Below are 1,133,010 nucleotides of genomic sequence, written 5' to 3'. Positions count from 1 at the left end.
CTGCACTTAGCAATAAAGTAGCATCCATTGTTCCTTGCTAGTTACAGGTGACTTCAGTCACTTCATCCTTCATCAGTGCCCATGGACATCTTCTCCTTCATGTTGTGTGAATCCAGTCAGAGTTCTCCCACTTCCTTCCCTTATGAGGCCTAGACTATTATTCCATTCTGTCACAAAAAAATCTGCATTCTGTTTCTTGGTCATATGTCAGAAACCTTCTGACTGTTTTTTACTGCCTGTCACTGCAACCTGCATTTGCCCATGCAGTCTCCTGTGCACTCTCACTCTCTCACACCACTTTCTAATGATTGTCTTACATCTGAGATAATACCAGCACCGTCTTAGAGATGTTACTGTCCTTATTATCTAACAAATGCTACATACTGTCCACCATCTCAAGCACAGGGCTTTCATTCTCCAACACTACTATCACTGTTACTACCATCCTTTCACACACGTGAGATTTCTCCAGTTCTTTCTAAGGAAACAAAAGAGCAGTTTTGCAGGTATCAAACAAATTATGCCCCTAATCAGTAAAAATATCACAGCACGTTTCCCCCGAGGCCACAGTTCAATGAGATCTACTGCCTCAACAAAATTAATAAAAACATGTAACATGACAAAACTTAGAAAGCCCTATGAAATGGTAGTAATGAGGATAGGCAAAATTTGTGAGATCAGGTATAAAACAAAAACAATTAGTAAAAAGGTTATTGTGTGGTTAAACACAAGCTGTTCATAGTTTCATATGTGTATTCTAGGCTAATGACCACTGGGGCCTTTATAAGCATAGCCATGCAACCCAAATGTATCTCATGAGTTGTTGTGTCTTAGAGGTTACTTTAAGGGCTGTATGTTAGTTAGGGCATGCTTGAATGGCTGCCTCTGTCCATCAGAAGTATAGGTGACAGACCATGGGTGAATCTCTGATTTTACATCCACTGGTCCAAGTTGCATTTGAATAGGGTTACAGTAGGGCTCTGCTCTCACATGGATGGGAAGCCTATTCCAGAGAACTGGGATTATCTGAGATATATACCTGTCCATAAACCAGTACAAAAGGAGCACCATGGAAGAAACACCATGCTGCTACTGAGTTTAATTCTTTAATTCCACACAGAAATGAAATACAGTCAGACAACAAACCACAATAAATAAGTCAGATTACTTTGGGAATGAAAAATATTAACTCAGCATCATCAGTGTGGTGTTTTCCAAGTACCTCTGTGCTGGTTTATTTATATTTTTTGGGGGCACTACTTTTTTTTTTCAGTTTTCCTACATATATACCTGCCCCTACAGGGTTAGATCTCAGCTGAGTGGTCAGCAACCAAACCCACCCCCTCAACAAACCCTCAACCCGTGGTGCCTGCCCAGCTAGCTGACACACACACACACACACACACACACACACACACACACACACACACACTTCTGCCCACACCACACTTATCTCTGCCACCCACCCCCACAAACCACTCTACTCCTAGGCCCTTAACAGTCCAATCCTCCAATGTAATGTTGTAAATAAACTAATAATCCAATTGTAGTTTTGACCAAACATCAGGCTATTAGGAGCTGTACAGTGTCAACTAAATACATATGCAATACTCTAAAGAGCTTTAATATGTCTCACAATATCAGCCACAAGATAGGTGTAAATATCTAAGAATCCTAAAAGGCAATGCTCAGATCTGCTTTCGGAGAGTTAGTGCAGAATGGCAAAAAATACACTGAACAGGCCGATATCACCAACATCTTGGCAGACAGGTTCGAAGAATGGTAGTCCCTTGAAATCACAGACACTGAGGTTAAATCACCTAAAACACACTGTCAAACTCAGTCTGTCCACAGGCTGCATACCCATAGAGTGGTGCACAGCAATGGTTATTCCGCTCGCTTGTCTGCAAGGCTATGGAGCTCATCATCATGAACTTATTTAACAGAGACATTGGGAACCTCCAAACACTGGACCCTGACACCATTCCTCATTTCTGGTATTATAGACAAGCTCACCAGCCTGAAGGGATCACTGGCCTCAAACAGATGCCCTATGCAGCTCGACTGAAGAAACTCCAGCTGTACTCGGTTGCATACCGCCTACTCAGAGGTGATCTCTGCCTGACATACAAGGCCATGTCCAACCCAGAATTGATAGACATGCTCCACCTAAAGAAAACCTTATCTCCTTGAGCCACATGCTCTAGGGATCTAAACCTCAGCACAACAATAAATAGGACATGCTGGAGGGATAGATTCCTGTCCAGAAGACTTCCCATGCTTTGGAACAAGATTCCAATCTACATTAGGCAGAGTTCCTCACTATCACTCTTCAAAAGAAACCTTGACGAGTGGATGGGAAACAGAAAGCTTACCTCGGGGATCACTTCAGTGGCTCTGCTGGACAGAGGCACAGGGAACTAATCTAAGGGGGAGGCAAAAGCCAACACATTCTGGCTAGGCTTATAAATGCCTTCAGGCAGATAGCCTAGTACCTACCTATGAACTTATGAACCTATATATTTAATAATAAATAATAAAAGAACAAGACAATACTCAGAAAACAAACACAGTTACTTCAGAGTTCAAAAGTCACAGGAAATATTTTAAAACAACATTGCAGGACAGTCTAAAAACGAATACAGAAAATATCTAAACTAATCTTTACTATATTTCTATCTATATCTAAAAGACATACTGTGCCCTAAATCAGCAATTGCAGATGATGATGATGAGTGGAGGTTTCCAGGTCAAAGACAAAATACAAAATGCCCAGTCTCTCTCTGGGAGAGTCCTTAAGTTAATATCAAATATTACTCCTGGGTCAGCATGGATGACATCACTCTTTGTCACTGGACTTCAGTTGCCAGGCTAAAACAGAAACTAAGAATTTAATACCTCTCTGTTAAAAATACATATCTCTCAGAAGTTTGCAGATCTGGAAAGTCATAAAACAATAAAAACAAAACAGTGTAAGAAACTTCTCAGTTTGGAAGATTTTCAGTCCATATATTTCTAGTTAATCACTGTATATTAATCAGATCAGACAATAGTAGTAGAAGTAGCGAACGTAAACTTGTCAAGTCAAAAAGTAATAATAGAAAATATATAATTCTACAGCATTACTAAGTATTCGAAAGTAATCCAAGCAAGGCAGGCGGTCTGTTTCCAGTTGAAAATCCTTTATTAAGTACACAGACAAGCGATCCAAGTAAAACAAAAATAGAGTAATAATTTCATCACAAGCTTTCTAAATATATATACTTTTTATCAGGCATGGGACTGGTTTATTGTGCTGTAAAACAAAGTGTTATTGGTACACATGTTAAATTCACATCCCTTCCCCCATCAGTGTGACATTCGAGCTGGTCCTGCCCTACCTAGTAGCTGTCATAATAATATATAGCCCTAATGTACTTTAATGGTACATCTTATTTAACCAAATTATTAAGTAGATTATTAAGTCTGTGATTTTATACAAGGCAATATAAAACAATAAAAACACTTACAAAACAATGCAGAAGGCACCCTAGTTCTAGACATCCTGTCTCCTTGCTGAATTGAAACTAACTTTTATAACACAATCATAAAACAACTTAATTTCAACTTATTTTCTTGAAGTTTTGCAAGTTAATCTTCTATGTTCTGGCATGGTATGCTGTGATTACATTCTTGAAGCTTAGAACATAACATACAGTTCTGTATAAATCATATCAATATTCACAAATGACATAAAATTATTTACAAAATTCCGGATAGTTGGGATGGCAGCATGACAGCGAATTCCCAAAAACTACTGAGTCTACTTTTAGCAGTAATATATATATATATATATATATATATATATATATATATATATATATATATAAAACCAGACAGTGAGAACTGCATTTACAATACTGAAAAAGAAAGGAAAGGAATACATTTAATGAAGGGAAATAGAGTTGGTGTATGAATTAAAAGGGGAATAAAAAAAGATAAACTGTCTGAAATTGGTAGTCATCTGTTTAGAGAGCAAAGCAATAAATAGGACAGAAACATAACATTTATGAATACAAAATGAGCATGTAAGAGTGGCAATTAAGTCAAAGAAACTGTGGTAACATAATGTTGTTCTGTTAAAGAGTACAGGATGGGATGTTAAAATTAGTAAGGTATTTTCATATACTATGTGTTGAGGAAAGAGAACAATATATGAAAAAAATATCTGTTTCAAAGACCAGAAGAGTTCATATCAGCGTGGGATATATTTACAATGCACATGAGCATACTTTATGTATAAAAAGAAGAAAACAAGTGGTGAGTTAGATCAGACCAAAATACCTTGCAATACTGTTTGCTTACTACTGTTTCTGCAAATTCATTCAGCAATGATAATCCTTTGTGAAAAATGACTTTGAAATGCCTTTCACAAATTGCATAGACCTGTCCCATTACAAAAGTTAGCAGCCTCATTAAAACATTCAACCTGTTCCAAGAAAGCAAATGGAACATGCTCAACTAATTCATAGCAAGAAGTGAAATATGCTGGCAGTGAGCAGTTGACAAGCACAATGTTCAGAGACCTATTAGACAGGTGGCAGACCATGAAAGAATATCCAGCTACTCAGTAATAGCTGAAAACCTTTTACCTGCTACGTACCAATGTATGGGCATCATATATACAACATCATCACTCAGTAAACTCTGTGATGGAACACAAGGGTGATAGCTCAATTAGTTATGACTACTGCCAGGTGCAACAACGATAAATGTTCTGAATAGCTTTAAGGATTAAACCAACATTGCCTGCAATGTGGTGCGTGTGGGATGTAAGAATGCAGAGCAGTGCTGTAAGAAAAAATAAGCATCTCATACCCAAAAAAATAGATACCTTCCCCAAACAAGTATTTAGACTTGAAATGGTCATTTCTAAAGTAAACAACATGAAAACTCCTTGTTTTTAGATGTACACAGTATGTCAGGTGTTATGTTCTGTGTCTTTAATGGATGTAGCTAAATAAAAGATGCCAAATTAAGCCAGCAAAGCAGTGGGAAAAGTTACTACTGACAGTGAAAGGAGTACAGTGCAAGAGTGTAGCCAGGTGTACTCTTTGTAAAAGTCTACTGAGGACATTTTTTTACAAAAAACATCTTTATTAAATTCATAGCCGGCCTTAGGCATAGCGCCGCTCTAGCACAGGCGCTTTTCCAGTATTTATTTGGTGTAGGTAGACCAGGATGGGGGCACCGGGTGGAGTGGTGGGGGCGCTGTGAAGTCCTTTTGCTTAGGCACCAGTTGACCTAAGGCCGCTCGTGATTAAATGATCTCATATGACATAGGCAATCTTACATTTATATAAGTGAAAAACAAACATTGAAACCACTTTAGTTGCAAACATTATGCTTCACAGACATCACTGAAACAACTGCAGTTGCAAAATTATAATCAAATCAGTCATTGTCAGTTAAGCATTAAATTGAGTACAATTTTTGAGCATTACATCAACATGGATTTTTCAGGTCACATCTACAGCAGATTCAATATTGCTAATCTAAAAATTATATCTTTAATAGTTTTAGGGGGAACAGCTGAAAATGTTACTTAAATTTATTAAGTGCTTGAGGAGCATCATTTTTGAGAAATGTGTCCTTTTTTAAGTGATAGGTGTCCAAGGAGGCAAGTGTGTGTGTGTGTGGGGGGGGGGGGGGGGGTAGCACTGACAGCTTGTGAGTACAAAATGGAATTTGTTTGGTACACCCCTGGCACAGTGCAGTGCAGAAACTGATTGAAAAGTTACAACCTCTACAATACTACATTCTTTTAGGAAAAACCATGGATTTTCTTCTAGACAGAAGCTTGCTTCATGCACAGAAATGGTCAACAATGCTATAAACTGAACAACATAAAAATAAGAAATGCTGCAACATCTTCTAACACCTAGGAGAGGGTGAAATGCACTGGGAGCAAAGTGTTGGAATTCATTGGGTGGCATGTTGTTTTCGACTCACGAATTACTGGGTCTAGAGCAATGACTCCCAGCTGTGAGGTTATCTTTGCTGAAGAAGTTCCAGCTTGATCTACAGCAGGCCTAATCTGAAAAAATGTTATGCAATTAAAATGTTAATTTAACAGGTATTATTTCTTTGAGCAATCAGACTAGAATCAAAAGTAAAACAAAGCATGTAGGTGATTTCCGATCAATGATGTATTGAGACAAAGAGTTGTCATTTCATTTGTATGTGTGCACGTGTGTTTGCGTTTGTGTAAACAACTCAGTATGCAGACTGCATTTTTCCCTAGATTTGAATGGGTTTTTTCTTCCTAGACTTGTCTGAAACTTGTTTTCTTTGATCCGGGGAAAGCTTACAATTTCAGTGACCCTGTGGTTTAGGTAAAGAACAGAATTCGTTAATGCAGGAATGATTGGAACCTCAGTTCTGTTCATCACCTAGACAAACTGTGGGGAATTTCCACACTTACTTTCTGTATTAAAGACTGAAACTGAAACCAAATTCAGAACACAAGTAATTCTAAATGTCCCTCCCACTATCATGCGGGTGCTCAGGCAATGTCAGCAGAGAAGTATTTAAAGTTCCTTCCTAAAGTAAGAACACTACAGACAAACAGAACAACAGAGAACGAAGGAAAATACATTATTTATAACAGACATTTGCTGCATTAGATCCTGATTACTTGTAAAATGGGAAATTATTGTTGCTGTACTGGTAAGGAATTTGTAGTTATAATAATTCTTTTGGATGGCATAGTAATTTCTTAGAAAAGTAAAACTGCATGTACTTTTTATTAATATTTTATTATGGCAGTATAAATGTAATATACTTACACTAATAGCCACAATAGCACTGATGACAGAGCAGCATTGTAGCCTGCACACTAGGTCTGTTTTATGCATGCATTATTTAAGTCTTGAAACTACGAGTCATTTAGTTTGAGGAACTAATACAGTTCTTGTTTGTGCTTTCTCTAGAAGTTTAACAATTTATCTTAGGCTTGCTATTTAACTTTTATTAAGTAAATGCTTTCTTTTACAGAGGTAATGGCAACTGCTTACGTGACTTAAAATACAGCAATGATTAGTCTCCTTCCTAAAAGAGCATCCTTAAAATATTGAGTAATCCATTCTATTTACACTAAGTTCACTGACCACCTGGATACAGTTTTTAACTGGCTATCCAAATGAGGATGCTCCTATGACATTACAACATCATGTATGTTTAGAGCAGGAGTGTAAGGAAAGGCCCTAGCAGCTGTGTGAAATGCAAATAGAGCTTCAGTAGAATGCACCTGCAGCAAAATCAGCATACAGACTGCTGGGTTGTGAGGAAAAGAGTTTTATATTTATATATATATATATATATATATATATATAAGCAGAGATTTCACCATGTACAGGCCACGTTTAGACTTCATCTTAAGTAGTGCATCAAGTTCTGAGGGTATGCCCCAGAAAAGGTAAAAAAACATCTAGAAATTGTTCATTAAAGAGACATCAAAGACGGAACATGGCCTGTCATGTATTCTGTGTACTTGGAAAAGTAAAGAGGCAAAGGAGACATGACCAAAGACTTCAAATATAGCTGTAGGCATAATGACAAAAATTGCTCAGATCCTTCACAGAGGGGAATAGTAATGGTGTAGTAACACATGAACAGACCTTTTAGGTAGAAAAAGCCCTGCATAACTAAATCAAGCATACACCAATAGAAAAATGTCCAGCCTCAGAAGGTAAGGAAAATGAGGTACATTCTGCAAAATTAAACAAACAGTAACCTACTTACTTTTCCTTATATGTTTGCATTGTCTTCTTTAATAGTTAAAAAAGCAGCAGTGGAGATTCTGTTTTTTCCATTACTTCTCCTCCACTGATGTACTGTGCAAGCTTGGGAACTTAAGTCCATGTACATGTGCAGTACATCAGTGTAGGGAATGAGGTGCCCTAGGTAAGCAATTTCAGTCTTAAATAATGTAATTGCATAATAGGAATAATCCACTCCTGTTTGTGGGAATATCAGGATTCATCCACAGTTGGCTTTGTTTAATCATTTCGGCTTCACCTTTGTGATCATATCACATGAAGTGTGGGTAAATCCAGATATACCCACCCACAGTCATGGATTGTTGCTTAAATATACACATTTCTTTCAATTTGATTTAAATACATTCATTTCCTCTGTCCTGTGCAGGGATTTGGGTAACATTTTTAAAGTGGATTCCTGTCTAGTATATTTTAGCTAACTGTTCAGAAACTGGAGGTAATAAGTGTATACTGTTAAGTATAGTTTATGTAGCCTGCTATTATTGTATGTGTATGTGTGTGTGTGTGTGCACGTGTATGCACGTTTGTATGCATGCACTGGAATGATATCAGAGGTATACTTACAGTACCAAAGGATATTTTAATCAGAGATATTGCTGAACAGTTCCAGAGGTGCATCAAAGAGGGGGATCTGTAGGAAAACACGAATATATATACATTTACATGAACTGGGTAAAAAAACAGCCCGGGCTAAAATTAAATGCATAGAAATGCCATTTTATTTAAATTAACTTCTTTAGCTGATAAGAGCTTTACATTGTTTTACTTGCTTCTGCAGTAGGTAAATACCCCTTATTCAGTGGAGATATGGCTTTGCTTAAGCATCCAAAAGCTATTATAGGATAAGGATAGGCACAATATAATTGTTGAGGTAAGTCGGAAAAGAAACTTTTTATTCAGAAATTGCTCACGTAATTTTAGTAAGGTAGGATACAAAATATATTGCAGGACTTAAGTTACAAAGTTCCACAATGTGTTGTCTGTTAGTAAGGGTTTGATATGTAGACTCTTAAAACGACCCTTTCCTTTGTTGTGTTAAGCAATGGTTTCTGAACTTGTAATAATAATTTGATTTAATTTTCTAAAGCTCAGCAGTTCTTCTATTTCAGTTTTATATCAGTAGTAACAGTATGCCAAGTAGCTAATGAAAGACATCTGCCCTTGTGGGGCATTTGGAAAACCCATCTTAGTAGCTATGGAATGGTATGTCCTGTAGCTGCTAAAGGTAAGAAAAAATATGTGATGTTTTCATCGCCTCTGAGTAGAAATATCTCTAGTCAACTGACGTAAGTTACGCAGAAGAACCAAATCAACAACCCAACCCATTTCCTCCTAGTAGATTTCCAGTAAACAATAAATCATGCAACCAGCTAATAAAAGACATTTACTGTATTTGTATTTTCTCTCAAATGACTGAAACTTAACAAGAGTTTAGAAGATGAACAGAACAGAAATTAGTATTCCCAGATGATCAATTTCTCAAAGTTTCAGTTTCAGACAATATCCAGGTTTTCAGTACATGCCAGATATAACTTCTGTTTGCTTGCTTGCTTTGATTTTGAAAACACTGAAGACATTTATTTTAGAAAGTTAGAAGATGTAACTTGCTGGTGTGGAATATTTTAAATACAGTAAACTGACCAGCAGTGTTTTCAGTTTGTCCTATGACAGTTAAATAACCTGATTATTGTTGTGTATTGAACATCTATCACAAACTATCACAATTTCTTCTGAAGACAAAATAGGCACAGCTGAACAAAAGGGTCACAAAAAAGTTATATATGAATGCTATTTACATTTAGCATTGTGTTTATGTTTTGGCAAACTCAAAATACAGAAGCAAGTTAGGGTTATTATTACACTGGGAAGTTGTATATGAATTTAGTGACATTATTCTAAACTGCTTAAAACTGACATGAAAATATTCAACAAAAAAGATCTAAGCCAAGAAGGCTGACAGAAATTAAAAACATCAAAAACAATGTTTTTGCAGGAGGACACGCCTTTCTCCACCCATCAACTCAGACACAACAGTGGGGAAAGAGCATGTACCCCAAAGTGGTCTACTTTCGATTCTGGTAATATTATCTGTTTGCCTCTTTTGTCAGCTATTTTCACGTCAACTTTAAGCACTTTAGATTAATATAACTACACCTATTCCTCTCTCTTTCCATACATAAATGCACACATACACATATTTATATGGTTTACCATCAGCTGAGGTGACCCATGATCAACTAGTGATTTAGGTGACTGACGGAACTGGTAAGGAGGATGTGCATGTCCATCATGGGGGGGGGTGAGGGCCCATGGAAGATCATTCTTTATAGCCCTTGTGGAGGCTAGAACTGTGAGCTAGTCTGCACAGGATGTCTAAGGAAGTGTGGTTGTTTCAGGGCCCATGGCAGACATATCCTCATATACCACACCTCGTAGTCTGTCCAGCCTGCATATGCAGGGTCAGGTACTGATAAGGGGTAGCTCATAAGAGAAGCCTGGCCTGAGAAGTAAATGTGATGCTACAGACATCTGCTCTTCTTTATCTGCTGGATGCAGCTGTCCACTTCCCCTTCACGCTGTTGGTAGTACCAGAGTTAGAGATGGGAGTGATAGGAAGTGTGTCTGGCAAGCTGATGGACAGGCTGCAACACCACAGACCCCAACAATCCATATACATATGTGCCCTCCTTTAAGAAAACTTACTGCTTAACTGATAGTTCTGTTTTTTTTTTTTCCTTTTGCAATGAGCTGTGATGGTCTGATATAACAGCAGGTGTATAGATACATAAATACATGCAAGATGTCATGGGGAAAAGTACATTGCAAATTATTTTGTTTGTTGTTTTCAGGAAAGTTTAATCCAGCTAACCAGAAATGTCACAGCTGCCATTCAGCACCACTTGCCTTTCATCCTGTGGCCAGAGGATCAGCGATTAAGTTTGCTAGTTGTGGAAAGCAAGCTCAGCGAGGGTCTGGATTCTGTAATGGCATTGTTTTCATCAGCAGTGCAATTAAGGTTATGGAAAAAGTGGTGCTTAAGATCACAGACTCGGTGGATAGATGGGAAGGAGAATTACGACTGGGCTTTACTTCAATTAACCCTTCTGATATTGATCCTTTATGCCTTCCTCAATATGCCTGTCCAGATCTGGTACAACAGCCAAGATTCTGGGGAGGACTTCTGAAAAGGGAAGATATGGTGTCCAGAGGATCTGTCATTGAGTTCTGGGTGAACAAAAAAGGAAGTGTATGCTACAGAGTGGATGGCAGTAAGACCTATAATCTTTGTGATGGTGTCCCCACCAAGACTCACATCTGGGCATTTGTGGACATCTATGGAAGAACCAGAGCTATCAGACTACTTGGTAAGGATAACATAGAACCAGCATATATAAAGACAAAGCTATGAGTAGGAAATGGGTAAAAATGTCAGTTGATGAGAAGATCTGATTTTAAGATGATAAGATTGTTGTAGCTGTGACTATAGTGGGTACTCAGTACTGCTGATGAGTCTAACTGCAGGACTGGGAACTACCTGTAAGTATGACTGCAGTGCCATGTGAGACAGGGTACTGCCCCATCTCACAATGCAGCGCAGTATGAGAGTGCACAGCATCTATACCTAATGCTGTGGTACAGAATGACACCGAACTCTGCCCATAACTCATACTGTAGTACAGTATGAGAGTGGACAGTGCCCATACCTAATGCTGTAGTACAGAATGACAGCAAGCACTGCCCATAACTCATGCTGTAGTACAGTATGAGAGTGGACAGTGCCCATACCGAATGCTGTAGTACAGAATGACAGCGAGCACTGCCCATAACTCATACTGTAGTACACTATGAGAGTGGACAGTGCCCATACCTAATGCTGTAGTACAGAATGACAGCAGGCACTGCCCATAAGTCACACTGTAGTACACTATGAGAGTGGACAGTGTCCATACCTATTGCTGTAGCGTAGAATGACAGCGAGCACTGCCCATAAGTCACACTGTAGTACGACATGAGAGTAGACAGTGCCCATACCTAATGCTGTAGTACAGCATGACAGCAAGCACTGCCCATAACTCACACTGTAGTACACTATGAGAGTGGACAGTGCCCATACCTAATGCTGTAGTACAGAATGACAGTGGGCACTGCCCATAAATCACACTGTAGTACAGTATGAGAGTGGACAGTCCCCATACTTAATGCTGTAGCACAGAATGACAGCAAGCACTGTCCATAACTCACACTGTAGTACACTATGAGAGTGGACAGTGCCCATACCTAACGCTGTAGTACAGAATGACAGTAGGCACTGCCCATAACTCACACTGTAGTACAGTATGAGAGCGAACAGTGCCCATACCTAATGCTTTAGTACAGAATGACATTGAGCACTGCCCATAAGTCACACTGTAGTACACTATGAGAGTGGACAGTGCCCATACCTAATGGTGTAGTACAGAATGAGCGAGCACTGCCAATAACTCACACTGTAGTACGACATTAGAATGGGTACTGCCTCAGCTGATGCCACAGTACAGTATGGATAGGGGGTACTAACTCAGGCTGACAGACAGACAGACAGACAGACAGATGGACATTTCTTTGCAATATGGAAGAAGATATTGCTTATAAATAACATGGCAGTGTTGAATAGGTGTGGTTACTGTCCCTAGCTGACACTGTAGCACAGTATGTGGGTGGCTACTACCTGTACCCAGTAGTGCACTGCAGTGTGGGAATCAATGCCAGCTCATAACAGGCAGTGTAGAGCAGTGTGGCAAGGGCCACAGCTGATAACTGACAGTGCAGTGATTTAATAGGTGCTACCTGGTACTTTTATTATGATGTAGTATCTGAACAGATACTGTGCAGAATTATCCTTGTGTATCATGAACATGGTAATGTCAGTAATATGCATTGTAATACAGTAATGGATACTGCTCACTACTGATATAAAAGTATAGCATAAGAGTGGGTCCTGCCCACAACTGGCACTGAAGCAGTATACAGAAGTGCATACTGCCCAAATCTGTGACGGTAGAGCAGTACAGGAACTGATAATGCCAGTAAGTCTCACTGTATTCTAATGTGGGAGTGTCACTGTGCAAGTGAGCTCTAGAGAGCTAAATTATCACTCCCCCTTTCACTGATCGTCTTCAGAGGTTTATGCTCTCTGATGTTTCCCGTTTGGTCAGTAACTTATAGTCTAATGTCCAACCCTTTCTTCATATTGTGCTACAGATGCCCACTGTAATTTTCAGAAAAAGTTCAATGCCTACCTACTGAATTGTCCTTTTATCTACTCTGAGACTGTGCCCTCTGATTTCTATACCTCTAGAGTGGGAGGTACCTCCTGTTCTAGTTTTAAGTATTCCTTTCAAGTACTTAAAGGTCATGATCATGCCCCCCCCCCCACATTCAATCCCCCCTTGCTTCTCAGGAGTATGTATATAAAGATGTTCAGTTTGTTATGTCAGGGATTACTTTCTAAAACATCAACCAGTAGTGATTTCTTTAGCTTTGGAATTGTTTATAATAGACTTCCCTTGATTTGCATGGTTGGCCTGGAGGGGCTGAGATGCCAGGAGTCTGGACCGTTTGTGTGATAGAAATTCACATTCATTAACATGAAAATTGCTTTTGGTTTGCACTTCTTAGAAACATCTACCCCAATCTTCCTTAAACTACACTTTAAATCACCCGTTCTTGTAATTATCACATTTACTTTTATAAAAGGTTTAAAATTCTCAAACAAATCCTCTCTTTCTTTCATCCCATGTAATCACTTAGCATTATGTCATATATATATATATATATATATATATATATATATATATATATATATATATATATATATATACTTTATATTTTGCTGTTGCTGAATCTTCTTTGTGATTCAGTGATGTTATGTCTCCTGTAGATTCCTTCCATTATGGTATTTGAAACTGTGGCCTAATTAGTAGCCTATATAAGGAGTCAATTCTACCTGCGACGGAATTTCCCTTACGTATATCTCAGCATTAAACTGACTCCTACTGCAGGACCATGTTGTAATTAATTTTTTGGTCCCTTCTTCATAGTGTTACCAAATGTATCATTTCCAACTTGTAATCCTCACCTGAGGCTTTATTCTGTGTATTAGTTTGCATTTCTTGGCATCGTTTCCAAGTTGTCACCCTTTTAAGCATTCCTGAAGACTTACCAGATCATGGTGGATTTTTCCATAGCCGTGTGTCATCAGCTGTCATCCCCAATCACTTCACAGATTTCATGTAAATCCCATTCACACTACTGCCACCTAAAACTCAGACTGTACTGCACTCATCACCTAAAACAATATGAATAAAATGCAGTAGCTCTTGTCTGACTCCAAGTCTACTGTTGGAACTTCAAAGAACATATTTTAACAATAACAGGAAGATATGCTGTGATGTGTCACTCCCAAATATTCACATCTTTATTATTTTCCATTTAGCAGAAATATTTGTATACACACACACACACACACACACACATGCACATACATATATACAAGCAATCTTTTTTCTTGTTTGTCATTGAAGAATTCCTTTTTCAAAAATCTCTAGTATTGTTGTGATGAGCTTGAACTTTGTAGAAAAATGAATATGTGTGCACATAACTCATCAGAAATTATTGTTCACATTAGCCAATGTGAGGAGACACAGGCACATAACAAGTAAAATTAGGCAATGAATGAAAACTCAGAAACATTATACAAGACCGAATCATAAAGTCTTGAAACTGAAAGATGCAAACTGCATTTTTCTGAAAGGTAAATATATGCTCTCAAGTAAAACTAACTCTACTAGTGTTCGATGCCTCCCTCCTTTCTCTAATGCTTAATGTATCACCCCAAGTTTCAGTACCTCTAGATAGGCTACATTTTAAGGGTAGTTGTACGAAAAAAGCAAATGTAGGCTTTTGGCTTCAAAATGCTGTGAATAAGAATTTTATAATTCATTTTGTTTAGCAATTCCTGAGAACTCCCTGCTTCACTGTGGTACCATCATGGGAGCCACACAGCTGCCACAGTTCATACGTGGAACACAGAGCCTGCCTTATGTCTGTGGAATGAGAGAGTAACTGTAACAATGCTCTAGCAATGCTGCATTGTAAAGCTTACTCTCAATGCATTTACTGTGTCTCCACAATGTACTTTGTATTACTCACCTTACCCTTAACTGTTTTCAGTAGCTGTTAGTCCCCTTCCCCTTTGCTGTTTCACTGCCCGAGATGTATCCCCTACTTGAGGATTTATAGCACCTCTTGTTTTCTGGCTGTCTCTGTTAGCCACAGGTACTTCAGGGAGTGTGCCTTCTGCACTACAGATACAGATGCATATTGGGGCTGCATGTTGTAGAAGCTGTGAATGTCTCACTTTTTTATTCATGGCTTATCTGGGATGTTATCATAGGGACTTGCTGTATGAAATCAAGCAGATGTGCACATGTGCACACCACCATTGTTTGTACTTCCCCTACATTGACTGCTTGTATATTGCAGTCTCATTAACTCATCTTGTACCACTTAGGCCACAGCTGCCTGTGTGACAGTAGCAAAAGCCCACTGCAAGTCTGATGATGTAACAAAGGGAGACAAGAATACAAACTGAAATTGAAACATGACATCTAGTTCTGAAATTGTTTTCATCACTGCCCCACACACGTCTTCCCCTGTGCAGGTCATTTTCAGACCAAAGCTCCCAGGCCATATCTGAAAAAGTAGTAACACCTATTAGTTTTTACCTGGGTATGGAAGGAGGAGAGCTTCTTTCAGATCTCTGGTCCTCCACCTATATGGCTATGTAGTATGTTTATCTCTTTGAGTTCGGGCTACCAGTGGTATCCAGACACTGTGCCACTGGGCAAGTGTGCCACTAAGCACTGTGAAAAGTATATTTCTCAGACTGTGCTCTCTGACTGTGATAGAACACAAATAGCCATTGTTAGATATGTGAGTTTTGCCACTGAACTATTGGCCAGAGTACTGGGAGATCCTAGGAGATATATCACTTTCAGGCTGTGCTGTAAATGCAGCTCAGGACAGATAAACACATATGCTGGTAGCTTAAAGTTCTACTTTTTGATGTTTCTAGTCTTTCACACTATTATAGGTCATTATGAATACATTTCTGTTTTCTGACAAACATGTTTTTAAATTTATTATAAGTATACCCATATTTAAGTGTTTACAACAAAAGACAGAACAATGCATTATAGCTTAATATTTTGTAACACAATGTTAGTCTAACAAAAATCAGATAATCTAGTTTATAGACCAACAGATATTCATTTTGAGTACATATGAAAAAAAATCCCTGTTCTTGGATCTGACATTATGAGAAGAAGGGCTGGGATATCTGTCCATGATTTGGAACTTCCCCCCTTTTCACCTTGAACCTATACCCACCTCCTATATCTCCTCCTTACTTCAAAAATTAAAACCTACTACCCCCTCAGCTGATAAATTACCAGCAGAATACCTCCAAATAGGAGCCAAAGCCATTGCCTTCCCAATCTCCATATTGATCAATAGAACTATAAAAGAAGGCACCATTCCATCCATTTGGAAAATCTCACACATCATCCCACTTCACAAAGGTGGTGACTCTACTGAGTTCTCCAACTATCGCCCTATAGCTCTACTCTCTCCACTTGCTAAAATTATGGAGAAATGTATCCACAAACAATTAATAACTCACCTACTTCAGTATAATCTCCTTGCTAACTGCCAACATGGATTCCGCCATTTCACAGTACTACCACTGCCTTGCTATCTTTTACTAACTCTATCAACAATAATCGTAATAACAATATTCTTTCCTCAGCATTCTTTGTAGACCTATCTAAAGCGTTCAACATGGTTAATCATCAACTTCTCCTCCACCAACTGAAGTCCCTCTCACTGGACAATCTTGCTATGAACTGGTTTACATTATACCTAGAAAACCGTAAACAAGCAGTTCTCTGGCAAAACCATCTTTCTGATCTCCTTCCCACCTCCCTAGGTGTTCCTCAAGGCTCTATTTTAGGTCCACTTCTGTTTTCTATTTTCATAAATGACCTTCATCTCTCTACCCCACTCTCCACCTGTATTCAGTATGCTGATGACTCTACTATCATCTGTTCTGCCTCATCCCAAACTGAACTTCATTCTATCACACAAAAAGCCTTTACCACTATAGAAGAATGGTTCTCCAACCACTATCTTCTCCTCAACCCCCAAAAAAACAAACTTTTGCTCTTTAAACCCTCTCATTTGTCTCCCCCACTTCATTTTACACTTACATCAAACAACAATACTGTTATCTCTCCTGACCCCACCACCAAACTCCTAGGAATCACAATTGACAATCAATTAAAGTTTGACACTCACATAAACACTACAATAAAATTTACTAACAAAAAACTTGGATCCATTTATAGAATAAAACCCTTCTTGACACCAGTTGCCAGAACCACAATAGCTAGAACCCACTTAATTCCTACCCTATTATACGCTTCCCCAATATTCAACAATCTTTCTACAAATAATCTTAACAAACTAGCTAGAGCATATAACAACATCGCCAGATTTGCTACAAATACACCTTACAGGACTCATCACTGTCTGAACCTAAAACAACTAGACTGGCTTGAATTACCTCACTTATTACATTTTAACCAACTTATAATCGCCCATAAAGCCCTATACCAACCCAATAATATCCCTAGTCTCTCTTCCCTCATAAAACCTTATAACAACTTGAGAAATCTACGCTCCGCTAACAAAATGTTGAGTCATACTTCCTTATCTAACAACTCAGCAGGTGACTCCATATTCTCTAACTCAGTTGGTAAAATATGGAATCAACTACCACAAGACCTTACAACCCTAACCTCTCTCCCACTATTTAAAACTAACCTAAAACTTTTCTTCTCCAACCACTGGTTATGTTCTTGTACTAACCCTGCATAGCTGTTATTCTCTAATCTATCTGCTACCCACATAACCTAATTTTTTTTTTCTACCTTAAATCTTTAAGTACCCAATCTGTACTCAAATCTTCACTCTTAATTCCTATCTCATTCACTACTTAGTACTACTTAGTACTACTTACCATGCTCAAAACCTACCAGATACTGTACTTACATTTCTTTTTGTATACTATGTTAAACTGAAGATGAATTACTCTATATTAATGCCATCTCCTAATCATTAGCATCACATGTTTATATATTTTTAACTATATTTTTGTTTTTAGATGTATTTTGTGTGTTACTTTTAGTATAGTTTTTAGTATGTTTTAGTTTTGGAGCTTTTCCACTGAAAATGGACACGTATCCAGTTGGACTAGCCCGGTCAACAAATGTAAAATAAAACAAATAAAATAAAATAAATGTGCCATGATTATAAGACAAATGGCATTTAAATTCAGAATTAGAGTGTAGAAATGGAGCTGACTGATGTTACTTGCTGTGATATGTGTGACATCTGAACTCTTCCAATTTAGGGCATCTCTAAAAAAAATCCCTCAAGTATATATGATTCCATATATGACACTGTTACTAGAGACTCTATTGTATGTTTCCCCATTTCCTTCCCAACCTGCATATGGCCATGGCTGTCCCAGCCTTGGGATTAGTAATATCAGGAACACCAAAATTAGGTGGAAAGCAGCAGATAGACAGCTGAAAGGTATAGAGTGTGCATGGGTGTGTGTGTGTGTGTGTGTGTGTGTGTGTGTGTGTGTGTGTGTGTGTGTGTGTGTGTGTGTGTGTGTGTGTGTGTGGGGGCAATATAATTAACTTGTAAAAAATTGCTGTTGTAACAGATACACCAAATGGCTGTTCTGTTTATTCAATAACTACACTGGTATCTTCTTTTTTCTTCTGTTTTAGGCATATTTAAGAACAAGAAATTCTACAAATTTCAGAGTGGAAATCACTGCTATAAATCTATTAACAACCGTGGACTGGAAATGGCAGGTGAGTTTCTAATTTATTTTCAGCCATGACTGCACAATCAAAATTGACCAGAGAATAAAGTGTTATTTTGCTTTTCATGTACTATGGCGTCTTTTAGGTTTTGGCATACAAACTGCAGTTCACAAAAAGTAAAGTAGGCTCGGAACATTTTCAGCCACATCTTATATTTTACTGTGAATGATGACAGATAGCTGCTGTGAGACGTGACCACTCAAGTGTACTCCTGGATGCCACATAGCTACTACTTAAAAGGCAACCACGCTGTTAACAGTGGCAGACAAGAATCTTTCTTAAACACTTCTGTTTAATTTATAGTAATTATAACTGATTTTTCCTTAACTGTAATTAATCCAAAATATATTATTTTTTTTTATATTAATGTGTTTTTATATTGTTTGAACTAATCATTCTTTCTATGCTGAAATGAGCAGAGCAGTGTAATTTAATACTTGAAAAATGACAAATAATGTTGAATAATACTTCACAACAATGTGAGTTCTATTGTAAGTGGTACATAACTGTGCAGTACTTGATGGTGTATAAGATAATGAAGATGTTCTCCAAATAATGAAACAAGAACATTAATAATAGTAATAATAATAATAATAATGGTAAAATAAAAATCAGATCTGTATAGGGAGATTTGAAATTATAGTTTGCATTCTGTCATTAATACCTCATCATGTCTCTCAGATAAACTTTAACCAAATGATCACCAGAAGCCATATAAGTAAATCTAATCTAGTTTGTTAGAATTGTTTCACTGTAGAGACAAATGCTGTGTTAGGCTGCGCTTATTCCCAAGGAAATGCCTTTCAAGGTGACATCAGCACTGCAGACAGAATCAAGTCATGTCACAACAGAAGTACTGTGCCTGCCATGGCAGTGACTTCATTAGGGACACTGCACAATGTGACAATGACATTGTTAAATGTTGCAATTCATATGTTCCTTGGATATCCTCCAAAACCTTCTTGTAATTTAGCCTGAAAAGTCTCTTATGTCATTGAGACAATTAAAGGACAGTCAAGTATATGAATCAATCTTTTGCACAATATTTTGGAAAAAAACATTAGATATGATGTTTATTCAGTTACCTATTAGAAAATCAAAGTTACGGAACTTCGAATACCATATGGTCGACACCATATGATCGAAGTTCTGTAACTTTGAAATTAAAAAAAAGACAACATACCTTGATGGGTTAAAGCAGGGGGGCAAGCCCCCCTGTGCCCCCCACCCCCCAACTTAAATATACCAACTCCGAGATTGCACTTTAATGCACTATGGTGCGGAAAGGGAAGATTTCCCTTTCCTACACTGTAGCGCGATCTCAGAGTTGGTATATTTAAGTAGCGGGGGGTGTGGGGGGTGCAGGGGGCTTGCCCCCCCTGCCTACACCCTTTACTTTTTCTTTTTTTTTTTTTATGTTCATTTTGAAGATTTCAATTTTTCAATTGTTTGATCATTAAAGGTCGACCTTTAGTTATTCGAACAATTGAAAATTCTATGTTCCAACAGGAACTCAGTTTATTCATTAGGTACCTAGCACAAACATTCTCTTTATGCAGCAATAAAACCTCATGTCTGGAGACTGCAGGTCCTTTGTGCCATTCATATGTGTGTAACTTTCATATGACATCTGTACCATACTACCAGACCCAACAGAGTGAGACATCTATACATTACCACCGGACCCAACAGAGTGAGACATCTGTACTATACCACCAGACCCAACAGAGTGAGACATCTGTATCATACCACCAGACCCAGCAGAGTGAGACATCTGTACCACACCACCAGACCCAACAGAGTGAGATATCTGTACCATACCAACAGACCCAACAGAGTGAGACATCTGTACCATACCACCAGACCCAATAGAGTGAGACATCTGTACCATACCACAAGACCCAACAAAGTGAGACATCTGTACCATACTACCAGACCCAACAGAATGAGACATCTGTACCATACCACCAGACCCAACATAGTGAGACATCTGTACCATACCGCCTGACCCAATAGAGTGAGACAGAGAGGTGACTCCTATTACTCTACAGTCAGACTACTGTAGAATTCATTTAGTACATCTTATTGTGAAAGAATGCAGTGGGTCTGAAATGATATTGTGCTGAAACACAAATGATATCGTGCAGTGCCTTCTGTGCAGAATTTGCATGTCCTCCCTGTGACCATGTGGGTATTTACTGGGTGTTCTGGTGTATTCTGGCATCCTGAATCATGCCATTAGTTAAACTAGTGAGCCTGTAAATGACTTGTAAGGGCAGATTTGGTGAGTGTGCATGTTTTTGTGTATGTGTGTACATAAGTCTTTATGTGTGTGTGTGTGTGTGTGTGTGTGTGTGTGTGTGTGTGTGTGTGTGTGTGTGTATATATATATATATATATATATATATATATATATATATATATATATATGGTTCCCTATCAGAAGCCTGAAACACTATAAGCCTGAAAATCAAAATCCTGAAAACTAAAGCCTGAAAATTCAAAATCCCGAAAGCCCAAAATCCTGAAACTCAAAATCCTGAAAACACAAATAATGCTAATATTTCACTATAAAGACACTAATATCTACCAACTGACCCTGACCCTGACCCTAACCCTAAGGTCCGTCACTATCGCACACTCACCTGACCCGCACCCTAACCCTAACTCACTTAAACCGCCCCTAACCCCAATATTTGTCACTACTGCATACATGCCTAACCTGCGCCCTAACCCTAACTCACTTAAACCGCCCCTAACCCTAACATAAAACCAACCGCACACTCACCTGAACCCAACGCATGACCTAACACCACAGGGCTAACAATAGCAAAGCCACAATGACGTCAGTATGTCCATTTTGTGTTTTCAGGATTTTGAGTTTCAGGATTTTGGGCTTTCGGGATTTTGAATTTTCAGGCTTTAGTTTTCAGGATTTTGATTTTCAGGCTTATAGTGTTTCAGGCTTCTGATAGGGAACCATATATATATATATATATATATATATATATATATATATATATATATATATATATATGTGTGTGTGTGTGTGCGCGGATGCACTTGCATGTCTTACAGTAGATGTCATCTTTTTCAGGACTGGTTTCTCACTGCTCGTTATGATTATTGTGTGTAAGTGTGTGTGAGTGTGCATGTGAGTATGCATTTGTGAGTGTGTATGAGAGACTGTGTACATGAGTGTCTCTATGTGGGCACTGTGTGTGTGTGTGTGTCTCTGTGGTTGTGTGTGCAGGCACGTGTGTGAGTGTGTGCGAGCTTGTGCGTGTGTGGGTGTGTGTGTGCAAGCGTGTGTGAGTGTGTGTGTGTGTGTCTTTGCGCGAGTGTGTGTGATGTAGTGTGCATGTGAGCATCTGTATATGGGCATGTGTGTGTGTGTGTATGTGGGCAAGTGTGTGTTTGTGTATGTGTTTGTCTCTGTGGTTGTGTGTAGGGTACATGTGCGGGTGTCTGTGTGAATGTGTATGTGTGTTTGTACATGTCTTACAATAGATGCGTCCTTTTCACGACTGGCTCCTTAATGCATATTGTTTGCTGGGATACTACACAGCTCCTCTTGGACCTTGAATAAAATAAAACAGATGCAGGAGAATTAATGAAAACCCTTTAGCATGTTGCAATGCTTGTCCCAACAGGCCACCTATCAAGCTTCAGTCATTTTAGAATAAGGTCTCCTTAATGGTCATGATGGAGTCCAGTTTATTGCAAAATAAGAACAAAGAGCAGCAGAGTACTAAAAGTACACAGTAAGCATTTTGTTGTAACATAGTGTCAATGAAATACTGCTTGCATCAGTGGAGGCCAGTAAGTAAAGCAGAACTAGGCTGGCACCAACATAACCCAGTCGTTTTCTTTAGAACCAAGTCGACATAAACAGAACCAAGTATTGTGCTATGATTAGAAGATACTAGGCTGTATCACTGCACTTCATCTATTATCACCAGGGACCAGCTAGTATAGCAGAAAAAAAAATACAAGCTGCTAACATGTAATATCAGAGTCTCTCAACTGGTGCCCGTGTACGACCTCAGCAGAACCCTGCAGGGTTTGCATGAATATAACTGAATTATGTATGACAATATAAAAAGAACAGAATATTTATTCCTTCCCTCCTGGTACCTTGGGCACATGGACATTCAAGAAACTACCGTATATCTAATTCAGGACATTAATCAGGATTCAAATGACACAATTAAAATTATTATCAAATAAGGAAAAAATGCATGAATAAAAAAATGTAAGGGTTGGGAGGGTGGCCTAATGGTTAAGGTGTTTGCCTTACAAACACAAGGTACAGGGTTTGAATCTCACAGGGGATAACTGGCTAGGCTTAAAATAGCTCTCAAGAGCAGTTAGCCTAGTACTAGCCTATTAACTAAGAATCAATTGATAAAACAAGGTAATAAAACAGTTTAATACCATGGAAGAATATACATTATGAATATCAACACTCATATTCCTACAGCTTCACATTTTTGGAGCACCATGACGGTTTTACATCTGATTTCACTGCTGCTGTTTTATGGCAAGTTGTCTCTAATAACAGGGAAACATAAGGAAGCTACTTTGAATGTGAAATTCAAAGTCTGATTCCAAAGTGTATTACATAATTTAGACCTGAAGGTTATTTAATAATAATAATAATAATAATATTATTATTGATTCATTGTCTTGCTGTTCTCTTGTACATCTTCCCACTACAGATTACAGTGTACTTTTATTTCACTGCAGAAATGAGAATGGAAGGCAAAAAAAAAAAGAAAAGCTGGCTGTGTTAAGAGTGATGTGCTCCAGAAAGAATGCATTCCACGCTTTAGTGGATATATGTTCTGGCTGGGGGGGAATGGCAGTTGAACACTGTAGTTGTACCAAAACTTGAATTGTGGGACAGGAAGTAGGAATAGTGGTGAGCTTACAGCAGTTGTCAACACTAGCATGCCTGCATTTTTGCAGACCGGGCTTTTCGGCAGCAACAGTGGAATCAAGTGGAAAGTACCTGAAGCAAAGATTACTTTAGAAGAGATCAGGAAGCTGAAAAGTGCTAGAAAGTGTAATTTAACTTGTAAACATCACTGTTAGGTAGCAGCTAATAATCCACATGTCTATTACTTTCCCATTTACCACTTTTAAAATAATTAATGATTTTTAGAAACTAAAACAGAAGTCAGTAATAGGGAATGGCTTACATAGTACCTATATAAATCAGCCACAAAAAGCTGTTGTAGAAATATTGAAAATTAATGTCAGTTTTGCCTGATCTCCTAGGTCTGTTGTCAGCTTCCTCCTCTAAATATGTGCATCCTCTTTTTCTTGCAGAACCGATTCACATTTCTCCTTTTCCTAATGATCTCATATATGCTAACACAAGACAAAACACTTGCCAAGACAGAATGCAGTCCACAGGCAATGAATGTATGATCTGCTGTTCACAGGGCATCAACAGTGTATTCTACAAATGTGGTCACATGTGCATGTGCTACGTGTGTGCACAGACCATGTATAAGAGAAATGCACAGTGCCCCATCTGTCGGCAACCGATATTAGATATCATCAAGACATTCCAAAGTGTGGAATGACCATAACACTTGACGACACTGCTGAACAACACAGGGTTTCTTACCCTCAGGAATTATGGCTCAAAGGGACTGCCTTACACTTCACTGCCCAGGGTCTGCCATTATCAACCCGACTTTGAGGCCCAGCAGCAGAATCCTGATTGTGAAAGGTTCCTTATAGAAGGAGAGATGGAAAGGAAATGGGTCAAAGAGCAGTAAGGAATATGTGACAAAGAACTACAGAACCACATCTATGCTTATCTGAAACAATGTGCAGTCATTCAGAGTGTGAGACTGAAATGCAAGTTCTGACACAGACCAAAGAAAATGGCAAATAGCTGATGTCTTGTAAGTGTTTTAAAACAAAATTAAAACCAAGTAAATGGAAGGTAAACTGGTTAAAAATAAATGATATATTGATAGTAAATAAGTATGTGCCTTCTGTTTATTTGTTTTGAAAGCACCCCATTAAATAAGAATGATATACTGATACTAAGTATTTGCCTTTTGTTTATTTGTTTTGAAAGCACCCCATTAAATAAGAATGATATACTGATACTAAGTATTTGCCTTTTGTTTATTTGTTTTGAAATAACCCCAATAAATAAGAATGTTATATTGATAGTAAGTATGTGCCTTTTGTTTATTTGTTTTGAAAGCACCCCAATAAATAAGAATGATATATTGATAGTAAGTATGTGCCTTTTGTTTTGAAAGCACCCCAATAAATAAGAATGATATATTGATAGTAAATAAGTATGTGCCTTCTGTTTATTTGTTTTGAAAGCACCCCAATAAATAAGAATGATATATTAATTGCATGTGCCTTTTGTTTATTTGTTTTGAATGCTCCCCAATAAATAAGAATGATATATTTATAGTATGTGCCTTTTGTTTGTTTTGAAAGCACCCCAAAAAATAAGAATGATATATTGATAGTAAATAAGTATGTGCCTTCTGTTTATTTGTTTTGAAAGCACCCCATTAAATAAGAATGATATATTGATACTATTTGCCTTTTATTTATTGGTTTTGAAAGAACCCGAATAAATAAGAATGATATATTGATAGTAAGTAAGTATGTGCCTTCTGTTTATTTGTTTTGAAAGCACCCCAATAAATGTTGTTGTTGTGTCTTTCAGCTTTTCCCGGTTAGGGGTCGCCACAGTGGAATTCCGGTCCGCTAATGATTGGCAGTAGATTTTTACATGCCGAGTTACCGGCCCTGACTCACAACATTCAACGAAGGTACGCCCATTCATGCATGTCTTCACACAGAAGACACTCTAGCTGAGAATCGAACAGGACAATGTCTTACTCTGAGGCGACAATGCTACCGCAGCACCACCACCGCAGTAAAAAAAAGAATGATATATTGATAGTAAAGTATGTGCCTTCTGTTTATTTGTTTTGAAAGCACCCCAATAAATAAGAATGCTATATTGATAGCATCCCAATAAATAAGAATGATATATTAATAGTACATAAGTATTTGCCTTTTATTTATTGGTTTTGAAAGAACCCCAATAAATAAGAATGATATATTGATAGTAAGTAAGTATGTGCCTTCTGTTTATTTGTTTAGAAAGTACCCCAATAAATAAGTATGATATATTGATAGTAAAGTATGTGCCTTCTGTTTATTTGTTTTGAAAGCACCCCAATAAATAAGAATGATATATTTATAGTAAGTATGTGCCTTTTGTTTATTTGGTTTGAAAGCACCCCAATAAATAAGAATGATAAATTGATAGTGTGTGCCTTTTGTTTATTTGTTTTGAAAGCACCCCAATAAATAAGAATGATATATTGATACTAAGTATTTGCCTTTTATTTATTTATTGGTTTTGAAAGAACCCCAATAAATAAGAATGTTATATTGATAGTAAGTATGTGCCTTTTGTTTATTTGTTTTGAAAATACCCCAATAAATAAGAATGGTATATTGATAGTAAGTAAGTATGTGCCTTCTGTTTATTTGTTTTAAAGCACCCCAATAAATAAGAATGATATATTGATACTAAAGTATGTGCCTTCTGTTTATTTGTTTTGAAAGCACCCTAATAAATAAGAGTGATATATTGATAGTATATAAGTATGTGCCTTTTGTTTATTTGTTTTGAAAGCACCCCAGTAAATAAGAATGATATATTGATAGTAAAGGATGTGCCTTCTGTTTATTTGTTTTGAAAGCACCCTAATACATGAGTGATATATTGATAGTACATAAGTATGTGCCTTTTGTTTATTTGTTTTGAAAGCACTCCAATAAATAAGAATGATATATTGATAGTAAATATGTGCCTTCTGTTTATTTGTTTTGAAAGCATGCCAATAAATAAGAATGATATATTGATACTATTTGCCTTTTGTTTATTTGTTTTGAAAGCACCCCAATAAATAAGAATGATAAATTGATAGTAAAGTATGTGCCTTTTGTTTATTTGTTTTGAAAGAACCCCAATAAATAAGAATGTTATATTGATAGTAAGTATGTGCCTTTTGTTTATTTGTTTTGAAAACACCCCAATGAATAAGAATGGTATATTGATAGCAAGTAAGTATGTGCCTTTTGTTTATTTGTTTTGAAAGCACCCAAAGTATGCAGAAGTTCATGGAGTACTAGAGGTGGATGAAATGGGGTAGGAACTGAGTAAAACACCCATTACATAAAATATAACCACAAACACATAGCTATTACCCAATATAATGTATGTTACATTAAGTAGGTCAAGAAAAAAATAAATAAAATGCTGTTTATGACAAGAATAGAACAATATGTTGAAATAATACTGAGGAGGAAAGGTTGACAAAACTGGAGTAACAGGAAAGAAAATAAAACAGATGAAAGAAGGAACATGAAAGGAGAGAAAACACAATCCTGGGTAGTTGTGGAAAAAATGCATCAAAGCTGCAAAAAGCTTAAAAAAGACAGGATTAAATATGAAAGAAGGCAATAAGTGAGACAGAGATGAAAGTTGAATGACTGAGAATGAAAGGGGGGGGGGTGGTGGCTGGAGTTTAAGTGAAACTCACCAGAAGGAGAAACATGAGCATAAAGTGTACTGATTCAATACGTCAAGGGATTCAGTCAGGCACACAGAATTAGTTTTTTTTTGTTAAAATGTTCATCCTCTGAGCGACTTCTTCCACTTCTGATGTTGTTTACATGGGGCATGTCAATTTGAAATTAGGAGGGAGTGTGAATAACTAACTACAGGCATCTGGCATAAACTGCAAGGCAAATAAATTTGGATAAACTGCCATATCTGTGACACAAACAGCAGGCTAAATTCCAGCAACATCCTGCTTGTCTGAGCTCTGTTTTGTATGATACAGTATATGTCACTGAAATCTCAACATCTTTAAGTCGGCTATCACACTTGCATATTTTGATGAATATGTAGAACATGAAAAAGATGCATATGAAAACATGTCTGTTTTCTTTTTAAATAATAAAATACACAATTAAATGCCAGCATGTTAGCTGACATTTTAGCCGAAAATCTACTTAGCATGGAAACATAATTTGGAATTTTACTTATAACTAATAAACTTTGTGAATTTAGCAAACAGTACCTGATACACATGACAATGTGTTGTGGATCTGTTCAATCTGTATTTATTAACACAGACTACAGTTATATTATTTGTTAAAATTACTGTCAAACAGATGCAGAAATAATTCATAGCATATGGAATTTCCATGGGTAAAAAAAATTTGACTCAGTAGTGAAATTTTTCTCTGACATTTAAATAAGTAATTTCTTCCAGACTATCAGAGCTTTAACAGGATATGGATATTACACCTGAACATGCCTCTCAGCTGTCCATGTTTTTGCAGAATGCCCAAAATTTTGCATCATAATTTTGCCCTGTTCCTCATAAAATTTTTGATTTTCTGGTAAATCATTGAGAATTACATTCAGTCAATAAGGTCAGACATTAGAGCTTCATATTTCTCATTGTTCAGAAAATTAATGTTGATTCCAGAGTCTTTTGTTTTATTAACCTTTTAAATGAATTAAGGTAATATTTAAAAAGTCTGATTTTTGGATCTTCGTCCCCCCCCCCCCAGTTTTTTTGGCTTTGTCAAAAAGTTGAGGGGTATGCATGTACAATTTCTTATAAAATATATTTTAGATGCCTGCTTCAAAAGTGTGTTTTGCATGGAAGATTTTCTTAGTAAACATGCAAACCAGTTTGCTGTTAACTTTACTAGAAGTTCTAGAATGTGTGGCATTTAGAAAGACTTGACAGTGACAAAACCACATGTTATATTAAACCATTAAATCTGTAGTGTACTGAATTTAATACTGTGCATACTGTTCATGCTCAGTCAAGTCTATTTGGTGCTGCATAAGTTATTAAGGAAATGGCATGAAAATCCCGAAAACACAGAAACATCACATGCAATTACAGAAAATATTTTGCAGAATTTCCAGTCTTGCAAATGGAAGTTCATCTCATTACTTGTACCTACAAGTACTATTAATAATTGTTAATTTAATAAATAAACTTAATTGTATTTCACTGAATAATAGTTTAGCAATGTTGCATTAATAAGAATATACATTTCCTGGTGTTGTTTTTATAAATGTATTGTTTCTGTTATGGTGTGCAAGCGTCTTAAAATAAAATGTATTTAGTAATTTCAACTGTCCTGAGTAATAACACTTGCTAAATCTATTATCTGATTTTGAGATTTTTAGAAGAAAATGTTATTATTAAAATGATTACATTTTACATATTTTGCATGCAAGAAAAAAGAATAATAAAATGATTAAATGAATAAAGCTGAAGCCATTTCAGAAATTGCCAGCAACAGTATAAAGAATATAAAAATAAACAGATAAAAATAACTAAACAAGAAATGTGTTTACTACACTGAAACAATATGATAAAATGAGTGCACTTACAGACATGTTTATGTGAAAAGGCTTGTACTAGAGCTGGCCAGCATTTAGGTAGCCATTAGGTGTAGTTCAAATGTTTTGCTTTTAAGCCTTATTCCTCACACATGCCCAGTTACATTTGGGAAGGTGGATGTGTAATGGGCTGTCCTTGGAGGCATGTCCTCACGTCCACCAGGTATACACAGGTAAACAAATCCACCCTTCAGATGCAAAGTATGGGAGATGACTTTCCCTGGGCTCCATTAGAGAAATCATTCCATCTCCATATGTTCTTTAAGCACAGGCAACTCCCCTTCACCTCACAGAGAGAGAGAGAGAGAGATGAGGATGAGCAGGGCTCTCCATTCCTCTCTTATCTACATAGCTATTACAATACCAGAGCTGCTATTCAAACCCCAGTCATCTGAGTTGCACTCAGTGCTCCATCCTTCTGCACCATGGAGCCAAGCAAAGCTCTAGAAAGGATAAAGTCCATATCATCAAGGTATGTCAAGAATTGTGTACTGGGATACTAGTATAGATCCTATTTATGATCTACTGCCTTCAGAAAGCTTGGTTGCTATAACCCCATGCCAATATATCTGATACATAGCTATCTATATAAATATAGATATCTATATAAATATATGTATATATATATATATATATATATATATATATATATATATATATATATATATATATATATATATATATATATATATATATATATATATATATATATATATATGACTCCATTTGCATTATATTAAAAAAATCAGACTTAATTGTGTTATGCAGTGATGCAGATATAATAATCCTCCTGCCATTTTCTTTTGTGAAGCCATAAAGCATTCACTTGGTGATTCCTAGTCATTCAGACAATAGTAACATCTTACAGCTCTGTGAGTTGTGCAATATGGGTGCATACAATTTGTGATTTATAATAAAGCTAACATAGTAAAGTTAAGCATTATTAATGAATACATTCTAGTAAATGTTGTTTAATGCTTTATTTATTCACTGTCACACCTTGGCTATGTGTTGAACATGTAATCTTTATCAATGTCTTTATGGCAGTATTTTTTTTTCTTTGCATTGCTAAGTGCATTTATTACTTCTTCTTATCTTTCCCAACGTAGCCTGTGTCATAGATGAAAGGTGTCCATGGACCAGTTCACTTTCCTGGTTAACAAAATATGAATAAATAGGAAATAAGGGGGTGAACATGAGAGAAATAATTGAGGAACTAGTAAAGCACATTTTAATTCTGCATCATTCATGAGAGAGAGAAATACTTCTCACGGAAGGCATAGGGAAGTAGCAGACAGGCTAACTTTGGAGTCCTTTCCAGTAGTAGTTGTCACCTGTATATGATACAGCAAGAATCATTTACTACACCTCAGGGTGAGAGTGTGAGGGAAGGTCTCTCCATTCCTTTAGAACTACAAAAGAATATCTTTACAAAAGCCTGCTATTTACCTACTTTCTTTTGCTGGAACTAGCTAGCAGCTGCTTATAGCATAGAACAAGCTCTAACAGACACATAAACGAGGCTCATTCAAGGAAACATAGAAGCAGATCTGTTACAGAAAGTGTGTTCAATGACAATGCTTTATACTTGTGCCAGTTTATCTTAATGGCATGAGAAAACAATACTTCCTTATGTCTAGCATGACTCATAAAAAGGACTGAAATGTATTCTGGGAAGAAGGAATGAAAGCAACAAAACAAGATCATGTTACCAAGGCAGGCCCCATCATCTACCATTTTGTGTGAAACACATTAAAATTGTAAAAGAAGCACTTGAGTGATTTTGAGGCATTAAAATAGCTTGGAAAACAACGATACAATGAAAAATATGTTTTTTGAGTTCTTAGGTGGAATTTTTATTTTTAAACTAATTGAAATGTCCCTAATTTTGGGCCTAGAAAGGAATGGCACTGTCATAAACTCATTGCAGAATTCATTGAGGGCTGTATCTGCTTTATGGCCAATGGGGTCATCTAATAACATATTGTATTTGGGGTTGCCAGATCACAATATCTACCTTAAGGGCTTTCAATTTCACTTGGCTCAATCAAATGATCAGGTATTTCACTATAATTGACTTTCCTCACAGCCACTAAACAGTGACTGTGTATGAGTGACTTACTGGGAATCGGTGAGAAATCTGTGTAATATAATATGAGTATGTCATTCTGGATTTGTTGCTTTTATAGCTTTTTGAGGAACACGTGAGGCCTTTCCTGATATATTCTTCAGAACCTCTTCATATGTCTCTAGTAGGTATTCATGTCTGTTGACAAGGTAGGGACATTGCTGTCAGTTTAGCCTTAATATTCTAGATTTATTAGTACCTCTCAGAAATTTAAGGTCATGTTAAAAAGTAGTGCATTTTATATGAGCATGAGGCATTTCTTATACTTATAGAGATAACAGTTACCTATCTGTTCTTTAAAAGTTATCTCATGAAGTACCTGCATACCAAAGCTAAAGTAAGACCCTTTCTAGGTAAATTATAATTTAGATGAAGGCATGCTGTTCTGCAAGGGAAAATCTAATTCAACATTTACCTAAGGACCAGTGAAGTAGTATGTTTTGTAATAAGATTTCTTATCGATTAAATTTTGAGCTCTGCATTGGCTATTTACAAATAATAAGAGATTTTTAAAAGTAAATTGAAAAGATGGTTAAAGGGATGGACACCGGAGTGCATAACTTGTGGGGAGAAGATATGAATGGGAGTGCAACTGAAGTTTAATTAGTGTAAGAGGCTGGTCTTTATAATATGTAGAGATCACTAGAGAGAGAGCAGATGAGATAAAGGTGTGAAGAACCCTTGAAGTTAAATTTATACAAGGGTGGACAACTCAAGAACTCCTGAGTTTTAAAGCATAACAAGTACAGGGTGTGTGGGGTGCACAAAGGAAGAAGCACTACAAAACATCCTATTCTATCAACTATTTCAAGAAAGAAAATGACTTTTCTGCCTTACCTTAAGGAAAAAAGGGCAAGTTCCCAGTTCCTTCCATAGTTCAGAAGCAGTTAATTACTTTGGCCACACAGAAGGAAAGACAAAATGACAAAAACAAACCTTAAACTAAATAACATCTCAGTAAAATAATACGCACAGTAAATGCCAACCTGATGCAGTATTGTCTGTAAAAGTTACTTGAAAACATTACATGACATTGCAATCAAGGAAACCTACCCCAACACTTAACTGTGGCCAGTATCTGAAATGGCAATGAAGAACCCCCGACCCATAGTCACAAAGGTTTGTGAAGAGGAAGGGCTACCATTCTGCGAACTAACAGGTAGCATGTTACACATGGGATCATAACAAATGTATCTTCACACAAAGCAGTCAGGGAGGTAGCGAGTCTCACATATGTGGCTCTTATTTCAGCCATACCACATTTTCCTCCATACTGAAATACTGTGGGCAATTTAACTGGTAAGTGGAGGCACCATGAGTAATGTGAAACTATGCAGATAGACATCTGGTCTGTCCATATGTACTAGGCTTCCCACATGTTAATTGTCTGTGCAGGTGATGCTGCATACCTGCTGGACCCCCCATTTATAAAACCTAGACAGGGCCCACAGAGTAGAGAACTGCAGTTTAACACCACACACACACACACACACACACACACACACACACACACACACACACACACACACACACACACACACACACACACACACACACACACACACACACATCATCACAGAACATGAGTTTAGCTTGTCCAAAGCCCATTTCCAATACCTCAACATATTTGGGGATATTCCAGCATGATGCATCCACATTATATAGGATTCTCTGCAATTTGCATGATCCATAATATTGTGTTAAGCAGTCAGACAGGCAGGACCAAGGATGGGTTAGATCATCCACACACACATATGGCCAGCATGGAAATCAAATAAACAGCATTATGTAATTAGGATGTGGTAGGACAGCAACAGCTATCAGCAACACAATAACCCTCAGGCAGCAACAGGTGTATTATATGGCAATGCACTGAAGTGACAACATCTAGTCCAAATTCAAGAACCCTGACAAACACAGTGATTAAGCACATAGATCAAACTTGATGGATGCAATGTAAATATCAAGATATGCTGCTCTTTGCATGATGAAGCCACATTATCCATCAGGTAGGCATTCTCACATTTATCACACAGGAGGTGGAATGCAGTGGTTCTGAGTCATCATTATGCACCCAGGTGGCTAGAGACACACTGTCACCTCTGTTTGTACACAGTGGGTCAGAGACATACCACACAAGTCTGAAATGGGATCCCTAGGTGGTGGTATTCTGTTCCATATAATATGCACTCCTAATGATAGGGATGGGGTCCCACCACGTGACTATGGTCTGATGCAAATGAGGACAATACATGTTAAAGGTATTCTATGTCATACACATTTTCCTTCTGTGATGTGTTTGGATTGTGACTAGGTGACTGTAATCTGCAGCTATTGTGCCTGCTTGTTGTACTAGCATTTCTGGTACTCCTACAGGGGAAGTGTGTAGCTGTGGGACTGTAATCTGGAGGAGGTCTGCACAAGAGGTGTGATGTCATCGAAGGGTGAGAGTCATAGACCTCCATGATGATGATGATGATGATGATGATGATGATGAATGATGCAGCTCTGTAAATGTCTGGAGGCAGGTGAGGATAGTGTACACCACAGAGGAGCCCTCCAAACCTCACCTACTATTTTCCCTTAAGTGGCCTTGGAAAATACTGTCAGTGAGTGCAATCACGCTAGGACTGGTAATCCTCCTTATGAAGGCATACAAGGAAGCATTGCTTGCCACTAGAGCTTAGTCATTACAGCACCTCTTGCCTCTAAGTCCTCATGTTTGCCATAAAACACAACAATGAAGTCCATGTTGCACTGTGTTGCAGCATATTGTGCTTGTGTGATTCTGTGGCACATTTGGCAATTAATCCAAGTTCTGTTTGCACTTCAAGAAGAGCTCACTTCAGACAAAGTGTGCAAGTCTATTTCCATAGCTGCAGAAGAAGCATCACTGGTGGTAGAATCATGGAGGAATTCCTTCCGCACCAGGGACTGTGACTACTCATATTGTACAGCCTTGGACAGCTACATGTTCAAGTGTGGGAGAGTCATTATAACCAAGATGCATCTGTATGCATGATGGAGACAGGCAATGCCATTGTGCGATAGATGGTGACTTAGGTATTCATGTCTCATCATCAAATCAGCTACAGCAAAGGTAGTGTAGCCACTGCAGATATCTTTGTAGTAGTGCTCTGTCCTGTGAATATACAACAGAATTATACACCACAACCTGTGGTACCTGCAATATAACCTGCCCCTGCAGAATGCATGCTAAAGATGTCCTTGGAAGATGTACCACACAAGGCCCAATTACTTCTACTACCATCATGACAGAGATGTATACATGATGTACTGAAAACACATAGATAACAGTTCCTGTGGACATCTTACAATGTCTATATGCAGTGCAACCATATGTACATTTGGTGTAAGAAATGCTGATCTGATCCATTATCCATTAAAACAAATGGGGGATGAGTTCCAAGTTATGCCCTCATTTCAGGGACATTGTCAGTGTCTGCTCCTCCAGGAATAATACCATCACCTAAGATTGCACTGCAGTATGGGAGTGGATGCTACCCCCTCTTACACTGTAGTGTAGTATGTGAGTATATACTTTCTACACCTTGCACTCCAGTTCAGGAGGTGAATGGATGAGCCTACTTCTCACACTGCAGTACAATATCAGAGTAAGTACTGCCTGCATCTTATACTGCAGTGCAATATGGTAGCTGATACAGACTACATCTTACATTGCAGTGCAGTATGGAAGTGGGTGCTGCCAACATCTTACACTGCAGTGCATTATGGTATTGCATACTGCCCTTATCTTACATTACAGTATAGTATGGGAGTATTTGCTGCCAACAACTTACACTGCAATGCAGTGTGGCAGTGCATGGGTGCTGCCAACATTTTACCTTAAAGTGCAGTATGGCTGTGCATCGGTACTGCCAACATTTTACACTGCAGTGCAATATGCCAGTGTACACTGCCTTCAGCTTACATTGCACTGTGGTATGGAAGTGGGTGTTGCCAATATCTTACACTGTAGTACAGTATGGCAGTGTAATACAGCAACATGCACTGCCCACAGCTTACATTGCAGTGCAATGTGGAAGTGAGTGCTGACTACATTTTGCTCTGCAGTAGAGTATGTGAATGATTGCTTCATACGTCTTACACTGCAGTGTAGTACGAGAGTGGGTACTGCCAAGATATTACATTGCAATGAAGTATGAGAAGAGAGACTACCTGCATCTTACATTGCAGTGCAGTATGGGAGTGGTTTCTGCCTCAGCTGACATCACAATGCACTAAAAAGATGGGTGTTACCTCAGGCTGGTAGACTGATATTTTTGTGTGATGGGAGAGGACGTTTCTTATAAATTACATAACAGTGCAGAATGGATATGAGTACATTCCATAGGTCACACTGTAGCACAATATGTGGATGCCTACTGCCTGTAACCACAGTGCACTCCAGTGTGGGAATCAATACCAGCTCATAAGTGGCAGTGCAGAGCTGTGCTACAAAGTGCATACCTGATAACAGACAGTGCAGTGCACTATGATAATGGGTGCTACCTATTGCTTTAGTTTTAATGTAGTATGAGAATGGATACTGTTCATAATTATCCTTGTGTATCATGCATGTGGGTAATGCCCATAATGTGCATTGTAATACAGGCTGGGTACTGCTCATTGTTGATGTAAAAGTGCAGTACAAGAGTGGGTACTGTCTAGAATGGTCACTGCAGCACAGTACAGAAGTAAGTACTGCCCATATCAATTACTGTAGAGCAGTGTGGGAGCTGATACTGCCTATAAGTGTCATTGTATTTTAATGTTTGAATGGTTGTTAACTGTATATCATTAAAGTACAGCATAGTATAGCAATAAGCACTGTTTGTGACTGGCAATATTATACAATATGGAAGTGAGCAGTGCCTAGAACTGACATTGATATGCCATGTGGGGGGGTGGCAGTGCCCATAGATTGTAGGGCACTGTAGAAATAATTACTACCTATAAGGCTTATTAGAATTCAGTGTACAGTGTAGCAGGATGTATGGTATGTAATTAGCATTATGTTAAGTAAAATAAATGGTGCTTCCCTATCATTTTGGTATAGTATGGGTAAAGGTACTGCACAAGGTGGTACTGTGGCAAATACAAAAGTGGGTACAGTCCATAACTGACATAGTACTAAAGTATGGAAATGGATAAGGCTAAACGTGTGGGCTGTCCACATATATCAGCAGACTGACCTACAGAAGTGATATTGCCTGTAGTTGCTAATGTAGTGCAATATAGGATTGGGTGCAGGTCATAGCTGCCATGGTAATGCCAAGTGAGAGTGAGCTTTGCCCATCACTGAGGTTGTAGTGCCATATGTGAGTTGGTACAATGGGTCTATATTAGTACAGCGAATGAGCGAATACCATTTGGACGACACCAAATGTGCAAATATGGGAAACATCGCAAGAATGAACAGAGATTACCATAGGGAATTTTTCCCTTTACTTCAGTGTAGTGCAATCTCGGAGTTGGTATATTTAAGTAGCGGGGGTGTGGGGGGTGCAGGGGGTTTGCCCCCATGCATAAAACATTTTATGACAGTTTATTTTTTTTCACATTTGAAATTTTCAAACTTTGACCATATGGTGTCGACCATATGGTATTTGGAGTATGAAACTTTTGTTACGATAATATAGACCCAGTACAACCTATGACCGTCACTGCAGTTCATTGGGGTACTGCATGCCTGATGTGCCATCTTTGGACAGGACTTTAAATAAAAACCCATGTATACATCTTTAATCACTCTGCAATTGAGCACTACAAAGTTGAAATTCTCACTCCACCCTTTCACTGATTATCTCCAGTGGTTTATGCTCTTTGCCCTTTCCCCTTTGGTAAGTAGCCTTTAAACTACGTTTTCACTACTACTTCTGTATGTCTTCAGTAATGGGCTCCATATGTTGTCAGTAGTTCCATGCTTATCTACTGAATTGTCCTCTTATATAGTTTGAGATTGTGCCCTCTGATTTCCCTACTACTTAAGTGAGAGATGCCTTCTGTTCTAGTCTTAATTATTCCTTTCAAGTACAAAAAAGGTTATAATCATATCTCTGCCTTTCCCCTCAGTCCTCTCCTAAGGAATATGTACCAAGATGTTCAGTACATTGTATCAGGGATTACTTTCTAAAAAAGCAACCAGCAGTGATTACTGTAGCTTTGGAACTGTTTATGAAGGATTTCACATGATTTACATTGTTTATAAAATGGACATTATTGGCTTTGAATTTGCTCTCTGGAAATCCTGGAGGGGATAAGGTGTCATGAGTCTAGACACTTTATGTAAAACGAGAAGTTCACACTCATTTACATGGATGGTGCTTGTATTTTGCTTTTCTTATTTATATTTAGCATTATTTCATATGCAGATATATACACGTTACCTCCCACCATTGCTGAATTCTTGTTTTGATTCAGTGATGTATGTCTCCCATAGTCTCCTGCTTTTATTGAGTCTGGAACTGTGGCTGAATTAGTTACCTGTTTAAGGAGATAATTCTAAATGCGAGGGAATTTCTCTTATGTATGTCTCAGTATCAAGCTGACTCCTGGAGTAGATTTTTAAGTACAATGCTTCTGTTACTTTTAGGTGCCTTACTTCACGGCATTACCTAGATGCATCATTTTCAGTTTGTAATCCCTCATCTGAGTTTTTACTTTGTGTATTAATTTGTATTTCATAGCATCATTCAGGCTGCCATGCTTTTAACCATTCCTACAGACTTACCTGGATTTTTCTGCTCCATTCCTCTGTGGCATTAACCACTATCCTCCATGGCATACCACTGAAAACAACAGAATTTGCAGAATGTCCCTGATTTTGGCTTATATTTTTGCCCCGCCCCTTGTAATTTTTTTTCTGGTAAAAAATTAAGATTGCAGTCAGTCATTAATGCCAGACATTAGAGCTTCATATTTTGTATTGTTCAGAAAATGTATGTTGGTGCAAAACATGTTCTATTAACTTTTTTTAAGTGAATTACTGATATTTAAAATTGTTTCTGATTTGGGGCCTTTGTTCCACCCCTCCATTGTTTTGAATGTGTCCAGAATTCTTGAGCAAATACATTGAGTGGTATGCTCCATGGATTCACAGATTTCCTTTAAAATCCCATTCAAGATGTCTGCAACTTAGAGCTCAAGACCGTTTTGGCCTTGGAAATGTTTATGGAAGAATTAACTACACCAAGGTTAGAGGTAGATGAGGCTCAATTACTAACAGGATAGGAGGAGATGAGATAAAAATTGTGATGTATAATCAATCTACAGGAAAGTCCGCAAGAATAGATGGTATTCCTGTGGAAGTTTGGAAACTAGGAGGAAAAAAATTTGGAAGGTTTTATTTAACAGTATGCTAAGTGAAGGAGAAATACCAACATCCTGGAAGAAAGCAGTGGTGGCTGCCATACCTAAAGAGGGTAAAGATCCATCAGATCCAGCTTCATACAGGCCCACTTCAATACTAAACCATGATTATAAAGTGCTCATTTTTATAACGGCTAAAAGAATGGCAAAAGTAATGCCAAAACTGATAGATATGAATCAATGTGGTTTTGTGGAGGGGAGGCAAACATTTGATAACATTAACAGATTAGTGATGAGCCAGAGGGAAGTAGAATGTAAGAAAATACCATTACTGTTAGTAGGTCTTGATGCAGATAAAGCATTTGACAGAGTAAGCTGGGACTTTATGAGCAGGGCAATGGAAGCATTTGCATATCCTGCAAAAATTGATAAGGTTGATAAGGAGGATATATGAGGGATCGGAGACGAAAATTAAAGTGGGTGGGGTCCTCTCTAATAATTTCTGCTTCAGTAGAGGAACCAAGCAGGGATGTCCTCTTTCCTCTTTATTATTTGCATTATATTTAGAACCATTGGCAAAGAAAATAAGGGACTCAGAAATTCAAGGATGTAATTGGTCTGCTAGTCAAGAAAAGCTGGCTTTATTTGCAGATGATATTATTTTATATCTGACTAAACCAGAAAAAGACATCACAGTGTTGTGGAACATTCTGAGGCAGTTTCAGATCTTTTGGGATATAAAATTAATGAAGCTAAAACAAAGGCAATAGGGGTATGCACCCACACATGAACTGGTTCAGGAATATCCATTTATATAAGGACATGATAAAATGAATTATTTAGGAGTATGGATTATAGCAATAACCCACGCCTGGGTGTGGGTAATGCTAAATTTACCCACGGTTGGCGTGGTTTGGTCCCGAGGGCAAAGCCCGAGGGACCAAACAAAGCCAACCATGGGTAAATTTAGCATTACCCACACCCAGAAGTGGGTTATTGCTATTATACCATGACATTATTTAAGAAAAGAAACTATTACTTTTCTTAAATAATGGTATAGTATAATGCCTGTTTACTGCCCTTCCGCAGATATCTGGCATCCGCGGCAGTTCTGATGTACTGCGCCCCGCGCAGTACATCAGAGCTGAGCAAAAGCAGCGGAGAAAGCAAGATCTCCGTTGCTTTTTAGTTAAGCTATGTTAAATGAGTTTAACATAGCGAGACAGTTTAAAATAAGCAGCGGAGATGTCCGTTGCTTATTTTAAACTGTCTCGCTATGTTAAACTCATTTAACATAGCGAAAACTAAAAAGCAACGGAGATCTTGCTTTCTCCGTTTTTTAAACACTGTCTCGCTATGTTAAATGGGTTTAACATGGCGAGACAGCTTTAAAATAAGCAACGGAGATCTCCGTTGCTTATTTTAAAGCTGTCTCGCTATGTTAAACCCATTTAACATAGCGAGACAGTGTTTAAAATCGTGTTATACTAATGGAAAAAGTCCGGCGACGGACCTTTTTCCATTAGTATAACTCGATTTACAACGGGCACGCTGGCCAATCAGCGTGCACGTTTTTCGGCGGTCATGGTATAATAAAAATGATTCTAGTGTGGCAGCTAAGGATATGTGGGAAGAGACTAAACAAAAATAATACAAAAACAGAGAAATGGAAGCTTTGTTAGATGGATATAGATAGTAAGATACAAGCAGTTAAAATGTTTTTAGTACCTTTAATCTTATACACATCAGGCATATTTTTATCAACCAGAGGAGAAGTTGCAGATAGCAATTAATAAAGAGCTGAAGGACTTTACCTGGGAGGGGAAGACGGCAAGAGTCAAGAGGGATAAGCTGATTCTTCCAGTAGAACAGGGTGGATTGGGATTACCCAGTTTTAATGGGGTATTTCGGAGTATACAGTTACGACTCCTATACACAGCACAAGCAACAAACTATAATTCAAAGTGGAAAGGGATGATGATGAAATGGGGGGAAGCTCAAGAAGTAAGGAGAGATTGAGGTTTTGGATGAAGGCCTTTAAGGAAAATATCAATAATCATACAGAATATTATATCAATAAAGTAGCAGAAAGTATTCTAAGAACTAAACCAGCACAGAAATGGAGAAAATAGATTCTAACGATAGGGATGACTGCAATTAGGGATACAGACAATAGGCAAAAGGAGGCTGGAATTTACTGGAGAAAACTGGCAAAGGAACCAAAGTACTGGGAGCAAATAACTAGAGAGGCAAAGATGAAAAAAATGGGAAGACGCCAAGAACTTATTTGGATTGCAGGTTAAAGGTTGCCTTCCCTACCAGGGATTGATGTCAGAGTATAGGTAAAGAAAAATAAATTGGGGGTTTTAAATGAAAGACCAGCACTGGTAGAGTTTTTAATAGACTCTAGAACAGAAGCTGCTATTAAAAAAGGAATTATTAGTACACCATATAAAATATTGCATGATAAGTATAAGAATCAATCAGAGGAAGTTAGAAAGGATTGGGAAGAGAGATTGGATAAGCAATTCACAAAGAAACAATAAGAGGATATATGTATGTCCCCCAAATATACACCAAAATCTAGAAGATTTAGGATTTTTTCCTGGAAATGTTTACATCAATATTTTTATACCACAAGTTGACTCCAGAGAATTTTTCCTCAGGCAGACAGCAAATATTGGAAGTGCGAAGAGGAAGAAAGAGGTAATTGAGTGTGGTGAGCTGATGGACTTTAAGGATTCCTTGTGGGGTTCATTGTCAGAGATATTGGGTGGGCAGATTTGTCTAACTAGGGAGATGATTTTTCTGAGTTATGATACAGAATCATAATTGCCTAGACATGGTAAGGCCTTGCTGTGTCTAATAATGGTGGCTGCCAAAAAAGCAGTTACTAGAAAATGGAAACCAAAATCTAAGCCAGGTATATTAGAAGTACTGAATATAGTAACAGAGATAAAACAACTGGAATTGAGATCTTTAGAAAAGGGTAGGATTAAACTATATAGGAAAAAAATGTGAATTGTGGGAACAATACATACAAGGGAGGAATGAGGTTTAAAAGGTTGCAGGACTTAAATGAGATATGTAATGTCTGAGTGAGAAAGATTGGGTAGATTATAAGTGATGCATAATGTTTGCAACTGGGAGTGTGTCAGCATGGTTTGTGATATAAACTTGCAACTAGTATTGTGTCAGTGTGGTTTGCTTTCATTTATATAAATGTATGATTGCCTATGTAGTAAGTGATGGTTTACTGAAGATGTTTCTTGTTTAAAAAAAGGCAGGAATTGAATAATTTATGTAATATTGCTTAGATTATATGATATATAGCAATATATGTGAAGTATAATGCTTGTTATATTAATATAGTTTGATTACTTTTATATGAATTTAAATATGCCTATGTCACAAGTGATAATTCAATAAACGCGTTTGGAGGGAAAAAAAGACTGTTCTGGCCTTAGCACCTAAAGTAGCAAGCATAAGGATACACTGTTTTTTTTTTTTTTTTGGCTTCAGCCCTGCTGTCAAAGCTTCAAACAATGTACCTTAACAATAACAGAAAGATATTGATAGATGAGACCATCCCAAGGATTTAGAGTTTTATTACTTTGCTTTTGCTGATATCTCTCTGTTCTGGTCAGTGGAAACATTTACTTGAATGTACACACACACACACACACACACACACACACACACACACACACACACACACACACACACACACACACACACACACACACACACACACACACACACACAATCAAGTCTTATCTTGTCCTAGCTCGTCCTTTTGTGTTACTGTTTTGATGACCTTGGACTTTGTAGCAAAATGACTGATATATATACACATAACTCAGTTAATGTTATTGTCCACATTAACCAATGAGAGGAGACACAGGTCCATAAGAAGTAACATTTAACAGAAGTAACAAGAAATGACAAACTCGGAAATGCTATAAAAGACTGAATAAAAAAATCTGGAAATTAAAAGACTAAAACTGCATTTTTTGAAATGTAAATACACACTCACAAGTAAAAGTTAGCTCGCCTATTGGAAGATTCTTCCACCTTCTCTCCAATGTTTAATGTACCAACTCCAAGATTCAGTACCTCTTGGAAGGCTAGATTTTATTGGCAGAGCAGGAAAAGTTGCAGGGTTCTGGTTCCAAAATTTTGTGAATAAGAATTTTATGATTATTTTTTATTAAACACTTCCTGAAAACTCTGACATTCACTTTAGTGCTACTGTAAAGGCTGCACAGCCACCACAGTTCATACCTGGAAAGGCAGGGCCTGTCATCTGGCTGTGCAATGTAGCAGTGATGCCTAGTAACGTTAGCTCCCCCTATGTTTACTCTTTTACCATAAAGTACTTAGTATTGACTCCCTTCCCCTTACTCATTTCATTATCTGTCACCTCCCTACTTCTCAGCTCTTTTGTTGTCCTGTTTTCTGGCTTTTTGTGTTACACACAGGTGTTGAAGGGAGTCTGCCTTCTGCTACAGGCATACAGGTGCATGCTCTCTAGCTGCTGGTGTAGGAGTTGCAGGTTTATCTCCTGTTTACTCCTAGCTTCCTAGCTTACTTGTCAAATAACCATAAGGACCTGCTGTGTAAGATCAAGCAGATGTACATATGTGCACACCACCAATGTTTGTACATCCTTGTCTCCTCCCATCCCTTTGTGCACTGCAATCCTATCATCTTATACAGAATATAAACATCTCCAAACTATTAAAAGTGAATATCACAGAATTCATGGATTTTAAATGCCCATATCTCCTGCAATTCCATGATTAAATTACCAAATATGAGTATAATGGATTACCTGTAATGGTGATACTGCAAAGTGTTATACAGATAAGTTCTCTCATCCGGGCTAATGTATTAAATTGCTAGCCCCAGCTAGATCCAAGCAATATGGGAGGCTTGAAAGCAAACCAACATAGTGATCCTCAAACCTTAATAAACTATATTATAAAAGTAAGAAATTCCTGCACAAACATATCAGAACAAAAGACCCCCAAATTAAGGAGAACATCAAGCAGCTAGTTAAGAAGCTATAAAATGATATCAGAAAAATGATGGTATCCCATGAACTCAGACTGGCTATAGAAACCAAAGACAACTATAAATACATCTTTAGTTATATCAGAAAAATTAGAACTAACACCCAAAATTGCACAGAGCTTATTTATAATAGTACTATCTACTTCTATCCAGTGGATACTGGCAACATACTAGCAAGCAAGTTTAGTGCCAACGTCACCAGAGAGACATCTGTTCCAAGCCCATTTATCCCTGATGGAATTAAGACACCAATCATCATGAAGAGCATGTATTGAAGGTACTCTCCATAACAAAAAAATATCTAATTCACAGGCCTAACAACATACATGGTTGCCTAATTAATGGCACTGAACAAGAACCGGTGTGCCCGCTAAGCCTAAAACTAGCAGCTAGCTTTGTCCCACAGGAGTAGTGCACAGATCTTGTGATACCACTTCACAGGGGAGGCCCCACCACTGACCCACAGAATTACAAATCTATCAGCCAACATGCTTTATAAGCAAAGCCATGGAACATATCACAATGGACCTATTTAACTGTGATATCAAAAATATTATCAGACTTGTCCTCCATTAGCAGTTTGGATTTGTCATATGCAGATGCTATCTAATGAATCTTGTGTACTGCTTTGATAGGATTACTCATGCTGTAGAATGTGGGCAAGGTGCTCACACAGTCTATGTTGACTTTGCCAAGGTATTCAATGTCATAACAGACGCAAATATAATAATCCTTTTACCTTTTCCGTATCATAGTAAAGCTGTCTCATATTAAAAGGTATTTCTTCCAGATCAAAAGAAGTCCTCACTTACTTGTACTCCGCATTGATTAGACCCATAACTGAGTACAATGCTCCCTTTGGGATAATACCTTACTACTCATATCAGGCAATTGAAAATATTCCAGAGTTTTACTACTAAAATGATTCTGGGCTTTAAAGACCTGAACTACCAAGAAAGACTGGAGGCTTTATCTCTATACTCAGTTTCATATAGACTCCTTTGAGGTGACCTGTGCCTTCTTTACAAGGTTATAAGGGATCCTGTAGTCCAAAACTCTTATATTGTCATAAATCAAACAGTTCAGTTGACACTAGGACCAGAGATTTAAATCTACTCTATCAAATAACTAAGACAAGGAGGAGGGATAGATTTGTCACACAGCAGCTATCCCTTTTCTGGAACAAACTTTCACTCCAAGTTAAGCAGTGTGGCACACTATCCATCTTTGAAAAGCATCTTATCAAATGAATGAGTATTCATAAATTCACTCCTGGTATGACTGGCTTGACCCTTCTTGAAAAGAGAGGCAAGACCTAAGGGTGGGTAATGGCAAGGCGGAAATGGCCTCCTGATTAATTTGCCTTGTAACTCCTATGATCCTATACCATTTAGGCCATGGCCACCTATTTACCTGGATTTATCAGGGATACTAAAGTTAGGAGCAAAAAGCAACAAGTGGTCACCTGGAAGGTACACAATGAGACAGCAAAAGAATTATAAACTTAAAACAAAACTTCCGTACTGTGACAGATGCAGAATGCACCATATGCTGTTCTGCCTATTCAATAATTGCACATCATCTTCTCTTTTTGTCTGTTTCAGGCATATTTAAGAAACAGAAATTCTACAAGTTTCAGAATAGAAATCACTACTATATACTTATTAATAGCAGGGGATCAGAACTGCCAAGTGGGTGTTTAATAGATTCTCAACCATGAATAAGCAATGGAATTGAACTATGACTCGGATATGTCTTTTGATTTGCATGCATTATGGAGTCTTTTAGGAAATGTTGCCTTCATTCACAATGTGTTTTAGAAAAACAAAAGAGGACATAAGACATTTTCAGCCACAGTTGATACTACACGGCATATAGTAACACCGCAAATGACAATAGTACGCTTCTTATATTTGTTGTGAGACATGACCACTCAAGTGTACCTCCTGAAAGTCACAAATGCTACAGACTGGGCCTGAGTACAAAAGACTTGCTCTCAGTGTAAGTGACTTACTCTAGTCTAAAAGCAATCTGTAAACAGGCTTACAATGGGGGCCCAATTCCAAAAGACTTGCTCTCAGGGTGTCATTTTCTCTCAGAGCAAGTGTTTTGGAATCTGTCCCAGTATCTAGCTGAAGGATAAGCTCACTGTTAAATGTGGCAAATTAAACACTTTCACAGTTTTGAGTTTCAAATATTTATAATGATTATTACAGATTTTATTCTTACATGTAAATATACATATATATAAAATATTTTACTATCATCTGGAATTACATGAAATTAAATTATTACATTTAAAGGTTGTTAGGCTTGTATCACTGTAGAGACAAATACTATGTTAGGCTGCCCTTATTACCAAGAAAATGATTTTCAAGGTGATTTCAACACTACATACATACACACACACACACACACACACACACACACACACCACAACAGAAGTACTGTCCCTGCCATAGTATTGCCTTCATTAAGGACACTGTACAATGTAACAGTGACATTTATGTTAAATGTTATACCTCACATCTTCCTAGAGCATCCTTGAAAGCCTTCCTCTACTTTAGCCTACAAGTCTTTTACACTAGTGCACATTATTAAAGGACAGTTAAGTACACAAACTAAGCTTCTGCACAATATTTTTGGAAGAGAAGCCAGTGAAAAACATAGTTCATTTGTAATATACCTACCACAGAAATTCTCTTGACATGGCCAGAAAACATGGTTGGCTACTGCAAACCTGAAGTCTTGCCTCCTCCTGCCATTCCTATGTACCTAACCTCATGTGACAACTGTACCACATCCCCAGACTGAATAGAACATGAACGAGAGATGAATGCACATCCTCTTACTCGACAGTGAGACTGCTATAACATTCACATAGCACGATTTATATCTGACACGATGACATGGGTCTAATCTGACATTATGCTGAAACACAAATGACATTGTATGATGCTTTCTTTGCAGAGTTTGTATGTCCTCCTGATGTCCATATGGGTACTCGCTGGGAACTCTGGTATCTGTGTCCTCTGGCATCCCAAATTATGCCATTAGGTGAACTGTTGAGCCTGCAACTCACTTTTAGCTGGATATGTGGTGTGTGTGTGTGTGTGTGTGTGTGTGTGTGTGTGTGTGTGTGTGTGTGTGTGTGTGTGTGTGTGTGTGTGTGTGTGTGTGTGTGTGTGTGTCTATACGCATGCGTGTGTGTGTGTGTCTGTGCACTAGCGCATGTCTTACAGTGAACTGGCATCCTTTCAGGACTGGTTGTCTGCCTTACTCTCTATTGTTCGCCTGGATGGTGCGCATCTACTATGTAACTCAAATTAAGATGAAGCCTGTAGAGGAAAATAGATGAGATAATGAATGAATGAATGAATGAATGTTATCAGAAAACATTTTACATTTTGCGGTGCTTGTCCCATCAATATTCTAGGTAACAGACAAAGCACCTATCAAGCTTCAGCCATTTTAGAATAAGGTCTCCCTGCTTAACACTTATAACAGATTCCATTTCTTGCAAAGTATAAATAATCATCATAGTCCATTTGGTATTAGCAAAACTTAGCTGATATTAACATATTATTTTTGCATAATATAATATCAGTGAAATCCTACCTGTATCAGGAGACATCCCTAAGTAAAGCTCAACACAACCGGCCTGAGCATAACCCGATCAGTTTTCTATATAAACAGAGCCAACTGTTCTCTCTCTCTCAGCTTTTCCGTGTCGAGTTGCCAGCCTGCCACCCAACCTTCCACGGAAGGCACACACATGCATGCACTCATGCAGAGCCAACTGTTCTGCTGTGGTAAAACAAACTAGGCATTGTCAATGTACCTCTGTTTGTATCACCAGGGCCCATTATTCAGAGAAGCACTAAAATAGGAAGACACAGAAAGTGGGACTAAATTGCTTACTGTGATGCAGACCAAAGCAATCAAAGAGATAATCTTGTATAGGTGGTTTGGAAAAAAATATAACGCTAAGAAAATAGAAGATGAAAGAAACTGATTGAACATAACATACTATAGCACATAGGCATACTCAGTAAATAAAATGTAGCTTTCATATGTTTGTTTTTAAAACATTTCAAACTGAGAAGCAGATCATGATGGAGATGATGAGGAAGAACTGGGATAGAAACCGGCTAAAATCTTTGTTGATATATAAACTGCATTAAAATATAAAAACAAAGCATTCAAATACTGCTGATGACAGAGCAGAGCATGGAAATAACACGGAGGAATGAAAGTGACAGAAATGAAGCAACAGGAAGGAAATGCAACAGATTTAAATGGAGAGAAATGTTAGCCTTGTGGATGTGGAACAAAAGGCGTGAAGGAGACTAAAGTAACAAGACAGACCAGGGATGCTGAAGGGTGAGCTGCAAACATAGAAACCAATGAGAGAGATGGGAGGTCAACACTGAAGGGATGGGAATGTAGAAGCAGTAGGTGGATGCTTAGGAGACAACTCAACAAAAGGAGAAACAAAAATGCTGTGCACTGGTTCAGTGCACAAAGGATTCAGGCAGGCACAAAGAATTAGAGGTATTTAGTTAAAATGTTCATCCAGTGAGTGACTGTCTCCAGTTCTGATGTTGCTTCCATGGGACAGTGTGTTTACGAAGTGGCATTATGCATGGCAGTTTGTACTTAGGGAGGGGTTGTGAATAACTAACTACAGGCAACTGGCATAAATTGCAAAGCAAAAAACATCTGTATAAACTGCCATATCTGTGATAAACAGCAGGCTGTTTCTTTCAGCAAAATCCTGCTTGGCTGAACTCTGTTTTATATAACAATGTAAGTCACTGAATCACATAGACGTGTTAAGTCTATCTCATTAATGCATAGTTTGATGAATATATGGAAAATGATGACTCAATAAAAAATACATCTGTTTTCTTTTTAATTAATAGAACATACAATTAAGAGCCAGTTTGTTAGTTTACATTTTAGCTGAAAATTTGCATAGCTGGAATCAGTCTTGCATTTTATTTTATCTATGACTAATAAACTAGCAACTGAATCTGCCTGATACCTATAATCATGTAAATTAGATGTGTTCTCTTTGAACTTTTTAGCACACGATACAGCAGGTATCATTTGGTAAACGGAAGCAGACATGATTCACCACATTGGAATTTCCATGGATAAAAAAGTACTGAATCACGCCTGAAAATTTTCTCCTCTAACGCTTGAAGTAGGAATTGTGCTTACTTGTTCCAGCATTTCCAAGATACAGCAGTAAAAGGCTATCACATGTACAGCTCTGTATCAAAGATATTTCAGACATCTGCTTCAAAAATATAATTTAATGGGAAATTTTCTTGGTAAATACTCAAAACCAGTTTACTTTTAAGTTTACTAGAAATATTAGAACGTGAGACATTTGGAAAGGCTTTACAGTAATAAAACCAGCATTTTCCTTTAAAGCAACAGCTCTGAAGTGTACAGAATTTAAAACTATGCATATTAAGTCAAGCTTTATCTGGTGCTCTATGAGTTAATAAAGAAATGGCAATAAAATACCCAAAGCACAGAAACTTCACCTGCAATTACCAAAAATGGTTGTGTGGAATTACCAGTCTTGCAAATGGAAGTTATCTCATTACTTGTACCTACGAATACAATTAATTAGTAATTTAATGAATACATTACTATGCCACTGACATACTTAAATGCATTTCAATGATTGACAGATTAGTAAGAATATGCATTTCCTGGTGTTGGTTTTATAAATGCATAGTTTCTGCTGTTGTCAGCAAACTTCTTAAAAATAAGATGTTATTTAGTAATTTCAGTCGTCCAGAATAATATCACTTGCTGTTACTGAATCTGTTATTTGATTTTTGAGATTTCGAGAATAAAATGTCATTATTTGAGAAATGATTACCTTGTTCAAACTTTGTATGCAAAAAATGCTAATAAAATGAACAACTCAGACTTGTAACCCCAAGGCACATAGTACTTGTCTTAAAAAAGCGTGAGGAATGATTAATTTCTATTTAGGCTGGATGAAACGTACATTTTCCCACTTACAGACCAGAGGGAAGCAATGTTCATAGATAATGGGAACTTTTTCTTGCAGTGATTCATCTGCCTTTGCTTAGTTAGCAGACCAAACTTACCTCAAAACAGGAAACCTTTTTTGTCAACCAACAGATTTTTTCTGAAGATTTTAAGGAAGCATTCTAAAAGTGCATTGTCTAAGTAAAATCGGTTTTACAGCAGCACAGAAGATGATATTCGGGTGTTTGATCATAACCAGGAAGTTATGTGTTTGAGACATGGATGTTAAGAATTTCACCTCAAGAAAGAAGCTGGAGAGATGCATCTTGACATCCATGATGATAGACCCAATCATAATTCTTTGCAGTACATGGAGCTTTATATCCACTGACCCACATACATACGTCTCAATTGTCATTGATTTTCTGGGATGTCTCTGATTTTGGCTCAATATTTAGTCCTGTCCTTCCTAAACTCTCATAAAACTGAAGAGTTTGGAAGAAAAGATGGTGGGAGGGGATTACACTTTATAATCAATGACAGTAATTAGAGTTACAGACTGTTTATGTCAGAACATGCATGTAAATTCACATTCTTTTATTCAGTCAACTCCTGAAATTAATCAATAGTACTAATATCTTAAAAAGTGCCCCCGACTATTTCAGGATTTTTTTCCTGATTCTGAAGTTAAGTATTTGAGGGCTATGCACAGAAATCAGCCAATAAGGAAGGGCATTGGGAAGCTGGTAAACATTCAGACTTAAAAAAATGTCAGAATGAAGTGTTTAATAGCTTTCTGATGCTCGTTTGCTGTGGTCACTGAGCAATGTTAATGCTCTAGCACAAGACTAATACTTAACAGTGCTGAGGTGGTGGTTACCAAAAGCTTGTTAAACGCCTTTCTAATGTCATAAAGGTGTTTAACAAGCCTGTATGTTCACTGATTTTGGAGTGTAATCATGGATCTTCATGCACTACAATACTATACAGGACCGCCAGAGCTGTTGGAAGTCTGACAAAACAGAGAAATTTGTGAGGTCTACAGCAACGGATATTGAATTTGGTGATGGAGCAAAATTTTCTCTTGTCTGGTCTAAAAAGTTGCATGCACGACTTTCTAAAGGTAACTTCTCTTTTTAATTTACATGAAGATGGTCAGATAGAGGTGCGGTTCACTTCACTCCAGAGCACACCTTCTCATGTGCAGCAAGGCCTGTCAGTGTACACTTTATGCATAGTAATTAAATCAGGTGCAGACTGCTGGGTGTTATGTTAATCACAGAAAAGTATATCATTTTGAGTGCTATTTTAATTGTGAGTATGCTCCTAACTTATCTATCCCCTTCATCACCCCCACTGAAGAAAATATAACTATGATACTGGTAGTATCCATCCCACTGCTGTTACTACAGTTGTTGTGCCTTCACAGGCTCTTCCTGTAACTATGCAGTGCCCTTCACAGTTTCTTCCTGTAACTACGCAGTGCCTTTCACAGGCTCTTCCAGTAACTATGCAGTGCCTTTCACAGGCTCTTCCAGTAACTATGCAGTGCCCTTCACAGTTTCTTCCTGTAACTATGCAGTGCCTTTCACAGGCTCTTCCAGTAACTATGCAGTGCCTTTCACAGGCTCTTCCAGTAACTATGCAGTGCCCTTCACAGGGTCTTCCTGTAACTATGCAGTGCCTTTCACAAGCTCTTCCAGTAACTATGCAGTGCCTTTCACAGGCTCTTCCAGTAACTATGCAGTGCCCTTCACAGGGTCTTCCTGTAACTATGCAGTGTACTTCCACTAGATACAATGGCCAAGTGTTGGTGTCACAGCCAGGATGATCCTTTTCAAGAACTTTTTTTTTTTGTAGTTTTTATTGCTTCCTCACAATTTTCCTTTCTAGCACCATATCTACTGTTGGTTTCCAATGTAAGTCTGAAAGACTTCCTAGCCAAAAGCTGGCTCTGTTCTTCCTTAATGCCAGGATAAACTGTATCCCTAAATGTGGACAAATTCATACTTGCATCTCCTTGCTCTCCCGTCTTCACTCACTTCCTTACTTCTACCAATTTCTCTTCCCTGGCTTTCTCTATAAATATACCATAAGCCTGCTTTTCACTCACTTCATATTGCAATTCCTGTTTGTATAATACTAACGTACCTTTAATTTGTCTATAACCTGGCTAAAAATTGTCTTAGCTATTAAATTATTTTCACATAACTTTTATCTTCTCTTAATCAATGTTTTCATATGATGTCTAATTTGGTGTAATTATTTAAACTGCATTTGTTTTTTTGTATTAATTTTAAAGACTGTAAAATTATTATTCTTAAAATGTTTTGTAATACTTTGGAGTTTTTCTCCCCGGAACCTCCACTGAAAATGGACTCCTACCCTGCCAGACTTTCCCGCTAATCAAATGTCAATAAAAAATAAATAAAAAAGTCTGAGGACTGCATGTGTAGCCCTTCCCACTGTAGAAATTTAAGTGTGTTTAGGGGAAGAACATATTAAATCCAAAATTGCTATACCTTGGAGGCTTCCCTTTTTTCTGATGTATAGTGATCCCTGAATTAGTACACATAAGTAGTAGGGGTGTGGGGGTGCTAGGAGGGGCTTGTTCCCTGCTAAAAAGTTTTTAATGTGTAATGCTTTTTGTACAACAAAATGCAGCATAGAATTAAAAAAAATCAAAATAAACCTTGAACAATCCTACAAAAGTAAGCACGGAAGGAGTCCCAGACACAACTTTTAACTACTTCATTCTTTTTATTCAACAGAACTTCAGAGGTAAAACCAAATACACAAACCAAGTTCAAAAGTACCAAATGAATCAGATGATCATCCTTAAGCAATACAATTCTGACACAACTCCGAATATAACTAGACTATTAAAGATAGAGAGTAAAACTTTTGAGTGGTTAGTGCCTGATTACATTTTTTAAACATGGTTTTATATACACTGTAATGTTAAGATGAACAGAGAGAAGCATTTTATTGGTTAGGGATAATCATGTGATTCATTTGGTATTTCTTTTAAAACTTGGTTTGTGTACTTGGTTTTAACTCTGATGAAATTCAGTTTAATAAAAAGAACAAAAACACTCAGTAGTTAAAACCTGTGCCTAGGACAGCCTGATCAGTAGCACTGCTGATTCCTAAGAGACCAGGTTATGCTCTCCAGAAGCATGGGTTTGAACCATGTCTAAGGTACTGACAAGTAGCTCTTCCATCTGTTAATACAGGGCAGTGCATGCTTGGAAGCAGACATACATCAGGGACCCAGCACTGCACTCCTCACCCTGGTGGCATGCACACAGGGCTGACTAGGGTTGGTGGTATGTTGCACATAGAGAATTCTGCCATGGAGTGCTAATGATGACAGAGATTTCCATTCCTGATCCTCCTGAAACAGGGACAGGTCTGATTCAGGATGATAACTTGGACTCTCTGATCTGTGGAAGGAGAGTGCTTCCAATGGGTGTCAGGCTGATAGGCAGGATGGGGTGCAAAAGCATGGATAAAAAATATACTGGTTAAGGATGCCTCCTTTGTTTCTTTAATATCCCGTTTCCGAACTAGCTTCTGAGAGCATTCTACATTTCCTGATGCGTGTAAAGAGTACACAGCCCATAGAGGGGTCCCTTTTGACTAGAGAGCTCCCTGACCACACAATGGTCATTAACTGCAGCAACATAATCTGATCTATGTGAACCAGAGGAGCTATCATTTTCAGCAAGTGCCATGAGTAGTATAAACCATTTTTTAATGTACAGCAATAAAAAATAAAATATTTATTTGCTATAATTATTAATTTTTATTTACCTTGGACAGGTCGCTGATCCCCCCTGGTCCTTTTTTAGCTTCAGCCTAGGCTTACAGACTGAGAAAGTAAACATACTAATGTAATACATCGGCCATAAACAAGTCGCAGTCATACATTTCAGTTTAACAACAAGCAATTAAATTAAGAAGGAACATATACTAACTAACATGGTTTTAACATTTAAACAATGATATGAGTAAGCAACGTTTGAATTTACAACATATACAGAATTCAAAATATATGGAAAGAGTAGAATTTAGTGAGTAGTAACTTAGAGAGCTGTGGAGAGGAGGGGAAGGTGGTATAAAGTGGAAACAGCTAGAATTAAAGGAGAATCAGGAGAAGGAAGCGTCTTAATCAGGAATTCTGTTGGTTATTCCTTTGGGAAATATCGTAATTTAACAGATCATCATATATTTGAAAGTGAAATATGCTGTGAGCTTAAGCTCTTGATTACATTATTGTTCAAGACGTATTTACACTTAGCGTCTTTAAAAAGGTAGGATTCAGTGGTATTTATGTTAGTAGGTATGCCTATATTAATTTCAGAATATAAGGAAAAGCAGTGTTAGATTTTGACTTCCATCAGAGACGAATTGCAGCGGTATCATAGGAGAGAGTATCATATGGTTACCAGTTAGAAAACATAATAGAAAATGGTTATGGAGATATATTCTACAGGAGCAGAGTTTTTATTTATTGGAACCTAATGCATTCTTCACAAAGACTTTAGAAACACAAAATGTTTTGCTCAGTTTCTATACTTATCAAGTATATTTATGTATATGTTTCTTAAACAGTTTTATTGCATGAAAAAGAGTACTAATTCCACAGAATACCATAGTGATTGTATTGTATGCAATAAGGATTGTAGAGTTAACGGCATATTAGACCAGTTTTCCTACAGCATGGTATATGTGATGCATTTGTATAATTACTGGCCATAGCCAAGATTCACAGGGGAGTTGCATAGTATGCAGCATGTACTAATGGGAAACTGTACAACTGTTTGCTCTTGCTTATAAAGGGGCAAATCACACCAAAAATGTAATTGCTGCGTGTTGCAATACTGTTTGTAGTCACTGCAGACATTGCACAGCAGCATACTACAGTCTTTATTGCTGGCATTCCCCACTGGTACGTGAGTGGTGCCATTTCACAGTGATGTAAATGGTACCATCAGAGGCTGACATGCCACAGTTTCATAGGTCAAGAGATTATCAATCACATGAGAGTCAATGAGGACATCGTATGGGTCTTGGTTGACAAGTGTCACCCCTACACAAAATTATTAGGAACGTGTGGTCTTCTCTTACCTGCAGAGACCAAGGTATGGACAGCTCTTTTCGTATTGGTTACAAGGACTTTTCAGAAACCAACTGGTGACACATCGTGTATTTCACAGAGCCTCTGACTCAGAAATACTCAACAGTTCTTTCAGTGTGATGCTTCTACATGTGGAGGACCATATATATTGCTTTATTACACCACTGGAGAGAGATAACATCATGCATGCCTTCTATGACATCACACTCCTCCTAGAGGTACAGGTGCCATATCAGCAATAAAGGCCCCACCTGGCCCATAATCACACAAACTTGTGAACAGAAAGGACTATCATTCTGCAAATTGGCAAGTTGTGTCCAACACGTGGGGTCATAACCAAAGTGTTTGCAAAGCAGCTAGTCAGAAAGCATGATTCTTTTATCTGTCCCACATCTCAGTTTTATCACCATTTCCTGCGCAATGAAATACTACATGGCCATCTACATCTAGTTGGCAAGTGCAGACACTGTGGCTAATGTGAAACTATACATATAGATACCTGGTATGTCCATGAATACTACTTGTTTCCACATGTGCATAGTCTGCTACAGGTGATACTGCATACCTGTAGGAGTCATGGTTTATAACATCCACATGGGGTCCACAAAGTATAGATGAACTGCAGTATAACACCACTACATATACTAGCCCACAATGGTGTTGAACTCCTGAAAGTGCAGTAGAACAACAGAAACTGTCAGACACACAACCACCACCCAGACAGTGATGAATACGTTGCATGGCAGTGCAGATAAAATTATGAAATCTAGTCCAGCTGTATTGGGCTTGATCAGCACACAGTGACAGAATGGTATCTCATAAATCAAACATGATACATGCAGTGTAAATAACAGACTTTGCTGGTCACTGCATACTGTGAATCAGGCATTCCCATATTTACCACACAGGAGGTAGGTTGCAATTGGTCATAGTCATCATTATGTAAACAGGAGGGTAGGGATACAGTGATACATGTCGATCTACACACACTGAATCAAGGGCATATTACACGAGTCAGTGACATAGTATCTTGGTGGTGTGTATTCTGTGCCATACAATATGCCTTCCTGTGAGGGAGTTCTCTATGTACTATGGTCTGATGCAGAGGTGGGCATTCAGAGTCAAGAGTATACTGTGTCATGCACAGTTTTCCTCTGCAATGTGTTTGGGGTGCCACCACATGACTATAATATGTGTCCACTCTGCTGGCTTGTTGTACTAGTGCTTGTGGTTGCCCTGACAGGAATGGTATGTGGGTGTGTAGCTGTGCCCTGGAGGAGGTCAAGAGTTGAGGTATTCTGCTACTAAACGGTGACAGCTGGCACTTCCCATGACAATGGATGATGTAGTCTGGTACACCATGAAGCCTTCCCTACACCTCCCCTTGGCACATGCCCTCTTCCTGCTTTGAAAAACACCATCAATGAGTGTGGTGATTGTGGCATTGGCAATTGTCCTCATGGAGGTGAACAATGAAGCACTGTGTGCTATCAAAGATGACAGGAAATCAGTCATTAAAATGCACCTTGTCTCAGAGTCCTTCTGGAGGCCATGTAACACATTAGTGAAGTCCATGATGGATTGTGTTGCAGCAGATGTGCCTGGATGATGTAGTGGCACATTTGCTGATTGATCCTAAGTGATACCCGTATTTCAGGGACAACCCAATTCACATGCCCCTCTTCCTGCTTTGAAAAACACCATCAATGAGTGTGGTGATTGTGGCACTGGCAATTGTCCTCATAGAGGTGAACAATGAAGCACTGTGTGCCATCAGAGATGACAGGAAATCAGTCATTACAATGCACCTTGTCTCCGAGTCCTTCTGGAGGCCAAGTAACACATCAGTGAAGTCCATGATGGATTGTGTTGCATCAGATGTGCCAGGATGATGTAGTGGCACATTTGCTGATTGATCCCAAGTGCTACCCGTATTTCAGGGACAACCCAATTAACATGCAGTATATAATTTGCTGTCAGAATTACAGAGGGATCATTGCTGATGACAGAACCCATGGGGAAATCCCTCCCCCACTGGCAATCATAAGTACTTACATTGTACAGCTACACATTCTTGTGTGGGAAAGGTGACCCATTCAGTCTGTATGGGGACTGTATCCACGTGCAGAATGGAGACAGACACTGTCACTGTGTGTTCAGATTGTGACCCTGTTTTTTTCTATCCCATCATCAGATCAGACCCAGCCCAAGTACCAACATTAGCTGTTATTGTGCTCCAGCCTATGCAGGTGCCAATGTGCTGCTCTATGAATGTACAACAAAATCACACATCAGACTGAGCATTGATACCTATACCAGAACCTATCTCTGTGGCATGCATTCTAAAGGTGCCCATGTAAGATGTACCATGCTTACCTCTGCTATCATTGTGACTGATGTACCAAAAACAGTACATAACCACCACTTACTGTGGGCAAACTTCAATGTCTGTGTAGAGCAATGATACATATGTCTGGTGTAACAAGTACTAACATTGTGCAATATATGCCAAGACATATGGGCATGGATCCATCCTGATGTCAATGTCCACTTCTACAGAGATAGTCCCAGAACTAGTGTTCATCCCTGCAAGGACACTATAAGCTTCTCTGGCTCTGTTAGCCTGTTGCTCTCAGGATGCCCCCTCTGCGTTTTTTCTCTCAACTGGTATAGATCATGCCTTTGCTTTTGATAGTGTAGCATGTCTGTAACATAATGATGACACTGCTGTAATGTGCAATTGCAGTTCTCTACAGATTAATGTCATTGACCACTCTCTGCCAAACCTGGTCATGTAAAGGCTGGTTAGTCCCTCCCCTTCCAACAGGCAATATCCATATATCCTTCATGCTTGTAATAAGACATCATTTTTAGCAGGAAAGAAATTATCCAACCTCTGCCTTCCACCTTGTTCTCCAAGCATGCAGACACCTATGAGTACACGACACATGGCTGTATATCACTAGGGTTTGTAGAATGACTACTACAGACAAAGGGGTAAGCTCTGCAGAACGTACAGTAATCAAAGTGACAAATGTGGGGATATACCATATAACAGCTGTAGCAACATAATTGGGAATACATACAGCAAGTGTACATGCCAACAGATCTGTACAGGGTAAGGCAGGTATACCTGCTGCCAAGAGTTTTGGTCACCATAGTAATCACCAGTGCTATGGTCCAACAATAGTATTTTGAGGGAAACCTATAGCCACATGGCTGTCGTATTTCTCACCACAGGCCAACACATATACTGGACAAGCCACAGCAGTAGTGTAATAGTGACTGGCTGGTACAGGGACAGCTTCTCCTAATATTTACATATTTTATTTATTTATTTGAATTTGTTAACTAAAACTGACTAGTTTCAATGTCGGTTTGGTGACATACAGGGAAAACAACATCATTTCATACACATAAAAAACAATCTTTTAATGAAACACAGTTATAAAAGCAGTACATGTCATAAATAGAAATTATGTGCAAAAGGCAGTGAAAAAAAAGATATACAGTTATATACATATTTACACAAATAAATAGCAAAGATAGAGAAGAAAAGGTGGGGAGAAAAGTGTGAGGGATTATATGGCACTTAATTGTTTGCAGCTGGAGAGGAGAAGCATGAGTCTGGCAGAGGTAAGTTGATGCAGTGGCTTAAAATGCAGGAAAGTAAAGGTAGAGGTAAGTTAAGGAAGTTGAGTCAGTTAGGTTATGTGTAACCATGAAAATAACAACACGCCACGAGTACAAAAGAAGGTTTAATGGACATCCAGATAGACAAAACTGAGCGCTTTCACCCGCTCACATACGGGTTTCTTCAGAGTTAAATTAATTACAAAAAACAGCTGATTAATATACTCTCAACAATTAATAAGTAACAATGAATTGATTGATACTTTGATTGAAATTAAATTAATTAAATTAAATTAAATTATATTATATTCTATTTCTTCTATAGCAACCGGACATATTTAAAAACCAAACATTCAGTATTCACATAAGAAACTCCACTTAAAATGTAGTCACATAAACAAATGATATACAATAATAATACATACAACAACTACTGTAGAACACTTATACATTTAATGAAATACTAGTAAACAATGAAATACTACTAATATCTACCTATAAAAGTGTATAATTTAAATTTAATTGTGTAAATTTCAGAACAAGTTTTATAGTGTATAAATAAATAAATATAAATAAATATATATATAAATAAAAAATATATATAAATATATAAATATAAATATTAAATTATTTATATAAATACTAATATTATTTCTTACCTAAAACATTTTTTATCTTAAAATATATATTTATGTATATATAAAATTTAGTTTAAATGCTGTATAAAAAACTTGTTTAAAATAATTGTTAATAATACTTCCTATTAAATGTTGTATGAATTCAATTTTAAATAACTAACTATTGAGATGTTTTCATTGATACCTGGCTTACAACAAGCATTTAACCTTAATTGCCATAGACACTCTTTGTACTCTAATAAAGCATTAATATCACCCTCTTTTTCCATATTTTGGGGGATCCTATCAATAACAAAGAACAAAAACTTTTTAAAATCATGACAATTTGAACTATGCATGTACAAAGAGTTAGTTTCTTTCTTGTTTTTAATGTCTCTAATGTGATCCCCTATCCTGTCCTTTAATCTTCGTATAGTCTTACCGATGTAAAAAGCTTGACAGGATAAACAGGTCGCAACATAGATAACTAACTTAGTGTTACAATTTACATGTCCTGGACATCTTATACTTCTGTTGTGTCCCTTTACTACTAAGTTTGTACCATCCATTATATATCTGCACCATCTGCAAAATCCACATTTCTTCATTTTTGACTCCCTATATAAAGTTTCTCCTTCAAAATAATTTTTTAAGTTTTTACCTCTACTAAAAACTACATTAGGGAAACTTCCCAATACCTGTGTAATTTCAGTCTCAGTCACAAAAACCTTATCCCATACTTCCCTAATAATGTTTGTAAAAGTGGGAGTATACTCACTGTACAGTAATATCATTGATTTAAACTTGCTGGTATTTTCAGTTTCTTTATTGTTTTGATCGGGTAACCCATATTTCAAAATGGGCTTATAATCCAAATACCTCCTTGTAGTAATTTCTTTTCTAACATTTAACAACAAATCGTGTGGATAATCTCTCTCAACAAACATCTGATGCAAATTGTCTATTTCCATATTAAACTTGTCATCGTCAGTAATCATCCTAGACAGTCTAATCATTTGTCCTTTGACCAAATTTCTTTTCGGAAATGCAGGGTGACAACTTTTATAATGCAAGTATGAATTTGAGAAGGTCAATTTTCTATAAATATTTGACTCTAAACAATCACCATTTTTGTATAACTTAATATCCAAATATTCACATGAATCCTTCTTTATTTGAAAGGTAAATTTTAGAAAAGGTGTGGTATTGTTTAAATATGCCATAAATTCTTTAAATTCATCGATGTCACCTTTCCAAAAAAGCAGGATGTCGTCCAAGAACCTTACATAAAAATCAATACTTGACATGTATTTACTTTCTAACACATGTTCTTTTTCCCACATTGCTAGTACCAAGTTAGCGTATATGGGGGCACATCTCGCCCCCATAGCCACTCCTGAGCTTTGTTTGTAATGCTCTCCACCGTGTTTAAAAAAATTGTTTTCCAAGACCATTTCCATCAATTTAACTAAGGTCTTAACCCTGGACGTAGTCATCCCACCAAAATAAACTAAACTTCTTTCAAACAATTCTAGTCCTTCTTTTAAAGGAATAATTGAAAACAAATTAATAACATCAATGGTTATCAAATACAATTCATTTAAATTGAGTGTTTTATGTTCTTTAAGCGTAGATAAACAATGCCAGGAATCTTTAAGAATCTGTTTTATATTCTTGGTTACATTTTTACATGGTATATCTATGTAATGTGCAATTGCTTCTAATTTTGAACGCTTTGCAGCCACAATCGGTCTAAAGGGAGGATTAGTTACACTCTTATGTATTTTAGGTATTCCAAATATGCTAGGTGTGACAGGAAAATCAACTGACATATACTCATATTCTGTTTGTGAAATATCTCCGTCCATTAATAATTCATATAACAACCAGTCTACCTTAGAATATGCTTTAATAATGTCATATTTAGAGACTGGTGTATATGTACTTTCATCACCTAGCATGTTACTAATTTTATTTGTGTAATCCACTGTTTTCATAATAACTACGCCTCCCCCTTTATCAGGCTTCATCACCCTATAATCATTACTTGCTGCTAGTTCTTTTAGACAAAATCTTTCAGCCTCTGTTAGGTTGTCTTTTAAAAAGTGTGTTTCTTTCCATGCCTTTCTCAGTTGCCATTCACAAAACATTTCGAAAAGGTAAATAATCTGGTTATTTGGTGGAATAAAAGTACTACTTCTCTTCAAACTAAGCCCCCTATCAAAATTGAAACTATTAGATTTACCCTTAAAATACATTTGCAGATTAAGTAATCTCACGTAAGCTTTAAGATTCAACAAAATAAGCCCCAAATCCGGTTTAAAACTTGGAACAAATTTGAAACCTTTTTTAAAAAGTAAAATAAAGTTGTTATCCAGCTTCTTTTCTGTGAAGTTGTACACTGAGAAATTGCCTTCTCTAATAATATCACACTCTAAAGATTCTAACTTATCTAAATTCATTTCAGTACTATCCTGAAATGCTCTTAATGAATTTACACTTGAATTAAGTGTGCTCACACTAACATTAACTGTGTTACTAAAATCAGAAAAAAACAAACTGTCTTTTGCAGTCCTTAAAAATGTTAATTCTCCTTGTGTGTGAACAGCTTCTTCAGAAATCATTTGATTAGCAATTATTGTGTTGTTTATCACTGAACTAGCATTTAATACATTCTCAGATGTACACCTGGTGTTAAAACATAAAGGTGCTATGTTTGCCTGAATCTCCCATTCCTGTAATGTGTTTGATAATAATAATTCTGGTGCTGACCCTGGTAATGCCCTTTGAGGCGTTCCGATCTGCGTACTGTCTGTTCTTCTAAAAAAGGTTCTTCAAAACTATTGTATTCACAATTATCAATGTGTTGCATTTCATCATTGTAGTTGACTGTGACAACATCTTCAAAAGCTTTGTTGTAATTGGAAGCATGCACAGTACCTTTCCCTACATATTTTACAGCATTCATACATCTCTTATAATCATTAAAATGTGCGTATGCCCGGTTGCTTGAATAATCATTAGTATCTCTCAACAACTTTTCATTTTTGTTGTCCAAACCTTTACTAACATATTTATTAATGTCAATTAAAATATTGTCTAACTTAAACTTGTTGCTCTCATACAGTAAATCATTTCTTATACTTTTGTCAAGTACAGTTAAGGTTTCACTCAATTGCGCTAACTTAACATTATTGTTTTTAATTATGAGCCGTATCAAATTTTTACCTGTGTCATCAAACAATTTAATTAGTTCTTCAAAAATGTCACTGTCTTTTTCGAAACCAAACGGGACTTTAAAAATCCTAAGCCCTTTTGGTACATGGTTTAGTTCTAAAGACCATTCCAAAAATACGTTATCCATTTGTAAGGTCTTAAATTTACGTAAAGTTCTTTCAAAGTCTTTAAACTGTTGGTTTAATGTACCTGTGTCGTGACCATGATGAATTTGTCCAAAGTTTGGTGCTGTAAGCACTTCGTTTATTCCAGGAATCACAGTTACTTTTCTCCATCCGACATTAAAACCCTCTCCAGCGTTCGAATGTTGATTCGGCCTGCTGAATACATGCCCATCACTTCCGTTTGTAGCGCGCACTGTATCCACGCCAATAAAATCTTTCGGACCATTGCTGGCTGTTGGGTTAACCCTCGAAGTTCCAGGGGTAGAATGCAAAGTGAATAAACGTTCCTCACTTTCCGAAAGTGAGACGTTTGTGTTAACATCAGTTAAAATATCATTGTCACGAACAGAACTTTTTTCTCGGACACAGGCTAAAAGTTTTTGGGTAATAATCAGCTGTTGCTGAGGTAACTGCTCCATAAGGTTGATTTACTCCACGTAACACAATCGGTATGTCCACTAGCCACTCTCCTGCACACGAAAAACGGGTTGTCTTGAACTAACAAAACAAACTGAGAACCGTAACTAGTAAATTGAAAATAACAACACGCCACAAGTACAAAAGAAGGTTTAATGGACATCCAGATAGACAAAACTGAGCGCTTTCACCCGCTCACATACGGGTTTCTTCAGAGTTAAATTAATTACAAAAAACAGCTGATTAATATACTCTCAACAATTAATAAGTAACAATGAATTGATTGATACTTTGATTGAAATTAAATTAATTAAATTAAATTAAATTATATTATATTATATTTCTTCTATAGCAACCGGACATACATACTGTTATTTTGGTGGGATGACTACGTCCAGGGTTAAGACCTTAGTTAAATTGATGGAAATGGTCTTGGAAAACAATTTTTTTAAACACGGTGGAGAGCATTACAAACAAAGCTCAGGAGTGGCTATGGGGGCGAGATGTGCCCCCATATACGCTAACTTGGTACTAGCAATGTGGGAAAAAGAACACGTGTTAGAAAGTAAATACATGTCAAGTATTGATTTTTATGTAAGGTTCTTGGACGACATCCTGCTTTTTTGGAAAGGTGACATCGATGAATTTAAAGAATTTATGGCATATTTAAACAATACCACACCTTTTCTAAAATTTACCTTTCAAATAAAGAAGGATTCATGTGAATATTTGGATATTAAGTTATACAAAAATGGTGATTGTTTAGAGTCAAATATTTATAGAAAATTGACCTTCTCAAATTCATACTTGCATTATAAAAGTTGTCACCCTGCATTTCAGAAAAGAAATTTGGTCAAAGGACAAATGATTAGACTGTCTAGGATGATTACTGACGATGACAAGTTTAATACGGAAATAGACAATTTGCATCCGATGTTTGTTGAGAGAGATTATCCACACGATTTGTTGTTAAATGTTAGAAAAGAAATTACTACAAGGAGGTATTTGGATTATAAGCCCATTTTGAAATATGGGTTACCCGATCAAAACAATAAAGAAACTGAAAATACCAGCAAGTTTAAATCAATGATATTACCGTACAGTGAGTATACTCCCACTTTTACAAACATTATTAGGGAAGTATGGGATAAGGTTTTTGTGACTGAGACTGAAATTACACAGGTATTGGGAAGTTTCCCTAATGTAGTTTTTAGTAGAGGTAAAAACTTAAAAAATTATTTTGAAGGAGAAACTTTATATAGGGAGTCAAAAATGAAGAAATGTGGATTTTGCAGATGGTGCAGATATATAATGGATGGTACAAACTTAGTAGTAAAGGGACACAACAGAAGTATAAGATGTCCAGGACATGTAAATTTTAACACTAAGTTAGTTATCTATGTTGCGACCTGTTTATCCTGTCAAGCTTTTTACATCGGTAAGACTATACGAAGATTAAAGGACAGGATAGGGGATCACATTAGAGACATTAAAAACAAGAAAGAAACTAACTCTTTGTACATGCATAGTTCAAATTGTCATGATTTTAAAAAGTTTTTGTTCTTTGTTATTGATAGGATCCCACAAAATATGGAAAAAGAGGGTGATATTAATGCTTTATTAGAGTACAAAGAGTGTCTATGGCAATTAAGGTTAAACGCTTGTTGTAAGCCAGGTATCAATGAAAACATCTCAATAGTTAGTTATTTAAAATTGAATTCATACAACATTTAATAGGAAGTATTATTAACAATTATTTTAAACAAGTTTTTTATACAGCATTTAAACTAAATTTTATATATACATAAATATATATTTTAAGATAAAAAAATTTTTAGGTAAGAAATAATATTAGTATTTATATAAATAATTTAATATTTATATTTATATATTTATATATATTTTTTATTTATATATATATTTATTTATATTTATTTATTTATACACTATAAAACTTGTTCTGAAATTTACACAATTAAATTTAAATTATACACTTTTATAGGTAGATATTAGTAGTATTTCATTGTTTACTAGTATTTAATTAAATGTATAAGTGTTCTACAGTAGTTGTTGTATGTATTATTATTGTATATCATTTGTTTATGTGACTACATTTTAAGTGGAGTTTCTTATGTGAATACTGAATGTTTGGTTTTTAAATATGTCCGGTTGCTATAGAAGAAATAGAATATAATATAATTTAATTTAATTTAATTAATTTAATTTCAATCAAAGTATCAATCAATTCATTGTTACTTATTAATTGTTGAGAGTATATTAATCAGCTGTTTTTTGTAATTAATTTAACTCTGAAGAAACCCGTATGTGAGCGGGTGAAAGCGCTCAGTTTTGTCTATCTGGATGTCCATTAAACCTTCTTTTGTACTCGTGGCGTGTTGTTATTTTCAATTTACTAGTTACGGTTCTCAGTTTGTTATGTGTAACCATACTGAGGACAATTATATTTTGCCTTCAAGAGCAGATGAGCCTTTAGCTGGGTGTGGAATATGGAATATGATGTGATGTGTTGCAGATAAACTGAGGATGATTCTCATAGTTTGGGAGCAAGATGTGATTAATGAACTTAAGTTTAGTGTGGGCTACCTTGCTGCCAATGTACCTTCTACAAACATGAGACGCATGGGAATATATATTACTTTTGCTAATCATTTGTAATGCAAATGCCAGTGGAAAGGTGTATCTCCTTAGGAAGAAAGAGAAAAACATGTTACCCCACAGTTTCAGAGTACTGTGTACTTCTTCAGACTGCCTATAAAACCACATGATGCGGCTATTCGTTCTAACACTGCTGCCCAAATATGAAATATATTGTCCCAAATCTAAGCACCTTAGCTTAGAGCATAGCGGCATGCATCCAAGACTATACAGGTTTAGACTTATCTGCTCAGCATACATGCAGATTAAGTCAGGAAGCATTCATGCCTCTGCACTGCAGTAGTTTGTTGTGGTGCACCAGTGACATAAGCTCACCCTACTGTCTACAATCCCCTCTAATGTCTGGCCATGCATTTATGCCAGAGTACTTACATGGGTAACAGATCATGCCACTTCCTATGTAGCCACGTTGCAGAAATCACACTGTAGTTATGACTCACAAACCACCATCTTGCTCCGAATGACAATAACATTATTTTCAGACGAACTTCAGGAGAATGGCAGCATCTGCTAGTGCCTGCCAGACAGAATATGTATGATGGATGAAGAAGAAGAAGCTAATGCTTCATCTCCCACATTGCTGTTTCAGAAAGTACATACTGGGCTCCTGTCATGGTGAATTTAAGGAAGTGGGTGTCTGGTATGACCTGGCTAGGAAGCTGTACTCAGCAGAAGATTGACCATGATGGGGGAACAATGCATGTAGCATTTCGATGACCTCCAGCACAGGATCCCTGATGAGCTCCATGCATGGGAACTTGGGAAGTAGAAGTTAAGTAGAAATGACCCTAGTGGCATAGTAACTATGTTCCCCGCTGTTTTTTATGTACCCATGCATGCCTGCATCATATGCAGTTAATCCATCTTAACATATATGCGGAGGATGCACACTTTCTCACTTCCTTTTACAAAGTTCATGAGAAATAGATATAGAGATTGAATCTATTGTTTTAGTATCTCATCTTATAGTTAGCACTGTTTATGTGTTGATTCCATTTCAGACAGAGAGCAGAATATGATACAAGGTCTGCCAGTTTCTGAAGGAGAATAAAAAGGTTTGCAACCAGCCACAGTTAGTGATCCTCACAGGGACTGACAAGTCTTTTACATCGTTCAGTTTGGTCTCAAGATATTTTATGAATATCTTCCTATTTTATATTTTTACAAGAAGTCTAGATAACAGGTTTACTCTGCAGGCACCTGTACCATGTGTCTCTACTGAAGTGGTTGTGTCTGAGGTTCATGTGGGTGATGAGGCTAGAAGCATCTTGCCAGAGTGGGATTCTGACTCCTCAGTGGCATGTACCCTAGCTACCCAGTGCCTGAAGTGGCCCAGCCGTAGTTGGAGTAGGTGGTAGAATATGCAGTGAAATGAGAAAGGGCAAATAGATGATCCAGATCGACTCCTTCCTGAAACAAACAGCAAATGTACTCATTCTTCTGCTTCTACCATCAGGTCACCATGGGAGGGTGTGGCCCATACTACTAGACACCTGATCCATCATGTGAGGGTGGATCTCTATAATGTTCACCTGGGCTAGGACAGGGGTGACATGACAGTTGCTCATACCACACCCTGTCCTAGCTGTGTATGTTCCGTTCTTCTTGTGCCTCACCCCATACGCTATGCATTGTCTAACCCTCCCCATCACCATTTGTCTACTCGATGTCTATCACTGCACAGTCTCATGTCTCTCTATCTTATTGTGGACACCTCCACCTCAATTTGTTTGTGCTGTTCTGTGTTTGCCTGTGCCTGCTCATGTTATCCTAAACCCTTCGCTTACCCTGATCTCCTTTTCACTCTTCTCCTTCTCCTCTTTCAAAAAAAGATCCCTGTTCTCACAAACAAAAGTTTCCCTCCTTCCCCCAACCCTGCCCATTCCTATATGTTGTCTTTATGTTAGACCTTCTGCTTGCCCTTCCCCTTTTCCTGATTCCCTGTACATACCTTTCCTTTTATGAATACAACAGGTGCCTACACAGATAGACACTAGTGCAACTGCCCATAATATATGGATACTTAGCTTTATGTGGTACTCCGTATCATCCTGCCCAGTGACTCCGCTGCACACACAGACTAGCTGCTATGAGCACTGTACCACAGATACATTTATTGGTCCGAGTTCAAAATTTCTGTTTACACAATATCATGCTATTTAGTTCATAGCTATTTGTATGCCTTTAGATATTTCCTTGCATGGCTTTGCCTATTAGTAGAGTTATTCTGCATGGCAAGGGCCAATTGCACATTGGACCTGCCTCATGTATGTACCCTGAAGCATGCCTAGCTGTCCAAAAGTGCTGCATGTCTTTGTTTGGATAATCACTGCCCACATGTGGCCACATGCTGACACTTATTTACAGAATACTTGCACAGAAGCGCTGCACTTTTCTGTGAATCCTGTCTCACATCCTTCTCAAAGAAAGCAAAAAAGAGTGACCGCAGAAATTATCATGACAAACTTCAACAGTAACAGCTTGTGGCTGAGAAATGGTGCCATTCCATCTGTACCTTTCTTGCAGATGGATTTAGAGGCATTTAGGGGAACTGAGAAAAAGGCTGTGTCTACTTGACATCATGAGAAGTACTGCATGGTCAACCATATCAGACTCTTTGGAAAGCTTAAAAAAAACACTGATCCAGCAATTTAGTCCTGATCCATTCACAGGTGTATGTTAACAACATCCACTGGGTAGGACTGGTGTCATGGTTAGGCCTGAAATAGTTACAAATTCAAATGCAGGCTAAGGCCATACAGTCTTAGATGGTGAAATAGTACTGAATGAATGCATTTATCTTGGAATTTTAATAAAGGAAAAATTACTATAGCAACGTAATTGTTTAATGCAGACAGAGGTCCTGTTCTATGTAGCTGTAGAATAAGTATCTTTTTCCCCAAATACTAAGAGCAAGAATCTCCTCGACACAAACTGTTATTTAACACTGAAACTGGGTAATACATCTTGCTGATATTTTTCAAGAATTCAGGGGAAGGTTGTAAATTTAAGCTGATCTGTTTCCTGTTACAGAGAGAGAGATGTGTTTACTAAATCTGATGAGACTTGCTGAGGAAGGACAGGACTGTCATGACTATCTACCTGGGTCTTTCCTATTATATGCAAAAACAGTTCTCCAATACTGAGCAGTAGTCTTATTATCAGCAATGCAGAACCTCTCAGGACTCTGAGTTTCATTCATATTTCTTTTTCCATGTGTCCATCCTTTTGGTACGTAAACAGCCTGTTGAATGAATGTACATTTTTTGTGCAAATTGATGAAACCTTTATATGTTTAAAAGTGAAACTCCTAAAACCATACATCTTGGAAGGTTGATCCACCTTAAAAGTTAATTTTCACAGCATACTGGTGCATACTACCTCCTAATTCTGTCTCCACATTGTGCAGCCTGTAGCAAATGCCACACAACAGGCAGTAATGACAAATGCTCATTCTAAGCTGAGGGGTAATCATGGAGAAACATTACACTGCATTCTGTTTGTGTACAGTAAAAAGTACTTGCCTTTTACAGCAGGATGTTTTGGAAAGTATTGCAGTGCATTACTGGGATAATTTTTTTCATACAAAATGTACTGCCAGTCCATAGTATCCAGTTCTAGTAGGACTGGATAATGCTGGTAGCATGTTGGTGCATAGAGGTCAGCATGTCAACAGGAGCCGTGATCACTAAAGGAGGTTGCTAATACAGATAGAGGAATTACTCTGTACGGTTTGAAGGTTGCTAATATAGATAGAGGAATTACTATGTATGGTTTGCAGGTCAACTGTCGTGTTACATATGGTGCAAGTCCAGACAATCCTTTTGTATCCGTATCATGGTATCCTCATGGAATGCCTTCCATAATGCCAGTTTTGCTGAACTTCGCACTGGTGTATAAAGTATCAAAATGCAGATGGGCAGTATTCTCATTAGCTCTGTGTAGTCTGTAGTCACAGTTGTTCTATAGTACGTAATATACCACCTGCCCACATATGGTGGGAGTGTATTCAGATTTTCTTACAGCTGGAAGCTCTTAGATGGGTATAATGTTGCAATCTTTTTGAGTTTCTGTACAGCCATTAGTCCGTGACTTGCTTTCCTGGAGTGTTTTGTTTGTTTGCTTGTTGTGATGCTTCCAAGGTGATGTGCAATGATTCATCGTGGAAGTTAAAGAAAGAAAAATATACAGAAGAAGTCTACTTACACATATACATAGTGGTAGAAAGGTAGCCAGATCCCATAGCATCAAAATAAATCTCAACAGCAGTTTGTGTTTGAAATTGATGAAGCTGTGTAGGAGTGAGTATGATCTAGCCTTGACGGTAATAGAAACAGAGAAGCACAGCAAAGTGATGTACCCAGTAGTTGTAGGCGTTGGCTAGCTATAAGAACATATTAAAAGTTATAGCAAAAAAAAAAAAAAAAAACATATTTCTCCAGCATTAACACCTATGAAGAAAAACAGGTATTAGTCATGTCTTGTTTAATCTGGTACCCCAGGTTTCTGTTAATTGATTAGAGAAGAAATTCTTCTTTGGCCTGTAATTATGAAAATGTATAGTGCAGATACTGGATGCAAACAAGCACCAAAATGAGTTCTTATTTCATAGCTTCAGTCACTGAAATGTTAAAATTCATGCCAAAGGTCTCAACAGGAAAAGAGTGCCTAGAGACAAGGCTGAGTGGCTGATATCAGTGTTAATTATGCTTTAAAGTTGAGTGGATGTGTAAAATGTACAGTCATCTTTGAGTGAAATGACATAGTTCGGGGAGGGGTGAATAGTAGACGTAGCCCTGGCAAACATGAGTGCAGATACAATTTGGAGTCTCTTACTTTTAAAGGTGCAAGGCTGTACTCTTCATTTTGTGCACTGTATGTTCAGAAATCGGAGTATCCCGCTAACATGCACTCAAAGCCTTTTGATTAGTGCTTTAATGCCCCTCTTGGTTAAGCACAGCTCTAGAATATGAGAAGGGAAGCATCTAAAAATAATAAAAGAGGTGTACACATTTGCATGCCAAGGAAAATTTTCACTGCAAAACTAAGCTTAGTGTTATGAATGGAACGTATCGACTGGAAGCATTAGTACCAAAGTAGATCTGAAATTATTTCTTAAACTTCCTTATTTTTGTTTTAGTGAAAGGTATGATAAATAGTGGCATTTTAGCACATACTTCTTGTTAAGCTAGTATGTCATGCTTTAAATGTTGCACAATTCTAGATGTTCCTCTGTTAAAGCACGAAGAAAGGCAGAAAATATAGCTGTTTAAGTAACATTTAACCAAAACAGAAGATGCTTGAATGATCATTGCTGCAGTATCCTTAGCTATACGTGTTATATCCTGCCAAAGATATAACAGCTGGCCAGCTTCCAAAGCTTCAGGGCACTTTTTGGTCGCACCCAAACTGTCAAATGGCTTGAGATGAGAGGACTAAAAGACAAGTTTAGGAGCAAAGCCCTTCAGAGCATTCCTGCTAGCAGACAGAGAGAGGCTGAGCCCTGAAAGGACAATGCTAGGAATAACAAGAAATAAATGTCCACATCCTAGCTTAAAAACATACCAATAAACAAGGGGGTGAAGAGAGGGAGTAGCTACTGCAGCAATGATCATTTCAGCATCTACTGTTATGGTAAGTTTTACTTACATGACTATACTACACTCATCATATGAATCACTCCTCCAGTAGCCTTAGCTATATGGCTAGATTACCTTAGTTAACCTCATTTGGTAGGTGGAAAGAGAAGACTCCATGAACCCCCAGAAAATGGTCATAGCAAAGCTTGATCTGGACCTATAGAAGGAATGAAGCTTATAGAGTTTTGTAAAAGTATGTACAGGGGACCAAGTAGCAGCTTCTAGAATTCTTCTAGAATCCAACCCTTTCCAAAAAGCCATAGATGAAGCCAAGGCCCTGGTAGAGTGGGCCTTGATCCTGCCTGGAATAGTTTTGTTATGGTGAGTATAACAAAAGATAATAGCTGTGGACAACCATTTGGAAATAGTCTGTTTTGACACAGGTTGTTCCTTCCTCTTACCTTCACAAGAAATTAACAATTGATCTGCAGATCTGAAAGATTTAGCTCTATCAATATAGTACCTGCGTTAACTGTGGACATACAAGGTATGGAGTATCCTCTCTCCCTCATCTTTGGGCCTCTGATACATGAGGTTTAAGGTATCACACAATGGAAAGTCTAGCTTTGCTAGACTTTTCTTTTTGTGTTTTTTTAACCAATTGTTTTTTCTGTGTGAACTTTTTACTCATTGTTTTAGTTCATCTTTAGGTTTAGGAAAGAAAATGGGGAGATGGATATTTTGGCTTAAAGTCACTTTAGGCATAAAAGAAGGATTAGTCCTCAAAGAAACCCTGTCCCACTGATAAATCAGATAAGGGTGACTCACCATAAGACCTTGCAACTCAGATACACTTACTGAAGAGGTCAGAGCAATCAATAAAACTACTTTCCATATTAAGAACCTCAAGTCAGCCAGATTAACTGGTTCAAATGGAGCAATTGTTGACTTCTCTAACACAAAATTAAGATCCCAAGGAGGGGCCACTGGTTTTCTTGGAGGCCTCTTATGCAAAACCCCTTTTTTAGTACATTTTGATATGAGAATACATTGAAAGAGGAGGATCCACGAGCAGACATGCTGAAATAGCCAATAAATGATCCTTGATATATTGAATAAAAAAGGTCATAGGATAGTAACTCACACAAATATTGCAGAACCAGAGAACAACTAGCCCTGAATGGGTGCTGATTATGTTGTTGGTACCAATTAGAAAACCTTTTCCATTTGCTAATATATGATTTTCTAGTAGTAGACTTTCTTGCCTCCATTAATACCTGCTGCACATCCTCAGTAAACAGGTACCTAAAAGGAATTAAGACGTTATCATCCAGGCAGTCAACTGAAGTTGATTGATATCATGGTGTATCAATCACCCTTGTTCTTGTGTGAGTAGATCCAGTCTGTGAAGAAGTGATTGGTAATTGCACCTGGCCTATTCCAAAAGGGAGAATCTGTTTGCCTGTGCCAGAAAGAGTCACCACAATGATCTCGAGGGATTCTTTCTGAATGTTCAGAAGTACCCTGGCTATTAGTGGAAAGGGTGAAAAAGCATACATGAGCATTCCTGCCCAAGGAAAAGAAAAGAAATCTGTATTCTAGGCATTCTTGCATGGAATCCTGGAACAGAATCTTGCCAGTTCAGAGAAGAGGCAAAGAGATCTACTTGAAGAACTCACCACAAATAGATCAACTCTTGGAGGAACCCCCTAATGTAGTTTCCATTTGTGAGGGTCTGTCCTGGTCTTTCTCAGTTTATCTGCTACACAATTTTGCTCTGATGAAATGTAGGATGCCCGTAGAGTGAGATAGTGCTGTGAAACTATAAAAAAGTGAAAATTCTTAGATTCCATGGATCAGTTTGCCCTTTTCATCACACTGTTTGATCAACTCTGCAGCAGAGTTGACAAACACTGTGTATCTATCCAAGGGAAATTTTAAAATGTAATTTTTAACATCATCTGGGAGGTTCTGAGAATCCAGCCATGGAAACATCTTCAAAATAGTACCAGTGGCCATAGCCCAGGAATAAATTTCAGCCGAGTCATACACAGTCTTTAAACAATGAGCAAGTGACCTGTGCAATAGAAGAAACAAAGTTATTTAAAGCAGATTTTCCTCACAAGAAGAAACTGCAGATAAAACATTCCTCATACTTTCACAATTTGTCAGAACAAACTTTTAACATATGAACCCGACAATTCAAAATTCTGAAACTCATAGTTGCAGAAGTATTCACTTTTCCCCCCATATCTATCGATAATGGCTTTAGGCCATTCTACAGCACTACCTCCACCTTGCTCTCTTTCACTAACACTATCATTCAACAAAAAAATGATGGCTTTTACTCCTCTGCCATTTTCATGGATCTGTCTAAGGCTTTTGACATGGTCTCCCACAAACAACTAATATCTGTTCTCACTAACCTATCCTTTTCCCAATCAGCTACAGACTTGTTTAACAGCTACCTAACTAACCATCAACAATCTGTTATCTGGCTCAATGAACTATCCCCTCGACTTCCTGTCACACTCGGTGTTCCCCAGGGATCCATCCTTTGACCACTATTCTGTCTCTTCACCAATAATCTCTTCACAGCCACCAAGCAGGCCTCCCTCATACAGTATGTAGATGACTCCACCCTCATTTTGTCTGCCCATACAATACCAGAATTTCATAAGATCACCCAAGAAGCCTTTTCCTCAGTGGAAACTTGGCTATCTTATGCCAAGCTGATACTCAAACCTAACAAGACCAAACTCCTCATCTTTCAACTCAAAAAATCTAAACTTCCCAACCCTCACTTCAGTATCATAGCCAATGACAATACCATTATCTCCCCAACAGAACACGCCAAACTACTTGGTGTTGAAATTGATAATCATCTCAGATTCGGCATTCACATTTCACTAACCATAAAAAAGTACACAAAAAACTAGGAGCCCTTTATTGAAACAAACAGTTCCTCACGAAAACTGCCAGAATTTCTGTGGCCAGTTCTCACCTCATCTCCTCTCTTCCTTACGTGTCTCCTATACTTACTAACCATAGGCAAACAGACCTAAACAAGCTTGAGGCTTGTTACAATAAAATTGATAAATTCACCACTGGAGCATCCTACTGCAGCCACCACTGTATCTCACTCAGAGAACTTGACTGGCTTGAACTTCCTCAACTTCTACACCCGAATCAACTCGCTCCAGCCCACAAGATTGTAAACAATCCTCTCAAAGTACCATCCCTACAAAATCTTCTGCAGCCCTACCATACCACCAGGCCTTTACACTACCACAACAAAAAAACAACTTCTTGTAACCAAACCCAAGAACTCTGCTGGAGAAGCTCTTTTCTCCTGCAAGATAGCCAGGTTATGGAACACTGTCCCCCCTCCCCCCACAACCACACTAACATCATGCAGTCTCTTCAAAACTGCTCTAAAAACCTACCTCAAAGGTCACTGGTTATGTCAATGCTTGCATCCCGATTAAAAATTCCCACCTACAGTTCCCCTCCTTACATTTCTTCCCTCCTTTAACCACCCCTGCCTTCCACTGTCAGAACATTGCTATCTCTCTACTCCTACCTTCATCCAGACTAACCTTTAACTCTTTCCCAGCCCTTCCCACCATCTGGATTAACATTCTGTTTTATATACTGTTTCATATCATAGGCTAATCTGTCAGCTCTATGAATTTATATACTAATCTGCCTCAATAACATCTAGCTCCCAGCTGGAGTATTACCAACAACTACTATATGTCATGTTTATTTGTGTACTAAATGCTATAGATTGTATCATTGACTATTTATATTATCAATAGCTCTGTTTATAACTTGTTGTACATTTTATATGTGTGTGATTGCTTGTACTATCACTTTTATTAATATTTTTCCATTTCCTTCAGTGGACTTGTACTATCACTATTATTTCTATTTTTCCATTTCTTTCTGTGGAGCTTTTCTCCCTGGGCCTCCCCTGAAAAAGGACCTGTGTCCAGTCGGAACTTCCCAGTAAACAAATGTAAATAAATCAAATAAATAAATTTTCCCATCCTTATGAGAAAGAGTAGGATTGGAATTAACTAAGTACTTAGCAGCAGTGGGATCAACAAAGCTGCTGGATCACATTTGGGAATAGTGTATGAAAATTTAAAAGACTAAGGTACTTTATACATCCTATCTGCCTTTTTAGGGGCAGCTGGCTGGCTATTGGAAAATTACAAGCAGCATTACACATCTTTTAAAGCAGACAGAACAGGAGGAATGGGTGTAGATTCTAGAAAATCTTTCTGTAACAACTCATAGTATTTTATGAGGGACTAAGAGACGTCAGTGTGTTCTACAGCTGAAAGCACTGGCATATTTAGGCAATAGTCTCAGAGACAGAGACCCCCACACACACACACGCACAGGGAGAATCAGAAACTGAGCTCTCCTTAGAGTCTGAATCAGAAATCTAAGGAAAAACCCTCCCTGGGATTTAATAATGTCTGCACTAAGTGTACACTATCCTGAGTGAACAGACAATGCAGGCATAACTCGCAACTTCTTCCTCCAAATTTTAGCTTTCTTACTGATTTTCTTGCAGCTTTAAATATTGACAGGGATTCATAAAGGTTACTACAAAGGGTAGACTACATGTACACTTACTGTAATCTTTCTGAGTGACTAGAAAGCACAAAAAATGTGGTAGGGATGCTCTTGAATACATACTGTGTACACTTAGTGTAGGTGTTATTGAATCTGGCCCTCTGTATCTGTCCCTGCATCTTCCTGTACAGATTCAGAATCTTGAATTTCTTCAGGAAAAGAGGAATCCCTTTTTCTTTTACCAGTAAACTACTCATATCCAAAGAAAATTAAGGAGTAGATACATGCTTAGTTTTCTATTACTTTTTGACAGGAAAAAATAAGGCCAACTTGTGTTACTAATGGCAGCAGCAGCTTCCCCAGGGACTGGCACAGCCTTCTAACACAACAGGGAAACTTTCTCTGTTCCCTAACCCAGGACCAACAACAGCGGCTATCCATTGCCCACTGAGGGGACTGCAACAGCAGAGTCACCCACATGTAGTTGAGTCAAACTGCTAGCCTACTGTGGCAGCAAAAGCTGTTTGCTTATTTTTTTCTTTTTGTGGTTGGAAGGAGGACTGACCTTGGGACCGGTAGTCTGTTCCATGGTCAAGACAAAAATGGTGCCTCTTTTCTTAGGGAAGACAAGCAGCAATTGCCAATAAACACTGCCAGTCCACAAGAGTTACTTTTTTTGACAGAAAACACAATTAAAAGCACTTTAGAAACACTATGCCAGCCCGACAAAAGTAAAATAAGCACAAATTCTCCACAGAAGAAAAATGTTTTCAGTTATTTTACCACCACTTTTGAACCATCAATAACCAAAAGCCTCAGAGAAGCATACTCTTCAGTGGCAGTAAAGTTCTGAAGGGCTTCATACCTAAACTTGTCATTTAGTCAGCTAATCTCAGGCTGCCTGGCAGTCTGGGCGCATGGAAAGTGCCCTCAAGCTTTGGAAGCTGGCCAGCTGTTGTACCCTTGGCAGGATATAACTCCTATATGGGTTACTGCAACAGTGATAAATATGATGAACATCTACTCTTGTATGGCAGATTTAATTATAGGCTAGTCAAAGAATGTGTAAGCTGCATTCAACATAACCATACTCAGACCACTCAAGTATATTAAGGTAGACTTTTCTGAAAATTAAATACTGCCTTTCTATCCTTAGACATATAGACAGCACAGGATCTGGCCAATTACCATAGAGTCATAACTTGCTAGTCCGACCTCAGCTAGTGAATAAATGTTAAGGCTAGTAATGAATATAACTAAAGTAGCTCTGTAGATGCTCAATGCCAAACTTACAAAATATATATACATCCGATTGTAACTCTTACATTTAACAACTGAAACTCATAAAGTGAAAACAAAGCATTAAGAGGCATAACAATCAACCATTGCCTGATAAACTCATAGGCTATGATTTAAGTGTTACACTTTTAAAAACATTAATGAAATTGGACTACAATGGCTGAATTATAAATAACTAGTCCATATGTCTCAAGAGTACAGATTTTTAAGGAATGTACTGATTTTTGCCTTATATTTCTGGTCTGTTCCTCATAGAATTTGTGGTTTTCTGGAAAATCATTGAGGACTGAAGACATTAAAAATGGCACACATTTAAGTTTCAAACTTTATATCCTTCAAAAAAATGCATGCTAACACAAAATCCATTATTCTAACAACTTCCCAAGTTTATAAGAGCAATATTTAAAATCTGTCCCTATTTTAGGGCCTTTGTGTCCGTCCATCCCCCACATTATTTTAGGCTTTGTATAGATTTCTGATTTTTGAAAGGTATGAACTAGTCTGATCACAGAAAAAGCCCAGAGATATCAGTCTATACGGCACATAGATGTCAGGTACAATTAAACAGTTTAAAACCATAAAAATAGAAAATACTGACAAAGATTGGGCAAAGTTAGTAGAACTAGCCCTCACAGCTGAATTTATTTATTTATTTATTTATTTTATTTTACATTTGTTGACCGGGCTAGTCTAGCTGGATATATGTCCATTTTCAGTAGAGGCCCGGAGAGAAAAGCTCCATTGGTTATTACAAGTTTAAACAGAGATAAGCAATGCAAGGTTATAATTTATAAACAGAAGTAGATAATACAAGTTATTACAGGTATTATGATAGGAGCAAAAAGTGTAATAAAAAAAAAAAATTTTTTTTTTTGTGGATTACAATAGTCATACAGTATATATGTGAAAACATATATCTCCATAGATGTTATGAAAAGGGAAAGCTATCAAGGAAACAGGGAGAAGAGAAAAAATAATTATGGAAGAAGAAAAGAGAGAGAGGAAGAAGGAAAGTTAATCTGGGTTAATGCAGGAGCAAAGCCAGTGTTTATTGAGATACATTTTCAGTTGTCTTTTAAAAAGTGTGAGAGAGGTCAAAGATGAGATATCAGAGAGTAGTTTGTTCCATATTTTTCCAACAGAGTTGGAAAAGAGGCAGTCACCTGCAGAGTTATTGGGTTTAGTAGTATTGATCAGTAGTTTGTTTGAAGAATGTTGATGTTTCAGGTTATTGTATGGTGAAATGAGGTTAGAGAGTATTGGTGTTTTAGTTGGTTGGTATAGGATCTTGTGAACTATTAAGAGCTGTTGAAGTATGAGCTGGTTAGGAAGTTCACGCAACCTAGTTGTCTTAGATTCAGGCAGTGATGAGTTCTAAAAGGGGATCCTGTAGCAAATCGAGCAATATTATAGTAAGATGTTGTTAATTTCTTGAGGTTGTTTTTGGAGAGATTAGTGTATATTTGGGATAGCATAGAGAAGAGTAGAGATTAGGTGAGATCTGGCTATGGTGGTCCTTGCTACAGCTGTAAGGAAGGGTTTGATTCTGTAAAGGGATCCTATTTTTTTATTAACTAATTTTATTGTGTTGTTGATGTGAGAGTCAAAGTTGAGATTATTGTCAATAGATATTCCTAATAATTTTGTGGTTGAGTCAGGAGAAATGAGAGTACCGTCAGTGGAAGTGAGAGTGACGTTTAGTGGGGTGGACTTACGGGTAGGTGAGAAGAGTAACAGTTTGGTTTTCTTGGGGTTAAGGAGTAGGCAGTGGTGTGAGAACCATTGTTCTACAGTGATAAAAGCTTTTTGGGTAAGAGACTGGAGTTCAGTTTGAGAGGTAGCTGTGCAGATTATAGTAGAATCATCTGCATATTGTATGCAGGTAGTGTTTGGGATAGCTGATTGCAGGTCATTAATAAAGATAGAAAATAGAAGGGGGCCTAGGATAGAGCCTTGAGATACACCTAAAGAGATAGGAAGGAGGTTAGATAGTGAATTTTTCCAGAGTACTGCCTGCTGACGGTTTTCTAGGTAAGATGTAAACCAAGTTAAGGAAGGAGGGTCAAGTGAGAGAGATTTTAGTATGTGCAGAAGAAGTTTATGATTAACCATGTCGAAAGCTTTAGATAAGTCAATGAAGACTGAAGATGATAGATTATTATTGTTGCGGTTATAGTTGATGGAGTTTGTAAAGGAGAGTAAAGCAGTGGTGGTGCTGTGGGAAGGTCTGAATCCATGCTGACAGCAAGTAGGTTGTTATGGAGAAGGTGGTTAAGTAGTTGTTTATGGATACATTTTTCCATGATTTTAGCTATAGGTGATAGAAGTGCTATGGGGCGAAAGTTAGAGAAGTCATTGGAGTTCCCCCCTTTGTGTAGTGGGATGATATGAGATATCTTCCAGATAGAAGGGAAAATTCCTTCGTTATACAGATCTATTTATCAGAATAGAAATGGGATAGGCAATGGCTTTAGCTCCTATTTGCAGGAATTCTGCAGGAAGTTTGTCTGTGGAGGGGGTGGTAGGTTTTAGTTTTTGGAGCAGTGATGAGATAAAGGAAGTAGAAACTGGTTGTAAGTGAAGGGAGGGAGGTGGATTTGAAGTAGGTAAGAGTAGCTTGGAGGTGTCGGGAGATAGATGACTAGCAAGAGTTTGGATAGTATTAGTGAAGAAAGAATTAAAGTCATTAGCTATTTGTGTGGGATTCTCTGGGTTAGAGTCTTGAGGGTTAGGTGTAATAAAATGGCCTGGGGATAGAAGATTATTAATACTGGCCCAGAATTCTTTAGGTTCCTTTTTGAAGGTTTGTTGTAATTGAAGATAATAGTTCTTTTTGTCTGTCAGAATGGCTTTTTTTGTACTGTTTCTAAGCTCTCTGAAGTTTTGGCGGTCAGTTAGATTCTTAGTGGTACGCCATTTAGCCCAGGATTTGTTTCAGAGAATGATTTTTTGCATAGTATTGTTGGTCAGTCAGGGTGCTGCTTTAGCTTTGGTTCTGATGGTACGACTTGGGGCATGGTGGTCCAGGATAGATAAGAATGTGGAATTGAAGTATTCTACTGCTTCATTAAGGGGGAGATATTTTAGTGGGGACCAATTACATTGTTTTAATTCAGCTTGAAAATGTTCAGAGTTAAATTGCTTTTTTGAACGTAATGTTCTATAAGTGGTAGGTAAAATTAGGTTGGTTTTATGTCTAATGACATAAGTTAGTGAATGGTCGCTTAGATCATCTGGAAGGGTACCTGATTGGTAGGTTTGTTGGGGAGTATTAGTAAGAATCCAGTCTAAGGTGGTTTCATTGTTGTTGGTTTTATTAGTTCTGGTAGGGCTATTAATGGGTTGTGTAAAACCATATAGGTTTATATGGGAGGTGGTATTTGTACTATTACAGGAATTCCAATCAATATTGAAGTCGCCTAGAACTAATGTTTCTTGAGGGAGGTTGGTGGAGAGCCAACTAAGGATACATTCTAGTGTATTAATGTTATTTCCTGGAGGAAGATATACACAAATGATATTTGTGGCTTTACTAGTGTTGACTTGAAGTTTGGAGCTGATTACTTCGGCATTATTATCTAGGGGAAGATTCAGATTTATAGTACTAATTTGTAATTGTGCTTTGTGGAGAATTGTTACTCCTCCTCCCTTTTTGGCTTTGCGGTCAAGTCTAATGATATTATACCCGGGTGGGGTAATTTCATTGTTTTTAATGGTAGGTTTTAGCCATGTTTCAGATAAACATAAGATGTCAAATTGGTGGACTTCTAATTCTAAAACATAAGATGTCAAACTGGTGGAATTGCAACTAATTTTACTTGACTTTTATATAAATGACCCCCAAATCAAAGTTTTTGGAGACAAATTAAAGCTAAGATAGATAAAAGCTTAGAAAACATAAACAGTGTCACCAGTAAGCTGTCAGACCTTCACGATCAGGTGTTCTGGGCTTGTAGGGAAGTGCAAGGTTTGCAGGCAGATGGTACAGTGCTGGCTGAGCAGATGTTTAATGCAGGTGATCACAGGTCAGGATAGCGTGATTCATAAACTGAAGGAGGATCTGCATGCAATCTTAGTAAAGCAAGAGGATACAAAAAACACCAAAGATAAGGCAACTTTAGATTTAGTGGTCTGCCAGGAGGCATTGGGGTGCAGTTCATAGAAGATCAGCTCCAAATAATTCCTGGAAAGTCTGTGGGTCTAGACTTCCAAACAGTCCTGGCTCATAGGGTGGCTAAAACCAACAATGACCTAAGGAAACCAAGATATTTAATAATTAAATGTCACAACCAGATATGATGATAGGAGGTACTGCCAGTCATGCCAGGAGAAATAGGACAGTGGATTTGTACCATATCCCAGCACAGCTAGCTGGAATCTAGTAAATAATTATATGTAATTTGTATAGCAAACTGATTTGTACAGATGCTTGTGCTGAAAATGTATTTGTGAGGGTTGTTTGTGTTAAAATGTATCAACAGTGTGCCCTGCTGGAAGGAAAATAAATGTACATGTATTATTGTAACTGAATTAAATGTATAGGTTGTAACAGCATATACGGGAAGTGAAGAGGTTAATCTTAATCCACCTAACTTTGCTAAATATATCTGAAATTAAATTACTTTATGGGTTAAGCCATAAATATGTTATCCCACAGTTTTGAATGGAGTCAGATACGCAATGTCTGTGCTAGAGAAGAGGGTGCAGCTCCTGTAGGAAGAGTGAAATGGTTTTATGGTTTTATGACTTCCATCAGCTGCACCACATCTGAGCAAAGCTCTATCTGTGTGCATTGTAGCACATCGGTGCTAAACCCTGATAGCTTCTAGTGATGGGCAATAGTGAGAGAAAGAGTCAGATGACCAGATGTATGTGATGTCATTCTGTACAGAAATTATATTAGAGGAGACTGAAGTCTTAGCAGCAGTCTGTATTCTGTCTACGATCTGGCAGCAAGGACCACTCACCCAAATCATCTTTCCTTGCTCTATTCAGTAAGTAAGAACAGTAATTATTTTAGTCAGTCAGGAATATATAGTGAGACTAGCTAAATACTGTTTTTCTATAACTGTGTGAAACTTTCCATCAGTGTTATCATTAATATCTCCTGTGACTGAAACTCTGGTGTTTACTGTAAATAGATGTATAGTATTTTTATGTTCTTTTATTATTTATTTTTATTACTAAATATATTTAAACTACTTCTGTGGTGGTGCAGTGGTAGCGTTGTTGCCTCACAGCAAGAGGCTCTCCTGTTCGATTCTCGACTTGGGTTGGGAGTGCCTTCTGTGTGGAGTCTGCATGTCATCCCCGTGGTCGAGTGGGCATTCGAAAGACATGTGTTGAATAGGTGTGCCTTCGTTGAAGGTTGGGCGTTGGGCTGGCAACTCGATGCCATAAAAAACAACTGCCAATCATTAGCAGACGGGAGTTCCGCTGTGGCGACCCCTAACCGGGAAAAGCCGAAAGACAAACAACAACATTAAATATATTTAAACTTTTCATTGTGGCTGGTCCTTTTTAGAAAATATTTAAGTTTTGAGAGTATTTGCACATATTTACTTGGTGATAACTCTGGCCACTCCTGAAAGCCTGTTTGTTTGGTCAACATTACCATTTGTATTAATATTAACTTCACTCAGCATAATTGGATACCCTTTTAAGGCCCTTATAGTAACTGACTGGTGGCAGTAAATTTACGTTATAGTCTTGGCAAAGTTGATAGACCAGGTAATCTGTGCCAGCCTTTCCCAGGTGTGTGTGTATGAAAATTAAATCTCAAAGAGTGTGAGTCAGCTACTTGGGGTAGGGACACGAAGCACTGGTTTCACAGAGAAGGTGCTGGAGGACTTGGCTTGGACACTCGGCTGAGGACCTAACCTTACAGCTGTACTATTGGGGAGTCTTATTGGGGACCTGGAGGGAGACAGATAGAGAAATCCAGACCCCAGACTCAATGTGTTTCCTGTGTGCTCTTAAGGAAGATTGTGCTTGAAGCAGAGAGGTCTGCATCTTGAAATACTGAGTGCATCCATTTGTATTCCAAGTGAACGTCCCTCTCCAGTGTCAGTGGTGAGGATTCAGGCTTCTTAATTATTACCCCAGAGTGGGAACATCACACCATGATTCAAACAATGTGTTCTTAAAAGGGCTGAATAATATAAGGGCCTGGTAATGAGAGGTCAAATAGCAAAGCAAGGAAAGAATTTTTTTGGGGGGACGCTGTACAAACAAGTACAAGAATTGTGCCTTGACATATGGGGGTGGTGGTGTGCCCCTATATATATATATATATATATATATATATATATATATATATATATATATATATATATATATATATATATATATATATATATATATATATATAAAGGGTATGTGATGGTTGCAGATATCACATAAAGAAGCAGCAGATTTCAACAGAAAACATATGGGAGGGAAGGTCATAATCTAGTTAGACGGTTACTCCAAATAGAAGCTGTTCCACTACAAGCACAGAGAGTGAGCAGTTAACCGACAGAGGAGAGGGGGAGGAAAGTGGCAGCATAAATTGCATGGCTTAGTCAGTTGGATTATAAAATCATAGAATGTGCAAGGCAACTGGGCTATGTGTCCATTTACACCTTGCCAGTACCATCCTTTGGCCTTACGTCCTTTATCAAGGAGCAATAGGCCAGTCATATCACAGGTGAACTTATGGATACCCTTCAAGCTGTCTAAATTCCTTCTTAAAAGAAAATACTATGTCACATTTCTTGATCTGGAGAGGAACTTTGTTCCAGAGAAGGAGTAGTCACTGCATGATGAATCTGTCTCTCCACAGTGATTTGTTTATTTGTTGAAGGTGCAGATGTTTGGTTCTACTGTTTACAGGAGTGGTTGTGTTACAATGAAATAAAAGCTCTTATACTTACAGATGCCTAATAGCCCAGAAGGAAAGGCACAGATCATCCAAAGGAGTTTGTAGGACACTAAATACAGGGATAATGCCTTTAGTCTTAGTCTCTTTTGACAGCTCAGGTACATTAATCTCTTCATCTTTTTTGTCAATAGCCTTTGGGGTCTTTCTATTTGCTTGATAAGTTCAGTAAGGTACATTTCAATAGGGGCACTGAATTCTATGAAGGGCCTAATCAGTGCAGAATATAGAGGGGTCACAAATGTCCCAAGCCAAGCAGAGCCAAAGAATGGGGCAGTAGAATAAGGCCCCAGCCCTAGCTGTAGCAAGGAATCCAGGGTAAGAATTATTCAGGGATTGCCCTTATTCCCCCCCCCATGTCCAAAGGGATGGGAAACCTGGCTAGGAGGTGAGTATGTCTTGATATGCTGTTGAACAGAGATAGAGCTGAGTGAATGACACAAAAACGATCAGATACTGGGGGAATCTCTGCAAAGCATCAACAGACTATAAAGAAAGGCCAAGGGCAATAGGAGGCATCACCAGGCAGTCAAGGGGATAGCTGCCATAAGGGTAAATAATGGAGCAAGGAAGAAAAACAAACCTCTGAGGTAAGGAAGGATATGGGTGGTTATTCAGAATTTCGGACTCTAAATGTGGTCATTTTTTTTACTTCTCTATGATCTCACACTCAAAATGTTTTGATCACCAGAGTGGTGGAAGCAGGAAGCCATAAGCAGAACAGGACTGGATTTACAGTGACTGAGATGTGGAAAGAGCAGCAGCGATACTTGTTCCAATATAACTGTAACTATTATATTTAGACCACTGTGAGAGTTGTTAAGAAGGGATACTCATCCTATGGGTGCCCATAAGGGAGGAACTGAAGAAAGGATTATACATGCAAACAAATGAACCATTACGTAAACAGCCAAGTTTGCATCTTAGCCCACCAAAACTGCATCTGTGACAATCCCTTTCTGTAGATGCACTTAAATAGGGAATAGTGCATGCTGTGACTGGGTGGAAAAATGTTTTATATCATTCTTTCTACATAGGGCATTTGATCTGAATGTTACATTCCAATGAATGTTTTGCCGTTAGTATGTTAGGAAACGGCAAGACTAATACGGGCTGAGCGACTGTTAAAATGTTTTATGATGACATATTTGCTCACCAGATCACCAATAAGGTGGGTGAGGGGGGGGGGGGGTTGACAGTTCTGTCACAAGTGATCATGTTTCAAAATTTTTGATGGGATAATGTTGAGCACATGTTATGTATTGGATAACAAAGAAATAAGTACCATTAATACAACAGTATAAAGGCTGATCTGAAGTAGTTTACTTCATTTGGTCTTCAACCTGTGGGAATACAGATCCGTATTGGATCCAAGCTGGCAAATATTACTAGCATCAGCTCCAAGCTCCAGACTCCTCCCCTTAGCCATAATACACCGCCACTGCCTTCCATCCCCAGATCTCATTTGCCGCGATTTGCAATACATTGTGTCTCTAGAGCTCCAGCTAGCAGTGGGTGATTTCTTACTGTAAGTTTTCAAAATTTCTGTTCTTTTAGCCGATTCCAGTTAGAGTAAGTACCCTTTCTCACCTCCCATCGCTTTGGCATCGAGTGTAGGTTTGTTGTTATAGTTAGTTAGAGTAGTTGTCTGTGGTGCCCCTCCCCCCCTTAGTGTTGTCTCTAGTCTAGTGTGGTGAGTGGGTGTGTGTGTTTTGTTAGCTTAAAGAAATAAAGTTTTTGCCTGTCTCTTTTAAGGCTTCTTTCTTTTGTACAATGGCTGAAAAGCTTATCTTTAAGTGCTGCACAGAGTGTGGCCATAAGCTCTCCCCAGAGGATGGCCACACTCTGTGTGTGTTGTGTTTAGGTGTGGCCCACCTTAGTGTGGATTGCTCCATTTGTTGAAAGACAGAAAGGCCAAGTTGACCCTCAAAGGTCTTTTGCCTGCCACTAAACCTCCTTCATCGTCTTCGACTTCAGTCACAGCGGCTGCTGTGACTGCCTCTCCTGCTTCTATTCCTCTGGCCTCCCCTCCCTCCCAGGCTGGGACTCAAACTCCTGCATCTAAGCCTGTGGTAGCAGAGTAGAGGAGAGGTAGAGAATGGGAGAGAGTCGAAGACGAAGGAAAAGAGGAAGAGGTCCCCGGACCTCAAGTCCCCGAGCAAGTCTGTACAAATCCGTGACTCCCAAAGGCTCCTGTCTCCAAGGTTCTCTCCGGAGCCAGAGGAGGCACGTTCAGTCTCCTGGGCTTCGGTTCCCCGACCGGCCAGGTCGGAGTCCATGGCCTCCTCATGGTCAACCCGCTCTTTATCGGACATGGATTTGGATAAGATGATTAGGTGCTTTATCCTTACACATATCCAGATGGGGGTCTTGCCAGCCCCCCCTCCCTCTGGAGGGGGGAGCTTGCTTCCTTTTTTTCAACCCATTTCTCCTTCCCCAATCCGACCTTTGGCTTCAGAGTTCTCGGATATGAGGTTGGCCTTGGTCAGGGGGTCAGTGCCAACTGTCCTTGCGTCCTCAACGCTGACAGCTGCCTGGAGCATCTCAGAGCCAGAACCTGGGTGTCGGGTCCAAGGGAGTGGAACCTTTTCCATTGACTCTGTCGAGCCAGGTTTCCTCCCTTGGAGCTCCATGAACTTTGGGTCTGGCTCCAGTTCTCGTATTGGACCCAGGAAAACTGGCCTCCTTATTAGCTTCCCAGGAGGTCCGCTCTCCTTTGGCGTTCGATGTGGTAGAAAGGGTCCTCTTCATCAGATCAAGACCCCCTGACAGCCCCCTCAGACTCCAGCCATACCCCCTTGGCTCTGTCTACAGTCCTCATTGTCTTACCAGAGGGACAGCCCATGCCCAAAGAGCCCCAGATAGTTCCCCCAGAGGAACAGATGGCTTGTGAGCGCTCCCCAGAGAGCTCCACTGGAGATGTGCCTCACAAGCATACGTGCAAGAGAAGGCACTTGGACTCACCTGAGTCCCAAACTGAGGACACAGATTTAGATGATAGGGAGGGCTCCCCAAGATCACCTCCCGATGATGTCTCCTTTGGAGACATCATGGAGATCCTGCTCCAGCGGGGAGGTTGGTCTGCCCCAAGCCCTCCTCTGATGAGTCTGTGTTTCTGGAGGCATTCGGCATGGGCCCATCTACTTCTTGGGTGTCCCCTCACGCAGATCCTTTAGTGGATTTGATCACCTCATGGGTGTGGAAGGAACCAGATACCATGGATCCAGTCCCCAACTCCCCCCATTGACAGGCCTTTCTGGAACAAGGTCTCCCCAGTGTACATCATGGTGGTAGCAGCAGCCATGAAGAGGGAACTTTCTCAGGAAAGTTCCTTGGTCCACCCTCCTGACCGAGAGTCAAGGATGATGGACTGTCTAGGGAAGCGGGTGTATGCTTCAGCTACCTTTTCAATCAGGGTGCTGAATTACTTGGCCTATGTCATGAGACTCCAATGCGACCTAGGGAAGGAGCTGGAGGAGTCTCCACCCAAGCCCATGTCACAGGAGGACAAGGCTTTGTTCTCTGTGAAAATGGCCACTCTTAGAGAGGTATCAAATATGTCCATGTGACTCCTCTCCCGTGCTACGGAAGGAGCGGCTAGAGCAGCTGGGTCTGGCATGTCCATGAGGTGTAATGCCTGGCTCAGGTTGTGCCAATTTACCAAACCCTTTAAGGCGTCCTTTTCCTATGCCCCGTATGATGGCTCAACTCTTTTCGGTAAGACCGTCAAGGAGACACTAGTCCAGAGTGAGAAGGATGGGAAGACACTGTCTGCCTTCTGGAATCCCCTTCTCTAACCCTCAAAGGTCCTTTTCCCAGAACCAGAGAGGGCAAAAGAAGATGTGGTTCCAGAAGTCTCAGTATTCCCACATGATTTACAGTTTAATTTTCTGAGGCAGAGACTGGTAAAAACAAGGAAAGCTGCAGCACTGATTGTCTACAATGCCCTTTGTGGTGCAACCTTATTATTATGGCAATGGGATACAAGAGCTATAAATTATTTTTATGCTTCGTCAAGTTGTTCTGCGAATATATTTACATCATTTGTAGTTTAATTATTCAAGGCAGAGACTGATAAAAATAAGGAATGCTGTAGCAGTGATAACACTCTTTGTGGTGCATTATTTTATGCTGAATCTGTGACCAGGCAGTATTTTCTATAGAACAAAGAGCAAATGGCTAAGAATACTTCAGGAGGCATAGAGTATGTTACTCTGAAAACCACATGGATACATGTATTAATTTGCTATACTTTGTAATACGCACATAATAGGAATTTATATGCAAGAGCATCAATGCTATTGCACTTATAAAACTGTATCATATGTGCTACTTGCTTCTGTGAAGTACTGCATATTGTTGAATGAACTGAATAACAATATGTTCTGGCAACCAAAGGAATTAATTTCCTTCGATGCTATTGGATAGCTACAGGACAAGAAAATTGTAGACTGGATATTTGAAGACATAAATATGATTGGCTATAACATGAAGCAGGATTTATGTTGCATGCAAATCATTAACTTTGTTGCTATTGGATAGTTCTACCACTAGGATACCAGACATTTGATACCCTGAGATACAATAATGATTGGCTCACAGCAAGCTACAGGAGATATGCTATATGCAAACTAATGAGTTTTCATTGATTATGAATATGTGTCTGGAACATTGATTGGTTTATTCTGTTGGTTTATTCTGTCTTTAAATTCCGGGTGAGCACAGCTAAGACATTTGATCTGATGAAGGCTAGTAAGCCGTAAGCGCTTATCAAGGAATTTTACTGTGCTCCTGTTTTTGTTGTTTTAACCGAAGATTAAAGTTTGTTTTTAACATTTTTACAGCTGTGGTGGAACCGAGGATTTTTTCCTACTACTCGATCAGGTTCTTTTTGGTGCAAAAGACAACGGGGGACTAAAGGCCCATTCTGGACCTCTCTACCCTGAACCTGTCAGTTGCCAAAGAAAAGTTCTGGATGGTCACACTACAGTCCATCATGCTGTACCTGCAAGAGAGCGACTGGATGTGCTCATTAGATCTCCAGGATGCTTACTATCACATAAAAATGCACAGAATCTCCAGTAGGTTCCTCCGCTTCCAGCTAGGAGCCAATCATTATCAATTCTGAGCCCTACCCTTTGGTCTCACCACAGCCCTAGGGTGTTTATCAAAGTGATGGCAGTTGTAGCAGCTCACCTGAGGCTTCAGGGGATTCAGGTCTATCTGTACCTGGACGATTGACTCCTCACTGCTCCCACCAAGTGTCTATGTTTACAAACCAGGGATTACTTTCTGACACTTGCCCTGAGTTTGGGTATCACAATCAACACATCCAAATCTCTACTAGAGCCTTATACAGGTGATAGACTACATTGGTGTCAGGATAAACACACTCCAGTGCAAAGTGTTCCTGACCTCGGAGAGAGTTCAAAACCTCAGGCTGCATGTCTCCCTGATTTACCGTTTTCACCTCCTGACAGCGGAATCAGTGCTGAGGGCCCTAGGCTTGATGGTGGCGACCATAACTCTTCTTCTGTGTGCTCAGCTACACATGCGGATTCTTCAGTGGACGCTAGCGGTTCAGTGGTCCCTGTTGGATTTACCACTAACCTGTCCTATCCACCTCAGTTAAATGTGTCAGTTGTCCCTCATATGGTGGATGAGCTCTCCGGACATTTTGGAGGGATGACCCTTTGTTCCAGCCCCGGCCCAAACCACAATGACCATGGATGCCTCCCAACTCAGGTGGGGGGCATTGTTCGGGCAGGAAAGTCCAAGGCCTGTGGTCCCCCATAGAGACCAGCTTGCATATCAATGTCCAAGAGATGATGGCGGTCCTTCTAGCATTGCAGGCCCTTCATGCCTTTCTTCCTCTGGGGATGATTGCCATTCAATCAGACAACATATCAGTAGTCTGTTATATCAACAAACAGGGAGGGACCAGATCTTACCCCCTTTGTTGCGAGACCATGAGAGTGTGGGAATGGGCGATCTCCACTGGTCACTTTCTCTTTGAAATGCACATTCCGGGATGGTCCAACATTCTAGCGGACAGGCTAAGTTGGACCATTCTGATGCCTTACGAGTGGTCTCTGAATCTGTCAGTAGCGGAACAGATCTTCAGTGAGTTGGGTCAACCTCGCTGCGATCTCTTCGAATCTCCTTCCAATGCAAAGTTCAGCAGGTTTTTTGCTGTAAACCTCCTGCCGAGGAGTCCCCCAGAGATGATCTAGTTCATGCTTGGCCTCCCAGTCTTCTGTATTCTTACCCACCAGTTCCATTCATCCCGTGGTTTCTGCAGAAAGCTTGTCAGCTGGGGAGCAAGGTGATCCTCATTGCCTCATTCTGGCCTTGCCAGGTATGGTTTCCCTTCCTTTGGTCTCACCTTCTGGCTCCACCTTGGATCCTAGATCCCATTCAGGATCTGATTTCACACCCATTGGGGATGCCTCATCTGAGTCTGGACAGCCTGAAGCTCACGGCTTGGCTGCTCCAGTTCTCATGATTGCTAGGACTCCTGGACATTCCTCCTCAGTTAAGTCTATTTTGGTAGCTGCTCATAAGTCTTCAACCAGAAAGGTTTATCGCAGCAAGTGGAAATGTTTTTCATTCTGGGCCTCTCAGAGGAGTTTAGATCCTTTCACAGCTCCTATTTCCGCTATTCTTGATTTCTTAGCTGATATTTTCCAACATGGAGCTAGTTCTTCTACTGTCAAATTTCAGTTGGCTGCCATTTCTCATTTTCATGTGGGCAAGAATTCTGCATCCTTGGCATCTTCTAGACTGTGTAAAGCCTTTATTAAAGGCACTTTTTTGCTATGCCCCCTGGTCAAAGATCCTGCCCCCCCGTGGGACCTTACTATGGTTCTCCTAGCTCTGGTTGCTCCACCTTTTGAGCCTGCCGCAACTGCAGATTTAAAATTTCTATCATGGAAAACAGCTTTTCTGGTCGCTATTACCTCTGCTAGAAGGGTTTCGGAATTACAGGCCTTGTCCATAAAATTTCCATACATGAGTTTCCCTTCGAACCAACCCATCTTTTCTTCCTAAGGTGGCATCACCAGTCAACATTAATCAGACTACAAATTTGCCTGTGTTCTTTCCCAGTTTTACCAACAGGATGGAATACAAGCTACACATGTTGGATGTTCATAGACAGTTATGATTCTATTTACACAGGACAAAAAATTTTCGTAAATCTGATCAGTTGTTTGTTTCCTTCTATAGACCCTTTTTGGACAAACCTATTTCCAAGGTCACTATAGCTAGATGGATTTCTTCATGCATCCTGCAGGTCTTTAAGGACAAAGGCATATCTCCTCCAGGTCAGGTTAAAGCTCATTCCACTAGGTCCATGGCTATATCTGCAGCTTTCTGGTCTAGGGTGTCTTTGGATGACATTTGCTCTGCAGCTACTTGGTCCTCTTCTCATACGTTTATTTCTCATTACAAATTGGATTTGACTTCTAGAAGGAGAGCATCCTTTGGCTCCGAGGTGCTCCGGAATATCCTTCCATGAGGGCCTCCCAGGAGTTTAGTAGCTGGGGACTCTGTCCCACAGGTTGAAGACCAAATGAAGTAAACTACTTCAGATAAAGAAGTTATGTACTTACCATAACGTTCCATCTGAGTAGTTGTACTTCATTTTTCTTCAACTGTCCCTCCCTCCTTCCCCCAGACCTTGGCGCGTGTTCAACCTACTGACTGCAGTATAGGTCACAAGTATGTTATCAGGTCGGGTTCTAAGTATAAGTTCAGCAAACTCGATCTGGGGATGGAAGGCAGTGGAGGTGTATTATGGGTAAGGGGAGGAGTCTGGAGCTCGGAGCTGATGCTAGTAATATTTGCCGGCTTGGATCCGATACTTATCCGTATTCCCACAGGTTGAAGACAAATGGAGTACAACTACTCAGATGAAACATTGTGGTAAGTACATAACTTCTTTTTCAACAAGCATTTATTGAACAGCTGACATTACCGAAATAAGAGTTCAGTCTTTAAGAAAAGAAATGGAAATCTGTTTAGGTTTCTATTTTTAATAAACTTACTATTGTTATATGTGGGGTCGATAAAGTTAATGTGTACTCTATTTCACTGCAGTAAGAATTGAACTTTCTCAGGAAAGGGAAGAAAGAAGTAAAGCTCAGTGTAGAATTAAACTATTTTCGTAACATTAGGGGATTTAATTTATTTTGGATTTATAAAGACAGTATATTTATATTTATTATACGGCATAAAATCACATGAAAATTCCAAGTGGCTAGTAGAATTACTCTGTCTGGAAATGTTGTCAAAAAGTCTTGAACTGTAACAATGGCTATTAATAAAATATAAATAAGCTGCCTAGATATAGTGCAGTCCTGTAGTATCCGATAAGCTCATATGTTTTAATGGGTCTACTGTATAAGTTCGAAAATACACTTCTTCAAACTCACACAGTAGACTCTGGGTTACGCGAAAGTGCACTTAATTGAAAGTGCACTTTCGCGAAACCCACTTCAGCAAATGGGCTACGGACTGCCGTTTAGTGCAGTAGTCACGGACCTTACGGTTAGGGAGCAGGTCATGGTAAGGGGATAGCTAGTAGGGCTATCCCCTTACCATGGCCCACACCGTAACCCTAAGGTCCGTGACTACCGCACCACAGTAGAGGATAGCCTGTCCTCCACTGTGGTGCGGTAGTCATGGGCCTTAGGGTTAGGGCACGGGTCATGGTAAGGGGATAGGGCTATCCCCTTACCATGACCCGTGCCCTAATCCTAAGGTCCGTGACTACTGCTCCACAGTGGAGGACATAGCAAGTTTGTCTGCTGTCCTCCACTGTGGTGCGATCCGTTCGTAGAAGCTGAGTTCTCGAAAGTGCACTTTCGAATAAGTGCACTTTCGCATAACTGAGCAGTCTACTGCTCTTTTTTGAATATGTGGTATTCGATGAAAAGCAGTAGACCCGTTTTAATACAAGTGTTGTGCTTTTAAAAACACTGAAGACATCTTTTCCTAGAAAGGCTGCACTTACAACTATATTGCAGATGATGTCTTAAAAGCTAACGCGTGACTGTAGGGCAGGCCTTCGAAGTTCAATTCATTGATTAAAAAGGGGGTGGGTGTAAACAGGTACCAACTTAGGCCCTTGCATAAATAAACAGAAATATGGCAAAAAAATCAGCTAAATGTCTGTTCTTCAACCCTGATCCCCCCTTTAAAATAGATGCATATTGTAAATGGATTTACAGCTGATATTCTTTGCGTGTTCCATGTATGAGCCCCAAATAAATGATTTGGGATAAAAAGGATAAAAAAAAGTTAGTTTTGCTGTTTCCAGTTTAAAACAGCCTTTCAGCCGTTAACAGAAGTGCACATTTGCGTGTGGTTTCCAGTTAATATATGCTGGGGTGCATTAGAGTAAATGTGACATTTGCATAAGAAGAAGGAAGAAATAAATTTGGTCCTCTTAGAAATAATGTCAGTATTCAGTTATACAGGCCTCCATTCACACTTAGTAGGTATAAGCAAATGAAAAGATGCCCAATGCTGAGAGTAAGAACACTTTAATTAAAAAAAACACATAAAAACAAATAAAAACAGGTAAGCGCTTTCACGATTGCTCGCTTCTTCAGACCTTAATAAACAGTATGAGAAAACAGGCCTTTAAATGCAAAAAGCTTCCAATTAATTAAAAATAATTAAAATTGTTAGGTGTTAACACTTATCAGTATACTAAGCCTCTCTTCTTTAGGAGAGGCTTTAAAGCAACAGCACTATTCAAACCGGGTGGCACATATGCTTTAAAGTTGACAATCCATTTTAACTGAGCAATTTCAGTCTCATTGCTCAAATCTCCTTCCCTTAAAACTTTCACTTAATTTCTGTAGTACCAAGAACTTAAAGCTGTGACTCATACCAGCTTCAGATACATGTTTCGCTAATGCATTTGTCAGTTTATTATTTCGTATATCACTCTGATGCTGCAGAATCCTGTCCTTAAACATACGATTTGTCTTCCCTATATAATATGAATCACATATATTACACTTAGCCATATAGACCAGATTTTTCATACAACAGTCTGCGTGAAAGGACAGATGCATAGGTTCCATACTTAATGGATGCATAATCAAGTGTGCAGAACATATATAACTGCATGCCTTACAGGACCGGCATGCATAAGTGCCCTTACGCTGGGAGGTGAGGTGCCTATATGGTTCAGTGTGTTTATAACAGAGTTGCTGTTTTAAGTTCTTGGTATTCTTAAAGCAAAACTTAGGAACTGATTCTATATGTTCACTAATAGAGGGATCAGTCAGATAGAGACCATCTATTCAAAGAAAGTAAATGCAAGTGCTTTAGGGACAAGGGCTACAACAATGGTACACAAGTTCTTAGATTCCACTGCTATTATGGTTCTGTTCTGCAATTTGCAGGTATAGTCTGATTGATGTCATCTTAGGAGGAGAAGAGTGATTGATGCAGTTTTAAACCCTCCACTTTTTGTGCAACCACACAACATTCACAAGCTGAGTCCTACTCCATTACACTATATTAACATCCTACAGTGCTGCGAGCTAGGCAATGTGCTTACATACAGTTCTGTACTTATAATGAAGTTTACATTATACATTTAAGCATTAATAATGTGTGTATTTTGGTACATTATATTTAAAGTTTTATTTACTCATTGTCACACCTTGGCTATGTGTTGAACATGCATTCTTTGTCAAATGCCTAAATGACAGTATTGTTACTGTCATTGTGGCCTGGGTCATGGCTAAAAAGGGTCCCTGGACCAGTGCAATTTCCCAATTAGCAAAGTATAAATGAAATAAAAAAAAAGAAACATGCCTTTCAGCTGTACAGATTTTGACGAATTGTCTCATATTTTTGGTCTATTCCTCATAAAAGTTGTGTTTTTCTGGCAAATCTTTGAAGACTGAATTCATTAAATAACACTGCTACATAATGACAGACATTGGATTTCAGACTTTATATCCTTCAGAAAATACACAATTATGTAAAACCCTTTATTCTGGCAACTGTCTACATTTATATGAGCAATATTTAAATTCTATCCCTATTTCTGGGCTTTTGTCCCCCCCCCCATTCTTTCTGGCCTTGTTCAGATTTCTTGTACTGACAGGTTGAGAGGTATGAAAATAAATAAAATAAAGAAGGGAATTTTAAAAGCTCGGGTTATTTGACTGAGAAGTTTACACTGATAATACATAAAACAAAATGCATGTGCAGTATTTTTGCACTGAAAATGTTGTACAATTGCACTATATAAAGGATAGTGTTCCAATCATCATCATACATTAGAGTGACAGGATGCACAATTAACTGTAAGTAAGATATACATATACACGCGTTCTTATAAGAAACAACAAGCAAAACTCAAACAGCAATAGTTATTTATATAAAAATGATAGTGGTCCTATCATAGTAAGTTAACAAAAAATAAAGTATAATATATCACAATCACGATATAATATATAATGTGTAAATAACAGTTACTTATTTACATTTACTTTGTAAACACTATTAAGCTCTACTTTAACATATTACGGAAAAACAGCAACTAACAAACTAAGTACCATAACGTAGACTACAGTACAATACTGCCTGCACAAATCTGCATTTCTTATATATACCATGGAGAAAATATATTTTAAACCAACAGTGCAAACTACGCAATAGAATACTAGATCCCTCTGTACTGCAATATATATTACAGTAGATATACATCAGCAAATGTGGAAAACCATATATGATCATAACAGGAAATCTGCTAGGAAAATAGCTCTAGACAGGCATCAGTTAAATAAAAATATTTTCTACAGACCTCACAGTTAGACGGTGCCCGTTCGATTCTCAGTTAGAGTGTCTTCTGTATGGCGATATGCGTAAATGGGCATTCCTTCGTTGAAGGTTGTGCGTTAGGCCCGGCAAGCCAGCATGTAAAAATCTACTGCCAATCATTAGCGGACCGGAGTTCTGCTGTGGCGACTCCTAACCGGGAAAAGCCGAAAGACACAAACAAATTGTACAGACTACAGGAACATGCTTAATAAATTATACTGTGTATTTGTTAAACTGAGTTTTTAATTACTGCATGGTGTATTTTGCCTCTTGGAATAATCATTTTTGCCTTTTTAAGAGATTGTCTTCCTGCTATGGGACCTTCTAGTGCATTAAACCTGTCAGACAGCTAAAACCATTAATTCAGCAATATTTTACGACTACCTTGTTTATTGGATGTGTACTTGTGCACACAAAGACATGGTAAGTAACATACAGCAATCGTGCAGTTTAAGTGTAATTTACATTTACCCACTAATTAATTCAACATTGCAAACTGAAGCACATTATTGTTAGGAAGTAACCAACATCAAAGACACACATATATAGCAAGGCTAATAAGTACTACATTACATGATTTGTAGATCAACTGGTTAACAAATGTAAATAAATAAATAAATAAATAAACAGAAGTACCATCAATGACTAATCAAAGACTACAGCTACAGATAACATCATTCCTCAGGGACAGGGAGACCCCAGCCCAGATCCACTAAGGTGAGAACTGTCAAGAGGAGTCATCATTCAGGCACATTTCGGGATTTTGTGCTCTTGTGGGAAGCCTGGAAATGACAACATTTATGTGAATCCATAATCCTACACCTGGGTGTGGGGGTGGGCTACCCACACCACAATGGTGAATCATAGTGTCCTGCCTATGTCAGCACACTCCAGTACAGTTGAGAAAGGGCACTTGCTAATGAGGAATGCTGCCAGATAGTGGCTTGGTCAGCTAAAAGCCCACCCCAAGATGGCTACTGCAACACCTCACCTCCTCCAAGGGATTGTGGATATGTGCATCCTCCTTCACCCCAACCTCCTCTGCCAGGTGCATCCTGCTTGACCCCAAGTTTCCCTGCCAGTGTAGTCAAGCTCCCAAATTGCTAAATAAATTCAGGTCATCTGGGCCATAGACTCTATGCCATGGTACTGGCACATATGTATATACCATAGAATATATCACCCAGCAAAAAATAACCATTTTTGAAGCAGAAGGAAATAGCAAATTAGAATAATGTCGACTCCAAATGTAGTTGAATGTCTTATGGTTGACTAATGTAGTTAGCTGAAGTTTGTCTGTAATTCTGATTTTTTTTTAGGAGAGGAGTTTGTTTGGTTTATATGAGGACAGAATATACTGTTACTTGATGTCTGGGTTGTAAAATTACTTCTCAGGTCTGTGCACAAGCAATGACTCTCTTCTTTGTGTCTGTGCAACTGTGGAGTTGGCATATGTAAGTCCATGCAGTGTGGAGGGATTGCAATCCACAATGAGGGCTACAGGGGACTTCCTTCTGCAAAATATACTTTCCTTTTGTATTAGTATTTGTTAGATTGTCAGTATTGCTTGTGCCATTGTTTGACACGGCTGAGTTTCTGGCTGGTCCCTGTTTTTGTAAAGGTCTCCATTTTTTGTGTATGTAAGCTATAAATAAATTCCTACACACACACACACACACAGACACACACACACACACACACACACACACACACATATATATATATATATATACACACACACACACACACACACACACACACACACACACACACACACACACACACACACACACACACACACACACACACACAGAAAACCTATGAGAATCTGTCTTCATGACTTTCTTTTCACAGCATTCAAAAGTGCTGCTTCTGCTGAATGCAGTTCTACACTGCTAACTTCTGCCTTCTATACATCTATTACACAGGAATACACATCCTGCTTGGAGAAAGTGGATCATCTTCTCATGAATGGATGCATTACTGTTGCTCATATTAATATTTGTGATGTATTCAGACATGAGACCGCAAATATAAATTTCATTATTTCAGCAGCCAAAAATGCTGGACCCTGATTATCACAAATACAAACTGAAAACCATACCTCACAGTTTTTACTTATAGAGTCATGGGCAAAGTGAAAAATAATTAAGGAAAAGGGCCAAGTTAGGTATACTTTTTAAATGCTGGTACTATTAATTTAGAACTTCTCAAAATAATTTCCTTTATATGAAAAACTAGGGGTGCCCCAACAAAATCCTGATAGTTGAGATGCATGCAGCAAAAAGTGCGCGCGCGCACACACACACACACACACACACACACACACACACACACACACCAAGAAGATTCACTCACACAGAGTAATAAATATCCCATCAGGAAGAGTAGGGGATTTTCCTCAATAGCTTTGCCAAATTATGTTGCTCTAATTCATGTGTATGTGCAACAGGCTGAAGTCTGTGCTGCTGCTAATAGACCAAGGCCAAGAAGGAGAAGAGTTTTCAGACCCCGTTTAACTTATCACAATCTACATAACTTGGAAATTATAGAGCATTACAGGGTGGGGAGGGACACACTACAGGAACTCTGCAATCTCTGTCATCTTCAGCTCAGAGCCAGGGCACACCAAGTAAGTTATGCACAGAACCGTGGCTGATGACACCCATCAGAAATACACACACACCTACTTAAGAATGTCATAATGAGGCACACACTCAAACCAGAAATATCATTGAGAGTGTGTTTGGGCTGCTGAAGTCATAGTTCTGGTGCCTAGATACATCTGGCGGGAGCTGTGCAGTACAATCCACATACATGTACTGAGATATTCACTGTATGTGCCATGCTACACAACATCATAAACTTCAGCAGGATCAACAAGGGGAAGGGGCACACATTCCATGGCAAAGTCACCACAGCCACACGCAGATGACGTCAGGGGATGACGTCAGATGGAAATCAGCAGCTGCTGTCAATGTAAGCAGATGTAGGCATGCTCAATATGCTCTCGCATTGGCTAAGAGGCAATGCATAGCACACTCACTCACCACCTAAGTGGCTAAAACTTTCCTCTTGCGCACATACATATAGTAACACTGATGCCAGGCAACACCTGCAACCTTTCCCTACCCATGTAATGGCTGTGCACTGCTACAATCAGACAGAGTCAGCCCTGAACTAAAACTGTTGCAACTGTGGAATTTTCATGGTAAGTGTTTTACCTGGAGTATATTGTGCAATAATATGAATGAATGGCATATCCTTGCATGTTGTCACTTGATAGTGTTAGGAAGTAAAAGGTGAGTGATTTGTACAGAAATTACTTTTAACATGTGACAGTAGAGACTTATGTGACAGTAGAGACTTATGTGACCTTTATGTGTCTATTATCAAGTAGTAGGCCTCAGGCATCAAAGATTCACAATCATACCTCTCAAAAGTACTGATGGTCACTGAATGTCCTCAGTTTAGCAACATACTTTTGTACTGGAAAATCATTAAAGAGAGAAGTTAGAAAGCAATGCGACACATTTCAGTTTCAGACTTCACAACCCTCACAAGATCATTGACAATACTGATGAAAAAATGTTTGATGCTATCAACTGTCTAACTTTTCAAGACCAATATAAGTCAAATGTACAGTTGCCATTGAACATCAAAATGCAAATATACTAAGCAGTAAGTCAGCTATGCACCCTGAGCATCAGACACAAATGTTATGTATCCCTGAATCCAAAAGATAGAACATAGGGATATGACACAGTTATCACTTATACAGGGTGTTGTTGGGGGGGGGGGTGGCAGGAAGCCTTGGCTGACACAAAAGGTTGGTGATTGTGTGTGAGTAAGAAAGAGAAACAGGCAGACATTTGGATACAGTAACAAATGGCCAGTGAGACAAAATTAGCTTTAAGCTTCATGGCTGAACGATGTAACTGTTGTGTGTATGTCTGTATGGATCCTCCAGGTGAAATTGGTGTGTGAGTGTCAAGCTATGTAATAAATCTTCATCTTGGTATGTTGACAAGTGTGAGCCATGCATGGTAGAGGTGGCAGTTCATCCTTGTTGTACTCACCCACGAAAAGTGGCTATGCAAGGAGTTGCACTGGCACATCCACACCTATGGTCAGATGCACTGCTGCTATGTGAATGTGACTGATATCTACTGGATGAGCTCCCCTCACAGGGACACCCAGGACCATGACTCCATGGCCTGCCATGTCTAGGTGTGGACACCTCAACCATTGATGGAGCAGTTGAAGGACTGCCACTGTGGAAGTGTGATTAGGCACAGCCACATCAGTTAACAGCAGATGATGTGGCTGACCTATTCCCATAAGGATGCTGCCCCCTCCCAGCAGATGTTCCATCACAGACACTGCCCATTCCAACGTGTCATACATCCGATCATCTGAATCGGCAACATGGTGGAGGCAGTCACGCATGTCAGCTTGTATCACATCCACAACACTAAGCATTTCTCTGGAGAACCTATGGGAACATGTCTGTGCCTCCATGATGGCCCTACACATGCATTGTGTGGCACAGCTAGACAAACCTGGATCAGGTGGAGGATGGACAGCAGGCCTCCCTCAAGCACCCCTAACAAGCCTCCTGCGTGGCACCTTTTGTACACTTTGGTACAGCCACAGTCAACAGGCACTGAAGCTGCAGTAATCACTTCCCTGATCGAGTGTCTCACCCTCCATCTGTCAAGTCTCTGAGGGCTGACTGGAATGGGTAGGCGTGTCTGATGGAATTATAGGGAATAACTGAATGTCAATCTCATTGTCAGATTCAACCTCTTCACCCCCTAACTGGGCCTCTGTTTGACCACCATAATTATCAGAGACTGATGATATTCTGACATCAGGTGGTATGAGTCTCACACTTCCACTGTTAGGATCACCTGTGATAATAAGCAATAAACACAGGAAAAAATTAATACCTACACTACTATAGTCCAATATATGCTAACAAACTAACAGTGATGCCACTATTACAGACAGTACAGCAGTACATACAACAGCCCTGACACCTACATCACACACTAAATATTTCTTTGAACTGCTCAACAGTACTGAAATAAACAACCACCAAGAAAGCACCAAACGCTCAAAATGAACCAATAACCTCAAAACGAGCAAAGTAGATGGAAAGGATTACACCAAAATTATTTCCACAAGCAGTTTATTCCACAACCATGTAACAGACTCCACATAAACGCTCTTAAAATACACTGCGTTTTCGTCCACCCTCTCTGTTGGACTTCATCAGATATAACACATTATATTAATTAAAAATGCTTAAATACATTTTTGAAAATTAATCCACCTATAATTTTAAAGTGCATCTTACAATGTCAAATCAGGTTAGGCTCATCTCATTAATATTTAGTTACTTCTATAGACTTGCTTAAGTAACACCAAGAACAAAATCAACTATATTAAATAGTTAAAACTACTTATTCATTGTTAAAATGTGTATAAATACATATTGTATAATAACACAAGTTGCCTTTATAAATTAATTTAATAAATAAATAAATAATTGATGCTTAAAAATACTTTAAATAAGAAATACATTGTATAAAAAAAACTTTCTTAGTCAATCCCTATATAGGTGCATTGGAGAGTTGACACCCTCTAGTGTTCAACTAATTTCATTACACTTTCCCAGCTTTTAATTTTAATACTGGGGTTAGTGAAATATATTCATTTAGACCAGGGCTTTTTGTGGCTTCTAACTTGATTTGCCACCATAATTCCCTTTACTCAAGCCATTCTTCCCATAATCCTCCTCTTATATCCTTTTTTACTTGCTCTATTATAAAGAATGAAAATTTCGAACCAACACATTCTCTTGTATGCTTATATAAAGCATTTGTTTCTTTTTGTTTTAATATTTCGTATGTGTGTTCGTATATTCTCCTCCTCAGGACTCTTTCTGTCTTCCCTATGTAAAAAGAACTGCATTTTCCACATAAGGCTATATATACCAAGCCCTGAGTGCCACAATTATAATGTCCTTTGTTTTTAATAGTTATTCCCCTGCTGCTCAAATATACCTCACTATTATCCACTATATATTCACACTGTTTACAATGGCCACATCTATATGTTCCATTTCTCCTCAACCCCCCTATTATGCCATAACCACTGAATTTATTCCTAATATTATTAGACTCTAATAATTGCTTAATATTCAATGAATTCCTGTATACCACTTTTGGAACAATATTTTTAATGTTATTAATGTCAGTGTATGATGAGAAATTATTCCATTCCCTAATAAAAACTTCTCTTATTTTGGAATTCGACATATTATATTCTAAGATCATAGCCTGTTCAAAAATACCGTCCGTTTCACTATTATTTATAATGGTATTTGTTTCCAATATAGCTTCACCACTTCCTTTAATAGGTTTAAATTTAGTAACTCTCCCTATCTCCACCTCCTTTCTGATGTTCTCTACAAAATCTATGGGATATCCTCTTTCTTGGAACATTTTTTCCAAAATGTTACTTTCAATATTGAAATCTTCATTTAAACTAGTCATGCGACAACCCCTCACAAATTGCCCTTTTACTATATTCTTTTTGCAATGTGAGGGATGTGCACTACTAAAATGTAAGAAAGAGTTACAAAAAGTTTTTTTCCTATAAATTTTAGATTCAAAAACATTATTATGTTTGTAGATCTCAACATCCAAGTATTTTAATGAATCAAAAGAGTTGGTATAAGTAAATTTCAGGAAGTTCGTAGTAGTATTTATATAGTCAAAGAACTCTACAAATTTGTCTATACCTCCAGTCCAAAAAATGACTATATCGTCTAGGAAGCGGCGGTATAATGTCCAGTATTTACTAAATTCAGAATACAATATATACTTTTCTTCCCATTTTGCCAACACAAGGTTTGCAAATATGAGTGCACATGCTGCACCCATAGCAACCCCTTGTATTTGTTGATAATATTCTTCGTTAAACATCAGAAAGTTATATTTCAACACCATGTCCACTAAACTCATAACAGTTATTTTATCTACTTGAGTCAATTTCTTATCTTCATAAATTGCTTCCTCAAACATATTTATACCCTCTCCATAGGGTATACATGAAAAGAGATCTATAATATCAATGGTTACAAACATTAATTCTTCCTTATATAGTTCTGGGGTAATATTTCTTAAAAGATCCCAAGAATCTTTTAGTATATATTTGTTATTTGCACATATATGTTTTACTTTCGAATCAACATATTTGGCCAAGGGGAGTGTTTTCGAACCTTCAGAGGAAACTATTGGCCTAAATGGGGGATCCTCTATGCTTTTATGAACCTTGGGTATTCCAAAGATTATTGGTATCCTTGGTTTCCCCACTTGTAAATATTCAAATGTTTTTTTACTGATTGTACCTTCAAGCAACATAGCCTTCAAATTTAGGTCTATTTTGTGGTACGCCACATTCACCTCATTTATAGAAACACAAGCGTACTTTGTTTCATCTCTCAAAATGCAGTTCATTTTACCCTCATACATAATATTGTCCATTATAACTATACCCCCTCCCTTATCCGGTTTCATAATTCTAATATCAGAATCATTCGTTAACATATTCAAAATCTGATATTCTTCTTTAGTAAGATTAGTTTTATGAAAACCTTGATTATATACTCTTCTTATTTCCTTCTCCAAAACCATATCCAGGTTCTTAATCTGCGGATGCAGGGGGGGATTAAAGGTAGAATGACGGACCAGACCTGAGTCCTGAGGAGTAGAATAATCATTCATTATAGTTTTTAGATTTAATTTTATCATACATACTTTCATATCAATAATGGTTTTAACTATATCCCCTTTGTTATAGGGAATAAACTTCAGTCCCTTACTTAATAAATCAAAATGTTCATTAGTAATAGGAATACCACTATAATTATATATAGAAAATTAATTGTAAGTATATTTGGAACCAATCCTAAGAATTTCACTGTTGTCTAATGTGGGGGGTGGGTGCGATTTATCTAAAACCTCCCTCTCCCCCTTCTCCCCCCCTTCTCTGAAAATCCTGATTATTTTGATAACCTATACCCCTTTCCCCTCTATCTAAAGGTGGAAATTCAGTATTGTAATCAAGACCATTCCATTCTCTTCCCACTTCCTCGTTATTCCTAGAAGTGCTAGACTGATATTTATTATTCCTTGTAGGTTTGTCACCCTGATGATCCCATTTAATATAAGGAGGCTTGGGATAACTATGGTCATTATTATATTCTTTTATATCCCTTCTTAATTTATTCATCTTTCTTTGCACCAATTCATTACATTTAAAATCAATATCATCTCTAACTTTATAATATTTGTCACACTCATCCCTAATCCCATGCATTAAATCTTTTTTAATACTGGTATCTAACACATCAATCTCCCCTTTTAATATTTCTTGCACCCTAATATTTTCTTTGATAACAAGCTTTAAAATTTCTAAACCACAATCATTAAAAACATCTAATAATTGTTTGTGAAAATCTGAGCCTACCTGTACATTGTTCGGGTATTTCCATACCCTTAGTCCCTTAGAGACTATTTTTCTTTTTATGCACTCATGCAAATAATCATTTTCAATGTTTAAAGTCTTGAATTTTAACATTAATTTTTGAAGCTTGTCCATCTTAACAGCGTATGACTCGCCATCAGGCAAGTTAACATTGCGTTTAAATTCAAAATTAAATGGACAAGGTTTGTGTAACCATTCATTAATGTTTTTTCTTACAGTCAAATTAGTAACAGTACCTTCATATGCCTTCCCCACAGAAGGCTGAACAGAATTACAAGTGTTGTCAATTCCCAGCGAACTTCCTCTGCTGTTGTGTCGTGCTGTATTCGCAAAAATAAGTGGCGTTGCTGCAGGATTGAAGCTACTACCATTCGGTTCCCCATTTTCAACATTTAATGCCATTTGCTCACCACTAGTCCTTTTCCTTTTAGTTTTAACATGTCCAGACCCTTCGGTCCATTCTGGTTCAGCACACGCATAGGAATTACGCTTAACTAAAAGCGACTGACACAACAGAGTTAACAGATCTATTAGCTCCGTAAGCTGACCAATCAGCTTACGTGATTGTCCCGTCTCTTCTTTACTGTTTGCAGGCGATCCTCCTTCCATCTACCCGGTAAGGAAAACAGCAACCAAGAAAGCACCAAACGCTCAAAATGAACCAATAACCTCAAAATGAGCAAAGTAGATGGAAAGGATTACATCAAAATTATTTCCACAAGCAGTTTATTCCACAACCACGTAACAGACTCCACATAAACGCTCTTAAAATACACTGCGTTTTCGTCCACCCTCTCTGTTGGACTTCAGATATAACACATTATATTAATTAAAAATGCTTAAATACATTTTTGAAAATTAATCCACCTATAATTTTAAAGTGCATCTTACAATGTCAAATCAGGTTAGGCTCATCTCATTAATATTTAGTTACTTCTATAGACTTGCTTAAGTAACACCAAGAACAAAATCAACTATATTAAATAGTTAAAACTACTTATTCATTGTTAAAATGTGTATAAATACATATTGTATAATAACACAAGTTGCCTTTATAAATTAATTTAATAAATAAATAAATAATTGATGCTTAAAAATACTTTAAATAAGAAATACATTGTATAAAAAAACTTTCTTAGTCAATCCCTATATAGGTGCATTGGAGAGTTGACACCCTCTAGTGTTCAACTAATTTCATTACACTTTCCCAGCTTTTAATTTTAATACTGGGGTTAGTGAAATATATTAATTTAGACCAGGGCTTTTTGTGGCTTCTAACTTGATTTGCCACTGAAATAAATATAATGAAATAATACTGAAATAAACATGTTTGGCTTACCATTTGCAGATGATAGTCAGCTTCCTATGCAGGATGGTCCTGGAAGAAGTTAAGCAAAACGTAAGGACAACATCATCACAATTAACAGTAACACAGGGGTTAAAACTTTTTGCCCTTTATATGTCCATTAACTATACTTTCAACAAAAACTTGGATAACAAGTCCAACCTAAGCCCATGTGTAACCAATCAGAATGTGTTGTTAACAATCTCCACAGAAACAAGACCAAAAGATCAGTAAATGTAGAGTCAGCAAGAAGACGACAACTTCCAAATCAACCACACACTTTACTGACGTTTAGCGCTTTCTTCTCCACTGCAGAGACTTCATCAGAACAGTTTTCTACACAAACCCAGCCATTTAAATACCCACCCCCAATTATTCAATTTGCCTTCCATAAGATTTAAAAGCAATATGCACACCCAAAATATTAAAAAATATATGAAAATATATGTTATTCACATTTCTAAGTTGTGATATTCATTTAAAAATTCTAAAATGCTTTACTAGAACATCTATGCAATTATTAAAAATAATAAAATAATGAAATAAAGTGAAATAAAATCTTCAACCTACTAATGTTGACAAACATGCAGGCACTAAAATTTATTAAGTTACACATACTTTTAAAAATTAACCTAGAATATGATCAAGTTTTAAAATACTAGCAATACTAATCATTTGGTTGATACCTGAATACTGAGAAGCATTTAAATACAATTGCCACCTCAGTTTCAGTACATCCAGATGAACATCTAAAATACATCCCTGCTCGTCCTTAAATAACTGTTGAACAACTATGAATTTGAAAGGATGGCCTTGATTTTCTTTTACATGCCTGTAAAGGGCACTAGTGTTTCTACAGTTTCATACATCACCCTAATGTTCACCAATTTTCACTTTGAATTTTCTACATGTTTTGCCTATATAAAAATAGGACAATTCTCACACTTAGCCATGTAAATTACATTGGTACTATTACAATTATAATGCCCTTTGATGTCAATAAACTTTCCATTAACTCTAAACTTGCCCTCAGTTTCAAGTATAAATGGACAAAATGAATGAGTTGCATTTGTAATTACCAATCTTTCTGCTGGTTTTCCTTTCTTGTTTTATACCTTCCAAAATGTTTTTATGGATCTATCCCTCCTAGAAACATGTCTAGGACCTTTACCAACTTTTGGTCCAACATTGACGTCAAATTGTAAAATCACCCAGTTGGCTTTCATAACTTCAGTAACGGTGTTAGCTACACCATTATAAGTTATAATCAAGGTTAAATTAGGATTAATTCTGTTGTTTTTACTTCCACTGGAACCCAAAAATCCATTGCCTAATATAGGCCTATATATACCTTGCTCACATTTATTCAATACTTCTTTACTAACCTCACTTAAATGACAGTCTGGGTACCCTCTTTGTCTAAACATTTGTGTAATGAACTCAATTTCCAACAAGAAATCAACATTGGAGCTTACCATCCTGGCAGACAGCACCAATTGACCTTTAACATCTGACTTCTTTTGATGGTGCGGGTGCCAGCTACCATAATCCAAATATGAATTGGAAAATGTCAACTTTCTATGAATCCTAGTAATAAAGCTCTTATTTGTCTGGTCCCCTCCCTTACCCCAATCATGGTGTCCCCCAACTTTTTCTATCCCTCAGAATCCCTGTGTCTTGTCTTGTATGTTTGCATTTGCTTCCTCACCTACCCAACTTACCTGACCCAGAAATGCCTACATCCCTTATCCAGCATTCCTCTCTTACTGAATTAAAAAAATTAGCACCTGCCCCACAAAAAAATATCATCCCATACATAGCTCTCCATCTCACACAAGTGTCTTTTTGACACACTTGATTTGGTCAAATTGGCTGCACAAGATGATTACATTGTTGCCACCCCTCTTTCTGGTGGTGACAAACAAAATTCAGCTAATATTCTGCAAATATTTTCAGTTTTTACTGGTGAAAAAATGGATAGCTATGGTTCTTTCCTACCTCCCTCCTACACATTCCTGTATTGCTTTCCCTTTGTTCTTCCTCTTGCTTGCTTCTCATTTCACCACCTTCCTATCTACCCCATTTTAACACCTATAATCTGATCAAAAAAATAGAATCACACACCACACATGAGTACAAGAAAAAGCAATGGATCCCTTCATTTTATTTGAGCGGAGTTTGGCATCATGCACCAATGCCAAGCACCGGTGAGATGCTCTACAATGTTGCAGTTATGTCTACTCAGTGCCTCTTAACCATGCAGCACTACATCAACACACAGAGTAGCACATGCTGAATGTGCTATAAAGAACAAACACCAAAGATTGCTGCCACAGCCATGACAACAACTGCAACGAAACAAAAACATGGGGGGATTTGTTACATCAGGAAAACAAACACACAACACAAGGATAATGTAGACATCACACCCTATAATCAGACCAGTAGGTATGTGAGCTGTGTCCAGTGGTAGATGGTATGTCGAACATCCACCAGCATGTGCCACAGTGCTGACTACTCCCTTGTATGTAACACAGCTACTGAGTATGTGAAGGACATCCACATCACAGGCCATAATACCTTCATAGTTCACAGCCTTCATCACACTAATAACCTACGTACACATCTTCCAAGGATTTGTAACTGAAGTGTACCATGACCTCTCACACATCTTATTGGCCATACCTAGGTATTCTTTTTTTTGCATGACCATCACTGTCTGCTGGTGAGGAATTGGCATCAAGTTGTTACATCAGATGCATGTGTGGTACCTGTTCCGGTGATGCACACAGCACAGTACATACATAGCTGTTTTACAACACTGATGGCATGGGTAACATTTGTGTCAGTGTGGATTGTCACGCACACCAGTCCACTAGCCTGTAGTGATCACACATGCAAGTATAGCAGTGTCCCTCCTAACACCTCCAGCAGATGTTACGGTGTCAGGACGGTGTGTGTGATTACCCTCATAGAGTGCGGACACATTATAATATTTGTACAAGTGTGTTTTTGCAGAACCATCTCTGATCATTCTAAATCACATATGTTATGTCAGAGACATGGGATTACTTCTGGTATTATTCTGATATTGTCCGTGATTGTGCGTGCTTCTTTTACTGTTGTCTATGAGCCTTTACCTGTGTCTCACTTGTTGAAGACCTCTGCTGCGGCTACACTCATATTCAGGCAAATCATTTTGCACAGCTTCACAATATGCACCCTACCCTAACTGTATATAACATCCCTGATAGATGTCCACTGTATTGTTCATATGAGAATGCTTATCTCACAAAGACATCTTCCCCATTGTTATGTCACCTTGTATGACAGTCACATGATACAAATTTTCACTGTGCAGGCAGTACTGTACCATACTGATATGTGACTGGTGTTGCTACTACAACTGTCTTCCATTGATATGCCCTCATCTGCTGTACATTAGGTTGCTCCACCTGTCCCCTTTCCCCTGTGTTCATTTCTACAATTCATCTGTGTGCTCCTGTTCAATACACACACTTCCCCTGAGTGTTTATTTTACATGGCAGTCCATGTACCCTTACAGATCATTTACATACCTTTGGTACAGAATGCCTGGAATTGGATTTCACAATACTCTACACTGTACACACTGTCTTTTACTGTGTTTGTACCATATATATAATTCATACCTTTCAACTGTCCACATTTTTGCCTTATATTTTTGGTCTGTTCCTTATAAAATGTGTTTTTTTTTGCCATATCACTGGGATGATCCCAGGACTGAAGTCACTAAATAATTACATGCATTTGAGTTTCAGACTTCAAATCCTTCAGAAAATGTATCTTAACACAAGCCTTGTTATTCTAGAATATTTCTAATTTTAAAAGAGCAATATATTTAAAACCTCTCCCTATTTCTAGGTTATTGTTCCCCCGTTATGTTGGGCTTTGTCCAGATTTCTTGCACTAAGAGGTTGAGCCCATGATAACTATATATGGTAATCATTGTGGCATTCCACACAAACCCACTAAGTTACTGTGCTCTGAGTTAAACATGACTTGCTATCTATGCTGCTTTACATGGTTTCCTGGCCAGCAACACTGGTGCCAGCCATGAACCACGCTTATTTATGTTTAAATGCAGGGCGTGGCAAGTATATGTAATCAATATTGCTGCTCACTGTGCATCACCGCTCATGTAAACTCCTTGTAGGCTTCGCATGAGGCCTACAAGGAGTTTACTGAATCCTAGGGAAATCTCTATAATTAACTGCTAACTTTCTGTTAAATATATGGTGTCTATTTTTTTACATAATTAGGTAGCATCATATGAGTATAAAATTTATTTTGAGAAATTACAGCTACAAATTTTACTCACTGCCTACCCATTCAGTTCTCCTTTATGCTCATCTTCATTACCTGTACCTGATTCCTCAAAATTCTATCCTTTCTTCCACCTTTAGATGCCATTCTTTCAATTGTTATATTTTCTTGTCCATGCTACAATTTAGCAAACATTTGGGACTAGCAAATATTTGTCTTTTGCAGTAGTCTTAGTATGACTGTGTTATGACATACGACTTTTTATTATTAAATATGTGGTTTTGTAAATACTAAACTCTGCTTAAGGTATTCTTAACCACCTTTCATTCTGAATGCGACCCATCAGGGCACAGAGCCATAACCTCAGATAAACTCAAGTCTTCCTAACAGGAATATAAATGAAGCAGCTTGATAATATTGATGGAATAAGAGGTATTACCCATATTAATTATTGCTTAACAAATGTCTTAGCAGACTTAATAAGATCAGAGGAACAAAGTAATATGTAATCTATATTTCCTCTTTAGCCAGTGTTGAAGGAGGAATAGCAAATTATCAAACCTGAAAAGCATGTGAAATTAATAGCTTATTGCAGCAAAAGTGACAGGTCATGCATCTGGATGACAAAGAATTAGCAAGGTTTGGAAACAAGCCAGAGTGTTTACCTTTTTGCATCACATTTAATTGCCTGACTTTGTAATCTGCATATCCCGTGGGGCAAATATTAATGGCTGCATTACTTACCTTTGAAGATCCCTAGCTGATCATTTGACTTGCATGGCACTGCTCATTGCAAGACAAACATTTAATGGTGCAATGCTACAGAAAACAGAATATAGTTAAATAGGACTGCTCAAGCTGTGCAAGGCATTTTCTTTTCTTACATTCTTTCATTTATTTAGACTGGATCTGGTCTTATGACAGTGTCACATCTGAGCTTCTTACATTTGTCACTTACTAAGATGTCATCTATTCAGGGTGTGTCTCATCTTAAAGCGTAAGAATATACGTACAAATCACACAGAACCATAGAAAGCAAAACAGTATATTTTGTGTTGGATTTAATTCCAGAGCCTCCTATTTTCATAGTCAGGATGTGGTGTGACTGGCAACAGCAGAGGGTCGAGAGGAACAAATAAAACATATTTTTCTTACATCTTCAAGTTTAATAGGACCTATCACTACATGCATTGCTGTGTCCACCTAATGAGGTTCTGTATTTTTCCCTGTAGGGTAGAAGTCAATGTCAAAGAATCACATTGCATAGCAGTGCTAAAATGAGGAACACCAATGTTGAAATGCATGAGTGTGACAAGATTTCAATAAAAATAAGGCCATTGTAAGGCAATAGATTTTACCACTGAAACATAAGACACAGAACGTATTTTAGGTAAGCAGCCATTGAGAAAAACTAGAATGCATAGTGAATGGTAAGCAATGCACAGTAATAGCGAACCACAATGACACAAAGGTCGCAGGTACAGTAACAATGGATGTCCATATAGCCACATGCACAAATGCATAATGAGCAGTCTTTGAAGTAAAGGTTAAAGGCAGACAAGGTGTAACATGTACAGAATGCACAAGAACAGGCACACATTTTGCACACAGGACACAGGCATGTGGAGTACAATATACCATACTTGCAGATAAGAGTACATGATGTACATGGAACATGCACGTGTGGAGTACAACATACCATACATGATAGGAGGAGTAATGCTCTACATGGGACATACACATGCGGAGTACAACATACCATACATGAGGGGAGAAATATATGCTGTACATGGGACATACATATGTAGAATACAACTTACCATATGTGTGGGAAGATGTACATGCTGTACATAGGACATACACAAGTAGAGTACAAGACACCATAAATGTGAGGAGAAGCACATGCTGTAAATGGGACATGCATATGTGGAGTACAACATAAACATATTTGTGCAGAGGAATACATGCTGTACATGGGATATACACATGTGGAGTACAACATACCATACATGTGGAGAGGAGTACATGCTGTACATGGGACATACACATGTGTTGTAAAACATACCACCATCACTATAACATACATGCTTGCAAAAGGGATAATGTGAATAACAGGGGATGCCAAAGTAAAGATATGCAGGGCAAAAAAAACTGTGGGCATTCAGAGCCCATCCTCAGATAAATACACCCAAATCATATGCATCAAACTGGAATATTGTAGTTATACTGAGGGGAAAAATGGTTGTGTTTTGATCCTTAATCATGTCTAATTACACTCCTTAGTGTTATATCTTTGATTTTATCTGAAAATAATTTCTACTGAACTACAGTCTAGATTTTAATTATCCATAGCCCATTTTTGTCCTGATTCGTTTTTACTGTCTACAGTAAGTTGATGTTAACAGTCTGCTCAGAATAATTTCTATGGATGAGGCTAGAATGAAGCAGTTGCATAGAATCAGCCACACACTGGTTCATAGACTCATAGACCAATACTACACTGCAGTGCAAGAACCACAAATACTCTGTGCAGGATACATGTAAAGGGCCAGATAATGACTTACAAATAATATGAAACAGGAAAGTGAGACCATAATGCTATGGAAATGTATGCAAGGAGAACATAGTCATGATTCCTAGTCACGTGGGTGAAACTGTACACCATTAAACACCTGACTATTAAAAGGTAAAGCATTCCCAAGATATTAGCATTACAGACAGCTAGAATGATAGGATTAGCAGCATGATGCATCAGCTCTGCACCAGCCTATATTAGCAAGTACTGATGCTGCTTTTAGTCAATATGTGCAAGGATGTGGCTGGTGGTGCCAACCAAAACAGCACTACCAGCTGGTGGCATCACATGACTTCACTAATCCGATTATTGATCTCTTCTGAGTAGATCAAAACACTGTATGAGCCTTGTTTGATAGGGGTCAACTACGCACAGAATCTGTAGGAATGCATAGCCTTTGTATACCTGTGGAGCCCAAGCTATGCGCAAATATTTTTCAGTCACTTCAGTACTATAATGTCTGTGCAATCTCCAGTGGAACAGTCTTAATACATTATTATGTCTTTTTTCAGTATACAGTCCTTCTGCCATTAGTATGTCACATCCAACAATGAGGTGTGTGACTGTTTCCAATTTTGTTTTACAAAACCTACATTTGTCTGTTTCTCCCACATGTTCAATGGACTTTGCAAACCAACATGTATGTAGCCTACTGTCTTGGGCTGCCAATATTAACCTTTCATCTCTTGGTTTGAATTTGCCTCTCCTTAACCATTCCTGCGTTTGATACTGATCAGCATGAGGTTCTTCCAGAAGTTTTCTATACTTGCATATATTTATGCATTTTCCACATTTCTTGTCTTCTCATCTGGTCCTTCACCTAATATTCTTTCTTTTGTTTTTTAGCGCATTCAGTTGCTGCCTGATTTTTATCTACTTCTGGTTTAATGTCCATTCCTGCTTGACACCAATATGTTTCTGCTAGACTAAGCAGAAAAGTCATCTTAGATTTATTCTCCTCATGTTTCAAAACTTTCACTATATTTAGGACTTGTAAGGTTAGCAGATATTTGTGCTGTCCCACGATTGCAGATCTATACATGTAATCAATTTCAAGGAGGCCCATCCCTCCTTCAGAACAAGGTATATATAATCTTGATATACACTGATTTTTATAAATCATTTGGTGAGCATGAAGCATCCTTCCTGTTTTCTTGTCTAATCTATTCAACATGTTTTGGGGACAGTCAGTCACTCCAAAACTATAAGTTAGGACAGGAAGAGCAAATTGGTTTATAGTTTGAATTTTGTTCCTAGATGTCAATGCTGTTTTCAGAATTAATTTAAGTCTTCTAAAGTATTCCTTACTAAGTTGTATTCACATTTGGTCATGTTTTAGTGTTGATTCTTCATCAATTCCCAAATATTCATACACTCCCTCTTCATACCACTTAACCTATTACAGCAAGCAATTTGGACAAACCCATAAATAAAAATGGGACAAAGGACCCAAAATAGGGACAATTTTTAAACATTGCTGTTGCAAAATTAGAAAGTTGATAGAATAACAGGTTTTGCATTAGCATGAATTTTCTGAAGGGTGTGAAGTCTGAAACTGAAATATCTGTCATTATTTTCTAACTCCAGTCTTTAATGATTTGCTACTAATTTGCCAGAAAACCACAATTTTATGAAAAATACACCAAAAGTATGAGGCAAAAATATGGAATTCTGTAAAAATCTGTACAGTTGAGAGGTATGCCCCTCTTGCTCAATTATTTTATATCACATTCTTGCCCCAAATTGATGTTTTCAGTTTTCCTGCTTTAAAGGTTGCTTTTGCATATTTATCAAGACCAAATGGTATTCTTATATCATCTGAAAAAGTTTTGACAACTTACAGTTGTGCTTTCAGTTCCTCATCTGATGAGCTATACAGTTTTAAATCATCAACAAAGAGAAGATGAGAAGTCTTTAGACATTGTTGTTTTGTAGAACCAAATTATAGCCATGGCCTAAGCTGTCAAGTAGACAGCTTAAAGGGTTAAGGGCAAGACAGAATAGCAGCGGTGACAAAGATTTACCCTGGAATATCCCCCTTTGAATTTTTATCCCTGGAATAATAATTTTTCCTTTATCATGGCTTAATTGCAAAGTAGTTTGCCACTGTTTCATGGTCACTGTAATGTAGTTGATCAGTGTAGGGGTATTTTATACATTGTAAGCACTCCTATCCATGAATGTGCGAAACTGTCAAATGCTTTTTTGTAATCAATCCATGCCATACTTAGATTCTTCCCTTTTTTTTACAGTTCTCCACTATGACTTTATTTAACAATAAATGAATGTCCAGCATAGTGGCATTCAACATGGTCATCAAGGTGGTAAGTGCAGGCAATATGGCAAACTTTAATACGTACCGCTTCATTTATAGTTTGCTGAAATGTATTAACCTTTCCAAAACATGTTGATGATCTGTTGGTGGTGATGCTGGATACTTGCTACAGTCTTGGCTCATGACATGTAAATAGAACCCACAGAGTATAGCCAAACCCCAGTATAACACAAGTACAAGCCTTGAGATATAACACTCATGGTTTCAGTTTCCTTTGAAACCTTTCCATTTAGTTTAATTTATTGCACTATTCTGCAAAGCTACAAAGCTAGGTACAGTCTTATTTAACAAAACTATCACTAGTCTTATGTTTTACAGACTGTTTAGAATGTCAGAATGTAGTGCTGTGTTGAACGTTTAGGTATAATGTATGAACCGCAAAGTCACAAGCATGGCAAAGACCATAATGCAAAGGATTAAGTTTATTAATCAAGTTTAAATCTACTTCAAAAACAAACAGTATTTGATATGAACATGGAGTGAAAAGAAAAGCCATTTATTATAAATTATAAAATCTTTTAGTTGGTACCGCCACCTCATTAACAATTTTTTTCTGACTTCCTCGGACTGACAATGTTTCTGAATATGTAAAAAAGTTTGAAAAGATCAGTTAACATGTAAGGCAATGCATAAACTAATCAAATAAAACACTGCTGTTTGACTGGATGGATGTTATCCTTTGTCTACACTATGATTTACTACATTGTTTTTATCAATGGAGATATTAGAATGAATTAACCCAGCCACTGAGAATGCACAAGCCAGTGCATTTCTTTGCGCCGGTCTCAAGCCCGGATAAATGGGGAGGGTTGCGTCAGGAAGGGCATCCGGCGTAAAATTTTGCCAAATCATACATGCAGACAACAGTACAGAAATACATACCGGATCGGTAGAGGCCCGGGTTAACAACGACCGCCACCAGTACTGTTGGCCAACAGGGTGCTGGCGGAAATTGGTCTACTGTTGGCCGAAGGAGGAGAAGAGGGGGAAGGCATGCCCGAAGGCAGATAAATGCTAGGACTGTGATAGTGAGGGTCGGAACTTTGAAAGCTGGCAGTATGACTGGTATAGGGAGAGAGCTAGCTGATATAATGGTTGGTATATTGTGTCTGCAAGAGACCAGATGGAAGGGGAGCAAGGCTAGGTGTATTGGAGGTGGTTTCAAATTGTTTTATCATGGTGTGGATAGGAGGAGAAATGGCGTAAGCATTATCCTGAAGGAACAGTATACTAAGATTATTTTGGAGGTGAAAAGAGTGTCGGATAGAGTGATATTTATGAAGCTGGAAATTGATGGTGGAATGATGAATGTTGTTAGTGCATATGCTCCACAAGTTGGGTGTGTGATGGATGAGAAAGAAAAATTTTGGAGTAAGTTGGATGAAGTGGTGATGACTGTACCCAAGGGTGAGAGACTGGTGATTGGAGCAGATTTCAATGGGCATGCTGGTGAAGGGAACAGAGGGGATGAGGAAGTGATGGGTAGGTATGGTGTTAAGCAAAGGAATGCATAAGGTCAGATGGTAGTGGATTTTGCGAAAAGGATGGACATGGCTGTGATCAATACGTATTTTAACAAGAGGGAGGAGCATAGGGTGACATACAAGAGTGGAGGAAGATGTACACAGGTGGATCATATCTTATGTAGAAGGGCCAGTCTGAAGGAGATTGAAGACTGTAAAGTGGTGGCAGGGCAAAGTGTAGTTAGGCAGCATAGGATGGTGGTTTGTAGGATAACATTGGTGATCAAGAAGAGGAGGATGAGTGTGAGGGCAGCACCAAGGATCAAATGGTGGAAATTGAAAAAGGGTAATTGTGAGGTGATATTCAGGGAAGCTTTATGACAAGCACTGGGGGGCAGTGAAGAGTTACCGAATAGCTGGGTAACTACAGCAGAGCTAGTAAGAGAGATGGCTAGAAAGGTGCTTGGTGTGGCATCTGGAAAGAGGAAGGAGGACAAGGAGACCTGGTGGTGGAATGAAGAAGTACAGGAGAGTATACAGGGAAAGAGGTTGGTGAAGAAGAAGTGGGATTGTCAAAGAGATGAAGAAAGCAGACAAGAGTATAAGGAGATGAAGTGCATGGCAAAGAAAGATGGCGAAGGCTAAGGATAAGGCATATGAAGAGTTGTATAAAAGGTTGGACACTAAGGAGGAAGAAAAGGACCTGTACTGATTGGCTAGACAGAGGGACTGAGCTAGTAAAGATGTGCAGCAGGTAGGGGTGATAAAGGACAATGAGGGAAACGTACTCACAAGCGAGGAGAGTGTGTTGAGCAGATGGAAAGAGTACTTTGAGGGGTTGATGAATAAAGATATGAGAGGGAGAGAAGGTTGGATGATGTGCAGATAGTGAATCATGAAGCGCAGTGGATTAGCAAGGAGGAAGTAAGGATAGCTATGAAGAGGATGAAGAACGGAAAGGCTGTTGGTCCAGATGGCATACCTGTGGAAGCATGGAGGTGTTTAGATGAAATGGCAGTGGAGTTTTTAACTAGATTGTTTAATGAAATCTTGGAAAGTGAGAGGATGCCTGAGGAATGGAGAAAAAGTGTTTTGGTACTGATTTTTAAGAATAAGGGTAATGTGCACAGCTGTAGTAACTACAGAGGGATTAAACTGATCAGTCACAGCATGAAGTTATGGGAAAGAGTAGTGGAAGCTAGGTTAAGAAGGGAGGTGATGATTAGTGATCAGCAGTATGGTTTCATGCCAGGAAAGAGCACTACAGATACGATGTTTGCTCTAAGAGTGTTGATGGAGAAGTACAGAGAAGGTCAGAAGGAGTTGCATTGTGTCTTTGTGGATTTAGAGAAAGCATAGCATGTTGAAATCCTATCTGTAATTCTTCAGCAGGTCCATAGTTGATGCCAGCACTTTGACACATGTAGAAATATCAACTGATGGAGTCTGCAGAACTTTGCTTGCATGACTTACCTCTGTAAGCACATCATACCGAACCACTAAGCATAAGTTTCGAGCACAGTCCCCTTACTTTTTGATATGTTGCAGCATCACTTGTATGTAAAGCTTCATCTATCTCCTGTAATGCTTCCACAACTCCAACTGAAATCCTACTGCCTTGACAGAGTCTATCCAGCATTCCCAGCGAGTCTCAGACAGTGGCTTCACAGTGATGTTTATCTGCCGTTTCAGGATCTGCCATCAGCTCGTTGATGCTGAACAGAGTACGTAAATGTTCTGCAGACATCCAAAGAAAGACACTGCCTGTTGTGATGAATGTGCTCCATCACTAAGTATAAGATTTAAATTATAGCAGGCACACGACACATAAAAAGCCCTGGAATTCATCTGTTGTATCCGGGCCTGCACTCCAGCTCGTTTCCCTTAATGTTGCTGCCATTGTTGTATCCTTGTCCTCAACAGTCATTAATGTCCAGTTAATGATTTTGCAGAGTCTGAAGAAATGCTTCTACAAGTCCTACCCCAGTTGTATCATTCAGAGTCTGAAGAAATGCTTCTACAAGTCCTACCCCAGTTGTATCATTCACAGGCCAAATCCCAGAAAGTGCTCCACAACTGTAGCTGCAGTCCTTGAAATATCCACATACCTAACTACTACAGTCATTTGCTCTTGATTGCTGATGTCTGGCATGCAATCAAGAATCACAGAAAAGTACCTAGCATCCTTCACCTTCCCTACAATGATCCTTAAAATAGCATTTGCAATCAGCTGGATAACTTCATTCTGTATGTCCTTCCCAAGATAGTGATCCATTACTTCTTTATTTCTAATAAGACGTAAATGTTTAGCCATGACAGAATCAAACTGCAATAAGAGTTGCACTTGGCCTAAGAAACTCCCATTGCCATACGTATACAGGGCATCCCTCATACCACGGAATGTCATTTTCCGTTCCTCCAAGTATTGGACAATAGCTAAAATGCATTCTATCACACCATGCCAGTGAGTTCTGTTTTTCAACCACTGCTTGTCTCTTATCATCCAATGTCTGCTTACTCTTTACTCTATTGTCCGGTTCCTTCCACTTCAGCATGCATGGTATATGCTCTGGTGCTTGGTCATAGCTCTGTAAACTTTTGGACATCTCTCTCCATGTTCTGTAACCACCTGACTGGAGAAAATGGTTAGAATATCCAAATAATTTGCATGCAAAGCAAAAACAGTGCATCTTCTGAGACTGAATATGTCAACCAAGTGCGTTTTTCTCTGTCCTCATTAGGCAGCATGTGGAAATACCTCTCTGATGTAAATTTTCTTTTCTGTTCATTGACTGGGAACTATGGCAAAACAACTTGCACAGGTCCATGCTGAATGGCAGCTACCCTAAACTCATCCCTTATCAAGTCTGGCCAAGTTCCTAGATCCTCAAATGATATACCTGATGTTCCCTGCAAGTCACAGGCCACATCTGTTTTCACTACAGAAGTATGGGCTCCTTCTGTATCAAACTCTGGAGATCCAGGAAACACCTCTAAAATTGAATCTGCATTTGCTGACCTAATTTTGCCCATGGTAACGGCTGTAGGTTCACAGGAGGTAGCCTGCGGTGCAGCCGCAACACAGTGGTCACTTTCTATGGTAAGGATGCTGGGCTCACAGTGGGCAGGCTGTAATGTAGAAGGATTGTGTTGTCCTGAAGGTAGACTTTTTCCTGAATCTCTCCTCTCTGATGACCCACAGAAAAATTTAATAATGGAACCCTGTCTCTTTGCATCCTCATTCCTCCTTTAAAGAAGCTTTTTTTTGCTGCTCCTGACAAATATGTATGCTTCATCTCTAACTGGGAATGGAAGTAAAGCAGAATTACTACACATGCAGTCATTGGGTCCTTTTGTCATACTGTTAGTAAAAAGCACTACACTTCAGGAACATGTTATGCCACTTTCTTTGACCTACCTGGATTGCATAATGACAAATGTTTGCATTCTGAACACATTCCAGTGGCAGATTCAGGAATTTGCAGAAGGGGGGGGCAGTATGCAAAGTAGGCTACGAGGGGGTAGAACACCAGGGATTGGGGGGGGCTGTGGATAGCTCACCTTAAAGGACAGCAATGGGAGTCTATCATTAAATGCTCAAATTCTCTGTCCTTTTTCTCCCTATTTATTGTCCCTGCTATGAATAAACAACAACACAGCATTTAAAAGATTTTAAATCAACTGTTTCTCTCTGCTAGAACAGTACCTTACTGTACTGTGGTGGTTTCACTTTCAAAAAAAACTTTTATCCCTCCCAGGAAAAGCTTGTTGCAGTCTCCAATTCATTTATGTTATCAAGGCCACTGAATACATGTAGGTTTCTGACCAATTCCCTCCCCTAACTGACATCACTATGACTGTCCTAAAAACCCACCCATGATATAATGTCACAGCTCCCTAGTCCTTCCCCCTACAGAAAGTAAAGGCTAGAACAAGGGAACAGTACGAGTGAAGTCTCCTGCTGTGAGCTGTCAATCACAGCAGGTAACAGCTCAAATTACCCTTAGCACTTTGACAGCTAGGGAAATTAGATAGCACCTTTATGGCCTAGCCTATAAAGTGATTTAATTTCAGATATTTTTCTAAAGTTTGATGGACTGAAGTTAAACCTTCAGTTTCCTCTATTAAAACATATACATTTAAACAGTTACAATAGTGCATGTACATTTGTGTTCTCTCCAGTAAGGCACACTGTGATGACATTTCAAACACAAGCACTTTACAAATTCCTTTCCAGCACAAATGTCTGTACAAATCAGTTTGATACACACATGACATACAGTTCTAATAAATTTGTAAAACCAGCAGCTTGTATGACCTATAGTTCTAATACATTTGTAACATAAAGCATCTTGCATAAATCAGTTTGATATTCACAAATGACATATAATTATTTACAAATTTCCAGCTAGCTGTGCTGGCAGTACCGCCTTTCATCACAAGAACTTCATAAAGTACAGTATTGTCACACTGTACTGTTTGACATAACATTTTTTGAATAAGCTTTCCATGCACTATTGTTGTATGCTGGATTTCATTCTCATTTATACTCTACTTCAGATATTAAAGCCACAAAACGTGTCTAAATCTCTAAATTATAGCTTAAACAGGATGAAAGTTTGATCTGTTCTCAAATACTCTGGAGGAAAAAAAATCACAAAATCTTACAGGTAACAGCTGTACATACCTTCTACTGTTTTGACTGACCAATAACCAGAGCATTCTGCTGTTCTCCGCTGCCAACTTTTTTCTTCTTTCAGTTCTAACCTTCTCCACTTCTTTGATCATACGTACACAAATCAAATCAGGACTAAACAGTTGTGCAGTAAATAAGCTACTGCAAAAGTTCCATTTCATTGGCCACCTAAGTTGAAAATGTCTTCAGCCCACGTATATGAAACTTTCTTTCACCCTCAAAACCAAATTCCTACTTCATATATTTTAGCTTTTCCCAATCTACTGCCAGATCCTATCTTCTATCGAACATTGCAAACACGAATGCCCAAACGGTCATCATCTAAATGTCCAGAAAATATGCGAGAATTCTGACACTAAGACATTAGCTAACCAGTCCACACAAACTACAGTACAATAAACAGTTTCCCTGCCTACCTTAATTCAGAAGTGATGTGAATTGAAAAAGCAAGCTACACAAAAGCGGTTTTAACATTGTATAATAACTTTGCACACCAAACTGCAATAGACAGGGGGCCAGATTCAATAAAGCCTACAGTAAAAATATGTGTAAGAACATTCTTATCACATTTTTATGCTTTCTAGTCACTCAGATTACACCAAGTGTACATATAGTCTACACTATGTGGTAACTTTTATGAATCCTTGTCAATATTTAAAGCTGCAAGAATATCAGTAGGAAAACTAAACTTAGGAGGAAGAAGGTGGGAGTTATGTCTGTGTTGTCTGTTCACTCGGAGTGATGCACACTTAGTGTAGGGGTTATTGAATCCCAGGGAGGGAAGTTCATTGTTTCAGCAATTTAAAAATGAAAGACAGATCTTAACTGTAATCATAGAAATATTTGAAGACCCCCCCCCCAACACACACACATATAAATATGGCCTTTTTGTGTTTTACAGTAGTCAGGACCAAGCCACAGAGAAACATGTAGGGAAAGAATAGCATTTTATTTAAAATGCTAATTTTAATGATGTTCATACTATCCCAGAATGAAAATGCTAAATATAGTTCATTTTGAAAGGTCTAAAACAGTTATGCCAATACTGTACCTGACCCTGTGCCACCTAGGAACTGTTATTCTCTGACAGTCTTTATAAGCCTCAAGGGGACTCTACTGAAACACAAATGGGTATAGAAAGGAAAGAACAGATTACTTTTGTTATAGACGTACCATTCACAAGCAATTTAAGGGACTACAGTGAAGTTCATTTTGTCAACAGACAAATCAGTAACAGCAATCATAACAACAATGTACTGCAAGGAGAGCAGAGATTGCACTCTGATATTAGGAAAAAGACTATCAGGTAATCACCACTATAGCATGAGACCCAGTCTTAACTGTTAAGCTCCCCCCTTCTTAACTTTTTAAGACTGGGTCTCAATATAGGTAGAAAATATGGTACCAGCACTGACCAACAAATGACAGTGGCAGAATAAAACAGATCTGATTCTGCCTGCTGTTTGTGCTGGTAATGTGTTCTTCATTATAAACTTAGAAAGTTCCTGTAATAAAAAGATTTATGTTAGCCTGCATTTTCTAAAGGATATGAAGTTTAAAACTCAAATATATGTCATCATTTAGTGACTTAGTCCTCAGTGATTTGTCATAAAATGACAGATTTTTTGAGGAACAGACCAAATATATGAAGCAAAAAAATTGGAACATTCTGCAAAAATCTGGACAGTTGAGAGGCATGGAAGGTGAGTGAGTACAAACATAAGAGATGAGTTACACCATCTTTCTGACAGCACTTACTAACTGCTTTACGGCTTTGAAAGAAGGCAAAACATTTACCTTTTTTCCCCTATAACTAGTACTACATGGAACACATAAAGCTCTGTGTACTACAAAGAACTATGATCGGTTCTGTGATCATAATCCTTAGTTATATGTTCTCGACTTGGATGCCAAGATTCACCTTTCAAGCTTCACTGTCAAGGTGAATTTCTTGGCATTCATGTGTTGAACACATACTCTAGTTATGGTTGCAACCTGCTGATAATCCTCTATATAATCTTTATTGGTGAAAAGAATGAGAAGACATACAACAGCGGTGATAAAATCTAGTTATAAAACTGAATACAACAGTAGCTGTGTAGATTGTGGAGAGCTAACAGAAATGTTAGTCTAAGCAACAGAAATTAGAAATCTGAGGATGAAGGTCAAGTAAAACAGTAATGTTTATTTATTAATAGAAGATCAGATAATAACCTAAACAATATCCAGTAAATATAATTTGGGCTGGGAAAAGTTGTTGGCATCAGCAAATCCATTGTAATAATCAAATGAAGGCTATATATGCAGACAAAAAGCTTTTCTTTCTCATTTGGTCTAAATGTGAGAGGAAATCCAATGACAAATGAAGGAGAAACCAGTAAATCTTATACTTAGCTGTAAGCACACAACAAGTAAAAGTTAATATTTGTTACAGTAAAGATGGATAAAGGAGTACAGCTCAGCTGGACACGTGATAAGTACTTTTTTTTACTGCCTTTTTTCCTTACTCAAAATAATGCTCATGCCCTTGCCCGCCTCACAATCTTGTACTATTTGCGAGCACGGCTCCAGAGATATCATCGCATTTGACATTGCGCCCATGCGCCTGCACGCCTATGCGTGTGGAGTGTTGTTGCTATCAGGCAATTCTGTAAACAAATTCTGTTTTAAAGGAACTACTAAAAAAATTTGTCACCCTGTTATTTTAACACCAAATTAATGTTTGTCCAGGAAATACCCGACAGTTGATAGATACTGGGATATAACTGTGAAACAAAAAACACCTGATAAGCTACCTATCTTAAATTAGCGTTTTTGCACAATATGCAATTGTTTTATTTTGACTAGGATGGCTTCCCCTGGGTCCCTGTGCTTGCTCTGTTGCTACCTCGTTCACATAACTTATACCGGAATGCCACAGTGCATATGCCAACTGATGTCCCTGGCAAATGGCCACACAAAGTAAAGTATAAAGGGGGCGGGAAGTAGCCGAAGCATGGATCGACCTAAAACTTTAAATCTTTCTAAGAGAAAATCAAACATTTATATATATACACTTTTTGTTATTTATTTAATTTCTGTGAATTGCTTCCTTTTCAAGCTAGTGCCCGGGTGATTGTCCCTCTCACCCTCCCTCTCCCCCTTCTATGCTACTGGCTGCATGTATTCACCCAAAGGAAATAATTACATCTCACCTGTTTTTTTTTTTAATTAACTTTAACTATTTTCCCATAACCTCCGAAAAACCTCCCAGCATGCTGCTCTCTCCCTCTCTCAGGCTTGGAAGTGTACGTTTGTCACATGCTCACAGACAGTTGTTTTTTTTTTCCTCCCACAAAGTCCTCTAGTCTGAACAAAACTGTCGGTCACGCTGGCAGCACAACTGTAGGAGCCAATCAGGATCTTAGAATGAGCATATCAACTGATCAATCTAAAATCCTGAGCAGCTCTCCTGGTTATATCTCCAATAGTGACTTCTGATGTTAAAGGCATACAAAAAAGCTTCTCTAACTAACGTGGATTGAAAAGGTATCGCTAAATTAGAAACAGTAAGAGGAATACTCCTTCAACTGTCTGTGTACCGATTTGGTGGTACATTTTCAGATTTTAAAACATAACAGTTAGAAAAGCTTTTATGGCGCTAGACTGTACGGCATGTGTTCTAGCAAAAAGGAGGGGGTGCGCGCCCCTGCGCCAAAGCTTAAATCCGCCAATGCATTCTAAGGATGGAGCTTTCCAGTTTACACAGAAACAACTCCCATGACAATAATGGAATGTTACCTGTCAGATTTACTTAAATAGACCCACTGCGGTAAACCCTCAACTTTGACGCTCCCATTGCCACAATGTGAAATCCAAACTCCAAGCTAGCCATCCAATATAAGCAATAAGTGTCCTAACTTTGGGTGCAAGCTACAAACCTACAGCCTTTCCCTTAACACACTGACACTTACCTTCTCTGCTTACGAAATATAATCATTAACTAAGTCACTATTGTGCTTTACTCGCCAAGCATCCTCTACTGTATTGCACTGCTGCTTCAACAAAAAGTCATAATAGAAGGAAATAACCCCAAACATATAGTCTATAACCAGGTAGCACTACATCTTGATATGAAAGACTACTGCAAAATGCATTCCAGTTAAGCAAAAAAAAAATGAAGCTGCCACACCAAGTCGATTAAAAGCTACACAATCCATGGTGCAATACACACCCAACAATTGATCAAGTTGATTCCATCTTACCCTGTAGGCAGAACTGAAGAGAAACGAGGACCAGTAGGCAAAAGAACTGCAGTGCAGGCATAGAAACCAGAATAACAGATTAGGTTTTAAAAAGTCATGTTAGTAGGACTTCAGGCACAAAAGCATGACTAACCTAATACTGAACAATGCTGTTCATAAAAACAAGCTATAGAGTATGCAGTATTGTACTGTAGGCTGAAGAACTGCTGAGTGACAGTAACCAGTAGGCAAAAACTGTAATGCAGGCAATAGGCACAACTGAACTGCATTACAAAATACATATTACATAATGACTTGCATTGACATCAGTCACTATTACACTGCAGGCAGAAAGACTGAAGAATGACTGACAAGTAGGCAAAAAACGTAACGAGAAAGACCCAAATTACAGTTTTAAGTTAAATACTAAAACACCAGAGATGAAGCTCAACTTTTTCTACAAAATTCTCTCCCTTTCACCCCCCCACCCCAAAAAAAATGTCAAGAGGCACCAAAAGACTTAAAATATTGCTATTGCAAGCTCTCTGGAACAGGCAACTAAATCTGAAAGAACAAATGGCTAGGAGGAAAGTCACATGTTTTAAGGGGAACACACCAAACTATGAGGCAAGAAAAAGGTTATGAAGCAAAAAAGACATTTACAAAAACTATTCCTCCTTTTAGCACAAACCAACCAAAATTCAGGAATGCAGTGTCACAAGGACAGGCACTACATAACATGTACAACATTTTCATACACCTGCCCACTACCTCTCAATCTCCTGGCACTCAGTTTTGAACAAACCAAAATCATAGGTAGAACAAAGGAGTAAAATCATGGACTTGCTCAAAAACCTCATTTGTGAGGGATGTAGAAGTGCCAAACATTGAGACACAGACATTCCCACAACCCACCGCTTAGCACAAGAACTGTGGACAAAAGCATAAAACTAGGGAATGTACCATGCATTACGTGGAGGATATGAAATATGAAGTCCATTTTGCTAGTAGCTTCAGGTCTCGACATTGTGGTACGTAATCATTTTGTGAGCGAGAACAGACCAAAAATATCAGAGAAACATTCAACATTCTCCCAGCACCTACCCCCTGACCTCATCACAATAATTCTAGTAGACAAATCCAAAAATTGCAGAGGAAAGGCATAACAAGAACAGTTTCAAACATTGCTATGTTAAAGTTAAAGATAGAATAGCAGGGTTTGCATTAGCATGCAGTAAAACAGTACATTCTGCAGAATTCTCACAGCCCCCCCCCCATGTCTCAACAATATAATGCTAGATAAAGTAAACAAACTAAAAAAATGAGACAAAGGCATGATATTAGGGATTTAAAATAATGCACTTATCAACTAGAACAGATTTTGCAGGAGCATGCATTGCATGAACCTACATTTTGATGAGGAACAGACTAAAATTGCCAGGCAAACATTTAAACATTCTGAAACATTGTACCATTCTAGCAGCCCTACCTCTCCTAACCTATCAACTTAACAATTCTAGGTAAGCCAAACACAGAATATAGGCATAACGAGGGAGTTTTAAGCATTGGCATAAATCTGGATGAATCAAAACTACCACAAAATAAGGCCATTACAGTAGGGATTTAAAATACTGGGCTTACAAACTAATAACAATGCTAGAATAAGATTTTGCAGCACCATGTGCTGTATGATCCCACATTTGTGTGGAATTAAAAAACAAACAAACAAAAAAAAAAACATCTGGACATTGTACACATTCTTGCAGGACCCATCAACCTTCTAACCTCTCAGCATAATTCAAACAGCCAAAAATAACTGCAGAACCAGGCTTAACATCAGGGATAGATGAAAATATTACTATGAACTTAGATAGCAGAACAGTGTTTGCATTAGCATACATTAAAACATCAGTACATTCTGTAGAATTCTCACACACACACCCCACCAAAGTCTCAGCACAATAATTCAGGATGAAGTAAAAACAAAATAAAGACAAAGACAGAGCATTAACAATGTGCTTATATAATACATGACCCCACATTAAAAAAAAATCCAGGCAAACACTGGAACACTGCAACATTCTCACAGGCCCTAACAACACTCCCAATGCAATAACTACGGACAACGCAAAAAATTACAGTCATTGCATCAGTGATACTTATAAACATTGCCAGTATACACAGTACTAGAATAACAGGGTTTGTATTACTATACAATAAAACATCTATATCTTCTGCAACATTCTCACAGCTGCTAACCACTCTCCCAACATTAGGCATTTTAAACAATATACTTATGAATTAAAAATGGTAGAATACTTTGCAGTAGCATGCATTGTGTGAACCCTCATTTTATGATGAACAGACTGAAAATACCAGGCAAACATGTACTTGTGCAATAGCATGCATTAAGACATCAGTGCATTCTGTAGAATGCTCACAGCCCCTAACCCCAAATGTCTCAGCACAATTCTGGATGAAGTGGGAAAATAAAAACTAGACAAAGGTGTAACAGTAACAATGTGCTTATATACTGCGTGACTTGTGTTTAACAAAAAATACAAGGCAAACAGTTGAGCACTGTGCAAAATTCTCACAGCCCCTAACCACGCTGCCAACCTCTCAACACAACCACAGACAAAGCAAAAGATTGTCACAGTACAAAGTCGTCGCGTCAGGGATAGTTAGAAATATTACTGGTGTACACAATACTAGCATAACAGGGTTTGCATTAGTGTAGATGCAAACATCTAAACATTGTGCCACATTCTAAAAGCCACTAAGCCCCCTACTAACCTCTCAGCACAATTCTGGACAAAGGAAAGAGTTATAGAGTGAAGTTGTAGCATCAGGAATAGTTGTAAACATTGCTGGTATACACAAATACTGGCATAACAGGGTTTGTATCTGTAGACATTAAAACAACATCTGTACCTTCTATAGCATTCTCACAGCCACTATCCCCTCTACCAATTTTTCAGCACAATTACAGACAAAACAAAAATAAGTTAATGAAAATTTTTGTGCAAGACTGACTCCCCACACCCCAATCCTCTTTGCACAAGAACTCTGCACAAAAAAGTAATGCAATCATCTCCCTAGATTACCTCGCCCCCAACCCCAAGACAGATCTGGACATTAATTACAGACAAGTCTCCTTTTCTCAATCTAGTAGCAGAAAAATTCTGGATAAATGTAGAGCAGTGGTACAACCACAGCCCTCAACGCCTACTCCAACCCTCTTAATGTAAGAATTCTGGACAAAAGTAAAATAATGGTACAACCACAGCTCATTACCCCAATCCTCTTAGCACAGGAATTCTGGACAAAAGAAAAATAGACTATCAACTGATTAGGAACAAAGTAACAAATAAACCAAGAGAAAGAGTTATTACACCAATGTACAATGGAAACACCAAAAAAAATCCACAAATATTCTGGTCAATTAACATCCTTCACCCTGGCTAAACATCAGCCCCCTTTCTACTATACCCCAAAGCACAGCTACCATTGCAGAACACTAACAAATATTTCACTGAAAGCATTCTATCACTAACCAAAAACAAACCACCTAACATTAACCGACATCCCACCCAACAATGATAGTTTAACATTCTCCTTCCAGCCCATCTCCACAAAGACCCTTGAAAAACTCCTAAAAAACTCAAACCTACCACAAATGCAGCTGATAATTTACCAGTGGAATTTCTAAAAATAGCAGCCACAGCCATTTTTTACCCTGTCTCCATACTCAATAGATCCATTACTGAGCAATATAACCCAACCAGCTGGAAAATATCACACATTATACTCTTGCACAAAGGTGAAAATTCGACAGAACTTACAAATTATAGGCCCATAACAATTCTCTTACCACTATCTAAACTCCTAGAATAATGCATTCAATCTCAACTTCTGCAGTAGCTTACAACCAATAATTTACATGCTAAATCCCAACACGGCTTCAAGCCTCATAGTACCACAACTGCCCTCCTCAGTTCTACTAGCACCACCAATTTAGAAATGATGATAAAATAGGATCATCTGTCTTTCTAAATTTGTCAAAGGTCTTTGATACAGTCTCTCACAACAAACAACTAGCTACTCTCGCCAACATTAATTGCAGCACCTATCCCTCAAATGGTTCCAAAGCTACCTAACAGGTCATAAACAGGCAGTAAAATGGCTACAAGATCTATTCCCTCTACTCCCATTCACATTAGGAGTTCCACAAGGCTCCCTCCCTGGTCCACTTTAGTTTAGTGGATTTACTAACAACCTCAATACCACTTCCTCCTTAGCATCCACAATCCAATATGCTGACGACTCTACACTTATGTGCCTCATCTACCATGCAACAGCTTATGTCACACTCTAGGTTAAAATAAGCCAATGTTTATCACTTACCCCATACTCCTAAAAACTATTCACTTAGAGATCACCTCATAAGACTGCCCACCTATCCCTAGTCTAGAAAACTCTGTAATATCCTTTTCTTCTCTCTGTCTATCATCTATCTCCCCACCTTTTCATCACCCTTATCCCTCTGTCTTGTCCTCTCTCTCTCTCCACCTAATTACATATACAGCATAGATACTACCTATAAAAATAACAAGCCTACTCTACCTCTTACCCCCAATAGCTAACTCACACACGCTCCTCCTAACCATCTGGCAATTAGCATTAAATGTATATTTTAGTTTACATTCCCTTATATTGTCTCTTGTAAAAACAGATAAACTATACTTATTTTATATATTTCTGGCACTTGTGTACTAAGATAAATAAAAATAACAGATAATTATCTATCTTTGTATAAATAATTGCTATGTTGACTTCACAAATGTGTTACCATATGTAGCTTTTCTCCCCAGACCTCCACTGAAAATGGGTTCTGTCCATGTTGGACTATCCAGTAAACAAATGTAGAATAAATAAATAAAATAAATACTACAACCACGGCCCCTCACCCCCCCCCAATCCTCTTAGCACAAGAACTCTACACAAAAGTAATAATAAAACTGGTACAACCACAGCCCCACAACCTCAATCCTCCTAGCACAAGAACTCTATGCAAAAGTAAAATAAAACTGGTACAACCACAGCCACTCACCCCCCAAATCCTCTTAGCACAAGAACTCTACACAAAAGTAAAATAAAACTGGCACAACTACTGCCCCTTGCCCCCCAATCCTCTTAGCACAAAAACTTTACACAAAAGTAAAATACAGTTGGTACAACCACAGTCCCTCACCCCCACCCCCCATCCACTTAGCACAAGAACTCTACACAAAAGTAAAATAAAACTGGTACAACCACAGCCCCCAATGCTCTTAGCACAAGACATCTGCACAAAAAAGTAATGCAATCACCTCCCTAGGTTACTCCCCCCACAAAAAATAAAGTTAAAACAAAACCCAAAACCTTACCTTTTATGCAGTTTACAGAAGGCTGCTTCCAATCCTCTGCTCCCTCTTCACGGCTGAAGACTGATCTGCTCTGCTTGTTTCCCCTCCAGACCAGTGCAGTCCTTTTTAAATTGCTCTGTCGTTTTCCAGACATTTTAGAAATTGCCCTTAGAAGGACAATTGAAAATAGGGTTGTCCAATGACCAAAACCGCTCCTAAGGCTTGAACACATTGTTTGTCCATTCTCTGTCCTCACACTGGTAATCCAAACCCTGCTTGATCTGCCACCATTACGCCACAAGTAAAACTCCTCTGTTAATAAACAAGAGACGTAATCCTCATTAGCCACATGTGCCTTTTCAAAGGCAGTTGATACAGAAAGTGCTTTGCAAGGACCAATCAGGTCTATGTTTTTCATTTCCTTGTTTCAAAAAAAAAAAAAAGCGACAACTTACTTCCCTGGCTGCTGCAGCCAATCAGATCCATTGCTTCAATGAAGCAAACCTGATTGAGTACAGCAAAAAAAAAATTAAAAAAAGAAAAAAATCAGAAAAAAGTTTGCAATTGTACGTTGACATAAAAGACCCATTCAGACATCCACAAAGTGCCATGACAAGGAAGTACTGGAGTAGATGGAGCAACCTGGGACTGCTGGATGGGGGTCCTCACTTGCTGGGATATAATCAGGGGCTCCCCGCGGCCGTGGGTTTTGTGGGTGCCTAACGCCAGCTTTGGGTCCCCCCTTCATGATCTAAGAAACCTATAGCTCTTACTTAACTGTACTAGAAATACTGACCAGGTATAGATCATTCTCAGCAGCCTGTAGGACACGGAGTACAGGAACAAGGCTTCAAGGTTGTCTGCACGGGACATGTTGTTTATATCCTGTATTTTTTGCAAGGAACCACTGTGAATACTCCAGTTATTGCATATAGCAGTTCAGGTACATAATGATGGGGGCATTGTACACAATGATTGGTTTGATGAGGGCTGAGTACAGTGGAACAATGGCATCCTCGGACCTAGATGCCACACCTTTACTTATAAGTTGCACAGCATAGATTTCTTTACCACTATAGACACATTATGGTCAAAAGCCAGGCTATTGTCTACATGCATTCCCAGATCCCTGACAACTAGGTTTAATCTAAGAGGTATATTGTCAATGTGGTAGTTTCCAGAGGTAGGCACTGAGTTTTAAAAAGTGGTTCTGGAACCAGTTATTTCTCTTTGTCAGGCCTTCATGGAGGGCATTTGTGTCAGTAGGGGATTTTATGACTGTTCCCAGTTTGCAATCATCTGCAAACATGGTCAGCCAGAGACCCTTGATGTTGGCCTTGACCTCAGATAATTAGATACCGAAAAGGAGTGGCCTCAGCAATGAGGCCTCTTTGTGGAGGAAGAATCCCATGTCCTAACTTCTTGGGTCCTATCTGTGAGCCAGCTGGTTATCCAGTGGGTGACATAGGGGGATATACCTAATTTCATGAATTTGTCAACAATGTCCAAGTGGAATATTGTGTTGAATGCTTTGGAAATGTAATTTCAGGCAGTACACACTGTTTTTCCCTTATACATTACTTTGGTGACCTTCTTGAAGAAATCCACCAAGCTGAGAAGGCATGACCTAACCATGATGAAACCAAACTGGGTAGGAGGTTGGCATAATGGTTAAGGTGTTTACTTAACAGACACAAGGCTCAGGGTTTGATTCTCACATGGGGTAATTGCTTAGGCTTAAAATGGCCCACAATGGCAGTTAGTCTAGTACTAATCTATGAACCTATGGATCCAATGACTAAGTGTTTCCTATGCCACTGTCTATTATTTTTATGATAATTCTTTCCATAGCCTTGCACATGAGACTAGACAGATGTATGGATCTGTAGTTATACAGGCCTGTAGATGGTCCGTCCTTGTGCAGAAAGATGTCAGTTTCAGCCCTCCATTCATTTGACATGAAGCCTGTTGGGAGGCTGTGTTTAAACAGTGATTCTAGTAGTCCTGATAGGGTATTTTCCATTCTATTAACAAGGCATCCTGAGATATTATGGGAGGTACACTGATATAGTGTTCCTGGCCTTGAAGATTGCACTGGGAACCTGTTACCTAGTGATAGCTGGAGAGTTATAGTTGAGGGTATTTCCTGAGGGATGTCTGGGGAAGAGATGGGGGTAAAATTGGAGCTGAATTTGTGTGACATGGGGGCTATTTTTACTGAGCTGGATGTTCAAATTAATGAAGGAGTTTTTACCTTGCTGGACATTGCACTTTCTAATTTTTGCCATTATTTCCATTTTTTGTTATATATATGATGCTGGGATTCCATGAGGGTGGCTTATTTACGGAGTCTGTCATGCTTTTTTTCCCTTTAGGTGCAGCTGCTTCAATGGCGAACTCTTCCCTAACCCAATTCAAGCTTACCTTGGTTTAGCACCTATGGCTGTAATAGATAGAGTCAGTATGTAAATGCTTGATCACCACTGCCCATGTTTACATATACCCCATAAAACAGCCCTAGGGTATCAGCCTGCCAGATACATTTGGGAAACATAGCTAGGCTTAAAAAGCACCCCCTAAGGGATTGTCAGCTTAGTGATCACCTATGAACCTATTTTGTTTTACAGCCTTCAAACCTACTTAATGCAAGTATCTGCCTACTCTTTTGTCTTACATCTGGACTATAAAAAAAGAACAACAAATGTTTAAAGGAATCACATTTGTACTGCATATTTGCTCTTATTTATTCTCTGTTAGGATCCTCAGTACTTACCTGAAACTCAAAACTTGCGTTCTCATATGGCTACCCTCACCATATGTTTTGATATTCAAGCTGTCACAAATAATATCAAACTAACTGAGATACAGGCAGCTTAAAAACTATTGATGTTAACATTTCAAATTCACATAAATTATGATTAGCATGAAAAAAATCAAGTCCTCTTAAACAAAGATAAATATGTCACCATACTTACAGAATGGAATGTGACAATTCTGTGATGGTCATTCGCCTCCTGTCTTCAGTACTATTAAAACTGAATCAAATACACAATTTCTGTTGCAGTAGTTAGCTGTTTTAACTTTTAGATCAATGGCATGACCAAAGAAACCAAGTGACTTCACCAAGCACTGCACATGCATCTTCCTCCTCCACAATGATTTTTGGTGGCTCTGGCTGTGCTTTTGATGGCTGACAGGTAGAAAGGTATTATAGCTACAACATACAGCAGTTCATGAGCTTTGTTCCTCTGTCCCTTCATTAAGACATGGATCCAAACCCTGGCCCATTCAACAACTTTAAATTTGGAAGAAATTATTAAAGGAAAGGACTAAAAGATGCATTTCTGCAATATGTTCAGCATGATTGATGAAGTGCTGTATGGCAAGATCAAGTGAGGGAGCACTCAGACATACTAATCAAACACAGAGAATAAATACTTTAGCTGTATTGGTCAAAATATCACACGGTCATACAAACAGAAATTCTACAGAATAATCACAGTTAAGAAATGTATCAACTAACAAATATAAAAAACAAGTTTACACTATCCTTGAGATTCATAACAATCTTGTAGATTAAGCACGTTAGCACGATGAGCAGCAGCGCTCACTGAATATGCTTGCTGCTCATTTCACTTACACGTTTATAAGCATCTTTTCCTGGCTAGCAGAAGTGTTGGTGGCCACGAAAAGGTGCAGGCAGCTCAAGCACACAATGTAAACAAAATGGCTTGCCTGTAGGCAAACGTGTTATGTGAGATGCACACACTGACAGCTTATACAAAGTAAGGACTAGATGATTGAAAGAAGTAAGATGCAGGGGAAGTTAAATAGGGAGAATGTACACAGAATGCAATGAGGTTTATTTACTTATTTATTTAACATTTGTTAACTGGGAAAGTCCGACTTGGAACGAAGCCAATTTTCAGCGGAGGCCCGAGGAGAAAGGCTCCAGATGCATGTCTTTGTAGGTTAGGGCAGAAATAAGTAAAAGGGGGTCTATATTACTTCATCGAGCATTCATTTCCAAAAATACCTATCGATTCACCCTTTACATTGAACACCCGTTCATTGAATGTTATAATCAGTGAACATATTTTATAGGGAAGGGAATTACTTGTTGACCAGAGATTATCACACACACTACATTATTTGAAACCCACCAAGCTGGGGGGGGGGGGGATGTGCCCCCCACAACCCCCCCTACTTATATATTCAAACTCCGAGATCACACTACATTGGGAAAAAGGGCAAATTTCTAAGGATGGGCAACTAACTCCTAAAAACATTCGCTAATTTTAACATTTGATGAATGGATGCTCGATGTAAAGGGGTGAATGAATAGGTATTCATGGAAATGAATGCTCAATGAAGTAATATAAACCCAAAGGGGGAGGTTAAATGGGGAAAATTTACCAGATAATGCAGTCAAACATGCTTATGTCACAAAGAAATATTTTTAACATAAATACTTCTATATTGATGTAATAATAATTAATCCTGTGCACAGTTCTTGACCCATGCACATAAATAAAAACAGACATGCTAGCATGTGAGAAGGACACAAAGCAACAGTGCAACAACGGGGAGTAAATGTGATATAAATGTTAATATTATGCTGAGCTGAGATAACAGTTAGCAATGGCAGTAGATACATTAGGGGCTATTTGCATAGACTGCAGTTATTGAATATGACATGTATATACAGAGAATGTATGTATGCTAATTGACAGTACGGCTATATTCTCCACTTCTTCATATATAAAAAAAGAAATGAACCCTACAGCTGTTGTGTCATGCACATCATCAGAAAGGGACATGTTTTTGCTATTTTTGTCATTTTCAACCATAATAAAGGGAGTATATTACCTTTAAACATATATTAGACAAGCATGTGTTGTATATTCATGTAACTCATAAACAGTAATATAATAACACTCAAAATACACAAGTGACAAATGACAACACACACCTAATTACAGTCCATTAATTCAAGGTCTCCACTCGTAAATGGGGTTCATCAACTACATGATTACTGTAAGCATGCTGACAAGAAATTACAGTGAACACTGCCATAACAGCAAGCAAACAACACAAACACACAAGAAGGTATTGTAACACAGGCCCAGTCACACTTTATGATGATCTTGCATCATGCCATACAGAAAGAAATGCTACATAAACCCTCATGTCCTATAAAGCTCTATCGCGTGAATAAAAGAATTACAGTAATGCATAAATCTTTGGATGAAGACATCCAATATAGAGCATATTAGTGAACACATGACAGAACTTATATCAGATAGCTGTGTATCATATGTTCATAGGTGTGTACTAGTCTAATAGCCCTGGAACTTTTACAAGCCTAGCCCATAAGATTACCCTGACATCGTGCCACCCGACCTTAGTTCCCAGTGCCTCTGCTGAGTAGGGCAACTGGAGTGATCCCGGGGTGAATTTTCTATTTCCTAACCACTCATCAAGATTTGTCTTGAAGATGGCCAGTGAGTTGCTCTGTTTGACATGTATGGGGAGTCTATTCCATAGCATGGGCAGTCTCTGGGTTATGAACCTGTCCTTCCAGCACGTTCTGTTGATTGTGGTAATGAGGTTGAGGTCTCTGGAGCGTGTGGTGGGGAGGGATTGGGATTTCTTTAGAAGTAGCATTTCTAACAGAGCTGGGTCAGACATGGCTTTGTAAGTCAAGCAGAGATCACCTCTAAGTAGGCGATATGAGCCAGAGAATAGTTGGAGTTTTTTGAGCCTGTCCATATAGGACAAGTGTTTAAGGCCTAGGATCCTCTTTGTGAGGTAATTTTGCAGCCTCTCTAGTTGTTACAGGTGTCTAGTGAGGTACATGCCAAATGGGGCATTGTACTTGATGATTGGCCTAATGAGGGAAGAGTAGAGGGAGACAATGACCTCTTTCTTCCTGGATGCAATCCCTTAGTAATGAGATGTGCCACATAGAAGGACTTTCTGACCACAGTGGCAATGTGGTGGTTAAAAGAGAGGTTGCTGTCAACCTGTGTTCCCAGACCTCTGATAATGCCTTCTGTGTTCAGTGGACTACCATTGATGTGGTAATTCATGGGAAGTGGGTTTTTCCCAAAGGGGATAACGACACATTTTTTGGCATTGCGCTTAAGGCCATGGTTCTGACACCAATAGTTGGTCTCAGTGAGGCCTTTCTGTAGGATGTCATCACTTGGGGAGTTAATAATAGCTCCCAACTTGCAATTGTCTGCAAACTTTGTCAGCCAGAGTCTCTTCGTGTTGACCTGGACTTCAGAGAAGTAGATACCAAACAGGAGAGGGCCCAGGACTGAACCCTGTGGGACTCCACTCGTGACTGGTCAGCAGTCTGACTTGGAGTCAGCTACTTTCACACTGTGGGTTCTATGTGTGAGCCAGTTTGCAACCCAACTAGCAATATAGGGGTTGATACATAGCATAGTGCGTTTTTCTATGATTCCTGAGTGGGGAATGGTATCAAAGGCCTTGGCCAGGTCAAGGAAAGCTGTATGAACCACCTTTCCTTCATCCACAGCTCTGGTGACTGACTCAAAGAAGTCAACCAAGTTGAGCAGGCATGCTCTATCCTTCACAAAACCAAATTGTGTGGGATTCAGAGTTTGGAGATTCCCTATATCCTTGTTTATAAGGTCCATGATGATGCATTCCATAACTTTGCATATCAGACTCATCAGGCTAACGGGGATATAGTTCCCAGGGTCTGTAGTCACTCCTCCTTTGTAGAGAAGGATTACTGTGGCAGTGCGCCAGTTGGTAGTGACAAAGCCTGAGGTGAGGCTGTGATTGAACAGGGCACACAGGTGAGGTACCATTTCACTCTGTAGTTCATGTAGAACACAGCCAGGGATATTGTCAGGTCCCATAGAAGCTGTATTCTTTGCCTTCAATAGTGCTGTTTTAACCTGTGCAGCAGTAATACTGGGTGCCTGGCAATCGACTGGTATTATTGGTCCTTGGGGGGGAGGGGTAAAGTTGGCACTGAATCTGTTGGCCAGTATATTGGCAATATCTGTAGGAGGTACCATTGTGCAGTAGCTCAGACCAAATCCGGGTATTGCCATGGGGATTCTTTACATAACTATAGAAGGCCTTGTGGCTGTCTTTAGTATCTGCTGCAATTCTGTTTTCATAGCTAGCTTTAGAGGATTTTATGAGGGATCTCAACTTTTTATTGAGGTGGATAAGGGAGTTTTTCAGTCTTGGGATTTCACCTTTTTCTGCATCAGTTTCCTCCTTCTGTTGTACAGTTTGTTTATGGAAGAGGACCACCAGATTGGCTTCCTTTTTTGGAGGAGAGCATTTTAGTTCTATTGGGTATGGTGAGATCCATGGATTTGTGTACGTGTTTGTACAGTGTATTGGTATATGATTTGGTGGTCATGCAACTCTTCTATTGCCATGAAGTTAGCCATCTCTGTTTTTAGGAGCCCAAAGTCAGCTTTGGAGAAGTTTTTCATGGTGGTTACCTTTGTGGGGGGAGGGGGCAAGATGTGGATTTCCAAGGTGATTACTTTGTGGTCGGATCTAACCAGGGAGGGGTTGACTATTGGTGTAGAGCAATGGTCGCCCATGTTAATAATGACGAGGTCAAGGATGTTGCTACCTCTAGTGGAGGTAAGAATGAGCTGGTCATGGGCACTGGAATTAATGAATTCCAGGAAACGTTGGGCAAGTGTATTTGTACATGAGTAATTTTTCCCAGTTAATGGAGGGGTAGTTGAAGTTGCCCAGTTTGAGAGTATTAGTTTGGACCCTAATGTTCTCCAGGGTGCTTAGGAACATGGAGTGTGAGCTCTGGGACATGGTTGAGGACCTATAGCAGGCTACAACCCGAATCGCTGTCTTACCCATTGTTAGCTGCACTTGAAGTATCTTTGATGCGTTATGTTGGGCTACCAGTCCGAGGTATGCACATCATTTATGAATATGGAAACACCACCGCCTTTGGAGCTTTGGTCCAAGTTCTGTGGCCAAAAGGTGTGGAATGAGTTACAGAGTGTAGTGCAGGGGTGCTTTCTGCTGCCTTGAACCAGGTCTCTTACAGCACAAATGTCAACGTTTTCCATTTTAAGGAGTACTTCGAGCGAGTGCATTTTGAGATTTAGTCTTCAAGCATTGAGCAGCATTACCCTCAGACTGCATTTGTTTGTAGCTGTTGCAATGGTAATTTGGTCTTTGGAACACCGCTTAAAAGGCACTATAGGCACCACACCACAGAAAAAGGCATACTGTTTGTGTCATGAAGAACACACTTAAAGGGCTTACAGCACTTTCCTATTGTAATGGGTATGGAGCTCCTACTCTGGAGTGTGAGGCTTTAAAAATGTGGTTGTCTGACTGTGCCATAATTACTTTCTTTGCCTAAGCCATTCCTGACTGACACAGTTAACTGACAGACAGATGTCACCAGATTAAAATCCCTGCCTATCATACTACAAAGCTGTGTATTGACTGCGTCTGCCACAGGAGATGACGATGGAGCAAGTCACATATAACTGACATTAATATGTGAAGTAATAAATGAATTTTGATGATAATTTGTACAATATTAATTTCTCAGAATGATGGCAAGGAGGTACTTATGTTGATATTCACACAGCAGTGAGCAGTCAAGTATAAATGTTTCTTGGCCAAGGAAGCTTTTTCCTGTTGTTTTGTACACACACTGTCCCAGAATTGAACCACACTCTATCTGTGTAGATATGCTATACAAGTCAGTACTCAATGCATGTGCCACAGAAGCACTCATACCACAACATTTGCAGAACTGCTTCACTGCCATGAAATTACAAAATGTGTTTATATTTATTTATCCAATGTAAAAATGGATAATAATAACTTTATGCAGTGCTGTTTGTGTAACATCAGTACATTCATGTAATGTTACCCTTTTCTGGAATTGAACAGCAAGCTACATAAGTCCACCAACTAATGATATGTGTATGAATCACATGAGCCACAGTGGTAGTTTTAACACAACTGTAGGACTCCACCTATATGAAGCCATTGCATAATATGATTATGTTGCAAACATTTGTATAAGATAAAGGGATGGGAAGGCCTCTCATACTGTAATGGTACACATTATAACTGTGATGTAAGTCATTTGTGCATAATTTATTTTTATTTAACATTTCTTTACCAGGAAAGTCCAACTTGGAACTAGCCAATTTTCAGCAGAGGCCTGGGGAGAAAAGCTCCAGATGCATGTCTCTGTAACATAATAATAATAATAATAGTACAAGTACACACAACACTTACAGTCAGTCAATGTGGGTTTTGAACAACTGACTTTGTGATGACAGATGCTGCATGATATTGCAATGAATGAATGCACCACAGTACAATTGCTGCTATTACCGGGAGATAGTTGGTTATTTGCAGGCATTACATCATGTTATTGCTGCAAGGGATATGTTCCATTGCAATTTGATTAAAAGACTGTTGCTATATGACTATTTGTTATACAACATTGCCTGATGCTAGGTACATGCAAACACACATGATGGACAATGCAGTTATCACTGTGATGGTAGAATGGCAATAATGCATAATGTGTAGATAATCACAGATTCAAACACATGCCTTATTAAGGCAACAACGTACAGAACTTTGAATCATTTCCTCACACCACAGGAGAAGCCTTAGTACTTCTCTTAAGAAAGTAAAATTTCATCATATGACATCATCAATTTCAAATAAAGCATTTCTCTGTGAGAAATGAGCAGAAGTTCTTGTAAGAGTAATTCCCAGCTATATGTGTACACAGCAGATAGCTGGATGACAACATTGTTATCTATATGCACATTCTCAGCTTGACTAAGAATGTGCAGATATCTGGATGACAACATTGTTACCTGCATCCACATTTTCAGTCATAATGACACTCCTGAGTCTAAGGAGTAATGGCTGGATTTGAACTGACTACCTAAGAATGCAAGATAAAGAACACTGCCTGAATCACGTGCCACACCAAATGTTGGTTTTCAATTGCAACAGTACACATTTGAATGGACAACATGAGTATTGTTTAACAGGGTGATGTTTCTGCTGTTCCGCATGAGCTGAAGTAGAATACAACACTTCTATTGATGAAGCTATACATACCTGACCCTTGAGCCATACATACACTCACATGTGAATTCAGTATTTTGGATTTGAACCACCTTCCTATCTAGTTACAGAACCTAAAGAATAGGGCATTAACTTCAGGCATCACAGAGAAGACTGACTTTTACAGTGAGAGACTGCACTTATGAAAGGATGATTCCATCAGTGCACTGCAGAAAAGATGTTTGTAGGAAAAGTGGGATAAGAAGATGTAGAATTCTCTCCCAGTTTAAATGCTCTCCTGTGTGGATGTAGATATAACACATCTGTTGAAGAAGCTATATGTACCTGATGTTTGTCACACACACGCACACATACAAGTTCACCACTGTGAAAGTTGAACTTACTACCTATCTAGATTACACAATCTATCTCTCAAATTAAACACCATATTCTCATTCTAAGGCCCCTCACTGGTCCAAATAAGTAATCTTACAAGTTAGCACTAATAAACCATAAGCACTACTTACTCTTATACTCTCTACGGTTACCTTGTCCCCTATTGGTCTGTTTTAATTCAGTTCCCTATATTACTCTAGCATGTGCAAAGGTCAGTCACTGTTTTCCTCTCCAGTCCAGCTGGTGAATCTGGGAATTTTGAGGCAATGTTACAACTGTCTCATGTACACGGACAACCCTCTCCTCCTCCAAACAGGTTCAAATATATGTGAGAGATGCAACCATATAGCCAAACTGGAGGCTGAGCTCTCTCATCTCAAAACTGGTGTAACCAGTCAGGAGGAGAAGGTAACCTCACACAACACAATTCCAGTATCACATAGTCCCACCACAACAGCGAACCAAACACATAAAAACACATACTCGGAGGCTCTAAATAAAAATCTACCTAAGCAACAGAGACCTCCAAAGCAGACATCCAAGCAAACGCTACCCCAAAACAAAACACGTACAACACATAGCACACAAAGTCAGTGTGCCAAGCAGTCACAGCCCTTAAAGCTGAATAACACACCTGATACTCTTGTAATAGGTGACTCTATTGTCAGACACACTGACATCCCGCTCACCAGGCTGAATAAAGAGAAGGTCACAGTGAGCTGCCTGTCAGGCGCTAGGATCCGCCACATAATGCAAGCACTCAGGTCACTCCAAAGCAAATACAAATATGACTCAGTCATTGTACATGCTGGCGTGAATGACCTGAGACGTACCTCCCTCGACTACATGAAAAGAGACATAGAGGAGCTCTCTGATCATGTAGCCCAGGCCGGAATGATCCTGACCTTGAGCAGCATCTTACCCTCACCTAGAATGACGCCACAGTATAAAGACAAAATGATCGATTTTAACAATTGGCTAAAATTTTGGTGTCATTCAAAGGGGATCCAGTGTCTGTCAGCCTGGGATGACATGCTCGACAAGCCACGCTTGCACCTGTCACCCCTGGGCTTTCGGATATTGGCAAAGGCTCTTGCAACCCCCATAGTGCCTTTTTTAGGCAAGGCTCAAAAGTCAAACCCACCTCCATAGACAGCACAAGGAACAAGAAACTAAGGGTAATGCTGCTAAACGCCAGAAGTCTTAACCTCAAGATGCATGCACTCAAAGCTCTCCTCAGTATGGAGAACATCGATATCTGTGCAGTGACAGAAACCTGGTTCAAGGCTCCAGAGAGCACCCCAGCACTACCAGGTTATACCTCATATCATGCTTTTCGGCCCCAAAACCCGGACCGAACCACAAAAGGAGGGGGAGTTTCCATATTTATCAAGGATATCCACACCTCCAGGTTAGTGGCATTGCACGAAGTATCAGAGACCATCCATGTGCAACTGACAGTGGGCCAGACTGCTTTTCAGTTTATAGCATCCTAAAGACCACCCTCTCAAAGTCAGGAATCCCACTCGGCTTTCCTGAAAACATTGGAGAACATGAAGATCTCTCCGAACACCATTATATTGGGTGACTTCAACTACCCAGAAATAGACTGGGAGCATTACTCAAGCCCCAGCACCTTAGTCCAAAGGTTCCTGGAATTTATAAACTCAAATGCTATGGAACAACTAGCCACCACTCCCACAAGAGGGGAAAACATACTAGACCTGATCATTACCAACATGGGGACTCTATGCTCCATACCAGAAGTATATCCCTCATTGGTAGGATCAGACCATAAATTAATTTCACTGGATATCCACATCCTGACCCCACCCCCAGTCCAGAAAACCACAGTGAAAAACTTCTCAAAAGCGAACTTCACACTTCTCAAAACCGAAGTGGAATCCTTCAAGGCCCCATGGCCAGTGGAAACTACGGCCCAAACTGCAGAATCCTATATAAACCCATTCTACGGACATCTCCAGGAATGCATGGATCATGCTATCCCAAACAAAATCAAGACCCAATCATCCAAAGGCAGGCGTCCAGTCTGGTGGACCCCAGCCATAAATAAACTGTACAACAGAAGGAGGAAGCTACTACATGATAGAGCAAAATCCCTAAAGGGGAAGGCATCTCTGATCAGTACTAGCAAAAAATTACGATCCCTCATAAAATCCTCCAGGGCCAGCTTCGAGAGAAGAATTGCACAGGACACTAAAGACAATAATAAGGCTTTTTTCAGTTATGTTAGGAACCTGGGAAGCAACTCCCAGACTTGTTCTGAGTTGATTCTAAATGACAAAAAATACACTGAACTCACAGACATCGCCAATATCCTGGCAGACAGGTTCAGTGCAAACGTATCCACCCCCTCCCCCCCAAAAGAGCAAGTATCTATCCTGGCAGAGTGCAGCCTCCCAAACATCTCTGATGCTCAGGTGAAGGCCGCCCTCTCCAAAGCAAAAAACACTGCTTCCATGGGACCAGATGGTGTCCCGGGTTGTGTCCTATATGAACTCCAAGAAGAACTAAGCCCTCAAGTAAAACTGCTGTACAATCTCAGCCTCACTACAGGATATGTGCCCAAAGAATGGCATACAGCAACAGTGGTCCCACTCCACAAAGGTGGCACCTCTATGGACCATGGAAACTATCGCCCCATAAGCCTGACTAGCCTAGTCTGCAAGGCTATGGAGAGGATCATCATGGAACTCATAAACAAAGACATTGGGGACCTACAGACACTAGATCCTACCCAATTTGGCTTTGTCAAGGGCAGATCCTGCCTTTTGAACCTGGTCGACTTCTTCAAAACAGTCACCAAGGCCATAGATGAAGGGAAGGTAGTCCACACAGCCTATCTGGACCTCGCAAAGGCATTTGACACAATGCCCTACTCGGGCATCATAGATAAGCTATCCAGCCTAAATATAGACCCCTATGTCACAAGATGGGTGCAAATTGGCTCAAAGACAAAACCCACAGAGTCAGAGTTGCTGGAGCCATGTCAGACTCGAAATCGGTCACAAGTGGCGTCCCACAAGGTTCTGTCCTGGAACCTCTCTTGTTCGGTATTTACTTTTCTGAGGTACAGGCCAACGTGGGAGGACTATGGCTCACCAAGTTCGCAGATGACTGCAAACTGGGCGCCATAATCGACTCTCCAGCTGACACAAACATCCTTCAAAAAGGTCTTGCAGAGATGGATAACTGGTGCTACAGCCATGGTCTAAAGCTAAATGCCAAAAAGTGTATAGTCATACCCCTTGGCAAAAACAATGTGCCCACAAATTACCACATAGGTGGTAACCCATTAAGTACAGAGAAAGTAATTAGGGATCTGGGGACCCAAGTTGATAGCAATCTCTCCTTTGACAACCACATTGCCAAAGTGGTTAGAAAGACTTCTACATAGCCCACCTCATCATGAAAGGATTCACATCTAGATCAAGAGAGGTAATCGTGCCCCTTTATTCATCCCTCATCAGGCCCATCATAGAATACAATGCCCCCTTTGGGATGTACCTTACCTGACACCTGCAGCAATTAGAAAGACCCCAAAAGTACCTCACCAGGAGGATCAAGGGACTCAAACAGATGCCATATGCTGCTCGGTTAAAAAAACTCCAGCTCTACTCAGTTGCATACCGCCTACTTCGAGGCGATCTGTGCCTGACATATAAAGCTATGTCCAACCCAGAATTAATGGACATGCTCCACTTCAGTAAATCTAAATCCCTTAGAGCCACACGCTCGAGGGACTTGGACCTCAGCACAGAAATAAATAGAACATGCTGCAGGGACAGATTCATAACCCAGAGGCTCCCTTCACTCTGGAATAGAATTCCAATTCATGTTAGGCAGAGCACTTCACTGACTCTCTTCAAGAAGAATCTTGATGAGTGGATGGGGGATTGTAGGTTTGTCCCGGGGATTACTTCCGTGTCACTATTAGACAGAGGTACAGTAAACTAAACTTTAAAAAGGGCACAGTATACTCAAATCAAGGGGTGGCATAAGCCAAACACAATCGGGCTAGGCTTATAAATGCCCCAGGGCAGATAGCCTAGTATGAACCTATGAACCTATGAACACAGTATGAATTGCAGATGCCATAGGGGAAGTCCGACTCCTAACAGGAGACAGTGCACTTTTGATGGGATGGCCTCAATAGTGTGTTACAGAGAAGATATTTCTGTTAAAAGTAGGATAAAGTGCAGAGGGATCTGTATCCAAAGTAAAAGCTTCCTCTGGAGCAGAAGTAGACACAGCTCATTTGGTGTTGAAATTTTACTTACCTGACACAAGAACCACACACACAAGTTTACCACTGTCAGAACCGAACCACCTACGTAATTTGCTACACACTCTAGAGTACATATTATGAAGTGCAACAGGAGAAGTCGGAATGTTAAGTGAAATGTTCTTTTTACAGGATGGCATCATCAGTGCTTATTGTAGAGAAAATGTTTGTGTTAAAAGTGGAACAAACTGCAGAGGGAGTTTTCTCCAAAATTAAAGTTTTCTCCTGAGTGGAAGCGGACACAGCAGATTTGTTGTTGAAGCTTCACTTAACTAAAACTAGAATCACACACAAATTCACCACTGTCAGATTCAAGCCACCTAAATAGTTACACAATCTAGAGTGGGTCTACTTGAGATTACCGAAATCTCAGTAGACCAATACAAGAAACACCGAGCTGAAAAGCTTGACATGTCAGATGACAGACACGTCAGAATGTCGACTTCCAAATGGTCAACAGTTCAACTTGAGTGGAACAGGAAATCCGCTCTTGTGGACATTGTAGTGTGATCTCGGATTTGGTATATTTAAGTTACGGGGGGTATGGGGGGTGCAGGGGGGCATAGCCCCCCTGCGAGAATGTGAACTGTGAAGGTAAGTGTTTTAGATTTTTTATTTGTAGTGTATGTTCTGTTGTAGTGGTAAGGGTTTAGTTAATGTAGATGGTGGGCAGAGTGTGAGTGAGGGGAACTAGGTAGTTTTATGTTAAATGTTGTGTTTTTTCTTTTGAATGCTGTTTGTGTGTGTTGTGTGTATGTTTTATGGAGATGTGTTGGGTTTTGAAGTGTCGGTATTGTGTGTGTCGGGTATGTGTGGTGTCGGTGTTGTCGACTCAATGTTTTGCGTGTTGGTTATGTGGGATGTCAGGTAAGTGAAGTAGACCCCCTATAGTCATATTAGCATGAATTGTAAGCACCACAGGAGAAGTCTGACTCTTAAGGAGAGAATGCACTTTTGACAAGATGATCTCATCAGTGTGTTGCTGAGATATTTGTGTTGCCTGACACTAGAACCACACACACACACACACACACACACACACACACACACACACACACACACACACACACACACACAAGTTCATCTCTGTCAGATTTGAACTACTTACCCAACTAGTTACCCAATCTAGAGAACACAGTATGAATTGTAAAGGAGAAGTCTGACTTTAAAGATGTCAAAATGTTCTTATTTGTAAGTATTAAAACTTCACTGTTTTGAAGAAATAATTATTTGCAACATGGCAGCTCTTGTCTTCTCTTTATTTTGTGAGCATCATTCCCTTATGTATGCTTTTCTAACAACACTGTAATGTCATTTGCATTGCTTTTGATATCTGTTTCAATGAGTAATGTACTTCCTTAGAATTTTAGACAAAATTTTACTCAGAGGCACAAAATGCAGTCATAAACTATTCATGCAACTTTCTTGTAAGTCTTTTCTCCCTGACACACCCTTGCTGAGCGTACATCAAAGATGACTCACTGTGAAACATTGATTGCTCCTACAGTAAGACTACTCATTCACACTTTCAAGCCTTTAGCAGGTAACACTTCTGAATTCTCATCCTTGCAGTGCTAGGGCATGTCCTTTAAATTGTGTAGGTCCTTACACTATGTTTACTTGCCCTACACTCAGTGCAGATTGTGGAATTCATGAATGTTAATAAGTTAATGCCTCATTTTCATATTCACAGTGCTCACAGAGCTGAATCTGTAATATATAAAGATAATCATGTAGGTAAGCAACCTGCATCATAGTGGGGGAGACGGTTTGGATCCAGAGAGTTCAATACTTATATTTGCTTTCAAAACATGTTTGTAGTTTAATAACTGACTTGCTGCAAAGGTATTTTGCTGTTTGTTTACAAATTGCTTTATTTTAACCTTACTGATATATTGCATTTCACAATATACCCATTGCGTTATTGTCTGCATTTTCTTCATTGTTGTTTGCATAGCCATGCATATCTGTTATTCTTATCCATTAAAAATGTTTGTAAGAATGTTACCTGTTACTTGATAATATGGAAACTTTTATCTGGGAAGCTGACCAGTTATTGCAAAAGAGTGTTGTATAATCTATTAGCAAGTTCATGGGTATTTGCATTGTTAGCCCACAAAATTGTTAAGCCTGTGATATATACCTGCCTGTCCTCCATACAAGTATATATATAGGTATGAGCATGGTCCTGCTACAGAACCACCACTGGCTAAAACAGAGGAATGCCTGCCCACCAGCAGAGTGTTCAGACATAATCTTTGATGGTTGGGCTGATGCAGAGGACAATTCAAATGTGTCTACTGCAGAACTTCCAGGTATACAATGTAATTAAATAATTCTCATTGTAGATATATATATTTTAAATGATATATAGTATATGTATATATATATATATATATATATATATATATATATATATATATATATGTACACACACACACACACACACACACATATATATATATATATATATATCTATATATATATATATATATATATATATATATATATATATATATATATATATATATATATATATATATATATATATATATATATATATATATATATATATATATATATATATATATATATGTATATATATATATATATATATATATATATATATATATATATATATGTATAGAGAGAGAGAGAGGTCTACTTTGTTTCATTGAATCTCATTTCACTGAATTTCATTTCATCCCGACCACTGTGCTGAAAACTCAAATTACTGAAAACTCATTTCACTGAATCTCATTTCACTGAACTGCAGTTAGTATATATGGCACTGTGTAGATTACTGTAAAGCTAGTAAAAGGTATATGACCTTTCACCACTGTAGTGTGATCCTGGAGTTAGTATATGTAGTTAGGGGGCAGTGTGGGGGGCACAGCCCCCCTCATTGGGGGGTGTGCAGGACATAGCCCCCACTTAGTTTGAGTACATATTGTCTTCTGGAGAGAGTTTGAAACAAAGTAGACCCATATATATATATATATATATATATATATATATATATATAGAGAGAGAGAGAGAGTGAGTGAGAAGGGTGGGGTAGAAAAGAAACTAAGAAAGAAAGAGGGAAAGGACAGAGTAAATGGGACAGTAGTCTTTTGTATGAGATGTTTCTTATGGTGGTGATGAAGAGGCATAGACTTTGTGTGCAGTGTCTGTCTGACACTGAGGTTATGGTTTTCAATTCCCCTGATCATATTTTGGACATAATCAGTATGCCTAGCCATTCCCATGACACAGTCACCTCAGACCTAGGTCAGGTTGAGGGTGACACAGTTGATCAGAGTAGTGTGGTTACTCCAGTTACAGAGCTGGTTGATTCTCCTCGTAGCCATAGTGAGGGCAAAGTGCTACAAAAGAGTTGGTACAGGCACTTGGAGGAGGGCTCCTGGCCAACCTCTTTCTAAAGGTGATGTGTCAGTAGGTGCCACACAGCATAGTTGTAGGGCCATCATGAAGGTGCAGGTATGCTCCACTAGGGCCTTGGAAGAGATAGTGCGAGTACTGAACATTGTGTATTCTGACATACAAAACTGCCTGAACCATGTGGATGACTCCTTGGACAGGATGAATGAAACACTGGATCGGGCAATATCTGAAATGGAACATCTGCTGGAGAGGTCAGCATCCATGTGGCTGGAGAGCTGCTTCATTTCCAGGTGTTAGCTGACATGGTTAAACAAGATCCGGCTCATGTAGTGGCACTACTTCCACTGCTCCATCAGTAATTGTGGCACCCACACAAGGTTGGCCATGTAGTCATGGCCCTGGACATAGTTGTGATGAGAGCTCATCCAGCAGATATTGCTCATGTTCAGGTAGCACCTTGACTTCTAGACAGGGCCATCAAACTAAGATTATGACTCCTGGAAGAGGTAGTTCTCATGGCCAGGGCAACATTCGTAGTAATGGAGTCAAAGTAGATATTCAAATCTTGCTTATTACTATACTTCTGCAAATGATGCTACAATTGACCTGCTCACTGGTTTATATAGAGTGGTCAACTAAAATGCTTGATGTACAATATTGGGCAAAATCCATAGCTATGTATTGCAAACATCAGTTATAAGCTATTATTGATATTACTGTACATCTGGACATGCTCAGTTTGGGGTCATATAAGTATTTGCATATGAGAGTAATCAGTTATACCTCTTTTTTCATACAGGTTCCACAGTTACCTTTTTAATGCTGCAGATTCAGGCTGTGTCTTTTGGGGTTGTCTCTGTCTGATGTTAATAGAATACAACCATTACATGATTAAGTAAAGGTTGTGGACTTTAGCAGGCATCAGGTTTACTATTTTTATGTGCTTAGGATCCTAGGTTTTCACCTAGGTACTCAGTGTGTGCACAGCATACTTTGCCTCTTAGCCAGAGTCATGGCATATTGTACACGACAATGCCTGACAACGCCATCTGCAGCTGTTGGTTCTCCCTCAGATTCTTTATCTTTATCTCTGGGAGCTGCTGGCCCTGCCTGTGGTCTGGAAACTGTGGTCCTGCTCCTTGATGTCCTTGAAGCTGTTTTCTGAGAATTATATTGTGCAACATGACACAGACTGTGAGTGTGTCGGCAGAAGTGGATGGGACATATTGTAGGGCACCCCCTGATGCATTCCGATACTGGAATATTGATTTGAGCAAGCCAAATACACATTATATGATGTTCCCAGTTTGAGTATGAGCATCCTTGTATCCTTGCTCAGTGGGGTTGCATAAGTTTCTCATAGGTGTTATGAGCCAAGGTTCCAGTACTTAATCTGTGCCCCCACATATTCTAGAAGCTGAGGCCTCTGACACCCCTAATATATCCCCTGTGGATCTCTGGACAGTACCTGTACCTAGTATATGTAATGCTACACATACCTTTGTTTCTACTGAGATGGGTTCTCCACGATTTCTCTGGGGCCTTAGGTGAAGGCGGTAGAAGTTGCATATTTCCTCTAGTGTTTCCCTGTCCATCCTGTTTCTCTCTACAATTTCTGTGTCATGCAGTCCATGGTAAGTCAAACAGAATCTAAACACCCTTCTTCTTCTTGGCTGAGGTCTGGCAGCAGCAGCACTTAGCAACACCTTGAATTAAAGTTGCATACAGATTAATGAGGACAGCAGCAACCCCTAACATTATTTCTCAAGTGGAATCATGGCTGTAATCCAGAGAGATTTGGATTTCAAGACAAAAGTCAACAATGAGTGTACATGATCACTTTATATGTTCATGAATAGCTTCACCATGTTGGATTGGTTAATTAGTATGTAATTCAGCTTCTTATACATTCATTAGCATATTCTGCCATTTACCCTTGTTTTGAGGCTTTGCACTAAGTGCAGTGCCATTTAATGAACATGAAATAGCATACTATCATATGTGCTGTACTTAGTGAAGCATGTGCAACAGCCACACTTAGTGTAGGTGTTCATGAATCCAGCCCTATATCTTTTTATGAAAGCAAATTTGTTTATTCAACATGAGTTGTTGTCAAACTCAAAAGATTTTATTTATTTTATTTTATTTACATTTTGCATTCAGGGAAAGTCTGACTGGGTTATTACAAAAAAAAAACAAAAAAAAAAACTTTTCAGTGGAGGCCTGGAGAGAAAAGCTCCTGTGTACATAGAAAGTATTTTAAAACCTATGGTAAGCATAGCATATAATTAAAGGGTTAAAAGTTTATTTTAGAGTTACATTTCCACAAGCACAAACTGTAGGAAGAGACATTATTTACAATTTTTAATTAGAAAAACAACTTAAAAAGAAAATATAATCACTTAAATATGAGTAAGAAAGGCTGAAGAGAGGAGGTAGGAGGAGTGAAGAAGAGTGATAGTTAAAGTAATGAATAAAAGTAAGAAATATTAAGGAGGTGAATAGGAGAAGCTTAGTTTACAGTTCTATATTATATTCTCGAAAGCCGACAATATTGAAGCTGATATTGTCGACACGAGAACAGCGAAAGCACACATCAAATGTGTAAACGGAAATCTCAGTAAGGGAAGATTTCCGTTTACTGCAATGTAGTGCGGTCTCAAAGTTGGTATATTTAAGCAGCGGGGGGTGTGGGGGTGCAGGGGGGCTTGCCCCCCCCATGCTTAAACCCGTTAGGGTACTTTTTTCTTTTTTTTTGTTGTTTTTATAAGTTTGATGTTTGAAGACATCAACCATATGGTGCTTGATGTTTTGAACTGTAGTTCTTATAGTATAGACCCCAGTTGAGTAGGTGACAAGAGTGTAATGTGAGGAAAGCTGAAGAAAGTACAGTGACTTATTTCAGCAGAATTAAGAAGTTATTCGGGGTGGGGGAATTGTTGAGGCAACTGTGTTTTAAGTGGTGGATCCAGGGAGAATTGCAATTACAGTAAGGAGTATCTGGTAGAGCAAACTGCTATTGATTTTCTTATTAAAGATTGTTTGGGATAATGTTAGCTGGATTTCACTTGGAACTTAGTTCCAAAGTTTTGCTATGCAGCAGGAGCAAAAAGCCAAGCCAAGGTAATTGAGAGCTTTTGTAACTGTTACTTGGCTTAAGGTCTCAGATTGTAATGATCTGGAGGGAAACTTACATTTTAGAAGATTTTGGGTGGCTGGGCATTTGTGTGTTTTATAGAGGATGTTGCGGGCTACTTGTAGTTGGGTGAGTCTTAGTTGATTAGTGAGGTCCAGCCAGGTTAGCTTCTGGAGAGCAGTGCAATGGTGAGTGTGGTTTGAGACATGTGCAGTGAACTTAGTTATTTTATTATAGCATTGCTGGAGTTTGGCAAGTTGTGAGACTGGGAGATGGGTAAAAGTCAGGGCTACGTAAAGTAGGCTTGGTAGAAGGAAAGTTACAGCTGTGGTTTTGAGAGGTTGGTTAGAAAGGCAAGGGTTTGCTCGATAAAGAGATCATAGTTTTTGGTGTTTTTTTTATAGCATTCTAAATGTTATGAAATCTATGTAAATTCCCCAAAACTTACATTGGAGTGGCCAAAGAAAGTCATTACTTAGTGTGCATTTCCGTGTGTGTGTGTGTGTGTGTGTGTGTGTGTGTGTGTGTGTGTGTGTGTGTGTGTGTGTGTGTGTGTGTGTGTGTGTGTGTGTGTGTGTGTGTGTGTGTGCGTGCGTGCGTGCAATGGGTACGTTGCCGCATGTAACAGAATGTCTTGCTATAGCTCTGTTTAAAAAGACTGATATTCAAAGATGACAAAATGGTCAGTCCTAAACAGTTATGAGTCACATCTGAACATACGAAAATGAAAGGAATGAGCATATGCTAGCATATAGTGGCTAAAAGTGGCTTTGCATAGAAAACACTGTGAAATCTGTGGCATGTTTAAAAATAAGAACAAGACAGAAGAATTAGCAGTACATGATAGTCCTTCACTGACGTGGCTGAAACTATGAGTAGATTTATTCTTTTCTAGTACAGAAATTTACATTTTCTGTTATATGTTGACTGTTAAAAGCCAAGTAGTGTAATTGAGGATGCTACCGATAAATCAGTAAACCCTGTCCTGAAGTCTGTATTTCCCAGGCACTGGAATCCTGAACAAGTTGCATCTGATGATAGTCTTTAGTTTGTCACTCAAGAATTTCAGGATTTTGTAACTCAATTCACCCACATCACTTCAAGTTCAAGATACTTACAATCAAATGCACAAATTGAAAAGCTGATAGAGATAGTAAACAATATTCACAAGAAAAGTGAATATTCAGAAAAAGCAGATTGTTACTTGTTACTTATTAAATATGAAAAAAAAAATACATCAAGCCCTCTGCATCCCCACACCCCTTCGGTGAGTTAAACAAATGGTAGTCACATGTGTGAGATTACACAATTCTTGGAGTTTGGTAATATTCCCTTTCCTGGTTTTATGCAATCTTCAAGTTAGTATAAATAGTTAGCAAGGGTTGTGGGGGGCATAGCCTCAATCTTAGGGTGTCCAGATGGGCTAGCCCACCCACAAAACCGATTTTTCTTACTTTTTTTGTTTTGTTTTCAGTTTTGCATGGTCTGAGGTTGTTTCTTGACCCATGCATAATAGCGGGTTAACATTCACATTTATGATGTATTGTGGTGTTTGGGATGCCGATAAACGCAAATTTTGACCAAAGCAACCATAATCTTTTGTGTACATATACATGCTCCCTCTCTCTCTCTCTCTCTATATATATATATATATATATATATACACACAAATTATATATATATATACACAAATATATATATATATATATATATATATATATATATATATATACATACATACAAATACACACATACACACGGTGCACACGTGTGTGTGTGTGTGTGTGTGTGTGTGTGTGTGTGTGTGTGTGTGTGTGTGTAGGGAGGGTTGCAGCTCAGCTAGTCAAGTTGTTTTTCATAGGCTTATGACTAAGCAATTGCACTCTTGAGTCCAGATTTATTGACAGGAGTGAAGAGCAAGGAGATCTGGACTTGGCAGTGCTGCAGGACCCATGTCAAAGCCTATTTTGGTATTCACTGCTTTGTGTTTTGCAGTATTGTGAGTTCCAAACTGTAACTTGATGATCTTAAGATGTGAAAAGATGCAGACTCATATGTGTATGTATCTATATTTAAATATAGATAGATAGATAGATAGATAGATAGATAGATAGATAGATAGATACACATATATATTTCTGTGTGTGTGTGTTTGTATGAGTGTGAATGCATGTGTGTGGGTTTGCTATCAAAATTTTGAAGGCTCAATCTTGAACAGCATGTGGCTGAAAGTACATTTTCACAGTTTCACAATGCCGGACTGGAATAATATGAAATCAAAATAATGAAATTAAGTTTGATTCGTTACTATGAGTTCGGCATTGTGAATGGAGATTGCAGTATAGTGAGGACTGGGGAATTTACCCTTTTCCTCACTGAAGTATGATCTCGGCATTGGTATATATAATATGCAGGGGGTGTGGGGAGCATGGCCTCTCACATGGGTGGTGCAGGGGGGCTTGTCCCCCTGCTAAAACATAAGCAGACATATGGACTTTTGAAACCGGAAGTCTGGTATGTCAAATGTTGATTGTCGTGTTTCTGGTGCTCGACATTTATGCTAGACCAGGTGTGTCCAACCTTTTGGCTTGCCAGGGCCACATTGAGTGAACAGAAATTGTCTTGGGACCACATATAAAATATATCATATAGTTAACTCTTTTGCTGGCACAGGCTACCAAAGTCGACCTCCTGGCTGTATTGTAGGTGCATTCGAACAATGAATAAATGTAATAAATGCCTAATATTTGCCTTAAAATTCTAATTCTTAATCTAGCAGTTAACTCTAACATCTTAGTTAATATATATATATATATATATATATATATATATATATATATATATATATATATATATATATATGTATGTATATATTATTATTTTTTTTTTTTACAAATAAACAGGTATGGAACCCTTCCATTTTTCTGAGATCATACCTCTTGATTTTTCTGGTTTCTTAAAGATGTTTTATGGCACATAGAGAATAAGCTCTGTATGAAGCACAGACAGCCTACGTAGATTATCAGCTCAGGTGCCGGAGGAGCCATTGATGTGGGAAGAGGAATGATGAGGTACAAGGCTGCTCCTTTTTGGAGGGAGGAGGGAACAGAATGTGAGAACATGGTCAAGGGCACACCCAGCACACAAGATCTGGTGGTGACGCTATAGCTATGATAACAGTCATCAATCAAGTTGCTAGATGGCTTGGCATAATACAGGGCATATCATTATATGAGGAGGTGGCACCCCATGGAACCCCTGTGCAACCACCATGTGATGTATAGCATACAAGTATATCAGGAGTGAGTATGGACACAAAGAAAAAACTCAGCTGGACAATTATTGCACCTGTGCATGCCCTGTCCACTGCTTGAATTTGGATGTTACTAGGCCCTTGGGCTGACAAACCTTCTCATTTGGAGTGACACACTCATTTCGGAGGGGACAAATCCAAGGTAAGCTTCCAACATCATGGGCATCATTAAGTATGTCAGAGGTATGGGAAATGCTGTAGATCTAAAGTCAGCAGTAGATGCCCAAAAAGTATCTATATGGCAAAGATTTTTCATATTGCCATTCGTTGCAATCATGATGTCTGTTCTAAGATGCAGACTTATTAGACAGTATGAAGACTAGATTGATCAGTAAAACTCAAGAGATCTGCATTGGTATTTATTTGTCTGAGCATAGTAAAGGGTATCAGTGCCATTATCACAAGAATATGACGTGGAATCAATTATCTTTAAACCTCCAAATACTAACTGCTTTCTATTTGGCCATTTCTACTTCCTGTACATAAATGACTATATTTCCAAAAAGTTGACTATAGTCCCAGAACATTTTCAAGGCATGGTACTGGAATAATTACCTATAATAAAACTCATAATCTGTGCTCTCAGTTCCAAAGGCAAAGGAAAAGTGCATCTTGAATTTTAATTATAAAACAAAATTAAATGACAATTTTTATACTACAGTATTTACTTCTGTACAGAAATGCATCTTCTTTTTAGGCCCAAATGTTACAGCAACACAAGGCATTTATGTCATTGGTAAGATTTTTTTTAAACTGAATGTTTTACAGAGGTAGTCTATCAATATCTTATTACCATACCGGCCTAGATATGACGCTGTCTACAAATGTCAATATCAGTACATCACTCTTCCTGATATCATTATAAAATTATCAGGACAAACAAGAGAATATTCAGCTTTATACACCCACTGCATGAGCTAACAAAATCTAGAAAAACAGGCTGCATATTCTCAAAAATGTAAATGTCTTCCTCAACAAGTAAAATAACCATATGCTACACATTTAAAATGACAGTAAATATCATATAGTCTGAGGAACAGCTATTATTTTAGGTATGATTTCAGAAGACACCCTAATGATAGGATTCCTAGATATACTTAGTTGTCCACCTGAAAATTATGAAATGAATATGAAAAAAAACAGTAACCAATGTGTATATAGTAATATTAGCGATATCTAGTCATACAGGACCAAATTTCTGACTCTCTTGAAATGTTTTAACAAATTTCACAGGAAAATATGCCAGAACTCTCACTCCAGAATGTACTTTCTGTTGGTGACTTTGAATACAAAGACACATACACAACTGTATCTTCATGTAGTGTGGGCCACTGCTTAAGTCTAAATTTGGTAGGAACAGCAAGCATAAATCCACCAATATCATGCCTACTAAACCTGGTTGACTTCTTCGAGACAGTCACCAAGGCCATAGATGAGGGAGGGAAAGGTGGTTCACACAGCCTACCTTGACCTTGCCAAGGCTTTCGACACCATTCCCCATTCGGGTATTACAGAAAAACTCACCAGCTTGAACATAAACCCCTATGTCATGAGATGGGTTGCTGACTGGCTTACAGACAGAACTCACATGGTAAGAAAAGCGGGCTCCAGGTCCAACTCTAAACCAGCCACAAGTGGTGTCCCACAAGGCTCAGTTCTGTGACCCCTACTGTTCAGCATATACTTCTCAGAAGTACAGGCAAACACAGGAGGACTATGGCTAACCAAGTTCGCCGATGACTGCAAACTGGGAGCCATAACTGACTCTCCAGCTGACACGAACATCCTCCAAAAGGGCCTTACTGAGACGGACACCTGGTGTCAAAGTCATGGCCTCAAGCTAAATGCCAAAAAATGCATAGTCATCCCATATGGGAAAAAAAAACACCCACGAATTACCAAATAGGTGGCAGCCCCCTTAATACAGAAGAGGTAATAAGAAATCTGGGGACCCAGGTAGATAGTAATCTCTCCTTTGACAATCATATTGCCAAACTAGTTAGAAAATCCTTCTATGTGGCCCATCTAATTACTAAAGGGTTCGCATCTAGAAATAAAGAGGTTATAGTGCCCCTCTACTCGTCACTCATTAGACCCACCATAGAGTACAATGCCCCATTTGGGATGTACCTCACAAGACACTTCCAACAACTGGAAAGACCACAAAAGTACCTCACCAAGAGGATTACTGGCCTCAAACATATGTCCTATGCAACCCGACTGAAAAAACTCCGTCTGTACTCAGTGGCATATCGCTTACTCAGAGGTGATCTCTGCCTGACTTACAAAGCCACGTCCAACTCAGAATTGATGGACCTGCTCCACCTAAAGAAATCCAAGTCACTGCGAGCCATGCGCTTTAGTGTGCTAAACCTCCCCACAACAATAAATAGAACATGCTGAAGGGATAGATTCCTGTCATAGAGACTCCCCATGCTTTGGAACAAACTTCCAAATTACATCAGGCAGAGTCCCTCACTAACACTCTTGGGTAACAGAAAATATACCCCTGGGATCACTTCATTGGCTCTGCTTGACAGAGAATCAGATAATTAATCAATGGGGGCTGCGAAAGCCGACACACTCTCGCTAGGCTTATAAATGCCCTCGGGCAGATAGCCTAGTACCTACCTATGAACCTATAATATAAAACTTCTTTAAGAAAAATAAGCATGTTTTTTTATTTCTGAAGGAATATCATCATAAAATAGATATATTCTGACGTGCTGGATTCCTTTGAGCAAAAGTCATATCACCAACCATAATGAAAACTGTTTCTAATGCAGTAACCAGACTTTAACTAAGCATGCCAAATAATCCATATGTCAATCCCTTTGATTTATTAACAAAAGTTTCAGGGAATTATAACATGATGTTCTGACAAAAAATACAGCCTTCTACACTTAAAGACTTAGTTAGTTGATTGCCACCCATTTGTTCCCCACTCTTTGTGAGCTCGGAGGAGATACCAGACATTCTTTGAAAATCCGTACAGTTGACAGGTACGTTAATCCAGTACAACACTGTCTGTCTCTCTTTCTCATACACACACACACACACACACACACACACACACACACACACACACACACACACACACACACTTCTACTTTCACGCACACAAACATTCTGCTTTCATGCATGCACTCACTCACTCACTCATTCACTCACTATGCACTTATCTATTAATACAGTTAAGTGCTGTCCCTTTCAAAGGCAATGATGGCAAATCCGTACATGAATCCCTCCAGGATGAACACACACTGATTCTTCGGTGTGAAATAACACAGCAGCGCAAACACACGGATCCTACTTTGACGCGAAAAAAAAACAAAGCGGGAAGGGTGCTTTAGTGCATGCGCACACCAACATTGTGGTTACAGGTCACTGTCATGAAAAACAAATGAAAAAAGTGTTTTGGCACATACATACACTGAAGTTGCAGTTAAAGGTCGTGAGTCACATGGAAGAGCTCTGAGGGCCACAGGCTGGACACATCTGAGCTAGACGTTGTTTTTGTTTTTGACATTGTAGTTCAGACTTTTGCTTAAAAAATGTTTTGCCTTCAAGATTTTGATGGTAAACTGTGTGTGTGTGTGTGTGTGTGTGTGTGTGTGTGTGTGTGTGTGTGTGTGTGTGTGTGTGTGTGTGTGTGTAAAAGAAAGAGACAGAGTCACAGTGGGTACTGCAATGTTTTTGTGAACCTTTTGAATATATATTTTTTTTTATTTTAGATGGAGTCAGTGACCACAAAATATTATTTTCACATAATAAAAACAAAAATGCAAGTTTACCTTTGCATTGTAGACTATTTTATGGTAAGCTACAAAGATCCAGCATTCTTGTTTATTCTAAAATAATATGAAATATAAGCATTGACAGAATGCGATTAAATATGCAGTGATACTATCTTTCCTTCTGACATTTTCATGCAGGTCTGTGGCCAGAGAGAGGAAATAGAGAGGTGCTTCTAACCTTCTGTTTTGTTGCATGCGTCTTTGTGTTGAGCTGGGGAGGGGTATTTTTAACTACAGTCTCCAGCACTTACGTGACAGAAATGCTGACAGAATCAAACCTTTTGCCTTTCTGCTGCTCAAGACTGGCTGTTGTGACAATGTAACGCATCAGTCAGACCTTCTCAGAGTACTACTACCATCTAGGGAGGAAAAATTCAATCTCATAAATCATACAGAAATGAATACATTCTGCAAGCTGGATTTATTTTCTTTACAAGGTGTCCAGGAAAGGAAAATATATCTACTGAAAATTTGTAAAATGTCTATGTGAGATGCCTTTGATACGTGTTAAGAATATAGTGGCATACCAAGGAGGAAACGTGCACTCTAACCTCTCAAACAATCATTTGCAAATATCTTTTGACTCCAGTGGATTGAATATTATGGTGAAATAACTTTATTTTTTATATAACCTAACATTCATTTGGAACACATTTGAGCATTCGATGCTGTTTTTGGAAAACGTATTGGCATGTATTATTACCTGAGCTATGGTTTTGGAGGGTAGGATGCTTCTTCCAGAAGAATAATATTGCTATCATTTGTGTTGTTTTGTCAACCAGCAGGATTTACAGTAGATATCTTGTGAGAAGTGGGGCAGTACTCCAGCCTTGTACCTATTGTACTCTTGTATTTTCATATTGTATGTCCTGTGTAACCGGGCATTACTTTGCTCATCTAAAACGGCATATTATCTTACAAGGGTAAGCTACGCCTCAGAAGAAAGCCATCCTGCTCTGGGTTGGAATGATACAAAGTAGGATACCTAACTGTTTGCTAAAGTCTGGAACCATCGTTTGAGGAGCTTTACATGTCTCCCCTAAGGAGTAGGACTTCATTTCACCACAGGTTAGGATGGCGTTTTTTACTTTTATGAAGATTTTCCGATTTGGATTAGAGAAGAAAAAGGTCAAGCACTATGAAAACATTAAACAGGATGTTAACCCTGAGGAAGCCTGGACTATTACAGGGGAACTGGGAGATGGAGCATTTGGAAAAGTCTACAAGGTACCATTTTAATTCTTTCATATTATCTCTTATGGCTCCTAATGGCACTAATTTCATTTGCGTATGTTTGATGCTGTTTTTGCAGTCAGTTGTCTACTTACATCAGTTATATATGGCCTTCCAGTCAGCATATTATGTCTTAGCATGAGGAACTGTCGTCTGATACCTCAAAAAGTTACCTTAGACATTGTGTGGAATAGCTACTCAAAGAAACTTAATACTGTGAAATATATCATAATGAAAGGGAAACAATAGATCTCTATCTGGTGCACGATGATGGCTTATGGGTAGCTTCATTATTACCTCTGCCCTGTTGCTGACACCTTGATCATTGATTACTAAAGACTGGGAAGGAAATTAATCAGTGTAGATATTGGTGGCCTCTGTAAAAGCATTCCATGAGCAGTAAATCATTATGACTGAGGCCATGTGTAAAGGCTCTATACTATGTTTTCCAGTCTACTTCCAGTACTTCTTGGTCATGTGAGGCAACACCTCATATAAAAGGGGTATACTGTTTCTGAATCAGGCTTTTGCTGTCTTACTCCATTTCACGTCACATAACATGTAGTTTTCTAAGATTTCTGTATCAGACCTCTTGACCCCCAAAGACATTCTTTTCTGACTCAATGGTACATCAAAAGTAAAATAATCTGCACTTGTATTTAATACAAGTGTTGCCTCATAGTCTAAAATGGCTTTATTTGATTCACTTTGTTATTAAATCTCAATGAATTCTGAAATCTAAATTACTCGGGTAAGTAGGATGTAAGGGTGGGTACACATGAGCTAATTATGTATCAGTTGGCTGGTTATTTCCTTTTTCTGCAGTACATGTGTTCATATTACTAAAAGGGCTGGATGTAATTTAGCCAAAAACAGTCCACAGCTTTCATCTTAGTCAAATAATAATTTGATATAAACAAATCATTAGGTATGAATGTAACTTGGCAAAGTTGGGAATAAATTTACAGTTATACGCAGCTAAATCTAACAAATGTTTTGCTTTCTTTGCTTTATGGTCAGGACCATTAGGAACGGCCTTGACTTCAGAAATCTAATTTCAGAATTACCATTAACGCCATCTTTGTAGATTTAAGGGTAATGTCTACATTTTTTAATGTGCAAAACCTGCTGAATTAGCTAACATTTCCACTTTAGAGTGGATACTGTTACATTATCCAGGTAACTATTTTGTGGTAGAGACAATGATCATTTCTTTTCACTAAGCTGAAGCACTGTGATCACAGTTTTGAATCTAACTATTGTCAGGACACTGTATGCGCAGACAACATAGACACATTCATATATTATTGCGGTTGGAAACTAAAGTTCTTTTATGCCAACAAATCACATCTGCTATAAACTCTCCTATACAGGTGTCTAACAGGCTCTTAAACTACTGAAACATGAAAAATTTGTTATTGCAACAGGTTTACAAATCCTTACTTATGATAACCAAGCCAGTGATTCGGACGTTGCTTAGTTTTTGCTTTCTGTTCTTAGCACTAGCTCCTTGTTAAACTTTATGCATTTTTCCTGATAGCTTGGAGCTCCTTGACACCGTCACGTAACCATCCCCTTTGGCTCAGCTTCACATTTGTAAAAAAATATGCATTTTATAGTCTGGAATTTAAAAGCATTCATATTTACAGCTTTAAAAGTTTGCTGTGGTATACCATACATTGTAGCAAGGAAATCTTCAGCTGTTCTATAAAATTAAGAGAAGAGTACTTTGTGTTTTTATTTTTTATTATTTTTTGACAAATCACTTCTGCAGGAATTTAAAATATTAGACCTTACTATTACTGCTCCAGAGACAAGGTATCCATCTTTAACTCTAGTGACCTTGGTTCAGAAATGGATTGGGGTTGGTGAGGGATGGCCAGGAAAAAAGCCTGGCATTCCACTCCTGTATGCCTGCATGAAAACTGTATGGATGGTTTAGAGTTTGTTAAGGGTTAGGATAACTGTACATAGCATCACCATGTATCAGCCTGTTGTGATGATATCACACACATACACACACACACACACACACACACACACACACACACACACACACACACACACACACACACACACATATGTAGGTCACTACCTACATAACAAAGGGACAGTAATTACAGTATATATATTGCATTTGTAGTTTCTTACAATTTACTGGGATGATGTATTCAGTGTACTAGACTAATAACAGTACCATTTCCCACTGTTATAGTTATATTCCACAGCACAATAATACTTCAGTGTTCTTACGGTTCTTATTTCATTTATACCAGCAAAATTAATAGACTTCACATGTGTACATTAACATAACATGACTTTTAGATGGTTCCTTAATGTTTTGGAATCACTTTTTCCTCTAATCCTTTTGGGCTTGTTAGAAGGCAGTGCATAAGAAGGCTTGTCTCTTAATGATGTTTTGTTATTTATTACATGTAAAAAAAACTACAATGGAATGCAGTGACCTAGGAGTCTCTCTAAAATAGAGTTGGCCCTCTAGTGTGTGGGGGAGCATGTAGTTAAGAAGAGAAGTTTGGACAGGAGGGTTCACAGTATTAGGTCTTCTCTTATGATTTTTAACTGGTAGCTAGTCTTGCATATTAAGGTCTAAGCAGTGATGTTTTCCAGGGGACCAGAATGATGACCCTGGCTACTTATGCCTGAAGTCATTGCTATTTCTTGCACATGTCAGTAATTGCACTGACAGCTAATGGTAGGCTCTACTCTGCTTAGAATATGAACAGCTTTGATAATATGATTACGGGTCTGAGGGTATGGGGGTGTACTACTGTTCGCATAGGTCCTGCTTTACAAGTCTGAGGGTATGGGGGTGTACTACTATTCACATAGTCTCTGCTTTACAAGTCTAAGGGTATCGGGGTGTACTACTGTTCACATAGGCCTTGCTTTACAAGTCTGAGGGTATGGGGGTGAAATACTGCTCACATAAGCCCTGCTTGCTAGCACAGCCTAGTGGTACTTAGGTCTAGGTAAAGTTTAAAAGTTATTTCTTTCTTAATATTTTTTCCCTGAATGCTGACTATATGCACTCTCCTTTCCTTCCTGGGACCATAAGTTAGGTGACTATCACAGGCTTGTCTGCATGCCTGACTACCACCGCTATTATGTCTGTAGCAGAATGATGGTACTGGCAGCATTCATTCAGAATGCTTGTTCCACTGATACATGTACACTTCTGTGCATGTATCTAATCACTGGCTGGAGTAAATGCTGTTTGGTGGTGGTGGTAGGCAGGGTGCATCAATCCTGGCCCTTAACTCTGTCCACTGCTTGGATACCCAGCCTCTGACAGTATCAGTGGAGTGAGTTGACTCCCTCCCTTAAGGCTGGGTGAACCATCATAAAACACTGACTCTCACCCTCAAGGTCAACTGGTTACAGTCAGGGTTCTAGCACTCTACTCCATGCAGCTGACTGGTGATGTTTAAAATTTAGATGACAGACTAAGCAGACACCCAAACACATAAATTATGGTGTATTTTCTAATTCTGACCCACCAGGGTAAGATTATCCAGTTATTAGTCCATTTTATTGATTTATGTGAAAACCAAGTAATACAATTGGTCAAAGACACTGTTCAGCTACACCCCAAGCCAAATATTAAAAGCATAAAACAAACAGATCTATATCAGATTTCAACAAAAGTATATGAGAAACAGAACAATCTAGAAAGTAAGCAACACTATAAAACAATGATAATCAAGTCACTTGCTTACAGACATATAAATAGATAAAAACAAGTGTGTAAAATAATGAACAAAATAAGGATTTAGGCATTATGAGGAGACAGCCTGCATTCCTGCACTGATTACAAATGAATATAAGGACTGGGTATTTGTTAAGTTGGGATTCAAACAAATGCTAGTCATTCATCATATTTAATTTCAGCTGAAACAGAAATTCAGGCTGTTGTCACAGTTTTAAAAAATGCACATTCCTCCTTTAATAATTAGGCCTCCTTGCTGAGTAATTTATGAGCAAAATGTAGTAAAAATTGAAAGGAAATCGATTTCTGAAAAAAATCACTGTGGCTAGAGAAAGAGTAGCTCTGTCTGAAACAGGAAACCAGTTTGCCTTTTGTGGGATCAGGCAGTGATGTTGGCTAGGTTCCGTAAGGAATATAAATTGACACATTTTGTTAAAGATGGTGTGAAGCAAGTACTTTAACAGGATCCCAGAATTATTAAAGGTAGACCATGTTCTAATTTACAAGCTAAGACGTTTTTTTTCCATTTACTTTCTGGCTACTGTTGTGAGAAGTCCTGTAAGCTTATAGGACATCTTTAATTCAGTTAAGTCCACAACTTGCAGTTATGCTACTATGTTATGTAAAGCAATGACGCAGTCCAGGATTACACTTTAGTAATAATGTTTAGTAACCCAAGTAATACAGCAGTTCACGGGAATAAATAACTCCAGCTCGGCAGACTTAAGGGACCACAGATGGATCCAAGAATTATTAACAACTACCTTATTGAGCTTAATCCAATGCCAAACCCTTAGCGAAGTTACCTTTTAGCACCTTCTATATCTATTAGACATCTTTATCAGCTTTCAGTCAAATAAAGTTATCAGGACATCATGTAGCATTCAACCCTGTAATGGTTACTATGACGTCATTAATGAAGAAAGAGGAAAGGACTAGGCCTGCGGCAAAGTTACTCGGAACAGAAGAAGAAAAAAAAAAAAAACAGCCGCAGCCTGCCTAGTTTCAGGGCAGACTTTGAAAGTACTGGATAGTAGTAGAAGTAAATGAGAGGTCCTCTATCAAACCCTAATTTAGCCAGTTTGCTAATAAGAAGAGAATGGTCCACAAAGTTGAAGACCTTGTGTAATCCATGAACAGAGCACCAGTCAAATGTTAGTTACCCATGTTGGTATAAATGTGTCTGTAGGATTCAGTGAGTTCAGACAGTTAGACCTGTTTCTAATACTATGCTGAGAATGATTAAGCAGGCCATGCTTATTATAAAGTCAAGCAATAGGCAACAGAGCATCCTTTTAAGCATTTTAGTGGAAGGTTAAAAGGTTAGAAATAGGCCGAAAATATGATGGAGAGGAAGGATTGTTAGATTTGGGAAGAGGAATAATGTTAGTGCTCTTCAGGCAGAAAGGATTAACATCAGACGCTAAATCAAAGTTAAAAATGTGAGCCAATGGTATTGCAATAAGAGCTGCAGACATCTTAAAGAACAGGGAGTATCCTTTTCCTGGTGAACAAGAACCATAGTCAGGCTGACAAAAAGACCCATAACCTGCCTAACTGAAACTTTGCTGAAAAGGAATCTCTTGTGGAGAAGTTGAGCTACCACAATGATCTCTGTATTGTCAGCAGTGGAGAAGCAGGCAATGATGATGACACTAGAAGGTGCTAATACTTGCTCTTAAGAAATCATCCCCTTTTTGTTATAAAAAAGACCAGAACCAAGGAAGAGGACAGTTGGGAGGCTTTAGGGTGACCAAGTAATCTCTTAAGTTTGGACAAATTCATTATAGGCTTACCAAAAAGATGGCATTGTTTATTACATATAAAGAGCTTTTGGTCACTTTAGTGCTAATTCTGGTAGATCTGTTTAAATGTAAGGATTTTGGAGCTGGCCATACTCATTGGTTACTTCTGCTACTTCAGACCTTATCCATTTCTTTCATACATTATTTTTAAATTCTGAGTGAGAAGCAGACTCCTAGCCTAACTTACTTCTATTATTTGTAATTGAAAACACTCATTTTTAAGATCTTTTCTAAATCATCTCGTTTTAAACAGTAATGTGAGTTTACATTCATGCAGAATGCATGTGATTTCTTTTTAACAATTTCCATTCACTCCAACATTACATAAATTGCTGAATTCCTACATTCTCTTAAACCTCACTTCTCATCCTGAACATAGTTTTGCATCTATTGTTCACACACACATTCCATTTATGTCTATGAGTTTTGGTCCTTCCCTATTCTAAAGATCCTATCTCAAGTTATTTTATGCCCTTTGCAATATTTAGTACTTCAATTACAGATTGTTTAGACTTTTAATTCCATTTTCTAATAACTGCTTTTTTTTAACAACCAATACCATTAAACTTGGTAAGGCTTTACTATATTTAGGTAATTCAGATCCAATATCCCAGCTCAAAAGAATCAGTTCTTAAGTTGCAACTATTTGTGCTCCCAATATTTCTGTCAAGGTACTTTGTGGGAAATATAGTCCCCAAAAACATGTTCCCATTAGATCTGTCTTTTCCATCAAAACAACAGTATTTGCTATTTCCCTGCAGAAAATCCTTTGACGTCTACATTGGTATAAAAATAGCTGTACAAATACCTCCATGCAAAAAATCCTAAATTGTATGGACTTTGCTGCATTATTGGAAGCCATACAGATGTCCTCCCATTGTTCCTTTGTAATTTGCCTTTCCATTCTCTTTTTCCAATGTTTCCTAACCTCCTCTTATTAATTCTTATAGTGGTTATACAATATTTTATATGTCTTTCCAATTTTACTTTTGTAACAGCAGCATCTGTTATAGACTCAGATAAAAACACTGTCAAAGGTAGTCTTTCACTTTGAACGTCCCTATCGCTTTCTCTTTGCCTCTACCCTGTTTTCAGTCCCTAATAAGGAAGAGAGTCTCTAACATGCAGTCCAAACTTCTGTTTATCCTCTTCCTATTCTATTATCTTGCCTTCCTGAGTTATTTAGTCCCAATAACTTGTTTCACTTGCTAATTTCCTACAGTAAATTCTAGCCTCATCTTACCTATTTTCTATACCTCTACTCCTCTCTCCGTTCCTATGTTGGCTTAGTTCTCAGAACAAATTGAGCAACTTTATGAATATAATTTTCTGTATGATTGTCGTTATTCTGATTAAAACAGAACCATCACACAGACTCAAAAAACATGTTTAATTCATCATGGTTTGGTGTTTCCTACATTTTAACACCACTCTGGGACTACTTACAGGTTTTTATATATGATAATACATAATTTCTGAGTCTGACCACATGGGGTCTGGCATCTTGAAGTAATTCTGATTGTTTAGTCTGCCTCTAGGTATCCCACAACGCAGTGCTTGTTTGTAAAAAATTACATAACACAGGCCTCTTTCTTCCTAAAGCTCCTATCACTGCATTGATTCTACATGCATACACTGCTTTCAGTCAGTTAGTTTTAAGTAACATTTCATGCTGTTCAATAACTACTTAAAACACAAACAGTGCAAATGCCACAGAACAGACTTTCAAAGTGCTTTTTACTGCTTTATTTTGGAATGGCTAAATTGCAGTCTTTTGTGAAGCCTGAATTGTACTACTTTGACTCATCTCCCATCCCCCTTCCCACCTAACTTCTCATGTTGTCAAAATGCTAAGGGTGATTTGAGCTGTTACCTACTGTGATTGACAGTTCACAGCAGGAGACTTGACTCATGTACTGTTTCCTTATTCTAGCCTTTACTTTCTGTATGGGTAGGGGTAGGACCACGGAGCTATGACATCACAGCATGGGTGGGTTTTTAGGACAGTCGTAGTGATGTCAGTTTGGGGAAGGAATTGGCCAGAAAACTATCTGTATTCATTGGCATTGATGACATCAATGAAAGTAGTCATTTAAGCAGCAAGCTTTTCCAGGACGGGATAAAAGTTTTTTGAAAGTGAATCTACCACAGTACAGTAAGGTACTGTTCTAGTGGAGAGAAACAGTCGATTTAAAATATTTTAAATGCTGTATTGTTGTTTATTCATAGCAGGGCAATAAACAGGGAGAAAAAGGTCAGCAAAGTTGAGCATTTAATAATCGAATTCCATTGTATTCTTTGCATCCAAAATCCTAGCCTTTCTTTATTTCTCAACTCCCCCCTTTGTAACTTTCTGTTTGCATTTATATGTGCATGTGAGCGTGTGTGTGTGTGTGTGTGTGTGTGTGTGTGTGTGTATATATATATATATATATATATATATATATATATATATATATATATATATGAATCTTAATTGTGTAGCTCTAAAATACCCCTTCAAAACAGATAACCATAAACTACCTTTGTTTTCTGTGGAGAATCAACGTATTCCAGTTAGCTTATGCCCTCTTTTCCGGTTAATAAAAAGTACATGACCTGTTATATAAGAATTAATAGACTAAAAGAATTTTCATTGCTCAAATCATACTGTCCTTATCCATTTGTATTGTCCTTTATTTAGCCTATTCCCACATATCCTTAGCTGACATAACAGGCTCCTTTTTAATCTATACAGCTAAATACTCCATTTTGTTATGTCCCCAAAAGTATGGATATTGCTGAATCAATTCATGTGTGGGTGCATAAGTTTACCACTATAGCTTTTGTTTTATCTTCATTTATTTTATATTCTGAAAAGACTTGAAACTGTTTAAAAATGTGCCATAACACTGAAATGTTCTTATCTACATTTGTCAAGTATAAAATATCACATGCAAATAAAGCAAATCTCTCTTGATTATCACACAAGTAATATTCTTGAATTGATAAATATCTTACTTTCTTTGCTATTGACATTAAATGTTAGGCAAATAACAGAAGAGAAAGAGGACATGCCGGCCTTGTTCCTCTGTTTAAATGCAGCCTGTCAAAGAGGCACCCTCCCACCTTCATTTGTGGCTCTAACACTTCCTATATCCTTGTTATTAAGCCTATTATTCTGTTAGGGATACAAATGTTACCATCACCCTAGTCATAAAATCCCAGCTGATTTAACCAAATTGTTTCCCTGAGTCAAAAGCCACCAACAATAACTCATTGTTCCATTATTATTGACAAATATTTGTCTCCTTACCCCAAAACCACATTGACCAATCTCTTGCAACTTTGGTAACATCTTTGCTATTTTTTAGCTAAATATGGACATAAACACTTTATAATCATGTTTAAAATTGAAATGGGTCTCTATGAAGTGGGATCCGAAGGATATATATATATATATATATATATATATATATATATATATATATATATATATATATATATATATATATATATATATTTTTTTTTTTTTTTTTTTTGGGGGGGGTTATGCAACCGCTGCAGCCTTTTTTTAAAATTCTAGTATTTTCCTCCATTTAAAATATTCTTAAACAAAACCTTCCCAATCTTTATCACTGTGTTCTCTTGAATTTTCCAAGAAATTCTACAGGAATATATGTTTATATGTTCATAGGTAAGTACTGGGGTAGCTGCCCTTATGTACCATTTTAATCCTAGTCAGTTTCCCTTTTTGTACTCAAAATAGCCCATCCAAGTTGGTTATAGATTGACCTTACCCATCCCATGGTCAATAATTATTTATTACCCTTAAAGAGAATAACTGAATCATACCATAGATAATTTGAGGGGACCCATGCATGGGATAAAGCATTTAGGAGTTGCATCTGTACATTAGTAGTGCAGTGGAAAGTCCTGAAGCAAATTTTCTGTTTCCCATCCATGGCTCTAAGTTGTGTTTGAAATTGGAAAGGGGATGAACTTTGTTTTATTTGGATGGGGAGTCTTTTCCATAACAGTAGTGTTCTCTGCGAAATATACCTGTCCTACCTAACCATTCTGTTGATGTTGCTGAATAGGTTTAGATCCTTAGACTGAGTATTTCTGATGCCATTTGACTTGCTGATGTGCAGTAAGTAGATCAGTAATGGGGTCAGCGGATGCTTTCCTAGAATGTATAATCTGTTCTTGAAGACTTCCATGTTGACTGATTAAACATTGCCATTTTAACTCATTTGTTCCTATCCTAGCTGTTAATTGTTGAATCTCATCTAACTCTAACATTTGCATAATTAAGTCTTCCATAAATATTTCCATCTGTGCCTTTTCTTGACTTCTCCATTCATTTACCTTATATAAATATTCATAAAATTTCTGAATTGTCTCTAATGCCTTTTTAGACCCTGGATATTTTTCTTGTTATAGTTTCCTTTGTTTGGCTATAACTCTTTCTACTTTCTGTTGTCTAAATCATTGTGCTAAATGTTTTTGTAGTCTACTGATGTTATCCAAAAATAGTTGCTTAACAGCAGCCTTTCTAAATTGATGCATATTATGCAGATACACTACTATTTTCACTTTATCAGTTTGTGGTTGCTCCTCTTCATCTGTGAGATTAGCCCTTTTCTGCAATAGTTTAACCTTTATCATCCCCTCTAAATAATTTGTATTACTTCTTTCCTGTATCTCTTTCTTATCACTACCATGTTTTAAGCTTCTTTTTCATTTTCTCCCAATTAGTAGCTCTCCCTTCTGAAGTAATTTGTCTTCCATAATCACTCTCAAATACTATCTACTACCCATTTCTTAAATTCCTCTCTTTTTACAAGGTAAGTAGGAAAGCACCAGCATCTCATTTTTACACCATTACCCTGCATATTGATTTTAGTTTTTATTAGTGCAACAGCTGATATTGATATTAGATGGTTCTCAATAGACATACTCTTGGGAAATGCAAATTCTATCCAATCTAGCTTAGCTATTGCATCTTAGGGAATAATATGCAAATTGTATTTGAATTTCTGCTACTGAATTCACATCTTTTACCAAATGTTCTCATACACATTTTTATAAATGTATCATCCTTTGTTATATTTTCCCTTATAGGTCCCTCTGTTAATACACACTCACTATTGCAAATCAGGGTCTAGTTCCCTGTTGAAAGCTTATTATTTCTCACAAAAGTATCTTAAACTCCAGAATAGTAGTTTTTGGTGGATTATAAATACATGCAAGCATAATCCACCTCTCCTGCCAATGACCCCCTACTATCACAAATCTACCATTATTATATTTTTCTACCCTATTTATTACTCCCTTCTTCCTTTGACTATAACATTCTGCTGAATATCCACACAAAAGTCCTTTCTTTTCAAATTTGCATGCTAATTTCCATCCAAATGCATCTCCTAAAATATTACTATTTGCACCTCATGCTTCATTATATAATTTAAAACATGTTGCTTTTTCGTTCTATAACTATATGGCAATTTATATTCCATGTTAATATTCACACTGCAGTTGTTCTGATAAAAAGCTATTACTCACACATATTATACATGACGGGTCTTTTGAATATATGCTTCTAGCTTGCAGGTCACAGGTACAAACAAAATTTTCATGGACTGCTTTTGTATGCAGTTGCTTCTTCTCATTTCTATTTGAACCCATGTCACCTTTATCTAGACATCTTACTTCAATAAATCATTCAAGAAACAAAAATAAACATTCATTTTCAAAACTCCATCCTCTTTTAACTCACACCAACATGCAAAACTGTATACACTTTCCAAAAAGAAAGTTTACCTCTCCAAATAGATGTTTCCTCCAGACTGATGGGTGCACCCACAAGCATTACCTATACTAATGCTAATGTTAACCATGCTAAATTGTGTTAGATCCTGTGTTTCCACTTATACAGGCTGCTATCTGTTCTCATCTTTCCTCTATTCCCCTACCATTTGTGAAAAACAACTTGCATGGTTCTTTTAACCTTAAGAAAATGTACACTGGCTACCCTTAAATAAGTATTAAAGATGCTGGGAGGCAACCATTTGTATAACTGTTCACTTTCCACAGTTTCAAACTTCATTTCCTTTCAGTGATCTCTTTGCCAGCATCCCTTTAAATGCTAGTTATGGTATACTTTGTAGATTTCATAGACAACACAAGGTTTCTCAGGATTAATTGCTTACACCTGCAGGCTCCCTGTATCCAAAGAAAATTAGGTGATAATGGAAGAAAAAAAACAGCAAGTATGTTTGCAAATGCAAGAAAAACACTTTTAGATTTCCCTCAGACCACTCTGTTCAGATCTCTCATTATTAATTGCTTGCACCTGCAGGCTCATGTCCATCTAAAAGAATGTGCTAATGGAAAAGAAAATGCACAGTAACTCTGTAAATACAAGAAAGAACTACCATTTTCATGCATTTCATCATTTTCTCTTGGGTTTCAAGTCTGTTTGAAAATTTCGTATATTGCTTAAACTAAGGGCATTAGTAGGGACATTCACTTCTAAAACAGGGTAAATTGTTCTTTTAATTCTCTATATACAATAAGATGAATACACTTCTTATATTTCCCAGCAGCCCAGGATCACAACATTATATTAATTTTAACTTGCTTCTTTGCAGTATTTGTTGCATTGTTAAAGTATAAAGCCTGGATAAATTACAACTAAAAAGTGTAGAATCACTATCATATACAGCAGTCACTGATAAAACTCTCTCACTTCACATTGAAAATACCTCTGATTGCAAACTATACAGGACTGCTTTACAATATAACATGCAATTTACATCATGATTTTTTATAAATATTAGTAAGAACAAAAAATGTTTAAATTGAGTCACTTCCATGATGACTATACATGGATCAACAGTTTAACTTTAGCTCTCCCAGTGTGAAAAAAGAAACTGGAAGATAATGGCCTGGAATGCTGTCATTTTAATAAATTCTGTTACAGGCTAGTAAGTACACTGCCTGGATGCCAGGAAAGAAGAAACTCAGAGAGCCGGAAAGAACATTAGCTAGAAAAGGTGAAGAGAAAACACAATGACTGGGAAGAATCATACAGCTGATCAGCAAAAAAAAAGCAGTTCAAGCTCCAGCTTTAGTGCAGAACATGGCTTCCAATAATCGAGAAGAAAAAATAAGTCAGATGTACATAAATTTGATTAAAACAAATCCACATCAAAGAAGTATATCAACTCAAATAACAAAAGGATGAAAAGAATGGAAGATGCTTTAAACAGATATTCAGATGAACTGGTAAAAATACAAAAATCAGAGATCAAAATGAAGAAAAGGCTGGCTGAGTATAAGAATGCTCAAGAAGAGATGTTTAAAAAATGGCAGAATTAGAGAGCAGATATCACAGAGAAAACATACGATTTTCTGCTGTACCAGAAAAAAATGGAAAGAACAGACTGCATTAATTTTATGAAGGCACAAATAAGCAACTGGACTGATATTCCACAGCAGGATTTGTTAATTGAAAGAGCACATTGTGTGCATGCTCTAAATATGGTCATGAGAAAGCAGCCAAGACCTGTATTAGTAAAGATGCAATCCTACCAGCAGAAAAAAATATTTGCTGCATACCTGGCAAAAGAGAAGCAACTTTTTTCCAGCAATCAGGGAATGTCGAGAGGTGGATGTGAAATTTAAGCGGCTGTATCCAGTTGTCTTCAGAATATTTTTTCTTGTTAGATCAAAGTCATTATTTGATGAAGAACAAGCTAAGGAGGAAATTCAAAAGTCTGTCCAACAAAAAGTGTGCCAGCAAGCAGAAGGGAACTCTGCTCCTCATTCTTCTGATAATAAAGCTCAAAGGGAGACTTTGCCAGTGAAACCTTTTCCAGTATTCCAAAGGAAAATGCTTGATGGACAGATAAAAAGCACAGGGGATGAGTAGAAAAATCCAGAGTACTTTGTAATTGAACCACTGTCTGGAGTTTGGAGAGGGAGATAAACAGAAAGAATACAAGCAACATGGAAATTATTGAATAAATGTGTGATTACAAAACATCAATCACATTTCTGAAATATAGCTGCACAAGAAAACATGGCACAAATGGAGTTTTGTTGACTTTTTAAGTCTGTTATGGATTAAAAGACATTTGCTTCAATTCATGTCATTAATGTTTGAATGGAAACTAAGGGAAAAGGGAAGAAGAAGGAAATGGTAATTGTAAGTAACCAATATAAATTCCATGTTATATATCACATTATTTTCAGTTATTGTTGTATGTGATAAACAATACTAAAGTAAACAGATTTTTTTTTTTTTCTTTCAGTCCTCTTTTTTGGTATTAATAAATGTAGGCATTATAATGCAAAAAAAAAGAGAAAAAAAGACTGGACAAAAGCAATATTAAGTTAATAAGCTGCAATCTTGGGTTGTTGAGATGGGGGATGGGATGTAAAAGTACACATATAATATATATGGAGCAGATATGCTTTCTTTACTTTTGCATAGGTGAATGTCATCATTAAGATCATTGGCTTAATCTAATATTAAACAAGTTTTAAGTGGAAACAAGTAAATAAGTGAACACTGAGTGCAACTGAAGTTTTTCTTTAGGAATAGATGTTCAATATATCTTTAGGAGCCTGCAGCTGAAGGCTACTTTATTTTCCTTTTTCTCCAGTGTTTCCATGGAGACAAGCTGATTATCGGGCAATAAAAAACCAGAATACTGGTTTCCTTAAAGCTAAACGTTAATGCTTTCTGAAAGCATTCAAGCTGTTTTTCACATCTGGGAGGGGAATAAAGATAAAGAAATAAAACAGACAGATCACAATTAGTGTGAGTAGAGCTCAGACAATAAAATGCACCTTAACATGAATAACCTTAAATTTAGGTCAGATAGTGCCTATATCTGCAGCTGTCTATTTAAGGTAATTGTTTCTAGTAGAAGGGTTAAACTTCATTATATGAAAATGTACACAGTTTTGTGTGTTTGTATTAAGTTAACAGGTTATGGGAATGTTCTTAGGGTGCATTTTCTGAGGGTTTTCATTAAAACAAAATGTCTTGCAAAATGTGACATAGATTCAAATGGAAGCGACAATAAATAACTGCATAAAAGATTGACCTACCAAACATTAGTGGGTGCATGCATCACAAAAGGTGGAAATAGACATCTAAAAAAGCTGTCACAAATAATAAGTTGAAATAATAACTTCTGAACATAATGGCAGCACTTTCCATATTATCACAGAATATGAATAGTCTGGTAGGTATAGAAAAAAAGGAAAGAACACTGAATTATGTAAAGAACTGCAGAGTGAATAGCAATGATACAGGTAAGACATTTGGAAAGAACTGAGCATGTGAATTTGATAAAGGATTTTAGGATGGATATTCAGCTTTACTGGAAAAGCTCATCCAGACTCTGCCACAACTTGCTGTGAGGGAAAGGTTAGCTTGTTTTTGCTTTCTTGTATTCTGTATTGCTTTATTGGCTTCTATTTTTGTATATTGTGATTTATTTTCTTTACGCTTTGTTTTACTTGTATTCTGCTTTTACTTGCATATTTAAAGTAGGAAATAGACCACAGCTGTGTCTCTTGTGAATCATACAGAAATTAAGTTTTTCCTCACCCTCCCACCTTGGTGCTATTGTCTTTTTGAACTCAACTGCCTTTCTAGTTGCCTGTCCCTTATATTAATTTGACCACATGTCTTCTTCTCTATCCTCTTTCATTGGCTATTGTGAGTAGGCACAAAATTATCATTTTGTCAAATTAGTCCCTTTCAACTATTTAAATTTATTGGCCATCCCATTGCATTGCACAAAACCAGAATATAAAGTGCCCACCCCTTCCAATCTATCTTGCTGTTTTAAAATTAGTGGCTCTCCACCTAGATAGCTAAATCTTAAGTTACCCCCTTTTCATATTTAAATGCTTAGTGTACATGGCAGCTCTTAGGATATTAACTCATTTTCCATCTTTCCTTTAAAATCTATGACATATACACAAAGATCACAAATTATTGGAGAGACCACACTCTGCCTGTCAGTAGTCATCTTGGGAGTAGTGCTTCTGTTTTGCTCCTGGGAGAGAAGAAGCATATATACAGTATTTCCTGGAGACTGTTGATCACCAGAAAGTCTAATAACTGCCTCATAGGTGTCAGCTTGGAATTTGTGCTTATATTTTGCTCCTGGTGAGAGAAGCAGCAGAGTGCATTGATTCTTGTTTCTGATTGGGCAGTGAGTGTCTGTGCTTGACATTCCTGATTGGTCTAGTTTCTATTCAAGGCATCTACCAGGAAAAGGTTACAACAATCCTACAGACACTTGCATCATCTGTGATAAGACTGTGGATCAACAAACAGGCTGTGATCTGCTTCTTATCTTGGGATTGGTGCTACTGCTTTGCTTCTGGTCAGAGAAGAAGTAAAGGACCACTGTATCCCAGCAGGGTGAAGCTGTGGCCTATTTTCATCATTCTTGGCAAGCTACTTCATCCTTTTCAGTAAGTACTGCTTGATTTGCTTCACCATCGGATCTACTTATTAGTTTCCCCTGAAGTGTTTGGCAGTGCCCTGTATAGACACAGACACCTTGAGTTGACATTTTTCCACCATTGAAATTTCATTGATTCGTAGTTGCAAATCAGACAACTAGTTTGCAGTGACAAGCACTGCCACAAGACTTGCAAGGTGGGTACTCTTGACATTACTTGATATTCTTACTGCAACTGTATAATCAATAAAAAAGGGTCTGTTGCCATGGATATGAATTGTGCCATTATTTCCATTACTATCTTGGTGGACATGGGCATCACGAGGCAATGTAGAAATTCCCTCATGGTTACCGATGTGACAGATGTATTTACACAATGTCACTGGAGGCAAAGCTCTCACATAATGTCAATACAGTTGTCAGTAGCGCACACACACAGGACCCGTCACACACAATTCAAAGCAGCCACATAGACCCATATATTTGAGGCACTTAAATGTAACTTTCCTAAAACCCAAAGTTCTCCTAGATTAAATACATAAAACAAACACCCTCAGCAACCCTGAATGCACTCTTTCAAAACAACACCCATGTCAACACATATACCCCCATTTTATGAAGCCTCTACTTTTAAGCCCATAGGTCAAGTTGCCACACAATCCAACATTCTGGTCATTGGAGACTCCAGTGTGAGACATACTGATGTCCCTTTCACCAGGCTGAGTAAGGAGAAAGGCATGGTCAGTTGCTTATCAGGGACCAGGATCTGCCACATTACACATGCAGTTACTGGACAACAAACACCAATATAACTGAGTCATAGTCCATGTGAGTGTAAATGACCTGAGACATACCTCCCTAGACTATATGAAGACAGACATCATGGAGCTGTCTGAATATGTGTCCCAGGCTGGTATGAGCCTAGCATTGAGCAGTATTTTACCTTGTTTAAGGATGATGCCACAACCCGAACAAAAGATGACTGACTTTCATAATTGGCTTAGTTTCTGGTGTCATTTTAAGGGGGTCTAATATTTGTCAGCATAGAAGGAGATGGTCAACAGACCACACTGCTTTACCAGGGATGGTCTGTACCTCTCTCCTCTAGGCTTTAGAATATTAGCTAAAAACTGCCCTCCCCTATAGTGTCTTTTTTAAGTAATGTCAAACTGAATGTGCTTCCAACATAGTAAATAAAAACCAAGAAAATGTAAAGGTGTTACTACTCAATGCTAGGAGTCTAAACAAAAACCTCCATTCCCTAGATGCTCTCTTCACCCTAGAGAATGCTGACATCTGTGTGGTCACTGAAACATGGTTTAAAACCGTGAACAGCACACCAACAGTGTAAAGCTATAATGCCTTCAACAAATTTAGACCGTCTACTACACAGACAGGGACTAAAGGTGGAGGTGTCTCGATGTACATCAAAAATAAATATACCTCAAGGCTGGTTAAACAGGACAATGCATATGGCTTCTCTATGTTAAAAATCACCATAGGCAAAATCCAGTTCCACTTCCTTGCAAACTATAGGTCCCCCTCTATGTCCCAGGAAACCCATGTCATGTATTTAAACTGCTTTGGAAACACTTACCATCCAACCCAATACCATATTCATGGGCAACTTTAAATATCCCACTGTGAACTGGGAATCAAATATGCCATCAAACATACAGGCAGAAATTTTCCTGGATTTTGTAAACACAAACTCCCTGGACCAGATTGTCAATACACCATCCAGGGGTACATCCATACCTGGTTCTGATCTTCACTAATATGGGAGAGTGCTGCACAACATCTAGTGTAAATGTCTTCTTAGGTAATGTCAGACCACAAAATGGTCTTTGAAGAAAAATAAAACCTGGAAACCCAGCTAACCCTGGAATATTCAGGAACTACTCTAAGGCTAACTTCCTACTATTAAGTGAGAATCTGGCAAAATGTCAAGCTTCTATAAACCCCGAGAACACTGCTGCCTCTGCAGAACTGTTAACAAAAAACATATACAAATATGTTAATGGCTACATAGAGGTAGCTGTACACACCAGAAAGAAGTGCAGAACTAACTCAAAAAACAAGCCACCCTGGTGAAATCACAACCTCAGTAGGCTGTATAAAAAAATCATGGCAATTAGATGTAGCACCCAGCAAGAAAAAAGTATTCTCATCAAACTAAACAAACACCTCAAAGCCAAATCTGAGGTAAATTTGGCCTCCCAGGCCAAGGACAACCACAAGGCATTCTTTAGCTATGTTCACAACCTCAAAGGCAATATACAAGTGTGTGCAGAACTCATTGTAAATGGAGCCACCTATACTGATCCAGGGGAGATTATAGGGTTTCAAATGGAGAGATGATTAATCAGCAAGCAAAGAATAGTACTACTGCTGGAAACTGAATTCATCCTCAAGTCTTGGTGAGCACCTTTGTGAGGTGGATCCTGTTTTCACAAATTCTCACCAAGATGACACTGATATACAGACTGTATTTTATACAGCTTATATCACGAGCAGAATTAGGTTAAAAATAAAAAAAATAAAAAAAGATAGCTGGGTGCACAAGACTCAGAATAATAAAGTGCCCAATCCTGGTATGTGCACTGGTGCCAGGACATGAAAAAATGACAGTGTAGAATCCTCAAAACACAGAAACATTCCTACAAAAGGTTAGGCCCAGGGGGAGGATGGTCCCCCAAATGTAGAAGGAAGTGGTAGTCCACAAAAAATCACAAAAACTGACAGGCTGAAAAAGAGCTATACAGATGATAGAGTGGACTTATGTGGGTAAGAAAGAAATTATGTATTGTTACTATTATGTAAGAAGTCCAGAATTTCCAGACAGGAGATATATGAAAACATTAAAAGAGAAATTAGAGGAAAAAAAATATTTCCACAAGAAAAACTGACAGAAGCTTCAAATGCAAACTTGTGTTCATTAATACAACAGATCCATGAAAAACACTATATAGACCAAGAATCCTTAGGCTGTTTGGAAAATGAAGCAACAGAGTAAGTGTGAAGATATAAAGAACAAAATCTAGAGACTTTTGAAAGTTATAAAAAAGAAATATGGACACGGAAAAGAGAGATCTGATATGGTGCAATACTTATGCAAAGGAGAAAGCCAAATGAATCAACACAAAAATGCAGCTCCAAAGATATTCAGAGAGAAATGGAGGAAAAGGCATACAAATATGGACATTTTCAAAATAAAATAATAAGATCACAACTAGGGAATGTAGAACAGAAGATTGGTCAAGTAGAAATAAAAAGAAAAAAAGAAGCTGAATTTTTGGAATACTTGTGAAGTAAAGGATTTAGTGTACAAAGTCTAACACAGGATAACAGCATGATGGAACAAGTCCTCAAAGTAAGGAGAAACGTGAGGAGCAGGAGACCTCAGAAGAAGAAATATGGACATGGAAAAGAAAAAGAGATTTAATATGATGAAATATTTATGCAAAGGAGAAATCAAAACTAATAAATGCAAAAAAGCAACACCAAAGATATTTGAAGAGAAATACAGGCAAAGACATCCAGACATGGAAGATTTTACAATACAAAATAAGAAAACAAAGAGGAAAAGTAGAAAAGAGCTTTAGTAATGGAGAAGCTAAAGAAACCGAAACTGAAGTTATGGATTACCTGTGAAGTGAAGGATTTAGTGTAGAAATTTTAACTCAGATAACACTACAGAAGGATAGAACAATGGATCCCCAAATTAAGGAGAAATAAGTGGAGTGGGAAACATCTGATCAGTTGCCATATGAAGATACTTTGGAGCCTTCTATAGGAAACCAGTACAAATATTCAGTTGGAGTTGAACAGCAAGGGAAGGAAAAATAAACTGTGGCAATTTGTTGTGGAGTGATAGGCCAGTGAGTTCCCATATGAAAGAGCAACAGATGACACCAGATGAAACTGAAGAGACCATGGCACAGGAAGATGCTCTGGAACTTTCTATAGAAGATGAAAACAAATGGTCACTGTTTTTAACAAACACAAATAAAAAAAATAAAAAAGATGGCAGGAATTACCCAAAAAGCATTTAATAAACAACACATTAAACAGTAAGCTGTAATGACTTCCTCAGACTGAATTATGTATTAAACACAACAGATATTTTAAATAGTGCATGCACCAATCACATATTGAGCATTACTCATGTGAACAAATTAGATCAGTGTTTGAGCCCTTTTCTTTTTAGACAGGCTACGAAGTCATCTCTATTGTTTAACCCTGGTGGAAAACAGGCATTCAACCACATACAGTCTCACCAGCATAACTCATCTTCAGCATCAAAACTTTTTTCATAATTAAATATTTCTTCTAAAACTAAAAATGTAAAGTGCACAGAGTAACTGCTGATTTTGTAATGCTTAGCTATGGCATTTTTAACATCGCCTATTTCAACAGCATGTTTATACTTGTACAAATCTCTGCTCGTACATCCAACATAAAAGGAAGGGCAAGATTGGCACATTACTAAATAGACAACAAACTTACTTTTACATGTAAAATAGTTTTTAAATCTGTATATAAAACCATTTATATTAACTTCTTGAACATCAGTCAACAAATAATCACAAAAACAGCAATTAAAACATTTGAACATTCAAGTCTAACACTTATTAACCAAAATGGATTTGTTAAGTTTCCCTTGGAAGTAATTCTTAAAACTTTTCCCTCTTTTGTATATAAACTGAGGTTTGTCCCCCACTTTATCTTTAAATTCAGTAGAACTTTGTATTATTTTCCAATTATTCCTAATAATACTCTTAACAGTGTTAGTATCTACATTGTTGCTAACTATGAGCATAAAAGTACAGTTTTGTACCTACCATAAATGTAGATGTTCGAGTGTTCATACAGCTGCATTCATCACACTTGGGTTATCCTGCCGTCAGGCGGTCCCACAGTCGGCCAGAGTTCCAAAGTCTTGGTCCGGCATCGGTTGCTGTCACTTCTTCCCTGACGTCAGTGTGCCAGGGGTATATAAGAGGCATCCAACACCATTTTCTTCAGTTTTTCTTGCCCCAGATGTCAGGTGCCCCCAAGTAGGTAGGCAATACATATTGCTAATAAAACATGTAAAAGGAATAAAAGGAATACCTTCAGTTACAAGCAAATACACCACAAAGGTTGTACAGGATAGAAAAGGTATAGAAAAGGTCAGCTAGGTCAGAGGGGATGGAGGGAGGGTAACCTGGACTGCAGCAGTGTGAACACTCGAACATCTACATTTATGGTAGGTACAAAACTGTACTATGTTCATCGTGTTACACTGCTGCAGTCATCACACTTGGGTTGAATCCCAAAGGTAAGGATGGGTGGAGGAACTAAACAGGGTTTGGAGAGGCTAGTAGGCCCTGCAGAACTGCAGTGGCAAAGCCAGCTCTGGTTTTAGAGTATAGAGGTAAGTGGTAGTGCTTGGTGAAGGTGTGCACTGAACTCCAAGTTGCAGCCTCCAAAATATCCTTGGTTGGTACCCCTCTGAGGAAGGCTGTTGATGTTGCTGTAGCCCTGGTGGAATGGGGCCTAATGTTACCAGGTACAGGTTTCCCATGGTGTGTGTAGCAGAAATGGATACAATGTCCTATCCATTTTGAAATGGTCTGTTTTGAGATAGCCTTTCCTTGTGATCCTGCAGCATAGGCTACAAAGAGCTGGTCAGATTTTCTGAAAGCCTTAGTTTTATCCAAGTAGTAACATAATTGCCTGTGAATGTCCAAAGAGTGTAGGAGCCTTTCCCCTTTGTTCTGGGGGTTTGGATAAAAGGTGGGCAAATGAATGGTTTGGTTTAGGGCCACACTGGATACCACCTTTGGCATAAAGGAAGGGTTAGTTCGTAAAGCGACTCTGTCTTGATGAAAAATGATGAAAGGCTCCACTGCCATTAGGGCCTGTAGCTCTGAGACTCTTCGTGCTGAAGTTACTGCCAGCAGCAGGGCAGTTTTCTATGATAGAAACTGTAGATCAGCTGTAAAAGCTGGTTCAAAGGGCGGTAGTGTGAGTTTTTCCAAAACAAAATTGAGATCCCAAGTTGGTGTTGGTGCTCTCCGGGGTGGTCTTATGTTCTTAGCCCCTCTGAGGAACTGTCTTAGTAATGGATGTGAAAATATAGGAGGATCTGTGTTGTACTGAGCTGAAATAGCTGAGGCGTGGATCTTAACAGATGAAAAAGAAAGTTCTTTGTGCAACATCTCAGTTAAATATTGAAGAATCTGAGGAATATTTGGGACAAGGGGATTTTGGCCTTTAGCCTGGTTCCAGGCGCAGAATCTTTTCCATTTGTCTGAATAGGCTTTCCTGGTGCTGGGCCTCCTGGCCTCCAGAATGACATCCATCACAGCTTTAGAGAGAAGTGTTGACTGGTTGTTTAGGTAATTTGCCATGCAGCCAGATTTAAAGTCTTGAGCTGGCTGTGTAGAATCTGATTGTTTTGCTAAGTGAGCAGGTGAGGAATTGGAAGTAAAATCCATGGTGGGCCTTGAGCCATGTTCCTTAGTATTGGATACCAGTGTTGGCGTGGCCAGTCTGGAGCAATGAGTATCATTTGTGGCCTCTCTAATCTGGCTTTCAGCAGCACCTTTGCCAGAAGAGGCAGTGGAGGAAAGGCATACACTGTCAATGTTTTCCAACTGAATGAGAGGGCGTCCACTTTCCAAGCTAGTGTGTGGTATGTCCTTGTGCAGAATTTCTGTAGTTGGCAGTTCTGGGGGGAAGCAAACAGATCTATGTCTGGGCTCCCCCATTTTTGAGTTATCATTGCGAATACTTGTGGATCTAGTTTCCACTCGTGAGGATCTATGATGTTTCTGCTTAGATCGTCTGCCAATGTGTTTTTCTTTCCTGGCAGGAATTGTGCTTGTAGTTGAACTTGGTAGGTCAGTGCTGTGTTCCACAAGGTCATTGCTTGCCTGCATAGGGGGTAGGAATGTGTGCCCCCTTGCTTGTTTATGTACCACATCCCTGTGGTGTTGTCCATCTTTATTAGGAGTTGTCCTGGATGTAGGAGGTCCTTGAAAGCTGTTAGGGCATTTTGTACAGCTAGCATCTCTTTTTGATTGATATGTAGATGCCTTTGATCTGCAGAACATTTGCCCTGAATACAATGTCCTGCCATGTGTGCTCCCCAGGCATAATCCAATGCATCTGTTGTTATAGTTTGCCTGGCTGGGGGTAAAGCAAAAGGCTGACCCTTGTTGTGGTGACATGCCTGAGCCCACCATAGAAACTCCTGTTGAAGACAGGGAATGAGTGGAATTATTGTTTCCAAGCTGTGGCTGTGGCTGTGTTGAGTCCATACACTTTTCAGGTACCATTGTAATTTCCTCATATGCAGTTTTGCAAATGGTATTAGTAGTATGCAAGATGCCATGAATCCCAAGGCCTGCAGAATTTTTCTTGCAGGGAGTTGGGTCTTTGTTGCCATCATTTTGAAGTATTGAGTCAGTTGTCCTTGCTTGTCTGACGTGAGATACGCCATCTGGGCCGTTGTATTTAAGCTGGCACCCAGGAATATTATGTCTTGTGAGGGCACTAGTTTTGACTTCTTTTTTTTTACTGTGTACCCTAGGCAACTTAATAGGGTTTTGACAAATGCCAGATGCTTTAAAAGAATGTCCTTGTTTTCTGCTTGAATAAGGCAGTCGTCCAGGTATGGATATATTTTAATTCCTCTTTGTCTGCAGTATGCAATTACTGGTGCCAGGCATTTTGTGAAGACCCTGAGTGCAGTAGATAAGCCAAAGGGCAGTGCAAAGAATTGGTAATGGGTTGAACCTGCTATAAATCAGAGGTATCTTCTGCAATTTTGTCTGATAGGGACATACAGGTATGCCTCCTTGAGGTCCAACGTTACTAGCCAAGCCTTCTTGCCCAGCATGGGAAGAAGCTGCTGTAGTGTTAGCATCTTGAATTTGGGTACTTCCAGGTATGTGTTTAGAATTGAGAGGTCCAGAATGGGTCTCCAGGCTTTGTCCTTTCAGGGAACTAGAAAGAGTCTTGAGTAAAATCCTTGTCCTTGCTCCTGTGTTGGGACCTTTTGAATGGCTCTCATGCCCATGAGAGCTGATATTTGCTTTTGAGCCTCTGCCCATTGATTTGGTGGCAGGTTTGGCATTCCTTTTATCCTTGGTAAAGTGTGAAAGTGGAATCTGTATCCTTGAGATACATATTTAGGACCCATTTGTCTTTTGTGATGCTGTGCCAATTGTCTGAAAAAAGTGATAATTTATCTCCCAAGGGAGCTGACAAGAGGGATTTGCTTGGCAGTCTGAGGGGTAAGTCATTGTGTTTGTCTTCTGATAGTTCGAGACCTGTCTTCTCCTCCTTTTTGGGTTGTGGCACCCCATTGTTGAGGCTGGTAAGAGCCTTGTGACTGACCTCTGCCCCTTGGGCATCTGTATTTGCCCCTCTGTGGCATGGCAGAAGCTGGAAAGGACCAGTTTTTGGTTGGCCAATTTCTGCTGAAACGAGGGGGTTGAACCTGTAAAAAATCCTTGACCGTCTGCATAGATTTTGCCTTATCTTCCATTTTCTTTAAAATCTCTTCAGCTTTTACACCAAATAAAACATCCTGCTGTAAAGGTACATCCAATAACTTTGCTTTAACATGATCAGGTAAAGTTTTTTCTTTTAACCAAGCATGCCTACGTATGACAGACCCTGTCACTGCTGCTCTACAAGAAGCTTCCAATGAATCAAATCCACATTGCAAAATATGTTTTCCCACTTGTTCAGCTGCATGCAACAAGTCTTGCATTTCCTTGTAATCAGGCTGTTCTGTATGTGTGATCATTTTTTGTTTTAATTGAGACATCAAATATTGTTGATATTTCAGCATGTGAAACTGGCAATTTAAGGCCCTCATAGCTAGAGTAGCTGAGGTATATACTTTATTTCCCCATCTGTCTAGTGCTCTAGAATCCCTTTCAGAGGGTACAGGATTTTTAGCAATAGAGGCCTTAACCCCTTTGGGACCCTGGGAAATGGTTTCTGGGTCAGCAACAGGGCTTTTATATAGGAATTTGTGTGAGTCAGGGACTCTGTAGTATCTGTCTGGTTTGGCTGGTGCAGGAGGTAATGAATCTGGGTTAAGGCTAGATTCTGAATAAACATCATGTCTAACATGGGTGGAATAGCAAGTGGTCTGTGCTGGGGTAGTAAAAGGAACTCTCGGAGCCTTTTCTTAGAATCACAGTAATCCTGGCCTTCCCAGTGGAAATGTTCCCTCATGGTATGTAAAGTTTCCCCAAAAGAATAGTCTTCTGGGGGAGATGCTGACGGGATAGACTCTTCAGCATCAGAGTCTTCATAAGGGGGAAAAGAATATTCCTGTTCCTCAGAAGAATCTGAGGAAACTGAAACCTGGTCAGAGGAAGCGTAGTCCTCCTCCTGTCTAGGCCTTTTATCAGGAGGGGGATGGGAACCCCTGATAAGAGTAATTAAATCTTCAGCCATCTTAAGCATCTGTTTCTTAGGCATGGGGCCTTGTACTGGAGACTGCTGTACAGTCTTCTTTGTTTTTAAAGGGGTTTTCAGCTTTGCATAAGATTTAATAGTGAGTGTAGTTGGTCTGTAGACACCTTCTGAAACTGAAGGCATTTCAATTGCACCGGAATCTCCTTCAGCCATGGAATCAGAAGGGCCTAAAGGTAAACGTTGTGGAGGGCTAGCAATCTCCACTTGGGAATCGGATGCCGCATGGGGTTCTAAATCAGCGGTCGTCAGGGGCTGCGTAGGAGCCTCACTGAAAACCGGAGAACCGGCGACTGGCCTAGCAGAGGCCTCAGAGTCTGGTTTGGGTCTTGGCTGCATGTCTTTATCTTTGCATTTTTTATGCATTCCAGTCATCAGTTGCTCCAACGGCATGGTATAATTAAATTTCCTACCAAAATAATGTCGGGCGAAATCAAACCGACGTTTAATAGTGCGTTTGTTAAACCTAGCACAAAACCGACAACCTGTGACATTGTGGTCTGGGCCTAGGCAAGGACTGCAGTAAGAATGAAAGTCCTTATGAGGTATTTGCTTCCCACAAGAAATGCAATTGTTAACATTTTCTGACATCGGACTGAGGCAAGAAAAGGTTCCCAGTGGAGTACTTAGCTTTATTGAAGACTTCGGTCTGAAATTCGATTTGAAAATCTCAGGAGTTGGCCGACTGGCACTTGCAAACTGCTTCTGCTTCGGGCACCGCGTGGCAAGAAAGACTGAAGAAAATGGCGTTGGATGCCTCTTATATACCCCTGGCGCACTGACGTCAGGGAAGAAGCGACAGCAACCAACGCCGGACCAAGACTTTGGAACTCTGGCCGAATGTGGCACCGCCTGATGGCAGGATAACCCAAGTGTGATGACTGCAGCAGTGTAACACGATGAACATCATGCTGTTGAAATAGGCTATATATGTATCCCTTTAATATAGGTACTTTTTATCATGATGTACATCATGACTCTCATTGCTAAATGTATTTAGTCTTTTTTTTGGATGAAAGCGCTTACTGTTTACTGTGACTAAGTATTTTGGATTATTAAATCAACTCTGTTTCATCATCTGGCTGTGCTTGTGGTTTTTGGAGAGACTATTCTGTTCCACTGAGGTGTTTTTTTGTGACTTTTTTGATATACATGGATGGCCAGGGATGTTCCAGTTTTTTAACTCTAACTCCAGGAGGTATTTTATCCGATACTCCCAATGGTTCTATTTTACTTAATCAAGAAGGTAGAGCTAATTGTTTTGCTGCTAGTGCTGTTCCTGCTACAAGCAACGGTGGTGCTTTTTTATGATTTGATGAGGCACTAAATAGTTGGTTAGTACTTCCCAGTAATCCATTTCAAGGAATACAATTTTCAAATAATGCATCTACAACATCCTTTAATTATTATGAAATGGTTGGTCATTTGGAGAAAGACTTATTTAAGTTAAAAAGATTGCAATGGGGCAATGTTTATTTTGAATGCTGCTTACAAATGCAGAGAGTTCCTAAAGGACTTAGGGTCTCTGTTATGCCAGCTGGTACAGGGTACCCATCTGAATTTCTGAATAAATGAGTAGAGCTGAACCAAAGAACTGGGCTACAATATGTAGAAATTCTTCTTGAATATAACAAAAAGAAAATGAAGATCGGAATAAAAATATTAGGTCTACATTTTTTAAGCTCAAAGATTCCCTTAGTGCAGATAATTTTCAATCTAAATTGACTGCAGTCCAAACAAAATTGGAGAAAGAGAACGAACTACTCACAAAACGCAAAATTAGTAAGTTTGTTCATGATAAGGCTGATTATGAGGGTGTAACAGAGCCCAAACCATCAGATGGAGAAAGAGGAGCGAATGCGTCAGCAGCAACGTCATCAACGTGTGAGCGTAGTGAGACAGAGACTGTGCATATGGGGGATAACGTCCCAAGGAAATCAAAAAGAATAGCTCAACGTGGTGAAAATGCAAGTACGTCTCATGAAGAAATGGTAGTGAATTCTAGTAACAATGAATCGGAAAATGAGAATAAGGGTTTTCAGAAGTAGAGTTACAGTCAATTGGTTAAGGTGTATCAGCGCAATGGGAAAGAGATCAGAACTTGGGCAGAAGTAACAGCAGCACCCGGCAACAATATACAGTGCAATGTCAAAAAGAAATTCTCCAGACATTGAGCATACAAGGTACTGTAGACACAGCTTTTGTTATAATTAACTTATTGAGTATATTTATTAATCAAGAGCTTTGTCAAGTGCTGAAAAAAGGGTGGAATTTTGTTCCTTCTAAAAGGGAAGATAAATGCAATACCATCAATGGACTGAGAGAATATGTTAGAAAACTAAACTTTAAGTTATTATTTCCTAATTCTGGTCAACAACAAGTAAGTTTTGTACAACTCAGTGTTTATAATCCTCCATTAAAAAACTATTTCTTATGTTATGTGAATAGCAGATTATTGGGTTGTTTAATAACAAAGTGGAATTTAAGTATTTTAATTTAACTATTAAGCAGAAAGAAATGTTGAATGATTTGATAAATAATGAAGCTCTTTTAGTTACTAAGGCAGATAAGGGGAATGCTTTAGTTATTTTAGATAGGAATATGTATGTTAATAAAATGGAAGAAATGTTATTAGAAGTAACTTTTTATAAAAAAGTTTATTTTGCAGAAATTAAAAAAACAATATATCTTTGTAGATGGCCAAATAGAATGGTGTATGAATGGATGTGTAACTGACCAAATTGGGTGTTATTTGAGAGTACAAGCCCCTAAAATAAGCAGGATATTTGGTCAGCCTAAAATACATAAGGATTTAGATAATCCACCAATGCACCCTATTGTAAGTAGTAGTGGCAGCAAGACTGAAACTTTGGCCATTTTTGTAGGTAAACATCTGCAACCCATGGCGTTAACTAATGAAGCCAATATTCAAGATTCACTTGGCTTTAAAAATAAAATCAAGGAGCTAAAAGTTAGGGATGATGATTATTTGGTTACCCTTGACATCAAGTCTCTGTATATGGTCATTCCAAATAATGAGGGAATGGAAACAGATTTGAATTGATGAGGGCTCACAAACTTTCTCATGAGATGATTAACCTTGTGATGGAAATGCTTGATTTGATTTTGAGTTACAATTATTTTGAATTCAATAATAATTTCTATAAACAAATTAATGGCGTAGCTGTTGGTGCAGCAATGGCCCCTAGCTATGCAAATATTTTCATGTGAGGATGGGAAAGATGTTATATTTATGAAACTATGTTTATGAAAAATATTTTGTTCTATAAACGTTTTATTGATGATGTGTTTTTAATCTGGAGAGGGGATGGCATTCATGTGTTTCTTTCTTATTTAAATGAAGTATGTTTCTATTTGAAGTTTACTTCTAGTATAGACAAACCGAGTATTATTTTTTTGGATTTAAATATTTATAAGGAAGGAGAATGTCTCTGTACATCTATTTATAAAAAGGAGGTTCAAAATAATTCTTATTTGCACTATGATAGTTTGCACCCCTAAAAAGACTAAGACCGATATCATCAAAAGTAAGTTGAAAAAAATAGATATGTTAACTGATAAAGAAGCTGATTTTATCAATGAAAGTGAGTCTCATTGTGCTAAATTTGTTAATAGAGGATATCCACAAAAATTAGTGGTTGAAGCCCTAGAAGAGAGTAGATTATTCAGGAAAAAACATAATGTGGACACTAATGTTAAAGCAACCTCTAGTGATTATGTCACATCTATGCAGATAGAAAATAGTATAGATACAACATTGATTAAAAGTATTATTATGAATAAATGGAAGTTGTTGAAATCTGATGTAGAGATAGCTAGGGCTATGGGTGAAAAAACAGTATTTGTGCAGAAGAAAGATAAAAGCTTAAAAAATATGTTTGAAGCCAAATTGAATTCCCCACTCACCTTAAAAAACAGTGTTACTAATCCAGGAATGTAAAATGTTTCAATTGTAACGTGCAGTTTTTTAATGACAGACATCATTGGGTTAAAAGTGGGTGGATACACCATTAAAATAGAAGGAAGATATAATTGTAAATCTAAGTTCATTGTTTATTTAGTATTATATATGTGTTGTTGATTCCTTCTATGTGGGGCGTACTACAAGACAACTTAATAGACGAATGTATGAGCATAGGTATGCTGTCCTTACAAAAGATGACAAAAATGCACTTAGTAAACATTATAAAAATAATATAAGATGCCACGTAGATTTTAAATTTATTGTATTGCATGAAGTAACAAATGTTAACAAAAGATTTGATGCAGAAGATGAGTTGGGTTGGAAAGAATATGTATGGCAGGTCAAACTGAATGCTTGCTACCCACTTGGTCTTTTGTGTAGCCTATCTTAAAAGAAGGAAGTTACATCATTATTAGTATGTCATGTGTTTTTTAGTTAAGTATTTAAGGTATAATGTTTTTATACACATTATTCAGTCTGAGGAAGTCCGATTTGGATGAAAGCACTTACTGTTTACTGTGACTAAGTATTTTGGATTATTAAATCAACTTTATTTCATCATCTGGCTGTGCTTGTGGTTTTTGGAGAGGAGCCATTACTAAGTAGACAACAAACGTACTTTTACATGTAAAATAGTTTTTAAATCTGTATATAAAACCATTTATATTAACTTCTTGAACATCAGTCAACAAATAATCACACAAACAGCAATTAAAACATTTGAACATTCAAGTCTTACACTTATTAACCAAAATGGATTTGTTAAGTTTCCCTTGGAAGTAATTCTTAAAACGTTTCCTTCTTTTGTATATAAACTGAGGTTTGTCTCCCACTTTATCTTTAAATTCAGTAGAACTTTGTATTATTTTCCAATTATTCCTAATAATACTCTTAATAGTGTTAGTATCGACATTGTTGCTAACTATGAGCATAAACATGCTGTTGAGATAGGCGATATATTTATCCCTTTAATATAGGTACTTTTTATCATGATGTACGTGATGACTCTCACTGCTAAATGTATTTAGTCTTTTTAACTGTTGAGTTGTATCCTCTGTTTTACATTTCTGTCTTACTAGCTGGATTCTTGCTGTTATAATGTGTTATTATCAGTTTTTACTACTCTATATTAAATTCTAGTATATCTGTTAATATATGTACAGCTTTTCTCCCCGGGCCTCTGTTGTAAATGGACCTGGTCCAGTCGGACTGTCCTGGTTAACAAATGTGAAATAAATAAAATAAAAATAAATAAACAATACTTCTACTTAAGAGCAAACCTGGAAGACTATCCTAAAAACTATACAGCAATAACTTGCCTTATGACAACATATAAACTGTATACTGGAATTGATGCTGACAGAATTTATAGTCATTTAGAAGAAAACTCAATCATGACAATATTACAAAAGGGTAATAAAAGAAAGTCATATGGAAAAAAGGATAATTTGTTGTTAAATAAAGTCATAATGCAGAACTGTAGAAAGGGGAAGAATCTAAGTATGGCATGGACAGACTACAAAAATGCATATGACAGTATCTCACATTCATGGAAAAAAAGAGTGCTTAAAAATGTATAAGATACATTGATTGATTACATTACAGCGATCATGAAACAGTGGAAAACCACTTTGCAGTTAAGCCATGATAGAGAACAAATCATTATTCCAGGGATAAAAATTCATAGGGGGTTATTCCAGGGTGTCTCTTTGTCACCACTGCTCTTTTGTCTTGCCCTTAACCTATTAAGCTGTGTACTTAACAGATTAGGTAATGGCTACAATTTGGCTCCCAGAAAACAAAAACGTATAAAGACTTCACATCTTCTTTTTATACTTAATTTAAAACTGTATACTTCATCAGATGATGAACTGAAACCACAACTGCAAGTGGTCAAAACTTTTTCAGATGATATAACAATATAATTTGGTCTTGATAAATGTGCAAAACCAACCTTTAAAACAGGAAAGCTGCACCACCAAGAAAACATCAGTTTGGGACAGGAATGTAATATAAAAAAAAACTGAGTAATAGGGAGTGTATAAATATTTGGGAACTGATGAAGGATCAACAGTAAACTATAAACAAATGTGAATAAAACTTAGTAAAGAATACTTTACAAGACTTAAATTAATATTGAAAACTGGATTGACATCTAGGAATAAAGTCCAGACTATAAACCAATTTGCTTTTCCTGTTCTAACTTACTGTTTTGTAGTGACTGATTAGCCCCAAAAAGAGTTGGACAGGAAAACAAGAAGGATGCTTCATGCTCATCAAATGATTTATAAAACAATCACTGCATACCAAGATTATATAGTCCACATTCTGAAGGAGGTATGGGCCTCCTCGAAATTGATTACATAATAAGATCTACAGTCATTGGACTGCATACATATCTGCTGACCTCACAAGATCCAAACGTTGTGAAACTTTTAAAACATGAGGCGAATAAGTCTAAGATGACTTCTTTGCTTAGTTTAGTAGCTACATATCGGTGTCAAGTGGGAATGGAAATCAAACTAGAAGTAGATAAAAATAAGGCAGAACTGAATGTGCCAAAAAAAAACCCAAAAGAAAGTGTATAAGGTGAAGGATCAGATGAAAAGCCAAGAAATGTGGAAAATTCATAAATATAGTTGCAAACACAGAAAACTCTTGGAACAACCTCATGTTGATGAATGGTTAAGGAGAGGTGAATTTAAACCAAAAAACTAAAGGTTAATATTGGTGGCCCAAGGTAGTGGACTATGTACATGTTGGTTTACAAAGTCCATTGAATATGTGGGTGCAACAGACAAATGTAGGTTTTGAACAGAAGTAGAAACAGTCACACATATTGTTGTTGGTTGTGATATACTAATGGCTGAAGGACTGTATACTGAAAGGCATAATGTGGCAAGATTGTTGCATTGGGGATTGTGCAAACATTATAATATTGCAGTAGCTGAAAAACACTGGAAACATGAGCCACAAAGCATTGTAGAAAACGATAAAGTTTATGTCACATGGGATCACCCATTTCCAACAGTTCAAAAATAGATGCGAGAAAACCAGATATAGTAATCCATGAAAAGAAGACAAAAGTAGCATTTATTTTATTTTACATTTGTTGACCGGGCTGGTCCAGCTGGATATATTTCCATTTTCAGTAGAGGCCCAGGGAGAAAAGCTCCACATATAAACAACAAAATGTTTTACAATGTACAAGAAAAGTATTACAATTTGAATAATGGGTAAAACTATGAAACAAATTACATTAAAACATAATACATCTACAAATCATTTTTACAGTATGAATATCTAAGGCAATTACCAATACATTGTTAAGATACATTCATATCATTGGTTATTCTAGTTTACTACAGTCAGTTACTACTTCCAAGGGGGTAAGCAGTAGTAGTAGAAAAAGGAGGAAGTATAAAGTTAGGTAAGAATACTACTTTCAAGGATACATACATAACCTAAGTAGTTCAGCTTGCTTATGGGTGCTATTACTTCAGAGGGGTAGACAACAAAGAGTGGAAGAAAGTAGGAAGTCTAGAGACAGCAGCAGAAAAATCCAGAAGATTAGTCTGGGTAACAGCAAGTGCATAGCCAGTGAGTTTTAAGGTGTTTCTTGAGACTTTGTTTAAAGAGTAGTAGGGAGGGTAGTGAGGTTAGGTCAGAAGGCAAGAGGTTCCATTGTTTTGCAGTGGTACTGGAGAACAAGGAGTCCCCAGCCAAGTTATTAGTCTTGGTGGTGCTAGCTAGAAGTTTGTTGGAAGAGCGTAAGAAATTAAGATTTCTATAGGGTGCTATAAGGTTGTTCAATATTGGTGTGTTGGGTTGGTAAAAAATCTTATGTACAATGGTAAGTTGGGAAAGTATCAGAATGTTTTTTTAGTTTGAGCCAGTCTAGCTGATGAAGGTTAAAACATTGGTGAGTTCTATATGGGTTTCCAGTGGCAAAACTAGCAATACTATTGTAGGAGTTAGCTAGTTTAGTAAGATTATTTTTTTTTTTAGATTTGTGTAAATGGCTGCAGCATAAAGAAGAGTTGAAATTAGATGGGAGTGGGCAATAGTAGTTCTGGCTGTTGGAGTTAAGAAGGGTTTTATCATATATAGGGAGCCCAGTTCTTTATTTACATATCTAATGCTATTATTAATGTGATTATCAAAGGTGGGGTTATTATCAACTGTGATTCCTAATAGTTTGGTGGTAGAGTCGGGGATATAAGGGTACCGTTATTGGATCAGATGGAGAAATCTATGGGAGAGGACTTACTGTTTGGTGTAAACAGTAGTAGCTTGGTCTTTTTGGCGTTCAAAAGAAGGCACCGTTTCAAGAACCATGACTCTACTGTGTTGAAAGCTGTCTGGGTTTCAGATTGAAGTTCAGATATAGAGTTGGCAGAACATATGACTGTAGAATCATCAGCATATTGTATACAGATGGCTTGAGGGATAGCTACATGAAGGTCATTGATGAATAAAGAAAAAAGAAGAGGACCCAGAATAGAGCCCTGAGGGACTCCAAGGGAGACTGGCAGGTGGAATGATAGCTGATTCTCCCAAAGAACTGCCTGTTGTCTGTTACTAAGGTAGGACTTGAACCAGTGAATTGCTTTGGCATCTAGAGAGAGGGATGGCAGAGTATGAGTAGGGGGTGGTTAACCATGTCAAAGGCTTTTGACAGTCGATAAAGAGTGCTGATGAGAGGGTGCTGTTATTACGGTTGTTGTTAATGGAGTTGGTGAAGGATAGAAGAGCTGAGGTGGTACTATGAAAAGGCCTGAAAACATGCTGACAGTTTGCTAGAATGTTATGTTGAGTTAAGTAGTCCATTAGCTGATGGTGGATACACTTTTTCCATAATCTTTGCTAATGGTGAAAGGAGAACTATAGGCCTGTAGTTAGAATAGTTGTTAGAGTTACCTCCTTTATGTAAGGGGATAATGTGGGAGATTTTCCAGAGATCTGGAATGGTTCCTTCAATTATGGTACGGTTTATCAGGATGGATATAGGATAGACTACTTTAGCTGCTTGTTGAATGTATTCAGATGGTAACTCGTCAGCAGAGGGGCTACAAGGTTTAAGTTTGTGGATATGTTTTTGGATGTAAGAGGTAGAGATGGGTTGTAGTTGGAAAGTTGGCCGAGTATCAGGTGGGGAGTTAGGTAGATCTGAGTTGTCTGAGGCTAGTTGACTGGCTAGAGATTGTATGGTATAGGTTCATAGGTTCATAGGTTGGTACTAGGCTATCAGCCCTAGGGCCTATACAAGCCTAGCCATAACAATTCCCTGGCTATTTCTTCCCACATTATTTACTTTCCTGGACCCCTGTCTAGCAGGGCGACTGACGTGATCCCTGGGGTGAATTTCCTTTCTCCCATCCAATCGTCAAGGTTCCTCTTGAAGAGGTCCAAAGAGGCACTCTGCTTGACATGTATGGGCAATCTATTCCAGAGTCTGGGGAGTCTCTGGGTCAGGAACCTATCTGTGAAAAAGGTATTAAAGGCATTGGCAGTTTGATGGGAGGTATTGTTTTCTGACCCTAGAGGGGAAGGAGTGCTAGAGTGGCCAGGATGAAGGAGGTTATTTAAGCTTGACCAGAATTTTTGTGGATTATTGTGGTGAATTTGCTGCAATTTACAATAGTAGATTTTTTTTTGTCAGAGAGTATTGCTTTTTTGTAGCATTTCTCAACTGTCTAAAGGTTTGTTGTTCAGAGGTATTTTTGGTTGCTCTCCACTTAGCCCAGGATTTATTTCTAAGTAATATCTTTTGTCTAGTATCTTTTGAGAGCCAGGGGGCAGGTTTGGACTTTATTCAATAGATTGTTTAGGTGCATGCCTGTCGAGGATTGTTAAGAATTTGTTATTGAAATAAATAATAGCCTCTTCAAGAGGGAGAGTTTTAGAGGGTTCCAGTCACAGGCACTAAGTTATGTTAGAAATAATACAGGGTTAAAGTGTTTGTTGATTCGGAAAATCCTATAATTGGGGGGTTGGTAATGTCATTCTTTTGTCTTATGATGTAGGTAAGCATGTGATCACTTACATCATCAGGCAAGGTTCCTACTTTATAAGTATGTTCTTGTTTATTGATTAGAATCCAGTCTAGGATAGTTTCTTTTTTGTTTGGTTTGCAATTCTAGTAGTGGTGGTGATTGTTTGGTTAAAGCCATGCAAATTAATATGAGAAGAAGGATTATATGTATTGATACTATTCAGGTCAGTATTGAAATCACCTAGAATAATAGTTTTTTGTGGGTAAGTAGTAGATATCCAGCATAGGGTATCCTCTATTGTAGTAATGTTATTACCTGGGGGTAGGTAGATACAGATTATGTATATTGCTTTGCTAGGGCTGAGTTGAAATCTGGAGATTAAGAGTTCAACTTTACTATCTTGAGGTGGGTTATAAGGTATAGAGGAGATGTGTAGTTCATTTATATACAGTTGGGCTACTCCTCCCCCCTTGCATTTTACTCTGTCGTGTCTCAGTATATTGCGCCCTGGGGGAATTATTTCATTATCCTTTGTTGTGGGTTTTAACCAGGTTTCTGTAAGACAGAGAATGTCAAAGGAATGAATATCAAGATGGGCATGGAGACAGACAACTTTGTTGTTAATACTGCGGGTATTGAGATGACTTATTTGTAAGGAGTTAGAGAGACTGGTCCGGCTAGTAAGGGTGTTGGGAGAGGTACAAAGAATTGGTATAGTAGAAAGCTTAGAAGGGCCTGGGTTAGGGTGGATGTCACCATATTTTAAGGTGGGGGATTTTAGTGCAAAAAGTAGGTTAGAATTAAGGCTAGGTAGATATTAAATTTTTTTACTGTGGGGTGGTTTAATTTAATGGATGTAAGTCGATGATATTTAACTAGCAAGTAGCAGGAAGTGGAAGTGATATTTATTTGGGAATGGGTAAGGGTATTGTTATGTATAGTTGTTTGTTTAGGAGAGAAGTTGAAATGGTAGTAATTCACCTTTTCAAAAGAGGTAAGGAGATAGGTAGTGGTGAGAAGAGGTATAAGAGTGGCTAAGAGTATTTACATGGTTAGAATAGCTTTAGTTGTTGTAGACATATTACTATGTATATGTGTACTATTACTACCAGACAGGGCTAGGATGAAATAGTATCAGATATAAAGTTAAGCTAGGGTAGTTGAGAAGAAAAGTGCTATAGGTAGAGAAGTTGTCTTCAAGTAGTATAAGGTTAGGTATGGTAGTAACGAATGAGAAAGGCAATGGGTATAGAAGTTGTCTAAAGTAGTGCAAAGTTAAGGTTGGGTAGTAGAGAAGAAGAAATGCTATGGGTAGAGAAGTTGTCGAAAGTAGTATAGGTAGAGGTAGTAAAGGACAGAGAGTAAAGGAAAAGTTGTAAAAGGATGGGTGTGGCTAAGGTAAATTGAGTGATTTGAGCCAGGGATAGGTTGGATAGGAGAGAGTGTGTGGTTTTAGGAAGTATAAGGTTAGCACCCCTGGGGTGGGTGGGAATTGGGGGTGGGGTAGGGGAGCAGAGTGAGCCCATAGGGCAAAGGGAGTGGGCAGAGCTAAGAGGTGCTGAGAGGTAATCAGTCTTAGACTGACACTGTGATTTACAAGACTTTGAGTAGGTAAGTGGCACTTCTTTGAGACACCAATTCCTTTGAAATACTAGGGGAGTCCTTTTTGTCTACTTATTATGGGAAAAGGAATTAATAAGCAATAATACAGCAGCAATCTTTAGTTAAGGTAAGTTAGTTTTCTAGCTATTCTGTCTTACTGCCTAACTGACTTATAGGTTAATGTCTTCTATTATGTTTTGGGGGGTTAGCTATGTGTAATGTTAAACTTGGATAGCTGAAAATAGGTTCATACAGCAACTCTGGAGATGTTTAGTATATAGGTAAGATACAGGGATTACAAGCCGTGTGCTTTGCTGCCTTCTAGTGGCAACCATAGGGAACTGCACCTAATCTTTGAAGTAGCTTGGGAAATAGGGGGGAAAAGAGTGGGATGGATGGCCTCGGGGTAGGTCCACGGGTGTGGTGACCCAACAATAGGAATATGACAAACACTCAATATAGTATGTTAATGTTACAGTAAAAAATCAGTAGGTAATCACCTACACAGTGAGGCTGTAGGAAGCACTTCTAGGTAGTCCAGGGAAGGTTCTACCAATTGCACTGATCATCAAAATCTATAGTGTCTTACATAGAGAGAGATACAAAGTCATAAAATATCAGGATTTGCAAGGAGAAAAAAGGGCAATGTGGAAGACAGTTCCAATAGTAATAGGAGCAACAGGTCTTATAAAAAAGAATTTACAATCATACTTAGATATGTTACTGATGCATGGAACTAAGTACGAATTGCAGAAAGATTTATTACTGGGCACATTGCGGGTGCTGTGAGGAGCACTTCTGGTTAACATCAAAAATTGAAACACTACTAATTTCATGAACTTTAATTATACTTTGACTTAAGAGTGGGTCCATTCCCATCATGGTATTAGAAACCCAAAAGATTTGTAGAAATTTAAAAAAGCCAGAAGATATAGCAAATCTATTGGCCAACAAATACAGCTCCATCTTTACCCCTCTCTCCCCGTCACCTTTCCCTTAGAAAATACTAACAAATATAACTCCTCCTGCTATAACCAAGGAACAGGTCCTTAATGCTGTCCTGTCTCTAAGGCCAAAAAAGTACAGTTTTGTACCTACCATAAATGTAGATGTTCGAAGATCCACATTGCTGCAGTCCTTACACTTGGGTAGTCCGCTGTCCACGGTCGGCCCGAATATCAAAGTATAAGGCTGACGTCGGTCAGGGCGCATTTAACTGACGTCAGGACGTCAGGGTACAAATGCGCATGACCGGCGCCATATCCTCAGTCTTTTCTTGCCCCAGATGTCAGAAGACCTTAAAAATAAAGGTCAAAACCAAAAGACAGCAAACAAAAAACCAACCACCCTTGCACTAACTATATGTACAATATATACAATATACACAATATGTACAACCCAACCCACACAACCACCTCCAACTACAGAGGGAAGGAGGGAGGGTAAATTGGACTGCAGCAATGTGGATCTTCGAACATCTACATTTATGGTAGGTACAAAACTGTACTATGTTCTTCATCTCACATTGCTGCAGTCCTTACACTTGGGTAGAATCCCAAAGCAGAGGTAAGGGAGGATGGCTAACTATAAGGAAGCAGGAGCTGCCAAAATGCCCTGCAAAACCGCAGTGGCAAAACCAGCCCTGGACTTAGAGTAAAGTGGCAGGTGATAACGCCTAGAGAAAGTATGCACAGAACTCCAAGTAGCTGCCTCCAAAATATCCTTGGTTGCCACTCCCCTCAAAAAAGCTGTTGAAGTGGCAGGAGCCCTAGTGGAATGAGGCCTAATCCCAGCTGGAACCTCCTTGCCATGATGGGAATAACAGAAAGCAATGCAAAACCCAATCCACTTAGAAATAGTTTGTTTTGACACAGGCTTGCCCTGAGAACTCAAAGCAAAAGAAACAAACAACTGCTGAGACTGCCTGAACCCTTTAGTTCCGTCCAAATAATAACGCAACTGCCTGTGTACATCCAAAGTGTGCAAAATCTTTTCCCCCTTATTTTGGGGATTTGCATAAAAAGTAGGCAAATGAATAGTCTGGTTTAAAGCCACACTAGAAACCACCTTAGGCATAAAGGAAGGATTAGTACGTAATGATACCCTATCCTTATGGAAAATCAAGAAAGGCTCAACTGCCACAAGGGCCTGTAATTCAGAAACCCTTCTTGCAGAGGTAATGGCCAACAAAAAAGCAGTCTTCCATGATAAATATTTCAACTCAGCAGTAGCTGCAGGCTCAAAAGGTTGTAGAGTGAGTTTCTCCAACACAAAATTGAGATCCCAAGCAGGAGTAGGAGCTCTTCGTGGGGTCTTATATTCTTTGCCCCTCTAAGAAATTGCTTGAACAAAGGATGAGAAAACAATGGCGGGTCGCAATCATAGTGAGCTGAAATTGCTGCAGCATGAACTTTAATAGAAGAGAAAGACAAACCTTTGTCTAGTAACTCAGTAAGATATTGAAGAGCCACACACAAATTAGGCTCAGAAACATCAAAATCTTTTGCAGCACTCCAAAATAAAAATCTCTTCCATTTATCAGTGTACACTTTCCTTGTACTAGGCCTTCTAGCTTCCAAAATAACATTCAAAACTTGCTGAGGAAGTGGAGGCCCATTATGGTTCAAAACAGAATATGCCAGGCTGTTAGGTGCAGAGAGTGAAGCTTGACATTGAGCAAATGGCTGTCCTCCTGTGACAACAGGTGTGGAATCGAAGGCAAAGGCCATGGAGGCTTCCGTACTAGACTTCTTAGTAATGGGTACCAGTGCTGTCGAGGCCAATCTGGAGCTATTAAAATCATCCTTGGCTTGTCCTGTCTGACCTTCAGAAGTACCTTTGGGAGGAGAGGCAGAGGTGGAAAGGCATACACATGAAGATTGCTCCAATTGAAAGAAAGAGCATCCACTCTCCAAGCTGTGGGATGAAACCTTTTCGTGCAAAACTTTGGCAGCTGATGGTTTAGTGGAGAAGCGAACAGATCTATGTCTGGAGTTCCCCATGACACTGTCAATTTCTGAAATACATGAGGATCCAATTACCACCCGTGGGGATCCATAATTCGTCTGCTCAACACATCTGCTAAGGAGTTCTGTGCTCCTGGCAGAAACCTTGCCTGAAGATTGAGCTGTAAACTGAGAGCAGTCTCCCACAAAATCATTGCTTGCCTGCATAGAGGATAAGAATGCATTCCCCCTTGCTTGTTGATGTACCACATGACAGTTGTGTTGTCTGTTAGAATCAACACCTGTCCTGGAAGAAGGAATTCCTTGAAAGCTGGTAATGCAAACTGGACTGCTAACATCTCCTTCATGTTGATATGTAGATGTTGTAGTCTGACAGGCCACTTGTTTTGTATCCACTTTCCATTTAGATGAGCTCCCCAAGCTTTGTCTGAGGCATCTGTCGTTAAAATCTGACTTGCCTCTGGCCGGGTCACAGAGAGTCCCTTGCTTAGGTGACATTCCTGAGCCCACCACAAAAATTCCTTCTGAATGCAAGGTATTATTTGAATGACAGTGTCCAGATCCTGGCAGTGCTGTGTCCATACATTTTTGAGATACCATTGTAGCTTCCTCATATGCAGTTTGGCATTGGGAAGCACCAGAATACAAGATGCCATGAACCCTAAGGCTTGAAGGACTGTCCTTGCAGTCAGCCCGGACTGATGAGATAGTCGATGGAAGTAAAGGGATAGACTCTTTTGTTTGTCCGGGGTTAAAAAGGCCATCTGGGCTGCTGTATTCAGTCTCACACCCAGAAAGCACATGTCTTGAGAGGGTACTAGACTGGACTTTATTTCGTTCACAGAATACCCTAGGCATCTTAGCACTGCTATCACATATTCCAAATGACGAAGAAGCTCTTCCCTTCCTTGAGCCAGAATTAGGCAGTCGTCCAAATAAGGATAGATCTGTATTCCTTTTAGTCTGAAGAAAGCTATCACTGGAGCCAGAACTTTCGTGAACACTCTGGGCGCAGTAGATAAGCCAAAGGGCAATGCAGAGAACTGATAGTGAGAAGTCCCAGCTCGAAAACGCAGATACTTTCTGCAACTGAGTCTGATAGGAACATGAAGGTAAGCCTCCTTGAGATCCAAAGTTACCATCCAATGATCTTTGCCCAGCAGAGGTAAAAGCTGCTGCAACGCCAACATTTTGAACTTGGGAATGTCCAGATAAGTGTTGAGGATAGATAAATCCAAAATTGGTCTCCACGTGTTCCCCTTCTTTGGTACTAGGAACAGGCGAGAATAAAATCCTAGGCCCACTTCTGGCAGAGGGACCGGCTGTATGGCCCCTAGTTGGAGCAACAGAGAAACCTGTTTGTGAGCCTCTATTCTTTGTTGAGGAGGAATGTCTGGCATGCCTTTGAAAGGAGGCAAGGTATGGAAATAAAACCTGTAGCCGTGGTGTATGATATCCAATACCCATCTGTCCTGGGTAATTAAACTCCAATTTTCTTTGAAAAGTGCCAACCTTCCTCCCAAAGGTGCTGCCAGACGAGCAGGCTCTGGCAGCTGAAAAGGTAGGTCATTGGGTCTGCTTACGAAAGGACTGACCCCTGCCCTCACCAAGCCTGTGCAGGAGAACTCCCTGTTCTAGGCCTGAAAGAGCCCTGAGCTCTGCCCTACCACGCCTAGATCTACCCCTAGACTGGGAATTATAAGAAGGATACGTCCACCCCTTAGTAGGCCAATTTCTACTAAACTTTGGAGGCTGGACCTGCAAAAAATCTTTAACAGTCTGCATAGACTTAGCCTTGTCTTCCATTTTCTTTAAGACTGTCTCAACAGGAGGACCAAACAACATGTCAGATTGTAAAGGAGCATCTAAAATCCTTGTTTTAACATGTTCAGACAAATTCTGATCCCTCAGCCAGGCGTGCCTGCGAAGAACAGTCCCAGTGGCAGCCACCCTAGACGAGGCCTGTACAGCATCAAAACCACATTGCAAAGAATGCTTACCTACTTGTTCAGAAACATGTACTAAATCTTGCAACTCTTTACAATCAATACCTACTGCCAGAGCATCAACCTTAGACTTCAGTTGTGAAAGGAGATAGTTTTGGTATTTCAACATGTGAAACTGGCAATTCAGAGCCCTCATAGCAAGAGTGGAAGAAGTATAAACTTTCTTTCCCCATCTATCCAAGGCCCTAGCCTCCTTGTCTGTAGGAACCGGATTCTTAACAACAGAAGCCTTAACACCCTTAGGCCCCTGGCTAACAGTTTCTGGGTCTGCCCTAGGACTCTTAAAAAGATACTTGTGAACTTCAGGCACCCTGTAATACCTATCCGGCTTAACAGGAGCAGGAGGCAAAGAATCAGGATTAAGAGAAGCCTCTGTAAAAACATCTTCCACTACATCCAAAACAGGAGGTATAGCCAAAGGCCTATGCTGGGGTAAAACAGAAATTCCCTAAGCCGTTTCCTGGAATCAGAGAAGTCCTGACCCTCCCACTTAAAATGCTCCCTCATGGAATGAAGAGTTTCTGAAAAGAAAAATCCTCAGGAGGAGTAGCAGAAGGAGTAGAATCATCCACATCAGAATCAGAATAAGGAGAGTACTCCTGCAAGTCTTCAGCCGAAGATTCTGAAACATCTGAAGCTTGCTCAAAACCCCCCAGCTCAGGCTCCACCCTAGGTCTCTTAGCAGGAGGGGGCATAGAACCCCTAATCAAAGTAATCAAATCTTCTGCCATTTTAAGCATATGCTTCTTGGGCATAGTACCTGAAGAGCTAGGGGCAACACCAACTGAAGCTAAACCTGGCCTGCCCCTGGGAGAAGCCTTAGAAACAGAAGGAGAGGGCCTAGCCACCTTAGGAAGGGAGGGGAGTATAGTAACCTGAGAAGCCCCTCAGCCTGACTTGCCTCCTGAGAGGCCACATCTTGCAATAATAAGGTCTCACTCTGGGAACACAAAGAAATCTCCGGTGGAGCCACCGGCTCCACCGACACCTCTAAAGAACCGGCGTCCGGTACAGACGGTTCTTCTAGCCTAGGCTTAACTGCCTTGTCCTTGCGCTTCTTCGAGGAAGCGGGCGTCGGAGCATCCAACGGCATTTTATAATTGCACCGCTTCCCAAAGACTAACCTTGCACAATCCAACCTTCTCTTTATAGTGCGTTTATTAAATCTAGCACAAGAGCGACAGCCAACAACGGCGTGCTCAGGCCCTAAGCAAGGAATACACAAAGTATGATAATCTCTATGCGGTATCTGTTTCCCACAAGAAACGCAATTATTAACTTTTTCTGACATCCGGTAAATGACTGAGGCAAGAAAAACCAAAATATTCCCAACGGGTACTTAGCCAACTTTGAACTCGGTCTGAAACTTCTAAATCGAAAAATCTCAGAACGCCAACCGGCACTTGCAATGCTGCTTCTGCATTGGACCATGCGGCAAAAAAGACTGAGGATATGACGCCGGTCATGCGCATTTGTACCCTGACGTCCTGACGTCAGTTAAATGCGCCCTGACCGACGTCAGCCTTATACTTTGATATTTGGGCCGACCGTGGACAGCGGACTACCCAAGTGTAAGGACTGCAGCAATGTGAGATGAAGAACATCACTGTATAAATGGGCCCAGACAATATCCCAGGATCCTTCTAGATAGCATGAAACATATCCTATCAGGCCCTCTGGAATTGCTATTTAACTGTAGCCTCCAAACAGGCTTCATGCATCATGAATGGAGAACAACAAAAGTCATCCCTCTGCACAAAGATGGCCCAATTGCAGACCCTGGAAACTACAGACCTGTACGTCTCACTAGTCTCATATGTAAAGCCATGGAAAGAATTATCATGAAAATGATAAATAATGACATAGTAAACCTTCAGACACTGGACCCAATCCAGTTTGCTTTCATCAAGGGCAGGTCATTGCCTAATCAACCTGGTGGACTTCTTTGAGATGGTCGCCAAAGCAATGGATGAGAGGAAAATGATTCACACTGCCTACTTTGACCTGGCCAAGGCATATGACACAATAGCCCACATGAGCATTGTTGGCAAACTTATGAGATTATGTACAAACCCTTACATCACCCAGTGGACAGGCAGCTGGTTCACATACAGGACCCAGGAAGTTAGAATTGGGGAATTGGGGAGTCTACCTCTATAAAGAGGCCAGTCACAAGCAGAGTCCCTCAGGGATTGGTCCTGGGACCATTCCTTTTTGGCATTTACTTATCTGAAGTTAAGGGTAATATCAATGGCCTCTGGCTGACTAAATTTGCAAATGATTGTAAATTAGGAGCTGTCATTGAACTACCCACTGCCACAAATGTTCTCTAGGAAGGGCTTACACAGACAAACAACTGGTGTCAGAGCCATGGACTAAAATTAATGCCAAGAAATGCATAATAGTATTGTTCTGGAAGTCATCCACCTCTGATAACTTTCATATTGACAACACACTCCTAAGATCCAGTAGCCAGGGACTTGGGACACACATAGACAATAATCTACCCGTTGACCATCACATGTCTACAGTAGTGTGGAAATCATTCTATGTTGTGTAACTTATAAACAAAGGTATGGCATCTAGATCCAAGGAAGTCATTTGGCATTCATCAGACCTATCATTGAGTATAATGCTCCCTTTGGTATGTACCTAATGAGGCACATCCAATGTTTGGAATGTCCACAGAGATTCCTTACTAAAAGAATACAGGCTGTAAGTAACATTTCCTGTGCAGATCGCCTCAAGACCCTATCCTTGTATTTTTTTCTCCTACAAGCTGTTGAGAGGTGATCTATGTCTGGCATATAAGGCATTATCAGACCCACTCTGATGGACCTCTTGCATATCCTCAAAACAAACAACACCACAGTTACCCATTCTGAAGACTTAAACCTTGCCTGTGATATAAATAGGACCTGCTGGACAGACAAGAACTTATCCCAGAGACCACCCCTTCTCTGAAACAGGCTCCCCATTCATGTGAATCAGAGTTCCTCGCTAACCCATTTAAAGTGTAACTTGGACAACTGAATGGGGAACCAGAAATTCACCACTGGTGTGGTACCTATGTCTCTAATGGACACAGGTAGCCTGTAAAGGTTTAATACCCCAAGCCCCTGCATACACTTATCAAGGGTAACAAAACTTGTCAGAGATTTAAGGTGTATGGCTAGGCTTAAAGAGGTCCTTGTGGTTTTTAGCCTAGTAAACAGCTACAAGCCTATGAACAGAATATCAGGGACAAATGAAAAGGGGTTTACTTATATTAATTGCTAGAGGAGCTCCAACAGTGATAGAAGAGGGGAAAAAAGATAGTAATGGTGGATTTGTGGTAGTAAGGGGCTATTAGCAAGGGAAGAGAATTATGCTGGCCTGTATTTATCTTTCACCTAAAACTGCTATCATGGAGCTTAAGAAAATTTTGGGAGAAATAATCATCTTTCAGCAGGGATATTACTTATAGGTGGGGACTGGAATTTGACTTGCAACAGTAAGGATGTATTGGGAGCTAGAAGGGAAAGTATACAAAAGAGAATATATTTCTGAAGGAATTTATGAAAATATATGGCATGGATGATTTAATTCAGTAGCAGAAACTTGGAGAGAATTAACATATAATTCCCCAAGGTACAACAACTGGACTAGACTGCACAGAAATTATAGTTCACAGGAACACGTGTATTTAATTGAGAGCTTTGACATATATCCGGTAGATGCCTCGAATAGCAACCAGACCAATCAGGTACGTTAAGCATAGACACTCACTCTCCAACCAGAAAGAGTCAGGAATCAATGCACTCTGCTCTTACTCTCACCAGGATCAGAATATAAGCACAGATTCCAAGCTGTTACCTATAAAGTAGTTATTAAGCTTTCTGGTGATCAGCAGTCTCCAGGAAATAATTTAACTGCACTCCTTCTCTCACCAGGAGAAAACAAAAGCACTAACCCCAAGATGACTACTGGGCTCTCCAATAACTGGTGGTCTTGCAATAGATGCTTAAAGGTAAGATGAAAAAATGGTTTATCCTAAACACTACAGTGTGCACTAGAGGAGTTAGATATGAAAGTAGGTAACTTAAGTTGTACCAGTCTAAAAAGTTAAGTTTTAGTGGAGAGTCACTATTTTTAAAACAGCAAGATAGATTGAAAGGTGATGGTCACTTTTTTATTCTGGTACTATGGAATACAGTAGGATGGCCAATAAATTTAAATAGTTGAAGGGGAGCGATTTCACAAAATGATAATTTTGCGCTTACTCATACCAACCAGTAAAAGCAGAGAGGAAATGAGATATCAGGTCAAATTAACATAAGAGGCAGGCAACTAGAAAGACAGTGGTGTTTAAGAATACAACAGTAACCAGGTGGGAGGGTATTTCTGTGTGACTCACAAGAGACAGAGCTGTGGTGTCTTTTCAAGTTTTAATATGCAGTTAAAAACAGAATACAAGTAAAACACACTGTAAAGAAAACAAATCACAGTATACAAAATAGAAAAAGGCAATAAAGCAATACAGAATACAACAAATAAAACAAGGATAAAACAAAGGCTATTGTACAACTATATACCCACACATGAATTGGTTCATCAATACCCATATTTATGGGGACATTATAAAATTAAGTATTTAGGAGTATGGGTTAAAAAGGATTCTGTTATGGCAGCTAAGGATATGTGTGAAGGGACTAAACAAAAGAGAATATAAAGACTGAGAAACTAAAAGCTCTTGTCGATGGATGTGTATAGCAAGATACAAGCAATAAAAATATTTTTAGTCCCTTTGATTTTATACACATCAGTTACATTTTTATCAACCAGAGAAAAAGTTGTGGGTAGTAATTTATAAAGGATTGTTTTATCTGGGAGGGGAAGAGGGCAGGTGTCAAGCGGGATAAATTGATCCTTCCACTAGAACAAGGTGTTTAGAATTACCTGATATGAATTTATATTTTAGAGCTACACAGTTATGGCTCTTATATATAACACAAGCAGAAAGTTACAATTAAAAGTGGAAAGATATGATAATGAAGCAGGGAATAAATTCAAGAAATTAGGAGAGAACAGAATTGTGTTTGCAGATCCTTATGGGCAAAAACACAGTCATATAGAATATTATAGTCATAAAGTAGCAGACAGTATTTTAAGAACTAAAATAACACAGGAATGGGGAAAGGAGAGTCAGCTGATAGGGATGACTACAATTAGAGTAACAGAAAATAGGCAAGAGGGGGCTGGAATTTACTGAAGAAAACTGGTAAAGGAACCAAGGGAAAGGCAATTGAATAAGAAGAGGCCAAGAAGACATTTGGACTGCAGGCTAGAGATTGCCTTCCCTATCAGGGAATGAGGTCAGAGTATAGGCGAAGAGAAAAAGATGGGGAATCCTAAATAAAATACTTCCACTGGTAGAGTTTTTAGTTGAAGTTAGACAGAAGCTGCTGTTAAAAAAGGAGAATTAGTAGGCCATATAAAATATTGTACTATAACTATAGAAATCAATTAGAGGGGGTTAGAAAAGTTTAGGAAGAGAGACTGAATAAGCAATTCACAAAGAAACAATGGGAGTACATATACATAACACAATGCCCCACTTGAGCATTGTTGACAAACTCAAGAGGTTAGGTACAAACCCGTATGTTACCCGGTTGATAGCCAACTGGCTCATAGACAGAACCCAGGAAGTTAGAATTGGGGAGTCTACCTCTACAAAGAGGCCAGTCACAAGTGGAGCCCCTCAGAGATCAGTCCTTGGACCACTCCTTTTTGGCATTTACTTCTCAGAAGTCAAGTCCAATGTCAGTGGTCTCTAGCTGACTAAATTTGCAGATGAATGTAAATTAGGAGCTGTCATTGAATCTCTTACTGACACAAATGCTCTCCAGGAGGGGCTGACACAGACAACCAACTGGTGTCAGACCCATGGACTAAGACTAAATTCCAAGAAATGCATACTAGTATCCTTTGGGAAGTCATCCATCCCTGGTCATATTGACAGCACATCCCTTAGAGTTGACCCAGTAGTCAGGGACTTAGGGACACACATAGATAGTAATCTAGCCTTTGATCATCATGCGTCTACAATGGTGAGGAAATCATTCTATGTTTCACAACTTATAAACAAAGGTATGGTATCTAAGTCCAAGGAAGTCATTGTTCCACTGTATTCGACATTCATAAGATATATCAGTGAGTACAATGCCCCCTTTGGTATGTATCTAACTGGGCATATAAAAAAACTGGAACATCCACAGAGGTTTCTCACTAAAAGAATACAGGGTGTAAGTAATATGTTATATGCTGACTGCCTCAAGACCTTATCCCTGTATTCTGTCTCCTACAGGCTTTTGAGGGGAGATCTATGCCTGTCATACAGGGCATTGTCAGACCCCACTCGGACCTCCTGCATATCTACAAAATGAACAGTACCAGAATTGCCTGTTCTAAAGACTTAAACCTTACCTGTGATATACTTAGGACCTGCTGGAGAGATAGGTATGTATCCCAGAGACTATCCCATCTATGGATCAGGCTCCCCATCCATGTGAAGCAGAGTTCCTCCCTAACCCAATTCAAGTGCAACTTGGACAATTGGATGAGAAACCAGAAATTCATCCCCGGTGTGGTGACTATGTCTCTAATGCAAACAGGTAACCTGTAAATGGTTTATTTCCTAGGCCCATGCTTACACTTATCAAGGGTGTCAGAACTTGTCAGAGATTTGGGGTGCATGACTAGGCTTAAAAAGGCCCTTGTGATCATTAGCCTAGTAAACACCAATGAACCTATGAAACTATGAACATGCAACAAAGTCTAGAAGATTTATGATTGGCAAATATTGGAGATATGATGGGGAAGAAAGATGTAACCTGGGAACACATATTTTGAGAGTGTAATGAGTTGTCAGGCTTTAGAAAATCCTGGCAGATTACTGTGTCAGAAATACTGTGTGAATAAATGGACATGACTAAGGAAATGATTTTTTTAGCTGGGATACAAGACATAAATTGCATAAACATAATAAGACTTTGTTAAGTTTAATTTTGGTGGCTGACAAAAAAAAAACAATTAGTAAAAATGGAACTCAGAGTGTAAATCACCCATATTTGAAATAGTGAATGTTGTAACAGAGATAAGAGAACTGGAAATGGGATCTGTAGGTTCATAGGTTCATAGATTAGTACTAGGCTAACTGCCCTTGTGGACCAATTTAAGCCTAACCAATTACCCCATGTTAGAATCAAACCCTGTTCCTTATGTCTGTAAGGTAAATACCTTAACCATTATAGCAAATTACTTAGCAAAAATGGAAACTGCGGGAACAATATATGAAGAAAAATGTTTTGGAGGAGGAATGAGGTTTAGGGGATGGCAGGAACTGACCAATTTATGTAATGCTGGCTTTTTATATTATACAAAAGAATACAGGTGCTGTATAATGTTTGTAATTGTGGACAAGTTAATATGGTTTATTTTCTTTTACACAAATGTAATTCAATAAAGGTGTTTATTTTCTGAATTGCAGTTACTTCTTCATTCTCTTCAGTGTCCTTCTTAACATTAATGACATAAAGTGGAGGTTTAAGCTTTTCATATTTCCCATATTGCCACCAGTTTAACACAGTCCACAGACTTCTAGTTTCTTTGAGACTCTTCTAGCAGAACCTGAATTCACATGCCTAAACTATATGCAATGGCATTGGTGCTTTACAGTTGTTCCATTTATTTACTAATTTAACATTGCTGCTGGGCTTCTTCCTAACCATCTCAATCTCCTAACACCAGAATCTGATTCAAGTCCACAATACTCCTGTTTCTTTTAGTTAGCTCACTGGCTTTTTACTGTTATTCAAGCATTTTAATTTAGAATAATGGGAACATTTCACTTGCAAAGTATCTCTATGGGCATTATTATTGCCAGACAACTGTGAAGCAGAGTCCACTTCAACTTTCTGGCTCACTCTTTGCTTGATAAAGTTTTTTTTTCTCCTTTGCTTGTTCTACATTCAAAAATTTCTTTGATCTTCCATGAAAAAATATCCTGAAAACAGTTGGATACAGCAGGTTAAATCTCACACTTGCCTCTTGATATTTCCTGATTGTCTGGAGAAGTCTGCTTCCCTTCTGTCTGTTATACAGTGAATAATCATTTTCTAAGAATACACTGGTGTCCACAGTTTTTAATACTTCTCCCTTCTACAACAGTTTTATCAGGAGAAGTTATTTTTTCAGCTTGTATGATAGCAGCTTTACAAATATAGATCTCTGTGTGCTCTCATAACCAGATCTGGTGTATAAGCATGATGTGCCCTCAAGTAAAACACAGTTTCTCTTGTATATCAAAATATCAGGGTTTCTCTGTGTGCTCAGTCTTCTAACACTACATATTTTGAAACAGATCTCTTTGAGAACCCTGGTATTCAGCCAGTTTTCCCTTTATTTCAGCCTTTGATTTATACAGTTTTTTCAGTTCATCTGAATAGCTATTTAAAAATTCTTCTGGTCTTTTTAACAGCTTATTGTCATTTTGTAGATCAGTGTGTGTATGTCTCTTTAAGAAACCTACTGTGGGCATGTACAAGTGTACTGAGTACTGAGTAAAGCATCTAAAATGCACTACCTCACCTTGCTTGTCTTCTAAGTGTAGAGAAATGAGCAACACATTTGACTTGATATATTCCTCCATTGTCCCACTTATTTTTAAGAAACTCTGAATGCATGTGATTTAATTTTTCCTCCAGATTGCTTAAAACTATCTGTTGTACTAAAAATTATTTCTGAGCTGCTTTTTGTTATATAGCTGGAAGGTTATTCCTAACCAGTGCTTTGATCTTCTCCTTTTCTGGTTTATTCTTTGCTTAGTTTCTTCAAATATCTTCTTTGCTGCCACCCAGACATTGTAATTAGTAGTTGGCAATTCAGTTTTATCCCAAATAGATAAATGTGGCCCTTTTAACAATTTCTTTGTTTTCACACAAGGAAAGCGCTAGCCAACCTATGTTTCAGTGTAACACCATCTTTGAACTTCCTAAATGAAAATAATCATTGTAGAGAGTTGAACAGTAGATTCAGGATCAGTACTAGAAAGAACATAAACTAGACTGTCTAGCTACCAAGTGACCCCGATTGTCTTTTTTTTCCTAGAGAAAATATCAGTAAATCTGAAATATGGATTCTCAAAATATTGGGAAAATACTGACATTTGTACTTCAAAATTATAATGAAATCAGCATAAATACTTGAAATTACACTTAAATAAACCAAGCAGAAACTTCACAGAGTGGAGGGTGTGAAATCCACTCCTTGAAATATGTTATGTACCTAGTTTACTAATAAAAATCGAAATGTAAAATACATGCTACAAAATAATAAAATAGTAGGTGGTCCACAGTTGAGTCAAAAATGGAATATCCTTTATTGAAACTCACAAACAAGTGATTCTAGTTGAGTATAATGAAAAGCATTAAATACATTCATTATTTGTATATAATCAGGTTATTTGGAGCAAGGGAGTAGTTACGGAAGGTGGTTCTGTTAAGAGCAATAAAAGCATTAACCTCATTCCTTTAACCAAGTCCCCCTTAACACCATAGTGTAAATGGAGACTGCTACCTTAGAACTGAAAATAAAAAGGTAGAGACAAATTAAACTATATAATAGAAGAGCTTATTAAGGCTTACCTAGTAATCCAAACCATATTAATTAAGTTCACACCCTCCACACTGCAAAGTTTCTGCTTGGTTTGTTTTTGACCCAGTATAGGATGCATACTGGGTTCTCTGAGGCTTTGAGGGATACTACAGATTTTTCTTTTTTGAAATTACACTTAAAAATTACTTAAAATCACAGGTATAATTACCAGACTACATCTCAAGAAAATGGAATTTCATTTATTTTCAGAACCATAAATTAGTGTTTCTGGAGACTAATGACAAGCATAGGATTGGCTTAACATATAATAGGACAATGACCACTAATAGAGTCTGAATAATTATTTTACTGCATCTATTATACTAGCAAAGATAATTTCCAGTAAGCAGTTAATCACAACTGGAAATAAAAGAGAGATGGAATTCTTTCTCTCAGGAAAGTTTGACCTTCAACTCCTACTGCTCCTTAATATATGAAAAGTTTATTTTATTTTGTTTTATTTTGATTTTATTTTGCATTTGTTTACTGGATTTGTCCAAGTGGATTTAGTCAAAAAACTTTTTCAGAAGATGCCTGGAGAGAAAAGTTCCAACGTATTACAAACATTTTTAAACATATGAAAAGACATTACGTAATATACATTAACAAGTTACACATTCATTTGTTAATTCGATTACATTCATATGAAATAAGGGCAACTATTACAGTATAAAAGATACTCATGCATTAGTAGTTAGAGTATTTAAAGAGCTGTATTATTGGGATGAAAGGGAAGGTCTACAAGAGGGTAGTGAGACCAGCTATGTTGTATGGGTTGGAGACAGTGGCACTGACAAAAAGGCAGGAGTCAGAGCTTGACGTGGCAGAGTTGAAGATGTTAAGATTTGCATGGGTGTGATGAGGATGGACAGGATTAGGAATAAGTATATTAGAGAGTCAGCCCAGGTTGGAAGGTTTGGAGACAAAGCCAGAGAGGCAAGATTATGCTGGTTTGGACATGTGCTGAGGAGGGATGCAGAGTATATTGGGAAAAAGATGTTAAGGATGAAGATGCCAGGTAACAGGAAAATAGGGAGGCCTAAGATAAGGTTTATGGATGTGGTGAGAGAGGACATGCAGGTGGTTGGTGTGACAGAGCAAGATGCAGAGGACAGGAAGAAATGGAAACAGTTGATCTGCTGTGGCGACCCCTAACAGGAGCAGCCAAAAGAAGAAGAAGAAGAATTATTGGGATAATAGACGTGATTGTCTGACACTAGTGGGGAGAGTAAGTAACTGCGCTTCAAACAGGATTTGAAGGTAGCAGCTCAGTAGGCCACGGTGGTGCAGCAGTTAACGTTATCGTCTCATAGCAATAGGTTCTCCGGTTCGATTCTCTGCTGGAGCGCCTTCTGTGTGTAGTCTGCATGTCCTCCCTGTGGTTGAGTGACATTCAAAAGACATGCAGCTATGTGCGTGTGTGAATGGGCATGCCTTCTTTGAAGGTTGGGTGTCGGGCTGGCATCTCGGCACTGTAAAAATCCACTGCCAATCATTAGCAGACCAGAGTTCTGCTGTGGCAACCCCTAACCAGGAAAAGCCGAAAGACATTAGCTTAGTAACATGACTGCTCAAAAGATAATCACTGTTTCCACTAACTTAATATTATTGACATTCCATATAGGTAAATATCTTACTTTTAAAGCTTTTGGTCTCTAGTTAACATGAGGTACTCTAGTTAAGTGATAGAAATTGAGGAGACAAGCACGTGGGTAGGTTTGGGGTTAAGGAAAATAGAAAGAGAAGATAAGAGAGCTTGTTCACAATTAGGTTTAATATCTGGAGATTCTTAGGACCACAGAACACCATAAAATTATATGTTTTCAAAAGATTTTAGGAGAATGCATCAGGAATAGAAATCTAGTCCAACTATTTTCTTTTGCACTGAGGTCAACTAGGGAAGTTGTCTAGATTTTCCAACCATCAAGCATCTGGCTTTATCTGGACAGCTGATAGAATGATTCTAACAGAGACAAAATAATAGGATTTGTATAACTTTCAGAAAATCCAAAACAGAGGACTGCCATGCAAAAAACTACTGAACAAGCAGACTGTTAAGAAATGAAAATTATCTGCATTAGCTGTAGAATCAGTCGCTGGACTGTGTAATCTTACTGGAATGCTGCAGTTCATTGGTTTTGACTTGGAGATGTTTACGTGGAGGAGATGAGACGTAAATCCTTTACAAACTTGACAAAAGTCCATGCTTAGTGTACTTACAGTTTCCTTAAAAGTAGGAATAAAGTCGATAAAGGCTAGATAATCTGCAGAGATAAGTTATGTCACTGGCATACCAGTTTACACACTTGTTTTTGATGATGGGAAAATCAGAAGATTGTGGGTTCTGTCCTTAAACCATGTGCTTCATGTCATTATGCTGACAATGGCAGTGTGACACAGGAGGACTGCAGTCCTGAGGTGATATCCTTCAGATTACATGTTAAACAAAGGTCCCACCTGTCAGGGTTGGTGATAACTTAACTGGATATTACATAACCTACAGAGCCCATTAGAAGATGACTAGTGGATTTACTTAACAAACTGAACAGTGCATTCAAATGAATGAATACCTTTAGGGACACCATCATACAAATCACAAGGCTTAAATTTCAAAAGTTTATCTTTTTTTACAAGCCATTTTTTCTTAAATAAACAATGAGTATTGACTTTTTCTTTTTCTCCTTTACCTTCTTAAGCTCACTGTTAAGCAGATGAATAAGCTTCTCTATTTTGTCTAAATATGTATCATACTATTCCACAGCTCCAGAGATAATCCAAAAATCTCTTTAACTATAGCCTTATTATCCCACATTTTGTTATAAAAGACTACAGTACACATTTCTACTCATTTTTTCATTATGTGATCACCACCATTTTATCCCATTTCATCTTTGATCCTGCTTCTTGTTCCTTATATATCCTAATGTATGTGTACATATATGAATATGCAGGATTGATATGTGTAAGCATGGGATCGGTACTGATCCCCGAAGGGACTTTTCACCGAAGCACAAACAGCCGGGCATACTTCCTTTTGCTGAAGTATGCCTGCAGCTAGAGGGAGTTGTGGGGGAATGACTGTTGTGTAGATCGTACTAAGGTGCAGAAAAGGGAATATTCCCTTTTATTCACTGTAGTGCGATCTTGGAGTGAGAATATTAAAGTAGGAGGGTATGGGGGGCACAGCCCCCCACATGGGGGGTGCAGGGGGGCTTGCCTCCCTGCATAAAAGTAGATTTATTGTTTTGTTTTTTGTTTTTTTAACGCACTTTAATTAAAGCACTTTTTCGGTGAAAGCGCTTTCGTTAAAGTGTGTTCGGTGATTGTGGATTCGGACTATTGAATTTTTGTTCAATAGTCCTAGATCCATAAGCATATATCAGCTGGGTGCATGGCTGTGCACAACTATGTAGCAAGTATAAATGGGTAGAAGCACAGCCCTGACTCCATGTAGTTATTAAACAAGCAATAATGCCAGATAAGGTGGGCATTACAGGGTCATAACGTACTTCACAGGGATTTTGTGAGGCCCAAAATCCGTGAGAGGTCCATTATTTTCATGTAATAGCCATTATTCAATAAACATGGTGCATTCATCACTATGGAACTCCCTTTCTTTAACTATTAAAACTACTGCTAACCTGCAATCATTCAAAACCTTTTAAAAGAATACATCAACAAAGCTTGTATTTGCTCTTGTGTGAGCCCAAGCTGAGGTGCTCTTCTGCCTTTTTCTACCTCTAATCTCTCTATGCCCTCTACTAAATTCCCCTACCCTCCCTTCCCCTACACATACTCCCCTGAGGTTACACTCATACCTTTCCACATCTTTTCCTTCTATCACCTCTATCATGCCCTACCCTTCTCTACTCGTACTTTCCTACTCCTTCACCAATATAATCTGTTACCATGTTTCATGACCTCTAGAATATTAATAATCATTATAATAATCATCTATTATGTAAATAATGCTGCAGCTTCCAGTTATCTGACTTTCCATATAATTTATACTTGGAACACTATGACTTTATGTCTGTTGAGTTTTTATTTCGACAAACTAATATATAGTTTTTCAAATTTTGTGCTTGAATGTTATGACTTTTTTATGTCTGTTAAGTTCTCGTTCTGACAGACTAATGTGTTGTTTTCTTATCTTTGCTTGAATGTAATGACTTTATGTCTGCCTAATTTTTCATTCTGTTAACCATATGTATCTTGAACATAAATTGATTTAGATTATGGGTTTTTTGTTTTGTATTCTTTTATTTTTGGTATACACCTTATTTAAAATATTTTTAATGTAAAATAGTTCCTCCTGATAGACACTAACCCCACTCTGATATTTGATGTAGGTACTACATCACCATGGTGCATTCATCACCCACATATTGATGTGTGCATGCTCCCATTCACATACCCCCATGATGGCTACCCAGCTTATGTCCCCCTCCCAACAACTTCTGGTGAAGGCCTCTGCTTTCACTACAACATTAGCCAACCAAGAGCACCCCACCCTCTCCCCTGGAAAAGGTTAAGCTGGTATTTGCGGGTCTATATTAGAACATCGAAATTTCATTATTTCGAATGTTCTAACACTGACCTCTATTCAGCGAACGCTGACAACATCGAACTTTCAGAACAGCGAATTTTTTCATAGGGAAAAAAGTTGCTGTTCCAAAACACAGACACACAACACAAGCACATCAAACAAACAGCAATCCACACAGATACACCCAAAATCTTGCAGCTAACCCTACACTAAACTGTACAAACACCACTAACTATCCACTTACCTTAACCCAAACCCTAACCCTAAGGTCCATCACAATCGCACACTCACCTCACCTGCTCCCTAACCCTAACTCACCTAACACGCCCTAACCCTCTCGTCCACACAATTGCACACATACCTCCCTCGCGCCCTAACCCTAACTCACCTAACCCAAGCCCAATCACACACTTACCTGAACCCGACCCGTTCCTTTCCACCACAGTGCTGAAAATAGCGAAACGACAGAAACGGACAACCGAATCCTTTCCCTAGGAAAAAATTTGGTTATCTGTCGTTTCGCTATTTTCAGCGTTCGCTTTATAGGGGTCGATGTTAGAACATTCGAAATAATGAAATTTCGACATTCTGATATAGATCCGGTATTTGCTGCTCACTCCCTACCCGCTTACCCAGTTCTTCCAGCATCCAAGCTACTAACTGAATTTTGGTCATCTAGGTCACAATCAGGACTTTATCCCTCTATGTCACACAGCCAGGCCAGGACAAGTAAATTAATACCATAAGTTTTTAGCAACCTCTCAAAAGTATTGTATCCCTTGAGTGCATTCCTACTGAAAGGGAAACAGATTTGAAAACACACTTTAAAGAGGATGGAGAAAATTATTATGTCTTATGAAATGCTAATTCATTTTGATCATACCTTGTCTATCAGCTTCATAGATACATTCAAAGATTCATAGATTGTTACTAGGCTAACGACTCAGGAGGCCTTTCAAAGCCTAGCCAAGCTTTCCTGAAAGAATAATGATGTCCCGTAGCCAAGGAGAACATTGAGGACCAGGCATTTATAAACTACCTCTGTCCATAAGGGACATGGGTGCCAGGTTTGGTGTTAAATTTCTATTCTCCATCCACTGGTCTAGGTTCCACTTAAAATGGGTAATAGATGAACTCAGCTTCACATGAATTGGAAACCTGTTCCATAGGAGGGGTAGTTTCTGGGACACATACTTCTCTCTCCAGCATGTTTTATTTAAGTTACAGACAAAATGCAGGTCCTTAGACCTTGTATTTCTGGTACTGTCTGACTTACAAATATGCAGGACATTCATACAGATACTTTCTGTTTTTTCTGCAGATACTTTGTAAGGCAGGCATATATCACCCCTCAGCAAACTATAGGAGACTTAGTAGAGGGAAGGGGCTTTAAGGTCCTCTGCATAAGGCAGGTTTGTTACACCTCATATTCTTTTTCTAAGGAACCTCTGAGGTCACTTTAGTTGCTGTATATGCCTGATCAGGTACATACTGAAGGGAGCATTGTACTCTATGATTGGTCTGATAAGGGTGAAGTACAGTGGGATAATGACCTCTTTGTACTTAAATGCCCTGCCCTTAATTATAAATTGCGTAACATAAAAGCATTACCTCACCACTGTGGCCATGTGGCGGTCGAAGGTAAGGCTAATGTGTACATGCATACCCAGACCCCTGACCACTGGGTCGAATCTTAGGGGTGTATCATCAACATGGTAATTATCTGGGATGGTTAACTTCTCAAAGGGGACAGTTATGCATTTCTTACCACTGAGTTTAAAACCATGGCTTTGGCACCATTTGTTAGAGAGAGGCCTTCTTGAAGAATGTTAGTGTCTGTAGGGGAGTTAATGATAACCCTCAGCTTGCAATCATCTGCAAACTTAGTCATCCATAAACATCTAGCATTTGCTTCCATTTCAGAGAAACAGATGCTAAAAAGGAGCCGGCCCAGTACTGAGACCTGGGGATCGCCTCTAGTGACTGTCCTCTTGGTGGAGGTGGACTCACCTATTTTAACCACTTAAGTGCTATCAGTGAGCCAGTTGACTATTTAGTGGGTGATAAAAGGGTTTATACCTAAATTTGTAAGTTTGTCAATAATGCCTGAGTGAGGTATTGCATCAAAAGCCTTGGCCAGGTCAAAGTAAAATGTGTGCACAGTCTTGCCTTCATTCAATGCTTTAATGACCCTCTCAAAAAAGTCTACCAGATTGAATTGGCATGGCCTTCCTTTAACAAAGCCAAACTGTAGTGGGTCCAATGTTTTCAGGTAACCTATGTCCTTATTTATCATGTCTATGATGATTCTTTCTATGGCCTTCCATAGGAGGGTGGTCAGACTTATGGACCTGTCGTTACCTGGATCAGTGGTTAGGCCTCCTTTGTGCAGAGAAATGACTGCAGGCATCCTCCATTCTTATGCACAAAACTTGACTGTAGGCTCCATTTGAAAAATGATTCATGTGGACCAGAGAGATCATGTTTCGTCCTATTTATTAAGCATCCTGAGATGTTATTAGGATCCATTGAACCAGCGTTTTTGGCTTTGGAAAGCATATTGATGTCCTTTTCCCTAGTAATGGTTGGGGGATTGTGATATACAGTATTTCCTTTGGGTTATCGGGGGGGGGAGTAGAGGGAGAAATTGAGCTGAACCTGTCAGCCAAAAGGTTGACATTGGCCTCCAGTTAAGTGTGGGTGATGCCATTTATAATAAATTCTGGGCATTGTTGCATATTTCCCCTCAGGATATGGACCTAGCTGTAGAAAGCTTTGTGGTTGTCCTTTGCCTGAAAAGCTATTTTTTTTGTTTAAATGTAGCCTTTAAAGTATTAATTAACCCTCTTAGGTGCCTGTTTATATTGGTCAAGGGGCTTTTAGTATATATGGCTTAGTTCCTCCTACACTTGCCCAAATTTTTTTTTATTTTGTTGTACTACCGATTGATATTGTGATTCCACCAGCATGGCTTATCTTTTGAATTTGTCTTTTTCTTAATACTAGTGGGCACAGCTCGCTCTATACAACTATCAATATGGCTATACAGAGGTCTTGTAAATAGCTCAGCATATGCTATGGTGTTTACTGGTTTTTGGGGGTGCTTGGAATTTAACCAAGGTGTCACTTAGGAGAAAAGGTTTAGCCTTGGATTAGTTCCTAAAGGTTTTTGGTTTCCCCAGACCACAGATTTAATTTTTATTTCAAGCAATACTACATTATGGTCAAATCTGATGAGTGAAGACATTAGATTGGGTAAGGAACATTGCCTCCCAATGTTTGTGAATACAAGGTCAAGGATGTTTGCACCTCTGGTAGGAGAATGGACCAACTGTTCCAGGATGTTGGTATTACTGAAGTTTAGGAATCACTGAGCCTGTGCATTAGAAGTGGTGTAGGATTCCCAATCTATAGTGGATTAGTTAAGATCCTTCATGAAGACTGTATTGGGTTGAAAGGTGAGGGACTCTGGTACATTGAAATAGGTAGTATGGGTTTCCTAGGACATGGAGGAGACCGATAGGTTGCAAGGATATGGTACAAGACCCTGTTATAGTGAGTTGCACATGTATGTTGTATTCCATTGGATCACACACCTTAACTAGTCTGGATGTGAGGTTTGTTCTAATATAGACTGACACTCCTCCACCTTTAGTTCCCTCTGTACAGCAGCTGGTCTAAAGGTGTGAAAGGAATTATAATCTTGCATTGCTGAGTACTCTCCACAACATTAAACCATGTCTCTCTGTTACTACAGAGATATCTACAGTCTCCAGGGAGAGGAAGGCTTGCAGGCAGTGGAGTTTTTGTTATGACTTCTGGCATTGAGCAGTAGCACCTTCACATTCCTTTGTAGGTTCAGTTAAGTCAGGAGGTTTATCAGTTTGGCATTGCCTAAAAAGGCACTTGGAAAAGGTCTTTGCCAATATCTGAAAGCCTAGAGGGATAAGTGCAGAGCAACCCTGGCAAAATGGCATGATCTCTGTCAACCATATCCTCCCAGGCCATCAAATATTGTACCCCCTTGGATGGACACTGGAAGCTAAGCCAATTGTCAAAATCAATTATTTTCTGTTGGTAATGTGGCATCATCCGTGGAGAAGATAGTATGCTGCTCAGTTCAAGGCTCATACCTGCCTGAGACACACAATCAGTGAACTCGATCATATCTCACTTTGTATAGTCAAGGGAGGTAGATCTTAGGTCATTAACACCCACATGGACTAGGACAGAGTCATACTGGTACTTATGGTTCAATGACCTGAATACCTGTGTGATGTGATGGATCCTAGTCCTGGAGAGTTGGCTAACCATGATTCTCTCCTCATTCTGGTGAGGGGAACATTGGTGTGACTCACTATAGAATCAACAAAGACCAGGAAATTTGGCTGTGCGCTGCTTTGCCTTAAGAGTAGTAGAGGCATTGGATGCAGTGCTACTATGTGTAGATGTGGGTGGTGTTTTAATCAAGTGTTTACATGATGGATGAAGACCCTTTTTTGATTCTGCTGTGCAGGAGATCTTAGAGTTTTAGGAAGATTACCTGTAAGTGTCTCAGCATAAGTAGTGTTATGTGTAGGGTCTTTACCCTGTACAGTAGGTTCATAGGTTCATAGGTTCATAGGTTTATACTAGGCTATCTGCCTACTGTGCCCATTAGTTTGTTGTGCCTCTGTCCAGCAGTGACCCAGAGATGATTCCGATCTCCCATCCACAGGTCTAGATTTCTCTTGAACAGTCAGCAGCGTGCTGCTCTGCCTCATGACCGGGATTTTATAGTGGTTTTGGTGGATTTGGATTTTTGAGGTGGAGCATGTCCATTAATACATGGCCTTGTATGTCAGGCACATGTCACCTCTCTGCAGAACAGTATGACACGAATAGAGCTGGAGTTTCTTTCAAATGGCAGCATATGACAGATTTTGGAGTCCCTTTATCCTTTTGGTGAGGAACTTTGGGGTCTCTCCAATTGCTGCAGATGTCGGGTGAGATACATCCCGAATGGGGCATATCATTGGTCTGATAAGTGAAGAACAATGACCTCACTAGATCTGGATGTGAATCCCTTCATGATCAGGTGGGCAATGTAGAAGGTCTTTCTAACCACTTTAGCAATGTGAGTGTCAAAAGAAAGGCCACTGTCAACCTGGGTCCCCAGGTCCCTGATAACCTCTTCTGTGCTTAGTGGATTGCCACCTATATGGTAGCTTGGGGTTACCTTGTTTTTGACTATACATTTTTGGCTCTGGCACCAGCTATCTGTTTCAGTGAGTCCCTTCTGAAGGATATCCGTGTTCATCTGCAAACTTTGTCAGCTAAGTCCTCCATGTTGGCCCTGTACTTCTAGAAGTAGTAGCCAAACAATAGAGGGCCAAGCACCGACCCCGGTGGGACACCACTTGTGACCGCTGGAGTCTGACACAGCGCCAGCAACTCTAACCCTGTGGGTTCTGTCCTGTTTGCAACCCATCTTGTGACATATGGGTTTACATTTAGGTCAAGGTAGGCTGTATGGACTGCTTTCCTCATCAATGGCCTTGGTGACTATTTGAAGAAGTCGACCAAGTTCAAAAGGCATGATCTTCCCTTGACAAAGCCAAACTGGGTCGGGTCCAATGTCTGCAAGTCCCCTATATCTTTGTTTATGAGCTCCATTATGATCCTCTCCATAGCTTTGCAGACTAGACTTGTTACCAGGGTCCAGAGGGCCACCCTTGTGGAGTGGGACCACAGTTATCCTGTGGTAAGGCTAAGATTAAACAGCTGCCTACACCATCCGTCCCATTGATGCTGTGTTTTATTTGAGTTATCTCCTTTAGGGGCACTGAACCTGTCTGCCAGTATGTTGGCAATGTCTGTGGGTTCAGTGATTTTTGTATAATTTTGGACTAATTCTGAGCATATCTGTGAGTTTCCACCCAGGTTCCTAACATAGCTGAAAAAGGCCTTATGATTGTCCTTTGAATCCATGGCAATTTTTCTCTCAAATTTTTTACTAATAATGATCAGGGGTGACTTATGGATTTTGTTCTATCATGTAATAGCTTTCTCCTCTTATTGTAAAGTTTGTTAATGGCTGGGGTCCACCAGACTTTGTGGAAAGAGTCTTGGTTTTATTTGGGATTGCCTGATCCATGCAGTCCTGGAGGTGTTCATAGAAGGCATTTGCCTTGAAGGATACCACACCAGTCTTGAGTAGTGTGAAGTTTGCTTTAGAGAAGTTCTTCACTATGGTCTTTTATGTGGATTTCCAGTGAGATTAGTTTATGATCAGATCTCACCAATGAGGGATATACTCGTGTGGAGCATTTTGTCCCCATGTTTGTGACAATGAGATCTAGTATATTTTCTCCTCTCGTGGGAACAGTGACTAGCTGTTCCATGGCATTTGAATTTATGAACTCCAGGAACCGTTGGGCTAGAAAGTTAGGGCTTGAGTAATGTTCCCAGTCTATATTCGGGTAGTTGAAGTCACCCAATATGATGGTGTTTGGAGATACATTTATACCCTCCAGTGTCTTCAGGAAGGCTGTGTGGGGTTCCTGAGTTTGAGAGGGTGGCCTGTAGCATGCTACAATTTGTAGAGCAGTTTTGCCTATGGTTAGTTGCACCTGGATGGCAACCTGGAGGTGTGAGTATCCTTTATGAATATGGATACACCCCTCCTTTTGTGGAGTGGTCCGTTGGGGCGGAACGCATGACCTTGAACCAGGTTTCACAGTTACACACAGACATCGATGTTTCTCCATGAGAAGGGCCTCGAAGTGCGTGCATTTTGAGATTTAGACTTCTGGCATTGAGCAGCATTACCCTCAATTTCTTCCCATTTTTGTTTTCTAGGGTGGTAGGTTTAGAATTTGAGCCTTGCCTAAAAAGGCACTATGGGGTGGCAAGAGCCTTAGCCAATATCCGAATCGTCAAGCATGTCATCCCAGGCAGACAGACACTGATCCCCTTTGAATGACACCAGACATTAAGCCAATTGTTAAAGCTGATCATCTTGTCTCTATATTGTGGCATCATTCTTGGTGAAGGAAGGATACTGCTCAGGGTTAGGGTCATACCTGCCTGGGCTACATAATCAGAGAGCTCCTCTATGTCTCTTTTCATGCAGTCCAGGCACACCAGCATGGACAATGACTGTGTTCTCCTTGTTCAGCCTGGTGAGTGGGACGTCAGTGTGTCTGACTATGGAGTCACCTATGACAAGTATGTTTGGACTGCTTTGCACACTGCTTTTGTGGTTTATGTGTTGCTTGTGGGGTGTCTTGAGGTAGCAGTTGTTTGGGTGTCTGCTTTGGAGGCCTCTGCTGTTTAGGTAAATTTTTACTCAGAGCCATGTCTTTGTGTGTTTATGTGTTTGATTCAGTGGAGTGGTAGCATTATGAGAGGCTGGTTTTGTGGTGTGTGTAGTTGCCTTCTCCTCCTGTCTGGTCTTGCCAGTCCTGAGTTGAGAGAGCTCAGCCTCCAGTTTGGCTAAATAGCTGCATCTCGCAAGTATTTGTGTTATGTGGGAGGAGGAGAGGGTTGTCTGTGTACATGAGGCAGTTATAACATTGCCTCAAGATTCCCAGATTCACCAGCTGGACCGGAGAGGAGATTGACAACTGACCTTTGGACATGCTAGAATAATATTGGGAAATCCTTAATTGAAAACAAGGGCCAGTGGGGAGTGAGGGTGTAGTGCTTTTAATTTTAGTGCTGACTTATATAATTGCTTTAGTGAGCAAGTGCCAGGTAACTTGAGTGCAATGTGTTACAAGTAACTAAATGCAAAACGACAAACAGTAACTTTCTTTCAAGTGAAACAAGGAAATAAGTACAGTAAGCAATGCAGATATCACTAGTGATCCACAGAAGCTGAGAAGTTGAATTAGCTCCAGGGAAAATAACAAGCAAACAAACAACAAGCATATAAACAAAGCTAGATTCAGTAGGCCTGGATCTAGTCTATGCTAGAGCAAACAAGGTGAACCAATTTCAGTAAGATACAGTTCAAATATTCAGGCACTATAAACCTTTAACCAGAAAATTCCCAGCTCAGAAGGGCAGAGTCCAGCCTCTTCTCCCACAAGAGTGCAGACCACGAACCTTCTTAATGTAAAATAACTGGCCTGAAGCCCAAGTGCCTAAACCAGAACTAATACACTTGGACACTGGGCTCTCAATCAGCAGTTCCCAACTTAGAAGGATGAAAGCTACCTGTCCTGCCACCACAGTGCTTGCCACAAACCTTCCTAATGTAAAACAACTGGTCTGAAGCCCAAGTGCTTAATCCAAAAGACTTGAATGATAGCTACACTTTAATCAAGTTACAACCAAGCAGTAATAAATACCATTGAATACTTTAGAGAATGTCTGGATTAGTGCTCAAGTTACACAAACAAAGCTAGATCCAGCAGGCCCGAATCCAGTCTATGCCACAGCAAACAAGGCACCAACTTCAGTAAGAAACAGTTCAGATATGCATGCACTATAAGCCTTTAACCAGAAATTCCCAGCTCAGAAGGGCAGAGTCCAGCCTCTCCTCCCACAAGAGTGCAGACCACGAACCCTCTTAATGTAAAATAACTGGTTTGAAAGCCCAAGTGCTTAAACCAGAATTAATACACTTTTAGAATAACAGACACTGAGCCCTCAATCAGCAGTTCTCAACCTAGAAGGATGTAAGCTACCTGTTCTGCCACAACAGTGCAGACCACAAACCCTCTCAGTGCAAAACAACTAACTGGTCCGAAGCCCAAGTGTTTATACCAAAAGGCTTAGAATGAGTTACACCAAGCAGTAATAAATACAATTGAGTATTTTAAGATGATGCAAAAGTAAAAGAAGTAGGTAAAACACAAGGACAGTAAAAGCAGATGAAATTTTTTTTTTTTTTTTTTTCTGAACAAGTGCTGAGATCAAAGAAACAGATTTGAGTGCTGAAACTAGAAAACTGGCTAGTTACAAGAAAAAAAACAAGCTAGAAGGCTTCCCTCAAACACAGAAGGGCTTGGGGCTCAGAAGCCTACAAATAGTCTGTACCACTTAACAAGAAAGGCAGGAAATTAATTTTTTTTTTCTATTTCCCAGATGCTCTCTTTGTACACAGTAGGAGTGCCTGAAATCAGAATATGATCTCACTGCACTCAGTTGAGTGAGCAAATGAGATGGGCCCAGAGGCAGGCTGAGGCGGGCAGTTTTCAATGCCACTAAGATTAACACCAAAACAAAAACAGGGCAGGTGGGTGGGAATAACTGAAGAGCAGAATAACCAGTTAAAAATTCCTTCAACACTCCTTCATACACAGATTAAATCAATTTAAATACTGTATCTTAAAAAAAAAGTGCATAAAAGGTACTTAAATTCTCTTATACGTCCAGTTGAATATAACCAAGTTCTTAGCTGCTGAAGTTTTAAAGCAGGAATTATTTCACATGCACCAGTTTAAATATGCAAGGACAGGAAATCAATGAATGTGGCTACCCCCACACCTGTAATTACTAGCAAATAACAAAATTCAGCCAACACTAGCTTTTAGTTCAAGTTACTGAAGAGCAGAATAACCAGTTAAAAATTCCTTCAACACTCCTTCATACACAGTTTAAATCAATTTAAATACTGTATTTTTTAAAAAAAAAGTGCATAAAAAGGTACTTAGGCATGGTACAAGTGTCACTGACAACCTATATAGGATTAGTTTTGGTTGTGTGAGAGAGTTTTGCCTCCACTGTTAAAGTGTATTTACAAATCTTGCATACTTTACGTGTTTTATTAAGAATAAGTGAGTTATCAGTGTATATGATGCAATTACTACAATGCCTCAGAATACCCATCTCAAACAGATTGACTACAGAGGGAGTCAGGAAATGTATAACCATGGCTACTGCTCTACTAGGGAAGAGTAAGGGAAATTTAAATATTGAATAGGTCACTAAGACAAGGAACTTGATGTGCAATGCCCAGCTATGTGCAAACTAGATGCTCTAGTAATAAAAAAAAATCTGCCTAGACAGTAAGGGTATTTTAAGGGAAACTTACACTGCAAGAGATCGGCATCTACACAGATTACAAGGGAGAAATACACAGCGAGATACTGGCGACTGTACAGATCACTACTAGGTGCTGCTGCATGGAGAGCAGCAGCTCAAACTAAGTACTGTAAAAAAGATTAAAAAGTGCAGATATTCAACACAGAAACACTCTTCTCAGGGAGCGTGGTTGCCAAACATCACCAAATGCCCCAGGCACAGAGATTCAAATTTTTACAAGCAAGCTCTCTAGTCAATCAAATAAAGATACAATAAGAAATAAGACTTACAACAGTAATTCCCAGCTCAGAAGGGCATAGGCTATCCTCTCCTGCTACAAGAGTGTAGACCACAAATCTTCCTAATGGTTTGGTTTATAATGCTTAACTAGCTGGAATCAGCACTGTTCTGTTGCATAAATGCTCAGATGGGACAGAGACAGTCACTGAATTTTGTTCAGGATCACTGACCAAAGCTGAATATAACCGTGTACAGATGGATAACTTCTTCCTTTGATGAGGGGAGTATGAAAACAGATTCTAATTCATCAATGAACAACCAATACAGCTAGGTATTTTTAGTCACTTTCTACAAAGAGTACAAAAAGCCAACAAGCATGAATTCAGTGGCTGTGTACTACACATAAACTGCCATGCAGTAACAGATGATAAATGGTGCTATACAGACAGAGAAAAGAAATAATTCAGTGTTGTCATAGGCATATGGATTACTTGCAAAGAAATTATCTAAATTTAGTAACTGGCTATATTCTGCCTTTGCTGTGAAGAGGAAGCTTTTATTAGTTTGTCAAGGAACTTCTCTATGTGGCTTCAGAAGATGTGATCTCAGCTATGTTTTGCTCCAGAAAACTAGTTACTATACAAGAGGTGTATGGAAATTGTCATAATGAAATCTCTTCCCCAGAGCTTTGTTTAGTGGCCTCAGATCAAGAAGAAGCTGCAGCCCTATTCAAAAGCTGCAGTGGATGTCAAATGACTAAAAATGCATCAACGCTAACACCACTCTGTCCCTGAAAACAACCATATTCATTCAGACAGTATATTCAGATACATCTGTTGGTCCCTTTCTTAGACTTAGCATTTCTACTTGTTGCAGATGCCAATTTAAAATAGCGCAAGGTAATCTGCATGGAGTCAACAACATCAAAAAGATAATATCAGTAGTGAGGACAACGTGCACCAGAAGCAGCTTGTCTGACCAGCTAATTAGTTCTAGTGGTCCTCAGTTATCATCATAGGAATTAAAATCTTTCACATTGTAAAATGTAATTAAACACTTTCCGTCTGTATATCACTATCCAGCTGTAAGTAGAATGCAAACATTACAGAAGGCTGAAAAAGTAATGATGCCTGATAAAATGCTCTTAAAGGTCAAAATATTTAACCTTCTGGGATGAAATATTATGCACACAACAGTCACTGTGTTATACAACTAGTGTTATATTTCTTAAATATCAGCTTAGGTGCTGCGGTAGCGTTGTCGCCTCACAGTAAGACGCTGTCCGGTTCGATTCTCAGCTAGAGCGTCTTCTGCGTGGAGACATGCGTGAATGGGTGTACCTTCGTTGAAGTTTGTGCGCCAGGGCTGGTAACTCGGCACGTAAAAATCAACTACCAATCATTAGCGGACCAGAGTTCCGCTGTGGCGACCCCTAACCAGGAAAAGCCAAAAGACACAACAACAACAACAACAACATTCCATAGTAGACTTACGAAACCTAGGTGTATGCAGATGTGCACATTATACACTCTTCCAGCGTATACTGTAAAAGAAACTACTAAGAAGTTTTACAGCTGGGCACCAATTGCTGTCCAGGGAGAGCTAATACAAGGCAACATTGTTTCGAGGACTGGAGTTCTGAAGCATATGGTGGATACACTGTACATGTCAGAGACCTGTAGAGCAGTTAAGAATGCTCATCGACCAGATGGCCTAGAACCAGCATGTAGAGAACTTAATCTTTTATGAGTTACTGACTGAAAATGATAAAACTGTAGCAGTAATGATGACCATCCAATTAACATTAGATAGGAAAAATTGGACTCAAAACTGATACCTCAAGATGAATGCCTGAACAGAACTATAAGTGAGGAACAACCGATGATTGACATTTCTTGTGAAATACTGCTGGCCAGTTTCACGCATCAAGAGGATGAAAAAGCAGACTTCAGGCCATGATGAACCACAAAAGGAGAAGAAAGCTGACTCCTTGGTGCAGAGAGATGAACTATGATTCAGACAACCCAAGTTTGGTCAGCAGCCTGGCCACTGGGGGAGCAGACACGGGTGTGGAAATGAGAGGCTTGTGTTATCTTATCCACACCTAGAGGGAGGGGGTTCTGCTTGTAACTGGACACTTTCTAGTGGACACCAGTATTTGCAGCCCTTGTTGTGAAGCAGGCAAGCGGTTGTTCAATAGCCAGGGAGACAGGGGTACACATTTCATGTTGCACACTGATGTGCATTATGTCTCACAAACAAACACACACACACACCAATGGACTCATAGTGTCATTATTGCAAGTCCATTGGTTTCACAGAGTCACTATCCTGAACAACTGGGGAAACCTCTCAGAGGACCAGTCTATGGGGGAAGTAAGTAAATTTTATTGAACATGAAATGTATTTATTTATGTTACAGCTTGTTGACTGTCCAGGTGAACAGGTCAGAAAGACTGGTTTCAGCCCTGTCCTAGACTTCTGGGAGAGCTGCAAGCAATGATAGATGTGTACAGTAAATATTTTAACAAGCTTTATAGTAATAACAAGTAATGCAATATTTTCATAAGAAGTGAAAGCTGGCACTCATAAACCTTATGTGAAATTCCAGAATAATAAATGTGCTGGATTTCCAGACATACTGAGGAAAAATTAACTATCAGGCTAATGTAAGTACTAAACAAAATAAAACATGTAAATTCATGTAAGTTAAGCAAGCTATCTAATGAAGAATAAATTAAATAAAGCAAGAAAATACAACTAAACAAAACATCCAAAAATATTCTTAGAAGTACTGTTTACATATGTACAGGTAATGAAACTGAGAACTTTGAAGTGAACAAACAAGTAAAATTCTTTATATCTCATTGATGACCTTTGAACCAGTTACAGTTGTTAATCTTCCTCAGACGCTGTTTTAGTTTTGTTTTAAAGCCTGTCATTGTGTTTTGTTTTCTGATGTTATTTGGTCCTCAGCAGGGCTAGCCAACCGACAGCATGAGTACTGGCTCTAGTCTAGATGATGGTCACTTTTGCTGTGACAGCCAGATCCCATGTCCACAAATGGAAAAGGGGACAGATACCAAAGCCAATGCCGATGACAATTTGGAAGGTGTTTCCATGTTGTTGGGGCAATAGTAGAGAAAACATTTCTCCAATTATTTTCCTGAGAGGAGATCTCATTAATGAGATTGGCTTGGTTTAGGAATGTGAATAAGTTTCTTCTAACAGCAAGTAAAAATTAAACTTATGGAGCAGTATGGGTGATTAATGATTCTGAAAAGAAGTGTGCTGAAAAGTATTGTTACTGTATCATGGACTGGCAACCAGTTGAATTATCTCAGCAAGTTACAGTTAAGAGTCTGTGTGACAACTAAAAGGGCAAATTGATATATTCTATTTTTTGCTATTTGAAGAAGATAGACATTACCACAGGAATGGAATGCTGTTAGTGGCAGAGCACACACACCAATATTGGGACAGACTGCGGTGGTGGTGCTGCGGTAGCATTGTTGCCTAAGTAAGTAAGACGTTGTCCTGTTCGATTCTCAGCTAGAGCATCTTCTGTGTGGAGACATGTGTGAATGGGCGTACCTTCATTGAAGGCTGTGCGTCAGGGCCAGCAACTCGGCATGTAAAAATCTACTGCCAATCATTAGCGGACCGGAGTTCCACTGTGGCGACCCCTAACCGGGAAAAGCCGGAAGACACAAACAAACAAATTGCTAAAGCTTGCTCTGCAGTGGGTGACAGAAGGTGTGAAATCTTAATTGTGTTATGTTCTTATCAGTTGTAGTTTCTATACATTGCTTAAAGTTCAGATTAGAGGCTAATATGACTCTTAGGTAATATGCTGACACTCTAGTAAGTGAAAGGGTTGTCTGCATGATCACTAATTTGGGTGATAACTTTATTGGCAGTAGTTCAACTTGCTAATTTTGTATAATGTTTTCATTTTCTTATTTAGGTTATTGAAGGATTTGTCTAAAAATAGCATGAGCGTATCAGCATAAAAAACAAGACAAAATAGAAATTGTGGGTTAGGCTATTTAAGAATATTGAGAAGGGTAAAGGACCTAATGCTGACTCTGATATTAGTTCAAATCAAAAAATCTTGTTCTGGTAGAAATTGTTAATACTGGGGTTTAATTACATTGGTACTAATGACAAGTATGTTAACTCCAGCTAGAGACATTGTACATTTTGAGTAAAGTTGGGATTCACGAATATTACTAAAAAAAAATCAGTAATGTTAGTAGCTGCAACCTCATAAGTATTTCCTTTTAAAAACTAAAATTAATTGTATAATTTTAAGCCAATGCATATTATTAAACTGTAGTGCATGGAGCTCCAGTATTCAGAAAAAGAGAAATCAGTTAAGCATTAGAGTAGGGCTGAGACCCACCCTTAACAAATGTTAAGCACCCCCTGCTTAAGTTGATAAGGTCAGGTCCTGAGCTAGGCTGAAAAGACTGCCTGTACTGACCAGTGAACACAGTGGCAGAATAAAACATTTGGTTCTGCCTGCTGTCAGTAATGATAAGGTATCCATTCCGCTTACAAACTTAGAAAGTAGCAAGAATCACAGGATGTGCTCACCTGCATTTTCTCTGAAGGATACAAACTCTGAAACTCAAATGTATGTTACTATTCAGTAACTTCAATCCTGTTTGAGTTGTCTGAAAACCATGGACTTTATGAGGAACAAACCAAACAAACAAGGCAAAAGTCTGGATATTCTGCACAAATCTGGACAATTTAGAAGCATGGCAATGTGAGTGCAAACATAAAGAACTGCGCGCTATAATACATTTCTAACAGTGCTTGTGAAGTCACTAAGTGCTTTATAGCTTTCAAAGCTGGAAAAACAGTGATTTTTTTCTCCATTTTTCCTATAACTAGTAGTGCATGGAGCAGTTAAAGATCCATGCACTACAAAGAATTATGATTGTTTTTCCTATCATGACCCTAAATTATGTGTTCCTAACAAGGATGTCAAGATTCACCTCTTGAGCTTTGCCCTCAAGGTGATTTCATTAGCATCCACATCTTGAATGCATAATCAACAAGTTATGATCAGCGATCCGATCATAATCCTCTATGTTATTTTCTTCCTTGTGATCAAATGTAAAAAGGTGGTAGTTGGATATATGTATCTATGCACAAGTGTCTGTTCCAGTGCTGGCTGGACACCCTAATGTATATGAGCAAGTAGAAAGAAAATATCTGAATGCACAGATTGATCTGTGTATTAGTCAATGCTATGTAACAGTGTATCCTCGAAGTGAATACTCAACATCTCCCTCCTTCCTTCTGATACCTTACTCAAACGTAGAATATCTAATTCTTGTTCCAATATTTTCTAGAGAAACTCTGTTCTTTTACTGTGTAAAAAGACATACATCTAGGTTTCCTCTCCTTTATTTCATATTACTAAACATACTACTCTTTCTTCTCTCACCATATATTTCATTTGTTGGTTTACTGGTAATAACCTGCTTGCTATTCTCCATTTAAATCCCACATATATATGAGTCATCCTCTATTTTCCTCCTTTTAGCTAAAATTGCTTTTCATTCCACCCAATGTCTATACAGATTTCACTCACTGCCTCTCGTGCCTTACTGTTCTTGTTCCAGGAGTGGTTCATAGGTTTTTATCAGGCTTATGATCAAAATGGCCTTTTTAAGCCTAGCCATGCATCCCAAATCTCTATTTCACCTTCCAATTTTTAATTACCCAAATTACTTTGTTATATATCCATCCTCATTTCTCCAGTTCGATTCTTGGCTGGGGTGCCTTCTGTGTGGAGTCTGCATGTCCTCCCAGTGGTCGCGTGGGTTTCCTCCGGATGCTCCGGTTTCCTCCCACATCCCAAAGACATGCTGTAGGTGGATTGGACACTCTAAATTGGTCCTAGGTGTGAGTGTGTGCATGTGTGTGCCTTCTGTGGAAGGTTGGGTGCCGGGCTGGCAACTCGACATTGTAAAACTCCACTGCCAATCATGAGCAGACAGGTGATCTGCTGTGGTGACCCCTAACCGGGAAAAGCCGAAAGAAGAAGAAGATATATCCATCCTCATCCCTCCTTCTTGCATTTCTAACCTTCTTAGCACATTTGTCATCACTCATAGTATATCCTGAATCTTTTTTAACTCAAAACATTCTCCTCCCATGTATAAAAACAAATCCATAAAACCATAATAAACTACTGAGCATGTCACATTTAACCCACCTTAATCTTCATTCTTGCAACCAATTACCTTCTTTATGTGGAAAGGTCTAGACTCCCATGCTTGCATAAAGAAATTTTTTATCCACCTTGCCTCCAAACCTTTGAGCCATTCATAAGACTTTATTGCATAAGACCAGATGGCAACTAACCAGGACTTTATAAGCTATACTTTTTTCCCTAAAAGATAAGATGAAGTTGACTCACAGGCTAACAGTATTTTATTTTATAATTTTTGTAAAACCAACTTTAGTTTAACTTTTCTGCATTTTCAATCACCCCAATTATACTTAATGTCTCATTTTTTTTGTAATGTATGTGTTTGTCTATTTTTGAACTTTTGCCCTATGTTTTCCTGTTTTCTTTATTTACATTTGGTTCCAGTTTTTGAAGTTTCTTCTGCAATTATATAACTGTAATTTTTTGTAACCACTGTGTATTACAGTTATTAACATAACATCATCTGCATATTTAAATAAATAATGAAAATTACTCATCTTTCTGTTTTCACAGTTTATGTTTTTAACTCAGTGTTGTTTCTTGCTATTTGTTTCATATGTATAATAAACAAACTGGACTTAAGGGACATCCTTGCTTTATACCCCTCCCATTTTGCTGTGCATACGAAGAAATCCATTTACCACAGGAATTACACTTGACTCTTCATACACTTCTTTACATCAAGTTACTGTATAATTTATAACTGCAAAACTCTTAAATCAGAAATTAATTAAAACTTCATATTTAATACTGCAATATACCTTTTCCACATCTAAAGTTATTAATGCACATTTCTCTTCTCATGCTGTACTTCCAACAAACTATTTAGGAGTCAGTAGGTTTTTGCTGTTTGTTATATACCCTCCCTATTTCTGCTTAAAATGCTTCTACTAGCTGACACCTGCTCATTTCTATAGTACTTTCACAAATACTTCATAGCTGATATTTAAATAAGTTATAAGTCTCATTTTACATTGCGTCTTTATCGCTCCCCCCCACAGGAATTGTATCAATCCATCAAATATACCTCTTTTTTATCCCTCACTCTCTTTCATCTATTCATTAAATACACCACTAACACATTTACTTGTCATTCATCTAATATTTGATAAAATCTATAATCTTACCTAATGATACTCCATTTCCTTCACTTTTATAACTTGAACAACTTTTTGTCTGTATCTGCTTCACTTAATTTCATTTTTCTTGCAGACTCCCTCTCTCAATTGTTTCTATCTATCTCTTTCTTTCTCTATCTTACCTTTTTCTTTCTCCTTACTTCCCATTTTCTGATTGTCAAATTTATTTATTTTTTTCAAATTATTCTGTTTTTGAAAACATTTCTAACTCTGTCTGTTTGCTGACCTACATTATTCAATTACCCCTCCCTATGTTTAGCTATTCCTTCTTCATTAATACATTGGGGGGGGTTACTTTCCTTTCTTAATCATTATTTGTGTTTACATACTATATTCCAAACATTTATGCTGCTTTCTCAGAGTCTTTATTTTGTTCCTGTTTTTTTTCCTACTCTTTTCTTTCTAAACAACCATGAAACTCTACTGATAACCTCTATTAACCCTCTTTCCTCATGAAACTCATATGTTAACCTTTAATAATAATCTTTCCTCTTCTCTTCATCCCTTGTACATGTTACCATATGCTTACTGTTTAGCGTATCTTTTGATGCTTCCTGCCAGTGCAGCTAACTTTACATTTTTATCATGGAGGGGGGTATCTGATGGTACACTTCAGTTTTATTCTCACCACAGCTGGCAATGTGAATTTTGAAAGCCAGACAGGAATGAATGGTCAGTACTCTAAGATGGACCTTGATGATCAAGAACAGAGATGACCAAAAATAACTTTATAAAGCATTTCTGTATCAATATGGTTTAAGGATAATCGCTTAACTTATGGCCTTTTTCTTTCCTCTAACATTAATTTACTTTCTGTTTTAAATATACCCTGACCAATTTCAACATTATTTAGACGTTCCCTTTCTTTTTCAAATTTAAATTAAAACACAAAAATTCTTTCCATGCTGAACATTTCTGATAAATCTATCAATTAATCTAATGCCAATTCAGTTTTGAAGCAAAAGTTATAAATGTATTTCACTCCCTTATCAATGGTAGTGTAGAGTTAGTTATGGTATTCAGTGAATTGAGTAGCGTCGTACTGGAGTAAGAAGATTTAATCAGAGGAATGGTGCAAGCCCTTTCTTTATGTTTGCTCTCCACTAAGACATCTAAACAAAATTTTATACTTAATGTAAATGAATTCAGAGGATTTGGTCTGTAATCATTCATATTTTACAATACAGGTGTCAACCTTGTGTTTTATCCTCTCATAAAGATGGTTGCACTTAATGCAAATGAATTCAGAAGATTTGTTCAGTAATTTTTCATATTTTACAATACAGATGTAAAGTTCCTGTTGGGTGTCTGACATAGGGTTGAACTCGAGTTCCAACCTGCACTTCCTGTACACTAGCAAGGCCTCATTTTATTTCATTATGTTGACTGTTAATTTTTGTTGCAGCTAATCTTTGGCATTCCCTAATCATGAAGGCCTTTGATTGGCATATTTTTTGTTAAAATACACAGATCTTAGATTTTGTCATTTTCTGTGGTTCTAAACATCTCCTGGGGAAACTCTCCAGGGTGAATCTCTATCTCTGGAGCAGCTAGAAAGGAACGCTCTAAATTTACTGAGGAGTAGTCAGTGAACACACTGGACAATTTTTAACAGCTATAACTCTAGATAAGAAAGAATGACAATTTTAAAAGAAATTAAATGTAGTCTAAGCTGAGCACAGTATTGTTTTAAAGGTATCTGGTCTGCAGCTGTCTTGAAGAATTTTCCAGTGATCTTCTGGACTGAACATAGCACAAAGCCAGTTTAAGGAACATCATCTTTATAATGTATATTTAATTTGGAACACATCATACCTAGATCAGGTCTGAGTTGTGCATTCACATTGACAGACAGAATTACCAAAATACAGTCTAGCTTATAGGTCTCTAGTTCTAATTTAGTCACAAAACCAGTGATTGCTGATTTGAACTGTAGCAGGAATTCAGTAGTGTCAACAGCTCCACTCAAGGTTACACTATTAATAATGTATCTGACTGCCATTTACATCTTTAATGCTGCCTCACATTTCTAATTACAGGAATCGCTAAGGAATAATACTGAACAGTGTCTGCCTTAACTTTCTTCAGAAAAATATCAGTTTGGAAATTCCCTTCTTCAGAATAGGTCCATAGTATCTACTGTGATTTGAGTTTCACATTAGAAGCCTATGTTAATTTGTCAGTGCTTAAGGATACAACTAAAATGGAAACAATTTGCCAGTGTTTAAGGATACACCTAAAATGGAAACTTTCTTTTTTGTCATTTAACACACTTACATTTGCAGATAAACATCTGTCAGCCATCTTTAAGAGAGGATACAGCACAAAGATACAACATATTTCCTCTCAGAATCTTCAGGAATCTGATTAGTGTGCTGGTGGACCATTTGATAGAAATTTTCAACATATCACTGGTCAGTACAGAAGTGCAAGAGGAGTGGAGAACAGCAAATATAGTAACTTTGTACTGTGAAGGGGACAGGGAGGAATAGGAAAAATCATCCAGGGAACTACAGCCCTGTTTTAACAGCACTGTCAGGAAATTCATGAAGATAATCCTGAGGGAAAGACTGGTAGCATTCTTAGAAAATAACATAGGTTCCAGGATAGCAACCAATGTGCTTTTTGGGGAAAAGTCTGAAGAAGGATGTGGAAAACTGAACAACTGGGCAGAAGGATGGCAGCTGAAGTTCAGTGAAAATAAATGCAAAGTACTGCACGAGTCACAGGTTATCATTATGTAGAGAGAAATAGGTCATCAGAAGAGAAAAAGTTATTTTTTGTAACTAAGTTTTCTGACTTTTCTGAAACTTTGGAGGAAATAGTAAGACAATTTTGGGGTATGGTAATGGAGGATGTTACGGTGGGAAACCTTTTTCCCCAAACATGTTAATTTCTTACATGGCAAGCATAATAATTTGAAAGAATTACTTAATAGAAAAATTCATGGGATTAGGGATGGAAAATCTGTTGGCATGCAGAGATGTGGGAATTGCACTGTGTGCAATAAGGTTAAAAATCTACATGGTAATAAAATTAATGGAAAAACTTACTTTGCCAAGGAGAAATTTAACTGCAACTCATGTGGGGTGGTTTATATTATTGGATGTAATTGCTCCAAGACTTTGTGGTATATAAGACAAACTACAAGAAAGGTTAAGGTTCGGATTTTAAAACATATTGGAGATATCAGAAGGAAAAATATGGATAGCCCTGTAGCTAATCATTTTATATCTGTACATCAAGGGCAAATGGGGGGATTCACTTTTAGTGTACTAGCACAACCTAAAGTTCATAATGGCAACTTTAAAAGGAAAATGAATAAACTTGAGTACAGGATGATAGTAAATTATAATACATTAAGTCCTAAGGGAATGAATTTAGATAGTAATATAACTTTCTAAAATAAAGTATAGTAGGACAAAAGAGTATGTATAGTAGGAATAAATTCATGAATATTAATTATGATATATTTTAAAACAGTTAGTTTAGTATAAATATGGGCTTGATTAAATTAAAAAGGTCAACATGAAAATTTTTTCATGAATACATTAGTTTACAAAATGTGGTAAAACTGTTTTTATATATACATATGTATAAAGAAAAAAATTACATGTATTTTTATGTACACGTGAATTATTATTCTATGTTTAAAGTATATGGTTACATCATATGAAAATTAGTTAATAATGAGTATGAGAACTTAATTGATTAATTGTATATAATTGTTTGCCGTGTTTGGTATATAAGGAGGTGATATTTTGCATTAAATTGTTCCATTTGAAGGCGAATAGCCGAGGTACCAGAACGTGCAATGAAAAGAAAAGCATCTTCCAGCGTTGTCCTTTTATGATGTTGTTTGCACTGATGCTTTTCGTGAGGTGAAATGTTTCTTTTGTGGTTGGTGGTTGTATTTTTTGCATTAGCCACATTAATCCTGAAGTGAATTATTAGCTGGGATGAGTGGAACTGATGCCAAAAGAGTAAGAAAGGCTCTAGAAGGTGTTAACCACACCTGGAATAAACCACTAAGAGGAAAGAGAGGGGGGAGTAAGATAGAGAGAGAGATTTGGCAACAGCAAACAGAATTCAGGGGTGAAATCTTAGGGAGAATAGACCCCAGAAGCAAAGATGTAATGCTTCTAATCTACAGAGCCAAGTTTAGACCATGCTTTTCCTGCATTTTTTTGTTCACAACTCAATTCACACGATGGAAGGCCAGAATGTTGGGACTGCTTCTATTCCAGTGTCGAGGGATTTGTCTCGTTTATGGACAGATTTATTTGTACGTGAACTCAACCCTTTATTGTCGCTGGACCTGAATGAAGTGGGGGCCCACACATCGATGATTGATAATGGAGAAAATATACAGGAATTTCATGAGCAACTAAAAACGCTGGAAAATAATCTTTACCAACTACAAAGGTACATGTGGCAAAGATTACATTTAGAAGCTTGCTTGCACCATAAGGTCGCCGCCAGAGGCATGCGGGTTTTCTGCATGCGGGACTCCCATCCGTCCTTATTGAAGCAGTGGCAAGACTTGAATATAGGCCTGGGCTTTGATTATGTGAAGTTACTTTTGAACTATTTTTCTCCACTGGAGACTGACCTCCGTGCTAGAACTGATGTGCTTTACCAAAGGTTAGTTGATAATTTCAGCTCAGATTATTGCATAGAAAAACTTCAACTGACATTCACCCAGGTTAAATCTTTTGGTGAGAGACTGTGTAAGACCAAACAGCATAAATTAAGGAGAGATCTGTTGGATTTCCAAAATGGTCATGTCTTTGTATGGCCTAGGTACCAAGAAGGTCAGGCCAAGTCTATGCAGTATGTACAGAAACATAGTAATCTGGCAGCAAGTGTTGTATCTACTAATAATTTGTTTCAACAGCTTAATAACTCTGAGTTTATTCCACAGTCAGTGGTTTCCTCTAACAGGGTGAGTGCTTTAGACCCTATAGATTTTCCAACCACAGACACACCTCCACCTAATCAAGAGGCCATGCAAGGCTATAAGAATCCAGGAGCTATACCTAAAAGCAGCTGTACACCAGGCACCTCGAATCCATCTTTTTTACCTTATCAAAGGAAGTTTGCCCCAGCTCCAGGGAAGATCCAGCAGCAGGGGACCAAGAAAACGGAAGTCTTCAGAAGAAGGGAATATAGTCAACAGAAGAACCAGGCATTGACTCTTGTGTTTAATTTTTCTAGCTATAATATGGACACAGCTATGCATAGCCTTCTTAACAGAGGACTTACATTTATTCCGTCAACTAAAACATCATTAGAGGACACTCTTTTGGACTTAAGATTATTTTGTAGACGAGTTTGTCTAAGGTTGTTTTTCCGGCTGATGATACCAGGATGAGTGGGGTAACTAAATCAACATACTTAAAAATAATAGTACCTTTATACCTCCTATACATCCTATGGTGCAATGTTTTCTAGATCTATGCGAAAGAGATTTCTACACATTGTTTTCTCTAGCATGTAATAACACAAAAGGAAGATTTTGCAATCTTAATAGGGACGAGTTTCAAGCCCTGGTTAAATTGAGAAGTGATGATAATCTGATTGTGAAACCTGCTGATAAAGGGGGGGGTGTAGTTCTGATGGATGTGGATGACTATGTGAATAGCATGAGATTGCTATTGTTGTCTGATCACAATACCTATAAGCACATCACTGCACAGCAGGTCTCTTCCATTATACTAACAGTTCATGAAAATGTATATGATCTATTATTATGTAGACAAATTAGTGTTGAAATGTATGAATACTTGTTAATATCTGACCCCGTTATTCCCATAGTTAAGGGACTCCCCAAGATCCACAAAGAGATTTGGCCTGTTCGATGAGACCTATTGTAGCAGGTGAGGATATATCGATCTTTTGGAGAGCCTCCTACATCCAGTAGTGAGTAATTGTCACACCATTCTTAGTGACACTTACCAACTTATAGATAGCCTTAAGGGCCTACATTTAGAAATGAAGGACACAGAGTACCTCCTCATAACCATGGATGTGGAAAAGCTCTTTACCTCTATCCCTAATGATATAGGGATACAGTACATTAGAGAGCTTCTGCATAAAGAAACACAATATACAAATGATAGAATAATACTGATAACTCAGCTTCTTGACACAGTGCTTAACAACAATGTGTTTATTTTTGAAAATGACTATTATCTACAGGCATGGGTTGCCATGGGCACCCCTGTGCCAATAGTTATGCTAATTTGGTGGTCTACTGGTGGGAAAAGTTGTTCCTGTTTACCCACGAATCTTCTAGATACATAAGATACTATAGAAGGTTCGTGGATGACATACTATAGTTTGGGAAGGTACGTCAGATAGTTTTCATCATTTCCTTGGTTATCTACAAACCACAACAGACTTTTGAGGTTTACAGTGGAGATTTCAAGTTATGAAGTTAATTTCAGGTTGACAAAGAGGGTGAAATTGTGACCAGGATTTACAGGAAAGCTGTATGGAAGAATGCATTGTTAGCACCAGATAGCATGCACCCAACCTATACCTTCCGTGGCATAGTCACTAGTCAATTTATAAGAGTATCTAGATTATGTCAAAATAAAGATGATCTTTTGAATGAAGTTAATAATATGGAAACCCTGTTTAGGGATAGGGGATATGACATGACTATGGTTAGAAGGGTAAGAAATGAAATTTTGGAGTTTTAGAACATGATGCTAGTCCGGTGTTCCATATTAAGAATGGATGTAGGATGGGAGCCACTATGGGCCCCAATATCCGTGGAAAAAGGCTTAGTTATGTCATTAAATTCACCAATGAAGTGGAAAGTGTAAGAAGTGTGATTAGGAAGCACTGGAATGTCCTTCGGTAAATAAAGAAATTAGCAAGATTGTAGGACCTGCACCAACATTTTGCTATAGGAATTGCAATAATCTTAAGAGGCAACTATGTAATGACCGACAGGTCACGAATATAAGGAAATCCACTAGTCTAGTACTAGGGGACCTGGTCAGGAAAGGAACATATCCTTGTTTACACTGCCCAAGGTGCAAGAGCATTAGTAATATACAGACTTATCAACATCCCAGTATGAATTTTGTTTTCAAACCCAAGTACTATGCTGACTGCAATACCAAAAATGTGATTTACTTGGCCACCTGTTCTTTTTGTACAGCATTTTACGTGGGTCTAACCAAGAGAAGGCTAAGGGACCGTATCTATGACCACCTTTATGAGATCCATAAGCAGGATGACACTAATGCTTTGGCCAGGCATATTAAAGAGTGTCCTTCTCATTCTTTCACTTTTAGGGTTTTGGACATAATCATTCCAACTTTAAGAAGAGGTAGTATTGAACAAAGGTTGGCTAGAGCCGAGTTACACTGGATCTTAAAACTAGCGGCACATAATTCTCCAGGGCTGAATGGCTTCATCTCTATTAAACCGATGTTGATTGAGCGTAAATAAAGTTGGTTTTGCTATCTAGAATTCTATAGCCCATACTTCCTAGTAGTCAGGATATTAAAAGTGGGTATTATCCCCTTTTTTCCTCTTAATTTGTGGTTAGCCAACTGGGCATTTCCTTTATCTATAGCTCTATAGGAGTGTGATGTATAAGCATTTAATGCTAGGGACATCTTGTCACCTTTGAAGTTGTTGTTCAACATTACAGTATATGCATTACTAAACATCATTAATTTTATACCAGGGCACGTACTCCCTATATTATAGATGTTTACGATGGAATAGATAAGTATAGTACTTAGTTATCCAGATCATATATACAGGTTTTATATTTTAATTTTTATTTTATTGCTTATTATATTTTATAGTAAGGGCATGTCTTAACATGGTAGAATGGCGTTTTGAGATTAGCCCTTGGTCTGATATATATACATATGTAGCAAGGGTATGTTTTAGTTGGATAGAATGGTGTTTTGAGTAACCCTTCATCCTATATATCTATATTTGTCTTGGTATATAACCCTGCATGTTCACATGGGGTGACACTCCTCCACCATGAGATGTAGGATTAGAACTGCCCTTTGAGTTCAGCTACACTGATGTACAGGAATAGTTTTGATGCCCAAAGGAAGCATTATGGAGATGTCGTTTGAATAAATATCTTGCCATTGTTGTCCCATAAGGGTATATAGTTACACATACATTTTTATACCATAGATATATTTTATATCTGTTGCTTTGTGAATATGTGGTTATGTTTGTTTTATGATTTATATGCATGTGTATAGTATAAATATGTTGTGTAGTATACTACTATGTAAATTTAGTGGTAAATACAGCACTTTCTTATAGGTTTTGTTAATTTTTAGACACACAACACGTTCTATGTTTCATGTAAAATAAGTATCACTAGGATAGTAATGCTGAATTAATTGTGTATTTTGCAACATGGTTTATCCTAGTACATATGAAATAGTTTGTAGTTCGTGTAAATATATAGATATTGCCTTTACTTCATTACTAGAGAATTAATATACGTGTTTATAGTGGTTTTGGTTTTACACTGATATATATATATTCCCTCATATATATTTTATATATTTTTTATGTTTATTTACTGAAGTTTATATGTGGGACATAAAATTTTAGTAATAGAAAATATACATCTTTACAGGTCTCACGCATGGTGGGTAGGATCAGTATGAAGAATGTATTTAAATGCTGGACCTATATTAAATTTTCTTAGTTCCCGGTCTCTATGGTCTTGTTTTAGGACCGTGGGGACAACTTTTTAGGTCAGGAGGAACTCCCTACTGAGAATCCAGACATGTGACCTCAATAGTGAATAGGATGATGTTTAATTTGCAATGGCAAACAGTTTGTTGATGCTTCTGCGGTGCAGCTTTTTTACTGATGGTGGAACTGTCTTAAACAACTTGCATTGTATAGATTTTCTTACAATTAAGGTAAGGGATTCTAGCTATGTTTATATGAGTTAAGAGACAAGGAACACCATGATAGTATTTTGATGAAAGAACTCTCAGCCTGTGAGGGATGTGTTCTCATTTCTGAATGCCATTTGCCAAGTTGTAATGCTTTTGTTCAAAATATGCACTTTTGAATTATGAGCTTGTAAATGCATTTTTTATGTCTGAAGTCTGCAGCGTTTTGCCTAGTCAGAGGGTTTTTGTAATGCTTTGAAATATTTTGTGATGAGTGTGAGTGCTGCACTTTAGAAAATGAATTGGATTGAATTTAAACTGCATTTGAATGTAATGTTGGCTTTAAACTGATGAAAGGCAATTAAGCTTCATTTTAAATTAATGAGAAAAGTTGTTTAGTATAAGTATTTTGGAATCATTTTATGACATTGTATCTGATGAAGCATAGTTTAACTATGCGAAAGCGCTTATTCTCTGTTTCCAATAAATGAATTTTTTACATATTTCCATCGTGGATATTTTCACTGTGTCAGGAGCTTGAGTTGGGACTACTCTATAGAAGGATTTACTCGTGGTGACTGTTCTCACTTTTTGGACTTCATGCTTTTAATAATGTATGCAGTTATGGGGTCCATATAAGAAAGAGACAGCAGGCTACTGGAAGGATTCCAGAAGAAAGCCACCAGAAAGGTCAGTGGTATGGCGGAGACAGGATATGACCAGAGACTAGAAGAGTTAGAGATCTTCTCACTAGAAAACAGAACAGAAAAGTAGGAACATGATAGCAATGCATGTCAGGAAGACATGAAGGGAACATCCTGAACAGGAAAGACAGAGAGTGGGAGAACGGGGGTGCAGCATGCAGACTGTAGCAGCTAACTACTATCTGGGATATCCAAAAGTACTTGTTCACAGAGATGTTTGCAGACAAATGGAATGGACCACCAGAATGTGTGGTGCAGAAAGAATTGTCAGAGGCATTTAAGAGGGCATAGGACAAGAGGCAATAAGGGTGAGGGGAAGATAGGGATGAAGGAATGTAGAATGTTACAGACCAGATAGGAGTATTGCTCTTCACATCACTCAGTATAATGTTATGTAAGATTGTTAAGTACAGAAACTATAATACAATTAACTCTAATCCAAAGTGACAGCAAGGGAAAAAACCTCTCCTACAAAAAAATGTACAGGACTGAATGTGAAAAAGTAGTGTAAAGAAGACATGGAAAAATAGCAAGGAATGCTATATATTCAAAGGGAGAAACCACTGCTCCATGGCTGGGACAGAACAAAACTGTCCTGTACTCCAGATGACACCCAGCTATGACAGATAAGACCCCTGGAACATTTGTAACTAAGATGCATGTGATCACTGTTCTGAGCTCAAGTCAGTCTACCACAGTTAAAAAAGTCCAATGAAAGGGAAAGAATGGAGAGGGAAGGTGGGGGGGATAAAGGGCTACATTAGTGTATAGGAAAAGAACATTCAAATTGCTAAGACTATATAGTTAAGATTTTTGAAAAATATGCTATGAATTGATATAGCATGTTAACAACCAGAACCACATCTTCTCTTGTTCATGTCCCTTTAAACAGGAGCCATCTCTACAATTCCCTAAATATAATAAATCATTGACGCACTAGTGCAAATGTGCAGAAATGAGCATTGAAAAAGTTGCTGACGTATGCATAAGTGAGCATAAATGTTAGGCAGAGAGCACAAGTTATGTAAGCAGACATTACAATCTTGTTCATTCAACCAACGTACAAAGCTTTAAAAAAAAGAAAAGGTTATGCTGTAATATGGCAACCACTTTGATAATCAGGGTTATCGCTCATAACAAACTAGGTTATAAGAACAGTTAATTGAGTAGGAAGAAAAAGGAAACACAGACATACACTATGACAGTAAGGCACACATGGTTGAGGGAAAATCACCACCACATCTAAAAAGAAAATATAAGAAACACACACAGTACCAGTTAATTGTCTCAACTTTATTCAGAAAAAAAAAACTAGGGAGTGGGGGTGTACAGGAAAATTTTATATGCTGATGTGAATTAAATCATATAGATACCATATAGCCAAATACAATCAGAAAAAGGATTTTAGGAACACATGCATTTGTGAAGCATCAATGGAAACCACAGCTGCCACATTAAAATCTGCCACTTATGTTTTTTATTACAATATGCACAAACAATATTGTGCTAACCTTAGCCATGCAGCAACTATAGACTTATTATATAGATGGAATGAAAACATATATAAATATAAGGGTACTACAGTCATCAATAAACCCAGTATGTAAAACACAAATTATCTATAACTCATTTTTTAATTCTTTGATTGTCTGCTTAATCCATATCCGGATCACAGGGAGTCGAAATTTATCCTAATATTCAACTGCCACAAGGCAGAGGACTAATTCTGGATAGGAAGCAGCACACACACACACACACACACACACACACACACACACACACACACACACACACACACACACACACACACACACACACATGCATGCACACCAGTTTACCTTTAATACTTCTGGAAACTGAAGCATCCAGCAAACATAAACAAATAAGTGAAAAATGTGTAGGCTCTTCACAGAAGACACTTCAGCCAAGAACCAAACTGGAGAACTAAGCACCGTGAGACAGCAGAATTAAATATAAAAAAAAAATACAGAAATCTCTTAGCTGCTTAAACTTTATTTGATGATTTTTTTGAGAAGGGGGAGGTTCAGTAAATCTGCAGGTGCTGGAAATGTGTTATACATTGCAGAAATAAGTGCTGAAATCAAGTTTTTCGAATGTTTTAGCTGGTCAAGAAATTGATCCTCTGATCTGTTTTTTTTTTATCAACTTATACTGACCTGGGTTGAGAAGATAACCTTTTTACAGTATTCATGCGACTAGTTCCATTAGAAGTTAGCTTAATCGGTTTGAGAAGTAGACAGTGGTATATAAATGCTGGATACATATTGCTGGCTAACTCCTCCGTGGGCATTGTGTTGTGCATAGTGTTTTAGGTTAGGCAGATTTGCAACTGGATGAAGTAAACTAATATGTAGTTAACAGGACAATAAAGGACTACTTTATACTTAGTTTTAATACATAAACTAGATTATTTCAGCCATTTAAAAATATAAAACAGTAGAAGGTATGATGATAATGATTGTATAATCCCGCCACTTGCTACCAATTTATACACAATAGGGGCTGTGATGTCATGTTTTGCACCCCTGTGACCAATTAATATGCAAAAAAAAAAAAAAAAAACAATGACTTGTTCATGATTATTTTCTAGAGAACCACACATATGCACAGTGGTTTCCAGGATTATTTAAGTATATCACTTTAGTACTAATACCCCTGGTTCTGTTTTGTGGCAATATTGTCACTTGCTAGACCATGTAAACACACAAATAATAAAATTCTTGTTTACCCATAAATAAGACAACCATTAAATATTACTAAGTTAGCAATAACCAGTGACTGAAAAGTTGAAGCCAGTGATTGAAAAATAACAACGTTTAGCAACTACCCTATCCAGACTAATAATTTACCAGCCACAAGCTTTTGAAATTGAATAATATTTTTTATTTGCAATAAATTAAATGAAGCAATGCACTTTCTAAAATCAAATGGTAAAAGATTTATTAACTTGCACAAAAAAATATAAAATAACTATGTTTAAGCAGACAGTATACAGAGGAGCACCCACTGCTTATAGTCTCATCACTACCAACACATGCAAATATAGCTAGTCATCTATTGACCCTGACTTGTAAATCAAAAATAGCAGTTTTATAGTGTAATATATTTGCAAATGTAAGGTAGAACTAAATCAATGGCTAACAGTCCTTCTGTCTACTTAAATAGTTATAGTTTCTGTATTTCCAGCTTGTTTTAAATTTGGATTATGCTTTTAATTTCTGGATTGTAGTCCATGTTTATCTTCTACATTTTTGAGTGAGAGGTAGAGTACAACAAGATAGTGTAGCAAATGCAATTCTTTGAGCTAAAAGCACTGTCAATGCGTACACATTTACCAAGCTAGATTTACTTTCCATGTCTTACCATTTCACTTCATTTCCACTGAAAGTAGTCGCTTAATTACTACTATTCACATTTTCACATTGTATACATATTACACATTTTACATGTCACAAGATTTATAACAACCACCATTTTTTAAGAAACTCATTTATTTTAGCTTAATGCCACTTTTGTAGATTACTCTCCTCTTTATAGACCTCAAGTTGGTTTTGCTGACTCACCACCAAAAACAAAGCTTGGAAGTACATTTTAAGTTACTTTCTTCAAAACTCTATCTTGATAAATCATCTGCATTTGCATTACAGATGTCATTCTTATAATGAATACTCATGCTGTATACCTGTAATCTCAAATATTAGCTAAGAAATTTACTGCTGTGCCTGCTAGTTCTGTGTAATGGTAACCGCTCAATGTTCTAGACTCATAACTGTGAGTTCAGGAATAGTGAAACTGAATGTGTGAAACTGGAGAACGTTAAGTACAAAGTCCAAGACTGATGTGTCTCAGAGTTTCCACTTTCTGAGGTGTGTAGTGATCTTAGAGTTACTGTACATAAGAAGCAAGTTGTGGGGGTGCACTGAGGGCTTGCACCCCACTAAAAATAATTTAAAAGGAAAACAACTGGATTTAGTATTTGCTGTTCTTTTTTTAGCACTTTTTTACAGTTTCAGGACTCACACTTATGGGACTCAAAATTACAATAGTGCAACCACTTTAAGGGATTATAATCGGTAACTACTGTGAGTTTTCTGCCATATGGGTAGTACTAATGCACCTCTGACCCTTCCCTGATGGATATGCTGCACATCCACAAGTCAAATTGCACAAGAGTCACTCACTCTATGGATCTTAACCTAGTCCGTGACATTAACAGAACATGCTGGAGAGACAGATATATGTCCCAGAGAGTACTGCTACTCTGAAATAACCTTTCAATTCACATGAAGCAAAGCTCCTCACTGACCCTGTTCAAGTGCAGTCTGGAAAAATGGATGGGAGACCTCAAATTCATCCTGGGGGTGCTACGCATGTCCCTCATGGACAGGGGTAGTTGGTGTTTATCATAGACTTGCTCTGCAAATTACATCCATCTAACCAAGGACAATTGAGGCAACGTGGATTAACATGGCTAGACTTGTAAGGGCTCTAGGGCTTCTAGCCTAGTAACTTCCTATGAACCTATGAACCTATAAAGAGCCCTTACTATTTCCAAACATTCCTTCTTCACAGCTGCATAAAACTTTCCATACTGGAAGTCTGCATATAAAATATACTACTAGATGATTTAATTTTGAAGAAATATAGTTGAGTACAGCTGTAGCCTCTAGTCTGAAGCATCTCATGCATGATAAACTCTGCTGTAATCTGGACTAGCTAGTACAACAGGTACACTCAAGGCTTCCTTGATTTTTCTCAATACTTGTTCACAAGCCTAATTGTAGATCATTTATCTAGCTCATTCTTTCAGGTAAGGTATGTAAGAATGGTTATGCTATGATGAACAAATGTTATGTAATACCTCTCTGTCACAACATCTGCTATTTGGAAACAGAATCAGACCATACCTGAATAGCTTGTACTTAGTAGGCTTTGCATAAATGTTTCCACCACCCAACTGATGACAGGGATAAGTTATTTCTGCTACTCCTAGCTAACATTTTGTTTTACAAAAAATAGCCAACCCACACTTTTTAATTTGCAAACACCTGCCAAATATGTCTCATATGTTCCTGCTAGAACCAACTAAACATTGTAATAGTGTCTATGTAAGCAACAGCATAATCCCAAACTCCTACTAGGATGTGATCTACCAGGGACTGGAAATTTGATGAGGCATTTTTCACCTCAAAGAGAATTTTGGTGAATTCATACAAGATAAACTGGGTAAGAATGCTGACCTCTCTCTTACTGTGTGTGCCTAGGTTGGTTGTCATGAACAGTCAGACCAGCAGCGGTCAGATACTTAGCTTGGCCAGCTGTTCTAAAGCTTTCTCTGTCATGGTCATGGGGAAAGCATCTGCCTCTGAGAAACTAATTTTCTATAGTCCACACAGAATCAGGTGCTCCCATTCTTTTTTTGGTACCAGCACCACAGGTGAGGCCCAAGTTTATAATTAAGTATTAGTGAAATGATCCAGGAGACCAATGAGCAGCCTAACTTAATTTCCATTGCACTGCTTAGTTAAGTGACTTGGTCAGAGTCACATAGTGTGCATTGGAGGCTGATGAAATCAAACTCTGGGCTATAGGAAGCAGCTTGTTAACAGCTCGCAGTCTTAATCCTCTGCAGTATCTATAAGACAACTGCATGCACATTTTGTGGACTGAACTCAGATCTTCATACAAGTAAACTATGTGGTCTACCACTGACCTACATTCCCCTAAAGGAGTGTTGGATTCCTGGATTACTCCCAACTTCAACATCTGAACCAGTTCCACCCAACAATTGGCTAAGCTTCTGGGGTCATTCTAAGGGGATCCAGTATCTGTCTGCCTGGGATGACATGATTAACAGACCATGATGCTTTGCCAGAGATGGCCTGCACCTGTCGCCCTTGGGATTCCGGATACTGGCTAAGGCTTTTGCCACCCCTATAGTGCCTTTTTTAGGCAAGATTCAAATGACAAATTCACCACCGTAAGAGGTACAAGCAAGCAAAATCTGAGGGTAATGCTACTCAGTGCTTGAAGTCTAAACCTCAAAATGCACTCACTCGAGGAACTCCTTAAAATGGAGAACATCGACATCTATGCAGTGATAGAGACCTGGTTCAAGGCTCCAGAGAGCACTCCTGCATTACCAGGCTATAATTCATACCACACCTTTCGGCCACGTAACCTGGACCAAAACACTAAAGGCAGAGGCATGTCCATATTCAGTAAGGATATCCACACCTCCAGGCTAGTTGCTCAGCATAATGCACCCGAGATTATCCAAGTGCAACTAACTCTGGGCAAGACCACAATCCAAATTGTAACTTGCTACAGATCCCCCACCATGCCCCAGGATTCTCACTCCTCATTTCTTGATACACTGGAAAATATTCGGGTACAACCCAATACCCTAATAATGGGGGATTTCAACTACCCCACCATTAACTGGGAAAACTACTCATGTACCAAATCTTTTGCTCAATGTTTTCTGGAATTCATAAATTCCAATGCCTTGGATCAACTTATCCACACCCTCACCAGGGGCAGCAATATCCTAGACTTGGTCATTACCAACATGTGTGATGAGTGTTCCACACCAAAGGTCAATTCCTTGTTGGTCATATCCGACCACAAGCTAATCACCCTAGACACCCACATCCTGCCCCCACCCCCATTAGGGAAACCACCATAAAAATTTTCTCCAAAGCCAACTTCACGCTTCAGACAGAAGTGGCAAACGTTACGACACCTATGCAGATGGACAATAGAAGTATGACTGCTGAATCCTACACAAATGCACTTTATAAGCACTTACACGAGTCCATCGATCATGCTATTCCTAACAGAACCAAGATGCTATCCTCCAAAAACAAAGGAAGCCAATCTGGTGGTCTGCTGCCATAAACAAACTCTACAACAGAAGAAAAAAACTGTTGCAAAAAAGATTAAAATCCCATGACTGGAGGAACTCCCTGGTCAGCCTCAGTAAAAAGCTGAGATCCCTCATAATAAAATCCTCCAAAGCTAGTTACAAAAACAAAATTGCCACTGATTCTAAAGATAACCACAAAGCATTCTATACCTATGTCAGGAATCTCAAAGGCAACACTCAGATCTGCTCTGAGTTACAGCACAATGGCACTAAATATACAAAACCAACTGATATTGCCAACATCCTGGCAGATAGGTTCAGTGCTAACTTTACCCCCCTCTCACCCCCTAAAGGGCCCATGTCTACACCAGAAGAATGCAAAGTTCCTGTAATCACGGCTGCACAGGTAAAAACCACACTCTCCAAAGTCAAGAACACAGCATCCATGGGTCCAGACAACATCCCAGGCTGTGTTCTAGACAAACTACAGAATGAACTGGCACCCCACCTAAGCACCATGCTTAATCATAGCCTCACCTCAGGCTTTGTGCCCACTGAATGGTGCACAGTGATGGTTATCCCACTCCACAAAGGGGGAGCCACCATGGACCCCGGGAACTACCGCCCCATTAGTCTGACAAGCCTGGTCTGCAAGGCCATGGAATGTATCATCATAGAACATATAAAACAAAGACATTGGTAATCTCCTCTGGACCCCACCCAGTTCAGGTTTGTAAAAGGCAGATCATGTCTCCTAAACCTGATAGACTTCTTTGAAGCAGTCACCAAAGCCATAGACGAGGGTAAGGTGGTTCACACAGCCTATCTAGATCTTACCAAGGCTTTTGACACCATCCCCCACTCTGGAATTATAGATAAACTCACTAAACTAGATATAAATCCCTATGTTACAAGATGGGTTGCCAACTGGCTCACTGACAGAACCCACACTGTGAAAGTAGCAGACTCCAAATCCAACTTCAGACCAGTGACAAGTGGAGTACCACAGGGTTCAGTCCTGGGTCCTCTCCTGTTTGGTATCTACTTTTTCTGAAGTACAGGCTAACACAGATGGTCTTTGGCTAACGAAGTTCACAGATGACTGCAAACTAGGAGCCATAATCGAAACTCCTAATGATGTGGACATCCTACAAAAGGGCCTCAGTGAAACAGATGCCTGGTGTCAAAGCCATGGCCTCAAGCTCAATGCCAAAAAAGTGCATTGTCATCCCTTTTGGTAAAAACTCTGTATCCATGAGCTACCATATAGGTGGTAGTCTACTTAACACTGAAAGTGTGATAAGAGACCTTGGGATACAGGTGGACAGTAGTCTCTCCTTTGATAATCACATCATCACAGTAGTCAGGAAATCCTTCTATGTGGCACACCTCATCACAAAAGGTTTCTCATCCAAGAAAAAAGAGGTCATTGTTCTTCTCTACTCATCACTCATTAGACCCATTATACAGTACAACACCCCTTTTGGTATGTACCTCACATGACATCTACAACAACTAGAAAGGCCACAGAAATACCTCACATAGAAGATTACCGGCCTCAAACAGATGCCCTACGCAGACCGTCTCAAAAAACTCCAGTGTTACTCCATCGCATATCGCCTACTCAGAGGAAATCTCTGCCTAACATACAAAGATATGTTAAACACAGAGCTGTTCGACATGCTCTGGAACAAACTAGCTATCTATAACAAACAAAGTTCCTCATTAGCACTCTTCAAGAAAAATCTTGATGATTGGATGGGAAATAGGAAATTCACCCCAGGGATCACCTCTCTGGCTCTGCTCAGCAGGGGCACAGGAAAATAATTTTCTTGGGTGGCGAAAGCCAGGATATCTTTTTGGCTAGGCTTATATATGCCCTACGGCCAATAGCCTAGTACCTACCTATGAACCTATGAACACCATTTATTTAACTAGCTCAGACACCATGTAAGGAGCTTGTTTGATTGGCCATTGGATTCCTGTGTCCACATGGTGCTCTACAAGCTGGGTTCACATTGGCTTAGCAGGGAACATATCTGCAAAGCCTTGTAGTAACACTTGGATTTTCAGAACCTGTGTAGGTAACAGATGCTATGGCAGTACTATCACCCTCACTGAGTCACCAGGGTAAGACTCTCTGAGGAGATCCACTAGCAGATCCCCCCCTGAATCCTACTGTAATCCACTGCATATACTAAGAATTAGTGGACCTCAATTATGGTAGGGCTTTGTCATATTAACATGGTGCATTTTGTGTTTCGACCTCATATTAATTAGCATCACCTACCTATACCACAACAGTCAAAGGACCCTCCCATGCTTACATAGTTTATTCTGTTTAGTAGGAATAAAGCAGCATTATTTTTATTCTAGTTGCATACTTTCGGGCAATATCTGTTTTGCAATAACTTGCACTTTGATGCTGTTGTTATGCTGTTGCACCAAATCTGTGGAATCTGTGAGCTCTCTAAGGTAAGTTGTTAAATGTAGTAAATATTCCATATCAGATTCCTTGTGGAGATCACCTCTCCTACAAAATATTTGTTTGTAGATTATAAGGAATGGTTTTACCTGATTTAGATCACAGCACCTCCACAAAAAAGTCAGCAGGGCTGTCATGATGTTAGTCCCTGTGTCCACCGATATTTTAAAGAGAAATCACATCCTTCTTAAAATTTATAACAGAAGATGTGTCACCTTTTCAACCTTAACATTGGGCAAATGCCACCAGTTCTGCAGATGTAGTAGCATAGTCGACCACCACCAAGATATACCTCTTACTTGTGGTGTTTAGGTTACTAATAGTCCCCACATAGCTACCCTCTGAAATGGTTCTTCAATAACACACAATAAGATCAAAGCAGCATCAGCTTTGTCTCCAGTCTTGCCAGACTTTTACCACAGCTGACATCTCAGAGTACCCTTTCATGTCTTTTGCCATGCCTGACCAATAAAAATGTTGCATAAGCTTCCATGTTGTACACTGCATGCCCACATGACCTGAAAAGGAAAATATCATGGGTTATATCCAAACATTGCCAGATGACATAACTTTTGGACTACCAACTGTTATCACTTCTTCCTATACCTTTCTTCAGGAGTCCATTTTCTTTACAGTAACATATTGTCCCAGCATACAGAATCTACCACCCTTGATGTCTGGAACTTTCTTGGCGACCTCCCTCTGTTTCTGTAAGGGAAGATCTCAGAGCTATGACTGTCTCAGTTTTCTTTTTGGGATCCTTCCCAGTTCTCCTTCTAACAGAAGTCTAGTTGTCTCAAAAAATGTATCACATATGCAGGTTTCTTGCAATCAGCCCTATGTTTCATTGAAGAAGCTCCTTCAAGACGAGGGCCAATACCTTCTGGCAGCTATGCAAAGGTTCATATTTCCTGTTACTACCTAGCTCTTTCCCTAAAGTAACTACCTTCCTTAAGTAATTGTCCCCATGCCTGATAGTGTTAACTGCATTTAAGCAAGGTACTGTGTCATCAAAGTCATTACCTATTAGAGCATTTTCTGGAATTTTACCAAACACTAACACTCACTTCTTTCCCTGTCTCCTTTCCTAGTCAAAATGAACCCTGCACAATGGTACTGCAAAATGCTGCCCCTTCCTTGAATACAGATCCTTAAGGAGAATAACAAAAAACATATTGAATATTATATTCATAAAGTAACAGAAAATAGCAGAAGCTATTCTAAGAAATAAGCCAACATGAGGATGGAGAAAGAAGATTCAACTGATAGGGATGGCTGCAATTAGGTATACATAGAGTAGGCAAGAGGAGGCTGGAATTTTATGAAGAAAAATGGCAAAAGAATCAAGGTATTGGGAACAAATAATCAGACAGGGAAAGGTAATAGAATGGGAAGAGGCCAAGACTTTAGAGATTGACTTCCCTATCAAGGATTGATATCAGAGTATAAGCAAAGAGATCTAGAGGGATCCAAATCAAAAGACCAGCACCGGTAGAGTTTTTCATATAATCTAGAATACAAGCTGCTGTTAAAAAGGAATAATTAGTAGGGCATATAAAATATTGCATGATAACTACAGGACTCAATCAGAAGAGGTTAGAAAGGATTGGGAAGAGATATTGGATACCAATTCACAAAGAAGCAACTGGAGGATAGATGTATGGCTCCCAGATTTGCAACAAAGTCTAGAAGATTTAGGATGTTTTCTTGGAAGTGTTTGCATAGGTATTTTTATACCCCAACCAGACCCCAAATAATTTTTCCTCAGGTAGATTGCAAATGTTGGAGGTGTGATGGGGTTGAAAGAGGTAATTGAAAACATATTGTTGGGAGTGCAATGATTGGGCAGACTTAAAAAAAAACCTGCAGTCTACTCTATCAGAAATAATGGGTGAGCAAATTGGTGTAACTAAGGAAATGATTTTCTGAGCTGTGATAGAGAATCAGAATTGTCTAGATATAGTAAGGCCTTGCTGAGTTTAATTCTAGTGACTGCCAAAAAAGCAATAACTAGAAAATGGAAATCAAAGTCTAAATCAACTGTACTGGAAGTAGTGAGTATAATAACAAAGATAAAACAACTGGAAGTGGGATCTTCAGAAAAGCATAGGAGAAAATGACATAGAAAAAATGGGAATTGTGGGAACAATACATGCAGAATATTTTTTTTTTTTGAGGAGGAATGATGTTTAAGTGAAGGTAGGAATTGAATGAGGTTTGTAATCTTTGACTGATAATGACTGAATAGATTGTAAGTGATGTATAATGTTTGCAACTGAAAATATGTCAACGTGGTTTGTTTTCATTTATATAACTGTATGATTGCCTATGTTACAAGTGATAATTTGACTCATTCACTCCAGTGCAGCTATTTTGAGTGTGTACATTTAACTCTCTGTGGGTGTGGCTTGAGCATTTAAAAAAATGAAGTTATCACCTGACAGTTCAAATATTCATATATCTGAAAGCATAAGTATTACTAGAAAACTGTAAATGGTAATCTATTCAGGATAAATTAATCTTTATATTGGAGGCACTCATTCAGTTTGATGCTTTAAACTGGATTTTATAAGCCAAAATAAAGGCAGTGAATATTCATTTTGTAATGAGGTATAAATAGCTTATATCTCAGCAACCATTCAAGCAAAGCATATACTGCCAGCAGGATTCTCTTTATACAGCCATGAGCTTTCATATGAAACTATGCAGTTTTGTCCATGTTTCCTGAATGTTAAGATATTTAAAGAAATGTAAAAATATTACAATACAAATAAACAGTATACAAATTAATATTCAATATCTCTTTAACTGCATTACACACAGGTTAAATATCAATACAATTATGTTTGTTATCATGCATACTTTAAGATGATATCTTCTGATACCTTGTATGTAGCACAGTTTTGGAATTATTAATGCAAATGTGAACAAGCAATTTTTGATGCTTAAAGGCATCAGGAGGAGGTAACTACAGAAACACCTGGAGGCACGCTTGGTTGTAATAAGTTAATAAAGATATTTCTTGTTTAAAAACAAAATGCGGCCCCTCCCTGCTCAAACAGGAAGGAGTGGACTGTCTGGACAAGTATTGCTACTTTCCAAGAACTGCAGTCTTAAGCATAGTTAAGGTATCCTTCTTAGTCATGTTTTCATTATCCACTAACAGCATAGGGTACAGGCCCTTCACTAATCTGATCTGACTACAGTTTCAAGACAACACACCACTACCGTGGTGCTACTTCTGTTAATTCCCTCATTTTTTTTTTGTTTGACACCTAAACATTTAGTACATGATGTACATAATGGTAGAGTAACTAGCTTTAAGTATTTAATTCTCCCCAATGTAAACAGTGTTAGCGGGGGAAAGAAAATGTTCATGTTAAATCAACTGGAGTCTAAATTAATTCTGAGTTCTAATACTTTAAGCCCTACAGGCTTAAACACTCTCCTGACAGTATTTGATTTAATGATTGTGTGTCTTTAAATCATGCTATAGTTAATTAATGAAAGGTTTAAAAGCGAATTTTTGAAAATGGATGATTACACACCCCTAGAAGGTAGCATGTTAACACATTAGGGTGAATAAGGTTGTTTTTCACTGCATGTGAGAGTGTTTGGTTATAATTCTTTTTGGAGAAATATCGTTTTTCTTTTATTTTCCAGCCTGAGCCTATGGACATTTGCACTGTAGAAGCCCCACTTGGTTACTCTGGAGACATATAACCTGAAGATCTTAGCATCGACTGTAATCAGTAGTTTTCCCTTCTGACTGTAAAACATGCTGAGAAGATTTAGAATGCCACCATGAGTTCCCTTATACACATGTGTAATACTGAATAAAATCCTATGGCATAGTTATACTCTGTTAGCTAGACAGAGGTCCCCATTTTTGCCCGTTGTTGCAGGATATCATGCTAATAATCAGTTTCTCCTGTTCTCAGGCAAATAACTGAGTGCTTGCTTCCTTATTATAAGGTATCCCAAAATTTAAAAATGAAAAATTGGCATCTACTTACCTAGCTATTAAACTAAGTGATTATTTTAGTAATGAAATCACTGACATTGCCTTTGAGTTTTTTTCTATATTCTCTAAACTCTTTCCTAGAAACTTCAAAAATCAGTTTAAAAAAAATTAAAAAGGACATTTTAACCTCAGAATAAGTCATACAATCAAGTTAGACATATTTGACAAAACATGCATTGCCTTACAGGTTAGCAGAGACGTTACAAACCTCTTCCGGTGCCAGTGGTCAGTTTGGCATGGATTGAGCAATATTCAAATAACCATATAAAGCTAAAAAGTCTTCTTCCTCGTTTCACTGAAGAAATAGTCCAGAAACAGTTCTGTAGGAAAGGGGCCTGATGGTTAAATGATCTTAGCAGCCAGTGCTGGGTTTTCACTCCCTCTACTCACATACCTCTAGCAGAGGATAATTAATTCTCTCTCATGGTGCTCCTTCTCTCTGTTTTTGCTTGTTCCTTCTCCCTGTTACTTAAGTTCTTCTATTCCCTGGACTGCTTTAAGGCATCTCATTTCAGCTTCTTCTCCATGTGTTTAGTTCAATATACATTCTGAGGTCATTTGAAGATCGACTGAACAGATATGCTTCGTTCTGCACTTACAGTCACTACCAAGTTGCCTCATTGCTCAGTAGACTGAATCTTAAGGAACCAAAGGTGATTATAATCTTATTCTGGGTAATACTGGCAGGTCGGATTCCTTTCATGTTGCATTCTTTAGTCAGCTCTGACACTGACACTTTTTATGCTTAACAAAGCTCATTATTCTGTTTTCTACTATGTCTAAAAATGCAACTGATGTGCAAGGCATATTGCTGTATATTTTCCTTGTGTCTGGGAGGGATACATACGTTTTGGTTCATAGGTTGGTACTAGGCTATCAGCCCTAGGGCCTATACAAGCCTAGCCATATCAATTCCCTGGCTATTTCTTCCCACACTATTTACTTCCCTGGACCCCTGTCTAGCAGGGCGACTGACAAAACTGTTTTGCAGGTTACAGAAGTTTAGCTCAACATATCCTCCACTGTCACCAAAATCCAGCATCTCTGAGTAACTTGCTATCTCTACAAAAGCACATTCAAAGTTTTCATACTGAATTTTTGTCTTTAGTGCTGTTTTCATGATTTAGATTAATTTTGTTTGGGCAGATATTCTACTCCCCACAATTCACTGTAAATAAGGAGATGTTTCATAGTGGTCTGTATCTTCTTACTAATACAACTGCTGACTTATAATCTTTTGATGTTAGCAGCAGAGAAGGTTATAACACAGAAAGAGAAGCAAGTTGTAGCATCAATAAAAGGTGATGTGACTGAGATATATGAGAAATCTAACACTTGAAACAATCAATGGGATCTTAAAGTTAAAAAAGACATTAATAAATGGATGTCTTGGTCATTCAAGTTCAAGTTTAAGTTTATTTAAGTACATGAGCCCAGGCACTGTAAAAATGAATACATAAAATAATAACAGAGGGCAATGGAATGAAAGGTTTTACAGGTTTGAAAGCTGCAACACATTTAGCTCTACTACACTGCTTTAAAAGATGATTACACTTTTTGTGTAGTAGCATGAAGCATATTACATCTTTTAAATTTGTCAAAATATTTCTGACACTTTTCTGCAGCTGCTACTGTATGTACTGCACTGGGAGACCCAATCTTATAGTCATTAAGGATGTATAACAACATTTGTTATGTACTTTTATGATGTCAGAAATGTATGTAACGAGCTTGTAGTGCATGGAGCAGCATAATTATCCTCTGAAACTGGACAAAAAATGAACTTGTTAAGCACTTACTTAACAAGAGGCTTGATCTTAACTACTCTTAGGGGTTTTAACAAAACCTTGTTAAGGACACCGAAGTATTGTTAAGGTAAGGCCTTATACTGGTGGTTAACAGGGGACAACAATGACTGACAAAGAGCAGCAGCAGAGGTTAAAATAGCTTTTAAAAGTTGTTAGAACTTCACTCTGCCATTCTTAAAAAAAGAATGTGTGGCAGAATGAAGTGTCTAACAGCTTTTAAAATCTGTTTTACTTTTTGCCATGGGAGCACCTCATCTCTGCCTGATATGGTGAATTTCTTGTCATCCATGTCTCTAACAGATAATAAGTTGGTTATGATCAGAGACATAATCATAATCCTCTATGCAGTACATGGAGCCTGCTGATTACCCTCCAAACTGTCAGAAAAATATGTTAATTATGTACTGCTCTGTCACAAGACCCAGTCATAACTGCTTTCAAAGGTGCATAACTTTTGTTACGCACCTTTGAAAACTATTGTGATTGGATCTAGCACTGCAGATATGGCAGCCTCAACAGAACAATATCATCAACAATTTCCCAGATTTAAACGCTATAATACATTAAATGGTGTGGCAGGGTGAACTCTCTAACACCATTTATTTCTTATTTGATAACCTTTTTTTTCATTCTACTAACTTAATCTCATGGTTTAACAAAATAATACTGAATCATTATATTCTTGCTACATGGTTTTCTCTCCTTTTCTAATTCATCTGTTTTTTTTCCTCATTAATACTTTTTCTTGGTAGCATTTCATTTCTTCATTTTTACATTCTTTTTTCTTTTACTTATTTTTACCACATCCCAATATTTTGCAATATTTGGTTAAATAGTCTTACAACTAAACTTTCTAACTTTTTAATATTTGGTTAAATATTCTTGCAACAATTTTTTTCATTTATCCATTTTAACACTTAAGATAAATTTATATATATGAACTACAAAGTGAACTGGCACCACATCTGTGTGCCCTGTTCAATCACAGCCTTACCTCAGGCTTTGTCCCTACCAAATGGTGCACTGCTACAGTCCTCTCTCTCCATAAAGGGAGAGCAAGTACAGACCCTGGGAATTATTGCCCCATTAGCCTGACAAGTCTGATATGTAAGGCTATGGAGTGCATCATCATGGACCTAATTAACAAGGAAATAGAGAATCTCCATATTCTAGATCCCACGCAATTTGGTCTTGTGAAAGTTGTTCATGCCTGCTCAACCTTGTTGATATCTTTGAGTCAGTCACCAGAGCTGTGGATGAGGACAAGGCAGTTCATATAGCCTACCTTGATCTGATAAACTCAACAAATTAGGCATCAACCCCTATATCACTAGGTGGGTTGCAAATTGGCTCACAGACAGAGCCCACAATGTGAAAGTAGTGGACTCCAAGTCAGACTGCCGATCAGTCATGAGTGGAGTCCCACAGGGATCAGTCCTGGGTCCTCTACTGTTTGGTATCTACTTCTCAGAAGTCCAGGCCAACACGGAGGGACTTTGGCTGACCAAGTTCACAGATGACTGCAAGCTAAGAGCCATTACTAATTCCCCAAGTGATGTAGACATCCTACACAAAGGCCTCACTGAGACCAATGAGGGTGTAAAAACCATGGCCTGAAGCTTAATGCCAAAAAATGCGTCATCCCTTTTGGGAAAAACTCATTTCCCACTAATTATCTCATCAATGGGAGTCCACTGAACACTGAAGGAGTTATAAGAGATCTGGGGACACAGGTTAACAGCAACCTCGCCTTCGACCACGACATTGCCACTGTGGTCAGAAAGTCCTTCTATGTGGCACATCTCATTACTAAGGATTTTGCATCCAGGAAGAAAGAGGTCATGATCTCTCTCTCTACTCTTCCCTCATTAGGCCAATCATCGAGTATTTTGGCATATACCTCACTAAACACATGCAACAGCTGGAAAGGCCACAAAAGTTCCTCACAAAGAGAATCCTAGGCCTTAAACACACGTCCTACATGGACAGACTCAAAAAACTCCAGCTATTCTCTGTCTCATATCATCTCCCAAGAGGTGATCTCTGCTTGACTTACAAAGCCATGTCTGATCCAGCTCTGTTAGAAATGCTACATCTAAAGAAATCCCAATCCTTCTGCACCACAAGCTCCAGGGACCTCAACCTCATTACCCAATCAACAGAACATGCTGGATGGACAGGTTCAAAAAGCAGAGACTGCCCATGCTCTAGAATAGATTTCCCATACACGTCAAGCAGAAGACCTCAATGGCCATCTTCAAGAGAAATTTTAATGATGGATGGGAAATAGAAAGTTCAGCCCGAGGATCACTCCAGTGGCTCTACTTGATAGAGGCACTGGGAACTAATGTCGGGCGGCATGATGCCAGTGCACTTCTATGGACTAGGATTGTAAAGGCTCCAGGGTCATTAGCCTAGTACACACCTATAGACCTATGAACCTATATAAACAAAATATACCACTGAGTTAATTAACCCTAAGCCTCATTCTTCTTTATTTACATACAGAAATTCTCTTTTTATTGGATTCATTCTACTACCCCATATGGATAAAAAAAATTGTCTGAAGCAATTATTTTTCCAGTATCACTGGTAGCATAAATATACTTGCTAAATATGTAATTTTTCCCATTAAAAACAAATTTATCAAATAAACCATTTTACTAAATGATAATCTATATGTTTTCCAGAAAAGGCAAGTTCCTTTTAACTTTTATATTATATTTTTCCATTGCCTCCTACTTACAATCTTATTACAAAATTTTAGACCTAAAACATAAATTTCATTCATGGTAAATCGTGTTCCTCCTATTTTAACCAACTCTCCTCATTCTTTACTTTTCTCTTTGTTTGAAATCATGCCAATTGCTTCTAAGCATTCATTTAAAATAACATATTACTTCTTTTATCCACATCTTGTTTTTGCAATTACTATAATAGCATCTGAATAAGTTAATGAGACTAGGATTCTTATGCCACCAGGTGTTATATACTCTGCTTCCTTCATTTTGCAATTAATTTCATATACAAATATATTTATAGTTAAAGCAAATAATGTACAACTGATTGGGCATTCCTGATTTAAACACCCCTCCCCATTTGTACCTATTTAGTCAACCATTTACCAAAACTTTTACTATTTTTATTATTTCTATAAGCAGACATGCATACTTTCCTGATTTTCTCACTTATATTGTATTCTTTCATTTTAGCCCATAAGATTCCATGTCCTATTGTATCAAATGCCTTATTAAGATCCCCTGTCATAATTTTAGCTTCTTCCCCTCTATTTATAATATCATCCACAATCTCTCTTTTACTATTATTAATAATTCTAGGCATCCCTTCCCTTTTATTCTATACATACTGTGTTCCATAACACTTTCCACCTTTGTTTCAAATCTCTTCTGTAATATTTTCATAAAAATCATATAATCATTATTATTCAGTACTCTCAGTCTCAAGTTTTTCATTATATTTTGTTTGTCTTTCTTCCAGATAAATTTTAGTATTCTACTGCATAACCCTTTATACATAAAACCTTTACTTAGCCATTCATTCAAAATCTTTAAAAAATATTTTTGCCACTTCATTAAGTTTTTATACATATATTCTATTCCAGCTGGCCCTACAGTAAAATCTATATTCAGTTATCCTAATAATTTATCTAATTCATATAAAGAAATCTCCCTTGAAAATTCTTTATTTTCTTGTTCTGAAAACTTTTTTACTTTCACTATTATTTTGATTTCTTCTTTAAGCATCTCTTGTACATATTATACGACAATATCCATAATTTGTTCCTGAGTTCCTTCTAGTTCTTTTGTATTTTTCATTTGTCTCATTACACTATCTTCCTTTACTGGTCTACACACACACACACACACACACACATATATATATATATATATATATATATATATATATATATATATATATATATATATATACATACACACACACACATATATATATATATATATATATATATATATATATATATGTATATATATATATATATATATATATATATATATATATATATACATACACACACACACACATACACATACTTCTCTTTTTCCTTGTAAAAAATATATTTATTTGAATAATAACTCTTTAATTTTCTCTTGATTTTTGTATAACTCTTTCTCTTTATCAAAGTACTCTCTGTCATTATTTTCTAAATATTCCAATGCATCTTTATAGTCTTTTATACTTTTCTTTGTCCACTTGTCTTATATCATATAGCCACTGCAAATAACATTTGTTATATTTGATCTTAAAATTCATCCACCGTTCAGTCCTATCTTTATAAAGTGTTCTTATCATAGTATGATCTCTCCACAACTGAATTATTAATAATTTTTCTTCTTTATGCCATATTTTCTCATTTAACCTTTTTATCCCTTTGCCTATTTTTATATATTCCTTGCTTTCCTTCATATCTATCCATATTGCTATAGGATCCAAAAATCTATTTCAATTGATTCCCGTTCCCTTATTATTAGTCCTTTTGATATTATAAAATAATCTATTTCAGTACTGTAGGTACCTCTTCTATAAGTCCATGAGTTTCTATCCCAGAGTACTAATTTACCAGATCTCATAACGTCCAATATTTCCTTACATTGCTTCCTTTCTTTTTACATTTACCTCTTAAGTCACAGTTAAAATCTCCTTTCAAAATAATATTCATATTTACCACTATATAATCATGAATCTAATGAAATAAACGCTCTCTTTCTTTGCAAGTAACATAAGCATATAATGCTATACATAATTCCATATACTTGTTCTTTCCATTTTAAGCACACAATAGTTAATCTTCCCATTTTTAATAAAGTTATAATAATTTTACTGTATTTCTACAAAATATTCCTATTACAGAACATCAGCAATTTCCCAAATTCCAAATTATCTTCCCCCATAATTTTTTTGTTTGTAATCTTTCTTCATTTGATGAGAATCTTGCATCTTCTAGTACAATTACATCTATTTCACCCTTATTACACCATTCCAAAACACTATCCTTCTCAATATAATTGAATACTATTCACATTCTCAGAAAGTATCCTAAAGTCATTACTTTCTCTTTTTCTTAACGTTGTAGAGATTATAATTATATTTTATTTCTCATCAATTTTCTTTCTTTTTTCTTGTATGCCTATTCATTTACATTTTCTTTTATCATTTTACCAAATGATTTTTCCTTTTACTACATCCCAGTTTATGTCCTCCTTATTACTTATTTCAGAACCTTCCTCCATTTCTTCATCTCTTTCTTTATCTTCTTAATCTAACCTTTCTTTTATTTCCACCACTTCTAATGCTTCTTTTTTTCTTTTTTCTTGTCTTTTCCTTCCACTTTCATTAGTTTCAGTCTTAAACCCATCCATAAATACCTGATTTTGTTACATTTATAACATTTCAGTTCACAGTTTTTTGCATCATGACCTAGTTCCCCACTAATGTAATATTTCTTTTTGTCACAGCAATTTACTAAATGTCTTTTTTTCACAAAAGAAACATGTTTGGGTTGTCTCCAATATTTTACTACACCCTTATTTCCTTCAACATTTAATATACTTTGAATATGTATAATTTTATTCCTTTCTATCTTTAACACAATATTATATTCTCATCTACCAGTCTATAAACCCCTTTTATCATAAATTTTTGCAATGTCCAGTACTTCTTTGTCTAAACATTTCGACTGTCCTTTTAGGTCTCCCTTTCTACTTCAATTTGAAATTAACATGAATCTTCATTTTTATTCCTTGTTAAATGTTTTTATTCCATATAAGTTCCAAGGATTATAGTACTTCTTTTTCATATTCCTCATTAAGTTTTCTATTGCATAACCAGTCTCAAAAATAATGACACAAAATGTTTGTTTATAAGAATAAAAGCTCTTAACTCTTGGACTTTTACACTCAAAGGAATCATTAAGTTGTCCCAAACTTCATACCTATGCAGTTCTTGCTCTACTTTATTTTGAATTCTCTCCACTTACTTCTTCTTCACAATCTCTTCTCCTTTCTTTTTTTTCTGCCTGTTATTCCCTTACCACCTTTCTTTTACTTTACTGTATAAGAAATCCTTTCTGCTTCATTGATATCTTCCAGGATCAATTCTGCTTCTACTTTTTGTATTTTTCCATAATGTCTCCCCATGAAACATCTGCTTCATTTTCTGTCTCACTCTACATCAACACTTCTTTTAATACACCATCACACAAGCCACCCGACTGGAGGGTTGTAATAACATACGACTCACTCATCTACTGCTTTTTCAGCTTTAGCAAACAAGTTTTGCTAAAAAACAATATCTGAATCCACCATAATTTTGCTGGAAGCCTCTACAGCACTGGTGTTTGCCTCTGTGCCTTCTGCCATTCTCTCCACATCACACTCTTTCCTCCTACTGCTACTGTGCTAGGAACAGGATATACATGCTCTCTCATTATCTCCAGGGTTTCGAGCAGGGGAAGTTCACTGATGCTCTAGCCAAATTTCCCCTAGTAGTACAAACATCATCTCTAGTCTCACCTAAAAAGAGACTACTAGTCTAGTGGGGCTAACTTGGTCAACAAAAACTAAGTAAATATGCTACAGTGTATAGTTCAGGCATTATGGCAGTAGTGATGCAGCTTTCACAGTCATGGGTAGGGACATTTAGTTTACTGGCTAATGGCTGACACTGCTGCAGCATCATGTTAGATGTTATGCTTGAGACTAAGTATAGTTATCTGTGAATCCTGTAAGCAGTATCCTTCTTGCAAATAGGCTCATTAACACATGTTCTTCACATCATGGGCTGACATGGTATGCATTAATATATCTGTTTCTGCTTTTATTGATCAGGTTTTAGTTTTTCAATGCAGCAGTCCACACTGCATACCATGTCTAGAAATGCTGTTCTCCTTTATGAAGAGCTTTCTGGTAAATCCTGCTCATTTGGGTTTACTACTACTACCCTACTAACTCTGGCCAGTGCTACTCAGATCACTATAAACCAGGGTAGGTTCACTGCTACTATGCTAGTTTACCTTATTTACTGTTTCCTTGTAAGAATCAAACCCTGTACCTTGTGTCTGTAAGGTAGGTAGGTTTCCTTGTTTTTAATATCACTTAGACTTGTGCCTTTTCTAGAATGTTGCACCTTTTGTCTGCAGTACTAAAAATAGCTCATACATTAACTTAGCAACCATTCATTTCCTGCTTAGAATTCATTTGCAGTGTGTGTCTGTAAAATACATTTCTAGGTATATTGTGTTACTAAAAAAATGCTTGTTTGTATGTTTCTTAAAATTATTTTAACAACAAACAATACACAAAAAAGGATGCAGCTGTTTCTTCATTTACTGATACTCCAAACGGTAACTCATGTAAGCACTTTCATTAAGAGAATTTATCACAAGTGCACTAATGAAGTATCTTGACAAAAATGGTTAAATGAGGTTCCTTGTGGAGTATCAATAAACAAAGAACCATTTGCATCCTTGTTGGTTTATTTTTTGAGTTTTATAAGATTACATTGTATACATCGGCCATGTTTCTTGATTAATATATTTATGATTAATTATATTTTCATTTATATTTGAATGACATTAATGCCATACTCTTTTTTTGTCATTGTGTGCATACTCTTGACGGACCTCGGATTGTCCAATTTAAAAAAAATGAAAAAAGGAAATAAGCTATAGCTGAATCCATTCCCAAGACTTAAAAATAACCAAAACTTAATGACAATCTTCTTTGTTATACATAACAGATAAGAAACAGAGAAACTTGCTACAATACACTAGCATTACTAACTATTGTTAACCTTTTATGCCAATATCTAACATACTGATATCCACTTAATCCCTTGTAAATAAAACTTTATTGTGCGTTTTGGTTTCATTCAATGTACACATTTGCTCTAAAGGCATTGTACATAACTATCTATATCAAATTTGCCTATTGAGTTGTCTGTTCCTCACGCCTTAGCTTATGTACTTCATGTGTATCAATGAGGCTCTTCCTTCTGTGTATAATGATTACTTGCCTTGCATTTTTCTGCTTCTTTATTTCATTATGTTTTGTAAATTGCCCATAGCCAGGGTCATGGCTAAAAAGGGCCCTTAAAACAGCCCCACTATCAATTTGACAAATGAAATAAGTAAATAAGAGTTCACAGATTACACTGTTAAAGAAAGTTTGCTGATGCAGAAACAATACAGGCTTTAAAGGAAAACAACGGGATATCAAATCAAATATCTCTACCTGATGTCTCTCTAAAATCCTGTTATGTGATACAGCCTCAAAAAAACATAACCGCAGCTTTAAAAAAAAATCCACTATTCTGTTTTACTGCTTAGGCTTCATACTTTTCCGTACTGTGTGACTTTCAGTTTTAAAACCAAGATGAAAACTGTCTAGTCGTCTCTTAAATAATGATGTCACATCTGCCATAGCTCTTACTGAAGATCCTGGGAGGTTTCCTCCCCCAAAGTGACGTAAACACTGCCTTATTTGCATGCTGTACAGAATCCCTGTGATCCTCCCACATTGTGATGTCAACACTGCCTTTCCCAGCCCACTGTTAACCTAATAAATGGACTAGGTACTGTGTGAAACTCCTTTTCTGTGTTAGCAAATCTGGTCGACTCTATTCATGTGAAGCACTTCTTCTTCACCAGCGTTTTGCTACTTCATAAGTAAGGTAAGTCTTATTACTTATTACTTCTTAATAGTGTATCCTAAATGTAATCTGTCCCTGTTTCTATGCCTCCCTAGCCCTTATATTGTGTCCTCCCAAGTTTTTAATTGCACATTAGTGGAGTTAATCTTTTTCTGTTTGTAAGGGTGCCACGTGCTTCCCTTTCGCAGCTGCATTTTTAGCTTAGCCTACTTATTTTCGTTTTGATCCAGGGTTTATATTTCCCTGGTTATGTTTAATGCTGGCGTCTTTTGTATTCTTGAGTCGGCCTGTGTTTCTGTGCTTGCTGCCTTTGGGTTTCCTTCTGAAGTAAGTGTATTGCTGCTTGTAGTAATTGTATTACTGTCTAGTGTTTTTAGTTGCTTGCTGGTGTTTTTTAAAAACTATGCTGTATTTGTAGCTATATTTGGTTTTCTTTAGTTGATGCCTTGTGCTTCACGATTGTGGTTGCTGGTGTGTTTTTTTTAAAAACCTTGCTGTATTTGTAGCTGTATTTGGTTTTCTTTAGTTTGTTGATGCCTCGTACTTCGTGATTGCATGCTGCAGATGTTTTCAGCTGTTTGTTTCTGTTGTTGAGCTTCGCGTTTCGGTCTTGTCATGTTTTTTATTTTTTTTTTTAATATTAGTAATCCGTTTTATTGGTTATGCTGCTGGGCTTGCTCCGTTTTATTTGTTATGCTACTGTGCTTGCTCCATTTTAGTGTGTGTGCCATCAAACCTGCTACCTGCTTGAAATTTTGCCACAGCTGAATAATACCTTTTTTTTTCCCCCCGTTAGCTGGGTAATGAAATTATTTTAATGTGAACGCTGGAGCCATTAGGCATAAAACTTATTTATTGAGTAATTCTGCAGCCTGTAAACATACTTATGAATAGTCAGCAAGAGAGTGGTAGTAGTCCAGGGGTGGTTTCTGCAGCTATACTTGTTTCATGCAACTAAGCTAAGTGCATTTCTGGGTTCCCATGTAAGATTATTATAGCAGGTAAATATACAGTGATGTAGGCAATATAGAGGTTCAACATTTTGTCCATCAGTATGTGTCCATAGTTTAGAAGTAGCCTCAGACACTTCACAATGCTCAGTTACACATAGAGCGCAGGTTCTTGTAAGATTAATGTCACGGTTGCTATCATATTCTTTGAGCCTGCGTGTTGTTTTGTTTTTAAATTAATGAAAAACGTAAGGGAAATAAGAGAGAAATAGAAGATAGATGGGAAAGGAAATGAGGAATTTTGCTGCTTGTACAAGCACAGCAGCTTAGTCATTGTAAAGCTGCTAAGCAGCATGCCTTGAGTGAGAGTTGCTGCCAATTCCTATTGAAATAATGGAATCAGCATGGCATATATTTGGTTTGGTAGACAAAATACTATTTCTATAGTCTGCAAAGTGATATTCTGCCTGTTAATATAACATTTTGTGAGTGAGTATAGCACACAAGCCACTGAGAAGCAAAGTCTGATAAAATCTCTAAGGCTGGTAAGCTTTTCTGATCTCAGTTTTCTGGTAGTGAAGTACATGCCTTGCAACCATTTTTTTTGTGGCCAGGGATAGCACTATCATGGTAGGGGCTCTGAGTGAGAAGAAATAAAATAGGAGGAGGAACTTGCTAGAAAATACAGGTAACATATGTAGTGCCTTCAGCTGGAGGCCTTCTAATGTCCATAGGATACAGCAAGGGGCAAGTGTGTGTGTATGTGTGTGTGTGTGCGTGTGTGTGTGTGTGTGTGTGTGTGTGTGTGTGTGTGTGTGTGTGTGTGTGTGTGTGTGTGTGAATGCAAGCAAGCGGCAAGTGTGTGTGTGTGTGTGTGTATGTGACCTAAAAGCAAGGGGGCAAGTGTGTGTGTGACCGCAAGCAAGGGGGCAATTGTGTGTGTGACACCGCAAGCAAGGGGGCAATTGTGTGTTTGACCGCAAGCAAGGGGGCAATTGTGTGTTTGACCACAAGCAAGGGGGCAATTGTGTGTGTGTGTTTGACCGCAAGCAAGGGGGCAATTGTGTGTGTGTGTGTGTGTGTGAGACTGCAAGCAAGGGGGCAATTGTGTGTGTGTGAGACTGCAAGCAAGGGGGCAATTGTGTGTGTGTGAGACTGCAAGCAAGGGGGCAATTGTGTGCGTGTGAGACTGCAAGCAAGGGGGCAATTGTGTGCGTGTGAGACTGCAAGCAAGGGGGCAAGTGTGTGTGTGAGACTGCAAGTAAGGGGGCAAGTGTGTGTGTGAGACTGCAAGCAAGGGGGCAAGTGTGTGTGTGAGACTGCAAGCAAGGGGGCAAGTGTGTGTGTGAGATTACAAGCAAGGGGGCAAGTGTGTGTGTGAGACTGCAAGCAAGGGGGCAAGTGTGTGAGACTGCAAACAAGGGGGCAAATGTGTGTGAGACTGCAAGCAAGGGCCAAGTGTGTGTGTGTGTGTGTGTGTGTGACTGCAAGCAAGGGGGAAATTTTGCCTCTTTCAAGATTTCTTGTGCTGTGAAGTTCATAGATACAACTGATTGAGTAGATTTTACAGGGAGCTGAGAGATGCAGGGCTGCAACAATTATCAGTGCTGCTTATGTCTGCTTGCTTTGCTAATATCACAACAGGTTGTTTGCTTTTGATGCAGAAGGCTGTGGTTTCTACTCACATAGATGCATTTGTGAAACTGTACTGCATTGCAAATGGGGTGGATGATGCACCCCTTTCTGGTGAAGAAGATTGTCATCCATTCCCTACTGCAGTATTACCAGCTTATTGTTCTTGTGTAAGATAAGTAAATTATTCAAAAAGGGCAACTATGACATTATTTATTGATGACATGACATCTAATTTTTGGCTAGCAGCAACCGCTTCATTAGTTACAGATCACTTTAATGTGGAATTATTTACAGGACGTTTACTGCTTCAGAAATTGTGCGTATGTACTGATACTGGTGGACTGTAGAAGTCTGACCACACTTGTGATGGAAATATTCAGAACTGGGCAGTATTGTCATTACTGGTGCATGCATTTTGTTGCACTGTTTTCAGGAAAAATGTTTGAAACAGTAAATATAAAACACCCACTAAAACTGGACTGCATTGTACAAGGAATATAATTATATACAATCAGGAAGGTGTATTCAACAACATGTGCATTTCTCGTGTGCAAAGGGTCTGAGAATTTTAAAATATCACTAACTGAAAGTGAAACTTAGACTGCCACTGGCTACATGTGTTATCTTTGAATGTCTGTTTCAGTGCTGTTGCAATGTCCAGATTCTGACTGCAAGCAAGGTCGAAGTGTGTGTGTGTGTGTCCGCAAGGGGGCAAGTGTGTGTGTGTGTCCGCAAGGGGGCAAGTGTGTGCGTGTGTGTGTGTGACTGCAAGCAAGGGGGCAATAGTGTGCACGTGTGTGTGACTGCAAGCAAGGGGGCAATAGTGTGTGTGTGTGACTGCAAGCAAGGGGGCAAGAGTGTGTGACTGCAAGCAAGGGGCAAGAGTGTGTGACTGCAAGCAAGGGTCAAGAGTGTGTGTGGGGGACTGCAAGCAAGGGGGCAAGAGTGTGTGTGTGACTACAAGCAAGGGGGCAAGAGTGCGTGTGTGACTACAAGCAAGGGGGCAAGAGTGCGTGTGTGTGACTGCAAGCAAGGGGGCAAGAGTGTGTGTGTGTGACTGCAAGCAAAGGGGTAAGAGTGTGTGTGTGTGTGTGTGTGACTGCAAGCAAGGGGGCAAGAGTGTGTGTGACTGCAAGCAAGGCTTCTTATTTTTGGATTGTTAGTCTCAATTTTTGTGGTTTTCAGTCAAACTCTTTCGGAATAAAGTCACTAAATGAGACACTGAGTTTCTGCCTTCATAACCTTCAGAAAAATGCATGCTAAAGCAAGACCTGTTATTCGATCAGCTCTCTCAGTTTATACAAGATCAATTTTTTGTACTGTTTGATGTCCCCCCACATATATTTTGCCTTGTCCAGATTTCCTGCATTAACAGGTTGCTAGGTACATGCAAATAAATTGCTTTTTTAGAATTAGGCATATCCCAACCTCTCAACTGTCCCTGAACTTGGCTCAAAATGTTGCTCTTCCCCTAATATTCCCTCCCCAGAAATTGCTATTTTGGAAGAAAACATGGAGGGTTTACCATTAACTGTAATAATCCAGTTAGGGATAACTTTCATTTCATAAATGCATGTTTTTTTTTATTTTGCCAGATGCTCAAGTTAGTAGTACTAATATTAAAATGAGCCCCTTCTTTGACAGGTTACCAGCTGTATTGTGTGGCTATTATCTTTTTGAATCAAATTTTTTTTTTTTTTTTTTGGGACAATTGCTGCCAAATCATTAGAGACTGAAGAATGAAATCAATGACAGACATTTAAGTTTCAGATTTCATACCCTTTGGTAAATTCATACTAATGCAAGACATACTTTTTCATAATCTTTCCTAATTTGATAGGAGCAATAATCCTACTTCTATTTATTTATTTATTTTATTTATTTATTTATATTTGTTGACCGGGAGTGTCAGACTGGACGTAGGTCTATTTTCAGCGTAGGCCCGGGGAGAAAAGCTCCACAGTAAAATAGACAGTAGTTACATTGGATTATAATGATTAACAATTTAACATAGCACTTACTTACAACATATTTACAGATGAAGAACATAGTACATCAATAGACAAATAGAATCTTTATCTGTGAAGTACATAACAGACATTAACAAATGTTACAATGAGAAGTTCCTGCTGTATAATAAGTACTAGGCTTATGAGCATCTGAGCTTGCTATAATCAAGGTAGTTAGTGGAGTGGAAAGAAAGGTAGTGGTTGGATGGGGTGGATGATATTAGATTGGGAGTTGCAAGGGCATAGCCAACATGTTTTTAGTTGCGCTTTTAATAAAGTTTTGAAGTGGGTGCATGATGGTACGGAGGTAATTGTGGGTGGGAGTGAGTTCCATAATTTGGCTATGGCGCAAGAGAATAGTGCTTCACCAGCAGAGTTATTGGCTTTAGTGATCTGCAAGTGATTTTTGTTGCTGGATCTTAGTGGTCTGGTGGTGCGATTAGGGTTGGAGTAGATTCTGGAGGGATGGGACATTTAGTGGATGGTTTACTAGTTTGTGGGTGAGTGAGAGTTGATACCACTGAAGCAGGTGAGGGAGTTCAAGCCAGCCCAGTTCAGCAAGTGAGAGACAGTGGTGACTACGGTAGGATGCCCCTGTGGCGAATTTGGCGATTTTGTTGTAGCAGGTCTCTAGCTTGTTTAGACCACATTGCCTTAGGTTGGTATATATTGGAGAGGCATAAAGTAGGGTGGAGATAAGGTGGGAATTTGCTATTGAAATCTTTGCTGCTTTGGTGAGAAATTGCTCTTTTCTGTATAATGCTCCTAGTTTTTTGTGGACTTTTTTTATGGTCATGGATATGTGAATGTCAAATATTAGTTTATTTTCTGTTTCCACTCCTAGCAATTTGGTGTGTTCAGTTGGGTATATAGTGGTGTTGTCTTTTGCTGTGATGTTAAAGTGAGAGTTGTTTTGAGTATATTTGGTGGGTTGGAAGATGAGTAGTTTAATTCTGTTTGGGTTTCAACAGAGGAAAAGGCTTCCTGTGTGACTTTTTGCAGTTTCGGTAGGGACTGGGCTAAGCAGATGATGGTTGAGTCATCTGTATATTGTATGAGTGGGCCATCTTTGGTGGCAGAGGCTAGATTATTGGTGTAAACAGAGAAGAGTAGGGGTCCAAGGATGGATCCTTGGGGAACCCCTATGGAGACAGGTAGTTGGGGAGATGTCATTCTGCCATACAACGGATTGTTGGCGGTCAGACAGGTAAATCTGAAACCAGTTGGTGACTGATTGTGAGAAGGATAGGTTATTGAGGACAGAGATAAGTTGTTTGTGTGGGACCATGTCAATTGCTTTAGATAGGTCTAGGAAAGTAGCAGAGGAGAGATAGCCATTGTTTTTATGCTGAAGGATAGTGTTAGTAAAGGAGAGTAAGGCAGTGGTGGTGCTATGGTTTGGTCGAAAACCATGCTGAGTACTGGAAAGGAGGTTGTTAGTAAGGAGGTAGTCTGAGACCGGAGAGTGTATGCGTCTCTCTAGTATTTTGGAGAGTGGAGAGAGAATAGCTACGGGGCAGTAATTGGTTGGGGTGGATGTCTCCACTTAGGGCTAGTTTTGATATGCATGAGATTATTAGTTTTCTCAGTTTTTGAATGTGTTTGTTTATAAGGGAAACTTTATGATTGTGCTCTGTGGATACTAGGTATGGTGGGAGGGTTACTATGTTAAGTTGTAGGGCTGCTTTATGTTTGAGTAATATAGTTGGTAGAATATGTGGGGGGTGCATAGGGATGGTTCTTGAGCAGGTGGGAGGGGAGTTGAGTGTGGGTGAGACATGAGTGGTGGTGTGAATAGTAGTACAGTGGTAGTGGTTGAGTGGGGGAATGATGGAGCTTTAGTAGGATGTAAGATATGCAAGGAGAGTGCATGCAGTGAGCATAGGTAAGGTATGCTGGTACATGTTAGTTGAGGAGGTGTGATAGTAGTGGGAAGATGGAGGAGGTAGTGTTGGGTTAGCACTGTGGTTGGCTATTGGAAAGATGGGAGGGGTTTTGAGTCCAATAAAGGTGGGACCACCTGGGGCAGGGTGGGGAGAAAAGCGGGTAGAGACCCTGTTAGTTGCTCGTATGAGGGGGCTGGAAACAATTACAAAGCAAAGGCAAGTATGTGTTAAGAAACAATCACAATTGACCAATGACTGCTCTGAAACTAAGTAATTTCTTAATTTCTCAGGTGGAAAAACAGGATAACCTTGTATCAGTAGGCTACTGTGGTCATAGTTTAAATTTACAAACACAGTATTGATGAGTTATGGCGGATACTATTTGCTAACAGAAGGGAATAAGAGAAAGTGGAATGTGTGTGTGTGTGTGTGTGTGTGTGTGTGTGTGTGGGGGGGGCTGCTTACAAGCCAAAGCAGAGTGCTCTCCAGGGGAAAATTAATATTGGCTCAAACAGGTAGACACATACTCAAAGTTAACTGTAGCTGTTTGCAGACAGTTCAGACCCGGACTGAGCTTTTCCGTTTGTGCCTTTGTCCCACTTCTATGTATGGCTTTGTCCTAATTTCTTGCGCTGAGGTTCATAGGTATTTCAGGATCAATTTATCCTTGCTTTTGAACCAGATTTCTCTGCTTGGTTAGTACACTGCTATAAAATGTAAAAATAAAATCTAAATCATTGTAGAAGTAAAGCAGTGTGTGTGTCTGCGTGTGTGTATGCACTACCATAATTTTTTTAAAATATTGACTCAAAAAACCATGTGGGTGCTGTCATGCAAGTCTAAAATATTTCAAGTTTATAGTGCATCATTTGTTAGCTATTTAAACAGGAAGGGAAAATAAGTGGCAGATTGCTTTGCAAAGCAGGGATTATTGCCAGTGCTATGTAGCTTGGTTTTAAATTTGACAGGAGTAGTGCAACAAAAAAAGTCTCCCATTGTAAGGAGGAAAAGGCTGACAAGCAAACAGTACATTACTCTGGTCACCTGCTGTGACGAGCTGTCAATCACATGCAGATAATGGGTCAAATTACCCTTGGCTCTTTGACAGCTAGGGAAGGTAGGTGTGAAGTGGGAGGAGATTCCTTGAAGAGCTAGATTTCAGCCTTCACAAAAGAAAGCAATTTAGCATTTCTAAGATGAAAGAGCTAGAAAATGCACCTTTCAGTTCTGTTCTGTATCATTTGCACTGCTTGTGTTTTAAGTCGTCATTGAAAAAGGATAACATTTTAACCAAAAGTAGGGGATTTTAAGACTGCAGTGAATGCCTGTTAAGTCAAGGAAGTGACAGCAGCTTAAGGCAAAACGTGGCAGATATGATGCAATTTTTTGGAGACAAATAATTCATTCTGGGATACTTAGAGGCAGAGTAAACAGTCTGAATTTTTTCAATATGCCAGACCCCATGTGGTCAGAGTCAGAAATTGCATCTAAAAATATCTAAAAAGCTCAAAATAGTCTCAGAGTGCTATTAAAATGTAGGAAACATCAAACCATGATGAAATTAATATGTTTTTTGAGTCTGAGGGCGCGGTTGTCCTTTAATGGCTGGATTAGGTAGTGTAACTACATGCATGCTATGTAGAAAATATAGTTAGCAGTGGTAGTGTTTCGAGACATATAAAACTATCTGATTCGGTAAATAGCATCTTAATTATCTGAATAAAACAGTGTAAGAAACTTCTCTGTGTGGAAGATTTTCAGTCCATATATTTCTAGTTAATCACTGTATATTAATCAGATCAGACAATAGTAGTAGAAGTAGCGAACGTAAACTCGTCAAGTCAAAAAGTAATAATAGAAAATATATAATTCTACAGTATTACTAAGTGTTCAAAAGTAATCCAAGCAAGGCAGGCAGTCTGTTTCCAGTCAAAAATCCTTTATTAAGTACACAGACAAGCGATCCAAGTAAAACAAAAATAGAGTAATAATTTCCTCACAAGCTTTCTAAATATATATATACTTTTTATCAGGCATGGGAGTGGTTTACTGTGCTGTAAAACAAAGTGTTATTGGTACACATGTTAAATTCACATCCCTTCCCCCATCAGTGTGACATTTGAGCTGGTTCTGCCCTACCTAGTAGCTGTCATAATAATATATAGCCCTAATGTACTTTAATGGTACATCTTATTTAACCAAATTATTAAGTCTGTGATTTTATACAAGGCAATATACTAAATAAAATATATATGTATGATGATGGAAACAAAATATACACTTAAATGTCAAATGATTTAAAATGGTATTTAAAACCAATTTGTAGAAAAAAAGTAAAATAAAATACACTTAGTCATGTAAACAATGTGGCAATTTTCTAAGTTCCAGTGCACTTTTAATTGAACAGTAGTAGTTTAGTCCAGGCTTTCTAAAAGAGTTCAGCTTTAATTGCCACATGAGTTCCTGTTTCTCCAGAATATTCGGGATGTCTCCTTCAAGATCACCCATGGCTATGCGATCCAGGTTCTGGAACTTAAAACCTGTGTGTCTTTTATGAAGAGAAAGGTGTTTGGCTGGTGCATTATTTTTACATCCAGAGCGGATTTCTGACAGATGACATGAAATCCTTCGCTTGAGTTTATTTACAGTCTTGCCCACATAGAATGCATCACATTCATTGCACTGTGGCCTGTAAATTACTTTTTTAGTGTTACAGTCACCCCCTGCACTGGTTTTAATGATCTTCTTTAAATAAGGGCAATAAAAAAGGGCAATAAAAACTATCACCTTGCTATTGCCCTTATTTAAAGAAGATCATTAAAATCAGTGCAGGGGGTGACTGTAAAAGACACACAGGTTTTAATTTTATTTTATTTTTTTTCTACAAATTGGTTTTAAATACCATTTTAAATCATTTGACATTTAAGTGTATATTTTGTTTCCATCATCATACATATATATTTTTTTTTTTTTTTTACTTTTTCTCTTTTTCCACTTTATTCAAAATGATGGTAATAACAATACTAACTAATTATACAATTATATAGGTTTTTAGGGTTCTTGTACACAGACCTGAAGAAGTCTAGAAGGACGAAAGCGATCTTTGTTAACAATAGGTTATAAAAATAGAAAGTGATTTTTACATGCAAAATGTATATGTATATATTTATATATAATTTTTGATCACAAAATGAACTAAGGTTGATATATTTCCAGCCATGTAGTATATTGTCTTGTATAAAATCACAGACTTAATAATTTGGTTAAATAAGATGTACCATTAAAGTACATTAGGGCTATATATTATTATGACAGCTACTAGGTAGGGCAGGACCAGCTCGAATGTCACACTGATGGGGGAAGGGATGTGAATTTAACATGTGTACCAATAACACTTTGTTTTACAGCACAGTAAACCACTCCCATGCCTGATAAAAAGTATATATATATTTAGAAAGCTTGTGAGGAAATTATTACTCTATTTTTGTTTTACTTGGATCGCTTGTCTGTGTACTTAATAAAGGATTTTCGACTGGAAACAGACTGCCTGCCTTGCTTGGATTACTTTCGAATACTTAGTAATACTGTAGAATTATATATTTTCTATTATTACTTTTTGACTTGGATGAGTTTACGTTCTACTACTATTGTCTGATCTGATTAATATACAGTGATTAACTAGAAATATATGGACTGAAAATCTTCCACACAGAGAAGTTTCTTACACTGTTTTGTTTTTAGACCCACTACACTTTAGTGGGTTGTTTTGAGACTTTGGGGATACCACGGAGATTACTTGTTTTTTAATTATCTGAATACTTACTTATCTGAGGCTGGTGGATGAAGAGGTATGGTGGTTTAGAAACTACCTAAATGGAACAAGGAGGACATTGGTAATATTAGAAAATAGCTAAATACATATTTGTAAATGTAAACAATGAGAACAAAATATAAACAACATGAACAAGAGGGTCTTTCTATGACAGTTTATATCTGGACTATGCAGCTAACTACTATTCCCAGTTAAAAAATGCAGGTCCATCTATTTATTTTTTAAAAATCTTTTGATTATTTTTATGGATGATATGAAGTACATACACTAAGTTATGTCAGTCACATATCTCAATGATCAATAGATAAGCTTGATATTCAACCCTATGAACCCATTTACACAATGGTATCCTTTGGTGGATAGTACAGGGTCTGCTGCTGTTCCCCCTGTTTACCTGGTACTGCACCAAGGGGGTGCCTAGTATACAACAGCCTTCTATGCTGATGAACCTGTAACAACATAAATGATGTGCCATAGATGGATGCTGTAGCTGCCATGAATGAACATGCAAATAATGACTTAAAATAATTCATTTCACATAAGCTGACAGTGAAGCAGAAAGTGATTACTTCTGGAAATGCTGCATGCAAGATTAATATAGCAAGGAGAGTCTTTACACACATAGCTCTCTAGCTTTGTTTTTTTTTTTCTATAAATGGTAACAGGAACTTAAAATTACTCTCATGAGAAAGGATGTTTGCTAATCCTTCGAACGATGAAATTAACCATTCTAATGGTTGTAACTAATGAAGTTGCATTTCAACTGATGGCTGTGGTTCGCTAACAATGTTGTATTTCTTGTCTGTAATATAACATGTTAGCAGAACTTTGTACCTGTATGTCACAAAGGTATTATTCTTAAATCACTCTACTAACTGTATAATTTTTGTCTCGGTCAAGTCTGGAAATGTATAACAAAAAGCTTTTTTTTTTTTCCAAAAATTACACATTCAAATCAGACAGATTGAGAGAGAAGGGCATGGTGTACCTGAGACTTTACTGTACTGTACTAGATCATTTCAGCATTATTCCACTGGTACCATGTATCACAAGCTTTACATGTAGTGTTTTGTTTAAAGTAAAACTACACAGCGTAATGCAATCTAGCATCACATGTTACGTAGTGATTCATTGAAGCTTAGCAATTAAGGCACTGTGTATCACTATAATGAAATTAGCTAATATGCGATTTTGTATGGTTTCAGTAACTTTGTATATAGCATTGTACGATTTCAGAATAGGACACTGTTCCTGTCCCTAATGGAGACAGATGGTGCCTACTGTTGTACAGTTTTAGTATCATGATATATAACATTGTACAGGTTCAGAATCAGAGCATGTTTTCTGGCTATAGTGGAGCTAGATAGCATGTAACAGTATACTGTTTCAGTATCATGGTATATAACTTTGTACAACTGTAAAATCAGGGCACTATTCCTGACCCCAATGAAATTGGCTGGTATGCAGTTTTATATGATTTCAGAATAATGGTATATGGTATTGTACAATTTCACTGTGAGGTCACTATTCCTGACCTCAGTGGAATTAACTAATATATAATATTATACAGTTTTAATATCATAGTATACAGCATTGTGCAGGTTCAAAATCGGGGACTATACCTGATGAAAATGAAATTAGCTGGTATGCAGTTTTATATGGCTTCAGAATCATGGTCTATGGCATTGTACACTTGCCCAGTGAGGTCACTATTTTGTGGTGTGTAGTGTTATACAGTTTCAGTATTATGATGTATATGAATGTACAGCCTTAAACTTAGGGTGCTGTAGTTGACCCTAACAGAGCTGATAAACAGTAGTATGCAGTTTCAGAATCATGGTGTATAGGAGTGTACAGGTTCAGAATCATGGTGTATAGGAGTGTACAGATCCAGAATCATGGTGTATAGGAGTGTATAGGTTCAGAATCAGGATGTTTTTCCTGGCCCTAATGGAATTAGCTGCTGTTTTGAACTGCACAGTTTTAGAGTTGTGGTACTTGCACATGACAGAAGTACAATTTACACACTTCTTTTTCTGTTTCCATTTCTGAGTCAACACTCTGGCATCTGACCATAGTCAAATGATCTATTGTGTAACATAGCACTGTTTCACAATCACGATGGGACTGATAATAAACTCTGAAGTAATTAGCCGGTAGATATACTTGATTGTAATGTAACATTGCATTATATCACAAAAATGACTCCTTGGCACATGAAATTACTTTGTAATGTACTACTGTAATTACTGTAATGCTTCAGAATCCGGGTGCTGGTACCTGACACATATAGTTGGGTATGTAAGTGTGCTGTTTCAGAATCTGGGTAGTGGCATCTGATGATTATAAGGGATTTTGCAGTCATTGTATTGTTTCATAATCAGAATACTGCTGCCTGACAGTATGGAATGAGTTGAGATGTGGCTCTGTGATATTCTAGAATCAGAGCTGTTATAGTTTACCTTGTGTGGCATTACTAGCACTGTTCTGGAATCAGGGCTGTGACACCTGATACTGTGTGACATTACCTGAACTGTTCTGGAAATGGCTCTGATATCTGACCCCATCTGGCATTACCTGCACTGTTCCAAAATTAGGGCTGTGACATCTAACCCTCTGCAGCATTACCTGCACTGTTGTGGAATTACAGATGTGAAACCTGACACTTTGTGGCATTACCTGCATTGTTCTGGAATCAGGGCTGTGAAATCTGACCTTACGTGACATTGCCTGCACTGTTCTGGAATCGGAAATGACATATGACCTTATCTGGCATTACCCACACTGTTCCAACATTACCAGCACTTATATGGAAGTACATACGTGAAACCTGATACTGGGTGGCATTATCTGTATTGTTTTGGAATCAGGGTTGTGACACCTGACCCTGTGGGGCATTACCTGCACTGTTATAGAATCTGGGCTGAGACACCTGACCTGACCCTGTCAGACATTACTCACATAGTTCCAAAATTAGGGCTGTGGCATCTGACCTTGTGCAGGATTATCTACACTGTTGTGGAATTACAACTGTGAAATCTGACACTATGTGGTATTATCTGTATTGCTATGAAATCAGGACTGTGACAGCTGACTCCATGTGACATTATCTGTACTGTTCTGGAATCAGCTCAGATATCTGACCCCATACGACATTACCCACACTCTTCTGAAATCAGGGCTGTGACATTTGATCCTGTGCAGCATTATCTGCACTTCTGTGGAATTACAGCTGTGAAAACTGATACTGTGCGGCATTATCTGTATTCATAGGTTCATAGGTAATTACTAGGCTAGCTGTCCCTATATTGTTCTGGAATTAGAACTGTGACACCTGATCCTGTATGGTATTTCCAGCAATAATACTTTAAAATTTTCATTTCTGGGTGGATGATGTATTGTCCCATTTATTTATTTTTTTTATTTACAATGTTTATCAATTCTTCTTCTTGTTTACCTTGTCCGCTCATGATTGGCAATGGAGTTTTTACGGTGTCGAGTTGCCAGCCCGGCGTCCAACCTTTCACAGAAGGCACACACACGCACGCACTCATGCCTAGGGCCAATTTAGAGTGTCCAATCCACCTACAGCATGTCTTTGGGATTTACAATGTTTGTCAATATTCAAAAAAAAAAAAAACAATCAGATAACCTAACTTCATTTAAAAGACTACTCATTATCAGCTAACAACAAATGCAACCTAAATATACTTCGAAGTACTGCTTTACTAAACTTTGCATAACCATCGACATGCCTTTCGGGACACTTCCCCCAACACTTTATCAACACGCCCTCAGTCTATACGCACCTACAATTTTACCAAATCCACGCTGCCTTGATTTTTTTCCCTCCATTTAACTTCTTTATCTCTAAACCTAAGGTCACTTATACTTCTCTGGAAGCCTCCAATACATCTAAGCTGTAAGGCTTGCAAATTTAAGTTACAAACACTTGTTGCTGTACATGAGCTTTAGTGAAATCCTTGTTAGACATTTCTGCTTTCAGAAACATAATGCAATTATTCTTGGATATCTTCTAACTATATAGCGCATGCTTTTTTTTTAGATCAACAAATCTAAATAAGTAAATTCATCTATACTTGTTATGTTAACCAGATCAAGACCCTATAGCACTATATGGTTAAGTGACAAGCTCCAAGGCGCACCGTCTGACAGGCTATAATGTCAAGAATGAAAGGCTGAGAACCCTAAGACACTGCTTGTGGGGTTATACTATACAGAATGAAATGGCTGTGGCATTATTCTGAATAAACTAACACTGTGTACTAAGTAACCCATTATCCACTGCAACACCATGTGTCCTTGGGATTATTCTAAACTTGATATGACCTTGTATACCTGGTTATAACATGCAGCAACACTTCTAGCCAAAATGAAAACAGCATGTCTGTCACTTTACACGCAATAAAGCATTAGTGGTAGTTTAACATAGAGGATTAAGACTATGAGTTGCTAAAGAATTTTGTCCTGCAGCCCTGTTTTTGACTCTCTTAGACTCTGCTTATTGTGAGACTCAGATATGACTTCCTGAAGGACAGCTTAGCCTGATTAAAAAAAAAAAAATATATATATATATATATATATATATATATATATATATATATATATATATATATATATAAGAAGCCTATTTTGAAGCTGGCCAGTGCAACAGCATCTGTGCTATAACCTTTCTCCTGTCCTCCTTGGCTCATAGACATCAACATCATATAATGGCTCACATGGCATGAGGACTGGATGCACATGGCATGGGGCTAGAAGATCAAGAGAGGCATTCAAGGCCTTATTATAGACCACAACCACCTCATCAGTGTTTGCAGCACTTAACTCTTGTAAATACAAATCTGAGATAGGAATCAGTAGGTCAGGAGAAATCAAACTAAGGTTTCTGCAAGCCACCAGATCTTTGATATCCAAGGCACTTCAATGATGAAGCAAATGAGGTTGCAAACCAACCATGTGATTAGTTCCACCCCCAAATTATTGGTCTCAACACCCTGCTGAACACAAATCCATGGTATGTTCATGTATGTGGGCAGCAGAAGCAATAACTATTGGAAAACTAATAGAAAGTAACTTTTTACCAACAGCCACTGACTCCAAACTGGCCATAATATTAATCATCCAAAATTAACCATCTGGGAGATGCGAAGATACAGGAGATAAGAAAGTATGTGAACTCCTATATGAATATCTTTGCATTACCAGTTAGACAGCATTAAAGTTGGTATTGAGAGTTTGATCCTGCACCCATGACATATTCAACGGACCTCCCCCATCTCTATGGTTGAATGATAGAAAATGATAACCTCATCACTACGCAGACCCTGCCTGGGGTACAACAGAACTGAACCAGTGGCACTGTTACTATAGGTCTTTAGCTGAAGTTAAGTTAGGTTTTAATAATACACTCCAGGTCACCATAATGGAACAAGTCTAATGAAATACAGTTCCTGTATGTGAGAGATGGGCATTTGAATACAGTTCTTAGGCCTGAATTACAGAGGAACAGGTCCTGCTTATCTTACTCCAGTGCAAAGAGGAATACATGCATATATGACACAAACCAGTATCTCAAGGGTGTGAGCCATGCCCCCCACCACCAACAGAAACCACTTAACAGTGAAATCAGCTCATGTTCATGTGGTATGGACCCCCCAGTGACAGCAGTGATGAATGTGAGCCCTGTGCCTGTACCAGCACCTAACCTCCTGCAGTAGAAATAGTGTTATTAGGGAGAAAGAGAAGTACAAAAGTTTGCAGAGTAAGAAGCTTGTACTGATCTTATTTAAAGAAAAAAAACATGGCCTGTTGAGTGGTCCTAGAATCATATGATATACACAGCAGGTTTGACAGAGGCCATGCATGCCTTGCCACCTCCCACTCTCAGGGACTACAATAGTTAAAGCCACGAAATTAAATTAATCAGAGAGAAGCACTGATGTAAAAGTCAGAAACATGAACTAAAAAACAATAACTAAATCCATCAATGTGTGCCAGGAAGATAATGGACTAAGTGGAAAAATAAACCAGCAATGAACTAAATAAAAAAATAATCAAGGTACATAATGTGGCATGGTTATAGGCTTATCCAAGTCTAATCAAATTATGACCATAAGGGCTGAAGAACCAATGCTTGTAACTACAGGAGGGCAGATCAGGCAAGACTTCTTCATAACCATCAGTATCAAAATGGAACCTTGGAAAAAAAATGAATAAGTCTGTAATGACCAATTCAATTTAAATGGACTGACACTCTGAAAAGCAAACAGCAAAATGAAAAAAAAAAACATCATCAGCTCTAGAAGATAGCAGAGTCCAGTGATAAAAACTCAAATTAAATCAACAATGCCTGTAGTTAAAAAAGTTTACCACAAATGCCAACCCTGAACAAAAGCTTTCAGTCAAGAAACAAAGTGAACATGTGGAAGCCTTGTAATGAATTGCAGAAATGGATAATTAAAATAAGATCCATAGGTTCATAGGTTCATAGGTTAGTACTAAGCTAACTGCCCTTGAGAGCCATTTTAAGCCTAGCCAATTATCCCTTGTGAGACTCATTAGGCCACCCTCCCAACCAATCCAGTTCCAAGATGGTGGTGGCGGTGAAGTGCTAACCTATGTAACTCTCTTAAGTTGTAGGTGCATGCCTTTAAGATGTCAACTGATAACCTGAAGTTCGAATAAAACAATAAGTGGAACATACCTCATGAAATTCGTTGAACTGAGAACAAAATGGTCCCTTGAAAGTGAAGACCAATGTCGAAACTTAAAATGGTGGAGAATCTACAAACAGAGGGACAGTAAGCTGGAGACAAAATCATTGAAAACAAGGATGATGATACACCTGAGGCAGAAATGAAGTGGCAGTAAGAAATGCAAGTACACAGTGTTAGAAATTCCAACTACCAACAGGTGAGCCAAAGTATCTGTCAATACAGGAACACTATTACAATATCTAAAGAGCTAAACAAAGCAAGTGGAATAAACGAAGACCTCAGCATAGCAATGGTACAGAGATTAACAGATGTTGCAATTCACAAACATACTGCTCCAAAATCAGGACTAATTCTAATGGTGAAAATACACATTTGGAGGAGTTATAGATACCAAAACCCTGCGATGACAGCTGAAAAAGCAGATGTATCAAGTCTAGTATTAACAGCAGGTGGTCAGCTGATGAAAACCAGGATTAACCATAATAAGGTATCCCAAAAATCAAAAGTACATCCATTGAAGTGAATTTCACCTGCTCACATGCATGTAAGCTGCAGAGTGTCTGGGCATACCACTGTAGTATCTGGAGAACAATGGAACAATGCTAGAGTACCTGAAGGGCCACATGTAGCTCCAGAAATGAAGTCAACATTAAAGTGGAGGTGACAGCAGGTGGCAGCTAACAGACAATGAACAATGACAGGGGAGATTAAACTGAAGAGTGAATCAGTGTGCCCATATGAGTCTGGAGAGCAAAATAACAATCCTTCATAGTACTGACACCTTGGACAGCAGTCATCTCAGTGTACAAATAAAATGAATGTTACTATAATGCCAGCTCAGTACTCAGTTCACAGCTGAAAGATGTAAAATTTAAAGAATTAAATAAGCTGCTAGGGAATGCATACTAAAATATGGACAATGATAATATGAATGACACTGCAAGTAACCAAGCACACCACACCCCTCAAATCTGCACCTATTTCTGCTCTTCATCTTTCATTTTCTGTAGCATAACCTGAAAGGCAATGTCAAGATTTTCTCAATCACATTGCTGGTGCATGCAGAGGAAAGCAGTAACCAGATGTACAGTGACAACCAATATAGGAGGCAGGTTGCTAATTTGCTGTAATCTGATATGCAGTACCATACTAGTCAGAATCAGGTTTTATGATATGCCAGTAACTCTTAGAGCAACCCTTGTGACTTTCCCCAAGTGCTTACAGTTAAGTCCAGCAATAGAGCTCTCTGAACTACAGCCACGTCAGTTACAGTATGCGTGTGTCATGTTATAGTATTTGTGTGATACTGTTTGTAAGGAAGGCTAGCCTTATTAAATTATACAAGAACTCAACTGGCATTAAACGGTATTATGGAAAATTCAAATTGCAACAAGGAACCAATGTCCACTATTAAAAATATATGTGTGTTTTGGATGGAAGCCTGATAGCAGCATAAAATCTCTGCTCTGCAGCTTTTCAACTTTCCTGACAGGATTTATTACTAAAAATCACCACAAATAATTTCAAATTAATAGTTCTATAAAGTAGAACTCGAAAGCTTTCTTTTGGTGCATTTTTCATCTAAGAATCTCCAGATTTTCCTGTCAAACTAACAAGAAGAAAGAAGGAAGGGAAAACTGCACTTAAAGAAAAGATGAGTCTTTTAAAATCTACACAGCAAGACAGCTCTCTGAAGAAAGATATACACTCCATTCTGACAAATATCTAAGAGCTAATAACAAAAATGGACAAACTCAATACAAAAGTGGATAAAATTAAAGAAGATTCCAATAAAGAAATTGAAATACTGAATGACATTCTAAAACAACAGAAAATACAAATTTCAGCAATAGAAGAATCTGTCTCGGATATTGACAGCAGACTGATAGACGCAGAGAAAAATATGGAAACTCTCCTATTACAAAACAACAAACTCATCAATAAAGTAGATGATTTAGAAAACCGAACCAGAAGAAATAACATCAGGATATACGGTATACCAGAAGGAATGGAGGGAGACAATGTGATTACTTTTTTGACAACATGGATCCCTAAAACACTAAATTTACCAGAGGTTCTTTCGTTTGGCTTTGAAAGAGTCCATAGATCACTAACTACAATCCCCTTAAACAATAAGAAGACATATCCTAGATCAATAATAGCAAAACTAATGTCTAGCCAAGACAAAGATCTGATCTTAAAATCAGCTTGGGCTCTCTCTCCTATAAAAATAAATGATCAGATAGTCAGATTTGACAATGACTACTCTACTACTGTTTTTACAAAAAGAAAAAAAAGAAGTTATGTACTCACCATAACGTTCCATCTGAGTAGGTACTTCATTTGTCTGCAACCTGTGGGTATTGGATCCAATCTCAGATCCGAGCCGGCAGCTTTCCAAGCTACAAGATCCGAGCTCCTAGCTCCTCCCCCTACCCATAAACCCCTGCTATGTGCTACATTACCTCAGATCGAATTTTTTTGCCTCTTACACAACTCCTACCTTCGATAGAGGAAGTAACACCAGATAAACTGTCCTAAAGCAGAACAAGACCTCTTTGGTGATCAGGAATCCCGAAAGGTTCGGGGGATGACAGGGGGGGTCGGTTGCAGACAAATGAAGTACCTACTCAGATGGAACGTTATGGTGAGTACATAACTTCTTTATCTGAAGTAGTTACTTCATTTGCTCTGCAACCTGTGGGACAGAGTCCCCAGCTACCTAGGGAGAAACCCTGGGTGGCCTATGGAAGGATATTCCGAAGCACCGCAGAGCCAAAAGAAGCCCTACCTCTCGATACCATATCCAACTTATAATGACAAATAAACGTATGTGAAGAGGACCAGGTAGCTGCAGAGCATATGTCATCCAAGGGGATCCTAGACCAGAAGGCTGCTGAGGTGGCCACAGCCCTCGTAGAGTGAACGCGAATTCCTGTAGGAACCGGTTTGCCTGCAGATAAGTACCCGTGGACTATGCATTGACAAATCCAATTTGCTACAGTCACTTTGGAAATGGCCTTACCCATGGCTGATTTAGCAAATGACATGAACAACTGGTCCGACTTGCGAAAATCCTTAGTCCTGTGCAGGTAGAAACACAGTTGTCTGTGCACATCCAATTTATGCAATGTGTATTCACCTTTATTCTGAAAGTTTGGGAAGAACACAGGTAAGTTTATTGATTGATTGATATTTGACTCCAAAGCCACCTTAGGTAAGAATGACAGATTAGTCCTAAGGAACATTCTATCCTTATGAAAAATGAGATAAGGATGCTTCATACATAAGGCTTGAAGTTCTGACACCCTTTTGGCTGAAGTAATGGCCACCAAAAAGGCTGTTTTCCAGGACAAGAACTTTAATGGAATCAAAGCCGTGGGTTCAAAGGGTGGGCCTGTCAAGGCTTGTAAGACTAAGGCCAAATCCCATGGAGGCACCACCACTTTCACCGGAGGCTTCAAGAGGAAAACGCCCCGTAAGAAGGTTTTACATAATTTTGTAGAAGCCAAAGGTCCTAGTCCTTCTCCCACATGGAAATGGGAGATGGCCGCCAATTGCACTGTTAAAGCACTTGCCCCTTGTCAGAATATCAGAGACAGGAAGTCTAGAATAGTAGGAATAGGAACTGTAAATGGATCCAGGTCTCTATCTTTAGCCCAGACAGAGAAACGTTTCCATTTGCTGCAGTAAATCTTCCTAGTAGTCGGCTTATGTGCTGTGACTAGAATGGCCTTAACAGGAGATGAGATACCGGGGGTCCTAGCCATCAGTGGAACTGGAGCAACCAAGCCGCAAGCTTGAGGTTCACCAGGTTTGGGGGTTGTAATCCCGCCGGATGTGAAATCAGTTCTGGAATGGGATCCAGTATCCATGGCGGAGATACACTGCGAGACCTCAGGTACGGGAACCAGATCTGGCGAGGCCAGAATGGGGCTATGAGGATAATTCTGCTCCCCAACCGACGGGCTTTCTGTATGAACTTGGTCATGAACGGAAGGGGTGGATAAGCATAAAGTAGACTGGACAGCCAAGCATGGACTAGAGCGTCTCCGGGATTCTCCCCTTCGGGGGGAAGTATTGCGAAGTACTCACTGCATTTTGTGTTTAAGGGAGAAGCAAAAAGATCACAGCAAGGCCAACCCCATTTGCGGAAGATCTGCTTCGCGACTGATGGATTGAGAGACCACTCGTACGGAGTGAGAATCACTCTGCTCAGTTTGTCCGCCAAAATGTTGGACCGACCTGGAATGTGCGTTGCTACCAGAAAGCGGTTGGTGGATATCGCCCATTCCCACACTCTCATAGCCTCCCGGCAAAGTGGGTAGGACCTGGTTCCTCCTTGCCTGTTTATGTACCAGACCACTGACATGCTGTCTGTCTGGATTGTAATAGTCCCCAGAGGTAGAAAGTTGTGGAGAGCTTGCAACACTAGAAGCACCGCCCTCATCTCTAGGACATTGATATGCAAAGCGGTCTCCAGGGGAGTCCACGTGCCTTGGACGGTTCTGCCCGAACAATGCCCCCCACCCGAGGCGAGATGCGTCCGTGGTCAGTGTGGCTTGGGGGGGAGGGACCACAAAAGGCCTCCCTTCCTTTAGCTCTGGGGCGTGGAGCCACCAAAGAAGGGAGTGCCAGCAAACTCTGCTCATGGGAATCGGAGTATTCAACGGATGGAGTAGCAGGGACCACTGCACTTAAAGGGTCCACTGCAGAATCCTCATTCGCAGACGCGTGTGAAGGGCGAGACTGATCGCTGCTACCATAGATCCTAGTGCCCTCAGAACTAACTCCGCCTCCGGGGCCGGGCTTTGAAGTAGAATTAGCACCTGACATGACAAGCTGTTTATCCTGTCCGCAGTTAGCATAGCTCGAGAAATGCGGGTATCTAACTTGGCCTCTATGAACTCCAGGACCTGTACAGGGCAAAGAGAGGATTTCTGGAGGTTTACAGAGATGCCTAAGCTCTGGGCAAGGGTCAGAGCATAATCTCTTGCCAGGCAGAGCCGATGCCAGTTGGTGGCGGTAAGGAGCCAGTTGTCTAGGTATGGGAAGACCTGAATGCCCTGAAGTCTCAGGTGGGCTGCAACCACTGCCATGACCTTGGTGAACACCCTGGGGGCTGAGGTGAGGCCGAACGGGAGAACCCTGAACTGGTAATGACTGGCTCCCAGCCAGAAGTGGATAAACCTTCTGGATCATCTGTCCATCAAGATGTAGTAGTACGCATCCTTAAGGTCTATTGAGCACATCCAGTCATTCTGCCATAGAAGGGGGAGAATAGATTGGAGGGTGACCATCCGGAATTTTTGGCACTAAAAAGAACCTGGAGTAATAACCCGATCTGGACTGGTCTGGGGGGACGGGCTGGATGGCTCTTTTTTCTAGCAACTTCAGGATTTCTGAAGCTGCTGCCTCCCTTCGATCAGGTGGAACATCGGGGAGGTGTCTGGTCGAGGGAGGGTGGTTTATGAAGGGGATGGTATAACCTCTGGATATGATGCAGAGCACCCATCGATCTGTCGTAATGGACTCCCAGTTTGACAGGTGCTCCGACAACCGCCCCCCGACTGCCTCCAGAGAGGGACAGCCGGGTAAGCCCTCAGGGCTGCTGCGTGGGTCTATCCGGGAAGGGTTCCCTGGACCCGAAGTTACGCGGTCCCCCTCTGCCTCTGGGCCAGCGTCCTCCTTGTCCTCCTCTGCCTTTAGAGGACGAGGGGTCCAAAGCTGGATGGGATTGCTGGGACTTACTGAACCACAGCTTCTTTTGTCCCCTCTGATTCCTAGAAAAGGATCGTTGGGGATTAGAGAAGCGGACCCCGATGGCAGACAGCGTCTTCCCATCCTTCTCGCTTTGGACCAGCGTCTCGCGAACGGTCTTGCCGAAGAGCGAAGATCCGTCAAAGGGTGCATTCGTGAAGGATGCCTTGAAGAGATCCGCGAAATCGCAAAGACGGAGCCAGGAGTGACGTCGCAAGATGACCCCGGCTCCGCTGGCCTTAGCAGCTCCCTCCGTGGCATGGGAGAGTAGACGCATGGACTTGTTAGAGATGGGTTTCAGAGTGGCCATACGAGTCGAGAAAACTTTTTTGTCCTCGACCGACATGGACTCCGGGGGGCTGCAGCGTATTCCTTAATTAAGTCTCGTTGCAGCCTGATGGTATGTGCCATATAGTTCAGCACTCTTACAGAAAAGGTCGCTGAACTAAGCATCCGCTTCCCAATGCGGTCCAGTGCCCAAGATTCCTTATCTGGCGGGTGAACTGAAGAACTCTCCTGCGCGAGTTCTCTCTTGGTGGCAGCCGCCACCAGCATGGCATCCACAGGGGTTCCCTTGGCCCAAGACAATCTATCCACTGGGGGGCTAAGGATCTTGTCGGGTTGCTTCGGGATAGGCTCCACGGTGTCAGGCTCCTTCCACGCCCTGGTAGTAATGAGGTCTACCAGGGGGTCAGCCGGGGGGGACAGCCAGGAGGTAGAAGGGCCTGCCTCAAATGCATCCAGGAACATGGATTCATCCGCGGAAGGTTTTTGGGCAAACCACCCCCCTCTAATATGCAACATTTCCATGATGTCTCCGAAGGAGACATCCTTGGGGGGGTGACCTTCATCTAAATCCGTGTCAGTTGTAATGGACTGTGGGGAGTCCAGGTGCCTCTTCTTGTTTTCAAGGGACCTCCTCGGTGGGACTGTCCGAAGAGGGCTCGTCAACAGGGTCCTGTTCCTCTAAGGGAACCAACTGGAGGGCTTGAGCAGGCTGTCCCAATGGTCGGATGATGGAGGATAGACCCACATGCAGCGGGGGTACGGGAGGATCTGATGCCCGAACCGGGGACCTGGAGGTCCTCGACAGTACCCTCTCCTCAACCTCAAAAGCCAAAGGAGAGCTACTCTCACCAGGCTCTGAAAGCAATCTCCTCGGCTTTGAGGTAGGGATCGGGGTCGGAGCCGATGCAGCCGGGGCCGAGAGAGAGGTGTGCTCCGAAACCAACGGAGCCGAAGACACACCAGCTCCCCCGGATCCAATGCTCAGCCCTCAGCCCCGAGAGCTCGGATCCGACAGACTCGAAGGCACAGTCATCGTCGAAGCAACCGGAGCTATCGGCGCCGACGAATCCCCGGTTCCGAAAGGGCCCAGATCCGATAACTCCGAGACCCGAAAACGGGTCAGAGAAGGAGTAATCAGAGCAAATATGGGGGCCGCGCTCGCCCCCAGAGGGAGGGGAGGCAAGAGCACCCCCATCTGTATTTGGGTCTGGATGAATCGGCGCATCATCTGATCCATATCTGCTTCGGTGAGGCTTCTGGTTGATCTTGAAGAAGTCGTCGAGGCGGGCCAAGAGGGTCGCCTCGACGACCTCGAGGGAGACCGATCCTCCTCCTCCAGCTCCGGAGAAAAACGAGGTGAACGGAGCCGAGAGGGGGAGGATCCATAGCCCCTCGAGGGAGACCTAGCCAGCTTAGATGGTGGGGCTGAGGGTTGACTCTCAGCCCACCTTTTGTGGGACTTATGTCCCTTGTCCTTGTGTCTTTTCTCCACCATAGTGGAGGTACCTGAATCCCCCGAACTCAAAACCAAAGAGGGAGGTTGAGTCCCAGGTTGAGTCGGGGGCCCAGAAGGCACAAGGGCTGTGGATACAGCCTGTGCCTGAGAGGGGGAGGAAGAAGAAGCTGATTCCTGAGGCAACAAGCCCGCCAGGATCAGCTTGTTCTTCCTGTCCCTAATAGCTTGGGGATTAAAGGCAGCACAGATTGTGCAGGCCGATGACAAGTGGGCCGCCCCCAAGCATAAAACGCACTGAGTGTGGCCATCCGCCGGCGAAAGCTTATGGCCACACTCAGTACATTTTGAGAACATCGCCTTAGGCCCTTCAGCCATAACACCACTCACACCAAAACACACCCATACACTAAGAGGGGGGGAGGGTGAAAGGTGGGAACTAACAGAAAACTAGTTAGAAAGGGGGAATAAAGGTATATAACTAACTACACTATCGATAACTAACCCAGAAAAAACTACACACTCTCACACAAGAAAAAGATTTTTTTTTTTTTTTACAGAAAAAGAAAAAGGTTCAATCTCACCAAAAAGCCAAGGAGCTCTTCAAAAGTAGCTGCTTCAGCCGCGGCAAAAAATGATCTGGGGTAATGTAGCATATAGCAGGGGATTATGGGTAGGGGAGGAGCTAGGAGCTCGGATCTTGTAGCTTGGAAAGCTGCCGGCTCGGATCCGAGATCGGATCCGATACCCACAGGTTGCAGAGCAAATGAAGTAACTACTTCAGATCTTTCATTTCTCTCATCAAATCTCTCAAGCAAGCTGATATTAAGGCACAATTAACATACCCTGCCAAAATTAGACTTTGTCTTACTGAGGGGAAAAGAACCTTCGAAACTTTAGAAGAAGCAAACACTTTTATAAAGAAGAAGAAGAATCTGGTAACTACAGAAGATCAGATGGATACTACTTCAACATTAAAGAGACAAGCAGCAACAAAGTCTGACTGGACTGTGAAAGACAAGAAGAAACTCAAAGACAAATGAACAAAATGTACTTTTTGCCTTTTTTGTCTCCTTTATCTTAAATCTTTTGAATAGTCAACTAACATTCTGATATCACAGATTGCTACAAAGATAAACAAGGTAAAATATGATTTTTATTTTCATTAATATCTCTATTAATATTTTAAATCAATAATATAGATATATGAAGTAACATAACTTCATCCATCACATTTAGTATAAGCTGCAGGGTACTTAAGAAATGCCTAGCTGTTATTCTTAATAACCTTAAGTAATTAAAATGTATCCATTACATTTAGCATAGGCTGCAAGGTACCTAAGAAATGCCTAGCTGTTATTCTTAATAACTTCCATGAATTAAACTACATCTTGGATAAAGTATATCTTATTATTTTATTTATTTATTTATTTTCCCTATTAATACCTAAAAAGTAAACACACATAAAAAAAGTTCATAAAATATAGCTAATGTGACATGTTGGGATTTACATAAGTGCAATGTCTCACTTGCAGTGTGGTTATAGTATTCTATGTCTTGATTTTTATGAAAACTATAGAGCCTCCTAAAAGGCTCTGTTTATGTTGTTTAACAAAGTACTGGAGATGTGTTCATTTAGTGAAGCAAGCATGACATATTAGTTATAAATAACCTTTAAGATAGAGCTTATATTTTATCCCTGTTTTTAAACAGTATGGAAGTAAATGTGCTTAAACTGCCGTTTTTCTACAGTAGATTAGATCTGCAACACAAATAAACTTGCAGCATTTCGCGAACATTTTTTTAATCATTTGATACATGTTAAATATAATTCCCACCTTCTTACCTAAATGGTTTTGAAATGAGAGTTTTTGAAAGCAGCTCGGGCCTTGTAATCCATCCACGAGCTTCATTTCTTCACAGAAACAACTGAACTAGCAGGAACTGAACAACTGACCTCTGAACCTGTAGTTCCTCTTTGAGACCAACGGACCAATCGGAACGCTGGAAAAACAGCAAAGTAACTCAAAACATAAAACGAGCTTTATTTCAATATACCTGACAAATAAAAATAACTACTATCTATATGTTTTACAAGGTTTATAATGCTGCTTGAATAAGAAGGTTTTTTTTGTTGTCAGGGCAACAGTTCCAACATAATGATCGCACTGCTGTTAATTTGTAGAGTGGTCCTCCTGATTTTGCCTCATACTGTCATGCTGTACCTTCTAATAAGCTTCATTTCCTGGTAAAGCACTACATTGCATTCAGGCAGTAACGCAACAAATACATAGTTATTATTGTTTAGAAAATAAAAGATAATACAACACGTGTTGTAGTAATAGGAATTCAGATAGAGTAAGGTTTTAAAGCCATTATTTCTCATCTTTGCTGCTGATTGTTCAATAAAGAAGTTAAAAGCTTTGTTATGACTGACCAGCCACTGTTGTATGTATAATGTATATATGAAGAATAATCAGGAAATAGACAGACAAAATGATTCTGTCTTCCTATAAAAATGCTACACACATTCATATTAATCTTTGTTCTGTAAAATTATCCTTTTGCTGCACTCATTGCTAAGAAAGCCATTCCACTAAAATAAAAACAAGTTGTGAAGTTCCCCCTTTTTGTGCAACAGAACCGCCACTAAATCTTGTGCTAGAATCAGGGGGTCTTGCTCGCAATAACTCATAAGCAATGAACTACCTAATTTACTCACAGTATTCATCAGCAGTGCCAAACAACAGTAGAAAGAGATGTACTACCTACAAGAAATAAAGTGTCATAACATTTTGAAAATGTCATGACTTAATTGGACGTTATTAAGTTAAGGTACTGTCCCTCTTACAAACACACACCTTAAAAAGGTAATACAAGATATTCCATCAGCTCATTGGGGGTGTTGTCCTGATAACGGAAGAGTACCAATAAAAATATAATAAAAAAGCAGTACAGCCACTTAATACAATACATTTCTTTGAACATTGGTTATGTGCAGAGATGGTGCACAAATGCATTACATACTAAATAAGTATTGGTTAAAATGTCAATGCTAAAGTATTTCACCCTTAGTTTTTGTAATAATTTTAAGGGATACTGTGTTATGCTGTTGCCATAACTTGTTAACTTTATGATGTGATGGGGTTTTTTTCCTCTAAGTCTTGTTAGTACCTTGCAAGACACATTATGAGAAAATATAGAGATTAACCAAATATTAAATGTTAAAATGTTGTGGATGAAGGTAAAAAAATATATGCACTATTGCATTCTCCTTTTCTTTTCTTTTTTTTAATACTGTTTCCCCAACTTGACACCCCATGAAATATAACACATTTGTAGTAACATACTGACATTTTCTTTTTTCTTAAATTTTATATGACCTAGTTTATTCAAACAAACTTCTGTTTTTTGGGGAGGGGAAATGAAGGTTATAATAGAATAAATACTTTAATAGATAGTTTATGCACACACAAATTTAAAAGTTTGTTGTTACCATTCTCTGAATGACTGATTGTAAGAATAGTAAAATATTATATATTACTTACATTTAACCTTAATCAAAATATTAGTTCATATAGACCGTACAATATATAACCATATCTTCTTTTTGGTTATTAATGAAGCATGCAGTTGCAGTGACCCAATGTTATTGAATATGTGTTGGCAAACCTGTGGCTTGTATGTAACACATATTAAGCCAGGAACACTAGTTTCCATGAAGAAAGATGTTATTGTAAATACTATTTTACCTTCTTTGGTTGTTATAGAAACTCAGTCCATAACAAATTTTGTTATAACCTACAAGGTTAATCCCCTAGGAAATCATTATAGCTATTTTGAACTATTATACATTTTAAATGGTCTTAACGTATAATTGTCTATCATTGAATGTTAATGGGCTAAATAACCATATTAAAAGAGCAAGCATTAATAAATACCTTTCTTTACATAAGGCTGATATAGTATTTCTTCAGGAGACACATTTAATATCCCAAGACTTAAATAAGCTAACACTAAAAGACTATAAAATATTGGCTAGTTCTCAATTTAATTACAAAAGAAGAGGTGTTCTAATTTGTTGGAAAAAAAGTCTAAGGCTTCCTGAAATTATAAACTCATATATAGACAAAGAGGGTATGTTAACTTTAGTAGTAATTAAGCTTGAAAGAAAATACTATACACTCATAAACTCTTACTGGATCCCTGGAATTGGTACAAAGTCAGTAAAGAAATACTTAGACATTATAACTTTATAGTCTAGAGGAGAAATGATAGTCGCAGGGGATTTTAATTGTATTCTTTCATCTGATGAAACTACAAGTTCTAAAACCTTCAAGACCTCCCCTGTAGCAAAACACTTACATAATTATATCAAATACAAGAAATTTAAAAGACATATACCATATAAAACTTCCCTCTTCCCTAAAGTTCTCTCACTATTCATATAGGTTTGGGACACAAACTAATATAGATAAAGTCTTAGTGTCAAATTCTTTTCAATAAAACATAGATAATGTGTTATTAATATCTTGCCCCTTTCTGATCATAATGCCATTACTTTTAGGATAACTTTTCAAACTGAACCCTTAATACATTGCCAAAGAATACCAGCTTAGATTACAAAAATAAAAGGCTATCAAGAATGGATGTTATCAGAAATTAATCAGTTTTTGGAAACAAATAACAATAGAGAAGTATCGGATACAATTATATGGGACACCCTCAAAGTTGTATTATATGGAAAAGTTAAAATGTGTATCTGCAAAAAAGAAAGGAATGGGATAAAAGACTACAAGATATTCAAACTGAACTAGATAATTTAAAAGGTAATCTAACACCAAATGATAAGAAAGTCTTAGATAATATAAATAAATTAAACAAAGAATATCAAAATGTATTACAACACAAAATATCTATAAATCTAGAGAAAATTAAATTATGTTCATACTCTACCAATCCTAAAAGTCTACATAGAATTGCAGTATGCTCAAAGTACTTGAAAGAAATAATCACATAAAAGAAATTACATATGTTGAAAATATGAAAAAAATAAAAGCTACAAAATTAAATTTCATACTACAAGGTTTCAAAAAACATTATGAGAATATAAATACTCTCAAACCAATAAATGAAAATATAAATCTAGACAAATTCTTATCTGATAATATTCTAAAGACCTTATCCCTTGGGAATATTGCTAAAATTGATAGACCTTTCACATTTACAAAACTAAAAATTCAAATAAACAACTTAAAAACTAATAAAGCACCAGAGTTAGATGGTTTAATTCCTGAAATATACAAAATCCTTCCTGATAATATCTTAAAAATACTACTAAACACATTTAGGGAAATCAAAACTACTTATAATATAATATCCCACCATCATGGAGATATTCATTAATCTCTCCCATACTTAAACCTGATAAAGATCCTACTTCCTGTTCCTCCTATAGGCCCATCTCACTATTAAATATAGATTATAAGATTTTCATGAGCATAATATCAAACAGAATCAATTCCATTATACCTAGCCTAATAGAGGAAGATCAGATGGGTTTTATTAAACACAGAAAAGTCCAAGATAATATAATAAAACTTCTGACTCTTATAGATTTAGCTAATAAAAATAAAAATGAATTAACAATAATGACTCTAGACATAAACAAAGCTTTTGATTCACTGAGTTGGTCCTATCTATTTAAAGCTTTACAACACTATAAAGTTTCTCTAAATTTTATAAAATTAATTAGAAACCTTTATGAAGACTCTGTTTCTTTTGTAAAGATAGGCTCTTTCTTATCCCCCTCATTTAAACTGACAAAAGGAACAAAACAATGTTACCCTCTTTCCCCTTTAATTTTTGCTCTAGCTGTAGAACCACTAGCCAACTATATTAGAAATAATGTTCACAATAAAGGCTATAAATTAAATAGTAACATATTTCCAAAGATTCAGCTATTTGTGGATGATTTGTTACTAACTAGTGGAGACATTAATACATCTTTAGATAAGCTACTTAATGCTTTAGATTTATTTGAAGTTTTATTTGGATCAAAATTTAATCATAACAAGACCCTGACTTTGTTAATAAATAAAACAATGACTATGAAAATGAAAAGTTATAAATGCTTTAACTGGGACAATATACAAATTAAATACCTGGGTGTTCAAATTAATTCTACTCTTAAGATTACAATTACTACAAACTATAATATCTTAACAAATCTAATTATTAATCTCAAAGATAGTTGGAACAAACTTTATTTTACTTTTGTGGACAGACTAATGATAATTATATAAGTCAGTCTTTAATCATTCCCCAAACAAGAAAATAGTAAAAAAATTAGTAATAACTTACTAAAATTTTTGTGGTATCCTCAAAAACCCAGAATATCTTTACAAAGACATGTGGCAAGTTGGAAAGAAGGAGGTATTAGTTTTCCTAATATTGAATATTATGTAAATGCTTCTATTTTTAATATAATCCTTTTATGGTTAAACCCCTCATATAATTCATATTGGAAACTATTACATGAAAAATTTTTATTAAACAATAATAGAACGTTAATTGACCCTCTAACTACAATACACCAAAAATACCTTTATTTGATCTTTAAAAATATACATTCAAGATAAGCAGAAGTTAAACTCTTGCTCCTTTATCAGTCTAATAACAGCAAATTTCATGAAAATTACCAAATCTAACTTGTCAATTAAAAGCTTATTAATATTAATTTTTCCTATTGCTTATACTAATGAATGTTTAATATCTTTTGATAAAAATAAAATGCTTGAATTTAAAAATAATGACTTAATATACTGGAACCAATTCTTATCCACTAATGGAATTTATTCAGCTAACCATCTAATTACTAGATACAGCCTACATAATAATAACTGGATAGACATACAAACCTGCAGAGAATTTATATATAACAAAACTATATTTTCCTTACAAACCCATGGAAACAACATACCTAAAACACTAGAACATTTGACTAATATAATTGATGGTTCTTTGAAAGGCACCTCATTTATATCCCTAATATATAAAGTCATTAGATCTGATAATAATTCCACAAATGCTTCTTTTTGGGAATACTCCACCAAAATAAATAACGGAGAATGTACTATTAGAAACAAGAAATTACTTCTAAAATCAGTACAAAAAACAATTTCTCCTTACTGGAAAATATACACGTGGAAATTTCTCCACAGAAGTTATTATACACCTCAAAGGATTGCAAATATGTACAAAACAAATGATATGAAATGTTGGAGGTGTAAAGCTACAGAAGCTGACTGGTTTCATATGATTGTTGCATGTAATATGTTATTCCAATTTTTGAAGGAATTTGAATGTTTCTGTAAGGCCTTATGCAATGATAATTGTGAAATTTCAAGTTCATTCATTTTATCTAATGTACCAGTACCAGAAATCGTACCCAGATCTCAAACACACCTTCTTTGGTCAATACTTGCAGTAGCAAGAAAGGTTGTGACAAAAAATTGGAAAACTAACTCCCCTATATCTTTCAGAAATGAATTCATTTATTTAACCAGGACCTTATGTGAAAAATAAATATCTAGTTTAAAAATGAATACAAAGAATTTAACACACAAATTAATTGTTTGGGAAAAGTTACAATCATTACTAAAAAAGTATTAGATGATTTCCTAAATGTATAGAGAAGTATTTCCTTGTTATGGACTTTGTAAATAATTTGTTTCAGTTTTGAGTGTAAATATGTTATTACTGTTATTATTCTTGTTATAAAAAAAAAATAAAAAACGTTATTAAAAAAAAAAAAATATATATATATATATATGTGTGTGTGTGTGTGTTTGTGTGTGTGTATATATATATATATGTATATGTGTGTGTGTGTGTGTGTGTGTGTGTGTGTATGTGTGTATATATATATATATATATATATATATATATATATATATATATATATATATATATATATATGTGTGTGTGTGTGTGTGTGTATGTGTATGTATATATATATATATATATATATATATATATATATATATATATATATATATATATGTATATTATTTTTTTTGGCTGTTCCCGTTAGGGGTCGCCAGAGCAGATCATCTGTTTCCATTTCTTCCTGTCCCCTGCATCTTTCTCTATCAGACCAACCACCTGCATGTCTTCTCTCACCACATCCATAAACCTTATCTTAGGCCTTCCTCTTTTCCTCTTACCTGGCAGCTTCATCCTTATAGGCTCATAGGTAGGTACTAGGCTATTGGCCCAAGGGCCTAAGTAAGCCTAGCCAACAAGGTTCCCTATCTTACGCCACCCAAGAAAGTTATTTTCCTGTGCCACTGTCGAGCAGAGACACAGAAGTGATTCCTGGGGTGTATTTCCTATTTCCCATCCACTCATCAAGATTTTTCTTGAAGAGTGCTATTGAAGAACTTTGCTTGACATAGATGGGTAGCCTGTTCCAGAGTATGGGAAGTCTCTGGGACAGGAATCTATCCCTCTAGCATGTCCTGTTTATTCTGGTGACAAGGTTTAGGTTCCTAGAGCCTGTAGCTCAGAGGGATTGGGATTTCTTTAGGTGTAGCATGTCCAACAGCTCTGGGTTTGACATAGCTTTATATGTTAGGCAGAAATCACCTCACAGTAGGTGATATGTGTAAGTGCTTATAGAGTGTATTTGTGTAGTATTCAGCAGTTGTAACTGCATTGTCCATCTGCATGGGTGTCATAAAGTTCACCACTTCTGTCTTAAGAAGCATGAATTTGGCTTTGGAAACATTTTTTACCATGGTTTCCTTAATGGGGGTGGGGCGGGATGTGGATATCAAGGGTGATTAGCTTATGGTTGGATTGGACCAATGAGGAGTTGACTTCAGGTGTGGAACACCGGTCACTCATGTTGGTAATGACTAGGTCTAGGATATTGTTGCCCCTGGTGGGGGTGTGAATAAGTTGATCCAGGGCATTGGAGTTTATGAATTCCAGAAAGCGTTGAGCTAAGGAGTTGGTACACAAGTAGTTTTCTCAGTTAATGGTGGGGTATTTGAAATCGCCCATTATTAGGGTGATTGGTTGAACCCTAATATTTTCCAGTACATCAAGAAAAGAGGAGTGGGAATCCTGAGGCATGGTGGGGGATCTGTAGCAAGCTACAATTTGGATTGCAGTTTTGCCCAGAGTTAGTAGCACTTGGATAACCTCGGATGCATTATGCTGAGCAACTAGACTGGAGGTATGGATATCCTTAATGAATATGGACACACCTCCGCTTTTGGTGTTTCGGTCCAGGTTACATGGCTGAAAAGTATGGTATTAGTTATAGCCTGGTAGTGCAGGGGTGCTCTCTGGAGCCTTGAACCAGGTCTCAATCACTGCACAGATATCGATGTTCTCCATTTAAAGGAGTGCCTCGAGTGAGTGCATTTTAAGATTTAGACTTCTAGCATTGAGTGGCATTGCCCTCAGTTTTTGCTTGCCTGTTCCTGTTATGGTGGTGAATTTGTCATTTGAACCTTGCCTAAAAAAGGCACTATAGGGGTGGCAAGAGCCTTAGTCAGTATCCGGAATCCCAGGGGCGACAGGTGCAGGCCATCTGTGGCAAAGCATCATGGTCTGTCGACCATGTCATCCCAAGCAGACAGATACTGGATCCCCTTAGAATGACACCAGAAGCTTTTCCCAATATACCAAGCATCCCTCCTCAGCACATGTCCAAACCAAAGTAATCTCGCCTCTCTGGGTTTGTCTCCAAGCCGTCCAACCTGGGCTGACCCATTAATATACTTATTCCTAATCCTGTCCACCCTCATCACACCCAGTGCAAATCTTAACATCTTTAACTCTGCCACATCCAGCTCTGACTCCTGCCTTTTTGTCAATGCCACTGTCTCCAACTCATATAACATAGCTGGTCTCACTCCCCTCTTGTAGACCTTCCCTTTCACTCTTACTGGTACTTGTCTGTCACAAATCACTCCTGACACTCTTCTTCACCCACTCCATCCTACCTGTATGCTCTTCTTCACCTCTCTTCCACACTCGCCATTACTCTGAACTGTTGATCCCAAGTATTTAAACTCATCCACCTTCGCCACCTCTACTCCCTGCATCCTCACCATTCCTCTATCCTCCCTCTTATTCACACACATATATCCTGTCTTAGTCCTGCTGATCTTCATTCCTCTCCTCTCTAGAACATATCGCCACCTCTCCAGGGTCTCCTCAACCTGCTCACTACTCTCACTACAGATCACAATGTCATCTGCAAACATCATAGTCCACAGGGACTCCTGTCTGATCTCATCTGTCAACCTGTCCATCACCATTGCAAATAAGAAAGGGCTCAGAGCTGATCCTTGATGTAATTCCACCTCCACCTTAAACGCATCCATCACTTCCACCGCAGACCTCACCACTGTCACACTCACCTCGTACATATCCTGTACCACTCTTACATACTTCTCTGCCACTCCCGACTTCCTCATACAATACCACAACTCCTTTCTGGGCACCCTGTCATATGCTTTCTCTAAGTCCACAAAGACACAATGCAACTCCTTCTGACCTTCTCTGTACTTCTCCATCAACACTCTCAGAGCAAACATCGCATCTGTAGTGCTATTTCCTGGCATGAAACCATACTGCTGATTACTAATCATCACTTCCCTTCTTAACTTAGCTTCAACTACTCTTTCCCATAACTTTATGCTGTGACTGATCAGTTTTATCCCTCTGTAGTTACTACAGCTCTGCACATCACCCTTATTCTTACAAATTGGTACCAAAACACTTTTTCTCCACTCCTCAGGCATCCTCTCACTTTCCAACATTTTATTAAACACTCTGGTTAAAAACATTACTGCCATTTCTCCTAAACACCTCCATGCTTCCACAGGTATGTCATCTGGACCAGCAGCCTTTCCATTCTACATCCTCTTCATAGCTATCCTTACTTCCACCTTGCTAATCCATTGCACTTCCTGATTCATCTTCCTATCCCCACATCATCCAGCCTTCCCTCTCTCATTCTCTTTATTCATCAGCCCCTCAAAGCACTCCTTCCATCTGCTCAACACACTCTCCTCATTTGTGAGTACGTTTCCCTCATTATCCTTTATCACCCTTACCTGCTGCACATCTTTCCTAGCTCGGTCCCTCTGTCTAGCCAAGCAGTACAGGTCCTTTTCTCCCTCCTTAGTGTCCAACCTTTCATACAACTCTTAATATGTCTTATCTTTAGCCTTCGCCACCACTCTCTTTGCCATGCACCTCATCTCCTTATATTCCTGTCTACTTTCTTCATCTCTCTGACAATCCCAATTCTTCTCCATCAACCTCTTTCTCTGTATACTCTCCTGTACCTCCTCATTCCACCATCAGGTCTCCTTGTCCTCCTTCCTCTGTCCAGATGTCACAACAAGCACATTTGTAGCAGTCTCCCTTACTAGCTCTGCTGCAGTTACCCAGCTATTCACCTGTCTTAACTCTTCCCTGAACTCCACCTCACAATCACCCTTTTTCAGTTTCCACCATTTGATCCTTGGTGCTGCCCTCACACCCCTTATCTTCTTCTTGATCACCAACCTCATCCTACAGACCACTATTATATATATATATATATATATATATATATATATATATATATATATATATATATATATATATATATACAGGTATTTGGCATTGTTTGGTTATTGCTTTGACAGGCTTTAGTTAGCATGACCTGCCAAGGACTCACTGCAGTGTATTCTATCATCACATTTAATTTACTTAGCATCTATTTATTTTATATACGATGATTATTTATCTGTCTCTTTGATGGGTTGCTTTGCTGAATGCCATAACATGGTGTATATTACAAAACCATTGTCAGGGTTAGACAAGTAGCATGCTATAACCTCTCATGTAAGGCCAAACCATTTCTGATTCAGACAACTAACTGTTGTTACTGTATTATGTAACCTGTTATGCAGCACCAAATTGCTGTTGGAATCATTTGATTTTGTTGCAATAGCTTAGTGTTTAATGCCAAACACTTTTTTTAAAATTTGACTGCATACACCTGGTGATGAATTCTGCAGTATTCCATGTGCATCTCTTTCTGACATCCATTGCTACATGTAGCAAATGTAATAAACGCTGTTAGAAAAAAAGTTTGGGGAATCAGTGACTCACACTGGATACTCATCGTTCCAAAGGGGTGAATTCATTTATTTTATTATATTTATTTATTTTATTTTGCATTTGTTGGCCGGGAAAGTCTAGCATGGCACAAAGCCTCCTTTTTAGCAGAGGCCTGCGGAGAAAATGTACTGGGAGAATCTGGTAAAAAATGCACCTACTCATCGCACAAAATCAATGTGCCATGACTGAAATGTACTCAGTCTCTGTAATACTATTTGTGAAGAAGGCTAGCAACCCCCCACCCTCCCATCCCCAGACAGTCCAATCTCGGTGTTCATATACACTATACCAATTTACAAAGTATTTACAGCAAACTCTCAAAAGTGCATGCATATATAACACTAAACACTCCAGGCATCTTAGTTTCCACAGAAATCTAACTCCGTCAGGAAACAAGAATGAAGAAATTTGCCTGCCAGGCTATAACATCAGATTAGACACAGCCAACAAAAAAGATTGGTGGTGTTGCTATTTTCTATAAAAACATGCTAGATATTGCCTTTTCCCCCCCACACCCTGCCAATTTTATCGAACTCAGAAATCGTATTAATCATGCTAAAACTAAATACTCACAAGAAAAAAAATTGCAATCATGGGTATATAAATACTCCCAGTAACAATGCTAAAACTCTGGCAGATATTCTCTGCTGGTCTTCTCAAAAAAATCCTAATGAAACCATAATATTGCGTGATGTTAATAGAGATTGGTAAAGAATGTCAACTAGCCTAAATGATCACACTATCTACCCCATAACATATCAAAGAAATGGCCCCAAAACACATCATTACAGCCTGGTAAGAAAACTTACTACTTTTCATGAAGACACTTTTATTAATACAGTAATTCTCCTTAATAGGAGAGAAGTCACTGACTGGGAGTCACCGAAGACTCTCGCAATAGATTATACTGTCTCTGAGTTCTACAAAATCTTCTTATGTGTTCTAAACATGTTAACCCCCACCCTAGAATAAAAGGATTCAAAGCCAACAATGTCCCACGGATATCTTTAAGAACTAAACAGAACTAAACAGTTCATAAAACACAGACAAAGCATGGACAAAAACTTAAACATCTCCTACTTTACTAGCATATAGACAACTAAGGACCCTAACAAAACAAAGTATCACCAAAGATAAGAAAACCTACTACTCAACCAATCCAAATATACACACTAATAATCCAAAACTGTTCTGGGCCTAAATTAATAAACTATTAAATCCAGGATAAGCTCCACAGCCAACACCAAACACACAGAAACAAAATGACACCATAGCTAGCCAATTAATAACCACTTTATAAGTACAGTCATTAACAAGCCAGGTGACTAATCAAGCTCTTGAGATCCCCACTCAGATAACTTCCTTCAGCATTTCTCCTTCAAACTAGTTCCTACAGATACCATCAAAAAACACTTCAAAAATTAAAGCTTACTATAACTGCTCCTGATAACTTATCTGGTGAATACCTTAAAATAGCAGCTGAGGCTATTGCATATCCAGTTTCAGTTCTGATAAATTGATCCAGATCTGAAAATAAAGTCCCCCACTAAGGAAAAAAGTCAATCATTATTCCACTGCACATAGGAAGAATCAATGCAGCTCTTTCGAACTATAGGCCAATTACCATTTTATCTCCTTTATCAAAAATATTAGAAATATGTCTTACTATACAGCTTCTTAACTTCTATCTTCAACTGAACACAGCTTCTGTGGTCATCACAGCAGAACTACTGCTTTGCTGAACTTTGTTAATACTCTCAACTTCCACAAAAACATCAGAAGCCCAGTCTCCTTTTGATACTGTCACCCATCAGAAACTGTTACATAAACTCATCCTTAGGGCTCTCTGACTCTTCAGTGTAATGGTTCCATAGTTACTTCTTAAATAGAGCACGGGCAGTGAAATGGAAAAGTGAAATCTCTTGTGAGTAAGTATTGGTGTTGCACAAGGATTTATGCTAGGCCTCATACTTTTCAACATATTCATCAGTGACCTCTATACTGCTACAGAAATGCTACCCTAGTTCAATAAACTGATCACTCAACCCTAATCTGCTCTGCCAAGCCTAGCTCTCTAAAGTCCAAGACCTTATATAGCAATCCTTCTTATCAACTGAAACATGACTAAATAATTCACAACTGCTTTGAAACTCTAAAAAAACAAAATTACTGATCTTCACCCCAAAACACATCTCTAACAAAACAACACTATTCACTATCATCTCTACCAACAGCACTATGACAGAACAAGTAAACCACACAAAATTACTGGAATTTATCAAAGATGACTAGTTGAAATTCAACCACCATGTATCACACATGACTAAAAAAATCAAAAACTAGGTTCATTATACAAAGTGAAACCTACCACAATGGCATAGCTGGCAGATATATAGCATTTACTTTATTACTGCGGTCTCTCCTCTCTGCTGCCCCAATCTTCATTAATCTTCATGTCTCACAACTGTCCAAACTTGAGCAATGCTATAATAAAACAGTTACCTTTGCAGTAAACTATAACAATTGAATACATCCGCTTCCTATCCCCCAGAGCAAGCCTCTCAACTGTCCAAATATTTGTAGAATGTCCAGATTTTTGCCTTATATTTTTGGTCTGTTCCTTATAAAATCTGTTGTTTTCTGGCAAATCACTGAGGATTGAAGTAAGTAAATAATGACATACATTGGAATTTCAGACTTCATATCGTTCAAAAAATGCATGCTAACACAAATCCTGTTATTCTAGCAGGTCCCTATTAAAAGAACAAAAGATTAAAATGTCGAGCACTGTAAACACTAAAAATGCCAGACATCGATGTGTGTTTTGTGAGATTGCAAAACAGTGAAGATCGGGAAATTTGCCCTTTTCTCACTGTAGTGCGATCTCGGAGTTGGTATATATAATTAGCGGGGAGTGTGGGGGCACAGCCCCCCACAATAAAGGCTTCAATGTTATGCATTTTCGCTGTTTACAGCATTCGTGTTTTTGAAATTTCGTTGATATAATATAGACCCATTCTAGCAATTTCCTCTAAGATTATAAGAGCAATACTTAAAATATGTCCCTATTTTAGGCCTTTGTTCCCCCATTATTTTAGGATTTGTCCAGGTTTCTTGCATTAGAGAATTAAACTGGTTAGAACTACCACATCACCTAGCACTTTCTCAGCTAACTAGAATACACAGACTTCCTTATAAGCCAGAAAATTACCCAGCACTTAACAACACAATGCAAAACTACTCCTTTGAACAAATGCTATGGCTCTCTTGAAAAATCTTTAATTGCTATAACCAAATCATCTAATACTGTAGGTGATTCTCTGTATTCAAATAGTGTAGCTATGGAACTACATCCTACTGCCAGTAAAATCAGAATGCAAGCTTATTTAAAACACAACTAAAACTTCACCTGTCAGATCAATGGATCTGCTGCTGCACATCTCCAGTATAAATGTCACTGCTATCTTCAGCTTACCATATTGTCAAGCCATTTTTTTTATTCAGAATCCTATGCCCCACAACCAGGCTTCACCAATACCTGATTTTTTTTACTAGCATCTCCCAGCTATATACATTGTTTTGTGACACTGCTCATCCCCACCACTATACTTGTGATGTAAACCTTATGATAGCCATATATATGTCTCTTAGCTTGCTGTGCACCCCACCTCTTAACTACAATATTAACATTTTCTACCCTACCTAGTTCCTTCCCTTACTTCAGTTTCTTTGAATTTGTAAGCATTAATCACATGATCTATTATCTATTTGAAAAACCCACTTATACACTTCAATGCTCAAAATTCAACATGCAGTAATGCATATGTATCTTAATGCTGTAATAGTTGCCACTTTTATCCTATGAATGTAATCTAATCAGCAAAATATGTAATTGTAAATATTATTTAACGTCTGTTCATGAATATTACTTAATGTCTGTTTAAAAGGTTTATAATCCACAAGGACAAACCCGGCAAACAAAAGCAAAATAAATAAAATAAATATTAGATTACACAAGGACTCAACTCCCTTCTTTATCACTCACGCCCAGATTCTTAATCTATTCAATAACCATGGATAACTATCTCCCTTGTACATATTATAAATGTTTCCTTTATATATATTGTAAGTCTATTTTCTTTTGTTTCTTATCTGGCCACGTCTTGTTCTTTTACTATATTCATCTAACAGGCTTTGCATACTATTTCCCGGTAGAGACTGAAAATGGTCAGAGACGATCAGCGCTCTACCCTGGTAAACAAATTCGAAAGAATGAATGAATAAATTTAAAAAAAAAGTAATCTCCGTGGTATCTCCGAAAAATATCTTTTAGTGTAGCTGCCATTTCCTTTCCACTTGCTAACCACAGCTCTTAAAAAATGCTATGGTTAGCAAACTGAAAAAAAACAATGGAACTAATGTGTGTGGACATTATCAAATACTTATATAAGTTATATTATGAATGAAAAAGTATTTTACATGAGAAATATATATAGTAACAGGAAAACAAACACAAATCAACTTACCAGATTGCTTACTCAAGAATGGAGCTGAGGGCAGCAGTACTGACTCTAGATGTTGCCCTACAGAGGGAAGAGTTGTATAGACCAACTGCTTTGGGCATCAACTGTGGTGCGCAGTATCCTCAAGATAGGAAAACATGCATTACAGACCATAAGCCATGTCAGGGCTAGCAACTTGACAGTTTAAAAATTGGCTCTAGATAATTCTGTCATGTTGACTAATGCTGCCAAATAGGCATGGGCATTTGCCGGTGATAAGTTGTTTGAGAACCAGGAATACTCCAGTCTTCATTAGGAATTCATGCCAACAGAGGGAGAGGTGTATGTTCCCCTCTTGGCCAGTGTGTGCCTGCCATAAACCCCAGCAGACCTGGGTTAAAAAGCTACTGGACAGCTGGTGTCCAGTTGCCCAGCTTGGGTTACCTGGGATAGATCTGTTGAGTGAAAGCTGGACATAAAACCAATCAACCTGCCAAACATGAACTAAGAATTGCAACACTCAGTATACATTCACTAACAGGACACAGCTTAGAAGTGGATGACATGATGATATGGAGGAGGATGGACATCTATGCATCCAGGAGACAGGATGGAAGGGCAGTACAGTGAAGCCACTTGGCTTGGGCTCCAGACTCTACTAATCAAGAGGAGAACAAACTAGAACTGGTGTGGGAATTGCGGTGAGGATGGTGCTTCAGTAGACAGTGAGAAATGTCATCAGAATTAGTAATACATTCATGACAATACTTTCAAAGAAGGTAGGAGATTGGCAATGGATAGAGAGAGAGAGAGAGAGATGGCGACAGTTGACATAACACCCAGACCCCCATGTAGAAAATAGGAAAAAGTGGATTGATGATGATGATTGTGATTAACAGATTGCTTTGCAGATAGCTCATGTTCTAACAGCAATAATGTCCTCTGGGGGGGATTACAGGGAAATAACGGAACTTTCAGAGCTTGGGATGGTCTTCTCACAACATCCTGGGCAGTCCAATAAGCTTACCCTATGAGGAAATATTGCTTGCATTTTAAACTTGTCTAGAATCTTATTTTTGACACCTGATGCTCCATTCTGCAATAATGTATGATGGGGGGAGGGGGTGGCTCCTATCTGGGCTGTGTGCTTAACTATAACTGCTCTGCTCTCATGCAGATGCTATATTTTGTCATTTGTTGTTGCTTCGTTGTACTGTGAGCTCTTCTCTGGCTGTCCTTTTAGGGACACAGGTGAAGAAATCTTAGATTTTTTTTAGATTATTTAACCTTACAATAGTGAATGTACATGGTGTGTAATGGGGTGAGGGTGCATGTCTTCCTATATGTAACTGTGTGCTGAATTATAACTGCTCTTCTCTCATGCAGATGCTATATATTGTTCTTTATTTTTGCTGGTATGCTATAAATTCTTACCTGGCTGTCTTTTTAAGGACACAGGTGAAGAAATATTAGATTTTGCATTTTATTTAACTTTATATCACTGAAACTATGTGCTGAGTAATGGGGGGCATGTCTTTCTATCTGGGGCTGTGTGCTGAATTATAATTCCTCTGCTGTTGAACATACACAAGAGAAAAGATGTGTCTAGTAGTTTTACATCTTTGTATGTTACACATGTAGGGCAGTAAGTGTAACACCATGTTGATATACAAATAAGTAAATTATTAGGTTTATATTGATTTATTGTTTTGAAATTTAAATGGACTTGATGGAGAACTTTTTTTAATTACTTTGTTTCTAGGGGTTACATAGTTAAATGGATTATTTGTAATATGTATGGTATAAATGCTTTATCATTTACAGCTGGTAGCACCATCTGTAAAAGATGTTCAATAGATTTGACTAGCAACAGTGGTGTGACCTGGGGTCATAATCCAAATTGTTAAACTCTCTTTAAAAAAATAATGCTTCTCAAACTCTTAACAGTTATATAATGCAGAACTCTACACAAACTGACTTTGGGGTTACTAGTTTCAAGTATGACATTGTAAAATCCTGTAATATCAATGGTGAACCATGTTTTGAGCAAAACTTAATTATCAATAAACCATTTAGTCCAAGTAATGAGCTAGATGATGTGACTGCATTTGCTGATAAAGGAATGTATGTAAGGCTGGCTTTAATAATACAGCTGTTATTAATGTAAACAAGTGACATTTAAGTGAAAAAGATGAAAAAAGATGAAATGGATGATTACCAGCTAGTTAAGAAGAAGAAGAAGAAACATATGAGGGAGCTCGGTGGTAATCATATAACTGTTAGGGTAAATCTAAGTGGTACTGGTAGTAATTTATGTATAAATTCCTCTGCAGTGAAAGACAAACAAATCCTAGTCATAGGAGACTTCCTGTTTAGAGGTATTAAGAATATTCTTCAAAGGGTTCAAAGACAATAGATTACAGTGACTTGTTTAAGTGGCTGCAAATTAGGAGATATAAGGGACAGCATTAGAAAGTTATGTAATAACCACTTGGGATACAATGTAATTTTTGATGTAGATGGGACTACTAATGTAACTAGGGCAATTGGGTACATCTTTCAGAAAACTGTGGGTGACATAATCTATAGCATTATTTTTTGCAATATTCTTCTAGCTCCTAGATTTAAAGATAAAATGCTCTTAAAGGTGAGGCCATTTACCAGTTTTAGTAGAAGAAAATACTCAAAGTTTTTTTTTTTTTAATGAAATCTGTTCAACTTTTGGGAAAACTTTAATAGCAAGTATGATTAGTGTGATAACAATTTACTGCATTTTAGCCATGTGGGCAATTGGGTGTTGTGGATCTATCTGGCTAAATTAATTAAAACTGTTCTAGGGTGGAGAATGCGACTAATATGAATGAAAAAAGGAATTCTCTAAAATGCTTGTCAAGTAATGCACAAATACTTAATAATAAATTAGCTGACTTAGAAACTTATTTAGTAATTTTTTTTTTATATCTTGTTTATAACTGAAACCTGACAACAAAAACAAAAGGCTCACATAATGTCTTGTATAAATAATGGATATCCAAGTAAAAATCCAAACTCTGTTTCCAAAGATAAGTTTAATTGACATAAACTAAAAGTAAAAAATGGTTAAGCGCTTTTGTCCCTAAAAATCAGTAGGACTTCATCAGAACCATAGTCTATACATTTGAACCAATTTAAATAGCTTGTTGAACAAATCACATGGAATAAAACATCCAATGGTAATCAAACAAAATAATTCATTGTCTATCAATACTATCTATACATTGTAAAAAATGTAGATATAAAAATATATGTAGAAAATACCATCAAGGGGTTGTTTTGCTAAAAAAATGTATAAGTAAATATATAAATAACAATGTTTGTTTAAAGATTGTGTAACTATAATTAAAAATTCTTCTTAATCTGGCAGCTCTAGATTTGACTATAGAGACAATGTAAACGTATTCATTTAAGCCCTGATTATTAGATGCATTCAGTCTGAGCTGCCAGAGCAATTCTCTGTTATCAGTTCTGGTTATACAAGAACCATCCCATTCATCGTATGGGATCACTTCCAATATGCCAAACTTACATTTTCAATTAGTATACAGCAGTGTGCATTTGAATAAGGTATTAGAATTTTGCTTTAAAAGGGCATAAAATTGCTCATAAATTATTTTCCTAAATTGTTGTTCAGTTTTACCAGTGAAATAACTGGAACATCCTTCACACAGTGCTATATAAACCACTACTTTGGAAGCACAGTTGCCATGTGCTAAGGGAATGTTGTAAGAAACCCATCTAAGCGTATACATTCTTCTTCTAGAACGTGTGAACATTGTCCACAACTACCACATTTTCTGATGCCCTTAATAAGGGTACCCGTGGGATGGATTTTGGGGTGTTCTAATAAATGTTTAAAATTCCTGGTTCAGTAGTAGCAATACTCCATTTAATATTCAAGGTTTTAATGGCCATCACACTTATCAGTCTAACAAGATGTGGGATGAGTATCTATTTACATTTCTATCAAGTTTTCTTCTGTATTAGTTTCTAGTGATAAGAAGTTAGAGTTTATGACTGTAAAATTCATTAATGGTGGAAGTAAGAAAGTGACCATTCGCCAGATTTATCTAATGAACTTGAAGTTTTGTTGAGTGAATAAATAATTAGTTGTTTTGAGAAGAACTATAACATAATTGTCAATTATTTAGACTTTCCTAGTATTGACTAGTCAGCACCATTATAATCTAGTAAACTGGAAAATAAGATTTGGAAGAAACGAATAAACTGTTGAAAAACAAAAAAGCAGGCAACCTTATGTCCGGGAAGCAAGCTTTAACCAAAAGAAAGCCAGGAACCAAAATATATCCTTTAATGCAAATATTTAATGTTACAAAAAAGAGCGTTTTCGCCGTGACTCCTGTCACAGCTTCATCAGAAGGAACACATTTAAAACAGTTAAAAAGCACCTATTTATAAACTAAAACAGGAAGTGAACAAATAATTACATTTCCTGCAACACCTCAATATGCAAGGAGTCACGGCGAAAACGCTCTTTTTTGTAACATTAAATATTTGCGTTAAAGGATATATTTTGGTTCCTGGCTTTCTTTTGGTTAAAGCTTGCTTCCCGGACATAAGGTTGCCTGCTTTTTTGTTTTTCAACAGTTTATTCGTTTCTTCCAGTTTGTTTGTTTCCATGGATGCAGGCACTCCTGTTAGTCCGGTAAGCCCTAACCTATTTGGGACAGTTATCCAGAAAAAAAGCTCAAACGATGTGGATATTTTATCGTTATTGGCTTCAATTTCTCAAAAAATTGAAGCTTTACATGCCCGTATGGATGTTATGGAACAGCGTCCTTCTTTTACTCCTGTTGATATTTCGACTACTTCACTTCAACGGCATGTAGTTTCTGCTCCAGAAGCGAGTGTCTCCTCTATTCCGGCAGCTCAACCACCTCAAGGTTTGCCTCTCCGCAGTCAAAAACAAGTAACTGCGGTTTCGTCTTCATCTAATAACATTTCGGCAACGATAAGAGGGACTGTAGCGGTCCCATCATTACAACTGACTGAAAATGTAGCTGCTTCGAGTTATGCTTCAGTAGCTTCAGTAGCTAATCCAAATGTACAACAAATACTGGTTTCTAATGCAACAAGAGCGCAAGAAGCATGTTCGGAAGGAGAAGGCTTACCATTGGCGGCTTGGATTAATAAAGAAAATCCTTTCACTTTCTTTCCTTCTGAAGCGGATTGCCCTAATGACAGTAATGTTTTCAGTTCTTTAACCGACACCAACAGAATTAATGAACGCCTAAAAGTATTTGATTTTAAACTGCTTAGACTCAAAAAATTGCAGCTGGAAGCTGCATACTTTAGGCAATGTATTCAAGAAAAATTAATTCCTAAAGGTTTACGGAACTGTTTTACACCTTCAGGACTGTTGGTTGATCAGGCTTATTTTCTTGAACTGAAATGTTTATTTCAAGAACAAGGTTTTCAACTGGTAAACACTATTGTTAAACATTATGATGCTAACATATTGTCACTCATTTCTGAAGTTAACATTTTGGATGAAGAAATAAAAACTGATATGTTTTTTCTACAATTTAAATACGACTATGATCGTATTTTTTCTAGTATAGACGCTTTGTTATCTAAACTAAAAACTAACAAAAATAAAAAGTTAGTGAGGGATAGGGCAGCCTATCAGGTTGATAAGGCGTACCCTAATTTACAGCTTCGTATTGCAGCTTCGAATTCTATAGGATGTAATGAGCCCTCTACTATTATAGAGGACGATCACGCTCCCGATGAAGAAGGGGATGTGGAACAGCAGGGGACCCCTTCAACTCAGGGTGTGAGAAGAAGCAATAGGATAAAGGGGTCTACTACTGGAATTAATAAAAATAAAAAAACAACTGAAAAAGCTGGCCAGTTTAACCAAGGTCCAGGTACTGCTCCTAATGAGAATGTTTTTTTAGGGCAGCAATGGCGGAGAAGGGTAGTGAATACGAATCGGAGGAAACAACAATAGATGTTGTTACTACTTCTGATCTTAATAACCAATCATCTTTGCCTATAGTATATACCAACCATAAGAAGGATTTTATGATTTACAATTTCTCCTCTTTGGAATTAGATTCTGACCTTGTAGAACTCCTGGCTTTGGGGTACACTTTTGTCCCAAGTTCTTATGGGAGTGTAGCAAGAGTTCTTATTGATTTGAAATGCTTCATTCGTAAGTTAAACTTGAAGTTATTATTTAATAATGAAGCAATGAATGATGGGAATAAACTTATGTTATCTAGTGTTTTTAATCCACCTACTCAGCCTAACTTGTTACTCTTTGAACAAATGTGTGAGATTGACATCAGACATCTCTTCGCTGCCCATAAGATGAATAAAAACTTGGTGAGCATGAATATATCTGTAGAGCAACGTCAATGGCTTAACAATCTTAGTTTCCTACCAGTCAGGTTTTTAAAACCTGACAAAGGGGGTGGACTTGTTGTCTTTGATGATTACCAATATAAAGAGAGAATGCTTCAAGTACTTGATTCAGCAGCTTATGAAGCTTCTTCTCTTAATGAGATTCATGTGTCACATGGTCGTATCCGGGGTTATTTCCGTGATCTTTTCCTTGCAGGTAAAATAGATTTAGATATGTACAATTACATTGACATTATGCCACCAAAGTTACCTGTAATGTTCGGAATACCGAAGATACACAAAGATAAAACAAACCCCCCTATGAGGGCACTGATTGACGGTAGGTCATCTATGACCTACCCTTGCTCAAAACTAATCGATAACATCTTGTCAAAATATGTGAAAAAAATTTCCACCATTTGTAAAGATTCGTGGTCTTTTTTACATGATATCAACAGTATAAGTTTTAATTCCCATTTGAACTTTTTGACAATTGATGTTATTGATTTATATACATCTATTCCACACAATGAGGCAGTTGAATGGATCCAACTACTACTTAAAGATCTTAATGCGCCTCATGTCGAGATAGAAGTAGTTACTGAACTTTTAGGTATAGTTCTATCTACTAATTTTTTCACATTTGACCAGCAGTTTTATTTACAAAAGTGCGGAATAGCCATGGGCTCGCCCTGTGGGGCGAGTGTGGCTAACTTATTTGTAGCCTTTTGGGAAAAACACTTCTTAATGTCCAACGAGAATCTTGTGCAGAACGTTAAGTACTACACTAGATTCTTAGACGACATATTCATCCTTTTTAATGGCAGTGAAGAAGAGGCAAAAACTTTTGTTGATTCATTAAATATTACTACAGAGTTTTTGAAATTTACACACAATTTTTCAACTACTGAAGTCGACTATCTTGATGTGAGATTGGCAAAAGATCTTAATAAAGGTGTTTACTTTTCTAGGATCTTTAGAAAGCCAACTTACTGCAACTCCTTCCTGCACTATACTAGCTCCCATCCACCTAAACAAAAAAAGTCCATTGTTAAGGGGCAGTTGGTTCGTGCAGGAAGGATGTGCAGTACACTAGAAGACTTCAGACTTGAATGTCAGTTTTTAAAGGACCTTTTCACAAATCGTGGCTATCCTTTACCACTAGTTAATGACCTTATTTGTGAAGTCGATTCTAAACGAGTTAAAGGTGTTTATAAACCATTGCTCGATCAATACAACACTGTTCGGGTAATGATAGACAATGAAATTACTGGTCAAGATGATTGTATTATCCATTCAGAACAGGGAAGGAGCTTTCCTTTGAGTTTTATTACCCAATACAATTTAAATTCAACGGACATTTGGGCTATTATTTTAAAAAACTGGCCCTTAGTAATTAACTCTTCAAATTTAATTGATAAGCTAGGAGCTCGTCCTTTTGTTGTTTATAGAAGAGGTAGCAACCTTAAAGAGTTATTACAACATAAAACTAATTTTTATGACTTCACTAGACTTAGGGGTTCATTCAAATGTGGTTGCTGCAACATGTGTAAATTTATGAGAACAGGTAACTCATTTACAGTAAGGAAGAAAAAGTTCCTGATTCACCATAAGATCACTTGTGAATCAAAATCGGTTGTTTACATTGCCCTATGTAATTGTTGTCCATCTTTTTACATAGGGAAGACTAACCGTAAACTGAAAGAGAGGGTTTACCAACATTCATATGCAATAAAAAAAACACTTTTGGAAAATGCTTTGGCTAAACATGTAAATATCAACCCAGGTCATAACTTTAGTTTTATGGGTATTGACCAGGTTGTTCCAACGATTCGAGGAGGCCCATTTTCAATTATTCTTGAAAATGTAGAATTGATATGGCAGTTAAATTTGGATGCATTCAGACCACCTGGTCTGAATGAAAACTGTAACATATCAAGTATACTAAAACTAAAGAGTTACTTTAGGTGATTCTTTTGTTATGAGGAGATGTAGTCATAAAGTTTTTAAACATGCAGTAAAATAGATGAAGTCATGTTCATTTTAAACATATTTATTATGTTTATTTGTAATTTAAGTTTCATTTATTCTTTGATGCATTTATATGTATTGCTTATAATGTTAAAAAATTTGTAGATGTTTTTTAAGGCTTTCATATTTAATTTGCATATTGAGGTGTTGCAGGAAATGTAATTATTTGTTCACTTCCTGTTTTAGTTTATAAATAGGTGCTTTTTAACTGTTTTAAATGTGTTCCTTCTGATGAAGCTGTGACAGGAGTCACGGCGAAAACGCTCTTTTTTGTAACATTAAATATTTGCGTTAAAGGATATATTTTGGTTCCTGGCTTTCTTTTGGTTAAAGCTTGCTTCCCGGACATAAGGTTGCCTGCTTTTTTGTTTTTCAACGGAAAATAAGATTTAAGTGATAGTATCCCATGGGAATTCTCACAGATTGTAACTGAGAATACTAGGGGAAGTATGGTAGTGGATATACTCTGACTCCCTAACAAATCAAAATCTAAATATTGTAGTACATTCTCCAGAGCTGGAGAATTCAGACCATGTATGTGTCATATTTGAGATTATGGACTCTGATTTACCAATAGTTAATGAAACAGTACAAGTAAAAATAATTTGGGTCTATATCAGAACATCAAAGTATTAAAACTTCAAATGTTCTGATATCGAACACTGCCAAGTCTCTTTATGCACGAAGCAAATTTATTTAAGCGCTTTTCATTCAAGAGTATCGTTGGACTTCTTCAGATTGACAAAAAACATTTAATAATCCAACTGCATTTAAATAACCTTTGCAAGGTCACATGATAAAGCAATAGGATTTTAAAGTTATAAACACTTTTAAATAGTTCACTCACTAAAATCAAATAAATATATATTAAAATATATATTAAAATTACTTGTATTGCCATAAATAAAACAACCTATTAATGTATGTTAGTATGTGTGTTCCATATACATATTAGTTGCCTTGAAATAACGATAATAAACAAAGTATAACTTCTTGGTACAAGACATCTCTACTTACTTCCCTATAAACCTAATGTGTTGCGATACATATTTACATATATTTACGTACATATTTTATCTATACATTTAAAAGTATATAATTTATACTTCATAAATTATACATCTTATCTATCCAAACTTTTAAGCTTCAATAAACACATAATTGAACACTTTTCATTTAAACCAGGATCCATATATGCATTCAGCCTAATTTACCACATTAATTCCATTTTTTCCAACAGTAAACTAAATGGACCACCCCTCATATCCTGAATGACCTGATCAATTAACTTAAATTTGAACTTATGGTCTGGGTGTGCAAGTACATGCCTAGCTAGAGCATTTTCTTCTTTATGTTGACTTATGCTCCTAAGATTTTCATATACCCTGTCCCTCAATCTCCGATCTGTCTTGCCTATATAGAAAGAGGGGCAGGCTTGACATTTAGCAACATAAACAACTCCTTTTGAATTACAATTAAATCTATTCTTACAATTTAATCTAAAGCCATTTCTATCAGTTGTGATTCCAAGTTCCATAACATAGCAGTACTGACAATTACCACACTGCATCATGCCCAAATTCCTAATTTTTGAGTTTATTTGTTTTTGTAATAGGTTTTTAAAACTCAGTCCCTTTCTCCAGACTATTTTTGGCAATTCTCCTACTTTTGAAACCAGAGTGTTATCATCTTTCAATAAACTCCAATTTTTTATTATTATTTCTTTAATTTTGTTATAGTCTACTGAAAAGGTTAAAATACATGCCAAATTAAAACCGGGCAGTTCAGACTGTTGTAAAGAGTCCGTTTGATTTATACTAGTTTCTTGTTCTATAACAGTGATGGGTACATCTATATATTTCTTTAGTAATGGTTTATATAAACCTTTAGTCCTTTTGTATGTAATTTCATGCATTAGTTCTTCTATTAAATCTAAAGGGTATTCTCTACTTAAAAACATTTGTTTCAAATTTATGCATTCCTCAGAAAAAATTTCTTCTGTAGTGATCATCCGCGCTGCTCGGACTAGTTGGCCCTTCACTACAGACCATTTCTGATGGTACGGATGTGCACTTGAATAGTACAAATTTTATTAGAGTAGGTAGGCTTTCTAAATATTTTAGGCTCATACCCTTCTGTTGTTCATTTTTGATAATTTCAACATCTAAATAAGATATGGATTTAGTGTGAAAAATATGGGTGAATTGCAAGAAATCAGATGTGTTATTTAATATTTTTACCAAGTTTACAGCAGTTTCTTCATCACCCTGAATCACCATAAACATATTGTCTAAAAATCTTGTGTAAAATTTAATTATTTCTGTGAAGTTATCATTACCTAATACATATGTATGTTCCCAAAAGTACATTACTAAATTTACACAACTAGAGCCACACGAGCTCATCGCTACCCCTTTCTTTTGAATATAATATTGATTGTCAGACAGAATATAATTATAAGTTAAAATAATATCTAATAACTCCTGTACTAGGGAAATTTCTTCCTCTAGTGCACCCTTCTGTCTCATTCTCTTAGTCGCCCATTCTATCCCTTGTTGGTGGGGTATACTAGTATACAATTCCTTCACATCCACTGTAAGAAAATTATATTCCTGTTTATATTCTAAATTATTCATCTTATCTAAAAATGCCCGGGAATCTTTTGAAATCTTCTCTTCTGTTGAAATGTATTTTGTCATTATGGAGTCAACATATTTTGCGCAAGCATAAGTGGATGAATTTCTCCCATCTACTATTGCCCTAAATGGGGGATTACTCATACTCTTATGTAGTTTAGGTACCCCAAACATGCAGGGTACTCTTGGTGTTAAGATTTGCAAATAGTTATATGTATGCAGATCTATTCTTGCTTCTATAAATAGGTAATTTAGTAAACTTTTAATAAGTTGATTTGACCTATTTATTCGTTAAGTAAAGCCAATTCATAAGTATCAGTACTCAATATTTCTTTTATCCTGCTTTCCATAATCTTGTACATCCATAAAAACTAAGCCCCCTCCCTTATCGGGATTCATCACCCGTACTTTAGCTGCCAAAAGGAGGTCAAGGACTTCTTTTTCGTTCCTACTCATGTTGTACATAATATGTGGATTCCATTTCCTTTAATTTCCTCAAGTCTAATTCACAAACTTTTTCAAAAACATATAACAAATTATGCAAAGGTTATTCAGGCTATTCAGCGAATGCTAAGAATAGCAAAGCTGCAAACAGCAAATTCTTTCCTTGGGAAAGAATTCAGTTGGCCGTTTCTGTGGCTTCGCTATTCTTAGCGATGTGGTGGAAAGTTACGGATTGGGTTCAGGTAAGTGTGCAATTTACATTAGGGTTAGGGGTGGGTTAAGTGAGTTAGGGTTAGGGCGCTGGTTAGGCATGTGTGCGATAGTGGCAGACTTTAGGGTTAGGGGCGGTTTAAGTGAGTTAGGGTTAGGGCGTGGGTTAGGTGAGTGTGCGATAGTGATGGACCTTAGGGTTAGGGTTTGGGTTAAGGTAAGTGGGTAGATAGTAGTGTATGCTTAGTTTAGTCTAGCGTTAGATGTAGGAATTTAAGTGTATGTGTGTGGTTGCTGTTTGTTTGATGTGCTTGTGTTGTGTGTATGTGTTTCGGAGTAAGGAATTTTTTCCATGGGAGAAAATTTGCTGTTCTGCATGTTCAATATTTTCATGTTTAGATGTTTTGGGGCTGATGGGGACTATTTTCATCTTTCGATAACGTGATATAAACGCAATAATTCTACAGATCAGACTGTGGAGCTATTAAAACTGAAATCTTGCCGTGGGACTGGGATTTTGTGAAGAAAGATAAAACTATATGCAAAAGTTAGGATATTTTTATAGTCGTATAGACAGTCTGATTGACTGTTTTGTCCCAACATATACTTCTACAGGAAGGATGCATTTTAGATCTCCTTGGTGGAGTAGAATTTTTGAATCATTTAGATGAAAAAAGAAAAAAAATGTTTATGCATTATAAGGCTCATCCACCTGTGCTAAACACATTTATAATAATCATTAGAAGTATTTTATAAGATTCGTTAGTGAACATAGGCTTGCTTATGAAATAAAGGTGGCTACTAGTGTAGTGGATAACAAAAAAGGCTTGTTTACATACTTATTAGACTATGGTTTGGATGATGCCTCAAGTTTGGTATTAAGAGACAGTTTTTGGCATTTAACTGACCTCAAGATTGTGGATAATTTATTTGTTGGTGGGTTTTTGATAGACCTTCCGTAAATTATACTGATTTTTATTTTCCACCAAATTTAACAAGTAGTTGACCTTTTGTTTAGAAACAACTCGGAAAGCATGGGGTCTTACCAGGGAAATAGGATTTCTTTACCCCCAAACACTGCATGCTGTCTAGTGCAACAGTGATTCCCAGTGGAAGCTAGGTGCTCCTAATACATGGAAACTCACATGAAACAAGAATAGCATGAAACATGGCCTGTTAGGCCTGCTAGAATATAGCAATAACCCACAGCTGGGTGTGAGTAATGTTGGATTTACCCTTATTGCTGTTATACAATGGTGTTAGTTTTGTGTTGTGTTATGTTTGTATTGTTGTTATTTGGGTTTTTGTTTGCATTAGTCTGTATTCTTCCACTTTTTATGAGATAAAATAGTCCAATACTTTTTATTATTTATTTCTTTTCTGAGCCCTTTTTTCTGCAGATGTTATGGGTATGTAGTTAATTTATTTATAAAGCCTTACGTTTGGGGTTTGAAAAAAACGTAAGTGGTGATTTTTTTTCATATGGCTGTTCCCTTGTCTCGTATGTATCCTGCAACAGTTGGCCTACTGGCGTGGATTGTACTTGTGCACATTATTGAGATCTGTGTTGCTCAGCTGCTGGAGTCAACTTAAGGTGGAGATGTAAGGCATTGAACCCATTAATTGGAGTGGGGAAAGTGGCTGTGTGCTGCTGTGTAGTTTGTCAGTTGGACAGCATAGACTTACAACTCCTAAAAATGCAGTTGTCAACCTGTGTTGCTTATAAAGTTTTTGTGAGGATACGTAACTTCTGCTCTTTCTTTCATCTGCGTGTTGTCTGGCAGTATATGTTTTCGTCACCACTCGTGTCTCCATTTGAATTTCAATTGTACAAATTACTCACATCTGTGCTGTTAAGTTCTTGCACTGTACTTCTGGTGGACATTTAAGATATCGAGGGTCTTTATTTTTTGGGCAAAAACTGATTCTGTGCTGCCATCTCATTTGCCAGTCACATGGCAGAAAGTTAACTGACAGGGGAAATTGCTTTGTGTGCTGCTGTCTCATGTCAGTTGGACAGCATTATGTTTTAACTACTGAACTATTTCCACTTAAATTCACACTGACGAAAGAGAGTTCAGTGACACACACTTTCCAAGTAACTTGCGCAAACATATTTCTGCAGGAGAAGGGTTGGAAATGCATTAGCTGCTGGACTTTTTTATTTGTTATGTTGAATTTACAATGTGCACGCTGGTTGGATTAGCCAATCAGCATGCATGTTTCTTGGCTTTGCTGAGTTTCCATTGTATAATCTCTGTTTAACCATACACAATAGAAAGGCTCCATGCCAAATGAATGGAGGACTGCAACAGTTATCACTCTACACAAAGGGGGACCTTCCAATAACAACGTTATACACCACAGCTAAAACAATCACATTTAATAGGAGAGTTAATAAAATTAGTAAGCTAGGTAAGCGCTTTCATGGTTTTCTACCACTTCTTCAGACCATATTTCAACAAACATCCATTCATATTTAAAGCCCAAGAGTGAACACAATTAAACAATCAAATATAAGTCATGTAGGTGACATAACCAATCTAGCATTTTCTATACATTTAAGAGACCTTCAAATGCCTAAGAAGTAATCGTTACTCAAAGTTCTTATGAAACAAATGCACTCTGAATCTAGTATATCAGCAAAATCTGTTATAACCAATCATATATGTTCCCTATCAGTTATTCACAATAAAATAAAACTATCCTCATTTACATAAATAAAACAATGAATCAGTAGAGAGTATTCAAATTCTTCACTTAAATACTCTATGTACAAATGTAGCTTATATAAATATCTCCACAATGCAGAATACCTAATTTATCTAACTAAAGGAGAATACATGCATGATTTACATATTCGAGAAACAACAAATTTATAAACAGGTTCAATACAATTTACAGATGATAGCTTCATTAATATAAGAACAAATACATAATAGATAGCATAGAGCATTGTCAATGCATATACAAACTGCATATATACAAAATGTCATCAAAGCTGAAAAATCGTAATTTCAGCACTGCCAAAAAAAAAAGTAGAAAATGTACCCTTAGAAACAGTGCCAAACTCTAAATGGAAAGCCAGTCAGATACAAAACAAACAATAATATTACATCTGACAAATAGTAACAAATTAGCTTTGCAATGGGCGGGATTTAAAAATGCAGCCTTAAAGAAAGACCTGGGGAACTACAGACCCATAAGTCTGACTAGTCTTATATGCAAGGCCATGGGAAGAATCATTGTGGATCTGATAAATAATGATATAAGAAACCTACAGACACTGGGCCCTTCCCAGTTTGGTTTTGTCAAAGACACATCATGCCAACTTAACCTGGTGGACTTCTTCAAGAAGGTCACTAAGGCTATGGCTGAGAGAAAAAGGTAGGATATGGAAATCCACCTCCACAACGTGGTTTGTCACTAGTGGAGTCCCACAGATGTCAGGGCTGGGGCCTCTCTGTTTTAACATCTACGTCTGTGAAGTCAAGGCAAAAGTCATGGACCTCTAGCTGACCAAGTTTGCAGATGACTGCAAACTAGTCATGGTCATTGAATCCCCTAAAGACATGAAGATCCTTCAAGAGGGCCTGATGCAAACAAACAACTGGTGCCACAGCCATGGAAATAAAACTCAATAAGAAAAAATGCATAATGGTACCATTTGGAAAGATGGCCACTTCTGAAAATTACAATATTGATAATATACCACTGAAAGTAGAAACAGTAGTCAGGAATCTCTGAATACATGTGACAGTCCCCTAACCTTTGATCATCATGACTACTGCTGTGAGATAATTATTCTGTGTTGCACAACTAATAGGTAAGGGGTAAGGATGTGGCATTCAGGTCAAAGGTGGTCATTGTTCTATTGGACTTGGCTCTCATCAGACCAGTACAATGCACCCCTCTGCATGTACCTGACCAGGCACTTACAACAGCTTGAGAAACCTCTGAGGTTCCTCACAGAAAGAATACAGGGAGTAAACAGGCAGCCCTATGCTGACCTTCTCAAAGCCCTACACCTGTAATCAGTCTCCTACAGACTGCTGTGTGGCAATCTATCCCTAGCCTACATGGCATCCTTTGATCCCACACTGATGGATTTGATGCATATCCACAAAACAAACAGCATCAGAAACAGCAAAAAAAAAAAAAAACAGTGAATACACAGTGTGCTGTAAACTCACAAAAGAAAAAAATGCCAAGAATACAGCAGTCAGGACACAGCTTTTATAAATCAATTGTGTTAAGCGCTTTTTTCACTAAATCATGTCAGACTTCATCAAAGCAATTCTAAATACAGGATGGATTTTTTTCTTAAATAAAGACATGCCACTATTACATGCATAAAAATAAATCAATAAAACCATGTTGTACAACACACCAATATATTAAATTCAATTAGTTAGTAGGGGTAGTCTGTGGAATGAACTATTAGATAGCCATGTGTTGTGGTGGCAGATGTATTATAACTCTGAAACACACCTTGGTTTAAATGAGAATTTGAACCATAGTGTGTTTTGAAACTGAAATATTTTATGGTATAAAAAACTGTTTGATTGTAACTTATTTAATGTCTTGGCTATTATACAACAGGATTTTATTGATTTATTTTTAGTCATATGATAGTGATGTGTTTTTATTTAAGAAAAAATTCCTGTGTTTAAAATTGTTCTGATGAAGTCCTTCATAATTTGGGGATAAAAGTCCTTAAAACAATTGATTTGTTAATGCTGTGTTTCAAGTGTCATATTCTTGGCATCCTTCATTTGTAGCATCAGAAATACTCCTTCTAAGGACCTAAACCTCGACTGCAACATAAACAGGACTTGTTGGAAGGAAAGGTATATGTCTCACAGATAGCCCCTCTCTTCAACAGGCTTCCCATCAATGTGAAGCAAAGCTCATCCCTAGCCCTGTTCAAACATAACTTAGACCACTGGATGGGAAATCGCAAATGTATCCCTAGTTTGCACCTATGTTCCTAATGGAGAGGGACAGCCTGTGAATGCTTGATGTGTACAAGCATGTATTGTAACCATAAAATTCCTTGTGGCATTGACACATATAGCAATATTTTGTCAAATTTGGGGGTAAGCTTGGCTAGGCTTAAAATAGCTCTTGGCCCGACAGCCTAGTAACCATCTATTAACCTATGCATGGGGAAGTAGGTAGACAGTGCCCACCAGTACATGCCTCTCTTCTTTGATACCCCATGGACAATGTGATAGCCATATATTTGGTATTTCTTTGTATATATATTCCCATCAGACAGAAGCCTAATTCAGTTTAGATAGTCTATTTCAGTATCATGATGGTGTGACAGAGGCTAGTATTCCCAACCTAGGGAACAGACTAGAACATTGCAGTATTGTGGGTATGCTGTCAGTTCAGGGAGAAGGCTTGTCAAAGAAGAAGCATCCCACTCATAAAATGGAAAAAAAAATAGGGAACACATGAAATACATGCTTCAACTATATATAAAGGTCTAGAAAGGATTTTGAAGAAACATCTGTGGTCTTATCTTAGCCTTTTGCAATCCATAATTCAAATGACAAATTCTGAATTGCATTATTTTAATTATTTTATTATTCCAAGTCTCAGCTGGTTTATCATTAAGCTGACTCTTGCATCTCTTGCCATTTTTATGATCTGTTCCCTTAAATAGTAACTGCTTTTCTGGGAAATTGCTTGTTTACATTTCTGGATCTAAACTTTGTTAACTTGTTTTTGTGTATGTTGGTACGTGCGGTGTGTATATGTGTCTGCATGCATGAGACAACAAAAAGAGAGAGACAGAAGTTTACACTGTTTTGTATGTGTACCATTTATTTTAAATTGTATTTTATTGAACATTTTACTTGCTTAATATTTTGCTTCCTGCAGTACATATGTTTGTCAACATCTTAACTTATCTACATGAAAATGTTCATTAATCCCTATGGCTTTAGAAGTTTTATAGAAATACATTTAACCAGATACATTTGTGCTGCATTATTCCTTAAAAATTAGGCCAGTGTCTCCTGAACCTCTGTTCGCTGATTTATGTACCATACCTCTATCTCATAGTCATGCGTCTCCTCATATGACAGAAACACTGCAGTGTTTACACTAATATCATGTTCCCATACTGCTGCATGGAATACCATTAAGTATTGTATCATATGTTTCAGAATCAGGGCATGGGCACGTGGTTCATTATGTCTCCAGCAGATATATAGTACCAGAATGCTTTAAAACAAAAGCACAATACCACAAACTGCTGTCACACAATCTGAAGACTCAAATACAGGTACCTTGGCATGTGTTGAATTGCCTGGTATGTACCACTGTGCTGTTTTACAGTTATGGTAGTGACATATGGTTCCTTGTATTGCCATGTGATCTGTATGGCTGAACATTTTCAGAATGAGGCCAAAGGCATGTGACCTTGGTGGCAGCACCTGATATGGATAGCTGTACTGTGTCAGAATCATGGCTCTGACATGTGTCCTTTCAAGGTACCACCTAATATGTACTTCAAAACAGTACAAGATTGTAGACATCTGTGGTACCGTTTTAGAATTAGATCACAAATGTGGCAACAGACTGTGACACTACTTATGTACTGCAATCCTGTTTCAGAATTAGTGCATATTTTCCAAGCACTTAAACAGCAGTTTTTAAACACTATGATGACAGATAATCTGAGATGGCACAAAGGGCCAGCTACCGGTAGCCTAACTGTGAAACCTATGATATAAGAGTTAGTTGACTAATTCTTAAATGACATTCCACTACATTTTTATGTAATGCTGCACAGGGCACATCACTGGGAGCTGATTCTGAAGTAACGTAACAATGTCACAAAATGAAACAACAGCAGGTCAGGTGATATTAACCTTTCTCTGAAATAAAAGCATGGCATGCTGCATAAAGGCAATATTATGGATAGCCATCACTATGACATAATAAAATAATAAATAAATAATAATAATTTTATTTTCTGTGTTTAACTCCTAGCTCAGCTGGTTCACAAACCCCAACAAGCCACACAGTGTGGTAAGTGTCCCATATAGCCGCTATCAGCCACCCCTTCACTGGGCAGTTAAAATAGTGACTTGTTATAGGGGTCCATGTCTCCAACAGGAACTCACATAAAGATATCTTAGTCATGTTAAATGTGATAGGGTTTACCATCTGATATTTGGCACTGGGGTTCTTTGATCTTATTGACTTAATTTCCCACATGTTGACTGAATAGTAAAGTTTACCCCTTACATGAGAAAAAGTTATGCAATGGAGTATATAACTAAATATTGAACATGTACTGTATTGACTAGCATTTTATCATTCAAATTACATCAATGGAGTGTTTAGTCAAAAACAACATAAAAATGCAAACACCAAGTTTTTGCCTCTGCAACCACTCTCTACTTAAATATATCAACTCTGAGACTGTACAACAGCAGGCAAAAGGAAAAACTTGCTTCAACGCATTGTTTACTAATCCCCCACAAAATTAAAGGTAACACAGTGATGAAAAAGGAATCAAACAAACAACTGATGAAATAAATAGTTTGACCACTTCCACTGGACCCATACAGTATTACTAGAAGTAGCAGGATCCTAGTGTTTACCCTACACTTTCAGGTACTTGTCCCACAAGTCTTGCCTTATTCTTTGCTTTCATCAAATCTATAGCAAAGAAACTAACAGAACACTTTGTAACAAAGCAGAAGAGATAAACAGACCTTCAGTCTTTCCCTCCCAAGTTATAATCTTCACATTCTGAATCAAGGCACATTGCTGTCAACCCTCTTCCTGGACTGGCACAGTCTGTTAACCTCCAGCACCTCTTCTGTTCTTAATTATATTGCTACCCCCCCCCCCCCGGATCAAAGCTTATTGCTATCCCTGCCTTGTACCATTGAAGTATGCAACTGCCATTTTCCAGCCCTCCTAGATCAAGACCTGTGGCTGCCTGTGCCACAAATCCACACAATGTCCTGACACACTGCTAAGTTATCCATTCTGGACTGAAGCATGTTACTGTTGTCATACATCAATGTGACACTCCCTCCCATCTAACACAGGCCAGCTGTGTAAGCTGCTCAAGAGAGAGAGAAAAATGTGTAGTTAGCTGAAATAACAGTTTCCTTTCTTCAAACCACACCAAATATTTTGATCTGACAGAGGTGCTCAGTGCTATAAAGCCACAGTAGCTTCCGCTTAAAGATCTGAGTAATCTTAGAAACAGCAGTCATGCTGGTAAGCGCAGGCAATCATTTCCGCTGCATTATAATAGCAAACTAAAGCATCTGGGGGAGCAACCTGACCTACATAAGGAATAGACATGGTTATAAAAACAATTATGTTTTACTTATACATACAATGGAGACACATCACAAGCAGTCACACATACAGATATACTCCTGCAGTCTTCATATTAATAAATTCTAACATTTCAATAACTCAGTGTTCCTGTTTTCCACAAAGGCATTGAATAATACACCTTCCCAGAAATTCAATCCTTGTGTGTTATTTCGTTGTGACATTATCATTCCTTAAAAATCTGCCCTTACTGCAATTGTGGGTAATATAATCTGGGGTAGTTGCTTTACCAGAAGCTATATGAAGCCCAACATAGTTGTTTTGTAGAAGTTTCCTATGATCTTGAAGAAAGAAGAAAGGGAGCGTGACAAAAACATTTAAAAATATCAGTAAATTGAAGACAAATGCATATTTTAGAAAAACTATGCAGGAGCACTTTGGTTATATTTGAAGTCAAAAATAGTAAGATAGGCTAGGAGCAACTTGAAGGATTCTTTTTTTTTCACAGAGCTTTGAGCACATGGAACAGCTTATATGTACAGGAAATGGTCCAAAACAGCATCGAGTGCATAATCCTTGAATCAAAGTATCTTCTCTTTCTGACTTTTATCTGCAGAATACAGATTCTATTGCTTAAAGGAAGTAAAATCATCAACAAAAGTGAAAAGTGAAAAGAAAAACAGAAAAGAGTACTTTTTGTTGGAGCTCTGAGTATTATTCATTCTCTTCAGGCCTTTGTATATATTCTACGTAGTTCTACTTGTTTTTTCTTTTACGGACACTAATTGATTACATTATGATGTTGTATTAATTAGCATTTTATTATTTGTTCCTTCTTAGAAAAATTAAAAAAAATTATGAGAAAAAAGAGTGCATAAAACTGATGTAAAGTTTAGACAACTATTTGTTACTAATGAAGGAAAACTTGAACAACAGGTAAAGAATAAGCCGTCTAGGTGAGTCACATACTTTTTTCTGTCTCCAGGGGCTATTTTTCTATGTAACACAATGACTCCCATTGCTCTGTTCTTCATGGTACTTTCCCAGACCTTTAGCAGAAGACTCTGTATTACAAAATTGTGGCACTTAGGAAAAAAGCAAGCACCGAGTCAGTTTGCTGCAAGAATATCGGGTATCCCTGCTGGACGGGGAAAACAGGTGCTGACTTTGTGGGAACATGGGTAAAATTCTTGGCTAGACTTATAAGGGCCTCTGGGCCAATAGCCTAGTATCGTCCTATAAACCTATGAACCTATAAAGAAGCTAGGCAGTGTTTGAGGACAACAGAGCCATGATGAAGGAAACAAACAATTATTTAATAAAATAGTGCAACCACACATGTCCACGTCTGCCAGCACTGACTGATAGCCTCCAGACTGAACTCATACCTCCTTGCACATTTTGCAGTTTTGGGTTTCACTAACTGTTTATTTATGTATTGATACAGTGTATGTATTTGTGCCAGCTGCTGTGCTTGTGCTCTGGACAAATTCTGTGTGCATATGTGTGTACACTTTTTTTGTATGTAATTATGTTTGTCATTTTTAACTGCAGTCTTCACCTTCTGTGACTTACAGCAACTGCACCATTACTACCACTAGTAACTTAATTAGTGACGTCAGGCTTCATTCTGCCCAAGATATCAATAAGTTTCTACCAGAGTGGGTTAGGCTGGTGAAATTATTTCCCTTCCTAACATCCTTCTTTCCTTCCGTCCTTCATAGGTTGGTACTAGGCTATCAGCCCTAGGGCCTATACAAGCCTAGCCATAACAATTCCCTGGCTATTCCTTCCCACACTATTTACTTCCCTGGACCCCTGTCTAGCAGGGCAACTGACGTGATCCCCTTACTGAGGCTGGTAAGGGAGTTTTTTGCATCCTGGGATTTTCCTCTATTCTGCAACAGTTTCTTCCTTTCTCCCATCCAATTGTCAAGGTTCCTTTTGAAGAGGCCAAAGAGGCACTCTGCTTGACATGCATGGGCAATCTGTTCCAGAGTCTGGGAAGTCTCTGGGTCAGGAATCTATCCCTCCAGCATGTTTTGTTTATCGTGATGACAAGGTTTAGATCCCTAGAGCGTGTGGCTCTGAGGGATTGGGATTTCTTTAAGTGTAGCATGCCCAACAGCTCTGGGTTTGACATGGCCTTGTATGTTAAGCAGAGATCACCTCTGAGTAGACAATATGCGACAGAGTATAGCTGGAGTTTTTTAAGGCAGTCAATGTAAGGCATCTGCTTTAGGCCTGTGATTCTTTTAGTGAGGTATTTCTGCGGCCTTTCCAGTTGTTGCAGATGTCTTGAGAGGTACATACCAAACGGGGCATTGTATTCTATAATGGGTCTAATGAGGGATGAGTACAGTGGGACAATGACCTCCTTTTTTCTGGATGAAAAACCCTTAGTGATGAGGTATGCCACATAGAAGGATTTCCTGATTGTTGTGGTGATGTGGTTATCGAAGGTGAGACCACTGTCCACCTGTGTCCCTAAGCCTCTTATCACACTTTTGGTGTTTAGTGTACTGCCACCTATATGGTAATTCATGGGTACATGTTTTTTCCCAAAGGGGATAACTATATATTTCTTGGCATTGAGCTTGAGCCCATGGCTCTGGCACCAAGCATCTGTTTCTGTAAGGTCCTTTTGTAGAGTATCCACATCATTTGGGGATTCATTAATGGCTCCCAGTTTGCAGTCATCTGTGAACTTTGTTAGCCAGAGTCCCTTGGTGTTGTCCTGTACTTCAGAGAAGTAGATGCCAAACAAGAGCGGTCCCAGAACTGAACCCTGAGGTACTCTACTTGTCACTTGTCTGGAGCTGGATTTGGAGTCGGCTACTTTTACAGTGTGGGTTCTATCAGTAAGCCAGTTAGCAACCCATTGGGTGATGTAGGGATTAATAACCAGCTTAGTAAGTATATCTATGATTGCAGAGTGGGGGATGGTGTCAAAGGCCTTGGCAAGGTCTAGATAGGCTGTGTGGATCACCTTACCCTTGTCCATGGCTCTGGAGACTGATTCGAAGAAGTCAATCAGGTTCAGGAGACAAGATCGTCCCTTCACGAACCCAAACTGGGTGGGGTCCAGTGTTTGAAGGTTGTCAATGTCTTTGTTTATAAGTTCCATGGTAATACACTCCATGGCCTTGCAGATAAGGCTCGTAAGACTGATGGGACGGTAGTTTCCGGGATCCAAGGTGGATCCCCTCTTGTGGAGTGGAATAACTGTAGCTCTGTGCCACTCAGTGGGCACGAAACCTGAGGAGAGGCTATGATTAAACATGACACTTAGGTGAGGTGCCAGTTCATATTGTAGTTCATGTAGTACACAGCCCAGGATGTCATCTCGTCCCATGGATGCTGTATTCTTAGCTTTGGAGAGTGTGTTTTTTACCTGTGTGGCCATTATTACCAGAATTTGGCAATCTTCTGGTATTGAGATGGGCCATTTAGGAGGTGAGAGGGGGATGAAGTTGGCACTGAACTGATCTGCCAGGATATTGGCAATATCCTTGGGATTAGTATATTTAATGCTATTCTGTTTTAGCTCAGAGCAAATCTGAGCATTGCCATTTAGATTCTTGACATAGTTATAGAATGCCTTGTGGTTGTCTTTGGAATCTTTGGCAATTTTATTTTCATAACTAGCTTTGGAGGATTTTATGAGGGATCTCAGTTTTTTACTGAGGCTGGTAAGGGAGTTTTTTGCATCCTGGGGTTTTCCTCTTTTCTGCAACAGTTTCTTCCTTTTGTGGTAAAGTTTTTTATATAAGGTGACCACCAGATTGGCTTCCATTTTTTGGATGAGAGCAACTTGGTTCTATTTGGGATGGCATGATTCATGCATGAGTGGATGTGCTCGTACAGTGCTTTAGTGTAGGATTCAGCAGTTGAGCTTTCAGTTCCCGTCTACATGGGTGTCATGAAGTTTGTCACTTCTGACTTGAGTAGCATGAAGTTGGCTTTGGAGAAGATTTTTATGAAGGTTTCCTTACTGGGGATTGGGGGTGGGATGTGGATGTTAAGGGTGATTAGCTTATGGTCAGACCTGACTAACGAGGGGGTGACAATAGGTGTGGAGCATCGATTTCCCATGTTGGTAATGACCAGGTCTAGGATATTGGAGCCCCTGGTGGGACTATGGATTAGTTGATCCAGGGCATTGGAATTTATGAATTCCAAGAACCGTTGGGCAAAGGTGTTGGTACATGAGTAGTTTTCCCAGTTAATGGTAGGGTAGTTAAAATCACCCAGTATTAGGGTGTTTGGTTCTATCTTAATATTTTCCAGTATGTTTAGAAAGGTGTAGTGAGAATCTTGGGGTATGTTGGGGGATATGTAGCAAGCTACAATTTGGATTGCAGTCTTACCTAGTGTTAGTTGCACCTGGAGAATTTCAGATGCATTTTGTTGGGCAGCTAGCCTGGTGGTGTGAATATCCTTCTTTCTTTCTTTCCTTCCCCTAGTGCTACAATAACACTATTATCCTTGATAACTCATTCAGAACCAGTAACCCTCCATTATTAACCAGCACTGTTTCTACTCTCTGACTCAACTTCCTTCCTTCCACTTTTTCCAGTGAGGCCAACCACTGTTACGGAGGCCTTCATGGTATTCTGATAATTTAGTTTTTTGCACTTTTTCATTTGTTAACTGCTTATCATTGACCTTCTCTATCAATTACCCACCCACAAGGACAAGAATAAATACAAAATGCAGTTTAGAGCACTTGCATGTGTTTAAGGAAATCAGAGGAAACTGTAGTACCTTGAGAAAACCCATACAAGCACACAGAAAACATGCAAACTCCACACAGAGTGACCAGAGGTCAGGACTGAACACTGATCCTTAACACTGTGAAACACAGAACTTAACCTCTAGAAAATTGCACTGCCCTACCACTTAAAATAATTAGGAGAACCTTCAGTGAGGACTACCCAAAAGATCACATTCGTCATTTTGATAGTTTTTCATACCACTGGTGTCTGCAAACAGGTTCTGTGGTTACCACTTTAACAGACACTGACTATCCTTTGGCCATATGTCCTTGCTGTTACTTCAAGGACTGATATCCTAGATACACTTTATTCAGACACTTTGATCTTGTCCCTTTCTGAAAAAAAATTAAGTTTTATTGGAGGAAAAAGCTTATCTCACAGAGAAGATTCTACCTAACATTACCTTGAATTTGCTTGATGGGGTTCCTGAGAGTGGGTCCTCCCAGATCTGTATAGATGATGATGCCTTGTATAGTGAGTTTCATTCATCATAAAATGGTGATCATTTAACAGTTCTTCTCCCTTATCACTCAAGTGAACAGAACAGACAGCCTTAGGTCTAGGCACATGATCACATAATTAGAAAGTCAATCTTTGACCTTAAGTCTAAGGTGCCCTGGTACTAAGTACAGGTATGAGCCTCTTTGTCTGAAAATATGCTTTTTTACACAATTCATGATTTGGGCAGCAGTCAGACAACCAATCAGCACTTCTGTAAGTTACAACATAATCAGAGGAGAAGGTCTTCCCTCCACGAAGCTATCAGTGATTAATGGAGGAAATGATATTCCTTCCCTTTCTCTAGAGTACTATTATGCTACTACAGTACTATTATGCTACTAGAGTACTGTTATGCTACTAGAGTACTATTATGCTACTAGAGTACTGTTATGCTACTAGAGTACTGTTGTGCTACCTTCACTAAAAACTCAGGAATGAAACTACGTCTTAATCCATATAGGGCACTGCTTTACTACTAACTGTATCCAACATCAAACGTGGTACCACTGTGCCACTATTAGTTTGAACTAAAGTGTAATTAGCCAGTCATCTTCAGTGGAAACTTTATATTACACGGTGAACAAGTTCTAGATCATGCCCTTCCATCTTTCTGCAAAATTATTTTGCTGTCATTGGTAGTAATTTAATAGAAAGTAGTGAGTTCAGTTTTTCTGTGTTGCACTACTAAACTGCTACTTGCTGCAACTACTTGACGCAAAGCAACCTTTTTTCCAAAGAAATACTAACATGTTGGCTCTCCCTGTGGCAATTCAGTCACAGTGGCAGTTGTCCCCCACTGGGAAGTCCAGTAGTACAACAGATGTTGAATTTGGTGTAGGCAACAAGTATAAATCCTTGGTTAGTATGGCTGTATCTGGAGAGAATGAACCACTGCTAAGGAGAAATTTATTTTCAAGAACATATGTTTCTCCTTCCTTCCATATGTTCTCTATTCAGGGCTTTTAGAAGGGCAGGCTACCTCCACTGGTACACTACAAAATATTTTTGATAAATCTTACAAATCCCACAAGACATGGAAAATTCACTTATAAATAGAAAACACACAGATATAAAATTTCAAGTGACAATAAAAAGTGTCACCTCTGTACTTCTGTATTTATTGGGCTAGCCAGCTAAATATATTTATTTATTTTGTTGACCAAGTCAGTCCCACTAGGTATATAAACTATTTTTAAATGAGAACCAAGGTATGATCTATAAAGATGGTGGAAAGAAGGCTGGCAGAATTGAAAATTTGGCCAAGACACCAGGGAAACATATGTATTAAAATTACTCTGTTAGTAAGATAGAATTACAATTGATTGTTCTTTTGCACTCTCTCAGTATACTGCTGTGACGTGTGCATTATTCTTACTCTTTTTGAAATTGCCCAGATCATCAGCTAAAGCAGCACATCTCCCACTTTAAACTTATCATGCTCTATATGCGTGATTTAAATTCTCACTCCTCGTGATTTAGCACCATGGGACCTTGAACATCTCATGCAACTTCCTTGTGGCCTCTGCTCACAAATGAAGATAAACTGCATCATGTGTGTCTTACCTAGCAATTGCCTTTAAAAATTAATAAATGATCTACGTTTGGAGGGATTCTTTGGGTTCTAGAAGGATGTGGCTTTATAAGGCTTCTACATCACTCAAGCATTCTCTGTGCCTTCAGATCAGATCTTGTTCAAGAACTGTGCTTGCAGTTACTGTGGTTTCCTGGATAAAAGACGTCTGAGCTCTAGACAAAACTGGAGCTCAGTCAAATGAGACCAAAATACCCACAGCACCTGCATTTTCTAGAGCATAAACAGGGAACCTCCAGTATTGCGACCTGGCACAATTTCTGATTTTGCACTGGCATTTTGGCAGCATTTAAGCTGTGAAAACATGTTTTCTTACATGCTATATTTATACAATTCTAGCAGTTATATTTTTAAAGTTTCTTGAGATCACTGTAGTACTAAGGTAATAACAGTCATGTATATAGCAGTGTCAGTGGTGGTGTTAGAGGGCCCTTGTTAGGCACCCATGCTGCAGTGATAAGTAATGGAAGATTTCAGCCTACCAAAAAGCTCTGTAATGATATTTAGTTGATGAAAGGTTAAAACCAGTCACTGAAGCCTAAGGCCTCTTGGCATTCCTCAAAACTTCTAGTCAACTAACCTGTTAGTAATTAACACACACACGCAGCGCATACACCTGCATACACACACACACACACACACACACACACACACACACACACGAATGCACTCACACATGCATGCACATATAGAGATGTGAATACACACATAGATATAATTATAACTATATACGTATATTATAGTATATTTACAGGTGCTCGCTGCACTGGTGGTTTAGTGACTTTAGTGCAAGAATTTAATGTTGTGTTGAGTTTCATCAGAATGTGTTACATTGTGCAACCCAGTGGTGCACTTTTCATAGTTTTTCCCCTTTTCTTCTCTGTGGTATGACTGTGGATTTGGCATATATATATATATATATATATATATATATATATATATATATATATATATATATATATATAAAATGTATGTTAAAAGAAACCCTATTACTCTAGCAACTTTTTAAGTTCATAAGAGCAATATTTAAAATATGTCCCTATTTTTGGGCCTTTGTTCCCCAGTTTTGTCGGGGTTTGTCCAGATTTCTTGAACTAAGAGGTTGAGAGGTATGGGTCATGTGTACACACACACACACACACACACACACACACACACACACACACACACACACACACACACACACACACACACACACACACACACACACACACACGCGCACACACATATCCTAGTATGGTACTCAAACTTAAGGTGCTGTGGATATTTTAGACTCATCTTCTCATTCGACTCTGACCATTGTCAACTTTTAAATCTTTAACTAAGGAAACCAGACTTTCACCTTTTTGTCTTTGTATGCCACAAAAACACCTTATAATATTAGATACTGCAATGTCTAGATGCAAGACCATGCTTCCTCCTTTTTGTAAGATGTTTCAACTACATTTCACAGATGCAGAATGGAGACCTTGGGTCTCTGATAAACCTATGCAAGGCAACATAAATCCATACCTTACTTAACCGCAGAAAACTTTCTGATCATGATAATGATTTAGAGGTTTTATTATAGTCTAATACATTACAAAAGAAAAGTTGCTCAGAGCACGTGTTTACTTATTTTCTGCAAACAGCTAGTATGTACAAACGTAAAGACAGAATAAAACTGTAATCATGAGTCATAATATGTTTAGAAAATTTCCTTGAGACTTACAATAGACAATGTCAAGCTGTAATTCAAATCTGTTATCTTGTGATGCGTAAGTGCAATGTTCTTACAGAAAAGATGCACAGCACATGGTGTGAAGAAATGTTAAAATGTTAGGAAATGCAAAGAAGGCTCTTGCATAAAAGAAAAAAATGCACACACTCACACAGTCTCATCACAGCAAATGTAACATTAATCTTCCTTTTCCATTGGATGCAATGTAAACTGCTATTTAGTGTCACTTATTTCCCATTTATTCTACAAGGACCCTTCTTAAAAGCTTGTCATAAACCGTTGCCCACACTCCTGTTGGTTTGTTAGCCTCACCACTGCCAGCAATGCAGTTAATGTTGATGAAGTGTACATCAGCTACCTACTCATTCTCACAGGAATACATACAACTTGGAGTTAATGCACTGCACTAGTTAGAAAGCCTCCAAGAAAATCTGGGTTGTCCTGAGCATAGATATTAGTGAGTCTTATTGCCTTAAAAACAGAAAAGGTGGAGGAGAGAGATTAAACCATATGGAAAACAAAACAGCTAGCTAGTTCTGGGTACATCCTTTAGTTTGGTGAAGAAGAATTGCATGGGGAGATGCAGCAAATGGTACCAGATGTAGCATGGACATTACAAAGAGAAATAAACCACAAAGATCCAACAGATTACATTTTATATGTAATATATTATAGAATACACTTTCACATTTCTGCTAAGATGTGTCTTGGTGTGTAAAACTGCTTATGTCTTTCTTTATCGTTATTTCAAATGCTTGCCGTGCACGCCAAGGCTGGCAGAGTGGCACTCCAAAGCAAGCATACCTCACCGAGCATGCTCAGTTACTTAATAAAGACAAAGTAAATCAGTTTATCGACTACTGTCAGCCCTCTTTCTGGCTCAGTCCTGGTGCTCTGGTGCTCCCTACTCTGATTTCTTATGTGCTGTGGTGTAATAGGTAACAGTTCTGTGGATTCTGGCCCCTAATCATTGAGGAAATTCTCACTAACAGGACTCTATGATACAAAAGGCAAATGTAAATCTAATTGTGGCAGACATGCAGTAGTTTTGTTGGATTTATCAATTCTATCCTGCTAACTCTTATACTGCTGGCAGACATATGATGCCACTAAGCAATGATACACGGTCTTCAACACACTCCCTCTCTGTATGAATCACATCCATTAAGAGCCCCCGTAAGTACGTGTTCCCACGGCTGAAGCACATAACTAGGAGGTAACACAGTGAACCTATTTTGTTAATGTGTTTAATTTGTCTTTCAGGCTTTTGGATTGTATTAATGACAATAATACGCAGCAAAAGCAGACAGAACCAATATTCTTCCCATTTCTGAATCTGAAGAAGTTTACCCAGGTGCAATCTGCACGTATTTCATGTTCAGTGACAGAGCTTTAAGTGGAAAACAAAACACCACAGACTTCCTGTTGCAAGACATCGTAAACAATACCCTATGTACCAAGAACTTGTAGGCTGTCTGTAATTTATTAGAGCAGTGAGCTAGGTTTGCAAGACATGATGTGTGGGATGTTATTGTTCCAACTCAATGCTGTACATCTTTGGTTTCATATAACTAAGAGGTTAACAACGGGCTTATTTGTTTTTGTATTTTATGCTTTGGCAATATAACAAGCTCTCACTAACAAGCACAGGCACATAATGCATGCTGGCATGGTTACAGGCAATTTGAGTGGTTAGATACTGCTTTGAGGTCTAGGTAATCTAAGAATTCAACTAGTATAATGCACAACAAGAGGCCAAAATGAAAATTATTACAGAAAAAGGGTCTAACCAATAAATGTAATATTTCAAAACAAGATTTACAACTTTTATTTTTGTCAGCATTTTTATACCTTTCCACAAAAGTACTGAGACCAGAGTCAGGGCCTAGCTCAAGGACTGTTTCCCTGTAACTCAGAAAGTTAACTTAACAGGAGACAAATGTAAGGAACAAAAAAATGCAGCTGAACAAAAATCAGTTACTGCTGCCTCTTCATCAGATTACAAATTGGTGACAGAGGATCCCAAGGATGGAAACCTTACAAGATTTAGTGCCCATAAATGTGACAACTGCAGTGGACTTTTATCTGTATCATTAAATTATACTAAGAATGGCAGAAATACATTGGTTAAGCTGTGCTAGACCCAATATTCCTAATGGTGATGAGACAGCTGATGCTCCATTCCATACGAACAAAAGGAAGTGCAAAGGCTGTTTATAGACACCATAAACATAATACTCCACTGCAAATTTGAACATGTCATAATATTGAAAGGAGGAGAGAAAACTGTATATCCTATACTCATAATGGTAATGTGAAAGCTAATCTTAAGTGCACCCAATTGTATATCATATACTTATAATGGCAGTGTAAAAACTGATTTTAAGTATAGCCCAACTAATAATGTTAGCAGTGGAGTTCATAGGATCATAAGATCATAGAAGGTTACTTGACTAATTGCCCTGGGGCCCTTATAAGTCTAGCCAAGAGTTTATTCCCAAAAAGAAACCTCAATCAGCACCTGTTGCCTCTGTCAATGAGGGACACAGGTGGAACTCCTGGGACAAAATTGTGGTATCCCATCAACTCATCAAGGTTGCGCTTGACAAGGGTCAGCGAGGTACTCTGTTTGATGTGTATGGGAAGTCTATTCCAGAGATTGGGCAGCCTCTGGGAGACAAACCTGTCTCTCCAGCAAGTTTTGTTAATGTCGCATATTAGATTTAGGCCTTTTGATCAGGTAATGCGAGAGGAGTTAGACTTACAGATATGGAGTATCTGTTGTAGGGCAGGGTCCGAGATTGCCTTGTAGGTGAGGCACAGACCACCTCTGACAAATCTGTACGATACCGAGTAGAGTGATAGTGATTTGAGCCTGTCCACATAGAACAGGTGTTGGTGGCCATGGATTCTCTTTGTGAGGTATTTCTTTGGTCTTTCCAGTTGGTGCAGGTGTTTGGAGAGGTACATACCAAAAGGAGTGTTGTACTCTATTATTGGCCTAATGAGGGAGGAGTACAGAGAGGTAATAACCTTCTTTTTTCTGGATCCAATCCCTTTACTTATGAGATGAGCCAAGTAAAAGGCTTTTCTGACCACTGCCGCTATATGATGGTCGAATGTGAAATTGTTGTCAATCTGTTTACCCAGGTCTCTCACCACAGTTTGTGTGCTTAGGGGGTTGCCGTTGATGTGGTAAACAGTAGGGACCATGGTTTAGATAACAAATCGCAAAGTTATGATGGATGTGCAGGATTTAACATTATTGGTTTTGACATTTTTTCTAACACACACTCCGATGTGAATTTGGTTAAGGAGTTGGAATGTGAATGTTTGAGTGAATCCATTAATCAAGAACGTGGTATTTGTGATGTTTTTACTGATACTATTTGTGAGAGAGAAAACAGCAGCCTGGGAGTTCCTGAATTGGAAACAGGGTTGAGTTGTGACGTTCTACAAAAGTTTGTTTTTTTCATCTATAATTATACTGAAATGGAAATTGGGGATGCTCATTTTGAGCTTTTTACCAAAGCACTAATTTTGTGCCAAATTTCAGACTTGATATTGCACAAATATTGGTTAATTTGAAGTTGTATGTGAGAAGGCTAAACTTGGAGATGTATTTTCATGACAACAGTAATCTGAATAGGGAGAATGTTTCAAACACATTATTAAAAAGGAAAAGTGTTTTTGTTCCGCCACCATTTGGTGAATTTACGGCTTTTGAAAAACTTCTTGAATTTGAATTTAGAAAGATTTGTAGTGTTAAAAACAAGGTTTCTGATAACTTAACCCCTGAGGAAAGGTTAACATTGAAGCAATTGAGGTCATCCAATAGGGTAAGGTGTATGAAACCTGACAAAGGAGGTGGGATGGTCTTGATGAATAAAATTGACTATTCAACATCTATGATGGCAATTTTGGAGGATGATGACACATACAAAAGGGTCTCAAGAAATGAAATCAATATTGCTTACAAGAAGATTGATCTTTTTTTGTTGGACGCCCTTTATCAAGGGGCCATCACTGAGGTTGAATATGATTACCTTTCTGTCAAAAATCCCACGCTACCCAGCATCTTTGGTATACCAAAGGTGCACAAAGGCACCATTAACTTACAATTTAGACCCATTGTAGCCGCTAAGGGTTCTAAAACTGAACCCCTTGCTTCTTTTGTTGATGTTATGTGTAAATCGGCACTTTCTGAGGTCACCCATATTGTGAGGGACTCATGGCATTGCCTTGAAAGACTCAGGGAGGTGACGTTGAAAAGTAGCCTTTATGGTTTTTTGACTGTTGATGTCATTAATTTGTTTTCAGTCATACCCCATGTGGAGGGTTTGGAGATGTTCCATGAAAGTTTAAATATGAGTCAAACTGTGGATAAAAGCAAACTGAATTTCTTGGTTGGTTTAATGGAAATTGTTCTTCAAAACAATTTCTTAAAATTTGAGGGTGAGTTGTTTCAACAATGTTCAGGGGTGGCAATGGGTTAGACTTACAGATATGGAGTATCTGTTGTAGGGCAGGGTCCGAGATTGCCTTGTAGGTGAGACACAGACCACCTCTGACAAATCTGTACGATACCGAGTAGAGTGATAGTGATTTGAGCCTGTCCACATAGAACAGGTGTTGGTGGCCATGGATTCTCTTTGTGAGGTATTTCTTTGGTCTTTCCAGTTGGTGCAGGTGTTTGGAGAGGTACATACCAAAAGGAGTGTTGTACTCTATTATTGGCCTAATGAGGGAGGAGTACAGAGAGGTAATAACCTTCTTTTTTCTGGATCCAATCCCTTTACTTATGAGATGAGCCAAGTAAAAGGCTTTTCTGACCACTGCCGCTATATGATGGTCGAATGTGAAATTGTTGTCAATCTGTTTACCCAGGTCTCTCACCACAGTTTGTGTGCTTAGGGGGTTGCCGTTGATGTGGTAAACAGTAGGGACCATGGTTTAGATAACAAATCGCAAAGTTATGATGGATGTGCAGGATTTAACATTATTGGTTTTGACATTTTTTCTAACACACACTCCGATGTGAATTTGGTTAAGGAGTTGGAATGTGAATGTTTGAGTGAATCCATTAATCAAGAACGTGGTATTTGTGATGTTTTTACTGATACTATTTGTGAGAGAGAAAACAGCAGTCTGGGAGTTCCTGAATTGGAAACAGGGTTGAGTTGTGACGTTCTACAAAAGTTTGTTTTTTTCATCTATAATTATACTGAAATGGATGATTTGCTTATTCTATGGAAAGGGGATGAAGCTGGGGCAATTGAGTTTGTTCAGTATTTAAACACCACGACCAACTTTTTGAGATTTACGTATGTGTGGAGTTCGGATAGTGCCAATTTCTTAGATATTAGAATTTTGAAAGATAGGGAGTCACTTATTAGTACTCTTTATAGGAAAGAAAGCTATTCAAACTCGCTTTTGCATTTCAAGAGTTGCCACCCTTACCACCAAAGAAAAGGTGTTGCCAAGGGGCAAATGGTGTGCATCACTAGACTGGCCAGTGATGAGTGTTTATTTAAACAGGAAATTTACAAATTGATAGGCATGTTAACAGATAGGGGTTACCCGTTACAGTTGCTTTTGAAATTAAAGAGAGAGGTGTTTAGAAAAAGAAGTTCATCTTATTCGCCTATTTTAACTAATATTTTGGAGGTGAAGAGAAATGCTAATGAACAGGAGTTGGCTACAAACAATGTCCCTTTTGGGCCATGTTTCATTTTGAAGTTTAATGAAAAAGCAACGGAAATTACTGCAGCATTACGTAAAGCATGGGACTATTGTTTGAGCAATACGACTAGAGAAGTAGTGGGGATGAGTCCTAGAATTGTGTTTGGTAAGGGTGACAACTTGAAAATTATTTTGGAGAAGGTGGCTAGGTCTAGGACATCTAGAATGTTGAAATGTGGTGCTTGCAGAAGTTGTAGATTTATAGCTGAAGGTACCAACATTTGCATCAAGGGATATGGGCATACATTGCCATGTCCTGGTACATGCAACTGCAACACCAAGAATATTGTGTATGTTGCCTTATGTATCACCTGCGACGCTTTCTACATGGGTATGACCACGCGTAGATTGCGTGACAGGATTACTGAACACGTAAGATCTATTAGAAATATGGATTCACATAATGCTTTATTTTTACACAGTTCTAGATGTAATGGATTCAAGAAGTTTGTGTTTTTTATTATTGATAGGGTGTATATTGACCAAGGTGGTGACATTGGTATCAAAGTTGCCTTGTTAGAAGTGGTTTGGCAGTTGAGACTAAACGCTATGAGACCCCCTGGCATTAATGACTATATTTCAATTAAACCTGTATTGAAATATAAGGCTAGTTTAATATCAATGTTAAGGATAGTATTTATATATATTTTTATAATAATTTTTTTAGGTTGTTTATGTTGTATTTTGGGTTTGAACTGTTTCTATTTTTAATTTCATTATTTAATTATTGTGTATTATTAATGATGTGTTTTAAAACTTTAGGTGATTTGTTTAGAGTATAAGTAGTAAGTAATTTTTTAATAGTCTATTAAGTATTGTATCGCTCATTGGCAGGGACTTGATGAGGTCTTTTTATGTGTGTTAATGTGTTAATTAGATTATTTAGTGAATTGTACATAAGTGTTTAATTTTATGTTTACACCGACTCTGATGAAGCCATTGTATGGTGAAAGCGCTTAGTCGGTGATTTGTGATTAAACGACATTCCTTTGGACGTCTCTGTGTGGTTCTTGCCACTTTGAGCAGTTTTCGTAGTTCAATTTATTTTACATAGGTGGAACTCCTGGGACAAAATTGTGGTATCCCATCAACTCATCAAGGTTGCGCTTGACAAGGGTCAGCGAGGTACTCTGTTTGATGTGTATGGGTAGTCTATTCCAGAGATTGGGCAGCCTCTGGGAGACAAACCTGTCTCTCCAGCAAGTTTTGTTAATGTCGTATATTAGATTTAGGCCTTTTGATCGGGTAATGCGAGAGGAGTTAGACTTACAGATATGGAGTATCTGTTGTAGGGCAGGGTCCGAGATTGCCTTGTAGGTGAGACACAGACCACCTCTGACAAATCTGTACGATACCGAGTAGAGTGATAGTGATTTGAGCCTGTCCACATAGAACAGGTGTTGGTGGCCATGGATTCTCTTTGTGAGGTATTTCTTTGGTCTTTCCAGTTGGTGCAGGTGTTTGGAGAGGTACATACCAAAAGGAGTGTTGTACTCTATTATTGGCCTAATGAGGGAGGAGTACAGAGAGGTAATAACCTTCTTTTTTCTGGATCCAATCCCTTTACTTATGAGATGAGCCAAGTAAAAGGCTTTTCTGACCACTGCCGCTATATGATGGTCGAATGTGAGATTGTTGTCAATCTGTTTACCCAGGTCTCTCACCACAGTTTGTGTGCTTAGGGGGTTGCCATTGATGTGGTAAACAGTAGGGACCATGGTTTGCCGAATGGTATGATAATACATTTTTTTTGTATTTAACTTAAGGCCATGACTTTGTCATTTTTTGCTGTGAGACGCTCTTGTAGTATGTTAACTACATTTGGGGAGTCAATGACAGCACCCAACTTACAGTCGTCTGCAGATTGGTCAGCCACAGGACTTTTGTCTTTGCCTAGACCTCTGAGAAATAGATGCCAAACGTGTACCTATACCTGAAGGAGGTCTGGACACTTTCCTACAGCCCTTAAGGCATATTTGTAGTAGAAGGGCATTCCCTAAATCATATTCTTAAAGCAGTTGTGAAAATGGGGAAGTCAATGCATGCAGCAACAGTGGGAGAAGTCTGCCTGGAGAAGAGAATATTTCTTCCACTGAGTGAATGTCTTCAATGTAACAGTGTTGCAGCCTGTATTTTCGCAATTAAAAATACTGTAAACCATAAATTAGTTCAGTCTACAGTTAATGCTCTGCTAATCACTCAGAGAACGTCACTGTCTTAAACTATCCAGAACAAAATACCTGCCCCACACCAGCACAGTCAGTTACTATAACTTTAAATTTTAGCATCTGTAATGTAATGAGTGCCCCATTTTGAATCATGTCTTAAGAGTATCCCATGCCATCAGATCTCTGTTAGGTTCACTCTCCCCTCCAAGTTCCTTAGAAGGATTCTCTTTCAAACATTTTTTTATATGCTTCCTCTATAAACCTTGCAACTCCAATATTACCCTTTTATCTTGGCTGCTGCACCCACATCACCCTAGAGGGGGAATCCTGTGCTTCAATCAAAATTAGATTTTCAGTGCTTATCTCCTATAGCAACCACTACTGCAGGTGAGAGGTAACCAGAGCATTAGCTGTTATCCAGTTAGTCATAGCAGGTGCCTGATTTTTAACTTTGGGCCCTAGCAGTTCCACTTGACAACCTGACACGTGTGGAAGTCCCACAGTATTGCTCAATTGAACCATAGCCTCTTATGCATGTGTCCAATTTTGGGTGCTGCAGACATGCAGCTTGGTAGGCATGCACATTTTATTTGTCATTTTGTATGCTGTGACACCGGCCTCTACAAGGTTTTAGTCATGAAGTGAGTCAGGCTGGCTCTTTCATCCCACTAAGGGTGATCCAACTTCAGCCACTTGCTCCCATCCCCTCTTAACAGTACCTCCAGTGCACAGGCCACTAATCCATCCTGGGTAATTTGAGTCACTGTCAGGGCTTTAGCTCTTTGTGTTATGGACCCAACAACCTACTTCAGACTTGATTCTACAAGTAAAACCTTCTCCATTGTGAGATTCAAACAATGGACATCCATCACCACTCCTATTTTTTTCTTTCCAAGAGAGAGATAATTTCAGTTCATTTCCTATTTCATGTGGAAATTAGGAAATGTTTTTTTCCCCATAATGTTCTGTCAACGTCCAATGCAATTCTAGACTTTTAATTTGTATATCCTCTGGCTACCAGTAGATACTTTTGTTTGTACTTTTTTCTGTTACCTTTGTAGTATTGGACATCCTAATTAAACATAGTCCTTACCATACAAACTGTCTACATTTCATGAATATTGATGATTGAGGTTATTTTACGTTCATGACCATCAATGTTTTGTGACACAGCGTAGCCATGCTGGAAATTTAGCAGAAGATGGAATGGTGGAATGCTGAAGGCAGGGAGGAGGAGTCCCTGTAGAAGCAGCAAAGTGGAGGGTATATAATGCAGTATGTTAAATCAGAGACCCTTACTAATAACTGAGTTGAGATTCTTTAATGGAATCATTATGTAGCTCATTAACAAAGTAATGAGGCAAACGGGATGTCAGGTGTTGTGCACCAGAGGTGACTCTCATCTGATCTCAGGCAGTACTAGGGCCAGATCAGACACTGATATGCTGGATGGGTAGTGGTCAGGCTGTTTGATCATGGTATGTGAGGGTGTAGGGTAACGGTTTGGCTGCACTGATTATCAGTGGGGATTTTTTATAGAGTTGTTAACCAGGTAAGCACACTGGATACAAGTGTCTCTTTTCAGGGGGAATCTGGAAGCTCTTTCTGGTCAGGTATCTTGCTCAGAGTCACATAGTTAGCAAGTGGATGTTGAAGGAATCAAGCCATGTACACCTGGCTGTAGGAAGCAGCTGACTGACAGCTGAGAGCCTTACCCTGTAGACTAATTGCCAGACAACATTTACACAGTAAAGAACACACTGCTCATTGATAGGACAATGGGGGCCAAGATAGGGTGGTACATATTTATGGCAGGTGAGGGGTGTGTAGGTACATGGCTCTGATCAATATCAGATAGGACAGAGAGGCCAGAAAGGAGCACTTATCACTACAACAGGGAGAATATGGCAGGGCTAATGAATAATCACAAGCTGCATATACATGAAGGTCACTCTGCGTTTCAGTCTTTGACAAGAAGGCAGCTTCTAAGAGGGACGATTGTAGACAACATGTTATAAGAGGTAAGTTTGGAGACCATCATCATAGATGTTGTGGGAAACTGATTCATAAATACCTTTCTCTGAACTTTCTTAAAATACACCAATTTTCTAAGCTGATAATCAGAAAAACTGCTGGCTGTAACTATTTACGGAAGTATAGCAAAGCGCTTTGGTTGTTTCCCCAAACTCAACCAAATGCCCACCTTCCTGGTAAATCTGCTTATTGAAGCAACAAGTCAAAACTAAAGACTCTGAGTTCAAATATATTGTTTTATAGACTAAGCTTTCATTCACAATACAGAACACTTGACAATTCATTTAATAATAAGCTATTGTATTCACTATTTTCTTACCCAACAGGCCAAAGCTCAACATTGCTAAGGTGTATTACTGTCAGTACCAAAAGCCTCACCCACAAACACTCATTGCATGCAAATATTTCAAAATCACATTTTGGCAAAAATAATACAAAAGTAATATTTTTATTTAGCATTAAATGACTTGAAACAAACTCTTCACTGTAACAAGTCTGCTCATTTTGAATGGGTCCCTGCTACAGTGCTACTTAACATTCCACAATATTTTATCAATCCTTACCTGCAATCAGCTTCATAAGAACCATCATCTATCACTTGTTCATTTCTTCTGGGTATGTGTGTGTGTGTTTGTCTCTCTGTCACTCTCTCAACCATAAACAGATTCCTAGGATCCATCATATACCGCCATCCTCTCCTTAAACATTTGAACATAAAACTCTGCTCATCAAGTAAACCTATAGCATTGCTGGTTCAGCAACGTGCAAGAGTATGCCATACTCCCATGCAAACTTTATTACTGGATCTGCTTTCATTCTTGCACTAACAGTATACCCAAACATTAATTTACCAAAAACACTACTCATGGCATGGCTCTCTGGTGTAGATTCCAAAAATACATAATCACCACAAAAATAAATGTTGAATTTGCAATAAAACAAGAGCATTTAGTCATTATACATGTATTTTGGTTTTAGAGCTACATTGAAATAATACAGTTAAAGGAGAGCACCATGGTCATTATTTACAAAATATGCATACAAAATACATTTTTGCCAAAACATTCTGAATGAACAGAGACAATTGATCAATAACGTTGATCAACACCATCCATAGTTCGAAGAAATCCACAAGAATGAGCATCTGATCACTAACAAACTGGGAAATGATATACAAAGCAGTTCATAAATGACAAGTGGTCGTAGGCACAGGTAAATCTCAAAGAAAACGAGTCCAAGTATGTACCAAATGCAGGAATAACTGAACAAATAGCTTACGGGAGTTGAAAAATTAATGATCGTAGCAGGTCCTAATCACACAGAATATGTGTCATTGTCTTCAAAGAACATAGATTACAAAAGCCACTTGCATACAAAGCCAAAATTAACACCAGTGATAAGAAACATTGAGATTTTAACTGCAATACAGTCGAAGGACACTAGCAAGTTTTATAAAACCATAGGCAGCTGTGAAGCTTCAGTCAAAATGAAGTAAATGCCAGAAGGACTGAAGACAAATCCAAACGTAACATTAGTTTACAGCTTCAGTTTCAACTTCTAAATACCAGTAAGAAAACATTTACATTGACAGAAATTTGCTCTGAAGTTGCTCAGGCAACAAACTGGAACTGGAACTCAAGAGCAGAAAATTTCAAGATTATAATGTGTAATTTAATGGCATTTGTTGTTTATACTACTGGAGTAATATAAAACAATGAAGGGTAGCCCAGTCATGTAGGTCACCAGTAGACTGAGCAGACCAAGAAAAAACTAAAGTTAATGCAGTGACAGCAAAGAGTGAAGCAGAAAAAGCTACTGAACTTTGGAAATGGAGTCACTCTGCCACCATTGCTAATGTTGTAGCAAAATCTGCACTACCAAAGTAGATAAACTGAGTTTTGGACTGACTAAAGTGATCAGTGGCAATGGACAACAAAATAGAGAGTCAACAGCAAATGTAACAACCGACAAAAACTACTGCAGGTGTTTCAGCAAGGATTTGCACAGATACAGCAGCAATAATTAGTTTTACAATTGTTCTTCATCTAAAAGAAAATCCATTACAATCCACAAATGAAAACAAAGTGATTTAACACTCTGGCATTCAGTATACTGTCATATTGTATATGCGCAAACACAACATTGTAGAAACAGGCATGTCCCCTCTGGACCAGATATTGAGAAACTGACAGTCATGAGAGGAGAGACTTAGGTGCGTAAAATAAAAATGCCCCACTCCATAGCATATAATGAATATACTGCCACCACTGTCTGTGTCAGACTCTCACCTTTAAGGATAATAAGTGAGCCAATAGGTTCTCACCCCAAAAGAGAACCCCCTTTCATACTAACAAAGAAAAAATGGGCCTGTCAGGCTCTCATCATGCAGGGATTATGCCACTTCCTGGGCAGGAAATGAATTGACTTGGACTCTCTGCTTGCTGAATAGGAATAGAGAAGAACCCAGCCACTGGGGATGCACAAGCCAGTGCATTTTCTTTGTGCCGGTCCCAAGCTCGGATAAATGGGGAGGGTTGTGTCAGGAAGGGCATCCGGCATAAAATTTTGCCAAATCATACATGCAGACAACAGTACAGATATACATACAGGATCGGTCGAGGCCCGGGTTAACAACGAAGAAATGGAAACAGTTGATCTGCTGTGGCGACCCCTCACCGAGCAGCCGAAAGAAGAAGAAGGTAATATAGAGCAGCTTAGGGGGATGCTTGATGGTTATGTGGGTGGGGTACACAAAAAATATTCATGTGGCATTTACTAACTTTATTTAGTTATTTACTTATTGCTAACCAAGGTAGACCATGGATCTTCAATGACAATTTTGAGGTTTCAGGTTCATTGAAGAGCCACCTGAAACGAAGATTACCACCTGTCCCTCTTTGTGAGGGACAGTGCCTCTTTGGGCAGCGGTGTCCTGTAAAAAACATTAAAAAACAGTAAATGTCCTGAGATTTTAGGACACAAAATATTTCCTAAGTTTTCTTTAACAGTTGCCTAAAGCAGTTGTTTGGTATCTGAAACACCTAAATATTATATGAAATAGCATAAGCAACTCAAATTCTACAAGAATAAGCTTTTGTTTTAGCAAAAGATTGAAATTCTGTCTTTTCCACTGACCTTGGGTATGTTTTGGCATGCATAATTTCACGTTTCTACAAAAAATGTCCCACTTTGGGTATTTGAAACGGTGGCAACCCTACCTGAAATATTTCCCTGGTAAATAACTAATAGGTATAAACACATATTCATATATCTGATGACTTCAAATAATCCAAAAAAATGGAGGAACCACCTGGAGCTGGAATGTAGTAAATATCCAAAAATAAAGCAAAAAAGAACAGGCAGCACAAGTCAAAGGAATACTTTATTGTTAAAACCACAGTTAAGCACTTTTGTCTGTAAAAGACATCTTCAAAACCATTAATGAGTGTAACAATACCCAACCTTATACCCAATAAAATCCCTGACAGATTGACACCCCCCAAACAAAAATAGCCAATAATAGAACATAAGGATAAAAGCAGATAAGCTGAAAGACACTGAAGGTCCACAGCAGTAAATAATCAAAATAAGTAAATATCAGCAAAAAACTCCACGGACCACCAGGCTAAAAACAAAATTCTTTAATCCAGAGAATAGCAACAAAACATGGTACGCGCTTTTGGGAAAACTCCCTTCATCAGACAAATTGCTTCAATACAATCATGTTTTTTAAAGAAAGTTGCATCCAATCAAAATTCAGAAATCAAATGAATGGTCTACACTCCTTAAGAATAGGCTTTAAAGGTGCAATCCCATTTAAGCCAGGGCTCCTATCTGCCCTGAGCTCTATGATCCACTGTACTTCACAAGATTCAGTATAATTAACAAGATCCCCTCCTCTGGGGGTTGGAATTAATAACTTGTAAGGCCATAAAGGTAAAGGAATGCCCTGATGCTTACTTATATGTTGGTATAAGGCATTATATTCTTCTTTTAAGCTTATGGCAGAAAGATGCCTCAAAATCCTTTGTTTCACTTACAGTTAGTTTTACCTACATACAACGAGGTGCATGACTTGCATCTAGCTAAATATATGACATTACTAGTGTGACACTAAGTTACAGCAAGTCAAAACAAGGAAGTTAAACAGGTACTTAAGACTTCTGTAATGGTAATATTTTTCTTTGGCCGAAAGTTCGGCAAAGAATAGATAGAAATGACTTGGTTCACAATGTTAGTGGTGATAAAGTGAGTGCTACTGTGAGAGAGAATGAGCAGTTGTCTTCAGCGAATCCTCTAGCTTCTATCGAACTTACACCAAGCCAATCACAGCAGTCACATGTAGACTCTGTGGCAGGAAGTTCGTCAGTAGTGTCAACTCAGTACATAGGAAAGGACAGAACTGCTGAAACCAACAGGTTGAACAGCAATGTGCCTACAATGGATGCAATGGCTTCAGTAGACCTTGGTCTAGGGGCCAGACCAAAAACTCTGTACTCTACACTGGTTTTTCCCGAACTACCAGTCCCAGTAAAAAAGAAAAAGAGAAAAAAAACAGATTTACAAGTGAATGGACAGGGAGTACACTCCGTAAGCAGGGAGTGGGAATGGAGAAAGATATCTATTTCACTGCAGGTACCAATGAACTTGTTTATAACTTGTCTAGCATTACTTTGTCTCCTTTACAGCTTGGTTTGAATTATGTTCCAGCTGAACCATCAAGATATACAGACATTATTTTAGACTTAAAACAATTTGGTAGGAATGTGCAACTGAAACAAATGTTTGGTAATAATTCTAATAATATAATGGTATCCTTAAAAAAACCGAGTATGTTTGTTCCACCGGTACATCCAGTGATAGACACCTTCATAAAGACTTGTGAAGATGATATTAGGTGCTTTAAAAACTCTAAAAGTAAATGTTTTTATAACTTAGCTTCAGAGGAAAGGAGTGCTTTTAGAGGTCTAACTAATAATAAGGCAATAGTAATAAGACCTGTGGATAAGGGTGGGCAACTGTGTTAATGGATGCTATTTGTTATTTTAATAAAGTAAAGCCACAAGAAGATACCTATGTTAAAGTTACTCCCTCTGAGGTAAAACGTATCATTGTTGACATCAATAATTTGATTTTAGAGTTAAGGGACTGTGACATTTTTTTCTGTGGAGATTTATAATTTTATAATGGCAGAACATCCAATTATACCAATATTTAATGCTTTACCCAAAATACATAAAAATAAGTCAGGTCCTCCCCTACATCCGATAGTATCAGGCAGGGGCTGGATCACAGAGCTTTGTTCTTTTTGGGTTGAATCTAAATTAAAAACAGTTGTATTCTCTGTACCAAGTATTTTGAAAGATGCTGCTCATTTTTTTACTTCTTTATATGATTTTTTATCTGGCAACACTTTTAATGAACATTTATTATTGGTGACTCTAGATATACAAAATTTATTCACTGTCATTCCTAATGATTTTGGTCTCAAAGCAATCAAGCATTTTTTGTGGACACACAGCTCTTTTGGTAATAAAACTTTGATGCAGATTATATTATTACTTAATGTTATTTTAGAAAATAATGTATTTCTCTTTGAACAACAACATTTGGCAATGTTGGGGGATAGCCATGGGCACCCCCTGCACTAATTCATATGCCTATTTAGTATTAGCCCATTGGGAAGAGGAAGTCATATTTAAAGCTGACCATTAATGGAAAGAATTTTTAATTTATTATTGTCATTTCGTGGATGATGTCTTTTTGCTATGGACAGGGACAGCTGAAGCTTTAAGAGATTTTGTTTTATACTTAGAATCTACCACCTGTTTTGTTATGTTTTACATTACAATTTTCATATACTGAGATTGACTTTTTAGATGTGAAATTGGAATCTAAGTCTTTTAACAAAATTTTTACATCTGTTTTGGGAAACCTTGTTATAGAAATAGTTTATTAGTTAAAAATAGTATGCATTCGAGGTCTGTTTTTAATAACATTATTAAAAGTCAGACTTTTAGGATGTCAAGATTATATACAGAAGATGAACAATTTCAATCTGAGGTGCATGACTTTACCTCCCATCTAGTCTCTAGAGGTTACCAGCCTAATGAAGAGAACAAGGTTGTTATGGACAGTACAAAATATACGAATCCACGAACTCAATGAGGAATTAAACCCACAGCTAGGACAGCTGTTTAATCAAAGTCTTACCTCAGGATACGTACCCAGGGAGTGGCGCACTGCAACTGTGGTCCCACTTCACAAAGGCGGTGCCTCCACCGACCCTGGAAATTACCGGCCCATTAGCTTGACAAGCCTTATCTGCAAAGCCATGGAGAGGATCATAATGGACCTCATAAATAAAGACATAGGGAATTTGCAGACTTTGGATCCAACCCAGTTTGGCTTTGTCAAAGGCAGATCATGCCTTTTAAACTTGGTTGACTTTTTCGAAACAGTCACCAAAGCCATTGATGAGGGAAAGGCAGTTCATACAGCCTACCTCGATCTGGCGAAGGCCTTCGATACAATACCCCACTCGGGTATCATTGAAAAACTCATCAGCTTAAATGTTAACCCATACATTACAAGATGGGTTGCAAACTGGCTGAGTGACAGAACCCACAGGGTCAGAGTTGCTGGCGCCATGTCAGACTCAAAGCCTGTCACAAGTGGTGTCCCACAGGGCTCAGTCCTGGGCCCACTCTTGTTTGGCATCTACTTTTCCGAAGTACAAGCAAACACAGGAGGGTTATGGCTGACAAAGTTTGCAGATGACTGCAAACTGGGCGCCATAGTAGAAAACACATCTGACACAGATAAACTTCAGAAGGGTCTCACAGAAACGGATAACTGGTGCCAGAGCCACGGCCTAAAGTTAAATGCCAAAAAATGCATAGTCATACCCTTCGGGAAAAACAAGGTTACCCCAGCTACCAAATAGGTGGCAATCCACTGAGCACAGAAGAAGTTATCAGGGACCTGGGGACCCAGGTTGATAGTAGTCTGTCATTCGACACCCATGTAGCTAAAGTAGTTAGGAAGACCTTCTACATTGCCCACCTCATCATGAAGGGATTCTCATCTAGATCAAGGGAGGTCATAGTCTCCCTTTACTCATCACTCATCAGACCAATGATTGAGTACAATGCCCCATTCGAATGTATCTGACCCGACACTTGCAGCAGCTGGAGAGGCCACAAAGTTCCTCACCAAAAGGATAAAGGGTCTCAAAAATCTGTCCTATGCTGCCCGACTGAAAGAACTCCAGCTCTATTCAGTCGCACCGCTTGCTCAGAGGTGACCTTTGCCTAACATACAAGGCCATGTCAAACCCAGATTTGATGAATATGCTTCACCTCAAAAATCTAGATCCATCAGAGCCACAAGGGCGGAGACTTAAACCTCGACACGGCTATTAATAGGACGTGCTGGAGGGATAGATTCATCACCCAAAGACTCCCTATGCTGTGGAACAAAATCCCGGTATATGTGAGGCAGAGCACCTCGCTGGCCTTGTTCAAGAGAAATCTTGACCAATGGATGGGAGATCGCAGATATACCCCAGGGATTACCTCAGCGTCACTGCTCGACAGAGGCACAGCAAAATAATGGGTATAGCTCCCCATACTAAAGGGGTGGCGTAAGCCACAAAACGATGGGCTAGGCTTGTAAATGCCCTCGGGCAGATAGCCTAGTATGAACCTATGAACCTATGAACCTATAGAAAAACTAGAGCAGCCCCCTGATTTTCTAGATATGGTGTATATAATAGATCTCAATGTAATAATAGAATGGAGAAGAACAATCTTAGTCTACATATCAGATACAGTAGTGACATCAATGGTACATTTATTTATTTATGATTTATTTACATTTGTTAACTGGGTAGTGTCCGACTGGGCAAGTAGCCCATTTTCAATGGAGACCCGGGGAGAAAATCTCCAAAGAAATTAACAATTACAGGCAAAACAATTAATAAGAAACAGTAGCTAATAAAGCACAATACAATAGCACAGTAGTTAAAAAGTCACAGTCTGAAAGTACAATAATCAAAGATGCTATGCATAAAGAAATAGTTCTAGAAACATTATATTGAAATTTACAGGAGTACAAATATGTAATATCATACGTAACAATAGGAGAATTTTATTGACTGATGATGATATACGGGGATTAGTTGGTGATGTTCCAAGTTTTACATTTAAATGGAATAAGAATCTGAAACATTCTTTGCACTAATAATAATAGGATGAAAAAAGTTAGTGTAGCTGATAAGACTGGTACATATCTGTGTATGAGTTGTAAAGCATGCACTCATATTTCGAGTACTAATATGTTTGTCAATCTACTTAATCATAAACAATACTGTCCTAAGTTATATGCCGACTGTCACACTAGTAATGTCATATATTTAGCTAGATGGAAGTCATGCACCTCATTTTATGTAGGTAAAACTAACTGTAAGTTGAAACAAAGGATTTTGAGGCATCTTTCTGCCATATGCTTAAAAGAACATAATGCCTTACACCAACATGTAAGTAAGCATCAGGGTCATTCCTTTAGCTTTATGGCCTTACAAGTTATTAATTCCAACCCCGGGGGGGGGGGGTCTTATAAATTATACTGAATCTTGTGAAGTACAGTGAATCATACAGCTCAGGGCAGATAGGAGCCCTGGCTTAAATGGGTTTGTACCTTTAAAGCCTATTCTAAAGGGGCATAGACCATTCATTTGATTTCTGACTTTTGATTGGATGCAACTGTCTTTAAAAACCGTGACTGTATTGAAGCAATCTGTCTGATGAAGGGAGTTTTCCAGAAAGCGCTTACCATGTTTTGGTGCTGTTCTCTGGATTAAAGAACTTTATTTTTAGCCTGGTGCTCCATGGAATTTTTTGCTGATGTCTAATAATAGAACACAGGTTCATAGGTTCATAGGTAGATACTAGGCTATTGGCCCTGGGGCCTATATAAGCCTAGCCAAAAAGGTTCCCTGGCTTTCGCCACCCAAGAAAATTATTTTCCTGTGCCCCTGTCAAGTAGTGCCACAGAAGTGATCCCTGGGATGAAGTTTCTATTTCTCATCCAGTCATCAAGGTTTTTCTTAAAGAGGGCCAATGAGGAGCTTTGCTTGACATGAATGAGTAGTTTGTTCCAGAGTATGGGAAGTCTCTGTGACAGGAATCTATCACTCCAGCATGTTCTCTTTATTGTGGTGACAAGGTTTAGGTCCCTGGAGTGTGCAGTTTGGAGAGATTGGGATTTCTTTAAGTGTAGCATGTCCAGCAGCTCCAGGTTTGAAATAGCTTTGTATGTTAGGCAGAGATCACCTCTGAGTAGGCGATATGCGACGGCATAGAGCTGGAGTTTTTTGAGATGGTCTGTGTATGGCATCTGTTTGAGGCTGGTATTCCTCTTAGTGAGGTATTTCTGTGGCCTTTCCAGTTGTTGTAGATGTCTTGTGAGATACATTCATCTGTCTGATGAAGGGAGTTTTCCAGAAAGCGCTTACCATGTTTTGCTGCTGTTCTCTGGATTAAAGAACTTTATTTTTAGCCTGGTGGTCCATGGAATTTTTTGCTGATATCTAATAATAGAACACAGGTTCATAGGTTCATAGGTAGATACTAGGCTATTGGCCCTGGGGCCTATATAAGCCTAGCCAAAAAGGTTCCCTGGCTTTCGCCACCCAAGAAAGTTATTTTCCTGTGCCCCTGTCAAGTAGTGCCACAGAAGTGATCCCTGGGATGAAGTTTCTATTTCTCATCCAGTCATCAAGATTTTTCTTAAAGAGGGCCAATGAGGAGCTTTGCTTGACATGAATGAGTAGTTTGTTCCAGAGTATGGGAAGTCTCTGTGACAGGAATCTATCACTCCAGCATGTTCTCTTTATTGTGGTGACAAGGTTTAGGTCCCTGGAGTGTGCAGTTTGGAGAGATTGGGATTTCTTTAAGTGTAGCATGTCCAGCAGCTCCAGGTTTGAAATAGCTGTGTATGTTAGGCAGAGATCACCTCTGAGTAGGCGATATGCAACGGCATAGAGCTGGAGTTTTTTGAGATGGTCTGTGTATGGCATCTGTTTGAGGCTAGTATTCCTCTTAGTGAGGTATTTCTGTGGCCTTTCCAGTTGTTGTAGATGTCTTGTGAGATACATGCCAAACGGGTATTGTACTCTATAATGGGTCTGATGAGGGATGACTAGAGAGGAACAATGACCTCCTTTTTATAAGAGGAGAACCCTTTTGTGATGAGGTGTGCCATGTAGAAGGATTTCCTGACTACTGTGGCAATGTGATTATCAAAGGAGAGACTACTGTCCGCCTGTGTCCCAAGGTCTCTTATCATACTCTCAGTGTTTAGTGAGCTACCGCCTATGTGGTAGTTCATGGGTACCGAGTTTTTCCCAAAGGGGATGGCACTGCACTTCTTGGCATTGAGCTTGAGGCCATGACTTTGACACCAAGCATCTGTCTCTGTGAGGCCCTTTTTGTAGAATGTCTAGATCATTAGGTGATTCTGTTAAGGCTCCCAGTTTTCAGTCATCTGCAAACTTTGTTAGCCAAAGACCTTCTGTGTTGGCCTGCACTTCAGAGGAGTAGATGCCAAACAGGAGAGGACCCAGGACCAAACCCATGGGTCCAGGGTTTGGAGGTAACCTATGTTTATAAGCTCCAAGATGATACGTTCCATGGCCTTGCAGACCAGGCTCATCAGGCTAATGGGGCATTGGTTTCTGGTGTCCGTGGTGGCACCCCCTTTGTGGAGTGGGATATCCATCGCTGTGTGCCATTCAGTAGGCACATAGCCTGAGGTGAGGCTATGATTGAACATGGTACTTAGGTGGGGTGCCAGTTCATTCTGTAGTTCATGCAGTATGCAGCCTGGGATGTTGTCTGGTCCCATGGATGCTGTTCTTGGCTTTGGAGAGTGCGGTCTTTACTTGTTCATCCGTGATAACAGGGGCTTTGCATTCTTCCAGTATTAAGATGAGCCCTTTGGAGGATGAGAGTGGGCTAAAGTTAGTACTGAAGTTATCTGCCAGGATACTGGCAATTTCGGTTGGTTCTGTATATTTAGTGCCATTGTGCTATAACTCGGAGCAGATCCGAGTGTTGCCATTGAGATTCTTGACATAGCTGTAGAATGCTTTGTGGTTGTCTTTGGAATCAATGGCGATTTTATTTTCATAACTTGCTTTGGAGGATTTTATGAGGGATCTCAGCTTCTTGCTGAAGCTGACCAGGGATTTTCTCCAATCTTGGGATTTTACTCTTTCTTGCAACAGCTTCTTCCTTCTGTTGTAGAGTTTGTTTATGGCAGGGGACCACCAGATTGGCTTCCTTTTTTTGGAGGATAGCATCTTGGTTCTGTTGGGGATGGCACAATCCATGCACTCGTGTATGTGCTTATACAGTATTTTTGTGTAAGATTCAGCAGTCATACCTCTATTTTCTACCTGCATGGCTGTCGTGAAGTTTGCCACTTCTGTCTTAAGAAGTATGAAGTTGGCTTTGGAGTAGTTTTTGATGGTGGTTTCCTTAATGGGGGGGGGAGGTGAGATATGGATGTCTAGGGTAATTAGCTTTTGGTTGGATCTGGCCAGAGAGGAGTTGACCTCTGGTGTGGAATACAGGTTACCCATATTGCTAATGACCAGATCCAGGATATTGCTGCCCCTGGTGGGGGGTGTGGACAAGCTGATCCAAGCCACTGGAATTTATGAATTCCAGTAAAGTAAAAACCCACCAATGCTGTTAATAAAGAATGCTTTGTAAATACCAAATCAAAATCACTATAATATTGGCCAACGGCCAGTGTAAACTAGTTTTGGTAATCAATAAAAATGTTGAGGTTGTTAAGAATGAAACTTTTCAAATAACTAATTAAAATCACTAATCCATCAGTCAATGAACACTGTAAACTTATGTGAAGAACCAATGAAAAATGAGAAAAGTAAGAGCTGTTTTAAGATGTTACACTGTAGCAGCTTGAAATTTGAAGTCACTGCAGATCGAAATGGCATAATTAAGTCCAGGATAGGTAGTTGCATCTAGATGAAGTTGTCAAATCATTTCCCGCTGTAGAAGGTATTCGGCCAATCTCCAGAGTACGAAACCACATTGATCTGCTTGAGCACCGTGAATCTGAACTTACTGAAATCAGCACAAGGGGATGCACTCTTGTTTTCTCTCCTGGCAATGCTGTATAAGTGCTGGTAAATACTTTTGTTAAGTGCATTTATGATTTTGCCAATATAAAAGGTAGAGCAAGAACAGCATCTTGCAAGATTAAATCTACCACAATTCTTCCATTTTTGTATTTTCTCCATTAGCACTCACCCCAGCTCTGTGTCAGTGAAAAAGCACTCATGGTAATGGCCACATTTAGATGTCAAGTAGGAGAAATGCATAGATGTTTTCAAAGGTTTTTCAAGAATCCTGTTGATGCACTGTCTATTTTTGAAAGTGAAAGTGGGAGAACAATTGAAATGCACTTTTACTTCATCATTACATTACAAAATAGTCCAATTCCTACAAAGAATTCCACAGATGTCATAAGCATCCCCCATTTTTTCCAATGCAGTTCTCCTCCATTGGGAAATTGAAGCCGCGTTTAAACTAGAACTGTTTGCCTACTGTGTTGGGTGCTTCCATTACCTGGATATTATTTTTATTTTATGGTCAGGCAATGAAGAACAATTTCTTGAATTCATCTGTCAACTGGAACTGACCTCTATGTTTTTGAAGTTTACCTTAAAGGTTAGTGCTGATTACATTAACTATCTGGATATTGAAATCAAAAATGGGCAATTGGACACATATATCTATAGAAAACCCACATTTTGTAATACTGCCTTCCACTGACCTGCAGAGCATTCCTGACTGAGACGGGCTTTAATTTCATAGCAAACTTCTAGTAGTAAAATCCTTTCCAAGGTAGTGTGGGGTTCATTTTTTGCTGTATTATTTCTATAGATGTTCATATTCAGGCGATTTAGAACAGATGATTTACTCCACCATCCTACAGTAATTTTGACTTTGGGGTGACAATAGCCCTGTAAAGTGGATACATTGCATTACAATTTCTAAATCATGTATTATTTTTATTCATTCAGAATACTGGTGGTTTCATATCCTGCTTTTTACATTTTGTGATATATTCATCTCCAGGTGTATTACTTACAACTAACTCAGACTATATTGAACAAACAGAAATGTATAATATGTCCATTGCAAATGTTCAGAGAATCAGCTACCAGAGTTAGTAAGGGTTGAGCCATGTCATGAACGAGGCTTACACTGTCATCCATATTTTGGATTAAGCCTATATCTAGAAGGGTTAGAGTAGAGAATGCTTTAGCCCTGAAAAAAGCCTCATACAGCAGGCACTAGAAGCTGTGCAATAAAAGAAACATGGTGATATCAATGGATGTTTTATGGTGATTTGTAGAAGTGCTAATAAACTGCAAAGAAATCACTGACTGCCTATACCAAGTCTCTAAGAGGTGGACCCACTTTGATAAAATGATGACATCAGCCTCCCACATTGTCTAAACCTGGCTAAAAGAGCACTTCAGCAAGTGGTCAAAAGGTCAAGAGGTGACCACTTGGGTAACAGAGGAATGTGGCTGGTTGGCATGACATCAAAAGTTTTAACAGTAGGAAATTTCTCAGTATATATCCACAGAATATAATGTCACTAAGTTCATATGTTCAGGTAGGACACTATACATTTTCTCAGACACAGTTAGACTGCTAGCCATCTACGTCTTTGTTACCAGCTATGATATTGTTATGAAGCTTTGAATTTTTGGTTATTGTCATGAAAATATGTACACTATGTAATTTGGTTTCCCTTTTTCTTTCAGGCCCAGAGTAAGACAAACGGTGTCCTTGCTGCTGCCAAAGTAATTAATGTTAATACTGAAGATGAGCTGGAGGATTACGTGGTGGAAATCAACATACTTGCATCCTGTGATCACACAAACATAGTGAAGCTACTGGATGCAGTGTACTGGGAAGAAAAGCTGTGGGTGAGTATGACATTTATTCCTCATGCACCTCTCACAAAACTTCTTTTAACCTACTGATACTATCAATGCCCATTTCTCCCACCATATGTTCTGTTTAACATGGAAAATACGTGAGCTCTAGCTTTAGCATTCTATAGTCCATCCATCCTGACCCCATTTTTTCCAATTTTTGCACATGGGGTTGGAGTGTCATAACAATGACAATCATCCAGAGCCAATGTCCACATATTCCACACTGCCCTATTTACTATTCATCACTATCGCCTCCATTATCTGTGCACTTCTTACTAAACACCTACTTAATCAAAGAGCGAAAGACTCCTGCAGCCTGGAAACAGACCCAAGGAGTGCCCATACATAAAGGAGTTGCCCATCCCTCACTCAGTAATTATTGCTGTATTGGCCTTCTCTCCCTTTTCTCATAAATTCTGAAGAAATACATATACGCTCAGCTTCTCCAACACCTTATTAGCAAGGGTCTATATTATAAGATCGACGTTTGAAAACATCGAACAACATATGGTCGACACAGTATGGCCGATGTCTTCAAACATCGACCTTATAAAAAGACAAAAAAAGAAAAAAGCACCCACACCCCCCTGCTACTTAAATATACCAAATCCGAGACCGCACTACATTGCAGTAAACAGAAATCTCCCCTGACGGAGATTTCCGTTTACGCGCTCGAGATTCTGAGCATTCGATATTCTCATGTCGACAATGTCAGATTCAACATTGTCGACTTTCAAGAATATAATATAGACCCATTAGCAATACTCTTAAATGTATAAGGCAGTGTGGCTCTGGTCCTGGTCTTGGCACAGGGTTGACACCATTACCTGTTAGTTCTTGAATCACAGTTCATAGCCCTTTGTAAGCATCTGATATTGCTAACCATCGCAGCCTTCTGGAATTTGGAGTCAAAAATGGGCTCTTCCTTAGAGCCTATAGATTGCTCACTAGTTGTACCTAGAAGGTAGGGCAGAGTCTGTAAGGAGCGGTGATGTATTCTATTCCCCCATACACTAGTGACCCTACTAAGTAATCTACAGACACTGATAATGAGCCTGTTTGAGGCTAGGAGCTTCAGAAGGCTGCAGTGCCTGATCATACCAGATGCCACCGAGAAAACTATGAATGGAGATCTGACAGCTTTGCTACAGATGACTGTGGCATGCAGAAAAGTATCTGTGCCAAGACCATGACTAAAGCCGTGCTGTATGTTGCATTCCTCAGAGAATAATTCAGTTTCTTGCCCTCATATGAAACAGTTTGAGCACTTGCAGCTGGTTTTCTTTCTTCAGTACAACAGTAGGCATCAAATTACTTAGAATAGTGCTAAAAGGATGTTGGCAGAAAGAATGAGACAATCACAAAATATTATCTGATTGCCAGAATGAAATAAAGGTTGAAGGTCTTCCTTCTTTAAACTGTACTATGTCCTTACCCACATATATGTTAATTACTATCAAGACTTTAGTTTACACCAACCTAATGTTAGAAATAATTCAGTAAAAACAAGGTTTTATTTATTTTGCAACCGGGTGATTTTACTAGGCATTGCACATTGTCAGATGGAACCCAGAAAATGTATTCATTATAATTAATACACATAGCATAAATAATAATAACCCACTAAAAATGATTTTTCAGTAATATGGCCTGATCTCAAACAATGTTATCTGGAACAGGATTGATTACTTTTGTGTACATCTAAAACTCTCTGGTGCATGCATTTGCATACACCTTTCAAGGATTTTGAAGTGGGGTGGCTGGATTTCAGATGGTCTCTAGTTTGTTAGTTCTAGTGGATCTAGTGTGACACCTCCTATGTGTGGAGGAATTATGTAAGACTGTTTCCATTACAAAGGAAAATATGATTCTTTGATGGATTGATTTATCAGAACTGACACTGGGTAGGTAACTGAGTCTAGTACCCTCTTTTCATGGAAGACCTGAGTTTGTATTTGTACTATAGGTTCATACGTTCATAGGAGGTTACTAGGTTAGTGGCCCTAGAGCCTTTACAAGCCTAGCTATGTTAATCCCAAGTACCCCATTTGTTGTTTTCTGGGTAGATCACAGAACGAATTTATGAACAGAGTGGGTCTGTGATCAGCACCGGCTACTTCTGTCCATGAGGGACATGGATGCCACCTCAGGGGCAAATTTGCGGTCTCCCATCCAATTATCAAGGTTGCATTTGAATAGAGTCAGTGAGGAGCTCTGTTTTATGTGAATAGGAAGTCTATTCCAAAGAAGTGGCAGTCTCTGGGAGACATATCTGTCTCCCCAACATGATCTGTTAATGTCACAAGCTAGGCTGAGATCCCTAGAGCGAGTTACTCTTGGGCCATTTGACTTGTGGATGTGCAGCATTTCCATTAGACCAGGGTTGGAGATTTCCCTATAGGCCAGGCACAAGTCGCCTCTCTGCAGCCTACAAGATACAAAGTAAAGTGTCAGGGCTTTCACGCTGTCCACATAGGTCATGGTTTGACGTCCCTGTATTTTCCTAGTGAGAAACCTCTGAGGTCTCTCCAGCTGCTGCAAGTGTCTGGTGAGGTACATTCAAAAGGGTGCATTATACTCTATTAGTGGTCTGATGAGGGTACTACTAGGGGAAATTTGGCCAGTACATTGGTGAACTTCCCCATTTTATTTTCAATAGGTGCTGTGAGATCTTTTATATCCACATGAGCTACCACCAACTCAAGAAGATGGGCCCTCAGTTTAACTTCTTATTGCAAGGTCAACACACTCAGGAGTGCAGCAACCCACTTTTATTTGAAATTTTAAGATCAACTCATCACTCTTACACGAAAAGTGATTTTAAATTCTATTTTTTGTTATTGCAGTAATTACAAGTTGTATTAATGAAAACAGTGCAAATGTTTTACTCAGCCATGCTTGCATGGTATTACTACGTGTATGGGTGTAGCACTTGTTTTTGTTTGGATGACTGAGAAATAATATATAGTCCTGTGAAGAACTTTGTGGCTTATAAAACAATTTTTTTATAAAAATATTCTTTTATCAATTTAGAAGACAAACAGCAGGAACAATGCTGTACTTTAAATGGGAGTGTAATATAGGCAGACTGTGGGTCTACAGAAAAGAGTATCAGTGCAGTGGGGGTGCCATGGGATCTTATACACCCATCTGAGCTACCCCCTAGTCAAGCAGATGGGGCCTCGGTTTATTGTCTCTCCTGATGGACGACACACTCAGGAGTGCAGCACCCCCCTTTTATTGAAGAAACGGCACTCATTTACAGAGAAACAGGATATGAAAGAAACAAGTTATATGAAGTGTGTTGTAACATGGATAAGTAGTACATATCTGAAGTGAGTTGCAGCATGGACAAATAGTGCATATATGTAGTATGTTGTAGCATGGACAAGTACTACATATATGAAGCGTGCTGTAGCGTGGACAAATAGTACATATATGAAGTATGTTGTAGCATGAACAAGTAGTACATGCATTAAGTATGTTGTAGCATAGACAAGTAGTACATGCATGAAGTGTGTTGTAGCATGGACAAGTAGCTAAGAAGATACTACTCCATAAAGCAGCTCCTAATATATCAAAATGCTGGAGACATATTTAAATATGCAAGAAAATATACAGATAAACAGTAAATGTAAACACTAAGTAACCATCAGAACAAAGACACTATCTACTGTTTTACCCAGCAAGAAAGTAAGTGAATCTAGGGGAGGGATTCAAGTACTAATTTCACTGTGGGAGTGGTGGCAGACCTCATAGCTGTATGAGGAGTTTCTAACTGTGTGAGATGGTAATGTAGTGAGGTCAGCATGCAGTACAACCCTGCATTTACCATTAAAATGAAAACACATTAAGAAAAGCTAATGAAATCAAAACTGGCAGACCACCAAAGAAATGTTAGTTGCAGTCAATAACAGCAACATTTACTAGAACAAGTGGAAACACAACTGAAATGCATATACAATACATTAGCATGCTATCTATGGTCCAATACTGTACTGCCAGTCTTAACCAATAAGGCTTCAACACTACAAAACTGAAATATAGTGGCAATACCTGCGATTGCATTCAAAGTTCATGCAATCTACTTGCAAGTATAAACAGCGACAGTCTCTACATATAATAGAGGAGAAAATGGCCTGTCTAAACTTCACAGAAAAAAACGAAGGATAATAACATTACCAAATGTTAAATAAACCATAAAGTAAAATGAAAGGATATTAGCAGTCTGTATACTAGTCCTTGTTACATAACTATGGAAAATGATGTAGATTAGCACATACATAAATGTAAGAGGTGATGTTAAAGTTAATTAACAAACACTTGCTAGTCGACCTACAGGGTCTATATTATATTCTCGAAAGCCGGCAATGTCGAATCTGACATTGTCGACATGAGAATATCGAATGCTCAGAATCTCGAGCGTGTAAACGGAAATCTCCATAAGGGGAGATTTCCGTTTACTGCAATGTAGTGCAGTCTCGGAGTTGGTATATTTAAGTAGTGGGGGTGCAGGGGGACTTGCCTCCCTTCTTAAACCTGTTAGGGTATGTTTTTCTTTCTTTTTTTTTCTTTTTGTCTTTTTATAAGGTCGATGTTTGAAGACATGGACCATACGGTGTCGACCATATCTTGTTCGATGTTTTCAAACGTCGATCTTATAATATAGACCCGACCTACAATATAGTCTCATAATGCTGGAGAGTGATGTGCCCTGCACTTACCTGGAGATCACAAGGAATACAAATTGTGTAGGCCACACATCTTGCTTCAATTGGATCCAGTTAGTTTGTGTGTGCACAATACTGCATGATCTGGGCTGTACATGCAGATGAGTGAAAAAAACTGATTTATGGTGAAATAAGAGACAAACCCTAATGCAGTATAAAGGTATTTGTGAAGCAAATGAAGGCATATGTTTCCAAAATGCTTAAGAAACACAATTAGTAAGGGGCAAGTAAGGAAACACAAGCATGGAATGTGTTATAGACTGGACAAGAAGCCAAGATGACATTGCTATACAAAACAATACTTAATATATTAAACATCAGGGTCTTATCTAAATGTGGAAGAGAGAAATGTAAATGTAGAGAAATGGCCAATGCAGGCCCTAATTGGCCATCAAAGCAAATATACTGTGAAAGTAGCCAGCATGTACTCCTTTGTCCAGCAGCAAGACAAGTAACTGCAATACTAGGATTCAAGTCCTGATTTCATGAGGGGACAAGTGACAGACCTTGTAGCTACAGGTGGAGTTTCTAATAATGAGATGTAAATTAATAACGAGATATAAATGTACACTGTGTCCACAGTAAAACTTAATATGATGTGCAGATCAGCTTCATTCTGTGAATCATATTCACACTACAGAGCAACCTCTGGTACTCTACTGGTATCACAGTATCCACTTAACCAGTGGCGCAGTGGTGCAAGCAGTTAACGTTGTTGCCTCACAGCAAGAGGTTTTCCAGTTTGATTCTCAGCTGGGGTGCTTTCTGTGCAGAGTCTGCATGTCCTTCCTGCATTCGTGTGGGTTTCCTCCGGGTACTCTGGTTTCCTCCCACATTCCAAAGACATGCATCTGGAGCTTTTCTCCCAGGGCCCCCACTGAAAATAGGCAATGTATGATAAGCTAAGGCGTTTGTCTCATTTTCTTGGTTGATTGCATATATATGCTCCCTGACACGTTCCCTTAAACTTCTATTGGTTTTGCCCACATAAAAACATGAGCATATCTGACATGAGGCAAGATAGATCACATCTCTTGACTTACAGTCTGCATAGAAGTTAAAGTGAAATAAGTGATTAGTGTCAGGGTGTCTAAAATGATTTTCACCAGACATAAAACTACATTGATTGCAGTTTCTATATGGAAAAGTTCCATGTCTATCTGATGTGATCAATCCTTTATTGTTATTCTCATAACATAAAAGTCTTTTCAAAGACTTGGTGTTTTTATATGAAAAACTTGGTTTTCTACCTACTATCTGAGTTATTTTCTCATCAATTGTCAAGATATTCCAATTCCTATGAATTATTTGCTTGACCCTCGAAATCTGATTGGAATAATGGATAGTAAGTCTCTTATATGTTTGCTCATTAGTTTGCTCATTGGTAATGTGTCTCTCTGTCTCTAAATCATTTCTAGTATGTTTATAAAAATATGGTCTGCCCTTATTCTTTCTGTAATGCCCAGTGGCCTCAAAAACTCTTTGTGTTTCATCTATACTGTAACCTCGTGCTGTTAAGTTATTAGCCAATAGCTCTTGTGTAGAGCTACATGTCTCCTCATTTGTGGTTAGACGAGATATTCTTAAACTCTGTCCTGTTATAATATTGGAAAAAATATGCTGAGGATGCATGCTGGTACGATGTAATATGTTATTTTTCCAGCAGTCCTTTCTATATAGCTCAGAATGTATATTTCCCCCATTTTTCAAAATCTGAATATCCAAAAAATCAATCTTGTAACTAGAGCTTCTACATTCAAAACTTAAAAAATCAGTTGTTCCATTGATATATTGAATAAAATCACTAAGCTCATCTTCATTACCTGCCCAAACGAGAAAAACATCATCTACAAAACGTTTATAGAATTTTATCTTAGTTTTGTAGTTGTCATTCCCTATCACATATATGTTTTCCCAATAGGCCAATACTAAGCTGGCATAAGAGTTTGCACATGGAGTTCCCATGGCTACCCCTTTTGTTTGTAAATAATATTTCTTTTTATATAGGAAAACATTATTAGTAAGAACTAATTCTAGGAGTGCCAACATCCTTAGAATCAAATGACTGGGTATTTCCTTCTCAATTAGGATAAGTCTCAAAAATTCCATACCTGATGTATTAGGAATGCATGTAAAAAGTGAGACTACATCTAAAGTTACAAGTAAGTCAGTCTCATTATTGGTATCTGAAGTAGCTGCATAAATGCCATAGGATTCTAAAAAATCCTTAGTGTCTCTTAATATAGCCATGGTGTTATTCACGACTGGTTTCAACTGTTTTTCAATATATATTGATGCAGGTTCTAGCAGCCAACCTCTCCTTGAGACAATTGGTCTCAGGGGAGGGTGCACTGGGTCCTTATGGATTTTTGGTAAACCCCTAAGTATAGGTATAATTGGTTGATCTCCCTGTAAAAACTTATATAAATCAGCATCAATAGTAGAACATAGAAACATATCATAAAATTCAGCATGTACATTTCTAATTACATCATTGAGCTCAGAAATATTTAATATACGATAAGTTTCAACATCTTGCAGCATAGTAGTCATCATTTGATCATAAAATATTGTATCTAAAATCACAACTGCTCCCCCTTTATCTGCTTGTCTGATAACTATTGCAGGATTTTCTTGTAACCTACTAATACTTTGAAATTCATCATAAGTAAGATTATAAAATAGGGGTTTGTTCTTGGAACTATATAACTCAAACAAATCTCTCTCACAGGCCTTTTCAAAGGCTTCCAGAACTGGATGGCCTTGTGGTACAAATGTTGAAGGTTTAACAAACGTATTATACTCAACATTATCAGAATTTCCAAAAATCAGATTTAAGCCAACTTGTCGAACAAACATCTTTATATCAAGAATGAAATCAGTTATGTCAAAGCTGTTGTGGTGTAGCCTCTTCTGTTGTTAAACATTGGATTTTTGTGTTCTTAAGAGGCTCCTTATCCAGTGCTGCTTTGGTTTTATTTTTCTGAACTTTTGTGAACTTGGAATTTAAGTAGTACGTAAGTAGTAGAAGTGAGGGGAAGTGTCCTTCCCACCATCCATATGTCACATAAAAGTAAAGGGAGGTTAACCCTCCTGCTGAAATATTTCTTCTTATTTTATAGTGGGTTTTTATAAAACCCACTTACAGCTCTCAGCTTTATATGTCATTGTTTTGTGCATTACTGATCTTTCCTATAACACATTCCTTGTGGCCAAGAATGACTTAGAATGTATTAATGACTTGGGCATCTATCACTTGCCTCTCCATTAGAGACCCAGTCATCGTGGACGTCCTTATTTCTGCAAGTGGCTCCATCAGTACTAGAATGAGTGACCTAAATCTTCACCAACATATACATAGAACATGATGGAAGATCAGGTTTATACCCAGTACCTCCCAAACCTCGGAAATACTGCATGTTAAGCAGCGTAACTAATGATCTTCCATCATGCCCCTCAAGTGTACCTCATTATGAGGAACGTACCTCATCTGGGTTCTTAAAAAAGTTCATGTTCCTCAAGTTCCACATTGATAAGGTCTGTCACATACTTAATGTTGAGAACTTTTTAACTGACATCCATACTAACTCATTAAAAGATCTTTTTTATAAGTAAAATCAGCATATTTTAACCACCCTATGACTTTCCCAGTTGAAGTTGGTAGTAAGCATGTGTTCCACATTTTGCCCATTTGTTCCACATTATGAAGGCTAGTGTTCCTCATTTTGGAGATGGAAAGTTGAGGGCTATGTCTTCCTTTAAACATAAGCAAGATGACTGAAGGGATATTCACAAATTTTCTCCAGCATTGACTAGTATGGCCCTCCTGGAGAAAGGAGGTGTGGCCCAAAGAAGGATACTTTCAAAGAATAAATACTCATAAGACTCAATAGTCTTTGAATATCTATGAATATATAAAAAGAATCTTCAGTTATTCAAAACTGGAGCAGCACTTTATTCTGTGCTATTGATTTTCTTTTCTTTACATATTCTATAGCTTAATGAAATTGAGCAGAGTTAATTAATTCATAAACAGTGCAACTTATGGCATCACACGAAGCCACAGCCATGCCAAATAAGTGAAAGTGCTGATCCATGTAGTGCAGAAGGTAAGATTCTTAACTTGTAATCCCTGACCACACATATGAGGAAGACAGAAATAAAGCCATGGGATTGGGAGTGGGATGGGGAACAGAGCTAAGCAACAGCAAGTCAGTGGGCCATTCATGAGCAAGAATCGTATAGGTGCTATTGTTTTCCTGCATTGCGTGCTAACCTGAAGGCAGTGCCATGTTGCACAGAAGGCGTGGTGATTGAGTTATGTGATGACAACAAACAGGCAGATATCCATGTATGTAACCATGACATGGAGGGAGTACTGCTTGACTCCATGATGTGCAAGATAAAGCTCTGACTATGACCCAAATGATCTAGGACTGGTTACTGACCTGCGTACTAGAAGAACTAGAAGAACTGGCTGAGGAGGGTGGGAGTAACCAGCTGACACCAACTTTCCCACCTGCACTGCTGACACAAAGCAGAGGCGGATGTAGCAGCAGACAGAATTAGAGGCTAAGATATATGAACACCAAGCAGCATAATCCTATGCTGTGGCCAGGGTTAGATGCATGCAAGGAAACACGACTGTATCAATAAGCCTGTGTTGTAAGTTTTTTGTGCATGTCTAGCTACTTTTGAGAGGAGCTAGGCTAGGTCCCAAATCGTCTGAGCTCCATGCATGATTATGGTTGTAATACTCAACCCTCTCTCCCTCCCACAGTGTTCAGAGCAATGGGAAGAACTGTGGAACAAACTGGGGTAATGTAGGAAGAATCCTGATGGTTGAAAGGGAGAAGAGGAGAAAAAAGAAAAACACTGAGCTAATCGAAGGAAGGACACTGAGCAAACTCAGATCTATAATATATAACATTAAGTATCCTGTTTTTTTGCTTATTTTTTCGAGTTATTTATAGCACTTTGTGTACTGTATATTTTTCTAGCTAGTTTCACTGTGTGTGAGGTATTAACTGGAAATTGTCCACTTTTATTAAGCATCTGTTGGGTTGTTTTATTCTGATAACTTGTTTGCAGTTAAAAGCTTTCTCTAGAGGCTCATTTAGCTGTTTAAAACTTTCATTTAAAGGCTCACTGCTGCTTTTTTATTTATTTATTTATTTATTTATTTCAGTTTGATTACCGGGGAAGTCCACTGGGTCAAGAAGAACCCATTTTCAGTGGAGGCCCGGGGAGAAAAGCTCCAAAGGCAGTGCAACCAATGCAATGTTTAAGAAATACAAAACATAATGCAACAGCAAGAAAACAAAGTAATACACTGCAAATTCCAATTACAATAGACAGTACACACAGTAAGAATATTTTAAAATGCATATTTACAATAGAAAGTAGACACAGTAAGAACATTGAAGATGCAAATTTGCAATACACTGCAAAAACTTTTTTTTTTTTTTTTTTTTTTTTTTTGTGCTAACCATTCAATATTGTCATCATACAGTGAAGTTAGAGCCTGCTAAAAACAAAGCTAGAGTTTGAGTGTATAAAGGTGCAGGAGTATGGGGGCTTAGTCTAGGGGAATCTTGGGATTAAGTAGGGTGAAAGCAAGAACATTTCCATTTTGAAGATAGGTGTGAGAAGAGTTGGGTTTTGAAGTTGTCTGAGTTTGGTATGGTTCTAAGAGAAGAGGGGAGAGAGTTCCATTTCCTACCTAGAGAGAAGGATAGAAGATGTTGACCAGCGGGATGTTTTGGTCTGGGGATGGAGATTAGATTTTGGTGTTCAGATCTTAGAGATCGGTTGGGAATGTAAGGGGGGAGGATGTTGGATAGAGCAGGGCATTTTTCTGGGTAGAATATTAATCTATGAGTGGTTGTAAGTTGGAGATAGTCGAGGTGGTTTGGGAGTTCTAGCCAGTTTAAAGATTGAAGGGAGAGGCAGTGGTGGGTTGAGTTTTTGGATTTGGTGGCGAATTTAGAGATTTTATTATAGCAAGCTTCAAGTTTGGAGGTGAGGGAGGCAGACAGATTAGTAAGGAGAGGGGCTCCATAAAGTAGAGAGGGTAGGAGGAAGCAGGTAGCTAAGGTTTGCCTGGAGGATTTGGAAATAAATATATTATTCCTGTAGAGCATGCCAAGTTTTGGTGGGTCTTTTTATATTTTGTTGAATGTGGAGGTCAAATTTAAGATGTTCGTCTATGGTTATGCCAAGTAGTTTAGCATAGGGGACCACTTCAATTGGAGTGTTAGCTTGGCTGAGGATGTTGAAAGAGTTTTGTCCAAGGAAGAAGTCTTGGAAGGGAGGAAAATTAGTATTTTGGATTTATTGGAGTTGAGGGAGAGGTGGTTTTGGTGCATCCAGTTTTCTGTAATGGAAAAAGCTGTTTGAGTTTTAGAGAGAAGTTCAGTAAAGCTGGGGGCAGCGCAGACTAAGGTAGAGTCATCAGCGTATTGGATGACTGAAGTGTCAGGGAGAGCAGTGTGAAGGTTATTTATGAAGATGTTGAAAAGTAAGGGACCGAGAATGGATCCCTGAGGGACGCCAGTAGGAGTTGGTAAGAAGGAGGAGGTGGAGTTCTTCCATCTGACAGCCTGGGATCTGTCAGAGAGGTAGCTGGAGAACCAGGCAAGAGTATTAGTGGAAAGGTTAAGGTTGGAGAGGTGGCAGAGTAGATGTGAATGGGAGATGGTATCAAAGGCTTTGGAGAGGTCCAGCAGAACAGTGGATACTAGAAGTCCGGAATCTCTGGCTTGATTAACTGTTTCTAAGAAGGAAAGTAGGGCAGTTATAGTGCTGTGTCCTGGACGGAAACCGTGTTGGGTGGGTGTAAGAAGCTGATTCTCTGTTAAGTAGGGTAAGAGTTGGCGGTGGACACATTTCTCTAGGATTTTGGATATAGGAGAGAGTAGGGCTATAGGGCGGAAGTTAGAAGTAGAATTGTTTTTACCTCCTTTATGAAGTGGTAGAATGTAGGCAGAACGCCAGAGTTTGGGAATGTATGACTCTTTTAAGGATCTGTTAATCAGGATGCTAATTGGAAGAGCTATTCCTTCGGCTGCGTGTTTGAGGAAGGAGGGGGGGATGTTGTCGGGGGCGTTGGAACAAGGTTTTAGTTTGGTTAAGAGCTTTTTTATAAAAGTTGTGGAAACTGGTTTGAATTGAAACATAGGGTGACAGTCCTTTGGAGAGTTTAGGAGGTTGGAGTGGTTGTTATCAGGGAATGTTTTGGTTAGTTTGGCTATAGAGTCAGTAAAGAAAGTGTTGAAGAGAGAGCTTAGTTCATTGTCATTTAAACTAGGGTCAGGGCAGGGGTTATTTTGTGACCCAGGATGGAGAAGAGAGTTTACAGATTTCCAGAAATGTTTGGGGTTGTTAAGATTAGAAGACTGAAGTTTGTTGTAGTAGTTTTTTTTGTCTCTGATTATTAGTTTTTTTACTTGGTTGCGGAGTTGGGTATATTGGAGCAAGGCAGAAGGCTGTTTGCTTTTCTGATAAAGCCTCCAAGATTTGTCTCTGAGTTGCATGGTTTGTTTAGTCTCTTTGGTCAGCCAAGGAGCAGAATTGGCCTTGATTCGTTTATTTCTAAGGGGGGCTAGAGAGTTGAGAGTATTTAGGAAGATGGAGTTAAAATGTTCTACGGCATTATCGAGTGACAGAGTTTGAAGGGTTTGCCAGTTGATTTCTTTGAATATGTTGGAGAAGATTATGGGGTTGAAGTTGCTAAGGTTACGAGTTTGGATATAATTATGTAGGAATTGAGAGGGGTTAGCAGAGCGATGAATGAAGGCAGGTTGATGGTCACTAAAGGAGTCAGGGATAGTTCCAGATAGAGAGATTTTGTTAGGGTGGGAGACTAATATCCAATCTAAGATGGAGCCAGGGGGGTGTTTTTTGTTGGGCCTGGTTATAGAATGGATTAATTGAGAGAAGTTGAAAAGGTTGATAGCTAGGGTGGGGGAAGATGAGTTGATTTTGTTCCAATCAATGTTGACGACATCTAGAATAAGTGTTTCATATTTTATTTCAGATGAGGCCCAGTGGAGAATATTCTCTAGGGTTGAAGTGTTGTCGCCAGGGGAGATGTATAAAGAAATGATACAGATATTTTTATGTTTATTGAGCTGGAGCAGACAAGCAGTGATTTCAGTATTTTTGAATAGAGGGGTTGAGATTTGCAGGGGGATTATGGAGAGAAGGTTAGAGTAGATAATGGCAGAGCCTCCACCTTTTTTGTTTAGTCGGTCACTCCTAAGGATGTTGAAGCCAGGAGGAAGGATTTCTGAGTCAGAGATATGGGGTTTTAGCCAGGTCTCAGAGACGGCTAAGATGTCAGGTTGGTCGTGGTTAATCCAGGCGTGAACATGGTGAAGTTTGTTGTTTAGGCTTTGGGCGTTAATAGTGAAGACCTTAAGGGTGGTAGGAGACGTTTTAGGAGTAGAGGGAGGGAGAGGTGTATTTGAAGTGTGGGAGGAGGGAGAAGGAGGGAAGGAGTTGTTAGTACTGAAGCAGGGGCCAGGATTAGGGTGGATGTCTCCAGATAAGGCTAGGAAATTATATGGGAAAACTTTAAGTCTTTTAGGTTTGGAGAGTAAGAAGTTGTTTGGGGTTGGTGGAAATGTAAGAGCGAGGATTTTTGTAGAGGAGGAGAATATTTTGATATGGAAGAGGTGTAGTAGGTTTATTGGGATAAGGCAGGGGGAAATGGAGTGGAAGTGAGTGAGTGTAGGAGGATGTGGGTGGGAGAAAGTGAGGGAGTGAAAAGTAGCCAGGTAAGGGTGAGTTATTGAGCAGTAAGATGTAGTGTGATAGAGAGGAAGAAGACAAATGAGAAGAGAGAAGGGAAGTCTGAGGGAAATGAGAGTTTGGGAGAACATGTTTGAAATGGGTGGGGAAAAGGATGTAGAAAAGATGTAGTTGGAAAAGTGCGAGTTAGGAGAGAAATGAAAGAAGAGTGGAAGGAAGATATCAAGTAGGAGAGGAGAGTGTAGGGTTAAGTGTAGTGAGAAGTGGGTGGAGAGGGAGAGGTTGGAGAAAAGAAAGCAGGGTTTAGATTGGTTAATTAAAGTAGGAAGTAGAGGGGGGAGGGAAAGAGTCTAATAGGTGGAAAAGAATGTAGGGAGGAGCTAGTGATGTATAAATGTGGAAGCGTTGGGGGCGGGATTTGGGGGCAGGGTAGGGAGCGGAGTGAGCCGAAGGGCGAACGGAGCTGGAAGAGCCAGAGGAGGTGAGAAAAGCAGAAGACAATCAGTTACAAGAGAGTATTTAGAAGGTAAGTTTAACAGGTTTATCAGAGTTGTGAAGGTAAGAAATGTAGGAGAAGGAGCGGAGGGAGGGTACTGAGATGAGCAGAGAAATTGGGATAGAGTGAAAATGCTAAGGAGAAGGACAGAGGGAGAGGAAAAGACTTCAGACAGGGAGTAGAGGAGGGCTGAGAAAAGGAAGGGAAGGCTGAGAGTTCAGGGCAGCAGAGAGGGGAGAGCAGAGGAAAGGTGGTAGAGGACTGAAGAAGGGAGGTACTGGAGGAAAGGGAACAAATAGAGAGTGCAGTAGGAGGTAGTGGCTGCTGGCTAGTCTGGCAGGGAAGCGTACTGCGACCTAGTAGTACCAACTATTAAAGTGCAGAGCTACAACAGTACACATACTTTCTTGTAATCTTGTGGAGGGAGGACTCAGGGAACAGAAGGCCTTACAATTTCCAGTTAAGTTCGTGGAGTAGGCTTTCAGTCAGACAGCACAGGAGCTTATATTCAGCAGGTTAGGGCAGGGTGGGCAGGGGCCCAAGCTGTAAAAATAGAAAAAAAAACAGGGAAAGAAGAGTGGTGTAAGCATTAGAATGGCATAAGTAATGTAAGAGACAGTGTCAGGCATTCAGAAGGTTATTGTATTCAAATTAAATGCAAAGTCTTGAATAAGCTAAGATAACCAAGAGACAAAAGGTAAACACAGTCAAGCAGTCATGGCGTTATATTACATCAAATAAAGTATCGATAGTTTAGCGACTATCTATACAGCTTGTGTTTAGTTCCTATATTACCTAGAGATACTATGAGGCTGTAATGAAATTATCTTTCCCCAATTAATGCAGTAACAGTTCAGCGACAACCTACACAGCTAGTACATTGGTTATAGAATACTGTGAGGCAGACAAGAATCTAATTTACACAACACAAAGCAAATGCAGTTTAGCGACTAAGCTTGTATTCAGTGTCTACGTTGATTACAGATTCTGTGAGGCAGTCATGAAGTTATTTTACACAAATTAATGCAGATACTGATTAGCAACTATTTACACAGCTTGTATTCAGAGTCACATTAAGTTGGGAATACTGAGTTTAGCACGGAGTTAAGCCAATAACAGAAGCATGCTCATCACTAAAACGCAGCCAGGAGCTAGCACATGGTTAAAAAAAAGAAAAATTGTAAGAGCAAATGCCTGTACCAGACTACACCAGGTAATGTCACTATATCTTGTGGCTTGTAGCGAGGAATGCAGGTAGAGAGCTAGTAAATGTAACGAGAAAGCGTCGCTACACTGAACACCCTCAACCAAGCAGGTTTCAAGCTGAATAGGACGCCCGTTTAGCGCGCAGCGCGCTCACTAGAAGGCGAGAGTAATATGCAAGCAAAACCAATCGCATATACACATCAGAATGGATTACAAGGGGCAGCCCTGCATTTCTGTTAAGCATGAGCCATAAGCAGGCTGCAGAGGGCGAGAATACTAGTATAATATTCCGTATGCACCTAGCAGGAATTGTAAATGAAATGAACAGTCCAATTACACTTGCAGGACAAAAAATAATTGGCGACTAGTCCTGATTAGGTCTGCACAGGTAGAAACCTGAAATTTAAGATAGGTAGATGGGAAAACGCCTGCAAACAATAAGGCTTTTGCCGAAAAAATAGGCACCAGCTGACGAGCGACGCCACGGTATGCGGCGACTGCAAAAATCAGTGAGCAAGTACAAAAAACACACATACCACAGAACAGAAGTACAATCAATATTCCAGAAGTTTAAGCAAAAAAAATACCAAAGACATACTACCTAGGAGCTGACGCTGGAGCCAGGGAAGCACAGCAGCTGAGGGGAAGAGCAGGGTAATAAAGATGGCGGCTGTTAGTTAGCGGGAGTTATAAAGAGTAAGGGAGGAAGTGGGTGGGGAAAGGGGAAGAGAGGGGACAGTGGGGAAGGAGAAAAATGGATAGAGAGAGTAGATACAAGCCGGGAATTGGCGGGAGGAGCCAGAGGAGGTGAGAAAAGCAGAAGACAATCAGTTACAAGAGAGTATTTAGAAGGTAAGTTTAACAGGTTTATCAGAGTTGTGAAGGTAAGAAATGTAGGAGAAGGAGCGGAGGGAGGGTACTGAGATGAGCAGAGAAATTGGGATAGAGTGAAAAATGCTAAGGAGAAGGACAGAGGGAGAGGAAAAGACTTCAGACAGGGAGTAGAGGAGGGCTGAGAAAAGGAAGGGAAGGCTGAGAGTTCAGGGCAGCAGAGAGGGGGAGAGCAGAGGAAAGGTGGTAGAGGACTGAAGAAGGGGAGGTACTGGAGGAAAGGGGAACAAATAGAGAGTGCAGTAGGAGGTAGTGGCTGCTGGCTAGTCTGGCAGGGAAGCGTACTGCGACCTAGTAGTACCAACTATTAAAGTGCAGAGCTACAACAGTACACATACTTTCTTGTAATCTTGTGGAGGGAGGACTCAGGGAACAGAAGGCCTTACAATTTCCAGTTAAGTTCGTGGAGTAGGCTTTCAGTCAGACAGCACAGGAGCTTATATTCAGCAGGTTAGGGCAGGGTGGGCAGGGGCCCAAGCTGTAAAATAGAAAAAACAGGGAAAGAAGAGTGGTGTAAGCATTAGAATGGCATAAGTAATGTAAGAGACAGTGTCAGGCATTCAGAAGGTTATTGTATTCAAATTAAATGCAAAGTGCGAATAAGCTAAGATAACCAAGAGACAAAAGGTAAACACAGTCAAGCAGTCATGGCGTTATATTACATCAAATAAAGTATCGATAGTTTAGCGACTATCTATACAGCTTGTGTTTAGTTCCTATATTACCTAGAGATACTATGAGGCTGTAATGAAATTATCTTTCCCCAATTAATGCAGTAACAGTTCAGCGACAACCTACACAGCTAGTACATTGGTTATAGAATACTGTGAGGCAGACAAGAATCTAATTTACACAACACAAAGCAAATGCAGTTTAGCGACTAAGCTTGTATTCAGTGTCTACGTTGATTACAGATTCTGTGAGGCAGTCATGAAGTTATTTTACACAAATTAATGCAGATACTGATTAGCAACTATTTACACAGCTTGTATTCAGAGTCACATTAAGTTGGGAATACTGAGTTTAGCACGGAGTTAAGCCAATAACAGAAGCATGCTCATCACTAAAACGCAGCCAGGAGCTAGCACATGGTTAAAAAAAAGAAAAATTGTAAGAGCAAATGCCTGTACCAGACTACACCAGGTAATGTCACTATATCTTGTGGCTTGTAGCCCAGGAATGCAGGTAGAGAGCTAGTAAATGTAACGAGAAAGCGTCGCTACACTGAACACCCTCAACCAAGCAGGTTTCAAGCTGAATAGGACGCCCGTTTAGCGCGCAGCGCGCTCACTAGAAGGCGAGAGTAATATGCAAGCAAAACCAATCGCATATACACATCAGAATGGATTACAAGGGGCAGCCCTGCATTTCTGTTAAGCATGAGCCATAAGCAGGCTGCAGAGGGCGAGAATACTAGTATAATATTCCGTATGCACCTAGCAGGAATTGTAAATGAAATGAACAGTCCAATTACACTTGCAGGACAAAAAATAATTGGCGACTAGTCCTGATTAGGTCTGCACAGGTAGAAACCTGAAATTTAAGATAGGTAGATGGGAAAACGCCTGCAAACAATAAGGCTTTTGCCGAAAAAAATAGGCACCAGCTGACGAGCAACGCTCACGGTATGCGGCGACTGCAAAAATCAGTGAGCAAGTACAAAAAACACACATATACCACAGAACAGAAGTACAATCAATATTCCAGAAGTTTAAGCAAAAAAAAATACCAAAGACATACTACCTAGGAGCTGACGCTGGAGCCAGGGAAGCACAGCAGCTGAGGGAAGAGCAGGGTAATAAAGATGGCGGCTGTTAGTTAGCGGGAGTTATAAAGAGTAAGGGAGGAAGTGGGTGGGGAAAGGGGAAGAGAGGGGACAGTGGGGAAGGAGAAAAATGGATAGAGAGAGTAGATACAAGCCGGGAATTGGCGGGAGGAGCCAGAGGAGGTGAGAAAAGCAGAAGACAATCAGTTACAAGAGAGTATTTAGAAGGTAAGTTTAACAGGTTTATCAGAGTTGTGAAGGTAAGAAATGTAGGAGAAGGAGCGGAGGGAGGGTACTGAGATGAGCAGAGAAATTGGGATAGAGTGAAAAATGCTAAGGAGAAGGACAGAGGGAGAGGAAAAGACTTCAGACAGGGAGTAGAGGAGGGCTGAGAAAAGGAAGGGAAGGCTGAGAGTTCAGGGCAGCAGAGAGGGGGAGAGCAGAGGAAAGGTGGTAGAGGACTGAAGAAGGGAGGTACTGGAGGAAAGGGGAACAAATAGAGAGTGCAGTAGGAGGTAGTGGCTGCTGGCTAGTCTGGCAGGGAAGCGTACTGCGACCTAGTAGTACCAACTATTAAAGTGCAGAGCTACAACAGTACACATACTTTCTTGTAATCTTGTGGAGGGAGGACTCAGGGAACAGAAGGCCTTACAATTTCCAGTTAAGTTCGTGGAGTAGGCTTTCAGTCAGACAGCACAGGAGCTTATATTCAGCAGGTTAGGGCAGGGTGGGCAGGGGCCCAAGCTGTAAAATAGAAAAAAAACAGGGAAAGAAGAGTGGTGTAAGCATTAGAATGGCATAAGTAATGTAAGAGACAGTGTCAGGCATTCAGAAGGTTATTGTATTCAAATTAAATGCAAAGTCTTGAATAAGCTAAGATAACCAAGAGACAAAAGGTAAACACAGTCAAGCAGTCATGGCGTTATATTACATCAAATAAAGTATCGATAGTTTAGCGACTATCTATACAGCTTGTGTTTAGTTCCTATATTACCTAGAGATACTATGAGGCTGTAATGAAATTATCTTTCCCCAATTAATGCAGTAACAGTTCAGCGACAACCTACACAGCTAGTACATTGGTTATAGAATACTGTGAGGCAGACAAGAATCTAATTTACACAACACAAAGCAAATGCAGTTTAGCGACTAAGCTTGTATTCAGTGTCTACGTTGATTACAGATTCTGTGAGGCAGTCATGAAGTTATTTTACACAAATTAATGCAGATACTGATTAGCAACTATTTACACAGCTTGTATTCAGAGTCACATTAAGTTGGGAATACTGAGTTTAGCACGGAGTTAAGCCAATAACAGAAGCATGCTCATCACTAAAACGCAGCCAGGAGCTAGCACATGGTTAAAAAAAAGAAAAATTGTAAGAGCAAATGCCTGTACCAGACTACACCAGGTAATGTCACTATATCTTGTGGCTTGTAGCCGCAGGAATGCAGGTAGAGAGCTAGTAAATGTAACGAGAAAGCGTCGCTACACTGAACACCCTCAACCAAGCAGGTTTCAAGCTGAATAGGACGCCCGTTTAGCGCGCAGCGCGCTCACTAGAAGGCGAGAGTAATATGCAAGCAAAACCAATCGCATATACACATCAGAATGGATTACAAGGGGCAGCCCTGCATTTCTGTTAAGCATGAGCCATAAGCAGGCTGCAGAGGGCGAGAATACTAGTATAATATTCCGTATGCACCTAGCAGGAATTGTAAATGAAATGAACAGTCCAATTACACTTGCAGGACAAAAAATAATTGGCGACTAGTCCTGATTAGGTCTGCACAGGTAGAAACCTGAAATTTAAGATAGGTAGATGGGAAAACGCCTGCAAACAATAAGGCTTTTGCCGAAAAAAATAGGCACCAGCTGACGAGCAACGCTCACGGTATGCGGCGACTGCAAAAATCAGTGAGCAAGTACAAAAAACACACATACCACAGAACAGAAGTACAATCAATATTCCAGAAGTTTAAGCAAAAAAAAATACCAAAGACATACTACCTAGGAGCTGACGCTGGAGCCAGGGAAGCACAGCAGCTGAGGGGAAGAGCAGGGTAATAAAGATGGCGGCTGTTAGTTAGCGGGAGTTATAAAGAGTAAGGGAGGAAGTGGGTGGGGAAAGGGGAAGAGAGGGGACAGTGGGGAAGGAGAAAATGGATAGAGAGAGTAGATACAAGCCGGGAATTGGCGGGAGGAGCCAGAGGAGGTGAGAAAAGCAGAAGACAATCAGTTACAAGAGAGTATTTAGAAGGTAAGTTTAACAGGTTTATCAGAGTTGTGAAGGTAAGAAATGTAGGAGAAGGAGCGGAGGGAGGGTACTGAGATGAGCAGAGAAATTGGGATAGAGTGAAAAATGCTAAGGAGAAGGACAGAGGGAGAGGAAAAGACTTCAGACAGGGAGTAGAGGAGGGCTGAGAAAAGGAAGGGAAGGCTGAGAGTTCAGGGCAGCAGAGAGGGGGAGAGCAGAGGAAAGGTGGTAGAGGACTGAAGAAGGGAGGTACTGGAGGAAAGGGGAACAAATAGAGAGTGCAGTAGGAGGTAGTGGCTGCTGGCTAGTCTGGCAGGGAAGCGTACTGCGACCTAGTAGTACCAACTATTAAAGTGCAGAGCTACAACAGTACACATACTTTCTTGTAATCTTGTGGAGGGAGGACTCAGGGAACAGAAGGCCTTACAATTTCCAGTTAAGTTCGTGGAGTAGGCTTTCAGTCAGACAGCACAGGAGCTTATATTCAGCAGGTTAGGGCAGGGTGGGCAGGGGCCCAAGCTGTAAAAATAGAAAAAACAGGGAAAGAAGAGTGGTGTAAGCATTAGAATGGCATAAGTAATGTAAGAGACAGTGTCAGGCATTCAGAAGGTTATTGTATTCAAATTAAATGCAAAGTGCGAATAAGCTAAGATAACCAAGAGACAAAAGGTAAACACAGTCAAGCAGTCATGGCGTTATATTACATCAAATAAAGTATCGATAGTTTAGCGACTATCTATACAGCTTGTGTTTAGTTCCTATATTACCTAGAGATACTATGAGGCTGTAATGAAATTATCTTTCCCCAATTAATGCAGTAACAGTTCAGCGACAACCTACACAGCTAGTACATTGGTTATAGAATACTGTGAGGCAGACAAGAATCTAATTTACACAACACAAAGCAAATGCAGTTTAGCGACTAAGCTTGTATTCAGTGTCTACGTTGATTACAGATTCTGTGAGGCAGTCATGAAGTTATTTTACACAAATTAATGCAGATACTGATTAGCAACTATTTACACAGCTTGTATTCAGAGTCACATTAAGTTGGGAATACTGAGTTTAGCACGGAGTTAAGCCAATAACAGAAGCATGCTCATCACTAAAACGCAGCCAGGAGCTAGCACATGGTTAAAAAAAAGAAAAATTGTAAGAGCAAATGCCTGTACCAGACTACACCAGGTAATGTCACTATATCTTGTGGCTTGTAGGCAGGAATGCAGGTAGAGAGCTAGTAAATGTAACGAAAGCGCCGCTACACTGAACACCCTCAACCAAGCAGGTTTCAAGCTGAATAGGACGCCGTTTAGCATGCCAGCTCACTAGAAGGCGAGTAATATGCAAGCAAAACCAATCGCATATACACATCAGAATGGATTACAAGGGCAGCCCTGCATTTCTGTTAAGCATGAGCCATAAGCAGGCTGCAGAGGCGAGAATACTAGTATAATATTCCGTATGCACCTAGCAGGAATTGTAAATGAAATGAACAGTCCAATTACACTTGCAGGACAAAAAATAATTGGCGACTAGTCCTGATTAGGTCTGCACAGGTAGAAACCTGAAATTTAAGATAGGTAGATGGGAAAACGCCTGCAAACAATAAGGCTTTTGCCGAAAAAAATAGGCACCAGCTGACGAGCAACGCTCACGGTATGCGGCGACTGCAAAAATCAGTGAGCAAGTACAAAAAACACACATATACCACAGAACAGAAGTACAATCAATATTCCAGAAGTTTAAGCAAAAAAAAATACCAAAGACATACTACCTAGGAGCTGACGCTGGAGCCAGGGAAGCACAGCAGCTGAGGGGAGGAGCAGGGTAATAAAGATGGTGGCTGTTAGTTAGCGGGAGTTATAAAGAGTAAGGGAGGAAGTGGGTGGGGAAAGGGGAAGAGAGGGGACAGTGGGGAAGGAGAAAATGGATAGAGAGAGTAGATACAAGCCGGGAATTGGCGGGAGGAGCCAGAGGAGGTGAGAAAAGCAGAAGACAATCAGTTACAAGAGAGTATTTAGAAGGTAAGTTTAACAGGTTTATCAGAGTTGTGAAGGTAAGAAATGTAGGAGAAGGAGCGGAGGGAGGGTACTGAGATGAGCAGAGAAATTGGGATAGAGTGAAAAATGCTAAGGAGAAGGACAGAGGGAGAGGAAAAGACTTCAGACAGGGAGTAGAGGAGGGCTGAGAAAAGGAAGGGAAGGCTGAGAGTTCAGGGCAGCAGAGAGGGAGAGCAGAGGAAAGGTGGTAGAGGACTGAAGAAGGGAGGTACTGGAGGAAAGGGGAACAAATAGAGAGTGCAGTAGGAGGTAGTGGCTGCTGGCTAGTCTGGCAGGGAAGCTGCGACCTAGTAGTACCAACTATTAAAGTGCAGAGCTACAACAGTACACATACTTTCTTGTAATCTTGTGGAGGGAGGACTCAGGAACAGAAGGCCTTACAATTTCCAGTTAAGTTCGTGGAGTAGGCTTTCAGTCAGACAGCACAGGAGCTTATATTCAGCAGGTTAGGGCAGGGTGGGCAGGGGCCCAAGCTGTAAAAATAGAAAAAACAGGGAAAGAAGAGTGGTGTAAGCATTAGAATGGCATAAGTAATGTAAGAGACAGTGTCAGGCATTCAGAAGGTTATTGTATTCAAATTAAATGCAAAGTGCTTGAATAAGCTAAGATAACCAAGAGACAAAAGGTAAACACAGTCAAGCAGTCATGGCGTTATATTACATCAAATAAAGTATCGATAGTTTAGCGACTATCTATACAGCTTGTGTTTAGTTCCTATATTACCTAGAGATACTATGAGGCTGTAATGAAATTATCTTTCCCCAATTAATGCAGTAACAGTTCAGCGACAACCTACACAGCTAGTACATTGGTTATAGAATACTGTGAGGCAGACAAGAATCTAATTTACACAACACAAAGCAAATGCAGTTTAGCGACTAAGCTTGTATTCAGTGTCTACGTTGATTACAGATTCTGTGAGGCAGTCATGAAGTTATTTTACACAAATTAATGCAGATACTGATTAGCAACTATTTACACAGCTTGTATTCAGAGTCACATTAAGTTGGGAATACTGAGTTTAGCACGGAGTTAAGCCAATAACAGAAGCATGCTCATCACTAAAACGCAGCCAGGAGCTAGCACATGGTTAAAAAAAAGAAAAATTGTAAGAGCAAATGCCTGTACCAGACTACACCAGGTAATGTCACTATATCTTGTGGCTTGTAGCCGCAGGAATGCAGGTAGAGAGCTAGTAAATGTAACGAAGCGTCGCTACACTGAACACCCTCAACCAAGCAGGTTTCAAGCTGAATAGGACGCCCGTTTAAGCGGCCAGCTCACTAGAAGGCGAGAGTAATATGCAAGCAAAACCAATCGCATATACACATCAGAATGGATTACAAGGGGCAGCCCTGCATTTCTGTTAAGCATGAGCCATAAGCAGGCTGCAGAGGGCGAGAATACTAGTATAATATTCCGTATGCACCTAGCAGGAATTGTAAATGAAATGAACAGTCCAATTACACTTGCAGGACAAAAAATAATTGGCGACTAGTCCTGATTAGGTCTGCACAGGTAGAAACCTGAAATTTAAGATAGGTAGATGGGAAAACGCCTGCAAACAATAAGGCTTTTGCCGAAAAAAATAGGCACCAGCTGACGAGCAACGCTCACGGTATGCGGCGACTGCAAAAATCAGTGAGCAAGTACAAAAAACACACATATACCACAGAACAGAAGTACAATCAATATTCCAGAAGTTTAAGCAAAAAAAAATACCAAAGACATACTACCTAGGAGCTGACGCTGGAGCCAGGGAAGCACAGCAGCTGAGGGGAAGAGCAGGGTAATAAAGATGGCGGCTGTTAGTTAGCGGGAGTTATAAAGAGTAAGGGAGGAAGTGGGTGGGGAAAGGGGAAGAGAGGGGACAGTGGGGAAGGAGAAAAATGGATAGAGAGAGTAGATACAAGCCGGGAATTGGCGGGAGGAGCCAGAGGAGGTGAGAAAAGCAGAAGACAATCAGTTACAAGAGAGTATTTAGAAGGTAAGTTTAACAGGTTTATCAGAGTTGTGAAGGTAAGAAATGTAGGAGAAGGAGCGGAGGGAGGGTACTGAGATGAGCAGAGAAATTGGGATAGAGTGAAAATGCTAAGGAGAAGGACAGAGGGAGAGGAAAAGACTTCAGACAGGGAGTAGAGGAGGGCTGAGAAAAGGAAGGGAAGGCTGAGAGTTCAGGGCAGCAGAGAGGGGGAGAGCAGAGGAAAGGTGGTAGAGGACTGAAGAAGGGAGGTACTGGAGGAAAGGGGAACAAATAGAGAGTGCAGTAGGAGGTAGTGGCTGCTGGCTAGTCTGGCAGGGAAGCGTACTGCGACCTAGTAGTACCAACTATTAAAGTGCAGAGCTACAACAGTACACATACTTTCTTGTAATCTTGTGGAGGGAGGACTCAGGGAACAGAAGGCCTTACAATTTCCAGTTAAGTTCGTGGAGTAGGCTTTCAGTCAGACAGCACAGGAGCTTATATTCAGCAGGTTAGGGCAGGGTGGGCAGGGGCCCAAGCTGTAAAATAGAAAAAAACAGGGAAAGAAGAGTGGTGTAAGCATTAGAATGGCATAAGTAATGTAAGAGACAGTGTCAGGCATTCAGAAGGTTATTGTATTCAAATTAAATGCAAAGTGCTTGAATAAGCTAAGATAACCAAGAGACAAAAGGTAAACACAGTCAAGCAGTCATGGCGTTATATTACATCAAATAAAGTATCGATAGTTTAGCGACTATCTATACAGCTTGTGTTTAGTTCCTATATTACCTAGAGATACTATGAGGCTGTAATGAAATTATCTTTCCCCAATTAATGCAGTAACAGTTCAGCGACAACCTACACAGCTAGTACATTGGTTATAGAATACTGTGAGGCAGACAAGAATCTAATTTACACAACACAAAGCAAATGCAGTTTAGCGACTAAGCTTGTATTCAGTGTCTACGTTGATTACAGATTCTGTGAGGCAGTCATGAAGTTATTTTACACAAATTAATGCAGATACTGATTAGCAACTATTTACACAGCTTGTATTCAGAGTCACATTAAGTTGGGAATACTGAGTTTAGCACGGAGTTAAGCCAATAACAGAAGCATGCTCATCACTAAAACGCAGCCAGGAGCTAGCACATGGTTAAAAAAAAGAAAAATTGTAAGAGCAAATGCCTGTACCAGACTACACCAGGTAATGTCACTATATCTTGTGGCTTGTAGCAGGAATGCAGGTAGAGAGCTAGTAAATGTAACGAGAAGTCGCTACACTGAACACCCTCAACCAAGCAGGTTTCAAGCTGAATAGGACGCCCGTTTAAGCGGCGCCACTAGAAGGCGAGAGTAATATGCAAGCAAAACCAATCGCATATACACATCAGAATGGATTACAAGGGCAGCCCTGCATTTCTGTTAAGTTTGAGCCATAAGCAGGCTGCAGAGGGCGAAAATACAAGTATAATATTTCGTATGCACTTAGCAGGAATTGTAAAAGAAATGAACAGTCCAATTACACTTGCAGGACAAAAATAATTGGCGACTAGTCCTGATTAGGTCTGCACAGGTAGAAACCTGAAATTTAAGGTAGGTAGATGGGAAACGCCTGCAAACAAAAGGCTTTTGCCGAAAAAATAGGCACCAGCTGACGAGCAACGCTCACGGTATGTGGCGACTGCAAAAATCAGTGAGCAAGTACAAAAAACACACATATACCACAGAACAGAAGTACAATCAATATTCCAGAAGTTTAAGCAAAAAAAAATACCAAAGACATACTACCTAGGAGCTGACGCTGGAGCCAGGGAAGCACAGCAGCTGAGGGAAGAGCAGGGTAATAAAGATGGCGGCTGTTAGTTAGCGGGAGTTATAAAGAGTAAGGGAGGAAGTGGGTGGGGAAAGGGGAAGAGAGGGGACAGTGGGGAAGGAGAAAAATGGATAGAGAGAGTAGATACAAGCCGGGAATTGGCGGGAGGAGCCAGAGGAGGTGAGAAAAGCAGAAGACAATCAGTTACAAGAGAGTATTTAGAAGGTAAGTTTAACAGGTTTATCAGAGTTGTGAAGGTAAGAAATGTAGGAGAAGGAGCGGAGGGAGGGTACTGAGATGAGCAGAGAAATTGGGATAGAGTGAAAAATGCTAAGGAGAAGGACAGAGGGAGAGGAAAAGACTTCAGACAGGGAGTAGAGGAGGGCTGAGAAAAGGAAGGGAAGGCTGAGAGTTCAGGGCAGCAGAGAGGGGGAGAGCAGAGGAAAGGTGGTAGAGGACTGAAGAAGGGGAGGTACTGGAGGAAAGGGGAACAAATAGAGAGTGCAGTAGGAGGTAGTGGCTGCTGGCTAGTCTGGCAGGGAAGCGCACTGACCTAGTAGTACCAACTATTAAAGTGCAGAGCTACAACAGTACACATACTTTCTTGTAATCTTGTGGAGGGAGGACTCAGGGAACAGAAGGCCTTACAATTTCCAGTTAAGTTCGTGGAGTAGGCTTTCAGTCAGACAGCACAGGAGCTTATATTCAGCAGGTTAGGGCAGGGTGGGCAGGGGCCCAAGCTGTAAAAATAGAAAAAAAACAGGGAAAGAAGAGTGGTGTAAGCATTAGAATGGCATAAGTAATGTAAGAGACAGTGTCAGGCATTCAGAAGGTTATTGTATTCAAATTAAATGCAAAGTGCGAATAAGCTAAGATAACCAAGAGACAAAAGGTAAACACAGTCAAGCAGTCATGGCGTTATATTACATCAAATAAAGTATCGATAGTTTAGCGACTATCTATACAGCTTGTGTTTAGTTCCTATATTACCTAGAGATACTATGAGGCTGTAATGAAATTATCTTTCCCCAATTAATGCAGTAACAGTTCAGCGACAACCTACACAGCTAGTACATTGGTTATAGAATACTGTGAGGCAGACAAGAATCTAATTTACACAACACAAAGCAAATGCAGTTTAGCGACTAAGCTTGTATTCAGTGTCTACGTTGATTACAGATTCTGTGAGGCAGTCATGAAGTTATTTTACACTAATTAATGCAGATACTGATTAGCAACTATTTACACAGCTTGTATTCAGAGTCACATTAAGTTGGGAATACTGAGTTTAGCACGGAGTTAAGCCAATAACAGAAGCATGCTCATCACTAAAACGCAGCCAGGAGCTAGCACATGGTTAAAAAAAAGAAAAATTGTAAGAGCAAATGCCTGTACCAGACTACACCAGGTAATGTCACTATATCTTGTGGCTTGTAGCAGGAATGCAGGTAGAGAGCTAGTAAATGTAACGAGAAAGCGTCGCTACACTGAACACCCTCAACCAAGCAGGTTTCAAGCTGAATAGGACGCCGTTTAGCGCCAGCTCACTAGAAGCGAGAGTAATATGCAAGCAAAACCAATCGCATATACACATCAGAATGGATTACAAGGGGCAGCCCTGCATTTCTGTTAAGCATGAGCCATAAGCAGGCTGCAGAGGGCGAGAATACTAGTATAATATTCCGTATGCACCTAGCAGGAATTGTAAATGAAATGAACAGTCCAATTACACTTGCAGGACAAAAAATAATTGGCGACTAGTCCTGATTAGGTCTGCACAGGTAGAAACCTGAAATTTAAGATAGGTAGATGGGAAAACGCCTGCAAACAATAAGGCTTTTGCGAAAAAAATAGGCACCAGCTGACGAGCAACGCTCACGGTATGCGGCGACTGCAAAAATCAGTGAGCAAGTACAAAAAACACACATATACCACAGAACAGAAGTACAATCAATATTCCAGAAGTTTAAGCAAAAAAAAATACCAAAGACATACTACCTAGGAGCTGACGCTGGAGCCAGGGAAGCACAGCAGCTGAGGGGAAGAGCAGGGTAATAAAGATGGCGGCTGTTAGTTAGCGGGAGTTATAAAGAGTAAGGGAGGAAGTGGGTGGGGAAAGGGGAAGAGAGGGGACAGTGGGGAAGGAGAAAAATGGATAGAGAGAGTAGATACAAGCCGGGAATTGGCGGGAGGAGCCAGAGGAGGTGAGAAAAGCAGAAGACAATCAGTTACAAGAGAGTATTTAGAAGGTAAGTTTAACAGGTTTATCAGAGTTGTGAAGGTAAGAAATGTAGGAGAAGGAGCGGAGGGAGGGTACTGAGATGAGCAGAGAAATTGGGATAGAGTGAAAAATGCTAAGGAGAAGGACAGAGGGAGAGGAAAAGACTTCAGACAGGGAGTAGAGGAGGGCTGAGAAAAGGAAGGGAAGGCTGAGAGTTCAGGGCAGCAGAGAGGGGGAGAGCAGAGGAAAGGTGGTAGAGGACTGAAGAAGGGAGGTACTGGAGGAAAGGGGAACAAATAGAGAGTGCAGTAGGAGGTAGTGGCTGCTGGCTAGTCTGGCAGGGAAGCGTACTGCGACCTAGTAGTACCAACTATTAAAGTGCAGAGCTACAACAGTACACATACTTTCTTGTAATCTTGTGGAGGGAGGACTCAGGGAACAGAAGGCCTTACAATTTCCAGTTAAGTTCGTGGAGTAGGCTTTCAGTCAGACAGCACAGGAGCTTATATTCAGCAGGTTAGGGCAGGGTGGGCAGGGGCCCAAGTTTCTTGTAATCTTGTGGAGGGAGGACTCAGGGAACAGAAGGCCTTACAATTTCCAGTTAAGTTCGTGGAGTAGGCTTTCAGTCAGACAGCACAGGAGCTTATATTCAGCAGGTTAGGGCAGGGTGGGCAGGGGCCCAAGTTTCTTGTAATCTTGTGGAGGGAGGACTCAGGGAACAGAAGGCCTTACAATTTCCAGTTAAGTTCGTGGAGTAGGCTTTCAGTCAGACAGCACAGGAGCTTATATTCAGCAGGTTAGGGCAGGGTGGGCAGGGGCCCAAGTTTCTTGTAATCTTGTGGAGGGAGGACTCAGGGAACAGAAGGCCTTACAATTTCCAGTTAAGTTCGTGGAGTAGGCTTTCAGTCAGACAGCACAGGAGCTTATATTCAGCAGGTTAGGGCAGGGTGGGCAGGGGCCCAAGTTTCTTGTAATCTTGTGGAGGGAGGACTCAGGGAACAGAAGGCCTTACAATTTCCAGTTAAGTTCGTGGAGTAGGCTTTCAGTCAGACAGCACAGGAGCTTATATTCAGCAGGTTAGGGCAGGGTGGGCAGGGGCCCAAGCTAGGAGCTGACGCTGGAGCCAGGGAAGCACAGCAGCTGTGAGAAACATTTCTGCAGTTTGTTTTGAAGTAGTGTGGATATTTGTAGCACTGTCCATATTCAGGCTTGTATTTGGGCCTAGTATTTGGGGAGGCTGTGTGTCTGAGCACATATTCAGGGACACCTTGGTTTAGCCAAAGCCATCAGGCATTTCAGTGAGAGAGAGAATTGTTTAAGGTCATTGGCTGACTGAGGTCACCTGGACTACAGCTTAGACTAAGTTGGTGGCTTTGCAGTTGCCCGCCCCTACTGTAAATTTGATCTGGGACCCTCCTCCCAGTCTAGTGTCATTACCTCATTCTACCTAATACAGGGAGAACATTTGAGAAGGCCAATCAGCTTAGTTTCTGCTACTCCTTTCTCTCTTTCCACTTAAAAAAAAAAAAAAAAATCTAAGCTTGTTTCCTGCCTTTCCTGTGGGTAGTCTAGTCTGGATACAGATTTGCTGTGTCCAGGACTATTTGTGGGCTTCTAAGCCCCCAAGCCTTTCTGTGTTGGAGGGAAGCCTTCTAGCTTAATTTTATTTCTTATAACTAGCCAGTTTTTTTGTTTCAGCATTTGTCTGTTTCTTTGAGCTCAGCACTTGTTCAGAGCTTATTGTAAGCACTAAGTAAGCTAGAAATTACTAAAGCACTCAACTTTCCTCACTGTCTAGAGGAAAACAGTTTCTAGTACTTAACAAATAAGCACCTATCCAGACATGTCTAAGGGTTACCTCCCGGTGTTTTCTCCTGTCTACCTGACGAATCTGGGCATCTTGGGGCAATGCAGTAATTGCCTCATGTACACAGACAACCCTCTCCTCCTACCACCCAACACAACAACCTATAAGAGATGCACTTATATAGCCAAACTGGAAGCAAAGCTCTCTTCACCTAAGACTGGACTAGACAGTCAAGAGGAGAAGGTAAACACTTGCACCACACCACACTCAGCACATAGTCCCTCAAAACCTACACCACCAAAACACACACATAGAAACACAAAACACACACCTACATTCGCGGAGGCTCTTAGTAAATACCTACCCAAGCAACAGGGACCTCCAAAGCAGAAAGACAAGCAACATCCACCCCCCAACACAACCCAAATGACACATAGCCCACAAACTCAGTGTGCCACTCAACCACAGCCCATAAGGCATAATAACGTACCCAACACTCTAGTCATAGGTGAATCTACAGTCAGGCACACTAATGTTCCACTCACCAGGCTAAACAAGGAGAAAGTTACTGTCAGCTGCCTGTCGGGTGCCAGGATCCACCACATAACGCATGCACTCAGGTCACTCCACAGCAAGTACAAATATGACTCTGTCATTGTCCATGTTGCTGTGAATGACCTGAGACATACCTCCTTGGACTGCATGAAAAGGGACATGGAGGAGGTGTCCAATCTTGTAACCCAGGCAGGTATGACCCTAGCCCAGAGTAGCATCCTGCCATCACCTGGAATGATAACACAGTACAAGGACAAAATGATTGACTTCAACATTTGGCTAAGCTTCTGGTGTCATTCTAAGGGGATCCAGTATCTGTCTGCCTGGGATGACATGATCGTCAAACCATGATGCTTTGCCAGAGATGGCCTGCACCTGTCTCCCCTGGGATTCTGGATACTGGCTAAGGCTCTAGTGCCTTTTTTAGGCAAGGGTCAAATGACAAATTCACCTCCGTAACAGGTACAGGCAAGAAGAATCTGAGGGTATTGCCACTCAATGCTAGAAGTCTAAACCTCAAAATGCACTCACTCGAGACGCTGCTTAAAATGGAGAACATCGACATCTGTGCAGTGACAGAGACCTGGGTCAAGGCTCCAGAGAGTACCCCTGCATTACCAGGCTATAATTCATACCACACCTTTCGGCCACCTAACCTGGACCAAAGCACTAAAGGCGGAGGCATGTCCATATTCATTAAGGATATCCAGACCTCCAGGCTAGTTGTTCAGCATAATGCATCCGAGATTATCCAAGTGCAACTAACTCTGGGCAAGACCGCAATCCAAATTGCAGCTTGCTACAGATCCCCCACCATGCCCCAGGATTCCCACTCCTCATTTCTTGATACACTGGAAAATATCAGAGTACAACCTAACACCCTAATAATGGGTGACTTCAACTACTCTACCATTAACTGGGAAAACTACTCATGTACCAACTCTTGTGCTCACATTTTCTGGAATTCATAAATTTCAATGCCTTGGATCAGCTTATCCACACCCCCACCAGGGACAGCAATATCCTAGACCTGGTTATTACCAACATGGGCAACCGGTGCTCCACAACAGAGGTCAATTCCTCGTTGGTCAGATTCAACCACAAGCTAATCACCCTAGATCTCCACATCCCTCCCCCACCCCCCATTAGGGAAACCACAGTAAAAAATTTCTGCAAAGCCAACTTCATGCTTCTTAAGACAGAAGTGGCAAACTTCACGACACCCATGCTGACGGACAGTAGAGGTATGACTGCTGAATCCTACACAAATGCACTTTATAAGCACTTACACGAGTGCATGGATTGTGCAATCCTTAACAGAACCAAGATGCTATCCTCCAAAAAAAGGAAGCCAATCTGGTGGTCCCCTGCCATAAGCAAACTCTACAACAGAAGAAAGAAACTGTTGCAAAAAAGAGTAAAATCCCATGATTGGAGAAACTCCCTGGTCAGCCTCAGTAAGAAGCTGAGATCCCTCATAAAATCCTCCAAAGCTACTTATGAAAACAAAATCGCCACTGACCCTAAAGACAACCACAAAGCATTCTATAGCTATGTCAAGAATCTCAATGGCAACACTCAGATCTGCTCTGAGTTACAGCACAATGGCACTAAATATACAGAACCAACTGATATTGCCAACATCCAGGTTCAGTGCTAACGTTACCCCCCTGTCATCCCCTAAAGGGCCCATCTCTATACCAGAAGAATGCAAAGTTCCTGTAATCATGGCTGCACAGGTAAAAAACACACTATCCAAAGCCAAGAACACAGCATCCATGGGACCTGACAACATCCCAGGCTGTGTTCTACCTGAACTACAGAACGAACTGGCACCCCACCTAAGTACCATGTTCAATCATAGCCTCACTTCAGGCTATGTGCCCACTGAATGGTGCACAGCAATGGTTATCCCACTCCACAAAGGGGGAGCCACCACAGACCCCGTAAACTACCACCCCATTAGCCTAACGAGCCTGGTCTGCAAGGCTATGGAACGAATCATCATGGAACTTATAAACAATGACAATGGTAATCTCCAAACTCAGGACCCCACCCAGTTCGGGTTTGTAAAAGGCAGATCATGTCTCCTAAACCTGATACACTTCTTTGAAGCAGTCACCAAAGCCATAGATGAGGGTAAGGTGGTTCACACAGCCTATCTAGATCTCGCCAAGGCTTTCGACACCATCCCCCACTCTGGAATTATAGATAAACTCACTAAACTAGGTATAAATCCCTATGTCACAAGATGGGTTGTCAACTGGCTCACTGATAGAACCCACACTGTAAAAGTAGCAGACTCCAAATCCAACTTCAGACCAGTGACAAGTGGAGTACCACAGGGTTCAGTCCTGGGTCCTCTCCTGTTTGGTATCTACTTCAATGAAGTACAGGCCAACACAGAAGGTCTTTGACTAACGAAGTTCACAGATGACTGCAAACTAGGAGCCATAATAAAAACTCCAAAAGATGTGGACATCCTACAAAAGGGCCTTGCTGAGACAGATGCCTGGTGTCAAAGCCATGACCTCAGGTCAATGCCAAAAAGTGCATTGTCATCCCTTTTTGTAAAAACTCTGTACCCATGAACTACCACATAGGCGGTAGTCTACTTAACACCGAAAGTGTGATAAGAGACCTTGGGACACAGGTGGACAGTAGTCTCTCTTTTGATAATTACATTGCCACAGTAGTCAGGAAATCCTTCTACGTGGCACACCTCATCACAAAAGGTTTCTCATCCAGGAAAAAAGAGGTCATTGTTTCCCTCTACTCGTCACTCATTAAACCCATTATAGAGTACAATGCCCCTTTTGGTATGTACCTCACATGACATCTACAACAACTGGAAAGGCCACAGAAATACCTCACAAAGAGGATTACCAGCCTCAAACAGATGCCCTACGCAGACCGTCTCAAAAAACTTCAGCTTTACTCCGTCGCATATCGCCTACTCAGAGGCGATCTCTGTCTAACACACAAAGCTATGTCAAACCCAGAGCTTTTAGACATGCTCCACTTAAAGAAATCCCAATCCCTCCATGCTACACACTCTAGGGACCTAAACCTTGTCACCACAATAAACAGAACATGCTGGAGGGATAGATTCCTGTCCCAGAGAATTCTCATACTCTGGAACAAACTACATATCTATATCAAACAAAGCTCCTCATTAGCACTCTTCAAGAAAAATCTTGATGATTGGATGGGAGATAGGAAATTCACCCCGGGGATCACTTCTGCGGCTCTGCTCGACAGTGGCACAGGAAAATAATTTTTTGGGGTGGCGAAAGCCAGGGTGCCTTTTGGCTAGGCTTATATAGGCCCTAGGGCCAATAGCCTAGTACCTACCTATGAAAAGCACCAAGAACAAGAAAAATATAGTGGAGACCTGCATGATGGTGCTGCAGACCTCCAGTGATAAAACACTAATCAGGGTCAGTTGTAATCTACTGTAAAAGATAGAAAACGCCCAGCTCACTGAATTCACCAGAAATAAGCTAATATGCATAAAATAAAAAAAAGTAGTTTTCCATCCAGTATTTCTACACTGTAAGGTACACTTTGTATTTCATAAGTCACTCAAATTATTTTCTCTTAGCTTCAATCCTTGAGGCTGGAGCCTTTGGCTGTGTGAAAGACACAGGCTAGGATGTGAAAAGGTCAGAAACAAATACAGCTTACTTTTCTCTTGGCGCAGAGACAGACATATACCTCAACCTCCAGTTGTTAAAATGGGCTTCAAAAATCACAGAAGAGGCTTTAAAAGAGGAACATGCTAATTTTACACAGCAATAGTTTAAGAAGTATAAGACCATCATCCTGTTAGCAATAAATAATTTTTACACAGACTTATTTTAGTGTTTTTGTAATTAATGTTTATAAAAAATAATTCCACCTTTTTTAACATTAGTAAAGCTAGGTGGAACGAGAATAAATCTAGGAGTAAATCACAGTTTTGTGCTTAAATCTGAGCAATTGAGATGGTATGGAAGCAGGTGTTTTACTGAGCCTACTGGAAACCCAAACACAGAAACCAGAATGAGTAGTTAGTTATTAGTGAGAGACTTACGGACCACATTTTTTGTCTTGGGGGTTTTCTCCAAGTTGCAGAGTACATCCCAACGGAGACCAAGGGTGTGAGCTGCATTCTGTGTCACTAAGGCATACTAGGTGGATATGGAGATGTGGCTTTATCCTTTAGAGACATCAAATAGGAGAAACATTTTGGGACCAAGCTGTCAGTGCACAACATGGACTCCATTTTCTCTTTACACATAATGTCCCATTTTTTAACTATGATTTATATGTAGTGTAGTGTAGTGTAGTCTCACTATATGATCCGACATCTATTTAAAGTGAGGTGTAGTGGTTAAAAGGAGGCATCGGTTTCCTCTGTTTATCTCCAGTGAGGGGTATTGTCATGGCTCATTAGAGAACTTTGTGGGTTCAGAGTAAAGGGGTAGGGGAGAGAAAGATGCCTTGTGGCTCTAACCTCATGATACAAAGGATTACTTTTAGACTGAACTGTACTAAAAGCAAAAGGAAGGACACACATTGTGAAACATAACAATTAAACAATAGTTAGCATAAAGTAATGCATGTATGTATAACATATCTATGAACAGAATGTGAACATGAAAATAACAGTGAAGCTATTAGCAGAGGAAAGCACGCCAGAGGGAGAGGAAAAGAAGAGCAATGCGAACTAGCTGAAAACCTAGTCAAATAAGCCGGTAGAGATAGAAATGCTTTAGGTGTCCACAACGGTGGAGGTGGGTCATAATATTCAGTGGAGTGGAGTGAAGTGACTTGGATTCTGACCATATTGAGGCTATAGATTGTTCTCACTTGGAGTACTGTGTGAAGTGTGAGTGTCAGCAATTTAGAGGATATCACAAAAGTCTTTGAAGGTTAATGGTAAAGGCGTGAAAGAAAACATGGCTGATCCCAAAACCTACTCAGCAAGGATAGTTTAATTTTCAGAAGGAGAAGAAGAGGAGTAGAACAGACTACTAATGCAATATATGAACCTCATTTATAATTAGACAAGGTCCCAAACAAGTGAAAGCAGATGAGGCCGGCTAGTAAAGGCAGAAGCAAAAGGGGCAGGGAAGGACTGAAGATATAGGAAGTCCCTTTGGGTCTTTAATGTAAACAGACATGCACGGTCATCAGTAAAATGTAAATGTTTAAGCTTGGGAGTTCTTGGACCCATTAAACTCATATGTTCATTTATGTCCTTTAGACACAGACCTATTACAAAATACTTGAACTTTTTTACGGATATCTTGTTTAATTTTGTCTTCTGAAGTAGAGTATACTTTATGTGTAAACTTTTTTACATATTAGTCTACACCTGCCTTTTATTGTCACCAATACCTGAATAGTTTTGCTAGCATCTCCAAGCCTTATACATAGTTTATGCGACGTGCTCACTACCCCATCTCTATACTTGTAACATAGACCTTATGACAGCCGTATAAAATTCTCTGAACCTGCTTAATACCTCACCTCTTAACTACAATATTAACATTTTCTGCCCCCTCAAGTTCCTTCCCTCACTTCCGTTTCTTCGAATTTCTATGCACTAATCATAAACACTATTGTCTGTAACAAGCCCACTAATGCACCTCTTCAAGTTTTGAATGTTCAGCATCTACTAAATGCATAAGTATCTTTTACACTAATAATTGTCTTTATTTCATATGACTGTAATCTAATTAGCAAATGTATTTGCAATTGTTAATACATATTACTTAATGTTTGTTCACACAATTACTGAATGTCACACCATTACTGAATGTTTGCTTAAAAATACTTGTAATCTGTTGGATTCTCCCCAGGCTTCTGCTGAAAAGTTTTTTTTTTTACCAAACCTAGACAGACAAACCTGGAAAACAAAAGCAAAGTAAAAATGAATCAAATAAACATTATGTATGTAGAGATGTACAAAAAAACGGTCTCTTAAGACAACTGCTTATTACCACCGATTATAAAGTATTTGCAGTTCCCATAACAACTTTAGGTATAAATATCAGCAAACAGATGCAATTAACCATTGTGTACATTGAGTGAAACCTTCTAATTAGTAATCTTAAATGATGTAATCGCTGGCCCTGTGAGGTTATAATACTGAACTTCAATGCTGTAACTAGGACAGGTTATTGTTTACTGTATCTCTCTGTTTATTGTGATCAGCATGGAAACTGCACCATACCGTTAGCAAAGAGTTTGCTCTAGAAAAATATACGAGAACTGACTCCTTTATTGGTGTAAGCTGGAGCCAGGTTAAAGCTGATACTATGACATATGGCATCTACAGGTTTTTATAAAAAGAAGCTAGACTGTAACAGCAAGCTAGAGTTAATGGTACGATCTCTACAGGAAATGTATAACAGCTCAAAGCAACTGAAAGCAGTGTGTCATGTGTGTTCCCATCTGGTGATGCTGCCACTGTTTCAAGCTGTATGTTCATCTGGTGTAAAGTTGCATGTGGTCTTCTACTTACCAGTTTATTAAAGTCCCAGAATGTTCTACAGCACTTCCAAACCTCTTCTGTTTATAAAAACAGAGGCAAAAAGAGAATTCAAATTATTACGGGTGTTGGCTTAAGCTGTTTTTACCAAACAAGCAAAATCACTCATAAAAAGCTGATTTTAGGTCAGCAATGGAGCACCGTATTACTGCAAAACATGAGGGGGTAGCATGCTTTGCAATCACATTTCCCCCTCTATGGTTATGTGATTTTGTGTAATGAATTCCAAGTGGTAAGCATTTGCAAGTAAGTCCACTGATTTAGAAATACCTATCAGAAGACCTTCTTAAGGCAAAAGCATATAACAGTGCAGGAGATACTTCATAATGGCAAAGCTTTCTAAATGTCATGTTTAGCAGTAACACAACACTTCCACAAACCCAAAACTGGCTTTTTATGAACAGTTTTGATGGTTTTAAAACACAGCTTATCCAGACATCTAGGATCAGGTCATTTTTCTTAAAGAATAAGTCAAAGATTAGGGCAGAGTACTACTGTGTGGGCTAAATAGTCCTACTAAGCGAATCACCTCAGGGCAGAACATACATACTTAATTTATCAGCAGGGCATAAATTACCCTGATCTCCCCAAAGCACAGGTTCTTGCTTGCTGTGCTGCAGGGTGCACAGCTGTTCAGTGAAGCAGGCTTGAAGAAGGAATGGAAACCACTCAGAGCATGATCCTTTTCATAAGCAGCTTAATCCTCTAGGAATCCCACAGTAAAACACAAATCACATTCTAGTCATCAGTGACCTCGGTTGTAATACTGCACCACAACACATATTGACTGGTAATAAACACTTACAACGTGCAGTATAATTTTCTCTAGAGATTGTGTCCAATACAACTAAGACACCTACCCTTCTATATCAAGTTCTGAACATATTTTGCACCTCAGTCCTATATGCTGACTGCTCCTTGTTCTAAGTGTCTCTGTTGTTTCACTCCTTTCATGGTTCCTGTGATCATGTCTCTCAACTTCTTTGCTCAAAAATTCTGGACAAAGTCAAAAGTTATAGTGGTAAAAATGACCAATATCAGCAATTTTTTTTAAAATATCACTGTAATTCACAAAACAGAACACCAGGTTTTTCATCAAAATGTATTTTGGGAACAATACGAAGTATGAAATTCCAACGGCTGGCATTATTGACTCTCTGTAGTCATGAGTGATTTATCAGAAAATCTAAACTTTTTATGAGGGATGTAACAAAAATCTGAGCCAAAGCAGGGACATTCTATGAAATCTAGGACAGTTGAGAGGATAACTCTGTTTGTTTAATTTGTTTCACCTTCTACAACCTACTAAACAAAATCACAGTGCTTGCAATATCATTCATGTTAAGTGTTGCCGGGACAGTGGATAACTAATTTCCTTTTTCTCATTCCTTAGATTCTGATCGAGTTCTGTCCTGGTGGTGCTATAGATGACATCATACTTGGTAAGTAAAATGCTAAATATGGCTTACACCTACAGTTTCTATGGCTATCACTTCTTTCTACCAAAATCACAAATTCACAAGGTTGCCTCAGTGTGGATACTATCTTTACTCTCAGTTGCTTGCATCTTGTGAAAAGATGACATATTCAGGTCTCCAACCATGTGCTCTTGTTTGTCTGTGTTTCATACAATTATATGCAGAACTTTAGTGGGGGATAGACCAAACAGAAAATGGCACTAGAGATTGTTGTTTGTCTTTTCGGCTTTTCCCGGTTAGGGGTTGCCACAGCAAAACTCTGGTCCGCTAATGATTGGCAGTAGATTTTTTTTTTATGGTGCCGAGTTGCCAGCCCGATGCCCAACCTTCAGCGAAGGCGCGCCCATTCACGCATGTCTTTCAGAGGCCACTCGACTGCGGGAAGGACATGCAGACTCCACACAGAAGGCACTCCAGCCGTGAATCGAACAGGAGAACCTCTTGCTGTGAGGCAGCCATGCTACCTCTGTAAAATGCGTCTATTGATTTATTTATTTTTGCTCTGTTGGTTCATCTGAACCTCCTTTACTTGTACCATCTCTAACACATAAAATTTACTTACAGAGACCATTTGTAATGCAGACACCTCATAATGTTAGACATGCTTTATAACTTGCCCACAGGGAGTAGATGAAAGTGATGTATCCAGTGTTGAAAATGTACCATTAGTATGGTTCTCACCTGTACGGTTTGTTGCAATTGTTAGAGGACCCTGATATTATGTAGAGTGAAAGTCTTAGTATGCTGAATGGAAGGGGTTATAGTCCTTAATGCATAAATCAGTCCCATATGCTGTTTCATTATCACAGCTGCAGGACAGATAACAAAACAGCTTGGAGTGGGGACAGCTAAGCATTCCACCAACAGACAGGATTTATAAAGTCCTAGATGAAAGTCCAGCTATACTTAAGGCAGCATTAATGAGGCAGCAGCAGAAAATTAATGGAATGATCCTACCTACAGAGATATGTCAGAAGTTACTTGCATTGTAGAGATGGGGATGTTAGATCTCCCTAGTAGCAAGAGTTCAGTTGGAATATCTATAATGACTTTTTATTAAAGTGCATACACTGAGCTGGCCAAGAGGTTTCCTATCATTTATATAAACATACGGCAACCACAAAGTGCAGTTAAATCCACCAAAAGCAACGTTGCAATAGATAAACTGAAACTGAATCTTTCAAAATAACAAAACAATATATTTATTGAAGTGAAACACGACTAAGCGCTTTCGCCAGCAATCTGGCTTCCTCAGAGTCGTTCAACTTACATTAAAATGCTCTTTATATATTAACCACTCAAAGCTCATTGGAACAGTTCATAGAACACACCCCCATATATACAAAACCCTGTGACCATTACAATTAAATATATCAGCTACTAAAAGTCACATATCTACACAATAACAAGTTAAAAAACATTAAATAAAAAATATATATAATTATAATAATTTATACAACTCATATATGGTGATGTCATATAAATATGTTATGTCTAAGATTCATTCCTAATGTTCAATAATGCATTAATAACACAACCTCCTACATATTTGATAATAAACACAATAATAATATCAAATTGGCAACCAGATAGGATACTGACCATTCCTTAAAAAAAACAATACATAAACATGTAATGCTACAAACATAAAATATACAAATGTTGGTACCAATAATCGTTGTTTCCTTTAAAATATTATGGTACTCATGATACCAACTGGGACCTAAGTTTTAACATGGGTTTAATTGAAATATAGTCGTTCAAACCCGGGGGCCTACAGGCATCCAATCTTAATTGCCATTCCGTTTCTAAAGCCCCCACTTTATTGACTATATCTCCCCCTTCTCCACAGTCTAAAACCCGTCCTATAACAAAAAATGTAAATTTGTTAAAATTCAAACATTTAGTACTGTGTAAATAAAGTGCATTGTGTTTGTCCTTCTTCCTTATGGATCTAACATGTTCTGCGATTCTGTCCTGCAACCTTCTAATGGTCTTACCCACATAGTATGCCTCACAAGATGAACATGATGCCAAATAAATTATGTTCTTCGTGCAACAGTTACATTGTCCTGGACAAGAGATGGTGTATTTGTAGCCATGTACACATACATAACCACCCTCATTGATATATCTACACCATCTACAAAAACCACACTTTTTCATAATAGATTTATACTGACTCTTACTTTTTCTCTCCAAAATACTTTTTAAATTGTCCCCCCTACTGTGCACAAAAACTGGTTCTAGGCCCAATATTTTCTTGATTTCATCACTCAATGCAAAATTCCAAGTGTTTTTTATTATGCCAATCAATTCCGGTGATTTAGGGTTATATTTTACAATCATCTTTATATCAGACCCCTTTGTTGCAACATCAGGATTCTGTTCTCTCATGTGTCCTAAACCAGTGAGCAGAACAGGTGTGTATTGCCCTTTCCTTTCCCTCAACACATCCCTTCTCACACTAAGTAGGAGCTTAAGTGGGTAACCACGATCCAAAAACATACCTATCAATTTAAAAAGCTCCATTCTAAATTGTACATCATTACTAACCAATCTTGAGGTTCTCACCATCTGTCCTTTAACCACTCCTTTACGATGACAAAAGCTAATTTTATATGTGAGTTGATGGAATTGGTGCTTAGCAACAATTTCATTAATTTTGAAGGTGACTTATTTCAACAAAAGTCAGGAGTAGCGATGGGTGTGAGATGCGCGCCAGCATTTGCCAATGCGGTGTTGCTTACATGGGAGAGAAAGCACATTTTTTCTTCAGACAGATACATGACAAACATATTAATGTACAACCGATTTTTGAAGGACATTTTAATTTTTTGGAAAGGTGATGAGAATACTGTAATTGAGTTTATTGAATATCTAGGTACTACAACAGATTTTCTGAAGTTTACATTTCACTGGGATAAGGATAGTATTAATTATCTGGATGTGACTATCAGTAAAACAGAGATGGAATTCGAAAGTAATATTTTTAGAAAAGAAAATTATTCTAACTCACTACTACACTTTTCAAGTTGTCATCCATTTCACCATCGTAAAGGAGTGGTTAAAGGACAGATGGTGAGAACCTCAAGATTGGTTAGTAGTGATGTACAATTTAGAATGGAGCTTTTTAAATTGATAGGTATGTTTTTGGATCGTGGTTACCCACTTAAGCTCCTACTTAGTGTGAGAAGGGATGTGTTGAGGGAAAGGAAAGGGCGATACGCACCTGTTCTGCTCACTGGTTTAGGACACATGAGAGAACAGAATCCTGATGTTGCAACAAAGGGGTCTGATATAAAGATGATTGTAAAATATAACCCTAAATCACCGGAATTGATTGGCATAATAAAAAACACTTGGAATTTTGCATTGAGTGATGAAATCAAGAAAATATTGGGCCTAGAACCAGTTTTTGTGCACAGTAGGGGGGACAATTTAAAAAGTATTTTGGAGAGAAAAAGTAAGAGTCAGTATAAATCTATTATGAAAAAGTGTGGTTTTTGTAGATGGTGTAGATATATCAATGAGGGTGGTTATGTATGTGTACATGGCTACAAATACACCATCTCTTGTCCAGGACAATGTAACTGTTGCACGAAGAACATAATTTATTTGGCATCATGTTTATCTTGTGAGGCATACTATGTGGGTAAGACCATTAGAAGGTTGCAGGACAGAATCGCAGAACATGTTAGATCCATAAGGAAGAAGGACAAGCACAATGCACTTTATTTACACAGTACTAAATGTTTGAATTTTAACAAATTTACATTTTTTGTTATAGGACGGGTTTTAGACTGTGGAGAAGGGGGAGATATAGTCAATAAAGTGGGGGCTTTAGAAACGGAATGGCAATTAAGATTGGATGCCTGTAGGCCCCCGGGTTTGAACGACTATATTTCAATTAAACCCATGTTAAAACTTAGGTCCCAGTTGGTATCATGAGTACCATAATATTTTAAAGGAAACAACGATTATTGGTACCAACATTTGTATATTTTATGTTTGTAGCATTACATGTTTATGTATTGTTTTTTTTAAGGAATGGTCAGTATCCTATCTGGTTGCCAATTTGATATTATTATTGTGTTTATTATCAAATATGTAGGAGGTTGTGTTATTAATGCATTATTGAACATTAGGAATGAATCTTAGACATAACATATTTATATGACATCACCATATATGAGTTGTATAAATTATTATAATTATATATATTTTTTATTTAATGTTTTTTAACTTGTTATTGTGTAGATATGTGACTTTTAGTAGCTGATATATTTAATTGTAATGGTCACAGGGTTTTGTATATATGGGGGTGTGTTCTATGAACTGTTCCAATGAGCTTTGAATGGTTAATATATAAAGAGCATTTTAATGTAAGTTGAACGACTCTGAGGAAGCCAGATTGCTGGCGAAAACGCTTAGTCGTGTTTCACTTCAATAAATATATTGTTTTGTTATTTTGAAAGATTCAGTTTCAGTTTATCTATTGCAACGTTGCTTTTGGTGGATTTAACTGCACTTTGTGGTTGCCGTATGTTTATATGCCGATTCAGCCCCAGTGGGTGTTACGTTCTTGGTTTCGTTTCCTATCATTTGACTGCAGAAATTGTGGAATATTGTATAATACTACATGAGCATTGAATCCATGTCCCAGTATGCTTGTACTGGCAACATTAGGAGTCACTGGCTGATTTCTTCTCCTCACTATCACCACATCACTTGCAGAAGGGTTTTTTTCATCTCAGTTAAAGAAGGCCTAGCTAACTACCATCCTCAAAAAGCCTGGTTTAGATCCTGACTATCTGAATCAGTACAGTCCAATTTCAGACCATTCATTTGTTGGTAAGATACTTGAGAAAGCAGTGTACATTCAGCTGGAATCTAAAATGAGAGATTACAGCATCAGTGATCCTTTCTAGTCTGGGTTTATAACTATACATAATACTGAGTTGACTGTTACCTGAACCTTTAATGGGCTCCTAGACTTGAGGGATCAGCATCATATTTCCATCGTGGTCTTTCTCAATCTCTCATCTGTTTTTGGTAAGTGGATCTCACTATTCTTTTGGACAGCTTAGAAAATTACTGTGGTATCTCTACAAAATAAATAGCACTCAGGCACAAACCACCCTCTACCGATGCTGATTTGCACTTTTGTCCTAAGTACTGATTCATATTCCCTAAATGACAAAATCTTATTACTCAGAAATTTGCACAGCTATGAATTGTTCCACTACACAGTTGGAAAAAACTATGCAGAAAGACATGTTATACCTGCACTGTAGTACAGGTATGACTTAAACAGAACATGCTGGAGAGACAGATATGTGTTTCAGAGACTACCCCTCCTATGGAACAGGCTTCCCATCCATGTGAAGCTGAGTTTGTCTATTACCCAGTTTATGTTAGTTCTTAACTTAGTTTTTTCTTTTACAGCTGACTTGTGCCTTCTGAATCACGGGTGCCCCCCCCCCCCATCTACAGCACTGTGGTCATTCCTTCTCAAGGAAAGTGAACCAGTGACATTGTTCAGAACCACTGGTTCAATCTACCTTCTATCTCCTGTCTATATTGAATGTACGTTAAAACCTTTTCATCTGGTTAGAAATTATTTGTCTTTGCCCAGTTCTATTCAAGGCAGCTGGCGGCTTTTCTGCGTCATGCACAGCAGCAGCTCTAAAGCAGTCCTCTATCCCTTACTCTTCCCTCTCCTTGCACCAGCTTTCTTTCTTGTGAATAGTTAAATTTTGTCAAAATAATTAACTACCCCACTAGATGGCAGCATTCACAAACTCCTAATCCCAGTTAGTTATAACTCAATACTGTCCTGCTCCCTAGTACCCCATGAATATACTTCTCCCTGTTTTAAAGTATCCTACCTTAGAAGCCACCACCTTTTAATTTGAAGACCCAACTCCCCATTTGATGATATAACTCACCAGAGGTTACCAGCTGCTCTGTGCTACTTAATTGAGGTGTTTCACTGATAGTTTTTGCTGGACTGTCTCCTGACTCATTCCTCCTTCTCAGCTCTGCCCGCTCCATTCGCCCTGTGGGCTCACTCTGCTCTCCTACCCTGCCCCTATTCCCACCCCCCCACAAGTTCTACATTTATGCACATCAAGACACTCCCATATTACTCTCAGTCTATCACAACAAGCTCCTCTCACCTCATCATATTTGACTGCAGCCTTCCCTTCTAAGTACTGTCTCCACCGCCATTTCTTACTCACACCCCCCTACCTTTTAGCTTATTCACTATTTACTCCCCATACTCCCCATAATACCTCACCTATCACCTAATCCTCATATACTACATCCAACAATCCACTCCAATTATAACTGCTTTAAATAACCATGCACACCTTTCCCACCCAACCACTACTCTTCATACTTATTTCCATCTCCCTCTGCCTGCTACTCCACCTCACATCTCTCCCACATTTCTTATTCCCCACTCTACCACACAACCTCTTCTCTTCTCAAAAGCAAAGCCTCCTACTCTGCCTATATCTCCCCTCATCTCTACCACTATAATGATTCTCTCCTCTTTAATAGAATGCTCCTCTTCATCTCAAATAGAGCCTCTATTCCTAACAACCAACACCTAATATACTCTCTCCCTCCTAACTCCAACCCTAGTGAATCTAAAACATATCTAGCCCTCCTTCTCAAACTTATTTCTATTCTCCTTTCTGGAGATGTACACCCCAACCATGGACCGCCTGCAGGCCAAAATACTAAGCTAAGCTGTACACCTTCACTCTCTCTCCACAAACCTCTCCTTTTTGCAACTTTAAATGCTCAAAGCCTTTGCAACAAATTACCCACTTCCATGCTTGGCTTTTCCATAACCACCCAGACATACTATCTATTTCTGAAACATGGCTCAAACCCCACCTGAAAGACCCTGAAATCACCCCCCAACTATAGTGTCATAAGGAATGACAGAACACAAAAGAAAGGTGGAGTAGCCCTAATCTTTTCCTCCTCTCTAGTAGTAACACCCTACACCAACCCTTTACCTCAGTTCACTACTGCTGAAATAACCTTACCCCTCCTAAAAATTAACAACCACAAAAACATATGCATAGCTGCCCTTTATATACCACCTCAAAACAATATCCTCATTCTCAAGGATATCCTTTCCTGGTTCTCATTTAATATTACTAATGAAACAATTATCCTAGGCAACGTAAACATCAACTGGTCCTCCATTCGCTCATCTACAGTTTCACAAAACCTAAACCTCTTCAAATTCATCCAGTTAATTACCTCTCCAACCAGACCTAACAAAGAGAACTCCTCTGGTACCATTCTGGACTGGATATAAGTCTCCCACCCCAATAATATCTCAAATAGTGGCACCTTACCTGATTCCCTTAGTGATCATCTTCCTGCCTTTGCATATCAATCACCTTCCCCCATACAACTACAACATAACTATATCTTTACCCGTACCCTCACTAACTTCAGCCCTGAAACATTTTCCTACTACTTAAAACAAAGAAACGAGAACCCTCTGAAATCTCTTCCTCTTGATGACACTGTTATTTACTATAATACTTCCTTCATTAACCTACTAAACAGCCTTGCTCCTCCTAGAACTAAGAGAGTTAAATTTAAAATAGCCCCCTGGCTTTCCAAGGAAACCATATCCCTCATGCACATCTGAGATAAATCATGGAAACTATACCAAAAATACAAAGCACCTAACTTCCTAACTGAGTACAAACAGCTTCAGAATGGAGTTAAAAAACAAATCACTTCTGACCAAAAATCCCACTACTCCCCAAGCTTCAAAGCAATCACAAAACCAACCCTAAGAAATTTTGGAGCAGTATCTCCACTCTGTAAACTCCTGGCAGAAAAGAAACCCTTGTCCTGACCCAAGCTCTCCAGATCATATCATAACCCCCAAATTTAACTCCTTCTTCATAGAATCAATAGCTAAACTCACCACATCCTTCCCCACCAACTCAGTACCCCCTTCAGCCCAACTTCCCTCAACTCATCTACTTCTCCCTCCAGTTAAATCCACTCCCATCCCTTCACCCCTAAACCCATTCCTGTTAACACCATAAAAAAACTCCTCCAAAAGTTAAAACCATGCTCCAATGCACCAGACAACTTACCTACTGAATTCCTCAAATTAACTGCAGACAGTATAGCTCTTCCCATCTGTATCCTAATCAACCATTCCATTCAAGAGTCCTATGTATCCCTCCTCTGGAAAAAAAGTGTTTATTATTCCCTTACACAAAGGGGGCAACAACACTGACATTTCCAAATTCCGCCCCATAGCCATTCTCTCACCTATTTCTAGAATTCTTGAAAAATGCATTTATTTGCAACTCCTACCCTACCTTCTTGTTAACCACCTACTGACCCCAACACAACATGGTTTCAGACCTGGACACAGTACCACCACAGGCTTTTTATCCTTCCTTGACCACATCAACCACGTACATGACTATCCAAGGCCTTTGACACCATTTCCCATAGTCTTCTCCTGTCCAAACTCACTCATCTTAATCTTTCCTCCTCTTCCATCAGCTGGTTGTTTTCCCATTATCTGTCAAATAGACAACAGGCTGTCAAGTGGAAAACTGTACCTCCTCCTACCTTGACACTTTGACAGGCATTCCCCAAGGTTCTATCCTGGGTCCTCTTCTCTTTAACATATACATCAATGGCTTTCATCTTTGTATTCCAAATGCTAAACTTGTTCAATATGCAAATAACTCAACCATTATGTGCACTGCCAAATCTCTCCCCAAACTCCAACATGCAACTCAGGCTGCCCTCAACAGCACTGAGTCTTGGATGTTAAATAATCACCTAGCCCTCAGTGCCTCTAATACCAAACTCATGATCTTTACCCCATCCAAAAATATCTAAATGGACAAAAACTCCTTTTCCATTGTAAGCCAGAACTTAACCTCTATAGAAATAGTCCCCCATACCAAGCTCCTAGGTGTCCTCATCGACAAACAATTAAAATTTGACATCCACCTTCAAATTAACATCAAGAAAACTCACCAAAAACTCAGAATGCTATACTGTCACCATTGTTATCTTACCCCTTCTACAAAGCGTATCCTTTCTATCACCTACCTCCTTCCCTCTCTCATGTATGGAGTCCCTCTCCTTACCAACCTACATGCAACCTTTAAGACCAAACTAGCATCATGCTATAACAAAATAGCTCAATTCACCACCAGCTCCAAATCCTCTTCTCACCACTGCAGTGCCTTACACACCTTGAACTGGCTAGAGCTCCCCAACTATCTCACTTATATTCAGCTCTCCACTGCTCATAAACTCATCTTCAAGCCATCCCAATGCCCCTCCCTCTCCTCAATCCTAACCATGCATCTTCCTGACAGCTCACTCAGATCCAACAATTAAAATGTCCTAGAAGTGCACAGACCCCTACATGCCCCTGGACAACTTCTATTGTCATTTTCCCTAGCACAAAAATGGACCCCCCCCCCCATATTCGAGCTACCAAGGACCTCTCCACATTCAAGACCTTGCTCCAGTCCTACCTCTCTTCTACCTGGGAGTGTTCCTGCTCTCATCCCTCTTAACTTCTACCTACTTACTCCCTCTCCCTTTATCCTTCTTCCATAATTTCCCCTTAATATCAGCCTTCCCTATTTCACCACCTCCTCTACCTATTACACATGCTTACTCTCTCTTTTTTCACTAGCTATTGTAGGTATTTTTCTTCCCACTTACAATCAATTATCACCCCAAATTGGTGCAGAAGCTACTAATATCACTAATTACATAAACACTCTCTGCTGTTTTTATTCACACTAGTACATCTCTATTACTTTTATAATGTATAACACCTTGTATCAACTTCTCTTGATTTTTGCATTATTGGTTTTTGTATTACTTCTGTTTGATTTTGTACTTCAATTTTGTATTTTTAATATTGTATTACTTCTGATCATTTTTGACTTGTATGTCTATACATGGAGCTTTTCTCCCCGGGCCGCCATTGAAAAAGGGCTCATCTTGGCACAATGGACTTTCCTGGTTAAACTGCAAATAAATAAAATAAATAAATAAGTATAAATTAGACCAGTGGATGGGGAATAGGAAATTTGTCCCTGGTCTGGCACCCATGCCCCTTATGGAAAGCGGTAACTTATAACTGCTTGGCCCTCAATGTTCTATTTGGATACAGAACATCATTATTTTGTCGGGAAAACACCTTGTAACAATCTACAAATCTATGAATCTAAAAAGAAGAGCACACGTAGGTGCTGACCCTCCCCCATCTCAGTACACACACACGCGCACACACAAGCACGCATGCACACGTACACACCCACACACAGACACACACACACACACACACACACACACACACACACACACACACACATATATATATACACACACACACACACACACACACACACACACACACACACACACACACACACGCGCGCGTTGAAATGCACACGCATACACTGTCATTCTCACACAGTACTTCTTACCTCCACTGACTATCTGGGTGAAGTGATTCCAGTTTTTTTTTCTACCACAAGACAAAGGTGTGTGCTGCACATAATGCCTTTTGAACCCTGTCCTGCCCTGCACTTTTGGAGTTTGAGTATTTCTGAATCCTGCAAGTTCTGAAACTGGTCAGCATGCTAAGAAGGTCATTTAAACAGATTCCACTCAAGATGTTCTGCATTTGCATACAGCATGCCAAACCTTACTGCCTAAGCCAAACAGTGGTAATCCTGGGCAGTAAATAGGAAGTAGTTTGTGACTCAGAACGGCCTTGCAAAATATATAAAAGACAGCTTGCACTCATATTGCATATGACAAAATGAATATTAGCCCTCCCCTTAGTCAATTAATATTTTAGCATATTTATTTGATGTTGAGTTTTTTTAAATGCTGAAGTTTAGTCAGGAAATCCTCACACCTTGTAGGGCACACAGATGCTGTATAGTAGAGTCCTACAATGTTATATTAAATTCCACTGATATGAATTATGCATGGGTAATTTCTAGTCCTGAAATGATTTGTTGGCTTCTGGCTTTTAGATGCTCTCAAAAATATGTAGACACTGTTACCGATCCAATCAAATCAGCAACTATGAATGGAGGTAAACCTACTGTTTGATATACATTTTGATCTTAAAAGCATGTTTAAGTAATGGCACATACATTATATCCTCCAAGTACAGAAAAGTTTGTCGATCACCACACTATTGACCTGTTCAGTCAATTCTGCTTGCTTAACAGTTGCATCAAAACTTTCCATTCAGTTTGTGCTTGATACTCTTTCAGTGATCTAGGGTAACAATAGCTCTTCTCCATTCAGTTTGTGCTTGATACTCTTTCAATGATCTAGGGTAACAATAGCTCTTCTCCATTCAGTTTGTGCTTGATACTCTTTCAATGATCTAGGGTAACAATAGCTCTTCTCCATTCAGTTTGTGCTTGATACTCTTTCAGCGATCTGGGGTAACAATAGCTCTTCTCCATTCAGTTTGTGCTTGATACTCTTTCAATGATCTAGGGTAACAATAGCTCTTCTCCATTCAGTTTGTGCTTGATACTCTTTCAATGATCTAGGGTAACAATAGCTCTTCTCCATTCAGTTTGTGCTTGATACTCTTTCAATGATCTAGGGTAACAATAGCTCTTCTCCATTCAGTTTGTGCTTGATACTCTTTCAATGATCTAGGGTAACAATAGCTCTTCTCCATTCAGTTTGTGCTTGATACTCTTTCAGCGATCTGGGGTAACAATAGCTCTTCTCCATTCAGTTTGTGCTTGATACTCTTTCAATGATCTAGGGTAACAATAGCTCTTCTCCATTCAGTTTGTGCTTGATACTCTTTCAATGATCTAGGGTAACAATAGCTCTTCTCAATGCAAAAATAGCATTCCTTCTGGTGAAGTCTTCATGCAATATTTCCCTAGTAAACCTCCTAATGCAGAAAATAAGTCCGAATAATTGCATAAGATATTTGCAGTATTCTGATTACTATGATTCATAATTCTCATTAAAATACTCATAACTGCAATGTTTTATTCTTGCTACATTTAGAGCTTTTAATATTTTAGAAAGTTACGGAAACAGTATTGGGGAAACATTTGTGCTGCCTTTCCAGATGATTCTCATACTCTCACAGAACATTAGAAACATTCTCTTTACTATTAGAAATCATCATGCTCCTTCCCACACAAATCTAAAAACTATCTTGCACTTGTACAATGTGATTTCTTTTAGTCATAGCAAAATTCTCATAAGCATTATTGCATACATATATGTTTAATTATGTGTGACCAAATATAATAAAATAGCACAACTTACTAGAGGGGCTTAAGACTCACAGGCACAAGAAAAAATACTCTGCAGCATATCCATAATTATGTATACAATGTGCAGCTGCGTACATATTTTTAGTAATCACTCAGTGCATATCATCAGAAATTTATTACTACTTTATGTGCATCACAAACCACTGAAACACTGTACCAATTAATTTAACTTAGCCCAGTTTTAACGTATGGAAAAAATTATATTTCATACACTGAACAGACAAAAATATATGCTCATACCACACAATAAGCACTATACTTATATAACATTAATCCTATAGAAATGAAATGCATTAAATTAAAAAATATAAATTACATAATAAAATTAAAAAAGAAAAGCACATTTACAATGTCAGTTAAAACATATTAGCAACTCATTTTCATAAATAAGGAAACTATGTTAGTCTTGTTCAGTACAGAGTTTACACAATTATTATATCCTACTGGAATGAATGGGAAACAGTGATTCATACAAAAATAAATATGTAAACACATAAACAGAAAAAGGGATAAACTATAGATCTGATTTGTGTGATACATGACATGTTGTATGGTAGGATTTTAGGACTCATGGGGAGGCTCGCTCCCTATTTTTAATACACACACACACACACACACACACACACACACACACACACACACACACACACTAAAACTGCATTGATTACTGCTTGTCCTGTACCAGGAGCTGACTGACTCCCTGGTTGTCATGTGAAGAAATGCTTGGAACAGCACACCTCCCACTTGGAACAGTACAGCTCCCACTCACTTCATCTTCCATGCTGCTCCTTCATGAATTTAGTTTACCTTATCACCACTGCTGCAGTCATTGTTGAACCTGGATGATCAAATGGGAAAACCATTGAGGATTTTCTTATGAGGTGGACAAAAATTCCCTGCAACTCCCATGCAGCATCTGTGCCACCTTCACCCCTATATCTATTACAATTAACCTCAGGGTAGGTTATAATAGTTGCAGTGGGTTGCCTGATCTGTGTCAAAGGCTTGGTCATATGGATGTCACTGAATGTTTGCAGTGATGGGTCATACACATGCTACTCTCTCTCATCAAGTGACTGACACATCCCCTGCTGGAGTGGGTCAGTAAATGACAGAAGGAAATATTTTCATTTTGGTGAGCATGCTGCACTGTCATTGGCAGGAATGGCACTACTGTGCGTTTATGGATCACAACTCTGTGATTCATGATTTCAGTGCCGGAACCTGAACAATGTAAAAGAGTATACCGTACCTCTCAACTGTACTGAGTTCCTCAGCATTTCCCATTTTGGGGGGGGGGGGTGAAATAGGGTGCCTTGAATTCCCAAGTGGCCCCTTCAAATCCTGGTTTTGTTTTTTGCAGTGGCATAGTTGTTGAATTACTTCTCAGTGGTTTGTCAAGAAACACATCAGTGCTTTGTTTCCTTTAGGTGTATACAGTTGTGAGTGTGTGTGTGTGTGTGTGTGTGTGTGTGTGTGTGTGTGTGTGTGTGTGTGTGTGTGTGTGTGTGTGTGTGTGTGTGTGTGTGTGTGTGTGTGTGTGTGTGTGTGTGTGTGTGTGTGTGTGTGTGTGTGCGTGCGTGCGTGCGCACATGCATTGGGGGTGACAACAGTAGATTTTATTTAAAAACATTTTTATTAATTTAAACAATAACTTATTCAGCACATCAAATTTTTTTCCAGACCACACCAGGGCTTTGTTGTCAAAGGGATAGCAGGACTTCTTTTATTGGGGGGGGGGGCATTTTATTTAAGAAAAAGTTATAAGGGACTTATTTTGCATCAGGGTTCTTTGTGTTTTGGGATGGGGGTGGTAGAGGTCTCCTCGTCCACTCGTGTTTGCCTGTTCTGGATATGCTACCCATCATAATGAACAACCTTTAATTTTAGTCATTATATCAGGGCTTGGAACTGTGCTGTCCATAGAAAGAATGCACTTGAACATGGACTTGCATGTTAATAAGGATGATTTAGGATGTCAAAATATTCAGGTAAAAGGAAATTAACACACAGTATGCAGAAGACTGTCATATTCTTCTGTCCATCGTTTTGTCTCCATCCCTGTTGATTTAAATAACAATGAGAAGAGAAGAACGTTGTTTGTATTGGAATTGGAAGTTCATTTGTTCACGCTTTCCGACTTCTGCAGGGGTCATTAAGTGTTTGCATTTGTCTGTTAATCTTAAGTATTCCTTCATGGTGTTTCATTTCATAGAACTTTTCTATTGTGATTTTTTTGCACTGTGAAGAAAACGCTTTTTGCATTTAAAACTGTGTAGAATGTGTGAAGTAAGTTAAAACTGGAAATCAGCTGATTTGCTGTTAGTCATTAGTATTGGCTTCTTTGACACTGCTGTTTTGTTAGTGAACATCTCTACACACAAGCTTGCACAGTACTGCCTCTATACACAATGTTGATGGTCTGACAGGCAAAGAATAAGAGCTGCGAGAAGTTGTGAGTATTACACAAACTCATCCCCATCATCCATATATAGCCATGATCAAAGAAGGGCATTTGCAAAGCTGCAGTAGAAGATATAAAAAGGCCTATTTTAAAATTGTCCATCTTGGCAGATGAACAGTTAAGGTGAACTGTACATTTAAACAGCATACCCAGTTCGGGAAGTCTTGTTTTTATATGCAGTCTTTTGGGCTCTGAAACTAAGAGAAAGTTTCTAAGAAAGAGGACTTGTTTTTTCAATTTATTGAAAAGATGGAAAAGAGTTCAGCCTGCGGTATGCCCCAACTCTGCTTTGATGTGATTGTAGCTTTAGTTAGTGTTTTAATCAATCATATTGGCAAACTTCTGAATGTGGCAATTTTAACAGCACAGAGGTGCAACCTGGTCAACAAAAAGCAAATAGGTAAAATAAAATCACACACTTCATAGATGTCTTCAGGATTGATTTTGGCATTGAGTTATTTGATCCCAGCATTAAGAACAAAATTAAGTATATGACAACTAAAATAATAAATACACAGCACAGAAGATGGAAGGAGTTAACATAAATCTGAAGTGACACTTTCATGTGCTGTAATCTGTTAAAGCTCGTATGTGCCGAAACTCAGGTGATTCTTTTCAGATCAAATGTACCGCACAGAATGATCCTAATTATAAAGTTCTTAAATTCTTGGGGAAACCAGAAAGGTGAAACTTTTTTTGTTAGTAATTATGTATCCTGAACAGCTTGGGTCTATAAAAACACCATATGCTACCATTGATTTTTTGTAGCATCTGAATTGTCAGGATGTGTGGCAGTTTTTTGTTTTGTAACACAAGGTTTTCATCACTTCACATTATCACTGTCATGTCAGTCTCTCAGTTTTTACTGCTGCTAACAAGAGCAGCACTATGCAAGAAACTGCTGTGTAGCACGGTGTGACTGGTTAACAGATTTAAGGTTCCAGCTCTGCCGTTGCTTTATGGGACAATTTACAAACTTGTAAGCAAATCAAATGAACATTTGTGACCACTTGCAGTAGTACAATAATGCCCATTTTGTAGAAATAAACATTTTGGTACTTCCTTGTTTTGTTGCATTTCTATTTGACATTCATAGATCTGTATGGCATAGTGATCTTCTTAGGAGCTGCTTTCCTTAACTGGGTGACAACAGATTATGAGATACATTGAACAGCACGGTATGGAGAACACAATTACACTAAATTTATATGACTAGGGTGAATTGCGGTGGAGATATTAGCTGCTGTTTTTAACTTCTTAAGTCCACTTTCATATTTCCATTCATATTTTGATAACATGGTAAGTCATGAATTATTGAGAGGCAACACATGGAATCCAGTGTTGAAAGACTGGAATATGTGGCCAAGCAGTAGACATAATAGCACATGATAAAATAGAAAATAACTCACCAAATAGCCATTTTAGAGCAGGAGTGGATGTGTGCAATTGATGTTTTTTTTTCCTGTGTGTGTTCTTGATAGTCTGTGTCTAACATGTATGGTTATATGTAAAACTGCTAACAAAAGTGTGGAGAATACACACGCACATTAAAACAAACATTTTGAAGTGTTGACTGATACAGTTAACATTTTTTTTTTTGTTGTTGAACAACTTTTCTATCTGTACTTTCACTTAAATAATATCAAATGTTTCTAACGTGACTGGCTTACACATTTTCGTTTGATTTTTCCAGTAAGGCCCAGGAACACAAAAATGTCTGTAGGCTGTTAAAACTGTTAATTTCTATACTTGCAGAGTATAATCAGCCAGGTTGTATCTTTTAATGTATGATTTCCCTCTGTGCTATCTTGTTAAGTTAATGTGTGACATGTCTATGAGTAGTCTTTGCAATACACCATGCAACTTGTTCAAGAAATCCATTAATTAGTTAAAAATTACATGAAAAGCACAGTGACCTGTGGCAAACACTGCTCTAAAGTGAAGTTGCTATTTAAAAAAATACCTGTTGTGTTACTTAGTTTGTAATTTTAGATGTCTTCACTTTATTTGTGTGACTAATCACTTCTGGAAGGTTGAGTTGTCTACACGTGATGTTGCCTAAGATTTGGGTTTAACAGGAAACATCCTCACTGTGACAGCCCAGAATAGCAAGCCTCAGGAAGTTGAAACAAGAAGTTCACAATCGGCTTGTAGGCTGGCATGGACCCCATGTTGAAAAATGGGGACATTGGGCTGTGGATGGATGGATTCGTCTCAGATATGGAGATTTTCATGCAGCTTTTCTGTCCATAAACAAAAGTCAGATCTCACAATTTCTCGATGCCCAATTGCTCTTCATCAATTGTGCATTTGAAGTTTTTGCATCATTTTAGGGATTTGGACGGTTTGAACTCTGTGCAGCACTCTCAGATGATTTGGATTTATTTTAATGAGGACAGAATATAAGTAACACTCTTACAAAATAGTTGCATCGCGTGTATTTCTTTTATAAAGAGAACTGTTTTTTTACTCAAAAGAAGTTTAAGAAAATAGGATTTTATAAAAGTTATCATTTGAGCAACATCTTTTTAAGTCTTTTTCAAAGTTGAACTGGAGGTGGACCAAGGAAGGAAGGAAACAAGAAATGGACTGCATCACCACATGTCAAATAATCTTTCATCCAGGTGTCCCCTTGGTTGCCTTGGTTCTCAAAGATGGGCACGTAGGTTTTTTTTAACGTAAAACATGAGTTGCATTGTTAGGAGTGAATTACCTGGAATGTACTTATAATTTCACAGTCTGTAAATTAAAGAATATTTTTGTTATTCTGGGTACCATTGACATGCATTTATCAGATCTGCTGTTGGGAATGTATTATCGCAGTTTACTAGATCTCTGACTTTGTGAAAGTAATGCAGTAGTTAGAAGATGGGAGTCTGTTTGTAAACTTGGACAATACATAATAGAAACTAACCTGTTCAGTGGGTGGGTTTAGATAGGAAAGATGATTTCACAGTGCCAGTTGAATAGAATAAATGAACTGCTAAGCTGAAGTAACATAAAACTGAAGTCTGCTGGGGAAGGCTATCAAAAGTAGGTCAGAAGTCAATGGCATGCAAACACTGAATGTGGTTGATGTGTAGTGATAGCAGCATCTGAAAGCTGAAGATCAGAAAAAAATGATAGCAAAGACTTCAAAATGTGTAAAACAAGACAGAAGTGGAGTGGCTCAGCTACTTTGACATGACAGTAATTGCTGGAGTCAGGAGATGGATGCACCAAGTTCAGAAACTAAGTGAATCACATCAAGAACAGCAGGAGATGTTGTAAAGCAACGTAGACCAGTGCTTCTGTGTGGAATGTGTATATTCAGAGTTAACATTAAACTTGGGGAACATTTTCACAACTATTTTATCATTGGTATCCCATAATTCCACCGGAGTGGGTGGAGTTACATTATTATGCATGCAAATTTTATGTTAAACAGTGTCCTGATTTGGGGCCAGTTGTACCTACTTTCCATGGGCCTTTGTCCAGATTTTTGATATCTCCATGTTGAGAGGTATGATATAAACCAATATATTTCGACTAATTTAAAAAAAGATAAAACATTATTGTAGCTCCATTTGTGCACTACAGCTTTTGACCTTCTAATAATACAGCTCTCAGTACTCATTACTGCCATGCATCTGCTGCACTGACTAACAGGGATATGAGATTACATGAGGCTCTCTATCAGACTGTACAAAATGCTACTATGATAGACCTTCCTAGAGTAAGCTCCCTGTCTTGGCACTTTCAGCACTCACTATGACTATATTCCTTTTTACAAATGCACCTGTTAAAAATGTAATACATTACCTTTAGCCATATATAATAAAGTGCCTTCATCACTACCATAAGCATCCTCCTCAAGTGATACTGTTTCCCTGTAAATAAGACTATCATGCTATTGTCTGTCTCTTGTCTGATCACTGTCCAAATGCTATTTGTCAAACCATACTATTCTCTCTGTAGGTACATATATTACAACTTTGTATTTTACTTCTGTGTAAATGCCATTGTTCATACAATGTAAAAATGCTACCTAAATCTACCTAAATGATTTTCAATGTTTTTTTAAGCAAATCTTGGGCAATGTTATAATAAATTGGCTAAATTTGTAGCAAATACCCCTTTCAAAACACATGACTGTATAACACTAAAAATCCTAAACTGGTTAGAACTACCCCATCAATTAACATATATACAGCTTCTTACTGCCCATAAAATTATCCAGAATCTATCTGTTTGTCCAAGCACTAAATAACATTATACACAACTATGTTCCCACTTGGTCATTATGATCCAATGACTAAAAACTCCACTTTGTCCACAAACCTATCAAATCTACTGGGCAATGTCTGTACTCATAACATGTTGTTAAGGCCTGGAACTAATTACCTGTATCCATCAGGACAATGCCATCCCTCCAGCCCTTTAAAACCATTCAAAAGTCTTCCTAGCCAAAATTTGTCTGTTCTTGATCAAGACCAGCATATACTATATCTCTAAATATGAACAATTACCTATTCATACCTCCATACTCTCCTTTCTTCATCTTCATTCAATTCCTTACTTCAGTCAATTCCTGTCCCCAACTCTCTTTCTAAATATGCCATAACCTTGTCTTTTTATCTCCAGTATATTGCAATTCATGTTTGTATTATACTAACATCTTTAATTTCTCTAAAATGGCAAAAATTTCCCAAAATATTAAATCATTGTCATACAAGTTGTATCTATTCTTAACCAATGTTTTAACATTATGTCTAATTTGGTATGATTATTTGAACTGTAAATGTTTTTGTATTATTTTTGAAGACTGTAAAATTATTGTTCTTAAAATGTTTTTGTAATACTTTAGAACTTTCTCCCTGGGCTGCCCCTGAAAATGGACACCTACCGATTCAGATTTTCCCAGTAATCAAATGACAATAAATAAATTATTTTACCTTTCCTGTGTAAAATACTGTACTAAATGCAACATGTTTATTGAATGTTTTTTCGTTCTGTGTAAAACTTGCTACTAAATATTGTATCTATTGAATGTTTCCTTTACTATAATAATTTTTTGAAGCTTTTTTCCTCAAGACTCCATTAAAAAGGAGTACATACCTAGGTGGACTCTCCTGGTAAATAAAAACAAATAAATGCATTTTCAAGTGTGTGTGTGTGTGTGTGTGTGTGTGTGTGTGTGTGTGTGTGTGTGTGTGTGTGTGTGTGTGTGTGTGTGTGTGTGTGTGTGTGTGTGAGAGAGAGAGAGTGTATGTGTGTTTATACTTATATCTTTTCTTGATAAGTAGCTATCTACCTATACATACTTTATTTAGTATTTGTATGGTGGGTACTGAGAAAACCCATTAATGTAATTTATTTAATGGGTCGTTGGCTGTAGTTTTCAGACAGATGCTACATGATGCAGAGAGAGTAACACTGCAGTAAACTTACTATAACTCAAGCTGCAATAGACAAAGGATAGAAATTTCAAAATAATGGGTGTGCCTATTGGAGTGGTTCATTCCTTTCAAGTCTGAGAGCAGGAAGCCAAACCATCATCCCAAACCAGAACATTGTTCTTTCTGTTAAGTGTGTTGGTGCTGGTGCATTAGGTCATTGTAGAAAGTTCTTCACCTGCCCTAGCTGGCCATATCTACCCAACCACTGCCTAACAAACAATAAGTTACCACTGCCAAGGCAATAAATTATAATAAATATTTGAGAAAGGGTAAGTAGTACTGTGGGAGGTTATCTGACTTGCTTTTTTGCTGGGGTGCTTTGTGTTTGAGGTCTGTATGCCCCTCCCTGTCTGCGGGTTCCTATTACAAGACTGAAGAAGCATTCTTTCAAATGCATCTTGGTCAAACTTAAAAGACTGAAAAGGTAAAATATCGAAACAGCTTTTAAGCAAATTCTTTCCCTGGGAAAGAATTTGCTTGGCCGCTTCATTACTTTGCCGTTTTCGTCACTGTAGTGCGATCTCGGAGTTGGTATATTTAAGTAGGGGGTGTGTGGGGGGCACAGCCCCCCACATTGGGAGGGTAGGGGGCAAAGCCCTCCAGTTAATGTAATGTTTAAAGTGTTTTCTTTTTATTTTTTTTTTTGTTGGAACAGCAATTTGACAGTTTGACATCGTAAGCTTTCGCTTACATAGGGTCGATTAATCACCATTTGCTTTTTAAGCGTTCGGTGATGTAACATAGACCCCCTGTCTTCACATGGGTTTTATCTGGATTTGGTTTTCTCCCATGTCTTAATGACATGCCACAAGTTGACTGGTGGCTTTAACTTGTATGTAGATGTGTTAATATGATACAAAAGAACGCTCTAGCGACCTACTTCCATTTCCTACTTGCTTAGTAAGCTGTATGGAGAGCAGTGACTGTGCAATGGGTCACTACAGGCATCATATGTGACTTGACAGCTTTGGATGATTGGGCATAGAACTATTCCAAATACTGAACCTCCATTTTCCTATCAAAGGACCATTATATACCTGAAAAGGGCAAAAATCTTTTTTGAGGTATAGCTCATGTGTGAATGAAACATAAAAGAACAGTGTTTGAGAATATGCTGGTTGCATGGATATGTTGATAAGATTCCCTCTAAATAACTGTTGCATTCTCCAAACTGAGATTATCCCAGAGGCAAATGTAGAATATACGATAAGCGGGTGTTCATTACATTTCTACTAGATAGACATTCTTGGACATACCATTATCTTCTCTAACATACCACATGGGATAATATCAGTTTATGGCATTGTTTTGCAAAAACTTCAATCTGTTTAACTCACTGCAAGTTTAAATACTAACACAATATAAGGATACTTCTAAACATGTTTAATTAGAAATGCACAGAAAACTTTCTGTAATAAATGACAGACAATTAAACTATGGTAATAGTTTCTGGCATTACTTTGCATTATTGGTATACAATGAACCTTGACAAAATCTAGTCACACCTGTTAGACAAATCAGCACTGAAAATTATTATGTCTTGCATAGACTAATGTACAGTATAACCTGCCTTAATTTATTTCATACAGTGACTTAATAATAGCCTTGTGGTTTGATTCCTAGAGCTGGAGAAAGGTCTTACAGAAGCTCAGATTTGTGTGGTTTGTCGGCAGACCCTGGAGGCCCTTGAATACCTTCATAACAACAAGATCATCCACCGGGACCTTAAAGCAGGAAACATCCTTCTAATGCCTGAAGGCATGGTGAAGCTGGGTAAGTAAAATACAATGGGGAAGATAAAGTCTTTATAATTAAACTGATGTGGGGGGGCTAATTATGTAGTACAATGATGCAAAGCTGGGTGAGTAGAATACAATGGGAAGGTGAAGTCTTTATATTAACCTGATGCTGGGGGACTAATTACCATGTAGCACAATGATGTAAATCTGGATGAGTGATGTGCATGGTATAAAGTAATCGTTATGTAGTAAACTCGTGTGAAAGTGGGGATATAGGATATGAGGGAAAATGAAGCACTTCTTACTTGACATCACAAGCATGACTTTGGGAAAGACAAATGTGATGACGTGTAGGAAATAAACCTTATGTAGCATACTGAGGTGAAGCTAAACAGGTGGGATAGAAGAAAACCACTTAACTGCCCCCACTGTGGAGGAATATTCTTATTTTTAGGCCTAATTTACCCTTGCACATGATGTCCATATTTTTTCAGGTATGTCCTGATTTTAAGGCTTGATTTACCCTTTCACCCACTTTTCTGAATCCCCCTCATCACATGTGATTTTTGAAGCTGTCAGTTACACAGAAGACCATACAATATATGACCAACATACTAGTGGCAGCAACAATTCAAAGAAAGAGGACACACATTTTACCATTCCCTGTTTCTGAAGCAATAAGAAATGGCCATGTGTGCTAGGCATTTGCAGTACAGTTCATTAAAGTCTGCAGAATTTGTGCTATCTCTTTGGTAATGTGCTTACATTTTTCCACCATTGTGTCACTCTGTTTTTCAACTGTGTTTCTACGTAATATCCCACATTCCTACTGGAAGCTGTTAGAGTAAAGTAATGTTTGATATTCAAATGTTATGCTAATTAGATTATCAGATTTTTAGTTGGATGTACCTACTTTCCAAGGGTCTTTGTTCCTATTTTCAATGTCTGCAAGTTGAATGGTATAAGGTCAGGAAATATTTTTTTTAGTATACTAATATTAAACTTACGTAGTGAAAGGAGGCAGGAAATTATCCTTTGACACATCACTAATTTGAAGCTAGCTGAGTAGGACACAGTGGTAAGAGCTAATTTGCATTTAATGGACTAATGTAAAGCTGGGTGAATAGGAAATTGGATGGATTATGAAGGCTAGAGATGATCCTCTTATAATGCATTGATATTGAGATGGGTGACTAAACCGCTCTCTACAAGACACTGATGTGAAGCTATGTGAGCTGGGCTTTGAGGAAGGGAAACAGGCACATGTTAGGTGAGTCTTGTGAAGTTGGGTGAATAGGGGAACGTGAAATTTTGTTCATGCAGCACATTGCTGTGAAGCTTTGTAATTGGGTTTTAGGAAGAAACAAGAAATAATTCCACAGAAAAGAAATGTAAAACTGGCTGTGATCTCAAAATAATAAATGCCAACACTGCAACAGACTGATAGGAAACTCAGTCACTAAAGGTCAAAGACAGAAGGTAACACTTCTGATGTACAGTGGTTTTATGAAGTAGAGTGAAAACATTTGGGGGATGAAGAATCATTCTTCTTGGAGGATGGTAGCAAGAATCTGTTGCATGAGGTCTAGGGTACATGGTAAATTCCTTGTACAGGGTTTTGGAGTGACAGTATATGAACATGGTCCTTCCTTATACAGCAGGGTGGACAGAAACTGCTGCATAAAGTCTAAAGTTTAAGGAGCATTCCTTTTGTAGGGAGACAATATTCCGGAAGATCAGGGTATGGAGAAACCAGGAACCTCTCATCATAGGAAAAAATCTGCAGGAAGCTGAAAGGGAAGAATTACGGGAAGTGCCGTGTTATAAAGGAGGTTAGCTATTTGTCTAGATGCAGTAGGACAGGGTATATCACTCATGCCAGAGCCTGCATCATTGTGTAACTGTAACAAGATGGAATCATAACGTGCCATTCATATAAGAAGCATATATGAAACCAACAGTGAGGGCCGAGGAGGTCAAAATGTAAAGAGAAGTAATGTAAGCATGGTGGACAGGGGTCGGAAAATACTACTCTAAGGAAGCACCACCATATAAATCTGTCTGAATAAGTCTGGGCGAAGGGGTCATAGAAACCTCTTGCTGGAAAAGACTAATTTGAAGATGGAAATTCAGGATTTTGCAGATACAGGAAAAACAATACAATGAATCACTTATTAGGTGTAGGCAAATCAACAAAATTGTGTAAGCACTTGCTGGTTAAGACATGCAACAGCAGTCAAAAATGACAAGCATACAAAATGTGTGGCCACATTACACAGTTTTACTTAATGCTTTTACTTCCATGCACTGACCTATCTACTTTAATTACTGCACTATTTTGAGGATTACCTCTGAGCTAATTGATAACATACCTTGCTAGACAGATATAGTCTGTGATAATGACATAACACTTTGTTGCTGGCAAAGACTTCCTATTTTCTGTTGTTGGTAAAATGAAAAGAAATAATGTTACGCGTAGCTACAGCACAGGTGCCTATTAGTGCCTCTCCTTCAAGTCCATCCTGATATGCAATCCCATCCCATGGTTAGGAGCCAATCAGCACACAGAGGCAATGCTTCACTTGGAGGGGAAACTCATCTCAGTTGCAAGATCCACCCTTTAATCATTGGCAATCCAGTTCAGTCAGTTTCTAATGGTAAGACAACAGTTAGTGTGAAGTATGCTAGTATTGTAACCCTTAAATTTACAATGAACACTATGTTGTATATGCACATTCACTGAAAGCTACATTATTTTAACAGCAGAAATGCCATCAGTTTCATAAAAAGCCATACTGAATGAAATGTTAAAAAAATGCTTTAGATCCTCTCTGTAGTCACATCCTCAGTCTGTGGTCACTACATTACCAAATGAGTTTCCCAGTCTGTGGTGTTATGCATATCATTAACCTACTAATCTGAAAAGTAGCATTCCAAGAAGTCCTCCCCTCAGGAACTACTGACGTCCAGTCAGACAACATGGCAGTGGTTTGGTACATCAACAAGCAACGGGGAACCAGATCTAATCTGCTTTGTCAAGAAGCACTCAGGGTATGGCAATGGGCAATTTCATCTGTCTGCTTTCTTGTTGCAGAGCACATTCCAGGGAGCTCCAACGTGATTGTGGACAAATTGAGCAGGTGCATTCTAATGGCTCACGAGTGGTCACTCAATCCTTTGGTGGCAGAAAAGATATTACATCAATGGGGTCAGCCATGCTTGGATCTATTTGTATCCTCTGTGAACAAAAAGTGCAAAAGCTATTTTTCTATGGTCCCCCCCCCCCCGGGGGAGTCACCAAGAGACGGTCTTCTTCACGATTGGCCCTCTGGTCTGCTTTATGCCTTTCCTCCGATTCCCCTCATTTCTCAGTTTCTGAAGAAAACCAAAACATCAGAGAACAGAATAATTCTCATTGCCCCCTTTTGGCCCCGACAAATATGGTTTCCCTATCTTTGGCCTCACCTAATTCAGAAATGTTGGATTCTGGACCCAGATCCAGATCTGTTGTCCCATCTGGATGGACTAATTCACCATAATCTTGACAATCTCAAGCTCACTGCATGGTTTCACAGTTCCCATGATAGCCAGGCAGGCTACCCTCACTGCCACATTTCAGCAAAGTGTCCTAGTCTCCTACAAAACTTTTACAACATGCTTATACAGCAGCAAGTGGCAACAATTTTCAAAATAGGCAACAGACAATCTTGATCCATATTCTGCACCAGTTAATAAAGTACTGGAATTTTTAGCATTGCTTTTCGATGTAGGAGTTTCATCTTTGACTATTCATGTTCATCTAGCTGCAATTTCAGATTTTCATAATGGTCTAGATAATTATGCTCTAATATCCCACAAGCTTTGTAAAGCCTTTCTGAAAGGGACATTACTGCTCAGGCCTCCATTCAAGGATCCCACTGCACCTTGCGACCTCAACCTAGTGTTACAATCTTTAATTGCTTCCCCTTTTGAACCATCAGCAAGTTGCGAACTGAAGTACTTATCTTGGAAGACCTTATTTTTTTATCGCTATTACCTCTGCTAGGAGAACTGTGGAATTACACGCTTTATCTTGCGAACCCCCTTTCCTGACCTTCCATAAAGATAGAGTGGCTTTGAGAACAATCCTTCTTTTTTACCTAAGGTGGTTTCTGACACGTATATCAATCAAACTATACAACTTCTCATATTCTTCCCCAATTTTTCAAATAGAGGTAAATATTGCCTCCATATGCTAGATGTTCACAGGCAATTACATTTTTACCTTCACAGAACAAGAGAATTCAGAAAATCTGATCAGCTGTTTGTTTCCTTTTCTCCCACTGCTCTGGGCAAACCAATTTCTAAGGTTACTTTGGCTAAATGGCTCAAAGATTGTAAAACCTTTTTTATAACAAATGGAAAGTACAACTGCCAGGACCTATAAAAGCACATTCTATGAGAACAACAGCCTCTTCTGCAGACTTCCACTCCAGAGCTTCTCTAGATGATATATGTGCAGCAGCTACTTGGGCATCTCCTCATACCGTTATTATTCATTACAAACTGGATATGGTCTCTAGGGGATGAGCATCATTTGGTTTGATGGTTCTCAGGAATATTCTTCCATGAGGCCTTCCAAGTTTTTTGTAGCTGGGGACTCTTTCCCACAGTCAAGGATTACGTGAAGATTGACAACATGAGATAAAAAAAATTATGTCTTACCATAACATTCCATCTGTATTATCAATCTTCACTTATCCTTGACATCCCCACCCACCTTCCTCCTGCCCTTTTCAGGTTTCTTGGTGGAACAGACCTACCCTAGCAGGAAATGTATTATTCCCTTATGGTTACAGATATAGTCTCGGATCTGTTGTTTTTCTGTCTGTCACTATATTGTGCAAACTCGATCTAAGGTAACTTTGAGAGGAGCATTCTGGGTAAGGTGAAGCCTGAGTTTTTGGAGGGCATGAGCTGGTATAATGGCTGAGTCAGTTTTGAGATTCAGACTTGAGCCCACTGTCAAGGGATAAGTGAAGATCGACAACACAGATGAAGCGTTATGGTAAGACATAACTTCTTTTTTCTGGACTCTGGATGAGTGACATTCTAAGTTGTTAAATTATGCCTGTGATGTTCATAAGACATAAAACAGTATTTCTGACATTACAGCCATACTATAACAAGAAAAGTATTTTGTTAAACGTGGTCCATAACAAGGGCCAACTACATGGAAATTTTCTTTAATTTCTTCAGCTTCAGTATAAAGGTGCTTTCCTGACTTTCTCAGTTCCTTCTCTCTCTCTTTTAAACTTTCCTCTTGAGATCTGTTCACGGCTTTCAGGTAGTGCCACTCATGCTACATAAATAAAATGTTTTATGGAAACATAACCAGTATTCCAAAAACAAATCCATGATGTTCAGATCTCTTCAACAAATTTCATTTACCTGACATATTTTAATCTCATTCTTTGGATTAGTTCGATTTCATATTTGGGTAATATAACTCTGAAACTAAACATCAGATGGTAAATTACTTCCAGAATCTTTCAACATGATTGTTAAGTGTCTACAAGTTTTTCCCATAAAGTATTACTCCCAAAAATGTAGCATTACTCTCCATATTGTTTTCTCCTTGAAAATTGTTCATAGTTTCCTCTCTTGTGTTTCTTGTCTCAGTATCTAACAAACACAGGACAATACATTCTATCTCAATACCTTGGCACACGTAGTAGTTAATAACTATTAATGATACTAATGCTTAGAAGATTCTTATTCTGCTACTCCTATTTGTTAGCTCACTTTCATCACATTAATGTTTTTTGTGATGAAATGTGTTTCTGCTCTCCCTTTTGTTGCACTTGGTTTATCAGTGAATATTTACTTAGATGTGGGCTTCCTATAGACACAGTTGCTTCACTTCCTTGTTATATAAGACATTTCTTACATTGCTGTTAATTTTCTTTTAGTCATTCTGTATTTTTTTCTTCTGGCAGTGTTATTGCTTCTGTTATGTCTATAATTTACATAAAATGTTTTTCTTTCTGAATGTAAGTTTATTTATTGATTTTAAATATATTTTACCTTTTTATGAACCTAATTTTCTCTTGACTAAAAAGTTTAGCTTTTCACCGTTATTTTAACTAGCTGGCATATACCCAGTGCTTGCTATGTGTCCTTTTTCCTAAGGAACACTAGACTTCTTTCTTCTCACCACAAGCAATTTTGGACAAAGAAAGGACTCCTACTGTTTAAAAAAAAATCACTTCCCAACCCGTTTAGGACTTTTTCTGTGGGTTTTATATCCTTCATTTTTAGCATCACTTATGCTTACCATCTTACTTCAGTAGTATTTAGTGGTTGTTTGTCTTGATAGCAGGTTAGTTTCATTTATTTATTTTTTTACCAGTAACCTTCTCTGTTAACAAAGCTAACCCAGATGATATCATTAACCCTGCATTTGTACTTTATATAATGACACCTACTTAACATTTTTTCTTGCAATATGTCATATCAACTTGCTTGTATCAGTTCATTCAAGACTCAGTCATCTTGTGTCAGCTTTGTACACTGTGTATTTTTCCATTGTTTCCTCATTCTGTTTTGTGCCGTGCATGTGACATGAGTCACATTAATGAAAGTCTGCGCAAACACTGAAATCAAGACGTTACTTTTCCAGTGATTATGACATTAATTATTAGAAACAGCACGTTGCAGTTTCCTGTTAATTTCTAATTTGTGACAATTAATTATTGTAATAACCACTATAATAACCAATATAATGGGGGAGCATCACTATCTCTAATCCCCAACTGAGTATCTAATCTAAACAACTAAGAACATAAACTAACTTTATAAAACTTATTCCTTTTTTCTTCACTTTATTTCTTAGGTCATAGAAAGGAACCTCTCCATCTTGTAAGCTGTATTATGTCTGCACTGATGATAGCAGTTACTCCCAGTACCAACACAATTTTCTAGTTTTTGTCCTATAACTTCACAAGCTCTAATCAGGTTGTACTTACTTTTTCTGCATTGTTGGCTCCCTGTCAGCTGACTATCAACCACTCCAGGTGCCTCTCCTCAATCACATCTACCAAATCTGCCCAGCTCCCCCAGACTTGCTCCAACAATGTTTAGAGCTAGCAAGGAAAACCTGCTTATTTTATCATTGCAAATGTCAAATATTTTCTTCAATTTTTGAAACATTTTTTATTCCTATTTCTAACTAACTGTATCATTATACATTTTAAGTAGTGGAGCACAACGGGGTAACGTTATGAGATGTCAATCAGTGCTATTCTGTTTTGCTCAGTTTGCCCCTTTTCCTTCATTAGCATCCTCTTTCTAAGATGCTTAATCAAACTGTGCTCCTAGGTCAGTTCTAAAAATGCATCTTCCTTATTTGTTTTACCAATAAGCAAAGTGATAAAATAATTTAAAGAATTCTTCCTGCCCTGTGGCTTTGGCTCTGACTACACCAGTCACTAAGTTACTTCTGATGCTAAGATACAGCTAAGCATATTAATACTCCTACTGCTGAAAGTCACTCACTCACAACTACTCATACTTTACCTCTATTTAAACAATGAACCCCCAGCAGGAACGTCCAGCAACATTTATGCTTCCCCTTATAATCTCAGCCAAGGCTGAAGAGGGTTCAGGAAGGACTAGTCTATGTACCAGTTTAACAAACAAATAAATAAGTAAATATAAGCAACCTGTTAGTCCTGTCAATGTGATTACTATTAATTTTACAGCTGGTAAACTTTAAAAATTAAAAAGCTAAACATTGTAATTTTCAAATTTCTAATCTTTGTTAGCAGACAAAATAAATAAATAAATACAACATAACACATAACTCACTTTGATAAAGTTACTGTTAACATAACATGCAAATGTCAAAAATTAAAATTAAAACAATAAAAAATCACTATCATACTTATCTGTGTTGAGATATAATAGTTTTCTACTGCAGCTAGGAAGGATAGTACATATAAACACTTGGTACTAACTCAGAGATATAATAGTTTTCTATTGCAGCTAGGAAGGACAGTACATATAAACACTTGGTACTAACTCAGAGATATAATAGTTTTCTACTGCAGCTAGGAAGGACAGTACATATAAACACTTGGTACTAACTAATTTCTTTCATGTTTGTTGTGTGGGAAGACACTGTTTGACTGAGTAACAGCTCCATTATTTTTCCCTTGGAATAGTACAGGCTCAAAACACTATTTTAGAGGAAGCTGATAAGAAACTTTGATGCTGTTTTAGCATCTATACAGTGTTGTAACAGAGAGTCAGAGTGAAACATTCTGTGGATAATACTTCTGGAAACTTTGCAGAGATGCAAGGCTTGGCTGCACATTTTGACTTTCTTTTCAAACATTTGGCTCATTATATTTGGATCTAGGGCACACTGAGATGTCGTCATTTTGGGAAAAGAGTTCTGACCAAGAAACACTAATAGCAAAGGGTTTGCTGTTGTTTTTTTATGTTGTTCAGGTGACACACTGTGTTTTCATTTAATTTGTTTTTTAAAATATTAAATAAGTGCATAGGATGCTGCAGCATCAACAACTGCGAGTATTAACAAAACTATATTACAAACATGTTTCAGTTTGTACTTTGCTACTTTCTATGTTAGGTCACTGGTAACCACTTCACCTATGCTGATATTTTATTGCATGAAGGATAACATGAAAGCCTTTGTTCAGAAAGTAATACTAGTTTAACGAACTCACATATGCTAAATATATTTTATACCTTATTTTTATCAACATGTAAATGTTAAGTTTATAAATGAACTATAAACATCACTAGACCTGCAAATATGTTATTCTAGCATGCTCTAAAAACAAATTTAAACAGCCCTGTATGAACAGATCCTTAATGAGATTGCACCTCCTTTGGCTTTCTTGCAACACTTGGATTCTTTTTATTTTTCATATATTGACCAGGTTATAGCACTGATCCCACTAGCCCATTTTAAGGCTCAGCCTGGGCTTACAACCAAGCATATACAATATAAACAAAATATTATTGTGCAGCAGTTTAATTTAAAGGTATTTGCAATGTTTCAATACTTTAAGAAAAATGGTGTTACATAGTTTAAGAAGTCATTACTATGTTACATCAGCAATGTCAATAGATGTTCGATGCTTATAGCGTGTCCAGAAAACATTAGCGTGATACAGTCATATTTGACGAAATTTACGAGTGATAAAAGCATTTAGATATAAGGGTGCATTTCAATGCAAAAAATGAGGGCATGGAGTGAGGAGAAAAATTAGGAAGAAGGTGCTAGAGGAGAGGTGACAAAGAAGGGAGTCAAGGGTAGCTGAATGAATGTCAGGAAATGAATGAGGCATGATGCAGTTTAGGAGAAAGGAGAGGTGGAGTGTTTGGTATACTTTGACAAACCCGAGTTATTTTGTTGCATAGTGAGTATGAGTGGGCAGCCATGGTGGTGCAGTGGTTAGCATTGCCGCCTCACAGCAAGAGGTTCTCCTGTTCGATCCTTGGCTGGGGTGCCTTCTGTGCAGAGTTTGCATGTCCTCCCTGTGGTCGTGTGGGTTTCCTCCGGGTGCTCCGGTTTCCTCCCACATCCCAAAGACATAATGTAGGTAGATTGGACACTCTAAATTGGCGCTAGGTGTGAGTGCGTGCACGTGTGTGCCTTCTGTGGAAGGTTGGGCACCAGGCTGGCAACTCGACAACGTAAAACTTCTCTGCCAGTCATGAGCGGACAGATGATCCACTGTGGCGACCCCTAATTGGGAAAAGTCGAAAGAAGAAGAAGAAGAAGTGAGTATGAGTACAGGGAGGTTGTTATGGTAGGAATCTAATGGTCTAAGTGACAAAGCAGTTTTATGAACAACTACTTGTACAGATAGTTTTTGAGTTCCTCCCTAAAGTATCACAATGGTAGTATGAATTGTCTCTGCTTTGGTATGGCTTCCCAGATTTTTGGAACAAGCAGGGAGAAAGCATGGTTGGTGCATTTCAAATTACTTAAAGGACTTTGTAGGTGGGAAGTAGAAGGAGAGAGGGATCCAAGGGCATATGTTGGAAGAGCTCTCTCTGGGAGTCTTTGAGCAAGAGACAGAAAGCATTGTTCCATGAAGAGTTTGAAAACAAGTGTTCCTAGCAGAAGAATTGTCCTTTGGAGTATAGGTGGTCAGGTGGCTTTTTCCAGTGTAGTCTAGTGATGCTCTCTTTTTGGTGAAAGGGTTATGAACTTGCATATGTTGCTTGAAGTACACTGAAGGGTATTTAGATATTTTTGAGAAGTTAAGGTTATAATAGACAGATATCATTAGTATAACTTTCATTAAGAAAAGCTGTTCCAGTAATCTGCTACTTTTTCCCTGATAAAGCATTGTCTCACTTAAGACATGATTTATAGCTGCAGAAAAGGAAAAAGATAAGTCATGTGATCTGTGTCTATCGGTAATGGTGATGTAATCTGCGGGTGCTCCAGCAACACTGCTTCAAAGAAAGGTGACGAACCAAGGTCGCCGGTAAGGTCAAGAACCAGGAAACAAAATCAAGAAGTGAAAATGTTTCCTTCCTCCTATGGGCGAGGTGGATCCTGGTTCTACTTAATATCAAGATTGATAACACTATGCAATCAAGAGGTATGTAATGCACAATACTTCTGATTGTACATTGTAAAAGCAAAACAAGAGAAAAAGGAACATTCATGCTGGTGGGACTGCAACTCTACACAGCCCAAAGTATAGGAAGGAAAAAAAACACCAACTAAATGGGAGCACTAGCCTCCCATGATCCTTCAGTTAAGAAATAGCATTTAGCATGAGCATTTAGAGGAACCGAGTCAACTAAGTCAAGTACAGATAAACCCTGGGCAAAATACTGCAGGAGTACTGAAGAGTTGGGATCAGTGCCCTGGAGGAGTGCAAAAAAAGAACTTAATATTCTTCTTATTTATGATGTAGTTAAAATCAGTAATTTGGACAAATGCACATCTTTCTAATCTGTTTTGATTTGTATGAGCACAGCAAATCTGTTGAAGCTCAGCTATGGGGGTTAATGCTGGTTAGATACAAGGAGCCGAAACTGTAGCCTTATAAATATCATTGACAAATCCATTCCACACATTTAATTATTATAGCACTCTGATTTAGCATCAGTTATTTAGGTCCGCTACTATTGTAGACCAAAACTGTCCTATTAAGAAGTTACAGTTCTTTTTTTCATTCTGGCACATTTAAATATATGTTTATTGTTTAGTCATAATTTCCAATTAATGATCATTACTCTTATGTTACTATTTCTGCTGCAGCTGATTTTGGTGTCTCTGCCAAGAATGTCAACACCCTACAGAAGCGAGTTTCCTTCATTGGAACCCCATACTGGTAAGTAATTGTGGACAACAGTTCACATACTCTACAAAAATGAGAGCAGTTCTAGCAGAATCTACTGTCAGAGTGCATACTACAGGACAGAAAATGACCATTTATAGGGCTATATACATGAAAAAGAGTGTTTCTCTTCTTTTTTGGAAATGCAGCAAAGATTACTGCAGCTACAAGTAGGCCTGAAAATAAACGTAATGCGTACTGAGAAAAAAAAAATTGTATCTTCAGTCTTTCACATTAAAATGTGAACATAGAATTTTGTGTTTGTAATAGTGCTGCGGTGTTTGCAATTATGCTAAAAAACAACTGAAGCTGCTAATTTAACATTTCCAAAATGTTCATACTTTCATAGTATGGAACTCATTATTGGTCATTTACTGGCCTTCAAGGAATAAACACATTTTTGTTTTGAAACAGATCTATAAAATATGAAAAAGTAGTCTGAGGTAGAAGATATGGGACCAAAGTGCATAAGGCAACATTTTTTTTTAAGATTTGGCTTAAGGTCACTACAGGCAAACTAATGAGACAGTAACTAAATCATTCTGATTCAAATAAAAATATGAGAGGAAGAAGGGAGTATTTACTGCATAGACTGAGTCTTTAACACCCAGCCTACTTCATCATAACTTGCTTCATTAAAACTACAGACATAACCACTGGAGTTTGCCAACATAAATTAATGACATAAAGTACACAAAAAAATAAATAAAAATAATAATAATAGCAATTTATAATCCTCAGTGTACCTTAATTATGTTAATTACAAGATCACATAAATTCAGGGAAAACCTCTTCCCTGAGATTATCCTAATTTGGATTTGATATGATTAAGAAGGAGGGAATGCGATGGGGCAAAGACCTCCCATATGTGTGACACAGGCAGACTTCCCACTGCAGGAATACTAAGAACTAAATTTGAAGCATGGAGATTAACACCCCACTTTTCATTGTCTACAACTTATACTAGCTCATTGTGTTAGAGCTCAATTAAAATGCTAAGAAATGAAATAGCCTTGCTAGAACCCACATTAAGTTAATATACAGCTCAAAACACCCACCCACACTAACTAAAATGATTGGTCTGTAGTTGGCTACCTCATCCCTACTTCTTCCTTTAAAAATGGAAGTAATTACTACCATTGGTATGTGGGACAAAACATTACTAGAAGAATAAAGTCCTAACTACAGCTCAGGCACCCTAGGTTTGATTAATGGCAGGGGCATCTGAAGTGTCAGCAGGGAGGGCTTAGTATGCCCATCTCGGTGAGTGGGTATTTATCGAAGATGTTCCCTGAGTGGAGGGTGATCCACAGAAGAATGTAGCCTTCAAATTTTGACAACAAATGCAGGGATGGGGAAATAATGGTAGGTCATAGTAACCCCCCCCCCACCAATGTTAGAAGCAGTTCTCCTTTACTAACACTGGAAGCCTTGAATCTAATTATTAAGTAAGCACCATTTAAGGAGCAGTAAACTTCATGGAGTACATAAGATATATAAATAAATAATTTTTGAATATTATATTTATATTTTATTTGAAATCTAAAACAACATGTTTTATGATAGATAAACATTAACAAGCCATTGCAGCACATTTAACACAATAAAACAAGACAGCTATATGAGTCTTGTAAACACATGAAAGAAAATAAACAAGGCAATTAATTCCCAAAATTATAAAACTAAGGTTTAATGTGTTTATAGATACATGGATAGTAGGTAACATCTAAATATTGTCTCCGCTAATGTACTCCAGACTGCACTGGTTGGCTACCACTGTTTCAGCTCCAATAACATATAAGCCAGACAAAACTCTTTCAGAATACCATATCTATAACAGTTTACAAAGAGAAATTTGTAAAATAGAAATTAATAATGCACCTTTAAGCATAATTAAGGACAGATAAATCATGACCGATCAAGGACAGAGGTTAAAAGCATAATGCTGACTGTGAATAGATGTTGATTTGCGATGCATTTGTAAATATATGAAAGAAGAAACACACAATGGTTAATTCATATACTGTAATAATAGTTTTATTACTGGGTGTTTTACGGAAATTTGTATCTCTTCCAAAGTGAAATTGAATGACTGGATCTTCCTGCTGCTCTTAATGGAACTTTCATAAAAAATAAATAAATAGAATAAAAAACTGACATATAAGAACACTTTTTTGAGACAAGACTTTATTTCTTAAAATTTAAAACAGAGCTGTAACTCAAAAAAAATGTCAGTGTTGCAGAGGACAGGAGTAATTTGCTTCATCTCCAGGTCATTCATCTGCCTATCAGTTATATAGCAACAGACATTTTGCTAAATTCCAGAACAAAAACTTTTCTAATATTGAATGGTAATGGACCCTGACTTGTGGTCAGTACAAGGATAGGAATAAGTGATGGAGCTTTATCCCTGACATGTCAGAACGTACTTTGCTTCAAAGAAGAAGAGAAGTTCATTTACTTATTAGCTTCAGGCTACAGATAAGGGAAATGAGGTACACAGAGCTTACCTTGACCTTGCTAAAGCATTTGACCATTCCCCATTCGGGTATTATTGATAAACACACTAACCTGGGCATAAACCCTTACGTCACAAGATGAATCACAAACTGGCTCTCAGGCAGATCCCATAAAGTAAGAGTATCTAGATCTACGTCCGAATCCAGACCAGTAATGAGCGGTGTGCCTCAGGGCTCTGTCCTGGGGCTCTTCCTGCTTGGCATATACTTCTCAGAAGTACAGGCAAGCTCTGAAGGGCTGTGGCTGACCAAGTTTGTGGACGACTGCAAACTGGGTGCTATAATAGAGTCTCTGGCCGACATGGATATCCTCCAGAAGGGCCTTAACGAGACATGCATGGTGTCAAAGCCATGGTCTCAAGCTAAATGCTAAAAAATGCATAGTAATCCCCTTTGGAAAAAACAGAGTACCCACAAACTACCACAAATTAGGTAACCCCCTGAAATCTAAAGTAGTAATAAGGGATCTAGGGACCCAAGTAGATAGTCAGCTTTCCTTTGATAACCATGTTGCCAAGGTGGTTAGAAAATCCTTCTATGAGACCCATCTGATCACAAAAGGGTTCGCATCAAGATCTAAGGATGTAGTGGTGCCCCTCTACTCTTCCCTCATCAGACCTATTATTGAGTACAATGCACCAATTGGAATGTACCTGGCTAGGCATCTCCAGCAGCTGGAGAGACCACAGAGGTACCTCACTAAGAGGATTACTGGCCTTGAACAGTTGCCCTATGCAGCATGATTGAAAAAACTAAGGCTTTTCTCTGTTGCATACCGCATTCTCAGAGGCGATCTCTGTCTAACATACAGAGCCATGTCCAACCCAGAACTGTTGAACATGCTCCATCTTAGCAGAACCAAATCCACTCGAGCTACACGCTCTAAGGATATAAACCTCAGCACAACAATGAATAGAACATGCTGGAGGGATAGATTCACTTCGTAAAGACTTCCCTTGCTATGGAACAAGGTCCCGATGTACATAAGACAGAGCCCCTCACTATCACTCTTCAAGAGGAACCTTGACGAGTGGATGGGTAACAGAAAGTTCACACCAGGGATCATACCAACAGCCTTACTAGATAGGGGCCAAGGGTACTAGCTGCTAGATCAAGTGCCTAGGGAACTAACCAAAGGGGCAGTGAATACCACACAACGTGGCTGGGCTAATATATGCCTTTGGGCAGATAGCCCAGTATCTACCCATGAACCTATGAACCACAAGGTAACCCTACATGGAAAATAGGGATAAATCATTGACTATGAGCTATACAATCTAGACTAATGTCTTAGGCCCAGGTTCTGGAGGAGTTACCTGAGGTGGAATGAGAATGAGTAAGCACTAGGTGACCTGTTCAAGGGGAAGGATGCTGTCTAAACTGTGCTGCCCAAGCACCACCTAGTGGTCAGATGAGTTACATGCCTGGGTATGGTAGTGAGGGAGACTTAGCCTATAAAGGAGAGCACAGTACCTCAGCTGGGGTTAGTGATGGGAATTCTGACAAGCTATTTTACCTGGCATTTAGTGATGGCAAAAATTAGGAGGTGTAGTACCCATCAGGATAAAAGTACTCTCATCAAATTAAGCAAACAACTCAGAGGAAAACTAAAGTTTACCAAAGCCAAAGCTGAGGTAAATTTGGCCTCCCAGACCAAGGACAACCACAAAGCATTCTTTAGCTATGTCTGCAGCCTCAAAAGCAATACACAACTGTGTGCAGAGCTCATTGTTAATGGAGCCACATACTGAACCAGAAGATATAGCAGACCTACTGGCAGACAAATTCAGCTCTAACTTTACCCCTCTGTCCCCCTCAACCTCCCCTCAGGAAATGAGATCAAATATTACTCCTCCGACCATCACTAGGGAAACATCCTTAATGGTCTCTCTAAGGCCAGGGACACTGCATTGATGAGTCAGGGCAATATTCCAAGATGCCTTCTAAATAGCATGAAACATGACCTATCAGGGCCTCTGGAATCATTATTTAACTGTAGACTCCAAAAACGTTTTGTGTATAACGAATTGAGAACAGCAACCATTGGCATAATGGTTATAGTTTTTACCTTACAGAGACAAGGTACAGGGTTTGATTCTGACCTCAGGTAATTGGCTATACTTAAAATGGCTTTTCAGGGCAGTTAGCCTAGTATTCACCTTTGAAACTATGAATCCTTATACACAAAGGTGGCCCATCTACAGACCCTGGAAACTACAGACCCATAAGTCTCACTAGTCTCATATGCAAAACCATGGAAATAATTATTATGGAAATAATCATTAATGACATAGGAAACCTCCAGACACTGGACCCAACCCATTCTGGTTTCATCAAGGGCTGATCATGCCTACTCAGTCTGGTGGACTTCTTTGAGAAGGTCACCAAAGCAATGGATGAGGGAAAAACAGTTCACACTGCCTATCATGACCTGACCAATGCTTTTGATACAATATCCCATTAGGCATTATTGACAAAATCAAGTTGTTAGGTATAAACCCTTATGTCACCCAGTGATAGCCATCTAGCTCACAGACATGACCCAGGAAGTTAGAACTGGGAAGTCCATGTCTACAAAGAGGACAGTAACAACCTGAGTCCATCAGTGCTCAGTCCTGGACTCCTCCTTTTTGCTATTTACTTCTCTGAAGTCATGGCTAATGTCAAGGGCCTCTGGCTTACCAAATTTGCAGACAATTGCAAATTAGGAGCAGTCATAGTATTTCCCACTGACTCTATTGTTCTCCTGGAATGGGCTTCCACAGACAAATAACTTATGACAGAGCCATGGACAAAAAGTAAATGCCAAGGAATGCATAATAGGATCCTTTGGAAAGTCATCTACCCCTGGTAACTATCATCTGGAGCATTTCTTCCCGGGCCTCCGCTGAAAACAGGCTCTGTGGAACCTAGTCGGACATTCCCGGTCAACAAATGTTAAATAAAATAAAATAAAATAAAAATATTGCCAACACACCCCTAACAGTCAATACAGTAGTCAGGGACTTGGAGACACACACAGGCAGTAACCTAGCTTTTGAACATCACATCTGCAGTAGCAAGGAAATCATTCTATGTTGTGCACCTTATGAACAAAGATATGGCATCTAGGTCCAAGAAGGTCATTGGTCCACTGTGTTCAGCATTCATCAGACCTTTCATTCAGTACAATGTCCCCTTTAGTATGTACCAAACCAGGCACATCCAGCAACCGTAATGTCCACCGAGGTTCCTCAGTAAAAGAATACAGGTCATAAGTAACATGTTCTATGCAGACCACTTCAAAGCCCTATCCTTGTATTCTGTCTCCTACAGGCTGTTGAGGGGATATATATGCTTGGTAAACAGGGCATTGTCAGACCTCACCCTGATGGACCTCCTGCATATCTGCACAGCAAACAGCACCAGAATTACCCATTCTAAAGACTTAATCCTTGCCTGTGATAGAAACAGGACCTGCAGGTATGTATCCCAAAGACTACCCCTTCCTCAGAACAGGCTCACCATTCATGTGAAGCAGAGTTTCTCAATAACCCAGCTCAAGTGTAGTTTCACCAACTGGATAGGAAACAGGAAATTCATGCCTGGTTCGCATCTATGTCTCTAATGGACACAGGTAGCCTGTAAATGTTTCATCTCCCAAGCCCTTGCTTACCCTTATCAAGGGTACCAGAACTTGTCAGTGATTTGGGATGCATGGCTAGGCTTAAAAAGGTATAGTAGTTGTTCACTTAGTACACACCTATGAATCTAGTAACAAGAATCTGCTGAGCACTGATGGAAGAAAAAAGTAGAACATAAAAACTGAAAAATCTGAACTAGCCACACATGACAATATGCTAGTATCTGGTCATCACTGTTCCATCTGGGAAATCACAGTGCTGGAGGCTCTGATAAGGCAACACCCACCCCAGTAAAGGGCAGACACTGTTCCTGTGGGATGATGTTGTGTGCTGGAAGCCAGGTAGGATATGGGGAATGAATGAATCTAGTGATGCTAGAGGTCAGGGCTGGTAAAGTACAAGGCAAACAGGAAAAAGTAGAACAAAAAGGCACTGGATGATCACCAGTATTAAACCAGTGTTCAGAGTATTAAACCAGTGTTCAGAGTATTAAACCAGTGTTCAGAGGAGGAGCTGTGCTGCCTTTCATTATATCTCCTGATAGCCTCCATAATGTTACTAGCTTTAACTAGATTTGTCTATTTTATACTTAACAGAGGTGGGTAGGTATATTGTTTAGGTAATATCAATGTGAAGAAAGGAAAAAAATGCACTAATGCCTTTCAGTAGTAGGAAGCAATTTTTCAAATACCTGAGCAAAATCATTGACCTCATTGTGTCTTATACAGAAATGTAGATCATTCTAACAAAGGTGTAAGATGAATTTCTGAAAAAGAATTATTAGTCACTCTAATTAAGAATCAGTTTCCCAACTATAGAACACAGGTTGCATCACAACACAAGCATCTAAACAGGCTTTAAAACTCCAGACTATAGCTTGACTATTACACAGGTGTATTATTTGAAAAAATAGTTATCTCAGCATTGGACGTTAAAAAAAAAACAAAAAACATTTATGCTACAACTTCATTAATATTTCTGCTAGGGGTAGAGATATGGCAATATAGTGTAATAAATTAAAAAGCCTGTTAAAAACTGTTTTGCAATTGGTGTACATGCTGTAGACCAACCATGTGTGTCTTGACCATTATAGCATCAATTCAGGTAACTAATGAGGTAATGTACAACTGCCTCCTTCCTGTATTGCTTCACGGTATGGAACCAGCAATAATTAACCCTTGCTTTGCAGTTCACTATATTAGATAAAATGGATTAGTTAATGTCACTGTGGACTGTTTTACCACTTGAGATGCTATTACACTGTGCAATTAGAAAAGAAAGAATTAGGTCTCTAACACATATAACAACACAGTGAGGACTTGTACCAAACAGAGACGCTTATAAATTCTTTATTAATAATGGTTGATGGTTGCCATAATGGTTAAGGTGTTTACCTAAATGACACAAGGTATGTGGTTTGATTCTCACCTTAGAAAGCATAGCTAGGTTGATAAAGGCCCCTCTGTAATCAACTATAATTAAGAATAAACACTAATGTGATAGCCTTTGACATCTGCAACTGAATGATAATTACCATTTTTCTTCCATAGGATGGCTCCTGAGGTGATCCAGTGTGAAACTTCTAAGGATGTTCCCTACGACTGTAAGGCAGACATATGGTCTCTGGGCATCACACTGATTGAAATGGCAGAAATGGAACCTCCACACCATGAACTTAATCCAACAAGGGTACTTCTAAAGATCACAAAGGCAGACCCACCAACTCTGCGAGCTCCAAAGCTCTGGTATGTAAGGCGATGACTATCATGTTATATTACTACAAGAAAAACACAGATTCCCAAACTCGCCCCATAGTTAACTATACAATTGTACTTTAAGAGTCAGTGTTTAACGAGATAAGATGAAGTACGTATGCTACAAATTAGCAGTGGTCATCATTTAAAGGCATTTATGGGGACATTGTGTACTTCTCAAATGAAACTTGTCTCAGGAAGAGAGTGAACAGGATCAGAGCCTGAGTTAAGTGCCCTGTCAATTATGGTAGAGGAAGCAGGAGAAGAGATGGATGATCTGTTTTTCCTCCAAACAAATCAATGTGGATGATGGGAGAATGGAGGAGAAAACAGAGATGTGGGCTGCAAGAAGTTAATTCTTAGGGGATCTGAATCTGTCAGGAGTAGACTGGGAGATTTCAAACTTCAGGGCAGAGAGGGAATGGGAGCTGATTGAGATCTACGATCATGACGGGCTCAACCAGCCAGTGTTGGACTGTACCAAAAAGGATGAATTTTGGGGCGTGGTCGTAACCAAGGTGGAGAGGCCAGAGAAGTACAGTGGTAATCACAGTAGGGGAAACGCTAAAAGTACAGTAATAAAGACAGTGGTGTGGTATTTTATGAGCATGAATTAAGCTGAGCTAGCAGAGAAGGTCAAAGGTGAGTTAGGTGACTAGAAGAAAATTAATGGAGCATACTAGTTATGTGAAACAATCTGGGCTGGAGTAATTAGACCCATAGACAAGGTTGTAAGGATGAAGTAAAACGTCAAAAAGAGGAGCACACAAATATATCTCCATAGAAATGTCAGTCTAGCAATGATGGCAAAAGGTAGCGCATACAAGAGGTAGAAAGAAAGAGATGCATACAAGTAGAGAATAGAAAAACAGTAATTAAGTTAGTGACGGCAGCAAAGATAAGAAGTGAATGGGAGATGGCAAAAGGGAAAAGGAGAACAACAGCCATTTTTAGGTTGGTAACAGAAAGGAGAAGGGAGGAATGGACTTGCTGGGATGATTAAAGACAGGATGGAGAGCAGAAAGGATTGCAAAAAGCAGTGGTACTGCACGAATGCTGTCCTTATATCTTAACAAGAGAGGTTAGCATGATGGAAAGGAACTACGAGAGTTAGGGGAGTACTGTACACATGCCAGGAGAGAGAGAGAGAGGGAAGAGGTGAAGAGGAAACTGGCTAACCATAGGGACGATGAAACACAAGGACCAGATGGACTATCTCTCAGAGTTCTCAGTCCTACATGCCTGCAAACTCACCGATGGAGGTCTTTAGGAAATCACTGACCATTGTAGAAGTACCAGAAATCTAGAAGATAACAAGTGTGGTATCTTTGTACAAATGAAGAGCAGAAAATAAAATGCATGCCTTTTAACTTAACAGCAGTTACAGAAAACGTTACTGGGAGACAGTTCAAGAGAAGTCTGGTAGCATTCCTACAGGTCAGCAACCCCAATACAACAACAAAAATAGATTCACAGTCAAAAGGACTAGTCAGTCAAACCTGATCCAGTTCTGTGACTGGCTACAACTGAACTTGACAAAAGAATACCGATAAATGTGGTATACCTGGACTTCACCAAGGTTTTTGACTCTGGCCCACAAAGATAGTTGACAGGAAAACTGGAGGATACAACAAAGACTAAGAAACTGGACTGATGCATGATTGAATTGTAGGACACAAAGGGATGTAATCAGAGGGATAAAATGTGGAATAAGGTAGGCTACTACTGGAGTACAGAAGGAGTCAAACCTGAGTTCAGTGCACTCCAATGTGTATATCTCAGACCTACCCAAAAGAAAAGAAAATATCAGCCACTTCATCAATAACACAACAGTGAGTGCCACAATGGAGAATGGAAAAAATAGCCTCAGAAACGCTGACCCAGTGAACAAAAAGACAGCAGTTGAGGTTCAGTGATGACCAAGGCAAAGCTCTATACTTGGGCCACAGCAACCCTGCGGTGACGATTGCGGGGGGGGGGGGTGAAACTCAAAGCTGTAACTAGAATAGGATGAATGAGTGGCTACCCCAGGCACAAGCTGTTGGGGAGACAATCAGCATGGTAGAAGAGGTGACAGTCAGTCCCTGTAGTAATATGATCACTGTTGTTATGAGCAGAATCAGTAATCGAGATAACTGTGATTTTAATAATGATTATAAATAGTGTGTGTGTGTGTGTGTGTGTGTGTGTGTGTGTGTGTGTGTGTGTGTGTGTGTGTGTGTGTGTGTGTGTGTGTGTGCGTGTGCGTGTGTGTGATTCATAGGTTCATAGGTTCATAGGTTAGTACTAGGCTATCAGCCCTAGGGCCTATACAAGCCTAGCCATAACAATTCCCTGAATATTTCTTCCCACATTATTTACTTTCCTGGACCCCTGTCTAGCAGGGCGACTGACGTGATCCCTGGGGTGAATTTCCTTTCTCCCATCCACTCGTCAAGGTTCCTCTTGAAGAGGTCCAAAGAGGCACTCTGCTTGACATGTATGGGCAATCTATTCCAGAGTCTGGGGAGTCTCTGGGTCAGGAACCTATCCCTCCAACATGTTTTGTTTATTGTGATGACAAGGTTTAGATCCCTGGAGCGTGTAGCTCTGAGGGATTGGGATTTCTTTAAGTGTAGCATGTCCAACAGCTCTGGGTTTGACATGGCCTTGTATGTTAAGCAGAGATCGCCTCTGAGTAGGCGATATGCGACAGAGTATAGCTGGAGTTTTTTAAGGCGGTCAGCATAGGGCATCTGCTTTAGGCCTGTGATTCTTTTAGTGAGGTATTTCTAAGGCCTTTCCAGTTGTTGCAGATGTCTTGAGAGGTACATACCAAATGGGGCATTGTATTCTATAATGGGTCTAATGAGGGATGAGTACAGTAGGACAATGACCTCCTTTTTTCTGGATGAAAAGCCCTTCGTGATGAGGTGTGCCACATAGAAGGATTTCCTGACTGTTGTGGCGATGTGGTTATCGAAGGTGAGACCACTGTCCACCTGTGTCCCAAAGTCTCTTATCACACTTTCTGTGTTTAATGTACTGCCACCTATATGGTAATTCATGGATACATGTTTTTTCCCAAAGGGGATAACAATACATTTCTTGGCATTGAGCTTGAGCCCATGGCTCTGGCACCAAGCATCTGTTTCTGTAAGGCCCTTTTGTAGAGTATCCACATCATTTGGGGATTCAATAATGGCTCCCAGTTTGCAGTCATCTGCAAACTTTGTTAGCCAGAGTCCCTTAGTGTTGACCTGTACTTCAGAGAAGTAGATGCCAAACAAGAGCGCCCCAGGACTGAACCCTGAGGTACTCCACTTGTCACTTGTCTGGAGCTGGATTTGGAGTTGGCTACTTTTACAGTGTGGGTTCTATCAGTAAGCCATTTAGCAACCCATTGGGTGACATAGGGATTAATGCCCAACTTAGTAAGTTTATCTATGATTCCAGAGTGGGGATGGTGTCAAAGGCCTTGGCAAGGTCTAGATAGGCTGTGTGGACCACCTTACCCTTGTCCATGGCTCTGGAGACTGATTCAAAGAAGTCAATCAGGTTCAGGAGACAAGATCGGCCCTTCACAAACCCAAACTGGGTGGGGTCCAGTGTTTGAAGGTTGCCAATGTCTTCGTTTATAAGTTCCATGATAATACGCTCCATGGCCTTGCAGATAAGGCTTGTCAGACTAATGGGACGGTAGTTTCCGGGATCCAAGGTGGATCCCCCTTGTGGATTGGGATAACTATAGCTCTGCGCCACTCAGTGGGCACGAAACCTGAGGTGAGGCTATGATTAAACATGACACTTAGGTGAGGTGCCAGTTCATATTGTAGTTCATGTAGTACACAGCCCGGGATGTCATCTGGTCCCATGGATGCTGTATTCTTGGCTTTAGAGAGTGCGTTTTGTACCTGTGTAGCCGTTATTACTGGAATTTGGCAATCTTCCGGTATTGAGATGGGCCATTTAGGGGGTGAGAGTGGGGTGAAGTTGGCACTGAATCGATCTGCCAGGATATTGGCAATATCCTTCGGATCAGTATATTTAATGCCATTCTGTTTTAGCTCAGAGCAGATCTGAGCATTGCCATTTAGATTCTTGACATAATTATAGAATGCTTTGTGGTTGTCTTTGGAATCTTTGGCAATTTTATTTTCGTAACTAGCTTTGGGGGATTTTATGAGGCATCTCAGTTTCTTACTGAGGCTAGTAAGGGAGTTTTTTGCATCCTGGGATTTTCCTCTTTTCTGCAAAAGTTTCTTCCTTTTGTTGTAAAGTTTGTTTATGGCAGGGGACCACCAGATTGGCTTCCTTTTTTTGGATGAGAGCATTTTGGTTCTATTTGGGATGGCACGATTCATGCATGAGTGGATGTGCTCGTACAGTGCCGTAGTGTAGGATTCAGCAGTTGAACTTTCAGTTCCCGTCTGCATGGGTGTCATGAAGTTTGTCACTTCTGACTTGAGTAGCATGAAGTTGGCTTTAGAGAAGTTTTTTATGGTGGTTTCTTTACTGGGGGGTGGGGGTGGGATGTGGATGTTAAGGGTGATTAGCTTATGGTCAGACCTGACTAACGAGGGGGTGACCATAGGTATGGAGCATTGATTTCCCATGTTGGTAATGACCAGGTCTAGGATATTGGAGCCCCTGGTTGGACTATGGATTAGTTGATCCAGGGCGTTGGAATTTATGAATTCCAAGAACCGTTGCGCAAAGGTGTTGGGACATGAGTAGTTTTCCCAGTTAATGGCAGGGTAGTTAAAATCACCCAGTATTAGGGTGTTTGGTTCTATCTTAATATTTTCCAGTATGTTTAGAAAGGTGTAGTGAGAATCTTGGGGTATGGTGGGGGATCTGTAGCAAGCTACAATTTGGATTTCAGTCTTACCTAGTGTTAGTTGCACTTGGAGAATTTCAGACACATTGTGTTGGCCAACTAGCCTGGTGGTGTGAATATCCTTGGTGAATATTGACACTCCTCCACCTTTAGTGTTTCGGTCCTGGTTTGGTGGCCGAAAAGTGTGGTAAGAGTTGTAGCCTGGTATTGCAGGGGTGCTCTCTGGAGCCTTGAACCAGGTCTCAGTTACTGCACAGATATCGATGTTCTCCATTTTTAGGAGTGCCTCGAGAGAGTGCATTTTGAGGTTTAGACTTCTAGCATTGAGTAGCATTACCTTCAGATTTTGCATGCTTGTACCTGTTATGGTGATGGTTTTGTCCTTTGAAGTTTGCCTAAAAAAGGCACTATAGGGGTGGCAAGAACCTTAGCCAGTTACCTGAATCTCAGGGGCGACAGGTGCAGACCATCTCTGGCAAAGCATCGTGGTCTGTCAATCATGTCATCCCAGGCAGACAGATACTGGATCCCCTTTGAATGACACCATAAGCTTAGCCAATTGTTGAAGTCAATCATTTTATCCTTATATTGTGGTATCATTCTGGGCGAAGGCAGGATGCTACTCAGGGCTAGGGTCATACCTGCCTGGGCCACATGATCCGAGAGCTCTTCCATGTCTCTTTTCATGTAGTCCAGGGAGGTACGTCTCAAGTCATTCACTCCAACATGGACAATGACAGAGTCATATTTGTACTTGTTGTGGAGTGACTTGAGTGCATGCGTTATGTGGCGGATCCTGGCACCCGACAGGCAGCTGACTGTAACTTTCTCCTTATTCAACCTGGTGAGAGGGACATCAGTGTGCCGAACTATAGAGTCACCTATGACTAAAGTGTTAGGTACATTGTCTTGCCTTAGGGGCTGTTGCTGGGTGGCACACTGGTGTTGTGAACTATGTGACACATTGGTTGTGATTGGTGTTTGTTTGCGTTTCAACTTCAGAGGTCTTTGTTGCTTGGGCAGGTTACAGTTAAGGGCCTCTGCATATGTGGATTTAGTGTTGCTATATGTGGGTGTTGGTGGTGCGGGTTTAGAAGGGCTATGTGTTGCTTGAGGTGTAGTGTGGGTGTTAACCTTCTCCTCTTGACTGTTTAGCACAATCTTGGGTGGAGAGAGCTTTGCTTCCATTTTGGCTATATAAGTGCATCTCTCACAGGTTGTAGTGTTGGGTGGTAGGAGGAGAGGGTTGTCTGTGTACATGAGGCAATTGCTGCATTGCCCCAGTATGCCCAGATTCACCAGGTGGACAGGAGAAATCACTGGAAGCTGACCCTTGGACATGCCTGGTTTGGGGCTTTTTTTTTTCTTTGTAAAGTATAGGAGCTGTTTCCTTAGCAAGGTACTTTGCAATTATAGGCTGTTTAGTGCCTACTATTAATTTCTCCTTGTTAAGTTAGTTTTTAGTTTTTAGTTTTTATTCAAACTAAAGGGGTGGCGAAAGCCACATAACTATGGGCTAGGCTTATAAATGCCCTTGGGCAGATAGCCTAGTATGAACCTATGAACCTATGAACCTATGAACAAGGAGAGTGCAGTGTTTGTATGAGTTTAAGGCTTCCTAGTGCTTTCCAGCAGGTATTAGAGAAAGTGCTAGTCACAGGGATGCTTAAAGGTAAGATTAAAAAGAATGCACTCTGCAGTGTGCACTAGAGAAGTTAGATGTGAAAGTAGGTAACTTGAGTTTTACCTGTTTAAAAAGTTAAGGTTTAGTGGAGAGTTACTATTTTTAAAACAGCAAGATGGACTGAAAGGGGTGGTCACTTTTGTATTTTGGTACTATGAAATACTGTAGGATGGCCAATAAATTTAAATAATTGAAGGGGTGAGATTTCAAAAGTGATGGTTTTGTGATTACTCACATAAGCCAGTGAAAGTAGAGAGAAATGAGATATATGGTCAGATTAACATAAGAGGCGGGCAACTAGAAAGACAGTGGTATTTAACAAGACAACTTAAATGGGTGGAAGGGAGGGAAAAAATTCTGCCTGACTCAGAACAGAGAGAGCTGTGGTCTCTTTTGAAGTTTTAATATGCTGTTAAAACAGAATGCAAGCAAAACACAAGGTAAAGAAAACAAACTACAGTATTCAAAATATAGAAAGGCAATACAGAAATACAAAAAATAACAGCAAACTAACCTTTCCTTCACAGAAAAGTGTAGCAGAGTCTGGATGAGCCTTTCTGGTTAAGGTGATTATAGGAAAGACAGAAAGAGAAGGGCTATTCAATATACTTTTTTTCTCAACTTTGATTCTTTGTTAAGGGATGCCAAAATTAGGAGATTGCCAAAGGCACCCATTACCCCAGCAACAGCTCTGAGGAAACGGATGACAACAGAAAAGGAAAGGGATCTGGGGAAGTTGATTACACCTGGACTGGGCTAGTAGAAGCATTATGAGAGTGTGAGAGGTAATGGCAGGAGAAAACAAATTGAGGAGTGTATCTACATAAAGATGCACTGAGTTAATGCTTCCATTCTTCTGTATCATGGTCACACAATGCCTTGAGCGATGTATGCAATTCTGCAGGCCATGCAAGCAAAGGAGACACAAAGAAAGCTATAGAAAGATCTGTGGAACTAACAGAGAAAATTAACCAGAAATTGAAGACTGAGAAACTGGACTGATGCATGGTTAAATTGTGGGACTAGGGACCAGAAAAATGGGGAACATAATATGGGTGCACACAATCAAATCAAGGGAATATAAAGCAGCCATCCTGAACAGGAAGGACAAAGGATGGATGAAGGAGCACAGGAAGTAGACTGTAGGGACTAACTGCCCCTGACCTTCTAAAAATACTTCTTCAGAGAATAGAGAAGTCTGTGGACCAATGGAAAGGACTACCAGAATGTGTGGTGAAGAGGAAATCCACAGAGGCATTCAAGAGGGGATGACAACTGGAGAAAGGTTGACAGAGACGACAGTGATTGAAGGGTGAGGTAGAATGTTAAATGCACTTAAAGGGCAGACTATGTAAGCTTTTTGTCTTTTGTTGTCCAGAAAATGTATTGCAATGTAAGGCACTTAATACAAGGTCCAGACAGAAAATTTCATTTCTGGGCTCAGTGCTACCTAAAGGCAAGAGAACTACATACTGTGAGAATACTGTGGTCATTCTGGAATGTAATCTCTCTCTCCCTCTGTGTGTGTGTGTGTGTGTGTGTGTGTGTGTGTGTGTGTGTGTGTGTGTGTGTGTGTGTGTGTGTGTATATATATATATATATATATATATATACATATATATATATATATATATATATATATATATATATATATATATATATATACATATATATATATATATATATATATATATATATATATATATATATACATATATATATATATATATACATACATACATACATACACACAACAACAACAAGAGAGCTGAGATGTTATCAGTATAAAGTTTAAATTTTTGAACAAAAACATTTGCAGTTACAGGCAGCACAACTGTGAAACAGTTAACACTGCTGTCTCACAGTGTGTTTGCCTGCTGACAGAAGAAATGGTAACCCTGTAAACAGAGTCCAAAAACAACCCTCTCTTTCTAGCAATCAGGCTAATCAAAAAGCAATACCAAAATATGGCAGTTCAATTAATTTATTAAAGATGCCTAATAGTCCACAAAGCAAGTAACCCTGTAAATGGCCTATAGGAGCTTGCATTTGTGTGCATCCATGCATGTGCACGTGTGAGTGCATTTGTGTATGACAGCAGGTGCGCATGTGTGTGTGTGTGTGTGTGTGTGTGTGTGTGTGTGTGTGTGTGTGTGTGTGTGTGTGTGTGTGTGCGTGTGTGCGTGCGTGTTTGTGTGTGTGTGTGTGTGTGTGTGTGTGTGTGTGTGTGTGTGTGTGTGTGTGTGTGTGTGTGTGTGTGTGTGTGTGTGTGTGTGTAAACTGATTACAAGCAGAGTTGCTTAATCTTATCACTGAACGTTAATTTGCATTTCTAGCACTGTAACCTAATACGAGTGCTCATTATTATGAGCAGAACTGGGAGTTCCATCTCAAAAAAGTCTAGCAGAGGTGAAAGGCAGGAGCAGTGAAGTAACAAATATGTTTAAGTAAAATCACAGGGGGAATTAAAAGGCACAACAATCAGAAATTAAACAATTATGGGCTGTGTGATAACAAAAATGTGCTTGGATCTTGGAAAGGCATTCCAAATATCATTCACTCACTAAAAGTCCTCTCATTTTCACCACAGATTCAGAAACCTTCCAAAGCAGTAATGTTAAATGCAAATTTCCATTAGTATTACTTAAATTTATACTCAGACATGCCTGCTCATTACTATGTTATTTTTTTTCATCACTGCCTGCTGCAGGGTGATTTTTCTGCATTTTGTAGCAACCTTAAGTATATATATATAAATGCTAGTATGTAATTAATATCAGCCTTCTGCATTATTACTTCTCTTTAAAGTCATATGCTGCTTTTGTATTCTTCATTTACATTTAGCAATACAACACTATTTTGCTGTGGTGGAACATAGCATTAATTCTGTTCCCTAGTCTAAATTTCCAGGTCATGACTGAAAGATCACACATTTGTGGATCAGCCTGCTACTTAGTTAAAAGAAATAAAGCAAATAAAATGGAAGGCAGAGTGAGAGAGAAAAAGGAAAGTAAAATGTGTGATAAATCTACCAAAAACGTGAACCGGTTTGTAATTCGGTATTAATTTGTTGGGTTTGCCCTGATGTAAAAACTTAACAAAACATTTCTTTTCATCAATTAGGAAAAGTATGAATGCATGTTTAACCAGACGGGTATGTCCTTTCTCGAAGATAGTACAGACCTCACAGTGGGCACCTAGCCCCACATTAGGTTGTCCAGGATTTTTCCCCTTGAAATGTTTTTTGTTTTCATTTTTTTTTTATTTTAGTTCAAATATATATTGTAATTCTATATTTTGTTATGAATGTAGTGCTCTTTGTATGTGCAACTATCTATGCTAAAACCTTGTGTTAGAAGGAAATAAAAAAGAAAGATGTGGAAAGAAGTGCAGAATCACCACAAAGAAGTACTTGTCAACATACTAGAAGGTCAGTTGTAGGGCAGCCATACTATGACCCAGAAGATGTGGTAGATAAACCAACAATAAACTACAGGTCCACAACAAAAACACAATAGACGGCTTAATTGCATAGGTTCATACGTAAGTATGAGGCAATCAGTCTATAGATCATTATAAGCCTAGCCAATAACACATAATGTGAAGTTTCCTGCAGTCTAAAGGAGGGCAATATAAGATAGTCTGGAGAAGAATTTGAGATCACCCATCCAATTACCAAGGGCTACTTTAAAGGTAGCAAGTGTGCAGCTCTGCTCGATATGCAGAGAACGTTTAGGTGGAGGATACATTGGATATGAATTTATCACACCAACATGTTTTATTCATTTGTTTTTGAAGGTTTAGTTCCTTTAATGTGTTGTTTTAGTAACCATTTATTCTGTAAAGGAATAGAAGGTTAAAGAGGGTTTGATCTTTCATTGTTCAAAAAGACAACACAGATATCCATGGAGGAGTCTTAAGAGAGAGTTGCCAGTCTTCCCAGATAACAAAGATTTTTGAAGTTACTTATCTTTTTATTTAGGAACTTCTGAAGTCTCTCAGGTTGAGGGATACCATGCCAAAAGGGACATTATATTCAATAATGGGTCTGATTCAATATGGGAATTAATACTTCTTTGGATATAAAGGAGATGCCTTTAGGAAATAGATGAGCCAGACAGAAAGCTTTCTTAGCTACTGCAGAGACATGATCAAAAGACGGAATTATCAACAAGAGTAGCTAGATCTCTTATGACAGTGAGTGACTGGAGGGGTGTGCCATCTATATGGCGTAGAACAATGTTTTGCTTACCAGCATTAACTATATTACACTTTATTACATTCAATCTGAGACCATTGTCCTCACAGCAATTGTTACATAGTCTAACCCATGTGGGAGAAGCTGTGAGTCAGTAGAAGAACAAATAACAATCCCAGTTTACAGTCAACTACTAACTTAGGTCAGAGATGTTGGCCTGAAGGTCTGAGAAATAGATGCCAAACAGGAGAGGGCTCAGCACTAAGCCCTGTAGTACACCACTGGTAACTTGTTTTCCTTTCAGAAGTGTTACCTATGACTCTAACTACATGGGTTCTTATTTTTTTCCAAACTCTTTTATTAAATTATCACTTGTGACATAGGCAGATTTACATTCCTATAAAAGTAATCAAACTATATTAACATAACAAACATTATAGTTCACATATATTGCTATATATCATATAACCTAAGCAATATTACATAAATTATTCAATTCCTACCTTTTTTAAACAAGAAACATCTTTATTACTTTATTAAACTATCACTTACTACATAGGCACTCATACATTTATATAAATAAAAACAATCCACACCAACACAATCCTAGTTGCAAGCATTTTACATCACAAACCATACTGATACACTCCCAGTTGCAAACATTATACATCACTCATAATCTATCCAATCGTTCTCATTCAAACATTACATAGCTCATTTAGGTACTGTTGCCTTTTAGACCTCATTCATCCCTTGTATGTATTGTTCCCACAATTCCTATTTTTTTCCTATGTAGTTTGCTCCTACCCTTTTCTAAAGATCTCAATTCCAGTTTTATCTCTGTTACTATATCCACTACTTCCAGTATAGTCGGTTTAGATTTTGATTTCCATTTTCTAGTGACTGCTTTATTGGCAACCACCATTATTAGAAACAGCAAGGCCTTACCATGTCTAGGCAATCGCAATTCTGTATCATAGCTCAGAAAAATCATCTCCCTCGTCACACCAATCTGCCCACCCAACATCTCCGACAATGCATCCCATAGGGAATCCTTAAAGTCTGCCAACTCACTGCACCCCAAGAAAATATGTTCCCAATTACCCCTTTCTTCCCCTTCACACCTCCAACATTTACTGTCTGCTTGAGGAAAAATTCTCTGGAATCTACTTGGGGTATAAAAATATCTATGTAAACATTCCCAGATAAAAATCCTAAATCTTTTAGATGTTGCATATTTGGGAGACATACGTATACCCTCCCATTGTTTCTGTGTGAATTGCTTATCCAATCTCTCTTCCCAATGCTTTCTAACCTCCTCTGATTGATTCTTATAGCTATCATGCAATATTTTATATGCTCTACTAATTATTCCTTTTTTAATGTCAGCTTCTGTTCTAGATTCTATTAAAAACTCTACCAGTGCTGGTCTTTCATTTAGAGGTCTATATTATATTAGCGAAAATCCTTTTAAGCGAATGCGAAAACACCGACACGCATTGTGCGAACTGCAAATATGCCGAACGTACTAAACCGCGAAATACAAAAAGTCGAATCCCCATACTCGGCCAACTCCACCTCCCACTACATACTGCCTACCCAAACAAAATAAATAAACCACATACATACATACACTAACCAAAACCCTACTTCTAACCCTAAAGTAAAGCACCAAAACCCTACTTCTAACCCTACACTAAACCTTACATACATTATTATCTATGCACTTACCTTAAGCCGCACCCTAACCCTAAGGACCGTAACTATCGCACACTTACCCTACAGCGATATAACTAAACAAAACAAATAATCCACACACATATATTTAACAAAACCCTAATTCTAACCCTACCCTAAACCTTACATACATTACCTATCTATGCACTTATCTTAACTCGCACCCTAACCCTAAGGTCCATAACTATCGCACACTTACCTTACGGAGCTCTACCGCAGACGGGCCAACCATAACACTTCGACTTTTTGAATTTCATGGTTTAGTACGTTCGGCATAATCGCGGTTCACGCAATACGTGTCAGTGTTTTCGTATTCGCTTAAAAGGATTTTCGCTATTATAATATAGACCCTTCATTTAGGACCCCCTATTTCTTTCTCCTTGGCTATACTCTGATTTCATTCCCTGATAGGGAAGGCAATCTGTAACTTGCAGTCCAAATAAATTATTGGTGTCTTCTCATTCTATCACCTTTTCCTCTCTAGTCATTTGCTCCCAATACCTTGGCTCTTTTGCCAGTTTTTCCAATAAATTCCGGTCCTCTCTTGCCTATTGTCTGTATCTCTAATTGCAGGCATCTCTATAAGCAGAATCTCCTTTCTCTATTCCTGTGTTGGTTTAGTTCAGGAGTGTCCAACATACGGCCCGCCATAGGTTTCTATCCAGCCCGCGAAGCTTCTCTGATTTTGTAAAAATTCAATAGACAGCTGCCGTTGTAACACAACTATCAGGTTTGCCGGTCGTCGATAACCCACGAAGATCACATTCTGTCTTGCCGCAATACCAAAAAGTGCACCGTCAACTCACACATTGTGATGAAACTCATCCAAACATAAAATAATTGCAATGAAGAGTCAAAAACAACTTACAGGTATGCCACTTAAGTGCGTCTAACAGAAAAATTCACTTACACTGTCATCAAAAGAAATGCACATGGTTGAACAACCGCATACTATAATGCATTAAGTTTTAATGTAATGTAGCAAATACAATGTTTGAGTATGTATACCTCGAAACACATGAATGTAATCATATACACACACACACACCTCTATTGATTTCAATGCACCAAAGTCCAGAAATAGTCAAAAATGTGCAATTTTTATTTCCTAATAAAACAAAATATAGTGATACATATATATCCACAATCAAGTGCATGAAAATAACTGATCAAAAGAAAAAAACAAACTGAATCATGCAGAAATCCTTTCCTGAATCCACAAAGCTATTTACCAGGAGCCATATTTGTTTGGATCAAATTGCTGGAGTATCAAGGATTTTCCATTTCCCATACCTGCCAGAGTTGTTTCACAAGGACAAGCTGCTCCGTAGCTAAGCTTTCTAAAAACAAGTGTTTTATTCACCAGTAAAAATTGGATGGATCTGATGAAGCTTTGTAAGTAAAAGCGCGCTCATCTATTTTTTTACTGGTGAATAAAACAGAATTTTATAAGTTTCTTGCTTTTGCTCCATTCTCATTGTTGTGGGCACTAATTTTTACTAATACTCAGGTTAGGTGTATTTCACATCAACCTCCCAGCTCTAATTTTCTACCATTGTTGACTTGTGACGTAATGTATCATGCGCAGGCGAGTTTAAAGTTGTAATGGAGGTGCCAGCACATCAAAAACGGAAAATTGATGTTGAAAATCGCTCATTCAAATGTTCGTGGACGAAAGACTTTTTCGTGATGGAACATCTTGGTAGCGTTTTGTGCTTGATTTGCCAAGAAACTATTGCTGTTTCGAAGGAATACAACATCAAGCGACATTATAGTACGAAACATGCAAGTAAATTTGATAGCGTGGTTGGTCAAGCCAGGACTGATCGAATCAACTCATTGAAACAAAGTATTGCAGGTCAGCAGTCTTACTTCAAAGTAGCCAAAAACAGTTCGGAAGCAGCAACAAAGGTTAGCTTTTTAATTGCAGAGATTCTTGCCAAGAAAGGAAAACAGTTTTCACATGGGCAGTCCGTGAAGGATTGCTTGCAAATATTTACGGATGTGGTCTTCCCAGATAAGAAGTCTTTCGTGGAAAATGTCAGTCTTTCTCACCAAACTGTTTCAAGAAGAGATGATGACATGGCAGCTAATATTGAAAACACATTGATCCAGAGACTAAGCGGTTGCGAGTTCTACAGCTTAGCTCTTGATGAGAGCATGGACATAAGTGACACCGCTCAACTGGCTATATTTGTAAGAGGGGTTACGAAAACGTTTGTTGTCGTCGAAGAATTGTTGGATATTTGTCCAATGAAGGGCACCACAACAGGAAAGGACATTTTTGCAAAAGTAAATCAGGTAATTGAGAAATTCCAGCTTTCTATGAACAAACTGATTGGCATTATGACAGATGGGGCTCCTGCCATGACAGGGAAGCATAACGGATTTGTAACGTTGTTGGCCAAAATGGTGCCTCACGAAATCATTGCACACCATTGCATTATTCACCAAGAAAACCTGTGTGCCAAGACCCTTGAAATGATGCATGTGATGGAAAAAGTTGTATCAGCTGTCATCTTTATCTGGTCCCGAGGTCTCAATCACAGGGAGTTTAAATCCTTTCTGGAGGAAGTGGGCTCAGATCATGATGATGTGGTCTACTTCTGCAAGTTCGCTGGCTTAGCAAGTCATCAACATTATTCAGATTCTGGACTCTACGTCATGAAATAAAGACATTCATGATAAACAAAGGAAAAGATGTATGTTTCTTGGATGATGACTCATGGTTGAACGACTTGGCATTTCTAGTCGACATGACGAAATTCATGGCCGAGTTGAACGTCAGACTTCAAGGAAAGGACCAGCTGGTGCACAAGTTGTATGAACATGTTGTGATGTTCATTCAGAAGTTGAAGCTAATTCAGTCACAGCTTGTTCTGAAGAAGGCTGTACATTGCCCAGTCCTTTCGTCGAGGCCTACGGACACAGTACAACATGAGAAGTACTCTGAATTAGCTGCCAAACTTGCTGATGATTTCGAGCAAAGGTTCTAGGATTTCAGAAGGCACATTGACACCATGAAGCTAATCAGTAATCCGTTTTCAGTTGATCCCACGGATGCTGCTGATAAATACCAGCTGGAACTCATTGACATTCAGAATGACAGCGACTTGAAAATAGCTTTCACTGAGCATGATCTGCTGAACTTTTACCACCACTATGTATCATCAGACAATTATACCAATCTCTCACAGGACGCCAGGAAGTTCACTGCTCTGTTCGGAAGCACCTACTGTTGTGAACAACTGTTTTTTAGAATGAAAAACACGAAATCGAAGTCAAGATCTCTGCTTACAGATGAACATTTGGCAGCATCATTGCGCATTGCGACTTCTACTGTTGGAGCAGACATAAACTACCTGTGCAAACAAAAGCAGTGCCAGATTTCACATTAAATTTTTTTATTAAACTGATCATAGAATTTTGTGCTTTATTGTTTTTATTTGGTTGTGAAATTGCTAATCCGGTCCACGACTAGTTTAAAATTTGTACAGTTGGCCCTCCGGTCAAAAAGGTTGGACACCCCTGGTTTAGTTCTTAGAATAATTTCTGCTACTTTATGGATATAATATTCTGCATGGTTATTGTTATTCTCCTTAAAGGTCTACATCCAAAATCCCAGTCTCTCCTTGTTTCTTGAGCTTCCCCATGTGTCATCATCAGCCCTTTCCACTTTGTATTATAATTTTCTGCTTGTGCTATGTATAGGAGTCATAACTGTGGAGCCCATCAAATTGGTTAATCCCAATTCGCCCTGTTTTACTGGAAGAATCAGCTCATCCACTTGACTCTTGCCATCTTCCCCTCCCAGATAAAGTCCTTCAGCTCTTTATTAATTCTACCTACAACTTCTCTGGTTGATAAAAATATGTCTGACTTCTGTATAAGACTAAAGGGACTAAAAACATAACTGCTTGTATTTTACTATCCATATCCATATAACAAAGCTTCCATTTTCTCAGTTTTTGCATTATCTTTTTAGTCTCTTCCCACATATCCTTAGCTACTACATTAAAATCATTTTTAATCCATACTCCTAAATATTTCATTTTATCATGTCCCCATAAATATGTGTATTCCTGAACCAGTTCATGTGTGAGTACATAACTGACTGCTATTGCATTTATTTTACCTTCATTAATTTTGTATCCTGAAAAGATCTGAAACTGTCTGCAACACTGTAATGTTTTTTTTCTGGTTTTGTCAGGTACAAAATAATATCCACAAATAAAGCCAGCTTTTCTTGGGTACCATACCAATTATATCCTTGAATTTCTGAGACCCTGATTTTCTTTGCCAATGAGTCTAAATATAATGCAAATAATAAATGGGAAAGAGGACACACCTTGCCTGTTTCACACAAAAATTGTCAGACAGGACCCCACCCACTTTAATTTTCACCTCCAATCCCTCATATATTCTCCTAATCAGCCTTATATTTTTTTTCAGGAAATGCAAATGCTTCCATTGACCTGCACATAAAGTCCCAGCTTACTCTGTCAAATGCTTTCTCTGAAACAAGACTCGCCAACAACAATGGTATTTTCTTACATTCTGCTTCCCACTGGATCATCAGTGTTCTGTTAATGATGTGAAATGTTTGCCTCCCCTCCACAAAACCACATTGATCCATGTCTGTAAGTTTTGGCATCACTGTTACCATTCTTTTAGCCATTATAGGCATGAACATTTTATAATCATGGTTTAGTTTTGGCATCAGTGTTACCATTCTTTTAGCCATTATAGACATGAACATTTTATAATCATGGTTTAGTTTTGGCATCAGTGTTACCATTCTTTTAGCCATTATAGACATGAACATTTTATAATCATGGTTTAGTTTTGGCATCAGTGTTACCATTCTTTTAGCCATTATAGACATGAACATTTTATAATCATGGTTTAGTACTGAAATGAGCCTGTATGACGTTGGATCTGATGGATCTTTACCCTCTTTAGGTATTACAGCTACCACTGCTTTCTCCCAGGATGGTGGTACTTCTCCTCCTGTTAAGATACTGTTAAACCAGGGATGTCCAACCTTTTTGACCGGAGGGCCAAGTGTACAAATTTTAAACTAGTCGTGGGCCGGATTAGCAATTTCACAACAAAAAAAAAAACAATAAAACACAAAATTCTGTGATCAGTTTAATAAAAAATTTAATGTGAAATCTGGCACTGCTTTTGTTTGCACAGGTAGTCTATGTCTGCTCCAACAGTAGAAGTCGCAATGTGCAATGATGCTGCCAAATGTTCATTTGTAAGCAAAGATCTTGACTTCGATTTCGTGTTTTTCATTCTAGAAAACAGTTGTTTACAACAGTAGGTGCTTCCGTACAGAGCAGTGAACTTCCTGGCATCCTGTGAGAGATTGGTATAATTGTCTGATGATACATAGTGGCGGTAAAAGTTCAGCAGATCATGCTCAGCAAAAGCTATTTTCAAGTCGCTGTCATTCTGAATGTCAATGAGTTCCAGCTGGTATTTATCAGCAGCATCTGTGGGATCAGCTGAAAACGGATTACTGATTAGCTTCATGGTGTCAATGTGCCTTCTGAAATCCTGGAACCTTTGCTCGAAATCATCAGCAAGTTTGGCAGCTAATTCAGAGTACTTCTCACGTTGTACTGTGTCCGTAGGCCTCGACGAAAGGACTGGGCAATGTACAGCCTTCTTCAGAACAAGCTGTGAATGAATTAGCTTCAACTTCTGAATGAACGTCACAACATGTTCATACAACTTGTGCACCAGCTGGTCCTTTCCTTGAAGTCTGACGTTCAACTCGGCCATGAATTTCATCATGTCGACTAGAAATGCCAAGTCGTTCAACCATGAGTCATCATCCAAGAAACATACGTCTTTTCCTTTGTTTGTCATGAATGTCTTTATTTCATCATGTAGACTCCAGAATCTGAATAATGTTGATGACTTGCTAAGCCAGTGAACTTGGCAGAAGTAGACCACATCATCGTGATCTGAGCCCACTTCTTCCAGAAAGGATTTAAACTCCCTGTGATTGAGACCTCAGGACCTGATAAAGTTGACAGCTGATACAACTTTTTCCATCACGTGCTTCATTTCAAGGGTCTTGGCACACAGGTTTTCTTGGTGAATAATGCAATGGTGTGCAATGATTTCGTGAGGCACCATTTTGGCCAACAACGTTACAAATCCATTATGCTTCCCTGTGATTGAGACCCCCCCTATTTTTTTCTCCTTGCCTATACTCTGATTTCATTCCCTGATAGGGAAGGCAATCTGTAACTTGCAGTCCAAATAAATTATTGGTGTCTTCTCATTCTATCACCTTTTCCTCTCTAGTCATTTGCTCCCAATACCTTGGCTCTTTTGCCAGTTTTTCCAATAAATTCTGGTCCCCTCTTGCCTATTGTCTGTATCCCTAATTGCAGGCATCTCTATAAGCAGAATCTCCTTTCTCCATTCCCGTGTTGGCTTAGTTCAGGAGTGTCCAACATATGGCCCACGGGCCAGAATCCGGCCCGCAGGCCAGAATCCGTCCCGCCATAGGTTTCTATCCGGCCCACGAAGCTTCTCTGATTTTGTAAAAATTCAATAGACAGCTGCCGTTGTAACACAACTATCAGGTTTGCCGGTCATCGATAACCCACGAAGATCACATTCTGTCTTGCCGCAACACCAAAAAGTGCATCGTCAACTCACACGTTGTAATGACACTCATCCAAACATAAAATAATTGCAACGAAGAGTCAAAAACAACTTACAGGTATGCCACTTAAGTGCGTCTAACAGAAAAATTCACTTACACTGTCATCAAAAGAAATGCACATGGTTGAACAACCGCATACTATAATGCATTAAGTTTTAATGTAATGTAGCAAATACAATGTTTGAGCATGTATACCTCGAAACACATGAATGTAATCATATATACACACACACACACACACCTCTATTGATTTCAATGCACCAAAGTCCAGAAATAGTCAAAAATGTGCAATTTTTATTTCCTAATAAAACAAAAGATAGTGATACATATATATCCACAATCAAGTGCATGAAAATAACTGATCAAAAGAAAAATAACAAACTGAATCATGCAGAAATCCTTTCCTGTATCCACAAAGCTATTTACCAGGAGCCATATTTGTTTGGATCAAATTGCTGGAGTATCAAGGATTTTCCATTTCCCATACCTGCCAGAGTTGTTTCACAAGGACAAGCTGCTCCGTAGCTAAGCTTTTTAAAAACAAGTGTTTTATTCACCAGTAAAAATTGGATGGATCTGATGAAGCTTTGTAAGTAAAAGCGCGCTCATCTATTTTTTTACTGGTGAATAAAACAGAATTTTATAAGTTTCTTGCTTTTGCTCCATTCTCATTGTTGTGGGCACTAATTTTTACTAATACTCAGGTTAGGTGTATTTCACATCAACCTCCCAGCTCTAATTTTCTACCATTGTTGACTTGTGACGTAATGTATCATGCGCAGGTGAGTTTAAAGTTGTAATGGAGGTGCCAGCACATAAAAAACGGAAAATTGATGTTGAAAATCGCTCATTCAAATGTTCGTGGACGAAAGACTTTTTCGTGATGGAACATCTTGGTAGCGTTTTGTGCTTGATTTGCCAAGAAACTATTGCTGTTTCGAAAAAATACAACATCAAGCGACATTATAGTACGAAACATGCAAGTAAATTTGATAGCGTGGTTGGTCAAGCCAAGACTGATTGAATCAACTCATTGAAACAAAGTATTGCAGGTCAGCAGTCTTACTTCAAAGTAGCCAAAAACAGTTCGGAAGCAGCAACAAAGGTTAGCTTTTTAATTACAGAGATTATTGCCTAGAAAGGAAAACCATTTTCAGATGGGCAGTTCGTGAAGGATTGCTTGCAAATATTTACGGATGTGGTCTTCCCAGATAAGAAGTCTTTCGTGGAAAATGTCAGTCTTTCTCACCAAACTGTTTCAAGAAGAGTTGATGACATGGCAGCTAATATTGAAAACACATTGATCCAGAGACTAAGCGGTTGTGAGTTCTACAGCTTAGCTCTTGATGAGAGCATGGACATAAGTGACACCGCTCAACTGGCTATATTTGTAAGAGGGGTTACGAAAACGTTTGTTGTCGTCGAAGTATTGTTGGATATTTGTCCAATAAAGGGCACCACAACAGGAAAAGACATTTTTGCAAAAGTAAATCAGGTAATTGAGAAATTCCAGCTTTCTATGAACAAACTGATTGGCATTATGACAGATGGGGCTCCTGCCATGACAGGGAAGCCTAATGGATTTGTAACGTTGTTGGCCAAAATGGTGCCTCACGAAATCATTGCACACCATTGCATTATTCACCAAGAAAACCTGTGTGCCAAGACCCTTGAAATGAAGCACGTGATGGAAAAAGTTGTATCAGCTGTCAACTTTATCAGGTCCCGAGGTCTCAATCACAGGGAGTTTAAATCCTTTCTGGAGGAAGTGGGCTCAGATCATGATGATGTGGTCTACTTCTGCAAGTTCGCTGGCTTAGCAAGTCATCAACATTATTCAGATTCTGGAGTCTACGTGATGAAATAAAGACATTCATGACAAACAAAGGAAAAGACATATGTTTCTTGGATGATGACTCATGGTTGAACGACTTGGCATTTCTAGTCGACATGACGAAATTCATGGCCGAGTTGAATGTCAGACTTCAAGGAAAGGACCAGCTGGTGCACAAGTTGTATGAACATGTTGTGACGTTCATTCAGAAGTTGAAGCTAATTCAGTCACAGTTTGTTCTGAAGAAGGCTGTACATTTCCCAGTCCTTTCGTCGAGGCCTACGGACACAGTACAACATGAGAAGTACTCTGAATTAGCTGCCAAACTTGCTGATGATTTCGAGCAAAGGTTTTAGGATTTCAGAAGGCACATTGACACCATGAAACTAATCAGTAATCCATTTTCAGTTGATCCCACGGATGCTGCTGTTAAATACCAGCTGGAACTCATTGACATTCAGAATGACAGCGACTTGAAAATAGCTTTCGCTGAGCATGATCTGCTGAACTTTTACCGCCACTATGTATCATCAGACAATTATACCAATCTCTCACAGGACGCCAGGAAGTTCACTGCTCTGTTCGGAAGCACCTACTGTTGTGAACAACTGTTTTCTAGAATGAAAAACACAAAATCAAAGTCAAGATCTCTGCTTACAGATGAACATTTGGCAGCATCATTGCGCATTGTGACTTCTACTGTTGGAGCAGACATAGACTACCTGTGCAAACAAAAGCAGTGCCAGATTTCACATTAAATTTTTTTATTAAACTGATCATAGAATTTTGTGTTTTATTGTTTTTTTTGGTTGTGAAATTGCTAATCCGGTCCACGACTAGTTTAAAATTTGTACACTTGGCCCTCCGGTCAAAAAGGTTGGACACCCCTAGTTTAGTTCTTAGAATAATTTCTGCTACTTTATGGATATAATATTCTGCATGGTTATTGTTATTCTCCTTAAAGGTCTACATCCAAAATCCCAGTCTCTCCTTGTTTCTTGAGCTTCCCCATGTGTCATCATCAGCCCTTTCCACTTTGTATTATAATTTTCTGCTTGTGCTATGTATAGGAGTCATAACTGTGGAGCCCATCAAATTGGTTAATCCCAATTCTCCCTGTTTTACTGGAAGAATCAGCTCATCCACTTGACTCTTGCCATCTTCCCCTCCCAGATAAAGTCCTTCAGCTCTTTATTAGTTCTACCTACAACTTCTCTGGTTGATAAAAATATGTCTGACTTCTGTATAAGACTAAAGGGACTAAAAACATAACTGCTTGTATTTTACTATCCATATCCATATAACAAAGCTTCCATTTTCTCAGTTTTTGCATTATCTTTTTAGTCTCTTCCCACATATCCTTAGCTACTACACTAAAATCATTTTTAATCCATACTCCTAAATATTTCATTTTATCATGTCCCCATAAATATGTGTATTCCTGAACCAGTTCATGTGTGAGTACATAACTGACTGCTATTGCATTTATTTTACCTTCATTAATTTTGTATCCTGAAAAGATCTGAAACTGTCTCAAAATGTTCTGCAACACTGTAATGTTTTTTTTTCTGGTTTTGTCAGGTACAAAATAATATCCACAAATAAAGCCAGCTTTTCTTGGGTACCATACCAATTATATCCTTGAATTTCTGAGACCCTGATTTTCTTTGCCAATGAGTCTAAATATAATGCAAATAATAAATGGGAAAGAGGACACACCTTGCCTGTTTCACACAAAAATTGTCAGACAGGACCCCACCCACTTTAATTTCCACCTCCAATCCCTCATATATTCTCCTAATCAGCCTTATATTTTTTTTCAGGAAATGCAAATGCTTCCATTGACCTGCACATAAAGTCCCAGCTTACTCTGTCAAATGCTTTCTCTGAAACAAGACTCGCCAACAACAATGGTATTTTCTTACATTCTGCTTCCCACTGGATCATCAGTGTTCTGTTAATGATGTGAAATGTTTGCCTCCCCTGCACAAAACCACATTGATCCATGTCTGTCAGTTTTGGGATCACTGTTACCATTCTTTTAGCCATTATAGACATGAACATTTTATAATCATGGTTTAGTTTTGGCATCAGTGTTACCATTCTTTTAGCCATTATAGACATGAACATTTTATAATCATGGTTTAGTACTGAAATGAGCCTGTATGAAGTTGGATCTGATGGATCTTTACCCTCTTTAGGTATTACAGCTACCACTGCTTTCTCCCAGGATGGTGGTACTTCTCCTCCTGTTAAGATACTGTTAAACCAGGGATGTCCAACCTTTTTGACTGGAGGGCCAAGTGTACAAATTTTAAACTAGTCGTGGGCCAGATTAGCAATTTCACAACCAAAAAAAACAATAAAACACAAAATTCTATGATCAGTTTAATAAAAAATTTAATGTGAAGGCACTGCTTTTGTTTGCACAGGTAGTCTATGTCTGCTCCAACAGTAGAAGTCGCAATGCGCAATGATGCTGCCAAATGTTCATCTGTAAGCAGAGATCTTCACTTCGATTTCGTGTTTTTCATTCTAGAAAACAGTTGTTCACAACAGTAGGTGCTTCCGTACAGAGCAGTGAACTTCCTGGCATCCTGTGAGAGATTGGTATAATTGTCTGATGATACATAGTGGCGGTAAAAGTTCAGCAGATCATGCTCAGCGAAAGCTATTTTCAAGTCACTGTCATTCTGAATGTCAATGAGTTCCAGCTGGTATTTATCAGCAGCATCCGTGGGATCAACTGAAAATGGATTACTGATTAGCTTTATGGTGTCAATGTGCCTTCTGAAATCCTGGAACCTTTGCTCGAAATCATCAGCAAGTCTGGCAGCTAATTCAGAGTACTTCTCATGTTGTACTGTGTCCGTAGGCCTTGACAAAAGGACTGGGCAATGTACAGCCTTCTTCAGAACAAGCTGTGACTGAATTAGCTTCAACCTCTGAATGAACGTCACGACATGTTCATACAACTTGTGCACCAGCTGGTCCTTTCCTTGAAGTCTGACGTTCAACTCGGCCATGAATTTCGTCATGTCGACTAGAAATGCCAAGTCGTTCAACCATGAGTCATCATCCAAGAAACATACGTCTTTTCCTTTGTTTGTCATGAATGTCTTTATTTCATCATGTAGACTCCAGAATCTGAATAATGTTGATGACTTGCTAAGCCAGCGAACTTGGCAGAAGTAGACCACATCAACATGATCTGAGCTCACTTCCTCCAGAAAGGATTTAAACTCCCTGTGATTGAGACCTCAGGACCTGATAAAGTTGACAGCTGATACAACTTTTTCCATCACGTGCTTCATTTCAAGGGTCTTGGCACACAGGTTTTCTTGGTGAATAATGCAATGGTGTGCAATAATTTCGTGAGGCACCATTTTGGCCAACAACGTTACAAATCCATTATGCTTCCCTGTCATGGCAGGAGCCCCATCTGTCATAATGCCAATCAATTTGTTCATAGAAAGCTGGAATTTCTCAATTACCTGATTTACTTTTGCAAAAATGTCCTTTCCGTTTGTGGTGCCCTTCATTGAACAAATATCCAACAATTCTTCGACAACAACAAACGTTTTCATAACCCCTCTTACAAATATAGCCAGTTGAGCGGTGTCACTTATGTCCATACTCTCATCAAGAGCTAAGCTGTAGAACTCGCAACCGCTTAGTCTCTGTATCAATGTGTTTTCAATATTAGCTGCCATGTCATCAACTCTTCTTGAAACAGTTTGGTGAGAAAGACTGACGTTTTCCACGAAAGACTTCTTATCTGGGAAGACCACATCCGTAAATATTTGCAAGCAATCCTTCACGAACTGCCCATCTGAAAACGATTTTCCTTTCTTGGCAATAATCTCTGCAATTAAAAAGCTAACCTTTGTTGCTGCTTCCAAACTGTTTTTGGCTACTTTGAAGTAAGACTGCTGACCTGCAATACTTTGTTTCAATGAGGTGATTCGATCAGTCCTGGCTTGACCAACCACGCTATCAAATTTACTTGCATGTTTCGTACTATAATGTCGCTTGATGTTGTATTCCTTCGAAACAGCAATAGTTTCTTGGCAAATCAAGCACAAAATGCTACCAAGATGTTCCATCACGAAAAAGTCTTTCGTCCACGAACATTTGAATGAGCGATTTTCAGCATCAGTTTTCCGTTTTTTATGTGCTGGCACCTCCATTACAACTTTAAACTCGCCTGCGCATGAAACATTACGTCACAAGTCAACAACGGTAGAAAATTAGAGCTGGGAGGTTGATGTGAAATACACCTAACCTGAGTATTAGTAAAAATTAGTGCCCACAACAATGAGAATGGAGCAAAAGCAAGAAACTTATAAAATTCTGTTTTATTCACCAGTAAAAAAATAGATGAGCGCGCTTTTACTTACAAAGCTTCATCAGATCCATCCAATTTTTACTGGTGAATAAAACACTTGTTTTTAGAAAGCTTAGCTACGGAGCAGCTTGTCCTTGTGAAACAACTCTGGCAGGTATGGGAAATGGAAAATCCTTGATACTCCAGCAATTTGATCCAAACAAATATGGCTCCTGGTAAATAGCTTTGTGGATTCAGGAAAGGATTTCTGCATGATTCAGTTTGTTATTTTTCTTTTGATCAGTTATTTTCATGCACTTGATTGTGGATATATATGTATCACTATCTTTTGTTTTATTAGGAAATAAAAATTGCACATTTTTGACTATTTCTGGACTTTGGTGCATTGAAATCAATAGAGGTGTGTGTGTATATATGATTACATTCTTGTGTTTCGAGGTATACATGCTCAAACATTGTATTTGCTACATTACATTAAAACTTAATGCATTATAGTATGTGGTTGTTCAACCATGTGCATTTCTTTTGATGGCAGTGTAAGTGAATTTTTCTGTTAGACGCACTTAAGTGGCATACCTGTAAGTTGTTTTTGACTCTTCTTTGCAATTATTTTATGTTTGGATGAGTTTCATCACAATGTGTGAGTTGACAGTGCACTTTTTGGTGTTGCGGCAAGACAGAATGTGATCTTCGTGGGTTATCGACGACCGGCAAACCTGATAGTTGTGTTACAACGGCAGCTGTCTATTGAATTTTTACAAAATCAGAGAAGCTTCGCAGGCCGGATAGAAACCTATGGCGGGCTAGATTCTGGCCCGCAGGCCGTATGTTGGACACTCTTGTGTTAAACAAAACCTTCCAGCTCTTTATCAGTTTTTTCGTTCTACCTTCTAAACTTGCATAGGAATACCATCTATTCCTGGTGACTTTCCAGTAGATTGGTTATACGTCACAATTTTTATCTTGTCTCGTCCTGTCCTGTTAGTAATTGAGCTCATCTACCTCTAACCTTGGCATATTTAATTCTTCCATAAACATTTCCATTTGTATCTTTTCTTGATTTTCATACTTCTCTGCTTTATAGAAACTCTCCCAGAATTTTCAAAATATTTCTAATACCTCTATAGGATCTCTTGTTACCTTCTTTGTTATAGCTCCCTAAGTTTAGCGACAGACCTTTCTACTTTCTGTTGCTTGAGTCATTGTACTAAACATTTTTGTGCTCTAGTGTTATTATCAAAAAACAGTTGCTTAACGGCAATCTTTCTAAGCTCATGCATATTATTGAGGTAATCCCTTATTTCTGCCTAGCATTCTGCAGTTGGTCCACTTCTTGTTATGTGAGATTCCCCCTATTCTGCAATACTTTAACATTTGTCAATCCCTCAAAATAATTTGTGTTACTTCTTAACCATAGCTCCCTTTCTTTTATTGCCACTATATTTTTAAACTCTCCTTAATTTTATCCCACTCCCTAGCTATATTTACAGAAGAAATTTCTATCCTCTCTAACAGCGCCTGAATAATCTCCACTACCCATTCCTTAAATTCCTCTCTTTTCAACAGATAGGTAGGAAAGTGCCAATGTCTCATTTTTATTTCATTACCCTATGTTTTTATTTTAGCTATTATTGGCATATGATCTGAAATAGTTATTGGGTGAGTATCAAGACCTTCAATTAAATGTACATATTCCTGTGAAATGTAAGTCATGTCTAGCCTAGCCCAGTTTTTATATCTTGGAGAATAATGTGTAAATTCACTCTGAACTCCTATTACTGGATTCACATACTCCATGCCAAATATTTGCATAAATCTCTTCAAAACTCTACCCTCCATTGTTATATTTTCCCTTTTGGGGCCTCCCAGACACATCTTTACTGCTGCAAATCAAATTCCAGTCTCCACCTATAAGTAATATTTCTCACTGATTATTTCTCCCAGAATTTTCTTAAGCTCCATTTTAGCAGTTTTAGAATGTAAATACATACCAGTGTAATCCTCCTCCCTTGCCAATAGCCCCTTAGCACTACAAATATGCTATTATTATCTTTTTTATCTTCTTCTATCACTATTGGAGCTCCTCCTGCAGTTACTATAAGTACTCCTCTTTCCATTTGTCCCAGGTATTTTGCTGAAAAACTATCATGAAAACCTTTCTTTATCAAATTCATATGTTCACGTCTAAGTGTGTCTTCTGTACCATAGCTATTTGCACTCTACATTTTTAAATGTAGTTCGCTACTCTTTCTTGTTTGTATTTATCTGTGAGGCCATTTACATTTAAAGACATTGCAGAAAGCATCATTGTATTAAAAATATTATTCCCGCCTTTTATGTCTAACACCCTTTTTGTTAAATGTCTAGTTATAGCTTTTATGTTACATGCATACACTGTTTGGCAGGTTGAACTTTTATATACTTGTTTCTTGTCATATACAATTGAACCTATGTCACATCTTATAAAAATTTAGTTTTATTGAAAGCCCTCAAACAAAATAACCCCACCAATAACCCCCTACAATCTATTAACTTAATACTAACACACAAAACTATCTACACCTTCAAATATTGAAGTTTTACCCTCCTAATAAGAACAAAAGTCCCAAACTGACAGCCACACTCACAGACTTGAGTTAACCTAAAAGAAAGGTCATCCATGCTAAGATGCACAGTGCAGCCTGTGCTTCTAAGTGCTGATTGATTTTGTCTTATCTGTATAGCTCTCCCACCTGTGAAAACCCCTCAATGTTTTCAGAGAACATTAACTACCTTGGGAAAGTCTCTGACTGCTTTCAGGGAACATTAGCTAAATTGGGAAAATCCCTGAATGCTTTCAGAGAAAATTATCTCTAAGCCAATTTCTCTTTTCTTTTCTTTTTTTTTCCTTAGCCAATCATTCTCTACCAAACTGTAGACAATTTCTCTTTATCAGATTGTCTCCATGGAGACATGAGAACCAGGCAGCCACTTTCTCTTTATTAGATTCTTTCCACGGAAACATGAAGACCAGCTGCAGAATTGTTACTGAGCATAGATGGTATTTGCTAGGAAAAAGCCTCATAATATTCAATGTTATTTTCATTTGCTTGCTCTCTCTTAAAACCTGTTACTAAGTCAATCTAAGGTCTTCCATCCAGTCACTTCCCCATGCAAGAATGAGAAAAAGCACGTTAACTATCTTTTATCATGCTTTTTAACCAAGTTTTTTCATACATTGCAGTACCTACATTTCTTAAAACTGAACAAGAAGAGAGAGACAGGAGGGAGAAAGAAAAGAAAAAAAAAACAGCAGCACCTTTTTACAATACCCATTACACTTAGAAATAACTGAAAAGCTTACCTTATAGCATGTAAAGAAAACCACATGCCACAACATTGGTACTATTTAAGAAAAAACATTTACTTACAGTTTTTATCCCTCCTCTTTCCTCCTCAAAGCACTTTTCTGATCATTAATGACATAAAGTAGGGCATATGCTTTAGAGTCCCCCACAAGTCCAACAAAAAGTCCAATATTTTCAGATTTTCTTGTTCTGTCATATGTCACAAATATAATTATTGCATTGTAATCCCATATTAAGTTACTGGCTTTATTACTGTTCATCTCCAAAATCCTGACTCTGCTTCATTTCCAATGTAGTCTTGATTATTCTAATCAACTGGCATACTCCATTCCTTCTCTCCAACATTTTCCATTGAAAATTTTGAAAAGGTTTCACAGGTACCGTTTCTCTATGGGCTTTATTACCAGAAGAACAAGAAGCAGAATCTCCTTCTGTTTCACATCTTACCTTTTGTTGGACAAATGTTTGTATTTCCTCCTTAGCATGTACTTCATCAAAAAATGATTTTGTCCCTCCAGGGAAGAATACCTTGAAGACAGTTGGGTACAGCCATTTGAATCTCACACCTGCATCTCAACATTCCCTGAATAGTGGAATAGATTTGGTCCTATTCTGTTTGGTATACAATGAGTAATTATTCTCCACAAACACTCTGCTGTATCCCACTTTTAGTACTTTGTCCTTCTGCCATAATTTTGTCTGAATCAACTCCTTCTGCTGATAGGATTGCAACTTTACTATTAAAGGTCTAGGTTGCTTTCTTATAGCCAAGTTTGGAGCATACACATGATGTGCCCTTTCAACTAAAAACTCATGCTGTGGAATATCAGTCCAGTTGCTTATTTGTGCTTTCATAAAATTAATAGTCTGTTCCTTCCAACTTCTCTGGTATAGCTGAAAATCTTAGGTTTCCCTATGTGTTCTGTCCTCTATTATTTTTTTAAACATCTCTTCCTGAGCAGTGTCATATTCATCCAGCCTTTTTTTTATTTTGACCTCTGAGTTTTGTAGTTTTATCATCTCATCTAAATATCTGTTTAAAACTTCTTCCATTTTTTCCAGCCTTTTGTTGTTTGTATTGATATACTCCATCGGTGTTTTGTTTATTTTAACCATGTCTGTATTGCAGTTGTCTTATATCTTCCTGTAGGTTACTGGAAGTCATGTCTGAAGGTTGCATTGTTTTTTGCTGAACAGCTGCAGACCTTTCCCTAGTCAATGTTTCTTCCTCACATTTTGTAGCTGATTATTTTCTAGGTCTTCTGTATTCCTGACATCCAGGCAGTGCACTTACTATCCAGTTAGTGAAATTTACCCATAAACACAAGTCTACTGGCCTTCTCTGCTGAGTTTCTGTTTTCATACTGGAAATAAGCTGTTACTCAATGTGCAGCTATCTTGGAAGCATCTAACTACATGGGTTCTGTCAGAAAACCAGTTGGTTACTCACTGCACAATATAAACATTTATATTCAGATTTACAGGTTGGTCAATAATGCCTGCATGGGTAAGTGTGCCAAAGGTTTAGCCAGGTCTATATATCTTCTATGTACTTCGTAACCACTATCTACTGATTAAGTGACTTTTTCCAAAGAAATGAATGAGGTCCATATATCTTCTATGTACTTCGTAACCACTATCTACTGATTAAGTGACTTTTTCCAAAGAAATGAATGAAAGACAGATATTCTGGCTCCACTGTATCTACCCTCTTTCTTGACCTGTCTAAGGCCTTTGATACTATCTCTCACAACCTTCTCCTTACTAAACTATCTAACCTAAACCTATCCCCTTCCTCTCTCAATTGGTTCACCAGCTATCTCTCTAACAGACAACAAGCTGTCAAGTGGAAAAAATCCATCTCCACTTTCCTTAACACACCCACTGGTGTCCCCCAAGGATCCATCTTGGGCCCTCTCCTTTTCAATATATTCATAAACGATTTTTTCCATTCAATTCCCCATGCTAAACTTATTCAATATGCAGATGATTCTACAATTATCTGTGCAGCCAGATCCATCCCCACTCTTTTACATCTAACTCAAGATGCCTTCTCTACCACTGAACAGTGGATGAAGGACAATCATCTAGCACTCAATGCATCAAAAACCAAACTTATGGTATTTACCCCCTCAAAAACCACAACCTTTGATAGTACACTATTCTCCATCACTAGCCAGAATAATACACCTCTCGAACTAGTATCTGAAACCAAACTACTAGGAGTCCAGATTGATGACCAGCTTAAATTCAAAAGCCACCTACTACTAAACATAAAAAAACACACCAAAAACTCGGCATGCTGTACCGTAACAATCAATTCCTCACTACATCTACAAAGATGACTCTTGCTACTACATTTCTCATCCCCTCTCTCCTGTATGGTGCCCCTCTCCTAACAAACCTACAATCATCTCTCAAAACTAAACTGTCCTCCTGTTATAATAAGATTGCCAAATTTGCCACCAGCCACAAATCATCTACCCATCATTGTACATCTCTGCACAAACTCAATTGGCTAGAGCTTCCTCACTATCTCTCATATACTCAGCTCACTTTTGCTCACAAACTAATTTTTCAACCCTCACTCTGTCCTTCTCTCAACTCTACCTTTAAAATGCACATGCCACAAAGACTCCTAAGATCTAATAACCAAAACCTAATAGAGCTGTACAAACCCCTTCACTCTCCAGGACAAAACCTCCTATCCTATGCCCTGGCACGCATATGGAACTCACTTCCTCCCTCCATACGTATCACCACCAACCTCCATGCCTTTAAAAAATCACTGCACTCACATTTAACATCCTCATGGGAATGCTCCTGCACCCACCCCTCATAGCCTATTCCCCACCTCCTACAAACAACTATATCATATATTACTAGACACCAATTTAGCCAACTGAAACAACATCTTATCATTTGGCAATCCCTTCAATTCCACTCAAGGATCTATATATTTACACAACAGCAATGCTTGCTCCTATACAGAACTTAACCTAAGAATCTTTATTTCATCTGCTCATATCTTAGTTTTCCTACAAAATAAAACCCATAACTTATCACTGTAACTGCTTAACCTTTGTTTTGTTTTTCTGTACCCACAAATGACTGAAATGTTAAACTGCTGTAATCTTTTTGTTACCATTGTTTAAAGATTTGTCTCTAATCTACAAATGATTGAAATTGTAAACTAATGTAATCTTTTTGTAATCTTTGTTTTGGAGCTTTTCTCCCCAGGACTCCATTGAAAATGGGCTCTTTTTGGCCCAATGGACTATCCTGGTAAACCAACTGCAAATAAATAAATAAATAAAATAAATTAAAGAGACATTACTTCCTTTGAAAAAGCTGAACTGATGAGGGTCCAGGGTAGATGAGTTTTCAATGTTCAGATGAGGTATGAGATAATATGTCCCATAACTTTACATATGACGCTAGTGAGTCTAATGGGTCTATAACTACCAGGGTCTGTTGCTGGGCAACTCATGTGTTTTATTCTCTGATTTATAAGCTTTTCTTTCCTTTTTTCTTTTCTTTTTTTTCCTCAGTGCTCCCCCCCCCCCCCACAAACAAGTTGCTAGTTACTTCCTTGCAATACCCCCCAAGTTGCCAACAAAAAGGAGCAATGATCTTCATCAGGCACTCTTTCAGTCACTTAAAGATGATTTCCAAAACAGCTCGTGATGTAGAATTATCTACCCAGTGAAAAAAAATGTCCACTTCCCTATATTTTGTAAGCCCTTATGATCTCATCTTAACTGGAATTCTTGCAAATGTCACTGGCAATGTTTAAGCAATGCGTGTTTCAAAATTCACTATATCAAGATAGAGAAGCTCCTCCTGTTGTTCCTTAAAATTATTTTAGCAAAGTCTTGTACAAACAGTTTGTTGGTTTATTTTAAACACACCTATTTTATACATACACTAATGCCAACTGTTTGCTGTAACTGCAATGTTTGAAATCTGATTAGTGTTTTAGCCAAATGCATATATCGCTAGTGCCTGGCATTCTGTACAGCTGAATTTAATTTTAATTGACTGAAACGAAAATGGTGTACCTCTAGAGAAACAGTAATGTGTTATGTTTATTTTCAGCATAATTTAGAAACTCCTTCTTTCTCTTTTTTCAGGTCAACAGAGTTCAAAGTTTTTTTGAAAAATGCTTTGGAAAAAAATCCAGAATTTAGATTTTCAGCCACTCAGTTGCTCCAGGTAAGACAAATATTCCAGTATAAAAATTAAACTCATGACACAGCCTACATACAACTATCACTCATGCTGCCCCTACTTTTCTACCTCAGTCATGTTATGTAATTACAATAGGGGCATTTCACCAAAATACGATTTATTAAAATATTCTTTGAAGAAAAATCTGGCCAAAACACTGTCAGCTAGTACAATTCTTCTCCTCCTCCTCCTCCTTCTACAAAAAGAAACTAAATTAAAAATACTAACTCCTGTACTAAAATAAATTATACATGTACAAGTGTCATAAGGGAGGAAACAAATATTCTCACCATTTATTATAACCAACAGTAAGGTTACCATATTTCAGAAAAAGGAAGATACTTTAAATTACAGGATTCACAGATTTCTACAGCATCCAGTATAACCTTTTAACCTTTATGTACTGCTCTGTCCTTTCTCATTCATATATATCAATATCTATATATCTATATATATATATATATATAGATATATATATATATATATATATATATATATATATTCACACACACACACACACACACACACACACACACACACACACACACACACACACACACACACACACACACACACACACACTATGGGTTCCTTACAACTCATCAAAATGGCGAAGCCGGTACAGCTGATCAAAAATCAGCTGATTGCATGTACTGGCTGTTTTTTCAGTGCAAGATTGAGGAACACTGGAAATCAGGGAATTTGCTCTTGTTCCACTGTACTGCAGTCTTGCAGTTGGTCTATATAATTAGCAGAGTATGTGAGGGTACAGGGTAACAAGCTCCCCTGCAAAAAAAAAAAAAATATTTGTGATTTGAAGTAGTGTATTTGAATCTTTGTGTTTCAAGCTGTTTTGGTTGTATGAAAGGAGTTCAAAGTTTTTATACTTTGAACATTTGCCACCGACTCACACACACACACACACACACACACACACACACACACACACACACACACACACACACACACACACACACACGCACACACACACACACACACACACACACACACACACACACACACACACACACACATATATGTGTGTGTGTCTGTGTGTGTGTGTGTTTGTGTATGTATTTACATAGATATATAGCTACACTTTCCCCTTTCCCTTATATACAGAGCATTTGTGCACTGTTCCACATTCCATAACACTATCACTGCAAACTCTTTCAAGCCACATAACATGACCTCTGTGTTGTATCTCACCTCTGCTACATCATGTAGTGTCTTTACACATTTTCACTCTTTGTGTCACTTTCAGTAGTATGGGTAGGTGGAAACACGCCACAGAAATCATGAAAGCACATGACTAGAATCCACCATAATGGAAATATAAATGTTTCCAGTGTTTACCAGTATAAAGATGGGGCATTATTCATAAAGTCAACCTGTGCCCCACAGCAGGGTTGTGACAGTGAGAAAAACAGTGCATTCAGACAGCAGCTGTAGGACCTACTATATAAAGCAGTACAACATGAGTTGGTGGTGTTCATGGGAGACCTGAATGTTCATGATTGGACAAACAGAACAGGATATAAAGACTGCCTTGGGTCCACATGGGTGGGGCAACAGGAGTAAATAAGAAGATGCTATTCTAGAGTTCTGTCTGGTAAATGGGTTAAGGGTGGCCAACACATGGTTTAGCAACAGAGACAGTCACAAGATCACATGCAAACCAGGTAGACTTCCTCCTAGTAAGGGAAGGGCAGTTGGGTTATAATCAGAAATTGCAAAATCATCCCCGACAAAACAGTTGGCCCACAGCATAAACCGCTAGTGACTACAATCAGCTTCAAGCTGTGGTCAGAAAAGGCTCTAAGGTCAACAGAGACTACACTGAAGACCTGTAAGTTGACTGGAGAGAAAGTATAAGTGTTAAAGGAAATACCCAGGGCTCTAGCACCCCAGGAAGAAGAGATAATATGTACATTTGAAGAAGAATGGCATTGTCTCATATCAGCATATTTGAAGACTATAGAGTAGATATATGGCCATGAGGGAATGTAAGTAAGGTATATAAGTAAAGTTGGTGGTGGAAAGCAGAAGTCCGTGAAGATATCAAAATAAAGAAGGAGTGCAAGACAAAGTACAAGATAAAAAAGACGGGCCAGGCTAAGACTACAGCTAATACCAGTTGGCTAATAAAAAGGCTAAGAGGGGTAGTCAGCATAGCAAAGAATACGGCTTCAGAGGCATTCTACCAATATCTGGAAAGTGGCTTAGCAGATGGCACAAATAAACTCAATCAGATTGCAAGGCAAAGACAGATAAAGAAGATAGTCATCAAAAACATTCATTAGGGATGTCAGCAACAACCTGCTCAAATGTCCACACAACATGAAAGACAAATAGGAAATAGTAATTTCAGCAGCTTCTGAATAAAGGAAACCCAACAGAAGCTGCATTCCCCATACAGAGCATTACAAGCAGACTCTAAATAGGAATTTCAGCAAATGATGCAGTAATGCAATGCAAAACTGAAGGTACATGGAATGAAACTGAGTAAAGGCAAGAGAATTGCCATGGCAGCAAATGGGAGAAATAGGGAGAAGCTAAAAATGGAGATAGAAGGGAAAATAGCAGAACAGGTTAACAAATTCAAATATTTGCAAGAGTGATTGAGGATAAGGTAAGTCTGAATAAGCATGTCAAAGCTTGAATCGGAGGGGATTCAGCAAACTGGCTCAGAGTGTTAGGGGTAGCATGTGACAGAAGAGTGTCAAGGAAGCTGAAACTTAAGGTGTACAGTGTTGCAAACAGTTGTTATGTATGGTACCTAAACCTGGACAGTGAAGGCAGAGCATCTGAGGAACCTAGAGATGATGGAGATGAACTGCCTGAGATGAGTAGGAAGATGCACACTGTGGGACAGATGAAGAAATTATGACATCATACCAGAAGCCAAAGTAGCTCTAACTGCACAAAAAGTAAAAGAGAACAGACTGCAGTAGTTTGAGCATGTGCAGGAAAGCAGAAGACAACATGGTGAAGCAGATTTGGGAGAAGAAGGAAGAAGGCAACAGGAAACAAGGACTTCCAGCAAAGAGATGAATGGATTGTGTTCGAGAAGACCTGTGACAGCCAAGCATGACTGTCAAAGAAGGTAGGAAAGTAGCACTGAGTCAAGAGAGATGGCAAACACTGACATGACACCCCGACCCCATGTAGAAAATGGAAAAAGGGGGATTGATGATATACATGGAATTGGATTATGAAGAGCATGCTGAATCTGTTTTAGCAATGGAAGAGGACCACCAACAATAACAGAATGATTTACAACAATGTGAATGACAGGCAATGGAAGCCACATGGAAAGGCATCCTATAACAGCAAAATGTAGAACCGGCATCCATACTGGAAAAAGGCACTGTTGAGTTTCATGCACAAAATAAGGTCAAAGTATATCATTTTTGTCATTATAAAATTTTCTCTGACGATATGGTCTTATTTGAAAGGGGGCTTACTTATATGCCAACAACTCAAATTGATTTAGCAGAAATGGTATTGGTTTTAAAACTGTTTGTTAGGAAATTTAATTTTGCTATTTTGTTTCAAAATGACAGTAAGTTACATAACATAGATAAATCACTTATTAGAAAGAATATTTATAATTCACCTTTTCATCCTGCACGTTCTATCTTTGAGAAACTAAGTGAAAAGCAGATAAGGGAAGTTTGTTTATCCATCAAACTGGTGTGTGTGTTCATAGGTTCATAGGTAGGTACTAGGCTGTCAACCCTAGGGCCTATACAAGCCCAGCCAAAAAGGTACCATGGCTTTTGCCACCCAAGAAAATTATTTTCCTGTGCCACTGTTGAGCAGAGCCACAGAGGTGATCCCCGGGGTGAATTTCCTATTTTCCATCCAATCATCAAGATTTTTCTTGAAGAGTGCTAATGAGGAGCTTTGTTTGATATAAGTAGGTAGTTTATTCCAGAGTATGGGAAGTCTCTGGGACAGGAATCTATCCCTCCGGCATGTTCTGTTTATTGTGGTGACAGGATTTAGGTCCCTAGAGCGTGTAGCTCAGAGGGATTGGGATTTCTTTAAGTGGAGCATGTCCAACAGCTCTGGGTTTGACATAGCTTTGTATGTTAAGCAGAGATCACCTCTGAGTAGACGATATGCGACGGAGTAAAGCTGGAGTTTTTTGAGACGGTCTACGTAGGGCATCTATTTGAGGCTGGTAATCCTCTTTGTGAGGTATTTCTGCGACCTTTCCAGTTGTTGTAGATGTCTTGTGAGGTACATACCAAAAGAGGCGTTGTACTCTATAATGGGTCTAATGAGTGATGAGTAGAGGGGAACAATGACCTCTTTTTTTCTGGATGAGAAACCTTTTGTGATGAGGTGTGCCATGTAGAAGGATTTCCTGACTACTGTGGCGATGTGATTATCAAAGGAGAGACTACTGCCCACCTGTGTCCCAAGGTCTCTTATCACACTTTCAGTGTTAAGTAGACTACCGCCTATGTGGTAGTTCATGGGTACAGAGTTTTTACCAAAGGGGATGACAATGCACTTTTTGGCATTGAGCTTGAGGCCATGGCTTTGACACCAGGCATCTGTCTCAGTAAGGCCCCTTTGTAGGATGTCGACATTGTTAGGAGTTTCGATTATGGCTCCTAGTTTGCAGTCATCTGCGAACTTCATTAGCCAAAGACCTTCTGTGTTAGCTTGTACTTCAGAGAAGTAGATACCAAACAGGAGAGGACTCAGGAGTGAACCCTGTGGTACTCCACTTGTCACTGGTCTGAAGTCAGATTTGGAGTCTGCTACTTTCACACTGTGGGTTCTGTCAGTGAGCCAGTTGGCAACCCATCTTGTGACATAGGGATTTATACCTAGTTTAGTGAGTTTTCCAGAGTGGGGGATGGTGTTGAAAGCCTTGGCAAGGTCTAGATAGGCTGTGTGAACCAGCTTACCCTTGTCTACGGCTTTGGTGACTGCTTCAAAGAAGTCTATCAGGTTTAGGAGACATGATCTGCCTTTTACAAACCTGAACTGGGTGGGGTCCAGAGTTTGGAGATTACCAATGTCTTTGTTTATAAGTTCCATGATGATGATGTGCTGTGCAACCCTATACAAAAACTAGTAAGCAAAACCCTAAGTTCACGTTGTCTCAGGGAAAAGTCCAGGACTGAAAAAATATCCAATAACAAGTTGTGAAAAATAGAATAGCAAGAGTCCAACAGTTCCATACAAACATAAATGACTGGTAGGTAAAGTGAATGTTTTATTCCACAAACGAACAAAAGGTTTAGTGCTTTTGCTTAGAAGTCCTGAGTTGTAGGGATCAAAGCACTAAACCTATTGTTTGTGGAATAAAACATTCAGTTTACCTGCCATTCATTTATGCTTGCATGGAATTGTTAGACACTTGTTATTCTATTTATCATCAGCAAATAACAAAAATGACATCAACTGTTAACCTTTGATCAACCAACGGTTCAGGAAATTTCTCATACAGTTTGTTCTGTCGTTCTGATAGTAATATGTTTTTCTTCTTTTTTGAAAAAGTCATTAAGTAATTTCATATAATTAAATCCAGTGTCTAAGTTGATTTGTTGCCACTGTTTTAACAAATCTGGGTATTGATCGCCATAACTAGGCATTTTCAGTTCCCTGAGGCCTCTCGGACTAATACTAAAACTCAAGCATGCATCAAAATGCTGTCTCTGAGACTGATAGCATTTAAACTTAAAAGGTTCATTTTCCAGGCTATGTACTTCTAATCTAAACAAGTCCATGTCCACATTATCCTTAAAGACTTCAACATTCTTACCAAATGCTGTATACCTCAAGAGTGGGTTGTCCTCACGTTCTAGTAGATCCTCCATTCTCTTGAAGGTTCTTCTTTGACAATTAAAGTAATTATCTTGTATCCGCAAATTGCCCAGTATTTTATTCTGATTATTAAAACATTGTCCATGTATTTGTGAATTGCCCGTCCACCCTGAATCTTCCAATGGATCCTCATTGCAACTGTGCAAAGGGTTATAGTCCAATTCAATACTTTCCAATCTCTCGGCCATGCTCCAAGGCTGATGTATAAAATAACTCCAGCAAATAACAAAAATGGCACCAGCAACTAGAATTAATGGCTCATCAGTAGAAAAAATATAACTGATACAAATGAATAACAAACTGACAACCCAGAACGCGGCCAGGTTAGTAACTTTAGTGGTAAGCTCTTTCAAGGGCATTATTCCCATTTCTTCAGACCATCAAAATGAATAAAACAACTTCATCTCTATTTAATACTTTTTAAAAATCTAGAACCAATCGTCACTCCATTAATTAAAAAATACATACGGCAGTGGTAACAAAAGTTTCCTTCTTGACGGAGCGTCTGTTCTTAAAGACACATTCCCCTTTTTTGTAAGCTTTCATATACTATATGCATAAATATAACTTCCAAAAAATCAAGTTATCATGTTTTCATTTTTGTATATGCCACACACAGAAATCTCTAAAATCAGTCCACATTTTTAAAATAAAACTAAAAATAAATAAGTGGTTATAGTTCAGTAATCACTATCACACATCAACTACTACACAAACCATTGCATGCTGTATATGTTCTTTAATTCATTCTGTAACAGTTTACGCACTAAATTTTATATCATAAGATCATCTCCATAAATATAGCTTGTAAACTAATCTTTACTTATAAAAAGTCTTATGTACATAAACACTACGTACTGACACAACGATCAAAAATTACTAACAGACTGGTATAACATTTCAAACAGGTATATAAATATGTGCATACCAAAAACAATTAAAAATCTTGCACAAGCATTATCATATACATTAGATATATGTAGAACTCTCAAATTTAATAGGCATTTTACCTTTACTTAATAACTGTTTGTTATCAGTAATGTATACATGTAGATTTAGTTACAACGGAGACTGTGACCGCTTTGTGCATGCAGCTTTGCAGTATTATACAAACAGATTCATAGGATCATAGGAGGTTACTAGGCTATAGGCCCTGAGGTCCTTATAACCCTAGCCAAGAGTTTAGCCAATATTTAGACAAGTCAGCACCCAACACCCCTGTCCAGCAGGGACACAGGTGGAATCCCAGGGGTGTATTTCTGTTTCCCATCCAGTTATCCAGGTTGCACTTAAAAAGGGATAATGAGGTACCCTGCTTAATGTGGAGAGGGAGTCTATTCCACAGATGGGGGAGTCTCTGGGACACAAATCTGTCCCGCCAACAAGTACTACTGATATCACAGACCAAGTTGAGGTCATGTGTACGGGTTGCTTGAGTGGAGCTTGACTTTTGGATATGCAGCAGTCCCATCAAGGTGGGGTCTGAGATTGCTTTATATGCCAAACAGAGGTTACCCCTGAGGAGTCTGTATGAAACTGAGTAGAGGGACAGGGCTTTTAGCCTGTCTGTGCAGGGTAGATGTTTGGGACCCTGGATTCTCCTGGTGAGGAACTTCTGTGGTCTTTCCAGCTGCTGCATGTGCTATGCGAGGAACATGCCGAAGGAGGCATTGTACTCAATAATTGGCCTTATAAGGGAAGAATGCAGGGATGTTATGACCTCTTTGTCCCTGGATGAGATACCCTTACTTATGAGGTGGGCCATGTAGAAAGATTTCCATACAATGGAAGCAACATGGTGGTCAAATGTCAGGTTACTATCAACCTGGGTGCCCACATCCCTGACTACTGATTGTGTACTTAGGACGTTGTTATTAATGTGATAATATGCAGAGATGTCATTCTTCCCAAAGGGGATGATGATGCATTTTTTGACATTCAGCTTGAGGCCATGTTTCTGGCACCAGTCATTTGTTTGGGTGAGACCCTCTTGGAGGACATCCACATCACTTGAGGAATTGATGACTGTGTCCAGCTTGCAGTCATCTGCAAACTTGGTCAGTCATAGTCCACTGGTTTTGGCCTGCACTTCAGAGAAGTATATCCCAAATAACAGAGACCCCAAGACTGATCCCTGGGGTTTGCCACTCATTACAGGTCTACTGCTTGAGGTGGCTTCCCCTATTTCGATTAGGTGGGTTCTATAAGTGATCCAGTTTGCTACCCATCTGGTAACATATGGATTGATGCCTAGTTGAGAGAGTTTATCTACTATGCCCGTGTGGGGAATAGTGTTGAAGGCTTTGGCCAGGTCAAAGTAGGCAGTGTGCACTGTCTTCTCCTCGTCCATGACTTTGGTGACTGTCTCAAAGAAGTCGATCAGATTTAACAGTCATGACCTCCTCTTGACAAAGCCAAACTGTGTGTGGTCAAGTGTTTAGAGGTTGCCAATGTCCCTGTTAATGAGGTCCATGATAATCTGTTCCATGGCCTTGCAGATCAGGCTAGTTAGGCTGATGGGTCTATAATTTCCTGGATCAGTGGACTGTCCACCTTTGTGTAAAGGGATGACAGTGGCTGTCCTCCACTCAGCTGGGACAAAACTGGTACTCAGGCTTTGGTTGAATACGGTGCCTAATGGTGCTGCAAGTCCATGCCTGAGTTCATGTAGGATGCAGCCAGGGATGTTATCAGGTCCCATGGAGGCTGTAATTTTTGCCTTTGAGAGGGCAGTGATGACCTGTTCCCTAGAGATAAGGGTTGGGGGGCAAGTACTGAAGATGTCCTGATTTACTGATGTGGGGACAGAGGGGAGAAGTTTTCACTGAATCTGTCAGCCAGTAGATTGGCTATATATATACAGCATTTGTGTATGTGGTGTCCTTGACCACCAGTTCTGAACAGATCTGAGTGTTTCCTTTAAGATTTTGGACATATGTGAAGAAGGCCTTATGACTGTCTCTAGTAGATGTGGCCATTTCAGACTTGAAGATGGCTTTAGAGGACTTCACTAGTGCTCTTATTTGCTTGTTCAGGCTAAGGAGAGATTGCTTCCAGTTGGGCACCTGCTCCTTCTTAGTCCTGGACAGTAATTTTTTCATTTTGTTATATAGTTTATTTATTGCAGATGTCCACCAGACAGGTTTACTCTTCCTTGCAGAGGATGATTTTTGTCCTGTCGGGTATTCCTGATTCCATGCATTTATATAAATGCTTGTATAGTACTTTGATGTAGATTTGGACATTGGTGCTAGTCCCTACAGTGGGGAAGGGTGGTGTAAAGATGTTTTTACCATCCCTCAGTAGGTTGTAATCAGCTTTGGAGAAGTTTTTTTTGTTTGACCCTAGCTAAAGGGGGCTCATGGGAGATGGTGACTTCGAACATAACTGCTTTATGGTTGGATCTTAGAAGGAAGGATGATACTGCAGGGATGCTGCAGTGGTCACTCATGTTGGTTAATACCAAGTCCAAAATATTATCAATTCTTGTGGGGGTATCATCTAGCTCTTCCAAGGCATTTGCATTGATAAAATTGAGGAATCTTTGGGCATTTGTGTTCTGGCATAAGTAGTTCTTCCAGTCTGTGTTTGAGTAGTTAAAGTCACCCAGGATCAGGGTAAAGGATTGAATCTTGATAGATTTGAAGAGGTCCAGATAGGTGGAGTGGGCATCTTGAGTCAAATGTGGGGGCCTGTAGCTAGCTATAATTTGAAAAGGGGTCTTGTCAATGGTTAACTGCGGCTGGAGTGTCTCCTGTGTGTTATACTGTTTGACCAATCTGGAGCTATGTGGGTCTTTAATATATATTGAAACCACCTCCTTTGGCTTTGCTACTGCCACAGTTTGGGGTCTGAATGTGTGATAGTATGAGTAATCAGGTGCTCTCCACAGCTTTGAACCAGGTTTCTGTGACTGCACAAATGTCAGCATCTTGCAGGGTTAAGAATGCTTGCAATGAATGCAGTTTCATGTTTAGACTGCTAGCGTTTAGCAGTATGACCTTTAATTTGTGTTTTGTTGAAATTTTTATGTTGGTAGTATTGACCTCATGACTTTTCCTAAAAAAGGCACTGTGGGGGAGGCAAGGGCCTTTACCAGAAGCGTGAAGCCCAAGTGAGAGAGATGCAGGTCATCTCTAGCAAAGCATAGTGGTTTGTCGATCGTATCTTTCCAGGCTGTCAGGTACTGGATCCCCCTGGAATGATACCAGAAACTAAGCCAGTTGTTAAAGTCAATCCTTTTCTGTTTGTACTGAGGCATCATTCTGGGTGACAGTACAATGCTGCTTAAGGCTAGGGACATAGCTGCCTGGACACATATTCAGTGAGCTCAATCATTTCTCTCTTTGGATTCACTTTAGAAGCTTGAAATACTGAAATATCGAAATTCAGTATTTCAAGCCCATAAAGTGGAATCCTGAGAAGAGCGAAAGCTCAGAAGCATGAAATTCAAAACCTCAAATACCAGAGGTTTTGAATTTCGCACTTCTGAGGTTTTGCTGTGGTTATGGATTCAGGTAAGTGTGTGTGTGTGTTAAGGGTTTTGGGTAGGGGCTGTGGTGTGTGTCAGTGTGTTTTGTTACTGTGATGTGTGTGTGCGAGGAGAATGTAGCTTGTGTGGTGGTGTTTTGTGTGTGTTTCTATGTAGTGCCACCTCAGAGTGAGAATATTTAAGTGGGGGGTGTGGGGGCACAGTCCCCCACATGGGAGTGCAGGGGGGTTTGCCCTCCAGCTTTTATGTAGTAGAGAGCTTGTGTTTGTGTGTGGGGAGGAAGGTGTGTGTGTGTGTGTGTGTGGAGTAGAAGTGTGAAATTCAAAATCTCCGGTGTGTGCGAGATTTTGAATTTTGCGGTTCTGAGTTTTCGTGGTTTTAAATTTTCCACTTTATAGCTTCAAAATACTGAATTTCGACATTTCAGTGTTTCGAGGATATAAAGTGAATCCCTCTCTTCATATAGTCCAGGGAGGTACGTCTCAAGTCGTTCACACCAACATGGACTATGACAGAGTCATAACAGTACCTGTTGTTGAGAGACTTGAGTGCGTATGTGATATGGTAGATTCTGGCACTTGACAAACAACTAACCGTGACTTTCTCCTTATCCAGCCTGGTGAGAGGCACATCTGTGTGTCTCACAATGGAGTCTCCTATGACTAATATGTTGGGTTTATGGTTATTCCTTAGTCTTAGTCATTGCTTAAATCATGATTATTCTGTATGTAGGATTTCATGCAAAGGTTGAACTGTGTGTTCTACATATATCTAATGTATATAATAATGCTTGTGCAAGATTTTAAATTTTTTTGGTATTCACATATTTGTATACCTATTTGAAATGTTATACCAGTCTATACCTTGTACACTTATGAATCCAGCCCTGTGATTTGGGGAATACAGCTGATTTATAAAGAGAATACGATATGATTTTTAAATGACAGTTTTTGCAAACTTTAAAAGGCAATATTTTATATGTCCCCCCTAGTGAAACTTTGGACAGGAGATTGGATAGTTAGGGGACAAGTCCATACAGAAAGTGCTCAATATGTAAATATGTGGTGAGATTTTTTGAAAAAATTAATGGGGTGAAATTTTGCCCCTCAGCATCCCACACGTACTACAAAAGGAGTAGTATATGCATTTTCTTGTCCCTGCAGTCTCTTTTATATAGGGGAAACTAAAATAATCTTTAAGGTGAGACTGCAAGAGCGTATTAGAGATATAAAAAATAAAAATTATAACAATCCAGTGGCTATGCATTTTAATTTGGTTCATGAGGGGATGTTTCTTGATTTAAAAGCATGTATTTTAGAACAGGTTTTTGAAAGTGATGCCACTGCTTATAGAATAAATTGCTCTTTAAAGAGACAACTTTTATTTTTAAATTGGATACATTGACTCTTAAGGATTTAAACAAGAAGTGTAATTGAAAAGCCCTTTTGTAATTGAAGGATTTTGATTTGTTAATAAGTTAATTAGTTTAAATGACTTTTATATTTAAAAGTGGTGTTTTTTCTTTATTTTGTATTAACTCCAAGAAGGCTATGTTTGCCAAAGCACTAGAGAGTATTTATTTGTGTGTTATTAAATCTTTAAAACTATCTTTGCTGTGTGCAGTTCCAGTGTTCCACTGGCCAAGTGTTTTTTTTTCTAATAATTTGTTCTTGGTGGTTTATTTAAAAAGCAATATCTCTAAATTTACCTAACAAAGAGACGTAATAACGGGCAATATTAAAAAAAAAAAAAAATATATATATATATATATATATATATATATATATATATATATATATATATATAGTAAATCTTACACCTTGTATTTATTTAAATGGAGACAGTATAAATGAGTCTTGTACAAGAATAAAAGTTATAAAATTAAAGACAACTTAATTAACTTTTAGCACTGAAAAGGAGCAAGGTAATGTCAAAACACTAAATGAAAAGTGCTGTGTAAAAGTAACACAAAGCAGACACATTTGTATGAAATATTTCAATAATTTGCATTACTTAAACAATTTGTATGAAGCATTTGAAATAATTTTGAAGTAATTTATGGTTACTTAAATAAAAAGGGCAATCAGTGACACAGCAAACTACAGATTTTTTAGGTGCGTGTTAGTATAAAATGATGACTATTTTGAGTCAAAAAGTGCTTATATGTCAGTCTAAATGTGTCAGAAAGACCTAAGCAGTGATGAAACTGCTTGAGATTGAATGCAGACACTAGGTTTTAAGGTGAATTAACACACTGGACATATTAATGTTCTTGGTGCTACCTTGGAAGCTTACTTACACTAAGAAAGGAAAACTACAATACATCTAAATAACATTGCAAATGACAAAAGTTCCAGTGTTGCAAAATGTAAACAGTGCTGTGTACTTTAGTAGCACTAGTTAAATCATTCGACAAAGAATTCAAAGAAATTGTACAGACTTTATGAAATGTTTGAAACTAAAATTTTTGGTTACTGTTCATTTTAGGTTCCATAACAAGAGTTCATTGAGGCATATAAGAATTCTTTGTATTTGTCAGGGCTGCATAGGTTAGCTGAGTATTGTTCATTGGAGGAAAGATGGCAAGGTATACTAAAAGACAAATTTGTATTTGGCATACTGTGAAAACATATAAAGAGAGAGAAAAAGCTGAAACAGTGATAACGGAACTAGCATACAGTGATACATCACAGCTATAGCAGGATGCAGCTGAATGTGCCTTCAACACACCTCTAACTGTTCTAAAGAGCAGGAATGTTTTTAGTGTGGCACAATGTTACATTAAGCAAATGTGTGTTAGTTTGAAAATAAAAGTACATAGAAATGTCACAGGAAGTGTCATACTAAAAAGCATACAAGCAGAAAATAGCAAAGAGGAAAAGCAGTGACAAACAAAGTGTAGGACAGCAGGCATGACTCAGTATATGTGCATAAAACTGGACCAAGGAAATAATAAAGGGCCATTCATAATGGAAGCAGACAAAGTATATGAATAACAGTACCTGATGCATCTGTCACTGTGTACTCTGAAGTGACTGAGATACTGGGTGGTATTCATTGGCATTAAGACAACACTTAAAGGCAATCCGCACTGTTTGTAAGTAAGCAGAGTAAATCCACGGTTCATAGAGGTCATATATGCCAACACAGGATGGTTGCAAATAAACTTAAACAAATGAACTAAAACTGAGATGCTAATGAGAAATTATGTAAAACCTTGTATGCTAGTAAGTCCTTCTCTCATCTGTTTTGAATTCATAGTCATATTTTGGCGTATTTCTCGGCCGTGCATAGATGTATTATAAAAAACAGAACTGCACCTTTTCTGTCTACTTTGCAATTGGCAAAGATGCTCTGTCTTGATTTTTTTTAGACTCATTGCATTTCAAGTTACACATTGACATCAGTGTATAGAAGTCACTTGCCAAATAACATAGCAATGGAAGAAAGCATGCCCGCTGTTGTCACCAATAAATCAAAGTTCTGAGTACAGAAACATTTATGGTGACACAACATCTATATTTATATGCACATACTGTAACTTCTAATTCAGCCAGTTAAAATTGTATTGTATTAACCTGTACAACATCATCAATAAATACTATTGCAAGCATTTATCATTACACTGCCATGTTATGCCAAGAAAGTTGTAGCCCTCCTTTACCACTTTTCTGAATTTATTCTGCCATTTTTTTATACCATGAGTGACAGTCAGAAATCCTAGAATAAAGCAGCATGTATCCTGACAACACAATATATTGGTGAAAATGTAGTACATCAGACTTCAGTCAGTTTAAATTATGCACTTATATCCTATGTAGCATAAACTATATAAAAGAAAAAAAATATATATATATATATTCTAACATATCTTTTGCATTACTTACCTATACATTTCCAGTGCTGCTGTCATGAATTCCCATTTATAAATGGCACTTGTGTTATCAATATTAACAAAAATCATCTGCATCTGACCATCAGATCAATGAAACACACAATTCTACTAATCATTGTTCTCTAACATCAATATGAACTACTAAAATTTGAGCTTTCCTAAACCATTTGCCATCTCTCTCAACTGATCTCAACTAAATATGGTGATCTTAAACATATTCAGGTAAATGCAGGCTCATTTATGCATTTTATATACTAATTAAGCTTAGTTACACTTATCTATATGAGACGAAGTAATATGCGAGAGTGTGAGTCAAAGATCCACGTCAGTTGCTCTTAGGTAGCTGTGAATGAGGCTTAACTTCAGAAAATGTAGGCATTTGATGAAAGTGGGAAGTTTTTTAATACTTTCACATTTACTTATTCAGCAAGGATAACCTGCTGAATTTGCAATTTGTAGTGATAATCTTTGGGAATAACCGCTGCGAAAGTGTAAACTTGACACGTTATTTGTATCACTCCAGAAGTATCAGGAGTGAAACATATGATGGAGTTGGTATGCAATCTGAGTTGTCTACGACTCTACACAAGAGCGTAAGAAATTATTATTATTATTATTTCCATACATCTCACTGGATAAGTCATAAGTGCTGCTAAATACCTTCACATGTATGAAAATGTTTCCAGATGAGTAAAACAATTATAATTCTGACACGTGAAGGTAAAACACAGAATATGAACATGTATGTATATGATACAGAAAGGACAGCATTGTTTAGTAAAGAATGGATTAAAAACATCTAACTTATCTCATATTCTGTTGAGGCTCGGGCAGTACCCAAAAACAGTAAGAAACCTGTCAGAAAGGAGATGTATTCACTACTTCGGTAAATGCTAAATAAATCTCTGCAAAAGAAATTGGGATAATGATGGGTATAACAGCAAAGCATGAACTAGAATTGAATGCCAGTCCATCATTTTATGTTAGTGTAGAGCTTTGTGCTCTTATACCTAAAGTGGGAATAGAACTACAAAAGCTGGAAGTGCTGGGGTGTTGTCTAAATTAAAATGCAATGAACTGGCTGCCTCCAAAGTGCCAGTGCTTAAAAACGTAAATAAGAACATGTTCCCTTCTGAGGATATTTCAAAGTTACCATTAACCCAGTGCTAAGTATTCTAAATTATCCCCTGCTAAAACCTGGATGTGCTTTTGTGCCTTTACCTGGGGAGCAATTCACAAAAAATAACCTGCAAAGCTATACTTACAAATGGAAATGGAAGAGCATGCTCATCCAAACAATTAATTTGCATAAAGGTGTGGTCTGGTAAAGCACACTTTTTTTCATAATGGTAATGGGCTAGGTACTTCAAGAAATTCTTAATACGTATTACTACCAAGCCAATATCATAGTGACCGGGAAGAAAGAAAGACAGTGTCTGGATGACTTACAAAGAATACTAAGCAGGCTGCAGTAATACAGCTCTTTTTGAAATTCAAACAAGTATGAATCGCTGAAGACAAAAACTGCATATCGTACAAATGTGGTTAACAAAAGCAGAGTATACAAGTCACAATATAAGACAGAGACGACGCACAAAGTATGTCACGGTTGTTGTATATATGGAACATAAAGTACTTCAATTCGTACTGAAACTCTGATTTGTTGCTATATCCATTAAATATATTACGACAAAAGGGGCTTTGAATGGAAATATAGGGAGGACTATAAACACACCATCAAGGAGATGAAGAAAATGATTGTGTCAGATGAAGTGCTTATCCGGTGTCATCCATCTTTGCCTGTTAGGTTAACTTGTAATGCTTCACTGCAACAAAGAATTCATATTGATTTTGTGGATACTTTTCTAAATTAACTGCCCCTAACTCCCACAGCTACTTGTTCTATGTGGTCTGAAGTAATTTATATGGAGTTGTCAAAATCTGAAAAGTCAGTATCATTGGCAATGATCTCAAAATATTCAAGACGTGCCTTCACTCCCATCTTGTCAAGATAAACAAACAAATGAGAGGACAATGAGACATTTTAATATATCTCAGCAAGCACTGAGCAGATATTACAGAACTGGCAAACTGCAACTAGGTCATTCTGTTTCAAAGACTGGACCTCTCATGGAGCACAGTACATTGATAAGACAGACATGTAAACCGGTTAAAAAGTGCTCAGCAAACAGATGATCTAGTGCCATTTGCTAGGCAACTGAGTTTTGAAGAATTATATGATGAGCAAGTTGATACCATGCAAGTGATGACTGCCTACTACTCAACACATGGTAAGAAAAATTACAAGCAAGAGGTGTACTCAAACAGATTTGTTACCAGACATTTAACTGAAAAAGGATAGACGACTATGAGTCTTTCAAGGCAAAAAAAAGATAAATTCACACACAAGAAGGAGGGATGGACAAATCAAAAACATTCCACATTGCAGAGTGAGAGGATACCAACAGCTTTGTCAACATAACACACATCCAAAGAGCCTACCCAGATATTACTAACACCTGGAGTTCAAAGATGTTGGTTGAGTGATAACAATGATATCTCCATCTAGACAGCATGTGCCCTATGTGTCATCTTGGTTTCAAGGACAATGGCTCAGAGACAATAATTCCAATCCCCAATTTAGATATTATATGTGTGTGTGAAATGCATAATGAAATATACCATGTTAAGTATCAGGCCTACTGTCAATATTACATCTGTCTTTCTGTCCTACATTAAAAAGAAAAAGGGGAGGAAATGCTGTGTATATTGACTGAACTGTCTGTGTATGGTTTTTTATGCGGGGAGGTTAAGAGGGGCAACTGTATTCCTGCAGTAATAGGTTAAGATCACATAGCAGCTCAAAATCCACATACTATTTAAGCAGTAACAGCATAATGTTAGGTTGTACAGATAAACCAGACCTATCGCATCAGCAACACTTTATTTATTTATTGATCTATTGATTGACTTTTGATTACCGGGAAAGTCTGACTGGGTAGGCATCCATTTTCAGCAGAAGTCTGGGGAGAAAAGCTACAAAGTATTACAAAACATTTTAAGAACAATAATTTTACAAGCTTTAAAAATAATAAAAAACCTACAATTTAAGTAATTATACCAATGTAGACATCATATGAAAACATTGGTTAAGAACAGATCCAAGTTATATGACAACGATTTAAAATTTAGAAACATTTTAGCCAGTTTGTAGTGAAATTAAAGGTAATTTAGTATAATACAAACAGGAATTGAAATATGAAGTGAGAGAAAACCAGGCTTATGGTATATTTAGAGAAAACCATGAGAGAGAAATGATAGAAGTGAGTGAAGAAGGGAAAGTAAGGAGGTGCAATGTATAAACAGGTCTTAGTTCACATTTAGGGATATAGTTTATCCTGGTGCTGAGCAGGAACAGAGACAGCTGTTGGCTAGGAAGTCTTTCAGAATGATTTTGAAGGATGGGAGGGAGGGTATTGAAATGATGGATACAGGTAAGGAGTTCCAGGCCTTAACAACATGGTATGAGTACAGACAATGCTCAGCATAGGTTTGTGGACAGTCAAGAGTTTTTGGTCTTTGGACCATAATGATTGACTGGGAACATAGCTGTGTAGAATATTATTTAGTGTTGGATACGCAGATGGATTCTGGATAATTTTATAGGTGGTAAGAAGCTGTGCATATGTTAGTTGATGAGTTAGTTCTAACAAATTTAGGCTTTTCAATGCTATACAGTGATGGGTTCTGAAAGGGGTATTTGCTTAAAATTTAACTACTTTATTATAGCATTGTTCAGGTTTAGATTTTTGTGATGCCTGAAGGTTAGTAAGGATGGAAGCATCATAAAGAAGTGTGGGAAAGAGATAGGTAGTGGCAAGTGTAGTTTTAGTTGCATTTGTGAGAAAGTTTTTGGCAGTATAAAGCATCCCTAATTTTTGATGATTTTTTATTATGTAATTTTGTATATGCAGGTCAAATTTAAGATTATCGTCCACTATCATCCCTAATAATTTCCTATCAGAAGTGACTTCAATGGTTATATTATCATGAGAGAAGAGTTTAATTTTTGTTTTCTCGTGAGAGAGGGATTTGTGGAAAAAAGTAGTTATTTAATTTCTTAAGGGTAATCATGAGTAATGAATTACAAAGCCACGTTTCACTGGCTGTTAAAGCTTCCTGTGTAATTTTTTTGGAGCTGTGCCATGTTGTCAGATGTGCAAATGAGTGTGGAGTTATCTGCATACTGTATTAGGGAGACCTATTGTGTGGACATGTGGAAGGTGCTGGCGAGAATGTTAAATAGGACAGAACCAAGGATAGAACCTTGTGGTACACTGGTGATGACTGGTTGGTATGGAGACAGGATGGAGTGCCATTTTACTGACTAATACCTATCAGAAAGGTAGCTTTTGAACCATAGAATGGTGGGCTGAGGGAGACCTAATGAGGACAACTAAAGTAGAAGTTTGCTATGACAAACTGTATCGAAGGCTTTAGACAAGTCTAGAAATAAGGAGAAGACTAGTTTGTCATTACGTCTAGCTTTAGTAACCGTATCTACATGGGTTAGAACTGCAGTGTTAGTACTGTGGGAAGGATGGAAGCCATATTGTTGGGGGGATAGGAGTTCTTTCTGCAGGAGATAGTTTAACAATTGCTTTTGAATACATTTTTATTTGGAGAGGGGTATAAGACTGGTATACGTCTAGAATTGATAGTGTCTGTTTAATTTCCCCCTATGTGCAAAGGAATAATGTGTGACTTTTCCCAGACAGAGGGAATGTGGGCTTCCTGGATTTACCTATTTATAAGGATTGAGACAGGACAGGCAGTGCTACTGGCTGTTATTTTAAGGTACTCGCTTGGAAGGTCATCAGCTGAAGTAGAGCATGGTTTGAGTTTGTTTAAGAGTAAGTTTTATATAAGATGTAGGCACAGGTTTGAAAGTGAAAGTGTATGTGTTGATATGTGGCTGTTGGTCAGGGTAAGGATTAGATGCTGGGGAAATACTAACTATGAAATAAGAGTTGAATTGCAATGTAGTTTTGAGTACTGAGTTATTAGAAGAAGGGTTAGGGTTGAATTTTTGGCCAGGATGCAAGATTTCTTTAATACTGCGGTGGTGGTGCTGCGGTAGCATTGTCGACTCACAGCAAGACGTTGTCCGTTCGATTCTCAGCTAAAGCGTCTTCTGTGTGGAGACATGCGTGAAGAGGCGTACCTTCGTTGAAGGTTGTGTGTCAGAGCTGGTAACTCGGCACGTAAAAATCTTCTACCAATCATTAGCGGACTGGAGTTCCGCTGTGGCGACCCCTAACCGGGAAAAAGCCGAAAGACACAAACAAATGCAAGATTTCTTTAATGGCTGTTCAGAATGGTTTAGGGTTGTGTTTACTATTATTCTGAAAGTTATTATATTATAGTTTTCTGTCTTCATTTATTTGCTTTTTAGTATGATGGCAAAGCATTCGGAAGTTTTCAAGATGTTGTGGTGATATATATTTTTACCATTCTTCCATGGTTTTTATCTATCCTTCATTAACATTCTACTCTTTTTGGACAGCCAAATTGCATTATTTGTTTTTAATCTCTTCCTTCTAAGAGGTTCTACGCTATTTAGGCTATTCAGGAAAGCTGTATTGAATTCATTTACAGCATCATCTTAGGGAAGGATTTTTCAGAAGTTCTAGTTAATAATGATAGGGTAGTAACGAACATTTCTGGGTTAAACTTGGAAAGGTTGCGTGTTGTTTTATAAACATGCTGTTTAAGTGGATATGTGAGAGGCCTGGTTGTACAGACTCTAAGATGATCACTGAGACAGTCAGACATTGTACCTGTGGTGGTGTATTTGCTAGGGTATGATACTAGGATCCAGTTTAATAGGGAATTTGTTGTCTTGCCATAATGTATGGTGCTATTTATTAGTTGTGTCAAACCAAATAAGTTGATGCTAGATGTAAGGGGGTTGGAGTTTATGTCCAACCACCTGGAATTCAAGTCACCTAGCATTATTTCTTGTGGAAATGTTATGGAAATCCAATGAAGGATATCTTCCAGTATAGCTGTACTGTCACCAGGAGGGATGTAAGAAGAGTGCCATGTATACCAAAACACCAGGAACTGACATCACATACTTGTTAAAGGGTACAGGCTCAACATTCATAAAGCTTATCTGATGTGACTGAAACTGATACAAACTTAACACACGGCCAAGGTCTTTTCATTTTTTTACAGTCTTAGAACAAATAGAAATGTAACAACATATGACACATACCTGCATTGTGAAGCAAGATGATGACTGAGTGGAAGAGGAAACAATAGTGAGTGGACATTTAGCAATACATTCTACTACATTAACCCTCCCACCCTCAGGTCAAATTATAACAGAGTAATGTTCATAGTCAGTACAAAGCAATTAACAGAGAGGTACACAGTAGAACAGGCTTTCTTTCATTTCCTGAATGCAGTTAGGGAGACTAAGTAACTGGCATATACAGTAGACTGGTCAAGAGAAAGGACAGTGGCCAACTTAGTAAGTGGTCCATAGAGTGCAAGGACAACACTTTTTGGAGGGAGTGGATATTAAAGTCAATTTCCAGGACAAGGCAAGCACATATTTGACTAGATGAAGTTAATACACAGCAAAGTTCTTCAATTGCTTACATTTCACTATGACAAAATTCTCAGTGAAAACATCTGGGAGTTGGCTGATGTCATTAAATGTTAGCTGGTTAAAAACTATGACGAAATAAACAGGACAGTTAGCCTAACTGGAAATATGGTGCTGTAGGTCAGTCTAATTTCCCTAAGTAAAATTTTAGCTCCTTTATCAGAAGCTTTTTCAACCAATGTTTGTGTGAATTGTTGTTTTACACTTTATCCACTGGTACCTTTCAGCACCCTTTTGTGGCAGAAGCTACAGACAACAGACCACTACGAGAGCTGATTGCAGAGGCAAAAGCAGAGGTTTTGGAGGTCATTGAAGAAGGAAAGGATGAAGAAGATGATGATTCAGAGAAGGTACTTACGAGTAAAAATATGATTATTAAATGTGTAACTGTATGTCCATCTGTAATTGTTATGTTACTAGCATCATGTGGGCAATGTTAGCACAGAAAGGCGTGCCATCGTGGAATCATTTTTTAGTTACCAAGTCACATGAATGGGTACTAACTCAGGTTAAATGAAGCTCCGTAGACACCATAACCTTTCAGAGGACTGGTAGAGAAACAATATGTGCACATGGGCAAATGCAAAAACAGAAGACAAGCTTCACAGCAGTAGCCTTACCACAGCAGCAGACCTCAAGAAAGCCACTTCCTTTTTCCTGTCATAGAGTGTATATCATAACGTCATTCAACTAACAGAACTTCATGTTTATTTGACAAAAGTATACTGTTATACTGCATTCACATTAAGCGTGCAAAGTAAATGCCATTTTTAGTTGCCATAACAGTTTATAGAACAATTTGTTTCTATCCTGAGTGCTTTGTCGATGGCTACAGAGATAATGGTGCAGAAATAACAAAGAAAATGTTTCAGCAGTGCATAGTTCCTCTTGGTGAAGACCCAGCCATGGTTGGTTTTGTGTTTGAAAGGAAGATTCACACTTTGACATGAAAAAGGATGTTTCCTGATTGTTAGTTTTTAATACTGTGTCCCCTACTCCTAACAGTGATTGATACTCTCACTCCAACTGTCACCGCAACTGTCTAATCAATAAAAATGGGTCTGTTGCCATGGATATGAACTTTCCTACTGTCTCCATTAGCAGCTTGGTGGATATGAGCATCTTGAGGCAATGTAGAAATTGCCGCATGTTTACTAGCAATCAGTTAATTCTCAAACAAACTGATAGGGTATGTGAGAGATGTATTTACACAATATCACTGGAGGAAAAGCTCTCATGTAAAAGTACTCCTAATGTCAATAAGGTTGCCAGTAGTACACATGTTGCACCCATCACACACAATTCAAAGCAGACATATAGACCCACATATGCTGAAGCAATTACATATAACCTTCCTAAACCACAAAGACCTCCTTGACAAAGTACACATAAAAAATACGCTCAGCAGTCCCAAATGCACTCTTTCGAAACAACACCCACATCAACACATACAGCTACATCTCAGGGAGCCTGTACCTCAAAGCCCATAAGGCAAGCCACCACACAATCCAACATTCTAGTCACTGGAAACTCCATTATGAAATACACTGATGTCCCTCTCACCAGGCTGAGTAAGAAGAAAGTTACAGTCAGTTGCTTATCAGGGGCTAGCATCTGCCACATTACGCATGCACTCAAGTCACTGGACCACAATTACAAATATGACTCAGTCATAGCTCATGTGGGAGTAAATGATCTGAGACATACATCCCTAGACTATATGAAGAGAGACATCATGGAGCTCTCAGAATATGTGTCCCAGGCTGGTATGAGCCTAGTATTGAGCAGCATTTTACCTTCTCCAAGGGTGATGCCACAATATGAGCAAAATATGGTTGACTTTAACAATTGGCTTAGTTTCTGATGTCATTCTAAGGTGGTGCAATATTTGTCAGCATGGAAGGTAATGGTCAACAGACCACGCTGCTTTGCCAGGGATGGTCTGCACCTCTCCCCTCTAGGCTTTCGAATATTAGCTAAAACATTGTCTTCCCCCATAGTGCCTTTTTTAGACAATGCCAAACTGAAAGTACTTCCAACATAGCAAATCAAAACCAAGAAAATCTAAAGGTATTACTGCTCAATGCTAGGAGTCAAAATAAAAAACTCCACTACCTAGAAGCTCTCTTTACTCTAGAGAATGCTGATTAGGTGAGGTCAGTGAGACTTGGTTTAAAGCCACAGAGAGCACACAAACAGTGAATGGTTATAATGCCTTCCGCACATTCAGGCCAGCTACTTCTAAGGCAGGAATTAAAGGTGGATGTCTCTATATTTACATCAAAAATAAATATACTTCTAGGCTGGTCAGACAGGACAATGCACTTGAGCTGCTCCATGTTCAAATCACCATAGGTAAAATCCAATGCCACTTCCTTGCAAGTGATAGGTCCCCCTCTATGACCCAGGAAACCCATACCATGTATTTAATCCATGGTGGTGCAGCGGTAGCATTGTTGCCTCACAGCAAGAGGTTCTTCCATTCGATTCTTGGCTGGAGTGCGGGGAGTGCCTTCTATGTGGAGTATGCATGTCCTCCCCTCGGTTAGGTGGGCCTTCGAAAGAGATGTGTAAATGGGCGTGCCTTCGTTGAAGGTTGAACATTGAACTGGCACCTCAGCGTTCATGAAAATCTACTGCCAATCATTAGTGGACCGGAGTTCCGCTGTGGCGACCCCTAACCGGGAAAAGCCGAAAGACAAACAACAACAACAAACACTAACCATACAACCCAATACCATATTCATGGGTGACTTTAATTACCCCACTATTAACTGTGAATCCTATACAAAATCAAACATACATGCACAGAGATTCCTGGATTTTGAAAACACAAACTATCTGGACCAGATAGCCAGTTGCATCGACCATACTGGATCTGGTCCTCACTAATATAGGAGACTACTGCACACCCCCTACTGTAATACCTTCCCTGGTAAGGTCAGACCACAAAATGGTCTCCTTTGAAGTAAAAATAAAACTTGGACCCCCAGCTAAACCTGGAATATTCAGGAACTATTTTAAAGCTAACCTCCTGCTATTAAGTGAGAACCTTGCAAAATGTCAAGCCACCATAAACCCTGAGAACACTGCTGCCTATGCGAAACTGTTCACAGAATCCCTGTACAAGCATGTTATCAGTTGCATAGAGGCAGCTGTACCCACCAGGAAGAAGTACAGAACTAACTCAAAAAACAAGCTGCCCTGGTAGCATCACAAAATCAATAGGCTGTATAACAGGAGGAAGAAAATCATGGCAAAAATTAGGAGGTGCACCACCCAACAGAATAAAAGAACTATCATCAAACTAAACAAACAACTCAGAGGACAAATAGTCTACCAAAACCAGAATTGTGGTGAGTTTGGCTTCCTAGGCCAAGGACAACCCCAAAGCATTCTTTAGCTATGTCCGCAACCTCAAAGACAATACACAACTGTGTGCAGAGATAATTGTAAATGGAGCCACCTATACTGAGCCAGAAGATATTGCAAACCTCCTGGCTGATAAATTCATCTCCAGCTTTACCCCTCTCTCCCCCTCATCATCAAATATAACTCCCCCTACTATCACTAGGGAATAGGTCCATAATGCTCTCTCTCTAAGACCAAGAACACTGCATCAATGGGCCCAGTCAATATGAAACATGGACTGAATGACCAACAAAGAACCAGGAACAAACCAGTAGTGCAGTTCTCAAGACACCTCGGACCAAAAATACTTAAAACTTTTTATTGTCTGTACCAACGAGTTAAGTGCTTTCGTTCACTCAAGAACTTCTTCAGAACTCAGTTAACAATGATAAAAACATCAAATAAATAGTACCTAATTATATCACATGACCACCTTAAAACCAATTAAATCATTTGTAACTTAATTGCTTCAATTATAACACAGGATGAATAGATAAACTGTCATTGAGCTCTGGATATTGTGTTGCATTCAATCTAATCTGCCATTTCAGCTCACACACATCCAAATGCTCATCAACAACTCTCCCGTGCACATCTTTTAAAACCCTGTTCCCAAAAAAAAACAAAAGGGGGGAATGGTTTGAAGCATTATTTGTCTTACAGTTTTTGATATCCAAAAATGTTCATGCACTCGATCCATCAACCTTCTCGCGGTCTTACCCACATAAAATGCTGAACACTGATTGCATTGGGCAAGATACACCACATTGGTACTATTATAATTGTGGTGTCCCTGAACTTTATATGTCACATCTGTAATCAGGTACTATTTATTTGATGTTTTTATCATTGTTAATCGAGTTCTGAAGAAGTTCTTGAGTGAATGAAAGTGCTTAACTCATTGGTATATGCAATAAAATGTTTTAAGTATTTTTGGTCCAAAGTGTCTTGATAACTGCACTACTGGTTTGTTCCTGGCCCAGACAATATCCCAGGATGCCTTCTAAATAGCATGAAACATGATCCATCAGGGCCTCTGGAATTACTATTTAACTGTAGCCTCCAGACAGGTTTCATGCCTCATAAATGGAGAAAGGCAACAGTCATCCCTCTGCACAAAGGTGGGCCATCTACAGACGCTGGAAACTACAGACCCATAACTCTCACTAGTCTTATATGTAAAGCCATGGAAAGAATTATCATGGAGATGATCAACAGAGATATAGTAAACCTCCAGACACTGGAACAAACCCAGTTTGGTTTCATCAAGGGCAGATCATGCCTACTCAAATGATGGACTTCTTTGAGAAGGTCATCAAAGCAATGGATGAGGGCAAAATAATTTTCACTCCCTACCTTGACCTGGCCAAGACACTTGACACAATACCCCACTCAGGCATTGTTGACAAACTGAAGAGATTAGGTACAAACCTGTATGTTACCTGGTGGATAGCCAACTGGCTCACAGACAGAACCCAGGAAGTTAGAATTGGGGAATCCACCTATACAAAGAGGCCAGTCACAAGTGGAGTTCCTCAAGGATCAGTGCTTGCACCGCTCCTTTTTGGCATTTACTTCTCAGAAGTTAAGGTGAATGTCAGTGGACTTTGGCTGACTAAGTTTGCAGATGATTGCAAATTAGGAGCTGTCACTGAATCTCACACTGACCCAGATGTTTTCCAGGAGGGGCTGGCACAGACAAACAGATGGTGTCAGACCCATGGACTAAAACTAAATGACAAGAAATGCATAATAGTATCCTTTGGAAAATCATCCATCCCTGGTAACTATCATATTGACAACACAACCCATAGAGCTGATCCAGTAGTCAGGGGCTTAGGGACACACATAGATAGTAATCTAGCCTTTGACCATCATGTGTCTACAGTGGTGAGGAAATCATTCTAAGGTGCGCAGCTTATAGATAAAAGTATGGCATCTAAGTCCAAGGTAGTCATTGTTCCTCTGTATTCAGCATTCATCAGCCCTATCATTGAGCACGGTGCCCTCTTTGGTATGTGCCTAACTAGGCATATCCAATAACTGGAATGTCTATAGAGGTTCCTCACTAAAAGAATACAGGGCATAAGTAAAATGTCCTATGCTGACCGCCTCAATGCCCTATCCCTGTATTCTGTCTCCTACAGGCTTTTGAGAGGAGATCTATGCCTAGCATATAGTGCATTGTCAGACCCCACTCTAATGGATCTCCTGCATATCCACAAATCAAACAGCATTAGAATTATCCATTCTAAAGAATTAAACATTACCTGTGATATAAATAGCACCTGCTAGAGAGATAGGTATATATCCCAGAGACAACCCTGTCTATGGAACAGGCTCCCCATTCATGTGAAGCAGACTTCCTCCCTAACCCAATTCAAATGCAACTTGGACAATTGGATGGGAAACTGGAAATTCATCTCTGGTCAGGTACCTATGTCTCTAATGGAAATAGGTAACCTGTACATGGTTCATTTCCAAGGCCCATGCTTACACTTATCAAGGGTATCAGAACTTGTCAGAGATTAGGGATGCATGGGTAGGCTTAAAAGGCCCTTGTGGTCATTAGCCTAGTAAACACTTATGAACCTAAGGCACTTCTAATTCCTTTCAAAATTAATGTGAAGATTATTTCATACCACTGACATTTAGGAGGTATTTTATTCCTATGTCCCTTTCCCTCTTGTCAACACCTCAAAATTAATTATGGTGGTTTTGCATTAGGGTGATAAAGTTTCAGGCCTAGTTTTCCCTTTATTCCTGAATGTGGACTACTTATGATAGTTTACTACCGGAAACCTCTCAGATGTACACAGATTTAGCATTAAACTTATCTGCCTGTATCTCATATCAATGACCTTTCAGATTCCCATGACATTAATTCTTTGGAATTTTTTCCCAGATTGAATAGAGCCTTTTTGACTGTATGAACTAGCCCTTTTTTTGCCCTTGTTTCTAGTCTTAGCCTTGCCCTAGGTAATGTGGTGGGAAAAGTGTTTCTTAGCTAGTCCTTTCTTCTGTGTCTGATCCTGGAGTAATCCCTGGTTTTGGATTTTTATTTTTAGACTTAATTAATGTTTCTACTGCTACTCCAAAAAAATAAACAAATTAATAATATTCTCTGGATTTCCCTTGTTGTATTAGATTTAATCCATTCATGGCATGGTTTCCCTTTAACCAGCATTCCTGTCTTCCAGTTTCTTACTCTGGTATGAGCCCAGTGGTGATCTGGCCATAGTATCATGACATTAGTAATCCAAAATAAAATAAAAAAATCCTGAGAAACAGCAGTAACAGTAGTATAAGAAGCTTTAATGACAACCAGAGACTTTGCGCTTTCACCCCTAACAAGAGATAGGGTGTCTTCTTTTAATTTTAATTTTATTTTGGATTACTAGTGCTTGATAACGTTGTCTAACTTTAGTGATTAATAGTATCATGGTATATCCAAAGCCATGATAGGTACATAATTAATACCGGGTCAATACTAAGAAAATGGAGAAAGGTCTAGTTCCCTTATTTGGGTCCATTCCTTGTGTCACTTAAACAGTGTTGGTCTTGACATGGTCATTAAGAGCATGACATGCCTTGTACCAGGTTTTATACTGCCATTTCTTGTACCATACTTCCGCAAATTATATCCTTAAAGGGTGAATGGCCAACATCGTCTCACAAATTTCTTGTGAAGAAAGACATGGGAAGCGAGGAGCTTGATTACAACCTCGTTATTTACAGTTGTGGCAGCAGTAAGTTGGCTTCATCCAATAATTCTCACATCATTTCAGGGCAGATAAACAGGCTTCATAAAAGGCTAGTCCCTCCCTAACTTTGAGATTGACTGAAATTACTACATCAGGTCACACTGCCACCATCTCTGAATATGGTAGCTATGGCTTTTTAAGTAAAGCTTGTGTGAACTTAGAAATGCTGGCATGTTTCAATGCCAACTTGCCTTTGTGAAATCTATGTAATAACAGTTTTTCCTGTTGCCATTTCATGCTCAGTTAATTTTTTGTCATGACTTTAAAAACAGAGGTACTGTCAACACTAAACATTCTTATAATTCACTGATTCTTGACATTTGTTTAAGATTGTAGTCACTGAGGTTGTCATACTAATGACAAGCTACTTATTTACCTAGAATATGGGTAGTTGACAAGTTATTATACTTAGTTAAATGTTTTCTGTCGTTGGCAATGTCCCTACAGTTGTTTCTAGTCTAAGCCAAACAAACTCTGTAAACATAGTCAAACCTGTTAATCTTTCCCACCAGCAACTCAGCTGACTAAATGCTAGTAAAAAGCATGATATCAATGGGCACCTTGTTGATTTTACGGTTCTGTATCTATTTCTATGCAGTGTCAGTGATGCAACAGGTAGCACAACAATTTTTGGTGCTGGAAGAACAAAAGGCTGCTGGTTCTATTCCCACTCAAGGTGACTGGATTGCTGATACTGCAGCGCAGCATTAGGGGGTTGCTGCACTCCTGAATGTGTCATCCTTTACATGTAGTTAAACCAAGGTCCCATCTGCCTGAGGTGGTGCTAGCTCAGGTGGATGTAAAAGATCCCACAGCACCTACCAAAAAAGAATAGGGGAAGTTCCTGAATTCCATGGCTACATTTCCTCCCCTGAAATTGAGCCACTAGCCTAGTGGGGCTAACCTAGTTAGCAAAGGATAAATAAAACAATCTTCCTGTCCTACTTTTGTCTTCCTGCTAGCCTGTTCTAAACCCACTTCCTCCTCAGTGTAACAGCAAAATTATCCTGATTTCTTTTTCCATATTTCAGCAAGGCTGTACCATCCTGAAAGAGGTGAAGTCCATTGGTAGCCATAACCTCCCCAGACATCTATTAGTCCCAAACCCTGCTCATGCATTCACATTCTCTGACTTTATCCTTCCATGTGCTGCTAGCATTTGGCTTTGGTAATATCTCTGAAAAGGCCATTACACGCACAGGTATTAATTCGATGTGCTGGCCACATCCCATACCCTTGCTTGTACCTCTTCTTTAGTTCTGTCTGCCAAGTTATTGTTTCCACATGCACTGTTATAGGAGCAGGCCTCATGCCATTAACAATTTGCTTTCTTACATCCTTATTTATACTGTCCAATCCCAGTACCAGTACAGTTCTCAGTGCACCTCCTGAACTCCATTCTGACTTGTCTGCCCTCCTGACACTCCTTCTGATTAAGTCTCTAAACATTAGCTCTCTTCTCTACTTTTTCATCTGCCTTGCTGCTGTCTTTTTTAGGCTGCCTGTTATAGCTCCCCTGTCTACTTCTCCTGCCTGCATTCCTTCCAGAACTATATCTATCCGCAACTGTGCTTGTCTTCTCTAAGCAGTCTTAAAATCTAACACTACCTCCAGTCTCTTTGTCTCCCTGCTCTTTCTTTCTGTTTTTGGTGATTACTACCCACTCCTTCTGCTTCACTTCCTTGCTTCTCTCCTCCTCCTCCTCTTCATCTTCTTCTTCTTCTTCAGTCTCTCCTTTCCCTTCTGCATCTGGCACGTTTCCTATCTAATGTTCTGTGATGCCTACCTCACACAGTTCTCCATTTTCAGCCTTGAGCTGTTCCTTTCCATTTGCACTCCTCTCTGTTATTGCTCATCTTGCCTTCATTATCTGTGTTCCAGCTCTGGTCTTTTGCTTAGTCTTCCTTTTGTTTCTTATGCCTACTTGCATTGTGGCTATTATCTTCCAATCTGTCTGCCTGCAACTGACTAACATAGGTTTTGAGGTCTTCAGGCCCCATCATTAGCTTAATTTCTAGCATCCCAATCCTCCATAATGCTCTACACCCATCACCACCTCACAGAGTCCTAAACCACAGCAGCATATCACACCTACAGTAGTTTTCCATCTCATTCTCTTACTTCATCTCCATCCTTTTTTTTCTTTCTATTTATTTGCTGTTTATATCAGTCTATATTGATTGATTGATTCCTACTAAGAGACTCAAATCTATGTTTTTATCTACAGATTAGAAAGTGATGGTTACCACCCGGTGTGTATTCAATCCTTGACTTATTACCTTTATGTATCCTTTTTAACCACATACACATCCAGGGAAGTAAATATTGTGGGGAGAAATATCCAGGGAATTGTTATGATTAGGCTTGTATAGGCCCTAGGGCCGATAGCCTAGTACCAACCTATGAACCTATGAAGAGTGTAGTCTCCAGCTTAAGTCCTGTCCATTTTAATTTAAAGTGCCATTACTTTGTTGTTGACTGGAGTGCTGATCTGGAAGATGCTTGTGTAAGTGGCCAAAAAGGTGGTGGCTGCTGGTGTTCCATGAGCTATAAAAGAGATGGTAGGAAACAATGACTTTAGGCTGCCTACTTCTTGGGTTATTGCAGATGAATACAAAGTTACCTAATAACACAGCAGGAAAAAGCTAAAAGATGCATCATGGATAATACATCTGATATTTTTCTTATTTTTTTTTTTTTTTGTAGCTTACATCTAAACATGATGATTTATTCTCCAACACCATCACCACCAGCAGTGAAGATGAAAGGCCTTCTAAGTTTAGAAAGACAGCATCTGAGGATATACACTATCAAAAATCTATAAATACAGGACATCAGAGCATAAACACTGGAGAAGCCTGTAAAGTAACCAGGTCTTTTTCTCAACAAGAAGCGGATTACTGTAAGACCAGTCAACTGAGAGGGGACATTGGTATGAAACGAAAATTTCATCTAGATCAGCAACTGCCTCCTGAAGAAAAGGACCTCAGTCATGGAAAAAGTGAAGAAAATGGTGTCAACAAACCTGAAAAATGTGATGCCAAAGCAAGCCCTGTGAGCAAGGACACTACGAAGAAAAAACGTAAGCCAACACGACTAAAATCAAAAACAGCTTCAGATTTCTTAAGACATATTAGGCAGAGATCATCTCCCATTCTATCTTTTTCAAAACAAGATAAAGGGATAATAAAGAACACACCAAAACAATCTCCAGAAATCCTTGAAGAGGTGAAGGGTCATTCCGATGATGTTAAAGTCAATGAAGCTGTTTCTGAACTCATTGTTACCAGTCAAGGCACAATGACACAAGAACCAGAGAGAAAAGAAAACAATGAAACATCATCAGCCTTCGATCCTAAACAACTAGACTGCGACCTTCAAAGTGCACTGGGTGATGTCTGTTTGTCTCAAAGTGAAACATCAGATGCAGCAGAAGTGTTCTTATACCCTACTGAAGGAGACACAGAGGCAATGGATAATAAAGAATCAGAGAAGTATTCAAAGGAAAATGCAGATTTTAGGCCATCCCTTGAAATTCCAGAGGCTGGCAACAGATCAGCAGACCAGAGCGAACATAGTGCAGTAAGTACTGATGATCTCATCAAAGAAGACCTAGGCCCCTTGGAACCTAAACAATTACAGGGGCATTCAGGAGCAGAATTAAAGCACAGCAATACAGTTCCAGAAACTTTATGTAATGAGTCACTAAATGCTGAAGGATATGAAGGTACGTGTATAGCTGATGTGACAAAAAGTCCTGGTATAAATGGGATGGAATCACTTGATCCACCTTTGCTGGCTGTGTCAGGTTCTGATATTGTCACCAGCTTGGAATTAGAGGAATCTATTAGAATAGACAGTGAAAATGTAAACCTTCAGAGTGACATAATAGAAACCAAAAGCGAAGAAGCTTGTATGGAACGTGAAGGAGCTGCATCTTCTGATGCTGAAAAAGAAAGCATTAATTGTAAAGAAATTATATCTCTTAATAAAGAGAAAGAAATGACTCAAGGCAGCTCACCATTAGGCATCACAGAAATAGCCAATCTACATTCATTGGATATAGCACCACCTGGAAGAATAAACGAAATTATAACTCAGGCAAGTTACAATGTTTTACACTTTGACACCAGCATAAATGAAAACCACAGTGAAAGTGGAATGGAAGATACACAAGCTGTATCTTACAACACTGAAAATGAAAGCGTTCCTCATCCGGAAAGATGTGGAATATCTGTGCAAGAGCAGATAAGCTGCTTCCCCATACAGAACACCAAAGAAAATACAGGAATTTGCACCAGTGCTCAGTGTTCCACTGAGTTTAAATGCAGAATATGCTGTACAGTTTCGCACAATGATATTTTCACTTTTACTAGCAAACACTACCTAGACCTAGCTTACAGAAGTGTCTGTACTAAAAACCTGACATCACCTTTAATTGAAGCACTAGGCTTGGAGCAAAGAAGCAGTTTTAATAAATTAAAAGCTGACCTTGATACTAAAATTAATAGAGAAACAATAATAAATAACAATGAAAATTTTGGGACTGACACAAAGTTTGCTTTTAGGACAGCATGTTTCCCACCTTTGGCAAGCATAAAAGGCTTCTCACAAGACAAGAACGAGAAGAGCAGACAATCCGAGCACAGCAATTATTTGGAACAACAGCCTAAAGAACAAATCAAAACAAGCAATGAGCACATAAGTGCTGCAGCAACAGAGGAAGCAAAGCCTGCTGAAAGAGAAAGCTGTTTATTCACAACCATACAACCAAATGTGGCCATTAGGGGCTCTACAAAATCTGATGAAGGACAGGATATTAAACAAACCACAGAGGCAAACATTACTGAAGAAAATATAGTAAACTCGTTAGAGGACAGTAATGGTTTGCAGCTGCAGGAAACAGGGCCAAGGATAGCAGAATATATTTCTGAATGTTCTGGCGTTACAGAAAAGGGCACAGAAGAAGACAAGGCCGAAGGATGTGTAGAGAGTGAAGGAACTTTACTGGAACAACAAAGTGAGAAGCAGCATCTGTTATCATTAGGAAAAAATGCCCTGGTATGTGAAAATACAAAAGAAGACAGAGATGGGAAAGGAGTGGAAGAAAGTAAAGTAAATGACTCAGTCACATCATCTAATATGAATCAGTTCTGTCAGTCACAGTCTGAACCAGTGACATCTAAGAGAGTAAACTTCACAGACGAGGTTCTCACGCTGGCAGGATCAGTAGCACATTTTGCAAATGGTGAGGTAACAATGATGGGTGATGCTACTGGACAGGACATGTGCCATACCACAGAAAATGATGTAACAAACGAAAAGGTGAACAACACAAATGTAGATTCTGTTCTAAGGTCTGGTGTTTATGCTTCTTCCACTCCTACAGGAGGGTTCTTCTTCAGGAGTAGAGTTGAAGAGAACAAACAGGTAAGCCTGCACAAACAATACATAAATTGAGTTACTTCAAACAAAACATATTTGCTATTGTAGAAATGTATTGTTGTGTACATGACTTTTGTGCAGATTTACACTGAAATTCTGATTCACACAACATTAAGAATACAGTGCTTAATACAGACTCCTAAAACAGAAAATCCCACAAACTGCAGCACTAAAACACATGATGCTGACAGCCTGAAATCAGTTTATTTTTAAACAATAAATATTTTTGTAGGTTATGCAATCCCTACAGTCCCCTCATGAGTGCTTCTAATGTATAACTGAAAGGCAGTATGAAGCTCAAGGTATGGGAAGAGCTGATTTCTACTTCTGTCTCCAACATTCTGTGACTCGGGAGTTAACATATTAGCAACTGAGGTGTGGATGTGCAACAAATGTGATATTTGATAATTAGGGTAGCTGCAGTGGTACAGCGGTTAGCATTGCCACCTCATAGCAAGAGGTCCTCCGATTCAGTTCTCAGCTGAGATGCCTTCTGTGTGGAGTCTGCATGTCCTCCCTGTGGTCGCGTGGGTTTCCTCGCGGTGCTTCAGTTTCCTCCCACATCCCAAAGACATGCTGCAGGTGGATTGGACACTAAATTGTCCCTAGGTGTGAGTGTGTGTGCCATCTGTGGAAAGTTGGGTGCCAGGCTGGCAACTCAACACCATAAAACTCCACTGCTAATCGTTCTTCTTTCCGTTGTTTTGTTGTGACAATCCCTAACAGGAAAAGCTGAAAGGAGAAAAAGAAGAAAAATAAACTAATTTAAGATTGTCAAAACAGAGGCAACAGACTGGCACAATGGAAGTGTGCTGAGCTAGGAACTCAGTGGTTGATGGATTGAAACCATTCTCTACTATGCAAAGGGGAGAATACTTTTAACACTAGTCAAGTTTGGGGGTGGGGGGTTGCATATTAATTGTTTACTTCACAAGCACAAGGTACAGGGTTTAATTCTTACCTTAGGAAGGATGGCTAGGCTTAAAAGACCCCCAGGCTAATTTACCGGCTATCACCTATGAATCTATACTGCATTTTAGCACTGTGGCAGGATTTTCTTCTTCACTATCAAGTGACTAAAGGTTTTAAAGTATACCTCATATATCACCATATATCATAGATTTTTTGACAGACAAAAATTAGAGATCCCGCATGTTGTAACTAAAATTTTTAAGCTCTTTAAGGGTGTGTCAGAAAGAATTATTACTGGTTAGTCACTACTACAGCAATACAGGCTTCATCTTGCAGTCATGAAAGCAGACCATTGTATAAGAAAATTGACACTTTTTTTCTGTAAGGAAAGCCATTTCTTTCATTTGGGTATGCATACATTTATTTTATTTTTTTTCTGTCTTACAAATGACCTCAAAGATGGAGAGAAGTTTTTTCCCACTTATTTTGTAGACTTTATTCTTCCTCTCAAATTTATCGTTCACTTGCTTCTGTCCATACAAATGACACAACATTCTGTTGTTGGAGCATGCTGGGCTGTTATGGTAAGGGCACAACCTTCTGATTGACTGCCTAGAATAGAACAGTATTCACCATCTCAAATATACCTGCAGGGTTGTCTGTTAATGTGAAACATAAGTCTCCCTTGTTAGCATTTCTAATAGAAATTGTAATGAAGGTGTGATATATATGAGGGAGTCACTAGCTTAAGTATAAGGACTTCAACATGAACATTGTCGAGTTTCTTCCAGGTTAGTTTCTATACTAGATTTGTGTTAACAGCAATAAATGTGACTTTAAAACCAGGACACACAATTGCCAAATACATCAAGAAAACACTCAGTTTAAAAATGAAAATGACTACTGTAGTTTTCAGCTTAAATGTGCAATATATTTTAAAGACATTTTGTTTTCAATTTTGCTTATACAAATTACTTTTCTCCCCTTTGGCAGAAGCGAACACGATTTTTTAAAGATGGGGTAAGTTGTACTCTTTCTAGATTATTTTGTGGCTGATTTACTGCTAATGTTATATGAACAATTAGTTATACACCTGTCTGTAGATACCATAAAATGTAACTATTATAAAAGTATCATCACTGTTTGATGTTTTATTCCTTACTCTGTATTTATGCAGCCACACTTGCACCCCTTAAGACTGGCTTATAGTTTGTGATGCTGTGAGAGATAAAGTGTAGCTGTGGTTGTGGTTGAAGTGACTGTCTTTAAGTGCAGTATGAGCCTGTCTTACAATGGAACTAGTAAGATGCCAGACTATAGTCACACAGTCGAAGATATCAGGATAGTACTCATCAGAAGTAATGAAAGACTAGCCTTACACATTAAATTATAGTGCAGGTTTCCTCCAAATATTACTCTCTTTCACCAGACATTTAGCAGCTTTTATTACCTATGTGGTGCCAAAAGGCAAAGTACAGAGTCTGATTAGGAAAAACAAATCTGAAAGACCAGGCACAATGATTTTTTTTTTTTTTTGCAGTTTTAACTGAAATAATTTTTTTGAGAAAAAAATGTGTCCACTGTCCTGGTGCTCTGTTGTTAAGTCCTTGAGAGACTGCATGTAAAACTACAGCAAGGTAATAATGATTCTGTAAACTTTCTCTATGTGACAGGATTTAACAACACTAATTTTTGATTGTAGGAGGTAGACACCCCACTTAGGAAGACAGTAAAAAAAACTCGGACATTTGTTGTGGATGGAAAGGAGGTAAGCGTGACAACGTCAAAAGTTATGCATGGAGATGACAGCAAGGAGGAACATATGCGAACAATAAGGTAAAAATAAAGAATCTAAATTAAATCTACAGGAAGGAAAAAGTGGCTTTGTTCTGTAGTTTGTTTGTTTTTTGAGCCATGAAACTCCTGATCTCAATCACTACTTGTCTGTGCTGCACCACAGCTTTTAATGACAGTTGTTCCGGATAGAAGTATTGGTCTAATGAATAGATAATGGACTGGTGCTATTCCCACAGTTCCCAAACTATGATACTACCAGAATATCCTATGCAACCTCACAATGAGAGCTATTGCCACTGGAATGATTTAAGTATACGAATTAAGGGCTAAGACCATTGGGATATTCCCAGTATCTCCACATAGTGCTGATACCAGTAGGATGTAGATGAAAGAACTACACAACCACACTGCCTGTTGCAGCCATGGGCTTCTACTACAGGATGTCTAAGGTTTTACACAGTGAAGACTCTATCTTGTCTGGGTCTTTCTTTTCGTTTTTACTGAATGGTTTGTCGTTGTGATCTTTTCGCCCTTTGGTTTGAATGTTGTTTGGGATATTTTGCAGGTACCCTATGGTTTATGGACATCAGACTTGATTTTAAACTCCATGTTTCTAAAATAGAGCTGAATGATTCACTTGTGCTGTATCGACAAGGCCAAAAAAGGTCAAAACATTTATGCCTACAGCTAGTGGGGTTTGACTTTTTTGGTCTGAATGTACCCATAGAGACTTAAATGTAAAAATAAAACATATAGGCCTTCATAAGCCATATAGCTGAAACATTTGTATGTCCTTAAGGGGTCATTTGCATATATCCCACTGGCCTCTACTAAAAGAGGTTTAAGGAACTACACAGTGAAGACTGTAGCTTAGCTAGATCTTTCTTGCTATTTTTCCTTAATGGCTGGTCTCTGTGACTTTTTTAGCCTTTGATTTGAATACTTTTATGGTGGGAGATTTCAGTTATTCAATTATCAGTATTAACTGGAAGACATAGACAACTAGTGATAAGCATTCCCAACAGGTTTTTGTCCTAATAAATGCAAACTCCAAGAAAAAAATAGTCTGCTTAACCACCAGATGTTCTAAAGTTGTGGATCTTGCCCTAAAACACAACACAGATCATCTGTTCTACACTCCACCTATTGTATCTGCATCCTCGGTGACATTCAATCACAGAGCAGTGGTTTTCTCTGTCAAAACAAAACAAATACCTCCTTAGCAAGCACGTATGAATTTAAGGACTTTACAAAAAAAGCAAATTTCTTAAAACTCCACAATGAGTTTTTTAAATTCCATTGCAATGGCACCAACCCACCATGCAGATCACTTTTACTAAAACAAGACCTAGCAGAACAAAATACAAAAGTATGTTTATATTAAAAAAACTTGGTGGTTTACCCACATGAATAAACTCTACAATGAAAAAAAAAACTAAATGCCTACAGCAAATTGCAAGCTGCCCACCTAAAGGACTCAATCAACAAAATCAGCAATAACAGTTCAGATTTAATTATTTAGTCTTATGGAGATGGAATACAACAATGAATCCTTTGTGTTTTAGGGGAGTAATTTTGTTTGCAAGACATTCTATCTGAAGTTGTTGTTTTCATTTGGTCTTCAACCTGCAGGACCCAGATCCAGCATGGATCTAACTTGGCTGCACTCTCCAGTATAAGATCCAAGCTCCAAGCTCCTCCCCTACCCATAATGCCCTTGTCTCCCTCCTCCCCCCAGATCTCATTTGCCGCTCATGAGAGACAGCAGTGTGGTTACAGCTCCAAGCTCCCTTTAAAGTAAAATTAGACCTTTTGATAACTTTTTTTTCAATCTTCCTTCTTCCTTTCGTGTCTTCTGTCTTTGCTATCACCTTTCTCTATCCTATCCCTGTGCACTCACATCAGTTTCTTTAAAAAAAAAAAAAAAAATAAATAAAACTCTTCCTTTCTCTCTTCCTCATTTCCACCTCTTGTTTTTCTCTGCTGTATGTGTGGTCAAGTCTAGTGTTCCTCTAGCCATGGCCAAACCTCCTAAGCCAGGCTTTAGGAAATTTACATAGTGTGGCCATAAGCTTCTCCATTCTGATGGCCACACTCTGTGCATTGTTGGTCTGGGTGTAGAGCACCTAGAGTCCTCCTGCTCAATCTGCGTGGGTTTCAGTCCCTGTGCCTTGGTCGACAGGAGGAATAAGTTGATTCTGAAGGGCCTCCTCCCTTCGGAGGCTTCTACGTCTTCCTCCATCCTGGTTTCTGGGACTATCCTCCCACCAAGAAGTCTGGGGACAGGAAAAGGCTCATTCTAAAGAACAGGACAGGCCCAAGAAGTGGTCCCCTGACTGCTCTTCTGTGGTCAAGCCCCCAGCCAAGTCTCAGCCGGATCCAAACTGGGGCTTTCTTCAACTCTGGTCTCCACACTTTTCAACACAGCCAGAGATTTTCTGGGCTTGGTCCCCCCTCTCTGCCTCCTCTTAGTGCCACTCCAGGCCCAGGTTGGTGGCTTCTTCCATCCGATCCTCTCACAGCCTTTCTGAAGCCAAGGTGGACAGGATGATGCAGAGGTTTATTCGGACTGAGATTCAGATGAGAGTCTTGCCTGCTCCTTCCCCCTCCAGGGCTGAGAGCATGCAATCATTTTCCTTCCCATTGCTCCTTCTCTGATCCAACCTTCGGTTTCAGAGTCATCAGGTCCGAGGTTTCCCAGTGTCGAGGGGTTGGCGCCATTGATTCCAGGTAAGTCAACATTGACCATTGCCCTGAGTGGTTTGGCTCCAACTTTTTTGGAGCCGGCCGACAATCAGTGCAATAGACTCTGCGTTGGATCCAAGGGGATGGCGTCGACTTTGAGGTTTTCGGAGTAAGCCTATCCAATCGGAGTCTTGGCACCTGGAGGCTCATCTCCGGCTCCCCCCTAAGTGCAGAGGGTGGCAGATCCAGTCCTGCTCACCCCTGCTTTGGGGATTCATTTGCCTTCTGTTTTTGATGTGGTGGAGAGGGTCCTCTCAGCTCCTTTGAAACCCTTGACACTGTCATCCTCGGAGTCTGTTCTGGCTCCCTCTTTTTCAGGGATGGAGTCTGCCATCCTGCCCCCTCAGGGAAAGCCTGTTGCCACTATGCCCCAGGAGGTTCCCCCCTGGAAGCTCCTTGAGGTTTCTGAGTCCTCCCTAGAAATCCTCCCTGAGAAGCTCCCTCAGAAACACAAGTGCAAGAAGAGGCATTTGGACTCCCTACCAGAGTCCCTCACAAAAGATACTAACTTGGAGGAAGGGGAAGATCACCCCTTTGGAGAATTCATGGAAATCCAGTGCCAGTGAGGATGGTGGTCTACCCAAAGGCCCAATCCAGATGAGTCAGTGTTCCTGGAGACATTTGGCCAGGACCCTCTACCTCCTGGGTGTTCTCCCCCTGCTAGATCCCCTTGTGGATTTGATTTCATCCAGGGCATGGAAGGAACCAGATACAGCTGAACCTATTCCCAAGCACCTGGACAAAATACTCAAGACTCTATTGGATAGGCAATACTGGTTGAAGGGATCCCCGGTTGATGCCATGGTGGCTGCGGTGGCAACCAAGAAAGAGCTTGCTCAGGAGAGCTCTACAGTCCATTCACCAAACAGAGAGTAGTGGACTATTGACCATTTTGGGAAGCGGGCTTACACTTCAGCTATGTTTGCCTTACATGTGCTGAACTACATGGCAAATATTATCAGACTGCAATGGGACCTGGTTAAAGAAGTCACTGAATCTGCCCCAGGGTCCATGTCAGCAGAGATGAAAAAGCTTTTCTCCTCCCGTATGGCCACCCTTACTTCAATATCTAATACTTCCATGAGGCTACTATCACATGCTACAGAAGGTGCCTGTAGAGCTCCTGGAACAGGAGTAGCCATCAGCTGTCATGCCTGGCTCTGGCTTTGTGCTTTCTCGGATTCCCTCAAGGGGTCATTTAGAAATTCTCCCTATGACTGTTCCACTCTTTTTGGCAAGACTGCTCAAGACACCTTAGTCCAGAGTGAGAAAGAGGGGAAGACCTTGTCTGCCATCGGGATTCACTTCTCAACCTCACAACGATCCTTCTCTAGGAATCAGTGTGGGTTGAAGATGTTGTTGTTCCAGAAATCTCACTGGTCTTCCCATGATGCACAGTACTCGCCTTCCCCCAGAGGCAGAAGGGGATATGACAGACGCCACACTCATGGCAGAGTCTTCCTGAGGAACCAATGGTCTTGGGATCCTATCCCAGATAGATCCTCACAACAGCCCTGAAGGGTTGCCCAACTGCTTATCCCTGGAGGCAGTCAGGGGACTTCATTCTCTGCACCCAACTGCCTGGGAGTCTTTCACCGACAATCATTAGGTTTTGCAGATCATATCCAGAGGATACTCAATCCCCTTTTTTCAACCCCCAGTCCCTCTCAAACACCTCCCAGATGTCTCACCCATGCAATGGGAGCAGGCAGCCATAGAAATTTCCAAGCTGCTCGAAAAGCAAGTCATCCAGCCCATCTCCCAAGACTAATCCAGATCAGGCATCTATTCCAGGTTTTTGTTAGTGCCAAAGAAAATGGGGGACTTACGACCCATCCTGGATCTTTCAACCCTGAATCTGTCAGTTGCCAAGATGAAATTCTGGTTGGACACCCTTCAATCCATTCTGCTCTTCCAGCAGATAAACAACTGGATGTGCTCTGTGGATCTCCAGGATGTGTACTATCACATCAAGATGAACAGGTGCCCTCGAAGGTTCCTCCACTTCCAGCTGGGAGCCAGTCATTTTCAGTTCACAGCGCTCCCCTTTGGGCTGACCACCACCCACAGGGTGTTCACCAAAGTAATACTGTTAGTGGGACTCACCTGTGGCTACAGGAGTTTCAGGTCTTCCCCTACTTGAACGATTGGCTCCTTTCCGCTCCCTCCAGGCATCGACTGTGTCAAGCCAGGGATCTTATTCTCAAGACTGCTCATTATCTGGGCATAACCATAAACCTCAACAAGTCCCAGCTGGCACCAGTACAGGTTCCCGACTTCATTGGGGCTCATATCGACACTATCCAATGCAAGGTGTTACTATCTCTGAACAGTTTGCTATCTCTTTGACATCATGTTGCTTACATCCTTCAAGCCAAACGTCCCCCAACAGATTCAGTTCTTTGGGCATTGGGGACCATGGTGGCCACAATCACTCTAATTCCAATGGCATGACTTCATATGAGGGTCCTCTGACTCTGTCAGTTCAGTGGTCTTCACTAGACCTTCCCTTATCACATCTGGTTCAATTATCTCAGGTTTAAAAGAATTCTCTTCTTTGGTGGCTTCAATCCCGGAACTTCTTCTGCGTCATCCATTCATTCTTCCCTCCCCTGCAATCATAGTGACCACAGATGCCTCCCTGCTCAGGTCGGGGGGGGCATTGCATGGGAAGGATGGTCCAAGGCATGTGGTCTTCCCTGGAGACCCATCCGCATATCAATGTCCTGGAGATGAGGGCAGTGATTTTGTGATTGCAAGCTCTACATGTCTATCTTCCTCAAGGGACTATTGCCATTCAGACAGACAATATGTCAGTAGTCTGGTACACCAACAAACAGGGAGGAGGGGACTAGATCTTATCCCCTTTATTGCAAAGCCATGAGATTGTGGGAGAGGGTGATTTCCTCTGGCTATCTTCTGGTGGCAATGCACTTTCCGGGGATGTCCAACATACTTGCGGACAGGCTTAGCAGATCTATTCTGATGCCTTATGAGTGGTCTCTGAATCCTTCAGTAGTGGAGCAGATCTTAATGAAGTGGTGGCATCCTTGCTGCAATCTCTTCGCCTCTCCTTCCAACACAAAGTGCAGCAAGTATTTCACTCTGAACCCCATCCAAGGGAGTCCCGCAGAGATGCTCTAGTTCATGCTTGGCCCTCCAGTCTACTATATGCCTACCCTCTGCTGCCTCTGATATCCAAGTTCATTCAGAAACCTCGATGACTGGGGAGATCAGTGATCCTCATTGCCCCTTTCTGGCCTCGCCAAGTTTGGTTCCCCTCTCTATGGTCTCATGCAGTGTGTCCTCCTTGGACACTAAATCCGGTTACAAATCTTATTACACATTCCTCAGGGATCCCTCACCCTAACTTAGTCAGCCTGAAGCTCACGGCTTAACTGCTCTAGTTCTCTTGATAGTTAGGACTCCCAGGCTGTCTTCTCCTGTTAAGAAAATATTGGTAGAGGCTCACAAATCTTCTGCCAGGAAGGTTTACTCGAGTAATTGGAAGTGTTTCTCAATCTGGGCTTCTCAACATGACCTGGATCCTTTTACTGCACCAGTCCCAGCCATTTTGGAGTTTTTGGCAGATATTTTCAATCATGACACTAGTTTTTCTATGGTAAAGGTACAATTGGCAGAGATCTCTAACTTCTTTAGCCTCATCCAAGCTTTGTAAGGCCTTTTTGAAAGGTACCGTTCTCCTTAGGTCTCCAGTTAAGAACGCAACACCCCCTTGGGATCTCACCTTGGTGCTGAAAGCTCTGGTTTCTCCCCCAATCGATAGTATATATCTAAAATCCAAAAATGAAAAATTCCAGCAGTCCAAATCACAAAGATAGAAAATCCAACTTCAAATGAAGAAACTCGGACCCAAAAGCACTTAAATAGGTGTAAGCACTTTTAATACAAAATGGAACAAACATTCAAGCAGCTCCATCATGCAGCCATTCGGCTCAACTAAAAAACAGATCGGTGACCGATTTCGCCCCCTGGTGTCATCAGTGTATAATTACAAGCAAGCATCACCCAGCCAGTGTTTTTATAGTCAACATTGACTATGATAGGTGTAGATATTTATACAATATATAGGATATATTAAACAAGAAACAAAAAGTAATATAGTTAACTCTACCATTAATATAATATTTTATATAAAAGGATACATTATTATACTTCTGTAATAGAGAAAAAACAAATATAAACCGAAAAATAAATATAAACCAAATATAATAATACAAACTAAGAAGTATCTATTTGTATATGTATATGTATACATATATATATATATATATATATATATATATATATATAAAATATTATTAAATGTAAGCTAAAAAATTTTTGGAAAGGATAAAATCAGAAAAGAGGGTCACAAAATCCATCACCAATGGTCATTAAGCCCAGGTTTATATAAAGCCCCCAATTTTGCCATCCACATTCTTTCTTTTTATCCAAAATTTCATGTTTAGTTAAATCAGATAATTTACAACCCTAATTTTTTGGAGTGTGTGTATATATATATATATATATATATATATATATATATATATATATATATATATATATATATATATATATATATATATATATGGATTCACTTCATAACACTGAAAGCTCAAAACACTGAAAACACATATCATACATATACTTAAAAAAATCACAGTACCTTTGTAAAATAAACACTAGATGGCAAATATGGATTGGGCTATATTCTATTAGTGTATCAATAACAACTACATAGTCAAATTCAAATCTGGGCATAGCTAAAGCCACTCTCATTCCTGAGGACCAAAAACAAAGCTCTTTCTCCTTTGAAAACTGTAGCAAACTGTTTCCTACACATTTGTAGCAAGCTGCTCACTAAAGCTTATACCGCACATGAAGTGCTGAAGCGCTTCAGCCCTTACCCATACGCATTATGGGCAAAGGGATGCACCACTGACTGATCTGCGAATGGGAGAGGCCTTCACCCTCCTGTTAGTCTTGCAGCCTTCATCATATCTGATATTTTCTTATTTATCACTATTATTACTGCTATTATTAGTCCCATCCTTGCTGATTGCTGTGATGGGGACCTGTTTCTGAAAGTATCACCGATGCCCTTGTCCTAGTCAGCAGACCTTGCAGTCTAGGTACAGAACTGGTGACCGTAAAAAACTGCTGCTTGAAATGATTTAATTTACTTCTGGTCACAAATCTAACATGTTTATCTTATCTGGATTATTTTAAAATATGTGGTATTGTAACATATATCAATATATATATATATATATATATATATATATATATATATATATATATATATAAACTATATACTTCACTGTTGAAAATAAGTGAAACCCTTGAGTCATGATTTAATATCAAGCAAACATATTATTTAGTCACAACTGACAAAGCAACTGAAGAAAACATGTTTTTAATGATTTTTTTTTAATTGCTTAGATCTGGAGTCTGTGTGGATTTGTTCAAAATGAAATGAAATTATGAGACAATAATGATCATTATAATGCTTTCAGAGAGTGGAAGTAATAACAAACTTATTTTAAGATAAGCTGGCTTCACATACGTATACACACACACACACACACACACACACGTGCACACACACACACACACACACACACACACACACGTGCACACACGCACACACACACACACACACACACACACACACACACACACACACACACACACACACACACACACACACACACACACACACACACACACACACACACACATACACACACACACACAAAACACGCATATTACTCAATTCATCTCTGACTGCTGCAAGACACATCAGAAGTATAAACTGTAGCTTCCAAATGACTGTTTTTCATTAAAAATATATATGCAGTATCCGAGCTGAGTTGTTATAGCATGTTAAATACTATTCTTACTGCTGGAACCATTTCTGTCTCCAACAGACGTCAGGAACTTCATGAACTTCGACTCCTTCAAAAGGAAGAACAGAGGACTCAGGTTCAATTGGACCGAAAACTTCAAGAGCAAAGAGAACACATGATTCGCCAAATTGAGCAGGAAATGATGGTAAGTAAGTGACACCATCTCCTTACAGCTATGATTCGTTCTAAGGCTCATCAGCATATTAGCTACTGATTATGTTATCCGAGGTCTAACATTTAGTGCAGGACCGATCTGAAGATAGTAGCATAAGCTGCAAGAATAAATGAGAAAATATCAGCAGCATCTAGGTATGGGGAGAGGGCTTTGGGTTGGCAGAGACTTCAGTTGGATGTCACCAAACGTATACTAGATATACGTGTACATATTAGGTATGTTAAGTTTATACTTTGTGCAGCTGCATGACAGGTGATCACTAGTTATTAATAACTGGTTACTTTATAGAATTGCTAAATTCCCAATACTGCTGGTTTGAAAACATAAACCCAAGACATTCTTTCACAAATGGTACAACTCCATGTTGGGGGGGGGGGGTGACAGCACCCTCTTAGTTACTATACTGACTTCTCTGTGATTTAAATACTTTGAGCAAGTTATATTTAGGATTGGGAGGTATTATTATTCAGTGTAAACATTTCTAAGTAAATTATATCCGATAGGTAACATTGCCGAAATTAGAATTCATTCAAATGAGGTGATCCTTTGTGAAAATGTTCTGCATGTCAGTGAATTAGACTGCAATGTACTTTCAGAATTATAAATGCCTGTTAATTCATGTAACAAACATGCAGATCTGTATTTACATATTTTTTCATTGCAAATGCAGTAAACCAAGCAAGAAAATAAAATTTCCAACAAAGTAGTATATAAAAGACGTCATCCTGACTATGCTCTTACAAGCTATACACAATTAGAACTGAGCACATAATCCCAAACCTATTTATTTATTAGTTGCTCATTTTAGTCCCAGTAGGCATGCTCTCTTTTCATAGGAGACATGAGGCATAATTTATACTAATTAGAAAAAGTTGTCAAAGGTGTTGGGGAAAATCCCCTACTTAGGATCATGCTGGTTCTGGTTAAAGAGTATGGTAGAAGACATCAGGCATATACATGGGCTAGACAGGGAAGTTGGAGTAGAAGAGACACCAGTTGCTGTAACAGAGGATAATGGTTTACTTTATGTATAATATTATTAGTCACGGCTAAAGAGTCCAAGTCAGATGGAAGTGGCAATGAAAGCAGTGGAATAAAATTGCTGAAAAAAATGACGCAGGAAACAGGAACTAAACATTCTCTTATTCAAACACTTGGGAAAACCACCTTTCTTCCAGACATGAACATGGAGAGGTAAGGATTGATGGAGCTGACCATGCTGATGTTATAACTGAAGGATAAATGACATCTAAACTTGGAAGGAGATGTTGAAACCTGAGACAACAGTGGAAAGCTATGAGGACATTGTCAAACACACTTCTAGCATGATGACTGATTTCTACAGATGAAATATATTTTTACTACAAAAAAAAAAGACATTCCCAATTAGAGTGGGCATTCGGCATGCAGTGATTGTTTCTTTCATATTTAAAAGGACAGAACATCAGATGCATTATTTACTTTTAAAGCAAAACAGTTTATGATGTACTTTTTTGAATGTTTAAATGCATTTGATAAAGTATTGTATGAGTTAAATAAAAGAAAGTAGATATGCTGTAGAATAATCATGACATTTTACAGCTCTGAATATCAAAAAGATGATTTTTGTGCACAAAAGAACAGATACAACTCAGACAAAGGGAGTAGAGAAAGAACTGTTCATGTACTGCAGTAATATTTTTAACACAAAAAATGGACTTGCTTGGCATTTGAACTTGAAGAGGATGAGACTCATGACACATTTACATGTAGATAACAGACAGCTGATAACTGCACAATATTAGAGTTAGCCTAAGGGCTGCTACCATTGTGGATTTTGGATATATCTAAGTAAAGAATTACCAAAAGGAAGATATAAACAATAAAGTCATTTCATATATTTATTTTATTTTAGTTAGATGGGCTTGTACAAGACTCTTTTTAGCCACTACCTTGGCTATATGTCATTTACAGTACAACCATAAAATGGGCATTATTTACAACAACGTGCAATTAGAAACATTTGTCAAGAACATGCAAGTGACACATGGCAGTAACAAGCATTTGCAACCGCTAGTAAAATAATACAATGCATTGACAGTTTCAAGCTTGAGCAGAAACAGTACTATGTACAATTGCAGTTGGAAAATAATGCAAAAACTAATGCGAATATTAGCAGTAATTATTAAATTCTGTACAACAAAAAGACAGAATGTAAATGATGGGAAAAAAGTAAAAAAGAGAGATGGGAAAATGTGTGTGTGTGTGTGTGTGTGTGTGTGTGTGTGTGTGTGTGTGTGTGTGTGTGTATGTGTGTGTATACACATGTATATAATATAAATGTATAAATGTGCTTGTATCTGTGTGCCTATATATATATATATATATATATATATATATATATATATATATATATATATATACACACACACACACACACACACAATATGTTCAAGTGTGGCATTATTGATAGCATATAAAATTGTCAAAAGTCAATTTGTTCTGGATAGTATCATAATATGAGTTGTATGATAAATAGCCTAAAAGTAACCAGCATATTTAAGTCATACATGTTGATACTGTTGTAGTAGATACACTTTTTAGCTTTTTCTAAATATAATTTAAGGAAGACATTTGGTTTGATAAGACTATTCAGTGCTACATGGGGTAGTTTGCCGAAAGATTTTGTTTTACATGAGCAAAGTAGAATTGAGGTCTGTAAAGTTTCAATGAAAAATTGTCTTTAAGGGCATTGAAAAGTACCATTAAATCATTATTAAGAAGGGATGAAAGCCTTCATTAAGCTGTTTTGAGTTAAATGTGTTTAGAAGGTAGACTGATCTGGCTCAGACAGAAAGCCATTTTGTTCACTTAAAAGAGGTACAGTTATGGTCCAGATAGCTAGCCAGATTAAGACATCTTAGAATTTTATTTTATGTAGTTTGCAGTATAGCAATATTATATGCAGGCAGAAAGGTGATGATAGATAATGTATATTCAACTCTTGGGATTAATACATTAAAGACAGTGGCTCTTATAGTCTCTGGAGTTAGAAGATGGGAAATGCTGTAGTCCATTAGTAGCTGTTGTACTACTCTAGTGTTTGTGAGGTCTATATGACAATGACATGAAAGTATATAATCTAATAAAGCCTTGAGATATTTTTGCTGTTTATTGAAAGAGAGTGTTGTACCCAATAGTAGGAAATGAGATACTGGATAATCTTTTGGATAATCTTTTAGAAGTACAGTTGACTTATTGCTGTTTATAGCTGATTTGTTTTTAGCAAGTCAGTTCCATATTATGACAAAGTCTCTTTGAAGCAAATATGCTATTTTCACCTCCCAAGCATAGATCACTTTACCCAGTTGTTGGACCAATATATCCAGTCATAAGCATGGAGAGGTGAGGAGTGATGAGAAAGAACATGCTGATATTATAAGTAAAGGACAAACATCAGAAATTATAGGAATTGTTGCGACACAAGTATAAAGCAAATAAATAGAGTGACAATAGGTATCCTTCGCTGGTACCCCTATTTAATTGAAATTCCGGTAGTAATTTAACTTGGAGCAGCATCTGTCCTGTTAAGCCACAACATTGGTTTTGCACCATATTTCTAAATTGCTGAGAGAACTCCAATTTTTGTTAAAAATTCAAAAAAATAAGCATGCGTAAGATTTTCAGATACTTGTTTTTCATCTGGACTGAGTATAGTTACTGGTTTCTTTGTTGGTTGTGCTTCTATAATAATCACTAATGTTCTTAATATAACGTCAGATGTTTGCCACTCCCTACAAACCCACAGTCCATCATTTCTATGACATTGCAGATGTAAATATCTTCTAATCAGGATCTAATGCTGAGATGGGCCTGGTAGAGGACAACAGATGTGGAGCTTTACCCTCCTTCAGAATCAGTTATTACTGTTGTATGCCTGAGGCTGGAGCAGGCTGTCTGGCCCGAACAACTGTATTAAACTGCAACCACATTTCTATGATACAATTAATCCCTAGCTTCTAAACCTCTATTTGTATTCTATGCATTCCAGGGGTCTTCTTCAGTTCCTGAACTTTCCAAACTTTCTTGGGCTCATCTGACATAATTGGGAAAATTAACTGATTCTTCTGATCCTCAGAAAATCTGTTTCCGACCTTTCCAAATAGTCCACAAGGTGCTGAGATTGTATTCAACCTTGAGGGTTCTGGAATATGTAAAGTCTTAGGTGACTAACCACATCCCCCATTTATGGTCTTTAATTTTAAATACTGTTTTCTGTATTTTTGCTGCCCTAGCCTGATTTCTAATCACTTTGAGGCTTTATTCAAGTTTTCAAAATTTACGCATCTTAGTATTTGCTTTTGGAAAGCAAGTATTCATCCAAAAAGTGTTGAACCTCCATCGTTGCTGTCTTTAACTCTCCATCTCATCAGATGAAAGAGAAGACATATTCGACTGTAATGCCCTTATTAAATGATTTGATTTTCCAATATTTGTCATATTATTTTGACTATTATCAGTACATTCACAAAGTGCCTCTTTAAATTTTCTTTTTCATTCATCACACCCATCTCTGGACACACAAGATCTTGCAGCTCAGAAACTCTTCTAGCAAAAGTGACTGCCAGAAGGAGCATCGGTTTCCAGATCAGAAATTTTAAAGAAATTGGAAATATAGGAGTCTGCATCACAGTTTCCAAAATAAAGTCTAAATCAAAATTAGAAAGATTTGATCTCTTAGGTGGTTAACAGAAAGAGCGTCTTTTAACATCATCAAGCCATGAGATGAGAAACAAGAGGAGGCTTCCACAGAAGGCAGATTGATAGAGCAGAATATGGAACCTTTACTAATCCTCCATTAGGCAAAGACAATTTCTTGACAATAGGTCTTACAGATAAGTTTCTTTCAAGACTTTAAGTACCTGAGAAGAAACAGATACCTATTATGGATTAAAATCTCAGCTTCAAGGCTAATTGAGGAACAATGAGAACTTTCTGCAGATGTAAGCCATGTCTTGTTAATGGCACAGATGTCTATATTCTCCAGATTGAGGAGAGCTTGTAGGGTGTGGAGTTAGTTGTTAAGGCTCCTAGCACTGAGCAGTAACACCATTAAGTTCTTTTGGGTTTTATTTGCTAAGCTGGTAGTTTTGTCAATTTGCCATTGCTTAAAACAAGCTCTAAGGGGGTGGATAACATGCTAGCCAATATCCAGAATGTCAAGGGGGGAGAGATGCAGATCATTCTTGGCAAAGCAACATGGTCTATTAACCATGTCCTCTAATGCTGACAAATATTGTATCTCCCTGGAATGACACTAGAAACTAAGCCAATTGTTAAAGTCAATCAATTTTTGTTTATACTGTGGCATCATCTTTGATAAAAGATAAAGTGCTGTTCAATGCAAAGCACATACTGTCTGAAAAACATATTCAGAGAGATCCATAATGGCTCTCTTCATATAGTCCAGTGAGGTACATCTTAGGTCATTTACACCCACATGGACTATAATAGAATCATACTGGTACCTGGGATGCATTGACTTGAGTGCATGTGTAACCTGGTGGATCCTGGTTCCAGATAAAGCAAATAATTTTCTCCTTCTCCAGTCTGGTTAGGGGGGTATCTGCGTGTCATACAATGGAGTCCCCTATGATGGAGTCCTAGGTAAAGTGTTCACTTGCATTATGTGCTTCATTCTCGGGGTCCAATAGGGATAGGCATATATGTGGCATTTAGTGTTGCTTTTGGTGTGTGCTTTTGAGATCACTGAGGATAAGTGTTGCCATTTATAGGCTTAGGAGGTCTTTAGGTTTGGAAAGATTGTTTTCTAATACCTCACTATATGATGGTCTACATGTATGGTGAACAGTATGTGTGGCACATCCACCGTACTATGTGTGGTGGATGTAGTTTGTGTGTTCTTGACAATTTTCTCTCTCTCTCTCTCGCTCTCTCTCTCTCTCACTCTCTCTATCTCTGTCTCTCTCTCTCTCTTTTCTATTAGCTGATGGTGGCAGTGCTTCAAAAGCCTTATAGATCAAGGAGCAAGACAGGTTAGCTTTTTAGGAACCGGTTGGTTTGGTGTTAGTGGTGTTCTAGTCTGGAAGCTTAAACAATAAATCTGAGAATTGTTGTCTTGGGTCTATTGCAGTTGAAAAAGATAACCATGGGAGATCAGTAATAATCTGTAGTTTAAGTCAGGAATGAAGATTTCTTCTGTTTTAGTGACTTGTGTGTCAGGGATTAAGAAATGTAAGATTTATTGGGAGGTTTCTAGCAGCTGCTTTTATATGGCATATTTCATATCCAATTACACTTGAAAAGTTAAGTGAGTGGCCCAGTCAGAAATCCAATTGCTTGTAGCGGTTTAGTCGGCAAAGCACTCTGTTTTTGTAGTCAGGAATGTCAGATGCATTGACACAGAGGGATAAAGTCCTAACTATGACCCAGGTTACCTGGATTCAGTGAGTAGCTCAGGTACCTATTAGAGCTGATATAGCTGAGAACAAGAATGAGAAGGCTCTAGTCACCTTTCGTTAATATGACATGTGTATGTGCTGGGACACACGATCCATGATCAAATCCCCACTTTTGGGAAGCAATAGCAATTGATCACATCACACATGGAGTAGATGTGTATCCTAAAGGTCCATTGCACACCAAACCACTGGATGATAAGGGGAATGTACAATGGAGTCACAACGTAGAAGGCAAAACCCATACTCCTTTCTGTGGATGACAGCACCACTCCCAATGCACATGACCCTTACTCACAGAGAATGAATGGGCTACAAGACTCTCATCCTGGCTGAATGAATGGATCAACAGAACAGTCAGGAGGGAAAAGCTTGATAGAAGAAAAACTGAGTAAAAAAACTGTGGTGTGGATACAGCTTAGGTTTATAGGAGAAGGGATGATATAACACAGAAAATATCCTCTGTTATTTTGAAGATCAGAAAGAGTCCAAAGTCATTTATCCATGATCAAGGCTGCTGGACAGTGTATCCTTAATGTTAGCAAGAGATCATCTGACCAGATGACAATGTAATCAACAAAAAAGATGTCTGGGATTCTGGGCTGAAAGATGCTGCAGATGTTCATGAAAATATTAAATAGGACTGGTCCTAGGACTGAGTTGGTGAGATGTTAATGACTGTTCTGAACAAGAGAAGGAATTGTTGATTGAGGTGCTGTTGGAGAGGTAGTTACTCATCCAGTCCAGACAAGCAGAAGATAATCCTTAGCAGGACAACTGTAACCAGAGTTTCAGGTGTTGAACTGAATCGAATGCTTGGGGCAGATCAGTAAACAAAACACTGGTTAGTTTATTGACATTCATATTTTGCAGGACAGTATTTGTGAGATGGAGAGACATCGGTACTTGGAGTACTGTAAGCCATCCTAAAGTTGTCCTGCTGTGTGCTGTGTAGGTCATATTAGTTTAGGTAAGATGAAGGCTGGGAAGAGATAGTTGGCACTAAGATTTTTGAAGTGGAGCAACAAAGGGAGATGGACCAATATGAAGCGAAGAGCAGATAGGAACCTCATTTTGGGAGGGGATAACTATAGATGATTCCTAGAGTTCAGAGAAGAAACCTGTGGATAGTGACAGATTAATGGTGTAGTAGAGAGGTATAGATATGAGGTGCTACAGAGCATAAGAAATTTTCCAGAAGGAATTTTGCAGTGAGTCCATCAGATCCTGCAGAACTATAATTTGGTGAGTTCCTTCGCCACCTGTGGGCATCTTGGATAGTTACTGGCTTAAGGTAAACAGGAGTAAAGTCTTAGATAAGCTTAGGGACAAAATGAGGTATTTGTGCTGCATGGGGAAGGTGTTACTTGGCTGTCTGAAATGGTGTACAAATACATAGGTGATGTTAGTGTGGTAGAAATAATCTTCTTGTTTTGCTTGATTTTAACCTCATGAGTTGACTTAGTTTTGCTAGTAAGTTACTCATGTCATTCCAGAAACCCTTAGGATTCCCTGTCTGTCTGGTGAGATGCACTTTAGGTATTCAGTTTTGACTTTATGCAGCACATTTTGAGCAGACCCTCTTGCAATGCAAAATGCCAATCAAACAGAATGTGAGCTCAGACTTCTGAATGCTTTCTATACAGTCTTTTTTATCTTTAATGGTTTGTTTTGCCTCTACATTAAGCAAAGATTCAGTGTTTTACTTTGCCCACCTAATTACCAGTAGAAGGAATGTATTATGTACTGATAGACAGGAAGTTTAGAAGGTACTGTAGAGCTGTATTGAGGTCATTTTGTGATATAACAAAAGTCCTGTCAGTTGATGCTGTAGCAGGAATGATTCCATGCAGTATTTACAGGATCTGTTCATGATAATAGAGCTAATAAATGTTCCATGTTTAGCAGAAATAAACTGTAATAATGTGGCAACAATCACTAAACTAAAAGCGTTGGAACGTGTGGTTACAGGAGTGGTGGCTACTTCTGGTAGGAGGAGTGGCCTTAGTTCAACTGGTGCCCTATCCAAAAGGGCTCCATGGTGCCCCCTCACCACACCACCCGGTGCCCCCATCCTGGTCTACCTACACCAAATAAGTACTGGAAAAGTGCCCCTACTAGAGTGGTGCCCTAGGCAGCCGCCTAGTTGGCCTATGCCTAAGGCCGGCAACAGTGACCAGCTGGGCAAGGGAGGACTTGCTATGTGTTTCTTCAAGGGATTTGCTGATACAGTGAACCCAATGGATGGTAAAATATCCTAGCAAGATAAGTTTTTTTTCTACTCTGTAGAGCAATACTGTGTAGTAGGTGACAAACAATCCTGGTAGAAGTTGGAATGATCAGTTATAAATGACACATTTAAATTGAGATGGTCACCAGTTAGACAAGAGAAAACAATACAGCTGCACGCAAGATCACTAGTGTTTGCAGATCATGCAAGTAATTCTGCAGTGACACACCAGGCTGCTAATATTAACATGCTTGTACCACCTTCTGCTCTGAACTTTATGTTGTCCAAGGCTTATATCCAGAATCAGTGATTTGTGGAAGTCTGTCATCTTATTTTAGCCATGATTCAGATATGTCTAGGAAGTTTAAGTAATGTTTTAACTCAAGGTTCTAGCTGTATATTTGTTTCTAATGTTGCCAGCATGTAGACAAATTAAGAAGGTTTGGTTTGTGGTATGTAAAATGTGGGCAAGGGATAGGTTACATATCACCTGCAGTTAGTATAAGGATTGTACATATTAACACACCTTTATGTCCTAAAAATAATGAGTCTGAAATAGACTGGTGCTTTTACAATTTCTGTCAGGTGCCGTGGTCACTAGGAGCATATATGAAGGCAAAATGTTGGAAGATTAAGCAGGTAGATTATCAGAAGAGTTACTTACGTAGAGATTGTTGTGTAATATGCAGTTTGGTTGTTAGAGGCAGTGGTTCAGCATGTTGCATACTCCCAGCTGATGCTGGAAGATAAGAAGATTGTGGTTTCTATTCCCATATCAGTTGCTTGGATTATTTTTTCCATTAGTGACACTGCAGGGCAGCATAAGAGGGGGTGCCTAAGAAAGGATATAGAGGTGGATAAGAAGATCATAGTAGTAGTTTACAGCCCTCAGGAAAAAGAGGAGGATGTATAAACATGCTTCCCAAGTCTAAACAAAGTATGCAATGCCTTTTTGCTAGATGAACAAGTCCTTGCAATGTACAAACCTTTTTAAGGCCAGCCAATGCAGAAATAGAATCAAGCTGCAAAATCTGCAGCCAACAAGTCCAGTTCTTAAGATGCTTAAGGATCTTGTTAGAACTTTTTGGAATGACTATCGCATCAGGGATTTGCCATGACATATTAACCATTAGTCATTCCATTTTGTTGTCTGGGGAAATACCAAGGAAGAAGGCTTAAGGGGTTAGAAGGCCTTCTGTAAGATGCACCCAGGAAATTAATCGGATCAGTGGTCCATCCTGTCTTTTGCCTAATCATTTCTGATATTTCCTCAAATTTTGGGTATATGAGAGATAGTGGGGAATAAACTCTCTCATTCTTGTCTATATCCAGAGTCAGTGATTCTTATTGGGACTCTGTATACTTGCTTTTGCACTTAGATGTCTTAATCTTCATCAGAGGCGATCCTTCAGAAACTTTAAAAATATTTTAAAAAACTATCTACATAACTCTTGGATCTGTTCTTGCTCATGCTAACACAGATAAGTACACATTCAGAATTCCTCTTTTGTATTCCACACATCTTCTCCTTACATTACCCTACCTACAAATGAGCTAATATCTAATTTATACCTCTCCACATATGCTATAAATGTCCATAACCACTCTCTCTCTCTCTCTCTCTCTCTCTCTCTCTATTTCTCTCTCTGTCTCCCTCTACTAATCCCACATCCTATCTCCTCCATTTCCCGACTCTTTTCTGGCCCCATTTCACCTTTCCATCATCTCTTTTTGCCCTTATTTTAACATTTATCATTATACGCCACTCTTTGTCCTTCTCCACAACCTTTTCAAGCACTATTTCCTATTTCCCTTTTCCTGCCTCATCTTTCCTATCTCAGTCCTTCAGCTCCTCTCTTTTCCTCTCCTCCTTCCCCTCCTCAGACTTCATGCATAGTAACCCTCTGTTCTCGTTGCAGCCTACTTTTATCTTTCCTATCTCTTTCTTCTCTATATTAATCTTTACCTTTTACTGCTCTACTTTTTCCCATTCCCTCCCCACCACAGAATTTCCAAGTATTGTCCCTCTGTTCCCTTTTCCGCCATCCTCTTCTCTTTTCCTAGCCCTTTGTCCACGACAATAATCTAGGACATCATTTTTATCTCCTCCCTGTTCTCTTTTCATGCTTTAACCCATTTTTGCATCCCTCGCCTTCTTCTGTTTTTCTGTTTCAACTCATCTCCCATCCCACCAACTATATATCACAATGTATGTTTTGCTTCTAGTGCTACTTATTCCATTTTTAAATTGTATAATTACTGTTGCCATTAGATAATATTTATATCCCTGTTAGCCATATCTTACTTGTACTGATTCTGTATTCACTAGAAAGTATTATATTTTTAATTTTAATAGCTTTTTTGCTTCATATCTTAACACACTTTTGATTTGATAATTTTTCTGTCTTTTTCTCCTTCTGCAAATTGCTAAATTTTCACTCACTGGTGCGGATATTTTTTTTTCTTTTTTTATTAGTTATGTTACCTTCGTTACTGCTAAATTCATGAAATTTTCTTCATTTTAATTTTTCCAGAGTGTTTCTTCTCGGGACTCTCCTGAAGAAGGGGTCTTGTTTGGCCCATTAAGACTATCCCAGTTAACAAACAGTAATAAACAAATAAATAGATACATACATACATACATACATGCATATAAATATAGGTGACATGGGCATCCTGGAGTGACTATCAGATTCCTCTGCCATATCTGCAGATATGATGCATGGTCAAGGTATCAATCACAGGTGGCTCTGTGGCTGAGGCTGAAGTGGTTGCAGATATTGAATGCAGAGGAATCTGCATTGATAGCATTGACATCACCAATTATGTTACCACTCCCAAAACCAGTGGAACAAACCTCCAAAAGTTAAAACCACAACTCAAGGGGGAAGGCATTGAAAGTGAGGAAGTGTATCCAAGAGCCAGCCCAAACATTGGAACTGACAAAAAGTGAGACTATCACTGCCAAAGACTAAAATACTGACCTCAGCAACAGTAAGGTCGGCTGCAAAAGGGGGCTGAAGGATATCATAGTATTGGCAGCATCATTGCTAAGGACATTGATGTTGGCTTGGCAGTAGGGTCAGTTTCAGTGGTATTGATATCAAATTTACTGCCCCACAATCAGAACCATAGTCAGCACTGAAGGTCTGGTCGACATCTACAATAACAACAGTGTGTCCCGCATCAGTCAAAAAGGAACTGCAGTCTGTAAGTGGCTGAGTGAGGAGAGCCAAGACACTGGTGCTGAAAAATGTGAGAGGAGCTCTATTTGTCCCAAAGTTAGTGTCAGGGGAACCACATGTGCTGGAGTGCAAAAATGCCTGCAACTTTTCTTATAGTACTGTTCCATGGAAGTACTCTTGCAAGAACTGTTGGACCTGTTAGAAAAATATCTGGAAGACACAAACATATTCCCAAGTTCTGCATGTGAAACACAAAAGTCACTATTAGCTCTCAGATGGGTGATAGGAAAGCTTTCAAAAACTACTATGACAGGAAGCTTAATACTCCAGATGTAGATGAAGTCAAGGGAGCATCCTCAGACCTGAAGTTTACGGGAACAGAACCAGAGAGGACTTGGTTACATTCTTCTCTGCTTTATTCTTATTATCTTTTTCATTAGACTTACTCTGTTCGGGCAAGATTTCTGTCCTGGGGTTCAAAAGGGTCGACCTCGAGACTATCCTCAAGTTCAAAGCCTCAGTGGGAATAGTGGTTTTCATCATCACCAAAGTTAAAATATTTCTCTGTCTCTAATGGCTGAAGACTTAACTGCATAACATATCACGCTTCTCAGCAAAGTGTTCTTCACCTCAGCAAAGAGGGCAGAGTCATTGCTTATTCTGAGAGGGAATCTTTATCATATACCTGCACTTGTTATGTTCTTTATTTTCCACGCAGTAGTGGACATGTATAAACCAACAACTCAAGGGAATAAGAAGTGCTCGGTCAAATACAAATTCCAACAAAAGAACCAAAACACTTCTGAATCCTCTAGCAGCAAAACAGCAAAAAAGCCATTATAAAGTTCGAACTACAGCAGTTAGTTCCACAGAACTGTCTTTTGACTCATTATTTCTAATACTTTCCCAAATTGTGGGTCAGTGGGAGGTTGTTGGGAATCAACTCTTTCATTCTTGTCTTTATCCGTAGTGAGTGATTCCTGTGGGATCTGTGTTTTAAAGGCAATGCAGGAAATGAAAATAAGTGAACAAAGAGCAAATATTAGGTAAAATAAATATCTTTTTACACATATTTGTACAACAACCCTAAAACTATGTTAGGTCATTTAAGATGGGATTTTTCAGCAGGCATCAAAAGGATTCTGGATAAGGGGGAGAGACCAGTAGCCTAGAAAAGTTTGTGACATTGGACAAAGTTCTTGCAAAGATGGGACTCCACATCTTAGACCACAGAGCCACCCATTTAGGGAACTCTCCTCTCCTTTGAGGTTTTGTTTCTGCCTACAAGACTCAGCTGTGAAGAACCTACTTACCCACCACTGCTACAGTTCAGGAGCTCTACTGGGATGTTTCTGCTTCTCTAAAAGTTTATGGGAACTATTGAATTGCATTTTGCATTTTTTTTTCAATTGTCATCAAAATAAACCTCAATTCTTTTTCATTTCTACATGCTTGCATTTGCTTGTCATATCCCAGCAGGAACAACATATGTGACAGTATCATTATGTGTTGTAGCATTTCTTATTATTAGATCTTAACTCTAGTCTGAACTCATTTAACTTACAACCACACTCATCCTGGTGTGTCCAACATCTAAAGTAATATTAAGTTTAATAATACTTATAATCATATCAGTGTACTGTAATCCATAATAACAACAAGCTTTATAATAAAAGAAAATAATTTTGAAAAAAAGTAGGAAGAGTAATTCCCAATATGTTAGAGCCCTTGTCACTGAAATAAACAAACAACTCAGGAGCTTAATAAAATCCACCAAAGCCATGTTTGAGGCTGAAATAGATACCCAGGCCAAAGGCAATCACAAGGCCTGTTTTTAGTTACATTCATAATCTCAAAAGCACAATGCAGCAATACTCTGAGCTGATTGTGAATGATGTTACCTGCACTGCAGCTAAAGATATAGCGAACCTACTGGCTGATAAATTTAGTGCTAACTTTACCCACGTCGCCCCTGTCTGTCCTTAAAGATATACCTGTAACTGGCTCATCTCCAGCTATCGCACAAGACCAAGTCCTAAACGTGCTATCAAAAGCTAAAAATACTGCATTAATTGGTCCTGACAATATCTCTGGATGCATCTTAAATAGCATGAAGCAAGATTTAGCCACACCTGTAACTACATTGTTCAATCTTAGCCAACATGCAGGTTTTGTGCCAAGCAAATGGAGAACAGCTACAGTTATTCCCTGTATAAGAGGGACCTTCCACAGACCCTCAGTTACAGCCCCAGAAGTCTTTTACCAACCTCATATACAAATCCATGGAAAGACTTCATGGAATTAATAAATCAGGACATAACTAACCCCCAAACGCTGAAACCATCTCAGTTTGTATTCATCAAGGACAGGTAATTCTTACTAAACCTGGTGGATTTTTTTGAAAAGGTCACCAAAGTAATAGATGAAGGCAAAATGTTACACATTGCATACCTTGACCTTGCCAAAGCTTTTGAGACAATCCATCCCCCCACCAGACATAGCAAAAAAGTATATAAACTGAGAATAAACCCTATGTCACCCACTAGATTGTCAACTGGCTCACAGATAAAATGCAGATAAACAAAATAGGGGAAGTTATCTCCACAAAGAGACCAGTCACCACTGCAGTCCCCTAGGGTTCTGTGCTGGGACCTCTCCTGTTTGACATCTACTTTTCTGAAGTAAAAGCAAATACCAAGGGGCTCTGGCTAACTAATTTTGCAGATGACTGTAAGCTAGAAACAGCCATTGAATCCCCAAATGACTTAGCCATCCCATAGGATGGTTTGCTTCGACTAAATAACTGGTGTCAAAATCATGGTTTGAATCTAAATGCCAAAAAATGCATTATTGTATCCTTTGGGAAGTCGTCTACCCCACAAAACTACCACACTGACAATACAACCCTAAGAGGTGACCCAATTGTTCAGGATTTGGGAACAGATGTTGACAGTGGCCTAATTTTTGATGAACATGTATCTGTTGTTGTAAGAAAGCCCTTCTATAATACACAGCTTATAAACACAGGGATTGTGTCTAGATCTAGGGATGTCATTGTCTTCCTCTACTCAGCCCTCGTTAGGCCAGTCATTGAATATAATTTCTCCTTTGGTATGTATCTGTCTAGATACATGCAACAAATGGAATGTTCAAAGGGATATCTTACAAAAAGGATATAAGATCTAAACAACATGCCCTACGTGGACCAGCTCAAAGCCCTGTCACTATATGCAGTATCCTACAGACTGCTAAGAAGTGACCTGTGTGTAGCAAACAAGACATCCTCCAACCCATTACTGATGGATGTACTGCACATCAGTCAAATTGCATCAGAAATACTCAGTCTAGGGATCTAAACCTATTCATCAGCATCAACAGAATGGTTTGGGGGGACAGGTATATTTTGCAGAGGATACCACTGCTGTGGAATGGACTCCCTATCCATATAAAACAAATATCATCCCTGTCCATTTTCAAGCACAACTTAGATCTATGGATGGAAAACAAAAAATGTACGTGAGGACTGCCCCTGTACTACTAATGGATCCCCTCAAATTATCTATGGTATGATCCCAGTTATTCTCATTAGAAGTAATATACAATTATCAACCAAGGGTTGGGTAAGGTCAGTATATAACCAAATAGGATAGGTTATTTTGAGCACAAAAAGGGAAACTGAATACGCTTAAAATGGCCTGTAAGGGCAGCTAGCTTAGTACTTACATATGAACCTATAAAGCTCGCAGTGGGGAACATAAAATTTAATCGATGCTCTGTATAAAGGATATTTAAAGAGGCTCTTCCATACACTAATGTAAACCTCCTTGACTTAGTTGCATACAGAAGCAGCTGACACACCTAAGATCGCATAGAAGAATCAGTTTCATTATCTATTCCAACAACAGTTTCTTGTGTCCTTCTAACTTAACCGCATTCTGAGCCGTATATGCTCAACTAATTCCCTTAATATTATATGCATCTCCTATGCTACATTGGGCTTTTCTCTATCCTGTATAAAATCCCTTACCATGTTCTTTATCGATTTTAAAAAAAAAAAAAAAACAATATTTGGGGAACTTCTTAGGAATGCATGCAAGACATGCAATGATAGTGACACTACAAGAAAAAAAAGGAAGTGCATATACCCTCTGATCTAAGTAATCTTTTAGCCTTTTTTGTCAATCCAAGCCGCGGTGGTGCACTGGTAGCATTGTTGCCTCACAGCAAGAGGTTCTCCCGTTCAATTCTCGGCTGGAGCACCTTCTGTGTGGAGTCTGCATGTCCTCCCCACGGTTGAGTGGCATTCAAAGAACATGCGCAGAATGGGCGTGCCTTCACTGAAGCTTGGGCATCAAGCTGGCACCTCGGCACCCATAAAAAATCTACTGCCAATCATTAGCAGACTGGAGTTCCGCTGTGATGACCCCTAACCGGGAAAAGCCAAAAGAAGAAAGAACTTTACAGGTTTTCATTAATGACAACTCTACAAAAGCACCTATACAGACTCTGAAGTACTTCAAGTGGGAAGATTACTAAAATTAAACATATTGAGGCTTTGGTGTATTGGACTAAGTATAATTCACACTACCACCCTTGTCTTTGTTGCATTTAATTTGACATTCGGACAGTTCATTAAACATATACATACATGTAAATAACGCTGAAAAAAATCAGCCTCTAGCTGAGTCAAATACATCAACACATCACGGAAAATGTGGTATCTTAAACTCCTCATTCCCACCTTTTAATCATGCAAACTGGAGTGGCATACCTAGCAACTCAAGGTATACTACAAGTAAGAAGGGGGAGATTGGACACCCCCACTGGGTCTCTCTACCTAAATAAAAAGGTAAAGACAAGCCTGCAAAAGTCTTTACTCTGACATTCATTCCCCTATAAATAGCCATGATGAAATCTACAAGGATTTGATAAAATCTCATGAGTGACAAAACTCTAGTCAGGCAGTACCCTACAACTCTATACCTTCTCTGCATCTTAACTACTCACTACTAAATGTTTCCATCTTCGCTACATGATCCAGTGTCTGCTTTTCCATGGCATGCCCACACTGATCAAGGTTGACTAATCCCAGAAGCATACATAGGTTCATATGTTCATAGGTGTTTTCTAGGCTAATGACCACAAGGGCCTTTTTAAGCCTAGCCATGCATCCCAAATCTCTGACAAGTTTTGATACCCTTGATAAGTGTAAGCATGGGCCTGGGAGATGAACCATTTTCAGGTTACCTGTTTGCATCAGAGACATAGGTGCCAAACCAGGGATGAATTTCTGGTTTCCTATCCAATTGTCCTAGTTGCACTTGAAATGGATTAGGGAGGAACTCTGCTTCACATGGATGGGGAGTCTGTTCCATAGATGGGGTAGTCTCTGGGATACATACCTATCTCTCCAGCAGGTCCTATTTATATCGCAGGCAAGGTTTAAGTCTTTAGAATGGGTAATTCTGGTACTGTTTGTTTTGTGGATATGTAGGATGTCTATCAAAGTGAGGTCTGACAATGCCCTGTACGCCAGGCATAGATCTCCCCTCAAAAGCCTGCAGGAGACAGAATACAGGGATAGGGCCTTGAGGCGGTCTGCATAGGACATATTACTTATGCCCTGTATTCTTTTAGTGAGAAACCTCTGTGGATGTTCCAGTTGTTGGATATGCCTGGTTAGGTACATACCAAAGAGGGCATTGTATTCAATGATAGGTCTGATGAATGCCGAATACTGTGGAACAATCTCTTCCTTGGACTTAGATGCCATACCTTTGTTTATAAGTTGCGCAACATAGAATTATTTCCTCACCAGTGTAGACACGTGATGATCAACGGCTAGATTAATATCTATGTGTGTTCCTAAGTCCCTGACTACTGGGTCAGCTCTAAGGGGTTTGTTGTCAATATGATAGGTACTAGCGGTGGATGACTTCCCAAAGGATATTATTATGCATTTTTTTGGCATTTAGTTTTAGTCCATGATTCTGAAACCAGTTGTGTGTCTGTGTCAGCCCCTCCTGGAGAACATTTGTGTCAGTGTGAGATTCAATGACAGCTCCTAATTTGCAATCATCTGCAAATCATGTCAGCCAGATATCACTGACATTGGCCTTGACTTGTGAGAAGTAAATGCCAAAAAAGAGTGGTCCAAGGACTGATCCCTGAGGGGCTCCATTTGTGACTGGCCTCTTTGTAGAGGTGGACTCCCCAATTCTAACATCCTGGGTCCTGTCTGTGAGCCAGTTGGCTATTCACTGGGTAACATACAGTGTTGGTTTTGTAGTACTTTATGGACCAGAAGCTACTTGTTTTTGGTGGAAATAGATATTTCAGGCAACAATTTCTCCTTTTTGAATATGGTTAAAGAGAGAGAAGAGGAATTCTTGAAAGCGGATCTGTGGTGTTCTCAATATCAAATGGCTCGGTGGGGAATTTTGAGCAGATGGAAAGACAGTTATCTAAAGAAATTTGTCTGTTTTATGATGTGAAGCTGTTTGGAGAGATATTTGAATCTTAAAATTACGCCCAGAGGTCTTTGTGTGGATCACCTGCCAGTGGATGAATTCAGAGAGGATGAACAAGATTTCTGTGAAGAATGGAAGCCGGTAGCCATTGAATGTACTTTGGGCTGGCTGAGAATTCTGGCATAACAACAGGCTTTTAGAGAAAGTCCGTAATGACATATTGCCAATAGAGGAATCCTTGGAAAGAGATTTCTCAGAGTCTATTATTAATGCCAAATGAATGAGATTAAACAATAACTGGACAAGGAAGAATGCAATATTGTTGCCAGAAAAAAGAAAAAAAATTGTCTTGGGATATGAATGATTTTCAAATGGGGCCTATTTATCAATGGCAACGGAAGCCACGTTTGGGATGATCTAAAAATAGATCCCCAACTATGTGCGATGGTGGTCGAGATGCCTGGCTCTGGTGAATTAATTTCCAAGAAAAGTGTCTCTTTTGAGAGCATCCCCGAACCAGAATCATCTGATCGCAATAGCCAATTGGAGCAACAGCAACGATCCCAGCAGGGGACTCAGGGAAGAAACAACAGAAGAAGGTGAAAGGGAAAATATTTTTAACAACAGGGATTATGTTCAAGGAGCCACAGTGTTATGTGACCAAGAACTTTCACATGAGCAAGAGTCATTAAACATTATCAATTTGACTGAATTAACTTTTTCTGTAGCAGAGGAAAGTGTACTTTTGAGGGAAGCCAAGTTTGTACCCACAAGGACTCCCACATTAGCAAGCCTCTTAATCGAGGCCAGTAAATTTTGTAGGAAATTGCATTTAAAATATTATTTTTCTAAGAGAACTTTTACTTAGGCATGTGGTTCCAATTTGGAACTTGATAATTCATTAATGAATGTTTCCATTTATGATTATGATGATGAATTTAATGTGGAATGTAATTGTGATGAGGAATTGTGTAGTAATGATGAAACTGGTACTGCGATATTTAATACGGGTTATGGCCATTTTGTTCTTCCTTTACTTCCCTGTCCTTTGAGTGTATTTTTTCCTCCCAAAACATGCCAAATTATTTGCCTATTTGAAAAGATGCTATTTTATAACATTGAGAAAGAATATAAGATATTTAATTTTGGTTAAGGATGAATAGCTTGCTTTGAAGGCATTACGGCAAGCAAACTCACTTCTGTTTAAGAAAGCTGATAAGGAAGGAAATTGGGTGGTAATGACTAATACACAATACAAGAAAATGGCTCTTGATTTGTTAAATTGAAAGGAGGACTATGACTGTGTGTCCTTTAATCCACTGATTCGGTTTAATAAAGATCTTTTGGAATTGTTGGAGAAAGGGGGAAGGTTGGTTTTTTTAACAGCTTTGGATATTAAGAAATTGTGTATTGAGAGACCCAGGGAGTCTCTGTTTTTTGCCATTCCAAAAATTCACAAAGACAGGTGGAATCCAATAGGGAGACCCATTGTATCTTGTATTGGTTCTTACAAGCAAAATGTAGGGGTCTTTCTGGAGTATGTGTTAAAATAATATCTTTCAAGGGTTCCAACTCATATTAAGAATGGCCAGCAGTTGTGTGAATGTATTAAAGGGCTAAAGTGGCAAAATTATTATTTTTGGGTCACTATGGATGTGTTGTCCCTTTATACTAACATCAGTTTACAATGGGGTTTAGATCCTGTTGCAAAAACCTTCAAAACTATGACACTAAAAGTACTATTTCTCTGCAAAGTCCAACTTTTAAACTATTCACTACTGGAAGCGATCAGGGTAAGATCCACCCACTACTGTGCCATCACAGGAAGTTCCTGCCTAAAATCTCTTGAGCCTCCTCAGCCCTGCAAGTAGCCCTTTAAGAGACATACCAATGTGCCACCCAAAGACTGCAGCTGTGGTGGAGTACAGTGCACTGTTCTTCTCCCATCAGAGTCCCCATCTCTTGGTATAGTACTATTCAAACAGTGTAGCCCAGAAAATAGTGTGAAGCATAAAACAAATACAGATCGCACAGCCATTCTCTAAATGGAAGATTCTCTGAATATGACAACAAGCAGCGTCTGGAGGTAGGTTACACAGTAAAGGGTATCTATAAGCTTTAGACTAAACCTACAGATGCATATAATTCTGTTCTCTGGCTACTTCTCCAGACTGCGTGTTATGTCAAGATGTTTCTATAACAGCATTTATTGTTGTTTCCATTTAAGAGTAAGAAAGAAAATTTCGACAATCAGATAACAAACCTGGAGAAACATTACCATCAGGCAATAGAACGTTTGGAGCAGGAGTATACAACAAGGCTTCAGGAAGATGCAAAACGCCTCAAAGCACTTCAAGAAAAGGAGCTTGCTAAGAAAGGCCAGACCCTGAGGACAAAGAAAGAGGTATAAACTTATAGTTGATGGTAAATAACTTTAATTATTAAAAGCATATTATTAAAGCAAAAACATTTCTTTGGGTTCTGTTAAAACATCCTAAAGCACAACACACAGAAATTATCATACAAAGTGATATACGCACAAACCCATGCACAAGTACATAAGTATGCATACACCAAACAAATCACATGAGTGGAGGAGGATGATGACCCTACTATCCCTTTCATACATGCATGCACACACACACACACACGCACACACACACACACACACACACACACACACACACACACACACACACACACACACACACACACACACACACACACACACACACACACACACACACACACACACACACACACACACACACACACACACACACACACACACACACACACACACACACACACACACACACACACACACACACACACACACACACACACACACACACACACACACACACACACCTCTGATGTTGCATGGGGACAACAAGTATACATAAAATTTCCAGCTTTACAAGTGTGAAGCATTGCCAAGATATGACAAACCACAAGACTTGATCTGCTGAATTCAGCATAATGAAATTTGGGCGAGTGTATTCAGTAAACTAAATTGTTCCCACTTTGCAAGCCACGATAATTCATTGCAAAATGTTTACTGTTCTCTAAGAAGGATTGTTTGGAATATGTTCTTGATTTTGTAATTATCCGATTTTCATATTTCAGGAGCAGGACTTCAGTCAGAAACAGCAACTGGACCTGAACACTGCACTTCAAAAGGTTGTCCAGGAGCACAAGAAAAAGATGGCATCCATGAAGTGGGAGAGTCTAACCAAAATCCACACCCTCAAGAGAGGTGAGCTTTACCAACTGATGCAGGAGAGCATGGGGAGTATAGGTGAAGCCGCACATTACAGCCAAAGCAAATACAGCAGACCTGATGCATTCATACAATACAGCAAAAGGGAAAGTCTAGTAACTGATCTGTGTTTCAGAATGAGATAATGGTTCTAACTCTTGCCGAACAGTTTTGGTCCCATTTTCTGGTTCCATTTGTGGCAGGCCATTTCCAGTCCTTAGTTTAATCTAAATGTAGATGGTAGTTCTGGTCTTCTTTTGGACTGTAGGGGAGAAAGATGTTTCTGCATCTTGTTATGGGCTCTAAGAGCAAAATGGTACTGCTGACTTGTGCTCCAGGCGTTAGTATGGGAGGGCTGTTCTGCCCTTGCTTTTGGTCCTTCTTACCTGTGTCTTGTCTGGTCTTGTTTCAGATCTCACTGTAGAAAGGGACCTCTGATCTTTGTTTTGGGTAATAATGTAAAAGGGTAGGTTGGGCAGTTATGCAGCACCTGTTACTGTTTTGATCTTTGGTGCAGGAAGGTTTTTTTCTTTCTTTTTGTTTTCTTTATTTTCACGGAGGAACCCTACAGACCTCATCCTCCTATTTTTTGGCACTGGTGCTGGTCAGTTATAGGATTTTAGGATGAATACTGGCTAAAACATTGTCATAGCCCACAGTACCTTTTTTAGTCAATGCCATGTTGACAAACTTTTTTCCAGCTGAGCAAAACCAACCCAAGGAAATCTAAAGGTTTTACTGCTCAATGCCAGGAGTCGAAACAAGAAACTCAGCTTCCTCCAAGCTTTCCTCACCTTGGAAAATGCAGACATTTGTGCAGTTACTAAGACATGGTTTAAAGCTGGCAATGCCGAGGTACAATGCCTTACACATATTTAGACCAGCTAATACATAGACAGGGACTAAAGATGGAGGTGTCTCGATCTACATCAAAAACAAACATACCTAAAGATTAATCAAAGCATGACATGTTTGAGCATCTTCATCTCAAAATTACCATAAATAGAGTCCCACATCATATCCATGCAACCTATAGATCACCCTTTATGACTGACAAAACCCATATCTCAAATTTAAATGTACTGTAGACACTTACCATTTCACCCAATGCCATAACTACCTCACTTTAAACTGTGAATCCTACTTGACCCCAGACTTGCAGGCCCAGAGATTCCTGTAATTTGTAAACACAAACATCCCCAGACTAGTTAGTCCATACACCCACTAGAAGTAAAAACATACTGGACCTAGTACTCACAAATATGGCAGAATGCCGCACCCACCTTGGCGGAATCCAAAGATAAACATACTTTACAACAAAAGGAAAATAGTCATAGCTAAAATTAGGATTTGTAATGCCCAATAGAATAACAACTTTCTCATCAGGTGAAACAAATAACAATAAAGGCAAATTAAGTCAAGCAAAGCCAGTTTTGGAGTAGAGAGAGTTTCCCAGAGCAAGGAAACCACAAGGTTTTCTTTAGCTGTCTCAGAAAAATTAAAGGCAATACACAACAGTATGTAGAACTGATTGTTATTGAAGCCACTTACCTATAGCCAGAAGATATAGCAAATATCCTGTCTGACAAAGTCAGGTCCAGTTTCAACCCCCCTCTCCCCTCCCCCCACTGGCGACCACATTAATAGTACCATCAAACATACCTCCCCTCCAGCCATCACTAAGGAGCAAGTCCTAAATCTGACCTCTAAGGCAAAGAACACCACATCAATGGGCCCCATTAATATCCCAGGATGCCGGCTAAATAGCCTGAAACATGACTATCTTGGCTGCTGAAGTCACTATTTAACCATAGCCTCCAGACACACTTTGTGCCATGTGAATGGAGGACTGCAGCAGTTGCTCTTCTGCACAAGGGCAGTCCATCAACAGACCTGAGAACTACTGACCTGTAAGTCTGACTTGTCTCATATGCAAAGCCATAGAAAGAAGTACTATGGATATGATTAATAATGGTATAGGAAGCCTTCAAACATTGGCTCCATCCCAGTTTGGCTTCGTCAAAAGCAGATCATGTCTACTCAACCTGGTGGACTTCTTTGAAAAATTCTCCAAGGCAATGGATGAGAGCAAAATGGTGAATACTTCCCACACTGACTTGCTTAAGTCGTTTAATACAATACTCCACTTGGACAATGTAAACAAACTTATGGAATTAACCATTAACCTCCTATGTTATGTGCTGGATAGCCAAATGTTAGGAGAGGGGAGACTACCTCCTGCTGGGCCCACTCCTTTTTGTCATGTACTTGTCAGAAGTCAAATCCAATGTCAAAGACCTCTGGCTAAACAATTTACAAATAACTGAAAACTTTGAGCAGTCATAGAATCCCCGCCAATCACTAACATCCTACAGGAAGACTAACACAGACAAATGACTGTTGCCAAATCCATGGCTTAAAAGTCAGTGCCAAGAAATGCATTATAGTACCCTTGGGGAAGGGTTAGACAATTACCTAGGAAACTATCTCATTCATAACATGCCACTGGGTCCACTCTTAGTCAGGGACTTGGAGACATATGTGAATAGTAACCTGGCTTAACATGTGTCTAAGGTAGTAAAGAAATCATTCTATGTTTCTCAGCATATAAGGAAAGGCATGTTATCTAGGTCCAAGGAGGTCATTTTCCTCTGTATTTAGTCTTCATTAGACTCATCATTAAGTATAATGCCCCCATTATTATATACCTGACCAGACACATGCAGCAACTGGAGTGTCCCAAGGGGTTCCTCACAAAAAGATAATCTGTAAAAATTTCAACTCCCCATAAACCCTGAGAACACTGCTGCCTATGCTGAACTGTTCACAGAAACCCTATATTAGCATGTCAATAGCTGCATAGAGGCAGCTGTACCCACCAGGAAGAAGTATAGAACTAACTCAAAAAACATGAAATCACAACATCAATAGTCTATATAACATAAGGAAGAAAATTATGGAAAAAAATTAGGAGGTGCAGCATCCAGCAGGATAAAAGCACTCTCATCAAACTAAACAAACAACTCAGAGGACAAATGAAGTCTACCTAAACCACATTTGAGGTAAATGTGGCCTCCCAAGCCAAGAACAACCACAATACATTATTTAGTTTTGTTCACAACCTCAAAGGCAATACACAGTTGTTGCAGAGTTAATTGTTGATGAAGCCACCAATACTGAGACAGAAGATAGAGAAAACCTACTGAATGACAAATTCAGCTCCAGCTTTACTCCCTCTCTCCCCATCAACCTTCCCTCAGGAAATACCATCAAATATAACTCCCCCTGCTATCACTAGGGATCAGGTCCCTAATGCTCTCTCTAAGGACAGACAGTATCCAAGGATGCCTTCTAAATAGCATGAAACATGATCTATCAGGCCATCTGGAATTGTTATTTAACTGCAGCCTACAAACAGGTGTAATGCCTCATGAAGAACAGCAACAGTCATCGCTCTACACAAAAGTGGGCCATCTACAGATCCTGAAAACTAAAGACCCATAAGTCTCACTAGTCTCATATGCAAAGGCATGGAAAGAATTATCATGGAAATGATCAGTAATGACATAGGAAACCTCCAGACACTGGATCCAATCCAATCTGGTTTCATCAAGTGCAGGTTATACCTACTTAACCTGGTGGACTTGAGGGCAAAATGGTTTGCACTGCCTAACATGATCCGACAAAGGCATTTGACACAATGCTCTACTCGAACATTGTTGACAAACTCAAGAGGTTAGGTATGAATCCTTATGTCACCCGGTGGAGAGCCAGCTGGCTCACAATGGGGATTACACCTCTGCAAAGAGGCCAGTCACAAGTGAATTCCCTCAAGGACTGATCCTGGGACTGCTCCTTTTTGGCATTTACTTTTCTGAAGTGACTTGTGTTCAGGCTCTTTTCTAAAAGAATACAGGGAGTAAGTAAAATGTCACATGCAGACTGCCTCAAGGCCCTATCCCTGTATTCTTTCTCCTACAGGCTGTTGAGGGGAGATCTACGCCTGGCATACAAGGCATTGTCAGACCCCACACTGATGGACCTCCTGCATATCCACAAAACAAACAGCACCAGAATTACCAGTTCTACAGACTTAAACCTTGCCTGTGATATAAATAGCACCTGCTGGAGAGATAGGTGTGTATCCAAGACACTATCCCCTCTCTGGAACAGGTCCCTCCATCCATGTGAAACAGAGTTCCTCCCTAACCCAATTCAAGTGTAACTTGGCCAATTGGATGGAGAACAAGAAATTCATCCTTGGTTTGGCACATATGTCTCTAATGGACACAGGCACCTTGTAAATGGTTCATCTCCCAGGCCCCTGCTTGTAAATGTTTAATCTCTCAAGCCCCTTCTTAGGGTACCAGAACTTGTCAGTGATTTGAGATGCATGGCTAGCCTTAAAAAAGCCCTTGTGGTCATTAGCCTAGAAAACACCAATGAACCTAGGTTGTATACATGTCCTGTGCAGATCGCCTCAAAGCCCTGTCTTTATACTCAACAGACTGAACATTGCCAAGTATACAAGAAATCCTCTATCTGGAGAAGACCTTGACCATAATGCCAAACCCATCCCTGGGTCTCTAACAGAGAAAGGCAGTTTGTAAATTGTAACCTGGTTTACATATACCTCTTAAAATAACCTCTAAGGCTCAAAAAAAAATTGTGATACACATTTGGAATGCATGGCTAGGCTTATAAAGGCCCCAGCGATGGTTAACCTACTATACACTTATGAACATATGGAGGTCTGATGGACTTCCTGTACATCCACAAAACAAACAGTAGCAGAATTACCCATTCTAAAGACCATAATGGAGAGAGAGAGAGACAGACAGAGAGAGAGAGAGAGAGAGAGAGAGAGTGTGTGTGTGTGTGTGTGTGTGTGTGTGTGTGTGTGTGTGTGTGTGCGCACTTGAGTTTATGTACACTGTGAGGCTGTGTATGTGTTTATGCATATTGTGAGATTGTGTGTATGCGAGCATATGGCGTGTCAAAGGACTACAAGCCTGGCTGTCCAGGCATCATAAAAGCTTGTATACTGTCGTGGAACATACAGAGTACTTTGACAGTAAGTTTATAGTATCTCCATTGAATATTCATGGCACCTATCATACCTAGCTAAGATTTGTAGTCATTAAAAAGACTGGAAGCTGTTGGGGACGTGATTTGCAGAGCTGAACTGAGTGGAACTGCGATATCTCCATTGCTGGCATTCATTCATTGTGTGCTTGGTGAGCCTGGAATGGAAATGGTGGCGTGAAGTAATAAGAATACTCCCCTTCAAAGGTCCCACAGCCTAAAGTACAAAATCTGCATTTTAATGAACTGACCTGTGCTGTTAATAGAGGAGCTGTAAATGTTAGACACTACAGAGGGACAGGTTAGGCATGAAATGAGACAGGTGCAAATGAAGAAATACGCTGAGGTCTTTTGGGTACTGTGTGGAAATTAACCTATGATTTAAACCTAGAATTTATGACTATGTTAGTGCAGTACACTACAATATTTGTTTCAAGTTGAATGCATCTACTTTATTTTGTGGGACTCTACATATATCCCCATGACACATTGAATTAAACTGTTACAATTTTATAAATATATCTAAAAATGAAGGTTTATTCAATAGCTAATGAAACTGTTGATAATTCCAGGTGCAGTATCTATTTTTTGTTACATCAAGTAAAATATAGTAACGTGCATTGATAACTGTATTTTTACACTTCCATTGGAAATTTCACTGTCCCTTATTTCAGATGCATTTCCATGTTTTAGTAGTGTATAAACACACATTTTTACAAATGTGGCAATCACATGATCAGTTAAGGCTAAATGAAAAGCCCATTTTATTTTTCAAGTCCCCTAATTCCTTGCACTGACAAAGCTGCTTTATGTATGTCACTCGGAATTCATGAAAATGCCTCACTTTTTCTTCTTAATGTAGAACGGGAGTCAGTTATCTGGGACCTGGAGCAGCGTCACGTACAGGAGAAGTACCACCTCTTCAAGCAGCAGGTGAAGGAGCAGTTTTCTCTGCAAAGGCAGCAGCTCAAGAAGAGGGAAGAGAAGGTGAGTCATAATTCAGGGCCTTCTTGGAAACAACACGTCTAGTTTGGATTGCTGGTTACAGGTCCCCTTCCAAGAACCAAGAAGCCCATACAGCTTATTTAGACCTACTTGGGACAATTCAAGTACAACCCAACACCCTAGTCATGGGTGATTTCAACTATCCCTCTGTTAATTGGGAAAATTATACGAGCCCAAACTCACTTACACAAATATTCCTGGATTTTGTTAACTCAAATGTCCAGGAACAAATAGTGCACCATCCCACAAGGGACTGTAATATTCTAGACGTGGTCCTCACCAGTATGAGTGATCAAAGCAACAACTCAAGTGTAGGGCCTGCATTGATCAAAGCCAATCATAAATCAAACATTTTTGAAGTAGCAATAGCACCAAACTCCCCAAAGTAGAAGTCAGGCTAAAAGACTTCACCAAAGGCAACTATACCCTCCTAAGTGATGGTATAGGTTCATAGATTCATAGGTGTTTACTAGGCTAATGACCACAAGGGCCTTTTTAAGCCTAGCCATGCATCCCAAATCTCTGACAAGTTCTGATACCCTTGATAAGTGTAAGCATGGGACTGTGAAATGAACCACTTACAGGTTACCTGTTAGCATCAGAGACATAGGTGGCAAACCAGGGATGAATTTCCAGTTTCCCATACAGTTGTCCAAGTTGCACTTGAATTGGATTAGGGAGAAACTGCTTCACATGGATGGGGGAGCCTGTTCCATAGACGTATAATTGACTTCCAAGCTCCAGTTTCCACAGATGGCCTTGACGGCTATACTAAGGTATACACTGATGCCCTGTATAAACATATACACAAATGTATAGACACAGCTGTGTCTGATAGGATTAAAGTAAGATCCTGAAGAAAAAAAACAACCATCTTGGTGGACGTCTAGCATTAATAGACTGTACAATAAGCTAAAGAAGCTGCTGTCTAAAAATACAAAAGTGAGATCCCAGAACTGGAAGAGCACTCTCCTCAGCCTAAACAAGCAAATAAGACAACTCATAAAATCCTCACAGAGCAACTATGAGAAAAATGTAACAACCATAACCAAGGATAGCCATAAGCTTTCTTCAGCTACGTCCGCAACCTAAAAGGTAGGACTCAGATGTGTGCTGAACTAACTGTGGGTGGTATTGCACACACTGACCCTGCAGAAATTGCAAACCTGCTATCAAACAGGTTTGGTGAAAACATCACCCCCTACCCCCAAGAATATCATAAACCATGCCTTCAACATCACCTCCTCCCTGCATTTCCAAAGAGCAAGTCATCAGTGATGTCTCCAAGACTAAGAACACAGCTTCCATGGAACCAGATAGCATTCCAGGCTGCGTTCTTAATGTTCTTAAACAAGAGCTAGCTACTCCACTAGGAACCCTATTTAACCACAGCATGAGTACTGGCATTGTCCAAACTGAATGAAAAACAGCATCTGTTACCACCCTCCACAAGGGCAGCTTGGCAACAGACCCGGGTAACTATAGACCCATAAGTTTAACCAGTAACTGAAAGGCAATGGAAATCATTGTGGATCTCATAAATAAGGATATAGGTGACCTCCAAACCCTAGATCTGTCCCAGTTTGTTTTTTGTCAAGAGTAGGTCATGCTGCTAGACCTGGTGGACTTCTTCGAGAATGTGACCAGAGCCATAGATGAAGGTAAAGCTGTGCACACAGCCTATCTTGACTTGGTCAAGGCCTTCCACATAATCCTACATTCAGGCATCATTGACAAAATAACCCAGTTGAATATCAGCTCCTATGTTGTCAATGGGGTTGCAAACTGGCTCACAGATTGACAGCACTCAAGGTGGGACACTTCACCTCTACCAGCAGACCTGTCACCAGTGTGGTCCCACAGGGGTCAGTGCTGGGCTCCCTCTCATTTGGCATATACTTCTCAGAAGTCCAGGCCAAAATGGAGGGGCTGTGGCTACTGTGGCAGATGACTGCAAATTAGGTGCAGTCTTTGAATACAATAGCGATGTCAACATTCTTCAAAAGAGGCTTACACAGACCAATGATTGGTGCCAAAGCCATGAACTTAAAGTAAATGCTAAAGAATGCATCATAATTCTCTTCAGTTAAAACAATGTCCATGCTAATTATAAAATAAATAATAATACCCTAAGTACCAATTCTGTAGTGACAGACCTGGAAACACAAGTTGACTGTGACCTACACTTTGACCATCATGTGCCTACTGTGGTGAGGAAGGCATCCTATGTCACTCAACTGATGAGCGAAAGCATCACCTCAAGAGCGGAAGAGGTTATAATTCCCCTGTACTCATCTCTCACCAGACCTATTATCGGATATAATGCTCCCTTTGGTATGTACTGTACCAGACACCCACAGCAATTTGAGGGACCTCAGAGATTTCTAACTAAGAAAATTCAGGGTGTCCAGCACATGTCTTATACCAACAGACTTAAGTCACTGTCACTGTACTTAGTAGCGTATAGACTACTTAAAGGTGACTTATGCCTCGCTTACAGGGCCATCTCTAACCCAAATCTTATGAAAATGCTGCACATCCATAAGTCAAATGGGACTAACGTTATCCATTCCAGAGACCTCAATCTATCCTATGACATAAATAGGAACTGCTAGAGAGACAGACACATCTCTCAGAGGTTACCACTCCTCTGGAATAGGCTTCCAATCCACGTCAAGCAGAGTACCTCCATGACCCTGTTTAAGTGCAACCTGAATGACTGGATGGGAAGCCATACATTTCTGCTAGAGATTGCCCCTGCTTCTACCCAGGACATGGGTAACCCTTGCTAGAAAAATCATGGGTGTAGACAATATCTCTCATCTAATATTATACTGGGATTTAACCGCTAGACTTGTAAAGACCCTCAGGTCTAGTAACAATCTATGAACCTATGTTTGCTGCAATCTCAAAGCCAAAACATCTGCACCAATCAGTGGCTTCCGAAAAAAAAGAAAGAAAAAGAAAAATAGAAAATTACCTGCATAACCCAGATCGGTCAGTTTTTGAAACTGATAATAGTAATCACTGCAAGGCTCACAGACCATGTGGTTTTACTTACTACCAGAACTGCTTCCTCACGAGGAGTTCACTATTGTGGGCAAAGGTCACTGCAAATGGATGACAAAAATGGCATTACTGATGGGCCAGTGGTGATTGTTACTATTTATTATACAATGCAGCTATTTCAAATAAGATCGCCACCTATTTAAATAGCTCTGCTGTATAAGACATCTGCTTTCTGTAGAAAGATGTTTCCACAGATGTCTAAAAATGGTGGTATTCATACCTCTCAACTGTCCAGATTTTTGCCTCATATTTTTAGTCTGTTCCTCATAAAATTTGTGGTTTTCTGACAAATCACTGGGGTGAGTTTAGGACTGAAGTCACTAAATAATGACATACATTTGAGTTTAACACTTCATATTTTTCAGAAAATGAATGCCTGCTATTCTAGCAACTTTCTAAGTTTATAAGAGCAATATTTAAAATATGTCCCTGTTCTTGTGCGTTTGTCCTCCCATTACATCAGGCTCTGTCCAGATTTCTTGCACTAAGAAGTTGTGAAGTATGGTGAGATTCTTCAGATGCACTGCACATGTGCACATCACCCTGCATGTCTACATGCCTGTGGTTTGCAGGTGTATAGTTCCTGCTACAGATGATTTGGTGTGCACATCACCCTGCATGTCTACATGCATGTGGTTTGCAGTTGTATAGTTCCTGCTACAGATGATTTGGTGTGCACATCACCCTGCATGTCTACATGCATGTGGTTTGCAGGTGCATAGTTCCTGCTGCAGATGATTTGATGTGCCCATCACCCTGCATGTCTACACGCATGCAGTTTGCAGGTGTATAGTTCTTGCTGCAGATGATTTGGTGTGCACATCACCCTGCATGTCTACATGCATGTGGTTTGCAGGTTTATAGTTCCTGCTACAGATGATTTGGTGTGCACATCACCCTGCATGTCTACACACATGCAGTTTACAGGTGTATAGTTCCTGCTACAGACGATTTGGCGTTGAAGGAATGTTTCTGGCAGTTACATTTACTTGATGATGTCTACTTTTGTTTATTTTAGGAAACAGATTGATCTTAAAATGGGCTGGCTTTTTAATACAAATGTATTTTCACAAATTTCCTAGCTGTATCTTAATGGCAGCACTTTCAAATTCAGTTAGTTGTATGGTGAATGGGTTTTATTGCACAAAGTATGTTGACCACTGTTAAAAACTTCAGTTTAGCCGGTCAAATTTTCCCTTTTCAGGGCTATTTTTAGAACTAGTGCACAATAGTGTAAGTTTTACAGTTTCACCGTAATAGCCATCAGGCTGTCCCATATATCCTTGAGCTACAATTCCCTTGGAAATCCTTTGCCCCTATTACTGGAGCAAAAGCACTGATTGCTTGAGACTGCAGTGCACTGTTTTGTGGAGTGTCTCCTTTCCCCACTGTTTGTATCTGTGGAATTGATATATACAAGTCTGGGGGTGTAGAGGTCTGCCCTTCCTTATGAGGAATATGCGAGGGGGGTTGCTTCCTGCAAAAGAAACTTTTTACAGTGTTTGCAATTATAATCTTTGAAAGGAAAATTGGCTGTGCTTAAAATGGTTCACAAGACACTTAGCCCAGTAGTTATCTACAAACCTAGGAACAATGAATGGCACAGACATGTTTCAGTTGGCTGTGATCAAGGAAGTGATTTCATTCCAGTCCTTTAAAGTGAATGTTATTGTTAGCAGACTAACAGAAATAAATGTTATAGAAACATAGTATCCCTCACACAGCCTCACTTTTCATAAAGTTAGAATTATATAATGCATTTATTCTTCACATATAACCACACAGTGCAGTGAATATGTTTATTTTTTTTTTATAAAAAACACCACTCCTTCCACACAAATTGCAGTACAAGAATGTACATTTTTATGTAACATTTGTGCAAATATAATAAATGAATGCTTATCAATCTGTCATAAAAATGTTATAATTTCCAACAGTTCATGCTGGCTTCTGCCTGCTGTTTTTTTATAAAACCCTTCTATTTAAATCCTTTATTTGGGTCTCTGACACTGGAGGTAAGAAGCTGCAGGCTTCTTCATCCTGTCCACATGCTCTTGGCTAACTCAGAAATAATTTTCTGTTGTGACCTTTTACTTTGTAAAACTCAGTCTGAAAGTATATCAGTGGCATAATTTATTAACTTAGGCTACCTAGCACTACCTTGTAAGAACAGCTATGTATTAGTATTGTGGTATTTAATATATTTCAAAAGAAGTGCAAATATTGCAGTAGTTTGTGTCCTCGGGTGTTAAGCCTAGCTACTACATATTGCTTATTGTGAAGATTTCATTAAAGAACTTGTGGTTAGTATCCAGCAAAAGCTACTTGTGGTATTTCCTCCACTTTCTGTCTGTACACTGTGTATCCAGAAGTTTCTAAGCTGATGGCCTTTTTACACTGTGGTTCTGCTGCTGCTGTTGTTTTAAAATCGGTATTACTGACTAAAGTCTTTGACTCCTTAAGGTATTAAAATTTTATTCTAGTGTATAAGATATATGATTATGATCTGGTGTATGATCATAACCAATTTATTATGTGTCCAAAACATGAATTTCTTGGCATTAATGTCAAGAGCATATAATAAGGGTTATGATTGTTGAGGCACGATCAAAATTCTATTTAGTGCATGCAGCATTATCCGAGCCACATAATAAAAGTTACAGAAAAAAGTATAAGATCACAACGTGTTTTGCTGACTTTCAAGTCATTTGAAAGCTAGTAAAACAGAACACTGCCAAAGAGACATTAGGCAAAGTGAGAGCCACTCTGAAGAATGTAAATCAGAGTGACAGAATTCCAATCAGTGTGATAAAGTGAGATAACAGAGGCTCTGTATGGTGTGGCAGGATGGGCAGTCTTCAGTCCATCCAATGAAGAGTTAAAACCATTAAGGAACCTCATTTCTGGTAGCTCAAAGCAGGTAATAAAGCTTGACAAGGGCAGTGGTATGGTGATTATGAACACCAAGGATTACGACAATAAAATGAGTGACATGTTAATGGATCCCAGATTTTATACCCCCACAAGTTCTGAGGAGATCAAAAGAAGCATTAGGTCAGGTCCGTGAGGCATTCAACACCCTGGTAGACAAGAACAACACTGATGAAGTCAGATGCTCATTCTTTGAGATACAGCACCAAAAACTTCTGTCCTTTTTTGTAATTCTTATACTTTACAAAAATCCTATTTACCGGTTCCTGCAGCCAGTGGTAGTCAGCAGTGGCTTAGCCACTGTACCCCTAGCAATTTATTTGAAATGTAAGTTTAACTCATTGCTTCGTACACGCGTATACTGTCAGGAAAGCAGCAGAATTCCTGTGTATCCTTTAAGAGTACATTCATATTTATAGAACACTTCCCTTTACTCCCAAGATGAATATACCTGTTAGTACTTTCAAAGTCTAATCTCTGAAAGCCTGGTACAGATGCATACATAAAATTAAAGCAGTAAAATGATATCTACAAACAGACGTGATTTGTTAACCATGAATACTGAAATGGTTAGCATGGGATGTACTCAGCTGCATTTATTAAAAAGGTTTGCAAAATCCTATGAAAAATATGACATTTCCCATATTTACATTTGTTTGTTTGTGTCTTTCGGCTTTTCCCGGTTAGGGGTTGCCACAGCGGAACTCCGGTCTGCTAATGATTGGCAGTTGATTTTTACGTACCGGCTTGCCAGGCCTGATGCACAACCTTCGATGAAGGTACGCCCATTCACGCATGTCTCCACGCAGAGGACGCTCTAGCTGAGAATCGAATTGGACAGCGTCGTACTGTGAGGAGACAACGCTACCGCAGCACCACGACCGCAAAAATGGAATACGATACTGTCATTTTGAGTATGGTGTGTGCAAGCAGTTGATAGCTTAAAAATGAAATTAAAACACAATGGGTAATATGAAGACACTCTGAGATACAAATGTTTAGTAAAGCAGTTTGACTGTTAGTTATATTTTCACATCTGCATTAATTTCATAACAGCTGTATGATATACAGATAAATGACTAGTGAAAATTATGGTACACAGCATTTCCCCAGATACCTGCCACCTAGCACACAGAGTTTTCTAGATTAAGGGTCTATATTACGCAACCAAAGATACTTTTCTTCGAACGTGTAATATTCTAACCCAAAACATCGAAGACACTAAACAGTGAATGGCCACGTCCGCAAATTTTCTCCTAGGGAAAAAATTCATGCGGCTGCAAACAAACAACACAAACTTCACAATCCTAATCAAGTGGGGGGCTTCGCCCACCACACATCCCCCAACTAAATATACCAACTCCGAGATAGCTCAACGTTGGGGAAAAAGGCAAACAGCGAGAACAGCCAACTGAATTTTTTCCCTAGGAAAAAATTTGCAGACGTGGCCGTTTGCGGTTTAGTGTTTTTGATGTTTAGGTTCAACTATTACGCGTTCAAAGAAAAGTATCTTCGATCACGTAATAGGGAACCTAGATTAATACTGTTTCAATTAGTATGAAAAAAATTATATGCATGATTTGCATAGATTATGTAATATCGTAAAATAATAGTGTTACCACCTTTTATCATACATCATTAGAAAGCTCTCAAACAGGTAAACAATTCTCCCACTAATATCTTGGATCTATCTTGCACTGTCTAGAGATATAAATCTTTGCTTGAAGATCATACTAGTAATTTATGGCAAATAAAATACCATTTATTTCATAAATCTGCAGCAAAAAATGAGTCTCTACAGGCAGGCCTTTGATACTAACACGAGTGTATGGCTCACTCTATATTCAAGAGCTTTAATATTTTACATTTTTTTTTGTAAATCTTATCATTTAACACATATTTTATATGTTTTCAGTAAAGGATTTTAGTGAAAAGCTTTCAGAAAGCAACTAATTTCCTGGCTCAGAAGATCTCGGGAAGCAAGGAGATTAATTACCTTTCTGTAGTTCAGTACTGAACAAGTTAAATGTCTGGCAGAAAAAAAATCTGTGCCATTTATTTTGGACTCCCTAGATTTCAAAGAAGCTCCAAGTGCAAGCAAACTTTCCATTAGTCACTCCAGACGTGGATTCACCCTAGACTGTACTTCCTCATGAATACAGCATCAGTGGGATCCAAGAATTGTGTGTGTCCCAGAAAGCACTACCAGAACCCCACCACCTACAGACTATTGGCATTTTGCTCATCTTGGTACTAGGCCTTGTAGCCTTTATGACTATTTCAGTAGACAAGTGGTAGGACCTTGGGGGCAGCCATTTCCCCCAGTTTTACAAACATGGTTCCAACTCACCAGACATATAACCATATCCTTGGCAGCTACTTTCACCAGCATATCTCAGGATATTACAGATTCATTTATCTTTTTCATCTGGAAAGACACCCATGAAGAACTTGAAATTTTTCTTTTACACATTAGCTATTCTATAGAATTCTATCTGATTCACTGTGACCTCAACTTCCTGGGTGACAGTCTACAAAAAGCCGATGGAGCTTGCCCTTCATACTGATTTTACTGGAAGACCACATGGGTTACTAATTACCTGCATGCCTGCAGGATGCACCCAATGTACACCCAGATCAATGTTGTTAACTCGCAGGGACTGAGAGTCTCTTGGCTTACCCTGGAAACAACTGCTTTTGAGTGTTACATTCTTAAGCTTAAAGAGGATTTTGTGAAGAGAATATATTTTCTGACTTTCATCAACAGCATCCTTGAATTCATTAAAGCAATGAAAGAAAAACAATCATCCAACCCTTGATCACTGCCCATCACAGCAGACCAAATCCTGAAGCAGTAAGCCTAGCCATGATTTTGGACAGGTGAACAACAGTAGCATACAGCAAAGGTAGGGTGATAATGCTCACCAATAGTCTCACCAGGGTCTGAATAAAAGCACCTCAGGTATGAGCTTCCTAAAGTTCTGCAAATTAAATCATAGTAGATACTATAACTAACTGCACTCCTAAGCCAAAGACAACACTAGAAGCAGCTGCAAGGTTTTTCATTGACTGACGTCTTGTGTGTAGTGGACCTTAGTCCTTGAAGCTATTATATGCCTCTGCCAAAGTTGAGGCACAGCTAAATTTGCATAGTGCTTAACTAGTAATGTTTAACCAGTAGTTATTAACTAGAATAATTAAGCAGATTCAGAGTTACAGTAACTCTGTTATACATTAAAGTACAAGATATGACTGGCTTTTTTTAAATTTCATTATGATGTATTTTATTGTATATGGTCTGCAATTATTTCAAGAAAATGTTTTATGCTTCCTTGTGTTTTGCTTTGTTAGTTCACTATTTATCATTAGATTATGAAAGTTTATTTTAGGTATTCAAGGATGGGGACTTGTGATTTCCAAGATCTCTAGTGGCTTGGAGCTGATTTTGATTTTCAGGTTCTCTGTTGGCCTTCTCCATTGCTCTTATCCTTCCCTGAAACACCCAGGCTGACATCACTATAAATCCCACTACAACAGCTGACGTAGGCCCAGAAGCTCACAAACAATCAGCCTGTTTAGCTCCTGTGTGGCCCGCCATATAAGCTGCCTTGAAAATCCTGGAATTCCATTTCAAAACCAGATTGGCTGCATAGCTCATTATTCATCTTCTCAGCCCACTGTGGCAGCCTACTGATTATTTTCCCAACTAGCTAATCCCCTCCACTACCAGCACCCATTGGCTATTTTGTCCTTTAAACTCACTAACTTATCATTCCTTTTGCCAGGCTCACATTGGCTATTTAGTTCTTCTATGTCTTAGCTTATCTGCAGCTCCTGCTCCTGCTGACTAAGGGCTGATTGGTGGTCTGGAATTTTCCTCTGATCCACTCCAAGCTCAAGTAGCCAGATTTGAAAATACTTACTGATCCGTTGTTATGAAAATCCTGCTATTATCTGATTGGATCTAAAATATTCATTAGGGGTGTCCAGCTTTTATGACATTAATTTACTGAGGAGTATTTATATAAGCCTGCCTTTTTATTTGTTTCAATAAGGTCTAATTAAGTCTGAAGTGCTCATCTACATTTATTAATAAAGGCAGTGTTTTGTTCTGAAGCCAAATTGTTCCTGTCTGCTGATTTATTTTGATTGTTTCTACTGTTGAATATCAGGACTCTTAAGTTTTTTTTAACCAACAATACCTTATTAGGAATACATTACTTCTGAATATTGTATTATAAGAAGTGTCAGCTACATAATTAAAATCACATGCACTCATATAGTGATGCTATGCAGACTTTATAATAAGCCTGTCTCACACAACTAATGCTTTAACAAGTGTTAGTTTTGTATTAATCCTTACCCTTACAATATATTATACCTCATTAACTGTTCCCGAGGTGTCAGCATCACAATCGAGAAACTCTCATTGTTAACTTCCACTGATCAATTTGACATTTTTCTGTACAATTAATGCCTTTCCTTGAACTGCTTTTAATTGTCTCGGTGAATTTACTGAAAAGTGAGAGTAATGAGAATCATCTTATCATTCATCACTTTAATATGATTTGATAGCCTAGGTCTCCATAACTGCTTATTGTATATTGTCAGTTTTCTGTGGTCTGACAATTGATCTGTACTGTGACATAAGAATTTAAAAACATATTGTTTTCTTTTCTTACAGTGTCACAATACTACAAATACAAAAAAATGTATATAGACCTCCAAATAAGAAAGATCCATGATAAAAGAAATGTTCTTCTTTCGACTTTTCCCAGTTAGGGTTTGCCACAGTGGAACTCCGGTCAGCTAATGATTGGCAGTAGATTTTTTTTTACGGTGCCGAGGTGCCAGCTCTACGCCCAACCTTCAATGAAAGCACACCCTACGCATGTGTTTCGAATGCCACTCGACCGCGGGGAGGACATGCAGACTCCACACAGAAGGCGCTCCAGCCGAGAATCGAACGGGAGAGCCTTTTGCTGTGAGGTGACAATGCTACTGCTGCACCACCGTGGCTATCCATGATAAAAGAAATAGTCAAGTAATAGTCATACGTAATAAAGCAATCTATTATACTGGATGAAATCTGTCTTCCAAAAACAAAAGTTATACTGCTAAATATATTTTTAATATCAGTAATTAAAGTAAATATGTTAAACTGGACTTCGCAAACTGTAGCTCTTAGCAAGTATCTTTTCATTTTAAATACATGAAATAAAAGTAAATACAAATATAACCAAATGTAAAGCATGCCACAGTTGGGAAAGTGCTAAGTTATCATTTTATAATTTACTAAAACCAGAAAAGTGTAGCGGTACCAAAAAAAACCCTCCTAAATAAAAAACAGGTATTGCAGCAGTCAGTATAAAAATATTAATGGTTCGGGCAAACATGTTTATTGATACAGTTCTTATGTGTTTTCTTTTTGTATGCACTGTTCCTTTAACATTTTTTATCAATTAACTTCTTCTTCCTATAAAAGGAAGTATGTGGCTATGGAATAATGATTCTGATGAAGTCCTAGTTCTTCCAGGATGAAAGTGCTTAATCTGTTGTTTCTTGGAGATTTTCTGTTTTTTAGGAATAAAGGACCACATTTTACTATATCTCTGGTTTGTCCATACTGACTACTGCGATACCTGTTTACTGTTTATGATTTTATAACTTACAAAATTCTACCATTGAGCAATAAAAATAGGAAGGTAACAAAAAAGTAAAGTATCTATTCAGTTCATAGAAAGCCAATTCAATATAATCATTAGAAATCACAGGACCCGTTTTGAAAGTCCTGAGATTCGGAGACTGGATGGTCAAAAATCTGGACTTGCACACTATGTGTAAGATTGCCACTTCTTGCAATATTCCCTATTCTCTAAGTTATAGTGATCTCAGATATGGTATATATATATATATATATATATATATATATATATATATATATATATATATATATATATATATATCTATATCTATATACATATATATATATATATATATATATATATATATATACATATCTATATATATACATATATATATATATACCAAATCTGAGATCACTATAACTTAGAGATATATGTTGCCCCCCATATTGAGGAGAGGTGCAGGAAGGTTCGCATCCTGCAAATAACAAGTTTAAAGTACAAGAATGATATTCAAAATTTGCTCTTCTTTTTTTAATTTTTTTTTTTTTTTTGTTTCTGCATCTCACTAGGGGAGCACACATTCAGTGCCATCCTCTGGTTCCTCTTAAGTATGCACTGATATGGCAACAAAATATATTTTAACCTTCTGAATTCACTTACCAACTACTTTGGGGTCTGTGAACATCCAAACATTCCATGAAATTGTGAAATGCAATTGAGTTGGAAGCAGGAAAGAATGAACATTTCTCAAGGCATACATCTGGGGCCTATTGCTATTAAAACTCTTTTTACACTGCTGAATCATGAAGCCAGATCATGGAAGATAAAAGTTCTCTTTCTATTACTCCCTTCACTTGAAATCTTTCTTCTTTAGCAGTGCTGTCAGTATTCTGCTTTGGTACTTCTTAAAGTAGTATCTCTAAAAATGAGGTATTAAAGATCAAGAGCTAAAGTTTTCTGGATCTGTATTTATGAAACTTCAGTAAGTCACCATCTTCAGATCCCTTTGTGAATCCCACTTGATGAAATAAGAAATCTGCCAGTCATTCCATTTACTTATTTGTCATTTGTTAACCAGGTAAGTGACCTGATCCACTGACCCTTTTAAGTCACAACCTGGACTCAGAGAGCAGGGAATACAGTAAAAAAGTTCAATTATTGCTTGGAATAATATGACAGATAATGATACAGAATTGCATTGTATGTTTAACATGATAAGCAAACACCCATGCATAAGACAATTTTTACAGTATTTACAATAGTATGTGCAACAAAAGGAGATACTGCCAGCCCAGCTAGCTGGAATTTTGTAAATAATTATATGTCATTTGTGAATATTAACATGATTTATATAGAAGTGTAACAAAAGGGAGATACTGCCAGCCCAGCTATCTGGAATTTTGTAAGTGGGTGTGTGTCATTTATGAATTTCAACATGTTCATGTAAGATGCTTGTGTTACAGATATATTAGAACTGTATGCCATATTGTACAGACGTGTGCTGAAGAGATATTTTGTAAAGTAGTGAGCAGAAATGTATATGCACTATTGTAACTGTTAGATGTGTCCAACCTGCGGCCCGTGGGCCGCATGTGGCCCTCAGAGCTCTGCCATGTGGCCCTCTACCTCTAACTCCAACATCGATGTACGCATGCCCCAAAACATTTTTTGTTGTGTTTTTCGCGCCAGTGACCTGTAACTAACATCGGTGTGAGCATGCACCAAAGCATCCTTCTAGTTTTGATTTTTTTGCACCAAAGAAGGGTATGTGTGTTCGTGCCATTATTTCGTGCCAAAGAATCAATGTGTGTGTGTTCTTGCTGAAGAGGAATTCGTTTATGGATTTGCTGCCATTGCCTTTTAAAGAGACAGCACTTAACCTGTGTTAATAGGTAAGTATGGTGTGAGTGAGTGCATGCATGAAAGCAGAATGTTTGTGTGCGTGAAAGTAGAAGTGTGTGTGTGTGTGTGTTTGTGTGCATGACAGAGAGAGTACAAAACAAAGCCAGCAAGCTGAGCAGGTGGAAAAACTGTTTAATTCAACCCAGAGAACAAATTCTATGGGTTATAAAGACACAATAAATCCAAACCGGTTTCGGCTCCACAGAGCCTTCTTCAGTGGATACAAATAGAAATGAGAACAATGCATAGAAAGAACATCTCATTATATATGTGTATACACACCTAACACATAACAGTGTAACCAATCAAAACAAGACATTAATCAATTGAACAAAAACTTTAAAATTGGTCATTAAGACCAGGTGGAAACAGAGCTCCCAGTTTGACTATCCATTTTTTCTCAAGAAAATTGAGTAGCTCATGCCAACCATCTTTATCCTTACAAATACCACTAATGTGGTCTATGACCACAAATTTAAAGTTGGCAGTAGTGTGCTTTAAAGTGTGTTTGAATAAAGCATTGTTTGGACGTTTATTTTTAATAGCACTTAGATGTTCACATATTCTTAAGCGAAAAGCTTGAGACGTTTGTCCCACATAAAATGCAAGACACGTGCAGGTCACCAAATAGATGACCCACTTAGTGCTACAATTAGCCCATAGCTTGATTTCAAAAACCTGAGAAGTATTTTTGCTAGTAAACTCTGAAGTATTGGAAACCCGCATGCAATGTGCACAATGGCCACAAGCAAAGCAACCAACTATGGGACCTCCAGTCAAGGAAATTTGATGACTACCTGTGGGATTGCCAACACACTTTTTGTAATGGCTAAGTCTGGAACCTATAGATCTTCCCTTTCTGAACGAGAAAAGACATCTATCCCTAAGAAAGGGGTGCAATCTATCATCAGCCAACAGGACATTCCAATGTCTCTGAATAATGTTCATAAAACCTTGAGTATTGCGTCCATAGGTTGTAACAAGGCGTAAAGGCTGTATGTCCGCATTGTTATTACGATGTTTATATCGTAATAAATCTAACCTATTGAAATTGGAAACCCATTGTTTGGCCTGATTGATGATCCCTGGACGATAGCCCCTCTCTAAAAATCTATAAGCCAAATCATCACGTGTTTCAATATAAGATGCCTGGTTGGAACAGATCCTCTTAGCTCTAAGAAATTGTGATTTGGGTATATTTTGGATGATATGTTGTGGGTGGAGGCTCGAAGCATGTAACAGGGAATTGTATTCAGGAAATTTTCTAAAAATAGTAGTGGACAATGTATTATCAGGGTTCCTAGTAATTTCCACATCCAGAAAGCATATTTTGAGTCTGTGGAAAGACATTTTGAATTCAATGCCCCATACATTGTTGTTGAGATAGTTAAGAAATTCCCTGAGATACTCCTCATCCGCCCTCCACACCAACCAACAATCATCCAAATATCGGCGCCAAATGTCCATTTCACACATATAGATGTTGTGATTTGGGTCATATATAATGATCTCCTCAATATATGCCATGAAGAGATCAGCATAAATGGGTGCAAAAGATGCACCCATTGCCGTCCCTTTCTTTGCCAAAAACACTGATTTTGAAAGTAAAACATTACTAGTGAGCACATATTCCGTAAGGCATATCAAAAAGGTGTTAAATCCTGGTTTGTAAAGCCCTGATCTATTGAGCCAATAATCCAAAGCCTGCAGGCCTGCCCAATGTGGTATATTAGTGTATAAAGAAGTAATATCTAAAGTGCACAATAACCAACTAGGTTCAAGTTGTGTATCATTTATAATATCCAAGAATTGAGTAGTATCTTGAATTCTCGATCTAATGTGTGGAAGCAAAGGTTTAAGATGGAAAGTCAAATATTCTGAGAGGGGTTCAGTGATAGACCCATGTCCAGAGACAATGGGTCTACCCGGTGGATTCGTGGCATGTTTATGTATCTTAGGCAAAAGGTAGAGATACTGTTTTTTAGGGGATGTGACCATCAATTGTTCCTTAGTATGTGTTGTAATGATCCCCTCCTCCACTGCTTGTGTCAAAAACTGACCAATTTTATGATGAAATTGGGTGGATGGATCCAAAGGCATATGCATATAATAGTCACCATCCCCCAATAGTCTCATAGCCTCCTGATTGAAGGCTGCCTCATCTAAAACCACCACCGCTTATGCATACGAGTGGATTTTCAGCTCCCGGTGACGCCCTGGTGTTTGACTTTTGCTCACGTCAACGCGTATACTTCATTTCCGGTTTTTTACTTACCGGTTTAGGTTTTGGCGGTTTGGTGCGTCTAAGGAACTGGCGTTTTGTGCATTTCAGCCTTTCGCTGTGATTTATTTGACTTTCTTAGCATCTAGTGGACAGTTTTCTGCTGTATAAGTTCTTGTGGAGCTATTTTTTACTATTGGCGTTTTGTCTACATCGGTGGCGGTCGCTGGATGCATCTATGGCTGTGAAGCACAGTTAAGACTTTTATTTTTGGACATTTATTTAAGGGACTCACTTTGATACTGGGTCGACATCATTTATGTTCATCTATTGTGGTGTTAGACCCTCCATAACCTGCTAATTCATGTTATTGTTTAGTTATATGTTTGGTGCTATGTATTTGGTATAATTGTATATGGGATATATTTCTGGCATACTATACATACTATACATACTATACAATTGTTTTTTCATCATTTCTGGCATTCATATATTTATCTGTTTAGATGTTTTCATACAGACAGGGTCAGCTCAGGGATGGTGTGTTGATTTTTTGTTCTTGTTTTGAGGTATATTCATGTGTTTTATGGGACCTGTATCTGTCATGTCTATGATAATTATTTCTGCAGTGGGTTACTAGTGTTCACATCCCTTACTTGTAGTTTCTATTTTTTGGGATTCTGATGATGACACCATTTCCAATTATGTGCATCGCTATCTATTTATATTTATTTTAACAGCATTTTTGTGTTGGCAGCTGGAGGATATCAGGGTGCCATTTTGCAGAATTGGTATCCATTGATAGATCTTGTTTAATAACTACCTTTTTTTGGGTGTTGTTAACTTTATGGTTTTATACCAGATTAATATTTTTTCAATCTAATACGGGTACAAATACGCAGTTTATATGTTGAGTTTTTACAATAAATAGGACTGCTTATTGTATTTGTTATACCCTGGATATATTCTATTGCTGAAGACATATGCACAGTATACAGGTATTGTATACCTGATCTGTTTATTGTATATGGTCCATTTTCAGCTTTGCTTCCTTTTACGTATTCTGAATATATTTTTTGGTTCTTTATCTTTCATATTGTATACCTTTTTGCAGATGGTTGATTTATAACCGACACACTGGTTTTTTTGATAGTTGATTCTCTACAGCTGCTGCACGTTTAATGTTGTGGTATCTATTGTTCGTTGATTAACAGATTATTATATTATAGATCTGTGCACATTTTTGGATTTTGGTGACATTGGTTTGAATATGGCATTATCACCGCTCATTAAGGGGATTTCATCAGATCTTAATGATCTGTCCATTTTTGGTTTAGGGGCTGGGTCCTGTGGACAGACCAATAATATGAATGCTTTGGATGTGAACACTAAATGTGATATGTTTTTCAACTCACTATACAAACATATGAGGACGGTTCGTACCAATGTTTGGCACCTACGCTTGTTCAGGGCTTACCAACAAAAAAAGATTACTCCACGTGGATTGAGAGTGAGAGTGCAACCTCTGGTAGCCAATATTGATGATCAATTGCTGGAAGATTGGGGTCAGGTCCAACAATCAGCTTCATCCAAATTTGTGGATGCCCTGGCTGATTTTTATGAACGGAAGGTTAACATGGGGATACAGGAACTTGAAACTATTTGCATTGAGGCTAGTAATTTTGAAAATTGTGACTCTTTTTCGTCACAAATTAAAAAACTATCTACGGACCTATCCAAATTAGAATCGAATTTAAAAGAGAGGAAACTTAAGAAATTTTTCAGAGATGTAAATGACTATGAGAAGGGAAAACCATTTGACACCTCTAAAAATGTGTCATTCAGATCACCTTTGGAGAGTTCCAATAACAAGAGATATTCCACTCCTAAAAGAAAGCGACCAAAATCCATTTTAAAGAAGAGTGTTTTCTCTTCTAGTGGCACCTCTGGTGAGGACACTTCCTCTACTACTGAAGGTGATTCTGAAGTCCATTCTAGTGATAGGTTACCGCAGTCTAAAAAAACTAATTGTCCACCCCCTTTGGACATAGATACAGACGGGGGGGGGGCGCAAACATAAAAAAAGACAGACCCAAACAGGGTCTTCAGGATCTTTTCAAGATGGTGATCGAACATTGAATAGCCCATGCAATGTGCACAATATTTCCTCGGTTGAGCTTACCAGCACCCAAATCCAATTATTAAATAAGGGACTGAATTTTGTTCCTGGATTTTTTGTTTCCGAATATGCCCTTGCCCAAGATGTGGCGAATTTCTGCAGGATGTTAAATCTGAAGGTGTTTTTTGCCAACAACACTGTTGAATCTGTTGGTACATTCAAGTTTAAAAAATCCAATTTTAATCCCCCATGGTTCATCTGGTGGGGGTTTTTATGAAAAATGTGCTTAATGATTTGCACTGTCATCTTAGGGATTTTTCTACACTCTACAATAATCTGTCCAAGGATGAGGTATCAAGTTTGGAAGAACTTGTTAATAACAAGAATCTGGTTGTGATTCCAGCTGACAAAGGGGGAGCGGTGGTGGTTTTAGATGAGGCAGCCTACAATCAGGAGGCTATGAGACAATTGGGGGATGGTGACTATTATATGCATATGCCTTTGGATCCATCCACCCAATTTCATCATAAAATTGGTCAGTTTTTGACACAAGCAGTGGAGGAGGGGATCATTACAACACATACTAAGGAACAATTGATGGTCACATCCCCTAAAAAACAGTATCTCTACCTTTTGCCTAAGATACATAAACATGCCACGAATCCACTGGGTAGACCCATTGTCTCTGGACATGGGTCTATCACTGAACCCCTCTCAGAATATTTGACTTTCCATCTTAAACCTTTGCTTCCACACATTAGATCGAGAATTCAAGATACTACTCAATTCTTGGATATTATAAATGATACACAACTTGAACCTAGATGGTTATTGTGCACTTTAGATATTACTTCTTTATACACTAATATACCACATTGGGCAGGCCTGCAGGCTTTGGATTATTGGCTCAATAGATCAGGGCTTTACAAACCAGGATTTAACACCTTTTTGATATGCCTTACGGAATATGTGCTCACTAGTAATGTTTTTTACTTTCAAAATCAGTGTTTTTGGCAAAAGAAAGGGACGGCAATGGGTGCATCTTTTGCACCCATTTATGCTGATCTCTTCATGGCATATATTGAGGAGATCATTATATATGACCCAAATCACAACATCTATATGTGTGAAATGGACATTTGGCGCCGATATTTGGATGATTGTTGGTTGGTGTGGAGGGCGGATGAGGAGTATCTCAGGGAATTTCTTAACTATCTCAACAACAATGTATGGGGCATTGAATTCAAAATGTCTTTCCACAGACTCAAAATATGCTTTCTGGATGTGGAAATTACTAGGAACCCTGATAATACATTGTCCACTACTATTTTTAGAAAATTTCCTGAATACAATTCCCTGTTACATGCTTCGAGCCTCCACCCACAACATATCATCCAAAATATACCCAAATCACAATTTCTTAGAGCTAAGAGGATCTGTTCCAACCAGGCATCTTATATTGAAACACGTGATGATTTGGCTTATAGATTTTTAGACGGGGGCTATCGTCCAGGGATCATCAATCAGGCCAAACAATGGGTTTCCAATTTCAATAGGTTAGATTTATTACGATATAAACATCGTAATAACAATGCGGACATACAGCCTTTACGCCTTGTTACAACCTATGGACGCAATACTCAAGGTTTTATGAACATTATTCAGAGACATTGGAATGTCCTGTTGGCTGATGATAGATTGCACCCCTTTCTTAGGGATAGATGTCTTTTCTCGTTCAGAAAGGGAAGATCTATAGGTTCCAGACTTAGCCATTACAAAAAGTGTGTTGGCAATCCCACAGGTAGTCATCAAATTTCCTTGACTGGAGGTCCCATAGTTGGTTGCTTTGCTTGTGGCCATTGTGCACATTGCATGGTTTCCAATACTTCAGAGTTTACTAGCAAAAATACTTCTCAGGTTTTTGAAATCAAGCTATGGGCTAATTGTAGCACTAAGTGGGTCATCTATTTGGTGACCTGCACGTGTCTTGCATTTTATGTGGGACAAACGTCTCAAGCTTTTCGCTTAAGAATATGTGAACATCTAAGTGCTATTAAAAATAAACGTCCAAACAATGCTTTATTCAAACACACTTTAAAGCACACTACTGCCAACTTTAAATTTGTGGTCATAGACCACATTAGTGGTATTTGTAAGGATAAAGATGGTTGGCATGAGCTACTCAATTTTCTTGAGAAAAAATGGATAGTCAAACTGGGAGCTCTGTTTCCACCTGGTCTTAATGACCAATTTTAAAGTTTTTGTTCAATTGATTAATGTCTTGTTTTGATTGGTTACACTGTTATGTGTTAGGTGTGTATACACATATATAATGAGATGTTCTTTCTATGCATTGTTCTCATTTCTATTTGTATCCACTGAAGAAGGCTCTGTGGAGCCGAAACCGGTTTGGATTTATTGTGTCTTTATAACCCATAGAATTTGTTCTCTGGGTTGAATTAAACAGTTTTTCCACCTGCTCAGCTTGCTGGCTTTGTTTTGTACCCTTGGATGTTATTGCCGTGCAGGAGGGTTTCACGAGCATCTGCTTTTCAATTTGGCATGACAGAGAGAGACACATGCACAAAGAGGCTAACGTACAAACAAGTTAGCTCACAAATACATCTTACATTAAAAGTACACTTTCATTAAATTGCAGCGTTTCTGACAGGGAGAGTGTTGTATTGAATATGAAATCATACCTCTCAACTGTATAGATTTTAGAAGAATGTCTGGATTTTGCCTCATCTTCCAATTTGTGTCTTTTGCTTAGGAAATAAAAGTAGTCATCCAAGGTAATGCAATCCCAGGGAGTAAGAATGAGACAGCAGCCTAGGGTTAATGGGTTAGTAGTGGATTGACTAATGTGGGACTGTAGCATATAAAGTTTGTTGTTTTTTTTTGACAAACAAAATCATCCAGTACTGTCTTGTCATTGGTGGGTTCTAAGCAGTGGTAGAGACAACAGTAAACATATCTTTGGTGGATCATCAATACTGGCAAATCAGTTGGGCACAATGTCATTTTTAAATGTTGGGGGATTTAGTGTGTATGTGTGTGTTGGGAGTGCTGCAATAGTAGATGATTATTAAAGACAGAGACTTACAAACTGTGGAGAATATGTTTCTTTGTTTCAAAACCTGATACTTGGGTACTAGGAATACCAAAAATAGATTTTTTAAAGACATAGCTTCTTGCCATTTACAGTGGATGGATATTTACATTTAATGGACAATGTTAGCAGTATGAGTGTGGTCCTGTAGGGATCTGGAGGATCACTGCCAGTGTCTTGTAAAGTGACCTGGAAATGGATATTGGGATGTTACTGAAAAAATACAGCAAGTGGGCTTTGAAATGTAGTTTAATTAAACAAAGTGCACTTGCAGTTTACAGGCCATAATTTAATTTATTTCAGGTAGTCCAGAACATGGTAGATTGTATACCATTAGACTTAATTATGGAGAGGTGTCATTCTGTGGAAATAAGCAGACCTAGTTTCAGTGAAAGCTCTGTGGTTGTTTGCAAGTAGGAAGTTGCAGGATGTGGAGCCAATGTGTTTTATTATTTTTAATGTATTTGTCTTTTCAAAGTATGATTTTCTTTGTTGCAAAAGAAGGCAGGATTGAATGAGCCATATAATGCTTAACTGACAATAATGGGATGGAAACATTATACATGACATATAATGTTTGCAGCTACACTTGTTTCAATGGTGTCTGTGATGCATAACTATTTTTGAGCCTGTCTCAATTTTATTTTTCGCTTTGTCCAGAATTCTTCCTCTAAGGTTGAGAGGTATGGTTCCATGCTAAATCAGAAGGTTGTATTTACCTTGGAAGACTTTTCAGCATAATTGTGAGAAACAGAGCATTTTTAATATCTCCACTTATTTCCAATATAAACTGCCATATAACCTTGCAAATAACTTTATTACGCTACTTTAATTCTTTTGGAATTGACAGGTATGCTTCATTGGTTCAGACATAAGCATAGTGTGCTGTGACTGATTTCTTGCAGCAATCTGTGGTTTACTTATCACAATAACTTTTCTGTGTTTCTGGGTGTGTGATCAATTTAACAGTTTTAAAGATGTTTTCCAAAATTAAATAAATACATACTAAATAAAACAAAGTAATCCTTTCTTCACTTTGAGTTATTGATAAAGTGTGGGAATTTGTTTTTTTCTAAACTGATGGTCAGCATTACAGCTTAGTAAATGGTCAGTCTGTGAATAACTTCTGCACAAATTAAAATGTCTGAATGTCAAATGGCTTTAGATCAGAGGGAAGTTATATGTTTACTCCAGTATGTAGTATGATCTTAGAGAGTTTATAGATTTCTTATTGGTTTAATTTTTGCTGAGCAGTTGTTTGTTGATTTATTGATGGTCCATTTGGTGGTGGGAAATTGCATGGATGAATCCATCTCTGTTATGATTTTTTTTTTCAGATATTTTGACTTCCAGACAATTTCAATCAGTGAGACTGTGTCATGTGATTACTGAGGTTGCCTATTTTACAAGTAGGGGCTCCTTTCCTGTGTGTGTATAAGAGAGAGAGATTTAATATGTATACTGAATATATTTTTGCAAATGGAATTCTTAGTTAAATAGGCCCCTCTTCTTAGACAAGTAGACTTGAGTAACCAATATTAGATCTTAGCCATCCAGCTGGAAAAGTTTAGTATGTGGATTTTCCTTCCGGATTGATGAAGGCTATACTACTTACTTAAGGAGTACATTCATGGTTATCCATCCAGTTGTACTGATGTTGAACTACATTCTTTGATAATGAGAGGAGCTATTTACAGAAGTTGAAAGTTTTTATCAAGAACCTGTCCATACAAAGTGGCTTGTTTATGTTGCAGTGAAGGCTGTGGTCTTTGTAGTGAGTGTTTTAAATATAACCAGTATTTCTGAGGTGGAGAAAGTCTCTTAAGATAGGATCTTTCTTTGCCTGGAAAGCAAGCCAGTGATTAAATTTATAGGGGCCAGTGAGAGACAGAGGAAAGCAAGAAGCTTTTTTGTCTGTTTGGATAACTAAGTGAACTCAGTCCTTTGACCTTTTTATGTCAGAAATGGTTGCAGTCTTTCTTTTGGCATGGTGTTTTGCTGAGGCACGTGCCAAAAGGGGTGTTGCGCTCAATAATTGCTCTTGTAAAGGAAGCATACAGGGATGTTATGACCTCCTTGTCCCTGGATGAGATACCCTTACTAATGAGGTGGGCCATGTAAAAAGCTTTCCGTACAACGGAGACAACGTGGTGGTCAAAAGTCAGGTTTCTATCAACCTGGGTGCCCAAGCACCTCACGACTGATTGTGTGCTTACATTGTTATTCATGTGATAATTTGTGGGGACATCACTCTCCTGAAAGGGGATGATTGTGCATTTTTTGGCATTTAGCTTGAGGCCATGTTTCTGGCACCAGTCATTTGGTTTGGGTGAGACCCTCTTGTAGCTTATTCAGAATTGTTTAAGTCAGTAATGTGAATTCTTTACTTTATTGCAAATTTGTTGACTTATTTTTGTGGATTATAGTATTGTAGGATGGCTAATGTTGACATTGTATGTAGATGGACTGCTGGAGTGGTTTTCCCAGTGAGAAATGCTAGTGCTGTAGTGAATATCTGTTTATTTGTAAAAAAAATCTATATATTAACTAAGATGTTAGAGTTAACTGTTAGATTAGAGAATTAAAATCAGAATGAGAATTAGAATTTTAAGCAAATATTAGGCATTTATTACATTTATTAATTGTTTGAATGCACCTATGGTACAGCCAGGAGGACAACTTTGGTATCCCGTGGCAGTGAAAGAGTTAACTATATGATATATTTTATATGTGGCCCCAAGACAACTTCTGTTCACTCAATGCGGCCCCAGCAAGCCAAAAGGTTGGACACCCCTGGTAGATGTACATATTTTAACAGAGAAGACTGAAACACAGGAGATTAACTTGCACAACTTCAGAAGAACAGTTGAAACTACGTTACTTTATGGCTGGGCCATAAACAAAACAGATGTTATCTTTCAGTTTCAGTGCAACAGGAGACATAATGTCTACAACTAGAAGTTTTTTGCATTGTCTTCAAATGCAGAGGAATGCAAATTATTTTATGGCTTCCACCATTTGCCAAAAGATCTGAGGTCTATTTATTTTCACTGGCAGATGCTAAATACTAACAGCTGCATCAGTGGGGAGTTTCACTTGGGATAGTCAGATGACAAGAAGTGATGTCTTGCTGCAAACTACCCCAGCAGTAATATCTGAAATATTAATTTAAGAACTGTCTGAGAGAGGGACTGGGCATTTTGTATTTTGTCTTTGAACTGACAGAATCAGCTGGAAGACCCACTCACTACATCTGCCTTGCCTTGCTCTGTAAGTAAGTTAAGTAGAATACAGTAATTTCTCTTAGATACAGTCAGGAATATAGTGAAGTGTAGCTTAGATGTTTTCTTTATTTATTTGAGACTGTCCTGCAATGTTGTTTTAAATAACTCCTGTGATTTTAAACTCTGAAGTAACTGTGATTATTTACTATTTTCTTGTTCTTTTATTATTTATTATTGCATATATTTAAACCTTTCATTGTGGCTGATATTTGTGAGACATATTTAAGCTCTGAGAGTACTTGAATATTTATTTAGTAACACTGTGGACCACTCCTAATAGCCTTCCTCTTAGTCAAACTACCATTTGGATTAATAGTAACATTACACAGTAAGATTGGACACCCTTTGTTAAGGGCTTTAAAGTAGTTGATGAGTGGCTGGTGGCTATAAAAACTACCTTGCATTCTGGGCAGAAGGGAGTATAGCTAGTAAACCTGTGACAGCCTTTCCCAGGTGTGTGTAAATCAAACCTCAAAGTGTGTGTGTGTGTGTGTGTGTGTGTGTGTGTGTGTGTGTGTGTGTGTGTGTGTGTGTGTGTGTGTGTGTGTGTGTCAGCTACTTGGGCAGGGACACAAAGCACTGGTTGGACAGAGAGGGTACTGGAGGTCTTGGCTTGGCCACTCGGCTGGGATCTCAACTCTATAGCTGTGCCAGTGAGGAGTGTTATTGGGGAACTGGAGAAAGAGGGAGAAACCAGCCCCAGACTGACTGTGGTCTCTGTGTGTTCTTAAGGGAAATTGTACTTGATGCAGAGAGCTGCATCTGGAAATACTGTGTGTGTGCCTGTCATCCTCCCAATGTACATCCTCCACTGGTACTAGTGGTGGGAATTGAGGCTGCTTGATTACTGGGCCAGTGGTGGGTTGTTACATATATTGGTGGCCAGTGGTGGGATATCCACATATTGGGATTCAGTGGTGTGGATATTGAATTCCTGTAGCCTGTAAACAGTTGTCACTAAAGAAGGTGTTTGTATTCTCAATCAGCCACACAGTGAACATTCAGAGTTGCATATCACAATAGTTTTTTTTGTTAGCTTAGTTAATCAGGGAGTGCAGGCAAGGATGTCAGCAGAGGAGTATGGCAAGCTGACAAGGAGCCAGTTAGCTGAGTTGTGCCAAGACAAAGGACTGGTGCATGCTAACCTGACTAAAGCAGATACAATTGCAGCCTTAGTCACAGCTGCATCACAGACCAGCAACCAGGAGGAAATACAGCTCTCAGAAAATGGACAGTTCAACCATTCCACAGAGGACTTAAAAATCCATCTGGGGTTAAAGAGACTTGAAATGGAAGCCAAATATTTGGAAACAGAATCAGCAGAGAGACTGAAATGCCTGGTGGCTGAAGAGAATGAGAAGCTGAGACATCTTAAGGCTGTTAAAAATGGGAAACTATGACATCTGAAAGCTGAGGAGAATGAGGGGCAGTGGCAACATGAAAAGGAGATGCTGACTCTTCGCCAGGGTTTTAGAGGTAATGGGGAAGGGGGTAACCGAACCTCAGAAGCAACAAAGGTCAGTAAGGTTCTTCCACAATTTACAGAAGGTGATAATTTTGACAGTTTTATTCATATGTTTGAAAGGGTATGTAAACAGTATAATGTTGACCAAGGGCTCTGGGTACGGTTCCTGACCCCCTTACTCCATGGTAAAGCTGTAACTGCTATTTCTAAATTGTTTGATATGGATTGCTTAAATTATAATGTTAAAAATTGTCTGTTAGAGTGTTTTAAGTTAACACCTGAAGCTTATAGGAAAAAGTTTTGTGAGCACAGATGCAAAGCAGATGAAAGTGTGCGTGAATATATTCTTGAATTGAGCACTTATTTTCATAGGTGGGTGAGTAGGTGTCAGGTCTTCACTTTTGAAGGGCTGGCAGACAATTTGGTAAGGGAACAAGCCCTTAACACTTTGCCTGAGGACATGAGAATCTGGTTAGCAGATAGGGAATTAACACAACAGATCAGTTGGGGAAAAAGGGAGATATACCTAGCAAGCAGGGCATTACTGCACAGGAAAGGGATACCCAGTGCTGCTCGTGGGTCTAAGCAAACCCATGGTGAGCCTAGACCACTTCAACAGAGTCTGCCAGTAGCAGGGAGGAAGCCCCTAGTCCAAGTACACATCCAGGACCAAGGGTTAAATGTTTTAAATGCAGCCAGTGGAGCCATGTAGCATATATATGTCCATGGAGATGAGGTGGGGAACAAAAGGTGAGAGAGCCAGTAAGTGGGAATGACAGAATGCCGGCAGTAAGTTGTATGGAGACAACAAGGGTACCAAACTGCCATAAGAGGTTATATCCTATTTTAGTAGATAGAAAAGAGGCCACTGCTAAGAGAGACACAGCCTCTAACCTAACCATTGTGAAACCTGCAATGGTTACAGAGGAGTACTACTTGCTTGGGTAGTATACTCCAGTCAGAGCATTCCAAATACCTTTGGCTAGGGTTCACCTTGACTGGAAGGGTGGAAAAGGAAGCAAACAAGTAGGTGTGTTTGGGGATATCCCTGCCAATTTCCTGATAGGGAATGATTTTAATAATGCAGTACCCTGTGTGCACGCAGTGACATGCAGTCAGGCTTGGAGACAAGCATGTGGGTCTGGTAACCTGGGGGGGGGTGGGCAGACAGACTGCAGACTTGAAACCAGGACTGGTGTGGTGGTTACTTCAGGGAGGGAGCTACCCTGTAGCAGTGAGACTGAAGGTAAGCCACAGCTGCTTGTGGGTACTGATGTTCCCTTGGACAGAGTGACTGTAAGGGCAGATTTGAGTAGTAGTACCCAGGCTGACAGTGAGGCACTGCTGTCAGAGAATACCAGACGTCCTGTGGAAGGGGAGCTGGGAAGGTTTACAAAGAGACAGTTGAGACAGACTCAGCTCTCAGACCCTACATTACAAGGCCTGAGGGAGGTAGCTAGTGAGGCACCTGATTTTCAAGGGAAGGAGGAAGCTGTATACTGGGGCAAAGGGTTTCTGCACAGAGAGTGGACCCCTGAAGGAGGGCTAGAGGGTGAGAGAATACAGCAGTTGGTAGTGCTCAGAGCCTACCATCTGGCACTTCCAGCCATAGCCCATGATATTTCCTTTGCAGGTCATATGAGCATAAAGCATACCAAGAGATGTATTATGCAGAACTTTTATTGGCCTGTGATTTCCAGAGATGTAATAGGGTACTGCAGGACCTGTGAGCAGTGCCAAAAGGTAGGCAAGGCAGGAGACAAGGTAAACGCTGCTTTGATGCCTTTGCATGTGATTGAGGAGCCATTTCAGAGGGTAGCTATGGATATTGTGGGGCCTCTCAGTACCCCAAATTCCACAGGGAAAAAAGTGTATCCTAGTGGTAGTAGATTATGTTATCAGATACCCTGAGGTGGTGGCCCTGTCCTCCACTGAATCAGAAAAGGTGGTAAATGCTTTGTTAGAGATTTTCAGCAGGGTAGGCTTCCCAAAAGAAATACTGACTGACAGAGATACCAATTTCATGTCAGACCTGCTGGCTTGTCTGTGGAAGTACTGTGGGGTGAAGCACCTAAAGACCACTCCTACCATCCTTCTGCTAATGGTCTGGTTGAGAGGTTAAACTCTACATTAAAGACCATGCTATGGGCATTTGCAGACCAGTTTAAGAGGGAGTGGGACAAATATTTGCCCTATCTGTTGTTTGCTTACAGAATGGTGCCCCAGAAATTCACAGGTTTTTCACCCTTTGAATTGCTGTATGGGCATAGGGTGAGGGGATCCCTAGATCTGATTCATGATGAGTGGGAGGGTGTGTGTGAATCCCTCAAGGAGTTTGTTTTGGCATATGTCCTAAACCTCAGGACAAGGCTTAGGGAGCTCATGGGCTTGGCCCAGGAGAACCTGGCAGAAGCCCAACAGTGGTAAAAGGTCTGGTATGACATGAATGCTCAAGCTAGAGAATATGCTGAAGGACAGTAGGTAATGGTTCTCATTCCTGTCAGGCACAACAAGTTGTAGGCAGCCTGGGAGGGACCCTTCCAGGTGGTAAGGAAGGTCAGAGATGTCAACTACATGGTGGAGCTGCTAGGCAGGGGCATAAATTGTACCATGTTAACATGATGAAACCTTTCCATGATAGGGAGGCCCTGGTGCTACTAGTAGAAGGCAGGAGGATTTTGAGGGGGATCTATGGCTTCAGGGAGCCAGCCAGCAAAATCCCAAATTACTATGATGGAGCCTAGGATTGCAGGCATATGCTAAGACACTGCAGCACTGTACTGGGGTCAGCAATGTCAAGGTAATTGGAATCTCAAGACAGGGTATGGGTAGTGTTTTCCCAGATAGGCTCACCCCTCTCAAGCGACATTTCTCAAGGGTCACTTGAAAAAACTAGCTTGAGTCTTGGGTGGGGGTGGGGGGTGTAACAAAAGGAGATACTGCCAGCCCAGCTAGCTGGAATTTTGTAAATAATTATATGTCATTTGTGAATATTAACATGATTTATACAGAAGTGCAACAAAAGGGAGATACTGCCAGCCCAGCTATTTGAAATTTTGTATGTGGATGTGAGTCATTTGTGAAAGTCAACATGCCCATGTAAGATGCTTGTGTTACAGATGTATTAGAACTGTATGTCATAGAGTACAGATAGGTGTGCTGAAGAGATATTTTGTAAAGTACTGAGCAGAAATGTATATGCACTATTGTAACTGTTTAGATGTATATATTTTAACAGAGGAGACTGAAACACAGGAGATTAACTTGCAAGATAGTTGAAATTAAGTTACTTTATGTCCGGGCCTTAAACAAAAAAGATGTTATCTTTCAGTTTCAGTGCAACAGAAGACATAATGCCTACAACTAGAAGTTTTTTTGTATTGTCTTTAAATGCGGAGGAATGCAAATTATTTTATGATTTACACCATTTGCCAAAAGATTTGAGGTCTATGTATTTTCACTGGTACATGCTAAATGCTAACAGCTGCATCAGTGGGGGTTTTCACCTGGGATAATCAGATGACAAGAAGTGATGACATCCTGCAAGATACCCCAGCAGTAATATGTGAAATATCAATTTAAGATCTGTCTGAGAGAGAGACTGGGAATTTTGTGTTTTGTCTTTGAACTGATAGCATCAGACTCACCACATCTGTCTTGTCTTGCTCTGTAGTACGTTAATAATAAATACACTGGATCCAAACTTGCCAAACAACAACATTAGAAAAACACCGATTCCAGTAGGAAGGAAATCAAACAATAGGATGACTTTAAATTTTCATTTAATAGCACATAGTCATCCTATTGTTTGATTTCCTTCCTACTGGAATTGGTGTTTGGTCTTTTTCTAAATCTGTAGTACGTTAACTAGGGTACAGTAATTTCTCTTAGATACAGTCAGGAATATAGTAGAGTACAGCTTAGATGTTTTCTTTATTTATTTGAGACTGTTCTGCAATGTTGTTTTAAATATTTCCTGTGATTTTGAACTCTGAGGTAACTTTAATTATTTACTGAGTATTCTCTTATTTTATTATTTATTATTGAATATATTTAGACCTTTCATTGTGGCTGATATTTAAGTTCTGAGAGTACATGCATATTTATTTGGTGTCACTGTGGGTCACTCCTAATAGACTTGCTGTTGGTCAAACTACCATTTGGATTAATAGTAACATTACTCAGTAAGATTGGACACCCTTTGTTAAGAGCCTTAAAGTAGCTGATAAGCAGTGGCTGGTGGCAATAAAAACTACCTTACAGTCTGGGCAGAAGGGGGCATAGGTAGTAAACTTGTGTCAGCCTTTCCCAGGTGAGTGTGCGCGCGTGTGTGTGTGTGTGTGTGTGTGTGTGTGTGTGTGTGTGTGTGTGTGTGTGTGTGTGTGTGTGTGTGTGTGTGTGTGTGTGTGTGTGTCAGCTACTTGGGCATGGACATAAAGCACTGGTTGGACAGAGAGGATGCTGGAGGTCTTAGCTTAGTCACTCAGCTGTGATCTCAATACTATAGCTGTGCCAGTGGGGAGTCTTATTAGGGATCTGGTGGGGCATCACAGTATGTTCTGGTGTTACTTAGCAGTTTGGGTATTAAGCATGTAAAGCGCATAAAAGCCATATACAAGTTATTTATGGAAGACAAGCTGAATATGAAGTATCCCAAAAGCAGGTCCAAATGGCTTTATTCTGAAGGTAATATTTCAGCTCAGTGTTATAGGTTCCCAGTACTTGTGGTTTCTAACATAATTTGATATGCTGTTCCAAGTGGTAGGCTTAATTTGGAAAAGGCCATTTCTTCTATGACAGTTTTGAATGGGTGATCATTCTTGAATAAGGCTTTCTTTATCTTTGCCTCATAGGGAACAGTTTTGTTCTCTAATAAGCATTTTTTCTTCAAAGGTGGGCAATAGCCAAGTCTAAGGATTTTAAAAAGTACAGAGTAATAAAGTACCTCTGAGAGGAAAGAGGTAGTCAGCTAAGATATTTAAGCACTTCACAATGATGATTTAGAGGATCAGATCTTGGTTTCAAGAGTCTGCAGTTTGTGGCACTGTAGGCTGAGTGAAAGCATGTTAAGGACAGACATTATTCAAGTTTAGAGATAAGAACATTTCTGCCTAAAGCAGCACAAGCTATGGGGAAAGAAGGTGCGACATTTTGTAGCACAGTTTGAGTTGAGACAGTACCTTGACAATATGAGGTGTAAATGTTAAGCAGGGCTCCAGAGTATGTCCTAGATATTTTTTCTCTAAAATGTGATGGATGGTTATGTTATCTGAGTCTCAAAAGTGGCTAATTTACAAGATGTAACAATTTCAACCCTGACACAAAAATTACATTTTTTGTACCTGCTTACCACTAGTCTTACCTGTTATCATTTAGTCTATTTGTTCCATATTGGCAAGTCCAATCACAGTTTGGTGTTACCCAGGTAGCCATCACTACTGTTTTCACTTAGTCCCCTGTTCTTTTTTGTCTATCTGTAATGCATACAGTACCAAATTGTCAGTCCAGTGACACATGCAGATTTTTGTTGGTGCATCTAATCCCATCTTCACCATGAGAACATAATGTTTGATAGCTCTACACAGCATGGTCCCTAATGCTGGCTGTGTCACTTATCATCCAGCACAGCAGGTCAGGCTGCTTCTCTCCCCTCAGGTGATATCAGCTGCTCACTCCACCCTCAGTGGCTAGCTCCTCCAGTGGCACACATCACTAACAGATCCCAGGTCATCTGTGATGTAGTTAGGATTTTTCCTTCTGTGCCACATAAGTAACTCAAAAGACAGGCACTACTTGATGTGAGATAGTTTCCATAATCTTCTTATTAGCTCCTGCTTTCAGCTCACTCCATGGCTTTTCATGTCTAGACAACATCACAACTGTTTTTTTTTTTTTGTAGTCTATTTCTGCTTCCAAAAGAGCATTCCTCCAGTGTGCCTCTGACTACTCTTTATGAAAATATTGTGTGTTATCCCAGGAGGCTCTGATGAGCCATAACAGCAGCACAGATGAGAGTCGCACAAACCAACCAGTATATTATATAAAATATCTTTTCTAAACAAGCTTACTTGTGCACATAGTGCATTCTTGTCTGTGGCATAGGTGACTTGGCAGATCTGGTGCTGGAAGGCTAGCTAGGAAGGGGAGAGGACAGGATTAAGAAAGGCTAGACAGCCCTTCTCTGGAGGGTGTAGTCATGGATTTGGCAAATCCCTGAGCAAATACCTAAGGGCTTGCACAAGGCAGCTAAGTACAAACAATATTAGCAGAAACAGCAGAGTCTCATTATGCATGCTGTAGTACATGACTGTTGCCCATATTAACACAACAGTATGTCAGGGTCGAAGAGTAACAATTAAGTCCTTCCTACAAGGATGGTACCACAATGGAATGTCGCTACATCCTTTCATCCCTACATATAAGATGATGCACATCTGCCTACTTAAATGAGGCCCTGTTCTGGAGGAAAGCTGATCAATTTATAGAGGATCTTGATAAAGAATATGAATAGGGTATTGGGAAATGGATAAAGGTTGGCAGATGAGAAATATAAAAACATGTAGAAAACTTTATTATCTTCCATTACAATGACCAAAAAAAGGTTTTATTAATAAGAATACAGAGAACAAATTAAATACCTTTTTTTCTTTTATACAAATATTCTCTAAGTCTGATCCATACATCTTTCCCATACCTCTTAGCTGCCCAGATTTTTGCCTCATATTTTTTTTCCTGACATAAATTGTTTTTTTTGGCAAATAATTGAGGATTCAAGTAAAAAAAATAATGGCAGACATTTGAGTTTCAGACTTCATACCTTTCAGAAAATTCATGCTAATGCAAAACCTGTTATTGTATCAACTTTCTAAGTTTATAATAACAATCTTTAAAAACTATTGTTGGACCTTTGTCCCCCATAATTTATGGCTTTGTCCAGATTTCTTGTGCTAAGAGGTTGAGACTGTTCTTTCCACACTACTTGGATTTCCTGTAAAGCCAGACATCCTAAAAACACTATTTGTCATCTTTCTTGTAATATCTTACATGTGTTTATTTACACTGAGATGTAATCTGACTCCTCCCCACATCAAAGCATAAATTCCCAGTAACCATCAATTCTTGTTTTTTAATGTCATTCCTGATATCAAATGTTAAACTATGCCCTTTCCTACCTTTCTTTAATCACACAAGGTAATGGAATGTTCTCTAATAAAGCTACAAAGAATTTTGATGCATTCTCACTCTCCTTTTTATAGATAGTACCCTTTGTTTAATGGAATCCAGTACCTCTCTAGGCAAATCATTAGTTCCCTCATATGAAGGTTATGAATGCAATTTTAAGAAGTTCTGATAATGATTTGCCTCACTCCACTAAGTATCAACCCTGGGGCTAAATCAACCCACACCTTATGATACCTTTCACTCTATGAAGTCTTTTTATTATCAAATGCCTGCTGCTATGTGTCCATTATCCATACTTTTCTACTGTCTGTATGTTATATTCCAAACACATTTTGTTATCTTTCCATTTTAGCTTTTTGATCTTCCCCTTCTGCTTTTCTCCTCACTGCCCCCCCCCCTCCATTCATTGCAGTATTCATTAAACTTCTGGAGTTTCAGTTCCAACTTCACCCGTTTGTAATTATCTCACTAACTGTCCCAGTTAGATACAATATTCTTTTCTCAGTAACTACCATAAACACCATTTTATCTCCCCACTTCATTTTATGGTGATTAATCAAGTCACCATTTTCACAACATCCTGGAAAGTACTTATTCAATTTAGGCCTACTCCAGCATTTCTGTGGCTAGTTATCCCAACTAACCCTATAAAATTATTTTTTCCATAGAAGGTACAGCTTTATTTTTAACGACTTCCTTAAAATATTTTCATTCTTTACCAGTCAAGTGGTTATCTTAATTATTGCATTCCTTTCATTTTTTTCTTTTACTTTTATTTTATTTGTTAATCAGGTAAGTGCAGGTGACCCACAGGCCCTTTTCTGTCATGATCTGGGCCACAAGTGCTTGGGAAGATAAATTATAAATTTTATATATATATATATATATATATATATATATATATATATATATATATATATATATATAAATGGGTCCCTATGAGTTAGTCAAACACACAGATGAGGGACATCTAAAGATAGAGCTGTAAAGTTTGAAAACACTGAAGATCAAAAGGAATCGGGCTTCTGCTCTGGGGCATTGCAACACAGTGGGGATCAGGGTATTGCTCCTCTCCCCACTGTAGTGCAATCCTAGAGTAGTTATTTATAATAAGCAGGGGGGTATGGGGGTACAGGGGGCTTGCCTCTCTGAAAAAAACAGTTGTTCTGTGTTGTGCTTTCATTCAATTTCCATCTTTTCAATTTTTCCATTTCAGTCTTAAGACATTTGCTCATCTGAAAATTCAAGCATTTAATAGGAATCCATACACACACACACACACACACACACTTTTTTAATAAACAACACCCTGTATTCCTTAAATCATCCATCCACGAGACTCCACTGCCCCTTATAAACTTAGAATTATTTAAGTACCCATGACTGCACTATTTCCTTTGTATGCCAAACTGTTATTTTATTTTCTGGTATAGAGCACTGATCTTCATGGACCTTTTTCACACACAGCCCAGGAGCAGTGTCTGGTTAAGTGATTTGTTCTGAGTCACACAGTTAGGTAGTGGAAGCTGAGGAAATCAAACCTTGTATTACTGGACCACAGGAAACAGCTCGTTAACAGCTCTAAGCCAACTGCCAGGCAAAGAAAAGTTTAAACTCTAAACAGTGTTTTGAAATGGGGCTCAGTAAAGTGACCTTTAGGTATACTACTGAGCAGTGAATTTTCTCAGATCAACCATAGCAGTGCTTATAATATAAGGAGTGCAGAAAAATGAACTGTCAGTCTAGGCATATAAAGAATTTCCCATTTCACACTGAGCTTATTGAAGGAAGGACACTGAGAAAACTCGGTGCTATAATATATAACATTAAGTATCCTATTTTTTGTTTATTTTGTTCTTTATTTCTTTGTTATTTATAGCACTTTGTGTACTGTGTATTTTTCTAGCTAGTTTCACTGTGTGTGAGGTATTAACTGGAAATTGTCCACTTTTATTAAGCATCTGTTGGGTTGTTTGTTTCTGAGAACTTGTTGCAGTTAAACTCTTTTTTCTAGATGCTCCTTTAGCTGTTTAAAACTTTCATTTAAAGGCTCACTGCTGCTTTTCAGCTGTGAGAAACATTTCTGCAGTTTGTTTCCCACCCTCCCTCTCTGTTGGTATAGTGTTTTTATAGTTGGTGGCTTTGCAGTTGCCCGCCCCTAGTGTAAATTTGATCTGGGACCCTCCTCCCAGTCTAGTGTCATTACCTCATTCTACCCAGTAGAGGGAGAACATTTGAGAAGGCCAATCAGCTTAGTTTCTGCTACTCCTTTCTCTCTTTCCACTTTAAAAAAAAAAAAAAAAAAAAAAATTATCTTTTACTGTATTTGTGTTTCTTCCTACTTTATTTTGCTTTTGCGTCATCTTAAAAGTACTCAGTTGTATTAATTACTGCTTGGCGTAACTCATTCTAAGCCTTTTAGTTTAAGCACTTGGGCTTCAGACCAGTTGTTTTACATTAAGAAGGTTTGTGGTCTGCACTGTAGTGGCAGAACAGGTAGCTTACATCCTTCTAAGTTGGGAACTGCTGATTGAGGGCTCAGTGTCTGTTATTCTAAAAGTGTATTAATTCTGGTTTAAGCACTTGGGCTTCAGGCCAGTTATTTTACATTAAGAGGGTTCGTGGTCTACACTCTTGTGGGAGGAGAGGCTGGACTCTGCCCTTCTGAGCTGGGAATTTCTGGTTAAAGGCTTATAGTGCCTGCATATTTGAACTGCTTCTTACTGAAATTGGTACACCTTGTTTGCTGTAACATAGACTAGATCCAGGCCTGCTGAATCTAGCTTTGTTTGTATAACTTGAGCACTAATCCAGGCATTCTTTAAAGTATTCAATTGCATTTATTACTGCTTGGTAGTAACTTGATTAAAGTGTAGCTATCATTCTAAGTCTTTTGGATTAAGCACTTGGGCTTCAGACCAGTTGTTTTACATTAGGAAGGTTTGTGGCCTGCACTGTGGTGGCAAGACAGGTAGCTTACATCCTTCTAAGTTGGGAACTGCTGATTGAGGGCTCAGTGTCTGTTATTCTAAAAGTGTATTAGTTCTGGTTTAAGCACTTGGGCTTCAGGCCAGTTATTTTACATTAAGAAGGTTCGTGGTCTGCACTCTTGTGGGAGGAGAGGCTGGACTCTGCCCTTCTGAGCTGGGAATTTCTGGTTAAAGGCTTATAGTGCCTGCATATTTGAACTGTTTCTTACTGAAACTGGTACACCTTGTTTGTTGTAGCATAGACTAGATCCAGGCCTGCTGAATCTAGCTTTGTTTGTATGCTTGTTGTTTGTTTGCTTGTTATTTCCCTGAAACGCTAATTCCACCTAAAACACAGCCTTTCAGCACTTCTGTGGATCCCTAGTTATATCTGCATTGCTTACTGTACCTATTTCTTTGTTTCACTTGAAAGAAAGTTACTGTTTGTCGTTTTTGCATTTAAGTTACCTGTAGCACATTGCGTTTAAGTTACCTGGCACTTGCTCACTAAGTCAGCACTAAAAAATTAAAAGCACTACACCCTCACAAACTCCCCTTGAGTACCTTGTTCCCCATTGGCCCTTTTTTTCAATTATAAAGGAATTCCCAATACTATTCTAGCATGTCCTAAGGTCAGTTGTCAATCTCCTCTCTGGTCCAGCTGGTGAATATGGGAATCTTGAGGCAATGTTACAACTGCCTCATGTACACAGACAACCCTCTCCTCCTCCCAACAAATTCCAACACATGTGAGAGATGCAACCATATAGCCAAACTGGAGGCTAAGCTCTCTCAACTCAGTACTGGTGTAACCAGTCAGGAGGAGAAGGAAACCACACTCACTACAATTCCAGTCTCACATAGACCTACCATGACAGCAAACCAAACACATAAACACACAAAAACATACTCGGAGGCTCTAAATAAAAATCTGTCTAAGCAGCAGAGACCTCTAAAGCAGACACCCAAGCAACTGCTACCCCAAAACAAAACACGTGCAACACATAGCTCACAAAGCCAGTGTGCCGAACAGTCACAGCCCTTAAGGCTAAACAACACACCTGATACACTTGTAATAGGTGACTCTATCGTCAGGCACACTGACGTCCCGCTCACCAGGCTGAACAAGGAGAAGGTCACGGTGAGCTGCCTGTCGGGCGCTAGGATCCGCCACATAACACACGCACTCAGGTCACTCCAAGGCAAGTACAAATATGACTCAGTCATTGTCCATGCTGGTGTGAATGACCTGAGACGTACCTCCCTGGACTACATGAAAAGAGACATAGAGGAGCTCTCTGAGCATGTAGCACAGGCCGGTATGACCCTGACCTTGAGTAGCATCTTACCTTCACCAAGAATGATGCCACAATATGAAGACAAGATGATCAATTTCAACAACTGGCTTAAGTATTGGTGTCATTCAAAGGGGATCCAATGCCTGTCAGCCTGGGATGACATGCTCGACAAGCCACAATGCTTCACTAGGGACGGCTTGCACCTGTCACCCCTGGGCTTTTGGATATTGGCAAAGGCTCTTGCTACCCCCATAGTGCCTTTTTTAGGCAAGGCTCAAAAGACAAACCCACCTCCATAGGTATCACAAGGGATAAGAAACTAAGAGTAATGCTACTCAATGCCAGAAGTCTAAACCTCAAGATGCATGCACTCAAAACTCTCCTTAGCATGGAGAACATCGATATCTGTGCAGTAACAGAAACCTGGTTCAAGGCTCCCCAGAGCACCCCAGCACTACCAGGTTATACCTCATACCATGCTTTTCGGCCCCAAAACTTGGACCAAACCACAAAAGGAGGGGGAGTATCAATATTCGTCAAAGATACCCACACCTCCAGGTTGGTGGCCCAGCACAAAGCATCAGAGACTATCCATGTGCAACTAACAGTGGGTAAAACTGCCTTCCAGTTTATAGCCTGCTACAGACCACCCTCCCAAACCCAGGAACCCTACTCGGCCTTCCTGAGAACACTGGAAAATATGAAGGTCTCTACAAACACCATTATATTGGGCGACTTCAACTACCCAAACATAGGCTGGGAGCATTACTCTAGCTCCAACACCCTAGCCCAAAGTTTCCTAGAATTTATAAACTCAAATGCTATGGAACAACTTGCTACCACTCCCACAAGAGGGGAAAACATACTGGATCTGATCATCACCAACATGGGGACTCTATGCTCCAGACCAGAAGTGTATCCCTCACTGGTAAGATCAGACCATAAACTAATCTCACTGGATATTCACATCCCAACCCCACCTCCTGCCCAGAAAACCACAGTGAAAATCTTCTCTAAAGCAAATTTCACACTCCTCAAAACTGAGGTGGAATGCTTCAAAGCCCCCAGGCCTGTGGAAAATACGGCCCAGACCATAGAATCCTTTATAAATGCATTCTATGAACACCTTCAGGAATGCATGGATCATGCAATCCCAAATAAAACCAAGACCCAATCCTCCAAAGGCAGACGTCCTGTCTGGTGGACCCCAGCCATAAACAAACTATACAAGAGAAGGAGGAAGCTACTACAAGATAGAGCAAAATCCCAAAAAGGGAAGGCATCTCTGATCAGTATTAGCAAAAAACTACGGGCACTCATAAAATCGTCTAAGGCCAGCTTCGAGAGAAAAATTGCACAGGACACTAAGGATAATCACAAGGCTTTCTTTAGTTATGTTAGGAACCTGGATGGGAATTCCCAGATATGCTCAGAATTAGTCCAAAATGACAAAAAATACACTGAACCCACAGACATTGCCAACATCCTAGCTGACAGGTTCAGCACAAACTCCCCCCTCCTCCCCACCAAAAGGGAGAATATCTATCCCAGCAGAGTGCTGCCCCCCTGACATCTCAGATGCTCAGGTATGAGCCGCCCTCTCCAAAGCAAAAAACACAGCATCAATGGGACCAGACGGTGTCCCAGGCTGCGTCCTACATGAACTCCAAGAAGAGCTAACCCAAACATAAAACTACTGTTCAATCTCAGCCTTACTACAGGATATGTACCCAAAGAGTGGCGTACAGCAACAATGGTCCCTCTCCACAAAGGTGGTGCCTCAACGGATCCTGGAAACTATCGCCCCATAAACCTGACTAGCTTGGTCTGCAAAGCTATGGAAAGGATCATCATGGACCTCATAAATAAAGATATTGGGGACCTACAGACACTGGATCCTACCCAGTTTGGCAGATCCTACCTCTTAAACCTGGTCAATTTCTTTGAAACAGTCACCAAGGCCATTGACGAGGGGAAGGTGGTCCACACAGCCTACCTGGACCTCGCAAAAGCCTTCGATACGATACCCCACTCGGGCATTATAGATAAGCTCACCAGCTTAAATATAAACCCCTATGTCACTAGATGAGTTGCAAACTGGCTCAAGGACAGAACCCACATGGTTAGAATTTCTGGAGCCATGTCAGACTCCAAACCAGTTACAAGTGGCATCCCACAAGGCTCAGTCCTGGGACCTCTCTTGTTCGGTATATATTTCTCGGAGGTACAGGCAAACATGGAAGGACTGTGGCTGACCAAGTTCGCAGATGACTGCAAACTGGGCGCCATAATCGACTCTCCAGCTGACACAAGCATCCTCCAAAAGGGCCTCATAGAAACAGACAACTGGTGCCAGAGCCATGGCCTCAAGCTAAACGCCAAAAAGTGTATAGTCATCCCCTTTGGCAAAAACAAAGTGCCCACAAATTACCACATAGGTGGTAATCCATTAAGTACAGAAGAAGTAATTAGGGACCTGGGTACCCAAGTTGATAGCATCTCTCATTTGACAACCACGTGGCCAAAGTGGTTAGAAAAACATTTTATATAGCCCACCTAATCATGAAGAGATTCACATCTAGATCAGGGGAGGTCATCGTGCCTCTTTACTCATCCCCCATCAGGCCCATAATTGAATAAAATGCCCCTTTTGGGATGTATCTTACCAGACACCTGCAGCAACTGGAAAGACCCCAAAAGTACCTCACCAAGAGGATCAAAGGGCTCAAACAGATGCCATATGCTGCCCGGTTAAAGAAACTCCAGCTCTACTCAGTGGCATACCGCCTGCTCAGAGGCGATCTGTGCCTGACGTATAAAGCCATGTCCAACCAGGAATTAATGGACATGCTGCACCTCAGAAAATCCAAATCCCATCGAGCTATGCGCTCGAGAGACTTGAACCTCAGCACTGAAATAAATAGGACATGCTGGAGGGACAGATTCATAACCCAGAGGCTCCCTTCACTCTGGAATAAAATCCCAGTCCAGGTTAGGCAGAGTCCCTCATTGACTCTCTTCAAGAGGAATCTTGATGGGTGGATGGGAGATTGTAAGTTTACCCCGGGTATCACTTCTGTGTCACTGTTAGACAGAGGCACAGTATACTAACCTTGAAAAAGGGCATAGCAAAATTAATTTAAAATGGGTGGCGAAAGCTAAACACACTCTGGCTAGGCTTATAAATGCCCTAGGGCAGATAGCCTGGTATGAACCTATGAACCTATGAATGAGTAGAGGAAAGGTGATATCATTGCAAAACTGTGTCATGTAGCAATCACCCCAAAGAAGTTTTAAACCTACAGCCACACTGCTAACACTGTCAGGTACCTTTTATCAACACTGAGCCACAGCAGCTTTACCATTTTTGCCATCCTAAAATGGGGAGTAGTATTATCTGGCAGTCAGAGGGTTTAGGCTGCAAGCTGTAGTTCTCATGGTCCATGGTTTGATTTCATCAGCTTTCATTTGCCTACTGTGTGATCCTCAGCAAATCACTGAACCAGACAGGTCACCCCAAAAAGGAGCTATCTGGTTAACAAATGAGCATTTTTAGTATTATTATTACTTCTTTGTCTTAAGAGCTTCAACTGCACCTCCATCTATTACTTGCCACAGACTAGATCAGCTAGATGTAATTAATTCTTCCCATTTCATTGCTTGTTTGTTTATTACTGACTTTTCTCTAAATAAAGTGCTATAGTTCTTGTTTTTTTTTTGACTAGTCACAATCTGTTACTGATAGATTTATGTGCAGATACTATCTAAATGAGAATTATGGATGTATTTCTTCTTTATATTAATCTGAAGTGACAGCATCATGGCTGGTATCACACTTGGGCTCAGGCAGCATATTATGTCAGTCTAGTACACTGACCTGTCATTAACTCTGTTCATCCCAGTCTATGAGTTCTACCCCGTGGAAAAGGAAAACTGGCAAACAGTAGTAAAGTTAGGGTGCACAAATGAAAGAGAAAATAAACATGTGAGAAGGCAGAAAATAATAATGTTAGAAGAACAGAACTATTCGATTTTTTTAACATTCAGCTGCGAATAAAGAAAACAAAAACTGATAATAAGAATGTGTGAGAATGACAAATTTACAGTGATGGTTCATGGGTATTATTATAAAGAAGGGCAAAAAAAAAAAAAGAAAACAAGGACATAAATGGCTCAGCACTTGCCCTCTCATCCCTCAAAAAAAAAAAAAAAAAGAAGTATTATGGATAGTTATTACGCTTATTTATTCTTAAATTCTAGGACAATACTGAAAAAAGGGCAAATTCACTGTCCCCTGCTGTTAAACAATAGCTGTTTCAAAATCCAACAATGTTAAGTGTTTCAGATTACCTGAATCACCCAGATATTAATCATCAGATTCTGCAGTCTTCTGGAAGGTGTTTTTCAACCATTCTTTACCAGTTGTTCCTGCCAACATTGTTTGCTGTCACCAGTAGCATCATCATTAAATGGTATAAAGATATGTCTAGTCCTGCTGTATTGTTATTGGGCACATCTCTAGGCACAGTATTCGTTCGGTGATGGCAGATGGAGGTAGCCTTATACAAATATAAATGGAACAGACTGCCAATCTGGTAATGACAAGAGGGTGACAACAGAACTGCTGAGTGAGGTGATGAAATATGTTATTCTGGGCAACAACTTGCACAGGCCACACTACAGTACAGTTATAGCTCTCTATTCTGGCAACACATTGGCTTAATAGTAAAGTAAAAGGTAAAGAGGTGAAACAGCATGTTAATAAGTAGGCAAGATATATTACTTCCTTTTTTAGGTTTCATTTATTTTTAATATCCTGGGAGAAGTCTGCCATTAGCTCTTTAATTGTACTAATTAAAATATTTTTGCTTATTAACATTCTTTTTCACCTTTTTACCTCTCACTTACTGACAGACCATGACTAGGCAGTTGTTTTGTGAGGTGAGTAACGACACTAGGAGTAAAGACATAATGTCACTGCTTACTAGTAATCTCAAATCATTTTACAGGTAATGACATAGGGATCAGATGCTCTAATCTTCAATTTTGTCCCATGCAGGTAAATTTAAACAACATCAATCATAAATCTAAGGTCTGGATTCTTCTTACTACTTAAAAATCTTTATCACTCATTAGCATGTACCTGTAGAACATCTTCTTTTATTAGCTCAAGAATCTGGAACTCAGTTCTATATACAATAAGGTCATTGCCCCCCCCGGCTTAATTTATTAAAGAACCAAAAGCATCACAGAAACATCATGAAAATGCAGTAATGTTATTAGATAAATCATATTGTGGTTAGTGCAACCGATAATCCAATCAGATGAGAATGAGCTGAGAATGCTATCCTGAAGCAAATAGTGCTAAGATGATAAGGTATAATGTTATACCAATCTACTGGTTAAACTACTGTAACCAATAAATGTATTTGTTTTCTTTTCAACTTCACATTTTAACAAGGTCATGGTTAAATAGAATCCCTGTATTCCAATTTGCTTACCCATAGAAAAATATTATATGTAAATAGAAACATATTTTGAAGTACAGTTCCTTGGATCATCCCTGTAGAAGGCCATTGGCTCAGTAGATTTGGCTTGTAAACATATCTGACATAAACATAACAATAACATAATGGGAGATCCAAAGCAGTCCATAAGTATAAATATCAAGTCTGGAAACAAGATCCATGTTATAAAATATATTCCTTTTTCTCCTAGTTGCAAGCAAAGCTGGTAACAATATTTGCAATTCATTCATTCATTCATTCTCAGAGTACACACTTAATCTAATTATGGTCATACGAGAACCAAAACTTATCCAGCACTCACAAGGCAGAGAAACTAATCACCAATCCATTCATTAGGTACAGATACACACATCTACTCACAAACAGCAGGCACATACCCACAGACAAAAGCATCACCAGTTCACCTGCAGCAGGTCATTGAGATATGGGAGGAAACCTGGGCACCTGGCAAGAACTCCCTGGACAGAGGGAAGATATGCAGTTGCTTCATTTTTTTTTTTGTTATTTACTGCATTTTACTAACTGGGATTTTACTGCCTTCCACCCTGAGCTGATCCTCTTCTATCGGAGTAACACAGGGAGAATGACTTCATGTAAAATGCATAATAATTTATAGCTGAAAGCACAAAAAACATTCAGTTATAGTCACAAACACTGAGAAAAATAGAGTTTAAATATACCACAAATTGGTGTAATTTAAGTATATAAAATGTTACCAATTACAAGTAGCTCTTTAGAAATGACATTTTAAAAGCAGTAACACAAGTTATTCTCAGGAAACTACAACTAAGCTCAAAAGAAAAATAATATTAGGATATAATCTAATTTGTAGATAGGTTCATAGATTAGTACTAAGTTAACTGCCCTTGCGAGCCATTTTAAGCCTTGTCAATGATCCCTTGTGAGACTCAAACCCCGCACCTTGTGTTTGTCAGGCAAACACCTTAACCATTAGGCCACCCTCCCAACCCTATTATGTCCCAGGCCAAATTTTCAATTATGTCCCAGGCCAAATGCAAAGACAAAAGAAAGACTGCACCATTTCAAAATCATGGACTTTTAAGACAATAGTATATACATTTGACATAAAAAAATGTTTATAACAATAAAAAGAAATAAACATTATAGAATGTGAAATAAAATCAGGTATATATACACATTAAACATGGGACATACTTAGAACAAAATGTCACAACAATTCAAGCCCTAGGAAGTTACCTAGTCAGAATTAAGAAATGCACAAATGTATTCCACAGACAGCTGTAAAAGGGAGAGAATGCTAGGAAAAAAGGATGCACATGCTCTGCCATACCAACTCTCATTGAACCAAACTCCACAGCACTGCACATACTTTCTCCTCTCAGGCACCTACTCTTTGGCAAGCTTTCCCCATGAACATAAAAGGAATCTACACATCTCAAATTCAGAATGTCACTCAAAAAGCACTTCTTCATCCAAGCCAAATGCTCCTGCTTCAATACAGGACATAGCACCTAACCTGTTTCCTTTCCGAGTCTCTTTTTCTCTCTCAAGATTTACTGAGGCTTGACCCACTTCAGAAACTAATGTATACATTTTACATTACACTCTGCTTGATTGTACATTGTACTGTGCTTGTTCACTTGCATGTGTATATTCATTTTGTTCTATGCATTTACTCTAACTGCTCTGTTACTGTTTACATTTCTGTATTTTTTTGTTTTTGAAATGTTTTGCATTTAACCCAGGCTGACCCTGAAATTGGTCAGTATTGATTAATGCACTTCCCTGGTAAACAATACAAGTACATAAATAAATAAATTAATAAATCAGGCATTAGCATTTGTTCAGTCTGTGTCATAACTTACAAACAACTCAACAAAGCAGCTATAAAATGGCAGAAAGTTAAGGGTTACTGTAAGTATTAATTTCAGTATGGTATATCAGTTGAGGACTAAAGATGGACAACAGTTTCAAAAAAGCATGTGTAAAGGGCACTTAGAAAAAAACATCTAGTTAATACAGAATGTCTGTAGATGACCAGATAAAAAGAAGGGTTAGTGGCATTAATTTGCTACAGTATTCATTTCAGAGAAAACTGAAACTCGTTTAACTTTCATCTTTATATTATTTCAGGAAAGAGAACGAATGAACAGATTTCATCAGTTTTTGATAGAGGATTTAAAAAATAATCAGATGCAAGAGAAGACCTTCGTACTGAAAACCCAAAGAAGTGATGCCAAAACACGTTTGGCCATGTTTAAAGAGAGCCTTAAAATCCAGGCAGTCTGTCCATCAGAACACAGAGAGCACATCAGACAGGTAACATGAAGAAACATTTTCAGAAGGGCAAGCTCAATCCTCTCTAAATTATTTATGCACGTGTTAGTAAGCATTTACTTCAGTATATGAAGTTGTGTGTGTATTAAAGCTGTATAAGTTGAGTAGTTTGGAACTGGGGATTTTGGAATATGCTGGAAGCCTTACTTCATCTATAGCACATATGCGAACCATGATTCATATTTATGCATTTAGCCTGCATGCAAGTTAATATTTACAGTATTTGGAATGGACCACATGCACATGTTATGTGAGGTGATCAGTCATAATCACTGGCAAATTCTTCAAAGTCTATTTAGTTTGAAACAAATGACACAGTGGAACGGCACTGTTTTTTCTTATAACTTTCTCTGAGGTTTGGTAACATGCAGTTAGTTATATTAGACGGGATGCAAGGGGCCTCCTGCTGCATTAAACAATAAGAGTAATAGCCCCCCCAAAAACTCGGTGAAGTTCTGCTTGTTTACCAGTTCCAATCAAAAGCTTTGAGGAACTGTTATATATAGATGCTATATGTAATGTGGCCATTCAGGGTGTGTATATAACAGTGCTGATATACATATTAGTGGCGTTTGGATTGCCACGAGACAGAATGTGTGTGCATGCATGTGCCTGTGCATGTGCGCGCGCGTGTGTGTGTGTGTGTGTGTGTGTGTGTGTGTGTGTGTGTGTGCATTTTGTGCTGTCTATTGCATGCCACTATGCACAGTATAGCAGATCCCCTTGAACATATGTCAGAAGGTTTACCTACACACTGGATTATTAATATTGTTAAATGTGTTTATGTTATACAGTTTGGGGAACTAACATCACCGATCTTCATGGACCCATTATGGTGGTTCACATACATACTGAAGATACTGTAGTACAACAGTAGTAGAAATGGATACCACTAGCTGGAACCAAGTCTTCAACTTGAGTAATCCTATAGAAACGTTATTTATGTTTAATAAGCTTCTTCTACTGAAGCATGGCAGATTGTTGTGAATTTCATCCAGAAGGATCAAAGGGATGAAATGCCTATGACTTAATCCTTCTATTAGAAATATCTTTTTGGAGAGAGATGAAGGTTGGTGATTATTTAAACAAGATCCAGATAACTTCCCTAGACACCAAAAATTCTTAGACCTAAGAAGTAACAGCAGGACAGCCATGAATGTGGCTAAAGGAGCTTATCTTGGGTCCAAAGATAGCTCTGCAGCACAGAGGGATAAAATGTTGGCTACTGCCCAACCAACTAGAACTTTATTGGCTTAAATATCTATTGGAACTGGTTTGGAAATGAGGGATATGGGGAAAAATCCAATGTCAAAATCTGTCAGAGGAGGAATAGCAATGAAAGGATGGCTAGGTGCATTTGGTCACTAAGATGTGAATATGGTAGCCATCACTGTGGATGCAGGTGAGCATAAACTTGCATGGAAGAGGGCAGAGTGGCTTGTGCCCTTCCCAAGAGAGAGATTAGGTCTTATTCCATATACCTTCATTATCAGGCTGTTGGCAGGGGTACATAAATTCTTCATGGATGTCTGAATGCTGATTCTCATCATCATGTTGTGTCCAAAGTAAGGGTGCTTCATGATCATTCAAAAATGTTTTGCAAAGCATTTAAAAATCTTGCTGGAAACTAACCATAAACTAAAAAAAAAATGCAGCTACTGGATCCAAATTTACTTTAAAATTTTAAGAATCTTATTACTCAGGCCCCAAACACTCTAGCAGGCCTTCCATTGATCTGTTCCCTAATGCTACTAGATTACATGAGGTACTCAGTGCTCCCTGTTTTTATTTCTTGTCAATTATTCACCAGAAAGTACTTGCTGTCCAAATGCACTATACTGTAAGCACTCCATATCTCACTGTGAAGGGTAGTATGAACTGCTCTGGCCAAGCCACTTACTCATACTTGCAACTCCTGTCTTAGAATGGGCACTGTCCCTTACAGTTGTAAGCAGGCACTAATCATTCTACTTCAGAAAATAAATAATAAAAAGCACTATCAGGAATTACTTGCTTTTTCGCCAATAACTAATTTATGGACTCGACTCCAGGAAAAGCCCTGAAAACATAAATGCAGTAATTTCCTTATGGAGCAGAAATGAATGTCCACAGCACATAGGTGTGTCCAAGCATATCTCTTGTCTCTGAATTCATTTGTAAGAAGATGTCCAGGTTTCCAGAGGTATAATCCACATTGATTCTTCTCACTGAAGCACACTCCAGTACCCACAATCCCTCCCTCCATGAGAGGACAACGTCTCTCTGGATTGGTAAGGTTATAGCCTGCTTTTTATCTGCCACTTAATTACATAGTTGGTTCTATTAACTGAACCATGCAGAAATTCTCTCTGCCTAATATCCAATGGTACCTGACTATTTAAAGTAAGAGTTCTATTTACAGCCTTGTACACAATATTTAAAGCTTTTTTCCAGTTACAACATTTGTGCACAGTATTTATATAATTTTGAAGCACCATTCTGGTGAGAGCCACTAAACTATATTGCAATGTCCTTCCAGTTTTAAACATATATACAACTTCCCATGGAGATGCCTTGCCCCAACACCCCTTTACTTAAATATACAAACTCTGTTGCACAGCCATGAAGACAAGAGAAAAAGTCCACACCCAGTGAAACAGAAACCACACCAGCAGTGGTTATCTATAGATAACACCTGTGGCTTGTATGACAGTGTCCCAGATATTAAGCATTTACATAAGTTTTTTTTCATAGTTTTATTATACAACTTCTACAGTCTTATGTAAGTTGTGATTCAACAAAATGAGTCTTCAATGAAATAAATTTTCAAATTTTTTTTCACTATTTTGTGATTTAGTCGAATGCCATTCAGCCATGTGCACGCATTTTGTATATGTAAACTAACAGACTATAGTTTCTTGAGCTTTGAACATATTATCTCCAGGGTAGAGTTATATGTCAGTGCTTCGACCAAGCCAATATAACCCAAAAGCCTCTCCTGTTCGTCCCTCACTCCTTCTAACCACCTATCAGTATTTATATAAAGGAATGCATAACAGCAACCGGTTTTCTGCCATAGTCCCTTACAAATTAACTCTCATATGTAGACACATTTATATGTATAATTCCCATCATTCAAATTAGGAATAAGCCATATTGTTCTTGCTTAATATGCATCTCCTCAGAAACATGCAATCATTATCTTGCAAATATGGAGATATTTATGGTTAAGTACATGTGGATCCTCTCTTACTAGTAGCTATTATTACCTCTGCATCTCTCATACATCTGTTGTATAACCCATCAGTCATCTTATGCATATCCTATCAGCTTGGGGAGAAGAGGGGCAAATATCATGTTATATGTAACATGAATGCCTACTGTAATGAAAGTACCTCATGCTTAATTGTACTTTCAGACATGCATCAGTATGCTCACTGATAGGAAAAACTAAACAGTACAGCTACAAGTTTCAGGCAGAGGAGGAACTACATATAAATATGCACAGCTTTTATTGCTTAGACCAATATTCCTCACAAAACAGTGATGCCAAATCTATCTGTACCCTTACAGCATACATCAATTGGTGTAGCTGAATACTTTAGATCACACAGCTACTGCAGAAATGTCTACAAATTAAATATTTAGGAGAAAAACAGCTGTTGTTGTCACTCTAGAGCTTACCTGAACAACCCAGTGTTGTTTTGTGATTTATAGTACAACTGCTTAATAGAAGATTTATTTTGATTTTATATATAATTTTTACCTTTGATTTTCACAGTTTGTTGGAAGATAGGGATAGATTTTAGAAAGGCATACTCTAGGCCTTCCAAGTAGCCTAGGAAGTTGTATTTTCATACAGACTGTAGAGAAGACATCATAGAGCTTATCTGAAATGATCCACTGTTGTTTTGTGATTTAGTAAGCAAATGCTTAGTAAGAGAACATTTATTTTGATCTATATTTTATTTTTATCTCTGGTTTTCACTGTTGCAAGAAAGGCTGGTAAACTCTAACCCTCCAAGGGACATAGTCAGCTATAAATCCATACAGACTAAAGACAGGATACCCCAGAGCTTATGTGAAACCATCCAGTACCATTTTATTTATTGTGCTATTTTATTTATTGTGCAATTGCTTGGAAGAAGATTTATTTTAATTTATATTTTAGTTTTTACTTCTGATTTTTACTGTTCATTGAAAGAAAGGGATAGACTGCAGACAGACAAAACTACCTAGACCTCTTAAGGGGGGCTAGTCAACTAATAATGCATAGTGTTAAGCACCATTCAAAAGTTAACTTAAATCAAAAATTAAAGTTTGAACAGACACTATCTGATGATAAATATACAGCTGTCCAACTTCTTTGCTTAACTAAAAGTCCTAGTCACAGTAATTAGAATCTAGTCAAAATCACTCTAATTCAAAACAGTTAAGAAGCATCTAAATCTGTCTCCATCAGGCAAATCCAAACTCTTGAGAATTAACATTCTTCACATCAAGAAAAGCAATATTCCAAACAGGCCATATAAAACAGACAGAGATAGCTCGAAAAGAAAAGAACTCTGCTAAACAAATGACATCTTTACATTTTAAATCTGCTATTTTAAGATTTTGTGCCCAATAAATGGAAGTGTTTCTTCTTTTTTTTACATTGACTTACTTCCTAACCCTGAAACAGTGAATTTTTAGTTTACGTGGTTCAGCAAATCAGCAAAAATGAGACACAGCTTGATTTTTGTCTATCTTACTGAATATAATATGAGAAGTGATAATTACTGTGTTCCCTCTGATCATAAAATAATCTAAGCTTAGTCATACAGAGCAGTAATCTATGCTGAACATGTATCTAGGATAGCTCTGGCACTCGATATGATTGTTCCAGTCCAGGATTTATCACAACAATTATAAAATCAGGAAATTCATTTCAACTGCAACAATCTAAACCTTTGATCAAAATTACTGATGTCAGAATCTGAAGAAAACTACACACAAAAAGTTAAAAAATGTCTCATTTTGAACAGCATGGGAAATGGTAAGTTTATTCGTGTAATGACAGGGAACACTGTGGAACTGTCCTTGAAATATCGAGTTAATGTGTGAGTATGTTTTGTGTTTATATGGGAGGTAATAATAAGCTGAAAAAAATAGATAGCATTCTCAGTCCAAAGCAACTGAGGTTCCCACACTTTGGTATATTGTATTCAAAGAAAAAAAAATCCAGAATAATAAAATGAGTGGTAGTAGTGCAAGAAAAAAAGCAAAGATAGCAAACGTTTGATTAAAGAAATACAAACAGAATGAGGAAAATAAAGGTGAGGTATGAAGTTGAAAAAAAGAAGTAAAGCAAAACACAGGAAAAGAGAAAGATGAAGTGAATTAGACAGCTGTAGTGTGATCACATACATAATTAATCATTACCATCAAACAAGGGTTGGTCTAGAAGAACACGAGAAACTATATTTCTGAGCGGATGAAAAGAGTTAAGACAACTCTTTGTTTTTCATTGCGGTCTTAGCCAATTTCATTATTGTTTATAGCACATACCTATAAACAGTAGGGCAATTATAGCTTGGAATTTAAGCCACTTCATAACTGCACAAATTTTATGATATATATTTCTATAAATTAGTGTTTGAGAATTCCTTAAATCTAAATATCATAATATATTCAGATTTTGCTTGGTAATGTGTGTAAACATGACTGTTGATTTTACAGTGGTACTTCAGGTACTTTACAGGTATGAATATTATGGTATAGATATATAAAATTCAGGGTAATTTTCAAAGAAATTACTATCATGGCATATATGATCGTAGGAGATTACTAGACTATCAACCGGATCATTTTAAGCCTAGCCGTTTCATCCCAATGTAATACAATAGAGATGCTAGTCACTCCCCAAGATTGCATTAAGTGATGACTGCCCATGTCCAGGAGAGTTGTGGGCTCTATCTTCATTGCATTCCAGCGTATTGTAAGATTTTTGTAACACATTTTCAAGGATCCAAAAAGGTATTTTTTTGCATGCTGTCCCTAAATGATAGGATAGAGCGCACTGAAATTTTGCAATTCTTTATGTGCAGAAATTACTGTTACATTATGAATGTAACAGAAATGTATTGTGCATGTTATAGATCTAGCTAAAAGTGTATCAGATTGTGTTTCAATATATTATATCTTGGTTTTGCTTACAAATGTAGTTCTGTATCTTGACTGTCTTTCCTTTCTGTCCAGTTTCAACAGCAAGAAGAAAAGCGGCAAAAAAATGAACTTTGTCAGCAGCAGCAGAAACATGAAATCCAACTTCAAGAGCTGCAGCTTCAGATTGAAGAAAACACAGCTGAGCTACAGCAATTGCAGGTATATAGCTTCACACTCACACTACTGACCTTTGGTTACACCTACAAAGCCACATTGTGACACAGCTAACTATAATTACAGGTATATCGCCTCAGTGTAACAAGACTGAGTTACAATATTTACAGGTAAATTGTTATAACTCATCTGAACTGGAGCACATGCAGGTGTATGTCAAGTAATCTGACAAAGCTGAATTACAGGTATATAGCTCCACAGGTACTATACTCGTTTTTAATTACTTCTACAAGGTCCCACTGCAACCCGGTGTTACAGATGTTGAGATGATGAAATCAGCAAACAAAGAAGAGTAGTATTGCTGGCACTGAATTTATCCTCAAGTCTTGGGGGGTACATTCATGAGGTGGACCCTGTTTGCACAAAATCTCACCACCAACGACACTGACATTGCTGGATAGAAGACATTCAAACAGATTAACAGATAAATTAGAGGAAAGAAATATACTTGCACAAGAAAAGCTGTCAAAAGCTTCAAATGCAAATTTGTATTCATTAATACAACAGATTCATGAAAAATATTATATAGACCAGGAAACCTTGAAAGGTTTGAAAAGCAAGCAACTGAGAAGTGTGAAAATATAAAGGATAATATGTAGAAGTTTTTGAAAGGTATGAAAAAGAAACATGGACATGGGAAATAAACAGAGATATGATATTGTGTGATATTTATGTAAAGGAAAAAGCCAAACTCATCATCATCTTCTTTCGGCTGCTCCCGTTAGGGGTCGCCACAGTGGATCATCTGTTTCCATTTCTTCCTGTCCTCTGCATCTTGCTCTGTCACACCAACTACCTGCATGTGCTCTCTCACCACATCCATAAACCTTATTTAGGCCTTTGTTTCCTGTTACCTGGTAGCTTCATCCTTAGCATCTTTTTCCCAATATACTCAGAATGCCTCCTCATCAGATGTCCAAACCAACGTAATCTTGCTTCTTTGGCTTTGTCTCCAAACCTTCCAACCTGGGCTGACCCTCTAATATACTTATTCCTAATCCTGTCCACCCATGTCACACCTCGTGCAAATCTTAACATCTTTAACTCTGCCACATCCAGCTCAAACTCTTGTCTTTTTGTCAATGCCACTGTCTCCAACCCATATAACATAGCTGGTCTCACTACTCTCTTGTAGACCTTCCCTTTCACTCTTACTGGTACTTGTCTGTCACAAATCACACCTGACAGTCTTCTCCATCCACTCCATCCTCCATGTACTCCCTTATTCACCTCTCTTCCACACTCACCATTACTCTGAACTATTGACCCCAAGTATTTAAACTCATCCACCTTTGCCACCTCTACTCCTTGCATCCTCACCATTCCTCTATCCTCCCTCTCATTCACACACATATATTCTGTCATAGTCCTGCTGACCTTCATTCCTCTTCTCTATAGAGCATATCTCCATCTCTTCAGGGTCTCCTCCACCTGTTTCCCTACTCTCACTACAGATCATAATGTCATCTGCAAACATCATAGTCCATGGGGACTCCTGTCTGATCTCATCTGTCAACCTGTCCATCACTATTGCAAATAAGAAAAGGCTCAGCACTGATCCTTGATGTAATCCCATCTCCACCTTAAACGCATCCATCACTCCCACTGCAGACCTCACCACTGTCACACTATCCTCGTACATATCCTGTACCACTCTTACATACTTCTCTGACAATCCCAACTTCCTCATACAATACCACAACCCCTCTGTAGGCACCTTGTCATATGCTTTCTCTAAGTCTACAAAAACACAATGCAACTCCTTCTGACCTTCTCTGTACTTCTTTATCAATACTCTCAGAGCAAACATCACATCTCTAGTGCTCTTTCCTGGCATAAAACCATACTGCTGATCACTAATCATCACGTCCCTTCTTAACCTAGCTTCCACTACTCTTTCCCATAACTTCATGCTGTGACTGATCAATTTAATCCCTCTGCAGTTACTACAGCTCTGCACATCACCCTTATTCTTAAAAATCGGTACCAAAACACTTTTTCTCCATTCCTCAGGCATCCTCTCACTTTCTAAGATTTCATTAAACAATATGGTTAAAAACTCCACTGCCATTTCACCTAAACACCTCCATGCTTCCACAGGTATTTCATCTGGTTCAACAGCCTTTCCATTCTTCATCTTCTTCATAGCTATCCTTACTTCCTCCTTGCTAATCCATTGTACTTCATGATTCACTATCCCTACATCATCCAACCTTCTCTCCCCCTCATTCTCTTCATTCATCAACCCCTCAAAGTACTCTTTCCATCTCCTCAACACTCTCTCCTCACTTGTGAGTATTTTTCCCTCGTTACCCTTTATCACCTTTACCTGCTGCACATCTTTTCTAGCTTGGTCCCTCTGTCTAGCCAATCGGTACAGGTCCTTTTCTTCCGCCAAACTAATCAATAAAAAAAAAAAAATAGCTCCAAAGATATTTCAAGACGAATACAGGCAAAGGCACCCAGATATGGAAATTTTCACAATATATAAAATAAAATCACAAAGGGAGAAGGCAGAACAGAAGATAAGCAAACCAGAAGTTAAAAAAATAGAAACTGAAGTTATGGGATACTTGCAAAGTGAAGGATTTAGTGTAGAAAACCTAACACAGGTTATATCACAGCATGATGGAACGAGTACCCAAAGTATGGAGAAACAAGTGAAGTGGGAGACATTTGAAGAAGAAATATGGACACGGGAAAGAAAAAGAGATTTAATCCAGTGCAATATTTATGCAAAGTGGAAAACAAAACTAATCAATATGGAAAAAAGAAGCAAGACCGAGGATATTTGAAAAGAAATAGGGGCAAAGCCATCTAGAAATGGAAAAATAAGAAAACAAAGGGGAAAAGCAGAAAAGAGTAATGGAGAAGTTAAAGAAACAGAAACTGAAGATATGGATCACCTACAAAGTGAGGGATTTAGTGTTGAAAATACAGCTCTAGTAACATCACAGCATGATGGAATAGTGGGTCCACAAATTAAAGAGAAACAAGTGGAATGGGAAACATCTGATCAGTTGCCACATGAATATACTCTGGAACCTTCAGTAGGAAACCAGTAAAAAAGTTCAGTTGGAGTTGCACAGCAAGGGAAGGAACAGGAAATAGTGACAATTCTGACACTATCAATGTTGAAGAGTGATAGGCCAGTGAGTTTCTGTGTTAAAGAGCAATGGATAGCACAGGATGCAGCTGAAGAGAATATGTCACAGAAGGATGTTCTGGAACATTCTGTAGAATGCTCGCAGGAAAAGGAGAATAAAGAATGTCCCCTCAGTTTAGAATAAAAGGCTCTAAGGGAGTTGCTTGATTTAATAGAGATGAATAGACATATTAAGATTAATGAAATAAACAGATTACAGAAAGTCAATAAGACCCAAAATGTTAGAAGTCTGATAAAAATAAATTAATAAAGTAATCAAGTTTATTAACAGAAATCCATGCGATATAACACATGTAAATAGAATATATTACTGTACAGCAAAATTAATAACAGATAAAGTCTTACTACAAAAATACTGGGAAAGGAAGGAAAAAAATCAAATGCCATCATGAGATTATTGAAATTTGGTTGGGAGAGTGGCTTGATGGCTAAGGTGTTTGCCTTACAAACACAAGGTGCAGGGTTTGAGTCTCACAAGGGATAATTGGCTAAGTTTAAAATGGCTCGCAAGGGCAGTTAGCTTAGTACTAAAACTATAAACTATAAGAAAAACTATAAAGCAATTAAGACAAGAAATGTCACTGTTAGAAGAGTACAGAAGAGGGAACAGATCAACAAAAATAGATGTGATAAAAGCAATCCACAGTATTAGAACAGACCAGGATCTATTATACACCATTAAAAATAATATACTAAATATATCAGCACAGGCAGAAAAACTTAGAAGAGATGCAGATACATATAAAGGAAAAGTACAAATTAAGCAATTTATTGAAGACCCAAAAAAAGTTTTATAGAAAATTGGGAAACAAAGCAAAAGGAATAGAAATACTGACAAAAAAGAAGAAATAAACACATTTTGGTGAACTATCTATGAAGACCTTGTGGAACATAACAAAGATACTGAATGGATAGAAGTAAAAGAAACAGTAAGAAGTAACAAGTTATGAAATGGGATGAAGTAACAGCCAGAGAAATTGAAACAAAATTAAGCAAAGCTCCTAAATGGAAAACCCCAGGCCCAGATGCAGTACCTAACTTCTGGCTAAAAGTATTAACATCATTACACGAAGATTTAACCCTAAGTAAGAACTACTTATATGCACACCCTAGACACACACCATCCTGGTTAACAACAGAAAAAAAACAATACTCCTCCTTAAGAGTGAACCTGCAAGGTATCCTAAAAACTGTAGACCAATAACTTGCCTTGCAATGCTGTATAAACTGTATACTGGAACTGACGCTGATAGAGTTTATAGTCTTTTAGAAGAAAACTCAATCATGGCAATAGAACAAAAGGGGTAACAAAAGAAGGTCACATGGAACAAAGGCCCATTTGTTGTTAAATAAAATCATAATGGAGAACTGTTAAAAAGAGAAGGTCACATGGAACAAAGGATCATTTGTTGTTAAATAAAGTCATAATGGAAAACTGTTAAAAAGAGAAGACTTTAAGTATGGCATGGATAGATTACAAAAAAGCATGTGACAGCATCCCACATTCATGGATAAAGGAGTCCTTACAGATGTATACGATACACTCTACATTGATCAATTGCATTACAGCGACAATAAAACAGTTGCAAACCACTTTGCAGCTAAGTCATGATAAAGGCCAAATTATTATCCCACGGATAAAAATCCAAAGGTGGATATTCCAGGGTAACTCTGTCATCGCTGCTCTTTTGTCTTGCTTTTAACCCGTTAAGTTGTTTATTTAACATGTTAGGTATTTTTGTGGATGATTTAAAACTGATAGTTCTTCAGATGAGGAGCCAAAAGCAGAACTGGAAGTGGTCAAAATTTCTCAGATGATATAAGAATGTCATTGGCTTGGACAAATGTGCAAAAGCAACATTTAAAGCAGGAATGATGCATCACCAAGAAAATATCAATCTGGGACAGGAATATGATATACAGAAACTTGAGCAGGAGGGAGTATACAAATATTAGAGAACTGATGAAGGATCAACAATAAAATATGAAGAAATGTGAACGATACTCAGTACAGAATATTTTAGAGAAGAAAATTAATAATGAAAACAGCACTAACATCGAGGAGCAAAGTCCAATCTATAAACCAATTTGATCTTCCTGTTCTAAATTACAGTTTTGGGGGCAACTGACTGACCCCAAAAGGTATTGAATTAGTTGGGCAGGAAAACAAGTAAAATGCTTCATGCTTATCAAATGATATTTAAAAATAAGTATATACCAAGATTGTATATATTCCCTGTTCTGAAGTTGATATGGGCCTCCTTGAAATTGATTACATGTATATATCTGCAATCATAGAACTGCATACATATCTGTTGACCTCATCAGATCCAAACATAGTCAAAGTTTTGAATCATGAAGAGAACAAATCTAAGATGACTCCCCTGCTTAGTTTAACAGAAGCATATCTGTGTCAAACGGGAATGGAAACCATAGCAGAAGTAGACAAAAAGTCAGGCAGCAACTGAATGTGCCAAAAAATAAAAGAAAAAATATAAGGAGAAGAATTAGATGAGATGGTAAGAAATGTGGAAAAGGCATAAATATTGTTGCAAGTACAGAAAACCCCTGGAATAACCTCGTGTTGATCAGGATCTGACACAGAAATGGTCAAGGAGATGTGAATTTAAACTAAAAGATAAAAGATTAATATTAGCGGCCCAGGAGAGTGGACTAGATACACATTGGTTTACAAAGTCCATTGAACATGTGGAAGGAATAGACAAATGCAGGTTCTGTAAAACAGAATTGCTAACAGTCGCAAATCTTATTGCTGGGTTTGATACACTAATGGCAGATGGCCTGTATACTGAAAGGCAGAATAATGTGGCGGGATTGTGCAAACATTACAATACTGAAGTAGCTGAGAAGTATTGGAAACATGAGACACAAAGCATTAAAGAGAATGATGAAATTTATATTACATGGGATCACCCATTACCAACAGTTCAAAAAATAAATGTGAAATAGAGTAGTCCATAAAAAGAAGACAAAGGTAGTAGCATCAATTGTTGAAATTGCTACACCCAGTGATTACAGTGTCTTACATACAGAGATAGACAAAGTCATAAAATACCAGAATTTGTAAGCAGAAATGAGGGCAATGTGGAAGAAGGATACCTAGACAGTTCCAAAAGTAGCAGGAGCAATGGGTCTCATAAAAAGAATTTACAGTTGTATGTAGATATACTACAGATATATTACCAATACATGTAACTCCATATGAATTACAGAAGAAGCCAGTTCTGGGCACATTGTGGGTGCTCTGAAAAACACTTTTAGCTAACATCAAAGATTGAAACAATACTAATTTCATGAACTTAAATCATACCTTGACTTAGGAATGGGGTCCGTTCCCATCATGGTATTAGAAACCCAAAAGACTTGGAGAAATTAAACCACTAGATAAAAAGGATGTATCATAACCTGGGTGCAGGTCCATCCTGGTTATATACTGGAATTATAAAAGCTATGTATTTCCAATACCAATACTACTGAAATGAAGTGTAGCATAAACCCTTAAAAATGCAGAAAGCTTTGCTGAAAACAAACATAATTTCAGTGAAATAAAAACATGTTTCTGCCCTTCCAAACTTAATATAATCACACACAGACACATCACAACATAATGTGCTAGCTACGTAAATGCATTTATCCCCAGGCCACTAGCTGCATATGTACATTTATCCCCAGAATATCAGCTGCATAAGTGCATTTATCCCCAGACCCAGGAGTCTGCCAGCATGACCTCACATCACTAGACAGCATCTTCCTGTAACTCAAGAAATTGCACAGATTTGTCAATATTTTATAATCAAGTAATATGAGTGCATACTTACCTGTGTTATATCAGCTGAAAACAGTGGAATCCCTGGTCCTTTACTGACCCACTAAAAAGGGTACTCTCATAGCTCAACTGCTATGGTAGGAATATATAATATATAATTATATCAAGAACCCTTCTCCTTGGATTCTAGACTGGGCTGAATCCAAAGCAGTACCCAGTGGATGTCAGGAGGCAGAAAACTGCACAGATCTCAAAAAGCAGAGTTCTGAAGTACTGGCTTCCCAAACGCAGATTGTCTACCTGAGTCATGGTTGAGAAAATAATGCTTTACGAAGATGTACACCAAAGATCAAGTAGTCATATCATGGATATCTGCAGTGGTAAAGATTCTTAAAGCAAAATCTGGAGGCAGATACTCTTCTGGTGAGGTAAACTTGAATATCCCATTCACCAGTGGGCAGTTAGCTGCCCAATGGCACAAATAATGCAACTAACAATCTGCTAGGAAAGTGTTTACTTAGCAAACATACTCCCTCCCCTTCCTGTCACATGGTAGACAACAAAGAACTTGCCTGTCTTCCTAAGTCATAAACTCAGTTCAGATTACACCTTAGCTGCTGATTCAAATTTAGGATATGAAGCACTCTCTCACCTGGTTTCTGCTATTATAAGGAAATCAGAGTGGTTAATGAACTGGTCCTGGGACAACTCCAGTATCACCATCAGAAGGAAATGTGGTTTCATCCTGAGGAGCACTTTATTTTTGTGAAAGACCACATATGATTTCCTATGCATATAAGTAGAAGTGATGGCCATCAGGAAAATTATTTCCAAGATGCAGAATTGAATGCCAGTGAGCTAGTAAGCTCAAATGGAGGATGGACAAGTCTGTCAGTCATGGTATTCACACTCCTCAGAAACAGAGGGTCTAAACAAGAGGAGATGCAGCACTTCTTTAAGGAAATGTCTGACCAACTGGTGCTTTTCATCTACCCTCTATAAAGTTACCAGGTGCAGAAATAATTTAAATGGTGCAGCTGAGACTAAAATTCACATGAAGATAATAGAAAACGTTATGGAAGAAGTTAATATTTCTGTTGAATAAACACAATGATAGGCCTGCAAAAAATTTGGAATCAGCAAGAATTCCATAAAGACACTAACTGTGAATCAAAATCATTGAGGTTCCTCAGAGATATCAAAATCAATTGCTAGCTGTGTGATCGGTGTGATTCCCAGTGGGAGGCATAGCACTGCCAAGTAAAGAGCTTCTCAGCAGCACCAATCGACTTTTATATCACATCTGATAAATCTGGATGCATTGTGGACCCTATATCAGGAGCCAACCAAGCACTCTGGTTGAACCATTTGGTACCTAAGCTATGGTGCATATACTTGGCTAGAACCACAAGATTTCTGTATTGCTAGGGACTTTACAATGAATCACCCCAATCCCCACTCAATCAAAAGGTGACAAGGATGAGTTTGCATTTTTCTTCCCAGAACCTTGCAATAAGGTGTGAAATGAGCAGGAAGGGCAGGAATTGTAGGAATGGGAGAAGAGGTGGAACTAGCCACCAGCACATGGAAGATGATTGGTTAACTAGCTCTGTACAACTGGGCAACCAGTTAAGTTCCTTTTATCCTATTTGCAAAGCAGTAGCAATGCTGAGAAAGTAACTTATTTTCTATATCTCTGCAATGTGTCGACTATTAAAATCTGGCTGCATACTTATTTTTTTACCTGTCAATATGAATGAAGAAAAATACGACTGTCCTGAGCATCAGAAGGCCAGGTATCTGGAGCAGATCTCTTCCCCCAAATACATCTCAGCTCTAGAGATACAGCATGTCATGTTTCTGTACGTTGCTGAGGAAGAAATCTCAAAATTATTTAATATGTTTACTTTTTAGGAGAAACAGAAAAACAGAACAGCGATAATTACATACTAAGTCAAGAATTATTGTGAATGTAGAAAGAATGTTTCATTTATGTTATTTATAAGAGCACAAGGCTCTGTAAACACTATACCTGCTTATGTTACTGCGCTAAGGAAATTAATCAAATAATGAATTTGGTGATTTCAGTGAGTCAATAACAAGAAACAGAGTAGTTTGTGGTATAAGAAATGCTCAAATAAGGAGAAGTTTATTAATAGACTCAGAGGTTCATAGGTTCATACTAGGCTATCTGCCCTAGGGCATTTATAAGCGTAGCCAGAATGTGTTTGGGTTTCGCCACCCATTTTAAATTTATTTTGCTATGCCCTTTTTCGAGGTTAGTATACTGTGCCTCTGTCTAACAGTGACACAGAATTGATACCCGGGGTAAACCTACGCTCTCCCATCCACTCATCAAGATTCCTCTTGAAGAGAGTCAATGAGGGACTCTGCCTAACCTGGACTGGGATTTTATTCCAGAGTGAAGGGAGCCTCTGGGTTATGAATCTGTCCCTCCAGCATGTCCTATTTATTGCAGTGCTGAGGTGACATTATTAAACATATAAATGCATGCACAAGTAAAATTACATGTGCAAAATTAAAGAAAGTAATTGAGAAAATTGAAGTGTGTATAATAAAATGTGATTTGAATAAAAAGAGCAAAAAAGAAATAAAATTAGAGTTAAATGAGAAATAAAGTCATAAGTTCATGTGTTATTCCTAAGCATGCAAGCCACAAGACCATAAAGAACCTAGCTCAATTTTCCAATTGGCCCAAAACACTGTTGGGTTAAAAGACCTGCTCAAGTTTCACACAGTCGACAAATTAAGGCAGGCAGAATCAAACCATGGACAACAGAAAGCAACCCATTAATAACTCATAGCATTAAAACTCTAAGCTAACTGCCAGACTGCAAACAAACCTTGAATATGTTGTACAGTAAAGGAGAAGAGAAAGAGGGCCATGAGATCCAAAAGGTGTAATGCAGCTGAAATTCAACCTGCTATAAGCATAATATGATATTTATTTAGTTTTGCAAAAGGTGTAATAGAAAAAATAATTTTGCAAAGCTGCATGAAAAGGAAATGCAAGTGTGTTAAATATTGTATTTTGTTGAACAGAAACAGAAAAATGAATTGTCTGTTGGCACTAATTCTCTGAGGAGTTGATCCACTAAAGTCTAAGTAAGCATCTCAAATTGTGATACATGAGTGCATATCATAATGATGGCAAGAAATGCAGAGAATTAGTAACGTGACGAATTTAGAATAGATACTCTTAAAGTACTGGGGGGTGAAAAGCATAAGAAAAAATGTGTGCATATTGTAAACACATCGAAGGCATCAAGCAAAGTCAGTAGGTCTAAAGCTGCTGATGTGAATATGAAGATATAAAGTGCAAGATATGTTTCATGTTGTGGCATTTAAAGAAGCTAATTATCTTAATATTCTGTATTGCATAATATACGAGAAGCCTAAGAATGGTATTATTTCAAGTTGGAGCACTTTAGGAAACTAATACACCAAAGTAGACAAAAAGTCAGGCAGCAACTGAATGTGCCAAAAAATAAAAGAAAAAATATAAGGAGAAGAATTAGATGAGATGGTAAGAAATGTGGAAAAGGCATAAATATTGTTGCAAGTACAGAAAACCCCTGGAATAATCTCGTGTTGATCATGATCTGACACAGGAATGGTCAAGGAGATGTGAATTTAAACTAAAAGATAAAAGAGTAATATTAGCGGCCCAGGACAGTGGACTATGTACACATTGGTTTACAAAGTCCATTGAACATGTGGAAGAAATAGACAAATGCAGGTTCTGTAAAACAGAATTGCTAACAGTCGCAAATCTTATTGCTGGGTGTGATACACTAATAGCAGAGGGCCTGTATACTGAAAGGCAGAATAATGTGGCAAGACTGTTACGTTGGGGATTGTGCAAACATTACAATACTGAAGTAGCTGAGAAGTATTGGAAACATGAGATACAAAGCATTAAAGAGAATGATGAAATTTATATTACATGGGATCACCCATTACCAACAGTTCAAAAAATAAATGTGAAATAGAATAGTCCATAAAAAGAAAACAAAGGTAGTAGCATCACTTATTGAAATTGCTACACCCAGTGATTACAGTGTCTTACATACAGAGATAAAGTCATAAAATACCAGAATTTGTAAGCAGAAATGAGGGCAACATAGTGAAACAGTTTGTAAAAAGCAACAGAGATCTTGCTTTCTCCGTTGCTTTTGCCCACAGCTCTGATGTACTGCGTGAGCATACATGCAGTACATCAGAACTGCCGCAGAATACCAGACAGCTGCAGAAGGGCAGCAAGGAGGCATTATACAATGCCATTATTTAAGAAAAGTAATTTTTTTTTCTTAAATAATGTCATCATATAATAGCAATAACCCACTTCTGGGTGTGGGTAATGCTGGATTTACCCACGGTTAGCTTTGTTTGGCCACTCGGGCTTCGCTCTCGTGACCAAACCACACCAACTGTGGGTAAATCCAGGATTACCCACACCCAGGAGTGGGTTATTGCTATAATAAACCATAGTGACACAATCTCAGTTGCAAACATTATACCTTACAAACCGTGCCAACACAACTGTAGCTGCAAACATTATACAACACTTTTAACATATCCAGTCATTGTTAGTCAACCATTACATAGCTCATTCAGTTCCGGCCTTCTTTTAAACCTTGTTCCTCCTCTGCATGTATTGATCCCACAGCTCCCATTTTTTCCTATGTAATTTGCTCCTACTCTTTTCCAAAGATCCCAGTTCCAGTTGTTTTAACTCTGTTACTATCTTCACTACTTCTGGTAAAGTTGGTTTGGAGTCTTATTTCCATTTTCTAGTAACTGCTTATTTTTGACAGCCATCATAATTAGGCTCAGTAAGACCTTACTATTTCTAGGCAATTCCAAGTTTGTATCATAGCTAAAAAAAAATAATAATTTCCCTAGACACTCCAACTTGATCACCGAGCATCTCTTAAAGAGCATTCTCCAGTGAATCTTTAAAGTCTACCAACTCATTACACTCCCAGAAAATATGTTCCCAGTTACCTCTTTCTACTCCATCACACCTCCAACATTTGCTGTCTACCTGAGGAAAAATTCTTTTCAAGTCTGCTTGGGGTATAAAAATACCTATGTAAGCACTTCCAGGCAAAGATCTGAAATCATCTAGATTTTGTTGCATATTTGGGTGATATACATATATCCCTCACTGTTGTTATCTAATCTATCGCCCTGTCCTTCCTAACCTCCTCTGATTGATTCTTATAGTTATAATGCAATATTTTATATGCTCTACTAATTATTCCTTTCTTAATGGCAACTTCTGTTCTAGATTCTACTAAAAACTCTACCAGTGCTGGTCTTTTGTTTAGGACCCCTGTTTCTTTCTCTTTGCCTATACTCTGTTACCGGTCCTTGATATCTTGATATAGAAGGCAATATTTAGCCTGCAGTCCAAATAAGTTCTTGGCATCTTTCCATTCTATTACCTTTCCCTCTCGAGTTATTTGATCCCAGTACCTTGGTTCCTTTGCCAGTTTTCTTCAATAAATTCCAGCCCCCCTTACCTATTGCATCGCTAACTGCAGTCATCCCTATCAGCACCATCTCCATTCTCCATTCCCGTGTTGTCTTAGTTCTTAGAATACTTTCTGCTACTTTATGAGTATAATATTATGTGTGGTTGTTGTTGTTCTCCTTAAAGATCTGCATCCGGAATCCCAGTCTCTCCCTGTTTCATCACCATCCCTTTCCACTTTGAATTATAGTTTTCTGCTTGTGCTATGTATAGGAGCCTTAACTGTGTAGCTCTGAAATGCCCCTTCTACTCAGGTAATCCCAATCCACCCTTTTCTACTGGAAGAATAAGCTTATCCCACTTGACTCTTGCTATCTTCCCCTCCCAGATAAAATCCCGATAGTAAGGGAATTGTTGGCATCAGTATGTGCATGCAAGAAATTCTATTAATATGTTTACTTAAGAGAAACTGAGGTAGAAGTAGACCACACATCCTTCCAAAACATATTCAGAAAGTCCTTGTACAACCACTTCCAGGACTGCAAAGGTTATTACTTAGGTTCATAGGTAGGTACTAGGCTATTGGCCGTAGGGACTAAATAAGCCTAGCCAAAAAGGTACCCTGGCTTTCGACACCCAAGAAAATTATTTTCCTGTGCCCTGGAGGTGATCCCCAGGGTGAATTTCCTATTTCCCATCCAATCATCAGGATTTTTCTTGAAGAGTGCTAATGAAGAGCTTTGTTTGATAAGGATAGGTAGTTTGTTCCAGAGTATGGCAAGTCTCTGGGACAGGAATCTATCCCTCCAGCATGTTCTGTTTATTATGGTGACAAGGTTTAGGTCCCTAGAGCATGTTGCTTGGAGGGATTGGTATTTCTTTAAGTGGAGCATGTCCAACAGCTGTGGGTTTGACATAGCTTTGTATGTTAGTTAGAGACTGCCTCTGAGTAAGCAATATGAGATGGAGTAAAGGAGTTTTTTGAGATGGTCTGCGTAGGGTGTCTGTTTGAGGCCAGTAATCCTCTTTGTGAGGATGTGCCCAGAGTTAGGTGCATTTGGATAATCTCAGATGCATTATGCTGAGCAACTAGCCTGGAGGTGTGGATATCCTTAATGAATATGGGCACGCCTCCGCCTTTAGTATTTCGGTCTAGGTTAGGTGGCCGAAAGGTGTGGTATGAATTATAGCCTGGTAATGCAGGGGTGTTCTCTGGACCCTTTAACCAGGTCTCTGTCACTGCACAGATGTCGATGTTCTCCATTTTAAGGATTGCCTCGAGTAAATGCATTTTGAGGTTTAGACTTCTAGCATTGAGTAGCATTACCCTCAGATTTTGTTGCTTGTACCTGTTACGGTGGTGAATTTGTCATTTGAATCTTGCCTAAAAAAGGCACTATGTGGGTGGCAAGAGCCTTAGCCAGTATCCGTAATCCCAAGGGTGGCAGGTGCAGGCCACCTCTGGCAAAGCATCATGGTCTGTTGATCATGTCATCCCAGGCAGACAGATACTGGATCCCCTTAGAATGACACCAGAAGCTTAGCCAATTATTGAAGTCAATCATTTTGTCCTTGTACTGTGGTATCATTCTGGGTGATGGCAGGATGTTACTCAGAGCTAGGGTCATACCTGCCTGGGCTACAAGATTGGAGATCTCCTTCATGTCTCTTTTCATGTAGTCCAGGGAGGTACGTCTCAGGTCATTCACACCAACATGGACAATGAAAGAGTCATATTTGTACTTGTTGTGGAGTGACCTGAGTGCGTGCATTATGCGGTAGATCCTGGCACCCGACAGGCAGCTGACAGTAACTTTCTCCTTGTTTAGTCTGGTGAGTGGAACATCATTGTGCCTGACTATAGAGTCACCTATGACTAGAGTGTTGGGTACGTTGTTATGCCTTATTGGCTGTGGTTGAGTGGCACACTGAGTTTGTGGGCTATGTGTCATTTGGGTTTTGTTGGGGGGTGGAGGTTGCTTGCATTTGTGCTTTGAATGTCTCTGTTGCTTGAGCAGATTTTACAAAAATAAAATACAGACTAGGAAAGAAACCACATGTAGCAGATACGTTGAGTAGAGCATATCTATCAACGAGCATGAAGAATTATTAGCATATCTACAGATCTTTAGGTAATAGCAGCTTTACTGATGACAGAAGAGAAAGTGAAATAATCCACGAGTTGCACTAACAGACTTAGAAATGAGGTTACTAAAAGAAGTTGCAAGACAGATCGGCCTGAGCAATAATCATTAGCATGGAAACATATTCATTCTTATTTTTTCTTGCATGACAGACATAATTTGTGGCCAAGGTTTATTGTTCAAAGATGACAAAACAGTAGTTCCCAATCAACTGAAACAAATGCTGAAAAGATGCATGAATTCCAATTGTGAATAGTAGACTGCAAAGAAAGACAAACAGTTATAATGTGGCAGTGAGGAATGTTAACTCAGGTAGAGCAAGTATACTCTTAGTGCAAGAATAAATATCATTAATATCACTCTTATAAACTTAGGAAGTTAAAACAATAACAAGTTTTGCATTAACATGCATTTCCCAAAGGATATGACATCTGAAACTCAAATGTCTGTCATTATTTAGTGACTACATTCCCCCATGTTTTAAAAGAAAACAACAAAAATCTGGTTGACTGAGAGGTATAGTGCAAAGCTAAACCATCTGTAGTTTGGAAAAAAGCAATGACTCATCAATTGCAAACTGGTAAAGGGCTTAACTTGTCAAATGGGCAACTCATGGAATGGTTGTTTTGTCCCCTTCTCCTCAGCAGTGATGCATCAGATATCTATAGTTATATCTATAGCAAGACATCTATATCATACATCTGTATCATATATATACACACACACACACACACACATATATATATATATATATATATATATATATATATATACACACACACACACACACACACACATATATATATATATATATATATATATATATATATATATATATATATATATATATACTTTTCTGCACATGTGCCGAGCTAGATCTAGTTCAGTAAATCTAAATACCATAAGAACAAAATTTAAAAATCCGAGACGAAAATACCACATATTAACACCAACTAATCTTAGCAATGCCAAAATTATCAAACATCAAAACATCTAATGCGCATGTCTGGAAGTACTTGGAGGTTTTGAATGGAGATTCGGCTGTACTTAGAAAGACATCGTCTTCATTTAAACATAATATGTAAGAGAAAAATGAAGATGAATGAATGGCAATTGCAAGTGAGGATCAGGAAATTTACCCTTTTCCCCACTGTAGTATGATCTCGTAGTTGGTATATATTGTTGCGCGTCTGGTCAGGATAAAACAGACTAGTGGTTGTGGGTTCTGTTCAAGCAGCTGTATTACACACAAACACATCAGGAATAAGGCTTTGTAACTTAAACTTAAATAAACTTATAAACAAAACTTATAAACAGGCTGACTCCCATACTCATACATGTTAACACTCTGGCTGTTCTCTCAAAATGGCACTGCTGCCTGCATGTGCTCACTATTTATATGCACGTGCTACATCTGAAAATGTTTCTTAAAGTTACATACACACACACTCTGTTCTACATCCTCCCTCTTTGAGAAATAGATCATATGCTAAATGACAGTATTCAATGACATGCAATTACACAGAAATGATCTTCTGACATGCAGTTGTACAAAACTAATTCTTTGACATGCAATCATACAAAATTAGACACATATAAATCATGTCCAGGTCGCTGTGTATTTTACACTAGGTCTGGAAATATGACCTGATCATGTAACATAAAAGTCAGAATTGGATCTAGCAATGGGGACTTCAAGGAATGTTCAACTTTGGGGACAACTGGGACATCATCATGAATGGGAATGGACAGTGTGACATGTTCTTCGGTTGCTCTGAGATCTAGAATCTGTATCACAGGTACGATGCTGCAATATTGTTTCTGACACAGGAAGAAGATGTATACGGTTTCCCTGTATTCTATATCCTCAGATTCCACTAAGTATGATCTCGGCTCGGCAAATACACCTTTCAGTTGATCATTTCAATCAAAACCTTTTGCCGTTTGCATCCTCACTGCCTGTCCTTCTTTCAACGGACAAAGAAATCTGCTCATTTTATCATAGCTGGACTTCTGAAAAGGACACTTCTTGAAAACATGGTTTTTTATTGCTTTGTTGTTTTTAGCATTAGGCACCAACAAACTAGAACTGATAGGCAAGCTTGTTCTGGTTTGCCTAGACAGAAGTCTCTGAGCAGGTGAGCTAAGTAGGTTGTCACTGAGTATATTTCTGAGATTAAGCAAATTCAAGAAAATATCTGTATTGTCACACTTTGGCCTCTCTAGTAATTGCTTTGCACTCTGTACTGCACATTCAGCAAGGCAGTTTGACTGTGGGTATTCAGAGCTACTAGTAACATGGATAAAGTCCCACTCTTTGCAAATTTCTGAAACAATTGATTGGTAAACTGGGTACTGTTGTCAGAGATAACTTTGTGTGGACTACCATGGACTGAGAAATGACATTTCATCTTAGTAATAACAGCACTGAACATTAGATTAGATAGCAAATTGATTTCAAACCAGTTTGAATAACATTCTACCAACACTAAGTAATGCTAATTGTTCCACTCGAATATGTCAGTGGCTACTGTTGACCAAGGTAGTTCAGGAATTTGGCTTAGCTGAAGTGGCTCTTTTTGTAAATGCGGTTTAGTACTGTTGCATACCGATCAAGAAGAAAGCACATTATCAATGTGTTTTGATACAGGGTGAAAATACTAGTCCTTTGCCCTCCTTTTGGTAAAATTGGAACCCGGGTGGCCAGGACGCAAAATCTGAATATATTCATGTTGTAATAAAGTAGAAACAATAACCTTTGGACCTTTGAAAATGATAGCATCTTCCATCAGCATCTCATCTCTGTAAGGTTGTACTTCTGGTGGTACACAGGATTGCTTTGATGGCCATCCAACATTGATGAAGTGGTTCAGCTTTTGCAAAATTGGATCAGTTTTTGTATGCTCTCTTAGCTTATCAAGTCTCGTGGTAGAAAAACTACGCACTTCCATGACATCAAAGTCAAAACTCTCTGCATCAAACTGTTCCGTGGTATTTCTGGGTGATCTGGATAAGGTATCAGCCAGATAAAGAAGTTTGCCTTTGGAATAAACCATTTTGAAACTGCACTTTTGTAATCTCAGCATCATTCTTTGTAGTCTTGCTGGAGCTGTATGAATAGGCTTCTTTAAAATAGTGACTAGAGGCTGATGATCAGTTTCCATTAGGATAACTCGGCCATCCGAACACAATTGCCAAAATGTTCCTTCTTAATTTGAGTATACTGCATCTCAGTTTTGGTAAGAGTTCTAGATGCATAGGCAACAGGTCTGCCTTCCTGAAGAATAACTGCACCAAGACTGAACTTTGAAGCATCACAGGAAAGAATTACTGGTTTGTGGACATCACAGTATCTCAATGTAGGCAGGTTGGCAATTTGCTGTTTGAGGCTATCAAATGCTTTCTGGTGTTGTTCCAACTATAACCAGGCAACATTTTTGCATGTCATCTCTCTTAAAGGCTCTGATAACTCACTAAAGAAAGGGATAAATTTTCCCAAATAGTTGACCATACCAAGAAAATGATGTAAGGCTTGGATATTATCCGGGACTGGCATCTCAAGAATGGCTGCTTGTTTAGTAGGGTCTGGTCGTAAGCCTGTACTGGTAAACAAATGATCTACATAAGTAACGTCTGGTAGTCTGAATTTACACTTCAGAGGATTTAGTTTTAGGTTCACCTCACTCTCTGTCCAGAACTTTCATGAGGTTTCTGTCATGCTCTGCTTCCCCATTGCCTCCAATTAGTAAATCATTAACTATTGTAACACATGGATAGCCTGAAAAAATTTGCTCCATTGCATGCTGAAAGACTTCACTGGCAGAATTTATTCCAAAACGCATCCTGAGGAATCTGCATCTATCAAGTAGGGTACTGAATGTAGTCAGTAGTGAAGATTTATGATCAAGAATTACTTGCCAAAATGAACTCTTTGCATCTTAGACAGAAAAAACAGTGGTATTTGGCATGAGGGCGGCTACCACTTTGACTGTATGCATAGGATGATGAGGTCTTTTTAATGCCTTGTTCAAGTCTCTTGGGTCAATGCATATTCTGATTTCATCTGAACTCTTCTTATAAGCAGCTGCCATGAAAGATACCCACTCAGTTGGTTCTGTGATTGGACAAATGACACCTTGCTACACCATTTTGTCTAACTGGACTTTGACTTTATCCTGCATAGCTATTGAAATTTTCCTTGTTGGTCTGCCCAATGTGCTGACTTGTGGGTCTACTTTCATGGAGTACACAACTGGAAGTTTGCCTAGCTTGTTGTCGAAAACATCAGCATATTCTGAGAAAATAGCATTAGTGAAACTGGAACTGGGGCATGTGCTTACATGATGTACATCTTTGGTAAAAGAAAGCAGTTTCATTCTCAAACTGTCTCTGAGACCTAATAATGACTGTACAGGTCTTTAGACTACATACAGTTTCAAGCTGTAACTGTTCCCAGCGGAATAGCATGAAAGCACTACTGAGCCTTCAGTTTGAATCTCTTCACCTCCATAAGTAACAAGCTTCGCACAATTGACCAAATTAAGTTGCTCACCAGCTCTCACTCTAGCAAATGTTTCTGCTGAGATCACATTGCACTTTGAACCAGTATCTACTTTGAGCTTTGTGGGCTTACCATTAATCAGAACAGTACAAAACACTTCATTTTTTGTCAATAAATCTACTGCATTAACCTTTTCACTAACCACTGATACACCATCTACATAGAAAGTAGGGTTGCAGCCTTCTATATGATCAACTTCCTTTTTTGAGTTGCTGTTGTTTGTCTTTTCGGCTTTTCCCGGTTAGGGGTCGCCACAGCAGAACTCCGGTCTGCTAATGATCGGCAGTCGATTTTTATGGTTGCCAGCCCAACGCCCAACCTTCAGCGAAGGCACGCCCATTCACATATGTCTTTCAGTGGCCACTCGACCGCGGGGAGGACATGCAGACTCCACACAGAAGGCATTCCAGCTGAGAATCGAACAGGAGAACCTCTAACTTCCTTTTTTGAGTGACCTTTCTTAATAACTGCATGAGGTTTGCTTGATTTACAAAACTTTTGAAAGTGGTTCCATTTTTTACACTTGTGGCATTGCTGACCAAATGTTAAGCACTTCTCTCTTTTAGACTCATGGTTGACCCCACAATTGTGACAGTTGAAAATAAGATTTGACTTGGGTTTTTCTCTCTCACCCTTATACTGCACTGAGCATGTTCGCTTTGCTGAGCTATTCCTGGGACTTGTTAGAAAGTTATGAGTTTTTCCAGGAAAACCTGCAGGGGCTGCAGCTGCCATGTGCTTAAGCCTGCTTCTGCTGGCCACACTTGCTCTAGAGGCTGCTGAAAATAAGCTCTTATCACTTGTAAGCATATTTGTGTGCCTTTCTGTGAACTCATGGATTTGACAAATCCCTGTGGCTTTGCTAACACTAAATCACTGTCACGAAGCAAATTATTTTTCACTGCAGCACTGTTTGCACCACACACAAGCCTGTCCTTTATTAACTCATCTTTCAGTTCACCAGATCTGCACATGTTAGCCTTATTTCTCAAGTCAGTGATATAAGCTGCAAAAGTTTCACCTGGTTTTTGGTCTCTTGTATAAAATAAGTGTCTCTCTAATGTAACATTTCTCTGGGGGTTGCACATTTCTCTGAATTAGTGTTTCAAACACTCAGGGTCTTCCCTTGATTCACCCGGTACAACAATATGGTGGTTTCCCCCTCTCCTGCATATACTGCTGGTGTATATACAAATGAACACTCTCTCTCAATGGTCTCTGACCCAGCTAAGTTAAGCAAAATGAATGCCCTTGTGCGTGCATCTTTGTCAGAAAAAGTTGCTTGTATGAAAATATCATATTCCTGCTCGAATACTCTTCAATTTTCTGCAATATTATGATCACACACAAGTGGGCTAGGGTTGCAAAATGCCTCTGCCATATCAACACACAGTGGTGAAGGTGCCTGAAATCATGTATGAACATACACACATAAATATATGCCAGAATTTTATGCCAGTACTTGTAATTATGCCCAGTAGCACAACAAAACCGCACTTTGCCAAATATGTCTCCATAGCACAAGAATAATTTAAAATCACTGTACTTTGCAAAACCAGTCCTTATCAGTGTAAGAAACACTTTGAAATGACTGTACTTTGCAAATAAACTGTACAGATTAGAAGAAACTCTGAGTAAGAAACACTTTGAAATGAATGCAGTTTGCGAACAAATTGTACACAGCAAAAGAACATTTCAAAATGGCTGTATTTGTGAAATAACTCTGCACAGTGTAAGAAACACTTTTAAATGGCGGCACAAGAAACTCTCTGAAATGACTGTATTTTGACTGCACTTTTGCAATATAACTGTACTTTGCCCACAGTAAACTCTTTGAAATAATTTCACTGTAATAAGCACACACTCAGCAAACACTTTGCACACTCTGAGATACTTCGAACTCTAGTTATGCTTTGAATGGCTTCGGCCAATGCAAAATAGTAGTTTATGCACAAACATGGTCTTTTACTAAAAACATGCAGTCACCTTGCTTTTTAAGCTTATTCTGCCCTTTTATTGTACTCGTTATGCTCATTTAACCTCTTATCATGCTTTTCTTGTACTCATTTTACTTTAAACATGCTCATTATGGAAGCCAAAGATAATTCTGAACCTCATATGAATACTTTGGCTAGTTTTATCAAATATCATAGTTTCAAACATTTAGTTTAATTAATAATGCATTTTGTCCCTTTTGTTTAATTAATAATATGTTTTGTGCTACTCGTTTGATTAATAATGCGTTTTCTGCTTTACAAATGCTCGGTTTCATTTTCATTGCAAAATAAATCATTCCTACAAGTTTTGGTTACCTTTAGTTCATTTCTGGCTTCTTTTAATCATTTGAGCACTTTTATCACTCAACCTGCTCAATATACCTTTATCTTCAACTTTGCACCTCGTGGCTTGAAGAAGTTGTACTCTCAATCCCAGTTCTGACACCATGTCTCTCGTCCAGTCAGGATAAAACAGACAAGCGGTTGTGGGTTCAGTTCAAGCAGTTTATTACACACAAACACATATGGAATGAGGCTTTGTAACTTAAACTTAGATAAACTTATAAACAGACTGACTACCACACTCATACATGTTGACACTCTGGCTGTTCTTTCAAAATGGCACTGCTGCCTGCACGTGCTCACTATTTACATGCTCATGCTTACATCCGGAAATGCTTCTTAAAGTTACATACACATGCTATGTTCTACATATATAATTTTCAGGGGGGGAGCGCAGTCTTCCATATGAGGGGTGCAGGGGGGGGTTAGCTCCTCCTGCAAAAATGTTGAAAAAGGTATGTTTTTTATTTAAGTTATGTGTTTTAATGTTTGAGTTGTTTTTTGTGAGTTCAGTTTGGCCTCTGCTTTGCTTCTGGACATGTGCATTAGGTGTTTCAATGTTTAATTGTTTCAGCTTTGTTAAGATTCTTTGTTGTTAATATGCAGTCTTTTCATCTCAGCTTTTTAAATTTCATTCTTATGGTATTTTGATCTACTGAAGTAGAAATGCCCAGACCATTGTAAAGTGTTCTCTTTGATCTTTTCTACAATTGGATTTACTTTGTATTCTGCCAATATGTCATCATTTCTTCATCTATCCCTTAGTATGCATCCTACCACCCATCTGAGGCACTTCATCTTTGACACGTATAGCTTCCTCAACTGTTCTGTCTTTACTGTCCAGGTTTCTGTATCATACAGTAGTGCTGGTCACACCACTGTTTTGTACAACTTACATTTCAGCTTTTTTGTCATTCTTCTGTCATACACTACCCCTGATACACTGTACCAGTTGGCTGCAGCCCCTCTGATTCTAGCTTTTACCTCTTCGTTCAGACTTCTCTTCTCCTCAGTCGCCTCTCTCAGATACTTGAAGCTGTTAACCTGGTCCACAGTTTTCCCTTCTATTTTAATTCTTAGTTCCTTCTGATTTCCCCATTTGCTGCCATTACAACCATCTCATCTGTACTAATTTTTTCAGTTTTGCATTCCATTCCCCAATTCTTTGCCGAAGTTCTTGCTCAGAGTCTGTCTGCAATGCCATATCGTCTGCATACAACAGTTTTGCTGATGTCTCCTCCCTAGCCTGTTTGCTAATGTAGTCCATCACCAGTATGAACAGCAATGGGTTCAGAACTGAACCCTGATGCGCACCTACTCCCACTGGGAACCCCTCTGTGAGACTGAGCACTGTTCCCACTTGAGTCATTGGGTCCTTGTACATAGCATGCACTAATTTTACCAATGTTTCTGGAACTTCAAGCCAATGCAGGACTTCCCAAATCATGTTTCTTTGGACCTTCTCACATGCTTTTTCCAAGTTTAGGAATGCCCAATTGGCTCTTTTCTCATCTCTATCTTCTTGTCAAATATCTGTCTCTCTGCAAATGTTGGGTCAGTTGTGCTGCATTGTGATCTGAATTCAAACTGCGGATCTCACATCTTACTTTATACTGCTGTTCATGTTCGTTTATCAATCAGATTCTCTAGAAACTTCATGCAGTGCAACAAGAGTTTGCTACCTCTATATTGCTCATAATTGTGAATGCCCCCTTTATTCTTGTACATTGGCACTAGTATGCCTATTCTCCAGTTATCTGGGATATGCTTTTCTCTCCACACTGCTATGAGTACCCTCAGGAACCATTTCTCTCCTGTCTCACCCAACATCTTTATATCTGCTGTGACCTCATCTGAGCCTGCTGCATTCCCTGAATTAATTTTTCTAAGTAATGTTCTGTTCTTAATTATTGTAAGGTGGGCTCCTCCTCTTCTTTCATGGTAGACTTTGGGGGGCAGTGTGATGCCTGTGCACTGGCCCAGCAATAAAGGAGCCTCAATCCTCACCACTAACACCAGTGAGGGGCGTCCATATAGGGAAAGGATAATAAATACACACAACACAGTAAAGTACAATTTTCCTTAAGAGCACACAGAGATCACAGTCAGTCTAGGGCTGGTTTCTCCCTTGCCCTCCAGGTCCCCAATAAGACTCCCCACTGGTACAGCTATAGGGTCCAGATCTCCACCTAGTGTGCAAGCTAAAACCTCCAGCACCCTCTCTGTCCAACCAGTGCTTCGTGTCCCTGCCCAAGTAGCTGACATATACACACTTTGAAATAAGAGTTATATACAACCACACAGACACTCCTGGGGAAGGCTGGCACAGGTTCTCCAGCTGTGACCCCTTTACCCAGGCTATACAGTAGACTGCCACCACGCACTAATATTTATCAACTACCAAAAGGACCTTATGAAAGGGTGTCCAATTATGCTGTGCAATATTATTATCCAAATGGTAAGTGCAACTGAACAGTCAAGACTTATTTGGAGTGACTTGGACAGTATCACTATATACATGCGATGTACTCTAGAGCTTAAATTATCTCTACACAAAACAGCCACAGTTGAGAGGTTTAAAAATATTTAAGAATAAATCACAAAAACACAAGACAATACATATTGCTACACAGTGCTAGCCAAGAGTTCAGAGATCACAGGAAAATGCTTAAAATAATACAGTAGAATAGTTCTGACATCAACACAGAAAAACACTTAGTCTAATCTTCATATTTCCTAGTCATTTCTAAGAGAAACACTAAAGTGTAAGATCCTACTTACATATAGACACAAGCAGAGTGGTGAGTTGGATGTTCTCAAGACAAATGCTCCATGCCCTTATTCTCTCTGTCCTTAAATTGATAACACAGTACCACTGATTCATTTCAGATTACATAATTTCTTTCTGGTTCCCAGGCTAACATAACTCAGAGGTTAATAACCCTTTAGATCTTGCAGCTGGTCAGGAAGCCAGAGCAATAAAATAAATTATACATGTAAATTCTAGCCATTAACTCTGGCCTCAAAACAATAGGCAGAATGCCTCCCTCTAGACATCTCAGTTGTGAGGTTTAGATCAAAGAATTTCACAATGCTTGACTTATCAGCTTTGTTACAGCAGATTGCACTGTTGTTACATTTTTGCAGTTCCACATCTAACAGCATTTTCTTCCATTTAAGAGAACAAGCCTGTGGCTTATATTAATATTTACAAATGACAGAATTATCTACAAAATTCTATCTTGCTAGGCTGGCATCCTTCACCTATCTTCACAGGCAGTACAGCTTCTGTGGAGTTTTCTTAATTCAGCTGAAAGTACTCTTTCCGTTTGCCTTTGATGTCCTATGAACTGATGAGCAGGTTGTTACTGGTATCTCTTATGAAGGGTGTCTGACTATCTTCTTTATCATTCTTTCTTTGCCTTGCAACCTAATATAATTTCTTTGTGCCATCTACTGAGTTGGTAGAGTGCCTCTGATGCATTTTTTGCCAGTGCAACTCCTCTGTTAGCCAACCAGTATTCCTTCCTAGCCTGGTCCATCTCTTTTATCACACACTTTTTCCTGCAGTCCTTCTTTCTTTCTTTTGATGACTTTCCAGACTTTTACATTCCACCACCAGCTTTCCTTAAGTACCTTATTTCCATACCTGGTTTGGTCACATATCTGTTTTGAGGCCTCAAACTTGCTGTTTTGAGAAGATGCCATTCTTCTTCAAGTCAACCTATTCCCTCTTCTTCTTGAGGTGCTAGAGCTCTGAGTAATTCCTTGAACTGTTGTGCTTTCCCTCCAGTCAGCTTCCAGGTCTTCAGTCTGGTCTCAGTTGATCTTACAGACTTCTTTGGCCACTGCTTGCAGCTCATTGTGGCAACCAGTGGTTTATGCTTTGGATCAATTGTTTCACTGGGGATGACTTTGCAATTCCTGACTCTACCACACTCCCCTTTCCTTACTAGAAGAAAGTCTACCTGAGTTGCATATTGGCCACTCTTGTATGCCGTTTTGTGATGGTCTCTCTTGCTGAACCATGTGTTGGTCACCATTAATACATTTCCCAGACAGAAGCCTAAAATAGATTTTCCTTCTTTATTCCTGATGCCTCAGTCATGCGGACGAAGGTAGTCCTCATATCCTATTCTCTTTGTCCAGATAAGTGCATTAAGACCTCCCATTATCAACACCAATTCATGTTATCCTACTTTTTATAGTAGGTGCTGCAGTTGTTATTTAAATGCACTCTTTTCCTCACTATCACAACCATTATATGGGGCAAAGGCTCAGATTATGAACACTGCCCTATCGTTAGAATGGAGTTTGAATGTGATGAGTCTGACACTAATTCTGATGACATTCCTCATGGTATGCTGAAACCTTTCCCTCACCACAATTCTTACATCATTTCTAGCCTGTCTTCCTCTTGAGTAGTAGACTCTGGAGTCCAAGGCAAGTAGCTTTGCTATACTGCCCTTCCACCTTGTCTCCTGGATACAAATGATGTTCTGCCTACTCCTTGCCATCATGTCATCCATTTTCAAGCTCCATCCTGTCAGTGAAACTACACTGCAACAATTTTTAGTTCATGCTTAACAGGTTGACTGGTTTTATGTCCAGCTTTCACTTAACAGAGCTATCCCAAGTAACCCAAGCTGGGCAACTTGATACTAGCGAGCAAGCAGCTTATTGACCGAGGGCTGCTGGAGGTTATGGCAAGTGCACACTGGTTAATAGGGGCACATATACCCCTCCTACTGTTAGAATGGGTCCTTGGCTTAGGATGGAGTAGGTTGAGTGCTCAACTCACTTATCACCGGCAAATACCCATGTCCATTTGACGACATTAGTCAACATGACCAATTTACCTACAGCCTTATTTTACACCACTGAATGGCTAGCCCTGCCACAGTGCGCAATCTGTGATACATGTCCTCCTATCTCTAGGATATTGTACACCACAGTAGATTCCCAAAAGTGGTTGGTCAATACAACACCTCCTCCTATAGGTCACCTACTAGAGTCTGTACTGCTACCCACAATTCCACTCTTCTTCAGCATGTTTTTGGGAGGTAGGAGGAACCCCGCAGAGACACAGGGAGAACATGCAACCTCCATACAGGCATTGTCCAGAGGTCAAGATCAAACCTTGTACTTTGTATAGGTGAGGTGAAAATCTTAACCATTATGCCGGCTAAATGTGTGTTTGGATCTATGTCAGATGGTCGAGTTTTCAGAAACTGAAAATTCATATGGTCGAGAACATAATAATAAAAAAAAAACCCACAAAAAATGCCTTTTTTACATTGCCCCCCCTGCATCCCATACACCCCTTAAAAATTGTATATACCAACTACAAGATCGCAGTACAATGAGGAAAAGGGTACGTTTCCCGATCCGCAGTGTACCACGATCTCCATTCAAAAGCTTTGGGTTTTCAAAAACTCGATCATATGGTCTCGACCATATGAATTTCAAGTTTCTAAAAACTTGATCAACAGATAGGGACCCTCGTCTTTATATACATATATGTATGTATGTATATATATATATATATATATATATATATATATATATATATACAGACACACACACACAGATATATATATATAAATAAATATACACACACACATTTTATATATATATATATATATATATATATATATATATATATATATATATATATATATATAGATCCCCCTCACAATCTCAAATTACTGAATGTGCGAAATTCAGTAACTCAAGACTGTAAAGTCGAAAACCCATAAGCGCAAATTCAAATATCTCAAATTCGCACTTATGCATGTCAGCTACGGGATGGGAAGTGTGTGAGTCGGGATATTTTATGGAAGTTAAGGTAAGTGAGTGTATGTGTGTGTTTTGAAAGTTGTGTGTGTTGGTTAGATGGGAGTATGAGTGTGAGTGCTGGATGTGTCTGTATTTGTGTGTGTGTGTGTGTGTGTGCGAGGCAGTGTAAAATGTCTGTGTGGTGTTTTTTACTTTGTGTATTAGTGCGATCTCAAAGTTAGAATATATAAGTAGGGGGGTGTGGGGGCGCAGCCCCCCAGATGGGGGGGGTGCAGGGGGGCTTGTCCCCCTGCGTGCATGTAGTGTAGGGCTTGTAGTTTATGTGATGTGGGTTTTATGGTGTGCGTGTTGTGTGATGTATATGTTCTGTATGTTCAGGGTTTTTTGTTTTCGTGCTTGTGGGTTTCGGGATTTTTGTTGATTCGACTTTACAGTTTAGAGTTACTGAATTTCGAGCATTCAGTAATTCGAGATTGTGAAGGGGAACCATATATATATATATATATATATATATATATATATATATATATACACATACACACATATTTATGAGTGTGTTTTAAATGATCATTGACCCAAATATTGACATTCATAACAGTGACAAAAAATTTTGAAACCACAAACATGGAAATGCTACTCATGTGTGTTGAGCGATAATCTCAGCACATGCAAAATTGCAAAAAAAAACATCTATTTTTTTCAGGGGAACAAGCCCACCTGCAAATTATATATTAACTCCATGATTGCACAATATTGGTGAAAGAGCATAACTCAAACCCATGAAATGTCTGGTCTTTTACGCCTTCTACCATCTCTTTAGTCTACTAAATTCTATTGACTAAACAGATGTTGACCAAACCAACATTCGATGAAAATTATATGATTCCCATATTTATTTACTGTGTATGTATATATATATATATATAGAGAGAGAGAGAGAGAGAGAGAAGCAGATAATATATTTATTTATTTAACATTTGTTTACCAGGTAAGTCTGACATGAAACAAGACAATTTTCAGCAGAGGCCCAGGGAGAAATGTTCCAGATGCATGTCTTTGTAATCTGGGAGGAAACCAGAGCACCCGGAAGAAATCCACAGGAATACAGGATAGCGCATGCAGACTCCACACAGAAGGCACTCTAGATAAGAATCAAACCGGAGAACCTCTTGCTGTGAGGCGACAATGCAAACCGCTGCACCACTGTGCCATATATACATACATATATATATATATATATATATATATATATATATATATAGGAGAAACAGCACATTTTGTCAAACATTTTAATGCCTACACAAGTGACTGACTGAATATAATCTAAATGAATGCTTCAAACCAGCACAAGTTATATTTATTAAAATAAATATTTTCTGTCATTGTCTAAACACAGTTTTAATACTAATTGAGGCATTTAGATGACTTTTTTATCAGCATTCAGTCATGTAATCCACTTGTACTCAGCCACTTCTTTACCAAATGTAATATCACCATCCCTCAAATTAGGTGACAGTATACTTATAGAGATAGATAGATAGATAGATAGATAGATAGATAGATAGATAGATAGATAGATAGATAGATAGATAGATAGATAGATAGATATGTGGGTGTGAGAGTCAAAAGACCCCCAAGGGAGATCAGGGTGCTTTCATCCTGGAAAAAAAGATGCATTCTAAGAGGAGGATCAGATTTGCTTTAGTTTAAGGAAGCCATATGTCTCATGTATGTAGATAAAGTTTCCTAAAATAATCAATGTGACAGGCAAAACAAGTTCAAGTGCGATTCATGCATTAAAGTCAATATTCTTAAGACAAGGAATACCTGATATTATCATATCCAACAACGGACTGCATTACACAAGTCATGAATTCCGAAGACTTGTATATGAGTGGGAACTCAGGCATATAATGTACAATCCCATAGACAAGTGCAGAAAAATATCCAAATAGCAAAAAAATCTTATGAGAAAGGGCAGTAACAACTGCCATGAAGACTGCCATCTACCAGCTCAGTTTTTAATAAGCAGAAGATCAAGAAGCAAGTTACCTACTTGAGAATATTTTGCTGATGCCTGTTAATAAATCCAAAGTAAAGGAAATGACGGAAAGAAATCATCAATTACAGAAATATTTCTATGATAGAAACTCCAGAAGATAGCCAGATTCAATGGATATGGAAATTTGTAGCCTGAAGCCGAAGTAATGGCTGAAGCAGTTGAACCAAGGTCCTGTGTTACTTATAAGGTAGATGGAATGTCATAGAGGTGCAAATGAAGAAATTTATATAAGGCAAACACATTAAAGATCAAGGAAGAAAAACAATCAAGACTACAAACAATCCGTATCATTGCAGTAAACTTGTGACTTCCAGAATTGTAATAGTCAAGAGCTGTAGAGACAGACGTCTCTGTCTGTGTCCCCAAGAAGAGTTGTAGAGCAGCACTTATTGTCCCAAAAGGAAGGTAAGATACCCAGAGTGAATAGTTCTATTAAATCTTCCAGATTTTGAAGACTAATGAAGAAACCAGGCAAACAATTAGACAAGCTGTAGATGAAGCTGCATTTATTGAAATATGTATTGAATGTAAACAGCCCACCAGGTTTGGGCTTTCTTCCTTCACTTCAGGGATAACCTTAAGTAGATGTCCAGGGGCAGCACAGCCTACAGGCCTAAAAGATAGCTATGCTGGCTCTGCTTTGGTACAAGTGGTAACATGAGCATGTTTGAAGACAGCTTGCAGCTTTTCATGTTGAAACTGACCAAGGAATGGGAAAGTATAACAGCTATTCCCCTAGCAACTGCTAATAAATGTCACTTTGTCCCATGAATCTGTGTCATCTGGGGTAACTAATGTCTCCAGAAGTAGGTGGTGTGCTAGGGATACTCAATTAGGAAGATGGTGGAAGATGGCTGAATGTGATGGGGTTTGGATGAATACTATGGTCTGGATGGATCCAGAAAAAGAATAAATAAGAAAGGAAATAAATGACCATGCTAAGGCAGAGAGAGCCTAGAGTGCTAGAGAGGAGCTGATACCCATTTTGAACACAACTAAAATAGAAAAGTACTCTTTTCTGACTCATAAGGACTGAATTACTGTGTTTTGTAGAAGGACTGTTTCTGTGTGAGGTGGGAAACACCAGTTACATGGCTTTAAAGGGCCAGTCCAAAGCTCTAAGCAGTACAAGTTTTATAGTGATATGATGGAGTCTTTATATCTAGTAATGATCAGGTACCAGCTACAAGGTTAACGGAAAACAAAAAGGTGGACTGGTCAGGGCTCTACTAGATGAAGGGGACAGGCAAGGAGTTACAGAAATAGCCAGCATGAGAAGCATAATAACTTAGGGTTTTAGACTTCTAGCTATCACACAGGCAAAGGCTAGGGTAGCCTCTCTATCTAACAATAAAACAACAGAAAGTAACCCATTTTTTAGGAAGCCTACTAACCTCCATAGGATAATTTCCTAATGCACAAGTGTGATGTACATTGTACATCACAATGCAAGGTTGTGTCCACTTCTTAGAAGAAGGAAATACTGTCTTCCACATCCACCCTGAGCAGGGCAAGAACTATGAAGGGAAATGTATATGATGGTTGCTTTTAGTTAGCAAAGCAGCAAGCCGCAATACAAGCTGACATTTTTTCATTCTTTCTAGTACAATCCGAAATGCCAGAAGAAAAATACACAGCATGTTTGTAGGCTGATGTTGGACTCTGATGTCCTGATTTCTTCCTGGTAAGAGAATCTCATTTTCTCATCAAAATGAGCCACCACCATGTCTTTATCCTGTGACTAAAAAGTAATGGCTTGGGAGGGCAAGCCCAATGAATCACTTTTTGCATCTGTGGTCACATTAAATGTTTAAATGCTAGAGCCATCTGGCATGTTCAAGTGAGAGGAGTCAATCTATAGATGAAGCTGGGTTTAAGTCACATCTGTCTAAATTTCATGGACAAAGGAACAGCCTGCTTTTTTGTAGATGAGGAATAGCATCAGTCTATTTACAAGCAAGCTTACTTCTTAAACTAGCTTATTTTAATACCAACTGATCACAAGGAGAGTAATGCATTCACGAAGGTGGACTGGACTGCTAGTGATGCCTTTTGAATCATAATCAGCGCTGTAGAGGTGTGTCTAAAGACATAAAAATTGGACATCTTCAAGGAAGGAAAATGGAATTACATTCTGCTGTGACTTTATCTGATGCATCTAAAGTAAAAAATGGAGTTTCCAAGGCAGACATCTTTGCAGCATTCACAACAGATCAGGAGTACTCTGGTGCCCTTCAGCAAGGGGCAAGACTTAAGTTCCGAGCACAAAAAAGCCAGTGTTGTTGCACTGTGAATGGGGAAAATGGTAAGCTTAAGTGTCTGTAGTGTACAAAATGGTAAGCTTAAGTGTCTGTAGTGTACAAAATGGTAAGTTTGTCTGTAGTGTACAAAATGGTAAGCTTAAGTGTCTGTAGTGTACAAAATGGTAAGCTTAAGTATCTGTAGTGTACAAAATGGTAAGCTTAAGTGTCTGTAGTGTACAAAATGGTAAGCTTAAGTGTCTGTAGTGTACAAAATGGTAAGTTAAGTGTCTGTAGTGTACAAAATGGTAAGCTTAAGTGTCTGTAGTGTACAAAATGGTAAGCTTAAGTGTCTGTAGTGTACAAAATGGTAAGCTTAAGTGTCTGTAGTGTACAAAATGGTAAGTTTGTCTGTAGTGTACAAAATGGTAAGCTTAAGTGTCTGTAGTGTACAAAATGGTAAGTTTGTAGTGTACAAAATGGTAAGCTTAACTGTCTGTAGTCTACAAAATGGTAAGCTTAAGTGTCTGTAGTGTACAAAATGGTAAGTTTGTCTGTAGTGTACAAAATGGTAAGCTTAAGTGTCTGTAGTGTACAAAATGGTAAGCTTAAGTGTCTGTAGTGTACAAAATGGTAAGCTTAAGTGTCTGTAGTGTACAAAATGGTAAGTTTGTCTGTAGTTTACAAAATGGTAAGCTTAAGTGTCTGTAGTGTACGAAATGTTAAGCTTAAGTGTCTGTAGTGTACAAAATGCATCATGTTCTAATTCCAAAATAAGCATGTAGGTAGGATAGCCTTTGATGGTGGCAGTGGAGATTATTCAAATGCATGTAAGTGTGCATGCAATCCTACCTCAGTTATGGGTAATACACCATAGAACATAAGTTGGATGTCAGTCATGAAGTTATGGGCACTGTAACACAAGGATATTTGGCAGCTGGTAGAAGTTTACATGGGTGTAAAGTCAGTCCAGATACTAGCATGAATATCTTTATGCCAGAGCAGATGATGTTAAAGTGGTTTCATTTACAGTGATGGTGACTTTAGAGGGGCAGTTGTGGCATTCCTCAGGGAAGCTAGTGTGCCAAGGCTAGCAAGGCAGTATGAAGTCTGAAAGATATCTGTCCCAGAAACTGTAGATCAATTTGAAGATCACATAACTTGCTGAGATGCCAGCCAACATGTGGACCAGCAGAAGAAGAAGAGCAAGAGGCTACTTGAAGAAAAGGACTGACTTGCTTATAGCATGTGAGCACAAATATGAGAAGTACTATCTGTATCACTCACTAAAGTCAACAAACAAAGATGAGGCAGCAAGTCTAAATTTTTGTATTTGTTCTTCCTCCTACCAGCAAATATTTTAATGAAGACATGGCTTCCAAGCATGCTGCAAAAAAATGAGAATGAATTAGTTTATACAGCAGCTGATTATGCAATTTTTCTAGCCTAATCTTTTGCAGACCATTTTAAGCATAGCCAATTTCCCGTCAAAGGTGAGAATCAAACCCTGTACCTTCTGTCTGTGAAGCAAATACTTTAGCCATCATGGCAAACCTGAAAACCAACAGTTGCACAATGCTAAGACAAAAGAAAAGGAACAGTTTCTGAAATAGCAAATGAATGTCATGAAGATGTTACTGATAATCAGATATTTCCAAATAAGTAGTGGTTAAGGAAATGAAATGGGTACGAACCATGTACTTCAACAGATTTGCAAAGCAATGAAGTAAATGGCCCTTACAATGTGCACTCCTAGTTAACGACAATTCCACTTTAGTGCTAGTACCTGGTAAAAAAGTCCTAATGCTACTACCTGCTAAAGTTACCTCTTTGGAGTAATTAGATGGGATTGGTTTACACACCAAATATTAAGGAACAAAAGAGTCAGAGTAGGTGCCATTAAAGCAAAGTTTCATACTGCTATATTTCACAGGTGTGTGTGTGTGTGTGTGTGTGTGTGTGTGTGTGTGTGTGTGTGTGTGTGTATGTGCGCATGCGCACATGGAAAGAAATATATAAATATTTGCTAAAAACATTTGTTCCCATTGACTGTTCCTAATTTTTAATGTTAAACAAGTTTGGTACTGTACCAACTAATTGGTTTGTTTCTCCAAACAGAATGAAAAGCTTCACTTGCTGGTAGATCGAGAAAAGGTGAAACTGAAGAAGCTGGATGATGAGCACACAATGGAACTTAAAGAGTGGAAAGACAGACTCATTGCCAGGAAAGAGGTAAGAACTCTGATTGATTTAGCCCATTGTCACAGAAAGAACATGAAAGCCTTTGCTTCACATCTCTCAAGTATCTGACAGCTGTACAACTATAACGGGATTAAGAGTTTTTGAATTCTACAACTGAAGAAGTTAGTGTGAAGTATAAATAAACTTGTGCTATACTTAGTGATATTACAGTTGTACTGCTTTACTTCTGTCTTCTTCTTCACCATCAAAGCTGGAAAAAGTTAGTTAACACTTCACATTTGTCACTGTTAGATGACCATCCCCTCATTGATCTTTTGGGCTCAAATGAGAATTACCAGTTGGTACTGTTCTAAAGTTTACCCTGAAACAATCATCCATCTGTGTATGTGTTTATGTAGTTACAGTTGGTAGAATTTACATTCCATATCAGCTTTTGTACTGTGTTGTACAAATGCTTACACAAACTATTAAGAAAACAGACCATTCTAGAGGATTACCAGCTACTTATTAAGTATACAGATTTTAATGCAGGCCAACTCTTTTCAAATGGCAGTAAGCAAGGGACAAGTGAAAGGATTGTTATTGCATTTATAAACTTCACTGCAAAAGTCTCCTTTAACCCATTATATTCCTGTCAGTGCTGAACAGCTTATACAAATTATTGTATTCTCACGTCTGTCTCACACACACACACACACACACACACACACACACACACACACACACACACACACACACACACACACACACACACACACACACACACACACACACACACACACACACAATCTCACAACCATCAGCACTGCTGTCAATTGAATGTCCTATACAGCCAGTCATGTGGGAGCATTTTTCAAGCATTTATCAGGTTATATAGTGTTCTGCTTCCTTACCCTATGGCAGTCTGAGTGAGCAGTAGTCCTATAGTACAGGTTTTTAGGCAATTTTGACATGCACCCTTACAGGCACACACACACACAGCGGTAGCGTTGTTACCTCACAGCAAGAGGTTTTCCTGTTCAATTCTCGGCTGGAGTGCCTTCTGTGTGGAGTCTGCATGTTCTCCCCGCGGTCGAGTGGCCTCCGAAAGACATGCGTGAATGGGCATGCCTTTGCTGAAGGTTGGGCGTCAGGCTGGCAACTCGGCACCATAAAAAGCGACTGCCAAGCATTAGCAGACCGGAGTTCCGCTGTGGCAACCCCTAACCGGGAAAAGCCGAAAAGAAAGAGAGACCCTTACAGGCACACACACACACACACACACACACACACACACACACACAGCGTTTGGTACAGCATGTACATTCTGCTTGGTGAGTACTTGTTTTTGACCTTTATGTTGCACTTTGTGAGACAGCTAGCTGTTTGGTTGGTATCAGTCTTGCAGTGGATTGAGTTGCCATCTATCCCCCAGGATAAGTGAGACTGCTTCTGTCATTCACTTCAGCTTGCCTCACTGGCTCCTCCAGCTCCTGGACCACTAATTTATCCCAGGTCATCTGAGTTGTAGTCTATGCAGCCATGGATCAAGCTTCGTGCCGAACTTGTAGTAGACGGTACCACTCATACTGACCCTGAGGATATCGCCAACCCTCTAGCAGACAGATTTGATGCGAACTTCACCTCCCTGTTCCCACCAGACATACCCCAAAGCATACCTGTCACTGGTCCTCTACCTAGTATCTCCAAACAGCAGGTTAGAACCACATTCACCATGATCAAAAAGACAGCCTCTAGGTGACTGGATAAGATCCCAGGCTGCCTACTAAATGGTCTAAAACAGGACATAGCAGAATCACTTGGCACTCCATTCAACCACAGTCTAAGTACTGATTTTGTCCCAGCAGAGTGGAAAAGAACAACAATAATTCCCTTGCACAAAAGGGGTCTATCAACTGACCCTGGGAACTATAGACCCTTAAGCCTAACTGGCCTTATCTGCAAGGCAATGGAGAGAATCATCATGGACCTTATCAACAAAGACATAGATGATCTTCAAACTTTTGACCCAACCCAATTTGGCTTCATTAAGGGTAGATCATGCTTATTAAACCTATTGGACTTCTTCAAGAAAGTCACCAAAGCCCTGGATGAAGGCAAAACAGTACATACATCCTATCTTGACTTAGCTAAGGATTTTAACAACCCCCACTCAGACATCATTGAAAAACTCACCCAGCTGGGAATTAACCCATATGTCACTAGATGGGTAGTCAACTGGTTCACCAACAGAACACATACAGTCAGAGTTGAGGATTCTACCTCTACCAGCACACCAGTTACCAGTGGGTACTACAAGAATCTGTGCTGGACCCTCTACTGTTTGGAATCTATTTCTCAGAAGTCCAGGTGAAAATAGATGGTCTGTGGCTTACCAAGATCGCCAATGACTGCAAACTGAGTGCAATCACTGAGTCCCCCACTGATGTTGACATACTACAAAAAGGGCTTACACAGACAAATGATTGGTGCCAAAGCTACAGACTTAAACTAAATGCAAAAAATGCATTATCATCCCTTTCAGGAAAGGGAAAGTCCCTGAAAATTACAATACTTAGCACAAACCCTCTGGTGAGAGATTTGGGAGCACAGGCTGATAGCAACCTTAACTTTGATCACCATGTGTCCACAGAGGTAAGGAAGGCTTTCTATGTTGCACATTTTATAAGTAAGAGTATAGTATCCAGAGCTTAGGATGTTATAACTCCCCTGTACTCATCCCTCATCAGACCACTAATAGAGTACAACACTCCTTCTGTATGCACCTCACCAGACACCTGCAGCAGCTGGACAGACTTCAGAGATTTCTCACCAAGAAAATTCAGGGCCTTCAACACATGACCTACATGGACAGACTGAAGGCCCTGTCATTGTACTCTGTGTCTTATAGGCTGCTGAGAGGCAACTTGTGCCTGGCCTACAGAACAGTCTCAGACCCTGCTGTAATAGAAATGTTGCACATCCGCAGGTCAAATGGGACAAGATTCACTTGGGATCTTAACCTAACCTGCAACATTAACAGGATATGCTGGAGAGACAGATATGTCTCCCAGAGATTGCCACTCCTCTGGAGCAAACTCCCAGTTCACGTAAAACAGAGCTCCTCAATGACTCTATTTAAGCGTGACTTAAACAACTGGATGGGAGACCATAAATTTACCCTGGGGGTGTCACCTATGTCCCTCTTGGATAAGGGCAGTCAGTGCTGATCATAGACTTGCACTGCAAATATAGACCTTACAACATGGTCAATAAGGGAACAAGGGCATAACATGGCTAGGCTTATAAAGGCCCTAGGGCCAATAACCTACTAATCTCCTATGAACGTATGAATCTACGGATAGGTCATTACTTGTGAGCGTACATGTTTAATGGTTGAAAAACATCATGTGTTGGTTAACTGCATCCAGTTGTTGCAGCTAGCCACTATGAAGTGGGCTCTCCATTTCCACCTCCTCTATCTATTTTGACCCATCTCTGTTTCTTTAAATGCTATTGACATATGCTATAGTACCTTCTCTGACTGGTTATTTCAGGGGCATAACACTTGCCTGTAGAAAAAAAAAAGCTTCCTTAAATGATACCTGATTTGTCAGCTGTCCTTTACTTTGACAGTAGTGTAATTCCTTATCATGTCTCCCTATTCTCCGATTTCTAAGTAGAAATGCCTAATGCATACAGAGTTTCTTTGTATTGCAGTCTCACTCATCTCCCTTTATCATCCTAGTGGATCTCCACTGCACAACCTCCACCAAATTCATGCTTTTCCTCTGTAAGATCTCTGAACCTGTGCATGTAATTCAAGGGGGTTATATTACAACACCCTAGAAAGTGAACTAAAGAAACATTTTTTTAGTCCAACCCTCCCTGTGTATCACAACATTCTACTGACCTTCAACAGAACTTGCCCATGGTGTGCTGACTGACTGGACCTAAAGTTATTCATTCTCTTATCTTTTTTCTTCTTCAGTTTTCTCTGCATCCACACTGTCACATATGGGGGTTCATACGTTAAGGCAAATCACAGTACGTAAAAGAATTCTAGATAGCAAAGCAAATCCCCATAAATTAATAGTGGTTAACAGAGGACCCTACTTGTACACATCTGTGGTATCACGCAGATGTGCACGGAAGCTTCTTGGCATATTGGTAAAACTCAGGGGTCAGGACAGATTCAAAAGAATGAGTCCACATTAATAATGATTAACTTCAATACACACAAGGAGATATACTCACCAAAAGACAGTTACTGAACAACTCTCCCTTGTAAACTCGTTACCTTTCAAAATACTACCAAAGTTCTTATAAAAACTGACCACTGCTAATATATAACATAGAACTGCAAATGGGACAAAGGATGAAAGTTACATAATTCCTGTAATGCATAATTCATCACCCTCTACTTCCAGATTTTTCCTGATTCACTCTTGACCGATGGCCAGCTTGTGCTCATATGCAGTAGGAGTCACTGATACATTTCTGTGGAGAAACAGACTTGGAGAGTCACTGTGGGTCTCCTGTCTGATAGCAGCATTGAATAGGTGTTTGGCTACCAAATCTTTTGCCAGAAAATTCTCAATATTGAGTTAAGACTAACAGATGCCTTTTAGAGCTACCTCTATAACTTAGAACTTAAAACAAAGACAGAATTCTTTGGGAGAAGTGATGGGCTCAGGATGGGGTAGATGGGGCAGTACTTTTCAAAATTTTATCACCCCATTTTTATAGGTAGCACAGACTTAATTCCTACCACTTACTTGTATTAAATGCACTTCCATTTAAAAGTGTACAAGCTATGACAGCATTTTGTTTTTACACCAGTGGCCATACATGGAGTATTAATATACATCAGCAGTGCATTTACAGCAATATTATTATTTGCAATGCATTAAGTAGATAACATTCTAACATATTATGTGAACTTACATAAACACACACACACACACATATATATATATATATATATATATATATATATATATATACACACACACACACACACACTTAAAAGCAGCACATTACTGATAGTCTAATGTTTGATCAATAGTGTATAATTATTGAGATTTGTGTTGAAGTTTGAAGACTGCAATATCGCAGGAGTTTCTCCTTACCCTGAGACAAAGAAATTTACAAATTAGTATATGTAAATATCAAAAGTACTTTCAAAGGACTTTTTTAGATTCAGAAATCTGTTAAACAGATGTCACTCTTTTTTGAGATTATACGTATGGGCACTGATCACATGACTTTCATTTTGGGTTCTCCCTCTTGTTTCATTCATAGTCATGGGATATGCTGAGTGCCGTTTCCTTTTCTTTGCAACACAGTAAGTTAATATGGTTGGTATTAAGGACTGTTTCTATGTTCTAAATGGATTTTTTGACTCATGGTTATTAAATATACTGTGTAATGTCTGTGATCCATTATTACTGTGGCCTACCCCATAAATATACGTATGAAAACGCTCACACACTCAGACAACTGCTAGTTTCCTTTTCATTTCCCTGTGTTTGATCAGCTGATCAATTTTTTTCAGAATCAAGAAAGGTAACTTGGAAAAGCATAAAGACTTACAAATATATATTTTTTACAGAGATTTCCTTCTCACGCTCCCCTACCTTATGTATACCAGTTCTATGGTCAGTTTGCCATTGAGAAAAGTGAAAAAACTCACCGCAGTGTACCACTGTCTCACTCCATATAAACCAGTGCAGTTTCAACAAATCATGACAAAATGCAATTAAAGAAAATTCACTCAGTGGAGAGTGTCTAGTTGCATTGCAAGTTTGCCCTTCCTTCTTAGTTTGGCTGCATATTTTTTCTATATGTGATAGAGACCTGCTGGCATATGCAATCACCCTCTGGGTTCCCATTTTGTATATGGCTTAATACTGTTTCAAGAATTCCAGGGCTTGCATCTGCTTGCAGCAGTATAGGGCTGCTTTAATGAAAATAAGATATTACACTGTCTGAGGTCACTTCTTTCTTCAGCTTTTCTGGGGTTATTGCTGCTTTCTACACAATTATATTAAATATCTTTCCTCATCAGCTGTCTTAATGTCGCTATAGTTTTGATGAAGTTTTTATAAAGCTGTAATGATAATTAGCCATTCTTAGAGGTCACTAGCTGAAGTGGTCATCTCATGTATTGAACTTGCATTCTTGGGGGATAGTGGTATGCCATTACTGGAAAATATAAATCCATAAATCTCAGGATTACGTTTATCAGGTTCACATTATTCTTTAGTAGGAGCAAGACCATTCTATACTCGCCTTTCTTCGAGTTGTATCAAGTTGTCATAGCTGACATAAAGTACAATGTCATCACTAAGATCTTTGCATTTTGTTTCCTGTATGTATGCATATATGAGAGAAAGACAGTGAGAGCACTAGTTTATACAGAATTCCTAAAGCATATACATCTCAACTGCTTCACATGCTGTTCATTCAAATCTGTGCTGAATCCAGGCAATGTTTGTTGTTTCACTATCTTGGTGGGATGATGCTCCAGGAAGAGGGAACAAGTCTTGAAAATGCCTTTTTTCCTTGGCTAATCTGAATCTAGGGCTGACTAAGTTTGTGGTCTCATCTTGGTTTTTTCCAAGTGAGTAGATTTGATCTTTGGTAGGCAGTTTTGCAATGAGGGGTGGACATTGATGAAGGATAACTATCCTGAATAATGTAAAGGATTATAAAAGTGAGTAGACTTGATCGTTGGTAGGTAAGTTTGCTATGAGGGGGGGATTGATGAAGGATAACCACCTTGAATAACAAAGGATTATAATTAGGTCTCTAACCGTAACCTGCTTATTATGTGTTCAGACATGGATGCCAACGAATTAATCTTAAGACTGAAGCTTGAGAAGTGGATCTTGGCATCAATGTTGAGAGCACATAATATTAAGTTATGATGGGAGATCTGATCATAATTCTTTGTAGTGCATGGAGATTTATCTGCTCCTCATACTACTAGTTACAGGAAAATAAAATAAAGCAAAAAAATGCAAAATGTTGTACCAGTAAAAACCAGTAAAGCAGTTGGGAATCGCTTTATGTCCATACATATTCTCTGTCTAAGGGAAGCAGTTGGTTCCAGATATATTTTAATGGCTGTAATGTTGTAGACAGCATCCAGAAATGGAGTTGAAATGAAGCCATTTTATGTCCTGTCCCTGTTGTTTACAGGCCAGCACTGTCACCTTTAGGTCCCTTACACCAGACATAATCTTAACAATGTGTAGGGGGTACTTAACAATTGTTAAGCACCCTTCTAAGCATTGTTAAGATCAGGTCTTGTACTAGAGTAGTGCAGAGGCAGGGTTTCAGTTAACTCATACTGAAGTGTTATCATGGTACACCTTGCAATATATGTAACTTAATGGTAGGCTGACTGTAATTTGTACTGGTAGCTAGTTGAATGTTCCTAAAAGGTCACAGTGATGTATTTGGTGGCCTGCTAGCAGTGCAAATCAGCACATTTTGTTTTGGGCCATTTGAATAATGTGAGTATTTTCTCAGACAGAAGGATGAGCAAGGGTAGGCCATATTCAAGTTTAGGAATAAGAACATTCCTGGCTATGCTTGGAAGTGTTTACATAGGCATTTTATACCCCAAGCAGACTCAAAATAATTTTTCCTCAGGTAGATAGCAAATGTTGAAGGTGGGACGGAGAAGAAAAAGGGAACTGGGAATGTATGTTTTTTAAACAACTTTATTGAATTCCCACTTGTGAGATAGGTACATTTGCATTCATATAAAATTAATCAAAGTGTATTAACAAGTTAAAATTAACAAACATTATGCTTCACATATGTTGCAATATATCATGTAACCTAAGCAACATTACATACATTATTAATTTCTTGCCCCATTTTTAAACAAGAAACATCTTTATTAAACCATCACTTATGACATAAGCAATCATACATTTATACAAATGAAAACAAACCACACTGACACAATTCTAGTTGCAAGCATTTTACATCACAAACCATATTGACACACTCCCAGTTGCAAACATTATACATAACTTATAATCTACCCAATCATTTTCAGTCAAATGTTACATAGCTCATTTAAGTCCTGCCTTTTTTTAAACCTCATTTCTCCTCGTATGTATTGTTCCCACAATTCCAATTTTTCCTATGTAGTTTGCTCCTACCTTTTTCTTCTTTCGGCTGCTCCCATTAGGGGTCACCACAGCAGATCAACTGTTTCCATTTCTTCCTGTCCTCTGCATCTTGCTCTGTCACACCAACCACCAGCATGTCTTCTTTCACCACATCCATAAACCTTATATTAGGCCTTCCTCTTTTCCTGTTACGTGGCAGCTTCATCCTTAGCATCTTTTTCCCAATATACTCTGCATCCCTCCTCAGCACATGTCCAAACCAATGTAATCTTCCCTCTCTGGCTTTGTCTCCAAACCTTCCAACCTAGGCTGACCCTCTAATATACTTATTACTAATCTTGTCCATCCTCGTCACACCCAGTGCAAATCCTAACATCTTCAACTTTGCCATGTCAAGCTCTGACTCCTGCCTTTTTGTCAGTGCCACTGTCTCCAAACCGTATAACATAGCTGGTCTCACGACCCTCTTGTAGACCTTCCCTTTCACTCTTACTGGTACTCATCTGTCACAAATCACTCCTGACACTCTTCTCCACCCACTCCATCCTGCATGTACTCTCTTCTTCACCTCTCTTCCACACTCACCATTACTCTGAACTGTTGATCCCAAGAACTTAAACTCATTCACCTTCCCCACCTCTACTCCCTGCATCCTCACCATTCCAGTATCCTCCCTCTCATTCACACACACATATTCTGTCTTAGTCCTGCTGACCTTCATTCCTCTTCTCTCTAGAGCATATCTCCACCTCTCCAGGGTCTCCTCCACCTGTTCCCTACTCTCACTAAAGATCACAATGTCATCTGCAAACATCATAGTCCACGGGGACTCCTGTCTGATCTCGTCTGTCAAGCTGTCCATCATCATTGCAAATAAGAAAGGTCTCAGAGCTGATCCTTGATGTAATCCCACCTCCACCTTAAACGCATCCGTCACTCCCACCGCAGACCTCATCACTGTCACACTACCATCGTACATATCCTGTACCACTCTTACATACTTCTCTGACACTCCCGACTTCCTCATACAATACCACAACTCCTCTCTAGGCACCCTGTCATATGCTTTCTCTAAATCCACAAAGACACAATGCAACTCCTTCTGACCTTCTCTGTACTTCTCCATCAACACTCTCAGAGCAAACATCGGATCTGTAGTGCTCTTTCCTGGCATGAACCCATACTGCTGATCACTAATCATCACCTCCCTTCTTAACCTAGCTTCCACTACTCTTTCCCATAACTTCATGCTGTGACTGATCAGTTTAATCCCTCTGTAGTTACTACAGCTCTGCACATCACCCTTACTCTTAAAAGTCGGTACCAAAACACTTGCTCTCCATTCCTCAGGCATCCTCTCACTTTCCAAGATTTCATTAAACAATCTGGTAAAAACCTCCACTGCCAATTCACCTAAACACCTCCATGCTTCCACAGGTATGTCATCTGGACCAACAGCCTTTCCGTTCTTCATCCTCTTCATAGCTATCCTTACTTCCTCCTTGCTAATCCAATGCACTTCATGATTCAATATCCGCACATCATCCAACCTTCTCTCCCTCTCATTCTCTTTATTCATCAACCCCTCAAAGTACTCTTTCCATCTGCTCAACACACTCTGCTCGCTTGTGAGTACGTTTCCCTCATTATCCTTTATCACCCTTACCTGCTGTACATCTTTCCTAGCTCGGTCCCTCTGTCTAGCCAATTGGTACAGGTCCTTTTCTCCCTCCTTAGTGTCCAACCTTTTATACAACTCTTCATACGCCTTATCCTTAGCCTTCGCCACCTCTCTCTTTGCCATGCACCTCATCTCCTTATACTCTTGTCTACTTTCTTCATCTCTTTGACAATCCCACTTCTTCTTCACCAACCTCTTTCTCTGTATACTCTCCTGTACTTCTTCATTCCACCACCAGGTCTCCTTGTTCTCCTTCCTCTGCCAGATGTCACACCAAGCACCCTTCTAGCCATCTCTCTTACTAGCTCTGCTGTAGTTACCCAGCTATTTGGTAACTCTTCACTACCACCCAGTGCCTGTCTTAACTCTTCCCTGAACATCACCTCACAATTACCCTTTTTCAATTTCCACCATTTGATCCTTGGTGCTGCCCTTACACTCATCCTCCTCTTCTTGATCACCAATGTCATCCTACAAACCACTATCCTATGCTGCCTAACTACACTTCCCCCTGCCACCACTTTACAGTCTCCAATCTCCTTCAGATTGGCCCTTCTACATAAGATATAATCTACCTGTGTGCATCTTCCTCCACTCTTGTATGTCACCCTATGCTCCACCCCCCTCTTGTTAAAATATGTATTCATCACAGCCATGTCCATCCTTTTCGCAAAATCCACTACCATCTGACCTTCTGCATTCCTTTGCTCAACACCATACCTACCCATCACTTCCGCATCCCCTCTGTTCCCTTCACCAACATGCCCATTGAAATCTGCTCCAATCACCAGTCTCTCACCCTTGGCTACAGTCATTACCACTTCATCCAACTCACTCCAAAATTTTTCTTTCTCATCCATCGCATACCCAACTTGTGGAGCATATGCACTAACAACATTCATCATTACACCATCAATTTCCAGCTTCATAAACATCACTCTATCTGACACTCTTTTCACCGCCAAAACACTCTTAGCATACTGTTCCTTAGTTCAGGATAATGCCTGTATATGGGATACTGAATATTATAACAGAGATAAAAGAATTGGAGATGAAGGAACAAATTACATAGAAATAAATGGAAATTGTGGGAACAATACATGCATAGTACTGTAATGCTCAGGAGGAGGAGGAGGAGTGAGGTTTAAGGGAAGGCAGGAATTCATCAGTGTTTTGTAATGTTGGAATGATGATAGTAGCAAATAAAATATATGGGATATATATTGTACTTAATTGGAAAAATATTAAAATGGTTTGTTTTCTTTTCTGTTAATGTATGTTTGCCTATGTCATGAGTGATAATTTATTAAAGGTGTTAAAAAAAAAACAAGCAGCATAAAAGAGTGGTGTGTATGTGCTTGGCATTGCCAAGTTGTCAGCAGCAGCCTTAACAGGGCACACATGGGAATGCTCATGTGTTGCCAGCAGCAGCCTTCATAGGGCACACGTGGGAAAGCTCATTTGTCAGGATAAGAGAAAGCAGGCCCTTGCAGTGATGCAAGAGCATAGCAGCCAGCAGCCACAAGGAGTGGTATTAAGGCATCTAGTAAAAATGTCCTGAACACTTAGTAATGATACAGATAGGAGGATAAGTACTTCTGTGTAGTTCTCCTTTCCAGAGACAATTACAATGTTCCCTTAAATGCAGGAATATATAAGCGAGGGAGGAGTGGGGAGGCAGTGAAGCCAGACCTGCTGTTGATTATAACAATGGAATCATTAAGACTTGTAGGACCACTGAATAACAGCCAAAACTTCCACAGCTGCCCGATGGCCACTCCTGTCAACTTTCACCCCTCTCTGGGAGGCTGTTTTAACAAGGAAATGAATAACCTTAAAATCTATGACAGGGCGGATAACTGCCAAGTGCAAATTAAATAAAAGCAAAAGGGAAAAAAGAAAAGTACAGTTGTGTACACTTACTATAAATGTAGATGTTCGAGTGTATTCACTGTTGCAGTCATCACATTTGGGTTATCTGCCTGCAGGTAGCCCTCAGCCAGCCTGAATACCAGAGCCTTCGCATTTCTGCTATGGATGCTGTTGCTTCTTCCTTGATGCCAGGTCGTCAGGGGTATAAAACATGCAGCCGATGCCATTACATCAGTTTTTCTTGCCCCAGATGTCAGGTGCCCCCACAATAGGAAGCTATTATATGGTATGGTACACCCTCAGCAAAAAGTAAATACACATGATATAATATATGCCAAACAAGAAGGAAAGGTAAAGACAAGAGGAGTCAGGGGGCTGGAGGGAGGGTAACCAGGACTGCAACAGTGAATACACTCGAACATCTACATTTATGGTAAGTGTACACAACTGTACTATGTTCTTTGTGAATTCACTGTTGCAGTCAAGGAAGGGAGGAGGAAGTTAGAGAGCATTAGGACCAGCTATTAATCCCTGCAATACTGCAGTGGCAAATCCAGCTCTGGATTTAGAAAAAATGGGCAAGTGGTAATGCTTGGTGAAGGTATGTACAGAGCTCCAGGTAGCAGCTTCTATGATGTCCCTGGTAGGGACCCATCTCAGAAATGCCGCAGAGGTAGATGCAGCCCTGGTGGAATGTGATCTTATCCCCTGTGGTGTAGGTTTTCCATGGTGCTTGTAGCAGAAATGGATGCAATGGGCTATCCATTTGGAAATGGTTTGCTTTGAAATAGCTTTCCCCTCTGCCCCTGCAGCAAAGCTAACTAGCAGCTGTTCAGATTTTCTGATAGGCTAAGTCCTGCCCAAATGGAATCTAAGTAGTCTGTGCACATCCAGAGAGTGCAGTATTCGTTGCCCTTGTTTTGTGGATTAAGGAAAAAAGTAGGCAAATGAATGGACTGATTTAGGGCCACAGAAGACACCACCTTGGGCATAAAGGAAGGATTAGTCCTGAGGGAAACCCTGTCCGCATGGAAGATAATGAAGGGTTCCACTGCCATGAGGGCTTGTAATTCAGACACTCTTCTAGCTGAAGTAATGGCTAGAAGGAAGGCTGTTTTCCAAGAAAGGAATATCAGCTCTGCTGTAGCAGCTGGTTCAAAGGGGGGGAGAGTGAGCTTTTCCAATACAAAGTTAAGGCCCCAGGCTGGAGTGGGAGCTATCCTGGGGGGGTCTTAAATTTTTAGCCCCTCTAAGGAATTGCTTTAGCAAGGGGTGAGAGAAGAGGGGTGGCTCAGTATTATTATGTGCTGAAATGGCAGAGGCGTGAATTTTAATTGACGATGAGGATAGGCCCTTGTGGAGCATTTCTGTTAAGAACTGTAGAATATGAGGTAAGCTGGGCACTGCTGTGCCCATCCCCTGAGCTAGGCTCCAGGAACAGTATCTTATCCACTTTTCAGCATAGGATTTTCTAGTACTAGGCCTCCTTGCCTCCAGAATGACATCCAATAGCTGTTTACTGAGGGATGCTAGAGGAGAGCTCAAGGAATTAGCCAGGCTGCAAAGTTCAGGGTTTCAAGCTGAGGGTGCAGAATCTGGCCCGCCTGCTGGGACAGCAGGGAAGGGGTCTGCGGCAGGTGCCATGGTTGTAGCAGTGTCATACTGTGCAAGAGGGGGTACCAGTGCTGGAGTGGCCAGTCTGGTGCAATCAGTATTTTCCTTAGCTTGTCCTGTTTTATCTTTAGTACGACTTTCGAGAGGAGAGGCAAAGGGGGAAAGGCATAAACTGAGAGGCTTTCCCAGGTGAAGGACAGGGCATCCACTTTCCAAGCTTGGCTGTTGGGAGTTCATGTGCAGAATTTGTGCAATCGGTAGTTTTAAGGGGAGACAAACAGGTCTACCTCTGGAGTCCACCATTTGTTCCTCAAGAGGTTGAATATTTTGGGTTCTAGTTTCCATTCGTGTGGGTCCATGAGATTTCTGCTTAGGTCATCTGCCTGAGAATTTAGCTTGCCTGGCAGGAAATGAGCTTGCAGGTGTACTTGGTAGCTCAATGCTGTGTTCCACAGAGCCATGGCTAGTCTGCAGAGAGGGTACGAGTGGGTTCCCCCCTGCTTGTTTATGTACCACATAACTGTGGTGTTGTCTTATCCTTACCAATAGTTGTTCTGGAAGAATACGGTCTTTGAAGAATGTCAGAGCATTCTGTACAGCTAACATTTCTTTTTGATTGATATGCAGGTGCATCTGTCTTGGGTTCCATCTGCCCTGAATGCACTGCCCTGCCATGTGAGCCCCTCATGCATAGTCTGATGCGTCTGTTGTTAGGGTTTGAGTGGCAGGGGGTAGAGTGAAAGGGAGTCCCTTGTTGTGGTAGCAGGCTCTGCCCACCAAAGGAACTCTTACTTCATACAAGGAATTATAGAAATCATTGTTTCTAGGTCCTGAGAATGTTAACACCATAGGCTTTTTAGATACCATTGGAGTTTCCTCATATGCAGTCTTACATATGGAATTAGTAAAATGCAAGAGGCCATGAACCCCAGGGCTTGCAGTATTTTCCTTGCAGATAGCTGGGGTTTTGTGGCCAATAGTTTGAAGTAGGTTGTAAAATAAACTTGTTTCTCCGGAGTGAGGAATGCCATCTGGAAAGTTGTGTTCAAGCTTGCTCCCAGGAATACAATCTGTTGGCAGGGTACTAGGTGAGATTTCTTTTCGTTGATGGTGTACCCCAGAGAGGTTAGAAGTTTCTTTATGAATGCCAGGTGTTGTAACAGCAGGTCCTGGCTTTCTGCCTGATTAAGACAATCATCCAAGTATGAGTAAATTTGAATATTTCTCTGCCTGTAAAATGCAATGGCTGGAGCTAGACACTTTGTGAATACCCTGGGCGCAGTAGATAAGCCAAAGGGAAGTGCAGAGAACTTATAGTGCATGGAGCCTGCCCTGAAGCGTAGGTATTTCCTGCAAGATTCCCTTATTGAGATGTGCAGGTAAGCTTCCTTTGTCTAGGGTTGCCAGGCAGGCATCCTTGGCTAGCATAGGAAGAAGCTGTTGCAGAGTTAGCATTTTGAATTTTGGAACTACCAGAAAGGTGTTGAAAATAGAGAGGTCCAGGATGGGATGCCAGGAGTTGTCTTTTCTGAATACCAGAAAAAGTCTTGAATAAAAACCTTGTCCCCTTTGTTCTGCTGGGGCAGGTTGAATAGCCCTGATATTGAGAAGAGAGAGAACCTGCTGTTGGGCCTCCATCCATTGGTTTGGGGGTAGGTGTGGCCAACCATTTGGGGTTGGTAGTGTGTGGAAGTGGAATCTGTATTCTTGGGAAACTATGTTCAAAACCCATTTGTCCTGGGTAATTAGTTCCCAGTTTTTTGCATGCAGGGCGAGCTTTCCTCTTAAGGGAGCAGGTAGTTGAGCAGGGCTTGGAAGGATTAAGGGTAAGTCACTGTGACATTTTTCCATAGGGGGTGGCTTACTACTCCCTGCTTTGGAAGTGGAAGCCCCCACTGTTTAGGTCTGTGCGTAGCCTGAGTCTGTAGCCTAGGTGGTCTGCTGTTCCTGGGTTTGGACTGAGAAGGCCTAGAAGGGACTGGAAACAATCAGTTCTTGGAAGGCCAATGCCTACTGAATCTAGGAGGCTGCACTTGTAGGAAATATTTAACAGTTTTCATAGATTTAGCTTTTTCCTCCATCCTTTTGAGGACTTCTTCTGCTTTGTTGCCAAAAAGGTGGTCTTGGTTTAAGGGAGCATCCAATAATTTAGCTTTTACATGATCTGGCAAGTTTTGTTCCTTAAGCCAAGCATGTCTTCTAATTACAGATCCAGTGACAGCAGCCCTGCAAGATGCTTCTAAAGTGTCAAAACCAAATTGCAAAGTATGTTTACCAACTTGTTCTGCAGAATGCATTAAATCCTGTAATTCTTTGTGTTCAGTACAGTCAGGAATCCACATAAATTTCTGTTTAAGGAGCCCCATAACATGCTGCTGATACTTTAACATATGAAATAGCAATTTAAAGCCCTAATGGCCAAAGTAGCAGAAGTGTATACCTTCTTACCCCATCTGTCTAAGGTTCTAGAATCTCTATCAGAAGGGGTAGGATTTTTAGCAGCAGTAGCATTAATGCCTTTTGGTCTTTGGGAAATGGTCTCTGGATCCGCAGAAGGATTCTTGAAGAGGAACTTGCCAGAGTCAGGTACTCTTTAGTACCTGTCAGGTTTTCTGGGAGCTGGAGGTAGAGTGTCTGGGGTAAGGCTAGATTCCAAGAAAGTATCATCTACAATGTCCAAAAAAGGAGGAATAGCTAAAGGCCTGTGTTGAGGTGGTAGTAGTAAAAATTCCCTAAGTCTCTTTTTGAACTCAGAGTAATCCTGGCTTTCCCAGCAGAAATGCTCCCTAAGAGTGTGCAAGGTTTCACAGAAAGAAAAATCCTCTGGAGGGGAAGCAGAGGGAATAGAATCCTCTGCATCAGAATCCTCATAAGTAGATAAGTGCAAATCCTGGTAATCAGAAGGAGCAGAAATATCAGATTCTTGATCAGAAGAATCAGAAAGAAAATCAGTTCTAGGTCTCTTAGAGGGGGAAGGCTGGCTTCCCCTAATTAAGGTAATAAGATCTTCAAACTGAAAATAACAAATAAATAGACTAGAGGCTTCCACAGACTGACTACGAAGGTTTAATAGGATAAATCCACAAGGTCAAATACGAAAATAAAATCAGGTACTTTAAGCGCTTTTCGTTTGTTCAAAGGAACAAACTTCTTCAGAAGTGAGTTACTACAACAGCTGCAAGCAATTTGAACTCAAAAAGTGCGGGAAAATTGTAATTGATTATACCTTTTAAACAAACAGTACCTAAAAAACTCTATTTAAATTTAAAATCTAATATGTAAAACATTACTTATGTTAAAAATGTTGTGTAACACTAAAATATCAACAATGGTTTAAAACCCACATAATAATACATAAAATATTGGATTTCTTCTGTATTATCTAAGAAGACTTTTCAGCTTAAGTAAGCTAGAAATTGAACATGCTTCATTGAGACCAAGGTGATAGAATGAGTTTAATCTAATCTGCCACAGTAGTTCCATTTCTTCTAGTTTGAAGGAAGCAGGACCCCCCCGGTTGTCAGGAATAAAGTTACTAATGACAGTAAACTTAAATTTGTGGGATGGGTTAATGTGGACATGTTTTGCTAGGGCATTCTCTAACTTATTGTGTGAGATAGCATATTGATGTTCATATATCCTATCTCTAAGCCTACGTTCTGTTTTGCCCACGTAAAATGCAAAACAGTCAATACATTTAGCCAAGTACACTAGAAATTTACTGTTACAATTAAATCTAGACTTCAGTCTGTAAGTATTACCATTGATTGTAAAATGGTTATTACAATCAATGTATTTACAGAAATTACAGTTTTCACATTTAAACATTCCTGGTAGTCTGGATGTTACTGGAATATGTCTCTCCAGTACATTCTTTAAATTCCTTCCTTTTTTGAAAACCACATGTGGCCTATACCCCAAACAGTCAAGGACAGTTTGGTTAGTTCTAAAAAAACCCCCAGTTCTTATTGATCAATTTTACTATAGTACTACTTTGACTGTTAAATGTAGTCACAAAACTAAATTTAAAGTCCTTTTCTTGGTCAGTCACATCCTCTGTATTAGAGGTAATTTGCCTGTCCACTCCAAGATTGTTACTCAATGATACGTGAGCAGCACATAAAATAGGTTTGAACCAATCAATACTTCTTTTCTAAGTGACTTCCTCTATTAGTGTGTCTACAAGTGACTCTGGATATCCACGATGCTGGAACATCTGTTTCAAAAACTGACATTCGCTATGGAAATCTGAGTCCAAGCTAGATATACGTGATGCTCTCACTAGTTGCCCTTTGACCACAGATCTTTTTTGGTGGAAAGGGTGGCAGCTAGTGAAATGGAGAAATGTATTAGAGTAACTAGCTTTTCTGTAAATTTGCGCTGTGAAAGAGCAATCTGACCTGTTCTTATTTAACTGAATATCTAAATATGAAATAGATTCAGTCTGAAATGTATATGTGAATTGTAAAAAACCTGTTGACACATTGAAGCTCTCAACCAATTCAGATGCACTTTCTGCATCACCTTTAAACAGGAGGAAAATGTCGTCCAAAAAGCGGGTATAATAAGCAAAGTACCTGATTTTATTTTCGTATTTGACCTTGTGGATTTATCCTATTAAACCTTCGTAGTCAGTCTGTGGAAGCCTCTAGTCTATTTATTTGTTATTTTCAGTTTGTTTGTGCCTTTAGTTTCAAGTTGTTATTAATAAGATCTTCAGCCAGTCTAAGCATTTGTTTTTTAGGCATATGGGCCTGAGTCTGCGGTTTGGTTGTCGATTTCCTAGGCGTGGTGCGAGACTTAGGCCTGGATGAAAACGATGGCATCAGTTTAATATGAATGCCTGTAGGCCTGAATACACCCACAGAAGCCGGTGCCTGCACAGCGACTCTGGACCCATCCAAGGTAGAGACATCCGCAGGTTCCATAGTGGAAGTAGCATCTTGTGGCATACTGTGGACTGAATGGGTCTCAGTAAAGGCCTGCGAATCAGAAGTAGTGGGTATAAGGGGCTGCGAAAGCGCCTCACTAAGTACCGGCGGACTGGCGACTAGCTTAACGGAAGCGTCGTTGGCAGTTGTGGACCTATGCGGTCTGCCTCTGTCTTTATCCTTATGTTTTTTCAGAATATTGGTAGTTGGATGGCTTGACAAAGCCATTTTGGAGTAAGTAGTTAGCTGCAAAAATAGCCCGACGACAAATAGTTCGGGTGTTGAACAAGGCACAAAACTGACAAAGAGGGACGTCGTGGTCTGAGCCTAAACAAAGGATGCAGTAGGAATGAAAATCTCTATGAGGTACTTGCTTTCCACAGGTAAGACAATTGTTAACTTTTACTGACATCCGTTAGAGCAAGAAAAAGGATCCCCAATGGGGTACTTAGCTTTTTGAAGACTTCGGGTCTGAAAGTCGAAAACAAAAATTTCAGGAGTCGGTCAACCGGCACTTGCAAACTGCTTCTGCATCGGGCACTGCACGGCAAGAAAGACTGATGTAATGGCGTTGGCTGCATGTTTTATACCCTGACGTCAAGGAAGAAGCGACAGCATCCGACGCAGAAATCCGAAGACTCTGGTATTCAGGCCGGCTGATGACTGCAACAGTGAAACAAGAAGAACATCATAAATGATTTAACATTTTTTTGCAAAATGAATGGATATAAAAGAGCGAGAGATATGGGAGTATGTGCTGTGACAGTAATTGAGACCACACAAGTGAGAAACTTGTGAAATTGAAATTTATGCCTCATGTGTTTGGTGTGTATAGAACACATTATCTAGAATTTGTACTAGAAAAAGGGCATTTTTCAAAGATGACAACAGAAAAACAAGTATGTTAGAATAATTATGTTGTTGAATGAACAGGAACATGAAAATGGGCTGTCTGCTGGTACAACAAAAACATTTGATACACCAAAGTCAGAAATACCATGGGAAGCATTGAGATAACAACACAAGTCAGATTGTTGAAATTAATACTGAAACAAGCAGAATGCTGAACTTAAAGTAGACACCAAGTGTAATATTTTCTCTGAAAATACTTCAAAAGCATTGGGCCTATTAAGTACACAAAAGAAGCCTGTCAGGCAGGAATGGTCAGAGATTCATTAGAAGGTTACAGGGACAGTTAAAGAGACTTAACCAAATTAAGACAGACTATAACAGACGACTACAAAGCACAGAAAAAGAATTTAAGGTTATGGTGTTTTGGAGGAAGAAGAAAAAAGTGATTTGCTGCATTGATGTGGACTGCCATTTCCAGCCTTGGTTTGCTCCTGTGCTCTCTGTTGGTTTGTTACATTTATTGCTTTGGTACAAGGAGCGTTTATTTCCTGGTTGCCTTCTTTTTATTGTTATTAAACACTGGGTTATGTTGTGCCCCATGAGAAAATAGACATAATAGTATCTCTGGGAAGTTTATGTATGTGCAACAATGCACTTTAATTTACAGGTATAGATGGTGTGCACTTACAATGAATATTTAAAAGCCTACAGTAGAAAGTTTTCCTGTTTTTGAGTATTAGGAACCAATGCTAATAATTTAGTCTAAAATGTAAGTTATATGCACAATAAGCAGAATACTGCGGTGGTGGTGCTGCGGTAGCGTGGTCGGCTCACAGTAAGACGTTGTCCTGTTCGATTCTCAACTAAAGCGTCTTCTGTGTGGAGACATGCTTGAATGGGTGTACCTTCGTTGAAGGTTGTGCATCAGAGCCGGCAACTCGGCACGTAAAAAATCTACTGCCAATCATTAGCGGACCGGAGTTTCGCTGTGGCGACCCCTAACCGGGAAAAGCTGAAAGACACAACAACAACAACAACATGCACAATAAGCAGAATGAAATACTGGTATGAAAGAATTATTATTAAAGGGATCTGTGAAGTATGAAAATTATATTTTCATTGCACAGTACATGTTAATAAAACAATGGTTTGAAAGGAAGAAAAGAACATTCATAGTTATTGCCTTTCTAACAACAAGAGAAAAAAGATGATATATTTTGTAACAGCAACCAAGATTGATATATTTTGTAGCATTGCTTCAGACGGGAACGTGTTTTACTGGCCATCTTCTCAGTATGTTTAATAAAAGTTAGAGAAGCATCTAAAAATCATTTCTAGGTTGATTAGTTCAGTGACACTGAGTATTTCATTACTGATTTCATCACTTTCTATGATAGTCAGAAGTGATTTTTAGTTTTTGTAGAACAGCATTAAACTTAGTAAGACTTTTGTATGTCTTGGCAAATCAGATACTATATCCCAGCTGAAAAGAATCATTTTCTTAGTTACAACCATTTGCTCCCCAACATTTCTGACAAAATACTCTTTAGAGAATGTTTAAAATCTGCCAACTAGTTGCACCCCCCCCAAAAAAAAAAAAAAAAAGGTTACCAATTGCATCTCTCTTTCTCCTCACACTTCCAGAATTTGCTTTCTATCTGAGGAAAATTATCTAAAGTCTGCTTAAGGTTTAAAAGTACCTATGCAAATAGTTCCATGTAAAAATCCTAAATCTTCTGGACTTTGTTGCCTACTTGGAAACCATATATATATGTCATCCAATTGTTCCCTTGTAAATTGCTTTACCAGTCTCTCTTCTCAATCTTCTCTAACCACCTCTGATTGACTGTTACAGTTGTCATGCAATATTTTAGGGACAACTACCTCTGGGAATGTTTGGGGTTATCAAAAAGTACTAGAGAATCATCAGAAAACCTAGGTAGAAGATTCTATAGCAATGAGAAGTGTACTAACTGGTTCTCTGACAGAGAAGCTGATGCTTGGAACAGACTACCAAATTACATTAAAGCAAGTGCTAGTTTAGATATTTTTAAGAAGAGCCTGAACATTTATTATGGGAACAAGTGTTTTGGCATATTGGCAAGCTAGAAGGGCATTAATGCCCATGCTTGAAACATTTGTATGTATGTATGTACTATCGTCTCCCTATTACGCTGTCGCAGACGCAGGTTATTGAATGCGTCTTTGTCGAACTGAAAAGCGCAAAAAGGCAAAATAGTGAAGCGGCTTTTCAGTGAATTCTTTCCCTGGGAAAGAATTTGTTTGGCTGCTTTCACTACTTTGCCTTTTCGGCACTGTAGTGCGATCTCGGATGTGGTATATTTAAGTAGGGGGCACAGCCCCCCATGTCAGGTGTGTGGGAAACAAAGCCCCCCACATTATGTAATGTTTTACAGGTTTTTTTTTTTTGGAACAGTGATTTTTTTTCCCTTGGAAAAAAATCACTGTTCTGAGGTTTCGATGTTGTAAGCTTTCGCGTACATGGGGTCGATTATGTGTCATTCGCTCTTCTGAGACCCCTACTATCTACCTATTTTTAAAAGCAGTTTCTGTTTTAGACTCAACTAAAAACTCTACCAGAAGTGGTCTTTCACTTAGCACTCCCAAATCCATTCTCTTTTCCTATACTCTGTTATCGGTCTCTGGTAAGGAAGGTAGTCTCTAATGTGCAGTTCAAACTTCTGCTTGGCCTTATCACACTCTATTACCTTTCACTCTCTAGTTATCTACTCCCCTACAATACCATGGTTCCTATGCTAAACTTCTCCAGTAAATTCCAGTCCTCTCTTTCCATTTTTTTTATACCCCTACTTTCAGTCATCCCAACTGGTAAAAATCACCTTTCACCTTACTCCATTCCTGTTTTGGCTTAGTTCTTTGAATACCTTCTGCTACTTTAGGAATATAATATTCTCTTGGGTTGTTGTTATTCTCCTTAAACACTTGCATCCAAAGTCTTACTCTCTCCTTATTTCTTGAATCCCCCCACTTCATTATCATCCTTTTCCATTTTTATTTATAACTTTCTGCTTGTGTTAAGCATATGAGCCTTAACTGCATCATAAAAAGTTTCCCTTCAAATCAGGTAATCCTAAACCACCTTGACTTAAAGTGAGAATCAACTTACCCTGCTTAACTCTTGCCTTCTTCTTCTAGATAAATTCCTTCAATGCTTTATTTGTCATCCACAAATTCTCCTCTGGTTGATAAAATATGCCTAATCTGTATATGAAATTGAAGCAACTAAAACATGTTTACTGCTTGTATTCCTCTATACAATATCCATAGTCAAATGGTTCTAGCTTCTCAATTTTGTATTATCTTTTTTTATTCTCTTCCTACATATCCTTAGTTGCCATAATCGAATTTTTTTTAAATCATACACCTAGATACTTCATCTTATCATTTCTGAACCAGTTCATGAGTGGGTATATAGTTTATTGTTATAACCTTTGTTTTATCCACATTTATTTTACATCCCAAAAAGATCTGAGACTGTCTCAAAATGTTCTACAACATCAAAATGTCCTTTTCTGTATTTACTAAGTACAAAAATAATATCATCTTCAAATAAAGCTACCGTAACACTTATATCCTTGAATTTGTGATTCCCTTATTTTGTTTGCCGATGGCTCTAAATATAAAGCAAATTACAAAGGAGAAAGAGAATATACCTGCTTGATTCCTCTTTTTTAAACACAGCTTGTTGGAGAGGAATCCTCCACACTTAATTCTTGCTTCTAACCCTTCATATATTTTCCTGATTAATCTCATTTTTACATCAGGGAAAGTAAATGTTGCCATTGGCCTACTCATAAAATCTCAGTTGGCTCTGTTGAATGCTTTCCTGGAACAAAACCCAACAACAAGAGGCATTCCTTACATTCTTCTTCCCTCTGGATCATCATTGTTCTATTAGTGTTGTTAAATGTTTGCCTTCCTTCCACAAAACTACTCAAATCCATATCAATTCTGGCAGCATCCCTTGCCATTCTCATAACTAGTTTGGGCATAAACACTTTATAATCATGGTTAACATTGAAACAGGTCTATTTGAAGTTGGGTCTAAAGGGTCTTTTCTCTCTTTCGGTAATATAGCCAACACAACTTTCTCCCAAGTTGCTAAGACTTCTCACTTCTTTTAAAATATTGTTAAACAAAACTTTCCAGATCTTCATCACTTTCTTCCCTTGTAAGTTACAGATATCCAGAGGAACATCATCTATTCATGAAGACTTCCCTGTTGATTGATTATACATTGCCATTTTTATCTTATCTTGTCTTGTCTTAACTATTAATTTTTGAGCCTCATCTTATTTTAAATTTGTCATAGGATCATATGAAGTTACTAGGCTATTGGTCCTGGGGCCCTTACAAGCCTAGCCAATAATTTAGCCCATGTTCCAACAAGTCAGCACTCAATGCCACTGTCCAGCAGGGACATAGGTAGAATCCTAGGGTTATATTTTCTGTTCCCCATCCAGTTATCTAGGTTCCACTTAAAAAGGCTTAATGAGGTAATCTGCTTCACATGGAGAGGGAGTCTATTCCACAAAAGGGGGAGTCTCTGGGACACAAATCTGTCCCGCCAACAAGTCCTATTGATGTCACAGACCAGGTTGAGGTTTCATGTGCAGGTTACTCAAGTGGAGCTTAACTTGCAGATATGCAGCAGTCCCATCAGGACAGGGTCTGAGATTGCTTTGCATACCAGGCTCACCTCTGAGGAGTCTGTAGGAGACTGAGTAGAGGGACAGGGCGTTTAGCCTGTTTGTGTAGGGTAGATGTTTGAGGCCCTGGATTCTCTGGGTGAGTAATATCTGTGGTCTCTCCGATTGCTGCATGTGCTTTGTGAGGTACATGATGAAAGGGGCATTGTATTCAATAATTGGTCTTATAAGGGAAGAATACAGGGATGTTATGACTACCTTGTTCCTGGATGAGATACCCTTACTAAAGAGGTGGGCCATGTAGAAAGCTTTCCTTACAACAGAGGCAATATGGAGGTCAAAAGTCAGTTTGCCATCAACCTGGGTTCTCAAGTCCCTTACAACTGATTGCGTAATTACGTTTCCATGAATATTTCAGTTTGTGCCTTTTGTTGATTTCAACATTCCTCTGCTGTAGAAAAATTTTCATAAAATTTCTGAAATATCTCTAATACCTCTATGGGATCTCTGGCTATTTTTTTATAGGTTCCATAAGTCTGGTAACAACAATTAATAATTTCTGTTACTGAAATCATTGTGTCAATCATTTTTGTGCTTCGGAGCTGCTCTCAAAAATATTTGCTTTATACCACCATACTAACAAATAGATTAAAATCTTTACTAACAACTATTATCTCACAACTTTAAGCAGGATTTATAAAATCTAAATAGACATGATCAGACCCTTACTCTAGAATCTATACAAATTTTCTCAAAAGACACTAGGAATACTATCTTTACTCTTGTTGTTGATGCCTCAAAAGTATTTAATCACATGAATCTCAGCTTCCTCTTCAAGGTAATGTAGGAGATTTTCCCATATTATTTATCAATGCTATTGCTACTGTACTCTAATGCTTTCACACACTTGCATATTAATAAGATGAATTCCCCTCCAAAACCAATGATAAATGGTACTGGGCAAGATTATACATTTTCCCCATGTCTTTTTAACCTTAACATTAAACTTGTTTTTTCTTTCAGTAATACAAAATACATATTATACCATGCCAAAAATAAACATTCCCTTACCAGTAACACCTTTTACAGATGGTATTAACATACATTTCACTTTATCTAACTCAGATCTACCCAAAATAATTAAGTAAATATACACACTCAAAGTTCTTGAACTATAAAATAATCTTAAATAAATCTACTTTATTTCCCTTAAACCCTATCATCCAGCTGATTGTATCCCTTATAATGAGATTAAATTCACCAACTCTCTGAAATACCTCGGCATTAATTTCAATTAAAACATGGCTTTAAACCATCAAGACAATATAGCGAAATAACTGATACTAAGAGATAGGAAAAATAAATCTTTCCTTCCTTTCAAAAGTGGCCATAGTTTTTATTTTGTTTGAACTCCTCTTTCCAGACAATGCATAACAATTTTCAAAATATTAGTTTTACTATAGGCCTGCATTGTTTACAACAAACTTACCAGACCCCAAAACAGAGTGGTTTGGACTCCTAGATTTTTATTTACTATTATTATTTCTTTGCTCAAAAATTAACACTAGTAGACTATTAAAAATCATCAGTTTTAAACCAAAGCAAAATATATGACATCTTAGCTGGGTTAAACTGTGGTTTAGTCACATTCAAAGCTACAAATACAATACTTTGTCCTTACCATTCATAAGCAAAAAGGATAAGAAACACATCAAACTACACACATTTTTAGTTGATAAAATAAATATAGCACAAAAAAAATCATTCACCTTTTAAAATTACAGTCCTCATTCACACTGCTTCAACCAATATATTTAAACCACAATTATAAAATAAAAAAATGCTGGAATTATCTAACTTCCCCTTACTTAAAGGTAATACTTGACTTTATATCCACTAACACATCTTCCTTAGAGAAACTAAGAATTTTTCTCAGCCTACCCAAGGGGTACCTTCCTATTCTAAATCAGATTCATTACCTTATAAAAATCAGAATGGTAACTGTACATGTAAATATAAATGAAATAAGTTTCTGTAAATCATTATGGAAATCTCTAGTTTCTGAAAAGCCAATCTCTAATGCATATTAATACAGTTCTAGCTTTAGAAATGAAATCTCCCGTCACATATTCAAATTATTGATTAAATCTTCATCTATTTTAATTAATCTAATTAATGAATCTGTTAATTCAAACTTTAAATCATTTCCTCTTACCAAACTTTTTTACACACAACTCATGAGTCTCAACAATGCTTATATGACACTAGCAAAAACAATTTAGTTATTCCCTAACAAATCACTCATTTGTACAATCTGTAATTACCATGACACAGACCTGTTTCAAATATTATGGAAATGTGAATATACATATATAGGTTCATAGGTGTGTACTAGGCTAATGGCCCTGGAGCCTTTACAAGCCTAGCCCATAGGATTACCCTGGCATTGTGCCACCTGACCTTAGTTCCCAGTGCATCTGTCAAGTAGAGCCACTGGAGTGATCCCTGGGGTGAATTTTCTATTTCCCCATCCACTCATCAAGATTTCTCTTGAAGAGGGCTAGTGAGGTGCTCTGATTGACATGTATGGGAAGTCCATTCCATAACATGGGCAGTCTCTGGGTTATGAACCTGTCTCTCCAGCACGTTCTGGTGATTGTGGTAATGAGGTTGAAGTCTCTGGAGCGTGTGGTGTGGAGGAACTGGGATTTCTTTAGATGTAGCATTTCTAACAGAGCTGGGTCAGACATGGCTTTGTAAGTCAAGCAGAGATCGCCTCCAAGTAGGCGATATGAGACAGAGAATAGTTGGAGTTTTTTTGAGTCTGTCCATATAGGACAAGTGTTTAAGGCCTAGAATCCTCTTTGTGAGGTATTTTCGTGGCCTCTCCAGTTGTTGCAGGTGTCTAGTGAGGTACATGCCAAATGGGCATTGTACTCGATGACTGGCCTAATGAGGGAAGAGTAGAGGGAGACAATGACCTCTTTCTTCCTGGATGCCTAATGAGGGAAGAGTAGAGGGAGACAATGACCTCTTTCTTCCTGGATGCAAAACCCTTAGCAATGAGATGTGCCACATGGAAGGACTTTCTGACCATATTGGCAATGTGGTGGTCAAAAGAGAGGTTGCTGTCAACCTGTGTTTCCAGATCTCTTAAAATGCCTTCTGTATTCAGTGGATTACCATTGATGTGGTAATTCATGGGAACCGGGTTTTTCCCAAAGGGGATGATGACAAATTTTTTAGCATTGAGCTTAAGGCCATGGTTCTGACACCAGTTGTTGGTCTCAGTGAGGCCTTTCTGTAGGATGTCAGCATCACTTGGGGAGTTAATAATAGCTCCCAACTTGCAATCGTCTGTGAACTTTGTCAGCCATAGTCCCTTCGTGTTGGCCTGTACTTCAGATAATTATATACCAAACAGGAGAGGACCCAGGACTGAACCCTGTGGGACTCCACTCGTGACTGGTTGGCAGTCTCACTTGGAGTCAGCTACTTTCACACTGTGGGTTCTATCTGTGAGCCAGTTTGCAACCCACCTAGTGATACAGGGGTTGATGCCTAGCTTTCTGAGTTTTTCTATGATTCCTGAGGAAAAGGTCTTGGCCAGATCAAGGTGGACTGTGTGAACTACCTTGCCTTCATCCACAGCTCTGGTAACTGACTCAAAGAAGTTGACCGAGTTGAGCAGGCATGATCTACCCTTCACAAAACCAAACTTTGTGGGATTCAGAGTTTGGAGATTCTCTATATCCTTGTTTATTAGGTCCATGATGATGTGTTCCATAACTTTGCATATCAGATTCGTTAGGCTAATGGGCAATAGTTCCCAGGGTCTGTATTTGCTCCTCCTTTGTGGAGAGGGATGACTGTAGCAGTACGCCATTCGGTAGGGACAAAGCCTGAGGTGAGGCTGTGATTGAACAGGGCACACAGGTGAGGAGCCAGTTCACTCTGTAGTTCATGTAGAACACAGCCAGAGATATTGTCAGGTCCCATACAAGCTGTATTCTTGGTATTAGACAGTGCTGTTTTAACCTGTGCAGCTGTAATGCTGGGTGCCTGGCAATCTACTGTTAATGTGATAGGTCCTTTGGGAGGGGAGAGAGGGGAAAAGTTGGCACTGAATCTGTCTTCCAGTATATTGGCAATATCTGTTGGCTCGGTATAGGAGGTACCATTGTGCAGTAGCTCAGAGCAAATCTGGGTATTGCCATGGAGATTCTTTACATAACTATATAAGGCCTTGTGGTTGTCTTTACTATCTGCTGCAATTCTGTTTTCATAGCTGCTGCAGTGTTCCTTAAAAGTTAGACTGGAAAAGATGGGCTATGAAAAATCCACGCTGTCATGGGAATTTGCTATATTCTATAGTTCATCAGAAAAGCTATCCGTAAAGGACACCTACGTCTTAACTATGTTGTTTATGCTGATAAAATTAAAAATAACACAGAACTGGAATGACAGAAACAATATATATTGAATTTGTTTTAGGGAGACAGCTTTAAAATATATTAAAGTATATAAACTTGTATTTTAAAATGAAATCTAACCTTCTGTTCTTAAAAACTGCTAGGAAAAATTGTAAATGCATTCCATGAACAAGACTATTAACTGACCTATTTTTCTTCTTCTATTTTTTTCTCTCCTTTCTCCTGTTACAAATACCAATGTAGATGTACCTTTTTAAAGCAACACTTTTGTGAATATAATTGTATAGTTTGTTTTTGCTGCATATATTTTGTTAGTTCTTTGTATCTGTCTTAAAAATTTATATTAAAAATTTCAAATAAAATATATTCGAAAAAAAACATTATTTGCTTTATAGAAACATTTCTAAACAGAACAAGATACTTCAAAACATATTTCTCACCTTGTAGCAGTAGGAGTGGGGAAGGCATTTTTTTTACAATTGACAGAAATTAATGTAATTAAACACTATTTTTTTTTGTGTTTTCAGGTGTTAGAGGAAGAGCTTGCACGTAAACGTCAGATGCAAGAGGAATATCCTAGACGTTGTAATGAACCTTCCAGAAGACATTCACGACTACTCTCTGTGTTCTACTAACATAAGCCACAAGACAGGAGTTTGTAAGGCCTCAAATTTCAAGTGGCAAGAGTACAAGTACTTTATGAAGATCCATAGTTACAGAGTAAGAGGAAATGAAAGAAAGCTCAGCTGTGAATTTGTAACATGGATCAAGTCAACTGACATCAGTGTGCACCATCTACCAAGAGCGCACCCTCACTTTGAGGTTGTCCTAGGGTGCAGATGGTAAAGTATCAAAATCCTTCTACTTCACATGACAAGAAAGGAACTCAGTTAATGAGCAGTTTTGGATGAGATGAAACACTTAAAACCAAACTCTGTGCAAACAAACATTACTTAAGGACTACAAGAGAGAGAATGTACTACCCAATGTTTACAGGATTGAAATGGAAATAGTTTTTTTCCTCTCTGTGACACTTAGATTTTGTTCCACCCTGTGGATTGCTGGTTAGCATGGCAAAAAATGCAAAGAAAGAAAGAATCCCCATCAACAGCCTAAACTTAACCTACAACAGATGATCGTAAGGATATGTGACTGGTCCATATCAAAAAACAGGATAATGAACTGCATAGGGCACTTCTGAAACATTCCAAATTATAATCAGTTGGAAATTGTAATAAAAAGTGGCAAAACCCACAGACTAGAAATAAAAAAAAAGCTTTATTGTATAAAAGATAAAATGTTGGGTACACACTTTATCAATCTGTAAAAGAGCTACTAAACTCAAGTTCATATACACACTGCTGATTATGTCAACTATCTTTAACTGCTGATGTTTTATCAATGGTGTGAGACTAACCCTATTAGTCATGTCTGTTTCTAATCTACAATGCTATCTGGCTTCCATACTTAAAGGCATGTTATCCTGATTCACCCTACACATTTATTAACATTTTCCAGCTACTGAAATTTAAAATCATGTGATAATCCATCCATATTCTTAGTCTGGCTGTTCTTCCGTATTCTTTTAGCTAACAATTTATCCATATTATTATTGTCTAGATCCCTATTATGTTCACAGAACACCTGTTTCCCCTGTATAGAATGTTTCACACTAGTCTGTAATCATACACTCAGCATTGTGAGATAAAGGTGTAAAACAGTTTTAAATTTTGCTAGCATAAGGATGCTGAAAATAGTCTTTTTTAAATAAACTTGCGGCTGAAAGAAGCCTTCTAGTGTGAGGAACAAGAAAGATACTCCTCAGTAGGAATCCAGGTGAGAATATTCATACATATGAAGGAAGACAGCTCAAGATGCAAAGTGTACACTTCTAAACTACATTTGATTTGCGTTCACATAACAAAAATAATACACTTGTCATGAAATATACCATCAACTATGGTGTAATTTGTCAGCTAGTTGTGCACATCTCTTTCCTTTAAGAACATCTGCATGGAATCATATATTTTAGTAACAGCACTGAATTTAATGGGACTTCATCGTGTAGACAGTCTCTACCTTCTTCATTAATGAAGGCAGCTATTGCTACTTGCCTTATTGTTGTGGTCAATAAGTGAGCATGGGCTACTGGTCCTATCTAGAACAGGCTTGAGGCTGAAGGTGCACTTACTACAAATGACACTCCATTTGCTATTAACCCTCATGGCCACAGTTATTGTGCCAAAATCATGGGTGTTAAGCCCCATCTTGTACCCCTTAAGGAGTCTATCATATATTAATGCAAAGGCTAATACAAAATGTACCAAGCCACTCCTTATGGGACTGGACAAATAAAGGCAAGGATCTCAGTGTCTTCCAGGTTTTTTGACCATTACTGGCATTGTTCATGCTAATAATCATAATCGCAAGGGCTCATCACAGGATCAACATTGTCAAACATGCACACTGAAACATTGAAACAAATGATGCACTGCTTTGCCTACCATGACTAGTTTAGAGAAATGGAAGGTATATTATTTGGTAGCTCCTGCTTCACCTCCATTGACCCAGAGATGCTATACCATTCCAACAGATGTGAAGGTCCTTTGTACCTATTAAAGAACAATGTTATGTCACTGGAAGCAGTTTCCATCAGGGCTGGTTCTGTCTGTGTGGAACTAAAGAAATGGAGTCAAAAATCAGCAACACTTTGATGGAGTGGCAGGGAGGGATGGTCAGGCCTGTCCTGGATTGGAGAGCATTTATTGATGATGCTCTCTTAGGAGAGATGTAGTTCAAAGAGGGAAGTTACCCTCAGATATAATCAACAAAAGTGGGAGGTAGGGTACGCAGTGGTTAAGGCATATAAAGAAACCACCCAGGTTGGATGCAAAGATGGCTGAGCCCCCAGGAGGCCAATAGGATCCACAACTGATCCCTGCAATACTGCAGTAAGTATGGGGGGAAAGAGATAACCTGTTAGATTCTAAGTAGAAGTGGGGAACAGAGGACTGGACCAGTTAAATGATGTCCCAAGGTGGACCAAAAAATATTAAAAAAAAAACATAGCCACACATATATGTGCCTCAAGTCTAGACAATATAGTAGCATATTGTATGGCTGGGTAACATAGATTAGTGGCAAGAATACCACTGCATTAAACTGAACAGAACTGAGTGACTGTTCAACAAGCCAAGATAAACTTGCATATGCGAAACTTTTTTCAAGCTTTTTCTCATGGATTATTGTCTTTTTTAAGCTGAAACTCTCAACGGCCATTTCATATTAGGGAATTCTTGTCTTCAACACTAATGCTTAAATCTCTTCTCTCTCCTCGTTCAGGCTATGATATAAAAACAAAACCTTCTCATCAAAAGAATCTGTGATCTGGAAATGTTTGTCTGCCATCATCAAGAAAGTATCTGTGCCTTACATTTTCTGTATGAGCTGAAAGACAAACTCTGTCTTAGGGACAAATGTGAATACTGTCACTGATATAACTGGGGCTTCAGCAATAAATAAAATGTCTTTGAGAAATGCCTTCATATATATTTAATATATATAGACTTGTGCAGCAGTATCCTTGAGGTCTTTGTGTCAAGTTACATTTTTGTAATGTCTATTAATTGTTCTGTGCAGCATTACTTTGTATTTGGACTGGTTTGGTCATACTTAGGCTCTCCTACCCATTAATCAGATGAATAAATACTCAGTTTGAACTTAGCCTTCCACTGCTCTGTCTTTGGTTGAAGAATGAGATCAAAGGTACTAAAAAATATTAAAATTGTTGAAAACATCAAATAAAGTTAATCGTTGTATAGACTAATTATTTTGTTTAACATTTGTTTACCAGGAAAGTCCAATTTGGAACAAAGCCAATTTTCTGCAGAGGCCTGGGGAGGAAATGCTCCAGATGCATGTCTTTACAACATGTGAAGAAACCGGAGCACCCGGAGGACACCCACACAAATGCAGGGAGGACATGCAGACTCTGCACAGAAGGCACTCCAGCCGAGAATCGAACTGGAGAACCTCTTGCTGTGAGGCGACAACATTACCGTTGCACCACTGCACTGTCTTATACATACATAAGTCACATAGCGAACTATCCTTCTAGAAGAAAGCCAAATGTCATAGGAAACACCACATGAATGCTAATAAATTAGACAAATCTTAAAACGCTAGTGGAATTGTCAGAATAGAGTTAGACAATACTACACCTTACAGAGCACAAGTATTTACTCTCCCACCACTTTTAAGAGGATAATGATGAAATATTTCAACAAGATGTAATAGGACAAGAGCTGAAGAAAAACTAGGTTAGATTCTTTAGCAAAACTCCTACCAAAATAACTGGCCCAGAAGTGAAGGGAGTCCACTGCTATTACAGAAAAAATGCAACAGTTTAAAGGGATGATAATGACTTGGTTAGTCAGAGGAGATGTGCCCAGCTCATGACTTAAGCAAGTTACCTTGTATAGCTTCTAGAATGTTAAAGAAGAAAGAATTCACTGCCCATCAGTCTCATTGATGATCAAACTTTTCTGCAGGGATCAGCCAGTTCTAATAATAATTTTAATACAATACCAGTTTCCAGACTTTCTGCAAACACTAAGATTTGTATAAAAGGAAAACATTTTAATAATATAGTTAATGCACATTTTCTCATGAAGTGGTGCTGTAATCATCAGCCAGCCTACTGGAACTCCTTTATCCTGTCTGCCAGTGGGTACAGCTTACCCTAGACCTAGGGATCTCCCATGGGAGAACCAGGGATTGGACTTTATTGCCCTTAGGTTAGGAAACTGTACAGGGCAGCTTTGGTGTGGTATGATCTTTGGAAATCACTGGGGCTTCTGATATAGCCTACATACAAAAAAAAAAAAAAAAAAATCACTTGCACTTCCTATAGGCATGCATGGATGAAACCAGGTCCAAGAAAAAAAAACAGTACTGCCAATAAATAAAAAGTCTTTATTCATCCAAATTATCGGTGTGCCATCAAACAAAAATATAAAATGCACACTTCAGTTTATCCAGAATGCTCATGGACTGGTTTTGTTCTATGATCATTGGCATGATCTAACAAACAGGTCATTAGTGCTGTTATAAATGCTAAATCCAACCAAAGTGTCATTAGATATAATTAAATATTTAAAGATATATCAACCAAATACCATTCAAACCCACTCTGATGCCATATCACTATCAAATACATTTTGTAGAAATATTCAGTAGTCTCAGTGGCTCAACGGGTATCATGCTTACCTTTGATGCAGAAGACTATGGGTTCTGTTCCCACACCGGAGAGATGGACTGCTGAGACTGCAGTGCAGCATAAGAGAGGTGTTGAACTCCAGACTGTGCTGTCTTTTGGATGAAATGTTAAACCAAGGTCCTATGTGTTTGTGGTAGTCCAGTGGATGTAAAAGATCCCATAGCACCTATTGAAAAGAGTAGGGGTTCTTTATATATATATATATATATATATATATATATATATATATACACACAAAAAAAACCCTCTTATTTACAACATATTTACATATTTACAAATATTTACAAATGTACAAATAGATATACAAATATATTTACGTGTTCATAATTTTCCTTACAATCATACTACACTTTCATCCCTATTAGACTCCAACTTCTTTCTCCATAACCACCATCTGATTTTACTTAATATTGTTACTAAAATCCATTTACCATTAAACATAATTTAATTTATTCTTTCATTCAATGTAACCCATATGATATAAAATAATGTTTTATCTATTCTTTTAACATATTCTTTACTTCTGTTCTTATAATGTCCATATTTAATCATATTCATGCTTAATTTATCCACTTATTTTATATCTTTGAAAAAATATTTTTTACATTGATTACAGTGATTAAGTATAATTTTTCTGCATTTTTTAAATGTTGTTGTGTCTTTCGGCTTTTCCCGGTTAGGGGTCGCCACAGCGGAACTCCGGTCCGCTAATGATTGTCAGTTGATTTTTACATACCGAGTTGCCAGCCCTGACGCACAACTTTCAACTAAGGTATGCCCATTCACGCATGTCTCCACGCAGAAGACGCTCTAGCTGAGTTTCTGCATTTTTTAAATATTGTTACTAAAATCCATTTACCATTAAACATAATTTCATTTATTCTTTCATTCCATGTAACCCATATGACATAAAATAATGTTTTATCTATTCTTTGAACATATTCTTTACTTCTGTTCTTATAATATCCATATTTAATCATATTAATGCTTAATTTATCTACTTCTTTTATATATTTGAAAAAATATTCTTTACATTGATTACAGAGATTAAGTATCATTTTTCTGCATTTTCTTGCTGCCTTTAGCTAATTCCACCTAAAACGCCGATTTTCCAGAGTTTCTATGATTTAAAAATCTTATTTCAGCTACATATTGTACTTATTTTACTGCATGCACTTTAACAAAGTAATTTTTGTGTTTAAATTACCTGTTTAACTGTTGTAGGCTACACACGCAAGTGTGATAGCCATTTCTGTGCATTTAAAGTGTTTTTTTTTATTGTATCTGCTTTATTTTCTGAAAAAAAACAAACAAAAAAAAAAAAACCTTGTTTTCCCGCCTTTCTAAGCTAGTATAGTCCAGTTTTCAGGTTAGTGCTGAATTCAGGGCTGTGTTACAAGTTTCTGTGTTTGCCCATACCTTACTTGGATAGAAGGAAGTTTCTCTGTTCACTGTGAGACAGGGAGCTTTGATCAGCCTATCTTTCCCCGGAGGAGTGGTTTCAGCCAAGAAATTAGTAGTTTATTGGCCATTTTGGGCTAATTTCTATCTCTTTCATTTCCCTGTTATAAAACCCGCATTTGCAAGGTTTCTGTGCTAGTATACAGCTCAGCAAGCTCCTGCCTGGTGCCCTGCAGAGTTCTACAGCAGTAGGGAGACAAAAGAGAGACTTTGGAGTGATTAAGTAGCCCTTAAGGCAAAATAACATACCCAACACACTAGTAATAGGTGACTCTATAGTCAGGCACACTGACGTCCCACTCACTAGGCTGAACAAGGAGGAGGTTACTGTTAGCTGCCTGTCAGGTGCCAGGATCCACCACATAACACAAGCACTCAGGTCACTCCAGAACAAGTACAAATATGACTCTGTCATTGTCCATGTTGGTGTGAATGACCTGAGCCGTACCTCCCTGGACTACATGAAAAGAGACATGGAGGAGCTCTCTGATCACATAGCCCAGGCCGGTATGACCCTAACCCTGAGTAGCATCCTGCCCTCACCAAGAATGATACCACGGTATAGAGAAAAAAATTATCAATTTCAACAATTGGCTAAGCTTCTGGTGTCATTCAAAGGTGATCCAGTGTCTGTCAGCCTTGGATGACATGCTCGACAAGCCATGCTGCTTCACTAGAGATGACTTGCACCTTTCACCCTTAGGCTTTCAAATACTGGCCAAGGCTCTTGCCACCCCCATAGTGCCTTTTTTAGGCAAGGCTCAAAAGACAAACCCACCGCTGTAAACAGCACAAGTAACAAAAAAAGAGGGTAATGCTACTCAATGCCAGAAGTCTAAACCTCAAAATGCACGCACTCGAGGTACTTCTCATTATGGAGAAAATTGATATATGTGCAGTAACAGAAACCTGGTTTAAGGCTCCAGAGAGCACCCCAGCACTACCAGGCTACAACTCATACCATACATTTCGGCCACAAAATCTGCACCGAAATACAAAAGGCGGGGGAGTATCCATATTCATCAAGGATACCCACACCTCCAGTTTAGTGGAACAGCACGATGCTTCAGAGATCATCCACGTGCAACTAACAATGGGCAAAACTGCTATTCAAATTATAGCTTGCTACAGATCATGCACCATGTCCCAGGACCCCCACTCCACATTCCTGAAAACACTGGGAAACATAAAGGTCCTACCAAGCACCCTGATATTAGGTGATTTCAATTACCCAAACATTAACTGGGAGAACTACTCAAGTACAAACTCCCTTGCCCAACATTTCCTAGAATTTATAAACTCAAACACCCTGGATCAACTGGTCAACACCCCCACCAGAGATGACAACATATTTGACCTGGTCATCACCAACATGGGTGACCGGTGTTCCACACTGGAGGCCAACCCCTCGCTGGTTAGATCTGACCATAAACTAATCACTCTGGATATCCACATTCCACCACCACCACCACCCCCGGTCAAAGAAACCACCGTGAAAAACTTTTCAAAAGCAAACTTCACGTTACTTAAGACCGAGGTGGGAAGTTTCAAAGCCCCCATGCTAAAGGATAACACTGTCCAAGCTGCAAAATCCTTTACTAATGCACTCTACGGGCACCTACAAGAATGCATGGATTGTGCTATCCCAAACAAAACCAAGACTCACTCCTCCAAGAAAAGAAAACCAGTCTGGTGGACCCCTGCCATAAACAAGCTATACAATATAAGGAGGAAACTAGTACAGAAAAGAGTAAAATCCCAAGAAGAGAAGACATCCCTGATCAGCATCAACAAGAAACTAAGTTCCCTCATAAAATCATCCAAGGCTGTCTTCAAAAGAAAAATTGCCATGGACTCCAAAGATAACCACAAGGCATTCTTTAGCTATGTCAGGAGTCTAAGTGGCAATTCTCAGATCTGCTCGGAGTTAGTGCAGAATGGCACAAAATACACTGAACTAACCGATATAGCCAGCATCCTGGCAGACAGGTTCAGTGCAAACTTCACCCCCCTCTCACCCCCAAAAGGGCCATAACTATACCAGAAGAATGTAGTGCCCATGAAATCACAGACACTCAGGTTAAAACAGCCCTCTCCAAAGCCAAAAACAGCATCAATGGGACCGGACGGTGTCCCAGGCTGCATACTACATGAGCTCAAAGATGAACTAACCATCACCTAAACACAGTGTTTAAACTCAGCCTCTCCACAGGCTACGTGCCCACAGAGTGGCACACAACAACGGTTATTCCATTCCACAAAGGTGGAGCCACAACAGACCCCGGGAACTATTGCCCTATAAGCCTGACTAGCTTGGTCTGCAAAGCTATGGAGCACATCATCATGGATCTCATTAACAGAGACATTGGAAACCTCCAAACACTGGACCCTACCCAGTTCGGCTTTGTTAAGGGCAGATCATGCCTCCTAAACCTGGTGGACTTCTTTGAGACAGTTACCAAGGCTATAGATGAGGGAAAGGTAGTCCGCATAGCCTACCTAGACCTTGCAAAGGCCTTCAACACCATTCCCCATTCAGGTATTATAGACAAGCTCACCAGCCTGAACATAAACCCCTACGTCACGAGTTGGATTGCCAACTGTCTCACAGACAGAACCCACATGGTAAGAGTTGCGGGAGCTAGGTCTGACTCTAAACCAGTTACAAGTGGCATTCCCCAGGGCTCAGTCCTAGGACCCCTCCTGTTCAGCATATACTTCTCAGAGGTACAGGCAAGCACAGGAGGACTATGGCTGACCAAGTTCATAGATGACTGCAAACTAGGGGGTATAATTGACTCTCTGGCTTACACAGACATCCTCCAAAAGGGTCTCACTGAGACAGATACCTGGTGTCAAAGCCATGGCTTCAAGCTAAATGCCAAAAAGTGCATAGTCATCCCCTTTGGAAAAAACAAAGTACCCACAAACTACCACATAAGTGGTAGCCCCCTAAATATGGAAGACGTAATAAGGGATCTGGGGACACAAGTGGATAGTAGCCTCTCCTTTGATAATCACATTGCCAAAGTGGTTAGAAAATCCTTCTATGTGGCCCACCTAATCACAAAAGGGTTTGCATCCAGATCGAAAGAGGTCATTGGGCCCCTCTATGCATCACTCATCAGACCCATCATAGAGCACAATACCCCATTTGGGATGTACCTTACAAGACACCTGCAACAACTGGAAAGACCACAGAAGTATCTCACCAAGAGGATCACTGGCCTCAAGCAGATGCCCTATGCAGCTCGACTTGAAGAAACTCCGGCTGTACTTGGCTGCATACTGCCTACTCAGAGGTGATCTCTGCCTAACATACAAGGCCATGTCCAACCCAGAATTGATGGACATGCTCCACCTAAAGAAAACCATATCCCCTCAAGCCACACGCTCCTGGGATCTAAACCTCACCACAACAATAAATAGGACATGCTGGAGGGATAGATTCCTGTCCCAGAGACTTCCCATGCTCTGTAACAAGATTCCTATCTACATTAGGCAGAGCTCCTCGCTAACCCTCTTCAAGAGAAACCTTGACGAGTGGATGGGAAACAGAAAGTTTACCCCAGGATCACTTCAATGGCTCTGCTGGACAGAGGCACAGGGAACTAATCTAAGGGGGCAGTGAAAGCCAACATATTCCGGCTAGGCTTATAAATGCCTTCGGGCAGATAGCCTAGTACCTACCTATGAACATAGTTTGCCCCACTACATTTACTCTTTTACATTTCAAAAGTACATGTTCAGTAGTTCCTTCTCCTTGACAATATAAACATGTACTACCCCTTTTCTTTTTCTATGGCATATTTCCTTTTACTGGTAATTTATCTATTACTAGTCTCCACAAAAAAAATTCTGACATTCATCTTGCTGATTAAACTATTTGCTTCTTGTTTTTTAGTTTTAATTTTTCATCTATTAGATTTTCCCATGGTTTTACAGCAATGTTTTTTTTCATTTCTTTCTTATACTATACTTTTATTTTGTTTTTCTATATCATCAATTTGTATTTTCCGCAAAAATATGTTTTCTTAGTAACATTTTGTTTCTTCATTTATACACTGTTTTTCTGTTTTACTCATTTTTACCATACACCCACATTTATCATACTTATATTTATATAATTTTACTACTAACCTCTCATACTTTCACTTATCTATGCATGTTAACACATTGTACAAATTTAATGAAGCAGCATTTACAACTGGGTTAATTAACCCTAAACCTCTTTCCTCTTTATTTACATCAAAACTCCTCTTTTTACTGGGTTTAATCTAGAATCCTATACAAATGAAAACATTGTCTGCAATAATTCCTTTTCAAATACTGTTGGCAACATAAATACACTCTTGCTAAGTATGCTATATTCTCATTAGTAACAAATTTATTAAATAAGTTTTTTTTTCTGAGTGATAATTTATAAGTTCTCCAGAAAAAGACAGGTTTGTTTTATTTCTTCTATTGTTTTCCCCACTGAATTCTACTTACATTTTTATTCCCAAGGTTTATACCTAACACAGAAATGTAATTCATTGTGAAATATATATCTCTCATCTTTACTACAGCACCTAGACCTTTACTTTTCTTTCTATTTAAAGTCATCCCTGTTACCTCTATGTACTCGTTTCTGCAAGCTATTACTTCTTTTACCCAATATTTTTTTTGCAATTATTATAATGCCATCTGCATATGTTAACAAAACTGGAATTCTTAACCCTTCAGATGCTGCAATACCCTATCTCCTTCATTTTGTAATTTATTTCACATACTGTCACATTCAGAACTAATGCAAAGAGTATCCAACTCTTTGGGCATCCCTGTCATACATCACCCCTCATATGTACCTCTTGGTTTAACCAGCCATTTACAAGTATTTTTACTTTACTATTACTATACGTTGACATACATAACTTCCTAACTTTCTCACTTATATTATATTCTTTCATTATTTCCCCATTAGATTTCATGTCCCATTGTATCAAATGCCTTAAGGTCTCCTATCATGATTTTCACTTATTCCTTTCTTTTCATAATATCATCCAGAATTTCTCTATCATTAATAATTCTTGACAACCCTTCTCCTTTATACTATATATATTATTTTCAATAATATTTTCCATTTTAATTTTAAATGTATTTTGTATTAGTTTCATAAAGATCTTATAATCATTTTTATTCACTACTACTGGTCTCCAGTTTTTAATTGTTTTTATTTTCCTTCTTCCATATGAATTTAAGTATTCTACTACATAATTCTTTATTCATAAAATGTTTACTTAACCGTTCATGAAAAATCTTTAATTTTTTTGCCAGTCCCTTCAATTTTTATGCATTTCATAACCTATTCTATCTAGTCTTACATCTGAGTCTTTATTAAATTGTCTTAATACTTTATCTAGCTCATACAAAGAAATCTCCTTTCCAACTTCTTATTCTCTTTTTTCATTAACTTTCCATGTTTTTGCTACCTTTTCCCTTTAAACATTTCTTGTACATATTGTACTACACTATTAATAATCTTTTCCTGAGTTCTTTCTTTTCTCCTTTTACATTTTTTATTTCTCTCATTGCACTACCATCTTCCTTCACTAATCTGCTTAAGTAACTCGATACTTCCCTTTTTCCTTTAAAAAATATCTTTGCACATATAACAATTTTTTTCTTGGTTTAGTTCCTATAATTATTTTTCTTTGTCAAAGTACTTTCTATCATTATGTTCCAAATCTTCCAATGCATCGTTATATGTTCTTTTATATTTTTATTTTTCTACTTTTCTCACATCATATTGCCATTGTAAAAAAGTGTTTTTTTTATATTTTTCCTTAAATATCATCCACCATTCAGACCAATTTTTTATAAAGTCTTCTCATAGTAATGTGATCTTTCCATAGCTGTATTACTGATTTCATTTCTTCTTCATTCCATGCTTTCTCATTTATCCTTTTTATTAATTTACCTATTTTATATATTCCTTGTTTTCCTTTACCTCTAGCCATATTCCAACATGATCAGAAAATGTTGTTTCAACTATTTCACCTTCTCCTGTAACTAAATCTTCTGATACTATAAAATAATCTGTTTCAGTTCTGGTTGTACCCCTTTTGTAAGTCAATGAATTTTTGTCCCAAAGTTTTAACTTACTACATTTTATAATGTTTAACATTTTTCTTATATCATTTCCTTTCTTTTTTCTTTTTGCACTTGCCTCAGAACTCCTGTTATTATAATATTCTATTTATCACTACATAGTACAAAATCTGATGAAATAACTATTCTGCTTCTTTACTAGTATAAGCGTATAATGTTATAATTCTGTATACTTATTCTTTCCATTTTAAATTTACAATGGTTAATCTTTACTGTATTTCTGCAGAATATGGCTATTCCAGAGCAACACTCATTTCCTAAATTCTAGATTATCTTTCTCTCCATAGTTTCTCTGTTTGAAATATTTCTTCATTTGTTAAAAATCATGTGTCTTCTAATATCATTACAGATACATCACATGTATTATACTACTCCAAAATCCCTATTCTTTCTATATTCTTAATACTATTCACATTTACAGAAAGCACTCTAAATTTTTCATTTACACTTTTCCTTAGAGCCATGTTTTCTTAAGTTTATAGCTAATTACTAGGATAGCTGCCTTAATGGACCAGCCTAGCCAATTTCCCTCGCAAAGGTGAGAATCAAACACCATACCTTATGTCACCAAGTCAAATATCTTAATTACTATACCAGCCCCAACCATAAGCTATATGTATTCTTTTTATCCATTTCCATTCATTTTTCGTTTATACTTGTCTCTTTAAATTTATTTTTCTGTCTTGTAGCCTTTTAACAGTATAATTCTTTATTTCTCTTTTACTATCTCCAATTTATATATTTTTCATCTCTTATTTCACAGCCTTCTTCTATGTCCCTCCCAATGTATATCTTCTTCATCACTTATTTCAGAGCCTTCTTCTATGTCCTCTTTATTATTTTTTTCTCATCCAATTCTTTTTCTATCTCTACTATGTCTAAGATTTCTTCTGTTTGTTCATTTTTTTCTTTTTCCTTACTCTCTTTTTTATTTTTATAATCCATCCACAAATGTCCAATTTTGTTACATTTACAACATTTTGATTCACGTGTTTTGCATGTCCCATTTCCCACAAATATAACATTTTCTTTTATCACAGCTACTTATCAAATGTCTTTCTTTCCCACAAAAAAAAACATGTTTTGGGTTGTCCCTAGTATTTTACAATGCCCTTGTACCCCTACACATTTATCACTGCTTGGTATATGTATACTTTTTTCACTTTCTATTTTTAACACAATATTACAATCCCATACACCAGTTCATAAACCTTTGCAATGTCCAGTACTTCTTTACATGGAGTTTTCAAATGTTCTTTCAAAGTCTCTCTTTTTACCTCTGTTTGAAACTGTACATACATTTTCTTTTTTGTTTTCCTCTTAAATACTTTTATCACATTAAGATTCCAATGGGTACAGTCTTTGTTTTTTCACATTCTCCAAGAAATGTTTCCATTGAAAAAACACCTCAAATATAATCTCTTTGTAAAGAAGAATAACGGCTCTTACCTCATGTGCTTTTACACCCAAGGGAACTATTAAATTGTCCCATGCTTCACACCTGTCCATTTCTTTGTCTTCTTTACTTTGAATCCTTACCATGTCCTTCCATTTTTCATTTTCTGCCACCTTTTTCTTTTCTGCTACTCCCATTTTGCCTTCTTTTAGTTTTTCTGCATATATTTTCTTTTCCATCTCACCACTATTCTTCAGGATTGTCTCTGCACCTTCCTTTCATATTTTCTCAATAATGTCTCCCCAGGAAATGTTTCCTTCATTTTCTGTCTCACTCTGCATCACCATATCTTCAATTAAATCACCCTGCATCCCTCCTGACTGGAGGGTTGTAATTGTACATCTGTCATTTGCTGACTCATCTCCATCAAACAGATTTCTTTAAAACATCTCCTCATAATCCTGTACACATTCTCCAGTCACAATATTGGCTTTATCCCCCATTTATCTCACCACTCCATTATCCCCTTCTCTCTCCATCTGCCTTCCTGTTTCTCCAGGCCACCTCTGCACCTGGAATGGAAACAGGAAGCACTCATGCAAAATGTGTCCCACCTGCAACAAGTAGGATAAGTTCCCCAATGCCCTGGCCAAATTTCTACTGCTAGTATAAATATCACCTGGAAAGAGGCAACTTGCCTAGTGGAACTAATCTGGTCAACAAAGGATACATAAAATAGATATATTTAATACAGGATTAAAAAGACCCCTTAGTGTCACTCTCCAGAGTATATATTTTTTATTTCTGATTTAATAAATTAAGATAAATCCCTGTAATGTGATCATATCAAGACATATAAAACCGAGTGCCACCCTGGATGTTTCATGTGTGTTTATAAAGTGTATTAGTTGATCTTTTGCACTTAATATAACTTAAATGCAATGTTTAAACAGCCTGGATGTCTTGCCTTTTATAAAAGAAAAACAAAAACAAACTGCTGGGTAAATAATGAGTACAGGTTTGAAATCAGTTTTATAAGCAGGAGAGCAATCTGATACCTACAGAAGGCTCTGATACTGATTTTGATAATGAACATGTATCCCCAAATATAAGCATCCTTATGAAAAGATAAACAGAGAGAGTTTCATTATTTATAGAAGAAAGGGTAAAGCAAACTACCAGAAACTGATTGGTGGTGCTTTTCTAGGTCTTTCTTCTGATATAATCTTAACCTCAGTTCTCCTGCAGGTTTACTGTCACATTCATAATAATATTGGTGACTGCTGTATGCATGCGGGTCCATTTTTTAATTTCGAAAGCCCAAAATCCTGAGGTTTGAAATACCGAACTCAAAACATCGAGATTTTGGAATCTCGAAATTAAAAAGTGAAACCAAAAAAAAAAAAAAAAAAAAACGAAAACAATGTTTTTGCAGGGGGGGCAAGCCCGCCTGCACCCCCCACACCCCCTGCAACTTAAATATAACATCTCCAAGATCGCGCTACAGTGAAGAGAATGGTAAGTGGAATGTTTTCTTCATTTTCTGTCTCACTCTGCATCACCATATCTTCAATTAAATCATCCTGCATCCCTCCTGGATGTCTTGCCTTTTATAAAAGAAAGAACAAAAACAAACTGCTGGGTAAATAATGAGTACAGGTTTGAAATCAGTTTTATAAGCACGAGAGCAATCTGATACCTACAGAAGGCTCTGATACTGATTGTGATAATGAACATGTATCCCCAAATATAAGCATCCTTATGAAAAGATAAACAGAGACTGGTGTATGCATGCGGGTCCACTTTTTAATTTTGAAAGCCCAAAATCTGAGTTTTTGGAATCTCAAAATTAAAAAGTGAAACCAAAAAAAAAAAAAAAACTAAAACAAAGAGCATTACCGTTCTCTTCACTGTAGCGTGATCTCGGAGATGGTATATTTAAATTGTGGGGGGTGCAGGGGGGGGCTTGCCTCCCTGCAAAAACATTGTTTTAGTTGTTTTATTTTTTTTTCACTTTTTAATTTCGAGATTCCAAAATCTCGACTTTCTGGGATTGGTATTTTGAAAGTCGAGGTTTTGAGCTTTTGAAATTAAAAAGTGGATCCATGCATGCATATCTACAGCACAAACATACTGCTTGGTATATACATATGCACCCATAGCCCCACATGCCACCTGTCATTACACCCAACTTTCTCTGGAAGTCAGCAGTGTAGTGAAACTGGGCTGCCTTTTTCTCCCAGGATTAGACAGGTAACCATGACCATGCACACCTTCCACAGCTGGTTCCACTCTCTGGGTTGTCACAATCAGGGCTTTACCCATGTAAACTGGGGAACTGGCTAAGGTATTGCTGATACTTGCCAGAACTCAAAACAGCAGTTAGTGAATGATATAAGGAAGTATACAAGAAAGTTCTCAGTGACCTCTAAATCTTCTGCCTTCTTCTACCAGCCAAGTGTATATTTAAAAAAAAAAAATTAATCTGAGAAGAAAGTAGGTATTTGTGAAAATGTCCCAAATATTGTGTACAGACTCCATATATACATAACTTCACAAATATTTGTGTATATTTTCAACAACAGGCAGTGAGCAGAGAGCTGCACTAGTTTCTTGAGAACCTCCAGAAGAATCTGTTCTAGTTACGGATCAGTGCCACTGGCTAGCAGCTGATCAAAACTTATTTATTACTTTATACCCTGTTCTGGCTTTTATAAGTTAAGATAGGACAGTTGTGAAAAGGGGTGAGTGTAGACAAAAAAGCATAAATAGAGCACATTATGAGGATTGTGGTGGAGGAGTTGGGAAAGAATGGGTAACTTTTTCTGGGGGTGTGTTGACCCTCAGTTTTCCAAATACACATTATAAGGGAAGCTGGGGAAGAAAGAAGGGCAGAGTGTATAGAAAAGAGGGTTGTGGAAGAATGAAGGAATTTTTTTGGATGGAAAAATAAAAAACTGACAAGACAGGCAAGAATACTATGTTGGTCTGGCAAGTGGAAGGGGAGACAGGCAGGCAGACACACAAAGGAGGTGACAATGAGGGCCTCAAGCACAGTACCATCCTAGTCAAGAGAGCCTCATTGGTTGCACTGCCCTGACGGTTCTGCATGGCAGGACCACAGTGGTGAGGAGCTCGAGGCCACTGGTGACCACATGGTCATAGCCAGGGCACATGCTCAAAGGGCCCCACTTCCCTCTTGACTGCAGCCTCCAACAAGCCCTGAATCTTAACGTGTTGGCTTTCCAGGATGCCACATCTCAGGGTGCCTGCAGGGCTGCAAGCCACCTCTCCCATCCTATGAAGTAGTCACTGGGAGGGCAGCAGGTATTGGTGATCTGTCTCATACCTGGATCAACTGCTGTCACGGTGCACCAAGTTCAACAGAAACAAAAATAGGGAAAAAAAATATATATATATATATATATATATAAATAGTGAGAGAGAGAAAGAGAAATGGAAACAACAAAATGTCTCATAAGTGTTCATTAGTAATTGTCTATTTCAATTATAAAAAGCGGAGCAGTAGTATTTCTAATCAGATTTGTTTAGCTGTTAGCAGCAAAATATATGACTGCATGTAATTACTTTTTCAGTAAATAGTGACAACTGCTGGTTCAGGCCTAGGTCTTTTAGTAGTCCATCCATAATATTAATTTTTGTAATACTAAATTTCCTTTACCGTGACTGAATAACTATGTACAGCTCTGGAATGAAATGATATAGCCTTCATTACATCTGTATTTATTGACCAGTTACTTTTTCTCTAAGTATGATGCAATCTATGGTTAAATAAGGTCTGCCATTTAATTTTTTTTTTACTTGATTTTTTTCTTGATGGCAAACCATACTTACATTGTTGGGAAATCATCCAAAGCTGTTGTCTCAGGTAGGGCAGTAGCTAGTTATTCTGGTATGCTTTGCTGTTCCCCAGTCTGCTGCCCCCCGCAACTTTAGTTGAGCAGCAAAAAAGAAAAAAAAAGAAAAAAAAAATGTTTCTTCTTTTTAAACTGTAACAAAGCACTGGCTTCAGCCCTGACCACAAATGCAGTATTGACATTCAGAAATTAATATAGTCAATCACCATATGCACGTTCTTCCTGGTAATACGCTAAAGAGACTCCAACTGCTTAGAAATAAAAGTTCCAATACGCTGACACTCCACTACTATCAGGAGATGTAACAAAACAGTCCAGGTTTGTAAAACCACACGATTTTATTCCAAACGACAAAAAAGTGAGCGCTTTCGCCAATAGGCTTCTTCAGACTTTATAAAATAGCACTCATATGCCACAGTTTAAATACATCTCTCTTTGCAGTGATTAGTTAAACATCATTTCAAATTAATTATGTATTTAACATTTAAAATAGATGTAACTTTAACCAAATACATAAATAAAAGCTGCAGCCATTAAAAGTACATATAAATATGTACCTAAATCAAAGTATATATATAAATCTAACTACTTTAATAAAGGTATTCATTCCAATGTATAAACACCTATTAAAACCTATGTAGGTCTAATACAAAACAATATACATACATATAACTTAAAACCATAACATAAAATTAATTTATTTAGGTCTGAAGATCCTTCTGTTCTTCAAAATAGGTTTGATTTGAACTTTATCAGACCTTTATTCAATACCTGCTGTTCAAAAACATTTAAAATTCTACTGGACAAATTAACTATTAACGAGGTGTCCTCTCCCACATCTTTTTTAGAGTGGGTCCCTGATAATCCTCGGTCGACCCCTTCCTTTTGTGCCTGCCCCTGCTGGCTGATCTTCTTCTTTCTGAGCCTTGACTCTGTACTATGGGGAAAGGGATATTACCCTTTTCTGTTTGTACTGTAATAATATTACTCCCTGTTAAGACTTTAGGTCTTACTACAGCCTCCGTGGAAGCTATTACATCATTACTTAAGACCGTTAGGTTACTGCCACCTTCAACATGATTTTGTTGTATTAAGGGGCTGTCCCTACTCTCATCTAAGGGTAAATTAACAATAACCCTTTGAGAAGAAGTTTGAAAAGGCTGTTATGCAAACCTAAAAAGGTGAATTCTAAACAAGTGATGGTCAATAAAGATAGGAATACGTTGCCATGTGGCACATGTAATCATTGTGGTTTCATCAATGAAGAAACAATATTTATTCATCCAGTTACTAACTATAGGTTTTATTTTGACACCAACACTAATTGTAATAGTAAAAATGTGGTCTATCTGGCAAGATGCGTTACATGTCCATCATTTTATGTTGGTAAGACCAACAGGACATTGAAAGAACGCATCAGAGAACATAACTATCACATTAGGACGGGCTCAGATGTGAATGCCCTAGCTAAACACCATCAGACAGCAGGATCACAACATACATTCAAATTTAGTGTACTTCAATCTATATACACTAGTTTTAGAGGGGGTGATGTTATCAAGCTGACCCTTGAATGTGAAGTGAGATGGATAATCAGGTTGAAAGCTGATGAACCACCAGGTTTGAACGATAAAGTTCAAATCAAACCTATTTTGAAGAACAGAAGGATCTTCAGACCTAAATAAATTAATTTTATGTTATGGTTTTAAGTTATATGTATGTATATTGTTTTGTATTAGACCTACATAGGTTTTAATAGGTGTTTATACATTGGAATGAATACCTTTATTAAAGTAGTTAGATTTATATATATACTTTGATTTAGGTACATATTTATATGTACTTTTAATGGCTGCAGCTTTTATTTATGTATTTGGTTAAAGTTACATCTATTTTAAATGTTAAATACATAATTAATTTGAAATGATGTTTAACCAATCACTGCAAAGAGAGATGTATTTAAACTGTGGCATATGAGTGCTATTTTATAAAGTCTGAAGAAGCCTATTGGCGAAAGCGCTCACTTTTTTGTCGTTTGGAATAAAATCGTGTGGTTTTACAAACCTGGACTGTTTTGTTACATCTCCTGATAGTAGTGGAGTGTCAGCGTATTGGAACTTTTATTTCTAAGCAGTTGGAGTCTCTTTAGCGTATTACCAGGAAGAACGTGCATATGGTGATTGACTATATTAATTTCTGAATGTCAATACTGCATTTGTGGTCAGGGCTGAAGCCAGTGCTTTGTTACAGTTTAAAAAGAAGAAACATTTTTTTTTTCTTTTTTTTTCTTTTTTGCTGCTCAACTAAAGTTGCGGGGGGCAGCAGACTGGGGAACAGCAAAGCATACCAGAATAACTAGCTACTGCCCTACCTGAGACAACAGCTTTGGATGATTTCCCAACAATGTAAGTATGGTTTGCCATCAAGAAAAAAATCAAGTAAAAAAAAAATTAAACGGCAGACCTTATTTAACCATAGATTGCATCATACTTAGAGAAAAAGTAACTGGTCAATAAATACAGATGTAATGAAGGCTATATCATTTCATTCCAGAGCTGTACATAGTTATTCAGCCCTTTGGTAATGTGCACGGTTGTACTCAACCTCTCCTGGGCCTGTTCAAATAACAGAAAAAAGAATGGATTAATGACACTGAGTGATTATTGTGCATGCAATGTGCTCCAAATAAATGCAATTATAATGTTTTCAACTGATATTTGTATCAGCTTTATGCAGATGGTTTGGTTAGCAAAATAGCTGTTCACTTTTTGCTCTGCCCCCCCCCCCCCTACACTGCCCTTTATTCTGTCCTCCATAGCTTCAGTATTAGCAACTGAAAACATGATGATGTAAATGTAATTGATATTCTAAAACATTAGACATTGCAAAATAGTGATGATTAAAATCTTCCTCGTCAGTAGGTAAGGTATCCATTGTGAAAAAATTGTTATGTATGCCTATAGAAAGAGGATGCAATGCTTTGGATGGAGGTAAAGTTGTTACAGTGGTGCTGAACGTCTGCAATTCATGCATTATGATACACCAAATACCTATGCTGGGAAGGGTGACTGAGATACTGATTAACTTACTGTTGAAGTTTACTGCTATGGTAACTTTGCAAGTAGTCAGTTTCAGAAAGGCCAGAGTATTGTAAGTAATGCTGTGCCTGTAAACAAATTTCAAGTCTACTGTAGAAGATCAATTGAATTATTCATATTACTGTTCACTTTTTAATGTGTTTATTTATAGTGCAAATATTTATATGATATTGAAATGCTAGTCTCATCAGTAGGCAGACATTCTAAAATATGGCACATATCAATGGTTCAAGCATTGCAGCTGAAATTAATGTGATCCTAATCATTAACGTGAAGTTCAGTATGCCCCCCCACCTTGAAGTGTGGGGCCATACCTCTCAACCGTCCAGAATTTTACAGAATGTCCAGATTTTTGCGTCATTATATTTTGGTCTGTTCTTTATACAATTTGTGTTTTTTTGCCAAATCATTGAGGATTGAGGCTGCTAAATAAAGACAGTCATTTGGGTTTGGAAATTTTTATCCTTTTGTAAAATGCATGTTAATGCCAAACCTTTATTATAACAACTTTCTAATATGATAAGGGCAATATTTACTATATGTCCTTGATTTTGGGCTTTGTCCCCAAATAATCTTTGTATTTGTCCAGAATTCTTGTGGTAACGGGTTGAGAAGTATGTGTGTGGTGCCTCTGAATGCGTCATTTACAGAAGATGAGAAAACCTCTGGAAATTCCCAATACATAATCAGTACAATTTTACATGTCTTATAGAAATGTGCTGCTCGGGTAATTGTTAGTGCAACATATAAACAATAAGTGAAGCAAATCCATTTGTGACTGAGAATTTAAAGAAATTTGGGTTATGGCCAATGTAATGTACCACGATTAACAGCAGCACAGTAGCATTAAATGGTTATCAATGAAGTGGAATAAATAACATAGTGCAATGAAAATGTTCTACTTCATAATAAAAATGAAATCTAAGTCAGCAAGTAGGCTTACGTGGTAAAAAAATTTTGTAAACTTTTCCAGTAGTCAAGCCCCATGCCACAGTCTGTTTATAATACTTAAATTACATTACACATAGCAAGCTCTGAAAATTAATAAAAAGTATATACAGAGTAGTGCAACAGAAATAAAAGTAGAAAACTTACTATAGAACTCTGGCCTGATTTCTGCTACCCACTGAGCCAGTAAGTACCAAATCTCCCCTCTGCCACTGCAGGTCATCATACCTGTATCTGCATTGTTCTCCTAAGTGGGTTATATCAATTATGGTTGTCAACTCATCCCTCAACTCTATCCAGATGTCAGTTTTTCCATGCCTCTTTGGATTCACTTTCCAACTTTTCCAGGTATGATGCCTGCAGAAGGTGAACATTGGTTTCCTTTTCTGCCCAACTTGGGATGTGCCCCTGAGCCTTCACAGAGTCCATGTTGCCTCTGCCAGGTTCAAATAAGAATGAACACTTAAGTATGAAATTGAGACTACTAGGGTGTGAAGCACACCCACTGAGGTATGACATCAGTCTGTCTGGCATCATATACCCTGTGCTGCCATCCACTGGGCATAGAAGGATAGTTGCATTCTCAGAGTAGTTTCACATGCACCCACATCACACCATTAAACAGACGCTGGAAGGGATTCTATTAGCATGCATGAGCATTTCATAGTTTGTCCACAGAAGTAAGAGCCCAGATACATCAATAAATTTAGTTAGATTCATAGAACTGAGTGCTGAAATGCCTGATTTGCATAAGAACTTTGTAAACCAAACAAAATTTTTATCGACTTTTTATGATTCACCATTTTGATGGCTGCTAAACTTAGCATTTATGCAAAGGTCAATGGAAAGCACAAATTAAATTTAAAAGTTTGAAACAGACATAGTTAGAATAAAATTATTTATAAAAGCCATTTAACACTGCATTTTACCGTGGCATCTTCAGGACTGGCCTTTCACTTATTGGTAAGATGGAAAATCTTCTAATAGTACTGTAATTATATATGCAGTTATTATGACTGTGTAAAAATACCATATTCAGACGTATAAAGCCTACTGTAACTGAAGGAGTAAACAACTGAAAAATTACTTCTCGATTCATTCCCCCACCCTACCAACAATGCATCACAGGCCTACATTTCACTCTGCAAATTCTTGAAAATGAGGTAGGTGACCAATAAATAACATAGAGAAGAACAGAAAGGAAAAATAATCATTAAAGACTATCTTGCATATATGGTAAACTGCTGGCTGAATGAAACTAGCAGCAGATGCTCTAGTGCTCCCCATCTCCATATTAATTAACAGTTTAGGAACAGGAAACCATGTCCCAGCCATCTGAAAAATGCCACATGTTATTTTATAGTAGAAAAGATGGCACCTCTCCTGATTAATCAAACTACAGACCCATTGTAATCTTATCACCACTATTATGAATTTTAGAAAGATGTGTCCACACACAGCTTATCAAGCACCTCATTAACAAAAATCTCCTATCCAAACCACAACATGGCTTCCATCCCAGCCATAGCAGAACCAATGCTCTCCTTAGCTTTGCCTATACCATCAATCAAAATAGAAATGAAGGTAAACCAGTCTCATCTCTCTTCATTGATCTCCAAGTAGGCTTTAATATAGTCTGACACCACAAATTCCATTCTGAACTCTCATCACTTGGTTTGAGTCTTTGTCCTTGTGTCATAGCTTGCTGTTAAACAGACAAGAACTTTCACCATCTCTCCCAGTAACAGCTGGAGTCCCACATGGATCAATACTGGATCCACATATTCAATATTTTCACTAACAGTCTTTATACTGCAAGCAAACTGGCCAGCACTGTACAATACACAGATTATTCTGCACTTGTCTTCTCTGCCCTAACTCTCCCAAAACATCGAGACATCACCCACCTCTAATTCTCTGCTGTAGAATCTTGGCTAGGTAATTTCCACTTATTCCTAAACCCAAATAAATCAGTGACCTAAGGCATACCATATATATATATATATATATATATATATATATATATATATATATATATATATATATATATATATATATATATATATATATATATATATATATATATATATATATATATATATTCAGCAACACTAACATTGAAACAGTTTATTCTGATGAAGTCTTTGTCCATGGAAGACGAAACAATTAATGTGGATTAAATTTATCTTGTGAAATCAGATTTTTTTTTTTTTATTACTGCTTTATTCTTTTCGCCTTGTCTTGGGCTTTGTATCATCTTGTTTTACTTTAGACCTGGTTGATCAGAGATATGCTTCCACTGAGATGCATCTAATACTTATAAACAGAGCTGTAGCCAGTTCTTCTAGCATCCAGTCCAGTTCTAATTCCTGAGTTCACACCCCTCAACTCCATGTTTACAAGCAATAAAGTGGTTTTCTGCTTTGAAAAACTGCAGCAGTTAAGCAGTTTTTAACAAGTTATATCACACATGAAATGCTTCAGCAAGCACTTCACTTCAGTACTACAAACGCAGTATTTCCTGGATGGAAATGAACACACTACTGAACAACTGGCATCTGACTATCTAGATTAATTCAATGATACCTGCACCCATAACTCTCAACTTCTAGGAGCAAGAAATTTGGACAAAGCCACAAACAATGGGGGAACAAAGGCCCAAAAATAGGGACACTTTTTAAATATTGCTCTTACAAACAGAGAGTTGATAGAGAAAACAGGTTTTGCATTAGCATGAATTTTTTGAAGGATATTAAGTCTGAAAATCAAATGTCTGTCGTTATTTTCTGACTCCAGTCCTCAGTGATTTGCCAGAAAACTACAATTTTATGAGAAACGGACCAAAAATATGAATTAGAGATCTGGACATTCTGTAAACATGTGAATAGTTGAGAGCTATGCCTGCACCTGAGAAGCCAGCAGGAGTGATGGGAAATGAAGCAGTGTTTTATCAGTTGACCTATCCCAAAAGAGGGGCGGTGTTTTCAGCCCAGTTAGGTAGCCTTCAATGGTGAGGCACTTAAAATGTTTTGACTTTTATATTTAGTCTTTTGGTTTCAGTTTTTCATTCCTCAGCCATATGAATAGGATCCCACTAAAAGGGGACATGAAAGGACTAATTTGTAAATTATTTACTGTGATTAAAGAAAAAGAATAAGGTTGTATCGGTACTATGTTTTTTTTTTCCAAAAAAAGGGTGGATCCAAATAATTGCATTTGGAGTTAGTATAAAGTGGAGCTGATTGTAAGGTTTTGGCAAGACTGCATAGATGTATGCCTTCTTTGCACAGAGATCAAACTTGAATGATTCAGGGAACAAATCATGATTTGGTTATGGTGAAGCCAGTATTTTACTAAAGTAAGAACAATTAAGTAAAATGATATATAAAACTGATGAACAAGAAAAAGGTATTTGCTAAAGTAGTGGTACAGTTGTTATTAGGTCAGTTAAATGCTTATGGGATTCCGTGGAAAGCAGTTAGACTAATTCATGCATTGTATCAGTAGCAAGCATTAAAAAGCTGATTAACAGGAAGCAGGCAGGAAACAATGGTAAAGTCAAGTGGCTTATTACAGGGGTGCCAGCTGAGCTCCCCATCGTGTGTATGCTTGTTTTTTTTTATATATTAAAGTACTTAGGTGAATAAAGAAAGAATGTGAGGAATAAGGACAAAGAATGAAAATGAATGCTCTTGTAGATAATGGATGGTATCACAGTATTAATGAGGGATGAAGTGTCACTGTGGAAGGCATGGGAGGAGACAATAGCTTTTCTAAGGAAGACAAAAGCAGTTATTAATGAAAAAAGAGGGTGGCACTGGGTTTTGTAGGAGGTTAGGTTTAAAATATAATAAAAACCATGAGTCATACAAACAAAACCATAAACTGTTTTTTGGAAAGGGTAGCTTGAATCTGGTATGTTATTCCACATACTATTAGAAAGTGAAGAAGACACTAGTTGTGCATTGTTGTGACACTTGTTATGAGGTTTAAGCAGGTGAAATGGGTTTTGCTTCCCAAACCTGATTTATTTGTTTAGTACTGCATTTTACTACAATATAAAAGTATTAGATGATGAATTTAGAAAGTAAATGTAGAAAGTATAAGATGGGTAAAGGTATGTTAACCTCTTTACTGATGACCCTTTTTAAGAAGGCAGTCTGTCTGTCTATTTTTGGGCAATGTTGCTTCCTTTATACGATGGGCTGTGTTGTCAAAATGACTTGACATATTCTCACAAAACTGAGAGAAAAGTATACTGAGGTGATTGGATATAAAATATTATTAGATGCTGCTCCTACCGTCAAAAGAAAAAGGGTATCTGCATCTTAAATGTTAATGAAAAAACATTTTATCATTCCATGCTAGGCAAAGAGAGAGGTGGCTAAGGATAAGGCATATAAAGAGTTGTATGAAAGGTTGGACAGTAAGGAGGGAGAAAAAGACCTGTACTGATTGGCTAGACAGAGGGACCGAGCTAAGAAAGATGTGCAGCAGGTAAAGGAGATAAAGGATAATGAGGGAAACGTACTCACAAGCAAGGTGAGTGTGTTGATGAGATGGAAAGAGTACTTTGAGGGGTTGATGAATGAAGAGAATGAGAGGGAGAGAAGGTTGGATGATGTGGGGATAGTGAATCATGAAGTAAAATGGATTAGTAAGGAGGAAGTAAGGATAGCTATGAAGAGGATGAAGAATGGAAAGGCTGTTGGTCCAGATGACATACCTGTGGAAACATGGAGGTTTTTAGGTGAAATGGCAGTGAAGTTTTTAACCAGATTGTTTAATGAAATCTTGGAAAGTGAGAGGATGTCTGAGGAATGGAGAAAAAGTGTTTTGGTACCGATTTTTAAGAATAAGGGTGATGTGCAAAGCTGTAGTAACTACAGAGGGATTAAATTGATCATTCACAACATGAAGTTATGGGAAAGAGTAGTGGAAGCTAGGTTAAGAAGGGACGTGATGATTAGTGATCAGCAGTATGGTTTCATGCCGGGAAAGAGCACTACAGATGCAATGTTTGCTCTGAGAGTGTTGAAGTACAGAGAAGGTCAGAAGGAGTTGCATTGTGTTTTTGTAGACTTAGAGAAAGCATATGACAGGGTGCCTAGAGAGGAGTTGTGGTATTGTGTGAGGAAGTCGGGAGTGTCAAAGAAGTATGTAAGAGTGGTACAGGATATGTATAAGGGTAGTGTGACAGTGGTGAGGTTTGCGGTGGAAGTGACGGATGCGCTTAAGGTGGAGGTGGGATTACATCAAGGATCAGCTCTGAGCCCTTTCTTATTTCCAGTGGTGATGGACAGGTTGACAGACGAGATCAGAGAGGAGTCCCCGTGGACTATGATGTTTGCAGATGACATTGTGATCTGTAGTGAGAGTAGGAACAGGTGGAGGAGACCCTGGAGAAATGGAGATATGCTCTAGACAGAAGAGGAATGAAGGTCAGCAGGACTAAGACAGAATATAGGTGTGTGAATGAGATGGAGAATAGAGGAATGGTGAGGATGCAAGGAGTAGAGGTGGCGAAGGTGGATGAGTTTAAATACTTGGGATCAATAGTTCAGAGTAATGGTGAGTGTGAAAGAGAGGTGAAGAAGAGAGTACAGGCAGGATGGAGTGGGTGGAGAAGAGTGTCAGGAGTGATTTGTGACAGATGAGTACCAGTAAGAGTGAAAGGAAAGGTCTACAAGAGGGTAGTGAGACCAGCTATGTTATATGGGTTAGAGACAGTGGCACTGACAAAAAGGCAGGAGTTTGAGCTGGATGTGGCAGAGTTAATGATGTTAAGATTTGGATTGGGTGTAATGAGGGTGGACTTGATTAGGAATAAGTATATTAGAGGGTCAGCCCAGGTTGGAAGGTTTGGAGACAAAGCCAGAGAGGCAAGATTACATTGGTTTGGACATGTGCTGAGGAGGGATGCTGAGTATATTGGGAAAAAGATGCTAAGGATGAAGTTACCAGGTAACAGGAAAAGAGGAAGGCCTAAGATAAGGTTTATGGATGTGGTGAGAGAGGACATGCAGGTGGTTGGTGTGACAGAGCAAGATGCAGAGGACAGGAAGAAATGGAAATAGATGATCCGCTGTGGTGACCCCTAATGGGAACAGCTGAAAGAAGATGATGATCATTCCATGCCATAACTTTGAAAAGGAATTAAATTCTCACTTTTGTGCAGGAATGCACAGTCAGTTTCAGACATACATTACAGGGAATACTCAGGTATATAATCCTGAATACATAAGGGTGGCACACAGAAAATTCCACACATAACAACCCTGCGCAATCCACAGGTGTCAGGGATACATGTAACATGTTTACAAACATGGCCTTTTACTTCAAAGAGTCCTGTTACAGAGTCACTATAGAAATGAAGGGAGAGACAGCAGAATATTTCTAATGTCTGTAATTCATGACAGAAGAATGGTACACCAAGGCAGACTGCTGAAGCCATATACTAACCAAACAAAAAAATCAGCACTGGGGAGAAACTGATTGCACCCCCCCAAAAAAATGTTTTTTTTTTTTTGCAGAAGCAACCTTCTCCTCAAAGCCGCCACCACCCCCTCACATCTTTATGCTCCCACATCCATAAATATACTAACTCTGAAACTATGCAACCTTGGAGATAAGGGGAAATTCCTTACAGTGTAATTTCACAATTTTACTAAAACAATGCTTGATGTTCTACAATGTACTTGCTGAATCCTAGATGGATTCCAATTCATTAAAAATATGCATCCCTAAACATGCCCCCTATGGGCAGTCATGCCTATTAAGCTGAAGTCATCTGGTGATTATACCAAAAACAGTAGCCATCGGCAGCAGGCTTCCCCGCCACATCTCCTTCAGTGAGGAGATGGAGATGACAGTCGGTACACATACTTGAACAATGATGTCTACAATTTCTTAAATAGCACTACTCAGGCATGTCTGTCAACACTCTTTTGCAGTCTGACATGCCTCTATGTTCCATTGCCTTGCCATTATAGTTTATATCAGATATAATACTATTGATTTAAATATCATATGAGAGTAAGGTACTTATCTATGTTGTCGTACAAAATGTGTTCATTCAGTGTGCAATACATAACATATTATACAATGTCACGCAATGATTATCTTTCTGTCAGTCTCCCCAAAACAATGTCCATTCATTTCAAGGGTGCAAGCTGCATGATAATAGATGGCAGGGTGTACAGATGGAAATTATGTCTACCCTACCACGTCTGGTGGTGGTCCACAAGCAAGGAATTTATTGGCAGCCAGCTCTCACAATAGGCACCCCAAAGGCAAACACACACACACAAGCACAGTCCTGCAGTATACATGTAGTGCAGATGTATGCTTCTAGTTCAATCCTTACAAATCCTCTTCCTCTGCAGTGTATTCTCTATGCCCCCTTCTCACATCCTAATTTCTGTTCCTTCTAAACACCCAAAGTCCTTACAAATTCTGTCCATGCTCAGTCCTTGCATGACAGACCACATAACTTGGGCACTTAGGTCAGGATGCATGGCCTGGCCTATAATGCACTCTGTAACTTCACCATCCTGTCAGAATGTGAAGAATGTCTTTGTGTCCATTAGATAGGTACAGCATACTGAGTGGCCTTGATGTTGTACATATAACATAGAGGTGGCTGGCTATGGCATGTAATTAGCACAATTCTCTTTCATGAATTGTTTGCATGTTAATTCCTCATGCAAGACTTGGTCTGACATAAGAAAAAATATTATGGACACTATATTTGTGAATCCAGCTACCAATATTTGTACTTCTGGTAACTTTTGTTTCTTTTACACTGAAGAAAACTGATTACTACAATTTATTTTAAACTGAATGTTTCTAATAGTCCGTTAGTCTTTAATTTTACCCTACCTATAAATGCCAATATGTGTATAATTCTTTTAAATTTCATCAGAATATTTTCAGGGTAAGACACAAATATTCACTTTTGTACAACACACTGCAAGATCTAATAGCACTAAAGACAAGGAGCCAAAAGATGTGTGAATGTGTGGATGTCAATCTGCACTTGTAAAAATTGTTTTTACTATAACATTTTAAATGACAGAAAGAATCCATCTTCTGTGAAATGGTATATTTTAAGTTCAGTTCTGATAACAAGAAATTAGAGATATAATTCTATTTACTGAGTTCATTAGCCAGAATATACAACACATGTATGTCTGTTGTGAACTGAATGAGAAAAACAAGGCAGCCTAATGGTTATGTAGGCCTGCTGTGGTAGTTACTAATACAAGAACATATTTCTGAAAATGTGTGAAATTTTCAATTAAATGTGCCAAGGTTAGAGGTAGATGAAGCTTAATTACTAACAGTTAGGATAGAAGGAAATTAGATAAAAATGGTGATGTAAAAGCAACCTACAGAAAAGTCCCCAGGAATGGGTGGTATTCCTGTGCAAGTTTGGAAGCTAGGAGGGAAGAACATGATAAAGATCTGGAAGGTTTTATTTGAAGAGAAGCACCAACATCCTGGAAGAAAGCTGTGGTGGCTGTAATACTTAAAGATGGCAAAGACCCATCAGATCCAGCTTCATATAGGCCCATTTTGGTTCTAAACCATGTTTATAAAGTGTGTGTCTAGAATGGCTAAAGGAATGGCAAAGGTATTGCCAAAATTGATAGATATGGATCAATGTTTTTTTTTTTTTGTTGTTTTTTTATGGAGGGGAGGCAAACACTTGACAACTTTAATAGGACAATGATGATCCACAGGAAAGCAGAATGTAAGAAAATACCACTATTGTTGGTGAGTTTTGATACAGAGAAAGAATTCAAGAGAGTAAAATGGGATTTTATGAGTAGGGCAATGAAAACATTTGCATTCCCTGACACAATAATAAGGTCAATTAGGAAAATATATGAGGTATCAGAGGCAAAAAATAAAGTGTGGGGGGGGGGGTTCCTCTCTGATAACTTCTATTTGAACAGAAACTAGGCAAAGGTGTCCTCTTTCTCCTTTGTTATTTATGTTATATTTACAACCACTGGCAAAGAAATAAGGGACTCAGAAACTCAAGGACATAACTGGAATGGCAATCAAGAATACTTGGCTATATTTTCAGATGATATTATGTTGTATCTGATAAAACCAGAAAAGGACATTGCAGTGTTGTGGAAGATTCCGAGTCAGTTTCAGGACTTTTCAACATATGAATTTAATGAAGATAAAACAAAGGCAATAGCTGAAAACTAAGTATCCACAAACAAATTGGTTCAGAAATACCTATATTATGGGGACAGGATAAAATGAATTACTTAGGAGTATAGATTAAAAGGATTATGTTATGGCAGCTAAGGATATGTGAGAAGAGATTAAACAAAATCTGAGAAATTGGAAGTTCTGTTTTATGGACATGGACAGCAAGATGCAATCAGTGAATGTTTTAGTCCCTTTTAGTTTATACACAGGTTGGGTATATTTTTATCAACCAGAGGAGTTATGGATAGCAATTAATAAAGAGTTGAAGCAGTTTATCTAGAAGAGGGCAGTAGTCAAAGAGTGTAAGATGATCTTTCCAATAGAACAGGATTACCTGATTTAAATGGGTACTTCAGAACTACTCAGTTAAGGCTCCTATACATAGCACAAGCAGAAAGCTATAATCCAGAGTGGAAAGGGATGGTTATGAAACAGTGGGGAAGCCCAAGAAATAAGGAGAGACATGGGTTTTGTATGCAAATCCTTAAGGAGAATAACAATAACCATACAAAATATTATGTTCATACAGCAGCAGAAAGTATTCTAATAACTAAGCCAACACAAGATTGGAGAAAGGAGATTCTGCCAGTAGGGTTGATTGCAATTAGGGGTACAGAGAATAGGCAGGAGGTAGCTGGAATTTACAGAAGAAAATGGACAAAGGAACCAAGGTATTTAGAGCAAACAATTAGAGATGGAAATGTAATAGAATGGGAAAAGGTCAAGAATTCATTTGAACTGCAGGTTAGAAACTGCCTTCCCTCTCAATGACTGATATCAGAGTATAGCCAAAGAGAATGGAATAGGGGATCCTAAGTGAAAGATTAGCAATGGTAGTGTTTTTAGTAGAATCTAGAACAGAAGCTCCTGTTACAAAATAGATAATTAGTAGCGCTTATAAAATATTGCATGGTAACTATAGGAATCAATCGGAAGAGCTTAGAAAGCATTGGTAAGAGATATTGGATAAGCAATTTGCAAATAAAGTGTGTGTGTGTGTGTGTATATATATATATATATATATATATATATATATATATATATATATAAATTTTTTGGGAGTGTAATGAGCTGGCAGACTTTAAAAATTCCCTGCAGACCACTCCGTCAGAAATACTGGGTGAGCAAATTGATATAATTAAGAAAAATATATTTTTTTGAACTGTGATACATTATCAGAATTGCCTAGACATAGTAAAGCCTTGTTTAGTTTAATTCTGGTGGCTGCCAAAAAAGCAGTTACTAAAAATTAGAAATCAAAGTCTAACCCAACAGGACTAGAAGTACTGACTATAGTAACAGAGATAAAAGAACTGGAAGTAGGATCTTAGAAAAAGGTAGGAGGAAATTACTTAGAAATAAATGGGAATTATGGGAACAATACATGCAGAATAATGTTTTGGAGGAGGAATGACGTTTAAGGGAAGGCAGGGATTGAATGAGCTATGCAATGTTTGCCTGACAAAGACTGCAAAGAAGAGTATAAATAATGTATAATGTCTGCAACTGAAAGTAAAGCAATATGATTTGTTTTCATTTATATAAATGTATGATTGCCTATGTCATAAGTGATAATTCAATAAAGATGTTTCTTGTTTAAAAAAATGTGTAAAATGTTCCAGATATTTTCAGAAACATACATCATATTACTTAACAAGAGAATGAATTTAGTTACAATTAAATTCAAAAATATTTATGCAATTTCAGTTTTATTCTACATATGTCACCATCTGCATACGAGTCTGTACTGGAAGAAGAAACAGCAGAATACCAGTGAAACAGAAAAGTTACTTTTAAGGAAAAATATTTATTATTCTACTTCTGATGTAATTTGGACTCTATTCAGATGTATTTTGAACCTAGACTGTATTCTATGCATTGAAAAAAGTCTTATATCTACCACTGAAAGAAATCAAGACCAGTACAATACAGCTTGACAAAGTGTCCGTGTGCAATGTATGTAAAAGCATGCATTTAGTACCTATATATGAGACCACATCCTAATTACCCACTGACAGTTCTAAGTGAAACTTTCCAGGAGTTATACTTAGAGATTTAGTTACAGACTGTACCCAGGACTGCTGTTCCACCCTTAACTTAAATGCAGCTCAATGTCAAAGCTGGCTCAGCCATATTACCATGACTGGTACAGGAAGTTTTAATGATGACATTTTTCCAGTAAGAAAGTGTAGCATAGTGGTGTAGATGTTAACATTGCTGCTTCCCAACATTTGGTTCAACAGTACAGTTTTCAACTGTACTGCCTTTTGTGTAAAGCCTGCACATCCACCCTATGTCAGCCTGAATTTTCTACTGGTACTTCAGTTACTTCTCACATTCTAAAGATTTGTTGTAGATTCATTGGCAATCCTGAAAGTTGTTGCTCACAGATGATAAGTTTCACTGCCTTGCTCCTACTGAATGTCAGGATAGGCTCTGGCTCACCGATGACCCTGAACTGGACAAAGTGGCTAATCAGAGAATAAACAATAAATAATACTCTTATGAAATATATATAATCTTTCCTCTGCTGACATTCCACATGAAGTAGAGTCTAAACATGTAATGAAGTGCCTGCCCTGAACATAACTGATATAACCACTTCTTAAAGCAGGCATGTATAATGCAGATTGGCAGGCTGTTTTATTTATATAAGCCTGCATTCACTGAATATCTAAATGGCACTATCTCTCCAAGAATATTTGGCTTTATACGGTACAAATTTGCTGTGGAACATACTTTCATAGTGTCCTAATACTGTAGTAAAACAATGATTTCTAATATAAAACAGACAAGGTCTCATCTCAAAATAGTGTGGCCATTTTCCTTTGTCAGGACTGGGTTTTTGGATGAAATATTATGGTGAATAAAAATGTCAACTGCATTGTTTAAAAGGCATATATTTTCTTTTATTTCATATCTAGTGCCATCTTGATACAGTTAAGTTCAAGACTAAATCATGCAGTTTCCTTGAGCTGAGTTTTGATGGAATCATTTTAAGCAAAACTGGATTTTTGAGTTTTGTTTTTCCTTAAACTGGCACTTTTCACTATAGTTGAGCCTAGGTTGTTTTTGATTATTAGGATTTGACTTTGGTTTTGTATTGTTTTGTGAATATTTTTAGTTTTTATCATTTACATTGGTGGACAACTGTTATGTTTTGAACTGCAGATGCAATATGAATTGCTGTTTGTCGAAGAAAAGTGCTGCAGAGGTGGTGTGGATACTGATTTTTGAATGTGGTAACTGATTTTCTACTAAAGTATATTTGCCCTTTCTTCACATTTTTGTGCCAGTTGAATTAGTATACTTAAGTAAGAAGGGTGTGAGGGCTTTTCTAATATAGAAGGGGTGTAGGGGAGCCTGCAAAAATATGTTTATTCATTTGAGTCTATGATTGTGGTTGTTTATTGTTTAGTACCACATTTCTGGTTTTGGTTCTGTGAACATAATCTGAAATGAATCTATTCTGGACATATATACTTTCCAGTATGAGCAGAAGCCACAAATGTAGCATTACTTTAAACCAAAATTCTTACATTGCACTAATAAGAAAACTGCACCATTGAGACTGAAATAATAAACTACATATTCGGAATGCACCCCCCCGACACACACACACACACACACACACACACACACACACACACACACACACACACACACACACACACGCACGCACGCACGCACGCACGCACACACACACAGGTTATCATAGATATTTTTTTTTACTAAGGACTAGTTCATGTGTTTCATATTTAGTAAAACTTGCCTTTTTTATAATGTGTTATAGAAAACTGGCTTCATGTGCATTATTTCTGTAAACAGGAATGTAAAAAACAATACACACACACACACACACACACACAAAGGTTATAGATTTTTTTTTTTGACTAAGGACAAGTTATGTGTTTAATATTTAGTAACACTTGCCTTTTTTATAACGTGTAATAGAAAACTGGCTTCATGTACATTATTTCTGTAAACAGGAATGTAAAAAATAATAAAAACCTCAGCTTTGGCCGGCTAAGAACTTGTTGTATTCAACTGGACGTATAAGAGAATTTAAGTACCTTTATCTGCACTTTTTTTAAAAAAAATACAGTATTTAAATTGATTTTAACTGTGTTGCAGGAATATTAACTGAACTGGAAGTTAGTCAGTGTTTGCTGAATTTTGTTATTTGCTAGTAATTACAGGTGTGGGGTAGCCACATTCTTTGATTTCCTGTCCTTGCCTATTTAAGTGGTACAGTGTGAAATATTTTCTGCTTAAAAACCTCAGCTTTGGCTGGATAAGAACTTGCTGTATTCAACTGGACGTATAAGAGAATTTAAGTACCTTTATCTGCACTTTTTTTTAAAAAAAATACAGTATTTAAATTGATTTTAACTGTGTTGCAGGAATATTAACTGAACTGGAAGTTTTGACTCTGCTCTTCAAATCTTAGTGGCCTTGAAACTGCCCGCCCCTCTTGTAAATTTGTGTTTGGATACTCCTTCTGGGCCCATCTAATTTGCTCACTCAACTGAGTGCAGTGAGATCATATTCTGATTTCAGGCACTCCTACTGTGTACAAAGAGAGCATCTGGGAAACAGAAAAAAAAATAAGATTTAAGCTTGTTTCCTGCCTTTCCTGTTAAGTGGTACAGAGTATTTGTAGGCTTCTGAGCCCCCAAGCCCTTCTGTGTTGGAGGGAAGCCTTCTAGCATAGTTTTTTTTTCTTATAACTAGCCAGTTTTCTAGTTTCAGCACTCAAATCTGTTTCTTTGATCTCAGCACTTGTTCAGAAAAAAAAAAAATTTCATCTGCTTTTACTGTACTTGTGTTTCTACCTACTTTATTTTACTTTTGCATCATCTTAAAAGTACTCAATTGTATTTATTACTGTTTGGTGTAACTCATTCTAAGCCTTTTGGTTTAAACACTTGGGCTTCGGACCAGTTGTTTTGCACTGAGAGGGTTTGTGGTCTGCACTGTAGTGGCAGAACAGGTAGCTTACATCCTTCTAGGTTGGGAACTGCTGATTGAGGGCTCAGTGTCTGTTATTCTAAAAGTATATTAATTCTGGTTTAAGCACTTGGGCTTTCAGGCCAGTTATTTTACATTAAGAGGGTTCGTGGTCTGCACTCTTGTGGGAGGAGAGGCTGGACTCTGCCCTTCTGAGCTGGGAATTTCTGGTTAAAGGCTTATAGTGCATGCATATCTAAACTGCTTCTTACTGAAGTTGGTGCACCTTGTTTGCTGTGGCATAGACTGGATTTGGGCCTGCTGGATCTAGCTTTGTTTGTGTAACTTGAGCACTAATCCAGGAATTCTCTAAAGTATTCAATTGTATTTATTACTGCTTGGTAGTAACTTGATTAAAGTGTAGCTATCATTCTAAGTCTTTTGGATTAAGCACTTGGGCTTCAGACCAGTTGTTTTACATTAGGAAGGTTTGTGGCATGCACTGTGGTGGCAGGACAGGTAGCTTTCATCCTTCTAAGTTGGGAACTGCTGATTGAAAGCCCACTGTCTGTTATTCTTAAAGTGTATTAGTTCTGATTTAAGCACTTGGGCTTCAGGCCAGTTATTTTGCATTAAGAAGGTTCGTGGTCTGCACTCGTGTGGGAGAAGAGGCTGGACTCTGCCCTTCTGAGCTGGGAATTTCTGGTTAAAGGTTTATAGTGCCTGAATATTTGAACTGTATCTTACTGAAATTGGTACACCTTGTTTGCTGTAGCATAGACTAGATCCAGGCCTGCTGAATCTAGCTTTGTTTAAATGCTTGTTGTTTGTTTGCTTGTTATTTCCCTGGAACGCTAATTCCACCTAATACGAGGCTTCTCAGCGCTTCTGTGGATCACTAGTGATATCTGCATTGCTTACTATACTTATTTCCTTGTTTCACTTGAAAGAAAGTTACTGTTTGTCGTTTTTGCATTTAAGTTACCTGTAACTCATTGCACTTAAGTTACCTGGCACTTGCTCACTAAAGCAATTATATAAGTCAGTACTAAAAATTAAAAGCACTACACCCTCACTCCCCACTGGCCCTTGTTTTCAATTATTACGGAATTCCCAATATTATTCTAGCATGTACAAAGGTCAGTTGTCAATCTCCTCTCCGGTCCAGCTGGTGAATCTGGGAATCTTGAGGCAATGTTACAACTGCCTCATGTACACAGACAACCCTCTCCTCCTCCCAACAAATTCCAACACATGTGAGAGATGCAACCATATAGCCAAACTGGAGACTAAGCTCTCTCAACTCAGTACTGGCATAACCAGTCAGGAGGAGAAGGAAACCACACTCACTACAATTCCAGTCTCACATAGACCTACCAAGACAGCAAACCAAACACATAATCACACAAAAACATACTTGGAGGCTCTAAATAAAGATCTGCCTAAGCAGCAGAGACCTCCAAAGCAGACACCCAAGCAACCGCTACCCCAAAACAAAACACGTGCAACACATATCTCACAAAGCCAGTGTGCCGAACAGTCACAGCCCTTAAGACTAAACAACACACCTGATACACTTGTAATAGGTGACTCTATCGTCAGGCACACTGACGTCCCGCTCACCAGGCTGAACAAGGAGAGGGTCATGGTGAGCAGCCTGTCGGGTGCTAGGATCCGCCACATAACACAAGCACTCAGGTCACTCCAAGGCAAGTACAAATATGACTCTGTCATTGTCCATGCTGGTGTGAATGACCTGAGACATACCTCCCTGGACTACATGAAAAGAGACATAAAGGAGCTCTCTGAGCATGTAGCCCAGGCTGGTATGACCCTGACCTTGAGTAGCATCTTACCCTCACCAAGAATGATGCCACAATATGAAGACAAGATGATCAATTTCAACAATTGGCTTAAGTACTGGTGTCATTCAAAGGGGATCCAATGCCTGTCAGCTTGGGATGATATGCTCGACAAGCCACGATGCTTCGCTAGGGACGGCTTGCACCTGTCACCCCTGGGCTTTTGGATATTGGCAAAGGCTCTTGCTACCCCCATAGTGCCTTTTTTAGGCAAGGCTCAAAAGACAAACCCACCTCCATAGGTATCACAAGGGATAAGAAACTAAGAGTAATGCTACTCAACGCCAGAAGTCTAAACCTCAAGATGCACGCACTCGAAACTCTCCTTAGCATGGAGAACATCGATATCTGTGCAGTACCAGGTTATACCTCATACCATGCTTTTCGGCCCCAAAACATGGACCGAACCACAAAAGGAGGGGGAGTATCGATAGTCATCAAAGATACCCACACCTCCAGGTTGGTGGCAAAGCACGAAGCATCAGAGACTATCCATGTGCAACTAACAGTGGGTAAAACTGCCTTCCAGTTTATAGCCTGCTACAGACCACCCTCCCAAACCCAGGAACCCCACTCTGCCTTCCTGAGAACACTGGAAAATATGAAGGTCTCTCCAAACACCATTATATTGGGCGACTTCAACTACCCAAACATAGACTGGGAGCATTACTCTAGCTCCAACACCCTAGCCCAAAGGTTCCTAGAATTTATAAACTCAAATGCTATGGAACAACTTGTTACCACTCCCACAAGAGGGGAAAACATATTGGACCTGATCATCACCAACATGGGGACTCTATGCTCCAGACCAGAAGTGTATCCCTCACTGGTAAGATCAGACCATAAACTAATCTCACTGGATATTCAGATCCCGACCCCACCCCCTGCCCAGAAAACCACAGTGAAAAACTTCTCTAAAGCAAATTTCACACTCCTCAAAACTGAGGTGGAATCCTTCAAAGCCCCCAGGCCTGTGGAAAATACGGCCCAGACCACAGAATCCTTTATAAACGCATTCTATGAACACCTTCAGGAATGCATGGATAATGCGATCCCAAATAAAACCAATACCCAATCCTCCAAAGGCAGACGTCCTGTCTGGTGACCCCAGCCATAAACAAACTATACAATAGAAGGAGGAAGCTACTAAATGATAGAGCAAAACCCAAAAAGGGAAGGCATCACTGATCAGTATTAGCAAAAAACTACGGGCACTCATAAAATTGTCTAAGGCCAGCTTCGAGAGAAAAATTGCACAGGACACTAAGGATAATCACAAGGCTTTCTTTAGTTATGTTAGGAACCTGGGTGGTAATTCCCAGATATGCTCAGAATTAGTCCAAAATGACAAAAAATACACTGAACACACAGACATTGCCAACATCCTAGCTGACAGGTTCAGCGCAAACTTCTCCCCCCCCCCCCCAAAACGGCAAATATCTATCCAGGCCTGCTGAATCTAGCTTTGTTTAAATGCTTGTTGTTTGTTTGCTTGTTATTTCCCTGCAAAAAACACAGCATCAATGGGACCAGACGGTGTCCCGGGCTGCGTCCTACATGAACTCCAAGAAGAGCTAAACCCAAACATAAAACTACTGTTCAGTCTCAGCCTTACTACAGGATATGTGCCCAAAGAGTGGCGTACAGCAACAGTGGTCCCTCTCCATAAAGGTGGAGACTCAACAGATCCTGGAAACTATCGCCCCATAAGCCTGACTAGCTTGGTCTGCAAAGCTATGGAAAGGATCATCATGGACCTCATAAATAAAGATATTGGGGACCTACAGACACTGGATCCTACCCAGTTCGGCTTTGTTAAGGGAAGATCCTGCCTCTTAAACCTGGTTGATTTCTTTGAAACAGTCACCAAGACGATTGATGTGAGGAAGGTGATCCACACAGCCTACCTGGACCTCGCAAAAGCCTTTGATACAATACCCCACTCAGGCATTATAGATAAGCTCACCAGCTTAAATATAAACCCCTATGTCACTAGATGGATTGCAAACTGGCTCAAGGACAGAACCCACATGGTTAGAATTGCTGGAGCCATGTCAGACTCCAAACCAGTTACAAGTGGTGTCCCACAAGGCTCAGTCCTGGGACCTCTCTTGTTCGGTATATATTTCTCGGAGGTACAGGCCAACACGGAGGGACTGTGGCTGACCAAGTTCGCAGATGACTGCAAACTGGGCACCATAATCGACTCTCCAGCCGACACAAGCATCCTCCAAAAGGGCCTCATAGAAACAGACAACTGGTGCCAGAGCCATGGCCTCAAGCTAAATACCAAAAAGTGTATAGTCATCCCCTTTGGCAAAACAAAGTGCCCACAAATTACCACATAGGTGGTAATCCATTAAGTACAGAAGAAGTAATTAGGGACCTGGGGACCCAAGTTGATAGCAATCTCTCATTTGACAACCACGTGGCCAAAGTGGCTAGAAAAACATTTTATATAGCCCACCTAATCATGAAGGGATTCACATCTAGATCAGGGGAGGTCATCGTGCCTCTTTACTCATCCCTCATCAGGCCCATAATTGAGTACAATGCCCCTTTTGGGATGTACCTTACTAGACACCTGCAGCAACTGGAAAGACCCCAAAAGTACCTCACCAAGAGGATCAAAGGGCTCAAACAGATGCCATATGCTGCCCGGTTAAAGAAACTCCAGCTCTACTCAGTGGCATACCACCTGTTCAGAGGTGATCTGTGCCTGACGTATAAAGCCATGTCCAACCCGAAATTAATGGACATGCTGCACCTAAGAAAATCCAAATCCCATCGAGCTACGCGCACGAGAGACTTGAACCTCAGCACTGAAATAAATAGGACATGCTGGAGGGACAGATTCATAACCCAGAGGCTCCCTTCACTCTGGAATAAAATCCCAGTCCAGGTTAGGCAGTGTCCCTCATTGACTCTCTTCAAGAGGAATCTTGATGAGTGGATGGGAGATCGTAGGTTTACCCCGGGTATCACTTCTGTGTCACTGTTAGACAGAGGCACAGTATACTAATCTCGAAAAAGGGCATAGCAAAATAAATTTAAAATGGGTGGCGAAAGCCAAACACATTCTGGCTAGGCTTATAAATGCCCTGGGGCAGATAGCCTAGTATGAACCTATGAACACACACACACACACATATATATATATATATATAGACCTAACAGCTTTCATGCAGGTCTTTATGCCAAATCAATATCTTTTCAGATATGAACTGTTTGAACGCAAGCTTCGTTTTGTATAACAGATGTAAATATTATTTATTTATTTATTTGACATTTGTTGACTGGGATAGTCCAACTGAGCTTGCACTCTTTTTCAGCGGAGGCCCAGGGAGAAAAGCTCCACAGTACAGTTTGCAAGTAAACTTTCATAGAACTGCCGTACAACACAATAGACACAATAAACATGTATACAATAAAACGTTTGACCAGATATACAGTACATTATACAGTACAGGTAGGAGATTCCATCACAAGGGTCATTTTAAACAACTAGCAAGCATTGAGGTGGGTAGTTGAGAAAACACACCAATTCTACTCAAATATGAACTAGTAACCAGATATAGAGGCCAAATGACAGTTAAAGCAGCAAAACAACTTAGTTTATTAAACAGTGCTGTGTCAATTCAGAAAACAACAGCAAACCAGTCAATCCAAAAGGTTAAGCGTTTTCATCCCAAAAGTGCATAGGACCTGTTCAGAACCAGATGTTACAGTGTGAGTGTTGTACAGCATTGAAAAGGTAGTAGAAGAAGGTACAGGTAGCAGATTACAAGAAGCTAGGAATGGGGGGTATGGGAAGCAGTAGTTGATAAACAGTATAAAAGTCAGGAGGTTTGTTTAGAAACAATATTTGGGGGACAGGAACAAATAGGAAAGCAAGTGAGGAAGGAGAAGATAATGGAGGCGAGAGGGAAGGTTTTAAGTGGGATGACTGCAGTGACCGGTCCAGGTGCTGTATAGGTAATTTCTGAGAGTTTCTTGAATTCATTAGCATGGGTACTATTTCTGAGGGCCATGGGAAGCTTATTCCACGAGAGAGCAGGAAAGTAGCTGTAGAGGATTTGTCCACTAGATTCTTCAGGTTTGTAAATCTGCAAGAGAAATTGGTCCGAGCTTCTGAGAAAGTATGGGGGGTTATAGCGGGAAACAAGAGAGGATATGCTAGGGCAGAAGGAGGGCTTGTTATAGATAAAGTGGATGATGAGAAGTTGGATATATAAGAGTTGGTTAGGAAACTCCTGCCAGCTGAGTGTTTGGAGTGCATGATAGTGATGTGATTTTATAGACAGATTAGCTGCGAATCTAGCTATTTTGTTGTAGGTGGTTTCGAGTTTGGAAAGTAGAGGACTGTAGGTTACTAAGTATTTGAGAGCTGTAGAAGAGGTTAGGGAGAAGATAAGCTTGGGCAAGTAAGGTACTGGAGTTGGGTGTAAGCCTCTTGTTCCTATACAGAAGGCAGAGATTTTGGTGGGTTTTCTAAACACAGTGATGTACATGAAGGTCAAATTTAAGTTGGTCATTGATGATTACTCTGAGGGGCTTAGTATGAGATTCAGCTGAGATTGTAGTTTTAAGAGAAAAGATGGTGAATGAGGATTTAAGATGGTAGAAAGATTTGGGTAGGGAGAGAACAAGTTTTGTCTTTTTAGGATTTAGAATGAGTTGGTTGTTAGTAAACCATGTTTTGGTGCGGTTAAAGGAAGTTTGCATCAGGGTGAGCAGGTCAGCACGGTTGTCAGCAGTGGTGATGATTGTAGAGTCATCTGCATACTGCATGACAGATGACTGAGGATAGGATGCGTGAAGCTGGCTAGTAAAGATGTTAAAGAGTAGGGGGCCTAGAATATGGAAATGTGTTGGGTGTATACTGTGATATAAAATTGCTGAAAGGATTTATTTGTATAATGTGTAAAGTTCATTGCTGCTCAAATTGAGGAATGACAGTGTTCAAGGAAGTCATCTCTGTTCATGTGATCATGAAAGATGGGTATTGAAAGCAGTGAATTTTTGAGCCAGCAGTCTTAAAGTTGAAGTTTCCTGATTATATTAGTTAAGCAGTTGGTACTAAGGAATAATTCTGAAAGAGACAGTGGTTTCTAAAATATAAAGTCTAAGTCATCATTGCTTTGCACCTGTACCATACACTTGATAATTTCCCCACAGACTGCTAACATGATGCATTCACTGTCACTGATTTCCTTCACACCATAAAATATTCTGAAACGTTACAGTTGTGACATAGAATAAAACAGTTTAGTGTTAATTACAGAGGTTGTTCATGAACTCAAATGGCTTTGCCTGGTTGCCTGCCTCATACCATCTATTCTGCGTGGCTTCAGGACTGACATTCGATGAGACATCTTTGTACAAAGAAACCAGCACTGTTAAGTCTACCCACATGGAAATGCTTAATTTCACACCAATGTCTTCAGCAGATTGAGGGACTGTAACAGCTAATGCCTCTAGCTTAGTGCTACAACATGAGACTTATATGCAGTTATATACACCTCACCCCTAGCACACATGGACTACTGTGTCTGTTGCTGTAGGTGTGCCTGTGTTAACCTGAGCTGATGTCACCGACCTCATTCAAACCTAAATATAGTAGCACCTGAGGGAGGAATAAATTCAGTGTCTACAGTACTATTGCTACTATGAGACACAGCATTGAGTTTTGAAATTTCCATACCTGTCCCTTACATGTCCTTTGCATTCCAAGCATAAAGAAAATATCAGATAATACAAAGAGTAACACACTAGCTGTCATCACAGCAGCCTCTGCCTACAAATATCTCTTCCAGAGTCGTCGTAGCAGAAAATATCTTCTGAGCCATTTTAGCAACTTTCACATCGTGTTGATTAAAGAGTAATATTGCAGAAGTAATAGTAACTAGTAATGATAGCTTCAGGGAAACATTTGTATTCCCTTACTCAGACAAGTGCCAGTTAATTTATTTATTTTTCTTAACTGCCATCCAGTGGTTTGTCAAATAATTGTAATTAATGAGCAGCATTTACTACAATAAATAAGATGCTGGTGTCCCATTCTACAAGTATATAGTGGATATAAAAGGTGTACCTGCCCCTGTTAAAATGTCAAGGTGCTTCAACAAAGTATTAGTTTAAGGGCGTGCACACTTATGCAACCAGCATATTGTGCGTTTTTTAATTTTTATATTTTTTCTCCTAACAGATTTCTTTTCAATTGAATTGTACAGGTTATAGGTCACATTAAAGGTGGGAAAAGTTTTGAAATTATTTATTGTGATTTCATTTGTTTTATATCACAAAAACCTGGCATTTTAACAGGGGTGTGTACACTTTTTATATCCACTGTACATGCAAGCAATAATGTATACTCTGTTGTGAGGCTGCCAGCCCAGCTAGCTGGAATTTTGTAAATAATCCTATATCATTTGTGAATATTAATATGATTCATATGCTTGTCTTACAAATGTAAGAGAACTATATGGTATGTGGATATTAAACTAGTGGTGCAGAAGTGTGTATTAAACTGTATGTTATGTACTGAGCTGTAAGAATATAACCACAGTGTACCCTATTGGAAAAGAACAGAAAAATATATAAACTATATGCATATGCAAATGTATGTTTTGAATGTAGAGGCTGGAACATACAGAGTTAACTTGCAAACCCTCAAGAAAATAAGTTAAAAAGAAAGAGTTTTATCAGCAACCTGACACAATGTCTAGAGCTAGAGGTTTTCCTATTGTCTTGAAACAGAAATAATTACTAGGTTTAAAATGTAAAGTATTTTTATTGCTCTGTGACTTCCTAGCAGCCGCACATCTGATTAAGAAATATTTTTGACACAGAGGTGCTAAATTCTAAGTATCTGTTTAACCTGGAAACTCGAGGCAGGTGACAAATACTGATGTCATCCAAAGCTGACACAGCAGTAATGTTGTGATATTAATTTGGGAACTCTCTCAGAGACTGTGCATTTTGTAGCTTGTCTTTGGACCTGAAAACATCCATGCAGCACTTCTCATCTGCATTTGCCTTGCTCTGTAAGATTTAGGTATAGTATTTCTTTTAGAGATAGTTAGGAATATAGTAAAGATTAGTTTAAATGTTTTCTGTATTTATTTGAGACTGTCCTGCAATGTTGTTTTAAAATATTTCCTGTGATTCTGAACTCTGTAGGTCATTGTGGTGAGTTATTGAGTATTGTCTTATTCTTTTATTATTAAGTATATTTAAACCTTTTAATTGTGACTGGTTTGTTTAGAGATATTTAAGCTCTCAGAGTACTTGCATATGCATTTAGTGACACTGTATAGGTCACACTTACCATTTGGATAATAGTAATACTACACAGTAGAATTGGTCACCCTTTGCAAGAGCCTTATAGTAGCTGATAAAGAGCTATTTGGTGGCAGTGATAACTACCTTTTAGTTTGGGCAGAAAGGGGCATAGCTAGTAAACCTGTGCCAGCCTTTCCCATGAGTGTGTGTGTTTGTATATAAATCAAATCTAAAATTGTGTGTGTGTTAGCTACTTGGGCAGGGACATGAAGCACTGTTTGGACAGAGAGAGTGCTGGAGATCTTGGCTTGACTGGTCGGCTGAGATCTTAACCCTATAGCTGTGCCAGTGGGGAGTCATATTGGGGATCTGGAGAAAGCGGCAGAAACCAGCCCCATACTGACTGTGATCTCTGTGTGCTCTTAAGGGAAATTGTACTTTTTTGTGTGTGTACTTGTGACCATCCCAATGTGCATGTCCCTCACTGGTGCTAGTGGTGAAGATTGAAGCTCCTTGATTACTGGGCCAATGCAGAGGCATCACATATTAATTGTTTGGCAGTGGTGGGATACCCACATCACATATTAATTGGCTTGTAGTGGTGTCGATATTCATTTCCTGTAGCCTGTGTACAGTGGTCACTGAAGGTGTTTGTACTCTCAATCAGACACGCAGTGAACATTCAGAGTTCATATCACAATTGTTTTATTTTTTGTTAGCTTAATTAGTCAGGGAGAGCAAGTAAGCATGTCAGCAAAGGAGTATGGGAAGGAGCCATTGGCTGAGATGTGCCAGGCTAAAGGACTGGTGCATGCCAACCTGACTAAAGCAAACATGACTGCAGCTTTAGTCACAGCTGCATCACAATCAGACAGGCCGTGGAGATGTACAACTTTCAGAAGATGGACAGCTCAACCTTTCTACAGAGGACTTAAAAATCTGTCTGGAGTTAAAGAGACTTGAGCTAGAGGCTAGGCATTTTAGAAATAAAAGCAGCAGAGAGACTGAGACATCTTGAGGCTGAGGAAAATGAGACATTGCAATGCCTGGAAGCTGAGGAGAAGGAGAGGCAGAGGCAACATGAAAAGGAGATGTTGACTCTTCACCAGAGTCATGGAGGTAATGGGGAAGGGAGTAACCAAACCCCAGAAGCAACAAAGGGCAGTAAATTTCTTCCACAGTTTACAGAGGGGGATCATTTTGATTGCTTCATTCATATGTTTGAAAGGGTATGTAAAAAGTATAATGTTAACCAAGGTATCTGGGTATGGTTCCTGACCCCCTTACTCCATGGTAAAGCTGTAACTGTTCTTTCCAAACTGTCTGATACTGACTGCATAAATTATAATGTTGTAATGAACTGTTTGCTAGAAGTTTTTAAGTTAACACCTGAAGCTTATAGGAAAAAGTTTTATGAGCATAGATGCAAGGCAGATGAAAGTGTGTGTGAATATGTTGATGAATTAAGCACTTCTGAAGGGCTGACAGACCTTTTGGTGAGGGAACAAGCCCTTAGCACTTTCCTGAGGACATGAGAATCTGGTTAGCTGACAGATCATGCAATACTGTAGATGAGTTGGGGAAGAAGGGAGATCTAAACCTAGCAAGCAGGGCATCACTGCAAAGGAAAGGGACACTCGATGCTGCTCATGGGTTTAAGGGAACCCGTGGTGGGCAGCCCAGACTGTCCCAACAGAGTCTGCCAGTAGCAGGGGAAGCCACTAGTCCAGGTACACATCCAGGACCAAAGGTTAAATGTTTTAAATGCAGCAAGTGGGGCCATATAGCATATAGATGTCCACGGAGGCAAAGTGGGGAACAAAATGTGGGAGAGCCAGTACGTGGTAATGACAAAATGGCATCAGTAAGTTGTCTCGAGACAACAAAGGTACCAAACTACCACAAGAGTTTATATCCTATCTTAGTGAATGGGAAAGAGGCCATGGCTAAGAGACACAGCCTCTGACCTAGCCATTGTGAAGTCTGAAATGGTTTCAGAGGAGCCCTACTTGCTTGGGCAGTCTACTCCAGTCAGAGCTTTAGGAGGGACCCCATTCCAAATACCTTTAGCTAGGGTTCACCTTGACTGGGAGGGTGGAAAAAGAAGCAAGCAAGTAAGTGTGTTTGAGGATATCCCTGCAGATGTCCTGATAGGGAATGGTTTTGATGATGCAGTGCCATGTGTGCATGCAGTTTTATGCAGTCAGGCTTGGAGCATGTGGGTCTGGTAGCCTGGGGGAGACCCAGACAGACTGCACACTTGCAGCCAGGACTGGTGAGGTGGTTACTTCAGGGAGGGAGCTACTCTGTAGCAGTGAGACACAGCTGCTCGTGGGTACTGATGTTCCCTTGGACAGAGTGACTGCAAGGGCAGAGGTGAGTTATAGTACCCAGGCTGACAGTGAGGCACCGCTGTCAGAGGACACCACACTTCCTGTGGAAGGGGAGCTGGAAAAGGTTGCAAAGAGAGAGTTGAGACTGGCACAGTTCTCAGACCCTGCATTACAAGGCCTGAAGGAGGTAGCTAGTGAGGCACCTGATTCTCAAGGGAAGGGGGAATCTGTATACTGTATAGAGAGTGGACCCCTGAGGGAGGGCTATAGGGTGAGAGAATACAGCAATTGGTACTAACCAGAGCCTACTGTCTGGCACTTCTAGCCATAGCCCCATGATATTCCCTTCGCAGGTCATCTGGGCATAAAACGTACAAAGAGACGTATTATACAGAATGTTTATTGGTCTGGGATTTCCAGAGATGCAACAGGTTACTGCAGGAACTGTGAGCAGTGCCAAAAGGTAGGCAAGGCAGGAGATAAGGTGAAAGCTCCTTTGATGTCCTTGGCTGTAATTGAGGAGCCATTTCAGAGGGTAGCCATGGATATTGTGTGGCCTCTGAGTACCCCAAGTTCCACACAGATTACTGGGCCAGTGCAGGGGCATCACATCTGTCTCTAGGCTGAACTTTAGTATAATATTCTACAGACTAACCACCTCTCAGTACTCTATAGGCAATCCCAAGTACTGTGTAGCATTTGAGAGAGTGATTCGGACACTAATGTCTCAGTATAAGTCAACACATAAAAAATAACAAGTTGCCCAACTGAAAAAATCTCAATGACATTTAACAAACTGCTCTCAAGTATGCAGAATCACAAAGTATTTGATACAGCAATATTAGTCATCTCCCAAAGTCACTGTAAAAAAACAAACAATTAATTATAGACCGTAATGGAAAACATATGAATAATATTTTATATATTAAATGCTTCAATGTATTTTTTTTTTATTTCTCCAAGTCTTTTGGGTTTCTAATACCATGACGGGAATGGACCCCATTCCTAAGTCAAAGTATGGTTAAAGTTCATGAAATTAGTATTGTTTTAGTCGTTGATGTTAGCCAGAAGAGCTCTTTGCAGCACCTGCAATGTGCCCAGTAATAACTCCTTCTGCAATTTGTATGGTGTTACATGAATCGGTAACATATCCAAGTAAGATTGTAAATTCTTTTTTATAAGACCCGTTGCTCCTACTACAATTGGAACTGAATGTGCATCCTTCTTCCACATTGTCCTCATTTCTTCCTGCAAATCCTGGTATTTTATGACTTTGTATCTCTCTGTCCATAAGACACTATAGTCACTAGGTACAGCAATTTCAGTGATCACTGCTACTTTTGTCTTCTTTTCATAGGTTTATAGGTTGGTACTAGGCTATCGGCCCTAGAGCCTATACAAGTCTAGCCATAACAATTCCCTGGATATTTCTTCCCACAATATTTACTTCCCTGGACCTCTGTCTAGCAGGGTGACTGATGTGATCACAGGGGTGAATTTCCTATCTCCCATCCAGTCGTCAAAGTTCCTTTTGAAGAGGGCCAAGGAGGTGCTCTTCTTGACATGTATGGGCAGTCTATTCCAAAGTATCGGGAGTCTCTGGGTCAGGAACCTATCCCTCCATCCTGTTTTGTTCATTGTGATGACAAGGTTTAGATCCCTGGAGCATGTGGCTCTGAGGGATTGGGATTTCTTTAAGTGAAGCATATCCAACAGCTCAGGGTTTGACATGGCCTTGTATGTTAAGCAGAGATCGCCTCTGAGTAGACGATATGCCACAGAGTATAGCTGAAGTTTTTTTAGATGGTCAGCATAGGGCATCTGCATTAGGCCTGTGATTCTTTTAGTGAGGTATTTCTGCGGCCATTCCAGCTGTTGCAGATGTCTTGTGAGGTACATACCAAACGGGGCATTGTACTCTATAATGGGTCTAATGAGGGATAAGTACAGTGGGACAATAACCTCCTTTTTTTCCTGGATGAAAAGCCCTTAGTGATGAGGTGTGCCACATAGAAGGATTTCCTGACTGTTGAGGTGATGTGGTTATCGAAGGTGAGACCACTGTCCACCTATGTCCCTAAGTCTCTCATCACACTTTTGGTGTTTAGTGTACTGCCACCTATGTGGTAATTCATGGTTACATGTTTTTTTTCAAAGGGGATAACTATACATTTCTTGGCTTTAAGCTTGAGCCCATGGCTCTGGCACCAAGCATCTGTTTCTGTAAGGCCCTTTTGTAGAATATCCACATCATTTGAGGATTCAATAATGGCTCCCAGTTTGCAGTCATCTGCAAACTTTGCTAGCCAGAGTCCATTAGTGTTGGCCTGTACTTCAAAGAAGTAGATGCCAAACAAGAGTGGTCCCAGGACTGAACCCTGAGGTACTCCACTTGTTACTTGTCTGGAGCTGGATTTGGAGTCAGCTACTTTTACAGTCTGAGTTCTCTCAGTAAGCCAGTTGGTAACCCATCGAGTGGCGTAGGAATTTATGCCCAGCTTAGTAAGTTTCTCTATGATTCCAGAGTGGGGGATGGTGTCAAAGGCCTTGGCGAGGACCAGATAGGCTGTGTGGACCACCTTACCCTCTTCCACAGCTCTGGACTTGTACTTGCCTGGAGGAAAAGTCCTTAGTGATGAGGTGTGCCACATAGAAGGATTTCCTGACTGTTGTGGCAATGTGGTTATCGAAGGTGAGACCACTGTCCACCTGTGCCCCTAAGTCTCTCATCACACATTCGGTGTTTAGTGTACTGCCACCTATGTGGTAATTCATGGGTACTTGTTTTTTTCCTAAGCATGTTTTGTTCATTGTGATGACAAGGTTTAGATTCCTGGAGCATGTGGCTCTGAGGGATTGGGATTTCTTTAAGTGGAGAATGTCCGACAACTCAGGGTTTGACATGGCCTTGTATGTTAAGCAGAGATCGCCTACGAGTAGATGATATGCCACAGAGTATAGCTGAAGTTTTTTTAGCCTGTCAGCATAGGGCATCTGCTTTAGGCCTTTGAAGCTTTTAGTGAGGTATTTCTGCAGCCTTTACAGCTGTTGCAGATGTCTTGTGAGGCACATACCAAACGGGGTGTTGTACTCTATAATGGGTCTAATGCGGGATGAGTACAGTGGGACAATGACCTCCTTTTTTCTGGATGAAAAGCCCTTAGTGATGAGATGTGCCACATAGAAGGATTTCCTGACTGTTGTGGCAATGTGGTTATCGAAGGTGAGAGCAGTGAGATCATATTCTGATTTCAGGCACTCCTACTGTGTACAAAGAGAGCATTTGGGAAGGACAACCCCTGTAGCCTCTTAATCCTGCTCTGTTCCTTCCCTAAAAAAAAATAAATAAATAAATAAAATATATATACTTTATTCAGCTGCTTTTACTGTAACTGTCTTAGTTGCTGTTCTGTGTGCTATCTGTTCAGTTGCTCTTACTCTGCACTTATTACTGCTTGTTAGTAGCCTTCTAATTTACTGCCTTCCGCACTTGTTTTTTTAGTCATTTGTTAATTTAATTGCATTTATTTAAACTGTATTTGCCATAATATTGCTACACACTCAAGTGTGCTAGCCTGCACTGCAATTTGAATTGCATTTACTGCTGTTTTAACTGCTTTTCTGTAAAAAAAAAAAAAAAAAAAAAAAGAAAATTCTAAGCTTGTTTCCTGCCTTTCCTATAACTAGTCCAGTCCAGATACAGACTTGCTGTATCCTGGACTGTTGGTAAGCTTCTGAGCCCCCCAAGCCTTTCTGTGTTGGAGGGAAGCCTTCTAGCTTATCAGTGGTAGTGGTAAGCACTAGGTAGCCTATCTACCATGGGAAGAGTGGGTTTTGGCCCAGAAATTGTAGTTAATTGGCCATTTGGGTAGTTTATCCATCTCTTTCTACTTTCTGGTTTAAAAGCCCGCATTTGCATTTGGTCCCTGCCTTTCCTGTAAGTAGTGCAGTACAGGTACAGATTTGCTGTATCCAGGACTGTTGGTAAGCTTCTGAGCCCCACCAAGCCCTTCTGTGTTGGAGGGAAGCCTTATAGCTTATCAGTGGGAGTGGTAAACACTAGGTAGCCTATCTACCACAGGAGGAGTGGTTTCTGGCCCAGAAATGATAATTTATTGGCCGTTTGGGAAGCTTTTCCATCTCTTTCAACCTTCTGATTTAAAAGCCTGTGTTTGCACTTGTTTCCAGCCTTTCCTGTTACTAGTCTAGTCCAGGTACAGATTTGCTGTATCCAGGACTCTTTCTAAGCTTCTGAGCCCCCCAAGCCTTTCTGCGTTGGAGGGAAGCCTTCTAGCTTATCAGTGGGAGTGGTAAGCATTAGGTTGCCTATCTACAACAAGTGGAGTGGTCTCTGGCCCAGAAATTGTAGCTATTTGGCTGTTTGAGCAGTTTTTTTCCCCATCTCTTTCAACTTTCTGGTTTGAAAGCCGCACTTGTGCTTGTTTCCTGCCTTTCCTATAACTAGCCTAGTCCAGATACAGAGTTGCTGTATAAAGGATTGTTGCTAAGCTTCTGAGCTCCCCAAGCCTTTCTGTATTTAAGGGAAGCCTTCTAGCTTATCAGTGGGACTGGCAAGCACTAGGTAGCCTATCTACCACAAGTGGAGTGGTTCCTGGTCCAGAACTTGTACCTTATTGGCTGTTTGAGCAGTTTTTTTCCACCTCTTTCAACTTTCTGGTTTAAAAGCCGCATTTACGCTTGTTTCCCGCCTTTCTGGTAACTAGTCTAGTCCAGATACAGACTTGCTGTATCTAGGACTGCTGGCAAGCATCTGAGCCCCACCAAGCCTTTCTGTGTTGGAGGAAAGCCTTCTAGCTTATCAGTCGGAGTGGTAAGCACTAGGTAGCCTGTCTACCACAAGAGGGGTTGTACTTGGCCCAGAAATTGTAGTTTATTGACCATTTGGGCAGTTTGTCCATCTCTTTCAACTTTCTGGTTTAAAAGACCACATCTGCACTTGTTTCCCATCTTTCCTGTAACTAACCTACTGGAAAGCACTAGAAAGCCTTAAACTGATACAAGCCTTCTAGCTTAGAAGAGAGACTTTAGAGTGATTAAGTATCAGTTTTCTGTATTTTCTTGCTGTACATAACTGTTTTCCACCTAAACGCCGATTTTCCAGCATTTATTGTGATTTAAAAGCTTGTTTTTTTCACATATTGTATTTATTTGACTGCCTGCACTTTTAAAAAGTTGTTTTTGTTTAACTGTTGTAGGCTGTACACTAAAGCGTGATAGCCATTTCTGATTGTTTGTAGTTGTTTAAAGCTGTTTTAAGTGTATTTTTTTACTGTTTTTTCCTTATCTTTTAAAAATAAATAAATAAATAATTCCTTGTTTCCCGCCTTTCTAATATAGCATAGTCCAGTTTTCAGGCTAGTGCTGAATTCAGGGCTGTGTTACAAGTTTCTGAGTTGCCCATACCTTACTTGGATAGAAGGAAGTTTCTCTGTTCACCTGTGAGAGATGGGATCTTTGAGCAGCCTGTCCCTGGAGGAGTGGATCCAGCCCAGAAGTTAGTAGTTTATTGGCCATTTTGGGCTAATTTCTATCTCTTTCATTTCCCTGCTATAAAAAAACACATTTGCGTTGCTTTGTGTGCCGGGCAGGGCTGGTTAGCTAGGGTTAAATTATTCCCGGCTCCACTAAGTCTCCTCTTCAGTTTTCCCTTGAAACTAGTCTAACTCTCAACCTAAGCACTCAAAAAGCATCCTACAGTCCAGCACTTTCTCAGACCTAATAGCAAGCACTAATATAACCTGACACTTGATTGCACAGCAGGGCAAGGCTCTTTATTCACCTCTCACCAACCAAGCAACTATGCAGCTCACCCTACTATTCAGGCATGACTAAAGGACAATTTCAGGTGTACTCTCCGGTCAAGCTGGTGAATCTGGGTATCCTGAGGCAATGTTACAACTGCCTCATGTACACATACAACCTTCTCCTCCTACCACAAAACACTAACATATGCGAGAGATGCAATTATATAGCCAAACTGGAGGCTAAGCTCTCTCCACCCAAGAATGGAACAGACAGTCAAGAAGAGAAGGTTAACACTTGCACCACACCTCCAGCCACACATAGACATACTAAACCAGCACTGGCAAAAATACACATAAATTCACAAAATCATACTCAGAGGCTCTAAATAAAAACCTGCAAAAGCATTAGAGACCTCCAAAGCAAACACCCAAACAACCTGCACCTCCCGTCACAAACCAGACAACACATAAAACACAAAATCAGTGTGCTGCCATTCACAGCCCTTAAGGCGAAATAACATACCTAACACACTAGTAATAGATGACGCTATAGTCAGGCACACTGACATCCCACTCACTAGGTTAGACAAGGTGAAGGTTACTGTTAGCTGCCTGTCGGGAGCCAGAATCCGCCACATAACACAAGCACTCAGGTCACTCCAGAACAAGTACAAATATGACTCTGTCATTGTTCATGTTGGTGTGAATGACCTGAGACGTACCTCCCTGGATTACATGAAAAGAGACATGGAAGAGCTCTCTGATCATGTATCCCAGGTGGGTATGACCCTGACCCTGAGTAGTATCCTGTCCTCACCAAGAATGATACCTCAGTATTAAGAAAAAATGATCAATTTCAACAATTGGCTAAGCTTCTGGTGTCATTCAAAGGGGATCCAGTGTCTGTCAGCCTGGGCCAACATGCTCGACAAGCCGCTTTGCTTCGCAAGAGATTGCCTGCACCTGTCACCCATAGGCGTTCGAATACTGGCCAAGCCTTTTTTAGGCAAGGCTCAAAAGTCAAACCCACCTCCGTAAACAGCACAATTAACAAAAAAGTGAGGGTTATGTTACTCAGTGCAAGGAGTTTCAATCTCAAAATGCATGCGCTCAAAGCACTCCTCACTATGGAGAACGTCAACATCTGTGCAGTAACTGAAACCTGGTTCAAGGCTCCAGAGAGTACCCCAGCACTACCGGGCTACAACTCATACCACATGTTTCGGCCACAGAACACGGACCTTAACACAAAAGGAGGGGGCGTTATCTATATTCATCAAGGATACCTACACCTCCAGGTTAGTGGCGCAGCATGATACCTCTGAGATCATCCATGTGCAACTAACATCGGCCAAATCTGCAATGCAAATTGTGGTCTGCTACAGATCACCCTCCATGACCCAAGACCACCACTCTGCCTTTCTGGAGACACTGGAAAACATGAAGATCCTACCGAACACCCTGATATTGGGCGATTTCAATTACCCTACCATTAACTGGGAAAACTACTCAAGTACAAACTCCCAGGCCCAGCACTTCCTGGAATTCATCAACTCAAATGCCCTGGATCAGGTGGTAAACTCCCCTACCAGAGGTGAAAACATATTGGACCTGGTCATCACCAACATGGGTGACAGGTGTTTCACACCGGAGGTCAACCCATCACTGGTTAGATCAGACCATACACTAATCACTCTGGATGTCCACACCCCACCACCACCCCCAACTAAGGAAACCACAGTAAAAAATGTTTCTAAAGCAAACTTCACTTTACTTAAGACAGAGGCGGTAAGTTTCACAGCCCCCACGCTAAAGGATAACGCTGCACAAGATGCAGAAACCTTTACAAATGCACTCTATGAGCATCTACAAGGATGCATGGATCATGCCATCCCTAGCAAAACCAAGACTCACTCCTCTAAGAGAAGGAAACCAGTCTAGTGGACCCCTCCCATAAACAGGCTATACAATAGAAGGAGGAAACTAGTTCAGAAAAAAAGCAAATCCCAAGAAGGAAAGACATCCATGATCTGTATCAGTAAGAAACTAAGGTCCCTCATAAAATCATCCAAGGCTAACTTCGAAAGAAAAATAGCCAAGGATTCAAAAGATAACCACAAAGCCTTCTTTAGCTATGTTAAGAATCTAAGTGGCAACTCGCAGATTTGCACTGAGCTAGTGCAAAATAGCACAAAATATACTGAACCTACTGATATTGCCAATACCTTGGCAGATAGTTTCAGTGCAAACTTTACCACCCTCTCACACCCAAAAGGGCCCACAACAATACCGGAAAAGTGTAGTGCCCCAGAAATTACAGACGCACAGGTGAAAACAGCCCTTTCAAAAGCCAAAAACACAGTGTCAGTGGGGCCAGATGGTGTCCCAGGCTGCATCTTGTGCAAACTACAGAATTAACTAACCCCCCCCCATCTAAACACGCTGTTCAACCTCAGCCTCTCCACAGGCTATGTGCCCACAGAATGGTGCACAGCAATGGTTATTTTGCTCCACAAAGGAGAGGCCACAACTGACCCTGGTAACTATCGCCCCATAAGCCTGACTAGCCTGGTCTGCAAGGCTATGGAGTGCATTATCATGGAACTCATTAACAAAGACATTGGAAACCTCCAAACACTTGACCTGACTCAATCTGGCTTTGTTAAGGGCAGATCATGCCTACTAAGCCTGGTTGACTTCTTCGAGACAGTCACCAAGGCCATAGACAAGGGAAAGGTGGTTCACACAGCCTATCTTGACCTCGCCAAGGCTTTCGACACCATTCCCCATTCCGGTATTACAGAAAAACCTCACCAGCCTGAACATAAACCCCTACATCACGAGATGGGTTGCCAACTGGCTTACAGACAGAACTCACACGGTAAGAATAGCAGGCTCCAGGTCTGACTCTAAACCAGTCACAAGTGGTGTTCCGCAAAGCTCGGTCCTGGGATCCCTACTGTTCGGCATATACTTCTCAGAAGTACAGGCAAACACAGGAGGACTATGGCTAACCAAGTTCGCCAATGACTGCAAACTGGGAGCCATAATTGACTCTCCGGCTGACACGGACATCCTCCAAAAGGGCCTTACTGAGATGGACACCTGGTGTCAAAGTCATGGCCTCAAGCTAAATGCCAAAAAATGCATAGTCATCTAGTTTGGGAAAAACAAAACACCCACGAATTACCAGATAGGTGGCAGCCCCCTTAATACAGAAGAGGTAATAAGAGATCTGGGGACCCAGGTAGATAGTAATCTCTCCTTTGACAATCATATTGCCTAAGTAGTTAGGAAATCCTTCTATGTGGCCCATCTAATTACTAAAGGGTTTGCATCTAGAAATAAAGAGGTTATAGTGCCCCTCTACTCGTCACTCATCAGACCCATCATAGAATACAATGTCCCATTTGGGATGTACCTCACAAGACACTTCCAACAGCTGGAAAGACCACAAAAGTACCTCACCAAGAGGATTACTGGTCTCAAACATATGTCCTGTGCAGCCCGACTGAAAAACTCCGGCTGTACTTAGTGGCTTATCGCTTACTCAGAAGTGATCTCTGCCTGACTTACAAAGCCATGTCCAACTCACAATTCATGGACATGCTCCACCTAAAAAAATCCAAGTCACTGCGAGCCATGTGCTCTAGTGAGCTAAACCTCACCAGAAAAATAAATAGAATATGCTGGAGGGAAAGATTCCTGTCACAGAGACTCCCCATGCTTTGAAACAAAATTCCTAACTACATTAGGCAGAGCCCCTCACTAACACTCTACAAGAGAAACCTTGACGAGTGGATGGGTAATGGAAAATACACCCCTGGGATCACTTCATTGGCTCTGCTTGACAGCAGCTCAGTTAATTAATCAATGGGGTTGGCGAAAGCCGATGCACTCTGGCTAGGCTTATAAATGCCCTTGGGCAGATAGCCTAGTACCTACCTATGAACCTATGGAGATTGATTCGAAGAAGTCAATCAGGTTCAGGAGACAAGATCGGCCCTTCCCAAACTGGGTGGGGTCCAGTGTTTGAAGGTTGCCAATATTTTTGTTTATAAGTTCCATGATAATGCATTCCATGCCCTTGCAGATCAGGCTCATCAGACTGATGGGATGGTAGTTCCCGGGATCCAAGGTGGATCCCCCCTTGTGGAGTGGGACAACTGTAGCTGTGTGCCACTCAGTGTGCCTGAAGCCTGAGGTGAGGCTATGATTAAACATGACACTTAGGTGAGGTGCCAGTTCATTTTGTAGTTCATGTAGTACACAGCCTGGGATGTCATCTGGTCCCATGGATGCTGTATTACTGGAATTTGGCAATCTTTTGGTATTGAGATGGGCCCTTTAGGAGGTGAGAGGGGGGTGAAGTTGGCACTAAATCAATCTGCCAGGATACTGGCAATATCCTTGGGATCAGTATATTTAATGTCATTTTGTTGTAGCTCAGAGCAGATCTGTGCATTGCCATTTAGATTCTTGACATAACTATAGAATGCCTTGTGGCTGTCTTTCAAATCTTTGGCAATTTTATTTTTGTAACTAGCTTTGGAGGATTTTATGAGGGATCTCAGATTCTTACTGAGGCTGGTAAGGCAGTTTTTTGCATTCTGGGATTTTCCTCTTTTCTGCAACAGTTTCTTTCTTCTGTTGTATAGTTTGTTTATGGCAGGAGACCACCAGATTGGCTTCCTTTTTTTGGAGGAGAGTGTCTTGGTTCTATTTGGGATGGCACGATTCATGCATGAGTGAATGTGCTCGTACAGTGCCTTAGTGTAGGATTCAGCAGTCGAACTTTCAGCTCCCATCTGCATGGGTGTCATGAAGTTTGTCACTTCAGAGTTGAGTAGCATGAAGTTGACTTTGGAGAAGTGTTTTACTGAGGTTTCCTTACTGGGGGGGTGGGGGTGGGGTGTGGATGTCAAGGGTGATTAGCTTATGGTCAGACCTGACCAATGAGGGGGTGACCACTGGTGTGGAGCATCTATCTCCCATGTTGGTAATGACCAGGTCTAGGATATTGGAGCCCCTGTTGGGACAATGGATTAGTTGATCCTGAGCATTGCAATTTATGAATTCCAAGAACCGCTGGGAAAAGGGGTTGGTACCCGAGTAGTTTTCCCATTTAATGGCAGTGTAGTTGACATCACCCAGTATTAGGGTGTTTGGTTGTATCTTAATATTTTCCAGTATGTTTAGAAAAGTGTAGTGAGAATCTTGGGGCATGGTGGGGGATCTGTAGCAAGCCACAATTTGGATTGCAGTCTTACCTAGTGTTAGTTGCACCTGTGAAATTTCAGATGCATTGTGTTGGGTAATTAGTCTGGAGGTGTGAATATCCTTGGTGAATATCGACACTTCTCCACCTTTAGTGTTTCAGTCTTGGTTTGGTGGCCAAAAATTGTGGTAAGAGTTATAGCCTGGTATTGCAGTGGTGCTCTCTGGAGCCTTGAACCAGGTCTCAGTTACTGCACAGATATCGATGTTCTCCATTTTTAGGAATGCCTCGAGAGAGTTTATTTTGAGGTTTAGACTTCTAGCATTGAGTAATATTACTTGCAGATTTTGCATGCTTGTATCTGTTACAGTGGTGATTTTATCATTTGAACCTCGCCTAAAAAAGGCACTATAGGGGTGACAAGAGCTTTAGCCAGTAACCTGAATCCCAGGGGCGACAGGTGCAAACCATCTCTGGAAAAGCATTGTGGTTTGTCAGTCATGTCATCCCAGGTAGATAGACACTGGATCCCCTTTGAATGACACCAGAAGCTTAGCCAATTGTTGAAGTCAATCATTTTGCCTTATACCATGGTATCATTCTGGGCGCAGGCAGGATGCTACTCAAGGCTAGGATCATACATGCCTGGGCCACATGATCTGAGAGCTCTTCCATGTCTCTTTTCATATAGTCAGGGAGGTACGTCTCAAGTCATTCACTCCAATATGGACAATGACAGAGTCGTATTTGTACTTGTTGTGGGGTGACTTGAGTGCATGTGTTATGTGGCGGATTTAAAAATACAGATGATAAGCACTTTAACTGTTATAAGAAACCTAGCAGCTTTATACCTAAACCACATCCTATGGTAGAGTCATTTATATTTGTTTGTGAAAAAGAGATACGTGAAGTTTTTGAGCATGACAGACTAAAACATATTTATAACTTAAGCAAAGATGAAATGGCTGCACTAAATGAATTACGCAGCTTGAAATCTATTGTAATTAGACCAGCAGACAAGGGGGGAGGCATTATTGTCATGGATAAAAGTTTTTATATAGAGCAAATGATGAATTTACTATCTGATGATGAAACGTATGTACAGATTAACAATATTATTTTAAAAGGAATATTAGATAGGATTGAATTTTATCTTTTTGACATGTTGATGACGAATATGTTCTCAGAAGAACTTTTTAAATACTTTAGAATGGAACATCCCACTATTCCCATTATATATGGATTACCAAAAATTCATAAGAATTTAATGTGCCCCCTATGATTCCATAGTCTCCAGTAAAGGTTGGGCCACAGAACCAGTCAATTTTTATAGAGAAGAACTTGCACCCTGTTTTAGATACATGTAACTCAATTTTAAAAGATACCAAGACCTTTTTACAGAAATTTTATATAGAAACAAAAGAACTACATCAAGACTTTATGTTAGTTACACTTGATATTAATTCTCTTTTTACAGTCATTCCTAACCAATGGGGTATAGAAAGGATTCGAGAACTACTTATCGATAAGCAATTGTTCCCCAACAATAAAGTTGGAATGATATGTGAATTATTAGAAATAGTCTTGGAGAATAATGTTTTTAATGTTGGTGAACATTATTACTTACAAAAGATAGGCTTAGCTATGGGCACTGCCTGTGCCAATAGCTACGCCAATCTAGTTTTGGTGCAATGGGAAAACACATGTTTATTGCAAGGACATGAGTACAGCGAACATGTGTTATGGTATGCATGGTTCGTGGACGACCTTTTTATTTTATGGGGAAGTCAGAAACTGAATTGAAAGACTTGATAGATTATCTGCATACTACTACAACTTTTTTGAAATTTACTTATAAATATTCATATGATCAAATCGAATTCCTGGATGTTATGGTTCAAAAGTCTGGGTTAAAGGATATGAAAACTAGTCTATATAGGAAACCGACAAGGACAAATTGTTTACTGCATAAAGGTAGTATGCATCCCAGACATGTTAGCAGAAATGTCCTAAAAGGACAGATGATTAGGAACATGAGAATACATAACAGTGACAGTGAGCTAATGCAAGCAACTGAAACATTGACGGATGAGTTTATCAGTAGAGGCTATTCTACGTCTGAAATAGATTTATGTGTCAATGAAACACTGGCTGAAAGAGGAAGGAAAGGTCGTCCTTATTTCTCAGAGGGAAGAGAAAACCAAGAGACAAAGGACAGACAACAAAATTATATGAGATTGCGTTTTCCTATTACCTTTACCAGCGATATAAATGTGTTCTGTGATGTCTTTAAAAAGAATTGGAATATTCTGACTGCATCCAAGGATTTGGAAACATTGATAGACTCAGTACCATACTTTTCCTTCATTAACAAAAAGTCTTTGAAAAGGCAGCTATGTTATAAATCACATAATCTCATACATGAGGTTACATCACAGAGGAAAGGTACTTATCCCTGTAGAAAATGTACAGCATGCAGATACATTTTTTCCTGTACTAGTTTTTTTCATCCAGTGAATAAATTCAAAATAGAAGCAAGTATGTATGCAGATTGTAGAACTAATAATATAGTATACTTCAGTTTTTGCCAGATATGTAAAGCATACTATATAGGTAAAACAAATAGGATGCTAAAAGAATGAATTTTAGAACATATTAGAGACATTGCAACATGTAAAGAAACTAATGCTCTAGCCAAACATATTCAAAAAGAAGGGAAAGATCATAATTTTAAATTTTTTTGTGCTTGAGGTAGTTAAGGAAGGCTTAAGAGGAGGTGATATAAAAATAAAACGGAAGAATCTGAACAAAAGTGGATAATAAAACTGGATGCTGATAAGCATCCAGGTATAAATGATGCAGTATCACTTAAACCCTTCCTAAAGGCTCGACATCTGAAGCATTAAACAGATGTTGATACTTTTGCATGAATTTATTTAAACATATCCATGTTTTATTATGCAGTATGTTGCCCTTGCCCTAGGTCTATATTCCTTCTAATGGAATTCAAGTGTACATTAAATAATTGAATTTCTGTCTGTCAAGATGGTCAAAACCTTGCTAGGAGGTTTACTATAACAATATGAATACAAGCACTTTATAGGCATGCCTTTCAATTTCTTTATTAATATATATGTATCTTTATATTTTATATGTATATATATGCGTTTTACATTTTTATGTATAATATTATATCATGTGTTTTTTATATGTACTAGATTTAGACAGAACTTAATACAATGTAATGCTAAAGGTTAAATAAGAAGTGTTGGTTTTTAAAAATTTTTTTACTGAAAGGAATTTTTATGTAAACTACTTTTATACCTTTAATTAGGTAATTGTGATTAATTAACTGCAAAGTTCTAATAGTTAAAGCTTTAAAATACTTGGTTAGATAGTCTGACATTGTAATATAGTCTGAAGAAGCGATCTGGGTAGATCGCGAAAGCGCTTACTTTCTTTTTGTTTAATGAAAGGTAAATTTGTCGTGGAACTCGGCAACTTCTTTATTTTACAGTTATGTGGTGGATCCTGGCACCCGACAGGCAGCTGACTGTAATTTTCTCCTTGTTCAGCCTGGTGAGTGGGACATCGGTTTGCCTGACTATAGAGTCACCTATGACTAAAGTGTTGGGTACGTTGTCTTGCCTTAGGGGCTGTTGTTGGTTGGCACACTGATATTGTGAGCTATGTGTCACTTTGGTTGTGACTGGTGTTTGTTTGCGTTTCAGCTTCCAAGGTCCTTATTGCTTGGGCAGGTTAATGTTAAGGGCCTCCGCATATGTGGGTTTAGTGTTGCTGTGTGTGGGTGTTGATGGTGTGGGTTTTGAAAGGCTATGTGTTGCTTGAGGTGTAGTGCAGGTGTTAACCTTCTCCTCTTGACTGTCTAGCACAATCTTGGCTGGAGAGAGCTTTGCTTCCAGTTTGGCTATTTAAGTGCATCTCTCTCAGGTTGTAGTGTTGGGTGGTAGGAGGAGAGGGTTGTCTGTGTACATGAGGCAGTTGCTGCATTGCCTCAGTATGCCCAGATTCACCAGGTGGACAGGAGAAATCACTGGAAGCTGACCCTTGGACATGCCTGTTTAGGTGCTTTATAGGCTGTTTAGTGCCTACGATTAATTTATCCTTATTAACAAGGAGAGTTGAGTGCTTATATTAGTTTAAGGCATCCTTGTGCTTTCCAGCAGGTTCTAGAGCAAGTGCTAGTTGCAGGGGTTCAGATTTTAGTGCTTCTACTGAGAAACCAGCTAGCTCTAAGGAAAAATGTGAAGAGCAGACTTTCTGGCACCTGGAATAGTTTAACTGTAGCCCTGCAGTGATGCACGATGCGAAAAATGCGCAAACACACGTGTTTTTAAGCCAGAAAGTTGAAAGGGATAGAAATCAGCCCAAAATGGCTAATACAATTTCAATTTCATAGGTTGGTACTAGGCTATCAGCCCTAGGGCCTATAGAAGCCTAGCCATAACAATTCCCTGGATATTTCTTCCCACATTATTTACTTTCCTGGACCCCTGTCTAGCAGGGTGACTGACGTGATCCCTGGGGTGAATTTCCTTTCTCCCATCCAATCGTCAAGGTTCCTCTTGAAGAGGTCCAAAGAGGCACTTTGCTTGACATGTATGGGCAATCTATTCCAGAGTCTGGGGAGTCTCTGGGTCAGGAACCTATCCCTCCAGCATGTTTTGTTTATTGTGATGACAAGGTTTAGATGCCTGGAGCGTGTAGCTTGGGATTTCTTTAAGTGTAGCATGTCCAACAGCTCTGGGTTTGACATGGCCTTGTATGTTAAGCAGAGATCGCCTCTGAGTAGACGATATGCGACAGAGTATAGCTGGAGTTTTTTAAGGTGGTCAGTGTAGGGCATCTGCTTTAGGCCTGTGATTCTTTTAGTGAGGTATTTCTGAGGCCTTTCCAGTTGTTGCAGATGTCTTGAGAGGTACATACCAAATGGGGCGTTGTATTCTATAATGGGTCTAATGAGGGATGAGTACAGTGGGACAATGACCTCATTTTTTCTGGATGAAAAGCCCTTCGTGATGAGGTGTGCCACATAGAAGGATTTCCTGACTGTTGTGGCGATGTGGTTATCGAAGGTGAGACCACTGTCCACCTGTGTCCCTAAGTCTCTTATCACACTTTCTGTGTTTAGTGTACTGCCACCTATATGGTAATTCATGGATACATGTTTTTTCCCAAAGGGGATAACAATACATTTCTTGGCATTGAGCTTGAGCCCATGGCTCTGGCACCAAGCATCTGTTTCTGTAAGGCCCTTTTGTAGAGTATCCACATCATTTGGGGATTCAATAATGGCCTGCCAGTTTGCAGTCATCTGCAAACTTTGTTAGCCAGAGTCCCTTAGTGTTGACCTGTACTTCAGAGAAGTAGATGCCAAACAAGAGCGGCCCCAGGACTGAACCCTGAGGTACTCCACTTGTCACTTGTCTGGAGCTGGATTTGGAGTCGGCTACTTTTACAGTGTGGGTTCTATCAGTAAGCCATTTAGCAACCCATTGGGTGACATAGGGATTAATGCCCAACTTAGTAAGTTTATCTATGATTCCAGAGTGGGGGATGGTGTCAAAGGCCTTGGCAAGGTCTAGATAGGCTGTGTGGACCACCTTACCCTTGTCCATGGCTCTGGAAACTGATTCAAAGAAGTCAATCAGGTTCAGGAGACAAGATCGGCCCTTCACAAACCCAAACTGGGTGGGGTCCAGTGTTTGAAGGTTGCCAATGTCTTTGTTTATAAGTTCCATGATAATACGCTCCATGGCCTTGCAGATAAGGCTTGTCAGACTGATGGGACGGTAGTTTCCGGGATCCAAGGTGGATCCCCTTGTGGATTGGGATAACTGTAGCTCTGCGCCACTCAGTGGGCACAAAACCTGAGGTGAGGCAATGATTAAACATGACACTTAGGTGAGGTGCCAGTTCATATTGTAGTTCATGTAGTACACAGCCCGGGATGTCATCTGGTCCCATGGATGCTGTATTCTTGGCTTTAGAGAGTGCGTTTTGTACCTGTGTGGCCGTTATTACTGGAATCTGGCAATCTTCCGGTATTGAGATGGGCCATTTAGGGGTGAGAGGGGAGTTGGCACTGAATCGATCTGCCAGGATATTGGCAATATCCTTCGGATCATTATATTTAATGCCATTCTGTTTTAGCTCAGAGCAGATCTGAGCATTGCCATTTAGATTCTTGACATAGTTATAGAATGCTTTGTGGTTGTCTTTGGAATCTTTGGCAATTTTATTTTCGTAACTAGCTTTGGAGGATTTTATGAGGCATCTCAGTTTCTTACTGAGGCTAGTAAGGGAGTTTTTTGCATCCTGGGATTTTCCTCTTTTCTGCAAAAGTTTCTTCTTTTTGTTGTAAAGTTTGTTTATGGCAGGGGACTACCAGATTGGCTTCCTTTTTTTGGATGAGAGCATTTTGGTTCTATTTGGGATGGCACGATTCATGCATGAGTGGATGTGCTCGTACAGTGCCTTAGTGTAGGATTCAGCAGTTGAACTTTCAGTTCCGTCTGCATGGGTGTCATGAAGTTTGTCACTTCTGACTTGAGTAGCATGAAGTTGGCTTTGGAGAAGTTTTTATGGTGGTTTCTTTACTGGGCGGTGGGGGTGGGATGTGGATGTTAAGGGTGATTAGCTTATGGTCAGACCTGACTAACGAGGGGGTGACCATAGGTATGGAGCATTGATTTCCCATGTTGGTAATGACCAGGTCTAGGATATTGGAGCCCCTGGTGGGACTATGGATTATTTGATCCAGGGCGTTGGAATTTATGAATTCCAAGAACCGTTGTGCAAAGGTGTTGGGACATGAGTAGTCTTCCCAGTTAATGGCAGGGTAGTTAAAATCACCCAGTATTAGGGTGTTTGGTTCTATCTTAATATTTTCCAGTATGTTTAGAAAGGTGTAGTGAGAATCTTGGGGCATGGTGGGGGATCTGTAGCAAGCTACAATTTGGATTGCAGTCTTACCTAGTGTTAGTTGCACTTGGAGAATTTCAGACACATTGTGTTGGCCAACTAGCCTGGTGGTGTGAATATCCTTGGTGAATATTGACACTCCTCCACCTTTAGTGTTTCGGTCCTGGTTTGGTGGCCGAAAAGTGTGGTAAGAATTGTAGCCTGGTATTGCAGGGGTGCTCTCTGGAGCCTTGAACCATGTCTCAGTTACTGCACAGATATCAATGTTCTCCATTTTTAGGAGTGCCACGAGAGAGTGCATTTTGAGGTTTAGACTTCTAGCATTGAGTAGCATTACCTTCAGATTTTGCATGCTTGTACCTGTTACGGTGGTGGTTTTGTCCTTTGAAGTTTGCCTAAAAAAGGCACTATAGGGGTGGCAAGAGCCTTAGCCAGTAACCTGAATCCCAGGGGCGACAGGTGCAGACCATCTCTGGCAAAGCATCGTGGTCTGTCAATCATGTCATCCCAGGCAGACAGATACTGGATCCCCTTTGAATGACACCATAAGCTTAGCCAATTGTTGAAGTCAATCATTTTATCCTTATATTGTGGAATCATTCTGGGCGAAGGCAAGATGGTACTCAGGGCTAGGGTCATACCTGCCTGGGCCACATGATCCGAGAGCTCTTCCATGTCTCTTTTCATGTAGTCCAGGGAGGTACGTCTCAAGTCATTCACTCCAACATGGACAATGACAGAGCTGGGAAACACTCCTCTAGTGTTAGGCAGTACAATGGACTACTTTATCTGTTTTTTTCACATCTATTTTTTTGAACTGTTGGTAGTGGGTGATCCCATGTGATATAAACTTCAACATTTTCTTTCTATAATACTTTGTAGTTCATGTCTCCAGTGTTTTTCAGCTATTTCAATATTATAATGTTTGCACAATCCCCAATGCAAATGTCTTGCCACATTATGCCTTTCAGTATACAGTCCTTCTGTCATTAGTATAGCGCAATCAGCAGCAAGATGTGCAAATGTTTCCAATTCTGTTTTATAAAACCTACATTTGTCTATTTCTCCCACATGTTCAATGGACTTTGTGAAACAATGTGTACACAGTCCACTATCTTGGGCCATCAATGTTAACCTTTTGTCTTTTGGTTTAAATTCACCTCTCCTTAACCATTCCTGAGTTCGATCCTGATCAACATAAGGTTGTTCCAAGAGTTTTTGATACTTGCAACCATATTTATGTATTTTCCACATTTCTTGTCTTCTCATCTGATCCTTCACTTTATAGTCTTTCTTTTGTATTTTGGCACATTCAGTTGATGTCTGATCTTTATCTACTTCTGGTTTGATTTCCATTCCCATTGACACCAACATGCTTCTGCTAAACCAAGCAGGGAAGTCATCTTAGACTTTTTGTCCTCATGTTTCAAAACTTTCACTATGTTTGGGTCTTGTGAGGTCAGCAGATACGTATGCAGTCCCACGACTGCATATCTATACATGTAATCAATTTCAAACAGGCCCATACCTCCTTCAGAATGGGGAATATGTAGTGTTGGTATGCACTGATTTTTATAAATCATTTGATGAGCATGAAGCCTCCTCCTTCTTTTCCTGTCCAACTTATCCAGCACCTTTTGTGGCCAGTCAATCACTCCAAAACTGTAAATTAGGACAGGAAGAGCAAACTGGTTTATAGCTTGGACTCTGTTCCCAGATGTCAATGCTGTTTTCAGTATTTATTTATGTCTTCTAAAATATACCTTAATAAGTTTTATTCACATTTGCTCATGTTTTATTGTTGATCCTTCATCAATTCCCAAATATTTATACACTCCCTCTTGCTCAAGTTCCTTTATATCACATTCCTATCCCAGAGTGATGTTTTCTTGGTTTTGCAGCTTTCCTGCTTTAAAAGTTGCTTTTGCACATTTATCAAGACCAAATGACATTCTTATATCATCTGAAAAAGTTTTGCCAACTTGCAGTTGTGCTTTAAGTTTCTCATCTGATGAGCTATACAGTTTTAAATCATCTACAAAAAGAAGATGAAAAGTCTTTACACTTTGTTGTTTTCTGGGAGTCAAAGTGTAGACATGAGCTAATCTGTTAAGCAGACAGTTTAATGGTCCAGGGGCAAGACAAAAGAGCAGTAGTGACAGAGAGTTACCCTGAAATATCCCCCTTTGAATTTTTATCCCTGGAATAATAATCTGTCTTTAATTGTGGCTTAACTGCAAAGGGGTTTGCCACTGTTTCATGGTCGCTGTAATGTAATCGATCAGTGTAGGGTGTATCTTATACATTTTTAAGCACTCATTTATCTCTGAATGTGGGATACTGTCAAATGCTTTTTTGTAGACTATCTATGCCACACTTATAGTCTTCCCCTTTTTACAGTTCTCCATTATAACATTTAACAACAAATGATTCTTTGTTCCATATGACTTTCTTTTATTATCTCTTTGCTCTGTTGCCATGATTGAGTTTTCATCTAAATGATTATAAACTCTGTCAGCATAAATTCCATTGTATAGTTTATATGTCGTCGGAAGGCAAGTTATCGGTTTATAGTTTTTAGGGTAGCTTGCAGGTTCACTCTTAAGTAGGAGTATTGGTTTTCCTGTTGTTAACCAGGTTGAAACAGTTCTTACTCATAGCTAAATCTTCATGTAAAGATGCTAATACTTTTAGCCAGAAGTTAGGTACCACATCTGACTTGGGGTTTTACAGTTAGGAGCTTTTCTTAACTTTATTTCAGTCTCTCTGGCTGTTACTTCATCCCATTGCATATCCTGTACCTTTGAACTTCTTAATGTTTCTTTTACTTCTTCTACCCATTTAGCATCTTTGTAATGTTCAACAGGATCTTCATAAATATTTCTCCAAAATGTATCTATTTCTTCATTTTTGGTGGTGTTTCAATTCCTTTTGCTTTGTTTCTCAATTCTCCATAAAACTTGTTTGGGTCATCAATAAATTGCTTATTTTGTACTTTTTCTTTATATTTATCTGCATATCTTCTAAGTTTCTCTGTCTGTGCTGATATTTTAGTGTATTATTTGCGATAGTGCATAATAGATCCTGATGTTCTGATATCGTGCATTACTTTTATCACGTCTATCTTTCTGAGTATTTTTATTGATCTTTTCTGTCTTCTATACTCTTCTAACAGTGGCACTTCTTGTCTTAATTGCTTTATAGTATTATATATAATTTTTGATACTTCCATGATGGCATTAGATTTCTCCCCTTCCTTTCCCTTACTACCCTGTGTTTTTGTGGTAAGACTTTAACTGTTATTAATTTAACTGCACAGTAGTGTATCCTATTTTACTTCTGTTGTATCACATTAATCTCTATGGACTGACCTAATTACTGTGTGCATTTCTGTTATCAGCTTCTAACTTTTTGGGGTTTTATTGACTTTCTGTAGTCTATTTCTTTCATTGATCATAATATGTCTGTCCATCTCTATTAAATCAAGTAACTCTTCTCTTAGATCCTTTCCTTCTAAACTGAGGGGACATTCTTTGTTCTCGGTTTCCTGTGGGCATTCTACAGAAAGTTCCAGAGTGTCTTCCTATGCCACATTCTCTTCAGTTTCATCCCATGTCATCCGTTGCTCTTTCATATGGGAACTCACACTGGCTTATCACTCCACAACCTTGACTGCGTCAGAGTTGCCACAGTTTCCTCCTGTTCCTTCCTTTGCTGTGCAGCTCCAAATGAATGTTTGTACTGGTTTCCCGTGTAAGGCTCCAAAGTATCTTCATATGGCAACTGATCAGATGTTTCCCGCTTCTCTGGTTTCTCCTTAATTTGGGGATCCATTGCTCTATCCTGATGTGATGTTATCCTGGTTAGATTTTCTACACTAAATCCTTCATTTTGCAGGTAATCTATAACCTCAGTTTCTATTTCTTTAACTTCTCCATTACTAATGCTCTTTTCTGCTTTTCCTCTTTGTTTTCTTATTTTGTATTGTAAAGTCTTCCATGTCTGGATGCCTTTGCCTGTATTTCTCTTCAAATATCTTTGGTGCTGTTTTTTTGTACTGATTAGTTTTGCTTTCTCCTTTGCATTAATATTGCTCCATATTAAATATTTTTCTTTCCCATGTCAATATTTCTTCTTCAGATGTCTCCTGCTCCTCCTGTTTCTCCTTACTCTGTGGACTCGTTGTTCCATCATGCTGTGTTGTAACCTGCATTAGACACACTGCACTGTGTGCAGTTTTATATAATATTTAAATTCATTCGCCATTGGTTAACCAACTGTATTACGTCTGCCATCATGTTCTCAGACTGTGTCTAAGATTTTTGCAGTATGACGTTTTTGGCATCAACAGACAACCTTTATCCCATTCACAAAAACAATACATACTTCCCCCTTTGGGTTACAGTAGTGTTTCATATTCTACAGGCTGCAACAATATTCTGAACAGTGCTTAGCACTGTTACATATTTTTCCTAATTTTTTTGCATCATCAGAAATCTTATTTTCCACTTACAAAGATCAATTCAATCCAATTCCCACCCAACCCTGGGTAACATTAATGTCTGATGTGTCACAGTCCTCAACAATAGTCTCAGACAGTATTTAGTGTTGCATTTTTTTCTTCTGTATCAGCAAAATCCCTACAACTCAATCATAAAGATATACATACATTATCTATCTATCTATCTATCTATCTATCTATCTATCTATCTATCTATCTATCTATCTATCTATCTATCTATCTATCTATCTATCTATCTATCTATCTATCTATCTATCTAATCTATCTAACTATCTATCTAGCCATCTATCCAGCCATCAGGTATTATGTCTGATGTGTTTCAGCCTGCCACTATGTTCTCAGACAGTGCTCAAAGTAGTTTTGTTCTTCTATATGGAATTTCCTTTAACAATAGAAACCTCTTGTCCCACTACTCACAAAGAGCTGCATATATTCCCACCACTGGGTAATGGCAACATCTTATAGGTTACAGTCTGCCCATAGCTCTTAACCGTCCATCTCCAAAATGTGGAACACTACCTGTCATAATGTGGAACAAATGGGCAAAATGTGGAACACTTATTTACAGCTACTAACATGCTTATAAAAAGTTTTTTTTTCATGAGGTAATGTGAGTAATTATTATTACTAGTAGTAATATGAGTCACTATATCAGATGAAAAAAATGTTAGCATTGAATGTGAGAGACCCTTTCTATGTGGAATCATGCTGAACATGGACTTTTTAAGACTCAAACTCAGAAATGTTTCATATAATGAGCTGCACTTGAGAGGTATGAGCCTGCCATTGTATTCTCAGGCAGTACGTAATGCTGTAAGATTTTTTTTTCTGTGTGAATTTTCTCTATCAAAGGGAACCCTGTGACTTACAAAGAACTGATTATAGTTTCCTGCTCTGTGTAACAGGTAACAACAACCATCAAATGTTTGTGTTTTTTTCTAATGCCTATAATCCAACCTATTATTTATATTTTGTAAAAAAAATATTTTATGTGATGTTAATTTTTTCTATCCCAAATGTTAATATGTATTTTCTCGACCTCCTATTGTACCTCAAGCATCTATCCAAAACTTTTTATAACTTGATGTTATATGTTTACTGTTATTATCAAATTTTTTAATCACTGTTGGAGCTTTTCTCCCCGGGCCTCCGCTGAAAATGTGTTTCTGACCCAGGTGGAATTTCCCGGTTACCAAATGTCAATAAATAAATAAATAAAAACATTTGGATTTATTCTATTTCCTCTGACTGGGCTGGAGATTTCTTGGCAGTGGCTATCTTCCCTGCAAGAACTAATACTGGTATCATACATACAAAACTGAGAATGGAGGATGAATGCATATCATATTATTTTTTGCAATCTTCAGGCCTAGAACCTCATACACAAATACACTTGTGGTAGGCAAACATTCAGTGCCAAATTCAGTAAAGGGCATACATAGAATACAAGTAACTGAAATACTTTATGCAGACATCATAATAGTAATTATATATGACCCAACATCCAAAGTACGTAATGTAGAAAGGAAAGTGTTTCTGCTTATCGGGACCACTCCAGAAAGATCTGCTTCTATGGTAAGCTTCTTACAGAATTGATCTGTCCTCTCGAGGAGGGTCATTTTAGCTAATAATACCTAATATGTGGGTAGAATGCCATGCTGTACTTGATTACTTCAGGAAGTGAAGAGTTAAAGGATCTCCCGTGGCATAAATATGTCAAAATTTGTGTACAACTGTGCATTTAGTATGCTGTTTGGTGAAGGCGGACAGTAGTCCATGCACCTCCTTCTAATACCTTTTGTAGGAACATGCTGCTCCAGTGGAATATGCTATAAAAGTGTTTTACAAATTTCAAAAGTACTTATCACAGCAAAAGACAAAACACTGGGCCAATCATCTTGATTGTGTTTAGATGTTCTTTCCCTTTCTAAAGAGGTAAACAACTGATTTGTTTTTTTTTTCTTTTTTCTGAAAGCATAAGTTCTGCTACCACAGTAATTTATTTCAGTGTATATGCATATCTAACATATGTATGTACTCCCCTTCATTTTGACAGCTGGATGTAAAACTGCAACATGAATACTTTGGTTTAGTGATATTGCTGATACCGCCTTGAGTAGAAAAGAATAATTAATCTTTAGAGACACCTTTTCATTATGAAATACAATAAAAACTGCTTGCACATTCATGTTTCTTTTGAGAATTCTCCCTCCCACACGAACACACATCAAAGTTAATGCAACCAGAAAAAAAAGTATTTTTGAACACAGGTATTTAATATCCACGCTGCCAGCTGCTCAGATGGATGCAGGATGACCTATCCCAACATGACATTCAAATCCCAGGGAGGAGAGACTCATGGAGGTCTTAAATGATATAGTCCATTTCTTTCCATGTAAAAGAAATGCTATCCAAATTAAAACCCTCATCCCCTGCTGTTGATCAGCTACCAAAAAATTTCTAAAAGTAGCAGCAACCTCCATATCCTATCCTATATCTATGCTAATAAACTGCTCTATCTCAGAACAACATGCTCCTATCCTTTGGAACATATCTCATATTATCCCCCCCCCCACACACAAAGGTGGCCACTGTACAGAATTCACTAACTATTGACCGATTGCCATTCTCTCACCCATAGCAAAAATCTTAGAAAAACACCTTCAACAACTCCTTGACTACTTCCTCCAGAACAACATCCTATCAAATTCTCAGCATGGCTTTCGCCATAAACATAGCACTAATACCGCCCTTATCAGTTTCAACAATGCTGTAAAGCTCCTCAAAAATCAAGGACAACTTGTTTCCTCAATCTTTCTCAATATGTCCAAAGCTTTTGATACAGTAAATCGCCAAAAACTTCTCAACAAACTAGCATCATACAACCTTAGTAAAACTTCCCTATCTTGGTTTCACAGCTATCTTTATAACAGACAGCAATCTACAAAATGGGATAGCAATCTGTCTCCCCTACTGCCCATTTCAGTTGGAGTCCCCCAAGGCTCAATCCTTGGATATCACCTTTTCACCATATTTATCAATAACCTCAGCACTTCCACCCATCCAGACTCTATCACTCAATACGCTGATGATACCTCCCTTATCTGCTCTTCCTCGTCACCTCTAGAACTACAAGAAAAAACACAAAAATCTCTAAGAGTCATAGAAAACTATCTCTCTGACCACCAACTCATACTCAACCCTAATAAAACTAAGCTAATGGTCTCCTGTAATACTAAAGCCAAAAATAATGAACCACCCCTCACCATCTACTCCTCTGACACAAAAATCAAACCAGTAACTCAAACTAAACTGCTAGGCCTTACTGTGGACAACTATCTAAAATTCAACAAACATATAGCACCAACTATCAAAACAGTCTACATTAAATTTGGTTATATAGGTCCAAACCACTCCTAACAAACAATGCCTGGATAGCTATAACCAGATCATACCTACTATCCACCCTCCTTTATTCTTCTCAAATTTTCACCAGCCTTCACAAGTCAGACCTAAATAACCTAGAGTCCTGCCATAACAAAATACCTAAGTTTGCCGCAAACCAACCCTATAAATTCCATCACTACATTGCACTCCATCAACTAAACTCGACTGAAGTACTCAACCTACTAACCCTCAACCAACTCTCCATTGCCCACAGTATCATATACAATCCCAACAACTGCCCTTCGCTCAAAGACCTGGTCCAAGCCAATATAAACCTTAGATTCCTAAGATCGTCTGACAAACTACTATTAAAGTTAACCAAATCCCACAACTACTATGGAGACTCCCCATTCTCCAGTAAAATATTCAAAACCTGTAACTCTATACCCCAATACATCCTAGAAAACTCTGATAGTCACAAATTCAAACTACTGTTAAAATAAAAAAAATCATCACAATGAACTAAAAAATACTAAAACACAAAATTGTATATATATATATATATATATATATATATATATATATATATATATATATATATATACACATACATTAAGAATGTTTGTTTTGTGTTTTAGTATTTTTTTTTAGTTCATTGTGATGATTTTTTTGATTATTACTGTTAAAGTTGTTAATTAATAAAGTAATTTCCTGTGATTTCAAGTCATTTGATATAAAAGGAAGTAAGGGTAGGATAAACTTTTTTCTGAAGAAGTTCACGGAATAAACAGTGAATGAAAGTGCTAATCAATTTGTTTCAAAGTGGTCATTGGATTTGTGCACAGAATTACAGTTTTGAGTTTTGTTTCTTGGTTCTTGCATCTTTTCAGTGTTGTTTAACTACTGTTAAAATATGATTTCACTAATCACTGGCTATGCTCCTGCACAGCACCAGGTTAATTTCACACAGCCTATGTCTCGTACTATAATTAAAGTTCAACCCTCACATTTCACATCATCCTCTATTCTCCTACGTTAGCATCTAGCTACCTTTTCTCCTCATCCTACCCTATTAAAAAAGTACAATATTATATTCTATAGTTATTATGCTGAAACATGTAATTGAAAAAGATGTTTATATGAACTATGTATTTAATAATATACTGCTTTGTTTAACTTCTCTACTGTCAACTATTGTCAATAATTGTGGAGCTTTTCTCCCTGGGTCTCCACTGAAAACAGGCTGCTGGCCCAGTCAGACACTACCCAGTAAACAAATGTGAAATAAATAAATAAAATAAATAATTACACTAGACTTCCTTGAAGTAAGCTTTATAGCGGCTTTTAAAATTATTGAGGCTTGGTGAGAAAATTAATCACTTTTAAGTATTAAGATTCTATCCTCCAAAATGAGAGATTTGGGGTCATGAAGATGGGATGTAACACTAACTGTTGCTAGGTAAGTAAGGACTTTTTATAGGCAGGGATCATGGAGGAGGACTAGCTAGCTTCTTCAGCAGGCAGGACTAAGTCTAACGTTGTCCTATTTTATCCTGTGTTCTTGATGGGGTCTATATTAGCACAACGAAAACTTAATTGTGCGAATCCCGTTTGAGTGACACCAAATGAGCAAATGTCGCAAATATCGCAAGAATGAATGGAGATTACTGTAGGGATTTTTTTCCCTTTACTTCAGTGGAGTGCGGTCTCGGAGTTGGTATATTTAAGTAGTGGGGGTGTGGGGGGTGCAGGGGGCTTGCCCCCCTGCATAAAACAGTGACAGTTTTTATTTATCGGGTTTGATATTTGCGACATTCGCTCATTTGGTGTCGCTCAAATGGGATTCGCACAATGAAGTTTTTGTTGTGTTAATATAGACCCTTCTTGATGAGAAGAAATGGAAGGAAGGTATGTTATAAAGCTCAAGTCCTTGGGGATGAGAAGACTGTCTATTCTCTAAACAGTCTCATAGTCCCAGTGCAGTAGTAGGAAGTAAAAGGTTTGGAATTGATTAAGATGTGCAGCAAAGAAGTCCTTTCTGGCATAGCCATGTTTGTAAAATGTCCTGAAAAGTGTGTTGCTCCATTCTCCATCATGAATGGGCATTCCTTTGGATAGGTTGATAGTTTCTGCCCACACCAGTTCTTCTTTAGAGAATGAGGAAGGTGAAGGATAGTCTGAAGGGAACCTGATACTGGATTCCAAATATGTCTGGGGGTTAACTGTGGTCCTCTCATGCGCAGTTCTGCATGAAAAACTAGGAGCAAACAACATAACATATATTCCAGGACCCTTTGGTACAGTCTTGGTGTAAACAAATGCTTTAGTGGAAACTTTGTCATTACATTCTGAATATCTAGCTGTTTTCTTGGTGATGGAAGTTTCTCATGAAGGCCCCCAGAAAGGTCACCAAGGTTGCAGGGATCATAAACAATTTCTTGACATTTATAACAATCTTCAAGAATTACATTAATTAAATTATTAGACTGATGTTATATGGAAGGAAATCCACTGACCAGGTGACCAACAGACAATTGTCCAAATGAGGAAAGATATTCCATATAAGAATGTAAACTGTATTTATTTACTATTTATATAACATGTTCCTTTTCTTAAAATGTACAAACATCAGAGCTAAACAGCTGACAAATACACTGAGGTCTGTGGATAGCTCAAATGACTGACTCGGAAACTGTAAGTGATGATGAGCTAACTGAAACATAAGGTGTTTCTAAATGATGGTCTAACTGGCATATGGCATAGAGCAGGTGCTACACACCTGAGTGTGCCATCCTCTGGATGAAACATTAAACTGAAGTCCCATCTGGCTGAGTTTGTGTTAGCTTAGGGGGATATAAAAGCTCCCACCATACCTATCAAAAAGAGTAGGGGAAGTTCCTGATGGCCAAAACAAATTTCCTCTAGTGGCATAAATACCACCTTGGGTCTCCCCTGAAAAGAGATTACAAGTCTAGTGGGATTAACTCAATCAACAGAAGACAGATGAATAAAACAAATATGTAAGTCTACTTGATGCTCAGAGATGAAATATAGAATTACACCACTATGTAAAGCAATAACGTTTTCAGTGTTATCATCCTGAAATTTCCATTGTCTTCAGAGACGTGTTCTGGTTTCACAAAAGTAGTGCTAGTCTTTGAGAGTTGACATTTTTGGGAACCAAAGACAGTCTGAAATTGAAGTTTTGATCTATTAGCCTGAGACACCCATAAAGATATCTACTTTTTACAAAAATATAATCATCAAAATTAGTGACTATTATCTAATGTGTTAAGTTGTATGAATGGGAAGAGACCAGGATTTCTGTATAAACTCTGCTGTATAACCCTGAGCAATTGTTTTCAACACCCATTTGTTTGCCTTATAGATAAGAGGACATAGTACACTAGAACTGATTCCTAGGGCATTTTCCAAACCATGGGCTCCTCATACTTTTTTTCGGACCACTCATAAATGCACATGTTCTTTTGAATTCACCCTCCTAACTGCTTTACACTGCAAGACCATTTGAACTGCTGTCATTACAATCCACAAATGTCCATATCCGTCTTTTACAGACAGTTAAGTGTATACTCAATAAGCATCCCATTGTGATAAAAATGGCCATAATAAATTATTCAAACTTTCTTAACACAAATGCACACCAGTCTTGCCAAGTCAGACTAATAATAGTTTAACTTGATAATGACAGCAGGTCTGGCCATTCTTGCCAAGAGATTACTTCAGTTTCCAGCAAGTATATCCCTATTTTAGACTGTGTACATTTCAGATGCCTGACTGTGATAAAAACATGGACACAAAAATGTACTTCAAGCTTGTTTCACACAAATACATAGCAGTTCCAGTATTCATATCTACTTCACACCAGTCTTACAAAGTCAGACTGACTATGGACACAATAATGTACTTCAAGCTTTCTCACACAAATGCACAGTAGCCCAAATATTCCTACTTTTTTCAGAGACACAAGTTTTGAAAGCCATACTGTTTAAACTTAGCACATGAAAACAGGTAAGTTACTTAATCCACACATTATCCCGTACTCTTACCCAGCAGTCATAGCAATGTTGTGTTCAGCTTTTCTGGTTATCATAAAATTCAACCTCTTGTACAAGAAAGAGGAACAAACTCCCTAATCAGGGACATGATTACATATTGCTCTTGTATGCTTAGAAATCTGCTAGGATAACCTCACCTTTTTAAAGGAAAAAGGCAAAGAGCAAATAAATAAAAGTAACATGGGACAACAGGCCCCAAAACAGAAACAGATTTTAAACATTGTTCTTAAATACTCTGTTCACTGTAATCCTTTGAGGACAAAAGAGCTAAATAAATATTGGTCCACAGAAGACATCGGTTGGTTTGCTTTTTATTTTTATTGTTCTTACATATAAAACTTTGGTTTTCTATTGTGAATTTCTGAAGGATATGAAGTCTGAAATTTGTATGTCATTACTTTAGTGACTAATGCTCAACAATCTGCCAGAGAACCGAAACTTCTATGAAAATCAGGCCAAAAATATAAGATAACTATTAGGGGCAGACTGAATAATAAGGGTCAGAAGAGCAACGGTTTCCAGAAGGAGAAAATTAATAGTAGGTTCACCATCAACTTTTAAAAGTAAAACACTGTGTGAGTGGGAAAAGCCATGGTATTACATACCATGATGAATACACTGGAATAATCTCATCCATGCATTGGGATAGAATACCTTCAGTTATATGTTGTGTAATGAAAAAGGACACACTGGTGTGAGTGGGTAAAGCCATGGTATTACATACCATGATGAGTACAATGGAATAATCTCATCCATGCATTAGGATAGAATACCTTCAGTTATATGTTGTGCAATGAAAAAGGACACACTTGTGTGAGTGGGTAAAGCCATGTTAATACATACCATGATGAATACAATGGAATAATCTCATCCATGCATTGGGATAGAATACCTTTGGTTATATGTTGTGTAATGAAAGAGGACACACTGGTGTGAGTGGGTAAAGCCATGGTATTACATACCATGACGAATACAATGGAACAATCTCATCCATGCATTGGGATAGACTACCTTCTGTTATATGTTGCGTAATGAAAAAGGACACACTGGTGAGAGTGGGTAAAGCCTAGAATACCTTTGGTTAAATGTTGTGTAATGAAAAAGGATACACTTGTGTGAGTGGGTAAAGCCATGGTATTACATACCATGACGAATACAATGGAATAATCTCATCCATGCATTGGGATAGAATACCTTCGGTTATATGTTGTGTAATGAAAAAGGACACACTGGTGTGAGTGGGTAAAGCCATGGTATTACATACCATGACAAATACAATGGAATAATCTCATCCATGCATTGGGATAGAATACCTTCGGTTATATGTTGTGTAATGAAAAAGGACACATTGGTGTGAGTGGTAAAGCCATGGTATTACATACCATGATGAATCCAATGGAATAATTTCATCCATGCATTGGGATAGAATACTTTCAGTTATATGTTGTGTAATGAAAAAGGACACACTGGTGTGAGTGGGTAAAGCCATGGTATTACATACCATGATGAATCCAATGGAATAATCTCATCCATGCATTGGGATAGAATACTTTCAGTTATATGTTGTGTAATGAAAAAGGACACACTGATGTGAGTGGGTAAAGCCATGGTATTACATACCATGATGAATACAATGGAATAATCTCATCCATGCATTGGGATAGAATACCTTTGGTTATATGTTGTGTAATGAAAGAGGACACACTGCTGTGAGTGGGTAAAGCCATGGTATTACATACCATGACGAATACAATGGAACAATCTCATCCATGCATTGGGATAGACTACCTTCTGTTATATGTTGCATAATGAAAAAGGACACACTGGTGAGAGTGGGTAAAGCCTAGAATACCTTTGGTTAAATGTTGTGTAATGAAAAAGGATACACTGGTGTGAGTGGGTAAAGCCATGGTATTACATACCATGATGAATACAATGGAATAATCTCATCCGTGCATTGGGATAGAATACCTTCAGTTATATGTTGTGCAATGAAAAAGGACACACTGGTGTGAGTGGGTAAAGCCATGGTATTACATACCATGATGAATAATCTCATCCATGCATTGGGATAGAATACCTTCGGTTATATGTTGTGTAATGAAAAAGGACACACTGGTGTGAGTGGGTAAAGCCATGGTATTATATACCATGATGAATACAATGGAATAATCTCATCCATGCATTGGGATAGAATACCTTCGGTTATATGTTGTGTAATGAAAAAGGACACATTGGAGTGAGTGGTAAAGCCATGGTATTACATACCATGACGAATACAATGGAATAATCTCATCCATGCACTGAGATAGAATACCTTCTGTTATATGTTGTGTAATGAAAAAGGATACACTGGTGTGAGTGGGTAAAGCCTAGAATACCTTCGGTTATATGTTGTGTAATGAAAAAGGATACACTGGTGTGAGTGGGTAAAGCCATGGTATTACATAACATGATGAATACAATGGAATAATCTCATCCATGCATTGGGATAGAATACCTTCGGTTATATGTTGTGTAATGAAAAAGGACACGCTGGTGTGAGTGGGAAAAGCCATGGTATTACATACCATGACGAATAATCTCATCCATGCATTGGGATAGAATACCTTTGGTTATATATTGTGCAATGAAAAAGGACACACTGGTGTGTGTGGGCAAAGCCATGGTATACCAAATACCATGACAAATACAATGGAATAATCTCATCCATGCATTGGGATTGTTGTGTAATATAAAAGGACACACTGGTGTGAGTGGGTAAAGCCATGGTATTACATACCATGCTGAATACAATGGAATAATCTCATCCATGCATTGGGATAGAATATCTTCGGTTATATGTTTTGCAATGAAAAAGGACACACTCGTGTGAGTGGATAAAGCCATCATATTACATACCGTGACAAATACAATGGAATAATTTCATCCATATATTGGGACAGAAAACCTTCGGTTATATGTTGTGCAGTGAAAAAGGACACACTCATTTGAGTGAGTAAAGCCATAGTATTACATACCATGACAAATACAATGGAATAATCTCATCCATGCATTGGAACAGAATACCTGTGATTATATGTTGTGCAATGAAAAAGGACACACTGGTCTGAGTGGGTAAAGCCATGGTATTATATACCATGATGAATACAATGGAATAATCTCATCCATGGACTGGGATAGAATACCTTCGGTTATATGTTGTGCAATGAAAAAGGACACACTGGTCTGAGTGGGTAAAGCCATGGTATTACACACCATGATGAATACAATGGAATAATCTCATCCATGGACTGGGATAGAATACCTTCGGTTATATGTTGTGCAGTGAAAAAGGACACACTGGTGTGTGGGTAAAGCCATGGTATTACACACCATGATGAATACAATGGAATAAGCTCATCCATACATTGGGATAGAATACCTTCTGTTATATGTTGTGCAGTGAAAAAGGATTTCCTTTCAGAAGTGGATACATTCTGATTAAAGGAAAGTGTGTTGTAGAAATAGGTGTCCAGATCCTTAACTATGGGATGAATCTTCAAGCGATGTGTTTTCAATAAGATAATTACAATGGGAGTCATCCTTACCAAAGGATACAGTTATACATTTCTGGGAATTTAGTTTTAGTCCCTGGTTTTGACAAAAGCTATTTGCTTAGGAAAGGCCCTTTTGAAGGATCTTGGTGTACTCTGAGGAGTTTATGACGGCACCAAGTCTACAGTCATCTACAAAGTTGGTAAGCCACAAACTCTTGACATTAGCTTTGATCTGCTAGAAATAAATGCCAAATATGAGTGGCCCAAAGACTGAATCCTTGGGTACACCATTAGTGACAGGTGTTTTGAAGTAGGTACAGCCACCCACCCTAATTTACTGGATTTGATTTGTGTGTCATTTTGCTATCCACTGAGTTACATGGGGACTGACATTTAGCTGGGAGTTTCTCTACTGTACCTGAATGTGGGATGGTGCTGAATGCTTTTGAGAAGTCTAAATATGTGGTGTACATTGTGTTGCCTCATGCATTGCCTCAGTAACTTTTTCAAAATCAGCAAGAATGAAAAAGCCAGAACCTGCCCTTAATAAAGTCAAAGTGGGTTGGGTCAAGAGTTTGTAAGTTACCTATATCTTTATACATTAATTCCATAACGATCCTTCCCACAGTCTTACAGATGTGACTGCTCAATCTTATGTGTCCATTGAACACCTACCTTTGTGCCAGGGAATGACAGCCACTGTCCTCCATTCATCAGCATGAAGGCTGTTTTTGAGGCTGATAATGAATATCTTCTGTAGGGGATCAGACAAGTCATGTTTTAGGCTGACTGATATGTAGCCTGGTATGATACCTGGCCCCACAGACATAGTGTTCTTGGTCTAATGCTTCATGCTGAGGCATGCTCCCTGCAGCAGACAACAGGAGTTGCAAAGAAGGAAGGGGGTGTTCAACTATGAAACTGGTAGGCCACTCAGTAGGACCTGCAATTTGGCCTACACCCTATCATTTAGATGGGCCAAATAGGGCTACTGGGGCAAGAACATACAAGCCATAGGGGTCTCACCACAGAGATTTCTGGCTCCTATCTCATGGAACTAATGTGACTTGAAACACTTCTGGGCAAAAAAAAACTGATAATCATTGATATGGACTCAATGAGTAATGAGGTTAATGTTCAGTTGTCATTTTGTTTCCAGTACCTCAGGTATATACAGACTCAAAAGGTAATAAGGCTGTGATTCAATCTTTTAATCCCTAATTTTCAACTTTAGATCATCTCACTTTATATTGTTTCCTTTGTCTTTTCTCTTAATTATTATTATTATTATTATTATTATTAATTCAACCTAGTTAATACTAGTCTGAATCTCCAAATATAGTTAATGGACTATATGCAGGGCAAGATACCTCAGCTCCTATAGACTATATTTTATTTTGTTCTATATTATTTGGTTCTGTACCCAGGCTTGTCTGCAACATTTAACCACCACCTATCTCTTTTCCTGTTTTTATTTCCCCTCCTCTAAGCAGACGCACAAACACAGTGCTCATTTATGTTGGTTCTATTTCACTGAAAACCAGAAAGTAGCAGTGGGGATTTTGATAGCTCTCAGTTCGCCGATTTTTGTGGAGGTAGATAGTAAAATAATTAGCTGTTCACCCTGACTCTAACTGGATTCCTAACTTTATTTCCAATGATAATGCATTTCCACATGGCCATATTTCACATTTAATCCCTCAATTTTAAAATGTAATTATTCGTGTACAGACATGCCATACAATGCCTGCTCCTTCTGTCCCCATATTTATTTACCATGGACATGAGGACTGCTTGGCCTAATAACGTTCTGTTTTCCCTTCCAAACCCCCCATTACCCACAGTGTACCTTCTTATATCCTTCGTAGATTTACTCTCAAGCTCACAATAAAATTTTAACAATAAGTTAGGCAGTCAGATTACATTGTAAGCTTGACAGCACCCTGCCTTTCAAACATAAGCTATATTTCCTTTATTTCACCACACATGCTTGGATGGTTAACAGCTATAAATTACAAGTTAGAAGCTGAACAGAACACTGCCTTTTAAACATAGTCTAAATCTCAGTTTCTGTTTGTCTCATTAAGACGCTACACACACGTTGATGGCTTGCACTTAGAAATTACTCACAAATTTATTTAATGCACGCAAAAGCCTCACTTATACTTTATGGATCTCAGTGTTTTACAGTAACCATCGGGTTGATCCTAAAATAAAAATAAAGTAAAATAAAGATAAACATAAATATAACAGTGACTCCTCTGTTTAGCACTCATACTTCCTTCCCCAAGCCTCCATTAATTCTTCCCCAGCTGTGATAATATGCCACACACACATAGGGTGACCATGGTTTGTAATCCTTCATAAGTTGATCCAAGGCTCACAGAAGGTTCATTTTTTACACAATGGTTCCTCCTTTTTGCACAGCCTGGATGGACTAATCGGCTTAAACTCAAAGAGTTATGTTTAGACTCATACCTACCCACAAACTTTAAATGCCTTACTTTTAAGACACAGCTGATTTGTTTTCTCTCTAGCCCAATAACCCTTCCATTTCAATCTCAGCACCAGACACCTACAATATCAAGAAGTTCTTTATTTAAAGGCCATCACAGCTTGGTTCTCACGCCTTTGAACAACTAGGAAGGTACATCTGTGGACATGGAAAACACAACTGAGATGCAGCATTAGACCACTCTTTTGGTAAATCTAGAGAGGCCCTTTCCAATATAATGTTTTGGACTTAAGTATTTTTTTTTTTTTTGCATTTTCATGTTTATTTTTTATTTTGCATTTTGACGGATTCACTATCATTCCCGCCCTCCTATCCAGATAGATCTGATGAAGTACCTCTATAGCGAAAGCACTTTTTAACGTTTACTGCAGGTCTCATTAAAAAAAACACGCTGCTTTTACAACTTACTGATTTGCTTAATAAAACAAGACATGATTCTCTTTATGTTATTTTAGTATTTTCGGCATTATACCCGTACTTTAAGGGTTAAGGATGAAGGGCAGTCCTAAGTTCCAGAAGGGTAGACCCTTTGGCCCCATAATTGAGGCACACCCAGGGGACATAGTTAAGATTACTGCCCGCCTTACATTGTTCATAAGTTAAACACCATCTCAAAAAGCTCTCATCTGCCTAACTACACTGAATAAAGGACTGATCTGGAATGAATTGTCTTTAGGCTTCTTTCTTTCTTTGACCAAACATAACCTGTTGGAAAATTCTCTAGCAAGTAACTTTGCTCCATAGCAGGTAGACAAGAAGAATACCTTTGCTTCACCACAGAAGCTAACATGGCAGAGGTAACTAGAACTGTGCAAAAGAAAAGGGTTCCATAGTGATACTTCTAATGCGAGACATGACTTGACTCCCACAGCACTTAAGGGTAACTGTAGGATTTTTAGCTTTACTTTTTAATACTCAATACCAGGAAAAGGAATTATCATAATATTGATGGAAGGACATAAAGCCCTTTTATTGTTGTAGTGATTGGCTTATTCACTAAAATGCACTCTTGATCTGCCATCTTTTCTTAACAGGGTTGGGAGGGTGACCTAGTGGTTAAGGTGTTTGCCTTACAAACACAAGGTACAGGGTTTGAATCTCACAGGTGATAACTGGCTAGGCTCAAAATGGCTCGCAAGGGCAGTTAGCCTAGTACTTAACCTATGAACCTAAACCTATGATCCACACATTAAATTTAACAGGGATAGCTTAGATGTCAACAATGAGCAAAGCGATTGTTTAAAAAAAAAAAAAAGTTTGTTACACTATGGTCAGTGGTTGCTGTTTAGGTACTTGGCTGAGTGGGTTTTGATTCCTGTTTTAGAAATCATTAAAGTAGTAGTACTTTCAAATGCTGAGTTTGTGAAAGGTTTATGTTTTTTGCAAGAATCAGATGTGGCCTCTGTAACATCCGCACTTTTTCTACCTTCTCTCTCTCTAACTTTCTATATTCTCTTATGCTTAGACACCTCATTTCTCTTAGACTTCTTCTCAAGGGAGTTTCAAACAATTCTAGGTAAGGCAGAATACAAGATCTTTTAAATGGCTTAATCTAGTGGCCTTGATACATTTTAAACAGATTTCAAAAACCTCTAGTTTATGATCAGGACCGAAAAAAACAAGCAAAGCTTGTGGTCATCTTTAGGTGCAATTTCCCCTCCATAAGCACACTTGCTAACAAATTTAGAGGGAGAAGGCCTAACCCTACTTCCTCTAATGCCAAGACTATTCTTCATTTTTGTGATAAGAATTGTCATATAGAAATGAAAACTAGGCACTTATTGTTCCTAAACAAATCATTTAAAAGGGGCCAGCTGACAAACGTACAACTAGATTATATGAACCTGGGCAGGAGCATATATCTGGTGTGAGGCAAGTGGTCAGAATAGACCTGCACTATGCCTGGTCCAGGGATCCCTAGGAACGAACTTCTACACCTATGATTAAAGCTGAAGCAAGCTCACTAAGTGACAAGTCCTAGAGCTCAAAAAGGATGAGGGGAAGGCCTAGGAGATGATATCTTGTTCTTAAATGCCTCTGATCCAATAACTCAAAGTGTCACCCCCCCCAGTTATACTGGGCAGACCTAGGTGCAGGTTAATCAGATGGTGCAGACACATGGCGATTCAGACCCCCTACCCCACCAGCCTGGGATACACCTCATCTGGACCTCGGATCTCTCTTTGAAAATAGGAATTTGTGACAGGATGAAGTTCTTAATACTGCAGGATGAACTCCATCCTTGAGAGACTTGGAAGGCCATGGAAGCTACTGATTTACTTCTGAAAGGACAAGGTCCAATCTAGTCTCATAAACAAAGCCTAATGCACACAGAAACAGCTAAACCATCAGATGAAGGAAATCAGCTTTCTGCCAATCTCACAAAACTTTTAGTTATGTACGTACCATAACTTTAGATGTTTGGGATCCATCTCGCCTACATTCTGTACTGATGGGTTCGGAGCCGATCCTCGGCTCCGACTCGGCACGCTATACTATAGAGCGAAGTCTCTATTTGGCTGAGCTATTCTACATCCCAGGATGCACCACCCTGCTTCCCCAGATCTTGTTTGTCCGCACACATGCACACAGTCATATACAGTTGAAATAACATTGCCAGGTGTTTCAAGATGAAACGGCTAAACCGAACCGTCCGGTCTCTTCTGATCTCCAAGGCAGGAGGAAGGAGGGTGGGTTATTAGGAATGTAGGCGAGATGGATCCCAAACATCTAAAGTTATGGTAAGTACATAACTAAAAGATGTTATGTGATCCTATCTCGCCTACATTCTGTACTGATGGGACAGCGTCCCTAGTACCTGATTCCTGGGTGGCTCACTGGAAAACACTCCTGAGAACTGTGGAACCGAAGGAAGCTCGCCCCCGAGATGCCACATCCAATTTGTAATGAGAAATGAAGGTGTGAGGAGAAGACCAGGTAGCCGCAGCACAAATGTCACTAATGGCAAGCTTGGAATGAAAGGCTGTCGAAGTAGCCATAGCCCTTGTAGAATGAGCTTTCACAGTGATTGTAAGCTCTCTATTAGAAAGAAAGTAAGTATGACTGATACAGTCTCTGATCCACTTGGCAATAGTGACCTTCGTGACGGCTTTGCCCAATTTATTGTCCGAAAAGGACATAAACAACTGATCTGTTTTCCGTGTTTGGTGCGTCCTATCTAAGTAGAAACGCAATTGCCTGTGAACATCCAATGAATGGAAGATATATTCCGCTCTGTCTGAGTAGTTGGGGAAGAAAACTGGGAGTTCCAATGACTGTTGAAGACAAAAACTAGAACAAACTTTGGGAACAAAGGATGGATTAGGCCTGAGGGATACTCTATCCTTATGAAAAACCAGGTACGGTGGTTTGACACATAGGGCTTGAAGTTCCGAAACTCTTCTGGCTGACGTAATTGCCACCAAAAAGGCAGTCTTCCAAGAAAGAAATTTCAAGTCACAAGTTGCTGCCGGTTCGAAGGGGGAAGAGGTCAAAGCACCTAATACGAAATTAAGATCCCACGGTGGAGCTGGATGAGAAATAGGAGGTCGTAGCAGCCCAGCACCTTTCATGAAGGCTTTACACAACTTATTGCTCATCAAAGGTGGGTCTATACTTTCATGAAAATTAGAAATAGCTGCTAATTGAACTTTGATGGTAGAGACCGAAGAACCTTGATTGAATAAGGAAGCTAAAAATTTAAAAACTTCTGACACCGGGGCAGTAATGGGATCCAATCTCCGGAGCTGGGCCCAAATGTAGAATCTCTTCCATTTGCTGTTATATATTTTCTTAGTGGAATTCTTGTGGGCCGAGGACAAGATATGTATGACTTCCGAGTCCAAAACCTGGTTCCTGACTATGGTCGGAAGTGGAGGAGCCAAGCTGTTAACCTCAATGAGTGAAGGGACTGATGCAGCTGTCCCGACTGGTGGATCAAGAGATTTGGAACCTGGTCCAGGAACCATGGACCGTCCAGTGTGTATTTCCAAAGAAAAGGCAGCCAGACTTGACGAGGCCAGTATGGGGCAACTAAAATCATCTTGCACTGCAAGTGAATCGCCTTCTGGATCACCCTGGGAAGTAGCGGAACCGGTGGAAAGGCGTACAGTAGGCCGTTGGGCCAAGCTTGGACTAAGGCGTCCTTGGGAAATCCCCCCCGGAACTGGGGTGAGAGAAAAGAACTGTAGACATTTCGTGTTGAGGGGAGTTGCAAAGAGGTCACAACAAGGAGTTCCCCATCTTCTGAAGATCTGAGCTGCCACTCTGTCGTTCAGAGACCACTCGTGTGGGGAGAGAATAGTTCTGCTCAGTCTGTCAGCTATCACATTGGATCGCCCCGGAATGTGTGTTGCTACCAAGAAACGGTTGGTTGCAACAGCCCAATCCCATACTTTCATGGCCTCTCTGCAAAGGGGGTAGGACCTGGTCCCTCCCTGCTTGTTCAGGTACCAGACTACTGACATGTTGTCGGACTGAACGGCAATCATGCCCTGGGGGAGGTAACTGTGTAGTGCTTGTAGCGATAGAAGCACCGCCTTCATTTCCAGTATGTTGATGTGTAGGGAACTCTCGTCGGGGAGCCACTTGCCTTGGACTGACCTGCCCAGGTAATGTCCCCCCCACCCTGTCTGGGAGGCATCCGTAGTCAAAGTGGCCACTGGAGGTGGAGGAATGAAGGGTCGCCCCCGATCTAGGTTGGAGGACAGAAGCCACCAATGGAGGTCCTGTTTGCACATCTCCGTGATTATAATGAGGTGACTGAGAGGGAGATCCTGATACGACCACTGAACTGACAGGAGCCACTGGAGAATCCTCATGTGCAATCTTGCTAAGGGAACTAGGAGAACGGTAGCCGACATGGAACCCAACAGTTGTAGGACCATCCTTGCTGGGGCTCGGCATTTGAAGAGCAATGCTCGGACCTGAGATTGTAATGTTTCTATCCTCTCTGTAGGAAGATAGACCCGCATTTGCTTTGAGTCTATCTCTACTCCGATAAACCGTATGCGCTGAGATGGCAGCAACACAGACTTTGCCCAATTGAAGGTGATTCCTAGGGAGTTGCCTAGAGAAATAGTGGCTGCTAGGTTTTGTAAGAGTAGACGCCTGGAGGTGGCAGTTAGGAGCCAGTCGTCTAGGTATGGAAACACCTGGAATCCTAGACTTCTCAGGTGCGCAGTCACCACCGCCAAACATTTGGTGAACAACCTGGGGGCTGTGGTGAGACCAAAGGGCAGTGCACAGAACTGGTAATGACTGTCTCCCAGGCTGAAGCGCAAGTGTCTCCTGGACGCCTGATCTATCAGGATGTGATAATAGGCATCCTTGAGATCTATGGAGCACATCCAAACACCTTTCTCCAGCAGCGGGAGAATGGATTGTAAGGTGACCATCCAGAACTTGGACTTCTTGACAGAACGGTTGAGCTTGCTGAGATCCAAGATGGGCCTCATGTCCCCGGTCTTTTTTGGCACCAAAAAGAATCTTGAGTAAGTCCCTAATCCGGTCTGGTCTTCGGGGACCGGTTGGATGACTCCTTTTTGAAGCAGCTTTGAAATTTCGATGGCTGCGAGATCCCGTTGACTGGGTGGTGGGTCCGGGATTTTCCGGGATGGTGGGGGGGGCTGAGAAAAGAGGATGTTGTAACCTCCGGCAATGATTCGGAGCACCCATCGGTCCTGGGTGATATTCTCCCAGGCCTTTACGTGCCTCAAAAAATGACCCCCGACTGGCTCCGGAGCGACGCAGTCAGGCAATCCTTCAGGGATGCTGGAAGGTTGAGGAGCCACGAAAGGACTCACGGTCTCCAGTGTTGCGGGGACCCCTGCCGCCTCTGGGACGGTGTCTTCCTGAAAAATCCCCCCCCCCCGTCTCTAGAAGGGGGATCATCCTGCTGTGAGGGGTAAGTCTTCTGAGATTTGCGGAACCATATTTTCCCCCCTCTTCTAGCCTTGGGATAAGGCCGGGAGTGGTAAACCGTGCCCCTACGGCAGTCAAAGTCTTACCCTCTTGTTCACAGCGGGTCAAGGTGTCCTTTACCTTGGGTCCAAACAAGGAAGACCCATCAAAGGGAGCGTCGGCAAAGGAAGACTTGAAGGCCTCCGCAAAATGACACAGGCGGAGCCAGGCCTGTCTCCATAGAGCAACACCTGTACCCGCCGCTCTACTCGCCCCCTCGGCCGCATATGAAATGAGCCTCATGGACGAGTTCGATAGAGATGACAGGGGAGCCAACTGAGAGCTAACCGTCTGGGCCAACTGCTCAGGTAGGTTACCAGAGAGGGTATCTGAAAGCTCCTTGACCAGATCCCTCTGAAGTCTGGTGAAGTGCGTCAGGTAATTCAGAGACCTTAAAGTAAAGGCTGCTGAAGTAAGGGTGCACTTGCCGTACCGATCCATACTCCTGGACTCTTTATTAGGAGGATGGACGGACGTCGAAGCCTCTGCCACATCTTGCTGGGTAGCAGATGCCACCACCAGGGCATCTAAGGCCACACCTTTAGATAAGAATTCCTTTTCAGGGGGGGCTGACAGAAATTTATTCGGGCGAGCTGGCACCGATTCCATAGAATCCGGGTGCTCCCACGCCCTTCGAGAGATCAAATCCAGGAGCTCATCGAAGGGCAGAGACACCCAGGAGGCAGAAGGCTGAGCCCCGAAGGCCTTGAGGAAGACCGACTCCTCAGCAGAAGGGGGTTTGGACTGCCAGTTGCCTCGTTGCTTGAGGATTTCTAAGATGTCCACAAAGTAGACATCATCCGAGGACGACTTGGGAGACCCCTCTGCATCATCGAGGTCGGTGTCAGAAGTGAGAGACTCATCAGGCGAGTCAACGTGCTTCCTCTTACACTGTCTCTTCTTGGGAGGTTCCTCCGAAGAAGCCTTGGAAGGACCCCCAGGAAGGGAGGAATCCCCAATGGGGGTGATCTCAGGCCCTAGGGCTCCGCTGTCTTGAAACAGGGGGACAACAAAGGAACTAGTCTCCATGACAAGGGAAGGTGCCGGAGAGATGGTGGAGGTAGCCAAGTAAGATTAGACCAAAGCACTCCTTATGGCCCTAATCCCTTTAACTTAAACAGGATAGGCCAACAACTCACACAGGTGAAAAAAGTTGTAACACAGCTCTAGCAGAGCGCAAGGGCAAGGCCCCTCTAACTAAAACGGAACCTCGACGTGAAGAGACAAATACCAGACACAAAAAATTTTGTAAAAAACAATTTTGTAATGTAAAAGACCTTAAGAATTTCCAAAAGAGAGTGTAAGGGAATCCCTACTAATTAAGTGGGAACCTAACGCTAACAACAATCCACACAAACTCAAACTCACACAAACTCTACAAAAAACATTTAGTAGCTGTTAAAACAGCTTTTGGTTGAAAATTTATCAAAATTCTGACAGGAAATTAGTCAGTAAAGAGTACTTAGCCCAGCCAAGTCGAGACCACGTCTATTGCTGTCAGGCAGCAAACGAGATCTGGGGAAGCAGTGGTGGTGCATCCTGGGATGTAGAATAGCTCAGCCAATTAGAGACTTCGCTCTATAGTATAGCGTGCCGAGTCGGAGCCGAGGATCGGCTCCGAACCCATCAGTACAGAATGTAGGCGAGATAGGATCACATAACATCAACAATTTGATTGCAGATGACAAAAGAAGTCAGAAGATAAATCCCACATTGGCCACAAAGCACAAACGACATGTGAATGCAGGAAATGTAAAAACAGCAAATTAAAAATAGAAACAGACATGAGGATATATATACAAGCTTATGTAGTCCAACATGCGCAGTCATGGAGGGATATAGATAATAGGCAAGAGGGGGCTGGAATTTATTGTAGAAAACTGGCAAAGGAACCAAGGTATTGGGAGCAAATAACTAGAAAAGGAAAGGTAATTGGGAATAGGTCAAAAATGTATTTTGACTGCAGGTTAGAGATTGCCTTCCCTATCAAGGATTGATATCAGAATATATGCAAAGTGAAACAAATAGGGGGCTCCTAAATGAAAGACCAGCACTGGTAGAGTTTTTAATAGAATCTAGAATAGAAGCTGCGATTAAAAAAGGAATAATTAGTAAAGCATATAAAATACTGCATGATAATTATAAGAATCAATCAGAGGAGTTTAGAAAGGATTGGGAAGAGAGGCTGGATAAGCAATTCACAAAGAGAAATGGGGGGATATATGTATATTTCCCAAATATGCAATAAAGTCTAGATGATTTAGGATCTTTGCCTGGAAATGTTGACATAGGTATTTTTATATCCCAAGTAGACTTCAAAAAACATTTCCTCAGGTGGATAGTAAATGTTGGAGGTGTTATTGGGCAAGAAAGAGGAAGCTGGAAACATATTTTTGGAGGTGTGATGAGCTGGCAGACTTTTGGGATCTCTTGCGGACCGCTCTGTTGGAGATGCTGGGTGAGCGGATTGGACTTACTGGGGAGATGATTTTTTTGAGTTATTTTACAGAATTGGAATTGCCTAGACATAGTAAAGCCTTGCTGAGTCTAATTATGGTGGCTGCCAAAGAAGCAATTACTAGAAAATGGAAATCAAAGTCTAGACCAACTTTACTAGAAGTAGTGAATATAGTAAAAGAGATAAAACAACTGGAATTGGGATCTTTAAAAAAGGGAATGAACAAACTACATAGAAAAAAAGTGGGAATTGTGGGAACAGTATATGCAGAGCAGGCATGAGGTTTAAGAGGTAGGATTTGAATGAGTTATATAATGCTTAACTGACAATGACTGGATGGTTTATAAGTGATGTATAATGTTTACAACTACAGTTGTTTCAATGGTGTCTCTGATGTCAACTGTTTGCAACTAAAGTGATATCATTTTGTATGTTTTTCATTTATATAAATGTAAGATTGCCTTTGTCATATGTGGAAATTTAATAAACATGTTGGAAAAAAAACATGCATAGTCATGGAGTATGTTCTGGATACATATCCTTCCTAGAGAACAGGAATATCTCAGAACAAGATTCCAAATTCTCAGTGATTGACCTGATAACTCAGCTACAAGGTCCATAAAGGAGGGTCCTCAACGTAATTCTGTAAATTTCCTGTAGTAAATCAAAATAACAAATTACAAAAAAGTGCAACTCAGAAAGAGTACAAAGAAAAGCCTTTTATGATAATTGTGAGAAGCACAAACTGAAAGTTTAGGCTTCAAGAGTAAAATAGTAAGATTAATTTTAAAACAAAAAGCAGAGAGAATTAAAACACAATATGTTTATTAACATCCCATCATAGGAATTGCCTTATCTCAAATACATCCTTTACAGAGATTACATGTTACATAACCGTGCAAATAAATTAACTAAGACTGAAAGAAGTCCATCAAAATAATTTCTGTGCAATACAATGATGGTTGTCAAATAACTTGTCAACTATTGAAAGACAACCACCCATCAGAGACTTAGCTCAATATAAAATGTATTAATTAAGGATTCACTAGGAACGCCCCTGCAACTATCATTTCACAAAACTTAGACTTTATCAGATAAACTTTTAAATAACTTAAATTATCTTATAAATTCTCACAATTACTCACCAGAAAAGCTGGAAAAGATATTGTAATTAATGCCCTAGACCCAAGACTGGACTATCCATTGTCGATTATTTCATTAAACTCACCTTAAAATACTGCTTTACTCCAGGTGTCTGAAAATAAAATAATTGTTTAGCCACTCATCCTAAAATCCCCACTGCCTGGTACCAGATGAAGCCAGATGGCTATCAGTGGCAGCCAGGCTCACCTTTCTATTAAATTTAACAGTTGTAATGTGCTTAACAGCAACTCTATTGTCTATTAAGAAATAAAGAAAATGTTTCTTTCCCTTACAAAATCAAGAAGTTATCCTTGTATGTAGACCCTAAGTTAATCTGTAAATAGATGAGATAACTTTCAACACCTGCCCTTGAAAGTTGGAATGTCATCAAATAAGACATCAGAAAGTCTAAGTTTGTCATATTTTGGTACATGACCTGTTACCCACAGTCTTGCTCTATTTAACAAGCTCCACCTCCCAAGCAGCTAGGATTACAATTACGTCTACACTAAACAAAACCTAAATACCAAGGATCACTTAAAGGAAGTATATACACGTCCTTGCTCCCATGAATATGGTTAAGTTGCACGTGCTTTCAACTCCTGGTTAACAATATTCTGCTAAAAGCCAGATTTTCTGCTGAATAGTTGCACACTTGAGCTGTTTGGTTAGCTTTTACATTACTACATCAACTTTATTACAAGCTGAGATAATTACAAACTTGCAGTGTTATAAGATAGTACTGCATTTTATTTTTTCTGTTTTATTGTTTCATTGAATATTGTGTTAAAATAGTACTGCATTTATCTGCTTATTTGTTTACTGAAAATTGTGAGCTCGATCTCTCTGTTCTTTCTCTGTCTGCAGTTAGTTTATTCTTCTCACTTCATTGATATTCAGTGTTGAAGTCTTAGCCTAGAGGGTTTCTCTGTGCCTTAAAGTCTAAGTCCCTTATCTCTGAAATTATTTCTGCTGAATAGTTGCATACTTGAGCTGTTTGGTTAGCTTTTACATACCTACATCAACTTTATTACAAACTGAGATAAGTACAAACTTGCAGTGTTATAAGATAGTACTGCATTTTATTTTTTCTGTTTTGTTTCATTGAATATTGTGTTAAAATAGTACTGCATTTATCTGCTTATTTATTTGTTCACTGAAACTTGTGAGCTCTCTCTGTGTCTGCAGTTAGTGGGTTTATTATTCTCACTTCATTGATATTCGTTGTAGAAGTCTTGGCCAAGAGGGTTTCTCTGTGCCTTAAAGTCTTAGTCCCTTATCTCTGAAATTATTTCTGCTGAATAGTTGCATACTTGAGCTGCTTAGTTAGCTTTTACATACCTAGTGTTATAAGACAGTACTGCATTTTATTTTTTCTGTTTTATTGTTTCACTGAATATTGTGTTAAAAATAGTACTGCATTTATCTGCTTATTTACTTGTTCACTGAAAATTGTGAGCCCTATCTGTGTCTGCAGTTAGTAGGTTTATTATTCTCACTTCATTGATATTCGGAGTAGAAGTCTTAGCCTACTGCGTTTCTCTGTGCCTTAAAGTCTTAGTCATTTATTTCTGAAATTATTTCTGCTGAATAGTTGCATACTTGAGCTGTTTGGTTAGCTTTTGCATACCTACATCAATTTTATTACAAGCTGAGATAAGTACAAACTTGCAGTGCTATAAGATAGTACTGCATTTTATTTTTTTTCTATTTTATTGTTTCATTGAGTATTGTGTTAAAAAAAGTACTGCATTGATCTGCTTATTTATTTGTTCACTGAAAATTGTGAGCTCACTCTGTGTCTGCAGTTAGTAGGTTTATTATTCTCACTTTATTGACATTCAGTGTAGAAGTCTTAGCCTAGAGGTTTTTTCTGTGCCTTTAGGTCTTAGTCCCTTATCTCTGAAATTATTTCTGCTGAATAGTTGAATACCTGAGCTGTTTGGTTAGCTTTTACATACCTATGTCAACTTTATTACTTACAAACTTGCAGTGTTATAAGATAGTACTGCATTTTATTTTTCTGTTTTATTGTTTCATTGAATATTGTGTTAAAAATAGTACTGCATTTATCTGCTTATTTGTTCACTGCAAATTGTGCGCTCTCTCTGTGTCTGCAGTTAGTTTTTCCCACACACCCTCCCTGTTCTTGTTGTGGTATTAATCTTGGTGGCTTTGGAATTGACCGCCCCTCCTGTAAATTTGTGTTTGAACACTCCTTCTGGTCCCATCTCATTTGTTCACTCAACAGAGTACAGTGAGATCATATTTTGATTTCAGACACTCCTACCATTCCCATCTGCTCAGCTCTATCCTAGTCTAGTCTCTTTAGCTCATCATTCCTTGTTTTTATGGCTGTGGAATCTGTGGCTGGTCGTATTTTATTTATTCTTTAGCTCATCCTGACTAATACAGAGAGAACATCGGAGTTGGCTTACCCACTTAGGCCCTGAACTTGTCTGACTGAAGACTGCTGAAACAGGGCTCAGTTCTGAGTTTTTTTACTGATTAATTTGATAATTTGTTTAAATCAGTTTGCTTGTTTTCTATTGTTATAAAAAATTGCACTTTATTCATCTGCTTTTACTGTAATTGTGTTTCTTCCCACTTTATTACCTTATTTTACTTGTGCTTCTTCTTAATAGTACTCAATTGTATTATTCTGCTGCAGTTATTACTGCTTGGTAGTAGCCTGATTAAACTGTAGCTGTTATTCTTAGTTTTTTGGTTTAAGCACTTGGGCTTCAGACCTGTTGTTTTACATTAAGAAGCTTTGTGGACTGCATTGTTGTGGCAGGACAGGTAGCTCACATCCTTCTAAGTTGGGAATTGCTGATTGAAGGCTCAGTGTCTGCTATTCTAAAAGCGCATTAGTTTTGGTTTAAGCACTTGGTCTTCAGGCCAGTTATTTTACATTAAGAAGGTTTGTGGTCTGCACTTTTGTGGGAGGAGAGGCTAGATTCTACCCTTCTGAGCTGGGAATTTCTGGTTAAAGGCTTATTGTGCCTGCTTATTTGAACATTTTTTTTCTGAAATTTGTGCTCCTTGTTTGCTGTAGCCCAGAAGTTAGTAGTTTATTGGCCATTTAGGGCTAATTCTACCTCTTTCATTTCCCTGCTATAAAACTGCATTTGTGCATTTTTTGCACTTCTATTCAGTTCAGCAAGTGCCTGCCAGGTGTCCTGCAGCATTCTACAGCAGCAGAGAGACAAAAGAGAGAATTTGGAGTGATTAAATATAATTTTTCTGCATTTTCTTGCTGTCTTTAACTAATTCCGCCTAAAACTCCAATTCTTTAGCATTTCTGTGATTTTAAAAAGGTTGTTTCTGCTACATATTGTACTTATTTGCTGCCAGCACTTGCGCTAAGTCATTTTTGTGTTTAAATAATCTGTTTAACTGTTGTAGGCTACACACGAAAGAGCGATAGCCATTTCTGTGCATTTAAAGTGTTTTTTGTATCTGCTTTATTTTTTGGAAAAAACAAACAAAAATAATAAACAAAAAAATATATACTTGTTTCCCACCTTTCTGAACTAGTGTAGTCCAGTTTTCAGTTTATTGCTGAATTCAGGGCTGTGTTACAAGTTTCTGTGTTGCCCATACCTTACTTGGATAGAAGGAAGTTTCTCTATTCACCTGTTCTGATGAAGCAGCCTTGGCTGAGAAAGCGCTCACTGTTTGTTTTTGGATTAAATCTTTAAACTCTACTGCTGTGTTCCGCTGTCTCCTTCATTCTTGTTACTGTATGATCGATCTTTTGGAGGACTGGTTTACCTACAACATAGCCTTTGTTTTTGCTGTTTCATATTTTGTTGGGTTTGGTGCAAGGACATGGCAGAAGGCTTTTGCCAATTACAAGACTCCAACTTCGCCAGAGCTGAATAGCGGGACTATCACTGGCCGAAATAATTTTTCGTCTCTGTTTGGGAGTTTTGAGAATCCCCTATTGGATGTTTCACCAGAAGCTAACGTAACTCCTACTTTGAGCAACTGTGAGTATGATTCCAATGCTTTGAGAAGGGATATGCATAAATTAGAAAATGATGCAAGAAGACTAATTAGACTAAAAACACAGAGATTTCACTTTGAGGCATGTCTTAATTTATGTATTGCTCCTCGTGGATTAAGGGTTTTGACCATGCCTACATATGGCAATATGTACAATGAACTCAGTGGCAACAAATTAACTTGAACATGAGTTATAGTTATATTAAACTCTTGATACAATTTTTTAAACCACATAAGGATACTTTACTATCCGAAATTGAAAAAACACAAGTGAACCTCTATGAGACATATCCACACTCGGTTATAGACCTTAAGGTGGAACACACTATAGATTCTGTTAATGCTTATGAAAGACAGTTACTCAATAATAAAAGGAGGAAAATACAACGTGATATTGCAGATATTTCCAATGGAAGGGTCTTTGCTTGGCCTAGGGAGGAGAGATCTGCTAACACTAATATGAAAGTGAACATTAACCATTCTAAACAGCCATCTACCGAACCTGTTCATGCATCTGGTCAAAATGAACTTGTTCTTGAGATTTCTGTTCTCCATTCTAGTTCTACCTTAACTACTGAGAATCTTCATACGGAACACAACTTGAGGGAGGTCCCCTCAGGTTCACGTATCCATCCTGCTTCTACGGATGACATCGCCACCAATGTGGCTATTATTAATGGTAGTGGAGCACGAAGGAAGGAGGTTTCTCAAAATGCAGCAGCTACTTGTGTCTCATCTTCACTACCGTTTAATATGAATGGTTTACTTGCTAACCCCCTCCCCATTCGTACTTCCAATTTTTATGAGCGGCCTCTGGGGAGAGCACATTTGAAGAGGAAGGCATCGATGGAAGAAGGGAATCCCCTAACACTGAAGAAAATGTGGAAACAACATTAGTATGGAACCTATCCAGTCACAGATTAATGTCTACTGAAATGGACATTCTCAATAAAGGTACGAGTTTCATACCAGCAAGCAAAATGACTCTAACTGAAAATATTATTGAACTTAAAACGTTTACTAGAAACGTCAGTTTGAAAATGTATTTTAATGATCCATGCAGTACAAATGATAGTGTTAATGTTTTCAGGAAAGCTAGTTGTTTTATACCTCCTGTAGTTAATGTGGTAGATGTTTTTGAGAAAGAATGTATTAGGGACATTTATGCGATGTATGAAGAGAGTAGAAGTACGAAGAATTTTTCTAACCTCTCATTTAATGAGAGGTTAGCTTTAGAACGACTATGCCAGGACTCGACTTTGAGCTTTAGACCAGCTGATAAAGGTGACTGTTTGGTAATTATGGATTACACATTCTACAGTGATGCAATGTTCTCTATTTTTAATGATCCCATGGTATATATTCCATTTACGGTGGAACAAGTTAAACAATCTATAAACAGAATTAATAATGAATTGTTTGATTGTTTGCAACTGGGACACATTAACCTTGATTTGTTTAATTATTTTGTTATAGCAGAACCTACCTTGCCCATTATACAGGGCCTCCCAAAAATACACAAGCATGCCAGTATACCCCCCCCCCCATGAGGCCAATAGTAGCTGGCAGGGGATGGTGCACTGAACCCCTCTCCATTTTTATAGAACAACACTTGAAACCAATCCTAATTGAGAACTGACCATATTGAAGGATACTGAACAGTTCCTTAGAGACCTGTTTGCTCATGTACAAGCTAAACCACCAAGCATTAATTGCACTGTGGTAGAGCTAGATGTTAAGTCTTTATTTACATGCATACCCAATGATAAAGGGATAGAGATGTTAGGAGAGTATCTTAAGCAGGACGGCACATATGACATCCATAAGATAGATCTTCTTTGCATGCTTATGGAACTTGTTTTTGATAACAATATTTTTTTGTTTGAAAAAAGCATATTCAAGTAAAGGGATGGCGTGGCTATGGGCACTTCCTGTGCCAATAGCTACACCAGCTTAGTTATGGTGAGATGGGGGGAAACTTATATTACACCACAACGTAGGCCAGGTCAAGTTGTATTCTACAGGAGATTTGTTGATGATCTTTTTCTCCTGTGGGAGGGTGGTGAGGCTGAGCTCTCCCAGTTCTTAGCTAGGCTCAATAGGAGCACTGATTTTCTTAGCTTGACAGCTAATAGCTCCACTGTTACCACGGTTTTTCTTGATGTCAAGATTACTAGAGAGATCAATGGTGCTTTTACTTCTGAAATATATAGAAAAAGCTGTCACAGGAACACGTTTGTCTATAGATGGAGTATGCATCCTGGACATATTTTCAAGAATGTTGTAACAGCACAGATGTTAAGAACTCCCAGATTAACAGCAGATAATTCCACCTTTACCTGTGAATCGAAACACATGGAACAGAGATTTCTTGAGAGGGCTTACAATGAGAAAGAAGTCAGTTCAATTACAGCTCGAGCTCTTGAATCTAGAACTCGTGAAGGTAAACCCTATTTTTCTACACCAACTCTGTTTTGCGAGCGTAATTTGACTAATAATAAATTGAGAATACCAGTTACTTATGCTAGTAATATTAGGTTATTACAGGATATCTATACTAAGCACTGGAACATACTTAGATCTAATGAGAGAGTGGACTCAATAGTAGGAGAGGCTCCAAGCTGTATGTATAAGAACAAGAGAGCGCTTAAGAAAATGTTATGTTATCCAAAACCTGATAATAGTACTGAAACATAACATTCTGTAGGTACATTTCCCTGTCGGGCATGTAATTACTGACATTTGATTGACAGCAGTGCTGAATCTGAACATCCAGATACCCATAAAAAGTTGTTTTTTAGAGCAAAAGCAAATTGTAATACAATGAACCCAGTAGGTCTAATGAAGCAGCTTTGGCTGTGAAAGCACTCACTGTTTGTTTTTGGATTACATCTTTAAACTCGACTGCTGTGTTCCTCTGCCTCCTTCGTTCTTGCTACTCTATGATTGATTTTTTGGAGGACCGGTTTACCTATACCATAGCCTTTGTTTTTTGCTGTTTCAGTATTTTGAGGTAGCTTGAATCATGTAGTCCAGTTTTGTTTTGGTTAGAAACTTTTGGGGTACATTCTAAAAGATACGTCTAATAAGGAAAAAGTACAGATGGACCAAAACTGGGTTGGACCCAGCGGAGATACCCCTTATAGACCATATGAGCAAGCTAGAAGGATTTCCTAAACACAACAGAGACATGGTGATCAAAATTAATATAAACATGTACTCAAGTCAAAGAAAACCATATCTGCTTAGACATGAGTATCAGCAATGTGGTAAAAGGGGTGATCTTTCCCAAAGTTAATTATACTGCACTTTTTGGCATTTAAGTTAAGCCCATGACTGAAGCCAGGGCAATGATCTGGCCAAGCACTGATGGAATATCTGAGTGTCCTTGACACCTCTGACAAGTCCCTGTCAGCAGAATTAGCCATAGTCCTTTAACATCTGCTTACACTTCTGTGAAGTGGATTCTAGATAACGGGGGCCAAGGAAAGAGCCCTGTAGAACCCCTTGTGCACATCAGGCCAGAGGAAAGGGAGAGCTGAAGAAACTCACTCTGAGAGCTCTCAACAGGTTTGAACCCTGTACCAAACAAACATATAAAGCAAATGAAATAACAGAGAAGGTCCTTTTTGCAAAGCAGAAAGGTGTGCTGCTTGAGATGGAACAGTGCAAGTAGACTCACAGATGCAACCTTGATATGTGGGAGACTCAAGGTAAGGGGTGACAACCCTCATTCTTCTGTAGTAGTGATCCAACAATGAAGAACAGTGCATGACATGATGGTGAGTGCTTCTTGCATCCTGAGTAATCCTAAAGTACAGCTTAAGCCGACTAGGAGAGTAGTTAGGGTTAATTACAATTATATGCCAGTGGAGAAGCAACATTCTTAGAAGGCTGCCTAACTTTCTACTATACCATGTGCAACAATTCACCAAGGCCAGAGTTCCCTGATGGAAAGGGATGCAGAAATTGATGCATTCAGACTCCAATGTACTAAAAGAAAATTAAATGAAAAAAGCCCCATTTGGTGATATTCAGGCAATTCCTCCAGATCATAAGACAAGGACAGTCTCTTTGAGGTCCTAATAGTGGAGTAGTGCAAGGCTCACATTTGGCCTCTTAAACAGAAGGCAATACCAGCAAGACTAGTTCTGATGTTGCTGAAACTGATTGCAGAGGGGGGTGATCAGCTAACAAACTGCAAATGTTAGCCTGTCCAACACTGGCGAGGGTGTCAAGTGCCAGACCAAATACCAGCTCCAGAGAAGTCTGCCCATGACCCACATTTACTAGTGCATGGTTCAACGCTGGGCCCAAGCCCAGGTTGGACAAACAAGTCTGCACAAAGTGAGCCTATATTCAGCATCCTAGGCAAGAAAAATAGCAAATTGTCTTGGAGGGCTAGATTACAATGTCAGAAATCTAGGCACTGACAACACCAGCATGGCCAGGACCCCCTCAAAGAAAGAACTCATGTACTGGCATTCTGGCAACTGTGGAGCAAAATTCAAAAGCTTGGAAATGCTGTTAAACCATACAAAAGGATCTACCTGCACACCTCTGAAAGGGCAGAGAAAGGGGTGATATTGAGGCAGCCTACTGAAGATGCAACTGTGCTGAAAAGCTCCTCTAAATTCTTGAGTGAAATAACCAAAAAACTTATCGCTAAATGGGAAAGGGAACAACCTCTCACATGCTGAAGCAGGAAACAAAAGTTCAATGAAGTCCTCCACTGTCAAATGTGAGAAGGGAATCTCTGTCAAATAACTTATGTCTGGAGCTATGGGAGAATGCATACTGCAAACAAAAATAACAACAGCAAAAAAGTTTCTAAACTTGGAAATGCAGCATCAATGTGCAACAGAGGATTGTCTAATCAGACAAAGACTTTTTCTTTACTAAAAATGTCCAAAAACTAATAGGCACAAGACAAGACGAGTGTACACTGCAAAGTCCAACAAGGTTTAATAGCTGAGTAAAACAAGCTTATAGCAATCAGTAGTCTGGTGCACTCTCCGGTAACTGCCAAGCAATAAAAAGTTAAAAAACGATCTGACTGCACAGAATCCAAGTCACAAAGTGTAAAGCGCTTTTCATTAGGAAATACTTTTTCTTTATAAACACCTTTATTAAATTATCACTTAAGACATAGGCACACATAACAGAAAAGAAAACAAACCATTTAAACCTTTTTACCATTCACACACATTATGCATTACATGCTTTCTTTCTTTACAACTGTCTTTCAGTCCATTATATAAATCACTCAAGTCTTGCCTTCCCTTAAAACTCACTCCTCCTAAACACTATACTGCATGTACTGTTCCCAGAAACTCCATTTATTTCTATGTAATTTACGTCTTCCCTTTTCTAAAGGTTCCTGTTATAGTTCTTTTACAGCATTCAATACATCAATATGGTTGGTTTTGATTTTCTAGTAATTTTTTTTGGCAGCCAACAGAATTAAACTTAATAAGGCCTTACATATTTCTGGTAGAGTACTCTATAGGAATTGTTAAAATAAACCAGCTCATTTCCAAAAAAATCATGTTCCATTTACCTCTTTCCTCTCCATAACACCTCCAACATTTGCTGTCTACCTGAGGAAAACTTGCTTGAAGTCTGCTTGGGGTATAAAAATACCTACACAAACAATTCTAAGCAAAAATCCTAAACGTTCTGGACTTTTTTACACACTTGGGAGGCATACATATGGTCTCCCATTGTATGCTTGTAAATTGCTTTTCCATTCTCTCTTCCCAGTCTTTTGTAATCTCCTCTGACTGATTCTTATAGTTCTGATGCAATATTTTACATACCCTTTTAATGATCCCCTTTTTAACAGCAGCTTCTGCTCTGATTCAAATAAAAATACTACCAGAGCAGGTCTTTCACGCTTATACTCGGATATCAATAACTGATAGGGAAGGGAGTCTCTAACCTGCAGTCCAAACCTCTTCTTTGTCTCATCCCACTCAATTACCTTTCCTTCTCCGGTTATTTTCTTCGAATAGCTTACTTCCTTTTCCAGTTTTCCCCAGTAAATTCCAGCCCACTCTTGCCTATATTCTGTACTCCTACTTGCAGTCATCCCTACTGGCAAAATCTCCTTTCTCCATTCGTTTGTTGGCTTGGCTTACTTCTTAAAATACTTTCTGCAACTTTATGACTATAATATTCTGTATGGCAGTTATTATTCTCCTTAATGATCTGCATCCAAAATCCCATTCTGTCCTTATTTCTTGAAATCCTTGCCCAGCTTCATCATCATACCTTTCACTTGCCTTCTACTTACATTAGGTATATGAACATTAACTGTGTAGGTCTAAAATACCCCTTCAAATCAGGTAATTCTAAACTACCTTGTTCAATTGTGAGGATTCATTTATCCAACTTTTCTTGTCCTCTTTCCCTCACATATTAATAGTTGCCCACAACTTCTCCACTGGTTGATAAAATTATGGCTGACCTTTATATAAAAAAGGGATTAAAAATTTTTATTGCTTATATCTTATTGTCAATATCTATAACTGAGAACTTCCAGTTTTTCAGTTTATGTATTACCTTTTGTTTAGTCTCTTCCCATATATCCTTAACTTGCCACACAGAAGCATTTAGTCTATATTCCTAAATACTCTATTTTATCATGTCTCCATAAATATAGGGATTGCTGAACCAAGCCAAGAGTGGGTCCATAATTTAAGGCCATAAAGTACAGTTTTGTACCTACCATAAATGTAGATGTTCGAAGATCCACATTGCTGCAGTCCTTACATATGGGTAGTCCGCTGTCCTCGGTCGGCCCGAATACCAAAGTATTAGGCTGACGTCGGTCAAGGCGCTTAAAACTGACATCAGGACGTCAGGGTACAAAAGCGCATGACCGACGTCATTTCCTCAGTCTTTTCTTGCCCCAGATGTCAGAAGGCCCTAACAAGACAGGCCAAAGCCAAAAACCAGCAAAACCCAACCAACCACCCGTGCACTAACCATATTTGCAATATGTACAACACAAACCACACCACCACCTTCAACAACAGAGGGGAAGGAGGGAGGGTAAGTGGACTGCAGCAATGTGGATCTTCAAACATCTACATTTATGGTAGGTACAAAACTGTACTATGTTCTTCATCTCACATTGCTGCAGTCCTTACATATGGGTAGAATCCCAAAGCAGAGGTAAGGGAGGATGGCAAAACTATAAAGCATTAGGAGCTGCCAACATGCCTTGTAAAATTGCAGTTGCAAATCCAGCCCTAGATTTAGAGTAAAGTGGAAGGTGGTAATACTTAGAGAAAGTATGCACTGAACTCCAAGTAGCTGCTTCCAAAATATCTTTAGTAGCCACCCCTTAAAAAGCTGTAGAAGTGGCAGTAGCCCTAGTGGAATGAGGCCTAATCCCAGCTGGAATCTCCTTACCATGATGGGAATAACAGAAAGCAATACAAAACCAATCCACTTAGAAATAGTTTGTTTTGAAACAGGTTTGCCCTGAGAACCCAAAGCAAAAGAAACAAACAACTGCTGAGACTGCCTGAACCCTTTAGTTCTGCTCAAATAATATCGCAACTGTCTGTGAATATCCAAAGTGTGCAAAATCTTTTCCCCTTTATTTTGGGGGTTTGCATAAAAAGTAGGCAAATGAATAGTTTGGTTTAAAGCCACACTAGAAACCACTTTAGGCATAAAAGAAGGGTTAGTACGCAAGGACACCCTATCCTTGTGGAAAATTAAGAAAGGCTCAACTGCCATAAGGGCCTGTAATTCAGAAACCCTTCTCGCAGAGGTAATGGCCAACAAAAAAGCAGTCTTCCAAGATAAATATTTCAACTCTGCCGATGCTGCAGGCTCAAAAGGTTGTAGAGTGAGTTTCTCCAACACAAAATTGAGATCCCAAGCAGGAGTAGGAGCTCTACGTGGGGGTCTTATATTCTTTGCCCCTCTAAGGAAATGCTTAAACAAAGGCTGAGAAAATAATGGTGGGTCACAGCCATAGTGAGCAGAGATTGCTGCAGCATGAACCTTTATAGAGGAGAAGGACAAACCTTTGTCCAATAACTCAGTAAGGTATTGAAGCCACACTTAAATTAGGTTTAGAAACATCAAAGTCCTTTGCTGTACTCCAAAATAAAAATCTCCTCCATTTATCTGCGTAAACTTTCCTTGTACTAGGCCTTCTGGCCTCCAAAATAACATTCAAAACTTGTTGTGGAAGCTGAGACCCTCCAGGGTTTAAACCAGAATATGCCAGGCTGTCAGATGTAGAGAATGAAGTTTGACATTGAGTAAATGACCATTCTCCTGAGACAGCAGGTGAGGAATCGAAGGCGAAGGCCATGGAGGCTCCTGTACCAGACTTCTCAGTAATGGGTACCAGTGCTGTTGAGGCCAATCTGGAGCTATTAAAATCATGTTTGGCTTGTCCTGTCTGACCTTCAGCAGTACCTTTGGGAGGAGAGGCAGAGGTGGAAAGGCATACACGTGAAGATTGCTCCAATTGAATGAGAGAGCATCCACTTTCCAAGCTGAGGGATGAAACCTTTTTGTGCAAAACTTTGGTAGCTGGTAATTTAGTGGAGAAGCGAACAGATCTATGTCTGGAGTTCCCCATAACACTGTCAACCTCTGGAATACATGAGGATCCAATTACCACTCGTGGGGATCCATAATTTGTCTGCTCAACACATCTGCTAAGGAGTTCTGTGCTCCTGGCAGAAACCTTGCCTGAAGATTTAGCTGTAAACTGAGAGCAGTCTCCCACAAAATCATTGCTTGTCTGCATAGAGGATAAGAATCGTTCCCCTTGCTTGTTGATGTACCACATGACAGTTGTGTTGTCTGTTTGAATCAACACCTGCCCTGGAAGAAGTAAATCCTTGAAAGCTATCAATGCAAATCGGACTGCTAACATCTCCTTCAAGTTGATATGTAGATGTTGAAGTCTGGCAGGCCACGTGTCTTGTATCCATTTTCCATTTAGATGAGCTCCCCAAGCTTTGTCTGAGGCATCTGTCGTTAAAATCTGACTCGCCTCTGGCCGGGTCACAGAGAGTCCCTTGTTTAGGTGACATTCCTGAGCCCACCACAAAAATTCCTTTTGAATGCAAGGTATTATTTGAATGACAGTGTCCAAATCTTGGCAGTGCTGTGTCCATACATTCTTGAGATACCACTGTAGCTTCCTCATATGCAGTTTGGCATTGGGAAGTACCAGAATACAAGATGCCATGAACCCCAAGGCTTGAAGGACTGTCCTTGCAGTCAGCCTGGACTGATGAGACAACTGGTGGAAGTAAAGAGAAAGATTCTTTTGTTTGTCCGGGGTCAAAAAGGCCATCTGGGATGCTGTATTCAGTCTCACACCCAGAAAGCACATGTCCTGAGAGGGTACTAGACTGGACTTTATTTCGTTCACAGAATACCCCAGGCATCTTAACACTGCCATCACATACTGTAAATGATGAAGTTGTTCGTCCTTTTCTTGGGCCAGTATCAGGCAATCGTCCAAATAAGGATAGATCTGTATTCCTCTTAGCCTGAAGAAAGCTACCACTGGAGCCAGAACCTTCGTGAACACTCTGGGCGCAGTAGATAAGCCAAAGGGCAATGCAGAGAACTGATAATGTGAAGTCCCAGCCCGAAAACGCAGATACTTCCTGCAACTGGGCCTGATAGGAACATGAAGGTAAGCCTCTTTGAGATCCAGAGTCACCATCCAGTGATCTTTGCCCAGCAGAGGTAAAAGCTGTTGTAACGTTAACATTTTGAACTTGGGAATGTCCAGATATGTGTTGAGGATGGATAAATCCAAAATTGGTCTCCACGTGTTTCCTTTCTTTGGTACTAGAAACAGGCGAGAATAAAATCCTAGGCCCACTTTTGGCAGAGGAACCGTTTGTATGGCCCCTATTTGAAGTAGTAAAGAAATTTGCTTGCGAGCCTCTAGTCTTTGCTGAGGAGGAACGTCCGGCATGCCTTTGAAAGGAGGCAAGGTATGGAAATAAAACTTGTAACCCTGGTGTATGATATCCAATACCCATTTGTCTTGGGTAATCAACATCCAATTTTCCTTGAAGAGTGCTAACCTTCCTCCCAAAGGTGCTGCCAGGCAAGAAGGATCTGGCAGCTGAAAAGTAGGTCATTGGGCCTGTTTACGAAAGGACTGGCCCCTGCCCTCACCGAAGATTGTGCAGGTGAACTCCTGTTCTAGGCCTGAAAGAACTCTGAGCTCTGCCCCTACCACGTCTAGATCTACCCCTAGACTGAGAATCATAAGAAGGATCGTCCACCCCTTAGCAGGCCAATTCCTACTAAACTTGGAGGCTGAACTTGCAAAAAATCCTTAACAGCCTGCATAGACTTAGCCTTGTCTTCCATTTTCTTCAAGACTGATTCCACAGGTGAACCAAACAACACATCAGACTGCAAAGGAGCATCCAAAATCCTTGTCTTAACATGGTCAGATAAAGTCTGATCCTTTAACCAGGCGTGCCTGCGAAGAACTGAGCCAGTGGCAGCCACCCTAGACGAGGCCTGCACAGCATCAAAACCACACTGTAATGAATGCTTACCCACTTGTTCAGAGACATGCACCAAATCTTGCAACTCTTTACACTCAATGCCTTCCGCCAGAGCATCCACCTTAGACTTCAATTGAGAAAGAAGAAAGTTTTGATATTTCAACATATGAAACTGGCAATTCAAAGCCCTCATAGCTAAGGTAGAAGATGTATAGACCTTCTTTCCCCATCTATCCAAAGCTCTGGCTTCTTTATCTAGAGGAACCGGATTTTTACAACAGAGGCCTTGACACCCTTAGGTCCCTGACTAATAGTTTCTGGGTCCGCCCTAGGACTCTTATAAAGATATTTATGAGCCTCAGGCACCCTGTAATACCTATCCGGTTTAACAGGAGCAGGAGGCAGAGAATCAGGATTAAGTGAAGCCTCTGCAAACACATCTTCCACAACATCCAGAACAGGGCGTATAGCCAAGGGCCTATGCTGGGGTAACAGCAAAAACTCCCTAAGCCTTTTCCTAGAATCAGAGAAGTCCTGACCTTCCCACTTAAAATGTTCCCTCATAGAATGAAGTGTGTCTGAAAAAGAAAAATCCTCTGGAGGAGAAGCAGAAGGAGTGGAATCATCTGCATCAGAATCAGAATAAGGAGAATACTCCTGCAAGTCTTCAGCTGAAGACTCTGAAATATCGAAGCCTGCTCAAAACTTCCCAACTCTGGCTCCACCCTAGGCCTCTTATCAGGAGGAGGCATAGAACCTCTAATCAGAGTAATTAAATCTTCTGCCATTTTAAGCATGTGCTTCTTAGGCACAGACCCTGCTGAACTAGGAGTGACACCAACAGAAGCTGAAACTGGCCTGCCTCTGGGAGAAGCCTTGGAAACAGAAGGAGAAGGCCTAACCACCCTAGGAAGGGAGGGAGTACAGTAACTTGGGAAGCCCCTTCAGCCTGACCTGCCTCCTGAGAGAGCACCTCCTGCAAAATCAAAGTCTCCCCCTGAGACTCCAGAGAAGTCTCCGTGGAACCACCGGTTCCACTGAAGCCTCTAAAGAACCGGCGTCCGAACGGACGACTCATCTTGCCTGGGTTTAACTGTTTTGTCTTTGCGCTTCTTCGCAGAAGCGGGCGCCGGAGAATCCGACGGCATATTATAATTGCACCGCTTCCCAAAGACCAGCCTAGTACAATCCAACCTTCGCTTAATAGTGCGTTTATTGAACCTAGCCCAAAAGCGACACCCAACAACGTCGTGCTCAGGCCCCAAACAAGGAATGCACAAAGAATGATAATCCCTATGCGGTATCTGTTTCCCACAAGAAATACAGTTATTCACTTTTTCTGACATCCGGTAAAACACTGAGGCAAGAAAAAACCAAAATAATCCCCAACGGGGTACTTAGCCAACTTGGATTCGGTCTGAAACTCCGAATTCGAAAAATTTCAGAACGCCGAACGGCACTTGCAACGCTGCTTCTGCATCGGACCATGCGGCAAAAAAGACTGAGGGAATGACGTCGGTCATGCGCTTTTGTACCCTGACGTCCTGATGTCAGTTTTAAGCGCCTTGACCGACGTCAGCCTAATACTTTGGTATTCGGGCCGACCGAGGACAGCGGACTACCCATATGTAAGGACTGCAGCAATGTGAGATGAAGAACATCCATTGCTTTATCATCATTAATTTTATATCCTGAAAAGACATAAAACTGTCTCAGAATGTTCCACAACACTGAACTATCCTTTACTGGATTTATCAGGTACAAAATAATATAATCTGCAAATAAAGCCAACTTTTCTTGATTTCCATACGAATCATATAATTGAATTTCGGAGTCCCTTATTTTCTTTAGCAATGGCTCAAAATATAATCAAATAACACAGGGGAAAGAGGACACTTCTTGCCTGGTTCCTCTGATCAAACAACTTATTAGAGAGGAACTATGTCTGTTAAATGTTTTTTTCTGCATCAAGACCCACCAAAAGAAACAGTATTTTTTTAGATTCTGCTTCCTTCTGGATTGTCACTGTTCTATTAATGTTGTCAAATGTTTGCTTCCCTGCAACAAAACCACATTGACCCATAGTTATCATTTTGGCAACACAAAATGTTATAACTGTAGTTTAAAATTGAAATGGGATTATATATGAGGCTGGGTTTGATGGGTCTTTACCCTCTTTTGTTAATATAGCCACCATAGCTTTCTTCCAAGATGCTGATGCTTCCCCTCCTTGTAAAATACTACTAAACAAAATTGTCAAGATCCTTATCACGTTTTTCATAGGTTCATAGGTAGGTACTAGGCTATTGGCCCAAGGGTCTATGTAAGCCTAGCCAACAAGGTTCCCTGACTTACGCCACCCAAGAAAGCTATTTTCCTGTGCCACTGTTGAGCAGACACACAGAAGTGATCCCCGGGGTGTATTTCCTGTTTCACATCCACTCATCAAGATTTTTCTTGAAGACTGCTAATGAAGAACTTTGCTTGACATAGATGGGTAGCCTGTTCCAGAGTATGGGAAGTCTCTGGGACAGGAATCTATCCCTCCAACATGTCCTGTTTATTGTGGTGACAAGTTTTAGGTCCCTAGAGCATGTAGCTCGGAGGGATCGGGATTTCTTTAGGTGTAGCATGTCCAACAGCTCTGGGTTTGACATAGCTTTATATGTTAGGCAGAGATCACCTCGGAGTAGGTGATATGCTACGGAGTAAAGCTGGAGTTTTTTGAGACAGTCAGTGTAGGGCATTTGTTTGAGGCCAGTAATCCTCTTTGTGAGGTACTTCTGTGGCCTTTCCAGCTGCTGCAGATGTCTTGTGAGGTACATTCCAAAAGGAGCGTTGTACTCTATAATGAGTCTAATGAGTGTCGAGTAGAGGGGAACAATGACCTCTTTTTTCCTGGATGAGAACCCTTTTATGATGAGGTGTGCCATGTAGAAGGGCTTCCTGACTACTGTGGCGATGTGACTATCAAAGGAGACTACTGTCTACCTGGGTCCCAAGGTCTCTTACCACACATTCGGTGTTAAGTAGATTACTGCCTATGTGGTAGTTCATGGGTACAGAGTTTTTACCAAAGGGGATGACACTGCACTTTTTGGCATTAAGCTTGAGGCCATGGCTCTGACACCAGGCATCTGTCTCAGTGAGGCCCTTCTGTAGGATGTCCACATCATTTGGGGACTTGACTATGGCTCCTAGTTTGCAGTCATCTGCAAACTTCGTTAGCCAGAGGCCTTCTGTGTTAGCCTGTACTTCAGAGAAGTAGATACCAAACAGGAAAGGTCCCAGGACTGAACCCTGTGGTACTCCACTTGTCAACTGGTTTGAGGTCAGATTTGGAGTCTGCAACTTTTACAGTGTGGGTTCCGTCAGTGAGCCTGTTGGCAACCCATCTTGTGACATAGGGATTTATACCTAGTTTAGTGAGTTGGGATGGTGTTGAAAGCCTTGGCAAGGTCAAGATAGGCTGTGTGAACCACCTTACCCTGCCTAACTTCCAAACTTCTACAGGTATATCATCTGTTCCAGAAGATTTCCCTGCAAATTGATCATGCATCACCATTTTTATCTCATCTACTCCAGTCATAACTATTAGTTTGTTATGCCTCATCTTCCTCTAATCTTGACAAAATAAACCTTACTTAAATATTTCCATTTTTTTTGCTCTTTCTTGGTTTTGTCATTCTTTTGCTTTATACAAATTTTCATAAAATTTCTGAGCTATCTCTAATACATATATAAGATCTCTGGTTATTTTTCTTGTCATAGGATCCCTAAGTCTAGCAACAACCCTTCTTTCTACTTTCTGTTGCCTAAGCCATTGTGCAAAAAGGTTTTGTGCTTTGGAGATATTATCAAAAAACAGCTGCTTAAAAGCAATCTTTCTAAATTCCTACATATTTTCCAAATATTCCCTTGTTTTCTCTTTAGCACTCTAAAGTTGCTCCTCTTCTTGTTCTGAGATTGTCCTTATTCAGTAATAATTTAACCTCTGTCAGCCTCTCTAAATAATTCCTATTATGTCTTAACTATATATCTTTCTATTTTATTTCTATCCTATTTTTAAACTTGATTTTCATTTTATGCTCCCTACCTATCCTTTCTAAGGAAACTTCTATCTTCCCTAATAACTTTCAAATAATTTCCACTACCCATTCCTTATATTCCTCTCTTTTTAACAGGTAAGCAGGAAAGCACCACTGTCTCATTTTTACTTTATTACCCTGCATTTTTTATCTGTACATGATTTGAAATAGATATTGGATGTGTCAAAGCCTTCAATCAAATGCAAATGTACTGTGAAATATAATTTCAATCCAGTCTATCCCAGATGTTGTACCTTGTGGAATAATTTGTAAATTCTGTTCAAGTTCCTACTAATTAATGCAAATCAAATTTTCATGCCAAATCTTTTATTTGAATTCTCCTTATAGGTCTACCTCATACATCCTCACTATTGCAAATCAAGTTCACTCCCCACCAAGTAATATTCTCTGATGAAAGCTGATTTTCCCACAATTTCCTTAAGCTCCATAATAGCAGTTTTTATTGGAATATAGATATATGCCAGCTTAATCCTCCTTCCTTGCCAATAGCCCCTTACTACTACAAAGCTACCATTTATTGCCTTGTTTACCATCTTTTCTCATCATTGGAGCCCCTCTAACAATCAGTATTACTCTCCCTTTCCTTGCCCCTGATATTCTGCTGAATATCCATCCCAAACTTCTTTCTTTGTCAAATCCACATGTTCATTTTCATTTCTTTCCAAATGTGTCTCCTGCAGCACTGCAATTTGTGCTCTGCATTTCTTAATATAATTCAGTGCTCTTTCCTTTTTTGTCTATACATATGAGGCCGTTTACAGTAGCTATTATAAAAAGTTATTGTTCCAACTTATCATACATGACAGTTTTTTGAATGCATATTTTCAACTTTTGTCTTACATGCACACATTAATGTTTGGGAGGCTGATCTTTTATATAGTTGTTTCTTGGCATCTTCATTTGAGTCTGCTCCACATTTTTCAATATGTTTTACTTTAATGAAAACCTTCAAAGAAAAAACTAAATACATTTTTCAGAACACTCCCCAACCCTATTAACTTAGAACAAACACACAAAACTAAGAACATTTTCTACAGATGAAGTTCAACCCTCCAGATAAAAACAATTGCCCAAAATCAAAAGCTGCACCCACAGGCATAACCTAATCTAAAATTAAGGTTACTGCATGTGCTCCCATTTACAATGATCACTGTTTGTTCTTTTATTATCTCTCTTCCCTTCCCATATATGAAAAATAGTGTGTATGCTTTCAGAAACCATTACATTTTAGCCCTAAGAAAAGGTGCACTAGCTTCCTTTAAATAAAACTAAATTATTGCACTGTTCTATTGCAACTGCATTAAAGTGCTAAGGCTGCTGGGGAGGCTACCATCTCTTAGTCACTTTCCATAATTTTAGTTTTTTTTCACTGAACCACTTGCCACTTTAAATGTTGCATTTCCCTCAGCAAAGAATGCTCAGAATTCTCAATATTAATTGCTTGCACCTGCAAAAAGCTCAGATAAATGTAAAAGTAGTCAGCAATGAGGAAAAACAAAGCTAACAACTTTCCAGAAGCAAGGAGGAATGTTTGTAAATTTCACTCAGAACAGAATGCATAGAATTCCTCTGGCTAACTGCCTTCAGCTTCAGACTGCTTGACTCTCACTGAGAACATATGCTAATAGGGAAAAAGGCAATATCTTTGCTAATACAAGAAGCTTAACATCGTTCATGGTGTTCAAGATTTTGTCTTATTTGCAAGCCTATTTGCTTACAAACAAAAAATGTTAATAGTTTAAGGCAAGGATATTAATATGGACATTCATCCTTGAAAAAAAAAGGGACATTATCATCTTAATTCTGTATATAATAGAATCCATACACTTTTATACTCTACCCCAACCCAACAACACACAATCACAGCATTATATTAACTTAAACTTGTTTCTGTGCAGTCTTTCTTCTCATGTTATACTGTGAAGCCTATATTTCTAACATAAAAAAGTACTTGTTTACTTCAATATATTTAACACATGCAATAGTCACTGAAAAGACCGCCCCAAACACATTTAAAATATCCCTGACTACACACCATACAAAACTGCTTTACAGTATAACATACAGTTTATTTCACAAATTGTTTTATACAAATACTAATGAGAACAAAAATTGTTTTACTTACAGTTACCTCTTTTTCCCCTTTTGTGTCATTCTAAACATTGACATAATGTGGAGTATATGCTTTATAGCCCACCCACAAGTTTAACAAAGTAAACATCATTCCAGTCTTTTCTCGCAAAGCCATATCTCACAAATGTGATTGATGCTTTATAGTCTCACATTTATTCACTAATTTCAGTGCTGATGGTCTTCTTCCTGATTATCTCTGTCTCCCAACACCAGACTCTGGTTCAAGTCTAATGTACTCCTGGTTCGTCTAGTCAACTCCAGTGTTTTTTTCTGTCTTTTAAGCATTTTACTTTGGAACATTGGAAAAGGTTTCACTGACAAAAGTCTCTCTGTGAGCTTTATGGTCAGAAGAATGAGAAGCAGTCTCTCCTTCTGCTTGCTTACTCACTTTTTGATGGATAAACTTTATTTTCTTCTTAGTCTGTTCTGCATCAAAAATCTTTTTGATACTCCAGGAAAAATACTCTGAAGAGAGCTAGATACATCTACCTCTCGACATTTCCTACTTGCTGGGATAAACTTGCTTATCTTCTGCCTTGTGTACAGTGAATAATCATTTTCCATAAACACACTGCTGTCTCCAATATTTAATACTTTCCTCAGGATCAACTTTAACTGCTGGTATTATTGCATCTTTACTAATATAGGTCTTGTCCACCTTCTCAAGTCCAGGTTTGTAGCATATACTTGATGTGCCCTTTCTATTAACATATCCTGCTATGGAACACTAGTCCAGCTACTTATTTGTGCTTTCATAAAATTAATACCATTTGTTCCTTCCAGTTTCTCTGGTATAGCAGAAAGCATCAGGTTTTTTCTATGCACTCTGTCTTTGAACTTTACTATTTTTGAAACAGATCTTGAGAAGTCTCATACTCAGCCAGCCTTTTCTTCATTTCAGTTTTTGCAGTTGTATCAGTTGATCTGAATAGCGAATTAAATTGCTTCTATTTTTCCAGCCTTTTGTTGTTATTTGAGTCGAGACATTCTTACAATCACTCATTTATTTTTATCATCTCTGAGTACATTTTATTTATTTATTTTTCTTTAAAATTACTGGTAGCCATCTTGAACTAAAGTTGAACTGTTTTTTTGATGAACATCTGTAGAATTCTTCCCAGCCAGTGTTTTCTCTTCATCTATTCTGGTTGATTTTCTTTCAGGCTCTCCAAATTTCTTCTTTGCTGTTATCCAGGCAGTGTGCTTACTAGCCAGTAACTGAATTTTACCCAAGTTTACAGTTCCACTAATCCTTTTTACTCAGTTTCTGTTTCCACAGTGGGGGAGCTGAAATTATGCTGTTAAACAGTGCCCACCAATCTTGGAAATCCAGTCAGATAAAGCATTTAATGAAGAATCCTAAAAGAGACACTCAGCTGTGAGTAGAAAAATCAGACACAAAATGAGAAGACTATCTGGCTTACTTGTCAAGGACTAGAAGCTAAAAAAGGAAAATAGGCCCAGAGGAAAGAGAAGGTATTAACTGCAATAGTGAAATACAGTAATAAATGGAAGAATATAAGCAGAGAAAAAGGTCTCACACCAACACTCATAACCTAGGAAGTGTGAAAAGAGAAACCACACCAGGTAAACTGGGGCCATTAGGATCAGCCTGAATGCTTACAGTAGTTCATAGGCAGTTACTAGGCACATGTTCTTCAAGAACAATGAGGAGCCTATCCCAATTTTTCAACTGTCTCAAGATGCTATTGAGTTAAGCAATTTGCTCAGAGTCAGACAGAAGACAAATGGAGGCCAAGGTAATCAAACCTTGGTCTACAGGAAGCCACTCATTAACAGGCCATTGCCTTAATTTTCTAAGTAATTGTCAGACTAATGTATATGGACAGTTTGGACTATCCCATTAACCAGTGTGCTTTTGGAAGGTCGGAGGATATCAGAATACCATTAGAAACCCACATAGTCATGGAGAGAACATGCAGATCAAACACAATGACTGGAGATTAGGATTGAATCCCAGACCCTGGAACTGTAAGACAGAGATCTCAACCCATGAAACTGGAACAAATGGAGGTGATACAGGTTTGATGGGAAGAATAGATGCGTATGTGGTCTAAGAAGTACCCACAAAGCACAGCATGGGTGGAGTGCCTGAGTCATATGCATTAATTTAGACAATCTTCTTAGCAAAATAAATACTATTTGCTTACCATAATATTAGAACTTTTAGAGAATTGTGTTTCTTAACCTTCAGGAATTAGAGTGCCATGAATGATTAGTTTAGCAGATACAATTTTCCCAAGCCTCATTTGTACCTTCTCAAGCATGTGACACCCCTTGTGACCATGTTAAAAGAAAGGAAACAAGAAACCTTCCAATACAACATCCTTTTATCCAACACTGGGATGAATTGAAGGTGGGTTAATAAAGAATGAATTCTCCAAACAGATCTAACATTATGGTAAGCACATAACTTTTGAGTCTGCCAAAGAAGAATTCAGCCTTCACTGACCTCAGGACTGAATCCCATGCTAATTCCCCTGCGTGGTTGGCTTAGGGAAAGAATCCTAAATTTCTGTGACACCCCCCCCTCCCCCCAAAAAAAATAGATTCATGGACAATGTCTAGTTTCCCAGTAGCACAATATCCTCTGGTATAATTACCCATCAGACTAACATTATGCAGATTTTATTGACACCATTCAGAAAGACATACTGAAATGACAGGCTAAGAGCTTGTATGCTGCACTCGCACAAATAGCCAGCAAGTCATGGATATTCAAAGAAAGATGACTGATAACCTATGGTCTGTCTACATTCACTTGGGGGAAAAGACTGACATCAAATTTGTAATTTGGATTACAGAACTCTGCAAGAATCCATCCTCAGGTATTGCATGCAAGATGACCTTACATTCTAGGGCAATTTGAATTCAGTGCTATATCATCAGTAATGAAGGCAGATATGGCTGCTATGACTGACCTTTACATGACACAGATCCTACTATTCTGGCTCTGGAAGTTTATAAAATTCTTCTAAGCAGTGCCGTGCACATATGCCACCTTACTGTAGAACTAGATCCCCCTAGGAATTCTAATATTACCTTAGAGAAACTCATGCTGAGATGGGAGGTTGGTATAATGGTTAAGGTGCTTACCTTATAGACATAACGTGCAGGGTTTGATTCTTACATGTGGTAATTGGCTAGGCTTAAAATGGCCCACAAAGGCAGTTAGCCTAGTACTAATCTATGAACCTATGTTTCCTTCTCTTGAACTACCATCATCCTGAGGCTGAGAGTGTGACTTGTATGAGCTATTGCTATATTGTCTATCAAGAGGATCCCTGAATTGCAAGCTTTATGTGTGCACCATTCCCATTAAAACGACTCCTGAAGAAAGTTCCTAGATGGTCAGAGCCTTACTTATGTCCAGGACTGAGAAATAAGCAAATCTCAATCAACCTTCCAGTTTGCCAGCAGTATATTGCCTAACTAACCAGAGTGAATCTGACTGCCCTGGATTAACATCCACAAGTTACTGAAGTACTAAAAGGACCAAGATAAGGGCCTGAGATGGAATAATTCTATATGTTATCTTGCCTCCCTCTTAGAACCCAAGCAAAGGGAACCAAGTAGTGCCCAACTCTGTGGGCAACCCATTATGATTGCTTCATAAAAAGAGATACAGGAAGGTTAAAGGGTCATACCCAGAGAGTTAAATACACCTCTGGAGCTTCACAATGTATCAGCTGGCAGTGGCAATACTACTTCATGCCCCACTCAGGCAACAGTGCTAGGTACTGCAAACCACCACTATCTGGGCTGAAAATGAAGTTAACATTAATCTGACAGTGTGAACCCCGGCTATCCATACAAAGTTAATCAACTAAAGAGAAGTGGAAAGACTTCAGCCACCCATAAAACCAATAATTAACCAAAACACTCTTGTCCTATGGTTAAGAAATGGGATGAGAAACAGAAAAGAACTTTGATGTTTAATGTTTGCAAGAGATATACCACACACAAACTGAAACTCTCACCTTGGGAATAACATCATGAGAGTAACAGCATCAGTCTCCTGTGAGGTTTGAGAGGACTACTACTGAGTCTGTCCACTAGAAAATCAGCCTCAGTGTGATTATACATTTATATCAACAAGACACAGCCTATTTTTGAAAGGCTGTGCCAAAATTAAATATTGCATTCTAAGGGGAGTATGCCAGAAAGCCTTGCAAAGAAAAAAGTCTAACTATATTTCAACTTGCTAGAGTGTAGGCGGCCTCAGGGTAAGACTTACATGGAATACTGTGGAGAGGTGGATCAGCAAGTGAATGCTAATAGACATGATCCTGTAGAACTAGCTGTTCCATATATCTTTTGCTGACTGCCAAGGAAGAGAGTATGGAAAAGTCAAAAGTAAGGCGGGAAACACCAAGCCAAGACTTACGACAAATGTTTATTAAAACAATAAAGATAAAAGTGCACAATAAGCACTTTCAGGCAAACATGCCCTTCAGCAGATAGTATTCAACAAGCAAAGCAATGAATTTAAAACACTTTTCCTCCTATCAAAATACAGCATTTTACTCTCCCTTTTCTTCGGATGGGTTTTAAAGGGACAACAGTATTTATGCCTGGTGGTTTATCAGCCCCAAGTCTAGTAATCCACCTTGTTTCTTTATATTCAGTAGCATTACCCAAATCCCCACCTCTAACATTTTTATTGACAGTCTGTAACATCATAAATGAAAAAGTATGATCAGCATTCATCTCTATGTTGGAATAAAGCATTATGTACATTCTTATGCATGATGTGAAACATATGCTTTAGTATTCTATTTTTCAACATACAATCTATCTTTCCAACATAATATGAGGTACATTTCTGGCACACAGCTAAGTAAACAACGTGCTGCGTCCTACAATCAGCATAACTTTTAAAAAATATATTCCCTGTCCTGTTCTTGGATGAACAAATAAGTTATCTTTTAGAATATACTTACAAGCTTTACACTGTCAACAGGCAAAATTGCCCATCCTTCTTGTTGTCAAACTACCCCTAACACCCAAATTAGGTTCATAACATAGCATGTACTTTAGGTTTTTATTCCGTCTAAAGGTAAACCTCTGCTGTGCTCCCACTATATCTTAAAATCTGTTTGTAAAACCTTCCAATTTTGTCTAATGATGTCACAGATGTCACCTACATCATTACTGCATGTAAGAAACATATGTACACTTCCATTATTATGTTCATTATTACATTTCTTCATCCCTTCCTCAAGCATATTGGACTTCACAGAAAACCATGGCTTGGCAGTACTGTGTCTCTTAGCTTTACTTTCAGTTATAGCCTTATTGAGCTGCTCTTGTTTATAACCCCTTGCCTTTAAATTTTGTTCCAAATTATTAACTTCCTGACCAAACTTGGCTTCATTATTACACAAATGTGAGATTCTATGTACCTGTCCTTTTATAATAATATTGAAACTATGTCTGGGTGCATGCTATCAAACGATAGTAAGTTATTCCGCCAGCATGCTTTCCTATATAAAGTTGTCTTTGTAATACCATCTATGTTCTTGTTAAGACGTACATTCAAGAAATCTATTACTGTCTCAAAGCAGTTGACTGAAAATCTTTAAAAAATCTGCGCTCATTTCCAAATATTGTATAAAAGATGTCAACTCAATATCTGTGCCCTTTCACAGAAAAAACACATCATCCACAAACCGGGTATAAAAACCTAGTTTGGTCCTCCATTCATGATGTGTGCTAAATATGACATTATCTTCCCAGGCGGCTAGAACAAGATTTGCATAAGAATTTGCACAGGGTGTGCCCATAGCAACACCCTGTCTCTGTCGACATAAAAAGATGTTATATTCTAGTACGATCCTTAACAATTTGCAAATTTTTTGATTAATGTTATCTAACCGAGCTGTATTTGACAGCACATTTTCTATTGCTTGTATACCATAATCATTGCCTATCACAGTGAATAAATTATTCACATCCAAAGTGACATACCTCCTTCCTTTTCCAGATATTCAAATAAAGATGTTAGTAAATGTGCAGTGTCTTAATATTCTGGGAAACAGCTGTAAAATAGGTTTTAAGGCACATTCTACCCAGATGGAAATATTTTCTGTCACCCACCCCCTCCCCGATAAAATTGGTCTAAGGGGTGGGCTGTGGGCATCTTTGTGAATTTTTGGAAAAGCTTTAAAAACTGGTATAACAGGATATTCTACTAACAAAAACTTAGTGTGGAATCATCCAACAATCCTATTTTCCACATATTAATCAAAATGTTTTTTACTTTACTGAGTAATGCATTAAGCATGACGGAAGGGACGAGGCTGAAGGTGGTCTTATCTTGTAGTAAATTTAACAGCTTATCACAGTAAACTGTTTACTCATCACTCATCAGCTTACCACTCACAATATTACCATCATCCTCTCATGCTCTGTCCTCCACCTTGAGAACCTGTGACAACCTTAATAACTTCAAAACTCAACTTCATTCTTACCTCTATCTAAATAGGAAATGCAACTGTACTCTTCCACCCATTCCTCTCATGCTCTCCCCTCCGTTTACCCCAGGTTAACCTTCTTACCTCCCTAACCTCACTTTAAATTAATGATTATTTTTGTAAACAACAGCAATTTTAGCCACGATTCTATATGTCTGCTTTCACTCCTGAAGCTAAACTGCTTATTTATTTTTCTCACTCCTTTGAATGCTACTTGTTGCTTGCAATCTCTAACTTCCTTTGTTATTAACCATGTAATAAAACTTTGTATTGTGGAGCTTTCTCCCCAAGCCTCCACTGTAAGTATTCTGTAAATAAACTTTAATGTCCAGCTTTTCTCCCCAAGCCACCACTAAAATAACCTCCCTAAACCCTGTGAACTAAATTGTAAATATTTTATTTCTCTTTTCTTTAGAATGCTACCTGTTGTTTTTAATCCTAACTTTCTTTGCAACTAATCATGAATTTTTCTTTGTAACTAATCATGTAATTTTCTTTGTAATTAATCTTGTAATGTTCTTGTAATTTAATCATGTACTTAAACTTTGTATTGTGGAGCATTTCTCCCCGGGCCTCCACTGAAAACGGGCTCCCCAGGCCCAGTGGACCTCCCTGGTCATCAAACTGGAATAAATAAATAATAAATCACTACAACGGCCCCTCCCTTATCCGCCAGTTTAATAACCATCCAATTCATCATGACAGAACTCATCCAAGGGTAACCTTTGTTTTGTTGTCAAATTAAAATACTTCCATCTTTTTTATCATTTAAATAATCTTCTATCTCTTGTTGACATACATTTAAAAATGTAACCATAGTTGGATGGGTAACAGGTACAAAAACACTTGGTTGTCAACTCCCTTGGTGTAAAATCATCATTGCTATTGTTAAACATTTGTTTTAGCATATCATTCCATGCAAAACACATAATATCCACTATAAACTGACTATAATCAGTTGTTATTGTGGGAATAAAAGTTAAGCCCTTGTTTAATATATAATTTTGTTCAGTAGGCAAAGCAACACCTGAAAGATTGTATACAATATTACCATCATCCATAGTCATTGAGAAACTCTCCATCTCGTCTGTTCCCGATTGTAAGAAATACTTTGTTTGCATGGATTCTTCTTCCTTACTGGAACCAGTAACATTGGAAAAGTTTTACTATAAACTCCAGAAGAAAGTTTTGGTCGTGGCCCCAATGCTGAGACACCATCCTCAGCATTTAGTGCCATTGTTCCTCCAGATGTATGCCCATGTGATTCAGTTGCAATGTATTCATTGGATGAAACTGTATTAGTACCAATAGGCTGTTCTTCCATAGTCATAGTAACCACAGTGTTCCCCACATTAGCGGAGGCTGAAAGAGTGTTCCTTTCAATATTAGAGTTCAAATTTGCACTTAGTTCCTTCTCTAATTGTTGATTGGAAGCCGGTTCCCTCAAAGTGGTTGTAGAAATGACTCTCTCCCATGCAACATGCTTGTCTCTTGGTCAAGTAAAAATATGGCCCCCTGAAAAATCATGGAAGTCTCATATTAACTTCTTTGTCTTAATCTGCTGTAGCCTTGTATCATAAGAGGCTGCTGCACAGAGTATATTGAGCATTCTGTCCGTATAATGTTCCGCTTTGAATCTTGTCTCAATATCTTTTTGTACTAATTCAATGTAAGTTATAAGTTCTTTTTCCTCTGGTAAAAAATACACCAACAGTAAGTTCATATAGGATATGCTGGTCTGCAAATTAATTTCCTGCCAACGTTCTAGGACACCAGGATATAGCTCCCCCTGAGTCGTCATACACAGCACGCGGAGGCCCCTAGGTACAATGTTATGCTTTAAACATGCCTCCAAATGGAACCTCTGCCATTGTAAACATTTCAGTCTCATTGTGTTCTTTTGTAACCTAGATAAGTCTGAAACTTGAACTCACCCACTTTTCATGCCCCAATGCAGAGGTTCGATTAACCATGTGACGTATGTGCCTCTCAAGATTCTGACATGAAAAACTACTTTTTAGTGGCAATCACCTTGAAAAAACCCTTCCTAGTCCTCTATAAGGACAGATTGAGATTGCATAATATAATCTATCCTTTACTGCCAAAAGTGGTTACATTGTTGACCCTTGAACTAGTCTATTTACTTTCAATTGTGTTTTCTTTAATCCTCAAAACAGAGAGATGGCATTCTACACTCTTTAAATGTGCACCTGGAATTAAGATATTGTCCATATAGAATGAAGGATGTAAGGAGAGTTGATCAATTATTTGTGATGTCCTTCCATATCATGGTTGCAATATTCATAACATATGGGATCTCCTGCTAAATGTCTGGCTAGTATAATAAAGCCTTTACTTCCACCTAGCATTATACTTCAGGCATATACTTCTCACATAGGCCATAAAGCTGACATACAAATTCTCCATACTCAGAACTTCTTTGCCACCAGTCCGAACACCACAGTTGAATGTCAGTCTAAATGCTCTTTGCTGAGCTGGTTTCTGTTGAGACATTTACGGATATGTGCCCTGTTGGGGGGCCTTCTATTTCTTCCTTTACTTGTGTACTTAGGGTTCATGTCATCCAGCAAGGAAAAAATGACAGTGTGGGAGGCAGATTCCCCATAAATACTGTCATGAGAAGGGTTTGTTCTGCTTAGGTTCTTCACATGATCATATCCAGTGTACCATGTGTCAGGTCTTTGTTCCCAAAACTCTTCACAGCTGTCTGTCCTCACTATTTGTCTTTTGACAACCATCTCAAAGTTTTAACCCAGGGTAACGTGGCCGAATCTACCCGCCCTAAGGTACAGCCATCTGTTAAAAAGAAGTCCAAGAAATCTGAATCTGTTGCTGTTCAGCCCTGTTGGATGTCTCTCAAGGTTTGTGAAGATCCCGAAGACTATCTGATGCAGACACCAGTTTCATCTGCCGTAACCCTATCTAAGGCTAGCATGGAACTAGCTTCTTGCATGTCCTCTGAGGCAATGCAGACATCCAAAGTGGATGTTGAGGGGAAGCCACAGCCTAGGGGATTCCCCAGATTCTGGTGAGGGAAGAGGTCCTTGGTACCCTCATTCAGTCTAGGCATGGCTCTGAGCCTACCAGGTTAGTCAAAGTGGATGTCCCACTGAAGAAGAAGCAGAAAACTAAGTATATTTTTCCTATTACTAAGTATCCTCAGAGAGAGTGTTAGGATTTTACTCAGGTCTTGTTCAATGCCAGGATGGCCTTAAGAATGCTTCAGGGGGTGTCTATTCTCGCTTGTCCTTGGTCCTCTACTCCAGCCAAAAGGACTCAGGAGTCTGATTCTTCAGATGAGGAGGTGAACTCGAGATGAGTCATTGGCCTGCTTCTCACAAATTACTTCTTCTTTAGATTATGAGTCTGAAGAAGAGGATTCCTTGAGTCCTGACCCTCCTTTTGAGTTGTCCTTTGGGAACACAGTAGTTCGCATAATGGAAAATTTTAAGTGGGATTGCTCATAAGTCTGTTATTCAAAACATATTATGAGCTGTTGTAGATGGAATCTCCTAAATCTTCTGCGGTCTCCTATGTGCTGGACGTATTGTGGGATACATTTGCAGCTGCTGCTTTGGTGCCTGATTACCAACTTCTTGCTCCTAAGAAGCCTGACTATTTTTATAAAGTGCCTGATGCCTTTAAATGCTTCTACAAATGTCCTTCTTCACACCCTACTATGGGCTGTCTTTCTAGTGACAAAGCCATCCAAGCTTTTTCCCTCTTCCAAGCTTCTTCCTTCTGATAGATAGTAGGGCTAATGAGATGTTGGTGAAAAAGTATGCACTTCTGCCATCCTTTCCTTCAGGGCCATTAATAAACCCAAATGACCAGGTTTATTTTGGTCTTTTTGTCAGAGCTTGTGAGGGATGGGGGGTTGCCTGACCTTCCTGACTCTGAAGAAAGACTGCTACCCTCTCCTTAAGTTTCATTTCTCAATTTGCCTGTTACTCCATCAAATGTAGTTATGATAAAGCTGTTGCATCCTCTTCAGTTATGAGAAGATACTCTTGGCTTTGCCTCCAGGCTGTACCTCATGATATTAAGGCCAAGCTCCTAGATGCTCCTTTGGAAAATCAGAATTTTTGTGGGACAGCTGTTGCTGACTTTTTAAGACTCTACAAGACAAAGGTAAAGTGACGCATGATCTTAAACAAATATTTGTATCTCCCATTCCCAAATTTCAGAGAAACTATCCTTCTACGTCTGCCTTTAAGCATAGGCAACATTGTCAGTCTTCTAAAGGGAAGAGGATTTCTAAGTGTTTTTTTTACCAATAACCCACCTAGACTTCTAAAACTCAAAAGGCCCCTTTTCAGGATAAATCTGCCTCCATCCGACATAGTTTCTGCCCTTCCCCTCAGCCAGGTTCTCCTGTCTCTCAGGCTTTCCCTATCCCTCCCTGTCTGCAACAGATAATTTCAGACTTGGGTTCTGTCTATTATCTGTCAAGGTTATTTTATGGAATGGAAATCCCTTCCCCCTTCTCAGGTCTTCCTCAACCTCCTCCAGACCAACTTCATTTTTCTGGGATTCTGCAGGATTTACTGGATCAGGGCACCATTCAACCTGTTTCAGTATCAAAGAGGAATAGAGTTTTACTCCAGAATGTTTCTGGATTCCAGAAAAGAGGGATCCTGGAAGACCGGTCCTAGATATTTTCTAAGTATCTTTGTAGTGATTCTTTCCTTTCAGATGCTTTACCTCCAGAAACTGTTTCCCCTCTTGTCTCCACAGGCTTTTCTGGTCTCCCTAGACTTAAAGGATGCCTATCTTCACATTCTTATTTATCCTGTATTCAGGAAGTTTTTACATTACTCTGCTTCACCCTTTGGTGTTTCTACAGCTCCAAGGGTATTCACCAAATGTCTGGCCCCAGTTGTAGGCTTCAGGCAATCTAGATAGTCCCATATCTGGATAATCTGCTTATCCAGGTTCCCTCCCAGTCCAGACTATTGCAGGATCTGTACTTCACAATGCTGTTTTTGGCCAGTCCGGGACTCACCATCAATCTCAAGAAGTCCAGCATGACTCCTCCTCAGGATCATATTTTTCTGGGTTGCAGAATTCAGACAATTCCAATGTTGGCTTCTCTTCCTTCTTCCAAGGTTAGGTCTCTGACAACCTACTTCCAGTCTCTGTTTCCCCTCTCTCTCATTTCTGTAAGGGAATTTCTCAGAATCTTATGGCTCATGGCATCTACCATTCCCATACTCACATTTGCCAAGCTTCAAATGAGGAAATTTTAATGGTACATAAAGACAGTTTGGCTCCAGCATTGCCACCCTCTGGAGTTTCCAGTTCCCCTACTTCCTTGTCTTATACCTAGATTACACTAGTAGATTCAGCAGATCTGCCTTTTTAAGGCTCCTACCCCTACTCAAGAACTATTTACAGACTCTTCATATCTGGGGTTAGGAGCCTTTTCCAATAACACTGGGGTTCAGGGTCTTTGGCTGTTTCATCAAATGTCGGAGCACATCAACATAAAAGAAATGGGGGCGCTCATTCTTGCAATTCAGGTCTTTCATTCTCTTTGGTCTTCAGGCCCTTTAAAGGTCTTTACAGACAACACCACACTCATGTGGTACATCAACAAACAAGAAGGCACAAGGTCTTATCTTTTTTGCAGATTGGTCCTCCAGGCTTGGGATTTGGCTGTCTACCATCAGGTAACCCTTCAGGCAGTTTACATCCCTTCAGAATACAAGTTAGTGGCTGACTCCCTGACCAGGTCCAGGATACAACCTCATGAATGCATGAATACATGCTTCACAGAGAGGTGTTTCCTGTCCTTACTTCAGCCAGGAGAGTTTCAGAACTTCAGGCTCTGATGACTATTCCTCCCTTTTTGATTTTTCGTAGGGATAGGGTGTCTCTGCTTACTAATCCTTCATTTACGCTCAAGGTGGTCAATGAGTTTTCTTTTAATCAGCCTATCCAGATTATTTCCTTTTATCCTTCTCCATAATCTGTTAGTGAGAAGGCTGTCAGCACATTAGATCTTCATACACAGCTCAGTAGTTATTTGGATAAGACAAGGCTATCCACAAATCTAAGCAGCTTTTTGTTTCCTTTCATACCAGTGCATTGGGTTTGGCAGTTTCTAAGCAAACTATCTCCTCCTGATTTCTAAGGCCATTTCTTTTTCTTATTCCTTTCATGTAACTTCAGCTTGGGCTCATTCTATGAGGGCAATGCCCTCTTCTGGAGCTTTCTTCAAGGGTTTGGATACTAGATCCATCCCTGAAGGGGCCACTTGGTCCTCTGCCCACATTTTCACTAAACGTTACAAGTTTTAGAGCCAGATCAGGATTTGACATGGCTGTCCTTCATGGGTTTGCGGAGGGCTCCTCTGTACCTTCCTTTTCAGTAGCTTTTGTAATCTCCCATATGTTATGAATACTGCAATAGTGATATGGAAGGACAAAGTACATCATTCTCTTTCGGCTTTTCCCGTTAGGGGTCGCCACAGCGGATCATCTCTTTCCATTTCTTCCTATCCTCTGCATCTTGCTCTGTCACACCAACCGCCTGCATGTCCTCTCTCACCACGTCCATAAACCTTATCTTAGGCCTTCCTCTATTCCTCTTACCTGGCAGATCCATCCTTAGCATCTTTTTCCCAATATACCCATCATCCCTCCTCAGCACATGTCCAAACCAACGCAATCTCGTCTCTCTTGCTTTGTCTCCAAACTGTCCAACATCAGCTGACCCTCTAATATACCGATTCCTAATCCTATCCATCCTAGTCATACCGAGTGCAAATCTTAACATCTTTAACTCGGCCACATCCAGCTCTGACTCCTGCCTTTTTGTCAATGCCACTATCTCCAACCCATATAACATAGCTGGTCTCAGTACCCTCTTGTAGACCTTCCCTTTTACTCTTACTGGTACCCGTCTGTCACAAATCACTCCTGACACTCTTCTCCACCCATTCCACCCTGCCTGTACTCTCTTCTTCACCTCTCTTCCACATTCACCATTACTCTGAACTGTTGATCCCAAGTACTTAAACTCGTCCACCTTTACCAACTCTACTCCCTGCATCGTCACCATTCTTCTACCCTCCTCCTCATTTACACACATATATTCTGTCTTAGCCCTGCTGACCTTCATTACTCTGCTCTCTAGAGCATATCTCCACCTCTCCAGAGTCTCCTCAACCTGATTCCCACTCTCACTACAGATCACAATGTCATCTGCAAACATCATAGTCCACGGGGCCTCCTGTCTGATCTCATCTGTCAACCTGTCCATCACCACTGCAAATAAGAAAGGACTCAGAGCTGATCCTTGATGTAATCCCACCTCCACCTTAAACGGATCTGTCACTCCCACTGCAGTCCTCACCACTGTCACACTACCCTCGTACATATCCTCTACCACTCTTACATACTTCTCTGCCACTCCCGACTTCCTCATACAATACCACAACTCTTCTCTAGGCACCCTGTCATATGCTTTCTCCAAGTCTACAAAGACACAATGCAACTCCTTCTGAACTTCTCTGTATTTCTCCAACAACACTCTCAGAGCAAACATTGCATCTCTAGTGCTCTTTCTTGGCATGAAACCATACTGCTGATCACTAATCATCACCTCCCTTCTTAACCTTGCTTCCACTACTCTTTCCCATAACTTCAAGCTGTGACTAATCAGTTTTATCCCTCTGTAGTTACTGCAGCTCTGCACATCACCCTTATTCTTAAAGATAGGTACCAAAACACTTTTTCTCCACTCCTCAGGCATCCTGTGACTTTCCAAAATTTCATTAAACAAAGTACAGTTGTGTAAAATCTTACAATAACAGATGTCTTTTTCAGTGCTGCAGTATTCAGTTCTTTCCTTCTGCCCTCTTTGCTTTCTTACTTTCTTCTGTTGGAAACTCTCTGCTGGCCGAGGGGCCTTTGACTCTCTCTTCAGTTTCTTTTTTTTCCTCTGGATGTGCATGTTCTCCTTTCTACTGGGGTGGCTGTAGTTCTCTGGGTGTACTTCTTTTTTGAGTATGGAGTGTTCATAAATCACCTATCCTATGTGTACGCAGGGAGCATATGCCTAATGTACAACACTATGTTATGAATACTGCAGCACTGAAAAGGACATTTATTGCTATGGTAAGATTTCACACAACTGTACTTTTCTTTGCCGGTAGCAAAAACGATAGCCCAGTTTTCAAGTAGTCTGTCTCTAGATCATCAATCCATTGCACTGAATTTTATAGGTCTGCTTTGTAGGAAACTCTGGAGAGTCATGTGAGGCCACATTCCATTTGAGCTACTGGAACTACCTGTGCCTTTGTCAGGGGTGTAAGCACACAAACTATTTTGGAAGTAAACACTTTTTTTTGTTTGTTTACAGTTTCTCCAAACAATATAGATCAAACATTCTGTCCAGGGGCTTTAACAGGCGGGCTTTGCCACTACAGTCCCATGGGATCTGCAATCTGCTGCAAGGAGCTATCAAAACTTCCCATGAAAATACCTGTGAGAATTATTCCAGAGGGGATGACTGCAACAGCTATCCATACAAACATTGTACAATCATGGAACTTCTATAAAAGTAGATGACTGAATAGGATAATTATTGCGCTATTATTTCCCTTTCTCCATTCCAACTGACATATTTGGAGCCACCTCCCCCAACTTTCAATTCATTAAGTGTTCTCATTGTCTGGGGAATTAGATTTCTTGGGAGTAAATGGCACAGACAAGGGAGGGACAGGTCATGGGAGGACTTCATGCTAGGCTGGGCCCTACAGGGAAAGTTTATGCTCTGCCGTGCTTGGGATTCCTGGGGAAGAACTAATGTGGCATGGGCTATTGTCCATCTTTATACCGAGGATTTGGTAACTTTGCTGTGAGTGAGACATCAGCCTGAAGGAGGTGCAAAACTGTGGAACTTATGCCAGATGTTGTCCTTAGGCAGAGATTTCAAAGGTTATAAATTCAGCAATTATCCTAATCAAACATCTACTGTTACGGTAATTTCCTTGTGCAGTTTTACTTTTTAACAGCACTGTCAGCCATCTATGTATGGATCTGGGAGGACAGAATGCTGACCAGCCATGTAAATGCTCCTTTTAGGATTGAGAGTATTTACATCTGTGGGAGCCATTTTGGGCTTGAGTCCTTAGAAACTTTGGCAAGAAGAATTGGTTGAATAGATGTCCTACCTTTTGTTGGTCTGTCAAGGTTTTTTGGCTGTTCTTTTTTTCACGACTGGTTCTCTCTTCCTTGCTGGTGTCTAGGCAGATGACATATCAGAGAGTGGTATGTAACAAAATGTTAATCTGAACATGGTGGAATGGAATGTGCACCTTTATTTATTCCCTGTACGCTGCCTCATCTCAATATCTTATGCAACTATAAGAGGTACAAGGAGGTCTTTATCCCATTTGTCATGCATAAGTCAGTTGGACTGGGAATAAGGAGGGGCTGCAAACTTCACTGTGTGCAGCATATCCTTTCTGGATTTTCTACTTTCTTTGCTTAATATCTCAGTGATATTCTGGTTTCTGGATGACATTACCTGTGCAGTTACAGCTCAATGTCACTGTAGATTGCACCAACAGTGAGGCTTTCTCTATCACCTTTGTGTCGTAAAAGAGGAGTTTTAATGAAAATGAAACGGTGCTCTGGTGCTGGAAACAAACCACTTTGCCTCCATTCTTGAAAGATTATGGTTGAAGTACGAATAACAAAACCCCTTGAAGGATCCATGTATACTCTCTTCCTTACAAACAAGCAAATGTCTCCTTGCACCAAAGTTCCACTGCCAAAAAAAGCCAATATGGAAAAGTCAAATGTAAGGCAGGAAACACCAAGCAGAGGCAAATGTTTATTAAAACAATAAAGATAAAAGTACACAATAAGCATTTTCAGGCAAACATGCCTCTCATCAGATAGTATTCAACAAGCAAAACAATGAACTTAAAATACTTTTCCTGCTATCAAAATTCAGTATTTACCCTCCTTTTTCTTCGGATGGGTTTTAAAGGGACAACAGTATTTAAGCCTGGTGGTTTATCAGCCCCAAGTCTAGTAATCCACCTTGTTTCTTTATATTCAGTAGCATTACCCAAATCCCCACCTCTAACATTTTTATTGACAGTCTGTAACATCATAAATGAAAAAGTATGATCAGCATTCATCTCTATGTTGGAATAAAGCATTATGTACATTCTTATGCATGATGTGAAACATATGCTTTAGTATTCTATTTTTCAACATACAATCCATCTTTCCAACATAATATGAGGTACATTTCTGGCACACAGCTAAGTAAACAACATGATGTGTCCTGCAATCAGCATAACCTTTAAAAATATATTCCTGTCCTCTTCTTGGATGAACAAATAAGTTATCTTTTAGAATATACTTACAAGCTTTACACTGTCAACAGGCAAAAGTGCCTATCCTTCTTGTTGTCAAACTACCCCTAGCACCCAAATTAGGTTCATAACATAGCATGTACTTTAGGTTTTTATTCCTTCTAAAGATAAACCTCGGCTGTGCTCCCACTATATTGGCTATCTTAGAATCTGTTTGTAAAACCTTCCAGTTTTAATGATGTCACAGATCCCACCTACATCATTACTGCACGTAAGAACATACGTACACTTCCATTATTATGTTCATTATTACACTACATCCCTTCCTCAAGCCTGTTGGACTTCACAGAAAAGCATGGTTTGGCAGTACTGTCTCTCATAGCTTTACTTTCAGTTATAGCCTTATTGAGCTGCTCTTGTTTATAACCCCTTACCTTTAACTTTTGTTCCAAATTATTAACTTCCTGACCAAACTTGGCTTCTTTATTACACAAATGTGAGATTCTATGTACCTGTCCTTTTATAATATTATTGAAACTATGCCTGGGGTGCATGCGATCAAACGATAGTAAGCTATTCCATCAGCATGCTTTCCTATATAAAGTTGTCTCTGCAATACCATCTACTTTCTTGTTAAGACGCACATCCAAGAAATCTATTACCGTCTCAGAACAGTTGACCGAAAATCTTAAAAAATCTGCTCTCATTTCCAAATATTGTATAAAAGATGTCAACTCAGTATCTGTGCCCTTCTACAGAAAAAACACATCATCCACAAACCGGGTATAATAACCTAGTTTGGTCCTCCATTCACACTCGAACATCTACATTTATGGTAAGTGTACACAACTGTACTATGTTCTTTGTGTTTCACTGTTGCAGTCATTACATTTGGGTTGATTCCCAAAGCTAAGGAAGGGAGGAGGAAGTTAGAGATCATTAGGACCAGCTATTAAGCCTTGCAAAACTGCAGTGGCAAAACCAGCTCTGGATTTAGAAAAGATAGGCATGTGGTAATGCTTGGTGAAGGTATGAACAGAGCTCCAGCTAGCAGCTTTTAGGATGTCCCTGGTAGGGACCCCTCTGAGAAAGGCTGTAGAGGTAGATGCAGCCCTGGTGGAATGTGATCTTATCCCCTGTGGGGTAGGTTTTCCATGGTGCTTATAGCAGAAATTAATGCAATGGGCTATCCATTTAGAAATTCTTTGCTTTGAAATGGCATTCCCCTCTGTCCCTGCAGCAAAGCCAACTAGTAGCTGTTCAGATTTCCTGAGAGGCTTAGTCCTACCCAAATAAAATCTAAGTTTTCTGTGCACGTCCAAAGAGTGAAGAATTCATTCTCCTTTGTTTTGTGGATTAGGAAAAAAGGTAGGCAAATGAATGGACTGATTTAGGGCCACACTAGACACCACCTTGGGCATGAAGGAAGGATTGGTCCTGAGGGAAACCCTGTCTGCATGGAAGATAATGAAGGGCTCTACTGCCATGAGTGCCTGCAGTACAGACATTCTTCTTGCTGAAGTGATGGCTAGAAGGAAGGCTGTTTTCCAAGAAAGGAATTTCAACTCTGCAGTTGCAGCTGGTTCAAATGGAGAGACAGTGAGCTTTTCTAATACAAAGTAAAGATCCCAGGCTGAAGTAGGGGCTCGCCTGGGGGGGGGGGTCTTAAAGTTTTAGCCCCTCTGAGGAATTGCTTTAACAGTGGGTGAGAGAAGAGGGGTGGTTCAGTATTATAATGTGCTGAAATGTCAGCGGCATGAATTTTGATAGACGAGAAGGACAGGCCCTTGTGGAACTTCTGTTAAGTACTGAAGGATATGAGGTAAGCTGGGCACCATAGTGCCCATCCCCCTGAGTCTGGCTCCAGGAACAGTATCTTTTCCACTTTTCAGCATAGGATTTTCTAGTATTATGTTTCTTTGCTTCTAGAATGACATCTAGCACCTGCTTACTGAGTGATGCTATTGGAGAGTTCAAGGAATTAGCCAGGCTGCAAGGTTCAATGTTTGAAGTTGAGGGTGCATAAGGTAGAGGTATAGTCAAAAGAAGTTAGGGGGCTGGAGGGAGGGTAACCAGGACTGCAACAGTGAATACACTTGATCATCTACATTTATGGTAAGTGTACACAACTGTACTATGTTCTTCGTGTTTCACTGTTGCAGTCATTACATTTGGGTAGATTCCCAAAGCTATGGTTGGGAGGAGGAATTTAGATAGCATTAGGGCCAGCTATAAGGCCCTGCAAGACTGCAGTGGCAAAGCCAGCTCTGGATTTAGAGAAAATTGGCAAATAATGCTTGGTGAAAGTGTATACAGAACTCCAGGTAGCAGCTTCTAGGATGTCCCTGGTAGGGACGCCTCTTAGAAAGGCTGTAGAGGTAGATGCAGCCTTGGTGGAGTTAGGTCTGATCCCTTGGGGGATAGGTTTTCCACAATGCTTATAGCAGAAATTAATGCAATGGCTTATCCATTTAGAAATGGTTTGCTTTGAAATAGCCTTCCCTCTGCCCCTGCAGCAAATGCCACCAGTAGTTGTCCAGATTTCCTTTGAGGTTTAGTCCTGTCCAAGTAGAATCTAAGTTGTCTGTGCACATCTAAGGAATGCAGTATCCATTCCCCTTTATTCTGTGGATTGGGAAAGAAGGTTGATAAATGAATGGACTGATTAAGAGCCACACTGGATACCACCTAGGGCATGAAGGATGGATTGGTTCTGAGAGACACCCTGTCCGCATGAAAGATGATGAAAGGCTCCACTGCCATAAGGGCCTGTAATTCAGATACCCTTCTAGCTGAAGTGATTGCTAAAAGGAAAGCTGTTTTCCAAGAAAGAAATTTTAAGTCTGCAGTAGCAGCTGGCTCGAAAGGAAGTAGAGTTAGTTTCTCCAAGACAAAGTTAAGATCCCAGACTGGGGTTGGAGCTCTCCTGGGTGGTCTCAAATTTTTGGCCCCTCTGAGGAACTGCTTGAGCAGTGGATGAGAGAAGAGGGGAGGTTCTGTGTTATAATGAGCTGAAATGGCTGAGGCTTGGATTTTAATGGAGGAAAAAGACAGGCCCTTGTGAAGCATCTCTGAAGTATTGTAAAATCTGAGGTAAATTGGGCGCTGCCGTGCTCATCCCTTGAGATTGGTTCCAGGCACAGAATCCTTTCCATTTTTCAGCATAAGATTTTTCTAGTACTAGGCCTCCTTGCCTCTAAAATGATATCCATCACAGGTTTGCTGAGGGATGGTAAAGGAGAGATTAAGTAATTAGCCAGGCTGCAAGGTTTAGTGTTAGAAGCTGAGGGTGCAGAATCTGGTTCTCCTGCTGAGATGGGAAGGAGTCCGTGGCAGGTGCCATGGAGATAACCGTGACACACTGCGCAGGAGGGGGTACCAGTGTTGGCGTGGCCAGTCCGGAGCAATCAAAATCATCCTTGGTTTGCCCTGTTTGATTTTTAGTAGTACTTTGGAGAGCAGAGGCAGCGGGGGGAAGACATAGACTGATAGGTTTTTCCAGCTGAAGGACAGAGCATCCATTTTCCAGGCTTGTTTGTGGGGAGTCCTTGTGCAAACTTTGTCCAATTGGTAGTTCTGGGGAGAGGGAAACAGGTCTATATCTGGGCTCCCCCTTTTGCTTGTCAACATGTTGAAAATCCTTGGTTCCAGTTTCCACTTGTGTGGGTCCATGAGGTTTCTGCTTAGTCTGTCTGCCAGTGTATTTAATTTTCCTGGCAGGAATTGAGCTTGTAGGTGCACTTGGTAGCTCAAGGCTGTGTTCCACAATGCCATAGCTAGTCTGCAGAGGGGGTAAGAATATGTACCCCCCCTGCTTGTTTATGTACCACATAACAGTGGTGTTGTCCGTTTTTATCATTAGTTGTCCTGGAAGAATGTGGTCCTTGAAGGCTGTTAGAGCATTTTGTACAGATAACATTTGACTTGGGTTCCATTTGCCCTGAATGTACTTCCCTGTCAGGTGAGCCCCCCATGCATAGTCTGATGCGTCTGTTGTCAGGGTTTGGGCAGCAGGGGGTGGTGAGAAAAGTAGTCCCTTGTTTAGGTGGCAGACCACTGCCCACCAAAGGAACTCTAGGCGTAGGCAAGGTATGATAGGAATCATTATTTCTAGGTCTTGAGAATGTTGACACCATAGGCTTTTTAGATACCACTGTAGTTTCCTTATATGCAGTCTTGCATATGGAATTAGAAGAATGCAGGAGGCCATGAACCCCAAGGCTTGCAGTATTTGCCTTGCAGATAGGAGAAATCTTGTGGCCACTTGTCAAATGAATTTGTTTCTCTGGTGTGAGGTAAGCCATCTGGGAATCTGTATTCAAGCTTGCTCCCAGGAATATAATTTGTTGACAGGGTACCAGGTGTGATTTCTTTTCGTTTATGGTGTTCCCCAGACAAGTTAGAACCCTTTGTACAAAGGCCAGATGATTCAAACGTATGTCCTGGCTTTCTTCCTGAATTAGACAATCGTCCAGGTATGGGTATATTTGAATATTTCTTTGCCTGCAAATGTAATAACTGGAGCAAGGCACTTTGTGAATACCCTGGGCGCAGTAGATAAGCCAAAGGGCAGTGCAGAGAACTGATAGTGCGTATAGCCTGCTTTGAAGCGTAGGTATCTTCTGCAAGATTCCCTGATTGGGATGTGCAGGTATGCTTCTTTTAAATCTAGTGTTGCCAACTAGGCATCTTTGCCTAACATAGGAAGTAACTGGTGAAGAGTCAGCATCTTGAATTTTGGAATCTCCAAAAAGGTGTTTAGAGTAGACAGGTCCAGGATAGGATGCCATGATTTGTCTTTTCTGGGTACCAGGAAAAGTCTCGAGTAGAAACCTTGTCCCTTTTCCTCTTCTGGAACCAGTTGAATAGCCCCCATGCTTAAGAGAGAAAGGACTTGTGTTTGGGTCTCTGCCCACTGATTTGGGGGTAGGTCCAGCCACCCCCTTGGTGTTGGCAACACGTGGAAGTGAAATCTGTATCCCTGGGACACTATATTTAAAACCCATTTGTCCTGGGTAATGAGTTCCCAATGGTTTGCATCAAGAGCAATCTTTCCCCCCAAAGGGGCAGTCAGTTGATAAGTGCTTGAAAATTTTAAAAGGAAGTCATTGAGGCAGTTTACCATAGGGGGGAGTCTTATTCCCAGATTTGGAAGTGGAGACCCCCCACTGCTTAGTTCTGTGTGTCCCCTGGGACTGAAACCTAGAGTTTTTGCTGTGTCTGGGTTTGGCTTGAGAAGACTTGAAAGGGGCTGTAAAGGACCAGTTCTCAGAGGGCCAGTGCCTACTAAATCTAGGAGGCTGACCTTGTAAAAAATCTTTAACAGTTTGCATAGATTTAGCTTTATCTTCCATCTTTTTAAGAACTTCTTCAGCCTTGTTGCCAAACACATGGTCCTGATTTAAAGGAGCATCTAACAATTCAGCTTTAACATGATCAGGCAAAGATTGCTCCTTAAGCCAAGCATGCCTTCTGAGCACAGACCCAGTAACAGCAGTCCTGCAAGAGGCCTCTAATGAATCAAACCACATTGCAAAGTATGTTTTTCAACTTGTTCAGCAGAATGCATTAAATCCTGTAATTATTTTCCACACAGTCAGGAATCAACATAATTTTCTGTTTAAGCAGTCCATTAACATGTTGCTGATACTTTAACATATGAAACTGGCAGTTTAAAGCCCTAATGGCCAAGGTTGCAGAAGTGTAAACCTTACCCCATCTATCCAGCGCCCTGGAGTCTCTATCAGAAGGGGTAGGATTTTTAACAGTAGAAGCCTTAATGCCCTTGGCCCCCTGTGAAATAGTCTCTGGATCTGCAATAGGATTTTTAAAAAGGAACTTGTGGGACTCGGGGACCCTGTAGTATCTGTCAGGTTTTCTAAGAGCAGGAGGCAGGGAATCAGGGGCCAAAGTAGATTCCGAAAAAGCATCATCAACAATGTCTAGTACAGGAGGAATAGCTAAAGGCCTATGCTGAGGTAGGAGAAGGAGATCCCTAAGCCTCTTTTTTGAATCAGAAAAATCCTGGCTTACTCAGTGGAAATGCTCCCTTAGAGTATATAAGGTTTCCCCAAAAGAAAAATCCTCAGGAGGGGAAGCAAAGGGAATGGAGTCCTCTGCATCAGAATCTTCATAAGTAGATAAAAGCAAATCCAGATCATCAGAAGAATCAGAAACAACAGAATCCTGATCAGAGGATTCATAATCAACTTCAGTACTATGCCTCTTAGAAGGTGGGGGTTGGCTATCCCTAATTAAAGTTATTAGATCTTCAGCCATTCTTATCATTTGTTTTTTACGCATAGAGGCCTGAGCATGTGGCCTGGGCGTCCGTATTTTAAGCATGGATCGAGATTTAGGCCTAAGTAAAGAAAGAGGCATCAGTTTAATATGCAAGTCCGTAGGCCTGAATACACCTTCAGAAGCTGGTGCCTGCACAGCGGCTCCAGACACATCCAAGGTAGAGACATCCGTGGGTTCCATAGTTGAAGCATCTCGAGGCATACCGGACTCTGAATGGGTCTCAGTAGAGGCCTGCGACTCTGAAGTAGTGGGTATCAGGGGCTGCGAAAGCACCTCACTGAGTACCGGCGAACTGGCGACTGGCTTAGGAGAAGCATCGTCGGAAGTTTTGGACCTCGGCGGCCTGTCTCTGTCTTTATCTTTGCGTTTTTTCAGAATCCCGGTAGTTGGATGGCTAACCGATGACATTTCTGGATAATTAAATCAAGAACCGAAATATTTAGTGGCAAAAATATACCGATGACGGATAGTGCGCTGATTAAATAAAGCACAAAACCGACAGCAAGGTACGTCGTGGTCAGGGCCTAGGCAAGGAATACAGTATGAATGAAAATCTTTATGAGGTATTTGCTTTCTACAAGTAATGCAATTATTAACTTTTACTGACATCTGTAAGGAGCAAGAAAGTTTCCCCAATGGGGTACTTAGCTTTAGTTGAAGACTTCAGTTCTGAAACTCGAAAACGAAAATTTCAGGAGTCGGCCGACCGGCACTTGCGAACTGCTTCTGCTTCGGGCACCGCACGGCAAGAAAGACTGATGTAATGGCATCGGCTGCATGTTTTATACCCCTGACGACCTGACGTCATGGAAGAAGGGACAGCAACCGACGCAGGACCCAAAACTTTGTTAATCAGGCCGACTGATGGTTACCTGCAAGCAGATAACCCAAATGTAATGATTGCAACAGTGAAACACTAAGAACATCCCATTTGTCTTGGGTAATGAGTTCCCAGTTTTTTGCATGCAGGGCAATCTTTCCCCCTAAGGCAGCAGGCAGTAGAGTAGGGCTTGGAAGGTTTAAAGTTAAGTCATTGTGACATTTTTCCATGGGGGGTGTCTTACTACTTCCAGCTTTGGAAGTGGAAGCCCCCCACTGCTTAGGCCTGTGTGTGCCTTGAGACTGTGGCCTAGGTGGTTTGCTGTTCCTGGGTTTGGACTGAGAAGTCCTGAAAGAGGCTGGAAAGGACCAATTCTTAGAAGGCCAATGCCTACTAAAGCTGGGAGGCTGTACTTGTAGGAAATCTTTAATAGTTTGCATAGATTTAGCTTTTTCCTCCATCATTTTAAGTACTACTTCTGTTTTGTTGCCAAACATGCGGTCTTGGTTTAAGGGAGCATCTAGTAATTTAGCTTTACCATGGTCTGGCAAGATCTGCTCCTTAAGCCAAGCATGCCTTCTAAGTACAAACCCAGTGCCAGCAGCCCTGCAAGATGCTTCTAAAGAGTTAAAACCACATTGCAAAGTAAGTTTACCAACTTGTTCAGCCGAATGCATTAAATTTTGTAATTCTTTATGCTCAGCACAATCAGGAATCAACGTCATTTTCTGTTTAAGTAGTCCCATAATATGCTGATACTTTTATGAATCTAGCAGTTTAAGGCCCTAATGGCCAAAGTAGCAGAAGTGTATATTTTCTTACCCCATCTGTCCAAGGCCCTGGAATCTCTATCAGAGGGGGTAGGGTTTTTGACAGTAGTAGCCTTAATGCCTTTAGGTCCTTGGGAAATGGTCTCTGGGTCCACAGTAGTATTCTTGAAGAGGAACTTGTGAGAATCAGTTACTCTGTAGTACCTGTCAGGTTTTCATGGAGCCGGAGGTAAGGTGTCTGGGGCCAGGCTAGATTCCAAAAAGGCATAATCTACAATGTCCAGGATAGGAGGGATAGCTAAAGGCCTATGTTGAGGGAGGAGTAAGAATTCCCTAAGCCTCTTTTTGGAGTCAGAGTAATCCTGGCTTTCCCAGCGGAAATGCTCCCTAAGTGTGTGCAAGGTTTCATCAAAAGAAAAATCTTCTGGAGTGGAAGCAGAGGGAATCGAATCCTCTGCATCAAAATCCTCATAGGTAGATAAGGGCAAATCCTGGTAATCAGAAGGAAAAGAAATTTCAGAATACTGATCAGGAGAATCAGAAGGAAAATCAGTTCTAAGTCTCTTAGCGGGTGTAGTTTGGCCTCCCCTAATGAAAGTAATAAGGTCTTCAGCAATTCTTATCATTTGTTTTTTAGGCATATGGGCCTGACTATGTGGTTTGGACGTCGGTTTTCCAGGTGTTGGTCGAGTTGTAGGCTTTAAAGTAGAAGATGGCATCGGTTTGAAATGCAAGGCCTGAATACACCCTCAGAAGCCGGTGCCTGCACAGCGACTCTGGACCCCATCCAAGGTAGAGACATCTGCAGGTTCCATAGTTGAAGAAGCATCTCACGGCATACCGGACTCCGAATGGGTCTCAGCAGAGGCCTACGAATCTGAAGTAGCGGGTATCAGGGTCTGTGAAAGCACCTCACTGAGTATGGATGAACTGGTGACTAGCTTAGCGGAAGCATCGTCAGCAGTTTTGGACCTATGCGGTCTGTCTCCGACTTTATTTTTACGTTTTTTCAGAATATCGGTAGTCGGATGGCTTACTGACAACATTTCTGGATAGTTAAACCTAGAACCAAAATAATTTGCTGGAAAAATAGACTGAAGATGTATAGTTTGGGGGTTGAATAAAGCACAAAACCGACAGCGAGGGACGTCATGGTCTGGGCCTAAGCAAGGAATGCAGTACGAATAAAAATCTTTATGAGGTATTTGCTTTTCACAGGTAAGACAATTGTTAACTTTTACTGACATCAGTTAAAGAGCAAGAAAAAGGATCCCCAACGTGGTACTTAGCTTTTTTGAAGACTTCGGTTCTGAAACTCGAAAATGAAAGTTTCAGGAGTCGGCCGACCGGCACTTGCGAACTGCTTCTGCTTCGGGCACCGAACGGCAAGAAAGACTGATATAATGGCGGCTGCATGTTTTATACCCCTAACGACCTGACGTCATAGAAGAGGAGATAGCATCCGATGCAGGAATCCAAGACTTTGATATTCAGGCCGGCTGAGGGCTACCTGCAGGCAGATCACCCAAATGTAATGACTGCAACAGTGAAACATGAAGAACATCAAGATTCATATAAGAATTTGCACAGGGAGTGCCCATAGCAAAGTACAGTTGTGTACACTTACCATAAATGTAGATGTTCGAGTGTCTTCACTGTTGCAGTCATGTTGCAAGCCCAACAGAGGGAGTCATTGAGTCTGTTTTCTATGAGCTTGCGACCTGTCCTCTCCTCCCCTAGGGGTGGAAGCAGTCCACTGTCTTGGTCTATAAGAGGCTTGCGTTTGAGGCCTTCCTCGGGAACGTCTGTATCTACCCCTCTGAGGCCTGTCTGAATTGGGAAAGGACCAATTTTTTGTAGGCCAATTCCTACTAAATCTGGGTGCCTGTACTTGTAAGAAATCTTTAACTGTTTGCATGGATTTTGCCTTGTCCTCCATCTTCTTTATCACCTCTTCAGCTTTAGATCCAAACAAAACATTATGCTGAACAGGAGCATCTAATAATTTAGCTTTTACTTGATCTGGCAAATTGTGTTCCTTTAACCATGCATGCCTTCTAATGACTGTGCCAGAGGCAGCAGCCCTACAAGAAGCCTCCAAGGCATCAAATCCACAGTGTAAACCATGCTTCCCAACTTGTTCAGTGGCATGCATTAAGTCATGTAATTCCTTATCATCTGCACAGGCGGAAATGGAAGTTTGCTTTTGTTTTAAAACAGACAGGAGAAATTGCTGGTATTTCAGCATATGAAACTGACAGTTTAAAGCCCTAATAGATAAAGTAGCAAAAGTGTACACTTTTTTGCACCATCTTTCTAAAGATCTGGAATCCTTCTCAGTAGGAATGGGGTTTTTAGCAGAAGCGGCCTTAATCCCCTTAGGACCCAGAGAAATGGTTTTAGGGTCAGCAGTAGGATTCTTGTATAAAAACTGGTGGGAATCAGGAACCCTATAATATCTGTCTGGCTTAACAGGAGCTGGAGGAAGAGAGTCAGGAGTTAAGTTAGCCTCTGAAAAAGCATCATCCACAATATCCAAAATAGGAGGAATAGCCAGGGGTCTATGTTGGGGAAGAAGAAGAAAATCCCTTAGTCTTTTCTTAGATTCTGAGTACTCCTGTCCTTCCCAGTGAAAATGTTCCCTCATTTCATGCAAAGTTTCCCCAAAAGAGAAATCCTCAGGGGGAGAAGCTGAAGGAATGGATTCCTCAGCATCAGAATCCTCATAAGGAGGGAAAGAATATTCCTGGTCAGAAGAAGAAACCGAAGAAACAGAAGCCTGATCAGAGGAGTCATAATAAACTTCCTGCCTTGGCCTTTTATCTGGAGGGGGATGTGAACCCATAATCATAGTAAGTAAGTCCTCCGCCATCTTAAGTAACTGTTTCTGAGACTTGGGTGCCAGATCAGAAGAGGCCTGGGCTGCAGTCTTTGATTTGGAAGGAGTCTTTGCCTTTGTCTTTGCCTTTATTAGAAGCGGAGTAGGCCTGAAAACCCCTTTGGAAGCCGGTACCTGCACAGCGGCTCCGGACCCATCCGAAGGAGCATTGTCCGATGGTCCTGCAACAGAAATATTCAAAGGCCTAGTTGGCTCCTCGTGGGAGTCCGTTTCGGCCATCGGTTCCGAAATGGCCGACGACAGGGGCTGCAAAAGCGCCTCACTGACGACGGCCGAACCTGAAGCTGGCTCTGCTTGTACAACATCGTCTGATTTGGACCTCGGAGGCCTGTCTTTATCCTTGCGTCGTTTGTGAACTCCGGTAGCTGGAACCGTATCCGATGACATTTTATAATTAAAACACCTACCAAAGTAATGAAATGCAAAATCGTACCTTCGTTTAATCATACGTTGATTGAATCTAGCACAAAACCGACAACTAGCTACGTCGTGGTCAGGGCCTAAGTAAGGAATACAGTAAGAATGAAAATCCTTATGAGGTATTTGCTTCCCACATGCAATACAATTATTAACTTTTTCTGACATTGGACTGGAGCAAGAAAAAAGTTTCCCCAACGGGGTACTTAGCTTTGAGTAGGAGAAGAAAGTCTTCGGACTGAAGTACGTTTATAAAAAATTGTCAGGAGTCAGCCGATCGGCACTTGCGAACTGCTTTCACCGCACGGCAAGAAAGACTGGAGAACATGGCGTCGGCTGTCAGCTTTGTACTCCTGGTGCTCTGATGTCAGGGAGCATGGCTGAACAGCCGATGCTGGACCCAGACTTTGGGATTCTGGCCGACCGTGGACTGCCTGCTGGCAGGGGAGAACCCTACAGTCATGACTGCAACAGTGAAACACGATGAAAATCACCCTGTCTCTGTCTATAATACTTCCCTTGACATAAAAAGATGTTATATTCTAGTACGATCCTTAACAATTTTCAAATTCTTTGATTAATGTTATCTAACCGAGCTGTATTTGACAGCACATTTTCTATTGCTTGTATACCATAATCATTGCCTATCATAGTGAATAAATTATTTACATCCAAAGTGACATACTTATATTCCATACCTCCTTCCTTTTCCAGATATTTAAATAAAGATGTTAGAAAATGTGCAGAGTCTTAATATTCTGGGAAACAGCTGTAAAATAGGTTTTAAGGCACATTCTACCCAGATGGAAATATTTTCTGTCACCCACCCCCTCCCTGATACAATTGGTCTAAGGGGCGAGTTGTGTGCATCTTTGTGAATTTTTGGAAGAGCTTTAAAAACTGGTATAACAGGATATTCTACTAACAAAAACTTTAGTGTGGAATCATTCAAACAATCCTATTTTCCCCACATTAATCAAAATTTTTTTTACTTTACTGAGTAATGCATTAAGCATGACGGCAGGGACGGGGCTGAAGGTGGTCTCATCTTGTAGTAAATTTAACAGCTTATTACAGTAAAACTGTTTAGTCATCACTACAACAGCCCTTCCCTTATCCATCAGTTTAATAACCATCTGCTCATCATGACACAACTCATCCAAGGGTAACCTTGTTTCATTGCCAAATTAAAATACTTCCATCTTTTATCATTTAAATAATCTGTCTCTTGTTGACATTCCTTTAAACATGTAACCAGTGAATCTGCAGCAAATGTGCCTTTCACGTATATGGACATATGTCCATATTCAACAATGTATTGGATAGTAATGGCATATTTCTCCTCATATTTTCCCTCACTAAAGTACTACCATCTCTGGTGCCATGATTTTTTTAAACATGTAATTGAAGTTTCATGGTAAAGTCACTGTCTTCCTTCGGGGATCTTATGACCCCATTAAAAAACTGTTTTATTGGTAATAAGGATGTTAAAGGGGGGCCCATTGTTATATAAGCTAAAATATCCAACAAATGTATCTTCACCGAGGCATAGGCTAGTCCTGCTGCAAATAGCTTATATACATACTACAGAAAATGAGACAATCTTAGTAAAGTGAGGTCCTAACTCCTTATTTGGCACCACAGGAAAACATCTTCCATTTGACTATATAGGACTCCTTACCCCCTAGTACTAGATCTTTGAGCTTCTCTCATGATCTTTAAGCTGAGTGAGTGCGGAAATGACATGAGGAGTACACGCTTTGTCATTATTTTCCTTTCACCATCTGCATCAGCAGGGAAAATCAGTGCTGCCTTGACCAAAATGGTGCCGTCAGAAGCACATATGGTCGCTTGCCCTTGTTTTATGAACCCACTTGGGGATAAAAGGAACTAGAAGCAAAGCATACAGAAACAGACCAATCCAAATGACAGAGAAGGCATTCATTGCCTAAGTTTCCCTGCTTGGTGTTCTGGGGCAGATATTTTTCAGTTTATTGCTCGGAGAAGCAGAAGATATACCTCATCTATCAAGGAGTCTTAAAAATATGAAAATATGTCCCTATCTAATACCTACTCATATGGATCCACTGTAGTTTTTCTCAGCCAATCTGCTACAGCATTTCATGAAGATGAGATGCCCTCAGAGTCATCACTAATTACAGGGCTATGTCCTATGCTTTTATTATATATATATATATATATATATATATATATATATATATATATATATATATATATAAGGTACACACTCCTGGTCTCCAGATTAGCTACGAATCCCAGAATGCCAGTATCATCTCCCTGATGATGTCTGTTGGTCTTGCTGGTGTCCCAAGTGCCTTGAACTATTGGGTGAGTGGGCTACCTAGGCCTAGTCTAAGGCATAAGTAGTCATAGCTCGAGCCAGATCATGGTCAAATGGGGCCCTAGGCAGGGAATAGAACAGACCCCCGCTATTCTGCTGTCCCATTACTTGTCTTTCTCCCCCAAGTTACCATAAATACTGCTCAAAACTGTCAGCATGCATACTATTTTCTACTTTACTTTTATAATGAAGCAAGAGAAATAGATTTAATTTAAAATGTTTAATTTAAATATCCTTTGTTGACCAATTAGTCTCACTAGGGTAGTAATATATTTTCAAGGGAGATCCTTGGTGGTATTTATACTACTAGGGGAAATTTAGCCAGGGCATTTGGGAACTTCCCACTATTCTTTTTGATAGCTCAGGTGGATGTAAAATCTCACAGCACCTACCATTAGCACAGACAGATGGGACCTCAGTTTAACATCTCGTCGAAAGGATGATACACTCAGGTGTACAACTCCCCCTCCCTTAAAGTGTACTGCAGTACCGGCAATCTGTCTACATGGTGTGAGAGAAGAACCCACAGCCTTCTGCGCCAAATACTACCAGTTGTGCTACTACTTTGAAATTATACATAAAAACACTGATGGCTGCTTACTAAATAGAACAGTTGCCCATTGAAAACAAAAATATCATGAGTAACAGTAAACTTCTCTTCCCTTGAAACTTACATTCCTTGAAAATGCACTGAGTGTCCCATTCCTTGAAAATGCACCGCTGTATTTCCGAAGATTTTTCCCATTAAGCAGTGAAACAAAACATTTGAACCAATAAAAAACAAAATTATCCACTTCAGCACATGAATAATGAGCAGTTTGGTAGTTGATGGAGGACTGTCTCATGTAGCCAAGTACGGGGTTTGAGCCTGAGCAAGCTAATACCATCACTAAGTAGTGCATTTTACATGCATGCGCACTCACATCTTTGAGGAAAGTACAGTTGTGCACACCTACCATAAATGTAGATATTCAAGTGTATTCACTCTTGCATCACATGAGTTATCTGCTTGCATTAGCCCTCAGTCGGCCTGATTATCAAAGTCTTGGGTCCTGTGTCAGTTGCTGTCCCATCTTCCATGACGTCAGATAGTCAGGGGTATAAAGAATGCAGCCGACGCCATTACATCAGTTTTTCTTGCCCCAGATGTCAGGTGCCCCCATAATGGGAAGCAATTATATACAAGGTTACACCTCCAACAAAAAAGCAAATATGCCAAAAAGCTTTAAGCATAGTAAACAAGAATAGAGGTATAGACAATAGAAGTCAGGGGGCTGGAGGGAGGGTAACCAGGACTGCAACAGTGAATACACTCAAACATCTACATTTATGGTTGATGTACACAACCGTACTATGATCTTCGTGTTTCACTGTTGCAGACATCACATTTGGGTAGATTCCCAAAGCTAAGGATGGGAGGAGGTAATTAGATAGCATTAGGGCCAGCTATAAGGCCTTGCAAGACTGCAGTGGCAAAGTCAGCTCTGGATTTAGAAAAAAATTGGCAAGTGGTAATGCTTGGTGAAGGTATGTACAGAACTCCAGGTAGCAGCTTCTAGGATGTCCCTGGTAGGGACACCTCTGAGAAAGGCTGTAGAGGTAGATGCAGCCCTGGTTGAATGTGGTCTTATCCCCCTGAGGGGGAGGTTTTCCATGGTGCTTATAGCAGAAATTAATGTAATGGCCTATCCACTTAGAAATGGTTTGCTTTGAAATGGCCTTCCCCTCTGCCCCTGCAGCAAATGCAACCAGCAGTTGTTCAGATTTCCTGAGAGGTTTAGTCCTGTCCAAGTAAAATCTAAGTTGCCTGTGCATGTCCAAGGAGTGCAGTATTCGTTCCCCTTTGTTCTGTGGATTAGAAAAGAAGGTTGGCAAATGAATGGACTGATTAAGGACCACACTGGATACCACCTTGGGCAAGAAGGAGGGATTGGTCCTGAGGGACACCCTGTCTGCATGAAAGATGATGAAAGGCTCCACTGCCATGAGGACCTGTAATTTGGGCAACCTTCTTGCTGAAGAGATGGCTAGAAGGAAGGCTGTTTTCCAAGAAAGGAATTTCAACTCCACATTTGCAGTTGGCTCAAAGGGAGGTAGAGTGAACTTTTCCAATACAAAGTTAAGGTCCCAGGCTGGAGTAGGAGCTCTCCTGAGTGGTCTTAAGTTTTTGGCCCCTCTGAGGAATTGCTTCAGCAATGGGTGAGAGAAGAGGGGTGGTTCTGTATTGTAATGTGCTGAAATGGCTGAGGCATGAATTTTGATGGAGGAAAAGGAAAGGTCCTTGTGAAGCATCTCAGTTATGTATTGAAGAATCTGAGGTAAACTGGGCACTGCTGTGCCCATCTCCTGAGTTTGGCTCCAGGAACAGAATCTTTTTCCATTTTTCAGCATAGGATTTTCAAGTACTAGGCCTCCTTGCCTCCAGAATGACATCCATCACTTGCTTACTGAGGGATGGTAACGGAGAGATCAGGTAATTAGCCAGGCTGCCAGGTTCAGGGTTGGAAGCTGTGGGTGCAGAATCTGGCCCTCCTGCTGGGACAGCAGGGCATGGGTCTGAGGCAGGTGCCATGGTGCCAGCAGTGACACACTTTGCAAAAGGGGTACCAATGTTTGCGTGGCCAGTCTGGTGCAATCAGTATTCTCCTTGGTTTGTCCTTTTTGATCTTTAGTAGTACCTTGGAGAGGAGAGGCAGAGGGGGAAAGGCATAAACTGATAGGTTTTTCCAGGTGAAGGACAGGGCATCCACTTTCCAAGCTTGTCTGTGGGAGTCCTTGTGCAGAATTTGTCCAATTGGTGGTTCTGGGGGAGGCAAACAGGTCTATCTCTGGGCTCCCCCATTTGTTTCTCAACATGTTGAATATCTTTGGTTCCAGTTTCCACTCGTGTGGGTCCATGAGATTTCTGCTTAGGTCGTCTGCCAGTGTATTTAGTTTTCCTGGCAGGAATTGAGCCTGTAGGTGCACTTGGTAGCTCAAGGCTGTGTTCCACAGAGTCATGGCTAGTCTGCAGAGAGGGTATGAGTGGGTTCCCCCCTGCTTGTTTATGTACCACATAACAGTGGTGGTGTTCATCTTTACCAATAATTGTCCTGGAAGAATGTGGTCCTTGAAGGCTATCAGAGCATTCCCTACGCTAACATTTCTTTTTGATTGATATGCAGGTGCATTTGACTTGGGTTCCATTTGTCCTGAATGCACTTCCCTGCCAAGTGAGCCCCCCATGCATAGTCTGATGCGTCTGTTGTTAGGGTTTGGGCGGCAGGGGGTAGAGTGAATGGCTGTCCCTTGTTTTGGTGGCAGGCCTCTGCCCAACAAAGTAACTATCTGTAGACAAGGTATGATAGGAATCATTGATTCTAGATCCTGAGAATGTTGGCACCATAGGCTTTTTAGATACCATTGTAGTTTCCTGATATGCAGTCTTGCATATGGAATTAGTAGAATGCAGGAGGCCATGAACCCCAGGGCTCGCAGTATTTTCCTTGCAGATAGCTGGGTCTTTGTGGACAGAAGTTTGAAGTAGGCTGTCAAATGAACTTATTTCTCTGGCGTGAGGTAGGCCCATCTGGGAAGTTACATTCAAGCTTGCTCCCAGAATGTGATTTCTTTTCGTTTATGGTGTACCCCAGAGAAGTTAGCAATTTTTGTACAAACGCCAGATGATTCAATAGTATGTCCTGGCTTTCTGCCTGAATTAGACAATCATCCAGGTATGGATATATTTGGATATTTCTTTGCCTGCAAAATGCAATGACTGGAGCTGGGCACTTTGTGAATACCCTGGGCACAGTAGATAAGCCAAAGGGCAGTGCAGAGAACTGATAATGCAAGTACTTGCTTTGAAGCGTAGGTATCTTCTGCAAGATTCCCTTATTGGGATGTGCAGGTAGGCGTCCTTCAAATCCAGTGTTGCCAACCAGGCATCCTTGCCTAGCATAGGAAGTAACTGAAGAGTTAGCATCTTGAATTTTGGGATCACCAAAAATGTGTTTAGGATAGAGAGGTCCAGGATAGGATGCCAGGAGTTGTCTTTTCTGGGCACCAGGAAAAGTCTTGAATAGAAACTTGGCCTCTTTCCTCTTCTGGAACAGGTTGAATAGCCCTTATGATTGAGAGAGAGAGAGAGAGAGAATTTGCTTTGAGCCTCTGCCCACTGATTTGGGAGTAGATCTGGCCAACCGTTTGGGGTTGGTAAGGAGTGGAAGTGGAATCTGTATCCTTGGGAAACTATATTTAAAACCCATTTGTCCTGGGTAATGAGTTCCCAATTTTTTGCCTGCAGGACAATCTTTCCCCCTAAAGGAACAATCAGTTGTGCAGGGCTTGGAAGATTTGTTAAGTCATTGAGGCAGTTTACCATAGTGGGGAGTCTTACCACTCCCTGCTTCGGCAGTGGGATCCCCCCACTGCTTAGTCCTGTGCGTACCTTGGGACTGAAGCCTGGGTGTTCTGCTGGCTCTGGGTTTGGACTGAGAAGGCCAGGAAGAGGCAGAAAAGGACCAATTTTTAGAAGGCCAATGCCTACTACATCTGGAAGGCTGTACATGCAGAAAAACTTTGACAGTTTGCATAGATTTAGCTTTTTCCTCCATCTTTTTAAGCACTACTTCTGCTTTGTTGCCAAACAGGTGGTCTTGGTTTAAGGGAGCATCCAGCAATTTAGCTTTAACATGTTCTGGCAAAGATTGCTCCTTAAGCCAAGCATGCCTTCCAAGTACAGACCCAGTCACAGCAGCCCTGCAAGATGCTTCTAGTGAATCAAAACCACATTGCAAGGTATGTTTCCCAACTTGTTCATCAGAATGCATTAAATCCTGTAAATCTTTATTTTCAGCATAGTCAGGAATCAGCATAATTTTCTGTTTAAACAATCTAATAATATGCTGCTGATACTTTAACATATGAAACTGGCAGTTTAAAGCCCTAAAGGCCAAGGTTGCAGAGGTGTATATCTTCTTACCCCATCTATCCAGTGCCCTGGAATCTCTGTCAGAGGGGGTAGGATTTTTAATGCCTTTGGGTACCTGTGAAATAGTCTTAGGATCCACAGTAGGGTTTTTAAAGAGGAACCTGTGAGTCAGGAACCCTGTAATATCTATCAAGTTTTCTGGGAGCAGGAGGTAGAGAGTCAGGGACCAAGCTAGATTCCGAGAAGGCATCATCAACAATGTCCAGTACAGGGGGGGATAGCTAAAGGCCTGTGTTGGGGCAGGAGTAAGAAATCCCTAAGCCTCTTTTTGGAGTCAGAGCAATCCTGGCTTTCCCAGAGAAAATGCTCCCTAAGAGTATGCAAGGTTTCACCAAAACAGAAATCCTCTGGAGGGGAAGCAGAGGAAATAGAGTCATCTGCATCAGAATCTTCATATATAGATAAGGGTATATCTTGGTCATCAGAGGAAACAGAAATTTCAGAATCCTGATCAGAAGAATCATAAGGAAACTCAGTCCTATGTCTCTTAGAGGAGGAAGAGTGGCTTCCCCTGATTAGAGTAACAAGGTCTTCAGCCATTATTATCATTTGTTTTTTAGGCATAGAGGCCTGACCATGTGGTTTGGGCGTCGGTTTTCTAGGCATGGATCGAGGTTTAGTTTTTGAAGAAGAAGATGGCATCAGTTTAATATGCATGTCAGTAGGCCTGAATACACCCTTCACAAGCCGGTGCTTGCACAGCGGCTCCGGACCCATCCAAGGTAGAGACATCCGCAGGTTCCACAGCTGAAGCATCTTGCGGCATATCGGACTCCGAATGGGTCTCAGTAAAGGCCTGAGCATCTGAAGTAGTGGGTATCAGGGGCTGCGAAAGTGCCTGAGTACCGGCGAACTGGTGACTAGCTTAGAAGCATCGTTGGCAGCTTTGGACCTATGCGGTCTGTCTCTGTCTTTATTTTTGCATTTCTTCAGAATGTCGGTAGTCGGGTGGCTTACCAAAGCCATATCTGGATAATTGAACCGAGTACCAAAATATTTAGAAGCTTTAATAAACCGACGCCAAATAGTTTGTTGTTTAAATAAGGCACAAAACTGACAGCGAGGTACGTCGTGGTCAAGGCCTAAGCAAGGAATGCAGTACGAATGAAAATCTTTATGAGCTATTTGCTTTCCACAAGAAATACAATTAACTTTTACTGAGATCGGTATAGAGCAAGAAAAAGTTTTCCCAACGGGGTACTTAGCTTAGTTGAAGTCTTCGGTTCTGAAACTTGAAAACGAAAATTTCAGGAGTCAGCCGACCAGCACTTGCGAACTGCTTCTGCTTCGGGCACCGCACGGCAAGAAAGACTGATGTAAGGGCATCGGCTGCATGCTTTATATCCCTGAATACCTGATGTCATGGAAGATGGGACAGCAACCGATGCAGGACCCAAGACGTTGATAATCAGGGCTGACTGAGGGCTACTGCAAGCAGATAACCCAAATGTGATGGCTGCAACAGTGAAACACGAAGAACATCACTCATTTTCCAGATGGTCTAAGGAACTCTGTACATTCTCCAGTCCATAGTCCAATGTGTGTAGTTTGAAAAAAATGGATGGAAGCAAGAGGTGAAGTTTGGAAGCAACCAGCCCGAGAAGTGAAGCTCTAGTTTAACATGCATTTAAGTCTCAAATGTTGCTGTGCATTAAACATATGACACATGCGCACAGAATGCATTCTTAAAGCAAAAATGTAAAGATGGACAAACATTTTGTTTTTAATTAAAAATGTAATGTGGCAGTTGGCAGTGCCCCCCCCCCCCCCCAAGCCAGTGGGTCCTAGTCAACTGTCTAGTGCTGGATCAAGCTCGGGTCAGACCCAGTCTCAGCAGCATGTCTGAAAGAGACACCCACATCCATTTCAGCTGGTGACTACCAAGAGATCTCATTTTTATGCAAGACAGTAGGAAGACTATTTCTTCCAAGAACTGTCTTTGTCCTGCATATGTCTGAGACCACTGTAATCTTCTCATCTGGCAGAAGAGCCATGAGGATAGTTAAAATTGTGTACACTAGGATCCTAGAGCATTCCCTTTGCTGACACATGGTCAATTTGCTCACATCCTGACGGAACTGATTCAAGAAGTCTACTTTTCCTGAGGGGGGAATCCCTTTTGTTTAACAGTGCCCTGCAGGGCTCTGAGGAAGACTACTTTCTTTACAGAGACTAGGTTGGACTTAGGTAGGTTGATACAGAGCTGTAGGTTCTGGAAGCAAATCAGAGTGTACATCAATGCCCTCTCCAGCTCTACTTTACAACTGAGCCTAGATGAGGCAGTTATATAGGAAAAAAATAAATGTGGATACTCTCTGCCTTGCAGTGAGCTATGACTGGGGCCAGGCATTTTGGGAACATGTTGGAAACAGTAGTCCAGCAGAAAAAAGTAGTAATGCAATTTACCTGTTTCCAACCCAATAAGGCACTTGTGGTCTCAAAGTACAGAAATGTGCAAGTAGGCATCCTTTAAGTCTATGGTAACCATCAGGGCTTGCCAAACAATGAGGAGGACCTTTAGTGTAAGTACTCTGAACATTTAGGTATTTCCTCTGTCCACAAAGGTTGAGAATAGGTCCACTTAACACTAAGAAAAGAATCTTCTATCTTGGAGGTGGCATGCAGGTGGTCTAAGGGTTGAGGAAGGGGTGGGAGAGAAGGGACATATAGTTGCAACTGTTCCCTGTTTGTGGTTTGGCCCAGAGGGCTCTGGTTGCCCTTTTGTTTCCTTCTTACTTTCTTCTTCTGAAATGCCTTCTTACCTTACGTCTGCTTCTCCTGGGTCCTGTGATGGTAGAAAGACAGTGCTTGCAAGAACAGTTCCTGTTGTATTTGGGCTTTGGAAGTTGGAATAGCAGCTTTGCTGACTCAATCATCTCACTCTTCTCACTCAGTCTCTTGGATCTCTCAGGAGGTGTGGGTCAAACTGCAATTCCTTTTCTAAGGGTACAAGCTGTCTTCATATTCTCTAACATAGGATGTAACCTCATCCAGACAGGCTTCCTTTCCTTATCAATGGCCCTGTCACTGCAGCCCTGAAAGCTCCATCCACAACATCATGTCTACATTTAAAGGCATGTCTGTCCACTTGCAATTTAGCATGGGCAAGATGGCTCTCTTTGCCCTCTGGGTTACATCAGTTACATCCCCAGTCATTTCCCTCTACTGATGGAGAGCTTCATCTTGATATTTTATCACAATTGTCAGACAATTCAGAGCCCTAATGTTAAGGTTAAAAATATGTAAACCTTCTCAATTCTCTCTATTAGGCAGGACTAACTTAACAAGTAAAAACTGCTTGAGTGGAAACAAGAGAGAAAGGCAAAGATGAAAGGAAGACCCACTCATCCTAATTACAGAAATAGCCAAACTAAAGGCCTGTTAAAGATCTTACCGAGACTCATGTGATTTACTTCAAAAAAATCAGTACAAGAAACAAAAACTCCCCACCCATGTGATATACTTCAAAAAGATCAGTACAAGAAATAAAAGCTCATCAAGAACAGAAAACCTAAACAGTAAAATTATTACTGCACTTGAGCTCAAAACCAGTCCATTTTACATTAAGAGGGTTTTATTCTGCACTCTGGTGGGAGCAGAGGACATCCGAGTTGGGAACTGCTGGTGGAAAGCTTATTGTGTGTTTATCTGACTGGCCTGAGGGCTTAACTGTAAAATTCTTTCATCCTGCTGGTATAAATGTCTGCACAAATGCAGTTCTTGGTGCCTTGTATACAAACCTCTTTACTTTAAAATCCTCTAAAGGAAATGCTCTCCATAGTCTTCCGCTGTTCACAGCTGCCAGTTTGTGCAGAGGGCAGCACCACTGCAAGTCATCTGCTAAACACTCATTTATACCTCTTGTGACTCTCCCCTACTCCTTCCCGTCTAGTATAATGGATAGGCACTACGCTGTCATCTCCGTTTCTGGCCTGGTGGATATGGGCATCCTCAGGGAGTATAGTAACTGCGTATGTTCACTGACAACCATTTAATTTTAGAACAGATAAACAGTGTGTGAGAAATGTAGATACACAATTTCATTGGAGGCAAAGCCATACATACACAAAAATGCACATCAGGTTATCAGTGTTACACCCAAAACACACACTTCCAACAGTAAGGAACACACAGACCCACATATGCGGAGGTACTCACTCACTTGTAATCTACTCACACCTGCAAGACCTCATAAAAGCATCTCTTGGTGGATATGTGCACACTTAAAAAAAAAAAAAAAAACAGCACATCACAACTGTGAAAATCCTAGTAGCTTCACTTACAAGCCCATAAGGCAACACAATGCAGCCAAACATTTTCATTATTGGGGATTCCACTGTAAGACATACTGATGCCCCTCTAACCAGGCTAAACATGGAGATCACAGTGACCCATCTGTCTGGAGCCAAGATCTGCCAGATCATGCATTTACTTAGGTCTTTAAATCACAATTACCAGTATGACACGGTCATAGTCCATATGGGTGTAAACGACTTAAGATGTACCTCACTGGACTATATGAAAAGAGACATGATGGAACTCTCTGAATGTGTGTTCTAGGCAGGTATGAATCTAGCCTTGAGTAGCATCCTACACTCACCAATGATGAAGCTAGAGTACCAGCAAAAAAATGATTGACCAACAATTGGCTTAGTTTCTGGTGTCTCAACAAGGCGATCCAACATCTGTCAGGCTGGGGAGACATGCTCGGCAAACCACAATGCTTTGCCAGAGATTTTATGCACTTGTCACAACTTGTATTCCAGATAGAGGCAAAACTTTATCCTCATAGTCTTATTTTAGGCCATGCCAAATTGTTAAACCCTCCAACATAACAAAAATGACTCACGACTACCTAAAGGTACTTGCTGCTCAATGCTAGGAGTTTAAATTAAGAAAAAAAATGGAAAATCCTAGTAGCTTCACTGGAAGCATTCCGCACCCTGGTGAATGACGACATATGTGCAGTCACAGAAACATGCTTCAAAACCATGGAAAGCACCCTGGCTATCAAAGGCTACAATGCCTTTCATACATTTTCATCATCATCAGCTCAGGATAAAACAAAGGAGGACATGTCTGTGTTCATAAAGGACAAGTACACTGCTAGACTGGTCCAACAACATGACTCGCTTGAGCTGCTCCATGATTTACTAACTACAGGTGGGACCCTCTATCATATCCTTGCTAGTTACAGATCCTCTAACATGAGTCTGAAAAACCACACCTCCTATCTAAACCTACTGGAATCTCTTAACATTCAGCATAACACCATATTTATGGGTGACTTCAACTTCCCCTCCATAAGCTGGGAGACTTACATGACCCACAATTCACTTGCTCAGTGGTTTTTGGATTTGTCAATGCAACACCCTGGAGCAACTAGTCAGCTTCCCAATGAGAGGTACAAATATCTTAGAGCTACTAGTCATGAGCATGGGGGGATGCTGCTCCCTTCCATGCATTAACTCCTCCCTGGTAAGTTCTGACCAAAAAAGGATCTCTTTTAGTATTAAAACTAACCTAGAGCCCCCATCAAACTCCAAACATGTTAAGAGCTTTGTTAAGACCAATTACCTCAAACTAAGTGACAGCTTATTAAACCCGGATAACATTTAGGCCCTACTCAGCTGCACACCAAAGTACTGTACAATCACATTCATAGCTGCATAGAGGAAGTATCTGTCCAAGTCACACCTATGATTACTGGCAAAAATAAACCACCCTGGTGGACCCCTAGCATAGAAAGGCTATTCAGTAAAAGGAAAAACAATCCTCTTCAAAGCCAAGAAGGAACAGACAAAACAGTGCAAAAATACACCCACCAGTCTAAACAAATTAGAGAGCTGGTCAAATCTGCCAAAGCAAACTGTGAGGCAAAGATAGCCTCCCAGGTGAAAGATACCTCTAAGGCTTTTTTTTTTTTAATTACGTTCAAAAACCTCAGGGGGAACGCAAAGCAAAGTGCCAAGTTAATCATGAACAGCAAGAATTACAACCAGCCTGAAACTATAGCAAACCTGCTGGCCTACAGAGGGTCAAGTTCAAATTTCTCCCACCCATCACCTCCTACCACACCCAAAGAAATGCCAGCAACCAACCCCCTACTAGTCACTATGTGGGAACAGGTCCTTACTGTGCTCAACAAAGCCAGAAATGCAGCCTCCATGAGTCCTGACAACATTCCAGGATGCTAAAACAAAATCTATTAGGGCCAGTGGAAACCCTCTTTAACCACAGCCTCTGGACAGGCTTTGTTCCAGAGATGGAGAAAGTACAGTTTTGTACCTACCATAAATGTAGATGTTCGAGTGCTAATACAGCTGCAGTCATTACAGATGGGTTCTCCTGCCGTCAGGCGGGTCCTCGGTCGGCCGAATTCCAAGGTCTAGGTCCGGCATCGGTTGTAGTCGCTTCTTCCCTGACGTCAGTGTGACAGGTATAAAAGAACCAGCAGACGCCATTTTCTTCAGTCTTTCTTGCCCCAGATGTCAGGTGCCCCCAGAAGGAAGGCAATACCTAATTTTAGATATATATACATATATATAATGCAATGCAAAATAGTCAAAAAACAGTAGTTGCAAGCAAATACATCATAAAATAACAACCCCAAACAGGTTGTATGAGGAGGTGTAGCCACTAGGCCTGTCCCAAGAGGGGAAGGAGGGAGGGAAACCTGGACTGCAGCTGTATTAGCACTCGAACATCTACATTTATGGTAGGTACAAAACTGTACTATGTTCATCGTGCATACAGCTGCAGTCATTACAGATGGGTAGAATCCCAAAGCTACGCAAGGGGTGGTAGGCACTAGGTGGAACTGGAAGGAGCCAGAATGCCCTGCAAAACTGCAGTGGCAAAGCCTGCTCTAGTTTTGGAGTATAAAGGTAGGTGGTAGTGTTTAGTGAAGGTATGCACAGAACTCCAAGTGGCTGCTTCCAAAATATCTTTGGTAGGAATTCCTCTGAGGAAGGCTGCAGAGGTAGCTGTGGCCCTTGTGGAGTGGGGTCTGATGCCTGCAGGTACAGATTTACCATGAAAAGAGTAACAAAAACGTATGCAGTGGCCTCTCCATTTTGAAATTGGCTTCCCTTGAGCTCCTGCAGCGTAGGACACAAAGAGTTGTTTTGATTTTCTGAAAGGCTTTGTTCTGTCCAAATAGTAACGCAGCTGTCTGTGGATGTCCAAGGAATGTAGCAGCCTTTCCCCTTTGTTTTGAGGGTTGGGGTAAAAGGTAGGTAAGTGTATGGCCTGATTTAAAGCTACCCTGGATACCACCTTAGGCATAAATGACGGGTTGGTTCGTAGGGAAACTCTGTCCTGATGGAAGATGATAAAGGGCTGCACAGCCATGAGGGCTTGTAGTTCCGAGACCCTACGAACTGAGGTAATAGCCAGAAGGAAAGCTGTTTTCCAGGACAAATATTGTAAATCTGCTGAGGCAGCTGGCTCAAAAGGAGGCAAGGTTAACTTTTCTAGAATGTAATTAAGATCCCAAGCAGGAATTGGTTGTTTCCTTGGAGGTCTTATATTCTTAGCCCCTCTGAGGAACTGTCTTAAGAGTGGGTGAGAGAATAAAGGTGGATCAGTGTATTCTGCAGAAATGGCTGATGCATGGATTTTGATGGAGGAGAATGAAAGTCCACTGCTTAGCAGCTCAACTAGATACTGTAATATTTGAGGCAAATTCAGTTTTCCAGGATCCTGGCCCTTTTTCTCATTCCAAGCACAAAACCGTTTCCATTTTGCAGAGTAAGCTTTTCTAGTAGACGGCCTTCTGGCCTCCAAAATGACATCCTGCACCTCCTTGGAGAGTAGGGTCTGTTGTGATGTTAAGGAATCTTCCATGCGGCCAGATTGAGTGTTTTCAGCTGACTGTGAAGAGTTCTGTAGCTGTGCTGAGTCAGAAGAAGAGGCATTAGAGGTAGGGTCCATGGAGGAGAATGCGTCAGGCTCCTAAGGAGTGGGTACCAGTGTTGTCTTGGCCAGTCTGGAGCAATCAGTATCATCTTTGGTCTGTCTGCTCTTGCTTTCAAAAGCACCTTGGGCAGTAGAGGAAGAGGTGGGAAGGCGTAAACTGTCAGTGCTGTCCAACTGAAAGAAAGGGCGTCCACTCTCCAGGCCTTTGGATGAAATGTCCTTGAGCAGAATTTTGTTAATTGATGATTTTTGTGGGAGGCAAAGAGATCTATGTCTGGCCTTCCCCATGCTTGGATTATCTCTGTAAAAACTTGAGGATGCAACTTCCATTCATGTGGATCTGTCATATTTCTGCTTAGATTGTCTGCCAACGTGTTTTCCATGCCTGGCAAGTACTGTGCTTGAAGCTCGATTTGCAACTCCAGAGCCATGTTCCAAAGTGACATGGCCATCCTGCAAAGGGGGGTATGAATGTGTTCCTCCTTGTTTATGTACCACATTACGGTGGTGTTGTCTGTTCTTATCAATAGTTGACCTGGATGCAGAAGGTCTTTGAAAGCTATAATAGCATTTATCACTGCTAGCATCTCTTTTTGATTGATGTGAAGGTGCTTTTCCTTTTGGGACCATTTGCCCTGAATGCACCGGTCTGTCATGTGCGCCCGCCAGGTGTAGTCTGAGCAGTCTGTTGTGATGACTTGATTTGCTTAAGGCTTGCAGAATGGTAGACCTGTGTTTGTTTGGCATGCTTGAGCCCACCATAGAAATTCCTTTTGAAAACATGGAATTAGTGGTATTATTGTTTCCAAACTGTGGCTGTGTTGAGACCATAGGCTTTTTAGGTACCATTGAAGTTTCCTCATATGCAACTTTGCACATGGGATTAGTAGAATGCAAGATGCCATGAATCCCAGAGCCTGCAGGATTTTCCTTGCAGTTAGCCTGGTACAATTTGCTAGTGTCTTGAAGTATTGAATTAGTTGCCCCTGTTTTTCTGGCGTAAGATAGGCCATCTGGGTGTTTGTGTCCAAGTTAGCACCCAGGAAAATTATTTTCTGAGATGGCGTTAGTCTGGATTCCTCTTTGTTGACTGTGTATCCCAGAGAATTCAATAACCTTGTTACATAAGCCAGATGTTTCAGAAGTATGTGTTTGCTGTCCGCTTGGATCAGGCAGTCATCCAAATAAGGGTATATTTGTATCCCTTGAAGTCTGCATTAGGCAATTACTGATGCCAGGCATTTCGTGAATACTCTGGGCGCAGTAAATAAGCCAAAGGGCAATGCAGAGAATGGATAGTGGATTGAACCTGCAAGAAATCTGAGGTATCTTCTGCAGCTTTGTCTGATTGGGACATGCAGGTATGCCTCCTTGAGGTCCAATGTTACCAGCCAAGACTCCTTGCCCAGCATAGGAAGAAGCTGCTGTAAAGTGAGCATCTTGAATTTTGGTACGAGTAGAAATGTGTTTAGGATAGATAAGTGTGTTAGATTTTATTAATATAATGCTGACATTAATTATGTTGTAAATATGCTGAAAGAAAAAAGCTTGCTTAAATGCAGAAACAGAGTTTAGTAATATGTGATCAGCAGTCATACTAAATGACCATGGCTTGGAAAAGGAATCTGCTGAATGGACATTTTTCCCTTACAGACTTAAAACAGGATGTATGCAAGAGCAAAAATACAAAATCTGCTTTTAAAGAATGGACATTTTTCCCTTACAGACTTAAAAACAGGATGTATGCAAAAGCAAAAATGCAAAATCTGCTTTTAAAGAACACTGACATGTTTTTCTGCATATAAGGATGGACACAATATGTTTCCTAAAACAACAGGATATGTTTACGACACTGTGACAATGTGTTTTCTCAAAAATATGTTTTTCTGCATGGAAAACAGGATATGGCACAAGAACAGATGTTCTTATACACAGATCCAAATAGAATACAGAACAATGTGTTTCCTCAAAAATATGTTTTTCTACATGGACATCAGGACACTGTTACAGGATGTTCACACTGTCAGAAAAGCTGGTCTCTTACAAGACATTGTTAAACAAGGAAGCTTAGTATTGTTTCTACAGGATAAGCAATTCTCCAAAATAGAATACCAAGAGGACTAAAACTGTATATAAAGAGCTGTATAAATCCAGTTATGTTAGAGGTATGGTAGGGACTCATTTGTCCTAAGGTAAATGTTACATCTCTCATATCATCTGTACTACATGAGAAGTAAAGTTGGAACAGTACTTTAAACTGTAACGTTGTTCCGTTTGGTTTATTATACAAAGTTATTTGTTACTGCTCTCTAAAGTTGATGCTGCAAAGTATATTCTCTCATCAGTGTATATTCTGCAAGTTTCTGTATGCAACAGACTGTGAATGCAAATATAACCAGACTTTGAATTTTAGCAGAATCCAGCCAGCAAGACTGAGTGTCTTAAGAACACTTCAAATCCATCCCACAGCAAGTAAGCTCCAGCAAGCAATAAGCTCAATGTAATTTTTTCAATGGCAAGCTAGCCTGCATTTGAACCTACAATCTGCAATTCAAACACAGGGGGAGTGATGGTAAGCCCTGCAGAGGATCACTTCAGTCAAATTGCAGTAACTAACATTTGTACGCATGTGTAAATCCTAAACAGAAGTATTCCAGTTTATGCAGCTTGCAGTAGTAAAGTTTTTTAGACGTCTACAATCCGGAGTGAGACTAGTTCAAGAAATTCGCAGTGCCATAAATTCTTCAAGAAAAGGTGAATGTCCACTAGCACAGTAGTCCGCTGCCTGTTGTGCTTCACCAGCTTCTCAAGTGACTCTGAAAAATTTCTAGCCATCAGCAACAGCAGCCTGATCACCTGTTTTCTTGCTAACTGGTAAGACTTTTTTCTGTGTCACATATTTAGTGTGGATGATGTTAACAGTTTGTATATTCTTAAGATAGTTTATTCATAGACAGTTTGTATATTAGACAGTATGGATATTATTTATAATTCATGCAGGAGTAAACCAAACTTTAGTAAATTGCTATGTTGGTATACACAGCACATTAGTAAATGTAAAACCTTATTAGGGCAGGTTGATAGTAAGGCATTATGCAAATGTATTACAATATTTGACTGGTATCTCAAAGAAAACCATGTGAAAAATGACAAATGTTTAGTGTGTGCTTCAACAAAAACTGCATTTTGTGTATCATACCATAAAATAATATTGCATCATATTGCTAAAAAAATAGAATGTAAAGACAGATCTGTTCATGATACAGAATTAACTAAGGGTAAAGTGTTTCCATTACATTCTGATATTGAACAGTTATGTCCTGTCACCACATGTGAGTCAGATCAGTTACTGATAGAACCCCTAATGCATTTTGTTACAAAGGAATGTAGTAAACTTCTAAAAGACAGACACAATGAGTTCAGGAAGCTTAGACAAGTTATACATACATCTTTTCAAAAGTGCATAGGAGTTTCAAATTCAGCAGAACAGCTTACTAAAGAATGTCAGAAAGACCATGCAACATTACTGGAAATTCAACAGCAGTTGCAGGATAAAGGAAATAAATTAGCTGAACTGACAGAGACTGGGAACTTCCTGCATACACAGCTAATCTGTGCAAAAGAAATATATTTTATAATATGTTTATGTTTTGAAAATGGTTAAACATACATGGTAGGATGGTAGGATCTGATGTCTGGACAAATCATTCTTAAATGTTTTACTTTCATTCAGTTAAAGCAAGACATCTATCAGTACTACAGTAAAGTAAAGCATATGAATGCCATTCATTAGTATAGTCAAAAGGTAAACAAAACTGTTCTAGTGTATAAAATTAAATAAAAATAGATGAGTAAAAATTTAAAGTCACAAGACATGACATGCTTGTATAAAGATATACATATACAAGACAGACATGCATGTGTGTTCTTTTCATCTAGAGTACATCTGTTACAATACACAAGAATAACAGGCAGACAACAGCAAATATAAATAATATAAATATAAATGTGTTGGTTAAACTAATATCTATTTTGTTTTTTACAATTTGTTTATAATTGTATTATAACACCAAACAGTTAAAGTTCTAAAATTTAAAAAGAAAATCACAGATGGTATTTGTCAAACAGTTTTTGTAAAATTAATGGCAGGACAGTTAAATAGTTAAATAGATAAACAAAAAAATACTGAAATCCATGTAAGCTAATTGTAATGTAGTATAAATGCATAGTTATGCAAATCACATTAAATAAAAAATGCTAAAAGAATTAACTATAGTTTACAGAGTATGAATGTGAGCTCAGACCTTCCTAGACTGAATGAATAGTTACAGGAAATGTTGGAAAGATCAGATAAACAACAAGACTGATTGCCAGACAAGTAGCTTGAGTTTTTCTAAAGCATCATTGTTATTAAAATATAATTGTTAAAATGTTTACAGGCAACACTATTTGGTAATTGTAATAAAATGTCACAATTGTGCATAGATGCCACTTATAATCTGTTTGCAAGTAAATGTTAAAAGGACAAAAAAAAACCTCAGTTGCATCAAGTACAGCCAGCAAATGGGCTATAGTATACATACAGTTCAAATCAATTGTGCAGGAGGGTATAAATACCTACTAGAGGTAATATACAGTGAAAGCTTTATTTAGTAACCTAATAAAATAAATGTATAACCAAAGTGTTAGGCTGACATACATTCTATTCTCACAGCATAGGGCAGGTAAACAGTGCTGCAGTACTACAGGGGGAGGGGTACTTTCTCAGTTTTACACTGACTGTATAAGAGGGAGGGGCACTTTCTCAGTTTTACATTGACTGTATAAGCAGTACTGCACAAAAGCTACACAAAAAATAAACAACAAGAGTCTGAAATAAAGCTACAGAAAAATAAACAACAAGGGTCTGAAATAAAGCTACAAAAAAAAAAAAATAAACAAGGGTCTGAAATAAAGCTACAGAAAAAAATAAACAACAAGGGTCTGAAATAAAGCTATAGAAAAAATAAACAACAAGTGTCTGAAATAAAGCTACTGAAAAAAATAAACAACAAGGGTCTGAAATAAAGCTACAGAAAAAATAAACAAGGGTCTAAAATAAAGCTACAGGAAAAAATATCTCATTCCTTCTTGACAATACTCTTTTATGGGGGAAAAACAGGTATTAGTGTATTAGAAATACTGGTAAACTGGATTAAACCTGACAGGATAAGATATTTTACAAGTTGTTAATAGCTATCATAATGGTTATTATTGTATTGTTTAGTATTAAATTGTTTAGTATTAAATTGTATTTACAACCTGTTAAACTGTAAAGCTATACAAGAGATAGTTTAAAAAACAAGAGATGGCTTAAAATTGATAAAGCTATACAAGACAGAATAAAGATATGCAAAATGCATAAATGTTTCTAATAGCAAGAATGGTCACTATTTTTAATATGTTTTTGGCAAAACAATGTTGGTATAAAAAGCATGAATATTTTTAATAATTGTTGAGTATGTAGTTTAAAATAACAGGACATATGAATTTGGTATCAATTCCACTAGATATTTCTAAAGAGACAAACATTTTCCAAGATTTTGCTTAATATTAATGTTATTAAATTTGTAAGATTAGACTAAATGTACTTTATAGTCTTTGTATGTACAAATGTAGAACATTTCAGTATAAATGATAGTCTTTGTATGTACAAATGCAGAAAAATTCAGTACAAATGAAATTAATTTCTAGTAATAAATATGTGTGAAAAAAACATATTTAAATAAAAAATGGGTCCAGGGTACCTACTAGATTAAAATGCATAAATAGCAAACCGTCTGTGTAAATACATACTGATCAGGACACATTGTAATAAGTTCAAAACTAATTTGTCAAGTTGTAATATCACTGGTTTTACCCCAGTAAAATAATTGCTTTCAAATATTTATTATCTAAGCCCAGTTCAGTATTTTACCAAGATGTTAATGAGCAGTTCAGAGACATGAACACAATGTGATGGTTAAAATTACATTAAAACTGTATATTTTCAGCAGTGTATAAATGCTTGCAGTAGCACATAGTTATTGTCTCATAGTTAATTCAACAGTTGCAAAGAGTTAATGAAACAGTTCTAAGTCATAAATTAAATTCTGTGATTGCAAAAGAATAAATTGATCAAGTTAAAAAAAAAAAACATTAAAGCAGACACAGCTCATAACTGATAAAAAATATTTTCACAGAATGGTCTGCAAAAGAAAAAGTTGTTAAATATATTCAGTTTTGGTAGTAATACTTTAATATCATTGTATTAACTATGTAAAATTGCATTTTGATTTGTTGTATCAAACTAAAGGTTTGTTTCTTAATGTGTTTTCTATATAAAATGTTTTGAGTATGTTTAAAAACAGAGGGAATTGTTAGATTTTATTAATATAATGCTGACATTAATTATGTTGTAAATATGCTGAAAGAAAAAGCTTGCTTAAATGCAGAAACAGAGTTTAGTAATATGTGATCAGCAGTCATACTAAATGACCATGGCTTGGAAAAGGAATCTGCTGAATGGACATTTTTCCCTTACAGACTTAAAAACAGGATGTATGCAAGGGCAAAAATGCAAAATCTGCTTTTAAAGAACACTGACATGTTTTTCTGCATATAAGGATGGACACAATATGTTTCCTAAAACAACAGGATATGTTTATGACACTGTGACAATGTGTTTTCTCAAAAATATGTTTTTCTGCATGGAAAACAGGATATGGCACAAGAACAGATGTTCTTATACACAGATCCAAATAGAATACAGAACAATGTGTTTCCTCAAAAATATGTTTTTCTACATGGACATCAGGACACTGTTACAGGATGTTCACACTGTCAGAAAAGCTGGTCTCTTACAAGACATTGTTAAACAAGGAAGCTTAGTATTGTTTCTACAGGATAAGCAATTCTCCAAAATAGAATACCAAGAGGACTAAAACTGTATATAAAGAGCTGTATAAATCCAGTTATGTTAGAGGTATGGTAGGGACTCATTTGTCCTAAGGTAAATGTTATATCTCTCACATCATCTGTACTACATGAGAAGTAAAGTTGGAACAGTACTTTAAACTGCAACGTTGTTCCGTTTGGTTTATTATAAAAAGTTATTTGTTACTGCTCTCTAAAGTTGATGCTGCAAAGTATATTCTCTCATTAGTGTATATTCTGCAAGTTTCTGTATGCAACAGACTGTGAATGCAAATATAACCAGACTTTGAATTTTAGCAGAATCCAGCCAGCAAGACTGAGTGTCTTAAGAACACTTCAAATCCATCACACCAAGCAGTAAGCAGCACGATATAATTTTTTAAAAGTCCAAAATGGGCCTCCAATCTGTTCCCTTCCTTGGTACCAGGAATAGTCTGGAATAAAAACCTTGACCTTGCTCGTGAGTAGGTACCTCTTGAATAGCTTTCATGCCCATGAACTTTGAAATTTGTATTTGAGCCTCTGCCCTTTGATTTTGTGGCAGGTTCGGCATGCCTCTCATTTTTGGAAGGGTGTGAAAATGAAATCTGTAGCCTCTGTTTATAATGTCCAGGATCCATTTGTCTTTTGTGACAAAATGCCAATTTTTTGAAAATAATGCCAGCTTTCCTCCTAAGGGTGCTGCCATTTGAGCCTTGCTTGGCATGCAAAGGGGAAAGTCATTGGGTTTGTTTCCTGTATTGCTGTAAACTATCTTCGCCACCTCTTGGTGTTGGAGTTTGCCATTGTCTGCCTCTATACGATCCTTGAGATTGTCCTCTGCCCCTTGGGCGCCTGTATCTACCTCTTTGGGGCCTGTCCGTGGCTGGAAAAGACCAATTTTTTGAAGGCCAATTTCTACTAAAACGTGGTGGTTGTACCTGTAGAAAATCTTTAACAGTTTGCATAGATTTAGTTTTTTCTTCCATTTTCCTTAGTACCTCCTCAGCATTAGCACCAAATAAGACATCCTTTTGTAGAGGAGCATCTAGTAATTTAGCTTTGACATGATCAGGCAAGGTTTGTTCCCTAAGCCAGGCATGTCTACGTATGACTGATCCTGTAACAGCAGCTCTACTCGAGGCCTCTAGAGCATCATAACCACATTGTAAGGTGTGCTTACCCACTTGTTCTGCATTATGCATCATATCCTGCAATTCCTTCAAATCTGGTTGTTCAGGTTGTGATATTTTATTTTTCAATTGTGATAACAGAAACTGTTGATATTTAAGCATATGGAACTGACAGTTTAAGGCCCTCATGGCTAGGGTAGCCAAGGTATATACCTCCCCCCCCCACCTTTCTAAGGATCTAGAATCTCTCTCGGAAGGTAATGGATTCTTAGCAGTAGAGGCCTTTATTCCCTTGGGGCCCTGAGAAATGGTTTCTGGGTCAGCAGTATGGCTTTTGTAAAGAAATTAGTGAGAGTTAGGAACTCTGTAGTACCTATCAGGCTTGACTGGGGCTGGAGGCAGGGAATCCGGATTAAGGCAGGCCTCCGAGTAAACATCATCAAGTATGTCCAAGACAGGAGGTATCGCCAGAGGTCTGTGCTGAGGTAGCCAAAGAAATTCCCTAAGCCTTTTTTTTTGGAATCTGAATAATCTTGGCCTTCCCAGTGGAAGTGTTCCCTCAAGGTATGCAAGGTTTCCCCGAATGAGAAATCCTTTGGGGGGGATACAGAAGGAATGGACTCCTCTGCATCGGAATCTTCAAAAGGGGAGTAAGAATGTTCCTCCTCATCAGAATGCTCTGAAATAATGGAGCCCTGATCAGAAGAGGGTGATTCTTCCTCCACTCTGGGTCTCTTGTCTGGTGGGGGTTGGGAACCCCTGATAAGAGTAATTAAATCCTCAGCCATTTTAAGCATCTGCTTTTTAGGCATGGGGCCTGGAGATGGGCCCTGTGCAACAGGTCTCTTGGAGTGCATGGCTGATTTAGACTTAGTAAAGGCCTTGATGGAAAAGGAACAGGAAGGTCTTAAGACACCATGGGTGGAGGTAGACCTGTCCACATTATGAGGCTCAACACTAACAGTGGCTTCGGTAGCTGTAGTCAGGGTGTGGGCCGAGGAACCTGCGGCCTCGGGTACAGAGGACACCGCCAGAGAAGCATCGTCGGTAGTCAGGGGCTGCATAGGCGCCTCGCTGAGAACCGGACCACGTGTAGTCGGTTTTGGTGTGGTGTCGGTGGAGGCCGCGGATCTCGCGTGTAGGTCCTTGTCCTTGCGTTTTTTGGACAAAACAGGAGTCGGAGTCTCCGACGTCATTATATAGTTAAAAGCTTTCCCAAAATAGTGCTGGGCGAACTCCGCTTAATAGTGCGTTTATTGAAAGTAGCACAAATGCGACAGCCCGAGACATCGTGGTCTGGGCCTAAACAAGGTATACAGAGGGAATGGAAATCCTTATGCGGTATTTGCTTCCCACAAGAAATACAGTTGTTAACTTTGTCTGACATCGGTCAGAGGCAAGAAAAGTTTCCCCAACGGGGTACTTAGCTTTAAAGAAGACTTCGGTTTCCAAATTTTCGTAATTTCAGGAGCTGGCCGACCGGCACTTGCGAACTGCTTCTGCTTCGGGCACCGCGCGGCAAAAAAGACTGAAGAAAATGGCGTTGGCTGGTTCTTTTATACCCCTGTCGCACTGACGTCAGGGAAGAAGAGACTACAACCGACGCCGGACCTAGACTTTGGAATTCGGCCGACCGAGGACCCGCCTGACGGCAGGAGAACCCATCTGTAATGACTGCAGCTGTATGCACGATGAACATCTAACAATCATCCCTCTGCACAAGGGGGGCCCATCAGCTGACTCAGGGGAACTACAGACCCATATGCTTGACCAGTCATATCTGCAAGGTTGTGGAGAGAATTATCATGGACCTGATCAATAATGACATAGGAACTCTTCAATCACGGGACCAGACCAAATTTGGCTTTGTCAGAGGGAAATCTTTCCTGCTCAATCTACTGGACTTTGAAAAAGTCACCAGGAACACAGATTAGGGTAAAATGGTACACACCATTTATCTAGATCTGGCCAAAGCTTTTAACACAATCCTCCACTCAGGGATCATAGATAAACTTACTGAGTTAGGGATAAATCCCTACATTGTCAGATGGATAGCAAAACTGGCTCACTGACAGGACACGTCCAGATGGATGAATCCACTTCCAATAAGAAACCTGCTACTAGTGGTGTTCAACAGGGCTAAATGTCAGGGGCCTCTGGCTCACCAAGTTTGCAGATGACTAAGCTGTGAGCAATCACTGAATCCCCAAATGTTGTCGACATTCTACATACAGGTCTAAAAATGACAAATGACTTGTGACAAAACGCTTAAAAAAGCATAATCGTACCTTTCAGTAAATCAGATGATCTTGCAAATTATAATATTGACAGCAAACCCCTAAAAGTAGACCCAGTGGTAAGGGACCTAGGAACACAGATAGGATAGCAACCTAAACTTTGATCACCAGGTAACTAAGATAGTGAGGAAATCCTTTTCTGTTGCTCAACTTATATGCAAAGGCATACCATCAAGATCAAAGGAAGTCATAATGCTATTGTACTTGGTCCTCATCAGGCCCATAACTGAGTACAATGCTCCCTTCTGCATGTACCTAACCAGGCACTTACACCAACTGGAGTGGCTTCAGAGGTTTCTTACTAACAAAAAAAAAAAAAAAAAAAAAAAAAAAAAAAAAAAAAAAATTACAAATCATAAAACACATGTCTTGCACAGACTGACTAAAGGCCCTATCACTTACTTTTTCTCACATTGTTTATTGAGATGCGTCTTATGCCTGACCTACAAGGCATTCTCTGATCCAGCCCTGATGAAAATGTTATACAGTCACAAGAAAAATTATACAAGGCTTACACATTCCATGGACCTGAACCTTATTGGTGACAAACGCAACTTGGTTCAGAGAGAGATTCGTATCCCAAAGGCTACCTTGTCTATGGAATAAACTTCCCATCTTCATAAAACAAAGCACATCCCTCACTCTCTTCAAAAAGAATTTGGATAAATGAATGGTGAACCATAAATTCACTTCTGGTATATTGCCCATGTCCCTTATGGGCAGAAGTAGTTTGTAAAATGCCTCAGAGCTCCAACACCCAAAGACCCACAACCCTGATACTATCCCATCCCATATCTAGGGAATTACAATATAATATTGTCATATTCTAGATATAATTGGATAGGCTTGTAAAGGCTCATGTGCCATTAGCCTGGAAATCATCTGGCTGCCAGTCTTAGAGAAACAAAGAACCACTACCACCTTTGGGAAGACAGGTTAAATCAGGAAAAGGAAACAAGAAAGCTAAAGAACAAATCTTTTGAGGAGCAAGAAGGCACAGCTTGAGTACAACTAAAAAGTTGCAAAAGTGCCCTAACAGATGTCCCCACCAACAAGCTCACACCAAAAAAGCTCATCAAAAAAGGTGAGTTGTGTGAAAATCAGCAGCCAATACTCAAGCCACCTGAAGAGAAAAGAAAAGTAGACTATTCTTCACTTAATCAACTAAAACATTCACAGCTTCTTACCACCTATAAAATGAACCAGAATCCATCTGCTTGTCCAGCACTAAACATTTTACACAACTATATTCCCAGTCGGTCATTACAATCCAGTGACCAAAAACTCCTGTCTGTCCACAAACCTATCAAATCTGCTGGACATAGTCTATATTTGTAACACGTTGCTAAGGCCTGGAACTCCTTATCTCAGTCTATCAGGTCAATATCCTGCATACCATTCTAAAAGACTTTCTATCCAAAAGCGGGCTCTGTTCTTGCTAGACACCAGTATAAACTAGATCCCTAAATGTGAGCAAATACCTATTCGTACCTTATGTCTTTCTTTACCTTCTTCACTCACTTCCTTACTTTTATCAATCTCTCCCCAGCTTTCTCTCAAAATATACCATTAACCCTGCTTTTATCTCACTTTGTATTGCAATTCCTGTTTGTATTCCACTAAGTTACCCTTAAATTTCTCTATCAATTGGCTACAATTTCGTTAACTATTAAATTATTGTCATAAAACTTGCATCTATCCTTAACCAATGTTTTCATATGTCTAATTTGGTGAAATTAAACTGCATTTTTTTGCATTATTTTAAATACTGTAAAATTATCCTTCTTAGTATTTTAATACTTTGGAGCTTTGCTCCCTGGGCCTCCACTGAAAATGGGTTCCTAGCCAGTCAGACTTTCCTATAATCAAATGTCAATAAATAATCCAAGAAAGTAGCCTGGGTTCTTTAGAAGACACATTAGTGTGCCAACAGGAAGAAACTGGAAACTAGACGGGACAGATGGAGGATATTGTAGCAAAGTTATAGCCTCTAAATTTAGCATGAGTGGTATGTTAAGTCCTTGAGGTTATTAAAGACTGAATTCTTTTTAGGCAGTGCATATGTCCAATCTCCCTAACCTCTTACATCTGGTCCAAACACCTGAGCAGAATGCACACACAAACTACAGGGTGTGAAGGGGTCCCCCCTCCTGGATTCTGATATTGCACAGAAAACAGGTAGATTAATGGAATGGGCACAGGGAAATCTCAGATACCATCTCCAGAAAGAAGCATGGGTTCATATTAAGAAACATCCTATCCTTGTCAAAGACCAGATCTAGTCCTACATGAGGGCCTGGAACACAAAGATCTAATGGCAAAGCTGATGGACATCAAGAAGTGTATTTCAAAAACTGCAATGCTAAGGATGCAGGCCTAAACAAGATATTGGGAAGCCCTTCAGCCATAAAGTTAAAGCTCTGTGTAGGACATAAAGGACTGTCTTGGTCCTGCTTAAGCACGAATCTCGAGTCAAATTGAGCCGAGTTGTTACCTCCTAGGTTATCTCCGCAAGTCTACATAACACATCACTGTGATATTTATAAAAACATGTAATGACCCTGGAGGCCAAGTGATTAGGTTCTTTCAAAGCACTTATCACTGCCATCTCTAATATTTATGTGCTTTCGCCCGTGGAGTTTGTTCCACAAATTATATAGGTTTATAAGTGTATACTAGGCAAATGATAACTAGGCCCCTTAAAAGCCTAGCTGTACAATCCAAATGTGACCCACAAATTTGATTTCTATAGGTGATGGCTTACTGGCTGCCATTGCCCACCAGAGACATAGGAGCCAGACCAGAGGTGAATTTCCGATTACGTATCCACTGGTCCAAGTTGCTCTTAATTAGGGATAGAGAGGAAAGTACAGTTGTGTACACTTACCGTAAATGTAGATGTTTGAGTGTATTCACTGTTGCAGTCATTACACTTGGGTTATCCTGCTGGCAGGCTACCCGCAGTCAGCCTGAATTCCAAAGTCTAGGTCCAACGTCGGTTGCTGTCGCCTCTTCCCTGACGTCAGTGCGCCAGGGGTATAAAAGATGCAGCAGACAACATTTTCTTTAATCTATGATGATCTCTCTGGACCTAGATGCCATGCCCTTGCTTATAAGTTGAGCAACAAAGGATTTTCTTACTACCTTGGCCACATGTTGGTTGAAGGCTAGGTTACTATCTACGAGTCACCAGATCCCAGACTAGTGAATCAACTATTAACTGAGTTTTATTGATAACAGTCACCTGGGGCAGTGGACTTCCCAAAAAGTACAATAACGCATTTCTTGGTATTGAGTTTTAAGCCATGGCTTTAGCACCAAACATTTGTCTGCATTAGACCTTACTGAAGGGTGTTATCTTGGGGGGGGGGGGGGGATTAAAAAGGTGCTCCCAGTTTGCAATCATCTGTGAATTTGGTTAGCCAAAGGCCTTTGATATTGCTTCTGACATCCTAGAAGTAGATGCCATAAAGGAGTTGTCCAGCACACACAGCTCTTGGGAACTACAAGGGTGACCGGCCTCTTTGTGGAGGTGGTCTCGCTGATTCTATCCTCCTAAGTCCCATCAGTGAGCCAGCTAGCTATCCAGTGTGTCATAATGGGGTTTATACCTAGTTCTGCAAGTTTGTTGACAATGCCAGAGTGGAGTATTGTATCAAATGCTTTAGCCAGATCTAGGTAGGCAGTATGAACAACTTTCCCCTCATCCATTGCCGTAGTGACCTTTTCAAAGAAGTCCACCAGATTCAGTAAGCATGACCTTTCTTCGATGAGAGTGGTTCTATATGGGAATTACTCTTGCTGATTTAACCATATTGTTTTCCTTTTGTTGTATATCCTTTTAAATTTGGGATGCCACCACAAGTTTTTTTTTTTTTTTCCCTGGGGCTAATCCTGGCTTACTTAAGTACAGCAGCCTCTATGCAGCCACTGACATGGCAACATGGTTTGCGAGAAATTTAGCATAGGCTGCTGTTTTATCAGAGTCTGGAGGGGCACTGAATGTTGACAAACCATCACTTAATAAATAATTTGCTTTGGAATAGCTCCTATCTGTTTTTGGTTTTAATGGTATTAAGAGTTGATTTTCAATGAGAGTGATTTATGGTCGGACTTTATCAGACAGGATGCGACATTGGGGGGGGGGGGTGCAGCGAACTCCATTACTTGTAAGCATGAGGCCCAGCATGGGGGAGCCTCTAGTGAGCATATTCACAATTTGGTCAAGGTGTGTTTGTATACAAAGTCCAGGAATCTGTAATGCCTGTAAATTTGAGGCCAAATAAGATTCCCAGTCTATACAAGGGATAATTAAAGTCTTCCATGAGTAGGGTGTTAGGTTTGAAAGTAGGTGTCTCCACAGTAGATTCAAATGTGCATTGTGAGCATCCTGGGACATGGAGGATGACCTACTGCTGGCTAAAACACAGTGCAAGATTTTCTCTATGGTGAGCTGCATGTGGTGGAGCTCTTAACATATTGTCCTGTTTGACCAGCCCTAGAGGTTTGCTTGTTACTGATGTATATTGAGACACCTCCTCCTTTAGCTCTTGTCTGTGCAGTTACTAGTCTAAGTGTGGAAGACAAACCTTGTACTGCTGGGGTATTCTCTGCTGCTTTACACCACTTCTCTGTAACTGCAAAGATGTCTATAGGATTGAGTGCATGGAGGACTTGGATGGAGTGCAGTTTTTTTTTAGGCTCCTGGCATTGCGCAATAATACCTTGAGATTTAGTTAAGTTGATTTTACTACACTGGTTGGTTTGTTAATTTGGCATTACCTAAAAAAATCACTATGAGGTGGATTAAGTTTTAGCCAGTACTCAAAAGCCTAGAAGGGAGAGGTGCAGCCCATCCTTGACAAAGCAGTGTGGCTTGCTGACAATATCCTCCCAATCTGACAAATATTGGATCCTCTCAGAATGCCACCAGAAAGACAGCCAGTTGTTGAAAATCATTTTAACCTCATATTGTGGCATCATCCTCTGTCACAGTAATATGTTGCATAATGCTAGGCTCATACCAGCCAGAGATACAATCTGAAAGCTCCAAAATGTCTGTTCATATAGTCCAGGGAGGTAAATCTCAGGTCATTTACACCTGCAATGGACTATGATGGAATCATACAGGAACCTGTGGCATAATGACTTGAATGCATGCATGATTTAGTGGATTCTGGCTCCAGATAAGCATTTAACAGTTATCTTCTCCTCGTTCAGCCTCGTTAGAGGGGTATCAGTATATCTTACAATAGATTCCCATAGGACGCGAGTCCTGGTAAGAGTTTGCTTGTCTCAGAGGATTAGTGTTTGGGGGTGCTACTGAAAGCAACATTGTGTGTGGTGTTAGGTGGTGTTTATGCCTCAGCAAGCCAAAGGCAGTTTGCCCATGGGTGGTCTAGGCGATCTTTGTTGCTTAGGAAGATTGCTTTTAACTTCCTGATCATACGTTAGTCTATATGCTTGCTGTGTGCGTGGTTTTAATAACCTGATGTCCACTTCTATGCAAGAACTTAGCCTCCAGTGTCATTGTGTAAGTGCACTTCTCTCATATTGTGCCTGCTTTAAGGATTAAGTGGCTGTCAGTAAACATGAGAACTGCTACGGTGTCTCAAAATGCTCGCATCCACCAAGCTGGCTACAGAGAAGTTAGGAAATTGCATATTCTTACTGTCCAGTCCTTTGATTTGCGAGCTACAAGAGAGGGTGGTGTATCACAGAAGGCTATTAACTGTACTTTATTGGAGCAGATTATGCTAAACAATACTAAATTCTACTAACTTTAAAAGTCAATTCTGCTAAATCTGTAGGTATTACCACCTGACTCCCAACTCGCTGCTCTAAGCTTGTTAGTGCACAAAGTATGTGCTATCTCTGCTTTACAATGTACAATTTTATGGTCCATTCTACAGGGAAAGTTTGCTTTCTAGGTCTTTGCTACTGTACATTAACCCATGCAAATGTGCAAAATTAAAAAAAAAAAAAAAAAACAGAAAACTAATGATCCCTCTGGCCAATACAATTAGTACACTAGTAGTCCTTTTGTGCAATTTCTGTGTAATTTCCCAACTCAGATAGACCACCTTTGGAAACTGTTTCTTACTCCAGGGTCTGAAGCATTTGTTGTGATAAGACTGGAAAGGAGAGAGACACAAGAAATGGAGATATGGATTGCAACAGATCTGTTCCAACTACCACAGAACCTACCTCATTACAAACCCCGATAACAGGGATCTGAAAAAAACAGTATAGAAGCTGGTTCCAGATTGACCTGCGGTACCACTGGATTTTTGTCAAGAGAAGTCTGGCAAAGGGAATCATGAGGATCACAGAAGCCATGTACTCCAGAAACCTAAGAAATTCTCTGGCAGATACGAGGAAGAACGTTTGTAAAACCTCTACTTTATCAGGGGGAAGAAAAAGCTATTCTCAGGGAAGAATCTAAAAGATATCACAGAAAACAATTTGGTGAGAAGGGATGAGAGAACAGTTCATCTGAAAACTCAGGGTGAATACGACATTCTGAGCACTTACTAATGACTGACAAAAAATAACGAATTATCCAAATATGGAAATAAAGTGCTGAAGTCTGCAATAAGTACTCCAGCCACACTTTGTAAACATTCTTGCAACAGCAGACAGTCCGAAGGTTAGAACAGAAAACTGATAATGTGAGCCAGATATAGAAAATCCTAAAAAATGTTTGAAATGTACGCCAATAGGTATATCATGGTAGGCACCTTTTAAGTCTAGGTTTACCATGGCAAGGTAAACAGTCAAAGGATAACATTCTGAATTTTAGGACATCGCCAGACTGAGGAAAAAAAAAAGAGGCCCTGGCACAGGCCTCAAAAGTCCTTTCGTTCTTTGGTACCAGAAAGATTCTTGGATAAAACCCTTTGTGCATCTGGCAAGGAGGCACTGGTTCTATTACTTCTGGAGATTAACATTTGCTCCAGAACATGCAAGAACAGGGATAACTGGTTTACTTGATAAGGATGAATCCCCTGGAAAGGACACGGATTGCCAAGTTTCTCTCTATTCAATGAATTTGAAAACCCATTTGTCCACAACGTGGTGCCACAAAGGAATATGTAAACTCAGAGAAAGGGAAAGATTACCAGGGTGAGATGGGGAGGAAGCCTGAAGAGGCAGACAGCCATCCTGACTTAGACTGCCCTTGGTTTTGTGAGCCTTTCCCTTTCTTTTTGGAGCCTCCTTGCAATTGCTTTTTAAAGTTCTGTTTACTGGCACCTTGCTGTTTAAATCAATTTTTTTTTTTTTTTTACAAAAGGGAGCTGACAGGTAAAACAAAATTGTATTTGCCTTAAAAAGGAAGACTAGAAATTGGGTCACCCGTTGAATCAATTCTCCCCCTCATCAAACCTTTAAAGCACCTAAGCTGCAGAAGGGCAAAACAGAATAGCCTTTATATTTGGAGCTCCACTCAAGCTCCTCACAGTTCGAAAAAGTGAGGGAGGCCTTAAGCTTTGAAAAGCTGGCTGGTGGCAGGGTGTAGCTTAGGCTATTAAACAGTGATCTCATGTTGAACAAATGGTTCCAGAAATATCTAGTTAAATAACTAGAAACTTCACCCAAAGACAAGCCATTTAGATAAAAACATATCTCAACTAATCCCCCATTTCAAATTTTAATCACACATGACATAGCAAACAGCACCTTTGTCATCAAACCTAGATGACTGGTTGAGCAGCCCCACTAATCTATCTTGAAACTAGAAGGATCTCTTGATTAAGATGATTGCCTAGCAGTTACCAATGAACAGGTCCAGAGACTGTCAAAAGAAATTTAAGAGAAAGTTTCGGCTGACTGTAAGAAATCTTTGGAATGTAGTTATGAAATAAGACAGACTGCTGCTGAAAAAAAGTTTTGGCAAAATAAACCTCTTCCCAGTTATGCTGCAGTCAAAGTAAATGATCCAAAGTTTGCAGTTTTTGATAAGACACCATGGCAAGATGCTTTTCAGTTTTAAGACCGTTTTGTAGAGTCTGTCCTTCAGATGAGACATTAAACCTAGGTCCCATCTGCCTGAGTCTGTGTTTAGCTCAAGTGAATTGCAAAACATCCTTCGGTACTTATTGAAAAGAGTAGGGGAAGTTCATCAGTGCCTTAGCCAAATTTCCCCTAGCGGTATAAATACTGCCTCGGGCCTCCCTTGAAAACGGTCACCAACTTAGTGGGACAAAGCCAGTCAACAAAGGATAAATAAATATACAAAACTGTAAATATGACATACAATCCATGTTTGAATTTCTGCATCTAAACTACACATTAAAATTGTTGCAAAATGCCTTAAGATTTTAAGAATATTGTCAGAATACCCAAAAGAATTATCAGAAAACGTGCACATTAAACAGACTACATACTGTATATGATGCCATTACTTATCCACACAGTTATTCAGTTAAACTTGTGTAAGCATTCTAAGTTTAAATGTGAATTTTTCATGTGGTATTGAGATTAACTGATTTTGATATTCATTTCGCCAGTTTATGTAAACGAGTTACAGAAAAAGGTACAACAGTAGTGGGGAAAATTATTTCTGAAGAAATTGTAAGTGTGGTGAGATCAGCGAAGTTAAAGCTCAAAGTTTAAGAAAGGTGGTGGTGTAAAGTAGAGAGAACTACAGCATTCTCTGCAGCAAGGCTTAACAGTTTATTTTTCTTTACATCTGCCAAATGTTAGGGGACACTAAGCCTAACCAGTTGACTGTTTACATCTATTTATTCTATATTTCTCCCATTTCTAGTTTTTTCACTCTAAAGTGGTCCATGCCCTTTTGGATGCCTCTTGATTTCCTCTCCAGTGTTCAGAGTCCAATTCGTGGGTCTACAGCACTCTCTGTAAAGATGTATTTTCACAGATTCAAGAAGTTGGTCCCTACTATTTGCCTTCTTTTCCTTTCCAACTGACCTTGTGGAGGATGACCCCCTTCATACCTATCCAATGTGATCTTGTATGCCATATTATGTCCTCCCATATTAGATCATCTCTAGTGAGAAGAGCTTCAGCTTGTTTGCTGGTCATATCTTTTTCCTTTCCATTTCATGTACCCTTCTGTTGGATCTCCTTTGGACTTCAACTAGCAGCCTGATGTTCCTCTGCTAGTAATACCCTCCAAGACTGCAGAGAATACTCAAGGTGTAGAATGACTGGGACATGGTACAGTAGAACCTTACCTCTGCTCTGTGCCTGAAGTTCACCCCCTTGAGGATACACTCCAGGATTTGTTTAGGCTGCTGTCACTACCTCTTACACTGTTCGTGGTGATGTTTCTCCTGCTTTACTTCTACTGGCTCCATTCCCTCAGCTTTTTCTTCACAGTAGGGTTGTTCTGGCACAGTTTTACTGATATTGCTTGGGTAATAAGGCTTTAAGGGATTCAACAGAATGCCGATTTTAAGTCAGAGTGCTTGGTTAAACAGGGGTCCAACTGACTCTCCAGTGAGTGCACTCAAAGTCAGATACTTTTTTTTTTATACAGTTTTGCTACAGCCTATAATAGCACGCCCCTGTTAAGTACACGTTAAATGCTTGTTTTCACTGTATATGCAGGACAAGTGTAAAGCAACAATGGCACAAAAAATGGAAGACGCTGTGCTAATATGCTCGTGACATAAATTAATACCTTGTATTAGCACTGCATGGCAGAAAGTACAGTTGTGTACACTTATTATAAATGTAGATGTTAAAGTGTATTCACTGTTGCAGTCATCACCTGTGGGTTATCCCTGCTGTGGTAGCCCTCGGCCAGCCCGAATACCAGAGTCAATGTTTTTCTGCGTCGGCTGCTGTTACTTGCTGTCTGATGTCAGGTTGTCAGTGCTACAAAGGAAGGCAGCCATTGCCATTGCATCAGTTTTTCTTGCCCTAATCAGTCAGAGGCCCAAGTAAATATGGTAAAGTGGTTCTGGTAAAAGCCACCATTAGAAACCTATGTCTCCCTAAAGACAGAAGATATAAGTGGAAAGGAGAGTGAGCAACCAGGACTGCAACAGTGAATAAACACGAACATCTACATTTATGGTAAGTGTACAAAACTGTACTATGTTCTTTGTGTTTCACTGTTGCAGTCATGATCTGTGAGAGGAGTCCCAAAACTGAGGAAAGAAGTGGTAGGATTAGTAAGAGATCTAGGAATGGGTCAGCAAGCCCTGCCCTAGCCTTCGAAAATAGAGGTAGGTGGGTAATGTGGAATCATATCACTTCACCTAAAGACCATTACACTGAGACCAAATCACCTAAAGTTAATTTCACCTAAAACTCATTTCACTGACAAGTAGTACTCTAAGGCAACTCAAAGGTATATGTCTTTTTCCCCACTGTAGTGCGATCCTGGTTAGTATATATAGTTGGGGGTGTGTGTGGGGGGAGCCCATCCAGTTGGCTTTTACCAAATAATGCAAACAAAATCAGACAACATAAAACCAATATAAGTGGGGACTGCGCCCCCCACACCCCCCAAACTATATATACTAACACCAGGATCGCACTACAGTGGGGAAAAGGACGTATACCTATGACTTGCCTTAGAGTACTAATCAGTGAAATGAGTTTTAGGTGATTTGGTCTCAGTGAAATGGTCTTTAGGTGAAGTGATACAAATTCGATAATGCTTGGTAAAGGTATGGACAGAAGTCCAGGTGGCAGCTTCCAGGATGCCCCTGGTGGGAACTCCTCTGAGGAATGCTGTGGAAGCGGAGGCTGCCCTAGTGGAATGGGTTAAAATAGACAGGGGGGGGGGTTCCCATGCAGTGTGTAGCAGAAATGGATACAGTGTAATATCCATTTGGAAATTGTTTGTTCAGAAATGGGCTTCCCCTGTGCCCCTGAGGCAAAGCTGACAAGAAGTTGGTTTTCCTGAAGGGTTTAGTGTGGTCCAGATAGTATCCGAGCAGTCTGTGCATGTCTAGTGAGTGCAGAATTATGTCCTCCTTGTTTTTAGGGTTAGGAAAGAAGGTGGGTAGATGTATGGCATGGTTGAGATTTACATTAGATACCACCTTGGGCATAAAGGAGGGATTAGTCCTCAGGAAAGACCCTGCCTGCATGGAAGATGATGAAGGGATCAATGGCCATCAGTGCCTGAAGTTCTGAAACCCTTCTGGCTGAGATGATAGCTAGGAGAAAAGCAGTCTTCCAGGAGAGGTATCTTAGTTCTGCTGAAGCAGCAGGTTCGAAGGGTGGTAAAGTTAGTTTTTCCAAAACATACTTCAGGCCCCAGGCTGGAGTGGGTGGCCTTCTGGGAGGTCTAATATAAGAAGTCGCTCTGAGAAATTGCTTAAAATCAAAGGATGGGAGAACAAGGGCTGCTCTTTATCAAAATGAGCTGAAATGGCTGAGGCATGGATTTTAATAGAGAAGGAGAGGCCACTATTAACTAGCTCTGCTAGGTAATCCAGGATAAGAGGGATGGAAGGTTGTGAGGTACTGCCCCCTCTGGACTGGCTACAGAAGCAGAATCTCTTCCATTTTCCTGCACAAGATTTTCTGGTGCTGGGCGTTCTGGCCTCTGTGATCATGTCTAGGACCGGTTTACTTAACAGGGGCCCTTTGTCAGCCTTTAGAGTATTAACCATGCTGACAGATAGTGTCTGCAAGTCTGGGTGCAGCATCCTCCCCACTTGAGTTAAGATGTCTGAGATCAGGGGAAGCTGCCTGGGAGGCTGTAAGGTCAGGCTGCGCAGTAAGGGGTACCCCAATGTTGTCTGGGCCAATCTTGAGCAATGAGGGTGGCCTTTGGTCTCTCCTCCCTTATTTTGATCAGTACCTTGGGAATAAGAGGCAGAAGAGGGAATGCGTACACAAATAGGGTGTTCCAGGGGAAGGTCAAGGCATCCACCTTCCACGCTAGGTGGTGCTAACTTGCTGGTACAGATTTTTTCCAGCTGATGGTTGAGATGTGAAGCAAAGAGATCCACCTCTGGAGTCCCCCATGCCTGAGTGATTTGCAAAAAGATTCTTCTCTGGAGCTGCCATTCGTGGGGTCCAGTAAGTTTTTACTTAAGTGGTCTACCAGGGAGTTGTGAACCCTGGTACGTACTGGACTATCAGGTGTAGTCCCATGGAAGAGGCTGTCAGCCAGAGGTTCATGGCTAGCCTGCAAAGAGGGTAAAACTGGGTCCCTCCCTGTCTGTTGATGTATCACATTACTGTGGTGTTGTCTGTTTTGATAAGGAGAACCCCTGGCTTGAGATGGCATTTGAAGGATGTCAGAGCCTTTAGTACTGTCATAATTTCCTTCTGGTTGATGTGCAAGGGAAGGTGCTGGGCATTCCTAAGACCTTGGGTGCACCTGCCTTCTAGGTGAGGTCCCCAAGCTATATCTGAGGCGTCGGTGGTAATGGTCTGCCCAGTTGGGCAGAGGATGAAGGGAAGACCACTGTTCTTGGAACAGGCCCCTGCCCACCAGAGAAACTCGGCCCTTATACAGGAGATCAGCGGTAGAGAGGTCCCTAGAGGTTAAGAGTGCTGACACCAAAGATTCTTCAGGTACCACTGAAGTTTTCTCGTGCGAAGCCTGGCCAGAGGAATTAGAAGGGTGCAAGATGCCATGTACCCCAAGGCTTGCAGGAACTTCCTCACAGTGAGGTGACTTCTGGAATCCAGATGGGTAAAACAGAGAGGCAGGAAGCTCTGCTTTTCTGAGGAAAGGAAGGCCATTTGGCATGCTGTGTCCAGCAGTGCTCCCAAGAAAATGATCTTCCTGGAGGGTGTTTGCCTTGATTTCTTCTCGTTGATGGTGTACCCTAAGGAGGTTAGGAGGGTTTTGACAAAGAGGAGGTCCTTAAAGAGCTTTTCCTTGCAATCTGCCTGAATGAGGCAGTCTTCCAGATAAGGGTAAATTTGTATATTTTTTGCCTGCAAAAGGGTATGGCCAGGACTAAGCATTTGGTGAATACCCTGGAAGCAGTAGATAAGCCAAAGGGTAGTGCAGAGAAAAAAGTGTTGTGAGCCTGCTCTGAAGCGAAGGAATTTCTGCAGGATTCTCTTATGGGAATGTGGAGGTAGGCATATTTTAGATCTAGGGCAACTAACCAGGCATTTTTTGTCAGCATAAGCAGCTGCTGCTGCAAGGTTAGCATTTTGAATTTGGGGACCACCAGGAAGGTGTTCAGAATGGATACATCCAGGATTAAGCACCAAGTACGCTCTTTTCTGGGAACAAGGAATAGTCTGGAATAAAAGCCTTTGCCGGTTTGATCTGAGGGGGCAGGTTCTACTGCCCCTTGGGATATGAGAGTTTGGACTTGTTTTAATGCCTCTGCCCACTGATTTGGAGGTAAGTCTGGGTACCCTCTTGGAATTGGGAGCTCGTTGAAGGAGAATTTGCATCCCTGAAAAATTATCTTTAAGACAATTAGTCCTTTGTGACAAAGCCAATTTTCTTTGCAGAGGGAAAGCCTTCCTCCTAGTTTTTGATGAGTGAAAAGAGGGCAGAGGGGGAGTCATTGAGAGTTTTTGCCATAGAGGGATGGCTTAGAACACCCTGTCTTTGGAGTGGAAGGGGTCTACTGTTTGGTTCTCTGATGTCCCTGGGATAGGAGTCTGGGTGGTCTATCCCTGCAGGGCTTACCTTGCCCCTGCCTGTTAGGTGCAGGAAAGGATCAGTGTTTTGAGGGGAAAATTCCTGATGAACCTAGGAGGTTGTACCTGAAGGAAATCCTACTGTTCGCATAGATTTTGCTTTGTCTTCCATCTTTTTAAGCACCTCTTCTGCTTTTACTCCAAACAAGTGGTCTTCATCCAAGGGTGGATCAAGTAATTTAGATTTGACATGATCAGGGAGAGGTTGCTCCTTCAATCATGCACGTCTCCTAATGACAGATCCTGACACTGCTGCCCTACTTGAGGCTTCTAGTGCATCATATCCACAGTGTAATGAGTGTTTAGTCACGACAAGTAGAGAGCAGTAAATCTGAGAACTCTTTCGAATTGGCACATTCAGGAAAGGTTAAAATCTTTTGTTTTAGTAGCTCCAAAGTGTGTTTTATTTTAACAAGTTGAACTGACAGTTGAGTGCTCTGATAGGTAAGGTTTCAGAGGTGTACACTTTTACCCCATCTGTCCAGAGCTCTGGAGTCCTTGTCAGAAGGAAAAGGATTTTTTGCAGAACTAGCCTTAGCTCCTTTTGGTCCCTGTGTAATGACCTCCGGGTCTGCAGCAGGATTTCTGTACAGGTATTTGTGAGAATCCGGTACTCTACAATAGCGGTCAGGTTTTCTGGGAGCAGGTGGGAGGGCATCAGGAGTCAAATTGGATTCATGGAAGACATCATTAACCACCTTTAAGATAGGAGGGATGGCCAAGGGTCTGCGCTGGAGCCGGTCTAGAAACTCTCAGTCTTTTCTTAGACTGAGGGAAGTCCTGGGATTCCCAGTGAAAATGTTCTCCGAGGGTGTGAAAGGTTTCTCCAAAGGGAAGATCTTCTGGTGGGGAGGCAGAAGGAATGGATTCCTCTGCATCTGAATCCTCATAAGCAGTCAGAGGCGGCTGTTCCTCTTCAAAATCTGAATAATCAGACTCCTCAGAATCCTGTTCTGTCAGTATTTCAGGAGAAAGGTCTCTCCCTTTTGGAAGCTGTGGCCTGACTACCCCTGATAAGGGTGATAAGATCATCCGCCATTTTAAGCATTTGATCCTGGGGTGGTGGAGCAGGAGTAAAATGGTGGCTAGAGGTAGTTTTTCTAGGAGTGACCTTGCCTCTAGGCCTAAGAGAAATGGTAGTCGGAGAAGACGTATGTTTTCGTCTAGATTCGGTAGTGCGAAATACATCCGCAGAAGCCGGTGCCTGCGTCACAGCTCCAGACCCAACCAAGGCAGAGACAACCAAAAGCTCGGAAGATGAAGATTTCTGCGGCATACTGGACTACGAAAGGGTCTCAGTAGAGGCCTGTGAAGGTATCGAATCGGGCATCAGGGGCTGCAAAGGCGCTTCACTGAATTCCAGAAAAATGACGACCTGCTTAGCGGTAGAGTTGTCGGAAGGCTTAGCCTTGTGTGGTCTGTCTCTATCTTTATCCTTACATTTTTTCAGAAGGTCTACGGATTGTTGGCTGAGGAACGCCATTTCAGAATGCGAAGACAGAAGACAAAAATACCTGGCTACAAATAAGAGCTCTACGACGAATGGTCCTAGCGTTAAAGAGGGCACAGAAAGTACAGTTATGTACATTTACCATAAATGTAGATGTTCGAATGTATTTACTCACTGTTACAGTCATTACATTTGGGTAATCTGCAGGCAGGTTGCCCTCAGTCGGCCTGAATATCAAAGTCTTGGGTCCTGCGTCGGTTGCAGTCTCCTCTTCCATGACATCAGGTTATCAGGGGTATAAAACAGGCAGCAGACACCATTTTCTTTAGATTTTCTTGCCCCAGAGATATATATATATATATATATATATATATATATATATATATATATATATATATATAAACTATAAATACATGCAATTGACACAACACAAACTTTACTTTCATCTAAAAGCAAATACACCACAAAAGCTGTAGAATATAGTGAAGGAAAGAGTAGCTGTAGAATAAAGGGGGATGGCGGGTGGGTAACCCGGACTGCAACAGTGAATACACTCTAACATCTACATTTATGGCAAGTGTACACAACTGCACTATGTTCTTCATATTTCACTGTTGCAGTCATTAGATCTGGGTAGAATCCTAAAGCTATGGACGGGAGGCTGGAACTAAATAGCATTAGGAGCGGCTATAAGGCCCTGCAGAACTGCAGTGGCAAAGCCTGCCCTGGACTTAGAGAAGAGAGGCAAATGATAATGCTTTGTAAAAGTATGAACAGAACTCCAAGTAGCAGCTTCTAGAATGTCTTTGGTTGGCACCCCTCTGAGAAAAGCTGCTGAGGTAGATGCAGCTCTGGTGGAATGTGACCTAATGCCCTTGGGCACCGGTTTACCAGGATGCAAATAGCAGAAACGGATGCAGTGGCTTACCCACTTTGCAAAAGTCGGCTTTGAAATAGCCTTTCCCTCTGATCTTGCAGCAAATGCCACCAGTAGCTGCTCAGATTTTCTTAGAGATTTGGTCCTGTTTAGGTAGAATCTTAGCTGTCTGTGCACGTCCAAGGAATGCAGAATCGGCTCCCCCTTGTTCTGCTGATTTAGGTAAAAAGGTGGCAGGTGAATAGTTTGGTTAAGAGCCACACTGGATACCACCATAGGCATAAAGGAAGGATTGGTCCTGAGGGACACCCTGTCTGGGTAAAATATAATAAAAGGCTCCACAGCCATGGGGGGGCCTGTAGTTCTGAAACCCTTCTTGCTGAAGTGATTGCCAGGAGAGCTGTTTTCCAGGATAAAAACTTTACATCTGCAGTAGCAGCTGGTTCAAATGGAGGGCAGGGTGAGCTTTTCCAACACAAAACTGAGGTCCCATACAGGAAATGGAGATCTTCTGGGTGGCCTTAAATTTTTGGCCCCTTTAAGATACTGTTTTAGCACAGGATGAGAAAAGATCGGCAGCTCTGTGTTGTAATGAGCCGAGATTGCAGAGACATGGATTTTTATTGATGAAAAAGATAGGCCCTTGTCAAGCATCTCAGTCAAGTATTGTAAAATCTGAGGAATATTTGGCTTTGCTGTGCCAGTTCCTTGTGCTTGGTTCCAAGCACAGAATCTCTTCCATTTATCAGCATAAGATTTTGTAGTACTAGGCCTTCTGGCTTCCAAAATGACATCCATCACAGGTTTATTGAGAGGTGTTGTTTGAATAGCTGCATAATCAGCCATGCTGCCAGGTTCAGAGTTTGGAGCGGATTGTGCAGAATTTGATTGTTCTGCTGAGACAGTAGAGGAGGTATTTGAGGCAAGTACCAAGGAGGGAGTTGACATATTCCTTAGGATTGGGTACCAGTGCTGGCAAGGCCAGTCCAGGGCAATTAGAATCATTTTTGGTTTTTCCTGTCTGACCTTTAGTAGGACCTTGGGAAGAAGAGGCACAGGAGGGAAGGCGTAGACCGATAGTTTTTTTCCAACTGAAGGATAGGGCATGCACTTTCCATGCTTGTCTGTGATAAGTCATTGTGCAGAATTTGTCCAGTTGATAATTCTGGGGAGAGGCAAATAGATCTATGTCCGGGCTCCCCATTTCTTTGTTATGCTGAAGACTTGTGGATCCAGTTTCCACTCGTGAGGGTCCATAAGGTTTCTGCTTAGGTCGCCTGCCAGAGTATTTTGTTTTCCTGGCAGGAATTGAGCTTGAAGATGTACTTGGTAAGTCAAGGCTGTGTCCCACAATGTCATGGCTAGTCTGCAAAGGGGGTAGGAATGTGTGCTCCCCTGCTTATGTACCACATAACCGTGGTGTTGTCAGACTTTATCAGTAGTTGTCCTGGATGAAGTAAGTCCTTGAAGGCTGTCAGGGCATTCTGTCTTTTCTGGGTACCAAGAACAGTCAAGTAAAATCCTTGTCTTTTTTCCTGTTCTGGTACTGGCTGAATAGCCCCAGTTATCCATGAGGGATGTAACTTGTTTCTGTGCCTCTGCCCATTGATTTTGTGGCAGATCTGGCCAACCATTTGGAATTTGCAAGGTATGGAAATGAAATCTGTATCCCTGGGATATTAACTGCCAATTTTGAGCATGAAATGCTAGTTTTCCCCCTAAGGGGGCTGCAAAAGGTTAAGTGCTTGGTGATGGCAGAGGGAAGTCATTGAGACTGTTTACTGTAGGTTTGTGCTTTATTTCCTCCAGATTTGGAGGTAGAGGCACTCCATTGCTTTGACCTGTAAGAATCCTGCGATAGGCATCTAGAGACCATTGAGCACCTGGATTTGCCCCGTGAAGCTCTGTTGGACACAGGAAAGGACCAATTTTTTGTAGGCCAGTATCTACTGAATCTTGGTGGCTACACTTTTAAGAAGTCTTTTACAGTTTGCATAGACTTAACTCTGTCTCCCATTTTCTTTAAAACCTCTTCTGCCTTATTACCAAACAGAGTATCATGCTGTAAAAGTGCATCCAACAATTCAGCTTTAACATGATTAGGGTAATTTTGCTCCTTGAGCCAGGCATGCCTTCTAATCACAGATCCAGTAACTGCGGCCCTGCAGGAGGCCTCCAAAGAATCAAAACCACATTGCAAAATATGCTTCCCAAGCTGTTCTGCTGCATGCAATAATTCCTGTAATTTTTTATTTTCCACACATTCAGAAATCAACATAATTTTCTGTTTCAATAATACCATAACATGCTGTTGATATTTAAGCATATGAAACTGGCAGTTTAGGGCCCTAATTGCCAAGGTTGCAGACGTATAAACCTTCTTTCCCCATCTATCCAGCACCCTGTAATCTTTATCAGAGGGGGTAGAATTCTTAGCTGTTGAGGCCTTTACACCTTTGGAACTCTGTGAGATAGTTTCAGTCAGCAGCAGGGTTTTTGAATAAAAATTTGTGCGAGTCAGAAACCCTGTAATATCTGCCTGGCTTGCTAGGAGCCGGAGGTAGGGAATCTGGAGTCATGCTTGATTCCGAAAACACATCATCAACAATGTCTAAAACAGGAAGTGTGGCCAAAGGCCTATGCTAAGGAAGAAGGAAATCCCTAAGCCTCTTTTTAGATTCTGAGAAATCTTGACTCTCCCAATGAAAATGTTCCCTCAAACAATACAAGGTTTATCCAAATAAATAATCTTCAGGAGGAGATGCAGATGGGATGGATTCCTCTGCATCTGAATCCTCATAGGGTGGTATAGAAAATTCCTCATCAGAAGAGGGATCAGAAGAGGAATCAGAAGAAATAGAAACCTGATCTGAAGATTCATAATCAGTGTCTTGCCTAGGCCTCTTATCGGGGGGGGGGGGGGGGCAGAAGATACCTTGATCAAAGGTAATCAAGTCTTCAGCCATTTTGATCATCTGCTTTTTGGGCATAGAGGCCTTGTGCACGTGGCTCATGTGTCGGTTTTTTAGCCTTAGAAGTTGCTTTTGTCTTTGAAGCCGGCGTTGGTTTTATGTAGAAATGCTGAGGCCTGAAGACACCGTCAGAAGCCAGTGCCTGCTCAACGGCTCTGGACCCATCCGAGGGAGAGACATCTGCAGGTACAATACTTTGAGAATCTTGCTGCAAGCCAGACTCCACATAGGTCTCGGTAGAGGCCTGCGACTCAAAAGTAGCGGGTATCAGGGGCTGCGAAAGCACCTCACTGAGTACCGGTGACTGGCTTAGGAGAAGCTTAGTCATCGGATTTGGACCTAGACGGTCTCTCTGTCCTTTTCTTTGCGTTTTTTGTGAGCTCCGGTAGTCTGATTGTTATCGGACGACATTTCAGGGTAGTTAAATCAGTTTCCAAAATATTATGAAGCAAAGATATACCGACACTTAATAGTGCATTGGTTAAATCTAGCACAAAACCGACAGCAAGGCACGTTATGATCTGGGCCTCGGCAAAGAATACAGTACAAATGAAAATCCTTATGAGGCATTTGCTTCCCACAAGTAATGCAATTATTAACTTTTACTGACATCGGTATGGAGCAAGAAAAAGTTTTCCCAACGGGGTACTTAGCTTTAATTGAAGACTTCGGTTCTGAAACTCAAATTTGAAAATTTCAGGAGTCGGCCGACCAGCACTTGCGAACTGCTTCTGCTTCGGGCACCGCGCGGCAAGAAAGACTAAAGAAAATGGCGTTGGCTGCCTGTTTTATACCCTTGACGACCTGACGTCATGGAAGAGGAGACAGCAACCGACGTAGGACCCAAGACTTTGATATTCAGGCCGACTGAGGGCAACCTGCCAGCAGATTACCCAAATGTAATGACTGCAACAGTGAAACACTAAGAACATCCAGCAAGGGGGGACATTGTGGTCTGGGCCTAAACAAGTGACGCAGTATGAGTGGAAGTCTTGGTGTGGTATTTGCTTACCACAGGCGAGACAATTGTTAACTTTTTCGGACATCGGTTAGTGCAAAAAAAAAAAAAAAAGAGGATTCCAACGGGGTACTTAGTTTTAGAAGTTTTTAACTGTAATTCAAATTTTGGTAGTGACCGACCGGCACACTTGCGAACTGCTTCTGCTACGGGCTCCACAGCAAGAAAGACTGATGTAATGGCGTCGGCTGCCTTCCTTTTTAGCACGGACGACCTGATGTCAGACAGCAAGCGACAGCAGCCGAAACAGAAAAACATGGACTCTAGTATTCGGGCCGGCTGATGGCTACCACAGCAGGGATAACACAGGTGATGACTGCAACAGTGAAACACGAAGAACATCTAAGGATGATGTTCAAATGTACACTCTTTCATCATCAGCTGATCAGTTTGCCAGTTAGATGGATTTATAGAGTACTCTTAACAGATGTTGCATAGATAAACAGTATTTGTACACATTCTGTAAACAATGCCATCTAGTTTTATGAAAGTTCATAAATATAAAAAAACGTTTGGTTATATAAATCACTTTGTATGTCTTCAATGAAGCTGATAATATAATGCAGCTCTACAATACTTTGTTGCAACAATATCACTATTATACTTGCTGTTTAAACACACCCACAGTTTCACCTTGTAGAATAAGACAAATGAAATATAAAGTGAAGGAAGCACTAGTTATCTTTAATATGTTAAAAACATTAATAAAAAGATGGACACACATTAAGCAAACAAAATGCAGCAAACCACATTCAAGACCACTCATGAAACAGGAATAGCTGTACACAAGTTTAGAGTACACTACAATGATGGTACAAAGAGCAACCAAAAGCTGGGCTTGGTGTAGACAATATACAAGAGAAAGACAGTGCTGTATTTACAAGAAAAGGGTCATTATACACAAAATATTTAATAAGTGTTAAAATACATCATGAGCAAACTGCTCAGTCCTAAGTGTCTGGCAGTGATGCTGGTGTTGTAGAGAGTATACCAAAATAAAAACAGGCAAAAAGCCTTTTTTCCCCTATATCCTATTAACAAGTTCAGACTTGTCCAGGTAAAATACTACAGCTGTTTGGTGTATGTGGTACTATGATATTTTCCAGCGCAGAATCAAATTTTCCTCAGTTTCCTGAAAGTTCAGAACTGCAAAAAGTTGGAGTGAATGTGTCCTCTTGTCTCTCATCCCCATCAACAATGGGCTCAGACCACTGAGAAATGCAAAAGTGATGGAACTCTAGGATGGAGGGAAAATAGTTTCTGGCAGCATCTCTCCTTTTCCTAAGATGAGGATGTAACTGAGGGTACTGATTGCTTCACAATAAAATGCAGTTAGTATCACCACAAACAGATGGAAAATCATGGCAGGAGAGACCCAAATGCACCCAGTACAAAACTAAACTGCATTCTTGGAAAAAAGCCACTGTTGTATTCTCAGAAGCTTCAGCTGTCTTGCTCAATCAACACATCACAAAGATCTTTAACACCACTCAGTTTCAGGTTCTAGAAAAGAACAAAGAATTATAGGAAGTCAAATAGTATATATAAAAAATACACAGAAGGGGATATTTCAAACAACAACTGCAGACATTTAAACATTTCTCATATATATCGCTATATCATCACTGAAGTACAATAAAAAATTTCACATTTAGTCGACTACAGTCAAGATCAACTGGAGTGGCCCAAAGATAAATCATGTGCTCAAGGTATGTGCTAATCTCCAAGAAGGTCTTCAGCAGTGGGTTACTGTTAGGATTTTCCTTACTCAGTATCCCAAGGCAATCAGTTCTGACATTTCTCTAGTCCTGTATTTAGGGAGTGTCAGCAGCTTCACCTGGTGCATGTCATATCACATGCAGGGTAGAATGTCGCACATTCCCTGTTCATAGATCATAGGACATGAACTAAGTGATCACAACCTATCAAACAAGAATCAAAGGCTACATACTCTTACCATAATGACTGATCTTAATGGTCATGGCTCATCCTCACCACCAGAACTGAAGCATCAGCTCTGACTGCTCAACACAGATCTAAACTTCCCCAGACTTCAAACTCCTCCACTTTAACCACAACACCTTGCACTTACTCTTATACTCTCTACGATTACCTTGTCCCCTATTGGTCCGTTTTAATTCAGTTCCCTATATTACTCTAGCATGTCCAAAGGTCAGTCAATGGTTTCCTCTCCAGTCCAGCTGGTGAATCTGGGAATTTTGAGGCAATGTTACAACTGTCTCATGTACACGGACAACCCTCTCCTCCTCCAAACAGGTTCAAATATGTGTGAGAGATGCAACCATATAGTCAAACTGGAGGCTGAGCTCTCTCATCTCAAAACTGGTGTAACCAGTCAGGAGGAGAAGGTAACCTCTCAACACAATTCCAGCATCACATAGTCCCACCACAACAGCGAACCAAACACATAAAAACACAAAAACATACTCGGAGGCTCTAAATAAAAATCTACCTAAGCAACAGAGACCTCCAAAGCAGACATCCAAGCAAACGCTACCCCAAAACAAAACACGTACACAACACATAGCACACAAAGTCAGTGTGCCAAGCAGTCACAGCCCTTAAGGCTGAATAACACACCTGATACTCTTGTAATAGGTGACTCTATTGTCAGACACACTGACGTCCCGCTCACCAGGCTGAATAAAGAGAAGGTCACAGTGAGCTGCCTATCGGGCGCTAGGATCCGCCACATTACGTAAGCACTCAGGTCACTCCAAAGCAAATACAAATATGACTCAGTCATTGTACAAGCTGGCGTGAATGACCTGAGACGTACCTCCTTCGACTACATGAAAAGAGACAAAGGAGCTCTCTGATCATGTAGCCCAGAACGGTATGACCCTGACCTTGAGCAGCATCTTACCCTCACCTAGAATGATGCCACAGTATAAAGACAAAATGATCGATTTTAACAATTGGCTAAAAGTTTGGTGTCATTCAAAGGAGATCCAGTGCATGTCAGCCTGGGATGACATGCTCGACAAGCCGCATTGCTTCGCTAGGGACGGCTTGCACCTGTCACCCCTGGGCTTTCGGATATTGGCAAAGGCTCTTGCCACCCCCATAGTGCCTTTTTTTAGGCAAGGCTCAAAAGTTAAACCCACCTCCATAGACAGCACAAGGAACAAGAAACTAAGGGTAATGCTGCTAAACGCCAGAAGTCTTAACCTCAAGATGCATGCACTCGAAGCTCTCCTCAGTATGGAGAACATAGATATCTGTGCAGTGACAGAAACCTGGTTAAAGGCTCCAGAGAGCACCCCAGCACTACCAGGTTATACCTCATATCATGCTTTTCGGCCCCAAAACCCAGACCGAACCACAAAAGGAGGGGGAGTTTCCATATTTATTAAGGATATTCACGCCTATAGGTTAGTGGCATTGCACGAAGTATCGGAGACCATCCATGTGCAACTGACAGTGGGCAAGACTGCTTTTCAGTTTATAGCATCCTACAGACCACCCTCTCAAAGTCAGGAATCCCACTCGGCTTTCCTGAAAACATTGGAGAACATGAAGATCTCTCCGAACACCATTATATTGGGTGACTTCAACTACCCAAACATAGACTGGGAGCATTACTCAAGCCCCAGCACCTTAGCCCAAAGGTTCCTGGAATTTATAAACTCAAATGCTATGGAACAACTAGTCAACACTCCCACAAGAGGGGAAAACATGCCAGACCTAATCATTATCAACATGGGGTCTCTATGCTCCATACCAGAAGTATATCCCTCATTGGTAAGATCAGAGCATAAATTAATTTCACTGGATATCCACATCCCAACCCCACCCCCAGCCCAGAAAACCACAGTGAAAAACTTCTCAAAAGTGAACTTCACACTTCTCAAAACCGAAGTGGAATCCTTCAAGGCCCCAGGGACAGTGGAAACTATGGCCCAAACTGCAGAATCCTATATAAACGCATTCTACGGACATCTCCAGGAATGCATGGATCATGCTATCCCAAACAAAATCAAGACCCAATCATCCAAAGGCAGGCGTCCAGTCTGGTGGACCCCAGCCATAAATAAACTGTACAACAGAAGGAGGAAGCTACTATATGATAGAGCAAAATCCCTAAAAGGGAAGGCATCTCTGATCAGTACTAGCAAAAAATTACGATCCCTCATAAAATCCTCCAAGGCCAGCTTAGAGAGAAAAATTGCACAGGACACTAAAGACATTCATAAGGCGTTTTCAGTTATGTTAGGAACCTGGGATGCAACTCCCAGACTTGTTCTGAGTTGATTCTAAGCGACAAAAAATACACTGAACCCACAGACATCGCCAATATCCTGGCAGACAGGTTCAGTGCAAACTTCTCCCCCCCCCCCCCCAAAAGAGCAAGTATTTATCCCGGCGGAGTGCAGCCTCCCAAACATCTCTGATGCTCAGGTGAAGGCCGCCCTCTCCAAAGCAAAAAAACACTGCTTCCATGGGACTAGATGGTGTCCCGGGTTGCGTCCTACATGAACTCCAACAAGAACTAATCCCTCAAGTAAAACTGCTGTACAATCTCAGCCTCACTACAGGATATGTGCCCAAAGAATGGCGTACAGCAACAGTGGTCCCACTTCACAAAGGTGGCACCTCTGTGGACCCTGGAAACTATTGCCCCATAAGCCTGACTAGCCTAGTCTGCAAGGCTATGGAAAGGATCATCATGGAACTCAAACAAAGACATTGGGGACCTACAGACACTAGATCCTACCCAATTTGGCTTCAAGGGCAGATCCTGCCTTTTGAACCTGGTCGACTTCTTCGAAACAGTCACCAAGGCCATAGATGAAGGGAAGGTAGTCCACACAGCCTATCTGGACCTCGCAATGGCAGCTGACACAATACCCCACTCGGACATCATAGATAAGCTATTCAGCCTAAATATAAACCCCTATGTTACAAGATGGGTCGCAAACTGGCTCAAAGACAGAACCCACAGAGTCAGAGTTGCTGGAGCCATGTCAGACTCGAAACCGGTCACAAGTAGGGCCCCACAAGGTTCTGTCCTAGGACATCTCTTGTTCGGTATTTACTTTTCTGAGGTACAGGTCAACGTGGGAGGACTATGGCTCACCAAGTTCACAGATGACTGCAAATTGGGCGCCATAATCGACTCTCCAGCTGACACAAACATCCCTCAAGAAAGTCTCGCAGAGACGGATAACTGGTGCCAGAGCCATGGTCTAAAGCTAAATGCCAAAAAGTGTATAGTCATACCCTTTGGCAAAAACAATGTGCCCACAAATTACCACATAGGTGGTAACCCATTAAGTACAGAGAAAGTAATTAGGGGTCTGGGGACCCAAGTTGATAGCAATCTCTCCTTTGACAACCACATTGCCAAAGTGGTTAGAAAGACCTTCTACATAACCCGCCTCATCATGAAAGGATTCACATCTAGATCAAGAGAGGTAATCGTGCCCCTTCATTCATCACTCATCAGGCCCATCATAGAATACAATGCCCCCTTTGGGATGTACCTTACCCGACACCTGCAGCAATTAGAAAGACCCCAAAAGTACCTCACCAGGAGGATCAAGGGACTCAAACAGATGCCATATGCTGCTCGGTTAAAAAAACTTCAGCTGTACTCAGTTGCATACTGCCTACTTCGAGGCGATCTATGCCTGACATATAAAGCTATGTCCAACCCAGAATTAATGGACATGCTCCACCTCCGTAAATCTAAATCCCTTACAGCCACGCACTCGAGAGACTTGAACCTCAGCACAGAAATAAATAGAACATGCTGGAGGGACAGATTCATAACCCAAAGGCTCCCTTCGCTCTGGAATAGAATTCCAATTCATGTTAGGCAGAGCACCTCACTGATTCTCTTCAAGAAGAATCTTGATGAGTGGATGGGGATCGTAGGTTTGTCCCGGGGATTACTTCCGTGTCACTATTAGACAGAGGCACAGTAAACTAAACTTTAAAAAGGGCACAGTATACTGAAATCAAGGGGTGGTGTAAGCCAAACACAATTGGGCTAGGCTTATAAATGCCCCAGGGCAGATAGCCTAGTATGAACCTATGAACCACTCTGCATACACTCTTAAGATCTGAAGTTGGATGCTTGTAAACAGAATATAAAAAATAACTCTACCTCTACTGTCTGTAAAACACCTACAACCAGCCATCTTCTGCCAGGTCAAGGAAAGTAGAGAACATGACTATACAGCTTTGTTTATTTTATTTACATTTGTTTACTGTGAAATTCCGACTGGATGTAGGTCCTTTTTCAGCGGATTCCCGGGGAGAAAAGCTCCACATCATATACATGATAAATAGAGATACTAAGTTGCAGCAATAGTAAACAACATTACAGGTTGTTGGCTTTAATACAATAAGAAGATACTGATTATTAACAGTATATACAGTAAATGCTGCAAGTTAAGAATATTACTAATATTATAAACAAGAAACTAAGTAGTCAGACAAGATTTTGAAGTATTGTAATTCTGACTCTGGTTAGTAGTAGCAGTAGTATAGTTGGGTTAAGAGTCTAGGTGGGGGTGTTAGTCTGGATTAGAACAAGGACAAAGCTAGTGCAAATTTAAGTGGAATTTGAGTGCAGGCATGAAAAGGCTGCTGGAAGGTAGAGTAGTTATAGGGTGGAAGGTTGTTCCAAAGTTTAGATATGGTACATGAAAAATATGACTTCTTCTGCTGAGTTTTTGGGTTTGATAAGTGAGCTGATTTTTGTTGCTTGATCTTAGGGGCCTAGTGGATTGATAGGGTTGGAAAAGAGTTTGAAGGGTAGGGATGTTATAGGGGTGGTTAATAAGTTTATGAGCAAAGGTGAGTTGATTAAAGTGAAGGAGTTGTGGGAGTTGTAGCCAATTTAGTTCTTTAAGGGAGATACAAGGATGGCTGCGGTAGGATGTTACAGTAGCAAATTTAGCAATTTTGTTGCAACAAGCATCCAGCTTGTGTAGGTCTGTCTAAGGTTAGTAAGTATGGGGGATGCATAAAGTAGGGTGGAGATTAGCTGAGAATTGGCTATGGAGATTCTAGCCGCCTCGGTTAGGAATTGGCGGCTTTAATATAATGCACCAAGTTTCTTGTGAAGTTTTTTTATTGTAAGAGATATGTGGGTGTCAAATCTGAGTTTGTCGTCTGTTTCCACACTGAGTAATTTTGTGTGTTCTGATGGAGAGAAGATGATATTGTCTTTGCCTAGAATGTTGAACTGGGGGGTATTTTTGGGTGGCTTTGGAAGGTTGGCACAGGAGAAGTTTTGTCTTTCTTAGGTTGAGTAGGAGCTGAGCATTGGATAGCCAGCTTTCTACAGAAGAGAAGGATTCCTGTGTGATTTGTTGTAGTTCTGGCAGAGTGGGGGCAGAGCAGATGAGAGCAGATCATCTGCATATTGTATAAGAGATGCTTGTGTGGTGGCAGTATGTAGGTTGTTAGTGAAAAATGAGAATAGCAGAGGGCCAAGGATAGACCCTTGGGGAACTCCGAGAGTAACTGGGAGGCGAGGTGGTAGGGTATCGTCCCAGATAACAGATTGCTGGCATCTGTGCAAATAGCTGTGGAACCAGTTGCAGGCTGACTGCGAGGAGGAGAGGTTGGGGAGAGTAGAGAGTAGTAGCTCATGAGATACCATGTCAAAGGCCTTTGAGAGATCTAGAAATATGCCAGTAGAGAAGAGACCATTGTTTTTGTGATGAAGTATAGTGTTGGTAAAGGAGAGCGGAGGCAGTGCTGTGATATGGCCTGAAACCATGTTGGGTTTTGGAGAGGAGATTATTAGCTAGGAGGTAGTTGGAGACCTGGGTGTCAATTTTTCAAGTATCTTGGAGAGAGGGGAGAGGATAGCAATGGGGCAGTAATTGGAGGTCGGTGGAAGGGGTGCCTTTGTGGAGGGTAATGATATGGGATATTTTTCATATCGAGGGAATATAGCCTTCTGTTATGGAATGGTTGATGAGAATTGAAACTGGGTAGGCTAGTGCATCAGCTGCAATTTTTAAGTATTCATAGGGGAGGTTGTCGGCTGCGAGTTTGGTGGGTTTAAGTATTGACAATAGTCTTTATGCTGGAGATAGGAACTTTGGTGAAGAAGAAAAGAGGAGTGGGATGGTTAGGAGTTGGAGAGACTGTTGTAGGGAAGTGTTTGTTTAGAGATGTTATAGTTTCAGTGAAGTGTTTGTTGAAGGATTCAGCAATACTGCTGGAGGAGGGGGAAATGGATGGCTGGGGGGTATCAACCTTCCCTGGGTGGAGGATAGTGTTAATAGTGGACCAGAATTGCTTAGGGTGGATTTATAGTAGAGGGATTTGTCTAGATTTTATTTGCTTTTTGGCTTTATTGCGCAGTTCAAGGAACGATTGCCTATCTGAGTTATTTTTTGTTAGTTGCCAGTGCTTCCAGGCCTTATCTCTAGACTTCATTAGAGTTCTGGTGGTCTTTTGTAACCATGGAGCATGCCTGGATCTGACTTTGGCATTTCTTACAGGAGCATGGGTGTTTAGGATGGAGAGGAGGGTACTGTTGTAGTGGACAGCCTCATCTAGGTTGAGATATTTTAGTAGTGACCAGTTAATTTTTTGCAGGGAGGAGATGAAGGAGTTGGGGCTGAAGTTGGACTTGTTCCGTATTTGCCTGCGGATAATGGGCTTGAGACTGTGGTGCCGAATTAGGAAAGTGGGGGCGTGGTCACAGACTGTTAGGTAAGCAGCCTGCTAGGCAAGAGTGAGGGGCTTTGTTGACTAGGATCCAGTCAAATAAGGTATGATTGTTAGGGTTTTTGTTGATTCGGGTAGGGGATTGGATGAGTTGAGTGAACCCATGGAGATTAAGGTGAATGGTTGGGAGATTATTACAGGATAGCCAGTTGATGTTAAAGTCACCCAGAATGACTGTTTCCTGGGGCAGAGATAGAGGGAACCAGCTCAAGAGATTTTCTAGGGGTGTAATATTTTGCCCTGGTGGGAAATAGCATCCTATGATATTGATTGTTTATTGTTATGGTAAGTACATTATTTTTAATCTGTTATGGTCTGGTTCATCCTCCTCACTGCTAGGACAATGCCTCCAAGCAGACTACTTGGTGGCATCATGACAAGATGCTCCGAATAAGTGCGACTTCAAAAGAAAAACTTGAACAAGAAACAGCATCCAACTTGTAATACCTTATAAAGATGTTCAGAAATGCTCAATTTACATATGCACATATTTTGCCTATGGAAGCATTCTTACAAAAAAGCTTGTGATGTAGCCATGGCCTTACAGAATGAGCCCTACATTGCACCACTAATTGTTGCCATGTTTATTGTAATAATATTTAATATACTAAGATAATCCCACGGATAAAGTGATTTTGGCCATCTTTCTTCCCATGTTATTAGCAAGCACAGCACACAAACTGCAAATCCTTTCTAATCTCTTCCACCTTCTTGAAATTGAAAAGGTTGTCTATGCACACTCACATGCTGCAACTGACACTCTTCATTAGGATAGTTTGGAAAAAATATTATAAGGTTTATAGATTGGTTGAGGTGGGTTTATTTACCTACTTTGGGCATAAAAGTTGTGGTTGGATTGCAGGACTACCCCAACCTTTGTGGAAGACTGGGGTACAGTGGCTTTTACAGACAGCTCAGGGGTTCTTCTTGCAGAGGTGACAACCACCAAAATGAAAGTTTTCCATGATAGAAATTTAGTTCCACTCTAGATGACTGTTAAAAATTGAGGAAGGAGGAGTTTCTCCAGTACAAGATACAAGTACCATGAAAGGGAAGTTCTCTTAGTGAGGATGGCCGTAATCTTGAGTGAAACTCTAGTACCGCTGCTGAAAATACAAAATAGCTGACATGCAGTTTTATAGACTAGCGCAATACCATATCAAAAATGTGTGCTTACTCAACTATCACAGGAACTGGGGGCAAGAAGGGGTCCATTGCTTTTTCTAAGGTCTAAACAGAAAAAAGGTGTTTACTTGCTAATGTACATTTAATGGGCAGACACCAAGATAAGGACAACAAAATGGGTAGACGGAGTGCCTGTTCATCATCAGAACTGAAGAAACCAAGTGGCTAAATTGAAAGCACAGAGGTCTGGATGAGGCTTGTCAGATATGTGATTTAATCTGGATCTGAAGAGCCTCAGCCCGAGAGACTCCCCGACAATGTGAGCCCAGAGCAATGGAAACCCAACTTGTCAATGCCAATATGTGGCTATCAGAATGGGTTTTGCTTTGCTCATATTTGCTTTCCTTATAAACTTGGGAAAGGGGGAAAAATGTAGAGGAGTGCAGGAGACCTGGATGCCACCCCTGGATAATTATCCCTGGGCCACTATCCTGGAAGGGGCAGTTACTGCACTTGGAAGTAGCTGGGGAAGCAAATAAATTTCTGTGAAGCTCCTGCCATCAGTGAAAAAATGCTTGCGACTGCCCAGCTAACAGACATCTTGTGAGGCATCAGCCAAGCATGTCCAATGCCCAATAAGGAAATGGCTTCTCTAGGAAATGAAAGCAACAATTAAAAATGATCGCATGGCCCATTCTCCAATCTTGGGTTTTAACACGAGAGAACACAACCTCTCTTGCTCGTTAAGCAGTGAATCACCCCTCAAGAAATGGAGTCCTGAACAGGGTGAAAACTGCCCTAATTTCCAGGACAATTATACATGGGCTTTCCTTCATTCGGCACCCATGCACCTTGGGCTGCCTGCCCTTGCTAATGCCCCCCCCCACACCAAGCTGAGGTGCACATGGTTACTTGTGGGCTTGGACTTTGTAAATTTCGGAGAATGGAATGAAGATGCAACCGCATCATGTGCCCCAAAGCAAAGATATGCATTAGACAGGAGCCAGTCATTTAGGTACAGAAGGGCCTAGACTCCCTGCAATGGCTGGGTTCACTGTAACCACAACCATGTATTGTGTATCCCCTGAGCCAGCAGACAGTCAAAGGAAGAGCCCAGAATTGATAAAGACTGGGTCCTATGTAGAACAACACACTTGACTCCTTGGTAATCTTTACATGTAGACAGATGTTTGGCAGGTTCAAAGAAAATATCCAATCACTTCTTAACAAGCAAAGATCAGACTGCACTGTGACCCATCCAGAATTTTTTTTTCGGCATTAAGTTGTTGAGGCCACTTAAATCTAGAATGGGCTGATGATCTTTGGTCTTTTTTGGCATCAAAAAGAACCTGGAGTAGTATTCAGACCCTCACCGATTTGGTGTGCCATCCTGGATCGTTCTTTTTATTAGAAGGTTTGAAACCTTGACTAAGGCCATCAACTTCTGCTGAAGATGAGAGTATTGTTAAGAAGGGAGAGACAGGATTATAGAGAAATATCTATCCCAACCAGAAGATCCTGTTAATGCTGCAGCTGAAGTTTCGTTCCAAGTGGGTATTAAGGGGTTTGTTTTGTGAATGTGAAAGAGTTCGCATAAGACTATTTTTTGAGGCTTTGTAAACAAGACAAAGTAACACCCCCCTGAAAAATCTGTAAGAAACAGGAAAACAAAATGCTTTACAGTTGTCTATATAGCACACTGAAGACATGTCCTTGATTTTCTGCGTGGAAACACTGCAATCTTTAACGTTGAGTCAAATGTTTTGACAAGTCTGTCAAGACATATCAGAACAAGACAGAAATGTCAAGACAAATTTGAGGGTAATACTACTCAATGCCAGAAGTCTAAACCTCAAAATGCACGCACTCGAGGCACTCCTCAGTATGGGAGAAAATCGATATGTGCAGTAACAGAAACCTGGTTTAAGGCTCCAGAGAGCACTCCAGCACTACCAGGCTACAACTCATACCATACATTTCAGCCACAGAACCCGGACCGAAATACAAAAGGCGGGGAAGAATCCATATTCATCAAGGATACCCACACCTCCAGGTTAGTGGCACAGCACGATGCTTCAGATTATATCCATGTGCAACTAACAACGGGCAAAACTGCAATTCAAATTGTAGCTTGCTACAGATCACCCACCATGTCCCAGGACCCCATTCCACATTTCTGGAAACACTGGGTAACAAAGGTCCTACCAAACAATCTAATATTGGGTGATTTCAACTACCCAAACATTAACTGGGAGAACTACTCAAGTACTAACTCCCTTGCCCAACATTTCCTAGAATTTATAAACTTAGCGCCCTGGATCAACTGGTCAACACTAACACCAGAGGTGACATTTTTGACCTGGTCATCACCAACATGGGCGACCGGAAATCCACACCAGAGGTCAACCCCTCGCTGGTTAGATCTCACCATAAACAAATCACTTTGGATATCCACATTCCGCCCACACCCCCGTACAAGGAAACCACTGAAAAACTTTTAAAAAGCAAACTTCACGTTACTTAAGATGGAGGTGGAAAGTTTCAAAACCCCCATACTAAAGGATAACGCTGTCCAAGCTGCAAAATCCTTTACTAATGCATTCTACGGGCACCTACAAGAATGCATGGATCGTGCTATCCCAAGCAAAACCAAGACTCACTCCTCTAAGAGAAGGAAACCAGTCTGGTGGACCCCTGCCATAAACAAGCTATGCAATAGGAGGAGGAAACTAGTACAGAAGAGAGTAAAATCCCAAGAAGTGAAGACATCCCTGATCAGCATCAGCAAGAAACTACAATCCCTGATAAAATCGTCCAAGGCGAGCTTTGAAAGAAAACTTGCAAAGGACTCCAAAGATAACCACAAGGCATTTTTTTATCTATGTCAAGAATTTAAGTGGTAATGCTCAGATCTGCTTGGAGTTAGTGCAGAATGGCACAAAACACACTGAACCAACCGATATTGCCAACATCCTGGCAAACAGGTTCAGTGCAAACTTCACCCTCCTCTCACCCCCAAAAGGGCCCATAACCATACCAGAAGAATGCAGAGCCCCTGAAATCACAGACACTCAGGTTAAAATAGCTCTCTCCAAAGCCAAAAACACAGCATCAATGGGACCAGACGGTGTTCTAGGCTGCGTCCTACACGAGCTCAAAGACGAACTAACCCCTCACCTAAACACACTGTTCAAACTCAGCCTCTCCACAGGCTAAGTACCCATAGAGTGGTGCACAGCAATGGTTATTCCACTCCACAAAGGTGGAGCCACAACAGACCTTGGGAACTATCGCCCTACAAGCCTGACTAGCTTGGTCAACAAGGCTATGGAGCTCATCATCATGGAACTCGTAAGCAGACATTGGGAACCTCCAAACACTGGACCCTACCCAGTTCGGCTTTAAGAGCAGATCATGCCACATAAACCTGGTGGACTTATTTGAGACAGTGACCAAGACTACAGACGAGGGAAAGGTGATACACACAGCCTACCTAGACCTCGCAAAGGCCTTCAACACCATTCCCCACTCTGGTATTTTAGACAAGCTCACCAGCCTGAACATAAACCCCTATGTCACAAGATGGGTTGCCAATTGGCTCACGGACAGAACCCACATGGTGAGAGTTGCTGGAGCTAGGTCTGAGACTAAACCGGTTACAAGTGGCGTTCCCCAAGGCTCAGTCCTAGGACCCCCTCCTGTTCGGCATATACTTCTCAGAGGTACAGACAAGCACAGGAGGTCTATGGCTCACCAAGTTCGCTGACGACTGCAAACTAGGGGCTATAATGGACTCACCGGCCGACACAGATATCCTCCAAAAGGGTCTCACTGAGATGGATACCTGGTGTCAAAATCATGGCCTCAAGCGAAATGCCAAAAAGTGCATAGTTATTCCCTTTGGAAACAAAGTACCCACAACCTACCACATAGGTGGTAGTCCCCTAAATACGGAAAACGTAATAAGGGATCTAGGGACCCAAGTAGATCGTAATCTCTCCTTTGATAATCACATTGCCAAAGTGGTTAGAAAATCCTTCTATGTGGCCCACCTAATCATAAAAGGGTTTGCATCCAGATCAAAAGAGGTCATTGTGCCCCTCTACTCATCAGACCCATCACAGAGTACAGTGCCCCATTTGGGATGTACCTTACAAGACATCTGCAACAGCTGGAAAGACCATAGAAGTAACTCACCAAGAGGATCACTGGCCTCAAATAGATGCCCTATGCAGGTCGACTGAAGAAACTCCAGCTGTACTCGGTTGCATACCGCCTGCTCAGAGGTGATCTCTGCCTGACATACAAGGCCATGTCCAACCCAGAATTGATGGACATGCTCCACCTAAAGAAAACCTCATCATGACAATAAATAGGATGTACTGGAGGGATAGATTCCTATCCCAGAGACTTCCCATACTTTGGACCAAGATTCCAATCTACATTACGCAGAGCTCCTCGCTAGCACTCTAAGAGAAACCTTGACGAGTGGATGGGAAACCAAGTTTACCCTGGGGATCACTTCAGTGACTCTGCTGGACAGAGGCACAGGGAACTAATCTAAGTGGGCGGTGAAAGCAAACACATTCTGGCTAGGCTTATAAATGCCTTCAGGCAGATAGCCTAGTACCTACCTATGAACCAAAGTATACATTGAAAAGAGCATTAAAGCCTATTTGTCTGATAATGGATGAGTAAAGAGGGACATTAACTTCCCTTGAATTAAAAGACCTACCCCTGGTAATCAGTCTGGCTAGATGCAAGGATGGCAGTGAAAACATGGTGATGCCCATATCCTTAATAACCCGCCAATTTTCAAAGAGGTGTCAACTATCTGGAAAAGTACATGAGTGCCCATGTTTGCCAAAGGGCACTACACTACAATTCATGGTATTTAATGCAAGGCTGTCGTCTTAGCACTTATTGCATACGTTAGGCCTTTCTGAAGAAATGGAGGGCCAGCTGAACAGTTTATGATAGCAGTGTAAATTAATTGTTCTGCATCCAATGCATCGGTAAGGTACTCAAAGTTTAGGAGGCAGGAATTCACATTTAATAAACTCAAAATGATTTTGTACAAGGGACCATAGACAGCTAATGTCCTTGTTAGCAAGTTCTATATTGATTGCACTTCACGGCCTTACAGATAAGACTGGTTAGGCTTATGGGTCTGTAATTATCAGGGTCAGTGGTGGGGACTATGGCTGAATGGATTTTATGGCATGGATAACAGCCAACATTTCAGACATTTATGTGCTTTGATCTCCCAGTACAGTTTCAAAGGTCTTGCACCTTTACCCCATAGAAACTGCTGCCCAAGCAATATCTGAGGCTTCTGTAGATAGTCTCAATTGGGACAGGAGAAAAGGGGAGAACTAGATTTTGAACCATTTGCCATCTCCACCAACACAATTCCTCTGACAAAGCCCAAAACTGGAATCTGAAATTCCAAAGGACAACAATACTCTCTGACAAATTGTCTGATGTCTCACTTAGTAATATTCCTGCCTCTAATAGTTTAGCAGATGAGGTTGCCGCATCTGCTTCCACTATTCCATGTAATCAAGAAGGCTTAAAAGGGACAGTGAGCACAGGGGCGAGACCTAAGAACGGTGGACAGACTATGAGTTTTACCCCTGGGTCAACAGTGGCATTGAATTAAAATTTTCCATTGCCCTACAAAAATCGAGTGCAGGAGCGCTCAACAAGCAGAGGGAGGGGAAAACGCAAGCTATCGGGCGACAACCGCGAGCCGAGAAGAAAGAAGAATTGAACACTTTATTCTTCAACCTATCTTCTAAAGTATTTTCGGACACTGAATGTGCTGTGTTAAATAGAGGACTTTCCTTTATACCCTCCCGAGGAAGCTGTTTGTCTGACACCATGATTATGTTACGTAAATTCACTAGAAAGATAGCCCTCAAATGTTTATTTAAAGATACAGATGATGCAGGTACGTTTTATAACGCCAGGGCACTAAAGAGAAGAAGTACCTTTATACCGCATATATCTGGAAACATTGATTGCTTCCAGAAAGCTTGTGAACATGACCTATACCTTTTTTATAAAGGGGGGTCACACAAGCGATTATTTGTTAATTTAAACATGGCTGAAAAAGAGGCATTGGATAATTTGGCTAATAATGTAAACTTGGTCTTTAGACCAGCCGATAAGGGGGGGGGGGGGATAGTAGCTATGGACACAGCATTTTATACTGATTTAATGAATGATATGTTAAAAGATGATGCAGCATATTCTGAATTAAACAAGACTGATGTGAGTTCTATAGTGAGAAATGTGCACGACACTATTTATGATCTTCTGATGACTAGGTGTATTGATAAAGATTTATATGATTATCTAGTGATTGAAGCCCCCTTAATTCCTCTTATAAAAGGGCTCCCCAAGATACATAAAGGTGTAACTCCTCCGCCTTTACGACCTATTGTATCTGGGAGGTTATGGGTTACTGAGAATGCCTCTCATTATGTTCAGCTGAAGCTAGGTCCTTTAACAGGTCTCATTCCTACTATTTTAAAAAATTCCTTTGAGTTATTGAAAGACTTGGAAAATGTTACCCTACTTGATAATTTAAGATCTGACACTCTGATGGTCACCTTGGACATAAAAAATATGTTTACCAGCATACCCAATGAATTTGGAATAGATGCAGTTAGAGATTGTCTGATTGAATTGAGTGATCTAGACCATATAGATCAGCTGACTGTATGTTCTCTTTTAGACTTGATTTTGACCAATAATGTCTTTTTATTCCAAGACAAGATATATAAGCAAACATGGGGGGTGGCCATGGGCACCCCCTGTGCTAATGCCTATGCCAACCTTGCTGTCTACATATGGGAGAAGACTTATGTCTTTAGTGACCATAAATTTACTACCAATGCCATCTTGTATAGACGCTATGTCGATGACATCCTCCTTTTCTGGAATGGAGGCATTGAATCCCTGAATGAGTTTGTTGACTACCTGAATTCGACCACAACCTTTTTGAGTTTTACTCATGAATATTCCTTTACCCAGGCCAACTACTTGGATGTTACTATTTATAAGAACCCTTTGAATGAGATTACTACGTCCTTATATAGGAAACCATGTTGGAGGAATAGCATACTCCATTTCGGGAGTATGCATCCTAGATAGGTCTTCCCCAACGTTGTTAAAAATCAAATGTCAAGAATCAGGAAATTATGTAATATTGATAGTAAAAAGGAATGGCTGTTGGACTTTCAGGCTGATTGTTTTTTAGACAGGGGTTACCCCTCCCAACTGGTATTAGGATGTAGGGATGACACCCTTCAGCAGGATGGTAGATCATTCCAGAATGTTAGATCAAATAGGCATGTGACCCATGGCAGTAGGACTAGGATTGATAACAGAGTATATTTTGACATCAATTACACAAATGATATTCAATATATTAGGGATATTATTCTAAGAAACTGGAAATTACTCATCATGGATAATGACTTGTTGAAAATAGTTGGTAAGAAACCTAGCTTCAGATATAACAATTGCTATAACCTAAAAAGGCTATTGTGTAAAGATAATATCCAGATAAAAACACTGGATATTAGAACCAATATTAAACAGGGAACCTATCCATGTAGGAAGTGTTGTATCTGTAAATTTATTGTAACTGAACAAAGTTTTGAACGCATGGATTTGGGCTTGGTGTTTAAACCCAATTTCTACGCTACATGTGATACAACAAATGTAATTTACTTGGCTAGTTGTGATGACTGTGAGGCCTACTATGTGGGAATGACCACACGTAGACTTAAAGATAGAATATATAATCATGTCTACGACATAAGAAAGGCCAATGTTAGTAATGCCTTAGCTAAGCACTGCCAAGTACATCAGAAGCATACCTTCAAATTCAGAGTCTTGCAAATACAATACCCGAATAGGAGGGAAGGTGACTCTGTAGGATCCCTTGAACTTAATGAGCTAAAATGGATTCTGACCCTTAGAGCTCACATAGAACCTGGACTCAATACAGCTATTAACATCAGACCTGCACTTTTATAGCTGTTGGTGGACACTTTTTGTTCTATTTGTGTCACTATCTTTCTTTCCTTCTTTTCTTTTCTTTTTTCCTTCTTACCTTCTGTTCCCTCCTTTCCCTTCCTTCCTTTCTTTTCCTTCCCTACTTCTCTTCCCTTCCCCTTCCCCTTTCCCTCCCCTACCCCTTCCCTTATTCCCTCCCCCCCTCCCCCCTTAGTAGTGTTAGTATATCTTCTTTTTAGTGATGTTTCATTTTCTTGTGAATGTCACATTACGAACTGGGACTTTTTCTTTAATGTGCTTCATTGATAGTATAGAAAGATTGTATGTATATACATATTTTTAGTGACTAGGATATGTCTTATAAGATAATAGGATTGAAGCATGGTTGTGCGTTTTTTATTACGTCTCTATGTCTTGCAGATTTGCACACAAATATACTGAATTGTGTATTGCCTTTATAGAAATAGACACCTAGGTGTCAGTATTTTAACATTGCCTAATTTGGTCAAGACTTCCTATCCATTCAATTAATGTATTATAATTGCTTAATTTTTATTGTTTAATTGCTTTATTATGTGATTTATATTGTATATAAGGATAGGGGTGAGATATGTTGTTTGTAACCTGATGAAGCGCACGTTTGATGTGCGTGAAAGCGCTCGTTTCTTTTACTAATTAAACCAGTTGTTTGTTTTTATCTCGTGGTGGTTCCAGTGTTTCTTCCTACCTACCTATGAACCAAAGTATACATTGAAAAGAGCATTAAAGCCTATTTGTCTGATAATGGATGAGTAAAGAGGGACATTAACTTCCCTTGAATTAAAAGACATACCCCTGGTAATCAGTCTGGCTAGATGCAAGGATGGCAGTGAAAACATGGTGATGCCCATATCCTTAATAACCCGCCAATTTTCAAAGAGGTGTCAACTATCTGGAAAAGTACATGAGTGCCCATGTTTGCCAAAGGGCACTACACTACAATTCATGGTATTTAATGCAAGGCTGTCGTCTTAGCACTTATTGCATCGTTAGGCCTTTCTGAAGAAATGGAGGGCCAGCTGAACAGTTTATGATAGCAGTGTAAATTAATTGTTCTGCATCCAATGCATCGGTAAGGTACTCAAAGTTTAGGAGGCAGGAATTCACATTTAATAAACTCAAAATGATTTTGTACAAGGGACCATAGACAGCTAATGTCCTTGTTAGCAAGTTCTATATTGATTGCACTTCACGGCCTTACAGATAAGACTGGTTAGGCTTATGGGTCTGTAATTATCAGGGTCAGTGGTGGGGACTATGGCTGAATGGATTTTATGGCATGGATAACAGCCAACATTTCAGACATTTATGTGCTTTGATCTCCCAGTACAGTTTCAAAGGTCTTGCACCTTTACCCCATAGAAACTGCTGCCCAAGCAATATCTGAGGCTTCTGTAGATAGTCTCAATTGGGACAGGAGAAAAGGGGAGAACTAGATTTTGAACCATTTGCCATCTCCACCAACACAATTCCTCTTTGACAAAGCCCAAAACTGGAATCTGAAATTCCAAAGGACAACAATACTGGGTCCCTGGTGCTTTTTAAAAGCCACTGAATTCTTCTCATGTGTAACCTGGCAAGAGGAATCTTGAGGAGCATAGAAGCCATGAACCCCAATATATTTTGTCAGAAAAGTCTTGAGATTCATGGGAGAAGTTCAGGAAACTTTCCAGATAAAAATCCAATTTTTCCTGTGTAAAAAAGCCTTTTGTTGTGTCTAGAAGGCAGCACAATATTGTGCGACACAGTTAAGGAGGATTCTTGAATATGTATACGAAACCTCAGACTGGTAAGGGACAAGAAACTTATGTTAAGCACTCCTGACATCTGTTAACCAAGTCTGAAAAGATAAGTCATCCAAAGAAGGTGCTGTAGCTAGTGATGGAGATGGGACTGACAGTAAGCACTGCTGGAATATAGAGCAGTCTGAAATGACCTATCACTGGTGCTAGAAACTTTATAAACATCCATGGAGCTGTGGATAAAACAAAGTTTAATGCAGAGAACTGATAAGGTGATCCATGCAGAGAATCTGAGAAATTTCCTGACGCCTGTGCTTATGGGGATGTGATAAACATATTTTAGATTTAATATTATCATAAACTCAGAAGGGGGGGGGTGACACTTAAAACTGAAGGGTCAACTTTTTGATTTTTTGTGCTTTCGTAAACAGGTTGAGAAAGGAAAGACCAAGAAATTATCTACATGAAAGTACTTTCGTTGGAACCAGAAACATTCACAAACAGGTTGAGAAAGGAAAGATCTAGAAATAGTCTACATGAAAGCACTTTCTTTCAAATGAAAAATATTCTGGAGTAGAAGCCTTTCCCCTTTTGATCTAAAGGTACTGTTTTTTTTATGACTCCTAGGATCAGCAAGTGTTGAACGGTGTGTGTGTGTGTGTGTGTGGGGGGGGGGGGGGCTACTCTGATTTGGAGGATGTAACATAAAAATAAAAAAACACTATTACCAAAGGTGGTCTCAACAAGGAGAGCAAATGCAGGAAAAAAGATGAGACGTACCAAGACTGTCGTGAGACAAACACGTCACTTTAAAAAACAAATTCTTTAATACAAAGAATACAAATCCAAATATCATAAAACACCCTAGAACTTAGTTTTATGATATTTGGATTTTTATTGTTTGTATTAAAGAATTTGTTTTTTAATGCGACATGCTTGACTCACGACAGCCTTGGCAGTACATCTAATCTTTTTTCCTGATTTGGGGGATGGGGAGGAATTCCAGTGAAAGGAGTTATGTGCATCAAGCGCACAAAAATAACCTCACTGAACCACTTTTTATCACCCAAGAGCCTGAGAGAATCTGTTGCTAAAGGGAAACTCTGAGAGCCATGTCTGGAATGGATTTAAAGCAATAGGGGCAGGAGGGGCAGTGAAGGGGGAAAACACCAGTGGCATAATCATTCTAAAATATTAGTTTGTTTTTCTGAAAATATCCATTTTTTTTCTTATCCCCCTCCTGACTTTTTTTTTTTTTTTTTTTTAAACTTTTGCCATGAGGTGGCAGGGATTACTTATTTTGCCTTTTGGATTGAGTAGATGCAAAAGATTTGCAATGGGGTACATGAAAAAAAAACCTTAGAAACTAACTAAATTAATTTGCTGCATCAAATTGGTTGAGGATACGAGTACACAACTGTCAAACAAAACCTCTTTATCTGGAGTCATTTACATTACATTTAGAACCTCTGGCAAAGAAAATAAGGGACTCATAAATTCAGCGACATAACTGGTATGGTAATCGAGAAAAGTTAGCTTTATTTGCAGATATTTTGTACCTGATAAAACCAGAAAAGGATATTTCAGTGTTGTGGAACATTCCGAGACAGTTTCAAGTACTTTCAGGATACAAAATTAATGAAGATAAAATAAAGGCAATTACACACATTGATTCAACAATACCCGCATTTATGGGCACATAATAAAATGAAGTACTTAGGAGTACAGGTTAAAAATGTTTCTGTGAATCTGTTATGGCAGCTAAGAATAAGTGGGAAGAGACTAAAGAAGAAATATAAACCTGATAAACTGGAAGTTCTGCTTTATGGATAGCAAGATACAAGCACTGAAAATGTTATTAGTCCCTTTAGTTTTATACACAGATTGGGTATATTTTTATCAGCCAGAAGAGAAGCTGTAAACAGCAATCAAATAGTTGAAGGATTTTATCTGAGAGGGTAAGAGGGCAACAGTCAAGTAGGGTAAGTTGATCCTTTAAATAGGACAAGGTGGTTTGGGATTACTGGATTTAAAGGGTTACTTCAAAGTTACACAGTTAAGAGTCCTATACATAGTACAAGCAGAAAGCTATAATTCAAAGTGGAAAGGGATGATGATGAATTGGGGGAAAGCTCAAGAAATAAAGAGACAACGGGATTTGGGATGCAGATCCTTAAGGAGCATAATAATTATATAGAATATTATATTCATAAAGTAGCAAAAAGCAGTTTAATAACACAGGAATGGGGAAAGTAGATTCTGCTGTTAGAGATTACTGCAATTAAGGGTATACAGAATAGGCAAGAGGGGGCTGGAATTTACTGGAAAAAACTGAAAAAGGAACCAAGGTATCAAGAACAAACAATTAGACAGGGAAAGGTAATAGAGTGGGAAGGGTCCATGAATACATTTGGACTGCAGGCTAGAGAGTGCCTTCTCTACACAGGATTGATAGAGTCTAGGCAAAGAGAAAGGAATAGGGGGATTTCTAAGTGAAAGATCAGCACTAATAACATTTTTAGTAGAATCTAGAAAAGAGGCTGCTGTTAAAAAGGGGGCAGTTAAGTAAGGCATATAAAATATTGCATGATAACTATAGGAATCAATCAGAGGAGGTTAAAAGGGATTTTGAAGAGAGACTGGATAAGCAGTTCTCAAAGAAACAATGGGAGGATATATGTATGGCTCCCAAATATGCAACAAAGTCTAGAAGATTTATGATCTTTACTTGGAAATGTTTGCATTGGTATTTTCATACACCAAGCAGACTCCAAAGAAATTTTCCTCACCTAGATTGCAAATGTTGGAGGTATGATGTGGAAGAAAGTAGTAATTGAAGATATTTTTGGGAGTGTACCGAAATGGCAGATTTTAAAGATTCCCAGCAGACTACTCTGCCAAAAATAATGGGTGAGCAAATTGGTGCAACTATGGAAATTATTGTTTGAGCTGTGATACAAAGTCAGAATTGCCTAGACACAGTAAGGCCTTGCAGAGTTTAATTCTGGTGGCTGCCAAAACAGCAATTACTAGAAAATGGGAATCAAAGTCTAAATCAACTGTACTAGAATTAGTAAATATAGTGACAAAGATAAAATAATTGTAAGTAGGATCCCCAGCAAAGTGCAAGTTATACAGAAAATGGGAATTATGGGGAATAATACATGCAGAATAATGATTTGGTGGAGGAATGAGGTTTATGGAAAGACAGAAATTTAAGGTAATGTTTGATGGACAATGCTATATAGAAGATTATATGTGAAGTATAATGTTTGCAACTAAAAATATGTCTATATAGTTTGTTTTCATTTATATAATTGTATGGATGGTTATGTCATATAAGAAGTTATGTACCTACCATAACGTTCCATGTTAGTTTCCTTCTCACCTTCTTTCTTGCTGGTTGGGTTCGGAGCCGATCTTCGGCTCCAACTCGGCCATTTTCTAAAGCTAGAGAGCTATTTACTGGCTCGAGGCTTCCCTATATCCCACATGCCTGGCACTAGATCCCCAGATCTCGTTTGGAAGACCTAACACCATAACAATACAAGAGGACAACTGTCCCAATAGCAAGACTTCAGCTATAGGGCTAAAGAAAAGATAGAGGACATAAATCAGGTAAGACACGGCCAGTGACAAGACTCGTAGGAGGACTCTTCTCGGTCTATCTAGGCTAGGGGGATGGAGGGTGGGACGCAAGAAAGAAGGCGAGAAGAAGACAACTAACATGGAACGTTATGGTAGGTACATAACTTCTTAATGTTAAGTTGTCTCTCTCGCCTTCATTCTTACTGGTTGGGACAGCGTCCCTAGCACCTTAGTCCTGGGTGGCTCATCGGAACAGACTCTTGAGCACAGTGGAACCAAAATCAGCTCTACTCCTAAAGGCCACATCCAATTTATAATGTGAAATGAAGGTATGAGGGGTGGCCCATGTGGCCGCTGCGCAAATGGCTTCCATTGGTAGTCTTGCTTGAAAGGCTACCGACGTAGCTAAAAGCCCTAGTAGAGTGGCCTTTAGGTTTAAGCAGGGAGTTCTTTATTCCTCAACTGATAAATAAGGGTAATAATAGAGGACAACCACCTGGATAAGGTTACTTTAGACACTGGTCGACCCTGCTTACCCTTCGCACAGGACAGGAAAAGTTGGTCTGACATCCTTATTTGCTCAGTTCTATGCAAATAGAAACGTAATTGCCTATGAACTAATTTGTGTTCAGCTTTGTTGGAATAATTTGGAAAAAAAACTGGTAGATCAATGGACTGATTCAAATTATTTTCGGAGGGGACCTTAGGAAGGAACAAAGGATTAGTCCCGAGTGAAACCCTATCCTTATGGAAAATTAGGTAAGGAGGACGAACACATAGGGCTTGAAGTTCAGAAACTCTCCTCGCTGAAGTAATGGCCACCAAAAAGAGGGTTTTCCATGAAAGCAATTTCAAGGAACAGGAAGCTGCTGGTTCAAAAGGAGGCAGTATCAAGGAAGCTAGGATCAAATTCAAGTCCCACAGAGGCGGGGGATCCCTCACTGGAGGCCTGAGCAAAATTATTCCTTTAAGAAAGGCTTTGCAAAGCTTATGGGACATGATTCTGGTTTCTGACAGGCCCGTATGGAAATTTGAGATTGCCGCTAATTGAACTCTAACGGTGGCAGAAGATGAGCCCGCTTAAAAAAGTTCTGCTAAAAAGTCTAGAACGTTAGGACAGGGGCCGTAAAAGGATCTATATTTCTAGCCTCTGCCCAGAACGAGAAAAGTTTCCACTTACTAGCATACGTCTTCCTGGTTGTAGGTTTGTGCGAAGAAAGGATAACCTCACACACAGAATGGGAAATACTGGGAAGCCTGGCTAAGGTTGGAAGTGGAGCAACCAAGCAGTGAGGTTGAGAGACTGAAGAGATTGATGCAGCCTGCCCGACTGATGGATCAGGAGGTCCGGAACTGGGTCCAGATTCCAAGGCTGCTCTAGAAGGTGACGATGCAGGAACGGGAACCAGATTTGTCGAGGCCAGTAGGGGGCAATGAGGATCATCCTGCAACCCAGCACGGTAGCTTTCTGAATTAGTTTGGGAATTGGGGGAAAGGGTGGGAATGCATACAGAAGTCCCTGGGGCCAATCGTGAACTAGAGCGTCTCTGGGGGAGTGTCCGGGAAGAGAGTGAAGAAACTGTCGCACTTGCTGTTGGGAGGAGTTGCGAAAAGGTCGCAGCAAGGCTGACCCCATTTGCGGAAGATTTTGTCCGCTACTGTCCGATTGAGAGACCACTCGTGAGGCATGAGAAAAGCTCTGCTTAGGTTGTCCACTATGACGTTGGACTTCCCAGGGATGTGCGTTGCTGTCAGAAACCATTGAGAGGAGATCGCCCACTGCCATAGTCTGAGTGCTTCTCGACATAAGGGATAGGACTTGGTTCCGCCCTGCTTGTTGATGTACCACACTACAGACATACTGTCTGTCTGAATTGCAATGGTCCCAGTGGGTAGAGAGTTCTGAAGAGCTTGCAATGCTAGACGCACCGCCCTCATCTCCAAAACATTTATGTGCAAGAGATACTCGTGGGGTTGCCAGGTGCCCTGGACAATCATGCCCTGAAAATGCCCCCCCCACCCGATCAGGGAGGCATCCGTGGTCACAGTGGCAAATGGAAGAAGAAGGACAAATGGTCTGCCCCGAGGTACTGATGGGGAGACCATCCACCAAGCCAAGTGGTCTTTGCATGACTGCGTGATTATCTTGTGAGACATAGGAAGTTGTTGAAAGGACCATTGGGTGAAAAGCATCCACTGGAGAATCCTCATGTGAACACGAGCCAGGGGAACTAAAATGATCGCTGCTGCCATGAGACCCAAGGTTTGAATCTGGCCTGAATCTTTCTGCAACCTAATACCTGTACGTGTCGGCGAATGTCTGCCACTCTGTCTAATGGAAGTCTTGCGGACAGATCTTTCGTATTTAATCTTGCGCCTGTAAAGGTTAAAGACTGACAAGGAGACAATGCAGACTTTTCGAAATTTATTGAGATACCTAGGTTGGAGCATGTTTGGATGGTATAGTCCCTGGCTCTCAGCAACTGAGGTCTGGTGGTAGCAGTAAGGAGCCAGTCGTCTAGATATGGAAACACCTGGAATTCTTGCAGTCTCAGGTGTGCGGTAACCACTGCCATGCATTTGGTGAACACCCTGGGGGCTGTGGTGAGACCAAAGGGCAGGGCTCAGAACTGGTAATGACTGGCTCCCAGCCAGAAGCGGAGAAACCTTCTGGAACGCCTGTCCATTTTGATATGGTAGTAAGCATCCTGAAGATCTATGGAGCACATCCAATTATCCTGACCCAAAAAGGGTAGAATGGACTGAAGCGTGACCATCCAGAACTTTGTTCTTTGAACAGACTTGTTTAGCCTGCTGAGATCCAAAATGGGTCTCCAGTCCTGTCTTTTTTGGTACCAAAAAGAACTTTGAGTAAATTCCGGATCCTTGCTGGTCTGCTGGGACTTGTTGGATGGCCCGTTTTTTTTAGCAGTTTTGAAATTTCTTGTACAGCATGTTCCCTTAGATCGGGTGGAACATCTGGGATGGGATTGTTTGATTTTAAGGGGGTGTGGACAAAAGGGATTTTGTAACCTCCGGATATGACAGACCGTACTCATCTGTCTCGTGTGATGAGATGCCAGGCTTCAGGGTACAGAGGACAACCTTCCCCCCCGACTGCCTCAGAAGGTGGACAGCCCCTCAGGGGTGCTGGAAGGGCTTGTCAGAGAAAGATTCTCTGCTGCCCTGATTCTGCAGACCCCCTCTGCCCTGAGGGCGGCATCTAACGTTGTTCCATCCTCTGCCTCTGGAGGGAAACTCGCCACATGTGTCAGGCACAGCTTCCTGGGGTTTCCGGAACCACATATTTCCACTCTTCTGACCTTTAAGGTATGGTCTAGAGGGAGTGGAAAAACGGACTCCCACGGCAGAGAGAGTCTTGCCTTCCTGCTCACACCTAGTAAGAGTATCTTTCACTTGAGGTCCAAACAGAGCCAAACCATCAAAAGAAGTATTGGTGAAAGACGCCTTGAAGGAATTAGCAAAGTTACATAACCGCATCCAGGCATGTCTTCTCAAAGCCACGCCTGTGCCTGCGGCCCTACTCGCCGAATCAGCCGCATACGAAATGAGCCGCATGGAGGAGTTGATGATAGAATTAAGAGTCGCTAGCTGGGAGTTAATATCGTCTTGAGCCCCCGCAGCTGCTGGATCTTGAAGGGCATCTCCTAGCTCCTTGAGGAGATCCCTCTGGAGACGGGTGAAGTGGCACAAGTAATTCAGCGACTGCATGGAGAAGGTCGCTGAAGAAAACATCCGCTTCCCGTATCTGTCCATCATCCTAGACTCTCTATTAAGGGGATGGACAGGTACAGAAGTGCCAGCCAACTCCTTTTTCGTGGCCGGTGCTACCATCATGGCATCAACAGGGACACCCTTTGTCAAAAACTGTTTATCTTGAGGGGCCATAATAAACTTAGTGGGCCTGTGGGGGATTGGTTCCAGTGTGTCCGGGGCTGACCACGCCTTCCAAGCCACTACTTCCATCAATGGATCGAAAGGCGGAGACACCCAGAAGGTGGAGGGGCGAGAACCAAAAGCGTCCAGGAATACTGACTCATCCTCAGAAGGGTTAAGGGCAGTCCAGTTCCCCCCTCTGCCTAAGGATCTCAAGGATGTCTGAGAAAGAGACATCTTCAGAGAGGGATCTTGGGGACTCTTCCGAATCCTCCAAGTTGGTACCTGACTTGACAGACTCTGGGGAGTCAACATGTATCCTCTTACATTTCCTCTTATGAGGGGGCTCCGCTGAAATCTCAGGGGAGGTCTCGGAAGAGGAAGATACACCCAGTGGGGTGACCTGGAGTGTTTGATCCCCTCGCTTGGGGTCTGGAGGAGGGTCAGAGACCGATGCAGTCACCCTGGGGGGAGGAGCTGAAGGGGCTGATTGAGGTGCAGACTCGGAAGTCAGCATGCTCCTCATGACCTCAAAGGCGCCCCTGTCCAGCAGAGAAGAGCGCCCCCACTCCGAAGAGACAGGAATCCTCTCCGGCACCGAAAGGGATGGCTCTGAGGCCGATGTAGGAGCCGAGCTTACCTGCGCCGAGGCTCCGAGAGGGAGAATGGGGTCGAACAAGGGTCTGATGCCACTCACCCTCTCGGAGCCGACGAGGGAGTCTCGGCACCCAGATCCCTCCAAGGACGGAACCATTGAAGAAATCAGAGCAGACAACGGAGCCGAAAGGGGAAGCATCGGCGCAGACGTTTCCAAGATCAGAGTCCCAACAAACTCCGGCTCCGAACTGGCAGGAGGAGTCGGAGGAGGAACTACTTCAGAAACAGAACAGCCACAGCCTGATGAAGAGGTCTAGTTAACATTTTAGCCAGGGCCTGCGATTTGAGGAGTCTACAAACCACTCTCTCCAAGTCATGAACAGATAGTCTCGAGGACCGAGAAGAGTGGGACCGATGGCTCCATTCAGATTATAGTAAGGGCGACTCCGGAGCCGAGCAAATCGACTCTAGGGATGGTGACCTAGATCGCTTACGGCTCCCTGACGGTTCTGACACCTAGGTCGGAGCTGAGTGAGATTTAGATACTTCGGTTCCGGCCGGAACAGAAATGGAAGCAGAAGCTCCACCTGGCAACGGCTCCGTACTGGGAGCCGACGGCTTAGTGGGCTTAGGGGTTTTCGCTGGCTGAGACTTCGCTGCAGACCCCTTGGGTTTTAGTAAACCCCTGAGAGTAAACTTGTTCCTACGCTCCTGCAGGACTCTCGGACTAAAGGCATGACATACCGAGCAAGAGTCCTGCAAGTGTAGGGCACTCAAACAATAAACACAAGACGTGTGACCATCTGTCAGAGACATTTTCTGACAGCACGAGTAACACTTATTGAACCCTGATACCTTGGTATCCTTTGACATGCTAAAGAAAAAGGGATACCGATGGAAGTATATTAGACTAGTGTAAAGAAACACACACACACACACACTCACACACTAGTCCCACACTTTCACACACAAAATTAGAGAGTAACAATACTAGCAAAAATAAAAAGAAATTAGAAGTTATGTACTCACCATAACGTTCCATCTGAGTAGGTGTATTCATTTGTCTGCAACCTGTGGGTTATGGATCCGATATCGGATCCGATCCGGCATGGTTTTCCAGCTATGGATCCAAGCTCTCAGCTCCTCCCCTCACCCATAATGCCCTGCTCTACCCTCATGACCTCAGATCGAGTTTGCCAACAGCAACAACACCCTGAAAAGGGTAACAGATAATATGCAGGAAACTGAAAGGCCAGGGGGATAGGAGGGCGGGATGGTTGCAGACAAATGAATACACCTACTCAGATGGAACGTTATGGTGAGTACATAACTTCTAAATCTGAAGTAGGAGATTCATTTGTCTGCAACCTGTGGGACAGAGTCCCCAGCTACCTGAATCTTGGGCGCCATCATGGAAGGATATTCCGGAGCACCGCGGAGCCAAAGGACGCTCTACCCCTAGATGCAAGATCCAACTTATAGCGGGAGATAAAAGTATGAGATGAAGCCCACGTGGCTGCTGCACAAATATCATCTAGAGGAATCCTAGCCTTGAAGGCTGCCGAGGTAGATACTGACCGGGTTGAATGGGCATGAACACCCTCCGGTGCGGGCCTTCCTGAAGCTTGATAAGCCAATAAGATGCACTGTGAAATCCAGCGGGACAGAGAAACTTTAGAAATTGGCTTGCCCAAATTAAATTTTGCAAAGGAAATAAACAACTGGTCGGATTGCCTATGACCAGCCGTCCTGTTTAGATAAAATCTAAGTTGCCTGTGGACATCTAATGAGTGAAGCTTATATTCACCTTTGTTTTCATATTTAGGGAAGAAAACAGGGAGGTTAATGGACTGACTGATGTTTGCTTCAGAAGCGACTTTAGGAAGAAAGGACGGGTTGGTCCTGAGGTAGACACGGTCCGGATGAAATACCAAGTAAGGAGGGTTAGCTGATAATGCTTGAAGCTCTGAAACTCTCTTGGCCGAAGTAATGGCTACCAAAAAGGCTGTCTTGTAAGACAAGAATTTGAGATCCACTGTAGCTGCTGGTTCGAAAGGGGGGGAGGTCAAGGCCTGGAGAACCAAAAAGAGAGGTCCCAAGGAGGAACCGCTTGTTTTACAGGGGGCCTGAGAAGAAAAGTACCTTTAAGGAAAATTTTACACAATTTGGCTGACATAAGAGGATTAGAGTCATGGCCAATGTGATAATGAGAAATTGCCGCCAGTTGTACTTTGACTGTGGAACTGCTGGCACCATCGTTAAAAAGAGTGGTTAGAAAGTCAAGCACTAAGGGGAGAGGAACCGTGAAGGGATTCAGGCCTTGCCGCTCCGCCCACAAAGAAAACAGTTTCCACTTGCTGCGGTAGACCTTCCTAGTGGACGGTTTATGAGCTGCCACCAGAATTGCCTTAACAGGTGACGAAATACCTGGAGTCCTGATCAAGAGTGGAACTGGAGCAGCCAAGCGGTCAGCTTCAGGTTGTCCAGATTCGGAGGAGGTATGCAGGATGGATGGGATATCAGATCCGCAATGGGATCTAGAATCCAAGGAGGATTCACCGAGTGAGACCTTAGGAAGGGGAACCAGATCTGTCGAGGCCAAAACGGAGCAATGAGAATCATTCTGCAACCCACCCGAGAGGCTTTCTGAAGAACTTAGAGCATCAGAGGCAAGGGTGGATAAGCATACAGAAGACCGGGTGGCCAAGCATGCACCAGAGCGTCTCTTGGGGAACCTCCGGGAGGAGGTATCAGAGCGAAAAAACTGTCGCACTTGGTGTTTGAGGGAGAGGCAAAAAGATCGCATGAAGGAGTTCCCCACCGTGCGAATATGCGTTCCGCTACTTGACAATTGAGAGACCACTCATAAGGGGTCAGAATGGTGCGACTGAGCTTGTCCGCTAGGATGTTGGACCGACCTGGAATGTGCGTTGCTATTAGAAAGCGGTTGGTGGAGATTGCCCATTCCCAAACTCTCATGGCTTCTCGACAAAGAGGGTAAGACCTTGTTCCCCCTTGCTTGTTGATGTACCAGACCACAGACATGTTGTCGATTGAATCGCAATTGTTCCCAAGGGAAGAAAGTCCTGAAGTGCTAGCAACGCTAAGAGCACTGCTCTCATCTCTAGAACGTTGATATGCAGTAAGGTCTCTGAATCGTTCCACGTGCCTTGGACGGTCCGGCCCGGCAAATGCCCCCACCCGAGGCGGAGGCGTCCGTGGTCACCGTGGCGAGAGGGGAGAAGCACAAATGGGCGGCCCTCGTGGAGAACTGGGGAGTGAAGCCACCACAAGAGGGACCGCTTGCAAGCCTTGCTGATCGCAATGGGATGATGCATAGGGAGAGCAAGGTAAGACCACTGTACTAAGAGAGTCCACTGTAGGATGCATATTGAGCCTGGCAAGAGGGAGAAGTGCTATAGCAGACGCCATGGACCCTAGAGCCCTCAGGACCAACTCCGCGGAACAGAACTTGAGTGGAGAATGGCCCGCACCTGGAGCTGCAGATTTTGAACTCTGTCCGCAGTGAGGAAGGCTCGTAAACTCCTTGTGTCTAGCCTGGCCCCTATAAAATCTAAGAGCTGTGTGGGCGCCAGGTTGGATTTCTTTGTATTTATTGTAATGCCCAGAAAGGAGCAAGATGGAGAAAGGAGTCTCGCCAATAATAGTAGATGCCTTGTTGGGGCGGTAAGAAGCCAGTCGTCCAGGTAGGGAAAGACCTGCACCCCTGAAGCCTCAGGTGGGCCGCTACCACTGCTAATACTTTGGTGAACACCCTGGGGGCTGTGGTGAGACCAAAGGGAAGGACCCGAACTGGTAGTGACTGGCTCCCAGCCGAAGCGGAGGAACCTCCTGAGCGCCTGTCCATCAGGATGTGGTAGTACGCGTCTTTGAGGTCTATCGAGCACATCCAGTGATTTTCTCCCAGAAGGGGAGAATAGATTGCAGAGTGACCATTGAATTTTTCTTTGGGGACTGCCAGATTCAAGAGAGAAAGGTCTAGAATTGGTCTTAGTTCCCCGTCTTCTTTGGCACTAAAAGAACCTGGAGTAGAACCCTGATCCGATCTGGTCTGGGGACGGGCTGGATGGCTCTTTTCTTTAGCAGATGGCCAATTTCTGCCAAAGCGGCCTCCCGTTGACCGGGTGGATCGTCTGGGAGGGACTTCAACTTTGGAAAGTGAAGAAAAGGGATGCGATATCCTCTGGATATGATTTGGAGAACCCAGCGGTCTGATGTTATGGACTCCCATGCCGCTAGGTGCCCCGAAAAACGTCCCCGACTGCCTCCAGAGTGGAGCAGCCGGGCAACCCCTCAGGGTTGCTGCGCGGGCCGTTCAGAGAAAGGTTCCCTGGACCCGAAGTTTCTGGGAGCCCCTCTGCCTCTATCCCTGTCCTCCTCTGCCACGGAAGGACTGGTTGTCCGGAGCAGGCTGGGACTGCTGCGACTTCGGAACCACATCTTCTTCTGACCCTTTTGGTTCCTAGAGTAGGGCCTCTGGGGTGCAGAGAAGCGGATTCCGACGGCAGACAGCGTCTTCCCGTCCTTCTCGCTCTGGGTCAACGTTTTGCGAACGGTTTTGCCAAAGAGCAGAACCATCAAAGGGGCGTTCGCAAATGACGCTTTGAAGGGCTCAGAAAAATCGCAGTGACGGAGCCAGGCCTGACGTCTAGTGACTAGGCCTGCCCCTGCAGCTCTAGCGGTGCCTTCCGTAGCGTGGGAGAGTAGCCGCATAGAGGTATTAGTAACTGACCTAAGAGTGGCCATGCGGGTGGAGTGCAGCACCCTGTCCTCCTCAGACATGGACTCTGGGGGAGATGCAGCGTATTCTTTAATGAGATCTCGCTGCATCCTAATGACGTGTGCCAAGTAGTTCAGCACCCTTACCGAGAAGGTCGCTGAACTAAACATCCGCTTCCCCAAGCGGTCCATCATCCGAGACTCCTTGCTCGGGGGATGGACTGAGGGACTCTCCTGAGCAAGTTCCCTCTTGGTGGCCGCCGCCAACATGGCATCTACCGGAGGCCCCTTACTCCAATGGGCACGGTCGGACGGTGGGCTAAGGATCCTATCAGGCCTCTTAGGAATTGGCTCCACGGTGTCCGGTTCCTTCCACGCCCTGGTGGTAATGAGGTCCACACCAGGGGGTCGGCAGGAGGGGACACCCAAGAGGTAGACGGGCCCGCTTCAAATGCCTCCAAGAACACGGACTCGTCCGAGGAAGACTTAGGGGCAGACCACCCCCCCTTATATGGAGCATTTCCATGATGTCTCCAAATGAGACATCCTCGGGGGGTGACCGTGGGGAGCCTTCCCCTTCCTCCAAGTCTGTGTCTTTCGCGACAGACTCGGGGGAGTCAATGTGCCTCCTTTTGCACGTATGCTTGCGAGGTACATCCTCTGGGGGGCTGTCAGAGGACTCCTCGCAAGCCGCAACCTGTTCCATTGGAGCAACTTGGGGCACAGAAGCGGGCTGTCCCAAGGGCCGGATGGTGGAAGCCTGGCCCAGTGCAGAGGGAGCGGGCGGAGCGAAACAAGTGCCGGGGTCCGGAGACCCTCAACAGGGCCCTCTCCACTACATCAAATGCCGAAGGAGCCGACCTCGACCAAAGGATCCGACAATCGGCTCCCCTCGGATCCGAAGAGTGGATCGGAGCCGGCGCGCGCCGGATCCGAAGGGACAGTGCGCTCCGACACAGACGGCGCGAAGGAGCACTGATCCCCGGATCCGAGGCTCGGATCCAGGCTCCGAGAGGTCGGATCCGATGCACTCGAGGGCAGGGTCGGATCCAGTACAAAGTACTATCGGCGCCGACCCACCCCGGCTCGAAGCTGCTCGGCTCCAGCTGCTCCGAACCCGGATAGCGGGTCGGAGAAGGAGCAATCGGTTTGAAAAAGGGTGTTGAGCTCCCCAGAGGGGAGGCAAGAGCACTCCCATCTGCATCTGGGCCTGGATGAACCTTCTCATCATCCGGTCCAGATCAGCATCCGAAGGCTGTCGTGGATCTCGGCGAGGCTACTGAGGTAGGCCTGGAGTGCCTCCTCGATAGCCTCGGCGGAGATCGGGTCTCCTCCTCCTCAGGTCCCGGTGAAAACACACAGGAGACCGGGCCGAGAAGGAGGAGACCGAGCCGACAGGAGCCGGGAGAAGCCAGCTTGGCTGGCGGGGCGAAACAGAGGTCTCGGCCCGCCGCTTATGGTGCTTCTCCTCCGGTCCTTTTCTAGCATCCCTCTCCTCCGAACCAGAAGCGGGAGGTTGAGTCCCAGGAGGAGGAGGGGTGCCGCAGAGGAATAACCGAGCACGGTTACTCTGGAAGGAGCGGAGGTCGGAGCCGAGTCCGGCGGTAAAAGGCCCGCCAAAACAAGCTTGGACCTCCGCTCCTTCAATGCCCTGGGGTTGAACCCTGCACAAATGGAACATCCAGATGTGAGGTGTTCAACCCCCAAGCATCTAACACACCGAGTGTGGCCATCAGCTGGGGAAAGCTTATGGCCACACTCGGAGCATTTAGAAAATATAGACTTGGGTTGGTCTGCCATCCTAGTCTAAAAAAAGTAGTTACCAAACTAAAGTAACTATACAACTAATACACACACAGGCCCAACACACACACTCTACGCCAACAGCGAGGGGAGGGATAAAACTTTTAGATTAACTCTAAAAATTAAAAATATCAAAGGGGAAACCTACTCTTTCACTCAAAAAATCAATACAAACTTCAAATTTCTGAAATTTAACAATAAAACTACCACTTAGCTTGAGAGCTTGAGAAACAAATCCAGTCACCATGCGCGGCAAACGAGATCTGAGGTCATGAGGGTAGAGCAGGGCATTATGGGTGAGGGGAGGAGCTGAGAGCTTGGATCCATAGCTGGAAAACCATGCCGGTTCGGATCCGATATCGGATCCATAACCCACAGGTTGCAGACAAATGAATCTCCTACTTCAGATTTTGTATTTAACTACAAAGGCTAAACACTACTTCCTACTGGAAAAAGGGTTTATAAAAGGGAAGGGGATAGCCTCTAATTTAAATGGCCTACTTTAGGGAGATGGGGGGGGGGGGGGGAACTCTCCAAGTAAAACGAGTTTCCTAAAAGGCAGAAAACACAGGTACTACAACTAATCTAACAGTACTACACTACTAAAACAAAAAGCTTGAAATATATACTAAATTTTAACAACTAATTATCACAAAAAGATGAATACGACCTGAGCCAGTAAAGCGAAACCTCGTAGCTGAAGCGGCAAAAGAGATCTGGGGATCTAGCGCCAGGCATTGTGGTATATAGGGAGGCCTCGAGCCAGTAAACAGCTCTCGTGCTTTAGAAAATGGTCGAGTTGGAGCCGAAAAATCGGCTCAGACCCCAACCAGCAAGAATGAAGGCGAGAGAGACAACTTAACATCTGATAATTCAATAAAGATGTTTCTTGTTCAAACACAAAGCTACTGTAGCAGTGAGAATAAACATTCTTTGCTGTCTTCCTTAAGAAAGAGTTATGAGAATCAAGTTCACTTTGCCCTGCTTAGCTTCTAAAAGAACCTTCAGGCTCTGTAGAATGACAGGAAAGCATAAAATAAGAGACCAGTTCTCAGAAGAGAAAAATACATGCAGTCTCCAAAATGAATCATGTTAGAAAAGAAAGTTGGACTCTTTGGCTCCCTTGTGTTTCAAAAACATGTTTGGCATATTCCACATCTGTGTTGTCCACTACAGTAGCCATCTGTGTACTAGTAAGCTTTGCTGGCTGTGGAAATTTGCTTTACTGTTTTGTTTCCCTAGAAGATGAACTGCAGTCAGGAAAAGACTGCCCAGAATTAACCATTTCAACATCAGAATTAATTCCTCACATCTGAAAGAATCGAGTGCTTCCTTGTTTATGTACTATATCACAGGGCTGTTTGTCAAAGTTGATTTTTTAGTGGAAATGGAAGGAAACTATCTTGAAAGGCATTCAGGTTCCTTGCAATGGCTTTCACATCTTTTAAAGTAATGTGAAGAAAATGTTCCTGCTGTGCCTAGTACCTGACACTGACAGATTCTTGAATGTGCTCCTTAAGCATAATCTGAGAAAAGCCTTTTGCTAGCTGTTTTGTTACTGGTGATGTTCATAGGCAAGTACTAGGCTACTGGCCCTAGGGCCTATACAAGCCTAGTCAAAAAGGTACCCTTGGCTTTCGCCAACCAAGAAAATTATTTTCCTGTGCCCCTGTCAAGCAGAGCCACAGAAGTGACCCCCAAGGGTGAATTTCCTATTTTCCATCCAATCAAAGTTTTTCTTGAAGAGTGCAAATGAGGAGCTCTGTTTGACAGACAGGTAGTCTGTTCCAGAGTATGGGAAGTCTCTGGGATCACTCCGGCATGTTCTGTTTATTGTGGTGACCAGGTTTAGGTACCTAGAGCGTGTATCTCGGAGGGATTGGGATTTCTTTAAGTGGAGCATTCCAACAGCTCTGGGTTTAACATGGCTTTGTATGTTAGGCAGAGATAGGTTCTGAGTAGGCGATATGCAATGGAGTAAAGCTGGAGTTTTTTGAGACTGTCTGCATAGGGCATCTGTTTGAGGCCAGTAATCATCTTTGTGAGGTATTTCTGCGGCCTTTCCAGTTGTTGTAGATGTCTTGTGAGGTACATGCCAAAAGGGGCGTTGTACTCTATAATGGGTCTAATGAGTGATGAGTAGAGGGGAACAATGACCTCTTTTTCTGGATGAGAAACCTTTTGTGATGTATGCCACATAGAAGGATCTCCTGACCACTGTGGCGATGCGATCAAAGGAGAGACTACTGTCCACCCGTGTCCCAAGGTCTCTTATCACACTTTGTGTTAAGTAGACTGTCACCTATATGGTAGTTCATGGGTACAGAGTTTTTGCCAAAGGGGATTACAATGCACTTTTTGGCATTGAGCTTGAGGCCATGGCTTTGACACCAGGCATCTGTCTCATCGTTAGGAGTTTCGATTATGGCTCCTAGTTTGCAGTCATCTGCAAACTTAGTTAGCCAAAGACCTTCTGTGTTAGCCTGTACTTCAGAGACGTAGATACCAAACAGGAGAGGACCCAGGACTGAACCCTGTGGTACTCCACTTGTCTGAATTCGGATTTGGAGTCAGCTACTTTTCACAGTGTGGGTTCTGTCAGTAAGTCAGTTGGCAACCCATCTTGTGACATAGGGATTTATACCTAGTTTAATGACTTTATCTATAATTCCAGAGTGGGGGATGGTGTAAAAAGCCTTGGCGAGATCTAGATAGGCTGTGTGAACCACCTTACCCTCATCTTTGGCTTTGGTGACTGCTTCAAAGAAGTCCATCAGATTTAGGAGACATGATCTGCCTTTTACAAACCCGAACTGCGTGAGGTCCAGAGTTTGGAGATTACCAATGTCTTTATGAGCTCCATGATGATGCATTCCATGGCCTTGCAGACCAGGCTCGTCAGGCTAATGGGGCAGTAGTTCCCATGGTCTGTCGTGGCTCCCCCTTTGTGGAGTGGTATAACTGTCACAGTGCGCCATTCAATGGGCACAAAGCCTGAGGTGAGGCTATGATTGAACATGGTACTTAGGTGGGGTGCCAGTTCATTCTGTAGCTCGTGCAGAATGCAGCCGGGGATGTTGTCAGGTCGAATGGATGCTGTGTTCTTGGCTTTGGAGAGTGAGGTTTTTACTAGTGCAGCCATGATTACAGGAACTTTGCATTCTTCCGGTATAGAGATGGGCCCTTTATGGGGTGAGAGGTGGGTAAAGTTAGCGCTGAACCTATCTGCAGGATGTTGGCAATATCAGTTGGTTCTGTACATTTAGTGCCATTGTGCTGTAACTCATAGCAGATCTGAGTGTTGCCATTGAGATTATTGAAATAGCTACAGAATGCTTTGTGGTGGTCTTCAGAATCCGTGGCGATTTTGTTTTCATAACTAGCTTTGGAGGATTTTATGAGGGATCTCAGCTTCTTACTGAGGCTGACCAGGGAGTTCCTCCAACCATGGGATTTTACTCTTTTTTGCAACAGTTTCTTTCCTCTGTTGTAGAGTTTGCTTATGGCAGACTACCACCAGATTGGCTTCCTTTTTTTGATAGATAGCATCTTGGTTCTGTTAGGGATACCACGATCCATGCACTCGTGTAAGTGCTTATAAAGTGTATTTGTGTAGGATTCAGCAGTGGTACCGCTATTGTCCATCTGCATGGGTGTCGCAAAGTTTGCCACTTCTGTCTTAAGAAGCGTGAAATTGGCTTTGGAGAGATTTTTTACAGTTGTTTCCCTAATGGGAGGTGGGGGCGGGATGTGGATGTCTAGGGTGATTAGCTTGTGGTCGGCTCTGACCAACGAGGAATTGACCTCTGGTGTGGAACACCGGTCTCCCATGTTGGTAATGACCAGGTCTAGGATACTGCTGCCCCTGGTAGAGTTGTGGATAAGGTGATCCAAGTTGTTGGAATTGGTGAATTCCAGAAAACGTTGAGCAAAAAATTGGTACACGAGTAGTTTTCCCAGTTAATGGTGGGGTAGCTGAAATCACCCATTATTAGGGTGTTGGGAATCCTGGGGCATGGTACGGGGTCTGTAGCAAGCTACAATATGTATTGCGGTCTTGCCCAGAGTTAGTTGCACTTGGATAAACTCTGATGCATTATGCTGAGCAACTAGCTTGGAGGTGTGGACATCCTTAATGAATATGGACATACCTCCGCCTTTAGTGTTCTTGTCCGAGTTAGGTGGATGAAAGGTGTGTTATGAGTTATAGCCTGGTAATGCAGGGGTGCTCTCTGGAGCTTTGAACCAGGTCTCTGTCACTACACAGATGTCGATGTTCTCCATTTTAAGGAGTGCTTTAAGTGAGTGCATTCTGAGGTTTAGACTTCTAGCATTGGAGTAGCATTACCCTCAAATTTTGCTTGCTTGTACCTGTTACGGTAGTAAATTTGTCATTTGAACCTTGCCTAAAAAAGGCACTATAGGGGTGGCAAGAGCCTTCGCCAGTATCTGGAATCCCAAGGGTGACAGGTGCAGGCCATCTCTGGCAAAGCATAGTGGTCTGTCGAGCATGTCATCCCAGGCAGACAGATACTGGATTCCCTTAAAATGACACCAGAAGCTTAGCCAATTGTTGAAGTCAATCATTTTGTCCTTGTACTGTGGCATCATTCTAGGTGATGGCAGGATGCTACTCAGGGCTAGGGTCATACCTGCCTGGGCTACAAGATTGGAGAGCTCCTCCATGTCTCTTTTCATGTAGTCCAGGGAGGTATGTCTTAGGTCATTCACACCAACATGGACAATGACAGTCATATTTGTACTTGTTGTGGAGTGCCCTGAGTGCGTGCGTTATGTGGCGGACCCTGGCACCAGACAGGCAGCTGACAGTAACTTTCTCCTCATTTAGCCTCCAAGAATGAAGGCGTGTGTTTTGGTGGTGTAGGTTTTGAAGGACTATGTGATTACCTTCTCTAGTCCAGTCTTCGGTGAAGAGAGCTTTACTTCCAGTTTGGCTATACAAGTGCATCTCTCACAGGTTGTAGTGTTGGGTGGTAGGAGGAGAGGGTTGTCTGTGTACATGAGGCAATTGCTGCATTGCCCCAAGATGCCCAGATTCATCAGGTAGACAGGAGAAAACACCGGGAGCTGACCTTTAGACATGCCTGGATAGGTGCTTATTTATTAAGTACTAAAAACTGTTTTCCTCTAGACAAGTGAGGAAAGTTGAGTGCTGTAGTAATTTGTAGCTTATTTAGTGCTTACGACGAGTTCTGAACAAGTGCTGAGCTCAAAGAAACAGATTTAAGTGCTAAAACTAAAAAGCTGGCTAGTTGTAAGGGAAAATTTGAACAGCAGCCTTTATGGCGCTGGGAATAGTTTAACCCTAGGCAGCTCAGGAGCTTACAAACAGTTCTGGATACAGCAAATCTGTATCTGGACTAGACTTGTTACAGGAAAGGGGTGGAAACAAGCTTAGAATTTTTTTTCCAGTAAAGTGGAAATGGAGAAAGCTGGAACAGAAGTTAATTCAAGGTTAAGAATCTGAGTGGGTTGGCCTTCACAAATGTTCTCTCTCTATTAGATTGAATGAACTAATGACACCCGACTGGCAGGAGTGTCCCAGATCAAATATACAGTATGGGCAGGCAACTGCAAAACCACCAAGTATAAAAACACCACAACAATAGCGGGGGGGGGGGGGCTGGGAAACAAATTACAGCTACTAGCTGTAGCCAATAAATGAAAGTTTTAAACAGATCAAGGCACAAGCAGACTCTAGAATGCTTTTAACTGCAAACAGAATAGACTACAACACAGAAACCTCAAAAAATCAAAAATGCACAGAAAAGCACAGACAGAGCACTCAAACAGAAAATACAACTCTCAGTATTAAAAAGCAGTTTACAGTTCAGTAATTCAGTAAACATGCAATTAGAGTAATGAAACAGTATCTAGCAATAAAAATAAAGTTAAAACAGTATAAAACGGTACATAAATGCAGTGAAAGAGTAAAAAAGCTTTATAATAGTGCAAAATGTAGTAGATTAATTGTATAGCACAATTATAAGCGTTACAGAAGTGCACTTCAATGAAATAAGTGTAAGAAATAACTTATCCTGCTTTTGGAATCTTAAGGAATTTTTGCTTAGTTTCAGTAATGAATTACCATCCACAGCCTGATATTATTAAAGGAACTCCTTTTCTCAAGATGACAGTAATCAGCTGCCAAAGAAAATTTCTTTCCTAAAGCCACGACATCTAGATAATCTACACAATCTTTTTCAGGAGCTAGTGTGGGCATTTCAAGTAATAATTTCACATGGAAACTAGAACACAAGATGACATGAACGTCAGAGTCCACAGGTACGGCCATCCTGCAACTCGAAATGGTACTGAAGGTTCATTTGTTAAATATTCTCAACTGCTATTCCTGTGATGAGCAAATCTTCATTTGACTGACTTAGTAACTCAAAAAAAAAAAAAAAAAAAAAAAAAAAAAAAACACACATTTGGGTGAGCTTAACAAATAGCTGATTTTTTTTTTTTTTTTAAGTTCAGTGATCTATAGAGTTTGAACAAAACTGAGTGCTGAGATCATGATGCAATGGGATATGGAGTCTGAGCAATCACCCAGATGATGTAAACATGACGGCATTTACTAAGACAAGCAAAGACTAGAGGTAAATATCAGTAATACTCTGTAGGCAGACAAAAGGATGCAGAAGCAAACAAAGCAGGAATGAACAACTTGGACCCTCAAAAATTTCCTACATGCAGATCTTACTGGGATGTTGAAGTAACCATCTTCAATAACTACAGCTGCCAAAAATTAATCTTTCTCTAGGGAAGGCAAAACAGTTCATGCTGCTACCACTCTATCTTTACAGAAACTGATGAAGATTCAACAGCTCAAACACCATTTTCCATGCTTTGCCTTGTGTTGGTTCTAGAAAGAATGAAAGCTCAGATATTTGTGCTGAGCTGGAACTTATTACATCACTCCTTTTGCAAAAAATTCTACAAAGTCAGTGCATACTGCACAAAGTATAAGGGCTGAAGTGGAATGTGGAGTCTAAAATACAATACAGTAATCTGGAAAGGGCTGTTATCCCACAAGGTTGAAAACTGCCTCTCAGGCATTCAGGGGAAAAGGTCAGAGGATAAACCGGGAAAAAAAAAATCACCAGGATCACCCTTTGATATTTCTTTTTTCTATTTGCATAGTGGTACAGCAGGAGGCTGTTTACCTCTGATGGACTTTTGACAGGAAGTATGCTAGCGTGTTAATATGTATGAATTTTATCTTTGACAAGATCAATCAGAACTCTGTCACTGGCTTCCTAATGAAAGCATAACATTGTGATGGAGTCTGAACATCCATGACAAAACGTCCAAATCACTCAAGTGCAAACCAACACCAGCTGAGGTTAAAAACAAACATGTATTTGTACAAGGGGCCCTCCTGCACCCCCCAAATTCCAACTATCATACTCCAACGCCTATATTGAAATATCTCTAGGAAAACAGAAATCCCCAGATTCTGTAGTCACTATCTTCCAATTGAAAACCTTGGAATTACATAACAGTGATTGAATACCTGAGTTTGATCACTAATGTGCTGATTATAAGTCTGGTACCACTTTGTCATAATTAAGAGGGAAACAGGCAGACTGAAAACCATCCAAAAGTTCTTGCATACAATTTTGTTTTTTTCATATGTTACAATTGCTAGAGGAGCTTCAAAATGATTGGGAGGATGTGACCATTGTCCGAGTCTGGTTCAGGTAGGGAATCAATAAAGGTTAAATTAAATTTCTCTTATTCTTTAGACATTATAGGGAAAGGTGACTTCTTTCTTTTGGGTACTCAAGAGGTACTGGCACACGTTTCCCTAAATGTGACTTAAGTTGACAGACTTCAGCCTTTTCCTACTGTGATAAAGCTATTCGTTCAACTAGTTTGAAGTATTCTTCTATAAAAAAAAATGTGACACTGAAGGAAAAGTCTCTTTCTTAAGTAATGAAGTGTGTGTGTTTTTCGTTAAAGCACACACTAGTTCTTGTACATCTTAGGCTTATAAAATAATACTAGGAGATTCTGAAGAGGTTTCTGATGGTGTCATCTCAATTTTAAGTGACTGTTGGACAAACACTGGTTTATATTATTTCACCAATTGAAAGACTGAATTTGAAATCACTGAAGGAGCGGCTGTTGAAGCTGGTTTCTTCTGACGAGCTGAATGAGAACTTGTTTTTCAGTAGCTCTCCCTTCTTCTAAGTCTCCAAATTTCTCTCAACTTTTCCCCCCTGGTTTTGCACTTAATAGAAACATTAGATTTTTTCATTAGATCTCTGTTGCAGTAGCCATAACTATAATGGATACTGGCCAGCCTTGGGCTTCCTTCCTCCCACATATGTCTGCTCTAAGCAAGAAATTATGTGATGGTGTAAAAGGGATGCAAAGGTTTGCCAAAAATAAAACTTTTTGATGTATGTATGCTTAAGGAAACTTTATTGCTATAGTTTTGGAGAGATAAACACCCTCTCATTGTGCAACCTTCCTTGTTCTGTGAAAAAATGCATATAAAAAATTTCCATCCTACTATTGTGCAACCATCCTTTTTCTGTGAAAAATATATAACAAATTTCTAACATTTGTCAAGAAGAGTAAATGCTCTTGCAGTAGACAAGGATCTTACACTTTTTTTTTGTCTAGGTGAACGATATTAGGTAAGGTCCTGTCAGATATGCCCTCCCTTCATTCGAAAAAGACACAGAATGGGTTGAATTCTCTTTAAAAAAAAAAAAAAAAGTCTTGAGAACAAATGCCTTAAGGGTTTGGCACTGAGGACCACGACACTGGACTCCTTCAGTGAACCTCCCAGCTCAGCAGAAAAATATTTTTTGAAGAGGTTTCTGATGAAGCTTAGATTTCTCTCTCTTTTCCATGGTCTGGGCCAGACCATCTCTCCTGATCCCTCTGACTAGAGACCCCAAAAAAGATGCCAAAAAAAAAAAAAAAAAAAAAAAAAAAAACCTTATCTTCTACTCCCTCTGTGCAGTAGACTACCCAGGAAAACTACAGTTGTGTAAGAACTTACTGAAACAAGAAGTTATGTACTCACCATAACGTTCGATGTATGTAGTCCATCTTGCCTCACATTCTTACCCGTGGGTTCGGAGCCGAATATCGGCTCAGACTCGGCCGATTTTACTAGCTTGAAGTCTCTCATTGGGTGGGCCAAGTGGGTATCCCATGGTGCACTGCTCCATATCCCCAGATCTAGTTTGCTGCAAAAATCATTTGTACTCCATACACACATCACATCCATATAAAAAAATCATCAAAGGGACTCATAGATGGCAACCTAACCTCAAATCCTCCAGGAAGAGGGAAGATGGGAGGTTAAGTAAGAATGTGAGGCGAGATGGACTACATACATCAAACGTTATGGTGAGTACATAACTTCTTGATGTTATGTAGTCCTATCTCACCTACATTCTTACCCGTGGGACAGTGTCCCTAGCACCTACATCCTGGGTGGCTCATAGGAAAATACTCCTGAGTACTGTGGAGCCAAAGGAAGACCTGCCCCTGGAGACCACGTCCAATTTGTAATGAGAAACTAAGGTGTGAGAAGAAGCCCAAGTAGCTGCAGCACATATATCATCCATTGACAATCTAGCTTGATAGGCTGTGGATGTAGAGACAGCCCGAGTGGAATATGCCTTGACTGGAAAAGGCAAATTTTTACCTCCTGCCTGACAGATGAAAGAGATACAACTGGCTATCCATCTAGACAGTGTGACCTTGGATACCAGAAAACCCATTCGGTTTTCCGAAAAGGAGACAAAGAGTTGGCCAGATTTTCGGAAATCTTTTGTCTGGTGTAGATAGAAGCGTAATTGTCTATGCACATCCAGTTGGTGAAATCTAAATTCTGCCTTGTTGGAAAAGTGGAGAAAGAAAACAGCAAACTCAATGGACTGATTCATGTTAGACATGGAAGCCACTTTAGGAAGGAACGAGGGGTTTGGTCTAAGAGAGACCCTATCTTTATGGAAGATTAAATATGGGGATTTGATGGAGAGGGCTTGAATTTCCGAAACGCGCCTCGCTGAAGTGACTGCTGTTAAGAATGCTGTTTTCCATGTCAAGAATTTTAATTCACAGGTAGCTGCAGGCTCAAACGGTGGTAAAGTAAGGGCTTGTAGAACAAAATTGAGATCCCAGGGCATGACAGGTTCGGACACTGGGGGACGAAGCAACAGAGTACCTTTAAGGAATGATTTGCATAGTCTATGTGCCATGAGACTAGGTTCATTCGCTAGGTGGAAATTAGATATCGCCGCCAGCTGAACTTTGATGGTGGCTGATGCGGACCCCTGATAGAAAAGCGTAGACAAGAACTCCAGAAATGAATCTATTGGGGCTGTGTACGGATCAATGCCTCTGGTATGGGCCCAGATAGAGAACCTTTTCCATTTACTAGAATAAATCTTTCTAGTGGATGGCTTATGAGAGGACGATAATATATGGACCACTTCCAGTGAGAAATTATGACGTCTGACTAACGATGGAAGTGGAGTAGCCAGACTGTCAACCGGATCATCAGAGAGGGGTAGAACTGTCCCGACATGTGTCAGTAAATCTGGCTGAGGGTCCAGAATCTAAGGAGTGTCCACAATGTATGGTTGAAGAAAGGGGAACCAGACTTGATGAGGCCAGTGTGGGGCAAAGTAGTTGCTGCATTTCGCATTGAGAGGGCTGGCAAAAAGGTCGCAAGGCTGACCCCATCTGCTGAAGATTCACTCTGCAACCAGGCGATTCAGGGACTACTCATAAGGCATAAGGATAGCTCTGCTTAGCATGTCCGCTATTACGTTGGAGTTCCCCGGAATGTGCGTTGCCATCAGAAAAGTACAGTTTTGTACCTACCATAAATGTAGATGTTCGAAGATCCACATTGCTGCAGTCCTTACATATGGGTAGTCCGCTGTCCTCGGTCGGCCCGAATACCAAAGTATTAGGCTGACGTCGGTCATGGGCGCTCAGATCTGACATCATAGCGTCAGGGTATAAAAGCGCATGACGGACGTCATATCCTCAGTCTTTTCTTGCCCCAGATGTCAGAAGGCCCTAAAAAGAAAGGTCACAGCCCAAAAACAGGATACCTCCCAAAAACATGCCCAACAACAACCATCACCCAAACCATATAACCATGCCAAACTACAGAGGGGAAGGAGGGAGGGCAAATTGGACTGCAGCAATGTGGATCTTCGAACATCTACATTTATGGTAGGTACAAAACTGTACTATGTTCTTCATCTCACATTGCTGCAGTCCTTACATATGGGTAGAATCCCAAAGCAGAGGTAAAGGGAGGATGGCAAAATCATAAAGCATTAGGGGCTGCTAAAATGCCCTGTAATATTGCAGTGGCAAATCCAGCCCTAGACTTAGAATAAAGAGGAAGGTGGTAATGCTTGGAAAAAGTATGTACTGAACTCCAAGTGGCTGCTTCCAAAATATCTTTTGTAGCTACCCCCCTTAGAAAGGCAGTAGAAGTGGCAGTAGCTCTAGTGGAATGAGGTCTGATTCCAGCGGGAATCTCCTTACCATGATGGGAATAACAGAAAGAAATACAAAACCCAATCCATTTAGAAATAGTTTGTTTTGAAACAGGTTTTCCCTGAGAACCCAAAGCAAAAGAAACAAACAACTGCTGAGACTGCCTGAACCCCTTGGTTCTGCTCAAATAATAACGTAACTGCCTGTGAATATCCAAAGTATGCAAAATCTTCTCCCCTTTATTTTGAGGGTTTGCATAAAAAGTAGGCAAATGAATAGTTTGGTTCAAGGCCACACTAGAAACCACTTTAGGCATAAAGGAAGGATTAGTACGCAAAGATACCCTATCCTTATGAAAAATCAGGAAAGGTTCCACTGCCATAAGGGCCTGTAATTCAGAAACCCTTCTTGCAGGGGTAATGGCCAACAAAAAAGCAGTCTTCCATGATAAATACTTTAACTCGGCAGTAGCTGCAGGCTCAAAAGGTTGTAGAGTAAGCTTTTCCAACACAAAATTGAGATCCCAAGCAGGAGTAGGAGCTCTACGTGGGGGTCTTATGTTCTTTGCCCCTCTAAGAAATTGCTTAAACAAAGGATGGGAAAATAAAGGAGGGTCACAGTCATAGTGAGCAGAAATGGCTGCAGCATGAACCTTTATCGAGGAGAAAGACAAACCCTTGTCCAATAACTCAGTAAGATATTGAGGAGAAACACTTAAATCAGGCTTGGAAACATCAAAGTCCTTCGCTTTGCTCCAAATAAAAAATCTCCTCCATTTATCAGCGTAAACTTTCCTTGTACTAGGCCTTCTGGCCTCCAAAATAACATTCAAAACTTGTTGTGGAAGCTGAGACCCTCCAGGGTCTAAAACAGAATATGCCAGGCTGTGAGATGCAGAGACTGAATCTTGACATTGAGGAAGTGATCGCCCTCCTGAGACAAAAGATGCGGAATCAAAGGCAGAGGCCATGGAGGCTCCTGCCAAACTCCTCAGTAGTGGGTACCAGTGCTGTCGAGGCCAATCCGGCACTATCAGAATCATGGATGGCTTGTCTATTCTGGCCTTCAGGAGTACCTTGGGAATGAGAGGCAGAGGTGGAAAGGCATAGACATGAAGATTGCTCCAACTGAATGATAGAGCATCCACCTTCCAAGCTGTGGGATGAAACATTTTTGTGCAAAACTTTGGCAACTGGTAATTTAGTGGAGAAGCGAACAGATCTATGTCTGGAGTCCCCATAACACTGTCAACTTCGAAACACATGAGGATCCAGTTTCCACTCGTGAGGATCCACAATTTGTCTGCTCAACACATCCGCTAAGGAGTTCTGTGCTCCTGGTAGAAACCTTGCCTGAAGATTGAGGTGTAAACTGAGAGCAATCTCCCACAAAATCATCGCTTGCCTGCAAAGAGGGCGAATGGGTTCCCCTTGCTTGTTGATGTACCACATGACAGTAGTGTTGTCTGTTTGAATCAACACCTGTCCTGGGTGAAGTAAATCCTTGAAAGCCATCAATGCAAATTGGACTGCTAACATCTCCTTCAAGTTGATATGCAAATGTTGAAGTCTGACAGGCCACGTGTCTTGCACCCATTTTCCATTGAGGTGTGCTCCCCAAGCCTTGTCCGAGGCATCTGTCGTTAGAATCTGACTCGCCTCTGGTCGGGTCACAGAGAGTCCCTTGTTTAGGTGACATTCCTGAGCCCACCACAAAAATTCTTTCTGAATGCAAGGTATTATCTGAATGACAGTGTCTAGATCTTGGCAGTGTTGTGTCCATACATTTTTGAGATACCATTGAAGCTTCCTCATATGCAGTTTGGCATTGGGAAGCACCAGAATACAAGATGCCATGAACCCCAAGGCTTGAAGGACTGTCTTTGCAGTCAGCCTGGACAGTAGAGACATTTGATGGAAATAAAGAGAAAGGCTTCTTTGTTTGTCCGGGGTCAAAAAGGCCATCTGGGAAGCTGTATTCAGTCTCACACCCAGAAAGCACATGTCCTGAGAGGGTACTAGACTGGACTTTGTTTCGTTCACAGAATACCCTAGGCATCTTAACACTACCATCACATACTGTAGATGATGCAGAAGTTCGTCTTTGTGTTGTGCAATAATCAGGCAATCGTCCAAATAAGGATAAATCTGTATTCCTTTTAACCTGAAAAAGGCTATCACTGGAGCCAGAACCTTTGTGAACACTCTGGGCGCAGTAGATAAAGCCAAAGGGCAATGCAGAGAACTGATAATGTAAATTTCCAGCCCGAAAACGCAGGTACCTCCTGCAACTGGGCCTGATAGGAACATGAAAATAAGCCTCTTTGAGATCCAGAGTTACCATCCAGTGATCTTTTCCCAACAAAGGTAAAAGCTGTTGTAACGTCAGCATTTTGAACTTTGGAATGTCCAGATAAGTGTTGAGGATAGATAAATCCAAAATTGGTCTCCACGTGTTCCCTTTCTTTGGTACTAGAAACAGGTGAGAATAAAATCCTAGTCCCACTTCTGACAGAGGAACTGGCTGTATAGCTCCTATTTGAAGAAGTAAAGAAATCTGCTTGTGAGCCTCTATCCTTTGCCGAGGAGGAACGTCTGGCATGCCTTTGAAAGGAGGCAATGCATGGAAATAGAACTTGTAGCCTCGGTTTATAATGTCCAATACCCATTTGTCCTGGGTGACTAAAAGCCAGTTTTGCTTGAAGAGTGCTAATTTTCCTCCCAAAGGAGCTGCCAGGGAAGAAGAATCTGGCAGCTGAAAATGCAGGTCATTGGGCCTGTTTACGAAAGGACTGGCCCCTGCCCTCACCTGCAGATTGTGCAGGTGAACTCCAAGTTCTAGGCCTGAATGTACTGTGAGCTCTGCCCCTGCCACGTCTAGATCTACCCCTAAACTGAGAATCAGAAGAAGGGTTGGTCCACCCCTTAGTCGGCCAATTTCTACTAAACTTTGGAGGTTACACCTGCAAAAAATCTTTAACAGTCTGCATAGACTTAGCCTTGTCTTCCATTTTCTTCAAAACTGACTCCACAGGGGGACCAAACAAAACTTCAGACTGTAAAGGGGCATCCAGAATTCTAGTTTTAACATGCTCGGACAAATTCTGATCCTTAAGCCAGGCGTGCCTACGAAGAACTGATCCAGTGGCAGCCACCCTAGAAGAGGCCTGTACAGCATCAAAACCACACTGCAAAGAATGCTTACCCACCTGTTCAGAGACATGTACTAAATCCTGCAATTCTTTACACTCTATGCCCCTGCCAAAGCATCCACTTTAGATTTTAGCTGAGAAAGGAGGAAATTCTGATACTTCAACATATGAAACTGGCAATTTAAAGCCCTCATTGCTAAAGTAGAAGAGGTATACACCTTCTTACCCCATCTATCCAAAGCTCTAGCTTCTTTATCTAGAGGAACCGGATTCTTTACAACAGAAGCTCTAACACCCTTAGGCCCCTGACTAATAGTTTCTGGGTCCGCCCTAGGACTCTTATACAGATATTTATGAGCCTCAGGCACCCTGTAATACCTGTCAGGTTTAACTGGCGCAGGAGGCAAAGAATCTGGATTAAGGGAAGCCTCGAGAAAACATCTTGAACAACATCCAAAACAGGAGGTATAGCCAAGGGTCTATGCTGTGGTAAAACAAGAATTCCCTAAGCCTCTTTCGTGAATCAGAGAAATCCTGTCCTTCCCACTTAAAATGCTCCCTCATGGAATGCAGAGTTTCTGAAAACGAAAAATCCTCTGGAGGAGAAGCAGAAGGAGTGGAATCCTCTGCATCAGAATCGAATAAGGGGAAAATCTTGAATATCTTCAGCAGAAGAGTCTGAGTCGTCTGAGGCCTGATCCAAACTTTCCAACTCTGGCTCCACCCTGGGCCTCTTATCAGGAGGGGGCATAGAACCTCTAATTAAAGTAATCAAATCTTCCGCCATTTTAAGCATGTGCTTTTTAGGCACAGACCCTGAAGTACCTGGAGGGACACCAGAGGAAGGCAAAACAGACCTGCCCTTAGAAGAAGCCTTAGAAATAGTAGCAGAAGGCCTAACCACCTTAGGCATAGAAGGGAGAACAGTAACCTGAGAGGCCCCTTCAGCTGGACCTGACTCCTGTGAGGCCACATCCTGCAAAATCAAAGTTTTTCCCTGAGACTCAACAGAAACTTCAGCCAGATCCACCTGCTCCACTGTAGCTTCTGCAGGACCGGCGTCCGAAACGGACGAATCAACCTGTCTAGGTTTCAAGGATTTGTCTTTGCTTCTTGGAGCGGGCGTCGGAGGATCCGACGGCATATTATAATTACACCGCTTACCAAAGACTAACCTAGCACAATCTAATCTTCTTTTTATAGTGCACTTATTAAACCTAGCACAAAACCGACACCCGACAATGTCATGGTCCGGTCCCAAACAAGGAATGCAAAGAGAGTGATAATCCCTATGCGGTATCTGTTTCCCACAAGAAATACAATTATTCACTTTTTCTGACATCCGGAATTAACTGAGGCAAGAAAAAACAAAAATATTCCCCAACGGGGTACTTAGCCCAACTTGGTTTCGGTCTGAAACTCAGAATACGAAAATTTCAGAACGCCGAACGGCACTTGCAACGCTGCTTCTGCATCGGACCATGCGGCAAAAAAGACTGAGGATATGACGTCGGTCATGCGCTTTTATACCCTGACGCTATGATGTCAGATCTGAGCGCCCATGACCGACGTCAGCCTAATACTTTGGTATTCGGGCCGACCGAGGACAGCGGACTACCCATATGTAAGGACTGCAGCAATGTGAGATGAAGAACATCCGTTGGGAAGCTATTGCCCAATGCCACACTCGCATAGCCTCTCTGCACAGAGGGTAAGACCAGGATCCCCCTTGCTTGTTGAGATACCACACTGCTGACATGTTGTCTGAGTGTATCGCAATAGTCCCGAGAGGAAGAACTTCTTGAAATGCCTGAAACGCAAGAAGCACTGCTCTTCATCTCCAGGACGTTTATATGCAAATGTATCTCGTGTTCCTGCCATGTGCCTTGGACTGTCCTGCCGAGATAATGCCCCCCCCCACCCCATCTGGGAGACGTCCGTGGTCACAGTGGCAACAGGGAAGGGTGGAACGAAGGGCTTTCCCCCGTTCAAATTGTTGGTGCACAGCCACCAACGGAGGTCCTGCTTGCACCTGTCCGTGAGTAAGATGGGATGAGATAATGGGAGTCTTTGGAGGGACCATTGGACAAAGAGGAGCCATTGAAGAAGTCTCATGTGTAATCTTGCTAGAGGGACCAACATGATAGTTGCTGCCATGGTCCCTAGGAGTTGGAGAACCAGTCTTGCCTTCAGTTGTCTCAGGGGCATCAGCATGTGTATTTGTTGTTGTAATACTGTGATCCTTTCTTGTGGTAAGAATGCTTGCATTTGAATGGTGTCTAAATCTGCTTCTATAAAGGTGACACGCTGTGAGGGCAATAAGGCAGATTTTTCCCAGTTTATTGTTATGCCCAACTGGTGATATAGACTGATGGTAGCGTCCCTGGTCTTAACTAGTTGATGCCTGGTGGGGGCGGTAAGGAGCCAGTCGTCCAGGTACAGAAACACCTGGAATCCCTGACATCTCAAGTGAGCCATCACCACCGCCATACATTTGAACACCCTGGGGGCCGTGGTGAGACCAAAGGGCAGGGCTCGAAACTGGAAGTGACTGGTTCCCAGCCGGAAGCGTAGGTGACTTCGGGATGCTCTGTCCATTTTTACATGGCAGTAAGCATCCTTGAGGTCGATGGAGCACATCCATACCTCCTCTCCCAACAATGGGAGAATCGATTGTAGTGTGACCATATGGAACTTGGACTTGTGTACGTGATTGTTGAGTTGACCAAGATCTAGTATGGGTCTAAGGTCCCCTGTTTTTTTTCGGCACCAAAAAGAATCTCGAGTACGTCCCCGATCTGGTCTGAGGGGACTCGTTGGATGGCTCCTTTTTCTAGCAGCTGCGAGATCTCTGAGGCTGCTTGATCCCTTTGACTGGGTGGAACGTCTGGGATTTTTCTGACTGGCGGGGGTACTGAAGAGAATGGAATGAGGTGACCTCCGGAAATTATCCGTAATACCCATCGGTCCTGAGTAATGCTCTCCCAGGCTTCCGGGTATAAGGAAATTCGACCCCCGACTGGCTCCGGATAAGTGCAGTCGGGCACACCCTCAGGAGTGAGTATGGAGAGCCACGGAAGGAGTCGTGGTCTCCCGATTTGCGGGGGCCCCCTCTGCCTCTGGGGCAACGTCTCCCTGAATAACCCCCCCTTGCCTCTGAAGGGGGGGGGTCACCTTGTGTGGCAGGAAAGAACCTCTGTGATTTCTTGAACCACATCTCCCCCCCCCCCGCTGGGCCTTGGGATTAGGCCTAGAAGGAAGGGAAAAACTGACCCCTATGGCAGACAGGGTCTTTCCCCTCTTGCTTGCACCTGGTGAGGGTGTCTTTTACTTTGGTCCCAAACAAGGAGGAACCGTCAAATGGGGCGTCAATGAAGGAAGACTTGAAGGCCTCCGCAAAGTGACACAGGCACAGCCAGGCTTGCCTTCTAAGGGCGACCCCTGAGCTCACTGCCCTACTCACTCCCTCGGCTGCATACGAAATGAGCCGCATGGACGAGTTAGCAATGGTGTTGAGGGTACAGACCTGGGCCGTTAACTGTTTGAGCCACCGTCTCAGGTACGTTACCCACAAGAGTATCTCCCAACTTTTTGAGGAGATCTCTCTGGAGCCGAGTGAAGCGAGTCAGATAATTCAGCGACCGTAAAGTGAAGGTTGCTGAAGATAGGGTATGCTTCCCGTACCGATCCATGGTCCTAGACCCCTTGTTAGAAGGATGGAAGGATGAAGAAGACTCTGCTACTTCTTTCTGGGTGGCTGCCACCGCCACCACCATGGCATCTACAAGGACTCCTTTTGACAGAAACTCTTTGCCCTGGGGGGCGGAAAGCAATTTGTTGGGACGCCTGGGCACGGGTTTCACAGAATCGGGGTTTTCCCACACTCTTCGACAAATGAGGTCAAGAAGTTCGTCGAAGGGTGGAGACACCCAGGAGGCGGAGGGTTGAGTGCCAAAAGCCTTAAGGAATACTGACTCCTCCTCGGAAGGAGCTTTGGAAGGCCGGTCACCTCTTTGTTTCAGTATCTCCAGGATATCGGCGAAGGAAACATCATCAGAGGATGACTTGTGGGACCCTTCCGATTCCTCAAGGTCAGTGTCTGAGGTGAGAGACTCATCCTGGGAGCCTATGTGCTTCCTCTTGCACAATTTCTTTCTAGGAGGCTCCTCAGGCAAGGACTCCGGGAGACCCTCAGAAAGTTGGGGACCACTTGTGGGGATATCTTTAGGGCCTGGCGCTCTACTGTCCGTGGATAGGTGGGTATCAGAGGCTCTCGCCGAGGTGGTGGGGGACGGAATGACCGACCCGGGTGATCTAGCTGATGATCTGGCCAGCCTGCTCCGCATGGCCTCGAAGGCCGGCCCCCCCCCCCCCGAGTCTGAGGACCGACTAGCCTCAGAGGCCACGACCGGGATCCCCACGAGCCGATGCACCGAGAGGGAGACTCGGAACCAACAGATGTCCCTAAGTATCCCCCTCGGGCCCGACCGAAGAGACCCGAACCCTGTGGACGGAACTGACATGGTCGGAGGCGAGGTTGGCACAGATAGTCCCCAGAGGGGGTATCAGAGTTGGCACAGGAACATCACTTGGAACGGTGCATACCGGCTCCAACGACAAGGATGTGCTCAGAGGAGGAATCATCGAAATGGTCATAGGAACTGGCTCCGGAGCAGAGTGGGTCGGAGCAGAGAACAATTTAGCCAACACCGGCGACTGCAGAAGCCTCTGCACCACCCTATCAACATCCAAATCAGAAAGCCTGGAGGTTTGGAGGAGAGCAATGGGGATTGAAATCTCTTGTCAGGTGAACCATGTCTCTCACTGGGCGACCGGCTCCTAATAGGTTCAAGGATAATAGGAGCAGACGCCAATTCAGTTAGCACTGATACCTCCGGCGGACCCGAGGACAGTGGAGCCGAGGAGGCAGAATCTAATACAGTAATCTTCTCTGGAAGCTCCAAAGTGGCAGATGGAGCCGGAAACCTTTTCTTAGCCTTGGAAGCTTTGGATTTAGACTGAGGACTGGAAGCAGTCTCTATAGCTTTCTGAAACGATGGTTTTAGAAGTCCCTTTAGGATTAGCACCCTAGGACTGAACGCGTGGCAAAAGCTACATGACTCCTGTAAATGGATGGCTCCAAGGCAGTAAACACACACAGTGTCTCCATCCATGATGGACATTTTATATCCACACTTGGAACATTTTTTAAAGCCAGAAGGCTTATGCTCTTTTTGATCCTTAGACATCTTACAACTAGCACTACGCGAAACCACCTAGACACAAATCACAAAAGGGTGGGAACAACACTCAAGTAGAAACACAGGAAAATACTCTACTCAACACAATCTAAGAACCTCTAACTGAAACGGTTCTGTTGGGACACAACGACCAACACAATCATACTAAAGTTTAACTAACAGAGGGGAGGACTAGGTCCTCTAACTAAAACGGGCCTAGCCCGCTGGAACAGTTAGGGATACCAACAAAAACACAACTAGCACACTCAAACACAGCAACAAGAATAGCTATCAAAATAGCTTTTTGGGTATGAAAAACCAAATTTCTCTAAGAGAAATAGCAAAAAAGAAGGTATTTAGCCACAGCCAAGCGAGACCACGTCCGAGCTACACAAGTGGCAAACGAGATCTGGGGATGTGGAGCAGTGCACAATGGGATACCCACTTGGCCCAGCCAAAGAGAGACTTCGAGCTAGTAAAATCGACCGAGTCGGAGCAGATATTCAGCTCAGAACCCACGGGTAAGAATGTAGGCGAGACAGGACTACAATAACATCAGTTAAGTGTCCTACTGATGACTGTACATATTCATGACATATAGGTTGCCACTGCTCATGTCCAGCCAGGGTACCAAAGCTTTACCTTCCCAAGGTTGTACATCTGATTCATGACCACAGATTATTAGCACAGGAGTATACAAACATACCTATGAGCATGGATTCCACAAGACTATTCCCAAACCAGCAGCCTGAAGACTATCGAGAGAGGGAGACTGGTCAGTTAGGGGGGTTGTAGTTCGAATAGGTAAGAAAACTCTCCTGTTCCCATGTAACACAGCAAAAGTGGAGAAGAAAAGGAAGGTTGAAGTAAGTTACAGAAGGAATGGAATACTGCAACAGTGATCAGTAGGAAAACTACTAATATGATAAGTTCTTAAAGAACTGTATTATGTCCTGACTAAAATCACTGCTGCAGTATTCCTGACATATGGGAGATTCCCTGAAAGAAAAGGGGTTTGGCTGCCAAGCAGAGGACTTGTCCAGCAGCCTGGACAGGACAGACCTAGTAAAGGCTGCCCTGGACCTGGCAAAAGCATCATTTTTTTACTGTTTGGTAAAGGTGCATACAGAGGACCAATAGTAGAAGCTTCAAAGATAGACCTGACATCTCCTCCCTTTTGAAAAGCCACTGCCCTAGTGGAATAAACTTTCTGGCAAGAAGGCAAAGTCTTGCCATAGTGTGAGGAGCAGAAAGAGATGGCCTTAGAAATTCATGTTACAATACTTTATTTGGAGACTGTCTGGCCCAGCTTATGGCTCAAAGGATACAAATAGTCAGTCTTTCTGAAGGATTTAGTTTTTTTTTTATTTAAAAAAAAAAAAAATCCGAGTTGACTGTGAATGCCCAGAGAATGCAAGATTCTATGCACTGTTTTGGGACTGGGAAAGAAAGTGGGTAGGTGAACAGCCTGACCAAGGGACTGCTCGTTCACTACCATGGCATGAATGGTTAATTAGCCCTGAGAGTCACTGTGTCCTTTTGAAAAACAAGAAAAGGGGGAATGGCCGTGATGGCTTGTAACTCGAACTCTTCTAGAAGGGCTAAGAGCCAAGAGAACACTTTTCCCCAAGTACAGAATTTTAAAGAACTGGACGTTGCTGGTTCAAAAGGAGGTAATACAAGCTTTGCTAGCACAAAATTGAGATCCCAACGGGGAGAGATGGGTTTCTCTGGTAGTTTCAGATGTAGGACTCTCCTGAGGAAAAGCTGGACTTCTGCTTTAGCCACAAGTAAAATGGTTAGAGGGAGGCAGGCACTGATAGCTGACAGATGAGCTTTAATAGAAGGGCAGGCTAAACTTCACTGGAGTAGTTTGTAAGATATTGCAGTAGAGCAGGTACTTGTGATGAGAAGGTCCTGACTATATTTGTGGCACCAGTGGGAAAATATTTCCATTTAGCTGTGTAAGATTTTCCAGTAGTGGATCTCCTGACTTCCTGAAGCACTTGAACTCTTCAAAGAAGAGGTATCTAAGGAATTAAAATCTTATCCACAGGTTCAAGTTGCAAGATGGAAGATTTGGGTGCAGAAGCAATCTTTGTGGAGTGATCAGGTCTGGTTGCAGAGGTATTTTCCTCGGAGTTCCCTTTGTCAGATGAAATAGCAGGGAAAACCAGTGTTGCCTCAGTCAAAAGGGTTCCAGCAAAGGAGTTTGGGTGCTTCCTTTTGTGCTTTCAGGTGAATTCTTAAGATGAAGAGGCAGTGGAAGAAAGGCATAGAGAAGCTTCCCTGTGCATCGAAGACAGAAGGCATCTGTTCTCAAAGTTGTAGGGCAAACATCCCTGCTGCAGAAATGTGAAAACTGATCGTTGGTGGGTGATGCAGAGTTCTATCTGAGGAGTGCCCAATGCAGGGTGATGGTCTTGACAAACTGTCTGGTTAGCATCCATTCGTAGGGAGTTCTCCATGGAGTGGCTTAGGGAGTCTGCCAGAACATTGTCCTGAGAAGGAATGTATGTGGCTGTAAGAGTGACATCCATCTAGGTGGCAGAGTTCCATACTTTCTGTGCTAAACTCAACTGGTAAGACCTAGTGCCTCCCTGTTTATGAACAACATAATTGTGGTATTGTCTGTGTACATTAGGAGTGGCCCAGGTTTCTTAAGGTGGGCAAAGGTTTGAAGTGGTTGAAGAGCTATCATCTCTTCCAGACTGATGCATTCCTTTAGGAATTGAGACTTATGTGCCATGCGCCCAGTGCAACCCTGTCCATGCCCCCATGCCTAGTCCGAGACATCTGTGTGAACATGTTTTTTGAGGAGATAGTGGCATGAATGGCAGTCCTGGGTTGAGATTGAGCTGTCTCTTTCTCCAAAGCAGCTCCTTTGTGAGACAAGAGAGGAAGGGAATCAGGGTGTACAAGGTATGACTGTGCTGGGACCACACAAACTTCACATGAGAGGAAATCCAATGGTACTTGAAGTCTGGCCAGAGGTAGCATGGGGATGGTTGCAGCCAGGAAACCGAAAGTTCTTAGCATCATACTTGCTGAGCAACATGATGCAGGAGAGATATCTTGGGAAAACAAATTGGGATAGACTGTCAACTTTCTACTGGGGAGAAAATCATGAATTTTCTGTGCATCTACAGGATATTTTGTAGTTTATAGTGAAAACCAGACCGATCAGGAGTTGGAGGGTGAAGTGTAAATGCTGAAGAATTTTACTTTTTGAACCATCCCCAACCTTATTATCTGACTCCAAATAATTTTTAAATGTCTGGTCTCTTCTGTATACTACTCAAGGTTTGCTTCCAGTCTTTTCCATGAGGCCTGGATGTATAGAAAAAAAAATTGTTATATATACAATTAATAATTTTTTTTTCTATACATCCAGGCCTCATGGAAAAGACTGGAAGTAAACCTTGGGTAGTATACAGAAGAGACCAGATATTTAAAAATGATTTGGAGTCAGATAAGGTTGGGGATGGTTCAAAAAGTAAAAAGAAAAGGACCTTTAAATGAGAGTCTTGTTCCCAATGCTGCTATATTAGTACTGGTGATAGTTTCACCTATATAGAATTCATGCTCATTCTTCCAGTGATTACAAAAATGGGGTATATTTAGCTCAGTGTCCTTGCTGTCCTGCTTACTATGTGGGCAAAACATGTAGGAAGTTTAATCATCATATTGGATATTAAAAATAAATTGACAAATGCATCATACAAACACATTGCTGAATTTGATACACATTTTTTAATGTTATTGAGCAAATAAATAAGGATTTGCAAGGTAAAATAATTGATTAAAATTTGGATGCTTGTGAACTGAAATGGCAGCTTAGACTGGTTACTACAAATAGACCTGATGTTCTTTGGGTTTCACTGTTGCAGTCATCACATTTGGGTTATCTGCTTGCAGGTAGCCCTCAGTCGGCCTGAATACCAGAATCTTGGGATTTCTGGGTTGGATGCTGTAGCTTCTTCCATGACATCAGTTTGTCAGGGGTATAAAACATGCAGCCGACGCCATTACATCAGTCTTTCTTGCCGTGCGGTGCCTGAAGCAGATGCAGTTCGCAAGTGCTGGTCGGCCGCTTCCTGAAATTTTCATTTTTCGAGTTTCAGACCAGAAGTGTTCAAAAAGATAAGTACCCCGTTGGGGATCCTTTTTTCTTGCTCTAACCGATGTCAGAAAAAATTGTCTTGCCTGTGGAAGGCAAATACCTCACAGAGATTTTCATTCTTATTGCGTCACCTGTTTAAGCCCAGACCACGACGTCCCTCGCTGTTGGTTTTGTGCCTTGTTCAATGCCTGAACTATTCGTCGGGCTATTTTTGTCACTAAATTCTTTTGCTCTCGATCTCTGCATTCCGAAATGGCTTCGATAAGCCATCTGACGACTGATCTTCCAAAAAAAGTAAGGATAAGAGAAACAGACTGCATAGGTCCAAAACTGCCGACGCTACCGTTAAGCTAGTCGCCAGTCCGCCGGGTACTCGGGTGAGGCGCTTTTGCAGCCCCCGATACCAGTTTCTACAGATTTGCAGGCCTCTATTGAGACCCATTTGGAGTCCGGTATGCCGCGAGATGCTTCTTCGACTATGGAACCTGCGGATGTCTCTACCTTGGACGGGTCCGGAGCCACTGTGCAGGCACTGGCTTCTGAGAGTGTATTCAGGCCTTCTGATTTTCATATTAAACAGACTTAGTTTCAAACCAAAAACATCAAATTTCTCAGGCCTAGAGTTCGCACTATGCCTAGGAAACCGATGACTAAAGTGTATTCTCAGGCCCACATGCCACAAAAACAAATGCTTAGAATGGCTGAAGACCTTATTACTTTAACTAGAGGAAGTCAACCTTCCCCCTCAAAAAGACCAAGAACTGAATTTCCTTCTAATTCTTCAGACCAGGAGTCAGATAACTGACCCTTCTGATTACCAGGACATACCCTTATCTACCTATGAAGATTCTGATGTAGAGGATTCCATTCCCTCTGCTTCCCCACCAGAAGATTTTTCTTTTGGCAAAACCCTGCATACCCTTAGAGAGCATTTTCTCTGGGAGAGCCAGGATTACTCTCAGTCCAAAAAGAGACTCAGGGAATTTTTAAACTTGCCTCAGCAGAGGCCTCTAGCTATCCCTACTGTTCTAAAAACTGTGGATGATGTCTTCTTGGAATCCAGCTTTACCCCTGATACTTTGCCACCAGCTCCTAGAAAACCTGACAGACACTACAGAGTACCTGACTCTCATAAATTTCTATTTAAGAATCCTACTGTGGATCCAGACACCATTTCCCAAGGACCTAAAGGCATTAAGGCTACTACAGCCAAAAATCCTACCCCTTCGGACAGGGATTCTAGGGCTTTAGACAGATGGGGAAAAAAGGTATACACCTCTGCTACTCTTGCCATTAGGGCTTTAAATTGCCAGTTTCATATGTTAAAGTATCAGCAACATATTATGGAACTAATTAAACAGAAAATGATGTTGATTCCTAATTGTGCAGAGCATAAATTTTACAAGAGTTAATGCATTCCGCTAACCAAGTTGGTAAACATACTTTGCAATGTGGTTTTGATGCCTTAGAAGCATCTTGTAGGGCTGCTGTCACTGGGTCTGTTCTTAGAAGGCATGCTTGGTTTAAGGAACAAACCTTGCCAGACCATGTCAAAGCAAAATTACTGGATGCACCATTAAACCAAGGGCGTCTTTTTGGCAATAAAACAAAAGTAGTCCTCAAAAGGATGGAGGAAAGTTAAATCTATGCAAACAAAGATTTCTTACAAGTACAGGCACCTAGATTCAGTAGGCATTGGTCTTCTAAAAACTGGTCTTTTTCAGTCCCTCCCAGACCTTCAGTCCAAAGCCAGGGGCAGCAGACCACCAAGACTACAGTCTCAGGGTGTGCACAGATCTAAGCAATGTGGTGCTCCCACATCCAAAACATTGAGTAGTAATCCTATGGTAAAATCCTTTAATGACGTATCCTTAACTCTTCCAAGCCTTGCACCTTTAGGAGGGAAACCTGCCCTGCATGCCAAAAACTGGGAGTACATTACACAGGACAGATTGGTCTTAAATACTGTTTCCCAGGCATACAGAATCCAATTCCACTCACACCCAACCCCAAGGGGATGGCCAGACCTCCCCCCAAACCAGTGGTCAGAGGCCCAAAAGCAAGTATTTTCTCTTCTCAGTATCAAGGCTATTCAACCTGTCCCAGCAGAGCAAAGTGGATAATGCTTTTATTCCAGAATGTTTCTGGTACCCAGAAAAGAAAACTCTTGGCATCCTATCCTGGACCTATCTATTCTTAACACCTTGCTGGTGGTTCCAAAATTCAAAATGCTTACTCTCCAACAGCTGCTTCCTATGCTAGCCAAGGACACTTGGCTAGCAACACTAGACTTACAAGAAGCTTATCTGCACATCCCCATAAGGGAATCTTGTAGGAAATACCTACGTTTCATAGCAGGCTCTATGCTCTTATCTACTGCGCCCAGGGTATTCACAAAATGCCTAGCTCCAGCCATTGCATATGGCAAGCAGAGAAGGATTCAAATTTAGCCATACTTGGACGACTGCCCGATTCAGGTGGACAATCAGGAATTGCTACTACAGCACCTGACATTTGTAAAGAGACTTCTAACTTCATTGGGGTACACCATCAACGAAAAGAAATCACACCTGGCACTCGGCCAACAGACTGTATTCCTGGGAGCAAGCTTGAACACAACTTCCCAAATGGCATTCCTCACCCCAGAAAAACAAATCTGTTTGACATATTACTTCAATTTACTGGCCACCTAAACCCAGCTATCTGCAAGAAAAATACTGCAAGCCCTAGGGTTCATGGCCTATTGCATTCTACTAATTCCATATGCAAGACTGCATATGAGGAAACTTCGATGGTACTTAAAATTTCTCTGGTGTCAACATTCTCAGGACCTGGAAACAATGATTCCCATCATTCCTTGCCTAAGGACAGAGTTCCTTTGGTGGACAGAGGCCTGCTACCACAACAAGGGTCTCCCTTTCACTCTACCCCCTGCCGCCCAAACCCTAACAGCTGCATCAGACTATGCATGGGGGCTCACATGGCAGGACAATGCATTCAAGCCAAATGGAGTCCAAAGCAAATGCACAGTACAGTTTTGTACCTACCATAAATGTAGATGTCCGAACAGGCTAGCATCTGCAGTCATAACAAATGGGTTGTCCTGTCGTCAGGCAGCCCTTCGGTCGGCCGGATTCCAAAGTCTGGGTCCGGCTTCGGCTGATGTCGCACTTCACCCGACGTCATCTCTGCTGGTCTTCGGGTATAAAGGCATCAGCCGACGCCATTTTCCTCAGTGTTTCTTGCCCCAGATGCCAGTTGCCCTCTTGGAAAGCTAAATTTTGGATAAATGCCAATGTTTCCAAAATAGTAGAAGGCAAACACAAAAATAAGCATGTATGTACATATATACAAACAAATACACCATAAGAGACCCCCCCCCAGCTAGCTATTAGGAGGGTAAATACCCTAGGAGTACCACAGAGGGGAAGGAGGGTGGGTAATCCTGACTGCAGATGCTATCCTGTTCGGACATCTACATTTATGGTAGGTACAAAACTGTACTCTGTCCTTCAAGGATGCATCTGCAGTCATAACAAATGGGTAGAATACCATAGCCAAACAAGGGGAGGAGGAAGAAGAATTATGGTGTAGTTAGGATCCCTTGCAATACAGCAGTGGCAAACCCTGCTCGGGATCTAGAGTATAGAGGTAAATTATAATGCTTGGCAAATGTATGCACGGAGGTCCAAGTAGCCGCCTCAATAATGTCCTTGGTTGCCACTCCTCGTAAGAAAGCTGTGGTAGTGGCTGTAGCCCTTGTAGAATGAGGTCTTATGTTCTGTGGGACTGGTTTTCCATGGTAGGAATAACAGAATCTTATGCAATTTCCTATCCATTTGGAGATTGTCTGTTTGGAAATTGCTTTTCCTTCCCTTCCTGTTGCATAGGCTACTAAAAGCTGGTCAGTTTTTCTGTTACTTTTGGTTCTGTCCAGGTAGTAGCGTAACTGTCTATGTACATCCAAGATATGCAGCAGCCTTTCCCCCCTGTTCTGTGGATTGGGAAAGAAAGTAGGTAGGTGGATTGCCTGGTTTAAAGACACTCTGGATACCACCTTAGGCATAAATGTAGGATTAGTTCTCATGGACACTCTATCTTGATGGAAGATTAGGAATGGTTGTACTGCCATTAAGGCCTGTAGTTCCGAAACCCTCCTTGCTGAAGTAATTGCCAGTAGGAAAGCAGTTTTTCATGATAGGTGTTGAAGATCTGCTGTTGCTGCTGGTTCAAATGGAGGTAGTGTCAATTTTTCTAGCACAAAGTTCAAGTCCCATGCTGGTAATGGTGGTTTCCTAGGAGGTTTTACATTCTTGATCCCTCTGAGGAATTGCCTGAGTAGAGGATGAGAAAAGACAGGTGGATCGAAGCTGTATTCTATGGAAATAGCTGATGCATGTATCTTGATGGAGGAATAGGACAGGCCTGTATGTAGAAGCTCTGCCAAATACTCCAGGATGTTAGCAATATCTATGTTCGAGACATCTTTTCCTCTTTCAGTACTCCAAATGACAAACCTTTTCCATTTTCCTGCATAGTTCCTTCTTGTTGAAGGTCTGCGGGCTTCAAGGATAATGTCTTTAACCCTTTGGGATAAGTCTGGGTTAGTAGCTGTTATGTGATGTTCCAGGCAGTCAGTTGCAAGGTTTTTAGGTTTGGGTGCATGATGTTGTAGTTGTTCTGAGTTAACATCAAAGGCATCAGGGGTATTGGCCACATTCTCCCCTGAGACATGCTCCTCAGCAAAGGATACCAGTGTTGTCTTGGCCAATTCGGAGCTATCAGAATTATCCTTGGACGTTCCTCTTTGATTTTCAGCAGTACCTTGTGCATCAAAGGAAGAGGTGGAAATGCATATGCTGTCAGGCCTTTCCAGCTGAAGGATAGCGAGTCCACCTTCCATGCTAGTGGGTGGCATGTCCTTGTGCAGAATTTTTTGAGCTGGTGATTGAGTGGGGATGCGAATAGGTCTATTTGTGGCATTCCCCATTTCTTTGTGATGGCCTTGAAGATGCCCGGGTGTAGCATCCATTCGTGAGCATCCGAGGTGGTTCTGCTTAACATGTCTGCTAGGGTGTTTTCTTTTCCCGGCACAAATATTGCCTGTAACTGGATGTTGTAGCTCAGAGCCATATTCCAAAGGTCTAGAGTCATTCTGCATAGGGGGTATGAATGAGTCCCTCCCTGTTTGTTGATGTACCACATGACTGTGGTGTTGTCCGTCCTTATCATTAAATGGCCTTCTTTGAGGAATGGTTTGAATGTCTGGATTGCTAGTTTTACTGCCAGCATTTCTTTTTGGTTTATGTGCAGGTGCAGCTGGTCTGGAGTCCACAATCCTTGTATGCACTTGTCCAACATGTGCGCCCCCCCAGCCTAGGTCTGAGGCGTCCGTTGTGATGGTTTGGTTTGCTTGAAAGTTGTGGAAGGGCAAGCCTGGGTTTGACTGGCATGCTTGGGCCCACCATAGAAACTCTTGCTTCAGGCATGGAATTAGTGGGATTTCGGTTTCTAAGCTGTGCCTGTGTTGAGACCATAGATTCTTTAGGTACCACTGTAGTTTTCTCATATGCAGTCTGGCATGGGGTACCAGGATTATGCATGATGCCATGAAGCCCAAGGCCTGCAGTACTTTTCTTGCTGTTAGTTTGTGCTGCTTTGTTAATGCCAAGAAGTAAAGAGGGAGTTGTGCTTGTTTTTCTGCAGTTAGGAATGCCATTTGTTTTACTGTGTCCAATTCCGCACCCAAGAATGTTCTTGTCTGGGACGGTATCAGTCTTGACTTTTTTAAATTGACTGTGTATCCCAGGGCTTGTAGTAAGCAAATGACTCTTTGTAAATCTGTTGTCAGCTTGCTTTTGTTGTCCGCTTGTAACAGGCAGTCGTCCAGGTATGGATAAATTTGGATTCCCTGTAGCCTGCAATGAGCGATTACTGATGCCAGGCATTTTGTGAATACTCTGGGCGCAGTAGATAAGCCAAAGGGCAATGCTGAGAATTGATAATGCTCTGATCCTGCAAGAAATCTGAGGTATCTTCTGCAATTTGGTCGTATGGGGACGTGCAGGTATGCCTCCTTGAGATCTACAGTTACCAGCCAACACTCCTTGCCCAGCATGGGAAGAAGTTGCTGTAGGGTCAGCATTTTGAATTTTGGTACAGTGATGTATGTGTTTAAGATGGACAGGTTGAGAATAGGTCTCCAACTTTTCTCTTTTCTTGGTACTAGGAAGAGTCTGGAGTAGAATCCTTTGCCCTGTTGTGTTATTGCTACTCTTTCCACAGCTCTCATTTTTGTTAATTGAGCTATCTGCTTTAGAGCTTCTGTTTTTTGATTTGGAGGTAGGTTTGGCATTCCTCTTTTTACTGGTAAGGTGTGGAAGTGGAACCTGTAGCCTTGGTCTATGGTTTGCAAAATCCACTTGTCTTTTGTGATATAGTGCCAATTTTTCAAAAATAGGGCTAACTTTCTGCCTAAAGGTGCTGCTATTTGCTCCCTGGTAGGCGGTGTCAGAGTCAAGTCACTGTGATTGTCCAGTTGCAGTGGCAGTGGTTGTGTCTGTGCCTCTCTGGTTATTGCCTTGCCACTGGCGTCCTCTATAGGTACCTCCTCTGGATTGGTTTCTGCCTCTGGAGCGTCTATTCCTGCCTCTCTGAGATTTTGAGGAGTCTGGAAAGGACCAATTTTTGGCAGGCCAGTTCCTGCTGAACCTTGGGGGCTGAACCTGTAAGAAATCCTTAACTGTTTGTACAGATTTTGCCTTCTCTTCCATTTTCTTCATTACTTGCTGAGCAGGTGTACCAAATAGACTGGCCTTATCCATAGGAGCATCTAACAGCTTTGTTTTAACATGATCCGGCAAAACCTGTTCCTTCAACCATGCATGCCTTCTTATCACTGTGCCAGTCATGGCTGATCTAAATGAAGCCTCCAGTGCATCATAGCCACATTTTAAAGAATGGTTACTAACCTGCTGAATGTTATTCACCATTTCTAAAACATATTTCTTATCTAAGGAATCATCAGAGGACAGCTTCTTAGTTAACTGATCAAGCATAAACTCTTGGTATTGGATCATGTGAAACTGACAGTTTAAAGCTCTAGCTGAGAGAGTAGCAGAGGTGTAAACTTTTTTCCCCCATCTCTCTAAGGACCTGGATTCCCTTTCAGAAGGGAGAGGGTTTTTTGCTGAGGTCGAAGCTACTGCCTTAGGCCCCTGGGATATAGTCTCAGGATCTGCAAGTGGGGCCTTGTATAGGTGGTGATGAGTGTCTGGCACCCTGTAAAATCTATCTGGTTTGGCAGGGGCTGGAGGTAATGTATCAGGAGCAGTGCAAACATCATTAAAAGCATCATCCACAACAGGCAGAACTGGAGGTATAGCTAAAGGCCTATGTTGTGGTAAGTGCAGAAAGGTCCTAAGCCTTTTTCTTGAATCTGAGAAATCTTGTCCCTGCCATTGGAATTGTTCTCTCATGGCATGTAAGGTTTCCCCGAAGGAAAATTCCTCTGGTGGAGAGGCAGATGGAATGGATTCTTCAGCATCGGAATCTTCCTAAGTAGAAAAAGGAACCTCTGGCTGATCAGTAATGTCTGAGTCATCCGAAGAATCATCAGAGGACACTGGCTCAGGGGGCTCTGCTCTAGGTCTCTTTTCAGGAGGCTGAGAGGCCCTGTCTGGGTGAGATTGGGATCCCCTAATTAAGGAGATTAAATCCTCTGCCAGAGTAAGCATTTGTGAACTAGAAGAGGGCCTATGTGAGGGGGTCTTAACAGGCACTGATTTAACAGTTTTGGCTGCTTTAGCCCTGGCAAAGGCCTTTATAGACATGGCTGCAGGAGGCCTAGCAGCACCACGTGCTGGGGTAGAGACATCCAAAGGGATAGTGTCTGATAATTCAGGAGGAACCACAGTAGTAGGCAAAACTTCAGAGGCCGATTCAACTAAGGTAGCAGGAGCCTCAGTAGTAGTCGTGGATTCGGCTGAAGATTGACCAGTTTTCTCGGTTTCGGCCGAAACCGAGACACTCGCGGCTTGCTTAGCCGTGGTTTCGGCCGAAACCGCGGACCGCGAGTGTCGGTCTTTTTCTTTGCGTTTTTTAACAATTTGGGTAGTCGGAGGATCCGACGGCATAATGTATGCAAAATCTGAGCCGCAAAACTGTTCAGCAAACTCCGACCGACGCCTAAGCGTTCGTCGGTTGAAGGAAGCACAGGCTAAACAGGCTGCTACGTTGTGGTCTGGGCCTAAACAAGGTAGGCAGTAAGAGTGGAAATCTTTATGAGGTATTTGTTTCCCACAAGTTAAACAGTTATTTACTTTTTCTAACATTGGCTGAGGCAAGAAAGAGTCCCCAACGGGGTACTTAGCTTTTTAGAAGTCTTCGAAGTAGTATTCGGTAGTAGTAATCTCTGGATCTGACCGACCGGCACTTGCGAACAGCTTCTGCTTCGGGCGCCACGCGGCAAGAAAGACTGGGGAAAATGGCGTCGACTGATGCCTTTATACCCGAAGACCAGCAGAGATGACGTCGGGTGAAGTGCGACATCAGCCGAAGCCGGACCCAGACTTTGGAATCCGGCCGACCGAAGGGCTGCCTGACGACAAGACAACCCATTTGTTATGACTGCAGATGCATCCTTGAAGGACATCTGCATATCAATCAAAAAGAAATGTTAGCTGTACAGAATGCTCTGACGGCCTTCAAAGGCCTTATTCTTCCAGGACAACTATTGGTAAAGACAAAGTACAGTTGTGTACATTTACCATAAATGTAGATGTTAGAGTGTATTCCCTGTTGCAGTCATTACATTTGGGTAATCTGCTGGCAGGTTGCCCTCAGTTGGCCTGCTAACAAAGTCTTGGGTCCTGCGTCGGTTGCTGTCCCTTCTCCCATGACGTCAGGTCATTAGGGGTATAAAACATGCAGCCGACGCCATTACATCAGTTTTTCTTGCCCCAGATGTCAGGTGCCCCCCAAATGGGGAAATATATATATATAACACACACACACACAAAAATATACCTCCAAACAAAAGCAAATACACCAAAAAAGTTTTGGGTAACCAGGACTGCAACGGTGAATACAATCTAACATCTACATTTATGGTAAGTGTACACAACTGTACTATGTTCATCGTGTTTCAATGTTGCAGTCATTACATTTGGGTAGATTCCCAAAGCCAAGGTTGGGAGGATGGATTTATACAGCATTAGGACCAGCTACAGGGCCCTGCAAAACAGCAGTGGTAAAGCCAGCTCTGGAGTTAGAAAAAATTGGCAAGTGATAATACTTGGTGAAAGTATGAAGTGAACTCCAGGTAGCAGCTTCTAGAATATCCCTTGCAGAAACACCTCTCAGAAAGGCTGCTGAAGTAGATGCAGCCCTGGTGGAATGAGATCTGATCCCCTGGAGGATAGGTTTTCCACGGTGCTTATAACAGAATGAATACAATGGCTTATCCATTTATAAAGGGTTTGCTGTGAAATAGCCTTCCCTTCTGCCCCTGCAGCAAATGCTACCAACAGTTCAGATTTTCTTCGAGATTTAGTCCTGTCCAAGTAGAATCTGAGTTGTGTGTATATATCCAGTGAATGCAGAATCCGCTCTCCCTTGCTCTGTGGATTGGGAAAAAAAGTTGGCAAATGAATGGACTGATTAAGAGCCACACTGGATAGCACCTTGGGCATGAAGGATGGATTGGTCCTGAGAGACACCCTGTCCGTATGAAAGATGATGAAAGGCTCCACTGCCATAAGGGCCTGTAATTCAGAAATCCTTCTAGCTGAAGTGATTGCTAAAAGGAAGGCTGTTTTCCAGGAAAGAAATTTTAAGTCTGCAGTTGCAGCTGGCTCGAAAGGAGGTAGAGTGAGTTTCTCCAATACAAAGTTAAGGTCCCCAGGCAGGGGTTGGAGCTCTCCCGGGTGGTCTCAAGTTTTTGGCCCCTCAGATACTGCTTTGGAAGAGGATGAGAGAAGGGGGGGGGGGTCTGTGTTGTAATGAGCTGAAATGGCTGAGGCATGGATTTTTATAGAAGACGACAGGCCCTTGTGAAGCATCTCAGTTAAGTATTACAAAATCGGAGGTAAATTGGGCACTGCTGTGCTCATCCCTTGAGATCGATTCCAAGCACAGAATCTTTTCCATTTGTCAACATAAGATTTTCTAGTACTAGGTCTTCTCGCCTCCAAAATGACAATCCATCACAGGTTTGCTGAGGGATGCTAAGGGTGAATTTAAATGATTAGTCAAGCTGCAAGATTCAATGTTTGGAGCTGAGGGTGCAGAAATTGGTTCTCCTGCTGAGACAGTAAGGAAGGTGTCTGAGGCAGGTGATACAGAGAAATGTGCGACACACTGAGCAGGAGTGGGTACTAGTGTTGGTGAGGCCAGTCTGGATCAATCAAAATAATTTTTGGTTTTTCCTGTTTGACTTTTAGTAGAACTTTGGAGAGCAAGGCAGAAACTGATAAGTTTTTCCAGCTGAAGGACACAGCATCCACTTTCCCGGCTTTTTTGTGGCGAGTTCTTGTGCAAAATTTGACCAACTGGTATTTCTGGGGTGAGGCAAAAAGATCTATGGGCTCCCCCATTTGTGTGTCAACATGTTGAAAATCTGTGGTTCCAGTTTCCGTTCGTGAGGGTCCATTTAGTTTCTGCTTAGTTCGTCTGCCAGAACATTCTGCTTTCCTGGCAGGAATTGAGCTTGCAGTTGTACTTGGTAGCTCAAGGCCGTGTTCCACAATGCCATGGCTAGTCTGCAGAGGGGGTAGGAATGTGTACCCCCCTGCTTGTTTATGAACCACATAACCATGGTTTTGCCAGTCTATCAGTAATTGTCCTGGATGAAGATAGTCCTTGAAGGCTGTCAGTGCATTCTGTACAGGTAGCATTTCTTTTTGATTGATATGAAGGTACATTTGATTTGGGCTCCATTTGCTCCGAATGCATTTCCCTGCCAGGTGAGCCCCCCACGCATAGTCTGATGCATCTGTAGTTACGGTTTGGGCGGCAGGGAGTGGTGTGAATGGTAGCCCCTTGTTTTGGTGGCAGGCCTCTGCCCATCACAGGAACTCAAGGTGCAGGCAAGGTATGATAGGAATCATTGTTTCCAGGCTGTGACAATGTTGACTCCATAAACTTTGTAAGTACCACTTAAGTTTCCTCATATGCAGTCTTGCATATGGAATTAGAAGAATGCATGAGGCCATGAATCCCAAGGCTTGCAGTATTTGTCTTGCAGATAGCAGGGTTTTTGTGGCCACCTGTTTGAAGTAAGTACCAAATGAATTTGCTTTTCTGGCATAACGAACGCCATCTGGGCAGTTGTATTCAAGCTTGCACCCAGGAATGTAATTTTTTGAGAGGGTAAAATTTGAGATTTATTTTAGTTTATGGTGCACCCTAGACAGGTTAGAAGTCTTTTTACAAACGCTTGATGCTTTAGAAGAATGGCCTGGTTTTCTGCCTGAATTAGACAATCGTCCAGGTATGGATATATTTGAATATTTCTTTGCTTGCAAAATGCAATTACTGGAGTCAGGCACTTTGTGAATACCTTGGGCGCAGTAGACAAGCCAAAGGGCAGTGCAAAGAACTGATACTGCATGCAGCCTGCTTTGAAGCGTAGGAATCTTCTGCAAGATTCCCTGATTGGGATATGCAGGTAAGCCTCTTTTATATCGAGAGTTGCCAACCAGGCAATCTTTGCCTAGCATAGGAAGCAACTGGTGAAGAGTCAGCATCTTGAATTTTGGAATGTCCAGAAAAAGTCTGGAATAGAAATCTTGTCCCTTTTACTCTTCTGGCACTAGTTGAACAGCCCCCATGTTTAGGATGGAAAGTACTTGTTTCTGAGCCTCTGCCCACTGATTTGGGGGCAGGTCTGGCCACCCGTTTGGAGTTGGCAGCATGTGGAAATGAAATCTGTATCCCTGGGACACTATATTTAAAACCCATTTGTCCTGGGTTATAAGTTGCCAGTTTCTTGAATGAAGAGCCAGTCTTCCCCCCAAAGGGGCGGCCAAGTGGTAAGTGCTTGGTAATTTCAAAGGGAAGTCATTGAGACTGTTTACCATAGGGTGGTGCCTTGTTGTTTCCAGATTTGGAAGTGAAAGCACCCCATTGCTTAGATCTGAAAGTCCCTTGGGACTGAAATCTGGTGGTTTTGGAATGTCTGGGTTTGGCCGTAGTGGCTCTGGAAGGAGCTGGAAAGGACCAGTTCTTAGTAGGCCAATGCCTACTAAATCTAGAAGGTTACACAGTTTGCATAGATTTAGCTTTATCCTCCATCTTTTTTAGAACTTCTTCAGCCTTATTGCCAAATAAGTGGTCCTGTTGTAAAGGAGCATCCAAATGTTTTGCTTCAACATGATCAGGCAGAGATTGCTCCTTAAACCAAGCATGCCTTCTAAGCACAGACCCTGTAACAGCAGCCCTACAAGAGGCCTCTAAAGAATCAAAACCACATTGTAAAGTATGTTTGCCAACTTGTTCAGCTGAATGCAATCTTCTTCTTCTTTCGTCTCTTCCAAGTTAGGGGTCGCCACAGCGGATCACCTGTCCGCTCATGACTGGCAGTGGAGTTTTACAGTGTCGAGTTGCCAGCCCGGCGTCCAACCTTCCACAGAAAGCGCACACACACACACCCACCCACCTAGGGCCAATTTACAGTGTCCAATCCACCTGCAGCATGTCTTTGGGATGTGGGAGGAAACCGGAGCACCTGGAGGAAACCCACACGACCACAGGGAGGACATGTAGACTCCGCACAGAAGGCACCCCAGCCAAGGATCGAACCGGAGAACCTCTTGCTGTGAGGTGACGATGCTAACCACTGCACCACAAATCCTGCAAATTTTTATTCTCCAGACAGTCAGAAATCAACATTTTCTGTTTAAGCAGTCCCATGATATGCTGTTGATATTTTAGCATATGGAATTGACAGTTTAAAGCCCAGATTGCTAAGGTTGCAGAAGTATAAACCTTTTTACTCCATCTATCCAGCACCCTGGAGTCTCTATCAGAAGGGGTAGGATTTTTAGCAGTAGAAGCCTTAATGCCCTTGGGCCCCTGAGAAATGGTTTCAGGGTCCACAATAGGGTTTTTGAAAAGGAATTTGTGGGCCAGGAACCCTGTAATACCTGCCTGGGTTGCTAGGGGCTGGAGGCAAGGAATCAGCGGCCATACTGGATTCCGAAAACACATCAACAATATCTAGTACAGGTGGTATAGCCAAAGGCCTATGCGGAGGAAGAAGGAAATCCCTAAGCCTCTTTTTGGATTCAGAGAAATCCTGACTTTCCCAGTGGAAATGCTCCCTTAAGGTATGTAAAGTTTCCCCAAAAGAGAAATCCTCAGGCGGAGAAAGAGAGGGAATGGATTCCTCTGCATCAGAGTCCTCATAAGTAGGTATGGACAAATCCAGATCATTAGAAGAGTCAGAAGAAACAGAGTCCTGTTCAGAAGATTCATAGTCAAATTCAATCCTAGGCCTCTTGGGGCAAGGGGGTTGACTACCCCTGATTAGAGTAATTAAATCTTCATCCATTTTGATCGTTTGTTTTTTAGGCACAGGGGCCTGAACATGTGGCCTGGGCATCGGTTTTTTAGACATAGATCGAGATTTAGGCCTTAGCACTGAAGTTGGAGTCTGTTTAATATGCAAATCTGTAGGCCTGAATACACCTTCAGAAGCCGGTGCCTGCTCAGCGGCTTCGGACCCATCCAAGCTAGAGACATCCACGGGTTCCAAATATGAAGCATCTCGCGGCATACCAGACTCCGAATGGGTCTCAGTAGAGCCCTGCAAATCAGAAGTAGCGGGTATCAGGGGCTGCAAAAGCACCTCACTGAGTACCGGCAACTGGCTTAGGAGAAATGTCGGCAGTTTTGGACCTCAACGGTCTGTCTCTTTTTCTTTGCGTTTTTTCAGTATTCCAGTAGTCGGACGGCTGACCGTCATTTCTGGATAATTAAACAGAGAACCAAAATATTTTGATGCAAAAATGTACCGACGGATAGTGCGCTCATTAAATAAAGCACAAAACCGACAGTAAGGTATGTCGTGGTCAGGGCCTAGGCAAGGAATACAGTACACATGAAAATCCTTATGAGGTATTTGCTTACCACAAGTAATACAATTATTAACTTTTACTGGCATCGGTAAGGAGCAAGAAAAAGTTTCCCCAACGAGGTACTTCGCTTTAAGTTGAAGACTTCGGTCCTGAAACTCGAAAATGAAAATTTCAGGAGTCGGCCGACTTGCACTTGCGAACTGCTTCTGCTTCGGGCGGCAAGAAAGACTGATGTAATGGGATCGGCTGCATGTTTTATACCACTGATGACTTGACGTCATGGAAGAAGGGACAGCAACCGATGCAGGATCCAAGACTTTGTTAATCAGGCCGACTGAGGGCAACCTGCCAGCAGATTACCCAAATGTAATGACTGCAACAGTGTAACACGTTGAACATCACCACAGTTATGTGGTACATAAACAAGCAGGGGGAACACATTCCTACCCACTCTGCAGATTAACCATGGCTCTGGAACACAGCCCACAGCAACCAAGTGCAACTGCAAGCTCAATTCCTGCCAGGCAAACTAAACTCACTGGCAGATGATTTAAGCAGAAATCTCATGGACCCACACAAGTGGAAACTGGAACCCAAAATATTCAAGCTTTTGAGGAACAGGTGGGGGGCACCAGAGGTGGACCTCTGCTTCCCCTCAGAACTATCAACTGAGCAAATATTGCACCAGAACTCCCCACAACCAAGCTTGTAAAGGGGATGCCCTGTCCTTTGCTTGGGAAAGCCTCTCAATTTATGCCTTTCCCCCTCTGCACCTCCTCTCGAAGGTTTTATTAAAGATCAAACAGGACTGGCCAAGAACAATCCTGATTGCACCAGACTGGCCACGCCAGAACTGGTATCCTCTTTTGGGCAGTCTGACAGTAGTGCCACCATGGCACCTGACTCAGACCCCTTCCCTGTTGTCCCAAGCAGGAGGGCCAGGTTTTGCACCCTCAGCTACAGACCCTGTATCTAGCAGCCTGGCTCATCCCCTGAACTCATCACCAGCAACCCTCAGTAAGCAGGTTCCGGATTTCATTCTCGAGGCAAGGAGGCCTAGTGCTAGAAAATCCTACTCAGAAACGTGGAAAAGATACTGTTTCTGGAGCCAGTCTCAACTGTGCCCAGCTTACCTCATATACTAGATTACTTAACAAAAATGCTCCACAAATGCCTAACCTTCTCATCAAATAAGACTTACGCCTCTGCCATCTCAGCTCATTATAATACTGAGCCACCCCCTCTCTTTTCTCACCCTCTGGTCTAACAGTTCCTGAGAGGAGCCAAAAGTGTAAGACCCCCCCACCCAGGAGAGCTCCCACTCCAGCCTGGGACCTTAACTTTGTATTGGAAAAACTCACGCTTCCACCCTTTGAGCCTGCCGCTACAGCAGAGTTAAACTTCCTCTCATGGAAGACCGCTTTACTTCTAGCCATCACTTCAGCAAGAAGAGTGTCTGAATTGCAGGCCCTTATGGCCATAGAACCCTTCATTATCTTCCATGCGGACAGGGCTTCCCTCAGGACTAACCCATCATTTATGCCCAAGGTGGTATCTAGTGTGGCTTTAACCCAATCCATTCATTTGCCAACTTTTTTCCCTAATCCTCAGATAAAGGGGAAAGGATCCTGTACTCCCTGGATGTACACAAGCAGCTTAGGTTCTATCTGGACAGGACTAAGCCTTTCAGAAAATCTGACCAGCTGCTAGTCAGCTTTGCTACAGGGCAGAGGGCAAGGCCATTTCAAAGCAAACCATTTCTAAATGGATAGCACACTGCATCCATTTCTGCTACAAACACCATGGGAAACCTACCCCAATGGGGATCAGAACACATTCCACTAGGGCTACATCAACCTCTACAGCATTTCTCAGGGGAGTCCCTACCAGTGACATCCTGGAAGCTGCAACCTGGAGCTCTGTACACACGTTCACCAAGCATTACCACTTACCTATCTTTTCTAAAACCAGAGCTGGATTTGCCGCAGCGGTCTTACAGGGCCTGCTTGCCAGCCCTAATGCTTCTCGACTGCCTCCACCCATCCTCAGCTTTGGGAATCAACCCAAATGTGATGACTGCAACAGTGAAACATGAACATAGTACAGTTGTGTCCACTTACCATAAATGCAGATGTTAGAGTGTATTCACTGTTGCAGTCCTGGTTACCCTCCCCTCCAGCCCACTGACTTCTCTATACTTCTACCTATTCTTTTTTGTTTGGCCATATCTTATAACATTGGTATTTACTTTCTACTGGGGGTGTTCCACACCATGTAATTGCTTCCTGCTGTGGGGGTTCCTAACATCTGGGGCAAGAAAAACTGATGTAATGGCATCGGCTGCATGTTTTATACCCCTGACGAACTGACTTCATGGAAGAAGTGACAGCATCCGACGCAGAAATCCCAAGACTCTGGTATTCAGGCTGACTGAGGGTTACCTGCAGGCAGATAACCCAAATGTGATGACTGCAACAGTGAATACACTCAAACATCTAGATTTATGGTAAGTGTACACACCTGTACTGTCTGAATGGTGCATGTTCAGTGAATTCTGTTTTAAAGTTGAAGCATTTCAATGTTATTTAATTATTTAAGTTAACTGATGCATCATTTTCATTAGGTGTGAATTATCACTGGATTGTGTGAAATTATTTAAATGTACATATCTTGGTTTTAATTGGTTCTGATGAAGTTTTACGCTACTCTTTTAGCCTAATATAAATAAATTCATTGCATTAAGGCTTTGATCTTCTAATTAGATGCTATGAAGAGCTGCTCATTTAGTCCTGGCCAGGTGTTAGCCTCCAAGAAAGGGGAAAACTACCAATGCTTTATATAAGCATATTAAAAATAACGAAGGACATACATTTAAAGTTTGCTGTAGGAGACAAAATGGATAGGAATGCATGTCGTAGTCCTTGGAAAGAAGGAAACTTTTTTTTTGGCAGTTCTGGGAAGCTAACAACACGCCAGGACTAAATGAGCAGCTCTCCATAGCATCTATTTTGAAGATCAAAGCCTTAATGAGACAGATGAGTTTATTTATACACGAGAGTAGCATAGAAAATCTTTAATTTGTTCTTTCGGTGTTTTTACAATTTGTATCAAGTTGTATTCTTATTGGATTTTAGATTTTTGACCTGTATCTCAACTTTTTTCTAGTCATTTTAAAGTGATTTTAAAGTACAATTTTTGGTAATTATATTGTATATTTATTAAAACAATCTATATTGTAGTTTTTTAAATGTACGCAAGGTAAATTACTAGGGTTTGAATAGTAAATGCATTTGTTTTAAGGAAAAGGAAGAGGAGGAGAAACTTATACGACATCTTGAATTGAACTGTTTATAATTAGATCATGTGATTTGTTTTATGCAATATAAATGGTGGAGTAGATTAGCTGAATAGTTATCTGAAGAAGTTTTGCAATTTGTAGAGTGAAAGCGCTTAGCCCATTAAACTTTGTTGGTTTGTAGTGGACAAAATTTTGAGTGGTTTGGCATTATTTTTATTTATTTATTTATTTTTTTTTTTAAGTCCGGGACATTTTCTGTTTTAAAAGAGTTATGTACTTACCATAACTCGAAATCTATGCTATCCAGTATCATTATTCATCACGGATGGGCTTTGGATCCAACCTTGGATCTGAGCAGGCAGTGCAAGTGACAGCTGCTCAAACTCCTCCCTCCCAAGATTCCCTGCTACCCATAATTCTCAGATCGAGTTTGCTAGACAGAAACAAGGACAGTGAAACTGTCCACAGTAAGGAAAAGGAATATAAAAACACCATTTCTCCATGACTCCCCGGTCACCAGAAGGAAGGGGGACAGAGTGGGAATGTGATGAATAATGACACTGGAAAACACTGATTCCAAGTTATGTGAAGTACATAACTCTGTCTGATGCTATCTGGGTCATTATTGATCACGGATGGGTCAGAGTCCCCGGCTATCCACAACCCTGGGAGGTCTCAAGGAAGGACATGCCGGAGCACAAAACAACCAAACGAACCTCTAACGCTTGACAACAAGTCCAGTTTGTAATGTGCTACCAAGGTATGGGGATTTCACCAAGTAGCAGCAGCATGAATGTCATCTAAGGAAGTCCCTGCCCAGAAGGCCAGAGAGATAGCCACCAACCTAGTAGAATGGGCTTTAACTGGCCTGGGAAGTTCAATGTGATCTCTTTCATAAAAGTGAGCTATACAACAAGCGATCCAACAAGAAATAGAAACCTTGGAAATGGCCTGACCTTTCCTAGCCTGAGGGAATGCCACAAAAAGTTGATCTGATTTTCGAAAATTCTCAGTTCACTTCAAATAGAAACATAGCTGTGTATGCGCATCTAGGCAATGCAATTTGTACTTCCCTTGGTTCAAAAAATTGGGAAAAAAAGATGGGTAGTTGAACTGACTGATTAAGAATAGCCTTTGAGGCTACTTTAGGAATGAATGAAGGACTGACTCAGATATACCTTATCCTTGTGAAAACCATGAAGAGGGCTTTGAGGCAAAGAGCCTGCAATTCAGAAACCCTCTTGGCGAAGGTAATGGCCACCAAAAATGCGGTCTTCCAAGACAGAAACTTACATCACACTTAGCCGCAGGCTCAAAGGGAGGTTGTGTCAGGAACTGCGGCACCAAGGTAAGATTCCAAAGAGAAGGATCTTTGAAAGGAAGCCCGAGCAAGAAACCTCCATTAAGAAAGGCCTTGCACAGCCTAGAAAAAAATGTGGGGTTTTCACTTAAGGGAAAGTTGGACATAGCCACCAATTGAAGTTTAATCAGTGAGAAGCTAGCCCCCTTGTTGAAACAGAGGAAAAGAATGACAAAATGTCAGGAATGGAAGCTGAGAATGGATCTATGTCACGCTGACGAGCCCACAGAGAGCATCTCTTCCACTTGCTGGAATAAACCTTTTTAGTAGAAGGCTTTTGGGATGCTAAGATAATGTCCCTCACAGGAGAAGGCAGTTTAAGTTGGCTGACCATAACTGGAACTGGAGGTACTAAGCTGTCAGCCGAAGGGACTGAAGGCTAAGAAGAGGAAGCCCCCAGGGATGGGAAATGAGATCCTGGGCTGGATCTAATATCCAGGGTGGATATTTCAGATGTGACCAAAGGAGGTAGAACCACGTCTGATGAGGCCAGAAAGGGGCAATTAGGATGAGATGAGTCTTCACGTGACGTGCTTTCTGTAAGACGTTGGGAATGAGGGGAGCTGGATGATAAGCATACAGATGACCCGGCAGCCAGTCGTGGACCAGAGCATCCCTGGGTGACTCCCCCTGTGGATACACCAACGAGGTCCTTGACAGCACAATAACTCCACAGAATAGTCCTTAACGCACTTTTATTCTTAGAAAAACAAGCGTTTTCGCCACAGGAATCTGTAGCTTCTTCAGAGGAAGTATGGGAAACAAAGGATGCACTCCGTATTTAACATAAGGAAATACAGGAAGTGACATCTTCCAAAATCCTCAAGTTTATGAATAAATTACAATTTTAAACATATAACAATTTTACTTATATATATATTTTGTATTCATACAGAATAATACAATTAGTAAAAACATAAATGTACTCCACATGTTTAAAAAACATGTATACCTTAGGTACATTTAAAAATTACATTTTATAAAATGTTTTATAAAAAGGGAGGTACATTTTAAAAGGGCAGGTACATTATAAAAACGGAAACAAGACCAGCTGGAAAATTATATAAATAATCAGGTATCTATCATATAGTATACTAGTTACTACATTGTTTAGTATTTAAAACAATAGTTGATGTATGAGATGGAAATTTTGTGTTGTCTCGACCCAGAACCAACACGCATTAAGTTGTTTAAACCACAGGATTAATCCCCATTTGTTGTTGAATACAACGAAAAGGGAAGTTTTTTCATGTGGAGCTACAATACTCCAAGAAACATATTTTACCACAAGGGAAAAAAACATTATCTTCATTGTTTTTATTATTTTTAAACCATACTCTAGGTAACTAAATAGAAACTAAAAAGAATATATAATGGTATATAATGGTAAAAGAATGTAGTCGTCCATTCTGTAGACTATCTAAGATAACTCCTAAGTTTCAGTACTGGGGCTATATTACAGTTGCTATTCAGGCCAGGGTGTCTGAACGCATCCAGGCGCAACTGCCATTCTAATTCTCGATTCTCGAGTATTAACGAGAAAGGGCCACCCCTCATCTTCAAGGGCACTTGATCAATGGCCATAAACTGGAAGCTGTGACCTGGATTTAAACCTATATGTTTTGCTAATGCGTTGTCATTTTTGTCATTCTTGATTGCATATATATGTTCATACATACGGTCCCGGACCCTACGGTCCGTTTTTCCGATGTAGAACGCTTGACAACATACACACATGGCTATATAAATAATAGATTTACTTTCACAATTTAATGTGAACCTGATGTGGTACTTTCTGTCCCTGACCTTGAATGTCTCGCCTGTTCTGACCTTGTTGCACAATTTGCAAAAAAACACACTTAAACATACCTCTCCTTTTCTGGAATGTATTTTGCGGTACATCTCTCTGAACTAGTTCCTTCAAATTGTGTGATCTCTTAAAGATAAACCTTGGTTTGTTTCCCAATTTGTCAGCCAGTAATGAATTTGAGGAAATGAAGTGCCAGTTTTTACGTATTATGGCCAGGACCCCTCTAGAATTACTACTAAAGGTGGTAATGAAACTCAGTGAATAGTCACGTTCTTCACTTGAAATTGTGATTGTATCTGTCCCCCCATTATCCAAGTTAATCTCACTCTGTACCACATTAGTGGTAGGGTGAGCATCACTGAGATCATGTAAGAGTAATAAAGGTTTATAAAAACCATTTAGTCTCTTAATGGTCACTTCTTCAACCAGGTCTACTAACATTTGGTCAGGGTACCCACGGTTTCTGAACATTTCTCTCAGCAATTCACATTCTTTTGTGAAATCGGTCAATGTACTGCACATTCTTCCTGCCCTCACCAGCTGTCCTTTAACAATAGACCGTTTCTGTTGGAACGGATGGAAACTGGAGAAGTGCAGGAATGAATTGCAGTATGTCGACTTTCTAAATACTGTTGAGGTCAATCCTCCATTTACCAGATCCTTTACTAGTCTGACATCAAGATAGTCAATCTCACATGTTGAAAATTTAGATGTGAATTTTAGAAATTCTGTTGTTGAGTTCATAATTTCAACTAAACCTGCGGCTTCTAATTCCGAACCCCTGAACAATATAAAAATATCGTCCAGGAACCTGGTATAGAACACCGCAGATTCCATTATTCCAGGGATCTTCCTTAAGATGTTAGCTTCCCAGTACCCCATGACGTAATTGGCTACTCCTGCCCCACAGGGGGAACCCATCGCCACACCACGTTTTTGGAGGAAGAAGTCACCATTGAAAATGAAGTAGTTGGAGGTTAAAACAATATCAAGTAGTTCTGTTACCAAATCCACTTCTAGCTTTGAAGCCCCTGAGGTCCGAAGCATGGAACCAGTCCACTCTACCGCTTCTTGGTGGGGTATACAAGTGTATAAGTCCACCACATCAATGGTTAAAAAATTATTTTCACCATTGTATGGGACATCATTGATGTTACGAAGGAAAGACCATGAGTCTTTACATATACTGGGGATGGCCTTAATGTACTTATCCAAAATGTTGGTAATGAGTTTTGAACAAGGGTATGTGATAGACGACCTCCCATCTATCAAAGCTCTCATAGGGGGATCATTAATGCTCTTATGAATCTTAGGGATTCCAAACATGACAGGTATTTTTGGACAGTTTATATCAATATAGTTGTATAAATCTATGTCAATTTTTCCAGTCAGGAATAAATCCCTAAAGTAACCTCTAATCCTATGGGTTTGTCCATTCACCTCATTCCTTGAAGCCTTAATATAAGCGTCAGTATTTAACACCCTAGACATTTTCTCATTGTATGTGAGGTTGTCTAATAGGACTAGGCCCCCTCCCTTGTCAGGTTTTATTAGACGTACTGGTAACCTACAAAACTCATCCAATAACATAAGTTGTTCCTTGGAAATATTCAAATTGCCTTGGTTTACTCCATCGGTTTTAGTACTAGCGAGGTGTCTAAAATCTACTTCACAGATGTTCTCAAATAATTGTAAATCTGCATGTAATGGTGGATTAAACACGCTGGCTAGTTTTAAATTCGACCAACCATTGCCACACCCTCCAGTATTTTGATTAACCACCTCATTTTGTTGATTGAACAATAACTTTAAGTTCATTTTCCTTACAAAAGACTTCAACTCAATGATCTCCCTAGATATACTCCCAGAGCTACTTGGAACAAACGAGTTACCAAAAGCTAATAATTCTATTAGTTGTTCATCAAGCATAATATCAGAGAAATTATAGATTTTAAAATCTCTGTTCCTGTTAGTCAGTATGACTGGGGAGTCATGTGTAAAATGTGGGGATGATGTATTACAGGCTGTTTGTCCATCAGCGACAACCATATTTGTTAGTTCTTTCTCCTGTTCGTGTAAGGCCTGTTGTTGCGTTTGCCTAAAAAATTGTTATTACCATTACTGTGGTTAACTACATTGTTATTACCACCTGAATTGTTTTGGTTGTTACCTGACCCACCATGATTTCTGTCGGAGCCTTTTATTCTATTGCTCCGTCTTGGTCCTGTACTGCTATGGGCCTCATTATTCTCCTCTACTATGTCATCCAAGCCTCCCCTATCATCCACTGTTTCTGCCGTCTGACTATCACTTACAGGGCTTAGTCGAGTAACTTTAGGTCCCTTCAGTTTGGGATAAGCACAATTGTTAGAGTAAGCTTCCCTGTCTCTAACAAGTTTTTTACTTTTATTAGACTTTAACTTAAATAACAGGGTATCAATACTGGATAGAATCCTACCATAATCGAATTTATATCTGGTAAAGTCTAAATCTGTTTTTATGTCGTTATCCAACCTGTTAATTTCTTCCATTAGTAAGTCTATGTGTTTTGCATAGTGCTTAATAATAAGTTCCAACAATTGAATCCCCTGCTGTTGGAAAAGTACTTCTAAATCAGTGGAGAAAACCTGGTCAGTTATTAAGCCTGATGGCACAAAACTATTACGTAGCCCTTTAGGTATTATATTCTCGCTGACACATTGTTTAAAATAAGCAGACTCTAACTGTAATTTTTTCAACTTAAGCAGTTTCATATCAAAAGTTTTCAATTTGTCTGCTAAACATACATTTCTATTGTTTAAAACATCATTGTTAGATAGCATACTTGGCTGTCCAAAAGTCAAATTGGCAGTATCCAATAGCCAATCTCCTAAATCTGGCAAGCCAGAATTTGTAGCGTCAAGTCTATTGTTGAAACTCACTGTTTCACCTCTGTCAGTCCGTAAAATGGGGCGTTCGTTGGTAACCGCAACGGCATAGCTAGCTGGCCGTCCTGCCGTTTCACCAACCTGAAATCCATTACCGGGTTGTGAAGCAGTACCATCCGTAATGTTGGTTAGCCCCAAATTAGTGCTGCTAGAAGATTGGTAACGTTCCGGTTGTCCTGCCGGTATCCAGTCATCAAGGCTGGCTTGACTCAAAGTTGTAGCATTCTCAACGTTAAAAATTGCCGCTCTCGGCGTACGTATAGCGGCTTGCATGTCATCCATCCTAGTATTGAGCTGGTCGAGTCTCTCAGTTAATCCGGCAATTAAGCCGGCAAGGTCAGTGTTAATGTTATCGTTACCACCTGCCATGAAGTAGTGGAATAGTGGAGCCAACAGTGCCGACAAACAGGACGCCTTGTGTAAAAAGACCACAAACTGACGATAAAAAAAGAAAAACCAGTAAATACACCAACGAGGTCCTTGACAGCACAATAACTCCACAGAATAGTCCTTAACGCACTTTTATTCTTAGAAAAACAAGCGTTTTCGCCACAGGAATCTGTAGCTTCTTCAGAGGAAGTATGGGAAACAAAGGATGCACTCCGTATTTAACATAAGGAAATACAGGAAGTGACATCTTCCAAAATCCTCAAGTTAATGAATAAATTACAATTTTAAACATATAACAATTTTACTTATATATATATTTTTGTATTCATACAGAATAATGAAAATGTACCTCCCTTTTTATAAAACATTTTATAAAATGTAATTTTTAAATGTACCTAAGGTATACATGTTTTTTAAACATGTGGAGTACATTTATGTTTTTACTAATTGTATTATTCTGTATGAATACAAAAATATATATATAAGTAAAATTGTTATATGTTTAAAATTGTAATTTATTCATTAACTTGAGGATTTTGGAAGATGTCACTTCCTGTATTTCCTTATGTTAAATACGGAGTGCATCCTTTGTTTCCCATACTTCCTCTGAAGAAGCTACAGATTCCTGTGGCGAAAACGCTTGTTTTTCTAAGAATAAAAGTGCGTTAAGGACTATTCTGTGGAGTTATTGTGCTGTCAAGGACCTCGTTGGTGTATTTACTGTTTTTTCTTTTTTTATCGTCAGTTTGTGGACTCCCCCTGTGGGGTAGGGGGGATCAGGGCAAAGTATTTGCTGCATTTGTGACTGATCGGGGAGGCAAACAGATCGCAGCAAGGGAGACCCCAACGACTGAAAATCCGACTCACCACTGACTGGTTCAGGGACTACTCGTGGGGACTCGGGATAGATCTGCTGAGCCTGTCTGCCAACACGTTGGAATCTCTGGGAACATGCATTGCTATAAAAAAGCACCCGGAGGACATCGCTCATTCCCACACCCTCATGGCCTCTCTGCACAAAGGATACAATCATATTCCCCCTTGTTTGCTGACGTACCAGACTAATGCCATGTTGTCTGTCTAAACTGTCAATCCCAAGAGGGAGATATTCTGGAAGGCTTGCAACGAGAGGACGACTGCTCTCATCTCTAGGACACTGATGTGCAACTTCCCTGAAAATGTCCCTCCCCATCCCAACAGGGAGCTGTCCATGGTCACCGTGGTCAGGGGTTGGGGAAGACAAAACGGTCTCCATAGTAGACAGTCTTTGGACTGGAGCCACCACTCTGACGCCGGCAGACCTGAAAGACCCTGAATGTCGTGGACATAGGATGGAGATGAGCTGACCACTGCACCATAAGGGTCCATTGAAGAACTCGCATGTGATACCTGGCGAAGGGAACCAATTGAATTGCCACCATAAGATCAAATGGCAGGAACACTATCCCGATCCAAAAGGTGGACTTGCTCCAGAATTGTGTCTACCTGCGCCGGGAAACAGTTGCAGTCTCAGACACAGTGTCCAGAAGAACTCTTATAAATTCCAATCTCAGGCACGGAGCAAGATGATATTTGGAAAGGCTGACTATGATGCCCAGGTCTTGAATGAGGCTGAGAGTGTAATTTGTGGCTCGAGTGAGTTGATGCCATGTGGGAGCTGTGAGGAGCCAATTGTCCATGTACGGAAAGACCTGACATTCCTGCAGCCAGAGATGGGCTGCTACTACTGCCATACATTTGAACACCCATGGGGGCTGAAGCAAGACTGAAGGGAAGAGCTCGGAACCGATAGTGATGGGCCCCCCAGCTGGAAGCGCACGTATCTCCTGGAGCATCTGTCGATTTTTATGTGATGGTATGCATTCTTGAGCTCCACCAAGCACATCCAATCATCTTGCATAGAAGCAGAAGACTGGACTGAACACTAACCATCCGGAACTTGGACTTCTTGACTGACAAGTTTAAAATGCTGAGGTCCAGGATGGTATGCAGGTCCCCAGTTTTCTTGGGCACTAAAGAGAAGAGAGTAGGTTCAAACCCCTTCTTGTTCTGTTGGGACCTCCTGGATGGCTTTTTTTGAAGAAGATCTTGAACCTCTGCAAGAGCTAACTCCCTTTGGTAGGGTGGAATATCCAGGAGTGATTTTTGAATTTGAGGGGGATGACTGAAGGATATGAAGTATCTCCTGGACACAATGCTTAGCACCCACTGGTCTGAGGTAATAGCATCCCAAACCAGAGGGTGAAGGAGATACGGCCCCCCAACCACCTCCAGGGTAGGACAGTCGGGCAGCGCTTCAGGAGCGCTGTGGGGTAATCTCCGGGAAGGGTTCTCGGAAGCCCTGATTTTGCGGACCTCCTCTACCTCTAGGGCAGCATCTGTTATCAAATCTCTTCCCTGGCTGGAAGAGGAGGATTCCCGAGGAGCATCTCGGAAGGAAGACTGAGCCCTGCGGAACCACACCTACTTACTACCCCGCTAATTTTTGGAGAAGGAACGGTGGGGGGAGTCAAAAACTCGATCCCAAGTGCAGACAAAGTCTTTCCCTCCTGTTCGCTGCAGGTCATAGTATCCTTGACAGAAGGACCAAATAAAGTAGATCCGCCAAATGGAGCATTGGTAAAGGATGTCTTGAAGTTATCTGCAAATCTGCAAAGGTGAAGCCAGGCATGCCGCCTGATAGCAATGCCTGTGCCCACTGCTTGAGAGGTGGCCACAGCCGCATTAGAGATCGACCTCATTGAGGTATTAGGAAGGGATGAGAGAGTAGAAAGCTTTGGAGAGACTAGTTTAACGCTCTCCAGAGGCAGCAACTCTGAAAAAGAAGAGGAAAGCTCCAACATCAACTCCCTTTGCAGCCGTGGTAAATGTGTCATGTAATTTGAAGTCCTCAGTCTGAAAGTAGCTGACGCATACACATCCTTCTCAAAACAGTCAATCACCTGTGACTCTCTATTCACGTGATGGACCACAGAGCTCTGTTCCGTGATCTCCTTTTTAGTGGTTGCAGCAACCACAATGGCATCAGCTGGGATACCCTTGCTCTAAAAGGCTTTATCCTTAGGCGGACTCAGGAATTTGTCCGCTCTCTTGGAGACTGGTTCTACTGTGTCTGGCTCCTTCCATGCCAGGCTGGAAATAAGCTGGGCAAGCCCATCCGCAGGGGGAGACCCCCAGGAGGGTAGATGGTGTCGTCCCAAAGGGCTTCAGGAACATAGATTCCTCCGTGGATGAGGTGGGGGAAGACCAACCACCCCATTCTTTCAGGATCCAGAGAGGATGTCCCTAAAGGACAATTCCTTGGACAGAAGTTTGGGGGACTCGTAACCCTTCCGCGAAATCCATGCTCTCAGTGAGGTACTCTCAATGATAGTTCAAGTGCCTCCTCTTGCAAGTCCTCTTCAGAGGTGGCTCCTCCACTGTGGTCCCTGGGGAGGACTCTGAAGAGGAGGGTACCCCGATGTGGGTAATGCCCTTCTGAAGGCGCTCATGGGAGGGCTGACCCTGAATGGATGATGACTCACCACCAAAAATTAGAACAAGGTGGGAGGTCAGAGTTGAGGTAGAGGCTGCCGACCATCCGGAGACGGTCCTCTATATTGCCTGGAAGGCCGACGGACTGGAGGTAACCCCACCTTCATCCCTGCCGGGTAAGATCAACCAGGGCGGAAGGGGAGACCCTGACACAGCACCGATGTCCCCCAGATGATATTGGTCCAGAGTTGTCCAAAGTGGATGCCCCCAAGGGAAAGAAACAGTTCAAACACTCTGGACGGGATCCCCCACCCCGGTGGACCTCTCGGGCCCAAGGCATCACCAGCTCCAAGGGCAACGAAGTTGAACTTGCCAGGGAGCCAGGCAGTGTGGGAACGGAAACACTATCCAACACTGGCTGCCTCTTCCTGGGCATGATCTGATCCTAGGGAACTCAACTCACGAGTCGGATGAGAAGAGAGGATTTCTGGCAAAGGTGAAGAGACCCTCGGCAAATGGCTAGTGGACAGTAACAAGCTAAGTTCAGTTTGGGATTTGAGGAAGATCCTAATCATCTGATCCATGTCTGAAGGGAGCAAACCTCTAGTAGACCTGAAGGAAATGGAAGAACGGTCTGACCAAGCTGGAGGTCTGTGGGCTCTGGAGGTGGACCTACTGGACTGTCTCAGATCAGACTTTCTAATATTGACTGGGGCATCAATAACTATAGGATCTGAGAAAGCTGTCGGATCCAAGGGCAGTAAGGAACCCACCGACTGATCTGACGGACCAGTCGGATCAGAGGGGTTTTAGACCTGATTGGGTCTGAGGACCTCTGAGGACTCAGAAATGACTGTGGGAGTCAAGGTTCTTGGAGCTGAAGACCCCAGAGCAGATGGCCCTGAGGCTGGACTCTAATATGGGGAACTGGGATCAGAGAGCCCCTGTCTTTTTCCAGGAGAGTTCAGTGAGGAAGAGGGCTTCCCCTTGGGATCTGAAGGGGCTTTAGAGGGAGCAACCAGACACCAGGGGACCCCCCCCTTAGCAAGCCCTTTAAGCAGCAACTTGTTTCTATGGTCTAGGAGAGCCCTGTTGTTGAATCCCACACAGATATCACATTCAACCTTTAAAAAGTGCTCTCCTAGATGGTAGACGCACTCCTCATACGTGTTGGTGGGAGCTTTCAACTGCATGAAGAGCAATGTCTTCTACCCAGAGGGTTTGCCCGTCATCCTAACAGCACACAAACCCCCCCAGCACACACACACTCAGTCACCCAAAGGAAAGGAGGAGAGGGAAAGAGAGCAAGGAAGGGAACTACCACTAAAGGAACAAGACAGGAAACCCGGGAAAAAACCCAACGGACCAACCAACTAGCTCAGAGGGGAGGAAACTGGCTACTTACGTATAAAAGAAAGAAAGGGGAGAGAAAAAATCCCAGGAGGTACTGAAAAGCAATTACTTATCTTTAAAGAAGGCTTGAGCTTCAGAGAGCATGTACACTCACAATTCATCGAGATCTGAGGATTATGTGTAGCAGGGGATCTTGGAGGGTAGGAGTTTGAGCTCAGGAGCTGTTGCTTGCACTGCCAGATCAGATCCAAGACCCATCCGTGATCAATGATGACACGGATAGCATCAGATCAATCTGTTTGCCTCCCATCTCAAGGCAATTAAACCAGTTACATTCCAGGACACCTTGAAAAAAAAGACTAAAATATAGATGCATTACATTTCCATGGATGGAAAAGTACAGTTTTGTACCTACCATAAATGTAGATGTTCGAGGATTCCATTGCTGCAGTCCTGACTATTGGGTATAGTCCCCGTCCCAGTCGGCCCGAATACCAGAGTATAAGGCTGACGTCGGTCAGGGCGCATTAGACTGACGTCAGTACGCCAGGGTACTAATGCGCATGACCGACGTCATATCCTCAGTCTTTTCTTGCCCCAGATGTCAGAAGACCCTAAAAAGACAAGTCCCAAAAAACCTGCACCAAAAACATGTACAATATATACAACAATATATACAAAAATATAAGCATGTAAACTCACCTACACAACCACCCCTAAATACAGAGGGGAAGGAGGGAGGTTAAATTGGACTGCAGCAATGGAATCCTCGAACATCTACATTTATGGTAGGTACAAAACTGTACTATGTTCTTCGCCTTCCATTGCTGCAGTCCTGACTATTGGGTAGAATCCCAAAGCAGAGGTAAGGGAGGCTGGCAAATCATAAAGAAGTAGGAGCTGACAACATGCCTTGCAAAACAGCTGTGGCAAAACCAGCCCTAGACTTAGAGTAGATAGGAAGGTGATAATGCTTAGAGAAAGTATGCACTGAACTCCAAGTAGCTGCTTCCAAAATATCCTTAGTTGCCACCCCTTAGAAATGCTGTTGAAGTGGCAGTAGCCCTAGTGGAATGAGGCCTAATCCCAGCTGGAATCTCCTTGCCATGATGGGAATAACAAAATGCAATGCAAAAGCCAATCCACCTAGAAATAGTTTGTTTTGACACAGGCTTGCCCTGTGAACTCAAAGCAAAAGAAACAAACAATTGCTGAGACTGCCTAAAATCCTTAGTCCTGCTTAAATAATAACGCAATTGCCTGTGTACATCTAAAGTGTGCAAAATCTTTTCCCCTTTATTTTGAGGGTCTGCAAAAACGTAGGCAAATGAATAGTTTGGTTTAAAGCCACACTAGAAACCACCTTAGGCATAAAAGAAGGATTAGTACGTAATGATACCCTATCCTTATGGAAAATCAAAAGGGCTCTACTGCCATAAGGGCCTGCAACTCAGACACCCTTCTTGCAGAAGTAATAGCCAACAGAAAAGCAGTCTTCCATGACAAGTATTTCAAATCAGCAGTAGCTGCAGGCTCAAAAGGTTGTAGAGTAAGTTTTTCCAACACAAAATTGAGATCCCAAGCAGGAGTAGGAGCTCTACGTGGGGGTCTTATATTCTTTGCCCCTCTAAGAAACTGCTTGAACAAAGGATGCGAAAACAAAGGTGGGTCACAATCATAGTGAGCTGAAATTGCTGCAGCATGAATCTTAATGGAAGAGAAGGACAAACCTTTGTCCAATAATTCAGTAAGATATTGAAGAGCCACACTCAAATTAGGCTCAGAAATCTCCAAATTCTTTGTTGTACTCCAAAATAAAAATCTCTTCCATTTTTCTGCGTACACTCTCCTTGTACTAGGTCTTCTAGCTTCCATAATCACATTTAAAACTTGTTGAGGAAGTTGAGACCTGCTGTGTTTCAACACAGAATATGCCAGGCTGTTAGATGAAGAGAGTGAAGCTTGACATTGAGCAGATGACCGTCCTTCTGAGATAACAGATGAGGAATCAGAGGTAAAGGCCATGGAGGCTTCTTTACCAGACTCCGTAGTAGTGGGTACCAGTGTTGCCGAGGCCAATCTGGAGCTATCAAAATCATCCTTGGCCTGTCTTGTCTGACCTTTAATAGTACCTTTGGAAGAAGAGGCAGAGGTGGAAAGGCATACACATGAAGGTTTTTCCAACTGAAAGACAGAGCATCCACTTTCCAAGCTGTGTGATGAAACCCCTTTGTGCAATACTTTGGCAGCTGGTGGTTTAGTGGAGAAGCGAACAGATCTATGTCTGGAGTTCCCCATGACACTGTCAGTTTCTGAAATACATGAAGATCCAGTTTCCACTCGTGGGGATCCATGATTTGTCTGCTTAACACATCTGCTAAGGAGTTCTGTGCTCCTGGCAGAAACCTTGCCTGAAGAGTTAGTTGCAGGCTTAGCGCAGTCTCCCATAAAATCATAGCTTGCCTGCATAGAGGATAAGAATGTGTTCCCCCTTGCTTGTTGATGTACCACATGACAGTTGTGTTGGCTGTTAGAATCAACACCTGCCCTGGAAGAAGTAACTCCTTGAAAGCCATTAATGCAAACTGGACTGCTAACATCTCTTTCATGTTGATATGTAGATGCTGTAGTCTGGCAGGCCACTTGTCTTGTATCCACTTTCCATTTAGATGAGCTCCCCAAGCAATGTCCGAGGCATCTGTCGTTAAGATCTGACTTGCCTCTGGCCGGGTCACAGAGAGTCCCTTGTTTAGGTGACATTCCTGAGCCCACCACAAGAATTCTTTTTGAAGGCAAGGTATTATTTGAATGACAGTGTCCAAATCCTGGCAGTGCTGTGTCCATACATTTTTGAGATACCATTGTAGCTTCCTCATATGCAGTTTGGCATTGGGAAGCACCAGAATACAAGATGCCATGAACCCTAATGCTTGAAGGACTGTCCTTGCAGTCAGCACGGACTGATGAGATAGTTGATGGAAGTAAAGTGACAGACTCTTTTGTTTGTCCGGGGTTAAAAAGGCCATCTGGGCTGCTGTATTCAGTCTCACACCCAGAAAGCACATGTCTTGAGAGGGTACTAGACTGGACTTTATTTCGTTCACAGAATACCCTAGGCATCTTAGCACTGCTATAACATATTCCAGATGCTGTAGAAGGTCTTCCTTTTCTTGAGCCAGAATCAGGCAGTCGCCCAAGTAAGGATAGATTTGAATTCCTTGAAGCCTGAAGTAAGCTATCACTGGAGCCAGAACCTTTGTGAATACTCTGGGCGCAGTAGATAAGCCAAAGGGCAATGCAGAGAACTGATAATGAGAATTTCCAGCTCGAAACCGCAGATACTTCCTGCAACTTAGTCTTATAGGCACATGAAGGTAAGCTTCCTTGAGATCTAAAGTTACCATCCAGTGATCTTTGCCCAGCAGAGGTAAAAGCTGTTGTAACGTCAACATCTTGAACTTGGGAATGTCCAAAACGTGTTGAGGAGAGATAAATCCAAAATTGGTCTCCACGTGTTCCCCTTCTTTGGTACAAGGAACAGGCGAGAATAAAATCCTAGGCCCCTTTCTGATACAGGGACTGGCTGAATGGCCCCTATGTGAAGTAACTGAGAAACTTGCTTGTGAGCCTCTTTTCCTTGTGGAGGAGGAACGTCTGGCATGCCTTTGAAAGGGGGCATTGTATGGAAATAAAATCTGTAACCGTGGTGAATGATATCCAACACCCATTTGTCTTGAGTAATTAAATCCCAATTTTCTTTGAAAAGAGACAGTCTTCCTCCCAAAGGAGCTGCCAAACGTGAATCTGCTGGCAGCTGAAAAGACAGGTCATTGGGTTTGTTTACGAAAGGACTGACCCCTGCCCTCACCAGAAGTCTGAGCAGGTGAACTCCCTGTTCTAGGCCTAAAAGAACCTTGAGCCCTGCCCCTACCACTGCTAGACCTACCCCTAGACTGGGAATCATAAGCAGGATATGTCCACCCCTTAGCAGGCCAATTTCTACTAAACTTTGGTGGCTGCACCTGCAAAAAATCTTTAACAGTTTGCATAGACTTAGCTTTGTCCTCCATTTTCTTTAAAACTGCTTCCACAGGCGATCCAAACAACACATCAGACTGTAAAGGAGCATCCAAAATCCTTGTCTTAACATGCTCAGCTAAATTCTGATCCTTCAACCAAGCATGCCTGCGAAGAACAGAACTGGTAGCAACCACCCTCGAGGAGGCCTGTACAGCATCAAAACCACATTGCAAAGAATGCTTACCCACTTGTTCAGACACGTGAACCAAATCCAGCAACTCTTTACACTCAATACCTTCCGCCAAAGCATCCACCTTAGATTTCAATTGTGAAAGGAGATAATTCTGATATTTAAGCATGTGAAACTGACAATTCAATGCTCTCATGGCTAGAGTGGAAGAAGTATACACTTTCTTTCCCCACCTATCCAAAGCCCTTGCCTCTTTATCAGTGGGAACAGGATTTTTAACCACAGAAGCCTTTACACCCTTAGGCCCTTGAGAAATAGTTTCTGGGTCCGCCCTAGGACTCTTAAACAAATATTTATGAGCTTGGGCACCCTATAATACCTATCAGGCTTAACAGGAGCAGGAGGCAAAGAGTCAGGGTTCAGGGAAGCCTCTGCAAAAACATCTTCCACCACATTCAACACAGGAGGAATAGCTAAAGGCCTATGCTGGGGTAAAACAAGAATTCCCTAAGCCTTTTCCTGGAATCAGAGTAATCCTGGCCTTCCCATTTAAAGTGCTCCCTCATGGAATGCAGAGTCTCTGAAAATGAGAAATCCTCAGGCGGAGAAGCTGTAGGAGTGGAATCATCCACATCAGAATCAGAATAAGTAGGATACTCCTGCATATCTTCCACAGAAGACTCTGAAGCCTCTGAACACTGTTCAAAACTATCAAACTCCGGTTCCACCCTAGGCCTCTTATCAGGCGGGGGCATAGAACCTCTAATCATAGTAATCAAATCTTCTGCCATTTTAAGCATATGTTTCTTAGGTACAGAACCCGAAATGCTAGGAGAAGCCCCCACTGAAGCTAAACTAGGCCTACCTCTCAAAGAAGTTTTGGCAACAGAAGGAGAGGCTCTCACTACCTTGGGAAGAGAGGGAAGAACAGTCACCTGAGAAGCCCCCTCAGCCTGGCCTACCTCCTGAGAAGGCACATCCTGTAATAGTATAGTTTCTGCCTGGGACTCCATGGAAACTCCTGGCAAAACCTCCGGCTCCACTGAGCCTTCTAAAGAACCGACGTCCGGGACTGCCGGTTCATCAACCCTAGGCTTCACTGTTTTATCCTTGCGCTTCTTGGAGGAAGCGGGCGTCGGAGCATCCGACGGCATTTTATAATTGCAACGCTTCCCAAACACTAACCTGGCACAGTCTAACCTCCTCTTAATAGTGCGTTTGTTAAACCTAGCACAAGAGCGGCAACCAACAACGCCGTGCTCAGGCCCTAAACAAGGTATACACAAGGTATGATAATCCCTATGAGGTATCTGTTTCCCACAAGAAATACAGTTATTCACTTTTTCTGACATCCGGTAAAATACTGAGGCAAGAAAAACCAAAATGTTCTAACGGGTACTTAGCCAACTCTGTTTCGGTCTGAAACTCCGGTTTCGGAAATATTTCAGAACGCCAACCTGCACTCGCAAAACTGCTTCTGCATCGGACCATGCGGCAAAAAAGACTGAGGATATGACGTCGGTCATGCGCATTAGTACCCTGACGTACTGACGTCAGTCTAATGCGCCCTGACCGACGTCAGCCTTATACTCTGGTATTCGGGCCGACTGGACGCGGACTATACCCAATAGTCAGGACTGCAGCAATGGAAGACGAAGAACATCGATCCTTTGTCATGTTTTCCCTCCTTTCCTCGGATACTCAAAAGTTATTCTAAAGATCAAGATGGACTTAAAGATACCCTTTTTGCCCAAACATTCCTCGCCCTTTTCATGCACCTGGCACAGGGCAATTATCAAAAATTTCCTCTCAGAATGGATTTGCTCAAACAGTAAGTATATGCATAAAAGTTGCAAAATGTAAACATATTTTGAACTGTTGATATATAACATGCAGGAGTAATAGTTTTTGATCAAATGGCTACTCTGTCAAAACTAACATGGAATGTAAACAGCCTTATAAGTACAGATAAAAGAGTATTTCATTATATTAAGAAGTGTAGACTGCAAATATCAATGTTACAAGAAATACATTTGCATAGAAATGAACGTGAATTTTACTAAACGTATTTCATGGTGGACATTCAGCAGAATACTAAGGCTTAGAGGGGAAGTTTCTACTGTATCTCGTGGTAGAATTATTTAAGTTTTAATCTGTTTGCCTTTTTTGTCCATTTATTGAAGACTTCTTCTGCTGGGGGTCCAAACAGGAAATCTTTGCCCAGTGGGGCATCCAATAAAACTGCTTTACCATGGTCTGACAGTGGCAGACTTCTTAGCTAAATGTGTCTAAAAAATAAGTTATGTACTTACCATAATGTTCCATCTGAGTAGGCAACTTCGTTTGTCAGCAACCTGTGGGTATCTGATCCAAATTGGATCTGAGCCGGCAGCTTTATTCAGCTAAGATCCGAGCTCCAAGCTCCTCCCCCTTACCCATAACCCCTGCCATCCTCCTCTGTCCTCAGATCGAGTTTACTTAGCATAATAGAATACTACAATCAAGGATCGACTAAACATCCTAACCTGATGTCATCTGGTACAGAAAACACAAAGTCCTAAAAAGGGACGAACTACAGGTTAGGGGGGGTTGGTTGCTGACAAATTAAGTTACCTACTCAGATGGAACATTATGGTAAGTACATAACTTCTTTATCTGGAGTAGTTAACTTCATTTGTTCATCAACCTGTGGGACAGAGTCTCCAGCTACCTAAAAACTTGGGAGGTCCTCATGGAAGAATATTCCGGAGCACTGCAGAGCGAAAGGACGCCCTTCCTCTGGGAATTATATCCAGCTTGGAATGGGTAATAAAGGTATGGGATGAAGCCCAAGTGGCTGCTGAACAAATATCGTCCAAGGACACCCATGACCAAAAAGCAGCAGAAGTAGAAATCAATAGAGTAGAATGGGCGTGGACTCCGACAGGTTCTGGTCGGCCAGAACTCTTATATGCAAAGAGTATACATTGTGAAATCCATCTGGACAATGTAGCTTTTGACACAGGTTTACTTAAAAGGGGTTTAGCAAAAGATACAAGGAATTGCTCAGATTTCTTATGATCAGCAGTCCTGTGTAAATAGAACCTCAATTGTCTGTGCACGTCCAGAGAGTGTAATTTGTATTCACTTTTGATTTGATAATACGGGAAAAACACTGGTAAATTGATAGATTGATTAATGTTGGACTCGGAGGCGACTTTAGGTAAGAAGGAGGGATTGGTCCTGAGGGAAGCTATCTTTATGGAAGACCAGATATGGAGGTTTGGCGCAAAGGGCTTGAAGCTCTGAAACCCTTCTAGCCGAAGTGATGGCAATGAGAAAGGCAGTCTTCCAAGATAAGTATTTAAGATCCACCGAAGCTGCAGGTTCAAAGGGGGGGCCAGTAAGAGCCTGGAGAACAAGGGTTAAATCCCACGGAGGAACTGCATCCTTCACAGGAGGCCTTAACAGGAAAGTACCTTTTACGAAAGTTTTGCAGATCTTGGAAGAAGCTAATGAACAGAGATCACTTCCCACATGAAAGTGTGAAATTGCTGCTAACTGAACTAACGGTGGAGGAGCTGGCACCTAGATCAAATAAGTGTGACAAAAACTCTAATACCACTGGTATCGGGGCTGTAAAGGGATCCAAATGTCTATGTTCCGCCCAGATCGAAAAACGTTTCCATTTGCTCTTATAGACCTTTCTGGTAGAAGGTTTATGAGTGGCTACTAAAATAGCTTTACTGGAAGAGATGACACCGGGAGTCCTAGCTATGATTGGAACTGGCTCAACCCAGCTGTGAGCTTGAGATTGTCCAGGTTTGGAGTTGCCAACTCCAGGGGGGTGAGAAATCAGATTCGAAGTGGGATCCAAAATCCATGGAGGATTGACCAGATGAGACCATAGGCAAGGGAACCACGTTTGACGAGGCCAGAATGGGGCTATGAGGATCACTCTGCTCCCCAACGGACGAGCTTTCTGGAAAAATCTTACCATGAGGGGAAGAGGTGGATAAGCATAAAGTAGACCGGATGGCCAAGCATGGACTAGAGCGTCTCTGGGGGATTCTCCTGGTGGGGGAAGTAGAGCGAAGTACTCGCTGCACTTAGCGTTCGACAGCGACGGGAAAAGATCGCAGCAAGGTTGACCCCACTTGTGGAAGATCTGCTTCGCTACTCTCGGGTTCAGAGACCACTTGTAAGGTGAGAGGATGGTTCGAATCAGCTTGTCTGCCAAAATGTTGGACGGACACAGAATGTGCGTTGCAATGAGAAAACAGTTGGTGGTGATCGCCCATTCCTAAACTCTCATGGCCTCTCGACACAGCGGATAGGATCTAGTTCCCCCCTGTTTGTTGATATACCAGACTACTGACATGTCTGATTGAATCGCAATTGTCCCTATGGGAAGAAGGGCCTGCAGTGCTTGCAACGCTAAAAGCACCGCCCTCATCTCTAGGACACTGATGTGCAACAAGGTCTCTGAGTGTGTCCACGTGCCTTGGACAGTTCTGCCCATGCAGTGCACCCCCCCACAACCGAGGCGAGAAGCGTCTGTGGTCACCATGGCTTGGGGTGGGGTCATAGAAAAGGGGTGCCCTTCCCGGAGATCCGAGGATTGGATCCACCAGAGTAGGGACTTCCTGCAAGCATTGCTGAGGGGGATAGCTGTACTTGGCGAATGTTGCAGGATGGACCATTGGACCTGCAAGGTCCATTGCAGGACCCTCATGTTTAAACAAGCTAATGGTGACAGATTGATGGCAGCTGCCATGGGACCTAGTGCTCTCAAGACCAATTCCGCTGGGGAAGCCGGGGATTTTAAGAGAGCCATCACGTGGAATGTCAAAGTTCGAGGCCTGTCCGGAGTTAGGAAGGCCCACAACAGGTTTGTATCTAGCCTGGCCCCTATGAAAGCAAAGGTCCGAGTTGGTTGAAGGGAGGATTTCTTGAGATTGATCAAAATTCCCAGATGAGAGGCCAAGCGAAGGAAGTAACTCCTGGCTGAACAGAGTAGATGTCTGGTGGGGGCGGTCAGGAGCCATTCGTCTAGGTACGGAAAGACCTGTATTCCCTGAAGCCTCAGGTGGGCCACTACAACCGCCATCACTTTGGTGAACACCCTGGAGGCTGTGGTGAGACCAAAGGGAAGGACCCTGAACTAATAGTGACTGGCTCCCAGCCGGAAGGAGAAACCTTCTGGATAGTCTGTCCATCAAAATGTGGTAGTACGCATCCTTGAGGTCTATAGAGCACATCCAGTCATTCTCCTGTAGGAGTGGGAGAATGGATTGAATGGTGACCATCCGAAACTTTTCTTTGGCAACCAACGGGTTCAGAATGGACAGGTCGAGGATTGGTCTCAAGTCCCCTGTCTTTTTTGGCACCAAAAAGAACCTGGAGTAGAAGCCTGATCCAGACTGGTCTTGGGGGATGGGCAGGATTGCTCTTTTTTCTAGCAGCTGCTTTAGTTCTGCGGCTGCTGCCTCCCTTTGATTGGGTGCGATATCGGGGAAGCTCCGGGGCCTGAAAGGGCGATTCAGAAAAGTGATAGTGTAACCTCTGGATATGATGCGAAACACCCAGCGATCCGTTGTAATGGACTCCCAAACTGCTAGGTGCCTCGAGAAACACCCCCCTACTGCATCCAGAGTGGAGCAGTCGGGTAACCCCCTCAGGGCTGCTACTCGGGCTGATCCGAAAAGGGTTCTTTCGGCCCTAAATTCTTCGGTCCCCCTCTGCCTCTGGGCCGGCGTCCACCCTGTCCTCCTCTGCAGGACGAGGGGTCCGGAGCGAAATGAGACTGTTGAGATTTCCGGAACCACATCTTCTTTTGTCCCCTTTGGTTCCTGGAGAAGGACCTCTGGGGAGCCGAGAAGCAGATCCCGACGGCAGACAATGTCTTGCAGTCTTTCTCGCTCTGGACCAGCGTGTCGCGGACGGTCTTGCCAAACAGCGAAGAGCTGTCAAAAGGGGCATTTGCGAAGGATGCCTTGAAGGGTTCCGCAAAGTCGCAGAGGCGGAGCCAATCATGCCACTGTAAGACAAAGCCAGCTCCACTAGCTCTAGCGGCTCCTTCCGTGGCATGGGAAAGAAGTCTCATAGAAGTGTTCGAAATGGAGAGTGGCCATTCGGACTGAGAATATTTTCTTATCCTCAGCCGACATGGACTCTGGGGGCGACCCTGCATATTCTTTAATGAGATCCTGCTGGAGTCGTATCACATGTGACATGTAGTTCAGCGACCTTACCGAGAAGGTGGCTGAAGCAAACATCCGCTTCCCTATGCGGTCCATCGTCCGAGACTTCTTGTCGGGAGGATGGACTGAGGAACTCTCCTGGGCCAGTTCCTTCTTGGTGGCAGCCGCCACCAACATGGCATCTACTGGAGCACCCTTGCTATAAACCATCCTATCTGTGGGTGGGATGAGAATTTTGTCAGGTCTCTTTGGTATGGGCTCCACAGTGTCCGGTTCCTTCCATGCCCTGGTAGTGATCAGATCTACCAGGGGATCGGCAGGAGGGGACACTCGAGAGGTAGATGGGCCTGCTTCAAACGTCTCGAGAAACACAGACTCATCGGAGAATGGCTTTTGGGCTGACCACCCCACTCTAATACGAAGCATTTCCATAATTTCTCCAAAAGAGATGTCCTCGGGGGGGGGGGGGGGTGACCTTGGGGAACCTTCCCCTTCCTCTAAGTCTGTGTCCTCTGTCAGGGACTCGGGTGAGTCCAAGTGCCTCCTCTTGCACTTACGTTTGTAAGGAACCTCCTCGGGAGGACTGTCAGAGGATGCCTCATCAACCACATCCTGCTCCTCTAAGGGAACCATCTGGGATGTAGAGGCAGGCTGTCCCTGGGGCCGGGTGATGGAAGGTAGGCCAGTCTGAGAGGGAGTGATGGGTGGAACCGCAGCAGGAGCCTGGGGCCTCAAGTCCCTCGACAAGACCCTCTCCACAATATCGAACGCCGAAGGAGAGCTGCTCTCTTTAAGCTCCGAGAGCAGCTCCTTCGGATCCGAAGTGCGGACCGGAGCCGATGCAATCGGATCCAAAGGGCCAGTATGCTCCGACTGAGATGGAGCCGAAGACACACTGACACCTCCGGATCCGAAGCTCAGCTCACGGCTCCGAGAGCTCGGATCCAAAAAGGGACCAGACAAGCTCAAGGGTGCAGTCGGAGCCGAAGAAGGGAACAACACTCACTCGTTTAACAATTAAACTGAAACTAGGTGAAAAAAAAGAGGTAATTTTCTTCAAAAACTTACGAAACCCTACGCCTGGAACTCGTTCTAGGTGCTTGAATAAGCCGCGGCAAATGAGATCGGAGGTCAGAGAAGGATGGCAGGGGGCTATGGGCAAGGGGGAGGAGCTTGGAGCTCGGATCTTAGCTGAATAAAGCTGCCAGCTCAGATCTGATTCGGATCAGATACCCACAGGTTGATGAACAAATTAAGTTAACTACTCCAGATCTGATATTGTGGCAGCTGCCCTGAAAGAAGCACTTAAGACATCATAACCACATTTCAAGGAGTGCCTGGCTACCTGTAAGGCTTCTCTAACAATGTCTTGCACCTCCTTTTATGTTCCGTCTGGCATGGAATAGCATTTTATTAACATTTTGTCTTGGAAGGATTTCAAATATTTTATCAAATGAAATTGACAATTTAATGCTCTCACAGCAAGAGTAGCGGAAGTACAAGTTTTCTTGCCAAACCTGTGTAGAAGTCTGCTCTCCCTGTCATTAGGTAATGGTTACCAGGATGGCTCTTTGGCAGCATTAGTGAGACTGCGGAGGGATTAGCTTTAGAATTTTGTAGAGGTGTCTGTGCAACTCAAATGCACTGTAAAACCTAGCCAGTTTCCTAACAGCAGGTGGGTAAGGAATCTGGATAAATGGCTATATCCTCAAATGCATCTAGCACAATGTGTACCGAAGGAATAATCATCTTAGTAGTTTCCCTGTAGTTAATCTGATCTTGAGAGAATTACTTACATAAAATGAAAAAAGTCTAACTGGAAAATTAAGATGTCCACGAAGGACAGATTTTCTAGTGGGGAGGTAGAAGAGTGTGTGCCATCAGATTCCAAATCAGGATAGGTTTGGGGTTGCAAATGACCCTAATAGGCAAGTTCTTTCTCATCTTCTGAGGATGAGGAGTTTTCTTAATCTGGCAAGGCTATATCCTTAGTCTTTTTTTTTAGACCTTGGGACACTAGAAGTCTGAGAAGGCTCTCTGGTATTAATGAAGGCCTTGAATTTCTGCACCATCTTAACTGGGTCCTGGACTGAAGGTGCAGGCAAGGCCATAGCTGAGATAAGTTTCGGTTTTAATGGCAATTTGACAGGCATGGCAGAGGGATGCAGTCTAAGCCCGACTTCAGAAGGAATGTCTGAAGTTAGCAGAGGGGGTGAATACTCCTTGCAGAACCACTTCTCGGACATCAGAAGCTGATGCCTGCACAGGGGTATCGGACCTAATTGACATACAAGTGGTGGTAGTTGTGGGTAAGCCAGGGACCACGGCGACCTCCCATGGGGTCACATCAGAGGGTTCTGACCTAGTAGTCACCACTCCTGGGGGCTGCAAACGCACATTACAAAGGTCCTCAGTCAGCTTAGCGGTAAACACAATCACTTTTCCTGTGGATTCCAGATCCCTGGGATTTTTACCTTTTTTTCTTTTTGGGATCACACCAGCAGTCTTCAGAGTGGTAGTGGAACCTGCAGAAGACGGGACTGCAACAATACAGACAAGGATGACTAGGATTCCATATATGCAGCAAGTACCTTGCACTACATTTAAGGGTTTTTGCACAGAATTTGGCACAGTCAGAGCAGTTAAAGACATTGTGCTAAAGACCCAAACAAAACAAATGAAAAAGTTTATATAGGATTTGCTTCCTACAAAACAAAGTTATTAATTTTTTCAAACATTAATTACAAAAAACACTTCTCCAATGGGATACTTATCGGTCTGAAAGAAGAGGCACTCTGAAAACACAAGCTAACTGATGAACTGCAAAGTGCACTGGATTGCACGGCTAGAAAGAACTGAAGATGGCCTTGACAGATGCTAAGACTCTGGAAATTGGGCTGGGTGGGGACTTTTGGGTAGCAGGAAGCTCCAAGCATTGGTACTGCAACACTGACTACAAAGAACATCTATAAGAAAGCACACGCACTGTTGGCAAGTCTTGATATGAGAAAGCATTCAACAGTCAGAAAGTATTAGATTAGTGTAAGGTAACAACAGTATTTGGGTTCCCTAAAAGAGTAAGATTAATAAGGACTATACATGAAGAGATGGAGGAAGAATTAAGGTAGGGAGATCCTATCTGACAAGCTGCATTTGCACAGAGAAACTAGGCAGGGATGTCCTCTTCCCCTTTATTTGCTTTATATTTGTTAGCAAACATGAAAGTTATAATGATAGAGCTATGTTGTATTCTTCCATCTATCTCAAACCTCCAGGTATACCAGATCCTACCTTGATCTGACACTAGCACTTTTAGAATCTTCAGTCTTTAAACTCTGCCTCCTCTACTCATAATGCCCTGCCCCTTAACAGCATCTCCTTAGATCAAGTTTTCTTTATTCAAGATCCTACAGAAGCTTTGAAAATTCTTAGGCCTCAATCAGAAAACAAAGAGAGGGCCGGGGCATTAAATTGACTTCCCAAAGGAGAGCTGTGGGATTAGTCTGACCATTCATCCAGGAGAAGAACTAACGTGACAATTTGGAAGGGGAAAGGAGAGAAGCTTGATTGAAATGGACAAAAGATGACAAGGAAAGTATAGTTGTATACGAACTTACCGTAACAGTAGATTTCTACTGATCACTGTTGCAGTATTCCAAACCTTTGGGTTATCTTGCTGAATAAGCAGGATGTCCGGACAAGGTACCAAAGCCAAAACCTCCCATAGTACCACACGCCAGATGTAGGGCCTAAGCCCATGTGCATAAATGTATGTAAGTGGACATATGAGCATAAATCCTTAGACTAGCTTCAAGCCAGTAATTCTGAAAAGGCCTGAGACACGAAAAATGGTCAGCCAAGAGAGGAGAAACAAAAAGACAGACATCCCACTCAGTCCGTGAGGAAAATGTAAGGAAGCAGCAGAGAAAGGGGTGGGTAGGGAAGGAAGGAATACTGTAACAGTGATCAGTGGGACATCTACTGTTAAGGTACGTTTTTGCACAATAATACTATGTCCTTCCTAAGATCACTGTTGCAATATCCCAAACTGTTGGAAGATTCACAAAGCTTAAGGGGTGTAAAGGGTAGTTGGGAGAGAGACAGAAGAATTGTCTAGTAATCAGTCCAGAGAGGACTGACCAGGCAAGAAGATGCCCTGGGTTTAGAAGACACCTATAATGTTTGGTGAAAGTATGCACATTAGATCAAGTAGCTGCTTATAAAGTTGTTCTACTGCCCCTTGTAAAAGCCCCATATGAAGCTATTTTTCTATTAGAATGGGCCCTTGCTGGAGAGGGTAAGGATTTGCCATGCTGACTAACAAAAGGAAGTGGATTTATAGATCCAGTTAGCAATAGTCTATTCTGAAACTGGGTTCCCTAACTTGGAATCTTGGAAAGAGAAATAAATAGTCAGACTTGCTGAGATCCTCAGTCTTAACCAGGTGGAATCTGAGCTGTCTATGCATTTCAAGAGAATGTTTCTTCCTCATTTTATGGTTTAGGGAAGAAAGTGGGAAGACTTATGGCCTTGATAGAGTTTGTTTACTGTTTTAAGCATGAAGGAGGGACTGACCCTTAAAGATACATTGTTCTCATGAAAGATAGAGGGAGGGACTGCTACAAGGGCCTGAAGATTGGAGACTCTGGAAGAGGTGATGGCTACCAAAATAATAGTTTTCAAAGTAAAGACTTTGAGAGACGCAGTTGCTGCTGGTTCAAAAGGAGGGACAGTAAGTTTTACCAGCACAAACTTGAGGTCTGAATTAGAAGGATAGATTTTCTTGGAGGTTTTAGGTGGAGTGTATCTTTTACTAACTGTTTTACCTCTAGTCAGGCCAAAAGTGGAGGATCCAGAGGTAGGCACGCAAATATGGCTGAAATGTGTGCCTTAATAGATGAATATGACAGGCTAGACTGCAACAGCTCACACAAGAAAAAAAGGGCCAGTGGAATATTAGCCTATACTGGGTCCTGTTTTTAGTCTGACACCATATAGTAAAAATCTTTTCCATTTTGCTAAGTAAAGATTCTCTAGTAGTAGGTTTTCTTGCCTCTTGGGAGAACCTTAAGCACATCTTCATAAAAGTTGTGTCTAAAGGGGGTCATAACCTTGACATTCATAACATCAGGTTGAGAGATGACAGGCTGGGATGAAGTGGTAAGCCCTTCTATTTTGTGACAAAATCCAATGTAGAGTGGAGAGTCTGATGATTGCCCTTGGCTACTTGGAAGAAAAGGGGGAGCCAGTGCTGCTTTAGTCAGAAGGGAGTCACCAATAAAATGTTCTATTTTAAGACCTTGGGAAGAGGAGGAACCTTAGGGAAGGCATACAAGAAACTCCCTCTCAAAGGAAAGGGAACTGCGTCAGTCTTCCGAACTTGGGGACAGTGAGTCTTGGGGACAAAAGTGCTGAAGTTGTTTATTGTCAATACTGTTGATGGAAGCAAACAGATCTGTGGCACTGCTACTTTGTAGACTATGTATAGTAAGATTTCCCTGTTCAGCATCAGTTTAGAGGCATATTCCTTTGATTTACTTAGAAAATCTGCTAGTGCATTGTACTCTGAGGGATGTGAGCTGCTTGGAAGGAGAGGGCTTTTGTGGCCTGCTCCCATTCCAAAGGGGCCAGTCTGCACAGTTGATAAGATTGGGTGCCCCCTGCTTGTTTATGTACAACAGGATTGTTTTGTTGTCTGTGAACACTCTTAAGGGACCTGGTTTTTGAGAATGGGAAAAGGTCTGCAGGGCCTTTGTTAGTGTCCTTATCTCCTTCAGATTGATGTGAACTGATCTTCGGCTTGTAGGTCATTGCTCTTGAGCTCTCAGATTGTCTGCCCATGCTCCCATGCCTCATCTGATGCATCTGTGTACAGTTCCTGTTGTAGTGTCTGCAGTTTGAAGGAAAGACCTGGGTTGAACTTTATCTGTAATAGCCACCACAGTATTTCCTTTTTCAGGCACAGCAGGATAGGAACCTGTGTGTCCAAGGGATGAGAATGTTGGGACCAGGTGGATTACAGGTACCACTGGGTCTTCCTCATGGAGTCCAGCAAATGGGACCATAGGGAAAGCTCCTGCCATGAATCCCAGTGTTCCCTCACAGCAGAGGACTGAAAGAATAATAGGGGAAGTAACTTGTTTGGCATTGCACTTTTTCTGCAGAAAGTCCTGGATTAGTTTGGTGTCTAATCGGCACTCCAAGAAAACAAGGTCTTGGGTTGGTTTCACTGTTGACAGTTTTAGGTTGATTGTGAAACCCAGGCCCTGAAGAAGGGCCAGGGTCCCATAAGCTATGGTTGGAGTTAAGGCACTTCGTGAATACTCTGGGGGCTACAGAGAGACCAAAATACAAAGCAGAGAACTGAAAGTGATGAGACAGTATAACCCCCCCCCCCCCCAAAAAAAAAATTCCTGTAAGTGGGGTGAAGAGAAATGTGCAGTTGGTTGTCTTTTAGGACCGGAAATACCAGGAAGGCTCAAGGAAAAAATAATGGAAGGGGGATTCTTTTTTCATAGGTTCAACACCCACTTTGACTAAACATGGACACTCCGACACCTGATGAATCTCAATGAGTGATCCTGGAATTTCTTTTCTAACAAGGAACCGCAGAATTCCTTTTGGTCCTTCGGAAATGATTAAGTGGGATTTCTCTTTATCATTGATAACTTCAGTCGTTTAACATGTGTGAACCTCAGACGCCATACTGGCCTGTGGTGAGGCCACAGTAGGAGTCTGAGTAACTGTCATATATACCATGGGTTATGAAACCTCTGTGGATATGCTTGAGTCTGACTGGCCAGTCAAGATATCAGGCCTTGGCCTCAGGATTTCTTATGAGTGGTGAGAGAGAATGTTCCACAGAACAGTGGACCTAAAGGAGGATCTGGATTTAGACTAACCTGCAATGGCGCACAACAGTGTGCACACTAGACCAGGTAGGAGACAAGTGTCATCCATGGTGGCCCGAGCAAAAAAGCAGCAAAAGTAGCAACTGCTCTAATAGAATGACCTCCTTTAGGTTTGATAGAAAAGGGAATTCTCTTTAGGCAGTAGGCAAATGAAATAAAGTTGGAGAAATACCTGGATAGAGTCACTTCTGACAGGTTTACCCAATCAAGATTTGAAAAATGAGAGTTGGGTTAGACGTCTTGAAATTCTTAGTTCTATCCAAATAAAATCTCAACTTCTGATGAACATTTAGGCAAAGAAAGTACTCTCTCATTAGTGAAGCTGGGGGAGAAAATCAGTAAATGTAGAGACCAATTAAAATTTGATTCAGAGGCCACCTTAGGGAGAACAGCAGAGCTGGTTCTAAAGGTAACCCTCTCCTTATGCAAAACAAGATAAGAGGGAATGGAAGAGGAGACATGAAGCTCTGAAACCCCTCTCAATGAGATAATGGCCACCAAGAAGAATGCCTTCCAAAGCAATTTTTAGATAAACTGTAGCAGCAGGGCCAAAGGAGATGGGGGATCTGGTGAGAACTTGTAACAGTAAGTTGATATCCCTTTATTATCAACATGATTGCAAGGTAGGCATTTCTTGGGCCCGGGAGCCAAGCACACAGTACAGTGTTCCCTTGGTTACTGTTCCTCTTGTTGGATCAGGGTGAAAATCTGCTGCATTTAGTGTTGGATGGAGATGCAGAGAGATCGCTGCAATTAAAACCCAGTGGCTGAATACTCATGCCAATATCTCTGAGTTGAGGGATCACTTGTAAAACAAGAGAATGTTCCTGCTCAAAATGTTGGATCTCCCCAGAATGTGCATTGCTATCAGGAACTGCTAATAGGACATCACCAGACCCTCATGACCTCCTGACAGGGGGTATGAATAGTTTCCTCCTTTATGTACCCCCCCCCCCACCACTGACATTATCAGACTGAATGGCAATCACACCCTTGGCAAAATGTTCTAAAAGGCCTGCAATGCTAGGACAGCTCATCTCAAAGGCATTGAAGACTGGCCTCTGACAGAGACCAGGTACCTTGGGCAGTCTTCTCAAAATGCAGCCCCCCCCCCCCCGGAAGCATCCATGGTAACCGTGGCCTCAGGATAAGAAAGAACAGGCAGCCAACCTGCTGAAACTCGAAATTCCATCTCCATGTGATGTTGTGATGGCAGATGCTGGCCATAAAATTCAGGAAGTCCATTTGGTGAGCGCTGACCATTAAATGGGAATGGGCAGGGTCTACTGAAGTAACCGCATATAAACTCTGGTCAAATGAACCAGACAAATGGATACAGTCATCTGACCAAGAAGACATGGTATTCAGAGAGTAGGTGACTTCTGATACCTTAGGAAAAGAGAAGCATGTAGCCAGAGAGATATTAAACTTGAGTGCTGTAGTTTTACAATTTGGTTGACAGAATCCAAATGGGAACCTATGTACTCCATCACCTATAGTAGATCCAAGATGGACTTGTCATATTTTATTGTACTGCTCAAGGTTAGATCTAACTGGAGTAAGTAGAATCGGAGTTAGATCACAAATACTTTTGTGAATGCAGTCAAGAGATAGTATCTGAAGACCTGAAACCCCTGCAAACCTGAGCAATACTGCCAACTACTGCCATACATTTGATGAACACCCAGGGGTGGGGAAGTGTTGGTGAGCTATGGTGAAACCAAAGGGCAGAGCTGTAAACTATTAATGACTGGCCCTCAACTGGAAGCACAAGAACCTCCTTGATCACATGGCAATATTTATGTGATAGCAGGCATCCCTGAGGTCCACTGAGAACATCAATTTGCTCTTATTTAAAAGGACTGGACCATCACCATCAGAAACTTGCTCTGCTTGACATTGATTCAAACTGCTGAGATCAAGGATGGGTCTGAGTTCATTGTTTTTTGGCACTATAAAGAAATCCTAGTAGACCCTGGATCCTCTGACTCTTAAGCAGGGCTTCTTTATCTCCATTGGCTACTTGTCTTCTCTGAGACTGGGTGGAACAGCAGGAAAGGATCTTTGCATTCTCTTTGGGGTCAATAGAAAGCAAAATTGTATAACTTCTTATAAGTTCATAGGTTGGCAGTAGGGTATTGGCCCTAGGGCCTATACAAGCCTAGCCATAACAATTCACAGGCTATTTCTTCCCACAGTATTTACTTCCCTGGACTCGTCTAGCAGGGCGACTTATGTGATCCCCGGTGTGAATTTCCTATCTCCCATGCAATCATCAAGGTTCCTTCTGAAGAGGGCCAAAGAGGCGCTCTTCTCTGCTTGACATATATGGGCAGTCTATTCCAGAGTCTGGGGAGTCTCTGGATAAGGAACCTATCCCTCCAGCATGTTTTGTTCATTGTGATAACAAGGTTTAAATCCCCGGAGCGTGCGTCTCTGAGGGACTGGGATTTCTTTAAGTGTAGCATGTCAAACAGCTCTGGGTTTGACATGACCTTGTATGTTAAGCAGAGATCGCCTCAGAGTAGCCGATATGTGACAGAGTATAGGTGGAGTGTTTTTTAGACTGTCTGCTTAGGGCATCTGCTTTAGGCCTGTGATTCTTTTAGTGAGGTATTTCTGCGGCCTTTCCAGTTGTTGCAGGTGTCTTGAGAGGTGCATACCAAACAAGGAGTTGTATTCTATAATGGGTCTAACAAGGGATGAGTACAGTGGGACAATGACCTCCTTATTTTCCGGATGAAAAGCCCTTATTGATGAGGTGTGCCACATAGAAGGATTTTCTGACTGTTGTGGCAATGTGGTTGTCGAAGGTGAGAGCACTGTCCACCTATGTCCCCAAGTCTCTTATCACACTTTTGGTGTTTAGTGTGCTGCCACCTATGTGGTAATTCACGGGTACATGTTTTTTTCCAAAGGGGAGGACTATACATTTCCTGGCATTGAGCTTGAGCCCAAGGCTCTGGCACCAAGCAACTGTTTCTGTAAGGCCCTTTTGTAGAATATCAACATCATTTGGGGATTCAATAATGGCTCCCAGTTTGCAGTAATCTGTGAACTTTGTTAGCCAGAGTCCCTTAGTGTTGGCCTGTACTTCAGAGAAGTAGATGCCAAACAAGAGCCATCCCAGGACTGAACCTTGAGGCAATCCACATGTCTGGAGCTGGACGTGTGAATGCAACTCTTAATACAAAGGCATCTGGGGTGATGGCCTCACAAGCTTCGGGGTGGGGAAAGTACAGCTGTGTACACTTACCATAAATGTAGATGTTAGAGTATATTCACTGTTGCAGTCATTACATTTGGGTAATCTGCTGGCAGGTTGCCCTCAGTCGGCCTGATTAACAAAGTCGTGGGTCCTGCGTTGGCTGCTGTAATTTCTTCCATGACGTCAGGTCGTCAGGGGTATAAAACATGCAGTCGATGCCATTACATCAGTTTTTCTTGCCCAAGATGTTAGGTGCCCCCCTAATGGGGAGCAAATAAACAAAAATACAAAGGTATACCTCCAACCAAAAGCAAATACACCAAAAAGGCTTTTAAGCATAGTAAAGGAAAGGAGAGGTATAGTCAGAAAAAAATAGGGGTCTGGAGGGAGGGTAACCACGACTGCAACAGTGAATACACTCGCACATCTACATTTATGGTAAGTGTACACAACTGTACTATGTTCTTCGTGTTTCACTGCTGCAGTCATTACATTTTGGTAGATTCCCAAAGCTATGGTTGGGAGGAGGGGTTTATACAGCATTAGGGCCAGCTATAAGGCCCTGCAAGACAGCAGTGGCAAAGCCAGCTCTGAATTTAGAGAAAATTGGTAAATGATAGTGCTTGGTGAAAGTATGTACAGAACTCCAGGTAGCAGCTTCAAGGATAACCCTGGTAGTAACACCTATGAGAAAGGCTGCCGAAGTAGATGCAGCCCTGGTGGAGTAAGATCTGATCCCCAGGGAGATGGGTTTTCCATGGAGCTTATAGCAGAAACGACTGCAATGGCTTATTCATTTAGAAATGGTTTGTTTTGAAATAGCCATCCCCTCTGCCCCTGCAGCAAATGCTACCAGCAATTGTTCCGATTTTCTTCGAGATTTAGTCCTGTCCAAGTAGAAACTTAGTTTTCTGTGCACATGCAAGGAATGCAGAATCCGTTCCCCTTTGCTCTGTGGATTGGGGAAGAAGGCTGGCAAATGAATGGACTGATTAAGAGCCACACTGGAAACCACCTTGGGCATGAAGGATGGATTGGTCCTGACAGATACCCTGTCTACATGAAAGATGATGAAAGGCTCCACTGCCATAAATGCCTGTAATTCAGAAATCCTTCTAGCTGAAGTAATTGCTAAAAGGAAGGCTGTTTTCCAAGAAATAAATTTTAAAGCTGTAGTAGCAGCTGGCTTGAAAGGAGGAAGAGTGAGTTGCTCCAAAACAAAGTTAAGTTCCCAGGCAGGGGTAGGAGCTCTCCTGGGTGGTCTCAAGTTTTTTGCCCCTCTGAGATCCTGCTTGAGCAGGGGATGAGAGAAGAGGGGTGGTTCTGTGTTATAGTGAGCTGAAATTGCTGAGGCGTGGATTTTAATGGAGGAAAAGGACAGGCCCTTGTGAAGCATCTCAGTTAAGTATTACAAAAATCTGAGGTAAATTGGGTGCTGCTATGCTCATCCCTAAAGACTGGTTCCAGGCACAGAATCTTTTCCATTTGTCAGCATAAGATTTTCTAGTACTAGGTCTCCTTGCCTCCAAGATGACATCCATCACAGGTTTGCTGAGGGATGATAAGGGTGAATTTAAGTAATTAGTCAGGCTGCAAGGTTCAATGTTGGAAGCTGAGGGTGCAGAATATGGTTCTCCTGCTGCGACAGCAGGGAAGGGGTCTGAGGCAGGTGCCATGGAGATATTTGAGACACACTGCGCAGGAGGGGGTACCAGTGTTGGCGCAGCCAGTCTGGGGCAATCAAAATCATACTTGGTTTGTCCTGTTTGACTTTTAGTAGAACTTTGAAGAGCAGAGGCAGAGGGGGAAAGGCGTAGACTGATAGGTTTTTCCAGCTGAAGGACAGAACATCCACTTTCCAGGCTTGTTTGTGGGGAGTCCTTGTGCAAAACTTGTCCAACTGGCAGTTCTTGGGGGGGGGGGGGCAAATAGATCTATGTCTGGGCTCCCCCATTCGCTTGTCAACATGTTGAAAATCCATGGTTCCAGTCTTCACTCGTGTGGGTCCATGAGGTTTCTGCTTAGTCCGTCTGCCAGTGTATTCAATTTTCCTGGCAGGAATTGAGCTTGTAGATGCACTTGGTAGCTCAAAAAGTACAGTTTTGTACCTACCATAAATGTAGATGTTCAAAGATCCACATTGCTGCAGTCCTTACATATGGGTAGTCCGCTGTCCTCGGTCGGCCCGAATACCAAAGTATTAGGCTGACGTCGGTCAAGGCGCTTAAAACTGACATCAGGACGTCAGGGTACAAAAGCGCATGACCGACGTCATATCCTCAGTCTTTTCTTGCCCCAGATGTCAGAAGGCCCTAAAAGGAAAGGCCAAAGCCAAAAAACAGCAAAAAACCAACCAACCACCCCTGCACTAACCATATTTACAATATTTACAACCCAAACCACACAACCACCTCTAACTACAGAGGGGAAGGAGGGAGGGTTAATTGGACTGCAGCAATGTGGATCTTCGAACATCTACATTTATGGTCGGTACAAAACTGTACTATGTTCTTCATCTCACATTGCTGCAGTCCTTACATATGGGTAGAATCCCAAAGCAGAGGTAAGGGAGGATGGCAAAACTAAAAAGCATTAGGAGCTGCCAAAATGCCCTGTAAAATTGCAGTGGCAAATCCAGCCCTAAATTTAGAGTAAAGTGGAAGGTGGTAATGCTTAGAGAAAGTATGCACTGAACTCCAAGTAGCTGCCTCCAAAATATCTTTAGTAGCCACCCCCCTTAAAAAAGCTGTAGAAGTGGCAGTAGCCCTAGTGGAATGAGGCCTAATCCCAACTGGAATCTCCTTACCATGATGGGAATAACAGAAAGCAATACAAAAACCAATCCACTTAGAAATAGTTTGTTTTGAAACAGGTTTGCCCTGAGAACCCAAAGCAAATGAAACAAACAACTGCTGAGACTGCCTGAACCCCTTAGTTCTGCTCAAATAATATCGCAACTGTCTGTGTATATCCAAAGTGTGCAAAATCTTCTCCCCTTTATTTTGGGGTTTGCATAAAAAGTAGGCAAATGAATAGTTTGGTTTAAAGCCACACTAGAAACCACTTTAGGCATAAAAGAAGGGTTAGTACGCAAAGACACCCTATCCTTGTGGAAAATTAAGAAAGGCTCAACCGCCATAAGGGCCTGTAATTCAGAAACCCTTCTCGCAGAGGTAATGGCCAACAAAAAAGCAGTCTTCCATGATAAATATTTCAACTCAGCAGTTGCTGCAGGCTCAAAAGGTTGTAGAGTGAGTTTCTCCAACACAAAATTGAGATCCCAAGCAGGAGTAGGAGCTCTACGTGGGGGTCTTATATTCTTTGCCCCTCTAAGGAATTGCTTAACAAAGGATGAGAAAATAATGGTGGGTCACAGTCATAGTGAGCAGAAATTGCTGCAGCATGAACCTTTATAGAGGAGAAGGACAAACCTTTGTCCAATAACTCAGTAAGGTATTGAAGAGCAACACTTAAATTAGGTTTAGAAACATCAAAGTCCTTTGCTGTGCTCCAAATTAAAAATCTCCTCCATTTATCTGCGTAAACTTTCCTTGTACTAGGCCTTCTGGCCTCCAAAATAACATTCAAAACTTATTGTGGAAGCTGAGACCCTCCAGGGTTTAAAACAGAATATGCCAGGCTGTTAGATGTAGAGAGTGAAGTTTGACATTGAGTAAATGACTGTTCTCCTGAGACAGCAGGTGTGGAATCGAAGGCAAAGGCCATGGAGGCTCCCGCACCAGACTTTTCAGTAATGGGTACCAGTGCTGTTCGAGGCCAATCCGGAGCTATTAGAATCATGGTTGGCTTGTCCTGTCTGACCTTCAGGAGTACCTTTGGGAGGAGAGGCAGTGGTGGAAAGGCATACACGTGAAGATTGCTCCAATTGAATGAGAGAGCATCCACTTTCCAAGCTGTGGGATGAAACCTTTTTGTGCAAAACTTTGGCAGCTGGTAATTTAGTGGAGAAGCGAACAGATCTATGTCTGGAGTTCCCCATAACACTGTCAATTTTTGAAATACATGAGGATCCAATTTCCACTCGTGGGGATCCATAATTTGTCTGCTCAACACATCTGCTAAGGAGTTCTGTGCTCCTGGCAGAAACCTTGCCTGAAGATGTAGCTGTAAACTGAGAGCAGTCTCCCACAAAATCATTGCTTGTCTGCATAGAGGATAACAATGTGTCCCCCCTTGCTTGTTGATGTACCACATGACAGGTGTGTTGTCTGTTTGAATCAACACCTGCCCTGGAAGAAGTAAATCCTTGAAAGCTATCAATGCAAATTGGACTGCTAACATCTCCTTCAAGTTGATATGTAAATGTTGAAGTCTGGCAGGCCACGTGTCTTGTACCCATTTTCCATTTAGATGAGCTCCCCAAGCTTTGTCTGAGGCATCTGTCGTTAGAAACTGACTCGCCTCTGGTCGGGTCACAGAGAGTGTCCCTTGTTTAGGTGACATTCCTGAGCCCACCACAAAAATTCCTTTTGAATGCAAGGTATTATCTGAATGACAGTGTCCAAATCTTGGCAGTGTTGCGTCCATACATTTTTGAGATACCATTGTAGCTTCCTCATATGCAGTTTGGCATTGGGAAGTACCAGAATACAAGATGCCATGAACCCCAAGGCTTGAAGGACTGTCCTTGCAGTCAGCCTGGACTGACGAGACAACTGGTGGAAGTAAAGAGAAAGATTCTTTTGTTTGTCCGGGGTCAAAAAGGCCATCTGGGATGCTGTATTCAGTCTCACACCCAGAAAGCACATGTCCTGGGAGGGTACTAGACTGGACTTTATTTCGTTCACAGAATACCCTAGGCATCTTAACACTGACATCACATACTGTAAATGATGAAGAAGTTCGTCCTTTCCTTGAGCCAGAATCAGGCAATCGTCCAAATAAGGATAGATTTGTATTCCTCTTAGCTTGAAGAAAGCTACCACTGGAGCCAGAACCTTTGTGAACACTCTGGGCGCAGTAGATAAGCCAAAGGGCAATGCAGAGAACTGATAATGAAAAGTCCCAGCCCGAAAACGCAGATACTTCCTGCAACAGGGCCTGATAGGAACATGAAGGTAAGCCTCTTTGAGATCCAGAGTCACCATCCAGTGATCTTTGCCCAGTAGAGGTAAAAGCTGTTGTAACGTCAACATTTTGAACTTGGGAATGTCCAGATATGTGTTGAGGATAGATAAATCCAAAATTGGTCTCCACGTGTTCCCTTTCTTTGGTACTAGAAACAGGCGAGAATAAAATCCTAGGCCCACTTCTGGCCGAGGGACCGGTTGTATAGCTCCTATTTGAAGTAGTAGAGAAATCTGTTTGTGAGCCTCTAGTCTTTGCTGAGGAGGAACGTCTGGCATGCCTTTGAAAGGAGGTAAGGTATGGAAATAAAACTTGTAACCTTGGTGTATGATATCCAATACCCATTTGTCTTGGGTAATTAAAATCCAATTTTCTTTGAAGAGTGCCAACCGTCCTCCCAAAGGTGCTGCCAGGCATGAAGGCTCTGGCAGCTGAAAAAGTAGGTCATTGGGCCTGTTTACGAAAGGACTGGCCTCTGCCCTCACTCGAAGACTGTGCAGGTGAACTCCATGTTCTAGGTCTGAAGGAACTCTGAGCTCTGCCCCTACCACGTCTAGATCTACTCCTAGACTGAGAATCAGAAGAAGGATACGTCCACCCCTTAGCAGGCCAATTTCTACTAAACTTTGGAGGCTGAACTTGCAAAAAATCTTTAACAGTCTGCATAGACTTAGCCTTGTCTTCCAATTTCTTCAAGACTGACTCCACAGGTGGACCAAACAACACTTCAGACTGCAAAGGAGCATCCAAAATCCTTGTCTTAACATGGTCAGATAAATTCTGATCCTTAAGCCAGGCGTGCCTGCGAAGAACTGAACCAGTGGCAGCCACCCTAGAAGAGGCCTGCAAAGCATGAAAACCACACTGCAAAGAATGCTTACCCACCTGTTCAGAGACATGCACCAAATCTTGTAATTCTTTACAGTCAATGCCTTCTGCCAGAGCATCCACCTTAGATTTCAATTGTGAAAGAAGAAAATTTTGATATTTCAACATATGAAACTGGCAATTCAAAGCCCTCATAGCTAAGGTAGAAGATGTATAGACCTTCTTTCCCCATCTATCCAAAGCTCTGGCCTCTTTATCTAGAGGAACCGGATTCTTAACTACAGAGGCCTTGACACCCTTAGGTCCCTGACTAACAGTTTCTGGGTCCGCCCTAGGACTCTTATAGAGATATTTATGAGCCTCAGGCACCCTGTAATACCTATCCGGTTTAACAGGTGCAGGGGGCAGAGAATCAGGATTAAGTGAAGCCTCTGAAAATACATCTTGCACAACATCCAGAACAGGGGGTATAGCTAAGGGCCTATGTTGAGGTAAAAACAAAAATTCCCCAAGCCTTTTCCGTGAATCAGAGAAGTCCTGACCTTCCCACTTAAAATGTTCCCTCATAGAATGAAGTGTCTCTGAAAAAGAAAAATCCTCTGGAGGAGAAGCAGAAGGAGTGGAATCTTCTGCATCAGAATCAGAATAAGGAGTGTACTCCTGCAAGTCTTCAGCCGAAGACTCTGAACCATCGAAGCCTGTTCAAAACCTTCCAACTCTGGCTCCACCCTAGGCCTCTTATCAGGAGGGGGCATAGAACCTCTAATCAGAGTAATCAAATCTTCTGCCATTTTAAGCATGTGCTTCTTAGGCACAGACCCTGCTGAACTAGGACTGACACCAGCAGAAGCTAAAACAGGCCTGCCTCTGGAAGAAGCCTTGGAAACAGAAGGAGAGGGCCTAACCCCCCTGGGAAGGGAGGGGAGTACAGAAACCTGAGAAGCCCCTTCAGCCTGACCTGCCTCTTGAGAGGCCACATCCTGCAAAATTAAAGTCTCCCCCTGAGACTCCAGAGAAGCCTCCATCGGAACCACCGGTTCCACTGAAGCCTCTAAAGAACCGGCGTCCGGAACGGACTCATCATGCCTGGATTTAACCGCTTTGTCTTTGCGCTTCGTGGAAGCGGGCGGAGTATCCGACGGCATATTATAATTGCACCGCTTGCCGAAGACCAACCTAGCACAATCTAACCTTCGCTTAATAGTGCGCTCATTAAACCTAGCACAAAAGCGACACCGACCACGCCGTGCTCAGGCCCCAAACAAGGAATGCACAAAGAATGGTAATCCCTATGCGGTATCTGTTTCCCACAAGAAATACAATTATTCACTTTTTCTGACATCCGGTAATACACTGAGGCAAGAAAAAACCAAAATATTCCCAACGGGTACTTAGCCAACTTGGATTCGGTCTGAAACTCGAACTCGAAAATTTCAGAACGCCGAACGGCACTTGCAACGCTGCTTCTGCATCGGACCATGCGGCAAAAAAGACTGAGGATATGACGTTGGTCATGCGCTTTTGTACCCTGACGTCCTGATGTCAGTTTTAAGCGCCTTGACCGACGTCAGCCTAATACTTTGGTATTCGGGCCGACCGAGGACAGCGGACTACCCATATGTAAGGACTGCAGCAATGTGAGATGAAGAACATCTGTGTTCCACAATGCCATGGCTAGTCTACAGAGGGGGTAGGAATGTGTACCCCCCTGCTTGTTTATGTACCACATAACCGTGGTGTTGTCTGCCTTTACCATTAGTTGTCCTGGAAGATTGTAGTACTTGAAGGCTGCCAGAGCATTCTGTACAGCTAACATTTCTTTTTGATTGATATGTAGGTACATTAGATTTGGGTTCCATTTGCCCTGAATGCAATTTCCTGCCAGGTGAGCCCCCCATGCATAGTCTGATGCATCTATAGTTAGGGTTTGGGCAGCAGGGGGTAGTGTGAATGGTAGTCCCTTGTTTTGATGGCAGGCTTCTGCCCACCAAAGGAACTCTAGGTGTTCGCACGGTATGATAGGAATCATTGTTTCCAGGCTGTGACAATGTTGACTCCATAGACTTTTTAGATACCACTGTAGGTTCCGCATATGCAGTCTTGCAAATGGAATTAAAAGAATGTAGGCGGCCATGAACCCCAAGGCTTGCAGTATTTGTCTTGCAGATGGCAGGGCTTTTGTGGCCACTTATTTGAAGTAAATTACCAAGTGAATTTTCTTCTCTGGCGTGAGGAAAGCCATCTGGGCCAGTTGTATTCAAGCTTGCATGCAGGAATGTAATCTGTTGACAGGGTAACCAGTTGTGATTTATTTTTGTTTATGGTGTACCCTAGACAAGTTAGAACTCTTTTAACAAACGCCAGATGATTTAGAAGTATGCCCTGGTTTTCTGCCTGAATTAGATAATCGTCCAGGTATGGGTATATTTGAATATTTCTTTGCCTGAAAATGGAATAACTGGAGCCAGGCACTTTGTGAATACCCTGGGTGCAGTAGACAAGCCAAAGGGCAGTGCAGAAAACTGATAATGCAATTACCTGCTTTGAAGCATAGGTATCTTCTGCAAGATTCCCTGATTGGGATGTGCAGGTATGCTTCTTTTAAATCTAGAGTTGCCAACCAGGCGTCTTTGCCTAGCATAGAAAGTAGTCAGCATCTTGAATTTTGGCATTACCAGAAAGGTGTTTAGAGTAGACAGGTCCAGGATTGTACGCCATGATTTGTCTTTTCTGGGTACCAGAAAAAGCCTGGAATAGAAACCTTGTCCCTTTTCCTCTTCTAGTACCAGTTGAATAGCCCCCATGCTTAAGAGGGAAAGTACTTGTTTTTGAGCTTCTGCCCACTGATTTGGGGGAAGGTCTGGCCACCCGTTTGGTGTGTTGGCAATGTGTGGAAATGAAGTCTGTACCTTGGGACAATAAAAACCCATTTGTCCTGGGTTAAGAGTTCCCAGTTCTTTGCATGAAGAGCAATCTTTCCCCCCAAAGGGGTGGATGAAAGATAAGTACTTGGCAATTTTAAAAGGAAGTCATTGAGACAGTTTATTATAGGGGGGTGTCTTATTTCCAGATTTGGAAGTGGAGGCCCCCCCACTGCTTAGTTCTGAGAGTCCCCTGGGACTGAAACATGGGGATTTTGCTGTGTCTGGGTTTGGCTTGAGAGGATCTGGCAGGGGTAGGAAAGGACAAATTCTTAGTAGGCCAGTGCCTACTAAATCTTGGAGATTGCTCTTGTAAGAAATTTTAAAAGTTTGCATATATTTATCTTATTGCCAAACAGGCAGTCCTGATTTAAAGGAGCATCCAACAATTTAGCTTTAACATGATCAGGCAAAGATTGCTCCTTAAGCCAAGCATGCCTTCTAAGCACAGACCCAGTAACAGCAGCCCTGCAGGAGGCCTCTAAAGAATCAAAACCACATTGCAAAGCATGTTTTCCAACTTGTTCAGCAGAATGTATTAAGTCCTGTAAATCTTTATTTTCCACACAGTCAGGAATCATTTTCTGTTTAAGCAGTCCAATAACACGTTGCTGATATGTTAACATATGAAATTGGCAGTTTAAAGCTCTGATTGCCAAGGTTGCACAAGTATAAACCTTTTTACCCCATCAATCCAGCACCATGGAGTCTCTATCAGAAGGGATAGGATTTTTAGAAGTAGAAGTCTTAATGCCCGTGGGCCCCTGAGAAATAGTCTCTGGATCTGCAACAGGATTTTTGAAAAGAAACTTGTGGGACTCGGGAACCCTACAGTTATCTGTCAGGTTTACTAGGAGAAGGAGGCAGGGAATCGGCGGCCAAATTGGATTCCGGGAAAACATCAACAATGTTCAGTACAGGAGGTACAGTCAAAGGCCTATGTTGACGTAGAATAAGGAAATCCCTAAGCCTCTTTTTTGAATCAGAAAATTCCTGGCTTTCCTAGTGAAAATGCTCCCGTAAAGTATGTAAAGTTTCCCCAAAATAATAATCCTCAGGAGGGGAAGCAGAGGGGATAGAATCCTCATAAGTAGGTATGGACAAATCCAGGTTACCAAAGAGTCAGAAGAAACAGAATCCTGATCAGAAGATTCATAAGCAAGCTTGGCCCTAGGCCTCTTAGAGGGGGGGGTTGACTACCCCTGATTACAGTTATTAGATCTTCAGCCATTTTTATAATTTGTTTTTTAGGCATAGGGGCCTGAGCATGTGGCCTGGGCGCTTGATTTTTTAGACATGGATCAAGATTTAGGCCTTAGTAATGAAGGTATTGCTTTAATATGCAAGTCTGTAGGCCTGAATACACCCTCAGAAGCCGGTGCCTGCACAGAGGCTACGGACCCATCCAAGGTAGAGATATCTGCGTGTTCCATAGTTGAAGTATCTCACGGCATATTGGACTCCGGATGGGTCTCAGTAGAGGCCTGCGAATCAGAAGTAGCAGGTATCAGGGGCTGCGAAAGCGCCTCACTGAGTACCGGCGAACTGGCGACTGGCTTAGGAGAAGCGTAGTCAGCTGTTTTGGACCTTGACGGCCTGTCTCTGTCTTTATCTTTGAGTTTTTACGGAATCTCGGTAGTCGTATGGCTAATCGACGACATTTCTGGATAATTAAACCAAGAACCGGAATAATGAGAGGCAAAAATATAACGACGGCGGATAGTGCGCTGATCAAATAAAGCACAAAACTGACAGTAAGGTACGTCGTGGTCAGGGCCTAGGCAAAGAATACAGTACGAATGAAAATCTTTGTGGTATTTGCTTTACACAAGTAATGCAATTATTAACTTTTACTGACATCGGTAAAGAGCAAGAAAACCTGCCAGCAGATTACCCAACAATGAAACACTAAGAACATCCATGCACTGGTCCAATACCGCAGACTCCCTGTTGGGAGGATGGACTGTGGAGCCCTCTGCCGAGATATCCTCCTTAGTGGATGCAACCATGATGGCATCTTACCCTGAGCTCTGCCTTTATAAGGGTCTCTCCTTGGGCAGGACAAGAACCTTATTGGATTTTCTGGGGACTGGTTCTACTACATCTGGTTCCCCCCAAGCCCTCTGGGATACCAGGTAAACAAGGGCTATTTGGAGTGGGAACCAGTCAAGCCATGGTTAGACCAGACCCAAAGCCCTAAAGAAAGAGACTCCTGGGGGGGGGGGGGCTTCGGTGGTCCACCCTCCAGATTGTTTCATTAATTCCAGTAAGTCCCCAAAGAAGGGGTCTTCACTAGAAAACTCAGGGGACCACTCTCCTTCACAAAGGTTGGTATCCTCTGTGAATGACTCCTACAGTGAATCTAAATGGTTCATCTTGTACTGGCTCTTCATATGGACTTCAGGTGGAGCTGGGTTACAGCCAAGACTGGACATTGAAGCAGGCCTCAAAACTTGGAGTGTCTTGAGGCCTATAGACACAGGCAGTCCTTGAACATGGTGATGAGAGTCCAAGGAAACAGATGGAAGAAGAGAGAGAGCGATGCATCCGACCTAGCTACTGGGGTACCAGTATGAGAGTGAGTGAAGATCCTCTGTCCACAATGTCAAAAGCTAACAGAGGCTGGACATCTGGGTCCAACTCTCCTCATAAACAGGGAACCGAGTGACAGACCGCTGACAGTCAGATCAGACAAAGATCGGAGCAAAAAAGCTAGACACCCTCTGGGAAAGACAGGACTTGGAAATAATAAGTGTCGAGCTTAACCTGGGGTCAACAACCTCGCATCTTGGCTCCAAGATGAGCTAAGCTCCAAGGCCAGAATCAAGAACACCAAGGATGGAGCTGGTGTCTGATGCATCCAAGCTGTACTTACCAGCACAGGGAAAGTTTGCAGAGTGGTCAAGATCAGTTCTCCCCAGCAACAAAAGGTGGGCTGAGAGATGAAGAGAAAAAGATGGAGTCAAAGGCACCACTGTAGCTGACAGAGGACCCAAGGTAGAAACAAAGACTCTATAGGTACATATGGGTTTTAGAATGGAATACTGTTCTATATCTGAGCCCTTAAGGCACCCAAATGACTTGGCAGACCTGGATGAAGCTGTGGCTGCTGGCTTCGACACCTTAACAGGTGGATCCAAGTCTATGATCTGAAAACGAAAGCACACTGATTCGGGTAAGGGAAGGATCCAAAGTAAACTCAGCTGGAGTAATGGGAAGAAAAGGGGGTGTGAAGTCTGGCTGAGGAGGCAATAATAGGAAGGAAATGGGACTACTTTAGGTAGAGGGAGCCCAACAACTCAGAACCCAGAAATGTAGCATCTGGGGTTTTGTGCCAATAAGGCACCAAAACCATGACTTTTGTTGGAGCCAAAAGATTGTAGACCTTTGGATCGAGCTGACTGTCAGTAGAGGATGAGGAACATTTGCACTCACCCTTCTCCGTGTATCTTGTACAGTCATTGCACATACCTTGTCTGTGTCTTTCTTCTCAAACTTCTTGGTCAAAGGAGTTACAGAAACAGGGTCAGCTTCTTGGTCAAAGGAGTTACAGAAACAGGGTCAGCAAAAGTAGAGGGAGTTAGCATGCCCTTAAGTACAAGCTTAGCCATACTATCAGCCAGGGCTCTAGTGCAGAAGGCAGAATAGTCCAAGCACCCCACAGTCAAGTGCATAGGACGCAAATAATATACACACTAGTCATGGCAATCTTGTGGGGGCAGTTTGTGCCCACACTTGACACACTTCATAAACTCTGCAGTAGACTGTTTATATGTTGCTATGGATATCACAAAACAGACTAACACCAAGAAATCCATACATTACAAACGCAATACCAACAAAACCTAAGATAAAGGACTGCGTGTAAATGTATAATCTCTGTATCTATGTATACACACATACTTTTGCTACTTTAACAGCTGATGAAAAAGGTAGTCAGTGCTGCAAACAGCACTACAACAGTACACAAACCACTTAATATGGACTGAGACTATGTAACAATCACAACAGAAACTAATAAAAGGCTTTCTCTAAGTTATTAACTGGAAGAGGAGGCAAGAAAGGTTGACCAACAATCACCATAATCGGAGATCAAACTTTTCTGTGGAGCTCACAGGACCATGTTTGCTGGTGATATTGGCAAACGAGATTTTGGAGATGCTGTTAGGGCAGGATGCTATTAGCAGAGGAGGCAGAGGCTCAAAGACTGAAGATTCTATAGGTGCCAGCCATGGATTCAGTATACTCACAGATTGAGGTGGATGGAAGAGAAGCCTAGATTAAGGAATTCACAAATTCAAGATTATAACTGGTATTGTAATTAAAGAATTTAGCTATATTTGCAGATATTTTGGATTTGATAAATACAGTAAAAGACATGCTGGTGTTGGGAACATTTAGACAGCCCCCCCCCCCCCCACACACACACACACACAAAACACTCCAGACTGTTGCTAAATTACAGTTGTGTAAGTAAACTTACTATAACAGTAGGCGTTCGAATAATCACTGCTGCAGTAGGCTTAGATATATGGGTTATATATTATTCCAAGTATATAACAGCCACCCAGCTTCCAAAGCTTCAGAGCAGCTTCCATGTGCTGAGCCAGTAAGTCAGCTTGAGCTGAGCTGACTAAAGACAGGTTTATGTGCCAATCACCTCAGAGCTTTCATGCCAACAGACAGTGGGAGGCTGAGCCCTGAAATGACAATACTAGGGAAAAAAAAAAAAAAGAAAACTATTCACACCCTAGCATAAACACACACACACACACACACACACACACACACACACACACACACACACACACACACAAGGGGGGTGGAGGCAGGTAGTGGCTACTGCAGCAGTGATTATTCAAAACATCTACCGTTATGCTAAGTTTACTTACACAACTGTTCTATGTTCATCATATGGATCAATGATGCAGCAGCCTTAGCTATATGGGGAGATTACCCTAGCTTACTACATTTCAGAGGTGGAAGGGAAAGGGTCCAAAACCCCTGGAGAATGATCCTAGCAAAGCCTGCTTTAGACCTATAGAAGAAATCAAGCTTGTAATGCCTTGTAAAATATACAGAGGGCCAAGCTGCTGCTTCTAGAATCAGACCCTTTCTAAAAAGCCATAGATGAAGCCAAACCCTGGTACAGTGGGCCTTGATCCTGCCTGGAATAGTGTTGTGGTGGTGAGTACAACAAAAGGCAAACACCTGAGACAACCACTTGGAAATTGTCCATTTTGACACAGGTTGTACCTTCTTGTTACATTCACAAGAAATCAACAAATGCTCAAAAGATTTAGTTCTGCCAAGATAGTATCAGAGCTGTCTGTGGACATCAAAGATATGGAATTTTCTCTCTCTCTTACTTTTAAGTTCAGGAAAGAAAATAGGGAGATGCATAGTTTAGCTTAAAGTAAACATGGATAACACTTTAGATATAAAAGGACTGGTTCTCAAAGAAAACCTGTCCCAGTGGAGTATGAGATGGGTTGACTCACCATAAGCGCTTACAACTCACTTTCCCTGCTTAGGTCACAGCAATCAGTACAACAGTTTTCAATGTTAAGAACCTCAAGTCAGCTAGTTTAGCTGGTACAAATGGAGTAAGTGTTAACTTCTCTAACACAAAATTAAGACTTCAGGGACAGCCTACCAGTCTTCTTGATGGTTTCTTATGCAAAACCCCTTTCAAGGTCATTTTGACATAAGAATGCATTGGAAGAGGTTGGTTCATGGGCAGACATGCTGAAATGGATGATAAATGAACCTTAATGGAAGAGTAAGAAAGCCACAGGATAGTACCTCACAAATATTGTGAGACCAGAGAAAAACTAGCTTTGATTGGGTGCTGGTTATGTTGCTAGGGACAACTAGAAAATTTTTTCAGTTTGCTAATATGTGACTATCAGCAAGCTTTCTTGTCTCCATTTGCATCTGCTGCACATCCTCACTAAACAGGTGCCTAAAGGGAATTAAGACCCTATCATCCAGGCAGTCAGCTCAAGTTGACTGGGGTCAGGCTGTACCCTAAGCAAATTTGAAAAAGTAATCTATAACCAAACTCAACCTCTACCTTCAAATTTACAGAACCTTCCCTTTTACCCCATCAACATAATTTCTGTGCAGAAAGCAGGACAATAACTGGTCTCTACGCCTTCACCATCACCACTCATTAATTTGGGCAAAGGACACTTTACTCATTGACCTTTTAATAAAAGTAGACCACGCTATCCTTTTAAATAAGTCTCATAACCAGCATATGCCCCAGAGTGCCACAATGGTCCAACTCTTTTCTCACTGAATGGACAATTTAAAGATTACCCATGTCCTACACCCTCCCCCCTGAGCCCCAATGTACTCTGCAGGGATCCATCCTTTCCCAAATCCTCTCCCTTTTCTATTACTAAGCTGCCTACCAACCTCCCACACATTCCTATCATCCTTTATGCAGATGACAGTATTTACAAATACAGATCCTCCCATTCAATCATGAAAAGTCATTTTGAAATAGACCTGGCTAACCTTTCAAATTGGCTTCTCTCCCACAGACTTAGAAATAAAAAAATGTTCTTTGGTGCCCCTAGCAAAACTACCAAAACGCTTGCAACTGGACTATCACAACAGCATCACAGGATTATATTGAAACAGGACAAGTCTACAAGTATCTGGGAATATAGCTGGACCCCATCTTTAATCTACAAAGCCAAGTCCGACCCATTAAGTCCAAAATTACAAGCTCCTGTTTTGGTCTAATAAAATCTGTCATTAACCGCCACCCTCAAAGACAGTTGCCATAGCTTAAGGTGTTTTGCTTTTCCACATTGGACATGGACTTCTCCAATCACCACTTTGGGGGAAAAAAAACTCAAAGCCCTCCAAACCTCTAAAAAGTAACATCTATTGCTTCATAGGCATTTGCTCCAAAAGAGCATCACTGCCACACACTACAAATAACCCAGTGGTTCTATCTGAAACTTGGAACCACTTTTTATTATCTGGCATTGCTTGCAAACTCATTAACTTGCACTCATTCCCTTCCCAGCCAACGACTGCATGAGAAATATAATACCCAATAACTTAAGATCCCTCCTAGCACTTACTACAATCTGCAACATCTGTGTTCAAAAAGTACAGTTGTGTACACTCACCATAAATGTAGATGTTCCGAGTGTATTCACTGTTGCAGTCATCACATTTGGGTTATCTCCCTGCAGGTAGCCCTCAGTTGGCCTGAATACCAGAGTCTTCGGATTTCTGCGTTGGATGCTGTCTCCTCTTCCATGACGTCAGGTTGTCAGGGGTATAAAACATGCAGTCGATGCCATTACATCAGTTTTTCTTGCCCCAGATGTCAGGTGCCCCCACAAAGGGAATCAATTAAATGGTATAGTGAACCCCTATCAAAAAGAAAATACACAGGAAAAAATAAATATACCAACCAGAAGGAGAGGTAGAGCCCAGAGAAGTCAGGGGGCTGGAGGGAGGGTAACCAGGACTGCAACAGTGAATACACTCAAACATCTACATTTATGGTAAGTGTACACAACTGTACTATGGTCTTCTTGTTCCACTGTTGCAGTCATCACATTTGGGTTGGTTGCTAAAGCTAAGGAAGGGAGGAGGAAGTTAAAGAGCATTAGGGCCAGCTATTAATCCCTGCAAGACTGCAGTGGCAAAACCAGCTCTGGATTTAGAAAAGATAGGCAAGTGGTGATGCTTGGTGAAGGTATGTACAGAGCTCCAGGTGGCTGGTAGGTAGCCCTCTGAGAAATGCCACAGAGGTAGATGCAGCCCTGGTGGAATGTGATCTTATCCCCTGTGGGGTAGGTTTGCCATGGTGCTTGTAGCAGAAAAGAATGCAATGGGCTATCCATTTTGAAATGGTTTGCTTTGAAATGGCCTTTCCCTCTGCAGCAAAGCGAACTAGCAGCTGCTCAGATTTTCTGATAGGCTTAGTCCTGTCCAAATAGAATCTAAGTTGTCTGTGCATGTCCAGAGAGTGCAGTATTCGTTCCCCTTTGTTTTGTGGATTAGGGAAACAAAGTAGGCAAATGAATGGACTGATTTAGGGCCACAGAAAACACCACCTTGGGCATAAAGGAAAGATTAGTCCTGAGGGAAACCCTGTCCGCATGGAAGGTAATGAAGGGTTCTACTGCCACGAGGGCCTGTAATTCGGACACTCTTCTTGCTGAAGTGATGGCTAGCAGGAAGGCTATTTTCCAAGAAAGGAATTTCAACTCTGCTGTAGCAGCTGGTTCAAAGGGGGGAGGGGGGGGGGAGCTTTTCCAATACAGAGTTTAGGTCCTAGGCTACAGTGGGAGCTCTCCTGGGGGGTGTTAAATTTTTGGGTCCTCTAAGGAATTGCTTTAGCAAGGGGTGAGAGAAGAGACGTGGCTCACAGTATTATAATTTGCTGAAATGGCAGAGGCATGAATTTTAATTGACGAGAAGGATAGGCCCCTGTGGAGCATTTCTATTAAGTACTGTAGAATCTGAGGTAAGCTGGGCACCGTTGTGCCCATTCCCTGAGCCAGGCTCCAGGATCAGTATCTTTTCCACTTTTCAGCATAGGATTTTCTAGTACTAGGCCTCCTTGCCTCCAGAATGACATCCAGTACCTGCTTACTGAGGGATGTTAATGGAGAGCTCAAGGAATAAGCCAGGCTGCAAGGTTCAAGGTTTGAAGCTGAGGGTGTAGAATCTGGCCCACCTGCTGGGACAGCGGGGAAGGGGTCTGAGGTAGGTGCCATATTGTAGCAGTGTCATGCTGCGCAAGAGGGGGTTACTAGTGTTGGCGTGGCCAGTCTGGTGCAATCAGTATTGTGCATGGCTTGTCCCGTTTGATCTTTAGTAGAACCTTCGAGAGGAGAGGCAGAAGGGGAAAGGCATAAACTGAGAGGCTTTCCCAGGAAAAGGACAGGGCATCCACTTTCCAAGCTTGGCTGTGGGGAATTCTTGTGCAGAATTTGTGCAAATGGTAGTTCTGAGGGGAGGCAAACTGGTCTACCTCTGGTGTCCCCCATTTGTTCAAGAATGGAATATTTTGGGTTCTAGTTTCCATTTGTGTGGGTCCATGAGATTTCTGCTTAAGTTGTCTGCCAGTGAATTTAGTTTCTCTGGCAGGAATTGAGCTTGCAGGCGTACTTGGTAGCTCAAGGCTGTGTTCCACAGAGCCATGGTTAGTCTGCAGAGGGGGTACGAGTGGGTTCCCCCCTGCTTATGTACCACATAACTGTGGTGTTGTCTGTCTTTACCAACAGTTGCCCTGGAAGAAAACGGTCTTTGAAGGCTGTCAGAGCATTCTGTACAGCTAACATTTCTTTTTGATTGGTATGCAGGTGCATCTGTCTCTGGGTCCATTTGCCCTGAATGCACTGTCCTGCCACGTGAGCCCCCCATGCATAGTCTGATGCGTCTGTTGTCATGGTTTGGGTGGCAGGGGGTAGAGTGAAAGGGAGTCCCTTGTGGTAGCAAGACTCTGCCCACCAAAGGAACTCTGTCTTTGTACAAGGAATGACAGAAATCATTGTTTCCAGGTCCTGAGAATGTTGACACCATAGGCTTTTTAGATACCATTGACGTTTCCTCATATGCAGTCTCGCATATGGAATTAGTAAAATGCAAGAGGCCATGAACCCCAGGGCTTGCATTATTTTCCTTGCAAATGGCTGGGGTTTTGTGGCCAATAGTTTGAAGTAGGTTGTCAGATGAACTTTTTTCTCCGGAGTGAGGAATGCCACCTGGGAAGTTGTGTTCAAGCTTGCTCCCAGGAATACAATCTGCTGGCAGAGTACTAAGCGAGATTTATTTTAGTTGATGGTGTACCCCAGTGAGGTCAGAAGTTTCTTTACGAATGCCAGGTGTTGTAATAGCAAGTCCTGGCTTTCTGCCTGAGACAGTTGTACAAATATGGGTAAATTTGAATATTTCTCTGCCTGCAAAATGCAATGGCTGGAGCTAGACACCTTATGAATACCCTGGGCGCAATAGATAAGCCAAAGTGAAGAGCAGAGAACTGATAGTGCATGGAGCCTGCCCTGAAGCGTAGGTATTTCCTGCAAGATTCCCTTATTGAGATGTGCAGGAAAGCTTCCTTTAAGTCTAGGGTTGCCAGCCAGGCATCCTTGGCTAGCATGGGGAGAAGCTGTTGCAGAGTTAGCATTTTGAATTTTGGAACTACCAGAAAGGTGTTGAGAATAGAGAGGTCCATGATGGGACGCCAGGAGTTGTCTTTTCTGGGTACCAGAAAAAGTCTTGAATAAAAACCTTGTCCCCTTTGTTTTGCTGGGAATGGCTGGATAGCCCTGATATTGAGAAGAGAGAAAACCTGCAGTTAGGCCTCCGCCCATTGAGTTGGGAGTAGGTTTGGCCAACCATTTGGGGTTGACATGGTGTGGAAGTGGAATCTGTATCCTTGAGAAACTATGTTCAAAACCCATTTGTCCTGGGTAATGAGTTCCCAGTTTTTTGCATGCATGGTGCATTTTCCTCCTAAGGGAGCAGGTAGTAGAGCAGGGCTTGGAAGGATTAAGGGCACCATTTTTCCATAGAGGGGTGGCTTACTACTCCCTGCTTTGGAGGTGGGAGCCCCCCACTGCTTAGGTCTGTGCGTAGCCTGAGACTGTTGTCTAGGTGGTCTGCTATTCCTAGGTTTGGACTGAAAATGCCTAGAAGGGACTGGAAAGGACCAGTTCTTTGAAAGCCAATGCCTACTGAATCTAGAAGGCTGTACTTGTAGGAAATCTTTAACAATTTGCATAGATTTAGATTTTTCCTCCATCCTTTTGAGGACTTCTGCTTTGTTGCCAAAAGGTGGTCTTGGTTTAAGGGAGCATCCAGTAATTTAGCTTTAACATGATCTGGAAATTCAGCTAGCCCTAAAGACCTCGGCTCCAAAGTGACCAATGAAGGAAGCCAAGAGGCTGGAGTTGATGGCCCTGGTACTGGACCTGGAGGGATAGGACTTGGCAGCATCTGTCTCTACAGAAAGGACCTCAATCAAGTTCTTCCAATTTGGAAGTTTTAATGCTGGCCACAGCCCTTGATGACAGGATAGATGATGCCATCAAGATGGGCTTAGAAGGTCTTTTGGAAGACAACAACCCCATGTGCCAGATCTCAGCAGGAGAGACTTAGGTTCATAGGTTCATAGGTTTATACTAGGCTATCTGCCCCAAGGCATTTATAAGCCTAGCCCGAATTTTTGTGGCTTACGCCACCCCTTATATGAAAAAATACTGTACCCATTAGTTTGTTGTGCCTCTGTCCAGCAGTGACACAGAGATGATTCCCGGGGTAAACCTACGATCTCCCATCCACAGGTCAAGATTTCTCTTGAACAGAGCCAGCGAGGTGCTCTGCCTCACATGGATCGGGACTCTATTCCACAGCATAGGGAGTCTCTGAGTGATAAATCTATCCCTCCAGCACGTCCTATTTATATCCGTGCTAAGGTTTAAGTCACTTGCTCTAGTGGTTTTGGTGGATTTGGATTTTTGAGGTGGAGCATGTCCATTAATTCTGGGTTGGACATGGCCTTGTATGTCAGGCACATGTCACCTCTGAGCAGACGGTATGCGACTGAATAGAGCTGGAGTTTCTTCAATCTGGCAGCATACGACAGATTTTGGAGTCCCTTTATCCTTTTGGTGAGAAACTTTTGGGATCTCTCCAATTGCTGCAGATGTCGGGCGAGATACATCCTGAATGGGGCATTGTACTCGATCATTGGTCTGATAAGTGAAGAGTACAGGGGAACAATGACCTCACTAGATCTTGATGTGAATCCCTTCATGATCAGGTGGGCAATGTAGAAGGTCTTTCTAACCACTTTAGCGACGTGAGTGTCAAAAGAAAGGCCACTGTCAACCTGGGTCCCCAGGTCCCTGATAACCTCTTCTGTGCTTAGTGGATTGCCACCTATATGGTAGCTTGGGGTTACCTTGTTTTTCCCAAAGGGTATGACTATACATTTTTTGGCGTTTAACTTCAGGCTATGGCTCTGGCACCAGCTATCTGTTTCCGTGAGTCCCTTCTGAAGGATATCCGTGTCCGATGCACTTTCCACTATGGCCCAGTTTGCAGTCGCCTGCAAACTTTGTCAGCCAAAGTCCTCCCATGTTGGCCTGTACTTCTGAGAAGTAGATGCCGAACAATAGGGGCCAAGGACCGAGCCCTGTGGGACACCACTTGTGACCGGCTTGGAGTCTGACATAGCGCCAGCAACTCTAACCCTGTGGGTTCTGTCCTTAAGCCAGTTTGCAACCCATCTTGTGACATATAGGTTTACATTTAAGCTGGTAAGTTTTTCTACAATACCCGAGTAGGGTATTGTGTCAAGCTTTGCAAGGTCAAGGTAGGCTGTATGGACTCCCTTCCCCTCATCAATGGCCTTGGTGACTGTTTGAACGAAGGCGACCAAGTTCAAAAGGCATGATCTTCCCTTGACGAAGCCAAACTGGGTCGGGTCCAATGTCTGCAAGTCCCCTATATCTTTGTTTATGAGCTCCATTATGATCCTCTCCATAGCTTTGTAGACTAGACTTGTTAAGCTTATGGGGCGGTAATTACCAGGGTCCGTAGAGGCACCGCCTTTGTGGAGTGGGACCACAGTTGCCGTCACGCCACTCCTTGGGCACATATCCTGTGGTAAGGCTGAGATTAAACAGCTGCCTTATGTGTGGGTTTAATTCCTCATTTAGCTCGTGTAGCACACAGTCGGGGACACCATCCGGTCCCATTGATGCTGTATTTTTAGCTTTAGAGAGTGCAGCTTTCACCTGCGCATTTGAGATGTCTGGGAGGCTACACTCCGCTGGGATAGTTCTCTCTCCTTTAGGGGGGAGAGGGGGGGTGAAGTTTGCACTGAACCTGTCTGCCAGTATGTTGGCAATGTCTGTGGGTTCAGTGATTTTTGTATCATTTTGGACTAATTCTGAGCATATCTGGGAGTTTCCACCCAGGTTCCTAACATAGCTGAAAAAGGCCTTATGATTGTCCTTTGAATCCATGGCAATTTTTCTCTCAAAATTGGCCTTAGTTGATTTTATGAGTGCTCGTATTTTTTTACTAATAATGATCAGGGGTGACTTCCCTTTTATGGATTTTGTTCTATCATGTAATAGCTTTCTCCTCTTATTGTAAAGTTTGTTAATGGCTGGGGTCCACCAGACTGGACGTTTGCCCTTTGTGGAAAGAGTCTTGGTTTTATTTGGGAGTGCCTGATCCATGCAGTCCTGGAGGTGTTCATAGAAGGCATTTGTAAGGGCTTCCGCAGCTTGGGTTGTGGTTTCCACTGTCTCAGGGGCCTTGAAGGATACCACACCAGTCTTGAGTAGTGTGAAGTTTGCTTTAGAGAAGTTCTTCACTGTGGTCTTTTTTGTTTGGGGTGGAGGCGGGATGTGGATTTCCAGTGAGGTTGGTTTATGATCAGATCTCACCAATGAGGGATATACTTCCGGTGTGGAGCATTTTGTCCCCATGTTTGTGATAATGAGATCTAGTATATTTTCTCCTCTCGTGGGAACAGTGACTAGCTGTTCCATGGCATTTGAATTTATGAACTCCAGGAACCGTTGGGCTAGAAAGTTAGGGCTTGAGTAATGTTCCCAGTCTATATTCGGGTAGTTGAAGTCACCCAATATGATGGTGTTTGGAGATACATTTATACCCTCCAGTGTCTTCAGGAAGGCTGTGTGGGGTTCCTGAGTTTGAGAGGGTGGCCTGTAGCATGCTACAATTTGTAGAGCAGTTTTGCCTATGGTTAGTTGCACTTGGATGGTTTCCGAAGCTTGGTGCGTTGCCACCAACCTGGAGGTGTGGGTATCCTTTATGAATATGGATACACCCCTCCTTTTGTGGTGTGGTCCGGGTTTTGGGGCGGAATGCATGATATGAGGTAAAACCTAATAGTGCGGGGTGCTCTCAGGAGCCTTGAACCAGGTTTCAGTTACAGCACAGACATCGATGTTCTCCATACTGAGAAGGGCCTCGAGTGCGTGCATTTTGAGATTTAGACTTCTGACATTGAGCAGCATTATCCTCAGTTTCTTTCCATTTTTGTTTTCTAGGGTGGTAGGTTTAGAATTTGAGCCTTGCCTAAAAAGGCACTATGGGGGTGGCAAGAGCCTTAGCCAATATCCAGAATCCCAGGGTGGCAGGTGCAAGCCGTCCCTTCTTGAAGCAGCATGGCTTGTCAAGCATGTCATCCCAGGCAGACAGACACTGGATCCCCTTTGAATGACACCAGACATTAAGCCAATTGTTAAAGCTGATCATCTTGTCTCTATATTGTGGCATCATTCTTGGTGAAGGAAGGATACTGCTCAGGGTTAGGGTCATACCTGCCTGGGCTACATAATCAGAGAGCTCCTCTATGTCTCTTTTCATGTAGTCCAGGGAGATGCGTCTCAGGTCGTTCACACCAGCATGGACAATGACTGTGTCATATTTGTACTTGCCGTGGAGTGACCCGAGTGCTTGTGTTATGTGGCGGATTCTAGCGCCCGATAGGCAGCTTACTGTGACCCTCTCCTTGTTCAGCCTGGTGAGTGGGACGTCAGTGTGTCTGACTATGGAGTCACCTATGACAAGTATGTTTGGTGTTGTATTTGGCCTTAAGGGCGGTGACTGCTTTGCACACTGCTTTTGTGGTTTATGTGTTGCTTGTGGGGTGTCTTGAGGTAGCAGTTGTTTGGGTGTCTGCTTTGGAGGCCTCTGCTGTTTAGGTAAATTTTTACTCAGAGCCTCAGAGTATGTCTTTGTGTGTTTATGTGTTAGATTCAGTGGTGTGGTAGCATTATGTGAGGCTGGTTTTGTGGTGTGTGTAGTTGCCTTCTCCTCCTGTCTGGTCTTGCCAGTCCTGAGTTGAGAGAGCTCAGCCTCCAGTTTGGCTAAATAGCTGCATCTCTCGCAAGTATTTGTGTTATGTGGGAGGAGGAGAGGGTTGTCTGTGTACATGAGGCAGTTATAACATTGCCTCAAGATTCCCAGATTCACCAGCTGGACCGGAGAGGAGATTGACAACTGACCTTTGGACATGCAAGAATAATATTGGGAATTCCTTAATAATTGAAAACAAGGGCCAGTGGGGAGTGAGGGTGTAGTGCTTTTAATTTTTAGTGCTGACTTATATAATTGCTTTAGTGAGCAAGTGCCAGGTAACTTGAGTGCAATGTGTTACAAGTAACTAAATGCAAAAACGACAAACGTAACTTTCTTTCAAGTGAAACAAGTAAATAAGTACAGTAAGCAATGCAGATATCACTAGTGATCCACAGAAGCACTGAGAAGCCGCGTATTAGGTGGAATTAGCTTCCAGGGAAATAACAAGCAAACAAACAACAAGCATATAAACAAAGCTAGATTCAGCAGGCCTGGATCTAGTCTATGCTAGAGCAAACAAGGTGTACCAATTTCAGTAAAATACAGTTCAAATATTCAGGCACTATAAACCTTTAACCAGAAATACCCAGCTCAGAAGGGCAGAGTCCAGCCTCTTCTCCCACAAGAGTGCAGACCACGAACCTTCTTAATGTAAAATAACTGTTCTGAAGCCCAAGTGCCTAAACCAGAACTAATACACTTGGACACTGGGCTCTCAATCAGCAATTCCCAACTTAGAAGGATGAAAGCTACCTGTCCTGCCACCGCAGTGCTTGCCACAAACCTTCCTAATGTAAAACAACTGGTCTGAAGCCCAAGTGCTTAATCCAAAAGACTTAGAATGATAGCTACACTTTAATCAAGTTACAACCAAGCAGTAATAAATACAATTGAATACTTTAGAGAATGTCTGGATTAGTGCTCAAGTTACACAAACAACGCTAGATCCAGGAGGCCCGAATCCAGTCTATGCCACAGCAAACAAGGCGCACCAACTTCAGTAAGAAGCAGTTCAGATATGCATGCACTATAAGCCTTTAACCAGAAATTCCCAGCTCAGAAGGGCAGAGTCTAGCCTCTCCTCCCACAAGAGTGCAGACCACGAACCCTCTTAATGTAAAATAACTGGCCTGAAAGCCCAAGTGCTTAAACCAGAATTAATACACTTTTAGAATAACAGACACTGAGCCCTCAATCAGCAGTTCCCAACCTAGAAGGATGTAAGCTACCTGTTCTGCCACAACAGTGCAGACCACAAACCCTCTCAGTGCAAAACAACTGGTCCGAAGCCCAAGTGTTTAAACCAAAAGGCTTAGAATGAGTTACACCAAGCAGTAATAAATACAATTGAGTATTTTTAAGATGATGCAAAAGTAAAATGAAGTAGGTAGAAACACAAGTACAGTAAAAGCAGATGAAAATTCTTTTTCTTTTTTCTTTTTTTTTTTTATCTGAACAAGTGCTGAGATCAAAGAAACAGATTTGAGAGCTGAAACTAGAAAACTGGCTAGTTATAACAAAAAAAAAAAAAAAAAAAAAAAAAAAGCTAGAAGGCTTCCCTCAAACACAGAAGGGCTTGGGGGCTCAGAAGCCTACAAATAGTCTATACCACTTAACAGGAAAGGCAGGAAATTAGCTTAATTTTTTTTGTCTGTTTCCCAGATGCTCTATGTGTACACAGTAGGAGTGCCTGAAATCAGAATATGATCTCACTGCACTCAGTTGAGTGAGCAAATGAGATGAGCCCAGAGGCAGGCTGAGGGGCGGGAAGTTTCAAGACCACTAAGATTAACACCAAAACAAAACCAGAGAGGGTGGGTGGGAATAACTGAAGAGCAGAAAAACTGCCAGTTCAGTTAAAATTCCTTCAACACAGTTTAAATCAAATTAAATACCGTATTTTTTTTTTTTTTTTTTTTTTTTTTAAAGTGCAGATAAAGGTACTTAAATTCTCTTATACGTCCAGTTGAATATAACCAAGTTGTTAGCCGGCCAAAGCTGAGGTTTTTAAGCAGAAAATACTTCACAATGCACCACTTAACTAGGCAAGGACAGGAAATCAAAGAATGTGGCTACCCCCACACCTGTAATTACTAGCAAATAACAAAATTCAGCAAACACTAGCTTCTGTTCAAGTTACTAAAGAGCAGAAGAGCAGAAAAACTGCCAGTTCAGTTAAAATTCCTTCAACACAGTTTAAATCAAATTAAATACCGTATTTTTTTTTTTTAAAGTGCAGATAAAGGTACTTAAATTCTCTTATACGTCCAGTTGAATATAACCAAGTTGTTAGCCAGCCAAAGCTGAGGTTTTTAAGCAGAAAATACTTCACAATGCACCACTTAACTAGGCAAGGACAGGAAATCAAAGAATGTGGCTACTCCCACACCTGTAATTACTAGCAAATAACAAAATTCAGCAAACACTAGCTTCTGTTCAAGTTACTAAAGAGCAGAAGAGCAGAAAAACTGCCAGTTCAGTTAAAATTTCAACACAGTTTAAATCAAATTAAATACCGTATTTTTTTTTTTTTTTTTAAAAAGTGCAGATAAAGGTACTTAAATTCTCTTATACATCCAGTTGAATATAACTAGAAAGGCTCCAGGGAAAAGGGAGAGAGTATCCTACCTGAATAGACCCCTTTGATCAGAAGGGGCTTGGAACCAGAGCTTTGCTAGAATTTGGTGCCAAAGGGCATTGGCTCAGAGAAGCCGATATTGCTGCTGAGGCACCTGAAAAGACTTGGGACCTTTGGGTCTGGCGAGCCTGAGATGGCAAGATCAGCAGCAGAAGATGAAGAGGATCTCTTGAGATCCTCTTTGGAAGGTCTGGACACCTGTTGTCAGGGCTACTCGGACCTGGTTTTCAGAGCAGAGGGAGAAGCTATCCTAGAAAAGTACAGTTTTGTACCTACCATAAATGTAGATGTTCGAGGATCCACATTGCTGCAGTCATAACCTGTGGGGTAGTCCGCTGTCCTCGGTCGGCCCGAATACCAAAGTGTTAGGCTGGCGTCGGTCATAGTCGCTCAGATCTGACGTCAGTACGCAGTGGTACTAAAGCGCATGACCGGCGCCATATCCTCAGTCTTTCTTGCCCCAGATGTCAGAAGGCCTAAAAAAGGAAAGGCCATAGCCAAACATAGAAAATACCCAACCACAATTACAGCAAAAATAATCACCCCAAAAGCAACACAGCAACCCCAAACTACAGAGGGGAAGGAGGGAGGGTAAATTGGACTGCAGCAATGTGGATCCTCGAACATCTACATTTATGGTAGGTACAAAACTGTACTATGTTCTTCGTCTCACATTGCTGCAGTCATAACCTGTGGGTAGAATCCCAAAGCAAAGGTAAGGGAGGTTGGCCAAATCAAAAAGCACTAGGAGCTGCTAACATGCCCTGTAAAACTGCAGTGGCAAACCCAGCCCTAGATTTGGAATAAAGAGGGAGATGGTAATGTTTAGTAAAAGTGTGCACTGAACTCCAAGTAGCTGCCTCCAAAATATCCTTTGTAGCTACTCCCCTTAAAAAAGCAGTAGAAGTGGCAGTAGCCCTAGTGGAATGAGGTCTAATCCCAGCCGGAACCTCCTTTCCATGATGAGAATAACAAAAAGCAATACAATGGCTAATCCACTTAGAAATTGTTTGCTTGGAAACAGATTTTCCTTGAGAACCCAAGGCAAAAGAAATGAATAACTTTTGAGACTGCCTGAACCCTTTAGTTCTGCTCAAATAATAATGTAACTGCCTGTGAATATCCAAAGAGTGCAAAATTTTTTCCTCTTTATTTTGGGGATCAGCATAAAAAGTAGGCAAATGAATAGATTGGTTCAAGGCCACATCAGAAACAACTTTAGGCATAAAAGTAGGGTTAATGCAAGATACCCTATCCTTATGAAATATTAGGAAGGGTTCAACTGCCATTAGAGCCTGTAATTCAGATACCCTCCTAGCAGACGTAATGGCCAACAAAAAAGCAGTCTTCCAAGACAAAAACTTCAACTCAGATGTAGCTGCAGGTTCAAAAGGAGGTAAAGTCAGCTTTTCCAACACAAAATTGAGATCCCAGGAAGGAGTAGGAGCTCACGTGGGGTCTTACATTCTTTGCCCCTCTAAGAAATTGCTTAAACAAAGGGTGAGAAAATAATGGTGGGTCACAGTCATAGTGAGCAGAAATGGCTGCAGCATGAACTTTCACGGAGGAGAAAGACAAACCCTTGTCTAATAATTCTGTAAGGTACTGTAGAGTAACACTCAAATTAGGGCGTGAAACATCAAAGCTCTTTGCTGTGCTCCAAAGAAAAAATCTCCTCCATTTATCAGCATAAACATTTCTTGTACTAGGCCGCCTGGCTTCCAAAATGACATTTAAAACTTGCTGAGGAAGCTGCGACCCTCCAGGGTCTAAAACCGAATATGCCAGGCTGTCAGATGCAGGGACTGTATCCTGACATTGAGGAAATGATTGCTTGCCTGAGACAAAAGGTGTGGAATTGATGGCAAAGGCCAAGGAGGCTCCCGAACCAAACTCCTCAGCAAAGGGTACCAGTGCTGACGAGGCTAATCTGGAGCTATAAGGATCATGCAAGGCTTGTCCTGTCTGACCTTCAAGAGCACCTTGGGAAGAAGAGGCAGAGGAGGAAAGGCATAGACGTGAAGGTTGTTCCAACTGAAAGATAGAGCATCCACTTTCCAAGCTTCTGGGTGAAACATCTTTGTGCAATATTTTGGCAGTTGGAAATTTTGCGGGGACGCGAACAGATCTATGTCTGGAGTTCCCCAAGCCACTGTCAACTGTTGAAATACATGAGGATCCAATTTCCACTCGTGGGGGTCCACCAGTTGCCTGCTCAAAACATCTGCTAAGGAGTTCTGTGCTCCTGGCAGAAACCTTGCTTGAAGAGTGAGGTGCAAACTCAGAGCAGTCTCCCACAAAATCACAGCTTGTCTGCAAAGAGGGTACGAATGGGTTCCCCCCTGCTTGTTGATGTACCACATGACTGTTGTGTTGTCTGTTTGAATCAACATTTGTCCTGGTTGAAGTAGATCCTTGAAAGCCATCAGAGCAAATTGGACTGCTAACATCTCTTACATGTTGATATGCAAATGCTGTAGTCTGGGAGGCCACGTGTCTTGAACCCATCTCCCATTGAAATGTGCTCCCCAAGCCATGTCCGAGGCATCTGTCGTTAGGATCTGACTAGCCTCTGGTCGGGTCACAGAGAGTCCCTTGTTTAGGTGACATTCCTGAGCCCACCACGAAAATTCCCTTTGGATGCAAGGTATTATCTGAATGACAGTGTCCAAATCGTGGCAGTGTTGAGTCCATACACTTTTGAGATACCATTGTAGCTTCCTCATATGTAGTTTGGCATTGGGAAGTACCAGAATACAAGATGCCATGAACCCCAAGGCTTGAAGGACTGTCCTTGCAGTCAGCCTGGACAGTAGGGATAATTGCTGAAAGTATAGGGGAAGATTTCTTTGTTTGTCCGGGGTCAGAAAAGCCATCTGAGAGGCTGTATTCAGTCTCACACCCAGAAAGCACATGTCCTGAGAGGGTACTAGACTGGACTTTGTTTCGTTCACAGAATACCCTAGGCACCTTAACACTGCCATTACATACTGTAGATGCTGAAGTAACGTGACTTTGTCTTGAGCAAGAATCAGGCAATCGTCCAGATAAGGATAAATTTGTATTCCTCTTAGTCTTAAGAAGGCTATCACAGGAGCCAGGACCTTTGTGAACACCCTGGGCAGTAGATAAGCCAAAGGGCAATGCAGAGAACTGATAATGAAAAATACCAGCCCGAAAACGCAGGAACCTCCTGCAACTGGGCCTGATAGGAATGTGAAGATAAGCCTCTGAGATCCAGAGTTACCATCCAGTGATCGTTGCCTAGCAGAGGCAGAAGTTGCTGTAAAGTTAACATCTTGAATTTTGGGATGTCTAGGTATGTGTTGAGAATAGACAAATCCAGAATTGGCCTCCAAGTGTTCCCTTTCTTTGGCACAAGGAACAGGCGAGAATAAAACCCTAGGCCTACTTCTGACGGAGGTACCACCTGAATAGCCCCCATTTTTTAAAGTAAAGAAATCTGTTTGTGAGCCTCCAGCCTTTGCTGAGGAGGTACGTCTGGCATGCCTTTGAAAGGAGGCAAGGTGTGAAAATAAAACTTGTAGCCTCGATCTATAATGTCCAACACCCATTTGTCCTGGGTGACCAAAAGCCAATTTTGCTTGAACAGTGCCAACTTTCCTCCTAGAGGAGCTGCCAGACAGGAGGAATCTGGCAGCTGGAGATACAGGTCATTGGGTCTGCTTACGAAAAGGCTGACCCCTGCCCTCACCAGAAGATTGTGCAGGAGAACTCCACGTCCTAGGTCTGAAAGAACCCTGAGCATGAGCTCTGCCCCTACCACGTCTAGATCTGCCCTTAGACTGGTAATCAGAAGAAGGATATGCCCATCCTTTTGCAGGCCAATTTCTGCTAAACTTAGGGGGCTGCACTTGTAAAAATTCCTTAACTGTCTGCATGGACTTAGCTTTGTCTTCCATTTTCTTCAAAACTGACTCCACAGGAGAACCAAAAAGAACTTCAGATTGGAGGGGAGCATCCAAAATTCGAGCTTTAACATGCTCTGACAAATTCTGATCCTTAAGCCAGGCGTGCCTACGAATAACTGAACCAGTGGCAGCCACCCTGGAAGAAGCCTGAAGAGCATCAAAACCACACTGCAAGGAATGCTTACCAACCTGATCAGAGGCATGAACTAAATCCTGCAATTCCTTACACTCTATACCCTCAGCTAAAGCATCTACCTTAGATTTCAACTGACTTAAATTCTGGTACTTCAGCATATGAAACTGGCAATTCAAAGCCCTCATAGGTAGTGTGGAGGAGGTATACACTTTTTTACCCCACCTATCCAAAGCTCTAGAATCTTTATCCAGAGGAACTGGATTCTTTACTACAGAAGCCCTGACACCCTTAGGTCCCTGGCTAATAGTTTCTGGGTCAGCTCTAGGACTCTTATATAAATATTTATGAGCCTCTGGAACTCTGTAATACCTGTCTGGCTTGACAGGGGCCGGAGGTAAAGAATCAGGATTAAGGGAAGCCTCAGAAAAAACATCCTGAACAACATCCAAAACAGGGGGAATGGCCAAGGGCCTATGCTGTGGTAAAGACAAAAATTCCCTAAGTCTCTTACGAGAATCGGAGAAATCCTGACCTTCCCACTTAAAATGCTCCCTCATTGAATGCAGGGTTTCAGAAAAAGAAAAATCCTCTGGAGGAGAAGCAGAAGGACAGGAGTCCTCTGCATCCGAATCAGAATAGGGAGGAAAATCCTGAATGTCCTCAGCTGAAGACTCAGAGTAATCTGAGGAATGCTCCAAACCCTCCACCTGTCTCTACCCTAGGCCTCTTATCTGGAGGGGGCATAGAACCTCTGATTAAAGTAATCAAATCCTCTGCCATTTTCAGCATATGTTTTTTAGGAACAGAGCCTGCAGAACTAGGGCTGACGCCTGTGCCAGAAAGACCAGGCCTAGCTTTAGAAGGTGCTTTAGTGACAGAAGTAGAAGGCCTAACAACCTTATGTAAAGAAGGAACTACAGAAACTTGAGAGGCCCCCTCGGCCTGACCTGACTCCTGAGAGGCCAATTCCTGTAATATTAAAGGCTCCCCCTGAGACTCAGCTGAAACCTCGGCTGGATCCACAGATTCCACCGTAGTTTCCAAAGAACCGGCGTCCGCAACTGACGACTCATCCTGCTTCGACTTTAACGATTTATCTTTTCGCTTCTTAGCGGTAGCGGGCGTCGGAGGATCCGACGGCATGTTGTAGTTGCACCGCTTACCAAAAACAAGTCTAGCACAATCTAACCTGCGTTTAATGGTGCGCTTATTAAATCTAGCGCAAAAGCGACACCCGACTACGTCGTGCTCAGGCCCCAAGCAAGGAATACAGAGAGAGTGGTAGTCCCTATGAGGTATCTGTTTCCCACAAGAAATACAATTATTAACTTTTTCTGACATCCGGATTTAACTGAGGCAAGAAAAGACAAAAATATTCCCCAACGGGTACTTAGCCAACTTGGTCTTCGGTCTGAAACTCAGAATACGAAAATTTCAGGGCCTTGACGGCACTTGCAAACGCTGCTTCTGCTTCGGACCATGCGGCAAGAAAGACTGGGGATATGGCGTCGGTCATGCGCTTTAGTACCACTGCGTACTGACGTCAGATCTGAGCGACTATGACCGATGCCAGCCTAACACTTTGGTATTCGGGCCGACCGAGGACAGCGGACTACCCCACAGGTTATGACTGCAGCAATGTGAGATGAAGAACATCAGTAGAAGAGGAACCACAGGGGAGAAAGCCCTTTGAAGATCAATTTGGTCCCAACACTTGTAAATGGCCCTGGATCCAAACCTCTTGCAAATTGAGTATCCCGAATGGAGATGTGCTGCTCCCAAACAGTAAACACACTTAAGGTGAGCATCCTGGACAGCAGCTTGTGTCCAAAGGACATGCACTTTTTAAATACTTTTCTCCATAACTACAAAAATATTAGACCAACAAATCACAAAGTACAGTTTTGTACCTACCATAAATGTAGATGTCCGATAGATATGCAACTGCAGTCATAACATATGGGTTGTCCTGCCCCAGGCAGCCCTCGGTCGGCCGGATTCCAAAGTCTGGGTCCGGTGTCGGCTCCTCTCCGACGTCAGAACGGCTGGAGTATAAAGGCATCGGCCGACGCCATCTTCTTCAGTGTTTCTTGCCCCAGATGCCAGGTGCCCTCCTAGGAAGGCTAAATTTGGTGAATGGATAAACAATTCCAGACATGCACAACAGTAATAAACAGATACACCATAGGAGATACCCCCAGCTAATAGGAATAGGGGTAGTGGACCCATAAAGAAGGTTGCAGAGGGGTAGGAGGGTGGGAAAATCCGACTGCAGTTGCATATCTATCGGACATCTACATTTATGGTAGGTACAAAACTGTACTATGTCCTTCAAGAATGCAACTGCAGTCATAACATATGGGTTGAATACCATAGCCAAGCTGGGGGTGGTTGGAACTAAGAAAGTGATGGTGTAGCTAAAATGCCCTGCAGGACTGCCGAAGCAAAGCGTGCTCAGGATCTGGAGTATAAAGGCAGGTTGTAGTGCTTGGTAAATGTATGCACGGAGCTCCATGTAGCAGCCTCTAGAATGTCCTTTGTAGCCACTCCTCTTAGGAAAGCTGTGGATGTGGCTATAGCTCTGGTGGAGTGTGGCCTAATATTGGCTGGCACACCTTTTCCATGAAAAGGATAGCAGAATCTGATGCAGTGTCCAATCCATTTGGAAATTGTTTGTTTGGAGATTGCTTTTCCTTGTACTCCAGCAGCATAGGCTACAAGCAGTTGGTCAGACTTTCTGGTGGCCTTAGTTCTGTCCAAGTAGTAGCGTAGTTGTCTGTGTATGTCCAAAGTATGCAGCAGTGCTTCCCCCCTGTTTTGAGGATTGGGGAAGAAAGTAGGCAGGTGAATGGCTTGATTTAGAGACACCCTGGAAATTACTTTTGGCATGAATGAAGGATTGGTTCTTAGAGAGACTCTGTCCTGATGAAAAATGAGGAAAGGAGGTACTGCCATGAGTGCCTGTATCTCCAAGACTCTTCTTGCTGATGTGATTGCCAATAGGAAAACCGTTTTCCATGAGAGAGATTGCATTTCTGAAGTTGCTGCTGGTTCAAAGGGAGGAAGAGTTAATTTTTCCAAGGCGAAATTGAGGTCCCATGCAGGTACTGGCGGTTTCCTGGGAGGTTTGATATTCTTTATCCCTCTTAGGAACTGTCTTAGCAAAGGATGTGAAAACACAGGTGGATCACAATTGTATTTTGCTGAGATTGCTGAGGCATGAATCTTTATGGAAGAATATGAGAGACCCGTATGAAACATTTCTGCCAAGTATTCCAATATCTGGGGTATACTTAATACTGTTGTATCCTGACCCCTGTTAGCATTCCAGTTGATGAATCTCTTCCACTTGGCTGAATAGGTTTTTCTGGTGGAAGGTCTGCGTGCTTCCAGTAAGATCTCTTGAACTTTTTTGGAAAGAGAGATATCGGAAGGAGTTATGGTAACCTCCAGGCTGTCAGATGCAATGTTTTCAGGTTTTGATGAACAGTCCTGTAATTGTGTTGTGTTAGAAGCAGAGGCCATAGGGGCAGAGGCCACGGTTTGGTCCGAGTTATGCTCAACAGCAATGGGTACCAGTGCTGCCTTGGCCAGTCTGGAGCTATCAAAATGCCTGTTGGTTGTTCTGCTTTGATCTTCAGTATCACCTTGGTCAGCAGTGGTAGAGGAGGGAATGCATAAATTGTTAGGGAATTCCAGCTGAAGGAGAGAGCGTCCGTTTTCCAGGCTAGAGGATGGTGGGTCCTTGTACAGAACTTTTCCAGGTGATGATTCATGTGAGAAGCAAAGAGATCCATGTCCGGTCTTCCCCATGTCCTTGTTATTTGTGAGAAAATGTGAGGATGCAGCATCCATTCGTGTGGATCCAAAAAATTTCTGCTCAGCTTGTCCGCCAGTACATTGTCCTTGCCTGGCACAAACTGGGATTGCAAATGTATCTTCAGACTTAGGGTTTTTTCCCAGAGAATCATTGTTAGTCTGCAGAGGGGATAAGAATGAGTGCCTCCCTGCTTGTTTATATACCACATAACAGTGGTGTTGTCTGTCCTTATTAGCAAATGTCCTTGTTGAAGTGATTTTGCGAAAGTCTCGATTGCATGTATCACTGCCAACATCTCTTTTTGGTTTATGTGCAGATGCCTTTCCCTTGGTGTCCATTGACCTTGAATGCATCTGCCCTCCATGTGCGCCCCCCATTCATGGTCTGAGGAGTCTGTTGTAATCATTTGACCTGCTTGAGGTTTGTTGAAAGACATGCCTTTGTTTAACTGACTTGCTCGAGCCCACCACAAAAATTCTCTTTGCAGACATGGAATGAGTGGGATTACGTCCTCTAGGCTTTGGCTGTGTTGGGACCATAAGCTTTTTAAGTACCATTGCAGCTTTCTCATATGAAGCCTTGCCAAAGGTATCAGAAGAATGCAAGATGCCATGAACCCGAGGGCCTGCAGGATTTTCCTTGCAGTCAGCTGGGAGAGCTTTGCTAGGCCTTTGAAGTACTCTGGTAACTGCTGTTGTTTTTCCTCTGTGAGGTAAGCCATTTGTGTTTTTGTGTCCAGTTTGGCTCCTAGGAAAATAATTTGTTGGGATGGCAGAAGTCTTGTTTTCTGAATGTTGATTGTGTATCCCAAGGCCTGTAGTAATTGAATGACATAGTCCAAGTTTGCTATCAAGGTTTGTTTGTTGTCTGCTTGTATGAGGCAGTCGTCCAGGTAGGGGTATATTTGAATCCCCTGGAGTCTTGCAGTGTGCCACTACTGATGCCAGGCATTTCGTGAACACTCTGGGCGCAGTAGATAAGCCAAACGGCAATGCTGAGAATTAATAATGCTCTGTCCCTGCAAGAAATCTGAGGTATCTTCTGCAGCTTTGTCTGATTGGGACATGCAGGTATGCCTCCTTGAGGTCCAGAGTGACCAGCCAAGACCCCTTGCCCAGCATGGGAAGGAGTTGCTGCAACGTCAGCATTTTGAACTTTGGCACAATGAGATAAGTATTTAGAGTAGACAAGTCCAGTATAGGCCTCCATTTGTTTTCCTTTCTTGGAACAAGGAACAGTCTTGAATAAAATCCCTGGCCTTGTTCCTGTGGAGGGACCTTTTCTATTGCTTTTATATTTAACAGCTTTGAAACTTGAATGAGTGCCTCTGCCCTTTGATGAAGTGGCAGGTTTGGCATGCCTTGTCTTATTGGTAAAGTATGGAAGTGGAATCTGTAGCCTTTGTCTATTAAATCCAGAATCCAGTTGTCCTTGGTTAAGATATGCCAGTTTTTTGAGAATAAGGATAATTTTCCTCCCAAAGGTGCTTCTCTTTGAGCCTTTGTAGGTGGTTTGAAAGTCAAGTCATTGTGGTTGTTCTTGTGGTGCAGCTGGACTGCCTGCGCCACTTCTTTGATTTGGTGGTTGCCATTGGCGACCCCTGTAGGAGCCTCGGTATTGCCCTCTACCTCGGGCACCCGTTTTTTCCCCTTTGAAACTTGTCAGTGTCTGGAAAGGACCAATTCTTTGAAGGCCAATTCCTGCTGAATCTGGGTGGCTGAACCTGGAGGAAATCTTTGACTGTCTGTACTGATTTAGCTTTTTCCTCAATGGACTTCAACACATCTTGTGCATTAGCACCAAAAAGCGTCTGTTTTTCCAGAGGTGCATCAAGTAACTTTACTTTAACATGGTCTGGCAGTGGCTGTTTTTTTAACCAAGCATGTCTACGTATAACAGCCCCAGTCATAGCTGCCCTACATGAAGCCTCCAATGCATCATAACCACACTGAAGAAAATGATTGCTAACCTGCTGAGTGTTATGTACTAGATCCTGCAATGCCTTTCTATCAATAGGCTCAGGAGAGGCTAGCTTTTTCTGTAAATCATCCAGTAAAAAATCCTGGTACTGAAACATATGAAAAAGGCAGTTAAGCGACCTCATGGCCAGGGTGGTAGAGGTATAAACTTTTTTACCCCATCTCTCCAGGGACCTAGCTTCCCTATTCGCTGGAGTGGATTCTTGGCTGTGGAAGTAGCCACTCCCTTGGGGCCCTGTGAAATAGTTTCTAGATCCACAGAATGGGCCTTAAAGAGATGTTTGTGTGTGTCAGGGACCCTATAATATCTGTCTGGCTTGACAGGAGCAGGAGGGAGAGAATCAGGGTTAGCACTGGAGTCGGAGAAAACATCATCCAGGACATTCATAACTGGAGGGATAGCTAAAGGTCTGTGCTGGGGTAGCTTGAGGAAGGTACCTAGCCTTTTCCTGGAATCAGAGAATTCCTGACCCTGCCATTTAAAATGCTCCCTCAGAGTGTAGGACTTCACCGAACGAAAAATCCTCTGGAGAGGCAGAGGGAATTGATTCCTCAGCATCAGAGTCCTCATAGGCCTGAAAGGATTCTTCTTGGGTATCTGAATGCTCAGAATCCCCAGAGGCTTCATCTGAAGAGAGGTTGTCGGCCTGCTCAGTTCTGGGCCTTTTCTCTGCAGGCGGCTGAGAACCTCTGTCTAGATGAGGCTGAGACCCCCTGATAAGAGAAATAAGATCTGCAGCAAGAGACATGATCTGTTTATCAGAAGGGGTCTGGGCAGTAGGTTTAGGATGGGCCTTGGCCTGGCTGGCGGCCTTAGCACGTGCAAAGGCCTTGATGGACATGGATACAGGAGGCCTAGCTGCCCCACGTGCAGGAGTAACCTTGTCCACAGGAATGGTGTCGGGTAGATCCAGAACTTTGGTTTCTGGAGGAAAATCAACAACTGGCACCGGTGTAGACTCCGAGACCGAAGGACGTGTTAACGCTGTGTCTTCGGCCTGGAGCGGTTGAATTACCGCTTCCGAAGGGACCGAAGCACTGGCGGAGGGTTTAGGAGGAGTATCGGTGGAGGACGCGAGCCGAGGATGTCGGTCCCGGTCCTTTCGTTTTTTGGTAGATTGAGTTGTCGGTAGTTCCGACGGCATGATATAAGCGAAAGATTCGCCGAAAAAGTCTTCGGCAAATTCTGCCCGGCGCCTGAGAGTGCGCTTATTAAAGCAAGCACAGGCCGAGACGTCGTGGTCTGGGCCCAGGCAAGGGAGGCAATAAGAATGGAAGTCCTTATGAGGTATTTGTTTACCACAAGACCAACAATTATTAACTTTCTCAATTTGTTCTGACATCGGCTGAGGCAAGAAAAAATGTTCCCCAACGGGGTACTTAGCTTTTAGATGACTCCGGTACTGAAAACACAGGAGCTGACCGACCGGCACTTGCGAACTGCTTCTGCTTCGAGCACCGCGCGGCAAGAAAGATTGAAGAAGATGGCGTCGGCCGATGCCTTTATACTCCAGCCATTCTGACGTCGGAGAGGAGGCGACACCAGCCGACGCCGGACCCAGACTTTGGAATCCGGCCGACCGAGGGCTGCCTGGGGCAGGACAAGCCATATGTTATGACTGCAGTTGCATTCTTGAAGGACATCAGCAAATTACCACACACAAAAGCACCAAGTAAGCCTACATGAAAAAAAGAGGGAGCCCAAAGGGCAAGACATCCAAGAGAATGAGAACACCACTACCTACCTAAAAATAACAGAGCTACAAAACTACAAAGAAGGGCAAGGGGATGGCAAACTCTCACCACTAACACTACATTAAGGTCCCGAAACTAGAAAACACTGAGTGGCACCATGACCAAACTGGTGACCTGAATGGTGAATAACTACATCTGAGGATTAACGTAAAGACTGAGGCGTTATGGATAGGGCAGGTGGAGCCTAGTGGGCTAAAGACTGAAATTGGCCAGTGCTGGTTCTGAAGTCTCATAGGTTGAAGCCAGATGGAGAGGACAACATTGGAGTAACCTCCAACTTTCCAGATCTATCAAACACGCACACACTCAACACTTAGTATTAAAAAGAATGGCTTAGCCTCGACATAAGCAAGCACACAGTAAACAGGTTTAAAGTTATCTTACAGCTTAAAGCCATCTTACAGATAGAACCCAAAGTGTATGCTGGCAAGAAACTTACCTTTTCAAATGTCCTTCAGCTGTACATCTTGTCCAAAAATATTATCTTTCTGGACAACCCAAATCCCTAAACCAGAATCAGCTATATACTACTACATCTTATAAATCACCATGTAGACTTTCTATGTTCTGTAAATGTGGATAAAATGTGAGTCATTACCTTTGGAGAGAAGATCTGAACAAAAATGTTAAAAAAAAAAAAAAAAAAAAAAAAAAAAAACATCTACTTGGAACTGCATATGTGAAAAAAGTGACCTACACCAAATCTGATTACATACCAACTCCTTAGTATACTTACTAACTCAAATCAGACTTTCCCCCTAAACGTTCTCTCCCCTCCCTCTTTTCCCTTTTACCCAATCCCCTATTCTTGCATCCTAGCTCAATAATTCATCTTTTAGCATATATATTTTAACTGCTTCCATATATATGCATGCTCTAAGGCCAGACATCTTATAAAATGCTTACAAATCCTTCTGCTAAGCACCTGTGAATCTCAAAACCTATTTTTATAAATATGCAAAAACTGTGTTGCACAGGTTCTCCATATTGTTTTTAAGAGAAGTTTTAGTTATATGTATTTGAAAACCATTATATTATGCAGTATTTCTGCCTGGGTCTTACTGTTACCAGATCGGACTACCCAAAATAACAGATATAAACTATCTATATACAAGATAATAAAATGGTTTGATGGGTCTCTCCAGAGAATCACCTTAAAATTATTTAACTAGTGCCAAAAAGAAGTTATGTACTCACCATAATGTTTCATCTGAGTAGTTGTATTTCATTTGTCTTCAACCTGTAGGTATTCGGATTAGAGACGGCCATATCACTAGCATCTGATCCGAGCTCCTCTCCTTACCCATAATGCTTCACTGTAACCTTCCTTCCCTCTGATCGCGTTTGCTGCTCAAGAAAACATAAGCCCGACCCAATCGGACCTTACCACTAATGGCTCCCAACAACTAAGGCAAGCATAACCAGGAGAGCCACTATAGCGCTCCTCTCTCAAATACAAGGTTAGAACAATAGTGACAAGGTCAGGGGGAAGGAGAGGGGGATGGTTGAAGACAAATGAAGTACAACTACGCAGATGGAAGGTTATGCTGAGTACATAACTTCTTTATCTGAAGTAGTTGACTTCATTTGGTCTTCAACCTGTGGGACAGAGCCCCCAGCTACCAACACCTGGGTGGCCTTATGGAAGGATAGCACTGCAGAGCCAAAGGATGCCTTAAATCCTGGATACTATGTCCAGTTTGTAATGAGATATGAAGGTATGAGATAAGGACCAAGTAGCTGCAGAACAAATGTCATCCAGCAACACCCTACACCAAAAGCCACGGAGGTGGCCATGGATCTAGTGGAGTGGGCTTTCACCTGACCCAGGGGGAAATGCCTCTAGCAGATTATGCTTGAATGATACATTGGGAAATCCAGTGAGCAACAGTTACTTTAGAAACTGGCTTGCCCAAAAATGGTTTTGAATAGGAGACAAACAACTGATCAGATTTGCGAAACTATTTTGTTCTGTGTAAATAAAACCTCAGTTGCCTACATACATCCAACAAGTGTAACTTGTATTCGCCCCTATTTTGGAAATTTGGAAAGAAAACAGGAAAACTTTTAGTTATGTACTTACCATAACTTCGGATGTATGGGATCCATCTCGCCTACATTCATAACTGATGGGTTTGGAGCCGATCCATCGGCTCCGACTCGGCCACTATATAGTAGAACGAAGTCTCTAATTGGCTGGGCTACCCCTTATCCCAGAATGCACCACACCTGCTTCCCCAGATCTTGTTTGTTCGCTTTCATACCTACATCCAAACACAGAGACATACCAGTAACTGTAACAAACTAAAGTCCTTCAACAGAAAAACTCAGTAAGTAGCAACATTCCCTCTAAATCCAATGGGACGGGGGAAGGAGGGCGGGTACGTATGAATGTAGGCGAGATGGATCCCATACATCCGAAGTTATGGTAAGTGCATAACTAAAAGATGTAATGGGATCCTATCTCGCCTACATTCATAACTGATGGGACAGCGTCCCTAGCACCTAAATCCCGGGTGTCTCATTGGAAAACACTCCTGAGAACTGTGGAACCAAAGGAAGCTCTACACAGAGAAGCCACATCTATCTTGTAATGAGAAATGAAGGTGTGTGGAGAAGTCCAGGTAGCGGCCGCACAGATATCATCTATCGATAATTTGGAGTGAAATGCTACAGAAGTAGCCATTGCCCTGGTAGAATGAGCCCTGACTGGGAAAGGTAGCTCTTTGCTGGACCATGAATAAATGAAGGAGATGCAATCTTTAATCCATTTGGCTATGGTGGTTTTAGCCACCGGTTGACCCAACCTATTTTCCACAAAGGACACAAACAGCTGATCTGACTTTCGTGTCTGATTGGTCCTACTTAAATAAAAACGCAGTTGTCTGTGAACATCCAACTGATGGAAAATATATTCTGCGCTATTGGAGAATTTGGGAAAAAACACAGGGAGCTCAAAGGATTGTTGAATGCATAAGGGGGATGCTACCTTGGGCAAGAAAGAGGGCTTTAACTTGAGGGACACTCTGTCTTTGTGAAAGGTCAAATAAGGAGGATTAGAACAGACAGCCTGAAGCTCCGAGACCCGCTTGGCAGAGGTTATTGCCACCAAAAAGGCGGTTTTCCAAGATAGAAATTTTATATCACAAGTAGCTGCTGGTTCAAAGGGGCAGGCAGTTAAAGAAGCTAGAACCATATTCAGGTCCCAAGGGGGCACAGGATGGGCTATTGGGGGCCGAAGGAGCCATGCTCCTTTAAGGAAAGATTTGCAAAGCCTGTTTGCCATTAAGGAAGGCTCAAAGGAGACATGAAAATTAGAGATGGCCGCCAGTTGAACTTTAATTGTGGAAACTGAAGAGCCCAAATAAAACAAAGAAGCCAGGAATTCTAAAACCTGAGGTACTGGGGCGGTAAGGGGATCTATACCTCGTTGCTGGGCCCAAAGAGCAAACCTCTTCCACTTGCTGGAATACAGTTTAATAGTAGAAGGTTTGTGAGAAGAGGACAAAATGTGGATGACGTCTGGAGAAAAAGAGTTATCTCTGACTAAGGTTGGAAGTGGAGTAACCAAGCGGCCAACCTCAAGGACCTGAGGGATGGGTGAGACTGTCCCGAATGATGAGTCAACAGGTCGGGCACCAGGTCCAGAAACCATGGGCCCTCAACCGCATACCTCAGAAGGAAGGGGAACCAAACCTGACGAGGCCAATGTGGAGCGATAAAAATCATGTCGCTTCCTAGATGTATCGCCTTCTGTATCACCTTCGGGAGAAAGGGAACCGGAGGGAAGGCGTAAAGTAGACCGGGGGGCCAACTGTGAGCTAGAGCGTCCCTGGGAATCTGCCCCTGAAAGGGAGTCAGAGAGAACTCCCTGCATTTCACATTGTGAGGGCTGGCGAACAAGTCGCAACAAGGGAGGCCCCACTTGGCGAAGATGTTTGCAGCCACCTTGTCGTTGAGGGACCACTCGTGGGGCAACAGGAGAGTCCTGCTCAGCCTGTCTGCAATCACATTGGATTTCCCCGGAATGTGCGTTGCCACTAGGAAACGCCGGGTAGAAATCGCCCAGTGCCACACTCTCATGGCCTCTCGGCAAAGAGGGTAGGACCTGGTTCCGCCTTGCTTGTTTATGTACCAGACTACCGACATGTTGTCGGATAGGATCGCAATAGTACCCTGGGGGAGAGCATGATGAAGTGCTTGCAACACCAGTAGCACCGCTCTCATTTCCAGGATATTGATATGTAAGTGCGTTTCGTGAGCCTGCCACTTGCCTTGGACAGACCTGTCCAGATGATGACCCCCCCCCCCATCTGGGAGGCGTCCGTGGCGACGGGAGGCCGAAGGGCAAAGGGTCGCCCCTGGTCCAGATTGGACCGAAGCAGCCACCAACGTAGGTCCCGACGGCAAATTTCGGTAATCTGGACCAAATGGTTCAAGGGGAGTTCCTGAAAGGACCATTGAACCGCCAGTAGCCATTGCAGCACCTGCATGTGCAGCCTGGCTAAGGGGACTAGAAGAATAGTCGAGGCCATCGTGCCCAATAACTGCAGAATCAGTCTGGCCTGAACTCGTGATCTGGGTAACAAGGTTTGAACCTGAGACTGCAGGACCTGAATCCTTTCTACCGGCAAGAATGCCCGCATTCTTCTTGTGTCTAACTCTGCGCCTATAAAGGTAATATGCTGAGACGGCTGCAGAAAGTACAGTTTTGTACCTACCATAAATGTAGATGTCCGAACTGGATAGCATCTGCAGTCATAACAAGTGGGTTGTCCTGTCGTCAGGCAGCCCTGCAGTCGGCCGGATTCGAAAGTCCGGGTCCGGCTTCGGCTGATGTCGCACTCCACCCGACGTCATCTCTGTTGGTCTTCGGGTATAAAAGCATCAGCCGACGCCATTTTCCTCAGTGTTTCTTGCCCCAGATGCCAGTAGCCCTCTTGCAGGGTAAAATTTGGATAGATGCCAATGTTTCTAAATAGATAGAGGTAAACACAACAATAAGCATATATGTACATATATACAAACAAATACACCATAAAAGACTCCCCAACAGCTAGCTATTAGGAGGGTAAACACCCTACGAGTACCACAGAGGGAAGGAGGGAGGGTAATCCTGACTGCAGATGCTATCCAGTTCGGACATCTACATTTATGGTAGGTACAAAACTGTACTATGTCCTTCATGGATGCATCTGCAGTCATAACAAGTGGGTAGAATACCATAGCCAACTAGGGGAGGAGGATAAAGGTAGATTATGGTGTGTTTAAGATCCCTTGCAGTACAGCAGTGGCAAACCCTGCTCGGGATCTGGAATAAAGAGGCAAATTATAATGCTTGGCAAATGTATGCACGGAGGTCCAAGTAGCCGCCTCAATAATGTCTTTGGTTGCCACTCCTCGTAAGAAGGCTGTGGTAGTGGCTGTTGCCCTTGTAGAATGAGGTCTTATGTTCTGTGGAATTGGTTTTCCATGGAAGGAGTAACAGTATCGTATGCAATTTCCTATCCATTTGGAGATTGTCTGTTTGGAAATAGCTTTTCCTTCCCTTCCTGTTGCATAGGCTACAAAAAGTTGGTCAGTCTTTCTGCTATTTTTGTTCTGTCCAAGTAGTAGCGTAGCTGTCTATGTACATCCAAGGTATGCAGTATTCTTTCCCCTCTGTTTTGTGGGTTGGGAAAGAAGGTAGGTAGGTGGATTGCCTGGTTTAAAGATACTCTGGATACCACCTTAGGCATAAATGTAGGATTAGTCCTCAAGGACACTCTATCTTGGTGGAAGATTAGGAAGGGTTGCACTGCCATTAAGGCCTGTAGTTCTGAAACCCTCCTTGCTGAAGTAATTGCCAGTAGGAAAGCAGTTTTCCATGACAGGTGTTGTAGGTCTGCTGTTGCTGCTGGTTCAAAGGGTGCTAGTGTCAACTTTTCTAGTACAAAGTTTAAGTCCCAAGCTGGTAATGGTGGTTTCCTTGGAGGTTTTACATTCTTGATTCCTCTGAGGAACTGCCTGAGCAAAGGGTGCGAAAAACAGGAGGAACAAAGCTGTATTCTGCTGAAATAGCTGATGCATGTATCTTGATGGAGGAGTAGGACAGGCCTGAATGAAGAAGTTCGGCCAGATACTCCAGAATGTTAGGCATATCTATGTTTGACACATCTTTTCCTCTTTCGGTACTCCAAATGACAAACCTTTTCCATTTTCCAGCATAGTTCTTTCTTGTTGAAGGTCTGCGTGCTTCAAGAATAATGTCTTTAACTCTTTGGGAAAGTTCTGGATTAGCTGCTGCTATGTGATGTTCCATGCAGTCAGTTGCAGCGCTTTTAGGTTTGGATGTATGATGCTGTAGTTGTTCTGAGTCAACATCAAAGGCATCAGGGTATTGGCCACATGTTGTTCCAAGACATGCTCTTCAGTAGTGGGTACCAGTGTTGTCTTGGCCAGTTTGGGGCTATCAGGATTATCCTTGGGCGTTCTTCCTTGATTTTTAGTAGTACCTTGTGTATCAAAGGAAGAGGTGGGAATGCATATGCTGTTAGGCCTTTCCAGTTGAAGGAGAGTGAGTCCACTTTCCATGCTAGTGGGTGGAATGTCCTTGTGCAGAATTTTTTGAGCTGGTGATTGAGAGGTGATGCGAATAGGTCTATCTGTGGCATTCCCCATTTCTTTGAGATGGTCTTGAAGATGTCCGGGTGCAGCTTCCATTCGTGAGCATCCGAAGTGGTTCTGCTTAGTATGTCTGCTAGAGTATTGTCTTTCCCTGGTACAAATATTGCCTGTAACTGAATGTTGTAGCTGAGTGCCAGGGTCCACAGCTCCAAGGTCATTCTGCATAGGGGGTATGAATGAGTGCCTCCCTGTTTGTTGATGTACCACATGACTGTGGTGTTGTCTGTCCTTATCATCAACTGGCCCTCTTTGAGGAATGGTTTGAACCTTTGGATTGCCAGTTTTACTGCCAGCATTTCTTTTAGATTGATGTGCAGGTGAAGTTGATCCTGTGTCCACAATCCTTGCACGCATTTGTCCAGCATGTGGGCCCCCCATCCTAGGTCTGAAGCGTCTGTAGTGATGGTCTGGCTTGGTTGACATCTGCGGAAGGGCAGGCCTGGGTTTGACTGGCATGCCTGAGCCCACCATAGGAACTCCCGTTTTAAGCATGGAATTAGTGGGATTTCTGTTTCTAGACTGTGTCTGTGTTGGGACCATAAATTCTTTAGGTACCACTGTAGTTTCCTCATATGTAGTCTGGCAAATGGGACCAAGATTATGCATGATGCCATGAAGCCCAAGGCCTGTAGAAATTTTCTTGCTGTTAACTTGTTCAGTTTTGTTAGTGCCAAGAAGTAAAGAGGAAGTTCTTTTTGTTTTTCTGTAGTCAGGAATGCCATTTGTTGTACTGTGTCCAATTCCGCGCCCAAGAATGTCCTTGTTTGGGATGGTATCAGCCTTGACTTTTGTAAATTGACTGTGTATCCCAGTCCTTGTAGCAAGTAAATGACCCTTTGTAAATCTGTTGTCAGCTTGCTTTTGTTGTCCCCTTGTAGCAGGCAGTCGTCCAGGTATGGGTAAATTTGAATTCCCTGTAGTCTGCAATGGGCGATTACTGATGCCAGGCATTTTGTGAATACTCTGGGCAGTAGATAAGCCAAAGGGCAATGCTGAGAATTGATAGTGCTCTGATCCTGCAAGAAATCTGAGGTATCTTCTGCAGATTGGTCGAATGGGGACGTGCAGGTATGCCTCCTTGAGATCTAGAGTTACCAGCCAAGACTCCTTGCCCAGCATGGGAAGAAGTTGCTGTAGGGTCAGCATTTTGAATTTTGGGACAATGATGTATGTATTTAAGGTGGACAGGTCGAGAATTGGTCTCCAACTTTTTTCCTTTCTTGGTACTAGGAATTGTCTGTTGTAGATACCCTTTCCTTTTTCTGCTGTTGGCGCTCTTTCCTCAGCTCTCATGTTTGCTAACTCCATTATCTGGCGTAGAGCCTCTGTTTTTTGATTTGGAGGTAGATTTGGCATTCCTCTTTTGACTGGTAAAGTGTGGAAGTGAAACCGGTAACCTTGATCTATGGTTTGTAAAATCCACTTGTCTTTTGTTATGTAGTGCCAGTTCTTTGAAAATAATGTTAACTTTCCGCCTAGAGGAGCTGCTATTTGTTCCCTGGTAGGCGGATTTTGGATTAAGTCACTGTGGTTGTGCTGATGTAGTGGCAGTGGCTGTGTCTGTGCCTCTGTTATTACCTTGCCACTGTCGTCCTCTGTAGGCACCTCCTCTGGATTGGTTTCTGCCTCTGGAACGTCTATTCCTGCCCCTTTGAAATTTTGTGGAGTCAGGAAAGGACCAATTTTTGGCAGGCCAGTTCCTGCTAAACCTTGGGGGTTGAACCTGCAAGAAATCTTTAACAGTTTGAACAGATTTTGCCTTTTCTTCCATTTTCTTCATAACCTGCTGGGCAGGTGTACCAAACAAACTTGTCTTGTCCATAGGAGCATCTAGCAACTTAGCTTTAACATGATCCGGTAAGGCTTGTTCCTTTAGCCATGCATGCCTTCTTATCACTGTGCCTGTCATGGCTGATCTAAATGAAGCCTCCAGTGCATCATAGCCACATTTTAAGGAATGGTTGCTAACCTGTTGTATGTTATTTACCATCTCTAATACATATTTCTTATCAAGAGATTCATCAGTAGTTAGGTTTTAGTTAACTGATCAAGCATAAACTCTTGGTATTGTATCATGTGAAACTGACAGTTTAAAGCTCTAGCTGAGAGAGTAGCTGAAGTGTAGACCTTTTTACCCCATCTGTCTAGAGACCTTGCTTCCCTTTCAGAAGGAATAGGGTTTTTAGCTGTGGTCGCGGCTACTGCCTTGGGACCCTGGGATATAGTTTCTGGGTCTGCAAGTGGGGCCTTGTAAAGGTGGTGATGAGTATCTGGCACCCTGTAAAATCTGTCTGGTTTGGCAGGGGCTGGGGTAAAGAATCTGGAGCGGAGCAAACATCATTGAAAGCATCATCCACCACAGAGAGGACAGGAGGTATAGCTAAGGGCCTGTGCTGTGGGAGGTGCAGAAAGGTCCTAAGTCTTTTTCTGGAGTCTGAAAAATCCTGTTGCTGCCATTGGAACTGTTCTCGCATGGCATGCAAGGTTTCCCCAAAGGAGAATTCTTCTGGTGGGGAAGCAGCTGGAATGGATTCTTCAGCATCAGAATCTTCAAAATTGGAGAAGGGAGCCTCAGGCTGGTCAGTTATGTCTGATTCATCAGCAGAATCATCAGAAGACACTGGCTCAGGGGCTCTGCCCTAGGTCTCTTCTCTGGGGCTGAGAGGCCCTGTCTGGGTGAGATTGAGATCCTCTAATTAAAGAAATTAAATCTTCTGCCAAAGAAAGCATTTGAGAACTAGAAGAGGGCCTGGATGAGGGGGTTTAACAGGCACTGATTTAGTAGTCTTGGCTGCTTTAGCCCTGGCGAAGGCCTTAATGGACATGGCTGCTGGAGGCCTAGCAGCACCACGTGCTGGGGTAGAGACATCCAAGGGGATGGTGTCTGATAAGTCAACCACCGTAGTGGGTAAAATTTCTGAGGTCGATTCAAGAATTGTAGCAGGGGCCTCAGTTGTAAGAATAGGTTCAGCTGTACTTTGAGCAGTTTTCTCGGTTTCGCCGAAACCGAGACACTCATGTTTGCTTTGCCGTGGTTTCGGCCGAAACCGCGGACCGAGTGTCGGTCTTTATCTTTGCGTTTTTGGAAGATTGGGTAGTCGGAGGATCCGGCGGCATAATGTACGCAAAATCAGTACCGAAAAACTGTTCTGCAAACTCCGACCGGCGCCTAAGCGTTGTCGGTTGAAAGAGGCACAGGCCGAACAGGCTGCTACGCCGTGGGCTGGGCCTAAACAAGGCAGACAGTAAGAGTGGAAATCTTTATGAGGTATTTGTTTCCCACAGGTTAAACAATTGTTAACTTTTCTGACATCGGCTGAGGCAAGAAAGAGTCCCCAACGGGTACTTAGCTTTAGAAGTCTTCGAAGTAGTATTCGGTAGAAGTAATCTCTGGATCCGACCGACCGGCACTTGCGAACAGCTTCTGCTTCGGGCGCCACGCGGCAAGAAAGACTGGGGAAAATGGCGTCGGCTGATGCTTTTATACCCGAAGACCAACAGAGATGACGTCGGGTGGAGTGCGACATCAGCCGAAGCCGGACCCGGACTTTGGAATCCGGCCGACTGCAGGGCTGCCTGACGACAGGACAACCCACTTGTTATGACTGCAGATGCATCCATGAAGGACATCAGATTTTTCCCAATTGAACGTGATTCCTAGTGAATGACCCAAATTGACTGTGGTCATAAGAGCCCGGACTAATAGATGCTTGGAGGTGGCAGTAAGGAGCCAGTCGTCTAGATAGGGAAACACTTGGAATCCTAGACTTCTCAAGTGAGCTGTCACTACTGCCAGACACTTGGTGAACACCCTGGGGGCTGTGGTGAGACCAAAGGGCAGTGCTCGGAACTGGAAATGACTGGTTCCCAGGCGGAAGCGTAAATGACTCCTGGACTCTTGACTTATCAGAATGTGATAGTAAGCGTCCTTGAGGTCTATGGAGCACATCCAGACATCCTTCTCCAATAACGGGAGAATGGACTGAAGGGTGACCATTCGGAATTTGGATTTTTTTACAAAGCGATTCAATGATCTGAGGTCCAAAATGGGCCTCAAGTCCCCTGTCTTTTTTGGCACCTAAAATAGTCTTGAGTAAGTTCCTGATCCGATCTGGTCGGCGGGGACAGGCTGGATGACTCCTTTTCTTAGCAGCTTTGAAACCTCGACCGCTGCTTGATCCCGCTGACTGGGTGGCACATCCGGGATTTTCCTGATAGGAAGAGGGGGGATCTTGATGAAAGGGATGAGATAGCCTCCGGTTATGGTTCGGAGCACCCACTGATCCTTGGTTATAGATTCCCAAGCCTGTGGGTGTTCTGCAAAACGACCCCCGACTGGCTCCGGAGATGCGCAGTCGGGCCACATCTCAGGGACGGGGAGCGTAGGATGGACCACGAAAGGAATCGTGGTCTCCAGAGTTACGGGGGCCTCTGCCGCCTCTGGGGCGACGTCTTCCTGAATCCCCCCCCTGCCTTTAGAGGGGGGATCACTCGGTGGAGTAGGGAAAGACCTTTGAGATTTTCTGAACCACATTTTCCCTCCTCTCTGGGCCTTAGGGTAAGATCTAGAGGGAGCGGAAAAACAAGCCCCCACGGCAGTCAAGGTCTTGCCCTCCTGCTCGCACCGAGTCAGTGTGTCCTTCACCTTGGGTCCAAACAGGGAGGACCCATCAAAGGGGGCGTCGGTGAAGGAAGACTTAAAAGCATCCGCAAAGGGACACAAGCGTAACCAGGCGTGTCTTCTAAGAGCCACGCCTGTTCCCGCTGCTCTACTCCCTTGCCGCATATGAGATGAGCCTCATGGACGAGTTGACTATCGAAGATAGGGTAGTCATCTGGGTGCCAACAGTTTGGGCTAACGCCTCAGGAAGATTACCCGTAAGAGACTCACCTAACTCTTTGAGGAGGTCCCTTTGGAGCCTGGTAAAATGACAAAGGTAATTCAGCGACCGCAGGGTAAAGGCCGCTGAAGAAAGGGTACGCTTCCCGTACCTATCCATGCTCCTGGAATCCTTATTAGGAGGGTGAATAGACGTTGAAGCCTCTGCCACTTCTTGCCGAGTGGCAGATGCCACCACCATCGCATCTACTGCAACTCCTTTAGTCAAAAATTCCTTTTGAGGAGGGGCTGAGAGGAACTTGTTAGGCCTGGTGGGCACCGGTTCCACAGAGTCAGGGTGTTCCCACACCCTTCGAGAAACTAAATCTAGTAATTCATCGAAGGGTGGAGACACCCAGGAGGCGGAGGGCTGGGCCCCAAAAGCCTTGAGGAAGACTGACTCCTCCACGGAAGAGGTTTTGGACTGCCAATCGCCTCTCTGTCTCAGGATCTCGAGGATATCTGAGAATGAGACGTCATCAGAGGACGATTTAGGGGACCCCTCTGCATCATCGAGGTCAGTATCTGATATGATAGACTCATCCTGGGAGTCAATGTGCTTCCTCTTGCACAATTTTTTCCTTGGAGGTTCATCTGAAGCAGATTCAGAAGGACCTCCCGGGAGAAGGGAACCCCCCCAAGGGGGTATCCTCAGGCCCTGGGGCCCCACTGTCGTGGGAATGAAGCACACCAGAAGCACCAGTTCCCAAGTCTAGGGACAGTGAGGTAGAGACTTGCTGAGCTGGCAAGGACATGGCCAGCGCACTCCTCATGGCCTCAAAAGCAGGGCCTCCAGACTCTACGGAGGACACCGGCTGAGAGACCACGACGGTACCGGGAATCCCTGCGGCCGACGCTCCGAGGGGAAGACTAGGCACCGAAGTTACCAGTTCCAAAGTGTTCCCCTCGGCCCCGACCGAGGAAGTTCCGGTACCGAACCCTGACGCCGAGGACAGGGTAGGAATGATGGTCGGAACATTGAAACTCCGAGGGAGTCTCGGTTCCGACTGGACAACTATGCTCCGCTCTACCGTCACCGACTCCAACGGCTCCGAGGAGGTTGGAGGAGGAATCGGATGCGAAGTGGGGACCGGCTCCGGAGCCGAGTGGGCTGGAGCAGAGACCATTTTTGCAAAAACCGGGGACTGGAAAAGCCTCTGGATAACTGTCCAAATCTGAGTCAGACAACCTGGAGGATTTAGAGGAAATAGATGGGGGCCGAGACGACTTCTCTCTCGGCTCCGATAGACCAGGGGACCGGCTCCGAAACGGCTCCAATACCATCGGCACCGGATCCGGAACCGTATGAATAAGCATCAGCGCCGAAGGGGACCCCTGGGCCGGGGGGGGGGGGGGTCTGAGCTGCACAACTCCAACGGCTCAGAGACCAAAGGAGCCGAAGCAGGTGATTTGCCTCTCGATCCCCCAACCTGCGGCTCCGACACCAATGGAGCCGAGGAAAGAGGTATCGAGGCAGACCCTTCCAGCCGAGGCTCCGAAGCCATTGGAGCCGAGGAAGAAGAGGTCGACCTATGCTTCTTGGAAGTCGGCTCCGACGGACTGGTCGGTGCCGACGACCTTTTCTTTTTAGAAGCTGGAGAGGAAGGAGAAGCCAAAGCTTCCTCAAAGGAGGGCTTAATAAGGCCCTTAAGGATCAATTTATTTTTACGTTCTTGAAGGACCCTAGAGGAAAAAGCATGACAAACACTTAATGTTTCCTGCAAATGTTTCGGTCCTAAACAATAAACGCAAACAGCATGGCTATCAGTAATAGACATTTTGTAGTTGCACTTGGTGCACTTTTTAAAACCAGACTTCTGCTCTTTTGACATCCTATCACACAACTATTTTTTTTACCACAAAAAGTAACCTTAAAGTAGGGCACGAGCCCTTGACTCAAAAACGGGACTGGCCCGAGATACAGCACACAAAACGGGCAGAAGACCTCTAACTAAAACGGACTTAGCCCGATAAAGCAGAAAATACAGTAGGGCAAAAAAACAAACCTAAAAATAGGCAAAAATCAACACATTGACTCACAAATAAGGGCAAGGGCCCTCTAACTTAAACGGGCCTTGCCCGGTAAATAGAGAAAATACCAATCACACAGAAAAATGTTCACACACACGTGTAAAGCTGTTAAAACAGCTGTTTGTTAAATTAGTGAAGAAAACCTTAGGTCAAAAGACCAAAAAGTAACAAAAAAACACTTAGCTCCAGCCAAGTCGAGACCACGTCTAGCTTGAAAAGCGGCAAACGAGATCTGGGGAAGCAGGCGTGGTGCATTCTGGGATAAGGAGTAGCCCAGCCAATTACAGACTTCGTTCTACTATATAGTGGCCGAGTCGGAGCCGATGGATCGGCTCCGAACCCATCAGTTATGAATGTAGGTGAGATAGGATCCCATTACATCTGACAGTTTGATTAATATTGGTTTCTGAAGCCACCTTGGGAAGAAAGGAAGGATTAGTTATACAGGGAAACCCTGTCCTTATGAAAAACCATGTAAGGAACTTTAATAGACAATGCTTGCAGTTCTGATACCCTCCTAGCAGAAGTGATAGCTACCAAAAAGGCAGTTTTCCAATTGTAAATCTACTGATGCCGCGGGCTCAAAGGGAGGAGAGAGCATTGAGGGTCTTAAAAGGAAGGTACCTGTAAGGAAAGTCTTACAAAGTCTGGAAGAAGCTAGGAAAGCCATGTTTTCCCCAACATAGAAGTTAGAGATGGCAGCCAGTTGGACGGTAGAAGAACTAGCACCTTGTGAAAGATACCTGCTCGAAATTCCATAACAGCTAAACCAGAGCTGTAAACGGATCTAGGTCCCATTGGGAGGCCCATATATAGAACCATTTCCACCTGCTATGAAATTTTTCTCGTGGAAGACTTCTGAGCCGCCACCAAAATGGTTTTAACCAGAGAGGATAAATCGGGAGTCCTAATCATTAATGGAACTGGAGCAGTCAAGTGGTGAGTTTCAGACTGTCCAGGTCTGGGTGAGGAATCCCTGAGGGATGCGAAATGAGATCTGGAACCGGATCCAAGATCCATGGTGGAACTGTCAGGCGAGACCAGACTTGGCGAGGACAGAATGGGTCAATGATTATTACTGTGCTCCCCAACCTGCGAGCTTTCTGAAGAAATTTCAGAATGAGAGGTAACGGGGGTAAGCATAAAGAAGACCGGGAGGCCAAGCATGAACCAACCAGTGCATCTCTGGGGGCCTCCCCTTGAGGGAGGTTCAGAGCGAAGAACTCACTGCATTTCACGTTGGAAGGAGATACGAAGAGATCGCAAGGCCGACCCCATTCGAGGAAGATCTGTTCCGCTACTGAAGGATTCAGAGATCACTCGTAAGGCATCTGAATAGCCCTGCTGAGCCTGTCCGCCAGAATGTTGGACCTTCCCAGAATGTGCATTGCCACCAGAAAGTGGCCAGTGAAAGTCGCCCATTCCCACACTCTCATGGCTTGGCGGCAAAATTTGATTCTGCCTGGCTTGTTAATATACCAGATTACTGACCTGTTGTCTGACTGAATAGCAGTAGTCCCTAGAGGAAGATGGCATGAAGAGCCTGCAACGCTAGAAGAACCGCCCTCATCTCCAAGATGTTGATATGCAAATTGGTCTTGAAAGGGGACCACGTTCCTTGGACAGTTCTTCACAAGCAATGCCCCCCCCTCCCCCTAGCTGGGAAGCATCCACAGTCACTGTGATTGTGGGAAAGGAAAGAACAAAGGCATGTCTCTTGACAAGGTTTGGGGAGAGAATCCACCAGAGAAGAGACTCTCTGCAAGCCTGAGAAATCCCAACTGGCTGGGACAAGGGTAGATCTAGTACAGACCATTGAACTGCTAGTATCCATTGGAGAACCTGCATATGAAGTTGTGCAAAGGGTAGAAGATTGATTGTGGCTGCCATGGAACCCAGAGCCCGCAGAACAGTCTCCGCTGAGGGAAGATGAGCCTGGAGAATGTAAGAAACATGAAGTCTTAAATTGTGTACCCTTTCCAGAGTGAGGTGAACCTCCATTTGTATGGTGTCCAACCGAGCTTCTATAAAGTCCAGGGTCTGGAATGGAGTCAGTGACGATTTGCTGATGTTTATAGCAATGCCCAGACTGCTCGCTAATACCAGGAAATAGTCCCTGGCTTGGCAGAGTAGACGCATAGTGGGGGGCAGCAAGGAGCCAATTGTCTAGGTAAGGAAAGACCTGAATTCCCTGAAGCCTCAAGTGAGCCGCTACTACCGCCATCACTTTGGTAAACACCCTGGGGGCTGTGGTGAGACCAAAGGGGAGGGCCCTGAACTGATGATTGGCCCCCAGCCAGAAGTGGAGAAACCTGCGGGAGTGACTGTTCATTTTAATATGATAGTATGCATCCTGGTGGTTGATCGAGCACATCCAATCCTTTTCCTGCAGGTAGGGGAGGATGGACTGAAGAGTGACCAAGAATTTTTCCTTGGCTACAGATAGGTTCAAGGTGGAAAGATCCAGAATGGGTCATGGGTCGTCGTCATCCCGTCTTCTTTGGCACTATAAAGAACCTGGAATAAATGCCCAATCCAGATTGGTCTGGGGGGACGGTTTGGATGACTCATTTTCTTAGCAGCTTGTCTATTTCCAGTGCTGTTACTTCCCTTTGGGCAGGTGGAATGACTGGGAGGTGTTTTGGTGGGAAAGGCAACTCTACGAGTGGGATACAATAACCTCTGGATATGATTTGCAACAGCCAATGGTCTGTTACAGACTCCCATTCCGTTGGGTGTAGCAAGAGGCAACCCCCGACTGCCTTCAAAGACGAGCAGTTGGGCAGCCTCTCAGGGCTGCTGCATGGGTCTGTCCGAGAATGGTTCTAGAGACCCGAAATTTCTTGGACTCCCTTTCCTCGGGGGAAGATGAGTCCAGTGTGTCCCGGGAGAACTGAGATTTTCAGAACCATTTCTTCTTTGCCCCTCGCTGATTCCTAGAGAAGAATCATGGGGGGGGGTGGGGTGGGGGGCGGATCCCGACGGCAGATGGTGTCTTCCCGTCCTTCTCACTCTGGATCAGTGTTCCCAAACAGGGAAGAACCATCATAGAAGACATTAGCAAAGGATGCCTTGAAGGGTTCCAAGAACTGACACAGCCAGTCAGGCACGATGCCTCATGACTCAGAACCAGGCCACCTCAGCGGCTCCCTGAGGGGCATGGACGTACTGGTTACTGTCTTAACAGTGGCCATTCGTGCGGAGTAAGTCTTCTTGCCTTCTGCCGACGTGGACTCTGGGGGCGACTTCATTAACCGAGTCACAGTGCAGTCGGATGACGTGCCATAGTTCAGTGCCCTTATGGTAAAGGTTGCTGAAGATTACATCCACTTCCCTAAACGGTCCATAGTCCTCGACTCCTGGTCAGGAGGATGGACTACAGCTCTCCTGTGCAAGCTTTCTTTGTGGCAGCTGTCACCATCATAGTGTCTACTGGGGACCTATAACTCCAACTAGTTCTGTCTGGTGGGGGACTTTTATCTGGATGCCTGGGAATAGGCTCACTCTAGAGTGTCCAGTTCCTTCCATGCCAGAGATGTTATTAGGTTCACAAGCGGATCCACAGGAGGGGACACTCAGGAGGTAGATGGGGCTGTGCCGAACGCCTCTAGGAACACAGACTCATCTGGGGTTGGTTTTTGGGTGGACCACCCCCCCCCTTTGGTGAAAGAGTTCCACAATGTCTACAAAGGAGGCATCTTCGGGGGGGTGACCTGGGGGAACCTTCCCCATCCTCCAAGCCGGTGTCATCTGTGAGGGACTCTGGAGAGGAGTCCAGGCGCCTCCTTTTGCACATCTTGCTTGCGAGGAGCCTCCTCAGTGGGAGACTCTGTGGAGGACTCTCAAACTTCTTGCTGCTCTTGAACAGGAACTCCCTGAGGCACAACAAGCAAGGGCTGCCCTTGAGAGGACAGGAAGGTCGGGGTCGAACCCAGAGCAGAGGGAGTCAGGGCGGAGTCTGAAGACAAGATGGTCAGGGGTCTCGATGCACTCAAGAGAACCCTCTCCACCACGTCAAAAGCCGAGGGGGAGGGCACTTCCTGAAAAATAAGCAAGGGAGCTGCTCCCCTCAGATCTGATGGGGGACTCGGACCAGAGACTGCAGGTGGCAAGAGGGGTACTGTGTTCCGAAAGGCTTGAAGTCGACCCAGTCAGATCAGACACACTCAAGGTAATGGCCAGCATCGAGGTGCAAGGTACCATCGGTGCTGACCCCCCGTCCCTAAGTGTCCCCTGATCCAATGACTCCAAAACCGACTGTTGGATTGGACAATAAGTTATGGGGGTGAAGAAGGGCTGCGAGATCCCCGCTCCAGAGGAAGACGGGGCTTGCAAGACTCCCATCTGCATCTGGGCATAGATGAACTTCTGCATCATCATGTCCATCTCAGCCTCGCTAAGACTACGGGTTGACCTAGACGAAGAAGCCACCGACACCGGCCGGGGGTGCCGATGAGGGGAACCTCTAGATGGGGGCCTAGATACCTCCGGGGAGAACCTGGGCAATTGGAGTCTAAGGGTACTGGGCCCTAGGAGGGATCTTGGATTTAGCAGAAGGCCCCACCTGAATCGAGCGGTCTGGGGACCGCTTCCTAGATTTGTCCTTTCTTTGTTTTTCATCTTTCCCAGACCTCATGGTGGGAGGTGGAGTCCCAGAGGCCTGGGGAGGTAGGAAGCAGAAGCTACCAAAGCAGCGGTAATGGGGACAGCCTTCCCCGTAGAATGGAGCAGACATTTTATCACCAGCTTAGCCCTCCTGTCCTTAAAAATAGGACAGGAGGTAAGCAAATGGGCTGTGCCCAAATACATTACACAGAGTGTGGCCATCGGCTGGGGAGAGCTTATGGCCACACTCTGTGCATTTCCTGAATATGGGCTTGGGGGTCTCAGCATAATAGGGATAACAATCACCCCAACCAGCACGCGCACGCACACACTAAAGGACAGGGAGTGGGAGGCCAAAGGGAAACTATACAAACTACAACAAACTATTTTTTTTGTTTTAATCCGATGGACAAACGGGGAGGGGAGGTGAAAAAAAGAAGATGGGAAAGAAATTTAGCCTAAACTGCCCAAAAAGGCAGTCCCTTACCCAAAATACAGCCGGGAGCTTTGCGACCACAATGTGCAGCTTTTCAGCCACAAACAAGATCTGAAGGAAGGAGACAGATGAGCATTACGGGTAAGGGGAGGAGACTGGCGCTTGGATCAGATGCTAGTGATGCAGCTGTCTCGGATCTGAATACCCACAGGTTGAAGACCAAATAGAATCAACTTCAGATCAAATGTTCAAATAGAACTGTAGACCGTAAAAATGATATCGTGAACACAAGTCATAAATGTAACGGTTGATTTAAGTTGGTAACATGCATTAAAGAGAGTGCTGTAGTCTTACTATTTCAGAGAGGTTGGTCTCTCCCTGTGGAGGGACTGTGTAAAATAGTCCTGGTTAGTCTACTGGAGTAAGAATTGCAGTGAATTACATCCGATGTAATCTGGGCATCTTCCTACAAAAGCAATGTAGAAAGAAAAGAATGCTTACCTGGAAGCACTTATGGGCTGTCGACATTGTACTACAGTAGTGAAATAAGAAGTTAATAAAAACATCTTTTGAGACAGAAGATGCCCTGGTTTACTATATCCAGAAGGGCTCCCAGAAATTGGACTTACTGGGAGGACACTAGCAAAGATTTTGAAAATCTTGGGGAGTCCCAGAGTCTGGAATCAGGCCACAGTAAATAGCAGGGCTTTTCGCATCTCCTTCATGGATGAACCCTGAATGAATGAATGAATGAAGGAGTTACCTAGGTAAGAGTCCTTCAGTAGGAAATCATTGCAGCCAAACATTCTATTAACACCTTGAGTGCATCACAGAAGCTGAAAGGGCAGATATTAATTTGTTGTGGGCACCCCTTGCCTTGAATCCAAGGAACTGCCTGCCTGTTCTGGAAATGTGCATGTGAGGGTAGGCATCTTTTGAGTCTATGGTTATCATGAAGGCTTGAGAATGGAAATGCAAGAGAACTTATAAAGTTACCAGCTTGAAACTTTGGCACCACAGGAAACCTGTTCAGCCCCAAATCCAAAAACAAGCTACTAAGTAACATCTTGGCAGTAAAACAGTCTTAAATAAAACCAGGCACCCTCTTCCTGCTCTAGCACTCTTTACATTAACATGCTTCAGCAGGTACAGCACCACACCAAGGCTTGACTAAATCATCTTCATTTTCTACCCGTGAAACTGCCTTTTTACAAACTGAAGACTGTAGCCTTGCCTCAAAATAAATGAAACCCAATAATTTTGAGTGATTTTCTCCAACCTTTTTAGAAATGTCTCCCTGTTACTTGGATATTAACATTTGGGAAGTATAGTAAGGAAGCAAGGGTCAGATGGACCATGAAGAGTGGAGGAAGTGAATAGCTGTCAAGCCACAGCTAATCCTTTGAGATCTCAGAGCCACCAGACTTCTCCTTTTGGTCAGCCCACCATTTTAGTTTAGCTTCCCACTTGAAATTATTCACCTTGTTAAGGATGTCCTCAAATGAGAAAGTTTGCACTGGGGAGGCAAACAAGGTGCCCTTCAGCATCCGACGTGTGAGAGGAAGACATTTGGTCCACATAAGCCAGTCTGTACACTTTGGAGCCAGACGATTGAGTTCACTGGGGAGGTCCTTTTTAAATTATGTTTTTTCTCCATATTTACAAAAGGCTGCTTTGACAGTGATTGAAGGTTTTTAAGCAAAAGTATGAATACCTCAGCCAACTTCATCAGATCTTGTTTGGGGTCCTGGAGAGGGTAGGGCTCTCCCATCTTATGCTAAAACAAGACACTGGATATCATGCTTGATTGTTTGGATGCCTTGGCACTGCTTTTTAGAGGAGTGGCCTCTTTAAAAGTCTCCCTTTTTTAGTATCTACTGAGGAATTTGATTTCTGAACCACAGACCACCTTGCAAACCAAAACCTAGGACAGAATACCCTCAATTTATCATAATATGGGCATCAGAACTGGATGGCTGGGGGGGGGGGGGATGTATCTGGACTGACAGGCTGCTAAAGAGTTTTGGCTTAGGAGGATGCGCTTTGCTCTGAGAACAAGGTGGCCTCATGAGAAGCATCACCAAAGGCTATGGTCTAATAGAGGTCAGGGTCTGCCATGGCACCGCTCCACACTAGAGTCCTGGATAGCAGGGGGGGGGGGGGCTTGGGGCTTAGCAAATATGTCATCAGTCTCCTGGGATCCCCTCTCTCATGGGCACTTCTGTAAACTTTTAAGTGGGACATCAGCAGATTATTTTGCCAATATCATGGGAGTTGTGAATGTGTTCAGTCTTTCTGGTTCAAAATGTCCTGAAGAGATTTTGCTTCCAGCTTGATGGTCTTTGGTTCAATCTAACACAATATCAGGAGGTGACACTGTGCTTCAACCCAAACAAAACTATTGAAAGTGAAAGTCCTTTGAAGGACTTGCTTTCTACTGGAAATGCACTTGTTAACCTTAGAAAATGACATCAACCCTGACATCCTCAAAAACACTTGGTGTACAAACAAGAAATAGACTAAACCTATGAAGGTTATTTTACTTACTGGTCAACTTAATTCTTATTCTAGAAGCCGGGCCAAACCGATGGACTGACAATGTGCAGTACTGACATCTGCTAATGACTTTTACTCTCATACTTTGGCAAGAAAGAAATTACAATATGGGCAAGATGCCCCTCTTACACCATGAGAATGCGGATTGTATGGTAAGAGGGCATCTGCAAGGCCATCACAAATAAGGGAGAAAAGCTATGGAAGCCAGGGTTTCCAACGCAGAATTGCAGATAGCATTACTGCAACAGGAACAATACGATGAACATCTTTGGTGATGTGATTTTATTTATTTATTTTTATGAAAAATACAATGAACACCTGTGGTAATGATGAATTTTTGAGAAGGTCTAATTAGTAACTGCTTTAATTAAAAAGTGCTTCATAACAGCACTGTGCATTACATAACTGTACTACAATGACAATACAGGTTTATGGTTCTGGTGAATAAACAGCATGCGAACACGAGATGAATGACATTTCTACAATATGCAACTTCTGCTGTTTACTTATTTAAAAGCAGCACATGACTAAAGCACTTTAACAGAATGTGATACTGCTGTCAACATGATCACAGGAGTTACCAAGAAAACTGAGACAAGGTCATTTCTGCCTTGCCAGTTCCCACCTTTTCAGGGACAGGCCACTCATACCAGGAGTGACTTCACGAGTACTCATCTAATTGTCAAGCTCATTTTTATAGGATCCTATGATCACAGTGATAACATCACATTCTTTTAAAAGTACCTCATAGTTATAAGACAGCTTTGACAATAACAGCAGTCTGTGTTTAACCAAAGAAAAACACTTTCTATAAACATGCTTTGGAATGTTTAGAAATAATGCCTCCACTCATCTATGAGGACTGCTTACAAAAAACAAATAGTTTAAGACAGGGACTGCATTATGACATACAGGATATGTAGCCTGTGTCAAGGCTGGATCCAGAAAAGGCTGTGCATGTTTTTTATATTTACAAGGACATTTTCAGTTTATGAACTGTTCAGTAGGAGAACTTTACTCTATCAACAGTCATTGTGGTAAGAGCTGTAGCAGAAAGACGCAATATATTAATATAGTAACCACTTGTGCACATCAAGAAAGACATGAGAAAATTTATGGAGTCTCATTGTAGGACAATAAGTGAACATCAACACCAAGCCAAGGGAATACCTAAGAATTGAGAGAAAACATCAAGACTGGAGAATAAAACATTATTACAGCAACTATCATTTAGTTAGGCCAGTTCTCTTCAGTAGATACAGCTGTTATGCACACATGCATCACATACTTAGTAAATATTTTTATTAATATTTAATGCAGTTTACACAGTTAGAGATGCAAGAGTCTAAGGTGCTGGCATCTAATAAAACCTGCAGCACCTATATATTACATAAAATTATGATGTACTTTGCAAACTCAAGTATTTTTAACCTTAGCCACACTGTCTTTGGAATTCTTTCAAACAGCTTTGAGACAATAAGTGTAAGAAATAAGACAATACATGAAAGCTAGGCATGTGGGAAAGCATACATCCTTCTCTCTAACCAGGCAGCCACTGTGCAGTCTACTGGCCACCAACTGAAAAGATGTTAGCACAGGGAGTGGGTACTGCTACAAGACTGGCATCTAGCCTACTCCCCAACACTCACCTTTCATTCCAAGGGAGGAAATAGGCTGATAAGGCTCCATGGACATGAACAAATGAGCCAAAGGGCTCTTCCTTCAGTCCAAAGATGCTTCCCATCCCTGTAATGAACACATGAGAAAATGGTGAACATGAAAGAGAAAGTACAGTTGTGTACCTACCATAAATGTAGAGGTTAGAGTGTATTCACTGTTGCAGTCATTACACTTGGGTTATCCTGCTGACAGGCTACCCGCAGTCGGCCCGAGTTCCAAAGTCTTGGACCGGCGTCAGTTGCTGTCGCCTCCTCCCTGACGTCAGTGCGCCAGGGGTATAAAAGATGCAGCCGACGCCATTTTCTTCAGTTTTTCTTGCCCCAGATGTCAGGTGCCCCTAAAATGGTAGGCTAAATTATGCCAATAAGCATGCATACACAAAAAAGAACTTTTCCTTCATCTACAAGCAAATACACCACATAGGTTGTATAGAATAGAGAAGGACAGACAAGTCCCAGCAAGGAAAAGGGGGATGGTGGGAGGGTAACCTGGACTGCAACAGTGAATACACTCGAACATCTACATTTATGGCAGGTACACAACTGTACTATGTTCATCGTGTTTCACTGTTGCAGTCATTACAATTGGGTTGAATCCCAAAGCTAAGGTTGGGAGGCTGGAGTTAAATAGGATTAGGAGAGGTCATCAGGCCCTGCAGAACTGCGGTGGCAAAGCCTGCCCTGGATTTAGAGTAGAGAGGTAAGTGATAGTGCTTTGTAAAAATATGCACTGAACTCCAAGTTGCAGCCTCTAAGATGTCTTTGGTTGGTACTCCTCTCAGGAAGGCTGCTGAAGTGGCGGCTGCTCTGGTTGAATGCGGCCTAATGCCCTTAGGCACTGGTTTGCCATGTTGTGAATAGCAGAAATGAATGCAGTGGTCTATCCACTTTGAAATGGTCTGTTTGGAGATGGGCTTTCCTTGTGATCCTGCAGCATATGCCACTAGAAGTTGGTTCAGTCTTTCTGAAAGCTTTGGTTCTGTCCAAGTAGAAGTGTAGCTGCCTGTGAATGTCCAAATAATGCAGGAGTCTCTCACCCTTATTCTGTGGGTCTGGGTAAAAGGTAGGCAAATTAATTGTTTGGTTAAGGGCCACACTGGACACTACCTTAGGCATAAATGTAGGGTGTATCCTTAGAGAGACCCTGTCAGGTCGGAAAATAAAAGGTTCCACAGCCATGAGTGCCTGTAACTCTGAGACTCGTCTAGCGGAGGTTATTGCTAGGAGTAGAGCTGTTTTCCAGGATAAGAATTTTATATCAGCTGCAGAGGCTGGCTTAAACGGAGGCAGTGTGAGTTTTTCCAAGACATAGTTGAGGTCCCATTCAGGTATTGGTGCTCTCCTTGGAGGTCTTATGTTTTTGGCCCCTCTGAGGTACTGCCTTAGTAATGGATGAGAAAAAATAGGTGGTTCTGTATTGTAATGAGCCGAAATGGCAGAGGCATGAATTTTAATTGAAGAAAAGTAAATGCCTTTATCCAGCATCTCAGTTAAGTATTGCAAAATCTGAGGAATATTCGGAACCGCCGTGCCAATACCTTGTGCCTGGTTCCAAGCACAGAATCTCTTCCATTTTTCTGCATTCTGGTGCTAGGCCTCCTGGCCTCCAAAATAACATCCATCACTACTTTAGCGAGAGGTATGTCTTGAATGGCTACATTATCCGCTATGCTGCCAGGTTTAAGGTCCTGCGCTGGCTGTGCAGTATCTGACTGTTTTGTTGGGTCAGTAAGTGAGGAATTTGAGGTAATGTCCAAGCTGGGCATTGAGACAAGCTCTTTAGGACTGGGTACCAGTGCTGGCAGGGCCAGTCTGGGGCAATCTATCGTTTTTGGCTTTTCTTGTCGGACCTTGAGGAGTACCTTGGGGAAGAGAGGCAGAGGCAGAAAGGCATATACTGTTAGGTTTTTCCAGCTGAAAGATAGAGCATCCACTTTCCATGCTTGCTTGTGATAAGTCCTTGTGCAGAATCTCTGTAGTTGGCAGTTGTGAGGAGAGGCAAATAGGTCTATGTCCGGGCATCCCCAGTTCCTTGTTATCATATTGAAGACTTGTGGATCAAATTTCCACTCATGGGGATTCATTAGATTTCTGCTTAGTTCATCTGCCAGAGTATTTATCCTTCCTGGCAGGAACTGTGCTTGCAGATGTACTTGGTAAGTCAGTGCTGTGTCCCACAAGTTCATGGGCTAGTCTGCAGAGGGGGTAGGAATGCGTGCCCCCCCCTGCTTGTTTATGTACCACATGACTGTAGTATTGTCCGTCTTTATCAGAAATTGCCCTGGATGAAGTAGATCCTTGATGGCTGTCAGTGCATTCTGAACAGCTAGCATCTCTTTTTGATTAATATGTAGATGCATTTGACTTGCGGACCATGTACTTTGAATACATCTTCCTGCCATATGCCCCCCCCCCCCCCCCCCCCAGGCATAATCTGATGCATCTGTTGTCAATGTCCGCCTGGCTGTGGCATGTTGAGGTGACAGGCTTTTGCCCATCATCGAAACTCCTGTTGCAGGCAGGGAATGAGGGTGATTATTGTTTCCAGACGGTGGCAATGTTGAGTCCAAACACTTTTTAGATACCATTGAAGTTTCCTCATATGCAGTCTTGCATATGGAATTAGCAGTATGCAGGATGCCATGAAGCCCAAAGCCTGCAGAATTTTTCTTGCAGATAACTGGGTCCTTGTTGCCAACATTCTGAAATAAGTAGTCAGTTGTCTGTGTTTGTCTGGTGTGAAATAAGCCATCTGGGCAGTTGTATTTAAGCTTGCACCCAGGAAAATTATCTCTTGAGAGGGTACGAGTTTTGATTTCTTTTCGTTTACTGTGTACCCTAGACCTGTTAGCAATCTTTTTACAAACGCCAGATGCTGTAGTAGAATGTCCTTGTTCTCTGCTTGAATAAGGCAGTCGTCCAAATAAGGATATATTTGTATTCCTTTTTGTCTGCAAAATGCAATTACTGGTGCCAGGCATTTTGTGAAGACCCTGGGTGCAGTAGATAAGCCAAAGGGCAGTGCAGAGAATTGGTAGTGCTTTGAGCTAGCTATAAATCTGAGGTATCTTCTGCATGACTGCCTGATTGGGACATGCAGGTATGCCTCTTTTAGGTCTAAAGTCACAAGACAAGCCTTCCTGCCCAGCATGGGCAGAAGTTGTTGCAGAGTTAACATTTTGAATTTTGGAATATCCAGGAATGTGTTTACAATAGACAGGTCCAGTATTGGTCTCCAGGCTTTGTCCTTTCTGGGTACCAAGAATAGCCTTGAGTAAAATCCTTGTCCCTGCTCTTGCTGTGGTACTTGTTGAATGGCTCATGTCCATGAGGGATGAAACTTGCTTTTGTGCCTCTGCCCATTGATTGCGTGGCAGGTCTGGCATAACTTTTGGCCTTGGCAAGGTGTGAAAGTGGAACCTGTACCTTTGAGATGTGATATTTAAGACCGATTTGTCCTGGGTGATCATATGCCAATTTTGTGAAAAAAGTGCTAGTTTCCCTCCCAAAGGAGCTGCCAGAAGATAAGTGCTTGGTGCTGGCAGGGGAAGTCACTGAGACTGTTTTCTGTATGGCTGTGATTTTTCCTCTCTGCTTTTGGAGGTAGAAGTACCCCATTGTTTAGACCTGTATGAGCCTTGGGGTTGTGATCTGCCTCTGGGGAGTCTGTATCTGCCTCTTTGCAGCCTGTCTGACACTGGAAAGGACCAATTCTTTGTAGGCCAGTTCCTACTAAATCTGGGAGGCTGTACCTGTAAAAGAAATCCTTCACTGTTTGCATAGATTTAGCTTTGTCCTCTATTTTCTTTAACACCACTTCTGCTTTAACACCAAACAAGGTATCATGTTGTAATGGAGCATCTAAGAGTTTTGCTTTAACATGATCGGGCAGATTCTGTTCTTTTAGCATGCCTCCTAATGACAGAACCTGTAACTGCGGCCCTGCAGGAGGCCTCTAGAGAATCAAAACCACATTGCAAAGTATGCTTTCCCACTTGTTCAGCTGCATGCAATAAATTAATTTTTTTTTATTTATTTTACATTTGTTAACCGGGGATGTCTGACTGAGCTGAAAAGGCCCTTTTTCAGCAGAGGCCCGGGGAGAAAAGCTCCATAAAGAAAAATTACAGACACATTTAGTTATTTAGACATGATCAGTATACACACAAATTACAGGAGACATGTTTTACAGTGGTATGCGGCACAAACAATTACAGTGGAGAGAACACAAAAAAAATATTAATTTTAAAAATAAAGGTAATTAATAGATTTGTGGTGTACAGCTGAAATTTGGAACATAGGTAGAATACATACATAGAACACAGGTAAAGTACATACATTGTAGATTAGCCAGTGTTTGTGAGTAAGATTGGAAACTATTATCAAGTGCTTGAGATTTTGTATGCATGTGTTATCCGCTTTCACTAGCCTGGGGAGCAATCATGGCACTGCCAACTTTCCTTGAGATGTTGCCTGATGAGGTCTTTAAAGGATGCTTTGGATGATGTGTTTTGAATGCTTGTAGGGACAGAGTTCCATTTTTTTAGCCACTGAACTACTATATAGTGCAACTCCAAAGCTATTGTAGCTGTTGGTGACTTCTAGTAGTAAGTTTGCTTGATGATCTAAGAGGCCTTTTGGCTGAGTGATGTTGCACTAGGTTTTTGAGGGCAGGACACTTATTGGGGAGGTAATAGATAGAATGACAGAGGCAGAGCTGATTATAGGTTAGGAGGTTGGACAGTTCAAGCCAGTGGAGCTGTCTCAAAAGCACTACAGTGATGAGTTCTATATGAGCAATTTGCAGCAAAGCGGGCAATTCTGTTATAGCAGGCTTCCATTTTGCTTAGTTCTGTTTTGTTGAGATTAGTCAGAATGGGCGATGCATAGAGTAGGGTGGATAGAAGTTGGGAGCGAGCAATGGCTGATCTTGTGTTGTTGGTAAGAAATGGTTTGGTACGGTACAGTGACCCCAGTTTGGCATGTACTTTTTTAATAGTTAAGTTGACATGACTATCAAATTTTAGATGGGAGTCTATGGTTATTCCCAATAGCTTAGCCTGTGCCACTGGAGCAATTGGAGTAGCATTAGTGGAGTAGATTGTGAATTGACTGTTAGTGTTTTTGTTAGAACTGGTTATAATCATAAGCTGAGTTTTCTTTGGATTGAGGATAAGTTGGGCTTTGGTAAGGTAGTTTTCAACGTCAGAGAATGCTAGTTGAGTTGTTTGCAGGAGGGTGGGAATGTTTTGTGTAGCACAGATTAAGGTAATGTCATCTGCATACTGAATTATAGATGCATGCTGTGTGGAGGTATGGAGGTCATTTGTGAAGACTGTAAATAGTAGTGGTCCTAAGATAGAACCCTGTGGGACTCCTATAGTTATGGGCAGCTGAGGAGAGAGAGAATTTTCCCATTTCACAGCTTGGTACCTGTCAGTTAAGTAGCTTTGGAACCAGGTATGAGTGGAATTTGATAGATGATATTGGTTTAGTTTTAGCAGGATTTGGTGTGTGACTGTCAAATGCTTTGGACATATCCAAAAAAAGAGTCGACACTTGTAGGCCTTCATTTTTGAGACAGTTTACTGTGTCTGTGAAGCAGAGGAGGGCTGTAGTGGTATTATGGGCAGGTCTGAAACCATGCTGCGTAGGTGACAGGATGTTGCTGTCTAGGAGATAGTTTAGCATCTGGGTATGGAAGCTTTTTTCTAAGATTTTGGCTGGGGGGGGGGGGGGGAGAGTAAAGCAATGGGTCTGTAGTTATTAAATTCAGTGCAGGTCCCGCCTTTATGTATGGGTGTAACATAGGATATTTTCCAGAGTTTGGGCACATAGTTTTCAACAATTGATCTGTTTTTATGAGAGTGGAGACTGGGATAGCAATAGCATCTGCTGTGAGTTTCAAGAAATAGCTGGGGAGCAAGTCGGCTGCTGTTGATGAGGTTTTTAGTTTGGAGAGCATGCTTTTGACTGAAGTGGTGGAAACTGTTTTGAGGGTAAAGCTTGTATTAGTGTTATTTGTGTTGGGGGGATAGTGAGGAAGGAACTGTCCTGTGATACTAAGGATAGAACTGAGTTCACAAAGTGGGAGTTGAATAGTGTTTCGATGGGAACTTTAGTGTCAGGGGTGGTTGGTTTGGGGGTAGCCTTTTGGGTGGATTTTAGTAGCTGGTTTACATTTTTCCAAAATTTTTGCGGGTTGTGTTGGTATTTCGTTTGTAATGTTGTGTAGTTGGATTTTTTGTCCAGCCTAATGCATTTTTTTTGCACAGTTGCGCAGTTCTTGTTACTTAGTTAGGCTTTGTGTTTCTTTGATTTTTTGATAGTAAAGCCAGGCAGTGTCTCTGGATTTGAGGATTTGTTTGGTTTCTTTACTGAGCCAGGGGTTTGTAGAGGTTCTAACCTTGATTTTGCGTAATGGAGCGACAGTGTCTAGGTGTTGTAGAAATGTTTTGTTGAAATACGCTACAGCCTGGTCAAGTGGGAGGGTTTTTAGGGGGGGGGTCCAGTCACAGTTACAGAGTAAAGTGTTGAGGACCTCAGGAGAGAATTTTTTTGTGTTTCTAGTGGATATATAGTTAGTGGTTTTGCATATGCTTGTTCTACTACGTATAAAGTTTATGTTGTGGTCACTTAAGGTGTCTGGGAGACTGCCTGTGTGAGGGTACAATGTGGGGTTGTTAGTTAGGACCCAGTTAAGGATGGATTCCCTTTTAGATTTTTTATCACATCTAGTTGGAATTTGGACTAGCTGCTGGTAGCCATGGAGATTTATTAGATTACTTGGTGGTTCTGATATACAGGTGAACCAATCTAGGTTGAAGTCCCCCAGAATAAGGGTTTCTTGTAAGTATGTGGAAGAACACCAGGATAAGAAGTCTTCAAGGCTAGCAGGTGTATTACCAGGTGGAATATAGATCACAATTGTGGTGATGACCTTTTTAGGGTGAAATTGAAGTTGTGAGACAAGTATGTCCCAATTATTGGGGGAGGGGTAGGAGTTTGGTAGTTGACGGACAGTTAAGTTTGACTTGTACAGTAAGGCAGTTCCACCCCCTTTACAAAGTGGTCCGTCTTGTCTAATGATATTGTAGCCAGTAGGGAGAACTTCTGAGTTAGCTATGTTTTTATTTAGCCAGGTTTCTGTTAAAGCAACTATGTCTGGGGAGTAGTGTGCTATTGTGGCCTGGAGTTCAGGTATTTTATTTTTGATACTTCTAATATTAATATTTAGCATTAAAAGATGGTTGGTTTTGCTGCTGTTGTTGATTTGCCCAGGGATGAAGAAAGTGGGGGTGTTATGTTCTGACATTTGTGTTGGAGCAGTTTGAGTTGGACAGGATGGATTTGGGCCTGGGTTGGGGTGGATATCCCCACTTATGGAGAGCCTGGAGTTAAAATGGTTATACAGATTTGGAGTTTGGTGAGGAGTGTGAGAAAGTATTGTGTGTTTTTGGAGTAAGAATGAGAGCATATGTGTTTAGCCCTGAATTGGTCCGTTATGTAGTTCTTGAATACCTGTGGGCAGATATTATTATAATGTGTGGTATCTGTATACGAGAGTACATAATGCAGTGTTGTGCTACTAAGTTTAGTGATATTGCTAGAGTGATAACTTGTGGTGTTGTAAAGAATTATGAGAAGACAGACTAGACTTAGCTGCGTGATAGTCATGGTTATAAAGTTTAAGTTGTTTCTAGGTGGGGGGTCTGAATAGGAATTATAGGGTTGCACTATATGTGGATGGGGAAGTAGTGTGGGTGATGTAAAAAATGCCTAGTGGGAATGAGAGTGATTGGGAGTATTTTGTGTGGAGCAAGTTGGTGTGGTATAATGTGATATGACTTGAGGAGCTGTGATTGGTGGATGTGATGTGAGGGTGAGCTGTGGGTGTGGCTGTGATTACTATAAATGTAGAGGTACTGGGGGCGGGAGGGAATAGTGGGCAGGGCAGGGGAGCAGAGAGAGCCAGAGCGTTAGCGAGGGCGAACGGAGCGGGGCAGAGCCAACCAAGACAAAAGAAAAAGTAAGTATTACTTTACAAATATGAACACTTTTAAAACAAATTCCTGAGGTCTAATGGCTTACCGGCAAGCAGAATGCAATTGCTGAGGAGCACTTGTGTCCTGGTGGGAGACTAGGAATTTAAAGACTGTTCCATGCTCAGCAGGATTCTAATATAGACTTTGTATTGGGGGAGGGCAATAGCACAAGGGGTGTAAACCAGGTGGAATGAAAGAAACCAGAGAGGCAATCAGTGGAAATCAGTGAAGGTCTCAGAGGGGGTAAGTAATAATTCAAACTACCTGCAAAGTGAAGGAGAGAAGAGACAGCAAAGTTTATTAAGGTTGGGAGTATGTCTTCACATTGACTTGCTAATTAGCAAACAGTTTGTGCACAGATTAGAGTAAGGAGATACATTAGCAACAAAGGGGAATGTATAGAGATGCAAACAAACAGGTGGGCCTCCAAGTGATACAAACTAAGGCAGAAAGCACTGAGAGGGCTGCGCGATGGTTAATTTAGTCACAGGGATGTGAATTAAATGTATACTGTCTATTGGACAGTTAGGATTACTATACTAGTGGGGGGGGGGGGGCACAAGGCTACCACAGTCAGTTTTATTAGCAAGCTGAGAACTACTAAGAAATACTGCTAATGTAATAGCTTCATTCTCATAAAACATACAAGTAGAATGCCTGGGTGGACTGACCCTGCTCTTGAGGCTCAAAATGTATATCCTTGTTTAGTTTGCAGTACTGATTCCTTCTTATACTGTATGGGTGGAGTGGTAGCTGCAGACTGCAGATTTGCTTGAGTGTGCTCTGAAGAGAGAGAGAAAAAAAGAGAGGATGAAGCTAGTAGGAGACGACAAAGACAGGTCAAAGGAAGTAATTAGAAGGGTGTAAAAGATACAAATCTGAGGATAGTGTGGATAAAGCAGGAGAATAGATGCTACTGCTACAGTTTGAGAGTGCTTCAACAGTAACCACATCACAGTGCCATAACTTAGTTTGGAAACAGGTTAACAAATCATGCACATTACATTTATCAGCCAATTATCCTGTGCATACAAGAAAAAGGAAAATGAACACAATAGCACAGCTGAAGCAGTAGCAGAGACAATTGTAGTGCTAAGTCAGTAAATACTGTTTCTAACGCCAAGACTAGGTCAATTAGATGTACATTACAGTTATAACAGCAGTTTTAGTAGCATAGAGACAACATAGCTGCAGTGGTAGTGTCAGTAAAAACACAATTCCTGAATGACAGAATCAACCAGTTAAACAAATAAGCAGATCAGTAGTCAGGAATCAGAAAAATGAATACTAATTGTATAGATCCAAATACAGCAAAAAGTAAGTATTACTTTACAAATCTGAACACTTTTAAAACAAATTCCCGAGGTCTAATGGCTTACCGGCAAGCAGAATGTAATTGCTGAGGAGCACTTGTATCCTGGTGGGAGACTAGAAATTTAAAGATGGCTCCAGGATTCTAATATAGACTTTGTATTGGGGGAGGGAGATAGCACAAGGGGTATAAACCAGGTGGAATGCAAAGAAACCAGAGTGGCAATCAGTGGAAATCAGTGAAGTCCTCATTTCTTTGTTTTCTGCACATTCTGAATTTGTCAACATTTTCTGTTTTAAGCTGTGACATTAGATATTGCTGATATTTAAGCTTATGAAACTGACAATTTAAAGCTCTTACAGCCAAGGTAGCAGAAGTATAAATCTTTTCCCCCCATCTGTCCAGGGCCCTTGAATCCCTATCAGAGGGGATAGGGTTTTTTGCAGTGGAAGCCTTGACCCCTTTGGGACCCAGAGAAATTGTTTCTGGGTCAGCAGCAGGGTTTTTGTAAAGAAATTTATGTGAATCAGGAACCCTGTAGTATCTGTCCGGCTTAACAGGAGCTGGTGGTAAAGAGTCAGGAGACAGACCGGACTCTGAAAATACATCTACAATGTCTAAAACAGGAGGAATAGCAAGGGGCCTGTGCTGAGGTAATAAAAGGAAGTCTCTGAGCCTTTTCTTGGATTCAGAGTAATCTTGGCTCTCCCAGTGGAAATGCTCCATCATAGTATGCAGGGTCTCCCCAAAAGAATAATCCTCAGGAGGAGAGGCTGAAGGGATAGATTCTTCAACATCAGAATCCTCATACGGAGGAAGGGAATATTCCTGTTCTGAAGAAGAATCAGACGAAATGGAAACCTGATCTGAAGATTCATATTCTAATCTCTTGCCTAGGCCTCTTATCAGGAGGGGGATGGGAACCCCCGATCAAAGTAATTAGGTCTTCGGCCATTTTAAGCATCTGTTTTTTAGGAATGGAGGCCTACCCAGGAGAATGCTGCACTTGTTTCTTTGTCTTTAGAACTGCTTTAGTCTTTGCCTTTGAAGCTGAAGATGGTTTTACGTATAACTGTGTAGGCCTGAAAACACCCTCAGAAGCCGATGCCTGCTCAGCGGCTGCGGACCCATCTGAGGGAATAGTTTCAGAGTGTCCAATACCTTGAGTTTCCAGCGGTCTAGTTGGCTCCACGTGGGAGTCGGAAGCGGCCTGTGGCTCTGAGGTAATGGGCGTCAGGGGCTGCAAAAGCACCTCACTGAGAACCGGCGACAGGCCTAACAGAAGCCTTGTCGTCGGTTTTGGACCTCGGATGCTTTTCTTTTTCTTTGCACTTTTTATAAACTACAGTCGTCTGCTCTTCCGACGGCATTATATAATTGAATCTTCTGCCAAAGTAATGAAATACAAAATTGTACAGACGCTTAATAGTGCGTTGGTTAAATCTAGCACAAAACCGACAACTAGCAACGTCGTGATCAGGGCCTAGGCAAGGAATACAGTAAGAATGAAAATCCTTATGAGGTATTTGCTTCCCACAAGAAATACAATTAACTTTTTCTGACCGGTCTGGAGCAAGAAAAAAAAATTTCCCCAATGGGGTTCTTAGCTTTAATGAAGACTTCGGATCTGAAATTCGAATTTGTAAATCTCAGGAGTTGGCCGACCGGCGCTTGCGAACTGCTTTTGCTTCGGGCACCGCGCGGCAAGAAAGACTGAAGAAAATGGCACTGGCTGCATCTTTTATACCCCTGGCGCACTGACGTCAGGGAGGAGGCGACACCTTCCGATGCCGGACCTAGACTTGGAACGCAGGCCAACTGCAGGTAGCCTGCTAGCAGGATAACCCAATTGTAATGACTGCAACAGTGAAACACGAACATCCATTAGACAGGTCCCATAAAAAGGGGTGGAGCTGTAAGAAGACTAAAAGTTATGTTTAGCGGATAGACTGTTGCCTTGTGTACACTTGGGAATACAGAAGGTTCTATAACTGTGTTAAACAGCCTTCTGAAATTAGACAAGCATCACTTTACCTGCAGTAGCATCCTATCACCAGGATAAGAAATGCTTGAATTTTCTATCTACTTTAAAGCTAGATGTTACCCATAGCTGAAGTCCTTAATCAAGGAGATCTCTTACTTTCCTTTACCATCTTCTTTGGCAGACTATGAAGTTGACAGGTTCGGTTTCTCTGCATCTACCTCTCATTGTCACACTGTTTTCCAAGAAAAGGCTTCTCAATGGAGGGAGGCATTTCTAGTGTATTGTTCAGGCTCATGAAGCATTTCACTGTCATGTTGCAATGCCTTTTTTCTCTGGGCTTGTAAGAACAATCTGCAAGTATAACAAAAAAAGAATCTGTAGAAACTGGAGCATTGGCTCCAGTTTCCTCTTGGTTAAGGATCTCAATATCAATATCCCCTTGATATCCCCTGGACAACATTCTCTTAGCCATGTTGCTCTAGCAACCACAACTGATACTAGGTCATATGCAGATTTCAAGTCACGTACAACTATTTTGTTAGCTATGGAGATACATTTCTCAAAAGCAATCTAGTTATCTGCATCAAGAAAAAAAGTACAATATTTTGCATTTGAATTAAATTAGATTAAAATGCAGAACTGTTAAGCATCAAACAAGAGTTAATTATGTGCCCCTTACAGATAGTTTTGAAGTACAACCCTACCAAATCTGTCAACAGTTATGGGAGCAAAATGAAAAGATGGAGCTTCACTGGTGAGCAACTCAAATGTTTCTATATCTAGCTGCAGTGAACCGCTCAAGGTAATTTTTTTTAAAACTTAGATTGCACTTCTTCCAGAGTCTTAAATTCTGGTTACCAAAAACAAATCGTAGTGTAAATTATAAAGGGTTCTTCAGTACAGATTTCATGAACAGAAGCAAAGATGCAAATTACTCAAACTAAAAAGCATAAACTATTTGTAGTACATATATTTCAGAGGTGGGACACATTTCTATTTGTTGAAAAAAGTGACTTTTTATGGAAGCATCTTGATTTGAGACCGTGTGGATAAACACATTTTAAACTGTAAGATTAAGCAATTCAGTGGAAGAGAAGAAACTATTCAATACAAGAACTGTGTTTATATTCAGTATAGAGCAATACCTGGCAAAATGCTAAAGGGAAAACAGTTCATCTTTAAGGTAAACAAAAATCCAACAAAACCAACCAATGAAATGTAAACCACAAAATAAATAAATAAACCACACGCTGGTAGAGATGCTGATATAGCAAGAAAATTGAATAAAGCTTTTAGCACTTTTGTACTCCATAGTCTTAAGGACGTTATCAGAATAATCAAAAAGTGCCCATTAAATATTAGATGAAACTAGTCACGTGACCCTCATCCATCCAATTACTTTAAGAAAAAACACTGCCATTAAACACTACAGGTAATCAAACCACAAATATCTTTTAAGTATATTAACTATAAAACATAAATACATAGGACATGTATACAATATAAATATAAAAAAATCAACACATTAACAAATTCATTTTCATAAGACATAATAAACATAGTAAATACCCTAACCAGTATGAAGTGCAACAAAATAAACATAACACACGCATCTTAAATGTAAATTGAAAAACAAGTTAAGAATTCCATACATGTGTATCAATTAAAAAATAAATATCAAGTAAAAAATAAATTGAATCCTTCTAGACCCCAAGTGCAGTACGGTATTTAAAGAAATCTAATAATTTAACCTATGTCGCTGTGCTGCATTAAACTTAACCTGCCAAAAAAGCTCTCTTGCTTCTATCTTGGCCCACCAACATTAACACCTCACTGGTTGTGGTACTTTTGATTTGACTGGTTATTCTGACAAAGTCCGTATACTATTCAGGATGAAAGCACTAAATATGGTTTATTAAATTTTCTTGTTATTGCTGCATCTCTACCAACGTTTTTAAAATTCTTTTCATCTTTAAGGCGAGTCCAGATGGATCTTATTTTACTAGCCTGCTGCATAACTTGATGCTATTTCAGCCTTACCAACAAGTCAGATATACACGCGCCATCAGTGTCTTGCTTAAAAGGTAGGTAGGGTACTTAACACTTCAACTGTATTGACCATGCCCAACATGAAGCACAATAAGTTTTCTTTGATGAATTTTTACAATACAGACTGCACGATTCTAAATCTTGTTAACAGTATACCTTAGTGTGTGTACCACCACTGCCTCAGTGGTGGTATTAGTCCGTGTACCACCATTCAGGGCAGCTGTCGTACCCTAGTATGAATTTCGCTTTCTTTAGTTCACTGATGCCACTTCAGTTAAAACTTACCTTTTCATTAGCCAAGTGAAGAAGGCAGGCAAATGCCAGTGGAATGGACAAGTTCTCAGCCATCAGTTTTGGCAGCCTGAAAGTGGGGAAAAAAATAATTGAAAAATCACAAAACTTAAGACTTAAGGTCTCTCAAATGGATGTAGTTGCCACATTCATAAATGGGCCACATACAATGCATACTATATGTACCCATAACAAAACTCTTTACCACATGCTCCACCTATACAATGCACTCTGCATTAACAATGCCTTCCTTTCTGTGCTCCCACCTACACTATCTCCCATAATTTGGTTGTGCATACTGCACTTTTCAGCCATGTCAAGGAGTTTTAACAAGGCACTCTCTACTGTTTATTCCTCCAGTACAACACAAATGGCACACTTCACACCACTTTCATCTCCAGTTAAATACGTCAAATAACCACATTCGTATAAGTGGAAAGCAGCAAGGGAAGTACAGCTGTGTGAGGTAATCATAACAGATAACAAAATGACCGCTTTCATGGCCATCATTTTCCTTGGGTTACAGTCCCTCTCAAGGGGGATTCTTTGGCACCTGAAGCACATCCAGGTGCTCTTTACTGAAGATCAAAAACTAAACCAATCATAATTATTCTCTAAATACAAAAAAAAAAAAAAAACAGTTGCTAGGTGACTTGTTTTGTACACATGCAGAATAATAGTAAAATATACATGCTGCCATAGAGAAAATCGAAGTTACGTACTTACCATAACTTGGCATCTGTATTGTCTATTTTTATGCTTCCTCACTGATGTTACGGATCCAACCGTCGGATCCAATTCAGCCTCATTAACAAGACTTGGATCTGAGTCTCAAGCTCTTCCCCCTTCCCATAATGCACTACACCTTCCCTTACTCCTCAGTTCGAGTCTGCTGCCTTATTGCCCAGAGAACTATAGAAACAGGAAAGACGAAGAAAGTTCGGGGCTCAAACATGGAACCCATGGGTTCCAAATTTATCCAGATATCTTCTACAAGAGACGAGGCTAGAAGGGAAGGTGAGGAAGAATGAAAATGGACAACACAGATGCCAAATTATGGTAAGTACAGAACTTCTATATCTGATGTTGTCTGTCATTCTTCCTCACTGATGGGTCAGAGTCCCCAGCTATAACTCTTGGGAGGCCCTCAAGAAAGGATATGCTTGAGCACTGTCGAACAAAAGGAAGCCCTGCTTCTGGAGACAATGTCCAATTTGTAATGTGTAACAAAGGTACGAGTCTTTGACCAAGTGGCTGCAGCACATATATCAATTGAGGCTCTAGAAGAAAAGACAGAAGTAGCAGCCATAGATCTGGTAGAGTGGGCCTTAGGAGGATGAGGCAAATTCCACACCTTTTTGAGAATAAATGAGAGCGATACAATCAGTAATCCATTTGGCCAAAGTAATTCTGGAGACTGCTTGACCTAAATGGTTAGGAAATGAAGGCTACAGAGTGTCGATCAGACTTCCTGTACATTTTTGTTATGTGAAGGTAAAAACGCAGTTGTCCATGAAAATATATTCACCTTTATTAGTAAAGATGGAAAAGAAAACAGACAATTGCATTGATTCATAAATGTTTGACTCCGTGGCCACTTTAGGCATAAACGACAGGTTAAGGCTGCACAGATACCCTATCTTGGTGGAATATAATGTAAGGAGGTCTAGGTGACAAGTTTTGAAGTTCTGATGCTCTTTTCACCAAAGAAGCAGCCACTAAAAAATGGTTTTCCAAGAAAGAAAATTCAAGTTGCAACTGTCATCCGTTTCAAAGGGTTTTTAAGCTAGCCCCTAAAGGACCAACGTGAGATCCCAAGGGGAGAAGGATCTTTTTTGGGAGGTCTAAGAAGAACGATTCCTTTCATAAAGGCTTTACATAACCTGGAAGTTAACAGAGGAGGAGGATTCATTTCCAGTATGAAAATTAGATGTGGCAGCCAGCTGTAGCTTTATGGTAAAAAAACTAGCTCCTTCTTTAAAAAGAGTACGGAGAAGCAGAAGGATGGCTGATGTATGTGCTGAAAAAGGGCCAATTTCTTTTTAGAAGCCCATATGGAAAATCACTTCTACTTACTGTTGTAGACTTTTTTGGTAGAGGCCTTCTGGGAAGCCAAAATAATGTCATGGACTGGAGAAGTGATCCTGGACTCTCTCATCACTGGAAGTGGAGAAACCATGTGGTCAATTTGAGTGTGTGAAGACTGGGTTTCTGACTGGTGAGATATAAGATCCTGAGTGGATTCCAGTATCCATGGAGGATATTTGAGGTGCGACCACAGGAAGGGAAGCCATACTTGTTCAAGGCCAGAAAGGAGCAATAGGAGTTACTGAGCTCTTCAATGTGCTGGATTTCTGTAGAAACTTCAGGATCAACGGGATAGGAGGGTAAGCATAAAGGAGACCCAGAGACCAAATCGTGAACCACAGGAGAAAGGCAAATAGGTCGCAGCAAGGCTGGCTCCAATGGCTGAAAATCCTGTTCTGTGCTGATTGAGGGACTACTCGTGAGGAATAAGAATGGTCCTGCTGAGTGTCTGCCAGCACTTTGGTTTCCCCCAGAATGTGTTCTGCAATTAAAGAGATCGCCCCACTCCCAGACTCTCATGGCCTCTCTGCACAAGGGGTAGGATCAAATTCCTCCTTGTTTGTTGATGTACCAGACTACTGACATGTTGTCCGTGTGGACTTTAATAGTCCCCAGAAGAGAGTGTCCTGAAAGGCTTGCAATGTTAGGACTGCTCTCATATCAAGGACATTGATATGCAGCTTGGTCTCGTACAGGAACCACGTACCTTGGACCATCTTTCCCTTGTAATGCCCCCAAAGCGTCCATGGGTACTGTTGCTGGGGGGGGGGGGCAGCCTGCCCAGAGACAGGTAGTCTGACTGCATCCACCATTGGATATGACGTTTGCAAACTGGAGTCAGTTTGATGGGAACAGACAGAGCTTGATAATGAATAAACCACTTTACCACCAAGGTCCATTGTAGAATTTGCATAAAAAAATCTTGCTAGTGGGACTAAAAGAATGGTAGCCGACATTGACCCCAGGGATTGTAGTCTTAACTTTGCTGGAGGAGACTGAGAATATACAAGTCCTGTACTTGATGTCTCAGACATTATGCTATGTAGAGGTAGTGAAGCTACTTGGGTTGTAGTGTTCAGTTGTGTTCCTATGAATTCTAGATCTTGTACAGGATCCTTCTCCCTCATCTTGACGGCATGTTAAAGCTTTTACTTTGGTAATGGTTTCCAGTTGGAGTATAAATTCACTGGATTCTTAGGCAAGTAAGCACATAGGTTAGGAAAAGCTGTGGACCCAAATAGGATGGTTAGCTAGTGAGATACAATGATTTATTTGTATGCAAAATTTTGACAGCGTGCCATATTTATTTCATTAACCTATACCTGGAGGTGTTCATGTGGAGAGTCATGTTATCATAACTCTGGAAAACTCTACACCGATAGGTGAAAATTTACTACCACTTTATTTGTGTCTTAACAATAACATATGCATAACTATCATACTTCTGTTAACATTTTAGGCAGATGTCCACTTGGAAGCATTTCAGAACAGCATTTTGTAGGCCCTGTCAGCAAAAAAAGGTTAAGGAGAGTGTCAAGGCAGAAACTAGATGGTCAGTAAGTGAGATGCTGTAACTTGTTTTCATTTGCAATTGTGAACGCGACATTAATATTTGCATTACTATTTTGCCTTATAAGAGGTTTATGTGGAAATTTTAGGTGTTAAATTACAGCTAATGTAATGCTAGGAAACCTGGTGACCAACTCTCACCACTTTGCAAATATTTACACTTATTTAACAATAAATGACATTAATGCATATGTATAGGTTCATATGCAACTAATAGACTAGCTGCCTTTGCAGGCCATTTTAAGACTATCCCAGATTGTTAAGAGATTGACCTTACCCATACCATGGTCAATTATATTATTACCCCTAAACAGAATAACTGAGATCATACCATATATTATTTCTGGGGACCTGTGCATGGTAAAAACATTTAGGACCTGCCTGTGTCCATTAGTAGCACAGGGAGCAGTCCTGGTAAAATTTTCTGTTTTCCATCCAGAGATTCAAGTTGTGCTTGAATATGTACACGGATGAACTTTGTTTTATGTTGATGGGGAGTCTGTTCCACAGCGGCAGCAGCAGCATCATCATCATCATCATCCGGGAGATGCACCTGTCCCTCCAAACCATTCTGCTGATGTAGAAGTGTAAATCCCTACACAGAGTATTTATGATGCCATTTGACTTGATGTGCAGTAAAATCATCAGTACTGGGTCACAGGATGCCTTGTATGCCTGCATAGGTCACCTGTTAGCAGTCTGTAGGATACCAACTGTAGTGATAGGAATTTGAGGCAGTCCATGTAGGATACGTTGTTTAGGCCTTGTATCCTTTTAGTAAAGTATCTCTGTGGGCATTCCAGTTGTTGCAAGTATCTAGCAGATACACGCCAAAGGGGACATTATACTCTATGACTGGCCTAATTAGGGCTGAGTAAAGAGCAACAATAACATCGTCAGATATACGCACAATCTCTATTCATAAGATGTGCAATACAGAAGGACTTCTGACCAACATATGTCCATTGTTGTAAGAAAGTTGGGTCACTGTCCACAAGTTCCCAAATCACAAACAAATGGGTCAACTCTTGGGGGTGACTATCAATGTGGCAGTTCTCTGGGATAGATAACTTCCAAAAGGATACAACGATACATTTTTAGCATTTAGCTTCAGTCTATGATTTTGGCACCAGTTATTTACTTGGGACAAACCTTACTGCAGGATGGCCCAAGTCATTTGGGGATTCAATGACTGCCCCTAGCTTGCAGTCATTTGCAAACTTAGTCAGCCAGAGCCCTTTGGTATTGGTTTTTACTTTAGAAAAATAAATATCAAATAGGAGAGGTCCCAACATAGATCCCATGGGGACTCCACTAGTAACTAGTCTCTCTGTAGAAGTAACTTCCCCAATTTTGATTTACCATATCCTATCTGTGAGCCAGACAGCAATCCAACAAGTGGCATAGGGGTTGTTTATTCCAAGTTTATTTAGCTTTCCTACTATGCCTCAGTGGGGAACTGTGTCAAAAGCTTTGGCCAGGTTGAGGTATGCGTTGTATCATTTTGCCTTCATCTATTGCTTTGGTGACCCTTTCAAAAGAAGTCCAGCATGACCTGCTCTTGACGAAGCAAGACTGAGAAGAGTCAAATGTTTGGAGGTTCCCATATCCTAATCAAATAGTTCCATGACAAGTCTTTCCATGGTTTTGAATAGGAGGCTGGTCAGACTTGTGGAAGGCTCTCCCTTAAGCAGGGGAATGTTCTCTATTTGCTTGTACAAAACCCATCTGGACGCCGAGCTTAAACATTGCTCTTAGGGCTGTGGCTAAATCGTGCTTCATGCTATTTAAGAAGCATCCAAGGATATTGCCAGGACCCACTGATGCAATATTTTTAGCTTCTGATAGCACTTTTTGGACTTGGTCGGGAGGCAAGTCAGTTTCAGGTATATCTTAAGGGACAGATGGAGGGGAGACGGTGCTAAAGTCACAGCTAAATTTATTGGCCAGTAGGTTTGCTTCATCTTCAGCCTAACGGTATGTAACACTGTTCACAATTCTCAGCGCATTACTACTTTGTGCTTTTGAGATACTAACACAACTGAAAAAAGGCCTTGTAATAGTCTTTGGCTAGGGTAGCTATTTTAGCCTCACATTTAGCTTTAGCGGATTTTATTACGCTCCTGATTTATTTCAGTGAGAATAGCTCTAATAGTCTGAGAATTGTTTTTTTTTTTTTTTTTTTTTTTTTACTTTTGGTCAAAATTCTTTACCTTTTATTGTAAAGTTTGTTTACATTATGGTTCTACCATATAGATTTGCTTTTGAGGTTTGCCTGCACTTTTTCCTATGGGGTACAGCTGCATCTATGCAGATTTGTACATGCTGGAATAGAGTGGTGGTGTACATTTAAGCATATTAAGTGGAAGTAACTGGGCTTTGAGAAGATCTGAAACTTGCCAATGTATCACTTAGGAGTAGGTACTTTGTTTTAAAGTGATTTCTGAGGGTATTGAGGGTGGAAAGGATCTCTAGTTTCAGTTTTATTTTGAAGGAGACTGCTTTATGGCCAGACCTAACAAGTAATGAAGATAAGCAAAGGTACTGCGCAAGGTGCTCTCATACAGGTAAGGACAAGATCCAATATGTCATTCTTTATCATGTGTACTCCGACTAATTGTTCCAGGAAATTTCTACTGGCAAAGTCCTGGAATCCCTGTGCTTGTACATTAGTGGTGTAGGTTTCCCAGTCTATAGCTGGATAGTTTAGATCACCTAGGAAAATGGTACTGGGGTTAATACTGAGTGATTTTAGTTCTTGTAGTTAAGTATTCTGGCTTTTCTGTGTCACAGATGGTGTTCTACACCTAGCTAATATATGGTACAGGACATTTCTAATCGTTACTTGGACATGAAGGGCATCATGCTGCTTTACCAGCCTTGATGCGGGTCTCTTCTGGGTGAAGACAGATACCTTCACCTTTTTTCCCCTCCTGCACAGTAGCTGGCTTAAATGCATGAAAGATGTTAGTCTAGCATGGTTGAAGTACTCTATGCTATTTTAAACCACGTTTCAATAAGTGTCAATGTCCTTCAGGGTGAGAAGGGCTTGTAGGCATAGTTGTCTGTTTAGGCCCCTAACACTGATCAGTAACACCTTCATATTTTCCTTCAGTCACTTCATTATGTTGGTAGATTTATCAGCTTGGCAAGGTCTAAAAAAGGCACTATGGGGGTTGACAATGTCTTTGCCAATAATTGAAACCCAAGAGGGAACAGATGCAGGCCATCCCTGGCAAAGCAGTATGGTCTATCAGATCTTCCCAGGTTAATAAATATTGGACCCTCTTTGAATGGCACCAACAACTAAGCCAATTATTGAAATCAACTATTTTTTGCTCATATCATGACATAATCCTTGGACATGGTACAATGCTACTCAATACCAGGCCCAAACTTGCCTTGGACACAGTCTGAGAGCACCACCATGTCTCACTTTGTATGGTCAAGGGAGATGCACCAAGTCATTCACACTGGCATGGACTATGACAGAGTCATACTGGTACTTGTTCAAGGACTTGAGTGCATGTGTGATCTGACGGAACCTGGCACCAGACAGTATATTTTATGCAACTATCTCAGGTAGTATCCACATAGTAGTATGGTAGACTAGTATTTCACAGGACTATACTCAGGTCAGAAATATCTGCTGACCCAAATAAAGTGGTCAGTAAGTAACAAATGTGATTTATTTTCATTCTTAATTGTGAATGTGCAATATTAATATTTGTTAGCTTGATCCAGAAAAGTATATATGGTACTTCACAGTACATAATGAAAACTTAAATGCAGCTGCAAACAATGCCACAGATCCTGGTTACCTAGCACCTTTTTGCATATATTTATACTTTAGTAATAAAATATACATGTACTGTGCAACTGAAAGCATTATGGAACAGTATTTTATATGACCAGTCACCAGAGTTGGAATAGCTCTTCAGCCAAATAGTGCGCTTGATACCTAAGAAAATGCAAGTCGTTCTCCATAAATATTATGAATATATGCTGCATGATATTAATTGTATTAACTCGAAGCAGAAGGTGTTTATGGTACTCAGTGGTATCAGATAAAGCATAGTTGGTGCCTAACTAGCACTGCTTTACAGATATTTATATTTGTCAATTAAATATTCAAGTATGCGTACAAATCATAATTATGCAAATATCTCAAAGAGCAATTAAAGCAACAAGTGTTTTACAGCAAATTGAATACCACATCTGTACAAACAAGTCACAGTGACAGTTGGAGTTCAACTGTGGTTAGAGATTTATAACTGCATAATTTATAATTATGCATCATTTAAAGTATTTGCTCAATAGAAATCCCCATTATGTCTTGGCAGAAGAGGAATGGATGCTGAAGCATCTTTTGTATTTTATGTTTTCGGTAACTGTTATAGTTTTTGTGAAATATAGATTTGTTTACAAGTAGGATGCAAAAATGCATTCGTATGCGAAGGCTGCAGGTGTCAGGAGATGTGAAATTCCACTGAGGCTAGATGTTGATGAGTTAAGTGATAGAAACTGCCAGTCAATTCTGAGATCAATGATCCTTGAGTAGCACTTTGCCTGTCAACATCTAAAATATGCAGGTAGTACAAGCCGAAAGACACAACTCCTCTCATTTTGGAAGCTTGCAAAAAACACTGGCAGTTGAATGGACTTTAGGAATCACTGCAGACATTAATTTCAGTATGAAAAGCAGCTTTGTTTACTATGACACCCTTTTAATGTGGAACACTAAAGAAATGTGACTCACCTGAGCAATCAACTCTGAAATCCTTCTGTCAGAAATAAAATAGAGCACTTTCTGAGAGGGGTACTTCAGATGTGTGGAGTCTCACTGAAATTCAGAACTGAAGGACTCAAAGAAAGACCATGACAGAAGGATGAGCTGCTGTTAAATGGATAGCTAGTAGACTGGCAGAATGTAAAAAGAAAACTTAAATAAGCTACATTAGAAACTGTTTAAATAGTCTATAGTCTAGACACTGTGGTATATGAAAGTGAAAGACCATTGTACCATATTCCATGAAACAATTCTTTTCCATTTTTATACCTCAAACTTTTACATATCAGAAGTTTTATGGCTTCTTTTAAAACATGCAAAACTTGTTAAAAAATATGCTATTATGAATCAGAATTCTATCCTCCCTGCTGACAAACTTCAGCTTAGAGGGCGGTATGTAGAACTTTGCCTTAACTCTGCTGGCAATGGCATATACAGCGGTAATTGGCTGGCATAATGATAAAGTGGTTTACTTCAAAGACACCTGATACAGGGTTTTATTCTCATCATCGGTCACTGACAGGTTATTGGTCTAGGTGTCTAATGATCTGCAGACTGATAACCTAGTACTTACCTAATGGCCATGATGGAAATCTGGACAATTAGTAGTGAAAAGCACAACTGCCGGAGTCAAAGAGGAGCCATCAAAATTAGGATGGCCTTGTCCTGTTTTGTTTTGAAGAGAACACTTTCGATCAAGGGGAAAACAAGAAAGGCATACATCAAGACCTGGTTCCTCAGAAAGGAGAGGGCATCGGCCTTTCAAAATGTCTTGGGAGGCATCAGAGAACAAATTATTTTCATCTGAAGATGATGGTTACTAGAAATATTCACTTCTGGTAAACTAAAAATGTTAAATTTAAAGAGAAACCCTTGTATCTAGTTTCCAGTGGTGAGCTAGAGTAATTTTCCTTGTCAATGCATCTTCCATTTCCTTTTGCAGGCATGATATCCTTGCTAGCTAGCAACTGGAGATTATGTTCCATAGCCCACTCCCAAATTTAAAACACTTCCTGCAAATCTGAAAATACTTTGTTTCTACTTTCTCATGTATAATCTGTGTTACTGTAGTACTTATGTGTTGATGCCCTGGCTAAAAATTACTGCTGAAAGCTTAAGGGTCCTACACATTGCTTTCATTTTGATATAAAGCAACATCTACAGGCACCACATCATATATACCAGAAACTATAAATTAGCTAAAGCAATAACACCCTAATAATTCTTAAACTCTAGTATTCCATTAAAAATACTACATATTTTTCTACAACAACGCAATGCTAGTCTTATATAGCATAACCAAAGATTCTTTGCTTGTAATCACCTGTTCCTCTGTTTTTTGTCTTGAACACACATTTCTCTATTTTGTCAACCACTGTTAAAGTTTTTTACCACTGTTTTTGTCAATTTGTATTAACTTGGACAGAATGTGTTAAAGTGTAAACTTCTGTAATGTTTTGTATCTTTATTCAGGAGCTTTTCTCCCCAGGACTCCATTGAAAACGGGTACTTCGGGCCCAATGGACAATCCTGGTAAATCAACTGTAAATAAATAAAATAAAGTAAAAATATCCTGCTGTGAACAACTGTCTTGAACTGATAAGCTGTTGAAGTAGGCTTCCCAAACATAACTGAAGGAGCCTGCATTCAGAATTTGCACTTTGGATGGGGGAAGATAGGTTCTTCTTATAAATAAGCTGTCAAATACTACATATCACATTCCTCTGTGAAATTTAGTAAGAGTCATCATATCCAGAGAATCTATAAACTGCTTTAAGACATTTGAATATCTCTGTATATTCTTCACATGTAATCTTGGAAGATGAACCATGGCATATAGATACAAACATGCACTGCAGTCCCCACAAAATTATCTTGTGGTGCCTTGCAGCAGATAGAATTGCAAAGGAACTTGGTCATTATTCTCTTGCTAACAGTTGGAAAGACTCTACAATGAACCTATGACTGCTCCTAGGAAAGTAATGGGTTCGACTCTTAGTGGAAAAAAAAAAAAAGAAGTTATGTACTCACCATAACGTTCCATCTGAGTAGTTATACTTAATTTTTCTGCAACCTGTGGGTATTCGGATCCATATCGGATCAGAGACGGCAACTTATTTTCTAGCATCTGCTCTGAGCTCCTCCCCCTACCCATAATACACCACCATCTCCTATCTTCCCTCAGATTGAGTTTGCTACAACTATTCACTTTAGCAACTCAACTAAAAAAAAAAAAAAAAATGAACATGTTTATCCACATGAAAAGGTCAGGGGGATGGAGGGTGGAAAGGCTGCAGAAACTTGTAATTACTCAGATGGAACGTTATGGTGAGTACATAACACCTTTATCTGAAGTAGTTAACTTCATTTTATCTGCAACCTGTAAGACAGAGTCCCCAGCTACACTCAACAAATCCTGGGAGACCCTCATGGAAGGATAATCCTGAGCACCGCAGAACCAAAGTATGCTCTCCCTCTAGAAATAAGATCTAATTTGTAATGGGAGAAGTAAGTTGCCGCTGCACAAATGTCATCCAAAAGAACCTTAGACCAAAAGGCAGCGGAAGTCGCCATGAACCTGGTAGAGTGAGCTTTAATCAGACCAGGAGGAGATAAACCCTTGGCTTTGTAAATATGCAAACTGCAAAGAGCGATCCATCTGGCTAAAGAAACCTTGGAAATGGCCTTTCCCAAATGTGGTTTAGAAAATGAGACAAATAATTGATCAGATTTGCGGAAGGATTGTGTTCTATGAAGCTAGAAACGAAGTTGTCTATGAACATCTAACAAATGAAGTTTATATTCACCTTTGTTCTGAAAATTTGGAAAAAAAAAACAGGTAAATTAATTGTTTGGTTTATGTTTGATTGAGATGCCACTTTGGATAGAAAAGAAGGATTTGTATAGAGAGAAACCCTGTCCTTATGAAAGACCAAATAAGGAGGCACGGCAGACAAATCCAGAAGCTCAGAGACCCTCCTAGCTGATGTAATTGCCACTAGGAAAGCGGTCTTCAAAGATAAAAACTTTAAATCCACTGATGCTGCAGGTTCAAAAGGGAGAGTTACTAATGACTGGAGAACTAAAGTGAGGTCCCAAGGAGGAACCAAATCTTTGATGTGAGGACGCAAAAGAAAAGTGCCTTTTAGAAAGGCTTTATACAGCCTAGAAGAGGCCAGGGCCATCTTATTTTCACCGACATGAAAATTAGAAATGGCTGCCAGCTGTACTTTCACCATGGAGGAACTAGCTCCTTGCTGAAAAATACTAGTCTAGAAATCCAACACCGCTGGAACAGGGGCTGTAAAAGGATCCAGGTTTCTCTGAGAGGCCCACAGAGAAACGTCTCCATTTACTGCTATAAACTTTCCTAGTGGAATCTAAGAGAAGCCACTAGTATAGATTTAACAGGGGATGTAAGACCGGGAGTCCTGGCAATCAAGGGAACTGGAGCAGCCAAGCTGTCAGCTTGAGACTGTCCAGATTGGGAGGGTAGGCACCCGAAAGGATGAGAGATTAGATCCAAGCACGGATCCAGAATCCACAGAGGAGTTAGAAGATGAGACCAAAGAAAGGGGAACCAAACTTGACGAGGCCAGAATGGGGCAATGAGGATCACTTTACACCCCAGTCGACAATCTTTCTGAAGAAACTTTGGAATAAGTGGTAATGGTGGGTAAGCATACAGTAACCCAGGGGGCCAAACATGGACTAGAGCGTCTCTGGGGGCATCCCCTGGTGAGGGAATCAGAGTGAAGAACTCGCTGCACTTCGCGTTGGAAAAAGATGCAAAGAGACTGCAGCAAGGCTGTCCCCATGCAAGGAATATCTCCTCCACAACTGACCGTTTCAGAGACCACTCATACGGCATAAGAATAGCCCGACTCAATCTGTCCGCTAAAATGCTGGAGAGTCCCAGGATGTGTGTTGCGATCAGAAACCGACCGGTGGAAATCGCCCACTCCCACACTCTCATGGCCTCGCTACCCAGAGGATAAAATCTGGTTATCCCCTGCTTGTTGATATACCAGACAACCGACATGTCTGACTGAATTGCAGTCGTACCAAGAGGAAAGACAGTTTGGAGAGCTTTCAACGCTAAAAGCACTGCCCTCATCTCCAGAACATTTATGTGCAACTTGGTCTCTCTATCTGGGACCACATGCCTTGGACTGTCCTTCCCGAACAGTGCTCCCCCCACCCGAGTTAGGAGGCGTCCGCGGTCACTGTGGCTTGCACTGGAGATGACACGAAAAGGCGTCCCGCTGCAACATCCAGTGAATGAAGCCACCAAAGGAGAGACGTCCTTGCAGGTGTGACTGATCCTTATTGGAAAATCCATAGGCAGGTCTAGCCAAGACCATTGGACAGCTAGAGTATATTGAAGGACCCGCATGTGAAGGCTTGCACAGGGAGTACAGAGATTGTGGCAGCCATGGAGCACAGAGCCTGGAGAACATCGCTCGCCTTTGGAAATTTGAGGACCATGATTAGAGCGATGTGGTACCTGAGGTTTAAGATCCTGTCTGGCGTTAAGAAGACTTTTAGTTGCAAAGTGTCTAGCCGTGCACCGACAAAATCTAAAACTTGCACTGGTTTCAAAAGGGATTTGTGAACATTGACTGTAATCCTCAACCGATCTGCCAAGAGAAGAAAGTAGTCTTGGGCCAGACAAAGAAGATTTAAGTACATTTGCTTTTTTTCCACTGGAAATAGCTTCTGTTGCTTACTTTAAACTAGCCTGAACTGTTTTTTTTTCTGATTACTGCATTTATTTTTAAATCTGCACTTAAAGTTACATTTAGTCGAATTTAATCGAAAGTTTGTTTGTTTAATTTAACTGTGGAGGCTGCCCACTAAAGTGTGCTAGCCTGTGTAATTTATCACTGTCTCTGCATTTTCTGTGTATTTCTACAAAAAAACCCCCCAAAAAACAAAAAAATAATCCTTGTTTTCCCGCCTTTCTCAACTGGTTTAGACCAGTATACAGGCATTGCTGTATTCTGGGCTGTGGTGTAGTTCCTGTGTTGTCCATTACCTTACTTGGATACAAGGAAGTTTCTTTGCTCACCAATGGGAGTGGGGAGCCTTGAGCAGCCTACCTGTCCTTGGGGGAAGTGACCTCAGCACAAGAAGCTGTAGTAATTGGTTGTTTGGGACCATTATGCCTAGCTCTTTTGTAGTTCACTGCTTAAAATACGCCTTTGCACGGTCGTGCGCATACGGTTAAACAAGGTTAAACTTTTTCTGGCTCCGCCAAGTGTGCTCTTCAATTTTTCCCTTAGAAATGTTCTACTTGCAATCTAAACAGCCTATACTCTATCTGAAAATCTCATCACTTGCTCCTAAAGCATTTTTTTTACAGGTAAAGCACTCAAAAGAAAGTACTTCATTCACCTAAATTCTGTTGAGTACACATCTCCCTATAGGTCCTTTCTGACTCAGTTACACAGCAATCTTTTTCACTATTTCTAGCATATCGAAGGGTCAGTTGCTGGTGTCCTCTCCTGTTCAGCTGGTGAATCTGGGAATCTTGAGGCAATGTTACAATTGCCTCATGTACACAGACAACCCTCTCCTCCTCCCAACAAATACAAATATATGCGAGAGATGCAACTATATAGCCAAACTGGAGGCTGAGCTCTCTCAATTCAGAACTGGCAAGACCAGTCAGGAGGAGAAGGTAACCACGCACACCACAAACCCAGTCTCACATAGAACTATCACAACAGCAAACCAAACACATAAACACACAAAAACATACTCGAGGCTGATTAAAAATCTACCAAAACAACAGAGGCCTCCAAAGCAGACACCCAAGCAACCACCACCTCAAGACATAGCACATGCAACACATAGTTCACAAAGTCAGTGTGCTAAACAGTCACAGCCCTTAAGGCCAAACAACATGCCAGACACACTTGTAATAGGTGACTCCATAGTCAGACACACTGACGTCCCGCTCACCAGACTGAACAAGGAAAAGGTCACAGTAAGCTGCCTGTCGGGAGCTAGAATCCGCCACATAACACAATCACTCAGGTCACTCCACAGCAAGTACAAATATGACTCAGTCATTGTACATGCCAGTGTGAACGACCTGAGACGTACCTCTTTGGACTACATGAAGAGACATAGAGGAGCTCTCTGATTATGTAGCCCAGGCCGGTATGACCCTGACCCTGAGCAGCATCTTACCCTCACCAAGAATGATGCCACAGTACAAAGACAAAATTATCAGTTTTAACAATTGGCTTAATTACTGGTGTCATTCTAAGGGGATCCAATGTCTGTCTGCTTGGGATGACATGCTTGACAAGCCACGCTGCTTCGCAAGGGATGGCTTGCACCTGTCACCCCTGGGCTTCCGGATATTGGCCAAGGCTCTTGCCACCCCATAGTGCCTTTTTAGGCAAGGCTCAAATGACAAACCTACCTCCCTAGAAAACACAAGTGGAAAAAACTAAGGGTAATGCTGCTCAATGCCAGAAGTCTAAACCTCAAGATGCAGCCCTCGAAGCCCTCCTCAGTATGGAGAACATCGATGTCTGTGCAGTGACTGAAACCTGGTTCAAGGCTCCTGAGAGCACCCCAGCACTATCAGGTTTTACCTCATATCATGCTTTCCGGCCCCAAAACTTGGACCGAACCACAAAAGGAGGGGGAGTATCCATTTTCAAAGATACCCACACCTCCAGGTTAGTGGCAACGCATCTAAGCATCGGAGACTATCCAGGTGCAACTAACCATAGGCAAAACTGCCTTACAGTTTGTAGCATGCTACAGACCACCCTCTCAAACTCAGGAACCCCACACAGCCTTCCTGAAGACACTGGAGAGTATGAATGTCTCTCCAAATACCATCATTTTGGGAGACTTCAACTACCCAAACAGACTGGGAACATTACTCAAGCCCCAACACCCTAGCCCAAAGGTTCCTAGAATTCATAAACTCAAATGCAATGGAACAACTAGTCACCATTCCCACAAGAGGAGACAAAACACTAGACCTGATCATCACAAACATGGGGACAAAATGCTCCACACCGGAAGTATATCCCTCTTTGGTAAGATCAGACCATAAATTAATCTCACTGGAGATCCACATCCCGCCGCACCGCCTGCACAAAAGACCACAGTGAAGAACTTCTCAAAAGCAAACTTCACACTTCTTAAGACTGAAGTGGTATCCTTCAAGGCCGCTGGGCCAGTGGAAACCACAACCCACACTGCTGAATCCTTTGCAAATGCCTTCTATGGGCACCTTCAAGAATGCATGGATCATGCAATCCCAAATAAAACCAAGACCCATTCCCCCAAAGGCAGGCGCCCGGTCTGGTGGACCCCAGCCATAAACAAACTTTACAACAGGAGGAGGAAGCTACTACATGACAGAGCAAAATCCCTAAAAGGGAAGGCGTCTCTGATCAGTACTAGCAAAAAGCTACGATCACTCATAATATCATCCAAGGCCAACTGAGAGAAAAATCGCAAAAAAGACACAAAAGACAATCACAAGGCCTTCTTTAGCTAAGTTAGAAACCTGGGTGGAAACTCCCAGATATGCTCAGAGTTAGTCCAAAATGACACAAAATACACTGAACCCACTGACATTGCCAACATTCTGGCAGACAGGTTCAGTGCAAATTTCTCCTCCCCCTCCCCCCCAAAAGGAGAAATAACTATCCTAGCAGAGTGTAGCCTCCCAAACATCTCAGATGCCCAGGTGAGAGCCGCCCTTTCTAAAGCTAAAAACACAGCATCAATGGGACCGGATGGTGTCCTGGGCTGTGTGCTACATGAACTCCAAGAGGAACTAAACCCACACATAAGGCTGCTGTTTAATCTTAGCCTTACTACAGGATACGTACCCAAAGAGTGGCATACGGCAACAGTGGTCCCACTTCACAAAGGCGGTGCTTCTATGGACCCTGGAAATTACCGCCCCATAAGCTTGACGAGCCTGGTCTGCAAAGCTATGGAGAGGATCATTATGGAACTCATAAACAAAGACATTGGGGACCTACAGACATTGGATCCTACCCAATTTGGCTTTGTCAAGGGCAGATCCTGCCTTTTGAACTTGGTCGACTTTTTTGAAACAGTCACTAAGGCCATTGATGAAGGTAAGGCAGTTCACACAGCCTACCTTGACCTTGCAAAAGCCTTTGACACAATACCCCACTCAGGCAACCTAGACAAACTCACCAGCTTAAATGTAAACCCATATGTCATAAGATGGGTTGCAAACTGGCTCAAGGACAGAACCCACAGGGTCAGAGTTGCTGGAGCTATGTCAGACTCTAAGCCAGTCACAAGCGGTGTCCCACAGGGCTCAGTCCTGGGACCCCTCTTGTTCGGCATTTATTTTTCTGAGGTACAGGCAAACATAGGAGGATTGTGGCTGACAAAGTTCGCAGATGACTGCAAACTGGGTGCCATAATTGATACTCCAGCGGACACAAACATCCTTCAGAGAGGCCTCATAGAAACGGATAATTGGTGCCAGAGCCATGGCCTTAAGCTGAATGCCAAAAAATGTATAGTCATACCCTTTGGGAAAAACAAGGTACCGACAAATTACCACATAGGCGGTAATCCATTAAGTACGGAAGAGGTAATCAGGGACCTAGGGACCCAGGTTGACAGTAACCTCTCATTTGACACTCACATTGCCAAAATGGTTAGGAAGACCTTTTATATTGCCCACCTTATCATGAAGGGTTTCACATCTAGATCAAGAGAGGTCATTGTGCCCCTGTACTCTTCTCTTATCAGGCCAATGATTGAGTACAATGCCCCATTTGGGATGTATCTCACCCGATACCTGCAGCAGTTGGAAAGACCCCAAAAGTTCCTCACCAAGAGGATAAAGGGTCTTAAACATATGTCATATGCTGCCCGACTGAAAAACTCCAGCTCTATTCAGTCGCATACCGCCTACTCAGAGGTGATCTGTGCCTGACGTACAAGGCCATGTCCAATCCTGAATTAATGGACATGCTCCACCTCAGAAAATCCAAATCCATCAGAGCCACGAGAACAAGTGACTTAAACCTCAACACAGAAATAAATAGGACGTGCTGGAGGGACAGATTCATAACCCAGAGGCTCCCTACACTCTGGAACAGAATCCCAGTCCATGTTAGGCAGAGCCCCTCACTGACTATTCAAGAGAAATCTCGACGAGTGGATGGGAGATCGTAGGTTTACCCCGGGGGTCATCTCTGTGTCACTACTAGACAGAGGCATAGTAAACTAAACCCTAAAAGGGCATAGTATTCTCATCCTAAGGGGAGGTGTAAGCCACATACACTCTGGCTAGGCTTATAAATGCCTTAGGGCAGATAGCCTAGTACGAACCTATGAACCTATGCTTGGTGGACGCAGCGAAGAACCAGTCGTCCAGGTAAGGAAATACCTGAATTCCCTGAAGCCTCAGGTGAGCTGCTACTACTGCCATTACTTACCTTGGTAAACACCCTGGGGGCTGTGGTGAGACCAAAGGGTACAGCTCTGAACTGGAAGTGACTGGCTCCCAGCCGGAAGCGAAGAAACCCCCTGGAGCTTCTGTGGATCTTGATATGGTAGTAAGCATCCTGGAGGTCTAACGAGCACATCCAGTCGTACTCTCGGAGATAAGGTAGACTGGACTGTAGGGTGACCATCTGTAACTTTTGTTTGGTGAAAGACAGGTTAAAGATTGACAGGTCTAAAATGGGCCTGAGGTCACCTGTCTTTTTTGGCACTAAAAAGAACCTGGAGTAAACGCCTAATCTGGACTGGTCGAGGGGGACCGGTTCAATGGCTCGTTTGTGAAGCAGCTATGAAACCTCTAGAGCTGCGGCCTCCCTGTGAGCGGGTGGGACATCCGGGAGGCGTCTTGTAGCACTTGCCGGGGCAACAAATGGGATAGCGTAGCCTCTAGATATTATTTGTAGCACCTAACGAACTGCAGTTATGGACTCCCATGCCGCTGGGTGCAAGGACAATCCCCCCCCCCCCCGACTGCCTCCAGAGTAGGACAGTCAGACAACCCCTCAGGGCTGCTGCGTGGGCCTGTCAGAAAAAGGTTCCCTAGACCCGAAATTCCTGGGACCCCCTCTACCTCTGGGTTGGCGTTGATCTTGTCCCCCTCTGCCTCTGGAGGATGAGTTGTCCTGAAACTCCCGGGAAAACTGAGATTTATGGAACCACATCTTCTTTTGCCATCTTTGGTTCCTAGAAAAGTACCACTGAGGGTTAGAGAAGCAGATCCCGAAGGCAGACAAAGTCTTCCTGTCTTTTTCACTCTGGACAAGAGTGTCATGTACTGTCTTCCCGAAAAGGGAGGAACCATCATAGGAAGCACTAGTAAAATGATGCCTTGAACGGGTCTGCAAACTGACACAACCTAAGCCAGGCATGTTGGCTCATGGCTACGTCTATTCCAGCCATCCTAGCTGCTCCTTCTGTGGTGTGGGAAAGGAGGCGCATGGACGTGTTTGATAGAGACTTCAGAGTCGACAATTTCGCAGAGTACAGTCGTTTGTCTTGCTGCGATAAAGACTCTGGGGGAGACTCAGCGAATTCTGAGACAAGGTCTCACTGCAGCCCTATAACATGTGCCAAATAGCTCAGCTCACAGATGGAAAAGGTCGCTGACGAATAAACGCGTTTCCCAAACGTATCCACCGACCTGGACTCCTTGTCCGGAGGGTGAACTGAGGAACTCTCTTGCGCCAGTTCCTTCTTGGTGGCTGCTGCAACCACCATAGCATCAACAGGGGCTCCTTTAGACCAAGGCTGTCTGTCTGTGGGAGGAGAAAGAATCTTGTCAGGGCGCTTGGGGATCGGCTCTACGGTGTCGGGCTCCTTCCATGCCCGTGTGGTGATAAGGTCCACCAAGGGGTCCGCTGGCGGGGACACCCAGGAAGTAGATGCACCCATGCCAAAAGCCTCCAGGAGCATGGACTCATCCGTAGAAGGTTTCTGGGCTGACCAACCTCCCCTCTGGCAGAGGATCTCCTTGGGAGGTGACCTGGAGGAACCTTTTCTTTCATCTAAATCCATGTCCATAGTGAGGGACTCAGGGGAGCCCAAGTGCCTCCTTTTGCACTTGCGCTTATGGGGGCTTTCTTCAGTGGGACTCTCTGAAGAGGACTCGTGAGCCACGGGGGGGGGGGTCGGGGGGTCCTCAAGGGGAATAACCTGGGGCTCCTCTGGCACGGGCTATCCCTGAGACATGTTGAAGGAAGTCGTCGTCAAATACTGTGGAGTCTGGGTGGAATCCAAGGAGATGGGCTGAGGTCTCAATCCCTGGGAGAGAACCCTCTCCACCACTTCAAACGCCTAAGGAGAGCACACCTCCTTGGCACCCAGCATGGAAGAAGCTCTCCCCAGGTCCGAAGTGGGGATCGGAACTGAAGCGAGGGTAGCCTGAGCTCCAAGAGAATGGTTTGGATCCGAAAAGTTCGGAGCCGAAGATGGATCCATTCCCTCGGGCCAGACTCTCTGTCTACGGCTCCAAGAGTCGCTCGGATCCGAACTAGCCAGATCTGAGGAACTCAAGGTAACAGCCGGAGTTGAGGTTGGAGGAACCGTCGGCGCCAAGCTACCAGCACCAAACAGACTTGGATCCAAAAACCCCGAAGCAGTCACATGGATCGGGGAAGGAGAAATGGGACGGAAGAAGGGCATGGAGGTCCCCCCTCCAGAGGGAGAGGGGCCTGGCAAGACTGCCATCTGTATTTGGGTCTGAATGAATCTCCACATCATCCTGTCCATGTCCAAGTCCGATAGGCTCAGAATCGATCGCGTAGAGGCGACAGACTCTGATCTGGCTGGTCTGCGAAGCAAGGGTGAGGAAGGCCTCGGATCTGAAGACTCCATCGGCTTCGGCGAGAAACGGGGTGAGCAGAGCCTAGGAGAAGCTGGTCTCAGAGTCTTTGATGGTGGACTAGGGAAGGGTTCCCTATCTGGAGACCTCTTGCAAGGCCTATCCCTCTTCCTCTCTGTCTTCCTTGAGTCTTTCTCTTTCTTTTTCCACCCCCACACCAGCATGAGCGGGAGTTTGAGTCCCTATCTGAGTGGGTGGTGTGGCGGGAGTACCAGAGACACAGGCCGTGGCAGACTCCAACATGGAGGCAGGGAGAAGACCCATGGCAACCAATTTGACCTTCCTATCCCTGAGGGCCCTCGGGTTTAAGCCTGCACAAATTGCACACTGGATCGATAAATGAGGCACTCCCAAACAGATTACACACAGAGTGTGACCATCAGCCGGTGAGAGCTTATGGCCACACACTGTGCATTTTTTAAAGACCTACTTAGGCTGATCAGTCATAGCCCAAAATGAACCACCACTCCCTAAAGAGAAAGCACAACACACAAGCACACACTGAAGGGAAGTGGGCCTAGAAACTACTCTTAATAAAAAGAAACTTTTTTTTAAACTAGAACCGACTAACAGCATACATTAAAGGGGGGGGGGGGGGAGACTAACGACCACTTTCACACAGAAAGGTAGACAAACACACTTGCAATCCCTGAAACTAAGAGCAAAGTAGACCACGATGCTCACTATGGTGTGGCAAACGAGATCTGAAGGAAGATAGGAGATGGTGGTGTATTATGGGTAGGGGGAGATGCTCGTAGCAGATGCTAGAAAATAAGTTGCCGGCTCGGATCAGATATGGATCCGAATACCCACAGGTTGCAGATAAAATGAAGTTAACTACTTCAGATAAGAAGTTATGTACTCACCATAACGTTATATGTTTGTTGTCCATGATCTCGCCTTCTTTTGGTAGACCCTAACCCTATCCAATTCATGAGGCAGGAAGGGGATCATAGCACATATAGCCAAACACCAAATAATTCCTCTCAATCATCCAGGAAGGGGGGAGGGAAGCAAGAAAGAAGGCAAGACCATGGACAACAAACGTGAAACGTTATGGTGAGTACATACTTTCTTTGTGTTATGTTGTCCTTACCTCGCCTTCATTCTTGCTTGGTGGGACAGTGTCCCCAGTACCTTCTTTCTCAGGTGGCTCAAGAGAATAAACTCTTCAGAACCGTGGAACCAAAGGATGCCCTGTTCCGGGAGGCTACATCTACCTTGTAATGAGTGATAAAGGAATGAGGATTAACCCAAGTAGCTGCCGCACAAATTGAGTCCAAAGGCATTCTAGCTTGAAACGCCGTAGAGGTAGATAATGCTCTAGTGGAATACCCACAAATTTTTCCTGGAAGTTGCTTACCTTGTGAACTATAGACACAGGTGATGGTGTCTGTAAGCCATTTCGATAAGGTTACTTCAGCGACTGAAGTACCCTTTCTGTTTTCTGAAAAATTATATAAACAATTGGTCGGATTTTCTGAAGTCTCTTGTCCTGTGCAAGTAGAAACACAACTGCGTAAGCACATCCAGATGGTGGCGTCTATATTCTGCCCTGTTGCTATGATTTGGGAAGAAAACAGGGAGTTCTGATGATTGATTTAAATTTAACTTGGAGCAAACTTTTGGTAGGAAGGATGGATTAGTTCTGAGAGGAACTCAGTCTGTGAAAAACTAAATAAGGGGGATGAATGGAGAGAGCTTGTAACTCTAACACCCTATGAGCTGAGGTAATGGCAGTCAAGAAGATTGTTTTCCAAGTCAAGAACTTCAGAGAACAGGTAGCAGCCAGTTCGAAAGGAGGGAGAATCAAGGAAGCCAAGACTAAATTCAGATCACAAGGAAGAAGTGGTTCTCTTATTGGGGGTCTCAGGAGGATGGTACCTTTCAAGAAAGCTTTGCATAATCTGTGGGACATAACGTTTGAACCCATTTCTCCAACATGGTAATTGGAAATAGCAGCTAGCTTAACTTGAATTGTAGCCACAGCTGTCCTTTGGTTAAAAGTCTGTCAGGAATTCCAGGATTTTCGAAATGGGTGCAGTAAAAGGATCAATATGATTTTTGGCTGCCCAACAACAGAACCTCTTCCATTTCCTGCATAAATCTTTCTAGTTGCAGATTTGTGAGAAGAGATCAAAATGTGTCGTACTGCTGGGGAAACGTCATGAAGCCTGGCTAAGACTGGAATTGGAGAAACCAAGCTGTCAGCTTCAGGGACTGAATAGAAGGGTGCAGCATACAGTACAGTTTTGTACCTACCATAAATGTAGATGTTCGAAGATCCACATTGCTGCAGTCCTTACATATGGGTAGTCCGCTGTCCTCGGTCGGCCCGAATACCAAAGTATTAGGCTGACGTCGGTCATGGGCGCTCAGATCTGACATCAGAGCGTCAGGGTATAAAAGCGCATGACCGACGTCATATCCTCAGTCTTTTCTTGCCCCAGATGTCAGAAGGCCCTAAAAAGAAAGGCCACAGCCCAAAAACAGGATACCTCCCAAAAACATGCCCAACAACAACCATCACCCAAACCATATAACCATGCCAAACTACAGAGGGAAGGAGGGAGGGTAATTGGACTGCAGCAATGTGGATCTTCGAACATCTACATTTATGGTAGGTACAAAACTGTACTATGTTCTTCATCTCACATTGCTGCAGTCCTTACATATGGGTAGAATCCCAAAGCAAAGGTAAAGGGAGGATGGCAAAATCATAAAGCATTAGGGGCTGCTAAAATGCCCTGTAATATTGCAGTGGCAAATCCAGCCCTAGACTTAGAATAAAGAGGAAGGTGGTAATGCTTGGAAAAAGTATGTACTGAACTCCAAGTGGCTGCTTCCAAAATAACTTTGTAGCTACCCCTTAGAAAGGCAGTAGAAGTGGCAGTAGCTCTAGTGGAATGAGGTCTGATTCCAGCCGGAATCTCCTTACCATGATGGGAATAACAGAAAGAAATACAAAACCCAATCCATTTAGAAATAGTTTGTTTTGAAACAGGTTTTCCCTGAGAACCCAAAGCAAAAGAAACAAACAACTGCTGAGACTGCCTGAACCCCTTGGTTCTGCTCAAATAATAACGTAACTGCCTGTGAATATCCAAAGTATGCAAAATCTTCTCCCTTTATTTTGAGGGTTTGCATAAAAAGTAGGCAAATGAATAGTTTGGTTCAAGGCCACACTAGAAACCACTTTAGGCATAAAGGAAGGATTAGTACGCAAAGATACCCTATCCTTATGAAAAATCAGGAAAGGTTCCACTGCCATAAGGGCCTGTAATTCAGAAACCCTTCTTGCAGAGGTAATGGCCAACAAAAAAGCAGTCTTCCATGATAAATACTTTAACTCGGCAGTAGCTGCAGGCTCAAAAGGTTGTAGAGTAAGCTTTTCCAACACAAAATTGAGGTCCCAAGCAGGAGTAGGAGCTCTACGTCGGGGTCTTATGTTCTTTGCCCCTCTAAGAAATTGCTTAAACAAAGGATGGGAAAATAAAGGAGGGTCACAGTCATAGTGAGCAGAAATGGCTGCAGCATGAACCTTTATCGAGGAGAAAGACAAACCCTTGTCCAATAACTCAGTAAGATATTGAAGAGAAACACTTAAATCAGGCTTGGAAACATCAAAGTCCTTCGCTTTGCTCCAAAGAAAAAATCTCCTCCATTTATCAGCGTAAACTTTCCTTGTACTAGGCCTTCTGGCCTCCAAAATAACATTCAAAACTTGTTGTGGAAGCTGAGACCCTCCAGGGTCTAAAACAGAATATCCCAGGCTGTGAGATGCAGAGACTGAATCTTGACATTGAGGAAGTGACTGCCCTCCTGAGACAAAAGATGCGGAATCAAAGGCAGAGGCCATGGAGGCTCCCGTACCAAACTCCTCAGTAGTGGGTACCAGTGCTGTCGAGGCCAATCCGGCGCTATCAGAATCATGGATGGCTTGTCTATTCTGGCCTTCAGGAGTACCTTGGGAATGAGAGGCAGAGGTGGAAAGGCATAGACATGAAGATTGCTCCAACTGAATGATAGAGCATCCACCTTCCAAGCTGTGGGATGAAACATTTTGTGCAAAACTTTGGCAACTGGTAATTTAGTGGAGAAGCGAACAGATCTATGTCTGGAGTCCCCCATAACACTGTCAACTTTTGAAACACATGAGGATCCAGTTTCCACTCGTGAGGATCCACAATTTGTCTGCTCAACATATCCGCTAAGGAGTTCTGTGCTCCTGGTAGAAACCTTGCCTGAAGATTGAGGTGTAAACTGAGAGCAGTCTCCCACAAAATCATCGCTTGCCTGCAAAGAGGGTAAATGGGTTCCCCTTGCTTGTTGATGTACCACATGACAGTAGTGTTGTCTGTTTGAATCAACACCTGTCCTGGGTGAAGTAAATCCTTGAAAGCCATCAATGCAAATTGGACTGCTAACATCTCCTTCAAGTTGATATGCAAATGTTGAAGTCTGACAGGCCACGTGTCTTGCACCCATTTTCCATTGAGGTGTGCTCCCCAAGCCTTGTCCGAGGCATCTGTCGTTAGAATCTGACTCGCCTCTGGTCGGGTCACAGAGAGTCCCTTGTTTAGGTGACATTCCTGAGCCCACCACAAAATTCTTTCTGTATGCAAGGTATTATCTGAATGACAGTGTCTAGATCTTGGCAGTGTTGTGTCCATACATTTTGAGATACCATTGAAGCTTCCTCATATGCAGTTTGGCATTGGGAAGCACCAGAATACAAGATGCCATGAACCCTAAGGCTTGAAGGACTGTCCTTGCAGTCAGCCTGGACTGTAGAGACATTTGATGGAAATAAAGAGAAAGGCTTCTTTGTTTGTCCGGGGTCAAAAAGGCCATCTGGGAAGCTGTATTCAGTCTCACACCCAGAAAGCACATGTCCTGAGAGGGTACTAGACTGGACTTTGGTTCGCTCACAGAATACCCTAGGCATCTTAACACTACCATCACATACTGTAGATGATGCAGAAGTTCGCCTTTGTGTTGTGCAATAATCAGGCAATCGTCCAAATAAGGATAAATCTGTATTCCTTCTAACCTGAAAAGGCTATCACTGGAGCCAGAACCTTTGTGAACACTCTGGGCAGTAGATAAGCCAAAGGGCAATGCAGAGAACTGATAATGTAAATTTCCAGCCAAAACGCAGGTACCTCCTGCAACTGGGCCTGATAGGAACATGAAGATAAGCCTCTTTGAGATCCAGAGTTACCATCCAGTGATCTTTTCCCAACAGAGGTAAAAGCTGTTGTAACGTTAGCATTTTGAACTTTGGAATGTCCAGATAAGTGTTGAGGATAGATAAATCCAAAATTGGTCTCCACGTGTTCCCTTTCTTTGGTACTAGAAACAGGAGAGAATAAAATCCTAGTCCCACTTCTGACAGAGGAACTGGCTGTATAGCTCCTATTTGAAGAAGTAAAGAAATCTGCTTGTGAGCCTCTATCCTTTGCCGAGGAGGAACGTCTGGCATGCCTTTGAAAGGAGGCAATGTATGGAAATAGAACTTGTAGCCTCGGTTGATAATGTCCAATACCCATTTGTCCTGGGTGACTAAAAGCCAGTTTTGCTTGAAGAGTGCTAATTTTCCTCCCAAAGGAGCTGCCAGGGAAGAAGAATCTGGCAGCTGAAAATGCAGGTCATTGGGCCTGTTTACGAAAGGACTGGCCCCTGCCCTCACCTGCAGATTGTGCAGGTGAACTCCAAGTTCTAGGCCTGAATGTACTGTGAGCTCTGCCCCTGCCACGCCTAGATCTACCCCTAGACTGAGAATCAGAAGAAGGGTAGGTCCACCCCTTAGTAGGCCAATTTCTACTAAACTTTGGAGGTTGCACCTGCAAAAAATCTTTAACAGTCTGCATAGACTTAGCCTTGTCTTCCATTTTCTTCAAAACCGACTCCACAGGGGAACCAAACAAAACTTCAGACTGTAAAGGGGCATCCAGAATTCTAGTTTTAACATGCTCGGACAAATTCTGATCCTTAAGCCAGGCGTGCCTACGAAGAACTGATCCAGTGGCAGCCACCCTAGAAGAGGCCTGTACAGCATCAAAACCACACTGCAAAGAATGCTTACCCACCTGTTCAGAGACATGTACTAAATCCTGCAATTCTTTACACTCTATGCCCTCTGCCAAAGCATCCACTTTAGATTTTAGCTGAGAAAGGAGGAAATTCTGATACTTCAACATATGAAACTGGCAATTTAAAGCCCTCATTGCTAAAGTAGAAGAGGTATACACCTTCTTACCCCATCTATCCAAAGCTCTAGCTTCCTTATCTAGAGGAACCGGATTCTTTACAACAGAAGCTCTAACACCCTTAGGCCCCTGACTAATAGTTTCTGGGTCCGCCCTAGGACTCTTATACAGATATTTATGAGCCTCAGGCACCCTGTAATACCTGTCCGGTTTAACTGGGGGAGGAGGCAAAGAATCTGGATTAAGGGAAGCCTCCGAGAAAACATCTTGAACAACATCCAAAACAGGAGGTATAGCCAAGGGTCTATGCTGTGGTAAAACAAGAATTCCCTAAGCCTCTTTCGTGAATCAGAGAAATCCTGTCCTTCCCACTTAAAATGCTCCCTCATGGAATGCAGAGTTTCTGAAAAGAAAAATCCTCTGGAGGAGAAGCAGAAGGAGTGGAATCCTCTGCATCAGAATCCGAATAAGGGGGAAAATCTTGAATATCTACAGCAGAAGAGTCTGAGTAGTCTGAGGCCTGATCCAAACTTTCCAACTCTGGCTCCACCCTGGGCCTCTTATCAGGAGGGGGCATAGAACCTCTAATTAAAGTAATCAAATCTTCTGCCATTTTAAGCATGTGCTTTTTAGGCACAGACCCTGAAGTACCTGGAGGGACACCAGAGGAAGGCAAAACAGACCTGCCCTTAGAAGAGGCCTTAGAAATAGTAGCAAAAGGCCTAACCACCTTAGGCATAGAAGGGAGAACAGTAACCTGAGAGGCCCCTTCAGCTTGACCTGACTCCTGTGAGGCCACATCCTGCAAAATCAAAGTTTCCCCCTGAGACTCAACAGAAACTTCAGCCGGATCCACCTGCTCCACTGTAGCTTCTGCAGGACCGGCGTCCGAAACGGACGAATCAACCTGTCTAGGTTTCAAGGATTTGTCTTTGCGCTTCTTCGTGGAAGCGGGCGTCTGAGGATCCGACGGCATATTATAATTACACCGCTTACCAAAGACTAACCTAGCACAATCTAACCTTCTTTTTATAGTGCGCTTATTAAACCTAGCACAAAACCGACACCCGACTACGCCGTGGTCCGGTCCCAAACAAGGAATGCAAAGAGAGTGATAATCCCTATGCGGTATCTGTTTCCCACAAGAAATACAATTATTCACTTTTTCTGACATCCGGAATTAACTGAGGCAAGAAAAACAAAAATATTCCCAACGGGTACTTAGCCCAACTTGGTTTCGGTCTGAAACTCAGAATACGAAAATTTCAGAACGCCGAACGGCACTTGCAACGCTGCTTCTGCATCGGACCATGCGGCAAAAAAGACTGAGGATATGACGTCGGTCATGCGCTTTTATACCCTGACGCTCTGATGTCAGATCTGAGCGCCCATGACCGACGTCAGCCTAATACTTTGGTATTCGGGCCGACCGAGGACAGCGGACTACCCATATGTAAGGACTGCAGCAATGTGAGATGAAGAACATCTGACTAATTCATCAGAAGGTCTGGAACTGGGTCCAGGGATCCAAGGCTCCTCCTGGGCCAAAGGAAGGGGAAGCAAATCTGATGAGTCCAGTTAGGTGCAATGAGGATTAGCTTGCAACTCAGCAATTTTGTTTTCTGAAGAACTTTGGGTATTAGAGGGAACGAGGGAAAGGCATAATGAAGTCCCGAGGGCCAATCGTGAACAAGTGCATCCCTGGGTAACTGTCCCGGTTGGGGGACTAGGGCAAAATAGCGGCTGCATTTGGCATTTATGGACGTGGCAAAGAGGTTGCAGCAAGGTTGGCCCGACTTGTGAAAAATCTGATTCGCAATTTCCTGCTTCAGGGACCACATGTGACATCAGAATTGTCCTGCTTAGCTTGTCCGTTATCACGCTGGATTTTCCCGGGATGTGCGTTGCAATCAGAAAATGCTGAGAGGACACCACCCACTGCCATACTCAGAGCCTCTCGGCACAAGGGGTAAGATCTGGTTCCGCCTTGCTTGTTGATGTACCACACTACGGACATGTAGTCTGAATTGCAATTGACCCATCTGTAGAAAGCCCTGAAGTGCTTGCAACGCCAGAAGTACCGCTCTCATCTCCAGGACGTTGATGTGCAGGTGGTATTCAAGTTGCTGCCAAATTCCTTGAACAGTCTGTCCCATATAATGCCCCTCCCAATATGAGAAATATCCGTGGTCACTGTGGCTACCGGTTGGGGAAGGATGAACAGCCTACCTATCGTTACTTGATTAGACTGAATCCACCATCGCAGATCCTTTTTGCAGGTCTCTGTAATGTGGATGTCGTGTGACATAGCAAGATTCTGCATGGACCATTGAGCAAAAATAAACCACTGCAATACCCTCATATGGAGCATGCCAAGGGAAAGTACAGTTATGTACCTACCATAAATGTAGATGTTAGAGTGTATTCACTGTTGCAGTCATTACACTTGTGCTATCCTACTGGCAGGCTACCCACAGTTGGCCTGAATTCCAAAGTTTTGCTCCGGCGTCAGTTGCTGTCGCCTCCTCCCGGGCGTCAGTGCGCCAGGGGTATAAAAGATGCAGCCGACGCCATTTTCTTCCGTTTTTCTTTCCCCAGATGTCAGGTGCCCCCAAAAGGGTAGGCTAAACATTCTGCTCATAAAAAAGCATGCACTAACAAACATTACCTTCATCTACAAGCAAATACGCTACATAGGTTGTATAGAATTGAGAAGTACAGATAAGTCCCAGCAACGAAAGAGGGATGGAGGGAGGGTAACCTGGACTGCAACAGTGAATACACTCAAACATCTACATTTATGGTAGGTACACAACTGTACTATGTTCATAGTGTTTCACTGTTGCAGTCATTACACTTGGGTTGAATCCCAAAGCTGAGGTTGGGTGGCTGGGCCTAGATAGAATTAGGAGTGGCTATGAGGCCCTGCAGAACTGCAGTGGCGAAGCCTGCTCTGGATTTAGAGTAAAGAGGTAAGTGGTAGTGCTTTGTAAAAGTATGCACTGAAGTCCAAGTTGCAGCCTCCAAAATGTCCTTGGCTGGTACTCCTCTGAGGAAGGCTGCTGAAGTGGCTGCTGCTCTGGTTCAATGTGGCCTAATGCCCTTAGGCACTGATTTGCCATGTTGTGAATAGCAGAAACGAATGCAGTGGCCTATCCACTTTGAAATAGTCTGCTTTGAAATAGCTTTTCCTTGCGATCCTGCAGCGTATGCCACTAAGAGTTGCTCAGTCTTTCTGAAGGTTTTAGTTTTGTCCAAGTAGAAGCATAGCTGTGTATGTCCAAAGAATGCAGAAGTCTCTCCCCCTTATTCTGTGGGTTTGGATAAAAGGTAGGCAAATGAATGGTTTGGTTAAGAGCCACACTGGACACTACCTTAGGCATAAATGTTGGGTTTGTCCTTAGTGAAACCCTGTCCGGATGGAAAATAATAAAAGGTTCCACGGCCATTAGTGCCTGTAACTCTGAGACTCTTCTTGCTGAGGTTTTTGCTAGGAGCAGAGCTGTTTTCCATGATAAGTATTTTATCTCAGCTGTATTGGCTGGCTCAAAAGGAGGCAGCCTGAGCTTTTCCAAGACAAAATTGAGGTCCCATGCAGGTGTTGGAGCTCTCCTTGGAGGTCTTATGTTTTTGGCTCCTCTGAAGTACTGCCTTAGCAGTGGATGTGAAAAAATAGGTGGATCCGTATTGTAATGAGCTGAAATGGCAGAGGCATAGATCTTAAGTGATAAGAAGGAGAGGCCTTTGTCCAGCATCTCAGTTAGGTATTGTAAAATCTGAGGAATATTTGGTACAAGCATGTCCATTCCTTGTGCCTGGTTCCAAGCACATAATCTCTTCCATTTTTCTGTACAAGATTTTCTGGTGCTGGGCCTCCTGGCTTCCAAAATAACATCCATAACTGCTTTAGAGAGAGGTGTGTTCTGAATGGTTAAATTATCAGCCATGCAGCCAGATTTAGGGTTCTGAGCTGGCTGTGCAGGATCTGATTGTTTTGTTGGATCAGCAAATGAGGAATTTGGGATAATGTCCAGGCTGGGCCTTGAGACAAGCTCTTTAGGATTGGGTACCAGTGCTGGCGTGGCCAGTCTGCGGCAATCAAAATCATTTTTGGCTTCTCTTGTCTGACCTTTAGGAGTACCTTGGGGAGGAGAGGCATATACTGTAAGGGTTTTCCAGCTGAATGATAGGACATCCACTTTCCATGCTTGTTTGTGATAAGTCCTTGTGCAGAATCTCTGTAGTTAGCAGTTGTGCGGGGAGGCAAATAGATCTACGTCTGGGCATCCCCATTTCTTATCATGCTGAAGATTTGTGGATCTAGTTTCCACTCGTGGGGATCCTTGAGATTTCTGCTTAGTTAGTCTGCCAGAGTATTTGTCTTTGCTGGCAGGAATTGTGCTTGCAGGTGAACTTGATAAGTCAATGCTGTGTTCCACAAAGTCATGGCTTGTCTGCAGAGGGGGTAGGAATGTGCGCCTCCCTGCTTGTTTATGTACCACATGACTGTAGTATTGTCAGTCTTTACCAGCAGTTGTCCTGGATGAAGTAGATCCTTGAAGGCTGTCAAGGCATTCTGAACAGCTAGCATCTCTTTTTGATTGATATGAAGATGCATTTGGCTTGCTGGCCATGCTCCCTGAATACATTTTTCTGCCATGTGGGCCCCCCAGGCATGATCTGATGCATCTGTTGTTAGTGTTTGCCTGGCCGTGGGTAGAGTGAATGGCTGTCCCTTGTTGTGGTGACAGGCCTGTGCCCACCATCAAAACTCCTGTTGCAGGCATGGTATGAGGGTAATTAATGTTTCCAGGCTGTGACAATGTTGAGTCCAAACACTTTTTAGATACCATTGTAGTTTCCTCATATGCAGTCTTGCATATGGAATTAGTAGAATGCAGGAAGCCATGAAGCCAAAGCCTGCAGAATTTTTCTTGCAGATAACTGGGTCTTTGTTGCCAACATTTCAAAGTAAGAAGTCAGTTGCCTTTGTCTGGCGTGAGATAAGCCATCTGGGCAGTAGTATTTAAGCTTGCACCCAGGAATATTCTCTCCTGAGAGGGTACTAGTTTTGATTTATTTTCGTTTACCGTGTACCCTAGGCAAATTAGTCATCTTTTTACAAACGCCAGATACTTCACTAGAATGTCTTTGTTCTCTGCTTGAATAAGGCAGTCGTCCAAGTAAGGGTATATTTGAATTCCTCTTTGTCTGCAGAAAGCAATTACTGGTGCCAGGCATTTTGTGAAGACCCTGGGCGCAGTAGATAAGCCAAAGGGCAGTGCAGAGAATTGGTAGTGCATTGATCCAGCTAGGAATCTGAGGTGTCGTCTGATTGGGACATGCAGGTATGCCTCTTAGGTCCAAAGTTACAAGCCAAGCCTTCTTGACCAGCATGGGCAGAAGCTGCTGCAGAGTCAACATTTTGAATTTTGGAACATCCAGAAAAGTGTTTACAATAGACAGGTTCAGTATTGGTCTCCAGGCTTTGTCCTTTCTGGGTACCAGGAATAGTCTCGAGTAAAATCCTTGTCCCTGCTCTTGCTGTGGTACTCGCTGAATGTCCCTCATGTCCATGCGGGATATGTAACTTGTTTTTGTGCCTCTGCCCGTTGATTTTGTGGCAGGTCTGGCATACCTTTTGCCTTTGGCAGGGTGTGAAAGTGGAACCTGTAGCCCTGGGTCACTATATTCAAGACCCATTTGTCCTGAGTGATATGCCAATTTTGTGAAAAAAGTGCTAGTTTTCCCCCTAAGGGAGCTGCCAAAAGATAAGTGCTTGGTATTGACAGAAGAAAGTCATTGGGACTGTTTTCTATATGGCTGTGATTTGTCTTCTCCGCTTTTGGAGGTAGAAGCGTCCCATTGTTTAGGCCACATAATTGTTTAGGCCTGTATGAGCCTTGGGGCTGGGATCTGCCTCTAGGGCGTCTCTATCTGCCTCTTTGTGGCCTGTCTGACACTGGAAAGGACCAATTCTTTGAAGGCCAGTTCCTGCTAAATCTGGGTGGTTGTACCTGTAAGAAATCGTTAACTGTCTGCATAGATTTCGCTTTATCCTCCATTTTCTTCAACACCTCTTCTGCCTTAACACCAAAGTATCATGCTGTAAAGGAGCATCCAATAATTTTGCTTTAACATGATCAGGCAGATTTTATTCCTTTAACCAAGCCTGCCTTCTAATGACCGTACCCGTGACAGCGGCCCTGCAAGAGGCCTCCAGTGAAACAAAACCACATTGCAAAGTATGTTTTCCCACTTGTTCAGCTGCATGCAGTAAATCCTGCATTTCCTTGTTATCGGCACATTAAGAATTTGTCAACATTTTCTGTTTTAGCAGTGACATTAAATATTGCTGATATTTAAGCATACGAAACTGACAATTTAAAGCCCTTACAGCCAAGGTAGCAGAAGTGTAAACTTTTTTCCCCCATCTGTCCAGTGCCCTTGAATCCCTATCAGAGGGGACAGGGTTTTTCGCAGTGGAAGCCTTGAACCCTTTGGGACCCCGAGATATAGTTTCTGGGTCAGCGGCAGGGTTTTTATATAGAAATTTGTGGGAATCTGGAACCCTGTAGTATCGGTCTGGCTTAACCGGTGCAGGGGGTAAAGAGTCAGGAGACAGGCTGGACTCTGCAAATACATCATCTACTATGTCCAGAACAGGTGGAATAGCAAGAGGTCTGTGCTGAGGTAGTAAAAGAAAGTCTCTGAGCCTTTTCTTAGATTCTGAGTAATCTTGGCTCTCCCAGTGAAAGTGCTCCCTCATGGTGTGAAGGTTTTCCCCAAAAGAATAATCCTCAGGAGGAGAGGCTGAAGGAATAGACTTCTTCAGCATCAGAATCCTAATAGGGAGGAAGGGAGTATCCCTGTTCAGAAGGGGAATCAGAGGAAATGGAAACCTGATCTGAAGATTAATATTCTGTCTCTTGCCTAGCCCTCTTATCTGGAGGGGGATGGGAACCCCTGATCAAAGTAATTAGGTCTTCGGCCATTTTAAGCATCTGTTTTTTAGGCATGGAAGTCTGTGCAGGAGAATGCTGTACTTGTTTCTTTGTCTTTAGAGCTGCTTTAGTCTTTGCCTTTGAAGCTGAGGTTGTCTTAACATAACTGTGTAGATCTGAAAACACCCTCAGAAGCCGATGCCTGCTCAGCGGCTCCGGACCCATCTGAGGGAATAGTTTCCTAATGTCCAATACCTTGAGTATCCAGAGACCTAGTCGGATCCACGTGGGAGTCGGAAGCGGCCTGTGGATCTGAGGTAGCGGGCGTCAGGGGCTGCAAAAGCACCTCACTGAGAACCGGCGACTGGCCTAGCAGAGGCCTCATCGGTTTTGGACCTCGGATGCCTGTCCTTTTTCCTTGCGCTTTTTATAAACTCTGGTTGTCGGCTGTTCCGACGGCATTATATAATTAAATCTTCGGCCAAAGTAAAGAAAGGCAAAATCGAACAGACGCTTAACAGTGCGTTGGTTAAATCTAGCACAAAACCAACAGCTAGCAACGTCATGGTCAGGGCCTAGGCAAGGAATACAGTAAGAATGAAAATCCTTATGAGGTATTTGCTTCCCACAAGAAATACAACTGTTAACTTTTTCTGACATCGGTCTGGAGCAAGAAAAAAGTTTCCCCAACGGGGATCTGAAATTCGGTTTTGAAAATCTCAGGAGTCGGAGTTGGCCGACCGGCACTTACGAACTGCTTTTGCTTTAGGCACCGCGCGGCAAGAAAGACTGAAGAAAATGGCGTCGGCTGCATCTTTTATACCTCTGGCGCACTGATGTCAGGGGGGAGGCGACCGCAAACGACACCGAACTAGGACTTTGGAATTCAGGCCAACTGTGGGTAGCCTGCCAGCAGGATAATCCAAGTGCAATGACTGCAACAGTGAAACAAGAACATCTAGTGTTATTGCTGCTGCCATTGAGCCTAGCACTTTCAGGACAAATCTTGCTTGAATCTTTTTTCTCCTAATCAAAATTGACACCTGATGTCATATGGCTGACGCACTCTCCAGAGGCAATTTTGCGATCATGTCTTTTGTATTTAGATCTGCTCCTATAAAAGTAATATGCTGACAGGACAACAAGGCAGATTTTTCGTAGTGGATAGTGATACCTAACTATGCGCAGAGATGAATCGTGGTGTCCCTTGCTAAGATTAGTAGAGGCTCGTGGTGGTGGTAAGGAGCCAGTCATCTAGATATAGAAACACCCGGAATCCTAGATGCCTCAGGTGAGCCGTAACTACTGCCATGCATTTGGTGAACATTCTGGGGGCTGGAGTGAGACCAAAGGACAGAGCACTGATCTGATAATGAATGGCTCCAAGCCACCAGAAGCGTAGATATCTCCTGAATCGCCTGTCCATCTTGATGTGGTAGTACGCATCCTGGAGATCGATGGAGCACATCCAATTGTCCTTTCGCAGAAAGGGAAGAATAAACTGCAGTGTCACCATCCAGAGCTTTGTTTTGTTGACTGATTTTTTCAGCCTATTGAGATCCAAAATGGGTCTCCAGTCCCCTGTTTCCTTTGGAACTAAAAAGAACCTTGAGTAAGTTCCAGATCTGATTTGGTCTGCGGGGACGACTTGGATGGCTCATTTTTCTAGCAATCTTTGAACTTCTAGGTTTGCTTGATCCTGTAGATTGGGTGGCACATCTGGGATTGATTTTTGTTTTCTGGGAAGAGGTGGCATGGAGAAAGGAACACTGTATCCCCTGGATATTACCGACTGCACCCATGTGTCTTTTGCGATACTTTGTCAGGCTTCTGGGTACAGTGACAATCTGCCCACGACTGCCTCCAGAGGTGGACAGGTGGGCCTCCTTTCAGGAGCAATGGAAGGGCCAACCAGAGACAGCATCTCTGTCACCCTGATCCTGCAGACCCCCTCTGCCGAAAGGGCTGTGTCTACCATTATTTCCCAGGTGAAGCTCCCTGGGATTTCCAGAACCACATTTTCCCACCTTTTTGACCATTGGGATAAGGTCTAGTAGGGGCGGAGAAACGTACACCCACAGCGAGAGAGTTTTGCTATCTTGCTCGCACCTGGTAAGAGTCTCTTTTACCTTGGGCCCGAACGATGAGCCATCAAATGGGGCATTGGTAAAGGAGGACTTGAAGGGCTCCGGGAACTCGCAAAGGCACATCCAATGTCTTCATAAGGCAATTCCTGTGCCTGCTGCCCTGCTCATTCCATCGGCTGCATAAGAGAAGAGTTGCATGGAGGAGTTGACTACAAAAGATAAGGTCACAAGCTGGGAAGCAGTCTTATCTGAAGCCCCCACAGCTGCAGGATCCTGAAGAGCATCTCCCAGCTCTTTGAGGAGATCCCTCTAGAGACGAGTGAAGTGGGACAAATAATTCTGTGACCTAAGGGTAAAGGCCGCTGATGAAAACACGCTTCCTGTATCTGTCCATCATATGGGACTCTCTGTTCGGAGGATGGACAGAAGTTGTTTCTGCTAATTCCTTCTTTGCAGCTGCCACAACCACCACAGCATGAACTAGAACACCCTTAGACAGGAAAATCTTGTCCTCTGGTGCTGTGATAAATCTATTGGGCCTCCTTGGAACCGGTTCCATAGATTCTGGACAGCTCCACACCTTTCCACTGACCACCCACAGTAGTTGGTCGAAAGGAGGAGACACCCAAGAGATGAAGGATCAGGAGCCAAAAGCCTCCAGGTACACAGACTCGTCTTCAGAAGGGGGAAAGGGATTTCCAGCCACCTTTCTGCCTGAGGATTTCCAGGATGTCTGAAAATGAGACATCCTCCGAGGGGAACCATGGGGACCCTTTTGAGTCCTCCAAATCCGTGTCTGAAGTGAGAGACTCGAGGGAGTCTATATGCTTCCTCTTACAAGTCCTCTTTTGAGAGACCTCCGCAGAGGGGTACACTGAGGAGGTTTCGTAAGGGGGAGTCACCTGAAGGGGTGTCCTGGGGCACTTATTCCCTATGCCCTATGCTTAGGATGGAGGGGTGGTGTGGAGGTAGACACCGGCCCCGAAGGGGATGGAGCAGCTGAAGCAGAGAGTGGAGCGGTCTGGGAGGACAGCACACTCCATCACCTCCAAGGCACCATGATCCTGGCCCGAGATAGTCTCCGGCTCCCAAGAGCCCGGAGATGTCCCCCGCACCAAGGGCAACTGCACGGAGGCTGATGTAGTAGCCGAACTCACCTGCGCCAAAGCCCAGAGTGGGAGAGTAGGGTCTGACCCCCCCCCCTGGAGCCATGAGGGAGTCTCGGCCCCCAGATCCCTGGACAGAAGGTGGTATCGAAGAGATCGGAGCACACGCTGGACCGGAGACACCAGTGGTTCAGGTCAGACAGTTCCACCACAATGACTTCCATGCACTCCAGCTCCTAACTCGAATGAGTCGAAGGAGGAATCTACGACCAAGTAGGCTGGACAGTCTGCTCCACATCCATATGGGCTGGGCTCGATAAAATTTTTGCCAAGGCCGGAGTCTTAAGTAACCTCTTCACCACCCTCTCGACATCATCATCATCTGAAAGGCTCCTGGATGATGGAGAGGAATGGGTGGACGAATGGTGACTACCTGTCACAGAGGAGACTGAGGTATAGAGTGTACCGGCTCCAAGGATGGAGACCGGTTTCTTTTATGGCTCCTGGTAATTTCAGAGGACACTGGAGGAACCAAAGGAGATTGTGTCTTGTCAGACTAGACTAACTTCGGATCCGAGAAACTTGTTTGCTTGTCATGAACCTTTGACGGTTCTGGGCTTGGAGCCGACGAAGATGCTTTCTTGGAGGGCCTATCTGATTTGCCCGCCTGATCCCCTTCCACAGATGCCTCGACAGGCGCTTTGAGTAATCCTCTCAGAATCAACTTATTTTTCCTCTCCTACAGGACCCTAGAGCTAAAACCATGACAAATGGAACAAGTGTCTTGCAGGTGAATGGCTCCCAGGCAGTACATGCAGCTAGTATGGCCATCGGTCAATGACATCTTTTGAGAGCAGGAATCACATTTTTTGAATCCTGAAGGCTTGGATTCTTTAGTTGACTCCTTGGACATGTCTGATAAACCACAGTAACTACCACAACTATTACTAATAACAGTAGTAGAAGAAAAAAGCATATATATATATATATATATATATATATATATATATATATATATATATATATATATATATATATATATATATATATACACACACACACACACACAAGGGACGGGAGGAGGAGAGTCTCTAAGTTAAATGACAACCCCTCCAACTGGGGAGATGCCTCTAACTTAAATGGCGAGCTCCCCTTGAAAAAAGGGAAAGTAAAAGAATGGGGGGAAAGAAGCCCTCTAAAACGGGCTGAAAGGGAGAAGTGAATCCTCTAACTAAAACAGACTTGTGGGGGATTAGAAGGCCTGAGAGAAGGAAACAACGGCCTCAACAACAAACAGCAAAAATAGGAAGCTAGACAGGAAGTACATTAATGGGAGAGGTGGGAAGGCATATACTTTTAGAGCCTTCCAGCTGAAAGAGAGAGTCCACCCTCCAAGCTTGTGGGTGGTATGTCCTTGAGCAGAATGTCTTCAGTTGATGATTGTGGGGCGAGGCGAACAGATCTATCTCCGGCTTTCCCCATGCTTGTGTTATGAGTAGAAAGATGTCTGGGTGCAGCATCCATTCGTGTGCATCCATGGTAGTTCTGCTTAAGCTGTCTGCCAGTGCATTTTCTTTCCCTGGCACGAACTGGGACTGTAGTTGGATATGGAGTTTCAAGCATAGTTCCCATAGATTCATGGCCAGCCTGCATAGAGGGTAGGAATGCGTGCCTCCTTGCTTGTTTATGTACCACATGACTGTGGTGTTGTCTGTCCTTATTAACAGGTGGCCTTGATGGAGGAAAGGTTTGAAGGCCTCGATTGTGTATCACTGCCAGCATTTCCTTTTGGTTTATGTGCATGCGCAGCTGCCCTTGAGACCATAGGCCTTGGATACATTTGCTCTCCATGTGTGCTCCCCATCCTCGGTCTGAAGCGTCCGTGGTGATGGTTTGTTTTGTTTTTGGTTTGTTGAAAGGCAACCCTCTGTTGGACTGGCAGGCATGAGCCCACCACAGGAATTCCTTTTGAAGGCAAGGAATGATTGGTATCAAAGTTTCCAAACTGTGACTGTGCTGAGACCATACACTCCTTAGGTACCATTGTAATTTTCTCATATGCAGCCTGGCTTGTGGAATCAGAATTATGCAGGATGCCATGTAACCCAGGGCCTGCAGGATTTTCCTTGCAGTTAGCTGAGTTTGTCTTGTCAGATTCATGAAGTAATCCGGAAGTTGTTTTTGTTTTTCTTCTGTGAGAAAGGCCATTTGGGTGGTTGTGTCTAGATCTGCACCCAAAAAGGTTATCCTTTGGGATGGAACAAGTCTTGATTTTTGGATGTTGACTGTGTATCCCAAGGCCTGTAACAGGTGGATGGCATAGTCCAAGTCCTTTATCAAATTTTTCTTGTTGTCCGCTTGTATAAGGCAGTCGTCCAGATATGGGTAGATTTGAATCCCCTGAAGTCTGCAGTGTGCAATTACTGATGCCAGGCATTTCGTGAATACCCTGGGCGCAGTAGATAAGCCAAAGGGCAATGCTGAGAATTGATAATGCTCTGATCCTGCAAGAAATCTGAGGTGTCTTCTGCAACTTTGTCGAACAGGGACATGCAGGTATGCCTCCTTGAGATCTAGAGTCACCAGCCAAGACTCCTTGCCCAGCATGGGAAGAAGTTGCTGTAGGGTCAGCATCTTGAATTTTGGCAGAATGAGGTAAGTATTCAGTGCGGAAAGGTCGAGAATAGGCCTCCATTGATTTTCTTTTCTTGGAACAAGGAATAATCTGGAGTAAAATCCTTGGCCTTGTTCTGAAAGAGGTACCTTTTCTATGGCTTTCATTTGTATTAAGTTGTTGATCTGCTTTAAAGCCTCTGCCCTCTGATTTGGTGGCAGGTTTGGCATTCCGTTTCTTCTTGGCAAAGTGTGGAAGTGGAACTTGCATCCTTTGTCTATTAATTGCAGTGTCCATGTATCCCTTGTAATGTAATGCCAGTTTTTTGAGAATAAAGAAAGCTTTCCGCCCAAAGGTGCTTCTAATTGAGCCCTGGTCGGCGGAATGAAAGGAAAGTCATTGAGTCTGTCCATGTGTAGTAGTTGTTGTTGCTGTTCCTGCACTACCTCTCTGGTTGGTAGGCTGCCACTGATGGCCTCTGTAGGAGCCTCTAGCTTGCCCTCTACCTCTGGGACGCCTGTTACTGCCCCTCTGGGATCTGTCCGAGTCTGGAAAGGACCAATTCTTAGTAGGCCAGTTTCTGCTGAATCTCGGTGGTTGTACTTGCAGAAAGTCCTTAACTTTTTGCACAGATTTTGCCTTTTCTTCAAACTTCTTTCAGACCTCCTGAGCCGAGGAACCAAATAATTTTTGTTTTTCCATTGGAGCATCCAGGAGTTTAGCTTTAACATGGTCTGGTAAAGATTGTTCCTTCAGCCAGGCATGCCTACGAATAACTGCCCCAGTCATAGCTGACCTACATGAAGCTTCCAGTGCATCATAACCACACTGCAAAAAATGATTACTAACCTGCTGTGAGTTATGTACCATATCCTGAAGGGATTTACGGTCAAGGGGTTCAGAAGAGGAAAGCTTTTTATGCAATTCATCCAACAAATACTCTTGGTACTGTATCATATGAAATTGACAATTTAATACCCTCATGGAAAGAGTTGCAGAAGTATATACCTTCTTTCCCCATCTCTCTAAAGCTCTAGACTCCCTTTCAGAAGGTAGAGGATTTTTGGCAGTGGCAGCTGCAACCCCTTTTGGGCCCTGAGAAATAGTATCTGGGTCTGCAGAATGGGCCTTGTACAGATGTAGATGAGAATCCGGGACCCTGTAGTATCTATCAGGTTTGGCAGGTGCCGGAGGGAGAGAATCAGGGGCTGTACTAACATCATTGTACACATCATCAATAACATTCAAAACAGGAGGTATAGCTAAGGGCCTATGCTGAGGTAAATGTAAAAAGGTCCTTAATCTCTTTCTAGAATCAGAAAATTCCTGACCCTGCCATTGAAAATGTTCTCTCAGAGTGTAGTGTCTCACCAAAGGAAAACTCTTCAGGAGGGGAGGCCGAAGGGATAGATTCTTCAGCATCAGAATCCTCGTAGGCCAAATAAGCCTCCTCCTGGTGATCTGACAACACAGATCCATCCGTAGACTCATCTGAAGAGTGTTGGTCAGAGGGCTCAGTCCTGGGCCTTTTGTCTGGTGGTGGCTGAGAGCCCCTGTCCGGGTGAGGCTGAGAACCTCTAATTAAAGAGATAAGATCCTCTGCAAGGCTGAGGATCTGAGAACTAGAAGAAGGTTTCTGAGAGGTAGTCTTGGGAGGCAAAGCTTTAGCAAGTTTAGCAGCTTTAGCCCTGGAAAAAGCCTTAATGGACATGGAAGCAGGGGGTCTTGGCTGCACCACGTGCAGGAGTAGACTTGTCCAAAGGAATGGGGTCGGACATTTCCTGGACACTGGTTTCAGTAGGTAGCTCAGTAGCCGACTCAGCCGGGGCCTCCAGGGCCGCGGTGGTCGGTTGAGTGGATTCGGTTAAAGGAAGTACCGAGGACTCTGTTTCGGCCGAAACCGAGACACTCGCGGTAGGCCTAACCGTGGTTTCAGCCGAAACCACGGGCCGCGAGTGTCGGTCCTTGTCCTTCCGTTTTTTCACCAAATGTGATGTCGGAGTCTCCGACGGCATCTTATATGCAAAATTAGCCCCAAAGAATTCCTCTGCAAACTCCGACCGACGTCTAAGAGTTCGTTGGTTGAAGGAAGCACAGGCTGAACAGGCTGAGACGTCGTGGTCTGGGCCTAAGCAAGGGAGGCAGTAAGAGTGGAAATCCTTATGAGGTATTTGTTTCCCACAAGTTAAACAATTATTTACTTTATCTGACATCGGCTGAGGCAAGAAAGAGTCCCCAACGGGGTACTTAGCTTTTTCGAAGTCTTCTGTAGCTGAATCACAGGAGCTGACCGACCGGCACTTGCGAACTGCTTCTGCTTCGGGCACCGCGCGGCAAGAAAGACTGAGGAAAATGGCGTCGGCTGATGCTTTTATACCCCAGACGCTCTGACGTCGGGGAAAGTGCGACATCAGCCGAGGCCAGACCCAGACTTTGGAATCCGGCCGACCGAAGGGATGCCTGAGGCAGGACAACCCATATGTTATGACTGCAGATGCATCCTTGAAGGACATCTCTCTTAGCCAAAGTAATGGCTACCAAAAAAGCAGTCTTAAAGAACAAGTATTTAAGATAGACTGTGGCCGCAGGTTCGAAGGGGGAAGCGGTCAAGGCCTGAAGTACCAAGGAAAGATCCCACGGGGGAACCGTTTCTTTGACAGGGGGTCTGAGCAAAAAGGTGCCTTTTAGGAAGGTTTTGCATAACTTAACCGACATAAGAGACCCTGAATCGTGTCCAACATGATAATGAGATATGGCCGCCAGCTGAACTTTGACCGTGGAACTACTGGCGCCATCATTAAAGAGAGTAGTAAGGAAATCTAGAACCAAAGGAAGGGGAACCGTGAAAGGATCTAGGCCTTGCCGCTCTGCCCAAATAGAGAAACGCTTCCATTTACTGCGGTAAATTTTTCTGGTAGAGGGCTTGTGGGCCGCTACCAGAATGGCCTTAACTGGGGACGAGATACCGGGAGTCCTGATTAGGAGTGGAACTGGAGCAGCCAAGCAGTCAACTTCAGGTTGTCCAGGTTCGGAGTTGACAGGTTCGACGGGTGTGATATCAGATCCGGAATGGGATCTAGAATCCAAGGTGGATTCACTGAATGAGACCTTAGGTAAGGGAACCAGATCTGTCGAGGCCAGAACGGGCAATGAGGATCATTCTGCACCCCAACCGAGAGGCTTTCTGAAGTACTTGTAGCATCAGAGGTAGAGGGGGGTATGCGTAAAGAAGACCGGGAGGCCAAGCATGCACCAGAGCATCTCTCGGAGAATCCCCTGGAGGGGGGATTAGAGCGAAAAAACTGTCACACTTGGCGTTTAAAGGAGAAGCAAAGAGATCGCAACAGGGAGTCCCCCACTGTGCGAAGATACGTTTCGCTACTTGAGAATTGAGAGACCACTCGTACGGGGAGAGAATGGTGCGACTGAGCTTGTCCGCTAGGATGCTGGTCTGACCCGGAATATGCATTGCGATGAGAAAGCGGTTGGTGGAGATCGCCCATTCCCACACTCTCATGGCTTCTCGACATAAAGGGTAAGACCTGGTTCCCCCCTGTTTGTTGATGTACCAGACCACCGACATGTTGTCTGATTGAATCACAATTGTTCCCAGGGGAAGGAGGGCCTGAAGTGCTCGCAACGCCAAGAGCACCGCCCTCATTTCCAGAACATTGATATGCAGGGAGGTCTCTGAATCGCTCCACGTGCCTTGGACCATCCGGCCCGCAAAATGCCCCCCCACCCGAGGCGGGAAGCGTCCGTGGTCACCGTGGCGAGGGGGAGGTGCACAAAAGGGGCGGCCCCTGTGGAGGTCCAGAGAATGGAGCCACCACAAGAGAGACCGCTTGCAAGCCTTGCTGATTGCAATGGGATGATACAGGGGGAGGGAGAGAAATGACCATTGCACCTGAAGTGTCCATTGAAGCACCCGCATGTTCAAGCGGGCGTGCGGAAGAAGAGTAATCGCTGCCGCCATAGACCCTAGCGCCCTCAGGATCAATTCCGCAGGTGTTGAGCTGGAGTGAAGGATGGCCCGCACCTGGAGTCGCAGATTCCGAACCCTGTCGGTTGTGAGAAAGGCTCTTAAATTTCTCGTGTCTAACCTGGCTCCTATAAATTCTATTGTTTGAGTAGGGACCAGGTTGGACTTTTCTAGGTTTACCATGATGCCTAGCTTGGGAGCTAGACGAAGGAAGGAGTCTCTTGCCAAAGAGAGTAGATGCCTTGTTGGGGCGGTGAGAAGCCAGTCGTCTAGGTACGGAAAGACCTGCACCCCCTGAAGCCTCAGGTGGGCCGCAACCACTGCTAACACTTTAGTGAACACCCTGGGGGCTGTGGTGAGACCAAAGGGAAGGACCCTGAACTGGTAGTGACTGGCTCCCAGCCAGAAGCGAAGAAACCTCCTGGATCATCTGTCCATCAGAATGTGGTAGTACGCGTCCTTGAGGTCTATAGAGCACATCCAGTGATTCTTCCCTAGAAGGGGGAGGATGGACTGCAAAGTGACCATCCGGAACTTCTCTTTGGGAACTGACAGGTTCAACAGGGACAGGTCTAGAATGGGTCTTAGGTCCCCAGTCTTTTTTGGCACTAAAAAGAACCTGGAGTAGAACCCTGATCCAATCTGGTCTGGGGGGATGGGCTGGATGGCTCTTTCTCAGCAGATGGCCAATTTCTGCTGAAGCGGCCTCCCTCTGATCGGGTGGAACATCGGGGAGGATTTTTAACTTTGGGACATGAAGAAAGGGGATCTTGTAACCTCTGGATATAATCCGGAGTACCCAGCGGTCCGATGTAATGGACTCCCATGCCGCTAGGTGCTCCGAGAAACGTCCCCCGACTGCCTCCAGAGTGGAGAAGTCGGGCAACCCCTCAGGGTTGCTGCGTGGGCCGTTCAGAGAAAGGTTCCCTGGACCCAAAGTTCCTGGGATCCCCTCTGCCCCTAGGGCGGCATCCTCCCTGCCCTCCTCTGCCGCGGAAGGACTGGTTATCCGGAGCGGGTTGGGAATGCTGCGACTTCCGGAACCACATCTTCTTCTGGCCCTTTTGGTTCCTAGAGTAGGACCTCTGGGGCACAGAGAAGCGGACTCAGACGGCAGACAGCGTCTTCCCGTCCTTCTCGCTCTGAACTAAGGTATCGCGAACAGTCTTGCCAAAAAGGGCAGAACCGTCAAAGGGGGCATTCGCGAATGACGCCTTGAAGGGCTCCGTAAAATTGCAGTGGCGGAGCCAGGCCTGCCGTCTTGTGACTAGGCCCGCTCCCGCAGCTCTAGCGGCTCCCTCGGTAGCGTGGGAAAGTAACTGCATAGAGGTGTTAGTCACAGAACGAAGAGTGGCCATACGGGTGGAGTGCAAAAGTTTGTCCTCCTCCGATATGGAATCTGGGGGGGATGCAGCGTATTCCTTGATAAGATCGCGCTGCATCCTAATGACGTGTGGCAAATAGTTGAGCGCCCTCACTGAGAAGGTCGCTGAACTAAAGATTCACTTCCCCAAACGGTCCATCATCCGAGACTCCTTGCTCGGGGGATGGACTGAGGGACTCTCCTGGGCGAGTTCCCACTTAGTGGCTGCTGCCGACAACATGGCATCTACCGGGGGTCCCTTGCTCCAGTGGGCACAGTCAGCAGGGGGGCTAAGGATCCTGTCGAGCCTCTTAGGGATTGGCTCCACAGTGTCCGGGTCCTTCCACTCCCTGGTGGTAATAAGGTCCACCAGGAGGTCGGCAGGAGGGGACACCCAAGAGGTAGACGGGCCCGCTTCAAATGCCTCCAAGAACACTGACTCGTCCGAGGAAGACTTTGGGGCAGACCACCCACCTCTAATCCGTAACATTTCCATGATGTCTCCGAAGGAGACATCCTCAAGGGGTGATCTTGGGGAGCCTTCCCCTTCCTCCAAGTCAGTGTCTTCGGTCAAAGACACGGGGGAGTCTATGTGCCTCCTCTTACACCAATGCTTGCAAGGTGCTTCCTCGGGGGGGGGGGGGGGGCTGTTCAAGGAGCCCTCACCAGCAATGCCCAGAACCACAGGAACTGCTTGGGGCAGTGAAGCGGGCTGTCCCAGTGGCCGGGTGATGGAAGCCTCGCCCAGAGCAGATAGGAGTGCGGGACGGAGCCGAAGCAAGGGCCGGGGGTCCAGATGCCCTCAACAGAGCCCTCTCCACTACATCAAAAGCAGAGGGGGAGCCAGCCTCGACAATAGGATCCAAAAGTCGGCTCCCCCTCGGATCCGATGAGTGGATCGGAGCCGGCGCTGAGCCCCTCGGATCCGAGGGACCAGTGTGCTCCGACAAGGACGGCGCCGAAGGCACACTGAGTCCCTCGGATCCGAAGCTCGGGCCAAGGCTCCGAGAGGTCGGATCCGACAGACTCGAGGGCAGGGTCGGATCCAAAGTACCCAGTACTGTCGGCGCCGACCCACCCGCGGCTCCGAGGCTGCCCGGCGCTCCGAACCCGGGTAGCGGGTCGGAGAAGGAGCAATGAGCTTAAAAAAGGGGGTCGAGCTCCCCCCAGAGGGGAGGGAGGCAGGAGCACTCCCATCTGCATCTGGGCCTGGATGAACCTTCGCATCATCCGGTCCTGATCAGCATCGGAGAGGCTGTAAGTAGACCTCGATGAGGCTACTGAGGTAGGCCTTGAGTGCCGCCTCGATAGCCTCGAAGGAGGTCGGGTCTCCTCATCCTCAGGCTCCGGTGAAAAGCACGGGGACCGGAGCCGAGGAGGGGGAGAGCCAGCAGCCAGAGAGGCCGGAGGAGAAGCCCGCTTAGCCGGCGGGGCCGAAACGGAGGTCTCGGCCCGCCGCTTGTGGTGCTTCTCTGTCCGGTGCTTTTTCCTGGCTTCCCTCTCCTCCGACCCTTTGGCGGGAGTTTGAATCCCGGGTGGAGGAGGGGGAGCAGGCAAGGCAGGGACTGCCGAAGCAGTGACCACCAAGGGGGCGGGGGCCGAAGCCGAGTCTGGGGGCAAGAGTCCCGCCAAGACCAGCTTCGACCTCCGCTCCTTCAATGCCCTGGGGTTGAACCCTGCACAGATTGAACACCCTGAAGTGAGGTGTTCAACCCCAAGATCGAGCACGAGTGTGGCCACCAGCAGGGGAAAGCTTATGCCCACACTCGTAGCACTTTGAGAAAACAGCCTTTGGGGCCTCAGACATCACTATTTTTTTTTTTTTTTAAATAGTAACGATAAAATAAACTAAAACACTCACACAAGGCCCCAAAAAAAAACACACACACACCAACTACGAACCAGCGAGGGGAGGGTAAAAACTATATTAAATTAACCCAAAAAAGATATAAACCGAAGGGAAACCTACAACTTTCACACAAATTTAAAGTTTTGAAAATTTTAAATCCCTTTAATAAAGAAAAACTATCACTTAGCTTTGGAGCTCTGACGACCCAGCCTATACCATGCGCGGCAAACTAGATCTGAGGTCATGTAGGGAAAGCAGGGCATTGTGGGTGAGGGGAGGAGCTAGGAGCTCGGATCCATAGCTGGATAAACCATGCCGGTTCGGATCCGATATCGGATCCATACCCACAGGTTGCTGACAAATGAATTCTCCTACTTCAGATCCTAGGTTTCTGTGAGGAGTAAAACATGTAAAGAACTCATTTAGACAGCTTGGAATTTCTGGCCATCACTGAAATTGGAGAAACCATGTGATCAACTTCAGGCATTCTAAATTCGGGTGAGGATGGCCTGGAGGATGAGAAATCAGATATGGAGAGATGTCCAGTACCCATGATGGGTGAAGAAAATGAGGCACATAGGAAGGGATACCAAACTTGTATGGGCCAAGGAGGGGTGGGGGACAATGCATATCACTGAGATCTGCAACATGCATGCGGCTTTCTTAAAGAATTTGATCAAGGGTGTTGGAGGATAAACGTATAGGAGATCTGAGGAGGTCAGGCATGCAGAAAAGCACCCCTTTGTGACTGAACCTCTGAAGGAATCAGGGCAAAGAAGATGCTACACTCAATGTTGGAGAGTTGCAAAAAGATTGCATGCCCCCAGAGGCAGAAGGTTTGTGCAGATACTATTGAACTGAGAGACCACTCATGAGGCCTCAGGATGCTCCTTGCTTGATCTGTCTGCTAGAATGTTGGATTTCTCCAGGATGTGCGTTGCCATCAGAAAACATTGCAAAGTAATTGCCCAAAGCCACATTCTCATGGCCACTCGACAAAATCATTAAGAACAGCTTCTCCCCTTTGTGTTCAAGTACCAGATTATGGAAGTGTTGTCAGACTGAATCATAACATCTTTAGGGAAGACATTCTGAAAATCTGCAACATAAGAACTGTCTTTATCACCAAAATACTGATGTGTACATGAGACTCTAACAGACCAGGTACCATGGACAATGCTTCCCTCAAAGTATCCCCACCACCCAACCCTAGGAGACATGCATCCATGGCTACTGTGGCCTTGGGAGAGGGTAGGACAAAGGGGGTGACCTGCTGAGAAACAGGGGGGGGGGGGAGATCCACCAGTGAATGTGCTTGTGTGTCACACTGGTAATATATGTGACACGATGTCTGAAGATGGACCAATGGAAGAACAGCATAGAATGGAGAACTCTCATGCAATACCTCGCTAGAGGAACTACGCAGAAGGCAAGTGTCAATTTAGATTCTCTAAGTATTTCGGGTTTTTAATACCATGAAGGGAATGGACACCATTCCTAAATCAAAGTATGATTAAACTTTGTGAAATTAGTACTGTTTCAATCTTCGATACTAGCCAAAAGTGCTCTTCGCAGCATGCATAATGTGCCCAAAAGTGACTCTTTCTGCAATTCGTATGGAATTACATGTATTAGTAGCATATCTAAACAATACTAAATTCTTTTTTGTGAAACCCATTTCTCCTACTACTATTGGAACTGTCTGGGTATTCCTTCCACATTGCCCACGTTTCTGCCTGCAAATCCTGGCATTTTATGACTTTGTCTCTCTCTGTACGCAAGGTATAGCAATTTCAATAAAAAATTTACTTTTATCTTCTTTTCATGGGCCACCATATCTGGTTTTCTTGCATCCATTTTTGAATGGTTGGTAATGAGTAATCCCATGTGATATCAACTTCATTCTATATAATGCTTTGGGTCTCTTTTCCAATGCTTCTCAGCTACTTCAGTATTGTAGTGTTTGCTCAATGCTCATTTCAACAATCTTGCCACATTATTATGCTTTTCTGGATACAGGCCCCCTGCCATTAGTGTATCACACCCAGAAACAAGATGTGAGACTGCTTCCAATTCTGTTTTACAGAACCTGCATTTGTCTGTCTCTCTCGCATGTTCAATGGACTTTGCAAACTAATGTGTACGCAAGTCCACTAACCTGAACCGCTAATATTAACCTTTCATCTTTTGTATTAAATTCAGCTCTCCTTAACCATTCCTGCATCAGATCCCGGTCAACATGAAGTTGGTCCAGGAATTTTCTGTTCTTGCAACTATATTTATGCCTTTTCCACATTTCTTGCCTTCTCATCTGATCCTTCTCTTTATATTCTTTTGTTTTTTGACACATTCAGTTGTTGACTGATTTTTGTTCACTTCTAGTTTGGTTTCCATTCCCACTTGACACCATTATGTTTTTTGCTAAACTAAGCCAGGAAATCAACTTAGATTTGTTCTCTTCATGTTTCAAAACTTTCACTATATTTGGATCTGTTGAGATCAGCAGATATGCATGCAGTCCTATGAATGCATATCTATACATGTAATCAATTTTGAGGAGATGCATACCATCTTCAGAACAAGGAATATATAATCTTGGTATACACTAATTTTTATATCTCATTTGATAAGCATGAAGCTTTTTTCTTTTCTGTCCAACTGATCTAATACCTTTTGGGCCAGTCAATCATCCCAAAACTGTTAGATAGAACAGGAACAGCAAATTGATTTATAGCTTGGACTTTGGTCCTAGATGTCAGGGTTGCTTTTAGTATTAATTTTAGTTTTCTAAAATATTCTTACTGAGTTTTGTTCATGTTTTGTTACTAATCACTCAAGTTCCCAAATATCTGAGTCTATATCATGAAGTTGAATGTTAAAAACAGTGAACGCTCTTACGTCAAACTTTAAAAATTGAAATCGCAGAATGTCTAACGGCCGGAACAGCGATGTTTTTCCCAGGGAAAAAAATCGTTGGGCCATTGCTGGGATTTTGCAGTTTCCTCCACTGTGGTGTGATCACGGAGTTGGTATATTTAAGAAGAGTGTGTGTGTGTGGGAGGGGGGATTGTTTTGTCTGGGGATTTTTTTTTTTTGGAGCAGCGATTTTTTTCTCCTGGGGGAAAAAAACTGTTCTGTGTCTGTGACATTCTGTGATTTTGGTTTTTAGAGTTCGACTTAAGTGCATTCACTGTTTTTAATGTTTGACTTCATGATATAGTCTCAAATATCTATATACGTCCTGCTCAAGTTTCTTTATATCACATTCCTGTCCCAGGCTGATGCTTACTTGGTGCTGCAGCTTTCCTGGTTTAAATGTTGCTTTTGCACATTTATCAAGGTCAAATGACATTCTTATATTGTCTGAGAAAGTTTTAACCACTTCCAGTTCTGCTTTCAGCTCATCTGATGAGCTATAAAGTTTTAAATCATCCACTAAAAGATGAAAAGTCTTTACACTTTGTTGTTGTCTGGGAGCCAAATTGTAACCAGGACAATCTGTTAAGTAGACAGTTTAATGGGGTAAGGGCAAGATAAAAGAGCAGCTATGACAGTGTCACCCTGGAATATTCCCCTTTAAATATTTATCCTTGGGCTAATTTATCCTTTATCACGTCTTACCTGCGAAGTGTTTGCTGCTGCTTTATGGTCACTGTAATGTAAGTGATCAATGTAGGGGGTTTATCTTATAGGTTCATAGGTTGGTACTAGGCTATCGGCCCTAGGGCCTATACAAGCCTAGCCATAACAATTCCCTGGCTATTTCTTCCCACACTATTTACTTCCTGGACCCCTGTCTAGCAGGGTGACCGACGTGATCCCCGGGGTGAATTTCCTTTCTCCCATCCAATAGTCAAGGTTCCTTTTGAAGAGGGCCCAAAGAGGCGCTCTGCTTGACATGTACGGGTCTGGGGAGTCTCTGGGTCAGGAACCTATCCCTCCAGCATGTTTTGTTTATTGTGATGAACAGGTTTAGATCCATGGAGTGTGTGGCTCTGAGGGATTGGGATTTAAGTGTAGCATGTCCAACAGCTCTGGGTTTGACATGGCCTTGTATGCTAAGCAGAGATCTCCTCTGAGTAGATAATATGCGACAGAGTATAGCTGGAGTTTTTTAATGCGGTCAGCATAGGGCATCTGGTTTAGGCCTGTGATACTTTTAGTGTGGTATTTCTGTGGCCTTTCCAGTTGTTGCAGGGGTCTTGAGAGGTACATACCAAATGAGGCGTTGTATTCTATAATGGGTCTAATGAGGGATGAGTACAGTGGGACAATGACCTCCTTTTTTCTGGATGAACAGCCCTTAGTAATGAGGTGTGCCACATAGAAGGTGTCAGAAAAATATGTATTAGTAATATGCTTACTGCATTCAAGGCTTAAAAAGGGTTAACACATTTATTCCATTTCACACTGCATAAATCTGCACGAGCTGCCGAGACATTCCAATCCTGTTATGTCATAAAAATATGTGCAGCTATGATATGCTTAAGCTTTGGAAATTAACAGGAAAGCATTTGATTTCTGCTAATGCCATGAAAATAATAACAGAGGTTTCATTTCTACTAATGTCATGAGACTTTGATTTCTACTTATGCTATGAGAAAATACAGAAGCTATTGATAATGAAAACAAAGGCCGTTTGAAAATATAAAATGTAATCAGCATTTACTTGTACCTAAGCTAGAAATGTACCTTGAAATGCAACACATATATATTAGAACTGCACAATTGAAGAATAGAAAGTTTGTAGTAGGCTAAAAATAAGTCCCCAAGGCCAGGTTGTTTTTCGCAAATGTTTTTCATAAATCCAGTCATGTCAGCAGGAAATCCAAGTAACATTTTCTATGTAACACATAGGGAGTTTTAAATCTGAACATGTCAGCAGGAAATCTAGGTAACATTTTCTATAGAATACAGAAAGCTGTGTAACTACGTCAACCATAGAAAAGTAACATTTCACAGAACTGTATAAAAGAAGCATACTACTCACTAGTAATTGGGACAAAATCCTGTATCCACATGTTTTGTCTCCTTGCTGCAAGTAATAAAAGGTGCCATACCTGAACCTTACGTGAATTGGTCTTTGAAGTTTTTTCCTTTGACAGATTGGTCCTTCGAGCCAGAAACCCTCACTTCACCTCGGATCAGACGGGCCGGGTGGTTGAAACTGTACGGGGAAGAAACCAAATCGGTTCTTCTTATTTGAAAAGCCCTCCGACTGAATTGTTGTACAAAAGAGGCCAGCCACTTTCTGATCTGCGACTGAAGGACGGGTCTCCACGAACCAGGTGATCAATCACGTAGGCTCAGGTATGGTGAATCTACTTTTTTCTGTTTTAGATCAGGGACTAGATTTGTATTGTTTTTGTTAAGACTGTACTTTACAAGTCAGGGACAGAAAAAAGTTACTGTCTTGTCATAGATCAGGAGAAACAGAATTGGTAGGCAGTCATTCTGAAAAGACGATAACAAAATCCGTGGTACCACGTTAAAAATAAGAGAAGTTACGTAACGATCAAAAGGGTAGAACAAAATGGGTAATAATTGCACAAAAAGACCCCAAAATCCACCGTTAACCCAAGACGCAAAATACATGCAGTCGCAGCGCGCTGACAATATTAAATATTATTCAAAATGGGTTAATAAGTACGGATTTGACGGAAAATTAGAAAAATCTTCGCTTATCAAACTTGTTAAACAGCTCAAAACCGATTCCAAAGGCAAGTAAAAAAGCAACGCCAATTAGGAATTCCTCAAGCACACAGGTGGATTGAGGAAGTAAACCGTAGGGAACAAAAGAACCATTCAAAAACAATGTTTTTAGATAAGGAGGATCATAACTTAGTAATAGCATCAGCCTCCCTTACCAGAATATGAAGCAGGTGAACAGGTTAGTCCACCCCCACGATATCCTGTTGTCACTGAAAATAGAGAAATTGCAAAAGTAAAACCATTTATTAAAGATCCCATCGGGACCAGGTCTTGAACACAGGCAGGTAACTCAAATGAAGGCATTGAGTTATACCAAATGGTTAAGAATTCATGATCTATGAGTGAAGAAGAAATATGCCCACTTATAGAAGTACCTAAATCCTCAGGCAGGACAAGACGGTCAGGACCCAACTATTTTAGTGTCTAGACCCTGGACTCCAGAAGATATCCGGAAAGCCACTGAGGGAATTCCCCATCCAAAAGTTAATTTTAGAAAGTTCTCAGAAGATTTACAAGGAATGAGGCTGAGTTATAACGTAAACGGAGAAGAGGTAGAAAAAGTAGTTAGACAAATTGTGGGGCCAGATTGGCACATGATTAGTGGCAACTGGAATCCCCGTGACGCTGCACACAGACCCCTTCCACACAGCAGCGCAGAACTAGACAGAGTAAAAGGTCTTACAGACCGCATCTCTGAAAAATGGAAGCATAGGGCAGACTGGACTTGCATTAATCAATGCATCCAACAGGAAGGTGAAACTATTGACCGGTATTATGCCAGATTATTAGAATGTTTTAATAACCACTGTGGAATGCAGGTTCCTGAAGATCAAACACAACATCCCTCATATGAACAGCAGTTAAAGAATGCATTTTTAAAAGGCAGTATTGCACCCATAAGCAGTTTTATTACAAAACACATGGTAGATCATCGTACAAGCAAGTTACAGTCATTACTTGAAAATGCTAGGCATGCTAAAAGGCATTTCAATAGCAAAAAGAAAAAGAAAGCTCAAGTATTTTCTGTAGAAGATGGAGCAGCAGTTTATGTAGTACAGTCCGGGAAAAAGGGCAAGAAAAATGCACAGGGAAACAAAAACTTATCAGTGATCAGAAGACTTTGAAGGGCGAAAGAAAAGGGGTGAATGTTTCAAATGCGGTAAAAAGGGACACTTGGCAAGGGATTGCAGAAAAAACAAGAAGGCAACCACGGAAGACAAGGAGGGTGAGGACTGACTATATGGCAGTCGGGAATCACTAGAAGGGGACAGCAGAGAAAGGACAAATGAGAATGTAATATAGGGAGTAGAGGATGTGACAGAAGAGATAGAAGAAGTGCAGTAAGTTACTGACAATGAAGAAAATTAAATATTAGACCTAGCTTTATTGAGCCTGGAGTTCTACTTAGCAGACATGAAACCAGAAATGACACTCTTGGTAGAAGGGAGGGAGGTGAAATTCTTGTGCGACTCAGGGGCATCACGAACCCTGATACATCCCTCCAAACTGCCAGAAAACTCAAAGTCACCTGATTACATACTTGTAAAAGCAGCTAATGGACAGCTGTATCGGGAGCCCCTCTCCCGTAATATTGCAATAACTGATCCTGTTTCAGTATTGACTCAGAAAAGCAAAATTGTTTCTGCAAAATGCCCAGTAAACCTCTTGGGCAGAGACCTCATGCAGCTATTTGGTATAGCAGTAGTCCCAACCATGCAGGGTATGGAAGCACAGCGACAAATTGATGCCTTTGTAATGCAATCGGAGGGTGAAATGTTTTATTGGTACAGCCAGGACTTGGTTACGACTGGTCCAGGGACTGTGACCGAAGAATTAATGAATGTAGCCATCAGCAAGCTCCCCTCCCTTGACATTGATAAACACCTGCTGCACTGTACCCTGTATTATTGTAACACATCAGGACCTGATAAGGAATATGAGGAAGAATTGTTTAAAAATCATGCAAACAGATTGATATTACGTAATCTGTACTGGGACACAGAAGGGAACAGTGTAGCCAGCTGTTCATTGCCCCAGGAATTCTTTGCACTTTATAAATCTAATTGATTACCACATGTTAGCTTAACCAAGGACAAAAACATAGAATGGGTAGACCTAGGAGAAAAAGTCACGAGTTGGGAGAAACAGACAGAATTAGAACTGTCAGAACAGGGAGTACAAATACAAAAGTTGAACTGGATAACTCAGACCCACCCAGCCGTGCACTTGCAGTCTAGCAAGGACAGCTGATTAGCACTCCTATTAAAGGAGAAACAGAATGCCTTACAGAATATACCAAAAACTCTGGTCAACAGGAAAGTCAGATGTAGGACTTATTCGTACAGCGGGACCAGTTACTATCACGCCAAAGTCAGCATTTAGACCACAAAAAAGACAGTATCCCTTAAGAAAAGATGCAGAGGCAGGAATCAAACCTATCATAGCAGCTTTACTTAAAGGAAGGGGTGCTGGTGGAATCTTCCAATTCGCCATGTAACACACCCTTATTTCCTGTTAAAAAAGCAAATGGAGAATGGCGTAGGGTCCAAGATTTACAAACTGTAAATGACGCAGTAATACCAAGGGCACCTACGGTGCCAGACCCACACACCCTGTTGAATGATTTAAAACCTCAACAGAAGTATTTTTCTGTGGTAGATATCAGCAATGCGTTATTTTCGATACCGATACACCCTGACAGCCAGCATTGGTTTGCATTCACATTTCAGGGGAAAAGGTATACATGTACGTGACTACCACAGGGATATTGTGAAAGTCCAACAATATTCTCACAAGAAATGGCAAGCAACTTGGCAGGATTTACCCCACCAAGAGGCAGTCAGATTTTACTTTATGTTGATGACATCCTGCTGGCGGCTCCCACCCAGCAAGATTGTAAAGAAGATACCATAGCGCTATTACGATTCTTAGCCGCTGAAGGACATAAGGTAAATAATAAAAAACTGCAGCTTTGGAAAAAACAAGTCAAATACCTAGGATATGTAATATCCAAGGAAGGTAGAACATTAGATGAGGACAGAAAAGTAGCAAGCACCAAAACCCACTACCAAGAAAGAAATGATGTCCTTCCTGGGTACAACTAATTTTTGCCGGAGCTGGATTCCAAACTATGCCTTGGAATCTGCACCTCTGACTGACCTGATATATAAAAAGCCTATGGCAGTACAGGATTTGTTACAATGGACACCAGAGGCAGAATCTGCTTTCTGCAAACTGAAACAGTTAATAGCGTCCTCATTAGTTCTGGGATTACCAAACTACCATAAACGTTTTTTCCAAACTGTAGATTGTAAGCAAGGTTATATGACATCAGTGTTAACACAACAGCATGGGGACAAGCAATGCCCCATTGCTTACTATTCATCACAACTAGATCCAGTGGCACGGTCCTTACCTCACTGTGTACAAGCAGTAGTTGCAACTGCAATGGCAGTACAGGCTTCGGCCTCAGTAGTTTTATTCCACCCTCTCACTCAGAGTGCCTCATGCAGTCGCGATTATTTTACTGCAAGAGAAGGTAGCATATCTTTCCCCTGCTAGGCATCTTTCCTGTATGACTATATTGTTGAGCCAACCTCACATGACAATTGAACGATGCAAGACTTTGAACCCTTCTACCTTGCTCCCAACCCCTGCAGACGGCACACCACACCGCTGCCTGCAGGTGATTGAGCAAAAGACACTACCTAGAAAAGATCTCACGGATGTCCCCTTGGATGATGCCGAGGTGACATACTACGTGGATGGTTCGTGCAAAAGGGGTCCTGCAGGACAGAACTTAGTAGGATATGCAGTAGTTTCTGACACTGAGATTATAGAAGCAAAACCTTTACCACACAACTTATCTGCACAGGCAGCAGAATTGATTGCCTTGACAGAGGCATGTACCTTAGCAAAGGGTAAAAGTGTAAACATTTTTACTGACAGTCAGTACACTTTTTCTACTGTACATGTTTTTGCGCAACAGTGGAAAAACCGAGGAATGATAATATCTACTGGCAAACCTATCAATCATGCACAGTTTATTTTAGATCTTTTAGAATCTATTCAGTTACCTCAGAAAGTAGCCATTTGTAAATGCACAGCTCATACCAAGCAACAAGATAGGATTTCAAAGGGTAATGCAAGAGCTGATACAGCTGCAAAACAACCAGCTTCAGAAGTATTTATTTTAAACGAGGAACTACAACCCTCTGAGATTTTAGATTTAGAAGTGTTAAAGACAATGCAGACACTCACTACGCAAGCTGAAAAACAAAGATGGGTAAAACGAGGAGCAATCCTCATAAAGGGTCTGTACATCTCTAAAGAAGGGAAACCGATACTGCCATCTAATTTGTTTACATATGCAGCTTTGTTGAGCCATGGGCAATACCATGTCTCAACAGGGGGGATGGTACAGCTGGTGAACAGAGTGTTCACAACATATGGATTTACAAACTACTCTAAAAAAATTTGTTTGATGTGCCAAATTTGTAACAAACATCATGCACAAGGGGCGTTAAAGCCCAAGCAAGGGAGTTTCCCTACACCACCATATCCATTTCACACTATCTGTATGGATTTCATAGAACTGAACAAATGTGAAAATAAGAAGTATTGTCTTGTCATTGTAGATATGTTTTCCAGATGGGTGGAAGCCTTTCCAACTAAAAATCCAGACACAGCCACAGTAGCAAAAGTTCTTGTCAAAGAAATCATCCCTAGATTCGGCACTCCGGAAAGGATCTACAGTGACAACGGTACACACTTTGTAAACCAAACCATACAGCAGTTAAGTAAGCATTTTGGTATTTCTTTAAAAAATCATTGTGCATACCATCCGCAATCTGCAGGGCTAGTTGAGAGGCATAATGGAATATTAAAGAATAAATTAAGAAAGTTAATAGCAGAAACAGGAAAGAATTGGGTGTATTGTCTGCCCCTGGCACTGTTGAGCATGAGAACTGTTCCGACTGCAAAAGGATTGACTCCTTTTGAAAAACTGTTTGGAAGGGCTTATTATACACCCCAGTGGAAACTTCTCATGCCTGCAAACCAGGAAGCTGACTGTACACTAGCTGAATATATGAGAAATTTGTTAAATTCTAAACATCTGTTGCAGTCAAATTCTGTTTCAGATAAAGAACAAACCGAAACATCGGAAGTGGCAGTGATCCCTGGTGACTGGATTTGGGTGAAAATCATTAAAAAGAAAAATTGGACGTCACCAAAGTGGGAAGGTCCATACCAGGTGCTTCTTTAGACACCCACTGCAGTCAAAATCGCAGAGCGAGCCTCGTGGATCCACCTGACGCACTGCAAACTAGTTAAGAACTTTGAACTGGACAAAAATCTTACCTCACCATCGGGGCCCTCAGCACAAAGTCTGGCTACAAAGGGGGGTCAAATCAATAGGACTGATCTGTCTCAACCCCAGTGAAGAAACCATCGGTGCTGAAGGTCCTATTAGGGCAGAGAGTAAGATCACAAGTCAAAAGCAAAAATGAAAGAATCCAGAAAAATCCAAATAAAACTCGGAAGAGTCGGAGAAAAAAGGAATGCAGAACCACCATTTCCTCAGAAGTATTGCATAATCATCCTATTAACTGTACTAGTGATAATAATCGTTTTGTTGTGGCCAATTCCTTTTCCCAGCCACACAAACTGAACTGAATAAACATGGAGAGTTGCACGTAGAGTGGCACCCCAAACTTCAACACTTACCAGGCAATCAAATATGTGTATGCTGAGACCTTCAATGTTTTGAATTGCTGGATTTGCACAGCTTTGCCAACAGCATACGGGGGGTTACTGTTAACTTCAGTCCCCCTAGCAGTCAACGAGACCTGAGAAAACCCAGTGGGGCAAATCAATGCGCGCTGGAAAAACCATCATGCTGTGGGCGATGGACTGACACACATGGACTTGAGTGATACTGTTATATCGTGGGCAGGCATATTACCAGCATATGGAGCAACAAAATCGATCTGGGAGCTGAGAAAACTATCTAAACTTCTCGAAGTAATGAGTAATGCGACCTTTTCCGCCCTAGAACTGGTAACTGATGAACTGAATGCCATGAGAACTGTAGTGCATCAAAACCGCATGGCTCTTGACTTCACCCTAGTGGCGAGAGAAGGTACTTGCGCTTTAATGCAGGAGGAGTGCTGTTCGTATATTCCTGACCACAAACACGAGATAGACAATCACCTTGAGGCAATTCAGCAGGTGTCGGCTATGACCAAACCAGGACCAAATCCATTGATGGACTTTTTCCAGAGATTGTTTGGGGGGGTGGGGCAGTATCCTGATGAACATCCTGATTGCCATCTGTGTAGGAATGATCCTACTGGTGGTATGTGTTTGCTGCTGCATCCCCTGCATGAAGAGATGGATTAAAGACTTTATAGACATTTCTTGGCACTGAGCTTGAGTCCATGGCTCTGGCACCAAAGCATGTTTCTGTAAGGCTCTTTTGTACAGTATCCACATCATTTGGAAATTCAAGAATGGCTCCCAGTTTGCAGTCATCTGAGAACTTTGTTAGCCACAGTCCTTTAGTATTGGCCTGCACTTCAGAGAACTAGATGCCAAACAAGAGTGGTCCCAGGACTGAACCCTGAGGTAATCCACTTGTCTGGAGCTGGTTTTGGAGTCGCTACTTTTACAGTGTGGGTTCGGTCAGTAAGCAGTTGGCAACCCATCAAGTGATGTAGGGATTAATGCCCAGCTTAGTAAGTTTATCTATGATTCCAGAGTGGGGGGTGGTGTCAAAGGCCTTGGCGAGGTCCAGATAGGCTGTGTGGACCACCTTACCCTCTCGTCCACGGCACTGGAGATTGATTCAAAGTCGTCAATCAGGTTCAGGAGACAAGATCGGCCCTTCACGAACCCAAACTGGGTGGGGTCCAGTGTTTGAAGGTTGCCAATGTCTTTGTTTATAAGTTCCATGATAATACGTTCCATGGCCTTGCAGATCAGGCCCATCAGACTGATGGGCAGGTAGTTCCTGGGATCCAAGTTGGATCCCCCCTTGTGGAGTGGGATAACTGTAGCTGTGCGCCATTCAGTGGGCATGAAGCCTGAAGTGAGGCTATGATTAAACATGACACTTAGGTGAGGTGCCAGTTCATTTTGTAGTTCATGTAGTACACAGCCTAGGATGTCATCTGGTCCCATGGATGCTGTATTCTTAGCTTTGGAGAGTGCGTTTTTTTACCTGTGCGGCCGTTATTACCGGAATTTGGCAATCTTCCGGTATTGAGATGGGCCATTTAGGGGGTGAGAGGGGGGTGAAGTTGGCATTGAATGAAAAATAATAATAAAGAGTGCACCATGTAAAGCCAAGCTGAATGAAACCTCCAAAACTCTTCAAGTAAAAACGATAATCCACATTTATTGGAAGACAGACATAAAAAACTGCAGTAATATAAGCGCTTTCACGTTGCTTCTCAACGCTTCATCAGATATAAATGCAGTAAAAAAAAAACCCACCCTATATACAAGTAGCATAATGACATCATAACACTCATTAAACAATTAAATAATTAATTAAGAAAGCAATATCACCAATGCTCTCGCAAAACATATAGTAGAACTAGGAAGCACACACAATTTTGTTTTTCAAGTTCTGGAACTTGTCAACATAGGGAAAAGATTGGGTAATTCAAAAAACAGAATAGAGGAAAGGGAGAGCAAGTGGATAATGAAACTGCAAGCCCATAGATTTGGGCTTAATGAAAGGATATCCATCAAGCCTTTCTTAATGTCTAGGTCCCTGAAGCACTGATAATGATCATTTCATCAGGTCTTATTGTTTTAATTATTTAATTGCTACTATTTAATTATTTAATTGTTTAATGAGTGTTATGATGTCATTATGCTACTTGTATATAGGGTGGGTTTTTTTTTTTTTTTTTTACTGCATTTATATCTGATGAAGCGTTGAGAAGCAACGTGAAAGCGCTTATATTACTGCAGTTTTTTATGTCTGTCTTCCAATAAATGTGGATTATCGTTTTTACTTGAAGAGTTTTGGAGGTTTCATTCAGCTTGGCTTTACATGGTGCACTCTTTATTATTATTTTTCATTTAGTTTTTCGGACTTAATAAGAGTGCTTCATCTGGCGGTATTGTTTTATTCTATTTTTGAAGTTGGCACTGAATTGATCTGCCAGGATATTGGGAATATCCTTGGGATCAGTATATTTAATGCCATTCTGTTGAAGCTCAGAACAGATCTCAGTATTGCCATTTAGATTCTTGACATAGTTATAGAATGCCTTGTGGTTGTCTTTGGAATCTTTTGAAATTTTATTTTCGTAACTAGCTTTGAAGGATTTTATGAGGGATCTTAGCTTCTTACTGAGGCTGGTTGTTGTCTTTCGGCTTTTCCCGGTTAGGGGTCGCCACAGTGGAACTCCGGTCCGCTAATGATTGGTAGTTGATTTTTACATGCTGAGTTACCAGCCCTGACGCACAACCTTCAATGAAGGTACGCCCATTCACGCACGTCTCCATGCAGAAAACGCTCTAGCTGAGAATCGAACCGGACAGTCTTATTGTGAGGCGACAACGCTACTGCAGCGCAAGGGAGTTTTTTGCATCCTGGGATTTTTATACATCTGTAATCACTTCTTGATCCACAAATGTGTGATGCTGTCAAACGTTTTTGTAATCTATCATGCCATATTCTTTCCCTTTTCACAATTTTCCATAACCGATTTATTTAACAAATAACTTGGTTCCATATGACTTTCTTTTGTTACCCCTTTGCTCTACTGCCATGATTGAGTTTTCATCTAACTGACAAATTCTGTCAGCATCAGTTTCAATATATAGTTTACACATTCTCAGAAGGCAAGTTACTTGGTCTATAGTTTTTAGGATAGCTTGCAGGCTCACTCTTGAAGAGTAATGTTTTTCCTGTTAAGCAGGTTGGTGTCGGTTCAGGGTACGCATACAAGTAGCTCTTACTCAGGGATAAATCTTCATGTAAAGATGTTACTTTTAGCCAGTAGTTTGGTACTGCATCTGGGCCTGGGGTTTTCCAGTCAGAAGCTTTTCTTAAATCGTTTCAATTTCTCTTCTGTTACTTCATCCCATTTCATATCCTGAACATTTGAAATTATTAAGGTTTCTTTTACTTCTATTCATTCAGCATCTTTGCTATGTTTCACAGGATCTTTATACATATTTCTCCATAATTTGTCTTTTTGGTGATGTTCCTATTCCTTCTGCTTTGTTTCCCCAATACTCTAATAACACATAATTGGGTCATCGATGAACTGCTTACTATGTACTTTTCCTTTATATCTCCATATATAATTTTTTTTCTGTCTGTGCTGATACCTTTAGTTTATTACTTGCAATAGTGTACGACAGATCCCGGTCTATTCTAATACTGCTCATTGGTTCTATTTTCGTTGATCTGTTCTCTCTTCTATACTCTAACAGTGACACTTCTTGTCTTGATTGCTTTATAGTTTTCTTTGATACTTCCATGATGGCATTTGATTTCTTCCCTTCCTTTCCCTTATTGCCCCGTATTTTTGTGGTAAGACTATCTTTTATTAATTTTGCTTCATAGTAATGAATCCTATTTACTTCTGTCATAGCACATGAATTTCTGTTAAAACAAATGAATACAGTAATCAAGACAATTATCAGACTTCTAACATTTTGGGTCTTAGTAACTTTCTGTAACCTATTTCTTTCATGTGATCTTAACTATATCCATTTCTATTGCATCAAGCAACTCTTCCCTTAGATCTTATTCTTCTAAATGGATGGCACATTCTTTATTCGCAGTTTCCTGAAGCATTCTACAGAAAGGTTCAGAACATCTTACTGTGCCATTCTCTCCAGCTGCATCATAAGATGCTAAGATGGCGGTGCCTCGAGTGGCAGCAGCCTCTTCAGCTCTCAATGTACGTTTGTTTTGTGAATTGTGGCTCGCTAGGTGGTCCATTTGGTATGGACAAGTGCCATGATGTCTGCGGTGTTGCGTTTGCTTTGCTCTTACACCGTTGATGTGAACAAGTTTTGGGCCTTCAGTGGTGAATTTATGTGAGGGAAGAATGCAGAAGGAGAAAAATGGAAAGCACAGACCAGACATGGTGGCTAAGTTTGATTTAAAAAAAAATCAGAGTTATTGGTTGGAAAGATCCAGTTTTGAGTGGGTAGCTGCTGATGGTGTCGGCGATGGAGGGGGCGACTGTGACAGTGTGAATGAGTGGATTGTTGGAGGATCGTTGGGCTTGCTGTGGCCATTCAGGCCTTTTGGTAGCGGAGGTCGCCTGATTTCTTTTGTCTGCCGGGTATTTGTTTGCATCAGATGAGGTCTGTGGTGGCGGAGGGGACCAGATAGGAATTAGTAGATGCTGGTGTTGGAGAGGGAGATGGCGGCGATGTGGATAGACTGGTTTGATGGAGATCATGGTTGGATGAAGCTTTGTGCCATTCTGTGCTTTCTGTACTTTCATTCTAACTGACGGTGTGTTTTTGTTTCTGTGCTACTGTACTTTCCTGGGTTTTTTTTGTATATGAGCTGGAGAAACAAAATTTTGTTCAGCTGTGCATTCTGTATGGTCTGAATGACAAAGTTATTTTGACTTTTTTTTTTTTTTTTTTACTTTTATCCTGCGTCATACATTGCTCTTATATATGAAAGCTTAATGGCTTATCACTCCTCAACAATGACTGTCAGAGTTGCCACCGTTTCTTGTTCCTTCTCTTGCTGTGCAACTCAAAACTGAACTTGTTCAGTGGCGTCCCACTAATCACTGCTGCCATACGACTTAGAAGATGTAGGGTCAGTTGATCCATAAATCCTTGAATCTGACACCAATTGTTTGGTTGTGACAACGTATCACCCTTTGAATTATAAATACTGAGCTTGTTCCAGTTTGGACTTCAAGATTTATCATAATACCCTAAGACATACACAGTTGAAGTAGATAGCATCTTGCATGGATTACTGACTCAAAGTTGACATAAGGAGGCAGTCATCCAGGTACTGAAAGACCAGCATTCCTTGGAGCGATAGCCAAACTGCTACCACTGCCATGCACTTGGTGTACACCCAAGGCAGATTGTTGTGAGCCCAAATGCCAGTGCTTGAAATTGAAAATGACTGGCTCCTGGCCTGAAGAACAGGAACCTCCTGAAACACCTGCCTGTCATAGTAGGCATCTGAGGTCTAAACTGAACACATCCAATCAACATTAGAAGAGGCAAAATGGGCCAAACTATCATTGGAACTTTGGTCTGTTTGACAAAAGTTTAATTTGCTTAGGTCCAAAATTGGCCTGAAGTCCACAGTCTTCTTTGGCACTACAAAAAACCTTGAATAGACCCCAGATCCTTTCTACTCTGGTGGGAACTTTTTACATAACTGCTTGAAAGCAGCTTTTAAATTTCTAGTGTTGCTTCTCTCCTGCAAGTGGGTGGAATTTCCTAGCCCCTTGGGCACATCCACAACACAGGGGGGGGGGGGGGCACTATCACTAGGAGTGCCCTAGGAGAAAGACTGATTTTTGGAAGAAAAACTTTCTTCCTCTGATTCCCGGAAAAGGTCCTTTAAGATGTAGAAAAACAAACCTGCTCTCATGGCAAACATTGTGTTCCTCCTCTTGTTTGCTCCCAGTTAGCATGTCTTTCACTCTAGAGCCAAAGAGTGTGGTACCAAACGAATCGTTTAAGAAAGACACCTTAAAATAAGAAGTTATGTACCTACCATAACGTTCCATGTTAGTTGTCTTCTTCTCGCCTTCTTTCTTGCTGGATGGGTTCGGAGCAGATCCTCGGCTCCGACTCGGCCAATACTAAAGCTCGAGAGCCAATTCCACCGGCTCGAGGCTCCCCTATATCCCACAATGCTAGGCGGTAACTACTCAGATCTCATTTGATAGCTATACCAAGCAATCCTAGTCTCCATAGAATGGAGTAGAGAAACCCACCTCAAAACAATCTGCGTAAAAGTATGGCAGACCTCAGTAAGGATGAAAGAGGTGGAAGAACGTGTGGGAATGACAACTTCCAGAAGAAGAACACAAACTGAATTCCTGTCGGTCTGTCCAGGCTTGGGGGAAGGAGGGTGGGACGCAAGAAAGAAGGCGAGAAGAAGACAACTAACATGGAACATTATGGTAGGTACATAACTTCTTAATGTTAAGTTGTCAATCTCGCCTTCATTCATGCTGGATGGGACCGCGTCCCTAGCACCTTATCCCGGGTGGCCTATCGGAACAGACTCTTGAGAACAGTGGAACCAAAATTGTCACGGCTTCTGGAAACCATGTCCAATTTATAATGTGAAATGAATGTATGAGAAGCCCAGGTGGCTGCTGCACAAATGGAATCTATTGGCAGCCTATCCTGAAAAGCTACGGATGTAGCTAATGCCCTAGTTGAATGAGCTCTAGGTCTTGAGGGTAGTTTTTGATGTCTGATCTCATAGATGAAGGTAATTGTAGAGGTGAGCCATCTAGAGAGGGATACTTTAGTAACTGGAAGGCCCAATTTCCCTTCCGCATATGACAGAAACAATTGATTAGATTTCCTGAATTGTTTAGTCCTGTCTAAGTAATATCTAAGTTGGCGATGAACATCCAAAAAATGTAGCTTTTGTTCCGACCTGTTTGAATAGTTAGGGAAAAAAACGGGGAGATCAATAATTTGGTTTAGGTTTATTTGAGAGGAAACTTTAGGCAAAAAGGATGGATTAGTACAGAGGGATACCCTGTCTTTGTGAAACACTAAGTAAGGAGGATGACTGCACAGAGCATGGAGTTCAGATACTCTTCTCGCTGAAGTTATAGCTACCAGAAAAAGTGTCTTCCAAGAAAGCAACTTCAGAGAACATGAAGCCGCCGGTTCGAAGGGGGGAAGAATTAAAGATGCCAAAACCAAGTTCAAATCCCATTGAGGCGGGGGATCTTTGATTGGAGGTTTGAGAAGAAATATGCCCCTTAAAAAGGCTTTACAGAGTTTGTGAGCCATGATGCTAGACTCTGAAACACCAACATGAAAATTTGATATGGCAGCCAATTGAACTCTAATGGTAGATGCAGAAGATCCTAAATGAAAGAGTTCTGCTAGAAAGTCTAGAATAGACTGGATAGGTGCAGTAAATGGATCTATGTTTTTTGATGTTGCCCAAAAAGAAAAGCGTTTCCATTTGCTACTATAAATCTTCCGGGTAGAAGATTTATGAGAGGCTATCAAGATATCTCGGACTGAGCGAGATATTGAGGGAAGCCTGGCTAAGGTTGGAATCGGAGAAACCACGCTGTGAGGTTTAGAGAAGGCAGAGATTGGTGCAGCTGACCCGATTGGTGGGTTATCAGATCTGGTACTGGGTCCAGATGCCAAGGCTGCTCCAAAAGGTAACGATGAAGAAAGGGAAACCATAGTAAGGGGCAATGAGGATCATTGTCACTCTCAAGGTGATGGCTTTCTGAATTAGTTGAGATATCAGTGGAAAGGGGGGAAAAGCATATAGAAGTCCCCGGGGCCAATCGTGGACTAGAGCGTCTCTGGTGGGATGGTCTGGTAATCGGAAGAGAGTGAAGAAGTAGTGACACTTGCTGTTTTGGGGAGTAGCAAAAAGATCGTAGCAAGGCTGGCCCCATCTTAGGAATACTTCTTCTAGAACTGATTTCTTTAGAGACCACTCGTGGGGCATGAGAATTGCTCTGCTCAATTTGTCTGCAATAACGTTGGATTTCCCGGGAATGTGCGTTGCTATCAGAAAACGCTGAGAAGAGATCGCCCATTGCCAAAGTCTGAGTGCCTCTCGACATAAAGGGTATGATCTGGTTCCGCCTTGTTTGTTGATGTACCACACTACGGACATGTTGTCCGTTTGAATTGCAATAGTCCCAGTGGGAAGAGAGTCGTGAAGGGCTTGCAACGCTAAAAGCACTGCTCTCATCTCTAAGACGTTTATGTGCAAGTGGCACTCGAAAGGTTGCCACGTGCCCTGGACTGTCCTGCCCTGATAATGCCCCCCCACCCGATCAGGGAGGCGTCTGTTGTCAACGTGGCGACTGGGGGGGGGGTGAAGGGTCTTCCTCGGAGAAGTTGAGGTGATGTGATCCACCAAGACAGTTGATTCTTGCATGATTGAGTTATCAATATGGTATGGGACATCGGGAGCTGTTGAAAGGACCATTGAGTAAACAGCATCCATTGGAGGATCCTCATGTGAAAGCGAGCTAAGGGGAGAAGGGGAATAGCTGCTGCCATGAGTCCTAGCACCTTCAAAACTAGTCTGGCTTTGACTTTGTTGCATTGTAAGAGAAGGGAAACTTGGTTCCGAATGTCTGACACTCTCTGCTCTGTGAGTCTGGCTGAAAGATTGAGTGCGTCTAAGGTGGCGCCTGTAAAGGTAATAGATTGACAAGGCGACAAGGCAGATTTTTCAAAATTTATCGAAATGCCTAGAGCTTGGCAAGATTGGATGGTGAAGTCCCTGGATAGAAGAAGCTGATGTCTGGTGGTGGCGGTAAGGAGCCAGTCGTCCAAATATGGAAACACCTGGAATCCTTGACGTCAAGTGAGCCGCGACCACTGCCATGCATTTGGTGAACACACGGGGGGCTGTAGTGAGACCAAAGGGCAGGGCCCTGAACTGGTAGTGACTGGCTCCCAGCCTGAAGCGGAGATATCTACTGGAGCGTCTGTTCATTTTGATGTGGTAGTACGCGTCCTGAAGATCTATCGCGCACATCCAATTGTCCTGACCCAAGAAGGGTAGAATGGACTGTAGCATGACCATCCGGAATTTTGTTTTCCTGACATACGTGTTTAAGTAGTTGAGATCTAGTATGGGTCTCCAGTCCCCTGTTTTCTTTGGTACCAAAAAGAATTTGGAGTAGATTCCGGATCCTTGCTGGTCTGCCGGAACTGATTGGATAGCTCTTTTTGATGGCAGCTTTGAAATTTCTAATGCAGCTTGTTCCCTTAGACCGGGTGGAACATCTGGAAGAGATCTTTTTGGCTGGGTTGGGATGTGAATAAAGGGAATTTTGTAACCCTCGGATATGATCGACTGTACCCATTTGTCTTGAGTAAGGGAAAGCCAGGCTTTACAGTGATCACCTTCCCCCGACTGCCTCCGAAGGTGGACAGCCGGGCAAGCCCCTCAGGGATGCTGAAATGGTTTGTCAGAGAACATTTCTCTGCTACCCTGGTTTTGTGGACCTCCTCTGCCTCTAGGGCGGCGTCTATTATTATTCCCCTTCTGCCTCTAGAGGGGAATCGGCCTTGTGCGTCAGATGAAACTCCCTGGGATTGTTTGCGGAACCACATCTTTCCTCCCCTTTGACCTTTGGGATAGGGTCTAGAAGGGGTAGAAAAATGGGCTCCTACAGCAGACAGAGTCTTACCTTCTACCTCGCACCTGGTCAATGTATCCTTCACCTGTGGACCAAACAAGGATGATCCAAAGGGAGAATTGGTGAAGGACGCCTTGAAAGGGTCCACAAAGTCGCATAGCCGCATCCAGGCATGACGTTGTAAGGCAACACCTGTGCCTGCGGCTCTACTTGCCCCATCTGCTGCATATGAGACCAGCCGCATGGAGGAGTTAACGATGGAATTCAGGGTTGCCAACTGGGAGTTCATTGTGTCTTTGAACCCCTCAGCTGTAGGATCCTTTATCAGTTCACCCATATCCTTGAGTAAATCTCTCTGGAGACGAGTGAAGTGGCATAAGTAGTTCAGCAACCGCATTGAAAAGGTCGCTGATGAGAACATCCGCTTGCTGTACCTGTCCATGGTCCTAGATTCCTTATTAGGAGGATGGACAGGAACTGAAGGATCAGCTAACTCCTTCTTAGTGGCCGCAGCCACCACCATGGCATCAACAGGGACACCTTTGGATAAAAAATCTTTATCTCTGGGGGCAGTAATAAATTTAGATGGTCTCCTCAGGGTGGGTTCCACCGAGTCAGGAGCCGTCCAAGCCTTCCTTGCCACCACTTCCATAAGGGGGTCAAAGGGAGAGGACACCCAGGAGGTAGAAGGGCGAGAGCCAAACGCCTCAAGATACACTGACTCATCCTCCGAAGGGTTAAGGGCTGGCCAGTTCCCCCTCTGTTTGAGGATCTCAAGGATGTCAGCAAAGGAGACATCCTCAGAGGGGGATCGAGGGGAACCTTCGGATTCCTCTAAGTCAGTGTCAGAGGTGATAGACTCAGGGGAGTCAATGTGCTTCCTCTTGCACTGCCTCTTCCTTTGGGGATCTCCTGCAGGGTCAGGAGAGGCCTCGGAAGAGGAGGAAATTCCCAATGGGGAAACTTGAGGAGTTGGCTCTCTGCGGTCTAAGACAAGGGAGTGAGTAGAAATCACCACAGGCACTGTAGATGGAGGGGCTGAAGGAGCTGACTGTGGGGCAGAACCTGGTTCTAGCATGCTCCGCATGACCTCGAAGGCACTCCTGTCAGGCAAGGCCAGAGGCCCCCGCTCCGAAGAGACAAGGACCTCCCCCGGCACCGACAGGGACGGCTCCGAAGCCAATGTCGGAGCCGAACTCACCAACGCCGAAGCCCCGAGAGGGAGAGCGGGGTCGGACAAGGGTCCGATGCCACTCGCCCCCTCGGAGCAGACGAGGGAAGCCCGGCGCAGAGATCCCTCCAAGGAGGAGATCGGAGCAGACGACGGAGCCGAAATGGAAGGTATCGGATCCGACGCACCGACAGTCATGGCTCCGAACTCAAAGGAGTCAGAGGAGGAATGTATTGGGGAACGGAAATAGCCACTGACTGGTGAGTCGGGCTATGCAGCATTTGGGCCAGTGCCTCGGACTTGAGAAGTCTACTCACTACCCTTTGCAAATCTTGTCAGATAACCTGGAAGACCGTGAGGAATGAGTTTTATGGCTTCGTTCCGAAAGAACAGGGGATCCTGGCGCCGAATGCACGGAGCCGATAGAGGGGGATCTGGACCTCTTCCTAGACTGTGGCTCCGATAAAAGTATCGGAGCCGACTGAGTTTTATCAGCCTCGGCTCCAGCCAGAGCCGAGGTAACAGTATGAGGCTTAGAAACATCGGCTCCAGCCGGAGCCGATGTCGAAGCCGACTTAGTCTTTCCAGCAGTCGACTCTGGAACCGGAGCCGACTGTTTGGAAGTTTTGGAAGGCTTCTCCGACGCAGACTGAGTCTGGGGGCCTTCAGGCTTTAATAAGCCCCGCAAGATCAGTTTATTCTTGCGTTCCTGCAGGACTTTAGGGCTAAACCCATGACAAACAGCACAAGAGTCCTGCAGGTGCAAAGGCCCCAGGCAGTACACACAAGAAGTGTGACCGTCTTTCCGAGACATTTTCTGACAGCACGAGTCACACTTCTTGAAGCCTGAGACCTTGTCTTTTGACATTGTAAAAAGGAGTGCCTGACACAACACAAACACACTACAGACACACCCTTGACAGAAAAAATTATTAACTTATTAAATTAAATTATTAAGGCTAAAACCACAAACACACACACACAAGCCCTTAACAGAAAAGAAGACAACTAGTTTAGTCACTAATGGACTGGGGGAAGGGTAGGGGCCGAAGGCCTACAAGATAAGGGAAGAAAGGGAAAAAAGAGTCGACAAACAGGGGTAGATTTATCTAAATATTTAATTAAACTAAAAAGTTATGGTATCACTACAAAAAAAAAAAAAAAGGGGGTTTAAGAAGTACCTAATAAGGTAAAAGTTTAACTCACCTGCCTGAGCCGGTAGAAAAGCACCTCGTCAGCTATAGCGGCAAACGAGATCTGAGTAGTTACCACCTAGCATTGTGGGATATAGGGGAGCCTCGAGCCGGTGGAATTAGCTCTCGAGCTTTAGTATTGGCCGAGTCGGAGCAGAGGATCGGCTCCGAACCCATCCAGCAAGAATTAGAAGTTATGTACCTACCATAACGTTCCATGTTAGTTGTCTTCTCTCGCCGCCTTTCTTGCTGGATGGGTTCGGAGCTGATCCTCGGCTCCGACTCGGCACTTGCTTAGCTTGAGAACTCCTTTTACCAGCTCGAGGCAACCCTATATCCCATGAAGCAAGGCGGAACTACCTCAGATCTCGTTTGGTAGCTAACCTACCCTGCTAAGGACTAACCTAACATATTTAGGAAACCCAAGTTCATAATAAAGAGTCCTCTAATGAAGGCTCAGGAGGAAACAACCTGATAGGAACTCTTCAAGATCTGTCCAGGCCAGGGGGGAAGGAGGGAGGGACGAAGAAAGAAGGCGAGAAGACAACTAACATGGAACGTTATGGTAGGTACATAACTTCTAAATGTTAAGTTGTCAATCTCGCCTTCATTCTTACTGGATGGGACCGCGTCCCTAGCACCTGTATCCCGGGTGGCTCAATGGAACAGACTCTTGAGAACTGTGGAACCAAAACTGGCCCTGTCTCTGGAGGCCAAATCTAGCTTGTAATGAGAGACAAAGGTATGAGGAGTGGCCCAAGTAGCTGCTGCACAAATGGTATCAATGGGTAGTCTATCCTGAAAGGCTGCAGAAGTAGATAGACTCCTGGTTGAGTGTGCTTTCGGTTTAGAAGGTAGTTGCTTGCCTCTGAGAGAGTACACATAAGAAATGGTGGAAGACAACCATCTGGATAAGGTCACTTTAGACACTGGGAGACCTTTCCTGTTTTCTGCATAGGAGACAAATAATTGGTCCGATTTCCTGAATTGTTTCGTTCTATGCAAATAGTACCTGAGCTGACGATGGACATCCAAAAATGAAGCTTTTGTTCAGCTCTGTCAGAATAGTTTGGGAAAAACTGGTAGATCTATGGATTGATTAATATTGGTTTGAGACACAACTTTGGGGAGAAAGGACGGGTTCGTTCTTAAGGATACCCTGTCCTTATGAAAAACCAAGTAAGGGGAACGGATGCAGAGAGCTTGAATCTCGAAACCCTTCTTGCTGAAGTTACAGCCAGTAAAAATATAGTTTTCCAGGTCAATAATTTCAAAGAACATGAAGCAGACGGTTCAAGGGAGGTAACATCAAGGATGCCAACATTAAATTTAGATCCCATTGCGGAGGAGGATGCTTTATCGGCTTTAGGAGAAAACTCCTCTCAGAAAGGCCTTGCATAATCTATGAGACATAATGTTATGATCATGCAAGCCAACATGATACTTGGAAATAGCAGCCAGTTGAACTTTTACTGTAGATGAAGAAGATCCTGACTGAAAAACCTCAGCCAGGAAATCTAAAACAGAATGCACAGGAGCAGTAAAGGGATCAATATTCCTGGAATTTGCCCAAATGGAAAAACGTCGCCACTTGCTAGCATAAACGGTTCTGGTGGATGACTTTAAAGAAGCCACTAAGATGTCTCTGACCGAATCAGAGATCATCGGAAGCCTGGCTAGGGAAGGAAGTGGAGCAACCAAGCAGTGAGGTTGAGAGAATGAATGGCCCGGTGCTGTTGACCCGACTGGTGGATCAAGAGATCCGGAACTGGGTCCAGATGCCAGGGCTGCACCAGGAGGTGACGATGCAGAGACAGAAACCAAATTTGTCGAGGCCAGTAAGGGGCAATGAGAATCAACTTGGCCCTCAAAACGGTGGCTTTCTGAATGACTTGTGGAATCAAGGGAAAGGGAGGAAAAGCGTACAGAAGTCCCCGGGGCCAATCCTGGGTTAGGGAGTCTCTCAGGGGTTGGCCTGGTAGGGGAAAGAGGGTGAAAAAATCGGGGCACTTGTTTTGGGGTGTAGCAAAAAGATCGCAACAAGGTGTGCCCCACTTCAGAAAAATCTGGTCCACTACAGATTGATTGAGAGACCACTCGTGAGGCATGAGAATGGATCTGCTCAGCCTGTCCGCCAAGAGGTTGGACCTGCTGGGGATGTGCGTTGCTATCAGAAACCGATGAGAGGAGATTGCCCATTGCCAAAGTCTGAGAGCTTCTCGACACAACAGATAGGACCTGGTCCCGCCCTGCTTGTTGATGTACCAGACCACGGACATGTTGTCCATTTGTACTGCAATAGTCCCTACGGGAAGAAAGTCGTTGAGGGCTTGCAACGTTAAAAGCACCGCTCTCATCTCCAGGACATTTATGTGCAGATGGTATTCTATGGGTTGCCACGTCCCGTGGACCATCCTGCCCTGATAATGCCCCCCCCCCACCCGATCAGAGAGGCATCCGTAGTAACTGTGGCAACCGGAGGAGGGGGAACAAAAGGTCGGCCCTAAGATATCCACCAATTCAGATGAGCCCTGCACGATTGTGTGACTAAGATTTCGTGCCTCATCGGAAGACTGTGGAACGACCACTGAGTGAATAACATCCACTGCAGAAGACGCATGTGGAAGCGAGCTAGTGGTAGAAGAACAATGGCCGCAGCCATAAGACCTAGAACCTTTAGTATCAGCCTGGCTTTGACTTTGCTGCTCTGCAATAAAATCCGAACGTATTTTTGGATGTCCAGAATTCTTTGATCTGTTAGTCTGGCTAACATTTTGACGGTGTTTAATTCTGAGCCTATAAAGGTGATAGATTGGCAAGGCCACAGAGAAGATTTTTCGAAATTCACTGAAATTCCCAAACTCCTGCATAGCTGCAGAGTGTAGTCTCTGGTCTGAAGAAGCTGACACCTGGTGGTGGCGGAGAGGAGCCAGTCGTCTAAATAAGGAAACACCTGGAATCCTTGACGTCTCAGATGAGCTGTGACCACTGCCATACATTTGCTAAACACTCGGGGGCTGAAGTGAGGCCAAAGGGCAGGGCTCTGAATTGGTAATGACTGGTCCCTAGCCGAAAGCGGAGAAACCTTCTGGAGCGCCTGTGAATCTTTATGTGATAGTACGCGTCCTGAAGGTCTATAGAGCACATCCAGTTGTCCTTGCCCAGAAAGGGCAGAATGGACTGAAGCGTGACCATCCGGAATCTTGCCTTCTTGACAAATCTGTTTAGACTGCTCAGGTCTAATATTGGTCTCCAATCTCCCGTCCTTTTGGGGACCAAAAAGAATCTCGAGTAGACGCCGGATCCTACTTGGTCTGCCGGAACAGCCTGGACGGCTCTTTTTTCTAGGAGCTTTGAAACCTCCTGTTCTGCCAAATCCCTTTGACCGGGAGAGATGTCTGGAAGGGATTGTTGAGGTACGGGATACCTTTCGAAGGGGATTTTGTAACCCTCGGATATGATCGACTGTACCCACATATCTTGTGAAAGGGAATGCCAGGCTACTGGGTACAGTGAAATCCTTCCCCCGACTGCCTCCAAGGGTGGACAGTCGGGCAACACCTCAGGGGTGCTGAAAGGGCTTCTCAGGAAGAGACTCCCTGTTGCCCTGGTTCTGAGGACCCCCCCTGCCTCTAGGGCGGCGTCTATTATTGTTACCCCCTCTGCCTCTGGGGGTAAACTGACCACGTGTGTCCGGTGTAGCTCCTTGGGCTTTGCGGAACCACATCTTCCCTCCCTTCTGACCCTTGGGATATGGTCTAGAAGGGGTGGAAAACGGCAGAAAGAGTTTTACCGTCCTGCTCACACCTGGTCAAGGTATCCTTCACCTGAGGTCCGAACAAAGCCGAACCATCAAAGGGGGTATTGGTGAAGGACGCCTTAAAGGGGTCCGCAAAATTACAAAGCCGCATCCAGGCTTGACTCCTGTGCCTGCGGCCCTGCTCGCTCCATCGGCCGCATAGGATACGAGCCGCATGGAGGAGTTGGATAAGGAATTCAGGATTGCTAGCTGTGAGGCAATCTTTTCTTGAGCCCCAGCAGCAGAAGGATCCTGGACCACTTCACCTAGTTCCTTGAGAATATCTCTTTGAAGCCTGGTGAAGTGACAAAGGTAGTTCAGCGAACGCATAGCAAAGGTCGCTGAAGAAAACATCCGCTTTCCATACCTGTCCATGGTCCTAGAATCCTTGTTAGGAGGATGGACAGGTACTGAAGGATCTGCAAGTTCCTTCTTAGTGGCGGCCGCCACCACCATAGCTTCCACAGAGACGCCCTTGGAAAGAAACTGTTTGTCCGTAGGGGCCGTAATAAACTTGGATGGTCTCCTGGGGACAGGTTCCACAGAATCTGGAGCTGCCCACGCCTTCCGAGCCACTACCTGCATAAGTGGGTCGAAAGGCGGAGACACCCAGGAGGTGGAGGGTCGGGATCCAAAAGCCTCCAGGTATACCGACTCATCCTCGGAGGGGTCAATGGATGGCCAATTCCCCCTCTGTTTGAGGAGCTCAAGGATGTCTGAAAAGGAGACATCCTCAGAGGGGGATCGTGGGGAACCCTCCGACTCATCTAAGTCGGTATCAGATGTAGTAGACTCAGGGGAGTCTGTGTGTTTCCTCTTACACGTCCTCTTCCGAGGGGGTTCACCTGCAGGATCAGGAGAAACTTCGGAAGAGGAAGATATTCCCAATGGGGAAACCTGGGGCGATGGATCCCTGGGCCTGAGAGCAAGAGGCTGGCAAGAGGCGTCTACAGGCACCAAAGAGGGAGGAGCTAGAGGGATGGACCGTTGACCTGGCTCAGGAGCCAGGACACTCCTCATCACCTCAAAGGCTCCCCTCCCCGGGAGACCGGAATATTCCCGTTCCGAGGAAATAGGAATTCCCGGCTCCACTGAGAGGGAAGGCTCCGAGGCCGATGTCGGTGCCGAGCTTACCAAAGCTGAAGCCCCGAGAGGGAGAGCGGGGTCGGACAAGGGCCCGATGCCACTAGCCCCCTCGGAGCTGACTAGGGAAACTCAACGACCAGATCCCTCCAAGGAAGGTCTCAAGGAGGAGATCGGAGCCGAAGACGACGGAGCCGAAAAAGGATGCATCGGTTCCGGCGCCGAAACAGTCGCTGTCCCGAGAAGCTCTGGCTCCGAACTCTGGTGGGGAGTCGGATGAGGAAGTTCAAGGGGTGAAGCAATAGCCGAAGTCTGCTGAGACGGGCTATGGAGCATTTGGGCCAGTGCCTGCGACCAACAGCCTGCTTACCACCCTCTCTAAATCGTGGTCAGACAGCCTGGAAGATCTCGAAGATCGGCTCCGATGACTCCGCTCCGACAAAAGAGGAGACCCCGGAGCCGAGTGGATAGATTCCAAGGACGGGGACCGAGATCTCTTCTTAGAGGAAGTCATCGGAGCCGACGTCCTATGGGTTCCAGATGGAGCTGAAGGCTTCTCGGCTCCGATACTGGATACTGTGTCGGCTCCAGCCGGAGCTGACAAGGCAACAGCAGATTGGGTGTCGGAACCGATCGGAACAGACCCTAGCTGAGAAGGAGAAAGATCGGCTCCGGCCGGAGCCGATCTAGACTCCGAAGGAGTCTGAGCCACCGGGGGAGGCTTGGAAGCTGTAGCCTGACCCTTGGATGGCTTGGAAGGCTTACTGGACCCAGGTTTAGTGGGTGAACCTTCCGGCTTTAGCAAGCCACGGAGGATTAACTTGTTCCTCCTTTCCTGCAGGACTCGCTGGCTAAAAGAGTGACATAAAGCACAGGAGTCCTGCAGGTGTAAAGGCCCCAGGCAGTAAACACAAGAAGTGTGACCGTCTGTCAGAGACATTTTCTGACAGCACGAGTCACACTTCTTGAAGCCCGAGACCTTTACCTCTCTAGACATAGTCTACCTCTTTAGACATAGTCTAAGGAAAAAGAGTAATAAAATACTCACACAGACCCACACACACCAAAAACAGTCACACAAATTAATCCCCAAACACAGACACACAGATAGGGATTAATAAGGAAGGCCTAGGCCTAACTGAAAATTTTTAAAACTTTTTATAAAGTAAAACATTTTTTTTTTTTTTCTATAAGGGGAATAGGGTGATTAAATGTGACACTATACACTAAAAAATAGGAAAAAGGGGAAGATAAACCCTGACTAAAGCTGTTTGAAAACTCAAACTTACCTCAGCTGGCAAAAAAGGAGACCTCTTCGCAAAGCGGCAAACGAGATCTGAGGTAGTTCCGCCTTGCATCATGGGATATAGGGTTGCCTCGAGCTGGTAAAAGGAGTTCTCAAGCTAAGCAAGTGCCGAGTTGGAGCCGAGGATCGGCTCCGTACCCATCCAGCAAGAATGAAGGCGAGATTGACAACTTAACATTGAAGGCGAGATTGACAACTTAACATCAGTCAGTAAAATTGCAGAGGTGCATCCAGGCATGCCAGTGCCTGCTGTACACTGGTACCATTTTCTCTATTTGAAATAAGGCATATAGACACACTAGATTTTGACTGCATAGTGGACAGCAGTCTCTCTAGAGCTTTGTAAAGATCTAAGGTGGTCTGAGTGGCCACCAGCTTAGAAGCTTCAGAAACTAGATCCCTTTGAAGCCTCAAAAATGTGTCAGGTACTTCAGTGCACAAACAGCAAATGTGCCTGAGGCACAGGTGAGCTTGCTAAAAATGGTCCAAGGCTCTAGACTTACTGTTCGGGGATGGACCAAAGAGCTTCCATTTGAAATTTCTTTGCTGGCAATGGCAAATGCATTCACAGGAGGAGCCTTACTCCAAAAATGATCTATTCTTGGGTGGAACTAAGAACTTGCTGATTTGCATGGGATTGGTCCACCACATCCGGTTCACTCCTAGCGCCCCTGCATACCAGATCAACCAGGGCACAAACAGATTGACCAAAGACTGTAATGAAAGAGGAGAATCAATGGGCAGAAATGTTGAAATGGCTGAGAGAGATTAACCTTGATAAAGGAATACAAAAAGGGAAAAGGACAGCACTTCATGCAAATACTGCAAAACCAGAGGTACACAAACCTGGAATAAGCTTTGGTTCTTAGTGGGGCACCACCTAGCAAATCCTTTCCATTTCCCAATATGAAATTTCCTAGTATCAAATTTCTTTACCTCCTTTATCACCTGCTGCATGTCCTCAGGAAAAAAAAAACTGTCTAAAAGATATCAAAATTGAAGCATCCAAGCAATCATTTGTAGTTTGAGGTTGGGATACATCAAACACCCATTGTCTTGTGTGAACAGAGAAGGTTTGTTGTAATTGCCCTTAGCCAATTAAAGACGAGAGAAAATACAGTTGTGTAAGAACTTAAACGGTAGATGTCCTACTGATCACTGTTGCAGTATCCTTAACAGATAGGCTGCAGCTCGTTGATGGATGGCCGGGTACCAAAGCTTTACCTTCATATGATGTACATCTGGCAGATGACCTCAGCTCTTAGGTGTGAGGGTCTAAAAGACACACATGAGATTCTCAGACTATCTCCAAGACAGCATCTACCTGAAGGAGATCAAAGGAGGAGGAAAGATCAGCTAGGAGGGGCCTAGGTTGAACGCAGCAAGTAAATACACTCTTGGCAGATACAATCCTGTGGTATAGAATGTGCTTATATGTTTATGAAAGGCAAGGTGCAAGTGCCAATGAGAGAAAAAAAGTAGTAAGGAAAAAGGGGGATAGGTAGACGGGAAGGAGGCCAGAGAGAATAGTTCTGGAAAATACTGCTCTGAACCTTGAGAAAGCATCCAGTTTGTAGTATCTTGTTAAGTTGGAGAGAGGCCCATGTGACTGCTTCTAAAGTCGCCCTAGTGTCTATCCCTTTGTAGAAATCACCTGAAGAAGCTACTGCTTCAGCAGTGTGAGCTTTTGGGCAGTAGGGTAAAGTTTTACAATGATGAGAACAGATGGAAATAGACTTTGTTTGGAAAGTGGTTGTCCTATCCTGGATTCCATGAAAGAAGCAGTTGATTTGTTCTTCTGAGACCTTTAGTTTTATCCAGCGAAACCCTTGTCTGTCTGAATGTCAAGGGTTCAGTAGCCTTCCTCCCCATTCTGGGGACAGGAGAAAATGGTAGGCACATTGATTACTTCGTTGAGCCCAAGTTCATTAACCACTTTTGGCATGAAGTATAGATTAGACCAGAGAGTTACCTTATCTTTGTGGTGGGTGAGGAAGGGAGGAATGGCCATTAGAGCCGGTAGTTCAGAGAACCTGTGGGCTGAAGTCAAGGCCAAGAAGAGCTCTGTTTTCCAAGTACAGAATTTTAAAGAAGCTGAAGCAGATGGCTCAAAAGGGGGTAAAGTTAGTTTTTCCAAAACAAAACTAAGGTTTTGGGGAGCAGCAATAAGTTTTTGTGGGGAGAACACCCTTTAGGAAAGGTTTAACCTCTGGTCTGGACATGAGGAAGCTCAAAGGGTAGGCAAGCAATAATGGCTGATAAGGGAGTCTTAATGGAAGACCAGGCCAACCTTGAGTGTAAGAGATCACACAAGTATTGAGTACTGAGGGGTTGGGTCCATTAGAAGGTGTTTGTGTTTACGTTTAAAGCACAAGATGGAAAATCTATTCCAATTAGCCATGTAAGACTTTTTGGTATTAGGTTTTCTGGCTTCCTGTAGGATCCAAACCACCCCAAGAAAAACGGTGTCTTGTAGGGATTAAAATCCTATCATTCAGAGGGTCAGGCTGAGATTGGGATGAAGGAGCTGTCCTTTCTGTTAGGTGATTAGATCTTATTTTTGGAGGAATTCTCCAGAACTTTCCTTGTGACAGGTGAAATAGGAGTGAAAAACAGTGCTGTATTGGCCAGAATGGTGCCAGAAGTAGAAATTTTGGGTATCCTTTTGGGGCTTCAGAAGGAGTCTTGGGAGCAAAGGTAGAGGTTGATATGCAAAGGGGAACTTCCCATCCATATGAAACAGAAGCCATCTGTCCTCCAAGCTGGAGGTGTTGGGAGTCCTTGGTAGAACAGAAGCTGGTGGGTTTTGAAGGAGGTGGCTGTCAGAAACAAGCTCATCTGAGAAGCTAGGTGCTAAACCTCCAGTGTTAGCATGCACAGAGGGTAGGATCTTGGGCCTTCCTGTTTATGTACCACATAACTGCAGTGTTGTCTGTATGTACCAGAAGAATGCCTGGTTTCCAAAGGAGTGAGATGGTCTGTGCGGCTTGAAGTACCCTCAATTCCTAAGCTGGCATGTTGTTTCAATATATAGGTTGGCCACTCCCCCCAGAGTCTGGGGTCTACTGACAAAGTCCCCCCACACCTTGTCCAATGAATCTATAAACAGGACTTGGTTGTGTGGGGCTGGAATGAATGGAAGGCCTGGATTTAGCATCACTTGGTTGCTCCACCAAGAGAGGTTCATCTTGATGCAAGGAAAAGGAGGAATTTTGGTATTTTGAGGGTGAAAGGGTTGTGACCACACTGATTTCAGGTACCACTGTACTTTCTTCATGTGCAGTCTAGCGAGGGGCAACATAGGAATGGTGGCACCCATGAGTCCCAATGCCTTGAGAGCCTCTCTGGCTGAGCAATGGTCCTGGCTGGGAAGCAGTAGACACTCACTGGCTAGGGAAGTGACCTTCTCTTGGGGAATGGAGGCATACATGGTCAATGTGTCAAGATGGTATCCCTGGAAGGTTAGCTGCTTGGAAAGGGTGAGCTGGGATTTCTCAGTTGATGACTCAGGAGGGTCAAAAGCTGTATTGTGTAATGAAGGTACCTTAGAAGAATGTCCATGGAAACAGCCTGGAGCACATTGTCCAGGTATGGAAAAATCTGAAAGCCCCGACTGCGGAAGAAAGCCACTACTGAAGCCAGACACTGAACACTCGGAGTGATGGACATACCAAAGTACAAAGTAGTAAACTGAAAATAAGATGACCCAGTTAAAAGAATGGAGGTATTTTCTGCAAGAAGGGCGACTGGGGACATGAAGATAAGCATATTTTAGGTCAAAGGATACCAGAAAGGCTTGAGTGAGTAGAAAAGGTAAAAGAGATGCAGGGACAGCATTCTGAAAGAGGGCACTATCAGAAAGGTGTTTAGTCCAGAGAGATCTAAGATGGGCCTCCACTAAAAGGAAGAGCCTATAAAAATCCCATTACTGAAAAGGAAGGGGGAACTACCTCTATGTTTCTCTGGGAAAGTAATTCTTGCATGATGGGCTCTATGAGATGTAGCTGGTTGGTATGGGGAGAGGGGGGGGTGGGGGATTCCCCCTGGAGTTGGGACTGTTCTCCTAAGACATGAAGTAATCCTCCTGGATAATGGCTAGCACCCACTTGTCCAAAGTTATTGTTTTCCAGACATGAAAGGAAAGACCGTCTTTTTTGAGAATGAAGTGGGGTTAGTGTGGGTAGTGGAGGTAAAGTCGGTCACAGGGGTCTTCTAATGAACTTAGGCTTCCTAGGAGGAGTATCCCTCTGAGTTTTCCCTGAAATCTTTTCTTGGGAGCTTTTCCCTATGAGGAGTTCTAGGATCTCTCTTGGCAAAGAAGGTGGATTCAGCAAGATCATTTTTGTGGAATCTGGAAACAGTGTACAGTAGAATTTGACTGCAATCTTTCATGGTTTTGCCCTCTTCCTGCAAGGCCCTGAAGAGACTAGCAGCTTGAGGGCCAAAAAGGAGATTTGTTATCCAAGGAGGAATCTAAAATCTCAGATTTTAAATCTTCATGGACTGGTTGGCTCCTCTACCAGGTATACCACCTAATCACTGAACCAGTGGCAGCCAACCTGGAAGTGTCATCCACAGAATCATCACTACATTTTAAGCTGTGCTTGGGGATTTGAGAAGCCTTGACCACTAAAGACTGCATGAGCTGCTTTGAGTTTGTGTGTCTGTTCAAAGATTGTAAAAACAGACAGCAAGTATCTGGTCATTCTGGTTTGATAATTTATAACTATAAAGGCTAAGGTGGTAGTAGTACACACTTTCTTGCCCCACCTGTCCATTGCTCAACTGTCTGACATTGGGGGAAAAGATTAGTACTAGTAAGTAACTTTGAAGATTTGTCTGAAGACAGAGACTGCAGCTGGATCTGCTAATGGAGTGTGGTAGATGCACTTGAGATAATCAGGAACTCTGTAGAATCTATCTGGTATTTTTTGAGCAGAGGGCTGAGAATTTGGAGTGGAAGAATTATGTCCAGGTAAGACTCAAGCACTGGTGGGACTGGGGGGGTGTTCATCTCCAAGAAATAAGATTTTTTTGCACCTCAAACACCTGTCTGGGCTGCTATTCAAAATGCTTCATTGTGTTCTACAAGGTTTCACCAAAAAAGGTGCGTGTGTGGTGATGGTGGTGGTGGTGAGAGGCTGGAAAAGGTGAATCTCTCCCATCTGAGAAATCTGTTGTGGGGATTAAACGGGATGAGAATTCTAGGGAAAGATCAAAATCCCTGTTCTGTTCCTCATCAGAAAAGGAGGACTCCAATGACTGCTTACATGGTATGGTTTGAGAAGTCACAAAACGAAGGGGGCTTCAGAAAAGTACAGTTGTGTACACTTACCATAAATGTAGATGTTCGAGTGTATTCACTGTTGCAGTCATTACATTTGGGTTATCTGCCTGCAGGTAGCCCTCAGCCGGCCTGAATATCAAAGTCTTGGATTCCTGCGTCGGATGCTGTCTCCTCTTCCATGAAGTCAGAGGTATAAAACATGCAGCCGACGCCATTACATCAGTTTTTCTTGCCCCAGATGTCAGGTGCCCCCATAATGAGAAGCAATTATATGTTATGTTACACCTCCAAAAAAAAAGCAAATACACCAGAAAGCCCAAATACACCAAACAAGAAGGAGAGGTAGAGCCAAGAGAAGTCAGGGGACTGTAGGGCCAGGACTGCAACAGTGAACACACACTAACATCTACATTTATGGTAAGTGTACACAACTGTACTACATTCTTCGTGTTTCACTGTTGCAGTCATTACATTTGGGTAGATTCACAAAGCAAAGGAAGGGAGGAGGAAGTTAGAGAGCATTAGGACTAGCTATTAGGCCCTGCAAAACTGCAGTGACAAAACCAGCTCTGGATTTAGAGAAAATAGGCATGTGGTAATGGTTGGTGAAGGTATGAACAGAGCTCCAGGTAGCAGCTTCTAGGATGTCCCTGGTAGGGACCCCTCTGAGAAAGGCTGTAGAGGTAGATGCAGCCCTGGTGGAATGTGATCTTATCCCCTGTGGGGTAGGTTTTCCATGGTGCTTATAGCAGAAATGAATGCAATGGGCAATCCATTTAGAAATGGTTTGCTTTGAAATGGCCTTCACCTCTGCCCCTGCAGCAAAGCCAACTAGCAGCTGTTCAGATTTCCTGAGAGACTTAGTTCTGTCCACATAATAAAATCTAAGTTGTCTGTGCACGTCCAAAGAGTGCAAAATTCGTTCTCCTTTGTTTCGTTCATAAGGGAAAAAAGTAGGCAAGTGAATGGATTGATTTAGGGCCACACTAGACATGACCTTGGCCATGAAGGAAAGATTGGTCCGGAGGGAAACTCTGTCTGCATGGAAGATAATGAAGGGCTCCACTTCTACGAGGGCCTGTAGTTCAGACACTCTTCTTGCTGAAGTGATGGCTACAAGGAAGGCTGTTTTCCAAGAAAAGAATTTCAACTCTGCAGTTGCAGCTGGTTCAAATGGAGGGAGAGTGAGCTTTTCCAATACAAAATTAAGATCCCAGGCTGGAGTAGGGGCTCGCCTGGGGGGTCTTAAATTTTTTGTCCCTCTGAGGGAATTGCTTTAACAGTGGGTGAGAGAAGAGGAGTGGTGCAGTATTATAATGTGTTGAAATGGCAGAGGCATGAATTCTGATAGACTAAAAGGACAGGACCTTGTGGATCATTTCTGTTAAGTACTGAAGGATATGAGGTAAGCTGGGCACCGCAGTGCCCATCCCCGGAATCTGGCTCCAGGAACAGTATCTTTTCCACTTTTCAGCATAGGATTTTCTAGTACTAAGTCTCCTTGCTTCCAGAATGACATCTAGCACCTGCTTACCGAGGGATGCTATTGGAGAGCTCAGGGAATTAGCCAGGCTGTAAGGTTCAGTGTTTGAAGCTGAGGGTGCAGAATCTGACCCGCCTGCTGGGACATCAGGGAAGGTGTCTGAGGTAGGTCCCATGGATGCAGCAGTATCATACAAGAGAGGGTACCAGTGCTGGCGAGGCCAGTCTGGCGCAATCAGTATTGCCCTTGGTTTTTCCTGTTTTATCTTTAGCAGAACCTTCGAGAGGCGAGGCAGAGGGGAAAGGAATAAACTAAGATTTCCCAGGTAAAGGACAGGGCATCCACTTTCTAAGCTTGACTGTGGGGAGTTCAGTGGCAGAATTTGTTCAATTGGTAGTTCTGAGGGGAGGCAAACAGGTCCATCGCTGCAGTCCCCCATTTTTTTCCTCAAGAGGTTGAATATTTTTGGTTCCAGTTTCCATTCGTGTGGGTCCATGAGATTTCTGCTTAGGTTGTCTGCCATTGAATTTAGCTTGCCTGGCAGGAACTGAGGCTGTAGGTGCACTTGGTAGCTCTGGGCTGCGTTCCACAGAGCCATGGCTAGTCTGCAGAGAGGGTACAAGTGGGATCTCTCCCCTGCTTATGCACCACATAACTGTGGTGTTGTCTGTCTTTACCAGTAATTGTCCTGGAAGGATATGGTCTTTGAAGGCTGTCAGGGAATTCTGTACAGGTAACATTTCTTTTTGGTTGATATGCAGGTGCATCTGACTCTAGTTCCATTTGCCCTGAATGCACTGCCCTGCCCAGTGAGCCCCCATGCGTAGTCTGATGCATCTGTAGTCAGGGTTTGGGTGGCATGGGGTAGGTTGAAAGGGAGCCCCTTGTTTAGGTGGCAAGCCTCTGCCCACCAAAGGAACTCTTGTCTTTATACAAGGAATGATAGGAATCATTGTCTCCAGGTCCTGAGAATGTTGACACCATAGGCTTTTTAGATACCATTGTAGTTTCCTCATATGAAGTCTTGCATATGGAATTAGTAGAATAAAAGAGGCCATGAACCCCAGGGCTTGCAGAATTTCCCTTGCAGATAACTGGGTCTTTGTGGCCAGTAGTCTGACGTAAGCTGTCAAACTTGTTTCTCTGTCGTGAGGTAAGCCATCTGGGAAGTTGTGTTCAAGCTTGCTCCCAGGAATACAGTTTGTTGGCAGGGTACTAGATGAGATTTATTTTCGTTTATGGTGTACCCCAGCGAGGTTAGAAGTTTCTTTACAAATGCCAGATGTTTAAATAGCATGTACTGGCTTTCTGCCTGAATTAGACAATTGGCCATGTATGGGTATATCTGAATATTTCTTTGCCTGCAAAATGCAATGGCTGGAACTAGACACTTTGTGAATACCCTGGGCACAGTAGATAAGCCAAAGGGAAGTACAGAGAACTGATGGTGCTTGGAGCCTGCTCTGAAGCGTAGGTATTTCCTGCAAGATTTCCTTATTGGAATGTGCAGGTAAGCTTCCTTTAAGTCTAAGGTTGCCAACCAGGCATCTTTGCCTAGCATAGGAAGCAGCTGTTGAAGTGTTAACATTTTGAATTTTGGGATTAACAAAAATGTGTTTAGAATAGAGTGGTCCAGGATAGGGTGCCAGGAGCTGACTTTTCTGGGTACCAGGAAGAGTTTTGAGTAAAAACCTTGTCCCCTTTCTTCTGCTAAGACAGGCTGAATAGCCCAGATACTTAGAAGAGAGTGAACCTGCTGTTGAGACTGCCCACTGATTTGGGGGTAGGTCTGGCCAACCGTTTGGGATTGGTAAGGTGTGGAAGTGGAATTTGTATCCTTGGAAAACTATATTTAAAACCCATTTGTCCTGAGTAATGAGTTTCCAGTTTTTTGCATGCAGGGGAATCTTTCCCCCTAAGGGAGCAGGCAGTAGAGCAGGGCTTGGAAGGTTTAAGGTTAAGTCATTGTGACATTTTTCCATTGGGGGGGTGTTTTACTACTTCCAGCTTTGGAAGTGGAAGCCCCCCACTGCTTAGGCCTGCGCGTGCCTTGAGACTGTAGACTCTGCTGTTCCTGGGTTTGGACTGAAGTCCTGGAAGAGGCTGGAAAGGACCAATTCTTAGAAGGCCAATGCCTACTAAATCTGGTAGGCTGTACTTGCAGGAAATCTTTAACAGTTTGCATAGATTTAGCTTTTTCCTCCATCTTTTTAAGGACTACTACTGCTTTGTTACCAAACAGGCGGTCTTGGTTTAAGGGAGAATCCAGTAATTTAGCTTTAACATGGTCTGGCAAGATCTGCTCCTTAAGCCAAGCATGCCTTCTAAGTACAGACCCAGTGACAGCAGCGCCCTGCAAGATGCTTCTAAAGAGTCAAAACCACATTGCAAAGTATGTTTACCAACTTGTTCAGCCAAATGCATTAAATCCTGTAATCCTTTATGTTCAGCACAATCCGGAATCAACAATATTTTCTGTTTAAGTTGTCCCATAATATGCTGCTGATACTTTAACATATGAAACTGGCAGTTTAAGGCCCTAATGACCAAAGTAGCAGAAGTGTATACCTTCTTACCCCATCTGTCCAAGGCCCTGGAATCCCTATCAGAGGGGATATGGTTTTTGGCAGTAGTAGCCTTAATGCCTTTAGATCCTTGGGAAATGGTCTCTGGGTCCGTGGTAGGATTCTTGAAGAGGAACTTGAGAGAGTCAGGTACTCTGTAGTACCAGTCAGGTTTTCTGGGAGCCGTAGGTAAGGTGTCTGGGGCCAGGCTAGATTCCAAAAAGGCATAATCTACAATGTCCAGGACAGGAGGGATAGCTAAAGGCCTGTGCTGAGGGAGGAGTAAGAATTCCCCAAGCCTCTTTTTGGAGTCAGAGTAATCCTGGCTTTCCCAGCAGAAATGCTCCCCAAGAATGTGCAAGGTTTCACCAAAAGGAAAAATCTTCTGGAGGGGAAGCAGAGGGAATGGTATCCTCTGCATCAGAATCCTCATTGGTAGATAAGGGCAAATCCTGGCAATCAGAAGAAACAGAAATTTCAGAATCCTGATCAGAAGAATCAGAAGGAAAATAAGTTCTAGGTCTCAGAGAGGGAAGGCTGGTTTCCCCTAATTAAAGTAATAAGGTCTTCAGCCATTCTTATTTGTTTTTTAGGCATATGGGCCTGACCATGCAGTTTGGATGTTGGTTTTCTAAGCGCTGGTCATGTTTTAGGCCTTGAAGAAGAAGATGGCGTCGGTTTGAAATGCAAATCTGTAGGCCTGAATACACCCTCAGAAGCTGGTGCCTGCACAGTGGCTTTGGACCCATCCAAGATAGAGACATCTGCAGGTTCCATAGACGAAGAAGCATTGCGCGGCATATCGGACTCCAAATGGGTCTCAGCAGTGGCCTGCAAATCTGAAGTAGTGGGTATCAGGGGCTGCGAAAACACCTCACTGAGTACCGGCGAACTGGCGACTAGCTTAGCGGAAGCGTCGTTGGCAGTTTTGGACCTATGCGGTCTGTTTCTGTCTTTATCTTTACTTTTTTTGGAATATCGTAGTCGGATGGCTTACCGATGACATTTCTGGATAGTTAAACTTAGAACCAAAATAATTTGCTGCAAAAATAGAGACGACGAATAGTTTGGGGATTGAATAAAGCACAAAACCGACAGCGAGGGACATCGTGGTCTGGGCCTAGTCAAGGAATGCAGTAAGAATGAAAATCTTTATGAGGTATTTGCTTTCCACAGGTAAGACAATTGTTACCTTTTACTGACATTGGTTAAGGAACAAGGAAAAGCATCCCCAACGGGATACTTAGCTTTTTTGAAGACTTCGGTTCTGAAACACGAAAACGAAAATTTCAGGAGTCGGCCGACCGGTACTTGCGAACTGCTTCTGCTTTGGGCACCGTACGGCAAGGAAGACTGATGTAATGGCGCCGGCTGCATGTTTTATACGCCTGGCAACCTGACATCATGGAAGAGGAGACAGCATCCAATGTAGGAATCCAAGACTTTGATATTCAGGCCGGCTGAGGGCTACCTGCAGGCAGATAACAAAAATGTAATGACTGCAACAGTGAAACACGAAGAACATCTTGACTGCCTTGAAATGCCCATGAGAAAAAAAAAATCAAATCATTCTTTTTCCTTGGCTGTAGAAGGTGATGCCAAATGTTTAAGTTTGTTTTTTGGGACGAGGTCTGCCTGACTAAGCTTAAGAGGTTCTGAACCTTGGCGCATTTCTATAGGGGTTCCAGAAATCTCTTCCACGTAAGGATCTGAGGGATTCCCATGACAGCTCTCTGATGCAATGAAGTTCATCTGAGAACTCAGTCATCTTAAAAGCCTTAGGAAGCCATACTGGCCTCTGATGGGGTTACAGTAAAGGGCCTCTGAGAAGATGAGCATACCATGGGGGTCCAAACCCACCTCCGCAGAGGTACGTCCATTTCCAAGGTGACAGCTGGGGAACCCACTCTGTCAATTTCTTTTTCTTAAGCAGGAGTCCTACGTCCAAGCCATCTGACACAGTGGATTGGGCCAAGCGCAATACGTTTCTTGAAAACCAACATTTATAAAGTGTGGACAGCCTAGATTGAAAGGTTTTCAGAACAAAAGACTGGCAGATGGAATAAGATTTATAGTCCTGTTCGGGGCCTAAACAAAAGAGAGACTGTGTGCAAGTCTTTGTATGCAATTTGTCTACCACACACAAACTTACTTCTAGCTGACATCTAATTACTAACAAAACCTGTAAGAATGTAGAAAGTTTCCCAATGGGGCACTTATCGTATCTGACAAGCGAAGGTATGGTACCTAGCGACCAAACGATTACAGTCCTTCAGGTGCATTTACTTCTGTTCAGGCTGGTGGGTAAGGCAGCATGAGGTGTCAGGGTATCACAGCCTGCCTGCATGGGAGCCAAGATCTGGTACCCTCCTGTTTTATGCACCGCATCACTGTTGTGTTGTCTGTGATCACTTAGGTTCATAAGTGTTTACTAGGGTAATGACCACAAGGGCCTTTTTAAGCCTAGCCATGCATCCCAAATCTCTGACAAGTTCTAGTACCCTTGATAAGTGTAAGCTGGTGCTTGGGAGATTAAACATTTGCAAGCAGTGGCCTGAGACATTAAACATTTGCAAGCAATGGCCTAGGAGATGAACCATTTACAGGCTGTCTGTATCCATTAGAGACATAGGTGCCAAACCAAGGATGAATTTCTTGTTCTCTCTCCAATTGTCCAACTTACACTTGAATTGGGTTAGGGAGGAACTCTGTTTCACATGAATAGGGAGCCTGGTCCAGAGAAGGGGTATTCTTTGGGAAACATACTTGAAGGAGCCTTGGAGACCAGATACAGATACAATGATACAGAGAACTGACAGCATGAATAGCCATCATTTATTTATTTATTTATTTTAAACTATGTGTTTTGGGTAGTCATGTTTGTTCCATAGACCCTGAACTTTCACCCTATAGACATAGCTCCCCTTGGAAATCCAATGTATCTGTTATGGATTCTGCAGGTATAGTCAGAGAAAAAGGAACACCTGGTTTCAAGGACATCTACTCTCTCCACAAAAGCAACTCTTTTCACAAAGCCTAATACAAGAATATAAAACATCAGAGTGTGAAGATATTGGGGCCATACTGTTTTCAGGAGGTATTATTACGTAATCGGGCAAAAGGGAATCATGAGAATCAAAGAAGTCACGAAACCTACTATCCTAAGTTGTTCTCTTGCAAAAGTCTAGGACTGAATGGAGAAACTCATGAACAATTCCTGAAAAGGGTCTACCTTTTCTTGAGGAAGGAAAGTACAGTTGTGTACACTTGCCATAAATGCAGATGTTCGAGTGTATTCACTGTTGCAGTCATCACACTTAGGTTATCTGCCTGCAGGTAGCCCTCAGTCAGCCCGAATACCAGAGACATAGTATTTCTGCATCGGTTGCTGTCACTCCAGGACTGACGTCAAGTTGTCAGGGGTATATAAACAAGCAGCCAACGCCATTACATCAGTTTTTCTTGCCACAAATATCAGGAGCCCCCCCCAACAGGAAGCTATGTTATGGTAGGGAAAACACCACCAGTGAAAAGTAAATACCAATACCCCTGAAGGGGGTGAGTAATAGACAGAGAGGAGAGAGGGGCTGGAGGGAGGGAAAGCAGGACTCCAACAGTGAATACACTTGAACATCTACATTTATGGTAAGTGTAGACAGCTGTACTATGTTCTTTGTGTTTCACTGTCGCAGTCATCACACTTGGGTTGATTCCCAAAGCCGAAGAAAGGGTGGAGGCAGTCAAGAAGAGTTGGGGCTGGCTAGTATGCCCTGCAAGACTGCTGTTGCAAAACCCACCCTAGATCTGGAAAAGACAGGCAGGTGGTAATGCTTGGTGAAGGTGTGTACCAAACTCTAGGTAGCAGCTTCCAGGATGTCCCTGGTAGGGACTCTTCGGAGGAATGTTGTAGAGGTAGAAGTTGCCTAGTGGAATGTGTTCTGACCTCCTGAAGGGTTTGTTTCCCATAGTGCTAGTAGCAGAAATGGATGCAGTTTACTATCCATTTGGATATTGTTTTAAGTGGCCTTGCCCTCTGCCCCTGGTGCAAAGCTGACTAGTAAATGGTCAGATTTCTTGAAGGGCTTAGTCCTCTCAAAGTAGAATCTGAGCTGTCTTGTGCACATCCAAGGAGTGCAGGATCCCTTCCCCTTTATTTTGAGGATTAGGGAAGAAGGTTGGCAAATGAATAGATTGGTTGAGAGCCACACTGGACACCACTTTAGGCATAAAGGAAGGGTTAGTCCTGAGGGAAACCTTGTCAGCATGGAAAATAATGAAGGGTTCCACAGCCATAAGTGCTTGTAGCTCAGACACTCTTCTAGCTGAAGTGATGGCCAAAAGCAAGGCGGTTTTCCAAGAGAGGAATTTTAACTCTGCTGACACTGCAGGCACAAAAGGGGGTAGCGTGAGCTTTTCCAGTACAAAGATAAGGTCCCAAGCAGGGGAGGGTGCTCTCCTTGGTGGCCTTAAGTTGTTTGCCCCTCTCAGGAACTGTTTGATAAGAGGGTGGGAGAAAAGAGGTGGCTCAGTGTTGTAGTGAGCCGAAATGGCAAAGGCATGGATCTTAATGGAGAAGGATAGGCCTCTGTGGAGTAGGTTTGCTAGGTAATCCAGGATTAGAGAGGGCAGTGCTGTGTCCTCTTCCTTTAGACTGAATCCAGGAACAACACCCTTTCCACTTATCAGCATAGGATTTCCTTGTACTGGTTCGTCTGGCTTCAAGAATGACATCTAGTACCTGCTTGCTTAGGCTGGTCACTGGGGAGAATTTAAGGAATAAGCCAGGCTGCAAGATTCATGGTTTGCAGTTGAGGATGCAAGATCTGTCCATCCTGCTGAGTAGGGGTGAGATCTGGGGTAGGTGTCAGGGTGGCACCGGTGACAGGCTGCGCAGTAGTGGGTACCAGTGCTGGAGTGGCCAGTCTGGGGCAATCCTGATTGTTCTTGGTTTGTCTTGTCTTATTTTGAGTAATATTCTTGAGAGAAGAGGCAGAGGGGGAAATGCATAGATTGAGAGGTTTTCCCATTAGAAGGATAGGGCATCCACTTTCCAGGCCCTGCTGTGAGGTGTCCTGGAGCAGAATTTGCTGAGCTGGTAATTGCAGGGAGAGGCAAACAGGTTCCCCATCTGGGGTCGCCCATTTCTGGATTACAATACTGAAGGTGCTGGGGTCTAATTGCCACCTGGTAGGAATTTAGCTTGCAGATGAATCTGCATGTCCAAGGCCATGTTCCACAGGGCCATGGCTAGCCTGCAGAGTGGGTAAGAAGGTGTTCCCCCTACTTGTTGATTAACCATAACTGTGGTGTTGTCTGTTTTTATCAGCAGGGTTACTGGTGATAGTAGGGACCTGAAAGCTGTCAGAGCGTGCTGAACAGCAAGCATCTCTTTTTGGCTGATGTGCAGATGAGATTGACTTGGGCTCCAATGGCCCTGAATGCACTGGTCGTCCAGGTGTGCCCCCAGGCATAGTCTGATGCGTCTGTGATTAGGGTCTGGGCAGCAAGGGGTTGAGTAAAGGGAAGTCCCTTGTTGTGATTGCATGCTGCTGCCCACCAAAGAAACTCTGTCCTTAGACAAGGTATGATGGTTTCCAAGTCCTGAGAATGTTGGCATCAAAGACTTTTTAAGTACCATTGAAGTTTCCTCATATGCAATCTGGCATAAATTAGTAGGATGCAAGAGGTCATGAACCCTAGAGCCTGCAGGATTTTCCTTGCAGACAGCTGGGTTCTGGTGGCCATTTGAGAGAAGTAGCCTGTCAGGCTTGTTTTTCTGGAGTAAGGAATGCCATCTGGGATGTTGTGTCCAAGCTTGCTACCAGGAAAACAATCTTTTGACTGGGGACTAGCTTTGATTTCTTTTAGTTGATAGTGTACCCCAGGGAGGTTAGAAGGTTCTTTACAAATGTCAGGTGCTGCAACAGCTGTTCCTGACGGTCTGCCTGAACCAGGTAATTGTCCAGATATGGGTAAATTTAATTTTCTCTGTCTGCAATAAGCAATGCCTGGAGCTAAACATTTTGTGAATACTCTAGGAGCAGTGGATAAGCCAAACTGAAGTGCAGAGAACTGATCATGCATAGATCATGCCCTGAAATGTAGGTATTTCCTGTACAGTTTCCTGATAGGGATGTGCAGATGGGCTTCTTTTAGGTCTAGGGTGGCTAACCAGGCATCTTCGGACAGCATAAGAAGAAGCTGCTGAAGGGTGAGCATTTTGAATTTTGGTACCACCAGGAAGGTGTTTAGAGTGGAAAGATCTAGGATTGGGCGCAGAGTACCCTCTTTTCTGGGTACCAGGAAAAGTCTGGAATAGAACCCTTTATCTGTTCTGTCGGAACAGGTTGAATTGCCCTTATGGAGAGCAGGGACAGAATGTGGTTTTGTGCCTCTGCCCCACTGGTTTGGAGGAAGGTATGGGAACCCTTTTGGGGCTGGCAGTGAGTGGAAGTAAAATTTGTACCCCTGGAATATAATGTTGAGGACCCATCTGTCTTTGGTGATGGAGTTCCAGTTTTTTTGCATGATGGGCAAGTTTTCCTCCTAGGGGCACAAGCAGTTGGGCAGAGGTGAGGAATAGAGAAGTCATTGTGAATTTTTTCCGTAAGGGGGTGGCTTAGCACTCCCTGTTTTTGAAGTGGAGGCACTCCATTGCTTAGATCTCTGCATACCCTGAGACTGAAGTCGGGGGGGCGGCGGGGGTCTGTTTCCCCTGGGTCAAGTTTGAGATGGCCTTGAGGGGGCTGGAAAGGACCAATGTTTCGAGGGGTAATGCCTACTGAATCAAGGAGGCTGCACTTACAAGAAATCTTTGACTGTCTGCATAGATTTAGCCTTTTCTTCCATCTTTTTAAAACCTCTTCTGCTTTGGTGCCAAACAGACTGTCCATGTTCAAAGGAGGGTCTAGTAATTTTGATTTGACATGGTCTGGCAAGGTCTGCTCCTTAAGCCAAGCATGCCTTCTCAGTACAGAACCAGTGACTGCTCCCCTGCAAGATGCTTCTAGGGCGTCAAATCCACACTGCCAAGTATGCTTGTTGGCCTGGCTTGAAGAATGCATAAGCTCTTGTAATTCTTTATTTCCTGCACAGTCTGTAAAGGTAGCTAATTTTTGCTTAAGTTGCATAATATGTGGATGGTATTTCAGCATGTGAAACTGCAGCAGACAACACAAGTGTACTCAGCACGGTAAAAGCATGTGAAACTGGCAATTCAATGCCCTAATGGCGAGAGCTGCAGAGGTGTAAACTTTTTTACCCCATCTGGCTAAAGCTCTGAAATCCCTGTCCGAAGGAGTGCGATTCTTAGCTGTAGTTGCTTTTATACCTTTAGGCCCCCTGGGAAATGACCTCTGGGTCAGCAGTAAGATTTTTGAAAAGAAATTTGAGAGAGTCAGGGACTCTCTGTAGTACCGGTCTGGTTTTCTTGGAGCAGGGGGTAAAGTATCAGGAGTTAGGCTGGATTCCATAAAAAAACATCATCCACAACATCCAGACCTGGAGGTATTGCTAAAGGTCTATGTTGTGGCAAATCTAGAAATTCTGAGTCTCTTTTGGGACTGAGGATAGTCTTGGCATTCCCAGTGGAAATGCTCTCTTAAAGTATGTAGGGTTTCACCATAAGAAAAGTCCTCTAGAGGGAAAGATTCCTCTGCATCTGAATCCTCATAAGCAGATAAAGTCATGTCTTCATATTCAGAAACCTCAGAGTTGGGACTCTTGGTCTGTTAAAGCTGCTGAGGACAGTTCTCTTTTTCTCTTAGCAGGAGAAGGCTGGCTTTCCCTAATCAGCAATAATCAGGTCTTTTTTAAGCATTTGATGTTGTGGCAAGGAAACCGGTGCTTGAGTTTGGGTCATCGTTTTTTTAGGCGTAGCTCATACTCTTGGCCTTAGAAACTTGGTAGTTTTAGACAGAACTGAAGACGCGGAAGAAGTCAGTTTGTGTTGAGAAACGGTAGTGGATGAACTTCCTCAGAAGCTGGTGCCTGCACAGTGGCTCCGGACCCATCCAAGGTAGAGACATTTGCAGGTTCCGTAGTCAAAAAAGAGTCTCGCGGCATACCGGATTCTGAACGGGTCCCGGTAGCGGCCTGCGAATCCGTTGAAGCGGGCATCAGGGGCTGCGAAAGCGCCTCACTGAGTACCAGTACTAGCTTAACGGAAGCGTTGTCAACAGTTTTGGACCTGTGCGGTCTCTGTCTTTATCCTTACGTTTTTTTCGCAGGATCAGTAGTTGGATGGCTTTACCGAAGCCATTTCGGAATACGGAGATAGAGAGCAAAAGTATTAAGCAGCAATAAGGGCCCGACGACCAATAGTTCAGGCATTGAACAAAGCACAAAACTGAAAGCAAGGCAAGTCGTGGTCTGGCCTAAACAGGTGACGCAGTAAGAATGGAAATCTCGGTGTGGTATTTGCTTTTCAGAGGCGAGACAATTGTTAATTTTTTCTGACATCGGTTAGAGCAAGAAAGATGGATTCCCAACGGGGTACTTAGCTTTAGAAGACTTCAGGATGATTCAGTTCGGAAACAAAAACTCAGGTAGCGGCCGACAGGCATGTGTGCTAACTGCTTCTGCTTCGGGCTCCTCGGCAAGCAACACTGATATAATGGCATCGGCTGCCTGTTTATATACCCCTGACAACCTGCCGTCAGTCCTGGAGCGATAGCAACCGATGTAGAAATACTAAGTCTCTGGTATTCGGGCTGACTGAGGGCTATGTACGGGCAGATAACCAGAGTGTGATGACTGCAACAGTGAAACACTAAGAACATTGCCTTTTGCATGGAGGTACCCAGAAGGCAACCTAGGAAAACTATCTACTGGGAAGGAATAAAGAAGATTTTTGAATGTTTATCTGGAATCAGACTGATAAGATTTCTTACCCATGTACGTGACTCCTGACAGGAAGACTGCTAAGACAAGCAAGTTATCAAAATAATAAAGTGAATACTCTGCAATCTGCAGTAGGCTATCACAGGACTTGAGCACTCTTGGAGCAGCAGATAACCAAAACAGTAATGCAGAGAATGGATAGTGAAACTCACACACAGAAACCTTACACAACTTCTGAAATTTGTGGCAATAAGGATGTAGTAAGCACCCTTCCAGTCTAGAGTTAACAAATAAAGAGGAGGAATGAAAGTTAACAGTTTGCAGGGATAGCATTTTGAAGTTTATAACCATCATAAACTGATTGAGAACTGTTCTGCAAAAAGGGTTCGTTGGCACCAGAAAATTTTTATGAGCAAGAGCCTTGCCTACACAGATTAAAAGGAACTGGTTCTAGAACCCCCACAGAAACATTTGGTTGATACCAGTGGGAAATAGGCAAGTCTGAGATGGAGGATGAGGCGGAATCCTTGGAAAAGAAGGGAGATTTTCCCACTGCCAGCTGTAACCCTCATGAACAACTTTTAGAACTCATCTGTTTGAAACAATCTGATGTCAAAATAAAAGGTGAAAAACCAGGCTCTGGGAGGAGTTTAAAGATGTGTCAGGGTGAGAAAAAATGCTGTAGTAGTAATCCCATATTGTTGGACTCTTTCTGGAAGGTTACCACCTTTTTCTTTGAACCGTCTGGACACTATCTTGTATGTCTGCTTGTTAAAGATCTGTTAAAACTTTTTTTGTAAAATAAATTAAAAGTCATGTACTTACCATAAATCAGCATCTGTGTTGTCCATTTTCATTGTTCCTCACTGATGGCTCTTGGACCCAACATCGGATCCAATTCGGCAACTTTTTCCTGACTTGGGCACAGAGTCTCAAGCTCCTCCCTCTTCCCATACTACATCACACTTTCTCTAACTCCCCAGATCAAATTTGCTGTTCTATAGTTAAATAGGTTGTAGAAATTTGGTGATGTGCAAGCCTGTTTTAGTACACAAATCAGAATCCCCCCCCCCCACCAGCCCTTTATTTTAAAGCAAAATAAAATACCCAATTGCTTTTGTTGTGCCGCCTCCTCTCCTGGCTCTTCCCACTCCATTCCTGCTTGCGATACTTGAGCTCACTCTGCTGCCCTACCCCCTTTCCTACCTACCCCCAGCTACTCAACTTATCATAGGAAGTTACTAGGCTATTGGCCCTGATGCCCTTATAAGCCTACCCAAGTGTTTAGCCCACTCAGACAAATCAGCACTCAATGCCAGCAGGGACACGGGTGGAATCCCAAGGATGTATTTTCTATTTCCCATCCAGTTATCCAGATTGAGCTTACAAACAGGTAAAGAGGTACTCTGCTTGATACTCTAACTGCCCTGATACAGCCCCTCCCACTGTACCCAATTACCCATCAACGGTTTTCATCACTCAACACTAATTCCTCCCGTCCTCCAATCACTATCCTCCACACACACCTCCTCCCCATCCTACTGTAATCTATTATCCGCCTATTTAATCTACTATCCTACTTAACCTTAGCAATCTTAATTACTCTCATTCACAGTACTTACCCTTAACTCCTTGCTTTCTTGTTTCTCCAACTAAAACTGGGATAACTTATCTAACTAAAACTGGGCTAACTTACTCAATCTTTCACATAACTACATATACCTATTTACAACTCCAACTGTTACTCGCATCCTCCCACAACATGATCCAGCCCTACCTTACAACGCCCCTACTCTTCTACCTTGCATTCTTAAGTTCCTCTCATGTAAAACTCGAGTACAACTATCTCATACACTTACACATCCAACAACCCATACTGATCAACCTCTGCCCTTCCTAATGTCTCACTCTCTGTATAATACCTCCCACATACAACTTCATGAAATCAAAATGCTTTCTCTCACTCCTACCTAAACTAAACTGAAATACAGATCCTTTAATTATTACTTCTACCATCTGAAACCCTTCTGCTAGATGGGGGCATCAACCCCAATCCTGCCCCCCCCCACTTCTCCCAACCCCACCACCACCCCATCACCCACCTCACATGAACTTCCTTCCCTCCCCTTCTACTACCAAACACCTTACTATCTACTCAATAAATATCCAAAGTCTACCTGACAAAATTACTGACCTGCAATCTTGGATAGCCCACCACTCTCCATGGAAGTAGTACTATTCAACCCTGGACATTTCAACCTCGGACTGTTCGACCCCAATGCATTTATATACAATTTCATGTATAAATTTATATGCATTGTATATGTGATTTTTTAGTGGACAGTTCGACCCTAGACTATTTGACCCCAAATATATTAAGTACTTTATCATTAAGTTATTACTCAATTATTCAATAAGAACACTGTTAATTTTTCACTAAATTTATTTTAATATTTTTATTTTATTATTACATTGGTTAGTTAAATATAAAATTTAAATCTAACATATAATTAGTGTTATGTTTTTAACATTATGACTGTTACTTTATAACATACTTTATAACAGTTAGTTATGTACTCACCATAACGTTAGATGTATGTAGTCCATCTCGCCTCACATTCTTCACTTGTGGGTTCTGAGCCAAATGTTGGCTCCGACTCGGCCTATTTACTAGCTCGAAAGTCTTTGATTGGCTGGGCTAAGATGGTATCGCACAATACACTGCTCCACATCCCCAGATCTAGTTTGCTGCCAACATAAGTATCATATCCATCCATTGCCCAAACATACACACACACCCATAACAACGAGGTCCAACAAATTATCCAAAGGGACTCTAACGTCAAAAGTACAAGGAGATCCTCCAAATCCTCCAGGCGTGGGGGACGGTGGGGGGGGGGGGGTAATGAAGAATGCGAGGCGAGATGGTCTACATACATCTAACGTTATGGTGAGTACATAACTAACTGATGTTATGTAGTCCTATCTCACCTACATTCTTCACTTGTGGGACAGCGTCCCTAGCACCTACATCCTGGGTGGCTCAATGGAAAATACTCCTGAGCACAGTGGAGCCAAAAGATGATCTGCCCCTGGACACCACATCCAATTTGTAATGGGAAACAAACGTGTGAGGAGAAGCCCATGTTGCAGCCACACATATATCATCCATCGATAACCTAGCCTGAAAGGCTGTGGAAGTAGAAACTGCTCTGGTGGAGTGTGCTCTGACTGGAAAAAGGCAGGCTCTTTCCCCCTGCCTGATAAATAAAGGAGACGCAATCAGCTATCCACCTAGAAATGGTGACCTTGGAAACCGCAGACCCCAAGCGATTCTCTGAGAACAAAACGAAGAGCTGGTCTGACTTCCGCCAATCTTTAGTTCTGTGTAGATAAAAGCGTAGTTGCCTATGAACATCCAACAGATGAAACTGGTACTCTGCCTTATTGGAGAAGTTGGGGAAGAAGACCGGCAGCTCAATGGACTGATTAATATTAGATAAGGAAGCCACTTTGGGAAGAAAGGACAGATTTGGTCTGAGAGAGACTATCTTTATGGAATACCAAGTATGGGGGCTTGACTGATAGGGCCTGGAGTTCTGATACTCGTCTAGCCGATGTGATCGCTATCAAAAAGGCAGATTTCCATGTAAGAAATTTTAAATCCCAGGAAGCCGTGGGCTCAAAGGGTGGGAAAGTGAGGGCCTGCAGAACAAAATTGAGGTCCCAGGGCATAACAGGCTGAGATACAGGGGGACGAAGGAGAAGAGTGCCTTTCAGGAATGCTCTACACAGCCTGTGTGCCATTAAGCTAGGTTCATAAGCCACATGATAATTTGAAATAGCCGCCAGCTGAACTTTGATGGTGGCTGAGGCAGATCCTTGGTAGAATAAATGAGATAAAAAGTCCAACACAGAGTCAATACCTTTGGACTGGGCCATATCGAAAACCTTTTTCACTTGCTAGAGTAGATCTTCCTAGTGGACGGCTTATGAGAGGATGAAAGAATATGGACCACGTCTGGAGAAAAATCATGACACCTGACTACGGATGGAAGTGGAGTAGCCAGGCGGTCAGTCAGAGGGTCTCCAGGGAGGAGTGGAGCTGTCCCGACATGTCAGCAAGTCTGGACGAGGGTCCAGAGTCCAAGGAGCATCCACGATGTAAGGTTGAAGGAAGGGGAACCATACTTGTCGAGGCCAGTGTGGCTCGATCAGAATCAATTTGCTTCCCAAGGATAGTGCTTTCTGAAATCACCCTCGAGATAAGGGGAAACGGAGGGAAAGCATACAGCAGACCCGAGGGTCAATCGTGCGCAAGAGCGTCCCTTGGAGATTCCCCCAGTGGGGGGATCAGCGAGAAGTAGTTGCTGCATTTCGCATTGAGGGGGCTGGCAAACAGATCGCAGCAAGGCTGACCCCATTTGCTGAATATACTGTCCGCCACCCGGCGGTTCAGGGACCACTCGTAAGGCATGAGGATCGCCCTGCTTAGCCTGTCTGCAATCACATTGGTTTTCCCCGGGATGTGCGTTGTCACCAAGGCCCGTTGGGAAGCTATCGCCCAATCCCACACTCTCATGGCCTCCCTGCATAGTGGGTACGATCTGGTTCCTCCTTGCCTGTTAAACAACATGTCAGTAGTGTGGTAGCTCAAGTGTATCGCAATAGTCCCTAGAGGGAGGACATCCTGAAGTGCCTGCAACGCTAGGAGCACTGCCCTCATCTCCAGGACATTTATGTGCAAGTCTATCTTGTGCTCCCGCCACGTGCCTTGGACCATTCTGCCAAGATAATGCCCCCCCACCCTATCCGGGAGGTGTCCGTGGTCACTGTGACAACCGGGTTGGGTGGAACAAAGGGTTTCCCTACTTCTAAGTTGTTGGTGCATAGCCACCAACTGAGGTCCTGCTTGCATTTGCCTGTGATTAAGATAGGATGGGATAGTGGTAGTCTTTGTAAGTACCATTGGGCGAATAGCAGCCATTGTAGGATCCTCATATGTAACCTCGCTAACAGGACCATCATGATAGTGGACGTCATTGTCCCCAGTAACTGAAGAACTAGTCTTGCCCTCACACGTCAGAGACATCATCTAAACCTGTCGTTGCAACCCTGTGATCCTCTCCATAGGTATGAATGCTCTCAATCGAATAGTGTCCAACTCTGCTCCTATAAATGAGACATGCTGTGAGGGTAGCAAGGCAGATTTTTTCCAGTTTATTGTGATGCCTAACTGGTGACAAAGATCGATAGCAGTATCTCTATTTTGAAGAAGTAGATGCTTGGTGGGGGTGGATAGGAGCCAGTCGTCTAAGGAAACACCTGGAATCCTTGACGTCTCAAGTGAGCCGTCACCACTGCCATGCACTTGAACACCCTGGGGGCTGTGGTGAGACCAAAGGGCAGGGCTCAAAACTGGAAGTGCCTGGCTCCCAGCCGGAAGCGTAGATGACATCTGGATGCTCTGTCCATTTTGATGTGGTAATAAGCATCCTTCAGGTTGATGGAGCACATCCATACTTCCTTTCTCAATAATGGGAGAATCGATTGTAGCGTGACCATCCGGAATTTGGACTTGTGTACGTAATGACTGAGTTGGCTGAGATCCAAAATGGGTCTCAGGTCCCCCGTTCGGCACCAAAAAGATTCTCGAGCAAGTCCCTAATCCGATCTGGTCTGGGGGGACTGGTTGGATGACTCCTTTTTCTAGCAGCTGAGAAACCTCTGTTGATGCATGACCCCTTTTGACTGGGTGGAACGTCTGGGATCCTTTTGACGGGGGGGGGGTAACCTCCGGCGATTATCCCCAATACCCATCTGTCCTGGGTGATGTTGACCCAGGCTTCCGGACACCGGGAAATTCGACCCCCGACTGGCTCCAGAGAAGTACAGCCGGGCACACCCTCAGGAATGAGAGTACGGGGAACCACGAAAGGAATCACGGTCCCCAGAATTGCGGGGGGGGCCCCCTCTGCCTCTGGGGCGACATCTCCCTGAATATGACCCCCTCCCCTGCCTCCGGGGGGGGGGGGGTGTCTCACCCTGTGCAGTCGGAAAAGACCTTTGAGATTTTTTGAACCACATATTTCCCCCTCGCTGAGCCTTGGGATAAGGCCTCGACGGGAGGGAAAACTGGACTCCCACGGCAGACAAGGTCTTTCCCTCTTGCTCACACCTGGTGAGTGTGTCTTTCACTTTGGTCCCGAACAAGGAGGAACCATCGAAGGGGGCATCAGTAAAGGAAGACTTAAAGGCCTCCGCAAAGTGACAGGTGTAGCCAGGCTTGCCTCCTGAGGGCCACCCCTGAACTATCTGCCCTACTACCTCCATCGGCCGCGTATGAAATCAGTCGCATGGACGAGTTAGCAATGGAGTTGAGGGTAGAGAGCTGAGCGCTGACAGTCTGAGCCACCGCCTCAGGCACATTACCTGTTAGAGCATCTCCTAACTCCTTAAGGAGATCTCTCTGGAGCCGCGTGAAATGAGACAAATAATTCAGCGACTGCAAGGTAAAGGTTGCTGAAGACAGTGTACGCTTCCCGTACTGATCCATAGTCCTAGACTACTTGTTAGGAGGATGGACCGAAGAGAAAGACTCAGCAACTTCCTTCTGTGTGGCAGCCGCCACCACCATAGCATCTACCGGGACTCCCTTTGTCAAAAATTCTTTCCCTGGGCGAGCAGACAATTTGTTGGGACGTCGAGGAACAGGCTCCACGGAGTCAGGAGTCTCCCACACCCTCCGGCAAATAAGGTCCAGGAGCTCAAAGGGTGGAGACACCCAGGAGGCGGAGGGCTGAGCGCCAAAGGCCTTAAGGAATACTGACTCCTCCTCGGAGGGGGTTTTGGAGGTCTAGTCTCTTCTTTGTTTCAAAATCTCCAGTATATCTGAAAACGAAACGTCCTCAGAGGAAGACCTAGGGGACCCCTCCGATTCCTCGAAGTCAGTATCAGAAGTGAGAAACTCGTCCTGGGAGTCTATGTGCTTCCTCTTGCAAGATTTCTTTCTGGGGTTTCCTCAGGCACAGGCTCTGAGGGCCCCTCAGAAAGAAGGGGACCACTCGTGGGAGTATTCTTAGGCCCTACCGGTCTGCTATCCAAGGATAGGTGGGTGTCAGAAGCTCTTGCCGGTGTTGTGCGGGACGGAAGAACCGATCCGAGAGAAGTAGCTGACCTAGCCAGCGCGCTCCGCATAGCCACGAAGGCAGGACCGACCACCTTCCAAGGCCATGACCGGGACCGGTGTCCCCGCAGCCGAGGCACCAAGGGGGAGGCTCGGAACCAAAGGGTGTTCCGAGACATCCCCCTCAGGCCTGACCGAGGAGACCCGAGTCCCGAACCCAGTGGATGGAACCAACAAGGTCGGAGCCGATGTGGGCACCGATAAACCCCGCTGGGGGATCGGTGCCAGCGCAGGAACATCCCTTGGAGCGGAACTAACCGGCTCCGACGACAAGGATGCGCTCGGAGGAGGAATAGCAGGTACAACTAACAGAGCTGGCTCCGGAGCAGACTGTGTTGGAGCCAAGAAAATTTTGGCCAACAACGGCGACTGTAGAAGCCTCTGCACCACCCTATCTACATCCAAATCGGAAAGCCTGGGGGATTTGGAGGAAATGGATGGAGACCTAGACCTCCTATCTGGAGAAGCTTGCCTCAAACTTGGTGACCGGCTCAGAATCGGTTCCAAAATTATCGGAGCAGACGCAGTCGACAGCTACCTCCTGCGGCCCCGATGTCGGTGGAGCCGAGGAGGCAGATCCGACAATGGTAATTTTACAAGGTGGCTACAAAACAATAGATGGAGCCGGAGACCTCTTCTTGGAATTAAACTTCGACTGGGAGCTGGGAGCCGAACCTAAATCCTCCTCAAAGGATGGTTTTAGTAGTCCCTTTAGAATCAATTTGTTTTTCCTCTCTTGGAGCACCTGAGGACTAAAGGCGTGGCAGAAACTGCACGACTCCTGAAGGTGGATGGCTCCAAGACAGTAAACACAGACCGAATGTCCGTCTGTGATAGACATTTTATAGGCACCCTTTGTACACTTCTTAAAGCCAGAGGGCTTATGCTCTTTTTGTTAGTTAGACATGCCAAGCCAACAATTGTAGCAGCTGCTACTGACAAGAGGCAGGAAACCACCGACACAGAAACCAGTGAACACGAAAA

The 1,133,010-nt window shown here is 40.6% G+C and overlaps 3 protein-coding genes and 2 long non-coding RNA genes across 7 annotated transcripts in view; 2 read left to right on the top strand and 3 right to left on the bottom strand.

The window, feature by feature from the left end:
* Positions 1-6,583: 6,583 nt before the first annotated feature.
* Positions 6,584-25,586, top strand: NEURL3 (neuralized E3 ubiquitin protein ligase 3). Of its 2 annotated transcripts, none has more exons than XM_044084215.1 (4): positions 6,584-6,708; positions 10,670-11,185; positions 18,722-18,808; positions 24,155-25,586. In XM_044084215.1, the coding sequence occupies exons 1-4, from the start codon at positions 6,684-6,686 to the stop codon at positions 24,412-24,414; spliced, it is 888 nt and encodes a 295-aa protein (XP_043940150.1). In that variant the 5' UTR covers positions 6,584-6,683; the 3' UTR covers positions 24,415-25,586. The 2 variants fall into 2 exon arrangements, with proteins under 2 accessions (XP_043940150.1, XP_043940151.1); XM_044084216.1 differs by having other exon boundaries at positions 25,536-25,574.
* A 134,052-nt stretch (positions 25,587-159,638) lies between these two features.
* On the top strand, positions 159,639-664,482 carry LOC122811999 (serine/threonine-protein kinase 10-like). Of its 2 annotated transcripts, none has more exons than XM_044084213.1 (19): positions 159,639-160,562; positions 361,693-361,857; positions 400,326-400,374; positions 422,310-422,459; positions 433,722-433,794; positions 441,493-441,687; positions 474,488-474,569; positions 495,725-495,847; positions 505,379-508,102; positions 510,023-510,049; positions 510,732-510,865; positions 519,505-519,628; positions 540,229-540,405; positions 541,131-541,260; positions 547,211-547,335; positions 592,197-592,382; positions 598,617-598,742; positions 632,474-632,587; positions 661,291-664,482. In XM_044084213.1, exons 1-19 carry the CDS (start codon positions 160,410-160,412, stop codon positions 661,396-661,398), a joined length of 4,965 nt encoding a protein of 1,654 aa, XP_043940148.1. In that variant the 5' UTR covers positions 159,639-160,409; the 3' UTR covers positions 661,399-664,482. The 2 variants fall into 2 exon arrangements, with proteins under 2 accessions (XP_043940148.1, XP_043940149.1); XM_044084214.1 differs by lacking the exon at positions 159,639-160,562 and adding an exon at positions 243,351-243,416.
* On the bottom strand, positions 377,625-382,454 carry LOC122812000. The gene is made up of 3 exons (XR_006366323.1): positions 382,349-382,454; positions 380,316-380,455; positions 377,625-378,424 (listed from the first exon to the last, which is right to left on the bottom strand). It is a non-coding gene; the product is annotated as an uncharacterized LOC122812000 (long non-coding RNA).
* On the bottom strand, positions 386,265-390,539 carry LOC122812001. The gene is made up of 3 exons (XR_006366324.1): positions 390,434-390,539; positions 388,409-388,548; positions 386,265-386,531 (listed from the first exon to the last, which is right to left on the bottom strand). It is a non-coding gene; the product is annotated as an uncharacterized LOC122812001 (long non-coding RNA).
* Positions 664,483-849,208: 184,726 nt separating the features above from the next.
* The window catches only part of NCAPH (non-SMC condensin I complex subunit H), a gene marked incomplete in the record, with an annotated part of 906,630 nt that continues 622,828 nt past the window's right edge, over positions 849,209-1,133,010 (bottom strand). The window contains 2 exon segments of the mRNA XM_044084212.1: positions 849,209-850,048; positions 1,030,571-1,030,646. Coding sequence (XP_043940147.1) covers positions 849,989-850,048; positions 1,030,571-1,030,646 — 136 coding nt within the window.

The sequence above is a fragment of the Protopterus annectens genome, chromosome 9.part0, assembly GCF_019279795.1.
Source record: "Protopterus annectens isolate FY-2018-M chromosome 9.part0, PAN1.0, whole genome shotgun sequence".
NCBI lineage: Eukaryota > Metazoa > Chordata > Ceratodontiformes > Protopteridae > Protopterus > Protopterus annectens.
The sequence above is the reverse complement of the archived record's forward strand: the minus strand, read 5'-3'. Positions and strand labels throughout refer to the sequence as shown.

Excerpts from the sequence above, each read along its gene's own strand:
- NEURL3 (XM_044084215.1), top strand. The coding sequence starts at position 6,684 with ATGGGAAATTATTGTTGCTGTACTG. Across the intron at positions 11,186-18,721 it reads CAGAGCTATCAGACTACTTG|GCATATTTAAGAACAAGAAA; the intron begins GTAAGGATAACA and ends CTTCTGTTTTAG. Across the intron at positions 18,809-24,154 it reads CCGTGGACTGGAAATGGCAG|AACCGATTCACATTTCTCCT; the intron begins GTGAGTTTCTAA and ends TTTTTCTTGCAG.
- LOC122811999 (XM_044084213.1), top strand. The coding sequence starts at position 160,410 with ATGGCGTTTTTTACTTTTATGAAGATTTTCCGATTTGGATTAGAGAAG. Across the intron at positions 160,563-361,692 it reads CATTTGGAAAAGTCTACAAG|GCCCAGAGTAAGACAAACGG; the intron begins GTACCATTTTAA and ends TTTTTCTTTCAG. Across the intron at positions 441,688-474,487 it reads CTGCGAGCTCCAAAGCTCTG|GTCAACAGAGTTCAAAGTTT; the intron begins GTATGTAAGGCG and ends CTCTTTTTTCAG.